Source organism: Giraffa tippelskirchi, chromosome 5 (genome assembly GCF_054371585.1).
Source record: "Giraffa tippelskirchi isolate mGirTip1 chromosome 5, T2T-mGirTip1v1.2.pri, whole genome shotgun sequence".
NCBI classification, from domain to species: Eukaryota; Metazoa; Chordata; class Mammalia; order Artiodactyla; family Giraffidae; genus Giraffa; species Giraffa tippelskirchi.
In genome coordinates, this window is record NC_137279.1 from 41,373,343 (window position 1) to 42,526,775 (window position 1,153,433).

Below are 1,153,433 nucleotides of genomic sequence, written 5' to 3' on the forward strand. Positions count from 1 at the left end.
ACATTGATAAAACATGGATACTTTCTTGAAGAATCTACTCTCAATTGGGAAAGACAGCTGGTGAAAAGATAATTTTGATAAGATTTGGAATGTGCTCTTTTTAAGATAAAAACAGGATTCTGTGGATACTTACTCTAACAGGAGACTTAGGAAGTGCTTCACGGAGGAGGCAATAATAAAGCTGGTTCTTGAAGAGTGATTTTTTAAAAATTTTTATTGGAGTATAGTTGATTTACAATGCTGTGTTAGTTTCAGGTGTACAGCAAAGTGATTCAGTTATATATATACATATATTCATTTTTATGTTCATTTCTCATATAGGTTATCACAGATTATTGAGTAGAGTTCCCTGTGATATACAATAGGTCCTTGTTGGTTATCTAATATATAGTAGTATGTGCGTGTTCATACCAAGCCCTGATTTATCCCTCTCCACCACATTTCCCCTTTGGTAACCATAAGTTTGTTTTCAATATCTGTAAGTCTGGTTATGTTTTGCGAGTATTCATTTGTATCATTTTTTTAAAAATAGATACCACATATGAATGATATCATATGATATTTGTCTTTGTCTGATTTACTTAGTATGATAATCTCTAAGTCCATCCATGTTGCATCAAGGGGCATTATTTAATTCTCTTTTTTTGTCTGAGTAATATTCCATTGAAAATATGTACCACATCTTTATCCATCCCTCTGTCAATGGTCATTGCAGTCGCTTCCATTTCTTGGCTGCTGTAAATAGTGTTGCAGTGAACACTGGGGTGCATGAGTCCTTTTGGATTATGGTTTTCTCCAGGTATACGGTTTTCTCCAGGTATAACTTATTGCAGTTTTGATTTGCATTTCTCTAATGATTAGTGATGTTGAGCATCTTCTCATTTGCTTTTTTGGCCATCTGTATGCCTTCTTTGGAGAAATGTCTATTTAGATTTTCTGGCCATTTTTTGATTGTGTTGTTTTCTTGATATTGAGCTGCATGAGCTGTTTGTATATTTTGGAGATTGATTCCTTGTTGGTCACTTCATTTGCAAATATTTTCTCCCATTTTGTTGGCTGTCTTTTCATTTTGTTTATGATTTCCTTTGCTGTTCAGAAGCTTTTAAGTTTAATTAAGTCCCATTTGCTTAGTTTTGTTCTTATTTAAATTACTCTAGAAGGTGGATCAAAAACTACATTTTGTGATTTATGTCAAAGAATATTTTGACTATGCTTTCCTCCAAGAGTTTTATAGTGTCTGGCTTGCATTTAGGTCTTTGATCCATTTTTAGCTTATTTTTGTGTACATTGTTAGAGAATGTTCTCCTTTAATTATTTTACATGTAGCTGCCCAGTCTTCCAAGGGCCACTTATTGAAGAGGCTGTCTGTTCTCCATTATATATTCTTGCCTTCTCTGTTATAGATTAATTGGCCATAGGTGCATGGGATTATTTCTGGGCTTTCGATCCTCTTCCATTGGTCTGTACTTCTGTTTTTGTGCCGGTAGCATACTGTTTTTATTGCTGTAGCTTGGTAGCATAGTATGAAGTCAGGGAGTCTGATTCTTCCAGCTCCGTTTTTCTTTCTCAGGATTGCTTTGGTTTGGGGGAACTTTGGTGTTTCCATATAAATTTAAAAATTTGGAATGATTAAGATTAAGTGAGAACATAAGTTGGGTGTCCTGATCTGATGAGATTGGTGCTCTTATAAGAGAAGACACCAGAAAGCTCTGTTTTATCTCTTCTCAGATGCATGTATCTTGAAAAGGCCATATGGGGATAAAGTGAGAATGCAATTGTTTACAAAACAGGAAGAGATTCCTTACCAGGAACCAACTTTGAATTACCTTGATCTTGAACTTTCAGCCTCCAAAACTATGAGAAAATAAATTTCTGTTGTCCAAATCACCCAGCCTGTGGCATTGTAGTGTGGAAGTCCAAGCAGACTAATGCAGCTTGTAAGTAAAAAAATTAGCACATGCGCTCAAGTCTTCTGACTCCAAATTCCAAGATTTTTAACAGTGCCAAGTACTTTAAAATCTAAGAATCCAGCTACACACAAGAAAAATGCACATGAAATAAAAAGGAAAAGACAACAAATGGGAAAATGTTCAATGAAATATAATCAGATGTAAGGAAAGCGGTATTATTAGAGATCTAATAAAGGATTTAAGGATCGATACAATTTTGGCTAGATAGTAAGATTGTTAGGTGGAAATGGTGGAGAAAATAGATAAGAAGGAACAGAAATGAGCCTGGAATATTAAGGCAGAAGGTTCTTACACTCCATGGGAGAACTGGGATCTGAAACATGATTAGTGAGGTAAGACTAGCTATGGGCTTGAGGTAATAGCAGAGCCTTGGGCAGGCCCAGCAGAAGTTCATTGCCATTGAAACCATCTCCACTTTTGAGGCAGCTTTGAAGACTGGGTTATGTCTGGCAGGATAGAGCACCTTTACCTCAAAGCCAGGGGCCTGACTAATGTCTAACCACCCTTAATTCAAGATGCGCCTCTGTGACAGGAGTTTTATGAGAGGATACCTCACCAAAAAGGAGTGTCTAATAATGTTAGACTTGGTCCAGAATTAGAGAGCTTTTTAGTAGTAGGAAACAAAAAGAGCTAGGAAAAAAAATAAAGTCAGGAATCTATGATAAGGATGGGTGCCAAAATGTATTACAATGCACTCAGGATTAATTTTAATCAAGTATGGTGAGGCCAACAGACTAGGAACGAATGCTACTGAAAAAAAAAGGCTTATCGCTATAGTTCCCAAGAGGCAGGGGCATTCCATGGCCTGCAGGACCACACGAAGAAGAACTTGGGTCAGTCAGGAGCAGAAAGGAGAAGAAGAAATTATGAGGCAGAGTAATTATGAGGTAGGGGTTTTGAGAGGAGGAATGGGTGAGTATACAGTGGATACTTTAGGATCACATAGTCTGAATCATTTCAGTAGGTTCTAGGCTATAGAGGTGATCCCCAGTTGCATGCTAAGCCACTTCAGTTGTGTCTGATTCTTTGTGACCCTAAGGACTGTAGTCTGCCAGGCTTCTCTGTCCATGGGATTCTCCAGGCAAGAATACTGGAGTGGGTTGCCATTTCCTTCTCCAGGGAATCTTCCCCACCCAGGGATTGAACTCATGTATCCTGTATTGGCAGGTAGGTTTTCTTACCACCAGCGCCACCTGGGAAGCCAAATCCCTGGTTATCTGGTACCTAGTCACAGGGAGGCTACTTGCTTGGTGTTATAAGAATTTGTAATGGAGGTGGTTGGAGGTTACGGGCTCTGATTGGTTGGTTTGCATATCAAAGGTGTGCTCACAGGCAAGTTGTTTGCTATCTCTAGGAACTAGAGAACTGCCGGGAAGGGCAACACTTCCCATGTTCCCCAAGGCACCCAAGATGTCAAATATAGGAAATTAAAAATATGATTAATATTCAAAACACTGTCCAAAATGTGTAGAATGAAAAAGTGAACTGAAAGAATAGGTGAGGAGTCAGGAGATGATGTGAATCTGATATCTGGATCTTGTAATACTTGATTTAGCCACTTGGATTCAGAAGTGTAGATAGATGATAGGTAGATAGATGGGCTTCCCCAGTGGTTCAATGATAAAGAATCCACCTGCAATGCAGGAGACTCAGGAGACACGGGTTCAGTCCCTGAGTTGGGAAGATCCCCTGGAGGAGGGCATGGCAACCTACTCCACTATTCTTGGCCTCAAGAATCCCATGGACAGGGGAGCCTGGCGGGCTACAGTCCAAGGGGTCACAAAGAGTTGGACATGACCGAAACAACTGAGCACGCATGTGTGTAGATAGATATGGTTAGGCCACTGAAGATGGTTGCTCTCTTGCTCTCTGATACCCCTGCCTGACTAGTGCCTGCTTCACATACACCTATTCATATGACTGACCATCCTGCATACTTGCCCCAGTCTCCAGCTAGTGATTACTCTTATCAAAGGGGCAATGAGAGGCATGCCTCTCTACAGATTTCCCTGGTCACAAATAAACCCATCTGACATCAATTGCCCTATAACTGATAATCCTCCCTTCCCCCCACCCCTCCCTGGGAGCAAAGATTGCCACTATGTTCTGCCTACTATCTGTGGCACAAGATGGGGTGTTGCTCCAGAACCTTGCTCCAGACATGTAAGCTCCCCCATCCATTAAACTATTGATGTCTTTGTTGCTGATTATGGGTTCTTTCTTCCATCTTGAAGCTGGGCAAGTGCAGGCCTTGCAGGCCTATGGTGTGCAGCCCAACAGAGAGAGGGTTTTTCTCCCCCCTTTTGTTTTAAAGGGGCTACAACATAACCAGGTTGCATTTGGCAACAGCCTGTGGGTTTGTTAGGTAAACCAGAAATAGATTAAAATAACTGCATTTTTGGAAATTTATGAAGGCATTAAGGCCTAAGAATATTGTGCTGGGTATGACCTTACCAAATCATGCCCTTGTGGGTTGAAACAATTAATGTACCTCCAAATTTACAGTTATGATATTCAGGTATCAGCTTACTTAACTTTAAGTCTCTGGCCCAGTAACTTTTAATGTTCTGAACTTTTAATTCTGAACACTAAATATTTAAAACAGACATGATTCTAAACCACATTTCATTAACAGGCTCTGTTTTAAATGAGTTTCTTTGTATAAGTAATGCCACTTTGTGCTCGATTTGTTCAAAAGCTATTTAAAATCCCTTGAACCTCAAATGCATTATTATGTTGTAACGCCAATCTCATTTATGGAAATATATGTAAGAGAACAGAAATATTTCATGTCATTCTTTCTTTGCTTCCCAGAGGGAGCTGAATGTGCTTCTTTAAAGCAAAGTGACAATTTCTGATACAGGTTTATTTAATCTTTAAAAAAATTGCGTAGAACAATCAAACATGAGCGTTAATGAGAAACATATGTGAGGTTCCAAATATTCTGTAAATGAATGCAAAGTAACGTTCCAATCAACAAGGGGTCAGGTTTCCTAGCCTGTTTCCGCACATATGAAATCAGAGAGCATGAGAGGGTGAGCGTAGGTATGTGACCATTCATGATTCCATGTGTATGTCTGTGTGTGTTGTGAAAGGCCTGCCTCTGCTGCAGCTCCCAGCAGCCTAGAGAAGCAATCTTTTACATGAAGCAAGACACACTCCAGGATATTAACACTCTGCCATTTCCAAGAGCCTCTGTTCACACCAGCTCCAGAGTAAACACCATGAAAGAAGGAGCCTCAAGCTGCTAAAAAGCACACAAAACAACAAGGAGAAACAGTTCCAAATCCCATAAAAATGGAAAATGTTTCAAGAACAACTGCTCGTTTGTTCAGAGAGTGCCCACAGAGCAGAAGGGTAAATAAAACTCAGTACCTGTTAGATTTATAGGCAAATAACCATTATCTACTATGTGTAGATGAGTGAAGGATAATTTTATGCAAACCACAATAAGTAAATTCAAACAGTAAGAAACAAGCCTGCACAGCAAGAGCAGGAAGTTCAAAAAATAAGGAAATGGCATTTTCTGTTGCTGGATCACCAACCTGGGAAATCCATTATAGAGCCAAAGACTGGAACAGGATTTTATAAAGGCATTGGCTTGAAATAGAGCTTTGAATCCCTTTGGATTTGTGTGGTGACTTCATATAGGCAAGATTTTACTCCCCAAGATCTAATTACTAATTGGCCTTACATAGAGGATTCCGGAGAATTAGTATATTGGGAGTTTTTACATAACAGAGTGCACTGTATAAATTCCCTGGGAGCCTTCATGGTGTATCCAATTTTTGAATGAATCAGTTTCAATCAAGTATCATCAGAAGCCAAACACCCTAAGCAAAGGAGCTTGGGATTTTATGGACATGGGTCCCAGGGCAGTATAGTTTTCACATCAAAGTAGTGCTTTTACAAAATTTTTCAAGAGCAGGACATTTGACTTAGTCAAATTTAAAATCTCTTTAAATTCTGTAGATTTTAAGTTTGAAAGTGAAATCAGGGTGTTTTAGGTTCAGATTTCAGTTGTGTGTGTGTGTGTGCGCGCTCAGTCATGTCCAACTCTATGCAACACCATGGACTGTAGCCTGCGAGGCTCCTCTGTCTCTGGGATTTTCCTGGCAAGAATACTGGAATGGATTGCCATGTCCTTTTCCAGCGATCTTCTCAATTTACTTCTTATCAAATGATGGTTTCCTGGGTGGAGATGAGAGATGAAAAAGGAGGTTTTTTAAAGAATTACCTAAAATGCCTGTAAATATATTCATTAAAATAAGAGCATCGATTTGCTTCTAACAAACCATGTTTTAATGAGGCATGTGTCAAAGAATGTGACATTTATATATCTCAATTGAAAAGTATGTGAGCATAAAACCAAGAGGAAAATGTTCTTAAAGCAAGACGAGTGTAGGTTTTGGTGAAACTAATTTTGTTTAAATGGTTTTGTTGAATTAAAAGCTCCAGTGACTTCACATTATGGGTTAGATGCATAGCATATCAAATAAACTTGCAGAGGCTTTGAAGTCAGATATAACTGGGTTTAAATCTATGCTCTGGAGGCAATGAGGAAGAAGTAGAGGCAATGAAGGAAGAAAAGAGAGGAAGGGAGAGAAGGAAGTAGGACAGAAAGAGCATGCATTGAGCAGTTTCTCTGTACCACGTCCCTAATCAAGATGCTTTAAAATACATTTGCCTTCTGCTGCTAGCTGTGTGATCTTAGGAAAACCTATCTTCTTCAGCCTCAGAAAGAACAATTGTTATGAGGTTCTAGGAAGATAGTAGTGACAGCATAGATTTTTAGGTCCTCCTGGATCACCACGTTAAAAAGACAGTACCTAGATAGCAAAAAGAGAAGGCAATGGCACCCCACTCCAGTACTCTTGCCTGGAAAATCCCATGGACGGAGGAGCCTGGTAGGCTGCAGCCCATGGGGTCGCAAAGAGTCGGACACGACTGAGCGACTTCACTTTCACTTTTCCCTTTCATCCATTGGAGAAGGAAATGGCAACCCACTCTCGTATTCTTGCCTGGAGAATCCCAGGGACGGCAGAGCCTGGTGGGCTGCCGTCTATGGGGCCGCACAGAGTCGGACACGACTGAAGTGACTTAGCTTAGCTTAGCTTAGATAGCAAAAAATGGGCTTCCCTTGTAAAGAGTCTGCCTGCAATGTAGGAGACCTGGGTTAGATTCCTGGGCCGGGAAGATCCCCTGGAGAAGGAAATGGCAACCCACTCCAGTATTCTTGCCTGGAGAATCCCATGGATAGAGGAGCCTGGAAGGTTACAGTCTCTATGGGGTTCCAAGAGTTGAACACAAGTGAGCGACTAAGCACACAAATAGCAAAAGCAAAAATTCAGCAAACTGTGTAACAAGGCACAACACAACCTCAAAATAAAAGCAGGTAGAGACAAACTACCAGTACCCACAAGACCTGTGTGTCATTGGCATCTGTGTGGGAAAAAAACAGTGGAAAATAACAAGGCATTTGATGATCTGAAGAATAAGAGAACAAAGAAACTTCCAATAGATAGTACCTGAAAAGTACAATGTGCCAGTTTGAGAAGAATGGCTGAAACTGAGAAAGATGTTGTTCCCTCCAGCATCATGTGAATGTAAAGGACCTATTGTCAGTTCTTTAAAGGTGAAGCAGTCTACTGCCCAGGAATGCTCACACTTGACACATTATGGCACAGGTCTCTACATTGAGGAGACACTTGGAATGCAGGCATGATTTAGAAAGAAAGAGACAAAAAGGGAGAAGAGACAGGCAAAAGTGGGGAAGCAGAACAGAATCTGAAAATCTCAGAAAGCAAGATGCTATTTTATTTAAATCACTGTATGCAAATAGCAGAAGGGGGAGGACTATGAAGTTAGAAAATCTACTACTACTTTCTAAACATACAGAAAAAATAATTTTATAAAACATGAACAACTAAGGATGTATCTAGTTCAAATCCCATATAATCACAATAAAATCACACCAGAAAGACATGAAAGAGAAAAAAGAAAGGTAAAAACTGTAAATTATTATTTCAGAAGAACCCAATCTATGTTAATGATACAAAACATGAAATAGTAACATAATACAAAAGTAAGGTAATACAATTCAAAATATAATTGAAAATTTAAAATATTTAAGAAATGGAAGTTCTACTAGAATACATGAGTAAATTAATGCAACAAATAATTGAAATTTGAAAATCAAGAGAAAAAAATTAAATTATAATGAAAAGGAGAGTGACAAAATGAATTTAAGAGAAAATGACAAATATTTAAGATAAGTAAAGAAGTTGCACTGTATAAATATTAGGAATCTCTGAAAATGAAAACCCAAGGAAGAGAACAAAACAAATTTTTTAAATTATACTTCAAGAAAATATTCCTGATATTTTTTAAAAGGATATGAAACTACAAACTGAAGAAGTGAAGTGAAAGTTGCTCAGTTGTGTACAACTCTTCCAAACCCAGAATTCTGAAGAGCCACAATTAACCTTCCCCTTCTCCAGGGGATCTTCCCAACCCAGGGATCAAATTCAGGTCTCCTGTATTGCAGGCAGATTCTTTACTAGCTGAGCCACAAGGGAAGCTCAAGAATACTGGTGTGGGTAGCTTATCCCTTCTCCAGGAGATCCTCCTAAGCCAGGAATTGAACTGAGGTCTCCTGCATTGCAGTCAGATTCTTTACTAACGGATCTAGCAGGGAAACCCTACATATTGAAAGAGTACACCATATAACTGAATCTATCCTTTCAAAATAGCCAACATCAAAACATGGTCCAATAAAATTACTAGACCTTGTGAGAGAAAATATTTGGACTTTTAGGCAAAACCATGTGTGACTTATAAAGGACAGAAAATTACATTAACAAACTTTTAATCAGCAACACTTTATGCCAGAAGAAAATAACGTAGCAAATTTAAGACATTTAAGGAAAGAAAATGTGAGCCAAAGATTTTATATTTAGTAATACGGAATTTCAAGTATAAAAAGCACAGACAACTGTTAGCAATAAGCAAGACCTCAAGGAATATTATTTCCATGAGCTCTTCCTAAAAAATATAGTAAAGAATACGCTTCAGACAACCAAAATGATTACAAGACATTGAATAAAGACTGGAGGACAACCTAAAAGAAAAGGACAAATTCCTAGAAATGTCCTAGGAAGAAGAAAATAGAATATATGAACAGAAATAGAAAATATGAACAGACCAATTAGCAGTAATGAAATTGAATAAAATTTTTTTTTTTAAACTCCCAACGAAGAAAAGTATAAGATCAGATGTCTTCACAGGTGAAATTTACTGAACATTTTAAAGAGGAGTTAGCACCCATCCTTCTCAAAGTATTTCAAAAAATTTCAGAGGAAGGAATGCTTCTGATCTCATTCTACAAAGCCAGCATCACCCTATTACCAAAATCAGCAAAGACACCACAAAAAGAAAATTATAGGCCAAAATTCCTGTTCAATATAGATGCAAAAATTCTCAACAAAATATTAGCAAACCAAATTCAACAATACATTAAAAGGATCATACATTATGATAAAATGAGACTTATCCCAGGGAACCAAGAATGGTTTAATATCAACAAGTCAATCAATGTGATACACCTCATTAATAAAGTGAAGAAGAACAATCATTTCAATAAATGCAGAAAAAGTTGTGACAAATTCAACATTCATCTATGATAAAACTGTCAACAAACTGGATGTAGAGGAAACATACCTCAACATAATAAAGGCCACATATGACAAGCTTACAGTTAATATTATACTCAACAATGAAAAGCTAAAAATATCTCCTCTAAGATGTGGAACAAGACAAGGATGCCCACTCTCACCATTTCTACTCAATGTAGTACTGGACATCCTAGCCACAGCAATTATACACAAAAATAAATACACTAATAAAAGAAATTCAAATTGAAAAGGAAGAAGTTAAACCATAATTGTCTGCAGATGACACAGTACTATATACAGAAAATCCTAAAGACACCACCAAAAAACTACTGGAACTAATAAATGAATTCATTAAAGTTGCAGGAAACAAAATTACCATGCAGAAATGTGTTGCATTTCTAGACACTAACAACAAACTACCAGAGAAAAACAGTCCCATTTACAATTGCATAAAAAAAGAATAAAATACCTAGAAATAAATCTAACCAAGGAAGCAAAAGATCTGTACACAGAAAACTACTAGACACTGATGAAAGAAATTGAAGACTACACAAATGCAAAAATAAACTGTGCTCATGGATTGGAAGAACTAATATTGTTGAAATGACTCTATTTCCCAAAACAATTTACAAATTCAATTCAATTCCTATGAAAATACCAATGACATTTTTCATAGAACTAGAGCAGATAATTGTAAAATTTGTATGGAAATACAAAAGATACCAGATAGCTGAAACAATCTTGAGAAAGAAGAACAAAGCTGGAGATATCACGCTCCATAATTTCAAACTATACTTCAAAGCTACGGTAATCAAAACAGTATAGTATTGGCACAAAAACAGACACGTAGATCAATAGAACACAACAGAGAGCCCAAAAATAAACCTAAACTTTTATGGTCAATTAATCTACAGTGAAGAAGAAAATACAACAGAGAAAGGGCAGTCTTTTCAATAAATGTTGTTTGGAGAACTGGACAGCCACATGCAAGGGAATCAAACTGAATTACTTTCTCATACCACATACAAAAATAAATTTAAGATAGATTAAATATCTAAATGTAAGTCCTGAAACCATAAAACTCCTAGGAGAAAACACAGGCAGTATGCTCTTTGATAACAGCCTTAGCTATGTATGTTTAACTAGGTCTCCTTAAGCAAGCGAAACAAAAGCAAAAATTAAAAATAAGACTACATCAAACTAAAAAACTTTTGTACAGCAAAGAAACTATCAACAAAATGAAAAGGTCACCTACTGAATAGAAGATATTTGTAAATGATGCATCTGATAAGTGATTAATATCCAAAATACAAAGAGCTTACACAAATTAACATAAAAAACAAATAATCTTATTAAAAATGGGCCCTCCATACCACTATATAGTTTTTTAGTTCAATAAAACAGATTTATCCTCAGGCCAGCAGCAACCAATAAGATAGAGAAAAAATAAATGTATACTGAGGTGGAAGTAAATAAAGGACTATCACCAAGCCTCCCTCTTTTCCACTACTCTCTCCATGAAGAATACTATTATTTAAGAGGAAAAAATGCAAAAGCCCCAAATCCTCTTTACTCTAATGGCCTACATGCAAACAGTTAAATGTAGAACCTACTTTGTTGTTGTTAAGTTGCTGTCATTTCTGCCTCTTTTGCAACTCCATGGACTGTAGCTCTCCTGGCTCCTCTGTCCATGGGACTTCCCAGGCAAGAATACTTGAGTGGGTCACCATTTCCTTCTCCAGAGAATCTTCTTGACCCAAGGATCGAACCCATGTCTCCTGCCTTGGCAAGTGGATTCTTTACCATTGAGCCACCTGGGAAGCCCACAGAACCTACTATTTTATGAAAAGCACCAATAATTTTCATTTCATCTGGTGATTTCCCTCCTTGTCTATAGATATTCATTTAAAACTTATTTACTGAACACTTCCTATTGCCTGTTTTACTTTTCCTTTGCTTTGAGTAAATTGGCCAGTAAAATGAAAGAGTAGAATATATGTTCCTTTTAGTTTATATTTGACTTTCCATTTCAGGATTTTCATATTTGTTCAATTTTAATGATATTACAAACTCAAATGTACTAGCAACAGAATAACCTTGGAATCAATCCTAGCCCAACATCTCAAGGGTTTAAAAAAGAAAGGTATTCTGGGAGCCTTGAAAATATTTTCATAAGGTAAAATAAAACCAATCTTGTTAAAAAAAAAATGTTTAGGTTGTTAATATTTCCTTAGTTCAGATGGAGAAATTTTCACCAGCATGTCCACTTGGTTATGGGGAAGATTATTTGATAGAATTCAGTCAAGATACCATTTAAAATAGAGTACACATTACCACGTCTTGAGGAGACAAAATTCTGGTAAGTGGACAAGCAGCATTTTGTTTACTTCGTTTTTACTTTATTTTGTTTTTGTGATGGAATACTAGCATCTTCTACTTAGAGTAATGCTGACATACTCTCAATGGACTCATCTGGAAAGAAAAAGAAGTTCATATCCCAATGAATGGGAAAGGCAGGGAGCGGATTGATTTGAGAGAAACATTTTACAATTTGTCAAACTTGGAATAGCAACATCTTATTTTTTACCTCTCTTGCTTACAAAAAAAAAAAAAAAAGTAATGTGGACAAAGTGTTGAAGTATGAACTGAAGCAAAATGAATTTCAAGTACTTGTTGTTACTAACACCCACTGGAAAGACTCTGACCTTATTTAAACCATTTCCCATGGTCTTTGATATGTATCTACTTCCTTTCCTGGTATGGTAATGGTTGCTTAAAGGGACATCAATTTGGCAGGAATTTTTCCAAATGAGGAAAAATTCTTTTTCCATTATGCTATTATTTTTATGACACGTGCTGTCTACACACAAAAAGAAAGAAAAACAAAAGGAAGAGAATAAGGGACAAAGAAGGAAGGAAGAGAAAGGGAAGAGAAGGAGAAAGAAAGAAAAGAAAAGTTAAACATTTTATAGTCAAATACATATTATTTAATTTCAGCCCTATATTTAAAAGGATGGAGCTATGTCACTCATTGGAGCATCATATGTTTCAACCCAGGAAGCACAAATTTATTTCTTATCCAACTTTAAAATTGTTGCTAACTGGCTGTTGCTAGGAACTGATCTGGAATGAATTGGCAGTTCCGGTTCTGTTCTTAGTAACCCAGAAGGTATGTCATAAACACTTTGCTGTAAGTGCTCTAAACATTTTCTAATTCTGCTACTAAGGTTTCACGGGAGAGGTCTGATTACCAATACAGCCTTTGCCTGAATTTATCCAGACTACTAGTTCACCTCTATAGTGTTTCTGGAACACATAATATGCACTAAACAAATGTGTATTTAATGAGAGAGAGATAGAATTCAATTAATATATCTAACTCAAGTGAAACTTCTATCATAGTGAAAGATCATGGAATTGAAGCAATAAATTGAAAAGAGATGGTGTGCCATATTCTTTATAGAAAAAAAAACCTAATAGGTAAGAGCAGTTTAAAATAATCTAGGACAAACACAAAACAAAATTTGATGTGGGATGTAGATGTGTGGCAAATAAGGCTGAGACACAAATTACTTGTTCCCTGATTGCCTATTCATATATTTGAACTCCTTCAAGGTAAGGTCTGTATTTTATTCTTGTAGCCTCAATTCTTGGATGAATGCATTGTGCAGAATAGGATTAAGTGTGTGAATCCACAGTCATCTCCTCAGTTTCTACAGAGATAAATTATACCTCTATCATAGAATGTACTTCTTTGAAATGTATTCATTTTTGGTGTATCTCTACTGGATGTAGATACAATTTTTCAAGTCAGGAACTATGTCTATTCATTTTAGCATACTCAAGTTTAAAGTAATGCCTGCTTATAAATTGTGGTTAAGTTAACAAATACAGCTGATCTGGCTGGATACACTCAGACCTTCTTCTTCCCTCAACATGTTGTGCACACATCTCCAAAAGCACATACACAAAAGCAGGGAACTTCCAACTGAACATGTACATATATGACTACACATACAAATTAACAAACACAGTTGTTTGTGTGTGTGCATGAATAAGTGTGACAAAATACATCTTCTATTTATACTGGATAATATTCATTTTACTGCATGTCTTTAAGAATCATCAGGCTGACATGTATTTAAATAGTTGATACAACTATTTTCTAAAAGTATGGCTCAGGCTGTAAGAGAATATGGGGGAGAAAAAAGCACAGAGATTTATTACTTTCCCTGTAGGCCACTTCCCTCCCTGTTTTGACCCATGGAGAAACCTAATGATGTCATAGATGTTGTCTTACATCACATTAGTTGAAAACGGAGGTTACCACCATTAAAAAGAGGATGTATTTTAAAGCATCCTTTTAACTTAAGTCTCTTTTGCGTTAAGATGTGCAACTTGAGCTCAAATTAATTTAAGAAGATGACTGCATTAATAGCCAGTGGATGTGGATTCTTTGGGCCACAATGGCCATTCGATGATATCCCAAAGGCAGTCACAAGGTAAGAAACGATTTTCTCTGAGCTTTTGAAGTCAATCAGCATTGAAATTTAAAAGCGACTTATATGGAAAATAAAGACCATAGCTTCCCCGGTGGCTCAGCTGGTAAAGCGGCTGCTTGCAACACGGGAGACCTGGGTTTGATCCCTGGGTCGAGAAGATCCTCTGGAGAAGGAAATGGCAACCCACTCCAGTACTCTTGCTTGGAAAATTCCATGGATAGAGGAGCCTGGTAGGCTACAGTCCATGGGGTCGCAAAGAGTCAGACATGACTGAGTGACTTCACTTTCCTTTTTCCTTTTCTTACATCTCTGTTCTATGTTGCTGTGTGGATAAAAATAGAACAATTAATTGCTAAAATAATAAATTTCAACATATAATTTTTCTATATAAAAATGCCTTCATGATTCCTGATGTGTGCAGAGAATATCCAAATACCATATTCTTTCCACAATTTTGCCCCTCCTGAATTTTCCAAATTTACTTTTTGCTGCTCTCCCATTTGAACCTAATTCCCTAACCATCTCAACTACTTGCATATACTTCAATACACAATGATAGTTCATATGTTTGTACATACACTGTGTATATATTGTATGCATGCATGCATGCTAAGTTGTTTCAGTCATGTCTGACTCTTTGGGACCCTATGGACTATAGCCTGCGAGGCTCCTCTGTCCATGGGATTCTTCAGGCAAGAATACTGGAGAGGATTTCCATGCCCTCCTCTAGGGGATCTTCCCAACCAAGGGACTGAACCAGCTTCTCTTACATCTCTTGCATTGGCAGGCAGGTTCTTTACCACTAGTGCGCAAGCCCTTTGAAAAATGGGGATTCTCCAGGCAAGAACACTGGAATGGGTTGCTATACCCTCCTCCAGAAGATCTTCCCAACCCAGGGATCGACCTCAGGTCTCCCACATTGCTGGTAGATTGTTTACCGTCTGAGCCACCAGAGAAGCCCAAGAACACTGGAGTGGATAGCCTATCTCTTCTCCAGGGGATCTTCCCAACCCAGGAATCGAACTAGGGTCTCCTGCATTGCAGGCGGATTCTTTACCAGCTGAGCTACCAGGGAAGTCCCCACATATTGAATAGATACTGTGTATAAAGTATTGCCTTTTCCTAGGACATCTCTATTATGCTTTTCTGGTAAGCAATTTTTTATTCATCCTTTGTGAGCTCTACCCTAAGCTTCTATCCACTATTAGCGGATTATACTCTTCTTGTGTCAACATTTTACTTGTTTCATGCTGCCATTATGACATGTCTCACCATGGTAAAGTTATTTGTTTACATACATAGAGAATATTCCATGTGCTTCTTGAAAGCTATAATTATATTTAATAAAGCAGGATTTACCATTTATTGGTTACCATTATGTATTAAGAACTGTGATTGGAAATGTAATTGGAAATTCATTATTTTATACCTTTTGAATCACTCATAAACAAATCATGTCCATAAAGTCCAGTAAATGCAGTAGGAGAACAGAGAAACACCTAAGTCTGGAACTTAAGAAAAACTTCTATAAGGAGCAGTTTTGCAGAAGAAGAAAACTGTGGTATTACAAAGAAGGCTTCCCAAAGCAATGCAGCCCAACTCCTGATGAATATAGGCACAAATATTCTCAACAAAATACTAGCAAACTGAATTCAAAAGTACACTAAAAGGACCAAATAACCATGTTCAAGTGAGATTTATTCCTAAGCTGCATGGATGGTTCAATATACACAAATCAATAAGTTTACATCACATTGATAGAAAGATGACAATCATATGATCATCTAAATAGATGCAGAAAAAGCATTTGACAAAACTCAATCCTTTCTAGATACAAACACTCAACAAACTAGGAACAGAAGGAAATTATCATATTGAAGGCCATCTATGAAAAGCCCACTGCTAACATTTTACTCAACAGTGAAAAATGGAAGGCTTTTATTCTAAAATCAGGAACAAGGCAAGGATGTTCACTCTTGCCACTTTTATTTAACACAGAATTGGAAGTACTAATCAGATCATTTAGGCATGAAAAATAAATGAAAGTCATCTAAATAGGAAATAAAGAAGTAAAATTATTTCTGTTTGCAGATGACATGTTTTTTATATTAAAGCCCCAAAGACTCCACAACAATCTATTAGAATAAATGATTCAATAAATTTTCAAGATTCAAAACTGATGTACAAAAATCAGTTGTATTTCTATATCCTAACAATTAACTATCAAAAGAAGAAATTTAAAAAGCAATCCCAATCATAATATTATTAAAAAAATTTAGAAATAAACTTCATGGAGGTAAAAATCACATACAATGAAAACTACAAAACACTAATAAATGAGAAGAAAGAAGTCCAAAAACAATGGAAAGACAACCCATGTTAATGTATTAGAAGATTTAACATTGTCAAATTTTTTATACCATTCAAAGTTACTTAAAGATTCAATCAAATCTATCAATGCGAATGAGATTCCAATAGCATTTTATTTTACAAAGTAGAAAAGACAATCCTATATTTTATATGGAACCAAATGGGCCTCAAATAGCCAAAACAATCCTGAGAAAAAACAATATACCTAGAGGCATCTTACATTCTGATACATACACCAACGGGACAGAAGAGACAGCCCAGAAATAAACCTACACAGAAATTCTTTATTAGAGTGAGGATGTCATCTCCTATTCTAAGTTTTCTGATAGCTTTTTAAATCATGAATTCTGTCAAATTCATTTTCTGCCTCTACTGACATGACCATATGGTTCTTTACCTTTATATTTTTAGTATGGTAAAATATTGGATTATCATATGTTAAATAACCTTGAATTTCTGAGTTAAACCCATTTGGTCATAGTGTAGTGTATTTTTTTATATACTGCTGATTTGACTTCTAGTATTTTGTTAAAGATTGTTACACGTATGGTCACTAAAGATATTTGTCTGACTATGATACCATAATAATGCCGACCCTTTTAAATGAGTCAGTAAGTATTCCTCCATTCTCTAATTTCTGCTTGAGTATGTAAGTTGACTTTATTTCTTAGGTAGAATTTATCACTAAAGCTGTGCCTGGAGTGTTTTTTGTGTGAAACATTGTAATTAGATTTTTTATTTCTTTAAAAAACATAGAGCTTTAACAATTTCTATTTCTTGTTTCAGTTTCAGTGCTGTGTATCTTTCAAATCTAATATCTGTTGCTATCTCTCTGATCAGTTTGGTCAAGCCAGTGAAAACACAAATAAAAAAATGAAAAAAATATTTGAACAAAGACTTGACCCAAAATACAAATGGTAAATAAGCACATGAAAATATGCTTATACCATTAATTATCACAGAAATCCAACTCTAGTCAAATGAGATATCCCTACACATCTGTTAGAATGACTTGATTAAACAAATTAAAAACTTGATAATAGCAAGTGCTGGTGAGGATGTGGATGGAGCTATCTGAAGTCATACATTGTTGATGGGAATGCAAAATAGCACAACCACTTAGGAAAACAGCTTTGCAGTTTCATAGAGTTATTCACATATTTGCTGTATAACTGAACAATTTTACTCTTGAGTGCTTTCAGGAGAAAAGAAAACTTTAGTTGACACAAAACCTGTGTGTAAATATTTATGATGGCTTTATTCATTGTTTCCAGATACTAGAAACAACCCAAATGTGGTAAATGAATGAACTGTGGTATATTCATTCAGTGGAATATTACCTTACAGGAAAATAGAATAAATGAATGAAACACCATATGAATGGCCCCCACATGCTAAGAGAAAGAAACCAGACTTGAAAGACTATATCAACACACATTTAGGTGAGAGTCTGGAAAAAGGGAAATTATAGGAACAGAAAGCAGATCAGTATTTAACAGAGCTTGGTGTTGGGGGGAATAGGATGACTCCAAAGGAACACAAAGGAATTGGAGGGATGATGGAATTGCTCTGTATTTTGAGCATGAGTCATGTGCTTGTCAAAACTCATAGAACTGTACACCAAGAATGTATCTTATTGTATGCAAATTATACCACTGTTTAAAAAACACTGTACATAATCTGCAATTTACTCTTTCATTCAATATAATGTTTCTAAATAGTCATTCATGGTGTCTGTATACTTTTAGTTCATTCTCTGGTTCAGAGAAATCTGATGCATAATATTGCATTGTGTGAATATTTCAAACATATTTACCCATTCTCCTGCAAAACTATTTTGGAGTTCTTTTCCAGTTTTTCTTTTTCTATGATGCACAACACTGCTCTGATAGTTACGGAACAAATCTCATTATGCACATATGCTAGAATTTTCTGAGTTATATAACTATGGGTAGAAATGCACAAATTTAGAGAATATCTTTATTCAACTTTACAAAATAACAAAGACATTTTATTCTCAAATGGTAGTCGCAATGAACACTCATACCTGAAATGTTTACTACATCATTTCCAGGATTTCACATTTTCACCAGCATTTGGTATTGTCAGACTTCTTAAATTTTGCACCGTCGTCAGTGTAACATTGTATCTTTTTATGGTCTTAATTGGCATCTTCCTGGCTATTATTGAAATAAAGCATCTTTTCATGTTTTGTTTTACTTCCTATTCCTAATTCTTTTTCTCCTTTGTCCATTTTCCCATTGAGTTGTTTGTGTTTTCCTTTTTGATTTATAGCAGATCTTGAAATAGTCAGTTTAATCCTTTGTTAGTTTTTATGTAAGGCAAATAGATTACATCAGTTTTTAACTTATCTTTTTCACTTTCCTTATTATGGTGGTGTTGTTGATAATCAGAAGTTATCAATTTTAAAGGAGTGAATTCATCAATATCTTATTTTTAGTGCTTTCTATATCTTGTTTTAAAATGTATCCTTAACTGAATGTCATAAAGATAATTTATATTTTCTTCTGAATGTTTTTAAAATTTTCTCTTCTACACTTAAGAGTTTATTCAATGTGGAATTAGCTTTTGAATATGGCGTGAGGTAGGGATCCAGTTTGGGCTTCCCTGGTGGCTCAATGGCAAAGAATCGACCTGCAATGCAGGAGATTCAGGAGATGTGGGTTTGATCCCTGGGTCAGGAAGATCCCCTGGAAGAGGGCATGGCAACCCACTCCAGTATTCTTGCCTGGAAAATCCCATGGGCTAAGGAGCCTGGTGGGCTACAGTCCATGGGGTTGCAAAGAGTTGGACACAACTGAAGCAACTGAGCATGCATGCCTGCAGAGATACAAATTAATTTGTTACGTATGCATAAATAATTGTTTCAAAACATTTTTTGAAAATGCATTTTTCCAAAAATACATTTTTCCATAATGATCTGAAAATTCACTTCCATCATATTTCAAGTTTGCTTATGTGCATGAATCTTGCTTTCTGTTTCACTCAGGCTCTCTCCCTATATCAATTTTATACCTTGTAATTATTATTCTGATATATCTTGATATCCAGTTGGGTATGTTCTCCACTCTTTGGGATAATCTTTATTTAGTTATGCATGTGATATCTGTTTACCTGAAACTAATAGACTGCCACATATTTCTTCAGCAAAGATGTGTTTATTTGGGCTCAGCAGAGCATTGTAATTTGGGGTCTGAAATTGAGGTGAACCACTTGCAAATGCCCATTAGGCAATGCTTTTATAGAGCGAAAAATGATGTTGGGAGGGCTATAGTAAACAAAGAGTCCAGGACTTTTCATTGACTGTGACCTTGCCAGGAAAGAGGAGTGTTTCTTCTGTCAGGCTCTGCTATCAACAGGGGCCATAAGAGCTCCCCATTCTGCTTCTCAGCTCTATTTAATTGAGATTTTAATTTATTAGTCTCTTATGAAAGTTAAACTGAAAGTAGCTCAGTTGCGACCGACTCTATGTGACCCCATGGACTTTACAGTTCATGGAATTCTCCAAGTCAGAATACTGGGGTGGGTAGCCTTTCCCTTCTCCAGGGGATCTTCCCAACCCAGGGATCGAACCCAGGTCTCCCACATTGCAGGCAGCTTCTTTACCAGTTGAGCCACAAGGGAAGCCCTTTTATAGATATAGATTAGTCTTTATAGATAGAACAATTTAGTTAAATTCAGTTTAATTTTCATCACAAATACTTAATAGGTTATCTTGTGTGCTTCCTATTGCATATACTATCAGGGACTATGACTACTAATGATACATCATTTACTTGTTTGTTTAAAATGCTGATCTCCCTGTTGTAAAGTAACATCTTTTTTCCATTTAGAATTATCAGGTAATCTGTGGGGTGAAATTTTGCCACGTTTTAAATTATTTTATAATAAATCAATGAGGTGTATTATTTCTTAGGGTTCACAAAGTAGTAACTGTCTATTATGATATTGCTCCAGTACTAGCAGACATTTTCTGTTAAAAAAAAAGAAAAAACTTTCCCTCATTAAGAAGAGGTAAATTATGGTTTATTTCCAAAACGCTTGGATTAAATGCTTAATTATTTCCTTTAATTACCAGTTTTCAGAGTAAGGATTTGATGTAGTCATTACCTTCAATGAAAGTGAGGTTTTGTTTTTCTGTTTTTCTATGAGTCACTGAGTATCATTATGGACTCCTGGATTTTTAATATGTGTTAAATCAACCATGTAATTATTCCTTTTGAGGAAAATTGCCTCAAAATTGACTAGTGTCTTTTGGACACAATCCCATTAATATTCCTTACTTTCAAGAATAAGATGCCTAGGCTCAAGAATAAGATGCCTACTGTTCCCACTATAGACTGACAGTTTCTCTACTTCAGCCCCAATTTCAGTTTATCTTCTTATTGATCTAGTTTTCCATTCTTCCTGGCTGGCCTCAGGGCATTTCTTCTAGTTTTTTTAAAATTTATTTTTAATTGGATGATAATTGCTTTACAATGTCATATTGGTTTCTGCCATACAACAATGTGAATCAGTCATAAGTATACATATACCCCTTCCCCTTGAGCCTCCCTCTCTCCTCTAGATTTTTGTTGTGGTTATTGTTTCAAGATCAGATATGCATTTTTTTTCAACTCCAGATATTTATTTGGTGCCAACTATGACCCAGGTGCTATCCTAAGGATTCAGAAGTAAGCAAAGCAAAATCTCTGACCTCAAGAAGCTTACATTGCAATAATATGTAGGAGATGTGGGTTTGATCCCTGGGTTGGGAAGATCCCCTGGAGAGGGAAATGGCAACCCATGCTAGTATTGTTGCCTGGGAAATCCCATGGACAGAGGAGCCTGGCAGGCTATAGTCCATGGGGTCGCAAAAGAGTCACACAGGACTTAGTGACTAAACTAAGTTTTAATGGCTACTGTGATCTGGCAATATTAGATACTGTGGAGGTTTTAAGATAATCTACCTATAAATGGTGATTTGTAAAATTTACATCAGTTATGAGAATGAATCGGAGAAGGCAATGGCACCCCACTGCAGTACTCTTGCCTGGAAAATCCCATGGACAGAGGAGCCTGGTAGGCTGCAGTCCATGGGGTCGCTAAGAGTCGGACACGACTGAGCGACTTCACTTTCACTTTTCCTGTTCATGCACTGGAGAAGGAAATGGCAAGCCACTCCAGTATTCTTGCCTGGAGAATCCCAGGGATGGCGGAGCCTGGTGGGCTGCTGTCTATGGGGTCGCACAGAGTCGGACACGACTGAAACAACTCAGCAGCAGCAGCAGCAGCATGAGAATGAATATTTAAAAAAAAGAAAAGAAAAGAAACACAGAAAATAGGAAAGAACTGCAGTATTCCATGTATGAAATGATTAGGCCAGTAGGTAGAAGTGAGAATGGAAAAGAAAGCTGGATTGCAGAAATATCCTGAAGGAAGAAATGATAAGATTTTTAAATAGCTCAATAAGAGGTCATGATACAAAGAAAGCTGTCAAAGTTAGCTTTAGAACCTTCCCTGGAAGACTGGAAGAATGATTAAAACACTGATAGAAATAGTGTAGCCTGTGTGAATGGGTGGGTGATAAAAATATCTCTTACTGGTATGGACTGTGTCCATACTTATATATTCCGTGTACTGCATTGCATTAACTTAGTGAATCTGAAAAAGACAGTGATTCGAATAGTGGTGTAGACATAGCCCAAGGTGACTGAAAATATCGAACTAGAGTAAGTGACAGGATTGCAGGTGAGGAGTAGAAATGCCTTCTTCATATCCCTCCTTCGATTCCACATATAAGTGATATCATATGGTATTTGTCTTTCTGACTTCATTTAGAATGATGAGATTGGCACATTATTTCAACTCTATTTCAATAAAAAAAGAGAAAACCAAAACAAGCAAGCAAACAAAAAACAGCCCCTTGCCCTATGGCCAGAATTGCCAAGAGCTGCCTGTCTCAGGGGAAATGAATTCAAAAGTATCAAAAGTTCAGAATAGTTAGTTGAAGTTGTAATTTCAGGAGCTGTTTTCTTGTGGGGGGAAAAAGTGCATTCTAGCTTTAGGATATCAAAGTGGAAGAGACAGATTTTCCCTTTGATCAAAGTTGATATTAATTGTATTCATTTTGTACAAGGGCTACACTATCTGCACAAATTCCAACTTCTCAGTGCAGTCACTGCTCTTCCTTTTCCACCTTCCTTTTCCACAATGCCCCACGTACATGCCTTTCTTTACAGGTTATTAGCCGAGGGCTGGACTGCTCAAGAGCATTCTCTAATTAAATGGTTAATGGATTTCTTCTCCCTGTCTTCAAGCAAAGGACCAGAAATTCCAATTCGACTGCGGGTGACGACTCTTTCAATTCCCATCCTCAAGGGGGCGGTGAGCACGGAGGCACCCTTTAACTAAGCCCGCTGAAATCTGCCGCAAATACTTTCCCGTTCAGCTCCAGGGTGCGTCAGATTAATCCCAAGGGCCAGGCCCGCATACTGAGCCTGCGCATACTGGCGCCGCTGGAGCAGGCGCATGCGCCTGGAGGCGGAGCTCACCCGCAGCTGTGGGCGGGTCTGAGCAGCTCCAGTGTTTTGGGGCTCAGGAGTGGTGGGAGGAGCCGGTGGCCTCACCGAGGTAACCACAGCGCTGTAGCTGCCCCGCCTTGCAGGCCTCAGGACTGTCATCGCCTTTGGGTGTGGGGTACTTTGGCCAGCGTCCCCGGACATAGCCCGGCCGGCCTCTCTCAGACACCCCCATCCTCCCCACGCCGCCGTCGCCGCCGCCATGCAGGGGGAGGACGCCAGATACCTCAAAAGGTGACGACTCCCCAAGGCTCGGTCCTCCCCTCCTTGCTCGGACCGTGAGGATATTCTTAAGAGGTTGGGTTGGCCGTGAAGTGTCACTGGGCAAAGCCAGAGGCTTAGACTAGGGATGGGAGACAGGGGAGAAATCACGGAAAGGGAGGGATAAAGGTGAATTGAAAAGAGGAAGGGGCCCTTGTGGGGTGCGGCTTTCTCCAGCCTTCTTCCCTGACTCAGCGGGGCCCTGACAGCATTGAAGATGGTTGATACCTCACATTGTTCATGGGAGAGGGGAGAAGGGCGGAGTAAACTGCGTCTTCCTCTTTCCTCCCATCCCATCCTCCGACTTTCTATTGCCCCCTACTAGATAAATCTTGTGGGTGCTTGGAAATGAAGTATTCTGGCGCCTCTATTCTGTGTCTCCAATTTGGGGTTCGCTGCCATGGGGTTTTGAGATAATGAAGGGGAAGGAAGTGGTGGCTTTTAATTCATGGAAGGCTGGGTTGAGATGCTGATTTCCAGTCTATTTCTGCTTTCCTCATCCATTTCGTCCATTTATTGCCATGTATAGTGTAATTTTTGTAGAGGTTCGTTAATTATCAAGAGATTTGTTCGGAGGATGACATGAAACAGGCATCATTTCTTTAGTTTAAAAATGTTTGTAGTATCAATTACTCCTTAAAGAAAAATGTAATCTCCAGATTATTTATTTGACTCAAGTCAAAGATAAGATCATCCCTCAAAAAAAAAAAAAGATACCTTTCATTGGACCAAGAGTTAGTAGTGATCCAAGAGAAAAAAATATTTTAATAAGGACTCTGCATTTTTAGCTAAGGCTTTATTACTGATTGTGTAAATACCCTAGACAGTCACATATATTTTTTTGGACTCAGTTTCCTTATGTAATAGTGGGGCAATACTTAATGAGAGATATGAGAACCAAATATAAACATTTTTAAAAGATAAAACATACATGTAAGATAGTGGCATAATTTCAATTCATAATGTACTTTTACTAAATATATTTATCCTGGCTTGGAGGGCCCTAATCATCATCGAAAGATCTAACCTTTAATAGACTCTTAAAGGTGATTGAAACCATTGTAAAATCAACCAACCAACCAACTGCATTCACTGTCTTTGCAGGCCTGAGGCGTAAATTGCGTGTCTATCACATTGTATGGAAATATATCTGAAATTGTTGCATAACCAGGGCTTACCAGTAAAAATTTCAAAAAAAGAATATGTAATCATAGCAAGTATATAGTCAGCATTTATTTCCTCACTGAATTTTGCTTACATCATTCGTTTAAAATATCTTGATTGAAAATTTTGTGAAAGAAGAAAACAAGAAATTCTCCTTCACCTTTAAATTCCAGCTGCTTCTAGAGCAGAGTCGCTATTATATCATAAGCTTATTTTCACGCAATTGTAGTTGTGCCAGAAGATAGTTTTCTTAGAATTCTTGAATGCTGTGGTCCCTTAGGCACCCTATGACTTGTAATTGTCAACCCACTGCTTACTTTTATATGATGGGGAGTCCAACAAATAAAATCAAATGAGCCACTCTGATATAATGTTTGCAGTAAAATAAGGTCAGAATCTGGAAAGACTGAAATATACACTTCTCCATTTTGTCTAATTTTGACAATGTAAATAAAGAGTTTGCATTGCCTTCTTTCAGATTAGAAATGTGCATCCAACAAATAATCATATATACTGGATGGCTTATAATATTTTACAGAACATTCCATTTTAATGATTGATTCTTTGATAGTAATTACCTATATTCCTTTTGTAATATACTTCTGTTTTTAAGAAGAGGGCAGTATGTTTTCAATCTAATTGATTCACTCTATTTTTAATTAGAATGGTTATTATAATTTCAGTGGTTACAATAGCTATTTCAGATAGCTACAATAGTAGCTATCACTGAGAAATCTCTAGTCTCTTTATATTTACATATATGTAATACATTAGAGAATCAAAAATTTGGCTTCATTTTTCTACTGCCAGTTAGTATTTTGATTTAGTAATGCTTGATACATACTTACTAAATACTTAGTGCGTGCCTAGCATTGTTCTGGTCACTGAGGAAATGATTAAATAGACACAGTTCATATCCTCAATCAGATATGCACACAAATAAATAGTATAAATATTAAAATCTAGTGGGGATTAAAAACATTTTTTTGACTCTTAAAACTCTCTAATGGCTTTCCATTGCTCTTATAGCACCTACCTTTTCAGCTTCATCTCTCTCTGTTCCCCTCTTGCCCCCAACATTTTCAGAAATTACTTCTTTTAGATCCCTATATGTTTCGGTGTTAGATTCCAAGTGCCCTACTCATTGTCTGGAACTTGCCTTATTCATTACCCAGCTAACTCTTCGTGTTTCCTGTTGTAGCTTAAATGTCAGTTTTCCGTGACACTGTCCTTTCCCACCTCACCGTCTACCTGAGCTTCCCTTCCCCACCACACAATACACCATGCAGGTCAGATACACCTGCTAGCTTTCCATAATACCCAATAAATTGTCTTTTCCCACTCTTAACTACTTTGTTGTTATTGTTTGTCTTTCTTGTTGGTTTATAAGCTGCAAAAGGGTAAGAATTTTTGCATATATATTCATAAGGGATATTCATAAATTATATTAAAAATATGTTCTGTTTTGATGGCATCTTTGTCTTTCTTTGGTATCAGGATAGACTGGCCTCAGGATGAATTGGAAAGTGTTCCCTTTTTTTTTTCTAATTTTGGAGGAGTTAAGAAGGATTGGTGGTAATTTGGTAGAATTCACTGTTGAAATTATCTGGTCCTGGACTTCTCTTTGTTGGCAAATTTTTCATCTCTGATTCAATCTCTACTTATTTTGGGGGAATTCAGAATTCCTATTTCTTTTGAATCAATTTTTGTAGTTTGTGAGTTTCTAGTAGTTTTGACCATTTCATCTAGGTTATCTTCTTCATTGGCTTACAGTTCTTAATCTCTGTGAGGTCAGAGATAATAGTAGTAATGTCCCACTTTAATTTCCAGTTCTAGTAATTTGAGCCTTAGTTAAACTAAAGGTTTGTCAATGTTTTTGATCTTTTCCAAGAACCAACTTTTGATTTTTTAATTTCCTCTGTTGCTTTTCTATTCTCTATTTCTTTTTATCTCTGTCTTTATTATTTTCTTCCTTCTAATAGCTTGGTGTTTTGTTTGCTCTTTTTCTACTTCCTCAAAATATAAAATTAAGTCATTGCATTGAAGTCTTTTTTTAAAATTGATATATAATTGACATATACCATTATATTAGTTTCATTATGTACAACATAATGATCTGATATTTATATATATTGTCAAATGATTACCACGCTAAGTCTAGTTAACATCCATCACTACACAATAACAATTTTTTTCTTGTGATAAGAACTTTTAAGATTTATTCTCTTAGCAGTTTTCATGTTACAGTATAGTATTATTAACCATAGACACCATGCTATACATTGCAACCCCAGGTCTTATCTATTTTATAACTGTAAGTTCATTCCTTTCAACCACCTTCACCCACTCCTCACCCCCACCTTTGGCAACCACCAATTTATCTGTATTTATGAGTTCACTAACAAGTTTTGTTTTACTTTTAGATTTCACATATTAGTTTGAAAATATGGTATTTGTCTTTCTATCTCTGAATTATTTCACATAGTATATTGCTCTCAAGATCTGTTCATGTTGTCACAGATGATAAAATTTTCTTTTTATTGCTGAGTGTGTATGTGTGTGGGAGTGTACACAAATGTGTGTTTGTGTGTGCATGTGTGCACATGCTTGCACACTCAGAAGTGTCTGACTCTTTGTGACTCCATGAATTGTAGACCACCAGGCTCCTCTGTCCATGGGGTTTTCCCTGCAAGAATACTGGAGTGGGTTGCCGTTTCCTCCTTCAGGGGATCTTTCCAATTCAAGGATCAAACCTGTGTCTCCTGCATCTCCTGCATTGGCAGGCACATTCTTCACTACTGAGCCACCTAGGAAGCCCATACACTTATATCAGTTCATTTCAGTCGCTCAGTCATGTCCAACTCTTTGCGACCCCATGAACTGCAGCACGCCAGGCCTCCCTGTCCATCACTAACTCCCTAAGTCCACCCAAACCCATGTCCATCGAGTTGGTGATGCCATCCAGCCATCTCAGCCTCTGTCGTCCCTTTCTCCTCCTGCCCTCAATCTTTCCCAGCATCAGGGTCTTTTCCAATGAGTCAACTCTTCGCATCAGGTGGCCAAAGTATTGGGAGTTTCAGCTTCAACATCAATCCTTCCAATGAACACCCAGAACTGATCTCCTTTAGGATGGACTGGTTGGATCTCCTTGCAGTCCAAGGGCCTCTCAAGAGTCTTCTCCAACACCACAGTTCAAAAGCATCAATTCTTCAGTGCTCAGCTTTCTTTATAGTCCAACTCTCACATCCATACATGACCACTGGAAAAACCATAGCCTTGGCTCTTATATACATATATTTTACCTAGTCATCTACTGTTAGATACTTAGGTTGCTTCCATGTCTTAGCTATTGTAAATAATGCTGCAATGAACATGGAGATACATAATTCCTTTGAGTTAGTGGTTTCATTTCTTTCAGATAAATACCTGGAATAGAATTGCTGGATGATATGGAAGTTCTATTTTCAATTTTTTGAGAAATCTCCATACTGTTTTCCCTAGTGGCTGAACCAATATAAATTCCCACCAGCTGTGTACCGTGTTCCCTTTTCTTCACGTCTTCTCTAGCACTTGTTTCTTAACTTTTTGATAGTAGCTATTCTAACAGATGTGAGATATATATTGTGATTTTGACTTTATATTAATGATGATTAGTGATGTTAAACACCTTTTTATGTAATATAACTGTTGGTCATTTGTCTATGTCCTTTGGAAAAATGTCTTTTCATATCCTCTGCCCATTTTTTCCTCAGATTGTTTTTTTGACAATCTGAATTATTTTGGATATTAACCCCTTATCAGATACATGATTTGCAAATATTTTCTTCCATTTGGTAGGTTGCCTTTTCATTTTGTTCATCGTTTTCTTTGCTCTCTAGAAGCTTTTTGGTTTGACATAGTGCCAGCGGTTTATTTTTGCTTTTGTTGCCTTAGTTTTTGGTGTCACATCCAAAAAAAAAATCCCCAAGACCAAAGGCAAGGAGCTTCCTGCCTGTATTTTCTCCTAGGAATTGTATGGTTTCAGGTCTTATATTCAAGACTTTAATCCATTTTGAGTTGATTTTTGTGAATGGTGTAAGATAGCAGAGTGTGAGTGCTAAGTCACTTTAGTTGTGGAGTTTAGCCTTTCAGGCTTCTCTGTCCATGGGATTCTCCAGGCAAGAATACTGGAATGGGTTACCATGCCCTCCTCCAGGGATGGAATCCTCATCTCTTACGTCTCTTGCATTGGCAGCGAGTTGGCTTCCCAGTTAGCTCCACTGGTAAAGAATCTGTGTGTGGTGCAGGAGGCTCTAGTTCGATTTCCTGGTTCGGGAAGATCTCCTGGAGAAGCGATAGGCTACCCTCTCCAATATTCTTGGGCTTCAGACATTAAAGAATGTGGCTTTAGACATTAAAGCCACAGACATTAAAGAATCCGCCTGCAATACAGGAGACCTGGGTTCAGTCCCTGGGTTGGGAAGATCCACTGGAGGAGGGCGTGGCAACCACTCCAGTATCTGTGCCTGGAGAATCCCATGGACAGAGGAGCCTGGCGGGCTACAGCCCATGGAGTCACAAAGAGTTAAACACGACTGAGTGACTCAGCACAGCACAGCACCACCTAGGAAGCCCATAAAATAGCAGTTGTTGTTGTTCAGTCACCAGGTCATGCCTGACTCTTCACAACCCCATGGACTGCAGCATGCCAGGCCTCACTGTACAGTTTCATTTTTTTGCATGTGGCCATATAGTTTTCTCAACAGTATTTATTGAAGGGACTGTCTTTTCCCAGGTGTATATGCTTGGCTCCTACATTGTAAATTAATTGGCCATATATGTGTTGGTTTCTTTATGGGCTCTCTATTCTGTTCCATTGATCTGTGTGTCTGTTTTTATGCTGATACCATATGCTTTGATTATTGTAGCTTTGTAATATAGATTAAAATTAGGACACATGATGCTGATAACTTTGTTCTTTCTCAGATTGCTTTGGCTATTCAGGATCTTCTGTGGTTCTATACACTTTTAGGATTTTTTGTTCTATTTCTGTGAAAATTGCTATTGAGATTTTTTTGTATTTTTTAATTTATTTTCAATTGGAGGGTAGTTGGTTTACAGTATTGTGTTGGCTTCTGCTGTACAACAACATGAATCAGCCACAAGTCTCCTGAACCTTCCCCCCATCCTCCCTTCACCCCATTCCACTCCTTTCAGCTGTCGCAGAGCACTGGATTGAGCTCCCTGTGCCCATACAGCAGCTTCCCACTGGCTCTGTTTTACACATGGTAGTGTATATATGTCAGTGCTACTCTCTCAGTTCGTCCCACCCTCTCCTTCCCTCACTGTGTGCAAAGTCTGTTCTCTATGTCTGCATCTCTATTTCTGCCCTGTTAATAGGTTCATCGGTAGCATTTTTCTAGATTCCATATATATGCATTAATACTCGAAATTTGTTTTTCTCTTTCAGACTTACTTCACCTGCATAACAGGCTCTAGGTTCATCTACCTCACTAGAACTGACTCAGATGTGTTCCTTTTTTATGGCTGAGTAATATTTCTTTGTATGTATGTACCACAACTACTTTATCCATTCATCTGCCTGCCAGTGGACACCTAGGTTGCTTCCATATCCTAGCTATTGTAAATAGTGCTTCTATGAACATTGGGGTGTTACAGTTTTATATGCCCAGTAGTGGGATTGCTGGGTCATATGGTAGTTTTATTCCTCGGTTTTTAAGGAGTCTCTAGCACCAAAGAATGATGCTTTTGAACTGTGGTGTTAGAGAAGACTCTTGAGAGTCCCTTGGACTGCAAGGAGATCCAACCAGTCCATCCTAAAGGAGATCAGTCCTGGTTATTCATTGGAAGGACTGATGTTGAAGCTGAAACTCCAATACTTTGGCCACCTCATGCGAAGAGTTGACTCATTGAAAAAGACCCTAATGCTGGGAAGGATTGAGGGCAGGAGGAGAAGGGGACAACAGAGGATGAGATGGTTGGATGGCATCACCAACTCGATGGACATGGGTTTGGGTGGACTCCGGGAGTTGGTGATGGACAGGGAGGCCTGGCATGCTGTGATTCATGGGGTCGCAAAGAGTCAGACACGACTGAGCAACTGAACTGACTGACTGACACTGTTCTCCATAGTGACTGAATCATTCCCACCAACAGTGCGAAAGGGTTCCCTTTTCTCTGCACACTGTCCCAACATTTATTGTTTGTAGATTTTTTGATCATGGCCATTCTGACAGGTTTGAGGTAATACCTCATTGTAGTTTTGATTTGCATTTTTCTAATAATGAGCCATGTTGAGCCTCTTTTCATGTGTTTGTTGGCCATCTGCATGTCTTCTTTGGAGAAATGTCTATTTAGGTCTTCTCCATCTTTTTGATTGGGTGGGTTGTTTTTCTGGTATTGAGCTGCATAACCTGCTTGTATATTTTGGAAATTAATCCTTTGTCAGTTGTTTCATTTGCAATTGTTTTCTCCCATTCTGAGGATTGTCTTTTCATTTTGTTTATATTTTCCTTTGCTGTGCAAAAGCTTTCAAGTTTAATTAAGTTCGCATGTGGTGGCCAAAGTATTGGAGTTTCAGCTTCAACATCAGTCCTTTTTGTTTTAATTTGCATTTTTTAAATTTCTTTTTGTTTTAATTTCCGTTACTTTAGGAGGTGGGTCAAAGAGGATATTGCATGACTTATGTCAAAGAGTGTTTTGCCTATGTTTTCCTCTAAGTTTTATAGTTTCTGCATTGAGATTTTGATAAGGATTGCATTTTAATTTTTAGATTGCTTTGTGTAATGTGACATTTTAACCATTTTAATTCTTCTAATTCATAAGCATGGAATATATTTCCCTCTGTGTCTTTTTGAATTCTTTTCATTATTGTCTTACAGTTTTCAATATACAGGTCTTTCATCTCCTTGGTTAAATGTATTTCTTAGGTGTTTTATTCTTTTTGATGCATTGTAAATGAGATTGTTTTCTTAATTGCTCTTTCTGGTAGTTCATGTTAGTGTAAGGAAAGGCACCTAATTTGCATATGTTGATTTTATATCTTGCAATTTTACTGAATTTTACTAGTTCTTAACAGTTTTTTTGTGGAGTCTAGGGTTTTCTATGTAGTATCATGTCATGCGCAAATAGTGATGGCATTACTTTTTCCTTTCTGATTTGGATACTTTTCACTTCTTTTTCTTGTTCAATCATTTTGGCTAGCACTTCCAATACTATTTGAATAGAAGTAGCAAGAATTGGCATCCTTGACTTGATCTTTCAGGAAAAGCTTTCAATTTTTCACTCAGTATAATGTTAGCCATGGGGTTGTCATATACGACCTATATTGTGTTGAGATTTGTCCCTCTATAACCACTTTATTGACAGTTTTTATCATAAATATATATTGAATCTTGTCAAATGCTTTTTCCATATTTATTGAGATGTTTATGACTTTTAGTCTTAATTTTGTTTGGGTGTATTACATTGATTGATTTGTGTTTGTTGAGCCATCCTCACATCCCTGGAATAAATTCCATTTGATAATTGTTTTAATGTATTGTTGAATTTGGTTTGCTGGTATTTTCTTGAGGATTTTTGCATCTATGTTCGTCAAGTTTTTTTTCCTCCCTTGTAGCGTCTTTGTCTGGTTTTGGTATCATGGTAATACTGGCCTCATGAAATGAGTTTGGGAATATTCTTTCCTCTTCAGATTTTGAGAAGAGTTTGAAAAAGATTGGTGATACTTTAAACATTGGTAAAATTCATCCATGAAGCCATCTGATCCTGGTCTTTTTTTTGTTGGAAGATTTTTTGCTACTGATTTAATCTTATTAGTAATCATTCTATTCTGACTTTCTATTTCCTCATGATTCAGTCTTGGGGGGAGTGGTGTATGTTTCTAGAAATTTATCCATTTCTTCTATGTTGTCTAATATGTTGGAATATAATTGTTAATAGTAGTTCTGAGATCTGTTATATTTCTGTGGTATTAATTATAATGTCTCCTCTTTTATTTCTGGTTTTATTTATGGACATACCTCATTTGATTGCACTTTGCTCTAATACACTTTGCAAATATTGCAATTTATAAATTAATGTTGTGGCAGCCCTGAGCCAGGCAAGTCTGTCAGTACCATTGTTCCAATAACATTTGTTTACTTCATGTCTCTGTGCCACATTTGGTACTTTTCGCAATATTTCAAATTTTTCCATCATTATTATGTATGTTATGGTGATCTGTGATCAGTTATTATTGATATTGCTATTGTAAAAGATGATATCTTGCTGAAGATATAGATGGTTAGCATTTTTTAAAAAGAAATATTTTAAAATTAAGATGGGTGCATTGATTTTTAAACAAAGTGTTATTGCACACTTATATCACAGCATAGTGTAAACATAGCATTTATGTGCCCTGGGAAACAAATTTGCATGACTTGTTTTATAATGATACTTAATGCTTTATAATGATACTTGCTTTAGTGCAGTGCTCTGACAATAAACCCTCAAGATCTCCAAGGTATTTGGACTCCCCTCTCTTTTTCCTAAAGGTTTGTCAATTTTACCTTTCCAAAGCAACAACTCTAAGTTTCATTGATCTTTTCTGTTGTCCTTATAGTGTCTGTTTCATTTCTTTCCCCTTTGATCTTTGTTATTTCCTTTCTTTTACTAACTCTGGGTTTTGTTTGTTATATTTTTCTCCAGTAACTTAAGGTGTAAAGTTAGGTTATTTATTTGAGTTTTTTTTTTTAAGATTTGTTTATTTTTGGATGCTCTGGGTCTTCATTGCTATATGCAGGTTTTCTCTAGTTGTGGTGAGTGGGACTATTCGTTGTTGTGGTGTAAGCTTCTGATTGCAGTGGCTTCTCTTGTTGCAGTGCCTCGGCTCTAGGTGCACAGGCTTCAGTAGTTGCAGCACATGGGCTCAGTTGTGAATCACAGGCTGTAGAGTGTTGGTTTAGTAGTTGTGACGTGTAGGCTTAGTTGCCCCGTAGCATGTGGGATCTTCCCAGATCAGGGATGGAACCCATGTCCCCTGCATTGGCAAGTAGATTCTTAACCACTAGACCACCAGAAAAGCTGTTTTTTGTTTTGTTTTGTTTTTTTGATTCTTGATGTAGGCTTTTATCTCTATAAATTTAACCTCCTAGAACTGCTTTTGCAGCATCAAGTTTTGTTTTATGCTTTATTTCCACTTTTATTTGTCTAAAGGTATTGATTTCTTCTTTGACACATTGGTTGTTCAGTATTATGTTGCTGAAGTTTTACGTTCAGTATTATGTTTCTAGGTGTTTGTGTGAAAGATAGCCTGGCTGTGTAGAGTAAAAACTGGCTGGCAGTTTTTTCCTTTCACCACTTTGATTATATTCTACTACTTCTGACCTGCAGAATTTCTGTTGAATATCTGCTGATAGTCTTATGGGGGTTCCTTTGTATGCCACAAGTTGTTTTATTTTATTGAATTTGAGATTCTCTCCTTGTCTTTGACTTTTGACACTTTGACTTTTGACATTTATAATATGCCTGTTGTGGCTCCCTTTGGATTCATCTTATTTGAAACTCTCTGGGCTTCCTGAATCTGATTGTCTGTTTTCTTCAGATTAGTGGAGCTTTCAGCCATTATTTCTTCAAATAAGTGTTCTTCCCCTTTCTCTTCTCTTTTTGGGACATATATAGTGGAAATATTGCTCTGCTTGATGTTAGCTTATAAATCCCTTAAGCTATCTTCACTCTTTTTTTCATTCTTTTTGCTTCTTTGGATGCATTGCATTGCCCTGTCTTTGAGTTCACTGATCTTTTCCTCTGTTTCATCAAGTCTACTGTTGAATGCCTCTGTTGTATATTTAAGTTCTATTATTGTATTCTTCAACTCTGTAACTTCCATTTGGTACTTTAATATTTTCTGACTCTGTTGAAATTCACAATTTGTTCATTTTTCCTCTGAGCTTGGCAAGCATTTTTGTGATTACTTTTTACTACCATATAAATCACTTATTTCTGTTTCATTACAGTCTTTTTCTGAGGTTTTATCTTATTCTTTCTTGGAACACATTCCTCTGTTTCTTCATTTTCCTTGACTATGTTTTGGTTTCTATGCATTAGATAAAAGCCACCTCTCCCATTCTGGAAGGAGTAGCCTTGTTTAGGAGACGAGCTTTTTCATTCAGCCATGCCTAACTCTTGGTTGTCTTTCGAACCTTTGTGATTATACAAGTAGCCTACTTTATTTTGAGTGCTCTCTCTGAGCTGAGTCCTGGGATAATAGCCAGTTAATAACTGTTTTTTTGTGTTTTTTTAATTCCTTTCACTAATGTTCCTTTGAACTCATGAACATCATGATCAACTGGGTGGCAGCCACAAAAAAACTCCAGGTATGTGTACAAACTCCCCTTCAAAAGATACTAGCACTCTGGAGTGGGACAGAATGAAGGCTCAAAGATAGTATCTGCCCTCCGAGGTCTCTAGAGAGGATGACAGTCAGCCTTAGGTGTGTGTTTAATTAGAACCCTTGCCCCCTAAATCCACAACTGTGGAGATAAGCTAAGAGGTCTCTTTCATGGAAACAGTGGTTTCCTCAGTCCGTTGCCTCTCTGCTGTGCCTTGGGAGTGGTAACCAGTTAAGAATTCTTTCTCTGTTATGGTCCTGTATACCTGGGAATGTAAGTCCTTTGGGCATCAGAGTCAGGTGATCTAGAGGTGTCCCTGGGGAGCCGTCTGAATAATTGGAACTCCAGACAGGGGTACAAGCTCCTGTTTTTGGGGGGGGGGGGTAGATACTGGTGATCTGGAGAGCATAAAGATGATACCTGCTGGCCTCTATCCTGATTATTTCAGTAGACTCATACGTTAAATTAGATGCCAGCCCCTCAGGCTAATCCTTTAAGATGAGCAAATAATCCTTTTTAACAGAAAGTCTGGGCATTTTTCATATAGGTACTTGTGCACTGGGCTGTAGGTTGAGTGAGCCTGCATGCACAAGCCCTTTAAGAACTGTTTCAGTACTTTGCTATGGCCTTTTGGGTCTCATGGAAGCTAGATAACTTGGGAACTGGTATCTCAGGTATAGGCCTTAAAAATTGGGGTGCCAGATGCAGAGTTCAAATCCTTCACCCCTCAGGTAAAAAGCTCAGGTTTGTGAGTTTTTGCCCGATTGTGGGTCTCCATACCAGAGGTGGGTTTATGACAAGACTGTCTCTCAGTCTTTCTTATTTGCTTCAGTGTGCGTTTTCTTGTTTGCTCACTGTGTAGACATTACTCAACTAGTTTAGGGGTGTTTTTTCAGAGGAAGTTGTTTCATAGATGGTATAGACTCTGTGGGAGGAGGTGAGTTCAGGAGCCTGCCACATCACACTTTGTTTATTTGTTTAAAGAAATAAGCATAATCTTTTTTTTTTTCTTATAAATTTATTTATTTTAGTTGGGGGCTAATTACTTTACAATATTGTAATAGTTTTTGCCATACATTGACATGAATCAGCCATGGGTTTACATGTGTTCCCCTTCCTGGACCCCCCACCCACCTCCCTCCCCATCCCATCCTTCTGGATCATCCCATTGCCCCGGCCCTGAGCCCTTGTCACATGCATCGAACATGGAATGGTGTTCTGTTTCACATATGATAATATACATGTTTCAATGCTATTCTTCCAGAACGTCCCACCCTCACCTTCTCCCTCAGAGTCCATAAAATTGTTCCATGCATCTGTGTCTCTTATTCTGTCTCGCATATAGGGTTATCGTTACCATCTTTCAAATTCCATATATATGCATTAGTATACTGTATTGTTGTTTTTCTTTCTGGCTTACTGCACTCTGTATAATGGGCTCCAGTTTCATCCATCTCAGTAGAACCGATTCAAATGTATTTTTTTTAATGGCTGAGTAATATTCCATTGTGTATATGTACCACAGCTTCCTTATCCATTCGTCTGCTGATGGACATCTAGGTTGCTTCCATGTCCTGGCTATTATAAACAGTGCTGCGATGAACATTGGGGTACACGCGTCTTTTTCAATTCTGGTTTCCTCGGTGTATATGCCCAGCAGTGGGATTGCTGGGTCATATGGCAGTTCTATTCCCAGTTTTTTAAGGAATCTCCACACTGTTCTCCATAGTGGCTGTACTAGTTTGCATTCCCACCAACAGTGTAAGAGGGTTCCCTTTTCTCCACACCCTCTCCAGCATTTATTGCTTGTAGACTTTTGGATAGCAGCCATTCTGACTGGTGTGAAATGATACCTCATTGTGGTTTTGATTTGCATTTCTCTAATAATGAGTGATGTTGAGCATCTTTTCATGTGTTTGTTAGCCATCTGTATGTCTTCTTTGGAGAAATGTCTGTTTAGTTCTTTGGCCCATTTTTTGATTGGGTCGTTTATTTTTCGGGAATTCAGCTGCAGAAGTTGCTTGTATATTTTTGATATTAATTGTTTGTCTGTTGCTTCATTTGCTATTATTTTCTCCCATTCTGAAGGCTGTCTTTTCACCTTGTTTATAGTTTCCTTTGTTGTGCAAAAGCTTTTAATTTTAATTAGGTCCCATTTGTTTATTTTTGCTTTTATTTCCAATATTCTGGGAGGTGGGTCATGGAGGATCCTGCTGTGATTTATGTCGGAGAGTGTTTTGCCTATGTTTTCCTCTAGGAGTTTTATTGTTTCTGGTCTTACATTTAGATCTTTAATCCATTTTGAGTTTATTTTTGCGTACGGTGTTAGGAAGTGTTCTAGTTTCATTCTTTTACAAGTGGTTGACCAGTTTTCCCAGCACCACTTGTTAAAGAGATTGTCTTTTCTCCATTGTATATTCTTGCCTCCTTTGTCGAAGATAAGGTGTCCATATGTGCGTGGGTTTATCTCTGGGCTTTCTATTTTGTTCCATTGATCTATATGTCTATCTTTGTGCCAGTACCATACTGTCTTGATGACTGTGGCTTTGTAGTAGAGCCTGAAGTCAGGCAGGTTGATTCCTCCAGTTCCATTCTTCTTCCTCAAGATTGCTTTGGCTATTCGAGGTTTCTTATATTTCCATACAAATTGTGAGATGATTTGTTCTAGTTCTGTGAAAAATACCATTGGTAGCTTGATAGGGATTGCATTGAATCTATAGATTGCTTTGGGTAGTATACTCATTTTCACTATATTAATTCTTCCAATCCATGAACACGGTATATTTCTCCATCTGTTTGTGTCCTCTTTGATTTCTTTCATCAGTGTTTTATAGTTTTCTATATATAAGTCTTTTGTTTCTTTAGGTAGATATATTCCTAAGTATTTTATTCTTTTTGATGCAATGGTGAATGGTATTGTTTCCTTAATTTCTCTTTCTGTTTTCTCATTATTGGAGTATAGGAATGCAAGGGATTTCTGTGTGTTAATTTTATATCCTGCAACTTTACTATATTCATTGATCAACTCTAGTAATTTTCTAGTAGAATCTTTAGGGTTTTCCATGTAGAGGATCATGTCATCTGCAAACAGTGAGAGTTTTACTTCTTCTTTTCCTATCTGTATTCCTTTTATTTCTTTTTCAGCTCTGATTGCTGTGGCCAAAACTTCCAAAACTATGTTGAATAGTAGTGGTGAAAGTGGGCATCCTTGCCTTGTTCCTGACTTTAGGGGAAATGGTTTCAATTTTTCACCATTGAGGATAATGTTTGCTGTGGGTTTGTCATATATAGCTTTTATTATGTTGAGATATGTTCCTTCTATTCCTGCTTTCTGGAGGGTTTTAATCATAAATGGATGCTGAATTTTGTCAAAGGCTTTTTCTGCATCTATTGAGATAACCATATGGTTTTTTTCTTTCAATTTGTTAATGTGGTGTATTACATTGATTGATTTGCGGATGTTAAAAAAACCTTGCATTCCTGGGATAAAGCCCACTTGGTCATGATGTATGATCTTTTTAATATGATGTTGGATTCTGTTTGCTAGAATTTTATTAAGGATTTTTGCATCTATGTTCATCAGTGATATTGGCCTGTAGTTTTCCTTTTTTGTGACATCTTTGTCTGGTTTTGGAATTAGGGTGATGGTGGCCTCATAGAATGAGTTTGGAAGTTTACCATCTTCTGCAATTTTCTGGAAGAGTTTGAGTAGGATAGGTGTTAGCTCTTCTCTAAATTTTTGGTAGAATTCCGCTGTGAAGCCGTCTGGTCCTGGGCTTTTGTTTGCTGGAAGATTTCTGATTACAGTTTCGATTTCTGTGCTTGTGATGGGTCTGTTAAGATCTTCTATTTCTTCATGGTTCAGTTTTGGAAAGTTATACTTTTCTAAGAATTTGTCCATTTCTTCCAAGTTGTCCATTTTATTGGCATATAGCTGTTGGTAGTAGTCTCTTATGATCCTTTGTATTTCTGTGGAGTCCGTTGTGATCTCTCCATTTTCATTTCTAATTTTGTTGATCTGATTCTTCTCCCTTTGTTTCTTGATGAGTCTGGCTAATGGTTTGTCAATTTTGTTTATCTTCTCGAAAAACCAGCTTTTAGTTTTGTTGATTTTTGCTATGGTCTCTTTTGTTTCTTTTGCATTTATTTCTGCCCTAATTTTTAAGATTTCTTTCCTTCTACTGACCCTGGGGTTTTTCATTTCTTCCTTCTCTAGTTGCTTTAGGTGTAGAGTTAGTTGATTTATTTGATTTTTTTCTTGTTTCTTGAGGTACGCCTGTATTGCTATGAACCTTCCCCTTAGTATTGCTTTTACAGTGTCCCATAGGTTTTGGGTTGTTGTGTTTTCATTTTCATTCGTTTCTATGCATAATTTGATTTCTTTTTTGATTTCTTCTGTGATTTGTTGGTTATTCAGAAGCGTGTTGTTTAGCCTCCATATGTTGGAACTTTTAATAGTTTTTTTTCCTGTAATTGAGGTCTAATCTTACTGCATTGTGGTCAGAGAAGATGGCTGGGATGATTTCAATTTTTTTGAATTTACCAAGGCTAGATTTATGGCCCAGGATGTGATCTATCCTGGAGAAAGTTCCATGTGCACTTGAGAAAAAGGTAAAATTGATTGTTTTGGGGTGGAAACTCCTGTAAATATCAATTAAATCTAATTTGTCTATTGTATCATTTAAAGTTTGTGTTTCCTTGTTAATTTTCTGTTTAGTTGATCTATCCATATGCGTGAGTGGAGTATTAAAGTCTCCCACTATTATTGTGTTATTGTTAATTTCCCCTTTCATACTTGTTAGTATTTGCCTTATATATTGTGGTGCTCCTATGTTGGGTGCATATATATTTATGATTGTTACGTCTTCTTCTTGAATTGATCCTTTGATCTTTATGTAGTGTCCTTCTTTGTCCCTTTTCACATCCTTTATTTTAAAGTCTATTTTATCTGAAATGAGTATTGCGACTCCTGCTTTCTTTTGGTCTCCGTTTGCATGGAATATGTTTTTCCATCCTTTCACTTTCAGCCTGTGTGTGTCTCTAGTTTTGAGGTGGGTCTCTTGTAGACAGCATATATAGGGGTCTTGTTTTTGTATCCATTCAGCAAGCCTTTGTCTTTTGGTTGGGGCATTCAACCCATTTACATTTAAGGTAATTATTGATAAGTATGATCCCGTTGCCATTTACTTTGTTGTTTTGAGTTCGTGTTGAAACATCCTTTCTGTGTTTCCTGTTTAGAGAAGATCCTTTAGCATTTGCTGGAGAGCTGGTTTGGTGGTGCTGAATTCCCTCAGCTCTTGCTTGTCTGTAAAGCTTTTGAATTCTCCTTCATATCTGAATGAGACCCTTGCTGGGTACAGTAATCTGGGTTGTAGATTATTCTCTTTCATTACTTTAAGTATGTCCTGCCATTCCCTTCTAGCCTGAAGGGTTTCTATTGAAAGATCAGCTGTTATCCTTATGGGGATCCCCTTGTGTGTTATTTGTTGTTTTTCCCTTGCTGCTTTTAATATTTGTTCTTTGTGTTTGATCTTTGTTAATTTGATTAATATGTGTCTTGGGGTGTTTCGCCTTGGGTTTATCCTGTTTGGAACTCTCTGGGTTTCTTGGACTTCTGTGACTATTTCTTTCCTCAATTTAGGGAAATTCTCAACTATTATCTCCTCGAGTATTTTTTCATGGCCTTTCCTTTTATCTTCTTCTTCTGGGACTCCTATGATTCGAATGTTGGGGCGTTTCATATTGTCCCAGAGGTCCCGGAGGTTTTCCTCATTTCTTTTGATTCTTTTTTCTTTTTTCCTCTCTGCTTCGTTTATTTCCACCATTCTATCTTCTACCTCACTTATCCTATCTTCTGCCTCCGTTATTCTACTGTTGGTTCCCTCCAGAGTGTCTTTTATCTCCTTTATTTCATTATTCATTCTATATTGATTCCTTTTTATTTCTTCTAAGTCCTTGATAAACATTTCTTGCATCTTCTCAATCTTTGTCTCCAGGCTATTTATCTGTAACTCCATTTTGCTTTCAAGATTTTGGATCATTTTTATTATCCTTATTCTAAATTCTTTTTCAGATAGATTCCCTATCTCCTCCTCTTTTGTTTGGCTTTGTGGGCATTTCTCATTTTCCTTTACTTGCTGAGTATTTCTCTGCCTTTTCATCTTGTTTAGATTGCTGTGTTAGGCGTGGCCCTTCTGTATTCTGGTAGTATGAAGTTCCTCTTTGTTGTGGAGGTTCCTCACTGCGGTTGGGGTTGGACAGGTGGCTTGTCAAGGCTTCCTGGTTGGGGGAGCTTGTGTCGGTGTTCTGGTGGGTGGAGCTGGATTTCTGCTCTCTAGAGTGTAATGGAGTGACCAGTATTAATTTTTGAGATGTCTATGGATTTGGTGTGCCTCTGGGCAGCCTGTATATTGATGCTCAGGTCTATGTTCCTGCGTTGCTGGAGAATTTGCGTGGTATGTCTTGCTCTGGAACTTATTGTCTCTTGGGTCGAGCTTGGTTTCAGTGAATTTATGGAGCTTATTGGATGGTCTCTTATTAATTAATGTTTCCCCTGGCTTTCAGTCTTATTCTTGCAGTAGCCTCAAGACTTCTCCTTCCATACAGCCTCAATAATAAAACTTTTAGGTTAATGGTGAAACGATTCTCCACAGTGAGGGATACCCAGAAAGGTTCACTGAGTTACATGGAGAGATGAGGTGGGGGGGGTGGGTTGAGGTGACCAGGAGGGGAAGAGGGGAATTCAAATGTGGAGAGAGCAATCTAGCCAGTAAGCACTTCCCTCTGTGCTTTCCACAGTTTGGAACCCTCAGAGTGATTCACAGAGATACATAGAGAGGGGGGAGGAAGGTAACAGAGGTGAGCATGAGTAGAAAGGGAGGAATTAAGAGGGGAGAGAGAGATCTGGGCAGTATCCTGTTCCTGAAGTGTTCTCCGGTACCCAGAACACCCTCAGAGATTCACAGAATTGGGTTGAGAAGAGAAGGAGGAGGGTGGGAGATAGAGGTTCCCTGAGGGAGAAGAAAGAGCATCAATAGGTGGAGAGAGTGATCAGGCCAGTGATCACACTCCTGAGTAAAAGTGGGTCCTAAAGATTGGGTTCTTAAATGTACAAAGTTGATATCAAATATGTAAAACAAAGATTAAAAATCTAGAGTAGAGGTTAGACTCTTATAAAACTTACAATCTAAAAAAAAAAAAGAAAAAAGGAAACAGTGTAAAAAGAAAAAAAAAACAGTAAAACAGTAAAAAAAAGAAACAGTAAAAAAATGTAGAACAGGAAAAAAACATTAAAAAAAAGAAAACACAAAAGGTATAAGATATATGTATGTAGTTTGCTTCAAAAATAGGGTTTTTTTTTTTTTTGCAAGTTAATAGTGGGTTATGAAAATGAAAGTTAAAGGTGTAATAGAGGACTTGAAGAAAAAGGAAAGAAGAGGAAAAAAAAATTTTTTTTTTAATTAAAAAAAAAAAAAATAATAGTAAAAAACATATATATCCCGGACTTTCTCTGGAGCTGTTGTGAGCAGTGTGGGATCTGCTCAGTTTTAGATAGATCCTTATTCCTGCTTATACTTTTCAAGATCTATAGGTCCTTTTCAATGCAGTCGGTATTAACTACAGTGATCTTAATCTGTTGGCCTGTCCCTTCCAAAGCGCTTCCCTCTGTTTATTTGGCTTCTGTTTGGAGATCTCTTCAGTATCTAATTTCCGCCCTGCAACAAAGCGGTGGAGGTGATCTCTTTAGGTTCGCTTGTTCAATCGTGCTGTGGGGAGGAAGGAACACTGCAATTCTGGCGTGTGTGTGGTAAGCTCGCAGTGTCTCGGCCGCACTGGGTTCGCCCCCGCTCACGGCGTGTGTGCTTTCCCCGTCTACCCTGCTCAGGCTTCAGGTTACTCGGCCAGGGAGCGGGCCCTGAGCTGCGTGCACTTCCCAGGTCTAAGCCGCTCAGGTTCAGGCTCCCCGGTTACTCCACAAAGGCGCAGACTCGGTTTCGCCCGCGGCTTGTGGGTTTCGCCCGCGGCTTGTGCCGTTCCCGGTCGGGGCTGCCCAGGCGGCCAGGAGTTTGGCGAGGGCGCTCTCCCCTGTTGGGGCGGTGCGGCTTATCACCTCCCTGGTCCCCGCCTCGGTTTACGGGCGCGCCCGGCTCCAGTGAGCTTTGTGTCGGTTCTGGGGAGCTGGTCTCTGGCTGCGACCCTCCCGGCGGCTGTCGACCCTCCGGGATCTCAGGCAGTCTTTGCTTAGAAACTGGGAGCCTGTTTGCAGTTTGGTAGGGGGTGCCCTCTCTGGAGCCGAGTTTGCCCCTTTCCGGCTCTGGCGGGCCCCGCCTGCCCGCTGTGTCCGGCGGGGAATGGGGCGGTCCGCAGCCGGCTAGCTCTCCTCTGGTATCGCTCAGTCCTTTGTTCTGTGAGCGGGCCGGCAGTGCCTTAGAGTTGGGCTTTTCGCGGGATAGTTCTCTCTCTCTGGCTGTCCCACATTTTAGGTTACTATCTCACGTTAGCTCCCTCAGATTGCCCTCGGGGCACTTGGGCCCGGTCCTTACCCTAGGCAATGCCGCCCGCTCCTCTCCGTTCAGGCCCCACTTGCTGGTGGCGGATGATGCGAGCGTCTGGGGTTCTTTGCTGGGAGTTGCTTTAGGCACGTAATCTGTGGATTTTATTTATTTTTTTCCTCCCAGTTACGTTGCCCTCCGAGATAAAAAATCCTCCCCCACACCCGCCGGTGAAAGGGTTTCCTGGTGCTTGGAAATTCCTCCTCTTTTACAACTCCCTCCCCGGGACGGGTCTCCGTCCCTAACTCTTTTGTCTCTCTTTTTATCTTTTATAATTTCTCCTACCTCTTTTGAAGATAATGCGCAGTTTTTGTGGAAGCCTGACGTCCTCTGCCTGCCTTCAGAAGTAGTTTTGTGAAGTTTGGTCAGCGTTCAGATGTTCTTTCGATAAATTTGTGGAGGAGAGAGTGGTCTCCCCGTCCTATTCCTCCGCCATCTTAGCCCCGCCTCCGCATAATCTTTTTCTTTCTTTTTTTTTTTTAAATTTGGCTATGCTGGGTCTTGGTTGTGGCATAGGGATTTTTTTTTTAGTCATGGCATGCAGGCTCCTGATTGTAACATGTGGGATCTAGTCCCCTGAGGTGGTGGTTTAGGAGCTAAGTCGTGTCTGACTCTTGGGACCCATGGTCTGTAGCCCGTCAGGCTCCTCTGTCCATGAGATTTCCCAGGCAAGAATGCTGGAGTGGGTTGCCATTCCCTTCTCCAGGGTATCTTCCCTACCTAGGGATTGAACCCATGTCTCCTGCATTGCAGGTGGATGCTTACTGCTGAGCCACCAGGAAAGTCCCTTGTTCCCTGACCAGGGATCAAACCTGGGCCCCCTGAATTTGGAGCATGGAATCTTAACCACTGAATCACCCTGGAAGTCCCTGTGCATCACGGTCTTGAACACAAACATGCAGTAAATCCTTTTGACAGGAATAATTTTTCAAAAATAAATACCTCTTTGTTGAAAAATTAAGGGCTAAACTTTTGTTTCTTTAGAAAATTAATGATGAAAATGGAACTCAATGTTAGTCAGTGTTGTCTATTTTAGGGATCTTAATGATATCATCATCTATATGAAATCTAGAAACATCAGGATGTACTTTAGAAGTCAGTGATTAAGAATATGCTGCCTGAAGGTGAGAGTTATCCTATGTGAAGAAAGATGTCTCTTATATCAGTCTGTGAAGCCTCACTTCATATTGAGATAGAAAAAGCACAACTTTTTATAAATCAGTTTATTACCATATTGGTTTTAGTTTTCTAGTACACGTAAAAAAAAAAAGTGAAAATGCTCCATTAATAGAAGAAATTTGCAAAACAGGTAAAAGTTATCAGTTTAATATCAGTGTCATCATTTCAGTTCAGTCACTCAGTCATATCCGACCCTTTGCCACCTCATGGACTGAAGCACACCAGGCTTCCCTGTCCATCACCAACTCCCGGAGCTTGCTCAAACTCATGTCCATCAAGTCGGTGATGCCATCCAACCATCTCATCCTCTGTCGTCCCCTTCTTCTCCTGCCTTCAGTCTTTCCCAGCATCAGCGTCTTTTCCAGAGAGTCAGTTCTTTGCATCAGGTTTCCAAAGTATTGGAGTTTCAGTTTCAGCATCAGTCCTTCCAATGAATATTCACGACTGATTTCCATTAGGATGGACTGGTTTGATCTCCTTTCTGTCCAAGGGACTCTCAAGAGTCTTCTTCAACACCACGGTTCAAAAGCATCAATTCTTTGACACTCAGCTTTCTTTATAGTCCAACTCTCACATCCATACATGACTGCTGGAAAAACCATAGCTTTGACTAGATGGACCTTTGTTGGCAACATAATGTCTTTGCTTTTTAATATGCTGTCTAAGTTGGTCATAATTTTCCTTCTAAGGAGCAAGCATCTTATAATTTCATGGCTGCAGTCACCATCTGCAGTGATTTTTGAGCCCAAAAAAGAAAAGTCTCTCACTGTTTCCATCGTTTCCCCATCTATTTGCCATGAAGTGATGGAACAGGATGCCATGATCTTAGTTTTTTGAATGTTTAGTTTTAAGCCAACTTTTTCACTCTCCTTTTTCACGTTCATGAAGAGGCTCTTTAGTTCTTCGCTTTCTGCCATAAGGGTGGTGTCATCTGCATATCTGAAGTTATTGGTATTTCTCCTGGCAGTCTTGATTCCAGCTTGTGCTTCATCCAGCCCAGTGTTTTACATGATGTACTCTGCATATAAGTTAAATAAGCAGGTGACAATATACAGCCTTGACATACTCCTTTCCCTATTTGGAACCAGTTGTTGTTTCATGTCCAGTTCTAACTGTTGCTTCTTGACCTGCATATGAATTTCTTAGGTGGCAGGTAAGATGGTCTGGTATTCCCATTTCTTGAAGAATTTTCCATATTTTGTTGTGATCCACACAGTCAAAGGCTTTGGTGTAGTCAATAAAGCAGAAGTAAATGTTTTTCTGGTACTCTGTTGCTTCTTTGATGATCCAATGGATGTTGGGAATTTGATCTCTGGTTCCTCTGCCTTTTCTAAATCCAGTTTGAACATCTGGAAGTTCACAGTTCATGTACTCTGAAGCCTGGCTTGGAGAATTTTGAGCATTACTTTGCTAATGTGTGAGATGAGTGCAATTGTGTGGTAGGTTAAACATTCTTTGGGATTGCCTTTCTTTGGGATTGGAATGAAAACTGACCTTTTCCAGTCTTGTGGCTACTGCTGAGTTTTCCAGATTTGCTGGCATATTGAGTGTAGCACTTTCACAGCATCATCTTTCAGGATTTGAAACACTCAACTGGAATTCCATCACCTCCATTAGCTTTGTTCGTGGTGGTGCTTCCTAAGGCCCACTTGACTTCCATTTCAGGATGTCTGGCTCTAGGTGAGTGATCACACCATCGTGATTATCTGGGTCATGAAGATCTTTTTTGTATAGTTCTTCTGTGTATTCTTGCCAGCTCTTCTTAATATCTTCTGCTTCTGTTAGATCCGTACTGTTTCTGTACTTTATTGTGCCCATCTTTGCATGAAATGTTCCCTTGGTATCTCTAATTTTCTTGAAGAGATCTCTGGTCTTTCCCATTCTGTTGTTTTCGTCTATTTCTTTGCATTGATCACTGAGAAAGGCTTTCTTTTTTCTCCTTGCTATTCTTTGGAACTCTGCATTCAGATGGGTGTATCTTTGCTTTTCTCCTTTGCCTTCAGTTTCTCTTCTTTCCTGAGCTATTTGTAAGACCTCCTCAGACAACCATTTTGCCTTTTTGCATTCCTTTTTCTTGAGGATGGTCTTGATCACTGCCTCCTGTACAGTGTCACGAACCTCCATTCATAGTTCTTCAGGCACTCTGTCTGTTAGATCTAATCCCTTGAATCTATTCGTCACTTCCACTGTATAATTGTAAGGGATTTGATTTAAGTCATACCTAAATGAATGGTCTAGTGGTTTTCCCTACTTTCTTCAATTTAAGTCTGAATTTGGCAATAAGGAGTTCATGATCTGAGCCATAGTCAGTTCCTGGTCTTTTTTTTTTTTTTTTTTTGCTAATTGTATAGAGCTTCTTAAGATGTTACAAATAATAAATCAGGTAATTCCAATAATGGACTAAATTATTTCTCACCTGATTGATGAATTCCAAGTAAAGTAATTGGAAGTTCATTCTCTTGATTGTTAAATATTTGTCATCTTTATGAATGACATGTTAAATTCAGTTAGGAAATTTGCATTTAAGTTAAAATTATTCATTTCGTGGTGATAATGCAAGTATATATTTTGATGAGGTGCATTGCTATGGTAAAAGCAAATTACTTACAGACATAATTCATGATTGTGCCCAAACAAGCTGGAATATTTTACTAACCAAAATAGAATTTGAAACTATGGTTATCAATTGAAAAATGTTTATATCATACATAAATACAGAGTGACTGAATTATAAAATGTTTTGAACCTTTAGAAAAACTACTTTGTAAATCAGCCAAGTGTACTGCAGTGGTTTTGACTGTTTTGTGAGGGAATCCTGTAAATTTTTTTTTGTGCAGTGGAAGTTAGAAATAAAGAATCAAGGTGTTGAACAAATGGGAGTATCTGGAATTTGAGTATATGAAGTAATAAAGACAAGGTATTATTTTTTTTATTTACTTATGGCTGCACTGGGTTTTTATTGCTACGTGCGGGCTTTCTCTAGTTGAGGCGAGCGAGGACTATTCTCTAGTGATATCCGGGCTTCTCAGTGCAGCAGCTTCTCTTGTTGGTGGAGCACAGGTTCTAGGCACTCGGACTTCATTAGTTGAAGCATGTGGGCTTAGTAATTGTGGGTTGCTGGCTCTAGGGCACGTGGGCTTCAGTAGTTGTGGCTCACGGGCTCTAGAGTGTGCAGTAGTTGTGGCACACGGGCTTAGTTACTCCACAGCGTGTGGAATCTATCAGATCAGGGATCTAACCCATGTTCCCTGCATTGGGAGGCAGATTCTTATCCACTTCACCACTAGGGAAGTCCTGTGGTAAATTGTTAATGTATTTTTAATTACACACAGTGTTTATAACATGAACTTAGTTTGTAATATGTGTATTTTATATATTCAGCGGTAGTGCAAAGGGGAATAGGGAAGAAGTTTATCCTACCCATAATCTCTATCAGCCCTCATACTGATATAAACAATTAGTACTTGTATCAATCTTATGTCAGTTGCTATTAAAATGTAGTTTCAGCCCTACCAAATTGCTACCCTAAGCCTTTTATTTAAGGAAATTCTAGAGCTAACATTCTCTGGTTATATATTATTTACATATAGATAGGAAAATGTCTGGATGTATATGTGCTAAAATCATAACAGTTGGTTTCTCCTGGGTTTTTTGGTTTATTTTTTATCTTTGCTAATTTCTGTGTTCTGTTTTTCTCTACAGTAAACAAATTGTACTAGTGGTAAAGAAATAAATAAAATTAATTAGTTTCTTTAAAATACATGTTCAAAAGAAACCCTCAAAACTGAAAAGGAATAGTCAAGTTCTTTGAACTATTTGATTTCCTTGGGAAAGGCAAAATATCAAACCAAAGGATAACCATTATGCTTTTCTGTCAATTGTTAGTATGTGGAAGATCCACTTTGAAAGTGTAGTATGAGGTTTTTCTTAGGATCTGCAATTATGTTTTATCCTTATGGTTCTCTTCAACTGAATACAGTTACCCCCTCCTGTTTAAGTTCGGTACTGGGATTGCTGTCCATCTCATCAGGAAGGGAATAACTGTTGCTCTTTATAGTGAAGACAGCTTCTTTAGTGCTATATTAACATTTGTTTTTTAGCTGTACTTGCTTACTGTCTTGAATTCCTGTGGTTTCTCTAGCTTTTGACTGCTAGCTTGAATTTACATGGATTTATCTTACCTTTTAGAAGCTGTACCATTCTCTTTAATATGTACGTATATATCTGTGTGTGTGTTTGTGTGTGTGTGTATTATATATATATATGTATATATATATACACATCCATATTTTTCTAATTCTCTGTGTTTTACTGGCGTTCCTAGTTTCTGCTTTTATTTTTAGCTTTTTTCTGGATATCTTTCTGTCAGTTAGTTTAGTTGCTGACATACCTAGACTTTAGCTTCTGTATATTTGATTTCCTACTCTGTCTCTATACTCGACTCTTAATTGTTGTTCTAATATAGATTACAGAACCAAAGTGATGTCTCTGCTTTTTAATATGCTGTCTAGGTTTGTCATAGCTTTTCTTCCAAGGAGCAAGCGTCTCTTATTAATTTTATGGCTGCAGTCACCATCTGCATTGATTTTGGAGCCCAAGAAAATAAAGTCTGTCACTGTGTCCATTGTTTCCCCATTTATTTACCATGAAGTGATGGGACTGAATGCCATGATCTTAGTTTTTTGAAAGTTGAGTTTTAGCCAGCTTTTTTACTCTCTTCTTTCACCTTTATCAAGAGGCTCTTAAGTTCCTCTTAAGAGGATAAGGCTTACCTCTGTAGCCTTGTTGTAATAAAGAATTCTGAAATTCTGTCAGTTGTTAATATGTGGAAGACCCACTTTGAAAGTGTTAGTATGAAGTTGCTCTTAGAATCTGCAGTTATATTTTATCCTTATGATTCTCTTCAATTGGATACACTTACCCTCTCCTATATAAATTCAGTACTGGGGTTGCTGAACTGAAGTGAAAAATTATTTTAAAATTACATTGAAATATGCATAATAAGCCAGTTATTCCTACTGAAGAAAAAGCTTTGAGTTTCTGATTATTGGAATTTAAGATGTAGTCATATTTCTCTTCCTTCCTATTAGGCTAAAAGATCCACTGTGCAGATAACCAGCTCTGATTACAGTGAGAAATTTTACTTGCTTCCATTGCAGTCTCTTCAGTCTCTTTTAATAAAACTTGTTTTATCAGCTGCTAAAGTGACCAATAACAAGTAGTGATTAATTCATCATGTGACAACACAGATGGACCTGGAAGATATTATCATTAGTGAAATAAGTCAGGCAGAGAAAGACAAATACTGTATGTTTTCACTTATATGTAGAATATAAAATAAAACAAATGAACAAGTATAACAACATAAAAACAGACACTGAGATACAGATAAACTAGTGGTCACCAGAGGAGAGAAGTATAAGAAGAGAGCCAAAACAGGTGAAGGGAATTAGTAGGTACAAACAACTTACAATAAGTGACAAGGATGTAATGTACAGCACAGGGATTATAGCTTGCTAATGTCACTATAATTTTGGACACATGACTATAAAATATAACCTGTAAATTCTCTTTTGTTACACAATTTGTGCATGATTTAGGTACTAATTCAATATATATATATATGTTAATTGATAACTATTATTTTGCAATTTAGATAATTTCATCATGTCATTCTGTGATACAGTTAATGGGTTAACTATTGAGCAGGTTGATTTTTCTTTTTAAATATAAATTTTAGGGCAGCTGCCGTTGGTTTTAAATTGCTGACTTTCAATTGAGGTTATTCTCTCCAAAACCATCTTAATTTTTTTTTTTATTCACTGGCTATTATGCATGATTCTTTGGGTAAATGTATTTTTTTCCCAGAGCTCTTCATAAAGGTACTTTCTGCAAGACCAAGAATTATATGTATAACATAGAGTTTATAAAATTGGAGAAAAAGAGTTATTTCTTGGCCCAAGTCAAGAGTAAATCTGATTTAAATGCATGTGTTAATCTAACACACATGCTTTTGGAACTAGGAACTAGATAAACACCTTGGATGTTTTGTGAGCTTTTAATGTAGCTATGCCTGTTTTTCTTTTATAGGAAAGTTAAAGGAGGAAATATTGATGTACATCCATCAGAAAAAGCACTTATTGTTCAATATGAAGTGGAAGCTACCATTCTTGGAGAAATGGGGGATCCCGTGTTGGGAGAACGAAAGGAATGCCAAAAAATGTAAGTTTTCTTAATTTGTGCTTATTTGAAAGTAGTAAACCTTATACAAAGTTTGTAGAAATCTGATGTTATTTAAATTTGCATAGATAATGAATGACTATGGCATTCTTCTCGACCTACATTATCTTAGTGAAGCAGAGACGATATTAAGCTATAAATACAGAGTATATTCCAGAGAAAATCATGTTTATAAACTTAATTGGAACCTAAAGAAAAATGCCTGTTCTTATTAATCCCATTTAGTAAATGCATATAATAGAATATGACTTGTGAAATCAGTTATAAGAGATATGTTTATGTTAGACTTTTTAGCCTAATTTAGCAAGTTTGTATTTTAGCTGATACCATGTTGTTCTTTCTTCCCTGAAATTACAGAAAGTTATATGACTTCTAGAATTCACAAATGGGACATGTACCTTGAATTCATCCCTTAAAAATTCAGCCCTCTGAAAGATTTTAATAGTAGGACAAGCATTTTCTGACTCAGTGAGTTGACCTTAGATCTCCCAGTATTCTACACACTTTCCTTTCTGTTTTTGTAGTACTTTCAGGAGTCCCTTGGGAACTGGCCTTTTTCATTTGCCTTCAACTGTGCTGGCAATGATCTTGCACTCCTGCCATAGTTTTGTGGAAGTAGAAAGGGTCTGAGATCACCTAATATTGTTTCCCAACTTTCTTCCCTGCAGAAAAATATTTGACTTGGTTATTTAGTTGCTAAGTCGTGTCCGACTCTTGTGATTCCATGGACAGAGGAGCCTGGCAGGCTACAGTCCATGAGATTCTCCAGGCAAGAATACTGGAGTAGGTTACCATTTCTTTCTCCAGTGGATCTTCCCAACCCAGGAATCGAACCCAAGTCTCCTGCATTGTAGGCGGGATTCTTTACCAACTGAGCTACAAGGGAAAGTTAGTATGTTTTGGTATATTCAGTGATTAAGTACATAGTGTGGAATATAATGTAGTTAAGTATAGTCAGGATACTAGGAGTGCATGAGATGTTATTTAGCTCTCTGAAAAGCACCGCATTTTAAATGCATAGCAGTGGTTCTCAACTGCTTAGAATTTTTTTCCTCAGGGAACATTTTGGTTGTCATACTGGAAGGTGCTATTGTTATCTAGTGGAGAGAGGCTGAGGTGCTGCTAAGCATCCTACTATGCACAAAATAGCCACCTACTAAGAAAAAACTATTTGGCCCCAAACTTTAATTGTGCTTCAGTTAGGAAACTTTATTGCACAGCAACCTGAAAAAAGAGAAGCTACTTACTAACTTAAGATCTCTAGTCTGTCTTCTTATTTGGGTTAGAAGGACACTAAATTTCATAGATAATTCTTTAAAAATGAACGAGTCCTGAGATAATCCACTAGATTGAAGAGATACACACATGTATACACACATACTTAATGTTGTAGATTTTAACTCACATGCTCAGTTTTTTGTATTCTCTCACACTGTCTTCCATTTGTGTGTTTTTGATTGCTGCCTAAATTTTATGCATATTGAAAAAATGTGAAATCTCTTGATATTTTTATTCATTTTATTTCCAAAGAAAAGCTAGAAAATTAGGGGTCTTTGCCTTTAGAACCTCATGCATCCACACGTAAGTGAAATTTAGATTTTAGTTTCTTGGTAGTGTAGTAGTAGCCTTATTCAACCAGTGAGAATTGGTTGTTGTTATTTGAAATGAGAATAAGTGAGAATGTTGTTATTGTTTGAAAATCTGTAGGTGCTCAAGACAAGGGATATATTCACTAGAGAGTCAGCCACCTGGAAAGAGTTACTATAGACTGACTAGAGTAAGTGGATTTAAACATCAGTAAGGGAAAAAAACCTCTGTAACCCAACTTTGTGATAGTCATCCCTGGTCACTCACGATTAGGAGAGGAGTCATATTGTGAGGCCAAAAGGAGAAAATGGTTTGTTAATAGTTCAAGAGGATTTATCAATGATGGTGGCTAGGGTGAGGGTTTTGAGGGAGAAACTCATATAGATTGAGATAGATGTGAAATTAAATCATCATTAAATTTCATTTAATGCAGTGGCAGTCAGTGCTATGACTCAGCTGCAAAAGATGTATTTCATTCTCCCTTATTGGATAAAGTAATATATAAGCCCACCTTCAACAGAATCCCAGTTTTCTAAATATTTCTGAGAAACCTATGGTTATGATCTGAAAATAATATGCACATTTTTGGTGAGTTTTTTGTGTTCTTAATAGGCATGGGATGCCTAATGAAGATTATGTCTTTTGATTAAAGAAATAATCAGTAAACACACAGCTAGTCGTATATATTTGACATTAAATCCTAGTCATGTGTATTTTTTCTTTGTCTCTTTTAATAAGGGAAGGATTTAGGACAAAAATGTACACACTCTAAGAAGAGAGTCTTTCTATTACTTGGAAAGATGATGATGAATTAGATTGTTTATAGTAGAAAATAAATATAAAAATGATTTTAAAAGGTCTGCTTTATTAAATCAAAATACTACTACAGACCTATTAAATGTTCGAAGTCTTAAACACTGGTAGCACTAGACGCTGGTGAGGTTGTAGAACAACAGAAACTCACTCATTGCTAATGAAAATATGAAATGGAACAGCTACTTTTGAAGGCATTTTGGCAGTTTCTTTCAAAGCTGAACATACACTTACCATATGATCCAACAGTTTTGCTCTTAGAGATTAACCCAAAATGAGTTGAAAATTTATGTCCACACAGAAACCTGCACATGAATCTTAATAGCAGCTTTATAACTGTCAACAATTGGAAGCAACCAAAATATCCTTCAGTAGGCAAAAGAGTAAGCAAACTGTGTTGCCTCCATATAGTCAAGTATTATTCAGCACTAAAAGAAATCAACCATCAAGCTATGAAAAGACGTAGAGGAACCTAAATGCATATTACTAAATGAAAGAAGCCAGACTGGAAAAGTTATATACTGTATGATTCCAACTCTATGACCATCCAGAAAAGGCAAAACTGAAGTAAAAGTAGATTAGAAGTTGTTAGGGGTTATGGCGTGGGGAAGGGGAGAATATGTGGAGCACAGGGCATTTTTAGGGTAGTTGAAACTATTTTATATGATACTTTAATGATGGATACATGAAATTAGGCATTTGTTCAAGCCCACAGAACTATACACTACAGATTGAACCCTAATGTAAACTGTACACTTTAGTTAATAATATATCAAAATGATTCAACAGTTATGACAAAGTTATCACAAGATGGCAATAATAGAAGAAACTGTATTGAGGGAGGGTAGTGGGGACGTATATGGTAACTCTGTGCTTTCTGCACTATTTTTCTGTAAATCTAAAAAAGACTAGTAAGAAAATTTCCAAAATTATAGAATTTCTATTATAGAAATAGAATTTCTATTTCTATTGTTCTATTTGTTCTCAGTCAGATTTATGGAAACTCAAGATTTCCCAGTTCCTTGTTAAAATTAAATATGGAGAGGTCTTTTGAGAGTTTTTCTCAGAATGAATTCTCCTTTATATTTCTACTTTCTGATTTGCAGCTAAAATGATACAAAAATATTCAGTAGTTTAAAAGACTTAAAAGGTAGGAACTTAAAAAACCAAATAAATTAGAGAAAAACTAAAATAAAGAGACAGAGTACTGCTAGGATTCTTGTTACAGACAATAGAAACCTCTCCAACAAAGTCAAGCATAAAAGGACTGTATTAAAAGCCATATGGTAGCTTATAGAATCCCAAGAGGACCAGATTTGGGGATGACTGTATAACTGGGAATAATATTCAAATCACTTTACTAGACTTGTTTCAGGAGAGAGCATCTGTATCTGAATAATGACTTCAAAAATGCTGAGTGCAGAACATTTTTCTAAAGTCTCTGTCCCTGTTGCCTCTTTTTCTAAGGTCTCTGTCCCTGTTGCCTCTAATACCTTCAGTCTCTCCCAAACTTATCCATCTTTAGTTCATTTGCTCAGTCATGTCCGACTCTTTGCGATCCTATGGACTGCAGCACGCCGGGCTTCCCTGCCCATCACCAACTCCTGGAGTTTATTCAAACTCATGTCCATTGATTCGGGAATGTCATCCAACCATCTCATCCTCTGTCATCCCCTTCTCCTCCTGCCTTCAGTCTTTCCCAGCATCAGGGTCTTTTCCAATGAGTCAGTTCTTCACATCAGGTGGCCAAAGTATTGGAGTTTCAGCTTTAGCATCAGTCCTTCCAATAAATATTCAGAACTGATTTCCTTTAGGATGGACTGGTTTGATCTCCTTTCTGTCCAAGGGACTCTCAAGAGTCTTCTCCAACACCACAGTTCAAAAGCATCAGTTCTTCAGTGCTCAGCTTTCTTTATAGTCCAATTGTCACATCCATACATGACTACTGGAAAAACCATAGCTTTGACTAGATGGAACTTTGTTGGCAAAGTAATGTCTCTGCTTTTTAATAGGCTGTCTAGGTTGGTCATAACTTTTCTTCCAAGGAGCAAGCATCTTAAAATTTCATGGCTGCAGTCACCATCTGTAGTGATTTGGAGCCCCCAGAAATAGTCTCTCACTGTTTCCATTGTTTCCCCATCTATTTGCCATGAAGTGATTGGACCAGATGCCATGATCTTAGCTTTCTGAATGTTGAGTTTTAAACCAACTTTTTCACTCTCCTCTTTCACTTTCATCAAGAAGTTCTTCTTTGCTTTATGCCATGAGTGTGGTATCAGTCCTGAATATTCATTGGAAGGACTGATGCTGAAGCTGAAACTCCAATACTTGGGCCACCTGATGCGAAGAACTGACTCATTTGAAAAGACCCTGAAGCTGGGAAACATTGAAGGCAGGAAGAGAAGGGGATGACAGAGGATGAGATGGTTGGCTGGCATCACCAACTCAATGGACATGAGTTTGAGTAAATTTTGGGAGTTGGTATTGGACAGGGAGGCCTGGCATGCTGCAGTCCATGAGATCGCAAAGAGAAGGATACAACTGAGTGACTGAACTGAACTGAACTGTGGTGTCATCTGCATATCTGAAGTTACTGATATTTCTCCTGGCAATATTGATTCCAGCTTGTGTTTCATCCAGTCTAGCATTTCTCATGATGTACTCAACATATAAGTTAAATAAACAGGGTGACAATATATAGCCTTGATGTACTCCTTTCCCTATTTGGAACCGGTTTGTTGTTCCATGACCAGTGCTAACTGTTGCTTCTTGACCTGCATACAGATTTCTCAGGAGGCAGGTCAGGTGGTCTGGTATTCCCAACTCTTGAAGAATTTTCCACATTTCTTTGTGATCCACACAGTCAAAGGCTTTAGCATAGTCAATAAGCAGAAGTAGATGTTTGTCTGAAACTCTCACTTTTTCGATGATCAGCAGATGTTGGCAATTTGATCTCTGGTTCCTCTGCCTTTTCACTAAGCCATCTTCACTAGCCGTCTTCACTAAGAAGTATTTCAGCATAGTGGCTACTTTCTTATATTTCTCTTTGAATCTAAGCCTTGTATGAGTGCATCTGCTTGCCAGAGTCTCTTGCCACCAGTTTGAGTCTTCACCCTGAACCTAATTTTTTGTCGTTATAGCTTTCTTTGGTGTCATGAATTCATGTAAATTGGCAATTGTTTCCAGATTTTGAACAACCTTTTCTTATTCATCTTGCAGTGAATCTCCTGGACTAAATTAAAAAGGAGGAAGAACCTGTTTGTTTTTTTTTAATGTACTAACAAATATAACTATATTCATTTGTTCCTCAGCATTCCTCATATAGGTCTTAAAATGCATCCTGCTATTTTTTTCCTTCTGCATAATTTCCATCAGAATAATCAAATCTGAATATGTTAATATTGTGTTCTGTCCTTAACTGAAAACTATGACTGTGAATATGGTCAAGAAAATGGTTTATTTTTGTCACCATGGATTTTCATATCTAATAATAATGAAAAACTTTATATAATACAAATATATATATGACATCAGAAAGACTTTTATTTTTTTATTTTAAATTAATTTATTTATCTATTTTTTAACTTTACAATATTGTATTTGTTTTGCCATACATTGACATGAATCCACCATGGGTGTACATGTTTTCCTCTTCCAGAACCCCCTTCCCACCTCCCTCCCCATCCCATCTCTCTGGGTCATCCTGGTGCACCAGCCCCAAGCACCCTGTATCATGCGTCAAACCTGGACTGGTGATTCATTTCACATATGATTATTTACATGCCTCAATGCCATTCTCCCATATCATCCCACCCTCACTCTCTCCCATAGAGTCCATAATACTGTTCTATTTATCTGTGTCTCTTTTGATGTCTCGCATACAGGGTTATCTTTACCGATTGACTAAATACCATATATGTGTGTTAGTATACTGTATTGGTGTTTTTCTTTCTGACTTACTTCACTCTGTTTAATAGGCTCCAGTTTCATCCACCTCATTAGAACTGATTCAAATGTGTTCTTTTTAATGGCTGAGTAATATTCCATTGTGTATATGTACCACAGCTTCCTTATCCATTCGTCTGCTGATGGGCATCTAGGCTGCTTCCATGTCCTGGCTATTATAAACAGTGTTGTGATGAACATTGGTGTATACGTGTCTCTTTCAATTCTGGTTTCCTCAGTGTGTATGCCCAGCAGTAGGATTGCTGGATCATATGGCAGTTCTATTTCCAGTTTTTTGAGGAATCTCCACACTGTTCTCCATAGTGGCTGTACTAGTTTGCATTCCCACCAACAGTGTAAGAGGGTTCCCTTTTCTCCACACCCTCTCCAGCATTTACTGCTTGTAGACTTTTGGATAGCAGCCATTCTGATGGGCGTGAAATGGTACCTCATTGTGGTTTTGATTTGCATTTCTCTAATAACGAGTGATGTTGAGCGTCTTTTCATGTGTTTGTTAGCCATCTGCATGTCTTCTTTGGAGAAATGTCTGTTTAGTTCTTTGGGCCACTTTTTGATTGGGTCGTTTATTTTTCTGGAATTGAGCTGCAGGAGTTGACCTATGGACACCTTATCTTTGACAAAGGAAGCAAGAATATACAATGGAGAAAAGACAATCTCTTTAACAAGTGGTGCTGGGAAAACTGGTCAACCACTTGTAAAAGAATGAAACTAGAACACTTTCTAGCGCCATACACAAAAATAAACTCAAAATGGATTAAAGATCTAAATGTAAGACCAGAAACTATAAAACTCCTAGAGGAAAACATAGGCAAAACACTCTCCAACATAAACCACAGCAGGATCCTCTATGACCCACCTCCCAGAATATTATTAGAAATAAAAGCAAAAGTAAACAAATGGGACCTAATTAAAATTAAAAGCTTTTGCACAACAAAGGAAGCAAGGTGAAAAGACAGCCTTCAGAATGGGAGAAAATAATAGCAAACGAAGCAACGGACAAACAATTAATCTCAAAAATATACAAGAAAGACTTTTAAAACTGGTCTCTGGATATGCTATCCTACCTAGATGAGTCAGAGGTAGACTTTACCATTCCTTTTGTTATCTCATTTGTCCAATTTGAGGAAAATCATTGCTTTGCATTTTTTCTAAGTCTAGCTATATCTTATACTTTATTATATGTTACTAAAAGAGACTATGTCAGGTACATTTAAATGTTTTATAAATTATTTATTTAAAAGAAGTATTGTTTAAATTGTCACTTACTTTAATAATAACTGAGTTGGAAAATTCTGATTTGCCTGCAGCATCCGTCTTAAGAGTCTCAATGCCAACACAGATATAACGTCCCTGGCACGGAAGGTGGTTGAGGAATGTAAACTCATTCATCCCTCAAAGCTAAATGAAGTAGAACAGCTGTTGTACTATCTCCAGAACCGCCGTGATTCAACATCAGGAAAAGGTAAATAGAAGAACAACTTACTTTTTAACACAAAACCATAGCAAAAACCACCACGATATTGTAAGTAATTAGCCTCCAATTAAAATAAATAAATAAATTTAAAAATGAAAAAATAAAACCAAAACAAAACTAGAGTTGTTTGACTATAGTTTGTACTTTTGATATTTGAATGGTGATGGGTTTTTTTGTTGTTGTTGTTAGTGCTATGACTAAGTGAATGAAAGAATAAACAAACATATTAGTTTCCTACATTCCAGGCTTCCAAAATGATCTGTTTTATACTGTGTGTGTGTGTGTGTGCGCGCATGCACACATATGCTAAAATAAGGAATAAAAAAGCAAATATCTATCATATTGATTCTGGAATAATGAAAGGGGAGAATTGAGGTCTGGAAACCTGTTTTCTCCACCCGAGCAACTTATTTATATTTTCTATATTTCTTATTGACAATTAGTTGATAATTTGGATTACTGAAGTATTTAAATGTTAAAATATTTGTGATATGCATATGTTTTATGAATCTTTCTTAGGAAAACTTACCTTTTCATTCCTAAACATCTCTATTGTTACTATTCTTCTATCTTTAATTACCTCATAAAAGAATAAATTCATTAAAATTAGAGCTAAGAAATTGATTATTTATAGAAGACATTTTCCAATGTCCAAGCTCAAAACAAGAGTACAGGTATTTAAATGGAAAGTTATCTCAGATTAATCAGTGGTTACTTATTCCATTTCATAGTATTTATTAATGGACAGTCCATGGGGTCACAAAGAATTGGACACAACTGAGCGACTTTCACTTCGCTTCACTTATTAAGTTTACATATGTCTTTCTTTTATCATTCCTGAGTTCTAGAATATGGCACCCTTGACAGGCTTATACTTCAGTTTTGATTGTATTAAGTAGAAAAAAATGAAAGAGAAAATTTATTTGCACTTTTTAAAAAATTAAGCAGTCGTTTCTCTCCATCGATAGCAAATAAAATGCCTCGTGCCTAATATGTACTTTTATTAGTTAGCCTCGTATACAGTTATATAACACACAATATATGATCAATATATATTTGTTGAATGAATTGAATAGCTGTGAATTTATTTAAAAGCAAAAATAAGCATTTCGAACTTGATTGTTTCCAACTGCTTAGCTGGCACTCAACTCCAACTACTTAGCTGTATACCTATTAATTATTAATAATAAGTGCTATAAGGAAAATATTATCAAAACATTTTAACTACTTTGTGATAGACTATTTCTGTAACAGTCTTATGGATGGTAAGAGATAATATCTTCAATAAGTTAAAAGTGAGAAAAGTAAATCCTGTGCTTTTAAGATGTGTGTGTACTTACTGTAGGTTGTACAATACAGTTAAAATTAATCTTTCCTAATGCTAAATTAATACAATTCCAAGGACATTTGTAATAAAATAACAAAATATCCTTAATGAGAACCCTTTCACTGAGTTTTCAAAGTAAATCAGTCTTCTTACCTCCTTCTCCAGAAATTAGAGTAATATGAGGAAATTTTCCTATTATCATAGATTCAAATCAGTGTTTCTCTATATAAATACTAATATTTGGAGACATATATGAAATGCTATGCTATAGCATATATACATTTATTTTTAGAAATGATTCTATGTTCTTTCTTTTTACTTGGTATTCACTATTTCAAAGCCAGAAACCTACCCCTAAATGTGGTTGAAATAAAATTATAGTAGTTTTTTTGTTTGTTTGTTTGTTTTCTTTTTTTTTTTTAATTTTAGTTGGGAGCTAATTACTTTACAATATTGTAGTAGTTTTTGCCATACATTGACATGAATCAGCCATGGGTTTACATGTGTTCCCCTTCCTGGACCCCCCTCCCACTTCCCTCCCCATCCCATCCCTCTGGGTCATCCCATTGCCCTGGCCCTGAGCCCTTGTCTCATGCATCGAACATGGAATGGTTTTCTGTTTCACATATGATAATATACATGTTTCAATGCCTTTCTCCAAGAACGTCCCACCCTCACCTTCTCCCTCAGAGTCCATAAGACTGTTCTATGCATCTGTGTCTCTTATTCTGTCTCGCATATAGGGTTATCGTTACCATCTTTCAAATTCCATATATATGCATTAGTATACTGTATTGGTGTTTTTCTTTCTGGCTTACTTCACTCTGTATAATGGGCTCTAGTTTCATCCATCTCAATAGAACCGATTCAAATGTATTTTTTTTTAATGGCTGAGTAATATTCCATTGTGTATATGTACCACAGTTTTTGATTATGTGATTCTTTACCATAAGTCTTTTTTTTCTTTATTTATTAAAACTACTGTCGTAATCAGTTATCTGTTTGAGGAAAAATCTAGCTGTTGAGAAAACACAACTTTGTTTAGAATGGCTACCTCTGAAAACAAACAGGATTAATTCTTGTCGTATGAAAGCATTTGCTGATTTTAGAATAAAAAAGTTGATATTACTTGAACTTATTTTAATGTACAGTCATTGCTTAGGTTTTTGATCCAGATCAGATCAGTGGAGCATTTTTTATATTTTCTTTTTAGAATATGAAGTTCTGCTATTAGTCAAATAATTCATCATAACAAATGACTCAAAGTTATGTTCAGCACCATTAATGCCTCTTTAATCCATTTGGCAGCAAGTGAGGATTAAATTAGCACAAATATTAAACATTTACCTTTTAATTTATGGTCCTAATTTTGTTTAAAAAATCAGCAACTGTATTTTAGCTTCTTAACTTTACCCAGGTTATTTCTTTTCCATTTTCTTTGTTAATTTTAATTTTAGTCTTTTTATTACCTATTTCATTAGTTTTTGATTTTCCTATTCTCACCTTAAATGTGAATTAGGAAAAAAAAGAAAACTTAAAATAGACTTTTTGCTTCTTGTTGGCAGGTCTGGTTATTTACATACCTAACTGTTAAACAATGAGGAAGCTAAATTGCTACCTAACATAACTTGGAGATTATTTATAGATTTTATTAAACTCTCCTGGATATCCTGATTAGAACAAATGTATTATAGATGAGCATTTTTTGTACATTGGAAAAAGATTACCTCATAAATTACTCATTTTAAGATCCCCAGCTTAGCTAGAATTAAACTCAGTTGCTGAAAGTAAAAATTAGCCAGAAACCCAAAATCCTGGTTCTTCTCATTAAAACAAAATCTTTTTACAGAAAAAAAAGAGAAGTCAAGCAAGCCTAAAGATCCACCTCCTTTTGAAGGAATGGAGGTAAGACTATTTTTATCTAATAGAGAACTGATTGTAAGGTAATGCTTTACCATCAATAGTTCATACAGTTACATTAGACAAGTGTGGAATTTTTAGAAATGGTTGAACTTAAAGTTCCCAAAAAAGGTAGAAAATAAATATTTAATAAAGGCAAAAATTATTGGGTGTGTTATTTAGACAATTTATTTTGATAAGTTATGACAAGTATTAGATATTCTTATTGCAGTATGTTTTAAAATATTGTTTAATATATTATGGTAGATACTATTTTACATTACATTTAAGATACTTTATTAATATAAATAGGCCAGTTTTAGAGTTTGTGTACATCCCATTTTTATCATATGGTTTATGACTATTTTCATATTGAAGTCCCATCACCCAAAGATCTAATCTCTCCCTGTACAAAAAGATTGCTACTATGTACAAAAAGATTGCTACTATGAGTCCTTTGAAAACTTGTCTCTTATTATCAAGGGCATTATATTGATTACAAAATATCATTCCTTTGACAACTCTGTTGAGTGCTGCTGTTCTTTTAGAGTACTTCCTTCTTCTTCCTTTGTTTCAGATTGATGAAGTTGCTAACATTAATGACATGGATGAGTACATTGAGTTATTATATGAAGATATTCCTGACAAGGTTCGGGGTTCTGCTTTGATCCTACAGCTTGCTCGAAATCCTGATAACTTGGAAGAACTACTATTGAATGGTAGAATTTATAGACTTACATCTATAAATATTTAAAGTAAAAAAATTATTGTGAAATATGATTTTTAAATTATTATAATAGAGAGGTAAGCTAAAATTATTTACATCAAACTTAGGAATGCAAATATTTTCCAGCTCTTTATTACTTCCCTTCTTACTCAAATTTCTTAACATGTGGGCATACTGTTTAAATATTCTCTGGAGGATGGACAAATAATTTAAACAAGAAAAATAAAGTCTTAATGGTACTGAGTATTTATTTTCTTCTATTCTGAAAGAAATATTTTTATTCTTTCAGTTAGGATATAAAATCAGACTTTTGACAATTACACATGTATGTTTTCATTAAATTACAGTTCCAATATTAGTTTTTTTAAAACAGCACAGCCAAAAATAGTACTCTTTTAAATTTCATTTAGCTTGACTTTGATGCCACATATTTGCTTTCTTTTCACTAGAAGTGCTAGGTAATAAAGAAAAAGGAGATACAATACTTTTAAAACATTCTTTCTTGGTTATACCACTATAGAATTATTATAATTTTCTGATTATACTTTTGCCAAAATTAAAATATACAGGATATCATTATGATCTGATTTCCATCACATGATAATACCTTTTTATCTATTGCCAAACTCCTTTTATGGAGGTGGTCCAGTGCACGTCAGTACTTTGTAGCTTGGATAAAATACCCTGAGATCTGTCCAGAGAGTCATAGGATATTATCGATATTCCAGTTAGGAAATTTGTACATTTTAAGTATTTTCTAAATTGTGCAACTCATATATTCATATATTCTTTTTAAGGAATTAGAGTATTACAGATGAAACCCCTTTGGCCATTACTGTATAATCTGTTAGGAATTTGAAGTTCATTCTTCCAGATCTTTTCCATACTCTTACACATATATATGTAGAGGATTTTTTCCTGTGTTAAAATATAGAGTAAATTTTTATGTTAATTATATCATACTTTTACTTGGTAATTTTTTCTCCATGCAGTAATGTTTTGAGATTACATGCATATAGCTACATACAATGTTAATTAGTTTTGAACTACTTTTGATTATTGTATTTTATGAAGTTATATTCTTTAGCCATTCCCCTGTTGATGGTTATTAGGCTTTAAAATTAGGTATTAAAATTTCCAAATTTTTCAATAGGAAACTTCAGTGAACATCTTTGTTCTTATTTATATACACAAACCAGGGGGTTTTTTAGTGTGTGTACACAGAAACAAAGGTTATACAGAAATACAGGTCATAATGTCTTAGGGATATTGTTGAATTGTCCTCCAAAGTGTTTATGCCACTGTATTTCCAGACCCATGGAATATGAAGGCTGTAAAACTTAAATATTTTTGCCATTGTGTTGTTGCTAACAAACAATATCTCTTTGGTTTAAGTTGTATTTACCTGATTTCAAATGAATTCGATCTTTTTCTCATGTCACTAGACTTTTGGAATTCCTACCCTATAGAGTTTGTATTTATACATACATGTGAATATATGTATGTTTATATATAAATATACATCCTATTTTTAATATATGTATATATACAGTCATCCCTCAATATCCACAGGGCCTGATTCCAGGGCCTGCCAAAGATACCAAAATCTGCAGATACTCAAGTCCCATAGTTGGTCCTCCATATCATTTTCTTCTACATCTGTGGATGCAACCGACCATGGATCATGTACAGGTTACCGTTGAACAACATGAGTTTGAACTGCTCAGGTTGACACATGCATACATAAATTTAAATCCATGTTCAAATATAAATGGACCTGTGTGCAGTTCAAACCCATGTTGTTAAAGTGTCATCTATTGATATATATCCTTTTTCTTTTATATACTTAAAAATAGTTGCTTTCAGTCTATTGTCTTTTTTTTTTTTCCTTGACATATCTTTTTCCATTCTTTAACTGTCACCCATTGTGTCTTTGAATTTGAAGTGTTCTGTTGTAGATTGGATATAGAGTTGGGTCATATTTTTTTAAGACATTTGAATAATCTTCCTTTTGATTGGCATGTTTATTCTATTTACCATTAAAATAATTGTCATCTAACATTCTGTTTGTTTTCTGTTTGTCTTGTTTTGGTCTTCTGTCTCTCTGTGACTGACTTCTTTTATGTGAAATATTTTCTTGTATTCCATTTTAATTCTTTTGTTGTTAATTTACTATTATATGTTTTCCTGAATTAACTTTCTTAGTAGTTTCCCTGGGATTACAGATACCAACTTAAATTTTAAAAATTTAGTTCAACTTAATGCCAATATAATTTTAATAGTCCATAAAAATTTTTCTTCAGTATACCTCTATTCCCACTCCACATCTTTATGCTATTAATTCATACATATTACATCTGTATATATTATCAGCCTGTCAGCAAGTAATATAATTATTGATGTATGCATTTTAAAATCAGAAGAAAATAATACAGTCAAAATACATTTATAACATCTTTTATATACAGAGAGAGTTACCTTTACTGGTGCTCTTTATTTCTCTGTGTGGATTTAAGTTGCACTCTAATGTCCTTGTACTTCAGCCTGATGGAATCTCTTTCGTATTTCTCATAAAAAAGGTCTATTGACAACAAATTCTCAAAGGTTTTTTTTTTTTTTTCTTTTTTTTTTTTAGTAATTTGACTATGTTATCCCTCTGGCTTTATGTCTCTGTGGTTTCTGATGTGTTGAATCGATTTTCTCTTGCTACTTTCAATGTTTCCTTTGCCTTTGGCTTTTGCCAGTTTGACTATGATGTCCGACTCTTTGCAACCCAATGGACTGTAGCCCATCAGGCTCCTCTGTCCATGGAATTCTCCAGGCAAGAATACTGGAGTGGGTAGCCATTCCCTTCTCCAAGGGATCTTTCTGACTTTGAGATCAAAACTCGAGTCTTCTACATTGCAGGCAGATTCTTTACCATCTGAAAGGGAAGCCCTATGATGTATTTAAGTGGTGATATCTTTTAGTTGATCTTGCTTGGAGTTTGTGGAGCTTCTTGGATATGCAGATTGTTTTTCATCAAATTTAGAAAGTTTGGGCCATGATTTTGATAAGTATTTATTCAGCTCTTTCCTTTGTATATACTTTTCTCTTGGGACTCCCATGTTAGTAAGCTTGTTAATGTCATATAGGTCTTTGAAGCTCTCTTAATATTTTTCATTCTTTTTCCTTTCTGTTCAAGACTGGATAATCTTAATCAACTTGCCTTTATACTTGTTGATTTTTTTTCTAATTCTCATCTGTAGTTAAGACCTTGTAATGACTTTTTCATTTCAGAGGTTGAACTTTGCAACTTCAGAATTTCTGTTTGGTTCACCTTGTATTATTTGTATCTCCTTATTGATATTCTTTGGTGAGAGAGCATTCTCATACCTTCTCTTATTTCCTTTAATTCTTTAGACATGATTTCCTTTAGTTCTTTAAATATATTTATAGTGACTTAAAATAATTTAAAATCTTTGACTCATAAATTCAAAATGTGAGCTTCCTCATGGATTGTTTGTATTCAGTGCTGTATTTTGTGAGTTTGGGATATACTGTCCTTTTTCTTTGCATGTATCATATTTTTGTTATTGTTATTGAAATAATATTGTAGCAACTCTGGAAATCAGAATTCCACTCCCTTCTGGGCTTGTTATTTTTACTGTTTGTTTTTTTAATGATTTTCCTGGATTAATTCTATAAAGACTGTATTATTTGTCCATACAGTCACTGAAGCCTCTGCTCAGTTAGTTTAGTGGTAACTTACGATTTGATAGAGATTTCTTTAAATGCCTGGAACCAAGTGTCCTAACCTTTGCTGAGGGGCTCTGGGTATGAACGTATGGGCAGGAGGATGTCTTCAGTGCTCAAGCAAGTAGTTTACAAACCTTAGCCTTTAATTGCTGCTTGAATATTATGTCAAGGTTGGCTAGAGATGAGAGATTAGGCTTTTTTAGGGCTTTCCCTGACATGAGGACATTCCTGCACATGTGCCTGACCTTCTAGAGTACCAGGAGTATATTGGAGGCTTTCAAAGACCCTGTGAATATCTCATTTCCCAGTTTTTCTTTTCAAAGTGTTTTGGTCAGCCTCTTGTTAATTCCAGTTGGCTAGGCTGCTGCATGTAGCTGTAATGTTGCTACTAGTAGTTTTCAGCAAATGCCCTGGTACTAAGGCTGTTTGTAAGAGCAATCTCTGAGTCAGGTTAAATAAAGCCAACCCATAGAAATGGAGCTTTTTAGCAAGTGTCCTGATGTATCAGGTATTGACAGTTCACCAGAGTACGGACTTGGGGGAGGACCACACTGTTCTCTCTCTTCCAATTGCTGCTGGTGTACTATTTTTCACAGATACAATGCTCTTGGTTTTCAGTTGCCACAAAGTTGCATGGAGGTGATGGAATTAGGGCAAGTTGAATTGCCACAGAGTTCACCATTTTTACCAAGTCAGCCTTATTTCTCAGTTAAATTCTTCTCGAATTGTCACAAAACTACTTAATTTCCAGATCCAAAAAAACGTTGATTTTGAAAAGTTTTACCAGTATTATATTTGCTTATGGAGAAGTGGATTTTTGGAGGTCCTTAGTCTCCAGTTCCAGAAGTGCTTGGCCCTGGAATTCATTTTTGTTGAAAGTGAGTGGTAAAGGTGTAATTTTATTTTTTTTCCATGTTGTATAGCCAGTTATTCCAATGTACTTATTGAATACTCCTTCTTTTCCCAAAGATTTGAAATGCCTTTTCTATTATTAATGTAGGCTGGCCATTCTTTTATTCAATAGATACTTCTTGAAAGCTTATTCTGTGCCAGGTACTGCTCCGATATATTCATAGGTGTGTTTTGATGTTCTATTTTCTTTTCTATTGATCTATTTGATCATTTCCATTCCAATATGATACTATTTTTGATACGTTTTGTTTTGTACTTTGACTAGAGTTTTAGAATAAGTAGGAGACATATTCCAATGTGTTGATTTTTTTTTTAAAGTGTTGTTGCTGGTCTTGTATGTTTTATTATATATTATTTAGTGATCACTTTATTATATTTGCTAAGAAAATCATAATGAAATTTTAATTATGATTACATTCAACTTATAAATTAATTTGGGGTTTATTTTGATATTTTGTAAGCTTTCTATTTTCTTCTGGTTTATTTCTTCATTACCTGTAAATAATTCCTATAGCTGTAGTTTTTTTGAGACATTTTTCTATTCCTCAGTAAAGAAGAAAAATGTTAAATTCATGACGCTATAGCACATCATTTGCCAAAGTATATTCTAAGAAGTACTGAATCCTCTGGATTAATAATGATGAAATGCCTTTGGTAATATAGGATTAAACAAAGCTAAACCAGATTCTTTATTAAGACATTTTAGAGCTTTTACATATTACCTATTTATTTGACTTCAGAATAATTTTGTTCAAGGCCTGGTATATGAATATAAATATGAGTATGAATATGAATAATATCATGAAATGCTATTATAGGATATTTTTCAGTTTGTCGAAAAAATTCCTCACTAAATGGATTATAATATATAGTGAATTCTTGTTGTTCCATAATGTGAATGGCCAGAAAGCTCAAATAAACTACTTTTATTAGCATAATAAATACTGATAATACAGTTCACAATATATCCTGCATGCCTATTATAGAAAGTTGAATTATGATCTCTATATAATACACAGATATTTAAAAAGATACTTCAATTTTTAATGATTTTAAGTCAGTCATGAACAATACTAATTTGAAACTAGTTGCATTACTGTATGTTTACTTAATGTATAGTAATTCTCATTAATCAATTCATTAATTTTACCATTTGAAAGTGAAAGGCCTAACAGGGATGTTTTATCAGTCTAGCCTGAAGTTTTGGGGAAGATTTTTTTGCTCTATTTATGCCTGTTAGCATCAGCTTAACATTACATTAAAATATTAGACTTATTTTTCAGTTTATAAGTTTTCTTTGATTATTAATTTGCTTCAGTGAAGTTAGTGCTATCCTGCTATAAACTGCTCATTATTTGTTTAGACTTAAGCTAGTTTTTTTTTTTTCTTACAAATACATTAAATCAGATTTTAAAAACCTGGCACTGCAACTGGCAGTTGCAAATGGAAATGAAAATTAAGAAATAAATAGTTCTTTTCATCATTTCTTGTCATTCATAGTACTCTTATTTTGTTACTTTATTTAAATTATATTTTATTTTTCTGTTTATGATAATAGACTTAAAGTTGCATGTTGTGAGTTTTAGTATTTAAATTTTTAAAATAGCTTTCTGTGTTGGAAAGAAGCATCCTACTTTTTGTCCCAGTTCTATCCTAGCTTTGTTATTTATTGATAAGTAGACATTTAAAACCAATTACCCTTTCTATCAGAGTTGACTCTGAGTGATCATTTTTGTACATCCCCTTTTTCTGTAGATACTGCCCTCGGTGCATTAGCAAGAGTCCTGAGGGAAGATTGGAAACAAAGTGTTGAGTTAGCTACAAACATAATATACATCTTTTTTTGCTTTTCCAGGTAAGTGTAAAACTTAGGAAATAAAAGTTCTGATATATCTCTCTTTCTCTGTCTGTGTCATTGCTTTAAATAGTAGATCACTAGTTTTCTCAGTCTCCTTATGTGTCTAACAGTGCTCTGCCTCTCAACTTCTATTTTCCATTCTCTGTCCTCTTTGTTGTTCTGTCTTTCTTTCAGTCTACATTCACCAAGCATGTGCATGTGCAGTAGGATAATATAATGGTATAAAGTTTAAGAGTTATGGGCTTTGGAAATAGACTCTCTGAATTTGAATCCAAATCCTGCTGTTTTTAGCTGTGTGGTCTTGGTTACATTACCTAACCTTTCTATGCTCACTTTCCACATCTGTAATTTTGGAGAGTAATAGTAGCAGCCTCTTCAGATAGGTAATTAGAAAAAAGCTTGACCTAGAGTAAGTGCCAGTAAATGTTACTGTTTTATATACAGTTGACCCTTGAACAACATGGGGTTGAACTGCACATTGTATGTAGTTTTTTTCACTAAATATGTACTACCATACTGTATGAATGGTACTAGTTGAATCTGTGCAGAATCACCAATATGGAGAACCCGCTATAAGTTATATGTACATTTTTGATGACGTAGAGGGTTGACACCCCAGTCACTGCATGATTCAAGGGTCAGCTATCCTTGTGTACATCCACTATATATGTTTGCAAATGCATTCTTGTTATGTATTCATGTGTATCATTTATAGACATTTATTCTTTAGAAGGATGCTTATTGAGGCAATGTGAAAAGTTTCTGACTTTTCAGAAATTCTAGGGAATTTTTTGCCTCTGTTCTAAAAATGTGCCAGCATTAGCAAAGAAGTATTTACTGAATAAGTACTTGGATGAGTAAAGTGCCTAGGAAACATATAAAACCTGATTGTTAATACTTCACTAGTTAATTTCCTGACATCAATAATAGTACTGATATATTATTGGTTTTGTTCAGTGGTAGTCTGAAATTTTATTTTGAGGATATCTAAATAGTTAAAATGGTGGTTAGTTGCAAAAATGCATTTTGTTCATTTTTAACTTAAAAATAATTTCATTTCAAGTAAAGATTATATTTTAAAATATATTTAAAGTAATCTCACAATTTCAAGTCTTCCTAGTATACTCTGGGTATGTTCATTTATTAAAATATGTATATCAAGTCTATTTTACATTGTTTGTACCAGTGTTTATCCAAAACAGATTTCCTGAAGCCTCAAAATGTATTCCTTTAAATACATACTAAAAATTCTTCTTCAAAGCTTTTCTCAGTTTCATGGACTTATCACTCACTATAAAATTGGAGCTCTGTGTATGAATATCATTGATCATGAATTAAAAAGACATGAACTTTGGCAAGAAGAACTTTCTAAGAAGAAGAAAGCTGATATCCTTTGAAGCGACATTTCACCCCACTGCTGTTGCCCGTGAGCTTTGGATAGAGGGGATTTTGTTTTGTCACTCACATTACTTGGAAAAATGCAATAGTGTATTGAAGGTTAAGATGAACATTGAAATTAACAGAATGAATATATTTTCACATATAGTTTTGATCTTTTTTACAACTTTGATTAGGTGATAAGCTAGAGGAATAAATAATAGTTGTACTGGATAACTGAATTTGTGAGTTTCTAAGTGGCTGTGCTGTTATGTCCCCTAAGACCATTTAGTAAGCTGAAGTCTGGCTCACCACTGTTGGCCTATGTAGTTCTCTCTGTGAAATAAAGTAACTTTGATTGGAATGAGTGTGACTTTGGTGATCTATGAAATAAGGTGACTTTGATTGGAATGAGTGTGACTTTGGTGAAGAGCATAGTTTTAAATTCTATTTTTCTAATTAAGTGCAAAAATTCTTTTTAAAAATACTTACAGATTTCAGATGCCTGTAGAATCATAGAACCCATGAAAGGAACCTTGAAAAATAATCAGTTTTAACCTATCATTCAGTCCAAGAATCTTTTCTGCAACTTCCTTACCAATGGATTATTTAGTGTCTTCTTTAACATGTCATTGCTTATTCTTGAACTAATTCTGTGTTTTGGCATTCTACTTATTATAATGCTCTTTTGCCTAGAGTACCAATAACTTCTATTCTTTGATTCTAGTCTTGCATACTGAAGCAATATAGAATAAGGATATTCTCTTCAATATCCCATTTCTTATATTTAAAGATATTGATCGTATTTCCTCTACAACTGTAATTCTTATTTTTTACAACTGTAATTTTTAATTGACGGCCCAGACTTATTCATATCTGTCTTCATATGACATGTTTTGCAGATGAACAAGCTGTATTGGTCACTTTCTTTTGAAACCAAAATTTATTGATCTCTTTTAAAAAATAAAAATATTGTTTCTGTTGTGCCCAATATCTCATGTTTTTACCTCCCCTTGGTGGGATCCCCAAGTCACTGTAAAAATACATTCTCACACACACACACACGCGTGCACACACACACACACACACACACACACACACAGATTTGACTTTTCTTAATTAGGATCTTTACAGGTTTAGAAATTTTCTGTGTGTGCTCTAAGTTTCTGACATCTAGATTGGTATTGACTTAACCCATGTGGATAACTTAATAATCCTAGAGGCTGTAGGTAATTTCTTGAGTCCCAAGTTTACTGAATGTACCTAAAATTTCCAAAAATTGAGGGGGAAACTGTGTTGTCATACAAGTAGCATTCAACAAAGGGGATGTTTTTGAATGCTTGGGGATCCTGAAGTCATACTGCGGTAACTGGTTATTTCTGCAGGTGTTCAGGGGACTGTTTGGGGTTATAAGATATAACTTTAAAATTTTTCTCTCGCTTTGGGATATTTTATTTTTGTTTGTAGTCTGAAGAGGGTGCTAACAAGCTTTAGATCTAATCAACATCCTTTGAATATACTAGACATCTGTCTGAAGTGGAATTCACTATTCTTATCAACCAAACCGTTCTTTAAGGCTGTAACCTTTTTGGTTCATGCACCTAGTTTTTAATCTGGTGAAAGTTGGAGACTTGTGCACATTTGTAAAATGCATACAGTTTTTGAGGATTTATGTATTTGGTGAAGCCTAAACATGTGTTCACCCATGGTCTGCAAGCACATCCTTGAACCCTAGGTTAAGAAGTTCTATTCTAACACAATTGTGCAGAGAAAAATATTTTAATTAAACTCCTGGCTGCAGAAAATAACTGGATAAAATTGCACATAAAATTTAATAGTACTGTTTTTCATAGTGTTTTTTGGTAGGTTTTCTTTGCTTCAGTGACTATGGATGATCCTTAACTTGTTTACTTGATGAAGACCCTGAAAACCAAACCTTGAGAAAAGATTATGAAAAAACATTTAAAAAATACCAGGGGCTTGTGGTAAAACAGGAACAGCTGTTACGAGGTATGATACCTAAGCAATGAGAATGCAACAGAGTGCTTACTGTACATTTAGTTTGTTTTATGTTTGTCAGATGAATAAACCTAATGTCAGAATAACTGAAAATTCTACGAATTTTAATGTGCTACAAAACCTTGTCTTTAGCATTGATATTAGTGTTTTAAACTTCACTCCACTATCTTTCCACCAAAAGGCCCCATTCAGTTCTTAAATGTATAAATTACATTCTTGAAACTGTTTTGATCAGAAAGAGTGTTTTAATCCAATGTGTGACCTTTTCAGGTAATAAGGATCTTGTCTCTCAAACCCTACCATCTGTTTCTTATATGGTGACAATTTTGTTGCTTTCCTAGGAAACTGATGTAAAACTTTTCAAGATATATCTCTTTAGTAAAAAATAGTCTCCTCTTTCTAGGGTTTGTTGAGAGATTTAACAGTTGAATAATGTGATTTCTCAGCCATTGATAAGATGCAGAATCTTATATCATTTGTACGAAATTACTGCTTTGTAAGCTGACTATTGATTTTTCACTCAGATTTTATTGAGATATAATTGACATATAACAAACATTGTATAAGTTTAAGGTATACAGTGTAATGGTTTGATACAAGTATATATAGCAAAATGTTTACCATGATAAGATTACTTAACAAATCCTTCATCTCACATAATTATCATTCTGTTGTTGTTATGGTGAGAACAGTTAACATCTACTGTCATAGCACCATTCAAGTATGCAGTACAGTATCTTTACCTGTGGTCACCATGCTGTATATTAGATCCCAGAAATTATTCATCTTATAATTGAAAGTTTGTATTCTTTGAATACCATCTCCCCATTTCTCCCACAATAGCTTCTGGTAACCATCAATTTACTTGTTACTGTGAAGTCAAAGTTTTTACATTCTACATATAAGCATATAAGTGAGAACCTACAGTGTTTGTCTTCCTCTGTCTGACTTACTTCACTTAACACGATGCCCTCAAGATCCATCTTTGTTGACTCAAATAATCAGAATATCATCCCTTTTTATTAACAAATAATATCCTATTCTGTATATATATATTACGTATAACATATGTAAGTAATATATAGTATATATTTCATATATATTATCAGTTCAGTTCAGTCTCTCAGTCGTGTCTGACTCTTTGTGACCCCATGGACTGCAGCACACCAGGCTTCCCTGTCCATCACCAACTCGCTGAACTTGCTCAGACTCATGTTCATCGAGTCGATGATGCCATCCAATCATATCATCCTCTGTCATCCCCTTCTCCTCCTGCCTTCAGTCTTGCCCAGCATCAGGGTCTTTTCCAATGAGTCAGTTCTTCGCATCAGGTGGCCAAAGTATTGGAGTTTCAGCTTCAGCATCAGTCCTTCCAATGAATATTCAGGACTGATTTCCTTTAGGATTGACTGGTTTGAACTCCTTGCAGTCCAGGGAACTCTCAAAAGTCTCCAACAGCACAGTTCAAAAGCATCAATTCTCCAGTGCTCAGATTTCTTTATGGAATACACATTATATTTTATATAAATGTGTATTTCACATCTACTCTATCCATTCATCTATCTATAGACACTAGGGTCGCTTCCACAATTCAGCTGTTATGAATAATGCTGGAGTGAACATGGGAGTGCAAATCTCTCTTTGAGATCATGATTTTATTTCCTTTGGATGTATACGCAGAAGTAGGGTTGCTGGATCCTATTGTAGGTCTATTTTTAACTTTTTGATGAACACCATACTGTTTTCCAGAGTGACTGAACCCAATTTATATTCCTTTCAACAGTACGCCAAGGGTTTGCTTTTGTCCACATCTTGCCAGCATTTATCTGTTGTCTTTTTGATAATAGCCATTCTGACAGGTGTGAGGTGTTATCTCAGTGTAGTATTGATTTCATTTGCTTGATGATTAGTGATGTTGAACATTTTACATGTGTCTGTTGGCCATCTGTATGTCTTCTTTGGAAAAATTTCTATTCAGATCCTCAGCCCATTTTTTAATTGAGTTTGATTTTTTGATGTTTAGTTTTGTGAGTTCTTTATATGTTTTTGATATTAACCTCTTATCAGCTATGTCTTTTGCAAATATCTTCTTTCATTCAGTAGGCTGCCTTTTCATTTTGTTAATAATATCCAATGGTGTGTAAAAGCTTTTTAGTTTGATGTAGTCAAATTTGTTTGTTTTTACTTTTGTTTCCCTTGCCTGAAGAGACAAATTCAAAAAATTATTGTTAAGGTTGATGTTATAGAGCATCTTGCCTATGTTATCTTCTAGAAGTTTTATGGTTTCAGGTCTTATATTTAAGCCTTTAATCCATTTTGAGTTTATGTGTATGATGTGAAAAAGTAGTCCAGTTTGATTCTTTTACATGTAGCTGTCTAGTTTTCCTAACACTATTTATTGAAAAAGCCGTCTTTAGCACTTGTATATTCTTGCCTTCATTGTCATAGATTGACAATTATGCTTGCACTTGCTATTCTGTTCCATTGATCTGTGTGTCCGTTTTTTGTACTATACCATACTATTCTGATTACTGTAACTTTGTAGTATAGCTTGGAATCAGAGAGTGTAATATCTCCAACTTTGTTCTTTGTCAAGATTGTTTTGACTGTTTGTGGTCTTCATGTTTCCATGTGCATGTGTGTTTAAAATTGTATTTTATTGTTGGAGTGATCCCTTTATCATTATGTCATGTCCTCGTTTGTTTCTATTTATAGTCTTTGGCTTAAAGTATATTTATCTGATATAAGTATTGCTCCTCCATTTTTCTTTATGTCAGTATTTGCTTGGAATAGCTTTTTCCATCCTCTCACTTTCAGTCAGTTTGTGGCTTTAGATCTGAACTGATTCTCTTGTAGGCAGGATATGTATAGGTCTTGTTTTTGTATTCAGTCAGCCACTGCATGTCTTGATTGGAGCTTTTAGTCCATTTGCACTTAAAGTAATTATTGATAGGTATGTAAGTGGCTCAGGGGTAAAAAATCCACCTGTCAATGCAAGAGATACAAGAGAAGTAGGTTCAGTTCCTGGGTCTGGAAGATCCCCTGGAGAAGGAAATGGCAACCCACTCCAGGATTCTTGCCTGGAGAATGCCAAAGACAGAAGAGCCTGGCAGACTACAGTCTGTAAAGTCACAAAGAATCAGACACAATTCAGCAACTGAGCATTCACATACATACTTTTTGCCATTTTTTTGTTTTGACTAGTTTAATTATATTGTGCTTTGGTGTAGCTGGGCTTCCCTCATAGCTCAGTTGGTAAAGAATCCGCATGCAGTGTGGGAGACCTGGGTTCAATCCCTGGGTTGGGAAGATCCCCTGGAGAAGGGAAAGGCTATCCACTTCCAGTATTCTGGCCTGGAGAATTCCATGGACTGTATAGTCCATGGGGTTGCAAAGAGTCGGACACGACTGAGTGAGTTTCACTTTCACTTTGATGTAGGTTTCTTCATGTTTCTTATTATTGGATTTCACTGACCTTATTGGGAATGTGGATTTATATTTTCTGTCAAATTTGAAAAATTACCAATTATTATTTATTCAGGGACTCCAGTTACAGTTATATTAGGTCACTTGAAGTTGATTCCATAGTTCACTGATATCTTTATGTTTTTGCTGTTGTTTTTCTTTGTGTGTTTAATTTTGGATAGTTTTTAGTTTTGTCTTTAATTTCAGTAATCTTTTCTTCTCCAGTCTCTAAACTACCATTAGTTCAATTTAGTATACAAATCTCAGACATTGCAGTTTTCACTGCTAGACATTTGACTTAACTTTATATATTCCATGTCTCTACTTACTTTTAGAACATTTGAAATACAGTTATATGACTTAATATTCCTGTTCCATCATTCTAACTGTGGTGTCAGTTCTGGGATACTTTCAATTGGGTGATTTTTCTTCCCCTTATTATAGATTCTGTTCTCTTGCTTTTTAAAAAATAATTAGTTAATTAATTAATTTGACTGTGCTTGGTCTTAGTTGTGACTCACGTGATAGCGGGGCATGTAGGATCTAGGTCCCTGATCAGGGATTGAACCGATGCCCCCTGGATTGGGAGCTCAGAATCTTAGCCATTGGACCATCAGGGAAGTCCCTCCTGCTTTTTTTGAATGATTAATAATCTCTGAGTGGAGGCAGGACTATGTGAAATTTTCATTGTTAGGTGATGTATATTATTTTATTCCTATAAGTATTTGTGAGCTTTATTTTGAGGCATAATTAGATCACTTGGAAACAGTTTAATCCTTTTTGATCTTGCTCTTAAGATTTGTTAGTTTGGACATGAGCGGCATTTAGTCTAAAACTAATTATTCCATACTACTGGGGCAAGACCCATGTGAATATGAAAAATAGGTTTTAGGATCCTTAAATTCAGGCTTTCCAGATGGCAGTAGTGATAAGGAACCTACCTGCCAATGCAGGACATGTAAGAGACACTAGTTCAGTCCTTGGGTTGGGAAGATTCCCTGGAGGAGGGCATGACAACCCACTCCAGTATTCTTGCCTGAAGAATCCCATGGACAGAGGAGCCTGGTGGACTCCAGTCCATAGGGTTGCAGAGTTGGACATGACTGAAGCAACTTAGCATGTACATCCTTAAATTCAGCTCTGGCTATACTGTACATTTTTTTTTAACACAGCAGCCCTTATGTGTTGAAATTTTACCTTATTTTCCACATGTATAAAATTATTTTTCTCTTTTTTCCTGTTTTATTATTTTCTAATATGTACCTTTGACATTTGATTACCGTGAAACTTTTAGCTTGAAAAAGGTGGGAATCATTGTCTTATTTTGTTTATTATGTCTTTCTCAGCATCATAAAAATATCATTATATATATGCTTTATTTATTATAGCATATATATCAATGTTAATAATTTTGTAATGAATAGCTAGTTAAAATTTTCAAGATAACAACATCTTAGAACTATATCTATCACTTTAGTGAGTAGAAATGATTTATTAAATTGTTGATTCCATGTGCCAGTTATTTAACCCTCATTTATTTTATTTTTCTAGTTGCTCTTTATTTGCTTCTGAATCTTGCTGAGGACACACGTACAGAGCTGAAGATGAGGAACAAGAACATAGTTCACATGCTGGTGAAGGCTCTTGATCGGGACAATTTTGAGCTGCTTATTCTAGTTGTGTCATTTTTGAAGAAACTCAGCATTTTTATGGAGAATAAAAATGACATGGTAACTTATGTTGAAACAGTCCGCATTCACCATTTCCAAGTTTAGAATATTTTGATATAAAGTAAACACATTATCCCCCTATGAAGATAATTCTGAACAAAAAAATTACAAGAGCGGTAATTCACTTAAGTGGCTTCATTAGGAAATATATTTCATATTAGTTAATAATCCAGATAATTGAAATTTTCTGAATAAAGTATTTTCCTAGTATATTTTACAGAATGAATCTTTCCATATTAAACATAATATATAGAAAGTAATTTTAACTTTAGATTGTGACTCAGAGTCATCTGGCCTTATTATTTTCCCCTAAGCTCTTTTTTCTCCTGCATTTCTGGTATTAGTGTGTGGCAGTCTAGTTTAGTCCAGCCTCCTTCTTATTTATGGTTCCAGTTGGTAGCTGCAGCCTGTTGATTCTGCTTGATAGATCCCTTGAGGCTATCCTTTCATTCTGTTGCCAGAGCCATTGTATTAGTTAACACCTTCTTTATTTGTATCATCTTCGTTTCTTTTTGTATCATTACAGTAGGGTCCCATTTGCCGTGTTATATTGTATTGATGCAGTTATTTTTGATAAATGGTACAAGTTGATCATATATTATTTCTCCAGCTTAAAAGTGTATGTAATACAGAAAGCTGTAAAGATGGAATAGGGAATTCTCTGGTGGTCCAGTGGCTGGGACTCTGCACTTCCACGGCAGGGGTGCAGTTCGATCCCTGGTTGGGAAACCTAAGATCCCACGTGCCACAAGGCACAACAAAAAAATAAATAAATACAGAATAAAAATTATATGCTCTTTTCCATGTCATTAAAGAGTCTTTGTAAGAACGATGTTATGTTAAAGAGATCATACAATAGCCATACCTTGCCTTCAGATGCTTAAGTTGCTTATACTTTTAGCTATTATAAATAAGACTTCAGTGGACACATTTGTACATGCATTTTTGTCTATATTCTGTTTGTTTTCTTAGGATAGATTTCTAGGAGTTAAACTATTGGGTCATTGGCTTTAACTTGATTGGAAACTTTTAGAACTATATGCTATTACAAGTCATTAGGTGACAGTGTATTATCAGTATAAATGGATTCTCCTTCAGATAGTCTAAATATATAGTATTTCTACCTGTTTTTTTTTTCCTTCTTTTAAAATCTAACGAGCTAGGAAATAACTTATGCTTATTGAATGACATGGTGTGCCCTTTGAACACCTGAGACTGATTAATTAGGTTTATTAAATGCCTTGAATTCTAATACTTGAAATACATGAAATTTTATTTTACCCAAAAATATTTAGTATGCGTCATTTTCATCATTAGTTTTGATGATTATTGAAGATCACTGTGTCTGATACTGTTTCAGGATTGAATTTACTTAAATTAATCAAAAACATGTTTTTTGTTTTCATTGATCTTATATTCTAGAAGAATATGACATGGTGATATATTAATATATACTCTGTAGTGTAGTTAGAGTGTGGCTAAGTATTTGTTTCCCCTTGCTGTAAGTTGAAATATATTCTTCCATTTATGTGTTTGAGATAAGTTCACCTTTAACAAATGTGCACAATTCAAATTGATTTGCCATAAATATGTATCTGCTATGATTTGCTTATATTTGTATTTAGATAACACTCTTCTTCTTGTGTATTTATTCTGTCAAAAGATGATCTCAGAAACATAATGAAAAATTATTTTCTGGTAAAATCATAGATTCAGAAGATACAATATAAATTATCTTATCAAATCTCACAAATTATTGGGGAGGAAAAACTGAGGATCAGAAAAGGTAATTCATCCAGTCATAAGAATAGTTTGATTGGCAGGAATTTTAGTGTACAGGATGTGCATTTCATCTTTCATTGTGGAAAAGAATTCATTTTTCCTAAGGGTATTATGTAGAATCAGGATTCTTAGAGCTCAACTAAACCTAATATGTATGTCTACATTTGTAGATTAACTCTTAATTATACAGGTGAAGTAGCAGAGAATTAAGAGAGGTTAAATAATTGGCTCAAGGAAACATCTCCAGGATTTGGGTTCCTACTCTTCCTCTCTGCCTCCAAGACAAAATTCATTTTATGTTGCTTTTTAAAATAACATTTTTAGCAAGATGAAGTATAAGCAATTTTTAAAGTTGGCTTTCAGAAACACTGAAAAATAATTACTTAAATGCTGAAATAAATTTGCTCATAAGTGTTTGATAAGCTGTCACTGTGCATAGAACTTTTAATAAAAGTACTAATTAACTATAAATTTCATTCTAGATGCATCAAATTGAGAGGGCATTATGGAGATAAAATTACTAAATTTAGCTTTGGGGGTTGGGCTTTGTCAATCAAAAACATGATTAGAAGACTGTGTCTAGTTTGCATAAAAAACCTTTCAATTAATTATTTAAATTGAGTTTTCATTTTTAATATAAATACAATATGCTTAAAAGGGACTAAGTCATTCTAGAATATGAATTTAAGAACAACATAGTGTCTAGTGTTTAACTATATGATTGTGCTACCTGGCACGTTTTACATTTCATTCTGTGCAATGGAAATACTAATTAATTAAAAAAAAAACCTCTCCAAGTTACTTTATTAAGTTTGCTGTAACAACCAGTGTGCGCTGTGGCTTTTTTGAAAGAAAAACATTACTTAGTATAATTAGTAACAGATGAAGCCTGTGGCAATTTTATTTAAAAAGAACGGAGTGGAGGGATAACTGATCTGTTTGTGATATTGTGTTATTTATTTAAATAAAGTGTTCATTTTACTGTTGAAATGAACTAATATTGACCTTACTTTTTGGAGTTATGTATTTTAGAGGAAATTTAGTTTGCATAAAAAATCTTTCAATTAATGATTTAAATTGAGTTTTAATTTTTTAATATAAATACAATATGCTTAAGAGGGACTGAGTCGTTCTAGAAAGAACAGAGAGGATATATATTCCTTGGGTTGCATATCTTCTTATTAATTTTTGAGCCTTGTTTTTGTATTTTGAATATAAGTCTTTTATCAGTTATGTTTTACAAGTATTTACTCCCTTTCTGTGGTTCATGTTTTTATTTTCCTGTGAGGAACAAAGGTTTTAATTGTTATGAAATCCAGTATATAAAAAAACTTCAATGGATTATATTTTGGTGTTGTATCTAAGAAATCTTTGCTTAGCTTAAGGTCACGGAGATTTTCGTCAAAAAGTTTTGTAGAGTTTGTGGTGGTGGTGGTGTTGCTTTTGTTTTAGTCTGTGATCCATGCATTTAGAGTTAATTTTACATATGGTGCTATATATATATCAATATCCATGTTTTGAATATGGATTTCTAATTGTCCTTGCACCATTTGTTGAAGAGACTGTCCTTTCTCCACTAAATTGCCTTTGTACCTTATTGAAATGCCTTTGTACTGTTGTGAAAATCAGTTGCCCTGTGTAAGTGTGATTTTATTTTTAGACTCTTTTCTGTTCCATTAATCTGTTTCTACGCTTTTGCTGATGCATGTTTGTCTTGATTACTGTAGCTTTTGTAATAAGTCTTAAAGTCAGGTAAGAGTGAGGCCTCAAAAGTTGTTGTTTTTCAGAATTGTTCTGGCTACTTCAAATTCTTTATCTTCCCATATATATTTAGAATCAAGTAGTCTATTTTGGTAAAACAAAATATCTTGAAATCTTGATTTAGATTGAATTGACTCTATTGGCAGGATACAGTTTGTTAACCATATTGAAGTCTCCAATCCCTGAACATGGTATATAACTCTCCATTTTTTAGGTCTTTCTTGATTTCTTCCATGATTTTGTAGTTCTAACCATACATATTTTGCACATATTTTGTTAGATCTGTACCTAAGTGTTTTACCACTGTAATGATAGTTGTTAAAAAAGAAAGTATCAGTTTCCTGCTGTTGAATGATAGAATATAGATATATAATTTGTATATTGACCTTCTTATGTCTTGAGACATTGCTAAATTCATTTTTTTCTTGTGGCTTTTTGACCTACCCACCTCTGGGTTTACTTATTCTGGCATTAGCTATGTCAAGTCTACTAATGAGCCCTTTGAAGATTTCCTTCATATGTGTTTTAAAATTTAATTCTTTTGATGTCATTTTTTCTGTGAGATACTCTGTCCATTCACTTGTGGTTTTCATCTTTTCCAATAGGGTCTTTAACGTATTAATCATAGTTATTTTAAATTCCCTGTCTAGTAGTTATATAAGTCATATCTGAATCTGGTTCTGTTGATGTCCTTATCTTATCAGTGGGTTATTTTCTTGTTCTTTCATGTATCATAATTTTTTTTGTTGAAAGCTGGATGCTATGTGTAGATTAGTAGAGAGATAAAAGATATTTATGTCTGATAATGGTCAGACCTTTTTTAGGTTTTTAATGTTGGGACTTAAGTCATTTTTGTCAGGAGTTTAACTGTTTGGTCACCCTCCAGGCACCATCAGCTTCAAATTCATCTAGAGTTATTTTGTCTTTGGTGGAATATTGATTGCCAGAGGATTTTTCTCAGGTGTTCATGTTCCACCCTTTACTTCAGGCTTTTGCAGTATGCCTGTACCTCAAAGAGAATCTTTCTCCTCATTTTAACTCTCCTCCAGTAATATACTGCTGTTGTTTGTCACTTGGCTTTGTTAATTTGTGCCAGGGGTGGGGACGGGGAGAGAAGAAACTTTTTCCATTGTTCTCATTTAGTTTCAGGCTAGTTTTAGGCTTGTCCTGTGTCCATGATTTTCAGCAGTAGGGCTTCCTAAGTCATACTGTCAACTTCTTTCCTCAGGATTTTTTTTCTGTTTCCTTCCCCTTGCTGCAGTGGGTCTTCACCAGTGCTTCAGATGTGACAGGATTTGCCATACTTCCCTGAAGCTTAAGTTTTTGTTTTTTTAGGGGAAATAGGAGAAAAAAGATCTGAACAAGATGTTGTGCCTTTTCCCCATTAACAGCTATGCCCCATTCTTAGGCCCATGCCTCTGTGTGGAAGTTTTCTACCATCTTCTGTCCTGTCCCTAGTATTTCTTGTGACCCTCTGATAAGGTCCTTGGAAAAGAGTTTGCAAGTGGTTGCAAACTCCCTGAGCATCTATAGCTTCAGAGTTCTGTAGTCTCAGGCTGCTTCACATTTGGCATTTAGCTAAGCTATTTGTTTAAAAGTTTTTGTTCAGTGTTCCTACTGAATTCTGTGGTAGCCCTCTTTTTCTTCAGTGCTCTGTTCCATATAAACCAGTGCTCGTGATCCTTATCTCCTTGGGTATGCCTGTTTTCCTTATATTTCAGACCAATTGATTTTCCCTGCAACCTCAGCTCTGATGTTTTTTTTGTTTTTTAAGTTGTGATTTTGTATTTGGGATTTTCTTACAGTTAGAGTAAAAACCACATCCCTTCTCAGTTAAAAAACATTTGTTGAATGAATAAATAAACTGAAAAAAGAAGTTATTCACTGTAATCATAGAAGTTAGTAATAGAATTACAGTTCTGTATAACATGACAAATACTTGTCACCGGCCTAAGTGGGAATTATTGTGTGATGTTAATGACTGAATCCCACAGTCTCCTTGGAAGATAAAGCTGGGAGAAAGGGAGAACCAAAGAGAGTCTTTGGAAATGGACTTGTACTTCTTCATGCAGATCTCTAGAATATGACTGCAGTGTGTCCATAGAATATAGATACACATCTTAAGGAAAAATTGTTGGATTGTCAATTTACCATTAAAAATAATTGTTTACTCCTTGGCATAGAATGAAAGGAAAAAATTATATTGAAGCCTCAGTTATTAATGTGATTTTTATGAGGTCATTGAAAATTTGCACTAGAGATATGGGAAGGGTGGTATAAATAGATGCTTTCAGTTCAGTTCAGTCACTCAGTCATGTCCGACTCTTTGTGACCTCATGGACTGCAGCACACCAGGCCTCCCTGTCCATCACCAGCTCCTGAAGTTTACTCACACTCATGTCCATTGAGTCGGTGATGCCATCCAACCATCTCATCCTCTGTCGTCCCCTTCTCCTCTCACCTTCAATCTTTCCCAGCATCAGGGTCTTTTCAAATGAGTCAGCTCTTTGCATCAGGTGGCCAAAGTATTGGAGCCTGGTGGACTGCAGTCCATGGGGTTGTAAAGAGTAGGAGACGACTCAGCACACAGATACACAGATTATCATTGTCTTTGTTATTGCTGTTTAGCCACTAAGTCCTGTCCAACTCTTTTGCAACCCCAGGGACTGTAACCCCACTAGGCTCCTCTGTCCATCAGATTTACCAGGCAAAAATACGGAGTGGGTTGCCGTTTCCTTCTCCAGGGGATCTGCCCGACCCAAGGATCGAACTCGCATCTCCCACTTGGCTGTCAGGTTCTTTACCAGAGAGCTACCAGGGAAACCCTATCGATGTATTTACCAGAGAGCAAATTATTACACTTTGTTTAAACCTTTGTTTCAAATTTAGTCTTTTCTAGGTAGCTTGTAGTTCCTTCCACATTGTTTCTAGAGTACTTTGTGCATTCCACATTTATCACATTGCATTTTAATTATTTGTTTCATTTCTCTGCTCTGTTTTTACACTGGAATCCTTAAAAGCCAAGACAAAGTCTTGTTTAATCTAGGACAGGTTCTGGCACTTAGTAGGTGGAGTTCATAATGTGCTTTCAAGAACCCAAAGTAATTTCTCTTCCAGTTGATGCTATGAAATAAGAGAAGGAAGGGATGAACTGGAAATATGTATTTTCTCCTCAAAAGTTTGGTTTCAGAGAAGTTTACAGATTAAAAGAGAGTAATAAACACATATTACTTATACATATTCATGAGGGTGAAAACAATGAAAAGATAATTCTTTGTAATATTTTTTGTCTTATTGTGTAATAGAGACTGACTGCATTTGTATTATTATTTACTATAGGTGGAAATGGATATTGTTGAAAAACTGGTAAAAATGATACCTTGTGAGCATGAAGATCTGCTAAATATCACCCTCCGACTTCTACTAAATCTGTCCTTTGACACAGGACTGAGGAATAAGATGGTACAAGTTGGACTGCTTCCCAAACTCACTGCACTCTTAGGTATGCTTTTTAAAAATTGATAGTGTTGCTTGGAATTTCCAGCATCACTGGAAAATTTAAGTCTGTCTTGAAAAGTTGGCTGAAAAAATTGTTCTGTATATGTTCTTTGATTAGGTACTTAATTATTAAGAAGAATGAATGAAAAATGACCTGTGCTAGGATTTCCATGGTGGTATAGAATGAAAGGAAATAGAGACCTTTAGCTGTTTGACTTTATTTACCCCTGTGAAAGTGAAGCCAAAGTGAAAATATACTACCATGGGAGCAAGAAGGAAAAATTACCCTCTCTTCAGCACTTTTTTAAAGTAGATACTCTTTGAATTCTTATATTTTGCCATACCTTTAAAATACTCATTAGCAATACACAAGCCTTTATGGAGCCTTTTTGTCATTAAGTAGAAAAGGTCATTTTTATATAGTGTTAGTTAGGAAATATTATATTAGAGGATTCCATTTATACATCATTTTCTTTTAGCTTTTAGCAAGATACCTATATAGCAAAGGTGGATTCAAGAGTTAATGCTTTTGTGCTCAGACATGTTTCTCATACCTAATGCTTCTTAGCACATAATGCTTCTTAGCAGAGTATTTAAAAACCCTTTTTGGTCTATTTAGTGTCTGCTTTATAGGCACCTGCTCCTCCCCAGCATATGCTTTATACCTTGTTCATACTGATCACCTTACCATCCTCTCAAAAGTTCTTTTCTGCCTAAGTGCCTGTCCACCTGCCTTTTTCCTCCACCTGGAATGCCACTGCCTTTCTTAACTAGAAAGCAAATTTTTACTCAGCTTTTATAACTGTTTCTTTGTTTAGCACTGCAGTTTCATTTGTTTGTAGCTTTCTCCATATATTCAAATATTTTTAAGTAGTGGAATAGTTGGAATTATTTAAGATTAAGTTTATTCTTAGTTGTCTAAGATCAGTGAATCTACTTTCTCATTGACTTCATCGTTATATTTTTACAACACTAGAAGTAAAATTTATTGAGTGTTTACTTTGCCAGCTATTTTGCTTTGTGCTTTTATACATTATCTCGTGGAATCCTCATCTGAGATCTTTACCCATGATTATAGTGGATAAAAGACAAAGCCCAAATTCAAATTCAGGTATATCTGAAGCCAAAGTTAGGTTTATTATCTACTATAGTAAGCTACTGTGTGTAATTATATTAAGTCAACTATGAGTAAGTAGACAGGGAGCACTGTAATTTAAAATTTCAGTTCTCCAAGTCCCTTTGAAAAAAAAGTTTTAAGGAAACTTATTTCTTACTTTCTTTTTCTCAGAAAAGGAAAACTTTTAGTCTGTTAGTCAAAGAACATTTGATCCATTGGCCATTCCACAAATATTGCACAGAGCTTTGATTATACATTTTAGAAGAAACTCTATTGAGGAGCACTTTCAAAAACTGCTTATGGGGAACCAAAGCGATACAACTATTTAGTGAGGAAACAGGGGAACTTTAAAAGTAAAGTGGGTGGGACTCGAATTTAATTTGTATGATCCTTTTTTATCATAAATTCAGAATTATGTATCAAATATCAGGTTAGATTCTTAATGTGTTGAAGATGAATAAGTTAAAGTCCTTGTCCTGAGATAATTCATAGTCTGTTTGGCTTGTTCAGTATCCAGTCCACCTACTTCTAGGAAACAAATGATTTAAATGAGATTTTTGGGAAATTACTCATAGGATCCTCATTTCATATTTTATTAACAAGTAGTAAATTTTGGCATATATAAGATATTCAATACAAAAAATATTTCTTTAATCTCTCCTGGACCTCATTTCTGGAGTCAGACTGTCATATTAGAATTGTTACTCTTTTTACTTTTTAAGAATGTTACGTTGGACAAGTTACCCAAACTGATTTGGTTTCCTTATCTCTAAAATGAGGATAATAATTATAACCAATTTAAACTTATTTTGAAGATTAAATGAGCTATTGCATGCAAGGTGCTTAGAATGGTACCTGACACATAGTATTTTCTTAATAAATATTAGCTATAATCATTTTATTACCAAAAGCATCGTTGTTATCATTTAATATAAAGTGGACATTCTATAAGTGTTGCTGACTTACCTTTCTGTAAGCACAAATTTCCTTCTTACAGATATTAAATCACTGTTAACAAATAGGGTAGATTATTTATTTTACTTCCCTGTGATATACATGTTTATTCAGTTTAAGTCATTAAAATGTTGCTAATCTACTAGGGCAGAGCATAATGCTAAACACTGTAGAAAATATTTTTCAATCTATAGATATTTTGAAATTTAAAAGAAAGAATGTGTCCATATTGTTACTTCATTACAAAATGCCATTTAAGATAGATATTGATAGACTTATCTCTTTAACAAGATGATATTTACAAAGGAAGGAAGAATAGAGGCTGTATAAAAAATTTCAGATAAAATGGTCAATATTACCTAAGGCATAGATGGTGCCAGGTAAATATGAGGAACAATAACTCAGAATATAGTGGGAGATAAGTTTGAAAAAATGGGTTCATATACATTTATATGGTAGTATGAAGCTTAAGGCTGTGCTAAGAGTTATACTTAATATAGTTGATGATAGTAATCATTACAGGATTTTGAGCTAGTTGGGTCATAATCAGAGTATTGCCCAGGAAAAATAATCTGGCATCATTCTATTGGATACACAAAAACTAGAGTCTAAATATGAGAACAATAGCATGTTGTGGTAGCAGGACAAGTAAAGAAAGCCTCAATTAGGGAGGAGGTGATATCAGGTATGAGGTAAAAGGAAAGGGTAGAGACATATCATCGTCGTTCATCATTCAGTCACTCAGTCACATCCTACTCTTTGCAGCCCCCATGGGCTGCAGGATACCAGGCTTCCCTATCCTTCACCATCTCCTGGAGTTTGCTCACTCATGTCCATTGAGTCAGTGATGCCATCAACCATTTTATCCTTTGTCGTCCCCTTCTCCTCCTGCCTTTAGTCTTTCCCAGCATCAGGGTCTTATCTAATGAATCTGGCTCTTCACAACAGGTGGCCAAAGTATTGGAACTTCAGCATCAGTCATTCCAATAAATATCAGGGTTTCTTTCCTTTAGGATTGACTGGTTTGATCTTCTTGCAGCCCAAGGGATTCTCAAGAGTCTTCTCCAGCACCACAGTTCAAAAGCATCATTTCTTCGGCCCTCAACCTTCTTTATGGTTCGACTATCACATCCACACATAACTACTGGGAAAACCATAGCTTTGACTATAAAGACTTTTGTTAGCAAAGTAATATCTCTGTTTCTTAATATGCTGTCTAGGTTTGTCATACTTTTTCTTCCAAAGATCAAGCATCTTATAATTTCATGGCTGCAGTCACCATCTGCAGTGATTTTGGAGCCCGAGAAAAACTCTGTCACTGTTTCCATTGTTTCCCCATCTATTTGCCATGAAGTGTTGGGACCCGATGCTGAGATCTTAGTTTTTTGAATGTTGAGTTTTAAACCAGCTTTTTCAACATGTAGAGTGCATCTTACGAAATGCCAGGCTAGGTGAAGCACAAGCTGGAATCAAGACTGCTGAGAGAAATATCAACAACCTCAGATGTGCAGATGATACCACCCTTAAGGTAGAAAACGAAGGTGGTAAAGGTGAAAGAGGAGAGTGAAAAAGATGCCTTAAAATTCATCATTCAAAAAACAAAGATCTTGGCATCCAGTCCTATCACTTCGTGGCAAATAAATGGGGAAACAGTGATAGACTTTATTTTCTTTAGCTCCAGAATCACAGCAGATGGTGACTGAAGCTACGAAATTAAAAGACGCTTGCTTCTTGGAAGAAAAGCTATGACAAATCTAGACAGTGGATTAAAAAACAGAGACATTACTTTGCCAACAAAGGTCCATATAGTCAAAGCTATGGTTTTCCCAGTAGTCATGTATAGATGGGAGAGTTGGACCATAAAAAAGCCTGAATGCTGAAGAATTAATGCTTTTGAGCTGTGGTGTTGGAGAAGACTCTTGAGAGACCCTTGGACTTCAAGGAGATCCAACCAGTTAATCCTAAAGGAAGTCAACCCTGAATATTAATTAGAAGGACTGATGCTGAAGCTGAAGTTCCAATACTTTGGCCACCTGATGCAAAGAGCTGACTCATTAGAAAAGACCCTGATGCTAGGAAAGATTGGAGGCAGGAGGAGAAGGGGACAACAGAGGATGAGATAATTGGATGGCATCACTGACTGAATGGGCACGAGTTTGAAGAAGCTCCAGGAGATGGTGAAGGACAGGGAAGCCTGTCATGAGGCAGTCCTTGGGCTCTCAAAGAGTCAGACATGACTGAGCAGCTGAACAATAGCAACTCTGCATAGAAGTTAAATAAGCAGCTGCTGCTGCTGCTAAGTCGCCTCAGTCGTGTCCAACTCTATGCGACCCCATAGACGGCAGCCCACCAGGCTCCGCCATCCGTGGGATTTTCCAGGCAGGAATACTGGAGTGGGTTGCCATTTCCTCCTCCAGTGCATGAAAGGGAAAAGTGAAAGTGAAGTTGCTCAGTTGTGTCCGACTCTTAGCGACCCCATGGACTGTAGCCTACCAGGCTCCTTTGTCCATAGGATTTTCCTGGCAAGAGTACTGGAGTGGGGTGCCATTGCCTTCTCCGGTTAAATAAGCAGGGTGACACTATACAGTCTTGACTTACTCCTTTCCCCGTTTTGAACCTGTTCGTTGTTCCATGTCCACTTCTACTGATATTTCTTGACCTGCATGCAAGTTTCTCAGGAGGCATGTAAGGTGGTCTTGTATTCCTATCACTTGAAGAATTTTCCACAGTTTGTTGTCATCCACACAGTCAAAGGCACTGGAGTAGTCAATGAAACAGAAGTAGATGTTTTTCTGTAATTCTGTTGCTTTTTCTATGATCCAACGGATATTGGCAATTTGATCTCTGCTTTCTCTGCCTTTTCTAAATCCAGCTTGTACATCTGGAAGTCCTTTGTTCACATACTGTTGAAGCCTGGCTTGAAGGATTTTGAGCATTACCTTGCTAGTTTGTGAAATGAATGCAGTTGTGTGGTAGTTAGAACATGCTTTGGCATTACCCTTCTTTGGGATTGGAATGAAAGCTGACCTTTTCCAGTCCTGTGTCCACTGCTGGGTTTTCCAAATTTGCCGGCATATTGAGTGCAGCACTTAAACAGCATTGTATTTTAGGATTTGAAATAACTCAGACATATCATAGGTAAACTTAATGTGACATGGTTGCTGTTTGGATGTGGATAATGATAAACTATTCATAAGCACTCAATGACTGTTAGAACGTTACTGCTAGGAACAAAAATAGAGAAGCATAAAAGAAGTAATTTGAGGGCATCAGTGATAGATTTAATTTCAGACATGTTAAAGATATATTCGACAAAGGTGTTTGATGAGCGGATAGAAAAAGGTCTAGTGTTCAGGAGAGGTACGAGATTAGAAAAGAAAAACTTTTCCATTAGATGAATAAAACTGGAAAAAGGACACCACCAAATGAGATATAACAGTCAGAGAAATATGATTATTTTCAACAAATACATAAAAAACATAATTAAGTTTAGGTTGTTACTGAGAAGCAGTGAAGTTCTTGGAATCGTCATGAAGTAGAGAAATGAAGAAAATGAATAGGAAGAGCAACTGAAAACCTTTCACTCATTCTTTCAAAGTGTTGCTTCATTATTTTCTTTGAAATATTGTTAATTCCTAGGGCATCAGATTTTGCTACACTAGGGGGAGTGAAGAGCTAGTATTATTCTAACCTTACATTACATAGCTAGAAATTGATGATCTTAAAAGTTTCCTCCTCTATTTTTGCCTGATCTATAAAAACTGATTGAAAGCAAAATAATTCTGTGGAGATGTTTACAGTTACCTTGCCTTAGTAACTTCTTGGCTTATCTTTCTGGGTAAGTAGAAGATGATGGCTAAAAAGCATTCCTTATAAAAATATACACAAAATTTTTCTTATAGAATAAGTTGAAAAATAATATGAAAAGTTATTGTGATTTGAATAATTATTAAAAACAAAGAGGAAGTTGGTTACAGCTTGGCTCTTTTGCCATGTGAAGAACCAATATGTATTTATAAACTCATGAAAACTTTTCATCTATCTGAGAACTGCTAAATAGGCTCTAAAATCATTCCTATTTAGTCATACTGTCTTTTTTCCCTTTTTTTCTCTTTCATTGCTCACAAGTCATTAAATTTGAGTATAACAAGTTTCTTTTCTTTTTCTCAAATGTTCATGTTTTTTGCTTGATAACTTTCTTTAGTTCCTCCTTTGCATTCCACTTACAAACCATAAAAGCAATGGCAATCATGTGTAGTAAAGAAAGAGAATATCTTCTAATGTTGCAGGATCAAGGAAAGGGAGAAAATGTACATATTAAAGAGAAATTAAAATATACTAGAGAACAGTGCCTTCCAACTTATAGTCTATAAAATGCTTCAAAATATCTACAGGTGTTCAGAATACCCAAGAACCGTTTCACATGCTTTTTATTTAATTATTTAATGACACTGTTATTTTCAATTCTTTTTCATTTAAATTATAGACTAAATAAGCTTATATAGTTGAGCTTATGGGGGAAAAATGTTGCAAATTCCAAGTAACTCATTCAGTATGAATTTTTTAATAGAACCATTTTGTAAATTTTGGAATTGTTTCTGTTTTATTAAGTCCCCAAAATGACCCTTTTATCTGTCACTTCCCAGAAAAACAACCCATTTATTAAATGTATTAGTCAGGAGGAGAAGACTATGATTATTAATAAACAACTCTAGGCTCTCAGTAGCTTGGAATAGAAAAACGTTTTATTTTTACTCATGTTTATATCCACTATAAGGAAGTTGAAAGTGGTTGTTCATGTTAGTTAGCATCAGTCAAGGACCCAAATTGACAGAGCCTCCAGGTCACCATGACACCAGAGAAGGGAGAACAGAGAAAATGGAATATTGCCAACTTGAAGACTTCCATTTTGAGATAGAAATGTCATTTTTTTCACATTTCCATTGATAAAGCAAATCACATAGCCATGTAGAACTTTAAGGGGATGGGCACATGCTTGAAAGGATTAGAACTGGAACACTGGTGAGCAAGTAGCCTAATGATCCTGAAAGACACTTTTAAATTTTCCTGAATTTTAGCTGGGTTTCCAGGATTACCAGAATCTCTTGAAAGTACATCTCTTGACATTATTGCAAATATTACCATATATAGCATACCTAGCAACTACAGTAGGACAAAGCACATAGAATAAAAGCTAGAATTCTGGAGCCAGGCTATATGACTTTGTGTGTTAGTTTCATCAGTTACTAGCTCTGTGATATTGTACAAATCACTTAACCCATATGTCAGTTTTCTCATCTCCAGTATGTAGATAATAATGGTACATATTAATAGGGAAAGTTAAATGATATAGTACAGTAAACATTAGTGAATATAGCAATATTATATGTGAAATTACTGTAAAAATACATAGAACACAAATAATTGATGTCCAGAAATGGATATTTTTTGATGTTTGTTTTTCAGGCTTATACCATTAAAGAGTATGTAATCCTTTTGTATTGAAAAATTGATTACATCATTCTTTTCTTAAATATTTCCTTAAATTTACTTTAATACATAAATGTAATTTAAACTTTTATTGAGAAGCAGTATAATGTAGTGGCTAAAACCATGGGCTTTGGAGCCAGAGTGCCTGGGCTCAAGTGCTGTATAAGTATTCCCTACTGTTTTCGTTATCATTGACTAAAATTTGTAATTCTGAAGATAATTTATTATAATGGCTGTAAATATTAACTGTGGTCAAGTATTCCCCTTGCTAAATGACCCCGGAATGCCATGTATTCTTAATTTTTATATACAGTTTTTCTGTTTTCCTCTCTTGCCCTTGGTTGTCAATTCTCATTTCTTCTGTACCAACAGCAATTCCATGGCAGCAATTTTCCTTTCCCCTACTGATATATTTCTAATCTCCTTTGGTCTTGGAAACCAACAACTAAACTTACTTGAAATTTTTATTTTGTTAAAACTAAATTCCAAATGAGTGCCCGAATAGTTCTCTTCCTAGTAACATTTATTGCATGGACTTTGTAACATTTCTTTTGACTGTGAAGAACCTATTTTGCTTGATTGTACTCTTTGCTGTGTTCAAAGAAATTATATGTAGTGTAGACAAAATGATTTCCCGATAAGTGATTAATAGAATGGTCATTTTTACATTTGTTAATGTATATGTTATATGTGTGAAAAATTAAATCATTAACTCCTAATACAATAAAATAAACTTCTCAATTGAGTTTTCAAGATTTTTGGCCACTACCACTATGTATAAATAGAAGCTGGCATTATAGAGAGCACAGATTTTAAAGGCATAAGGAATAATTCATCTAGAGCAGTGCCTTTCAAATATCTTTTATCCCAGACTATAGTATCATACTTTACATTGCAACCCAGTACTCACATGTGCATGTATGTATATGTTTGTATGTATATATGTGTGTATTAATATATTATATATTATAATATACATAATATATATACATTAATATATACATTATGTTTTGCAATAAACTTTACACATTTTGTCTAGTATGTAATTTTTAAATATTCATGAAGCAGTATTTACCATTTCTATGTGTAATGTGGTATATTTTCTGTTTTTTATTCTTTTAAAATTCTACTTATGACTTAATCATTGATTTTATGTCCTCTGATTGATTCGATGTTCAGTTAGACAACTGAACTAGGGAAAGTGATTAGACTTCTTTCCCTTCAAATCTTCAGAAATATCAGTCTCTCTTGGATTTTTAATGTGTTAATTAAAAGTCAACACATTAGTAGATAATCTACATTATTCTTAGTTACGCCTTGGCTGGCACTTGGAATGATTTCGTGGAATTGAAATTTTTTTGGAAAGAGGAAAAAACCTGTAAATCAAGTATTTGAAGAACTTGAGTTACATTTTCTTCACTGTAGTTATCAAGAAGGAATTAAAGAGCATTTAGTATATAATATAATGTGACTGGTCAGTTTGCTTTCTTCATTAGAAATAAATTCTTTATTCAGTATATGTTCAAGTTGACAAATGACTGAATTTAACATTATATATAGAAATTACTTAATTATTTAAAGAGGCAAAATGCAAAAGCACTTTTGTAAAGCTATACATCTGGTAGAACTTTTCAGAAGTGGTTTTTAAAGGATGCTGTTTCAACTGGAAATGCTATCAGATTTTAAGTAGGTTTATTTATTATTATTTGGGGACCCCATAACCGAAAAATCTTCGTATACTTAATAGATTATTTTAACTAGAGAATAGTGAATCATGAATCTTTCAGGCTCTAATAAAGCTGAGCTATAGGAACATTTAATCCCTTTCCTTTGGATCCTGAAACATTTAACTAGTACATTGCGACCCCTGCTGTTGTGAGAATTGCCGAATAACTGGAAAAAAATATCTACTTGTGGAATGTTTTGTGATTTGAATAACTATTAAAGGTTAAGGAGAAATTGTGCCATAGGTCAGCTCTTTTGCCATGTGAGGCTCTTAATAAAACCAAAAATTTTATTAGTACTGTTTTATCACATGAGCATTTTATTTAGAAATTTTGAATTTAGCTTTTTCCTTTGATATCAGGGACATAGAAAGGGATTGATAAGGAATTTTAGAAATTATCATTTAAATCGTTATTTGTTGATTTATCCTGAAATTAATTTGCGTGGATAGTTTTGATCTTTTCCTAGGCATAGAGAAGAAGGCATTATCTCGCAAAATATTTGAAAACTTTTATTGGGGTCCTTGGAAAACCTAGTGTCCAAAGATTGTAAAAATTTATATCTAAGTTCCTTTGTTTTATTTTCCTAAATACCACCAAAATTATTCACTTATTTGACTTTTTGATGTCTTAAGATTTCATAAGGATCTTAAATTTATCTCTGCTTAGTTCATTATCAATTTATAATCTTTTCACCTCTATTAATCCCTGTACTTGACATAGTTTCTTATGCTTAGTAACTTTATATTACCATCTGGGAGACCTATCAGAGCCAATGGTTTCATCAATTGTAATTATATGCAAATTGAATTAGACCTACAAAGTTTAGCTTTACTTATATAACAGTTAGACAGTTTGTTCAAGTTTCTTACGATATTGAGTTAACTTTTATAAAGTGTTTAAAGATTTTTGGCTCATCTAGGAATCATATCATTAAAAGAAAAATTCCCTTGTCATAAGTCCTTAAACCATTTGACATTGATATGTCTCAAGAGTGCTTCCTTATGTCATAATATCCTGGGTTGGAAAATGGCAAGGAAATTCCTTGTCATAGTGTATTCTTCAGTTCTCTAGAGAATGCACTGATAGTGTTTCAAAAGTAACTTGAAAAGCTAAATTTTAATAACTTTTTGTCAGATGCACCAGGCAAATAATGTTTTTGTACCTCCTGAGAGGTGCCATAGTTTTGCTGCTTCATATACTGAGTATTGTTTAATGTGCTTGGGGATGATGTTAGCATAGAAGCAAGCATAAAAATACAACTGAAATGTATTCTTTAGAAGAGCCTAGTTCATTGTGACATTGCTTCGTGCATAAAGCTTAAATATCACAGAGGCGGTGTATTACAGAGTGCATGCTTAATGATTTCATTAAGAAACTGCCACAGTTCACTGATGAACTCTTTGGGACAGTTTTGAGTCTGTTTACACTGTTTTTTCCCTTTTGTGAATGACATCGATGTGTATTTTAAATTGAGTAGTGTTCTGCATTTTCGTGTCAGCCTTTCAGTTTTTAACTTGATTTTCAAAGGAATTTAAACTCAATGGAATAAACCTTACAAAATATACAGGTCTTATGTTATAAACATGAGTTTTTGCATGTGTTAAAATAAAAATAGAATAAGCACAACCAACCTAATGATTAGGCAGATTAGGTAGCAACCTGTAAATTACAGGCAGTCACCACTTTCCACACTTTCTCTGCTATTTTGTAAGTTCCCTGTTATTAGGAGATTGCTGAAATTCAATGGTTAGAGCATCAAATTTCAAACTGTTGGTCTCGGGACATTTTTATACTCTTAAAAGTAATTAAGGACCCCCACTATTTTTGATTTATGTGGAGTTACCTTTATGGATATTTATTATATTCAAAAATAAAACAGAAAATGTTACATATTTATTTTAAAAGAACCTGCTACATATTAACATAAATATTTTAATGAAAAATAACCCTTTTCCAGAAATTACTGAGAGGAGTGGACATAGTTTTACTTTTGAAAATCTCTTTACAATCAGACAACATCTGGCTCTCATATCTCCCCCAACAATACATTGTGAAATCATGTCATGTATGTCATATATATTATGTCATGTAGCCTTTTACGAAATAATGAGAGTTAAAAAAATGAAAATAATATATTAGTAGTATTATAAAATGGTGTGACATCGTGGATCCCCTTTGGGGATCCTCAGAACAGTTTGAAAACCAGCGAATTAGAGCATTCTTTTAAAGCTTTTAATTCCTATTAAATGCAAGTACTCCTCATAGTAAGAGTATGTCAGGAGTCTCAAATTAGCAGGTTAAATCTACCTGGAAGACATGTTTGGTTTTGCCAAAACATGTTTTCTTAATCTTATATTTGGATTTCTAGGCAAGACCCAAGCACTCCTATTCCCATAGGATACTCCTGATTTTCTCTTATATTTAGACATTTACTTATTTCTTGCCTTGCCCTTTGAATATCTAAGTGTTCATCCACTCACATCTTAGTAAGAATCATTTTTACCAATTTCTTTGGTGCTTCATGAAGGTTTGGAGATATATGTCACAGTGTAGGAAAATGAAAACAGACGACCCTGAGCTCAGAGGGACAGCCGCAAAAAGATAATCTAGATAATCAATACTAGACCTTTAATGCTGCCCAGCAGTTACACTATTTCCTTTGTCTAGTCATTCTCCCATTCTTTTAGATGAGAATTTCATTCCTCTACCTTCTTCTAAATCCAGCACCTTATCCTCATCTCATTACACTCTTTTGCTTCCTGTTTCACTGAGAAAGTAGAAGCAGTAGAAGAGAATTTCCATGAGTTTCTGTTGCCACAATTACCCCCCTGCCTGCATCTGTGTCTACCCTTTGCTTCTCTCCCATTATTATAAACTTGCCCCTACTCTTTCCATAAGCCATACTCCCTCCCTATTCCATTCTCTCTCCTACTCAAGATTCTTGCTCCAGAAGTTCTCCTCTGTCCCACATTATTAACTTTCCCTCTGTATTAGATCATTCCCATCAAATACAATTATGTTATCATTTCATCCATCTTAATAAAGATTCTTCTTGACTCTTCACTCTTTTACCTTTTAGCTGTCATCCCATTTCTTTTCTTTCCTTTTGATTTCTTTACAGTTGAGAGTCGTGAATCTATGCTAATTTGCTGAAACTAATTTTATTGGTTATGGCAGAAAAATTAGAATTCCTAGATTCAGTAGCACTTTGTCATGCCTGTTTCACAATTACACATGAATCATTTCAAGATGAATCCAAATGTTAGATCATATTCTCTTCAGTTGAAGATAAATTAGTTTCTAGGGTGTTCTAAATGGATATAAATTTTTCTACATTATGTGAGTAGACCCAGAATGGTTTTAAGAGTACGAATAGCACCTGATTCATCTTGATCTGGATTAATTAGGTGATCTGGGTTTCAGGGCATTTTCCAAGGCTGTAGAAAGATTTTATCAGCATGTAGGGAGTCAGACCAGGTCAAAAGCTAAGTGATAAATGTTTGATTTCTTCCGGTTGAAACAAGTCTGATTTTCTTTATTGTTGGAGATCACTAGAGTAGATACTGTTAAACTCTAAACTTTGATCACTTAAAAATTAAGGGTTATTTTCTTTGACCATTCTGTCATATGTCCTTAAGATAAAATTTAAAAAGTTAAATTCTAAACACTCCTGAAATTCTCTCATAAAGTTAAAATAACTTTTCATTATATATGAATATGACTTAATTTATAAAGTATCATAAAATGAAGAAATAAGCTTGTCTTTATGAACAGATTAATATTTTATAAATAACCTTTTCTGACTTGTTTATTGAAAGCAAAATGGTCAGAAGGTTTTCCAATAGGAACTATTTTTCATTTTTTAAATACTAAGTTGCCTTTATGACGATTTCTTTAAGAAACTTAAAGTAGATTTTTTTATAACTTTATTTGGCCTGTTTATTACACAACTGTTATGGAATTTCACACATCTATTTCAGTACGTAGCTCCTCATAGACTACTACACTGTTTCTCAATTTTAATAGGCCTCATTTATCCTATAAATAAACCTACATTTTCTTACCTGATCAAGTGAGCAAACAATAGGGGTCAGATGTGGCAAACACTTTAACAAAAAGCACATGTCTGGCCGTCAGGGTGAAGTAGAGTCATATCAAGATTGCTTGAAGTTATTAATGGCAGTAAAATTTATGCTTCCTCCTGTTTTCCCAATTAAATCAAGAAGCCTTTTTTCTTAGGATTCTTCTATCACCAGCTGGTTCCAATACTCCGTGTGTGAATATTGCCTGGGGTGTCTCCATTTCTAGCTGGTAAAAGCTAACCAAAGCACATTAAGTGAATTGTGAGCCTATAGGCTTGAAAGCAGCCATTGTTAAGGGCTTTATTTTGGACCTTATCATTTGTACTACAAGTATGCATATTTTGTAGTGTATTATAAATAAGTTGTAGTATGCACTGGATAAAAGAATACTCCAGACAAGGTAATAAAATAATTGTAACATGTTGAAAATATTTAAAAAATAAACCGCATGGCAAAATGTACAGTTGTACATACTAAAAAGAAAGGGCTTCCCTGATGGCTCAGCTGGCAAAGAATCTGCCTGCAATGCAGAAGACCCAGGGGTTGTGGGTTTGATCCCTGGGATGGGAAGATCCTCTGGAGGAGGAAATGGCAAACCACTTCAATATTTTTGCCTAAAAAATCCCATGGACAGAGGAGCCTGGCGGGTTACAATTCAAAAGGTCTCAGAGTTGGGCTTGACTGAGCGACTAAGCAGAGCCCAGCACATAGTAAAAAAGAGTGAAAATATGTCAAAAGTGCTGAATTTTGGAGTACTTATTTCATGAATATGTCTTAACGTGACAGAACTATTAAGCTTAATGGTAGATTCACAATATCAGTTTTGTTACAATTTTTCAATTAAGTAATTGGGCACAAAAATCATCTATAAACCATTGTATCACAAAACTATTGTTACACTTATTTTCATACTGATGATTGTAACCTATAAATTCTGTCATCCCTTCCCAACTCATGGTTAAAAACTCTTGGCTTTTATCTATTAATATCAAATCTCTGTTAGAAATGCCTGAACAAGTCCATTCTAGAAGAGAAGACTATCCAATAGAGTTGCAATCTTAAAAACTGGTCTCTCCAAATTTAAGTTTTAACTAAGGCTATCTATCTTGTCATGCTGGTTATGTATCTGCAGTATGTGCTCTAATAAGTTAAACAAAAAATGATATGGAAACATGTACAAAAGAAATCTAATATACTTGCAATATATTTTTTAGTGTATTTCAATATAGTCAATATATATGTTCAATAATTGTTGCAGTTATCTTTTAAGTGGTGATTTTCCCTGTGACATTTTTCACTATATTGATAGAGCGTTAAGGGCTCCAACTCTACCGTAAATTTAAAGGCACTTATTAATTTTGAAGCATGCTGTATTCACATAGACTTTCCAGGGGTAATTCATCACCTTAATGCTGCTCTATTCTAATAAAGGGGTGTTCATATTCCCACTTCTCTTATCTTTTCATGGACCTTTTGTGACTTCAAAGGGAGTTTTCTGCTTTGAACGAAGACATGGAGTGCAGAAGGGAATGAGAATCTGGCTAATAATGTGGCCCATAACTTGTGTTCTCACTCTGTTTTTACAAAGTGTTGGGCTGGGTCTACTGCAGAAGCGGAAATTTGGCTTTGAGTTCTGGTGTTCAGAACTCATGTTTCTGCTTGACTGAACTGTGAATGGAAAATCCCAAGTGTCCTACAAAATTAGTAGCTAAATGGTGTTTTTACTAATCACTTGAGATGAAAAAAAACTGAAGACATTTTAAAATTCAAAACCCATCAGCATGCGTTTGCCCTTTAATTGGCAGAAAATTGGTCATGAGAGCAACCCAGAGTGGACTTTTTTCCTCCTTCAGCTGCTCCAGCTGAACTACAGCTGCAAATTTCTTTAAAAAGAAAAAAAATCTTGAATGTACATTATAAGTGCAGTAATTCCCACAAAATCAGTTGCTGGAGTTAATGACCAGTTTGTTAAGGCATTAACTGCCCTCAGCTGGGAATGACCAATTTTGAGGCGAATGGCTGCACAACTGCTAAGATAATTCAGTAATGCTTTCAAATAATGATCCAGCTAATTAACGGTGAATTCCTGTGGAAATCCTATCGAAGTACTTATGACCTCTGCATTTAATAGCCAGTGAGTTCATCATGATTCATGTTTATTACCATAAATACCAAAGGAATCATAATGACTAGGCCGTTTTTTTTTTTTCATCCTGTGCTTATTACTTGAACAGATCTGACTAAGCCACCTCTAGTCATTAAGGACCTAAGTTCCCAAAATATTCAATCTTTTCACTGCTCTGCTCAAAATTCACAGAGCTGTTGGTGCTATGCCAGCATAGCAACTATTGGCAGACTGTTTTAACTTGGGATGCCATTAGGGAATAATTGATGTCTATAAGTCTTAAAGGAACCCTTTTGAAATGTCTGCCATTTGTAGGATGTGGAGAAATCATAGTTGGTTAGCTAGAGTTTATGGTTCTTAATCATGAGTTCTTATGGGAAAATTGTAACTCCCAGCCCCAGATTCCTTTAGGATATGCAAGAATTTTGGGGGATTTATTTTTTAAGAACACATCTTTTCTACCAGTGAATGAAGAAGACTATTAAGCATAAGCCTTAATTTTACTTGGACCATTTAATCTCTCTTAATGGCTGTTTATTGCTATGTGATCTTTAAATCTGTTTTTAAGTAATAGTTAATAATACATGTTGGCTGCCAGAAAGCCTCTACTTTCTGTGTGCAGCTGTGTTTGAAGAGAGGAATTCGGGTTATTTCCAGACACCTTCTCCCTCTAGGTGTTCACTTTTTCCCTCCAATGCTTTGTCCTTTTGCTGTAGCTGTCAGATATCTGCTAGATGCCATTAAGGTATAGGCTGTGTTTTTATCAAGCAATCAATCATTTGTATAGTCACTTATGATTCAATGAGTAAGATACCTGTGGTTCATACACTATAATCTTCCTATCTTGCAGTTCTATAGGGGAGATGGGAAATATGTGATTTATAACAATAAAAGAGTTAGAACCATCAAGGTAATATATAGGTAACAAGACCATTTATAAAATATTTGCATCATTTTTTAATAAAAGGGCAAGTGTCATTTTATATCTTTTTTCATTCCCTAAATTATAAAATGAGAAGAAAATCAATTTTATAGATATTTGCAAATCAATTGATTGAATTCTAGGGAACCTTTACCCAGATAAAATCTAGAAGACATATCAGCAAATTGGGTATATGGACCTCTGGGTACAATATTGTAGTCCCTTAGATCTGTCATCACCCCCTTTCACACTTTCCTCAAGAGAAAAAAATATATCTCTGGTGTAGTGCTGGTTGTATTTCAGTTTCTATTGTTTAGTTGTGCTCAGCTCAAACAGATGGGAAACACCTATACATTTTATTTGCCTAGGACATGCTACTTAAAGATAAGTGAAGTAATATAGTTAATTGTGAGGTTTGTCTTCTGTGTTTTCAGACTTTTCTCTCTGTATCCTTTCGTCTTATAGCCCATCACCTCCACAGCTGTTCCCTACTCTAGGAGTGTAATTAAGTTCTGTTACAGGACAGAAGGAAGAGAGGTTCACAGTGTGTTTGTGGTAGTGGTGGTGTAAGAACACATGCTGGTGACAGTTATCTATCCTTTGATAATTTTCTTTTCCCAATTTTTGTTCTGTTTAAGGAGTTTATAACCCTGTGAGAACGAGAGGCTGATGAAGGGTTCAGATGAAGCAGATAGGGGTCACTGAATGGATCCTTGAGGCAGAAGATGACTCTCCTAAGACCGTACTTTGGGTATAACAGAGCTTTATAGGAAAGTGACTGGGAGCAAGTGGCTCAGCTGTAGGGTCAGAATATACCTGTGAGCCCTGTGTAGCCATCTCAGAGGAATCTTGGCTGCTTTTTAAACCTGCATTACCTCTAAACTACAGTCAAATCGTGAGGCTAGAAAACCACAAAGATAGCATATATATTAGGAAAACGTGATATAGCAGAAACCAACACAATATTGTAATTATCCTTCAATTAAAAATAAATTAAAAAAGAAAATGCAAGAATAGTGTTTTATTGGTAAAACATAAACATTTATTTTCAACATAATAATAGTAAGTAATGACATTTATTGAATCAGTTTATTGTATATCAGACTCAGTACTAATTGTTTTACCAGGATTCTCTCACATAATCCTTGCATACCAACTTTTTGGGATAGATATAGTTTTAATTCAAGTTTCACAGATGAAGAAACTGAAGCACAGAAAATTTAAATAACACGCAGAAGGCCATTTTTCCTAGTAAGTGGCAGGCACAAATTGAACCCAAGCAGTCAGCCTCTAGGGCCTGGGCTTTGAACTACAATGTTATACTGCCTCTATTTACCACTTTGTTCAACTTTTAAGCTTTTAGCACCTCCTTTTTCTCATAAAATCAAGCTCTGCTTGATAGCAGTTCTTGTCTAATTCAGTGAGAATGAGTTTCAGAACGGCTATAGATCTAGTCTCCCATACTGCTCGGGGGACAAAGTAATTTGTCCCTGTCAGGATCTTTCATCCATTGGAACCTATTGCATCTGGACACAGGTATTCTGATAAATAACTGATTGCTTTTCTGCCTTTCATCTCCCTTCTTCCCCTCTTCTATCATCTTCTTACCTTTTTTTCCCCAAGACCCCCAGATCCTATAGAGTCCCTTCTTAACTGCATTTCCTTTCTGTACTGTGCCTCTAAGGAATAATGATAATAATTCCTGTTTATTAGGTTTTATTAAACCCTTTCTGCTGTTTCCTGGAAGGCCTACTTAGTGGAGAGTACATGCACACAGGCTTTATAGTCAGACCTAGGTTTGAATCTCAGATTCATAGCTGTTTCCTTTTCAAGGATTCATAACCTTAATGAATGTCATTAGCTCATCTCCAAATCAAAGATAAAACCTACCTCTTCAGTTGTTTTAAGGGTTAAATGAGAAAATATATGCTTAACATACAATAGGAACTATCAAGTTTGCTTAATTCTGTCTTCCCCTCTCTCAAAGAATTGTAGTTACGTAAACATTGGCTGTCCACCAATCTTTTGGGATAGCCTTGTATCCCTTAAGCTTCTATTCCCTTCAGTCCTTTCGTTTTAGCACATTTTGGGATTATGATAAATCATTTTAGGTAAAGATTATGGGAAATTAGGGATATATTCAGAGATTTTTTTTTAATAGAAGATCACAGATAAAGAAGAATTAGTAAGGTATGGGAGAACTCAAGGAGCTTTCGCCTTTCTCTGTCCCATGCATATGGGGAGAGGAGAAAGAGAAAGCAAGCACAGAAGAACAGAGTTAGAACAGGTAGCACAATGAATCATCCTACTTTTTGAAACTAGAGGGTTTTGCTTTGTTAAAAAAGAAAGTAATGTATTAATAAGCTATTGTATCTGAGATGTTTCTGGCATATGTTATTCATCTACTTTTTAAAAATGACTGTAATTTTAGGACTGTAGACTTTATATTATGTCACATACCCTTTCTCCCGAGTTGTCCTTTGTAAGTGATAAAGATATAGATACATGCTGCTGCTAAGTCGCTTCAGTCATGTCCGACTCTGTGCGACCCCATAGATGGCAGCCCACCAGGCTCCGCCGTCCCCGGGATTCTCCAGGCAAGAATACTGGAGTGGGTTGCCATTTCCTTCTCCAGTGCATGAAAGTGAAAAGTGAAAGTGAACACATATAATTCGTATTTGTGTGTGTGTGTGTGTATATATAGTATATAATTTGCTCTAGAAAACCTTCCTTGTTATCCTATTTATGGGGCACAGATCTCTTAAAGGTGAATCTTTGTTTCCTCTCGCCTTTCATGAATGGATATACCACGAGAACACTGCAGTTTAGGATCTTTTAACTAATACCAGCAGCAGTAGACAGACTCTTCTCAAACAGAATAGCATCCTATTTCATTCTTAGTGCTACTCTGAATTTTAATGTTTGATGATTTACTTTGATATTAAAAAATCTTTTATTTTGAATATTGATTCCTCTGTGTCTTTTTCCCATTTATTTAGTAAGTTGTGTGACTTAGAATCCTACTTATCAGTGAATCCATTACATAGAGTAAATACCTTCAAATATTTTGTAAAAACTAAGTAGGACTAGAACCTACCCACAGCTGAACAGCATACAGAAAGAAACTGGAATAGCAGGAAAAGAGATTGTGCCTTCAGAATATTGAGTTTACTGTTGGAACGTCCTTAAAAAGATTTTTAAATATCTCAGCCCCAGAAGAAAAGCTAAATACTGTAAAGTATATATGCTCTGACCCAAACCCTAAGACATACTTTTCCTCTCTAGAGAAGAAAGTTGGAATTTTTCATTTTTAATCTGCATATCATGCAAACCCGAGTCTTTTCCGTTTAGATTGCTCCTACCCCAAGAGCAGAATAGTGAAGTTGGGAATACCCAGTTAGTCTCTACTTTTTTCTTCCTTGGAGTTATTTCACAGTTTTTGAATTACATTTTCCTCCAAATGTAGGTTCTGCATATATTATATTCCAAGTGGTTAAGTATAGTGAGTATAGTTTTTAGTTACGATGAAAGTCTTTACTAGTATGTATTCATCTGACAGACATATGCTAGATTTTACTGTTTTTGTTTTATGCCAAGAAGTTATTTTTGCATTGATATTGAGAGTCCCTGGAAATACGATCTAGCCAAACAATTTAAAAAGATGCAAAGGTCTTGATTTTTAAAAATTCAGTTTTAAAAATGTGCTTTATCCTATCATATGTCAATGTATGTCAGTCTTTTATACCTGCTAATAATATCTCTTGAAAGACCATTTCACCTATGATACAAAACTATTTGAGAGCTATTGTAATATACCTTTGGTATATATAACTTCACCTCTGGTGAAGATTTTTGAGTCAGAGAGACCTGTGTTTAAAGCCCTGCTAAGCTGCTTAACTGGCTGTGTAGGAAGTATTTTTCTCTGTTAGGTTCCCCATCTGACACATAAAGATGACAAAATTGATTTGACAGACTGTTTTGAAGATTCACATTGTTCTTTCTTAGCATATAATATATTTTTGTCTAACGTATAATAAACTCCAGGAAAACAAGATGGTAGAGAGAGGCTCACTATATTTCTTAAATTCACCTGTAAAAGACCCTTGGAGATTTTACTTAAAACACTTCTGTGTCACATCTGAAGATCTTGTAAAACCAGTGACTTCTTTGTGCTTATTTTTTCAGTTTTAGCCTCTGATTTTTTAACGTAACATTGTGTTTTTTTCCAGCTTTATTGAGATCTAACTGATGTAACAATTGCAAGTTTAAAGTGATAACTTGATATATATATAGTAAATGTGTTAAGTTTAGATATAAGATTAGTTAACTATACCACTGTAAGGTAAGTTAAGGTTAGTTACCACATCTGTCACCTCACACAATACTTTTTTTCTGGTTGTGAGAACTTTTAAGATATATTCTCTTAGTAACTTTCAAATATACAATACAGTATTATTAACTATAACATCTTCTCTGGTGGCTCAGACAGTAAAGAATCTGCTGCAGTGAGAGAGACCCAGGTTCAATCCTTGGGTTGGGAAGATCCCCTGGAGAAGAGCATTGCAACCCAGTCTAGTATTCTTGTCTAGAGAATTGTTAACTATAGTCACCTTGCTTCTTAAATATTAAAAATAGAATCAATCAGCAGATATTTTTTGAGAAAATTCCATATACAAAGCCTGTAAGAATACCAAAGTTTGTGTCCTCTAAGAATTGTTAACCACTTTACAAAGATATACCTAATATCTGAAGAATTCAATAACAATATAAATTAGTATTATTAAAAAACACAAAGTATTTTAGTAATTTTGTACTATAGTAGACACAAGAATAAAGGTGCTAAAATTATCTTCCTTGTTAAAAATATTTAAAATTTTCTTGATAATTAAATTTATGTACATACTTGATTTTTTTTTAAATTCTAAATATCTCCCAAGATTTTCTTATAGACAAAAATTTTTAAAAAGAATATTATTTTTTGGATAAAACTTTTTAGCAAAACAACTTTTCTAGCTCAAGTTTTGTCACTGACTTTGAGATCATATAAAGATCCTTAAAATATGGTATATGAAAGCATGTAGAAGGATTAAATGACATATTCAGGTTCCATTTTATTTTTCAAATCTATGATATATCATTCACTTTCCTTTTTTCAGTTTCAAGGTGTATAAAATGAGAATAATCTTACCTCAAAATTCTAAGACTATCCTTAGACTATGCTTATTAGTCTATATTATACCCTTTAGCAATTTATAGTCATGTATTTTTTTAATGTTGCAAATACTGTTCTACTTTTTATTGTTTATTATTTTTCCAGTTTCTGATTCATAGACATTAAATAAACTTTTTTGTTTACTATATTTATTGTATATCATCACTGAAATGTGTTAATTACATATTTTGATAAAACAGGAGGGATGGGGAGGCCAGTGGCCAAATCTACATTTTAGTGGGCTGCTGAGAACAATTAATTCTTCAGTTTGTGATTAACTTTTTCAAAAGTATGCCTTGTAAAATACATGCAATTTCTTGGAACTTAGTGATATTTCACAGTTAGTGTGCTCTAGACTTTGGAATTGAAATCAGTCCAGTTCAGTCGCTCAGTCATGTCCAACTCCTTGCAACCCCTCCTTGCAGCACGCAGGCTTCCCTGTCCATCACCAACTCCCAGAGCTTGCTCAACTAACTTTTGGCTGTGCTGGGTCTTCCTGGTTGGGCAGGCTTTTCTCTAGTTGTGGCAAGCAGGGAAATTGAAATAGGAAGCTCAAAATATTTTCTAAATTAGGGTTTGTATAAGGATTTTTATTGACTCCATAGTTGAAAAGTTTTAATGCATTAATTTGAGTGTGTTATACAAAAAATTAATTTCTTTGTGGTCATTGCATGCAAGGTATGCTGCTGCTACTGCTGCTAAGTCGCTTCAGTCATGTCCGACTCTGTGCTACCCCATAGACGGCAGCCCACCGGGCTCCGCCGTCCCCGGGATTCTCCAGGCAAGAATACTGGAGTGGCTTGCCATTTCCTTCTCCAGTGCATGAAAGGGAAAAGTGAAAGTGAAGTCGCACAGTCGTATCCGACTCTTAGCGACCCCATGGGCTGCAGCCTACCAGACTCCTCCGTCCATGGGATTTTCCAGGCAAGAGTACTGGAGTGGGATGCCATTGCCTTCTCCGGCATGCCAGGTATATAGCATAATATAAAATCTCACCATATCTATGGTGTCTTATTTCCAGGCAATGAAAACTACAAACAAATAGCAATGTGTGTTCTTTACCACATAAGCATGGATGACCGCTTTAAATCAATGTTTGCATACACTGACTGCATACCACAGGTGAGTGGTTTAAGTGTTTTTTTAAAAAAGCATTAAAAAAAATGTGTTTTTTGCTTTCTTCTCTTGATTTGTCAAATAGCTTTTTTCTTTAAAAGTTCCCTCCTAAAAATAATATAAATTTGTTATATACAGTCTGAAAGTACAGACAGTATAAAAATGAAAATAACTTTCTAGTTTATCCCATAAAAACTGATGTAAGTAAACATATGTAAGCAAATGAATAATGTAGAATAAAAATCATAGTATATAGAAGCTTAATCATATCTCGATTTTTTCTTTAGTTTTAATTCCTAAAAGTAGAATTACTAGGTCAAAAGGTATTTTGTATATTTGACACAATATGGCCAAATTACCTTCCAAGAAGACGAGTTGATTTCTCCCAACTATCATTTCACTTTTAACAACACTAGATACTATCATTTCTCTAAAAATGGAATGTCTTGGGTTTTTTTTATTTGCATTTCTGTGAATATTGGTGACGTTGAACATTTTTCACATTTTTATTATTGACATTATGTTATGAATCTTTTATTTCTATTGATAATTTTTCCATTGGCATGTCAACAGTTTAGGACTAATACATAAGATCTATATATATAATAACTATTTTAACTCCTTGTCATATTACAGACATTTCCCAACTTTGTCATCTGCCCTTTAATTTTGTTTGTGGTTGACTGTTTTAAATGAAAAAATGCTTCATCAAAATACTTTTACTTTCTTTTATAGCACTGTTCTCAGGAAAGATTTTTGCTATAACTCAGTTGTTTGGTATATTTTGTATGTTAGGTTTATTTGTCTTGAAAGAGTTTAGTGATTTTCTTTCATGGACTATAAGGGTTGAGATTCATTGTTGTTGTTCAGTCGCTAAGTCGTCTCTGACCCTTTTGTAACCCCATGGACTGTAGTCTGCTAGGCTCCTCTGTCCATGAGATTTCCAGGCAAGAATACTCAAGTGGGTTGCCGTTTTCTTCTCCAGGAGATCTTCTCGACTCAGGGCCGAAGAAGTGTCTCCTTCATTGGCAGGCAGATTGTTTACCACTGAACCACATACATATATGATTTTACTCTTAGAGAATTTACATTCTATTGTGCCATTAATTTTTATTAAACTGAGCTCTACTAATTTGATTACTATCTGATGATCAGAATACTAGTTGGGCTGATTTTTAATATTATTTTTTATAATATGGCTTTCTAAAGTAGAAAAAGCAGGGATTCCCCGGTGGGTCAGTGATAAAGAATCTGCCTGCCAATGAAACAGACATGGGTTCGATCCCTGATCCAGGAAGATCCCACATGCCGTGGAGTAACTAAGCCCTTGTGCCACAACTGTTGAGCCTGTCTCTAAAGTCTGGGAAGCACAACTACTGAGCAGGCCTGTGTTCTGCAACTACTGAAGCTCGTGCGCTCTAGCGCCTGTGCTCCACAGGAGAAGCCACCCCAAGGAGAAGCCTGCACACCACAACTAGAGAGTAACCCCAGTGCCCACAACTAGAGGAAATACTGTGCAGCAACAAAGACCAAACACAGCCAACATAAATAAAAGGAAACTTTCAGGATGTATAATATACAATAAAAATATAGCACTTTAAAAAGATACTTTCGAAGAATATGAATAGTAAATTATACTTATTAAAGTAATCTTCTTAAGCCTCCTACCAGGTAATTCCTTATTAACCTAATGTAAGTTATTAAATGTGTATTATTTTGACAAATGATTAATATGTAGTAAAAAATAAGACCATAATTTTTCCTTTTATTAATTCTTATTATTCCTTCTATTTGTCCCAAATTAATAAAACAGTTCTAACAAATGAATTTGCTATTCCAAAATTTTAATACTTTATCCACATGTAATTAAAAAGCTGACAAACTCTCAAAGATAATTTCTTAGGCTTTTAAATCAGGGGATAAACTAATTGTTTGTTTACAGAAAGTAGACATCCTTCAAATATACTGCATATTTAATCTGACATGGCAAGGCTTTTATAGAGATAACACATGTCAGACTATAGCCGATGCAAAGTGTAATCAAACTCTTTGTCAAACAAGTTTTCAATAAAAGAGTAGCCATGTCAAAAGGAGATTACAGGTGATTTACTACAGTCTCACTCCATATGTTCCAAAGGTTTTCCTTCACAATTTCAAAGGGTATTCTTTTCCAAGCCCATTTAGTGTCAGAACTTCATTGACTACAAGATACAAATTGGAAAGCAGTGACAAAAAAATAATATTTTTGTCTAAATTGATTGTTTTTATCCTGATTAGATTTTAAAGACAATGAGATTAAATAAAAGAGAAATGTAAACTAAGAAGAGATGGAAAACTTATTTTGTTAAATATTTAATTCAGAGTTCCCCTTCTCTCTATACCACAGAATTTATAATCTCAAACATAACATATAAAACTCTTTTCAATAAATAATCAGAAATAAAAGTCTGTTTAGATTTCCTTTGAGACATTAATATTATTGTAGTTGAAGACTTTGTAGAAAATTCTCCCATACCTTTTCAAGAGCAATATTCATGCATATTTCCTTCCTTGCCAGATAATTTTCTAACGTCAAACATTTCTGCAGAGGGATTTTCAGAACATTTATGGTCTATATTTTGTGAACAAAATCTTCCAAAATTCATTCAGTGGTCATTGTTTGGGGGTTTTAATTTATTATATTCTGTTTTTAAAAGCTCAACCCTGGTAAGAATGGTGAATGTATGTCTTCAAATTATTATGTTGTAGACATCCTGAAACTTTTTAGTATGAAGCCGTAGTTTGAGAAAGTAAATGATACTCTAGAATATGTTTGTTCCTAAAGTGCTATCCAGGCTATAACTTGTACTTTACAAGGCTCAACTTTGACATATTGGGAATAAATTGACATGGTTTAATTGCCACCCAGTGCCAATTATGAAAGTACATTGTAAAATAAAAGAAAGAAAACTTGGTATTACATTGAAATTTCCATGCTTCCTTCAGAAATTAAAAAGATACTCCTTTCAAAAATATTGACTACTCAAAGTAATGTTTATAATACTAGCAGAGCTTTAAAATCATTTGTGACAGCAACTGATTAACCTTCTTCTTAAATAAAACTATATATCTGGGTTTTGGAATATGTTAGAATTAATGTAATACGTTGTTCACTTTGAAATTATGCACATTAATTTTTGTATAGTAAATATTGTGAAGTGTTACAAATGAATTTTTCAAATGACAAGCCTAAAATAACTTTGAAAGTAGGAATGTTGCATGCTCAGTTGCTCAGTCATGTCCAGCTCTTTGCAACCCCATGGACTGTAGCCTGCCAGGCTCCTCTGTCCATGGGATTCTCCAGACAAGAATACTAGAGTGGGTTGCCGTTTCCTCCAAGGGATCTTCCCTACCCACAAATTGGACCCACAGATCGAAACTGCATCTCCTGCATTGGCAGGCGGATTCTTTACCACTGAACCACATAGGAAGCCTGAGAGTAGGAAAATGGTGATTAAATTGTCATTCATATTCATTTCAGCAATCAAAAAGAATAGGTGGTATGGTTATATTCTTTAATTACATTAGCTATATATGTAAAGAAACTTTATAAACTGTGAAACACTGTACTAAAACAAGATGCCATTAGTAAATAGTTCTCACTATTTTGGAACCACTCAGAGTCTAGTTTAAATACTCCTTTTCTTAAGTGTGTTTAATAGGATAAACCTATACTTTTTAAAATTTCTTCAGAAGTTTATTAGTCCAAATAAACCAAATAAACAGTGTCTTAACACTGCTCATAGAATAGCATCTCATAAACTAGATTAACCTAAAGAGGTTGTATATGGTGCATGATGATGGTCTTTGGGGAAAAATTATTCTATTGATTCTTAAAGAGCTGGACTTTGGTGGAAATAGATTGAGATGCTCTATAGTTAGAGTTCACTTTTGTAAATTATTTAACATTCAGAGTAGGTGTTATAAATTCATCGTGTCTCATAATCTCTTCCACTATTATGTTGCTTTTCTTCTTTTGTATTTTATTACCTCTAATTATCCAATATATTCTAATTTTTTCCTCTATTCCAGTATTCTATAAAATTTGGTGGTCAGGGCAAGTCTTTCTTCATATATGATCTTAATGGTCTCAGTGGGTGAATTGTTTCAGGTGAGCATACTTGGGGATAACCAGGAGTTAATGGTTGTATTCTAATAATAGTTAAGAGTACACATTAACAGTTCATTGTTATTTAGACCTCTGAGATGCATGTTTTGTTTAAATAGGTGCAAATGCCATCCAGATGCTTATAAAAAGTATTTATTGGTAATAGAATGGCCAAAGTACATGTTTAGGTAATGATGTCACGGTGTTATTTAATATTTTACCCTAGAACAGTGTGCAAGAATCTTCATAGTAATCCACATGTTTTCCACCACAGTTGTCCTATTTGGCCCCTCTTTGATCTACATGCCTCTTTTTAGCTGAATGCTGGTAAACGTCCTTTCTGACAGCCCCCTTTGCTCCTGCCTGCCATTATCTGCTGAAGTTCAGAAACCAGAGCATCACTTCAAACAGCAGAGTTAGGGAGTAGCCAGTCAGAAGAGATTCCTGAGGCATGCAAAGTTCTGCCATAATCATTCAAAGATGTTTGGGTAGGGGGGTGGTGGTGGTAGAGGTGTATGTGAATATAGTGAGCTGTGGGGGTTGGCCTCTGGTCACTGGTAAATAAGTGAAGTCAGGTGCCAGAGAGTCTAGACACAGTGATTTCAGTCCTGAGTCTTTGGTATCTGATACTCAATATGGGACTTGTCTGATTGAACACCATTGCCTCTTCATTGCAAAGACTGAAGCCCTTTTAGTGCCTTCCTGTTAAATTAGTAAAAGATGACAATGGACATAGTTAAAACAGAACAAATCTAGTTTTAATATTTCCTAGTTGTGAGCAATTACACTTACTTTTGAAGTGCTGTAACAATCAAATTAAAGACAGTGTTGCACGTGGAGTTTGAACTAAATATTTTAAAATGTGAGTGCTTTAATTAAAATTTAAGTGTCTCTCTTACTGTGAAAAACTAATTCTTTATCATGATATGTTTCTTTAACATTTAGTCTTGATTTGGGGATGTCAGGAGTTGGCTAAGGTCTTAAACCATCATTATTTTTTTAAAAAGCTAGCTCTTGAATATTTCACCACAAAATTTAACATGGAAATTACAAAAACAAGGCAAAACAAAACCCCTCAGCTTCTAACAAATCACCTATAATGCCATTTTTAAGGGCAAGTTTCATACTACAAGATTAATTTCAAGTAAATAACAACATAGTTTGCCTTATTTAAGCCTTACCTTGATGTAACAGACTTTTGTTATTTTTAAAAAGCTTCTTGTATGAGGAGAAGTTTGAAAGCAATCTATATGTAGTTGGTTTTTAATTATAGTATGAAAAACATACTGTATATATTTACAGTACTGTCATCTACATTTTTATTAATTTACAATTTTAATTGATAGTTAATACATAGATACATACCAAAATCTGTTAAATGTATATCCAGTAATTTAGTGTTGTTTTATCTATGCCATAGACTTTTTTGTTCTGCAACATTATTAACTGTTAGTGATTAAAGATTCCACTAGCGGCAACATTTGTGTTAAAGAGGTGCTCTCTGAGAAAAGGCATGATACATATTAACCATTTACCGGCTATAGTGTTTTTGTAGTTCTCGGCAAATAAATGAATTTTACACACACAGACACATACACACACACACACATACATACATACATATATGGGCTTCCCCAGTGGCTTAGCTGTGAAGAATCCACCTACAATGCAAGAGACAAGGGTTTGATCCCTGGATCAGGAAGATCTGCGGAGGAGGGCATGGCAACCCACGCTAATATTCTGGCCTGGTGGATCCCATGGACTGAGGAGCCTGGCGGGCTCCATAGGGTCACAAAGAGCAGGAGAAGTCCCATAGGGTCACAAAGAGCGGGAGAAGTCCATAGGATCACAAGACTGAAGTGACAGCACACACACACGTACACACACGTATACATAGCGTTTTGTTAGAATGATATCACAGTATTTTTTGGAGCAGCTGTAAGTGGATTTGTGTTTTTAATTCATTGCTAGTATATAGAAGTAAGATTAATTTTTACAGACACATGATGTGTTGACCATGTATCCCTTTTGAAACTTAGAAGTTATTTGGAACTAACATAGAGAATAACCACAAGATTTAACAGAACAAGGTCTAACCCATCAACAAAGACATGTTGATCTTAAAGGTATTGCCTTGAGATAAAACAAAAGAAAATTTTAGGTTATAAATTTTAGGATTAACTTCCATATATTGTTAGCAGTTTGACTAAGAGAAAAATATCTTTATAGACCAGCTTCTCAAAAGTATGGCATTAGGTTTGTCATTTCTCTTTTATTATATAGCAGTGATCTCTTATCATGACAAATGTAGATATGGCTGAATGGCATAAGTAGCCTATCCTTTCCTTCCTCTTTTTCTGTCTGCTGCTTCTCAGACCCATCTTTCTTTCTCTTATTAAGTAGAGTTCTTTCCTTATTTTATATACATTCCCAGATGATTGGGTCAGACCTTGCAGTCAGTTATGAGCCGTAAATGACAATTTCTTAAAATCATACGTTCAGTCTGAACATGTCTTCTAAAATTGTGTTTATAACTATTATTGACTATCTGCACTAGACTGTCACATAGGCAGCTTAAATTCAACATATCCAAAAGCTAAAATTACTGCCTTCCCTTTGAGATTTTCTCCTGTTGTAGTTTGTCTTTGGGTAAGCATTGGCACCATCATTCATGTTGTTCAGGTTATAAACCTGGGAGTCATCTTTGATTCTTCTTCTCCCTTAATGCCAACATCCAGTCAGTTATTAAATCCTGTTTGATTGTCTTTCCCACTGAGCTGTCCTTTTTATCTCTATCCCCACTACTCTACCTAATCCAAGCAGCCATCACCATACCTGGACTTTTCTGCTAGCCCTTTAGATGGTATTACCACATTTTCTTACACTATTTCAATCTGTTTTCTACACTGGTCAGATCTTCTTGAAACATAAATCTTATTCTGACACTTTCCTTATTTGGAAGCCTTTAACATCTTCCCATTTTCCTTAGGATGAAGCCCCAAATCCTTAACATGTACTTCAAGACCCTGCATTTTCTGGCTTTTACCTCCTTATCTCTTATCACTGTTTCCCTCTCTCCAACCATGTTTGCTTTCTTTTAATTCTTCAGAAGAATGACATCTTTTCCTGCCTTAGAACCTTTGCACAAGCTGTTTTCTTTGCTCAGAGTGCTCTCCTTCCCCACAATATTTTAAATTCCTTAAAAGCAAAGTCTTTATCTTATATTTCTGTTACATTCTCCACTGTACTTGGAAGCTTATATTTAATACTGAACATCTAATAGTTCACTAATGTATTCAGTAGTAAAAGCCTACTCTATGTTGAAAATGTAATTGTATTATTTCCAACATACAATCTACGATAACATACTGTGATTATACATTGCCTGTGTTTCTCATGTGTTCGGGAGTGTTTTGAATAAAATATGTCTTGTGCTTCTTGCTAGTTAATGAAGATGCTCTTTGAGTGTTCAGATGAACGAATTGATTTGGAACTCATTTCTTTCTGCATTAATCTTGCTGCTAACAAAAGGAATGTACAGCTTATCTGTGAAGGTTAGTGCCTTTGAGCTTCATGGATAATCTCTATCATATGCCAATGGCAAATTATAGAAAATAGATAATAAGGAATTAAGAATTATAGTACATATGTGAATTACATCTTTCTATAATTTAAAAAATTATAGCTCAAATCCTTAAACGTCAGACTCATAAATATTCTTACATCGTGAGCAGACTTACTCTCTAGCAACATTTTATAAACTGTTTTGTCAGTTACCCTTAATTGAAATTTGATTTTAAAAATATTTTCTAGGTGAAACAAAACTTGTTATTTGTAAAGCAGTCTGTTACAGTGTAAGATGTTGCAGTGCAAATGTATTAGCTATTTGTTTCTGTAGTATCTTCGGAAAATGATTTGTCATGCATTTTGGTATTTCAGAGTTTGCTCAGTAGTTTTTACTTATTTGAAAAGTATACATGTAAATTATCAAAAAGTACAAATGAGCAAATAGGAAAAAATTAAAATTTTTATTTCCACTATCCAGAGATAGTTGTAGATAAAACTTTGGTACAGTGCTTCTGCATATGGTAAATTAGAATGGGATTCTGTATATTTGGTGATGTGTTTTTTAAAGTTAATAATATCTGAATATCTTTCCATGTGATTAAATACTTCTATAAAATGTAATTGCCAGTAGCTGAAAAAATAGCTCATTAAAGTATTTTCCATAGTTTAATCTGCTGTTTGGATAGTTTGTGCCACTTCTTTTCTATTACAGACAATGCTGCAGAAATTTTTCTTTCTCTGAATCTTTCATGTTTCCATTTTTATATTCTTAGGATAAATTCCTAGAAATACTATTTTTATGGATCAAAAAGTATTTGTATTTTACAAATTTGTGGTACACATTTCATATACATACTGTGTTTCCATTTATGTGATATTCTAGAAGAGGCAAAATCTGTGTTTAAAAAGAAAATGCAAAAAAGACGGATATGAGGAGGAGAAAAAAAGAAAAGTAATTGTATTGGGGAGATCAGCTAAGCACAAGGGACCCTTTCTGCAGTGAATGGAAATATTCTGTCTTGATATAATATATCAATTAGAGGCATACATTTATTAAAATTAGTAGATTCTATAAAATTTATGTATTTTCTGTGTGTAAATTGGGTTTTCTTGAGAGCTGAAAATTTAAAGATCATTAAATTTAAATGAACTTTAATTTTATTGGAGGAATCTCTCTGTTATTGTTATCAGGAAATGGGCTGAAGATGCTCATGAAGAGGGCTCTGAAGTTCAAGGATCCATTGCTGATGAAAATGATTAGGAACATTTCCCAGCATGATGGACCAACTAAAAATTTATTTATTGTAAGTGTTGTCTTTGGCTTTCTGTCTATTAAAATAGCCTGGAACTGAAGTTTTAAAGTGCTGTGTTTGGAAATATAACTCTTCCTTCAGTTCAGTCGCTCAGTCGTGTCTGACTCTTTGCGACCCCATGAATCGCAGCACACCAGGCCTCCTTGTCCATCATGAACTCCTGGAGTTGACCCAAACTCATGTCCATCGAGTCGGTGGTGCCATCCAGCCATCTCATCCTCTGTCATCCCCTTCTCCTCCTGCCCCCAATCCTTCACAGCGTCAGGGTCTTGTCAAATGAGTCAACTCTTTGCATCAGGTGGCCAAAGTATTGGAGTTTCAGTTTCAACATCAGTACTTCCAATGAACACCCAGGACTGATCTTTAGGATGGACCGGTTGGATCTCCTTTCAGTCCAAGGGACTCTCAAGAGTCTTCTCCAGCACCACAGTTCAAAAGCATCAATTCTTCGGTGCTCAGCTTTCTTCACAGTCCAACTCTCACATCCATACATGACTACTGGAAAAACCATAGCCTTGACTAGATGGACCTTTGTTGGCAAAGTAATGTCTCTGCTTTTTAATATGCTATTTAGGTTGGTCATAACTTTCCTTCCAAGGAGTAAGAGTCTTTTAATTTCATGGCTGCAGTCACCATCTGCAGTGATTTTGGAGCCCCCAAAAATAAAGTCTGACACTGTTTTCACTGTTTCCCCATCTATCTGCGATGAAGTGATGGGACCAGATGCCATGATCTTAGTTTTACTCTTGTCAAATATTAGTTCATGACCCAAGTTGGTTGTTCTTGTTATCAACTTCCTTGGAAGTCTAGCTCCTAGAGATTTCAACCTAAGTTTTAATACTGTTTTTGTTTTTATGATCCCTGTCCCTAACCTTTTCAACCTCACTCCAGTTTTCTTGCCTTAAACCAATTCACTATAGACTCCCTTAGCAATTTAGCAGTCCATGGGGTTGCAAAGAGTCAAACACGATTGAGTGATTGAAGAACAACAATTAAAACAAGAGAATCACATTTGATACTTTTTCTTCCTATGCATTAAATTTTATTAGCTTAGTTCTTCTGTAGAAATATTTTAAATTTATATTAAATTTTGTTTTATTCAGGATTATGTTGGGGACCTTGCTGCTCAGATCTCTAATGATGAAGAGGAGGAGTTTGTGATTGAATGTTTAGGAACTCTTGCAAATTTGACCATTCCAGACTTAGACTGGGAATTGGTTCTTAAGGAGTATAAGCTGGTTCCGTACCTCAAGGATAAACTAAAACCAGGTCTGTGCTAAGTATTTCACTTCTGCATAATCATTATTTCTCTCTTTTGTGGGTAAAGCTGCTAGAGCAGTGTTTTGTGACCATTATTATACTACGTTCCCAGGCCTCTAGTTCTAGCCCTACTTCTAATTTCTTTCTCCCAGAAAATCAGTCACTAGTTCTCCTCTTATGTGTATATAATCTTTTCCCTAACAATATGTTTTCTTAATATTAGTTTCCTTTTCCTATCCTGCCTTACTATTTTTTTATCCTGCCTTTTTAAAATTACCAAATAACCATCCTGCTCTACATGAGTTCACATGCACACACCAAGTTCTTTGAGGCATTGAAATGACTCTTCTGTTTTCTGTGTTTACATTGTCATTCATTTGTATTTTCAAAGACTTATTGAAAATACAATACCACCTCTCTACTGCTCAAAAACCACGAACTGTCATTATGGAATGGAATTCTCTGAACATGGGACTTTGGGAAAAGGACAAATTTGTACACATGTTAAAGGTTCATAAGAACTGATTTAATAGATTTCAGTATCTTCTCTGTGAATTAGAATCTTGGAAATATAAAAGGATTTGTATCAGGACATTTCAATGAAAACTTTCTGTGATGTTCACTTCACTAGGTGCTGCAGAAGATGACCTTGTTTTAGAAGTGGTTATAATGATTGGAACTGTATCTATGGATGACTCTTGTGCTGCGTTGCTAGCCAAATCTGGGATAATCCCTGCACTCATTGAGTTGCTAAATGGTAAATTATAATTTATCTTATTTTTATGCTAATATATAAACCCATTATCTGCACTGATAATATATTATTTATCTTGTTGCATTGCTCATCTTATAGCCACTTAAATTATGTAGTTAGCAAAATGAATTAAATATACATTTTACTAGAATTAGGTAACATAATACCAAATAGCTTTAGGTTGCAAGGTTAAGAATGTTCCTGTGAAGTGATTGAGGGCCAATTTTATAGATAAGTACCCTGTTCTTATCAACCTTGAACAGCTAAATATTCTGCCATTTATTCTTTCTGTTGAGCTTTGTCTTGGTTGAATTATATCTCTTCTTGCACAAAACAAACCTTTTTTATAATAACTTGATTTCTAATCAGAAAGGTTTATTAGGAAGCTAACTCTAATCATCATATTCCCTCCTGGATCCATATATAGTGTTGTCCTCTAAACTTTCTGCAGTGAAGAAAACGTTCTCTATCTGCACTGTCCGATACATGTGGCTATTGAAGACTTGAAATGTGGCTGTTGGGAATGAGAACCTAGGTTTTAAATAAGATTTAAATAAATTTAGTTAGCCACATTGGCTAGGATTACAATATAGGCTAGGAGTTCTAGATAGTCTTCCCCTTACCTTTATTTTGCTCTTAAGGACCCAGGTTCATTGTTTTCCACTGCATACAAAATTTGTCTGACTCTAAATATATTTTATTAGGGCCAAGTTCTCTAGGACCTTGTTTTATTAGTCTGCTCCGACTGCCATAACAAAATATCATAGGCTGGGTAGCTTAAACAACCGAAATACATTTTCTCGTGTTTCTAGAGGCTGGGAAGTCTATTGAGGTTCCAGCCAATTTGATTCCTGGTGAGGTCTTTCTTCTTGGCTTGCACAAGGCCACCTTGTTATATCCTAACATCCTCATATGGTGGGGGCAGTTGGGTGGAGAGAGGGAGCGAGAGAAAGCACAAGCATGCACAAGTGCTCTGGTATCCCTTCTTATAAGGTTACTAATCTTATAGGATTAGGACCCCAGCTTTATGACCTAATTTAACCTTAATTACTTCCTTCTAACCCTATCTCTGAATATAGTCACATTTGGGTTTAGGGCTTGAGCATACGAATTTTGGAGGGATGCACTTTGGCCCATAGCAGACTTACATTAAAAGTAGCTAATTAGTATAGAAGTTAAATATACTAATATGGAAAGCTTAAAAAGACTCTCTAATCTCAGTCTTTCCTGTACCAGATATAATGCGTATGTATTTTATATTATTTTAATAGTCTTTTTTTGAAGTGTACATAAAAACACCCAAGTTATAGGTATATGTAGAACAGTGGATTTTTAAAGTGAGAGTTCTCATGTTATTCCCACTCGTATAAGGAAATGAGTTATTACCAGCACCCTGGAAATCCCTCTTCTGCCAAGTCCCAGTCATTGCCACCTTCTCCAAAGGGGTTCTGTTTTTCCTCTTATCACCCATAGATGAATTTTGCTTAGTTTTCAACCTTTTAGAAAGAGAATCTATTTTATTTTGCCCTATATTGTAACTGAGATTCATCTTTGTTGTGTACTGAAGTGTTTCCATTTATTGCTTTGTAAATAAATATACTACTATTTTTCCTTTCTAACTAGTGGTTCATAGTAGGGTGGGTTTTCTGTTTGTTTTTTAAGAGAAAGGGGCTTTCATAAGTAATGCTATAAACATTCTTAAATGTTTCATTTAGTGAACATATTTACTCATTTCTATTAGACACACACTTAGGAGTGGAAGAGAGTATGCATATATTTGACTAAAAATAATGCCAATCTGTTTTCCAAAGTAGTTGTGCCAATTTTCAGTCCCTCTAGCAATGTACAAAAGTTGCAGTTATTCTACAGCATCAACATATTTCAGCATCCAGCCTCTTTAATTGTAGCCTCCGTAGTGGTACTGCATTGTGATCTTAATTTGCACTTCCTAATAATTAATGTGGAGAAGGAAATGGCAACCCACTCCAGTATTCTTGCCTGGAGAATTCCATGGACAGAAGAGCCTGATGGGCTACAGTGCATGGTGTCACAAACAGTCAAACATGACTGAGGGACTAACAATAATTAATGAAATTAGTATCTATTTGTGTTTATTGGCTGTTAGATACAGCAAATAAAGTGAGGTGTGCCTATTTATTCTTTTGCCCAGTTTTCTCTTCTAAATCTTGAAAAGTTTGATTTGTAAATTCTTTTACATAATCGTTTTTAATGGTCATCTAGAGATAGTCCCTCCATATTTGAAGTATTTCTACAAGTAACATATATATGGATATTCTTTGGTACACCCTTCTCATAGCCAGGAGTTTTCATGTTAGAAGTAATTGAAAGGCTAGGTAATTGGGAGGTGAAACTAAAGACAATGTAGTTGTCATAATGAGAATGAGGATTTTAGAAAGTTGAAACAAAATGACCTGGGTCCTTAAATTGCTGTCTCACATTGATAATGACTGAGAGATAAGATAACAGAGCCAGCTCAGTGTTTTACCATATTTTTATGTTCTCTGACATGTTATCACAGGCAGAGGCTGTATACTAATATTTTTTGGAAATAAATGGATTTTCAAAATTAAAACCCTTGGGGTTAAGTGAGGGAACATTATATGCCAACAGAGTAATTAATAAAATTTTAACCCAAATAGTCTGAGTGGTACTTTGGTAAATTAGTGACGAAAATTATTTGGAATGGCTGGACTTTGAAAGAATCACAGTTTATTTCACCCAACTAGTTAGATGCTCTGTTGACCTGTAAATATTTGCCTAACAGATATCACTGAACTGTTGCCAAGAGCTGATGTCAAACTATTAGTAAATCAAATTTCACAACCAGTACCTAAAAATTGTATTTCTACAGGTATTTGCCTTTGCCATTACATAATATTAATCAGTGGTCATCTGATATTCTGTTAAAGTCATCTTCTTATGATAATAAACATTTCTTGGTTTGTATGAGTGCATAACATTCTTTTTACTAGCATAATTGATTAGAGTGGAGCTAAAGTTACTTTATTGCTTTGTGCCAATAATTGAAGTTTAATTTTGTTAACATTATTCAATGAAGAAAAAAACCTGTTTATAATAATCTAATTTCTACCAGAAACTTAGAATTTAGAGGGTGTGATTTTTTTTTAAGAACCATTTTTGTCCAGTGAGGTCAACATTATAGAGACAAAATAGAACAAGATTTATTTTACAAATTAAAATTATCTGAAGAATTTTTATGAGGGACCAAAAAAACCTCCCCCCAAGTGGTGGTAAGTTTTGCCATTTCACATTAGAGACTTAGAGGTTAATTTAATGAATTTCTTTATACTTGGTGTCAATATAGAAAAATTACTATTAAAGCACTGTTACTATTATTCTCTTAAACCTATCTTGCTTCTCAGTTCTTCCTAGATACAGCCTTTTGAGATGAACAGTCTCAAATAGTTTGGTTTGGACTCAGAGATGATATAATTTCTCTCTTCAAAATCTTATTTTTTATTTTTGTTTTTCAAAGTCATTTAACTTATTTAGTTTAACAGCAACCAAACTTAGTAAAACTTCTGAAAATATATCATTATGAAATTTTTGACTGATCATCATGTAATTTAGAAAAAAACATTTAAGACATAAATGATGTATGGCAGCCATATATTATAAATAATTTAAACTAACTGTCCTTTACCTGTCTCCTTGTCACCTTTGGTTTTTCTTGTTCCCCACTTTTTCCCCTCAATGTGTCAGTTTTGTATATAACTTAGTATTTTTATTTGAAATTTTCTGTTGCCTTTTAGCTCAACAAGAAGATGATGAATTTGTGTGTCAGATAATTTATGTCTTCTACCAAATGGTTTTCCATCAAGCCACAAGAGATGTCATAATCAAGGAAACACGTATCCTTTCAGTGTTCACCATAAGTAATGACACTTCACATATTCAGAAAAGATACATTTTTAGGTATTGGAAATTATAACTTTCTTTACTGCCTCTTTTAGATTCATTGAGGTTTCTATCTTGATTTGAGTTTTCTTTATTTATCCTTCCCTTTTCCTGTACTGTTGTTTATACATTCCATTTCTTTTTATAACATTTTAAAATTAACTATTATTTTGATTATTGCTTTGTAAAAGCCAGTGTTTACTTAGGTTTTATGGTATGTTAAACCCACTCCAGTATTCTTGCCTGGAGAATCCCATGGACAGAGAAGCCTTGCAGGCCACAGTTCATAGAGTCGCAAAAAGTGGAACATAACTAAAGCCACTTAGCACACACGCATGGTATGTTAATGCATTTATTTCTTCATTTACTATTGTTTTCCTGAATTCAGTTCCTCTGTTTCTCTGCATTGATTTTCTTTCTTAATTGATTATGTTCTCTTATACTGCTTAGTGAACATCTATAGTAATAAAATGCATCTGTATCTGAAAATAACTAGTTTGTCCTCTTTAAATATAATTTGACAGAATATGAAATTTCTAGATTGCCCATTATTTCCCTCATCAATTTGAAGATATTTTTACACCTTTAATTGCTGCCAATGAGAAGTCTGTAGTCGACTAATTATCTGTCATAAAGTCTAATGACAGTTTACTTTCATTGCCCTTATAAGTGACTTGATCTTTCTGCCAAGAAGACCAAAGGATGTTTCTGGGTTTTGTTTTTTTATTTTAAGCCACTATAGTTTTATTAGAATTTGAGTTAATATTCATCGCCCTTGCTTGATTTTTCTAAGTATGCAAATACAGTGTTTGTACTTTTGTCTTTTTTCTAATTTTAGGAAAGTTTTCTTGAGTTGTAGTTTATAGTATTTGTTTTGTTCTATTGCCATGGTTGTCTTGAGAATTTCTATTATATTGGATCCTCTTTGCCTACCTTTAATATCTGTCATTTTCTAATCTTCTTAATCTCTTTTCATCTTTTTAAGTTTTACAGATTTTCTTCTTTTTTACCTTCTGTTTAACTCAGAGTTTATCTGTTGCTTTTATTTATTCTTGTATTACTATAAACTTAGTTTTAATATATCTGAGATGATTTTTAGTTATTTCCTGAATTATTTCTCTGAGTTTTCTAATTCTGATTCCTATTATTCTTTCATATATGTGTGTGTATATATATATACATGTATGTGTATATATATATATTATTTTCTTAAATGCTTTTCTTTTTGAAATAGTAGAGTTATATGAAATTATCTTATGTTCTCTCTTCCTTATAATAGCCATATCCATATATGTGATTTTTTTTTTTACTTGATTGACTGATTCTTTTCCTTTTTTGTGTGAAATACTTTGTATGTGAGTTTCTGTTTGAAATTAATTTTTCTGAACTTTTAGGAGGGTCAAATCAATCAAGAAAATTTTACAGCCATGTAGCTCTAGAGCTTCTTCTTTAGTTACTTCCACAATTTCCATGTTTTCAAAAGTATGATCTTATACATTCTGAGATTTACTGGCTCTTTTCCTTGCCCATTTTTATCTCATTTTTTTCCTTTATCATCCCTGTTTTTCAAATAAATGAAACATTTGATTTTTTGGTCACCTTGTATTAATAATTGTATTTTAAAATTTTAAGTTAGATTTCAGATTAATATTTGAATTTGGAGAAATGCAGAATTCTCTAACATGATTGAATAACCTCAAGATCATAGTTTGTATCTTTAACCACTATTTATATAGAGGCTCCAGCATATCTCATAGATCTGATGCATGATAAAAATAATGAAATCCGAAAAGTCTGTGATAATACATTAGATATTATAGCGGTAAGTAATTTTTCTTCCTACAAAAAGTGTAATAGTCTTTATTTTATGGAATGAAAGAGCCATTGTACACCTGTTTAGAACTTTGCATTCAGTGTACAGTTAGCACAAATTTGTATTTTGGTAGAGCTAAGAAAATGAAGTGATACTAAGTTCACTTTTTAATTGAAGTATGGTTGATTTACAATGTTGCATTAATTTCTGGTGTACAGCAAAGTGATACATATACATGCATTCTTTTTTATATTCTTTTCTATTATGGTTTATAATAGGATGTTGAATATAGTTCCCTGTGCTATACAGTAGGACCTTGTTGTTTATCCATTCTATGTATACTAGTTTGCATCTGCTAACCCCAAATTCCCACTTTATCCCTCTCTCACCCCTCTACCCTTTGACAACCACAAGTCTGTTCTCTATGTCTGTGAGTCTATTACTGTTTTGTAGATAGGTTGATTTGTGCCATATTTTAGATTCCACAAATAAGTTATGTCATATGATATTTGTCTTTCTGTTTTTGACTTACTTCACTTAGTATGATTATCTCAGTCCATCCATGTTGCTGCAAATAGCATTATTTATTACATTTTATTTTTTATGGTTGAGTAGTATTCCACCCAGCTGGTGCTAGTGGTAAAGAACCCACCTGCCAATGCAGGAGATGTAAGAGATGCAAGAGATGCGGGTTCAATCCCTGGGTCAGGAAGATCCCCTGGAGGAGGGCATGGCAACCCACTCCAGTGTTCTTGCCTGAAGAATCCCCATGGACAGAGGAGCCTGGCAGGCTACAGTCCATAGGGTCGCAAAGAATCAGACATGACTGAGCAACCCAGCAGCAGCAGCAGCAGTATTCCAGTATATATTTGTCCCACATCTTTATCCATTCATCTGTCAATGGATGGATAGGTCATTTCCGTGTCTTGGCGATTGTGAATAGTGCTGTTATGAATATGGGGTGCATGTATCCTTTTGAATAATAGTTCTGTCTAGATATATGCCCAGATATGGGGTAGCTGGATTATATGGCAGCTCAATTTTTACTTTTTTTTACTTCATACTGTTCTCCATAGTGACTACACCAATTTACATTCCCACCAACAGTGTAGGAGAATTCCCTTTTCTCCACACCCTCTCCAGCATTGTTATTTGTAGATTTTTTTAATGATAGCATTCTGACTGGGGTGAGGTGGTGCGTCATTGTAGTTTTAATTTGCATTTCTCTGATACTTAGTGATGTTGAGGATCTTTTCATTTGCCCATTGGCTATCTGTTTGTCTTCTTCAGAGAAATGTGTATTTAGGTCTTCTGCACATTAAATTCATTGTTTAAACATTATTAAAACCTTTGGCTTTCTACTTTTGAGTAGAGGTTGCTTACTTAAAGAGATTTTATACATATTCAAAGTTTATATCTGGTCTGCATGGCATCTCAGAATCGCTTGTTTTTCAGAAAAATTATTGCAGAGAAGCAGGGGGGTTGATGACAGTCTTGCCAAAACTCAATACCATCAACTTTACAGTTTGGTCATTAATTTTTTTTTAATAAAATAGAATCTCATAACTATTTTTTTTAAGTCTTTGATAAATTTTGTTGTATACATTGACTTGTTTTACAAGTTGTTTTGGGATGATGTTAGTTCACTTCAGTCGCTCAGTCATGTCTGAGTCTTTGTGACCCCATGGACTGCAGCACGCCAGGCTTCCCTGTCAATCACCAACTCCCAGAGCTTGCTCAAACTCATGTCCATCGAGTTGGTGATGCCATCCAACCATCTCGTCCTTTGTTGTTCCCTTCTCGCCTTCAGTGTTTCCCAGCTTCAAGGTCTTTTCCAATGAGTCAGTTCTTCGTATCAGGTGGCCAAAGTATTGGAGCTTCAGCATCAGTCCTTCCAATGAATATTCAGGACCGATTTCCTTTAGGATGGACTGGTTTGACCTTCTTGCTGTCCAAGGGACTCTCAAGAGTCTTCTCCAACACCACAGTTCAAAAGCATCAATTCTTTGGTGCTCAGCTTTCTTTATGGTCTCAACTCTCATATCCATACATGACTACTGGAAAAACCATAGCTTTGACTATACAGACCTTTGTCGGTAATGTCTCTGCTTTTTAATATGCTGTCTAGGTTTGTCATAGCTTTTTTCCAAGGAGCAAAAGTCTTAATTTCATGGCTGCAGTCACCATTTGCAGTGATTTTGGAGCCCAAGAAAATAAAATCTGTCACTGTCTCTATTGTTTCCCCATCTGTTTGCCATGAAGTGATGGGACTGGATGACTTGATCTTAGTTTTTTGAAAGTTGAGTTTTAAGCCAGCTTTTTTGCTCTCCTCTTTCACTTTCATCAAGAGGCTCTTCAGTTCCTCTTCGCTTTCTGCCATAAGGGTGGTGTCATCTGCATATCTAAGGTTATTGATATTTCTCCCTGAAGTCTTGATTCCAGCTTGTGCTTTATCCAGTCTAGCATTTCGCATGGTGTACTCTGCATATAAGTTAAATAAGCAAGATGACAATATACAGCTATACTCCTTTCCCAATTTAGAACCAGTTCGCCGTGTCTGATTCTAACTGTAAGAACTGTTTGGAATGATGAAATACCCCCAAATTTTAATGTTTTTCATGACTTTAGAAATTTTAAAAGTATATATCACTGTTAAGAATTTGATCAGAGGGATAATCTGAGTCCTGCATTAGAAACTTGCTCACTTTGCAGACTTTTCTTCAGACTTTGTGCTGCCCTTCCACCTGGGCTTGACCCTTGTACCTGGGATGTGCTAGATGCTACCTTTCTTTGAATATTTTTTTCACTTGTGGCATATACACATGGGCAATCTTGTTCCTTCTTTGGACTCTATTTACACTATTTATTTTGGCTCACCTGTAAAAAGTTTCTTGAATATAACCTACTCAGTTGTTTTCAACTTAAGTGTTTTAAAAGGATCAGCTGAGCCACCAGGGAAGTCCAAGAATACTGGAGTGGGTAATCTATCCCTTCTCCAACAGATCTTCCCAACCCAGGAATCAAACCGGGGTCTCCTGCATTGCAGGTGGATTCTATCAGCTGAGCTACCAGGGAAGCCCCTTAAAAGAATCAGAATAGAAGTTGATAAAGAATCAATTAATAATGTCCTTGAAATCCTCTAGGTTGGCATTTCTGCTAGTGATTTCATTACAAAATCAGATAATCAACAGGTACTTTCTGGTCAGTCTGCTACATTTTAGTTCAGAAATTCATGTTTATTTGGTATCACCTGATTTTTGGATTTGACCAATATATCATTACTAGTTTAAATCAGTACATTGACATTTTAGCTTTGATATATAAATTAAAATAGGGAAGCTTTATGTATTAAACTCTTGTTTAACCAAGATGTTTCAACACATAAGCCACTGGTCACAGGGTTTATGAACAGTTTCATGGTTCTTGTATTATTTTCTGGGAGATCTAATGTCATTGTTGTATATAAAGTATATAGTGTAACAGTAAGAAACCTCCTAAAATTTTATATCTGATTGTTTTACCTTAAGCAATGAAGAAGAGAGATGTCAGTCTGTTATGAATTGCCTTTATCATACTTTTAAAATTACCTTATTTTGAGAAGAAGTGATGGAAAGTAAAAATACGTTTAGATGTTTGTATTAGGTAGGTTTGGCTAAGAATGTAAGTTAGTGATAGTTCCAAAAGACCAGCTTAGTCTTATAAAAATATTTATTGTAAAATATGAATATGTTTCTTACAAGATAAAATTCTCATTCCCAGTATTTCTAAGCTCTGGGCTCAAGTTTCTGATCTTACGTAGGAGTTTTCCCCACCCTGCATCTTCTATCCTAGCTCTCTCTTTCTCTCTAGAATCCACATTTTGAAAAAAATCTCTAAATATTACTTCCTCCATTTTTTCATTTCCCCATCTTTTCTACCTTCCCCTTTCTCTTTTCTACCAGTTCTTCCTTCTGCATCCATTACTCCATTGAAATGGTGCTTATAAAAGTCATCTGGACCTTCATGTTTTGAAATCCAATGAACATTTTTAGTCTTCATTTTACTTTGTTACGTTCCTTGCAAGGACTTATAAATTTTGGTCAGAGTTAAAATGTAAACTCACAAAGAAAATTATTTTTAGTTTATTACATTCATAAAAAGTCTTGTGAATAAGAGGATATCCAAGAAAAAGAATCAGTGAAATGAAATGGGTGATATATCAGCTACCTATATATATAGTTCCCTAAAATGCTATCTGATCATGTGAGTTAGTATAAAACAAATTTGAACAAGTAATCTGAAGGTTTACCTAATCTCTCTACATCAGACTTATGAAGTATGTATTTGATATGCTGCCAAGCAATTTTAAATTGTTTCATTTCATAAGTCTAAAAAGTTATTCAGAAACACCAAAGTTGTTAAACTGAGATCATTTAAAGATATTCACATTTTAATCATTAGTGTGATCTGGAAGTCCTATCCTTTGCTACTCCATCAACTGAGTTATAGCTGAGTTTTTTACAAAAGAAGAAGTCCAGTACAGCGGATAGATGGACACCAGACTCTGGAAACATCCCATATTCTGTTTGAACAATGTTTCTTTCCCTTTCTGTACTATACATGTATAGGATCTGAGGCCCTAGCTCAATTTTAGCTTGTCAAAAGGGAACTGCACTAGCGGGAGCAACTCTTCTTGAAACATTTTTCTCCTCAGTTGAGTAGGGGTTCTGGTCTTAGATTCAACCTTTGACCTTTATGAGGTGGCAGCTTGACCCTATAGAGTATTGCATTTAGAATACAACTGATTCTAGTTCTCTCACCTGCTGAATAATCTCAGGCAATTTATTTAGCTTTTTGAAGATCTAGTTTACATTGATACATCTGAGGATTAAATAAATTAGAGAAAATATATATGAAACATCTACCAAACGATGGTCACTTGATAGTCACCTGATATGTTTTGTTCAAACTAAACCAAAATTCAATCCTAGTTGTGAAGTGTATATATAGATTAAAAATCTGAATCAACGTTTCCTTTCCTTAGTGAAAGTGAAAGTCGCTCAATCGTGTCTGACTCTTTGTGATCCCATGGACTCTAGCCTGCCAGGCTCCTCTATCCATGGAATTCTTCAGGCAGGAATACTGGAGTGGGTTGCCATTTCCTTCTCCAGGCAGTCTTGCTGACCTAGTGATTGAACCCAGGTCTCCTGCATTGCAGGCAGATTCTTTACTGTCTGAGCCACCTGTACAGTTAATTGTTTACATTATTTTCTGCTCATTTTGACTGTTAAAATGATATAGGAAGATAATCTGTTCACAGTTTGGATTTTAAGTATGGAAAGTTATTTGGAATATATGTTTTAGCCAGGCATAGTTGTATTTGTAGTTTACTTTAGGATTGTCTTGCCGAATGGCTGAATTTGGCATTTTAAGACTTCATGTCAAAGAAGTTAACTGAATAGTGCAGTTTACTGAAAGATCTTGATTAGTACAGTGTAGAAAAATAGGAAGCTACCTATGCTAGTGTAGAAGTGCTTCATGTGTTCAGTTACCCACGTTCTGAATCTGTGTTGACTAAGTTGGATTTGGACTCAGTTTATCAGCTAACTCAGACCAGAGCTTTTTCCTGGCTTGCTGGGCCTCCTTATTTGGGAGAAATTTGAGGAGTGGGCCATTTTAATGCATAGTAAAAGTTTCTCAGGTTCACTTGGGGCGTTGCTGCCATTCTTTGGTTTTTTGAGCTTAGACTCAATTACTGATCACAACTCAGGGTGCTATTTGCTTGTCCCAAATCTTTTTGAAGAGTAAAATAAGAGAGAATGGGCTTAATTTGAAACAGGAGAAACTTTGATTAGACACAGCAAAGATGATGAAACACTAGGAGTAGACTGTAAAGGGATAATGTGAAGTCTTGTCCAATTAACATTAATAACAGCTAAATAACCAACTTTCTAAAATTGTTGGTTAGATACCTGCCTAGAATGGAAGTAGATGATCTCTTAAGACTTTTTTATCTATAGATTTTGATTCTTGAGTATTTTTAGCATAGCTGTAGTCTATAATAATAAAAAATAAAATAGAGTGGGGCTATTTGTAGCTTAAGGCAATTTATCTTTAAGAAAACAGACTTCTTGCACTCAAGATAAACATCATGAAATAATACTAAGAAAAATTAGATGCCGTGCAAGCCTTAGGGAAATATGCCATCTGCAGTAAAGTGTTTGTCCCCCAAATTATGCAAATGTTATTTTACACTAGTGGTAAAGTGTTTAATATATAGTATTTAGGCCCAAGCCCTCAATTAGTGAATTGAAACAGATATATGTTCATAGTACTCTCTACAGTAGAGGACTACATGGTTGGTGATGCAGTCTCTGTGGTCTGATCAGCAAATTATCACAAGTCTGACTAGCTTACATATAGCTTTAAGAGGCAGGGAATGGGGTAACTGCAGAAAGGAAAAGGGAAGCAAGGAGAAAGAAACCTAGCTTTCTCATCTTCCATGGCAATTATGCAGCAATTGACAATTGTCTTTTCTCTTCCAAGCCTTGGGAATTATCAAGAGAAGAACAGAATCCTCTATACACAGAGAGCTTCTGAAAACCCAGTTAGATTGATAACCTCAGTATTCCTTCAGCTTTGTATGAAGTATTTGAGAACCTCAAATTCCTCCCCAATTAATAAATGATTTCCTCCCCTGACATTACTGGATTGTCAACCATCTAATACATGTTTAGTAAGCACATACTATGTTCCAAACACTAAAGTTGACACTGAAAATTAAAGGCAACATCAAGTCTCTAGAATATAAAAATTTACAATCTGGACACCAGGAAACTGTTGTCTAGACATGAACTGACCTTTTAGGAGCAGTATTACCACATAGCCCTATCAATAGATACTCTGTACTAATGGCAAATTGTATCTACAGGTTGGTTATGGAAAAGGGAATGTGCCTAGTCTCTGGTAAGACTGATGTCTGTTGCCTTTCCAGCCAGCCACAGGCTACATGTGGTTTGATACTAACAGAGGTTTGTGTCACTGAGATTTTGAATGGCAGCCGTTTACTCTGTTAATAACTCTTAATTTTGATCATTGGTAAATGGTGTGTATTGTAATAATCTGGAATTATTTCAAACTAGGAAAACAAGGTGCCTTCTTCATTCTACGATAGAAACAATTATGTCTAACAAGACTGGCATATTGAAAGGAGATAAACTAATGTATGTTTACATTAATTTCTAAGACATCAATTGTTAGAGTCTCCACAAAAATTATCAGGACAAGTCTGTGTCAGACAGGAAAGGCGGGTTTATTAATAAACTTCCAGCAAGGAAGACCACTTCTAAAAATGTCATACAACATCTTGAAAAGGAAAGCTGTAGAGAAATTTTCATAGGGTTACCTTTAAAACTCAGGTTATTTCAGGGTAGGATTTCAAAAGCATGGAATGGATAGGAATTGGTAAAATGAATAGAAAGCAGTTACTTTAAATTAGCTTGCAGGTTGGTGATGGGCACAGAGCAGGGATTTTCCAGTGAGTTGTCAGAAACTTCTAAAATGTTCTTTCCAGAGCAGGTGGAGTTCATTCTTGTTTGTTTTACAGTCTTCGCAAATTTTCATTTCTCAGATTTGTAAGTTTGTTGTGTATTCTCAATTCCATACAATCAAATTGGACTTTGTGAGATAAACCCAGTTGGGTTTAGTGTTTAGTCTTCTTTTGGAGTTCTTTTTTATATTGCAGAAATTTATGGTTTTTCCTAGTTTGTTAGAATTTACATGTGTGTGTCAGTTCAGTTCGGTCGCTCAGTCGTGTCCGACTCTTTGCGACCCCATGAATTGCAGCATGCCAGGCCTCTCTGTCCATCACCAACTCCTGGTGTGTGTATGTGCATGTGTATATATATATATATATGTGTATATATATATATATATACACACGTGTGTGTGTGTGTGTGTGTGTGTGTGTATGTGCATGCATGCATGCAAAGTCACTTCAGTCGTGTCCAACTCTTGTGCAACCCTGTGGACTGTAGCCTGCCATGCTTCTCTCTAGGCAAGAATACTGGAGTGGCTTGATATGTCCTCCTCATAAACACACACACACACACACACACACGTGTGTGTGTGTGTGTGCAGTCCCTGCCAGTATTATGCATGTTACTTTATTGGTTTTTTAATTGTCAGCAGTTGAATTTAAAAAATATAGTATTAAAGAAAAGTTATGGTTTCTCACTTAAATAAATTTCCTTTAGTTATATCTTTACTTTGTGGGCATAATATTTGAAGTGATATTACACAGATAAGCCTCCTTAGTGCTTTAAACAGAGGTTGAGGAGATAAATTTACTTTGAGGTCTGGTTAGAAAATGCCATAGTCAAGACTAAAGGGCAACTTTTGGGACAGTACTACTGAGAAGTAGGTAGAATGTGCATAAAAATCAACAACTCTATTATGTATGTGTGTTTAATTACGCGTATATTTGTGTATACATATCTTTGGGAAGAAGTATTTTCTAATATGTAAAAGGCATCTTTTTAGCAGCTAATACCGTAACCTTAATGAGCAACTCAATTACTCTAGATCTGCTTTAATTTAGTATGAAGAATTGTATTAAATAAACCATATTACATTCTTAATTAGGGGGCTGCCACATTAAAGGAGAAAGAGAAATCTGTTTTCCATCAGTTACATTAGAACACAAAGCAGATCTATGTAGTTCTATGTTACCCTATAGTGTGTTAATCAGATACAAGGTGTGACGGAAGCCAGTGACAAAGAGTTTTCCTGATAGTGAACAGGCTCTGATAATAGGCTGGTTAAGGCTTCATAACATTTCACTGGTTAAGTAGTAAACAAAATGATATAGGACTTCAAAAAGGATGTCACATTCCACCTAAAATCAAACCATAAGTCTTTAATGATACTTTAGAGTTTTTGAAAACTAGTGCTTAACATAATAATGTCACGACCTGAGAATAGAAGAAAATAAAAAATAAAGCATGTTTACCTTTAAATACAAGACAAACTAAAGTTCCATAGCAAGGATGTTAGGGTGCATTCCTTGTGAAAAGAAGCATTTCAGAAACGAAGAAAAAGAACTATATTTCTAGAGTATTTCCACAATAGCTTGATAAATTTGGATGACATTTCTTGGCTGTATTTGAGCTATGGCATCTGAGTTCCCAGAGTTATTTTCTGATGATGAGGAGGTAGTGGTTTAAGAGGAAAGTAGGCATTTGGGGGAGAAGGGCTAAAGCGAATTGGTTTTAATTGATACATGTTGAATTTCTTAAATTTCTGACACTGTATATTCATTTAGAATTGCTATGTAATTTTTAAAAGATGAACTCCATATATTGCTGCTATCTTTAGTTTGGCAGAGGGATAGTTATTTTGACAGCTTTATGAAGTAATGGTATTAATCATAGATTTTTATTTAAAGAACATTAGGACTTGAATAAATATTAGATTTGATTTTACAGTTGAAGAATCTGAGACCAAAAGATACTGAAATACTTTTAGAAAGTTGCATACTTCTGTTAGTATCAAACCTAGAAGGAGAATCCAGGATAAGACTTTGGTTCTTATCCAATGTTCCTTGTGTTATACCATACCACATGATTAGTATCTATAAGTTTAGACTCTGAGACATTGAGAAACTATGACTTTGCCATGATTACTAAGCTATATTCATTGAGGATAGATACAGAAGATAGCTGAGGCTAGGGGTTTCAGAATGCTGATCTGTGGGGGTACAAGTTTCAGAGTTGTGTGCTATAGAACACACAGTATGACAGCTGACACTGCTAAGAGATAAACCAATAATGTGAAATTTTAAATTTAACAAGAAAAATTTTGATAATAATAATTACATTTATTATAAAATTTCAGACTTATTCTTACATCCCAGAAACTTATTCTGTGATTACAGTTTTTGACTTGAGCCTTACTTAGCTTTGGATGAAAATTGCTCAGCATTTAAAGTTATTGTAATCATTTCAACTACTGGAGACAACAGTATTGCCTGGCACCTTTCCAACTTAAAAAAAAATAAGTATAAACAGAAGTGTTAAAGATATGACAGAGGAATTTAATACTAAGGAACCTGTGATTAGAATGACAAGAAATACCAGAAGTCTTTTTTCCAAATAATCCATGGTACTGTCCAGTGATTTTTAAGTGAATATACTTATCAGAAGTAGCCACAGCCAGTGAAGCTAGATAGGTTCAGCTGTAGCTTTTCTAATATTTATAATTGTCTACTTGTCCTTCAAAAACACCCACCAATGAAGTTCTCTGTGAACAGATGTTACAGATACAGTGAATAAGCCACAGTCGTGCTCCTTAAGAGTTCATTGCTAAACAGGAGATATTTAAAGAAATAATTATGACCAAATAAGACATTATTATTTTGTTGTTGAAACAGAATTGAATTAAATTCTATTTGTTTTTTGTAGTAAACCATTTCAGTTTTTAGGAGAAATACTTTAATGTTGTTTTGTGGTTTTTTTGCTACTGAACTAAACAAAAAGATATAGCAAATGATGTAATTTTAATGCTTAACCACCTGTCATTATTGCCACATAATTATAGTCACAAAACTATTTGGAAGTTTAAGTCTGACTGCTTACCTAAATTCTAGTAATACTTAGATAAAGAATTTGTGAAATTTGAACTTTTCCAGTTTTTGCCATTAGCAGTAGCAATTGTTAATCCAAACAGAGATGTCTTTAATATATGTAATAAATTGATTTTTATTGATTATTGTATACATTATTCCAAAAAGGTAATTTTCGTGTTTTCTCTAACCCAAAAAAAAGCCCCCTCCAATTCTCTTCTTGTAAGATAAAATTACTGCTATCTGAGTATCAAAGAAATTCCTTCATAAACTTATAAAAAATAATTGACTATTTGTTTACAATAGGAATACGATGAAGAATGGGCCAAGAAAATTCAGAGTGAGAAGTTTCGCTGGCATAACTCTCAGTGGCTGGAGATGGTAGAAAGTCGTCAGATGGATGAGAGTGAGCAGTACTTATATGGTGATGATCGAATTGAGCCATACATCCATGAAGGAGATATTCTCGAGAGACCTGACCTTTTCTACAGCTCAGGTAAGATGATAACCAAGACAAAAATAAATACTTTTAATGTATGCTATAGGGGTTTTTGTCTGCCACCTTGCTCATTCCCAAGCTTTATAAGCACTTCTTTTAGTATGTAAATGGCCTTCTGCTAATGATTTTAGACATAACATTAGTACACACCAAGCAAACCTATTAACTCATCATTATTTTTGTCCAAGGTAGTCTTTGATGTGATCTCCATTAAAAAGGCTGTAACAAGGAAAATTAAAACAAGGAAAATTGCTCTTAATTTATTACTTTCTATAATGTATAACTTAAAATGACATCTTCAAGATTTACTACCATTTGAAAATGTGGTATTTTTCTCTATTCTATATTTATTTAAATATATAGTTTACTAATTTATGTTTTGTTTTCTAGTGTATTTCATTTTAACAGTCTCATTTTGCCATGGTTTTGCTTTAGTTGGGGCTTCCCTCATAGCTCAGTTGGTAAAGAATACAGAAGACCCCGGTCTAATTCCTGGGTCGAGAAGATCCTGGGTCGAGAAGATCCACTGGAGAAGGGATAGGCTACCCACTTCAGTATTCTTGGGCTTCCCTTGTAGCTCAGCTCGTAAAGAATCTGCCTGCAATGCGGGAGACCTGGGTTTGATCCCTGGGTTGGGAAGATCCCCTAAAGAACGGAAAGGCTACCCACTCCAGTAATTTTGGCCTAGAAAATTCCATGGACTGTATAGTCCATGAGGTCACAAAGAGTCAGATATGACTGAGTGACTTTCACTTGCTTTAGTTTCGAAATAGTAACCCCTATTTTATTCTCTGATTGGGAAGACTTAGACAGTTCATAACAATAGTTTCTTTCATTCTATACTCTGCTAGTATTTTCAAGGTAAAATTTAATTTTTACGTGAATCCTACATTTATTATACCCTTGTTGATTCTGCCATCCTTCCTCTGTCCAGGGATTCTGTACTTAGAGCCTAAGTTGTTGCATATTCTGCCTTCTAATGTGTTGTACTATTGCCAATATTAATTGCTTCATTGAACTCATTTAGTTAAAGAGATGAAGGAAAGGATTTTGAAGAGATGAAGGAAAGGATTTCTAAGTTCTGTAGTAAGTTGGAAATAAAAGGCATTGAAAGTAATTGTATCTGAATTAGTGGCTCACTTTTTTTTCCTACTATGTAGTCATTCATATGTTGTATGAATTGTATGCTCTGCATATTGCCCATAAGGCTGAATTATTTTTATATTTGATTTAAGGTACTTCAATCCTGGTAAGTTGGTACTTTACTTTGAAAATTAAATAGATTTCTTCCTAACTGAACTTAACAGTAGTTATGAAATCTGCTTTGTGTTTCAGCCCAGATGGAGTAGATCATTAATTTCAACTAACCAGAATTTCTTAGTTCAGTAATGGCAAGCAGCTGTCCCTTACCTAGTGAGATCGTCATGAAGTAAAATAATGTAAAATATATGTGATATGAATTTTTTGATAATAGAAATCAGAATTTCTTAGAATCAGGTTTCTTGCTTTGAAAATTTATAGCTACTTTTCAGTGTGAATCAATGAGCAGTTTCCAAAAACGAATAAAGCTTTTAACCACCTCAGTAGTTAACTTTGTTGTTTCAATACAATTAGTTTCTGAACAGATTTCTAAAAAATTATTCCACTTTTCCGAAATCAATTCGTTTAAATTAACCTCTTAAAATGAAAATCATAACATTTTTCTGTGAGATACAATTAAAATGTACAATTTAAGCTTTGTGAGAAATCTAAATTGTACATCTTTTTATATATCTGAATTTAGAAATAGCCACAGCTAATGGAAAAATAAATTTAAGCATTTGAGGAGTGAAATGTTATCATTAGATAGCCTCATGGTGGTTGTTTTTTTATACCTGCAGCCTGAATATGGTAGACACTTGACAGCAGGGATTACATTGATATAGTTCTCATATCAAGCCATCTGTACTCTTTTAGTTTACTATCTTATCTACTTTATTTTTCATAAATAGTTCATCAACTAAAAGAATCTTTGTGGTATTCTTGATATGTGTCATGGAAATCCAGACAGTGGTAGTCTCTTTTGTCTTTTATTATGTACAGTTGTATCTTCAGAAACATCAGAAATTTGTAATACTACAGATTTATTTAGATGCTTGAGCCATCTTATTTAAGTCTCTGAGTCTCCATGAAACTTTAGGCTGCTTCTGATAAAGGCAACTTTAGTAGTTTTTCAACCACAGAAGTTAAGCTAAATGGCCAGTGATACCCTGGGCTTATCTTTTATGAAAAAATGAAATAGCATTTGCTACTTCCTGGTCAATAACCTCAGATGCTGCTGCTGCTGCTGCTAAGTCGCTTCAGTCGTGTCCGACTCTGTGTGACCCCATAGACGGCAGCCCAGAAGGCTCCCCCATCCCTGGGATTCTCCAGGCAAGAACACTGGAGTAGGTTGCCAGTTCCTTCTCCAATGCATGAAAGTGAAAAGTGAAAGTGAAGTGGCCCAGTCATGTCTGACTTGGGGATGTGCCATTGCCTTCTCTGCAGATTCAGATGACACTACCCTTATGGCAGAAAGCAAGGAGGAACTACAGAGCCTCTTGATGAGGGTGAAAGAGGAGAGTGAAAAAGCTGGCTTAAAACTCAACATTCAAAAAAGAAAGATCATGACATCTGGTCCCATCACTTCATGGCAAATAGATGGGAAACAATGGAAACAGTGACAGACTTTATTTTCCTGGGCTCCAAAATTGCTGCAGATGGTGACTGCAAGCCATGAAATTAAGACTCTTTCTCCTTGGGGAAAAAAGCTATAACAAACCTAGACAGCATATTAAAAAGCAGAGATATTACTTTGCAAAAAAGGTCCATCTAGTCAAAGCTATGGTTTTCCCAGTAGTCATGAATGGATGTGAGAGTTGGACCATAAAGAAGGCTGAGCACCGAAGAATTGATGCTTTTGAACTGTAGTGTTGGAGAAGACTCTTGAGAGTCCCTTGGACTGCAAGGAGATCCAACCAGTCAATCCTAAAGGAAATCAATCCTGAATATTCATTAGAAGGACTGATGCTGAAGCTGAAGCTCCAATACTGATGCGAAGAGCTAACTCATTAGAAAAGACCCTGATGCTGGGAAAGATTAAAGGCAGGAGGAGAAGGGGATGACAGAGGATGAGATGATTGGATGGTATCACCAACCGAATGGACATGAGTTTGAGCAAGCTCTGGGAGATGGTGAAGGACCAGGAAGCCTGTCGTGCTACAGTCAGTGGGGTCACAAAGAGTCGGACACGACTGAGCAACTGAACAACAACTTCCTGGTCATTAGTATTGCCTTCTATGTTTTCCAACAATTAAATATGTCAAAACGTATCTGTTCTTTCTTGCTATTTTTTAAAAAATGGATCTTTATTTTGTTATGTGAAATAGGAATATATTTAACATCTCCTTATAGTTACATTATTTTTTTTCTTAGTCTAAAATGACTGTGATTGTAGTTACTAATTCCCTTTCTATTATGAAATTGTTGCTGTTTGCTTTAATACTTTCACCCACAGAGGAAGTATATTATAATCTGTAAAGCTGTATTGCTATTTTCATTGTTGTTCAGTTGCTAAGTCATGTCCAACTCTTTGTGACTCCATGGACTATAGCACATTTCTAAATGACATTACTTTTTTGCTGTTCTTTATTAATTGTAGTGAATCTTCTTAGCATTTAATATATAACTATATTGCAGAATATGAACCTTAAAATGGTTAGTTTCTGTCTCAGAATCATTGTAAAACTGTAATTTTCATTTACCTATATATTTATGTGATGTATTTTATCAAGTGTGGCCAAATAAGTTATGATTTATCTATTTTAGTCATTTCTTTTTGTCACTTTCTCCACTATTGATATCCATTTTCTCCCACACAGTCATTCCACTTTTAGCTAGTTCACCAAAGAGCTTAATATTATGTTTTCATTTGACTTTTAGAAATAAGTGTGTTTCAGTAACAGTATATAAAAAGATACTGAGTTTTTGTAGTTTTTTATTTTTATGCACAATGTGTATAAGCCACTTTTTAAATTGAGTTTCAGAAATTACAAAGTTGATAAATTACCTATACTGGCAATAAATTTGCTTTGATTTCATTTTTATTCTAGTACATACCCCCATTTTACTCATAACCATATTTATCATCAGTACTTTGTTGTTGTTCAGTCACTCAGTCTTGTCCAACTCTTTGTGACCCCAGGATTGACTGATTTGATCTTTTTGCAGTCCAAGGGATTCTCAAGAGTCTTCTCGAACACCACAGTTCAAAAGCATCAATTCTTCGGTGCTCAGCCTTCTTTATGGTCCAACTCTCACATCCATACATGACTACTGGAAAAACCATAGCTTTGACTAGATGGACCTTTGTTGGCAAAATAATGTCTGCTTTTTAATACACTGTGTAGGCTTGTCAGAGCTTTTCTTCCACGGAGCAAGCATCTTTTAATTTCATGGCTTCAGTCACCATCTTCAGTGATTTTGGAGCCCAAGAAAATAACATCTGTGACTGTTTCCATTGTTTCCCCTTCTGTTTGCCATTAAGTGATGGGACCATATGCCATGATCTTCATTTTTTTAATGTTGCGTTTTAAACCAGATTTTTCACTCTCCTTTTTCATCAAGAGGCTCTTTAGTTCCTCTTCGCTTTCTGCCATAAGGGTGGTGTCATCTGGATATCTGAGGTTACTGATGTTTCTCCCAGCAGTCTTGATTCTAGCTTGTGCTTCATCCAGCCCAGCATTTCTCATGAGGTACTCTGCATATAAGTTAAATAAGCAGGGTGGCAATATACAGCCTTGACATGTTCCTTTCCCAAGTTGGAAGCAGTCCATTGTTCCATGTCTGGTTCTAACTCTTGCTTCTTGACCTGCGTTCAGATTTCTCAGGAGGCAGGAAAGGCAGACTAGTATTCCCATCTCTTTAAGAATTTTCCACAGTTTGTTGTGATCCACAGTCAAAGGCTTTAGTGTAGTCAGTGAAGCGAAAGTAGATTGTCATTACTTAGAGCACCTCAAAAAAGATGTGTTATATAACTGTGCTCTAAATGGTTTCATATAATTTAATAACCATAATGTATATAATGCTCTACAGATTACAAAATGTTTGGTATATGTCATCTGTCTTCTGTTTGTTCTCTGGCTGTTTAAACATTACATGAAAGTCTTTGCTTCCTTGTTGCTATCTTTGAACCAGTGAGGTAAAGTAGAAGCCTGAGAAGGACACTCCTGAATTTATTTGAATACATGATTTCAATCAACAATGCATAATTTCTTTCCAGTATTTCTATAAAAGAATTACTAATTTTGGATACAGAATACTGAGAAACAGATATTTCCAAAGAAGTTAAAGTGCTTGTGTTGAAGATTTAAGATATAATTTAACTTCTATACTTCATTCTAGTGAAGAATGATTACTCATACATTAGAGTTACCTAAATTTTGTCAAGTCATTAAAGGGCAGTGTACAAGATGTAGTTTATTGAATGAATTGCAGTGTCTTAGAATTATTAGAAATTAAGTTCAGAAGTATAAATTTACCCTCTTTTATTCACATAGTATCAGGCTTATTTTATAACTAAACTTATTGTATTCTAGGCTTATAAAATTTCTTAAACTAGCTATATTCTGGGTTTATAAAATTTCTGGCTGAATCTTTAAACTCAGTTTTGTTTTGTTTTTTTTTTAGTATCATCTCTGTTTGATGAAATCCCTGTTTGTAGCTTCCTGTACTCCATTTATCCTTTTCACTAATTTTTCCCTTTGAAGACAATGAGAACTCTGAGTCAAAATGAAGATGCTGAGAATTTGACAGTAGTTTTTCATTTAATTTCTTCCTCATCTGGTTCACCTCACTAGATCATGTTTCATGTAATATAAACTTTTAAAGTATAATTCAGGTATTTTTATTTGGTTGTATTTTTATCTGAGTGTTATATTTCTGAGTGTTAGAATCTTTTATTCTCTGGCATGCTGAATATCTTTGTATTCATTTTCAACGTGTGGTATACATTTTATTTTGACATTTTACTTTGCTTTGTTCTGGTAAAATTGGCAGATTTCATAAAACCCGATCTGCAATTATTTGGTTTTAATTTAACAGAGAAACTTGTTGATTTTTGCAGTATAACCTTGTTAATTTTAGCCAAACCTTAACAGAGTCTTATATCCATAGAAAATAATTTCTTTAGCTGCTCAACTTTCAATCTATGGTGTCTTGGCATTCCCATAGTTTTGTTTTTGTAATTTTTTTGTGTTTAGCTGGTCTTTTGGTTTATACAATTTTTCAGCTTTTAGAGGGCACAGAAACTAGACTAAATATTACACACTTTTAAGCTTCCTCTTAAGTATTTTAAATTTCCTAAAGTAATAAGGTAAATACCAAAGGTATGATTAACAATTCAACAACTAAATACTAACACAAGTCTTTAGTATATGGTATACAGCAAATAGTGAAAGTCACTCAGTCATGTCTGACTCTTTGCAACCCCATGGACTATACAGTCCATGGAATTCTCCAGGCCAGAATACTGAAGTGGGTAGCCTTTGCCTTCTCCAGGGGATCTCTCAACCCAGGGATCGAACCCAGGTCTCCCGCATTGCAGGCGGATTGTTTACCAGCTGAGCCCCAAGGGAAGCCTATATATCCATATAGCAAATGGATAGTGTTATGGAAATACAGATTATTTTTACTTATTCATTTGCAAGCTCTATTAATTTTACCATCTACTTGATTTTTAATACCCTTACTCTTAAACAGATTTTATCATTAATTCCCAACTGTTTATTGATACTCAAATCAGTTACACCTCTGACTCCTTCCCTTCCCAACTAGGACTTTCTATCCTCTGCAGAACACAGTAATCCATCTATAGCTTTTTCACCTCCAGCACTCATTTGGCACATAATCCCTTCCTGTTATATATCATTTATTAATAAAATATATTATTTAATTGCATCTTAACTGCATCTATTTTATATTTCACTTAACATAAAACTCCTGAAAACAGAAATTGTGTATTGTAATTTTTTCCACAGGACCTAGCAAAGTATTATTGCATGTGGTAAGTGTAAAATGATCATCTCGTTACTAAATAGCTTGCTTACTATGTGCTAAATTTATAAACAATGTTGTGGATACAACCTAGCCAACATTTACCTAGAGGTCCCTCACCAACTCAGAATACTTTAAACTTTAGAAAGCCTCGGAGCTTTTCAACTAGTAATTACAAGAGCCATATAGGACAGCCCGGAAGCCATTGCTGAGATCTTTTTTCCTCAGATTCTTCTTATTCTTAGCTTATTCATAATTCTATCAAAAATAGGTTATATGAATTCTTAGATTGGAGCAAATGGGAAAGCAGTATCACTCTAAAATCAGCAAGAAGTAATAATAAAGTCTTAGGTTTAGGAAAAGGAGCACTTTATAAGCAAAGAAATAAGTACTCAAAAAGCATGGTAGTGTAACCATGTAGTATAGATAGTCCAATATATCTAATAACCTAGGGCATTGATATATAATGGTTGATGCTTATAATGAAGATTGAGTTATCAAGAAGTTTTTAAATTATATTCAGTATACTTTGTAAAAACACAGTGAATGTAAAATGTATTTACAAAGGTTTCTAACCAAAGTGTGTGTGTCTGTGTGAAGCGTTGCTTATATAAAAATTCACTTATTTGAAATATATAATTCCCTAATCATGCTACACAAATGAAGCTGCCCAGATATAAAATGTGGAATATATTAGAGTGTTGCTGTTTACCAAAACCATGCTATTTAATATCTGTTCTATTTCCTTACTCATTCTCTTTCTTAGCCTGAAAGACTTATTGTTCCTCTCTATCCTTTCTCACCCTCTATCTTTTGTTGTTTTTTCCACAAAACTATAAGCTCCTTGAAGGCAGAGATCGTGTCTTATTCATCTGTGTAATAAAATAGTACTGCAACATAGGTTTAGTCGCTCAGTCGTGTCTGACTCTTGCAACTCCATGGACTGTGGCTTGCCACACGCCTCTATCCATGGAATTTTCCAGGCAAGAATGCTGGAGTGGGTTGCCATTTCTTTCTCCAGGGGATCTTACCTATCCAAGATCGAACCTGAGTGTCCTGTATTGCAGGCAGACTTCACCGCCTGAGCCACCAGGGAAGCCACTGCAACATAGTAGATCCTTAACAAGTGTGCGGAACACTTAAGTATGTATGCTATTCATTCATACTCTTAGAGAGAACTGAACATCATGCTAACATTTTTCTTCTGGATTAAATATACAGGTTATTTTCTATTGTGTTACTTAATAGAATAGTTTACTTTTTATTCCCTACAAAGATGTTTCATTAGTTACTATTTTCTTTCTAGATGGATTAGTTGCCTCTGAAGGAGCCATGAGTCCAGATTTCTTCAATGATTATCACCTTCAAAATGGAGATGTAGTTGGGCAGCATTCATTTGCTGGCAGGTAAACAGTCTTCCAAGAAAATCTAGTATATGGTGTTTCTCTTGATTTTAAAAAGCTAAAATTTTCTTATCACTTCCCGTTTTTCTTTTTCCATTAAAGAGTAAAATCCTGAATATTTTCAAGAACATGCTTATTTGATTTTAAATTAACTTACAAAGTCACATTTTTCTATGTAAAAAATGAAGATATCACAGTTCTAAGAAAAAAAAAAATATATATATATATTTTTTTTTTTCCTCAGTTTGGAAAATATAGGCTGTCAGTTGAAATAGGCAGGACTTTTGACAAATTAATGATGCAGGTTATTTCATGTTTTCCAAATCCAATATAAAATAAGAACACAATACATGTATTTTAACAATTATTCAGACACCACTGTTTTTAAAAAGTTGATCCTCTGATTAAATTAAGGACTTTTCCTCCTTGCATGGCATTCAGATAAAATATTTAAGGAAAAAACCTGACATACCAGCACTGTTGTACAATTATAATAAAGTTTCCCCCAACAGATATTCTGCTTCATTACTGGTCTCATAGATTTTTAAAATCTTGCCAGAAAGTGTAAAAAATAGTTTTCCCTTCGTATCATTACTAAGGTATAATACTTTAATTTAGTATGACTATTGCAATTTCATATTAAATTGGTCTAAAGAGTAGGTGTAGTCTTTTTACCCTTAAGACTGTTTTTTTCTTCAAATTATTGATTTAATTTTCTCTTCTAAAATTATATATTTTATTAACATAAATATTTGTTTAGAGAATAAGAATACAGTTGTGTGTTTAAGAATACAGTTGTATGTTCACCTGAAACTAGCACAACATTGTTAATTGGCTATGCTCCAATGCAAAATGTTTTTGGTGTTAAAAAAAATTTAAAAATTAAATTAAAAAAAATGTTTTTCAATACAGTTGTGACCAATGTGTTATAACTCTTGAATCATCACTTTATATTAGCCATTTTAATTCAGTAGTAAAATTCTTAAAATAGCAGTTACTGCATGTAATTCACAATGATATGTTCTGTTTTAGTCTATTGTATTTTATTTTTGAAATGCAGATTGCAACCCACGATATTGATTTCACGATTCACTGATGGTCATGACAAAATTTAAAAGCATAGTGGAAAATACAGGAGTATTTTATGAAATGCAGTATCCTTATATGTAGTTCAGTAGCCATTAGTGAACTTTAAATAAATAATAATACTTTAGAAATTGTTTCTTTGGTGCACCGGATTGTCATGGTAAGAAACTACTTGCCTTAGGGAAAAAAAATTAAACATGATTAAATACCAGAAAGCATATGGCTTTTGACTACTTCTGATGTCTCTGTCTGTATTAGTTATAATTAGAGATTCTATTTAATTATTATAACTAATATGTTCCATTTTGTGACAATTCACTGTATAAATGTTTTCTGAAACAAAATTCGAAAAGAAATTATTTTGCTATATAATCCTAATGTTTATATTGAAGATTTTTGCTGACAGCATTTAAGACTAATTTTTCTGCCATTTATGTTTCACTCTGAACAAAACATTGCTTTTGTGTCTCCTGCATATACTTCCAGCTTAAAAAAAGCAAACTAACCATGCATTACTTATTTGAGAAAGACCTAATGTTTTGTATAGTTATGTGATTTTTAAGAACCTGATTGTATGTTTTGAGAGATGGCTACACTCACTAAGTTATGTACCATGTCCAAAGATTTCAGAATTTCACTCCTCAGTTCTGTTAACAAGTTTCTTTTTTTAAAAAGCCTTTGAGAAAATTCTCTTACTTTTGCACCTTTAGTTCTTTTTCAAAATTAAAAAAACATAAGTAGCTTCTTTCACATCGTAAAAGACACATATGTGACGGTAGCGTTGGCTTAAAGGATTAGTTAATAAAACTTCATGTAGACTATATATTTTTTCAAATCAAAGAAATGGTATACTTATAATCATTTTGAATTGAGATTGTTTGCCCTTTAGAAAGAACTTCCCCTGAGAAAGTTAAGTCTTTCATCTCTTGTCTTTTTTAATTTTTCAAGCCTTAAATATAGTAACTGTATCATTTTCTCTTTGTATTTCCATAAGAAATAATTTACAGTGAATTTCCTTAGTTTTTTTTGTAGATAACAGATCAAATAAAAGGAGACTCTAAATTTTATCACAGAGATACAAAGAAAGCTTATAATATAGCCAAAAACTCATAGTTGTTCTTTGCTACATTGTTTTATTGATCCGCTGTAGAATCATTTACTCTTTCTGTTATGCAATTATTTTTGGTTGGTTAGGATTGTCTTCTAATGGGATTCCTGTGTTGTTCTTTGTAGTAACTATGGATTTAGTCTGACTTAGTGTTTTAATTCTACAAATATTTTATTTTAAATTGCTCCACAATTATTCATATATTTTGGCATGATAATTTTGATGCATAATGTCCCAGATGTGAAATTTTAAACTAATGGCTGCCTTTAGTTTTCTGAGATCCAATAGGTAAATATAAAACCTATTAGGTCAAATATCATTGACTTAAAATAATATTTTTGAAATGTTTCATTTTAATTGATTTAAAGCAAAATGGGATTTTTAAAAAAATGTAAACAGAAGATGTTGAACTCTTATTCTTCATCTCTACTGTTAAAATGAGAATAAACAGACTTAATGAACAACATGAAGAATTCGGTTAATTATGAAAGAAAAATGTCTTGATTAAATTTTAAATATTGAAAAAGCTAATTTTAAGAACAGGAGATGTTATCTATTTTGAGAGCTTTTTTTTTCCTTTAAATGAGGAAAATTGTCCACATGACTTAAAAATTCATTCCCTGTTCATAATATGTCTTTGATTAACAAGCAATGTCAAGTTAATTGGAATAGTAATAATTTTTAAAATAATATATAAAATGTGAATGTTTATAATTACAAGTGTTTTTAATGATTTGAGAACATGAAAGTGTATGACAGTGCCAAGTGGCGTGCTATTCAGCCAGTACTCGTGACTTTTCAGTCTTTGTGGGTTTTTAACATTTCAGTTTCAATGGGTTCGGGTGAAGTATATGATCCCAAATTTTTGCAAGGTAATGAAGAAATTTCTAATTTGTATAAGAGTTTTTTTTTTTAATTGTCCAGAAAAAAATTCTTTAATTTCTTTCTAAAATGACCACATTTCATAATGTGACAAATCTGTTAAAATGGAGAAACTGAGTCAAATTTAGAGAATGATTTAAACGGTTCAAATTGTATGTTTCTTAAAATCCAAGTCAGAGTGCCCTTCTTAATATGAATGTCTACATTTGTGTAATATAGCAAGGCTGTTTAATTGGAAACCAGTGAAAATTGTTAAGCTCATCCATCCTATTCTACAAGAGGGACTGGGTGTTTGATAAAATACATACTGGCAGTTAGCGAATCCTGGGTTTTAGACATGTGTCACTATCAGTTTGAACCTCTAGCCACCAGAATTTCCCAACATTTAGGGGGTAATGCAAAATATATTAGGGCTCCAAGGCATTAGCTATTGAGTTGCCATTCCCAGAGGGTCAGATGTAAATCTTGTGCTCCCAAAACCTGAACTGGTATTAGAAAGTAAATTGGAACTTGCTATTGAAGCTAATTAAAAATAATAGGAGTAAGACTGGCTTTTCCCCCCCTTATATACAATGTATCTGTACCATATTTTTGAACCTTTTTTTTTTATTATTATAACTCTTACTTTTCAAGACTAACAAGAACCTCATGTTGAGAATTTTTAAACTGTTTCCAGCTTTTACAAATCAGTTTTTGTTGTAGTAAAAATGGTCCATTTTTCTTTTATAGGAATCCAATTTTCATAAACTGGAAAAAAATTTCAGGGACTGCTTGGGTTTCCTTGGGGCTTTGAAAAATATTTTTCAGAGGGCCTGGAGTTCTTTGTGGTTGGCACAGTGATGTCACTTACTGATGGTTTCACTAAAGTCAGAAATGAACTAGATTATTCATTATAATTATTATTGTGAATTATCTGAGCCATCTGATTCTCACACTTTCATTTTCTCTGTGTGCGCCTGCCTCTTTTTTTTCTCTTTCTTAAAATACTTGACCATTAACTTTTCTGTTCATTATATATATTATATATTTCACGTATATATTTTTTATTCTGTTTTCTCTGTTTTCTTTAAAACATTAAATCATTGTTGAAATGTTAGTCATTTGCACAATTTTAAATGTTAGTCAGTTGTACAATTTTAAAAAGTACTAGATAGGACTAACACATTATTTTCTTAATATGTAAGTAGTAATCTTTTATCAAAATTTGTAAATGTATAATTTTTCCTTCATATGAAACTCTACATGTAAAATTTTGACTTATTCTTTAGCTATAAGGTCACCTTCGTTATACTCAACTATTTAACTCAGTTATTTCACTTGAGAAAAACAACCTTAAAAATCAACATTCCCTGTCCAAAAGGCATTGTATAGTATTAATATTTACTGACCTTTGTATTATTCCTTGAATTATATATTAGGATATTATGTTAAAGCAGTTATTCAAAAGATAAATCAAATTATTATCTATATTACAGCCCTTAATTTGGCAATTGAGAAATTATCATATATTGAGATAAAATTAAATATGCTTATAAAATCCCTTGTTTGATAAGTCCTCTATCAAGTTTTAATTGATAAACCAAACTCTTCCATTTGTTCTCCTAGTATAAGTTTTAGTGACCTTCATTACTGTGGCAGTAATATAGAAATTATATGGAAGGATCAAAAGAAAGTGAAAAGAACCTCATAGAAATATTTCCTTTGATAAATATTGAGACAAACCATTTGTTCTGCAGCATTTTAAGAACTAAATGAATTATTATGAAATACTTATTAAATCTTTTAAAGATAATCATTAAAATCACTGCTTTATTAAGTATGTAACTTTTTTGTTCCTAATTTCTTTCCCTATAACTTTTTCTCAGAGGAGAACATGCTTCATGAAGTCTTTAAAAAAACTTCTAACTTTAGTAATTTTTCTAGTCATGGTGAATACAAATAAAGCAGCCAGTTTCCATTTACACCTATCAGTTGCAAAATAATTTTTAATGCTAATATCCACACATGGGAGCAAAGAGGTTCTGTGATACACCTCTTGTGGGCATTTAAATGGACAAAACCTCAGTGAACTATATTTGGTAACAGAGAACAGAAGCCTAAGATTCCCTAATTCTGTAATTTCTTTTCTAAGAATTTGTCCTCAGGAAATAATAAGAGATAAAGACTGAATAAATAATTATGTGTCAGAGAAAATAGATTCATTGAATGTAGTGAGATCCACTTACCTAATTGTGGAATAAATGTTATTTTTGTGAAGTTTTCTAATACTTGATCTTAGCTGTATCGAAGTTGGGATATTTGCAAGAATTGCTTTTCAGCTTAAATGGAATTTTGTTAAATCATGATTAAAACATATACAGCATAATCTAAACCATGGTCTTGGGTAATAAGACAATATCCTGTTTACTTTTAAAAGTTACTCCTTTTCAGGGTGTATGATTTGATCTAAACATATCCAAATCTGTGCAAATTTTTATTATAATTATATTCAGTTGTCCAAATGACATTATTTTAGCATATGTAAACATGTTATTTCAGGCTCAGTAATAATTGCTATAGCTAAGTATAACCAGTAGAAATAATTTTAAGTTCTTCCCATCTTTATTAACCAATCAGAAATGCATGGTAAAATTTCTTGAATAAAACTATTCACAGGAAATTATACTGTGTGATAGGTAAAATTCCATCTAAGGTAATGAAATGGTTTAATTAGTGAGATAGTGAAAACAGGAGACCAAGAGTGGCAATAGCTATGTGACACAGTTCTGATGAGAGAAGCAAACCAATGCAAACAAATGGTTTCTTAAGTATGAGACTCTTGATCTAACACAGTCCTCACATTAAATCACATTACATTTTTTTCTCTCTAAATACGCTCAACAATTATGCCAGTTATTTATTTTTTTTATCTCAGAAGATGGAATGTCTTAGGAGCCTTCTAAGAGTTTCAGAGAATAAAATTTAAGGCACTTTTTTGTCTAAATCTTATTATATAAAGACTAATAACTTGCATGTAGCTAACATTTGGGCTTCCCTGGTGGCTCAGTGGTAAGGAATCCCCCTCAATCCCTGGGTCAGGAGGCTCCCCTAGAGACAGAATGGCAACTCCAGTATTCTTGTCTAGGAAATCCCATGGACAGAGAAGCCTGGTGGGCTACAGTCCATGAGGTTGCAAAAAGAGTTGGATACGACTTAGCAACTAAACAACAACAAAGCCAACATTTATTTCATCGTGTGTCTTATTTGATCATCAACAGTGTGTAAGGTATATAGGGCAAAGTAGTATTGGCCCTATTTTAACAAATGTAGAAATTAAGGCTCAGAGATTTTTAAGGCACTAGCCCAAAACCAGTTAGGTGGTACAGTGAGGCCTTTAAGCTTGGTAAGAGCTAGTATTCTTAGTATTACACCATTACTGCCTCCAAATGGCAAGCAGATATGTTAGTCTAACAGTGAACTATGCTTTAGAAAGTTTAGAGTAAATGTTATTAAAATTCAGAGTAAGATATGTAGATTTTGTTGTATAATACAGTACATTGTTTACTTATTTTGCATTAATACATTATATTTTTTACTGAAAATTGGTGTTTAGATTGCTTGTAGACAAGTTACTAAAATTTATTAACACGTCAAGTAACTAATTAGTTCACTACCATTAAACTGTGTTAAGTAGTTCATTAAGTTCTCTACACATTAATCCAGTTGAACAAAAAATGAGGATGAAATGAGTGGGATAATCTCAGTCTACAAGGATTAATGTCTCCACCAAATCTTTTATTTAGCTAATTAACCAATGTAAATGTTGATATACATGATGCTATTGTTTTATGCCTATAAGTGAATCCCCATATATTAGTCTTAGTTGACTTCTTTACTAAGCCTTTTTGATAGAGAAAACTTATTTTTAGCCTTAAAAAGGCAAAGGAATTCAATTCAGTTCTACTACTTGGATACTAATGATTTGCATTTCCCAAGGAAAATCGAATTACGTTTTATTAGTAAATTGGGCCTATAACTTTTAAGGCCAGATTTTATTAGATTATCACACATCAGCATTAGCAAATTGTAAACTTTACTGAAATATAGAAATTCAAGCCAAAAATCAAGACTTAAAATACTGGAAACCTGGGAAGATATTTTATCCTAGAGAAATTATACTGACTTGAAAAAAATATTTTAAGTGATTTGCTTTCCTTTGGAAATTGAGAAGCAAGAGAAGTAGGTTGCAAACTGCTCTCATCAAATTTGTGTTAGTTTTCAGTCTGGTGATCTAAGCTTGGGTTTTGGACGCATGCGTGTTAGCTGTATGTAAAATTCAAAGATCCTCCCAAAGAAAACCAAATTTGTTGTCTCTTTATTAGGACTTTCATTTAGGAGAAGAATTTCAGTATAATTGAGTCTATAAATTTAATAAGTAATCTGAATATGACTAGATCCTATAAAAATGTTAACACATCAATTACTGTGTAGTTTTGTACCAGAAGAAATGACATGGGAGTTCATCCAGTCATGACTAGGAACTTAATTATATCACCACCATTTAAGTGTGATTATCCAGTGTTAAAGTTCATTCATTTTTATATGTATTAATAGCATTTTTGTTGGCTGTACAGATATACAGAAATGAGTTATAAATTTAAAAAGAAAGGAGAAAGTCCTTAAGCATGGATGACTGCTTTTATGATATATTTGACCGATAAAATGCTCTCATTTTAAAAAAATATTAATGAGTTTTTTAAGAGAATGGAATACACATTACAATTATAAAGACTTGCTTATTCATAGTCTAATGAGAATTTTAAAATTATAAGCAATTTGGTTGATAAGCAGTACCACCCCTCCAGAAAAATAAAAGAGAAAGGAAAGTAGAGCGTGTCATCTTTTATTTCCCTTAAGTCTGGATCCAGTGAATCTGAGCTTACTCCTAAACTTAGGAATTGGTTTGTCTAGCCCGTCTTGTGTTTCGATTGATTTAACAATGTGATTTAAGTATTTATGATTAATTGTTTTGAAAGCCCCTGTATTAGAAACGTGAACCAAATGTTTTTTTCTTAAATAATTTTTTAAAATAGATGAAACCTAGAGCCTATAGGTTTTTTAGTGTAATATTAATTAATTCCCTTATTCTCCATATTGCCCATAGACCTTCCAGGTGTGCTATTACAAATAGCTCACCCCTCAGATATGAGCCATATGGGTTCTGTAAACTGATTTGCACTTATTTTGAATAGGGATTGTACAGATTACAGATGAATTATTAAAGTAAATGTATATTACCAAATAAATCAAGGGCAAAATATTAAACTGTAGTAAATGAGAAAGGAATGTGCAAATGAAGACCTGCCTGTTTTAATAAGTTTAGTGGTTACCTTCTCAGTTTCAACCAAAAGAAAAGAGTTTCTTTTTTTGTTTGTTTATTATTGTGTGTGTGTGTTTTTTTTTTAAGTCTATAAAACTTCTTACAGAAGTATCTTAAGACAAAAACAAGGAAATATAATGTTCTAAACTCAACCAGTCCAAACCACTTGAGCTGCTGTGACAGCTCATAAAACTGAGAGTAGTTTTTAACTGGGCTCTGTTTTACATTGCCAAAGTGAATTTTCCTTGCAGGAAGTAGCCAGAGGGTTTATTTGGTTTCCAGTCCAAGGCTTTGATCTTTCTGTACTGTCACATCTCGGGTTACATAGCCCTTTTTCACTGCAGTAAATCTGCAACCGTTAATGAGAATAAAATTTCCTCCTCCTTACTGATCACATGCTGTTAAATGCCAAAACACAGCCAATTGCATATTTGCAGATTTCAGCTACAGTGTATGAAAACAGGGCAATCAGTTTAATCTTGTTGTCTTTGTAATTCATTTTATTGGTCATTCTTCCTTTCTAAGTGACCTGTTTTTATCAAGTAAGTGGTTACAAGGCCAAACCTGGGAGAAAGATTTAGAATGTTAATAAGCTGAGAGGAGAAAGGTGTGCATGTGTTGGGGAGGCAGGGTGAGGGAGTTACTGCACATGCGTATGTACTACCATCAGTGTTCAAATTAGGTCTAGTTTAATGCTCTTGAAAGCTCAAACCTCTCCTTCTCCTCAAATAAAGAAGCTGGTTTTTATTTCTTGGATTATGTTGTATATTCAGTTTCAACATAAATTTGCACTTAATGAGTTTATTTAATAAGTCAGAACATTATTTTTCACTTTTGACTTCAGAGAAGATTTCATAGCATTTAAAGGATTTCAAAAAACTTGACCTCTACATTGTAAGAGCTATTCTTACATCATTTTAAGTATCCACCGAACCATCTTACCATATGGGTCCTTACAAATACTGGAAATGCTATAAATATCTCTTGAATAAATAAGTGGAAATTCAAAATCACATTTAAACAAGCTGAATCTTATACATTGTTAAATATATACATCTTCGTAGTGAAGTACAATAAAGTTACACTTATTTTTTGCTACAATGAAACCTTCCAGTTGAAGCATTAATCATTTGAATTCAGTTAATATATGTTGTTAAATTTATTTTTCACTTAAACCTGTTATCTTTATTACCATCTTATTTTCTGGTTGGTAGCTGGAACTTATTTCTGTCAAGAAATTCACTTTTAGAATGCCAATTTAGATGATGGGCATTGATAAATATATTTTATTAATATTATATGTTTATATAGATTACATTATACATAAATATGAAATGTTCTAAAATATATAAAAGAAATCTGCTTCTGGTTTCTCACCATTAAGTCAGTTTCTGTTATAGCCGTTTGTTTTCACAAAATAAATTATTTCTATTTTCATCAGCAGTGTGTAATACCAGTTCATTGATCTATATAACTATCATAAAAACAACAACTGAAAAATATGTTGAAGCACAGAATAAGATTCTAAATTGGGGAAGTAGAGTCAGATCTTCTGATAAAACAGAGGACCCACTTTGGGTAAAGTGCCTATTGGTTACCCCAATAAGAGAAGAAGGGTAAGAAAAAAGAATGGCTTGAAAATTTTAAGAGAAAGGGATGTACAGCACTACCCTTGCCTTTTCAGAAGATATTTGATATAATGTAGAAATGTTGAGCTTTAAAACTGTAGCTTGTGCTTTTAGAATTAGTGTTTCCAAATAAGCCTATCTACATGTAGTTAGACTATAACATGAAAGTTTGCATGTAGGAAAAAAATGATAGAAACTAAAGCAGAATTTTTAGACTCTGTATTTGAGGGTATTGGGGGCTGTTAAGTAGTTTACTTCTTTGTTTTTCTACTACTTTTAAATCTGCATCAGACAGTCCATAACCCATTCAAAATTCTGGATGTGAAAGTTCACAGAAAATTTCTGCACTAAACAATTTTTTTAAGTTTTTGTTGGTCTTTAAAAAATAAAAGAAAAATCTTAAATGAGTGAAACTGCTCCAAAAAGTTCATTTCTGTAACATAAACCATCCAGTCCAATTTTAAATGAAATTGCTAGAATGGAACAGAAACGTGCAGGCTTTAATGCCATACAGACTTAGTCTTTATTCTAATTGTATTATTTAAAATGTTAGTCTCTAAAGTTGTTTCAAATCTGTCTATAATTTGAGATATGCTGATTAAGAATAATATGACATTTGTTGAAATGTATTTACTGAGTGCCAGACAGTATGCTAATTGCTATTATTACACCCCTTCTCTAATCTGATCTTCACAACAACTCAGGGAAGGAGACATTAGGAAAACCAAAGCTTATTGAGTTAAGCAGCTTGCCCAAGGTTATCTCCTTACCTCCAGGTGTCTATTCTTATTTTTACTCCACCTCACTCTCTTCCCTCTTTTACAGTGAAGAAAGAGCTTTTTTCTTCAAAGTCCAGTTGGTTCATTTCGCTTGGAACCCCATCCCTTCTTGCCTTTCCTGAGGTCTTCTTTCATGTCATCAATTCTTCTCCCTTCTACTAAATCATTCCTGTCTGCATATAAACTCAGTGTGGAATCTCCAAAGTTAAACTCTTTGCCCCAACATCACATTCCAACCTCTACCCATTTCTCATTTCTCTTCATAACAGTACATCTCAAAAGACTCCCATTCACTCTGCTGTTTCTCCAGTTTTGTCCAAAACACTCGTAAGCTTCAAATTGCCAAATCCATGGACCTTTCTTGTCTTTAACTCTCAGCAGTGTTTGACACACATGTCCAGGCCCTGCTTTTTGAAACTGCCCCTTTTGCAGCTTTCAGAGTACCCTATTTGACTTTCCTCCTAGGATCTTCTCCATTCCTTCCCAGTGTTCTCTGCTGGATATTCCACTTCCTTTTCACCATTAAATGCTGGTTACTGTAGAACTTCGACCCTGTTCTCTATCCCTATCATTATGGGGAGCCCTCTTCTCTAACTGCACCCACTACCTAGATAGAGGATTTCATCCAGATCCCATGTCATTAAATGTTAATACTATCTAAAGGCTTGTATTTTTACAAGCTCAGATACCTCAGATATTTTTACAGTGCTCAGATACCTCTCCTCTGAGCACCAGCTTTATTCCTCTATTTAACATACCCAATTGAATGTTTAGTAGAATCATGAGACTTAACTTTTGGTTTCCCACATGCAAATAGGTGCCTGCTCTAATCTTCCACTTCAGCAAATGTCACCATCAACCAATAGTTCAAGCCATAATGGGGTTTCCCCTGGTTCCTCCCTTTTCTTCACCATTACCACTATCTCCAATGCAAATCATCTGCAAGTCCTGTTATTTTCATTACTAGACTGTCTCAAACTTGGCCTTTTCTTTCCATATCCACCGTTAGTACCCTGGTCCACGCCACCATCATCTGTCACCTGAACCATTCAAAGTAGCCTCCTGACTTTCCTGCATCTGTCACCTGAACCATTCAAAATAGCCTCCTGACTTCCCTGCTTCTATATTTACCTTCTCTTGCAATCCATTTTTTTCCCAGAGTAACCATTGTGATCTTTTTAAAATGTAAATCAGATCATTTCAACTGCACAGTGTGTAGTATTTATTAAATATATAATCAAGATGTATATATAGTATTATGTGCTTGTAATATAAAGTTGTTGGTAGGAGCCTATGCTAAATAGGAAAAGTTTTAGTAACCTACATAACGTAAAAAACTGCCATTTTAATTGCAGTATTTTGTATACATAAAGGTGAATGCCTTGATTGTTATGATTGAGTTAAGAAAATCTTAGTGCACATGTGTTACACTACCATATATCTAGTTGAATATACCTATACTGAAAAGTACCATCTATACTGAATGTAAGCTTTCTCTAGCTTTAAAAAAAAATTATTGTCAAAAGAAACTTGTAATGTCTCAATATTACAAGTTTTATATTAGTTTTCATTGTCAAATAGCCTATGTTTTGTAGAAACAAATTTTACCACATACTTAAAATGAATAAAAGGTTTTTTGATCTTGTTACTTTCTTATTATTGGGTCTTAACTAGTTGACCTGTTGATAATCAGTTTATCAGAAGTACAGATTATATACTATTGGAGATTATTTTCTTTCCAAAAGATACTTTTAATTTTTACTTAAAGGTTCTGTGACGACGAACAAAGATAACTTTATAGAGTATTAAATAAAAATGCAATTGAAGTAAGAATGTAGATTTAATTTTTTATTTTTAACACTTAAAATTTATCTTATTCAGTAACCTTTTTAATTTAGAAACACTTGGATGGGATCAAGGGATAGAAATCAATAAGAAATAATTCCTTTCCCATTGAGAAGGATATATATAGTTCAGGGTTAAAGTATAATTTTTTGAGATGACTTAAAGTATCCTATTTATTATTCTTTATTTCACTCTTTAAAAAGATTTTTAAAAGTAATAGTAATATCAGGCTTAGAAAAATAATTAAATAATTAATACTAAGTACAGTGTCAGTTTTTATATACCAGTGATCTTCTACATGTTCCTGCCAACATTTATATTGTTCTCATACCTTTATTAAATGTATGTGTGTGTCCCAGTGACATAAATGTCTTAAACAGTTTTTATTTGTCCTTAATCTTTAGACGACACCAATTAATCACTAAAGAAGAATGCCGTAATATCTTAGACACTTTTTTAAGAGCATGCTATTTGTTAACTTACTTCTGTTACAAAAGATTATACCTTTAACATTTTCTTCCAGGAGAAAAAAGATAATCTAATGACAGTATTATATGTCAATAATATTTCAAAACCAGAAAAAATGAAAATAATTTTTAAAGATATTGTGATGAATTTTCTTAGATAAATAAGTAAACAGATATATATTTTTGCATTTTAACCTAAGCAATGCAATATTTGTCAAAGAATCACATTATTATTAAAATACAACCCCCTGAATTTTATAGGCTGTTTAATAATACTGCTCCTTAATGGTCTGGTGATTCACTAGAATTTAGTTACTTCATTATAGCAGTAAGAACTTTGGAGGGACTGATTCAGACAACAGCTTTTTGTACCTTTGTAATAGAATGCCTCTTTAGAAACATGTCAGTGTCCTACAAAACATAATTTGAATAGTGAGATTTGAAGAGAGACTGTGTCAAAGAGCTTGATGTTAATGCTGCTTTCTGATGTCTCCCATCTCATGAGCAAAGGTTTACTCAGTAGAAAGCTTTCATTTTACATAGGAAGGTAGATAGGGAAGGAAGGAGGTAGGTAGATAGGTAGATAGATATTCCCAAGGAAACGAGAGAGAAAACAGTTTAGACTTTGAACTTTTTTTAATGCTGATATCATAGCTATTGATGAATTCTGAAAAATTATAATTGAAAGAGTTTTAGATTTGTTAAAATGCATTAGATTTTCTCATTTTTAATAAAGGGCAGTAAGCCTCCACCGAGGGTTATGGAAGGGAACTCTGGAATTAAGGGGATTAACTATGAACTATTGGAGAAGGCAATGGCAACCCACTCCAGTACTCTTGCCTGGAAAATCCCATGGATAGAGGAGGCTGGCGGGCTGCAGTCCATGGGGTCGCTAAGAGTCGGACACGACTGAGTGACTTCACTTTCACTTTTCACTTTCACGAATTGGAGAAGGAAATGGCACCCCACTCCAGTGTTCTTGCCTGGAGAATCCCAGGGACGGGGGAGCCTGGTGGGCTGCCGTCTATGGGGTCGCACAGAGTCGGACACGACTGAAGCGACTTAGCAGCAGCATGATCCTGTAGATTTTGTTGTTGTTCAGTCTCTAAGTCATGTCCAACTCGGCGACCCCATGGACTACAGCACACCAGGTTTCCCTGTCCTTCACTAGCTCTCAGAGTTTGCTCAAACTCATGTCCATTGAGTCAGTGATGCCATCCAGCCATCTCATCCTCTGTCGCCCCCTTCATTTACTTGTAGAAACTTTAGGCCAATATGAAGTTTTTCAATGGCAGCCCAAATCACTTGGTAATCTCATTAAGTATTCAGTGGCTCTGCCAACTAAATATAACTCAGACCTACTTCAGAGAGACAAATGTGACACTCTGCTATAGAATTTATTTTCAAATGATGCTTTGTTTTTGTATTTGAGAAGAATAATTAGTATTTTTCTAAACTTTATACTTTTATCATTAAAGTTAATTATTGGTGAACGTAAAAATCTATGTATGTCTATGTTGGTTTTTACATAAAAGCTACATATTTCAGATTAGAGAGGCATAACCAACAAATGCTTTCTTGTGCCTATGGTCAAAATTAAAGATTTTAAATAGTCTTTTGAATAGACGTACAGAGAGGAGCATAGTTAATGATTTTCTGAATATCGTCTCTTTTGTGGACATAAGTGTGCGTTCTGTATCAAATAATATAACATACTTTAATATATTTTTAAGCCAGTCTTCTTTGTTTAGCTTTATCTAAAGTTGATACATCCCACTTTTTCAGAAATTCTTTCCATTTCAGGTTTTTCCAGCCAAAAACAAAGCGCCTTTATATTAGCCTGTCAGAACTTAAAAGGCAAAGCAATCTTAAAAAGGAATCCAGATTTGTGTGGACAATTTCAAGTGGCTAATTTAGAGCCCCTCAAATGTGAAAGGATGAGAGGAGGCTTCTATGATCATAGTTAGGCAAGTAAATTTTTAAATTACAACTGTAACTTAAACTGATACAAGAAACCCCATAAAGCTGTATTCACATGGGTGCTTAAACTCCATGCTGAGATCTCTTTTGAGGTAGTAAAAAGCAGGAATTCTTAAAAGTCTCAAAAGATTTTTTTTTTTTTTTTAAGATTTCTGGATTTTAAGGACTTTATAAATATTGGGCAATTATAGCTCAACTCCAACTTCACTTCCACTTTTCCCTTTCATTCACTGGAGAAGGAAATGGCAACCCACTCCAGTGTTCTTGCCTGGAGAATCCCAGGGATGGCGGAGGCTGGTGGGCTGCCGTCTATGGGGTCGCATAGAGTCGGACACGACTGAAGTGACTTAGCAGCAGTAGCAGCAGCATAGCTTAACTCATTCTCTGCATATACTAAGGGAAAACAGAAACTATGTCAATATCCTACAGTTGGATCTTGCCTTTTTCTTCTAAAATCTGGGGGAAGGAAGTAGTATTTTCCATCAGCAGGTGGGCACCATCATCATTTTAAATCAATTTTTAATCTTTCCTTGTCCTTTATACTTGAAATAACTAATATAGATATACCTATGTGCCCACTGGAAATACTACTTAAAACCCTGTACTGCCTGTGATCTCAAAAATGTATGGTACATTCCCACCTCCCTGGAGAATTCTCCTCATAGTTGCCCAGCTTTGCTTATGTATCCCATATTGTCAGGTTGGCACAATCCCAAGACAGCGAACATCACAGAATGAAAATACCCACCCTAAACACTTTTATAACCCTGTGCCCTTTTCATAGAAAAGCCAACACTATAGCAGTACACCTAAGTACAGGAATGTATGCAATGTGGAAAGTGATGATTTGTGTAGAATAACTAAAAACTTTATCCTTGATTTACTACTTTCAAAATAAACTCCCAGAATATAAAATAAGATGAAAAAGCATGTAAAGAGACTTTCCCCATATTATTCATCCCTAAAGGTGCTGTATCATTTGGATCATTCTTGACATAGCATCTGAAGGATTTTGATTGAATAATTTTATTTATATAAGCAGTCCAGTCTCACTATGGTAAAGGAAGATATGATTGGCCATGGCATTATTTTAGTGCAACAACAATTAGTTGCCTATGTGTTGGCATAAATCTTTATAAATTATGTAAGAGCTCTGTAAAGGCAAACAGAAAGCATGTGTAAGAAGCATGCCAAGTATGATAGAGTATCTCTTAACAGTCTGGATTATATGGCAGGAGCCAGAATTTCTTAAGTATTTTTAGGGAAGGCTCTATCATTTTCATATGTCATAACAATAACAACACCAGATACATGCTATAAGAGTCTTTGTACTGTTCTTGTAAGAGACCTGGAAATACAATAATCTCAAGGCAGAGAGATGTTAAAAGGGATAGCCATTATTCTTATTTTACCACAAAAAAAAAAAAAAAGAAATCGTGACAAAGAAAGTTACAGATACAGACTGAAACAAGTTATATCAGTAGAGACATAAATCATATCCAGATATTCTGGTTTTGAGGTCATTGCACCCCACTAACATTAATAAAATGCAGGAGTTGTTGATAAGCTCGTACTTAAGTTTGTTTTGCTGAATTTGCAAACATAATCACAAGGGAGGAAAATGCCGTTTACATCAGTGATAAAAAAAAAGTGTGTTTCCTTATGTTGCTTTGAAAATAATAACTTCAATTTAAAATATAGTAATGGGACACAAGTCAGAAAAGTAATCTTTAGAATCATATACTTCTGCATTCCAATCTGCACTGAATTTGCTTGATGTCAGCGCTTGCAAAAGGTACTTAGCCCCATCCTATGAAGAAAATGTTAGAAATACCTTGTTTAATCATCACAAGACTGCAACCTGGTTGACCAGGATGGCTTCAATCAGTTTGTATCTTGACAACTGAAAATTAGCCTTAGACCTAAGTAGAAAATGAATTTACCTTCTTTTGTACAGACCTATAATATAATAAATGCATTCTCAGGAACCAAGAGAGTTTATAAAATTTGAGTGGAGATTTACTTTAGTACCTGTTCTAGTGCTAAATGCAATATTGGTATATTATGTAATGTACTGAGATCCTAAGTGCTCTAGAAGGCACTAAATAACTGTTGAATATTTATCTGACCTGTATTGATTACTGAAACTACTGAGTTAGTGGCTGAAAGTAACTGTATATCACTATCCAACATGTATGTTTTAATTATGCTAAGTGAAATAAGAGAAAAAAGTAAATACTGTATTATATCACTTCTATGCAGAATCTAAAATATACAGCAAACTAGTGAACAAAACAAAAAAGCAGACTCACAGGTATAGAGAACAGACTAGTGGCTACCAGTGGGAAGAGGGAAAGGGGAGGGGCGAGATACAGGTCTGGGGAAAGGTGTTTTTATTGGATCATATGAAATCATGTGTATGAAACTTGAAAATTGTAAAGCACTACAGAATTTAAAGAATAAATCAGTCTTCTTATTAAAAAACAGAATGTCATAATAATGCAAGGAAATGCTTGTTATATATTTGATATTATAAACTCATTTAGAATCAAGTTAAAAACATGCACTTTTAATTTGTTTAAATATAGTTTCTAGTATCCACATTTGTGCCCTCAATTTTAGAAAAATATTACTTAGTTTGATTTAGGTATGAAAAAAGGTCTTTATCAATCACTACTTGATTTTTATTAGCCAAAGGTAATTTGAAGGCTACTTAGCCTAAAAATTACTGAGACGAATAAGTAGACTCGGAGAAGGCAATGGCACCCCACTCCAGTACTCTTGCCTGGAAAATCCCATGGATGGAGGAGCCTGGTGGGCTATACAGTCCATGGGGTGGCTAAGAGTCGGACACGACTGAGCGACTTCACTTTCACTTTTCCCATTCATGCATTGGAGAAGGAAATAGCAACCCACTCCAGTGTTCTTGCCTGGAGAATCCCAGGGATGGTGGAGCCTGGTGGGCTGCCGTCTATGGGGTCGCACAGAGTCAGACACGACTGAAGCGACTTCGCAACAAGGGCATAAATTGGAAACTTTACATTAATATATATTTGATAAGATTTTTAAGGTTTTTTTTTTTTACAACTAACATTTGTATACCTCTTACGAAAGGTAGTAAAAGAAAGTTACAAGTTTCAAAACTATATAAAAATATTCCCAAACTGTATTATTTATTTAAGAACTTTGGAGACCAGGTTTTACCAGAAGTGTAACATTAATTTTTAATTTAGAAGACACTGATATGTCAGTAGGGGTAGCATGCATATTAGATATGATATTATCTTACCTCTTTGATTATATCTATACGTTGGGTTTCTGTGTGTTTTATAAAGAATGATGGGGAGTTGATATAGCCCATTAGGTATGGTATTGTGATCATTTTGGTTCCATCTCTTGAACTTGTTCATTTTAATAGTGCATTATCTTCCTAAGATTCTGGTTGGTGTTTAAATTTCAGTAACTGAAGGTCATTATTCATATTTTAACTGGGCTAAAAAGTTTGTAATGCCAGCATTAACTTTTGAATTACGCTCAAGCTCTTAGACTTTACAGCATGTTTAGTTTCTTTTCATTTCTTATTAGTATTTTTCAGTACTTAATAGTCTCCTGCTCCCACCTCCAACAAGAACTCTCCTCTCTGTCCAACATCAGAAACATTTTTCTCTTTGGCATGTGCTTTTAGTTCCCCAAGCAGTGTAAGCAAATTGGAAAGTTCAGCTGTCATTCTTGGAAGGTCATAGATCACACTAGCAGCCTGAGTAATCCAAGAGGTTTTAAGTATCATAGCATTTAGTTTAAAGTGAAATTTGCTCTGACAGAGCTGGCAGACCAATAGGAAAAAGAAATATTTGTGCTTAGAGAAGTGCATATGTAGAGACCAAGAGCCTAACTGATGGCTGGAAGTGATTTCAGTCTAAAAAAACAAATCATTAAGAGAGTGCATAGGGGTAAAATACACAGTTCATATTTTAAAGAGTCTCAAAATGAACCAGCAACTAAGGTTAGCATTATATAGTAATTAGCTGTGGTGTTCAGGCTTTAACTCACTCGGTACCAGACAGTATGGTCAGACTATCACTGTGAAAACATCGCTACTTAAACTCTCTACTTTAAGCTTACAGCAGTAGTTTTTGTACCTTAAAAAAACCAAAGTATTATGACAGATTATATAAATGTTGAACCAGTAACAGACAAACAATTTTTTAAAAGAGGTGCTAATGACTCAGTTTATTGACCTAGGGGTTACTTAAGCAGCTCAGCAAGTTCCCTTAACATTTGGTGGTATGAACTGAGGTATTGCTTGATATTATAGAACTGCTAATTTCAAGAAGTCCTTGCACTAAATTGAAGAAATTCAAGTTAAAGATTACAAGATGGTATACTTTCATTAAAAGATTGCTATAAAAATTTTGAGACCATTATAGGTTTCAGTATCACAATCACATCTGACAACTTCTGTTAGGCACCTATTAGAGTGCTACAACACTGCTACAAATAAGAGAAAAGAAAATATCTTCTATCAGCTCCAGTTATTTCTTTCAAGTCATTGTTCTGTTCAAGAAAGCCAATTTTGAGTCACAGAAATATAGGACTTATAAATTATTTCCTTTGATGTGCAAAGCAGATTAATAAGAATAAAGTAGAAGGGACTCCAGCAACATGGTAGACTGACCTGACTTGGGTACCCCTTCCTACATAGATATAGAAAAGGTAGACAGAATATAACCCTACATGACACACACACAAAAGAACTACCACAAGAATGTTGAACTAGATATGGGTTACATGGTAAAGAAAGATAAAACTGAATTCTAAATTCCCTATGTAGAGCCTGGAACTTCAAAGAGCTGCCTTTTTCTCATCAGTTGAAAAGAGGACTAGATGATTTTAATTCACCAGCTCAGAAAAGTAACTAAAACTTGTCTTCTGCCCTCAGACCCTAGATAGGGTCTTAGATGGGGAAGATAGTCACTCATGAGGAGAGGAATCATACACTTGCTTCATGCAAACGTGTCGGGTCAGAATTTATACTATACGTCTAGTTCAGGAAACCCCAAGTCAAGAAATTATCTTTCAGATGGTTTCAGGACAGTGAAATCCCAGGACCTTGATGTATGATAAATACGGAACCTCTCAGTAGAAGTATTCCCAAGCTCAACAGCTAGCAGACAGGCAAAAAAAAAAAACCCCAAAAAACTAAAGTTGAACACAGTAAAAAATTATGAAGCTCATGAAGAAAGAGACTGTCATGAAGAAATGTCGGAAGCAATGGCAAAAGACCTAGGATACTCAAGAACTAGAGTTAATATAACAATCTAAATGAGATTGTAAGAGTTTTTTAAAAATAAAAAGGGCTAGATAATATAATATGAAAAAGTACCAACTGTAATATCTCCACATAAAAGATATAATCATTAAAGTAGGCTCTGTAGATGGGTTAAATAACAAATTAAGATGTATAATAAGTGTAAATTGAATGATATTAGGAAAGTGTCCATGAAATGGAACTTCTTTCCATTTGAAATAAATCAATGACTATTTTACACATGCTTTCTCTATCATTCATACAATTTGGTTTTTATCTGAAGCATCTCAGTAGAGTAACTAAATTGAAAGGATTTGTCCCTGAAGTGGTATTTTCCCCTTAGAACTGACAGATGTCTTTTCCAAAAAAAATTTTTAGTAAGTTCCAAATTTATACATTAAATAAACCTCCCACTCCTACTATCATTTACCCTTAATTTTGAGGGAAATATTACTTAGTTTGATTTCACTAAAAATACGATTTTTTAAAGATTCTCTAGCTGTTTCATTTTATCATAATAAAGGAAAAAGTGATAATCATGCATATAAAAGATTAAAAGAAAACTAAATAGAAAGTGTCAGCTAAATGATATATATTGGTGAAACTCATTAAAAGACTGTTTCACTCTACTCATTTTCTCAGTGATACAAAAGCTCAAGCCAAAAGCAAAAAGTAACACCTTTGAGCAACCTAAAATATCTATCTACTATATATACATTTATAGAAACAAAGTGTTATTGACAAGTAAAATGATAATTTTAGAAGCTTTCCTGTGACAGTAGTACTTTAACATTATAAATGCAGTACATTTTTCAGTGTTCAGGACAATCAGCATCTTCTGTTCTTTTCACAGGCCTCCACATTCACAAAACTTTCTGTAAATGAATGATAAGAGATTCCTATTTAACTCAACTATATCAAATATATAAATTAAAGACATAAATTATATGAAAAAGCAATGGAAACCACATTCTATCAATGTTAAGTATGTTGAGAAGCTTAAATTTGATAAAGCTTGCTTTCAAACTTTGTAAAAGTGGTACTCAGTGATAAAGCAAGCTCTCCATCTAGTGGTAGATCTGTAAATTGCAAACAGATCTTGATTAAATAATGCATAATTATTTATAATGCATATAAATGTGGCTTGTTTGTATTGTATTCAAAGGTGGCTCGGTGGTAAAGAATCCACTTGCCAATACAGGAGACGCAAATTTGATCCCTGGGTCGGGAAGATCCCCTGGAGAAGGAAATGGCAACCCACTCCAGTATTCTTGCCTGAGAAATCCCGTGGACAGAGAAGCCTGGCGGACTACAGTCTACTGGGTCTCAAGAGTTGAACACGGCTTAATGACTAAACAACAACAACAACATACAAGTGTTAGGTATAATTTTATAGGCGTTATCTCATTCAATCCACACTTCTCTTGTTGCTATATATATATATGAATTTCCAGAAAAAAAAATGTTTCTCTCTGCCAGAATAACCCAACTCTTCCTATTCAATACAAAGACAAACTGCTTCCACAATCTGATTTCTTCTATTAATACATGGAGTATGACAGCCTGTTAGTTATTTGATGAAACATATTCCCATGTTAAAGGGGTAAAAAATGTTTCATTCCAGTTAACTATAGCTTCAAACTTTTGGCCATTTTTGAAATTCTTTCTCTTCATTCTCAGTTAACAAATAGTAAAGGTATAGCTTAAAAATCCATTTCAAAAGAGAAAAGATACCATTTTGTCATGAAATGTAGCGTGTCTGATCATAGTTAGTTCTGCCATTGCCTCTACAGACTTCTGTTACTTCACATATGGACAGCCTTAATATTCTTTTAAATGTTCCCCGTGCTGTTGCTCCTCAACTGCTTGTCACCCCAGTTATCTTTCTAAAACATAGAAGTAAGTTGTTCCCTTCTTAAAAACCACTGACAATTCTCCAGAAGCATTTGATTCTTAGTGTGGCATATGAGGGCTTCGCAGGTGGTGCTGGTGGTGAAGAACACGCCTGCCAATGCAGGAGATGTAAGAGATGCAGGTTCAATCCCTGAGCTGGGAAGATCCCCTGGAGGAAGGCATGGCAACCCACTCCATTATTCTTGCTGGGGAAATCCCATGGACAGAGGAACCTGACGGGCTATAATCCATAGGGTCACAAAGAGTCAGACACGACTGAATTGACTTAGCATGCACACACACATGTGGTATATGAAGAGCTTTCAAAATCCAGTCTTAAAATTCCCTCTCTCTACCTTTTATCTCCTGCTACTGCTTCCATTGCAAACCTAAGACTTTAACCATAACAAATCGTTTGCTCTTCTTCAGCCTTTTCTCTTGCTCAGGCTGTCACATTACCAGGAATTCTCTCTTTCCACTTGTGAAATCCTGCTTTTCCTTTAAGATTCATCCATTCATGCAATCAGATGCTTTTTGAAGTCCCATTCCATGTCAGACACAGTATTAGATGCTAGTGGGAGAGCAATGGATAAGATAGTTCTTTTTTTTTAGTTTTTTTTTTTTAATGGTGTTCTGTTTCACATATGATAATATACATGTTTCAATGCTATTGTCCCAGAACGTCCCACCCTGGATAAGATAGTTCTTACCATTCATGGTGCTTACATTCTAATAGGAAATAAAGACAAAAACAAATTACTATGTCAGGACATGACAGACACATTAAAAAGCAAAGTGTTTTCTATAAAGGCTTTCTAGTTCTTGAGATTCTCCTGTAATAATTTGTACAACCTTTAGTATACTCTCACATTATATTAAATATTTGGTCCTGTTATCCTCTGTAGTAATTTATAAATGTACTAGAGTAACACAGCATATTTTGGTTCCGTGTTAGTTGCCGCCAATCCATGATCAGGGACTATGTCTTGTTTATTTTACTGCCTTCCAAGCACCACATCCTTTAACATTGACTCTCAACACTGTATTTAGCACATTATAGAAACTCATGTACTATTTGAATGGATGGATGTACAAAGTACATAGACATAAACTTCCCATGACAAATCATACTTAAGATGAAATTATAAATTTATCTGATGATAAATTTACAGTCTACTTAGAAAGAAAGATAAACATACTGGTTTTGGTTCTATGATCAGTATACTGGAGTAATTAATAAAAAGAATGAGCTGTTCTAGAAGACTGTTACTAAATCATTTTCATACAGTGTTATAATATCCTGGAGCTGTTTCCTCCAAAAAATGCTAAATCCTTTCACTTGACAAATCCCAAAAGAATTCCAGCCTTCAGTATTATCTTATGGATCACAAAGATAAATAGTTGATATATCACTGTTTCCTACTTGTAAATATATTGTCATAAAAGATTTTAGCGTAGGGAGAACAGAATCCCCAAAGAAAGACCCAGGCTAAAAAGATGAAATTAAACATGGTAGTTTTAAGTTATCAATTTCATGTGTGTCCATGTGTATATTGCACACGGTTGTACACACACACAGTCAATGTAAGCCATATTGTGGTAATGACACCTTAAAATTTTTGTTTAAGATCAACACAGTTTGGGCCTATATTAGCAAAGAGTCAGAAATGGGATCTTATTTTTATGTTCTATGATGGTTTCAGACCACATAAGTACTGCCTTCTTTTCAGCTTATTTTAAGATACATACTGAAAAAAAAAATCAAAATGCTTTAGAAAGCAAATGATTTTAGAGATCATGTCATGAGGATTGATTAAATGAGAGTTGTGAAGTAGTTATGTTAAAGGATAATTAGACTTCTTATGTGGTTTGAGAAGATAATTCTAGGACTAATAGAACCAGATTTCAGCTCACTGTCATAAAGAACTTTCTAATGGTTTGATGTATCTATAGAAGGGGTGAAACTTGACAGTGTAGTGTGATGAAGGTGTTATGACAAGAACTGTATAGACCCTGTCAAGGGTGTTGTGAATGAAAGGGTAGAATAGATTATTTCTAAGAATGTTTACAAGTCAAAGATGCTATGTACCTATGAAAAGAGAACTTGACTTGAGTGTATCCTTTTTTTTTTTCCCCTGCAGTATCCACTAACATATTCATTATTTGCTTTGCATTCATTTTGCTGACATGGAAATTTCAAAGAAAAAAAACTTGCATTGCTTTTATCTAACATTAATAAAATAATGATAATACTTTTCACTTATGCAGCACTTTTCACCCAAGGATTTCAAAGTGCTTTACAAATACGCACTAATTAAGCCTCACAAACAGCCAGAGGTAGGTGATTTTTCTCTGTTTCTACAGGAATGCCATCTTCTCTGGCACAGAAGTCTCAGCAGTGCCTCAGAGTGCCTAGGACTCCTTGCTGGCTGCCATTCCCCTTGTCATGTTCTGCATGTGAAGCATCACTTGTCATATCTGGATTTCTTTTTTCCCTCCCTCTCTGAATCATCTCAAGTTTAGAATTCTAATGAATGCTGTTGAAAATTTATTCTGAAGCCTTGTAAATATTACAGAAAATTTCATCTTTTGCTTGCCGAATGCTAATTAGATCTCTAAATGTTTGTTTAAAAATAAAACCTAGGTGTGGTTTTAAGTTGAACTTTAAATATATTTTTTTACTTAGGAAGAACTTACTGTTTTTTCTATGTACCCCAAAATCATTGTTCTTGGGACATGAAACTTAATAGCAAATGGATTGGATGGGGCCTTACCTTTCCTAGGTGTCTTTCCACAACAAACAATAACCATTTTCTTTAGACTAGAGTTATATATTTTCAAGAAACAATATTGCATTTTGGTATTTTTCTAATTGAAAGGTCTAAAACATGATATCTGGGTATTGAGGGTAAAGGTTAAATGGCACCACATAATTAGTCTTGTAAAGAAAATGTGGTCTAGTAGTGGCATATTCTAATCTAAAGGAACACACACAGCTTTTTTATATAGGTTAGGAGTACCAGGAAGAGAATACATATGTACAGAAACACACATGCAAGTATTGGATTAAATTCCAATATAAACAGCCAAATACACAAACTCTTGTCTGAAGCAGGTTGGTCACATAGGGCAAGAGCAGGTACGGCATATCACAGTAGTTTCTCTTGGTTCGCAAGGGCCCTGGTGACGGCATGCAAGTGGCTTTAACACTATGTACTCTTAAGTCAAGTCTTAGTGGATTAGGAAAAAACAGTTTTTGCTGTGACACTTCCTTTTATTTTCATGTGTCTATCCCTTTCCAGCAGAATTTATATAATCTGTCTGCTTCTATTCAGAAAACTTACATTAGGCTCTCCTGGTTTTGAACCAAATTCAGCTTTAACAAGGCTACATCTTTATGCCAGGGGAGAAAATAAAGTGTCCCCGTGTCCCAAAAGAATATCTATCTCCAGGTTTTAGCATCCCCAAAAGTCTAACTTCTCCACTATATTAGAACCAAATAAGTGACTAAAGAATCAAACTATTCTGTTTCAGAGTGAATTTTATTTAGGAGATATTAATTATAGGGATATGATTGGTCTTTCATAATACAGAAGGATGTAGCACTTACGTGAGAGTATCACCCAAACTGGTTACAATGTTTCAAATATTCTTTAAACAGCAATTTGATCTGTGATACATGATGGATAATTTAGGAAAAACTCATTTTATGAGTTGATTTCAAATTCTCTTATTTGAAAAATTTTCCCAAATGGTATCTATGGAATTTCAAAAAAATCAGCTTATATGTTGTCACTGGGTTGAGTGCATAAATAGAAGTTTATCACAGTAAACCTGCAGGCTTGGAAACTCAAACTCTGATGTTCAAGGTTTGGTCTTACTTTCACTGACATGGGGATACATATTCTTATCAAAAATATGACTGACATATTAAAAAAAACTATCCATTTGTCAATTTACAATGAAAGTATAACTATCAGGCGGATCAGGTAAACTTAATGTCTTGTTGGCAGGTCATATGAGGAAACAGTAATTAAAAGTTTGCTTATTGGTCATAGAAATAAAAAATAGTTTTGCAGTTTGAATATATAATAACTTCAGACTCAGAACCTTTGTTAAGGCCCCTTCCTCAATGAGGACAAGCCTGCCAAAATGGTCATATAGTCCTGATGATGTTATAAGTCACCCCAAGGAGTTGCTTGGGTTGGTTCCACTACAGTGTTGCCTCTGAAGAGCTCCTTCTTCTGTGCCAATGTGGCTGACAGACTCTCTTCTCAGTATCATCATCACCTTTTAGATAGAATTGCGGTCATATTGTTCTGTTGTAAGATGTTCTGTTTTGAAGGCACTTTTGCATATATATTTACTGATCAGTCATATGCCTCTTGTTCCCAAGTTCTTGAAAGTAGTCTCACCACAGCTGCTAGACTGATAAAGACAAAATTAAATTGAGTTTTACCTAAGTCTCATGCTATTTAGCTTCAGAAGAGATGCTTTAAAATGTAAGGAGGGAGTAGCTGAAAGATGAAAAAGGAAAGGAGCTAAAATCCACAGGCTATATAGTCATCCTTTATGTAATTGAGAGTTCTTTAGTTACATGAGTATTTGTTAGCCTTAGTACTTCAAGAGAAAATTTTTCAATGGCCAACTTTTGCTCTGTTTTTAAACTGATACAGATGTGTCTAGTCACGGACTCCATTAATTTCTAAAACATCTTTAAAGCTACCTCTAGAGTAATAATTTCCCTTTATCAGAAAATTTAATCTTTCTTTTCATGGGACCAAAGTAGGAAGGGCATACTTACATTTTGGCATTTCAAAATAAAGTTCAGACTTAAAAATTTCGAACAGCTTTTAGAAATAACAGACACAATTTTTGATATAGAAAGAGCCCAAAGTTTGATCTGTCCAGGATCTTTCATTACAGATTCTAACGTAAACCTTGTATTTCAGAAATACCATTCCGCTGCAAGGTAGATTCACATAAATTATTAACATATGCCCTTTATTTTTAGTATTTAGTCCTAATCCAACACATGCACACAAATTATTTAAAACCTTAATATTTTAATAGTTACTTCTAAAGTGTTTTAACTTAATCTCATGTTGTGAGAGGAAGTTACTGCCTATATGAATATATTTTTTAATCGTTGAGATTTTGCTGATAAAGGAGAAGTGTCTTTCCATTTAGCATAATCTCAATCTTAAATCATTTAAATATATTTATTTTTCAAAGCTTACATTTCTGCATTATAAATAATTTCTTTTGATTGGAAATAAGCTCACTAGCATTCACTGCATGAGCTATGCATGAGCATGTTAGAGCTGCCATATTTGCCTGGCAAAATAAGTATCTTGTCATTTTGCTAAGTGTTTAATAATTCTCTGACTCTTTAAAAGTGCTTTTTCTTCTAAATTTATTATTAGATAAAAGAATAATTTTAAGTAATAGTTTATCCATGTTTCAATCTACGTCCGTAACTTCAATCTACCTTTATAATCAGCTTGCTATAACTCAAAACATGCACTATTTAGTTTTTTTTCATTGAAGAGTCAGAAGAAGAATTTGCACATCAAATCTTGCTAAATTCCAAATTTTTAAAAATTCTTTATCATCTTTAGTCATAGTCTTGTAGTATGATTTGGCTCTGAGTGAGAGATTACTGCTAAAATTCAATTGCATGTCCTTACTAATAGAGGATTAGTCCTATGAAATAGAGGTCTTATTATAAATAGGAAAACTCTACTAGTTTTAATTTTATCATTTCCTAGCAATGTATTCTATTACTGATAATTGCTAACATGTAAAATATTTTCATATTCTGGCATAAAAGCCATATATGAATGTAATTTATTAAAACTTTTCTGATCTCTCTTTCTCTTTGCCCTGAATGATGCCTGGTGACAGAGATTTTCAACATTTTTAACACATTATTAGAATTAAATAGTTATTAATAAACATTTTTATGGCTGTACTAATTTAAAGAAGAAAAAAAGTTAATAGTAGCCATCCACGTAAGTTATTTTGCTGCTAGAGAGAATTTTGGAGGTGTAAATCTCCAGGCCTCTTACTTGACCTGCATTGGGATGAAAAATATAACTGACTATTCCTCTTTCTCTTTATAGCCTTGGAATGGATGGCTTTGGCCAGTCTGTTGGCATCCTTGGACGCCCTGCCACAGCTTATGGATTCCGCCCTGATGAACCTTACTACTATGGCTGTGGATCTCGATAAAGTCATCCCTCTCCTTGTGTGCTCTCAGTTGAGAAGGCATCTGTATGGGTTGGGTTAACTTTGAGTCTTGGCCTAATAATGCATGTTGATACTATTTTCAGGTCTGTGTCTCTTTTTAATTTTTCCTGTTGTTAGCTACCAGTTAACTTCAACCCCTTCTGTCCTATGTTAAGTACAGTTGATGCTTGACCCTGTTCACTCATCAAACCACATCTCGATGCTGAGTAACATTTACCATGAGACTCAAAAGTGAATGGTGAAAAGCACCTAGACTGGAAAACAAACACTGCATTATGTACATTAATTGACTAATTTAATTTCTATTAAAAAGAAGCATAAAGTACAAATGAATTGGAAAAAAATCATGTGTTTCTATTTAATGAGTTTCATTAGGAGTTACATGCTTATATAGAGTGCATATAAATTTTATTTTTTTCCTGCCCCTTTTTTCCCCCTTGTAAACTCTTGAGTATTTCACGTGATAGTGCTACCTTTAAAATTTATAAAAAGAATATCACCTTTTTTATTTCATGCCATGTGCCTGAAAAGTTGCTTCCCAAAGTTATTAACTATGATTTTCTGATTAACATTGGAACATATGCCATAATTATGTTGTGAGTAGAGTTTCTTCAGGAGTTAATTCAAATTAATTTTGTCTTTCTAATTCTAATATAGAAAACCTAGAACATATATTAGTATACATGAAACTAGGTTAGTATTGGGCTTTTTAATTTTATTATTCATGAAGTCTAAAGTATGGAAAAGCTAATTATAAGTCTCATTGACAAAAACTAAAGAACAAAATATTTTTCTCACTTAGATACCCATTTCCCATTTGTTCACTTGTTTTTACGAGATATAGGTAGAAATGGAAAGATATAATAATGAGTTGTGAAAATAACTCATTCATGTTATAATATGGAAAAACTTACTTGAAAAACAGAGCAAATAAAATAAATACAGTATACCGATATTTCCTTGAGCACCTGCTGTGGAAGAAATTATATGAGGCTTTGAAGTGAATACATAGATCAAAGACAAGAATTTAAAATCCCATTGGTCTACTATACTATTTATTAAACTTGATTCATATTTTAAGCATAAATTAGTAGAACTGGAAAGAGCCTTTGAATAATTCAGCCCATCTAATTATTTGTGAAATCAGTCACATATAAACTTAAAATATAGTCAACAGATATTTTCTTACCACCTACTACATATAAGAAAGTGCATGATGCTCCTTAGGGAATAAATGAATCTAAGACATGATTTGTGTCTTTGAACTCACAATGTAATTGGTATTTATTTATTTTTGTGTTTATAAAAACATGTATTTATTTGTCTTGGTTTCTATTTTAACTATAGGATAGTAAAACTGGAAAGGGCCTTAGAAACAACTCTGTCAAACTCCTTTCAGTTGGAACAACCATGCCAAGAGAAATTAAATGACTTTCCCAAACTTATGTATTTATCTGTGACATAACTTGCTTCCAATGCAGTAACTTCAATACTAAGTTTCATGCCTTATTACTTGTCATATGTACAAAGCATAAATACAAATAAGAAGTGATATTATTAGAGAGATAAAGCAAACATTCTATAACTTAACTTCCCTCATACTATTATATACTGATTTAGGAAGAATATTCACAACAATTCATAACACTTCGAGGGTGGGCTCCAGCATTTACATGCACATGCTCATTCTCCCTGTATATATTTTTGTAATTTTTATTTTAGAAATTTACAGATTTGGAAATTGTAATCTTTCCACTCAAGCCTGTACTAATTTACCTTTGCATTATTTATGAAGGAAAATTTGACTAAAGGAATAAGGAAGAATATCTAGCATTCTTATATACTTAAGAGAACAAAAGGTTTTTGCCTTGGGCACTTTTAGAAATACCTTTTATATATAAGTCAGATATTCTGGCCTTACTAGATTTTGACTACAAATTTAAAGTCACATTTACTTTAAGATCTAAATTGCCATGGCTTCAAGCCATGGTTTATAGCTGGGAATTATTTCTTCTCAAGAGTTTTCTGCTCTTTCTCAGAGTTCCCTAAAGTGCTTCCTCACATGGGGCCAAGAATAGGTTCCCTGTGTTCTGTCTACTCCTCTTGTGTCCACACTGCTTCGTCTAGGTTGGTCATCTTCCTGACATCACAGCTGCCATCTCCATGGAAGAGCCACCTTTACATTAAGGATCTGGGGAAGAGGACAACTGCTCCACCCTTTGTTTGCCCCTTCCATATATGAAACACATCTATTGCTTAATTCTGCACAGCACAGTAGAACTAAAGCCATGTGTCCTACCATGACTTCACAGAGACTTCAGAAATGGTTGTGAGGTACATCACACAAAATAACGTGCTACTGTCACTAACTGTAGCTGTGATCAGAGCTTACAGTCACTAGGCTTCCACTTGGCCTCGTGTGGCAGGGCTTACTCCATGCCACCAGGAATATGCCAAGAAACTTTAGCACTCAAAGACTAAGCCAGATTGTCAGAAGGTCTCACAGAAAAGAGAATGCCTTTTCTTCAACCCAGTTGAAGGCCTGTTTTCAGAGTCTTTGTTTCTGGTTACAAGATTTTTTACTAGCTGCCTGGTCTTCAGGGTTTTAAAGACCTCACATATTTTAGCTCATGAAGCCGAGAATAAGAGAGACATATAGATTGATCTGCCTACTTTTTTCCAAGTAGTACCTGAAGGATTTTTTCCAGATCCAGCCAGTTTGTCCTGTTTATTGACAAATTTTCCAAAATTCTATCATTGAGGATACATCGACGTTTTCAGTGAGGTGAATTGTGTTCTTTTGTGTCTTTGTTGCTAGCTCAATGAGAGTTTGGAAAATACTGGCGTCTCCTCGGATATCTAAAATCCCACAGACACATTCTGGCCAGGTACATGACAGCCTACTAAATTGAAGAGGTAACATTAAACTTCAATATATGTTTTCTTTGGAGTATAGCAGAACCTCCCTACTATTTGGGATAAAGACTTGAAATAGAGCTACATTAAAGAATAGAATTTTTAATAATACTGAAAAAAATCAGCAATGGGGAAGGAAAATTTGGTAAACTCTCTAAGACGACAGAGGAAAAGAACAGATTAAATAATATGTAAGAAAATAGAAGATAAAAAGCAGAGCATCAAACATTTGGCTGGGTCATTTTCCAATAAAAGAGTTTTTTTTTTTTTAAGGTACAGAAATAATAGCCAAAGATAATAGGAGACTATTTTTCAGCTAAAAAGGATTTTTACCCCTGCAATATGTGAACCATTTTTTCAAATGGACCCCTGATGCGAAGAACTGACTCACTGGTAAAGACCCTGATGCTGGGAAAGATTGAAGGCAGGAGGAGAGGGGGATGACAGTGGATAAGATGGTTGGATGGCATCACCAACTTGATGGACATGAGTTTGAGCAAGCTCTGGGAACTGGTGACAGACAGGGAAGCCTGGCGTGCTGCAGTCCATGGGCTCACAAAGTGTTGGACATGACTGAGCGACTGAACTGATTGATACCTATTTTGACATACTGTGGGAAACCTCTTGATAAAAATGAATTAAAATTTCATAAGAATCCTGAAAAGAAAGACAAAATACTTTCCAAAAGATTAACTGCCTTTAAACTTTTGACATCAAGTGGCAGAAGATAGTGGAGTCTGATCCATAGAGTTGTTTGGTTTTAGTGATATTTAGAACCCAAAAATACCATACTTAATCAATTCTTTGGTTTTGGTTTTTCTTTTTTTTTTAGGTTCTGTTTTTATTTGGTTTTTGGTTTAGTTTTTTTGTTTTGTTTTGTGAAGGAGATGGTTATTCTTAAGTGAGAAAGGTCTCATAGGGGAAGAATAAAAAGCCTATCTGTGAAGAGAGAGAAATCTCTCCTGAAAATTCAAACATGTTTAAATATCTTTGAAATTGGAGTTCAAATTTACACTATCTGTATAGTATTGGAAACTGGAGCACATGGCAGAAAGAGGCACAAATCTCCTCTTGAGGAGTATATCTTCAACCCAGGTCTCACAAGATTCTCACAGAATAAGATCAACTGAACGTGAACGCACATGGAAAGATTACAAAACACAGGAGGGAACAAGTCACAGTAAGAGAGCAGAAGCAATAAAATGAGGTGCCCTTCCCCTGAAGATGTTGGAATTTTCATACAGAGAATATTCACATGTGTTGAAGTATTTAAAGAAGTAAAGGGGGAATGTAAACATGAGCAAGAAACAAAAGACAAATGAGAAACTGGAAGTTCTAGAAACTTTGATATTTCAAGTTCAGTAGATGAGCTACAAACAAGTTAGACACAACTGAGGAAGATTATAATAAAGTTAGATTTTTTTAAGTTAGCCAGAATACATCACAGAGTTATAAGGGTATATAAATATGAGCAATTATGGGACACAAATATAGGTGGAAAGTTCTAGAAAAAGAGAAGGGATAAGGCAATACTTGAGATAATTTTCTAATAGATGAATATATCTTCAAAATGAGTGTCTTAGGCTGTTTAAACCACTAAAACAATACTGCAGACTGTATGGGTTATAATCAACAAGCATTTCCTTCTCATAGGAAGTCCAAGATCATGGTGTTGGCAGATTTGGTGTGGTGGCTAATAAGGGCCACTTCCTGTTTTCATAGATGTTACCTACTCACTGTGTCATTACATGATGAAAGAGACTCTGGAGACTCTTAAAAAGAGAACTAATTCCATTCATGAGGGCTCCACCCTTATGTCCTAAGCACCTTCCAATGACTCCACCTCCTAATATCAACCCACCTTGAGGGTTAGGTTTCAACATATAAATTGGGCAATTGCACACACATTCAGGTCAGAACAATGAGGAACAACTCCAGATCTGAAGAGAGGAAACACACAGATGTACCAGCACGAAACTACAGCATATCAAAGAGGAGAAAAAAAAAAAAAAAAAACAGAGACAAAACTCAGCAGGATATTCTATACTATAATTAGGCTGACAATTATGGAAGCAAATAGCCAGTAGAAAAATATCTTCAATGAGTTGACAGAAAATAACTACTGATCTATAATTGTATATTCATCATCAAGTATACAAGGAGATTGAGTAAACATATATAAACTTCTGGTTTTGCCAGCAACCTTTGGCATTCTTTGGCTGGTAAATACAGCACTCTAGTAGCAAGACTGTCCTGGTTTCTCAGGCAGAAGGATTTTTAAATGATACCAGATGAAATATGGATCTCTACAAAAGAATAAAGAACACTGAAAAAGGTAACTAAGGGGAAAACATTCCCTCTCTTCCTGGTCTTACTCTTAGAAGCTCCTGCCATGATTCTCTTACGGCATAGGGGGAGGGAGGAAGGTGATTGAAGGGAGGGAAGGGAAGAAAAAGGAAAAAGGAGGAGGGGGAGATAAGAATGTCTGCTTAAGTATTAGCTTGGTGAACAACAATGTGACTCTCCACAAGAAATCTTAATTTTCCTGGAAGTGTATCAGGCATTTTCTTAGGATAATTAATTTCTTCTCAAAAAGAGCAAATAGTCACGTCAGACTACAGAGTTCTGCCCCAGCTCATCCTTGTGATGATTGTCTGTCTCACCCATTAGTAGAAGTAAAATGATGCTTGCTCAAACTCCATCGAATAATTTCACCAGTTCAGTGGCTCTCAAACATTAGCTTACATGAGAATCACCTGGAGGACTTCCCGGACTACATTTCTGGGCCACATCCCAGTATTTCTGATGAGTAGGTCTAAGATGAGGCCCCAAATTTTGCATTTCCAACAAGTCCCCAGATGATGCTGCTGCTTCTGAACCAAGGACCACACCTTGAGAACAATCACATTAGTTCCTAGGGTGGGTAATATTTTTTTTATATTAGTATGCATTCAATAGAATTACTTGAGCTTTTTTAAAATTGCAGGTACCCAAACTCCAACTCAAACCAATTAAATAATAATCTCTGGGAATGGAACCCAAGAATCATTATGGTTTAAAAGTTCCTCTGGGTGATTGTAATGTACAGCTAGAATTTATAATCGCTGATTCACAGGAAACCAATTGGTAAATACCAGCTTCCCAGATGGCTCAGTGGTAAAGAAGCTGCCTGCAAATGCACGAGATGCAGGTTCTATCCCTGGGTTGGGAAGATCCCCTGGAGGAGGAAATGGCAACCGACTCCAGTATTCTTGCCTGGAAAATCCCATGGATAGAGGAGCCTGGCGGGCTATAGTCCATGGGGTTGCAAGAGTCAGACACAACTTAGCGACTAAACAATGATTGGTAAATATGCAGGAATTCCCACATGGAGCATGTTTTAAATGGCTATATGCATGCCCATTCACCTAAGTTACAGGTTATGTCCAAATTATATGGAGAGTAGTGATATTGTGAGCATGAAATTCCTGTGCTGGTAGATCTGGTATCAGTATCACTTATTGCAGCACATGTTGCAGATGCTGATATTTTGGTATTTCTACAATTATTATATTTATTTCAGGCACCAGGATACAGGAACTCTACTTCTACCTGAAGCGGCCACAGCAAAAAGGACCAGCCTGAATACCTGCAAACACACAGCTCAGTACACACAAAACCAAACATCCTAACGGTCATCACAAATGGGGGTTGGGTTACACAACTGGTCATGAACATTATCATTGTCCCTGAACACAAGTGTAAGGCAGTAAATCAATATTGTCTGTTGTTACTTTGATCAGAAGCCCTATAGAATCCATCTACCTTGTTCCCTGGGAAAGGGTATCCTAGGAACACAATCCTGCATGTGTGCATACTAAGTCACTTCGGTCATGTCCATCTCTTTGTGATACTATGGACTTTAGCCCTCAAGTCTCCTCTGTCCGTGAGATTCTCCAGGCAAGAATACTGAAGTGAGTTGCCACGCCCCCCATCCAGGGGATCTTCCCAACCCAGGGATCGAACCTGCAGCTCATGCATTGCAGGTGGATTCTTTACTGCTGAGCCATTGGGGGAACCTCAAGCACACACGGAGAAGGCGATGGCACCCCACTCCAGTACTCTTGCCTGGAAAATCCCATGGACAGAGGAGCCTGGTAGGCTACAGTCCGTGGGGTCACTAAGAGTCGGACACGACTGAGCAACTTCACTTTACTTCTCCCTTTCATGCACTGGAGAAGGAAATGGCAACCCACTCCAGTGTTCTTGCTTGGAGAATCCCAGGGATGGCGGAGCCTGGTGGGCTGCCATCTACGGAGTCGCACCGAGTCGGACACGACTGAAGCGACATAGCAGCAGCAGCAGCAGCAGCAAGAACACAATCCTAGGACCTATTTATACTATCCGATAAGCTAGGACACCAAGTGAGAGTGTATTTGATTACCTTTCACTAGTTTAGATCTCAATTTGTGTATCAGTTACTTATAAGGGTAAGTGCCTGCCTCTCAGAATGTTGTCTAAACCTACCTTCCTAACACTTCCATGAAAAGAATCAGTAATGGATAGAACTCCTATTGTCTCAGTTTAGGGTTCAGGTTACACCCTCTATTTCACTGTGTTTTTTAGAAACCTCCTCCTCAACAACTGAGCATCTACACATAACACCATTGCTTGTGATAGTTCCTTTTCCCACAGTGGTTTGCCATTAATTATCTAGGCATTTTGTTTTCATCTACTTGACTATATGGTTCGTCCATTAGTTACAGCTCACCAGCCACTTGGCTTCCTGTGCTGCCTGCACTGAGACGGCCTGGAGCCAAGCATATTGTGCTGATTAGCTTAGTCCTTTGACAAAGGACTCATCAGATGGAAGAAGCCTAGCATGTAACCTAATTCCAGGTTGCGGCGGTGTTGCTCTCCTTGACCCACAAGTAGTCTTTGTGTTTCCTCTGTTAGCTCTGCCAGGGCTGCTGCGTTTTATCGGAAGCCCCTCCTTTGATCTCAGGGACATAGCCATCCCCCAGAATAGGAGAGGACCAATGTTTGTCTTGCCACCTGCTTGTCAGTGTAATAGTTTAGCCCTTTTCTTATTTTACTCAGGTCAGGATCTAGGCCATCATTCTGGATTGTTCAGAGTTTTAACTGATCCAAAGCATAATTAGAGGCTTTGTTGTTATGGCTGTAGACAGCAGACCCATGAGGCCTTTGAACTCACATAGGTTCAACTAGATAGAAACTGGTTGTTTTTCTAAGGATATAAATTTGTCTATGTCCCCTGAAATTCCTTGCATCAAAATCCCACTGTTGGCTGCCGCTCTTTTCCTGACCTTACAGGGATCATCCTCAGATTCGAGATCCAAAGCCCACGGTGAGTAATACCGCTAAAGAAAATGCTGGGACAGATGGAGTCAGCTATTTTTAAGTGGTCTTATATCATTCAGAGTTTGATCAGAAAAACAGCCACTCTGAGTGATGTAGCATATGGAATTTATTACAGGAATTAGACTTTGTGTAATTGTGGGACCAGTAGAGAAGTCTGTGAACAACTGCTTCTTCTGAGTCTTGTGTGGGGTTTGAAGTTTCTGAAGGTCAGCTGAACTAATACCTGGGAATGGAATAGAGAAGATTCTCCAGTAGCAAAGCTAGGCCTTAACTAAGGAATATTCCCTGACCCCAGAGTAAAAGGAATGAGCAAACATGCCTGGCAGGATTTCAGGTTTGCCAAGAACCAGCAGCTCCCATGGCTCCCCTTTTTGACTGGGATTGTCCTTTGTGGTTGTCCCATCATTGTCTCATCATTGCTTGCCGAGTGGGGGTAGCGGGGTGGGGTGTCAAGTAACTTCTTTCAGTTCACAAGTCTCTGAACCAAAAGAAGCTGTAACAGAGGAGAACCTGAAGACCACACCCCGGAGCCTCATTCTCACCCAAATACGATTTTGATGAGAGGCGCCTACATATCAAGCCAGAGCCTAAGGCCATAATGGTAGATGACTTGTGGTGGGGGGTGGGGGGTGGAACTGAGTATATTCTGCATGTGGACAGAATATAAATAAATATGGCCATAAGGCCATGTGTACTGGTTGAAAAAACATGTCCGTGGTATTCTTCTGCTCTCCTCATCATGAGATGGACTCTTGTTTCTTCACTTCTTGAATTTGGGCTCACTTTGTATCTTGCTCTGGCCAGTTCAATGTGGCAGAAATGATATGTGAGTTCTGGGGTCTGCACCTCAAGAAGGCTTGTAGCTCCTGCCCTTGCCCTTGTAGAATGCTCCCTGAGACTGACATGCTGTGAAAAGATTTAGAAAAGCCCAAACATCCTGTCTCTCTCAGCTGCGGTGACTCCAATCCTGCTGACATATCACCAATACTCTGTTACATAAGTGAGACCAGAAGAAGGACCACCCAGTCAACCAAAAACCTGAAAATGATAAACTGATGTTGTTTCAAGCCTCTTAAGTTTTGGGTTGCTGTGGCCGATTGTATTTTCCAGTGATGACCTCCCCAACAGATCCCATCAAACCTGCTCATCTCAGAGTGATACTGGCACTCCTCTCATCTGGTAATGGAGTCCACATCCCTTCTCCTTGAACCAGATTTTCGACCAATAGGGTTAAGCCGAAATGATGCCACATGACATCCTAGACCAAGTCATAAAAATACTTTCACTTCTGCCTTGTTTTCTGGGAACTAGCTGCCATGCTGGGAGGGGGCCCAGCCACATGGAGATGCTCCCACCTGAGGTCCCAGTAGACAGGCAGGATTAACAGCTTATTTACTAACAGTAAATAAGCCTTCAGAATATTCCAGCCCTCCCAACCCTCAAACCCCCCACAGAGGACACCACATGAACCAAGATGATCTGCCCTGCCAAGCCCTGCCCAAACCCTTACAGATTTGTGAGCAAAAAGAAACAAAGTTGCTGTTTGAAGCTACTAAATTTGTGATGATTTGTTACATAGAAATTGATAACTGATGTAAATTATATAGAGAACAATATATATATATCAAGGCCTATACAAATGTTTCAAATCACGGGTACTAAGTCTTATTTAAACCTTTCACTTTCTCTTCATATCTACCACCACACAAGTACAGAAAGACTGTGAGTTCATGAGTTATTACCTAAGTGAAGAACAATTGAGAAGAATAACATATCACCCTGTAGAGAAAATACTTTAATTTGTTTCTCAGCAAAATTATCAGTTCCTACAAATCTTGATCTCTCAAGGCCATTTAGAAATATTTGATGACCAGAGTTCCCACACATGGCACTTTGCAGTAAAAAGAAATACTTGTGCTTGATCCTCATGACAGCTCAATATAGAAACCCTGCAGTTAATTAAATTGTGAGAAGAAATGTTTTGTTTTTTTTTAATTTATTTTTAATTGAAGGATAATTTACAATATTCTGTTGGTTTCTATCACAAATCAACATGAACCAGCCATAGATACATGCATGTGCCCCCTCTTGGCCCTTCCTCCCACCTCCCACCCTGAGAAGAAATGTTTACCACATACTTTATTTCCACTACTCTTTCCTGTTCCAGGCATCTTAATCTTGCTGGGTTGGTTGTTAGGGGAACTGAAATAAGTGAATCTGGAATCTAGATGTTGGTAACGGTTACTTCAAAGCAGAATAAACACCTCTTATGAAGTCAGCTCTTTTTCCTCCTTATCCACAATTTACCGATGTCTCAAGTCTGCTTGAGCTGCACTGTCATCAGCACTGGGCTAGGGCATGACTGTGAACTTGAACCCCACAGAGCACGAATATTATTGTTTGCACCAGATGGGATGTGAAGCTGCCCGTTAAGGTCTAGACTCCAGGAGGGCAAGTTAAGGAAGAGCTGAAACTTCTCAGTGATCTTAATTTTCACATCTCATTGATTTCCAATCCTGGGCTGAAGGAATCCATCTTAATTCTATGATTTTGGGAAAGAGACCCATGTTTTTTGTAGAGGGAGTTCAAACCTGCACACAAATCAAAAATGCAGTGAAATACTTTGGAAATGGAAGCAGAACCTATCAATCTTACCTCACTGAAGTTAAGTCTGACTGCTTGTTTGGTTTTTTAATATTCCTAATGTTGTCTTTATGACTAACCCCACTTAATTTTTCTCACACTTGACTTTTAGTAACATAGAATATAACATAAGGCACCAGTTAATACAGAGTTCACTTTTGTTACAAATGCTGAACAACAACTTGATGAAGATGATATCCATGGTCCTTCAGGTTCACACACATTACATGGACTTTTCTATTGATAACTGAGTCTTCTCCTTTCTTTCGGATTGGAATGAGAACTTACCTTCTCCAGTCCTATGGCACTGCTGAGTTTTCCAAATCTGCTGGCATATTGAATGCAGCACTTTCACAACATCATCTTTTAGGATTTGAAATGGCTCAACTGGAATTCCATCACCTCCACTAGCTTTGTTCGTAGTGATGCTTTCTAAGGCCCACTTGACTTCACATTCTAGGTGAAGTGATCACACCATCATGATTATCTGGGTCGTGAAGATCTTTATTGTACAGTTCTTCTGTGTATTCTCGCCACCTCTTCTTAATATCTTCTGCTTCTGTTAGGTCCATACCATTTCTGTCCTTTATCGAGCCCATCTTTGCATGAAATGTTCCCTTGGTATCTCTAATTTTCTTGACGAGATCTCTAGTCTTTCCCATTCTGTTGTTTTCCTCTATTTCTTTGCATTGATCGCTGAGGAAGGCTTTCTTATCTCTCCTTGCTATTCTTTGGAACTCTGCATTCAAATGGGAATATCTTTCCTTTTCTCCTTTGCTTTTCACTTCTCTTCTTTTCACAGCTATTTGTAAGGCCTCCTCAGACAGCCATTTTGCTTTTTTGCATTTCTTTTCCATGGGGATGGTCTGGATCCCTGTCTCCTGTACAATATCATGAACCTCCATCTATAGTTCATCAGGCACTCTGTCTATCAGATCTAGTCCCTTAAATCTATTTCTCACCTCCACTGTATAATCATAAGGGATTTGATTTAGGTCATATCTGAATGGTCTAGTGGTTTTCCCTACTTTCTTCAATTGAAGTCTGAATTTGGCAATAAGGAGTTCATGATCTGAGCCACAGTAAGCTCCTGGTCTTGTTTTTGCTGACTGTATAGAGCTTCTCCATTTTTGGCTGCAAAGAATATAATCAATCTGATTTCAGTGTTGACCATCTGGTGATGTCCATGTGTAGAGTCTTCTCTTGTGTTGTTGGAAGAGGGTGTTTGCTATGACCAGTGCGTTCTCTTGGTAAAACTCTATTAGCCTTTGCTCTGCTTCATCCTGTACTCCAAGGCCAAATTTGCCTGTTACGCCAGGTGTTTCTTGACTTCCTACTTTTGTATTCCAGTCCCCTATAATGAAAAGGACATATTTTTTGGGTGTTAGTTCTAAAAGGTCTTTATAGAACTGTTCAACTTCAGCTTCTTCAGCATTACTGGTCAGGGCATAGACTTGAATTACTGTGATATTGAATGGTTTGCCTTGGAAATGAACAGAGATCATTCTGTCATTTTTGAGATCGCATCCAAGTACTGCATTTCAGACTCTTTTGTTGACCATGATGGCTACTCCATTTCTTCTAAGGGGTTCCTGGCCACAGCAGTAGATATAATGGTCATCTAAGTTAAATTCACTCATTCCAGTCCATCTTACTTCGCTGATTCCTAGAATGTCGCTAGTAAAGTAATGCTCAAAATTCTCCAAGCCAGGCTTCAGCAATAAGTGAACCGTGAACTTCCAGATGTTCAAGCTGGTTTTAGAAAAGGAAGAGGAACCAGAGATCAAGTTGCCAACATCCGCTGGATCATCGAAAAAGCAAGAGAGTTCCAGAAAAACATCTATTTCTGCTTTATTGACTATGCCAAAGCCTTTGACTGTGTGGATCGCAATAAACTGTGGAAAATTCTGAAAGAGATGGGAATACCAGACCATCTGACCTGTCTCTTGAGAAACCTGTATGCAGGTCAGGAAGCAACAGTCAGAACTGGACATGGAACAACAGACTGGTTCCAAATAGGAAAAAGAGTATATCAAGGCTGTATATTGTCACTCTGCTTATTTACCTTATATGCAGAGTACATCATGAGAAAGGCTGGGATGGAAGAAGCACAAGCTGGAATCAAGATTGCTGGGAGAAATATCAATAACCTCAGATATGCAGGTGACACCACCCTAATAGCAGAAAGTGAAGAAGAACTAAAGAGCCTCTTGATGAAAGTAAGAGAGGAGAGTGAAATAGTTGGCTTAAAACTCAACATTCAGAAAACTAAGATCATGGCATCTGGTCCCATCACTTCATGGCAAATAGATGGGGAAACAGTGGAAACAGTGTCAGGCTTTATTTTTGGGGGCTCCAAAATTACTGCAGATGGTGATTGCAGCAATGAGATTAAAAGACAATTACTCCTTGGAAGGAAAGTTATGACAAACCTAGACAGCATATTAAAAAGCAGAGACATTACTTTGTCAACAAAGGTCTGTCTAGTCAAGGCTATGGTTTTTCCAGTAGTCATGTATGAATGTGAGAGTTGGACTGTGAAGAAAGCTGAAAGCCAAAGAATTGATGCTTTTGAACTGTGGTATTGGAGAAGACTCTTGAGAGTCCCTTGGACTGCAAGGAGATCCAACCAGTCCATCCTAAAAGAGATCAGTCCTGGGTGTTCATTGGAAAGACTGATGTTGAAGCTGAAACTCCAATACTTTGGCCACCTCATGCGAAGAGTTGACTCGTTGGAAAAGACCCTGATGCTGGGAAGGATTGGGGGCAGGAGGAGAAGGGGACAACAGAGGATGAGATGGCTGGATGACATCACCAACTCAATGGACATGAGTTTGGGTAAACTCCAGGAGTTGGTGATGGACAGGGAGGCCTGGCGTGCTGTGATTCATGGGGTTGCAAACAGTCGAACACGACTGAGCGACTGAACTCAACTGAACTGAACTGAGTCTTCTCCAGCACCACAATTTGAAAGCATCAGTTCTCCAGCGCTGGGCCTTCTTTATTGTCTAGCTCTCACATCTGTATATGGCTACTGGAAAAAACCATAGCTTTGACTACATGGAATTTTGTTGGCAAAGTGATATCTCTTCTTTTTAATATGCTGTCTAGGTTTGTCACAGCTCTCCTTCCAAAGAGCAAGAGTCTTTTAATTTCACAGTTGCAGTCACCATCCACAGTGATTTGGGAGGGAGCCCAAGAAAATAAAATCTGTCACTGCTTCCACTTTTTCCCTTTCTATTTGCCGTGAAGTGATGGGACCAGATGCCATGATCTTGTTTTTTTTTTTTATATAGAGTGTTAAGCCAGCTTTTTCACTCTCTTCTTTCATCCTCATCAAGAGGCTCTTTAGTTCCTCTACAACTGGGCAAAATCATTTAACACAAAGCCTATTTTATAAAGTGTTGAATATATTATGTAACTTATTGAATACTGTACTGAAAGTGAAAAATAATAACTGTCTGGGTGCAGAATGGTTGTGTGGCTGATGGGGAGCTATGGCTGCTGCCATTGCTCAGCATCATGACAAGAGTATTGCACCATGCATCACTAGCCCAGGAAAAGCTCAGATTCAAAGTGCAGTTTCTGCTTAATGCATATTGCTCTAGCACCACCGCAAAGTTGAAAAATCGTAAGTCAAACCACCAGAAGTCAGAGAGAGTCTGTACTTTATTCCTTTCCATGGTCGAATAATATTCCATGCTATTGATAGACCCGATTTCTTAATCCATTCATCACTCCAGTCCCTCTTTGGACAGCAATAAAATGCTCAGAATGAAAAATAAATTTCCAAATGCACACGTCCACCTGAGCAGACATGTCTTTACTACCATGGTAGCCGAGCACCAATGAGTCAGCGCTGAGACCTGACCAGACTCACACCTCAGCCCTGCTTTTGTTCTGAGCGTTAATCTCATGGCATGTCCTGTTTTGGTTTTGGTATCTCTCCCAAAACCCTCTTACTGTGATCACATTTTTCTTGTACTCCCTAACTTCCCTTCCTTGGTCTGATTTCTGGTTATGAAAATGCCCTGTTTATTTGGTTCAGGGTTACTGTGATTTCAGCACATCCTACCTGATTCCTTTAGCATTTTCTTGCTTTCTTATTTTCTAGAGAAGGTAAGAAAGACAAATAAACCCTTGCTCTTCCTCTCCTGTCTCTTACCAAAATGATGGGGAGTAGCAGTGGTACCATTCCCTGCACTCTTGTGACACAGGCATCTTTCCTGTTCACTTGTTTGAACACACTGGTATGGTCTTTTTTGCCCAGAATGTCCCTAGTCTGAAGACTTCATGCCTGATGGACTTGATTTACTCCATACAGTGGGAAAAAGAAGTAAATAAAAAAAGAAGTAGAAGCTGGAAAAGAGAAGTAGATGAAAGAATACGAGGGATTGGTGAAGAGAACAGCTGCCATGAGTAAAAGAAAAAAATATTTTTTAATAAACTTTAGTAACAATAGTGCAGACAAAAGCTTGCAAAATCTAAAATCTTTAGGGTCATTTATTTGTTAAAATATTTGCTGACCATTGGACAGATTTTCACAGAATCCCTTTGTCCTAATTGATTGTGAAAGTGTTAGCTGCTCAGTCATGTCAAAACTCTTTGCAACCCCATAGACTGTAGCCTGCCAGGCTCCTCTGTCCATGGAATTTTCCAGGCAAGAATACTGGAGTAACTTATATTACCATACGTAAAATAGATAGCCAATGGGAATTTGCTGTATGTCTCAGCGAACTCAAACAAGGGCTCTGTATCAACCTAGAGGGATGGGATGGGGAGAGAGATGGGAGGGAGATTCAAGAGGGAGAGAACATATATACACCTATGGCTGATTCATGTTGATGTTTGACTGAAAGCAACAAAATTCTGTAAAGCAATTATCCTTTAATTTAAAAAGAAGGAAGAATACTGAAGTGGGTTGCCATTTCCTTCTTCTGGGCATCATCCCGACCCAGGGATCAAACCCGGGTCCCCTGCATTGCTGGCAGATTCTTTGTCATCTGAGCCACTAGGGAAGCTATTTGTCCTGACAAACTTGCTTCTTCCTCCTCGACTTTGAACTTAGATTAGGGTTGATGTTTGCAAGGAGGAGGAGTGTAACTCAGGAGACAAGGCAGCCCTGAGATTCTTAGGGGAGGACTCATGGAATGCTATGGAGTGGAATGGGAACTTTTTGTTATTTTCAAGGTAACAGAGCAAATAGTTTTTAACTTGAACTAGAAACACAGCTTTGGAGAGAACTGAGAAACTAGCAGAGAATCATGTGTTACTATTTCTCACCTGAAGTATGTAACAATAACTTAGCACTTTGTCAGGAAATATGCACATGCTGTGTCCCTTCATCTTTCCTGTCAAATGCTTTACACCTGCTCTTTCACGGTTCTCACACGCCAAGATTGTTACCACATAATAAAGAACTATGAGAGTAGCTCAGCTAGTGAAGAGTCCACCTGCAACGCAAATGTTCGATTCCTGGGTCGGGAAGACCCCCGGGAGAAGGGACAGGCTACCCACTCCAGTATTCCTGGGCTTCCGTGGTGGCTCAGATGGTAAAGAATCTGCCTGCAACGTGGGAGGGAGGGGTTTGATCCCTGGGTTGGGAAGATCCCCTGGAGGAGGGCATGGCAACCCACTCCAGTATTCTGGCCTGGAGAATCCCCATGGACAGAGGAGCCTGGCGGGCTACAGTCCATGGGGTCAAAAAGAGTCAGACATGACTGACCAGCTAAGCACAGCACAGAGCACTGTTTTGTTAGCTGTAAGACTACAAGAGCTTCCAATCTAAGTTTACATCTCAGTTCCTTATTCCTGTATTAAGTTATCTTTAAAATTACAAAAGTAATCTATGCTTAGTGAATCACATCAAGTGTTAGTCACTCAGTCATGTCTGACTTTACAACCCCATGAACTGTAGCCCACGAGGCTCCTTTGTCCGTGGAATTCTCCAGGCAAGAATAGTGGAGTGGGTTGCCATTTCCTTCTACAGGGGATCTTCCTGACCCAGGGATCAAACCTTGGTCTCCTGCATTACAGGCAGTTTCTTTACCATCTGAGCCACCAGGGAAGCCCAGTATATCACATACAGCACACAATATTCAGGTATATCATGAAAAAAAAAATTCCTCTCATAGTGACTGTTAACAGACTAGTGTCTAGCTTTCTACCCTTTCATTCACCATTCATCCATAAATGCTTGTTGACAACCTACAATGAAGTTTAGATCAATGAACAAAGCAAAGATTATTTCCCTTGTGGAACTCATATTACAGCAGAGGAGAAAGAGGTCATTAAAATATAATTGTTTAAAAAGATAGGATGAGGTCTCTCAGGTAAATGAGTCAGAGGCTAAGGCTTTGCCTCCCAAAGGCCGTGGAAAAGCAAGGGTTCAAAGGTGAAAGGGTTTGAACTTTTGGATTCAGACCCAAAGGAAGAATTGAGGGTTCAAATGAGAACTTTGGTGAATAAAGCCAGGCTCCCTGGGGTCTGGACCTGCCACAGAACAGCAGTAACAAGATGTAACAATGATGGAATGTTTGGCATGTGGTAGCCTTCAGTATGGTTTACCTAGTCTGACCCTCATAGACACAGATAAGTACTACTTTAATCTCTGTTTTGCAGCTGAGAACACAGAGGTTGAGTAAAATGAATTTGCCCAAGAATACTCCAGACAGTGAGCAGCAAATGTGTACTCAAACCGAGCTCTGCTAACTTTGGAACCTGCCATATTGGAAGGAAATATACGTTAAAGTTGAAAATAGTCTTAAAGCAAAATAGGGAAATAGCTAGAAGGGCTCTGGTCAGAAAGTGATGCTGTGATTTTGAAAACAATGTACAGTGAAGACTGTACGATATGACATGAGAAAGGCTTGTATATTTCCCAAATACATCTCTGAACGGGGGGCCACGGGTGATCATGCATACTAGATTCTAGCGTCTGGTCCTCAGTTTTGCTGGATTGGAATGGAGAGTTTGGACACCAGCTATTATTATTATCCATGATCAGAGATTGTTTACATTTGTTATATCTCTATGGGGGCTTCCCAGGTGGCACAGGGGTAAAGAATTCACCTGCCAATGCAGGAGACACAAGAGAGGCAGTTTCAATCCCTGGGTCAGGAAGATCACCAGAGAAGGAAATAGCAACCCACTCCAGTATTCTTGCCTGTAAAGTTCCATGGACAGAGACGCCTGGTGTGCTACAGGGTCGCAAAGAGTCAGAAAGGACTGAGTGACTAAAAAACGAACAACAAACAATAAATCTTTTCCCAACTCTGCATTCAGTTACGTCATAGTGGTACCAAGAAGTTCACCATAGTGGGAGTATTTACACTATAGAATTCAGCAAATGCTGCAAATCAGGGGTTTGTGCAACATTTTGTTGACTGTCTAGACTTAATGAAGTTAAGTTAATGAAGAATTAAGTTAGTTAAGTTAATGAAGAAAGTTAATAACAATGCAAATTAAGCTTAAAAGTCCTTCTTGACTGTAGATGTTACATTGTAATAGCAATAAGAATTGAGAAAATATTCTACTGTTAAAAGCTATATTGGATTCAGCACAGAAGATAAATCATATCATTGATTAATGAGTGAAGTTCCAACATATGTCTTTGTTGTTTTGTTTTCATTTTAACTGTTACTATAAATGGAAATAGTAACCTCCATTCATATCAGAACTACACTCATTCACCACCTGCAACCATAGGTTGATCATGAACACAAGAGCACAGCAAAAATCAATGAAAGCATATCGTGAGAGTCGATTGGCTGTGTGGAATCTACAGTAAAGAATATTATGTATTTTATTATTACGTTTGTAAATTGTGTGCTATGTATCTTTGATATAATAAACTTTACAAGCTGTTAACCATTTACCAGCACAGCACTGAATAGTGAAGAAAGAATCTTACACAGAGAGGCAGTAGTCTCTAAATTCATTTGTTCAGATACTGTCTTGTGCTATAGCTGTTTTATTATTTTTTTCTTTTTTTATGTGTTAAGTATAACTGAATCATATAGTATATCAGGATATTTGCAACCTATGAGAACATGATATCCACTTTATTATCTCCTGTCTGGAACTTTCCAATGACCCTTCAAAGCTTTATCAGCTGACTTCACAGTTCCACTTGGATATCTAACAGGTTCTGTGAACTTGTTATGGTTTCACCATGCACCCAGTTGCTAGAGCCAAACCCACGGCAGCAATCTTGATCCCTTACTTCACTTCCTCTTACCAGCAAATACCATTAACTCTGTGTATTAGTGGGCTTATGCTACCAAAACAAAATACCATAGGCTCAGGGGCTTCACCACAAGACATTTACATCATCACAGTTCTAGTGAGAGCTCTCTTCCTGGCTTGCAGATTATTGCCTTCTCACCCTGTCCTCACGTGGCAGAGACGGAGAGAAAGGGTAAGTTCTCTGGTGTCTCCTCTTATAAAGGCACTAATCCTGTTATGAGGATCACACCCTCATAACCTCATCTAACCCAAACTATTGACCAAAGGCCCGATCCCCATTTGGGTTAGGGCTTCAATCCATGAACAAGATTTTAGGATTTCAACATCTACATTTGATGGTGGGTGGGGGTGGCGGTATACCATTGATTCCACAGCCCTCTATTGCATAATATATTTCTGACCACTTAACTCCATCTCTGTTCCTTGTCCTGTAGCCCAAGTCACTATTACTCCCCACATAGACTATTGCTAAAGTTGCCTACGCTGTCTCTTTGTTGCCCTTCTCTCGTTATGATCTGTTCTCCACGTAATTGCCAGTGTGTTTTTAAAACTGTAGACTAGATCATTACTCTCTTGCATAGAATCCTCAGTGGTTTCCAAATGCCTTCCCATGACCCTCAAGCCCTAGCTCCAGTGGCCTCATGAACATTCTCCTCATTACTTACTACCCCTCCAGCCACACTGGCCCTCTTCTTGTTCCCTAAACACATCAATCTAGCTCTTGCTTTGGGAACTTTTCCACTGCTGTCTCTGTGCCAGGAATGGTTTACACACTGGTCTTCACATAATTGTCATTCAGTGTTCAGATCAAACATCACCTTTACAAAGAGGTCCTCTTTGGAGGGCATGTCCTGTATCCCTGCCCCCCATCACCACCCTGTTACTCTCTATTACAGTAGGGTGGCAGTATTGCATGGCGGTTAAGAAAATGAAATCTGTAGGCAAACTACTCTATGCTGTTACCACTGTGTGACTTTGGTCGAGTTACCTAAGCTCTCTGTGCCTAAGTTTCCTCATGGGAGTTTCCTCATGGGTAAAGTAGGATTCATGTACAGCTTCAGTGAATTAACACTAAACAGTAACAGTAAATACTCAACATGTGTTAGCTGCTATTATTATTACCTTGTTTCATTTTTTCAGAGGATTTACCATTATTCATTTATATGCTTATTGTCTCTCTCTCCCCTTAGCCCCACCCCCCACCCCACACCGCCCCTCCAGGATGTGAGGTCTGTAGAAGCAGGAAATTTATCTTGTTTTGTTTGCCAGGATGTTTCCCCAGTCTCTAGAGCAGAGGTTGGCATATAGTGAGCATTATAAAGTATATGTTGACTAACTAAATGAACAAAGGGCAACTGTCAGAAAAGCATGAGAGTAACCAGGGGAGTGTAAAGTCGTTTAGCTCATACCCAGCTTCACACACAGTAGTTTGAAACTTATTTGTTGGTGCTGGGACAGACACTTCAAAAAACAAAATAACGTTCCTAGCACTAAGCTACTAGCACCACCACCTCAATCACTTAAAAAGTTTAATTTGGGCCCCTCAAAGAACACACTTTTCTGTAATGACTGTTATCTTCTTTTCTTACCGATTAGCATAGTGCATGGCTCAGAAAGGTGTGTCTTAAATATCTATGAGATACACATAGTCTGTAACATAAGCTTGTAAGTTCTATAACATTTGTATAGTGTTTACAGTTTACAAAGCAGGCCAATATTCTTTACAACATGGTGCAAGATGTCTGTGGTTGAGGGAGGTAAGAGTTTTAATCACTGGACTGCCAGGGAAGCCCCTCTTTTTACTATTTCAGATACGGCTCCTAGAAAACTTAAAAATACATTTGTGGCTCAAATTCTATTTTTATAAGACAGTGCTGTCCTAGGATGGAGAGCACCACTTTCAGTCAGCTAATAAGACAGATTAAATACTAACTGTGCCTGCTTTCTAATAAATATTCATTTCTGAACAAGAGACAAATTTGGTTTGATATTTGCTTTCACTCACTTAATCTGGTGAAGAAACTGTGGGGTCCTTATCCATACTGTAATAAGCCAGAAAGAATTTAAAACTTTTAGGTGATTGAATGATTTATGTCAACTGTGAGGTTGTAAAAGTATTAAATAGTAGCGATGACTGAGATCATGTGTAAGATAACAGAGAGAATATACTGGGTTTGAGTCAGCTAGTTCTAAAAATATCACGTTTATTCACTTTATTTTCACAAGACCCTATTAAGTAGAAACTATCAGTATTAATAATGGATGTGTGCGCGCGAGCCCAGTCGTGTCCGATTCTATCCAATCCCAGGGGCCACGGATTTTCCAGGCAAGAATACTGGAGTGGGTTGCCGTTTCCTTCTCCTAGGGATCTTCCTGACCCAGGGACCCACAAACACTATTAATAATCCCAATTTCACTCCCCGCTGATTTAAGCGTAACTTCAGATTCTCTATTTGAAACGGCTTCAGCTGGAATCATTTCCACCTCTGCCAGCTTTAACCGGGGATTCTCAGGACTTCGGCCCACGTAGCACAGCCAATCAGAGCTGCGGGGTTAGCCACGTCACTTTCCTAAAAGTCCTCGCCAATTTCCACAGTACGCCTCTTCTCCGTCCCGCCCCTTTTCTATTTGTTAGAGGCCGCCAGCGGCCATTTTTGATTCGGGCGGAAATCCAGTTAAGACGTGCGGTTAAAAGGCTGAAAATTAAAACCAAGGTTGACTTTCACGTTTAAGTCAGAGTCGAAGAGAAGAGACATCTTCACAGACCAACTAGGAGACTAGGGGCAGAGAGTGAGCCGTGGGCCTGCACTGGCGCCCACACTCAAGATGGCACCGGCCTGATAAACACCTGCGCGGCCGCTCTATCTCGGTTCCGGGTTCTTTCGCCCTCGTGGTGGCGTTGGAGGTCCGAAGGCCGGCATTCTTTCCGGCTTCCGGACCCGTCTCTATGGTGCCGGAGAGACCAGACTCAGAAGATTGTGGGTGTAGTGGCCAGAGCGTCACGGGGGAGGCGAGGGTGGTTGGTGTCAACACGGGGCGAAGAGGGGACCGGAGCTAAGACCCTTGGCCGCCTCCCCCACCGCCCACCCGCAGGTAACAGGGAGCCGCCGGCAGCGTCCTGCGTCAGTGCGGGCCTGGGCCGCCGGGGAGGGGGCCGGCCCAGGCCGGGAGCGAGGCGGGGGGCGCGCGCCCCGCTCGCGGGTCCGCGCTTGGGGCCCGCGCGGGGGCGAGCTTGGCGCGGCACCGCTGCCGGTTGAGCGCTGCTTGCCGCCTTTGCGCAGCCTCCCTATGCTCACTGCAGGGCCCCCTGCTAATCTGGGCGTCGTGGACGACCCCCGCCCGGTGGGGCGCTGGGAGGGAGCCGCTGAGCCCGGCCTCGCGGGCAGGTGTGGAAGGTGAGCGGCCAGCGAAGCGGAATCGCCGCACCTGCTTCTCAGCGAACCGAGGAGTCGCTGTCAGATCCCCGCCGACCCCCAGGCTCCGCTCCCTGGCTGCCCTCCTGGCCCCCGGAAGGGCGAGTGTGCACGGCAAGGAGGGAAGGTGCCGGGCGCTTGGGGCCGAGCCGCGGGAGCCTGGGTTCGTGCCCGCCCTGGGATGCTGCCTTCGTTCTCGATCAGAGGCTGGTGCGGGGCCCCAGAGGCCCCGCTGGCTCTTGTCTCTGGGTAGTGCATTTTGTTTAGATTAAAGGTGAAACAATATAGGAAACCGTGCGAATACTCAGTTGGGTCCTGAATTTTGGAATCCCTGTTCCTGTTGTTTTTAAGGACCCGTGCGCATACCCCCAAAACATCCCGTGCCTTAGCTGAAATCATACTTAGTTCTTTAGGTACGCAAAGGCTTCATTATATATTGCTGGACTGAGTTCATTATAGAGAATGTATACGTGAAACAGATCAAAGCGAAGGGCCTCAAGTAATGTTATCACCAGATAACAAAATACCGATCAATACCAGATGTCCTTTGAACTCTCAATGGAAAACCTTATCGTTGGAACTTCCAAACTGAGGGAGCACGATCATCCCAATTACTTGAGGAGAGCGAGTTCCCCAAAGAACACTCATTTCTTAGTTTAGTGTATGAGTTGCCCAGTAACATAGACAAAGACTTTTAATCCCACAGGTGGCCCAGAAACTTGATGTGCTGCCCAAGGAAGTAAAAGAATGAAGGACGATAGGTGAACGACATTTTAAAGAGAAGACGATGATACCTATACAAGTCAGAAACTGTCTACCCAGTATTTTATTTTAGTGTGTGTGTGCGCGCGCGGGAGATCAGACGTGTCCAACGCTGCGACCCCATCGACTGTAACCCACCAGGCTCCTTTGACCATGGAAGTTTCCAGACAAGAATACTGGAGCTTGGAAATGGGTTGACATTTCCTTCTCCAGGGGACTTGCCGGCCCAGAGATGGAGTCTGTGTCTCTTGGTCTCCTGCTTTGGCAAGCGGGTTCTTTACCAGCTGAGCCACCAGGTGGTAAATTCTGAAAAATACCTATGCTAATATTAGAATATCTTTTTCTGCCTTTTTGTGACTTTTTCATTTCAAAGTTAAATGATTTGGTGCTTTCCCCTTTACTCTTCAAAACAAAAAAGAGCATTTTGGAAGTCCAGGTGTTCTTGTTTACCAGTATTACATTTCAGTAAGTCCATTTTAGCTGAATTGTCATTTTTAAAGTGTTGTTTATAGCAACGGTTTTTGTGCCTCTTACGATACAGAATTGTGAAGCTACAAATTAAGAATTACTGCTTTTAAGACATATGCAAATTGCAGTCAACAGCGCATCTTTTTATTTCCCTCCTAATACTTATTTCTCAATAGGTGGCTTAGATGGTATTGAATCTTCCTGCAATGCAGGAGACCGGGTTCGATCCCTGGGTTGGGAATATCCCCTGGAGAAGGAAATGGCAATCCACTCCAGTATTCTTGCCTGGAGAATTCTATGGACAGAGGAACCTGGTGGGCTAAGTCCATGGGCTGGCAAAGAGTCAGACACCACTGAGTGATTAACACTAACTAATGAAGTTTTTACTGAAAGTAGGCTGTAATCCAACTACTGTAAGTTCTGCAGGGTGGTATCAGTAGACTGCTGTCAACATTAATCATGCTTTCAAACTAATAAAATGTCATCCTTTTGAGTTCTTACAAGGAAAGGGTTCAGTCCTTTAAAGTTTCAGGTAGTATTTCTTGAGGTCATGGACCCAAATAAAACCCAGTTGTAACATCTTCCTAGAGCTTTTGGAACCCTGAATTATTAGTGATCTTATAGTGGAATCCATAACATTAAATGGAAGGTTAACAGGTGTTGTAAGGCCCTGTATCCCCATAAGAAAGTGTTTTGCTATTGAGAAATGACCAAGTTTATTAAATGTCTATTGTTGTGCCTCTGCTGATGGCCATTCCTTCAGCCCGAGTCCCCGCTGAACTCTTATGACCACTTTATCACCTCTGGAGACTAATATTAAAACTAAGTGAACGGCATGAATATTTTCTACCGAGGTTATTTTCTTGTAGCAGTTCCTTACATGTAGATTTTGGAAAGCTGTATTTTGTGGCTAAGAGAGAGAAGGAAGTTAGATTAACTTCAGATGCTACTTTTGAAAGTAGCACCTCTCTAGCTTATTCCTCTAGTCTGACTTGCTTTTCAGATAGGAGGAGTTAAAAGTTCTGCTTATGAAATGGCAGTTAGTTTCAAGGAACATGGACCCATTTGGGCCACCTCACGTGTCCTTGGCATCCTGCTCTTCCCCCCTCCCCACCACCGATTGTAAGGGTGGCAGTGAGGCAGTGGACTAGAAGCTGGGTTTCCTGTAGCCTCGAATTGGAGTAGTACTGTACCTCTCTAAGTTATTCTCCCAGTGCTCGCTTTTCCTTCTGATGCTGCCAGCCAGCTGCTTCTGTACTTGCCCAATTTCTTCATTTCCATGGCTTCGGCTTACCACAGCCCTGACTCTGCCTTGTGGCATCCTTTTAACCTTCAGTTGTGCTGCTAATAGAAATGTCTCTTGTTCATTCAGATTCCTGGGGCAGACAGTGATTGTCCAGCTTAGCTCTTCCTTCAGGTCATGGGTCCTGGAGACGGCTCATGTGTGATTTGACTGCCCTTTGGCTCAGGGTGTCATCTGACCCATAAATAACGGTGCCCAAGAGGAGGGGTGCAAGATCCAAGTGCTAAACGTGAGGCTCCCATGAGGGGTGGGGAGGGGGGGTTGCCAGAGGCTGGGCAGGCACCGCACCATCTCCAAAACGGGAATTAATAGTCGTTGCTTTTTTCCTCCAAGGTCCTACATAAATGCCAGTTTTATTTGTTGTCCCAGTAGAAAGGTGAACGTTACATGCACAGATGACCCTTGAACAACATGGGTTGAGCCGCACAGGTCCGTTTACACGCTCAGTAAATGTGTACTACGGTACTTCCTGATCTGTGGTTGGTCGGGTCCCCTTTGTTGGTTGAATCCACGGATGTGGGACTGCAGATAGGCAGGGTCAACTGTAAAGTTATGCTCAGGTTTTTGACCAAGAGGGTATGGGTGCCCCTAATTTCCTGTGATTTTAAAGGGTCAGCTGTTGTTGAGATACTTTTTAATACTGTTTCTTGTCATTTGGGGTATTTTTTTGTTTGTTTGGGGGGTTATTTATTTTTTTTGCCTCTATCATTCTTAGGAAAGATAAATTGGTAGGTAGGAGCTCACTGGATTTGTTACAAAGCCAGCTTAGTTCTTATCCTCAGAAACATTCTTGGGTTTTAAAAAAACATCAGTTTTAGATAACTTTAGCCCTTATACATGTTATAATCCTTACTCAGGTTTATATGTAGGTTTGTAGCCCTTTGAAATTCTTTGGTTGGGGGTTGTGTTTTAAGCATTATTACATACTCTGATAACCTAGTCAGTGTTAAATGGAACTTTACCAAAGTAGGGGAAAAAAATCCCAAGTAGAGGGTCTATGTATAATGATTCTTAGGTTTATATTTACCCAAAGGATGAAGACTTTAAAGTTACTTTTTTAAAAGTCCACCTAGAATTTTTGGCTGTTACTTAGAGCTCACAACTTGCTTCCCACGCTGCCAGAGTTAGTAAGAACTTTTTTATCTTGTATTTTTAAAGTTATGGTAAAGCCAGAACTAAAAACTGACTGCCATAAACTTTTCAGACGTGTTGTTTGGCCTATACAGGTTTAAAAATGTTGGAGCCAATGTTGAAAAATATGGAAATTTCCACATAAATATTCAGGCTGTTGGCTCTTTCTGGGTAAATCGTGTGACCTGGCAGTTCTGAAGTGGCAGTTCTTGTTGGAACCTTGTGATGATGGCTCCCTTTATAGTGTAAACGCAGTCACAGTAGGCACCTGTGCACACAGTAAGCCCTTTGCTGCTCCACCAATACTGCTGAACCTCTGTGCATTGTCTGTTGTAACCACAGGAGTTTGTATCCTTGAAAGATATGCTCTTATTGTGGAACAGTTGGGAGGTGCAGGCAAATGTATGTCTGTGTTTGTGATGAACACAGAATGTGAATTCACATATATTCACATTCATGTATGTGAATCATCCATGATCTGACATCCACAACAAACCTGTTAATACTTAACACATCTTTCAAGTGTTTGTGTGTGTGTGTGTGTAGCTATAGCAGTAGATCACTCATCGCTATAATCATAATCAAGGTATACTGAATATATCCATTCCCCCCAAAGTTTCCTTATACCCCATTGTATTCCTGTCATCTCCCATGGTTCCTCTAACTAGTCTCACCCCAGGCAACCACTTACCTGTTTTCTGTCCTTATAGAAAAGTTTGCACTTTCTAGAATCTCATGTCTTTTTAATGTTTGGGATTATACAGTTTTGCTTTTTCCCCCTTGTAGCATACTTTGGAGAGCAGTTATGGGATTGTATTTTTTCTTACATTTGTTGTCATTTGTGTTCAATGAGTTATTTGTTTCCCATTATTCTGCTGGTGTTTTAATGTTTTCTTGGTTTATACAAGCTTTCCATTTGTTAACATGTTTTTCAACATTTTTAGAAATATTCTCCAGTTTGTAATGTTCTCCATATAATTGTAAGTTGTTTTAGACATCCAGAAGTTTATCATTTTTGAATGATCAAGTTTTGCAGCACTTTCCTCTGTGAGACTGGATATAAGTGGGTTAGGGAGCCAGAGAGCCCTTACTCTGTATCGGATCGCTTTTCCTCTGGAAGTTCTGTGTGTGCAGTGGGGGTTGGGAACGACAGTAACTGCATGTGTCTGTTTGGTTAAGTGCATTTTTTCTAGAGCTGTTACTTGTTCATTGTCAAGCCTTGCAGGTAACTTGCTGAACATTGACTGTTTTTGTTGTCAAATGGCCTAGTTTATGAGGATTGTAGGCAGTGGTTGGAGTTCCTACAACGGAGTGCCTGGGTCTGGTTACTTGGCTGTCTCTGGCTCATAGCTCAGATACTCAGCATTTGGAAATGTGTTCTGTTTGCTTTCAGGTCTGCTTGGCTTTGAGAAGGAGCTGCAGTACCCCTGTCTCACCGAATAAGGGATGGGCTCAGAGAACAGCGCTTTGAAGAGCTATGCCCTGAAGGAGCCGCCATTCACTTTACCCTCCGGACTTGCTGTCTACCCTGCTGTATTGCAAGATGGCAAACTCGCTTCAGTTTTTGTGTATAAGAGAGAAAACGAAGATAAGGTTAATAAAGCTGCCAAGGTACCTTCATAGGTGACTACCTAATAGCTAGTACTTTTTACTGTCTTCTTGTTTCATATTAAAAAAAAAAATCATGAAATTAATAAAGTTCCAAGGGGGTAGGTCATAGTAATATTTTCATTCATGGCCTTTGAAAATACAGTTGTCCTTTCTTGATGGGAACGTCACCAGCTTGCATCATGAGGTCAAGTACCATAGATAAGCCAAAAGCTTTATGCAACTCAGCGTAATAGCTCTTCTCATCATATTGTATTTTTTTAGTGAGAAAGTTTGGGAGGGGATTTTACATAGCTCACAGAAGATAAAGGGACTTAATTCTAGCTTAGCAAAAATGCTGTAAGTATGGACAACATTTTAATTGGTGTGCTGATGATGGGATGGACCTGGAAATTATATATTTTAGGGAACTGTAACTGCTGTTTTTTCCTTTCCTGAGGCAGTGGTTGTGGTGCTCCTGAAAGGAATGTGAAACTGGAATGTGGGATGGGATGCCCCAGAAAGACTGTGACCTGGGCCCTACTTCTTGCCGAGGGACCTTAGAGCATTAACTTCTGGCAGCTTCAGTTTTATTATTACGTAAAAGTTCCCCCCACCTCAGGCCTCCTAATTGCTGCTTTTGTGAAGGGTGCCAGTGGGCTAGCGAGCTGGCTGACCTGCTGTCAGGGGATCCTGGGCTGTCATTAGAAAAAATGACTCCACCTTAGAATATAATTCAAGAAAATAGCCCTAAGTATCTTTTCAGATTAGAGAAAAGAAAAATATTAGCTGATATTTCTTTGGCTAGTTAGCCATTTCCTTGGATATTCAGGCATTCAGATTATCTTCAGGAAGGTTCTAAAAAAGAAAGGCCTTTCAGATTGATTCAGTATCTTTATTTTGTTAGGAGTTATGAACTGTATTACCTTGAGTCACTTTGTACTAACAATAAGAATGAAACATTGATATATATTTCATAAGTGTTGGTCACTCAGTGTCTGACTCTTTGTGACCCCATGGACTGTAGCCCATCAGGTTCCTCTGTCCATGGAATTCTTCTGGCAAGAATACTGGAGTGGGTTGCCATTTCCTTCTCCAGGGGATCTTCCTGACTCAGGGATCAAACCTGGGTCTCCAGGACTGTAGGGAGATTCTTTATTGTCTGAACCACCAGGGAAGTCCTATATTTCATAGATGTGTTTAAATGGCTTATACCTTGTTAATGATTATAAAGGGCTATATTATAATATGTAGTGTTAGGAATATAATTTAGGCATTTTGTCTATCACACCAATTCATTATTTGATGTCTCTGATCAGCCTTGAGATTAACAGTTGTAAGATGGTTCCTAAGGAAAATGTTTTACTCAGAATGCATTTTCCATTAATGTGCTCTGATAAAAAGTGTAGCTGGCTGTTGTATCACTAAGTAATTGTGTTTTTTGGGAAGACCACACATTTGTCTCTTTTCCATCCCATCTGGGATTGATAATAATCTTTTATTGTGATTGTACAAAAGATGCAATGCCTTGCCTCCCTGTCTTTTGCTTAGGTGCAGTTAATATCTGACATACTTCCTGTTATTTTTATCTAATAAGATTGCACATTTTAAAAAACAACAATTGACTATTACTAGTGAAGTACTAGAAATTTATAATCATTTATAAGACCATAAGATTTTTTAAATTATGTTAATCTTTATGGTGTATGTAGCATGGAAATTGAACACCCAGATCATAAGAGTTTCAAAGGAAACAAGCAAAGCTCATGCAGTGTTGGACGACTTCCGCACTGTAGGAATTGCAAAACTTGAGAAGGAAGATTTTTTTCCGCCCTTGGTATCTACACGTACTCTTCTGAGCCATGACTTCTCAAGTAGTTCACACTTGTCTCTTAGGTTCCTTGGGCTATCATGTGGCTTTGAATACCTGAACCATGAATCTGAGAAGTTTGAAATGGCAACAAATGATAAGGAGTTTAGATGAAGGTCACAGTACTTGAGAAACGAATGGCATTGTATTGGGTTTTAGGAACTTGGTTTCCTAGATACCTGAAATATTGAAGTACCATCATTAGCTTGCTTCACTTTCTGTAAAGGTCAGGTTCCTAATCCTACCACTGACATTTCTAATAGCTGTCAATGGTAGGATTACCATTTCAAGCAGATATACAGTGTTTCCTTTGCCAAACATTGTTAGGTAGTGATTATACTCTTCTAACCACGTGGTAAATAAAAAGCAGCAATCTTAGCACACTGTTCAACCTCTGAAGTAAGATGAAATGCAGGTATAACCTTTGGCCACAAAACAGTATCAGAAATACTTCAAGTCCATCATACTTTCTTATTTTATCGTGAATTCATTAGCTGTTGATACAGTAGTATAATCTTCTCAGTGGGATTATGATTCATTTCTAACCAATAGCCTGTAAGGGGTGGTAAATCCTAAGTCAGAACTTGGTTACTATACGGTTTGCTATAATATAATGTAAGTGCTTAGTCAGGGCCTCGTGGTGAGTACAGGCTCAGAGAACGGTTCCTAAGTGTCTTTCTATCAAGCAGCCACATCAGAGTAGGTATTTAGATGCTGTGTAGGTGCTCTGTTTAGTGCCTTAGGAGACATGCTCTAATTCCACGGTGGGTTCACGCTGCTGTTGGTCAACATATTTGAGAACCCACATTGTGTGGGCATGAGAAAGAAATAGAAGGACTGATTGCTGTGTTTAAAGGAGCTTGAATTCTGTTTGGGAAATGCTTTACTGCTCTTCCTTATACTGACATTTTCTTTCTGTTCCTCTCCCTCTTAGCCTTTTTTATGCTATTTACAACCCCCATTCCGGTAAATCAACTTCCCTGCATTGTCAGCTTTGAAAAAAATGATTTCCTTCCCCTCACGATCAAAGTCTGGTTCTCTTACAAGGCTTCCAAGAACCACCCGCTCAGAAGAACTTGGGAAGTATTACCCCTCCCTCAGAGTGTTTGGGTCACCAGGTGGCACTGGCCCTTGGCCAGTTCCCACCACAGTTCTCAGATTTCACATTCTCATCCTTTTGTCTCTAGATATCTGTCAAAACCTCTTGTCTGAGCTCCAGATCTATTATTTCCACGTGCCTATTCAGTATACCTGTACCCAAAAGCATGCTTTCCAGCATAGAATTCTTTATCCCTTTACCTTCCTGCATTTTATTCTTGGTTTATGACCCTACCTCCAGGCAGTGGACATTTAAAGACAAATTGGACAGCTGTCTTTTTCTCCAATTTGCATTTTAGGGGTAGGAGGAAGAACGTGTCTCCCTGAAGATTCTTGCTCACTGGTTTAGGCATCTTGTTATTTTGTTGTATTTCTTTAGCAGAGTGACAGTAAAACTTTCTCCCTGTCTAAAAACTTACAAGTGAATTTAAACTACAGTTGAGAACTACTTTGTGTTGTTTTCAAAGTGAAGTAGCAAGTCCGAGGTAGAATGGTAATGAAAAGTCAAGCCCCTGAGTCTTGAATTAATTCTCTGAATGGCTGAGTCCTAACTGATTCCTGAATAGTAGGGATGCCACATACTTAACATCTGTGTGTGGGCATAGATCGGCAAAATATCTACTGCTACTCATATTTAATAATATAAAGGTCCTTACTCAGAATCCTCTTTTAAAGACCAGTACCTAGTGGAGTGAATGAGATGTGATCGATACTTGGTAACTTTGCGACAAATGGTTTCAAATCACTCTCATTTGACAGCAGTCACCTTTCTCCACCAGAATAAAAGCATTTTTCTCTTTAGGTGATGTTCATTGAGAAAATACCCTAGTTACACTTAGCAAGTACATCTTGTCATTCCGTCTGTTCTTTGAAACAGCAGAAGTTTAAATCAAGAAGTATTTCTATTTCATTCTTAACTGCTAACCTTTCCTGTGACTTTATGCATAATTTTATGCATAACTACATATGCCAGAGAGGAGTGACAAGGTTTTTGCTAAGTTAAGTGCCTTATTCAGAATCATGCAAGATTTATTTCATTCTTTCTTCCTTTATTTAAACAAGTAAGAAGCCACTTGGGATACCTAGTTAGTTAATGAAAAGAGAAAAGTTTTAAAGATGGTTGAATAATGTGCTGGATCATAAAACAGTTTTGAATGGATTAGTACCCTGATCCATGATGAACAGTTTAATTTTGTTGATCTTGCTTTCTTATTTTTTGCCTTTCTACTTATCAGATATTTAATCCCCTTAATTATATTCAACTATCTGTAAAGCCTTTCTCTTTTCATTAACTAGAAAACTGATCATTAGATAAAGAATGTGTATTCTGCAGTTGGATATAGTGTTTTCTAAATCTCAGTTTGATTCAGGTAGTTGATATTATTTCAGGTTTTCTATGGTTTTATTTAGTTTATTTTCTGCTAGTTCTATTGATTTTTTTTTTTTTTTTCTGTTGATTGTTGAGACAGGGGCTTTAAAATCTCCAACTCTGTTACTATGATTGTGAAATTGTCTGTTTTTCCCTTTCATTTTCCCAATTTTTGCCTCATGTGTATCTTGAGTTTCTGCTCTTATGCACATACGCATTTATAATTGGTTATGTCTTTTTAATGAATTATCCCTTTTATTCTTTAAGTGATTGTCCCATTTTATCTCTGGCCATACTCTTTGTCTTGAAGTATATTTTGTCTGATAGGAATATATATCCATGTCAGCCTTCTTTTGCTTACTGATATCCTTTTCTGTCAAATTCATTTATTTTCTATTTATTTACCTATCTCTGACTTTTATGTCTAAAGTATGTCTTCTATAGGCAGCATATAGTTGGATCTTCCTTTTCTATCCACTCTTAATTGGAGTGTTTAGTTTTTTAACATTTAATGTAATTATTTATCATTTGTTTTCTTTTCATCCCCTTCTGATTTTTGTTCTTCTGTTCTCCCTTCTTGTGAATTATTTTAATATTTTTAGTATTCTATTTTAATGTATCTTGAATGGGGGCTATATATTTCTTTATTTTTTTTTAAAAAGTTACACTGAGGACTTCAGTATACATAACTAACTTTTAATTAGTTATGGTTATTAACTGTGGTTAGTTAATACTAACCACTAATTGTGGTTAGTGTTGTACCACAGTCACATAAAATGTAGAAGCCTTAGAATCACACAGATGTCTCCAGCCTCCAACCCTGCTGTTCTTTTGTTACATGTATGTTAACTGTATGTGCACACAGGTACACAGGCATGCGTATACATCGCACACATGGAAAACCTTACCAGGCAAGTGTTACAGTGCTTACTCTACATAGTCATATATATTTTAAATAAGAGGGAAAAAAATGTAACCTTTAGCTTTAACCTGATATTTACTATTTTGGATGCTCTTCTTTCAATCCTGAAGATCCAGGTTTCCCTTTGGTGGTGTTTCCTTTTCAGCTTGAACTCTTTAGCATTTTTGTAGAGCAGATCATCTAGCAACAACTTTTCTGTTTTCTTGATCAAAAATGCTTTTAATTTGCCTTCTTTCCTGAAGGGTATTTTTGCTAGATACAGAATTCAGGTTTGATGATTTTTTTTTGTTTCATTGCTTTAAAGATAGTTTCCCTTTATCTTTCGGATTCTGTGTTCTTATGAGAAATTAATATCATTCAGTTTGTTATTTCTCTCCACCTGTGTTGTTTTTCTCTAGCTACTTCTAAGATTTTTAAATTGATGTTTGACTTTCAGCAGTTTGATCATAATGTGTTTAGGCGTAGTTTTCTCTGATTTATCTCATTTAGCGTTCATTGAAGTTCTGAAATCTGTAAATTTAAGTATTTGGCCAAATTTTGGGAGTTTTCATCCATCATATTTTTTTATGTCCCAATTATTTCTTCTTCTTTCTTTCTAGAACTCCAGTTATGTGCATTAAACTTTTTGTTATTGTCACCCGGGTTTCTGAAGCTCTGACCTTTTCTTTTACTTTTTCTTCTTTGTTCTTTAGATTGGTTAACAACTTTAGGTTCACTGAGTCTTGTCTCTGCCATTATCATTCTGTTATTAAGTTCATCCATTGTATTTTTTTATTTGTAATGTTTTTAATTTATAAAATTTCCATTTAGTTCTTTTACATAACATTCATTTCTCTTCTGAGAGCTTCTATCTTTCTACTTATTTTATAACTGTTTCCTTTATCTCCAGGGGGGAATGGTAGTGATAGCTGCTTCAGATTCCTTCTGAGAATTTCTAGTATCTGGTGTCTGGTCAATCTTGGGATTGGTCTTTGTTGGCTGTTTTTTCACATTTTCATGATTCTTTGTCTTCTGAGTGATTTTGGATTGCGTCCTGGACATTTTGAATGCCCTGTTGCATAGACTCTTGGTTCTGCTATAATTCTCTGGGGAATGTTGATGTTTTTCGTTTGCAGATAGTCAATTCCCTTGGGTTCAAGCTTCCCTTTTTTTTTTTTTTTACTACTCTCCTCTCACCCTGTGCATGGTAGTTCAAACCTAAGTTCATTTTTCAAAACTTTGCTGTGCTAATTTAATTTGGGTCTGTCCTGTGCACATTTGGTTCCGCGGTTAGTCTGAGACCTGTGTGGGTATGCAGATAACTGGGGCCTCCTCTTCTTCCCTCGGCTCTCTCTCCTCTGGGACAGCTTCCTGATACTCAAACCTGCTTCAGTTCTCCTGGCCACAGATGTGGCAGAGTTTCCATTAGAGTTTTAGACACCTTTGCTGCACTGCTCTGCACCTGGGGCCTGCCTTCAGTGCATAGCTGTGAGAAGGGACATCCCCCGAACCAGAAAACTCACCCCATGGGTGACTGCCCTCCATAATGTACATGCTCTTGTTTACTTTTCAGAGTTCTCAGGTGGTGTTTTCGGTGCTTTGTTCAGAGTTTATAGCAATCATCATTGGAAATCTGGGCTCTTGGGGGCTTACACTTATGGAAATGAAAGTCTCTGTAGAGCAATATAAATGCTGGTAAAGCGAACACTGTCAGAACAAGTCATGGATTTTTCTTTGCCTTATTTGAAACTTGGGGGTTAGGTGGGGAAGGTAAGAAACTGGAGAAGACCTTGAATGTAAGTATACATTTTCTGAATTGATTACAATGTACATGAGACTATAATTAATCTTGTTTTGAGTCATTAACTTTACCGACTTTTCTGTTTGTATTTTTAAAGCACCTGAAGACCCTTCGTCACCCGTGCTTGCTCAGGTTTTTATCTTGCACTGTGGAAGCAGACGGCATTCATCTCGTCACTGAGCGAGTGCAGCCTCTGGAAGTGGTTTTGGAAACACTGTCTTCTGCAGAGGTCTGTGCTGGGATCTATGACATATTGCTGGCTCTTATCTTCCTTCACGACCGAGTAAGTAACCTGGACAGTCTGCCTCACAGCCTTTCATGTAGACTGGGAGTGGGAGATGGAGGCTGATGTTTGGGGTAGTGCTTGTGAATTTTGGTATCTATAGAAATCATAAGTTACTATTCTCTTCAGAAAGCTTCCTGAGGGAAAACAGCACATGAGATGCTATAGACAGACACGTGGTTTGTGGAGCAGGCAACAAGTTCTTTTTCCCTGGGTAGTTATTTATAGAACTTTATTTCAGTTTATTATATAGTCTGTCTCTAGTTTTGGATAAGTCTTTACCTAAAAATATCTACAGCTGGTATTTGTTATTAAGATGAGATAAAAGTGTAATAACATCAGTGCTGGTGTGGACCATGTTTCTGTTTGTTTTCAGGATTTTTTTTTTTCAATGAAAGAAATTATCATTTCTTAGAAAGAGGCAGAGTTTTACACACCCTTTCCCATTCAAGTAGTTATACCAAAGAGAAGCAGCCCCTTAATACCATTGCAGTATTTGCTATTATGGGGATAAAGTGGTATTGTTTATTTGTGGTCTATTTCTTAACAGTATTATTGAACTACTAGTTTCGTAATGGGATTTACATTCTGAAGTATAAAAGCCTATGGCAGCCTCCCAAGATTAAAAAACACCAGTTACAGGTTAGAAGCACTTGCATTTGACTCATCCTAATGTGTTTTTAAAAAATTTTTTCTGTTAGTGGGAGACACACTCTCCAAATACCACTTTGAATTTATTGTCTCTTAAAAGTATTTCTAAGATACACACAAGTAGAATTATTAATGCTGCACTGCAGTGGAATATTTTCTCTGTTGGAAAAATGTTTGAATGTGGTAAAAAGTTTGAATAGTATGAGAGTGCAGACAAGGAAACCAGTCCCTGTCCTTGAAGCCAGGGCCCTGCTTCTTGCCATAGACAGCCTCAGTGATCAGCGTGTTAGGCCAGATGCTCTCTGTGTGTCGTAAGCAAACATCTAAGTGTTGATTCACCTTTACTTTTTCTCAAGCAGAAACACACGCTAATACTATTCTAAGCTTTCCTTTTAAAGAATATATACATACCTTGGAGTGTTTTATATATAAAATGTGTACATATTGGATCTGATGGGTAGAGTATTTAAAATGCACTTATCTACTGGAATAATTTCTGGTTTGAGAAAAAAACATACTTCATCCCCATTCTCGTTTTCTTCTTCCCTCATTTATTTGACTGTACTATTTTTTTTTTTTTATAGTTTTAAATTTGGCTCTTCTGTGGTCTGTGGGATATTTCTGGTGGTCCTTATCATTCCATTTTCCTCTTCTTCAGGCAGAATTTTTTTAATGCCTACTGACAAGATTTCAGGTGAAGTGGATCTGGGTTCGTGATAGAATGTAGGTGAGAAAGAATTTAGAGGAGAAAATTAATACAATAACCTTATGGGAGCAAAGATAAATTTTTCCTTTAAAGGCATTTGAAGCACACCATGTAGGCTGAGAAGACTTGTAAATTTACCTATAAGGACACTTGTATCTCCCGACTCTGATGGAGATGAGGATGTACAGTGTCTGTGCGGTGGCTTTCGTGTCTTTATTAACCTGCCTCACCGGGCAGGGGGAGATAAGCCTTTCCATTGTGTTTTTCATTTTTTCCTAACCTCATAATGCTTAAGCTGGCTCATTGAATTTGTCATTTCTTAAAGTTGTAGTTCCGTTTATTATGCCACAAGTAGGAAGACTTGCCGTAATTTTTTTTTTTTTGGTGATGAGTTCTTAGTTTTCTAAAACTTCTACTCAGAAAATGGGAATGGCAATCTTCTTCCTGTTCTTTTCTTCCCAGGGACACCTCACACACAACAATGTCTGCATATCGTCTGTGTTTGTGAGCGAAGATGGGCACTGGAAGCTGGGAGGAATGGAAACAGTCTGCAAAGTTCCTCAGGCCACGCCAGAGGTAAGCCCGATGCCAGGCCCTCTGTGTTGGTCAGAGTCTGATAGCATTTTGGTGTGCGGTTCTCCCTGAGGGACTTGGCTCCAGCAGTAGTGTGAGCTGAGGTTTGGAGACTTGACGTCTTTGTCAATACTCACATTCACAGGGTTGTAGGATTTTACTGTCCAGAGGGGCTAGGCATCATCTAGTCTTTTCTCATTTTAGAGCGAAGGTGTCTTGAGACTGAAAGAGGTACAGTGGCTTGGTCAAATTTTCCATTCAATGCCCACCCTCTGTGCTCCTGTAGGAACCCTGCACTTACCACTGCGTGTTTAATGTGGAATTGCCTCCATGTGTCTACCTTCTTCACCAGTGGCTGAGCTTGAGGGTGATAGTGTTGTATATGTATCTTTATCCACCTAGAATAGGGCCTGGCACACACTAGGCACATTAGACATGTTCACTGGGCACTTGGTGTTTTCCAGAGTCATACACTGTGTCCTAAGAGCTGGTGTCAGGGGCTGTGCACCATGACTCCTCATGGGCTACGGTATTGCTGCCTGTGCTCCATCTGGTCATTTTGTCTGCAGAGGTCTACAGAGTTCCCTCCGGAGCTGAGCAGTCTTACTGTTCTCTATTTTGTTTCTTATTTCCATAATTTTGCATGTTGCCTCTAGACTTAGCCTTTAAACACACACACACACACACACACACACACACACACACACACACAGGCCATGGTTTCCTTACTGATGAGGGGGCTCCCTGGCTTCTGGCTCCACCTCACTCCCCCTGTTCCCTTGTGTGCAGGTTTCACAGGGGCTTTGTTGCCTGTGTACCTTCAGGGGCTCTGGCTCAGCTCAAATGCTCCTTCCACCATGAAGACACTCCTCTGTTATTTCTGTCCCCATTGATCCCTTTCTTCTCAGAAGTCAGCTTCCGGCTAATCAGTATATCAGTGTAATTCCCTCTGTGGGGTGTATCCCAGATTCTGTACTACGGTGTCCCAGGCCCTCCACCAACTCCTTCAGCTCCAGGTGCCACTTGGGTACTGAGCTCCACTCTGGTTGCATCCTGTTCCATGCAGCCCAGCGGGGTTCTCCTCCTTCACCCCCTTTTTCCTTTGTGTGCCGTTCTGTCGCCTTTCTTCCCCTGGACTCTGCAGGATGTAGGATGAGGCTGACGTCTCGCTGAAGTCTAGATCAGGCTAAGTCTCCTCTTTGTGAAGCCCTCCCTGAGGTGTCCCCTGCCCAACAAGAGTAGTCCTCCTGGGCTTCCCAGGTGCTCAGCCAGTGCAGGTTATCGAAGTTCTTAGTTTACATTTTAGGTGATGAGCTCCTGGCCAGGGACGGGGATTTATTGCATTTGTTTTGTATTCCTGGTGCCCTAGATGGCATTTGGAACATGCAAGCTCTTGAGAAGTAATCTTTGATGAATCAGTAGATGAATGTTGTTCTGTGGATGCTGGCTCTGTCTCTCTAGTTTATAAGGTCCTCACATATCTCATGTGGCAACCAACTTATGACTGACTTGATTCAGAGAGCAGACTAATGATAGATTTGTCCTATGCTAGAGAAGTCTTTTATTTGTTAATATCTACGTAGGATGAGGGTCTTCCCTGGTGACTCAGCGCTGGTAAAGAATCTGCTTGCAATGTGGGAGATCTGGATTCGATCCCTGGGTTGGGGAGATCCCCTGGAGAAGGTAACGGCTACCCACTCCAGTATTCTGGCCTGGAGAATTCCATGGACTGGATAGTCCATGGGGTCGCAAACAGACACAGCTGAGCGACTTGCACTTTCACTTTCATGCAGGATGAGAAAGAAGTATTTCTAATTTCCTTATAAATAAGATACAGAGATGCCTCTGAACACCAGAGGGTGTCTGTTAAACCAGCTCAAAGGAAAAGCAAGGAGAACTGATACTTATTTTCCACTAAGTCTTGTGCCATACCAGGCACTATATCTACATTTTTCAGTGATGAAGATTTTTAATTTATCTATTTAGCCTGTAGCATTGGTTTGAAGGTTTCATTGCTGTTGATTGCTCTTTGCTTTTGTAACTTGATGTAAGAGATTGGTTCATCAAACATATGCTCGAATTACTTTCCTTAATTTATTTCTCTTAGTTTCTGAGGAGTATTCGGTCAGTAAGAGACCCAGCATCTATTCCTCCTGAAGAGATGGTAAGATGATACACTTCAGATGTCATGAAGGCTTCTTTGTGTAACTGAGTATGAAACTTAAAAAAAAAAAAAAACAAAAACCTTTCCTCTGCCCACCTCTTTGCTAAGTCATAGACACTTCCTAATTTCTCTGGCCTTGAAGGCTTCTGAGACTGATCATGTTATTACAGCAGAGAGCCTTTTTTCTTGAAACTCAACTTACATTTTGGTCATGTAGACACCTGTGATAGTGCTTAAAGATAAGAGGTGTGAGCTGAGTAGGGGCGTCATAGCCATTTCATGGTAAGCCTTTGTACCTTTCTAGAAGCCATGAGAGTTGAGGAAGCAAGAGCCCAGCCCTTTCCTGTGCTTCCCCCAAGCTGGTCACCTGCCTATCTGCCGTTAGTTGGGATTCCAAGATGTGAGGAAGAGTGATTATTAATATTATGGTGCTGGTAAAGAAAGATTATATTTAACAATAAATTCAAAAGCACTTGTTCTTTCTAAATTTGTTCTTAACCACTATAGACTTTGATTCCCAAAGACATTTAGTGTGCTTTGCAGGAAACACAAACCCAACAGTAAACTTAAGTATAAACCTAAGACTTGAAATAACTCAGGTTTATTCAAAGCAGTACTATGTATATATACTAGTGTCTTTCAAACCAATGATTTGTAGGTTTTGAATCAATTTAGGGGTCCTGACTGGCATTTTAAGGGGGAAAAATAAGGGAATAAAATAGAAAGTATCACTGGACATCTTGGGGAGCAAGACTAAGAGCTGTTTTATGAAACTTTTGTTTTTGTTATGTACTTACACATATATGTGCATATAATGCTGATGATCATTTTTTTTACTCCAGTTTGTAGTCAGAAATATTTCTGAAAGCCATAAACATATATTATGGCCTTTTCCCCCCTTCTTATTTAATATTATTAATATCTTTGATAAATTCTATTCACTAATTATTTTAAGAGCTTATAAATTTGTGTATGATACTGTGTAGTTAATTTTGGATACACTAAATGCAAAAATGGGAGAAAGTGCTTCAGAGAAGATTAGGAATGGTTTCTAAAGCAGATCCCCTGGTTGTAATAGTCTTTACTGCTTTTAGTCTCCAGAATTCACGACTCTGCCAGCGTCCCATGGACACGCCCGGGATGCCTATTCTTTTGGGACACTGGTGGAAAGTTTGCTCACAGTCTTAAGTGAACAGGGTGAGTTGGACTTGTGCTACCTGCATCCACAGAATTAGTGGGACAACCATCCATGGACTGTTCTGTGTGGATTCAAAGGACTGCGGTGTTTGATCGTAGTAAGGAACTGTTGCTTACCAAGTAACTTTGTGCAGGGCAGATCATCATAGCAGTGAGGGCAGAAGCTTTGGTTTCTTTACTTTGCATATTAAAAGAATTTTAAGTAGGAAGCACTTGGAACTATGGCTTTGAATATCTTATATTATGATCTTACTGATTGGTACCGTATTTATGGTCTAAAGACTATTACTTATCAAACCAGCCTATAAGTAAATGAATGGTGCTGTTGATGTGTATATAATGATCTGAGAATAAGATTCAGAGTTTTTTAAAATTAATTTCTAAATTAAGATTAACATTTCTTTATCTTGATTCTTTCAAAGTCCTTCCGATTTTTTTTTTTTTTTGGTCATGATTTCATTTACTCATTACTTTTTTCTTTGGTTGGCCCTTAAAGCCCAGGCTACTGAGCATATAGTTCTCCTCTAAGTTCTCTGGCGGCATGCTTGACAGCCCGCTTCACTCTCCTCCACCCACTCCAGGCCTTCAGATGTCCATCCTTTACATGTACTGGGGTCTGAATACATTAAGCCCCTTTACCAGCCTGTATCTCATGTTGCTGCAGCTTTGTGCAGTTCTAACGCAGTTTCTTCTGCCTGGTTCATTCCGTCCTCTGAAGTTACAAGCACCATTCAGCCATTAGCTCTGAGTTGTCCCAGCCTAAACATTTGAGAATTAAGCCCTAGGACATCCTTTGTGGGTGATGAACTCACTGCTCTTCACTATGTCTAGCACGGTGGCAATTATGTACCATCCTTGAGAGAAAATCCAGTCCTTCAAATAACTTCCTGTGTTTTGAGGGTTAGGAGACTTGATTGAAAAGGCCCTCAAACCTGCCACTTACTAAGCTTCCTCCTCTAGGCCTGAGCTGAGTTAAGCTGACAGTCAGGAAAGGTGGGGGCCTCCAAGGGGAGCAGGGGGGTGGACGTGTTGGTAGGATGATTTTCTCCACCTGCCAAGGAGTTTGACTTCAGGCAGGCAGGGAGCTGTTCAGCAACAGCCAGGGCTCTGTTTGGGCTTTTTCCAGGTTGGTTTTTGCTCTTGCCAGCCTCCAGCTGTAGAGGTCCTAACAGGAGGGAGGAGGCAATGGGAACTAACTGTTGCTCTGGGTTTCAGTTTCAGCGGATATTCTCTCCAGCTTTCAACAGACCTTGCACTCAGCCCTGCTGAGTCCCAGCCCACACCGCCGGCCGGCGCTCTGCACCCTCCTGTGCCATGACTTCTTCAGGTGAGGCGCCCGGTGCGGTGGGCTGCCGGCCCCCACCTGCTGTCCTGTGGGCCACACTCCTGCGGTGGGGTTCGGAGGATCGAGCGATGCAGGCCCTTTTGCTGCTGCTGCTGTTGTCCTTCAGTATTAGGAGAGAGTGAGTCATGTCCACGTGGGAAATAGAGGGAGAAATGATAATTGCCTCTCACGTTCCTCTCACAGATAGGAAGTTCTAGAAATCCTTCACCGTGGACGCCTGGGTCTAGACATTATAGCTGGATTCCTTAGGACTTCTGTGAACGTGAAGAAGCTAGGCTCTGTCCAGTGGTGTATAGTTGGAGAAGTTAATTGAGGAACTTAATGTTAACACAGCCTCTCTGTTTTGCTGACATTGTATTATTTGTACGAGTTTGTTACTGTTGAATTTTACTTGTTGGTGGGGGATGGGCATGGAAATGAGCTTATTTTTCTTCAGGCAGGCAGAAGATTGTTTTCTTTGTTTAGTAATTCGTGATGGAAGAGCAAAGAAGTCAATTTAGAGGGAGGGCACAGTATAGCTGTCAATACTGTCGCTGGATTCAGAGAGATTTTTGAACCTCTCTTCAAGGTTAGTTTTAATTATATGTCCTTCGTTTTTTAAATTTCCGTGTCTGCAGAACTTCTGCACAGGTTAACTCCTCATTCATAACTTTTATTAGCAAAACCAAACTCGTGTCAGTTGTGAAACTAAAAACCCTTATGTGTTTGCAGTCGGAAAGCCTGAGAGAAATCAGAGTGAAGGGAGAGCTGATATTATCCCTGGAGGGGGAAAATTTCCTCTAAGATAGGATGAGGGTCTATCATTAAACACAGCTGCCGCTGCTGCTGCTAAGTTGCTTCAGTCGTGTCCGACTCCGTGCGTCCCCATAGACTGCAACCCACCAGGCTCCGCCGTCCCTGGGATTCTCCAGGCAAGAACACTGGAGTGGGTTGTCATTTCCTTCTCCAATTAAACACAGCAGAAGGGGTATTTTCCTTGTGGTTACATGGGCTTAGTTACTTATGTTCCAAAAGAGCTATTCAAACCTTTCCCATTATGAGTCCTTTAACCAAGGTATCTCCATGTGTGTTTTGGGGGAATGTTTCAGACTGATACACTCTGCGGAGAAGAATCCTTTCCAGTAAATAGATTCTCTCATCACTGTGTGTGGTAGGAGTTCTTTAGTATGAGTTGTGGATGAAACAGAGGGGTGAGGAAGGGGACATAGGTATACCTACGGCTGACTCATGTTGATGTTTGGCAGAAACCAACACAACATTGTAGAGTTGAATTTAATTATCCTTCAATTAAAAAAAAAAAAAAACCAGGAGAGGGAAGGCAGAACCACACACCCGCTCCTCCTTTCATAAATTGTTACAAGGGAGGGGATTGTTGCCCCTGAGGGGAAAGCCCAGCCAGGGGCAGGGGGAGGAGGCAGGGTCAAAGCTCCTGCCCAGGCAGCCGAGCCATCTGATTTTACACTCTGGTCAAGGCATTTGTGCTCTTTCTGTGGAGCCAGAGGGAAACAGTGCAAAGGTGAGGTGTGGATACCCAGGAGAGGAGGTCAGCCCTGCTGGTGGGGGCTGCTGGCTGCTGCTGAAGCCTCCCTCCCAGGGGCCATGTTTGCTTGGAGCTGAGCTGGCTTTGGGACTGTCTGGAGACCCTGCAGGAAACCACCCACTCTTGTCACCCTCTTCCCTGCCTGGCTGGAAAAGTGACCAGACAACTTAAAACAGGCTAAATGAGAAGATCCCTGTGACTTGTACCAGAAATGCCTCTTTCTGCAACCCTCTTTAATAGTTATTACTTCCCCAGAGGAGACTTGAGAATCAGCAACTGTTCTGTAATGGTAAAAGCATTTCTCCCAGGACGTTTCATGTAACCACATCCTATTACAACAAAACGTTTGGATGATTATGATGATTTTATTAAAACCACAGCATTTGTTCGCATTTGTGTATGCACACATGTGTGTGGTTAAGCATGTATCCTCTTCACAGATCTCTTTGATACTCTTAAAATATTAAATTCCCTATGGGCTTGTCCTATAGCACTTGTCTTCTAAGCTACTTAGTTATAGTAGAATCTTCCACGTGGTCAAGGGAGATGTGTCTTTGTTGAGTAGTGTTATCGTGTGGTCTGTGGTTATGGCTTTGATATTTAATGTGCCTTCTTTAATCTGTTGTCCTGCTTTTTTTTTTTTTCTTTTTGGCATTTAGGAATGATTTTCTAGAAGTTGTAAATTTCTTGAAAAGTTTAACATTGAAGAGCGAAGAGGAAAAAACTGAATTTTTCAAGTAAGTTCAGAAAATTCAGGCCTTAAAATTCAATAACTTGGATTAAGTCCTTGTAATCATTTCAAGTGTCCTAGAGAAGACGAGTCCATCATTGGGTTTCTTAGACAGAGTTCAGTGACATTTCCTCTATGTCAGGCTCTCTGCTAGACCCTGGGATGTATAGTTCTGGTGAAGGAAACAGATACAGACTGATAATCCTTAGATAGTAGTGGAGCTTGAGGGGGGTGTCCTGAGAAGACAGGACGGGGCAGGGAGGAGGAAGTTAGAGACGCTATTCTGGGCAGAGAGGCAATGTGAACCAGTGCACAAAGGCGAAGCGCAGCAGGGCATGTATGTGGAGTGACGACCACTTGAGTCCTGCTGGAGGGGGTAGGGCAGGCACCCTCGGATGTGGCTGAGAGGAGTATTGACGCTATTGGTAAGCAGTGGACTTCAGGCCTTGAAACTGTCAAAGGAGTGAAAACAGGCTGTCAGACGGCTGACTCTCCCCTTGGGTGGATTACTCTTGTTTTCTACGGAGGGGGCACAGGTTTATTTCATGTAAGATTTGGGTCGGTTGGCAGACCATGGCAGGCCAGCAGTAGATGGGAGGCCTCATGTAAGGGCAGCGATGGTATGGTGAAGACAGATAAGAAATATTAAAACATAAAAACTGGCAAGCCTTAGTGATTATCACTAAATGAGTTGGAAAATACTGGAGGGAAGACGCAGAATCTGGTGTCCACGTTGGTTGGAAGTGGCTGTGGGCCTCCAGGTAGAGATGGACATGGGCCTTTGGGCAGATGGTTCTGCTTCTCAGGAGAGAAGTCTAATGAGGATGAGCTGGAGGTGAATATTAAGGTTCATTAGCCTTAGTCATTGACATTTTCCCGGAGAAAGTGGGTAGCATGAAAAGGACTTGGGGCACCCAGCTTGTCAGGGGGCTGGTGGGGAGGGAGTGGCTGACAAGTGAGGCAGAAGCAGTGGTTAGGGGAGATTCAGAGAGAAAACAGGAGGGCTGGTATTCCAAAGGGTAGAGAATTCGAGAAAGATAGTAATCACTTTGCCATCAACAGAGCTTTTGTAACCTTGTCTTAGAAAAAGCTGTTTCAGCAGAGAGAATCAAACTGCTGTGAATTGAGATGTGAGCAGAAGGTGAGAACATGGACTTTGGGTAAAACCTCCTAAAAAGCTTGGAGGAGAGGAACATGGAATTGCTACTGAGTTGCTAAGGGAGTCAAATAAGGCTGTTTTTAAGGCTGGAAAAGATGGGAGCATGTCTTTGGACTGACAGGATGGAGCTGGTGGGGGAGTGAGGGAGGAACTGAAGCCCCCCTCGTGCTGGGGGGCTGTTGGCCTGTGGCCCTGGGGTAGAAGGGAATGTGGGGGCAAGAGCCCTGTGGCATGGCCTTAAATAAGAGGAATCCCTCGCATCCTTGGTACCTGGAAAAGAGGTGGGAATTATTCTGGCCTTGGACCTATTTGTGGATAGTGGCTGAGGGGCTTGAAGGAGGTAATGCTTGGTATGGTCCGTTTCCTGATTAGGTAGGAGGCAAGATACTTGCTTAGGGTGATTGTATGGTGGCATGTTATTACTGTTAATACCTGACGTCTGTGTATTTCTTAACAGAGTGCTTGTACTTAGCTTCTAACAAAAGCCAGTGTTTTGTTTGCCATAGAAACTTTAAGTAATGTAATATCTTATGTGTTTTAAAATGGGCTTCCCTGGTGGCTCAGACAGTAAAGAATCTGTCTGCAATGCTGTAGACCCGGGTTCAATCCCTGGGTCAGGAAGATCTCCTGGAGAAGGAAATGGCAACCCACTCCAGCATTCTTTCCTGGAGAATTCCATGAACTGAGGAGCCTGGTGGGCTACAGTCCATGGGGTCACAAAGAGTTGGATATGACTGAGCAACTAAGCACACACATGTGTTTTAAATTTGAGAAAGTACCTTTTATTGACTAAAAAGACTGGCTTATTAGGGGGGAAAGAGGACACTCTTGCTATTATTAACGAGGGGCAATTTCTTGAAAAACTTTTCCTAGCTTGGATTGGAGGTTGTATATGTACTGACTAGCTGGTGTTGTCTCACACCTTCTGTGTTTTTCTTAAATATCTGGGGACCCACCTGTTCAGTTTCCCTAGCCACATTTCAGATGCATCACTTCGATGATGTGGGCTAAGGCTGCACGTGTCTCAACTGCAAGTAAGCTGCTGCAGTGTCCCAGGTGTTCCTTCTTTGCCCCCAGATTCCTGCTGGACAGAGTCAGCTGCCTGTCAGAGGAATTAATAGCCTCACGGTTGGTGCCTCTTCTGCTTAACCAGCTGGTGTTTGCAGAGCCAGTAGCTGTTAAGAGTTTTCTTCCTTATCTCCTCGGCCCTAAAAAAGGTGAATTTTTTTCCAAAGTATTCTTGGTAATTATGGAGTTTGGGAATTGTTCGTCCCCATTTAAACAGTGCGCACTTACTGTGTGGTGATCTGAATGACCTGGGGAGCTTTTTCTAAATTTGCCTGTGCCTGGCCCCCTAGGTCTGGGACAGAGCGAGGACAGGTGAATACATATTTTCAAAGGTCCCCAAATGGTTCTGATGCCTCTCTCTGTTGAAGGACTTTCCTTAACTGCTCGGAAGAGAGAACCAGCTCCTGTGGTAGCATTTAACACTTCCTGGCTTTGCAGGAAAAATTGCAACAATAATATCAGTTGAATCTAGTATATGAAATTTCTCCTTGATTAGACATGAATGTATTAATACAGAGAGCTATCCACTCAGAATTACATTAAAACATAAGGTTTCTTTGCAGTACGTTAAGTATGATAAGAGTGTTTCAGAAACCCTCCTACAAGGTGGAGTGTACTTGAGACAGTTAAGCCTTGAGTAATATGGGGTCAAAGAAGCACTTGCCTTTGGTTTGGGACATAAGAATTTCGAAGAGTACTTAGGATTGTGTGTGAAGTTCCAGGCTCAGTTTATGCACTAGGCTTCATGCTCCTTTCACTGAAGTGATGATTTTTTTTTTTTCCCCGTCTGATCTGGGGGAAGACAACACGCAAGGAGAAACCCCCTGCCTCCTCTCACCAGCCCTGTTCCAGGCGCGGGTGATCCCGGTGCTGCTGCGGCTGTTCGAGGTGCATGAAGAGCACGTGCGGATGGTGCTGCTGTCCCACCTGGAGGCCTACGTGGAGCACTTCACGCAGGAGCAGCTGAAGAAGGTCATCCTGCCCCAGGTAGGGATGGGTGGGTCAGCGGGTAGGCGCTCACTGAGTCATCGGTGGTGGGGGGGGCGGCTGGAAGGAAAAGGGGGCTTGGGGGCATTTGGATAAGAGCTGAGAAGCCCTGAGACAGCGTTTCAGTGTGAAAGCCTCCTGGAACCCAAAGGGTGGACACGAAAACTACATTTCCAGGCCAGTCACCCAGGCAAAGCAGTTAAACCAGCATATTTAGTCTTCACTTCTTTATAACCGGAAACCGGTAATTCTGCTTGCTAATTCTTTGGAGGAAAACTAACAAGATTCGTTTGTGGGATGCTTTGTGAAGAGAAACTGCACGTGTCATAATTAACTTACTATAAAATTATTAGACTATAGTTTAGAGGAAAGGAGGTGGTTCCTGTCCGTGGTTTTTAGCCCGTTGATCCACCACCAGGGCTCCTGTTACCTTTGCCCACTCTGGGCCTCCGGGTTTGTATTGGTTTCCTGTGACTGATGAAACAAATGACCACAAACTGCATGGCTTAAACAATAGAAATCTATTCTCTTGTGATTCTGGAGGCCAGAAATCCCCAGTCAGGGTGTCCACCGGGCGCCCTCTGAAGGCGCTGGGGAAGAGCCCTTCCTTGCCCTCCTCCCAGCTTCTGGTAGCCCTTTGGTGTTTCTTGGCTTGTCGCTGTGTTGCTTCAGTTTCTGCTTTTGTTGTCGCACGGCCTTTTTATAAGGACACTGGTCATTGGATTTAAGGTCCACTCTCACCCAGTAAGATCTCATTTAAGGTCACGTTCTGAGTAGGCATGAATTTTGAGGAGACAGTGTTCAACTCAGCATGAGGTTTGGAAAGATTTTGTCTGTTTTTCTATGAGATTAATTTATTTAAAGATAATAAGGCCTGGCTTTAGGCCAGTTCTTGTGCCTAAGTACTGGGGCCATAGAGGTGTATAACACACTCCCTGCTTTCAAGAAGTGAGAAGATGAGAGATAAATATTTGTTATCTGTGTAGCAAACCGCCCCAAAACTACTAAGTATCTTGAAACGACAGTCATTTTGTTTATTTACTTTTTGACTTATTTGGCTGCATTGGGTCTGAGTTGCAGCATGAGGGCTCTGTAGCTGTGGCGCACACTCTTGGTTGCCCCACGGCATGTGGGGTCTTTATTCTCCAACCAGAGATCAAACCTGTGTCTCCTGCATTGCGAAGTGGATTCTTAATCACTGGACCACTAGGGAAGTCCCACAACACTTCATTAATTCTTGTAATTCTTTGGATTGATTGAGCTCAGCTTGTGGGTTCGGTTGTTCCACATGATGTCAATGGAGGCAGCAGTCATAACGCAGGCAGCCCCATAACACATCCACACAGCTCCTTGGCACCTCAGAGGGGAGGGCGGAAAAGCCAGACATCTCAGGGCCCTTGTTCCCCCATGTGACATCTCCACATGATTTCCCTAGCAGGGTCGGTGGACTTCTTACATGGCTGCCCAAGGTGACCACAAGAGCCCAAGCAGCCTTCCTAAGGCATAGATTGGGAACTGACCACATCACTTCTGTCACATTCTCTTGATTGAAGTGAGTCATAGAAGTCAGGCCAGGTTCACTGTGGGGTGGGTTTATACACGGTCATGGATACTGGGGTTGTGGTTCACTGGGGGCTGGCTTTACAGCCTAGTTACTCTAGGATAGCACTTTGTGTTTACATCTGCAGCAGTAGTTGTCACTTTACCTGTAGTTGTTTTGTGTCTGAGAATGTAGAAGAGGAACGAAGCACTCTAACTCTGAAACAGAGGTCCCGTCATAGGTCTCAGAATTGGCACTGAGCTGAGATCAGTATTAGGTTTTTGCAAAAGTAATAGTGATTTCAGACTCTGAATTTTAAATCATTATAACTAGGCTCAAACACATCTATATTAATAAAAATAAGAACCATTACAGTCAACACATTTTTGCCAGTAAGAAATAGTTTGTTAACTCCTGTAGCAAAAAAAATCTGTGCTTCAGGATTGAACAAACTCTTGGAAAGCATTTTCTGTGTCCTGCTGGTTGGGGAAACATTTTCTCTGCAAAAAGTTGCTGAGGTGCTTGGAGAAGTGGTCATTGGTTGGTGAGAGGTCAGGTGAGGCAAAACTTCGTGGCCCAATTCATTCAGCTTTTGAAGCATTGATTGTGTGACGTGTGGTTGAGCATTGTTGCAGAGAATTGGGCCTAGTCTGTTGACCAGTGCTAGCTGCAGGTGTTGAAGTTTTCATTAGATCTCATCAGTTTGCTGAGTGTACTTCTCAGATGTAATGATTTTGCTGGGATTCAGAAAGCTGTAGTGGGTCAGACTAGGAGCAGACCACCAAACAGTAACCATGACCCCTTTTCTGGTGTAAGTTTGACTTTGGGAAGTGTTTTGGAGCTTCTACTCAGTCCAGCGACTGAGCTGGTCTTTGCTGGTTGTCATATAAAATCCACTTTATGTTGCACATCAAAGTCTAATTGAGATTGTTGTTGGATAGGATAAGAGAAGATGACACTTCAAAATGACAATTTTTTTGATTTTTGGTCAGCTCATGAGGCACCCACTTATCGGGCTTTTTCACCTTTCCAATTTGCTTCAAATGCCGAAGGACTGTAGAATGACTGACATTGAGTTCTTGGGTAACTTCTTGTGTAGTTTTAAGAGGATCAGCTTCAGTGATGCTCTCAGCTCATTGTTGTCAACCTCCTGTGGCTGGCCACTGTGCTCCTCATCGTCAAGACTCGTCTCCTGTGCAGAACTTCTTGAACCACCACTGCACTGTACATTCGTTCGCAGTTCCTGGGCCAAATGCATTTGTTGATGTTGCGAGTTGTCTCTTGCTTCTTGACCCGTTTTGAACTCAAATAAGAAAATCACTCGAATTTGCTTTTGTGTCTAACATCATTTCCATAGTCTAAAATACATATAAACAACAAGTAATAATAATTAGCAAAAAACATAAAGCAAGAAATGTGCATTAAAATGATGTGTGACATAACCACATTTAAGAATATATTCCAGTATCAAATGGAAAAGTTCAACAGTGCAAACCTGTGATTACTTTTGCACCAACCTGTTCACAAGTAGATATTCAGCACGTGAAAAGCAATGAAAACTCTCAGTGGAGTTACTTCCCCTGTAGAGGAATAACTTAGCTGATTTCTAATGCTCACTTGGGTGGCAGTGTGGAAGATGGACTATAGCAAGGAGGTTCCATGAGGGCATTATTAAAATAGTCCTGCTAAGAGGTGACAAGGACTGGGGAAAACATGGTGGCTGTGGTTAAGGGTAGAAGGGGGGGACTCAGTTTTTCACTAGATGGGAGAGTTTTGAGGATGACAGTTGGGTTTTTGGCTTGGGTGGTTTCTTATGATTACCATAATTAGCTGCCAGAATTCTAACCATGATTTAGTTTACTTGTACAGCTGTGTTTTGAGACAGTGCCTGGTTTGTTAGCAGTGGACCTGATACTTCTTTATTGAGTCCTGTTGGAAACCTTTATCTTAGGTAAATGAGGAAACCAGAACCAGAAAAATGAAACGATTAATTGGCTAAGTCATATTGAGAATTCCCAGCAGAGATTGGACCAGAACCCAGGATTCCTGATCCCGTGATGTCCCCTCTACCAGTCTGGGCATCCTGGCCTTGTGTCTGACTGGTGCAGACGCTTTGCCTCTGTCTTTCTTCTGTACGTGTTTGCCAATTCAGAGCAAAACCTCTCCTGATAGCTCCATGTGAATGTCTTAATCAAGGTTCTTCTGGTTGCAAGTAACTGAAACCCACTTAAATGGCTAAAGCCCAAAAGAGAGACTTTAATGAAAGGATGTCATTCTACCTAAGAGGGAAATCAAGTGCAGCTGGGACTCAGCCATATGGTCTTCATTCCTTTCCTTTCTCTTTACATCCATTCACGTTTGGCTTTTGAAGACCAGCTTTTGTTATTTGGTATACACATGGCCAAGCGTAGTTGCCCCATAGTTTCCAAGTTTACTGTCCTCCTTTTAAGCAAACCAGAGATAACCAGTTTCTCTAAATTCCAGTTTTTATTACTGAGAAGGAGATCATAATTGGCTCAGTTTGGGACAGGTGTTATATGCATCAGATATAAAGACAGTTTTCACAGTCCTGTTCTTGTGTATGAAGCTAAGAGGTGAAGGACACAGCTCTTAGTGACCTAGATGTGCTCTGCAGAACATTGCCTGCCCATGAACTGTTTGTTATGGTTCTGCTGCATTGAGTTGAGTACAGATATGGAAAATTAACATTTAAAATCTTTTTTTTAAATTGAGGTACATTATGGACATGTAGTTTCAGGTATACAGGAGAATGATTTGATATGTGTATATATTGCAGATGATCACAATAAGCTTAGTTACCATGTGTCACCATACAGTTATGAAATTTCTCATGATGAAACTTTAAAAAATATTCTTTGTGACTTTGAAATATGCAATACAGTATTATAACCTATAGTCACTATGCTTTACAGTATATCTCCATGACCTTTTTATTTTATAATGTAGTATATACCTTTTGACCCATTTTATTTCCTCTCTGCCTCCTCACTTCCACCTGGCAACCACTAATCTGTTCTCTGTATCTGTGTTCTTGTTTTTTTTTTCGTTTGTCCTCTACCCCACCTCTCCCACCAAACACACACATATAAGTGAGCATTTGTCTTTCTGTGTCTGATTTATTTCCCTTAGCATAGCATAATGGCCCTCCAGGTCCATCCATGTTGTTGCAAATGGCAAGATTTTATTCTTTTTGTATGGCTGAATAATCTTCCTGTGTGGATACTACATTTTCTTTATCCATTCATTCATCAATAGATACTTTGATGTAAATAATCCTGCAGTGAATATGGGAGTGCGTATGCCTTTTTGAGTCAGTAAGGTTTTTCTTCAAGTAAACACCCAGAAGGAGAATCACTGGATGGTATGGTCATCCCATTTTTAATTTCTTGATGAACCTCTATACTGTTTTCCATAGTGGCTGTACCCATTATGAAAATTCCCACCAGCAGCACACAAGGGTTCCCTTTGCTCCACATCCTCGCCACCCCTTGATTCTTGTCTTCTTGATATTAGCCATTCTAACAGGTGTGCAGTGCTACTTCATTGTGGTTTTGATTTGTATTTCCCTGATGTTTAGTGATGTTGAGCATCTTTTCGTGTACCTCATGACCATCTTTATGTCATCTTTGGGAAGACATCTATTCATATCTTCAACTTAGTTTTTAATCAAATTGTCTTTGCCTTTGAGCTGTATGATTTTTTTTGTATATTTTGAACATTAGCCCCTTATTAGGTATATGATTTGCACATATTTTCTCCCATTCACTAGATTACCTTTTTACTTTGTTGCTGGTTTCCTTTGCTGTGCAGAAGCTGTTTAGTTTGATGCAGTCCCACTTCTTTGTTTTGTATTTTGTAACCTTTGCTTTTGGTGTCAGATCCAAAAACTCATCACCAACACTGGTGTCAAGAAGCTTACTGCCTGTGTTTTCTTCTAGAAGTTCTATCATTTCAGGTCTTACATTTACGTCCTTAATCCATTTTAAGTTGGTGTGTTATAAGACAGTTGTCCAGTTTTCTCAACACTTTATTGAATAGACTGTCCTTTCTGCATTGTGTATTCTTGGCTCTTTCTGTCATAAATTAATTGACCATATATGTATAGGTTTATTTCTAGGCTATTTTGTTCCATTGACCTCTGTGTCTGTTTTATGCCAATACTATACTGTTTTACTGTAGCTTTGTAATATGGTTTGAAATCAAGGAGTGTGAGGCTTCCAGCTTTGTTCTTCTTTCTAAGGTTGCTTTGGCTATTCAGAGTCTTTTGTGGTTTCATACAAAGTTTAGGATTGTTTATTCTAGTTCTGTAAATAATGTCATTGGAATTTTGATAGGGATTGCATTGGGTCTGTAGATTGCTTAGGGAACTATGGGCAGTTTATTAACAATATTAATTCTTCCAATCCATGACACAGAATATCTTTCCATTTATTTATGTCTTCTTCAGTTTCTTTCATCAATGTCCTGTAGTTTTCAGTGTAGAGGTATTCCACTTCCTTGGTTAAATTTGTTTCTTTGTATTTTATTCTTTGATGCAATTGTAAATGGGATTTTTTTGTCTTTTTCTGACAATCCATTATTAGTGTATAGAAATGCTACAAATTCTGTATATTGTGTATAGTTTTACAGTACTTCTTATTTTCTGATTTAAATGTCTTTGCCCCCTCCCCTCTCCTTGCTTAATTGCTATGGCTAGGGTTTCCAACACTGTTGGCAACAGTGGGCATCCTTGGCTTGTTCCTCACCTCAGAGGGAAGGATTTCGGCTTTTCAGTGTAATGTTAAGTGTAGGCTTGCTGTATATGGCCTTTATTATATTGAGGTATGTTTCCTCTGTATCCAGTTTGTTGAGAGTTTTTATCATAAATAGATGTTGAATTTTGTCAGATACTTTTTCTGTGTTCATTGAGATAATCATATGATTTTTATCCTTCATTTTGTTAATGTAGTGTATTACATTGATTTGTGGATGTTCCACCATCACTAGAAAAAAATTCCACTTGATCGTGGTATATGATCCTTTTAATGTATTGTTGAATTTGTTTTCTAATTTTGTTGAGGATTTTGGCATCTTACATTCATCAGGGATCTACAGTTCAGTCGCTCAGTCATGTCCGACTCTTTGCAACCCCATGGACTGTAGCACGCCAGGCTTCCCTGTCCATCACCAACTTCCAGAGCTTGCTCAAACTCATGTCCATCGAGTTGGTGACGCCATCCAGCCATCTCATCATCTGTCGTCCCCTTCTCCTCCCACCTTCAATCTTTCCCAGCATCAGGGTCTTTTCACATGAGTCAGTTCATCGCATCAGGTGGCCAAAGTATTGGAGTTTCAGCTTCAGCATCAGTCCTTCCAATGAACACCCAGGACTGATCTCCTTTAGGATGGACTGGTTGGATCTCCTTGCAGTCCAAGGTACTCTCAAGAGTCTTCTTCAACACCACAGTTCAAAAGCATCAATTCTGCAGCACTCAGCTTTCTTTATATTCCAACTCTTATATCCATACATGACTACAGGAAAAACCATAGCTTTGACTAGACGGACCTTTGTTGGCAAAGTAATGTCTCTGCTTTTTAATATGCTGTCTACGTTGGTCATAGCTTTTCTTCCAAGGAGCAAGCATCTTTTAATTTCATGGCTGGAGTCACCATCTGCAGTGATTTTGGAGCCCCAAGAAATAAAGTCTGTCACTGTTTTCATTGTTTCCCCATCTATTTGCCGTGAAGTGATGGGACCGGATGCCATGAAGTTAGTTTTTGGAATGTTGAGTTTTAAGCCAACTTTTTCACTCTCCTCTTTCACTTTCATCAGGAGGTTCTTTACTTCTTCACTTTCTGCCATAAGGGTGGTATCATCTGTGTATCTGAGGTTATTGATATTTCTCCCAGCAGTCTTGATTCCAGCTTGTGCTTCATCCAGCCCAGCATTTCACATGAAGTACTCTGCATATAAGTTTAAATAAGCAGGGTGACAATATACAACCTTGACCATACTCCTTTCCTGATTTGGAACCAGTCTGTTGTTCCATGTCCAGTTCTAACTATTGCTTCCTGACCTGCATACAGGTTTCTCAAGAGGCAGATCAGGTGGTCAGGTATCCCATCTCTTGAATTTTCCACAGTTTGTTGTGATCCACACAGTCAAAGGCTTTGGCGTGGTCAATAAAGCAGAAGTAGATGTTTTTCTGGAACTCGCATGCTTTTTCGATGATCCAGCGGATGTTGGCAATTTGATCTCTGGTTCCTCTGCCTTTTCTAAATCCAGCTTGAACTTCTGGAAGTTCACGGTTCACATACTGTTGAAGCCTGGCTTGGAGAATTTTGAGCATTACTTTGCTAGTGTGTGAGGTGAGTGCAATTGTAGTTTGAGCATTCTTTGGCATTGCCTTTCTTTGGGATTGGAATGAAAACTGACCTTTTCCCTTCCTGTGGCCACTGTTGAGTTTCCCTAATTTGCTGGCATATTGAGTGCAGCACTGTCACAGCATCACCTTTTAGGATTTAAAATAGCTCAACTGGAATTCCATCATCTCCACTAGTTTTGTTCATAGTGATGCTTCCTAAGGCCTACGTGACGTCTCATTCCAGGATGTCTGGCTCTGGGTGAGTGATCACACTATTCGTGGTTATATGGGTCACAAAGATCTTTTTTGTATAGTTCTTCTGTGTATTCTTGTCACCTCTTCTTAATATCTCCGGCTTCTGTCAGATCCATAATTTTCGGTCCTTTATTGTGCCCAGCTTTGCATGAAATGTTCCCTTGGTATCACTAATTTTCTTAAAGAAGGGATTTTGACCTTAATTTTTTTGTGGTGTCCTTCTCTGGTAATTGGTGTCAGGGTAATGTCGACCTTTTAAAAGGAGTTTTAAAGAAGAAGTTTCCCTCCTCTTTTGTTTTTTCGCAAGAATTTGAGAAGAATTGGTATTCATTCTTCAAATGTTTGGTCAACTTCACCAGAGCAGCTATCTGTCCTAGACTTCTGTTTGTTGGTAGGTTTTTGGATACTGATTCAGCCTCCTTACTTGACCTGTCAGATTTTCTACTTTTTTATGATTCAGTCTTGATAGGTTGTATGTTTCTAGGACTTTATCCATTTCTTCTAGTTTGTCAAATTTATTGGTACATTCATTGTTCATAGTGGGGCTTCCCAGGTGGCTGGCTCAGTGGTAGGGAATCGGCCTGACAATGTACAACACGTGGGTTCGAGCCCTAGGTCGAGAAGATCCCCTGGAGAAGGAAATGGCAACCCACTTCAGTATTCTTGGGAAATCCCATGGCCAGTAGAGCCTGGTGGGTTACAGTTCATGGGGTTACAAAAGAATTGAACACGACTTAGGGACTAAACAGCCAGCACAGTTGTTCATAGTAATCTCTTATGACCCTTTGTGTGGTACCAGTTGTAACGTCTCCTTTCATTTATGATTTTGAGTCCTCCCTCAGTCTTGCTAAAGATTTGTTAATTTTATCTTTTGAATAAATTAGCTCTTAGTTTCATTGAATTTCTATTTTCCTTTTATTCTCTATCGCATTTATTTCTGCTCTGTTATTTCCTCCCTTCTACCGACGTTGAGCTTTCTTTTTCTAGCTTCTTGAGATGTAGAATTACTTGTTTGTGTGGGATTTTTATTTCTTCAGGTAGGCATTTATTAGTATGAACGTCCCTCTTAGAACTGCTTTTGCTGTATCCCATCGATGCATTCATAGATGGTATGTTTTATTTCCATTTGTCTCAAGATATTTTTGATTTCTCCTTTGACTCATTGGTTGTTCAGTAGCATACTATTTAATCTCCCCATATTTGAATTTTCCAGTTTTCTTCTTATAATTGATTTCTAATTTCATACTCTTGGGGTCAGAAAAGATACCTGATTGATTTCAGTCTTCTTAAATTTCTCAAGATTTGTTTTGTCACGTGACATACAACCCGTCTTGGAGACTGTTCTGTGTGCCCTAGAGAAGAATGTGTGTTCTGTTCCTTTGGGATGAAACGTTCTTTGTATATCTAAATCCATCTAATGTGTCACTTAAGGCCAACATTTTCTTACTACTTTCTGTCTGGATGATCTAACCATTGATGTAAAAGGGATATTAAAGTACCCTACTATTACTGCATTGCTCTATTTCTCTCTTTAGAGTCTGTTAATATTTGTTTTAGGGACTTCCATGTAGCTCAGACAGTAAGAATCTGTCTGCAGTGCAGGAGACCTGTGTTCAATCCCTGAGTCAGGAAGATCGTCTGGAAAAGGGCATGGCAACCCCCTCCAGTATTCTTGCCTAGAGAATCCCAAGGACAGAGGAGCTTGGCGGGCTACAGTCCATGGGGTCACAAAGAGTCAGACACGACTGAGCAACTAACAACCAGTATTTGCTTTAATTTAGGTGTTCCTATGTTTGGTGCATAAGTATTTATAAATGTTATAAATGTTGGATTTATGTATCATTATGTCATGCCTTCTTTTATTACTGTTTGTTTTAAAGTTTATTTTGTCTTGTCTGATTTAAGTATAGCTTCCCAAGATTTCTTCTGGTTTTCATTTGCATGGAACATCTTTTTCTGTTCCTTCACTTTCAGTCTATGTATGTCCTTACATGAGAAGTCTCTTATGGCCTCATACAGATGAGTCTCGTTGTTTTTTTTTTATCCATTCAGCAACTCTGTCTTTCGGTTGGAGTATTCAGATTTGCCAAGAATTTGGGGAACTGTCTACAGCCTTACCATTCTGAATGCATCCATCTCATCTGAGCTCAGATGCTAAGCAGGGTTGGGCCTAGTTAGTGCTTGAATGGAAGACCACCTGGGAATACTTGGTGCTATAGACTTAAAAGGGCTGAGCCCTTGGGAGGGCTCTGTGGTGGTGGCTTGGAGGCAAGAGCCGACAGGCATCATAATCTAAAAACTTTCATAGCAACTTAACAGAGTAATCTTATTTCTAATACATTTCTCATTTATTGTTATTTATTTTTCTTCATTTTTATTGTATCTTCAAAAAAGTATCAGGGTGTGCTGGATTGGCAAGGGAAAATATTGGTCCTTGACCACAAATAAGTAGAGAGCTACTGACCTAGAACACATCTAAGAAATGAAGTACACTTGAACAAACACAGTCTGAGTGCAGCCCAACTGCTTGTTGGGGCTGGGGTGAAAGGGAGAAGAGACAGGCCATATGGTTGTGTACACTTACTACCCAATTTACTCCTAGGTTTTACTGGGCCTGCGTGATACCAGCGACTCCATCGTGGCCATTACTCTTCACAGCCTAGCAGTGCTGGTCTCGCTACTTGGGCCAGAGGTGGTTGTGGGAGGAGAGAGAACCAAGATCTTCAAACGCACTGCCCCAAGCTTTACTAAAACTGTAGACCTTTCCCCAGAAGGTAAGAGTGATTAAAAGGTCCAGTGTTATTTTATTAGGTTTTAAACATTATACAAGTAGTGCAGATAGATTATATTCAAGTGATACAGAGAATTAAAAGGAAAAAGTTAATTTCCCTCTTTCACTTCCTTCTGGGGCATGGGAATTGTTTCATCCTTTTTGTAAGCCCACAAAGACACAAATGTATTTTAACACACACACATAGGATTTAAAAAAAAATAACTATGCACAGTTCCCCAACTTGATTTTTTTCATGTAACAACTTATCAGGGACCTGTCTCGAGGTCAATACATAACTACCTAATAATTTGTTTTATTGATAGCTGCCTAATATTTCATTGACTATAATTCATTCAGTGACCTCCTTCCCTGTTGATGGCTGTTGCACTCCTTTCTGAATTTCTTACTGAGTCAAAGAATATATAGAATATTTTACATCTTAATAGTGTCAGTTTCCAAAAAGGCTGTAGCAGCTCTTAGTGACACCAGATGTTTTAAGTTCTTTTGATTTTGATGGCCTGTTAGGTGACAAGCTGTTGACTGTTAGGTACTTGAAGAAATCAAGAGAAAAAAATCCTTAATTCTGATGTTCCCATTGAAATATTACCTGGGAAGTAGCAGTAATTTCTGGTCTTTATAGGCTATAAAAGTCAAGAATGAGAATTTTGTATTGACATCGCCATTGCTTCTTTGCTCCTCTGTATAACCCTGAAGGATGACGGCCATGTTATGAAGCTCTGAATCTCTGATTCATTTCTCAGTGATAGTGAGAGCATGGAAATGGTTATTAGTAAAAAAGAGCTGCCAGACTTTTCTCTAATTTTGCTGCCAAGAGAATTTTTAAACAACACTGACTTCCTCGGTGCTGCTGAGTCAGTGTCAGTGCGACTGAGGAGCTTGAAGAGGGTGATGTAGGAACTGTCACTCCCTCTTCAGCCGTGAAACATCCACACCAAACTGAGTGAGGTCTGTTGTTGCCAGCTTTTCTTTTAGCAGAGCACACAAAGGGCAGATGAAGGGTTTATATTTCACACTAGAGGAGTTTCTGGCCAGAGGAGAGGATATGCATAGTTTTGGGAGAAGGTTTAGGGGTCAGTCTCTAGGGACAGCTTTACATGTTGAATTAACAAAAGTCCCCACTCCCAACAACTTTATTTATTGGATGGGGTTTTCTGGTTCTAGATATTTTATATACTCTCCATTTGGATCACTGTAATCTGAAGGGGAAACAGAAAAGGGCACCAAAGCATCAATAGCAGATAAGTTTTTATTAAAATAGATTTTCCTGAAAACTTGAATCCCACTGACTTGCCATGTTAGACTCTTCATCCAGGACGGCTGAGACCCTGGGGGCAGCTTGTATTCCAGATTTATGGTAAAGAGAGGCCCTTGTCCTATAGAACAGAGAGGCTGCTGGGAGAGTGGTGTGTATAAAGGAGGTACTCTTAGATTTTTTTTCCTTCTGTTCTTATAGTTTACCTGCATGATCAGACTTAAGAATGAAGGCTGATAGTAAGGTTTATGAAAAATGTACCTGAGGGAAATAAGTCTGCATGAACAAGAGTTAGGGAAGACCATGTAGACAAGGGGACAATTTGTAAGAAAAATTAGTAGGTTTCAGCAGGGAGGACGGTGCAGAAATAAGCAAGAGGGTGGTGGGCTTGCAAAGATCAGCCTGGGGCGAGGAGGGGAGGTGCGGCCTGTGACGACTCAGCCCCGGCCACCCCTTCATTTTCCTGAGGCAGACGAAGTAGTCAACAATTTTGCTAGGATCCTTTTGACCAGTACTCATTCTTGAGTATGAACTTTCTAAAAGGTGCTGAAGACTACGTTTTCATAAAACATTTTTCTTTTTCCAGTTGGGCATTAAATGTCCGTAACATAAAATTTACCATTTTAAACATTTTAAAGTGTACAGTTTTGTGGCATTAAGTACATTCATATCCGTGTGCTTGTACTCTTTATTCTTGAAAGTAGAATGAAATACAGTTTTAAATCACCACTGAGATGTTTTTAAAGGCTGTTAACCTTTATAACTAGGTATCCTAAAGGTTTTCTCTCTCTATTCCAAATGCTTACCTAATGCTTGAACCCTTTGTTTACCACCATGTGGACACTCCATAGTAGCTATGTCTCTCCACATATTTGGAGCTGTCCTCTCCCAGCAAGTTATCTTTTATCTGTGTTAAATACACCCCTTCCTAACTGTTGTTCACCTAACATGTAATAGGAAAAGAAGCAATTTACTACTCTTTCATTTTTTGGAGTTTTTGTTTATCTTCAGATTCTCCTGTGCACGTCGCCTGCAGCCAGCGCAGTCAGAGCTTGCCAATCTTGAAGAACCCCTCCCCTGGCATATTCCCTAAATGTTTTTCTGGCAACATGCCCATCAACAGCAAGAAGCACATATCTGGCAACATGCCCATCAACAGCAAGAAGCACATACCACAAGATTACTACAGTCCTCTTCTACAGACAGGTAGATCTGTTAAATGTATATAGCTGTTCCACTGCTTGGTGAATGTTTTCCTGAGTAATTAAAATTCTGAAACTAAAGGGCACTTTGGGGCTATCGAGACCTAATTCTCTTGTTATTTACAATTATGTAGTCAGCTTGGGTGTATCTTTTTTCCCTGGACTATAGGGTAAATACTTGTCTTTTCTTCATAACTGGTGGAGACATTGCTTGAATTCTTTTTTTGCACCAGATACTTCACTCTGGGGACTTTCCCCAAATTATATGAAAGTATGATAGTTCTGGAAGATGTTATCAGGTGTACCATGAAAGAGTTCTGTCGTTAAATAAGTTTGCGGAATTAAGCACACAGTCAGGCCATACTACAAAGGACTTCATGACTTGACTATGCTTATGAAAATCTATTTAAAATGAGGATATGTTAAAGTGAGGCAGCCTACTTGAGCAAACAACACTTTCTCAAGGTGTACATAATTAACATCGTGAGGGTATCAGTGCCTGGCTAGAACATTTTTGTATTTGTTATAGATAAATAGTATGTTTGAATATTTAGTAAAGGATTAGGTGCTTCAGTTAATTGTTGCTTGGTATGTGCCCATCAAATTACATTTGTTCAACTTTTATCATAACTGAAGTATTTGTTTTAACTCTTATCTTTGCTGGTTTATGTTCTGCTGGGCTATCTCATAGTTCAGTGCACATGGGTTATTTCCAAGGAATTGGGTCTATACATTTCTTCAGTGTTAACTTTCTCCTAAATATATTGCATGTATTAACCAACATTTTATGAGAATAACTCGTGTACATATCCCCCCACAGGTGATCAATTTTCTCAGTCTATCAAATTTCCCATCAATGGCATCTCCAATGTGAAAATTACCTCAGGAGACAGTGAAAAGTTCCCATCGAGTTCTAAAAAGTCTGAGGAGTGGCCTGACTGGAGTGAGCCTGAGGAGCCTGAGAACAAAACTGTCAACATCGAGGTTTGTCCTGCAGATCCCCATGCAGCTGTCCAGTCCCCACTCACTAACCTGAATGCAGAGGAGGAGCCTTGGGATGACTTTGAGCCCGGCAGCTTAGATACCGAAGTAAACCTGGAAGGTGGAATGACGGCCACAAGACCTGTTACCTCAGGGGAGCAAAAGGCCACTCCTGCTTTGCCTTTGAAATCAAACCTACCCCAAAAGACCAGTCTTGCACAAAGCAGGGATGACCCAGACCAAACCAAGCCACCAAAAGTATTGTCGCAAGAAAGGCGCCTTAAAGTTCCATCAGAACTGGGTTTAGGAGAGGAGTTTACCATTCAGGTAAAAAAGAAGCCAGTGAAAGACCCAGAGTTGGACTGGTTTGCTGATATGATCCCAGAAATTAAGCCTTCAGCTGCTATTATTTTGCCTGAACTGAGGACAGAAACAGTGGTTCCCAACAAGGATAATGTCTCATCAGCGATGCACTTTTCCTCAAAATTTGCTGCAGCAGAAATTACTGAGGTGAGGATTGTTAAATTATGTTACTAAGTTTACATATTTCCCTCACAAGCAGCAGCTATACTGTCCCATTTATAAAAAAAAATACACTCTTTCCCAGTGAGAGAAGACTGATGTCCACAACTGGTTTATTAACATGACCAGAAAAGGAACAAAATCAATTCCTGTCAGTGGCATCTTTTCTTCCCCAGGAAAACATATTAATAGAAGTGCTTGGGCTAAGTGTTAAATAGTCCTTGTGAAAGTTATTTTTTAATGCTGTGATTTTGTAATAGCGGAACCAAAGTGATCCTACTTTTCATGTTTCTGTTATAGCAAATTATTTTACTTAGTATGAAGAAATGCATTCTGGCGTCAAAAGACACGCGTTGGGCCCCTTTTAAATTCCCTATCTTTCAAATCTGAATGTGACTTGTTTCAGCAGGTTGCCCTTGTTTGCTCTCTTTCGTTGCAGGGAGAGTCTGCAGGCTGGGGGGAAGATGGTGATCTGAACTGGGACGATAACAGCTGGTGACAGTGGCTGCAAGTCACTTTTCAGGAAAAAGGATTTCTTTAAAACAAAAAAATCAAACTAATACCTCAGAAGCAGGCACTGCAGATGAGAAAGCCCCAAAGCATCCTGTTTTTCTCATGTCAGGAGCTCTTTTTCCAATCTGCCAATGGAAGTGAGAGGAGACCTGGCTTGCTGGCGGAGAGCCCTGGGCAGTGCAGAGGTTCACAGCCCTTCTCCGAGGAAGAGCCTGTGCGTCTGACGGAGGCCAGTTTCTGTGAAGAGCAAGTGGCTGTGGAAAGGTGGAACTTACTGCTTTCTTCCAGAGCAATTCTGGAAGTAAAGAAAATAAATACAAAAATTCAAGCTGATTAGCTTAATTCTGTGCCATTTCTTTGTCAGAAGAGTAAACTCGATTATGGAATACAACTTACTGAAAAACTTTTAGCTATGAAGTATATAAATGATTTTAAATTGCTAAGGTTTCCTTAGGCAGCTTATTTATTTGTTTACAGAGGTACTACCTGAGTGAGTGGCCCTGTGGAGACCTGGGCAGTTACCGACTGTTCCACCTGTATTACCTTGTACCAAAGTCCTTAATGAGAAATATCCCCCACAATCCTGCTCTCTAAATGTCCAATAAATAAAGACTTATTTTCACTAGATTCAACCTCAGAAAAGTTTTGTGTGTTAGACCATGTATAGATATGTCAATATTTTCATTTACAAAATGTACTCTAGGGTAACAAAAAAATCATATTCAACTCATTTACCTAGTTGACAAAATGGTCTAGACCACTAACTCTTCACCTTAGAGTACCTGACGTTTTAGCTTATCAATCCTTTCCTGAAGTGTCTCCATTTCCATCAGGAGCCAGTCTGGAGGAGGAGACTTCTGGAGTAATAACTCAATCGCCTCCAAGGCTGCTGTTGCTGCTTGCAGTGTTGACCTGTACTCATCTTCCGAGGGGAGCTCGTGACGGGCTCTCTTCACACAAGGCTGGCAAATGAGAAAAACATGTAATTCCATGATCCCCGTTCCAAATAGAACTTTTCTTTTGGACTAAAGCTTACAAGGACAAATTCTAAAATTGTAAAGTTTTATACGAAAATTTTATTCTAGTCATTGGCTCACAAGGGCAGGAGACCCCTACCCCCACATTCATCTGGAGAAAGACATGAAGGCAGTGTTGATTTGCGACAGGGATTTAGGGTGCTACCACAACTGATGCTCAGGGTCCAAGGAAATGAAGAGATGCTGCCTTGTCCAGTGACTTCAGGTGAGTGTTCTTTAGCCAGATAATCTGTCCTTACAAAAAAGCCCCAAGTATGAACTTTTTAAAATGCCCCCTTTTAATGCTAAGTTTATAATGATGCTTTCAATGCACCGGAAGAAGGATGAAGGGTTAGAGCCATACAGTTTTTAAAATCATTGTCTTCCTAAAGACGGTCGTAATATATAAATTCTTTAGGGCTTATTTACCCTACTGATATATTTAACTTTGTAGATTTAAGGCATAAAAGTTAACATGTCTTGAAAACCAATTATTAGGTTTTTAAGAGTTGTAACTTATATTTACCATTATGGATTGCCATTCCAAATATACTATTAGTGCTCAAACAATTTTGAATATCCTTAGAAGTGTCAGATTTCTGCCTTTTGATAGATGTAATTTCTGGACTGTGATGAATGAGGCAAAGGATCAAACTAAACATTTAAGAAGGTATTTGAATTAGTTTTCTTCTGTGGTTCAGAAACTACTGCATTTGTAGCATCACTGGTACAAAGACATAACTTTTCCAAAGGTTACTGCAAATAATTGAAAGTTATATTAAAGGTATATTCAGTATGATGTTTAAAACTTTTTTTGGAGTCCCACCTCTGTTCTATGTGTTGTTAGCCTTCCAGAGAGAAGAAATGTGATTTTTAAAAGAGCAGCTACCATAAAACCATTTCCCATGTCTATTCTGTATGAGGCAAAGAACCACGCTAGTTTCTGTTCTACTTTTATAAGTAATAAAGCAAATTTTTTATTAAAGCTTGATCCAACTGAAGAGCAGTCCATACCTGTAAAGATGACATCTTTGTTTCTTCTTGAGTAACTTTAGCAAAAGGCTCCCAGAAAGTACCTTTTTCCTGTTTGATACGTTCTACTCTCGCAGCTGTGGTTTCATCTACAAACCCCGTCTGCCAGAGATGAAGAACCAAGTAAATAACAACAATAGCACTCTCAACTCAATATCAAAATGGTGTGATACTCAGAAAGTGAAAAGACCTGTGTGTATTAAGTGCCGCATGTTTAACTACAAGGCTCAACTTGTGAACTAAGCAAATTCTGGAAGTAAGTTGGACTCGTCTGTAAAATTATCCTCAGTGTGATTTGGGTAACAGTATTTTACAGTGTATGCCTTCCCTACAGAAAAAAAAGATCAGGTCATCTGCTAGGCTTTACTGACTAGGGTGAGAAATGTTTAAAAGAAACATGTATACACACTTACTTGCATCCAGCTTATGTGTAATATATGTGTATACATAAAAAGAAACACAGCCCACTTCAGTGAGATATTCTTAAGAAAATTAAGTACTTAAGCATAATTCACTTTATCCTAGTATTCTAAATTTGTGGTTTAACTGTTCTATTAGTGTTTCAGTTAACCTTTAACTTACATCCTACCACTGTCTCCCTGTAAGTTTCAAAGCTCACACAAATATGGGAGCCACTATTTGGAAAAGCCCTGATTGGATTATGGTGGTGAATATGACCCTCTTGGGCCTACAGTTCCACGTGTGAGTCTAATGACTGTGAGTTACTGGTGAGGGATCCGCATTCTTCATCTCTGGGCCTGGATGATCAATGCTGCAGTATCCCAGACTCAGCCAAAGTGACCCAAGTGTTTCACTTCTGACCTGCAGTGAGGTCCCAACTGCTTAATAAGCTAACAGGATATTCAACCTGGCAATAATTTTTTAAAAAGTAACATGATAACAAAATTTGTACTGCCAGTTGGATGCTATATAAATAAAATACCTTCTCCAAAAAGGATACAACTTTTTTCTTTGTTTCTTCAGAACTGAGACATTGTGGAACTATCTCTTCATGAGTTGTTCCCTATTAAAAGATAGATAAAACTAATTTCAGTACATTTTAGTAACTTACAAAAAGAAGTACACAATTTTAAGAGCTACTTTAATTAAAAATGCAACTTTAAAAGAAAAATTGCTTGGAAGATAATACAGCTCATAGTTATTTGAGAGTGCACAAGTATAAAGTTGTGAGCTGTAATAATTTCTGCCCAGTCATCCCAACATTTTTGGGCCCCATTATGATGAAGGGCAGGACTGTACAATGGCGGGTAAGAGTAAAAGCAGCCCAGGGCAGGGTCGCCTTCTCTACAGAGCTGAGCTAACAGGTTTGTGTTCATCAACTTAGCTCCCATGAAAGGTGGAGATGAAATATATTATCATTCAACCCCAAATAGCATCTGAATTAGGACACCTAGTCTGAATGCCTGTTCTGATCATTACTACTGAGGACCTTAGGAAAATCACTTCCCTTCTCTGGCCTTCATTTTTAGATCCTGTAAAACAAAAGGCTAGTAATAATCTCCTCCAGAAATTTTATGGCTAAGATACAAAAAGCAGCTCTATACATGTTTTTGGGATATTTTGCAATATCAGAAAATGTTTTAGAGGTCACTGTGATAGAATGGCCTTCTAATTAATTACCTCAGCAAACTGAGTAAATGCCTCCAAGGAATGTTGTTCTAGTAGCCAATTCCTGTCAGCTAGCAGTGTGGCAAAAACAGAAGACAGGCTGGGCAGAATTCTGTCCTACAAAGAAAACCAGCCTTATTAGAGGAGAACCTCAGCAGAGTACATTCGTTATCATTTTTCCATAATTCTGTCCCAGGGAACACAATAAAACATGTTAAATCGTGTCCCTCTTTGCTCAAAGCCCCACTGCCTTTGTGTTAGCTCTCCTATCAGATGTGCTTCCAGCTGGGCTATGTTCACTTACCATTTCCCCTGTTGCGGAGATGCCTTCCTCGGGTGCTTGCCTGGGTTTGCTCCCTCAGCGTCAGGTGTCACCCACATGTCACTACGGTGAGGATGCCAGTGACCAAGTCTGATTTCAGACTCTACTCCCACGTATACATTCTTCCCCTTCTCTTGCCTTATTTCTCTCCACAGCACTCACCACCAATTTAGTGCATTTCATATATCCCCACTTTAGTAGTCTGTTGCTTCTCAACAGGCTGAGGGTATTTGTTAGTTTGATTTACTGAATACTAAATCCCCAGGGATTAAAATAGCACCTGACATAGAGCAAGAACTTAACTTTTTCTTGAATGAATATATGAATCTATCACATGGGTTAAATGCTTCTCATATGCTGATGAATTCCCCCAAATTTCTTTAGATCTTAACTTCACTCTGGGAACATGCAAGGTAATTTCTGCTTTTATGAAACATTTGTTCCATAGGTGCTGGCCCATCAGGGTCCATGGCTATGCACTGATGAAGCAGAATTTCAGAATATATTTACATTCATTTTATGCTAAGAAGATAGCTCAAATGCAAGTATCTTTGAATACTTCTATCCAGAGAATTGAAAAGAAGCTGTCAAGTCACACTTAAACAAAACTTTATGTGATGAAAGCCAACAGTATGATATTGTCTACCTTTGAACAAGAGAGCCCTTTACAGACTAACCAGTTCAAGTTTTGGTTTCAAGGTTTTAATTATTTAACACGTACTGAGAAAACATTCATCATATTTTTGCCCCACTTACAGAAAAAGTTCTCAGCACTAAACTCTTCATAGCATGACCTGGAAGTAGGGCAAAAATGTCAACTGTCTAGAATTGTCTTGACCACAGTAATAAGGAAGGAAAAATTCAATTTAGGAGGAAGACTTTTTGCTGTGAAGTATGTCTTAAGATTCAGTAGAAGTATATCACCAAGGCTTTACAGTTTTACATTTATTTGTCAACTATATATACTTCACAAAATTTTCAAAAATATCTTCTAAAAAAACAAATAGGCTCCCTTTAATGGATATAGAAACCAAGAGAATAACTGATAAATCAACCAATTTCCTCACTATACATTGTTCCCTACAAGACATAAATATTTTCCTTCCTCAGGAACTTTGTATGCTAGAATCCAACTAGCGTAAATCTTACTGTAGCCAGTTCTATAAATTATTTGTATGTCAACATATATTTTTCTAAAAGTAAATGACCTGACATGAGTTCTACTAAGACAGTCACCCTCTCTTCACCAAATAGTTTTTCTCCAATTTTCATTTGTCAGCAATGCACAGAATTCCAGAAATTAAAGCCTGAAAACCCCTCAGTAATTATTAGAGATTTTGTTAACATGGGAACAACAGGATTAAGAGAGTATTACCTGGATAGTTTGAGGTATAAAAAGTTTTCCCAGAGAAGAGAGAAAATCCAGAAATGCCAATCGAACATGGTCAGGAGGCTCTAATTGAAGCAGTGAGGTCTGCAAAGCTATGACCTGAAGGTGCAAAGACCAAAGAATAGTTACAAGCAGTTATAAAACAAGTGCTTTGTAGAGACACGACTAAGATTTTGATGGGTATGCAGGACGGGAAATAAAACCAAACCCAGGACAGTCAAACATTCTACAAAGCCTACACTTCACAAGTAGAATTTGAATAAAACAATAAAATCACTCATTTACTACCACAATATTAGTCTTACCAACCACTGAAATAAAAAGCATTTATGTGTTTCTGAAAAACAATATGCCAGTGTTCTTCCTTTAAATCTTTAAAAATTATTTTGTATTTTAAATTCCAGAGGGAGAAGTTCATTCTTTAAACATGGATTGGCACACTTTCTGTAAAGGGCCACATGGTAAATATTTTGGGCTTGTTCCTTGTTGCATATATATATATATATTTTTTTTTTTTTTAACAAACCTTTAAAAATGTAAAAAATCTTCCTTAGTGCTTATGCTGAAAACAAGAGAGCAGAACCTAGTCAGGAGGCCATAGTTTGCCTGGTGTAAAGGACACTGAGATAGTCTTCTATGGAAGCTATGTCTCAATGAATAATTTACTTATGTTGAAATTTTAAAATGTTAGTTATTTGGATTTTTTAAAGGTAGGTACAATTACATCAAATCTATCACTATTTTATTTTTCAAAAAAAGATTAGAATCTTCAGAATCAACATATTTGAGTCAATTATTTTACTATATTCTCTGTAAATACATATATAGTAACTAAAAATATACCTAATTAGTAAACATTTTTTAATGCTAAGTTCTTCATGTACACAACCAAAACCAGAGCTACTAAAAACAAGGTGTTGCTAGTCTCACCCTCTGCAATATGCTATAACTTCCTAAATAGGAAGGACTGGCTTTACCTCGGAATAGTTTTTATTTCTTACGTGACAGTAAGCTTACGCCAACTAAATTAGGGGATCAAGTCTGTCTAGTGTGAACTCATTCCAAATCCTCAAATCACTTCAGGTAAGACGAAGGCCTTCTCCCCTTTTCCCTCTCTCCATCACTCAGAACCACCCAAAGTGAGGCACACCTGAGGCAGCACCACACGGACCCCCAATGGCTCTGGTTCTGCCAGGTCCAGCCAGCAAGCTAGGGACCAGAGAAAAAATTCAGTAGTGCTCCTCATTTTATTTCTTCAAAGAAATAATGAGAATTATCCTCAAGTCCATGTTGGTTTTATTCCATGGCTTCCCGAGTGGCTTAGATGGTAAAGAATCTACCTGCAATGCAGGAGACTGAGGTTCGATCCCTGGGTTGGGAAGATCCCCTAGAGAAGGGATAGCAACCCACTCCCGTGTTCTTGCCTAAAGAATCCCACGGACAGAGGAGCCTGATGGCCTACAGTCCAAGGGGTCCCAAAGATTTGGACAGGACTGAGTGACTAACACAAGTTCAACAACAGCTTCTGGCATACCTTTGAAAATGCTATGAAGGCAGGGTTCCCATGTGAACTGACTCCTAACCTCAGGGTTTCCTGAGCAGTTACCAACAACAAAACAGGTCTGACTATTCAGTATCAAAGAGATAGAGAGGAACCTGGTGGGCTACAATCCATGGGGTCACAAAGAAATGGACATGACTGAGTGACTGAGCATGCATGCATACATGTCCAGATATCATTTTTTATTTTTTTAAAGTAGAAATAAATTCAACTTTTTTCTTTAAATAAAAAAACACAAAGATAGAGAATAGATAGCTTGCTCACTATTCTTACCTGACTTATCAGCTGAGGATCTAGAACTTGAATGAAAAATCCCAGCAGTGGAAGTAAAAGGCTGAGTGTCTGTTGAACATAAGGTTGACCTATTACCTTAAATAAGAAGCACAAAATAATTTTGGTGAAAATTTTCCATTACATGAGACTAGCAACATTCACATTTATTATATTCCAGGAAATATGCTAAGCACTTTATATTTATTACTTCACTTATTCCTTATAACTCTATGAAGCAGGTATTATTACCCTCACTCTACTACTATGAAAAAGGGGTAGAGAGGTTAAATAATTTCCTCTAGACACACAGTTAGGAAAAAGTATAGCCATGTTCTAAACCCAGATTTAATTCAGATGGGCATCTCTTTATTTTTATGTGTCACAGAAAAAGCTTGCTTATTCCTTAGTCTTCTTAAAATTCCATTTCTCCTCTCCATAATTGTTGTTTCTATTATGATATTATAAGCTTTATCACCAGGAAAGATCCTCAGTGAATATTTATTGAATGATTTAATGAGGATCGGGGGGAAAGCACTTGTTGAAGCTAAAGTGCTGCAACAGTGAAATCTAACCATATACATAAACTTTACTGATAAAATATCATCTGCAAAACCATCTGTATTATTTCACAAATGTGAATGCTGCCTTCACCTTCCACTAACTGGGACACCCAGAGGCCAGTATTTCAACTTATCAATGTCATAGTTAGATATTTAACTAAATATGATTTTTAAATTACAGTGATCTGTGGGACACATATCATTCTAATTCTAGCCTGATTTTGGCTTTTCTGGAGAAGAGGAATACAAGTTAGCCATATCCATTTACTTGCCCCTTCTACTATTAAGCCAGACCACTCTCCACTGCTCAAAAAGATTTTATAAAAGAACTCCAGAACCACAGAAACAGGCCATAGCAAACAAAGAAGAAATAACAGTAGGAGAAGAAATTAAAAAAAAAAAAAAATAGGGTCCAAATGGTCTTGAAAATAGTAGCTAGACTGTCACTGTCACTTCACTAGTTTCTAGTTTTATTAATATAATTCTATCACACTTTAATAGAACTGGCTGAAAGAGTAAAAGTAGGTATTTTTAAATTCTAATCACAAGTGCTACCAAGAACCTAAAGAAATTACATTTTACTCCGTATGGAAATTTCATTCTCTTTTTCAATATTTTATTTGTTCTTCAGTGAAATGGCTACAGTTGCTTTCCTTACCAGTTTAACGTTTAAAAGAACTGAAAGCTGACTTCCAACTTCCTTAACTGCAGTTTGCTGCCCCATATCCAGAGCGTCACCAGAAGAATTACATACAGCAAGCAGAGCAGAGAGCACTGTGTTCTAAAGGCGAGAGACAGGGAAAGGACCTGAGTGTAGACCAGTCTAAAGGAGCTTGAACCCAATTACCCGCAGGTTTTGAGTTACTTATAACTCTTCATAAAAACACTAGAAGTGTACTTCTAAGATCCAAAGCCATCTTTGCAGCGATGTCTTTAACACATGTATTGTGTTGGCCAAATAAGATGTAAGATGTTACAGAAACACTCAAGACAAATTTTTGGCCAAGCAATATATTTTGTTAAAACTACTTTTCCTTATACACAGAAACATTTACTTCATTTTCCTAATTTTTTTTTTTCCTTTTAGGTTGAAATTTTAACAAAATGGAAACTGTATCATATTTTAATAAATAGATTTGATACAAATGGCCAATATGGTCAAGCTAATTCATACTATTTATCAACCAAATTTTTTTCACATTATGTACTTAGCAACCTTTTAAAGTTTACTAAATTATTGTTGCTGTTGCTGTATAATTAATCTTTAAAATTTTTAGCAACACTGCATTCAATAAACAAATATAGTACCTAAGTACATTATTTAGAATTTAAAACAAAAGATAATTTTTCCTGGATTCACTCTTAATGATATATCAAATGTCTGTCTTTCTGACTGGCCAGGAATGGGGTTGGTTGGGGTGTGGTAACAATCAGTAATTTTGCCCTTCATCCATTATACTTCAACAACCACACTTAATTTTATGTAATCACCACACAGCTTTTAACTTATGATTTACTTATTTCCTTTTATAATAAACATTAAATAACTTGCTGATCTAGTTTTGGTCATAGAGCAAAGATCTGTTGAATTTTAGAAAATAGGTGCTTTTATTTTATCTAATACAAAAGTTTTTGTCTTTACTATAGAAATTTGTGCATAATGAATACAAAACCTGAACAATCTCACCATCTCCTAACTAGGTATTTAATAGGTTTCTTACAATAAAGGCACACAGAAATATTTCCTTTCAATATATGTAAATGTTTTAAATTATCTTGATGATTAAGGTCAGATGCCACTATGTAATAGAGTATCAGAACATTTACACTCAGTTTAAAAATATAAGTCTCAAGAAAACCGTGAACTCAATTTAAAATTGCAAATAAGCCCTCACCCCTTTGAATGCTCTGTGCCCATCCTTGCTTGATTTGTCTCTTATCACAAACTGATATATAATAAGTTTTACATATATATATATATATATATGTTACTTCTTTGTCCACAGCTAAAGAATGTAAGTCTATAGAGCAGGAGTTTTTGTTGGTTTTGTTCTTTGATATATTTTTATCTCCAATGCCTAAAACAGAGCTTGGCACATATAAGCACTCAAAATAGGCTGAATGAATGAATGAATCAAAAAATGTGCAAATAAACAGCAAACAACATGTACTGTATTCTATTTTTAAAATTGTATTTTGACTTATAGATCAACTTCTTTTTTATTTCATTATTTTAAGAGGGAGCATTCTAAATAGAAAGGTATATAAAGACTCAGAAGAGATTTGCATAAAATGAGGGTTGTACAAACAGAAGAATCTTCTCTACCAAATCTAGAAATGTCAGCAAATATACTACAAATAAAGTATTTCATAATGTGTTTCGTATTGTTCCACCCTCCCCTCTCATGTTTACATCAATCAAGATAATAGCACATTTCTCACAGACTCTTACAGTGTAGAAATATGAAACTCTTGCTCGATTCTGAGGGCACAAACTGTGTCTTTTTAACAACACATCCCCAGTAACTAGAGCAGCTTCGTGACAGCTACAGAATGAATCAAGGCCATCATAATGCACTTACCAGAGACTCGAGTTCTCGCAGCGTGCGGTTGCTGCCTAGCCACTTGCTACACCCTGCAACACCTGCTCTGCCGACCTCAAGCGCAGTTTGTTTCCTAAGCTCAGCAGGTAGTGCCTGAAAGGAAATATACTGCCACAGAAGCAGATTTTCTGTTTCTTTTGGGGGAAATTTCTGGATAAACTCCACCTGAAATTAATTGTTAAAAAAAAAAAAGTAACATAAGACAGTCTAGTGAACTGATACACCAAAGCTAAGTATTAGCTTCCATATTTAATATTTTTTTAAAGTTCTTGGGATTTCCCCTGGTGGTCCAAAGGTTAAGTCTCTGATTCTGCACTTTCAGTGCAGGGGATGCAGGTTGGATCCCTGGTAGGAGAACTAAGATCCCACATGCTGTGCGGCTGGTATGACAAAAAATAACAGTTCTTAACTGCATAACGGTATCACAAGGTACCAGATCAATGTAGCCTAAATGAACATGCATTTTAGTTGTTATTTTTATTTTTGCATTTGTTTCCAAATTGAAAAACACAGGTTAAGTGGAACACTATATAAATGCATTAAGAAATGTTGAATAATGTATTTCCTTATTAGTCATGTCAGCTATTTTAAATGCTTCTACCCAATAAGTCTATTTTTTCCTAAGAATCTGTGTACTCAACAACTTGTACAGTTAAATCAAAAGTAATATTCCAAAATATGCCAACAAGATTGGTTTAGCCAACCTTTGTGGCTTACTACTTAGCTATCACAGAGAAGCAAAGGTCACAGGTTCAGTTTTCCAATGGGCTAGCCAGCTCTGCTCTGCTTTAGATAACATATGAAACTCATTCACAAGTGTTCAGAACAGTATGGTTGGCAAAATGATTCTACCACTGAAATAATTCAAAGTGTTTGCCAGGTTAACAGAAACACAGTACTGTTTTAAAATGCCATGTTACGGACTAGATAAAAATGGCAAACAAAAGTTATTTTAAGAAAGAGCTAAACTGTTAAATCAGTTTCTAGTGGAAAAACTGCAAAAGCAATGGTGTACTTAATTACTAATTAATGTATACTCTAGGAATATTGATGTAATTTTTTAAGAAGAATAATTCAATTTACAGATATCCAAAATCTACTTGCTGAATGAAAAATTTTCTTACATCAAAAATGAGAAAAGAAAAAACACGCCACTATATTAAATCTGACAGAGAAACTCTTCTTCATTATATATCATATTTATATTTGAATTTTATTTGTTTGGAGAAAATACTTAGCTGTCAAAACAAGGGAGAAATTACATGGCTGTCTTCTGGGACAGCTGATAAAGCCAGAAAAATGGATCCCTTCATTACAATAGGCAGCTTTACTCATGAAACCAAACTGCATCAGGAAAGCCAAGAGAATTGTGCCAACTAACATCAATTCAAACAAGACCTTTCTTTATAATAAAGTCCAGTGAGTGAATGAGTTCCCTTTCCAAAATAGAACTATAAATAGTAACACCGTGGACAACATAAGTAGGTGTTGCCAAGATCTGTTACATACAAAGACTGATTTATTTATTTACTATTCTGGGTTTGAAAACCTTGGCCTCAACACAGTTTTCAAGATTTAAAACTGCTAGTGCTGACAGTTCACAAGGAGTGAAATATAAGGGGATCTAATGTGCAGAGCACATGACTTCCCTCCTTAACACTGAGAGAAAAATACACCAGTGGGCTTAAAATGCAAATATATAAAGTAATCTTTCCTTTACATGAAAATGGTAGCACAGCTGCCAATGTGCTTCAACCAGACATACTATATCCTTTCCCCTCAGGTAACCTCAGGAAATAAAAAAGCATATTTCCTAGGGTAAAAGGGAGTAAGGAGGCAGAGGCAACTTCCCACAGAGGAGGCCCCTGAAGCAGTTGCATGAAAACCAGCTAAAAACAATACAGGAGCCATGGAAAGAACACAGACTTGGGAGCAAGACAGATCTTATCTGAATCCTAGCTCAGTCATTTATTATGTGTGAGCTTGGAGAAGGTCTTTAATTATCCTGAGTTATTGAATCTTCATCTGTAAAACGGACATGATAACATATCATCTATCCCACAAGGCTGAGGTAAGGATTAAAAGAATTAAAGTGCCTATTACAAAACCTGGTCCATAGTATAGTCTGAAAAAATACAGGTTTCCGGCTGCTTCCTTTAAGATGCTGGATCATGTCTTAACAGAAAAGGAAAAAGCTGACACGACATGACAGAAGAACTAACACTTGTTAAATGCTCACTTTATGCATATATACACTCTGTATCTCCTTGAGTCTCACAACTGCCATCTAAGTAATAATATTTCAATTTTAGGATTAACTAACTCTCCCAAGGACTCTCAGAACAGGAATTCAAATTCAGGTTTCTCCCTTAATTTTAAGTGTTATATAGTAACTTGAACACAGCAGGAAAAATCAGTATTTGATAAATGAAGGAAATGAAGGAAAATGTTATAAGTAAACCCTCATTTATCCATAACTTCATATCTGATAGTTGCAATTATTTGGAAATTTCAGAATAAACTGAGAAGTATATAAGAGATCTCTAAACATATACTAGAGTTTGTTGCAACAAACTTTCTAGAACTCACTTGGGGCTAATTCATTCTGAGTTGTATTATCCTAAAAGTTAAAATTTCTCAACGCTGGGAAAGAATTTTATTCCTATAAAGTGAGAAAATGGAGGATCTCTTCCAAATCCCACTTCTTCAGGAAGGGCCTGCCAGTTAACAGGGCTTCTAGGAAGAACCATATACCAGGAACCAAGAGTACGACCTTTGATAGGGGAGTGGAAGGTATTAAAATTGCATTTGGCGCAGACCACTCTTCAGGAGTTTTAGAGGCATGAACAGCAACCCTGACATGTTTTTTGGAGGGCTATGAGGTGGGCTTGCTGTGCTTTTCTGCCTTGGAGACACCTAAGAAAGAGGGCCAGAAGGTCAGTGTGGCTCCTTGCTGCCCTGTCATCCTCTCTTGGCAGGAAAGCAGGCATGGACTTGGAGTAAACACTCTAGAAAGAACTCAGCCTTTATTGAGTACTCTCTAAACTAGGCACTATGCTAAGTATTTAGTATATATTATCTCTAAATCCTTATGAAATTTTTCAAAATAGTTACACATTTCTGTCACTTTGTAGGCAGGGAAACAGTTTCAGAAACAATGACTTGCCCAAGGTCATAGTAAGCCAGGATTCACACCAAGGCCTTTAACCCACTCCACTAACCTGGTGTTTCCCCAGCTTGTATCCATGTCAGAATCATGTAGGAATTTAATAATAACAAAAACAAGTTACTGAGCCTCACCTAACAGCCACTACTCCATACTCATTCTATTCACAGGTTTGGGTCCTGGAACCTGTATTTTATAAAAAGCTCGTAAGAGCTCCAAAGTGACTAATCCGAGGGACCACGCCAGGCTACCAAGGTTCCTGTAACTGGAGAATCTCCTGTCACGCAGAGCTTGTCTTCCTCACAATAGCAAACAACTAGGACTCATCATACTTCCAATTTTCCCCAGAAAGTTCAACTTGTTTACTTTAAAAAAGAAAAAAGATATCATTTTCATTTAGAGCATAGGTAATATTCTAGCTCTTCAAAATAAGTTAAAGGGACAGGGGATACACAACCATTTCATTCCAAGTATCTTCAATGTATGAGAAATAGGAAGAAAGAAGACAGAGTTAGAGGTATTCAACCTCCACCTACTCCTCCACCATCTTGTTCTCTCAGAACGCAGAGTTAGAATGATTATCTGTAACTTGCAGCTAAGACACTGACAAAGATTCTCTCCTTGACCAATCTTAAGTCAAGCTCTTCTTAGCTCTCTTCTTGAGAAGTCTTTGACTCTGGGCTTGTATCCATCTTTTCTGGGTCTTGCATTATCCAGTTTTAGCAAGAATCATACCTAAATTTAGAAAGAATCCCTCACCCTTAGTATCTGATCATCCTGGTCTGTGTTCAGCAAGAATCTGGTCAAGCCAGAATGACCCCCTTACCTCTGATGTTTCCTTTTAGGAATTTTTATCCACAGACTCCTACCCTGCTTCTTGACCCTAGATTCACACTAGTCTATGCTGTATTCAGAACTGAGCCCAGTTCTACTGAAATCTCTTCTCTCCTATTGCAACAGCTCTGAGTAAAATCTATTTTTATCACTTTAATTCCTGTATAGCTCTGGCTTTTCTTTCACATCAAACTCTAAATCCACCCAAAAGCAATAAGCAAATACATTAAATATATTAAAAATTACGTTCAGATCATGTCAACATTTACATGTAGAATAAACGGGAGTGAAAAAGCCTACAAAAGTATCTGAATCCAGTTCTCAGCAGCTGCTCAAAGACAGTGACAAAGATGATATCCTTGCCTGTTGGGGTGGGGCCATGAAGAAGAAGAGACGCCTCAATAGTATTGATAGGTTGGTGAGCTGATAACATTCTCCAGGGCAAGATTTTATCTGGGAAAAGACAGGAGAGAGAGCAGAGATCAACAGACTTAAAATCATAGCTTTTACAAGCTTTTATATACCAAAATATTAACAACAGCTCTTTCTGGGAAATAACATACGGAATTTTAATTTTTGATTTGGTACTTTCCTCTACTTTTTTCTCTTCCATGAACCTAGATTACTTTTGTAATATGGAAACAATTTTGATACATTTAAAAACAATACTTTGGAATTTCTATTTCTAATTACCATTTTGATAACTTGATATGTTAATCCCCCTACTGAAAGATAACTTGTGAAATTTTTTTAAGTCTAAGCACAAAAGCGCAGAGGTGAATATAACTGTAAGATGGAAGCGTCATTAAAAGAATTTAAAATTCCTATCATAATGTGCTAGGAGAGCTTTTATTTAAAGTAGTTATGATACAAATAACATAAAAGACACTGTTTTGTGCAAGATGTGATGAGGATTTAGGAAAAAACTGGGTAAGCACTCCAGACCATTAGCCATGGAGACACAGATGTCAGCTGCCTGGTTATCATGCACCTCAGTGGATTTAGTCTACAATATCCTTATAGGGTAAACCAAGAAATATATGAAATAATAACTCTACTGAAAAACAAAAGAAACATGGCCCACATAAGATCTTATCAAAAGCCAGAGACTAAAAACAAAATAAACCAGTCATGCCCATCTTATATGGAACATAAACATCCTGGAATTTAACAGCAAAAGAAGATCAACACTGAAAAGATTAACATAAGTCATCATTAATTTTCCCTTTGTATCTATTCACATTACTTCTTTTCCCAAAAGGCATCAATTACTATCACATTTAGTCCCTCTCAGAAAGAGATACAACAAAATCAAGAGTCAGAATGTCTAAGTCATATTAGAGAGGGGGTTGGGGCAGGAGAGAGGGGCCCAGGAGAGGGAGGAGGGAGGAGGGGAGAGTAAGAAGAACTCTGGGTCATCAATATTAAAGCTAACTCCTAGTCTCTACTTTGTATTCAATTTTAAATTTATCCTCCAACAACCTAATTTTTCTTTCCCACATCAATGAAACTCCATAAAATTTGAGACAATTTCCCCAGTGTTACAATCTTTCTAATATATCTTTCTCAATAACATCAACATTGAAAGTGAGAGTGTTCGTTGCTAGGTTGTCTCCGACTCTTTGCAACCCCATGGACTGTAGCCCACCAGGCTCCTCTGTCCATGGAATTCTCCAGGCAAGAATATTGGAGTGGGTTGCCTTTCTCTTCTCCATTAGATCTTCCCAACCCAGGGACTGAAACTGGGTCTCTTGCATTGCAGGCAGATTCTCTACCGTCTGAGCTACCACAGAAGCCCAGCATCAGCATTAATGCAGAGCAAAGAAACTAATTTACTGTCAAAATAATTTACTGTCAAAATCATTTAGCTAACATGCTATTTCTCTTTTTGATATTCACATTCTTTAAGATTATCATATCCCCAAAGGAAATGCATGGGAAGTTGAATGTTTTAGGCTTCATAATTCTACTTACCAGATGGGCCAATATGGTCACATGATGAGCACAGAGTTCAGCAGTCCCATATCTGTGATAGAAAGAGAGACAATCTTCATACAATTATTTATACAATTATTCAGAAAAGCAAGATGAACTACCATAAAACACTAAATGTTCTAAACTGCAGTTATTTCCATGGCAAAGGAATACAAATACAACATACAAAACTACCTAAGCTATAGGTTCTGTTGATCTGAGCCAAAGAAAGGAAAGAGGGAACTCAGTCCCTAATTCAGTGCTGTGATATGAAATCAAACCATTTTTGGGGGCTGTTAAAGGATTATCAAGATTTAATTTTCTATAAACTTATAAGTATAAAGTCATTTACTACCAGTCACTACAGTAAATCAACCCCCAAATTTTAAAAAGTATGTTGTACCGAGCAAGGAAGCACCATGCGTCCATAGCCAGCAAAGAGGTGATCATATTAGCACTAAGTACAGCATTCAACAGAGCAGTGTCCTAACGAAATACAAATGGTTATGATAAATTATCATTAATATAACATTTCTCAAAACAACAAAATACTATCACAATCCAAAAAAAAACCCAACAGATCTTCAATAGGAAAGCTTTAGTTTCTAGTGTCTGAAAGAATCTACGCTGCCATCCCCTCAACATTTATTGAGTACCTACATGTTCATCATTGGACTGGGCTATGGAGATGCAAAGTGATTGTCAGTGTGGTAACTCAATCACTAGGTTCCACAAAAATCTATGTAAGCTGAAGTCTCTAAAACAATGTATATAATACACATGTCTATACTTCTGTTTCTGTCTTAACTTATTCAAAAACAATATTTAATATGTACTGAATATTACCCATTTATAATAATGATACTGATTTTTAAATAAATTTTAAGAATTTTTTTCCTAGAATTTTATCAACATCTTTCTAATCCAATTCCAGTAAAAAGGGGCTTTTCTGGTGGTCCAGTGGTTAAAACTCCATGCTTCCACTGCAGGGGTTGTGGGTTCGATCTCTGGTTGGGGAATTAAGGTCCTGTATGCTGCACAATGCAGCCAAAAATTTTAAAAAAACCAAACCAAACAATTTCAGGAAAAAAAAAAAAAAACAGAAAAAAACACATTAAGCCTAGGATCTGTAGGAGACTTGGTACTACATTCTGCTATTCTCTGTTTCTTTTTAAGAAACTGAATTATGTGACATCATACACATTTTTCTTCTTCTCACACTGTCTTTCCATACTTTTCCACCCCAAATGTTTTTAATGATATCTGAAGTATTTTAGCTAAATATTACATCTGAATACTACAAGACTCTTAAAATTACCATTTCCTAAGACCCAACTGAATTAAAGGGTAAAATATGCAAGCTGAGAGAATGACACTCAAAAATAAATACACATTTCTGAGTCATATGGTAGTTCTATTTTTAATTTTTAAGGAACCTCTATAGTGGCTGTATCAATTTACATCTCCACTAACAATGCAAGAGAGTTCCCTTTCCTCCACACCCTCTGCAGCATTTATTGTTGGTAGATTTTTTTGATTACTCCCATCCTGACCGGTGTGAGGTGATACCTCATTGTAGTTTTGATCTGCATTTCTCTAATAATTAGTGATGCTGAGCATTCTTTCATGTGTTTGCTGCCCACCTATGTGTCGTTTTTGGAGAATTGTCTATTCAGGTCTTCTACCCATTTTTTGAAGACAGATGTACTCCAACGTTTATTGCAGCACTATTTACAATAGCAAGGACATGGAAGCAACCTAAATGTCCATCAACAGATGAATGGATAAAGATGACATGGACATAGATACATACGGATAAGATGACGTGGGTCATTTGTGGAGACATGGATGGGCCTAGAGTCTGCCATACAGAGTGAAGTAAGTCAGAAAAAAAAATATCACGTATTATCACATATATGTGGAATCTAGAAAAATGGTAAGATGAATCTGTTTGCAGGGAAGGAACAGAGATGCAGATGTACAGAAGTATCCTCAAGGAGGGCAGTGGGGATGGAGGTGGGTGGATGAATTGGGAGACTGGGATTGACGTATGTGCACTGCCATGTAAAACAGCTAGCAGGAACCTGTTGTATAGTGATGGGAACTCAGTTCGGTGCTCTGTGGTGACCTAGATGGGTAGGGTGGAGTGGCAGGGGAGTTAATAGTTAATAGCTACATATAGCTGATTCACTTCATTGTACAGCAGAAACTAACCAAATGTTGTAAAGTAACTATTAGGGCTCAGTCATGTTCAACTCTTTGCGACCCCATGGACTGTAGCCCACCAGGCTCCTCTGTCCATGGAATTTTCCAGGCAAGAATACTGGAGCAGGTTTCCATTTCTGTCTCTGGGATATCTTCCTGACCCAGGGATTGAACCTGCATCTCTTGCATCTCCTGCACTGGCAGGCAGATTCTTTACCACTGCACCACCTGGGAAGCCCGTACACAACTGTGTGCTGTGCTGTGTTAAGTCACTCTGGTCATGTCCGATTCTATGTGACCCTATGGACTGCAGCCTGCCAGCCTCCTAAAGCAACCATACCCCAATATAAATAAGTACATACACATTTATTAGCCCCACACTTTCTTCAATATTTGATTCACAAATCAAATAAAGCAAAAGTAATCTAGTAATTTCTAAAAAGTAATACAGAAAAGAAAGCAAAAGTAATCTCAGCTTAGCCCTGCAAGTGACAAACTTACCAGTTCAGGGAACAGTGAGGGATGAAGGGAAGCAATAAATGTACACAGATGAATGCAAACATGCTGATACAAGGTGATAGCAACCTCAGCTTGCCCTTTACTCTTTACTCTCTGTAAATGAACAGGTAGAGAGAGTTCACCAGAACACTGCTCAAAACTGGAGAAAATGGCTTTGAGTAGAGACACCCTGCAGGGAAATTGAGAACATTGAACCCAACGTTATTAACATTTAACAATTAGTGGATCTAATAACACTACAGAGGGTTATTTTAGCAAAGCCAAATGTCTCGAGATGTATATATATCAGTAACAGTTTCCAATATATGTGAATATGTATCCATAAAAATAAAATACAGTTAGAGAAAGCCCTTAAAGGAGAAGAATTTTCCTATACATCTTTTATCACTTACCAAGTGATTAACAAAATACAGAACTATACAAAGACTAAGACAAAATTCATCAAGGAACCTGAAATTTAAATAGCTAAACTAGGTATCATACATAAAATAAAAAATAGGTCCTATTATATAGACAGAGAGGGGTCATTTTAAGATTGAAATGGTTTAAGAATTCTTCATAGAGGATTTAAATAATAAATTAAAAATAAGCAAAATATAATAGGTAAAGATGACAAAGCCTGACTAAAAGGCAGACAGGAATCACCAGTCTGACAGAATCAAGGTATATGTGTAGAAAAAGAGAGAAAGGATAAGGAGCAAAAGTTAATGATGACAACAGTGGGTTTTAAATGTAAAGCTGGGGGGGACATGGGACATTATGGTTCAGTTATTGAGCCAGAGAATTGGAAGCTCAAAGCTGGGGTTTAGGAAGACTAACCTGACAGTGGCACATAGGATGCCACTAAAGGAAAGGATAAAAAAACTAGAACACAGCAATAGCCAGGGTGTAAGAACTAGAGCCTGATATTGGCAAGAAGAATGAACACAAGTGAGATTTTCCAGGGGATAACTTATAGTGTTTAAGCATTCTATTTATCAGAGCTCATCAAATGTTATCAACTACATCTCTACTACATTCAATGTTTATAACACTATTTGGCAATACTTTTTAAAAGAGTGAACAAAATTAAAATATTTTCAGTGCCTGTCATAACTTTATGTATTTTATACTTTTATTAAGTAACAATATGTATGAAGTCTACATAGTAACTATTAATTAGACTATGTGATATAAGAATTTAATTTTGAGGTCACTGCAAACAACAGGGCATTCTAAGCCATCGTAATGTGATTGGAGATAAACGACATCGTGTCTGTTACCTGGCTGTAGCTTCTGAGACTTGGCTCTCTGTGCACCACAGGGCCTGCACATCCCCAGGCTGAGAGGACAGCTCATCCATGATGACAGCCAGCAGCAGACACTGGGGAAACTGTAGCTCACACGGCAGCTCTTCACGTGGTAAAAACACATTAATTAAGTTATAGCACATTGGTAAAAACATACTCTATTTTTATATAACTCTGATTGCTATATAAAAAACAATTAGAAATCTACTCCAAGAAAAGAAAGTGGAAGAAACTGTAAAGAAAATTTTTAAAGCTTAAACAAAGGATGACTATGTAAGGGAAAATTACCATGTGTTTAACACATTGCAATTAATAAGAGATGACTTAACATTAAATGTGTTTTGAAGCTTACCTAATTTACTGTCCAAAACCACATCCACGAAAGGCTGGAATGTGAGAAGCTGACTGATGAGTGGACTCAGTGTAACCAGGAAAGTACCTGCTATTTCCTCCTGCTGTGCTTTAGAAATCCCAGCAGCGTATAGGCTTGGAGGAAACTTACTGGAAAGGAAGGGAAAAAACTCATTCACTTAATAGCTACCTTCTAATTTTAGGCAGAGGTTAAGTACTGCAAAATGATGTTCTTCTAGAAGTGAAAATATATTTAAAAATTAAGTAGCATGTGTTTTATAAAACAAAATTCAAAGTACTGAATTGATACCAAAGCTGCATGAAGAACCTCTAAACTAAATAACATGGCTATAATTCCACAAAGCTGGAAGTTTAGAATCTTAGAGAAAATGTTAGGATTGTTTTGATACATTTTAATACATTGTTGACAATGACATTCTCAAAAAAATGTTATAAAAATATGAACCAAATAACTAGTAAAAACACATGTAAGAAAGATACTTCTGATAAATTCTGGATTAATTACTTCTATTGAAAGTTGTTTTCAAATAGGTAGATGGCTAAACTGATGATGAATTAATGCCTGGAAGCAAGAGCTTTATAAGAATAAACTATACTAACACTGAAGGAAGATTCAAAGACTTTCAGGGAAAATGTCTCAGTAACTGAAGCTTAAACTAAACTTCATCAAAACTTATATGAAATGAGATACATATTCAGTATATATTGCAATGTTAATTTTAACTATGGCAAACTTGACAGAGTATGAGAATACCCTGTCAGGGGATGACAGCATTTAAAAGGAAGCCCTTAAGATAAACACTTGATATTTGGAGAAGGAAATGGCAACCCACTCCAGTACTCTTGCCTGGAAAATCCCATTAACAGAGGAGCCTGGTAGGCTATAGTCCATGGGGTCGCAAAGAGTCAGACATGACTGAGCAACTTCACTTTAACTTTCATATATTTTATTGAAGTATAGTCAACTTATAATGTTTCAGGTACACAGCAAGGTGATTCAGTTATACACATATATATACACAAATTACTTTTCAGGCTATTTTCCATTCTAGGTTATTACAAGATATTGACTATAGTTCCCTGTGCTATACAGTAAACCTTTGTTGCTTGTTGCAGATCCATTTTTTAAATTAGAAATCTAGCATTCTACTCATACTAAATCACACAAGTGGAATCAAAATGTCATTCATTTTTTAGGCAAAACTTTGTAAGTTTTCTATATATATATTATAAATATTATTTATATATATGTATTACGAAAGCTTCTTTACTACACTTGATAAAGGCTTGAGTAAGAACATCAAAAAAGAAAAAAGGAGACAGAGAAATTGGAAAATATAAACTAAACTAAATGGGAACACTAACTATGAAATAAAAAATGCTAGTTTGTTTCACTTTTTCTATATCTACTTATATACTATATACTACTATAAACTATATACATACTTCTCTGAAGGTTATACAGACAGAATTTGCTAATGGACTAGATGAGGGGTAAGAGAGCAGAGAAACATCAAAGATGACAGCAAGGTTTTTTGGCCTGGTCAATTTGCAAAACCAAGTTACTACTTAAACTGAAATGGGTAAGATTGATGGGGGGTGGTGAGAAGGGTCAGATGAAATGGACTGGAGTCAGTCCTGATTGGTGGTTAGATATATTAAAGGGAAGAGACATACATTTAAAGTCTTGAGACTAAATGACCACAGAGAAGAGAGGAGAGCTTGAAGACTGAGTGTTGGGGCACATCCAACTTGAAGTAGCTGGAGAGACAAGGAGGAACCTGCTGAGAAGGGAGGTGGCATGACAGCCAACAGCTGCTGCTGCTGCTGCTAAGTCACTTCAGTCGTGTACGACTCTGCGCGACCCCATAGACTGCAGCCTACCAGGCTCTGCCGTCCATGGGATTTTCCAGGCAAGAGTACTGGAGTGGGGTGCCATTGCCTTCTCCGACAGCCAACAGAATACAGTCTAAATGACAGGGTTACACACTGCTGACAGATCACATAATTTTAGAGGCCTAAAATTGTCCATTAGACTTAGCAACGTGGAGGTCATGGATGACCCTGACAAGAGCTATTCTGGTGAAGTGCTAGAATGGAAAGGCTGACTAGAGTAGCTTCAAAAAAGACAGTGGTATAGACAATTGTTTTTAGCAGTCTTATTGTAACAAATTCCGGATAAAGGGAAGGTGCTATTTGTAGGAGGATGCAGAGTTGAGACTTATGTTCTTAAGACTGGAAGAACAATAGCATGCTGTGTACTCATCAGAATGATCCAGAAGGCAGGGAGGACTGATGATGCAAGAAGGAAAAGGAACAACTGCAATAGTGAGGTCCCTGAGCATGTGAGAGGGTGAAATCCAATGCAGAAATAGTGGCTGGCCTCAGATAGGCGCACAGTCAGTTCATTCTTGGGCACAAGGAAATATATGGGCCGAGATACAGCCAGAATAATAGATGTGTCAGAAGGAAAATGTGGAAGTTCTCTTTATATTGCTTTCATCTTTCTAAGTGACACAGAGTGAGGACACTGACAACCAGAAATGGGGAGGTGGTAGTGGACATTGAAGATGTTTGAAGAGGAAGAGAGATGAAAAGCTGTCTAGGAGACTAAATGGATTAAGGAAATATAAGAGGGTTGCTGATGAATGAGCTGAGAGTCCTTTAGTGTCAAATCAAGGGTTCTTCTGAATGACATCTATCTAAATTATGATACCCTTTCTGTAACTCACTGTTTTGTTCTAAGATGGAGTCAAGTACTACTTGACTTAAATCTCATAGAAGTAAAATAAAAATTAAGATAAAAAACAGTATGCTGATACAAAATATATACATGTTTACATAACCTCTTTTTTTGCCTTTTGTATTTATTATCAGATCAATTATTCATCACTTGGGTATAAAATACTAGTTAAGAATATAAACATAAATAAAACTCACATGGAATCTATTTTCGAAAAGCTTCCATCTCCATTAATTACTTTTAAGCAAGCATATAAAAATCCACTAAAACATTAAGACAAATCACTCTGATACTTGATTTCTAAATGATATACACTAAAGAGTTGCATGACTCAAACGGCTCTATTACATTTTAATGGTCATATAGCATTCTTCTTACCTGTGTATCTGAAGATAAAGCTGGTGCAACATGCAGCAAGAATCAGAGAGGAAAGGAAGAAATTCCTAAAAATAAAGCAACTCTCTTCACTTCTTTGTACACAATATGCTTTGCTAATACATATATATATATTCATCAAAGGCATGCAAAATAAAATAAAATCCTCCATGTGCTACATAGGGAAAACAAATTTCTTGCATGAAAATAAAAAGGGGAAGAGGCTAAGCATCTAAAATTCTTTACTGTTAACTATCAACACAACCACAATTAGCAGCTATCATTTAATGAACAGGTACAAGTGCTCAGTAGACATGTAATGACTTTACAAACATTACTTTAGTTCTCTAAGATGGTAAAGAATCTGCCTGCAATGCAGGAGACCCAGATTCGATTCCTGGGTTGAGAAGATCCCCTGGAAAAGGGAATGGCAACCCACTCCAGTATTCTTGCCTGGGAAATCCCATGGACAGAGGAGCCTGGTGGGTTACAGTCCATGGAGTCACAAAGAGTCAGACACAACTGAGCGACTTTCACTTTTCAAAAAATCTTATGACGTATTATTGTCCCCACTTTATAGACTACAAAGTTGAAGCTAACGTATCAAATAAGCTGAGTCACATGGCAAAAAAACAGTAAGGTTGGGATTCAAGTACAGTTGTGACAGCTTTATCCATCATGGCTATGCTATTTCTTAGAATGTCAAAGAAATAGTTTTAATTGTTATCATAGGATATAGAAAACAAACTGATAATTATTTTAAAAATTTAAATTCCCCTGTAAGAAAAGAACTAATTTTAAAAGGGTATGTTGTTGTTGTTCAGTTGCCAAGTCATGTCCGACTCTTCGTGACCCCCACCAACTGCAGCACACCAGGCTTCCCTGTCCCTCACCACTTCCTGGAGTTTACCCAAGATCATGTCCATTGAACTGATAATGCCACCAAACCATCTCATCTTTTGTTGCCCTCTTCTCCTTCTGCCTTTAATCCTTCCCAGCATCAAGGTCTTTTCCAATGAGTCAGCTGTTTGCACTAGGTGGCCAAAGTATTGAAGCCTCAGCTTCACCATCAGTACTTCCAATGAATATTTCAGGGTTGATTTCTTTTCAGATTGACGAGTTTAGTCTCCTTGGTTTCCAAGGAACTCTCAAGAATCTTCTCGGTTTCCAAGGAACTCTCAAGAATCTTCTCCAGCACCACAATTCGAAAGCATCAATTCTTTGGCATTCTGCCTTCTTTATTGTCCAGCTCTCACATCTGTACATGACTACTGGAAAGACCATAGCTTTGACTATACAGACAGACCTCTGTCAGCAAAATGATATCTTTGTTTTTAACACATTGTCTAGGTTTGTCATAGCTTTTCTGCCAAAAAGCAATAGTCTTCTAATTTCATGGCTGCAGTCACCAGCCACAGTGATTTCAGAGCCCAAGAAGAGGAAATATGTCACTGCTTCCACCTTTTCCCCTTCTATTTGCCATGAAGTGATAGGACCAGATGACATGATCTTAGCTTTTGTAATATTCAGTTTTAAACTGGCTTTTTCACTCTCTTCCTTCACCCCCTTCAAGAGGCTCTTTAGTTCCTCTTAGCTTTCTGCCATTAGAGTGGTACCATCTGCAAAGCTGAGGTTGTTGATGTCTCTCCCAGCAAGCTTGATTCCAGCTTGTAACTCATCCCGCCTAGCATTTCACATGATGTGCTCTGCACATAAGTTAAACAAACAGGGTGACAATAAACAGCCTTGCCGTAATCCTTTCTCAATACTGAACGAGTTGTTCCATACAAGGTTCTAACTGTTGCTTTTTGACCCGCATACAGGTTTCTCAGAAGACAGGTAAGATGGTCTGGTATTCCCACCTCTTTAAGAGTTTTCCGGTTTGTTATGATCCACACAGTCAAAAGCTTTAATATAGTCAATGAAACAGAGGTAGATGTTTCTCCGGAATTCCCTTGCTTTCTCTATGATCTAGCGAATGTTGACAATTTGATCTCTGGATCCTCTGCCTGTTCTAAACCTAGCCTGAACATCTGGAAGTTCTCGGTTCACATAATACTGAAGCCTAGATTGGAGGATTTTGAGCATAACCTTACTAGCATGGGAGATGAGTACAATTGTCCAGTGGTTTGAACATTCTTTACTTCTGTCCTTCTTGGGAATTGGGATGAAGACTGACTTTTTCCAGTCCTGTGGCCACTGCTGGGTTTTTCAAATCTGCTGACATATTGACTGTGGCACTTTAATAGCATCATCTTTTAGGATTTTAAATAGCTCTGCTGGAATTCCATCTTTCCACTAGCTTTAATAGTAGCAGTGCTTCCTAAGGCCACTTGACTTCACACTCCAGAATGTCTGGCTCTGAGTAAGAGACTACACTATCGTGGTTATCCAGGTCATTAAGATCTTTTTTGTACAGTTCTACTGTGTATTCTTTCAATATCTTCTACTTCTAATAGGTCTTTAGCGATTCTGTCCTTTATTGTGCCCATCTTTGGATGACATGTTCCTTTGATATTTCCAATTTTCTTGAAGAGATCTCTAGTTGTACCCTTTCTGCTGTTTTTCTCTACTTCTCTGCATTGTTCATGAAGAAGGCCTTCAGGTCTCCCCTTGCTATTTTCCGGAATTCTGCAGCTAGTTGGGTGTACCTTTCCCTTTCACCTTTGCTTTTTGCTTCTCTTCTTTCCTCAGCTATTTGTAAAGCAACCTTAGACAAACACATTGCCTTCTTGCATTGCTTTTTCTTTGGGACGGTTTTGCTCACTGCCTCCTATATAATACGGACCTCTGTCCATAGTTCTTCAGGCACTCTGTCTACTAGATCTGACCCCCTGAATCTATTTGTCACCTCCACTGTATATTCATAGGGGATTTGATATAAGTCATACCTGACTGGCCCAGTAGTTTCCCCCACTTTCTTTAGTTTAAGCCTGATTTTTGCTATGAGGAGCTGGTGATCTGAGCCACAGGCAGCTCCAGGTCTGGTTTTTGCTGACTGTATACAGCTTCTCCATCTTCAGCTACAAAGAATGTTATCAATCTGATTTCGGTATTGATCATTTGGTGATGTCCATGTGTAAAGTTGTCTCCTGTGTTGTTGAAAAAGGGTGTTTGCTATGACCAGTGCATTCTCTTGGCAGAACTCTGTTAATCTTTGCCCTGCTTCATTTGCACTCCAAGGCCAAACTTGCCTGTTACCGCAAGTATCTCTTAACTTCCTACTTTAGCATTCCAATCCCTTACAATGAAGAGGACATCTTTTTTTCATGTTACTTCTATGACATCTTCTAGGTCTTCATAGAACTAATCAACTTTCAGCTTCTTCAGTATAATTAGGCACATTTTACCTTCTATATATCAGCAAATATCAGATGGGTAACTACCCAAAAGTACCACTGGAGCTAGGACCTCCCCATCATGTACCTCTGCCACTGAAATACACACCCTGCAAACTGCAGGGAACCCAGTGACAGAGCAGCCAATTATGGTAAGTGGTTGTGGCCCAGAGGACAAACTCAGCACACTAACCAGGATGGCAAGTGTGTCAGTAGCCAGTGTATCTGTCATGGAATTTTGACTAATAAACAGTCATTGAAGATCCTTATCTTTTCGTCAAAAAGGAGGAAGACAAGGGCAAAAACAAATTCAACATGAATAATAGTTTTTTAATTACTAACATTTATTATTAATGCTATTTCTTTCACTGGCTGCTGTTAAGTATCCCCTGGCTCTTCTCTCTAAACAATCTTCCTTGACAGCTTATCTATTCTGTTCATATATCTTCAACTATCACTATGTTACCCTGACGACTCCCAAATATGCAGGTCTTAAAATTTAAATATTAAAAACTTTAATATTTAAATTTTAACAGCCTACTTTAGAAATAATTTATCAACAGTAAAGATAAATTGAATTATCTTTAAAAATAATCTGTGCTTTAAAAATGATCTGTGCTTATAGAAATAATTTTTATACTTACAAAATAAATTTTTCAGAAAATTTAATAAAACTAGTAACAATATGATGGTAGCAACCTAAATGATATAACAGATGCTCAATATTTAACAAACAATATTAAACCAAAAACCCTACAAAATATACTCTTGACAAAATAACTTCAAAAGATTGTTTCCGGCAGGAATAAAAAAACAGGACAAATTACAATGTATTGTAGATTTCACATTCATGTATTATAAAAAAAAGAAGCTTTACCTTAGTATAGTGCAAAAGGGAGTTGGCAAAGAAACGACACAATTTGAGTGTTTTCTGAAATAACCTATAGTCCGCATCATCCTGTTTCAAAAAAAGAAAATAAGAAAGCACAATAAATATGAAAAGAACGTGAAATTAGCTAAAACTGTAAATGAGACAGGATTTTCTAAAAATATCTCTTAATAAACAGAGTGGAAACATTTCCCATGAGAAAATAATTGTTATCTGAATTACTGTCAGAAGCAATGCAAAACACACCCAATGATGATAAAGATATTTCAAAAAATTAGTCTGTATTACTGAAAATAATCTAAAACAGCAAAAGAGGTGGTATTTGATTGATCTGACAGTGAAACAAACTTTAATATCTTAGTTGTCCCTTGCTGTATGGGGATCAGTAAACAGTCAAAAGAAAAAGGTCTCTGTTGTTGTTGTTCAGTCACTAAGTCGTGTGGCTTTTTGCGACCCCATGGACTGCAAGAAAAAGATTTTACAAACCCATAAAAGAAAACAGATAAAAGACATGAGAAGGCAGGTCACAGAAAAGAAACTACAAAATTTCCAATAAAGTAATATTGAACACCTCCAAATTACAACCTAATTACATATCTTTTGAAGCTGAAGGACAGGTGACTATTTGATTAGCAAAGATTTAAAACACTGATAATATTCCAGTGTTGATATGGAAGTGTAGTAATAAGCACCTTAACATTTATGGGAGCGTAACATAACACCTTCTTTGCATTTCTATTATTAATATTAAAAGCTTGAGCATTAAGACTTGTTGACCTAGCAGCAATTCCACTCTTGGAAGTATATGCTATTGAAATACCAGCATAGGTATGCAACGTAACTTTTCTTATGTTGTGAAAATTGAAACGAACCATTCCCCACTAACTAGAAAATGGTTAAATAAATCCAAGGTATATTCATAAACTGTAGTGGCATAGAGCAATTAAAAGGAATTGAGTAGATATACCTCAGGGATACAGAAAGCCTCAAGATAGATTCAGTAAAAAAATCAAGCTGCAAAACAATTTGTATAATCCTATTATTATTTTTAAATGTGTGCTATGTGTTCAAGCTGCTTTTAGAAAAGGCAGAGGAACCAGAGATCAAATTGCCAACATCTGCTGGATCATCAAAAAAGCAAGAGAGTTCCAGAAAAACATCTATTTCTGCTTTATTGACTATGCCAAAGCCTTTGACGGTGGATCACAATAAACTGTGGAAAATTCTGAAAGAGATGGGAATACCAGACCACCTAACCTGTCTCTTGAGAAACCTGTATGCAGGTCAGGAAGCAACAATTAGAACTGGATATGGGACAACAGACTGGTTCCAAATAGGGAAAGGAGTACGTCAAGGCTGTACATTGTCACCCTGCTTATTTAACTTACATGCAGAGTACATCATGAAAAACGCTGGGCTGGAAGAAGCACAAGCTGCAATCAAGATTTCTGGGAGAGATATCAATAACCTCAGATATGCAGATGACACCACTCCTATGGCAGAAAGTGAAGAGGAACTAAAAAGCCTCTTGATGAAGGTGAAAGCAGAGAGTGAAAAAGTTGGCTTAAAACTCAACATTCAGAAAACTAGGATCATGGCATCCGGTCCCATCACTTCATGGCAAATAGATGGGGAAACAGTGGAAACAGTGGCAGACTTTATTTTTTGGGGCTCCCAAATCACTGCAGATGGTGATTGCAGCCATGAAATTAAAAGACGCTTACTCCTTGGAAGGAAAGTTATGACAAACCTAGACAGCATATTAAAAAGCAGAGACATTACTTTGCCAACAAAGGTCCGTCTAGTCAAGGCTATGGTTTTTCCAGTAGTCATATATGGATGTGAGAGTTGGACTGTGAAGAAGGCTGAGAGCCGAAGAACTGATGCTTTTGAACTGTGGTGTTGGAGAAGACTCTTGAGAGTCCCTTGGACTGCAAGGAGATCCAACCAGTCCATCCTAAAGGAGATTAGTCCTGGTTGTTCATTGGAAAGACTGATGTTGAAGCTGAAACTCCAATACTTTGGCCACCTCATGCGAAGAGCTGACTCACTGGAAAAGACCCTGATGCTGGGAAGGATTGGGGGCAGGAGGAAGGGACGACAGAGGATGAGATGGCTGGATGGCATCACCGACTCGATGGACACGGGTTTGGGTAAACTCCGGGAGTTGGTGATGGACAGGGAGGCCTGGCATGCTGCGATTCATGGGGTTGCAAAGAGTCGGACACGACTGAGTGACTGAACTGAACTGAACTGAGGTCATACTGGAGTAGGATGTACATTTAATCTAACATGACTGGCATCCTTATTATGAAGATAATGTGAAGAGACAAGGAGAGAATACCTTGTGATGATGGCAGCAGAGACTGAAGCTGTACAGCCGCAAATCCAGGAATGCTAGTGACACCAAAAACTAAGAGAGAGGATGCAGCAGACTCTCCCACAGAGTCTGCAAGTGAACAAGGTCCTGCTGATATGTTTCAGAGATCTATCCTCTAGAACTGTGAGTGAATAAATCTGCCACCTGATTTGCAGTCATTTGTAATCATTTATTATATAGCAGCCTCAACTACATAATTCAGGGACTCATACATCTATATGCTTCCATAAACAGCATATTACTTATGAAATCTAGTGGTTTCCTTTTGATGTTTTTAAAAACAAGGTGAAAAAACTGCTTGGAAGAGTTTAATGAAACAGTTTGATTCCTCAATAAATATCAACAGTAAACAGCAGAGGGCACTGCTAATTAAAATTTAGACCTAAGAAAAGAGAAACTACAGCAACTTTTTCAAAGCTCCATTTTAGGCAATGGACAGCAGTAAGTAGTGCTAGTTACACTTATGAATCCCAAATAAAGAAAAACAAGTAAGGAAAAACATGAAAATCTACTTGGACAGTTAGGAAAGTTTACAATTCTCTGATTTTCATATACAAGGAGTTTATATGCACTGAACTTATATAACTTATGTACAAACAGCTGCCCTGATCAGGTACCCTCAGGACTTCTCTTTCCTCTTCCACTATAGACTGACTATGGCTTCGGCTTTCTCTATCTCACTCCTCTCCAAGGAATCTGTCTAATCTTACTCTCTGAATAAGTACTAACTGGGGGATCTGCGGTGTCAAGATAAGCAAGATAGAAATTGGGAAAAGAGGAGGCTGGGGTGGAGGATATAAGTATACAGGATAAAGGTGGAGAAAGGAGCATCCTTCCTGCCACTGACACAGGATAGTTAAGCAAATATCTTCTCCTTTTAGCAAGGTGAGGGGAATCAGAAAGGGTAAATGAAGGAAGTGGGGACAGAAAAGGAAAAAAGGGATGGAAGGGGAGGAGATAAAAAGAAGCGAAGCAAGAAGGAAAGGGTTTGCCCCTTCCTAAAGCTACTCCTCACTCCCTCTTATCAATTTCAGAAGCCCTTTTCAAACTTCCCATCGTCCTCTAGGTCTCTCTTTCCAGATCATCCCTGCCCTCATGTTTAGGAACTGAATGAATCCTCACACGTCCACTCCCACAGTTGCTGGGCAAAGAAGAACAAAGGACAAAGGAATTTCCGGTATCCATTCACAGGTCTATGACAGGAAGAGATGTTATTGTTATACTATGGAAAAATATTTGACTCATTTACCATTGAAATTATTTAATTTCTATGCATAATACACCATGTGTGAAATGCCAGGCTGGATGAATCACAAGTTGGAGTCAAGATTGCCAGGAGAGATATCAACCTCATAGCACTCTAATGGCAGAAGGCAAAGAGGAACTAAACAGTCTCTTGATGAAGGTGAAAGAGGAAAGTGAAAAAGCAGGCTTAAAACTCAACATTCAAAAAACTAAGATCATGGCATCTAGTCCCATCAGTTCAGTTCAGTTGCTCAATCGTGTCCAACTCTTTGCAACCCCATGAACCGCAGCACGCCAGGCCTCCCTGTCCATGAACAACTCCGAGTTTACCCAAACTCATGTCCATTGAGTCGGTGATGCCATCCAACCATCTCATCCTCCATTGTCCCCTTCTCCTCCTGCCCTCAGTCTCTCCTAGCATCAGGGTCTTTTCCAATGAGTCAACTCTTCGCATCAGGTGGCCAAAGTATCGGAGTTTCAGTTCCAACATCAGCCCTTCCAATGAACACCCAGGACTGATCTCCTTTAGGATGGACTGGTTAGATGTCCTTGCAGTCCAAGGGACTCTCAAGAGTCTTCTCCAACACCACAGTTCAAAAGCATCAATTCTTTGGCACTCAACTTTCTTTATAGTCCAACTCACATCCATACATGACTACTGGAAAAACCACAGCCTGTCTCTGCTTTTTAATATGCTGTCTAGGTTGGTCACAACTTTCCTTCCAAGGAGCAAGTGTCTTTTAATTTCATGGCTGCAGACACCATCTGCAGTGATTTGGGAACCCAAGAAAATAAAGCCTGTCACTATTTCCCCATCTATTTGCCATAAGTGATGGGACCAGATGACATGACCTTAGTTTTCTAAATGTTGAGTTTTAAGCCAACTTTTTCACTCTCCTCTTTCACTTTCATCAAGAGGCTCTTTAGTTCTTCACCCTCTGCCATAAGGGTGGTGTCATCTGCATATCTGAGGTTACTGGTATCTCTCCCGGCAATCCTGATCTCAGCTTGCCCTTCTTCCAGCCCAGCATTTCTCATGATGTAGTCTGCTGCTGCTGCTGCTGCTGCTAAGTCGCTTCAGTTGTGTCCGACTCTGTGCGACCCCATAGATGGCAGCCCACCAGGCTCTGCCGTCCCTGGGATTCTCCAGGCAAGAATACTGGAGTGGGTTGCCATTTCCTTCTCCAGTGCATGAACAGGAAAAGTGAAAGTGAAGTCGCTCAGTCATGTTTGACTCTTAGCGACCCCATGGACTACAGCCTACCAGGCTCCTCTGTCCATGGGACTTTCCAGGCAAGAGTACTGGAGTGGGGTGCCATTGCCTTCTCCGGATGTACTCTGCATATAAGTTAAATAAGCAGGGTGACAATATACAGCCTTGACACACTCATTTTCCTATTTGGAATCAATCTGTTGTTCCATTTCTAGTTCTAACTGTTGCCACCTGACCTGCATACAGATTTTTCAAGAGGCAGGTCAGGTGGTCTGGTATTCCCATCTCTTTCAGAATTTTCCAGTTTATTGTGATCCACACAGTCAAAGGCTTTGGCATAGTCAATAAAGCAGAAATAGATGTTTTTCTGGAACTCTCTTGCTTTTTCGATGATCCAGCGATGTCGGCAATTTGATCTCTGGTTCCTCTGCCTTTCCTAAAACCAGCTTGAACATCTCGAAGTTCACAGTTCATGTGTTGCTGAAGCCTGGCTAGCCCCATCACTTCATGGCAAACAGGGAAACAGGGACAGATTTTATTTTACTGTGTTCCTAAATCACTGTGGACGGTGACTGCAGCTATGAAATTAAAAGATGCTTGCTCCCTGGAAGGAAAGCTATGACAAACCTAGACAGTGTATCAAAAAAGAGACATCACTTTGCTGACAAAGGTCCATATAGTCAAAACTATGGTTTCTCCTGTAGTTATGTATGGATGTGAGAGTTGGACCATAAAGAAGCCTGAAGGCTGAAGAAGTGATGCTTTTAAACTGTGGTGTTGGAGAAAACTCTTGAGAGTCCCTTGGACAGCAAGGAGATGAAATTAGTCAACCATAAAGGAAGTCAACCCTAAATATTCACTGGAAGGACTGATGCTGAAGCTCCGATACTTTGGCCATATGATGCGAAGAGTCATTTCATAGGAAAAGACCCTGATACTGGGAAAGATTGAGGGCAGGAGGAAAAGAGGATGACAGAGGATGAGATGGTTAGATAGCATCACCGACTCAATGGACATTAAGTTGAGCAAACTCCAGGAGACAGTGAAGGACAGGAAAACCTGGCGTGCTGCAGTCCATGGTGCCACAAAGCGCTGGACATGACTTAGCAACTTAACAATAACAACTCATTGAAATTATTACTTGTAACTGTTAAGTCATGAGTACTGATAGTCCTATAATTTAGGACAATTGTGAGTTAAACTTTAAAGAGCTAGTTTGAGAACAGACTATGTATAATAGTTATAGGAAAATAAACTGTAATTCCCAATAAGCATATTATAAATTTTTAGAATACAATCTGTTTTATAAAACTGATGCCAATTCAACACTATAATTTTTTGAAATCAATATAAATATATATAAGTATAAACCAAGTTTAGAAGACTGACAGATACATACACATACACATATCTGTATACGGCTTCTCTACAAGTTGCAATGGATTGGTAATGAAAAGGTTCACTGTGGCTATATCAAGACAACCTTAAATAAAAATAGCACTAAGGAATTAGACTTCTGTGTAAGAGTAGAAAAGACTGAAAGGATTCTGAGGAGAATGCCTTGACCAACCAGTGAGTATTTAAAAAGGCAGGGACAGACTAACTGCAGAGGGAATGAAAGTAGAGGAGTGACAGGAGTCTAATGTTAATGTTCTGGGTGAAAAATAATATTGGGCTACAAATAATCTCACAGGTTGAAAACAAAAACAAAACAAATTAAAACCCATTTTGGTAAACTGATCCATAGATTCAAATAAGATTTAGTAATAACTGTCAAAGGAAAAAGATCTACTGTTCACAGTGCTGTCAACCCATATTTTTACCTGTGCATCTGACTGTATCATCTGCTCAGCTAACTGTAAACAAGAATGGAAGGAGAAAAGAATGTCTTCACACAAGCTAGTAATTATATCTTTGTGTTTCAGCTGACTCTTTATAACCGACTGGTGCTTAAGGCTCTGCCTAAATGAATAAAAAGAAAATATAATCACCACAAGTAACACATCAAGTAACTTAGGACCATAAAAATATGATTTGAAAGAACATATAAAAAATCAAAACGCATCATTTATAATAGACATGGCATATTAAGACGTGCTGACTTTACCTCTGAAGTTGTCATATTAGTTTAAGTTGCTAATTTTTAATTTCTCCTTATAAAATATTAATCAAACTCTTACTATACACTGGAGTCTGTGAGGGCCTGGAGATAGAGGAGTGAATGAAAAGACACAATCTTTGCCCTGTCTGTATGGAATTTCTGGGCCAGCACAAGAGAGAAGATTAAATAATGTAAGAATAATTGATTGATTTGCAGCTGTGACAAATGCCAAGGTGGAGAAGTTCAAGGTGCTACAATAGAGACATCTACTCTAACTCGGATGGATTTTAAGCAGTAGAGTAACATGATTTGATTGACATTTTTAGAAGCAGATCAGTCTGAATGCAGAATAGAAAATGAATCAGAAGTGGGCAAGGGTAGACGATATTTGATGGTGATGGTGTGTGTGCTCAGTTGCTCAATCATGTCTGACTCTTTGCGACTCTATGGACTGTAGCCCAACAGCCTCCTCTATCCATGGGATTTTCCAGGCAAGAATACTTGGGTGGGTTGCCATTTCCTTCTCCAGGGGATCTTCCTGGACCAGGGATCGAACTTGTGTCTCCTGCATTAGCAGGCGGATTCTTTACTACTGTACCACCTGGGAAGCCCTGATGGTGATGGTAGTATGACTAACTGAGTGAGCACTCACTATGTGCCTTGCAGAGTTCCAAGCATTTCACACTGATAAGCTCAATTAATTCTCACTATACCCCCATAAAGAAGGTACTTTTGTCATAAGTTCCATTTTCAGATGAGCAAACTAAGGCTCAGAGAAGTTAACTAACTTGCCTAGGACTTCCGGAGGATAAGTGATTTCAGACAGGATTCAAGCATACGCAGCATGGCTGTGAGTTGACACTTTTAACCACTGCACTATTTATTACTTGTTGGCAATGTAATGACTGGTGGTGCAAGAAAAGCACCCAAGATCTGAAAGTATTACACTGATCTTTAATGTTTTATGCATACGTATAAAGTAGTGGGTCTTAACCATTTTTACATCTTAACTATACTTCCTCCCACCCCCAAGAATCTGATGAATGCCATGGACACTCTCCCTAGTAACTTCACACAATGTTCTAGTTAAAATTATAAATGGAATTAAACTTAAAACAACCAAAAGCATATAATGAGGGGATTGTATTCAGCTCTAGTTATAATTATTAACTTACCTAAGCCTGGAAAAAGGATAGTTGATAGTTAAACAATAGTAGCAGTAGGCAAGTGGTTAAGACTCATGCCCTATTATTTCAGATGTAATAGCTAACTGAGTAGAACTTTTTTTTAATTTTAGAGATGGCAGGATAAAGAAGTAAGATTTAGTTTGGGAGCTACATGTACAATATCTGGATTGTCAGAGAGTAGTGTCAGTAAATAACACACAAACCCATACAAAATGTTTTAAATGCAATCTAAGAAGACTTACAAATAATTAAGACTTTGGATAAAGAAAATATATTACAAAAAGTAAAAACAAAACAAAAACTTACTTAATTATAAATTTCCAAGTATTGGCATGAAATGCATGGTCCATACTGGAAATAACAGAGCAGATATCCAACAACGAATGAATAACTACAAAGAAAGAGAACAGAACTCTTAGGACATTGAAATATTATATGGAGTGAGTTTAAAAATATCTAATGAATGATCTTAACATTTGTTAAAATAAGTAATACTTAGTTTAAAAAAATTACGTCAAAATAATTAGTGAAAGTGTCACACTTTTGATTTAGAGTTTTTATAAAATATGGAAAATTAAGTTTGATGCTTATAGCTACTCTATGACCTAAATAAAACTGAAAATGTTCAGTGGAATAAAATTTGTGCCCTATTATAACTGAAATATTCTGCAAATATTCTAATAAAAAATGATATACTGCTAAGGAAAGAAAACCTAACAAAGAAGAATCAAAACAAATTTGCACAGTACTTATTAAGGTTTCTACTCTGTCTGCAGTAGATAATTTATAAAAATAAGCACAATAAATCCCCTTTCTGTGTCCATGAGCTTGGGCAGTTCCCTTCTACAGACCCCAGGCATGGCCATATAACTTACTTTGGTCAACAGGACAAAAATAAACATAAGGCAAGCAAAGACTTAAAAGTGCCTGACTACTGGGGCCTGCCCTCTCTTGATGCTCTGACAACCTGTGAGGCTCTCAGCAGGTAGCTGATCCCAGGCTAACTTGCTGGATGATGGGGTACACATGGCTGACTCAGCACATTATTCCTCCCTCTGCTCACAACCAGTCGTGAGTAAGGTGAACGGCCACAAACACCCAGGTGAGCCAGTTACACCCTGTGAAGCAGGGAAATCTTGTCCCACCTCAGCCCAGCCTAAAAATACTAACTCAGAACTGTGAATAAATGAAACAGTAATTGCTCTATTTTTCTCTTCATTTTTTTGGGCTGTGCCACTCAGGTGACAGGCTTTTCAGTCCCTCACCAGGGACTGAACACAGGCCCCGGCAGTGAGAGCCCCAAGTCCTAACCACTGGACCCCCAAGGAATTCCCTAGTAGTTGCTTCAATATAATAGATTTTGGGGTGGTTTTTACAGAGCAAAAGGTACCTTATAATACTGTACAAAACCAACTTACTTTCCCTATACTGAAGTTATGAATGCAACCTTTGCCCTTATGGAGTATTGCTTCCTAAACTCTGCATCATGATGCATTTGGCAAGTGATGAAATTAATGAAGGAACAATCAGCACTTTTAAAAAAATGAAATAGATTATAATAGAGTACATTATTTCATGTACAACAAACAAACGTAGCATATACATACATATCCACAAACATACACATATATGTAACTATATGTGTTTCAGGAAGGAATGAAAACTTCATTTCTTACTATGAATTTATGGCTTAAAAACTCTGAAAGCTACTGCTTTAGAAGGTACAAGGTTGCACAGCTTTCTTTGCTCATCATTGTGGAGAAACAAACTACTTTGAACAGTGACTAAACATATCATTTCAGTTCAGTCACTCAGTTGTGTCCGACTCTTTGCGACCCCACAGACTGCAGCACACCAGGCCTCCCTGTCCATCACCAACTCCTGGAGCTTACTCAAACTCATGTCCATTGAGCCAGTGATGCCATCCATCTCATCCTCTGTCGTCCCCTTCTCCACCCGCCTTCAATCTTTCCCAGCATCAGGGTCTTTTCCAGTGAGTCAGTTGTTCTCATCAGGTGGCCAACGTATTGGAGTTTCAGCTTCAGCATCAGTCCTTCCAATGAATATTCAGGACTGATCTCCTTTAAGACAGACTGGTTGGATCTCCTTGCAGTCCAAGGGACTCTCAAGAGTCTTCTCCAACACCACAGTTCAAAAGCATCAATTCTTCAGCGCTCAGCTTTCTCTCTGGTCCTACTCTCACATCCATACATGACTACTGGAGAAACCATAGCTTTCACTAGTTGGACCTTTGTTGGGAAAGTAACGTCTCTGCTTTTTAACATGCTGTCTAGGTTGGTCATAACTTTCCTTCCAAGGAGTAAGTGTCTTTTAATTTCATGGCTGCAATCACCTTCTGCAGTGATTCTGGAGCCCAAGAAAACAAAGTCTGTCACTGTTTCCACTGTTTCCCCATCTATTTGCCATGAAGTGATGGGACCAGATGCCATGATCTTAGTTTTCTGAACGTTGAGCTTTAAGCCAACCTTTTCACTCTCCTCTTTCACTTTCATCAAGAGGCTCTTTAGTTCTTCCTTCACTTCCTGCCATAAGGGTGGTGTTATCTGCATATCTGAGGTTATTGATATTTCTCCCGGCAATCTTGATTCCAGCTTGTGCTTCTTCCAGCCCAGCGTTTCTCATGATGTACTCTGCATATAAGTTAAATAAACAGAGTGACAATATACAGCCTTAACATACATTGGAACCAGTCTGTTGTTCCATGTCCAGTTCAAACTGTTGCTTCCTGACCTGCATAGAGATTTCTCAGGAGGCAGGTAAGGTGGTCTGGTATTCCCATCTCTTGAAGAATTTTCCAGTTTGTTGTGATCCACACAGTCAAAGGCTTGGCGTAGTCAATAAAGCAGCGAACATCACCAGATGGTCAATACCAAAATCAGATTGATTATATTCTTTGCAGCCAAAGGTGGAGAAGCTCTATACAGTCAGCAAAAACAAGACTAGGAGCTGACTGTGGCTCAGATCATGAACTCCTTATTGCCAAATTCAGACTTAAATTGAAGAAAGTAGGGAAAATCACTAGACTAAATATATAAATCTATGTTAATGCATCAAATATCAACTTTACAAAACCTAAAAATTGAAAAGATTAAAGTTTATTGGGTAGGATTTAAATTTTTTTATACATTTAATATCATGAATCTTTAGAAATGATGTTGGGTTCAATAATTTAGTTGATGCATGTTTTATAGTCAATATACATCACATACTAAGTAGTAAGTTTTCTTCACTCACCTACTACCATATTCAAAATATCATCATGGTCATCTATTAAAGGGTTCATGCACACCATATCCAGAAGTTCCATGAGTTGCTTCTGAAGAGAATAGGCTTCCTTAAAAAGAGCCTGCAGAAGGTCTGCGACTAGGTGTAGACGCCCAGAATAGACAGATTCACTATTCTGATCACAAAGAAATAACAACGAGAGGAAAAAAGCAAATCAGAGAACGCTCAAGAGCCAAATTTATTTTAACTCATTCTATCAGAGCTTATAAATTTAATATTTTTACTGAATGACATATTCATCCATTAAAGAAATGCTTAGTGAACTTTCATCATATTTAGTGTACTTTGAGAGATGCAGGCATGTATAAAATACAGTCTCTGACTTCTAAGATCTTACAAATATAGAAAAAAGAGATTAATAACATTAGGTCCATGGCATGACATTTTAGTACCCTACCAAAGAGAAGGATTAGGTAACTAGAGATGTGCATTCACCCAACAAACAGCATTATCAAAACTGCCTGTGACCCACAAATCCTAGGCCAGCTTTTCTGCTTTAAAGCTGCCACGGGACTAAATAGAGGTCAAGGTCCTTTTATAGGCACATAATTGTTAAGGAATTCATCTGAGTCACCAATGCCATGACAGAACTATTTCAGGATCCCTGTGACTCTACATGAATCCATATCACTTCTTTCCTTACCAAGAGGAAATAGAATAAGACAACAACAATGAAACTGCAAGAGCCCCCTTTGTAAGATTTCTCTATAACTACTTATTTTGAAACAAATATTTACATACATGCTGTTTGCTCTGTGGAAAAATCCATTGCAACAATACAGGTTAAATGTAAGCTTATGAACAAACATTATAAACACTACAAACTCAGGCCCTTTGCTCATGGATTCTAGGCCATTTAAAGTGTACTTAGACCCACTACTCACCTTACAATGTACAAATGTACTTTTGATTACATGTAGGACTGAAGAGGGAAGACTATGAATATTTTCTAGAATGACAGATTCCTGAGTGGCACAGACATGCTGAACACATCCAGTAAGAGCTCCTAATAGCTGTACCATTGTCTGGAAATAAGGAAAGAAATCTCACTCAGAACATATTTTCTCTGCATCTAAATGGTGTACTAGGCATATAGCAATGAACAAAACGGACTCTCTGTTCCTCCTTACACATAACTTTAGTCTATCAGAATTACAAATATTAAAACTGGCTAGCCATTTGGTTAAAAAAAAGAAGTTGGCATACTAAACCACACATCAAAGTATATGGCAGGTGTTCTACACATATGCCTTAGAATTATAGATAGGGTATGATATCTTGATTATATTTGCCTTACACTAGTTTATTACTTGTCTAAACTTATACAAGTTTAGATGTTCATTAAGCACAAAATTGTATAAAAATTCATTTATGCCTTTTGCAATATCTTTATATCTTTAATTCTATAAATTTAATTCTAGCATTGGGCCATTATATTAAGAGTATACAGTTAATATTAGTATAAAAATTCTCACACTCTTGCAGTTCTGCCCCACCCCCCATCCTAATATACTTGACATACTTGTAAAGTATTTCTTAGAGTGCTTTGGATTTCTAAATTTTGGCTTGACAGTTCTCTGGCTTGACTGGTTAACTCATACATCATGTCATCAAATAATCTCACAGTCTGTGAAAACAAAGCAGGTCATAAACAGCAGTAATAGAAGTCACTAGAAAAGGAAAGACACACCATTCAAGAAAAAAATTGACTTGATTTTGCATTATTAATAGCCACAGGATATTGTCCAGTATAACAACTGTACCTAATAAAGCTAATAATGTGTGTGTGTGTACATATATATATGTAGTATTTTTTGTATAGTATTTCCACAATAGGATCTCTTTGAAAAATACAAAGTCATCAACAAAAATTGATGTCTTCCATTTCTGTAATAACATCCATAAAGAAATCACTCAAAGTTCACTTTTTGGTGTTGTAACAAAAGTGCTACTCTTACACTTAAGTAAATAAAAGATGATGCTCTTAACCAATCAACATCCATGTGAACATTAAAAGGATATTTTCTGGTAGTGGTAATGAATCTGTGCTGAATTACCTACTCACTTGTTTTCTAACCAGTTTCCGTTTCTGACCAACTCAAAACACCATTCCTAGATTAGAGACACAGTACATGACCTCAGAACTAAGTGTTTTTGTCTGAAAAGTTAGCCAAGTTAAGATTTCAACAAGTTAAGTGGCCTAAACACTACACTGCAAGAACAATCACAGTTGACAACACACTGTAATTAAAGAGGGTATTGTTTCCCTTAGGCCTGTTAACACTCAACATCTCATTTTCATATGAGCTGGATCTTTTTTTGGTATCAAGAACAAATTTTAAGAATCTTTTTAGAGAACGGAGTGAATGAGTAAAAGGAGTTTTGATAACTATTTGCTTCAAAGCTAAACTTAGAAGTCCATTCTAATAAGAGATAAATTATCACCAAAACACTGTTTCACTTTGTCAGCAAAGTACCTTTAGTTCTCATAATAAAAAAAAAGTAATGACTCTGCTTTTCAGATAAAAGGTATACCACATATATCTAAAAGGTAGCAATAAAGTGGTGAATTTGATGCTTTTTCTTAATTTACTTGATTTTACCAATATTCAGGCCATTTTTATTCTAAGGCTGCTTTGATAAATTTTGGCTTCATTTTTCCAGACAATGAAATTTAACAGTAACTAATAAACTGTACATAGAAGATACAAAAAGAGACTTAACTAACTTTATCATCCATCCTAATTTTTAATGAATAGCTTTAAAAATTACAAGAGTATTTAAAATTAACTACAAATAGTAAAAATTCAATTAGTAAAAGATCCATACTCTCAAAAACATAAGTTGTTTATTCACCTAACAATCACACTAACACCATTATATTCTCACATGAAATCAATTTTAACTGTTTTATTTGTATTTCAAGCACGTGATACATTAAGAAATTAAAAATAAATGGCCTAAAACTGAGGCTAGATTTTAATAACCTTGATAACATGTAGATTGATTAAGATATAGTACTACACCTTTGGCAGCACTTGTGAAAAGAAAGTCTGTTCCAATGTCAGGTGGTTCATATGAGGCAAAAACATTTCCACAATAATTTTCAGAATTTCTATAAAAGAAAATAGTAATATATTTTGTAACAATATTAAGTCACATCAGCTAACAAAGATTACTACCGCTTCCCAATGCAAACATATGTAAGTACTACCAATCAAAAGCTTTCAACAGTTTCAAAATGCCATAATCTATGTAGAGAAATTATTAACAATTAAATAACCTGAAATAATAGCAAAATTAAAAAAAAAAAACAATGTATATGTCCAATAATTGAGGATCAGTTAATGGATGAGGTACATCTACTGAATAGGATCTGCGATCATTAAAATATTTGTTAGAGATCATGTAAAACCACGATAAAATGTCCACAATACTTTAAGCTAAAATGAAGAGTTTCAAATGGTACATTCTAATTTTAATATTTATAAACATGTATATACAAAGAATATCAATAACCTCAGATATGCAGATGACACCACCCTTATGGCAGAAAGTGAAGAAGACCTAAAGAGCCTCTTGATGAAAGTGAAAGAGGAGAGTGAAAAAGTTGGCTTAAAGCTCAACATTCAGAAAACTAAGATCATGGCATCTGGTCCCATCACTTCATGGCAGATAGATGGGGAAACAGTGGAAACAGTGGCTGACTTTATTTTTCTGGGCTCCAAAATCACTGCAGATGGTGACTGAAGCCATGAAATTAAAAGATGCTTACTCCTTGGAAGGAAAGTTACGATCAACCTAGACAGCATATTAAAAAGCAGAGACATTACTTTGCCAACAAACATCTGTCTAGTCAAGGCTATGGTTTTTCCAGTAGTCATGTGTGGATGTGGGAGTTGGACTATAAAGAAGGCTAAGTGCCAAAGAATTGATGCTTTTGAACTGTGGTGTTGGAGAAGACTCTTGAGAGTCCCTTGGACTGCAAGGAGATCCAACCAGTCCATCCTAGAGGAGATCAGTCCTGGGTGTTCATTGGAAGGACTGATGTTGAAGCTGAAACTCCAGTATTTTGGCCACCTGATGCGAACAACTGACTCACTGGAAAAGACCCTGATACTGAAAGATTGAGGGCAGAAGGAGAAGGGGATGACAGAGGATAAGATGGCTGGACGGTATCATCGACTCAATGGACATGGGTTTGGGTGGACTCTGGGAGCTGGTGATGGACAGGGAGGCCTGGCATGCTGCAGTTCACGGGGTCGCAAAGAATCGGACACGACTGAGCAACTGAACTGAACTGAAACAAAGAATAACACATAGATAGGCTGGAAGGAATATACAGAATCAAGATGAGGATGTCTTATGCCAAAATCTTAAATATTTCAGATTCATAATTGTTTTATTATTCTGTTCCTGCATGTTAACAAATTTTCTATACTGAAAGTGCACAACTCTTAACCTCAGGATAAAAAAATAACTGTTACTTAAAAAAAAATAGACTCCATATGCCCATATGCAGCACATAGGTTCAAGATTGTAAGCAAATATTCCACAATCAAGTGAAATGTAAATAGAAAAGAACTCAAAATATATGGGTAAACTAGAAAGGATAGTCTTAATTCTGTACCTCTTCTTCTAAGTAAATAAGTAAATTACATCAAGTAAGAGTAATGAAGACAGATGAAGATAAAGTCAACTTTTCCAAATAACAAATTTGTCATGCCTAAACAATCAGCTTTTTGTAACTTAGAAAGTATTTTCTAACTGACACTACACATACAAAGAGGTTGAAGGTTATTTAGTAGACTGTAAATTATGTTTCTTATAGGCCTAACCAGCTTAATAACTAACATTTAAAATGTACATTGTGCTTATCACACGTTATCAAATAGAACACTTTTGGTATCTACGCAGACTGAAATTCAAAACTTTTTAAGTACTATAATTTGAGGTAATTGGTCATTTTAAGTAACTGAAGGTTACAAAAGTTGTAACACTACAATAGGAAGAATAAATTTAAAGGAAATATGAAACTGTATTGAGATGTGGGACTCAAGCTTTAATGACATCAAAGCAATCATACAATTAAGATAATTTTACTTACGAATATGCTCGATCCAACTGTCAGAATGCTGATACATAGAGTAAAAAAATTAAGGAAGATACTAGTATTATAGTATTAAGATATTCGATATCACGGTAATCCAAGTCTATGCCCCGATCAGTAATGCTGAAGAAGCTGAAGTGGAATGGTTCTATGAAGACCTACAAGACCTTCTAGAATTAATACCTAAAAAAGATGTCCTTTTCATTATAGGGGAACGGAATGCAAAAGTAGGAAGTCAAGAAACATCTGGAGTAACAGGCAAATTTGGCCTTGGAGTACAAAATCAAGCAGGGCAAAGGCTAATAGAGTTCTGCCTAGAGAATGCACTGAATCAGAGCAAACACCCTCTTCCAACAGCACAAGAGAAGACTCTACACATGGACATCACCAGATGGCCAACCCTGAAATCAGACTGATTACATTCTTTGCAGCCAAAGATGGAGAAGCTCTATACAGTCAGCAAAAACAAGACCAGGAGCTAACTATGGCTCAGATCATGAACTCCTTATTGCCAAATTCAGACTTAAATTGAAGAAAGTAGGGAAAACCACTAGACCATTCAGGTATGACCTAAATCAAATCCCTTATGATTATACAGTGGAGGTGAGAAATAGATTTAAGGGACTAGATCTGATAGACAGAGTGCCTGATGAACTATAGATGGAGGTTCATGACATTGTACAGGAGACAGGGATCCAGACCATCCCCATGGAAAACAAATGCAATAAAGCAAAATGGCTGTCTGAGGAGGCCTTACAAATAGCTGGGAAAAGAAGAGAAGTGAAAAGCAAAGGAGAAAAGGAAAGATATTCCCATTTGAATGCAGAGTTCCAAAGAATAGCAAGGAGAGATAAGAAAGCCTTCCTCAGCGATCAATGCAAATAGAGGAAAACAACAGAATGGGAAAGACTAGAGATCTTGTCAAGAAAATTAGAGATACCAAGGGAACATTTCATGCAAAGATGGGCTCGATAAAGGACAGAAACGGTATGGACCTAACAGAAGCAGAAGATATTAAGAAGAGGTGGCAAGAATACACAGAAAAATTGTACAAAAAGATCTTCATGACCCAGATAATCATGATGGTGTGATCACTCACCTAAAGCCATACATTCTGGAATGTGAAGTCAAGTGGACCTTAGGAAGCATCATGACGAACAAAGCTAGTGGAGGTGATGGAATTTCAGTTGAGCTATTTCAAATCCTAAAAGATGATGCTGTGAAAGTGCTGCATTCAATATGCCAGCAAATTTGGGAAACTCAGCAGTGGCCACGGGACTGGAAAAGGTCAGTTTTCATTCCAACCCTAAGAAAGGCAAAGCCAAAGAATGCTCAAACTACCACACAATTGCACTCATCTCACACACTAGTAAAGTAATGCTCAAAATTCTCCAAGCCAGGCTTCAACAATACGTGAACTGTGAAATTTCAGATGTTCAAGCTGGTTTTAGAAAAGGCAGAGGAACCAGAGATCAAATTGCCAACATCCACTGGATCATTGAAAAAGCAAGAGTTCCAGAAAAACATCTATTTCTGCTTTATTGACTATGCCAAAGCCTTTGACTGTGTGGATCACAATAAACTGTGGAAAATTCTGAAAGAGATGGGAATACCAGACCACCTGACCTGCCTCCTGAGAAACCTGTATGCAGGTCAGGAAGCAACAGTTAGAACTGGACATGGAACAACAGACTGGTTCCAAATAGGAAAGGGAGTACGTCAAGGCTATATATTGTCACTCTGCTTATTTAACTTATATGCAGAGTACATCAAGAGAAACGCTGGGCTGGATGAAACACTAGCTGGAATCAAGACTGACGGGAGAAATATCAATAACCTCAGATATGCAGATGACACCACCCTTACGGCAGAAAGTGAAGAAGAACTAAAGAGTCTCTTGATGAAAGTGAAAGAGGAGAGTGAAAAAGTTGGCTTAAAGCTCAACATTCAGAAAACTAAGATCATGGCATCTGGTCCCATCACTTCATGGCAAATAGATGGGGAAACAGTGGAAACAGTGACAGACTTTATTTTCTTTGGCTCCAGAATTACTGCAGAAGGTGATTGCAGCCATGAAATTAAAAGACGCTTTCTCCTTGGAAGGAAAGTTGTGACCAACCTAGACAGCATATTTAAAAGCAGAGACATTACTTTGCCAACAAACGTCTGCCTAGTCAAGGCTATGGTTTTTCCAGTAGTCATGTATGGATGTGAGAGTTGGACTATAAAGAAAGCTGAGTGCCAAAGAATTGATGCTTTTGAACTGTGCTGTTGGAGAAGACTCTTGAGAGTCCCTTGGACTGCAAGGAGATCTAACCAGTCCATCCTAAAGGAAATAAGTCCTGAACGTTCATTGGAAGGACTGATATTGAAGCTGAAACTCCAATACTTTCGCCACTTGATGCAAAGAGCTGACTCATTTGAAAAGACCCTGAGGCTGGGAAAGATTGAGGGCAGGAGGAGAAGGGGACAATAGAGGATGAGATGGTTAGATAGCATCACTGACTCAATGGACATGAGTTTGAGTAAACTCCGGCAGTTGTTGATGGACAGGGAGGCCTTGCGTGCTACAGTCCATGGGGTCACAAAGAGTTGGACACGACTGAGCGACTGAGCTGAACTGAGTAAGATATTCACTACTGAGAATAGATTTTCAAAAGACCTTTCTTGAAGTTTAAGCAATGATAGTAAGAGACTAAAATTAGACTCAAATTACTGGTTTAAGTTTGCTTTCAAAAAGTAATGCTTGTTAGGCTAACAATAGAATGAAAATATTTTAAGGAAGTATTTTCAAAACACTCAAGGATAAACTTATCTCTTCAAACTATATGTAATTATGACATATTTCTGACAGATGATAAACAGTCCATAATAATCCATGGTTTCTGGTTTCTGGAACAAATTTCTTTCTCCTTAGCCCTTCTATGGTACTGTATCTACACCTGTCACCAATCATTTTCTACCTTCTTTTCATGTTATTACCATATCTATCTTATCACCTTATCAGAATGAAATTTCTGCACATAGGTGCTTACAAATAATAAACTATCCTGTGTTCACTGTAAAAGTCAACAGTAATCACATTATAAACTATACACTTTCAAACCATTAAGAATAATTGTTAGAAAGTTTTTACTAAAAGATAATATAAGTATTATTAAAGCATGTGTCAATAAGAAAAATTTAAAAACCATAATCCCATGACAGTAATATAAGAAGTCATTCTTCTGAAATCTTACTTTGCATCTACATATCTTACCGCAGCAAACAAAATGAGGCATGGTCATTAACTCATTTTAGTTCAGTAGAACTAATTTAGTTCAGGGCAGAATCTGCCTCACGGATAAATTTTAGAAAAGGTTAGAAAAAAAAAAAATTTAGCCTCTTCCAAAATTTAAACTTAAGTTATGATTACGTAGACATGCTGGAAAAGACTGAAAAATAACATGTAAAATGCAAAAGATAAAAATAATTATGTTTGGGTGACAGGACTGTGGATTTATAGAAAATTTCTTTCATTTGTTGAAAAGTGCTGCAGTAAAACCAACAGCTGAAAAACGAAATTATATAATGAGACTTCAGGCCGTTTTAAAACATGACAAAATTTTTTAGCCCTTCACTGAATGCTTACTATGTACCAGGAACTATTCTAAGTGCTGGAGACAGTGCAGTGAAAACAAAATTCCTGCCTTTATGAACTTTACAGTATAGTGAGGAAAAGCAAAAAGGAAACAAAGTAGACAACATAATTTCTATTAACCATCTGAGTGCTCTTTAGAAAACTGAACAGAGAACGTGATAAGTATTACTGACTGGGTTTGAGGAAACCACCTAAAACTGAGGGCTCTGAAAAGGGCTTACCTAAGCAGCTGACATTTGAGCTGAAACCTTAATACTGAGACCTACCAAAGGCTGGGAGAAGAGCTACATGGGACATGAAAAACATGAAGATCCTAAGGTAGGTGAGCTTCATGTATCTCTCGTTAGAATGTAGTGAGCTAAGTAGGAGAGGACAAGGCTTAGAACATGAGGAGACTTGAAAGTAAAAGTTTAGATTTTATTCCTGATTTGTTAAGAAGCCCTTGTGGTAAGGGGTGCTTTAAAAAGGAAATGACATGTTTTTCAACCTGAAGTTTTTTTGGAGAGTAGATTATAAAAGGACATGAAGAGAAGCAAGAGAACTATTAACTACAGCCCAGATGAGAGGTTATGGGGGTTTGGAACAGTGGCAGGAAATGGGGATGATGGATTCAAAATACAGTCTGAGGGCAGAAATGAAAGAATTTGCTGATTAGATGAGAGAGAGAGGATTAAAGGTTTTGGCTTGTGAAACCATTTTAAGAAGCCTAGGGATTTTGGTTCTTTCGAATTTTGAGATGAAATGTAAAATTTCATCAAAAGAACAGGTTTTGGTTCTTTTGAATTTTAAGTTTGAGATGAAAACCAGGAGGGAATGTTCAGTTTTTCTTTTTGGGGGGCAGGGGGTGGTGGGGCGGGAATAAAAATTTTTACTTTCAATTACTGAAATCCCCTATAAGCTTGGGGCGGGGGGGGGGGGAGGAACCATGTTCTTTGTTCCCCCCAAGCCTAACACCCTGCCTGCTACGTATTATGTACATTGTAATATTATGTACATTGTAATTTTTGAGGAGGAGGATGGCTATTAGCTGCAGAAATCAAAAATCTTTTAGGACAGAAATTCCATATCTGCACAACAACTAAGAAAGGGTTTTGGCACTGAAGTGGGATTTTGCCAGTGTCCAGGTGAATGATTTGGGACAGGAATATCTACATTAGGCTTTATCTGTAAAAAATTATTTGTGCAGTGTTCAGAATTTCTCAAGTGAAGGTCTTGTTTTCGAGTGCAGTTTTCTGTGCTCAGAACTGTTAAAAAAAAAAAAGTTAACCTTTAACATGAAGGGCTAGGCCTCCATAGAGATACAACCAAAAAGGGATTCAACTACTTAATGGTCTGCACCTGAACAACGGAGTCATTAAGTACCTCAAAAGCAGCACATGAAAGCCAATCAGTAAACGAAGCAACTCCTCACCAGCAATAAACCAAGGTTTGAAAACCGGACGGGAATAACATTTGAATTTGCTTAACATCTTTTACAGACCTGGCACCATGGCAGAACTACGCCCTTTAATTCGATTCTCAAAATAGTGGAGGAAGGTATTCACTTTCACCACCCATTTTAGAGATGAGCGCTCGGAGTATCTCGCTCTCCTCACCTTGCAGCTCAAGGCTAAGTTCCTGTCTCCCCCGCTCTCCACCAAGCTAAAGTAATCACACTTAACTGCACGTACAGAGCAACTTGAAGGCCCAGAGGAGTGGAAGAAAACGCTATATCCACTGCCGAAAACCATTGTAAGAACACCCCTGAGAGCCCTCCCAATGCCAAAGCCAAGCGTGACTTTGGCCTCAGCACCCACGGCTTTCGCTCGCCCTTCATTTCCTCGCTCACTCATCTCGTTGTCAACAGAGAGAGGAGAAGGTTGAAGCCGCACGGACCCAACAAGGCCGGAAAGCGGGTTAGATGAGACAGAAGGTTGGAGACCGGCCCCACAGGCCTCTCCAGGTGCAAATGACAATAAAGGATATAAGGAGCCGAGGCAGGACAGACGGCAATTCCCGGCGGCATAGTCCCTCCGGCCAGCTACTTATTTCTTCCAGGGGAACCGCGCTCGCCGGAACAGCGCGTTCCTGAGACATGCTTTCGCCCAGCACCAAAGCTTCAAAACACTCCCGCCAGAGCCAAGACCGGAAACTCCCACCGTCCCGGCAGGCCTTGCGAAGCAAGACCATAGAGAGGAAGGGCGCCGCTTTTCTTGGTGAGCCTGGGCACCACACGACTGGGAAGAAAGCCGGGCTTGTCTGGCCTGCGGGGGACTCGATTCACTGGTGCACGTTTCCGGTCTGGCGAGTCTGGCCGGCGTTCTCCGCGAGGTGAAATGGGAGTCTGCCCGGCGGCCAGCATCCCCAAGTTTGGATCGCTGTCAACGTTGCTTTGAGACGCTGTGGGGGAGGTGAGAGCCGAGAGTCCCCAGATTTACAACCTTTCATCCCATGGAGCTTTTTGGTTGCACATCTGGGGTTGGGTTTGACTTGGGCATGCGGCCGGGAATGACGGCAAGTCCCGCGGTGAAATGGGATAGAAGCAGGCGCCTTCCTACCCACTTAATGTGTTGACCCTACTCTGTACATTTTGTGTAATGGGGCTAAAGACCCACTTGCCAAAATTGGTGTGCAGATTGAACTGATGGTATATATTAAGTGTCTAGCACAGTAGATACAGAGAAGACCCTCTTGATTAAGTTGCTTCCATTTTCTACTGGCCTCTCCACACGGTTCAGTACCCTTATTTTGTGTCAAATTAATCTGTACTAATTACTCCAGAGTTACCTCACTCCCAGTACACTTAGGGCTGCTGATCTCGGCTAAATGTTTGTAGTTAGGTCATTTGGATGAATTTACACACATCAGCATACTTGTGCATGTTTTTAAAGGGATGCTCATTCAGCAAAATACAATCTTGGAGTCCTGTTACTTGAAACGGTAACAGACTGATGAGATTCTGGCAGTTTAAAAGGTAAATATTATATGTTTGGGCAGGGTCGTGGCAACAGCTAGGCTGATAATTTTTTCCCGAGAATTTCGGACTGTATTGTTTCTAATTGCTGCTGCTGCTGTTATTTTCGTTTTCAGAGTTTATTATCTTCAGCTTTTGAACCCTGAAGGGTGTGTGTGTTTCCAAATCTCTGTCTCCCTCTCCCTCCACAGCTTTCATAGAAAAGCTGTTGGTGGGGGAGGGTGGAATGTTTGATAATAAATTTAAATGAAATGTGTCACTTTGCTTTTTAATAACAATTTTCTTTTTTTTTTTTCTCCAGAGCTGCACTGAAAGAAGAGCAAAGACCTCTTAAAAGTCATTTGGAAATACCTCTGAATATTTGTAACTGTATAAGCAGCTAAAGAGACATAGACCTTCAGCAAAACTAACAGAATAATTAACTGAGGCAGGTTTACATGTGTGTCATCAGTTCTATCCAGAAGTTGAAGAAGCTTCCTTGGAATTTAAGGGTTATGTGCGTTTTATGAGAGAATGACTTTTCAATTTAATTTCACTATAGAAGACCATCTGGAAGATGAATTAACATCTCTTGGAGATGGAGCTTTGGCCCTACATTCCTCAAAAGAGTCTTCAGTCTCAGAAAGACAAAAAAGTACACAGAGAAACAAAAAATGTTCCACAGAACAATCTGACTTGCTTCAGGACCATTTGTGGGAACATAAGTCAGAGGGAAATGAGGCTCCCTCTCAAGACCCAGACAACTCATTCGGTGCAGCTAACAGTTCAAGTAACTTGGAACCACACGAGGAAAAGCCCTGCTTGAGAGTTGCCAAAGAGCATGCTATGCCTAAAGATTTAAAGAAGGTGTTAGAAAATAAAGTCACAGAAACATTACCAGGTCTCCAGCACAGTAACATATCAATAATGAAAACCACCTTGTTGAAAGAGAACTTCCCTGGAGAAAACATCATTTCAAAAAGCTTTTCTTCTCACTCTGACCTGATTTCAGGTGTTTATGAAGGAGGCTTGAAAATCTGGGAGTGTACCTTTGACCTCCTGGCATATTTAACAAAGGCCAAAGTGAAATTTGCTGGGAAAAAAGTGTTGGATCTCGGTTGTGGATCAGGGTTGCTGGGTATAATGGCACTCAAGGGAGGTGCCAAAGAAATTCATTTTCAAGATTATAACAGTGTGGTGATTGATGAAGTAACCTTACCTAATGTAGTGGCTAACTCCACTTTGGAAGATGAAGGAAATGATGTAAATGAACCAGATGTGAAAAGACTCAGGAGATCAACAGTAGCACAAGAGCTATGTAAATGCCGCTTCTTTTCAGGGGAGTGGTCTGAGTTTTGTAAGCTTGTACTGAGCAGTGAAAAACTCTTTGAAAAATATGATCTCATTCTTACCTCAGAAACGATTTACAATCCAGATTATTATGGTTCTTTGCACCAAACATTCCTTAGATTGTTAGATAAAAATGGACGGGTGCTTTTGGCCAGCAAAGTACATTATTTTGGTGTGGGTGGAGGTACTCATCTCTTTCAGAAGTTTGTAGAAGAAAGGAATGTATTTGAGACTAGAACACTTGAAATAATCGATGAAGGACTAAAGAGATGCCTAATTGAAATGACTTTTAAGTACCCCAGTTAATGTCCACTGAGTGTCCTAAGTGAAATAAACGGAATAACCAAACCTTATTTTGAGTTATTTCTGCTTTTCTATTATTTTATTTCTGAAATTACGATGTTTGTTTAATTTTGTTTAGCCAAATAAGAGACTAACTATATTAACAACACTATACTTGCTAGATGAGACTGAGAAAACAGTGTTTCTGAGCATTTGAAGAGATTTCCTAGGAAGTCGTTTTGTGAGAAAGTTTTCTACTCTCCACTTTCATTCTATTTAACTTTTCTACCACCTTTGGCATATAAATTTGTTCCCAGGGAAATTTGCCATTTCTTACTTCACTTTGAATTTCTTCCCAGTCTTTGTCAGTTTCTGTTCGCATGGAGTGCCTGGTCAATCACCATGCTGTTCACTTTAAAGGTATGCATGCGTGTGTGCATGCTAAGTTGCTTCAGTCATGTCCGACTCTTTGTGACCCCATGAACTGTAGCCTGCAAGACTCCTCTGTCCATGAGGTTCTCCAAGCAAGAATCCTGAAGTGGGTTGCCACGCCCTCCTTCAGGGGATCTTCCTGACCCAGGAATCGAACCCCCATCTCTTACCTTTCCTGCATTGGCAGGTGAGTTCTTTACAACTTGAGCCATCTGGAAAGCCCAAAGGTGTACATATGCATTACTAAATGGTTCTGAACCTAAATATTAGATTGGAGGTGTTCAGTAAATAGGAAGAAGTTTTGGGCTTTTTAAATATTCATTTATCTTGTATAACAAGAATTAGAATGCTGAGCAGTTGAATTCACACTGAGATGGAAGAAATAAAGGGGAATCATGATAGAGTATAAAAGTGATACAGAAAACTTAACAGTGCTTGTAGCCCTTTTGTAGCCAAGTAAGTAGGAGATCCTAGGGTCTTGGTAGGAGGAAAAAGAATAGGAAACAAAATTTCAGATTCTAAGGAGTAAAGATTCTTCATTCTTTAAGTAATAGGAAGAGAAGAAGAGATAAAGTATTTTTATTTTAATGCAGAATTTTTCACACTTAACACCTGAAACTGGGATCTACCTTACTGTTTATAACTGCAATGCTAGAGATCCAGTTTCGATCTCTGGGTCGGGAAGATCCCCTGGAACAGAATGGCAATCCACTTCAATGTTCTTACCTGGAGAATTACATGGGTAGAAGAGCCTGGCGGGCTACAGTCCTTGGGGTAACAAAGGTTTGTACATGACTGAGCAACTAACATTTCATTTTTCAACCTTACTATCTATAACTGTTGTGCAACTGGCAGTATTTTTTGTCGTTCTTGGGGGTAACTAAAATAATGGCACAACTTGGATTCAATGAAATGTGATATTCACTAGACGTCTATTAATTAGGCAGTTTGTATACTTCTTGCTGAATATAATCTTACAAGGTATATATCATCCCTATTTTAATAATGATCATAATAGCTAACAGTTTTCAGCATTTACTATATGCAGGGTAGAATGGATTTACATACACTGACATTTAATATTCATAACAGCCCTGAATTATAATTAGTCTCCATTTTATAGATAAGTTGAGATTCAAGAAAGTAATTTGATCCTTATCACAGTCCTCATATTCAGAATCTGAATCTGAACTAAAGTCTTTTTTAAAAGGTAGTGAAGATTTACTCTTCACCACCCCAGTAGTCTTAACAGTGCCTTACAATGCCAAATATTTTAGGACCCTTTTATTATTCTGAAATGAAAGTCACAGTTAAATTTATTTACATGCGTGCTTAGTCACTTCAGTCGTGTCCAACTCTTTGCAACCTCCTGGACTGTGTAGCCTGCCAGGGTCCTCTGTCCATGGGATTTTCCAGGCAAGAACACAAATGGGCTGCCATTTTATTCTCCAGAGGATCTTCCTAACCCAGGGGTGGAATCTGCATCTCTTAATGTCTTCTGCTTTGGCAGGTGGGTTCTTTACCACTAGTGCCACCTGGGAAGCCCCAACTTATTTACTTACATCATTAGAAGAATTCTTTTTTGTAGTCATAATTTTTCTGGTAGTCATGTATGGATGTGAGAGTTGAACTATAAAGAAAGCTGAGCACCGAAGATTGATGCTTTTGAGCTGTGGTGTTGGAGAAGACTCTTGAGAGTCCCCTGGACTGCAAGGAGATCTAACCAGTCCATCCTAGAGGAGATCAGTCCTGGGTGTTCATTGGAAGGACTGATGCGGAAGCTGAAACTCCAATACTTTGGCCACCTGATGCAGAGCTGACTCATTGGTAAAGACCCTGATGCCGGGAAAGATTGAAGGCAGGAGGAGAAGGGGACGACAGAGGATGAGATGGTTGGATGGCATCACCGACTCAATGGACATGAGTTTGAGCAAGCTCCAGGAGTTGGTGATGGACAGGGAAGCCTGGCGTGCTGCAGTCCATGGGGTCACAAAGAGAGACAACTGAGCAACTGAACTGAACTGAAACATAAACCCCTAATGCATATATCACATGTATATTTATGTGTGCATATATACATGTATAAACCTATAATATGAAGAAAGTCATTTATAATCAAATAATTTGTGTTCCCTCACGTAAATGCACAGGTGTAGCTGCTGAGAAAATATGTAGTAGTAAGATGTTTGTACTTAAGATATGGTTACTTTCAATGTCACAGCTACAATTCCAGACCCACTTACTAGATAAGACAGAATAGCCCTGACAGCAGGTTTGACTATTTGAGGAGGTACAAAGCATTAGATAAGAGTCCCATGGCAATAGTCAGCATCAATGATTTTGAGACAAACAGGTATCTCTCAGTTCTCCGTGATGAATTAGACACCCAAAGAGGTGTCATCCAGGAGGCTTCTCCAGAGGTAGAAGAGACAGCCCTGCACAGGGGCTCAGGGCACAATTTCAGCCCCAAGGGAAGTGGGCCCAGTGAAAACAGCAGGAGTCAAAACAGAAGCCCAGTCCTGGGAACTAGATAATCCTGGGCATTAAATCCTGGGCTGATCAGGAACACATCTACCTAAGATAGCTGGCAGCAAAAGAGACTTGAGATAAAATTATGGATATAAATCCAAGAGAAGGATGCATAGCATAGTACACTTTGTCACGTAAATAGATGAATCACTTAAAGAAGCATCTATTAATATGTCAAGACAAAGAGTTTTGGAGTTCAATACTTGGTTTAAAATTCAGTTTCCCCAGCTAAAGAGCAGGGTTTGTCGTAGTACCTCCCTAACAGAATTCTTTTTAGAAATAACAGTGAATATTGGGAACCTTTCAGGGAGTTTGGAGTTTTAGAGCATGAACCACCCATTCTTGTATGGGTGCCTTACAATAAATGCTGCACTTTACCACACACATACACGCACACAAACAACCCAGCAACTTAGTATTGAGCATTTACCATGATTCCTTCCACATGGTAACTATGGATAAATGGAAATTATTATGTTCATGAATTCTCATAGTATTTAGTCACTCCGTTTTCTCTATCAAATAGGAAGATTTATTCACTTTTGTTAAAAATTGGGTTTAAGACTTTACAGTTTACAAATCCCAGTTCAGAACTTGGAGAAATAAATAGATTAAAGAACTGTCACTGCCCAAGGCCAGCCCTCATTCTCTCCCTCCACAACCTGCCCCTCTGCTTCACCTTCAGTTTCTAAGTTGTCTTTTTTTTTTTTTTCTTTTTCTTTTTGAATGCTTTGGCATCACAGAGCATTAAGGATGAAGAAGAATGCATGTTGGAAATCTGTTGCTAAAAACTCGGTCACATGCAAGCTGTGTTCTGCCTTCCGACTTCCCATTTGTCAGATTGTGCCCTTAGCTCCCTTTCCACTGCCCCACAGAGGCTCCCTGCCGGTAGCTCAGAAATTGGGGAGGGTGGGGAGGGTGATGTCTCCCTGCAGACCCGGAGCTGACGCACTGTCTTTGTCAAATGCAGTCGCCAATGACATGTGTGCCGTATTGTCCTCAGGGGAGATGGGTCAGATGGGGTCAGCTGCTCAGCTAGCGGATACTTCTTAGTACCATCCATAGTGTTTTATTCAGGTTTTATTAGAGCTTAATAAATAGCTATTTGGAAAAAAAAAAAATAACGAGGAACCTATGTGACAACATAACCTTGATTCTTTGCTTACACTTCAGCCAGAATTTCCTGAACTTCTCATCCTATGTTATGGTGGCACTGAATTTGCTGATATTAAATCTTTTCTTTGGGTAAAAGTGCAATTCAAAATCACCATCGTAACTTGAGTGCAGCCCAGCAAAGAAAGTTCTCTGTGCTATAAAACACTCCATTTTTGCAGCCCTGCGATGTAGCTTCTAGTCATCCAGGATGTTTGGGGGAAGCCACAGTACCTCTAACACAATTAGATAGTCTCTCACAATTCCGATTCCTGTTTTCTTAAGGGATTAAAAGTGAACTCAGATATCCCTTAAAAGTAACTTTATCATCTATACAGGAAGTTGTCAAAGTGCTTTTTCACGAGGAGTAATACTGGATTTGAAAAAAACAGTAAAAGTTACAATAATAACAAACAACTTAGTAACCTAAACATTTTTAAAGGCAGTTTGTCAGTTCCGGGTCTGCATGGAGACACACCCATCCCCACCCTCCTGTTTCTGAGCTACTGGCTGGGAGCCTCTGTGGGGCAGTGGAAAGGGAGATAAGGCCACAGGCAATCTGACAAACGGAAAGTTTGAAGGCAGAACACAGCTTGCATGTGACCGAGTTTTTAGCAACAGATTTCCAAGATGCATTTTTCTTCATCCTTCATGCTCCACAATGCCAAAGCATCCAAAAAGGACAACTCTTACCCCTTATAGAACATGGTAAGTGGCCAAGAGTGTTATTATGATCTTTAAATGCAATGAAGGGGACGCTGCCTCTTTTTCCATGGTATGTATTGAAGGGATGGAAAAAGTCGATGTGAAGGCTTGCCTTTGGCAATGTGTAGCATAAGCCTTTGCAGTAGAATCGGATGTACTCGGTGTCATGGAACCCAAAGTGCCTCGGGCCATGCTGCTGCTAGACTGTGGGGCCTTTGTGTAAAGAAAAAGACACTCTACCCTCCAGGCAGGCTTCCCAGTGCCTCGGGCCATGCTGCTGCTAGACTGTGGGGCCTTTGTGTAAAGAAAAAGACACTCTACCCTCCAGGCAGGCTTCCCAGGTAGTTCGAGTGGTAAAGAACCTGCATGCCAATGCAGGAGACATAACAGACACAGGTTTGACCCCTGGGTCGGAAAGATCCCCTAGAGGAGGGCATGGCGACTCACTCCAGTATTCTTGGCTGGAAAATCCCATGGACAGAGGAGCCTGGCAGACTACAGTCCATAGGGTCAACAAGGAGTTGGACAAAACTGAAGTGACTTCACGTGCCCTGCAGGCAGATTCAGCCTCAGGTTGAGAACAGAACTGACAAGTGGAATAGGCCTGTTTTCAGCTCCATGTGCCCCTCAACACTTCTTAGTGGCCCTGCGCTTTAGCCTTACAAACTTCCATGACTTTCTGACTCATAAAGGATTGGAAAATGGGCAATAAACTGATGAACATCAAGAGAATCAGGTAACATCCACTAAATACAGGAAGTAAGGAACTATCAGAGACAGTGCTTTTCTTTTCTCAAGGTGATTTACAGCCTTTATGTCAGGGGTAACCAGCATAGTTTGATGGCATTAAGGTCTTAGGGATCTAACTGTGCAGTAGGTGAACTCACAGGAAATGTTTGAATAGGGGATGAGCTGCAGAGACAAGTATTCCCATGTGATCTCCCCCTGCACGCTGGACACTGAAGCAGAGGTTCATTTCTCACGTGAGAAATGAAGGCAGACAGCGACTGAAACCTGTCCATATCACCCCATCCAGGAGTCTTAGAGGTTCTCCAGAGGGCCCAGCTGCATAGTAGCTGCACAATTCTGAAAGCCTAACACAGCATATCCAGTTAGCCATATAGCATGAGTGTAGCTCTAGCAATTTTTTCAGCCTGCTCTAAATTTCAGCAGATCCCCACCAGCGAGATTCAAGTCCTGGTCCCAATATAATGAACAGCAATCATTCAACCAGCCTGATCATATTTCAGATCTGAGGCTACAGAGAAATCAATGCCTCAGAACCTGCCGATAACAAACCCACCCACTGTGAGAAAATTAGTCAAAGAGATAAATAGAAAAATGTATCGTCCTCATTCAGTTAATGGAAATCTGAGGTAGAAAAGGCCAAGACTTGACAGCATTCTTTATGTGTGTCTAAAATTTTCTAGAACTCAAAACTCTTGTAGGTCTTTGCTGTTCTAGGCTAATCATTTCTGGGGAATTGCTGTAAACTTGACTCTGAACTTGTTTTAAATAGCCTGAGAAAGAGTGGGCAGGGAGCATTTTTCAGGAAAGATTTTGTATAAACAGGTAGGATAAGGGACTTCTCTAATGGCCCAGTGGTCAAGAATCTGCCTTCCAATGCAGGGGACGTGACTGGATCCATTTTCAGGGAACTGATATCCCACATGTCTGGGGCCAAATAAGACAGCAATACCGCAACACTAGAATGCCCTTGCATCTTCTACTATAAAACCTGTGTGCCACAATGAAGACCCAGCATAAGGAAAAAAAAAAAAAAAAGGTACAATAAAGCCCTAGAAACTCCAAACAGACCAGTTAGTCACTGGCACACCACATTCTCATTAGCCTATCCCTATGCCAGTTTTTCTTTTTTTTTTATCATTGCTTCCCCACCTCTGTGTTTAAAGACTCTTCAGAAGGAGCTACATTTTCAGTGATATGCTTTTCTTCCCTTAGCTTTCCAGAAATTGAACTCTGCTTCCTGTCTGCTTTGTTGTTTTCAAGCTTCTCCAAGATTTTTACAAAAAGAACCAAAAAGAGTCTCTCTACTAAGGCAAATAGCTCAGAGAAACATTTTCTTGGAAGAGTGGCACACATTTCTAATGTGCTGACATTTTAGTACCTTTAACGGGGACTTGTGGAGAAGGCAATGGCACCCCACTCCGGTACTCTTGCCTGGAGAATCCCATGGACAGAGGAGCCTGGTAGGCTGCAGTCCATGGGGTCACACAGAGTTGGACATGACTGAACGACTTCACTTTCCCTTTTCACTTTCATGCATTGGAGAAGGAAATGGCAACCCACTCCAGTGTTCTTGCCTGGAGAATCCCAGGGACGGGGGAGTCCGGTGGGCTGCCGTCTGTGGGGTCGCACAGAGTCGGACATGACTGAAGCGACTTAGTAGCAGCAGCAACAGGGACTTGGTTCAGGCTTTTATTTTAAACATTAAATATTTTAATGTTAAATTTATTTTAAACATTTTTCATCTTCTCAGAGTAAGAAAAATATCTTATTCTATAAACTTCCCTCCAAATACTTCAGAAACTCTTCTGTCCTGTATCCTATAATCTTGTAATTCAGCAGAAAGAAACATAAACTTAGAGTCAAAATCACTAGATATCTTTATGTCTTGGTAATTTTAGTTTACTAACTTCTATTATCACCATATAAACATTTTACCTAGTTTCTTAAAAATAAAGGACAAAGCCAAATGTCAGACCCTGAATGTGAATTGCTCTACCATAATTGGTCTAAAGAGGCATTTTTGTTAAATTTATTCCTAGGTATTTCATTCTTTTGGATGGAATTGTGAATGGGATTGTTTTCTTAACTTGTTTCTGATAGTTCACTGTTAATCTGAAAAAGGAGACAAACAAAACTCATAGATACAGAGAACAGTTTGTCAGAGGGGAAGGAGGTTGAGGGGGTGGGAGAAGTGGGTGTAGGGGATCAAGAGGTACAAACTTCTGGTTAAAATAAATCATGGGGATGTAACGTACAGCAATGATGACTATAGTCAGTAATATTGCATTTCAAATTTGAAAGTTGCTAAGAAAATTACTCCTTGGAAGGAAAGTTACGACCAACTTAGAAAGCATATTTAAAAGCAGAGATATTACTTTGCCAACAAAGGTACATCTAGTCAAGGCTATGGTTTTTCCAGTAGTCATGTATGGATGTGAGAGTTGGATGGTGAAGAAAGCTGAGAGCGCAAGAATTGATGCTTTTGAACTGTGGTGTTAGAGAAGACTCTTGAGAGTCCCTTGGACTGCAAGGAGATCCAACCAGTCCATCCTAAAGGAGATCAGTCCTGGGTGTTCATTGGAAGGACTGATGTTGAAACTGAAACTCCAATACTTTGGCCACCTGATGCAAAGAGTTGACTCATTGGAAAAGACCCTAATGCTGGGAAGGATTGGGGGCAGGAGGAGAAGGGGACGACAAAGGATGAGATGGCTGGATGGCATCACTGACTCGATGGACATGGGTTTGGGTAAACTCCGGGAGTTGGTGATGGACAGGGAGGCCTGGCGTGCTGCGGTTCATGGGGTCACAAAGAATCGGACATGACTGAGCGACTGAACTGAACTGAACTGAGCTAGGTTGGTCATAACTTTCCTTCCAAGGGGTAAGCGTCTTTTAATTTCATGGCTGCAGTCACCATCTGCAGTGATTTTGGAGCCCAGAAAAATAAAGTCAGCCACTGTTTCCACTGTTTGCCCATCTATCTGCCATGAAGTGATGGGACCAGATGCCATGATCTTAGTTTTCTGAATGTTGAGCTTTAAGCCAACTTTTTCACTCTCCTCTTTCACTTTCATCAAGAGGCTCGTTACTTCTTCTTCACTTTCTGCCATAAGGGTGGTGTTATCTGAGGTTATTGATATTTCTCCCGGCAATCTTGATTCCAGCTTGTGCTTCCTCCAGCCCAGCATTTCTCATGATGTACTCTGCATATAAGCTAAATAAGCAGGGTGACAATATACAGCCTTGACGTACTCCTTTTCCTATTTGGAACCAGTCTGTTGTTTCATGTCCAGTTCTAACTGTTGCTTCCTGACCTGCATACAGGTTTCTCAGGAGGCAGGTCAGGTGGTCTGGTATACCCATCTCTTTCAGAATTTTCCAGTTTATTGTGATCCACACAGTCAAAGGCTTTAGCATAGTCAATAAAGCAGAAATAGGTGTTTTAGGTACAGTTAATCTTCAGGTCCAGGGTTGGTTTGTCTCCATGTGTTTGAAGCCAATTCCTGATAGCTCAGTTGGTAAAGAATCTGCCTGCAATGCAGGAGACCTCGGTTCAATTCCTGAGTTGGGAAGAGCTGCTGGAGAAGGGATAGGTTACCCACTCCAGTATTCTTGGGCTTCCCTTGTGGCTCTACTGGTAAAGAATCCACCTGCAAGGTGGGAGACCTGGTATGATCCCTGGGTTGGGAAGATCCCTTGGAGAAGGGAAAGGCTACCCAGTCCAGTATTCTGGCCTGGAGAATTCCATGGACTGTATAGTCCATGGGGTTGCAAAGAGTCACACATGACTAAGTGACTTTTACTTTCACACTTTTACTCATAACTGTGGCAGCCTACATCATGGCTACAGCCTGGTCTTCACGTAATCAACTTCTCCGTCTGATGGGCCTTTCGGTGTCTATAAGACTGCTGACAAGATATGGCTCAGAATATTATGTATAGCCCTTGAGAAGGAACTAAAGGTCTTTGATTACACTGAAGTAGTACATTATTATTATTTGGTCTCCTGTGACTGTTCTCCTTTGTTTGTGAATGTGCTCATTTCTCTAACTAAACTTACTCTTTGACTAAAGTTTTCCACAAACAAAGGGCAGGCAGAGGACATGGAGGGAAGGATTATAGGGTCCTGCTCTGTTTCAGTAATAGGAAGAATTGAGCCCCTCCTCAGTGCCAGTCCTTTCATGTTTAATTTTGTCCAATACTTGCAAATAAAATTTAATTCTGCTCTATTCTAAAGCCTAAATGCATTCTCATACCAACAAGAATTCATCAAGTACTCACAGTTATGTGGAAAAGACCATTTTTCTATCCTTAATAATTTCTGTTAAAGACATGTAATAATATTTCTAAGAAAAGTTTACTCTTCGGTTCTCTGGTAGCCAAACTCTTCCAGGTATACTCCATTTCTTCTGGATCTTTCCAGGAGTGGTGTGAAGAATAAACAAGTCCCCAAGTATATTTGACTTCTGTGTGCCCCCTTTACTGTGACTTGTATATTTCCTTTGTTAATCAAGAGACTTTTTCAAATTTAATTTATGAAAGATCAGAGATTAACTAACAGGAAACAGAACAATAGATAACTGACAGGATTCAAGCCTCAGAAGAAGAGAGATGTATGAAAGCAAAACAAACACCCAAGCCTGGGGAGGTATGAGGGAAAGGACAGACATAAAGAATTACAGAGAGAAATGAGTACATGCGTGCTTAGTAGCTCAGTCATATCTGATTCTTTGGTGGGACTGTAGCCCACCAGGCTCCTCTGTTCATGTGATTCTCCATGCCAGAACTGGAGTGGGTAGCCAGCCCCTTCTCTGGGGGATCTTCCTGACCCATGGATCGAATCCCAGTCTCCTGCATTGTATGCGGATTCTTTACCATCTGAGCCACCAGGGATGCCCATAGAGAGACATACATGGAGTTATATCAACTAAAATGTAGGACACTAGAAAGGGTTTGGGGCAAGTTAAGATGGTGGAACCCAAGGAAAAAGACCGATCAGGAAGTCAAGAGATTTCCTGGAATTTGCACAATAGCTGAACTTTTAAACAAGTGACTAGAGTGGGATTCCTGGTGACTCACAGCGGAGAAGACAATGAAGGGAAAAAGTCACGTGACTATGGTTACAGGCCAAGGAAAAGCATTTTACGGCAGCCCCAAGTGACCTGGCTATACCCCTAGCATTTCATCCCCATTGGAGATTTGGTTTTATGGGACAACACTGCTGAGCTTCAAACCTAGAATGACTACACATCCCAGTTGCCCTGACACAGTCATAGGTCCACACCACTGCCCCATGTCTTATCTGGTTTAACATTCTAGCATTCTCAAACTCTCCTGATTTGAATGATAATGGTATGGTCATTTATACCAACCCTATAGCACTATCCTTAACCTTATAATTTTGTGGAGTAAGTCACAATGGAGAAAAACCACTCAATAAATCAGTATTAGCTTCCAAGTTCAGTCTTTTAAAAAACCTACACCCAGGAATCAAGCAAAATGCACCTCTTCTCATCATATGTCAGACGCTGAGCTTGACAATGGGATATAAAGATAAAGTGATATGTTCTGTGTTTTAGGGAGCTTCCAGTGTGGGGTAGAAATAGTAACACAACTAGTGAACCGCTTACATCACACACACTGAGCAGGTTTCTTTTCCTCTTTTCTTTTAAAAAATTGTATTGGAGTATAGTTGATTTACTATGTTGAGTTAGTTTCCGCTGTACACCAAAATGAATCAGTTATTATACATATATTCAGTTTTTTTTAGATTCCTTTGCATATAGGCCACTGTGAAGGTTTCTGATGGAGTTTCTTTTTGAATTCTAGAGTAACACCGTATGCCCGTAATGGCATATATTAAGGAGAAAGTGGATAGAAACGAGAATAGGTGGGTATTTCCCAATGTTAATCATCTGATGGTGACTTGGTAATTTTTCAGACAGAAATAGAAGTTGGAAGATGGGTCACAGAGTTAGGAAAGCCTGCCTTTCTTGTTTTTACTTTAATTTCAAAATTGAGACAGTCTTGTAGGGACAGATAGCCTCTTCCAAATGGAGGCAAGATATGGGGGACCATAGGCTAAAGGTGAGAAACCTAGATCTTAGAAGGGGAATGTTGGGTGAGTACTACCTCCCTTCCTAATTAGAGTCTCCTCATTGCCAGTCCTAAAGGCTAGGGGTTTTATTTTATTAGAGGAAGTTACCAGTTTCCTTACATAGACATGTAAGCAAACCATTAACTTGCAACAGGAGAACAGCAATAATGGTAGACACCGTTGACTCAGTCCTAACACAGAGGAGAAATTCCTTTGAACCAGTGAGGAAAGACTTCTCAGAAGGATAACACTTGTTCTCAGATTCAAATGTAAGTAGATTTTTATCAGATTGTGAGAGGAGTGGGGTTGGAGAGGCAAAAGGACTGTGAAAAAGAACTGAAAGCTAAGAGTATGTTAATTCATTGACTCACTGAATATTTATTGAGCACCTACTATATGGCAAGCACATTACTAGGTGCTGTGAAGTGAGGGTGGGGAGAGGTGATTCTGGATTTCTAACGAACTCAGGTGCGGCTGCTGCTAGACTATGGATGGCACCATAGGAAGCAAGGGGCTTCCCTGGAGGCTCAGATGGTAAAGGAACTGCCTTCAATGCAGGAGACCAGAGTTCGATCCTGGGCTCAGGAAGATCCCCAGGAGAAGGGAATGGCCACCGACTCCAGTATTCTTGCCTGCAGAATTCCAGGGACAGAGGAGCCTGGTGGGCTACAGTCCATAGAGTCACAAAGAGTTGGACACAACTGAACGACTAACACTTTCACTTTCATAAGAAGCAAAACTCCAAATAATGGCGCCACATGACCTCAGTCAGATGTGAAACTGACTCCTGGTGACTGGTGAAAGCTTCTGAATTCAATGCTTTTCCTGTTAAAATACGACATCAATTAAATTTGTTCAAAACCTCATTTTACCGATCTAAACTGTAAGTTCTATGGGCACTTTACAAATTAGCTTTCTTTTAAAATAAGTCCATACAGTTTAGCACTTTAGTTTTAAATTGTGTTGTGGAGAAAAAATATTTTTGAGAGTGGGTTCAGTATTGTCACCCTGCTTATTTAACTTATATACAGAGTACATCATGAAAAACGCTGGGCTGGAAGAAACACAAGCTGGAACCAAGATGCCGGGAGAAATATCAATAACCTCAGATATGCAGATAACACCACCCTTATGGCAGAAAGCAAATAAGAACTAAAGAGCCTCTTGATGAAAGTGAAAGAGGAGAGTGAAAAAGTTGGCTTAAAGCTCAACGTTCAGAAAACTAAGATCATGGCATCTGGTCCCATCACTTCATGGGAAATAGATGGGGAAACAGTGGAAACAGTGTCAGACTTTATTTTTCTGGGCTCCAAAATCACTGCAGATGGTGACTGCAGCCATGAAATTAAAAGACGCTTACTCTTTGGAAGGAAAGTTATGACTAACCTAGATAGCATATTTAAAAGCAGAGACATTACTCTGCCAACAAAGGTCTGTCTAGTCAAGGCTATGGTTTTTTCAGTAGTCATGTATGGATGTGAGAGTTGGATGGTGAAGAAAGCTGAGCGCCGAAGAATTGATGCTTTTGAACTGTGGTGTTGGAGAAGACTCTTGAGAGTCCCTTGGACTGCAGGGAGATCCAACCAGTCCGTCCTAAAGGAGATCAGTCCTGGGTGTTCATTGGAAGGACTGACGTTGAAGCTGAAACTCCAATACTTTGGCCACCTGATGCGAAGAGTTGACTCATTGGAAAAGACCCTAATGCTGGGAAGGATTGGGGGCAGGAGGAGAAGGGGACGACAGAGGATGAGATGGCTGGATGGCATCACTGACTCGATGGACATAGGTTTGGGTAGACTCCAGGAGTTGGTGATGGACAGAGAGGCCTGGCGTGCTGCGATTCACGGGGTCGCAAAGAGTCGGACACGACTGAGCGACTGAACTGAACTGAACACCTGAGATTCAAGGAAAGTGTCGCTGTTTCTGTCTGTTAAGCTGTAATAGACCTCTGAGCATAAACCCTGGATTTTACTTATCACACACATAAGGATCAATATGTGAAGTGTGTTAATTTCTTGTGAGGCAGTGACTGTGATGGGTTTGAAGTGAATCGGGTTGCCTTCTTATTTTAGCCTGGCTGATGGACAGATTAGTATGTCCATAAAATCCTCAGGGAAAGCAATAGAAATTTTACAGGCTGAATATTTCTTGGGAGCATCTCCACACCAGAGTGTTATGACTTTCTGCTGTTTTTTAATAAAATGACCAAGATCTCTCTAATGGCCTCCCTGTAGTAAAATATTGGGCATTTGTTCTGTTTATCCCCATTGAGCTATAAGCTTCAAACATAATACTGTACATTAGAGTTTCATATAAATGTATGACTAGTCTTTTTTAAAACCACTGTTCTTGATTCATTTTTCATTTTTGTTGCCATATTTGGCTAAAACAAACTTTCCTTGTGCTGCCACTGCCATTATTTAGTTAATTGCTTCCTTTGTTTTTCTCTCTGTCTAATCAAGGATTTGCCCCTTTCACCAAATGCTAATTTGACCAATACTAATCCATTCAAATCATAACACCAGATTATAATGATAGTTTTCATAGCACATCAGTTTCATTTCTTCCTCATTACCATCTTTAATAGCTTCCCATTTTCAAAGACTGTGGTCTCCAAAGTGGGCATAAAAGGTCCTCATTGTAATGAGAAAGGAAGAAAATATTAGACCATACATTTGCATTAGATTTTTAAAAATATACAACATAACAAAGAAATTAATTCTTGATTTATTTCCCATGGCATAAGACACACCAGGAGTTCAGCATAATCTCTTAATACTCTGCCATCATAATTGTCTCTGCCTTTATTTACATTACCTCAGAACCATAAGAGCCTCATATATAGAAAAGAGGACCAGGATGTCTTGGGGTTACCATGGGAGACTTTCCAGGGGAAATTTTGAGAAGAACTTACTTTGGTATCTTTGATTATTCCAAGGGTAGCCTCCCCCTACTTCTGGAGAATGGCCTGAGTGCTTGAGAAATGGGTCAGTGTTTTATTTTATCACTTCTTTACTCAAAAACTTTCAGTAACTCTTTATTATCTCAAGAGTGAAGTTCAAAGCTCTTAGTCTGCATTTAAGACTCTCCTTAATTTAGCCAAAACTACCATTTCCATACTGTCTCTAGAACACTGCTATAACTATTCCTCCTAAAGCAATCTTTCATTATGAAAGGTTACTTACCCCATTATGGATTTACCAGGTGGTGCTAATGGTAAACCTGCCTGCCAGTGCAGGAGACATAAGAGACATAGGTTCAATCCTGGATTGGGAAGATCCCCTGGAGAAGGAAATGGCAACCCACTCCAGTATTCTTGCCTCAAGAATCTCCTCCTTCTCTTGGACAATCTCATGGACAGAGGAACCTGACGGGCTACATAGAGTCCATGGGGTCGCACAGAGTTGGACACGACTGAAGTGACTTAACACACACCTCATTATGACCACCTGAGTTTCCTTCTCTTTCTCTCTTTTTAAATTTTATTTCTTCTATCAGTTTTTTAGCTGGATAATTTTTATATTTTGGCTGTCCCATGCAGCATGTGATATTTTAGTTCCCTGACCAGGGATTGAACCCATGCCTCCCACAATGGAAACACAGGGTCTTAATCACTGGACTGCAGGAAAAGTCCCCCTCTTCTGCCAGTTTTATTGAGATATAATTAACATACAGCACAGTGTAAGTTTAAGGTATACTGACCTCAAGTCAAGCATAATGACTTGACTCACATACATTGTGAATGATTACCACAAGTTTAGTTCAATATCCATCATCTCATATAAATATGGGAAAAAAGGAAAGAAAAAGTATCTTTTTTTTCCCTTGTGGTGAGAACCTTCAGGATTTGCTCTCTTGGCAACTTTTAAATACCCTGTAGAGCAGTGTTAACTATGCCATCATGCTGTACATTCCATCCTGCATACTTATTGTTTTCCATGTATAAAATGGATGTTTGTAACTTTTGACCACCTTCATCCAATTCTCCAAACCTCCCCCCACCAAACTCTTGCCTCTGGTAACCACAAATCTGATCTTTTTTTCTATGAGTTTTTTTTTTTAAGATTCCACATATAAGTGAGATCATACAGCATTTGTCTCTGCCTCGCTTATTTTATTCAGCATAATGCCTTCATAGTTTATGTTGTCTCAAATAACAGTATTTCATTTCTTTTCCATGGCTGTGTAGTATTCCTCTGTGTGTGTGTGTGTGTGTGTGTGTGTGTGTACCACATTTTTTTTATCCATTCATTGTTGATGGACACTTAGGTTATCACTCTCCTTGGGATCTCTTTGAAAATACAATTACATTAGAACGATAATACTTCCATGTAAATTATTTTATCAAATTGCTTTCTTCTTTTTCTGTGAAGCTAAGATTCAGAGAACACAATACATCTGGTGCCCATGAAAGGAGAAAACACACATAAAAAAAGGGAAAGGGGAACTCCAAAGATTCATTTTCATTGCATGACAATTTCCTCAGTAGTTGCTCTGAGAAAGGGAACCCATTTGTAAATGAAAAACTCTTATTTTCAGTTCAAACTTTTTCCTATTAGTTATCCCCATGGCGTATAAATATGTCCATTGTAAGTTTCCTGCATGTATGTAATTCCCCAGAGGCTAGTCAACCTGTGGTAAGTTTATGGATTTGACAGTTTCAGAAACAATTTTAGGAAACGTAAGATACAGCAAGCCAAGAGGTTGGGGCAAACAGCTAACACCCTTTGTCTGACCATGTTAGTCACTGAGGACTACTGTCTGATTGCTATGGAAAGTGTCTTAAAACAAATCTTGTTTGATAATTGTCTTTCCATTGTTTAGACTAGTCAAGTATATCAACGATTTTCTTGTTACTGACAAAGTTTTAGAAATAGTTCATACTAAGGACCCCTGGGAACCTTGGGGCTATCCAAATGGAGCTTTCAGCTTTTTATCCTGAACAGGAAGCAACTTTGCAAGATACTAACCACAACCAATGAAACACCAAAACTTTTCCACTAGAAACATGTTAGTATCAATGATCACTTTTTGAAATTGTAAGCAAATAATTGCATCTAATTTTCTATGGAGGGTTTTCCTGGTGGCTCAGTGGTAAAGAATCTGCCTGCCAATGAAGGAGACCCAGGTTCAATACCTGAGTTGGGAAGATCACTTGAAAAAGGAAATGGCAATCCAGTCCAGTATTCTTGCCTGGGAAATCCTATGGACAGAGGAGCCTGGCGGGATATAGTCTAGGGGTCACAAAAGAGTTGGACACGACTTAGTGACTAAACAACAACAACAATTTTCTAGGGAACCTTCATGAGCTGAGTTTCATGTTTCACTGGCATCAAAGTTAGAACAAAAATCTAAAGCCTCCTATCTCCATTGTTGCTTTGTTTCTGTTGCAAGTGTCCTCTTGGCAAGTCATAAGTCATCCGTCCATCTATCCACCTATCCAGGCATTCAGCCAGTAAGAATTAACATGCTTAGGAGTATAGTTGTATGCTAAATAGGATGTGTTGGATCAGTTGTGTCTGACTCAGCGACCCCATGGACTGTAGCCCACCAGCTCCTCTATCCATGGGATTCTCCAGGCAAGAATACTGGAGTGGGTAGCCATTCCCTTCTCCAGGGGATCTTCCCGACCCAGGGATCAAACCTGGGTCTCTTGCATTGCAAGTGAATTCCTCACCATCTGAGCCACCAAGGAAACCAAGGATAGAAGTTTAAAAAGAATAATAAAATACTATTCCTGGTCGCAAACTGTTAACATTTCCCATGGAAAGACAAGCCATACTAAGATTCCATCTACTCTTCCTTTTTACGGAAAAATGTCTCCAAAATATTATTTCTACTCACATGTTACATTGCCTCATTTTTCACTCTTTCCTCAAGCTCTTCTAATTGACCTCCTGTCTCACCACTCTACGGCCCTCCCAGGTGACATTAGTGGTAAAGAGCCTGCCTGCCAATGCAGGAGACATAAGAGATGTGGGTTCGATCCCTGGGTTTGGAATGATACCCTGGAAGAGAACATGGCAACCTGCTCCAGTATTTTTGCCTGGAGAATCGCATGGACAGTGAAGCCTGGTGGGCCATGGTCCATAGGGTCTGAACAAGAGTTGGACATGACTGAAGTGACTTAGTATGCATGCAGTCATCACTCTACACAAATAGCTCATTATTCCATATTTACAAATCCAGTGGTGGTCACTTTTCTGTCCTTACATTACTCAACAGCTCAAGGGTTGACGACAGCCTTGTTAAAATCCTTCCTTCTCCTGCCTTCTATGATGCTACACCTTCCCAATTTTCTGCTCCACTCCATTGCCTGCTCAGTCTCAATCTCCTTTGCCAGTTCCTATTCCTCTGATAACCATCTAAATGCATCCTAGAGTCCCAGGCCTTCATCACTTCTTTATCTTCATCTAGTCAGAGTAAGTATCTCATCTACTCTTACGACTTTAAATGCCTTGCATACACCAATGACCCTCAAGTTATTTCCTTTGTCCCTTACCTTTTATCTAAACTCAGCTCGTGGGCAACTACCTGCTTGTTTAAAATCTCCAGTTGAATATTTATAGGCTTTCAGTATTAACGTAGCAAAACAAAGCTTGTGATCCTTATTCTCTTTCCCAACTTCCTTATCTCAATTCATAGCTCCCATTCATTCAGTTTCTCAGGCATAAACCTAGGAGTCATTATCAATTTCCTCCTTTTCCCTACTCCTATTAATGATTTATAAACCAGTTGCATAAGCTTTACCTCTAAAATAAGTCTTAAATATGTTCCACTTTCATTTATTTCCACTACTATAATCCCCAAAATAGACCCTAATTTATTTTACACCTGCCTCTTCATAATTAATTCTCCATAATTATCCTTTAAAAATATAAATCAAATATCCCATCCATCCTAGCTTAAAAAGTTTAACGGTTTCAGATGCCCTTGCAGTAAAATCTAATTTTCTTATCATGACCTATATGGAACTATTTATAATTCTAGCCTCAGCATATACCACTTTTCCCCTCCTAACTCACTACACTACAGGCACACTGACTTTTTTGTTTCTTGAGCAGAGACCAAGCTAGCTCCCACCTCAGGGTATTTACCCTTACTATTCACTCTAAACATCTGTCCCACATCTTTGCACATTCTTGATATCCTTTGGGTCTCAGTTCAAATGTGGTTCCCTTCTCAGAGAGACTATCCAAAGTGAAGCACCTTTCCTTCCCTTACTTTCTCTCCGGCCATAGCCTTGTTTTGTATTTTCCACAATAGAAACCATTGTCTGAAATCACCTTGTTCAATTATATGTCTCCTTATTTATTGTCTTCCTCTCCCTCTCTGAAATGTCAGCAATCTGGAACTATATTCATCCTATTCATTGTTATATCCTCAGTGTTTAGGAGGATGCCTGCACTTAAAAGGCTCTCAATCAATATTCGTTGAATGACTGGCTGAAAAACTCTTCAGCTGCTCCCTAGTGCATTTAGGATAAGGTTCAGCAACTCCACGGGGCTTACAAGCTAGTCCCTGCTTCCTTATCTAGCCTTATCATTCACTGCTCAGATGCTCTGAACTTTTCGTAGCTTTGGTCAGGAACTGTCACTACTCACCACTTCTGGACTTTCACATTTGTTGTTCTTTCTTTGGATTCTCTTTCCGCTCTGTATTCATCTTTGCCTGACTCATTTCTACTTACCTTTTAACTCTTAGCTTGGGGTTCAGTTCCTCTGTGTTGGTGGTTGATAGATAATCTTCCCAAACAGCTTCCTATTCAGACCAGAAAGTTTGAAGTCCTCATTTAGAAAGTTCAGAGGTCTCCTTGTCTTCTTGGAATTGTGGATGTTTCCACAAATGTCAATAACAAGAAAAACGTTGGGAGTTCTGACTGAGACAATGGTGTGACAATTCTTAATGAAGGCTTGTTTTAAATAGTCTATTACCATAGCAATCAGAAAGCAGTTGTAGTGACTAATATAGTAATAAAAGTTTTGAAGGTTAGGTTAAGCAAGGTGTTTCCTATGCGAACTGATGACTTTTAATTCTTTACCCCTCTGCCCTTGGGCCCCTTTGCTTTTCACTGCATGTTTTCTAGGAATGGGCGTTTTCGGGAATTGGGCTTTAATTATCAAGTTTCATGAGTACATTTCTAAGTCAAAGTTAGACTTGTGATTAATAAACTGGGAAACATCCTTGAACTTAAGAATGGAAATTTGCCATTTGTAAGAAAACATTTTTTCAGGGCAGACAGCTGAGGAGAAAAAAACAAGCAAATATCATCATATATACAAGTTCACTCTAATCTCACAAGTGTCTTTCTACAAATCCCAAGTTGGATTGTTACCCCTGCTCTGTTCACTAAAGCTTCTCCTATCACAAAACTTGGTGGTGGTTTAGTTGCTAAGTCATGTCCGACTCTTGTGACTCCATGAACTGTAGCCCACCAGGTTGTCAGTCCATGGGATTCTCCAGGCAAAAATACTGGAGTGGGTTGCCATTTTCTTCTCCAGGGGGTCTTCCCAACCCAAGGATCAAACCCGCATCTGTTACATCTACCTGCACTGCCAGGTGGGTTCTTTACTACTAGCCCCACCTGGGAAGCCCATCATAAGATCATCTGTGAGTAAATATGAATTAAAGAGACAAAAGGAGGGGGACATACCTATGGCTGATCCATGTTGATATATGGCAGAAACCAACACAATATTGTAAAGCAATTCAGTTCAGTTCAGTTCAGTCGCTCAGTCGTGTCCGACTCTCTGCGACCCCATGAATTTCAGCACGCCAGGCCTCTCTGTCCATCACCAACTCCCGGAGTCTACCCAAACCCATGTTCATCGAGTCGGTGATGCCATCCAACCATCTCATCCTCTGTCGTCCCCTTCTCCTCCCGCCCCCAATCCTACCCAGCATTAGGGTCTTTCCCAATGAGTCAACCCTTCGCATGAGGTGGCCAAAGTATTGGAGCTTCAGCTTCAACATCAGACCTTCCAATGAACACCCAGGATTGATCTCTTTTAGGATGGATTGATTGGATCTCCTTGCAGTCCAAGGGACTCTCAAGAGTCTTCTCCAACACCACAGCTCAAAAGCATCAATTCTGCGGCGCTCAGCTTTCTTCACCATCCAACTCTCACATCCATACATGACCACTGGAAAAACCATAGCCTTGACTAGACGGACTTTTGTTGGCAAAGTAATGTCTCTGCTTTTAAACATGGTATCTAGGTTGGCCATAACCTTCCTTCCAAGGAGTAAGCGTCTTTTAATTTCATGGCTGCAGTCACCATCAGCAGTGATTCTGGAGCCCAAAAAAGTAAAGTCTGACACTGTTTCCACTGTTTCCCCATCTATTTCCCATGGAGTGATGGGACCAGATGCCATGATCTTAGTTTTCTGAACGTTGAGCTTTAAGCCAACTTTTTCACTCTCCTCCTTCACCTTCATCAAGAGGCTCTTTAGTTCTTCTTCACTTTCTGCCATAAGGGTGGTGTCATCCGCATATCTGAGGTTATTGATATTTCTCCCGGCAATCTTGATTCCAGCTTGTGTTTCTTCCAGCCCAGCGTTTCTCATGATGTACTCTGCATATAAGTTAAATAAGCAGGGTGACAATCTACAGCCTTGACGTACTCCTTTTCCTATTTGGAACCAGTCTGTTGTTCCATGTCCAGTTCTAACTGTTGCTTCCTGACCTGCATACAGGTTTCTCAAGAGACAGGTCAGATGGTCTGGTATGCCCATCTCTTTCAGAATTTTCCACAGTTTATTGTGATCCACACAGTCAAAGGCTTTGGCATAGTCAATAAAGCAGAAATAGATGTTTTTCTGGAACTCTCTTGCTTTTTCGATGATCTAGCGGATATTGGCAATTTGATCTCTGGTTCCTCTGCCTTTTCTAAAACCAGCTTGAACATCTGGAAGTTCATGGTTCACGTATTGCTGAAGCCTGGCTTGGAGAATTTTGAGCATTACTTTACTAGCATGTGAGATGAGTGCAATTGTGCGGTAGTTTGAGCATTCTTTGGCATTGCCTTTCTTTGGGATTGGAACGAAGACTGACCTCTTCCAGTCCTGTGGCCACTGCTGAGTTTTCCAAATTTGTAAAGCAATTATCCTCCAATTAAAAATAAATTTAAAAAAATAGTCAAAAGAATATCCTGCAGTTCAGAATAGGCAAAAATCACAGTGGGCTGAAGTAGTCAGGGAAAGCTTTGTAGGAGCTGGGACAACAATATGGCTTTGGAGGTTGAATGCAGTTGAGTAACCAAGATGAAGAAAGGACATTTCTCTAGAAATTGTGACAGAGCAGATGTAAGCAAGAAGCACAGGGCCAGCGAGTGGACAAGTACTGCAGTGGAATTATTGCCACAAAGTCAGCTTGAGGTCTGCTTGGGGAGAGCTCTGTTGCCCCAGCTAAGGGGTCAAAGTCTTTTGCCAATGGATAGTGGGAAAATGTTAAAAATCTGTCACTGTACAAGTAATATAGTGCAAATTCAGTTTAAGAAAAAAAACTTATCTTGTCATGGAATACAGGATCTTTTAGAAGGAGGAGAGACTGGAGGTAAAGAAACTAGTTTGGAGTCTCTCATAAGGTATAAAGGGAAGGCGTAGATTAGGCAAGTGGCTTGGAAAAGAGTACCCAGAGGTGCAGGATAGCCACCAGTGGTGGTGATGCACACGTTAGGAAGGCGCCGTAAGTCCTTTCCTTAAACGAGTAAAGGTGCTGAACTTTTGGTGCTCTTTGTGGACTCCTCTCCCTATACTCTTCTATAGGCACCAAGTCTCAATGTCCGTCATCAATTCTCTAAGATCTTTAAGATTGGGAATTTCCTCCGTTCCTCTCTTCCTTCCAACAGCTTTGGTGAAGAATAGATATATGGCAAACAGAATGTTTTAAAGTCTGCAATTTGGTGAATTTTCACATATGTGTACAGCCATGAAACCTCATCACAAACAAGATCATAAGCATACCCATCATCCCAAAGTTTCTTAGGCTCCCTTTTTAATCCATCCTTCCACCTCAAAAATTCTGTAACTCTCACCCCCATCCCCACCTAGACAACAATTGTTTTGCTTTTTCTAACTATAGGTTAGTTTTCATTTTCTAGAGTTTCATGTTAATGGAATCATACAGTATGTATTCTTTCTCATCTAACTTTATTCACTTCACATTATTGTTTTTAGATCCATCCTTGCTCTGTCTATCAATAACTTAATTATTTTTATTGCTGAGTAGCATCTCATTTTATGGATAACAATAATTTGTTTATGCATTCACTCATTGATGGACATTTGGGTTGCTTCCTGTTAAGGGGCTATTGCAAATGAAGCTGCTTCTGTTTCTGTTTTATTGTATCCATTCACTTGTTTTAATTTTAGATTTCACATATAAATAATACCATATAACATTTGTCTTTATCTGACTTGTTTCACTAAGTGTAATACCCTCCAAGTCCATCCATATTGTCGCAAATGGCAAAATTTCATTCTTTTTTTTATGGCTGAGTAAATAGTCCATGGTATATATTGAACGGATATACCAAATATGCTTAGCCATACTCACTAAAGGACATTGGATTGCTTCCAGTTTTCAATGAATAAAGCTTCTAAAAATATTCAATTACAGGTTCTTGTGTAAACATGTTTCCCCCCAACCCTGGGATAAATGCTTAGGACTTTAATTCCAGGGTTGTATGGTAAGTACATGCTCAGTTTAAGAAATTGCCGAACTATTTTCTAGAGCGTCTATACCATTTTACAATCCTCCCACCTTAGTCTATGCTTCTCTCTTAAGCTCCAGACCTTTGATTCCAACTGCTTATTGGGCAAATTGCCTTGGATCTCTCCCATCCTGAAACTCAGTATGTTAAAATGTGAGTTCATTTTCTTCTCTTACACACCAGTGATCTTCTATTATTTTCTGTCTTCACTAACATAACCATTTACTACCCAATGTAGACACTGAAAGCCACTTTGGATTCCTCTTTCTCACCTATTTCCACATTAAATCCAAAACTTGGATAGGCCCATTTTAACTCTCGTCTTTCAAACAGAGAAGACAGATCATTATTATCCACCAATAATTATAAATATCTAAGCATTCACATAATGATGTCCTAGCTTGGGGTACTTCCTTGTCAAATTAAGCACAGGTATTTTAGAGTTGGTAGGTATATTAATGCTTATGGTATGGAGAAGTGACATAGACTTGCTGGTCACATATAAGTAGGTCTAAATTGCTAAGTGAACTTAAAACCCTCTGCATAGTAGCAGACTAGAAAACACAGATTTATTCTGGGAAGAGCTCTAGACTTCTCTCTGGGTTAAAATGGCAAATAAATTCTACTATATTTATGAAACAAGTATTTTAGCAGTGTAGAGACTGTCAAACAACCATATTATGGCCCAGTCTGCTGGCTTAGATCCACTGTCAGTTATAATAATGTGTGGTGGTGGTTCAGTCACTAAGTCAACTGTAGCCTGCCAGGCTCCTCTGTCCATGGGATTCTCCAGGCAAGAATACTGGAGTGGATTGTCATTTCCTTCTCTAGGGGATCCTCCTGACCCAGGAATCAAACCTAGGTCTCCTACATTGCAGGCAGATTCTTTACCGACTGAGCTACAAAGGAAGCCCATAATAATGTGTAAAAGTCACCAAGGAATTTAGCTAATATTAATAATAATTGTGCCTTGATGGCTCAGGAACTAAATATCTACATTTAAAATTTTTGAAAGAAATTTTCAAGTTGTTTGTGAGATGAGCCAGGGCACACTTGTTTCTGGTCAATACTCTGGCCATTTGACAGAATTTGAGTCATACCTCACTGCTGTTACTAACTATTCTTACCTAGTTAGGTCAACCGCATGACCCCAGGCTCCAAACTATGTCTTCTTTGTCCAAGGAACAAATTATCCTTAGATCAAATTCTCAGAGACATGACTTAACACTCATCAAATTGACATTCTGAAATAAAGGCCCTGTCAGTGCTGAGAAGTAAAATAAAGAAATGTACAATGAAGAGTCAGGTGCCAATCCACTTAGTGGAGATTACTGTCCATTTCTTGGAGATGACCCTTTTCTTGTCTTCTTGTGGTGGGAGATGAGGATCAGAGTTAGCAATACCAACTGTGGCCAGAACACATACACCACAGTTGTGGTTGTTGGAAAGTCTCCTATGTTACCCTCTTCCTGTCTTCTTTTCCAGTTGGGTAGCCAATTCCACTTCTGGTGGAAAAGCCATCATCTCTTTTGCATTTAGTATAAATGTCTATTAAGAAACTGGTTATATTGAAAGCAATTAGTAATATCGTGTCCCTAGAGACTGTGTAGTGTGACTGCTTGGCATAATTGTAGGTGAGGAAGCCAACCCAGCTTTGTAACAATGGGGACTATGTTCAGGAAATTCCCCATTTAAGCTCATTTCCAACCAGTTTTGTTCAATGAGTCCTATGGGACATTGAAGTCCTTGGACGCTAGAGCCATTATTACTGTTATAACCAGGTTCCATCACGTTACTGGACTGTCACCAACAGCTATAAAGGGAAAACATTCATAAGACTGCAGCCTTAGACATGAGAAAGAGGCCAGGCTCCTACCTCTTGTCTTCTTGCTTGGAGCACAACTCATTTCCAATCCATCTTTTCTTGCCAGCTACTCAGCATCCAGGTTTGACTTTCCTGTGGATATACTGGACATACAGTGAGTCTAAGAAAGCGAAGCTGGAGAACTAGACATAATAGTTTGCTGCAGAATCAGCTAATCTTCTGAGAAGTTTGTCTCGCGTAGGCCCAGACACCTGCAAAATTTTCAGGGAAGAGCTCACTCACTCTCGCTTAAGTCTTTCTGTGTTAGCTTTCCATTGATGCAGTAATAAGTGATCGATCACAAATGTATTATCTTATAGTCTTGTAGGTCAGAAGTCTGACAGGTCTCTCCTGGCTAAAATCAAGGTGTCACAGGGCTGCATTCCTTTCTGAAGGTTCTAGGGGAAGATCCACTTCCCTGCTCATTCGAGCTGGTAATAGAATTCAGCTCCTTGTGCTTTAGAACTAAGGTTTCTGATTTCTTGCTTGCCGTCAATTCAGGGCTTTTCCCAGTTTCTCAAGGCTATTCACTTTCCTAGGTTTGTGGCCCCCTCCCTCCATCTTCAAAGCCAGCAATAGAGGGTAAACTCATTCTCTCACTTTGACTCTCTTCTCTTTTTCCCTCTATCTCATCCTTTTGTAACTTAGCCAGGACATGTTTTCTGCCTTTAAGGTCTCATGAGATTAGACTGGGCCCACATAGGTAATCCAGAATTATCTCACAATCTATAGGTCTATACCCTTCATTACATTAGGAAATTCTCTCTTGCCATTTCATGCAACAGACAAATTCCAAGACTTTGAGTTTGAGCATTTGGGGAGGTCCACTACTGTGCCTATTAAATTATCTAAAGGTAAGAACTCATTCATTCATTTATTTATTTTCTCAACAAACATTTATTTAGTGCCTTTTATATACCAGACAATTTACAAGGCATTGGATGTTCTGGCCTTTTTCATTTGTGAACTGTGAGAGGTGATAAAGAATTTGTGCATTGAGCAAATTTATCTGCTGAATTTTCTCTTGTGCCGCATATCGTCCACAAGAGGAAGAGGCCTGGGAGGGAACTGACAACATAGGAGACTCTCCAACAACCATAACTGTGGTATATGGTCATCCATCTCTAACTCCTATGCTGATTCAATTCACTTTTCACAGATTGGGGCTGGGTGTCAGATGAGGAATTAATGATGTATATGGACTACTGTGGGAGTTATCTTTAATTCAGAAAGAATCAATTCAGGTAACAATACATAAAGACATATGATATGAGCTATGGTGTGACACTAGTATCCATAAATACAAGTTTTTCTCTATAAGAGCTTATGATTTAATTCAGGAGATATGACACTTCAAATAGTTTAATAATAATGCAGAGCAATATTTCATTTAATCGAAGCAAAAGTCATGCTTTACTTACAGGGAGCCTAAGAATGACACAACCAATGCAAGCCTGAGATGTAGGAAAACTTCCTTTCTTTGTGTACATCATCAGCTGGGGTGGGCTGGTAGTGGAAGAAGAGGATCAGAGTTAGCAACATCAGCTGTGACCAGAACATCTCATTAATTGATGGACTACAAATAAAAGATAGCACTGCCATTATATATTCTTTCTCTGTTATCTTCCTTGAACAAGGGAAAACTAGGAAAAATTACATAAAATACAATACTCAAACAGTGACAAAACCAAATGCTGGTGAGGACATGGAGTAACAGGAACTTTCATTCATTGCTAATGGAAATACAAAACTATACAGCTATTTTGAAAGGCAGTTCGGCAGTTCCTTACAGAACTAAATATACCCTTACCATATGATCCAACATACTTGCTTGTTGGTATTTATTCAAATGAATCGAAAACTTATGCCCACATAAAAAGCTGCACACAGATGTTTATAACAGCTTTATTCACATTTGTCAAAACCTGAAAATGATCAACGTGTCCTTCAGTAGATGAATGGATAAACAAACTATGGTACACTCAGAAAGTAGAAAGTACTAAAAAGAAATGCACTATCAAACCATGAAAATATATGAAAAAAACTTGAATGTATATTACTAACTATATGATATTCTAGAAAAGGTTAAACTATGGAGACAATAAAAAGATTAGTGGTTGCCACAGGTTTGGAGACACAGAGGCTCTTTAGGGCAGTGAAACTATTCTGTATAATACCACAATGGTAGATACATATCATTAGAAATTCATCCAAACGCATAGAATGTATGACACCAACAGTGAACCCTAAGGTATATTATGAACTTTGGGTGACAATGATGTGTCAACGTAGGTTCATCAATTATAAAAAATGTACCCCAGAGTGATGGGGCCTGTGGGTGATGGTGTAGGTTGTGCATGGGAAGGGGTAAAGAGTTATATGGAAGCTCTGTATATTCAGCTCTTTTTCCTATGAGCATAAAAGTACTCTACAAATAAAGCCTATTTTTAAAAATTCCATTGCTACTATTTTCTGAGCACCTATTTTGTGTCAGACACCAGGCCAATCTATGTAAGCTATCTCTTGTTCTAAAATAGATGCTATTAACTTTTGGAGGGGGCTCCAAAGTCACTGCAGATGGTGATTGCAGCCATGAATTAAAAGACGCTTACTCATTGGAAGGAAAGTTATGACCAACCTAGATAGCATATTAAAAAGCAGAGACGTTACTTTGTCAACAAAGGTCCGTCTAGTCAAGGCTATGGTTTTTCCAGTAGTCACGTATGGATGTGAGAGTTGGACTATAAAGAAAGCTGAGCGCCGAAGAATTGATGCTTTTGAACTGTGGTGTTGGAGAAGACTCTTGAGAGTCCCTTGGACTGAAAGGAGATCCAACCAGTCCATCCTAAAGGAGATCAGTCCTGGATATTCATTGAAAGGACTGATGTTGAAGCTGAAGCTCCAATACTTGGCCACCTGATGCGAACAACTGACTCATTTGAAAAGACCCTGATGCTGGAAAAGATTGAGGAAAGGAGGAGAAGGGGACGACAGAGGATGAGATGGTTGGATGGCATCACTGACTCAATGAACGTGAGCTGGGGTAAGTTCCGGGAGTTGGTGATGGACAGGGAGGTCTGGCGTGCTGTAGTTCATAGGGTTACAAAAAGTCAGACACGACTGAGTGACTGAACTGAACTGAACTGAATTTTGTCCTACATTTTAGAAAACTGTTACTTGTCCAGAATAAATGAGTTTGTCAAGGTCATTCAGTTAATAAGTGAGAACCTGAGATGCTAACCTGTATTCCCTGGCTGAAAAGATCAAGTACTTTTTTTTTTTTTATTATACTATACTGTCTTCGGGAACCTGCCTGCCAATGCAGAAGACTTATATAAGAGACGTCTTCCAGTTCAGTTCCTGGGTTGGGCAACCCACTGTAGTATTCTTGCCTGGAGAATCCCATGGACAGAGGAGCCTGGCGGGGTACAGTCCATAGGGTTGCAAAGAGTCAGACATGACTGAAGCAACTTAGCATGCATGCACGCATGCATACTGTCTTCTCTAATAACCAAAAATACATATTCCTTTTTATAAATACAAAGTGAAGGGAATTATATTTAACAACATGGAGGACACTTGATAACAATCACTGAATCTTCAAGCAGAAAGATACCTGACTAAGAAACTAGGAAATAAAAAGTTTATGGCTAGAAGAACAGAAACTAAGAAGATACATAGGAAGTAGCTATAAGTCCTTTCCAAAGAAGAACACTATTTAAAGGCCAGTTATATCTAGAGGATTCAAACTTCCAATTATGGAGAAGTATTCAGGTATGACCTAGATCAAATCCCTTATGAGTATACAGTAGAAGTGACAAATAGATTTAAGGGACTAGATCTGATAGACAGAGTGCCTGATGAACTATGGACAGAGGTTCATGACATTGGACAGGAGACAGGGATTAAGACCATCCCCATGGAAAAGAAATGCAAAAAGGCAAAATGGCTGTCTGAGGAGGCCTTACAGATAGATGGGAAGAGAAGAGAAGTGAAAAGCAAAGGAGAAAAGGAAAGATATTCCCATCTGAATGCAGAGTTCCAAAGAATAGCAAGGAGAGATAAGAAAGCCTTCCTCAGTGATCAATGCAAAGAAATAGAGGAAAACAACAGAATGGGAAAGACTAGAGATCTCGTCAAGAAAATTAGAGATACCAAAGGAACATTTCATGCAAAGATGGGCTCGATAAAGGACAGAAATGGTATGGACCTAACAGAAGCAGAAGATATTAAGAAGAGGTGGCAAGAATACACAGAAGAACTGTACAAAAAAGATCTTCATGACCCAGATAATCACGATGGTGTGATCACTCACCTAGAGCCAGATATCCTGGAATGTGAAGTCAAGTGGGCCTTGGAAAGTATCACTATGAACAAAGCTAGTGGAGGTGATGGAATTCCAGTTGAGCTATTTCAAATCCTGAAAGATGATGCTGTGAAAGTGCTGTACTCGATATGCCAGCAAATTTGGAAAACTCAGCAGTGGCCACAGGACTGGACAAGGTCAGTTTTCATTCCAATCCCAAAGAAAGGCAATGCCAAAGAATGCTCAAACTACCGCACAATTGCACTCATCTCACATGCTAGTAAAGTAATGCTCAAAATCCTCCAAGCCAGGCTTCAGCAATACGTGAACCGTGAACGTCCAGATGTTCAAGCTGGTTTTAGAAAAGGCAGAGGAACCAGAGATCAAATTGCCAATATCTGCTGGATCATTGAGAAAGCAAGAGAGTTCCAGAAAAACATCTATTTTTGCTTTATTGACCATGCCAAAGCCTTTGACTGTGTGGATCACAATAAACTGTTTTAACATTACTAGGACAGATGGAAGCCCCGCCCAAAAGATGAGTATCATTAACAAAAACACGAATGGGCTCATTCATCCAATCTACAGGCTGGAAAGAAGGTGGATTAGGCCCAATGAACTTTTTCTGCACTGGAGGGCCTCGGCTGACAAGCCAACACAGCAAGCATAGCCACAAGCATTACCATGGGAGTGGCCTCATATCTCCCCCTTTCTATTAATTCTTCAGCTTGCTGAGAGAGGTGTTTCAGCTGGCCCCATGTTGGCACCGTGCTGGAGGTAGTTGCTTGAGTACGATGATGGTGATGAGGTGCAGCAGAATACAGTTGGACTCGATCAGCATGTCTCTCTTGAAGCGCCAGGTGCCTGAAGCGATGTACTAGCAGTGAAGCCTCAGGTGAAGGGTCACTCGCCCTTCGGCTTTTCCTTGGTTCCCCCAGGTCCGGACTTGACAAGCTTCTGATCTCCCCATTTTCCCTCAGTCCCGGACTCCAGGACTCCAGGGATCTCAGTGACCTCAGGGGTCTTTGTGATCTTGGAGATCTCATGGGGCTGGACATGTCGAGTTAGTCTGTCAGGAATCTAAACAGGAGAAGTGGAATCCTGCGGAAACACACAAGCATACCCTCTCCCGCGAGTTAACAGCACATCTGGCCCTTTCCGCTCTCCGGTAAGGAGGTCTTTCCACTTGACCAGGGGCCGAGTTGCAGCCCCCTCAGGAATCCAGTGTCTCATCATTGCAGTCTGCCCCTGTGTGTGTACGTTTAAATGATTAATTACAAACAAAGCATGGTGTAGAACATGATGTGGAGAGGAATACTTAAACTCTACCTGTCTTAATTTAGCTATCTGATTTTTTAAAGTCTGGTGCGCCCTTTCCACTATGGCTTGGCCTTGGGGATTATAAGGTATTCCTGTTGAATGCAGTATAGAAAATTGTTGACAAAATCTCTTAAAGGCAGCAGAAGTATAAGCTGGGGCATTATTTGTTTTTATCTGTTTAGGGAGTCCTATTTGGGAAAAGCATTGAAACAAGTGCTGAATTACATCTTTTGCTGCTTCACCTGATCTGGCAGAAGCTATAATAACATGAGAAAAGGTATCCACGGTAACATGCACAAAGGACAGTTTCCCAAAGACTTGGGTGTGAGTTACGTCCATTTGCCAGAGAGCATTAGGCCTAAGGCCTCGGGGATTTACTCCTAATGGTAGAGATGGATTAGATGTTGGGCAGTTTGGACATAACTTGACTATTTGTCTAACTGCCTCCCTAGGGATATGAAACTCATACCTTAAACCAGCTGCATTTTGATGGTGAATTTTGTGAGAATTTTTAGCCTTGTCAATCTTTTCATGTAAGTTTAAAGCAATTACTTTAGTTAATGCATCTGCCAAAGCATTTCCCTTATGTAAAGGGCCAGGCAAGCCGGAATGGGCTCTAATATGTCCCACAAAATATTTCTTATCTCTATGCTTAATCTCTTTTTGTAAATCAAATAACAAGGAGAAGATGGTAGTCTTATTTTCCGGAATATTAGCAGTCTCAATATGAGGAAACAACCCTACAATATATCGCGAGTCAGTCAAAAGTTTGAAGGCACGGCCTCTCAAATGTTGAAAAGCCCAAATCACTGCTCTTAACTCAGCTCTTTGGGCAGATGTCTCTACAGTTACCTGAACATGGGATTTTCCATTAATAATTGTGACTGCTGTACCATTAGAGGAACCATTTGTGAAAACTAAAATTGCCCCTTCTAAAGGTTGAATAGAAAATTTCCTCGGAAAAATCACAGAATGTATTTTCAAAAAACGCAAAAGGGGGCTTGAGGGTAAATGAAACAAAATTTGTCCCCTGAAATCTATCAGGGCAACTTGCCAATCATCACTATTTTGTAAAAGAAATTGCAGTTGATCATTATTGAATGTAATCACTATATTTGCTATCTCCTTCCCAAAAAGTTCCACACTTCTTTTTCTACCTTTTATAATTAATTGTGCCACCAAGCTGGGATAAGATAAAACTATTTTTCTTGGGGTCACTGGTAGATGGAGCCATTCCAATGGGCCTTCTTGCCACAAGCATCCTGTAGGTGTATGTTCTGTGCCGAGAATAATTAAATCCTATCCTCTGGTAATATTAATTTTAATTAACTGATCATTTAAAGCCTCATCCACTTTAACAAGAGCCAACTCTTCCTCACTAGTCAGTTCTCTCTTAGAACTGGGATTAGGATCGCCCCTTAAGCAATCAAACAAAGGCTTTAAATTTGCAGTACTCAGTCTTAAATATGGGCGTATTCAATTAATAGCCCCTAATAATTTTTGGAAATCATTTAAAGTTAGTCAATGATCTCTTCACAGCTGCAAAGGAGCATGACTCACAGTATGGGTATTTAACACCCTTCCTAAATAAGAAAAAGGAGGATTATTTGTATCTTATCTGGAGCTATCTTCAAACCCCAGTTTTCCAAGGCCTCAATCAATTCAGATAAGATTTGTTGCAATAAGGCTCTATCTTTATGGGCAGCCAAAATATCATCCATGCAGTGTATCAAATATAAATCTTTATACTTCCCTCTAACATTTTGCACAGCTTGATCCATAAATTTCTGACACAAGGTGGGGCTATTTTTCATTCCCTGAGGCAAAACCTTCCATTGAAACCTTCTATGCTGTCACCTCAGTCGTGTCCGACTCCGTGCGACCCCACAGGCTCTGCCGTCCCTGGGATTCTCCAGGCAAGAACACCGGAGTGGGTTGCCATTTCCTTCTCCAATGCATGAAAGTGAAAAGTGAAAGTGAACCTTCTATAGGGCTGTTTAAAATTACCTGAAGGAAAACTGAAGGCAAATCTCTTACAGTCTTGAACAGCCAGGGGGATAGTAAAGAAACAATGTTGTAGATTTATGACTATTACATTATATTGAAAGGGCACAGCTACTGGGGAAGGGAGACCTGGCTGAAGGCCCCCCATGTCTTCCATAGTTGCATTTATAGCTCTCAAATCTTGTAACAATCTCCATTTTCCTGATTTTTTCTTAATGACAAAAATAGGAAAATTCCAGGGGCTATTAGAAGGCTCTATATGGCCGGCCACCAGTTGCTCCATAACTAAATCCTCAGCTGCCTGCAGCTTTTCAGCTGTTAAGGGCCATTGCTCCACCCATACCGGTTCATCAGATTTCCAGGTAATAGGGTCTGCAGCAAGAGCAACAGCCTCTAGGATAAATTTGAATATCCTAAACCTTTTTATTCTTGTTAGGAACCGTTTTTAATGGGGAAACAATTCCCTGCTGATCTTTACAAAGCCCCTTGTCAGGATTATACCTCATTTGCAGCATTTGGTTAGTAACCTTTTCATCTGGGCTATATAAAAGCATTCCCATCTGAGATAATATATCTCTCCCCCCATAAAGAAAAAGGCAGTGAAGGAATCACATATGGGCAAAAAGTGTCTTGTGCCTCCTTCTCATCTGACCATGTCAAAATTTGTGAGCTCTTAGCAACCAAGGGCACTGACCCTATTCCTGCCAAGCTGGCATTGGTCAGATGTGTCGGCCAGATGTGTTAGATGAGGGCCAATCTTTTCCAGCAATGCAAGAGACATCTGCTCCAGTATCCAACAGCCCTGACATTTTATTTCCTTGAATTAAAAGATCTTTAAAAGGCCTTGAAGCTGTAATTTCCTGCACCCAAAAGGCTAGATCACTAGATCCAAATCCTCTGGGGCCCCTAGCTTGAGAAGTCAAGGTTTTTCCTGTCTGATAATAAGGTAAAAGCAAAACCTGTGTTATTCTTTGACCTTTATTATTTTGCACAGTATTGGCAGGTGGCGAGATCAAAACTTTAATTTCTCCAGTATAATCAGAATCTACTACACCAGGCACCACCGAAATTCCTTGAAGGGAAAGCGAGCTACGCCCCAGCACATGTCCTACAATGCCCTCAGGCAGGGGTCCAGCCACTCCCGTTGGAATCAGAGCTTCCTCGCCTTTCCTTTTTGTTTTGGTAAAAACTACTGGAAAGGCCATAGAGAATTCCAAGTCCCCCTGTTGTTCCGCTTCTCTTCTAGCCTGGGTGAGGCCCCCCTGAGGGGGCTTTCTCCAAGGAGCATGCTCTGTATATTGTGCATTCGTCTGCTTCAAAAGCTTCTTTGTTTCAGAAAACTCCTTATCTTCCTCAGCCTCAGGCAATGCTCTGGGAGGCTTTGGGGGCAAAGAGGGGAACTCCTTGGCCCTGGGAGGTGCAAAAGGAGGCGGCCCAGAGATCACCTTAAATCAGAGAGTGATGGCTAAATTTTTAAAGGTTTGCGTAGAGGAGGAGGGGCCTCGCTAGGGGGCTCGGCTGCAGCGACCTGCAAGTCCTCTCGTTCCTCAGGAGGGTGAGCACAGTCTCCCTCCTTGTCTTCGTCAATGGCAGAAAACATGATCTGCACGGAAGGCAGAGGCCCACCATCCACTGCTGTAGCCTCTCCCATAGGCTGTCTAACAGCCTCATGCCGAGGGTCCAGGAAGTCCCTAATCATTTTCCACAGAGCAAAAGCATCTACCGGAACCTTTTCTGGCCCATGCAAAGTATAAAACAAATGTAAATGACCTCCAACCTTAGTCCAGGTTTCTAGATTTACGGTGCCCTCCTCAGGAAACCATGGGCATTGCTCTTGGACAAAAATTAGAAATTTAGACAGCCTTCCTTTGCTTACTTTAACGCCTCTATGGGCTAACATGTGAAGTAATATTTCAATAAACATTTGTCTATTCTTGGATGCAGAGAGACCGATTTTCCTAGAGAATATTCTTAGTGATTCTGTATCCTCCTCACCCTGCCTAAACTGCAGAGGGGTGCTGGCCACCCACAGATACAAGCCTAACCGTCCGTCCGGTGTTGCATTTACGAAATTACTTAATTAATTACTTACCCTTCAGGTGTTCTCTGTTCAGGCGCCACTTGCCAGAATCCAGCTCCAGCAGCCAGGGAATCACCCTGAAGGGATGAACGGTGTCAGCGGAGAATGATGCAGCCTCTCACTCAAAGTACTGGACTGCAACTTTATTTCAAGCATCAGGTTTTCTTGTATACTTTTACAAAAGCATTAGGTCAGAGGTTTGACATCTTCAGTTTCCCCTCACCCAGATTTATGGTCTCTATAAATCATTGTTGTCCTTCAGAGTTCCCTCTTAAGTATCCTTGTGATTACATTGTAACTCATGTTTGTCTCTGGGCTGCATACTGCATTCCTCAGTTTATTTCTTATCTTTCTAAATCCTGTTTTCCCTAGTAACTTATGCTCATTATCTCCTAAAAAGGCTTCTAGCTATTAGTATCTCTAAAATTCCTAGTCTCTATAAGCTATAGTAAAATATGCCAACACTACAACATACCTTAAACTTTTAGCTTCTAACTATTCTTAATTATTCCTAAACCCTAAACTCAGCAAACTTCTTTTGCCATAAACATTTCCCTCACAAGCAGGTCTCAATAACAATCTTTCCCATGGCCTCAAGCTGCAGCCTATGTGCTCATCCTGGAACATTCTTTGTAAAGGTCCTTGAACAAATGTAACTTTATGGATTATTTCCTGGGCAACTGCAGAAGGCTTTGTGCTGTCTCATGCAAGAACAATAAGCACCTTAACATACTTTCCAGCCAACTCAACCGAAGGAAGGAAAGGACAAGTCAGAATCGCAAGACCTAACTCCTTCATCCTGGGACCGTGCCTGCGGGATGAGGAAAGGGGGTTGGGTCCGTGCCTCCATTTTGTCAGTAATGCCTAAGGCGGCTCCCGACAATATATGATCCACACTTTTTTAAAAAAGGCGCTGTAATAGAGACTGATTCCAAAATAACTCAGGTATTGGAAAATGAGACAAAGATTTTAGGTTAGCCATTATAATTATTCTCAACACTGTAGAGGAAAATATGGTCATAATTAATGAACAAATAGGAAATCTCAGCAGAGAAATGGAAACTACAAGAAAGTATGGGTATTCTAGAACTAAAACACGTTTCTAAAATTTTTAAATTCACTGACTGGACTTAACAGTAGATTGGAGATGACCAAATAGAATGAATGAACTTGAAGTTAGCTAAATAAGAATTACACATTCTGAAGAACAGAAAGATTGCATACAACAGAGAAAAACAGAAGGAAGAAAAAGAAAAAAGCCTCAGTGACTTGTGGAACTGATAATATGGTTGGGTAAGATAATACAAAGGGGCTTCCCTGGTGGTTCAGTGGTAAAGAATCCACCTGCCAATGCAGGAAACTCAGGCTTGATCTCTGGGTTGGGAAGATCCCCTAGAGGAAATGGAAACCCACTCTAGTATTCTTGCCTGGGAAATCTCATGAACAGAGGAGCCTGGAGGGCTACAGTCCAAGGGGTTGCAAAGGAGTAGGACATGCTTAGCAACTAAACAACAAAAACAAAGACAATACAAAGATATTTTCTTACTGACCATAACCCACATTTCCTACATTCTAAATAACTGCTATCTTCATATACTAAATCAGCTTTCAGGATGATGTCAATACTTGGCTCATTCTATGAGGTCTGCTGTTCTCATTTTCAGTGGTGCTATTATTTAACTTACCCAGCTGTTATTGAGCCTTTTGTTTTTCTTGTATCAGCCACTGTGCTAACTGTTGTAGAAAGTAGATGAAATAGATACTATACTTGAGAGGGCATGTAATGAGTGCAACACTAGAGATTCAGGCAAAGTGCTATTGTGTTATTGTGATGAGATGTTCACTAGAGAAATTTGTTCAGCAACTGTCCGCCTTATTTTATTGGAGAGATCAGGAGAAGGAGTTGACCCCACAGTGTTGCAGTCCCTCCCTCTCTTCTCTCTGGGATTTGCTTGTCCATAGAGAATTTGTGTCCTACTCAATGATATATGGTATAAGGCATTGCCCCTGCTGGACAAACCTTGTGTTGGCCATTTGAGGTCAGAGACTTAAGTGGCTAAGTCCAATTCTGTGAGCAATGTTAAAAAGTCAGTTGCTGAAGACCTAAGCCAAGTTCACTGAAAATGTATGCCTACATTAACATTTTTAGTGGTGGTATAGTATTTTGATGACCTATATGTACTATAGTTTAGGTTGTTTCTGATTTTTTTTTCTTTTTGTTGTTACTGCAATGAACAACTTTTTATATGTTTATCTACATGAATATTTCTGAAGAAAGAAATGGAATTGCTGGGTCAATTGGTAAAAGTCTGATAACTATTGACAAAATTTCCTCCATTATACACTGTAACAATTTTTACACCCAGCAATTTTTCACAACTTCCTATCTTTTTATTTAGACCATCCATTTGTCCTCACATGAATTTGTAGGAGCTCCATTTTGACTGCCCCATTCATCCACATCTTAGTACTCCTTATAGCCTTTAATCCTTGGCCACTAATCTCTCTCACAGGAATTGATGTTGAGACATTCTGTAAAAGATGCAATACTTGCTGAAAAAAATGTGCAGTCCTCTCTCTCTTCTATAATATCTCCCTGATTTCTATAGGGACAGCACAAATAAGCAAGTTTTTCAAAATATGATTTGAATATGTGGATGTCAAATACTCGATAAGATTTATTTTTAACCATGCAAAACTTGCCATTTTGTGAGGGCTTGGTGGTGATGAACGGGGATGCAAAAGTAGGATGGAAGTCACTTTTTAAGGCTAAGGCTTTTTAATTCCATCTTTTGAACTTGGAATATGCCAGTGGAATTACACCAAACATTTTTGTTATCATATCTCAGAATAGTTTACCAACATAAAGAAAATAGTGACTTAACTATGTTTAGGTTAGAGGCCTTGCAAAACACTTGCAAGACAAGTGGGGTGTACATTAATATCCCTACTGTACAAATGAAGAAATGGAGGCTCAGAGAATACAAGTATCTTGCCCAGGGTCACTTTCTAAGTGGCCAAAGACTTAAACTCAGACCCACATCCTAGCTTGAGCTGACAAGAAAGACTAAAGGCAGATTATACAGCACAGTGAATAGCTAAGAATAGACTTGTTTTTGTTTCCTCTACTTTCATTCTGTTACCAGTCCCAAGTTCACTCTGCTTGCCACATGACAGGCCAATGAATCCAAGAGGCAAGGTATAGAGGCAAGGCGTTGCGATAACTTCATTTGGAAAGCCAGCTGACTGAGAAGATGGCAGACTAATGTCTCAAAATAACCACTGTGTTGGGGCCTGGATGCCAGGTTCCTTTATAGAACAGAGAGAGGGAAGATCTTAGGGAGTAAGGGCCATTATCCGGCAAATATCTGCTGGAACGGCCAACCTCAGGGAAGGAATGTGTTAATCTTTTCATTCTGGCAGCTGTTCACAGATGGGCAGGGTCAGATTATCTCCCTGTGAGCTGAACAAAGGTAGTTATATAGATTCATGTTGAGGTTTGACAGAAAACAACAAAATTCTTTAAAGCAATAATCCTTCAATTAAAAAATAAATTAATGTTTTAAAAAAAGTCAGGCAGAGGGGCAGGGTTCCCTGAGGCAGGCCATTATGTATGACTATATTAACAACCACTTCCCACTAACGATAAGCGCTGAGAAGCTGGGGGATGTGAAAAGCACAAGGGGTAGTCATCCGCCACATCCACCACCCCTTACTGTAAATGACAAATTCGGATGTGGCCTGACGGCTGCCTTTGCGCTTTCTCATATCCTGCTCGCTCCCACACCCAGCTCCTCGGCACTTACCACTTACACTTACCGTAGGGGATAACTGATGGCTGCTGGTAGCGGCATTGTTCTTCCTGGGCTCGGAAATTTACGTTTAGGAGGCTGGAATCCCGATGAAGACTGTGACATCCTTGTTTACCGCTATGGCAGGAAATATTGCATTCCACAGTACCATCTTAGTCTTACTTGCATATGTTTTTCAAGAAGTTGTGATTGGCCTATAAGCAAATTTTATGTTCACTTTTAAAATTTAGCACTAGAACCATCATCCATGTTACCACAGTCTTCATAATGAGTGTTTTATTGGTTGCAGAGTAAATGATTTCCCCAATGGGCATTTAGGCTGTTTCCAGTAGTTGGTTGTCCAAATCAAATTATGTTTTGTGCTAAGTGTTGTTTTGTTGCTATTAAATTATTTCCTTAGAATAAATTCTCAAGAGCCATACTATTGAATAAAAGGGTGTAAACATTTTTTATAGCCCTTCCCACATGGTGCCACATTATTAGGCAAAAGGGCTCTATGAATCTAAGTGACACACAGAAGTAAGTGCAGAGTTAGATATTTTCAAAGGAAACCATCCTGTTTCCTAGTCCTGATAATTCGATGAATTAGAAACTTTGAAAGACTCTCCACATTAAAACAACCAAGATACTGAATAAAATGTAAAAGCCTTTTTCTTAAATGAATTACTGAACTGACAAGAAAATACAGAATCTGAGCTCCTCAAAATGGATTAAAACCAACCCTGGAAAGTAAGTAATAAAGCTCTCCTTTACCTTGGGTACTGCTCAACACAGTACAAAGATAATTTGTATCTTTCCTAAGCATGATATCATATAAAGAGACACATGATTCAATCTGATGCATTATTGGTGACATTAAGTTTGATCATTAGATTTAAGGCAGTATCTGTCAGATTTCCCCCGTGTAAAGGCACCTCTCCCCATTTGTAATGAATAAGTTATCTTTAGGGTGTTACCTTAAAACTGTATAAATACCTCATTCTCTTTACCCAATAGTATATTTACCTAGTAGTAATACATCCATTCATAACACTTGCCTGAAAGAAGGTGATTTTTTCCCCCTATAATTTAAGTACTGTCAAATTCAAACTGCTTGAGCCAATTTGTACTCCTACCAGTGAGACGGGAGTTTCCAATGTTCCACATCTGCACCAAACTTGCTAAGGTTGGATTTACCAAGTTTTAGCATTTTAATGAACATGGGATTGTATTTTCTATCAACTGACAGTCTTAGATGCTTGTTCTAGATTCAGGTTCATTTATTTAGAAAAAGATGCTTCATACACGATACTATATACTTCCTATTGTGGCATGTCAAGAGGCATGTAGGCGCCAGCCGTTCCTCCCGCCGGTCACATCGCACCCTCTCTTCTGCCCGTGTCCCCTCGCCGGCCCCGCCATGCTGTCTTTAGATTTTTTGGACGATGTGCGGCGGATGAACAAGCGGCAGCTCCATTACCAAGTCTTAAATTTTGAAATGATTGTCTCCTCGGCACTAATGATCTGGAAGGGGTTAATGGTCATAACTGGAAGTGAAAGTCCGATTGTAGTGGTGCTCAGGCAAAATGGACATATCAAGTTTTTAACCAAAGGAGATAACAATGCGGTTGATGACTGAGGCCTCTATAAACAAGGACAACATTGGCTAGAGAAAAAAGATGTTGTGGGGAGAGCAAGGGGATTTGTTCCTTATATTGGGATTATGACGATCCTCATGAATGACTATCCTAAATTTAAGTACGCTGTGCTCTTTTTGCTGGGTTTATTTGTGCTGGTTCATCATGAGTAAGAAGTCTGCCTTGCTGTTACTGGAAGATGCTGTACTTTTTGTCCCTGAATGTTTGGAGTAGATGCCAATCTGTGGTTGGTGGAATGGAGAACGTATGTCGGCGCTTCTTGGTAGCACTGGTTTGCATTAGTTTATGTTTCCACGCCAGAGTCCGTGTGGGCAGGTGTGTGTGCACCACCACGTGCACTCGAGGAGACTTTCAGTCACAGATTTTCATATGTTGTCACTGTCACACTTCGCATTTTTATACATCAGTGAATTTTTTATATTAAAAGGTTGAGCCGAAGCCCCCAGTGTTTGTATTTTGAAGCCAAGCTTCACTTATAAAGTGCCTACAGAATTCTGTAAATGAAAATACAGCTCTGCCTGAGTTTGAAACTGCCATTCCTCCTTCTAATGGGAATGGCATATACTGAGGTGGTCGTAGTCTTAACTTTTCAAAATTTTAAATAAAAGACTTTGCATATCGAAAAAAAAAAAAGAGGAATGTAATGTAAGGTGGTCAATTAATAGGTAAAAAGATAGTTAACCTGATCTATTAAGAGATATAATAATAAGATTCCTCATCAAAAAAAAAAAACCACTCTGGTATGTAGTATAGTCAATTTTTATAAAAGTTTCATATATGTATTCAAATACTTAAAAATAATACTTGCCTGAATTGACTAGTGCAATCATTGCTTACAAAACAAATTTTCTCCAGTTCTGTCACTTCCTCTTTATTTATTATTTGATGCTGCTGCTAAGTCACTTCAGTTGTGTCCAACTCTGTGCGACCCCACAGACAGCAGCCCACCAGGCTCTCCCGTCCCTGGGATTCTCCAGGCAAGAACACTGGAGTGGGTTGCCATTTCCTTCTCCAATGCATGCAAGTGAAAAGTGAAAGTGAAGTCGCTCAGTCGTGTCCGACCCTTAGCGAACCCATGGACTGCAGCCTACCAGGCTCCTCTGTCCATAGGATTTACTCTTCTGTAAACAAGAGCTTCCCCTTCTTTCACCTTCTGTGGGCTCATGGATTCCTTTTTAACCAAAGTGTTATAATTCATTATTCTCAATATTCTTTTTCATGTTCAAATTGCTCCATATTTGGTCAGTGGGGATTATATCAAGCTGCCTCATATATCCTCTGATACATTCCCTTAAGTTTTTGAGCACTTACTTATTTCTGGCCCAGCAAGAAATTCCAAGCTTACATCGTGCTTTTTTTTTCCTGCTCCAGACCTGGGGTCAGTCATTTCCCCTAAAGAAATGACTATTCTCCTTTTAGTGAAGAATGCTATGCTATGCTAAGTCGCTTCAGTCGTGTCCGACTCTGTGAGACCCCGTAGACGGCAGCCCACCAGGCTCCGCCGTCCCTGGGATTCTCCAGGCAAGAATACTGGAGTGGGTTGCCATTTCCTTCTCCAGTGCATGAAAGGGAAAAGTGAAAGTGAAGTCGCTCAGTCATGTCTGACTCTTAGCGACCCCATGGACTGTAGCCTACCAGGCTCCTCCGTCCATGGGATTTTCCAGGCAAGAGTACTGGAGTGGGGTGCCATTGCCTTCTCCGTTTAGTGAAGGATAGTAATGTGATATTAGATCCTGCCAATAGATGTGTTTATTTCTACTAGGATTGCTAGTGAATCTAGGCCCTGCCACACAGAGCTAGGAGATATATTTTATTTAGTAATGAGCTTATACAGATATGTCACCATATAAAGATTGTTAAGTCCATATTATAATATCCCTTTTCACATATTGATAATTTTAGTTCCCAGTGACATCAATATATTTATTCATTTGCTCAGTCCTATAATACATGAAAAACAATTTCAAATTAGTATGTCAGTTTCATTACCAATAAAATCCTACAAGCTGAAGTTCAAGGTATTTTTGCAATTCTTATTGTCCTTATAATGTTTCTGGTGACCATGTACAGGGAGAGCATTATGCTCCACTGATACTTGGATTGGCTCTTTTTTTCCTTCACTGAGTTTAAGTTATCAATTCCAGTAGGATCAATTATTTCCCGTTTGCATTCAATTTTAGGGTTTTTTTTTTTCTACTCAAGTTAGTTTATTTTTATTTTTGAATGTATAAACATGAATATGGCTCAAAAGTCAAAACCATATATAGTTGTATACCCACAGATGCTTCATTCTCTTCTATCTACCCTTTCCCCACTAACACCAGGAGATAATCAATTTCATTAATTTCTGATTTACCCTTTTTATTCTTATTATTACAAAATAAGCAGATGCATACATATTTACTTAATTTCCCTTTTTTATATAAAGGCAGCATACTCAAGTATTTAAGAAAGGAAAATCAGGGTAAATATGCATCTATCTGTTTATTGTAAAATAAGTGCCTTGATTTTTTAAAAACTAACAAAGGAATTGAATAGCACTCCACTGTATAGATAGTCCATAGTTTGTTTAATGTCTCCTATTTTGTCCACTCAGATTGTTCCCAATATTTTTTTATTAAAATTAGAGCATAATGAACATTCTTGTACATATATATTTTTATATTGTTGTAGTGCATATTCACCCCAAATTCCTAGAAATTGGGTTGCTTGTAGTTTTGCTGTGCCTACATGCTCAGTTGCTTCAGTTGTGTCTGACTCTTTGTGACCCTATGGATGGTAGCCCGCCAAGCTCCTCTGTCCATGGGATTCTCCAGGCAAGAATACTGGAGTGGGTTGCCAGGTCCTCTTCCACAGGATCTTCCTAACCCAGGGATCAAACAAGCGTCTCCTGCATTGCAGGCAGAATCTTTTATCACTGAGCCACTGGGGAAGCCCCATATTGTTAAATTCCATTTTGTAAGTGGGGTACTGTTTCTCATCCACATGAGCAATATATAGAAGTGAATGCTTCCCTTCAGCCTCACCAAGAGTGTATATGCTGTAAAGTTTGTGAAGATACTGCCTTTTAAATGGTTTGGCCTCATATGGTCTCTATTCTCTTTCTTCCTCCCATCTCCCATAGTCTTTATACTAATTTATTTTGCTTGTCAGGACTGTCTTTGGTTATGTCAAGTCTCCAGAAACAGTGCAGACTAGGAATATATCATATCTGCTTTGGAGTTTTTACATTTACAACATTAACAGAAAAGTTGCTTATTTGTAACCACTGTGTTCTAGGACAGGAAGGTTCTGCTTCATACTCTTAGAACGTCTAAACAAGCCAAACCACTCCTAGAAATGGTGAACTATGAAAAATTCACACCATAACATGCTGAACTTCACAAAAGCAAAGCCAAATTTCTTTTAGAATTAATCACTTGGCAAAACAGATATTGGTATAAGTTATTCCTACCTTGAACTTTAACATGATTATGTGCAAAAAAGAAAATGAATGTCCAAGACAGCACCAAAGATTGTAAGGTAGACATAAAAGATGACAGAAAAACAGCTTACATTTCTGCTTATATAGGTAGGAGGCTAGGAGAACTTTATTCTTGTACAAAGTGTTTTCCTTACTTTTAGCAACAGGACTCTTTTCTTTTCTTTTTTTTTTTGAGAAATAATTGAATGGTTACAATCTTAAGGTATTATAAGTTTTAAAAATTATATATTTATTTATTTTTGGCTGCACTGGGTCTTCATGGCTGCACGTGGGCTTTCCCTAGTTGTGGTGAGCTGCGGCTACTTTCTAGCTGTGGTGTGTGGGCTATGCTATTTGCAAAGTGGGAATTCTTGCTATATTGTAATTCTGTGGTTTTTAAATAAAAATAGATGACATAGGGACTTGCCTGGTGGTCCAGTGGCTAAGACTCTGCACTCCCAATGCAGGAGGATAGGGTTCCCTCCCTGGTCAGGGAACTAGATACCACATGCTGCAACTAAGACCTGGTACAGCCAAATACATGAATCAATACTTAGAAAAATTTTTTAAATAAATGACATAACATGAATCAAGCACTTGGCATAATCACTCAATAAATACTACCATGTAAAATATTGTTAGAAATGCTAATTTTATTTTTATTTTTAAAAATTTGTTTATTTTTTAATTGAAGGGTAATTGCTTTACCAAATTTTGTTGTTTTGTATCAAACATCAACACGAATCAGCCATAGGTGTACATATGTCCCCTCCCTCTTGAACCTCTCTCCCATCTCCCACCCCTCTAGGTTGATACAGAGCCCCTGTTTGAGTTCTCTGAGACATACAGCAAATTCCCACTGGCTATCTATTTTACATATGGTAATGTAAATTTCCATGTTACTCTCTCCATACATCTCACCCTCTGCTCCCTCCCTGTGTCCATAAGTCTGTTCTCTATGTCTGTTTCTCCATTACTGCCTTGCAAATAAATTCATTGGTACTATCTTTCTAGATTCCATATATGCATTAGTAATAATATTTATCTTTCTCTTTCTGACTTACTTTACTCTGTGTAATAGGCCCTAGGTTCATCCACCTCATTAGAACTGACGCAAATGTGTTCCTTTTTATGGCTGAGTAATATTCCATTGTATGTATATATCACAACTTCTTTATCCACTCATCTGTCGATGGACATCTAGATTGCTTCCAGCACTGTTGTAAATAGTGCTGCAGTGAACAATGTGGTACGTGTGTCTTTTTCAATTTTGGTTTCCTCAGGGTATATGTCTAGGAGTGAGATTTCCGGGTCCTTTGGTGGTTTTATTCCCAGTTTTTTAAGGAATCTCCATATTGTCTTCCATTGTGGCTGTATCAATTTACATTCTCACCAACAGTGCAAGAGTGTTCCCTTTTCTCCACACCCTTTCCAGCATTTATTGTTTGTAGACTTTTTGATGATGGCCATTCTGACTGGTGTGAGGTGATGTCTCATTGTAGTTTTGATTTGCATAGAAATGCTAATTTTAGACTTAGCTATTCAGAGATAATCAGCCAAGGCTAGCTATGTCAGGTGGCAACTAAGAATTTGCTTCATCTTTAGAATAGGAATAAACAATTCTTGAAAGTAAAGTGAAAGTCACTCAGTTGTGTCTAACTCTTTGCAACCCCATGGACTATACAGTCCATGGAATTCTCCAGGCCAGAATACTGGAGTGGGTAGCCTTTCCCTTCTCCAGGGGATCTTCCCAACCCAGAGATCGAACCCAGGTCTCCTGCATTGCGAGAGGGTTCTTTACTAGCTGAGCCACAAGGGAAGCTCAAGAATACTGGAGTGGGTAGCCTATCCTTTCTCCAGTGGATCTTCCAGAACCAGAGATCAAAGCAGGGTCTCCTGCATTGCAGGTGGATTCTTTACCAACTGAGCTATCAGGGAATTCCCTGATACAATTCTTAGCAAAGCCTCAATCCTAAATTGGAGTCTATCAGCCTGGGCAGGTGGGAAATTTCTGGTCTAGTGTCATGAAACCCTTTCCTTGAGAAATAGATTCTGGATTAAGTGAAGGAAAATAAACAGAAATACTGCCCATAAAGCAAATCAGCGAAACATACAAACAGTTCTGGGTGTTGCCACAGACTGGCTGCGACCTTGACCTAGATATTAAGTCTCTCTGAACTTCAGGTTCATCATCTGTAAAGCCATATGGTATCACGTTGCAGCTTTGGGAAAACTTGATTTGTGTTTGTCTTGACCTTCCTTGGCAGTTATTGCTGTAGGAAAGTATTAATAGCTTTATTTCATATAAACATAACTTCCAAGTGCTAATGTAGAGGACTAAACATGTATCTGGTATTTAAGTAATCTGAGCCAGTTCTGTTAATGACTGTGTTTTGCATTACTGTGAACATCTGAAAATGTCATTAATTATAATGTCAAGAGTGTTCTACATGACTTCTTTTTTAAAAAAAAAAATCTAATTATTTATTTATTTGACTGCACTGGGTTTTAATTGCAGCATGTAGTATCTAGTTACCTGACCAGGGATCAAACCCAGACCCCCTGCACTGGGAACGTGAAGTCTTAGCCACTGGACCACCAGGTAAGTCCCCATAGCTTCTTAATTTCTATATTTCATCTCTTACTTTTCTTCAAGGGTTTCCTTTCAGTAAGCAACTCTCCAAACTCTTAATGTATTCCTTACTGGTAGGGATCCAAAAGTATCAGATTGAATGGAAAATCATTCGACATTTCTGGGCTGGGGATCACAAACTGAAATGCCTCCTGTGTCATATATGATGGAGGTCTGGTGTATCTATGACAACAGAGAGTTTCCTTATACACTCTTCATTTGCTGCTATTTAAGTTGACAACTTCTCTTCCCAATAAAAATTCATTTCACCTACACCTGCTTCTTTTGGAGTACTGGTATTCACTTCACCATGTAATACAAGTAACCTGTTGATGTCAAAATACAAGCATTGCTTTTGGCAAATTGAAGTGCATGTCATTTCTTAATACATGTGTAGTGAAGTGCACATCAATTCCCCTTAATAGAAAGGGGAAATAAGCTAAAGTACACAAGTCCGAGTCTAAAACTTTAGTACTTTCCCATGCAGATTTGTACATGTGAGAGGGCATCCTGTGTGTCTAGTGATTATTGTTTAGAGAGTTGGACCACTATGGTGTGTTGCTAATCATTGACTGTAGGTCCAAAAGGGTTTTGTGAAAATGTTATGCTTTATAGATAGCAGAGTAGCAAAGATAAAATTATATTTTTTAAACAAAAAATTATGTTAGACAAAGAAAATGCAAAAAATATATACTTTTGCTTCAATTTTCTGAATGACTCATTTCTGTTACTCCAGACAACTGCCCTTATTTGGGATTTTTTAGTGGGGATTATGGTCCACTCATATCTGAGAAAGTGTTTCATTTCCCCCGAGTCAGACAAGACTTTCTTAATTAAGGAAAACATTCTATTTTTTAGAATCATAAAGATGCTCCCATGCCAGTTACCTTTAGCCAGACTGACTGGAGGCATCTTTTTAGGAAATAAAGCTGAACTTCTTAAAAATGTATTGTTCATCTCTTCCTCTCTTCCTATCTATTAGAAGCTGAGATGAAGCCTTGCCAGCTTCATGAAACTGCCCTCTGTATTCCTGTAACAGTCTCTAGAAAATGACCTCTGGGTTTTTGAATGCTGTTTTCTCTCCAAAATCAACATTGTTGAACAACAAAAGGAACTTCTAACCATCAAAGGCCAAGGACGCCAACACCCAGAGAGCAAGGAAATTCCATTTTGAAACTCAATCCTAAATCTTCCTTCACAGTTTCTTTCCTGAACAATGCATGCAAACTCCTCATTGTCAGGTTTATCATTTCATAACCACAGATGCTCTGCCCCACATAAGCACTAACTTTTCAACCTATAACACTGGCCATTTAGATGAAAGGAATGTGGTTGATTACCCTGACTCCTATGTCTTACATAGATGACTATGTAAGACAAGACACACAGAGGCAATGCCAGGATGGTTGACTCAGGTGGGGTTTCCAGATCAGAACTCTTTTTTCTGATGTCCGAAGATTGATTTCCTTAAAAAAAAAAAATGGTTCCCCACTTTTGTGCTAGCACTCCTATAATTAGTTGGATAAATTGGATTAATAATTAGTTGGATTAAGATATTTCAAAGATGGTTTCAGGGAATTCCCTAGCGGTCCAGTGGTTAAGACTGCCCAGTCTGACTGCCCAGTCTTACTGCCAAGGACCTGTGTTCAATTCCTGGTCAAGGAACTAAGATCCACATAAGCCCAAAGGTGTGGCAAAAAATAAATAAAGTATTAAAGAGGGTTTGCAGATGCTATAAATCAGAGTCATCCTTTATTGAGCAATCTTCTTTATGCCTTTAAATATAAAAAACATTTTATCTATGCATCTAATGCTGTGATGTGCTGCACTTGTCATACAGTCGAGTCTTTTTGTGATCCTCTGTCCATGAGGATTCTCCAGGTAAGAATACTGGAGTAGGTTTCCATGCCCTCCTTCAGGGGATCTTCCCAACCCAGGGATCAAACCCAGGTCTCCCACATTGCAGGCAGATTCTTTACCATCTGAGCCACCAGAGAAGCCCAAGAATATTGGAGTCGGTAGCCTATCCCTTCTCCAGGGGAACTTCCCAACCCAGGAATCGAACTGGGGTCTCCTGCATTGCAAGCAGATTCTTTACCAGCTGAGCTACCAGGGAAGCCCCATGCATTTAATATTTGAGACTAAATATTTTCAGTGTGGAAATGTGCCCCTGGAGGGGTTCTCTCTGATCTCCTGTAATCTGACTACCCACAGGGCTCTCAGCATGGTGAGGCATGTGGGTGAGGCTCAGCAACCCTCTCACTCAGGCACTCAGTTTGTTATTAGGAGACACTGAGGCTGACAGCTTTTCCCAGATGCTTTTCTGTTTTTACAATGGCAAAAAATTTAAGTGGAAAGAATAGTGCATGCACTTTTATTAGGATGCCAACCTTTCTAAAACTCATGAGTAGGACACATTAACAAATGTTTCACATGTTTCAAATGACTTCATTTATTCATTTAATAAGTATCTGTTGATTGTTTACTAAAAGACAGGGTGAGCCAGGGCCTGGGAATGTGACAACTAATAAAATACTCCATTAGAAGACCACCATTGTGATTTCCAAAATTACCTCCACTTCTCAGTAAAAATGTGGACACCAGTGACTAAAGGACAGTAAAACTGAATTACAGCAAACATCAGGTAGTGAAAAATGACTTCATACAGTGAGTTGACTATTCCATCTCTTTCCTTCCAAGGAGCAAGCATCTTTTAATTTCAAGACTGCAGTCACCATCTGCAGTGATTTTGGAGCCCAAGAAAATAAAACCTGCCACTGTTTCCATTTTTTCCCCATCTATTGCCATGAAGTGATGGGACTGGATGCGATGATCTTAGATTTATAAATGTTGAGTTTTAAGTCAGCTTTTTCATTCTTCTCTTTCACTTTCATCAAGAGGCTCCTTAGTTCTTATTCCCATTCTGCCATTAGAGTAGTATCATCTGCATATCTGAGGTTGCTGATATTTCTCCCAGGAATCTTGATTCCAGCTTGTGATTCATCTGGCCTGGCATTTTGCATGATGTACTCTGCATAGACGTTAAATAAGCAGGGTGACTAAACAGCCTTGATGTACTTCTTTCTCAAGTTTGATCCAATCCTTTGTTCCATGTCCAGTTCTAACTGTTGCTCCTTGACCTGCATATAGCTTTCTCAGAAGACAGGTCAGGTGGTCTGGTATTCCCATCTCTTTAAGAATTTTCCAGTTTGTTATGATCCACACAGTCAAAGGCTTTAGTGTAGTTAAGGAAGCAGAAGCAGATGTTTTTCTGTAATTCCTTTGCTTTTTCTATGATCCAACTGCTGCTGCTAAGTCGCTTCAGTCGTGTCCGACTCTGTGCGACCCCATAGGTGGCAGCCCACCAGGCTCCACCGTCCCTGGGATTCTCCGGGCAAGAACACTGGAGTGGGTTGCCATTTCCTTCTCCAGTGCATGAAAGGGAAAAGTGAAAGTGAAGTTGCTCAGTTGTGTCTGACTCTTAGTGACCCCATGGACTATAGCCTACCAGGCTCCTCCGTCCATGGGATTTTCCAGGCAAGAGTACTTGAGTGGGGTGCCATTGCCTTCTCCATATGATCCAACAGATGTTGGTAAGTTGATCTCTGATTCTTCTGCCTTTTCTAAATCCAGCTTGTACATCTGGAAGTTCTTGGTTCATGTACTGCTGAAGCCTAGTTTGAAGGATTTTGAGCATTACCTTGCTAGCATGTGAAATAAGGGCAACTGTACAATAGTTTGAACATTCTTTGGCATTGCCTTTCTTTGGGATTGGAATCAAAACTGACATTTTCCAGTCCTGTGGCTACTGCTGAGTCTTCCAAATTTGCTGACATATTGAGTGCAACACTTTAATAGCATCATCTTTTAGGATTTTAAATAGGTCAGCTGGAATTCCATCACCTCCACTAGCTTTGTTAGTAGTAATGCTTCCTAAAGCCCAGTTGACTTCACACTCCAGGATGTCTGGCTCTAGGTGAGTAACCACACCATCGTGGTTACCTGGGTCATTAAGACTGTTTTTTTAGTATAGTTCTTCTGCGTTTTCTTGCCACCTCTTGAAAATATCTTCTGCTTCTGTTAGGTCCTTACTGTTTCTGTTCTTTACTGTGTCCATCTTTGCATGAAATATTCCCTTAGTATCTCCAATTTTCTTGAAGAAATCTCTAGTCATTCTCATTCTATTGTTTTCCTCTATTTATTTACATAGTCCATTTAAGAAGGCTTTCTTATCTCTCCTTGCTATTCTCTAGAACTCTGTATTCAGTTGTGTATATCTTTCCCTTTCTCCTTTGCTTTCTACTTCTCTTCTTTTCTCAGCTATTTGTAAAGCCTCTTCAGACAACCACTTTGCCTTCTTGCATTTCTTTTTCTTTGGGATGGTTTTGGTCACCACCTCCAGTACAATGTTACAAACCTCTATCCATAGTTCTTCATGCAATCTATCTATCAGATTTAATCCCTCGGATCTATTTGCCACCTCCATTGTAAAAGAGATTTTATTTAGGTCATACCTGAATGGTCTAGTGGTTTTCCCTACTTTCTGAAATTTAAGCCTGAATTTTGCAACAAGGAGCTCATGATCCAAGCCAGTCAGCTCCCGGTCTTGTTTTTGCTGGCTGTATAGAGCTTTTCCATCTTCAGCTGCAAAGAATATAATCAGTCTGATTTCGGTATTGACCATTTGGTGATGTCCATGTGTAGAGTCGTCTCTTATGTTGTTGGAAGAGGGTGTTTGCTATGACCAGTGTGTTCTCTTGGCAAAACTCTGTTAGCCTTTGCTTCATTTTGTACTCCAAGGTCAAACTTGCCTGTTACTACAGGTTATCTCCTGACTTCCTATATTTGCATTCCAATTCCCTATGATAAAAAGGACATCATTTTTTGGTGTTAGTTCTAGAAGGTCTTGTATGTCTTCATACAACTATTCAACTTTAGCTTCTTTGGCATTAGTGGTTGGGGGCATAGACTTGGATTACTGTGATGTTGAATGGTTTGCCTTGGAATCAAACAGATCATTCTGTCATTTTTTGAGATTGCACCCAATTACTGCATTTTGGACTCTTGTTGACTATGAGGGCTACTCTATTTCTTTTAGGGGATTCTTGCCCACAGTAGTAGATATAATGGTCATCTGAATTAAATTAATTTTGCCCATTCCCATCCATTTTAGCTCACTGATACCTAAAATGTCAATATTCACTCTTGCCATCTCCTGCTTGACCATGTCCAATTTACCTTGATTCATGGACCTAACATTCCAGGTTCCTATGCAATATTGTTCTTTATAGCATTGGACTTTACTTTCATCACCAGACACATCCACAAATGAGTGTCATTATCTTTTGGGCCCAGCCTCTTTATTCTTTCTGGAGCTATTTCTCTGCTCTTACCAAGTAGCATATTGGATATCTACAGACCTGGGGGACTAATCTTCCCATGTCATATCTTTTTGCCTTGTCATACTGTTTATGGGGTTCTCGAGGCAAGAATACTGGAGTGGTTTGCCATTCCCTTCCCCAGTGGATCACATTTTTTCAGAACTCTCCACCATGACTCATCTGTCTTGACTGGCTCTGCACCACACGTCTCATAGCTTCATTGAGTTATGTAAGCACCTTTGCCACAACAGGGCTGTGATCCATATGATCATATTGATTAGCTTTCTGTGATTGTGGTTTTTGTTCTGGAGGCTGTGGGATTGTAGTTCTTGTTTCTTCTGTCTGCCCTCTGATGGATGAGGATAAGAGGCTTGTGCAAGCTTCCTGATGGGAGAGATTGGCTGTGGGAAAAACTGGGTCTTGGTCTGGTGGGAAGAGCTATGCTCAGTAAAACGTTAATCCAATTGTCTGCTGATGGGTGGGGCTGTGCTCCCTCCCTCTTAGTTGTTTGGCCTGAGGTGAGCCATGGATTCTACAGGCTGTAAATCTCTATTTATATTTAATCCCCACTTAAAGGTCTGGAACATCCTTGGATTCAGGGACTTAGTCCCAGTTCTAAGTACAGTAAGTCCCCTACATAAGAACTTTCAAGTTGAGAACTTTCAAAGATTCAAAGTGTATTCTCATGACCAATCATGTAAGTTAGTTCATGTGTATGGTGTACACTGTCAAGTGTGTGCATCCTCTATAAGTGGTTGCACATTTGTGTCCTTTACTGTATAGTAATATATCGAGTACAGTAGTACAGTATCTTTATTATTTCAAGCTCAGCAAGTCCAGAAGCAAGCATAAAGGCAGTGGTGATGTAGCTGGTACTACTGTACTTTTCAAAGTTAAAATAAGATTTAAAATGTTTTCTTTATTTTTAGTGTTTGTTTTTTATGTATTAGTTGTATGAAAAGTATTATAAACCTGTTACAATACAGTACTATATAGGCAACTGTTAGTTGGGTACTTTGGCTAACTTTGTTGACTTTCAAACAAATTGGACTTACTGAACATGCTCTCAGAATGGAACTCATTTGTATACAGGGGGCTTACTATAGAGGAGAAAACATCACAACAGAATTGGCCTTAGCACAGAAGCACTAATTTAGGCTACCCATTTATCTAGTTCCTATACTGCATCCCTATGACCAAGTCTCTACTCTGGTAGGGACTAAAGATGCCCTCCTCCATCCCAACAAATTCCCTTCTCCTCTTTGATTATCCAATCAAATCTAGGTACTGTCAGGAAGGGATTTTGCAGATGGAATTCAGTTATTAATGTATTGACCTTAAAATAAGGAGATTATCCTGGATAATTTGAGTGAGCCCAATGTAATCACATGAGCCCTTAGTAGTAAAGTGGCAGCAGAAGAGTAAGGCAGAGAAATGTGGCAGAAGTTGTGGGCCAACAAGTGATGAAGCAGAAGGGGAAGTCGGAGAGATTTGAAGACAGGAGAACGAATTGCCATTTTGGACAGTGAAGACAGCCGTAAACCAAGGAATGCAAATTGCCCCTAGTAGCTGAAAATGACTCCTGACAGCCAGCAAGAAAACGGGGATCCCAGTCTGACAACCACAAGGAACTAGATTCTACCAACAAGTTGGATGATCTTGGAAGTATATTTTCCCCAGACTCCCCCAAGAAGAGCCCAACTGGCTGACTTCATGACTTTGGCAATGTGAAACGCAGAGCAGAGCACCCCTTACTTCTGCCCTACAGAAACAATGAAATAATCAATTGGGGTTGTTTTCACCCACTAGATTTGTAGTATTCTGTTAAAGCAGTGATAGAAAACTAACATGCCTATTATGTCCCAATACAGTTTATAGACCATCCTTTAAAAACCCAGGTCAAATCACGTCATTTCCAACCACAAGCACCTGTATCTCTTTGTGGAGGGCTCTCTCTGGCCTCAGGAGCCCACTTGGAAGAGCAGGAGAGTTAACCATGCTCTCTCTCCCCCTAGGATCAGCCTCTAGCCAATGATGACTGAAATTAATAGGTACATCCCCCAGCTCCCTTGCCTTTCCTTGAGAATACTCTGAGGTATCTCCCAGTACTCTGCTGCTACTGCTGCTGCTAAGTCGCTTCAGTCATGTCCGACTCTGTGCAACCCCATAGATGGCAGCCCATCAGGCTCCCCCGTCCCTGGGATTCTCCAGGCAAGAACACTGGAGTGGGTTGCCATTTCCTTCTCCAATGCATGAAATTGAAAAGTGAAAGTGAAATCGCTCAGTCGTGTCCGACTCTTAGCGACCCCATGGACTGTAGCCTACCTGGCTCCTCCGTCCATGGGATTTTCCAGGCAAGAGTACTGGAGTGGGGTGCCATTGCCTTCTCCGAATCTAACCTGAGACAAGCCAAAACAACCGCCACAAGGAGGACGCTGGAAGTGGGCTGAATCCTGGTTCCCACAGTGGTTACCTGCTGATTAGCACACCCTTCACTAGATTCCTTCCTTTGCTTGTCTCACTTTCTCACTCCCCTACTAGTACTTCCTGGGATCACCTCGCAAATAATTGACTTACACCTACATCCTTGTGGCTGGGTCTGCTTCAGAAGGAACTCAATCTAAGACACCGAACTTACAGGGCTGGTTGAAAGCACAAGAAGCCAAGGAAGTTGCTATAACATTTTTTCAATGCAAAAACTAAAGTATATTTTCCTTCTGAGGTTTCAATTTGAACAGGCATGGAATCAACACAAAGGACATGGGCTTTAGTATAACAAAGACATGGATTTGATTCCCTGCTTGACCACATATCAGCTGATAAAACATAGGCCAGTTACTTAACTTTTTGAGGTCTGTGTTTCATTCTCTGCAAATGGAATTAATAATATCTACGTTTCATTTTGTGAAATTTGCATGAAGTAATTCAGGTGAAGTGCTTGGCACACACTAAGCACACATGTATGCCAATAGTACATGATATCATTATTAATCATTATCTAGAAACATCACAGCAAGGAAAAATGATGAACACTTGGATTTAGAGTTTATTCCTGTATTTATGTTATATCATAATATATTACAGCTGGCAGGGACTAGGGTCAAACACCTTTAGTTCTAGATGAGAGATCTGAGACTTAAATAGGACAAGAAGCTTGCTCCAAGTCACAGTGTTGGTATAAAACAGCAGATTTTTTTTTTTATAGTACATTCATATGCTCAAAAATTACAACAATATACAAGGGAAACAGAGTAGATCTTTTTATTCCAAAAGTGATGAGGTCAGGTTTTTCTCCTGATGTAGGGCTCTGAGAGCAAAGCTAATAATAATCATTTAGGAAATTTCTGATTACAAAACAAGCAGCACAATGGCCAAGGAAAACAACCAAAGAAAGTTTTCTAAAATCCAGGGGGATTGTCTCTTCTTTGTTAGTAACAGACGGCAAACAGTCTGGCTACATTCAGGAAGGATTCCGTCAATCTATCAGCCCATCTGCCCTTATTTCTTCTGCTTTGGGAACTCACTGGGCTTGGCTCATTTTGAAGATATTCCTGTTAGTTATTTCTTAGATTCCAAAACAGAAAACGGAAGCTTCAAGATTGCCGGGAGAACTATAATCAGATATGCAGATGATACCACTCTTAATGGAAGAACAAGCAGAGGAACTTAAGACCCTCTTGATGAGGGTGAAAGAGGAGAGTGAAAAAGCTGGCTTAAAACTCAACATCCAAGAAACTAAGTTCATAGCATCTGGTCCCATCACTCCATGGAAAATAGAAAGGGAAATAGTGACCAATTTTATTTACTTGGGCTCCCAAACCCCTGCCGATGGTGACTGCAGCCATGAAATTAAAAGACACTTGTTCCTTGGAAGGAAAGCTATGACAAACCTAGATAGTGTATGAGACATCACTTTGGAGACAAAGGCTCACATAGTTAAAGCTAAGGTTTTTTCAGTAGTCATGTATATGAGAGTTGGACCCTAACGAAGGCTGAGAGCCAAGAACTGATGCTTTCGAATTGTGGTGCTGGAGAATACTCTTGAGAGTCCCTTGGACTGCAAGGAGATCAAACCAGTCAATCCTAAAGGAAATTAACCCTAAATTAGAAGGACTAATGTTGAAGTTGAAACTCCAATACTTTGACCACCTGATGCGAAGAACTGACTCATTTGAAAAGACCCTGTTGCTGGGAAAGATTGAGGGCAGGAGGAGAAGGGGACGACAGAGGATGAGATGGTTGGATGGCATCACCGACTTAACAGACATGAGTTTGAGCAAACTCCAGGAGATAGTGAAGGACATGGTGTGCTGCAGTTTATGGGGCTGCAAAGAGTTGGACATGACTTAGCGACTGAACAATAACAAGATAAGGTGCTGCCAAGCAGGAAGCAAGGAAACACATTAGAATTGAAATCTCAGAATCATGTCAGAAGTTTAAAAAGGGAAATTAGTGGAATTACTGAGTCCTCTTGAATCAGAGGAGAAAGGAGAATAAACATATACGTACTTATGGTACTTCTTTAAAGCAACTTGCTTTCTTTGGTTAAAAACCATATACTTCTTTGGAGAAATTTCTGTTTAGGTCTTCTGCCCATTTTTTGCTGGGGCGGTTTGTTTTCCTAATATTGAACTGCATGAGCTGCTTATATATTCTGGAGATTAATCCTTTGTCAGTTTCTTCACTTGCAATTATTTTCTTCCATTCTGCAGGTTGTTTTTTCACCTTGTTTATGGTTTCCTTTGCTGCAAAAGCTGTTAACTTTAACTAGGTCCCATTTGTTTATTTTTATTTCCATTACTCTAGGAGTTGGGTCATAGAAGATCTTGCTGCGATTTATGTCAGAGTGTTCTGCCTATGTTTTCCTCCAAGAGTTTTAGAGTTTCTGGCCTTACATTTAGGTCTTTATTCCATTTAGATTTTATTTTTGTGTATGGTGTTAAGAAGTGTTCTAATTTCATTCTTTTACACGTAGCTGTCCAGTTTTCCCAGCACCACTTACTGAAGAGACTAACTGTTCTCCATTGTATACTCTTGCCTCCTTTGTCAAAGATAAGACGCCCATAGGTGCATGGGTTTATCTCTCAGTTTTGTATCTTGTTCCATTGGTCAATATTTCTGTTTTTGTGCCAGTAACACACTGTCTTGATGACTATAGCTTTGTAGTATAGTTTGAAGTCATTGATTCCTCCAGCTCCATTTTCCTTTCTCAATATCGCTTTGGCTATTTGGGGTCTTTTGTGTTTCCACGCAAATTGTGAAATATTTTGTTCAAGTTCTGTGAAAAATGCCATTGGTAATTTGATAAGGATTGCACAGAATCTGTATATACCTTTGGGTAGTATAGTCATTTTCACAATATTGATTCTTCCAACCTAAGAACATGATATATCTCTCCATCTGTTTGTGTCATCTTTGATTTGTTGCATGAGTGTCTTATAGTTTTCTGTATACAGGTTTTTTTTTGTCTCCTTAGGTAGGTTTACTCCTAAGTAGTTTATTTGTAGGGCAGGAATAGAGAAGCAGACGTAGAGAACAGACTTGTAGACACAGCAGGGGAAAGAGAGGGTGGCATGAACTGAGAGAGTAGCGTTGAAACACATACACTACCATATGTAAAATAGATAGCTATTGGAAAGTTGCTGTATAACACAGGGAGCTCAACCTCGTGCTCTGTGACAACCTAGAGGGGTGGGATGGGGTGAGGGGTAGGAGGGAGGTTCAAGAGAGGGGACATATGTATACTTATGGCTGATTAATGCTGTTGTATGGCAAAAACCAACACAACATTATAATGCAATTATCCTCAAATTAAAAATTAAAAAAAATTACTTTCCATGTATGAGAAATCAAAACAACAACTCATCCTAATTATTTTCTGTATTTGCCCAGCACTGTTACCAATGATGCCTCTGGTCTTCCAGTAGAGAGGGTGTCAGTAACTGTACTGATATTTGGGTCAAAATTCTACTGAGAGCTGAGCACCAGCCACAGGGTCTTCTTGGTATTCTTTCCCAAATTAGGTGACCCTGGACCAGTGTATCTCAAAATGTGTATCAGAATGACCTGAATATTCATTTAAACTACAGATTCCTGGTCCCAACCCTAGACCTACTAAGTCAGAGTCTCTAGGTGTTGGGCTTGAAGATCATGCACATTATTTTATTTTGCTTATTTATTTTTTGGTTGCCCTGGGTGTTCATTGCTGCACTCAGGCTTTCTCTAGTTGTGGTGAGTGGAGGCTACTCTCTAGTTTCAGTGTATGGGCTTCTCACTGCCATGGTTTCTCTTGTTACAGAGCCCCAGCTCTGGGTGCTAGGGTTGCAGGCTTCAATAGTTGTGGTACATAAGCTTAGTTGCTCCATGGCATGTGGGATCTTCCCGGTCTAGGGATTGAACCCATGTCTCCAGTATTGTAAGGCAGACTTTTAACCACTGGACCACCAGGGAAGCCCAAGATTCACATTTTATTTTTTAAAAGACATAGTTGTTTTTTTTTTTTTTTTTTTGGTTGCACTGGGTCTTAATTGCTGCATTCAGGCTTTCTCTAGCTGTGATGAGTGGAGGCTATGCTCTGGTTATAGTGCATTGACTTCTCATTGAGGTGATTTCTCTTGTTGCAGAGCACAGGCTCTAGGTGTGCAGGCTTCAGTAGTTGCGGCATGTGGGCTCAACAGTAGCAGCTCCCAGGTACTAGAGCACAGCCCTGGTAGTTGTGGTACACAGGCTCAGCTGCTCAGTGGCATGTGGGATCTTCCCAGAGCAGGGACCAAACCCCTGTCTCTTGCATTGGGGTCTTTACCACTGACCCACTGTGTATGTGGGAAACCCCACATACACATTTTAAATGAGCTGCTCAGGTAAGTCTTCCTCATATGAGAGAAGTCTGAAAACTCCACTTCTCCCTAGGATTGGGAGTGCAGACTGAGAGCCCAAGGCTCCTACCTGACCCAGGTGTTCTGAGATGGCTACATATCCCAAAAAAGTTAACATGCCTTTCTGGAGAGTGAATTTAGAGGGAACCAGGCTCATTTTCTATCAAATGTACTCATGTTTCAAACATGCAAGAAATGCCATTCTACACTATGATGGCACATTGTTGATTAATTTTACTTCACAATTTTGAATGTGCAAGAAATATCATATTTGTATACTCCAAGTAGGATTGAATCTCTATTAGGATTTTCCCTCCCTACCTTGGGCTTCTCAGGTGGCACTAGTGGTAAAGAGCCCGCCTGCCAAAGCAGGTGACATCGAAACCAGTTTCAATCACTGGGTGGAGAAGATTCCTTGGAGGAGGGCATGGAAACCCACTCCAGTATTCTTGCTTGGAGAATCCCAAGGACAGGGAAGCCTGGTGAGCTATAGTCCAAAGGGTCGCAAAGAATCGGACACGACTGAAGCAACTTAGCACACACACCCTCCCTACCTTAGACACAGAAGTACTTTAGATGTTAGCGGAGACAAATTTGGGGGCAAGTTACCAAGGCTTTCAAAAAGAAGCACCTCGCAACACTGCCCATAGGTGAGGGAACCCAGAACCTTAGGAAGGCCACTGCCCATGGGTCATAGTTCCTTTCAGCTGAGGGAACTGAGGAACCAAAGGTAAATTCACACTTTAACAGGTGGTCTTGCCATATGTGCTTATGGCCTATGCTACTTCCCATTCAACCCAAAATCTCCTGTCCATAGCTTTTATTGTCCCTCGCTATGGAAGATGAACTGGACGGCCTTGAGTAAAACTGTAACATTTGCCTTGGGAACCCTGATATCCTCTTTCCGGCTCTCCCTCACTTCCTCAGGGATGTCCCTTCACCATAAAGACGAGAATGAGTTTGCCTGGGGGGCAGCACAAAAGTGTTAAAGTCCTTTGTGCCCCATTACAGGATGTGGAGAGGCCAGGCAGGGCACTTTCAGGAAAGTGATGATGACGCCAGAAAGGGCGGCACCTCAGACAAAATAGCCCTGGTGGTGGACGGAGCCCAAGGTGTGCCCATGTTTGGGTCATCTTCTTTCCTTTTCTCCTTACCTCCCCAAGTTGGAGATTGTAAGGGGGTGTCCATCTGAGGCCAGGGTTGAAAATGGAGCCATCCAGGGACAGACAGCTGCATCTTCTGAGCTTGGGAGATTTCACGTGGCCTTGAGGCACCTCTAATCAGCCTGCTATGTGGGGGCATTAGGTTCATTTGGGGAAGGGGAGATAATATTCAACACCCCCAGCTATTCAGTGCTCACTTGCTTTCCTCTTCAACTCATTCTTCGATCCTCCAAGTGAGGGTGCCCCCTCATCAGATTCTGATACAAAAAAAGCAGGTGAAGAAGCTACAGTCCAGCTGTCAACCCATTCTTGGCCCTCACAGTGCTGGCATCTCTCTATGAGAGGCAAATGAGGTCTGTCTGTGGCCTCTTTCAGCAACTCTACAGCCAGAAGAAAGCCCTTCCACTCTTAGTGGCCAGGTACTTGATTTGAGGTCCCAACCTCAGATGACAGGCATGTGGAAAATATTCTGGGAGAATGCAGGATAACTGTAAGGGTGAGTGAGTTTGGAATATTATACTTCTGGTGGTAATAACAATAAGTTACCTTTACTCACAGTTGCTTCTATTCCTTATTTTTCTTATCCCTCTTTTTGGTATTGGGGTATATCCCTGCAGTGTAAATTTAAAATAATTATTTTACCCTTTCGCCATAGAGAGAATCTGCTTTAGAATCAGGATCTCCTGGAAAGTGTGACACAGGGATCAAAACTTTTCCTGGTGTGGCTCAGCCTGCCTTGCTTGTTTTTTCATCCACTTTCCCACCACAGCTGAGAACCTAGAGTCTGTTTTCACCGTATCTTCTGTCTACTGCTTACTGCCCCCTAGTTCCCTTCCTGCCTTCATGTCTCAGAATCCAGGACACAGCCACTCTGAGGGAGAGCTGGGACTATCACACCACTCTTGGGAAGAAGAAAGAGATTGGAGGCTTGGGAAGAAGAGGGCAAGGGGAAGACTGGAGACTTGGGAAGAATAGGGAGGCTCATCATGGGGCAAAATAACAAGAGAAACCACAGACTTGAATACAGCAGTTCAGGAAGCTGGCTCCGGAGACTGACTGCCCGGGTTTCAACTCCTTAGCTCTGTGCTTTTAGTTGAGACAGGTAAAATCCTTGGTTCCTCAATTTCCTCATCTGTATCGTGGGGATACAGTGCCTATTTCATAGGCTATTGTAAGAATTTAATAATCATGTAGATGAATATGTAAAAAACTTAGAACAGAGCCTGGCCCATGGTGAAGGTTCAATACATGTTAAAGATTATAACTGGGGAGTCCAGGACATATATAATAAATGAAATAGGGACTGTACCACCGTTGGAGGTATTTTTAGATATGTGAGAACTAATGAGAAAGGAAAAAGACAAACTTAATTTAGTTATGAAAAATCATAATAGTGAATGTAGTTATCTCGGGCTGTTATGACTAATTTCTATTTTAAAAATAATTATTAGGTACTTTATTATTGTGTCAGATAAAGATCTGCCTACAGTACACATTTTTGAATGAAAAATCACATATTCACAACTTATTAAAAATTAACATACATATAGATTAGTATATATTAATATATTAATATTAACCCAGCTTCACATCTTTCTCTAAAATCTAAATAAACACTTGTGACTGATTACTTTCCACATTTACTGAGCAACAACAACCACATTTACATAAGTAAAGCTTGATAAGATGCTAATATCTGGAAAATATAGGACAATGGGAGGGTGGGTGGTATATATTCTCTGTTAAAAGTTGGGCATATTTAGGAGTTAAATTAGCTAACTGGGTTATTCATTTACTTTTTAAGTCAGTTGTATTCATTGGGATTTTTCTTCTCTTTTCCTGTTTGGTTTAGGTCTTTGTGTACACAGAAAGAACCAGGGCTAACACGTAATGAGAAAAATAAACCTGGTATGTCCCCCTCAACCTCCTCACTATTACTTCATGTCTGCTGAGAGTGCATGGTTAGATGTCCTGTGTTTGAAAAGCTGTAACTCTAGAATATTAGCTTCACTCGATCTCTCCAGAATACGGAAATTAAAAGATTCCCATTTACTGTCTCTACCATTTGAATTGGATGGGAGGCAGAGATGGGGGATGGTGATTGTATTGTATATAATCCCCCAAAAGAAATGCCAATATAACAATACAAAGAGTAGGAATCAGTGGTATTTTATATATATAAGAAGGTGATAACTATATACATAGTTATATTTGACACAGAATTCTTTAAACTGTGTTCATTTTACTATAAAAGTCATAGAGGGTCATTGCAAAAACTGGAAAATGCTGAAAATAATCATGAAGCTTATAAAAATAACCCCTAAATCCTGCCCTCTAGAAATCTACTGTGGACATTTTGATACATTAAAAAAAAAAATTTTTTTTTTTTTTTGCAATTCACATTTAAATTTTTTTAACAAAATTTGGTTCAGTTAAATACAAATATATATAGTTTTCATCTTTATTTTCTCACTGAACAAATCACGAACGCTTTCCAGATGGAATATCTAAGTCTGCTTCTCATTTTTCTTATATTTAAGAAACAAGGAATTATTTCAGACATGTAAGTGGAAGATACTATTTCTAGTAATTTAGTCAAGACTATGCATAGAATCTGAGGATTAACATTTATTTCATGATTAACATTACCTCTGTGAGACAATGTACCTTAAAATTAGTTGAGTCGGCAGGTGAGAAAGAGAAAAAAGTGAGTGATGACCCATTACTGACTGGTATCCGTAAGAAAATCGAGAGTAATAGCCCATAGATGACAAATCTCTTCTTAGTTCACTTCAGTTGATAAAATTCTGATCACTACAATTTCAGGAAAGGAACTGCTAATAAGCCACGTTTTAAAACTTTCTAAAGACATGAATTTTCTGTTAACAGAATTAAAACCGTGCATTTGTGTCATATTAATAGAATTCATCTAAAATAAAAAAGCACATTAAAAAGGAGAATTCATTTTGACGTCATTGTAATTTTTAGCACTGTGGAATTGCTGGGAATTTCTCTTTACTGGATTTGGACATATCTTTGTATTACTCACAGGAAGCGAGCCATCCTATAAAGGATGGTTCCAGGGCTCCGCTCTTCTTGGCTGACCTCACATCAAACCTGCAGGAGTGGCACAAAACAGAAGCAGCAGCAACACGGGAGGAATCTGATACTGAAACGACTGCTTCACCGAACAGTAAGTGCAGTAAAGCAGCAAAAGCAGTAAGTAACTGCTCTTTGCAAGAGCAGTCTTGACCATGAAGCAAAGATTATGAATATGAACAGATATGCAAAAAGCCTTCCATAGAAGATCTGTGCAAGCTCTTATTGTATTCAGACTAGTTAAAACCTGACTTTTCTTTTTGACTGAAGTGGTGAAAATATCAACTTCTGTATTTATTCCTTTGGACAAACTTCTTTGAAATAAACCTTGTGGCAAAAGATTATAATCCTTTAATCTAAACATCTTATGATGCCGCTCTACACATCATTGTAGAATGATCTGAGTATCTGGTAGCCTGGGAGTTCATTCTATAATTAATTTTGTACTTTGTCCCCCAGAAAAGCATTTTCAAGTCTAATCTTTGGATCAAAAGAACTCTTGAAGTCATGATTGCTTCACAGTATCTCTCTGCTCTCACTTTCGGTAAGTCAATGTCAGTTGATAGACTAAAATTTCTTATCCTTAGCACTACTGGCATTTTGGGCCAGATAAGTCTTCCTTGTGGGGAGCTGCCAAGTGTAATGTAGGTTGTTTAGCAGCATCCTGGGCTCCTCCTCATAATGTGTTGTGCCCTGGGCTAGGAGCCATTTACCTTTTTGTGTCTCAGCTCCCTTAGGTATAAAGAGTGATCATAAGTAATCTATTTCCCAGAGGACTTTTGAGGATTCGCTATCATGGCTCATGTAAAGCGCCTCAGACAGTGCTTGGTGGTGCATATTTAGTGCTCAAAAAAGCTTAGCTATTCTGATTATTATTCTACTATTAGGTAGGTGTATTGATAGGTTATAGTGGGTGAAGCATCACGTGGAAGATCAATTAAAAAAGAGAAACACAGTAAATTGTAGTTTCTCCATTCATACCCATTCTTACTTTGGAAAAAATTTTTCCAAGAAATTCTTACTTTGGAAAAAAAATTGAATCATCCCAAAGGCCACTAGGGGGCTTCCCTGGTGGCTCAGTGGTAAAGAATCCACCTGCAATGCAGGAGACGTGGGTTCGATCCCTGGGTCAGGAAGATCCCCTGGAGAAGTGCATGGCAACCCTCTCCAGTATTCTTGCCTGGAGAATCTCACGGACAGAGGAGACTGGCGGGCTACGGTCCATGGGGCCGCAAAGAGCCAGACCCGACTGAAGCGACTAAGCAGGCACGCACACAATGGCCACTAGATGCCAAAAATATGACAACAGAAGATTCGGCTAACAGAGTCAAACCACAGCAGGGCTAAACTTTTCCACTCCTTTCATGTTTTCCCCCTTAGTGCTTCTCCTGTTTAAAGAAAGTAGAACTTGGTCTTACCATTCATCCACGGAAACCATGACTTTTGAGGAGGCCAGAGATTATTGCCAGAAACATTACACAGCTCTAGTTGCAATTCAAAACCAGGAAGAGATTAAATACCTGAACTCCACATTCAGCCATTCACCAACTTACTACTGGATTGGAATCAGAAAGATCAACGATACATGGACTTGGATAGGGACCAATAAGTCTTTGACCAAAGAAGCCACAAACTGGGCTCCAGGTGAACCAAACAATATGCAGAGTGATGAGGACTGTGTAGAGATCTACATTAAGAGAGAAAAGGACTCAGGCAAGTGGAATGATGAGACATGCACCAAAAAGAAGCTCGCCTTGTGTTATAAAGGTAGGGAGTCTCCGGCAGCAGTGGGAGGGAGATGTCGTGTGTGAGCATCTTGACAGATTGTTGACTGTATACAAAAACTGATCTCTATTATGTGGATTTCATGTTCTAAAAAGATACAGTTTTTAAACATTCTATTTGAAAAGTTTAAATGCCTGAAATTTGCCTCTTTTTGTTTCTTTGTGTGAATGCAGTTAAGAATGTATGTATTTATGTATGGTGGTGATTTAATTGCTAAGTCGTGTCCGACTCTTGTGATCCCATGCACTGTAGTGCACGAGGCTTCTCTGTTCATGGGATTTCCCAGGCAAGAATACTGGAGTGGGTTGCCATTTCCTTCTCCAGGGGATCTTCCCCATCCAGAATTGAACCTGAGTCTCTTGCATTGCATGCATTTTCTTTACCTACTGAGCCACCAAGGAAGCCATATATAAGTATAGACCTACATACATGCATATATGTATACATAAATATAGGCTTCCCTGCTGACTCAGTTGGTAAAGAAACCACCTGCAATGCAAGAGACTCAGGTTCAATCCCTGAGTGTGGAAGATCCCCTGGAGAAGGAAATGGCAACCCACTCGAGTATTCTTGCCTAGAGAATCCCATGGACAGAGGAGCCTGGCAGGCTACAGTCCATGGAGTCACAGTCAAACATGACTTAGCAACTAAACCACCACATACTTATATACAGTGTGTATGCACATATATAATATACTTTTTAGTTACTTGTTATTTGTTTGCAGTAGGAGAATTCTCTTTAGAATTTGTGATAAAGTGAATTTTCTATTTTGGGTGACAGTTACAGCTCTACCTCTGATATTAACATCAGGGTTTGAAATTTTTGAGCTTAAAACTCAGCTTGGGCATTTCATCAAGCACTTCCATTAAAATCTCTGACACTCTGTATCATTGGTGACATCCCTGTTACACATCCTTGATCCTAAACTCAAAGAAACTCAGTTGAAGCATAATAACAATAGTCATCATGGATTGTCTTTTCCACAGCTGCCTGTACCCCCACACCCTGTAGCAGCCATGGTGAATGTGTAGAGACCATCAACAACTACACTTGCCAGTGCCACCCTGGCTTCAAGGGCCTCAAATGTGAGCAAGGTAAGGCTTGGTCTCACCTTTTCCTTCACTTGAGATTATAGGAGCATTTTATGTCCTAGCTGGTTTTGGTGTCAGGTCTGCATGCTTTCCCTTCCCTGGAGCATATGGAGTCAGGAGGAGGTTAAGAGCTGAAGCTGTGAAATCAGACCCTCCTGAGTTTGAATACCAGATCCACCACTTAGTAGTTATGGCACCTTGACAACAGAGGTAAACTCTCAAGTCCCAGGTTTCTCATTGTAAAATGAGGACAATAGAGTACCAACTTCATAGGCTTGTGGTTGGATGATGTGAACAAATGCAGACACGACATTTTTATAGTGCCTGTTCTTTGCTAAGTCCCTTCAGTCATGTATGATTCTCTGCGACTCCATGGACTGTATCCCACCAGGCTCCTCTGTCCGTGGGATTCTCCAGGCAAGAATACTGGAATGGGTTGCTGTGCCTTCCTCCAGGGGATCTTCCCAACCCAGGGATCGAACCCAGGTCTCTTTTGTCTCCTGCATTGGCAGGCAGGTTCTTTACCACTAGTGCCACCTGGGAAGCCTGGTGCCTGACATCTGATAAATAGTAGTTCTGGTTTGCAGGGTTCTTCCCACGTGCTACAGGGTGAGAGAGAAGCAGAACTGATTTGTTTTCCTTTTTCAGTTGTGACCTGCCAGGCGCAGAAACATCCTGAGCATGGACATCTCGTTTGTAACCCTTTGCGGAAATTCAGCTACAACTCTTCCTGCTCCGTCAGCTGTGCAGAGGGCTACCTCCCAAGCAGCACAGAGGCCACTTGGTGCACGTCCTCTGGAGAATGGAGCACTCCTCTCCCAACCTGCAATGGTAGGTCTCTCTCAGAAAGCATAGAACATTCTCCAATTCATCTCTCGTCCCCTTGGTTTTTATCCAACTTATGCCATTTTCAGCACTTCAGGGAAAGTTCCTTCTAAACTTATTCCAATTAAACAAGTTCTAATTCAGCTTTTCTCTCAGCCAGTGTGTATAGGGCCAATATGGTACCAGCTGGCTTTGAGAAAAGTTTTGATCCTTGTTTGACATGAGTGTTTCTGAGGCTCTCGTGATATGTAAGGGAACACAGAACTGTGGAACTGCCCTCTCAAAATCTGAATGACTTCCTCTCTCCTTTCTCTGTTTAATTTCACCCATGCAACTGGACCATTGAAGAGCAGGATAACCAAGCAGCCTCAATATATCCTTTTCTCTCTGTCTTATCTTTCTAGGCCAAAGACAGAAAAACTCTTTCCTCCAGGTCTTATTGTTTAGTCGCCAAGTCATGTCTGACTCTTTTGTGACCCCATGGACTGTAGCTCCTCTGTCTGTGGGATTTCCCAGGCAAGAATACTGGAGTGGGTTGCTATTTCCTTCTCCATCCTCCAGGTCTTGCTGGGCTAAAATAAATGAATGTTCTGTGTATGCTGGGATTTTTTTTTTTTTTTAAATCACAACTAGTCATAAATCCTGATCTAGAATCTGCTATTTTTCTTTGTTTTTGCCTTTTGTAAAATAAGCCAGGTAAAATGATCAGGAACCACTTAGCATAGTCCAAGTCAATCAGAGAATATGAAAATATCAAGAAAAGAGCATAACAACTTTATTGTGGGTGTGCACATCCCCAGAAATTAACCTCGGGCTTTGAGTTCTACCCTCTGAAGGTAGTTTCCTTACTGTGTTATAAACTCCAGTTCAATAAGAAGTGAATATCTCACTCTTCTGTAAAATTTCATGGTGTTCTTTCAAATCCCTAGTGGTTAAGTGTGATGTTTTGTCAAATCCGGACAACGGAGTCGTAAACTGTTCCCAAAACCACGGAAGCCTCCCATGGAACACCACCTGTACGTTTGAGTGTCAGGAAGGATATAAACTCACTGGACCCCAGCACCTACAGTGTACCTCCTCTGGGATTTGGGACAACAAGCAGCCAACATGTAAAGGTAAGGTGGCTCCACATCAAGATTTACTGTAACATCTCAACCTATTCTCCCAATGGGCAAGTCTGACCTGCTAATATAAACTGGGACATATGTTTCAGCTGTGACCTGTGCAGCCATCAGCCATCCTCAGAATGGCACTGTGAACTGTAGCCACTCCTTGGTTGGAGAGTTTGCCGTCAAGTCATCCTGCCACTTCACCTGTGCAGAGGGCTTTGTGTTGCAGGGGCCAACCCAGGTTGAATGCACTGCCCAGGGACAATGGACACAGCAGGTCCCAGTTTGTGAAGGTAAGCCTGAGAGTCTCCTTTCTCAAAGAACAGCAGTCTGCAAACGTGGGCACTTAAAATGAAACCAGATGCCTACATTAACTATAATAATCAGATCTGATGGACAACAATCATCTTATGTTTTTGAGATGCATATAAAAGAATTGATGCTTGCCCAGGGAAAGGACTGTGTGGAGTAAGAGTGGATGCATTGATGGTTTCTTAATTGTCCTGGGCTAATATAACTTTGCAACCCCATGGACTGTAGCTTGCCAAACTCTCCTGTCCATGGGATTTCCCAGGCAAGAATACTGGGGTGGGTTGCCATGCCCTCCTCCTGGGAATCTTCCCAACCGAGGGACTGAACTCACATCTCCTGGGCTCTGGCACTGGCAGGCGGATTCTTTATTGCTGAGTCACCAGAGGACTACAGTCCATAGGATCACAAAGAGTCTGACACAGCTGAGCACACGTGCAAATATATAAATATATATAACTTTATAAACATTGGCATCGAGTAAGCAGAAATCTTAGTCTAAAGGGAAATCACATTAGAAAATGTACAAAATAGAATTTTGAGAACCTGTGGTTGCTATTGTTGTTCAGTTGCTAAGTCGTGTCTGAATCTTTGAGACCCCACGGACTGCAGCACTCCAGGCTTCCCTGTCCTTCACTATCTCCCAGAGTTTGCTCAAATTCATGTCCATTGAGTTGGTGATGTTATCTAACCAACACATCCTCTTCCACCCTCTTCTCCTTATGATTTGACTCTTAAACTCTTGTCATGCCCTTCTTCTGAAACTGCTCATAATTAGCAGTGATGAAAATGTTTCAAATATGGTCTCAGTTATAGAGACACCCTTAAAACATACATAAGCACTAAAATTTAGTTTAATAAAGCAAGAGCAAGGATGTTGAAAACAAGCAGGTTTCACTATCAGGTACTAACATTTTTGTAGCCAAATACAGCACAGAGTTATTTCTAGTGGCAAAAAACCACAAGACAAAAACCAAACTGTAAAGCAGATAAATTTGATGTGGCTGCCTTCTTATCTTCTTTTCTTTTTGGCCTCATCTGTAAGTACTCAAGACTCATAAGTTGCTCCCTGACTACCTAAAATCTTTCTCCCGACCCTAACTTCATCACATGTCAGAACAGAACTCAGGAGCCATTGGTCCTGTAAAAGGCTGTCTAGTACCACTGTCAACAGAGGGACTGGAATTCAAAGAAAACACAGCCATCTTCCCATTTGTCCAGGGACTAATGAAGAGGCACGGTTGTGTCCGACTCTTTGCAATCCCAGGGACTGCAGCCTCCCCTGGTCCTTTGTCCATGGAATTCTCCAGTCAAGAGTACTGGAGTGGGTTGCCTTTTCCTTCTCCAGGGGATCTTCCTGACCTAGGGATCGAACCTGGGTCTCTTGCACTTGGGGCAGTTTCTTTACCAACTGAGTCACTAGGGAAGCCCAATGAAGAGGCAGTCACATAAAATTTATCTGCTTTGCAGATTGCCCCAAAGGACTTGATTCTGATTTCCTACATACTGAGAACTATGTAGTATTTAAACTTATTGGTGACTTTCTGTCTGTTTTAGAAGTCTTCCAGTAGATTTTTCTTAACTGCTACCCATATCCTATCATTTTCAGTGGTACGATGTTCACGTTTGGACGTTCCTGGAAAGCTCAACATGAACTGCAGTGGGGAGCCCGTGCTTGGCACTGATTGTACGTTTGCATGTCCTGAAAGATGGACGCTCAACGGCTCTGTAGTGCTGACCTGCGGTGCTACAGGGCACTGGTCTGGGATGCTGCCAAGCTGTCAAGGTGAAGCACTGAATGATGGTGGTTGTCTGGGGCAGGGGAATCAGAGAGAAGAAAGGGAGCTAAGAAAGGAAGCTATCTGGCTATAATAATGAACTATCCAGTATATCCAAACCAGAAAAGTCAGAAAGGTTACCCAAGTTAACATTTAATGGGTGGATATTTCATTTTATGGGGAAGAGAGAAAAACAGGAGTGACATGTTGATGGAATTTTGACAATTGGAGAAAGGAGAGCTAGTGGGAGAAGTTGGAGGGGAAAGGAAAATGAGTGAAAAAGAGAGAAAGAGAGACAGAGGTTAACCAAAGTGTGCTGTAAAAGCTTGGCAAGTTAGAGCTCTGTTTGACCGTGCTGGGCGATAAGCTCACAAAGAGGTTTGGGCTGATCTCAAAGGCCTTTAGTACCATGTCTCTGCCTCATGTATTGGACTAGATGACTTTTCTGCTTTGCACATGATAACCAGTATACCAAAAAAAGGGCAAATGGACAGAACGGGAAGACTTTAAATTTAATTCCTTCTCATGACCGTTCACGTCTGTTTCCTTAGCTCCCGCTGTGTCCCAAACTTCCTTGGCAGTTGGACTTTCTACTCCTGGAATCTCCCTTGTGGCAATACCACCACTTCTCTTCTGGCTTCTGAAACGCCTTCGGAAGAAAGGTGAGGGCATTTATGAATGTACTCCAAAAAGGTTTTTGAAAAAGAATTTTTTTTCTCATTGATGAGTCATGTTGTCTCTCACAGGTTTAAAAAGTAATTAGAATCAAGTCACTAGTCATTTAACGATAAACATGAGTAAACTGCAGGATAAATAAGCAGAAATCTTAGGAAAAGAGTTTTAATACAAATGTTAGTATGCTAATATTGTACAACTCCAGGGGATGCTATTCACTTTGAACTCTATGGTCTGAGGAGTTGCTGCACTGAGGCTGCCATAATTAGTGTTCCTGGGAAAATGAAGGAAATGTTTCCAAAAATTGTATTTGGAATACAGGCTTAAGTTTGGGAGCATCTCAGGAAATATGCAGTATTCTTGCCAGGAAAATCCTATAGATAGAGGAACCTGGTGGGCTACAGTCCACAGGGTCACAGAGAGTTGGACATGACCGATCAACTAAGCACGCACAGAGAATATGCAAACATATCTAGCCACATTTCTGGTCTGTTTGGCCTACAGAGTCTTTAAATTTTTTTGAATTAAATTCTGACATTTATGAAACAGGAAATTTCATATCAAATCAGATTTGAGATTTCTCATGACCAACTGGAAGACAGACAAACTTGGCAGGTGGAGCGTACAGGCCATCTGGCTGCCTTAGGAAGCTGCTGTACCCTTTGCATGAATGTACACTTTGTATTCACCCTGCCCAGTTGTCACCAAGATATGTTTGTGTTCTGATAATTATAGGGGCCTTGAAGGTCTTGAGTTTGCAATCCCTGATAAATAGAGTCATATTGTTTCAGGATTTAAAATGTCCTTGAAAGTCATTTAGCCCAAATTAATAGTTCTGTTTCTCTTGCAGCAAAAAAATTTACTCCTGCCAGGTAAGCTGCATTCTTGAATTTAGGTTGGTGCAAAAGTAATTGCGGTTTTGCACTGTTGAAATTTGCTGTTTGGTATTGGAATACATTCTTAAATAAATGTGGTTATGTTATACGTTATTTTAATCCACATTTCTCACTTTATGTGTTTTTGCTAATGACGTTGTGTGTGCTAAGTTGCTACAATTGTGTCCAACTCTTTGGAACTCTATGGACAGCAGTCCACCAAGCTCCTCTGTCCATGGGATTCTCCAGGCAAAAATACTGGAGGGGATATTTCCAACCCAGGGATCGAACCTGAATCTCTTATGTCTTCTGCATTGACAGGCAGGTTCTTTACCAGTAGCGCCACTTGGGAAGCCCTGCTAATGGCATTACTAGCTGCTTATTTATTTATTTATAATGAAGAGCAATAGTTTCCTACTCTGTTCATATTTGCTCTTTTTTTAAATTAATTATTTTAATTAGAGGATAATTTCTTTACAATATTGTGGTGGGTTTTGCCATACATCAACATGAATCACCCACAGGTGCACATGTGTCCCCCTATCCTGAATCCCCCTACTCACAGCACCAGCTTTGAGTGCCCTGCTTCATGCATCACACTTGCTATTTTGGACTACAGAAATGATGTTAGGCAAAACTCAAATTAAAGTGATTGTTTATTCGAGTTCAAAATGGGTTGTAAAGCAGCAGAGACAACTTGCAACATCAACACATTTGGCCCAGGAACTGCTAATAAACATACAGTGCAGTGGTGGTTCAAGACGTTTTGCAAAGGAGAAGGCAGACTTGAAGATGAGGAGCATAGTGGCCAGCCATTGGAAGTTGACAACGACCGATTGAGAGCATCACCAAAGCAGATCCTCTTACAACTAAGTATGTGAGAAGCTGCCAAAGAACTCAATGTCGACCATTCTATGGTCATTCGGCATTTGAAGCAAATTGGAAAGGTGAAAAGGCTCAATAAGTGAGCTGACTGCAAATCAAAAAAAAATCATCATTTTGAACTGCTGTCTTCTCTTATTCTATACAACAACAAACCATTTCTCAATCAGATTGTGACATGCAATGAAAAGGGTATTTTATATGACAACCAGCGATGACCAGCTCAGTGGCTGGACCGAGGAAGAAGCTCCAAAGCACTTCCCAAAGCCAAACTTGCACAAAAAAAAACGTTATGGTCACTGTTTTGTGGTCTGCTGCCTGTCTGATCCACTACAACTTTCTAAATCCCAGTGAAACCATTACATCTGAGAATTATACTCAGCAAATTGATGAGATACACCGAAAACTGCAATGCCTGCAGCCAGCATTAGTCAACAGAACGGGCCCAGTTCTTCTCCACAATGCTGGACCACACGTCACACAACCAATGCTTCAAAAGTTGAACAAATTGGGCTATGAAGTTTTGCTTCATTCACCATATTCACTTGACCTCTTGCCAACCAACTAGCACTTCATTAAGCAGCTTTACAACTTTTTGCAGGGAAAACGCTTCTACAACCAGCCTGAGGCGGAAAATCCTTGCCAAGAGTCACTGAATCCCAAAGCGCAAATTTTTATGCCATAGGAATAAAGCAACTTATTCCTCATTGGCAAAAATGTGTTGATTCTAATGGCTCCTATTTTGATTGCTAACGATGTGTTTGAGCCTAGTTATGATTTAAAATTCACAGTCCGAAACTACAAATACTTTCGTACCAACCTAAATGTAAAGCATGCCATTGAAGATTTTACACATTTTTCCCTCTTCGTGTTGGAAACCAGCACTTTACCTTGGTGTTCTCATGTGTTCCACAGCAGCTGCTCAAGCCTGAAATCAGATGGATGCTACCAAACATATTCCACGTTAATTTAAGTCCAAAGCAATCAGGTAAGATTTGAAAATCACGTATGGTTTTGAAAAAAGACATCTTCTCCACATATTCTATTGTTTCTTGAACCCTCCAAACCTGCTAGTTTCTAGGGGGGAAAATCACCACCTTGGTGTTATTTTATGGAAAGTTGGTTTCTTTTTTTTTTTGTAGGAGAGGAAAGGAACAAGAATCTTGCCTTCATTGAGTCATTTCATTTATGAACATTAATAATAATAATGATAGTTAACCATTCTATGGCACTTACTATGTTGTAGGAACCACTCTAAGCTGGGAATTCTAATGAGATAAGGGCTATTGTATTTGTTATTATATATATGAAGAGAATGAGGCTCAGGGAAGTTGAGTAATGCTTAAAATCTCAAAACTATTAAGTTATATAGTCAGGAATCATACTCAGGCAGTCTGGCTCTAAAATATGCATTCTTAAAAACACTCTGCTTTGCTTTGTGAGAATTTGGAAGGTTCAGGTCGCCTTTGAATAGATTTTTTAAAAATTAATAGACATTTTTGTGTATGCAGTTTTAGGTTTACAGAAAAATCAGTAGAAAGAACAGAGTTCCAATGTACCTCCCTTATACCCTCTGATTTCCTCTATTATTGACATCTTACATTAGTATGGTATTTTGTTAAAATTGATGGGCCAGTTTTGATACATCATTATTAACTAAATCCCACAGTGTACATTAGGGTTCAGTCCTGGTTCTGTACATTCTATGGGTTTTGACAAATATATAATGACATGTATCCATCATTACAGTATCATACAGAATAGTTCCACTATCTCACCTGAATAGGATAGTGTTCATATTTGCTGTTCATATTTGGACTAGCCTTGTGAGAGTACACACAGTTGTCTGTGCTAGAAGGGGAATTTTGTTGTTGCTGTTAGTATGCAAAATATTAAGGATCCTGATGTCATGCATTCTCATTGCAGGAGCGCAAGCAAATTAGGGAACTAGAGCAATACCCTGAAGATGGTAGAGACAGAGAGGTCTGCTTGGGTCTCCAGCTCTTCTCTCCTACTGCACCCACTGGCTACATTTACAGGTGGGACCATGGTACCCATGAGGACTTCAGTGGACAAAATCCAATGAGCAAGTCCAGTCTGCCACCAAAAAAAACTCAATTCTCTCCTTTCCAGTGCTGGCTACTGGAAGGACAGGATATTCTTGTCCATGCAAAAGCTAAGAGACTAAGGCTCTAGAATCTCAGAATTCCTTTCCTAACTCACCCTTCACTCACTTTGAAATCTTGTGGGGTAATACAATATTTAGTGGCACTGTTTCTTTCTTTTGTCCCTCATGGTGTTTCAGCTGCTGACTCTGTAGTTGCTGTCATGGGAATGAATAATAATTGTCAAGAATTTAGAGGAAACTAATTGGTCATATATATTCTATTAATAGACTAGGGGGGAAATGACAAAAGTTTAATGCCACAGGGTGATGACATGTGAAATAGTTATTAATAGTGAAAATTCTATTTAGCACAGCAAGTACAGTCTCAATCACTTTGATCCCTGTGGGATTCAGTGTTTTTTAAAGTGTTTTTACCTTCCCAGGTGGCACAATGGTAAAGAATCTGCCTGCCACTGCAGGAGATGCAAGAGACGCGGGTTCAATACCTTTGTAGGGAAGATTCCCTGGAGAAGAAAATGGCAACCCACTCCAGTATTCTTGCCTGGGAAATCCCATGGACAGAGGAGCCTGGTGGGCTACAGTCCATGGGGTCACAGAGTTGGACACAACTGAGCAACTAAGCACTAAAGTGCTTTTAGAGGTTGTGTTCTTTTTGCTTGCATTGAATATAGTATAAATGTCATAAGTCTTAATTCAGTACAAGTATTTTAAGTTATGATTTTAAATGTTTTAAGTATGTATTTACTAAGCTTATGTCATACCTGGGCTTACCAGGTGGCTCAGTGGTAAAGAATCCATCTCCGAAGCAGGAGATGTGGGTTCGATCCCTGAGATAGGAAGATCCCCTGGAAAAGCAAATGGCAACCCACTCCAGAATTCTTGCTTGGAGAATCCCATGGACAGATAAGCCTGGTGGGCTATAGTCCATGGGGTTGTAAAACAGTCGGACACAACTTAGCGACTAAACAACAAATGTCTACAATCACAACTATTGTACTTAACATGGCACTGTAAAGATTGATAATAAATATGTTTATATTAATCCTGTGTAATGGCTCTTAAAAATCTATTTTACTTAGGTAAAACTCACATACTATGAGATTCACTGTTTTTAAATATAAAATCCAATGTATTTCGGTATATTCACAAGATCCTGTGACCATCACTGCTATCTAACTCTAGAACATTTCTATCATCCCCCAAAAGAAACACAGGACCCAATAGTAGTCACGCTCCATCTTTCCCAGCCCCTGATAACTACTTACTTACTTTTTCCTTCTATAAATTTACCTTTCTGGACATTTCATAAAAATAGAATCATCCCACAATATGTGGCCTGTTATGTCTAGCGTCTTTTGTTTAGCATAATGTTTTCAAGGTTCAGCCATTGTTTTTACCATGTATCAGTACTCCATTCCTTTTCATTACCGAATAATACTCTACTGTTTGAATATGCCTCATGTTCTTTTTCCATTCATCAAATGATGGACATTTGGGTTGTTTCTGCTTCTTGACTATTGTGACTAACACTGCTATGAACTTTCATGCCCAAGTTTTGGAGTAGACTTATGTTTTCAGTTCTCTTGGTCATATACCCAGAAGTGGAATTGTTGGGTCATATGGTAACTTCATGTTTCACATTTTGTGGAATTGCCAAATTGTTTCCCAAAAGGGCAGCACCCTTTCACAATCCCACTTGAAATGTATGAAGGTTCCTATTTCTCTACATTCTTTTCAATACTTGTTAGTGCCTGTCATTTTGATTATCACCACCCTAGTGTGTATGAAATAGTATACATATGGGTTTTTGCATCAATACTGTACGGTTGCTGGAAAAATATTAATAATCTAAAAACAATCATTAAGCGCGATGAAACAAAGACTCCTGGAGTCTGTGCATCATGCTAGCTTCAATTCTAGGTTACTCAAGTCAACCAATTCACCTTGATTTATCCTCCAGACTCAGTTATTCTCCAGGGTTAGAGACAGTAGTTTTTTCTACACAGAACATGTGCCTTCTCTTTGCTAAAATAGTGTCAACGCAAAATGCCTTGTGTGTACCAAGCTAAAAACCACCTTGTGAATCTCATTGTTATCAAAGAATTGGAATATCTGAAATTCCTAAGAAAACAGGCTTTAATGTTTGGCTTGGTTAGCCAGACTAAAACAAAATGTGGCTATAACATTGTTACAGGCTAAAGTTTTTTTCACTTTGATTTTATACTTCTTCTTAGCTCAAAGTACTATTTAAGATAAAATTAAAGAAACGGTGAAAAACAAGTATAGATCCTGCTAACTAGGGATGTTTTCATGTAGGACTGAAATGGGTACACACTTGAGACATCAGCTATAAATGCAGAGGAAGCAAGAGTATTCGCTTTCCCAGGTTCCCCCAAAGAGAAAACTGAACAAATTAAATGTATTCAGAAGATACCCAAGTCAAACGGACATAGACAAGCAGAGTGCACAGAGTAGTGCAAAGTGGAACAATTCTTGGTGTCAGCAGATTAAAAGATCAGAAAAGAAGTTTTTAATGAAAGAAAACAAAAATTACCCAGACAGGAAGAGCTCATGGTCCTCTTTCAGTTAGAAAAAATATAGTTTCTACCTTAAAACTATAACTGCCCTCTCTCAAAAGATTCTAAGCCAAGAGAAATTAAAATATTTCTCTCTTCACTTATGCACGTATGTAGTCATGCTGCTGGCTTATAAGATTGAAGTCTAAAATCAAGGAGATGTTTTCTTTTCCTTGATCTCCCAATAGTGCCAAATCCTATCAATAGCTATTTTAATAACTTTCATCAACTGATTCCCACTGAAAGCCCTCAGAATGGGTCTTTATTACCACCCCTGGATTACATGATAAAATCCCTACAAACTCATTAGTTTCTAGGTTCTCAGTTGGCTGATAGGACGTACTATGGCTCCAAGTCATTGACACAACAAGCACACAAATCTAGTCTTTGCTCTCCTCCCAACCACATTTCACACCAGCACTTCAGGAATTGTACTCCATCCATTGACACAACAAGCACACAAATCTAGTCTTTGCTCTCCTCCCAACCACATTTCACACCAGCACTTCAGGAATTGTACTCCATCCACAATGGAGAACTTTTTCTGCCTGCTTTGGAGACATTAGCTTCTTCTGTCTGCAGTTACTCCCCCTCCCCATCTAGAAACCCCCTAATCTTTGTGTCCCTGATTCCTACTCATCTTTCAGGTTCTCTGCTTAAATTTCCCTTCATGACAATTGACACCTTAGACCAGGTCTCCTCTTTAATGCTCTCATAGCCCATATTCTTCTTTTCTTTGATTGTTATTAAATAATTATTTGCTTAATATCTGTCTTCCCCACCAGATTCTATGTTTCTTAGGAGTAGGAAGTTATTACCTTATTCATTGCTACAATCTTAGTACCTGGCCTATTCCTGACACATGGTAGATACTCAACAAATATTTATTGAATGAATGAATAAATAAGTAGATGAACAAAAGCAGATTTGGGCTCATCCTAAGAAGCAGGACTGCTTTCCACAAATGGAATGAGTTGTCTCAGAATGCAAAAATTTTAAATCCAGTTATGGAGCAAAATATATTTGGCAATAGTGCAGCATAAAATGGAAATTAAGGAGAAAGCTGATGGCTAGAAATAAAGGAACTAGTTAATATCCTAGAGGTTCCATAAGGTAGGATTAAGAGGCAATGCGGTGGGCTTCCCTGGTGGCTCAGTGGTGAAGACAAACACATGAAAAGATGCTCAACATCACTCATTATTAGAGAAATGCAAATCAAAACCACAATGAGGTACCATTTCACACCAGTCAGAATGGCTGCTATCCAAAAGTCTACAAGCAATAAATGCTGGAGAGGGTGTGGAGAAAAGGGAACCCTCTTACACTGTTGGTGGGAATGCAAACTAGTACAGCCACTATGGAGAACAGTGTGGAGATTCCTTAAAAAACTGGGAATAGAACTGCCATATGACCCAGCAATCCCACTGCTGGGCATACACACCGAGGAAACCAGAATTGAAAGAGACGCGTGTACCCCAATGTTCATCGCAGCACTGTTTACAATAGCCAGGACATGGAAGCAACCTAGATGTCCATCAGCAGATGAATGGATAAGGAAGCTGTGGTACATATACACAATGGAATATTACTCAGCCATTAAAAAAATACATTTGAATCGGTTCTATTGAGATGGATGAAACTGGAGCCTATTATACAGAGTGAAGTAAGCCAGAAAGAAAAACACCAATACAGTATACTAATGCATATATATGGAATTTGAAAGATGGTAACGATAACCCTATATGCGAGACAGAATAAGAGACACAGATGCATAGAACAGTCTTATGGACTCTGAGGGAGAAGGTGAGGGTGGGACGTTCTGGGAGAATAGCATTGAAACATGTATATTATCATATGTGAAACAGAACACCATTCCATGTTCGATGCATGAGACAAGGGCTCAGGGCCGGGGCAATGGGATGACCCAGAGGGATGGGATGGGGAGGGAGGTGGGTGGGGGGTCCAGGAAGGGGAACACATGTAAACCCATGGCTGATTCATGTCAATGTATGGCAAAAACTATTACAATATTGTAAAGTAATTAGCCCCCAACTAAAATAAATAAATTTATAAAAAAAATAATAAATAAATTAAAAAAAATAAATAAAATTAAAAAAAATTTAAAAAAAGAGGCAATGCAGTGGGCTTCCCTGGTGGCTCAGTGGTAAAGAACCCGCCTGTCAATGGAGGAGATGAAGGTTCAGTCCCTGGGTCGGGGAAGATCCCTTGGAGAAAGAACTGGCAACCCACTCTAGTTTTCTTGCCTGGAGAAGTCCATGGACAGAAGAGCCTGGCGGGCTCCAGTCCATGGGTTTGCAAAGAGTCGAACATGATTGAATGACTAAACAACAACAAAAGGAGACCAGAACCTGAGAAGAGAGAGTGGTCAGGTTATTTCCTACCCACTCTTTTCCCTCTTTGGTGCTATTTCTGGAAGCAGCTGCATCCTTCCTTTATTACATCTTCTGATGGGGGACTTCTCCCCAGGGTCCTAGTCCTCACTGATACACTATGTCCTCTCCTTGAGTTTCAGTCCCAGAGATGCAATAGCTTCCTGTACTGCCAGTCTCTGGATACTTGTTTTCTCCTGTTTGTTTTCTTAACCTTGTTGTTCATCTGTTGTAAGTGGCCCCTCCATTAAAGGCTCTTCAGTGGGGGAAGAATTCACTCATCTGGGGCCAGCTTTGTTTCTGGATGGGCCCCTGAATGAAACTCATTTTAACTGAATCACTTAAACTATTTTGTTGAAAACAGGCCATAAGAGGAAAAGAGTAGAAACAGGGAGTCCAGATGGGAAGCTTTTGCAACAATAATATAGGTGAGAGATGATGATGGTTTGGATTCATAATGAAATAGAAGTGATTGAATGCCGAAAATATTTTCATGAGAAAGACCAAAGATGGTGACATATTGGATATGAGTTGTGAGAAAAAGAGAGGTGTCCCAGTTAACTCCAAAGCTTTGGCTTAAGTAACTGGAAGGACGGGGGTATAATTTACTGAAATGGGAAAGGCTGTGGGAAGAACCCAACAGGTACGGAGGAAGTTCAGAAGTTCAATTCAGTACATGTACGATTTGAGAGGCTTATTAAGGAACTAAATGGCAATATCAAGTAGGCATTTGGATAGGAATGGGGAAGATTCCTAGATCACGAGGATGGCCTGGCTAGAAATATAAATTTGAACGTCATCAGCATTTAGCTGGTCATCATAGTGTAGAGATTGTATTGTATTGTCAAATCCATGAAGGTAAATAAGAAGAGAAAAAGCAGTGAGCAGTGGAGCACTCCAAAGGTCTGGTGGTTGTGGGAGGATGAGGGAGAATCAACAGATGAAAGAGAGAAGGACTAGTCAGGGAAGTAGGAGGAAATTCAGGACTGCATGTGTGCTCACCTGCTCAGTCATGTCTGATGCTTTGCGACCCCGTGAACTGTAGCACACCGGGTTCCTCTGTCCGTGGGATTCCCCAGGTAAAAATACTGGAGTGGGTTGCCATTTCCTCCTCCAGCGGATCTTCCCAAATCTGGGATCAAACCCAAGTTCCCTCCATTGGCAGGTGGGTTCTTTACTGCTGAGCCACTAGGGAAGTGAAATCCAGGAGCTGATTGGTCAAATAAGATGAGGCCAGATAACTGGCTTTTGGCTTCAGTGAAGTGAAGGACCTTGGCAAGAGCAGTGTCTGGGGATGTGTGTGGCTGGAAGCCTGGTTGGATGGACAAGGGTTGAGAGAATTGAAGGGAAGGACTTAGAAACACAGGTCTAGACATGTCTTTGGGGTATATATAGCAAGGGCACTGGCGCTTCTCCGTCTTCTTAGCTCCCAGGTTGGTTCCCACTTCAACATGTCTTCTGGGTTCCTTCCAGAATTGCAGCTTAACCATCAACAGCATGGTTTCCAGAACTGACTGACCCTGGTTCAAAACCCCAGCCCTGTCTCTCACTACCTTTGTTACTAAAGCAACTTTTTAACCTCTCTGAGACTTTTAAAAATGGGGATAATATTATATCCACTGGAGAGCAGTAATATTTAGTATAATTACTGGATTATTGTTTTAATATTACTGGGAAAATATTACTGCTTAAATATAATAATTTTTAAGCAGTACCATTTAATACAATTACTGGAGAGCAGTGATATTAAGCTTTATAAAGGTTAAATAGGGTGATAAATATGGAATGTTGAGCTCTACATGATTGTTGTTGTTACTGTCTTTTTAAAAATGTTAATCTGATTATGTCAGTAACTCTTCCTTTACATTGCCCTCCACCATACGGGTCCTAATTTTATATGCAGGCTATCTCCTTTACATCTTAGGTCTAGAAATACAAAGGTACCTGTAAGCCCTGACACCTGCTAGGGCAAAAAGCTAGAGTCGCTTATCTTCAGGAGGTGCCGTTAATAAGAACGTCCACTAGGGGGTGAGCAAGGAAAGAGGGAGGAGAAAGAGCTACCATTAATCCAGTCCGTTGGGTTAGCTCTACAGGAGTTTAACAGGGCCTCCCCATGTAGCTCAGGGGTAAAGAATCCATCTGCCAATGCAAGGTGATGCTTGCTGGTAAGATTCCATGGACAGAGGAGCCTGGCGGGCTACAGTCCATGGGGTCGAAAAGAGTCGGATACGACTGAGCACATACACACTGAGGTTTGAGACTTTATAAATCTGGCCAAAATAATAATGTGTTGAGTGTGTGGTGCTTGAAACTATCAGGGGCTCTCTACCATGGATAGCCAGGAGCTAGTCTAATGCTTCTAAAAAGAAAGGAGAGAGAGAGAGCGAAAGGAGGAGGCGGAGGGGAAGAAGGGGAGAAGAAGGGGGCGGTGGGAGGAGGTTGGAAGGAAGTGAGAAAGGAAAGAAGGAATGAGCAAAGGAGGAAAGAAGGAATGAGCAAAGGCGGGAAGAAGGGAGAATCCAGCACTAATGTCCTGGGTCAGCAGTTCTTTTTTTCTCAAAGTTGGTGTTAGAGCGCAGACTAGGAAAGGGGTGGAGAAAGAGGTGCAGAAGAGGTGGGGGAAGGGGAGGGAGAAGGGGAAGGGGAGGATGTGAGCCTTGGTTAGAGATATGAAAGAAAGTAAGCCTTTCTGGGGACAGTGAGTGCAGTCTCCCTGCACACCCAGCCTCGGGCAAGGACCCAGAGATCTGTGGTGCTGAGCTGAGAGGCTGAAGGGCTACAAAAGGACAGAGCAAAGCCATGGTAAGCTTTTCAGCCTAAAACATGTCCAGATGCTCAGATAGAACCTTGTCTTGAGATACAGGGGCAGGTGGCAAAGGACAAGAAGGAGCACATTTAATTTTTGGTTTAAGAAAGACAAAACTAAAACTGCTGAATCTAAATTAAAAAGTGTTCCTAGAATCTCTCTCCTCACCCGTGCTGATTTCCTCTCCTTGACTTGTCTCTACTGAGGGTTCCTGAAGAAGTACTACTATCTTGAGGAAATTAGCACTCTTGTGACTGAACACTGGCACTATCTGAGAATTGATACATTTCAGAAAATATGATGTAAAGGTGTGAAGAAAAGTTATGGTCTTGTCATTTGAGTTGCTCAAAACGTGTTTCTGTTTAGTTGAGAAAAAATGAACTCCTTTCCTTCAGTAGTGTCTGTTTGGTTACCTAATTCTTTTAGGAATTTGGAGTACTGACCCACCATAGTCAAGTGTGAGATTTTAATATTAAATCTAGACATTAATAGTTCATTACGGACTAAGTAAGTAAGTGTTAGCTGCTCAATCGTGTCCAACTCTTTGCAGTCCCATGGACTGCAGCCTGCCAGGCTCCTCTGTTCATGGGATTCTCCAGGCAAGAATACTGGAGTGGGTTGCCATTTCCTTCTCCAATTAAGGACCAAAGAACACTTTAAAAATATATGCACTAAGTATCACATAGCTTTATCTGACAGCTCAGCAGATAAGTAGATACAAAAAGTTACTGAAATGTAGAAAAAAAAATCAGAACAATAACAATAGCAACTTGAGGCTGAAATAGGAGGAAAAAAAATCAACTATACACCAGTTTTGAGGCAAATTTAATTCTACTTTTTCACCCATGTCTGAGAAATCTCTTACCTCAGACAAGGTTAGTAGGCACACATGTTATACTTTGAACTTTGAGAAAGTTGTAAGTACCTCTTCAAGGTACCTGTAAAATGGTGATTTAGAGTATAAATCTGAGTAAAATTTTGTATTCTATTTGCAGGTATGTCCATGGAAATGTCAAAATGCTCAGAGGGGCTTATGGAATGTCTTTAAACTGTGGGTCTGGATTGTGCTCTGTTGTGGTACGTTATGATTTTTGTGTATTGCTAAGCTTTTTTAAAAACCTATGTTCAGTTTTTGGTAAATATCTACTGAGTGTACATAGGTAAAAGTGGCAGGTAAAAGTATTAGGCAGATAGCTGCTAATTCTACCCTTTCTACAAACATCTCTTTTCTTCCTCTCACTTTTAATATTTCCTTCCCCAGAGAACTCCTAGCCTTGACCCACCCTTTGCTGCAGGGTTTATTTTATATTATCTATTCCTTAATCATAACTGTTCCCCAGTTCTCTGTACATTTTATATATGTTTAATTTGATCAAGATTAATTATGTATTCTTTGCATCTGTTATTCCTTGCTCAGAGTCCTTAGGAAACTGTAAAAATTGAATCTGTATTTTCTTTGGTATTTCTCCATAGTATTTGCTCTACCCAGTGAAAACTCAGCAAATGGTGACAGCTGTGATAACTTCCACCTTATGCTATAACAGTGTTTCACTTAGATCATACCATGCTTAGACTGGCATGTATTATTATAGTAACATTGTGTAATTATGTGTTTGTTTTGATTTCTTCAAAGCCCTCATATTTGAAGCACCCATATGATTATTAAACACCATCAGTTGAGTATCTTTGTGTGTGTAACAAAATCTAGAATCAGTTTCCTAATCCTACCTCATCTGGTTTTGCAAGTTGTTCTTTTTCTATTTTGTATATAAGGCTTAGGCTGTCTGTTTTCCCAGAAGCAGCTCTTTTATGGTAAAACATTATCTTTTTGATATAAAAGAGATTACTTCAAAGTGTGCCATTATTCCTGTTCTTATTTTACTTCTCCTTTAGAAACATAAATACTGGTCTTTAGGAAATTAACCCAGAATAAAAGAGTGAGCAGTAACTTTTAGAGTTATATGATATTATACTTAAATTAACTTTAAATGATTGAGAGCCACTAAGAAATATGAATTGCTAAAATATGTTGGTTAAATTTTACTGGAAATAATTTTTGAGAAAAAACTAGTTTATGAAAATAAATCTAGAAAGCCACCAAATTCATCTAAAATAGAGCTATGAGCAAAACTATTCCATGTTATGGTGAAAAGTGATTGGGACTAGAAGTTCTAGGTTCTACTTCAGATCTGCAGATGACTAATTCCACGACCTCAAGCAGGTAACTTACCCTCCTGAGGTGTCAGCTTCCTCGTCTCTAAATGGCAGGCTCAGCTTGGATTAGTTCTAGGTTCTTTTCAGCTATAACCATGAGGCTACACAGTTCACACTGATGTCTTTCAGATTTCTTTGTGCATCGTGGAACCGATTGCTGGACTTACCATTATTCTAAAAGACCCATGCCCTGGGAAAAGGCTAGAGCGTTCTGCAGGGAAAATTACACAGATTTAGTTGCCATACAAAACAAGGGAGAGATCGAATACCTGAATAAGACGCTTCCCTTCAGTCGTACTTACTACTGGATTGGAATCCGGAAAGTAGAAGGGGTGTGGACTTGGGTGGGAACCAACAAATCTCTCACTGAAGAAGCAAAGAACTGGGGCGAAGGGGAGCCCAACAACAGGAAGAGTAAGGAAGACTGTGTGGAAATCTACATCAAGAGGAACAAAGACTCGGGGAAATGGAATGATGATGCCTGCCACAAAGCAAAGATAGCCCTCTGCTACACAGGTAGGGACTGACCAGACTGCTGCACTGCTCAGGGAGGGCAGAGTGCAGAGAACGAATGTGCTCACCCCATGGGAACCTGGGACCACAGAGCAGCTGCTAGGGCATCCTGAACTAGGGCCAGTCCTCTAAATAAGCTTGAATCATGTCATTTCTGAGCATTTTTGGTGGGTGAGACTAGGCCCTATGCCTCCAAATCTATATCTCTGAATCAGTTTACATTAAGATGACAAATCCATGTGAAAAGTAAAGAGGAAGAGCTAGACAGTGAGTGTCCCTGATAATAAGGCAGGGAAGCGAAAGCAAAGGGCCAAGAGCTTATGCTCACATCACTTGTTTCCTCCTCATGAAGTAGGCAACTTGATGCTACATCTTTCCTTCTTGGCCTAATCTTATAGTGCTCAGTCATGTCCAACTCTTTGTGACCCTATGGACTATATAGCCCATTAGGTTCCTCTGTCCATGGGCTTATCCAGGCAAGAATATTGGAATGGTTACCATTTTCTCCTCCAGGGGATCTTCCTGACCCAGGGATCGAACCCTCATTTCTGGCATCTCTTGCATTGGCAGGCAGATTCTTTACCACTGAGTCATCTGGGGAGTCCTAATCTTATAGAATTCTAGGTAATGAAACTTTGCAGTGTTTCATTATCTGTGGTATGTGAAAATTTCTGTAGAGACAATGGTAACAGTTCAAAAGTAATCAGTATTTTTCCAAGTTATTTTTAACAGTGAAACATTCATTCAATCTCTTGTTCACTTGGACTCTCTATCAATTTAGCAGGGCTTCCCAGGAGGCTCAGTGGTAAAGAATCTGCTTGCCAATGCAGAATACACAGGAGACTCAGGTTCAATCCTTGGGTCAGGAAGATCCCCTGGAGTAGGTGATGGCAACCCAATCCAGTATTCTTGCCTGGAAAACTCTATGGACAGCGGAGCCTCGTGGGCTACATACAGTCCATAGGGTCACAAAGACTTGAACACAACTGAGCACGCATGCGCATACTAATTTAACAAGTTCAGACTCTCTAATTTTTATTCAGTACTTTTTATAATGAAAGGAATGCCAAGCATACTACAGAAGTGATTAGGGTCAGGTCATCATTTAATCCACTTACCGCATCAAAAAAAAAAAGAAAAGAAATTTTAATTGTTTCAATGTATATCACTGTTTCCCCTAAATGTTGTAGGGTATTAGCTTCAGTAAATTCATTCTAAATACAAATGTCTATGGCTGTATGACAACTATATTGTATAAATAAAAATTTTAGGATATGGTTTTTATGCAAAAATTGTATGAATGTACAAATATACTTTTCCCTGTTTATTAAAATAGTCACAGCCAAAAAGTTGTTTATATCTAAATAAATGACTAGGAGTACTAAAAAAGTATCCATCTAAAAATAATTTCTGACCCCCTTAAAGCTTCTTGTAAACCCTGGTCATGCAGTGGCCATGGACAATGTGTGGAAGTCATCAATAATTACACCTGCAACTGTGACTTGGGGTACTACGGGCCTGAGTGTCAGTTCGGTAAGCTACTTTTGTTTCTTTGTTTCTTCCTATGTAAAGTATTATAGTTTATGGAAGTTGGTTGGGGGAAAATGATACTAGCCATTCTGAGAAAGGAGAAGTTTTGATCAGTAGGCCATGCTTGCACAATATTGCTACTTTTCCGTAAAGATTTCATAAGTCAGCATGAAGTTTCAATTCACTTCTCAACAAGTCCTTTTGAGTGCCACAAGAGCATTGGCATTGGAATAAAAGCTGTAAGGATTGCAATAATGAATCAGGCCTGATAGATTCCTGCTGTTAAGGAAAGCATAAGCTAGTGAGCTTGTTAGATTCATTAGAACTCTGAATCTGAAAGAAACAATACCATTTATCATTAGGAGGTTGAGTCACCCATGTTGCTTTTTTACATTATCCTCAAGATCATGACAAAGGCAAGACCAAAAAGAAAAATTCACATAATGATATATAGTATCTGTCAGAAAATAGAATAATAAATCCAACACATTGGCTGGCATTTTAGGGGATATGAGGACAAATCTATTACAGATTCTTACCTTAAAGGATTTACAGTTAACTAGTAGAAATTATGGGCTTCCTGGTGGCTCAGCAGTAGAGAATCTGCCTGCCAATGCAGGAAACGAGACAGGGGTTTGATACCCTGGAAGAGGAAATGGCAACCCACTCCAGTATTCTTCCATGGGAAATCCCATGGACATGCGAGCCTGGCAGGCTAGAGTGCATGGGGTCGTAGAGAGTCAGATATGACTTAGCGACTGAGCGTGCACACAGTGGAAATTACACATGCTTATAATTTAATCTGATGGAAAGCCAGATACACTGGAGGAAGCCTGTGAAGACTGAAAACTGCCTAATAAAAATCTCTAGCCTTTATTTGATAGTGAGAGACCACTTAGTATCTAAACACCAACATTTAGGGCAATTGTCCTAGGAGCAGTGCATAAGATGGATTGGAGAACAAAAAAGAGAGAAGATGGGAAGATGGAGAGCATCATTAGGAGTCCACTGAAATCATTCAGAATCGTGGTGGTAGAAACAGAAAGGAAAGAATACATAGATTGAAAGACATGGAGTCTTTGACCTAGTCAACTCACTACTGAAAGAAACTTTAAGTCCTTTGATTGATATTGACGGAGTTTCAAAACTATGTTTGAAGTATCTGGTGCATAAAATAGAAAATTATAATAAGAAAAAAGCAGTGTTTGCAATGAATAAAGAATTAAAGCCTAACAAATTTAAATGATCAACCAACTGGAACAGATCTGGCTCATTTCACTCAATTCCTAAGCCCTGACTTCTATCCAATACTTTATACTCACTCCATTTCTAAATTTTAAAAAATTCTTATATCATCAGCATGCCCATTTCACTCCTTTTTGAACATTTTATTCTTTTTTTTTCCTGTCTTGGTTTCTATCATACCACTTTTCCCTGGTTTTCTTTCTACCTATGATTGTTTCTCCTTGGGTTTCTTCATTGGCACTTACTCAAGCCCATATATTTACTGTATTTCTTCTCTTCCATCTTTCATCCATTGCTCTTCTCACTTTACATGTCCCCTTTGGTCAAACCTAGCAACTTCTGTGGACACACACATCTATGTGAGCTTTGGACAGACAAATCTGTTTCCAGCCCTGAACTCCAAATATGCTAAGCATAATCTTTGGGATGTCCCAAATATTGAAAAATCAGTTTTCCCCAGCCAGCTTTCCTTTTTGTATTCCTTATCTCATTGTGTGGTACCACCATTTATATGGGTACTCTGGTATAAAACTCTCTCACCTCCTCCTACATTTATGCAAAGTAACACACTACTCATCTTTATAACTTAATGTTTCTCCAACTTGTCTTCTACTTGTTAACTCTACACTATTGCCTACTTTATTTTCCTCTTAGATTACTGCAATAATTGCTGAGCTGAATTCTACATCTTTAAATTAGCTCCCCTCAAGTATATTATTTATACTATAGGCAGTCTTATCAATTTAAAAAATCAAGTAAACATCACACATATGTGGCTATCCACCGTTTAATTTCTACCTATCATTTGTCCTATAGGATGAAATCTGAACTCTGAACTCCTCAAGGCATAGAATAATGCTTGATATATAGTAGATACTCATTAAATTGATGAAAAGATAGGGGCCTTTTGCCTTAGCACCTGTCTTTCTATGTAATCTCATCTCACCTCATCCCCTGCCTCCTCTTTCCTTCTAGTATTAACATCAAAATGCTTGTAGTCTTCCACACTTACCATATTGCTTTGTAGCTCATTGACTTGTTCATGGCTTCCTTATTTTGCACATGGATAAAATACCTGTTCAACTGGAAGATAACAGTTCAGGGACCATTTCTATCTGGAAGTTTTCTTTGGATGCCAAGACAGGCTAAGTTTCCCTATTCTGTTTTCCAGTACCTCCACATATTTGTTTCTTATTTATCTGACATTTGTTGAAATCATCCATTTAGTTGTCTGTATGCCTCAGCAGACTGATAGCAACTTTAGATCAGTCAGTATTTTATTTTTCATTGCATCTGTAAGATTGAGACTTAGGCACCTGCTTGTGGGCATAAACTGAATCGGACAACATAAGTGACTTTCATTTGGGCTTATACTGTAGATGGAAAATATTAAAATTCTTCTAATTTCTTGAATTCATTCTTCAATTCTTCATTGATCCCTTAAGAACAAGGTTAAAATGATGGCTCACATTTGATAAGGAATAAGACACAAGAGTTGCAATATTTGCCTAAATGATGTGGCAGGAGCTAAAACATGAAGACGGAATTCCAAATCTTAATTTAATCTATTATGCCACTGGTCAGAGAAAGGAAGTAGACATACTTTCTGCAGAGGACTGTCAAAATCAGAATAACTAAAGTTCTGGAACTGAGCTAGAGATAGTGAAGACAGAATCCAGGCTTAGATGCTTTCTAAGGCTTTTATCTTCTCCCCCTGTAGAGAAGACAGTTATGGATACCCAGTCTTTCTCTGAACCTCCTACTTCCAACACTCTAGCATACTTAGGGTCTCTAATGTGGCAGCTATTTCCAAACTGAGCTGGTCATTCCCACTTAAACCTGTCTGCATTTGAAAGTTCTTTGTCCAGGTAATGCCAAAGATAAGTTGTGTGCATGCAGATTAGCTAATATTTAATTAAAAGCTTCCTATGAACCAGACTTTAAATTCTTCACTTGCATTAAATTATTTAATTCCAAAACTCTGGGAAGTCAATACATTTATCATTATCCCTCTTTTATAGATAAAGAACCTAAAGCTGGAAGGGTTAAATCACCTTGCTTAAAGATACTTGGTTATCAAGTATCAGAGCTAAGATTCAAACCCAGTCATCAGGTCCTCTTAACTCTGAGCGCTGTTTCTTTTCTCATTGAAGTGACTCAGTGTACGCCTTTAGAGGCCCCAGAGCTGGGTACCATGGCCTGTGCTAACCCTTTGGGAAACTTCAGCTTCATGTCGCAGTGTGCTTTCAAATGCTCGAAGGGAACAGACATAATTGGGATTGAAGAAACCACTTGTGGACCATTTGGAAATTGGTCATCTCCAGAACCAACCTGTCAAGGTGAGCCTATGTTCATACCAGAGGCTTTGTCATGGCAATCCTGGATTTAAAACTAAGAAAATGCAGTGGAGCCTTGCTAAGAATTCTGCATCCTCTTTTGAAACATAATTTAACCTAACTTAGATTTTACCGTGATACTTTTCGAAGGGGTTATTTTTTCTAATTTAAAAGAAAAACCACAAACAAAAAAATAACAACCAACTATCCCTGAGACTATGTCACTATATATATACATATAAATACACACACACACACACACACATATATATATACACACATATAATTTTCAGCAGAACAGTGTGATTATACTATATTTTTTATTTTATTTTTATTTTTCTCATTGCTATGGGATAATCAGTCTTGCTGAACTGCTGTTGAATTTTGGTTGCTCTCCCCTTCAATAACTCTTATTTTATGTGGTGTCCTGCTTGACACCAAGCAATTTCTTTATTCCGGAGTGGTGGGGTTGGAGGTTTTTATTGTTTTATTCGGTTTATTCTTAGAATGATGTTTTACCTTTCCTCCTCCATGAACTCTCAGGAGAATAGCAAATTCTGTGAAAAACAAACATACAATCTCTTGATTTTTTTTTTTCATTTGAAATATGGTGGGATTTTTTTTTTTTTTTTCTTATTTACTGTCAAGATCATCTCTTTAGGGGAAAAAAAACGTGGTATCTAAACTTGTGAAGTTTTGGTTACATATTCAACCTTTATGCTTTTGACTCACTAGTTTAAGTGGTTTAATTCTCAAAAGAACTATTCAAATCATTTTTGAAATCATACAACTAATTGACCAACCTGCTAAATTTTATAAAATTTGAGGGACTTGCTTCAGAGAATGGGGATGTTTTTCAAAACTTCTTGGGTTGATGTTAGAACAGGTAAAAGGCAGGAAATTCTCTGTCTTTGTTGATAATGCACCATAAGAGCTCTTGAGGCCAAGGCCACATAGCATGGTGCTTCCAGAAGAGCAAGAGAGTTCCCAGGGCTAGGGAAGCAACATGGAACAGCCAGCTCTTCCCTTCTCTCCCCAACCCCAATGCTCCCCTCCCACCATGGGCTTTCTGTGTTCTCCTCATTCTACCTCTGACTCACCACTCTCCATCATTCTCAAGAAAACAAAGCCTGGAAGCATCATCAGAAGTAATTTCTAGAAATTAGAAATGTCTAGATTCACGTCAATGGTTCCCCAGTTAAGTTAGGCAGTTTGGCTAAAAGCTGTTCCTCACAGAGGGTCTCTGCTCAGAAATACTGATTTTTTTTTCTTTTTCATTGAAGTGATTCAATGTGAGCCTCTAACAGAACCTGATTTGGGAACCATGGACTGTAATCACCCCCTTGTTGACTTCGGCTTTACCTCTACATGCACCTTCAGTTGTTCAGAAGAATCTGAGTTAACTGGGGAGAAAAAAACTATCTGTGGATTGTCCGGAAATTGGTCCAGCCCTAGTCCAACATGTCAAAGTGAGTAAGTTTGGCCCAATATGTTTAAGACTTAAAGAGGTATTTGATGAATAAGCAGATGGTGGGGAAAAATACTAAACTTTTAAGTTTTGTTGCTAAGACATATGTAGCTTAAAAATAAATTCATACACATTGATTTACCATAAAATCTTTGGCTGCTCTTTCCTCTTCCTTCAATGACAGTGATTGATTTTTTTTTCTCAGCCAGTTCTCAACTCCTCCTCCCTTAACATCTAAACTCACTGTCTCTTCTGACTTATTTCTTATCCATTTTTCTATTCCAGTTAGTCTCACTTCTCTGTTAGTCTACTAAAATGTCTCCACAAAAGTCACCAATGACCACCTAATTCCCAGAGTAATGGATACTTCTCAGTTATCACAAAGTTGATGCCTCCCAAATCTGTCTGTGCATAAGAAGAATGGTGTCTTCCTCATCTCTGTATACCTTCCACCTGACAGCGCCTGACAATAGGTGCTAAATCAATCCATGTTCAATTAGCATTTGACAGAATAGCTACCCATGTCTGCCCCAAGACTACACCAATGAAAGAACTCTTTATCTTTGTCTTTTTTAAAGGCTCTATTTTATTTTTATTGGAGTATAATTGTTTTACAATGTTGTGTTAGTTTCTGCTGTACAACAAGGTGAATCAGCTCTAAGTATACACGTATCCCCTCCCTCTCAGCCTCCCTTGCACCACCCCCATCCCACCCATCTAGGTCATCACAGAGCACTGAACTGAGCTCCCTGTGCTATACAGCAGCTTCCCACTAGCTATCTATTTACACACTGTAGTGTAAATATGTCAGCGCTACTCTCCCGATTCATCCCATGGCAGTAGTCTTTAAGTGGTAGGATCTGTAGAAGCTAAGAGAGAAGCTGATCTCTGTGGTCTGGGGCCAGGAAGTGGAGTAGGGAATTGGGGAGGTGGCATGGGGTCTTTAGAGGAGGACTCTAAAGACATCAGGCTTATGGGGCATTTCCTTTAAAGGTTGGGCTAGTGTCTGCCTTCTCAACCTCCTACAGTCCATAGGTGCCCTCTGTTTGGATCCTCTGGGAATTGCACCTCCTTTCCATTATACATTTGGGTGTGGGGATGGAAGCACCTTGAAAGGGTTCATCAAAGTGATGTGAAGAATAAGGGACAGTCAGACCCTGTGCCAATATGCAAAAGCAAGTTTCTTCGACTGGTGGTATCAGAAGATAAATTTTTTCGTATCAGTAGTTTTTCAATAAAGGTCCCCACATGAACTTAGTTCACCCTTATGAGAGGATATATAGATGTATCCTTTTATTTATTTGTGAAGGAAGTAGAGGGAAATGGTAGGACTATAGCATTTGAAAGACAAATTGGTGCAAGTCCTTGGCATGTAATTGTACGTGCCCATGTTTGCCCAGCTGCTTCAAAGCCTTAATATTTTGCTTTGATTGAAAAGTTACCTGATTCAGATCACTGGCTTTTATTTTTTCTGTAGTCGTACTAGACTTTTTAGTTCTTCTCTGTGTTTGAGTCCTAGGCAGTGAACAAGATCATGGAGCTAAATACAATGATGACCACTTTTTACTAAAATATTTAGGTACATCTCCCAGGAATTCTATGACTCACCAATCTGAGGATTGAGATTCTGTAGGCATTGAGCCAGAAAAGCTGTTTTAGTCTTTGCTTCTGCTATACACTCATCATGGGTTTTCCCAGGCCAGTTTCCTCATCTGTCTAATAGCGTCAAATGGACAATTATTAGAAGATGTAAGGAGGAAGAAAGTTTAATGTTTTGAAAAGGCAGTAAGGAAATAATGTTTGTGGCCTCATCTAAATGCTTTACTGATTTCTCTTTCAGAAGTGAACAGGACTATCTCAATAAACGAAGAGAGTGATTATAACCCCCTCTTCATCCCGGTGGCAGTCATGGTTACTGCGTTCTCTGGGTTGGTATTTATCATTTGGCTGGCAAGAAGATTAAAAAAAAGTACGTGAGTTTACCTTCATGTAAAAATAATACAACTTTCAAGTGGAAGAAAATGTGGAAACCCACATAAAATTAAGTATGAGAGCTTTGACTAAAGCAGAATACCAAGCTCTGGGTTCTATAAACATCAGTCCCTAGAGATGCATGAAGCAGTCCCATACACACTTTCATTACAATAAGTTGGCTAATTTTTTCTTTTCATCTGACAAGTCTTTTTAAAATGTCTACTATTTTCAAGCACCCGTTACTACCTGAGCATCTTGCTAGGGTATTAACAGACAAATGAGAAATTGTAATGGTTCTTTGCTATTATTTAATTCTTAAAAAAAAGAATGTGTGATCTGGTCCTATAAGAGCCCACATGCTTTTGATTTCAGTGCAATTCTACTACGAAGTGAATTTAATGTCCCACAGGGTTTCCCAGGTGGCACAGTGGTAAAGAATCCACCTACCGATGTAGAAGATGTAGCAGATGCAGGTTTGATCCCTAGATAGGGAAGATCCCCTGAAGTAGGCAATGGCAACCCACTCCAGTATTCTTGCCTGGAGAATCTCATGGACAGGGGAGCCTGGTGGGGTACAGTGCATGCAGTTGCAAAGAGTTGGACACGACTGAGTATGCACGCAATGTTTTCAAAGCACTGCTCCCAAATACCTAACTTTGTCAAGAGTCAGACACCTGTCTGGCTCCTAATGTGTGGGAGTTGTTGCTCTGTCCCTTAGGGAAATCCCCACATTTTCTTCCCTGTGTCTATTCACCAAGGTCACAGGTTTACCCAAATGCACCCCATACTTATGCTTTCCCTCCACTCTGGACTGGAAAAGAAAAGAGAATAAGGAGGACTGCCTCAAGAAGTTAGTGTCTGCTGCTTAGCATAGTAGGCAAAACACCACCAGCAAAGAACGGAAGGATCATTCCCCTCACTTCCCTCCTGAGTGTGTCCAAATCCTCAAGTGGAACCAACCTGCTGGTTATAGGCCCACAGTCAGGCAAGCCTTGGGTATGTGCTGCCACATTTGGCCAAAGTCATCAGGCAGAAACATTCAAGATTATGACATGTATAGATATTAGGCAGATTTAAAGATAACTCTCCTTCAACTTCAGGAGCCATCAGTGACCTCAAAACAATGGGTAACCAACTGCTCTGTGTTACCTCTATGGGGTCAATTGAGTGCCATTTTAATTTCACTTCCATCAAATTAATTAGTATATATTATATTCCATGAATACAGTATGTAAAGACTGCTACAACACCCATTCTCACTGGCAATTGCAGGAATATTATCTGCCAATCCCTAATGGATCTCTGGTATGATCTGATCTTTCATTCCAAATTGAAGACTAAGGGTGCTTGCGTGCTAAGTTGCTTTAGTCATGTCTGACTCCTTGTGACACCATGGACTATAGCCCACCAGACTCCTCTGTCCATTGGATTCTCCAGGCAAGAATACTGGAGTGGGTTGCCATGCCCTTATCCGGGGGATCTTCCCAACCCAGGGAGCAAACCTGCATTTCCTGCATCTCCTGCGTTGGCAGGTGGATTCTTTACCACTAGCATCACCTGGGAAGCCCAGACTAAGGGTACTAGATCAGTTTTATAACCAAACAAGAAACACAATCGAAGGGGATGTTCCTGATGTGCAAGAACTTCATTAACTGTAAAGTGAAGAGTCCTGAGCAGTTAAAGGGTCTCTGCTCCTGCTTTTGCAACTTCAGCTGAGACTGGATCCCACCATCTTATAGTACTATGCTATTTACTTAAATATTGCACTAAGGCAAGAGAAGAATGAGATTTTTCTCCTACTATTGATTATCCTTTCCCTTGAGACTGAAAGCCTTTCTCACAATCATCCTTTCTTTCCTCCTTCCTTGGGTGACATTGGCAGAAGTGAGGTGGTAGAGAATAGATTGGGTAGTTAAGCTCCGCCCTCTGGGATAAGAGGGCTATTATTTAAATAACCACTAAGGACTTTGGGGCTGGAAGGTTCCTTAGTAAGGAGCTATTCCCAAATGATTAAATATTTCAATAAATGCTAGTGGAATAAAAAGAACAGAACTGAAGTGTGTATTTAGTAGTGGGGTGCAGGAGGCAGGTTCTGCCTAAGGCTGTGTTCTAACCAGTGGTGAGAAAAGCAGTGGGGTTGTTTTTAATTTTTTTTTTTACCTTGGAGTCATTTCTGTACAAGATCTCAAACTGATACCTTGAAAACTGCGTGCCCCCACTGTGGGAATCAGTGTGGGGCAAACAGGAAATAGATAACGGGCAGTTAGGCTAGTTACAGTTATGCCAACAAAGAGCATGAGCGAACAGAAGCCCTGAGAGATCACTGACTTTGTAGGGAAGTCAGGGCATCTTCAGTCTCACCCTCAGTCATCCTCATTGGTGAAATGCCTTCTGATATCGCCAACTCTCAAGTGACTTTATCTTCTAAAAAATTTTAGCTGTTCATTCTTGGAAAAAGGAATGTTTTTCCAGTAGAGACAATGGTTGGAAATGATGGATAGATTCCCAGGTTAAGCCCCTAGAGCTTTTCTAATACAATAGAGCTGATGCCTGTATAAGAAGAAAGGTCAAAGCCAATAAATCTGCCTGCATCCAGTATTCATCAGTCTGAGAATAGTATATAGGCTTTCGGGGCTCTGAAAGCTGGAAAAAAGGGACAAGTGAATATTTTGAGCAGAGTAGCCAATAAAATGACCAGAGTCTTGACCCCCATCCTGTCCTCAGATAGATCTTCTGAACCTGTACTTTGGCCCCTGCCTGAGTTTTCTTAATATCCAGACTTCAGCTCCTTAATTTTTTTTCCTAAGAAAGGAGTAAGGGTGGGCTCCAGAAACATGCTTCCCTGTGTATGGGCTTGTCTAGAAATATATATATTTTTCTCCTAGCATCATCATTTTCTGATTAGTCAGCATCACTGGCTCTGTTCAGAAAACGAGGAAACTGAGGCACTGCTGTTTTAGGCTGTATCTCTAAAATTTCATATCACCAGGAGCCAGGGTCATAGATCAGACTTCCATCAAAATATGCCCCTTAAAACCACTGGTCTTCAGATTAACGAGGCTCTATTTTTCTCCTCCCCCCCCCACCCCCCCACCGAGAGGAATTTTCCACCTGAACCAACACAGAGGCTGAGAACTGGGCACAAAACTGAACAGATGCCCCTTAGTTCCCTTTTTCTTGAAAAAGAAACTCAATAGGAACAGCTTCTTGCTCATGTATTGATATGTGTTTCATTGTTCCTGAGAGAAAAATATATTTGTATGAAAATGAACAGAATCTGAAATTCACTCAGATTTATTTCTCCCTGCTCAAATGCTTTTGGCTCATGTCATTGGCAGGCTAAATTTTGGAAGAAGTAATTAAAATAGCAATTTATAACATTTTAAAAGTTTAAAACAGGAATTGAGCACTGTCTCTGCTCTAGGCCCTGGCTTAAATATTTTGAATACATTTTATCAACTCGGTGAGGAAAACATAATTATCAGCCTCTTTCACAGATGAAGAAATGGTAACTTAGAGAGAATAAGTAGTTCAAAGACACTCTTTAGTTGGCAAAAAGGGACCTGGACCCAGATTTCATCATCTAGTGCTCCAGCTTAACAGTCACAGAAATATATTGCCTCCTAGTGATAGTTTTCCTCCTCAAAAAGCATTTTTTGCTTTTGTTTCCACTGGAGCCTAACCCTGCAGTTTCATTCACTTATTTATACTCTGCTTTTTTTTTAAAAAAAGAATGTAAGATAGTTTTTCAAATGCATTCAACACAGCAAATTAAAATTAGTTTAAAAATAAGAAAAAGAAGGTCAAGGTTTAGAGTACCACAAATAAGTCAGAGCCAGGGACAAAGAAGTTTCAGATACGCCTGCTTTCCTGCAGCCAGCCAAAGAAGGACACATCCAAGGACACATACAAGGAAGCAGTAATGCTATTCAGTGTGTTTGTAAGATAAGAACACAATGGTTACACAGATGAGGCATGTAGTTCCTACTACTGAGACCTGAGTGAAATTTCTCTTGCATATTCTCACAAAAAAGATGACATGAGGTGTAACGATACATATTCTTACAGTATTTGCAGCTGAGTCTCTTAGGGAAGACTCTGTAGGAAAGATGAGATGGCAGGTCAGAATGGGTAAACACAAGAATGGGTACATGGGGCCTTGATCATCAGACAGTTCAGACTAGCCTTCTGTCTTTATGAGCAGCACCAAGGATGAAATGGTGCTCTAAGAAGCATCTGTATTAATGGGTCTGTTCTGAATGAGTATCTACCAAAGCTCAAATGAGAACATTAAGCCAGGACCTCAAATCCCCTTAGACATCGATGAGGTCCACCTAAGACTCTTCAAAAAACTGTTTTGAGACAGGGAATCTCCCTTCTCTTCTAAGTATAAAATATTGAAATTGCCTATTTCTGCTGATACCATTTTTCTCTTCTATTTTCAGGCAAAAAGTCTCGGAGAAGGTAAGTTTGATAAGAAAGAAGTTTCTACATCTGTTGATCTATTCTCTACCTCTTTTAAGATACTTCCTGTTATAGCTAGAGACATTAACTCCTTAGTAGTTATTTACATGGGTTTCGCAGGTGGCTCAGTGATAATGAATCCTCTTGCCAAAGTGAGAGACGTAGACGCAGGAGACGGGTTTGGTCCCTGGGTTGGGAAGATCCCCTGGAGGAGGAAATGGCAACCCACTCTAGTATTCTTGCCTGAAGACTAACATAGAGGAGCCCGATGGACTGCAGTCTGTGGCTTTGCAAAGAGCCGGACATGACTGAGCAACTGAACATGCAAGCACACAGTTATTTGCATGGGATCTCATCCAAATGAAGTTTCCAGATAAAATCTACTAACCTTCCTTAATAGCTGTCAGGTTTTTCAGTGCTAGTGGAGCTGAATGAATGAACAAGTAATACTCTATTAAGAAGGGACAGTTTATGTAAAGACAGCTTTTTCTAATTGCTTCAGAATTTTCTTTGCAGATTGGAAGCATTATGGTTTTTTTCTTCTTATCCTGTCTGAACATGAGGGCAACGGTAAATATTGTATTCAGTGAACAATCAAGTCAACAAGGATTTATTTATTGAAAAACTAATGAATCCCAGGTTCTAAGAAAATGGTATAATTCCAGACCCTGAGCCTGCAGCACGTAGCACAAGAGGGTAAAAGACCTCTGATAAGCACTGACCTTCAGAAACGTGGAAAAGGTAGGGAGCATTAATTCTACCTACAGTCTCCCCCGAAGAAGGGGAAGTTGTTTGATTTGGTCTTAAATCTCAGATTTCTTCAATTGCAAAAACACATACATATGAAAATACAAGGCCCCACCTGGCAGAAATGAAGACAACAAAACATTTCTCAGTTTCAGGGTTTGGTGACTTGCTTTGAAATTTTAGCAAGGAAAGTATAAGTCAAACGAACAACAGAGATGAGACTTTGGTGACAGACTAGGTGCCCAGCCAGACAACTGGCCTCCTTTTCAAATGCTGGAGGAAATGAAGCAAGATGGTCCCTGAGGACGCTGGTTTCTTGTTCAGGCAACCATCCTACCAACAACAGATTGTTATTGAGAAGTTCTTAGTAGTTTACTGAGCTGTAGCTTAGGGTACAAAAGGAAACTTGGGGAGACAGAAGGCAACAGAGGTTATTATAAAGTAATTTATAAGCCATACAAAGGAGTATGGACTTAATCCTGAGGTCATTGAGTTATTACTAACAGGGGTTGAAGCAGGTGAATGTCATGCTGAAATTTGCATCTTGGGAGGATCACTATCCATAAAAGTTTGTAAACATGGGAGTAGAGTGAGTCTGAGGGCAAAGAACTGTTTTGGAGGCATTTGAAGTTATTAGGTTGAAGCCAATGATGCCTGTCTAGGGCAATAGCAATGAGGATGAGTTTGTGAGATAACTGGTGGTGGAATCAACTGAATATGATTATTAATTGACTAAGAGAGAGAGAGAAGACTCAAATAAGTTGCCGTGGTTCTGATCTGGGATCTGGTGGATGGTTACCATTGCTGTTTTATTATTTACTGAGAAGGGAACACAAAAGAATGAGAAGTTTTGGAGGTGATGATCACGAGTTCAGTTTTGTACCTGTTAAGGTTTAGGTGTCTGTGGTTCAACCGCAGTCCATTGGTTCTATCTACCTGTTTCTTCTGCCCCAAAGGGGGTACCTTGGGGCAGAAGAAATGGATCTGGAGGTCCTCACATTACAGGAGGTAACTATATCTTAGGAACATGTACAGTCACCAAGGGAGTATGTACAGTGAGAGAATGGAAGCAGATCTGGGAGAGAGGATAGGAGCCAGAGGATGGTCAATATCAACACGTCAGCTAAGGTAAAGGAGGACAGGGAGAGGTTGCCAGAAAGGTAGGAGGAAAATAAGGAGACTATGGGGTCATGATCCTAAGGAAAGCAGGAAATGAAAATTATTTCAAATACTGCAAGGAGAACCAGTAAGTTTCTACTAGATATAATAAGGGTATCAGTGGGGAAATTGTTTTCAGTGTTGAACTCATGACGCAAGTCCTATAGCCAGGGGTTGAGGAATCAGTGGGGATGAAAATGTAGAGGCAGAATATATACATCGTCTCTTTTATAAAACTTGGCTGGAAGGAGATGAGATGAGAGAGTCAGGAGGGGTAACTGGATGGGGACATCGGGTCAGTGAAGTTTCTTTTACTGCCTTCCCTGTCTCCCGTTAGATAATGTAGATGGGAGTCCTTGACCCTTCTCTAGGCTGACCTCCCGATCTCTGTGGGCAGGAAATCCACAAAATAGAAAGATTTCTTTCACGTTCTCACTCACCTAGTGAAAGTCTTTTCTGGCCACAGGAACCACCTGTGTTTTAATTGCCACTAGATGGAAGCAGATCAATTTTTCAGATGTCTTTGAGGGGCAGAAAGAGATGCTGGCAGGAGGAGTATTAACATTAAGTGAAGTTCCATCTTGAGCTAATTGCCTTATTAAGTGCTTCACAGGTTTTTACAATGAACCAATCAATAGCTGTTTATTAAAACACCTGCGTGTTGGGTAAATGCTAGGCTTGACTGAGATACCAAGAGGAGTAAATCCTTGTGCATGACCTCAGGGAGTTTATTATCTAGTTGAAAGGCTAAGGAGTGACAGCTCAGTCATGTCTGACTTTGCGATCCCATGAACTGTAGCCTGCCAGGTTCCGCTGTGCATCGAACACTCCAGGCAAAAATATTGCAGTGGGTTGAGAAAGTTAACAAGTATAGGAAAAAAATTTCAGAAGAATGTAGGCAGAATATGGTAATGGTCAATGAATTCTATATTGAAGACAAGACTTCTTCAATACAGAAGTATGGTGATAGCAGAAAACCTTATAAAGAAGCTGGAACCTGGGTTAGTTTTTGAAGGATAGATAGGATTTAGGGGTATGGACAGAAAGCAGGGAAGGCAGTCTGGAGAGGAAATGATGTAAATGGCATGGTCCTGGGACTCTGAAAGCACATTCAGGGGCCAGTGAGTAGAGCTACCTGGAGCCCACGGTGTGGGCTGTGAACAGGAGCTGTGAACAGAAGTTGGAAGGAAAGGTTTGCTCCATCAACACAGGTCTTGAATGCTTTACCAGACATTCTAGAAGGACCTAGCAGAGAAGAATTATTTGCCCAGATGCCTTGGGATGTTTCAAATTTATTGGCCAAAGTGACCACACAATCATAGAATTTTAGTTCTGGAAAGGATTTTGATGTTCATACTCTCTTGATAATTGAGCCTCTTTTTCATTTATTTCAGCTCTTATCTTTATGATTTCTGTCCTTCTACTAACTTTGGGGTTTCTTTGCTCTTCTTTATCCAGTTGTTTTCGGTGTTAAGTTAGATTGTCTATTTGACGTTTTTGTTTGTTTGTTTCTTGAGGTAGGGTTGTATTGCTATAAACCTCCCTCTTAGAACTGCTTTTGCTGCATCCCAAAGGCTTTGGGTCATCATGTTTTCATTGTCATTTGTTTCTAGGAATTCTGTGATTTCCCTTTTTATTAAATAACTTTCTTACAGTGCTTGAGTTAGTGACAGAGTTAGTTACAATAATAACAGACATTTATCAACCATTAATTCCATGCTGTGCACTGTTCTGAGTGTCTTACATGTCTTACACCATTAAAGATTGCCTGCAAGCCTGTGAATGTAGGTTCTATTAACATTTCCATTTTAAGGTGGAGGGCCAATGAACAACTATCTGAGGTTGCTGAATAAATGGCAGAGCTGAGATTTGCATGCATCTAGAGCCAAAGACCATGGTCCAGGTCACCCATTATGATCCGAAGATCTTAACATCCATGCTTCTAGAACTCAGATCTCTTGACACCCAGGATGGAGTTGTATTGGGTTGGCCAAAATGTTCGTTTGGGTTTTTCCATAAGCTCTTACGGAAAAACCTAAGCGAACATTTTGAGCAACCCAGTAAGTTCCAGATACCCTCCTCCCCCAGTGTTGTAAGTTTTTTGCACTGAAACCATTATGTGATGAGGAAGGGTGGGGTGGCAGAGGTAGGATGTGTTTCTAAAACAAGCCAAAGGTAAAATGAACACTATCACACACAACACTGCATATCAGTTTTTAAGTCCTTGAGCTAACTTGCATGGTCCTTTGTGCTGATTCCTATTAGCATTTGGTTGGTGAATGACTGGCTCTTAGGGCATTTGTGGTTTCAATTCTTGCTGGGTTATTTTGACTCTTCTGCAAACTGGCTCTGTTTATCACCTCATTTGGTTTCTAGTGTCTAAATTCTGCCTGGTAAAAGCTACACCCAAGATACACAGGAAGATACGATGCCAACCTCAGAGGTGGGGGTTGGGGTGGGGGGGAATATGTGAAATTTTGTTTTCAGAAACATTTTTTATCTCTGTAATTGGCAAGCGTGCTTGCAGCTGCTGAACTGTGGTTTACCCTGGCAGTTCATCATGAGAGCAGAGTCTCGGAATCTGGTTCTTCTTTTGAAGGGTGTTATTAAGACATACCCTATTTGGTTCTCCCTTGTTCTTTCCAAGAATAAGACAATTGTTTCACACATACACAAGTGTCTTTTTTTTTTTTCTCACAAAACTAATCACCTCCTCAAGTCATATCCCACCAGCATCAGGCCCTCAGAACCACTACTGTACTACTTTTCACGAGTTTCGATTCTCTCTGATTTTTCTTTCCATTTAAATATGTCTTATTCTATGTTTCTGACTTTCCACTGTTCAAATTCTATCAAAATGCCTTTCATATTCATTAGATCTGAAGGCAAAATCTGTACCGTTGCAATTTCTCTCCATGTGGATTCTGAGGTCTGGCTGCTTTGAGCATTACCCAAGAGCTTGTTAGAAATGCAGAATCTCAGGTCCCCCCAGACCTGAACAGGGTCTGTGTTTTAGCACCATGTCTAGGTGGTAAGCACCTGAAAGGGTGAGAAGCGTGGCTTTGGGGTTGACTTCTCATTCCTGTGCCTCACTGAATCTCTTGCATCTTGTAAGTCATCTGAAATATGGAGTTCCTTTACTTCTGACCTTTAGTGACAATTTATCTTTACCACCAACACTTTAAGTTTTGCAGTTTTTCAGTTTCTGAGTTTATTTTCTCTGATTTTTCATTCAGCCCGGCTGATGCCTATTAAACGACCTGCTCTGAAAGAAAATTCTTGTGATATGAAACTCGCAGTGGATCCTTCAAATGCTCTCATGGAGAGTTTTGATAGTGGCATCTTCTACACTGAAGAGGAAGTGTGTCTTTCCCAGAGGATCTGAAGAGTTTTCAACAAGACCAGCTGCTCCTTCTGTTCCCACTTTGCTCCATCTCCCATCCCCCAACTTTCAGCCTGCAGTGGGGAGTTTAATAGCTCAGCCTTTCATTCTTTTTTCCATGGACTAACAAGACCATGGGAAAAAGGATTACTATGGAATGTAAATGCACTGATTTCATTCTCTCTCTCGATTCTGGCTTCCAGCTTCAATTCCATGCTGTACCTGATGACATATACTTTTAAATATAGTGAAAATTTGATACATATGTATTTGATACATATAGGCTCACTTTTGTTACAGATCACACTTTATCTCCTTAGTCCTTCCAGTGTACTGTGGGGGCAGTTCATAAAATGATGTTATCCTTGATTTCCAGCTCCAGTGGTACTGGGGATCTGCTCTAACCAGGAAAAGTCCTATTTGCAGTGTAGCCCCAGCCTCTATAAATAGAGGCCATCCTATTTAACTGCCTCCAGTCACCTGCCTTCTTCAGCCATCTCCTCAGTTGGCTCATTTCCAAATACAGCAGCTCGTGAGCACCAAACAAGAGAAGAGAAAGCCTGCACTGTTGGTTTTATTTTTTAAATAATTTTTGGATTGGGGTTTTAATGTTTCTTTTTTATTAGCCCCATCCAGATGTTTCTCTTATGACCACTCATCACTAGAATGGCAGCTGCAGGCATCTCTTTGATGTCATACAGAAGAGTTAAAGCAAGTGGAAAGAGATGTCTTGACTCATGGTTGAAACGCTCCTCCTTCCTCACCCTCAATCCTCTTACGTATCCACCTAGATTCTATCTACTCTTTCTGATTCATCTCAGGCATCCCCCACCCTTAAACCACTGTTTTCATAACTAATCCTTAACTAGTCCAAACTGTGGAAATCTCCCCTTCCTGGCCTCCTACTGCAAGATTAGTAACATGCATTTTTTGTACTTAAATACAATTTTTTTTTTTTTTTTTACAAAATATTACCTAGTTTGTTATTTTTTAAATTATCATAAGTCTGTTTTCTCCCCAGGGAATTTCTAACCCCTTTATAGGCAGACACTGTGCCATGTCTCTGGAATGTCTAATTCGTAACTTGATACTTAGTAAATGTGCATTCAAATAAATCATAAAGAGAATACAGTGTACTGTCAATATCAGTTGCAGCAAACTCTTTCTCCATGGCATGTGATGACCCATACAGACACTCATCTAATGTCAAGGGCTTAATTCTTATAAGAGAATAGGGCCCTGTGTAAAAACTAATTGGAAATACTCCTTGTACCATGGCCAATACAACTTTCGTATAAACTTGTACATGTTATGAGAATCATTTTTTCATAATGATTACATTTTCCTTTCTCAAAACCACCTCAGATTCTGCATTATGTCAGGGCTGTTGCAAACAATTCTCCATGATGTGCACCATAAATTGAGGATGTGCCATTCACATTCATGTAGCTTAGAATAAATCCTTCAAAGCTGTGCAGGGCACAGCCTGCACAGACTCACAGGGCAGTCCTGATTGCAAGAGCTTATTCAACTAAGATATCAAGATCAAAGAACACAAGTAGAGGTGGCTACTTAGGGGTAAGATATATAGACTTAAAAACACCGTCTTATGTTTAAGCCCCGAGGCTACTATATGATCTTAGGAATTATGCCACATGACATTTCTTAAAGATTCATAAATAAATAAAGATTCATAAAATAAATTCCTCAAAGACCTCGGGTTTAACCTCCCTAACACTTAGTCATAAGAGTGAAGTATGCCTTGCTTACCTCACAGCGTTATTGCAATGACTGGGTATGAAATTGCTTTGTGAACTGAACTTTAAACGTAGATTTTTTTCTTTCCACCCAAATCTTGTCTTACATGCATTCAGTGGTGTAGGATTCTGGCCTTAGGCAAGCGCTTGAACACAAGCAGATCTGAGGTCTTCTCCTGAGATTAGAAACTGGAGGGGATCCTTCACTTGCGTCCCAGTCACAACCCAGTGCTCAGATTTTCCCCACAAAAGGTCAGCTCTACTACCTGTGTCCTTGCTGGGGTGAGATGGTCGGGGATGGGTTGGAGAATCAGACCCTCTTGGTTGGGATCTGGTCTCTACCTCTATTGGGTGACCCTGTAAGTCATTAACCTCTCTGAATTTCAGATTTAGTTTGAAATAGGGATACCATCATCTTCCTCACACAGTTATACTCCATATTAAATGAAATAACCCCTTGCTTCCATAACCCAGAATACCAGCCTTCCTGAAACTGATAGAATCCAAGGGACATAGAATGATCCATTCCTCTGGATTTGTTTGCCAGAGCTTGGTGGACCTGTGCTATATTATTTTAGTTTCCTCAAGAAATATTTTATTAAATTAAGTTTAATCTTACAACTTTAGCTCTGATAAATCTGTCCCCTGAATATTACCCACCACCCCTTGGCCTCCCTAAGGCTGTGCTGTATTCTTTGTCACATGTCTAAAACAGACCTAACTCCATAATAAGTTAATGAGAAAGAGATGAGGCAAGAAAGAGGTTTTTATATCGAAGTCATACTGTGGAAAATTAATAAAGTTATCCTCTGGACATCTATGTTCTTCCCCATCAAGTTTCCTATTCTCTGCCAGCTGACTTCACTCTTTATTTCCCCTTTTGTGCAAAGTTCTGCAATTACCCTTCTTTTGACTCTAGCAATTTGGTTCTTCCTTCTGTTCATGTGTTGCATTCAGGAAAGAAAAGCTGCCACCACCAAAACAACCCCTAACCCATGACAAGGGACAGGAAAATTTTTAGGATAAGTAATGAGATTTTCACTTTCCTTTGGCCTTAGTCTTGTCTATCTAGTGACATTTGGCATTTCATGAGATACAGCCTTCCCTGTGTGACTTTGAAAGGTTTCAATGGAACTAAGGTTTACTCCTAGACAGCGTATTAAAAAGCCAAAGCATTACTTTGCTGACAAAGTTCTGTATAATCAAAGCTGTGGTTTTTCCAGTTCCAGTTCCATTTCCATTTCAGTCACTCAGTCGTGTCTGATTCTTTGCGACCCCATGAACCGCAGCACGCCAGGCCTCCCTGTCCATCACCAACTCCTGGAGTTTACCCAAACTCATGTCCATTAAGTCAGAAATGCCATCCAACAATCTCATCCTCTGTCCTTCTCCTCTTGCCCTCAATCTTTCCCAGCACCAGGGTCTTTTCAAATGAGTCAGCTCTTTGCATCAGGTGGCCAAAGTATTGGAGTTTCAGCTTCAACATCAGTCCTTCCAATGAACACCCAGGACTGATCTCCTTTAGGATGGACTGGTTGGACCTCCTTGCAGTCCAAGGGACTCTCAAGAGTCTTCTCCAACACCACAGTTCAAAAGCATCAATTCTTCAGTGCTAAGCTTTCTTTATAGTCCAACTCTCACATCCATGCATGACTACTGGAAAAAACCATAGCCTTGACTAGATGGGCCTTTGTTGACAAAGTAATGTCTCTGCTTTTTAATATGCTGTCTAGGTTGGTCATAACTTTCCTTCCAAGGAGTAAGCATCTTTTAATTTCACGGCTGCAATCACCATCTGCAGTGATTTTGGAGCCCAAAATAACAAAGTCAGCCACTATTTCCACTTTTTCCCCATCTATTTGCCATGAAGTGATGGGATCGGATGCCGTGATCTTAGTTTTCTGAATGTTGAGCTTTAAGTCAACTTTTTCACTCTCCTCTTTCACTTTCATCAAGAGGCTCTTTAGTTCTTCTTATGTATAGATGTCAGAGTTGGACCATAAAGAAGGCTGAAGGCTGAAGAATTGATGCTTTTTGAACTGTGGTGTTGGAGAAGACTCTTGGGAGTTACTTGGACTGCAAGGAGGGACAACCAGTCAATCCCAAAGGAAATCAGTCCTTAATGTTCACTGGAAGGACTGATGCTGAAGTTGAATCTCCAATACTTTGGCCACCTGATATGAAGAACTGACTCATTGGAAAAGACCTTGATGCTGGGAAAGATTGAAGGCAAGAGGAGAAGGGGATGACAGAGGATGAGATTGTTGGATGGCATCACTGACTCAAAGGACGTGAGTTTGAGTGAGCTCCGGGAGTTGGTGAGGGACAGGGAAGGCTGGTGTGCTGCAGTCCATGGGGTCGCAAAGACTTGGACATGACTGAGCAGCTGAACTGAACTGATTCTCTATTGTTCTTTTTTCTATATATTAATTTTTGCTCAAATTTATTATTTTCCTTTTTTACTTTGTTATGGCTTATTCTATTGAATATAATTTTTTCCCTCTAACTCTTAAGTGTTTAATTTTTCTCATTTTACTTTTCTAAAATAAACAATAAAATAATAAAATTTCCTTCACATTTCTTTTGATGTACCCAGAAATATCAATACATAGTATCTTAAATAGTCAATTAATAATAATTCAAAATTCTCTTTGAGATTTTTTTGACTTAGGAGTTGTTTAAATAGTTTCACATTACTAAGTACTCTTGCCTGGAAAATCCCATGGATGGAGGAGCCTGATAGGCTACAGTCCATGGGGTTGCTAAGAGTCGGACATGATTGAGAGACTTCACTTTCACTTTTCACTTTCATGCATTGGAGAAGGAAATGGCAACCCACTCCAGTGTTCTTGCCTAGAGAATCCCCGGGACGGGGGAGGCTGGTGGGCTGCCGTCTATGGGGTCGCACAGAGTTGGACACGACTGAAGCAACTTAGCAGCAGCAGCAGCAGCAGCATTAAGCATACTGGGATTTTAAAAGTTTTTCTTCTTAACTTTGAAAAGGCTTTTATCTGTATAATTCTGATTTTCAAAACTTATTAACACTTGCTTTATATTCTATTATATGATCTATTTCTATACATGTTCCATGTGTAATAGAATTGATTAATGTTGTATTCTGTACACGTCCATGAAATCAAACATAGGTGTTTTTGCATGAGGACTGTGGTTGAGTATACTCTTTGATGAAGATGAGAGGTGTGATATCTATAAAGCTGGGCTCTTTAAACACATTGCAGTGTAGGAATAAGCAGTAGTTTCTAACTTCTGGGCCTTAACTTCCTTCTGAGTAAGGAACCTTTATTTTTTATCATCCATATATACATCTGTATTTTTTTTTTGATTAGTGGATAGTGAAAATAACTACCATCCTGCAGTTTTTAAACATTAATGAGTATTCCTTATAACACAAAAGTTTGGAAACTACTCCTCAGGTATATGCTTTCTAAAGATATACTGATTTCTCGAGAACATTCACACAGTGCTTCAGAAGTAATTAGCACAATTGTGCATGTCTCATGTGTATCATCAAACTTGCCTCCTGCCTGTTAACTGTAAATCCATATGAAACTGATCATGTTATCAAAGGTGAACCTAATGGACAGGTCCCAGCACACCGAGACAGGGGAGGCCAGTCTGCATGAGGGTTTCTGTCGAACCTGCATTGTGGAAACTAAACACAGATTGCTTTCAGTTAAGGATTCCCTGATGGCTTAGAGGGTAAAGAGTCTGCCTGGAATGAGAGAGACCTAGGTTTGATCCCTGGGTTAGGAAGATCCCCTGGAGAAGGAAATGGCAACCCACTCTAGTAATCTTGCCTGGAAAAATCCCGTGGATGGAGGAGCCTGGCAAACTACAGTCTATGGGGTTGCAAAGAGTCGGACATGATGGAGTGACTTCACTTCCCTTAAGGGTTCAGAATTGATTCAAACCCAAGTCTCTCTCTCTTAAGAGCTCTTTAGTCTCTCTGGGGACTTTTTCCATTCTCAGACTCCACCACTTGTCTTCGTGAATCCAAAGTCATTTTGTCATATCCTTGACTCAGTCCTAAATTAAGAATAAAGGAGAAATGTTCATGTAGAGGAAATATAACAAAGGAGGGACTTTCCTACAAGATCTTTGAAAAAAAAAAAGAATATTTGCATAAACCATTTTTAACCAGCGTCTTTGTTTTGTGTCTTTCCTTTCTGAATGCTTTGTTATACTCTCTTGCAGCTCCCTTTCTGTCCCTGGACCCCAGCTAGTTGGAGACCAACTAGCTAATTCTGTTTCACTTTGGAATCTTCCTGGCTCCACCCTCATTATCATGCTTGAGTGATTACATCTACTGACCTGTCCCCTTGCTTCCGTTTCTTTCTACTCCTAAACTCCTAGGAGCTCTAATCTTCCCAGAATATCACTGTAATCCTATCCTTTTCTTGCTCAAGCTTTCCCAGAAACTACCAAGTAAACTTCACATGTGCTAGTCTGGAGTTGAAAGATATTCTGTGCCTTTTTCATTGCTGATTCTCTGCTAAGCCCATATGCCTGTCTGATATCTCTGACTTCCATAACTTTGTCTTAGATAGTTAACTCACCTTCGGGTTCCTAATTAGACCTCACTCAAGATTTACTTCATCTGTAAATTCTGCTGCCCTTTGTCAAGTGGCCCCTCTCTCTCTGGACTGCGGTACCTCTGAGCTCGCACACTTAGCATGCCATAGTTTAGAGCCCCCACATGCAGTTAGAGGTGTTCTCCCCTCCAGATGTTGGGTCCCTCAGGGCAGGACTTGGCCCCTGGTAACATTTTTTACAATAGTGACTTTTCAGTAGACATTTATTGATTAATTAAAGACCACAATCTATGCTGCTGGCTGCTCTTTACCCTAAACATGCCTGTGTAACTAAAATTAAAAAAGCAACCACTTTGAGCATCTGTCATCCTCCATATATAGGGGTGTGTTCTAAGGATGCTGAGATCAAGAGACACAGCCTGGCCTCTCAAGGTCAGTTTCTTGGGTGATTTTGGCGTGAACTAGGGAATGGCCACATTCTTTCAGCCTACACAAGCAGCTCAGTATTAGTATTTAAAATTAAATCTCTTTGAGTAATTTGTATTGCCTTTTTCCTTCAACATTGGACACATAGCTCCATTTATTTATTTTAAAATTTATTTTATTTTCAATGTGTTAGTTTAATGTGTTATTTTTTATATTATTTATTTTAAATGTGTTAGTTTCTGCTGTGCAGCAAAGTGATTCAGTTATACATATATATATATATATATATATATATTCTTTTCCATTATAAGATATTGAATATAGCTCCCTGTGCTATACAGTAGGACCTTGTTGTCTATTTTTTATACAGTAGTTTGTATCTGCTAATTCCAAAAACCTAATTTATCCTTCCCCCTTTGTCTTCTGTGTCTGTGAGTCTGTTTCTGTTTTGTAAATAAATCCATTTGTACCATACTTTAAATTTCACATGTGAGTGATATATGATATTTGTCTTTCTCTGTCTGATTTACTTTATTTAATATAATCTTTAGTCTATCCATGTTGCTGCAAATGGCATTATTTCATTCTTTTTTTGTGGCTGAGTAATATTCCATTGAGTGTATATGTGTGTGTGTATATATATATATTACATCTTCTTTGTCCATTCTGTCAACGTACATTCAGGTTGATGCCTTGTCTATTCTAAATAGTACTTCTATGAACTCTGGAGTGCATGTATCTTTTCAAATTAGAGTTTTCTCTGGATGTATGCTCAGGATTAAATGGCAATTCTATTTTTTATATTTTTTAGGGAACCTCCATTCTGTTTTCCATAGTGACTGCACCAATTTACATTCCCACCAACAGTGGAGGAGGGTTTCGTTTCTTCACACCATCTCCAGCATTTATTGTTCATGGACTTTTTAATGATGGCCATTCCGACTGGTGTGGGGTGATACCTCACGGTAGTTTTGATTTGTATTTCTCTGATAATTAGTAGTGTTGAGCATCTTTTCAGGTGGCTATTAGACACTGGTATGTCTTCTTTGGAGAAATGTCTATTTAGGTCTTCTGTCCATTTTTTAAATTGTGTTGTTTTTGGTATTGAGTTGTTTCAGCTATTTGTATATTTTGCAAATTAAGTCCTTGTCACACACAGCAATTTTTTAAAAATATGTATGTATTTATTTTTGGTTGTGCTGGGTCTTCATTGCTGAGCATGGGCTTTCTTTAGTTGCGTTGAGTGGGGGCTACTCTCTTGTTGCGATGTGCAGGCTTCTCATTGAAGTGGCTTCTCTTATTGTGGAGCACAGGCTCTAGGGCTAGTGGGCTTCAGTAGTTGTGGTGCATGGGCTTAGTTGCACCATGAAATGTGGGATCTTCCAGGACCAGGGATTGAACTCATGTTCCCTGCATTGGCAGGTGGATTCTTAACCACTGGACTAGCAGCAAAGTCCCACACAGCTCTTTTTAATATCACCTTTCTTTACCTGTTAAACAGACACTAGCCATGTGCACTAAAGTTATTTAACATCTTTGAGTTTCAGTTTCCTAAAATTTGACATAGAGATAATAATACCTGTGGCCAAGGATTAGATTCTATGAGGACTGTAACCCAGATGTCAAGTATGGTCTCTTTGCCCCTGAAAATACAGATTATTAATGGATTTTACGGATTATCATTAACAGATTATACAATGCATCAAAACACTTATTGTGGAAGCCCAAAACTCTCTCTGAAACTTTTCAAAATTCCCTTAACTTTAATGCTTACCTTGGTACTAATTTTCTTCTAAATATTTTGCTTCTGCCAAAGTATTTTTTTAAAGATTTTTTTAATGTGGGCCATCAAATTAAAAAGTCTTTATTTAATTTGTTACAAATTGCTCCCATTTTATGTTTTGGTTTTTTGGCCACAAGGCATGTGAGATCTTAGCTCACCAGTTCAGTTCAGTTCAGTTCAGTTCAGTCACTCAGTTGTGTCTGATTCTTTGCAAAACCATGAACCGCAGCACGCCAGGCCTCCCTGTCCATCACAACTCCTGGAGTCCACCCAAACTCATGTCCATCGAGTCGGTGATGCCATCTAACCATCTCATCCTCTGTCATCCCCTTCTTCTCCTGCCCTCAATCTTTCCCAGCATCAGGGTCTTTTCTAAGGAGTCAGTTTGTTGCATCAGGTGGCCAAAGCATTGGAGCTTCAGCTTCAGCATCAGTCCTTCCAGTGGATATTCAGGACTGATTTTCAGGACTTTTCTTTCTTTGCCATAAGGGTGATGTCATCTGCATATCTGAGGTTATTGATATTTCTCCTGGCAATCTTGATTCCAGTTTGTGCTTCCTCCAGCCCAGCATTTCTCATGATGTACTCTGCATATAAGTTAAATAAGCAGGGTGACAATATACAGCCTTGATGTACTCCTTTTCCTATCTGGAACCAGTCTGTTGTTCCATGTCCAGTTCTAACTGTTGCTTCCTGACCTGCATACAGGTTTCTCAAGAGGCAGGTCAGGTGGTCTGGTATGCCCATCACTTTCAGAATTTTCCACAGTTTATTGTGATCTACACAGTCAAAGGCTTTGGCATAGTCAATAAAGCAGAAATAGATATTTTTCTGGAACTCTCTTGCTTTTTCGATGATCCAGTGGATGTTGGCAATTTGATCTCTGGTTCCTCTGCAGGAATCAAACATGAATCCCCTGCATTGGAAGGTGAAGTCTCAACAACTAGACTGCCAGTGAAGTCCCTCCCAAAATATTTTGATCCAGCTTTGCTTTTTGTGGCTATTTTTTCATAACTGCTGTTTTCCCAAACTAAAGAAGCAGCCCCTTCACCTTAAACCCCTCCTTCAAAGCAACCTGAATATGGGTCTGTGTTTGCATTAGAATGTTTGCAGTGACAGCGACAGTGATAGTCAATCAGTCATGTCTGATTCTGCTACTCCATTGACTATAGCCTGCCAGGCTCCTCTGTTCATGGGATTCTCCAGGCAAGAATACTGGAGTGGGTTGCCATTCCCTTCTCCAGGGGATCTTCCCAAACCAGGGATCGAAAGTGGGTATCCCGCATTGCAAGCGGATTCTTTACCATATGAGCCACCAGGGAAGCCCCAGAATGATTACAGGCTTGTGTAATGCTGGGGGAGTCATACCATTTAATATTCATATTGATCCAAACAGGCTGGGATGCTCCTACAGAGTTCCTGCTTCTCACAATTTTTCTATTTTCATTCCTCTCCAGCTTCATTACCTTCCCTCTTTTTCCTTGTCACATCCTCACAGGAGCAAAGAAAACTAACTTCCCTGCATTGTTCTTTATGCACAGCAGCCTCATTACATATTACTACTGCTCAAGTTTCTGCCAACACTGAGTCTGAATCTGAAGGGTCTCACCTTCAGCCTTAGAAGATTCCTAAGAAAAGAAAGTTTTTTCCCAATTTTGATTTGGATGCCACATAAGATAATTGGATGCAAGTAAAATCAGTTTAAAATAATAAACTCTGAAAAAAAGAATCTGTTACTCTGCTAGTATCACCATCATGACTACTGTTGCTGTTAGAACTGTTTGTATTAGAAACACTACAACTTGATCTGATACTTGGAACAAGCTTCATACCAAGATGTTGAGTAAACCCTTGTTGTTGCTGTTCAGTCACTCAGTTGTGTCCAACTCTTTTCGATCCCATGGATTGCAGCACACCAGGCTTCCCTGTCCCTCACCATCTTCCAGAGCTGGCTCAAACTCATGTCCATTGAGTTGGTGATGCCATCCAACCATCTTGTCCTCTGTTGTCCTCTTCTCCTCCTGCCTTCAATCTTTCCCAGCATCAGGGTCTTTTCTAACCAGTCAGCTCTTCACATCAGGTGGCCAAAGTATTGGAGATTCAGCTTCAGCATCAGTCCTTCCAGTGAACATTCAGGACTGATTTCCTTTGGGATTGACTGGTTGGACCTCCTCGCAGTCCAAGGGACTCTCAAGAGTCTTCTTAAACACCACAGTTCAAAAAGCATCAATTCTTCAGACCTCTGCCTTCTTTATGGCCCAAGTCTCACATGTATACATGACTACTGGAAAAACCACCAGCTTTGACTATGCGGACCCTTGTCAGCAAAATAACGTCTCGGCTTTTTAATATGCTGTCTAGGAATAAACCTTAGTTCTACTGAAACCTTTCAGAGTCACACAGGGAAGGCTGTATCTCATGAAATGCCAAATGTCACTAGATAGACAAGACTAAGGCCAAAGGAAAGTGAAAATCTCATTACTTATCTTAAAAATTTTCCTGTCCCTTGTCATGGGTTAGGGATTGTTTTGGTGGTGGCAGCTTTTCTTTCCTAAATGCAACATGTGGACAACGTTGTTCCATGTCTGGTTCTAAGTGTTGCTTCTTGACCTGCATTCAGATTTCTCAGGAAGCAGGTAAAGTGGTCTGGTGTTCCCATCTCTTTAAGAATTTTCCACAGTTTTTTGTGATCCACACAGTCAAAGGCTTTAGCATAGTCAATAAAGCAGAAGTAGATTTTTTCCTGGAACTCCCTTGCTTTTTCTGTGATCCAATGGATGTTGGCAGTTTGATCTCTGGTTCCTCTGGCTTTTCAAATCCAGCTTGAACATCTGAAGCTCTTGGTTCATGTACCTTTGAAGCCTAGCTTGGAGAATTTTGAGCATTACTTTGCTAGTGTGGGAGATGAGTGAAACTGTGCCATAGTTTGAGCATTCTTTGGCATTGCTTTTCTTTGGGACTGGAATGAAAACTGACCTTTTCCAGTCCTGTGGCCACTGCTGAGTTTCCCAAATTTGCCGGCATATGTGAACATGCAGCACTTTCACAGCATTGAAATAGAGAAACAAAGAGGATCAGAAAGTAGACAAACTGATCAAGCAAAAAAAAGAAAAATGGTACAAATACACAAAATTAGGAATACCAAAAAGACATATATGGATATATATAGATATATATATATAGTGATATCAAGGATGATTTTCTTTTTGACACTAAGAGCCATTTAATAAAAATATATTTGGTAAGAGTCTAACAAATTTGCTGGAAAAAAGATATTTGCCCGATTTTCTATTTACTCCTAAAGAATTAAAAAACCTGAATGGTCTCCTATAATCAATAAAGAATTTGAATCTGGAGTTAAAACTTTTCCCACAATGTAAATATCAGGCTCGGATAGTTTTACAGGTGTGCTCTATCAATTTAAAAAAAAATCAGACTTTTCCCAAATATATTCAACATTTCCTAGGGAGATGAAAAGAAGAGCTATCCCCCACTTACTCTATAGAGGCCAAAATATCCTTGATTTAAAAAGCAGATAAACAGAACTGGACATGGAATAACGGACTGGTTCAAAATTAGGAAAGGAGTATGTCAAGGCTGTATATTGTCACCCCGCTTATTTAGCCTATATGCAGAGTATATCATGATAAATGCTGGACTAGATGAAGCACAGGCTGGAATCAAGACTGCCAGGGAAAAATGTAGATAACCTAAGATATGCAGATGACACCACCCTTATGGCAGAAAGTGAAGAGGAACTAAAGAGCCTCTTGATGAAAGTGAAAGAGGAGAGTGAAAAAGTTGGCTTAAAGCTCAACATTCAGAAAACTAAGATCATGGCATTCTGGTCCCATCACTTCATGCCAGGTAGATGGGGAAAAAATGGAAACATTGTCAGATTTAATTTTCTTGGGCTCCAAAATCACTGCAGATGGTGACTGCAGCCATGAAATTAAAAGACGCTTACTCCTTGGGAGAAAAGCTAAGACAAACCTAGACAGTGTATTAAAAAGCAGAGACATCACTTTGCTGACAAAGGTCTGGCTAGTCAAATCTATGGTTTTTCCAGTAGTCATGTATGCATGTGAGAGTTGGACTATAAAGAAGGCTGAGCGCTGAAGAATTGATGCTTTTGAACTGTGGTGCTGGAGAAGACTCTTGAGAGTTCCTTGGACAGCAAGGAGACCAAAGCAATCAATCCTAAAGAAAATCAGTCCTGGATATTCACTGGAAGTCCCTGTGTGGGGAAGATCCCCTGGAGAAGGAACCCACATCTCCTGCACTGCAGGTGGCCTCCTGCATCACATTCAGATTTTTTACCACTGAGCCATCAGAGAAGTCCCGATTACAGGAATAACAGAGTACATATCAGCATGGATCCAAACCTTGCCAAGGTCTGGTTAACTACAAGATCATTCTAACATTTCTTCTTCAGGAAGGACTCTGAACAGTTCTTCTCTGAAAAAAAAAGTCCCAAATGTAATTAAACTAGTATTCAGGAAGCTCTCCTTTATATCTTGCTTAAATTCCCCTTGCTGCAACCTCAGTATATTTTCTGTTCTTTGGGGGAACTGAAACTTCCACACAGAGGAAGCCAATATTCTAGTTACAGTTAACCCAAGATCATTTATTCTTGCCAACACTTGAGTGCTTTTAAAAACTGTAACAGCATCTGGTGATGGCCCTGAATTATTGCTATTCCTTCCCCAGTAAGGGTCTGCTTCTCCTGGTTAGGATTTGCATTTCTTTCATGGGTGGTGCTGTTCTGGACTAAGCCACTTTCTCATAGTAGGAGAAAGATTGGGTGGGTCATCTGGAAATATTCCCTAAGGTTATAGGCCACCACTTCCCCTTCCTGCTCTATTGAAATGCAATTCCCGGGGCTCTGCTGAGGACTCCCTGACCAAGTGCTCTCCAGCCCCCAGGCTGGCCCTTTTGTGTGTCAGCCTGTGACTACTCATCAAACAGCTTCAGATTTTGCCTGTAAGAAAGTCCTGGGAAAACCTGGGGGCTGGAGTCCTGATTCATGCCCCACCAGCAACAATAGCAGAGGCAAACGACCAAGATGTTGGGGCAACAGGGTGTGCTGCTATAAGTGAAGATAAATTTAACTTTCAGCTTTGTAATACTGACAATGAACATGCCAAGAAACTCACTTTTCCTTAGAAGCAGCTTGTTATTGCCAAATATCCTGTTCATCTGATTGAAGAGGAGATTCTCTTTGTATTCTGAGACTCTGTCCTGACTGTGGATACCAGCTGAACAGAATCTACCCCAGGATGCAGGACAGAGATGGGGGGCGGGGGTAGAACAGAGTTGATGTTCCTTTGCTCTGGAGCATCTGGTCGATGTTGAATGATAAACCAGCAGTTAGCACAAACATTGACACTAGTTTATTCAGTTTGCTTTTTAAAAAAATAAATGTGGGATTTAAAATAATTTTTAAAATTAATTTATTTTTGGCTGTGCTGGGTATTCATTGCTGCACAGGGTTTTCTCTAGTTGTGGCAAATGGGGGCTACTCTCCAGTTGCTTCTCATTGTGGTGGCTTCTCTTGTTGCAGAGCATGTGCTCTAGGCATGCCGGCTTCAGTAGTTGCTGCTCACTGGCTTAGTTACTCCACTGCATGGGGGATCTTTCCAGATCAAGGATCGAACTCCCTAATCCTGCATTATTAGGTGGATTCTTTACCACTGAGCCACCAGGGAAACCCCTATTCAGTTTGTTTTGCCCTTTGTTCTCTGTTACAGAGTCATAAATGTCTCTGTATTTATTGGGTTTTAGAAAATAATGAACTTGGAATTTTTTAACCCCAGGTCCTGGGCTTCCCTTGTGGCTCAGTGGTAAAGAATCCACCTGCCAATGCAGGAGAGGCAGGTTCTATCCCTGAGTCAGGAAGATCCCCTTGAGGAGGAGGAAATGGCAATCTGCTCCAGTATTCTTGCCGGGAAAATTCCGAGGACAGAGGAGTCTGGTGGGCTTTGGTTCATGGGGTTGCAAAGAGTTGGACCTGACTGAGCATGCATGTATGCCTGAATTTATAGCTATGTCTTTATTTTCCATGGAAATGAAAATATCACCTTCAGAAGGTCTCTGCAGGTAATGTTAACCCTAAATTGCTCTTTTTTAATTAATTATTTTAATTGGAGGATAATTATTGGGGGGTGGCAGGGGGGAGAATCTGATGTCCAAGGGGGAAAATATTCACAGTGAAAAAATCTTTCCATGATTCACCTCTGTGTGAAAATACATAAAAACCACTAAATTTTTCAACTAAATATTGAATGAGTCCTCTGGCTTCAGAAGATCACACATTACACTCAAATTTTTTAATTCAAAAAGTTTGATTTAAATAAAATAAGATAAACAGCAGTAAACACATATCTTCATGGGAGGTATGTTATAAGGAAAAGCCAAAGCCTTGTAACCATTCAGAAATGAAAGTTGCTCAGTCATATCTAACTCTGTGACCCCATGGACTATACAGTCCATGGAATTCTCCAGGCCAGAATACTGGAGTGGGTAGCCTTTCCCTTCTCCAGGGGATCTTCCCAACCCAGGGATCAAACCCAGGTCTTCCATATTGCAGGTGGATTCTTTACCAGCTGAGTTACCAGGATTCTTTACTAGCTGAGCTACCAGGGAAGCCCTTCCCTGTTTACCAATTGTGGTTAAATGTTTTTTCAGGTAATAGAAGCAGAGGTTGTTTTTCAGAAGAAAAAGACAAAGTGCTCTGATTCCTTAAGGGCTGGCATGGAGGAATAAGCCCACGTTGCTATAATCTGTGGAAAATAAACCTATAAACCTAATGACTCAATAAATGATCCAATAAACCTAAATTCTGAATTTTTTCCCTTCTGATATCCCCCTAAATTTGCCCATTCTTAAAGTGACTGATGGCTTCTTTTTTAGAAAGATGAAACCATGATCAAGCCAGAATGCTGAGGCTAACTTAGGTAGTTTTGACTGCTAATTACTGTTTGAACTTTTTCAAAGTATAAAATATACATGACAAGGGGTACATGTCAAGAATGCACCAAGGAGGGCACAGCAACCCTCCTGGAGAATCCCATGGACAGAGGAGCCTGGCAAGCTACAGCCCACAGGGTTGCAAAGAATTGGACACCACTGAAGCAACTGAGCACACACGCACACCCAAAAATGTACCGCTTGGTGAATTTTCACCAACTGAACACATCCATGTAGTTAGCACCCAGACCAAGAAACATTGTTACCAGACCTGAGCATCTTCCCTTCATTAACTCTTAAGAGTCAAAGGTAACCTCCTCAAGGTAAACCCTCTCTCAACTTCTAACAGCACAGATTGGTCCAACCTGTTTTTTATTTCTATCTATAGGATCTTTCAGTATATTCTCTTTTTCAGTTGGTTTCTTCCACTCAGCATTTCATCTATGAGACTCACCCATATTGCAGTGTACAGACTGCTCATCATCATTGCTTTATAGGCAACTTGTTGTATACACAACAGTTTTGGTTATATATTCATTTTCAACACATAGAGCTAAAACTCTGCTGCTTCAGTTGTGAGCCCTCTTTGATGGTGACAGAGCAGGTGATGACAGGCCTGGAGACCCCGCAGGCTCACCCCAGGGCCTGCTCGGAGCGCACGAACCCGTAGGGCACGTTCTTGTCCTCACACAGCAGCGGGAGGTGTAGGATGATCTCCAAGAGCTCTGCGTCTGCGGCCATCACGATGAACTCAGAGATGCCTCTGTTGAGGGTTTTGGTGGCCTCACTGGCTCCTTTTCGAAGCTGCTTGTAGTTACATGACTGCTGAACAAGGTTCTTGGTGAGGTGGGCATCTGCAAGAGGGCTGTTCAGGCTTTCTTTCTCTACTTCCCTAAGCCCCTGACATGGAGTTTCCTAAAGGAGTTTATTAAGGAAACTTTTCACTATAGAAAGGAAAATGTTGGATTCCCGTTAATTTTCATTTGTTTAGAGTTTTCTACAATGGGAGATGTTAGCAGGGGAAATACAACATTGTGGGGAAACACAGCAAATCCACTGTTTGTCATCCAAGTTTGCCAGGCCAGTGTAACTGACTTCCTGTGTAAGTCCCTAGGTACTTGAAGACAGGAAAAGATGGGGCCATCTCGCGGCTCCAAAGAAAGTTGGAACCAGGCCCAGGTGTGACGTGGTTTAAATTGGCTTCTAGTCCTGCCCCAGTCTCCTTATCATCATCTGCAGTCTCCTATTGCTCACTAAGACGCCTGGGATTATGACCCTCGTCTTTATCAGTAGATGCACACTACCTAAAAATGACTTAACTCAGTCGTTTCCTACTATTTCTCCATCACTCACCAACCCAGTTGGGATCTTAGAGATAGTATGAATAAGGCAATTTTCCTAGACCATGCTATGACCTTTCATGGGAAATTGTGTCTTTCTGTCAGAGATACTTGGAGATTAAGTATCTCCTAAGGAGAAGGATTGGAGAAGGAAATGGCAACCCACTCCAGTATTCTTGCCTGGAGAAGCTCATGGACAGAGGAGCCTGGCAGGCTACAGTCCATGGGGTTGCAAGAGTCGGACACGACTTAGTGACTAAACTACCACCATCAAGGAGGGGAATATGAGTTGACAAATCTAGTAAGATAGATAAGGAAACCCTAGTGAGACTATGAATCTTCTACAGGTGATGGAAAAAAAATTGGTAATTCCACACGAAAGAGTGTGGTCTGCTAATATCATCAACATTCTTCCACAATGAGGAGGTCAGTCATGTGCATGGTCATTGGAAGAGCCAGAAAACGGGTGCTCCCCCCTCTATCTCCCTTGACCAGGTGTTACCATGGTCACATCAGAGAAACACACCTTACCCTGTGTGGTACCCCCACACTCCAGGCTAATGAAACGCTGCAGCTCACCTGGTGGGAGTCCTGGGCTGCCTGGTACAGGTCTTCAAAATACTGGTGTTTCTTCCTCCTTTTTAGTTAGTTATTTAATAAACTTGCCTTGTACAAAGCAGATGCTCAACAATAATAATAATACCTACCTTTCCCAGGGATATTAGTACTTTAGCAGTGGATCCTGAATGCCTAAATCCAAAGAATAAATGTCAACTTTACTGGTTAGAATAAAAATAATAATAGGCATTAGTTTTTGGAGCATTTGCTATGTGCTGGGTGCTACGTGAAGCACTATAAATGCATTATCTTATTTAATCCTCCATTATTATTTTATGAATGATGTGTGGAGCTCTAATAAATTTCTGAAGATCAGACAGCTGACAAGTGGCAGAATTGTAATTCAGTTAAAGCCAAATTGCAATTCAATTAAAGCCAAACCCGTCTGATTGAAGAGACAAGTTCTCAATCATTACAACATAGACATTGTCCTTCGGATTTGCTTTTCTGCAGTAACAATTCTGCTTTTTACAGTTTTACAGTTTACAGCCATTATTTTCTTTGCTCCATCACATATTGCTGAGCTTGTTTTTTTCTCACACTTGTCCCTGATGCCATATTCTCTTTTTTCTCACTGGACATAATAAACAGCCAGTTGTTTACAATAATCTCCTGATTTTTCAGGTTTATGAATTAAAACACTCTCTAGAGAAAGGCTTTCCTCAGCTCTTGGCTTGATTCCTATACATTAGGAAGCATTTCTTCTCCTTCCTATTTAGTCTCCATCATTTTGACTTATTGGTGTTCACTATCATTCAGAAACCTGAAAAGCGAGTTTTAAGCACTTGCCTTAAATTACCTACTGAAGCTTCCTACAGCAAGGTCAAGGCAGAAGGTGAGATGGGGTAGTAGCCCAGGAATCCAGCCAGGTGAGTTGTAGGGTTTCATTAGTTAGGACTGGGGGAACAGGTCTCAGATCCCATTTCTGAAGCATGGTTATGCAAGGATGTTCCCTTCACAATGCATTTGGGTACCAAGGTTAGGCAAGTTACAGGAGATAAAGCCAGACTGTGGCAAAATCTTAGTTATGATATAAGGTTGAGCCTTTATGTCATTATTACCATAGTCACTGGAAAAAAAAAAAGCCCCACTAAAGTAACAGCATTGGAGACAAGGAGGTTGCTGACATTTTCCCTTATTGCACAATCTTCCTAGAAATCCTAGAGCCTGACTCTCCAATTGTGGAATTTTTCAAAAACTGAGATAGTCCAGGAAGGAGAGCTTTTAGAGAAACATCCTTGAAATAACATCACGGCAGCTGCCAACTATGTCTAAACACAGAGCCCAGTGGCACCAGCGCTGGCATACGTGAACACTGCATGCACTTTGTTGCTGCTGCAACTCTTAACTTATGCAGCTTTGTGTCCAGGTCATGTATACGCTGTGGATGTTTCAGAAGCATCTATGGCTCCATAAAGATAAACAGAGGAATATGCAGTGGCTGAACTTTTGGCCAAAGGGGATCTTGGAAACCTGTATGGTGACATGGGGAGAACTGAATCTTTGAAGTCAGACTTCATGACTTTGATTTAAAAAGAGGCTCTGGTATCAGCTCTACAATCCTGGACAAGGCAACTAATGTGCTTAAGCTTCAATTTTATCATCAGCAAAATGTCATACACACAGTCTATAATCAATATCGCATACTAATGTTGGCTCATTTTAAGTCAGTTTTTCCCTCTAGACGATGGTCCATAAAGATAACGATACGTCATGCTCATTGCTATCTTCTATCATGCCTAGTACAGCATCTGGCAAGGACTAGGTAATCAATAAACAGTTATTAAGTTAGTAAAAGCTCTATAACAAAAAAAATCTACTGAGATTTTTATTAAAATTAGAGTTATATAGGATTAGATTAATTTTAGGAGTATTTATATTTTATGATTCATAAATATACCTTTATCTTCTCTGTAATTTTTTCAATAAAGCTTTATAATTTTTTGCTATCAGGCCACATACATCTTTTGTTAGGTTTATTTCTAGGTATCTAAAATTTTTATAATATTGTAAAGCCTTTTTACAAAAAGATCACATTTTCTAATTCTTTGTGTTGATGCTTAGAATTGCAGCTTAACTTTGTATATTATTTTCTTATTGAGTCACCTCTTAAAATTGTCATTAGTTCTAATAACTTATCTGTAATTTCACTGAGGTTTTCTACTCAATTATATCATTTGCAAATAAAGATGACTTTGTTTCTCACTCTCCAGTTCTTATATCTTTTTTCCTTTTATTCCCTGTCTTTTTTTAAACTATAGTTAATGTACAGTATTATATAGTTATAGTTATTATATATTGATTCACAATTTTTAAAGATTATACTCCATTTATAATTATAAAATATTGCCTATATTCCCTGTGTTGTACAATATATCCTTGCAACTTATTTGATACCTAGTAGTTTGTACTTTTAACCCCCTAGCTCCATGTTGTCCCTCTCCTCTTTGCTCTCCCCACTGGTAAACACTAATTTGTTCTTTATATCTGTGAGTCTGTTTCTTTTTTGTTACATTCACTAGCTTATTGTACTTTTTTAATATTCCACATATAAGTGATATCATACAGTATTTGTCTTTCTCTGCCTGACTTCACTTTGCACCATACCCTCCAAGTCCATTGACATTGTTGCAAATAGCAGATCACATTAACAAACTGAAGGATAGCAATCATAGATCACTTCAATAGATAGAGAAAATGCTTTTGATAAAATTAAGCATCAATTTATGATAAAAAGTGTCCAGAAAGTGCGTATAGAGAGAACATACTTCAACAAGATAAAGGCCATGCATGACAAACCCACAGTTAATATACTCAATGGTGAAAAGTTAAAGGCATTTCCTTTAAGATCAGGAATAAGATTAGGATGTTCACTCTTGCCATTTTAATTTCAAGGCAGTTTTGGAAGTCCTAGCTATAGCAATCAGAGAAGAAAAAGAAATAGATGGAATTCTAATTGGAAAAGAAGAAGTAAAATTGTCACTATTTGCAGATGACTTGATACTACACATAGAAAATTCTAAAGATGCCACCAGAAAACTATTAGAGCTTACAAATGAAGTCAGTAAAGTTGTAGGATACAAAATTAATATACAGAAGAGAGAACAAGATGGTGGAGGAGAAGTTGGACATGGAATACATCTCGCTCCACGGATACATCAGGAATACACCTTCAGACACAGAAGTGCATGTAGAATACCAGATGAGAGCGGACAGGAGTACCTGACCAGTGGAAAAGAATATATAGAATCATGCAAAACTCAGTAGGATGAAGAAAGTAGAGGGAAAACAGGAGTGTTAGTAGGACTGGACCTGCCCTCCACTGGTGGGGGAACTGAAGCAGGGGTCCAATCCCAACACTGGAGCAACTGTCTGAGTCAGAGGAGAAACATTTAAGGCTGAGAGTGAAACAGCTGATCTGTGGCAGCCTAAATGGAATGAGAATCAGACAGTACTTGTCGCAGCCATACATACCCCGGACAGAGACACAGGTCCCCTGGAAGGCGCAGCAGCTGGGAGCTGAGTTTAGGGATTGTGGAGCAATCCCAAGGCAAGGGCTGCTGTTGACTGTGGAGAGATGGATAGAGGGGATATGAGGGAAGAGATTGTGGTGGGAAATGCCTGTAGAGGAAAGTTGGACAGCCATGGAAGCAAGGCAATACTGCTGAGTCACACGTAGGGGGTGGAGCCATCACCACAGCCTCTCTTTCCCCACGTGCCAGCATCCCCAGCTGAACAATAGAGAGGCTGGCCCATCAAATGCCTGACCACACTGAACTACAGAGTAGGACCCCACCCAGGGTTCCCCTTTAAGTGCCTGACGCACTGAACAACAGAGAAGGACCCCAGGCAAGGGAGCCCTCTAAGTGCCTGAACAGGCTGAGCTATGGAGAAAGACTGGCCAAAGAGACCTTATTGCCAGGTACAAGAGGCTTGAAAAAAGACTCTGATAGAGCCATAACTCCTGCGGCGGGGGCAGTCCTTGTCCCTGCACACTTGGCGCTGCCAGGGTCTTGGCAAGTCAAGCAGCTGTGCCACTTTCATGCTCAACCCTCACTAGGGCAGAGCTGCCACAGGCAAAAAAAGTCTTGCATCTATGCTTGCAGGGTTGCTTCGGTAGTGTCTGACTCTTTGAGACCCTGTAGACTGTGGCCTGCTAGGCTTCTCTGTCAGGGAGGCAGGTTCTCCAGGCAAGAATACTGGAGCATATTGGCCAATACTGGTTGCCATACCCTTCTAGAGCACTATAGTTCCTGCTGCCCTAGCCGCCGACTTCCCTGAGTACCTGGTGCTACCAGAACCCCCGTGACCCAAGCAGCTGCACCACCTCCACATCTGGCCCTCACAGGGACAAACCCAAGTCCTCCAGGGCAGCCTCAGGAGCAAACTCCAGTGGACGACCCACACGTAGAAGTGAAAATAAAATCACAATTGAAACCCGGGGGCAGTGTGGCTAAGGAAGAAGACCCCAAACCTTCCCACCAGCTGTATAAGCTGCAGATTAAATCCACATGATCAACTAGGCAGACTCTGTGTCTAAGGAATATACAAAAGGTCATTGAGAGCTCCCACAAAAGAACATGCACTACTTCTGATAGCTGTGGACATTGGAGACAAGAACATACAGGAGTAGGACCAGATTAGAATCTGAGCTGTCCCCACAGCAGGTCCAGAGATGAACAAAGTGTTGGAGAGTATCCTAAGGAGGTGAGGTGGACTGTGACTCCCAGCAAGGGAAAGGACTCTTAACAGCAATGACTCAAGAAAAACATTTATTATTCTTATGCTTTGACTTGTTCTATAGATTCTTTTGGATCCCCCCCCCTTTTCCCTCTGTTGTAGTTGTCAATTTTGTTGACACTATTAAATCTAATTAAGCTTTTGAGATTTTTTTCTCAGTCACATTTTTTTATTGTTGTAATAAACCTCTGCCTCTATGTTGGGCTTCTGCAGTTCTATGGAGTTTTCCTTCTTTTTTCCCCTTTTTTCTTTTTCTATTTTATAATTTTTTTAAACCTATTATATTTTTTCTACATTTATTCCTTTGTTTGCCTTTCCTACTGTTCTTTTCTCCTTGCAGTTAATCTTTAATGTATATAAATCTTATCTACCTCTATTTAACTTTGCATATCGATTCTTTCTTTCTTTTCTTTCATTTCCTTCCAACATATTAGTTTTGTTTTCATTGCCTTATTCCCCACTTTGCACCTTGTTTTAGTTTTGTTTTCCAGTTTGTACTTTAGTTAGTTTTGTTCTTAACTAGTAAATATAATTTTTTATTTCTTTTGTATGCCAGAACAATCTACTGTACTTTATTTTTGTTGGACTGTTTTGACTTTGCTCATGGGTGTATATGTATATGTTCCATTATTTTACTTGGAGAAGGAAATGGCAACCCACTCCAGTACTCTTTCCTGGAAAATCCCATGGACGGAGGAGCCTGGTAGGCTACAGTCCATGGGGTTGCAAAGAGTTGGACACAACTGAGTGACTTCACTTTTACTTTTCACTTTCATGCATTGGAGAAGGAAAAGGCAACCCACTCCACTGTTCTTGCCTGGAGAATGCTGGGGATGGAGGAACATGGTGGGCTGCTGTCTATGAGGTCGCACAGAGTCGGACATGACTGAAGTGACTTAGCAGCAGCAGCATTATTCTAATTATTATTTACCTGATTTTGTAACTGTCATCTGTTTAGGGTTCACCTTTGGTTTCTTGTTTTTTGATATTTGTTTTAATCTCACTTAATGCCATAACAAACCACTTGTGGAATCTACGTTTCTGACCAGAAATCAATCCCAGAGCCTTTGGAGTGGGAGCACTGACTCCAAGGCCCTAGACTACCAGAGAACTAACCCTCAGTTCAGTTCAGTTCAGTCGCTCAGTCGTGTCTGACTCTTTGCGACCCCATGAACCGCAGCACACCAGGCCTCCCTGTCCATCACCAACTCCCAGAGTCCACTCAAACCCATGTCCATCGAGTCGATGATGCCATCCAACCATCTCATCCTCTGTCGTCCCCTTCTCCAACTACCCTCAATCTTTCCCAGCATCAGGGTCTTTTCCAATGAGTCAGCTCTTTACATCAGGTGGCCAAAGTATTGAAGTTTCAGCTTCAACATCAGTCCTTCCAATGAACACCCAGGACTAATATCCTTTAGGATGGACTGGTTGGACCTCCTTGCAGTCCAAGGGACTCTCAAGAGTCTTCTCCAACACCATAGCTCAAAAGCATCAATTCTTCGGTGCTAAGCTTTCTTTACAGTCCAACTCTCACATCCATACATGACCACTGGAAAAACCATAGCCTTGACTAGACAGAACTTTGTTGGCAAAGTAATGTCTCTGCTTTTTAATATGCTGTCTAGTTTGGTCATAACTTTCCTTCCAAGGTGTAAGCATCTTTTAATTTCATGGCTGCAATCGCCATCTGCAGTGATTTTGGAGCCCAGAAAAATGAAGTCAGCCACTGTTTACACTTTTTGCCCATCTATCTGCCATGAAGTGATGGGACCAGATGCCATGATCTTAGTTTTCTTAATGTTGAGCTTCAAATAGTGAGAACTCACACAAAGGAAACCACTGTAATATAAGGCCCGGTACCACCCAACCACCAGTAGCACCTTGTGCAGGACACCACATCTAAACAACAAGCAAAAAAATACAAACCCAATCATCAGCAGACAGGATTACCATCTCACTCAGCCTTGCCCATCAGAGGAAAAATAAACAAACAAAACCAGAAAAACTCAGCAAATCTCACCCTTATGCAAACTTACACAAACCACTGGACCAACCTAAGAGGGTAGAAACCAAAAGGAAGAAAGAATTCAACCTTGAAGCCCAAGAAGAGGAGACCTCAAAAAAAATAAGTTAAAAAAGAAAATAATGCAAAGGCAGGGAAATACTACACAAATGATGGAACAAACTAGAAACACAATAGTCCAAATAAATGAAGAGGAAATAGGCAAACTACCTGAAAAAAAATTCAGAGTAATGAGTAAAGATCATCAAAAACCTTGAAACAAAATGGAGAAAATGCAAGAATAAATTAACAAAGAACTAGAAGAGTTAAAGAATAGATATGCAGAGACAAACAACACAATTACTGAAATTAAAAATACTCTAGAAAGAATCAATAGCAGAATATCTGGAGCAGAAGAATGAATCATTGAGCTGGAAGATAAAATAGTGGAAATAACTTCTGAAGAGCAGAATAAAGTAAAATGAACAAAAAGAACTGAGAATAATCTCAGAGACCTCTGGGACAATATCAAAGGCACCAATATTCGAATTATAGGGGTCCAGAAGAAGATGAGAAAAAGAAAGGGAATGAGAAAATATTTGAAGAGATTATAGTTGAAAATTTCCCCAACATGGAAAAGGAAATAATCAATCAAGTCCAGGAGGCACAAAGAGTCTCATACAGGATAAACCCAAGGAGAAACACACCAAGCCACACACTAATCAAACTAACAAAGACTAAACACAAAGAAAGAATATTAAAAGCAACCAGGGAGAAGCAACAAGTAACATACAATTGAAATCCCATACACTTAACTGCTGATCTTTCAGCAGAAACTCTGCAGGCCAGAAGGGAATGGCAGGATATATTTAAAGTACTGGAGAGAAAAATATACAACTAAGATTACTTGTACCTGGCAAAGACCTCATCAAAATTGATGGAGAAATCAAAAGCTTTTCAGACAAGCAAAAATTAAGAGAATTCAGGACCACCAAACCAGCTTTACAACAAATGTTAAAGGGACTTATATAGTCAAGACATACAAGAGAAGAAAACAGATCTACAAAATCAACCTCAAACAAACAAGAAAATGGCAATAGGAACATATATATCAATAATTACTTTAAATGTAAGTGGATTAAATGCTCCAACCAAAAGACACAGACTGACTGAATGGATACAAAAACAAGACCCATATATATGCTGTCTACAAGAATCCCACTTCAGACCTCAAGACACATATAAACTGAAAGTGAGAGGATGGAAAAATATATTCCATGCAAATGGGAAGCAAAAGAAAGCTGGAGTAGCAATTCTCATATCAGACAAAATAGACCTTAAAATAAAGATGATTACAAGAGATAAAATAAGGAAGGACACTACATAATGACCAAGGGATCATTCCAAGAGGAAGACATAACAATTGTAAATATCTATGCACCCGACATAGGAGCACCTCAGTACATAAGACAAACACTAACAGACATAAAATGAGAAATTGACAGTAACACAATAATGGTAGGAGACTTTGACACTCCACTCACAGCAATGGACAGATCATCAAAACAGAAAATTAATAAGGAAACACAAGTCTTCAATGATACATTAGATGAGATGGATCTCATTGACATCTTCAGGACATTCCATCCAAATGCAGAAGAATACACCTTGTTCTCAAGTGCACATGGAACATTCTCCAGGATAGACCACATCTTGGGGTCACAAATCAAACCTCAGTAAATTTAAGAAAATTAAAATCACATCAAACATCTTCTCCAACCACAACGCTATGAGACTAGATATCAGTTACAAGAAAAAAACTGTAAGAAACACAAACATGTGGAGATAAAACAACACGTTTCTAAATAACCATCAGGTTACTGAAGAAATCAAAAAATTTCTAGAAACAAATGACAATGAAAACACAACTCAAAACCTAAGGGATGCAGGAAAACATTTCTAAGACGAAAGTTTATAGCAATACAATCCTACCTCAAGAAACAAGAAAAACATCAAATAGGCAACCTAACTTTACACGTAAAACAACTGGAAAAAGAAGAACAAAAACCCCCCAAAATTAGCAGAAGGAAAGAAATCATAAAAATCTGGGCAGAAATAAATGAAAAAGAAATTAAAGAAGCAATAGTAAAGATTAATAAAACTAAAAGCTTGTTCTTTGAGAAGATAAACAAAATTTACAAACCTTTATCCAGACTCGTCAAGAGAAACAGAGAGAAGAATCAAATCAACAAAATTAGAAATGAAAAAGGAGAGGTTACAACAGACAATGCAGAAATACAAAGGATTATAAGAGACTATTATGAACAACTACATGGCAATAAAACGGATAACCTGGAAGAAATGGCTAGATTCTTTAAAAAGTTCAAACTTCCAAGACTGAACCAGGAAGAAATAGAAATTATGAACAACCCAATTACAAGCACTGAAATTGAAGCTGTGATCAAAAATCTCCCAAAAACCGAAAGCCCAGGACCAAATGGCTTCACAGGAGAATTCTATCAAACATTTAGAGAAGAGCTAATGCCTATCCTTTTAAAACTCTTTCAAAAAATTGCAGAGGAAGGAACACTTCCAAACTCATTCTACGAGGCCACCATCACCCTGATACCAAAAACCAGACAAAGACAACACACACACACACACAAACTACTGGCCAATGTCACTGATGAACATAGAGGCAAAAATCCTCAACAAAATTCTAGCAAACAGAATTCAGCAACACATCAAAAAGCTCATACACCATGATCAAGTTGGGTTTACCACAGAGATGCAAGAATTCTTCAATATATGCAAATCAATCAATGTGATACACCATATTAACAAAATGAAAGATAAAAACAATATGATAATCTCAATAGATGCAGAAAAAGCCTTTGACAAAATTCAGTACCCATTTATGATTAAAACTCTTCAAAAAATGGGCATAGAAGGAACCTAACTCAATATAGTAAAGGTCTATAATGATAAGCCTACAGAAAACATTATTCTCAATGGTGAGAAACTGAATGCATTCCCCCTAAGATTAGGAACAAGACGAGGATGTCCACTTTCACCACTGTTATTCAACAGAGTTCTGGAAGTCCCAGCTACAGCAATCAGAGAAGAAAAAGACATGAAATGAATCCAGATCAGAAAAGAAGTAAATCTCTCACTGTTTGCAGATGACATGATACTGCCCATAGAAAACCCTAAAGATAGTATCAGAAAATTACTAGAGCTAATCAGTGAATTTAGCAAAGTCACAGGATACAAAATCAATACACAGAAATCACTTGTATTTCTATATACTAACAATGAAAAATCAGAAAGCACAGTTAAGGAATCAACCCCATTCACCATTGCAACAAAAAGAATTAAACATCGAGGAATAAATTTACCTAAGGAGACAAAAGAACTATACACGGAAAATTATAAGACAATAATGCAAGAAATCAAAGACAACATATAGAGATGGAGAGATATTCCATGTTCCTGAGTAGGAAGAATCAATATTGTGAAAATGACTATACTACCAAATGCAGTCTACAGATTCAATGTGATCCCTATCAAATTACCAATGGCATTTTTCACAGAACTAGAACAAAAAATTTCACAATTCATATGGAAACACGAAAGACCCTTAATAGCCAAAGCAGTCCCGAGAAAGAAGAACGGAGCTGGAGGAATCAGCCCACTGACTTCAGATTATACTACAAAGCTACAGTCATCAAGACAGTATGGTACTGTCACAAAAATAAAAATATACACCAATGGAACAAGATAGAAAGGCCAAAAATAAACCCATGCACCTATGGGTGACTTATTTTTGACAAAGGAGGCAAGAATATACAATGGGGTAAAGACAGCCTCTTCAATAAATGGTGCTGGGAAAACTGGACAGCTACATGTAAAAGAATGAAATTAGAATACTTCCTAACACCATACACAAAGATAAACTCAAAATGGATTAAAGACCTAAATGTAAGACCAGAAACTATAAAACTCTTAGAGGAAAACATAGGCAGAACACTTGATGACATAAATCAAAGCAAGATCCTCTAGGACCCACCTCCTAGAGTGGTGGAAATAAAAACAGAAGTAAACAAGTGGGACCTCATTAAACTTAAAAGCTTTTGCACAGTAAAGGAAACTATAAGCAAGGTGAAAAGACAGCCTTTGGAATGGGAGAAAATAATAGCAACTGAAACAACTGACAGAGGATTAATTTCCAAAATGTACAAGCAGCTCATACAACTCATGCCAGAAAAACAAACAACCCAATCAAAAAGTGGGAAAATGATCTAAACAGACATTTCTCCAAAGAAGACATACAGATTGCTAGCAAACACATGAAAAGATGCTGAACATTATTCATTATTAGAGAAATGCAAATCAAAACCACAATGAGATATCACCTCACACTGGTCAGCATGGCCATCATCAAAATGTCTACAAACAATATATTTTGGATATGGTGTGGAGAAAAGGGAGCACTCTTGCACTGTTGGTAGAAATGTAAATTGATACAGCCACTATGGAATACAGTATGGAGATTCCTTAAAAAACTAGGAATAAAACCACAATATGACCCAGCAATCCCACTCCTAGGCATATACCCTGAGGAAGCCAGGGTTGAAAAAGACACATGTATCCCATTGTTCATTACTATTTAAAATAGCTAGAACATGGAAGCAACCTAGATGTCCATCAACAGATGAATGGATAAAAAAGTTGTTGTACATATACCTAATGGATATTACTCAGCCATAAAAAGGAATGCATTTGAGTCAGTTCTGATGAGGAGAACCTATTATATAGCGTGAAGTGAGTCAGAAAGAGAAAGATAAATATCGTATTCTAACACATATATATGGAATCTAGAAGAATGTTACTGAAGAACTTATTTACAGGGCTCAGTGGAGAAACAGACAGAGAAAATAGACTTGTGGACATGGGGAGAGGGGAGGGAGGGTGAGATGTATGGAAAGAGGAACATGGAAACTTACATTACCATATGTAAAATAGATGGCCAATGGGAATTTGCTGTATGGCTCAGGAAACTCAAACAGGGGCTCTGTATCAACCTAGAGGGATGGGATGGGGAGGGAGATGGGCAGGAGGTTCAAAAGGGAGGGGATATATGTATACCTATGGCTGATTCATGTTGAGATTTGACAGAAAACAGCAAAATTCTGTAAAGTAATTATCCTTCAATAAAAAAATAAATTAAAAAATTAATATACAGAAATCTGCTGCATTTCTATACACTAACAACAAACTCTAAGGAAAAGAAATTAAGAAAACAATCTCATTTACCATTGGGTCAAAAAGAATACAATATCTAGGAATAAACCTACCTGAGGAGGTAAAAGACCTATAACAATCTCATTTACCATTGGATCAAAAAGAATACAATATCTAGGAATAAACCTACCCGAGGAGGTAAAAGACCTATACTTGGTAAACTGCAAGACACTGATGAAAGAAACTTAAGACAATACAAACAGATGGAAAGATATACCATGTTCTTGGATAGGGAGAATTAACATTGCCAAAAGACCTTATTACTCAAGGCAATCTACATTCAGTGCAATCCCTATCAAAAGACCAATGACATTTTTCACAGAACTAATTTTAAAATTTGTATGGAAACAAAAAGACCCTGAATAGCCAAAAAATTTTTGAGAAAGAAGAACAGAGCCTGAGAAATCATGCTTCCTGACTTCAGACTATAATACAAAACTCTAGTAATCAAAACAGTATGGCACTGACAGAAAAACAGTCAGATAGATCAATGGAACAGAACAGAGAGCCCAGAAAGAAACCCATGTATTTATGGCCAATCTGCAACATAAGAGGCAAGAATATACAATGATGAAAAGACAGTGTCTTCAATAAGTGGTACTGTAAAAACTGGACAGCTACATGTAAAAGAATGAAATTAGAGTAATCTTTGTGTTTTATTTCTTGTCTAAGATTCCTAGTGCAATACTGAATAGTAGTAGAAACAGTGGGATTTTGTCTTGCTACTGATCTTAAAGGGAATATTTACAGTGTTTCACTACACAGTGCCAAAGCCTTTGACTGTGTGGATCATAATAAACTGTGGAAGATTCTGAAAGAGATGGGAATACCAGACCATCTGACCTGTCTCTTGAGAAACCTGTATGCAGGTCAGGAAGCAACAGTTAGAACTGGACATGGAACAACAGACTGGTTCCAAATAGGAAAAGGAGTACGTCAAGGCTGTATATTGTCACCGCTTATTTAACTTATATGCAGAGTACATCATGAGAAATGCTGGGCTGGAAGAAACACAAGCTGGAATCAAGATTGCTGGGAGAAATATCAATAACCTCAGATATGTAGATGACACCACCCTTATGGCAGAAAGTGAAGAGGAACTAAAGAGCCTCTTGATGACAGTGAAAGAGGATAGTGAAAAAGTTGGCTTAAAGCTTAACATTCAGAAAACTAAGATTATGGCACCTGGTCCCATCACTTCATGAGAAATAGATGGGGAGACACTGGAAACAGTGTCAGATTTTATTTTGGGGGGCTCCAAAATCACTGCTGATGGTGATTGCAGCCATGAATTAAAAGACGCTTACTCCTTGGAAGGAAGGTTATGACCAACCTAGATAGCATATTGAAAAGCAGAGACATTACTCTGCCAACAAAAGTCCATCTAGTTAAGGTATGGTTTTTCCAGTAGTCATGTATGGATGTGAGAGTTGGACGGTGAAGAAAGCTGAGCGCCGAAGAATTGATGCTTTTGAACTGTGGTGTTGGAGAAGACTCTTGAGAGTCCCTTGGACTGCAAGGAGGTCCAACCAGTCCATCCTAAAGGAGATCAGTCCTGGGTGTTCATTGGAAGGACTGATGCTGAAGCTGAAACTCCAATACTTTGGCTACCTGATGCGAAGAGCTGACTCATTGGAAAAGACCCTGATGCTGGGAAAGATTGAGGGCAGTTGGAGAAGGGGACGACAGAGGATGAGATGGTTGGATGGCATCACCGACTCGATGGACGTGGGTTTGGGTGCACTCAGGGAGTTAGTGATGGACAGGGAGGCCTGGCGTGCTGCGGTTCATGGGGTCGCAAAGAGTCGGACACGACTGAGTGACTGAACTGAACTGAAATCTACTTCTAGTAATTTTCCTAGAGAAATTATAGGACAAATATAGGCAAAGATAAATATCCTAAGATATTTTTCAGTATTGTTTATGATAGCAAGATTTTTATCAATATGGGATATTTTAAATAAGTTATGGTATATTATATAATGGAATATTATGCAGCCCTTATGAAGGCTGATGTAGGTATACATTTATTAATAAGAAAAGATGTCCTTAATATATGGTTAGTTTTAAGAACCAAAATATAAAAATAAAACTGTAATCTAGTTTCGTCGAAAAAATTTTTCTGAATATATGAATTAAAAAATTCTGAAAGCCTACCAAGTTAATAGTGGTTATCCTTGGGTGAGGTGATATAATGGATGATTCTCACTTTTCTTTTAGACATTCTGTATGGTAGGGATCCTTTATAGGAGAATATATTACTTTCATATTTTCATTTCAGCAAAAGACTTTTCCTGTGGAAAGTGAGAGGGTAACAGGCAGGAAGGCCAGTGGTCTCCAAACTGAGGAAATGGGCTGCAAGTGTCAGACATTTTTCTCTCTCAAGAGGCAGAAGGAAACAAACTAGGGATAAGTTTTCCCTTCTCTATACAAATTTAAAGGAGGTTTCTCTTAAGATACTGTGTTGCCATGACACCTGGTTTCACCTGAAGTTAACTTATGCTCAAACCTTGAGTAAACCAATGCATTTTTCTTACGGAAATGTTTGTCTTAAGCTATGTTAATGTACTATGCATTTACCCCAACTCTGTCTTCAAGTCGCCTAACAGGCTCAGAACCTACTTGGCAAACCAGTATGTTATACTCTGACGTTCTTCCCCTAATCTAAACTATTAAACGAACTATTTGCATGGTAATCTGCCTTTCTGCAAGATTCAAGTCAATTGTTTTATGGCCCGGGATAACTCATCTGGGCCAAGATTATCTCAAAATACATCTTATGGATGAGGGGCCTGGTGCCATTCTGAGTTTTAAGACATTCCTTGCTTTCATTAACAAACTGCAAATGACTATATAACATCTAGCTGAAGACTAGCAGGGGGGTACTCTTTCTGCCCCCTTCTGATGCCTATGCCAGAAGCTTTCTCTATCTCCTTTATACTTTAATAAAACTTTATCACACAAAAGCTCTGAGCGATCAAGCCTCGTCTCTGGCCCCGGATTGAATTCTTCTCCGGAGGCCAAGAATCCCGGCCATCCCGGCCATCTTTTACGCGGTTCAGCAACAACCTTTCAAAAGTTTTATTAATTACATTGACAGATGAGGTAAAAATAATAATTTTACTGTAATAACAGAGTAAAACAACAAGTTCTAGCTATAGAAAGAGAACACTTTGTACCCATAGTTTACTCACAAATGAGTCAGCCAAATTAAAATCTCAAATGACACCTTTTCCTGTCTCTTTATTGTTAAAGGAGAGCAAATCCCTAGGAGACTATTATAACTCTTGGTAAGACAGTTCCCTTTTATCAGGAGCCAGGAGCATGGAATTATTTGAAGATTAAAAAATTGGACTTGATTTGATTACTTCCAGCTAAGTGATTTTATACAGCTGCCATTTTCCCATTTCTCTATTTCATGATAATCTATTGTTTAATGCCACTGCCAGAATTTACATGTATTTCAGTAAATTACACATTTTTATAACAAAGATATTCACAAGGAAAGGAAGCAATTTTTAAATTTACATGTAAATAATTTTGAAGCATAATTCAAAATTACCTATCCTTATAGGACTCACTCAGGGACCCTCAGGCCAGTGGAAGTCACAATTAAAGCTGCCTTTGTTCTAACTATGCCTGGGAACTCTATGTCCTCTGTGTAAGAACTCGATTGGTCAGACTGCACAAGCAGGCTCTTCTGAGTCCCAGTTTCAGAGCAGAGACACTGTTCAGGGAGTCATTTCCAAAAATACCAGTGTGCTGCAGTCCATGGGGTTGCAAAGAGTCAGACGCAACTTAGCACCTGAACACACACACACACATCTATCTGTTGAAAAAAAAAAAAAGACCTAGTACTTCTTCAATTCTATATATTTTTGTTCAACTGAAAAGCTTGTGGTGGGAGAGGACAGGGGGTTCATGGGTCTGAATGCAAGAACATTCTGTGAGCTATGGGCTAACATAGGCTGTGGAGAGGTTGCCAGTCCTACCAGGGCTATGGAGAAGCACTGACTGTTACAGGCAAAGACACTATCACTGCTCTGAATAGATGGCTGGCTGAGAGAGAAAACATCTCAGATGCCGGGAATCTGACGTGACTTGAAAAGATTTTTAGTAAGTACACTAAGAGCCAGAGGTTACAAAAGTGACTAAGACGTGGTGCCTGCCCAGGAGAAACTTACAATCTTCTGAGGGAGAGTGGGGTTCAGGCTCAACCAGCAGAGGCGGTATTTGTGGTTGCCCAGGGTACCTGGCACTCAGATGAAAGGCCACAGCCTTGCTTTTCTTACAGAGCCTGCCGCTGCCTGTACAGCCTTTAGCTGCGTGCTGGTCCCATGCCAGCCACATCAGGTGTCACCGAAAATATAGATCTTTTCCACATAGCAGTCCTTCAAGTACTCGAAGAGCTACTGCTGATGCCAAACCAGAATCACTCCCATTCTCCAAATCTTCTGTGAAGCTTTCCTTTTAGAGTGAAGCAGATGGTGTTTACCTTCATTGACCTTCCTGACCATTCTGACCTTTCTGGATTTAAGCCAACCAAAAAGACTGTAGGCTCCTCTCTTGCATTCTAGTCTGTCTGCCCAGTCTCCCTTGGCCTCCTCTCCTACCATTTAGCCTTGATGCTGTTTGTAGCCTCAGGGTTTTGGCTCCTGATCTCCTTCAGGATTTGGTCCCAGACTCTCCAGTCTCTTTCCCCCTAGGGTCTCCCTCATTCAGTCTCCATGGACTCAGCCCTAAGCTGAAATTGGCCTGACACTGGCCCCTTAATAGGGTTCAGACTATTTCTGCCAGTACAAGTCTAGGTTCTCAAAGAAGGACATACATTTGAATCTGACTTTAGGAACCTATAATAGGGGCAAGCAATAAAAAAAAAGGAAAACTTGTATATTCACCAGATTCATACATTCACTATAGTAAGAAGTGTGTGTGTGTGCTTAGTCACTTCAATCGTGTCTGACTCTTTGTGACCCTATGGACTGTAACCCACCAGGCTCCTCTGACCATCAGATCCTCCAGGCAAGAATACTGGAGTGAGTTGTCATTTCCCTGGCTAAGGGATCTTCCTGATTTAGGGATGGAACCATGTCTCCTGCATCTCCTGCATTGGCATGCAGATTCTTTCTTTACCACTAAGCCATGTAGGAAGCTCCTATAGTTAAAAATAACACTCTTTAATTAAAAAAAAAAAGTGTATGTACAGAATGTGTACATATATGTGTGCATTTGTCTGTATGTGTGTTAGAAGTGTAGGATACATTTCTCCCCTGCAATTCCTCTCTTCTTAACCTTAAGCTGTTAAATTTCTAAAACCTAATAAATATTAGCACTTTAAGAAATACACTTGACCCTTGAATAATATAGATTTGAACTGGCTGGATCCTCTTATATGCAGGTATTTTTCAGTAGTAAATATTACAGTGCTACATGGACTGTGGTTGGTTGAATCCCCAACCGAATGTGGAGGGACCATGCATACCAAGAGCCAATGGTAAATTACATATGAAAACATGAACTAATACTTTGTAGTTGTTCAGAGTCAACTGTGATAGAACAGGCTGTTTGTGTGAGCCACACGAGGCTGACCTCCCCTCGACTTGTGGGTTTGGAGCAGAAACCACAAGATGCACCTTCAGTTCTATATCCTTCATGCTCCCTAGCTCATAGCTTGCTCTCTCCTGAACCCTGGTGGCCCTCATTAAGCTCTTGGGCATGCACTCTCTCTTTTAGGCTTTTCTCCTTTCTTTGCATCTGGCTTATATCTGCAACTAGATTGAAAGCTCATAGAGGAAGCTTTAGCAGACTTCCATGCAGACTTAGCAGACCAAGCATCATAACTTTGTGAAGTCCCAAGTCCTAGAACAATGCCCTACGTGTAACAGACATACAATAAATGGTTGTTGCTGCTGCTGCTGCTGCTGCTGCTAAGTCACTTCAGTCGTGTCTGATTCTGTGCAACCCCATAGACGGCAGCGCACCAAGCTCCCCCGTCCCTGGGATTCTCCAGGCAAGAACACTGGAGTGGGTTGCCATTTCCTTCTCCAATGCATGAAAGTGAAAAGTGAAAGTGAAGTCGCTCAGTCGTGTCCGACTCTTCGCGACGCCATGGACTGCAGCCTACAAGGCTTCTCCGTCTATGCGCTTTTCCAGGCACGAGTACTGGAGTGGGGTGCCATTGCCTTCTCCGGAAATGGTTGTTGATGGGAATGCTATTACATAGCTGGATGTTGGTCTGAGAGGCCTGATTGCACAAACTGCTTAATCCTTAAAAAGCTTAATTAACTACAGGAGTACTTTTCTGAACTAGAGGCGGTGCTTCTGAATGCTAAATTTATATTTTTATTCTGTATTTGGTGCTCTTGCCTCTAGAATATTGTAGGGGAAATCGACCTGGAGAATGTGTGAAGCTGTTATTAGTCTCGATATAAGAAGTAGCTTGATTTAGTTTCACTCTTGATTCATCTTTAATTACCAGAGTTCATGCACGGAATATCCACCAGAAAATCAAGAGAAGGGGGTCAGAAGAACTACTTCTTCTTTTTCCAGAAAGTGCTTTTTAATGAGTTTAGTGGAAAACCCACATTTTAGTATGGTCATTTCAGCTAGACTTGAATTCGAACCCCCTCTTCTTCATTTATCAGCTCTGGCATGCTACAATCCTCCAAGTTGCAATTTACTTTTTAAAAAAATGTATATCACAATAATCTCTGAGTAGATGAGCCAGCTGTTTGGATGGAACTAACTGTTAAGACTGTTATGGGAATTCAATGATATACAGGCTTTAAAATGCTTTGCTTATGGTCTGGTCCAAAAACAGGGGCTCCATAATAGTAACTAAAAACGTAACAATATCTCTGTTTCACTTCCTCAGCGACTTTGAGATACTCTATCCATGATGTTCATGTACGAACAGGTCATCCATTTAATTGTGTTTTTAGTGTTCAACTGTGGGGTGATAACCCTTCTGTGGTTATCACAGCCTTCTGGTAATCAAAGGGCCCCAGACACATATGCTCCTCGAAGGATAAAAATACTTTTAATACAAAAACCACTTCCTAATTCATCTGCTGAGTTTAGAGTATTTCTGTGTGTGCATGTCCAACCACTGAGCTTGCACAAAAGAATCTGACTTATTTTACTCAGCTCAAGGATCACCTTCTCTAAGCATCCTTTCCAATCACCTGCCCACTGCCACCATCAGACTGAGTTAGATACCCTTTTGTGGGACTCGCAAAGAATGCATGTGTATACACAGTCTTCTCCATATTGTTACAATTAAATTTCTATATTCATCTCTTCACTTGGTCTTTGAGTTCCATCAGGACCAAGACTGAATTTTTTTTTTTTAAATATGGCTTCTTTTTTTTTTTTCTTTTTTGGCTGCTCTGGGTCTTCGTTGCTGTGTGTGGGCTTTCTCTTGTTATGGTGAGCAGCAATTTTATAGTTTCAAAGCACGGGCTTCTCTTGGCAGTGGCTTCTCTTGTGGCACATGGGCTTAGTTGCCCCTCAGTATGTGGGTCTTCCTGGACCAATGATCAAATCCATGCCCCCTACATTGGCAGGAGGATTACTAACCACTGGATTACCAGGGAAGTCCAGGACTGTATCTTATTTATCTGTATGTCTCCAGAGAGTAGCTTAGATGATAGCACAGAATAGACCCTATAAAAATGTGTAGAACAAATAAGTGAAACTCTGGATGGGGCTAAGTAGGCACAAATAGGGTAATGTGGAGTGTGTCCTGAGACTCGGACTTTTATATAAGGTTATGTGGGTAGACAGTTTTATGAATGTCCATGTTTGCTATTTGAGACCTTTGCCCAAATGACTGATTCCTTTGCCTTTCCTTCCCTTTCAAAAACTGGAGAGCAAAGATAGAGACATGAAATACTTAGAATACCACAGACCAATTTAAATAGAACTTCAGCAGGAAGAAATGTGTGTCAGTTGTCTTTCAAAAACTGTGGGGGGAGAGATAACATCTTTGTCCGTGACTGCGTCAGCCATCAGCGGAGTAACAGACACATAGGGGTTTTTTTTTTTTCAGTTGTAACTAGAGAAAAAATATTACATCGAAAAAGAGTATGATATATTATCAAATGAAAAAAAGCACTGTGCTGAATATACAGTGTGATTCCAATTCCACTGATGACAGTACTTTGGATGATATTTTTCCCTTCTCCATGCTTTTCTTTACAACAAACATGTATTACATTAACCAAAAGAGGGAAAAGTTATACGTTCTTTTTTGAAGTTCTAACTTGTCATCCTATGGACTATTCTGTAGAAAGGTCCCTTATCTGCATAGAGGACCAGCTGTGCAGGTGGAACTTCCCTGAGGAATTACCTGTCTTCTGTTTGACCCAATGACAGATGCTACACATGACGATACAACCTTAACATGGCCTCTGAGATCTGGCATGGTCTCAGTTCAGTTCAGTTCAGTCGCTCAGTCGTGTCCAAATCTTTGTAACCCCATGAATCACAGCACGCCAGGCCTCCCTGTCCATCATCAACTCCCTGAGTCTACCCAAACCCATGTCCATTGAGTCGGGATGCCATCTAACCATCTCATCCTCTGTCGTCCCCTTCTCCTCCTGCCTCCAATCCTTCCCAGCATTAGGGTCTTTTCCAGGGAGTCAACTCTTCGCATGAGGTGGCCAAAGTATTGGAGTTTCAGCTTCAACATCAGTCCTTCCAATGGTCTAGGTGCTCCCTAAGCCTCCTTCACCACTGTCCAGCCACTGTGTTTCTCTGGTAGCTCCCAGGCTGCTCCAAGCCTCAACTGGCCCAGAATGTTCTTTCCACATCATACTTTTTTTCTTCCTGCATTTAACTGTGTGAATTTAATCTAATATCTAATGCCCTCCACCCAAATAAAACAACTGAGCTCCATGAGCACCTTACTCATTATTGAATCCCTAGTGTTAGCACAATGCCTGAAGCCTTGAAGGAGCATAAAGATTTCTTTCTTTCTTTTTTAATAAATTCATTGGAACTCTTGGATTTGAGCCTTTTATTTTTTTTTAAGTTCTATATATTTTTTTAATGAAGGATAATTGCTTTACAGAATTTTGTTGTTTATCTTTATCTTTCTCTCTCTGACTCACTTCACTCTGTATAATAGGTTCTAGGTTCATCCACCTTGTCAGAACTGACTCAAATGCATTCCTTTTTATGGCTGAGTAATATTCCATTGTGTATATGTACAACAACTTCTCTATTCATTCATCTGTCAATGAACATCTAGGTTGCCTCCATGTCCTAGTTATTGTAAATAGTGCTGCAGTGAACAATGGGATATATGTGTCTTTTTCAACCCTGGTTTCCTCAGGGTGTATGCCTAGGAGTGGGATTGCTGGGTCATATGGTGGTTTTATCCCTAGTTTTTTAAGGAATCTCCATACTGTCTTCCATAGTGGCTGTATCAATTTACATTTCCACCAACAGTGCAAGAGTATTCCCTTTTCTCCACACCCTCTCCAGCATTTACTGTTTGTAGACTTTTTGATGATGGCCATGCTGACCAGTGTGAGGCGATATCTCATTGTGGTTTTGATTTGCATTTCTCTAATAATGAACATTGTTCAGCATCCTTTCACGTGTTTGTTAGCAATCTGTATGTCTTCTTTGGAGAAATGTCTGTTTAGATCATTTTCCCACTTTTTGATTGGGTTGTTTGTTTTTCTGGCATGAGTTGTATGAGCTGCTTGTACATTTTGGAAATTAATCCTCTGTCAGTTGTTTCAGTTGCTATTATTTTCTCCCATTCCAATGGCTGTCTTTTCACCTTGCTTATACTTTCCTTTACTGTGCAAAAGCTTTTAAGTTTAATGAGGTCCCACTTGTTTACTTTTGTTTTTATTTCCACTACTCTAGGAGATGGGTCCTAGAGGATCTTGCTTTGATTTATGTCATCAAGTGTTCTACCTATGTTTTCCTCTAAGAGTTTTATAGTTTCTGGTCTTACATTTAGGTCTTTAATCCATTTTGAGTTTATCTTTGTGTATGGTGTTAGGAAGTATTCTAATTTCATTCTTTTACATGTAGCTGTCCAGTTTTCTCAGCACCATTTATTGAAGGGGCTGTTTTGCCCTATTGTATATTCTTGCCTCCTTTGTCAAAAACAAGTCACCCATAGGTGCATGGGTTTATTTTTGGCCTTTCTATCTTGTTCCATTGGTGTATATTTTTATTTTTGTGACAGTACCATACTGTCTTGATGACTGTAGCTTTGTAGTATAATCTGAAGTCAGTGGGCTGATTCCTCCAGCTCCATTCTTCTTTCTCAGGACTGCTTTGGCTATTAAGGGTCTTTTGTGTTTCCATATGAATTGTGAAATTTTTTGTTCTAGTTCTGTGAAAAATGCCATTGGTAATTTGTAGGGATTGCATTGAATCTGTATACTGCATTTGGTAGTATAGCCATTTTCACAATATTGATTCTTGCTCCCAAGAACATGGAATATCTCTCCATCTCTATATGTTGTCTTTGATTTCTTTCATTAGTGTCTTATAATTTTCTGTGTACAGTTCTTTTGTCTCCTTAGGTAAATTTATTCCTCGATATTTAATTCTTTTTGTTGCAATGGTGAATGGGGTTGATTCCTTAACTGTGCTTTCTGATTTTTCATTGTTAGTATATAGAAATACAAGTGATTTCTGTGTATTGATTTTGTATCCTGTGACTTTGCTAAATTCACTGATTAGCTCTAGTAATTTTCTGATACTATCTTTAGGGTTTTCTATAGGCAGTATCATGTCATCTGCAAACAGTGAGAGATTTACTTCTTCTTTTCTGATCTGGATTCCTTTTATGTCTTTTTCCTCTCTGATTCCTGTAGCTGGGACTTCCAGAACTCTGTTGAATAACAGTGGTGAAAGTGGACACCCTCGTCTTGTTCTTAATCTTAGGGGGAATGCATTCAGTTTCTCACCATTGAGAATAATGTTTGCTGTAGGCTTATCATTATAGACCTTTACTGTAATGAGTTAGGTTCCTTCTATGCCCATTTTTTGAAGAGTTTTAATCATAAATGGGTACTGAATTTTGTCAAAGGCTTTTTCTGCATCTATTGAGATTATCATATTGTTTTTATCTTTCATTTTGTTAATATGGTGTATCACATTGATTGATTTGCATATATTGAAGAATCCTTGCATTTCTGGAATAAACCCAACTTGATCATAGTGTATGAGCTTTTTGATGTGTTGCTGAATTTGATGTGTTTGCTAAAATTTTGTTGAGGATTTTTGCATCTATGTTCATCAGTGGTACTGGCCTGTAGTTTTCTTTTTTTCCGTTGTCTTTCTCTGGTTTTGGTATCAGGGTGATGGTGGCCTCGTAGAATGAGTTTGGAAGTGTTCCTTTCTCTGCAATTTTTTGAAAGAGTTTTAAAAGGATAGGCATTAGCTCTTCTCTTAATGTTTGATAGAACTCTCCTGTGAAGCCTTCTGGTCCTGGGCTTTTGGTTTTTGGGAGATTTTTGATCACAGCTTCAATTTCAGTGTTTGTAATTGGGTTGCTCATAATTTCTATTTCTTCCCGGTTCAGTCTTGGAAGATTGAACTTTTCTAAGAACCTGTCCATTTCTTCCAGGTTATCCATTTCATTGCCATGTTGTTCATAATAGTCTCTTATAATCCTTTGTATTTCTGCATTGTCTGTTGTAATCTCTCCTTTTTCATTTCTAATCTTGTTGATTTGATTCTTTGTTTTTCTTGATGAGTCTAGATAAAGATTTGTAAATTTTGTTTATCTTCTCAAAGAACCACCTTTTAGTTTTATTAATCTTTACTGTTTCTCTCATTTCTTTTTCACTTATTTCTGCTCGGATTACTATGATTTCTTCCCTTCTACCAATTTTGGGGTTTTTTGATCTTCTTTTTCCAGTTGTTTCAGGTGTAAAGTTAGGTTGTCTATTCAATGTTTTTCTTGTTTCTTGACGTAGGATTGTATTGTTATAAAATTCTCTCTTAAAACTGCTTTTGCTGCATCCCATAGGTTTCGAGTTGTCATGTTTTCAATGTCATTTGTTTCTATAAATTTTTTGATTACCCTTTTGATTTCTTTAGTAACCTTTTGGTTATTTAAAAATGTGTTGTTTAATCTCCATGTGTTTGTGTTTCTTAGTTTTTTATTGTAATTGATATCTAGTCTCATAGCGTTGTGGTTGGAGAAGATATTTGATGTGATTTTAATTTTCTTAAATTTACTGAGATTTGATTTGTGACCCCAAGATGTGGTCTATCCTGGAGGTTCTTCCATGTGCACTTGAGAAGAAGGTGTATTCTTCTGCATTTGGATGGAATATCTTGAAGATATCAATGAGATCCATCTCATCTAATGTATCATTTAAGACTTGTGTTTCCTTATTAATTTTCTGTTTTGATGATCTGTCCATTGCTGTGAGTGGAGTGTCAAAGTCTCCTACCATTATTGTGTTACTGTCAATTTCTCCTTTTATGTCTGTTAGTGTTTGTCTTATGTATTGAAGTGCTCCTATGTCGGGTGCATAGATATTTACAATTGTTATGTCTTCCTCTTGGAATGATCCCTTGATCATTATGTAGTGTCCTTCCTTACCTCTTGTAATCGTTGTCATTTTAAGGTCTGTTTTATCTGATATGAGAATTGCTACTCCAGCTTTCTTTTGCTTCCCATTTGCATGGAATATATTTTTCCATCCTCTCACTTTCAGTCTATATGTGTCTTGAGGTCTGAAGTGGGATTCTTGTAGACAGCATATATATGGGTCTTGTTTTTGTATCCATTCAGCCAGTCTGTGTCTTTTGGTTGAAGTATTTAATCCACTTACATTTAAAGTAATTATTGATATATTTGTTCCTTTTGCCATTTTTTTAATTGTTTGGGGTTGATTTTGTAGATCTGTTTTCTTCTCTTGTATTTCTTGACTATATAAGTCCCTTTAACATTTGTTGTAAAGCTGGTTTGGTGGAATTGAATTCTCTTAACTTTTGCTTGTCTGAAAAGCTTTTGATTTCTCCATCAATTTTGAATGAGATTCTTGCCAGGTAGAGTAATCTTGGTTGTAGATTTTTTTTCCTTTCAGTACTTTAAATATATCCTGCCATTCCCTTCTGGCCTGCAGAGTTTCTGCTGAAAGATCAGCTGTTAAGTGTATGGTGCTTCCCATATATGTTATATGTTGCTCCCTTGTTGCTTTTAATATTCTTTCTTCATGTATAGTCTTTGTTAGTTTGATTAGTATGTCTTGGTGTGTTTCTCCTTGGGTTTATCCTGTATGGTACTCTGTGCCTCTTGGACTTGATTGACTATTTCCTTTTCCATGTTGGGAAAATTTTCAAATATGGTCTCTTCAAAAATTTTCTCATACTCTTTCCTTTTCTCTTCTTCTTCTGGACCCCTATTATTTGAATGTTGGTGCATTTGATAATTATCCCAGAGGTCTCTGAGACTATCCTCAGTTCTTTTCATTCATTTTACTTTATTCTGCTCTTCAGAAGTTATTTCCACTATTTTATCTTCCAGCTCACTGATTCATTCTCCTGCTTCAGATATTCTGCTATTGATTCCTTCTAGAGTATTTCTAATTTCAGTAATTGTGTTGTTTGTCTCTGCATGTCTATTCTTTAATTCTTCTAGTTCTTTGTTAATTGATTCTTGCATTTTCTCCGTTTTGCTTTCAAGGTTTTTGATGATCTTTACTATCATTATTCTGAATTCTTTTTCAGGCAGTTTGCCTATTTCCTCTTTATTTATTTGGACTTCTGTGTTTCTGATTTGTTCCTTCATTTGTGTAGTATTTCTCTGCCTTTTCACTTTTTTTTTTTTTAATTTATTGTGTTTGAGGACTCCTTTTCCCAGGCTTCAAGGTTGAATTCTTTCTTCCTTTTGGTTTCTGCCCTCTAAGGTTGGTCCAGTGGTTTGTGTAAGGTTCTTATAGGGTGATATTTGTGCTGAGTTTTTGTTTGTTTGTTTGTTTTTCCTCTGATGAGCAAGGCTGAATGAGATGGTAATCCTGTCTGCTGATGATTGGGTTTGTATTTTGGTTTGTTTGTTGTTTATATTCGGTGTCCTGCACAGGGTGCTATTGATGGTTGGGTGATGTCAGGTCTTGTATTCCAGTGGTTTCCTTTGTGTGAGTTCTCACTATTTGATACCCCCTAGGGTTAGTTCTCTGGTAGTCTAGGGTCTTGGAGTCAGTGCTCTCACTCCAAAGGCTCAGGGCTTGATCTCAAGTTTTTCCTGGGACTATATATTCTTTTCTGCTGCTCAGGTACTCCTGTCTGCTCTCAGGTGGTGTCCTGCATTCACTTCTGTGTCTTAAGGTGTATTCCTAATGTATCCTGGATTTGAGGTTTTTTTTTTTTAATTTTATGGCTGTGCTGGGTCTTCGTTACTTTGCACGGGCTTTCTCTATTTGTTGCAAGCAAGGTCTACTCTTCCTTTCAGTGCACGGACTTCTCATTGCAGGGGTTTCTCTTGTTTTGGAGCACAAGCTCTAGAGTGCAAGCTCAGTCATTGTGGTCCACAGGCTTTGTTGCTTGGCAGCATGTGGAATCTCCCTGGATCAGGGATCGAACCTGTGTCTCCTGCATTGGCAGGCAGATTCTTATCCACTGCGCCACGAGGAAGGTTCAACTATTTGTTGTGTATATAAATGCACCACTGAAATAATATAAACAGAAATCAGAGACAAAGATGAAGGGGACACTTTTATTATGTCTACCCAGAGTCATAGATCTAATCAATGAATCAACAAGTATTTGTTGGGTGTCTAATTGCCCTCTGCTAGATACTACAGGAGAAGCAAGACTAATATAAAAAGAGGTCCCATCCTTTGGGAATTTCTAGTACAATACAAGATGAGAAAACATGTATGGAACATAGAAGAAATACTATTAATCAGATTATATTAGAATCATCGTGTTTTTAGTGGCCACCTAATTAGAAACAATATAGATTTTTCTACTAGACTAAATCCATTCAAGCAAATGGTTTCAGCTTGAACAGCTTTTCAACAGTCAATGGTATTTCCTTCCATTCCTATTCCTTGGAATTCTTTTCTACTTCCCTCACACTCCCTGCAATTTAACATTATTCCACTTAAGACATATTGTTGATAGAACCTAGAGTTTACCTAGTACCTTCCCTCATATCCATCTGAGAAATATTTTTAAATGAAGCAATGTCAAAAAGAGTCTAGAGAGTAAAAATAAGAACAGGAGGAAGGGGAGGCAAGTCTTAGAAAAATAACAATGAACATATCCACTGCACTTGCACTGTGCCAGGCATTGTTTTGAGCACTTGAACTGTAATTCCATTTAACTCTCCAAACATTTCCATGTGGTGATGATGACTGGTGAATGTTATCCTTATTTGTTAGTATCTCTGAGGGAACTGAGTCACAGGAGGAAAACACCTCCTCAGGTCACACAGCTTGTTGGTGATGGAGCCAGGCAGTCTGGCTCTGAACTCTTGCATCACGCTGCTCAAAGATCCCCGTGCTTTCCTATCTCTCAACATCCCTTATTTCCCTGCTTCCATTCCTCCATCACTGCCTCCTTTACCAGGCTTTCTATTTCTACCATGTGTTAATCCTTTCCTCTTCATTCCAAATTCCTAAATTCAAATGCAGCTCCAAGGCCCCTAAATCATCTTTATCTTTGGACTTCCAGATTTTTCCATTTCATTCCACTTTCAATCGGTCCGTGAGATGCCTACTTACAAGCTGTAATAATCATGTAGTGAATGAAAAATAACACCCACTACGGCACAACTGAATTCCGAAGGGATAAACTGAAGTTATGGTTTTCTGACTTGATGCTAAATGCTTGATACTTGGTTTTACTGTCTGATGGCATATCTGAAAAGTAATAATAGCCTATATTCATTGAGTGCCAATTGTGGGCCAGTTATTGTTTCAAGCACTCCACATATCAACTCATTTAATCACATAACAACTCTGTAAGGTAAGTTCTATCACCATTCTATTTCACAGTTGAAAAAAAAAAAAAGAGGCATAGAGAGCTTAAGCATTTTTGCCTAGAGGACAGCCACACATGGAACCAACAGGGGTCTCAGGCAGTTGACTCAAAGAGCCCAAGTCTTAACCGCTGTGCTACACAGTCTTTTACTTCTCCAACACTAACCATTTTCACATTTTTTTTTCTAATTTAAGAAGCAGAAGTTCCCTTATAATAATGACCCATGTCTGTTTTATATCTCACACCAAAACTCTTTCTAACAATCCCTCCAGATGCCAGAAAACCCTCAGCGGCTTTCCCTTTCCCACTTCATTATTTTTTGTAACTCTTTTCGCTCAGAAAGCTGCTGGAATAGAAAAAATTCACTGAGATTTTACAGTAACTGGAAAATTGACATTAATGATTAAGATCAAGTGTGTTTTCCGATATTAAGATCAAGTGTGTTTTCCGATATACGACCTTAAATTGGAGTAACTTATCACAGGTCATATCAAGGCAACCTGACCACTGGGGGATGTGGGTATGATTCCTGCACTACCCACACTGGAATGTCCAGGAGTGATTCACACTTACCCTCGTCTGTCTTCAGACCACCTCCCATGGAAGTCTGCACCCCCCTCCTTTCCACTTCCTCGGTGACTGTTATTTCTAAAATGCCAACATTGCTCCCGTATTATCAACATTCTAACTTTGTGGGAAGGGCTGTGGTGACTTTCAGGAAAGTGAATAGGAAGTGCTTTTCTAAACAGCCTGACAGCTGAGGGGTGGCAGCAAGATTATAAGAAGTCTGGGCTGGACAGACAGCAGAAAGCCAGCCGTGTCACAAAAGAGATGGTGAGTTCATTTCTTTTTGCTATGGAAAGTGATTGGGTGGAAGAGGTTTGGGGCTGAGTCAGGCAGGTAAGGATTGCTAAAGTGTGGAATAGCAGTAGTTACAGATTTTTACATTGAGTAGCCCCATGGAGTTTGTAAGAATTTCAAAACCTGCTGCCCACTTTGACCCTCCCAGCATCCTTTTGAGTTTCTATATCCGTGTTACAAATGAAGCTGCTGTGCCTTCCAGAGAGGCTAGGTGTTTGATCTAAGGTGCACTGTTGGACTGGATGTGGTCTGGATCTGAATTTCTGTCCTCTTGCTCCACAGCTACTGTCTTTCCTAGCAGGGCTTACAGGGACTCTCTTGGAGCAAATCCTGGTTAACCCTCAACTCTTCTCCAGGATTGCTCTTCTGTCTGGGTTGAATGCAAGGCTGAGCAAGTGCCCTGGTACAAGACTACAGCCAAATGGTTTCTCATCCCAGCTCTCCCATTTCTTTCTCTGTGCCCTAGGAGTCTGCTGGGACTGATGTGGACTAGCCACACAGTTCCTGTTTCTGCCACAACTCTCAGTCCTGCTAGTGACTCAGTTTTCTCATCTGTAAAATGGACAGAACAATAGTACTTTACTTTGTAGCACCACTGTGTGGATTAAATAAGCTGAAGAAAAAGGTCTGAGCCTGGTGCATAGTTGTGGGTTAGTAGATGTTAGCTATTATTGTTATGAGAAACAGAAGATTCTTAGGATTTTGTAGGATCTGAAATCCAGGGAAGGTCCAAGGAAAAGGGCATTCTTGAACTCATTAAATAAGACACAAACACATAGTTTTATCCTTGACTTATGAGGTGTATCTCATACAGTCCTAGGGTCTAAAATCCTTTAGTCTGTGGCTAGAGAGGAAGTAGTTTTTGAGCCCTGTTTTTAAGCCCCTTTCTATGGAATACCAGAAGAAAGTAGTGCTTATATTCAATTCACCCCCATTTCTTTGCTTTATTATAGAATAATTTTCAAACACTTCAGTGAAGATTTTCCAGGTTGGGTTGGACAGGGATAAAAGGATGATGAAAAGAAGAGGAAGGAGTTTGAGTCTGTTCTGAGTGTGAATTTCACACTCAGATGTGATGTAAGAATGTAGATTTCTTTTCTCTCTTTATCTCTTGCATATTTTTCATGAATTGGTCAACTTAAACGAATGAACAATTATTTCTTTCTTCCATCTATTCTCCCTGGGATCCTCCTTTATTTTAGAGGAATGTTAACAGACTGAATCATGGAGTTCTTTGAGATTCTGAAGAAAGGTGTGAATCCTTTACCAGATGAAAATGCCAGACATCCACATAAACATTGAGCTTTATGGATAACTGCAGGGGGTCCCCAAACTTCCATGTCTAAGAACCCCACCCGTTCACCTCCTGTGTTTTAAGCTCAGAATTTTCTCCATTGGCTTCTTGGAACTAGGCTGAGACTCGGCAATGAAGTGCTAAGAACTCCAGCCCTGTAATTGTTTTAAATATTCCGAAGACAGGACCTCTTCCTTTGCCCTGGAGCACATTTGTCTCTTGGGATTCAGGAACCTCAAACTCTGCATGTAAATTCAACTTCAAGTTCAGAATGGCTTCAATTAACCCTAGGACATGAGGAAACATGTTAAGGTTTACCTGCTGGGGCATTTTCAACCAGATGGATCTCAGAGTGTAGGAGCTCTAAATGGGGAACTTACAGTTAAATTATGATGGCGTTAGGGTATCAGTGGGCTAAAAGGGAGGTCTGGGTTCACTTTCATCTATGCCTTTTAACTATCTTAGGTCTGTTAATTCTAGTTCTTACTCTTCCTTTCATTACCTACTTTTCAAAACGTAATTAAATGGTTCACATTCTCCTGGACTGGCTGCTAGCTCCTAGAAAGTTCAGCTTCAGAATTTTGTAAGTGGAAACTTATTAATTAAACCCCCAAACATCAAAGTGACTTACTACTCAACAGGCAGCCCTGGAAAAAGACCCTAGACCTGACCCTAGAGGGTAGCATATGGTGTTTCATAAATGGCATTTATTACATAGTCTTCTAAGTAATTCATTTCTCTGATTGAAAAGCAAAATAGAAATTTTATAAAGTCAAATACACAAAACGAATCCTTTATATTTTAGAGATATAGTTCAGTGATGGTCCAGATGACTTAAAATCTTTTAAGTATGCTACTTTATTTTTAATATTAATATTTCACCCTATATAATGGTGATCAGGGGTCTGATTTAAATATATGCATATGCTTTGATTCTTAGTTTTGATGTCCTGGGTTCCTTCCTGTCTTTATTTCTATTGGTTATTTGGCTTTTAGACCCTTTTGTTTCACTGTTTCACTTTCTGCCTTTAGGCTGGGGCTACTAAAAGCTATACTATATTACCACCACCACCCAGAAACTTAAGGCAAACTATATGATCAGCTGTACTACCTAGAAAATCTCAACTCTGCCACCAAGAAGTTTCATAATTCTATCTCCTCAACGACTCTCATATCTACCTACTGCCTTTGCATTCCTATTGGCCCTCTTTAATTTTCTTTCCCTCCCATAGGAAATTTCTAAGACAAAACAAACTGATTTTGTAGATATTATAATACCCAACATTTGCAAATATTCATTTGGTGCCCCACCATGTATCTAGTAGTATGCTAAAAATACATGTAAATAAATGTTGAAGAGAAACAGTTTGTTTAAAATCACCTGTAGACTTGCTGGAGAAGGGAAATCCCATGGAAATCCTGGGAAATCCCAGGGACAGAGGAGCCTGGTGGGCTGAAGTCCATAGGGTCACAAAGAGTCAAACATGACTCAGAGACTGAGCACAGACTTGTTACATTTTTAATTTGAAAGTCTACAGATTATTACCACAAAATTTTTAAAAAGGGAACGAGAGAAACACCATCTATTCAGGATGCTTCTCTGTTCAAAACCCTGGCAGTTGGATTCCTTCTGCAACCAGTATTTCTGACTCACATGATTTGGCCATGAACCAACTCCTTTTCAACTAACCTCCAGGACTTCCCAATTTTCAGCAGCAATCAGGCCACATCACTCCCTCTCTTAAATTCTGCTTGCTGCCGCACTTGACTTGCACTTAGAACAAAAATTTCATCTCCTTGCTTTGGTTCCCAAAGCCCAGAGTGATCTGTCTCCAGCATCATCTCACTCTTTGCTTCCCCTTGTTCATTCCATTCCAGCTGCACTTCTTTCTTCCTGTCCTTTGAACACTTTGCACTTTCCTTCCACTTTAAAGCCTTCGCGTTAGCATTTCCTTCTATCTTTAATGCTCTTCCTCCTGTTTCTCACTGCTTTCTTCTGGTCATTCTGCTCTCAGTCTAAATGTCACCTTTTTAGAGAGGTCTTCCCTCCTGTCTAATATCACTACCCCGTCACTCTGTCACATAACCTGGCTTTAATTCTCTAACTACCCCTTATCACTATCTTCTGTTTTTTATGTTTACTTGTTCAGTACTGTTGTATATGTATTGAGGTTTGCTTCATTGTCTGTCTTCCATAGAATGTATATTTCATGAGAACAGGAACTGTATCTTTTTAATCATTTTAATGCCATTGCCTGGAACAGTACCTGACACATTGTAGGCACTTAATAAATCGATAGTTATTGAAATAAGTAGTGGAAAAGAACACAGGCAATACAAGGGCATGCCTGTCTTGGTGTGGGGAGGAAGAGGTTAGTACAGGGAAGGCTCCTTTAAGGAGGAGATTCTTGGTCTACTAGAGCTAGGCACCCACAGAAGGAGAGTGTGCTCTGGGCATAAAAAGAACATAGGGAACATACAGTGTATTCTGAAAAGTACAAGATGTCTTGTTATAAATGCATGGCAGAATTGTGGCAGAGGAGATGGGTAATTGAGGAGTAATGGCAGGAGATGAGACTAGAAAAATAAAAAGAAGCCTCATCTTGAAGAGCCTCGAAGTGTCATCTTAAGAAGTTGGTATATATTGTTCAGGGAATAGAAATAGCTGATGGACTCTAAGTAGTGAAGCAATATGATCAGATTTTGTGTTAGGAATATCATTCTGATGGCATTAGAGATAAAGAACTGGAGATGGGTAAACTTGAGAAGAAGAGATCAAGGGGAAGATGATTTCTCTGGTCTGGGAAAGAAGTCATAATGTCTGAATTCATGCTGCAGCAGTAAAGTGGAAATCTGGAGAATGGCCAGGTATCTCATCAGAAGGTAAAGTCCATAAGGTTTGATGGCAGATTGATGCGAAGGGATCCTTGGTCTTCCTTCCCCGGTCCTACTTGATGGAGGACTTGAGGGTCTCTGTGGGCAAGTAGGTTGTGGGGCTTGGGTCAGGGATACTGTTAATAATAAGAACATGCATCCTTTGTATGAGCCCTCTTTGGTGCGGGAGCCTTTCAAAGGGACACACCCACTCCAGAAAGTTACATGGAATTTGCCGTCTCCTCTCCCTCTTCTAAGAGCTGCTGCTATCTGATGCTTCTCCAGGCTTTCTCGAGACACACCAGCTATGGTAGGTCCTGAATTCTCTACCTCTCCTCCACTGGCCACTGCCCAACACACTTCCTTGAGCTGACCCCAAAGCCACCCACCTGGAGTTCAATGAGTAAGTCCTGTTCCTCTGTTGTCTCACATGGGACGTCAGCCATCATGCCCTTGTTTCTCTCACACTCCAAGAGAATGAGACAAAGTGCCTAGAACATATTTTTTTGTACAGCCTTCTTATACTCTTCTACTTAATCACACTTTTTTTTTAAAGTGAAGGAGGACTTCTTTACAATATTGGTTTGATTTCTGCCATATATCAACATGAATTAGCCAATAGGTGTACATATGTCCCCTCTCTCTTGAACCTCCCTCCCACCTCCCATACAATACACTTTTAAATTTGATACAATCACTGCTGTAACCCTATTGTACTTAATTCTAATTATCACATTTTCCCAACATTTTTCCATTCAGCATGCTTCTATTTTACTTTCAGTCATTCCCTTGCTATTTTTTCACTTATTCGTTCATTTATTCATCTGTAACATATTTTTAATATCATTGTATTTATTTATTTATGGTTGTGCTGGGTCTTCATTGTTGTGCAGGTTTTTATCTAGTTGCAGACAGCAGGTGGGGGAGAGGGGGCTACTCTTTGCTGCAGTGCACAGGTTCTCATTGTGGTGTCTCATCTTATTGTGGTTCCCAGGCTCTAGACCACAGGTTCAATAGTTGCAGCACACAGGCTTAGTTGCTCCGTGGCATGTGGGATCTTCCTGGACCAGGGATTGAACTTGTGTTCAATCCCTGCATTGGCAGGCAGATTCTTTACCACTGAGCTACCAGGGAAGCCCGCTGTAACGCATCTGTTCTATACTATGGCTGGAGTTCAGACATAAGTCATAGCCCTTGTCCTGAGATGGCTTTGCCAGCTGCTCCCTCCAGCTGAGTGCAAATAGGTTCGTTCAGCACTTGGATTGCAGACTTCACACTCAGGAGGAAAGTCAGGGGCGGAGATGCTGATGGAGAGCCACTGGCATACAGATGACCATAAGGAGGCCTCAGGAAAGCAGAAGATTGATAAGAGAAGAGGGTCCTGGAGGCAGGAACCCAGGGTAATCTCTGTCTCTGCAAGTGAAGGCAGAGGGTTGACATGGATTCAGGAAAAGACTGAGAACAATCATTCAAGATGTCAGAATAGAAGCAAGAGAAGAACCAGGGAAGCATTTTAAGCAAAAGGAAGTAGTCAGTAATATTTATTGCTACATAATGGTCAAGGAAGATAATGATGGAAAGACTGCATCGGGTGTGGTCATTGGGATGTCAGTGGTAAAGTCAGCAGGAGCAGTTTTGGAGGCTGGTGGGACTAGGGGTTGAGGAAGAAAGAGGAGGCAAGGAAATTAATAAAACTGAACTGTAGAGGAAGGAGAAGAGTCAGACAGGACCTAGGCAGAAGACAGGGGGTCTAGGGAGGTTCTGCCTCTAAAATGCAAGGCTGTGGTCTACAATATAGGCAGGAGAACAGAATCACCTTTCTGTGGTACTCTTCCTGCCAACTTTGTCAGCCACCCGGCATGCTGGCAGACATGGGATTACTACTGGCATCTAAAAGCTCTATGCAAAGGTTGAGGAGAAAGAAACACTTCCTGTCCCTTCTACTTTGTCTCTGCCTCTCTCTTCACCCCACACTCACTTTTAGTTCTCTGGAAAGTAAAATTAAAGACAAGCACAGTGGAAAGCAGCTTTGATGAAAGTTTACACAGGCACAGGATGTTATTCCAACAGCCCAGTCTCCGACTTCTTCCCATGACTTCCGATTTGATGTTAGCTGCCAAAGAATATTAAAGTAAAAATGAGCAGAGCACACGGCTGCTTCTCCTCGGGAGGTATTTCCTGGTGTTTCAGCACTTGTTTAGTCACAAACACCAAGATAGAGCCCTTAACTCTTCACCATCCTAGATCTAGCGCTGCCTTGTCCTAAAGGTGACACTGAAAGTAGGGACACATGTGAGAAAGTTTCCTCACCCCAGGGAAGTTTCAGAGGCAAATTATTGCTCGAAGGAAGGCTTTTAAGCATCATTCATCTTCCACACCCACACACCAAACGCTTGTCAGTTGCCAATGAATCAAGGAGCTGTCTTACAGTTAACACAGAGATTTGCTCTCGGGGTCCATGAGCCTTCTGAAATTGTCTGAAAAATTGCAAGTGTGCAATTTTTAAAAAAGAATCCTGATTATGGCTTTTATCAGAATTTCAAAGGAGTTCATGAGTTCTGTGAGAATAAGAATCACTGTGCTTTATACATATAAAAAGGATAACCAACAAAGACCTACTGTATAGCGCAGGGAACTCTACTCAGTACTCTGTAATGACCTATATGGGAAAAGAATCTGGAAAAGAATGGATATATGTATATCCATAACTGAATCACTTTGCTGTACACTTGAAACTAACACAATATTATAAATCAACTATATTCCAAGATAAAATAAAAATTAAATTTAGGAGAAAAAAAAAGAATTACTGTGTTAAGCCAACATACATTGCAGTGAGCAAGCATCGGTAGATCACCTGAACTCACTGAGTCTCAGTGGGAGGCAGTGACGGTAGTCTGAGACCTGCTATAGAATGCTAGAGAAATGCTTAATTGACTTGGTAGTCATCTTTACAGTCTCCTGCTGCTCTTATAGAATGAGAGGTGATTCTTGGTATAATTGTGACTTTAGAAAACAGAAAAGGATGGTCAGATTAAAGCAGGGGACACACAATGACTTGCATTTTCCTTTCTCAGGTGTTGTGTCTTAATCAGAAACAACTGCCAGTCCTCTAAAATCTTAAAAAGTTTAAAACCAGCACACACTCTCTTTCTCTCTCTGTCTCTATTTTGCTTAAACCAAAAAATACTGAAAAGTTTACACAAACAACTTAAGACATAAAATGGTTCTGCTGAGACAGTGGGTGAACTTGGAAATGCAGATTGGGGTAGGAGCTTCATCTGCTCACTATTCCAACACTCTTCCTTGAGCTGGTCTCAAAGCCAGAGAAACCGGTAGAAATACTCTCCACAGGAAGAAAAACACTTTCTCAGGGCACAGGAGAGCACCACTAGATGATATACACTATGATCCTCTGGTCTACCTGGGAGAAAGCCAGCAGATTCAAAGGCAAATATTGAATCTCATTAGCTACATTACTGTGCTCTTCACCAGTAATATTTTTGCTTCTGTACTTGCCCCCCATCAAAATCCTGGAAACTTATATAACCTCTTGAACCCTTCTAAGTGGAGAGCTAAATTTTAATCATAAGTTTTAAAATAAAAGACGGAATTTCCAGTGAATTGTAAAAATTGGCCTTTCACAATGAATGTTACATCATTTCCTAGAGTTTATCCAATGGAATAAAATACCACAGTGATCTGATAACACTTATCACTTAAAAAAAACACAAACTAGTTCCTAATAATAGGGAAGTTTATATTTTTTTCTTTTTTGTTGTCTCTTCTTTAATATCTATTTCTATTTCATTTCCTGTACAGAATTTTAACCTAATACATTTTAAGCTCATTTTATTGATAACTATATCATATATTTTTATATAAATAAAAATATAATTAAGTTGAAATGTGAAAGATTAAATTTTATGAAATCATAAATCTCTATGTGTTAAATGTTTTCCTTTTTGATTGAGTTAGTATGACAATTACTTTTAGTACACAATTTAAAAATAGCATAAACATACTGTAAGTTTTAATAAGTAACTTAAACTTCTATATTTAAAATGGTATTGAAGACACATCTTTACATAAGGAGAGGGGCTTTTTCCCTATCCATCTAACTTTGTGTGAATATTATTTATTGATATAATCAAACAAGTTCACCATCAATTCTATTCCTATATTTCATTTTGTAAGGACTTTATTAAACATTAAGGACCTTTATTTATATGAATAAGTAAATGGAAATGGAAGCTTCTTATAATGATGTCTCTCAGTTCTTTGAACTCCTTCCAAGTTTCATGTCCCAATCAAGTTAATGAAAACAGAGAAATGGAAAACTCCTTGACTTGAAAAGACTTGTTTCACTATCATTTGAAGCATTCAAGTTGTCATATGTACACCAATACTTTGGATGGTTTCTGTTTGGCATACCAGATGTTTTTTACATACAGAGGCCAGGCCTAATGTTGAATAAGAGTCAGGTTACAAAAGGTGAGATTTCTTTTGTAAAATGGCAGAAGTAGATACATTTGTAGGCAGATTGGTTTTAGGGAAGTGTGCATGTTGAAGTTGGGAATCTGAACAGAGATTTACTTAAATTCTCCCTGCTTATGTACCCCTTGGGAAGCCAGGCTCATTCTGGTTTGAAGATCACTGCTATAGCACCTGGCATGACACTCGTTGGGTACTGAATTGGACGTGGTATAACAATAACTGGTGATACAATATAATCCACAGAGAACTCTGTGGGACTAAGTTCCTACTAAGGGGATTATCACCATACTTCCTGTGCAAAGAAACAACACCATAATTCATAACATTATGATACTCTCAATGTTTGATAATAGGTTCTGCAGCGGCCAGTTGATTAGCGTCCTAGTAAGAATACAAAACATGCCTGCTTATCAAAGCCAATATTCAGAAACCCTAGATAGAAAAGTGCCAGGTTTCTTACACAAAGATAACCCCACTATCTAGAAGATTTGCACTGATTTGTGTTACATGCACCACACTATTTGGTCTGGCTGGAGTCAACAGTACATACACACTGTGTGTGCACACACACACATACACACTCAAACACACACTCTACCACCACAACCACTACTTATTCCAATAGACTGTACATTATCCATCTCTGGAGCCTGACTGTGGCAATTGAGAATTTCTATCTAGGAAGGGTTTCAGGTAGCAATCTGGCTGGAAGAGCAACATAGCTTCAGTAGAAAACAAATACATGATTTTTATGTTGATGGTTTTGCTGGGGAGGCTCTGGATGAGCACAGATGTGGCAACCAGGCTTGGGCATGTCACATATTCCACCATCTACAACAGCAATGCAGGGTGGGTTTGAAAACCTGGAGATTTACAAAAGTAAAAAAGTAGAGTGACAAAAGTTCTTGTTTCAAAGTTAGGCTCTGCTTCTGTCATTTTCAATGTGTTGCTTTCGACTCTACCAACCTTCAGTATTCTCATGTGTAACAAGAGAGTGCTGTATGAGCATTTCCAGAACTTATTTGTCTAAAAACATTTTCAGTTCAGTTCAGTCAGTCAGTCATGTCCAACTCTTTGCGACCCCATGGACTGCAGCACACTAGGCTCCCCTGTCCATCACCAACTCCCGGAGCCTACTCAAATGCATTGCATTGGAAAGTCCATCGCATCGGTGATGCCATCTAACCATCTCATCTTCTGTCGTCTTCTTCACCTCCTGTCTTCAATCTTCCCAAGCATCAGGGTCTTTTCCAGTGAGTTGGTTCTTTGCATCAAGTGGCCCAAGTATTGGAGTTTCAGCTTCAGAATAAGTCCTTCCAATGAATATTCAGGACTGATTTCTTTTAGGATGGACTGGTTGGATCTCCTTGCAGTCCAAGGGACTCTCAAACTCTCCAACACCACAGTTCAAAAGCATCAGTTCTTCAGGGTTCAGCTTTCTTTATGGTCCAACTCTCACATCCATACATGACTACTGGAAAAACCATAACTTTGACTAGATGGACACTTGCTGGTAAAGTAATATCTCTGCTTTTTAATACACTGTCTAGGTTGGTCATAGCTTTTCTTCCAAGGAGCAAGCACCTTTTAATTTCATAGCTTCAGTCACCATCTGCAGTGATTTTGGAGCCACAAAAAATAAAGTCAGCCACTGTTTCCACTGTTTCTCCATCTATTTTCCATGAAGTGATAGGACCGGATGCCATGATCTTAGTTTTCTGAATGTTGAGCTTTAAGCCAACTTTTTCACTCTCTGCTTTCACCTTCATCAAGAGGCTTTTTGGTTCTTCTTCACTTTCTGCCATAAGGGTGGTGTCATCTGCATATCAGAGGTTATTGATATTTCTCCTGGTAATCTTGATTCCAGCTTGTGCTTCATCTAGCCCAGCGTTTCTCATGATGTACTCTGCATATAAGTTAAATAAGCAGGGTGACAATATACAGCCTTGATGTACTCCTTTCCTGATTTGGAACCAGTCTGTTGTCCCATGTCCAGTTCTAACAGTTGCTTCTTGAAATGCATACAGATTTCTCAGGAGGCAGGTCAGGTGGTCTGGTATTCCCATTTCTTTAAGAATTTTCCACAGTTTGTTGTGATCCACACAGTCAAAAACACTTTAAACATGTTAACAGATTTGATGAAATCCCAATATAAGGGAGTTTTGAGAAGTCATCCTTGCTCTAGATTTAAGGTGAATAAGCTTATTATTCATATATTAATAAAAATTATATATGTCTATGCACATGCATTAAGCATTGAATAATATTATAGACATATATTGAAATAGTAAAGCAAGAAAACATAGATCAATAATAGAGAATAGATGGCATAGTGCAGCATGATTAATTGATGTTCTGTGCATCAAAGTACAGGCCAGACAACTGTGTGGATCAGTGAGGTTTTGTGAGACTTCCTATTATTCTTGAGTATGGAATACCAGTTTTTAAAGGGAGATTATTGCATAATAATAATGATAGTATTTTTAACATAATATTATAAAATTCATCATAAAAGAAAATACTAGTGGCACCAAGTTGTTACTCAATAAATATTTGTTGAATGAATGAAGAAATTAAGTCTGTTCTGAGCCTTGATGTTCAACTAGGGGAGGACTTAAGCAGAGTAGTGAGAAATAAAAATGGAGCAGAAGGCTTGAACCACCCCTAATGGAAACAGACAGGTCACTCAAGACCATGATTATTAAGTAGAAGTGGTTGGCCATATTGATTGCACATGGACACTAAAAGGAAGTTTTCTTGTTTCAGGCCAGCTGCCCAAAAGCCACCTGGAACTGGAGATTTCAGAGAGTGATCTTCAGAACCGTCCAACTCCTTTGCTTCAGTGTCCTGATCTTTGGTAAACCTTATGCTAACCTGTCACCTGGTCCTCAGGGATTAGGGTACCTTCTCCAAGTGGGCAAAGTTAAGGATGGTAGCCAGTTGTTGTGAGGCATGGGAAAACTGTCCAAGCCCAGATTCCTGGACTGGGGGAAATGCACCCAACACCATCATATTGGTAGAAAAGGCTTCAGGGAGAACATACAAAAATACACCCAGGGCCAATTTATGCATTAGACTCAATAGACACAGGCCCGCATTACTTTTAGAGAGCCACAAAAATGCTGTAATTTCTTTAGAAATCATTTTCTTCTAGACTAAATAAAATGTTTTCACGTGTAATACTAATATGTTCATCTTTATACCAATGCAGTTATAAAATTTTTAATTCTATTACTGAGGAAGGAGATTCTGAAAGCAAAATTCTATGCAAGTCAGAATACAGCCCTGGTGATATCAGAATAAAGTCTTGTAGCAAAACAATGCCATAGAGGTGCCTGTGAGGGAAGGCAAACAGAACCGATGCTCATGTGGGCAGCTGAGGAGAGGGTTGATTAGGAGCAAGGCCTCATAAACAGGAAAAAGAGCCATTTCCAGGCCTGATTGCTTACACTGTGCACCTCTTCACTTGGGAACTGGCCTCTTCTGGCGGGGGTGAGCTCCCACTGGCTAGGTTCACACTACTTTGTGTCCTAATGCCCTTTATACTTTTGAAGGGCACATTCTTTATTTCATTTGATTTCATAAACATTTCTTTTAAAGGCCTGTTTTAAGTGCTATTTTAACAAGTGAGTAAGCAGAGATGGAGGAAGTAGAGTAATTTATCAAAGGGAAACATCCCGGAGTAGTGGGATGAGGGTAAGATCGCAACCTAGGAGATACGATGAGCCTCTGGCACAAACCTGGTGTTTTCACTCAGCAAGTATGCAAGGGAATGCCTGATTAGTGCCAAGCGCTTTGCTTGGTATTAAGAATCCAGAGGTAAAAAGAGACCCCCATTAGGATTCACACTCTAGCAGGTGTGGCCCGTGTCATACAAACAGATGTTACAACACCTGGCAGTAAGGGAGGTGCAGAGAGAGGCAGGGTGCCTGGAAGAAGGAACACCAAGCCCACCTGGAGGAGTCATGCAAAGGAGGTGGAGGGCAAGTTTACCAAGCCTAAGCAGAAAAGGGTAGCCAGCGAAGAAGGAAGAGCATGTGCAAAGGCACGGAAGTGGGTGACTTCTGTTTTTGCTAAAGAAAAGTAAATACTGTGGGTGATGAGGCTGGACCAGCAGGTAGGCTCCAGATCACAAAGCATCTTATTTTCCATGTGAAGAGGTAGTACCTGTAGATATGAGGCAGCCATCAAGACAGTTGACATGTCATTTAATTTGGGCTTGGGAAAAGTATTTAACATCTTCTACGTTTCTAAAAGGAGAAGGTTAGATGGCCCCTAAGGTCCCTTCCAATGCCGGTACTTTGTGATTCCAAATCTTTAATATTAATACCAAAGATACTCAGGAGAGGACACTTTCTTATTCTTTTTTACAAATTTATTTTTAACTGGAGGATAGTTGCTTTACAATGTTGTATTGGTTTCTGACATTCAACAATGTGAATCAGCCATAAATATACATACATCCTGCCCCGCCTTGAACCTCCTTCCCACCCCTCCCCTCCCACCCCTCTACATCATCACAGAGCACTGAGCGGAACTCCCTGTGTTATACAGAAACTTCACTAGCGATCTGTTTTACACATACAAATGAATATGTTTCAATGCTACTCTCTCAATTCATCCCACCGTCTCCTTCCCCCACTGTGTCCACGAGTCTAGAAGCGCACATTTTCTTATTCTGACTTGAAGTGTATCAATACTTTTAACTAAAAGATGGAAACCATTCTTTTTCCTAAAAACAACTAGATTAGACATAAAAAGATCATGCTTTTGGTATTTCTCTTCTAGTCAGACTCATCTGACTATACAGGAGTATACTTATGCTCACAAGCTCTTTCTCATTAGGGATGCTAACTTGATCCTCACTCTCCTTTACTTAGAGCTAATGAACCAGCAAGAAGTATCAGCATGGACCTACCACTACACCAATAATTTATATACATGGAATTATTCCCGGGCATTCTGCCAGAAGTACTACACAGATTTAGTGGCCATCCAGAATAAAAATGAGATTGCTTACCTCAACAACACCATACCTTACAACAACTCTTACTACTGGATTGGTATTCGAAAGATCAACAATAAATGGACCTGGGTGGGAACCAAGAAGCCTCTCACTAAGGAAGCTGAGAACTGGGCTGACAATGAGCCTAACAACAAGAGGAACAACCAGGACTGTGTGGAGATGTACATCAAGAGTCCGTCAGCCCCTGGCAAGTGGAATGATGAGCCCTGTTGGAAAAAAAAGCGAGCACTCTGCTATAGAGGTAGGGGCTTCTCGACTCTAAAATCTACCTGTTTAAAAAAAAAAAAAACGCCTTCCCTGGTTTGTTAATATAGCCTCCGAATCAATAACATTGAGTCTCAAAGTCAGGGACATGGGAACAAAGAGTGAACCATCAGTCAAGCAGCATTATTGAGCATCTTGAAAAATATAAGATCAGGCTTAGAAAAAACTGGCCTTTTGAAGACAGAAGGAAATTTTAATATCATTCGGTCCACCCTTATAATTTATAATGGCCAAAAGAGATGCTCAGGAAGTTTTGGTCTCCTAAAATCTATGTCCAGAGCTTTTCAGCATCACTGGGCCATAGAATAAGAGACTGTATAGTTTGACAGAGAATTTGGCCTTGTCTCTAGGAGATACAGTTGGAACTAATACCTACAGATAATCAGTATGTTCCAGGCATTATTATTCGCTTATGTCATTAGTCCATTTAGTATTAGCTGTGTTTCTTCCTCATGAAAACCTCACCAATCAGCTCCAAATACAACTCTCATTTAGCCGATGAGGGAAAGGCTCAGAGCTATTCAGGAATCTGCCCAAGGTTCTAAGTTCCTTGATGTTGGGTGGGTGTTTAGTCACTAAGTCATGTCCGACTCTTGTGACCCCATGGACTGTAGCCCGCCAGGCTCCTCTGTCCATGGGATTCTCCAGGCAAGAATACTGGAGTGGGTTGCCATTTCCTTCTCCAGGGGATCTTCCCAACCCAGGAATCGAACCTGGGTCTCCCGCACTGCAGGCAGAGTCTTTACCAACTGAGCTACGAGGGAAGTCCCCTTGATGTGGAGCCAGTTTCAAATTCACATTGACTCCAAGGTGGTATTTTTAGCCACATATGTGACCACACTCTTGGCTTGACATTCTTGGGAGACAATTTGAGAACATAACCAAGGATGACAATGCTTTACAGATTCCCTCCAACAGCATATCTCTGGGTCTATTTGACTTTGGTAGGAGGTGAGAGGTGAGGAAAGGTAAGAGGTAACTGAAAGTGAGATCGTGTGAATACATTTGATCCTCTACTCTCCAGGTTCCAGAGTGAGGAGACATGTATGAAAGCTTGGTCTTCTGGTAATCACGCACCTCATGCCAGCACTGACTCCATCTCTCTGATGCAGCGACTTCCTATCCCCTGCCCTAGGTAGCACAGGAACACTACAGCCAGGGAGAGTATGGGTTGCCCTGGGCAAGAGAGTCTTGAGTGCTCTGAAGCTTCTTCCTCAATAAATCATCTACCAGATGCCACCCTCTGCTGTGTATGTTCTAAATTATGTTAGATTATAAACACCTCCCCTCAGAAGCCCTCAGCAGTAATGGAACAGAACACAGAGTATAGAGTATTCCCTATACTTTCTCCCTTTCCTCGCACAGCTTTCCAGCCAAGGGGAAACACATCCATATTCGCATTGTCATGTAGACAGATCTCATTTTATAAGTAACTTATTTATTATTATATTAACAGAGAAAACAATGACCTGTTTTTTACAGGACAGGATGGACATTACCAGAATGCTAGCTCATCCTACTGATCTCCTAGTCAGCTCCCTACTTGTCCCGGGCTTTAGCTCCCTAAACCCACTCTGATCAGACTGTCGTGGCTGCCACGAGAATGTTGCAGTATGCCACTGCTTCCCCTCCCCATTCAGACTTCAGCATCCATATCAGCAAGATAGTCTTCCTCAAAAAAACTTGCAAAAAGTTACAAGTAAGAACAGAGATTGAACATTACTGGCATGAATGATATGGAACAATGCCACTTCTCTAGCCTGTGACAATTGCAGATGTCACTAATTGATACCATTTCACCTGAACACAGTTGGCTTCCATCTCTACTAATACAATACTCTAGGCAGCCACTATCACTGATATTTTTCCATCCAAGAGGTAAAGCATGGAGGGAACCATTAGCTCTCAGTGGGAGATAGATGAGAAATAGATACATACACTACCCTGCAACAAGAAAACCAAATTGGAATAATTCCCTAAATGTCAGGATTTGTTAGACCTCAGAACAAGGAGTCAAAAAAAAAAAGAAAAAAAAGAATGATTCATTGAATCACCATTATGTTCTTTCCTGGAGGTCCAAGAAGTATATAAATTACTAATGTGCCTGGAAACCCTGAAATGGAGTAGAATACAGAACCTGGCTGTTTTTCCATTCCTAGAGTTCTGAGAGCCTGAGGAAGCTACAGTCAGAACAAAACTTTCATGTTTCAAGAGCATAGGGCAGGCAGGTGTCACTGTAGGGCACTGGTAGGTCAAGGTGAGTAGGAGGGAAAACATGGACCAAACTTCTACCTAGGCGCTACTGTTGCTTTCTGCATCTTCTCTCTCTCTCATTATTTTTTATTTGGCTGAATGGTGTCTTAAATACGGGATGCAGAATCTTTTAGCTGGGGCATGAGGGATCTAGCTCTCTGATTAGGGATCAAAGCCAGGCCCCCTGCACTGCAAGCACAGAGTCTTAAACCACTGGTCCACCAGGGAAGTCCCTTCTGTATCTTCTCATTACTTGAAATGCTTCCCAGTGGTTCAATGCAGCTTCACCAAACTCACTGGCTGCCACGGGAACTTACTGCTATAGAACCTTGTACGGCTTATAGAGCTACAGTGTCTGAGAGTTGAGAGGGAACATAGAGATCAAATAGCACAATCTGCTATGTGACATACAGATTTCCTCTTGTGATAGACCCCAGCGTGGACCAGTGTGTGGCCAGGCTTAGGAAACACTACCAGAAAACAGCCTAGCCACAGACCTGTTCCCAGCTATGACCTCATCAACACGGACACTCAGTGCTGTTGTAGTTTCATTTCTAATACTAATCCACCACAGGTGCACAGTGCCTATGCCCTCAAAGAGTCTCTTGCAGGAAGGAAACTCTGTCCTTCTCTATTCTGTCATCCAAGGGGCATAGACTTAGGGAAGAGGGCCTAAGCCATGAAAGCTGGTCATGCTCTGTACCATCTAAATCTTGTATATTCAGACCTATGACACAGCTCCCTATAAGGTCATTGTCTTTGATCACGAGTAGGTCTTAAACATCTCAACTCCTCTGCCATGTGGTGCTGGGCATGGACTTAAAGCAGGCAAAAAGTGGAAAGGCTTTGGCCCTAACTTTGGACAGGTTGGACTCAAAGAAGGAACTTGCTTGAGGTCACATAATAGTAGGGGGTGGAGCACGGGTTCTGATTATGTAAGTGTGACCCCTGCCATCCCTCATCTAGTCCCTAACCTCTATGCTGTGATATCTGTCATGGGAGCTTCCATAATAATACAACTCTACGGATGTGCTTGGTTAAAAGCCACAACCTATTTTGTACCACACAGAGGAGCTTCTCTGTCTACCCATGAACTGGTAGCTCCATTTGTCCCTCTGTGTCCCCACATAGCAACCCCTCTTTAGGCCACATTAAATACAGCCTAAAACAGAAGTCAGGCAGTACTGATGAACTGGTAAGGGCAGGAATAGAGATGCAGACATTGAGAACAGACTTGTGGATACAGCGGGGGCAGGAGAGGGGGGCACAAATTGGGAGAGTAGCACTGAAACATACACATTACCATGTGTAAAACAGATAGCTAGTGGGAAGTTGCTGTATAACACAGGAAGCTCAACCCAGTGCTCTATAACAACCTAGAGGAGTGGGATGGGGTGGGGTGGTGGGGCATGGGAGGGAGGTTCAAGAGGGAGGGGACATATGCATACTTATGGCTCATTCACACTGTTGTATGGCAGAAACCCACACAACAATGTAAAGCAACTATCCTCTAATCAAAAATTTTAAAAATAGAAGCAAGCAACGTTCCAGTAGGCTCCTACGGCACCCTTCACAGGGAATAGGCTGGCTCTCCGGGGAACGCTGTGGTTTTCTGTTGTCTGGCTAGCTCAAGGTTACCCAAATGGGGCTAAGACTTGGAATAAGAAACCAGCTTTTCTTCGTACCTCCCCGGAATATCTGTGATTCTGACCCTTCTGTATCCACACAGCCTCCTGCCAAGACATGTCCTGCAGCAAGCAAGGAGAGTGTATTGAGACCATTGGGAACTACACCTGCTCCTGTTACCCTGGATTCTATGGACCGGAGTGTGAATATGGTGAGCCCGCTATTTTGTTGATAGCAATGTGGTCCATGGTCTTGTGCTAGAGGTGATGCCGGGAAGTAAATTGTCATGTTGGAGACTCTTCAGTGGGTACAGGCTAGTCCTAGGTCCTCTCTCTACCATCTGTCAGTCTGTCCCATTCAAACTGGCCAATCACACACTTGGGGTTAAACCACTTTATTTTTAGAGTGAACACTTCCTCCTAAAATTTCAACATTTAAAAGGGAAAATGTAAGGGCAGTAAAACAAAGAGAACTCTTTCAGGCTAATTTTGTTTGCTGGAAATAAACACCAGTGAAAGTGTGATCATTTCCCAAGATGCAACCAATACAAGAGCTTCTCAGGTGGCTCAGTGGTAAAGAATCCACCTGCCAATGCAGGAGATGCGGGTTCAATCCCCGGGTCAGGAAGATCCCCTGAAGAAGGAAATGGCAGCCTACTCCAGTATTCTTGCCTGGAAAATTCCATGAACAGAGAAGCCTGGCAGGCTATAGTCCATGGGGTTGCAAAAGAGTCAAACACGACTGAGCGACTAAACAAACAAAACAAATCAATACAAAGGAACAAAGTAAAGATGAACAGGTTGGGTTAGAAGCCCAGAGAGATTGGTTTAGATGGGTTATACAAACAGTTTCAGCTTTTAGCAAACCTGACATTGTCTTTAAATGTGCAAAGAAAGAAATTAATATTTTGTCCTTACAGTCAGAGAGTGTGGCGAATTTGACCTTCCTCAACATGTGCACATGAACTGCAGTCACCCTCTTGGAAAGTTCTCTTTCAACTCACAGTGCAGCTTCCACTGTGCTGAAGGGTACATACTGAACGGACCCAGGGAGCTGGAGTGTTTGGCTTCTGGAATCTGGACGAATTCACCCCCACAGTGCATAGGTATGTACACCCAATTCTTTTCCATCCTCATTGACAACTAGAATTTCAGAGGGGACAAGAGGCTTTCTCCATTTGAAAAACAAGAAGATCTACACTAAATGGGACATTCTGCTTATTATGATTGCCCATCAACCAGAGTAACAGTAGTTTTAATTTTCATCTGTGGAGTGAGGGAGTTTAATTCTTGATTCTCACGCAAAAGCATTATAAAAGGTCCCTCTCCCTTTGTTCATTGCAAAGTGAACAGAGTACAATAATGATTCAGGGGTTGGGTATTATTTGAGAATTCCACCTTGCTTCTTTAAAAAGTAAACAAAGCAAAGATGTTTGGGTCTTTCCCAACAGCTACTGAAAGTACCACTTTACCAACCAAGTTCATCACCTTGCCTAACACTTTGGGAAGATGTAGACAGCTATTGCTGGCTTCCCAGGTGGTGCTGTGGTTAAAGAACCCGCCTGCCAATGCAGAAGATGAAAAAGACACGGGTTCGACCCCTGGGTTGGGAAGATCCTCTGGCGTAGGAAATGGCATCCTGCTCCAATATTCTTGCCTGGAAAATTCCTTGGACAGAGGGGCATCCATGGGGTCACAAAGAGTTGGACATGATTGAGTGCATACACACACACACACACACACACACACACACACACACACACACACACACACACAGCTGTTGCAGCATCCTAAGGTTTCCAAGGTGCTGGGCATGACACCAGGCCTCATGCCATTGCTCTGTGGTTGTTTTTAGCTGTCCAGTGCCCGGCTCTGAAGTCTCCAGAGCAAGGAAGCATGAGCTGTTCCCATTCCACAAAAGCATTCCAGCACCAGTCCAGCTGCAGCTTCAGCTGCGAAGAGGGATTCGCATTAGTTGGGCCAGAGGTAGTGCAGTGCACAGCCTCGGGGGTGTGGACAGCCCCAACTCCAGTGTGTAAAGGTGAGTTCCAGGAGGTTGGGGATGTATAATGTCCACTGCACCTGGTTCTTGCTGGGAGCACAGATGAAACCAGCCTGAATCACAACTTGACTCTCCTTTTACCTACCACTCAGCTAGACTGGGGGCTTCCCTGGTGGCTCAGATAGTAAAGAAACCACCTGCAGTGCAGCAGACCCAGGTTTGATCCCTGGGTTGGGAAGATCCCCTGGAGAAAGGAGAAGCTACCCACTCCAGTATTCTTGCCTAGAGAATTCCATGGACAGAGGAACCTGGCAGGCTACAGTCCATGGCGTTGCAAAGAATCAAGCAACTCAGTCATGCCAAGCGACATGACTGAGCGGCTAACACACACACACATGCGTGCGAGCGCACACACACACAGCTAGATTGGGTTCACCTGGGATAGGAAAGGAGTGTCAAGCTCTAGAAGAATAAGAGGTTGATTTTACTGCTGACTGTAAACAAAATTTAGAAGTCCTCCTCTCCCCATCCAGGCTCTAATCCAGAAATGGGTTGTTCAGCCCCCAGGAGGGATGGTTTTCTCCTCTGTGAAATGAGCTATGAATTGTAAGGAGCTTCTTTGAAATTAACTATGTATTGCAAGGAGCTTTAATAAGGATAAAGTATATAAAAAGTATACAGTTAAATAGTATGTATAAAGTACCTCGCAGAGAGCCTTTGTTTCTGCCTCTTTTTTCCCTGCCTGCCTCATCGGTGTCTAGAAGCTGTGGGTCAGTGTCCTTGCTATACTTCAGACAGAGTCAGAACAGTGGCTTTCAGGACACACAGACAGATTGCTCATCCTAGTCCTTGGTGACAGTCTTTGACAAAGGATCAAAGGAACACTGCACTGAAAGAGAGGCTGTGATACAATCCAAGGCAGGTACCTAATACCACAAAACTGCGTTCTGTGCAACTGCCTCACACCAATTGCATCTTATAAAGCAAAAATGGGGAACAGCATAGTGGGAAATTAAATACTGGATAAGTGAATTCCTAGAAGACCTGAATTATAAGCCCAGCTCTATTTCTGTCTACATATGAGATCATAGGGATGTCACTTAAAATTTCTAAACCTCACTTGTAATCTGCAAAGTTAGAGAGAAATGCTAGAGGATCTTTGGTACTTAAATACCCTGAATCTGTAAAACCCAGAAGTCTAAGGTCACTGTGTGCAGTCTTTGTATTCTGAAAAACTCCAGGAATATTCTGGAGATGAAATGCTTTGTCAAGTAAGAGCACGAGGAAATCAGCCTTTATCAGAACTGAGGTCACTCGGGGCTTAATTATGCTCAGGAACTGACCTTGGGCTGCACACTCATTTGGCAACCGAAGTCTGTTTAGCATGACATCCTGTGTTCCAGAAACAAGGCTCATTTAGAATCCTTTTATTGGGCTGGGTATTAGAGTGTGAACAATAAGCTATGTTGTTCTAGCCTTTTCCTTAAAATTTCAGTCTGTCTATATCTCCTCCTTACAGATCCAATTATCACAAATATTTTCAATGAATATTTAAAGAGCACCTTCAATGTCCCAAATACTGCCAGGCTCTGGCATAAAACTCTAGATGACTGATAGCAGCCACAAGGAGACTGCAGTCTAAGGGACAGAGGTGTAATAGGGCATGAACAACTCAAGCACAGGGACTGTGCGTGCATGCTGGAAGGGGTTCTACCCTGAGCTGGGATGGGCAGGGAAGGTTTCTTAAGGAAAGTGTAGTGTAAGCTGAGACTTGAAGGGCAGGTGAGCAATCCAGGTAAAGAGGGGGAGGGGAATGTGCTCCAGGAAGATACCCCATTTGGAAAAAGGAGGATTTGGGGTTCTGAATATACTGACAATGTGAGTCAAAAAGATGCATGATCTCTTGAGGGGCTCTTCTGCAAAAGAACTGAGCCCTTCCACTGCCCAGTTTCTGACAATCACTTTTTCCATTTAGCCATTGCCTGTGAGCCCCTGGAGAGTCCTGTCCATGGAAGCATGGATTGCTCCCTGTCTTCGAGAGCATTTCAATACAACACCAGCTGCAGCTTTCATTGCGCTGAGGGTTTCACACTGAGAGGAGCTGACACAGTTCAATGTGCTGATTCGGGACAGTGGACGGCGCCAGCCCCAGTCTGTCAAGGTATACTGTGACATCATAACGTTGCTTCTGTGCCTCTCGGCTTATTAAAGGCATCAGCATCTACATTTATTTCTGTCATTCAGTTACTGCTCAAACATTCACCGAGAATCTACCCTGTGCCAGACCCTTTGCGCTGGGCACTCAGGATCAAGTAGTGTGTGAAGGCAGTCTTAGGGACATGTTCATTACAGCATCCTGAAATGCAAGGTGAGAGGTGCATTGATTGACACAGATGTGCTGAGTTAGCATGAGGAGAGGGGGTTGGGACAGAGGAATGATGCATGAAGAACAGCACGGTAGAGTGCAAGAGTGATGGCAAGACTTAGCCCAGTTCTGTCATGTCCTGGCAACAAGCTCTTGGTCTCTCTGAAACTCAGTGTCACTCGCAAAGTAAAGGTACTGTTATTTGCCTTACCTAGCCACCTCACTAGTGGTTGTGGATTAAAGTGTATAAATGCAAGCTTAAAACTGCATGAGCTTCACAAATGTAGGTAAAATAATGATAATAACATTACTTTGTAAATCATATGTCTCTAATCTGATTTTACAAAATCAACTCCTTTAAATAGTTCCTGTTCTCAATATTTTGCTCTTGAAGAACAAAATAGGGAAGTCATTAGGATCACTTTCTTTTACAAGGGGTACCCCCACACAGAATTTATGTCCCAGAAGTGAAATACTATTAATAGCATCTGATGTGAGATTCCAAGCAATTTATGTAAACCCCCTGGGTCAAAGTATATCCTGATTTTAAAATGAGGCAGTGGTTTGAAAGTAGGGTCTTGAAGAGAGATATATACACCCATGTTCATAGCAGCATTATTCATAATAGTTAAAACATGGAAGCAACCCAAGTGTCCCACACAGATGAACGTATAAGGAAAAATGTGATATAGCCATACATTGGAATATTATTCAGCCTTAAAACGGAAGGAGAGTCTGGCTTCCCTGGTAGTTTAGATGGTAAAGAATCTGCCTGCAATGCAGGAGACTGAGGTTCAATCCCTGGGTAGGGATCCTCTGGAGAAGGGAATGGCAACCCACTCCAGTATTCTTGCCTAGAGAATCCCATGGACAGAGGAGCCTGGTGGGCTACAGTCCATGGGGTTGAAAAGAGTCGGACACGACTGAGCGACTAACACTTTCACTTTTCTGACATATGCTACAACATGGATGAACTCAAGGACATTATGCTGAGGGTAGTAAGCCAGTCACCAAAAGACAAGTACTCGATGATTCCACATATGGGAGGTACTTAAAGTAGTCAAAATCACTGAGACAAAAAGTATTAAAATGGCTGTTGCTGGGGACTGGAGGGAGTAGGTGTAGGTAGTTACTGTTTAATGAATACAGAGTTTCAGTTGGAGATGAAGAAGAATGTTTTGGAGAGGGATGGTGTTGATGGTTGCACAAAACTATGAATATACTTAATACCACTGGACTGTACACAAAACTATGAATATACTTAATACCACTGGACTGTACACTTAGAAATGGTTCACTGGTAAAAGACAGGTTTTATGCAATGTGTATTTTACTACAGTTAAAAAATGGAAAAAAAAAAAGTGAGGCAGTAGAGGACTAGATCCCTATACACCCTGATGGTGAGGCTTAGGGAGGGGAATGAGATCTATTGTCTGAGAGACAAAGGCAGAGAGCACTGTGACTGCTTCAAAGGGAGGGGTTCTTAAGGGATCACTGGAGCCATTCTTGTCTGCAGGCAGATAATAGAAAACTGGCTTATTCTCTTAAGCATCCAGATACATGGTTTCAATAACTCCCTTGACAGGCCTTCCTAGGTTCTCCACTCTGACAGGCTAGGTCAGCATCTGATGCATGGCTATTATGATTTTAAGACTATCACTACTACTGATACTACTGCTGCTGCTACTACTACTATTAGTAATAATAACAATAGAAATATTTATTGAGCATTTTAGTCTAACTCCATGAGGTAGTTAAAATTATTGCTCCCATTTTAAAGATGAGAAAAGACATATATAAAATACAGGTGTTCTCTCCATTTAAGGCCATCTACTTAATGTGATTGAGATCATGGTGTACATATAATTTTTATTCTGCTTTTTCACCTAACATTGTACATTGAGGTACCTCTCATATCTTTTCAAGGTGCAGTAGATCATATTTCTTTTGTGGCTCCACCATAGTTAATTTTCAGCCTCTAATAAGTGGCATTTATGTTTGTTTTCAATATTTTGCTCTCACATATGATAAAGAAGGGCTTCCCTGGTGGCTCAGCTGGTAAAGAATCCACCTGCAATGCGGGAGACCTGGGTTTGATCCCTGGGTTGGGAAGATCCCCTGGAGAAGGGAAAGGCTACCTACTCCAGTATTCTGACCTGGAGAATTTCACGGACTGTATAGTCCATGGGGTCTCAAAGAGTTGGGCATGACTGAGTGACTTTCACTTATGATAAATGATAAAAATTTGGTGGTATTTATGTTTGTTTTCAGTATTTTGCTCTCACAAATGATATGATAAAATTTCTCCAAATTGATTTTTGATATGCATCTTGTTACATACTTAGCATTGATTCTTGGGTCCAAAATTGCAACATTTTTAAAACTATGGATGCATATTATCAAATGCTTAACAATGACTCAGCATTTCCTCATAAACTCATTCAACTGACATTGTGTTTATATGACACTTTTCTCATCCTCCTGGTTAAACATGCTCAATTCAGAGATCCTTCTTGTTGGCACTAGAAAGAGTTAAGGGGTGGGAATCAATGAGTACTTGTGTATTCCTTCCTCACTCCCTACTTCCTCCCTCCTTAGCGTTGCAGTGCCAGGATCTTCCGACCTCAAACAAGGCCCGGGTGAACTGCTCGCATCCCTTTGGTGACTTTAGGTACCAATCGACCTGTAGCTTCACCTGTGATGAAGGTTCATTCCTAGTGGGAGCAAGTGTGCTGCAGTGCCTGGATACGGGGAACTGGGATGCTCCTTTTCCAGAATGCCAAGGTAGGATGAACTCTTTCCTGTGTCTTGGAAACAAATTGTAGGCTTATTTTAAAAAGCTGTATTTAAAAGGTGGCAACTGTCTAGGAGACAGAAACTTGAAATGGACTGGAAAATGAATAAACACTATCATCGGGAAGCCCTTATTATCGGGTCACATGGGGATCCCAAGTGCAGAGGCCTTGAGGGGCTGACAGATACCACAAGCGACGGGATGTCCAACAGGAGGACAGGGGAGTGGGCTGCTGCCAGCTCTGCCCTGGGGCCTTTACCAGGACCTGAAGGCCCCTATCATGGACTAGGTTCACTGTTCTCACTTGGCTAAAGATAGTCTCTGGAAACAAGGCCAGGGGGACAGATAGTCCCAGGATGTTGTTCCAAGACGAATCTGGCACTTTAGTCCTAGGAAACACAGAGTATAGTGGTGGAAGGGCAGGTAACACATGGATTTAATAGGAGAATGGAAGGGGCAGCATTTACAGGTGCCTGGCTGCAAATAAGACTGGAGAAACCCACTTAGAGTAAAGTGAAGAGTGATGAAAACAGAAAGAAACTAATCTATACATGCAAAGTCACAGGATTCTCAGAAGAAAAAAAAGTACCTATTCACTATATTGATGTATATCTGCATTTCACTTGATATAAAATAAAGCCAGTTATTGAAGGAAATAGAACTGGTTCTGATCATCTGGGTTTGGAAATTGAAAGATAGATGTATACTTTTTAGACTCCTCATTCCTTTTTCTACCCAATTATTTACTTATATTTATGGCAAACCCTACCTTTAAAAGATTTATAAAAGCTCTAGAAAAATAAATAAACAAAAAAATCCTCTTACATACTGTCCCCAAAATACCCCACCCTAAAATACACATTGGTTAGGTTTCTCCATTATTGTATAAATTTCTCCAATGTTTCCCCACTTGCCCCTCCACACAATTAGTATTTTTATGAGGCATATATAAGTTTAATAATAAAATTAGATAGATAAAATACTAGACACTTCTGCATTGTTTGCCTTTGCTTTTCACTTTGTGCCCACTTCCAACATGAGTGAAAGCAGACAGATACATGTTTTTAATAAAAAGGAAACCACTTGCTATTCAGGTCACACATAAGCACACACACACACACCCACTACTATTAAGTTAGGTCAACACAGGGCGAACAAACGAATGAACAAAGGGGCTGAGCAACTCAACAGAACTGCATGGTCTTTATCCCCAGACACAAGAGAGCCTAGCAAGCCCTGGGGGCTAGGGCTGAGCCCACCTTCTGAGCTGGGTCTGCAGAGACCAGGCTGAGGCTTGTGACCTTGGCCCCTCAGCTCTCACCCTGGCTACGCTGAAGCCTGGATGCGGAAGAACTTGGGAGTCCCTGAGGGCGTTCGAGCACAGAGCACCTTTCCGGACAGCCTTGGGCTGTGCAGGGCACAGATTACAGTTCATTGCCCCATACTGGCCTGCCTGTGGGTGTTTCACAGGAGGGAGCCTGACACTCACCACGGCTTCCTGTGACCTTCTAGTTCCCTTCCGCTTTTAGTTCTCTGTTTACTCTGACTGAACTTTCTCCTCTTGCTGATGAGCGAGCAACATGTGAAATACCCAAATGTGGTCTTGGGCAGGAAGGTACCATGAGGCTTGCAACCTACTAGCTGTTGTAATGTGCCCAAAACTGTGCTATCAGTTTCCTTTTCCAATGCCGCACCCACCTCCCCACCCCAGCTATCAGAAGGCAAAGTCACAAAAGAGCTGCAAATAGACTTATGGCACCAACACTACCCGCCCCCCATTTGTCCTTACAGTTCATAGGCTTCTTGACTTGTCTCCTCTCCCCTCTCCCCAGCCCCACACTGAATACAGCAAGACTTTTCAAGTGGTGGAAGATACTAGGTCTTTGGACAAGTGGATGAGATGGGGGATGTAGCTGGAGAGGAGAAGGGAGGAAGGGAAAAGACAGGTACAGAAAATGCTCACAAAGCCTCAAGCAGTTCAAAGCTGTGGCTGAAAGACAGCCCTGGTTCATCCACACTACCACTGTCTCCGGTCTAAAGCCACACACGACCCAATCAGGCCAAACAGTGAAGAAGAAACACCCTAAACCATGTATTCATTTTTTTTAAAAGCCAGTGTATTTAATTGAGTTTTATTTCATTAATTGGCTGAGGGATATCTTGGCAGCCATTAACATTTGCATACATGGTATTTTCACTTTTGACCCTTATAAAAATCCTGAGAACTATGTCATGCTATTATCCATGTTTTAAAGGTGAATAAATGTATGGAGGTTCAGAGAGGTTAAGGGACTGGCCAAAAGTCACAGAGCATGATCTCCAACCAAATCAAATCCTCTAGCACCACAAACTCCACATGGATAAACTGTGGCAAAGAACTGTGAGATCTTATTGACCATTTTTTGTGAGTAGACAGATAGTCATTTGCTGCTGGTCACTGTAGGATGAGACTGGTGGAAAGAGCATTTGCAGATGGCCAGCTACATTATTTGCCTACTTTGTGTCATGAATTTTTAATTTAATTTTTGCCTATGATTTTGTTAACTTATTATTTTATATAATAATAAATTTCAGGATCCCTGCAAAGCAAAGATTGTTATTTTTCCCATTTCATAGGTAAAGCAACTGAGGTTCAGTATGCTTATTGTCCAGAGATGCACTGCTAGTGAGTAACAGAGGCAGGTTTTGGACCCAGAGTTCATCACTTGGTTTGGGGAAGGAACTGCTGGAAGGGAAGAAAGTATTTTACTCCATTTCCCTATTTCCAATCACTTGTCATTGTTTTCTGGCAAGGTTATTGGGTCTACCTCTGAAGAAAGTGTCAAGGGAGCAGTCACTCCCACTCCTGTCCAGGGGTAACTAACATGAGCTGCATCACCATCACCATCTTTCCCAACAAAGTGCCAGCATCCTTTTACATCACCTCTAAAGTTCTTTGGGGGTAAGCGTTTCAGGATACCAACCCACTGTCAGCTGCCGTTTCACACATTCAGGACGTCTAACTGGTGACTAGTACCATGAAATTTAAACAATCGTTCTAACCTAGTACTGCACTGGTCTGTTAAGGACACACACATACACACACACACACTGATTTAAGTGGCTGTGTTCTAAAACAATCTCCTCTCTCCTCCTTGGCTGTGCCCATGCTAGCTGTTACCTGCGCACCTCTGCCAAACCCTCAGAATGGAGAAAAGACTTGTGTCCAACCTCTAGGAGGTTCCAGTTATAAGTCCACATGCTGGTTCACATGTCATGAGGGATTCTCTTTATCCGGACCAGAAAGACTGGACTGTACTCCATCTGGACACTGGACGGGTTCCCCACCCACGTGTGAAGGTAGGACCATGGGTTTATCCTTTCTTATGGCTTCTCAGATAAAGTATAGAATGGAGCATCATCATCAGGAATTCATGTAAACCTCAAGCTAAAGAAATCCTTCTCTTCAAGGCATAACAATCTAGACCAAAAGCTTTCCCACCTTGAATATTCTTGTAACAATAACTTTAACCATTTCATAGCTCCATAATGTATTTCAATGTCATTGTGACGTTTGATGTTTATCACAATCCTGAAATAATGAGGACAGGCAATATTATCGCCATTTTATGGATGAGAAAATAGAGGCTCAGAGATTAGGTAATTTATGGAAATTCACACCATTAGTGATGAAGCTCAGCTATGTCACTGGGACTTTTATTTCATTATAAGGAATTTTCTTACTATACTCTTATTCATTCCAACATTCTCCTTCACTGAGCATTGCTAAGCCCCAGACACCCAGCTTACCTCAGGGGTGGGTGTGATTCCATCCCAGCCCATCGAGGATCTCACAGTCTAATGATTTGCGTATAGCCTCTCCTTGCTCCAGTTCTATATGGATTACAAGCTCCCTGAGAGCAGGAACTGTGCCATCTTCACCTTTGCATGTCCTGCAGCAGCTAGACAGAAAAAAATGTAGGTGTGTGACAAGCATCTGTTGAACTGAATCTTCTCATTTGCTGGTTAAATTTATTCAAGCTCAAGCCTTATTGACAGTGAATTAGAGCATCCTCAAAGGCAATGGCCAGATCTTATCTGTCTATGATTCCCCTGAAACATCTGGCTGACACCTATCTGGTATATGAAAGTGAAAGTGTTAATCACTCAGTCGCCTGACCGTTTGTGACTGCGTGGACTGTAGTCTGCCAGGCACCTCTGTCTATGGGGATTCTCCAGTCAAGAATACTGGAGTGGGTAGCTGTTCCCTTTTCCAGGGGATTTTCCCAACCAAGGGCTTGAACCCAGGTCTTCTGCTTTGCAGACAGATTCTTTACCATCTGAGCCACCAGATATAGTGTGCTCTAAAGTAGAAGCTTGCAAACTGATTCATTTATAGCTCATGTTTACTTTCATACATCATCATTTTGCTCTGTAACAACCTCGAGGGCTAGGATGGGGTGGTAGACGGGAGGGAGGCTTAAGAGGAAGGGAACATATGTATACCTATGGCTGATTCACGTTGTGTGGCAGAAACCGACACAACATTGTAAAACAATTATCCTCCAATTAAAAATGAATAAATTTTTTTAAAAAGTCATTACACAATTTAAGTTGCAGGAATAAGCAATTATACAGTATTTTTTTGCCTGTAACATATGAAACCCAGCATAAAAGCAATATTCTCAAAGGAAAAAAAAGTCACCATTTTTTGGTTCTTTTGTTCTATTGTTCCATGTACCACAGTCAGGAATAATAAGACCAGAAATACTAGCTAATTTTTATTGTTTGAGTAAGTACCAGCTATTACATTTGCATTTTTGCATTCAATATACACAATCCTTAACACGGTTATTATTATCCCTGTTTTAAAGATGAAGAAATGGAGGCTTTGAGAAGATAAATAGCTGGCAAAGATGTGTGTGCTACATCTTAGCTACAAAGTGTGCAGTTAGGACTCAAACCCAGGTCTAGTCTGATTACAGGACTAGAGCTTTTATCACTACAATACATTGCCACCCAGTGGCCGGTTTCTAAATCCCGGGTCAGCTCAGTTCAGTTCAGTTAAGTCGCTCAGTCCTGTCCGACTCTTTGCGACCCCATGGACTGCAGCACACTAGGCTTCCCTGTCCATCACCAACTCCCAGAGCCTACTCAAACTCATGTCCACCACATCAGTGATGCCATTCAACCATCTCACCCTCCGCTGTCCCCTTCTCCTCCCGCCTTCAATCTTTCCCAACATTAGGGTCTTTTCCAATGAGTCAGTTCTTCGTATAAGGCGCCCAAAGTATTGGAGTTTCAGCTTCAGCATCAGTCCTTCCAATGAATATTCAGGACTGATTTCCTTTAGGATTAACAGGTTAGATCTCCTTACAGTCCAAGGAACTCTCAAGAGTCTTCTCCAACACCACAGTTCAAAAGCATCAATTCTTTGGCACTCAGCCTTCTTCACGGTCCAACTCTTACAACCATACATGACTACTGGCAAAACCATAGTTTTGACTAGATAGACCTTTGTTGGCAAAGAAATATCTCTGATTTTTAATATGCTGTCTAGGTTGGTCATAACTTCCAAGGAGCAAGTGTCTTTTAATTTCATGGCTGCAGTCACCATCTGCAGTGATAGTCATTTGTAAATTCCACTGCTCTTGTCTAGTTGCAGTAGATGAGTGATCAAATGAGTGAATATGTTTTTAGAAATCTATCAGTGAAAAGAGCTAAATACTTATTCTTTCTCATTCCTTCTTGTGGAATGAGCACTAGATTAATATCCAAAGACTTGTATTGCTCTTCCCTGAAGTTATGGAGTCACATAGAAGATCATGTCACACCCTGATATTCTCAATTCCAAAAGGAGAGGAGTGGACAAGGACACCTCTGAGGTTTTTTCCCTGGACAAGGATTCTGTAGGCTAAAGTACATTACATGCTACTGTGCGTGCATGTGTGCTGTCTTGTCCGACTCTTTGTGACTCCATGGACTGTAGCCTGCCAGGCTACTTTGTCCATGGGTCTCTGTCCACGGAATTTTCCAGGCAAGTATACTGGAGTGGGTTGCCATTTCCTCCTCCAAGAGATCTTCCCCACCCAGAGGTCTAACACATGTATCTTGCGTCTCCTGCATTCGCAGGCAGATTCTTTACCACTGTACCACCTGGGAAGTCCAAAATGCTATCATCTATTGTCAAAAAAAAAAAAATAATATATATATATATACTACAAGCCATTCTAGGAATCTAGGACTTTGATGGTTGACATCTTTAGGGTTTGTGCTTCATCACAGATTTCTCAGTCACTTATTTGTTTATTCCATGGGCATTTTATCATGAGTTCTGTTTTTCCACATTCTGTTTTAAGGCTAAAAAAAAAACAACCCTGAGATATAAGAAATACCTCACTAAAGTTTTTTGTTTTTGTTTTTCTCATGAAAGTTTTAAATCATACATTGCAATCAACATGGTTGTTAAGTCTGTAATCTCTGAAGCCCCCATTCCTCCTGACTCTTTTCTACCTCCTTTTCTCCACAAGAGGTGACATTTCAGGCCTGGTCCTATCCAGTGTCTAAAACCAAACTTGATCATGGGCAGCTATGGGCTTTGGAATTGCCAATCTGGTCTGAACCTGATAGTTAGCTCTGGCTTTTGGACCTGCATTTCTATCTCATTCTCCAAATTTAGTCTCTAGATTTAGGCAAAGAGTTCCTCTTCTTTTCTCATATGCCTGAGTCCATGAATTTTGAAACTTTCAGCAGTGAACTCTGATTTTCACATGGTGTTCTGCAGAGTCCTGGACTCTATCAGAGGGGATTGAGGGCTACCACGTATGTAGGGATGGTATGGCAGGTGGAGCACCAAGTCTCTTGTTTCATGGTGCAAAGTGGGGCTCCTTTTTTTTTGAGTGGGTCCACAGACATTTCCCTTTCTGTTAGAATGTCAGTTTCCTAGGCTCTCTAGGACTTGAGCTCCGCCTGCATTTCCTAATCTTCCCCCTTGCCTTTACCCACCAGGACCTGAACTCCTTTCTCTGAACATAAGCGGAATTGAGTTGCTCCCATCTGGTTGCTCTGTCCCCTACATTCCTGGCTGTTGGGCCACTATCCTGATACGATGACTGTTCCCTCAATCACGTTGGCATTGACTCTCTGGAGACCCAGTTCAGCTGCTGGACTTGATTCCTAATGACCAACCTCACCTTGATGGGGAGGTGTGGGTCCTGGTTTTGAGTCCCAATCCTAGCTCTGTCCTTCTGCCACACCCCCACTCATCCAAGATCTAAAATACAGCAGACTGGTGCCCTCTAAGCTTGGCCTGGCTCATGTCTCTGTTTCATTTCTCCACTCCGTCTTTATCTGACTCCGTGAAGATTCCCAGTCTTTATTTTCAAAGTTTGAGTTTAGAACCACCAACTCAATGAAATTTATTATGTATACTATTTTTTCTTACCAAAAATTTCATGACAAAACTACATTTGACTTGAGCTAAAAAAAAAAAAAAAAATACACAGAGACAAAGAATTCATTAAAATTAAAATAATATAAAGCAATATTTTACCAGTTGATGATAGCATGTCAGTGAACCCACTAATTCATGAATTCACATGCCATCATGCTCACCTACATCACAAATTATAGAAAACATTAATGAAGAACTTTTCAATAGACAGCATTGCTTTGAAATCCATGAAAATAGAGCATTAAGTATGGTGATAAAAGCAGCTCTTAGCCATTTCCTATTCTTCTTGTAATAAGTCAGTTTTTAATAAAGTTTTAGAGTAGGCTCAAGAATATGACTACTTTTTGTTGTAACCCGGAGAGATCATCCCTTGGTAAAAAATCTCTTCCTCTACCTCTGCGCTAGGCCCCTTCACTCCACCAACTTCCTTGTCAACTTCCCAAATTTAATTCAGCCCCTGATTGCTGAGTGCCCACCACTTGCCAGATCTGGACTAGGCTTCCTTGTACCTCATCAAGTCTGCCCCTCAGACTGGAAAACATGCTTCTTTATGCAAGTTAGTCAAATCCTTCTTAGGGGCCTTTGATTCGACAAAGTTCATGTTTACAGAAGAGGGTTCAGAGACTTTGCTAGATACAAAAGGCTCTGTTTATAACCTTGGCAGAAAAAGACTCATAGAACTGAGACCAAAGCATATTCCCCAAGTAGATTTAGTGCTATGGAATTCTCTTTGTATGCTAGGGGTCACTTAAGTCAATTTTTAAAAACAGGAACTCTTCTTGTTTCTTTTCACATCATGTAAAAACACGTGTCGGAATGCATCCAAATTAAATTGTGCTTACTATCTTTCATCCTTTTGACAAATCTTTTGAGACCCCTCTACTCTGTGTCAGGCACTGTTGCCTGGGGTACAGCCGACATTATGTATTTTCTGGGAGAGTCTGAAAAAGTTATTTTAGTGAAAATGTTCATAAATGATTTAGTATCTATGACTTATACCAATAGATATTAAATGTTTGATAAACTGAATTGATCTTCCAGGCATGGATTCATTAATTACTCAAAAATTTCATAGTTCTAAACTGAAATTCAGTATGTTACTTTGGCTATCTGAATGGTTTCACATAATCAGGATCCACAGTCCTTCAGTGAACAGCCCATTCCAAAAAACATGTGTCAGCATGTAAAAACCAATACTTTTCCATGAGGCATTACACAAGACTTTAAGAAGTTTTTTTTAAAAAGCAAAACAGCTAAGTAAAATGAGCCTTATCTGACCAAGGCATTGCTTTCAGATAGCCTTGGACTTAAAGAAAGAATAGTCACTCAATTTGGCAATAACCCAATGTGAGTGAAAGCTGCTCAGTCATGTCCAACTCTTTGCGACCCCATGGACTCTACAGTCCATGGAATTCTCCAGGTCAGAATACTGGAGTGGGTAGCCATTTCCTTCTCCAGGGGATCTTCCCAACCCAGGGATCGAACTCAGGTCTTTGGCATTGCAGGCAGTTTCTTTTCCAGTTGAGCCATCAGGGAAGCCCAAGAATACTGGAGTGGGTAGCCTATCCCTTCTCCAGTGGATCTTCCCTACCCAGGAATCAAACCGGGTCTTCTGCATTGCAGGCAGATTCTTTACCAGCTGAGCTACCAGGGAAGCTCCAATAACCCAATATTTGTTGATAAATAATAGTCTTATGTCAGAGAATGTCACCGAGAGAAAGACATGATCCTAAGATAAATATGTAACTTCAATTAATTTATAAAAACAGTTTTTGAGGGAAATAGTTAATTCATTTACTCATACACTTGGCATATGGTTGTTGAGCACTACCTCTTGAGATCCTGCAGTGTGATTGTGGGAAACACAAAGATTTATGATTCTCAGGTTTAGGAGCTTTCCATCCAGGAGAAGAGGGAAGAGTTGACATGTGATATGATAGCATGAGAGTTCAAACAAAATCACCGATGTGTTCAGAGGAGACTTCAGGCTGCAGTGATCAGCAGAGGCTTTGGAAAGGCTGTGTTTGATTGGATCCCAGAGGATGGCTGGGATTTTATTTAATGGAAATTGAAAGAAATTTAGGGCTGTGGGAGCCAAGGCCCAGAAGCAAGAACACATGAGGTCAGTTAAGGGAATTCCTAGCTTGACCAGGAGGTTTTGCGCTTACCTGTGCTATGAATCTGTGGTTTTTTAAAAAAAAAGAAAGCCTGGGGATCCAAATGGAAGGAATAGTAGTTTAGGACAGAACATGATCATTGCAGGTATAGATATGCTGAATTTGTGGTGACAACAGGATATCTCACCGGAAGTAATTTCAGGCAGAAGGACAGAAATGAAACCCTGGACTGCCCTTATACAAAGAGGATAGTGAGAGTCAGGGAGGCCACAAGGTCTCTGAAGCAGAAGGTTTAGAGAAAAGAGGATGAAATGGTGAATTCTTGAGTCTGACTGCTTAAACCCTTGACTCATTCATTTTTAGAATTTCTCCCTATACTCCTCTTTGCAAACCCACCATCCTTTCCCCTCCCTTCTGCACTTCATGACTTGTGTTTGTTGTGAAATGTCTGCTACCTAGCAAAACACCGGAGACAGTGGGAGTGCAATATGTATTTGTTGAAAATGTGAATGAATTAATTTGGTGCAAAACAGGGTTTCCAAATCAATTTGGAGATTGTGACATTCTTGATTTGGTTCTCCAGCCATCAAATGTCCTGAACTATCTGCCCCTGAGCAAGGAAGTCTGGACTGTCCTGACACTCACGGAGAATTCATTGTTGGCTCCATCTGCCATTTCTCTTGTAATAACGGCTTGAAGCTGGAGGGGTCCAACCATGTTGAGTGCACAGCTTCCGGGAGATGGACAGCATCCCCGCCAACCTGCAAAGGTAAAACAGTGTATCCTTGCAAGACAGCTCTTCTGCTAGAAATTTCCTCAACAAAAATAACAAATACTTACATACATTCTTACTATGTGACAGGTACACATAATATTATTATTATTGTGAAAGCTTCACTTCTGTCATGAAGTGGGTTATCTATTGGGATACAGGAAACACAGCCTATGGATTTAAAAAATATATAAGGAGTGGCAAGACTTTTTCATATTTGTGAATAAAAGATATACTGATTTTTAAGCACAAATTTTCTTTCATAATTTTGGCCTCTTTTTCTCAAAGAGCTTTGTTGGGTCCATTGAATGGTTTCCATTTCTTCATCACCAGGAAAGCACTAGGGGTGGAGTCAATGGTCGAATGTTTCAAATCAAGGAACTGAAGTGGGGAGAGGTCAGTTGTCATCTCTCTGCCACGTGGCAAGTTAGTGACAGAGCCAGTGGCATCTTCCACACCTCACATTTCATGCTGACCTTTGGCCTGAAGACAATTAACACCTCCCAGTAAAGCAGCAATGGGCAAGCAATTGGTCTATGCATATTTTGCCGAATTTTCATATTTCTACACTCATTATTCTGTTTTTTTTTTTAGTTTGGTTTTTTTCTTAATATAAGTAACAGTGACACCCTCTCCCCAAATTCTTCTGGCCAGGAGAGTCATCTCTTCAAGAACAATTTTAGATAATTGTTTTCATCTGGTTTTCTATGGTGGTGGATGGTTTAGTTGCTAAGTTGTGTCTTACTCTTTTGCGACCCCATGGATTGATTGTAGCCCACCAGGTGGGCTGTTCATGGGATTTTGCAGGCAAGCATACTGGAGTGGGTTGCCATTTAGTTCTCCAGGGGATCTTCCTGCACCAGGGATGGAACCCGTATCTCCCGCATTGCAGGCGGATTCTTTACTGCTGAGCCACCAGGGAAGCCCCTGGTTTTCCATACCTGATTTTAACAGTTTTCCTTAACTCCCTTAAGGAGCTATTGCTAGAACCTCCCTGATTATGAAAGGACCAGAGACAGTTACTGCATGTCAGTCTTAACTCTGTTGTGCTCCTCTTAGTTGGGAGCTCTGTAAATTGAAACATTTTCTTTTCACAGTGGACACAGTATCAGCTCCTGCTCCAGTGGTGCGATGCCCATCCCTTGTCACTCCAAAGCAGGGAACAATGTCCTGTCAGCATCATCTGAGGAACTTTGGTTTGAATACCACTTGCCACTTTGGATGCAAAGCTGGATTCACACTCGTGGGAGATAGTGCTCTCCGATGCAGACCTTCCAGACAATGGACAGCAGTAGCTCCCACATGCAGCGGTAAGGTGAAACATAGCAGGCAGCTCCAATGTTATCTTCTGGCATGCTAGGCATTGTCCATGTCGGTCGAAATCCTATCCAATGCCAGTGACCACTTAAAGTGTCAGCTCCTCCATGAAACCCACACCAATCCCAATTAGAAGTAATGAGCAACAGGCATATCATGTCTCCCCTTCCTTACATCACAAGCTAATGCCCTGGTACTCCCAAAGGATGAAACATATGACAAAATGTGTTAGAACCATAAGCATGCTGAACATGAAACCAGCTATATGAATTGTGAGTTACAAGGTACAATCCTATTAATGATGTGGCCTTGTACACGTTCCATATTTCATAACTGGAACCCAAATAAAAAGATAAATTATGAATGTTACTTCTTGAAGACCTATACCCTATGCATGAAGCACTGCGTCTCTTCCATCATTGTATTCCCTATGAAGCACAGCACAGTGCTTTGCAAATGTCACTACTGCCCAACAACATTTATTAAATTCAGTTTCCTGAGTTGAGTTGAATTTCGTTTTCTATACACAAATTTGGAGAATATCCTGAAATTCCCTGAAAAACAGTTTAAAGAGGATAGTGGTCTCTACTTCTTTCAAACTTTCAGAGGCCAGGTATGCTGAACACTTGTTAGCTCAAGAAATATGTGCTGACATGGCAGTTAATTGCCAGTGGTAGTAATAATAATATTTAGGACAACAGTATTTTTGAGAAGCAAAATTCTGTAAATAGTACTTTTGTGGGCAAGATTGATCAATTCATTGGAAGTTTATTTATTGAATTGCCACTTTGTTCCACCTTATGTTCATTCTGTATGTTTGCTTTTCCTACATTCTTTTTTCTTCTGCAGCTGTCAAATGCTCCAAGCTACCTGTTATTGAGCCAATAGTGATGAACTGCTCCAACCCTTGGGGAAATTTCAGCTATGGATCAACCTGCAGCTTCCACTGCCCAGAGGGTCAATTACTTAATGGCTCAGAAAGAACAGCATGCCAAGAGAATGGTCAGTGGTCAACGACCATACCAACCTGCCAAGGTATATGTCTCATAGGGTTAGGAAGTGGCTTTGATATGGAAAATAATGAAATCAGCTTTTCTCCTCTGTGTGTTTCTTGACAGTGGTCTCTCTTTCCATCACTGGGTTTCCCCTGGGTTTAATAATTGTTTCACAATGAATCAAACAGAATCTCTGAATCTTATGCAGCGCAGTGGGAATCAAATTTCGTGATTCTGTGTAAACAATCACCACTACTTTTTCAAAGCTCCAATTTGTGAAATTAATCCTCTCATTTCCTTATAATCTTTGTGTAGTATTGGATTGGCCAACAAGTCCATTTGGGTTTTTCCATAAGATCTTACAGAAATACCCACATGAACTTCTTGGCCAACCTAATACATCTTGAAGTTTCAAGATGTTTTAAATTGAAGGTTATTTAATGAAGAACCCTAATTTATTATCTCAGAAGACCTTTGTTTACTATATACCTCCCCCAAATACCATATGCCTTCCTTAATCAAGCTCTGCTTGTAAGGTTTATTTCATCCCTTTCCTTTTTTTTTTTTTTTTCATTTTTTCCCCCTCTAGTAGCTTGTTGTAACTACTTTTTGTCATATAAGTGAATCTTCAATTACCTTCCCTCCCAAATTACCCAGTTTATTTTGTTGGTCCAAACTGCCATTTAATCATCTAATTCCATTTATTGAGTCCGTACCTTGACTCCTTGGAAATTACGTTTGATATTTAAGCATTAGGAAGAAAATCAAGTCCTTCTTGTGTCTTGTTCTGTTGGAGTGATTTACGACTTCCAGGCTTTTTGTGCTGGGCTGTTAGCAGTGCCAGGACCTTGGAGGACTTATTTGATCTCACACGTTAGTGTTGTTGGGGCCCTTCTGGGGGAATGATGGTCTTCTGCACAAAACACTTCTTAATGTCTCACACGTGTGTGTGTGTTTGTTTTGCAGCAGGGCCACTGACTATCCAGGAAGCCCTGACTTATGTTGGTGGAGCAGCAGCTTGTACAACAGGCTTAGTGACGAGTTCAATACTCCTGGCTCTGCTAAGAAGGCGTTGCAGACAAAAAGGTAAATTGGAAACAGTATTCTCCTTATTTTCTTCTTTCATGTGATTTGGGGCAAGGCAGTGAAACCACAAGTTCAGTAGTTCATGTCTGAAAACATTTGCATTAAAAGAAAACAAAGCCAAGTTAAGAGGTCTTGAGAACCAACTCCCATCAGAATCACATTTAGAAAAAAAAAAAAGAAAACACAGATCCTCATATATGGAGATCTAGAGATGGGCCTGGAAGTCTGAATTTTTCCAAAGTTCCTCCCCACCCCAACTCCACCCACTAAGATTTTATGAGGCCAGTGTGCATACTGACACTTGGGGGCTTCTGCTCTAGGTAAACTTAGTTATTGCCAAAACTAACTACAAAGGAGTTATACTTCCTTCATTCATTCTTTCACACAATAGCCATTTATTGGTCAACTGATCAGGATGTGTAACCCAGAATGATGGTCCTTGATATTAAGGAATGTATAATTCAGTAGGTGACTTGGACAAGTTAAACCAATGCTAATACTGAAGTATATCAAGTGCATTAGGGCAAAAATGCTACCTGACTACTCCTGAAACACAAAATAGAAGGGTCCCATCCAGATTGATACGGCAGAAAAGGCTCTTTTAAGTTTAACTTTGAAGAATAAGAGGAATGGATTTTGCCACAGGAAAACATCAAAATAGAGTTACAGCAGAGATAATGGCATGTGACAAGACCTAAAAGGGCAAAATAACTGGAAAAATACTATGTTCAATAGTTTATTGCACCTGAATTGGGAAAAAAAAAAAAACTAGTGGAGGAAGTGAAAAACAAAGCTGGAAGTGTAAAAGAGCTGCTGCTTTAGCAATGACTTGGTATGAAAGCTAAGAGATGTGTATGTGCTCATGAAAACTTGTGGAGCTAATTCAGGATTGAAGCAAGAAAGTGACCCAAATGGATGAAGATCTTCTATAAGGGAAACTGTGTTTCTTGGATTGTTCATCAAAAGATAGCTGTAGCCTAGGAATAAAAAAAGAGAACCCTCCCTTAAGAGTTCAAACATCCTTTCATTTTCTGCCTGAGATGCTCAGCCTGTCCATAAGTTGAGAAGCCTCTTCTTTTTTCTAAAATTGAAGAACAGTTGATTTACAATGTTGTGCCAGTCTATACAGCTAAGTGACTCAGTTTTACACATACATACATTCTTTTTTTAAATATCCTTTTCTATTATGGCTTATCCCAGGAGATTGGATACAGTTCCCTATGCTATACACTAGGACCTTGTTTATTCATTTATATGTAATAGTTGGCAGCTACCAACCCCAAATTCCCAGTTCATCTCTTTTCCTCCCATCCTCCCCCTTGGCAATCACAAGTCTGTTTTTTATGTCTGTGAGTCTGTTTTGTAGATAAGTTCATTTGTGCGATATTTTAGATTTCACATTTAAGTGATATAAAATGGTATTTGTCTCTTTCTGACATAAGGAAGCCTCTTCAAATAAGCTAATGAGGCTGCCCATCTTTCCTCATGAAACTGGGGGTATCAGAGGGGTCAGGAATGCTCAAATCCAGGGACAGAAAGTGGCTATGTTAAAAGTACTGCCAGCACTCTCCTGGAATTGAGATTTCAACACCTATTCTTCACTGCTCAGAAGAATCCCTTGTTCTCTATTCTCATGCTCTCTCCCTTCACAAAGCCACCATCGCATTAGGCTGATTTTCCAAAGTTCCTTCATATACTCTCCTGTAATTGAATAGGACAACAGATAAACAGTAACTCTGCTTAAAGACCAAAAATCTACAACCAGTCCCTCCATGCAACACCTGTGCCTGCTTAACCTAATCCAGAAGGCAGAGGCAAGAGCTCCTAAGACCCTGATCCTAATCTCCATCGCCATGTGGGAATCCTGTTCCTGCATCTTCCCCAAATTCTTTCTTTAGTTTTGAGACATTTCCAGGGGACCCTCTGAACTATGGAGAGAGATCAGCTACCACCCATCCTCCGATATCTATATAATAAAAAAGTTCATTTCTGAGAATGGAATGTTCTCCCTTGATCTGTCTCACTTTGATTTTAAACTTTCTAAGATTCCAAGTTAAAATACTAGGAAAAGCCTGCATACTATGTCCCTCCCCTGCAAATTCAAAGTGCACCCTCACTATCACATTGAAAGCTCAATCACGCCCTGTAATAAATACACTTGTTCTTTTTCATTTCGCCTAATATTTTCTAAATGTATTTAGGCATGAGATGCTTTCCCCTTTTTATCTACCCATGGGATGATTGACAGACATGTTGCCATGTTTAAAGTTTCCACGATCAGAGTTCAGTGTATGGATTATGACAGGAGGCCCCAGATAGTGTATATGATCAGGGAAGGAAAACATCCACTGTTATGTTGGTTTGGGCTTGTTTATGCAATTAGCTTGCCCAAGCTCAGTTGGTAAAGAATATGCCTGCAATGCAGGAGACTTTGGTTGGATTCCTGGGTTGGGAAGATCCCTTGGAGAAAGAAATGGCAACCCACTCCAGTATTCTTGCCTGGAGAACCCCATGGACAGAGGAGTCTAACAGGCTACAATAAGTGGGGTCGTAAGAGTCAGACACAACTTAGTGACTAAACCACCACCAAATAATGATTAAGAGAGTATGAACAGAATGCAAACATAGAGGGCCTCAAGTGCCAAAGAAATGGTTTTGAGAACCAATGGTCTCAATGACACCAAGAGTAGCCACGAGGATGAAGTCAGGGACCAGAGGTAGGAGGACAGGTTGTTAGTGAAAGAGAGGAGAAGAAAGATGAGTGGACTCTGGAGTTACATATTGCTGAATGTTTAATTTAGCCTAAAACAGGTCCCACCTCTCAGGGAGGGATTGCTCCCAATAAGTCCCTTATAATAAGCCTGCCTGGAAATCAGTCTGCTGACTTCCCCCAATAATCCCTATTGCTGATGACCTTTCCCCTTCATCTCATTTTTTTTTTCTTTTAAACCAATCTTCTGTGTCTTGCTTATTTCAGATGATGGAAAAAGCCCCTTGAACCCTCAAAGGTAAGATGGAAATGTTTATGGTTAAGTTTTTCTAGTCTGACTTTAAATTCACTCTATGAATTATTAATTCACTGTATGAGTATGTCAGAATGACTATATAGACACGCCTTTTATGAAACAGTCTTTGGCAATGTCCCCTAGACTAATTCTGAAGCAAAATTTACCAGTAATATGTCCCAGCAATACATAATATTTTAAAAAAACCACTAAGTGCCCTAATGATAATATAAAGGAGAAATACAAGATACAAGGGAAAGTGACATAGAAATAACACACTGGAACTGGGCCACCACACTAGCAGGCGCTATGAGGTCATCCAGCACATACTTGTACCTTCATTCAAGTAGAATCACAATGAAGGCAACAGTCATAAAGGTCAGCTGACAGAATATTCTATTAGTGAGTCAAACAGTATCAGAAGTGTTGTCAACACCAACCTGATTTTTTAAAATGATGAACTATTCTGGCGAAGGGTTGGAAAACCTGTTATTATCTTCTCTTAATTCAGATGGTAATTGCATTTTAAAAGATACACACAAAAACTTAACATTTATATGTAAAGCCTTTCAGTTCTAGGCTCAGAGATTTTTCACCTCCAGGAATGTTGAGTAGCTTTTCTAAAGTTGTGTGGAGTGTATAAGACAATTCTTTTGTGCTTTGGGCATTTTAGGACATCCAGCAACCTTAGACCCTCCCTAAATGTCAATAGTAAGCCTTGCTCATTATGAAAATTTTAAAAAATGGCTATAGGGAGCAGTACTACCATTCTTTGACAACTATTGCCATATGATCAAGAATTAAGGGTGAAGTTTTAAAAGGATTTCCTCTCACCAGGAAGAGGCTACAGCAGGGGTCAAAGCAGGTATTCAATACCTAAAGTATCAACAATAACTTGGGTATGAAGTGCAAAGAAAATTGCCCAGAACAGTTAATTGGGATCTTGAAAATCTCTTTGATTTTTACTCTTCTTTCCCTCTAAAATCAGAGAACTTCAGGGGTGGGTGGTATTTCATGGTCTCTGGATGAACTATGTGAAGGACTGGGGTCAAGGACAAAGCATCATATGGCAAGTTCATCTTTGTGTTTCTGTTCTTTAGCCACCTAGGAACATACGGAGTTTTTACAAATGCTGCGTTTGACCCAAGCCCTTAAGGTAAGTTGCCTATGGAGGTATTTTTGAAGGAAAAAGACAGTAGGAAAAGGAAGAATATAAAGCTTTCCTTTTCTTTATATGTTCAGGAGTTACACTTTAAGCATGTATTAAAGTTCAAACTATGCAGGAAATTGTGTTGGCAGTAGGAGACAGGTATAGCAGTAGAGTGACAATAGAAAGTGAGCACATAGGAGGATTTCCATTTACTCCAGGATATAATGTTCTAATTAGACATAACTTATTTCAGGATGTATGACATTCCCATTACTGGCTGCTAGATGGTACTGTGGCCTTGCTTGATCACCAGAAATCATGACAACTAGAACAATTTTACAAACTTTATGGAGCCAGTTCCCTATGCAACCTGCTGGGAAAACAAAAATAATATGATATTATCATAGAATTATCAAAAATAATATGATATTATCATATATTATGTTATATTATCATATAATATCATATATAATATATACCATATATGATAATACCTTTTTTCTCTCAAAAAGCTCAGTGAGTGGTTAAGTTTCCTAAATAGCCTAGATGACAGAATATCTGGAATCTAGAAAAAGATTATACAAAGCCTTAGAGGGTACATATGATAAGAGCTTTCTTTGATCTTTTTCAGGAAAACACAATAACTTTAATTTTTGCTGTCATTTTCAGACACCTGTCCTTGTCTTGGTGACCTTGTCCAATCCCCACAGGATCCTATTTTTGAGCATCAGCTTTCCCGAAAAGACTTGATTATAACTGTTGAGTATTTGCTGCAGTTTTCTGTAAATACTTGTGAATAAAGGACATGGAATTTCCTTTAGATTAGTTCTGCACCAGAGCAGAAGGACTGGACCACAAGCCCCAATTCTCCACCCACCACCCCTTCCTGCTCCATTTCCTCTTCCTCCAACATAAGCCTCAGAAGCTGGGACTGAGTCTTTCTGCGGTGGTCTGTGTGCTTTGGCCTAGCTGTCACTTGCGGTACTAATTAGCTAGAGCCCGGAGCATCTGACTCACCAGAAGACCAGACTGGAAAAATACAAATGCCTCTTTATTTTTGGACTGGAGGAGGTTCTTCTCTACTTTGTTGGAAGGCAGGAGGTGTCTCTGACTTGAGGGAATTTCTATAGGATTTCCTGGGTCTTCGGTGCTTGCTGTTGCTGAAGCCTTTTGGACTTCCTTGAAGCTCCAAGAGAGGCCTCTGGCTGGCACCAAAGGCTGCAGAGGCTGCAGAAGACTGGTGCTCCAGACAGGAAGGTACACGTCGCTGTAGACCTTCCCTCCGCCGTCACTCTCCCCCAGAGGACCCAGAGACCAATCCTTGAATGTCTAGTTAAAAGGATTCTCCTAAATGCCATGTTCTAGTGTTTGATATTTTGCTGAATAAAGTCTGTATCCATCACTTTGTTGACATTAATGTAATACACAATCATGGTTGTCCCAATTACAAACTCAAGACTAGAGTTGGCAAATATGTATCTTATCATCACCCTAAACACACAAGAAGAAAATCAGAGAAGCAGAAGAGTCTTCATCACGTGAATGTGTTTTACCCATTCTTTGATTCGCATATTTAATAAATACATTATTAAAAGTTACATAGTACTTATCTGAAACTGATACAAAAAGTACAGAGCCAAACAATATAGCTGTCCTTTCTGGGAAAGTGAGGCAATGAACATGTCACACAGACTAGGTAAACATGCAAATAAAAATGCAAATAAAACATGCAAATAAAAATGGTGAAACAGTCTAAAGGTTACAAGGTTTTGCAAGAATTTTGGTAGTAACCTCGAGATTTAGGGACACACTGCTTTTAAAAGTTTCACTCACATGAAAGTGCCCACAGCACCTCTGACTGCTCACTTTATGTGGATCACTAGGCTCAGTATTAGGGCTTCCCTTGTAGCTCAGTTGGTAAAGAATCTGCCTGCAGTGCAGGAGGCCTGGGTTCGATCCTTGGGTCGGGAAGATCCCCTGGAGAAGGAAATGGCAACCCACTCTAGTATCGTTGTCTGGAAAAATCTCATGGACAGAGGAGCCTGGTGGGCTGCAGTCCACGGGGTTGCAAAGAGTCGGCCCCAACTGAGCAACTAACACGTACTTACTTAGGCTCAGTGTCATAGGAGGATGATTATCAGCCCTGTGTCCTGAGTCAGAATCTATATTTTGTAAAAATACGGCCCCCCTCCCCAGGGAATTCTGATGGCTTATCAGCTTTGAAAAGCACTGATATTATAGATGCAAAAGGATATGGCACTGTTCCTGTTCTTGAATAGCTGATAATGTGATTGGGAACACAAGAGACACCAATACAAAGTGACAGAGAGTAATAAGTGTGTTATTTGAAGAGTGTGGTAGGAATTCATAAAATGGAAAAATCAGTTTGTCCCAGAATCAAGGAGATAGGTGGGACTCTGATTGGAATTTAGAGAGTGGACAGTGAAGAGTAAGAGAATGGCATTCTTAGTAGATCAAATAATGTCAGCCAAGAAGCAAAGACAGAGGTTGTTGAGGAGCCTGACATCATGGAGATTCCATGTGAAGTGCTCGATTACAATTTATTGAGAACTATTGCGACAAATCCTCTGTCCGTGGGACTTTCCAGGCAAGAATACTAGAGTGGGTTGCCATTTCCTTCTTCAGGGGATCTTCCCAACCCAGCGATTGAACCCATGTCTCCTGCAGTGACAGGCGGATTACCACTGAGCCACCAGGGAAGCCCCTGAGACAAGTCATAGACAGAAGCTTGGAGGCAGGTAGATTCAGGGAGCCCGGGATAAGTCATAATGATGCTTCGGACAACATAATTCTCAGATTCTCTATACATAGCAAAATCATATTTTAAGGTCATGAGAAACAGCCAGATCCTCTGAGATACGTAAGGAGCCCTGGAGGCAGAAAAGATATAATCATAGTAATCAACATGTGCTGTGTGCTTTCCAATTGCTAGGAATTATATACTTCACAGTGTTCCTTTATCCTCCCAACCACCCTATTGGGGAATATTATTATTATCATGCTTATTCTCCTGATGTCAAAACAGATCAGAGAGGTTGTGTAACTTATCAAAGAGAACAGAGCTAGTAAGTGGGATTGAAATCTGGTCTGATTCTCCCAGTGAAACTCTTTAAGCCCTTTCTTTCGTCACTGGCTTAGGTGGCCCCAGGCCCTTATCAAGACAGAACTGTGCAACAGACAGAGGCAGATGGCATATGATATCACTTACATGCGGAATTTAAAAAAAACGGCACAAATGATCTTATTTACAAAACAGAAACAGACTGCCAGACCCAGAAATCAAACTTAATGAATACCAAAGGGGGAGAGGGGAGGGATAAATTAGGAATTTGGGATTAAAATATATACACTCACTATGTATAAAATAGATAAACAACAAGGACCTACTGTATAGCACAGGGAGACATACTCAATATTTTGTAACAACCTATAATGGAAAAGAATCTAAAAAAGACTATATACATTTATGCTGTTGTTTAGTCACTAACTTGTATCTGACTCTTTGTGACCCTATGGACTGTAGCCTGCCAGGCTCCTCTGCCCATGGAATTTCCGAGGCATGGAAATTACTAGAGTGGGTTGCCATTTTCCTTCTCCAGGGGATCTTCCCCACCCGGGGATCAAACCTGCGTCTCCTGCATTGGCAGGCAGATTCTTAACCACTGAGCCACCTGGGAAACCCATATATGTATCACTTTGCTGTACAGCTGAAACACAATATTGAATCAAGACAGAACTGTGCATGGGTAGAAGTTAGTAAAGTGGGCCGGCCAGGCCATCAAGCCCCATTCATGTGATCACCCCCTTGCTTCCTCACCACCTGAAAATACAGTATTTCTGTGCCCAGTAACAGGGCATAATGCCCTCTCCTCAGATCAGAAGAAGCATAGTGTGGTTAAGGATTTTGGGTCCCAACACATTGGGAATTGCACACGGTCTGGCAAGTGTGAACTCTGCCCTAGGCAGCTTTTTTGGTGGCTGGGGCTGGTGAGGGGCTCCTGGGCAGTGGGCTGAGCAGATGGAAGTGTGGGAGACAGTTTTACCCCCTCTCACGAATCCCTGAGCACTGCCCTGGCTGCTAGAACCTCTGATCACTGCCTTTCCTTCACCCGTGGTAAAACAGTCACTAACTCGCTGGCTCTTCGTAACACCTCCTGTCATCTGGGGCAGTGACCTAGCCAACCCTTGGCCTAGAAAGGTCTGAGGAGGTGGGGACAGACCGGGCTATAGCCACCAGCGGCGCGTGGGGGAGTTGACTAAGAGGAGGACACTGCCGCCCGCAGCCTCCAGGAGCTCACTGCAGCCCGGACCGCCGACATCCTAGCAGAGGCAGCCCTACCCACCCCCGGGGTGGTGGCGGCAGGCAAGAGAAGGAAAGGAGCCATGTTCCCCGCTTGCCCTGGCCTCTGGGTCCTCGTGGTCCTAGGTACCAGCTGGGCAGGCTGGGGGAACCTAGGGGCTGAAGCGGCGCGGCTAAGGCAGTTCTACGTAGCTGCTCAGAGCATCAGATGGAACTACCGCCCCGAGTCCACACACCTCAGGTAAGGCAGGCGGGGTGGATGGGCTTCTCCAGGAAGGATAATCTATTTCTTTTAGAGAACATTCCTTTTACAGTTCCATTGCTCTGTGTGTGTGTGTGTGTGTGTGTGTGTGTGTGTATGTGTTTAACTTCAGATAGGTAAATACAATTAATAGGAGGGTTTAATGAATAAAATTGGAGGATGCTCATCTTGCCTCTTAATAATACAGTGTAATATTCTAAGGTTACAGAAAATATTGTTTGGCTAGATACTGCTTTCAGGAGTTTGTTGTTGATATAATTTTGTTAGTATCATTGATTGTTGGTTTAATATATTGATTGATTAAAAAGCACCAGACACCTACCTCTTCATTAGCCCTTGCTGCAAACTTCTGTTCCAGATTTTTAGTAGTTTAGTATTTTGATGAAGGGCTTCCCTGGTGGCTCAGACAGTGAAGAATCTTCCTGCAATGCAGGAGACTTGGTTTCGATCCCTGGGTTGGGAAAATCCTCTGAAGAAGGAAATGGCACCCCACTCCAGTATCCTTGCTTGGGAGATCCCATGGACAGAGGAGACTGGTGGACTATAGTCCATAGGGTCGCAAAGAGTCGGACACAAAACTTCTAGGTACATACTATTTATTCTATATCCACTTAGCTTCATCTTCTAAAACTAAAGATGTGTACCTTGTAACTTTATTATAAGCAGATTATTCAGTAACAACTGCCAAACTCTTGTTGCCTTCTTATAAATGACTTTCAAAACATCATCAGTTGGTAAACATGCAACATTGTTTTTCTTTTACCTTTTTTTCTGTTTCACATGACTCTTTATTCTTCTCTCATTCTTTATCAATCCCTGGGATATGGTCTACTCTGGCTATTTTGATAACAGTTGCTATTAAAAGGCCTATGTAACTAAAGGGAAAGGAAAAGGAAAGGGAAGTCGCTCAGTCATGTCCAACTCTTTGCGACCCCGTGGACTGTAGCCTACCAGGCTCCTCCGTCCATGGGATTCTCCAGGCAAGAATACTGGAGTGGTTTGCCATTTCCTTCTCCAGGGGATCTTCCCGACCCAGGGATCGAACCCAGGTCTCCCGCATTGGAGGCAGACGCTTTAACCTCTGAGCCACCAGGGAAGTCTATGTAACTAAGACAAGGGTTAAATAATAAAACTATCTGAGTTGCAAACTCTTTTCCTAACTGAAGATTAGAAATAAGATTTCCCAGAAATTAAACAAATCACAGGTTCTACTCAGTATTTCTCTGAATAGTAAACCTCTTAGTGTGACTAAGATTTTTTTTACCCAGGGATCAAACCCAGGTCTCCCGCATTGGAGGCAGACGCTTTAACCTCTGAGCCACCAGGGAAGTCTATGTAACTAAGACAAGGGTTAAATAATAAAACTATCTGAGTTGCAAACTCTTTTCCTAACTGAAGATTAGAAATAAGATTTCCCAGAAATTAAACAAATCACAGGTTCTACTCAGTATTTCTCTGAATAGTAAACCTCTTAGTGTGACTAAGATTTTTTTTTTAACTTAACATCACAGTTTAAATGATTGTGAAAGATGTGTTCCTCTTTTACAATTTCAAAACCAAAGCAATTTGCCAGGAAAGTATTGTGATGTTTTAAGCCTTTTAGTGCATAACATTAATTCCTTCAAAATCTGTTCTCTGTAATTGGATTATTGTGGAGGGTATGGCAGCTTGGTCTTGTAGTAATAAGTCCCTCTTTAAAAACAAATCATTTAAAATATTGTATTTCAATGTGATAATCTAGGTCACACCCACACCCTTAGCGAGCCGATACTAACGAAAACCCCAAAGGAAACAGCAGTCTTTCCAACATCTATTTTCCTCCTTGTGGGTAGAACACGAGCTGGGATGCTGGCCTTCCTATGTCATGCTTCTGCTTGTTTATACTTGGGAGTTTGTCCTTTCTTCTGCAATTAACAACGAGAATGACAGGCTGAATACTGGAGGCAGAATCACATAGGGCAACACCCTGATTTACACTGTGAGTTCTCAAAGGAAGCCATGGTTGGTCATCCTATCCTCTCACTCTCTGATTGCGTTTCCAGAATTCTGGGAATAGTTGCTCCTCTGGTATCAATTATTGAGTCAAAACCAAACAGTGATAATCCAGATCAACTGTCGATATTTTCAAACCTCAAATCATGTCATCTCTTTCTAGTACTTCTTTTTTATTAATTTATTTATTTTTAATTGAAGGATAATTGCTTTAGAGTATTGTGTTGGTCTAGAACTTCTACGTGAAAAATCTAACCTGTATATCTGGCTGCTTAAACTAAGAACTTGTTTTAAGTTGTCCTACACCAACAGCTAATGATATCACTATAAAGAAATCAACATCTGTCCTTTCCTAAAGTGTATTTTAGCACCAAGCAAAAAATCTTTCCTTATTTCATGTAATATTAGCAGGACAGTGCCTTTTAGAGGTGAAATACATCTTTTATTCTTGCTCTGGAGCTAAAGTGAATATTTTTGAAAATTTTCCTAAGGAAATATGTGCGTGCATATAGTAACAGATATTGAAAAAATAGATGTACATTGTCCCTCAAGAGTTTAAGCTTTATATGATTTTATTATGGATAAATCATCTTTAAATAATTCTCATAAATGGAAAATTGATCATGCATATTATTTGAATTCATCTTTAACTTTCTGCTCAGATTATTTTCCAATAGTAATTCAGTTGTTCAAATTAAAAATAAATATACCTCAGTATGCACACACAATATACACAGGGAAACATATTAGGAAGCACACCTCTATTAAAATCACTCTACATAAAAGACTGATTTTTCTTAGTAAAGATTTTATACTGTCACCTATACTCCTGTATTTAAAGATCTATGGTTAGGGACAGGAAATAGGTTTCAGTTGCACCCTTCCAAGAAAAAGGACCTCCACGTTATGGACACAAACTAACATATACAATCCTAGGGCTCTTGGGTTCTACAAACTTTTAAGAGGTCATTTAATTAATTTTCAACTTGCATGTTTTAACTTTCTACATTTTCCTAAACCCAAAGCACCGACACCCCTAGTAAATAATTGTCTAGTTTCTACTTGAATGCTTCCAGTGACTGAGAACCCACCACCTTCTATAGCTAGCCTTTCCAAAAATACTTACACATCCCTCTTTTAATTCTGCCTTCAAATATTAACACAATTCTTGTATCCCACATTTTAAAATTATGAGAACTACTAAAATTACAGATTTTTCTGCTTGCTGGGAAAACTTGAAAGCTAAAAATCAACTTTCATTACACTTTTAAGATGTTACTAGCTAACATGCATTGAATATTTACAATGTGCCAGCTCTAAACCCTTTGTAGGTATCAATTTATTTAAAACTTGTAATAATTCTTGAGGGAGATTTTATTGTTGATAAATTACAATTACAGAAACAGAGGCATAAATGGATTAAATAAACTTTTCAAGGTTATATAGGTAACAAGGAGTAGATACAGGTTTCAAACCCAGACACTCTGAACATACAACCAGTCTCTTAGCCTCTGTGCTACAGAAACATCATAGCAAATATGATTAGTATCCTTCTCTGTTATGACCTAATTGTGCTGGGCCACTCTTTGGATTAGGGACCGTAACAAAGCCAATATGGGCAACTGGTTTACACATCTGTAAGAAATTTCCCCCAATTATCTTTCCTTTTGGGCTCCCCTGGTGGCTCAGATGGTAAAGAATCTGCCTGCAATGCAGGAGATCTGGGTTTGATCCCCGGGTTGGAAAAAATCCCCTGGAGCAGGGAATGGCTATCCACTCTAGTATTCTTGACTGGGGAATCAGATGGACAGAGGAGCCTGGTGAGCTGCAGTCCATGGGGTTGCAAAAAGAGTCAGAGACAGCTGAGCAACTAACACTACTACTATTATCTTTCCTTTTACCTTTAACTTTGAGTTTAAGACAAGGATGGGAATGATGTGCCCATCTTCAGAGACACAGAAGGAAAGGATGGAAATTATCCCAGTACTCTCCCTGCCTTCCTCGCTGAATTCTTAACCATGGAAACAGTTGGCCCTGTGCATCTGTGGATATGAAAGATGCAGATACAGCCAACTAACTGTACTCTTATAGAAGGGACTTGAACATCTGCAGGTTTTGGTGCCAGGGGTATCATGGAACCAACCACTACCGATACCAGGGATGACGGGTACAGTAGTTTTTGAATCTTGGTTTTGCCATTATCAACTGTTGCTCCTCAGGCAAGTTACTTAAACTTAGTTTTTTCATTTGTTTGTTTCCTATATGAATCCTAGGGCTTTGACTCCATTAGCCATCTTCAACTTCTCAGCAAGAAAGAGTCCATTAAATCAACCGTTTTTTACAGTGTTCCCCAGCAGCTTGGGCTTTCCTGGTGGCTCAGGCGGTAAACAATCTGCCTGCAATGCAGAAGATGCAGGTTCAGTCCCTGGGTTGAGAAGAACCCTGGTGAAGAAAATGGCAAACCACTCCAGTATTTTTGTCTAGAGAATTCCATGGGCAGAGGAGCCTGCTGGGCTACAGTCCATGGGGTCACAAAGAGTCAGATATGACTGAGCAACTAACACCAGCAGCTTAAAACTGCATTTGAATGATGAGTTGAAAAGCAGCTCACATATTTATTCATAAGGAATTTGGCCATATCTAATCATTTAAAATATAAGCCTAAAGTTTGGGTTCTTTTTTAGAAATTTGATCTGAATAATAGGGTTGGTTTGTGGAAGCTAAATTTGTGGAAGAATGGTTATCACAATAGAATATTCTTAAAGACATCAATAGTTATTTTATTAACTTCACTTATTGTTCATATTTATAAGACCTGGGGTTTCTGAAATGCAGTTAAAAAATACTGTTATTTCTAGTAAAGGTTTGAGGACATGAGAGATCTATTTTGTTGTACTGTGAGTAGATGTCATATAAGTCTTTCAAATATATTTTATTTCCAGTTGGGAACCTTTTGAAACCTCCTTTAAGAAAATTGTCTACAGGGAGTATGAAGCACATTTTCAGAAAGAAAAACCACGATCCAGAACTTCAGGTAAGCCTGAAATACATTTTTAAATTTTAGATAAAACCCTACGGCTAATTTGATATTCACATATATCTAAAATATTCATTTAGTGATATTTTATAGAAATGTGTTTTTGTTGTCTTTAACTAGTGTGGCTACATAATTTGTAGGGCTCTTATTCATAGTATTGAGAATTTCAAAACAGTGACAGCAAAGCATTAAGCCAAGCTGGGGCCCCTCCTGAGCATGGGGCCCTGTGCAGTTTCATGGGTCACATGCCTATGAAGACAACTGTTTTTAACATTGATTTAAAAAAGCTAAACAAAACTTTTAAGTGTTTGAATTTTTGTTCATTCATCTAGCAAACTATTAAAGAGCATCTGCTGTGGGCTGGGCATTGAAATAGGCACTATGGATGTCATGGTGGACAAGACAAATGCATCTCCTGCCTTCATGGAGCTTATGGTCTAGTTTAGTGAGCACAAATGAGCTTTAGCAAATGATCATTTGCTGGGTCCTGAAATTCATTTAAAGGAACTGTATATGGCTGATTTTTTTTGCATCTATCCTGCCCATCTCTTTTTTATTTAGTGTGATATGAATAATAGCTATAATCTTTAAAGAAAAATCTCTTCTTTTCCTCAACTCTTTTTCAATTAAGGAAAGTAGGCTGGATGGGTTTCTGGGATCTCAAATGTGGTGAATGTGGTAATACAGTTCACAGGACTGATAAAGGCCAGTAAGAGACAACTTCCTCCAGTTAGGTCCCTAGTCGATAATTCACACATCCTTTCCCCCCAACCAGGTGAAGACCTGTCATTTTCCCCAAACTCATCCTTCTACATCTTTATTCACTGCATCTTGTCCTGCCTCCTCTTTGGATCTCTCTTCATCTTCAATTTTTCCTTAACTGGAGCCTTCCCGTCTGTCAAAAATCCTCAAAAATCAAACAGGACACAACTTATGTCCAGGTTAACCACCATCTAGAAAAAAAAAAAAAATCTGCCCTTGACCCTGCCTGCCTTTTCTTCCCTCTTTTACTACCAACTTCCTGTGTGATTGGTGCATTTCATTCTCTATCATATCAAATTACTCTCAAAAAAGGGCACCCGGGACCTCTGAGATGGGACTTCGCCCGTGGTTCAGTAGTAAAGAACCTGCCTGCCAATGAGGGAATGTGGGTTTGATCCCTGGTGCAGGAAGATCCCCTGGAGAAGGAAATGGCAACTCCCTCCAGTCTTCTTTCCTGGGAAATCCCATGGACAGAGGAGCCTGGTGGGCTACAGTCCGTGGGGTCACAAAGAGTCAGAAACAACTGAGAGACTAGAAGACAACAACAATGACCTCTGAGATACCAGACCAGTGGGTGCTGTCCATTTATTTTCCCACTTAGCATTACTAGGACATGTAATGCTCCCCCTTCTTGAAACTCTGTCATTACCTGGTGTCCCTGGCGCCACTTCCTCTGGTGACAGAAATGGAAGTGACTGGAATATGAGGAAATGGAAGTAGGAGGAACTTACATAGATAACTCTTTCCTGAAACTTGACTCCAAATGGGAGGAGAGATAGGGTAGTTCTGGGAGGAAACGAGAGGTTTAAGGATATTTTAAGAGTTTTATTTTATTTTTAATTTATTTATTTTGCTGCATTGGGTCTTAGTTGTGGCACAAGGGCTCTTTAGTCTTCTTTGCAGCATGTGAGGTCTTAGCTGCGGCACGGAGGATCTAGTTCCCCGACTAGAGATTGAACCCAGGCCGCACGCATTGGCAGCACAGAGTCTTAGCCATGGAACCACCAGGGAAGTCCAAGAGTTTTATTTTAAAAAAGAATGACAGTGACTTGAAATATCTAAGTGCCCAAAGGAAGAAGCCTATAGAAAAGGAGAGGATAAAACATCTGAGGGAGAATAACGGATAGAACCAGACTCAGAAGAAACAGGAAGTGATGGGATTCAAAGCTGGGCTGGATTGGCCTGGGGTAGAAGAGATGCAGCTCTCATGGGGGAACTGGCTGGGGAGCCTAGCAAGGGACCAGGAGAGCAACTTTTTATTTATAAGTTTACTAAAAATTGCTTGTAGTTTTAGGGCAGGAACTTAAAGAATCTTTCGTCCTCTATAGACTCTGTAATTTTTTTTTTTTTTATAGATCCAGCTTTAAGCTTAGTATGTACAATAAATACTTAAGAACTATTTAATGAAATTAAATTGTAGGTGGGTAAGAGAAAACAAGCTGGGAAACATACTCATTACGCCTGGAAAAAGAGGAACTAGGCAGATATTCAGAGCTCTCTTTTTTGTGGCTTTTGCCAAGTGAACTGAATTGGTCTGTGCTGTGTTAGCCACTTGCTGAGCACAGTAAGGGATAGAAGGACCAGTGCCAGGCTGGAGGCTGTCTTTTAGGTGAAATGTAGGCACTGATCATTTTTGAAGAGGAGAACACTGTGGTCCAAATCCTTTGAGATGATTAATTTTGTAGTGATTTCCTGATTCAACCTCATTAGAAGTAGAGCTTGATAGCTGATTTATGTTTAAGCCTAGGACACTTAAAACATTACTTTTCTGTCAACCCCTGTATATCCCGTAACATATTTGTTTTATGTGAATTCTGAGGAATTTTAATATCTATTTTTATGTAACCTCTTCCTGAAAGTCCAAAGTTGCTTAATGATGAACCCCTGGGCCCCAGGGGCTGTATCTTATCTACCTCTATATCCCTATAAGAGTTGACTGTTGTTGTTTAGTTGCTAAGTCATGTCCAACTCTTTTGTGACCCCATGGACTATAGCCCGCCAGGCTCCTCTGTCCATGGGATTTCCCAGGCAAGAATACTGGAGTGGGTTGCCATTTTCTTCTCCACTAATAGTGGATCCAATGGGGAAAATCTGGTGTAAACGAAAAGTCTCAGATTTTTAATACTATCTGGTGTGAACACTGCCATTGACTACGTGGGCTTCCTCATTCCATTGCCTAGTTCTGTGTTCTTTGTATCTTTCCCTTATTTCCTGCTCCACTCATCTGATGGGTATGATTCTAGCCATGTGCTGCATTTCTGTAGCATGAGCCCAGAAGTTTTTGTAATTACAGGTGGGGTCAAGCTACAGGACAGGAATTCTGAAGAGATGCCTCTGCAGTGATGTTTATGGACACATGGACGGGTGGAGGAGCCAGGCTCATTTTTAGGAATCCTGTCTGGGGCTTTAAAATGACTAGTTTTGAGTCTCTGTATTTTCAAGGAGGATTATGAAATGTTTGTCCCCAAAGGGGTTTTATAATAGCAGCAACAATGGGCTGCCCTGTGTTCTGCAACAGATTATTCACCTGAGAGCAGGGGATTGGGTTAGCTCACCTCCTGCAGTTTTCATTCCAAAACTGCATGACATTGGGTACACGTTGTGCTACCTTCCTGGGATCTCAAGACAGGTCACTCTTTCCCCCAATTTGACACTGGGCACCAAAGTAAAGGCAGAGAAGGTCTTAGGCCATCTGGTTGATGGAAGATCTAAACAGCAGCGCAAACAACATTCAGCCGTGTTTGCCTCCATGCATGAAGGTATTTGGTTTGCATTTGTAAAAATACCCCTTTGTTTTGCTTTAATTCTGAAGAAGCAGATAGGGAGGCTAAACAAATATTCCTGACCACTCATTGCAGTAAGAGGTTAAATAACTTAGAAGACTTATTCTGGGCATCGGGCATGTGCAGCCATGTGATGCCAACAAACAAATCAACCGAGCAAAGCATCCACAGTAACAAATTGCAGTGGGCCATGTGATAGCAGTCAGCACCTGACTTGGCTCATGGGCATTCTGGGCAGGTGGGAGTAGCCAGTGGAGGCTTCTGTTGGGAGCTAGGCCTAAGGGTATCAGCCAGAAGAGAGGGGTCAGTCAGTGGAGTCAGCTATGGCCAGGAGTGAAAAACAGTGCAGACATGGGGACTATTCCAGGAAAGTGAGGGAGCTGACCTGCCCTGCAGAAGGTGGTAAAAGAAAGCTTTGGTTCAAGAGGCTAGAGACCTGAGTTCTAGTCCCAGGAATGCCACCCAATCACTTACTGACCTTGGACACACCACTCTTCCCATCCGCTTCCCAGCCTTTGTAACCATCTCTCAGATGAGCATTCAGCTCTGTGGACTCCATGGTCCTATGCAGAACTAACATAAAAACACAAACAAAAAGCTTCCGGCACAAGGTCCATGTAAACTCTAGGACTTGGAGCTCAGGAAGTGGAATAAGACAATAGTAGGTGGAAACATAGGATGACCATCTCAAAGATCACATATTCTCATTGCTAAGAGGAAATTAGTTTCCTATCATTGCTGTAACAAATTACCACAAACTTAGTGGTTTAAAACAACACAAATTTATTATCTTAAAGTTCTTGAGGCCAGAAGTCCAAATGAGTTTCACAGAGTTAAAATCAAGGTGTTTGAAGAACTCTGTTCCTTCCAGAGGCTTCTGGGGAGAATTATTTCCTTGCCTGTTCCCGTTACTACTGATAGAAGCCACCTGCATCCATGGGCTCATGGCTCCTTCCTCCTTCTTCGAAGCCAGCAGGTAGCATCTTCTAGTTGCTAACTCAGATACTCCTGCTTCCCTTTTCTGAGGACCTTTATGATTATGTTGGGCCCACCTGGATAATCCAAGAAACCCTCCCCATCTCAACTTCCTTAACTTAATCACACCCACAGAATCCATTCTGCCATATAAGGTAGCATATTTACAGGTCCCAGGGATTAGGACGTGGGAGGGCATTATCCTGCCTACTACACACACCCCCAACAAAACTCTGCCACAATATCCTCAATTTCAGGAAATGGCCCCCTCATCTACCCAGCCCTCCAAACCAGAACCTCAGCAGCCATCCGTGGCCACTTGATTTCCCTCACCCCCTACTCTACATGCAACCCATCAGGTCCTGACTGTGTGATCTAAACAGCTCTCTAATAGGTTCTCTCCTTATTATCTCCATTGTCCTAACCTTGAACTAAGTTACCAACATCTCTCTCCTGGAGCCTTCCATCTGTTCTCTCAGCCTTCACTCTGGTTTCTCACAAATGCAGCTGGTAACTGGTTCATGTTGTACCCCTGCTTCCAGATACCATTAAGTTAAGAGGCGAAACTCTGAGAGGTTTACAAGGCCCTGTGTGATGAGACCTCTGATAATGCCTTTGGCTTCACTTTCTGCCTTTCTCTCTTACCTACAAAGCTCTACCTTCTCATGGCTATCTGCCAGTTCTCTGAATAGGCCAAGTGTGCTGGCACCTCAGTGCCTTTGTACATGCTAGTCCCACTCCCTGGACTGCTCTTGTCCATCCCTTTGCCTCGTTGCCTTTGGGCTTCAGTTAACGTCTCACTGTGGGAGTGTCGTATTGAATTAATTTTCACAACCACACAGGATTATAAGAGACAGTGTAGGGGGAGCTCACGAAAGAGCAATTCTCCGAGAAAACGCTGAGTGTGTATTTATAAAGTCTCCTTTTTGGACAAGGGAGTCATATAGTAAGGCTTTGAAGATAAGGAAGTTTGTTCTGCGTGCAGAGCAACACCTATCAAGGCTGACGTGTCAGCCAAGATATCTGTCTTAAGGGCATGAGCAAGAGCACGTAAGGAAAGGGTAAGACAGAACAGTCTTCAGAAAACAGGGCCTTGAGAAAGTAACAACATTTATATTTTCATACCTCACTTCCTCAGGGAAGCATTTTCCAACTCTGATCCCCTTCCTGCCTCTAAGAATAGCCTAGAAGCCCCTGTCAAATGCCCTGCAGAGAATCCTATTCTTTTCTTTCATAATATGAACCACAGTTTGCAATTGAATATTTGTGTGACCATTTGTTAAAATCTGTCTTGCCTTCTATTTTCTAAGATCTTTGAAGGCAGAGGGTACATCTGTTTTACTCACCATTGCAGTTCTGACACCTAGGATAATGTGAGCACTCAATGTTTCTTAAAAGAATGAATAACTACAAGGTGCAATAAAAAGAGGTGGTTAAAAGCTTAGCATGTAGAGTCAGACAGATTTAAGGTTAAATTATGGCTTTGCCTCTAATTAGCTTTATAGTATTGGGCAAGATATTTAAATTCTCTGAGGTTCAGTTTCTTCATCTGTAAAATAAGTATCTTAATATCAACCTTAAAGATATGCTGGAAGGTTTAATGTAAAGACTTAGAATGCCCACATATATCAAGAGGGACAATTACAATTATCTCCATGGCAAACAAATGCTAGTTGAACTCGATGACTACTGTAACTTCCTTCTTCTGCTCCTGTGATTCCTAATGGGCAGAAGCCAACCCCATGAGAGCTTATGGATGGCTTGGAAGTGAGAACGGTCAACTGTCTGAAAAAGGGCTTTTGGTGACAAGCCTTCAAGCTTTGAAGGACATGAGAATCACTCAGGAGCACGCCTCTAAAATGCAGATTCGCAGATCCCATCTCCAGAGAGACTCAGGTTCACTGGGGCTGAGAGAGTACTTACTTGAGAATCTACCTTTTAGTTCAACCTTTGCTGATTCCAATGCAGAAGCATCCAAGGATTACACTTTGGGAAACTGTAACATATGATTCTTCAGAAAGCTGAGTCAAATATCAGCTCTTCCCCTAACTCTACAGAGTTGGTCCTTCATCCTCTCTGCTCCTGTAGCATTTTGCCCATATCTCAGCAGTAGCTCCTACCATATGTCTATCTCCAAATGACCCTGTGAGCGCCTTAAGGACAAGGACAATCTCTTATTTATCCATGTGTCCCCAGGACCTAGCACAGCACCTGGCATGTAGTAAGTGAAGCTTCAGTGTTGATATCTGCACCCCAATCTGCTGTCCCTGCTGTGTTCCCCATCAAAGTAACTGATAATATTACTTATCCAGTTGCTTAGATCAAAACCCTTAGGGTCACCCTTGACTTTTCTCTCTCAATGGCCACATCTAACCCCTCAGCAAATTTGCTGGCTCTACTGTCAAAATGCCCAGAATCTCACCTCTTCTCCCTACTTCACTGCTGCACATGCTGGCCCAACACAGCGTAATCTCTTGTCTGTACCACCTGGTCTGTGTCCACTGTTGTCACTACATAGAATATTTTCTACACAGCAGCTAGGACAAATCTTTTCTGTGATTTTCTTTTTTTTTAGGATGAACTTTTTAAAAAGAAAACCTTTTTATTTTGTATTGGGGTATAGCGAATTAACAATGTTGTAATAGTTTCAGGTGAACAGCGGAAAGACTCAGCCATACATATACGCATATCCATTTTCCCCCAAACTCCCCTCCCACCCAGGCTGCCACGTAATATTGAGCAGAGTTGCCTGTGCTTACGGTAGATCTTTGTTGGTTATCCATTTTAAATATAGCAGTGTGGACATGTAGGATTAACTTTAAAACACATCAGACCATGTCTCTCTGCTGCACAAAGATTTTCCATTTCACTTAGAAGAAAATCCAAAGTCCCTACCATGGCCCATAGGGGGTGACCCTAACTTTTCTCACTCTCGCCACACTGATGGTCTGTTCTTTGGATACATCAAGCTCACTCCTGCCTCAAGGACTCTGAACTTGCCTCAGGGCCAGAGAATGTTCTGATCTGCTCCCTGACTTCATTTAGGTCTCTGAGGTCTCCCACCTCAGAGAGATCTGAAGTAGTCAGTCGTCCTCTCTCACCTCACCCTGTATAAATGAAAGTGAACATCTTTCTTGACCCAAGATGGCAGTCTCTCCAGGAATGACAGTGAATCAGAATGGGGTGGACATGATTTTCTTAACTGGCTTTGGGCCCAAGCTGGGTATTTCTACCTTCCCATCCTTATCTGCCTGCATGGAATACAGAGATAATGAGCTGGCAAAGCCTTCTAGATTGAAGATAAGCTTGTCAACCTCAAGACTGAGAGGAATGACGGCAATCACCTGTGGGGTTTACTGCATGTTTTTCTTGCTTAGCAGCTCTGTCTTAGTAATCCTGAATACAGACATATTTTAAATCCTTGTTTTCATAGGACTTCTTGGGCCTACTTTGTATGCTGAAGTTGGAGACGTCATGAAAGTTCACTTTAAGAATAAAGCACACAAGCCCTTAAGCATCCATCCTCAAGGAATTAAGTACAGTAAATTCTCAGAAGGTAAGAGGAATTTAGCATCATGTCCCTCTGACATGGGAAAATGTACAACTCTTTTACCACCAGTGTCAAACATTTTGAACCATATTGTTAACTAAGTTAAGAGAAATGTCCTTTCCTATAACCGGTAATAATAAAAATTGTGCCTTTGTAGATTTCAGAGGAGAAAGTGAAAAACTTCTGGAGTCACTTAGACCTCAGTTTTTTTGCTATGTTCTTGTTTTTTAATGGTTGGATGGGCAGGTTATTTAATCTTTATGAACTCCAATATGATCCTCTGCAAAATGAGAATAATAATATATTGCAAGATGGGTTAAGGCAGGTGTTCAAAAACTTTTTTTGTGAAGAGCCAGTAAATATTTTGGTCTTTGCAAGTCATAGAATCTATGTTGCAACTACTCAACTCTACCATTTAGTACAAAAGCAGCCACAGACAATATGTAAATGGATGCACATGGCTGTGTCCCAGTAAAACTTTATTTACAAAAAACAGGCAGCTGGCTGTATTTGGTCCATGAGCCATAGCTTGAAATAGTGACATAGGGCTAGTCTGACACAGGGCTAGCCTGGCACATAGGTGGCATCTAATAAGTGATATTCAGTGGTGATGTTGGTAATAGATATAGTATTGAAATTGTGGACATACTTAAGTGGTTAAGAACATAAACTTTAAAGGCATACTTAGGTTCAAATTCCAGCTTTATAATTTCTGATTCTATGAGTATAGCATCTCTGAGCCTCGGTTTTCTCATCTATAAAATGGGAATGGTTATACTTATTCCATAAGATAGCTTTGAGGAACAAATGAGATCACTTAGGTAATGTACTAAATATGGTTCCTGGAACCTGGTAAGCCCCCGGTAAATAATGACAGTGATGGTGAAGATCATGGATATGGTGGAGATTAAAGGGACCACATCAGCCACAGAATGGTAAGTACCTATTGCTGATATTGTTCTGATTATTTCTATTATGTTGATGTTCAGACCACAATAAGCAGAGTAGAGTTCTGTTAGGGACTGATGTAAGAAAATTATCCATATTACAATAGATGTTGGTATAACACCATTTAAAAATAAATTTTAACTTTTCGTGATTCACAAATCTTTTCCCCATGTATGCCAACCATTATACCTTTGAAGAGAAGAACTAAGTAGGAGAGTGGTTTACAATGTAGGTCTGGAACTAGACACCTGATACAAATTCTGGCTCAGACATTTATTAGCTGTGTGACTTTTTGCAAGTAACTTGACCTCTTTGTGCCTTGTCTTCTCAACTGTAAAATGGGAATTGTAATCATATCTACCTCATATAGGTTTGTGGTCAAGAAATATTAGAACAATGCCTTGCATATTCTCCAGGCAAGAATTCTGGAGTGGATTGCCATGTGCTTCTCCAGGGGACCTTCCCCATCCAGGGACTGGACATTGGCAGGCAGGTTCTTTACCACTAGCACCACCTGGGAAAGTGAAAGAAAGCAAAGTTGCTCAGTCGTGTCCAGCTCTTTGAGAGCTCATGGACTGTAGGCTGCCAGGCTCCTCCATCTATGGGATTTTCCAGGCAAGAATACTGGAGTGGGTTGCCATTTCCTTCTCCAGGCCACCTGAGAAGCCCTGCATATAAAATAAGCACTTGATAAATATTAGCAAATAATAAGCACTTGATAATTTTATGATGGTAAAAGTAATTCAATTAAAATGTCTTTAAATTATAATGTTATGATGTCAATTTTATCTCAATTAAAAATGTTATTTGAAATATGTTCCAATAACTTAATATTTACCTGACAGTATATGATTAGAGGGCTTCCCTGGTGGCTCAGAGGGTAAAGAATCTGTCTGCAATGCTGAAGACCTGGTTCAATCCCTGGGTCAGAAAGATCCCTTGGAGAAGGGATAAGCTACCAACTCCAGTATTCTTGGGTTTCCCTGGTGACTCAGATGGTAAAGAATCTGCATGCAATTTGGGAGACCTGGGTTCAATCCCTGGGTTGGGAAGATCCCCTGGAAGAGGGCATGGAAACCCACTCCAATATTCTTGCCTGGATAATCTCCATGGACAGAGGAGCCTGGCAGGCTGTAGTCCATGGGGTTACAAAGAGTTGGACAGGACTGAGCGACTAAGCACACAGCACATATGGATTAGAAAGTGACTTTTTATTATTTCCTATGTAAATTGCTATCAAACTCATCCTGACATCTCATGACTGATAATGTCAATGAACTAACCTCCCCAGGACCATGAGCATTATCACTGCATCTTTGGCTTGAGGAAAAACAATGAAGCATTAACTGAAATTTCAGGCATCTTAGCCACTTTGCAAAACTCTGGGTGAGGTAGCATGTAATGGCATAATGACATAGTGAAGAAGAATTTCACCTACTTATAAGTATTCCAGATGACTGCATCAGGAATTCAGCAATGCTATGCACAAGGGGAGAACCAGGTTCTATTTCAGATGTGGGAGGAGTTAAGTGTTACAGACTTTGTACTCCACCTAAGCTGTTTGCACAGAGAATGAACCTTGCAACATTATCCCTCTTCCTTTACTATTTATTTGTCCCTGCACTCCCCTCCTGCCAGAATAATTTACAAGCAGTTGTTTTAAAATGTTCCCACCACTTCCACTGGTCACTTGGTTATTGCCCCTGCTTTCATGAATCTGAGAAAGGTAAACACAGATTAATGGGCAAAGTACAATGTTATCTTGGAGATGAGATACAAATCTAGTAAACATACTAAAAGATTGATCTGTCCTTTGTGGTGAAAAATAAAAAGGCAAGCCTTCTATTCATTTTATTGTGTCCTCTGTTGGAATAAAACATCTCCTTTTTCATGTCTGACACTTACCCTCTGTCTTATAGCCTCCTTCTATGATTTGTACTATTTTTTCAGGAGTGGAAATAAATTAACCATATGCTGAATCAACTACAAGAGAATCCAGATTCCTTTATCTCAGAGGTAGATACTTGAGAGATGAATGGTGGGAGGTTGAAACATATAAATGGCTTAAGAGAGGACTCAAGCAGCCTTTGTGGCTGCTTGATCTAACCAGTGAATGATCCAACCTAGACAGCAGTCTTCTTTATCTGGAAATTAATCCTTGAGCCCCACCAAAGATTTGGAGACCTACTGTCATCAGCTAGAAGAAAAAGATAGTCATGGAAAGTATGCTGGCTTTAGAGCCAGAATGACCACTGGATTTGAACCCTAATTTGACTAGGCAATTGCCTTTATCTCTAAGCCTCAGTTTTATTTCTATAAAATGAGGTAGCAATTCCTCCCAACTAAAGATATTGCAGGGATTAGTCACAGTATATGTCAAGTTTTTGGCACATAGTGCTCATCATTTTATTTCTACTCAAATGAAATAAAATTCTACAATAGAATTCAGATGACAAAAGGAACTAAAATTGCACAGAAAACTTCAGTTATCCAGAGTACATAAGGAATGAATTGTTTTGAGTAATAACATTTTTCCGGATAGTTTGAGGTTTACTTGAAGTGTTAAGATACTTTTTTAAATCACTTTGAATAGAACTCTTTCTAAATGTTACACTTTCCCAGACTTTTTTAAAACAGAAGATGAGGAGTAAAATTCTAATCACTTCCTAAACCATTACTTCCAATCTACTATGAGATTTTACAAATATTCACAAATGTTAGAATTGTGTGTAGTCTAAGAGTAAATAGACTCGAAATGAAGACCTATGTTATTGTCTATGGTGAATGAAAGTCGCTCAGTTGTGTCCGACTCTTTGTGACCCCATGGACTATACAGTCCATGGAATTCTCCAGGCCAGAATACTGGAGTGGGTAGCCTTTCCCTTCCCCAGGGGATCTTCCCAACGCAGGGATCAAACCCAGGTCTCCCGCATTGTAGGTGGATTCTTTACCAGCTGAGCCACAAGGGAAGCCCATTATTTATGGTATTGTCACAGATAAAGACCCTGAGCTTTCATTCATGGATTTTATAACATTTATTTTGTCCAGGAACTTTGTTGCTTTTTAAATTCTAGACTATGCTTTAGTTAGGAGATGACTGGAAATGTGAGTCCAGGCCAGGAAAGACGTTACTGTATTTAGTGTGGAAGTCTCATCATGGCCTTTCCTCCATAAACTGACAGCATGTGACATAAACACCAAGTTGTAGCATGGTGTTTTCAACTTACTTCCAGTTGCATACCCTCCCCAGGTGTACAACATTATGTAGGGCAAAGATGAGCAGCTATTTTGACAGGATAAATTGTTATTTGTAAAAATACTTACAAGAACATTTCTTTTAGAAATGTATTTGATAGGAATATGTTTTTAAACCAGTAAGTAAAATATTAATGTCTGCAACTGTACCTGATTTAAAAATTTTTATCACTAAACAAATTTCAATCTGAGGCTAAAATGTCAGAAACTCTGTAGCTAGTACGTGCTGAACTGTTTGATCACAATGCTACACCCTTGAGCAAATTTTGTTGTCCAGTAAGATTTCTGAAGCTATTTTGGAGAGTTCCCTTTAACAGTTTGTTTCTGAGGGAATATTAATATTATTGTTTGACTTATATTCTCACAATTTAAATGTGTGAGTTGCACTTTGAATACTACACAACAAAATGAGTTTTATAATATTCAACTATCTGCTGGTAAGCCAATTCCCCAAATAATAAATAAACAAGTAAATAAATTTCTTTGCATCTAAGTGGTGCCAAATTCTCTATGTGAAAACCTAGTCCTCTCGATTTTTTCAAAACATTCCAATGCTTGACATCATGCAGTCAATTACATTTTTCACTTTGCTCTGGATATTTTGGCTTCCTGCAGACGCTTCTTTGAGTATATAGTAAATATCTGAAACAAATTGTAAGGGCTAATACATTGATAATAATTCTCGTAAGTCTAAAAAATGTGACAAGCCTGCAAGTCTTTCTCCTTCAAAAGACTTGCAGGCCCTGTGCAATGAAACCAGGCTCTTTACAAAACATCAGCACTCTAATTTGCTCAGTGCCTAAATTATAGTCTCTAAAAGAATGTTCTGAATATTTAAGTGCACACCGGACAGTTCACTGAGTTTATTAAATGGAGAGGAAAAGCTCCATAGTGGGTGACCAAAGAGGCCCTTTCTGTAACTTCACTTTTTCAAAGCTTGTACACACTATTTTACATTTGGGGGAAAAAAAATCCTGAGAGTCTCTTGGCAAATAATTAGTTCATCATTACAAGTGTAATCACAAAGCTGACTATAGACTGAGCAGGAAGTGAACAGAATTGAGAAATATAAATAAAAGGCCGCCCTTGTGTAAAGAATTTATTCTAGCAGGAAGCTGAACAAGGATTTTTTGTCCTCTAGCCTAATAGTCTTTGGTGGATAGTTCTCCTCCTTTTGGTTAAGAGTTTTAAACTTTTATTTTGATTACAAAGTCAAAGTCAGATTTGCCAAAAATATATTTCATAAATGCTTCCTTTATATAGCCATTTCTATTTCATATGTCATGTTATATACCTTACAAAAATCAAAGCTACAACTTGTTTGTTTTATTCTAGATGAAAAGTAAAATAAAATACTTTAAAGTGAAAAGAATTAAAGCAGTGAAAAATTATCCCCAAACTATCACGTTAGTAATCCTCACTCAGTTTAATTACAGAATCTATTTCTATATGCAGATTTGTTTCAAGATGCCCATAATTCACCTTGTAATCATTCATTCAGTTACTTGAAATGTATCCTGCGTTTAACTAACAGATGAATCCGAAATTTTCAGTAATTTACTCTGGTCAACAAGGCAGACATTAAAAAACTACCATGTGTTCAAATAAACTTAGATATGAAACCCTGACTGTTTTAAATTAAGTTTGATATTGTTGGATAATTGGCTACACTGCTATATCTAACATGTGTTGGAACCTCTTCAGTGATTCTTAGATAATTATATGATTGGTCTCATTAGAGATGAACAAGGTGTTCTGATCATGGCTTCTCCATTAAAGTGGTCCTAGAAGAAACCTAGAAATGAAACCCAACACAATCAGGGCACTTGCTTGTAGTCTACTATTAACTAGGCTGTGAGCTCCTCAGGGTCTCAAGCTATCTTCTTTGTATTTGTGTGCCCTAGCACCTAACCCAGAGCTTATGATAACAATCATCACTGAACTAAACTGAGAAACTGAGGACCAGATTAGAAAGTAAAGACTATGTGTTATTTTCTGCTTGCTCTGAAACTTACTAATTTTGCTGGTGATTAATATATTAAGAGACTTTAAGAACACAAGATAAATTGTATCAGAAGTACAAAGTTCATTTCTTCAAAAATGGAAGAGGCAATGTCAATTTAAAAAATGCCTAGGAGTGGGATAGAAGGCTCAAGAGGGAGGGAATATATGTATAATTATGACTGATTCACCAGCAGCAACCAACACAATATTGTAAAGCAGTTATCCTCCGATTAAAAAAAAAGAAACAGCTGAGAAAGGACATTACCAAAATACGAAAATATTAGCGCAGGTTGCCATAACATTGGTTAGGTGCCACATATTTTGCATGTATTTTTCCATCCTCAGAACCCATCAACAATGAAATATTATTGCTAGAAAATGATTACATTATCTTAAGTTATGAATGAGAAAACTGAGGCTGAAATTGCCCCAAATTCAGACAGCAAGTGGTTCAACCAAGAAACTTTAATTCTGGCTCCCAAACTCATGTATTTTCTCCCATAACCCAGCAGAGAGATGATATTATTAATCATATAATTTCACAAGTATTTTAATTATAGTATCATCACAATTTTAATTAAGTGTTTGTGAAATTATATGATATATATCAGAGATCATGGAGTGAATAAGCTGAAATATAGGTTGATATCTGAAGTTTGAACATATGTTTATCCAGAGAAAGCGAAGAAAAACTTCAAAAGTTCTCTCTCACCCTACAAAGAATATCATATTTTGTCCTTTTGAGAGCTTATGAATGCCATTTTCTACTAGAGAAATTCATACAGTAGAATCACAGTTGGAACAGTGGAAGCACAATGTCCAGAAACTTCATTTTTTAACTTCACGAGGTCACAAATCATGAAGTATTGAATAAGGGTCATCCGGCTTGATTCAACATAGCGCCAGTCAACAACTTACCATGCAAATTCCGGTCAGTAGACAAGGTTTGACCTGAGATGGCAAATCTCCTATCAGTCCTGGTTGTGCTCTGCTACCAAAGCTGTTTTGCAACTTCCCAGAGGTAGTTCATTGTGTTTATTAGCAAAGACTCTTCCCCATAAACTCTTTTTTTCTTTTGGCTTTAGGCTGGAATAATATGATTATTCACAGGAAGCTATTTCAGCTTTTAACATTTCTCAGCTCCTGATAATTTTAACACTCACATCCTTTTTATCAACAGAATGAAAGTTCAACCTATTAAATATTAGTTATCAGTGTCAAAAGGATATCCTTTGTGTCTGGGGGCGGGGGGTGGGGGAGATACAAGAGTCCTATGTTAAGCTTTTCACTAGTACAAGGGTCACAAATATAGATGCCAACAGCAACCAGGAAGGAAAATGAATGAAAAACTGAGTCCAGTAGAGACTGGTGATTAGATAGCCAGTGTCCAACTGCAGGGGCAGCCAGGACTCAGAACCAGCCAAATTCTATGCAGAAATTCGGCCAGTGTCACCTTGATCTCTAGGTTTTATTTGTTGTTTTTATCCCTTCTCCAGGGATCTTCCCAAACCAGGGATAAAACTCAGGTATCCCACATTGCAGGTGGATTCTTTACCAGCTGAGCCACCAGGGAAGCCCAAGAATACTGGAGTGGGTATCCTATCCCTTCTAGGTGGATCTTCCTGACCCATGAATCAAACTGGGGTCTTCTGCATTGCAGGTGGATTCTTTATCAGCTGAGCTACCAGGAAGTCTCTATTCTTTAACAGAAACAAGCAATCCAGATTCTTACATAATATCTCCATATAGTTAAAGTTGATATCTGATTTGTTTTAACACCATGCGGTTCTAACAGATGTACACATGAGCTTAGACTTGATGATCTTGCTTCTAGCCCATAAGAACCTTAAATCTTAAAGAGTTCAATACGTTCATTGAGCACTTTCTCCATGCTAGGTACTGTAAAAGCATCAGAGATACTAAAAGAAGTATAATCCAGCACCTGTCTTTGAATTGTTCATATTCTAGTGATAGAAATGTGCATGGTACAGTTAATTATTATCTAGTGGGAATAAAAGAAATTGATCATATAATTATATATATATTTAATCATAAATTGTGATGAGTGCTATAAAAGAAAAAAAAAGATGCAGTACAATCAGAAATCAAGGACGAAGCAAGCTTACATTTAAGTTGACATCTGAAGGATGAACACACATTTATCCAAAGAAAGAAAGGGAGGAAGAATATTCTAGGCAAAGGGAATAATATATGCAAAGATCCTGAGCTAGGGCAGAATTTGGCATGATGGGAAACTAAAAGATTGTCCAAGTGTGACTGATAAACAGTAAACAAGGAGAAAAGTCACACATGTTGAGAATGGAGAGAAAAGAGAGCTAGATGATAAATGGACCTGTGGTTGCTGTTAGGGATTTTGAGAAATAAGAGGTCACTGTCAGGATTTTAAGCAGGAACATGGCAAAGTAAGATCTGTGGTTTTAAAGGATCCTTCTGTCTACAGGCTGGGAAATAGATTGTGGGATTCCTCTTATGCCAGAATCCCAATGACCAGTTAACAGGCTAATTTTCAAGTCTAGACTTGTCCTAGAGTGATGGCTGTAGAGAGACACAGAGAAGAGTGCAAACTTGGAGTATATTTTAGAGATAGTACATTGCTGTGGATTATAAAATATGCACAACATAGAAGAATAAAGGGAGATGATACTGGATAGGCAGACTGGGTAAACTCATGAATGATTTCAGCTGCCATAGCAACACAGTTAGTCTTTATCCTGTGGGTAAGACAAAACTCTTTAAAGTTTGATAGAATGAGTTGACACAGTTGGATCTGTGTTGAGCTTATAGTAACTGATTCAGTCTCCTGTCTTCAATAGACTTTATGGTCCATCCACAACTAGTCTTTTTTTTCCCTCTATGACATAAGCTTAATCATCAACAATAAACTGGCAGCTTCTGAGGGTATTAAAGTACATCTTTATTTCTTATCTCTTAGGCAAGTGAAATCATGACTATGCTATTATTTCATTTGGTTGCATTGTCTTTCATGCATAGAATGGTGTCCTGTGGAGAGCGGGTTAGTAAATCTAGATATAACTACTCAACTCTTCTATCTTATGATTTCCATGCTTAGAACCGCATGTGGTATGGCAGTACATGCTCCTGCAGCAGCTGAATGTCCCACTGCTGATGGGTGCAGATAGTATGTTTCCCACACCCATCTGGAGAGCCCAAATATATGCTGATACCATGCAAATTCACATGAGTGTTCTGAGTGGAATATATTTTCCTGATGATGTGCAGTTAAACAAGGGGAGCTGATATTGAGACAACATAAAATTACTTCTTATAGAAATTCAGCATCTCAGACTCCAGCTCCTGGACATGAGGGAACAGATTTATCCTTTTGTTTAACAATTAGACAGGTAGACAAAACACATGAAAGAACAGTTTTGGGATACTGAACAAGAGACAATGTGAGAGAATGATCCACAAGAAAATGAGATGGGCCCTCTGCCTGGAGACAGTCTCCAGGGCATAGCACAGTGAGGGTGAAATGAAATAGAGCCCAGCATTCTCTCGGAGTTGAAGAAATAAACTTTACTTTATTTAGACTTTATAGTGACTGGAACTTATGATTTGTAGCGCAGAGTCCTAGAGAGAATGGTGTAGACACAGAGAAAGTACTCGTGAGAATCCAGTGAAAGGTCCTGTCAAGCCTTCAACTAACTGTTATACTCATATGCACATGTACAGGAGGAAAGTATTAAGGGTAAGAAAATATCACCAAAGAGAAACAGACAGAACAATCCCTAGACCACACACAGGATCAGGAATAGTCTACGTTCCCACCATTAAAAGTGAAAAGACTTCCTAATAAATGGGCATTGGGTAGAATCACCAGAAGGAACAGAAATTGGACAATGGACTGGAAAAGGTCAGTTTTCATTCCAATCTCAAAGAAAGGCAATGCCAAAGAATGCTCAAACTACCGCACAGTTGCACTCATCTCACATGCTAGTAAAGTAATGATCAAAATTCTCCAAGCCAGACTTCAACAGTACGGGAACCATGAACTTCCAGATGTTCAAGCTGGATTGAGAAAAGGCAGAGGAACCAGAGATCAAACTGCCAACATCCGCTGGATCATCAAAAAAGCAAAAGAGTTCCAGAAAAACATCTATTTCTGCTTTATTGACTATGCCAAAGCCTTTGACTGTGTGGATCACAATAAACTGTGGAAAATTCTGAAAGAGATGGGAATATCAGACCATCTGACCTGCCTCTTGAGAAACCTGTATGCAGGTCAGGAAGCAACAGTTAGAACTGGACATGGAACAACAGACTGGTTCCAAATAGGAAAAGGAGTACGTCAAGGCTGTATATTGTCACCCTGCTTATTTAACTTATATGCAGAGTACATCATGAGAAACACTGGGCTGGAAGAAACACAAGCTGGAATCAAGATTGCCGGGAGAAATATCAATAACCTCAGATATGCGGATGACACCACCCTTATGGCAGAAAGTGAAGAAGAACTAAAGAGCCTCTTGATGAAAGTGGAAGAAGAGAGTGAAAAAGTTGGCTTAAAGCTCAATGTTCAGAAAACTAAGATCATGGCATCTGGTCCCATCACTTCATGGGAAATAGATGGGGAAACAGTGGAAACAGTGTCAGACTTTATTTTTTTGGGCTCCAGAATCACTGCTGATGGTGATTGCAGCCATGAAATTAAAAGACGCTTACTCATTGGAAGGAAGGTTATGGTCAACCTAGATAGCATATTTAAAAGCAGAGACATTACTTTGCCAACAAAAGTCTGTCTAGTCAAGGCTATGGTTTTTCCAGTGGTCATGTATGGATGTGAGATTTGGACGGTGAAGAAAGCTGAGCACCGCAGAATTGATGCTTTTGAACTGTGGTGTTGGAGAAGACTCTTGAGAGTCCCTTGGACTGCAAGGAGATCAAACCAGTCAATCCTAAAGGGAATCAGGCCTGAATATTCATTGGAAGGACTGATGCTGAAGCTGAAATTCCAATACTTTGGCCACCTGATGTGAAAAACTGACTCATTTGAAAAGATCCTGATGCTGGGAAAGACTGAAGGTAGGAGGAGAAGGGGACGACAGAGGATGAGATGGTTGGATGGTATCACTGACTCAATGGACATGAGTTTGAGTAAACTCCGGGAGCTGGTGATGAACAGGGAGGCCTGGTGTGGTGCAGTGAGGGTGTCGCAAAGGGTTGGACATGACTGAGCGACTGAACTGAACTGAACTGAATTGAGTCTAGGCTATAGTCTTCTCAGGAGATGACAAAGCTTTAAAAATAAACTTGAAAGTATCAAATTGATTCCAAGTAAGTACATCATGTGAAATGCTGGGCTGGATGACTCAAGCTAGAATCAAAATTGTTGGGAGAAATATCAACAACCTCAGATATGCAGGTGATACCACTCTAATGGCAGAAAGTGAAGAGGAACTACAAAGCCTCTTGATGAGGGTGAAAGAGGAGAATGCAAAAGCTGGCTTAAAACTCAACATTCAAAAAACTAAGACCATGGTGTACAGTCCCATCACTTCATGTCAAATAGATTGGGAAACAATGGAAACAGTGACAGACTTTATATTCTTGGGCTCCAAAATCACTGTGAATGGTAACTGCAGCCATGAAATTAAAAGATGCTTGCTCCTTGGAAGAAAAGCTATGACATACTAGACAGCATATTAAAAAGCAGAGATATCACTTTGCCAACAAAGGTCCATATAGTCAAAGCTATGGTTTTTCCGGTAGTCATGTATGCATGTGAGAGTTGGACCATAAAGAAGGCTGAGCACCAAAGAATTGATGCTTTCAAATTGTGGTGCTGGAAAGACTCTTGAGAGTCCCTTGGACTGCATGGAGATCAAACCAGTCAATTCTAAAGGAAATCAACCCTGAATGTTCGTTGGAAGGACTGATGCTGAAGCTGAAACTCCAATACTTCGGCCACTTCATGTGAAGAGCTGAGTAATGGGAAATGATCCTGATGCTGGGAAGGATTGAGGGCAGGAGGAGAAGGAGATGACAGAGGATGAGATGGTTGTATGGCATCATCAACACAGTGGACATGAGTTCGAGCAAACTCAGGGAAATAGTGAAGGACAGGGAAGCCTGTCGTGTTGTAGTCCATGGGGTTGCAAAGAGTCAGACATGACTTAGCAACTGAACAACAACAATCTAAACTATGTGCAACATAAAATCCAATGCTTATTACAAGAAGGTAACAAAATCTCAAAACTAACATGTAAAACTCACAATGTTAATAAGAATTAATGTGTTCAAAAAATCAGGAAAATCATTACCCATAATTTAAAAAAACCCTGAATAATTAGAAACAGATCCAGAAAAAGAACACATACACACTACTATATATACGATAGATTACCAAAAGGACCTACTCTATAGTATAGGGAATTCTACTCAATATTCTGGGATAACCTATATGAGAAGAGAATCTAAAGAGTGAATATATGTTCAGTTCAGTTCAGTTGCTCAGTCATGATCTGACATATGTGTAGTTAACCCTTAAATAATGTACAGATTGGGGTACTGACCCTCCACATATTTGAAAATCCATATGTAACTTTAGTCTGTTCTCATTATCTGTGGTTCTGCATCTGCAGATTCAACTGACTATGAATGATGTTGTAAGACAGTAGATATTTTTTGGGAAAAAAAACATTATAAGTGTTCCTGCACAGTTTAAATCATGTTCTTCAGGGGTTAACTAATTGGAATCCTAGAAAAGGAAGGGACGGAAAAAAATATTCAAAGAAATAGTGGCTATAAACTCTTCCCTCTTGCTGTCCAACATCGACCTCTGCCCTTCCTGTCCTCACTTGCTCCATCTCTAGCCACATCTTCCTTTTGTTGCTGAAAACGCCACCCAACCCTCTGCTCTGCTTTTGCTCTTGAGCATCACAGTTCCCTTTCTTCAGTAAGGAAGACCATTTCTGTATCCCCCCCCACCATCTCCCACCAGTATGGAAAGTTGAATACATGTGAAAGTCTTACTGGTGGGCCTGCTAGGTACACAAAGGACTGAAGTAAAGCATGTAAACTTCACAGGATAGATACATTTCATAATCACAAGGACAACTCGACTGTATATAGGAGCTAGACTCTGAGATTCTGGGGAAAGAATTGGGATAATCAGATGGTAGAGATGTGATAAAAGGGCTGAGGGTGGCATCAATTGGAAAGAAGACATGAAATACAGAGTGAAACAGTATATAAGTAGATGTGAATGTACTTACAACCCATGCTAACAGGTGACTGAATATATCTTACTTATGGACTAGGAGAAAATATTTGCAAAAATATCTGAAATCTCCAAAATATATAGACAGCTCATACAACTCAATAACAACAACAACAAAAAACCAGTCGAAAAATGGGCAGACCTAAATAGACATTTTTCCAAAGAAAGTGTGCTAGTGGCCAATAGGCACATGAAAAGGTGCTCAACATCACTAATTATCAGAGAAATGCAAATCAAAACTACAATGAGCTATCACCTCACACAGGTCAAAATGGCCATTATCAAAAATTTTACAACTAACGAATGCTAGAGAGGGTTTAGAGAAAAGGGAACCCACCTATGCTGTTGGTGGGGGTGTAAACTGGTGCAGACACTATGAAACACAGAACAGAGATTCCTCAAAAAACTAAAATAGAGTTGCCATATGATATAACAATCCTACTTTGGACATATATCCAGATAAAACTCTAATTTGAAAAGATACATGTACCCTAATATTCATAGAGGCACTATTTGCAATACCCAAGCCATGGAAGCAATCTAAATGTCCACTGACAGAATGGATAAAGATGTGGTATATGTACATCTATCTATCTATACATACATACAATGGAATACTACTCAGCCATAAAAAAGAATGAAATAATGTTATCAGCAGAAACATGGATGAACCTAGAGGTTGTCATACTAAGTGAAGTAAGTCAAACAGAGAAAGACAAATATATGATATCACTTGTATGTGAAAACCTAAAATATGATGCAAATGAACATTTTTACAAAATAGAAACAGACTCACAGACATAGAAAACAAGCTTATGGTAACCAAAGGGGAAAGGGAGTGGGAGAACAATAAAAGGAGTTTGGGGTTAGCAGATACAAACTACTATATACAAAATTAATTTGACAACAAGGTCCTTCTGTATAGCACAGATAACTGTTTTCAATATCCTTAATAAACTATAATGGAAAATAATATTAAAAAAGATATACATATGTAACAGAATCATTTTGCTATTCACCAGAAACTAACACAGCATTATAAATCAACTGTGCTTCAATAAAAAATTTAAGAATTTTTAAAATATTGGCTGTCTTGTCAAGCATCATAGAGAAGATGCAGCCCATCCTCATGTTCTGTGATGATTTCCTGATCAAAGGTTACTCACTTCTTTGATTAAATTTAAATAATAATTATTTAGACACACTGGAAAATTAACTTGCTAACCTTTAAATAATGTACTAGTAACATTTCTTGTTCACTTCAGATCACCATAGACTCAGAGTTTTTACAATTACACAGACACAGAAGTGGATCTAAGTGAATCTTTCCACATAATGAAGGTTTACTATAGAAAGGCATAAACATCTTCATTGAAAGCTTATGTTCCCGCAGATTTGAGAGTAGTGAAAAAGTATTTCTCAGAAACTCTCCAGATGTTCTCATGGCTTTTATTTCTCCAGGTGCATCTTACTCTGACCACACACTCCCCATGGAGAAGATGGATGATGCTGTAGCTCCGGGCCAAGAATATACCTATGAGTGGAATATCAGTGAGGACAGTGGGCCCACCCACGATGACCCTCCATGCCTCACACACATCTATTACTCCTATGTAAATCTCGTAGAGGACTTCAACTCTGGACTGATTGGACCTCTGCTTATTTGTAAGAAAGGTAAAAAAAATTCAATGATGACAAAGATGTTGGACTGGTAAGGAGCACTATCATGAAATGAGGTTTGAAAGTGCCTTGGGATCTTTTCATAAATCAAGAGAAGGGTGCAGAAACCAGATCATTGTTTGACACTGGTATTTGAAGGGTAGAATCTTCTCTTTCTTCAATCCTTCCTTCATCTTGGTCCTGTGAATCTCTCCCAAGTAAATCTTTGTCTGAGAGTATGTTCTGCTGCCATGCCCATATGATCTGTAACATTTACCTCAAGGCCAAGTCTTTTTGAAAGTAGACAGCAGCCTATATACACTGCTGAGAGTCCTTGGAAAGAATTTTGACTAATATACCTGAGGCTTGGGTTGGTAATTTGGTCTATAAATACACAAAACTCTAAGTTTCTTTCTTGTAAAAAAGTTGAACACTTTGGGTGGTAGGTTTCAAACACACTCAATTGACTTTATAAGAAATTTCATTGGCTGGGCTTTTTAGGAGTAAGCTTGGATTATTTTACCCCAAAGAATTTATCCTATCTTTTATTAAAATAAACAACCACAACAAATTTCACTGTGGGAAACAATATGATGGATTCACCATCTGTCTATACATATACACATACCAAACCTGCATAACATTCCTAATTCATTTATTCACTACACAAATACATGTTTTCATTGCCTGGTATACAGAAGATACCGTGATGACACTGAAAAAGATTTTAAACTTATAAAAGTCTCTTATTTCGTTTTATTATCAGCTGCATTTTTTTCCCCTAATGAGAATAGATTAATCTTGACCCTTTCAACCAATTCTCTATATCTCATTACAGATACTAGCAAGATGGCTCTATTAAATTCAGAGTGCGATGCTTTTACCAGATGAGCTATGGGACCTATATATTGACTTATTGACACTGGAAGAAATGGCTACTTTTACTAAAGTCTTGACAGTCATCAAATGTTTTCTCTCTGTGTCAGATCAAATTTATCTTTAAGTCCCATTCCTCAAGGCTGTCAGATGTCAGAGCAAACAAGGTGGTACCAGGATTTTGATAAGTGTTCAATCATTATTACTTGATAGATGCTATTTTTTATAAGAATGTCTCACAGTAGACATCGGTATGATTGGCTGCTTATCTAAAACACTGCTATCTAGGAATAGCTAGAGCCTTCTAACTTGGATGCTATTAAAACTATGTCTTTTTTCACAGGCACCCTACTTGAGGATGGAATTCAGAAAATGTTTGACAAGCAACATGTACTGATGTTTGCTGTATTTGATGAAAGTAAAAGCTGGAACCAGACATCATCCTTAATGTACACAATCAATGGCTATGTGAATGGGACGATACCAGGTAATACACGGGCTGTGTTGAAAAACTAGTTGAAGCATTGGTCCCATTGTTTCCCTAAGGCCCTAGGGAAGTTGACTATACTATTTTTTTTTAACTCCTGATCTGAAAGGTCATGTAATCTAGTTTAGTGGTTCTCAAGATTTTATCATCCTATTTAAAAACAAAAAACAAAACTAGCAAGTACAACAGACAAATTAGAAGCTAAGCGAAGCATGTGATCTTACTAGATATCGTGCTCTGAGCAGGTTTCACCTGCATTTCCAAGAAGACGTCCAGGATATCAGCTTGGTCTTCAGTGAATTGTGTGGTTCCTGCTGCATGGTGACCATACCTTCCTCTAGAGAGGAAGCCTTAGAGGACAGAATTCAAGGTCAGTCCCTAGCAGGAAAGGTCAGCAGGAAGAATGCAATGAAGACGCTTACAGTGAATATGAATAGGAGACTAGGAGAAATATCCAGTACAGGAAAATACTACTAGCATTGCAAAAGATGATGAATGAGTAACATTCAAAGACATGTGGTATATTTTTCTCTTCATTTGCATGTAGACTCTTGTGAAAAAGCAAAATTATAACTATTGTTAAGAGAAAAAAATTGACCCCCATCTAAACCACGTCTGCTTCTCTCTGATAGAAATGACCTAGAGCCAAAGATCCTGTGGAGGAAAAATGGGAGAAGTGAATATATTACTTTATTAAATAAACTATGCTTCAAAGCACTAAGCTTCTCAGAAGCTATTCTCTATATCTGAAAATCACAAATGGCTTCTCTGACGAAAAATAAAACTTGTCAAGAGTTGAGGTCTGGATATGGCTTTTAAATTGTGTTCCATTTCATTTGATTCCATCTTCTCAGTCAGGTTTTTATATTCACATGACCCTGGGTTTTGATTCAGAGTTTAAAAACTTAGTTAACTGAGCACATCTGACCTCACACCTTGCTCACTTCTCTACCTTAATGTGTTTTTTTGGCAGTTAACTATCTCAATGTACTTTCTTACAAAAATGGGTTAATCATCTATCCTGGTGCAGAGGGTACTCAAGAATGTTTTTTCACAGATAACATAGCATGTCTAGTACTATGGGCCTTAAGGGGAGTGGTCAAAAGAGAAACTGTATCTGTGTCCTGGCAGAGTGAATTGTCTGTGCAAATGCAGAGAAGAAGCCAAAGTAACCCATATGAAAAAATAGTAATTAATAACTCTATATTAATTATTAATAATAGTTAATTATTAATAATTCTATGTGGGAATAGAATTTAGGAACTTATAGTTGCAAAAGACAGAGTAGTTGGGGCTAAGAAGGGCGACATAGGGAAATGTCATTAGTAGAAACAGAAAAGTTAATGCTTGTTAAACTGCCTTATGGAGCAGTATAAATTGAAAAACTATGATAAATGCCAGCACAGATGTCTAAAAGGCTCAAAGCAATATAAGCATTGATTTGAGACAGATAAATTCTTCCACCAAAGCCTCCTACCTTCTAGCTTCTTGTTCTCATCCATGATACCAGGAAATGGTCTTGTTACAATAGTCTAAAAAAGACAAGCCCTCAGCCCCTCTTTGTGTGAGGGACTGATTCATGGCCCCACACTCTAATATCAAGTGATTATAAATCTGAAATTTAAAACCCATGCCAAGGATAGATAGGTTAGAATCTCCTGCAGAGCAAATTAGCATTTTCACAGTCACTGTGGGGGCAAAGAAGGAGCCAAACAGCTTTTGTACTCAGTTCTCATTACTCTATCCATGAAACACCCCCAGTGACCCAGTATAATGAGGATTTACCCACTGCACATTAAGGAGATCCTATAACCCACAGAGTGACTCATTGCCTTGTCATTAAAATAATCAATCAATGGGTAAAGAAACAGTGCATGCGTGCTAAGTCACTTCAGTCATGTCTGACTCTTTGTGACCCCATGGACTGTAGCCCACTAGGCTCTCTGTCCATGGGATTTTCCAGGCAAGAATACTGAAATGGGTTGCTGTGCCCTGCTCCAGGGAATCTTCCTAACCCAAGAATCAACCCCCATCCCTTACGTCTTCCTGCATTGGCAGGCAGGTTCTTTACCATGACTAGCACCACCTTCGGAGAAGGCAATGGCATCCCACTCCAGTACTCTTGCCTGGAAAATCCCATGGACAGAGGTGCCCGGTAGGCTACAGTCCATGGGGTCGTGAAGAGTCAGATATGACTGAGTGACTTCACTTTCACTTTTCACTTTCATGCATTGGAGAAGGAAATGGCAACCCACTCCAGTGTTCTTGCCTGGAGAATCCCAGGGATGGGGGAGACTGGTGGGCTGCCGTCTATGGGGTCTCACAGAGTTGGACACGACTGAAGTGACTTAGCAGCAGCAGCACCACCTTGGAAGCCCAAAGCAACAGTATAAACTCCTTAAAGCATCTTCACTTAAACTTGACCCTTAAACTCAGCCCTATTAGAGGTTTGGCCCTTAAACTCAGCCCTATTGGAGGCTCTGGCAATTCCAGCTGAGCCCAGGTTGGTTCTAGAGTGACCAGCTACTCAGGCTTGCCCAGGACTTTCTCAATTCTAAAATTGAAAGTTCTGTAATCTGGGAACCCTTCAGTCCTTGGTAAACCGGAAATGTTGGTCACCTACTTGCCTCTCTCCTTGGATCTTAGCAGTCCCTGTGTTTCTGAGCTAACATCCCCCACCTCTGGGCTCTTAGTACCACTTATTGCAATGAGTTGTGACTACTTGTTTGCTCATGACTCAGATGTCTGCTTTTCTAGGGAAGGTACCATAGTGGGAGTGTTTATACCCCCAGAACCTTGCACAAGGTCTGATGCAAAGCAGGTGCTCAAAACGTGTCTGGTGAGTGAATTCTTTTATCACAGACTGCTGATGCCCTGTGTTGACCCCCATCTCTCCCTCAGATATAACAGTCTGTGCCCATGACCACGTCAGTTGGCATCTGATTGGAATGAGCTCTGGGCCAGAACTGTTCTCCATCCATTTCAATGGTCAGGTCCTGGAGCAGAACCATCATAAGATCTCAGCCATCACTCTCGTCAGTGCCACGTCCACAACTGCAAACATGACCGTGAGCCCCAAGGGAAGGTGGATCATAGCTTCTCTCATCCCCAAACATTTTCAAGGCAAGAAATCTTTCCACAAGTCTTGCTTATGAATGTAGGATCCTTCTTTCTTCTTACCTAGGCACTAATGCTCTCATTCTCCTTTCTCCTTACTAGCTGCCCATGCTCCAGACATAACATTTCTTGGTCCTCGAAAACAGAATTTAGATGCTTTGCTCTTAGACTTATAACTTGTTAGTTGGGAATGGAGGAAGTAGAAAAATTGACAAAGATGTTTTAAAATGATGCAAAAGCCAACGAGATCTCTACTTCCTTGAAAAGAGAAAAGAGGAAGGAAACAAAACCATATGTGCAGATATTCCTTCTTGGGGTATTCAATATGCAGCTAAAGAAAAAGAACTGGATGTTGGAACCAGTCAAACATCTGTAAATTTATAGAAAGACCAAGTTATAGATAGTGAAAAAGTTTTAACATGAAAAGATTGTCTTTCATAACAAGATGAGCACAAAGCCTTGCCCACAGAGGAACTCAGTGGATGTGTGTTGAATGGAAAAAACAGAATCTAACCAGCTGAGGATTTTAAAGGACATCAGTGAATTCTGGTGGGAAAAAAATCAACTTAGGTTGTTATATGCTACCAGGTAAACAAAATAATGCTCTATTGCACATTGTTGCTTTAAAACTGTTAGGAGGAAGGTTTCTGTACATATAAGTAAATATCACTATAGGAAATCATTGTGTTACCAAAATAATGTGTATAAAAGCAAGACATACAAAAAAGAGACACTTCTGGGATCATTTCAGTTTTTGTTCAAACTGAGTGGTCAAAATTATATTTGAAGCAATGAATTGTCACAATATTCCTGGAAGATAGAGTCCCAAATAACAATGAAATAATAAAACTAACATTATTGAGTTTAAGTACTTTTGTCATTTTACAATTTCATACAGTATATATTAGTATTAATATTATCTTAATTTTACAAACAGATGATAGGAAAAATGAGAAATTGACAAGATCTAAGTCATAAAGTTTTAAGAGTCTGGAAATTACATAAAATTTTTCTCCCTTGAGAAGTACAAAGAAAACCTTTCCAATTTTTTCCCCCTTACTCATCCTCTCTCTGTCCCTTGCTTTTTATTCTTGTCTTCCTCAGTTTCAAACCAAAATGTTCAAAAGTTTTCTAGGTACTACATTCACTGTTATTATTGAAAACTCCCACAAATTTATTTAAAAGATTTGCATTTTTATCAGCCTTAATTTCTTCTCTCAAATTCTTCCATTTTCCTTACGTTCTAACTCAGCTGGGATGCAGGCTTACATAGACATTAAAAACTGTGCAAAGAAAACCAGAAATCCTAGGAAACTAACTCGAGACCAGAAGCGGCACATTAAGAGGTGGGAATACTTCATCGCTGCAGAGGAAGTCATTTGGGACTATGCACCTATAATACCAGCAAACATGGACAAGTGAGTTTGGAGGGGTTCTTACTACTGTGCAAATGTTCATGACATGGTCTATAGGGTCCTAGATTTATAGGGTCCTAGATCCATAGGGTGAAATGTCATGAGTTGACAGCTTTCAAGGAAATACATGTATTGGATTTCATTTTCAAGTCAATCTGAAATTACTCCATACTCACCAAGAGAACTCAGCATAATAATAACTATAATCATAGGGACAACAACAATAATAATAGCAGCTACCATATGTTGAATGCTTCCTATTGCCAAGCAGTGTGGTAAACCTTTCTAAGAGCTTTGCTTTAACTCCACAATTAGAAACAGCTCTTATTTATTTTAGAGATTAGGAAATGGGAGAGTTGGATTAAGAAAATTAGAAATTCAAATAGCTCTTAAACACTTGAAAAACACTCAAGCTCACTCAAGAGAAATATGCAAATTATTAATAAACTTCTGTGGAATATTATTTTTTCACCTATCAGACTCATAAGTTCAGATGATATAATCTAGTGGCAAGACTGTAGGAAACAAGCTCTATCATGTATTACTGGTGGAAGAGTGAACTGGAAAACCATTCTAGAAGATAATTTGGCAGTATGTATTAAAATTACAAATGCATATATCTTTTGACCCAGCAATCCCACTCTGGGAATTTACTATATAGATTCATATATTCGTTTACAGGTGAAATGAAGTATGTACAGGATGTTCACAGCTTCACTGTTAGTAGTAGCAAAGGCTTGGAAATAACCTATGAAAGTGAAAGTTGCTCAGTCGTGTCTGACTCTTTGTGACCCCATGGACTGTAGCTCACCAAGCTCCTCCTTCCATGGGATTTCCCAGGCAAGAATATTGGAGTGGGTTTCCATTTCCTCCTCCAGGGAATCTTCCCGACCCAGGGATTGAACCTGGGTCTCCTGCATTGCAGGCAGATTCTTTACCATCTGAGCTACCAGGGAAGCCCTGAAACAACCTATAATGTCCCTTAATAGGAATGTATGAGTATATTCACACAATGGAATACTAGGCATCTGTTCTAAAAAAGATGCAAACATTCTCTCTATACTAATATAAAAAATTCTCCAAGAGATATTTTTAAATTAATAAGTCAAGGGAACAAGATGGTAGAACAGCAGATTCCCCTACTTGTATCCCTCAACAAGGGGATACCACAGAAATACAAAGGAACACAAGAGACTACTACAAACAATATATGCCAACAAATTGGATAAGTAGCAGAAAGGGAAAAGGGTACTAGAAATATACATTCTACCAAGACTGAATCAAAAAGAAACAGAAAACCTGAACAGATCAACAAGTAAGAAGATTGAATCAGTAATCAAAAAGCTTGAAACAAAAGAAGCCCAGAACCAGATGGCTTCACAAGTATATCATACATGAATCCTCAAACACTTCCCAAATATTTAAGAGTAGGGAACACTTCCAAACTTATTTTACAAGGCCAGCATTACTTGTATACCAAAGCTAGATAAGGACATTATAAGAAAAAAATTACAGGCCAATATCCCTGATGAACATAAATGCCAAGTTATCAAAATGTTAGTAAACTGAATTCAATACCACATTGAAATGATCATAAACTATGATCACACTTCCTGATTTTAAACTATATCACAAAGCTATAGTTATCAAACAGCATAATAATGTCATAAAAACAGACACATAGACCAAATGAACAGAAGCAAGGGCTCAGAATAAATATATGCATGTACAGTCAATTAATCTTTGACAAGGGCACTAAGCATACAAAATGGGGAAAGGATAGTTTCTTCAATAAATGATGGTGGGAAAACTGGATACTCACATGCAAAAGAATAAAATTAGACCCTTAACTTATTACATACAACATATACAAAAGTTAAGTAAAAATAAATTAAAAACTTAAATGTAATATCTGAAACCATAAAACTCCTGGAAGAAAACAAAACAAAGAAGCTCTTTGACATTGGTCTCAGCAATGATTTTTTTGGCTATGACACCAAAAGCACAGGTAACAAAAGCAAAAATAAGCAAGTGGAGCTACATCAAACTGAAAAACTTCTGCAAAAGAAACAACAAAATGGAAAGGTAACATACAGAATGGGAGAAAATATTAGCAAACCATGATCTGATAACAGGTTAATAGCCAAAATATTGGGCTGGCCAAAAAGTTTATTCAGGTTTTTCCACACTATAAAAGGAACTCATGTAATTCAATGGCAAAATAAACAAATGAAAATACCCTGATTAAAAAATGGGCAAAGGACTTAAACTGACATTTTCCCTACAGAAAACATACAAATGGCCAATAGGTATTTAAAAAGGTGTCCAGCATCACTAATCAGAAGGGAAAAATCATATCCTTGATGAGATATCACCTCACACCTGTGAGGATGACTAGTACACAAAAGAGGTAACAAGTGTTGATGAGGGTACAGAGAAAAGGGAATCTATGTATACTGTTGGTGAAAATATAAATTGGTGCAGCCTTTATGGAAAACAGGCTTCCCTGGTGGCTCAGACGGTAAAGAAACGGCCTGCAATGCAGGAGACCTAGGTTCAATCCCTGGGTCAAGAAGATCCCCTGGAGAAGGGAATAGCAACCCACTCCAGTATTCTTGCCTGGAGAATCCCATGGACAGAAGAACCTGGAAGTCCATGGGGTTGTAAAGAGTCAGACACAACTGAGCGACTAACACTTTTACTTGTGCAAAATAGTAAGGAACTTCCTCAAAAAATTAAAAATAGAATTACTGCATGATCCTGCAATCTCACTTCTGAGTATATATCCAAAAGAAATGTAGTATATACTATCAAAGAGATACCTGTACTCCCATGTTCACTGCAGTGTTAATCATGACAGCTTAAACATAGAAACAACCTAAGTGCCTATCAGTGGAGATATATGTGTGTGTGTGTATATATATATATATATATATATGTGTGTATATATATATATGTGTGTGTATATATATGTATATATATACATATAATTGAATATTATTCAGCCTTAAAATAGAAGGAAATCCTGCCATGTGCAATAATATGGATGAACCTGCAGGATATTAGGCTAAGTGAAATATTCCAGACACAGAATGACAAATACTGCATGATTTCATGTGTGGAATCTAAAGTTGAACTCATAGAAGCAGAGAGTATAGTGGTGGTTGCCAGAGGCTGAGGGGGTAGGGGGAATGGGAGAAGTTGATCAAAGTAAACCAAGTTTCAGTTTTAAAATGAATGAGTTCTGGAGACCTAATATAGAACATAGTATATTAACTATAGTTAGTAACACCATAGTTAATAACATTGTATTATATTCTTGAAATTTGTTAAGACAGTAGATCTTAAATGTTATCAAAATTAAAAAAAATAAGCAAATAGATGAGGTGACAGAAGTGGTTATTAGCTTGATTGTGGTAATCTCATATGCTCATATACAAATCATTATGTTGTAAATCTCAGATACATACATTTGTCAGTTATATTTCAATAAAACCGGAAAATGCAACAAAAAATTCAAGGTATGGTACAGAATATGCAAATAGCTGCCTTTTGTTAGAGGCATGAGAGGATAAGAACAGTTATACCTGCAAGACATATTTGCATAAAGATACTCTGGAATTATCTACTTGAAATGAATACCAATGAATATTTAGGAAATGCAGGAAGAGTTAGGGAAGTGGGGTTGAGAAAAAAAAAAATCCAAAACTCTGTAGTAGCAAGCAGTGCTTTTTATTGTATGGAATAAATCCATAAAGTGGATAAACTCTATTATGGAACTCTGCTTTTGCAAACAAAGGCAATAAAAAGGACCAAGGGGGAAAGTAGTTCATGTTACCTCCCCCAAATCATTTACTACAGTAGCTACAGAAGATGGGTGAAGGCAGTTGGTTTTCAGTTGGCACCAGGATTGGGAGGATGGTAGAAGGAATAGCCCAAAAGTACAGAAATATGTTTAATAAAGACAGTAGAAACTTCCTAGAGTGGGAATGTATTCTTTTAGAGATGGAGAAATACCTGGAAAGCAAATTGTTTGTTGTTTTAGTCGCTACGTCGTGTCTGACTCTTTTGCAACCCTATGGACTGTAGCTCACCAGGCTCCTCTGACCATGGAATTTTCCAGACAAGAATACTGGAGTGGGTTGCCATTTCTTCTCCAGGGGATCTTCCCAACCCAGCCATCAAATCCACATCTCCTTCATTGGCAGGCAGATTCTTTACCACTGAAATTCTTAGCCACCATGGGAGCCCTTAGGAAAGCCAATAGGATACTATAAATTCAGTGATAAGACATACTTAAGAAAAATTCATAGCGTATCTTATCCTTTCATCCAAGTAGACCTTTCAGAGATAGCTACTCTAGAAACCGGAGAGATAGGAAGATGTAAGTAGCTGCTTCTAACCAAGATTATGACTTCATCAATGGTGGAGGAGACAGATCAGAGGTTTCCAGTTTTTCAGCTAGAGAGAAGATATCAGTTCAGTTCAGTCGCTCAGTCGTGTCCGAGTCTTTGCAACCCCATGAATCACAGCACGCCAGGCCTCCCTGTCTGTCACCAACTCCCAGAGGTTACCCAAACCCATGTCCATCGAGTCAGTGACGCCATCCAACCATCTCATCCTCTGTCATCCCCTTCTCCTCCTGCCCCCAATCCTACCCAGCATCAGGGTCTTTTCCAATGAGTCAACCCTTTGCATGAGGTGGCCAAAGTATTGGAGTTTCAGCTTCAACATCAGTCCTTCCAATGAACACCCAGGACTGATCTCCTTTAGGATGGATTGGTTGGATCTCCTTGCAGTCCAAGGGACTCTCAAGAGTCTTCTCCAACACCACAGTTCAAAAGCATCAATTCTTCGGTGCTAAGTTTTCTTCACCGTCCAAATCTCACATTCATACATGACCACTGGAAAAACCATAGCCTTGACCAGACGGACCTTTGTTGGCAAAGTAATGTCTCTGCTTTTAAATATGCTATCTAGGTTGGTCATAACCATCCTTTCAAGGAGTAAGCGTCTTTTAATTTCATGGCTGCAATCACCATCAGCAGTGATTTTGGAGCCCAAAAAAATAGTCTGACACTGTTTCCACTGTTTCCCCATCTACTTGCCATGAAGTGATGGGACCAGATGCCATGATCTTAGTTTTCTGAATGTTGAGCTTTAAGCCAACTTTTTCACTCTCTTCTTCCACTTTCATCAAGAGGCTCTTTAGTTCTTCTTCACTTTCTGCCATAAAGGTGCTGTCGTCTGCATATCTGAGGTTATTGATATTTCTCCCGGCAATCTTGATGCCAGTTTGTGTTTCTTCCAGCCCAGCATTTCCCATGATGTACTCTGCATATAAGTTAAATAAGCAGGGTGACAATATACAGCCTTGACGTACTCCTTTTCCTATTTGGAACCAGTCTGTTGTTCCATGTCCAGTTCTAACTGTTGCTTCCTGACCTGCATACAGGTTTCTCAAGAGACAGGTCAGGTGGTCTGGTATTCCCATCTCTTTCAGATTTTTCCACAGTTTATTGTGATCCACACAGTCAAAGGCTTTGGCATAGTCAATAAAGCAGAAATAGATGTTTTTCTGGAACTCTCTTGCTTTTTCAATGATCCAGTGGATGTTGGCTATTTGATCTCTGGTTCCTCTGCCTTTTCTAAAACCAGCTTGAACATCTGGAAGTTCACGGTTCACGTATTGCTGAAGCCTGGCTTGGAGAATTTTGAGCATTACTTTACTAGCATGTGAGATGAGTGCAATTGTGCAGTAGTTTGAGCATTCTTTGGCATTGCCTTTCTTTGGGATTGGGATGAAAACTGACCTTTTCCAGTCCTGTGGCCACTGCTGAGTTTTCCAAATTTGCTGGCATATAGAGTGCAGCACTTTCACGGCATCATCTTTGAGGATTTGAAATAGCTCAACTGGAATTCCATCACCTCCACTAGCTTTGTTCGTAGTGATGCTTTCTAAGGCCCACTTGACTTCACGTTCCAGGATGTCTGGCTCTAGGTGAGTGATCACACCATCATGATTATCTGGGTCATGAGGATCTTTTTTGTACAGTTCTTCTGTGTATTCTTGCCACCTCTTCTTAATATCTTCTGCTTCTGTTAGGTCCATACCATTTCTGTCCTTTATTGAGCCCATCTTTGCATGAAATGTTCCCTTAGTATCTCTAATTTTCTTGAAGAGATCTCTAGTCTTTCTTATTCTGCTGTTTTCCTCTATTTCTTTGCATTGATCACTGAGGAAGACTTTCTTATCTCTCCTTGCTATTCTTTGGAACTCTGCATTCAGATGGGAGTATCTTTCCTTTTCTTCTTTGCTTTTCGCTTCTCTTCTTTTCCCAGCTATTTGTAAGGCCTCCTCAGACAGCCATTTTGCTTTTTGCATTTCTTTTCCATGGGGATAGTCTTGATCCCTGTCTCCTGTACAATGTCACGAACCTCTGTCCATAGTTCATCAGGCACTCTGTCTATCAGATCTAGTCCCTTAAATCTATTTCTCACTTTCACTGTATAATCATAAGGGATTTGATTTAGGTCATACCTGAATGGCATAGTGGTTTTCCCTACTTTCTTCAATCTAAGTCTGAATTTGGCAATAAGGAGTTCATGATCTGAGCCACAGTCTGCTCCCGGTCTTGTTTTTGCTGACTGTATAGAGCTTCTCCTTCTTTGGCTGCAAAGAATATAATCAATCTGATTTCGGTGTTGACCATCTGGTGATGTCCATGTGTAGAGTCTTCTCTTGTGTTGTTGGAAGATGGTGTTTGCTATGACCAGTGCATTCTCTTGGCAAAAAGATATCAGGACTTTGCAAATCACAGTAAGGTTTCCCGGCACCCCCCCCCCCTGCCCGGCCCCAAGAAAACTAGCATTTTATCTAATTCAAGAGCAGAACTTCTAAACATAAGGGTTTCCCCCCATCCTGTTGGGGTCTCTACTTGAGAAAACTATTTAATCTTTTAAACTTTATTTCACATTAAGAAAATACAGATCTCTGCATTTGGATAATTTCTCAAACCGAATTGGAAAACATTATAAGAAGGTTGTCTACAAACAGTACCAAGATGATTCCTTCACCAAACGCCTGGATGATCCCAATAACAAAGGAGATGGGATCTTGGGCCCCATTATCAGAGCCCAGGTCAGAGACACACTGAAAGTAAGTAACAGAAATACAGAACCATGGAAGAACTTGAATAGTGAAAAACAGATTATAAGTACTGGTTATTTTTTTTAACGTGTCCATGTAATTTTTAATTCAACTGTGGTTTTAATTCTTTTTCGTATTTGTACTTATTATAGCCTGTCTCATAATACAAATCATCTAAAATAGTTGATCAGATTATAAAGGAATAAACCAAGGAGCCGATGTAATGGGTGAAGGATGATGTGGGGACAAAGAAAATAAAGCCAAGGATAAGTATAATGAAACACATACCATATGCTCCTATAATGTTGTCTGCAAATTTTGTCCTAGGCTTTCTAGCAGCCAAAATAAACAGGTAAATAGTCAGGCAAGATTCATAGTAGTCATAAAAGAAGTACAATTTCCCCTGTTATTGAGACTTAGAGGAAGTTATCCTATGGATGCTTAAAAAAGCATGATGTGTGATGTGGCAGATGGAATCCTTGACCCATCTACAACTGGTATGATAAATTTAAAAGCTGCATAGTTTTTTATTTAATTATATTTATTTTTAATTGATTGATGATTCTTTACAATATTGATTTGATTTCTTTTTGGAGGCCTAGGGGTCTTCTGCTATCATTTAGAGGTTACTCTGTAGGAGTTGTTCCATATTTTCATGAGTTTTTGATGTATTTGTGGGGAGGCAAGTGATCTCCCTGCTTACTCCTTGGCCATCTTCTTCCGCTTCCTAAAAGTTGCATAGCTTTTTAAAATAATGTTTCTCATTATAGCTGAGAACATAACCAAATTGAATGAAAACAATTCATCAATGTGGTCTAAGCATGTAGTTCTCTGATGATTGGTCTCTGATGAAGGTAAATTTTGATATGTGTCAAGAACACTGAGTGTTCCTCAGGCAGGTTTCTTTGTATGTTGTATCATGTCATAACCTTATCTTTTGATAAGAACTAGACAGCAGAGAATTAAAAGTTGCAATCTTTGGCTAGATTCTAGGATGAATATAATCGTCAGATTAGGGATGACCCAAATGCTTTGGCAAGCAACCAAGTAGAAGATAAGATTAAGGTTCTCTTCTGAAGATTAAGGAGGCTAATTAGGACTCCTGTGTGATGAAGCTGTTTCCTTCTTCTCTTCATGGGAATGAACTAAGAGGATATCTGCAGACAAAGCCAATTCTATTCATTAAAAAAATAAACAAACAAACAACTAAAGAGCAGAAGCCACCTTTCTCTTGTTTCTCTCTTCCTTCCCTCATTTCTGATCCCTTTTAGGTGCTCTTAGAAAGTACAAAGATGCCTCATTGGAAATTCAAGATCTGGCTATTTGCTATGCCCTATCAAGAGATGTTTTTGGGGGGACTTCCCTGGTAGTCCAGTAGCTATGACTCTGCACTTCCAGTGCAGGGGACCCGGGTTCGATCCCTGGTCAGGGAACTAGAGTCCATGTGCCACAACTAAGAGTTTGAATGCCACAGGTATGAGACTCTGTATGCTTAGAAGACTGAAGATCCTACATGGCCCAACTAAGACCTGGTGCAGCCATGTAAATAATAAATAAATATTAAAAAAAGAAGATGGCATGAAGGACAAGGGTTTGGGAGATCTGGCAGACTGGAGAAGGGAAGGAGCAGATTCAAAGGCAGATGTGGTTCAAGCCAAAAGGAGAGGGAAAGGGAGATGGGGCTCAACTTGGAGAGGGTGATGTACCGTGAGGAAAATGTCACTTCTAAGGTCGGACTTCTCTCTCCATTTTCCACCTTACTATGTAAGTGGAACTCTCTCAAATGCATCTGTCAGGTGATGGGGAGAGGTTGCCCCTCAGATACACAGTTATTAGTCTGCATTCACATAAAGACACAGACACACATATGCACCATCCAACAAGTAAATATACAAAGCTAGCATTGTCTATTCTCATGATTGACCTTAAATCCTGAAATAATGCATTCAAGTTAATTTTGTAGATCGTGTTCAAAAATATGGCCAGCCGCACCTACAGCATTTACCCTCATGGTGTGACCTTCTCTCCTTATGACGATGAAGTAAACTCTTCCTCAACCTCAGGTTTGCATCTTTCACATCTACTGAATGAAACTACTCACCTCTGAGAGACTGTCATATTGTCCTACTATCCTTCTTGCCTGTTAGTATAACTTGTACCGTCAGATAGTATACATGTAGTGTGTGTGCTAAGTTGCTTCAGTGTCCGACTCTCTGCGACCCTAATGACTATAGCCTGCCCGGCTCCTCTGTCCATGGGATTTTCCAGGCAAAAATACTGGAGTGGGTTGTCATGCCCTCCTCCAGGTGATCTTCCTGACCCAGGGATCGAACCTGAGTCTCTGTGTCTCCTGCATTGACAGGCAGGTTCTTTACCACTAGTGCCGCCTGGGAAGCCCCAGTATACATGTAGGGGTATCCTCTACACAACCAAACACTGCTCACTTCAGGGGTTTTGTTTATCCTGATGACTACAAAGTATGGTGTCCTTTGTTAGTGCAATAAGCGGCCTCAAGTGGACCAATATCTAATAACTACAAGCTATACAGAGTTCTGGACATCTCCCAGGAGGCTCAGTGGTAAAGAATCCACACGCCAATGCAGGAGCCTCAGGAGACACAGGTTCAATCCCTGGGTCAGGAAAATCCCCTGGAGGAGGAAATGGCAACCCACTCCAGTATTCTCACCTGGAAAATCCCAAGGTCAGAAGAGCCTGTTGGGCTACAGTCTATAGGGTTGTAAAAGAGTCGCCTATGACTTAAAGACTAAACAGCAACAATTCAGAGTTCTATCAAATGGAGCTTAATATAAAAAGAATATCCCTTTCTCAACACTGATTCCATTGAGAGCTCAATTATTTTAAATTACTCATTCATTTTTTACTTATTTTTTCCGTGAAATAATTTTGAAAATCAAAACCAATTTTGAATATATTTTCTTTTAGGCAGTAACACCATGATCAGAGCAGTTCAACCAGGGGAAACCTACACTTACAAGTGGAACATCCTAGAATCTGATGAACCCACAGAAAATGATGCTCAGTGCTTAACAAGACCATACTACAGTAATGTGGACGTCACAAGGGATATTGCTTCTGGACTGATAGGGCTTCTTCTAATTTGTAAGAGCAGATCCTTGGATAAACGAGGCATACAGGTATTTTGTCCCTGAAGTAACCTTTAAGAAATTGAGAATTTCTGATGGGAACAGAGTAGTTCTCCTCGTTAAATAATGGGGCTTTTGCTTCTGAAGAACAAAAAATATTTAGTAGTCCCTCTTTAGCGTGAAGGTAACAAGGCTTATTCCTTTAGTTACTTTACTGTCTTTTTTATTTCTTAGATAAGTCTTATATGGACTCTACTGGAGAAGACAAGTCTACAGTGCTATAATTGTATTTTTTGTTTTAAATTCCAGATCTGTCCATACTGGCTACATGATAAGCAAGTCACTTAGTTTCTCTTAATTTTTTCCTTTCATCAAAACAGTATTATTCCTTCCTAAAATTTTTACAGGGGTAAAATTTCAGGGCTCAGTGAGACATCACCTGGTAAAAGTGACTCTCACAAGGGCTTTGTTCACAATGGGTTCACAGATGTCTGAATTTGTGGCTTCATGGGCCCCGAGACCTGTGTGCCTTTGGTTTCTGAGAACTCAGTGTTGTAGGTAAGCCATAGGCTAGGATGTTAATCGCTGAACACAGCACTTTTATCCTCCAGAGGGCAGCAGACATCGAGCAGCAGGCTGTGTTTGCTGTGTTTGATGAGAACAAGAGCTGGTACATTGAGGACAACATCTACAAGTTTTGTGAAAATCCTGAGAAGGTGAAACGTGATGACCCCAAGTTTTATGAGTCAAACATCATGAGTAGTAAGTCAGAGCACTCTTTTCATCCATCAGTTTTTTATTCCTGTGGCTGAAGTGTGACTGTGTCAAGAGGCAGAGGTGTGAATTAGAATCCACTCACCTCTTAGTCTCACTTCCAGTCCAGGAATTTGGTGATGAAGTTACTGGGTGATAAAGAAATCTTTTAACAGCAAGAGGTCAGTGCTTGTTATCCTTAGATGCCCTGTTGGTTTCCTGCTTCAAATACGTGTGTATGTGTGTGTGTGTCTGTGTGTGTGTGTGTGTGGTGGCGGGTGGGTGGATGCACGAGTACATGTGCATGAACACATGCTCTGAGGAGGGAAGAACAGGGTGAAGGGTGGGGGTGGGTGAGGGAAGAGGCCTTGGTCAGAGGTATCTGAGGATTTTAGACTGGGTGCAAGGTGAATAGTCTTTATGCCCAGGGCAGAAACAAGGTAAATGATCTAAAGCTAGACTGTCAAATCAAACTAAGCAAGATGCAAACAGGGAGCCAAGAGTCTTGGAAAGCCAATCCATGAAGAGGTTTGAAGTGAGCAGTAAGAAGTACAGAACAGAGAGAATAATCTGAGCCAAGATTCATCAGGCTTTTCTGTAATTTTAAAGTCTGTGCTCAAAGCCACTGCTATGCGAAGTCTGGGAGAAATTTCACTGAGCCAGCTGGAAACAAACTTCTCCACAAGGGTCAGGGTCCCTTTCCTCAGAGCCACTGTACTCACTTTCTCTGATAAGTAATCACAGAAAGGAGGACAATTTCTCCATAGTCTGTTCATATAATTTCAGATGACTGACAGTTGACGATTATTAGAACTGGCAGTTACCAGGAAAATAACTTTGAACAGGGAGTCAGCCTCAGCTTTCTTTGCTTAATTTCATTTTGGCAGAAAACCTGTCATAGTCCTAGACCAGTGCTGTCCATTTGAAATGATATATGAGCCATAAATACAATTTAAAATTTTCTAGTAGACATTAACATTAAAGAGAGAAAGGTGAAGTTTGTTTTAGTAATATGCTTTATTTAATATATTGCAAATATTATAAACATATAATCAATATTAAAATTAAAGATTTACTTTATTTCCTACTAAGTCTTGGAAATCCAGTGTGTATTTTATACTCACAGCAGTCTCAATCCAGATTACCCATATTTCAAGTGCCCAATAGTCACTAGTGGCTAGTGGCTACCATATTAGTGTAGCTATAGACCATTTAGAAAAGCTTCCAGAATCAGGTACAAAATAAAAACACATTATGTCAGCTATGTGATAAGTATTTATGTGCTCACTAGTGCCAGGCATTATACTAGGATGAGGGTTATAGTGGTAACCCTGGCAGACGTAGACCCTGCCCTCATAGAAATCATCTATGATTTTATTACCATGCTTAGTATATAAGTAATTACTGATACTGCCTTAAAATGTATCCCATTGAAAGAGAATGAAAATGTCTGAACTTGATAGCTGAGTGCAAGCTAGAGATTATAGAAATGCTAAGATGGAGCAATAAAAATTGCAAAATATGTTAAATAGGCTTCGTTTTTAGGGATAATTACTTGTATTCAATAACTAATGCTTCAAGAATTTGACTTTCTTATATTATGCTTTTTCTCCAGGTAAAATTACTCTAGATAATATTGTAAGTTGACTCTCAGAATATCTTTGAAAGCAGACCTAGAGTATAAAATATACACTTAACAAATGAATAAATAAATCAACGTGAATGAAAGGCTTTGTTTTTATCCTGACTTTTCTCCCTTGGCTAACTTTAAAGAATAAGTTCTCATTTGAAAAGTCTGTGTTTGATGTTCAGTCTTGTAAAGCTTATCCCATATAATCACTAAGACACAACCAGAGTATCATTGGGTTATAATTAGCCACATTCCCTTTTGTTGGTATAGGCCTGATGTTTTAACAGACTTCACTCTTTCAGCTATTAATGGCTATGTGCCTGAGAGTATATGCATACTAGGGTTCTGCTATGACGACACTGTCCAGTGGCACTTCTGCAGTGTGGGAACCCAGAATGACATTTTGACCATTCACTTCACTGGGCACTCATTCATCTATGGAAAGAGGCATGAGGACACCTTGACCCTTTTCCCCATGCAGGGGGAATCCGTGACTGTCACAATGGATAACGTTGGTAAGACTTGGATATTTAGGGGGATCCTCTGCTCTGCCTGGTCTGCTACAGCTCTTCAGACTACCACGCTTCCTGGGCTTCTCTCTCTGATTCCTGGCAGGCTTTCCTTTCAATACTATTCATGATTTCTATTTGGGGAGTTGATTACTCAAATGGATCCAGTCTTTTTGTGTGCATTTCATTTATCCTTCTCTGGGCTAAGTGAGAAGCAAAGATATAACAGTAAAAGGATCAGGCATGACTTTGAGGAGAAAGTGTGAGCATTCAGCCACAGCGCATTTCTTTTATCAAAATGCCCTTTTCAGCTTTTTAAGACAGGCATCTCACACTAGGGTTAGCGATAATCCAATATAGTGCCTTAGAGGCAGGCTTCACTGATAGCTGTCATGGGCTTCGGAGTTCATCAGACCCAGGTTCAAAACCTGCTCTGCCGCTTGATATCTGTGTAACCTTGGACAAGTTACTCCACCTCACTGAGCCTCAGTTTATTAATCTGAAAAACAGAACAATAACACTTTACAGAGTTGCTCTGACATTCATTGTAATATGTGCCAAGTGCCTAGGACTCAGTAGACAATCAACACGCTATATCTATGAAAGACTTGCCAGGAAATTGCATATCACTTCAAAGAGGTTCAATATTGTCCTGCATCCACTTGAATTATTTATTCCTTAGAAATATCTAGATGTTTCTTATTTCTTGGGAAACAATAGAAACACTAAGATGTTTCTTATTTCTTATTTCATCATCTTTCACCTAACTTCAGCTCTCTAACAAAATGGGCAACTCACAAGAGCTTTGATATTCAAAGACCATTTCATTCTTGGGCTTCCCAGGTGGCTCAGTGGTAAAGAACCCACCTGCCAGTGCAGGAGACATAAGAGACCTGGGTTCGAGCCCTGGGTTGGGAAGATCCCCGTGGAGAAGGAAATGGCAACCCACTCCAGTATTCTTGCCTGGAGAATTCCATGGACAGAGGAACCTGGCAGGCTATATAGTCCACAGGGTCGCACAGAGTGGGACATGACTGAAGTGACTTAGCACACATGCACATTTCGTTCTTGATTCATCTCTTTTTTTATATATTCTAAAACAGTGACTCTCAAACTATTTGTGCTGAAAGTTTTTCTCCCTAATCTGCATCGACCAATACTTTGGGTCCATATTCTGTCAAATGAGATCAGTGTGCTGATCATACGGTTGGATGTTATGGAAATGTCAGATTGCAAAAAAGTTTCCTATACCCTTTCCTCTCGATTTTATTCCTTATGTCACTGTGGAACAGTAACCAGCAGTTGACAGATCAGTTGTGGTCCACAGACCACAGTATCCCTGATTAAAGTTCACTGGAAATTATGGGCTACAATGGACCGTAGGGTTTTTAATATCTTTTTCTGTACTCAGAGTTCTCTATTTTGTTTCTTTTTTGTAGGAACTTGGATGTTAACTACCATGAATTCCAATCCAAGAAGCAAAAAACTAGGCCTGAGGTTCAGGGACGCTAAGTGTATCAAGAATGGTAATGATGACTACTATGACTATACATATGAACCTTCAGGATCTACCTCCATGACTAGAAAGAAAATGCCTGATTCTTCAGAAATCAAAGATGAAAATGATGCTAACTCTGATTACCAGGACAAAATGGCTTTCATGTTAGGACTTAGGTCATTCAGAAATTCATCACTGAATCAGGAGAAAGACGAGTTAAATCTTACTGCCCTAGCTCTGGCGGAAGATTCTGAATTCATTCCTCCAAGTGCCAATAGAGCTCTCGGTTCAAATTCTTCTTCCCCAAGTCATGTTAGCAGGCTTATTGCCAACAACTCTGCAGAACCTCTGAAAACTCTTCCACACCTGGAAGCCCCTGTGGCTGGTCCCCCACTGGAACACGCTGGCTTAGATAAGAAATCAGCTCTCAACCCTCCTGTGGCAGAGAATTCCAGCTCTTATTCTGAAGACCCTAGAGAAGATCCTCTACTCTCAGATGTCACAGGGATAAGCCTACTTCCATCTGGCACAGGATTCAAAAATAAAAAACCTGCTGAACATCAAAGATTCCAGGCAGGAAGAGGCCGAGCAGCAAAGCGTAGGTTCTCCCAGATGGAATTTCCAGCACATAAAACCAGGACACGTTTAAGCCAAGACAACTCTTCTTTTCCCAGAATGGGGCCCTGGGAGGACATTCTCAGTGATCTGTTACTCTTACAACAAAAGGATCCATCTAAGATTCTGAATGGAGAATGGCATTTGGTTTCTGAGAAAGGCAGTTATGAAATAATCCAAGATGCTAATGAAAACAAGACTGTTAATAAGTTGCCAAACAGCCCCCAGAATGCCTCAAGGACTTGGGGAGAAAACATCCCTTTCAAAAACAGTCACGTAAAGCAGAGTGGCCACCTGACATTTTTGGTAACTAGAAATAAACCTCTACAAGAAAGACAGGATAGACAAAATAGTAGATTGAAGGGAGGCCTTCCATTAATTAGGACACGAAGAAAGAAAAAGGAAGAGAAGCCTGCATACCATGTTCCTCTATCTCCAAGGAGTTTTCACCCTCTGAGAGGAGAGGTCAATGCCTCATTTTCAGACGGAAGACATAATCATTCACTGTTACTCCATGCATCCAATGAAACATCTCTTTCCATAGACCCCAGTCAGACATTCCCCTCTACGAATCTTAGCCTTGCAGCCTCACTTCTTGACCATGACCAGACCTCACCAAATGACACCAGTCAGACAAGCTCCCCTCCAGATCTTTATCCGACAGTGAGCCCAGAGGAACACTATCAAACATTCCCTACTCAAGACTCTGATCCAACACATTCTACTACAGCCCCCAGTAACAGATCTCCTCCCGCAGAGCCCAGCCAGATACCCAACTATGACCTAAGAAACAAGGCCATCCCTACTGATGTGAGTAAAATTTTCCCTTCCTTGGAACTTGAAGTCTGGCAGACAGTTACCTCTCTGGACCTCAGTCAACCATCCATCTCCCCAGACCTTGGCCAGATGGCCCTTTCCCCAGACCTCGGCCAGGAGTCTCTCTCTCCAGACCTTGGCCAGACGGCCCTCTCTCCAGACCTCAGACAGGAGTCTCTCTCTCCAGACCTTGGCCAGACGGCCCTCTCTCCAGACCTCAGCCAGGAGTCTCTCTCTCCAGACCTTGGCCAGACGGCCCTCTCTCCAGACCTCAGACAGGAGTCTCTCTCTCCAGACCTTGGCCAGACGACCCTCTCTCCAGACCTCAGCCAGGAGTCTCTCTCTCCAGACCTTGGCCAGACGGCCCTCTCTCCAGACCTCAGCCAGGAGTCTCTCTCTCCAGACCTTGGCCAGACGGCCCTCTCTCCAGACCTCAGCCTGGAGTCTCTCTCTCCAGACCTCAGCCAGCATGATTTCAACCAGACATCACCTCCTCTAGATCTTGATCAGACATCCCACATTTCTGAATCTAGTCAGTCATTGCCTCTTCCAGAATTTGGTCAGACTTTCCCTTATGCAGATATTGGTCAGATGCCATCTCCTCCACCAGACTCTACACTAAATAACACTTTTATACCAGAAGAATTTAATCCACTGGTTGTAGTAGGCCTCAGTAGAGATGATGGAGATTACGTTGAAATTATTCCAAGGCAGAAGGAAGAGAGCAGTGAAGAAGACTATGCTGAATTTGAGTTTGTAGCCTATAATGACCCTTACCAAACTGATCTTAGGACAGATATCAACTCTTTCAGAAATCCTGACAACATTGCAGCATGGTACCTCCGCAGCAACAATGGAAACAGAAAAAATTATTACATTGCAGCTGAAGAAATATCCTGGGATTATTCAAAATTTGTGCAAAGGTTTGACCAGTTCTTATAGTCTCATTTTTTCCACTAATGCTAAAAAAGTAATTACAACACTCTAAGGAGATGATTTTGGACAAATCATACTAAGTATAATTTAGTTCCCCTATATAGTGCAACTTGGCTTATACTGTTTCCATTGTCAATTCCAAGATAAGCTTTTCCACTTCAGGTGACATCTGGACAACACAAGAGCCATCACTGTGAGAAGTCTTTGATATGCTGTATTTAAATCAGCACCCTCCTCTCTCTTCTTTTCTTATCAAAGATGTTCCTACTCCTTCTTGCTCCAGTGTAGAGCCCAGTCTATCAATGTTGTTATTGTTTAGTTGCTAAGTCATGTATGACTCTTTGTGATCCCACTGGACTATAGCCTGCCAGGCTCCTCTGTTCATGGGATTTCCCAGGCAGAATACTGGAGTGGGATGCCATTTCTTCCTCCAGGGATCTTCCCCACCTAGGGATTGAAACTGCATCTCCTGTGTCTCCTGCATGGGTAGCAGATTCTTTACCACTAGCACCACCTGGGAAGCGACTTATCAATAGCTGTAGGATAATCAATATGATTTCACTGAAGTTGGCTTCAAACCTAAATTTCTGATGTAGAAATCTCCTTTTGCCATTACTTAACAAAAACATTTTAAAATTGTTTACTTATCAGTATGAAGTATATACCATCTTGGTGAAGATTAAGTCAAATTCAATGTGATTCCAGTAGCAGAGGTCAAGGGTATGAAGTAGCTTAGAAGCAAAAAGAAAGTTTATACCCTCGATTGAGCCATTCATTAGGTTAAGATTCATCTTGATTGGAACTTTTATTTTAACTTGGTTTATAGCACCACTCAGTTAATAATTCTTTGTGTGTGTGTGTGTGTGTGTGCTCAGTCGTGTCTGATTCTTTGTGACCCCATGGACTGTAGCCCGCCAGGCTCCTCTCTCCATGGAATTCCCTAGGCAAGAATACTGGAGTGGGTTGCCATGCTCTCCTCCAGAGGATCTCCCCAACCCAAGAATCGAACTTGCATCTCTTATGTCTCCTACATTGACGAGCAGGTTCTTTATCACTAGCATCATCTGGGAAGCCCAATAACTCCTTAATGACGGCTTATTCTCTCCTAGGCATTATGCTAAGTGCTGAGACGATAAAAGAGAATATAAACGCACATGACTCTTGCTCTGATGGAACTTGTATCTAGTTGGGCAGGTAGATATGAACCCAGTGATTATATAAATAAGTGTAAAAAAATAACCATGATGAAGACCAATAAGGAAAGGTGATCAATGGTGATATGAGAAGTGGGAAGTCTGACTGGAAAAGTGACATTTGAGTTGAGATCCGAAAATGAACAGGAGGTAGAGAGGGGAGAGCATTCTAGACAGAGAGAAGAGCATGATGAAGGCCCTGGGGAAGGAGGAAGCCATGAGACTGAAGGCCTCTGTAGCTGGAGCTCAAGATGAGGGTGCGTGCTAAGAAAGTGTTTGGCTAGCTCTGTAGAGATAAGATACTAGGCTTTGTGGGCCCTGGGAAGAATTTTGATGTTTTTGAAAGAGCAATGAGAAACTCTTCAAAAGTTTTAAGTCACTCCTAGTTGATTGGAATATTTGCAGTCTTTTTAACAAAGGAGTTAAACCAAGTGGGCCCAAAGATCCGCTTCAGCTCTAACATTTTAGGGTTCTAGCCACTTTTCAACCATAGAGTTGAAGGAGTTGATGAAATTTTTAAGTGGATTGACTTACAACAGAGAGTTTTTAAAGGATTGACATGCATTTTTTAAAGTTACTTTTCATTTTAATTTGCTCACGTGTGGAAAACCACATTGGACTGGGTTCTGTATTCTGGGATGACAATATAGAGAAAGAAGAGAAAGGGGTACAAGAAGAAACTACAAATTCTTGGGGATAGCTGATGACATGGTAGCTGATAGCCATGTTTATACTGTCCAAATATAGTCCATAACTTTCACAAAAGCTAGCTGTTACCCTAATAAATTAAAATCAAAGTGCAACTAGAGTAAGCAAAAACAACACATGATGTGATTCAGAGAAATTATTTCATTAATCTGATGCCTGAAATTTCCATATTAAAACTCTGTGAGTTTAAGAGACTTTCTCCTGTGACTTCCTATTTAAATGTAACACCCTTTACTATATGAGAATAACTAGTTTATCTGGGGATTGCCAAGCAAGTTCCTGGGGGAGTAAGGTTTTCTAGAGTGTAAAGAGATGAAACCAGTTCCTTCAAAATCCTATGTCCCATTCCAGATATGCAACCTTTTTAATGGCAAAGTTGTCTTGTTCTTCCCCATGTGTGTCACCTGGGAGAATCCCATGGACAGAGGAGCCTGGCTGGCCATAGTCCACGGGGTCACAAAGAGTCAGACATGACTGAAACAACTTAGCACACACATTCATGTATGTTCTAGGGGTCTGTATACCATGCTTAGAGTCTGGAAGAATGGGATTAATAGGGTAGCAAGACTAGGAGGAAGGCAGAATGGGATTCTCTAATGTTGGCTCGTATTGTAGAACAAATACTATGAGATTGATGGGTGAGCTTCTGGCCTGTTTCCCAGACTCTTTGAGAAGGAAATGGCAACCCACTCCAGTATTTTTGCCTGGAGAATCCCATGGACTATAGCCTATCAGGCTCCTCTATCCATGGGGTCACACGAGTTGGACACGACTTAGAGACTAAACCACCCAGACTCTAGGGAAATTTAAGATTCAGTAGGAAAATCTGATGTGCTGTAGCCCCCGACTGAGCTGGTGAACTACATGCAGAATAATGTGATTTAGCAAAAGCAAACATGGGGAGAGTGGCTACTTTCAGAATATAAAACACCCACCCATCCAGTGGCCTTTACAGAGCTGATCCTCTAAATCAACTGACTGTTATCATCTGCCTGTCCCAAACCCTGGCACTATTCCATTGCATGACTTTCTCTATTTTTAAAATTAAAATCTGCTATGTTGATATCTGATTATATTTGTTATTCATTAATTGCAGTTGCTGTTCAGTTGCTAAGTTGTGTCTGACTCTTTGCAACCCCATGGACTGTAGCCCACCAGGCTCCTCTGTCCATGGGATTTTCCAGGCAAGAATACCAGAGTGGGTTGCCATTTCCTCCTCCACGGGATCTTCCCAACACAGAGATCCAACCCACGTCTCCAGCATTGGCAGGCAGATTCTTTACTGCTGAGCCACCTGGGAAGCCTTATTCATTAATACATAAAAGAAATATCTGCTTACTATTCACCAGGTACCTTGCTAGGCACTGGAAATAAAAATTATAAGCAAGCTAAGCACAGTCCCTGATCTCATGGGGCTTTCACTCTAATGGTGAGTCAGATTTTAATAGATAATCTCACAAACAAATAACATATAATTTACTATATATACTATAGAAACCCTATAAGAATATTACAGGGATTTACTATATATACTATAGTAATTTTGTAGAAATGTAGTCCAGTACTCTTGCCTGGAAAATCCCATGAACGGAGGAGCCTGGCGGGCTGCAGTCCATGGGGTCACTGAGTTGGACACGACTGAGCGACTCCACTTCACTTTTCACTTTCATGCCCTGGAGAAGGAAATGGCAACCCACTCCAGTACTCTTGCCTGGAGAATCCCAGGGACGGGGGAGCCTGGTGGGCTGCCGTCTATGGGGTCGCACAGAGTCGGACACGACTGACGCGACTTAGCAGCAGCAGGGAAGGTTAGAGAGAGATTTGATCCAGTCTAAAGGGTCACAGGAGGATATGCTTAGAAACAATACGTGAGATGGGAGCTGAATGATATTTACTGGCTTATGATTTTAGTCACTTATATTTTAATTCATTTGCTCACCAAATATTTTCAAATATCTTCTTTATACTAGATGTTATGTTCAGAAACAGATAATTTCCTCAACTCTTTGAATGGTCTTTAATTTGTTCTTTTAAACAAATGCTATTACTTTCATTTCAGTGAAGACACTGATGATGTTCCAGAGGACACCATATACAAGAAAGTAGTTTTCCGAAAGTACCTTGATAGCACTTTTACCAAACTTGATCCTCAGGGGGAGTATGAAGAGCATCTTGGCATACTTGGTCCAGTCATTAGAGCTGAAGTGGATGACGTTATCCAAGTAAGTTATCTTTAGAGCATTGATAAGATCATCAGAGGAATTTCCACAAGCACCAGAGGGCTGTAGAGATGGAAGTGGCAAGAAAGCTATGGGTGACTTACTTATTTTCTAAAATTAACAAATAACTACATTTCTTTTCAAGACTGCTTGCCAACTCACTTGCCACTCTTCAAGAAAAAAAAAAGAAATGATCTCATAATTTTATTTCTTCCCCTGCCAAGTTCCTGTTCACTCTATATGGGCCAATTCCATCTCTCTGAAGAAACTTTCTTTAATTCTCCCAACATCTCCTAAACATTTAACTGAATTGCTCCTCCCAGGCATTCACACCAAATCCCATCCATGCTTTGTTTACAGCACCTTTTGTCTCCAGATTTTTAACTGGAATTCACATGTGCATATCTCTTTACATCAGTAGTTTGAAATCTTATTGTGAGTAAAACCAAAGCCTCATTCATTTTCAGATCTGTAGCACCTATCTTTATCATTTCATTTGTAGATAATCTTTGAGCCTAAAAACAAACCTGTTTTGGTGTTTCTGGAGAAAACTACGTTGGCCCTATCTCATTGGATGGTTGTAAAATTAGATTAAATAATACACAAAAATTACTTTGCAATTCCAAGCATTGAATATATCTTAGATTCAACTGAATAGCCATCCAGTTTAGCCCATAATGCTGACATTTAGGGGGTCAGGCTTTATTAAACTTAAATACATTTGTGAATCATTCTTTTCTTTTTAGGTTCATTTTAAAAATTTAGCATCTAGACCATATTCTCTTCATGCCCATGGACTTTCCTATGAAAAATCATCAGAAGGAAAGACTTATGAAGATGACTCTCCTGAATGGTTTAAGGAAGACAATGCTATTCAGCCCAATAGCACTTATATATATGTATGGCACGCCATTACACGATCCGGGCCAGAAAACCCTGGATCTGCCTGTCGGGCTTGGGCCTACTACTCAGCAGTGAACCCAGTAAGCATAGCCATTGAACATTTTTGTCATTCCCCTAAGTTGAGTCCATCAAATGGAAATGTCATGGTTATTGCCTAGTAAATATCTGTCCTGCTTTCCATGAGGAATGTGTAAGGATGAGGGTCCACAGTCAACTGCTACCAAAACCAAGGACTCTCTGTGCAGATCTTCAGAAGACAGTGAGAAGCATTTGTTCAGTGGAGAGGAGGAAGGATTACTTAAATGGTTAGCCCCAGTTAGAGTGACTGCCTTTACAGAGGAAGATGTTTATCTGCAATTTCCTTGAAAAAGTATTAGCTTTCTTCTGCTTTTTCTTTTTTTTTAAATAAAAGAACTATAAATTCAAGACTCCCTCATTTTGATGGTGGTAGAGAGAGCATAGACTTAGATTTCAATTTCTATCCTATCACTTACTGTGTAGCCCTAGGAAAGTTACTTGATCTCTCTCAGCCCCAGTTCCCAGAGTTAAAAATGAGGCAACAGTACATAGCATGTGGAGTAGGCACTTGGTAATATTTGTTCAATGAATTTATTTTTTACCATATAAGATTGTTGTCAGAATTAAATAAGATACTACAGGCAAAATATTTAACCTAATAGATGCTCAATAAATAGTAGTTATAATAGTATCCCTATCATTATCATCATCATAATTATCATTACTACCATGCTGAAATAAGGGATTAATCAGAGGAAGGCAATATGAGCATCACAGAATTAGACAATAAATATCCAGGTTTATTAAGCTATAATTCATTTATAATCTTCAAATTCAGAGCTTCTGAGAAGGTCTCCTCTTCAATAGGATCAGTGATTATCAGAAGAGCAAAGAAAATCGTGAGAAACCATGAATGTATGCTGTCTGCTCTTACTATCTTCCAGGAAAAAGATATCCATTCAGGCTTGATAGGGCCTCTTCTGATCTGCCGAAAAGGGACACTTCATAAGGAGACCAACATGCCTGTGGACATGAGAGAGTTTGTCCTACTTTTTATGGTCTTTGATGAAAAGAAGAGCTGGTATTATGAGAAGAAGCCCACAAGGTCTTGGAGACGTGCATCCTCAGAAGTAAAAAACTCCCATGAGTTTCATGGTATTTTCCTCTGACTTTGATCTCATCTCTGAACCAACTTACTGGGTGACAGTGATTCCTGCCCACAGGTCTTCTCAAAATCAGACATAAGATGCTTCTGTGGAAACAGGAGCTCTAACTAAAACCAGATCCTTAAATGTCTATGAGGCTGATGTCACCTGGCAGGTGACAGTGTAGGTGAAAGAGAGCAGACAAAATCTGAAAAATAGCACACAAGGCTGCTGCAAAACAAACCCAAACAAACCAACAAAAAGCCGTTGGGCTTCAGCAGGTAACATAAATTGGAAAGGAATTAGTAGTATTCTGCAATTAAACAGTTAATAAATCTGTTTCTTGATCTCTAAAAGATCAATTATTTATGTAGAAGTGATCGCCCACACATACTTCCAAAATAAGAATGACTGTCATATTTGTAACTCTCAGCAGTTCCCAGGTGGAACTCAAAGAATGTGAGAAGAAAGTGATTTAGGAAACTGGGTAGCCAGGTAATGGAGGAAGAGTGCCAAGATAGCATTTGGGTGGGAAAAGAGGGAAAAGTATATCTACTCTGAAATCCATTTGGGAATTTAGTCAGTAAATTGGCAGTGGAATTACAGTTTTAGGGAAAGGTAGAATTTAGGATATGGTGAACAACAATATCCTAAGTAATTAGGATTTAGAAATCCTAAACTTCTAAAGAATTTAGGAATTAGAAAACAAATGAAGATCTTGTTTTCAGAGTTTGATGAATAGAGGTGATTGCTATGAGATTTATGACCAGGAAGGTCCTGTGCTTTGGGTGATGGGTCAGTCATTCAGTGTAATAGGAAAGAATAAAGTTGCTATTGCTTCAGGAATTAAAAGAAAAAAAAAGACATTATAAGCAATATTCAATTCACTGCCACCTCTCCCAGCCAGTCATCAAGGCTAGGCTGGTCTATGCTCCCTCTCCCACACCATTTACATACTCAGGCTATTCCTTTTTAGCTTATTTTCCTAATTAAACTTCTACAACTGTAGAATTGAATCTGATCTCACCTGTAAGAAAACAATATGATTTATAATCTGCTCCAAAACCCCACCCTCTGGACTCTGCTTATCACACAAGGTTAAAAAATTCTATTATGCAGTCTAGAATGGAGTCGATTGAAAGCTGACCAAGAGACTCCAGGCAGAGCTTTCTTTTCTGCTACCGTCTCTAGGCCTTTCAGCCCAGGATGCTTGGTCTCAGGGTAGGAAGCACATCCTCTGAAAACCTCTCAACCTAGTGGGAAAGCACAGACTGCAGAATCAGACAGGCTGTCTTGTGGCTATGTCTTTTACCTGCTGAGTACCCTCGAGGCCTTGTTTCCTGATTATTCAAGGAAAGACTAAAATGCATCCTATTTAATTTTAGTTTTAAATGTAATGTCATCTAAATTGCTGTAATTTGGTAATCTTCCACTGTCGAATTTATCAGGGTATTTGATAAGCAGACCACCTATGCCTGGCCTCTGCAGTATGCACTAAGTAAATATGTGTTGGATTAATAAACGAATGAATGAATTCTATCACTCAGCTAAATTCAGCAAATGTTTATTGAGCACCTGCTACTTTGAGCATCTTTTCTTCTCTATGCTGACATAATGGTTTGACCTAATAACTGCTGGAGATAACCTTTATTCTTAGGAGATCTATTCACAGAAACTAAGATGAGGAGGTGAGGCTGATGTTACGAGGATATAGACAGGTGCTCTCATACCTGATATAATTTTAAGGGGGCCAAAATAATCTCAACTCTTCTCCCTCCAAAAATTCATTTGCTTGGTTCCTGAAATTCCACAACAGTTCCTTTAACTTTAGAAGAATAAACAACAACAGCTACCACTACCACCAAAACTTCCCTCACTTCAGTCCCAATTAAGTGCAAGGTGGCCCTAAGCTTTATCATTAACATTTTATATGTATTCTTTTTTAAGATGACCAGGTTTATCAGATGCTTAAAAGCATACACACTCCAGTAAGGGGAGAGTTGATAAAGTCTGAGAACCCTGGACATCCTAGCTGGGAAAGGGGCAGAGGAGCTCTCAGACAAATGAGAGGATAAACATGAATCTCTGAGGTTGGGGGGTCCAACAAAGATAAAGTGCAACTTCCTAACTTTGCCTGGAACTCTCTGAATTTCAGAGGCTTTAGGGTGATACACTGCATATCCCCTTACTTACCCTCTTTTCTCTAAAGACTAGAGTTCACTTATCTGCCCATGTTAGTCCTTATCTTTTAAGTAGCCCAGTAAAATTCCTATTATACATGTAAAGAATAAATGGATAAAGCACAGAACAGGAAACAGGTAAATTTGAGGAAAAGAGTGATAAACTGCTTGGAAAGGGGACTCACCCACACTTCTGCTGCAGGCTGGTGTGAGGAGGAGAAGTGGTTCTGTTTCAGTCTCTCACTGATATTAGGAGCTGTAGGAGGTCCCTTACTATGCCTGGGCAGGGTTGGGGGGCAGGTAGGCATGCAAGTAATAAAGAAGATGGATGGTGAGTGCGAGGCCCCATATTTCCTTACCAGCCTCTCCGCTGATAGACACAGATTTCTAATTGACTGCAACTTTCTGTCCTTTCAGCCATCAATGGGATGATCTACAACTTGCCCGGCCTGAGAATGTACGAGCAAGAGTGGGTGAGGTTGCATCTGCTGAACTTAGGCGGCTCCCAAGACATTCACGTGGTTCACTTTCATGGCCAGACCTTGCTAGAAAATGGCACTCACCAGCACCAGTTAGGAGTCTGGCCCCTTCTGCCTGGTAAAATTCTTGACAATGAAAAGAGATCCCAGTAACAAATGGCGAGGCTGTAACTTAGCATCTGTAACTCTCTCCCATTCCCTCTTTGTTCATCTCCTTCCAAAGCGGTCAGGCGTGGGCTCTGACATGGATCCTGGGCAAAGCCATATTCCAAAACTGCATGCAGAGTACAGAAGAATCAGCCAGTGTCTGCACTGTTTGCAGCACAGCAGAGACTAAATCTGCAGCCCAGCTTGGTTCTACAGAGATGCTATGTCTAGTGCAGGTTCTTCCAAGCCATTATGTGTCATGCAGGCCAGGTCTTAAGCAGATTACAAAATGAATCCCACAAGGATCAGGCATCTAAAACATTCTGTTGGGAAGAGATCAGAGACTAACCAGGATTTCAGTGTTCTTGAATTCTACTCCTCAGTCTTATCACCCTGATATCTTTGGGCTGTCGGAATCTGAATCTTAAACTGACTTATAAAGTGAAGAATATATTTTTAAATGATTATAAAAGCCAAAGAATAATAAAGGTATTTAAATCTTTTCATATACAAAATAATGACTAGGTTTAAACAAACTACAACCATCAAAAAAGATTTTTATGTCCCAGTGAATTGCTTGTAGGTGTGTATTGTAGGTGTGTGAGTAGGGGTGTGTTTGATGCCATTGATCCTCAAACTGTAGTGGGCATAATAAAAACTTACAAAGCTGGTTAAAATGCAGATGCTTTAAAGAGAGATTTTGCTCTCAGAGACTTTGATCTGGTAGAACTTGGGCAAGGGCCCAGCAGTCTGCATTTTTAATAAACAGCCTACCTTCCACAAATGGTATCTGAGAAGCTAGTCAGCACAGTTCCTTGATAGGATTTTGAGTGGGGAAGTTGCTGTTGTGAATCAGCCTCAGAAGTAGGCACACTAGTCCAAACAGGCCCAATGTGGTTAAGGATGGGGGAAGAGAGGCTCCCCAGGTGGCACTAGGGGTAAAGAACCTGCCTACCAATGCAGGATACATGGATTTGATCCCTGGGTTCGGAAGTCCCCTGGAGGTGGGCATGGCAACCCACTCCAGTATTCTTGCCTGGAGAATCCCATGACAGAGGAGCCTTGTGGGCTACAGTCCATGGGGTCACAAAAGAATTGGACATGACTGAGCAACTAAAACAGCAACAAATCACACACTGAGTAAGCTAAAGCCTCACAGCAGGCGGTTCCTCGAAACTTCTGCCTATCTGGGGCTGCACATCCACTCAGAAAGGCTGAACGCATGAAACAAGTGCTGAACAAACAAAAATAATTATAGTGTAAATAATGTTTTATGTTTAAGGAATGTACTTATTGCTGGCATACAACCTGAAAATGGGATTGTCCTGCTGCTAAGGGACATAAGCAAACTCAGGCCCTCCAGCCTAATAGGACAATAAACGACTGAAGCGATTTAGCACTCTCGCACACGGGGGAAAAAGGGGTTCTGTTTGTTTGCAACATGCCAGTTTCTCATTAACAAAGCTATCAAAAGCCACTCTATTAAAATCAGGGACAGAAAGGGTTAGGTTAGGCTCACCCCTAACTTCTCACCAAGTATTACTAGGTCAGTTGTCCCTTCCACGAGCCTGGGAGAAGCTGGGATTGGCTGGCCCACTTTAATCTTCACACCTAACACCTGCATTAGAGAGTAGAAGCCTGGAGATCTTTTTGTAGTGTGTCTGAGGAGGATGGCCATCAGCTATTACTTTTTATTCACAATCTAGTAAATGGTCACAAATCATAGTCAACAGAATTTAAGTATTAACAGGCGGTAGGAAATGTTAAATATCAGAATGAATAATCAGAGGTTTCAGAAATTTCATTCTTTCAGTGCTTTTCTGAAATAATGTTTGTACACCTCTATCTAAAATGTAAACTTCATAGAAAAAGTGAAACATGGGGGAAGGATGTTTTGTTTTAATTTTCTCATATAAAAAAGAAAAACTAGAAAAATGAAGAGAAGGAAATGTGTACAATATTTGTGAGGCCCAATGACTATCATTCAAGGTTGCTTTGATAAGCTGCATTATGTATGGGTTATCGTGTAACATGATATTTAGATAAATCAAAAATTTCTTTTTGTAAGGGGTATTAGAGATTTTTTAAGGTCCCAGGGCAATTTGTTTTTAGTGAGAGTGTGTGTGTGTGTTGTTTGTTTTGATACACCTGTAATACTGCCTAAAGAGAAATGGCTAACTCAAGTTATATTCTAAATCACTTGCTATGCAGAGATTTTAGGATTCTTTGGCAGGAGTCAACCAGTGTTAACCTGTTAATCTTTGGGTATGCAATGTTGTCTTTTATTTTAGGTTCATTTAAAACTCTTGAAATGAAGGCATCAAAACCTGGCTGGTGGCTCCTAGACACAGAAGTTGGAGAAAATCAGAGAGCAGGGATGCAGACACCATTTCTCATCGTAGACAGAGGTATCATCCAAGAGCCACATTATTTTTTTTGTTTTAGCAGGACAGTGCCTGTTCCTAGAATATCACCAAGTTTTAGATTGGAAATATTCACCTCTGAGAACTCTTGACAAAACAGAGGCATGATCTGTCACAGTAATTGCTTTTATTCCGACCTAGAGTCTGACTATACTGCAAACATCAGTCCGCTAGGAATCTTAAACTAAATGGTTCAAACCAAAGGTATTCCTCTCATTTGCTGAAGCAAAATAAAGCATCCTCCTTCATGATTTGTGATCTATGGGAAAGCACATGTAAGAAATTCTCCAGACTCCTAGAGTAGAGGAAGGGAAAGATAACAGGAATTCAGCTATGACCAAGATAGTCACTGAACTTGGCATTTTGGTATTCAAGAAACACAGTTTCCATCTGTCCATCCACTAATCCAGCCAGCCAGTTAGCCAGCACTTATTAAGCACCTGTTGAGTACCAAGCACTGTGTCAACATCCAAATAGCTCAGTGGCTAGCATTCCCTTCTTTGTTCAGGACATAAATAACATTGTAACTTTCAGGTCAACTTTTGAGAACATAGTCTTATGAAGGGTAGTACTTAATACTGTAAAATGGCTTATTTTAAGACACAAAAAGATGGAAATCAATTTAAAAACTATTTGCACTTCTGGATAAGTCATTTTCCACTAGGGTGTCATTAATTTTCATTTCTATTAAGTATCAGTCTTGCCAGTGCATTTTTGATTTTATGATCAGACATATTTAAGTCAGTTGCCACACAGATAGGTGAAAACAACTAATTACTGACCCAGAAAAGGTATATCTTTAGCCATGGAGATTTTACTTTGTTATATGTACTTTCTAAGCGGTTTATTCATTGTTCTATTTCTTGTAGAATGTAAGACGCCAATGGGACTAAGCACTGGCCTGATAGCTGACTCACAGATCCAGGCTTCTGAGTTTTGGGGTAAGTAGTAGCATCATAGCCTGTGAAAGGCACCTCCTACAGTTGTGCTGTATACAGCCTTCAAAACCATACATGATGACCCTGCCTACTGAATCCATGGGTCATTGCTCCTCTCGAGGCTTTTCTCTACCACATTTTGATAGTAAAACAGCAGTAAAATATGTAATTACTGACCCACCAGAGGTATAATCTCTAGCCATGGAACTTTTACTTTGTTATGTGTATTTTCCAAGCAGTATTTACTCATCACTGATTTTTTATAGAATGTAAAGGTGTCAATGGGAAATGGGACTAAACTGTAATATTCCAGCCAGAATCACAGGGTCTTACAGGCAACATAATATAGTTCCCATTAATAGACCTTTTTGCTGTGTCAACCATTCATCTATTCAAGAAATTTTTTGTTCACCCACTGTGCATCACGAGCTCCTCAATTTCCTCTGTCTCAAATTCTTGCCAAGATCAAGAGGTCAAATGTAAAGGATCATGCATGTGTACATGCTAAGTCTCTTCAGTCATGTCTGACTCTTTGCGACCCTATAGACTGTAGCCCTCTCTCTATCCATAGGATTCTCCATGGACTGGAGAATACTGGAGTAGGTTGCCATTTCCTCCTCGAGGGGGAAAGGATCATGAGGCTCCCATAAATCTGCCCCATATCTTTCTGTTAGGCAGGCACACTCAGCAGAAACCACATCAGCATAACTGAGAAAAAATAAACATGACCTATATTCAAGAAAAGGGGGTGGGTGATGGTTGACAGCTGTTCAAGCACAGGCCTGAAACCAAGATTTCATCATCAGGGACTGACTTAGTAGCTGAGGCCCGTTTCCATTGCCTGGTTTTCTAACTAAAACAGAAGTTCCTTTAGAAATCTGATTTTCCACTGGGACTAAATTCATTTGAGAAATTGCTAGTTGTATGTTCGTTTTAATTCTGAATAAATTATTTTCTTCCTTTGTATTTAGGTTATTGGGAACCCAAATTAGCAAGATTAAACAATGGTGGATCATACAATGCTTGGATCGCAGAGAAACTTTCAACAGAATTTAACCTTCAACCTTGGATCCAGGTATGTCTTATTAACCTGATAATGCATGCATGCTCAGTCATGTCTGACTCTTTGCAACCCCATGGACTGTAGCCCACTAGGCTCCTCTGTCCATGGGATTCTCCAGGCAAGAATACTGGAGTGGTTTGCCATTTCCTCCTCGAGGGGTCTTCCCAATCCAGGGATTGAACCTTTGGCTCCTGCCTTGCCTGAGCCACCTGGGAAGGCCCAACCTGGTAGTAGTTACTGCTATTGTAATAATAAAAATGACAGTGGTTTAATAATTTCTTCTTGTTGTTCTTGCAATGCTGTTGGGGAAATGGCAATTACTAGGTGCTAGGCAGCATTCTAAGTACTTTACATACTCAAAACGAACCCTGTGAGGTTAGTTCTAGCAATATCCCGTCTTACAGATGAAAAAAACTAAGGCACAGAGGGATTAACTAACTTCCCAATGTCACACACAACTAGTTTCTGGTTGAGTTTGGATTCAAGTTCAGGTATCCTGTACTCAAATATGGATTATACCTAGCCATTTTATTAGTTTGTTTGCTGTTATTTTGTTCTAAAGAAAGTTAGAAAAAAAAAAAAGAAAAGTTAGCTGTACAGTGACTTCAGGCAGTGTGTGTGTGACCTGTTGACAAGGCTAGTTCTGCTCAATGGCTTTGTTACATTGCAGGTAGACATGCAAAAGGAAGTCCTGCTCACAGGGATCCAGACCCAGGGTGCCAAACACTACCTGAAGCCTTACTACACCACCGAGTTCTGTGTGGCTTACAGCTCTGACCAGAAAAACTGGCGGATCTTCAAAGGGAACAGCACAAGGAATGTGATGGTCTGTGTGCACTGCTGTTTCTTCCCAAGCCTAGGGTTACTATATCTTTTTAAAAAATACCTTCTGGGTGTTACAAATACAAATAGCATTTTTAGTGTTTTATGAAGAAAAGTGGTAAAGTGATGTGTCTGTATATTATAAACTAAAAAAAAACCTTAACTTCTGAAATTTCAAAACTCCATAAAACTTGCAAGAAAAATCTCTTCATTATCAAACTAAGTATCCAAACTTCTCAGATCGGCAGATGATATACAGCAGAATATCTGGCTGTGTGCCTTAAAGAGCCCATGCTAAAATCTGGCCACCAATTTTCGATTTTACTCTCACATTTTATTTTGTTCTTTAGTTCAGTGTAACTGAAGGAAGCCCCAAGTGAAGGAAATAGTAGTGTTAATACCAGCAATGCTCTGAGGCAGTGTGATTCTCACGTTTCTTTTTTTTTTTTTTTTTTGCTGCCATGCCTGAGGAGTGATGTCCCCCTGCTGGATATTCCAAAGGCTCAGCCAGGTTTATTTGCAACGACCCAATTATTCCAACCTGAATTCTTCCCCTCCTCCCTCGCCCCTCTCTCCAAAGAAAGCTATCGGAATACAAGGATCAGTCCACCATTATTATACTGATAACCTTGAATCAGTTTCATTTTTTTTCCGTAAATCGTTTACTATTTTACTATCTTCTATGTCATCATTTAGCTATTTCTTATAATAAATCATTTGCACTATAACCTTAGAATAGATCATGAAAGCCTTAAATTATGAGTCTTACCAATCAGTATTGCAGAGAGTACACAAATTAAAGTCCATAGCTTAAAGATTTTTGCATCTATGTTCATGAGGGTTATCTGTGTATAGTTTTCTTTCTACTGTCCTTTTGTTTTAATGTGAGAATAATACTAGCTTCATAACATAAATTAGGTAGCATGATCTTCTCTTTTCTGGAAGAAATTATCTAGTATTGATGTTAATTCTTTAAACTTTTGGTATAATTCACCAGTAAAAGCCACGTGAACCTGGAGATTTCTTTTCTGGGACTTTTTAAATTATGAATTCATTTTTTTTAATAGTTACATGTTATTCAGATTATCTATTTCATTTTGGGTGAATTGGGATAGTTTGTGTTTTCTCAGTCAATTGAGTCATTTCTTCTAAGTTGTTAAATATATGTGTGTACAGGTTATTTGTATTATTCCCTTATTGTCCTTTTGACTTGCATAGGGTCTGTAGTGATATTGCCTATTTCATTTATGATATTGGTAACATGAATCTCTTCTCTTTTTTGCTTTATCAGTCTTACTACAGGTTTGCCAATTTTCTTAACCTTTTTAAAGAACTGGCCCTTTGTTTCATTGCTCTTATCTATTGCTTTTCTGTTTTCAATGCTACTGATATCTGCTCTTATCTTTGGTTTTCCTTGGCTCTTTCTGACACTGCTCTGCCAGGGAAACGGGATGGGACACAGCCTCTTTACTGCCAGGTAGAGGTCACAGTCCATTCTCCACTTGGCCTCCTCTGTTGACATGTGAGCTGGGACGCCTCTCCTCTTTGCAAACGGGTAGGGATGGAATGGTCTCCACTGACACTACAAGAGTGAGAGCCTAATTATAAGACAGAAGAGATGGAAATTCGGGGTCTCTATTTTGTTTTCTCTGACACAACTCCAGTGACAGTGTTGGGGTTCCTTATTACAGTCTCATGAGCATGGGAGTCTAGGATCCCCATCTGGCCTTTGCAGCTGTCGGTGGGGAAGGGGACACAGTGTTTTCTAACCTATGATGTTTGGCTTAAAGTAGAACAATTGTTGTCTATAAGTTTTCAGTCTTGCTAGACTGCATTTTCCTGGTCCTGAGGCCAGAGAAAAAATGCTTTCGCTGTTTATTTTGGTTTTGTTTGTATGTTTGTCTGTACCTATTGGTGGCTTCTAATTCCTGGTTTCCTTACTTATAAGTCTGTATACACTGCTGCTGCTAAGTCGCTTCAGTCGTGTCCGACTCTGTGTGACCCCACAGACGGCAGCCCACCAGGCTCCCCTGTCCCTGGGATTCTCCAGGCAAGAATACTGGAGTGGGTTGCCATTTCCTTCTCCAATGCATGAAAGTGAAAAGTGAAAGTGAAGTCGCTCAGTCGTGTCCGACTCCTAGCGACCCCATAGACTGCAGCCTACTAGGCTGTATATGAGGTAAAAAGAAAACCCCAGGGGACTGACCACTGTGTTGTTCCCTGGGTCCTGAGAACTCTAGCCTGTCTGCTTTCTCTTCTCCACCTTTCAGAGTCTTTCTACGTTTTCAGTTGTACTCAGCAGGAGGAACAGGGCAAAATTCATCTATACTATCTTCCTGAAGTGGAAGTATTCCCAATTATCTTTTAAGACCAAATTAATTTGACTCAGGCTACCTGAAAAAGTAATATTACAATATTAAATTGGATGAAACTTTTATTATAAAATCACTTTATAGAGAATTGTTACATAACTAAATTTTCCTCTTTTCCTCTAGTATTTTGGTGGCAATTCAGATACTTCTACAATAAAAGAGAATCAGATTGACCCACCTGTTGTGGCTAGATACATTAGGATCTCTCCAACTAGATCCTATAACAAACCTGCCCTTCGACTGGAGCTGCAAGGTTGTGAGGTTAATGGTAAGGAACACAGATGCATTATTTTCTTGCTCAGTTCAGTTCAGTCTCTCAGCCGTGTCCAACTCTTTGTGACCCCATGGACATTTTTTTCTCTGCTATTCATCAAATCAAGCTTTGGGGCATATGGGAGAATGAGTAGACTTTTTAGTTTTTTCCAATCACTGAGGCTCCTAGAAAAACCTCTGTGAAAAACAGGTTCCATTCAAGGAATGATCTAGACTGAGACTGGTTCTAGCAGCCAGAGGGCAGGCACCATCTCTCTGAACAATGTCTGGACCATATGGACACTGCTCTGACCCTCAAAGAAGGACCCTAGCAAAGAATGACCTCCACCAGCCCACCTTCAATAAGAACTGAGAGTCAAACTGGGTCTGACCATTCTAAAAGCCTTCCAACCAGGTCACTCAGACTTTAATATAATAAAAGTGTGTTGCAACACTACTGGCATACATTAGGTAAATAATTGTTTTTGAGAACTAAATCTGCCTCCCAACTTCCTGAAAGCTTGATTGAACTCTGTATTCTGTTTCACATTCTATGTAGGTACCCAAGCCTTTCCTAAGTAAGTTTCTGTTTTTCAGGGGATGTAATGTGACCTGTGGTATATATAAATCTAGGTAATCATAAATGACAATAATAAAATTCTTCTATATATAATAAGATGTTTAAGGTTCTTATCAACTATTCTTCTCTCTTAAAGTGGTACTGTCCAACATTTTTTACTTCAAAGCATATATAGAATATAAGCTCGGTCTCACAGTCTGCAGTAAAAGAATGGAACAGATCACCCCAGGCTTGGCTGATCCAGGCACCACCAAGTTGCTCAAGGGCTGAGGGAGGAGGGAGATCAATATACAAACATACCTAAAACTTGCTGCAGCACACAGCAAGGTACTGCACCTTCTCTCGGGGTAGAGGGAAAAAAGCACAGCTCACAGTGGAGAAAGTAATTGAACCTTGGAATCAGTTTCTTATCAAAGCAGACAATAATACAATAAACTCTTGATATTCATGAGAGATATGGAAAGGGCATTTTACCCATGCCCAGATAGCCATGGTATATAACATCCTCCACGTAAAATGCAAATTTTGTATAAGCAGGAAAACTTGAAACAGCTCCATCGCATAGTGTGTGCGTGCTCAGTTGTGTCCACTCTTCGCGACCCCATGGACTGTAGCCCATCAGGCTCCTTGGTCCATAGAATTTTCCAGGCAAGAATACTGGATTGGATTGCCATTTCCCCCTCCGGGGGGGGGGGTCTTCCCAACCCAGGGATCGAACCCACATCTCCCGCATTGGCAGGCAGATTCTTTGCCACTGAGCCATGTGGGAAGCCCTGAAATAGCTCTTTAAGTCATTATTTTTTTTTCTTTCTATATGGTATACGATGTTAACTGCTCGTTTGTTCAGGTCAGAGTCAAGCTACCCTATAATGTGATATTCAACAATGCTAGTCTATTTAAAGCCTCCATTTTCTATATAAGAAGCATTAATTTTAAAATCTCTTCACTTTCTTAATGTTTACACAATTAGTATCTATGATAAACATTCTTCTTTTAAGCCTCTTTTTTTCTTGGAGAAAGTAAGGTATCACTTCAAGAAAATGTCTACATGACTTACTAGCAAGAACAAAGTGTCTTGTCTCTGTGACACTTTATATACATAGGGGCTTCCCTGGTGGCTCAGATGGTAAAGAAACAGCCTGCAATGCAGGAGACCCGGGTTTGATCCCTGGATTGAGATTTCCCAGAGAAGGGAATGGTTAGCCGCTCAAGTATTCTTGCCTGGAGAATCCCAAGGACAGAGGAGCCTGGCAGGCGACAGTCCATGGGGTCGCAAAGGGTAGGACACGACTGAGCAACTAACACTTTCACTTTCACTTATATACATAGATGTTTAGTATTGTCTACCTCAAAGCAGAGACCAAAGTTTCCATGACTCTCTGAAGGAGGGAAATGAGTTCAGATGTTTAGAACATGGCATTTGATGTCAGACTGCCTGGGCTCAAATCTAGTTTCTGATTCTTTTAGCAGTGTTACTTTAGTCAAGTTTCTTTTTCTTGCTGTGCTTGTTTTTTCATTTGTAAAATGGAGCTATTTAAGAGCATTAAGTAATACATGTATAGACTGAAAACATTGCTGTGATGGTTGTTTTGTTGTTACTTAGAATTAATATTATTTGTCTCCGCTGAAGTACTAAATACCACACAAGAAGTATCGGTGGAGTGTAAATAATCATATTACTTTTCTCTTGACAGGATGCTCCACACCGCTGGGTATGGAAAATGGAAAGATAGAAAACAACCAAATCACCGCTTCCTCGTTTAAAAAGTCTTGGTGGGGAGATTACTGGGAACCCTTCCTTGCACGTCTTGATGCCCAGGGCCGTGTAAATGCCTGGCAAGCTAAGGTGAAATGTCCCCTGTGAATGGAGTTCTCTCAGTCTTTCTGAAGAAAGCATAGGCCCTCACTCCAGGGAACATGGGGACCTGGGAAGCCAGAAGATCTTCCCTTGTTTCTACAGAGTATGATCCTATGTCTGAGAACTAGGATGTGTGTTGTCTTGACAGTTTTAGCTCAGAGAGAAGTTATCATCTCTGTGGTCTTGATTTAGACTAGGGGCGGGCAAAACTTTTCTGCAGAGGGCCAGATAATATTTTAGGCTTTGTGAGCCATACATTCTCTGTCATAATTACTCAACTTTACCACTGTTGCAGGAAGCAGTCATCAACAATATGTAAATGAATGAGCATGGCTGTGTTCCAATAAAACTTTATTTACAAAAACAGGCAGTAGGCCAGACTGGGCCTTGGGCTGCATTTTGCCAGCTCCTGATTGAGACAACTTACATTAGCAGTAAATGATTTTGATTTGTACCATCTTCTCTTCTTTGGTTCCCTCCACAATCTAGCACTATCCTTTATTTTCTTGAGTGTCATTTAAATTTTTTTGTTCCCATTTTTTCAGAACTCTGTAACATTCCTTTACATTGGTGGCATGATAAAATGCTGCCAAACCAGGTTTTTAAATCTGTGATCTAAGTTTTACAAACATCTCACAGAGAGTTATATTGCCCTAGATGTTAGCCCATTGAGCAATTAAGGTAACTTAATTCTAGGGTAACTATTAATATTGACTCATATTTATTTCATTCTTTAACTGACCGGGAAAATCAGAATGCCATAAGAAATCAGAACAGTCCAGTCAATCAATGTAAGCCAAGTTCCCTATTTTCTATCCACCTAACACCCTCTCTTACGAAAGTGAAAGTCGCGTCCAACTCTTTGTGACCCCATGGACTATACAGTCCATGGAATTCTCCAGGCCAGGATACTGGAGTTGGTAGCCTTTCCCTTCTCCAGGGGTCTTCCCAATCCAGGGATCGAACCCAGGTCTCCCACATTGCAGGGAGATTCTTAACCAGTTGAGCCACAAGGGAAGCCCAAGAATACTGGAGTGGGTAGCCTATCCCTTTTCCAGCAGATCTTCCTGACTCAGGAATTGAACCGGGGTCTCCTGAATTGTAGGCAGATTCTTTATCAACTGACCTATCAGTTGATAGCTCAGGGAAGCCCCTCTCTTAAGAAAGCTACACTCCAATTCCCTGGACTCTCTTTAAAATTCTGTGTCCTAATCTTAAGTTAGGCCACCAGAAAGGAAAAGGGAGTTGTATGGTGCAAGCGGAGTAAACAAAAGAGTTTGGACCCCATCTTAGGGCTTCCCAGATGGTGCTGGTGGTAAAGAATCCATCTGCCAATGGAGGAGACATAAGAGATGGAAGTTTGATCCCTGGGTCAGGAAGATCCCCTGGAGGAGGGCATGGCAGCCCACTGCAGTATTTTTGCCTGGAGAATCTCATGGATAGAGAGCCTGGTGGGCTACAGTCCATAAAGTCACAAAGAGTCAAACACACTGAACAGACTTAGCACAGACTCCATTTGGATAGTCTCGGGGACCAATATCTGTGCCCTGAAATTCATTTCTCAACTACCATAGAGTCACAGAATGTTAGAAAGGCAAGGGGTTTTTACAGAGCATCTGGTCCAGATTTTCCTTTTATGTCTAAACACATGCATCCATGCTAAGTCACTTCAGTCGTATTCGACTCTGTGACTCTATGGATTGTAGCCAAGTCTAAACACAAAGGAGGTTAAATAATTTTAGTTTAGCCTGGTGGCAGAATCAGGAATCCTACTCTCCAAATAAACAGATCTGTGCTCCTTGTACTATCTGAAGCAACCCAAGCACTCATTTTGCAATTGTGCAAAAGGGAAGAACTGAGAGCCACAGAAATTAACGTAATAAAAGTGACAGTGTTGTATAACATTTTTATTTAATTTCTATAATATAAATAATGAAGTGAAAGTCACTCAGTCGTGTCTGACTCTGCGACCCCATGGACTGTATAGTGGAATTCTCCAGGGCAGAATACTGGAGTGGGTAGCTGTTCCCTTACTCCAGGGGATCTTCCCAACCCAGGGATCAAACCCAGGTCTCCCACTTTGCAGGCAGATTCCTTACCAGCTCAGCCACAAGGGAAACCCAAGAATACTGGAGTGGGTAGCCTATCCCTTCTCCAGCAGATCTTCCTGACCCAGGAATCGAACTGGGGTCTCCTGCAATGCAGGTGGATTCTTTACCAGCTGAGCTACCAGAAAAGCCCTGTAATATAGACAAAAACTCCGTACTTTCCCTGCAGGGGGCATGGGTTTGATTTCTGGTTAGGGAACTAAGATCCCACATGCCATGCAAGGCAGCCAGGGAATTATAGGTCAGAACTATTTGTTTCACTTAACCTTCAATTAGTATAAAATGTCTTTTACAGAGCTTCTTTAGAGAGGCTGAAAGTCTAAGCCAGGCACGTGCAGGTATGCGCACAAGCGTCTCTATCTCTTTTATGGTAGAGACAAAAAGATATACACCCACAAAAATCCTCTAGTTACCTATATGCATTCTGTATCATTAATATAACCTTGAAGACACACTAAAACACCAGCAGATGTCGCTATAGGATGTTACAAAATTAACCCAAATTATCTAATACAGTACATTTAAATTTAATTAATTTGCTTTAAAAATACGGTAACGTGACTATCCATATACATACATATGTGTATACACATACAGCCATGTACATATGAGTGATGTTGAGAAAATATATACTGGTTATTTCATATAGAATTGAATGAGACTAGGTTGTTGTTGTTTAGTCGCTAAGTCATGTCTGACTCTTTGAGACCCCATGGACTGCAACCCACCAGGCTCCTCTGTCTGGGATTCTCCAGGCAAGAACACTGGAGTGGGTTGCAATTTCCTTCTCCGGGGGATATTCCTGACCGAGGGATCGAACCTGCATCTTCTGCATTGGCAGGTGGATTCTTTACCACTGAGCCACTAGGGAAGCCCAAATGAGACTATGGGGCAGGAAAAATCTCCCAAAGATGAAAATTAATCTCAAGTTATTCCAAAACTCAGTTAGTATTTCTGATTCTCTTTCTCCAAGCACCTGATGCCAAACATGTGATTAGGCATTTTATTTAGGCCAGAGACAAGACAACTACTATGGCATGTCCAGCCCTGGGTGTAGCTTTATCAAGTCTCTCAAATAACATGTTTATTTGAAATGTCATAAAAGAAGAAATTGGATCTCTTCTCCTATTTGACATTAGCAATGGATATAAAACTGGAGCTTTTCTAAAATAAGTAAGAGAGAGTATACTATCTAGTTCTTTCCCAGATAACTCTTCAATAATATCATAGTAGTATTTAATTCTTTTATCTTTTCATTGTGGTAAAACTCACATAATATAAAGCCTACTATTTTAAGCCATATTTAACTGTATAGTTCAATGAACTAAGTACATTCACATTATTGTGCAACTCTCACCATCATCCATCTCCCAAATTTTTCACCTTAGACTGAAATTCTGTCCCCATTAAATATTAACTCCCTATTTCCCTTCCCCACCCCTCCTCACCCTATGGCCCCTGGCATCTATCAATATACTTTCTGACTCTATGACTTTGACTATTCTAGGCATCTCGTATAAGGGGAATCAAACAGTATTTGCACTTAATGTATACTGCAATACATTTTATACTACACCATCATAGTATTTTATTTTTTTATATATTTTTTAAAATATATAAATTTATCTATTTTAATTGGAGGCTAATTACTTTACAATATTGTAGTGGTTTTGCCATACATTGACATGAATCTGCCATGGGTGTACACATGTTCCCCATCCTGAACCCCCCTCCCACCTCCCTCCCCATCCCATCCCTCTGGGTCATCCCAGTGCACCAGTCCCGAGAACCCTGTCTCATGCATTGACTCTGGACTGGCAATTCATTTCACATATGATAATATACATGTTTCAATGCCATTCTCCCCGATCATCCCACCCTTGCCCTCTCCCACAGAGTCTAAAAAACTGTTCTATGCATCTGTGTCTCTTTTGATGTCTCGCATATAGGGTTATCGTTACCATCTTTCTAAATTCCATATATATGTGTTAGTATACTGTATTGGTGTTTTTCTTTCTGGCTTACTTCACTCTGTATAATAGGCTCCAGTTTCATCCACCTCATTAGAACTGATTCAAATGTATTCTTTTTAATGGCTGAGTAATATTCCGTTGTGTATATGTACCACAGCTTTCTTATCCATTTGTCTGCTGATGGACATCTAGGCTGCTTCCATGTCCTGGCTTTTATAAACAGTGTTGCGATGAACATTGGGGTACACATGTCTCTTTCAATTCTAGTTTCCTCGGTGTGTATGCCCAGCAGTGGGATTGCTGGGTCATATGGCAGTTCTATTCCCAGTTTTTCAAGGAATCTCCACACTGTTCTCCATAGTGGCTGTACTAGTTCGCATTCCCACCAACAGTGTAAGAGAGTTCCCTTTTCTCCACACCCTCTCCAGCATTTATTGCTTGTAGACTTTTGAATAGCAGCCATTCTGACTGGCATGAAATGGTACCTCATCGTGGTTTTGATTTGCATTTCTCTGATAATGAGTGATGTTGAGCGTCTTTTCATGTGTTTGTTAGCCATCTGTATGTCTTCTTTGGAGAAATGTCTGTTTAGTTCTTTGGCCCATTTTTTGATTGGGTCGTTTATTTTTCTGGAATTGAGCTGCAGGAGTTGCTTGTATATTTTTGAGATTAATTGTTTGTCTGTTGCTTTGTTTACTATTATTTTCTCCCATTCTAAAGGCTGTCTTTTCACCTTGCTTATAGTTTCCTTTGTTGTGCAAAAGCTTTTAAGTTTAATTAAGGTCCCATTTGTTTATTTTTGCTTTTATTTCCAATACTTTGGGAGGTGGGTCATAGAGGATCCTGCTGTGATTTATGTTGGAGAGTGTTTTGCCTATGTTTTCCTCTAGGAGTTTTATAGTTTCTGGTCTTATATTTAGATCTTTAATCCATTTTGAGTTTATTTTTGTGTATGGTGTTAGAAACTGTTCTAGTTTCATTCTTTTACAAATGGTTGACCAGTTTTCCCAGCACCGCTTTTTAAAGAGATTGTCTTTTCTCCATTGTATATTCTTGGCTCCTTTGTCGAAGATAAGGTGTTCATAGGTGCGTGGATTTATCTCTGGGTAAATTGATTGTGTTCCATTGATCTATATTTCTGTCTTTCTGCCAGTACCATACTGTCTTGATGACTGTGGCTTTGTAGTAGATCCTGAAGTCAGGGAAGTTGATTCCTCCAGTTTCACTCTTCTTTCTCAAGATTGCTTTGGCTATTCGAGGTTTTTTGTATTTCCATACAAATTGTGAAATTATTTGTTCTAGTTTTGTGAAAAATACCGTTGGTAGCTTGATAGTGATTGCATTGAATCTATAGATTGCTTCAGGTAGTATACTCATTTTCACTATACTGATTCTTCCAATCCATGAACACGGTATATTTCTCCATCTATTTGTGTCCTCTTTGATTTCTTTCACCAGTGTTTTATAGTTTTCTATATATAGGTCTTTTGTTTCTTTAGGTAGATATATTCCTAAGTATTTTATTCTTTTCATTGCAATGGTGAATGGAATTGTTTCCTTAATTCCTCTTTCTGTTTTCTCATTGTTAGTGTATAGGAATGCAAGGGATTTCTGCGTGTTAATTTTATATCCTGCAACTTTACTATATTCATTGATTAGCTCTAGTAATTTTCTGGTGGAATCTTTAGGGTTTTCTATGTAGAGGATCATGTAATCTGCAAACAGTGAGAGTTATACTTCTTTTTTTCCAATCTGGATTCCTTTTATTTCTTTTTCTGCTCTGATTGCTGTGGCCAAAACTTCCAAAACTATGTTGAATAGTAGTGGTGAGAGTGGGCACCCTTGCCTTGTTCCTGACTTTAGGGGACATGCTTTCAATTTTTCACCATTGAGAATAATGTTTGCTGTGTGTTTGTCACACATAGCTTTTATTATGTTGAGGTATGTTCCTTCTAGGCCTGCTTTCTGGAGCGTTTTTATCATAAATGGATGTTGAATTTTGTCAAAGGCTTTCTCTGTATCTATTGAGATAATCATATGGTTTTTATCTATCAATTTGTTAATGTGGTGTATTACATTGATTGATTTGCGGATGTTGAATCCTTGCATCCCTGGGATAAAGCCCATTTGGTCATGATGTATGATCTTTTCAATATGTTGTTGGATTCTGTTTGCTAGGATTTTGTTAAGGATTTTTGCATCTATGTTCATTAGTGATATTGGCCTGTAGTTTTCTTTTTTTGTGGCATCTTTGTCTGGTTTTGGTATTAGGGTAATGGTGGCCTCATAGAATGAGTTTGGAAGTTTACCTTCCTCTGCAACTTTCTGGAAGAGTTTGAGTAGGATAGGTGTTAGCTCTTCTCTAAATTTTTGGTAGAATTCAGCTGTGAAGCCATCTGGTCCTGGGCTTTTGTTTGCTGGAAGATTTCTCATTAAACCAACTTGCTTAAGAGAAAAATATTTACAGATAATTTAGCAATTTATTTTTTTTTCTCAGATAAAATATATTTATTTTTTGAGCTCCATCTGTGTGCCATACATTGTGTTAAGTACCTGGAAACAAAGCTAAGTCCTTGCCCTCAAAGAGTAAGGAATACAAGTAAACAAATAACTATTGTACAATGTGTAAAATATTCCAGAAGCTTCTAAATATGCCAATGATAAATGAGAAGGGACAGGGAAGGATTCTAGGAGAAAGGGAATTCTCAGGGATGAGACAGAAAAGAAATCCTTTGACCTCAGTGCATTTCTGAGTATCTCGGTCTAAAAATAAGCAAAGGTTTTAACATCTGTCTTATCCATTGTTATATCATTTTCATAGGCAAACAACAACAATCAGTGGTTACAAATTGATTTGCTGAAAATCAAGAAGATAACTGCAATTGTAACACAAGGTTGCAAGTCTCTGTCCTCTGAAATGTATGTGAAGAGCTACACCATCCACTACAGTGATCAGGGAATGGACTGGAAACCTTACAGGGAGAAATCCTCAATGGTGGACAAGGTACCGGGAGATCTTGGCAAAAAGAAAATAATTTGAAAACTGCTATGATGAGAACAGTATCGCAAATTTGCAAATAGCTCTTGTATTTTATAAGTGTGTATTGATGTGCATCACTCCTTAAGTCTTCTAAGTCCTGTACCTGGTCTTGGGACAGGGACTACGTATACTATCTTTCTGCTTTGACTGAGCCACCTACGAAATAATGAGAACAACAGCGGATGGTGTGAAGTTTAACTGTCTCTGACTGAGGAAGATGGTGAAAGGGTCATCTCAGCCTGCTTGGGCTGTGTAATGAATTACCACAGCCTGGGTGACAAGCAAAAACCACTTATTTCACACAGTTCTGGAGGCTAGAATCCTAGATCAGGGTGCCACCATGGGCGGGTTTTTGGTGAGGGCAGTCTTCCTTGTTGTGCCCTCATATGGCCTTCCTTGGTGTGTGTACAGAGAGGGAGATGCTATGAAGGCCCTACCCCCGTTCCTAGTCCTAATCACCATCCAAAGGCCCCACCTGCTAATACCATCCCACTGAGGATGAGGGTTTGAAGACATGAATTTTGGAAGGACACAAACGTACAATCTATAACAGGGGACTAGAAAACCTACCATATTAGCACTAGCTTAGACATACTTGTTATTCACAGCTGATCAAATACCTATGGCCATTTGCCTTTCTATGCCATACTGTTATTCAGCAGAAAACAATTGTTATCCTTCCCCACGAGGAGATTAATTTCTTGCAAGATGAACTACTCCATCATATTCTTAAATTCCTAGCTATGTGGATTTAACGTCTCACTAGAGGCAAAGCTAAGGAGATGAACCAAATATTCCAGGAATGGGAACTGGGCTGAAACCAGTAGGAGGGAGTAGGAGTAGGGGATGGATGTTTACTGGATGCTCATCATGGACTCAGCCCTTATCTCAGTTAATGGGTTTGAATCTCTCTTTCTCTCTCTAAACCCCTGGTTTGTTTCAGTTGGTTTGGTTTATTTCTCACTGTATCGGGATGTTCTCATAGTAGGGTAAACATCATTTTTATAAACAAATAGTGACTCAGTCTCTGAAGTGTGTAAATCTTGGGAAACTTTCTGGGAATGACAAAAGCACACTTCAAACACAGTTTAGTTGAGGATGTAGGGCATATGACAGAAAGGATATTAATACATAAAAATGTATGATTGCATTTTATTTTAAATGTTAATAATAGCTATTACTAACATTTAAAATAAAATGCAACCATGCATTTTTATGCTCATTATCTGGCACTTAATAAACACTTGTCATATGTTGACATGCTCTTAAAATGTTTACAACAACTTCTACTAGGTAAAATCTATTATCCCCATTTTTCCAATGAGGAAAAAACGGAGAATCGAAGTCTATAAGTAATTTGCTCAAAGTCACATAACTACAAAGGGGCTAAAGGTGGAGATGTTTTTGTGGCTGCTTCACAGCACCATATCAGATTTCTTTATTTTTTCCTATTTCAACTCAGATCAGTGGAGAGGTGCTATTCCTAAAGAGGTATGTCTGGAGTTAGATTTCATAATTGATTGAGGATCATCTTTGTGATAAGTTGTATGTGTTCATTGATATCCACAGTTTGAACTAAAAAAGATAAAAAATTACCTGTAAGTTTTTTTTAACTGAAATACAGTTGATGTACAATATTATGTTAGTTTCAGTTATAAGATTTCCATACACATTATGCCATCATTAAAGATTTTCTCATATTTTCCTTTCAGATATTCGAAGGAAATAAAAATGTCAAAGGACATGTGAAGAACTTTTTCAACCCGCCAATCATCTCCAGGTTTATACGCATCATTCCTAAAACATGGAATCAGAGTATCGCACTTCGCTTGGAACTCTTTGGCTGTGATATTTACTAGAATTGAACATGCAAAAAGATAGGAGGGACTCAAAGATATCAAACCACTTAGAGTGGGCAATGCATTTTATAGCTATTTTAAGTATTAAAATTTTTCCATTATTTCTCTTTTTTCTATTAGTGAATAAAATTTTATATGTGAAACCTTTATGATATAACTCCTGATAACCACTAAGTAAGATGATGACTACTATTTCTGCATTAATTTGAATATAGATAAGAAAACACCAAGAACCAACAAGAAAAGGTTTCTCTTTCACTGATTAAATATTCTATATAAAGTAATATTCATATAATTAACATTCTTTATTATAGTTTTCTTAAATGCTATACACATTAATAAAAGAAGTATTACTTCCTTTAATCACACATAAACCCAGATAACTTTCATTCCTACATTTTCCCTTAAAAGAGCTATGATTTAAGAGTATAGGAAAAAAAACAGTATTTCTAAATATTTTGCTTAGCTTGACAATGGAGGAAAAAAAACAATCTTACTGCATGAAAGGACGAGTACTTAAAATGCCCTGTGTCACTGACATGACAATGATCGTTCTGACCCTCCAGGAATAAAGATATAAGTAAGCATGTTTTCAGTGGTCCCGCTGGACTTGTGATGCTGGCCTGGTTTCCCTTGGGACTGATTGCATACATTGATGTTGAGGGTTAGGGATCATTAATAGGACAGATCTAAAATAAATATGGGATGGCTGAACGTGTAACCTTAACTGTATTCTAGCTGGTACTATTAAATGCATGGCACACTGTTTCAAACATAGGCTCCCCTAAAGGAAGGCCAATACCTGTCAAACAGAGCATCGGAATTCTTGGTCCAAATACAGCTGTTTTTGCTAGACCTGGCTCCAGGCAAACAGTCAAAATTCTCTCAGTGCCCTTCTCCTTATGGCCCCAGCCTCTACCTCTCTCTTCCTCCTTCTCCTCTCCCTTCCCCTTTCAAGCACTCCTTTCCTTGGGAATTTGTAAAACCATCTCACGGTTTTACAGATACTGTGAGACTGGGTAACCTGCTGGTAGCCTCTAAGTCACATGAGAGAGAATCACTGGTGAGGCTATCTATTTTAGTGGAACAAACCACCCTAAAACTTAGTGCTTAAAACAACCACAGATTTATTAACTCTCCTGATTCTGTAGGCTGACTGGGCACAGTTAACTTTATTTGGGGTCTCTAGTCATCAGGAGACTCAACTCAGTGTTGGAACAGCTGGTCCTTTGTCCCTCTCCAAGTAACTTCAGATTCTCTCCTCATTACATGGCTTATCCACATGGTCTGTTCACTTGGTGCCTCCAACACTTAAGCTAGACTTCTTACACCACGATAGAGGCTCCCAAAAGAAAGAGTTCCAGAGGTAGGAAGCAGAAGCTGCCAGTCCTTTTAAAGCCCAGAACTGGCACAGCCTCACTACTGCTGTATTCTACTCATTCACACAAGTCACAGGCCAGTCTAGACTCAATGCAGGACGTCACGACACAAAGGTGGTTCTAGGAGATGTAAGTCATTGGGAGCCTCTTCAGATACTAATTCCCAGAGTTACCTATTGCCCCTCTGAGTGGGGTGAGCATTAAGAAGGTATTCAAAAGCTTCAAACATCCACAAAACATTGACTTTCTTCTTTTATGCTTAAAAATTTTCATTTTTGAGGCATAATTGAACAATAAAACAGAAATATATTTAGAGTGTATACATGGGTTTGATATATGTGTGCATCGTAGAAGGACTCCCACCAGCAAGTTAATTAACATCCCCACCACCACACAGCTACTTTTTTTAAAAAAATGAGAATACTGAAGATCTAATCTTAGCAAATTTTAATTATACAACACAATGTTATTGACTGTAGTCACCATGCTATACTGATGGTCCTCAGAATTTAATCATCTTAACAGTAAATCTCTTCAAGAAAATAAGAGATACCAAGGGAACATTTCATGCAAAGATGGGCTCAATAAAGGACAGAAATGGTATGGACCTAACAGAAGCAGAGGATATTAAGAAGAGGTGGCAAGAATACACAGAAGAACTGTACAAAAAAGATCTTCATGACCTAGATAAGCATGATGGTGTGATCACTCACCTACAGCCAGACATCCTGGAATGTGAAGTCAAGTGGGCCTTAGAAAGCATCACACGAACAAAGCTAGTGGAGGTGATGGAATTCCAGTTGAGCTATTTTAAATCCTGAAAGATGATGCTGTGAAAGTGCTGCACTCGATATGCCAGCAAACTTGGAAAACCCAGCAGTGGCCAAAGGACTGGAAAAGGTCAGTTTTCATCCCAATCCCAAAGAAAGGCAATGCCAAAGAATGCTCAAACTACCGCACAATTGCACTCATCTCACACACAAGTAAAGTAATGCTCAAAATTCCCCAAGCCAGGCTTCAGCAATACGTGAACTGTGAACTTCCAGATGTTCAAGCTGGTTTTAGGAAAGGCAGAGGAACCAGAGTTCAAATTGCCAACATCCGCTGTATCATCGAAAAAGCAAGAGAGTTCCAGAAAAACATCTATTTCTGCTTTATTGACTATGCCAAAGCCTTTGACTGTGTGGATCACAGTAAACTGTGGAAAATTCTGAAAGAGATGGGAATACCAGATCACCTGACTTGCCTCTTGAGAAACCTGTATGCAGGTCAGGAAGCAACAGTTAGAACTGGACATGGAACAACAGACTGGTTCCAAATGGGAAAAGGAGTATGTCAAGGCTGTATATTGTCACCCTGCTTATTTAACTTATATACAGAGTACATCATGAGAAATGCTGGGCTGGAAGAAGCACAAGCTGGAATCAAGATTGCCAGGAGAAATATCAATAACCTCTGATATGCAGATGACACCACCCTTATGGCAGAAAGTGAAGAAGAACCAAAAAGCCTCTTGATGAAAGTGAGAGAGGAGAGTGAAAAAGTTGGCTTAAAGCTCAATATTCAGAAAACTAAGATCATGGCATCCAGTCCCATGGCAAATAGATGGGGAAACAGTGGAAACAGTGTCATACTTTATTTGTTGGGGCTCCAAAATCACTGCAGATGGTGACTGCAGCCATGAAATTAAAAGACACTAACTCCTTGGAAGGAAAGTTATGACCAACCTAGATAGCATATTAAAAAGCAGAGACATTACTTTGCCAACAAAAGTCCGTCTAGTCAAAGCTATGGTTTTTCCAGTAGTCATGTGTGGATGTGAGAGTTGGACTGTGAAGAAAGCTGAGCATCGAACAATTGATACTTTTGAACTGTGGTGTTGGAGAAGACTCTTGAGAGTCCCTTGGACTGCATGGAGATCCAATCAGTCCATCCTAAAGGAGATCAGTCCTGGGTGTTCACTGGAAGGACTGATGTTGAAGCTGAAACTCCAATACTTCGGCCACCTGATGCAAAGAGTTGACTCATTGGAAAAGACCCTGATGCTGGGAAGGATTGGGAGCAGGAGGAGAAGGGGATGACAGAAGATGAGATGGTTGGATAGCATCACCGACTCGATGGACATGAGTTTGGGTAAACTCCAGGAGTTGGTGATGGACAGGGAGGCCTGGCGTGCTGCGATTCATGGGGTCGCAGAGTCGGACACCACTGAGCCACTGAACTGAACAGCAAATTTGTAGCTTTTTTCATCCTCTTCCTATTTCCTCTACCAGCAAGCCCCTGGCAACCACCGTTCTACTCCTTATTTCTATAAGCTTGACTTTTTTTAAGGATTCCACATGTAAGTAATACCTTGCAGTACTTGTCTTTCTCTGTCTAGCTTATTTCATTTAGAATGATACCTTCCAGATTCATCTACATTGTCACAAATGACAAGATTTTATTCTTTTCATGGCTGAATAATACCCCATTGTGTATACAGACCACACTTCCTTTTTCCATTCATTCATCTATAGATACTTAGAGTATTCCTATATCTTGGATTCTGTGAAAATGCTGTAATGAACATGGAAGTGCAGCTCTGTCTTCAAGCTAGTGGTTTTCTTTTCTTTGGACATACACTCAGAAGTGGGGTTGCTGAATCATATGGTAGTTCTGTTTCTAATTTTCTGAGGGCTCTCCATTCTGTTTTCCATAGTGGCTGCACCAATTTACATTCCTACCAACAGTGTATAAGGGTTTCCTTTCTCTACATCCTCACCAACACTTGTTATTTCTTATCTTTTTGATAATAGTCATTCTAATAGGTGTAAGGTGATACCTCATTATGGTTTTGAGTTGCATTTTCATGGTGATTAGTGACACTGAGTATCTTTTAATATACCTGTTGACCATCTATATGTCATCTTTGAAAAAGGACTATTCAGGTCTTTGCCTATTTTTAAATTCAGTTATTTGGTGTTTTTGCTCTTGAGTTCTATGAATTCTGTAAATATTTAGGATATTAATTTCTTACTGATTGTGTGGTTTGCAAATATTTTCTCCTGTTTCATAGATTTCTTTTGCACTTTGTTGATGGTTTCCTTTGCTGTACAGAACTTTAAGTTTTGTAAATTCCATTTGTTTACTTTTGCTTTTGCTGCCTGTGCTTTGGCTGTCATATCTTAAAAAGTCATTACCAAGACAAATGTCAAGGAGCTATCCTATGTATCTTATTTTAGAAGTTTCATGATTTCAGGTCTAACATTCAAGCCTTTAATACATGTTTAACTGATTTTTGTGAATGGTGAAAAATAGAAGCCCAATTTCATTCCCTTGCATGTGGATATCAAGTTTTCACACCATTTATTAAAGAGATTATCCTTTCCCCATTGGATATTTTTGGTGCCTTTGTCAAAAACTAATTTACCATATATATTCATGGGTTTATCTTGGCTTTAATTCTGTTCCATTGGTCTATGTGTCTGTCTTTACGCCAATTCCACACTTTTTTGATTGTGTGTGTACGTATTCTCAGTTGCTAAGTTATGTCCAGCTCTTTGCGACCCTATGGACTATAGCCGGCCAGACTCCTCTGTCCATGGGATTATCCCAGCAAAAATACTGGAGTGAGTTGCCATTCCCTCCTCCAGGGGATCTTCCCAACCCAGGGATCCAACCCATGTCTCCTGTGGCTCGTGCGTTGGCAGGCAGATTCTTTACCACTGAGCCACCTGGGAAGCACCCACTGTTTGATTACTACAGCTTTATGATATAGCTGAAATCAGGGAGTGTGATGCCTCCACCTCTGCTCTTTGTGTTCAAGATTGCTATAGCAATTCATTGGCTTTTGTGGATCTGTAGAAATTTAAGGATTGCTTTTTACATTTCTGTGAAAAAAAGCCATTGGAATTTTGAGAGGAATTGTATTGAATGTGTAGATTGCTTTGCATAGTATGAACATTTTAACAATATACATTCTTACAATCCATGATAGAAAATATTTTTTAATTAATTGTCTTTGATTTCTTTTCTCAATGTTTTATACTTTTCAGTGTGCAGATCTTTCACTTATTTGAGTGAGTTTATGCCTAAGTTTTTTGTTTTTTTGATTCTGTTATAGGTGGGATTATTTTCTTAATTTCTCTTTTCAGTAGTTCATTGTACAGAGAACAAGTCAGTGTATAGAAATGCAATTAGTTTTTGTATAATGATCCTGTATCCTGTAATTTTATTAAACTTATTTACCAATTCCAACGGCTTTTTAGTTGAGCCTTTAGGATTTTCTAAATATAAGATCATATCATCTGCAAATAATTTTACTTCTTCCTTTCAGATTTGAATGCCTCTTTTTCCCTTGCATAATTGCTCCAGCTATAACTTCCGTGTGTTGAACAGAAATGGTGAACATGGGCTCCTTTTCTTGTTTCTGATCTTCGGGAAAAGCTTTCAGTTTTTCACCATTGAGTATGTTAGTTGTGGGCTTGTCAGATACGCTCTTATTATGCTGGGGTGCATTTCATCTATATCTAACTTGAGAGTTTTTATCATGAATGTGAAAGTCGCTCAGTCGTGTCCAACTCTTTGTGACCCCGTGAACTGTAGCCCACCAGGCTCCTCTGTCCATGAAATTCTCCAGGCAGGCAAACTCAAGTGGATTGCCATTTCCTTCTCCAGGGAATCATCCCGACCCAGGGACTGAATCCCGGTCTCCTGAGTTGAAGGCAGAATCATTACTGTCTGAGCCACCAGGGAATCCATTTTATCATGAAACATATTGAATTTTGTCAAATACTTTTTCTGCATCTATTGAGATATGATTTTTATCATTAATTTTTGTAATGTGGTATATCATATTTTGATTTGCAAATGTTGAACCAGGGATAAATCCCACATGATCATAGCATATGATCCTTTTAATGTACTGTTAAGTTTATGAAAATTTTGGTGAGCATTTTTGTATCTATGTTCATCAAGAATATTAGCCTCTAATTTTCTTTTGTATCCCTATCTGGCTTCAGTATAAGTGTAATGTTTGCCTTGTAATATAAGTTTGGAATGTTCCTTCTTCAATATTTGGGAAGGATTTGAGAAGGATTGGTATTAATTCTAATGTGGTAGAATTAAACTGTGATGCTATCTGGTCAGTTTCTGGATATCTATCTTGTTCTTCTGTTTGGAATGTATTTTCTCACTTATTCCTTTTTATTGATTCTTTGCATTTGTTTCTGTGTATCAGATAAAACAGCCACCTTTCCAGTCTTGAAAGACTGCCTCCTGTAGGAGATGAACCTCATGAGTCAGCCTAGCCTGAGCTCCTGGTTGCCTCTTAAACTTTTGTGATTGACCAAGCCACTTTCTTTGTTTCTAGCGCTCCCAGTAGATTGCCAGGTGCTAAGACCTGCCATTGTCCCAAAGGCAGTGGGAAATGCCCACATGGCTGTTTAGGGTCCTGGAGGACTATTAACTGCCTTACCTATCAGCTCTCAGTTCAGCTCAGTTCAGTCGCTCAGCTGTGTCCGACTTTTTGCGACCCCATGGACTGCAGCATGCCAGGCTTCCCTACCCATTACCAACTCCCGGAGCTTTCTCAAACTCATGTCCATCGAGTCAGTGATGCCATTCAACCATCTCATTCTCTGTTGTCCCCTTCGCCTATCGCCTTCAATCTTCCCCAGCATCAGGGTCTTTTCCAATGAGACAGTTCTTTGCATCAGGTGGCCAAAGTATTGGAGTTTCATCTTCAACATCAGTCCTTCCATTGAATATTCAGGTCTGATTTCCTTTAGGATAGATTGGTTGGATCTCCTTGCAGACCAAGGGACTCTCAAGACTCTTCATCAACACCACAGTTCAAAAGCATCAATTCTTCGGCGCTCAGCTTTCTTCACAGTCCAACTCTCACATCCATACATGACCACTGGAAAAACCACAGCACAGACCTTTGTTAGCAAGGTAATGTCTCTGCTTTTTAATATGCTGTCTAGGTTGGTCATAGCTTTTCTTCCAAGGAGCAAGTGTCTTTTAATTTCATGGCTGCAATCACCATCTGCAGTGATTTTGGAGCCCCCCAAAATAAAGTCTGTTTTCATGGTTTCCCCATCTATTTGCCACAAAGTGATGGGACCAGATGCCATGATCTTAGTTTTCTGAGTGTTGAGTTTTAAGCCAACTTTTTCACTCTCCTCTTTCACTTTCATTGACAGAGGATAATTGGAAGCATGACTTTCAAGCAACAACTAAGAAAGTTGGGACATTAGATATGCAGTATAGACTTATCAGGGAGAAACCTGGAAATGGGTGTTTTTGCCTACTCACTCTTCTGAGCCAGAGGGAATAGTCTCTTATAGTATCTGTGCACCCATGTAGAGCTACCTCTTCATTTTCTTGGTCCTGGGGGACTCATAATGGCCAAGCCAAATCAGTACCCAGAGCTCGGTGCCTTGGGAGCCAGTCCCTCAAGGGGCAGCCATAATATTTGGTGTGCTACATGGGTGGGTATGTTTCTTCCAGGGAGAAACTGGAGACTTGGTGAGAAAGCAGAGGACATGCCCACCAGCTCTTTCAGGCTCCTGGGAGGACCCCAGTCAGCTTCCACAGGCAGGCTGATTAGAAGCCAGAACCTCAAATAGCATCTGAGAAAGTATACACCTAAATCCCTCCTAGGAAGAAACTAGGAGATGAATGTTTTTGCCTATTCTCTCTGTGCTGGGCCATGAGCGGGAATAGCGACAAAAAGTGCTTGCCTGCCCGTTAGAAAACTGCTTTTTTTAATTTTATTATGGTCCTGTGGGGCTCTGACTGTCAAGCCCTGTTGGATATCAGAGCCATGTGATTTGAGCACACACTTCTCAAGTGGCAGTTTCTAAAGTTGGTGCACAAATTTCAAGGGAGAAGCTGGTGACTTGCTTTTTGTTGTTGTCGTTGTGAGCCAGAATAAGAATGTAGGGGAAATACCCACCAGCCCTTTTAGGCTTTTGGGATCCCAGATAGCATCCATATCCAGGCTGATTAGAAGCTGGACCCTCAGGCAGCAGCTGGGGAAGTATGCAGTGAAATCCCTTCTAGCAGAAACTGGGAGATGGGAGGTTCTGACTGCTCCCTTTGCACTGACCCTGGGGTGTCACTGCAGGGGGTGTTCATGGTCCCTTTAACCACTCCTTCTCTGTTTACTAAGATCCTGTGGGACCTGGGAAATGCTGAACTCCACTGACTCAGCTAGGTGATTTGGGCATTCCCATTCCTCAGGTGGGCGGTTGCAAAAGTTGAGGCACTAGGCGTGTGATCCAAACCTTTGCTCACAGGGAGAACTGAGAATTGGGGGGGGAGGGGGGAGTCTCTCCTGATTGAAAGGCACTATGCTGGGGGTGGGTTTTGCAGTGAATGTTTTTCTCTGCCCTTCCTACCCCTTTGGATGTGGGTATTTTCTCAGTGACCCAATGTGTAGGGATCACTCAGTTTTTTTTCTAGATTTCTCTCAAGGGAAATGGACCCCTGTGAAATTGTTTATTCAGTGAATCTGTGGGAGGAAGGAGAGTCTAGAGCCCCCTATCTCGTCACCTTGGTCAGTCTAAAACACTGTCTTTCTAATAATGGGATTATTGCTTCTCTTGCATGATTCATGTCACTGTTCCACCAAAATTTCTCTTGCTTTCATTCTGTTAAGAGCAAAAGTGAAAGTGTTAATTGCTCAGTCGTGTCCAACTGTTTGTGACCCCAGGACCATAGCCCAACAGGCTCCTCTGTCCATTGGATTCTCCAGGCAAGAATACTGGAGTGGGTTGTCAGTTCCTCCTCCAGGGGGATCTAACCTGGGTCTCTGCAGGCAGTCTCTTTACTATCTGAGCCATTAGGGAAGGCCTAAGAGCAAAAGATTGTGTCAAAATGAGAAGGAAAATTTCCTTCGGTCTCTTCAGGACCAGCCTCAGAGGTGTAAAATGATCTACTCAGTTACAAAGAGTCTCCATGTCCAGAAGGGCCCTGTGTTTAGTTTAATGCTCTGTGGTCACCCTCTTGAAATTCTTAATAATTTTTTTTCTTAACAATTTTTTAACAAGGAGTCTCACAGTTTCATTTTGCAATGGGTCCCACAAATTATGTAGCTATTCCTAGGTCCCTCTACCAAACAAATGGGCAGGATCTCTTCCATTTTACTGAAGTATAATAGGGGCAAGAAAATAATAGGAGTGATAGAGGAAGAGATGAGAATGAAGCATGAGGTCAAGCTTTGTCATCCTATATAAGAAAAAAATTAAGGCCACAAAGTTTTGACAACCTGCCTGATGCTATGCTTTGTTTATGTCAGAGCTGAAACCAGAAACCAGATGATCAGATACCCAACTTCTCTTTCAGTCTACTTTCTCTTTCATAAAATGGAAATTATAATGTTTGATTCATCTCCCAGACAGGTAGACATGAATATTGATTAATAAGGACTATTAATTGATTTGAAATATACTCATTTGGGGATCAGTGAGATGTTTGGGTTATATCTGATGCTATGTAGAAATACTGAAACCCCTCTTATTTTAAAATAAGAAGCATATCCATATTTTTATGTTTGCAGTTTGAAGTCATTGAGATAAAATCACAACCTTTGCTATGTAGTACTTTTTTCACTGACATAACATAGTCTACTGCTTGCTTTATCATAACTGGCTGCTATTGAAAGGAGTTAAATGACTTGCAGTAGAATCATGACTTGGAAGAGGAAACTAACAGATAATATCCAAAACATGATGAATTATTTTAATTGAGAATTAGAAAAGAGGGGCCATGAGTGTATCACAAATATGCAAGGGCAAGGGGAAAATATGGAATTAATTCTCTAGGGTTTTTTCAGATTCTTAAAAGAAATTACAAACTGCATGTCTCTTTTTAGAATAACTTTGAATAATCACCCTATTTTGAGTTCAGGACTATTTGGCAAACTCAGGGAAAAGGCATTCATCAAATAGTTTGGATCCTCCAAAGAGCCATGAATATTTCACCCTTTATTTCTCTGGAGGGGTCCAAAAGAAGCAAGTCATGGGGCAGTGGATTTTGGTTATATAATCGACATATGCCCTAAGGCAACTGGACTAACACATGTTTAAAAATATCTGAGGGTTCCAAGCCACCGTTTTTATCGTGCAGGGTTTTTTTTTTCCTAATAGAGAGTTATTTTATGTAAAATTCTGAATGCTTAATTCTCCCAAATTCTTATGGACTTATGAACTAGAGGCAGTAACAGCAGTAGGACATGGCAAATAAAATGACTGTCTGGTTCAACTATTCCTAGCCAGAGTTCTGAAGATATTCTCCCAGAAAGAAAAGTGAAAGTGAAAGTGTTAGTCACTCAGTTGTGTCCAACTCAGCGACCCCATGCGGCCCACTCCAGTGCTCTTGCCTGGAAAATCCCATGGACGGAGGAGCCTGGTAGGCTGCAGTCCATGGGGTCGCTAAGAGTCGGACACGACTGAGCAACTTCACTTTCACTTTCATGCATTGGAGAAGGAAATGGCAACCCACTCCAGTGTTCTTGCCTGGAGAATCCCAGGGACTGGGGAGCCTGGTGGGCTGCCGTCTATGGGGTCGCACAGAGTCGGACATGACTGATGCGACTTAGCAGCAGCAGCAGCAGCAGCAGCGACCCCATGGACTGTAGTCTGCCCGGCTCCTCAGTCCGTGGGATTCTCCAGACAAGAATTCTGGAATGGGTTGCTATTCCCTTCTCCAGGTGATCTTCCCAACCCAGAGATCGAACCTGGGTCTCCCACACTGCAGGCAGATTCTTTACCATCTGAGTCACCAGGCAAGCCCATTCACACAAAGGTCAAGCCTTAATTATCCAGGTTAAACACAGAATTGAACAGCTTGAGTTGACTTTCATCTGTGGACTTAACTGAACTAATTATGCTCTTCGCAGAGGTAGAGACTATTTAACAGTAGTTTACATCCTGAGTCCACAGGCCTGTTATGGGGCTTAAAATTACTGTAAATTATCCATAGTAATTTAAAAAACAGAACTAAGTAAAAATTTACAGGAAAAAAAATGAATTGGTTGTCAATGAAGAAGGCTTGAAAAAGGGAGTCGTAAATAAGTTGTGCCAGAGTCTAAACTAGGAAGAAGGGTCAGTCAGCTCATAGAATGGTTAGATGGTAGTATGTATTATGAAGACTATACTTTTCTGCAATGAACCAAATAGGTCTTTAAAAATTTATCAGCTGGTGATGAATGTATAGTTTGATATTTTCCAGATAATATAAAGAATCTTTTCTTCCCTCCTATCAGCTAATATACTAAATCAAAGACTTTCACTTGTTCAGGAGGCAACATAATTGGACAGCACCATGCTCTTAGTGAAAAAATAAAACTCAGATGACTAAACACAACATAATTTTATATACATATGAATGGACTTATATATCTCTCATCTGGTTCTTCCAAAAGATTTATGACTGTTTAAAACATAAAATACTACTAAATAGCATATGTCAGAAGTAGGAGAAAAAGCAAAAACAGAGGTATAATCATCAACAGTATAAGAATGCATACCGTAAAGCCATTCACCTCGCTATGGGTGGTGCTTGGGTGTACCATGAAGTCTGTAAATAGCCAGTGTAAAAAGAAAAGACTTATCAGCTATACAACTCAGTGTCCCTGAAACATGTCCCAAAGAGCACCTTTTTTGACAATGAAATTAAATTAAAGTTAATGGGAGAAAAACTGTAAACTGGGAAAATTATTTGCTGCTGCTGCTAAGTCGCTTCAGTCGTGTCCGACTCTGCGACCCGGTAGACGGCAGCCCACCGGACTCTGCCGTCCCTGGGATTCTCCAGGCAAGAACACTGAAGTGGGTTGCCGTTTCCTTCTCCAATGCACGAAAGTGAAAAGTGAAAGTGAAGTCGCTCAGTCGTGTCCGACTCTTAGCGACCCCATGGACTGCAGCCCACCAGGCTCCTCCGTCCATGGGATTTTCCAGGCAAGAGTACTGAAGTGGGTTACCATTGCCTTCTCTGGGAAAATTATTTGCACTGGTCTAATTTTTTCCTATAATTTTGGACTAGAGCACTATTCTATTTTGGTAGTAGAACACCTTCATCCAGCTCACAGAATACCTATGACAAACACATCAACGTTCAAACATAAGTATAGACATAATCTTTTTATTTAGTACAGATTAATCATTTCTAATAATCACCTTTCTTGAAAAAGAATAGATCATATTTGGAGTCTTCCAATTTAGTTAAACAAATATTTATTTGTTAATCATTTATAGAATTCAAAGAAATAACAGACTTATTTATAAATTTCTAGTTATTAAGGCCTAGTTTGAGTAATTATATATTGACCTCTTCTTAATAGCTGACAATATTTTCTGGTGTGTTATATTAACACTCAGTACAATGGATGCTAAACCAACAATTTCTCCTAGAATGTGAAATCATTTGGACTATAGCCTAGATTTTGAAACAAATACGTCATGAGCTCCCTGGAGAGGTATTTGTTTTAAGAGGGTGCTGTTTATCAAGATCAAAGCTTTGCAAATAAACCCAGGTTTATATTTAACTATCTTTCCTCATTTTCTTCTCCAACACATACCGTTTCCCTAACAGTTTATTCACACTATTTTTTTTTCCAAAATTCACAAGATGTATTTTTCCCTTTTTCATATTAAGAAAACTTCATTCGAAGTAAACATTTTTATCATCTACTTTACCAAGAGCATCTTGTCAGCCTATGTTTAGCCCCATTTAAAGTACTGGCCAACTAAGGAAATTGATTCTCCCCAGAGACTTCATAAGGAAGTGAGCCCTGCCAATACCTTAATTCTGGCCCAGTAACATTCATTTTGGACTTCTGATATGAAATATATGATAACAGAGTTTTGTTGTTTTAATCCACTAAATCTGTGTTAATTTGTTCAGCAGCAGTAAAAAACTGATACTATAAAAAAGTAATAAAGTACTGGCCACTTAAACCTAATATTACACTTTTAAAAAATACACTTTCTAATGATGTTTCTTACCGTCTAAATTGGTATAGATGTGGAGGGATTTTAAATTCAACTGTAGGCTTTTCCTAGACTATATCCTTAGAATGCAAAGCTTCCAGTTGATTTTTTAAAATCTTATCCTACTCCCTTATTTTCTTTCTCTGACCTTTGATCTGACTTTGGACTATAAAAGTGAAGAAGTGGGATGCCGGAGGAGGCTGCTGCGCGGAGTTCATGCCCGGCCTACCGCCAGATGGCGGAGGAATAGGATGGGGAGACCACTCTCTCCTCCACAAATTTATCGAAAGAACATCTGAACGCTGACCAAACTTCACAAAACTACTTCTGAAGGCTGGCAGAGGACGTCAGGCTTCCACAAAGACAGAGCATTATCTTCAAAAGAGGTAGGAGAAATTATAAAAGATAAAAAGAGAGACAAAAGAGTTAGAGACGGAGACCCGTCCCGGGGAGGGAGTCGTAAAAGAGGAGGAATTTCAAAGCACCAGGAAACCCTCTCACCGGCGGGTGTGGGGTAAGATTTCTTATCTCGGAGGGCAACGTAACTGGGAGGAAAAAATAAATAAAATCCACAGATTACGTGCCTAAAGCAACTCCCAGCAAAGAACCCCAGACGCTCGCATCATCCGCCACCAGCAAGTGGGGGCTGAACGGAGAGGAGCGGGCGGCACTGCCTAGGGTAAGGACCGGGCCCGAGTGCCCCGAGGGCAATCTGAGGGAGCTAACGTGAGATAGTAACCTAAAATGTGGGACAGCCAGAGAGAGAGAACTATCCCGCGAAAAGCCCAACTCTAAGGCACTGCCGGCCCGCTCACAGAACAAAGGACTGAGCGATACCAGAGGAGAGCTAGCCGGCTGCGGACCGCCCCATCCCCTGCCGGACACAGCGGGCAGGCGGGGCCCGCCAGAGCCGGAAAGGGGCAAACTCGGCTCCAGAGAGGGCACCCCCTACCAAACTGCAAACAGGCTCCCAGTTTCTAAGCAAAGACTGCCTGAGATCCCGGAGGGTCGACAGCCGCCGGGAGGGTCGCAGCCAGAGACCAGCTCCCCAGAACCGACACAAAGCACACCAGAGCCGGGCGCGCCCGTAAACCGAGGCGGGGACCAGGGAGGTGATAAGCCGCACCGCCCCAACAGGGGAGAGCGCGCTCGCCAAACTCCTGGCCGCCTGAGCAGCTCCAACAGGGAACGGCACAAGCCGCGGGCGAAACCGAGTCTGCGCCTTTGTGGAGTAACCGGGAGCCTGAACCTGAGCAGCTTAGACCTGGGAAGTGCATGCAGCTCAGGGCCCGCTCCCCGGCCGAGTAACCTGAAGCCTGAGCAGGGTAGACGGGGAAAGCACACACGCCGTGAGCGGGGGCGAACCCAGTGCGGCCGAGACACTGCGAGCTTACCACACACACGCCAGATTTGCAGTGTTCCTTCCTCCCCACAGCACGATTGAACAAGCGAACCTAAAGAGATCACCTCCACCGCTTTGTTGCAGGGCGGAAATTAGATACTGAAGAGATCTCCAAACAGAAGCCAAATAAACAGAGGGAAGCGCTTTGGAAGGGACAGGCCAACAGATTAAAATCCCTGTAGTTAATACCGACTGCATTGAAAAGGACCTATAGATCTTGAAAAGTATAAGCAGGAATAAGGATCTATCTGAAACTGAGCAGATCCCACACTGCTCACAACAGCTCCAGAGACAGTCCGGGATATATATATTTTTACTATTATTTTTTTTTTTTTAATTTTTTTTTAAATTAAAAAAAATTTTTTTTCTCTTCTTTCCTTTTTCTTCAAGTCCTCTATTACACCTTTAACTTTCATTTTCATAACCCACTATTAACTTGCAAAAAAAAAAAAAACCCTATTTTTGAAGCAAACTACATACATATATCTTATACCTTTTGTGTTTTCTTTTTTTAATGTTTTTTTTCCTGTTTTACTTTTTTTTACTGTTTCTTTTTTTACTGTTTTACTGTTTTTTTTTCTTTTTACACTGTTTCCTTTTTTCTTTTTTTTTTTATATTATAAGTTTTATAAGAGTCTAACCTCTACTCTAGATTTTTAATCTTTGTTTTACATATTTGATATCAATTTTGTACATTTAAGTACCCAATCTTTAGGACCCATTTTTACTCAGGAGTGTGATCACTGGCCTGATTACTCTCTCCCCCTATTGATGCTCTTTCTTCTCCCCCAGGGAACCTCTATCTCCCACCCTCCTCCTTCTCTTCTCAACCCAATTCTGTGAATCTCTGAGGGTGTTCTGGGTACCGGAGAACACTTCAGGAACAGGATACTGCCCAGATCTCTCTCTCCCCTCTTGATTCCTCCCTTTCTACTCATGCTCACCTCTATTACCTTCCTCCCCCCTCTCTATGTATCTCTGTGAACCACTCTGAGGGTTCCAAACTGTGGAAAGCACAGAGGGAAGTGCTTACTGGCTAGATTGCTCTCTCCACATTTGAATTCCCCTCTTCCCCTCCTGGTCACCTCAACCCCCCCCCCCCCACCTCATCTCTCCATGTAACTCAGTGAACCTTTCTGGGTATCCCTCACTGTGGAGAATCTTTTCACCATTAACCTAAAAGTTTTATTATTGAGGCTGTATGGAAGGAGAAGTCTTGAGGCTACTGCAAGAATAAGACTGAAAGCCAGGGGAAACAGTAATTAATAAGAGACCATCCAATAGCCTCCATATATACACTGAAAACAAGCTCCAACCCAAGAGCCAATAAGTTCCAGAGCAAGACATACCACGCAAATTCTCCAGCAACGCAGGAACATAGACCTGAGCATCAATATACAGGCTGCCCAGAGGCACACCAAATCCATAGACATCTCAAAAATTAATACTGGTCACTCCATTGCACTCTAGAGAGCAGAAATCCAGCTCCACCCACCAGAACACTCACACAAGCTCCCCCAACCAGGAAGCCTTGACAAGCCACCTGTCCAACCCCAACCGCAGTGAGGAACCTCCACAATAAAGAAGAACTTCATACTACCAGAATACAGAAGGGCCACGCCTAACAGAGCAATCTAAACAAGATGAAAAGGCAGAGAAATACTCAGCAAGTAAAGGAAAATGAGAAATGCCCACAAAGCCAAACAAAAGAGGAGGAGATAGGGAATCTATCTGAAAAAGAATTTAGAATAATGATAATAAAAATGATCCAAAATCTTGAAAGCAAAATGGAGTTACAGATAAATAGCCTGGAGACAAAGATTGAGAAGATGCAAGAAATGTTTATCAAGGACTTAGAAGAAATAAAAAGGAGTCAATATAGAATGAATAATGAAATAAAGGAGATAAAAGACACTCTGGAGGGAACCAACAGTAGAATAACGGAGGCAGAAGATAGGATAAGTGAGGTAGAAGATAGAATGATGGAAATAAACGAAGCAGAGAGGAAAAAAGAAAAAAGAATCAAAAGAAATGAGGAAAACCTCTGGGACCTCTGGGACAATGTGAAACGCCCCAACATTCGAATCATAGGAGTCCCAGAAGAAGAAGATAAAAGGAAAGGCCATGAAAAAATACTCGAGGAGATAATAGTTGAAAATTTCCCTAAAATGAGGAAAGAAATAGTCACAGAAGTCCAAGAAACCCAGAGAGTTCCAAACAGGATAAACCCAAGGCGAAACACCCCAAGACACATATTAATCAAATTAACAAAGATCAAACACAAAGAACAAATATTAAAAGCAGTAAGGGAAAAACAACAAATAACACACAAGGGGATCCCCATAAGGATAACAGCTGATCTTTCAATAGAAACCCTTCAGGCTAGAAGGGAATGGCAGGACATACTTAAAGTAATGAAAGAGAATAATCTACAACCCAGATTACTGTACCCAGCAAGGATCTCATTCAGATATGAAGGAGAATTCAAAAGCTTTACAGACAAGCAAGAGCTGAGGGAATTCAGCACCACCAAACCAGCTCTCCAACAAATGCTAAAGGATCTTCCCTAAACAGGAAACACAGAAAGGATGTTTCAACACGAACTCAAAACAACAAAGTAAATGGCAACGGGATCATACTTATCAATAATTACCTTAAATGTAAATGGGTTGAATGCCCCAACCAAAAGACAAAGGCTTGCTGAATGGATACAAAAACAAGACCCCTATATATGCTGTCTACAAGAGACCCACCTCAAAACTAGGGACACACACAGGCTGAAAGTGAAGGGATGGAAAAACATATTTCATGCAAGCGGAGACCAAAAGAAAGCAGGAGTCGCAATACTCATTTCAGATAAAATAGACTTTAAAATAAAGGATGTGAAAAGGGACAAAGAAGGACACTACATAAAGATCAAAGGATCAATCCAATAAGAAGACGTAACAATCATAAATATATATGCACCCAACATAGGAGCACCACAATATATAAGGCAAATACTAACAAGTATGAAAGGGGAAATTAACAATAACACAATAATAGTGGGAGACTTTAATACTCCACTCACGCATATGGATAGATCAACTAAACAGAAAATTAACAAGGAAACACAAACTTTAAATGATACAATAGACAATTAGATTTAATTGATATTTACAGGACTTTCCACCCCCAAACAATCAATTTTACCTTTTTCTCAAGTGCACATGGAACTTTCTCCAGGATAGATCACATCCTGGGCCATAAATCTAGCCTTGGTAAATTCAAAAAAATTGAAATCATCCCAGCCATCTTCTCTGACCACAATGCAGTAAGATTAGACCTCAATTACAGGAAAAAAACTATTAAAAATTCCAACATATGGAGGCTAAACAACACGCTTCTGAATAACCAACAAATCACAGAAGAAATCAAAAAAGAAATAAAATTCTGCATAGAAACGAATGAAAATGAAAACACAACAACCCAAAACCTATGGGACACTGTAAAAGCAATACTAAGGGGAAGGTTCATAGCAATATAGGCGTACTTCAAGAAACAAGAAAAAAATCAAATAAATCAACTAACTCTACACCTAAAGCAACTAGAGAAGGAAGAAATGAAAAACCCCAGGGGCAGTAGAAGGAAAGAAATCTTAAAAATTAGGGCAGAAATAAATGCAAAAGAAACAAAAGAGACCATAGCAAAAATCAACAAAACTAAAAGCTGGTTTTTCGAGAAGATAAACAAAATTGACAAGCCATTAGCCAGACTCATCAAGAAACAAAGGGAGAAGAATCAGATCAACAAAATTAGAAATGAAAATGGAGAGATCACAACAGACTCCACAGAAATACAAAGGATCATAAGAGACTACTACCAACAGCTATATGCCAATAAAATGGACAACTTGGAAGAAATGGACAAATTCTTGGAAAAGTATAACTTTCCAAAACTGAACCAGGAAGAAATAGAAGATCTTAACAGACCCATCACAAGCACGGAAATCGAAACTGTAATCAGAAATCTTCCAGCAAACAAAAGCCCAGGACCAGACGGCTTCACAGTGGAATTCTACCAAAAATTTAGAGAAGAGCTAACACCTATCCTACTCAAACTCTTCCAGAAAATTGCAGAAGATGGTAAACTTCCAAACTCATTCTATGAGGCCACCATCACCCTAATTCCAAAACCAGACAAAGATGTCACAAAAAAGGAAAACTACAGGCCAATATCACTGATGAACATAGATGCAAAAATCCTTAATAAAATTCTAGCAAACAGAATCCAACATCATATTAAAAAAATCATACATCATGACCAAGTGGGCTTTATCCCAGGAATGCAAGGTTTTTTTAACATCCACAAATCAATCAATGTAATACACCACATTAACAAATTGAAAGAAAAAAACCATATGGTTATCTCAATAGATGCAGAAAAAGCCTTTGACAAAATTCAGCATCCATTTATGATAAAAACCCTCCAGAAAGCAGGAATAGAAGGAACATATCTCAACATAATAAAAGCTATATATGACAAACCCACAGCAAACATTATCCTCAATGGTGAAAAATTGAAAGCATTTCCCCTAAAGTCAGGAACAAGGCAAGGATGCCCACTTTCACCACTACTATTCAAATAGTTTTGGAAGTTTTGGCCACAGCAATCAGAGCTGAAAAAGAAATAAATGGAATACAGATAGGAAAAGAAGAAGTAAAACTCTCACTGTTTGCAGATGACATGATCCTCTACATAGAAAACCCTAAAGACTCTACTAGAAAATTACTAGAGTTGATCAATGAATATAGTAAAGTTGCAGGATATAAAATTAACACACAGAAATCCCTTGCATTCCTATACTCCAATAATGAGAAAACAGAAAGAGAAATTAAGGAAACAATACCATTCACCATTGCAACAAAAAGAATAAAATACCTAGGAATATATCTACCTAAAGAAACAAAAGACTTATATATAGAAAACTATAAAACACTGATGAAAGAAATCACAGAGGATACAAACAGATGGAGAAATATACCGTGTTCATAGATTGGAAGAATTAATATAGTGAAAATGAGTATACTACCCAAAGCAATCTATAGATTCAATGCAATCCCTATCAAGCTACCAATGGTATTTTTCACAGAACTAGAACAAATCATCTCACAATTTGTATGGAAATATAAGAAACCTCGAATAGCCAAAGCAATCTTGAGGAAGAAGAGTGGAACTGGAGGAATCAATCTGCCTGACTTCAGGCTCTATTACAAAGCCACAGTCATCAAGACAGTATGGTACTGGCACAAAGATAGAAATATAGATCAATGGAACAAAATAGAAAGCCCAGAGATAAACCCACACACATATGGACACCTTATCTTCGACAAAGGAGGCAAGAATATACAATGGAGAAAAGACAATCTCTTTAACAAGTGGTGCTGGGAAAACTGGTCAACCAGTTGTAAAAGAATGAAACTAGAACACTTCCTAACACCGTACACAAAAATAAACTCAAAATGGATTAAAGATCTAAACGTAAGACCAGAAACTATAAAACTCCTAGAGGAAAACATAGGCAAAACACTCTCCGACATAAATCACGGCAGGATCCTCCATGACCCACCTCCCAGAATATTGGAAATAAAAGCAAAAATAAACAAATGGGACCTAATTAAAATTAAAAGCTTTTGCACAACAAAGGAAACTATAAGCAAGGTGAAAAGACAGCCTTCAGAATGGGAGAAAATAATAGCAAACGAAGCAACAGACAAACAATTAATCTCAAAAATATACAAGCAACTTCTGCAGCTGAATTCCAGAAAAATAAACGACCCAGTCAAAAAATGGGCCAAAGAACTAAACAGACGTTTCTCCAAAGAAGACATACAGATGGCTAACAAACACATGAAAAGATGCTCAACATCACTCATTATTAGAGAAATGCAAATCAAAACCACAATGAGGTATCATTTCACACCAGTCAGAATGGCTGCTATCCAAAAGTCTACAAGCAATAAATGCTGGAGAGGGTGTGGAGAAAAGGGAACCCTCTTACACTGTTGGTGGGAATGCAAACTAGTACAGCCACTATGGAGAACAGTGTGGAGATTCCTTAAAAAACTGGGAATAGAACTGCCATATGACCCAGCAATCCCACTGCTGGGCATATACACCGAGGAAACCAGAATTGAAAGAGACGCGTGTACCCCAATGTTCATCGCAGCACTGTTTACAATAGCCAGGACATGGAAGCAACCTAGATGTCCATCAGCAGACGAATGGATAAGGAAGCTGTGGTACATATACACAATGGAATATTACTCAGCCATTAAAAAAAATACATTTGAATCGGTTCTACAGAGATGGATGAAACTGGAGCCCATTATACAGAGTGAAGTAAGCCAGAAAGAAAAACAACAATACAGTATACTAATGCATATATATGGAATTTGAAAGATGGTAACGATAACCCTATATGCGAGACAGAATAAGAGACACAGATGCATAGAACAATTTTATGGACTCTGAGGGAGAAGGTGAGGGTGGGACGTTCTGGGAGAATAGCATTGAAACATGTATATTATCATATGTGAAACAGAACACCATTCCATGTTCGATGCATGAGACAAGGGCTCAGGGCCGGGGCAATGGGATGACCCAGAGGGATGGGATGGGGAGGGAGGTGGGTGGGGGGTCCAGGAAGGGGAACACATGTAAACCCATGGCTGATTCATGTCAATGTATGGCAAAAACTATTACAATATTGTAAAGTAAAAAAAAAAAAAAAAAAACTATTTACACATGAAAAAAAAATAAATATAAAAATTAAAACTAAAAAAAAAAAAAAAAGTGAAGAAGTGAAGTTGTTCAGTCGTGTCTGACTCCTTGCGACCCCGTGGACTGTAGCCCACCAGGCTCCTCCATCCATGGGATTCTCCAGGCAAGAATACTAGAGTGGGTTGCCATTTCCTTCTCCAGGGGATCTTCTCGACTCAGGGATTGAACCTGGGTCCCCTGCGTTGCAGGCAGACGCTTTAACCTCTGAGCCACAGGGGATCTGTGGACTATAAAGGATCTGGTAATAAACAGTTGCTTTTTAGTTTCTTCTTTTTTTCATCTTCTCTCTTAGTTTTTTCCAGAGAAAAAGACCTTTTAATCATGTTTCTTTCTCCTTTGTCTGTCTAAACTTGCATTCAGTGAAAACTGAATCTCTTAGGAGAAGATCTGTTCAGTCAATTCATATTAAAGTCGCAAGCACTGTTCTAAGTACCAAAGAGAACAAAATGGACAAAATCACTACTCTAATGGTGGCTACTCTCATGTTGAAGAAGGCAATAAACAATAAGAAAAACATACAGGATGGCAGACAATAAGTCCTAAGGGAAAAATAAATCAGAGGAATGAACAAGGGGTAAGATGTAGAAGGGGTAAGATCAATATGAAATAGGGTGGCCAGGTAAGGCCCTAGAGTGAGGTGAAATTTAAGCAAAGACCAAAAGGAGGTTAAGAAGTAAACACAGACAAACGGGGGAAAAATTAGCAGGCAGAAAGAACAGTGAGTGCAAACATTCTGCAATAAAAGCACGCAGGGGGTGGTCCAGGAATAGCAAGGAAACCAATGAAACTGAAGCCAACTGAGCAAGGAGGTGGGGGTTCAGGGGTCATGGTATGTTGGTCTAGAAAGTCCTTAGACATCTTTGCTGAATAAGATGGGAAATTACTTGGGACTTTTGAACAGAAAAGTGGTAAGATGTGAATTAGGCTTTAAAAGACTCTTTCTGGCTGCTGTATTGAGAACAGAGCAAAGATATTCACAGAAAGACTAATTTAGATGCAATTGCAGGTATTCATATAAGTGGGTGGTAGCAATAGGGTGGTAAAAGCCTTTGGGAGTACAGGTGTTAGGGTACAATGTACAATGTATCATACTCTCAAAGTCTCTGGGGAAAAGTTCTTCCCAGGAAACACTGCTGGTGCTTTCTAAAAGCACTTTTGGTGCTAAGCAATCTTTTTTTGTGTGTCTTCTGCCAGTTGTTACCAGATCACTTTGATTCCACTCTTACTTCCTCAGCTAACTCCTATGCATATAACCTGAACCTGAATCTCTCAGAACAGGTCCTCCTGTGGAATGTCTAACCCAGCCAGCCAGCAACCCCTTGTGGATCTTGTAAACTTCTACCCCACCGAATATTAGATTCCATCGAGGCCTAGGCCTCCAGTTCTCAACCCCTCCACTATCTCCTGCATCTCAGATCCCTCACTACTTCACTTCCTTCTCTAAGCAGCATGCACCACCATTCATCAGCCTTACTTACAACCCTCAGAACACTCTCATCTTCTCTACCCCTTGTCTCCATGCCCTGAGACATCCCCAACCTCGGATTAGTCCAGCCCTGCATTCTCCATGGCCACCACAGGCTGGTTCTCACAGTCAGACATGCTGAGCTGGGCCACCTCCATACAAGTCCCTTGTCAGTTACTCCCCATGTAAGCTATTTCAAAACTTTCATACTCTGCGGCAGAACCTGTCCCATTCCTGTTCACCTTTATCTCAACACATACCTAGCCTCCTTCTACACAGGAGAAACAGATAACATTAGGCAGTGCTTTCAATGTCATTCCCACTTCTGCTGTTTACACTAAATTTTATCCAACTCTTTGCAACCCCGTGGACTCTAGCCTGCCAGTCCCCTCTGGCCGTGGGATTTCCCAGGAAGATGACTGGAGTGGGCTACCATTTCCTTTACCAGAGGATCTTCCTGACCTAGGTATCGAACCTGGGTCTCCTGGTTGGCAGGTGGATTCTTTATTTCCCTGGGTCACCTGGGAAGCCCTGTTTCCACTTCTACCCACTGCCTATTTTTCTTCATTTCTATTCACCCTACCTCCTTCTCTGAGGAGGAAAAGCTCCTTTTTTTTAGCCATGACAAACCTTGCATTTCAGTTTTAGACCCAGCAGGTCCTCCACCACAGAAGACTCTTTCAAAAACCTCTGAATCTCACAGTGGTGATTATAGGATTATATATATTTGTCAAATTTTATTGGAACAATACATTTAAAATGGATGAGTTTTAAAAACACTTAATTTTGTTTTAGGGTATAGCCAATTAACAATGCTGTGATAGTTTAAAGTGAAGAGCAAAGGGACTCAGCCATACATATACATTCTCCCCTAAACTCCCTTCCCGTCCAGGCTGCCACATAACTTTGAGCAGAGTCCCCTGTGCTATACAGTCCTTGTTGGTTCAAAATGGATGATTTTTACTGGATGAAAATTATACCTCAATAAAATTAAGATGTTTTAAAACTCTGAATCTTTTTTCCTCAGCTCACAAAATATACTCCAACCTCTTATAGAATAATTAAAGCTAAATTAGAAAATGTAATCTGCACCTGGGCCTGGACAAGCTTTCAAAGAGCTTCCACTATGTGCCCAGGTCTCTCCTAAGTATTTGGAAGCTGAACCACAATGGTACTTAGAAAATAACAGATCTCAATTTTTTGATCAATTCTGTGCCAAGCACTGTGCAAAGCATTTATCATATCTAACCTTAATTAACCCTCCAAGCCACTCTAAGAAGTAGGTATTACTATTTACATTTTACTTGAGAAAACTGAGCTTTAGAGAAGGGGATGGTACCTTGGGCAAGGTTGCCAAAATGTGCAGTGAGGGCTGGGCCCTACACTCAAAGGCTGTCTGATGCAATTCACTTCCATGTTCTTCATATAATAAGCCAGGTGATTTAATCTGATAACCCTACCAGATTTCAGGTAGAGTAGGAATGGAGAGGTAAGGGATCAGAATGGCCAGCTGCTCAGAAGTTTCGTGCTTTTCTCTATCCTGTATGAAGCCCCTATCCTCACTGCTGGGAGCACATCAAAATACTCTCAACCAAACCATCCCCTGCCAGAATAAAGTATTAAGGCACAGAGTTCTTGGTGAAATCTCCAGACACAATATCCTGAACCTGTAGGTCCTCTCTTGTCTTTCAAGAGCTTCTGTTCTAGATTGCGGGTAGAGAACTGGAGAGGTGAGGTCAGAAATGTAAATTGGCCTTAGTTATAGGTAACAGCATGAATGAATTATTCTCCTGAAAGGGCATTCAAATGCCAATACAGAAATAGCCCTTTTGGAACTTATGGTTCTTAACAGACTCTAAAGGTGGCTTTGTTCGAGATCAAAATGGATGTTTACCTCAAAAAAGAGGAAGTGGGCCATAAGCATAAACTGATTCAGCTATATGTGATGTTATAATACTTGTATATACACAGTACAAAAGTATTAATGAAGATTGGAAACGTAACTTGTGAGGTCTAGTTCACCAACAAGCATCTATTGTACAACTCCTATGCTCAAAACACCAGAATAAACACATGGAATACAAAGATAAAGACCACATTCAGTTTCTGATCACAAAAGAAGCCCACAGTTGATCAGTTGATGAGAGAGAAATCATATATATATATCTACCGGAAATCATTTACCAGGCAGGAAGTGGCCAGGGCCTAACAGAAGTTCCTGTGGTTTCAGCGGTCATGTTCCCTATAGATAGCTTACCGATAACTGACAATGTCCTCTCTGTTAGTAAGGATTCCAGTCAAGAATCCTTGGCCTCGAATAGGAAGAATTCAGAGATATGAGAGAACTTGGACAGGAAATCCTGAACTAGTATTCAGATTAAGAGTAATTTCTTCTGTCTGGGTAGACTTTACATAAAATGTTTTGAGCCCTTTGCCATTAGAGTACTTTAAAATACCTCACCAAACCACACGGAGAATATATAAGTAAATGAAAGGAGAGCAAGTGTGTGATTGTGTGTTTGCGTGTATTTATACAGTGTTGAGAGGCAGAGAGGAGAGTGAGTGACACATCAGAAACATTTTCATAGACTGACTCCATGGCCCTGAGAAGCTTATAAAGCATTTCATCTATTCCTTGGTCAAATATGTTGCCATGATGAATATTAGATAAGAGAAATCAACACACCCTTATTTCAGCTCATTCAGAATTTCCTAACTTATGACTCACTCACATGTGATGGTGAATGTTGTTATTGGAGGTTGCCCTAAGAGGCTACGTGCTTTTATAAAACAGGACTGATAACATTGTTTATTAAATGTTCTATGCATTCTTTTAAAAAGATAAAAGTATATCAGAAAGTAAATTATTTCACCACATGGCTTGGCTGAACAGGTTAGGCCACTCTGGCCTCAGGTGAAATCCATTCTGTGTGGTCTGATGGGAAGAGGCTCTTCCGGCTGAGTCACAGAGGGGACTTTCAAGGTTGCCGCTTCACAAGCGACTGTCTGCTCCCACTGTACCTCTTGCAATCTTTGGAACCCCATGGGAACTTCCAAAGGGCACACCCTGCGCACTGGGCCACATTAATCCTAATTCTCAGAGAAAAACCCAAGAGCAGAGCTAAGACACCACCACAATACTGACAGGTTTGCAGTCTCGTTAAGCTCTTCTCAGCTACACATATTGCTTAAACCCTGTTAGAGGGGCATCCCACCCCTCCCCTCACTTTTCCTCTTCCATCTTGGTGGGAGTCCAGCTGCTATAAGGTTGGGGAAGGCAGTTACGTAGAAATAGGAGGGCAAGTGGGATTTGAGGCCTATCTCCAAGCTCTGCCAAGGGTCAGATTCTTTCATTATACCTCCCTATGCAAAGTCATTGATATTGAGAGTTAATATATTCCTTTCCCAGACTCAGTTTATCCCACTGGGTACAGCCACTTGGGTACAACCTCCTGGCTGAATCAACTGATAGATTTTTACAGCTTGGAAAAGCTTTTGTGGTTCATCCAGTCCCAATCCTCATGTAAGACGTGTCAGGTACAGCCACTAATCCAAAGTCACGAACCCTGTTGATAGAAAAACCTGAACTACAACTCAGGATTTCCAACTCCTTAAACAGTGCTATTTGCTACAAGAGTAAATCGTATCCTTAGATTGGCTCCTAGAGTGTGTATGAGGTCCACAGACTCATGCCAGTCAGCTGGGTGATAGATAACAGTCTCATTCCTAAGACCATCAATTTCATTTTCTGATTGAATTCCACAGGTGATTGGTATTTGTAACATGAACTTCACGTCAGAACTCTTACATGGTAATTTGTTTTCAAGGCTTCAGGTGTAATCACCATCCAAGCCATTTTTGGAGAGCCAACAAAAGCCAAAAGTTCTTAGGAAGACAGATTTGGGATATAACAGTAGACTGGAAGGAGACTGTTTTCACATTTTTTTGCCTTGGTCATTTATAGTAAAGTAAATGCTAGCATTTAGTCCCAGTGTAGCCTCCAGAAGATGTGATTAATATATTTGCACCCTAGAATTTCCAATATAGCTGTATCATCCTGCTTCTCCCCACCTTCATTAACCCTATACATTTGCACCAAATTACTGCTGGGTGCCAGGAATTATATGTAGATAAGTAAGACATCTACCTTTGAGGATTTTATAGACTAGTAAGGAGTAAGAGATAAAAAGTCACGATAAAAATGTGATAGCTATAATAGAGGTATATACATAGTTCCAGTGCTACAGAGAATAAAACAAGTAACCTGGAGTGTTAGGGAAGTGTGCAGAGAGAAACTGAAATTTTAATGATTCATTCATTCATTCAACAAATATTAATTGCAATCCTACTGTTGCCAGGCAATGTTGTAGCACAACAAACAAAAAGTTACTTCTTTTATGAAACTCTCATTCTAGGGCTTCAGAAAATATGCAAGCAAACAGTTACATAATACTACAAATGGGGATGAGTAAGTCAGGGTAGAGGGACAGAGAGGTGTCAGGATGAGATACATGCTATTTTAAGTAGGATAAGGTGATAATCAGGCAGAAAGCTGCAAGTAGCGAGAGAGGGCGCCACACAAGTATCTAGAAAGAGGCTGTTTCAGGCAGAGGGCACAGCAAGTGCAAGGGTCCTAAAGTGGGAGCATGCTTGGTACATACAAGGAACAATGAGGAAGCCAGTGTGGCTGGCCCCCAGTGGGAAGCTAGAGAGTCATAGGAGAGAGCAGAGGTATTCTGAAGCAGAGTGAGCAAATCAGGCAGGGCTTTCCAGGCCATGGTAAAAACTTAGGGTTTAATTCCAGGTGGAATAGGAAAATACTGGAGGGGTTTGAGTTGAAAAATGGCATAACTTGATATAGACTCAGGAATATCACTCTGGCTGCTGCTGCAAACAGACTACAATTTGGGGAAGACCAAGGTCAGGAAAACAAACTAGAAGTCTAGTATAGTATCTCAGAGAAGAAATAGTTATGGCTTGGACTAGGGTTGTAGTGATGGAGGAGATAAGATATTTGAGCAGCATCTTGAGAAACTGGTGAGCTACCTGTAATTGAACCTAGGGGGCGCACAGCCAGCAGTGAGGAGTGAGACTAGAAAAGTTAGCAAAAGTCAAAAATAAGAATTTTGGGCTTTATTCAGTAAACACCCAAAATTCTTAAACAGAGTTAAGGACAAGGGTAATAACTGATTTCAGGAAGATTATTCTGACCGTAGTATGGAAACCGACCTTTCTAAGGAGAGACTAGAGACAAGAAAACTACAATCAAATAAATACAAGCCAGAGGATGAAAATGGTGCTTTAATAATCTGAGTTATGGTTAACCTATTGTTAACCATAACTCAGAGGGTGCACTAACTTTTCACGCAGGGCAGACTTTAAGATTAGGGAGTGAAGGAGGTATTTCAATTTAGACCTCAAAGGATGGCAGAAGACAGGCAGAGGCAGGAGGGAGGCATGTTTTCACCAAGTATATACTGGGCAAACTCCAAGCACTACACCAAAGGGCCTTTCTCGTGTGGCAATGCCTCACCTGTGTGGTACCACATTCCTGCCCACACAGACAGAACTGGCTGATGAGTAGGCAGCCCTATGGAAGGGCTGCGCCAAGGCATGGCTGAGCTGTAGGGCGATGTCTTGATGACTATATACAAAATTCTGGGTCAAGTATGTAAGAAACAGGCAGAAGAGTCACTTGTGAGCTGAGCTGACCTTTTACTGGATAGCACAGCATAGTCATTCAGTCTACGATTATCGTCAGGACACAACATGCTCCTGTTTGTGACATAGGTCATCAGCTTACAGGCATTTCAAGGGCACAGCCTGGAGTAGGGCTTGATGATTCACTGCTGATCCATCATATGACACTTCAAGGTTGGGATTGTTTTATGATTATTTTTTATGGCACCAAGGACAATGCTTGGACAAGAGGCGATTTTTAAAAAAGAAAAAAGTTTATTTTATTTATTTTTGGCTGTGTTGGGTCTTTGTCGCTGCATGGGCTTTTCTCTAGTTGTGGTAAGCGGGGGCCACTCCCTAGTTGCGGTGTGTGGGTTGGTCATTGCAGTGGCTTCTGTTGTGGAGCACAGGCTCTAGGTATGCAGGCCTCAGTAGTTGTGGCACATGGGCTCGGCAGTTGCAGTTCCTGGGTTCCAGAGTGTGGGCTTCAGTAGTTGCGGTGCATGAGCTTGGTTGCCCCGCAGGATGTGGGATCTTCCTGGGTTAGGGATCGAATCCGTGTCTCCTGCATTGACAGGTGGATTCTTTACCACTGAACCATCAGGGAAGCCCGGCAGTAGACTCTTAATAAACTCCTGTTGGAATAAACATGACTCGGAAGGACTGAGATTCCCTGTCACTCAGTGTTCCCACTTATAAACCAAGGAAAATTTCTATTTGTACATATCATACTTAAAAGAATGAAGTAAGAATATAAGTTGGAGAACATACATTTGAAAGGCATTTCAAAACCCTGCTTTCAAGAAGAACTGACTGGTGGTATATTATATTGAAAAGGAAATATTAAATAATAGAGAACATAAAAGGCTACATGGCAAGGAGGATTAACATCGGAATGTTAGCCTGCACAACCAAAGACTGTTTTGTGTTTGCTGCTAATTCTCTTAGTGATCTTGGTAGACTGATTTACATTTCTTGGCCTCAGTTTTGATATTATTTCCAAAATTAACAGTCTATGATTATGTTTTTCTGAAGTACATCATTATTTCTATTGTGGAACAAAGTCCAAATTGGGTCACCAGGCATGTTTCCAATTTCATCACATCACATCTCTTAATTTCTCTGTAATCTGGAGTCTTCCTCTGGAAAGTAATACAATAGGCAAGCTGATATAATCCCTGCTTTTGCTCTAAAGTTCTATATGCCACACCATGGCTCTAAATCCATTCTCCACACCATAGGTTATAAATGTTTGACTCGCTCATGCTTTGTAGATCCCTACTTGCTAGGAGGCTATCCTTGAGGGTTTTTAAATGGGTCACTAAGGGATTAGAATTAGTAATCTATAGAGGGCCATTCATTCACCAAGATTCACCAGGCTCCTTCAAGTAGTCAGATTAGTGAGACCCTGTGCCAGAAATACAGAAGATTAAGACAAAAAGGTTTCTGTTTTCAGTCCAGCAATCTCCTCAATAAGGTCAGGTTAATAAGTATAATCATTTTATCATTCCCTTTATATTTTTTCTTTCAGAATTTTCCACAGTTTATTGTGATCCACACAGCCAAAGGCTTTGGCATAGTCAATAAAGCAAAAATAGATGTTTTTCTGGAACTCTCTTGCTTTTTCGATGATCCAGTGGATATTGGCAATTTGATCTCTGGTTCCTCTGCCTTTTCTAAAACCAGCTTGAACATCTGGAAGTTCACAGTTCACGTATTGCTGAAGCCTGGCTTGGAGAATTTTGAGCATTACTTTACTAGCATGTGAGATGAGTGCAATTGTGCGGTAGTTTGAGCATTCTTTGGCATTGCCTTTCTTTGGGATTGGAACAAAGACTGACCTCTTCCAGTCCTGTGGCCACTGCTGAGTTTTCCAAATTAGCTGGTATATCGAGTGCAGCACTTTCAAAGCATCACCTTTGAGGATTTGAATTAGCTCAACTGGAATTCCATCACCTCCACTAGCTTTGTTCGTAGTGATGCTTTCTAAGGCCCACTTGACTTCACATTCCAGGATGTCTGGCTCTAGGTGAGTGATCACACCATTGTGATTATCTGGGTCGTGAAGATCTTTTTTGTACAGTTCTTCTGTGTATTCTTGCCACCTCTTCTTAATATCTTCTGCTTCTGTTAGGTCCATACCATTTCTGTCCTTTATCGAGCCCATCTTTGCATGAAATGTTCCTTTGGTATCTCTAATTTTCTTGAAGAGATCTCTAGTCTTTCCCAATCTGTTGTTTTCCTCTATTTCTTTGCACTGATCGCTGAGGAAGGCTTTCTTATCTCTCCTTGCTATTCTTTGGAACTCTGCATTCAGATGGGAATATCCTTCCTTTTCTCCTTTGCCTTTCGCTTCTCTTCTCTTCCAAGCTATCTGTAAGGCCTCCTCAGACAGCCTGAAAGAAATGGGAATACCAGACCATCTGACCTGTCTCTTGAGAAACCTGTATGCAGGTCAGGAAGCAACAGTTAGAACTGGACATGGAACAACAGACTGGTTCCAAATAGGAAAAGGAGTACGTCAAGGCTGTAGATTGTCACCCTGCTTATTTAACTTATATGCAGAGTACATCATGAGAAATGCTCGGCTGGAAGAAACACAAGCTGGAATCAAGATTGCCGGGAGAAATATCAATAACCTCAGATATGCGGATGACACCACCCTTATGGCAGAAAGTGAAGAAGAACTAAAGAGCCTCTTGATGAAAGTGAAAGAGGAGAGTGAAAAAGTTGGCTTAAAGTTCAACGTTCAGAAAACTAAGATCATGGCATCTGGTCCCATCACTTCATGAGAAATAGATGGGGAAACAGTGGAAACAGTGTCAGACTTTATTTTTTTGGGCTCCAGAATCACTGCTCATGGTGATTGCAGCCATGAAATTAAAAGACGCTTACTCCTTGGAAGGAAGGTTATGGCCAACCTAGATAGCATATTTAAAAGCAGAGACATTACTTTGCCAACAAAAGTCCATCTAGTCAAGGCTATGGTTTTTCCAGTGGTCATGTATGGATGTGAGAGTTGGATGGTGAAGAAAGCTGAGTGCCAAAGAATTGATGCTTTTGAACTGTGGTGTTGGAGAAGACTCTTGAGAGTCCCTTGGACTGCAAGGAGATCCAATCAATCCATCCTAAAAGAGATCAATCCTGGGTGTTCATTGGAAGGTCTGATGTTGAAGCTGAAACTCCAATACTTTGGCCACCTCATGCGAGGGGTTGACTCATTGGAAAAGACCCTAATGCTGGGCAGGATTGGGGGCGGGAGGAGAAGGGGACGACAGAGGATGAGATGGTTGGATGGCATCACCGACTCGATGGACATGGGTTTGGGTCGACTCCAGGAGTTGGTGATGGACAGAGAGGCCTGGCGTGCTGCAATTCATGGGGTCGCAAAGAGTCGGACACGACTGAGCGACTGAACTGAACTTATATTTTTTCTAGTTTATTTTTTATACTAGTGCATTTATATTCTTAAAGGGCTTCCTTATCTCCTAGAGTATACATGTAGCCTTCATAGATTTGGGGGGAGGATTATTATTAAATTTAAATAACGTCTATATCTGAAATTCATTTTTACACATGGTATAAAATTGCCTCAAATCTAATTTCTTTCATATGGATCAACAGTTTTGCTGGTAAAATCTGTTAAATTATTTATCTTTTCTTCATTTAATGGAAAAAATAATTATTAATTAAATTTTCACACATAATAAATCCTATTTCTGGATTTCCTAGTCTATTTCACTTATGTATTTCTCTATTTCAATTATATTACCAAATTGATCTGCTTCTAGAACCTTTAAAGTATGTTCTGATATCTGTTTAGGGAAGTACCTCCTTACTAGCCTTTTACAAAATTTTACTAGCTATTCCTATACATTTATTATTTTACATGAACTTTAAAGTCGTTTTGGATTCTTAATTGAATAGTTTGGATTCTAACTGTAATTGCATTAAGGTTATGAATTAATTTGGACGAAAGGGACATTTTTACAATGTTATTTTCCTACCGAAAGTCATAATATATCTGACCATTGTTTCACACCTTGTTTTACGTCAAGTCAATAAGAAATACTTTTGAAAATCAATATCTTCAATGAGAGGACAAATAAAGCCTTTATAAAACAACATGCTCTCATAAATTGATGAGAGGAATAAACAACCAAAAGAAAAATGAACAAAGTACATGAATAGGTAATTTACAGAAGAGTAAATCCAAATACCTGACAAACATATGGAAAGATACTCAAATTCATCTGTAAAGATTTTCAAATTGAAGACAAAATGTGGCATCACTTTATACCAGGGTTTCTCAGTTTTGGTACAGTTGGCATTGTAGGCTGGATAACTCTTTGTTGTGGGGGCTGCCTTGAGTATTTTAGTGTTTTGGCAGAATCCTTGGCTCTGCCCACTATAAGCTAGTAGCACCTACCCCCAACCTTGACTGACAGACAAAAATATCTCCAGACTCAGCCAAATGTCCTGCAGGTAGGGGTGGGGGCAAAATCAACAAAGATTGAGAACTAATGATTTTCACCTGTCAGACTAGCAAAAATTTTAAAGCCTGATTACACCTGTTGTTGGCAAGCACCCAATGTGAAAAGAATACTTTCATATGCACCTACTAAAATTGTAAGTTATTATAGCTTTTATAGAAAGTGACTGAACAATGTCTACTAAAAATATGTAACTCTGATTTAGGAGTTATCCTACTCCTAGGAATAAATTCCATAAAATGAAAACAATACACAAACACATACTGTACAAGGATGTTAATTTCAGCATTGTTTGCTGCTGCTGCTGCTGCTGCTGCTGCTAAGTCGCTTCAGTCGTGTCCGACTCTCAGCGACCCCATGGACTGTAGCCTACCAGGCTCCTCCGTCCATGGGATTTTCCAGGCAAGAGTACTGGAGTGGGGTGCCATCGCCTTCTCCGTCAGCATTGATTGGCAGTGACCAAAAAAACTAAAAACAGAGTAAATGACCATAAAAGGGAATAGTTGAATAAATTTTAGTACACCCGCACAATGGAATATTAGAAAGAATTAAAGCTTAACTTTATTACATGGAATGTTTTCCATGAATTATTCATGAGAAAAAGCAAGAATCAAAAGTGTACATAATATAATTCTACTTTTGCAAAACACACATTCCTTCATTCTTTCATATATAGATCTTCCTAGCTTACACAATGGGGCCATCTCTATAAACCTATTGTAAGTTGAAAATATCTTAAGTTAAAAATGCATTTAATACATCTACCAAACATCACGGCTTAACCTAGCCAACCTTAAACATGTTCAGAATACTGATTTTATCCTACAATTGGGCAAAATAATTTAACACAAGGCCTATTTTATAATAAAAGTGTTGAATATTTCATATAATTTATTAAATGCTTACTGAAAATGAAAAACAGAATGGTTGTCTGGGTATGGAATGGCTGTAAGTGTATTGGTTAGTTACTCTCATGAGTACCTGGCTGACTTGGGGCTCTGGCTGCAGCAGCTTCCTAGCATCACAAGAGAGAACCACACCACGTGAGCCCTTTGTTCTTGTTCGGTTGCTAAATAGTGTCTGACTCTTTGCGACCCCATGGACTGTAGCCCACCAGGCTCCTCTGTCCATGGGATTTCCCAGGCAAGAATACTGGAGTGGGTTGTCATTTCCTTCTCCAGGGGATCTTCCTGACCCAGGGTTCGAACCTGCGTCTCCTGCTTGGCAGGCATACTCTTTACCGCTGAGCCACCAGGGAAGCCAACACTAGCTGCAGAAAAGCTCAAAATTCAAAATTTCAAGTACGACTTCTACAGAATGCCATCATAAAGTCGAAAAACCATTAAGCGGACCCATTATGAAGTCGGAGACCATCTGAATAGAGAAAAAATGTCTCTCAATATTCTATTTATATCAAGAGAATGAGCAAAGGATTTGCATATCATATCTTACAAGGCTCTACTTTCCAGAATATATAAAAAATCTTATGACTCAAGAACAAAAAGATAAGCAATCCAATTATAAAGAGGGCAAAAGATTTGAATTGACCTTGCTCCAAAGAAGCTATACAAACAGCTAACAGACACATGAAAAGATGCTCAATATCATTAATCATATTAGGGAAATGCAAATCACAGTCACGAGACACCATTTCACACCCCTAGGATGGATATTTGAAAAAAAGAAAATAACAAGTGCTGGCCAAAGATGTGGAGTAATTGGGATCCTCACACATTGCTAGTGGGAATGTTAAATGGTATAGGGTCTGAGGAAAACAGTCTGGTCATTCCTTAAACAGCTGAACATAGAATTATTAGGTGATCTGGCAATTTCATTCCTAAATATCCAAAAGAATTAACACCAGGTATTCAAACACTTACACATAAATGTTCATAGCAGCACTATTCACATAGCCAAAAAAAGGGAAACAACCCAAAAGTCTATCAGTCGATGAATGGATAAATAATGTGTTATATACATAAAGTGGAATACTTTTCACCTATAAAAAGAATGGAGTACTGATACATGCTTCATGTGTCAATGAACCTTGAAAATGTTACGCTAAATGAAGGAAAGCAGAAACCCAAACTCACATATTGTATGATCCCTTTTATGCTAAACATCCGGAACAGTTAAATCCATAGACAGAAAGCACATTAGTGTTTGTTAGGGGCTGGGGGGAGGGAAGAATAGGGAGTGATACTTAAGGGGTACAAGTTTCCTTTGAGGTGGTGAAATGTCTTAGAACTAGATAGAGGTGATGGTTGCCCAACACTGTGAATGTACTAATACCAGAGTTGTACACTTAAGCACAGTTACTGGGTCATCTTGTATTATGTGAACATTACCTCAATTTTAAAAATATATTCTATTTACCTCTGTATTAGTTTCCTAGTGCTATAAAACAAATCACTACAAATTTAGCAGCTTAACAAAATTAAAATAACAATATAGCTCACAGTTCTGTAGATCAGAAGTCTAGGGGTCTTGGGTGGTTTCTCTACTTCAAGCTTGACAGAAGAAATGAAGGTGTTGGCTGGGCTCTCATCTGGAAGCTCAGAGAAAGAATCCATTTCCAGCCTTGTTTGTAGCCAGATTCAGTTCCTCCTGATTGTGGGACTGAAATCCCCAGTTCCTTGCTGGCTGTCAGCCAAGAGTCAGTCTCAACTGTCACCGGGTGCCTTGGCACATAAGCCCCTCCAAAAACAGCGTGGCATATCTTTGTCTTACTTCAAACAGGAGACAAGTCTCTGCTTTTAAAGGGCGCCTGTGATCAGACTGGGCCCACCTGGACAATCTCAGGTGGGCCATAAATAACAGTTTTATTGTCTGGTTAACTTCAGGGGTTCCACCCCCCACTCAAAGAGGTGTGGATTATACAAGGGCTGGCTTGCTAGGGGTCATTGTTACAATTCTGTCATGATCTCTTAGGGAAAAATAATGAAATGGTTTCTACTAATTCAAGAACAATTATTTGTTAATGTCCAACACTGCCTAAGTGATTTACACCAAGGAAAAATTTCAGGACGAATGATTTACAGATGAACACAACTCAGGTCTCCAAGACTCAGGAAAGGGATGGAAAGCTGTTCTTAATAAGTGGGCTTCTCCTTCTGAAGCCTCTCATTTGTTTTTCTCTTTCTTTCTCTTCTACTAAAGCACTGAATGTAAATGTGAAGCAGCTGCCAAGAGGACCACTGATGTTCCCTCTGTAATCAAAATGAGAGGCAGATACTGTGGCTGGAATTTACGGGACTAGATAATTGTATTATGTAGTTCTTACGTTTTTGGCCTCAAGTTGCCTATTACTGAAGTTTCTAAAGACTAACTTTGTGGGTTATACCTACTGATAGGCTTCCCAGGTGGCACTAGCGGTAAAGATTCTGCCTGCCAATGCAAGAGACATAAGAGAGGAAGGTTCCCTCCTTGGGTAGGGAAAATCCCCTGGAGGAGGGCATGGCAACCCACTCCAGTATTCTTGCCTGGGGAATCCCATGGACAGAGGAGCCTGGAGGGCTACAGTCCATGGGGTCACAAAGAGTTGGTCACAACTGAAGTGACTTAGCACACAGAGCACAAATGTATATCAGCTGATAGTTGCCGTATTAGAATTAAATCTGGAAAGTTTTTAAACAGAAAAATATACAAACACATTCTCTTGGCCTACTGAGTGACAATGTCATCACATATCATGTAGTCTTTAGAGTGCAAAAAGAAATAAAATCTTAGTATTATTACAAAAGTAGTTTGACCCTGTGGAATTCTGGAAATATGGCAAGGTTCCCCAGGGCTTCCTGGACCACACTTTGAGACCCACTGATAGATGTATTACAACAACTGCATTTCTTCAGCGACCAATCAACTCACATACTTTGGTGCATTCACTTGTGCAGTTTTAGAAACAAATCTCCTTTCGCTTTACTAGTATGTTGTTTCATTTAGTAGAGTTACTTTTGTGGCTATTGCAAAAAGTATCCTTTTTGCAGAAATTGTCATTTGCTGACTCAGGAGGAAAACTGGGCTAGATAGGTCTAACATATATTGTGCAAAACAGAGTTAAAAAATGTTTTCTCTGAGCTTCTGGTAGGAGCTGTTACTCTGTAAATACAGCACAGGGAAAATTGCTTTAAACGGTGCAGCTGGTCTGCAGTAGGACTGGGATACAGTCAAGCTGAGTCAGGCAGAAAAAGGCTTAGAGAAATAAAAGAAAGCATTGCAGATTCTTGACACGCTTTGCCCTTGAAAACTATGCCAAGACCTCTGCTGTGGTTTTTTAAATAAAGAGACCGATCATAATTCGTGATTGCTATAATGACTCAGGATTTCCCCCTTATCTTTTAAACACTGGCTATACTTACAGCTATGTTTGCTTTCATTGTATTCCGCTTACAAATATTAACAAAATAAAGCCAAAACGCTTTCAGATTAGGACTCCAGGACGTCCTTCTCTTTAAGTGACTGGCTCTTTCATTCTTTTCACAGTATTTTATCTTCTTTTTCCTGCTCAGGCTCTTGGTCAAAGCCTCAGAACGCTTAGACACCGGGTTTCTTTCTTTTTTTTTTTTTTTACTGCAGATGAATACAGTTTAAGAACCTGAAATCTGCTGGAAGAAAGGCCGAGCATTCCTCCGTCCCAAGGTTAAATCCTTGACTGGCGCTGGCCACCGAGGAAAGAGAATCTGAACGGACGTTCTAAGAGGGACCGTGGTTAAGAATGAGAGGCTAACTGTGATACAGTACGCTCCTCCTGCTGGGGATGAGGCCCACGCCGAGCATTCGGGACCTGTGAGCTGCAGCACCGCGGATGTACTAGCCGACCTCCAGGGTGGGCGGAGAGTTCTCCGCTTGAGCAGCGCGCCCCCGCGCCTCTCATCACCGCGTTCTCACCAGACTCCTACTCGTCCTCCGCCCCTGAGCCAGAGGACGTCAGCGGTCACGCGTGCCACCGGGCCCGCCGCCGCCGCCTACGCGGGTTCGCATCTTGTGAGCCACCGACCAATGGGAGCGAAGCCACTGCCCGGCGTCCTCTCCGATTGGTTCTCAGCAGGGAGGCGGTGGCGGAGGGCGTGGCTGGTTTTCGGCGGCGCGGCTGGAGGGCTGCGGCACGCGAGCCTCCGGACGCTGGGAAAGCCTGGGACGCGCTGCGGTGGGAGGCGGCTATCCCAGACCTGCCTGCCCCTGCCGGGAGGAGGTGCCACTTGGAATTGCAGGTGCCTGCGCCGGGGGCAGCGCTTCAGCCTCACCCTAGTTGGCAGGAAGGAAAAGAAGGAAGGGGCCGTCTCCCCGCCCCCCGTATGGTCGTTCCCGGCCCGGTGTCCCGGCAGGCGGCGGCGGCCACCATGCTCCTGCGCACGGCTCGGGTCCCACGCGAGTGCTGGTTCTTGCCCACCGCGCTGCTCTGCGCCTACGGCTTCTTCGCCAGCCTGAGGCCATCCGAGCCCTTCCTGACCCCTTACCTGCTGGGACCGGACAAGAACCTGACGGAGAGGGAGGTAAGCGCGGCGGGCTGGCGGTGGCTCGGCCGGCGCGGGGCGCGGACCGGCTGAGATGGGAGGAAACGGGTGAGAGCGGGTCGGAAGGGACGCAGGTGAGGAAAGGCGGAGGGAGAAAGACGCTCGAGCCGCGGGGGAGCCGTTCTAGACAGAGATTGCTGACTTTCCCCAGTTGGAAGGCGGCTCCGTATCGGGCGCTGCCTTAATTCACGCTGTGTTTCTGTCCTCGGTCGGATTGGAAGGGCAGGTCTTAGGTGAAGGGCTCGGAGCGCGGTTCGGGGTTTGGGAGCCCCAGTGCACGTGTGCTTCAGGCGATGTGTTGGTGTTGCAGTAGCCCCATTCTGCTCCAACTGATCCATCTTGAGGGCGGGGAAGAAGAGGGGAGAGAATATTTGGAAGGAAAAGCGAAAACAGCAAGCTGTACTTTGGACATGGTAAAGATTTAAGTAAATATTTGCTGCCTGAAAGTAAGGAGCCGGATGCCGAGTGACTCCTGCTTTCTGAAAGGACCTTCCCCTCTACCTGCTGCACCTTCTTCTTCCCCTTCCTTAGTGTTTACCCTTGACGGATGATTGTGCTCAAGTAAGAAGTGTACAGAACAAGAACCATCATCTTGTCTTGAATTTTATTGGGTGACACTGTGTCCAAGGATACGCCTCACCGCCCCCCCCCTCCACCTCTCTGTGATAAAAGCAGATATTTAGATGGTATCACACAGTTGTCATTTAATTATAGTTTTTCGTGCATTGTGAATTGTTGCTTCACGGATGTTAGTTTTGCTCCTTCTGTTCTGTCCGCGATATTCAGAGTAACTGGGAGTACATAGTCCATGATCAAGAACTTCTTGCTGATTGATTTTCCCTAGGAGAATTTGTAAGTACTTTAGAAGTGCATTGTGTGCTTTAAAAAATGTGCTCAACTCTTCTAAGTGTATGGTCAATCTCAACATCTGTTGTTTGAAAAAGAAAGACCTTAACCGGAAAAGGAATTAAACTGAAGTTACTCCCATACAACCCAAATAAAGCAGATTCAGCAAATAAAGCAGATTCAGCATCCTCTTCCTTGAATACTACAAAGCATGGAAGCTGAGGTCTGGTATTCCTTTCTAGAACACCACAAAGGGTGAAAGCTGAGTGCAGTTGTTAGCTGTCCCGTTTTCCCAATGTCCAGTCCTCTCACCCTGCCTCTCTGCCCCAGTTGCTGTGAAGTCCTCCCATTTAAACCTTACTCCCTTCACGGTGATTACTGGTCACCTCTTTTGAATATCCCTGCATAACAGTTCAGAGCAGGATGTAATTACTTCTGTTCCAATTTGTTGTTGCATTGCTCTTCCATTTTCAAGGGCACTTAACAAGGGAATTGAAATTCTGGCCTTGAACTCTGGGTTGAGGATTTCATTTGAGTTTCTCATATTGCCTTGAAGCTAGCAAGTAGCATTGACTTTTACCCAACTTCAGCTTTATTTCTCAGTCTTATGAACTGCTCCACAAGGAACTGTAACAGTTACTTATTACCTGTTTGAATTAGAATATTGGTTAAAAACAATAATAAAGTGGGAAGGGCCAGCTCCTGTGAACAGAATGATTCTAGAAGAAGGAACATGACTTCGTTAAATAGAATGATTCTATTAATAGAATACACCAAACAACTACTGAATCTGAGGTGTGACCTCTGAAGCAGAAATGATACTACTTTTGAGCTGTTCACAATTAAAGTTTCATGTGACCTGTCATGTGATCTGCACCTTGCCTGAAAGAGTAGCACAGAGGGGAGAAACATGCTTCCAGTGTTGCTATTTGAAAGCCAGTCTGTTTTGTACAAGTGCCCTGGGCAGAATTGCTAAGTGATGTGCCATCATGTGCCCTGATTATCAGAAATCTTCCTAGGGTGAATGAAATACGTTGGGGGGGGGGGTGTAGAGCAATAAAGCAGGGGTGCCAGGCCCAAGAAATATTCACTGAATGTGTAATGAAAACAGAGCACGCTTCTGTCGCTTCAGATTAGTGGAGGAAGAGGGTTTGAAGAGAAATCTAGAGGTCTGGAAAGGGATGTCGTTTGTCTCTTACAACCTCAGAATTGTGGCTGATTCTGTTCTGTTGGTCAGGCACAGTATAGCTCTGTCCAGCCTCTCTGGAACCCTAGATTTTTTAATCTCTAACAATTGAAATAAACAACACAACGTGTTCTCCTTCCTGAGTGCTTGTTTTTCACCTGTGGACAGTTATTTATTTACTTAATATTGTATGATTTTTTTTTTTAGGAAAGTGAATGTCAAATCATATGTGATATCATAGTGATATTTGTGTTGAATTTTATATTTCCTCCAGGAGACTTTAGAAGGGACAAATGTGATCATCTTAGATAGAGCTATTGTTAACCAGGTTCAAAGACAAAAGGAGGGAAAAAAGGACAGAATTTCCTCTTTCCATTCTCAAAGGATTTCTTCCTTAGATTTCAGGAAAACCATTAACCTGTATCACTTTATAAATTTTACATTTAAGTTAAAATTTGTATTTCAGTAATTACAAGCCAACTTTTAATAAAATAGAGCTCTTTTATCACCAAAAACTTTTTTATCCTCTCACCTTTTTCAGCATGAGATTTGACATTCAGTACTGTTCTTTGGGGCTTTGCCAGTGGCTCAGCAGTAAAGAATCCGCCTGCCAGTGCAGGAGATGGGGGGTCCATCCCTGGATGGGGAAGATCCCCTGGAGGAGGAAATAGCAACCCACTCCACTATTCTTGACTGGAAAATCCCAGATGGAAGAGCCTGGCAGGCTATTTTATTTATTTGGCTGCACTAGGTCTTAGTTGTGACATGTGGTTTCCCTGACCAGGGATTGAACCTGCGCCCCCCATGTTGGGAGCGTGGAGTCTTAGCCACTGGACCACCAGAGAATTCCCTCTTTGATGTTTTTAAAGCATTCAATTTAATGTATTAGAACTAGTCTACCTACTATTCAGAGCCTTACAGAATTTGGCTCTTACTTCTTAACACCCTTATCTCCTACTCCATCCTTCTTCCTCTTGCCTTCTATTAATATGTGCTCAAACTCCATCCATGTTAATCTTATAGTCATAAATCCAACATACGCATTCTCTCATCTACTGGCTTGTACTCAAAGATGTGATCTCTGCTTGGGATAATCTTCTACAGAACTCTTGATATCTTTCTGTTGGCCTCTGATTTTCTCATCCTTCAAGGTCCAGTTCAAAGAAGCAATCCCATATTTCCTATCTCCCTTATCAATAATTTGTGTGTCTTCACGATGTTCAGAACTCCTGGAGAACTGAGGCTTTGTTTTATTCTTTTTTTTGTCTGTTTGTTTTTGTAATCTTCATACAGTTTGGAAATAGTGTTGTGCAAATAAATGCTTATTAACTAGTAGTCTAAATGAAACTTGATTCTAAAAGTCTAAAGCTGAATTAGAGTTTAAAACTAAACATGTTTTTCCTTAACTGTTTGTGTCTCAGAAGAAAGCACAAAAACAAGCTCTGATCCAAAGGTCTGTGAAAGACACTTTAGAATAAAGTCAACTCCCTTTTCTCACACGGCAGATGTTACCTGAGTTAAGAGGTTATTGTCCAAGTATGGACAATGAGAGTCTGTAATCTGTACATTTTTGCATGTAGGAAGTTTCCTGAAGGGAAAGTATCCATCAAAGAAGTTATTTCCTGGTACCGTGGCTTCTCCTTGGAGGCATTGAGAGAGAAGGGATCTTCTTTTTTTTTATTATTAACTTTTTATTTTGTATTGGGGTATAGCCGATTAACAGTGTTGTGATAGTTTCAGGTGAACAGCGAAGGGACTCAGCCATACATATACACATATCCATTCTCCTTTAAACCCCCTCCCATCCAGGTTGCCACATAGCATTGAACAAGAGTTCTCTGCGCTTTACAGTAGGTCCTTGTTGGTTATCCATTTTAAATATAGCAGTGTGTACATGTCCATCCCAGACTCCCTAACTATCCTGAGAAGGGATCTTCTTTGGAGACTTTTGGAGACCCAGTGGCTAAGCTCTGCAGGTTGTTTGGTCTTCTTTCTTCTTGAAAGCCCCATAAAAGCACCCCTATCCAGGTTGGAAAAGGTGCTTTCAGCATTAGAAGTAAGGGGGGAACATAGTAGGTAATCAAAAGCAGTTTTCTGATTGAAGAAATGGGGCATCTGAATGTGGTAGATTCAGAATATGCTGGTCTGGTCCTCCCTCTGCCAGTGACTTGCTGGGATAACTTTGGGCAATTCACTTAAGGCTTAGTTACCTTGGTTGTAAGATAGAGATGGTAAAAGCAATTACCTCTTAGTGTTGTTTGGATGAAATGAGGTCATACAGGTGAGGTGATTAGCATAGTGTGTAACAGATGCTCTGTTATACTGCTGATAATACTGTGGAAGGGACCGTTCATTTGGGTTGATATCTCTTCTAGGAGTAAATTCTGATTTCTTATTTAGAATAACTTAAAGAGAACACTTGATACCAAAGGAACATCTCATGCAAAGATAGGCTCGATAAAGGACAGAAATGGTATGGACCTCACAGAAGCAGAAGATATTAAGAAGAGGTGGCAAGAATACACAGAAGAACTGTACAAAAAAGATCTTCACGACCCAGATAATCACGATAGTGTGATCACTCACCTAGAGCCAGACATCCTGGAATGTGAAGTCAAGTGGGCCTTAGAAAGCATCACTACGAACAAAGCTAGTGGAGGTGATGGAATTCCAGTTGAGCTATTTCAAATCCTCAAAGGTGATGCAGTTAAAGTGCTGCACTTGATATACCAGCAAACTTGGAAAACCCAGCGGTGGCCAAAGGACTGGAAAAGGTCAGTTTTCATCCCAATCCCAAAGAAAGGCAATGCCAAAGAATGCTCAAACTACCGCACAATTGCACTCATCTCACACACTAGTAAAGTAATGCTCAAAATTCCCCAAGCCAGGCTTCAGCAATACGTGAACTGTGAACTTCCAGATGTTCAAGCTGGTTTTAGAAAAGGCAGAGGAACCAGAGATCAAATTGCCAATATCCACTGGATCATCGAAAAAGCAAGAGAGTTCCAGAAAAACATCTATTTCTGCTTTATTGACTATGCCAAAGCCTTTGGCTGTGTGGATCACAATAAACTGTGGAAAATTCTGAAAGAGATGGGAATACCAGCCCATCTGACCTGCCTCTTGAGAAACCTGTATGCAGGTCAGGAAGCAACAGTTAGAACTGGACATGGAACAACAGACTGGTTCCAAATAGGAAAAGGAGTATGTCAAGGCTGTATATTGTCACCCTGCTTATTTAACTTATATGCAGAGTACATCATGAGAAATGCTCGGCTGGAAGAAACACAAGCTGGAATCAAGATTGCCGGGAGAAATATCAATAACCTCAGATATGCAGATGACACCACCCTTATGGCAGAAAGTGAAGAAGAACTAAAGAGCCTCTTTATGACAGTGAAAGAGGAGAGTGAAAAAGTTGGCTTAAAGCTCAACGTTCAGAAAACTAAGATCATGGCATCTGGTCCCATCACTTCATGGGAAGTAGATGGGGAAACAGTAGAAACAGGGTCAGACTTTATTTTTTTGGGCTCCAGAATCACTGTTGATGGTGACTGCAGCCATGAAATTAAAAGACGCTTACTGCTTGGAAGGAAGGTTATGGCCAACCTAGATAGCATATTTAAAAGCAGAGACATTACTTTGCCAACAAAGGTCCGTCTAGTCAAGGCTATGGTTTTTCCAGTGGTCATGTATGGATGTGAGAGTTGGACGATGAAGAAAGCTGAGCGCCGCAGAATTGATGCTTTTGAACTGTGGTGTTGGAGAAGACTTTTGAGAGTCCCAGACTGCAAGGAGATCCAGTCAATCTATCCTAAAAGAGATCAATCCTGGGTGTTCATTGGAAGGTCTGATGTTGAAGCTGAAACTCCAATACTTTGGCCACCTCATGTGAAGAGTTGACTCATTGGAAAAGACCCTAATGCTGGGTAGGATTGGGGGCGGGAGGAGAAGGGGACGACAGAGGATGAGATGGTTGGATGGCATCACCGACTCGATGGGCATGGGTTTGGGTAGACTCTGGGAGTTGGTGATGGACAGAGAGGCCTGGCGTGCTGCAATTCATGGGGTCACAAAGAGTCGGACACGACTGAGTGACTGAACTGAACTGAACTGAATTGAACTGAAAGAGAACACATCTGGTATTTCCCCCCCCGGTTGCCTTATTTTTATTTCTGCTTGGCATTGCTTTTCCTCATCTTCATTATCTGAATTGTGGTTTTTGTATTAGTAGAATTAGACTCATAAGTATAAACACTTTAAATTGGTAATTGAAAGGACGAGATGTATATAATAAACACTTGGTAGCTTTAGGGGACAGCTAGTATTGAAAGGTATACAACACGTAAAAGTACGGAGAGTAGTACTGGAGTGAAGAATCAGTGAACCTCCCATGGAGTATTGCAGAACAAAGAAGATGGAGTTACAGAAGAAAGGTATTTTTTAAAGGAAGTTGTGATGGTTAACAGTGGTATTGTTGGGGAAAATGTGAAGGTGGAGAAACATGCAGAGTCTACCAGAGGAGGCAGTTTTACACTTAAGAAAACTATGGGAGAAGATCTAAAACTGTAGGCTGAAAAGGAGTGGGAATTTGCTAATGGAACACACCTGTGCAAAGTCTGTAGGGACGCCTTCACTCTTCAGTACTTTCATCTCAAGGTTGCCGGTATCTGCTCTGGTTTTCTACTGAGAAGCATCTGACCCTATGCTATGTCAGCCAAGTGCACTTTGTTCCTCGTTTGCTAAAATTTTTACACTTATGAATCGGAATCATTTCTGCTGTTCTCAGTTATTCTTTTATGTATACATTCAGTCACAAGAAAGTTTCCTGGTAAATGGAGGTTGCTAAATCATTTAGAAACATAAATTAGACCAGAATTCATGAAGGTGAGGCTATTAGATCAATCACTTTTTTTTCTCTTTTTTTCAAATTTACTGTTACTTGGAGGATAATTGCTTTACAATGTGTGTTGGTTTCTGCCATACAACATGGTGAATCAGCCATAAGTATACATATATCCACTCTCTCTTGAACCTCCCTCCCACTCCACAGACCACTTGGGGTCATCACAGACCACTGGTCTGAGCTCCCTGTGTTACACAGCAACTTCCCACTAGCTATTTTACACATAGTAGTGTATATGTTTCAGTGATACTTGCTCAGTTCATCCCACCCTCTCCTTCCCCTGCTCTTCTTTCCACAAGTCTGTTCTCTACTTCTGCATCTCTGCTTCAGCCCTGAAATAGGTTCATCAGTACTCTTTTTCTAGATTCCATATATATGCATTAATATACAATATTTGTTTTTCTCTTTCTGACTTATTTCACTCCATATAACAAACTCTAGTTTCCTCCACCTCAGTTCAGCTGACTTCATTCCTTTTTGTGGCTGAGTAATCTCCATAGATGAATCACTTGATACTCAGCCAATCAGAAATCAAGTCTGGAATGTATCTCAGATTATGTTTTCCTTTTATAGTTATTCTCTGCGGTGGCAAATATTTTATAATAATTTTTTACTATATTGTTCCTCTAAAACTTTTAAACAATTGGTCCATGTTACACTTGGGTGAACTGAGGTATACATGAGAATTAAAAAAAAAGTAGAGGGTTATATCGCTCCATCACAAAGTATTTAGCCTATTAGCAAGACTACCTTTCAGAAAGCACTTAAAAACTGAGGCCACTGAACTAAACTTAATGATCACTTAAAAACTGACTTATTATTAGGCCCCCAGGAATTTGCTAGGCTCTGGGGTAGGTGTGAGGAGGAAAAAGTCTCCTACCTACAATGATTCTTATTTGAAGAATGGAGACTTAAATCAATTAATTTAATGCATATATTTAATGCATATATGCATAATTGCATATGGTCTGTGTCTTAGCTTCAGTCCTTAAGTCTTTAGACCTCTGAAAAGATAGTGGAGTAAGTGACTTACATGTATTCTCTCATTTAGCCCTTGCAACAAACAACCCTGTGGCATAGGTTTTCCTTCTCTTTTACTGATGATGGAGATGGCTAAAGGGAACTTAAAAAAAAAAAAAAACAGCAACTTAAAATCATTCAGCAAATGATGGAACTAAACTTCCAGCTGTGGTCTTTTCGGTTTAAAAATTATTTCTACTGTCTTCCAGTGAAAAATTAATGAAAAAGAAAACAAAACCTTCCATTTTTTTTTTCATATCATAGACATGCAAAAAGAAAGGCACCAGAGTTGCTTATAATGCTTCATCCATAGATTGTTACTCTGTTAAGACTGTAGGAGAGAGTTACCTTCTTGATCTATTCCTGTTACCCAAGAGAAGTGAAACTTTAATATCAGAAAAACTTAATCAATCAGTAGGATCTATGTTCCCCATTCTGTGGCTGAAAGTAAGAACTGATGATGATTCCAAAATATTTGTTTGTTTCCAAAGCATTTATTCAGCCCAGTATCTTCCAAACAGTATGCAGGCTGTGCAAATGAAAGTCAAGTCCACCCTGAAAGAACCTATAAAGCAGTGGTTCTAAACTCTGGCTCATATTAAAATCTCCTGGGAATTTTTTAAAAAATGCCTGTGGCTAGGCATCCAAAATTTTTAAAGCTCCTTGGGCGATGTGTAACCATGGTTAAGAAGCAGTGCTATGAGGTAATTGAAGAGAGTGACACATTGAAAGCAGTGTCAAGAGAGCTTTGGATGTTGGATTACAAATACGATCAACTGTAACCAAGTCTTTCAGGATGAGGAAGGCATTGAACTAGGCCTCAATGAATAGGGAAGATATTATTAGGAAGAGATGATGGGGTGGAAACAGGGAAGTGAATTCCAAACAATTCTCAGAATTGTTGATGAGATTTCTTTGTTTGATAAGAATGAGATCTTTGAGGTTATGGTAGATTGTTTTATAAGAATAAATTGTTACGAATATTCCAGTTTGTTTGAGGTCACTAACAGGGTTTTATCCTTTTTCTACCAGGTCTTCAATGAAATATACCCAGTATGGACTTACTCTTACCTGGTGCTGCTGTTTCCTGTGTTCCTTGCCACAGACTACCTCCGCTATAAGCCTGTCATTCTGCTCCAGGGACTCAGCCTTATTGTTACGTGGTTCATGCTGCTCTATGCCCAGGGACTGTTGGCCATTCAGTTCTTGGAATTCTTCTATGGCATCGCCACTGCCACTGAAATTGCCTACTACTCCTACATCTACAGTGTGGTAGACCTGAGCATGTACCAGAAAGTCACGAGCTACTGTCGAAGTGCCACCTTGGTGGGCTTCACAGTGGGCTCTGTCCTGGGGCAGATCCTTGTCTCAGTGGCATCCTGGTCCCTGTTCAGCCTGAATGTCATCTCTCTCACCTGTGTTTCTGTGGCCTTCGCTGTGGCCTGGTTTCTGCCTATGCCACAGAAGAGCCTGTTCTTTCACCACGTTCCTCCCTCCTGCCAGGGAACAAATGGCATCAAGGTACACAATGGTGGCGTTGCTACTGACACTGCAGCTTCTAACCACCTTCCACAGTGGGAGGACGTTGAATCAAAAATCCCTCTAAATCCAGAGGAGGCACACGTGGAAGAACAGGTAAGCGCAGCCTTCAGTGCCTTGTGGTTGCTACTCTGGGGCTAGACCAGTGGTAAAAAAACAGATGGAAACCCAGCAGTTCATTTGGATTCTAGTTTTATCTCAAATTGCTTCATTAGTTCCATTCATTTATTCAAGATAACATTGATTTGTATGAGGGATGAAAAATGTATTTTCCTTTGGAGTGTGTGTTAGTTGCTCAGTTGTGTCTTAACTCTTTGTGACCCTATGAACTATATAGCCCACCAGGCTCCTCTGAAGTGAATAACCTCTCAGGTCAAACTGATACAACATATTGCTCATGTTGGAGATACCTTAGAAGCCACAGCAATGTCTACCTCGTCTTCAACTTTCTATCTTCAGAACTTGGTATGTAAAGAAAGCCCCTCAGAACGTGTTGTCTAAATGAATAGGTGAAATGACGCCAATAAATGATGACTGTCTACTTCCAGAAACGAAGTCCAAAGTATTTAAGAATAGGAGCTTATCTTCCTCTTCTCTGCTGAAAATTATGTGCAATGCAGTCGTAACTCAAAGATATTGGGGGTTTGGTTCCAGACCACCCAAATAAAGCAAATATCACATAATAAAACAAAGTCACACAATTTTTTTGGTTTCACAGTGCATGTAAAAGTTATTTTTACACTATACTGTAGTCTGTTAAGTTTGCAGTAGCATTACGTATAAAAAATATACATGGCTAAATTTTAAATTACATTATTGCTAAAAAAATGCCAACCATCATCTGCGCCTTCAGTGAGTTGTAATCTTTTTGCTGGTGGAGGGTCTTGCCTTAATGTTGATGGCTATTGACTGATCAGGGTGGTGGTTGCTGAATGTAGAGGTGACTGTGGCAACAACAGTGAAGTTTGCCACTTGACTGACTTCTTCGGGAATGATTTCTCTGCAGCACCAATGCTGTTTGATAGCATTTTACTCATAGTAGAACTTCTTTGAAAATTGGAGTCAATCCTCTTAAACCCTGCTTTATGAGCTAAGTGTATGTAATATTCTAGATCCCTTGTTGTCACGTCAGCAGTCTTCACAGCATCTTTACCAGGAGTAGATTCCATCTCAAGAAATGGAATCTCACCACTTTCTTTGCTTATACAGTGGAAGTAGCTTTTATCCATTTAAGTTTATTATGAAATTTCAGCAGTTCATTTACAACTTAAGGTTTCATTTTTAATTATAGTTTTATTGCTATTTCCACTACATCTGCAGTTACTTCCTCCACAAAAGTCTTGAACCCTTCAAAGTCATCCATGAAACAAAAGTTTTATAGCACGATGATTGTCTGACATTTGATTTGTTTTTTGTAAAGTAATCACTGCTCACTAAATTGATTTTATTACCTACGAATGACTTGCATCCCAGGTGGTGCTAAGTGGTAAAGAACCTGTATGCCAGTGCAGAAAATGTAAGAGATGTGGGTTCAATCCCTGGGTCAGGAAGATCCCTTGGAGAAGGAAATGGCAACTCACTGCACTATTCTTGCCTGGAGAATCCTATGAACAGAGGAGCCTGGCAGGCTACAGTCCATAGGTTTGCAAAGAGTCGGACATGACTGAAGCAACTTAGCAGCAACAGCAGTCACTTGAAATCTAAGGTTTAAAAAATCATGTCCTAGACCGCCTTGATATTTATTATTTGTAGATATGCAAAATGTCAGTACTTGACATGCTGAAGAATTATAAAATTTTAGAGTTAGAAGTGATTCTAACCACAAGTCATAGAACAATTAGAACATGTTAAAGGGACTTTAGATCACATCACCTTTTCATTTTAGAGATAAGGATTAGGAACTATTAATACAGCAATACTTTTATTTGCAGACTGACACATTTTACTATTAGGAAGCATTCTGTGTGTATGTGTGTGCATGTGTGTTTGAGTTCTGTAAAACAGTGACAGAAGCAAAATAAATATTTTCAGTTTATACTCAGTGTTATCTGTTGCAGCACAATGGAGCAGATTTTGAGGAAGAAAGGCAGTCTGAAGTACTGGTACTTAGCAGCAGGGTGATCTTGGGCAGGTTTCTTAATTCTATGTGGCTGTTAGTTCCTTTGTTCATTCATATACCTACCTCATAGGGCTATTTCAAGTATTAAATAAATCCATGTAGAGCTTTCAAGTTAGTATATGTAAGTAGGTAATCAATGCATGGTAATTTTTATTATTACCTTTATCATTAGATATGAATAATCAAGAACAGATTTGTACCTTCACCAAGATATCTATTTGTGGGGCTGTAAATAATTTTTCATTTTCCCCTTGAATTAGTTATTCCTGCTATTCTGGGCCTTATAAAAAGAGTTATGAGGGTCTGGTACTGGTACTAATTACTCCTTGGAAGGAAGGTTATGGCCAACCTAGATAGCATATTTAAAAGCAGAGACATTACTTTGCCAACAAAAGTCCGTCTAGTCAAGGCTATGGTTTTTCCAGTGGTCATGTATGGATGTGAGAGTTGGACGGTGAAGAAAGCTGAGCACCAAAGAATTGATGCTTTTGAACTGTGGTGTTGGAGAAGACTCTTGAGAGTCCCTTGGACTGCAAGGAGATCCAACCAGTCCATCCTAAAGGAGATCAGTCCTGGGTGTTCATTGGGAGGACTGATGTTGAAGCTGAAACTCCAATACTTTGGCCATATGATGCGAAGAGCTGACTCATTGGAAAAGACCCTGATGCTGGGAAAGATTGAGGGCAGGAGGATAAGGGGACTACAAAGGATGAGATGGTTGGATGGCATCACCGACTCAAAGGACATGAGTTAGGGTAAACTCCGGGAGCTGGATGTACAGGGAGTGCTGCAGTTCATGGGGTCGCAAAGAGTCGGACACAACTGAGCAACTAGACTGACTTGACTGACTGAGGGACTATTTGTTGATTGCATTAGTGAGTCATGATAAACGGAATATAAAGGAAACCAACATTTACTGAGCACTTGTTACATACTGAATAATACTTATCTAGGCAATAACCTGTTGAAGTAAGCATTAATTTCCATTTTACAGTAAAAAAGAAAACCCTAAGATTTGGGAATTTTTCTTATCTGAGTGTAGACAAGTATGCTGCTGATTGATCATCTTAGCTCGCATATATTTTGACCTGGGTACCAGATACTGTGCCCCAAACCTCAGATTCATTATCTCATTTTTATTAAAATTACTGTTATTAAAACTCTGTGAATAAACATGTCGGAGAGACAAGATGGCGGATAAGTAGGGTGGACATGGAGTACATCTCTCTCCATGGGTACATCAGGAATACACCCTTAGACACAGAAGTGCATGCCGAACACCAGCTGAGAGCGGACAGAAGTACCTGACCCACGGAAAAGAATATATAGAACTACCACACAAAACTTGGTAGGATGAAGGAACTGGGGAGAAAAACAGGAGTATTAGTAGGACTGGACCTGCCCTCAGTGGGTGGGGGAACTGAAGCAGGGGTCCAATCCCCACAAAGGGGCAGTTGTCTGAGTCAGAGGTGAAACATTTAAGGTTGAGAGTGAAACATCTGATCTGTGGCAGCCTAAATGGAATGAGGACTTCCTAGTAGCTCAGATGGTAAAGCATCCGCTTGCAGTGCAGGAGACCCAGGTTCAATCCCTGGTTGGGAAGATCCCCTGGAGAAGAAAATGGCAACCCACTCAAGTATCCTTGCCTGTAAAATTCCATGGACAGAGGAGCCTGGTGGGCTATAGTCCATGGAGTCGCAAAGAATCGGACACAACTGAGCAACTAACACACACACACACACATACAAATGGAATGAGAATCAGACAGTCCTTGCCACAGCCATACATACCCTGGGCAGGGATGCAGGTCCCCTAGAAGGCACAGCGGATGGGAGCTGGAGCGTAGGGATTGTGGAGCAATCCCAGGGTGAGAGCTGCTGTTGATTGTGGAGAGACAGACCAAGGGGATGTGAGGGAGGAGACTGTGGTGGGAAATGCCTGTGGAGGAAAGTCAGGCAGCCATGGAACCAAGGCAGTACTGCTGAGTCACATGTAGAGGGTGGAGCCATCACCATCGCCTCTCTCTCCCCACATGTCAGCAGGGGCAGCTGAACAATAGAGAGGCTGGCCCATCAAATTCCTGACACACAGAACTACAGAGCAGGACCCCACTCAGGGTGCTCCTTTAAATGACTGATGCGCCAATCTACAGAGTAGGAGCCCAGCCATGGGGGCCCCACTCTGTGCCTGACACACCGAACACAGGCAAGGGAGCCTGCTAAGTGCCTGAATGGGCGGAGCTATGGAGAAAGACTAGCCAAAGAGGCCTCCTGATCGTTAGCTACCAGAGGCTTGAAAAAAGACTCTGATAGGGCCCTAACTCTCACAGCTGAGGCAGTCCATATCCCTGCACACTTGGCGCCACACAGGGTCCCTGCAACCCAAGCAGCTGCGCCACCTTCACGCTCACCCTCACTGGAGCAGAGCTGCCACAGGCAAAAAATTCTGGCGTCTGTTCATATGGGGTTGCTTTGGTCATGTCCAATTCTTTGCAACCCTGTGTACTGTGGCCTGTCAGACTTCTCTGTCAGAGGGGTTCTCCAGCCAAGAATACTGGAGTGTATTGGCCAATACTGGTTGCCATACCCTTCTAGAGCACTATATTTTCTGCTGCTGTAGCCACCATCTCCCCTGAGTACCTGGTGCTGCCAGAACCCCTGTGACCCAAGGAGCTGCACCACCTCCATACCTGGCCCTCACTGGGGCAGACCCAAGTCCTCCAGGGCAGCCTCAGGAGCAAACCCCAGTGGACCACCCACATGCAGAGGTGGAAATAAAACCACACTTGAAAACCCAGGGGCAGTGTGGCTAAGGAAGAAGACCCAAAACCTTCCCACCAGCTGTACAAGCTGCAGATTAAATCCACACCATCAACGAGGCAGACTCTGTGTCTATGGAATATATAAGAGGACATTGAGAGCTCCCACAAAGGAAAACACACTAATTCTGATAGTTGTGTGTGGAGGCAAGAACACACAGGAGTAGGACCAGATTAGAATCTGTGTTCCCACAGCAGGTACAGAGACCACCAGCAGTGTTGGAGGGCATCCTAGGGAGGAGGGGTGGACTGTGACTCCCAGCAAGGGAGAAGACCCTGACAGCAGTGACTCAAGAAAAACATTTATTATTCTTATGTTTTGATTTGTTCTGTAGTTTCTTTTGGATATTTTTTCTTTTTTCTTTTCCTTCCCCCAACCTCGTTGTAGTTGTCGATTTTATTGACACTATGAAATCTAATCAAGCTTTTGAATATTTTTTCTTTTTTTTGATCACACTTTTTATTGTTCTTATAAACCTCTGATGGTACGTTGGGCTTTTGCATTCCTGTAGATTTTTGCTTTTTTGTTTTTCTTCTTTTTTTCTTTTTTTAATTAAAAAATTTTTTAAGCCTATTATTATTTTTTCTATATTTATTCCTTTGTTTGCTTTTCCTACTCTTCTTTTCTCCTTGCAGTTAATCTTTATATCTACCTATATTTAACTTTGCATATCTATTCTTTCTTTTCTTTCTTTCCTTTCCTCTCAAAATATTTGTTAGTTTTGTTTTCATTGCTTTATTCCCTGCTTGGCACCTTGCCTTAGTTTTGTTTTCCAGTTTGTGCTTTAGTTAGTTTTGGTCTTAACTGGTAGATATAATTTTTGGTTTCCTTTGTTCACTGGGTCAATCTATTGTACTTAATTTTTGTTGGACTGTTTTGATTTTGCTTATGGATATATATGTATATGTGTATAGTCCATCATTTTAATTATTATTTGCCTGATTTTGTAACTGCCATTTGTCTGGGGTTAATCTTTGGTTTCTCGTTTTGAGGTATTTGTTTAAATCTCATTTAATGCCATAACAAACCACTTGTGGAATCTTCGTTCCTGACCAGAGATCAAGCCCTGAGCCTTTGGAGTGGGAGCACTGACTCGAAGAACCTAGACTACCAGAGAACTAACCCCAGGGAGTATCAAATAGTGAGAACTCACACAAAGGAAACCACTTGAATACAAGACCTGGCATCACCCAACCACCAGTAGCACGCTGTGCAGGACGCCTCACCTAAACAACAAACAAAACAAAACAACAAGCTGAATCTCAGCAGACAGGAGTACCACCTCACTCAGCCTTGCCCATCAGAGGAAAAACAGAACAACAACAACAAAAAACTCAGCACAAATCTCATCCTATACGAAGCTTACACAAACGACTGGACCAACCTTACAGGGCAGAAACCAAAAGGAAGAAAGAATTCAACCTTGAAGCCTGGGGAAAGGAGACCTCAAACACAATAAGTTTAAAACAAAATGATGAGAAGGCAAAGAAATACTACACAAATGAAGGAACAAACTAGAAACACAGAAGTCCAAATAAATGAAGAAGAAATAGGTAAACTACCTGGAAAAGAATTCAGAATGGTGATAGTGAAAGTGAAAGTTGCTCAGTTGTGTCCGACTCTTTGCGACCCCATGGACTGTACAGTCCATGGATTTCTCCAGGCCAGAATACTGGAGTGGGTAACCTTTCCCTTCTCCAGGGGATCTTCCCAACCCACGGATCGAACCCAGGTCTCCCACATTGCAGGCAGATTCTTTACCAGCTGAGCCACAAGGGAAGCCCAAGAATACTGAAGGGGGTAGCCTATCCCTTCTCCAGCAGATCTTCTCGACCCAGGAATTGAACTGGGGTCTCCTGCATTGCAGGTGGATTCTTTACCAACTGAGCTATCAGGGAAGCCCATAGTGATGGTAAAGATGATCAAAAACCTTGAAAACAGACTGGAGAAAATGCAAGAATGAATTAACAAAGACCTAGAGGAATTAAAGAATATACATACAGAGACAAACAGCACAATTATTCAAATTAAAAATACCCTAGAAGGCATCAATAGCAGAATCTCTGAAGCAGAAAAACGTATCAGTGAGCTGGAAGATAAAATGGTGGAAATAACATCTGAAGAGCAGAATAAAGTAAAAAGAATGAAAAAAACTGAGGATAGTCTCAGAGACCTCTGGGACAATATCAAACACAGCAACGTTTGAATTATAGGGGTTCCAGAAGAAGATGAGAAAAAGAAAGGATATGAGAAAATTTTTGAAGGATTATAGTTGAAAATTTCCCCAACATGGAAAAGGAAATAGTCAATCAAGTCCAAGAGGCACAGAGTCCCAAACAAGATAAACCCAAGTAGAAACACACCAAGACACATACTAATCAAACTAACAAAGACTAAACACAAAGAAAGAATATTAAAATCAGCAAGGGAGAAGCAATAAGTAACATACAAGGAAAACCCCATACATTTAACACCTGATCTTTCTGCAGGCCAGAAGGAAATGACAGGATATATTTAAGTACTGAAAGGGAAAAATCTACAACCAAGATTACTCTACCTGGCAAGGAACTCATTCAGAATTGACAGAGAAACCAAAAGCTTTTGACAAGCAAAAGTTAAGAGAATTCAGTACCACCAAACCAGCTTTACAACAAATGTTAAAGAGACTTATATACCCAGAAAATACTGGAGAAGAAAAGGATCTACAAAGTCAAACCCCAGACAACTAAGAAGATGGCAATAGGAACATATAAATCAATAATTATTTAAATGTAAATGGATTAAATGCTCCAACCAAAATACACAGACTGGCTGAATGGATACAAAAACAAGACCCATATATATGCTGTCTACAAGAAACTGACTTTGGACCTAAAGACATATAAACTGAAAGTGAGAGGATGGAAAAATATATTCCATGCAAGTGAAAAGCAAAGGAAAGCTAGGGTAGCAATCCTCATATCAGACAAAATAGACCTTAAAATAAACAATATTACAAGAGATAAGGAGGGACACTACATAATGATCAGTCCTTGGGATCAATCCAAGAGGAAGACATAACAATTGGAAATATCTATGCACTCAACATAGGAGCACCTCAGTACATAAGACAAACACTAACAGACATAAAAGGAGAAATTGACACAAGTAGGAGACTTTTAACACCCCAGTCACACCCCAGATCATCAAAACAGAAAATTAATAAGGAAACACAAGTCTTAAATGATACACTAGATGAGATGGATCTCATTGATAAATATCTTCAGGACATTCCATCCAAATGCAGAAGAATACACCTTCTTTTCAAGTGCACTTGGAACATTCTTCAGGATAGACCACATCTTTGATCACAAATCAAACCTTAGTAAGTTTAAGAAAATTGAAATCATATCAAGCATCTTTTCCGACCACAACACTATGAGACTGGATATCAATTACAAGAAAAAAAAAAAACTAAAAAACACAAACAGGTGGAGATTAAAAAATATATTTCTAAATAACCAACAGATTAGTGAAGAAATCAAAAGGGAAATCAAAAAAATTTCTAGAAACAAATGACAATGCAAGCATAACAACTCAAAACCTATGGGATGCAGCAAAAGTAGTTCTGAGAGGGAAGTTTAGAGCAATACAATCCTGCCTCAAGAAACAAGAAAAACATCAAATAGACAACATAAGTTAACACCTAAAACAACTGGAAAAAGAAGAATAAAAAGCCCCCGAAATGGCCAGAAGGAAAGAAATCAAAGATCCGAGCAGAAATAAGTGAAAAAGAAATAAAAGAAACGGTAGCAAAGATCAATAAAACTAAAAGCTGGTTCTTTGAGAAGATAAACAAAATTGACAAACCTTTAGCCAGACTCATAAAGAAAAAAAGAAGAATCAAATCAACAAAATTAAAAATGAAAAAGGAGAGGTTACAACAGACAATGCAAAAATACAAAGCATTATAAGAGACTATTATGAACAACTATATGGCAATAAAATGGATAACCTGAAAGAAATGGACAGATTCTTAGAAAAGTTCAATCTTCCAAGACTGAACCAGGAAGAAATAGAAATTATGAACAACCCAATTACAAACACTGAAATTGAAGCTGTGATCAAAAATCTCCCAAAAAACAAAAGCCCAGGGCCACATGGCTTCACAGGAGAATTCTGTCAAACATTTAGAGAAGAGCTAATGCCTATCCTTCTAAAACTGTTTTAAAAAATTTCAGAGGAAGGAACACTTCCAAACTTATTTTACGAGGCAACCATCACTGTGATACCAAAACCAAAGACAACACAAAAAAAGAAAACTACAGGCCAATGTCACTGATGAACATAGATGCAAAAATCCTCAACAGAATTTTAGCAAATAGAATTCATCAACACATCAAAAAGCTTATACATGATGATCAATTTGGGTTTATTCCAGGGTTGCAAGGATTCTTCAATACGTGCAAATCAATCAGTGTGATACACCATATTAACAAATTGAAAGATAAAAATCATATGATCATCTCAATAGATGCAGAAAAAGCCTTTGACAAAATTCAGCACCCATTTATGATTAAAACTCTTCAAAAAATGGGCATAGAAGGAACCTACCTCAACATAGTAAAGGCCATATATGATAAGCCTACAGCAAACATTATTCTCAGTGGTGGAAAACTGAAAGCATTCCCCCTAAGATCCCTCTAAGAGTGTCCACTTTCACCACTATTATTCAACATAGTTCTGGAAGTCCTGGCTACAGCAATCGGAGAAGAAAAAGAAATAAAAGGAATCCAGATCAGAAAAGAAGAAGTAAAGCTCTCACTGTTTGCAGATGACATGATACTGCCCATAGAAAACCCTAAAGATAGTATCAGGAAATTACTAGAGGTAATCAGTGAATTTAGCAAAATTGCAGGATACAAAATCAATACACAGAAATCACTTGCATTTCTATATACTAACAATGAAAAAATCAGAAAAATTAAGGAGCCAGTCCCATTCACCATTGCAACAAAAAGAATAAAATATCTAGGAATAAATTTACCTAAGGAGAGCAAAGAACTGTACACAGAAAATTATAAGACACTGATGAAAGAAATCAAAGGTGACATAAACAGATGGAGAGATATTCAATGTTCCTGGGCAGGAAGACTCAATATTGTGAAAATGACTATACTACCAAATGCAATCTACAGATTCAATGCAGTCCCTATCAAATTACCCATGGCGTTTTTCACAGAACTAGAACAAAAAGTTACAGAACTCATATGGAAACACAAAAGACCCCAAATAGCCAAAGCAGTCTTGAGAAAGAAGAATGGAGCTGGAGGAATCAACCTGCCTGACTTCAGATTATACTATAAGCTATAGTCATCAAGACAGTATGGTACTGGCACAAAAACAGAAATATAGACGAATGGAACAAGATAGAAAGCCTAGAAATAAACCCATTCACCTATGGGTATCTTATTTTTGACAAAGGAGGCAAGAATATACAATGAGGCAAAGATAACCTCTTCAATAAATGGTGCTGGGAAAACGGGACAACTGTGTGTAAAAGAATGAAATTAGAACATGTCCTAACACTATACACAAAATTAAACTCAAAATGGATTAAAGATCTAAATATAAGACTAGTAACTATAAAACTCTTAGAGGAAAATACAGAACACTCAATGACAGAAATTAAAACAAGATCCTCTCTGACCCACCTCATAGAGTAATGGAAATAAAAATAAAAGTAAACAAGTGGGACTGCCGGAGTCCAGCTCCAGCAGCCAGGGAATCGCCCTGAAGGGATGAGCGGTGTTGTCGGAGAATGATACAGCCTCTGACTCAAAGTGCGGAACTGCATGTTTATTTTCAAGCATCAGGTTTTCTTTTATACTTTTACAAAAGCATTAGGTCAGAGGTTTGACATCTTCAGTTTCCCCTCATCCAGATTTACTGTCTCCATAAATCATTGTTGTCCTTCAGAGTTCCCTCTTAAGTGTCCTTGTGATTACATTGTAACTCATGTTTGTCTCTGGGCTGCATACCGCATTCCTCAGTTTATTTCTTATCTTTCTAAATCCTGTTTGAGCTCATTATCTCCTAAAAAGGCTTCTAGCTATTAATATCTCTAAAATTCCTAGTCTCTATAAGCTATAGTAAAATATGCCAACATTACAACATAGCTTAAACTTTTAGCTTCTAACTATTCTTAATTATTCCTAAACCCTAAACTCAGCAAACTTCTTTTGCCATAAACATTTCCCTCACAAGCAGGTTTCAGATAACAATGTTTCCCATGGCCTCAAGCTGCGGCCTATGTGCTCATCCTGGAACATTCTTTGTAAAGATCCTTGAACAAATGTCAATAGTTAACTTTATGGATTATAACATTCTTTCCAGCCAACTCAACCGAAGGAAGGAAAGGACAAGTCAGAATCACAAGACCTAACTCCTTCATCCCAGGACCGTGCCTGCGGGATGAGGAGAGGGGGTTGGGGCCGTGCCCCCATTTTGTCAGTAATGCCTAACGCGGCTCCCGACATGGGACCTGATTAAACTTAAAAGCTTTTGCACGGCAAAGGAAGCTATAAGCAAGGTGAAAAGACAACCGTCAGAATGGGAGAAAATAATAGCAAATGAAACAACCGACAGAGGATTAATTTCCAAAATATACAAGCGGCTCATACAACTCAATACCAGAAAAACAAACAACCCAATCAAAAAGTGGGAAAAATACCTCAACAGACATTTCTCCAAAGAAGACATACAGATGGCTAACAAACACATGAAAAGATACTCAACTTCGCTCATTATTAGAGAAATGCAAATCATAACCACAATGTGTGAGGTGTGATGTGAGATATCTAGCTGTTACATATCTAGCTATTACAATAGCTGGAACATGGAAGCAACCTAGATGTCCGTCAGCAGATGAATGGATAAAGAAATGTGTGTGGTGTGAGATATCACCTCACACCAGTCAGAATGGCCATCATCAAAATGTCTACAAAGAAGAAATGCTGGAGAGGGTGTGGAGAAAAGAGAATACTCTTGCACTGTTGGTAGGAATGTACATTGATACAGCCACTATGGAAGACGGTGTGGAGATTGCTTAAAAAACTAGGAATAAAACCACCATATGACCCAGCAATCCCACTTCTAGGCATATACCCTGGGGAAACCAAAATTGAAAAAGACACATGTATCCCATTGTTCTTTGGAGCACTATTTACAATAGCTAGAACAAGGAATCAAACTAGATGTCCATCATTAGATGAATGGATAAAGAAAGCGGTGGTAGATATATACAATGGATTATTACCCATAAAAAAGAATGCATTTGAGTCAGTTCTAATAAGGTGGATGAACCTATAACCTATTATACAGAGTTAAGTAAGTCAGAAACAGAAAGTTAAATACCATATTCTAACACATATATACGGAATCTAGAAAAGTGAAAGTCGCTGAGTCATGTCCAACGCTTTGTGACCCCATGGACTATACAGTCCATGGAATTCTCCAGGCCAGGATACTGGGGTGGGTATCCTTTCCCTTCCCCAGGGGATCTTCCCAACCCAGGGATCGAACCCAGGTCTCCTGCATTACAGGTGAATTCTTTACCAGCTGAGCCACCAGAGAAGCCCAAGAATACTGGAGTGGGTAGCCTATCCCTTCTCCAGCGGATCTTCCTGACCAGGAATGAACCGGGGTCTCCTGCATTGCAGGCGGATTCTTTACCAACTGAGCTGTGAGGGAAGCCCTAAAAAAATGGTACCAAAGAATTTATTTGCAGGGCAGCAATGGGGAAACAGACATAGAGAATAGACTTATTGGATGTGGGGAGAGGGGAGGAGAGGGTGACATGTATGGAGAGAGAGTAATATGGAAACTTACATTACCATATGTAAAATGGATAGCCAACGGGAATTTGCTGTATGTTTTAGGAAACTCAAACAAGGGCTCTCTGTATCAACCTAGAGGGGTGGAATGGGGAGGAAGATGGGAGGGAGGTTCAAGAGGGAGGGGATACATGTATACCTATGGCTGATTCATGTTGAGGTTTGACAGAAAACAACAAATTCTTTAAAGCAATTATCCTTCAATTAAAAAAAAAAAAGTGTCACTATCTCCCTTTTACAGATGAGGGAACAGAAGCTTACATTAAGTATCTTACCCAAAGGCACCTAGAAAGTGGCAGTCAAAATGTCCACCCCAGACCTAGTTGACTCCTAAAACCATTACAGTAGAGACTCCCTTGTTGCAGAGAAGTAACTTCTCAAGCTTAAAAAAAAGGCATCAAAACCTTCAAATAAAATCTGAAACTAGATGCCCCATGGGGAGTTCCTGGTGGCTTAGTGGTTAGGATTCTTGGCTTTCGCTGTTGTTGCCCATGTTCAAATCCTGGTTGGAGAACAGATCCTACAAACCATGTAGTGCAGCCGGAAAAAAAAAAAAAAAGAAGCCTATGTGATAAACAAGTGAAAATTGAGCTGAGGGATGGTGTGAATAGGCAGAACTATGACATATTGCATGGTCCTTATTCTGGTGAGATTATCTTAGCATTTTAGGGAGAAGATGGCCTGTATTTACTTAATTTCAGCAGTCACCTCTTACAATATATGGCTAATAAACATCATTTTAAGATGAAAAAGAATTTCTGTACTGATTTTATTTAGAAGATTCCTACTTAATTTTTAAGTAAACAATACAGAAAACTACATAAAAGGAAGTCATCTGAACTGCTGGGTGCAAAGATTACCACTGTTAACATTTTATTGCCCTTTCTAAACATTGCTGTTGTATGTATACATTTTATAGTAAACAAAAGTATAATCTACATGTAGTTTTATAACTGTTTTTTTTACTCATTGTTAATATAATACTCATCTTTCTGTGTCTTTTCATGTCAGAATAGCTTTCAGAATCCAAAGAGTTGAAACCATGATGGTAAAAATGACTGGTGGGAGATTTGTGTTGGGCAGGACTCTGCCTTTCCCACCAGGTTGGCCCTGAGTGCTAAAAGCCAGAATCAGAGAGAGACTTGTGTGAGGGAAAAGACTGAGTCTGTCTTTGGACCTTTTGTACTTTTTTCCCCCTCATTGGTGGTCACAACCTTTCCCTCTGATTATCTCCAGTTGGACCCCTGCCAAGGTATGTCTGAGTTGGGATGGAGGGGAGGGTGTGTAGCCGTATATGGTTGTACCCCCTCCCTTTTGCAGCTTAATGCCCTTGAAACCTAGATAGGTGTCATCCCCCCTGAAAAAGAGTAGCCAAAGGCAGATCTCTGCGCCAGTTCTTAACAGGTTTCCAATGCTTCCCTTTCAGGCTTATGAACTAGGGCTCTGTGAGTTACCAGACTGAGCCAAGAATGAGTATTACTAGGATAAGATAAGTGCACAGCAGGCTAGGGCATGAAAGTGTGTCGCAGAAGCCTCTTCTGTTGGAAGAGAACTCTGTCATGGCTGACTCATAAACACACCTCAAAGTGCCTTCTTCTGTCCTTTTCTTGTTTCCTTTGAATGTTGTTCACCAGTGTTGCTCTGTTCTAATCTTGTGTCTCCCAAAGTCTGTCTCAAACATTCCTCCATGATATATATTTGGTTCCTTTCCCTTGAAAGCAGGTGTACTTTTATCTGTCCCTCTTTGTATACATTTTTACCATTTTGGATAGTGAAATATCAATAGCTGAGGAAATAATGATAGTCTTCCTTTCATCATAAAAAAACATGCTCATGGTTTATAGCAAGAATTAGGATTGTGTCCTTCAGAAGCACTTAACAGAAGACTTATTCTGGAAAATTTTCATCCTTGTTTGATTATAGACAAATCTCCTTCTGCATATACAACTGAGCTAAGAAAAGAGTAATTATTTAACTTGATATTGTAAACACTTAACTATAACTATTAAAAGGTTCTGTTTAAAGAGAAGGGGAACATAAAATGGCTTAGAGTTGAATATAAAACCTGAAACCATAAAAATGCTTAGAAGAAAACATAGGTGGTAAACTTGACATCTGTCTTGGCAATGATTTTTTTTTTTTTTAATTTGACAACAAAAGCAAAAATAAGTGGGACAGCATCAAACTGAAAAGCTTCTGCATGCCAAAGAAAAACATCAACCAAATGAAGACAGACTATTGAATGGGAGAAAATATCTGCAAATCATGTTTGATAAGGGCTTCATATCCAAAATATATAAGGAACTCATACAACTCAAGAGCAAAAAAAAAAAAAGAATCCAATTTAAAAATGGGCAGAAGATCTGAATAGACATTTTTCCAAAGATGGTTGGATGGTCAGGTACATGTAAAGATGCTTAAATCACTAATCAGGGGGAATGCAGAGCAAAACCACAAGAAACTATCACCTTATACCTGTCAGGATGGCTATTTTCAAAAAAATAAGAAATACATGGGTATGCAGAAAAGGAATCCCTTTTGCACTGTTGGTGGAAATGTAAATTGGTGCTGTCACTATGAAAAACTGTGGAAGTTCCTCAAAAAATTAAAACTCGAGCTACCACGAGATCCAACAGTTCTACTCCTGGCTATATACCAAGAAAATGGAAACCCTAACTCAAAAAGATACACCTACCAGTTCATTGCAGCTATTTATAATAGCTATTATAACAGCTTGGCTATTTATAATAGCCAAGATGTGAATACAACCTAAGTGTCCAACAGTGGATGAATGGGTAAAGAAAATGTGGTATACTCACATATATATACACATGGGAACATTATACAGCCACAGAAAAATAAATGAGGTCTTGCTATTTGCAACAACGTGAATGGACTTGGATGGATGCTAAGTGAAGTAAGACACACAAAAATATTAGGTTGGGCAAAAAGTTTGTATGGAAAAATCTGAACAAACTTTTGGCCAACCCAATATCATATGATCTCATTTATATTTGGAAACTAAAAATAAAACAAAAAACCTCAAGCTCATAAATACAGAGAATAGATTGGTGGTCGCCAGAGGCAGGGGCTAGAGGATAAGCAAATGGGTCAAGAAAGGGGAGTCATAACGAAAGGGGAGTCAAAATGTTCTAAGTCCCAGTTGTAACTAAGTTGTGAGGATGTAATGTACAGCATGGTGACTATAGTTAAGTAATACTGTATTGTTTATTTGAAAGTTACTAGATCTCAAAATTCTCATCACAAGAAAAAAATTACAGCTATATATGGTAACAGAGGTTGACTGTACTTATTGTGGTGATCATTTCCCAATGTGTACAAATAAAGAATCATCTTTATTACACACCCAAAACCAATACAATGTCAAAGGTCAGTCACACCTCAATTTTTTAAAATAAAGGAAATTTCATTTTCAAGACTGGCTTCTCCGGTGGCTCAGTGGTAAAGAATCCGCCTGCAGTGCAGGAGACACAGGAGATGAGGGTTCGATTCCCGGGTCAGGAAGGCCCCCTGGAGGAGTGGATGGCAACCCTAATTGCCTATTCCAGTGTTCTTGCTGAGAAACGCCCATGGACAGGGGCGCCTGGCAGGCTACAGTACCTAGGGCCGCAGAGAGGTGGACACAACTGAAGAGACTGAGCAGCAGCAGCAGCATGTGCAAGACATGGCCGCCAGCCAACTAGCGGGTTGAATCATGATGCTGCCGTCCACGTAAATCATCTACAACATGGCTCCTGTCACAGATCCTTCCTCTTGAATGCTGCTTCATCGTTAACTTCCTCTTGGTCTCTGGATTCTCTCATTTTGCCTTCCTGTGTTAGCTGCAAAATTTCCTGTGTTCTGAGCAAGGTTCCGAACTTAACGGCAACTTTTGGTAGATTGACCTTTGATATGATTGGAGTTGGCCAAAAAGTTTGTATGGAAAAAAACGAAATGGGTAAAGGGGAGTCGAAAGGTACTGAGTTCTAGTTATAAATAAGTTGTGGGGATGTAATGTACAGCATGGTGATTGTAGTTAGTAATACTGTATTGCATATTTGAATATAGTGTCTGGACTCTCATACTGACTTCTTGACGTAGTCCAGGGATAATGGAACATAGCTCAGTTATCATTTGATTGACTCAGTTACATGCATAATAGCTTTGTTACTTCATTATTGTAGTAACGTTTCCTGTACATACTGGGAAAAAAACATAAGGGAGAAAATTAAAATCACTGATTATCCTCTCACCCAGAGAGAACTGCTGCTAATATTTTAGTTTATTTTTTAAGATTTCTGTTTTATCCATTATCTTTCAGTGAATCTGATAGGTTCTCATTCATGAACTCTACCTGAACAGTGACTTACTGGTGGATGCTAAGTCTCTTTAGTCATGTCTGACTCTTTGCCACCCCATGCACTGTGGCCTACTGGGATTACTAATTATTGCTTATTCTTAATGCTGCTTGCCCCTGTGTGGGAAGATGTGGAATGTCATCTCCCTTTGACTAACGTCTGCAGTCTCTGACCATCTTTCTACCTTTGTTTTGTAAACAGTGTATCATTTGCTGCGGGCACTAATGTATATAGAACATATTTAAAGCAAAATATGTTTTTTCCCCGTGTTTTTCCCCCAAGAGGGAATAAATGTAATTGCTAAAAAGTTCATACACACACACACACACACACACACACACACACGTATATAAACACATATGGACATGAGTTTGAGCAAATTCAGGGAGGTAACGAAGGACAGGGAAGCCTGGTGTGTTGTAATCCATGGGGTTGCAAAGAGTCAGACACAACTAAGCAATTGAACAACAACATATATGAAAGAAGCAATTGGTTTTCTCAAGGAAACAGAAAAAATCTGCTGAATAGAAAATTGAGTCTACACAACAGCTTTCTGTCCAGTTGCTTTCTTCCCTTTTTCTGGGTAGGAATCCAAGCCAGACCGTCTCCTTGTGCTGAAGGTCCTGTGGAATGATTTCCTGGTGTGCTACTCCTCTCGCCCTCTGCTCTGCTGGTCTGTGTGGTGGGCCCTCTCCACCTGCGGCTATTTTCAAGTCGTGAACTACGCACAGGGCCTGTGGGAGCAAGTGATGCCTTCCCGCCACGCTGCTATCTATAATGGTGGTGTGGAGGCCGTTTCAACCTTACTGGGTAAGCAGTGCTGGGCAGTAGGGCAGGTTGGGTGGGGAGAGTCCTCTGGTAGTTTAGTCGACCATGATCAGAGTTTCTCTCCCCTCTCAAATTTGAAGTAACCTCAAAGAATGGTTTGTTTACTTTGAGCTCTGATTGTATCATTTAGGATGACAGTTCAGAAGTGTACATTCAGGGAGGACTATGACTAACAAACTTGAATTCTTTATAACCTTTGGGAAACCTAATGTAAGGATCCTGTAAATTGTTTTCTTACCCAAGTTCCCTTTGTCTCTGATTTACTGGGTGCGTTTGCCATGTATGAAACTTCGAGCAGCACTGTTCAGTACTTTCTAACAGTAGTAGTTAGTATATGTTGTGTTGCAGGTGCTGTTCTAAAGACTTTATGTATATTAACACCATCCTCACAGAATTCCTTTGTTGCAGTTATTACCCCCATTTTCCAATTAAGGAAGCTGTTGAATGATATGTTAATCACTTGCCCAAGGTCATATAGATGGTCAGTGGTAAAGTCAAGGTTTGAACTCAGAGCCTATGTCTTTGGCCATTAGCATCTATTGTTCCTTTCTAATTTGTTGATCTACCTCATAGGTCTTAGAAGATCATACAGGACTTCTGTGAACACTTTTAACTGTGACTGGTGCTTAGAAAGCACTCCATACCATTTAGCTCTCATTATCCTCATCTTCGTCATTTGACCACGTGATAAACTGCCCCTCAGATGGGAAGAGAGATGAACCATCCTGCCATGTTGCCAAGCTACAGGCAGGATGGTTCTTTTTGACTCTTGCCTCTGCATCCACCTCAGTAGTTTTCCCTTAGCAGCACCCCTGGTTCTGTGTCCTCCTTTTCCATCTCTTTACTCAACTGCCCTAATTCAGTCTCTCATCATCTCTCCATGGCCTCATACTATTTATTCCATCAAGTCCAAAAATTGCCTAACTTTCAAGGGCCTCCATAACCTTGAGCTACCCTGGTTAAAAATTTAAAGAGCTTAAAATGTCATAATCTAAGGTGAATTTTTTATTTAGTGAAATAGTACTTGTTTAGCAAAATGAGTAATTACTCTTCTGTTTTTGTTTTGTAGGTGCTGTTGCAGTGTTTGCTGTCGGTTACATAAAAATATCCTGGTCCACTTGGGGAGAATTGACATTGTCTCTGTTTTCTCTCCTGATTGCTGCTGCAGTGTATATCATGGACACTGTGGGTAACATTTGGGTGTGCTACACATCCTACATTGTCTTCAGGATCATCTACATGTTACTCATCACGATAGCAACGTATGTATTTCGATTCAAAGAAGCACTGGGAAGAGCTGTAACAGGATTAACTTTTTGGTTTCTTTAGAAATTAAATTTTCTGGTTCAAGGGCAAACGGGAGGAAGCATTATACCGTAAGTGCATTATCAGTTTTTCTTTTGAGGAAGCATTTAGGCAAGTTTCATTTATTTCCTTGTTCATGTTTCTCCTGTTTTCAGACATTTGCATGAGGTTTACATCATTTAGCAAAAGAATACTCTTCATTTGGTTGGGAAGGGAATTGACAGTAGAAAAGTATGGGCTGCTCTTCACATTTGAAATAAAAAATTTAACTGTCCTTGAAGTAATTCTTATCTATGCATTCTTTTTATTTATTTTTTAAGTTTTCAGATTGCTGCAAACCTCAGCATGGAGCGCTATGCCCTAGTGTTTGGTGTAAATACCTTCATTGCCCTAGCACTGCAGACTCTGCTCACTCTAATTGTGGTAGATGCCAGTGGCCTTGGCTTGGAAATTACCACTCAGGTAAGGTCTGTTTCAGTACTGAAGATGTTATGGGTTGATCAGGGTAACAGAAGTGGAGCGTGCTTCAGGGAAACAAATTCAAACAATAGAGACAGAAAATCAAAAGTAAAAGTGTTCTTTCCTTCCTTCAGTCATCCCCCACCCTTAGTTCCTTTCAAACAGGAGGATGCTGAGACCATCATCTCTTTGATGAGGCCCTAGAACATTTCTGAGTGTGTTTATCCAGCCTTGTGGAGCTGAGAGGTAGTGTTGGTTCCATCTGGACCCAGACCTTCCGCTTCCTCACCCATTATTTCCCTGCATTTTTAATTCTGTGCCTGGAATACTGTATCCCATGTTTGAGATGCCTGCTTCACTTGAGAGCTCTCTGAGTCTCCCCCCTTCTTTAAACACCCCCACCCAGATACTAAGTAATGACTTGCTGTTGATGACTAGCATTACATATGACCTATTGAGAAAACACCTGTATAAACACCCAGAGACAGTGTGAATACATTCATTCACTCTGGAATTGTATAGTTGTATATGGCTTCATTCATTGATAGGGCTTGGGATGTACTTTAGCAAAATGGGCAATTGAATCAAAAAGTTCCTACCCCAACTCATCTCAGCTCAAATGATTCTATCTCCATTGTTCTTCCCACTTACGTATTAGTTTTCCTAGAATACAAAGACCTGACATGTTAGCAGTAATTAACTTTGTTTTTACCGAGGAGATCTAAAAGAGAAACAATAGACAATGTGTGTTGAGTGCCTTCTGTGTGCCAGGTACTTTATATAGAATTTTGCAGGGTTACTATCAGGATTAGATGGCAAGAAAATGAATCTGAGAGATGTATTGTTTAAGGTCACGGTCAATAATAGTATGGCAGAACCAGGATTCAAAGCAACATCTGACTCAAAATCCTAGGCATCTCCCTCTGCATCATGTTGCCTCAGAAAAGGGCAGGGGAAAGGTGGATAGAGCAGAAGAATGGGAGCTTATTACTGTCTTTTTAGTAATTATTACTTAGGTGTTTCCCAGTTACTACCTGCAATAAAAACGTCAGGAAGACCTCTCAAGGGTTAAGTGCTTTCATTTGGGATGGAGGGTAGGAGAGTAAGTGCTTGTCATCTCGCTATAGAAGTGGTGGGTTTAAACGTATGGAATAATAATTTTGTGGTCTGTGCTCAAACTCGTGACTGCCACAGATTAACCGGTTTCCTATAGGAAAATGTATCCAAATTTTAAAGGACTTGGCTTAGAGGGTTAGGCTTCCCAGGTGGCGCTAGTGGTAAGGAACCTGCCTGCCAGTACAGGAAACTTAAGAGAAGTAAGTTCGATCCCTGGGTCAGGAAGATCCCTTGGAGAAGGAATTGGCAACCCTCTCCAGTGGTCTTGCCTGGAGAACTCCATGAACAGAGGAGCCTGATGGGCTACAGTCCTTGGGGTCGCGAAGGGTCAGACATGGCTGAAGTGACTTAGCATGCACGCAGAGAGGGTTAGAGTGGCACGTTTACTGGATCCATGAACCAGCTTGTCAGTATTTAGTAAGTTATTTTAATAAGAAAATGATGATATTGATAAATCATATAATCACATTAAGGAATGGCTTAGAGAAGATTCTTATAAAAAGTTATCTTACAATGGAATATGGTTGACCTTCTACTGCCCTCTTCTGGGAAAGAGTGGAAATTCTTATCTTCAGAATTTGGCCTCATATCAGCTTGAGTTAGTCAGCTGAGGGTAGAGACTAGGATTCAGTTGTAACAGCAACAAAAATGAAAACCAATAATATTAACAGTATTAGCATTGTGTTAATAGACATTTACATACAGAATCCCATTCCTTCCCAACAACTCTGTAATCAGGATATATTATGAATTACAAAATGGGTTGTAAGTGAAGCTGAGGCTCAGACACGGAGTCTCTCCATCCAGGCCACACAGCTGGTAAGTGGGTAGTCAGGATTGGCACCCAGGCAGTCAGGCTCCAGTGTCACCATGCTGTCCTGCCTCTCTGTATCCTCAGTGCCTAGCAGATTGTGTAAGCACACAGTGTTTTTTGAAATTGTATTGAGAAACTGAACATATCTTTAATTATAGAGTCTGTTCACATATATGTAATAAAAGAGCTGACCTTCTAGTGGATAATTCTGTAAATTACTTCTTCCCCCCTCTTTAGTTCTTCGTCTACGCTGGTTACTTTGCACTCATCGCTGTGGTTTTCCTGGCTAATGGTACAGTCAGTATTATGAAGAAATACAGAAAGCAAGAAGATCCAGAATCAAGTTCTCAAGTGACCCCCTCATAACATACTGCTAATGAGCTTCATATTCCAAGAATTCTGTACAATGGCTGTGACTGGATGTATTTAATTTTTTAAAGTGTAGACATGTATTTATGAGTATGCATTTCATGGCTTCAAAGCAGCCAGTTGACTATACCTTGTCTTCCCAGAGTAACAATACAGTTGAGAAGTGAAGTGTACTTCCTGGAATACTTATGAGAGCCAATTTAAGAATGCTTATTTCCTGCTTCAAAAGTGAACTTGCTTTTGAAAACCAAGAATCAAGAACAATCAGGCAGCACATGGTAATGTACACGTGCTCACGAGTGAGTTTGGTGTTTCATAGGTCAGGTATTCTACTTCTGTGTCTGATTAGCCAGATGCTTGGCCTGTTGGGACCAGGGCTTCACAGGTGCCACAGGATGTTACAGTCAGAATCGAAATAGTGTTCTAACAGCATCTGTCTCTGTTCAACTTAGTTCTCATGTCTGTGTTACTCATGTGCATTTGTTTCTACAGGTGACAATATTTGCCCTGGTTTGGTGTTCTATAAAGAGTATGTGTTAATTCTGAATTATTTTTAAAAATTCATTGTGTAAATATTCTCAGTGCCCATCTTGACTGTTGTGTATTTGTGTTGATTTTTCTTAGAAGTATATTTTTACATTGTTCATATGCTTCCCAGAGAAGCTAATTTAGTTAAAAAATAAGGCAAGTTTTGAGGCCTACTAATAATATAAGTGACCTAATCAGAAAATTTAAGGTAGGTTTACTTGTCTTTTATTCTTCGGTATGAAGGACTATTAATTCTATGATGAAAAGTTACTAAGTGGGCTAAAGGCATAACTAGTCCATTTTGTATCTGCATTCCCTTTTATCTCCAAAATAAAATGGGAAAGTCTTCTCTTAAAATAACTTCATCTCCATTTATGACATTTATATTATTTGTCCTTCTTATCCAAGATAAAGGTGTCATTAACTGTTGGATTATTCCAAGGTCTTTTTCACAAACTGAGCCTCTTTATTTTGGTGGGACAGGAACTAGGATGGACTTGGTTCCTGCATTTTGTATATTCAATTTGCCTTTGTTTCTAAAGGTGGATCATCTTGAATATCTGCTTAAGATAAGAATTGCTATTGATTCCATTTCCAAGTTACTTGAAAAATGTTACTCTGTACATTTAATTGGGAAATCAGTCTACCAAATGACTGCTAGCATATGTGAGACATGATAACTATTTTAAAGCCAATTTTGTTGCCTTATCTTAGAAAAAAATAACTAGGTCAACTTTTTTAGAATGACATAGGTAAATACTGAATAATAATGTCAAGATTCCAAAACTGACATATTCATTTATGTAAGCAGGAATTCTAGAAGCAAATGAATGAGGATAAGAATAAGTCATTTTCCAGTCACCTTTCTTTCTGAATAAGAGAAAGGAGAAGAGCACTAGCTAAGGAAGGAAAAAGGAAGCAATATCATCAACAGCAGCCTCTAATTTTGTATTTTGTCTTTATTTTGCTACATAGGGAATGTGTACTCAGAAACAAGTAGAAAAATGACGTCTGAGGAATTTAATTTTTTTAATAAAATAGACTGTGGTACAGTCAAACTATTCATGTAACTAAAGCAGGATTTCCCTGGAATTTAAGTCACAGTTTGTTGTATACAATCAGAGCCTTTACTTATTTAAGACAATAATAAGTTCATATCTTGGTGTGTGTGGTACTATTTGTAGAATGCTGAACCCAATTTTCAAGTTGTACTGTATGCGGTTTTGGAAAGAAGTGCAAATAATTTGTTGTACTTTTTATTCAATACTGTATAGATTATACAATTATTTTCATTAAATAAATATTTTGCAGTATATTTTTCCTTGTTTAAAATATTTATTTTTATGTCTTTGTTGCTACATGCAGGCTTTCTCTAGTTGTGGAGAGCATGGTCCCTAGAGCCTGTAGGCTTCAGTCGTTGTGGCTTGCCATCTCTAGAGCATGGGCTTAGTAGTTGTGACGCATGGCTTAGTTGTCCCTCAGCATGTGGATCAGGGACTGAATCCATGGCCCCTGCATTGGCAGGTGGATTCTTAACTACCAGACCACCAGGGAAGCACTGGTCTTTACCTTTGACTCTTCCCTCTCATTTCTGTTGTTTTCCCAATTTTTTTTCTAGCACCGCATTGTACTGTTTATTTTTCTTGGTCTTTGTCTTGGTACCTCTTATATTTTTAAAAGCATTCTCCCATTTAGAAACTAAAAAGACCAATGTTCCCTTTAGCATTAACTGAATTTTTCAGATAAATGAAATGAAATTGAATCAAAGGTAGAAGGTGCCATCTTGTTTTGAAAAAATCATAACCTTTTGGTATTAGCCCCAAATGCAAAACCTTCATTAAGGCATTTCATTGATTATCACCAAAGACTTGGAAATTTTTCATGCAAAAAACTTTTTAAAGATAAAGTTTTCTGTCCTTATAGTATATCCTCTGTATCTGAGCAGGAACAACACCTTATTTTTGTCTTTTGTTGCAAAACACATCTTGTGTTTCTGCCCCATGAACACTGAATTATACAAATGATATGTGATAGACTCAACGTAACCACCTGCCAGTACAAAAGCTAAATAAATGCTATTTTTTAAAAAAGTACATCAAAGTAAAACATTAAGATTAAAATGCTTGTCAGTGATGTCTAGTCCACTGGATGCTTTATTCAAGGCACTGTGCTCAAATGATAGAAACTGGATATCTATTTGTCTTACTTCTTATGGAATCCTAGGGCTTCCCAGATGGTACAGTGGTAATGAACCCACCTGCAAATATAGGAGATGGAAGAGACACAGGAAGAAGATCTTCCCTGGGTTGGGAAGACCCCCCTGGAGAAAGAAATGGCAACTCACTGCAGTATTCTGGTCTGGAAAATTCCATGGACAGAGGAGCCTGGCAGGCTGCAGTTCATGGGGTCACAGACACGCAGGACTGAGCAACTGAGCAGGCATGCATGTGTAATTAGTACTTTACATTTATATAACATGTTTTAGTTTGGAAAGGCATTTGTGAACATCATATTTTTTGATTCTGGAAAAAGCATCCTGTGGTAGTACTAATTCCTGTTTTTTCATTAAGTAATGCTGATAGAAGGGGCTTCAGAATACTGAGTTTGCCATTCAAAGCTCTGATTCATTAGGGAAGTTACTCTGGAGCTTCAGTTTATTTTTTTTTTTTAGTATTTCTTTTTACTTACTTGGCTGTGTCTGGTCTTTGTTCTGGCATGCAGGAACTTCAGTTGCAGCATGTGGGATCCTCATGCCAATTCTTAGTTGTAGCATGTGGGATCTAGTTCCCTGATCAGGGATTGAACCTGGGTCCCCTTCATTGGGAGTGTGGAGCCTTAGCCACTGGACCACCAGGGAAGTCCTGAGCTTCAGTTTCCTCATCAGTAAGTGGGGATGATACTTACCTCATGCGACTGTTGTGAAGAAATGAAAGAACATATGTGAAAGCACCTGTCACATGAGATATCAGTTCCCTCCCCCCTCATTCTCTATTGACAATTAGTTTTAGCTATCAGTCTCAAATGAGCTGACCATTGGAAAGGATTCTGATGCTGGGAAAGATTGAGGGCAGAAGAAGGGGGTAAAAGAAGATGAAGTGGTTGGATGGCATCACCGACTCAATGGACATGAGCTTGAGCAAGCTCCAGGAGATGGCAGACAGGGAAGTCTAATGTGCCGCAGTCCATGGGGACACAAAGTGTCAGACACGACTTAGTGGCTGAACAATAGTCAATCTCAAAATTGCACTCTCAAATGAAACTTCTTTTGGAATGTTTCAAAATAAAAATGATAGGAAGCTTTTAAACACTCTCATTTTTTTGTCAAGTTTTATTTAATTACTTTGACTTTGCCCTTCTTTGGGACTGGAAAACTCAACTTTTCCAGACCTGGAGCCACTGCTGAGTTTTCTGTATTTGCTGGCATGGTTAGTATAGCACTTTAACAGATCATCTTTTAGGATTTGAAATAGCTCAGCTGGAATTCCATTTCATTGGAATCAATTTTCATTCCAATCCCAAAGAAAGGCAATGCCAAAGAATGTTTAAACTACCACACAATTGCAGTCATTTCACATGCTAGCAAAGTAATGCTCAAAATTCTCCAAGCCAGACTTCAACAGTACATGAACTGAGAACTTCCATATGTTCAAGCTGGAATTAGAAAAGGCAGAGGAACCAGAGATTAAATTGCCAACATCTGTTGGATCATAGAAAAAGCAAGAGAATTCCAGATAAACATCTACTCCTCCTTCATTGACTACACTAAAGCCTTTGACTGTGTGGGTCACAACAAACTATGGAAAATTCTTAAAGAGATGGGAATACCAGACCACCTTACCTGCCCCCTGTGAAACCTGTATGCAGGTCAAGAAGCAACAGTTAGAACCAGACACGGAACAATGGACTGGTTCCAAACTGGGAAAGGAGTACGTCAAGGCTTTATATTGTCATCCTGCTTATTTAACTTATATGCAGAGTACATCATGTGAAATGCCAAGCTGGATGAAGCACAAGCTGGAATCAAGATTGCCGGGAGAAATATCAATAACCTCAGATATGCAGATGATACCACCCTTATGGCAGAAAGTGAAGAGGAACTAAAGAGCCTCTTGGTGAAAGTAAAAGAGGAGAGTGGAAAAGTTGGCTTAAAACTCAACATTCAGAAAACTAAGATCATGGCATCTGGTTGCATCACTTCATGGCAAATAGATAGGGAAACAGTGACAGACTTTTATTTTCGTGGGCTCCAAAAACACCACAGATGGTGACTGCAGCTACAAAATTAAAAGACACTTTCTCCTTGGAAGGAAAGTTATGACAAAGAGCATATTAAAAAGCAGAGACATGACTTTGCCGACGAAAGTCTGTCTAGTCAAAGCTATGGTTTTTCCAGTAGTCATGTATGGACGTAAGAGTTGGACCATAAAGAAGGCTGAGTGCCAAAGAATTAATGCTTTTGAACTGTGATGTTGGAGAAGACTCTTGAGAGTCCCTTGGACTGCAAGGAGATCCAACCAGTCCATCTTAAAGGAGATCAGTCCTGAATATTCATTAGAAGGACTGATGCTGAAGCTAAATGTCCAATACTTTGGCCACCTGATGTGAAAAGCCAACTCATTAAAAAAGACCCTGGTGCTGGGAAAGATTGAAGGCAGGAGGAGAAGGGGATGACAGAGGAGGAGATGGTTGGATGGCATCACCAACTCAATGGACATGAGTTTGAGCGAGCTCCGGGAGATGGTAAAGGACAGGGAAGCCTGGCGTGCTGTAGTCCGTGGAGTTGCAAAAAGTCAGACACAACTGAGGGACTGAACAACAACATTTAATTACTTAGATGAATTATATCAACAATAATGTAATGATAGCTTGCAATTAGATAGTGTTTACTATTTATGACTGTGCTGAATAATGTTCCAAGGGCTTTAGATGCTCGATTTGATTTCTGTTATTACCAAATGTTATTGAATTGCAGGTTATTAAAATAACAATTTCTAGTAATACAAAATTTTGTTAAGAAAAATTCTGGAATATATTTTGTGAGATACTGTTAAAGCTGTTAGGTTTTAAATGGTACTGCTTTTTAAATTCATGTGTTTACATAGCAAGTTATAAATATGTAATCTATTTCATTTGAAATAAAGTATAAATTGAGGTAAGATTGTTATTTAGAAAGCTAAACACTCCCTCTTATTTTTCATTTACATTTTAGAAAGTTCTGGGGATACAACGAAAATGTCATGACTCTAGATCTCAAAGAACTTAAAATGTGTGACAAGAAAAGATAAGTATTGATAGAAAACATAACGGAGAGGCCCAACTGCAACACAAGTTAATGTGTCAGGTGTCATAATGATTTAAAGAGGCTTGGGTCTCAAAAACTACAAGTATACCGAGGAAATAATGTATGACTTCCTGAAGGAGGTGATGGCCAGAATCTTAAAGGAAATTTAGAAAGGAACGGACTATAGTGGAGAAAGAGGCATAAGTAAAGGTATGAAGGTCAGAAAGTGTGGGTGCACAATCAGCAAGGAATATAGAGTAGCACAGGGCAGTCTGGGGGTCGTTTTCTAATGTTCATTAATTGCCGAAGGAAGTAGGGAGTAATGATTAAGCTTGTCCTTAGAAATTTTAATCTGGCAGCAGTGGAAGATACTACCTAAAATTGCTAGTTGGACTGATGTTGAAGCTGAAACTCCAATACTTTGGCCACCTGATGCGAAGAGTTGACTCACTGGAAAAGACCCTAATGCTGGGAAGGATTGGGGGCAGGAGGAGAAGGGGACGACAGAGGATGAGATGGCTGGATGGCATCACTGACTCGATGGACATGGGTTTGGGTAAACTCCAGGAGTTGGTGATGGACAGGGAGGCCTGGCGTGCTGCGATTCATGGGGTCGCAAAGAGTCAGACAAGACTGAGTGACTGAACTGAACTGAACTGTTATCTGATATATCATGTCTAGTTTTCAACAAGTCATGATAAAAGGCAAGAAATAGCACAGTTTGAAAAAACAGAGAGCAACAGGACTAGGCCAGGCTTGAGAGAAACTGGAGTTAGCAGACTGTGCCTTTAACTATGGTCACTATGTTAAGAACTCTAATGGAAAGTGAAAAATCCAACAGCCATTCATGTTTAAACACAAGACTAAAACAAAAATTTTCAGTAAACTAAAAATAGAGAGGAATTCCCTTAACTTGATAAAGAATGTTTACAGAAAACCTACACTTAACAGAATACTTAATGGTGAGAAATTGGGACACTTTTCCCCCTAAAATCAAGAACAAGACAAGGATGTCCACTCTTACATAAATGATGAGAAGGAGTTAGCAATGCAAATATCCGAGGAAGAGCATTCCAGGCAGAGGAAACAGCAAAAATGGAAAAGAGGTTCACATGTTTGAGGAACAGAAAGGCAGACAGGGAGCTTAGTGTATCATGAATGAGCAGCAAAGTGGTAGGAGGTGAGGTAATAGGAGTAAGAAGGGGCCCAGTTATTCAGAACCTTGGAAGTAAGGTTCTAATAGCACTGGAAAGTCAGAGAGGGGTGTGATCTGCTTTACATTTGCTTGCTGACATGAACCTCTAGGTGTGCTATGTATGTTCTTGGGAGTCATTCACTATTTGCATCTATTCAGAAAACAAGATGAGTGCATTCCCAGTTAATGCCAAAGGTACTTTTGCACATACAAGTTCCATAATGAGCTTTAACAATATTGCCAATCCCAGAGAAGAAATAGAGATAGCCTCCATTGCTATTAGATAGCCACTTTAAAGCAGGAGACATTCACCAGGCACAGGTGAAGAGAAAAAGCTGGAAGAATTAAACATCATTGTTTTATAGTTTTAAACAATTATTATTCTCAAGAAAATCTGAACAGCCATAAGGAACCTGTCTATACCTTGACTTGTCCCTTTCCTCAGACTACTCCTACTAAAAATCCCACCAAAGAAATTATTTTAAAAATAAATGCCAGGACAATAGGTTTTTCTTAAGGAACACATATGATTTCTTTCTTTTTTTTTAAAAAAAAATTTATTGGAATATAGTTTTTTGGGCCTCCTAGGTGGCTTAGTGGTAAAGAATCTGGCTGCCATTGAAGGAGATGCGGGTTTGATTCCTGACTTAGGAAGATGCCCTGGAGAAGGAAATGGCAACCCACTCCAGTATTCTTGCCTGGAGAATCCCATGGACAGAGGAGCCTTGTGGGCTACAGTCCATGGGGTCACAAAAGAATTGGACATGACTGAGCAACTAAAACAACAACAAATCACACACTGAGTAAGCTAAAGCCTCACAGCAGGAGGTTCCTCGAAACTTCTGCCTATTTGGGGCTGCGCATACACTCAGAAGGGCTGGACATATGAAACAAGTGCTGAACAAACAAAAATAATCATAGTGTAAATAATTTTTTGTGTTTAAGGAATGTACTTATTGCTGGCATACAACCTGAAACTGGGATTGTTCTGCTGCTAAGGGACATAAGCAAACTCAGGCCCTCTAGCCTTTAGTTTGACACACACTAATAGCCCTTTACAGAAAGAATGTCTTGATTTATTTTGGCAGTTGCTCTATTTTGATTATAACTATATCAGATATCTGATATGTAATATACATATATAATTTATAGACATTATTATACATCAAATATGTGTATAATTATATTAAAAGTATCAAATATCACTTCAGTAAGGCTTAACTTGAATACATCTTTTGAAATAGCCAACCTATTACTACAACCTAGCCCCACACTTCTGATTCTCTTTTTTGCTTTATGCTTTATATATCATTTCTCACTTTCTAACACAAATATGATTTACTTATTTAGTATGTTTGTTATTTATTGTCTTTTCTCCCTATTAGAATGTGAGCTCTATGAAGGCAGTGAATTTGTGACTTCCTAAAACAAAGATTCCCTATATTATAAAATAGTTTTTAAAATTTACAAAAGACCTAGATGTTAAGGTATTGATTTTAAATACGTGTGTGTTAAAAACATTAGTATTATAAAGATCCTGTGTTCTATAAATAAATGAGCCTTAAAAATGGAATGCATATGTACAAAACTCAGAAGAATACTCACTTAAATATTTCACCTCTTCTTTTTCCCTTCTTTTTGAATGATAACATTCTAATTTCTGGGCTGGGAACTCAGAGATCTGAACTTATTAGAATAAAGTAAGGTAAAGGACTCTGAGACGTTTGCACTTTTCTTTTTGGCAACTGTGTTCAAGGAGCCTGAGGTAGATGGAACTCTGACTATAATATATAATTATAATATAATATATAATACATGTATATTATAATTCATTGATATATTCCAAGTATTAGAATAGTGTCTGCCATATAAGTAATGGATAATTATTTGTTGAAATGATTTAGAATATTGTGACTCTATGCAGAATCTGAATATTATCTATAGAATATATTCCTTTGATCAGTTGTATAGAACACATGTATAGTCATATCTTCGTAATTCTTGGCACTTATTTAATCTCTTCTTAGTTACTTAAATAAATACTGACTTTTCTAAGTCAAAGCATTCCTTCAAAGTGTTCATTTATTGAAAGAGAATTACTCAACTTTACTTTGGTCTCTTCCTCATATTGTGTAGTTTTTTCTATACCATGTGTAATGAATAATGACAGAAAACTGGAGGAGTTTTATCTATTTCTTGGATCTTTTTTCAGAACGAGCATAAAATTTATAGTTACAATAGTAAACCAGTCAAAGGAAAAACACATGGCACTATGCATATATACAATGACCTCTATTTGTAAAATACCATTGTCTTTGATGAGTCATTAATTTCAAACACATTTCTGCTCCCTATAACTAAAATACATTTATTAACATTTAACATTTTCAGACTTTGAATAGCATTAGAGTCCATCTAAATGAAAGGCCCTGGATAGCAGAAAATGTCTTCTTTTTGTACCAGGCTTTACCTAAACTACTCTGCTCTTATATTTCCTAAATTCTCCTTCCTTGTACAGTCATTGATAGTGCAAGGCGGCTCACATCGGAGAGAAAAGAGGGCTTTATTTTTTCAGCTTCACTAAGGTATAATTTACAAGTAAAAATTATATATAGTTGAGTTATACAATTTTAATGTGTATAATGTGATTATATGTATATTATATGTAATATTTATAAATCTAAATGATTACAACAGTCAACTTAATTAAATACCTATTACCTCCCATAGTTACTTTTATTTTTTTGGTGCTAACAATGGAGATCTATTCTCTCAGCACGGTAAGGCTGACCAATTCGGTAACATTTTCAAGGTTCATTATGTTGTAGTGTTTATTAGTACTTCATTCCTTTTGACTGCTGAAATATTCCATGGTATGGATATACTACACTTAATTTATCCACTCATCATTTGTTGGCTATTTGAGTTCTTTCTGCTTTTTGTCTATTATGAACAATGGTACTATTTTACTAACTTGCAAAAATATTTAAAATATTTAGGAGGGTCAGTGGGAAAAACATTTGACTAGGAATTCAGAAACCTAAAAGGTCCATTTTAGCTTAGGAAGTAATTTAATGTTCACTAAAGGAGATCTGACTAAAATTCCTTTGACTTTCAACAGTTGATAATTTTATTTTATTTTTATCTTTTTCAAGTGTTTGGCTTAAGACCAAAGTCCTGCAGCAGAAGAAACATTAGGTTATTACAACCATACATTCTACACTGTAGCTAAGAGGTGCACTTACTATTGAAATTCATCTTAACTTTATTTTTTTGAACTTAGACTACTGTACAGTTTCAAGAATACTTAAAAATTCAATTTTATATTGCTCCTCTTTGGAGAAAAGATGCTTTCCATTATACCAAATGACAGAAATCCTACTAATAAAAAACAATAATCTGAATATATTGTACTAAGGAAATATTTTCACTTTTCTCTGTGTTACTTCTGGCAGGGAACGGACAGATCCTTAAATCTTGCCATTTGTCACCTCAATCTAAAAATCATCTTGCTCCTTTTTCATACATAAAGATAACCTTTAAGGAGAACGTTTAAGGATCTGGAAAATTCTAGATGACCGTTTTGACATGCTTGAAAGTGGAAACAAACATCCTATTTCCTTTGACCATTCTCTTGAACAATGGAGGTTTTAATTTTTCATTGAAATATAACTGATTTACAGTTGTGCCAATCTCTGCTGTACAGCAAAATGACTCGTTATACACATATAGACGTACTCTTTTTTTGAATATTGTTTTACACTTATGGTTTATCACAGGAAGTTGAATATAGTTTCCTGTGCTATACATTAGGATCGTATTATCCATCCTATATATAATAGTTTACATCTGCTAATCCCAAACTCGCAATCCTTTCCTCCCCCACCCCACTCCCCCTTGGCAACCAGGGGCCTGTTCTCTAATTCTGTGGGTCTGTTTCTGTTTCATAGGTATGTCCATTTGTGCCATATTTTAGATCCCACATATATGTGATATCACGTGGTATTTGCCTTTCTCTTTCTGACTTACTTCACTTAGTATGATAATCTCTAGTTGTAAATGTTTGGCTTTGATTGGATGCGGAATCTTAAGGTCAAAAAACTGGTAACTAATTAACGTGCTTATCAACGAGTGAAACTACTTTTGGACGTTAACAGTGCAGAAAATAACATACAGCAGTATACTTCTAGAACTTAACAGAATACATACCCCGCAAGAAACAGCAAAAACCTGGGAAAACTCATAACCAAGAATAACCTTCCCCCAATTCTTACTAACACCTGTGAAACTTGCGGGTGAGGCGTGGATTTCTTGGTCGTTTCCCCGGAAACCGCAGCCACAGACGTTGCTTGCCCGCACCTTGAGAGCGCCTGTAGAGACAGGAGTTTTTCAGCTATGTTCTGCGCCTGCGCAGGCCCACTGCGCCCTTGTACTGAGAGGCCCGGATGAAGGACAAGGCGACGCGCCGTTGCCATGGCAGCCGGGTCCTGGCCGCTGCGGCTCAGGTGCTGGGGTTTCCCTCGCCTCATTGTCAGAGCTTAAAAAGAGGAGGAGAGGAGTACGCCACCGGCCATCTTTGTGACTCCAGCCGCTGCGTCTTATACAGGCAGGAGGGGATATAGAGGGAGCAAAGGGAAGGATGATGCAGAGATATTTACGGAGGGAGAGAGGGTAAAGGGGTAATCCTATGGGACAGCTGGGAGGAAAGGTGGCTAGAAAAACGAGTGAGACTACGTGTTGGCGCCTCATCCTCGGAGTCTCGGGTCCACAGAGCTTGGCTCTGGCCCGGAAGCCTGGCAGTTTCGCCTTGTTTAGCTTTGTTTGAGGGAAGCCCCTCGGAGGGTAGCTTCGTTTCTAATTTTTGTCATATTCTTTCGCTTAGTCCTTGGGAGAAAAAAGTCACTCTTGAAATGTTAGCTTCCACGAAGAGGCTAAGACATTCAGTTAGTTGGTGGTACCTTGGGACCCTGTATAGAAATGAAAATTACCACAGATGTTTGTAAAATATAACTTATCATACTATGTGACAGATTATTATGACTTAAAAAAATATATTCATGGTATCACAGTCTTGGCAGGATGTAGAAGTAAGAATGGGCCATATGGTCTCAAGATGTTATTATGGGTTTGCTTTTGCTTAAGTACTTATTTTATATGAAAAAGGAGTTGTATTTGACATTCCTCCAATTTTCTTAGATTTTGAGCTTAAAATAGTCTAAGACAGGAGTCAATGAATTAAACTATGATTTAGTTTTTTGAATCCTGAAAGTATCAAAACTGTGTATATTTATGGACCTAGTTGGGCTTCCCTGGTGGCTCAGACAGTAAAGAATCCTCCTGCAGTAAAGGAGACCCGGGTTCCATCCCTGGGTTGGGAAGATCCCCAGGAGAAGGAATGGCTGCTCATTCCTTTATTCTTGCTTGGAGAATTCCACCGGACAGAGGAGCATGGAGGGCTACAGTCCATGGGGTGACAAAGAGTTGGACACGACTGAGCAACTAACACATGGACTTAGACTCACAGTAAAAGATCTGCAGTCACATACCCACATGGGATTTAGCAGACACATAGGAGGAGGGAATTAATTTCTGTCTCTTGCTGCAGTTCCCTGTTAAGAGGGTTGTTCTGGCCTAAAACAGGTACATAGAATTTTGCTGATGATACACATTGAATGTGTGAAACTCATAAGGAATATGTGTTTGTGTATGAAACTGAATATGATTCAGTTTGTGTGAGATGTATTTTTGTTCCAGAATGTTGACTGTGTACCATATGGCCAGTACTGTGGGGATGAAGATTAAAAGAAGTGAAGGGGACTGAATTTGTGACGCATTTGAAAAAGGCTTAAGGGGCTTGGTAACGTGAGTTTATGATATATGTTCTTTGTTTAGTTGGGAACCAGCCATGACTTTTTTGAAGTTATAGGGAAGGAATGGTACTTCTTGTTTGATGAACTTCATTTACTTCCCTGAGTCACTTCAACTATGGCTTTTTCTTTTTAATTATGGCATAATAGTTTAATTTCATAATAACCTAATTGTTTAATTTATAATTATTTGATTTTTATTTATTTTGATGATTCTATGTTTTAGTTTTGAATTTGAGTTTTCACATGGTTGTGAGATACTTTGTAAATAATAACACATGTTTACTAAAGTTTTCAGGCAACCATTTATTTACAATTGAGACTATGTTTTAATAAAACTAAGGGAAAGCACTGTTGAGTTCCATAGAATTCTTATTCTAACAATTAGTTATGTAACTTAAACATCTTAAAATAATAAATTCCCAGATTTCTGATCAGAAAATAAAGCATGTTATCCTAAGGCATTTGTGACTGTGAAAAAAAAGTGTTATTTATGTAAGTGTTTTGGGTTACAGTGAGTTTTAGTCTATTCTACACCATTCACGACACCCTTACTTTGAATGGTTAGCTACGTAAACGCAACAGCTTACATGATTTAGCCTGTCTTGCAGCTTGTTGTTTAGTCTCTAAGTTGTGTTTGCAAACCAGTGGACTACAGCCTTCATGTCTCCTCTGTCCATAGGATTTCCCAGGTGAGAAAACTGAAATGAATTGTCATTTCCTCCTCCAGTAGATCTTCCCAGCCCAAGGATCGAACCCGAGTCTCCTGCATTGGCAGGTGGATTCTTTATCACTGAGCCACCAGCAAAGCTCAGGGAGTGATAAACAAACTCACTCTGGAATACTGATTTGTTTTCTTCAGATCACTTCAAAATATTATTGCTCTCAACCTCTGATTTATGAATTATTGAAGCATTACTTTGAGTCTTTTAACAAAGTCTGTTTCCTATTTTTTAGCTGAAAAGAAATAAGTAGAAGGAATTACAGTCCAACTAATACAGTAGAAATAGTTATAATTATCTGGTTGAACAATTAATATTCAGTGTATCTAAAACTAACTTTGTCTTGAGTGTTAAGGGGAAGTAATATTAAGAACTCTTCAGGGGAAAGGTGACATTTAAGTGAAATAGAATTTTAAGTCTTGAATTTAGTTATTCAGACAATGATCATTTATTTTATTTTTTACTTTTAAAAATATTTATTTTTCATTGGTGATTGGTTTACAGTATTGGTTTGATTTCTGTCATACATCAATGTGAATTACCCATAGGTGTACATATGTCCCCTCCCTCTAGAATCTCCCTCCTACCTCCTGCCCATTCCTACCCCTCTAGGTTATTACAGAGCCCCAGTTTGACATCATTTATTTTAGACTAAGCATTACCATGGTACTCTACATTTGTTTGAACATCCTCTTGCATTTCATAAGTTGGCAGTTGTTTGCTAATTTGCATCTTATAATAAAGGTTAAAATAAACCTTAAGGGTCATCTAGCTCACCTCTAAAGCTTCAGTCTCCTTTAAAACAGTCATGCTATGATCAGCTTCTGAGCTATGTATAAACAAACATTTGATCAACAGAGAATGCAGCTCCCTTCACTTCAGGACAAGTTTGAAACTGTAAATTATGCCAAAATTTGCCCTCGAGTTTCTAGTCCTTGGTACTGGTTTTACTGTTTGAAATTATGCAAGTCCAACCTTCCTTCACATAGTGACCATTTAAATATTGTAAAGCAGTTGTCATGACTCTTCTTTAGGGGATTTTTCTTCTTTCGGCTAACATTCCTGGGGTTTTCAAGTAGTCCTCAGAATCTGGCTTTAAGGCATTTTATTCTCATAACCTGCCTTTGTCCCTTCTCCTTGTCTTTTATCCCCCTTTCTCCTCGTTTACCAACCTCTGAATGTGTTCCAGTTTCTTTTGTTCTCTAAACTGTAGAAAACTGGATACAGAGCTTTATGTTATCTGTTCTTTAGCCAAGTCTCAGTCTTGGAGCCCATTTATGTTTTTGTTCTCATAATTTTTTAAATTGAAGTATATTTGATTGAAGTATTCTTGATTTCCAGTGTTGTGTTAGTTTCTGGTGTACAGCAAGGTGATATACACACACACACATATATATATATACACAAACACATACATACACACACATATACATATTCTTTTTCATTCTAGTTTATCACAGGATATTGAATATAGTTCTTGTGCTATGCAGTAGGGCCTTCTTGTTTATCTGTTTTATTTATAGTAGTATGTATCTGCTAATCCCAAACTCTTAGTTAATTATCTCCCCACCCCGTTTCCCCTTTAGAAACCATATGTTTGTTTTCTATGTCTGTGAGTATGTTTATGTTTTGTAAATAAGTTCATTTGTGTCATACTTTAGATTACACATATAAGTGATATCATATGTTATTTCTTCCTCTTTCTGGTTTACTTCACTTAGTAAGATAATCTTTAGATCCATCCATGTTGGTGCAAATGGCTTTATTTCATTCTTATTTTTTGTGGCTGAGTAGTATTCCACTGTATATATGTATCGCATCTTTTTTATCCATTCATCTCTTGATGGATACTTAGGTTGCTTCCATGTTTTGACTATTGTAAAGAGTGCTGCTGTGAACAATGGGGTGCCTGTGCCTTTTTGAACTGTCTCATTCTTTTAACTTATATTGCACACAGTACTGAAAACCCTTATCTCTTCTTTTAGCTAGTGCTGGTACAGCTAGTGGAAAGATGGTCTCCCACATGCTTTCATTATCATTTGATGGAAAAAATAGAAATCTTGCTTTAGTAAAATTGGCACCTGGTTAGGTGGTCCGGTCAAACATTTTGGAAGAAGTAAAGCTAATGGCCACAACAAAGTTTATGGATATTTATCAAACCAAACATAATACCTCTCATTTTATATCTTTAAAAATATGCCTAGATTTCATGTGTTCTTGACATCTGTACTTTCTACTTCCAGAGAAGTTTTTAGGTAACTTAATCTTGGTGTTAGAGCAAGAAAAGGCAGGTATAGAAACAGGGTCCCAGGTGTTTGAGGCCCTGCAAATCATATTTTTACAGTTCTTTTGAAATTGGACATAAAATTCTAAGTATATTTACAGAGCATTGCACTTTTTGTTTAAGTCAGTAGTGGAAAGTATGCAGATTATTGCTGTATATTTCTACCTCTGGCTATTTCATGACAATTAGATATACATAAACAATTTTCCCTCAAGCTTTTTCTTTTTGAAAAGATAATATGACATCAAACTGACCCCTTCTGTCTCCTTCTAGAACCTTCTCCAAGGGTACATTTATGTTCAGGTCATACTGAGAAATTCCATGCACTTTTATGTTTGTTCTTTGTCAGACTGTTCTCTTGTTTGGAGTAGATAATGAACTCTCATACTCAGTATTCAAAACACATCTCAACTTTCCTTGGTATTTCCAATTTTAAACTTAGTTGCTTTTTTATTCTTCCTTCTACAGACCTTTATACCTTTGTTCCACTTACCTACATTTTCAGTTTATGTTTTGTCTACATTTGGAGTGTATGTATTTGACTTACATTTATCTTCTGTATCAGGGCTCAAGAACATATTTAGAGACATGTTGTAGGTGTTCAACAAATAGGTTTCTTAACATTGTAATGTATATTCACATACATATATAGTATGCTCACACACATAAAGACATGTTATAGGTAAAGATTGACATGCATCTTTCATTTGAAAAATTATGGGCCGATAAATTAGGGCTTGGAACTGACCTCAATTTTCAGATAACTTTATGGTTTGTTTTCTTAAAAATGACCAAATTTATACACCATTTTCACAAATATATATTAACTTTCACCTTACATTCTTATTTATTGTCACTGCCTTCTAGAAGTGGTAGGCATCACAGTTTGTTTTCTATATAAAAAAACATATTTTATCTTGAATTGACAGCAGTTTGACTTCTGTGGAAATTAGCTTTTACCATAACTAAGAGTCAATTGTTACATAGTTAAAAAAAAAAACTCTCAGATTGGAAATTATAATTACACTGAATAAATTACCAGAAGGATTGAGAAACTGAGGATAACAATTAATAAAATCGTTTTAATTTGAATATAGGAAAATGTGTGTGAGTGAGACTAAAAAGCTGATTCATCAGCTCAGACCTGGACAAGGAGTTTTAATGATTGGCAGGGGATGTGGAAAATCCTTCTCTGATACTCAGATAGTCTTCTTATCTGCCTTTTTAAATCTCCTTGTATATTAGGCTGTCAGGAATTGGGGGGAGGTGCAATGGTTATTAGGAGTGGTATACCTAGAAAATGTCTGGCCTTTGTAAGGCTCTCTTTTAGGATATACTGAGATGTTTATTCTGAACATTCCATAATTTATGTTTCTATGTGTTAATTAGCTTACCTTTAGCATTAATCTTCATACTCCATACTACCCTAAAAGTGGACATGACGTAATACCTTATCTCTTTTAATCTTACAGCATTATTCTTTAACAAACAGAAAATGAATGAAAATAAAGATACTGATTCAAAAGACAGTGGAGAATATGAAGATGACTTTGAAAAGGACCTGGAGTGGTTGATTAATGAAAAAGAAAAAAGTGATGCCAGCATAATGGAGGTATATATAAACTGCCAGCAGCATTCATAGTAATCATATTAACAAAGTGTTTTGTAGTTCTTGAGGAGTTTTCACATGTATTATCTCATCTAAACCTCACAAAATTCCTTTAGTATACATAGAATGAGTAGCATTATTCCCATTTTAGACAAAAAAATTGAAGCATATAGAGTTTAAATGTTGTGTCAAAGCATAGGGTTAATTAGTGAGAGAACAGTGGTTAAATTGGCACTTAAAGCTAAAATTGTAATTAAAAATAAAATAATTTATATAATTCAGTAATACAATTTATTGCATCAGAAGTAAAAAGCAAATACAACCAATTTCTACTTTATGTGAACTTGGGTAAAATCAGGGGGTTTACTTTCAATATACATGAAAAATAAAGCAAATCCTCAAAATCATGGTCTTTCAGCTAATATTTGAAACATTAAGAGTGAATTTTAGGGGAATGAATATACAGAAAAAAGTAAAGGGTCAAAGACTGAGATGCAGGAATATATGTAGAAAAAAGTGGATCCATTAATCATGATTCTATACTATTTATCAGACATGTAGTAGGGATATCTAGGAAAATCAACCAGTTTCTGAATTACAGAAGGTTCTGTCTCTCTTTACTTATATATAGTGTGTATGTATATCTATAATATATGAGTGTATATATATGCATATGTATTGACACTGAAAATGAAAGAAAGTGAAAGTGTTATTTGCTCAGTTGTGTCTGCAGCCTGCCAGGCTCCTCTTAATGGAATTCTCCAGGCAAAGATACTGGAGTGGGTAGCCATTCCCTTCTCCAGGGGATCGTCTTTACCATCCGAGCCACCAGAGAAGCTCCTATTGACACTAATTATATATAACTTTATTAAGATATATAACTATTATACATAATGTAATTAGTGTCAATAAGTAGAGAAGTAATGAAGAAAAGGACCAAGAGTGGGATAAGATAGGTGACTTGAGAGGGGTGTTGATCAAAGCATTTACAGCAGGAGCTAGTTTTAAGAGGGTTAAAGAAAAGACTACAAGGAAATGAAGGCTGCAGGTTTTTTATCACAACTCTCTCTTGGTTCTATATTGCTTTCTTATGCAGTGGAGAAGACAGATGAGATAGATAACATTTGGAAAAGGCAACAGAGTCAAAAGTGAAGACTTTTCTAAGATGGCTTTTACATGGCGGTTTTATGCATCTTTAACAGAAAAATAATCAGAATGAGTAGAGGAACAGATGAAAGAAAAGTGAAAGTGAAAGTCACTCAGTCGTATCCTATTCTTTGCAACTCCATGAACTGTAGCCCTCCAGGCTCCTCTGACCATGGAATTCTCCAGGCCAGAATACTGGAGTGGGTAGCTGTACCCTTCTCCAAGGGATCTTCCCAACCTGGGATCAAACCCAGGTCTGCCGCATTGCAGGCGGATTCTTTACCATCTGAGCCACCAGGGAAGCCCAGAGGAAGAGATACCAGAGCAATAATGCTAAACCAAGGTCTCATGACTAGAAAGGTATGAGATCCACAGCACAGGGTAAAAGAATTAGAGAAATTATAATGATAATTCATTGCCTCATTGCTTTATTCAGTCATTGAAAAGTAATGATCACTTGGCCATGTGTCAGAGGCTGTTCTAGGTGCTGTGGATACAGCAGTAGTTAAAACACAGTGCTCTAATGTATCTTGTTCATTCCAGTGGGTTATTAAAATCACTCTTTCCTTTGAGGCTGGTAGGAAAAAATAGATGACAGAGAAACAGGGGTGAGGGTTAGCAGAAGATTTTATTGTAGTGGATTTTAAAAAGAAGTAAAAGCTAAAGGAGAATTTGGAAACAGATACTGTAGAAATGAACCAGAGAATCAAATAAGGCTAAAAAGAACAATTACAATGCAGAGATCTTAGTTTAATCTTAGTGCCTTGGTAGTCATTTTAGGGGGCCACATTGATTTGCTTATTGGACATATAGTAGTGTTGTCCAGGTTAGGAAGAAGAGGCTGTTAGAATTGGTGACTAAGCTAGTAGAAGAGGAAGGGAATTTTAAGGGGTTGATGACAGCAGGATGTAGTAGCCATTACTTAGTAGATGTGGAGCAGGGTTTTGTGAAAATACTGGTTCATGGTTCATGTGGAATTAAATTCTTTTAAAAAAGTAAGACCAAGTTATATAATGGTGTTTAACATAGATTGCTGGAGCCTCTGAAGATAACTGAGGAAGGAAAATCTGATCCGGAGGTAAAAGTTGACTTGGAATTTGGGTATAGATCATGCAGAAAATAGCAGCAATAATAATTTGAAAAGATCATAGGAAACTCAGAATGATAAGGACTTGACCAAAGGCAGTGACCTTGTAATGGTCCTGGGGAGAAAAAGATATTTTTGAAAAAGTACAAATATTACAAGGAGAAAGCATTTAAAAGTATATTCTTCTGAAAATGTAAAAGGAAGAACATTTTATAGAGGGAGGGATATTAATATTGTACTGTTTGTAGCTACATTTTTATACATAAGCATGGAATCTTTAAAAAAAAGCAGTCACTCTAGTACTTAGCAACATGAAATTCAGATTTAAATTTTTCCTCAATTTTTTTTGCTTTTTCCCTTGGGGAAATAAAATACGAATTAGAAAACTATGAGTGAAGTATGAGCAGGAAGTATGTAAATTTTCCCATTCATAAAATAAATTACGAATATGAACATCCATCTTGGATTGTCTACATATGAGTGGACAAAGAGTCTTAATTTTTACTGAAAATGAATCTCATCTCTGTTTTTCTAGATGGCTTGTGAGAATGAAGAGAATATTAACCAAGACTTAAAAGAGAATGAAACAGAAATAGAACACACCAAGCATCTTTCTGATCCTGATAAATCTTCGAAGGATGAGGTTTCACCAAGAAGAAATGACTTTATTTCTGTACCAAGTATTCAACCTTTGGACCCCATATCAGATTCAGACAGTGAAAACTCTTTGCAAGAATCCAAACTAGAAAGCCATCAAGACCTGGAGGAGGAAGAGGATGAGGAAGTAAGGAGATATATTATGGAGAAAATTATACAAGCCAACAGACTTCTACAAAATCAAGAACCAGTGAATGATAAAAGGGAACGCAAACTTAAATTCAAGGACAAATTAGTTGATTTAGAAGTTCCTCCTCTGGAAGACAGTGATACTTACAAAAATTATTTTGAAAATGAAAGTAATATGTCTGGAAAACTGTCACAGTTATGTATTTCCAATGAATTTGGACAAGAAAATGTGATCCTGTCACTTACTGATGGAAATTGTGAAGAAAACAAGGATAAGAAAATCCTAATGGAGAGAGATGGAAAGTTTGAACTTGTGAATTTACAGGACATTAAGAGTCAGGGGGTTTTGCCTCCCATTAATAATGCTAATAGTACAGAAGGTGAACCTCAGCAGTTGTCACCCAGATCTCCCAATTCGTCTGTCAGTGGAGTCAAGAAAGAAGAGCCAGTAGCCAAAGTTCATGCTCTTGCTCCCTTATCAACAGAAGAGCCACTGACTTACATCCCTCAGCCACCACCCAACCCCAACACTCATCCAAGCTCTGCTGCCAACTCAGATCGAAGTAAGGGGAACGGAAAATCTAACCATAGGACCCAGTCTGCAGATGTGTCTCCAGTGACCTCAACATACTGTCTCTCTCCTCGACAGAAAGAACTGAAAAAACGACTAGAACAAAAGAGAGAAAAGCTGAAGAGAGAGGTGAGAGCACAAGTGGGCATTATATTGAAAGTAGAATATGTTTCTATGTTTTATAAATTCAATAAGAATTGACATGGTTCTTCAAATGATTGGATATATGCACTTGCTTGTTTTTTCCTATTGTTAGATTAAGTGGTTAAGTGTTAAGAATCTGTATTTATGGAACAAGTACCCTAATTACCCTGGTCCTTTCTTGTCAAGATCATAAAAGCATAGTAATGAATGACTTGTGTTAGAGCTAGAGGAGATCTCAGTGATGGTTTCATCTGATCCTTTCCTTTTAAAGGTGAGGCTCAGAGAAGTTCAGCGACTCCTGAAAATAATCTTGATATGCTGTGCTGTGCTTCATCACTCAGTTGTGCCTGACTCTTTGCGACCCCCTGGGCTGTAGCTCGCCAGGCTCCTCTGTCCATGGGGATTTTCCAGGCATGAATACTGGAGTGGGTTGCCATGCCCTCCTCCAGGGCATCTTCCCAACCCAGGAATCGAACCCAGGTCTCCCACATTGCAGGTGGATTCTTTACCATCTGAGCCACCAGGGAAGCCCATGAATACTGGAGTGGGTAGCCTATCCTTTCTCCAGGGGATCTTCCCAACCCCCAAACTAGGGTCTCCTGCATTGCACGTGGATTCTTCACCAGCTGAGCTACCGGGGAAGCCCAATCTCGATATAAGATAGGTGAAAATCAGATGTCAGATGAAAAAAATGAAGGCACAAATTTGTTGCGGTTTAGAAGGCAACAAAGGAATTAGATTATAATACTCTGGTGTGTGTGTATGTTTGTGTGTATATTTTCATACATCTTCCAGGACTACTGGATGGAAGAAATTTTCACATATTGAGGTACAGGGAATTCTGGCTTATACATGATTTGTCTTGAACATTATGCGCCATTATGCTGACTAGAACAGCCTATCTATTTGAACAGCCTGTCAAACATACCTTGTACCTCTGCTTTCACCATTGGGGAAAAAAAAGAATGTATGTACCAGATTGTTTAGAATGCCACCTTGAAGACAGGATAAATGCTCCCAACCTTCCCATGACACTCATGCTAGTTCTCCTTTGAAGATGAGGTTCCCTTCCCAGACACTAAGTCCATACTGACTTACTGTGTACGTGTTAATCTGTCTCTTTTGAAACCTTGAAGGAATGTACCCCTGTCATATTTGGTATTTCATGTTCTTTGTTCTGCCAAGATAAAAACTGTGGTTTAGGCATCCAGAATGGAGCTGGGTGGCCATTGTGGATATGGTTTCAGATGTGTTCCTTTTTTTTTTTTTTTTTTTTATAAATTTATTTATTTTAGTTGGGGGCTAATTACTTTACAATATTGTAATAGTTTTTGCCATATATTGACATGAATCAGCCATGGGTTTACATGTGTTCCCCTTCCTGGACCCCCCACCCACCTCCCTCCCCATCCCATCCCTCTGGGTCATCCCATTGCCCCAGCCCTGAGCCCTTGTCTCATGCATCGAACATGGAATGGTGTTCTGTTTCACATATGATAATATACATGTTTCAATGCTATCCTCCCAGAACATCCCACCCTCACCTTCTCCCTCAGAGTCCATAAAATTGTTCTATGCATCTGTGTCTCTTATTCTGTCTCGCATATAGGGTTATCGTTACCATCTTTCAAATTCCATATATATGCATTAGTATACTGTATTGTTGTTTTTCTTTCTGGCTTACTTCACTCTGTATAATGGGCTCCAGTTTCATCCATCTCTGTAGAACCGATTCAAATGTATTTTTTTTAATGGCTGAGTGATATTCCATTGTGTATATGTACCACAGCTTCCTTATCCATTCGTCTGCTGATGGACATCTAGGTTGCTTCCATGTCCTGGCTATTATAAACAGTGCTGCGATGAACATTGGGGTACACGCGTCTCTTTCAATTCTGGTTTCCTCGGTGTATATGCCCAGCAGTGGGATTGCTGGGTCATATGGCAGTTCTATTCCCAGTTTTTTAAGGAATCTCCACACTGTTCTCCATAGTGGCTGTACTAGTTTGCATTCCCACCAACAGTGTAAGAGGGTTCCCTTTTCTCCACACCCTCTCCAGCATTTATTGCTTGTAGACTTTTGGATAGCAGCCATTCTGACTGGTGTGAAATGATACCTCATTGTGGTTTTGATTTGCATTTCTCTAATAATGAGTGATGTTGAGCATCTTTTCATGTGTTTGTTAGCCATCTGTATGTCTTCTTTGGAGAAACGTCTGTTTAGTTCTTTGGCCCATTTTTTGATTGGGTCGTTTATTTTTCTGGAATTCAGCTGCAGAAGTTGCTTGTATATTTTTGAGATTAATTGTTTGTCTGTTGCTTTGTTTGCTATTATTTTCTCCCATTCTGAAGGCTGTCTTTTCACCTTGCTTATAGTTTCCTTTGTTGTGCAAAAGCTTTTAATTTTAATTAGGTCCCATTTGTTTATTTTTGCTTTTATTTCCAATATTCTGGGAGGTGGATCATGGAGGATCCTGCTGTGATTCATGTCGGAGAGTGTTTTGCCTATGTTTTCCTCTAGGAGTTTTATAGTTTCTGGTCTTACGTTTAGATCTTTAATCCATTTTGAGTTTATTTTTGTGTACGGTGTTAGGAAGTGTTCTAGTTTCATTCTTTTACAAGTGGTTGACCAGTTTTCCCAGCACCACTTGTTAAAGAGATTGTCTTTTCTCCATTGTATATTCTTGCCTCCTTTGTCGAAGATAAGGTGTCCATATGTGCGTGGGTTTATCTCTGGGCTTTCTATTTTGTTCCATTGATCTATGTTTCTATCTTTGTGCCAGTACCATACTGTCTTGATGACTGTGGCTTTGTAGTAGAGCCTGAAGTCAGGCAGGTTGATTCCTCCAGTTCCATTCTTCTTCCTCAAGACTGCTTTGGCTATTCGAGGTTTCTTGTATTTCCATACAAATTGTGAGATGATTTGTTCTAGTTCTGTGAAAAATACCATTGGTAGCTTGATAGGGATTGCGTTGAATCTATAGATTGCTTTGGGTAGTATACTCACTTTCACTATATTAATTCTTCCAATCCATGAACACGGTATATTTCTCCATCTGTTTGTGTCCTCTTTGATTTCTTTCATCAGTGTTTTATAGTTTTCTATATATAAGTCTTTTGTTTCTTTAGGCAGATATATTCCTAAGTATTTTATTCTTTTTGTTGCAATGGTGAATGGTATTGTTTCCTTAATTTCTCTTTCTGTTTTCTCATTATTGGAGTATAGGAATGCAAGGGATTTCTGTATGTTAATTTTATATCCTGCAACTTTACTATATTCATTGATCAACTCTAGTAATTTTCTAGTAGAGTCTTTAGGGTTTTCTATGTAGAGGATCATGTCATCTGCAAACAGTGAGAGTTTTACTTCTTCTTTTCCTATCTGTATTCCATTTATTTCTTTTTCAGCTCTGATTGCTGTGGCCAAAACTTCCAAAACTATGTTGAATAGTAGTGGTGAAAGTGGGCATCCTTGCCTTGTTCCTGACTTTAGGGGACATGCTTTCAATTTTTCACCATTGAGGATAATGTTTGCTGTGGGTTTGTCATATATAGCTTTTATTATGTTGAGATATGTTCCTTCTATTCCTGCTTTCTGAAGGGTTTTTATCATAAATGGATGCTGAATTTTGTCAAAGGCTTTTTCTGCATCTATTGAGATAACCATATGGTTTTTTTCTTTCAATTTGTTAATGTGGTGTATTACATTGATTGATTTGCGGATGTTAAAAAAACCTTGCATTCCTGGGATAAAGCCCACTTGGTCATGATGTATGATCTTTTTAATATGATGTTGGATTCTGTTTGCTAGAATTTTATTAAGGATTTTTGCATCTATGTTCATCAGTGATATTGGCCTGTAGTTTTCCTTTTTTGTGACATCTTTGTCTGGTTTTGGAATTAGGGTGATGGTGGCCTCATAGAATGAGTTTGGAAGTTTACCATCTTCTGCAATTTTCTGGAAGAGTTTGAGTAGGATAGGTGTTAGCTCTTCTCTAAATTTTTGGTAGAATTCCACTGTGAAGCCGTCTGGTCCTGGGCTTTTGTTTGCTGGAAGATTTCTGATTACAGTTTCGATTTCCGTGCTTGTGATGGGTCTGTTAAGATCTTCTATTTCTTCCTGGTTCAGTTTTGGAAAGTTATACTTTTCTAAGAATTTGTCCATTTCTTCCAAGTTGTCCATTTTATTGGCATATAGCTGTTGGTAGTAGTCTCTTATGATCCTTTGTATTTCTGTGGAGTCTGTTGTGATCTCTCCATTTTCATTTCTAATTTTGTTGATCTGATTCTTCTCCCTTTGTTTCTTGATGAGTCTGGCTAATGGCTTGTCAATTTTGTTTATCAGATGTGTTCCTTTATAACCAAGAACCTGAATTTTCTAAACTGTATCAAACTCAAGTATATCACCAGACCTCTTCAAAATACCATCTGCCAGCTTTAACCTTATGGTCTCAAGGTCTCCCCTTGTAGTTATTTCACCATTTCAGATACTAGCCAATCCTTGCTTAAGAAGCACCCTTATTTCTTGCTAGCTTCAATCCTAATTCCCGACAAACAAGTTATGTGATTTGCATTTTTTGCCTATGTATATGCTTTCCCTATTTTGTAATGCAGTAGAACACAGTCCAGACACTTCCTGAATCTGTGTCTCCTGGGCAGTAGTCCTCAGTGTGGCTGGAATACAACTCTTTTCTGTTCCTCTTATAGATTATTATCAATACTACATTTTCTTGATTTCAGGGATTTTAGTTTTAATTAAGAATAGAGCCTAATAACCTAACTGAAATGTCTCCAAGATGCCATACAGAATCCAAAATTATTATTATTTTGATGGGGAGGGGGAATAAAAGTGTTTTATAATTCAAAATTCTAAGTACTAAAACTGGGAAATTTTCTCTGAACTACATAAATCAGTGCCCTGATTCTCTGTTTTACTGAATACCAGATAGCATTAAGCTGAACCATATAAAATGTCTAACTGTAAATACCTACCTGCAAAAGAATCACAGTTAATAGAACATAAGAAGAAACGTTAAAGATTATTTCATAGGTGAAAAACTAGTCTAGAAAATTTAAATAACTTTACCAAAGTCCCATGACTTGTTTGTAGCAAAGTCAAAATCCCAGTTTTCCTGTCATGTTGAGAAGTTGAGAAGTGGTATATTTTCCACTTAGTAGGAAATGATCAATGGAAATTTCTAGCATTTAAATCAGGAACTCACATTAGCAAAAAAAGATTAAGAAGTGAAGTTACTAAGAACAGGTAACCTATAGCACACTTTTAGGCAGGAAATCTGAAAGGGTGCATACTTAATCAAATTTAGCTTAGTTGGCTACTGAAATCTGAACTCTGTCAGACTCAGCTTCCTTGGTTCAGGTATATAATAGGTACATAAACGGATCTGTTAACTCAGAACTGCATGATAATATAAAAGAATTTGTTGAGAATAACTGAACTACTTGTTTGCTGCACACACACACATGTGTGCTTCAGGTACATGTGTGCTTCAGCATATATTTCTATAGAATTTATGTAGGAAATTTTATATAATTTCAGTGTCTTTTTCACTAATGAACTAATGGTAATCTTTAACGGGTATGACTAATGGATAATTTGTTTTTCTTTTGATCCTCTTTTTTGGGTGTCACACACTGTTTTGGGATATACTTTTCTCATGTCAGGATCCTCATAACTAAATTTTACTTTGCTTATGTACTTGCTCAAGGAATAGTCTTTAAGTGCTAAGGCTTTAAAATATTTTCATCTGGTTTCAGGGGAAGGCTTTCCTTTTTGATGCCCTGCAAAATATTTCCTAGATTGGGCTGCTCTACTCCATCTCCCTACACTAAGTGCATCATCTCACTGTTCTCTTTGGCAACTGCAGTATCTGTGCTTGGGCTAATATCATCTATTTAATCCAGATGTCCTGTCTGGCAAAATAATTGTCCTACAATTATTCATGCAAGGCATCCCAAATCCTTTGGTAAAAGGGAGCTACAATAAATATAAAATTTAACACTTAGTAAATTAACATATTATGTAAACTCCATTAAGGGCTTAGAAAATGGTATACAAGTTTTTAAAAAGACATTTTATGCTATTAATTGTATAGAGTTTTTCCTTTCCCTTCTACATTTTGTTCAATCAAAAAGGGCTTGCTATATTGTCAAAACACATGGAAAGAACTCTGAATTCCATTATTTGAAAACAGTTTAAGCATGGATTCTATCATTCAGTTTATTTCCATGCTAAAATTTTAGTATTGGAAGAGATTTATGAGCTTGTTAATACAACTTCATTTTATAGATGAGAATACTGAGTTAAATGGTTTGCCCAAATTAACATAGTATGATGGCAGTATGATTGTTACTCAGATCTCTTTAACTTCTACCATGGTGATACTTCCACTAAGACATGCTGCATTGTTCCCAGTTACTGTTTTAGAGCTCTTCATAACTGGTTTAAGTAAGTACATCTCTTAAAGTTTAAGTAACTCTCTTTTATAACATCACTTTAATAATTCAGTTAAAAAATTGATTTTGTTCTTATAGTTAACTGTGTAAATATTTTTCTGATAGTGAAAATGTTACTTTATGGATATACACAGTTGAAAATATTTTTAAACATTATGATAAAAAGTCTCCAACACATATGAAGGTACAGTTAACCCTTATGTCTCCATTACTCAGATTCAAGAGTCATTGAGATTTTGGCATATTTACTTCATCTCTTCCTTTTTTGGCTGAAGTTTTTTTCAAAGCAAGTCCTAGACATCCAATCATTGCTCACTTGTACACTTCAGAGATGATTGTATACTTCAAAAAGAAAATGATTATAGCACTGGTTTCGTAATCACAATGTCATGTGTCACAATTAACAAATTTAACAACAGTGTAAAAATGTTTAAGACATTTATAGTGCTTCTATAGACACCATATTAGCACTTGTGGAGTGAGTGCTTGTGTATGTGTATGTGTGTTTGGGGCGGTCTTTTGCATAACTGCTGTTTTTGAGGAGTTAAATACCAAAAAGAAACTAGAAAGCGAAGGAGAGATCCAAGGAATTCTTGAACAGCATGTTGCCTAGTGTAGATTTATGTAATTATAGACTTTACCTCTACAATTTATCTGAAAAGTCTTCCTTTTTTTTCCTAAGCAAATTGGAGGGCCTGTTTTCTTTAGGGAGCCCCAATGTACAGATAGAACTTTTTAGAGGCTGGGAATTCTAGTGTCAGACATCAAAATAGATCTCTCTACTTTGATAACATATATAATTTTATCAATTTTTCATTAGTGTGTTTGGATATTCTTTCCCCCAGGAAGATGAAAAGAAAATAGAAGAAGAGAAAGAAAAGAAAAAAGAAAACGACATGGTATTTAAAGCATGGTTGCAAAAGAAGAGAGAGCAGGTCCTAGAAATGAGGAGAATTCAGCGAGCAAAGCAGATTGAAGACATGAACAGTAGAGTAAGTAATCCTTTGTGAAAAACAAGTTCATACATATATGAAAGCTGGATTTATTTACAGAAGGGAGTCTGACTATCAGACTAAAAGCCTAAAGAAGAAGTGGAAAAAGTGGTCCAAGAACTACCCTTGCAAAAGATGCAACGTGCAGATGACGTTATTACATAATTAAATTCTAAGAAGCCTTGTAAAAATCAAATGATTCTTATTTTATTCAAACAGTTAAAGCATAGAAAAAAGGAAAGTTACCAATTCATTTTTTCAAGATATATAACTTTGATATTTAACTAGGACAATGCACACAAAAACTCTACAGATTGGTCTTACTTAAGAGTAGATGTATAGGAATCTCATGTGAAAACTAACAAAGCCATCATATTATTTAATTTTTTAAAAAATTTGAAATATACAAAAAACCCACAAGAGAGGAAAAAAATCATCCATATCTCTACTATTTAAAAAATGTATATAAACTAAAAATTGAAAATTCAATCCTAACCCCTTCCAGGCTCGTCTCCTAGTGGTAACCGCTTTTAACAGTGTGCTGCAAATCCTTCTAGCTCTTATTTTTATTTGCATGTTTATCTGCTAAAAGTGTATTATATGTTTGGATTTTTTTCACTCATTCATCAAGGACATATTTCTAGATGATTGCGTTTAGATCTCTTTTCAAATAGCTCCATGATATTCTACTTTCAGATGTAACTTAATTTATTAAACCATTCCTCATTTGTAGATATTTAGATTGATTCTAATATTGCTCTATTAATTAACAGGGCTGTTGTGAACATGTAAATTCTATAGGATAACATCAATATTCTATAAGAGGGTTTCTTGGAATTTATGACTTATTGGGTATCCAGAATGAAAGTTGTGGTTAAATATGCAAAGTTAGCCTCCTAAAAGGTTGTATCAATTTGTAGTCCCTCCAGCAGTATGTAAGAGTGAATGTTTAATATATCCTGTCTCACATTGTATGTAGTTTATTTTCTTACTTTTTTTCAAATTATTAATATATATGAGTGTATATGAGCATGTATTTTCTGTGAATTTCCTATTTGTAGTCTTTTCTTACCAGTTTTATTTTTCTTGTGCTTAGTTGTTCAGTCATGTCCGACTGTTTGTGACCTCGTGGACTATAGCCCTTCAGGCTCCTCTGTCCATGGGGATTCTCCAGGAAAAAAAACTGGAGAGGGTTGCCATGCCCTCCTCCAGGGCATCTTCCCAACCCAGGGATGGAATCCAGGTCCTCCCGCATTGCAGGCGGATTCTTTACCAACTGAGCCACCAGGGAAGCCCAAGAATACTGGAGTGGAGAGCCTATCCCTTCTCCAGGGGGTCTTCTTGACCCAGTAATTGAACTGGGGTCTCTTGCATTGCAGGCAGACTCTTTACCAAATGAGCTACCAGGGAATTGCATTGTATATTACAGATTTTAATCCTTGTCTATTATGTTTGTAAATATGTTTTCCTTGACTAACAAAGTGATGTACTTTTACATTGTTTATTATGCTATTTATATAAATTTAGCTTTTATAATCTTGGGATGGACAGATCTTTTCAGGTAGTAAACCTGAAACCATGAACTAAAAGAGAAAATATTGAGAAATTTGACTGCAATTGTATAGTAAAATAATAGCATGCTATAACCAAGTACAGATTATTTTAGGAAGAAAATTATGGACCAATAATAACAAATCTATTAATATATTCAGTACAAAATAGGTAAATAAAAAGAATTTATGTCTATCTTGTAAAATATAGAAAAAGTATATACTCGTATTTACTAGCATTTATGTTTAATTTTTTCTAATAAAATGTGGATTATAGAATAAATACTATCTTAGGAAATACTATAGGTATACCCATTAAAGTCAGAGACAGGTAAGTCTCCCTTCTATAGTAAATAATTTTATTCTGGGAGTTCTATCCAGTATATTAAGAGAAAAGGAAATGAAGTAATTTTTACATGTAGCAATTCAGTTTTCCCAGTTCCATTTATTGAAGAGACTGTTCCTTCCTCATTGTTATTGTTGGTTCCTTTGTTGAAAATAATTGACAGTATATGCATGGGTTGATTTCTGTGCTCTCTATTCTCCTCCATTGATCTATGTGTCTATTCTCTTGCCAGTACTATTAATATACTATTTGATTGCTTCAGCTTTATAATATAGATTAAAATCAGGAATTGATATGCTTCCAGCTTTGTTCTTCTTTCTCAGGATTACATTGGATGTTTGGATCTTATACAGATGTTAGGAGTTTTTTCCAATTTTGTGAAAAATTCCATTGGAACTTTTATGTAATGAATTTTAGATTGCATGGACAATTTTTAGATAGTATGGACATTTTAACAGTATTAGTTTTTCTAGTCCATGGTCATGGAGTATCTTTCCATTCATTTGTACCTTCTTCAGTTTCTTTCATCAATGTCTTTTTGCTTTCAGCATATAGTCTTTCACCTCTTTGGTTAAATTTATTTCCAGGTACATATTACATTCTTTTTTTATGCTATTTTAAAAGGCCCTATTAATTCTCTTTCAGATAGTTTGTTTTTAGTGTATTGAAACACAGTTGACTTTTATATATTGATTTTGTATCCTGCAGCTTTACTGAATGGTTTATTAGTTTTAACTTTTTTTTTGTGGGGAGGGGTGAAGTCTCTAGGGTTTCTGTATATAATAATAATATGTAATGTGCAAATAGAGCAATTTCACTTCTTTCTTTCTAATTTGAATGCCTTTTATTTCTTTTTCTTATCTGATTGCTCCAAATGGGGCTTCTAGTATGTGTTGAATAAAAGTGGTGAGAATGGGGATCTTTGTCTTGCCCCTGATAATATGATGTTAGCTGTGGATTTGTGATATATAGTCTTCATTATATTGAGGTATACTCTCTCTATATCCAGTTTTTGAGATTTTTTATCATGAAAATATATATTTTGTCAAATGCTTTTTTTGCATCTATTTAGATCATTATATGATTTTTATCTTTCATTTTGTTAATGTGTTTAACACTGATTTGTAGATTTGAACCATCCTAGCAACTCTGTAAAATCCCACTTGATCATTGGTGTATGATCTTTTCTAATATACTGCTGAATTAACTTTTCTGGTATTTTGTTGATTATTTTTACATTTAAAGAATTCATCAAGTATATCAGCTTCTAATTTTGTTTTTTTGTATTGTCTTTGTCTGGCTTTGGTATCACAGTAATTCAGACCTCTTAAAATGGATTGGAAGTGTCCTCTCCTCTTCTGTTTATTGGAAGAGTTTGAGAATGATCGGTATTAATTCTTCTTTAGATTTTCTAGAAGCCACCTGGTCTTGGACTTTTGTTTTGGGGGATATTTTTGATTATTGATTCAGTTTCATTACTAGTAACCAACCTGTTCACATTTTCTGTTCTTCCTGATTCAGTCTTGGTAGATACTATGTTCCTAGGAATTTATTCCTTTCTCCTCACATCTCCCATTATTACTGTCTTTCCTTACCATACTTTTCTTTTGAACCTGACATAACAATCAGTCAATCAATCCTATGTTTTCATCTTATCTTGAACAACACTGCCCAATACAATTTTCTGTGATGATGGTAACACTGTACACTGTCCAGCACTAGCCATAATATGACTGTTAAGTACTTAAAATGTAGCTAATGTGACTGAGATACTGAATTTCTAATTTTATTTAAGTAGTTACTTGTGACTAGTGGGTACTGTATCGTACAGTGCAGGTATAGAATGTATGAGAAAGGGAGCCTTGTTTTTTTTCCCCTGCCTTTGGTGCATCCTAGTAGCTCTATACAGGTAGATACTGTATGTAGTAGATGCTCTGTAAATATCTGTTGGATGAATAGATGAACAGTGATACCCATCAATCCTGTCTGTCCCTGCATTCCCAACTCTTTTAATCTATAGTTGCAGATTGAACACTTTTTAGTAATCTCCAGATAGTCCCAAACTTTCAGGTGTTCAGCAATGGTCTTGCAGGTCCATAGGACCTCTTCACAAAGTTCTGCATTATACAGCAAAGATTCTAGGTTATATAAATTATATAGACTGGAGCATACTTGGCAGTATGGGCTACAGACAAAGGAAAATGCAAGATGTAGGTGCTCTCTATCACAGAACTCAGATGTGGCAAAAGTATTAAATGAATGCATCTTTTCCTTTTGTATTCTAGCCAGGCATCCATATAATGAGTCACGCTTTTTCCAAGGCTGAAGAGCCCCCAGATCTTTCCCTTTGCTCTCTTTACTCTCCCAAATAAGAGCTCTTTCAGCTTTTGAAAACTCCTTGAAGATAGTATCCATCATGAAGTTTGAAGAACCATACAATAAGCTATTCCCATTAGCCCATTCTTATGACAAAATCCTCATGGCAATTATCCTTATGAAAAAATTCTTATGGTTGAAAATCCTCATTGCCATGCTCCATAGTAATAATTGCATTTTTGGAGATGGGCTTGGCAGATGCTCTTAAAAATGAAAGAAGAATTTAAAAGAAAGGTTGAATAACACAAATGTTGGGTCATTGGTTTTCAATTCCAGTGGAGCTTCCATGGAGCTTCCTTCAGGAATTGATACCAATACCTCACTCATACTGTCTTTCTTCAACCCTGTTTTTTATGCTTGTGTCAGTGTGCAAAATTATCTTATTTGTCAAAGGGCTCAGTTTTGAAAAGTTTGCCAATCACTACATCTTGACATTCTCCATTTATTGATTACCTCAGTAAGACTTTTGAAAGAAGCCAGAGGGCAGTGAGTCCAATGTTGAATTTTCTGGAAAAAAGTTAATAAGTGTTGTTGATTCAAAGGTCATATATTTGGTTTGGATGCTAAGAGTGCAAGTAATGAGATTGGTATTATTATGAACAGTTGGTGAATAGGACATGTATTCTTATAGGGTCCTATTGGCAGGGCCTTAAAAAGTAGTTTTCATTTTTTTAAATTAAGCAAAACTTACTTTTGTGAACAGCAAGAAAACAGAGATCCACAGCAAGCTTTTCAATCATGGCTTAAAAAAAAGCATGAACAACGATTGAAAGAAAGAAAGACAGAAGAACTGAGAAAGCAAGAGGAGTGCTTAGTCTTCCTTAAAGGAACAGAAGGCCGCGACAGGGCCTTTAAAGAGTAAGTCAAAGGAAGGGCATTTCCCTTCCTCCTCATGGGCAATTTAGAAAATTATATAGTCAATAAAACTCTAAAAAAATTAATCCCTTACATTATATACCTATACAGTTTTAAAGCCACAGTTTTAAAAATGTGAGAAAATTCTTTAACTCCATACTTTGCATAATATCTATACCATTCTTTCAAGATATGTTTTGATACTAAAACTATTTCTTAATGGCACCAGTGTGATAACTTTTGATAGCCTCCCATTGATTGATTGATTTGTTCATTGCTTGGAGAAGTGGGCCAAAGATTGGTTACAGCTTCTCCTACTTAGTCCTCAGAAAACTGAATAAAGAGTTGCACTTAACCAGCAGGTATTCTTCTGTAAAGAGGAGGAAGATCTGTACAGACCAAATGAAAAGGGGATTTAGACACCTATTTTGGTAACTGAAGGCAAACCCAGTCTCCTTTCAGTTGCCTGGGTAAGAGTGTAATACCTGGCTTATTCTGAGGAAACAGATCTGGCTTCATAATTTTTCCAGCAAGACTTGGGAAAGGGAGTGGAAATTTAGTCCATTGTCTGAAGTTCATTTCTTTCTTTTCTGCTGTCTTTCTCTTTCTTAGTTTCTTTCTTTCTTTCCTTTTCCAGTTGACCCCTAAGTGACTGCAGTTAATTTCCTCAAACTACTATCCAATTCAAGACCACACAACATTGGATTAGAGGTTTCTTAAGTCTCTTTTATGCTAGTGCAGTCATTTAGTTGTTTGTATTTATTTCTGAAAACATATATACACACATGCACACACCACATATGCACTTTCATACCAGAGATGTAATATATATAGTTATTTTTAATGTTATTTAACCTAAGCAAGGTTTATAGACTTAAATTTATTAGAATGTGGACTCTTCCTTCACCTTTTTTGATGTTTTTTCTTCTTAGGCCTATTTTTCCATTTTAAGGGAGAATTATTTTATTCACTGAAAAGCAGGAACTCTATGATTTCTCTACCAAGAATAGCAAGGCAGCATTTCTGCATGCTGCTAAATAAGTTATATGGAACCAGTCAAATACTTAGTTGTTTAGAAAATCATATTTTAAAAAATTTAAAAATCATATTTTACATATGACCTATGTATGCCGCATGTAAAATAGTGTATAAATCACTTTAAAAAGTTTTTTAGTTGGCAGTTTCATTATAAGACAAACTTAATTTCAAATATTTGATTGTCAATGTTACCTTGCTTTCCTAGTGTGAGCCTTTGGTATAAGAATGAAAATTTTCAGTTAATATTAATTTGTGTTGTGACCAGAGCATTTTAACATAAAGAAATCCAATTTCCTATAATTGTCTATAGTAATAACTTTTTAGTATGAAGATATATTCAGGCTGATACCAGATCTGATTATGTCTCTCTCTACAGATGGCTAAGAAGAAAACAGATAGAAAAATTAGCAGAGCAACAAGCTGTCAAAGAAAGAGCTAGACAGCTCCGACTAGAAGCAAAGCGGTCTAAACAGTTACAGTGCCACCTATATGATATGTCAGAAGCCAAATCTTTCCGTTTTACTGATCACTATAACTGAAGGTATTTATTAAATACTTCATTTGGAAGCTGCTGTCCTCAAAATTTTGGGTATCATTTCTTACGGCCTGTGTGCTTTGGTCATACTCTAAATTATGGAAGTGCTACTTATCTTTTGGTGGTGTTGATGGTGAATTTGTCTTATTTCCTTTAATAGTAGAGCAAAATAAATTTCTTATCTTGCAGCATTGTAATGTGTTATACCATCTTAGTCCATGCAAAAAATTGAAGAAATGAACTCTACATTCCTTTACTTCTAAGTTATTTTAACATTTCTAGCTGAAACAAACACAAAATGGGACAGATACCTAGTCTTAGTTCCTATTATCATTAAAAAAAAATTGCAGTAGAACATTTCATAAGGCAGGAGAAGTGACCTCTTAAACAAATCTGGATCAAGACCTGATACAAAGTCCTAATTATGTCAACTTTGAATAGCTGTAGCAAGCTAAGCAATAGGTTAGGCCTACTTCCACATGTTCTTTAAAAAAAAAAGTATAACTCTTTTGGATATACAAAATCATACAGCTCTTATTGAGAGTTCATAATGTGCCTGGTATTGTTGTAAATGCTTTACATAAATAATTTGATCTTATAACAACCCTATTAGTCATTCTTATTTTGCAGATGAGGAAACTATAGAGGTGAGCAGTTTGCTCACAGATTCTGAGATGTGTATGGTTGCAGAATTCTTTCTCTTAGTTTTACTATAAAGCTTACGTATCTTGGTAGACATTTGTAATTCCGTGTGTGGGGAAACAGTATCTTTGATGTGTGTAAGAGCACTTGAGGAATGGAGGACAAAGGCAAACATACAAGTGTGATAGAGAGTGAATTGCTATAGGAGTTCTTTTAAAGCTTCAGAAGACAGGGTTCTTAACAACTGGATATTTGTACCTTAATCACTTGACCCTATATTAGAAAACAGAATTATTCAATCCTTTCTCAGCATATTACAGCTCTTTGAGTGTATACCAGGCAATTTAACTTTTCATTATAACTAGTCTTGTGTTGTTTAAAGTTTCTTTTTAATGATAAGAACCAATTTGACATTTAAGTATTCCACAACATTTTTACAAAATGGGCTGCTGAAATTTTCATAAGGACTGCAATGAATCTGTTGTTTGCTTTAGGTCGCATTGCCATCTTCATGAGACTGTGTGTGTGTATGTTAGTTGCTTAGTCGTGTCCGACTCTTTGCAACCCCATAGACTGTAGCCCACCAGGCCCCTCCGTCCATGGAATTCTTCAGGTAAGAGCACTGGAATGGGTTGCCACGTCCTTCTCCAAAAGGAACTATAGAAAGAAAGAAAGAAAGTGAAGTTGCTCAGTCGTGTCCGACTCTTTGCAACCCCATGCACTGTAGCCTACCAGGCTCTTCCATCCATGGAATTTTCCAAGCAAGACTACTGGAGTGGGTTGCCATTTCCTTCTCCATCATGAGACTGTCTTCTAACCTATAAACACAGGATGTCTTTTCATTTAGTGCAGCAATGTTTTATAGTTTTCAGTGTGTCTTTCACCTGCTTTGTTAAATTTATTCACAGGTATTTATTCTTTTGGATTCTATTGCAAATGGAATTGCTTTCTTAAGTTTCTTTATGTGCTTTATACTTGAAACACAAACAGATTTGTGTGTATTGATGTTGTACCCTGAAACATGGCTGAATTTGTTTATTAGTACTAAATTTTTTGGTGAAATTTTTTTGAATTTTCTCTGTATAGGATAGATGGTGGTGGTGGTGGTTAGTTGCTAAGTCATGTCTGATTCTTGTGACCGCATGGATGGTAGCCTGCTAGGCTCCTCTGTTCGTGAAATTTCCCAGGCAAGAATACTGGAGTGTGTAGCCATTTCTCCAGGGGATCTTCCTGACCCAGGGATCAAACCCACATCTCTTGGATTGCATGCAGATTCTTTACAGCCGAATCACCAGGGATGCCCATGTAGGCTAGATATCATCTGCAAATAGAGATAGTTTTAATTTTTCCTTTCCAAATGGGATGCCTTTAATTTATGTATCTTTCTTGACTGATTTCTCTGGCTAAAACTTCTAATATAATGTAGAGTAGTAGTAGTGAAAGTGGGCATTATTTTTTTTTCCATACTTGTTTATTAGTTGATCTTAATGTAGCAGTGTGGATCACAATAAACTGTGGAAAATTCTGAAAGAGATGGGAATACCAGACCATCTGACCTGTCTCTTGAGAAACCTGTATGCAGGTCAGGAAGCAACATTTAGAACTGGACATGGAACAACAGACTGGTTCTAAATAGGAAAAGGAGTACGTCAAGGCTGTATATTGTCACCCTGCTTATTTAACTTACATGCAGAGTACATCATGAGAAACGCTGGGCTGGAAGAAACACAAGGTGGAATCAAGATTGCCGGGAGAAATATCAATAACCTCAGATATGCGGATGACACCACCCTTATGGCAGAAAGTGAAGAAGAACTAAAGAGCCTCTTGATGAAAGTGAAAGAGGAGAGTGAAAAAGTTGGCTTAAAGCTCAACGTTCAGAAAACTAAAAGATCATGGCATCTGGTCCCATCACTTCATGGGAAATAGATGGGAAAACAGTGGAAACAGTGTCAGACTTTATTTTTTTGGGCTCCAGAATCACTGCTGATGGTGACTGCAGCCATGAAATTAAAAGACGCTTACTCCTTGGAAGGAAGGTTATGGCCAACCTAGATAGCATATTTAAAAGCAGAGACATTACTTTGCCAACAAAAGTCCGTCTAGTCAAGGCTATGGTTTTTCCAGTGGTCATGTATGGATGTGAGAGTTGGACTGTGAAGAAGGCTGAGCGCCGAAGAATTGATGCTTTTGAACTGTGGTGTTGGAGAAGACTCTTGAGGGTCCCTTGGACTGCAAGGAGATCCAATCAATCCATCCTAAAAGAGATCAATCCTGGGTGTTCATTGGAAGGTCTGATGTTGAAGCTGAAACTCCAATACTTCGGCCACCTCATGCGAAGGGTTGACTCATTGGAAAAGACCCTAATGCTGGGTAGGATTGGGGGCGGGAGGAGAAGGGGACGACAGAGGATGAGATGGTTGGATGGCATCACCGACTCGATGGTCATGAGTTTGGGTAGACTCCGGGAGTTGGTGATGGACAGAGAGGCCTGGCGTGCTGCAATTCATGGGGTTGCAAAGAGTTGGACACGACTGAGCGACTGAACTGAACTGAATGTAGCAGTGCTTCCCTGGTGGCTCAGATGGTGAAGAATCTGCCTGTAATGCAGTGGACTTGGGTTTGATCCCTGGGTCGGGAGGTTCCCCTGGAGAAGGGAGTGGCAACCCACTCCAGTATTCTTGCCTGGAGAATTCCATGGACAGAGGAGCCTGGCGGGGTATAGTCCATGGGGTTGCAAAGAGTCGGACACAACTAAGTGACTAACACTTCGCTTTCATTAATGCAGCAGAGGGGACAAAAGTTCACTAACACTACACATATTTCACAAAACTCATTGCAGGAAAAAAAGTGACTAAGAAGGATCAGTAGTACCCTCAGGTCTTAGTGGATGCTTTCTTGGAGGAGGTGAACCTCTTATTCCTGGTGAAGGGCGTCCTCATTCCTGGAGGGAGCATACCTGTTGATGTCTCTTGAGTACGGGGAAGAAAGGCCCTGTGGTGGGCCCATGGTGGTCTCATACCAGGTGGAGGAGCCATAATTCCTGGAGGTGGGGTTGCTTGATCAATTGATGGTGGCGGGGGGCAGCCCCCCATCCTCGTGGATACTGACTTGGGGCTCCAGCAGTGCTGGCAGTAGCACACCTGCAGCAGCTGATACTGTGCTTTTCCCTGTGGGGTCACTACCTGTTGGGATGACCCCACAATCCCTCGGACAGAGCCTGCTGTTCCAGCAGGGACCTAGGGAATTGGAACACCACTGGAACATCTCTGCTAACTGCCCTGCCAATCCTAGGGCCTCCTGCAGCTCCAGCAAGTGGTACCTGAGCAATGCCAGTATCTTTCCCTCTACAGTCATGGAAACCAAGTTTCCCCACAGAGCAACACCTGACCCCAAACTCACTTTTCTTCATGCTGTGGCTGTTTCACATTCTTTGGCTTAATCCTCCTGAACTCATCACAATCACAGAGTGTCAAGTTCATGTTTGTCAAAAGTCTTAAACGTACCAATGAAGATCCGGCCATCTTGCAGGATCCATTCTATCCTATGGTCAGTATGCTGCAGCCTCTTGCTGCTCCTTCTGACAGTCACGATTGCTATTCCACCAAATCCAATGCCCACAGGAAAGATTTGGGATCCTTAAAACCTAAGAGAAGGCAGTTTTGTTTCTTTTGGAATTGGCCACCCAGGTGTTCCAATACTGCTTTAACCATTTCTTGGTGTCTCAGCTAACAATGCTCATTTCAGTTCTGCCTCGAAATCAACCACAGGTACTTGCTGCTGCTGCTGTTGCCTCAGGTACAGGTGATACTCCTGGTTGCTCAGTGAGGCTGTCCTTCTACGTCTGACTTGGACTTCCACCTCCAGTACGTGCTCTTCCATAGTCCGTCTTAGGTGTAAATGGTCCCTGGCTTGCACCATCACACCACTGGCTGCTCCTCAGAACAGAACATCTCTGACTGCTACTCCACTCTGCCTGGGCATGCTTATCTTCTTCGTGATCTTAGGAGGAAAGCTTTTAGTCTTTTAGCATTAAGTATGGTGTTAGCTGGGCCTTCCCAGGTGGCACTAGTGATAAAGAACCCGCCTGCCAATGCAGGAGTCATAAGAGATGTAGGTTTGATCCCTGGATCAGGAAGATTCCCTGGAGGAAGGCATGACAACTCACTCTAGTATTCTTGCCTGGGGAGTCCCACAAACAAAGGAGCCTGGTGGGCTACAGTCCATAGGGTCGCACAGAGTCGGACGTGACTGAAGAAACATAGCATGCACACATGCATATTAGCTGTGGGTTTCCCATAAATGTCCTTTATAAAGTTGAGGAAGTTCTATTCTTATTCCTCTCCTGTACTTATTTCTATTCTTCTGTTCCTTTTTTTTTGAGTGCTTTTATTATGAAAGTGTGTTGGATTTTATTAAGTGGTTTTTGTGTCAAGTGAAATGATAATGGGGTTTTTCTCCTTTGTTCTATTCATGTGATATGTTACATTGGTTGACTTTCTTAATATTGAAGCACCCTTGCATTCCTGAGACAAATACCTCTTGGTGGTATATAAATCTCCTTTTCTATGATATTGCATTTCGTTTGCTAGTATTTTGTGAGGATTTTTCATCTGTATTTTTTATTTTTATTTATTTATGTAAAATAAATTTATTTATTTTAGTTGGGGGCTAATTACTTTACATCATCTGTATTTTTAAGAGATATTTTTCTGTAATATTCTTTTCTTGGGGGATCTATGTCTGGCTTTGGTATCAAGGTAATGCTGGCCTCATAGAATGAAGTGTTCCCTCTGCTTTTATTTTCTTAGGAGGATTGCTATTAACTCTTTAAATTTTTGGCAGAAGTCGCCAGTGAAACTATCTGGACCTGGACTTTTCTTTGTTGGGAGCTTTTTGTTTTTTAGTACACTTTGTTTTTTTGAGCAGTTTTAGGTTCATAGCGAAACTGAGCAGAAAGTACAGAGTTCCCATGTAACTCCTGCTTCCTCCATCCCTAAAACCTCCCCTAGCATCAACATCTCCCACAAGGTGGTTCATTTGTTGCAATTAATGAACCTACATTTACACATTACTATCATCCAACATCCATAGCTCTTGGTGTTGGGAGGTTTTTGATTACCGATGTAATCTCTCATTATAAGCCTTTCTCCTGGTGACTCAGATGGTAAAGAATCCACCTGCAATGCAGAAGACCTGGGTTCAATGCCTGGGTTGGGAAGATCCCCTGGAGGAGGGCATGGCAACCCACTCGTTTTCTTGCCTGCAGAATCCCCATGGACTGAGGACCTTGGCAGGCTACGGTCCATAGAATCCCAAAGAGTTGGATACAACTGAGCGACTAAGCATACTCATACATAAGCCTTTTCATTTTTTCCATTTCTCCTTGAGTCAGTTTTGGTAAATTGTGTTTCTAGGAATTTGTCTATTTCATCCAGGTTATTTGTTGGTATATAATTATTCCTTTATTTAAATGAGATTGCTAATCTCCCCCCACTCATTTCTGAGTTTCAGTTCAGTTGCTCAGCCGTGTCCAACTCTTTGCGACCCCATGAACCGTGGCACGCCAGCCTTCCCTGTTCATCACCAACTCCCGGAGTCCACCCAAACCCATGTCCATTGAGTCGGTGATACCATCCAACCATCTCATCCTCTGTTGTCCCCTCCTTCTCCTGCCTCCAATCCTTCCCAGCATAAGGGTCTTTTCCAATGAGTCAGCTCTTCGCATCAGATGGCCAAAGTATTGGAGTTTCAGCTTCAACATCAGTCCTTCCAATGAACACCCAGGACTGATCTTTAGGATGTACTGGTTGAATCTCCTTGCAGTCCAAGGGACTCTCAAGAGTCTTCTCCAACACCACAGTTCAAAAGCATCAATTCTTCTGCGCTTAGCTTTCTTTATAGTCTAACTCTCACATCCATACATGACCACTGGAAAAACCATAGCCTTGACTAGACTGACCTTTGTTGGCAAAGTAATGTCTTTGCTTTTTAATATGCTGTCTAGGTTGGTCATAACTTTCCTTCCAAGGAGTAAGCATCTTTTAATTTCATGGCTGCAATCACCATCTGCAGTGATTTTGGAGCCCAGAAAAATAAAGTCAGCCACTGTTTCCCCATCTATTTGCCATGAAGTGATGGGACCAGATGTCATGATCTTAGTTTTCTGAATGTTGAGCTTTAAGCCAACTTTTTCCCTCTCCTCTTTCACTTTCATCAAGAGGCTCTTTAGTTCTTCACTTTCTGCCATAAAGGTGGTATCATCTGCATATCTGAGGTTATTGATATTTCTCCCAGCAATCTTGATTCCACCTTGTGCTTCCTCCAGCCCAGCATTTCTCATGATGTACTCTGCATATAAGTTAAATAAGCAGGGTGACAATATACAGCCTTGACGTACTCCTTTTCCTATTTGGAACCAGTCTGTTGTTCCATGTCCAGTTCTAACTGTTGCTTCCTGACCTGCATACAGGTTTCTCAAGAGGCAGGTCAGGTGGTCTGGTATTCCCATCTCTTTCAGAATTTTCCAAAGTTTATTGTGATCCACACAGTCAAAGGCTTTGGCATAGTCAACAAAGCAGAAATAGATGTTTTTCTGGAACTCTCTTGCTTTTTCATTTTTCAATGATCCAGCAGATGTTGGCAATTTGATCTCTGGTTCCTCTGCCTTTTCTAAAACCAGCTTGAACATCTGGAAGTTCACAGTTCACGTATTGCTGAAGCCTGGCTTGGAGAATTTTAAGCATTACTTTACTAGTGTGAGTTTAGGTATTTGCAACTTTTTTTGTCACTGTGATTATAGGTTTGCCAATTTTGTGGATCGTTTCACAGAACCAGCTTTGATTTTCATTCTCTATTTTTCTATTTTCTCTCTACTGTAATTTCAGTTGTCTTCCTTCTGCTAGCTTTGGGTTGTTTGCTTTTATTTTTCTAGTTCCTTAAGGTATAGTATTTAGGTTGTTAATATGAAGTCTGTTTTTTTCTTTCTTGGTTTGTTTAGCTTGATTAACTGTTATTGAGCTATTGTTATTATTACTGACACTCTTTAACCAACAGTTGCAAAGTGTGCCACTAGTTTGTGGTTACAAGAGTATATGTATATATTTTTTTTTATTGTGGTAAAATATATATAACCTAAGATTTATCATTTTGACCATTTTAAAAAACGTATAATTGTGTTAAGTACATTTGTATGTTTTTCAACCATTACCCCTTTGTCTTCACGATTTTTCATCCTCCCAAACTGAAACTGTACCTGACAAAAAAAAAAGCTCTCTATTCTACTTTCCCCTAACCCCAGGTAACCACTATTCTACTTGCTATTTCTATTAATCATTTCAGGTACCTCATATAAGCAGAATCATACATTATTTGTCCTTCTGTGTTGAATCTCAATATGGAGTTTTAAAGGTTCATCTATGCTGTAGCATCAGAATTTACTCCTTCTAAGCTGAATAATATTCCATTGCATGTATATACCACATGCTGTTTATGCATTCCTCCATCAAAGGACATGTGTTACTGTTTGTTGGTTATTGTGAATAATGCTGCTATGAACACTGGTACACAAATATCCTTTTGAGCCCCTGCTTTCACTTCTGGGTATCTACCTAGAGGTGGAATTGCTGGATCATACGGCAATTGTATGCATACCCACCAGCAATGCACAAGGGTTTCGGTTTCTCCAGGTCTTTGCCAACACTTGTTATTTTGCTTTATTGGTAGTAGCCATTCTGGGTGTGAAGTGATAGCAATTTGAATCTACTTAATAATTTGTGATGCTGAGCATCTTTAGATGTGCTTATTAGCTATTTGTATATCTCTTTTGGAGAAATGTCTATTACTTTGCCCATTTTTTTTTTAAACTGGATTTTTTTTTTTTTTGGTTGTTGATTTGCAGTCCTTCATTTATTCTCATCAGTAGATCCTTGATACATGACTTGTGAATATTTTCCTTCATTTTGCAGGATGCCTTTTCATTTTGTTGAGTGTTTCTTTTGCTATGCAGAAAGTTTTAATTTTGATGAGGTTTAATTCATCCATTTTTTTCTTTTGTTGCCTATACTTCTGGTGTCATAGCCAAGAAATCATTGCCAAAATCCACTGTCATGAAGCTTTTCCTCTATGTTTTCTTCTAAGTTTTATGCTCTCTAAACTTAAAGACTGAAGAATAAGTTGTAAATAGTATAAGCTAGATGAAGACTTGAATTGAAGCGCATCATTCTGGAGGGAAAAAAAATCAATATTCAAACTAAAGCAGGTAAAGAAATTTATTGCCACCCACTTGAAACTACAACTCAGATGAATCAGACCAAAAAAAAAAATCATTAAGTTGACATTAAAATATATTGTTACTTGATCAGATTTGTCTTTTGAGGATTTCTTTACTGATAGGTAAAGAAACCAATTAGGGCAATTTGTTATAAACATTTTTGTGGACATTTTTACAGGCCTCTAAAAAGGTGTTTTATGATGGCTCATCATAAATAAATAACACGTTACATAATAAAAATCAATTGATGAATTGCATTTTTGAGCTTGAGTGATGTTCTCCAAAGATCTTACTTTCTCTGCCATATTTCATAAGTTCAAATTGGATATTCCTGTTGTGCTGCAATTGCCAGACTGAGCTCAATAGTTAAGTTTCTTCTGTAGATATGTTATATCCATTTAAAATACAGAATCCCCTGCATAAAACCAAAATAAGAACAATGTTTTTGCTCAAGCATTTGTTAATGTGGCTGTAAAATATTTAAATTTTTCTTAACATTTAGCATTTATTTTTAAAATAGTTCCTCCACCTATGTTATTGCCATAAGACTCTTTTGTACTCTGCTCCAAAATCACCAAAAAGAGAAAGGACTCTTACCCCATTCCCTCCTCAACCCTTGCAGCTACTTTTGTGTTTTAAGAGTGAGAGCCAGAAAACTTTTTCTGTAAAGGGTCAGATAATAAATATTTTAGGCTTTGCTGGTTATATAAACCCTGTTGTATCTACTCAATTCTGCTGTTGTAGCACAACCACAGACAACAGTAAATGAATGGTTATGGCTGCATATGACCCAAGGCTATAGTCTGCCAATCCTTGCTTTAGAGTTCAGAAATTAAATGTTTATGTAAAATATATAGCAAGATAAATAATAAATTAGGGCCTGAAAGAAAGGTATAGAATCTAGTCCTTTAGGAAAACCATCCTAACATGCCTGGAAAGTATTGTCTACTTATATATATCTACACAGTTTCATTTTTTTTCTTTACCCTGAGGTATTTATTAAGAAAGGGTAATCTGGAGTCCAATACATGAAACATCTTTGGGGATATATATTATTTAAATAGAAAGTGATAATACTTCTAGCATCAAAAGACCCCCCAGCTCCCAAATGACTCTTGGGTAAAAAGCAAGTGCCTGTAGTGTGCCTCCACCATATTGATTGTTAAAGGGCAATAAGTTCTCCCTGGCAGTGATTGCAGCAATTGAAAGTTATGTTTTCATATCTTGTATAGGGATGAAATCGTCCAATATTTTTCTTTGTAGCAAGTAAGGTGGTTGGTGAAGACTCAGAAAATGGATTATCAGGTGAGCTTTCTGTACATGTTACTGGATCCAAAATGCGTAGAACCTAAGGAAAATAAGAGGTAATGTCATATACACAGCAGGGACTACAAAAGTCTTTGGTTTACTAATATGTAACTACTCGTATGTTCTATTTCACTAATATGTAACTACCATAAAAAGTAAGATCTGAATGATGAATTTGACTCGAGAACTTATGCTTTTTCTCAAAAGCTCTAAATTTAACAATGATGTCTAGTTGTTATATTACCTAGGTTACCTATTTTTAAAAATAAAGAAATGTTCTCATGCATATTGATGAAAATATATGAAAACATAGAAAGAAAATAAATTGATATGGTTATATCAATTTTACCGTAAGTGATGCTTATTTTTATCCTTAATCATAATGTACTTATTACCTTTCTCCTTCAGGCCTTCATTGAACTGCTTGAAACTGGAATTCTACCTTTATTCTTCTATTGAAATGTATTTCAAAGTTTTTGATCATTTACTTGTCAAATCAATGGCTTTTCATTTCTTTTTTTTCTAATTTACATGCAATATTTTATGCTAACAATCAAGTTTTTGTTTCTTGGATTCATGGACACCATCTATACACTCTCAATTCTTCTGCTCTGAATTTTCTATTCCATTTCATTTTCTGAGACCCACAACTAGAGGAAATCGTGGTTTGAAAAAAATTCTCTGGTTAAGGGCAAGGAAACATGGCTGGCTCATAGCTCCTGTTTCTCATTTTCATATTCTCCTAACCATCATCATGGGGCTTCCCTGGTGGCCCAGCAGTAAAGAAGCCGCCTACAATGCAGGAGATGTGGGTTTGATCCCTGGGTCAGGAAGATCCCCTAAAGAAGGAAATGGCAACCTACTCCAGTATTCTTGCCTGGGAAATCTCATGGACAGAGGAGCCTTGGGGGCTACAGTCCATAGGGTCGCAAAAGAGTTGGCCATAACTTAGCAACTAAACAATGACAACCATCATCATATGATGAGTGTGAGTTACTGTGCAAAAGAGATTGGCAGTGGAATTAGAAAGGAACTGGGAAAAGCAGTGAGGAAAGGAGCTTTCTCTTCTATGTAAGGCTTATTCAAAACAGCTTTCAGAAATGGCTCAAGATGTCTGTTTCCCTAGCTCTCATATTGTCCAACAGGATTTTTTCCTTCTAAGTTACCAATGTACCCAAGGAGCCACAGCTAATTAAAAAATGTCCTGGCATCATTTAAGAGCTACCATTCCATTTCCATACCTCTGTTTTTCTACAGGATTATTGCTTCTTCAATTTAGTTTTTGATATTCTTCTGTTTTTATGGAGCTTGGTTAGATGCTAAAGGACAGAGATAAAGGACTTATCTTAAAGCTGCTTATAAATTGAGAAGAGGAAATAAGAAAGGTACCCCTATTCTCTATATTTGTAATTACATTATGTGTCTTTAGAGAGAAACAAAATGCCAAATGAATATAGTTAAAGGAGACTGAGATACCAATAGGATAGAAGGTTTCCAGATTTTAGCCTGAAAGTGATAAAGATTTTAAGCTGGGTGCCTTTCACAGAGATCACTCTGTACACAGCTGGTGGATGAGAGAAGGGGTGGGAACCAAAGCAGACAATGGGAATAAGAGAGAAAGGGAGTTTAATGCAGTAATTCAGCTAAGAAAGGTTGATCTTAAAGCAATGTGGCTGAAAGGTCTAAGAGACACTGAGGAAGTAGGACTGTCAGTTTTGTTCCCTGAGACAATGTAGTGGATAAAGCACTGGAAGAAGAGGATGTAAACCAAAACCAAGCCCTGAAGCTACCCACCATTATATGGTGAAATAGAATGGTCACAGAAAAGAGAAAAGTCAGGAGGGTGTAAGGTTACATCAGCCATGGGAACAGAGCGTTTCAAGATATCAGAAGTAGTTAATTATACCAGACGCTACTGGCAGCAACCAAGTGGGCAGCAACACAACTTCCCAACGAAAAGAATAGAAAAGGAGAAACAATTTTGGATAATGTTTAGTTTCAGGGACTGATTCATTCAGTAAATAGCTGAACACCTACTATGTATAAAGGATTATGCCAGAATTGAGGAAACACAGTGCCCATCTCTAAAGAGCTTACAGTTTGGGAGGCAGAGAATCAAAATGCAGTGTAACATGATCAAGAGCTATACTAGATTTATGTACAAGATGAAATGGAAGCCTAGAGGAAGGAAAATCTAGGTTTGCCTGAAGGAGTCAGGGAAGGCTGATTCTTAAAGGCAGTGTAGTGGTTGGGCAAGAAGAGAGATTGTTGGGAGGCTGTCTAGGCAGAGGGAAAGTATGTACAGAGGCATGAGATACAGTGGCCTGTCTGTGGAATCAAAGTGGTTAACACAGCTGGGATGTGAAGTGCAGGGGGTGTTCACACCTGGGAAATGATCCCAGGGAAGGGGAGCTGGAATAATGATTAATGAAAGGCCTTCTATACAATATGAAATAGTTCAGATTCAGTAATGAGGGAGCCTGGGAGTCCTCTGAACACGAGTACCAAGATGATGGGATTAACATTTTTGAAATAACACTCTGGCAGCAGAGGATGGCCTGGAGGTAATTAAAAAAGCAAGGGAAGGATACTGGTTAGGAGACTACTGCTACAGTCTAGCCTGGAAATCCGGTGTCTGAACTTGGGAGAGGGAATAAATTAGAAGGAACTGACAGGACTCATAAAGGCAACAGGTTTAGGGGATGAAGGATATAATAATACAAATGATAGCTACTATTTATTGAGAAATTACTGTACCTATATTGGAAATGGCTACAGGCTTTATATGTATTATTTTATGGAATCCTCAAAACATCCAATGTAGTAGGTACAGTTCGCTAAGCTAGGAAATACAGGAGAAGAAACAGGTTATTTTTCTTTTACTTTTTTCTTTCCCCCTAGAATGGGAATACAAATACAAAAGCAAGGAGAAAAGAGGTGATTCTATTTTTAGCTGTCTATGGGATGAGCTGATGGAGATGTCCAGCTGAGTATGTGTCTTATTCTAGAAAAAAAAGTCTCAGCTGAAGACGTCACAAGTATAAAGCTATGGGGATTAGGATAGTCCCGAGATGATACAGAAAGTCAACTATGTGAGGAAAGGCTCAAGAGGGGGTTACAGGAAGAGGATTCCCCTTCCCCCCACCAAATACTGAGAACGAACAGTCACAGCAGTAGCAAAGAGTTGGGAGAGTATAATAGCTTCAGAAACTGAGGGAGTTGAAGTAAAATGTGACAAAGTACTTAAATATTCATGGCCTTTATGAGAGTCCTTTTTGAGGACAGTGGAGCTGGAAGTCTACTGAGATAAGCAAAGGCAGGAGTTGAGGAAGGGAGGTATATAAATAGAAATAAATATGAACTGCTTGTTCCAGATTTTTGGTTGTGAAGGGAAGGTGATAAGACCATATATAGAGAACTTAAGATAGAGGGAACAGTTTTCTTTTTAGATGAAAGACACTTGGATATGTTCTTAACTCAAAAGGAAAGAGTCAACAGAAGTACCTGTTAGTGGGAGGCCTGATGAGCCTGTGGGAATATGCTATGCTTTGGAGAGCCAAAGAGACACCTTTTTCAGTAACAGAAATATATGTAAGGATGGAAGCCACATAGCTAGGCTTTGAGATACCAAGCTGGGACCTGGAGGGAGTTTTCTGCTTCTACCCTCTTTTTCTTCTGTGAATGTGGAACCAAAGTCATCTACTGAATCTAAGGTGCGAGTTGGATGGGTATAGAAACCAAGAGGGCAAGCAGCTGAACTAAGATAGGAATGGCCATCTTTAAAAACAATTACACTTTTTTCTCCTCAAGAGTATAGTAATAGAGTTTGAGAAAATTAAGTTCAGAGGAGGAAATAATTTTCTCCAAGATCACTAGCTCATTAGCATGAGAATCAAGTTTTGATTCCATATTTCCTAACTCCCAGTGCCAAGCACTTTTCTTTATAACATGTAAGAAGCCAGTCTTAGAGGTTATACAGATCACAAAAGAAAAATATTTTACCGTTTCAGCCATTTTTTCTGCTGGAGTACTGCAGAATTCAACTGTTGATGGAAACTTTTTTTGACCATTGGTGCCAACATTTCCCAGAAGATGAGAATTTACTGCTTTTGCCAACTTGTGATTTGTTAATGCTAGTTCTGCCGTGCTGTGAGGTTGCCCGCTAGGGTAGTAAGTTTGCTCCCTTCCCCACTGCAAAGAGACCAAGAGCTCCTCCAGCAACCTGCAGGAAACACAGCACTGAACATTAGTAAGAGGATAAAATATAAAAATCAAGAATGCTGAGAAACATGTTTCTGAAATTATATAGTTTCTTTCTCCTCTTTCAAGAGTTCAATAAACCAGGAAGTCTGGTAAAATAAGTCAGATTACAAAAAGCACTTAAACTGATTTTATGGTTATCTGGAAATCAACGAACAGTACCTTTTTGGTTCTCTTATTTTAGTACAGGTAAAATATAATATACTCAGGTAGTATTATAGAACTACCTATTTAATTTGTGCATTTATTGAGATGCTTATATGGTATGTGTATATACATATGTATGTGTATGCATATGTGTGCATATATATATATGTGTTATATGTGTGCATATATATATATTTATGATAATTTTTTTGTATTTCATTGGTTGATTTTTAAATGATAAACCAACCTATAATTCTTGGGATAAAACCTCAATGGCCATGATGGCTTTTTATATATTGTTGGATTTGAATCACTAAAATTCTATTAAGGATTTTTGCACATCTATATTCATTAGAGATAGATATTGGCCTGTAGTTTTCTTGTAATGCCTCTGTATAGTTTTGGTATCAAGATGATGCTAGCCTCATAAAATAAGGTAGAAACTGTTCTTTTATTTTCTAGTAAAGTTTGTATAAATTTAGTTTTATTTCTTCCTTAGATGTTTGTTAGTATTCACCAGTTGATCCATGTAGGCCTGGAGTTTCCTTTATTAGAAGATTTTTAACTACAAAGTAAATTGCTTTAATAGGTCAGGGCAATTCAGGTTATCTGTTCTTGAGTATTCTAGTAGTCTGTCTTTTAAGTAGATTGTCCATTTAAGCTGTTGAATTGATTGGAAAAGAGTTGTTCATAACATCCCCTATTATCTTATGACTACGGACTCTGGAGTGTACCCCTTTCCTTCTCATGCTGTATATCTTTCTTTTTTTTTCCCCCTGATTATACTGCCTGGAGGTTTTGTAAATTTATACTTTCAAAGAACCAGTGTTTGGTTTTCTATTTCATTTATTTCTGCTCTCATCCTTTCCTTCCTTCTGCTTAATTTGCCCTTTGTGTTTCTTAAAAAGGAAGCTTAGCTTATTGATGAGACCTTTTTATCCTTTTCTACAATAAGCATTTAAAGCTATAGCTTTATTAATTCCCTCTAAACACTGCTTTAGTTGCCTCCCACAAAATCTGATATTTTGATATATTTGTTTTCATTCTTCTAACGTCCCCTATAATTGTCTCTTGACTTTTACTTATTTAATTTGTAAGAAACCAATTATATAAAAGTATAAAGTGCTTTTAAGGAAGACTCTCAATTTTGACAGTTCTGGTGCATATGGACATGAAAGCAAGCTCTCATACTGTAGAACAGTTCTCAAAAAGATCTCCTTCCAAAGTAAAGACTGGTACACTTTTTGGCTTCTACCAAAAACTATACAAAACTGTAACCAGAAACTACTTTTAAATGCAAAAATTTCTTCCATTATAGATATAACTAATCTCTCCCCCATTAAGAATGTAAGAAGCATGTCTTCTGTTTTTTTCATTCTTCCTCCTTTCCCTGGGCAACTATTTTAAAATGCTAATCAAAGTATATGCTCAGTGAGTTATTAAATGTAGAAATACGAAAGAACTATAACATTAACAAAAATTGCAGGAGAAAGTAGAAGGGCTCAGAATGTAAACAAGTGCCGTACTTCTGCGTAGCTATCATTTCCTGACGAAACTGTTCCCGTTCACTCAGGAGATCTTGTATTGCACTTTGTGCATCACGGTTCTGACGCTGCAGAACTGCTCTGGAGTTGGTTAACTCATCTGCCATAACCCTGGAAAAGATCAAAATCTTACATATAAATTCTCAGACAGTGTTAAAAAGTTAATATACTACCTCTGTGACTGTCATTTTTAAAAACTTACAAAAAAGATTAAATGTCAAATTACTTCTCAGTTTTTAAACCTTCACTAAGAAATGTTTAAAATGTTTATGAGCTTAGAACATTTTAATTGAAATATTAAAATACCTGCTTTACAGATATTTTAAATATCTCTTTTACAGATATCTGTAAATTAAAATATCTGTTTACAAAATGACAAAGAAAACAATGTTTTAACTTTCCTATATAGTGACTTTTCAGTCTTACTCTAGATTAATCAAGTTTTGGAAGAAAAATAACATTAATTGTTCTTAAATAGAGAAAATTTTAGAGAAAAACAAACGAGTTATTTTTCTACCACTCATTACCTTTTTGTCATTAGAAAAATATTAAATATAGAAAGGTTTATATAAAAGGAAAACAAAGTCTTCTTGTCCAGCAGTCCGGCCCCCCCTTTTATAATCAGTAATCAATAAAGTAGCCAATACATTTTTCTAGAAAAAAATAACTTATATGTATATCAGCATAAAAGTATGTATAAACATAAATATATTAATTTTATTTACAAAAAGGAATTATTTAATACAAACTTTTCTGTAGTTCACTTTTTTCACCTAATAATTTACCTTGATGATTTTTTTCACATTAGCATAAATAGAGCCATTTCACTCCTTTTGTTTAAAAAAAAAAGCTTCCTGTTTTCTGATTGGATGTAGCAAAATGTATTTAACAATTCTCTAGTGATAGAATTGAAGCAAAATTTTAAAGTATTTTTATTCAGTTGAAAAATCTTACAACTAAAATTAAAGTCTCAGACCACAGTAACCACTGAATTCCTTAAAATGAAAACAGCTCTGATGTTAGAGTATTCCTATTAACATTGATCAGAATGTTTAAAAAGTTACATATTGTAGTAATCTGTAAAATGCATGCATGATTTACTTAAGCTGTTCAGTAAAAATTAACTTATTCATTCTAAGCCAATAAACAGTAAATTTATTCCTACAAATAGATCCTTTATTAGTACAATTAGAAAACAAATTAAGGATTTTGACAGAGTAATCAGTTACTAGAAAGTATCACAGATATTAAGACATGAAATAATTTTCTAAAAATGTATTCATTACAATCAGTGGTTCTTAAGGTACAGCCTGGAAACCTTTGGTGTTTGTGAGAAACCTCCAGATGATTAAATTTAAATCAATGTTATTACACATATTATATGTGAAGCGCTGAGCTAAATGCTGAAAATACACAGATGGATAATACCCAGATTCTGTTCTCCAGTAACTCAAAGCTGGAAGGAGGGGATAAATAGAAAATCATAACATATAAGAGATCTTCCCAACTACCAGTGTGTTCATGGGCCTGGGGGTTATAGGGACCTGAGGTTCTCACCTCTACTGGAGAGGTAGCCTTGTCCAGTATGCCATGCAGATTATTATCACTTTCTATTTGTGCATGGGGAGAAAAAGGTTGGGAAGCTCTATTATGATGTAGTTAAATGAGCAATGAGAACAGAGTCTGAGAGACAAAATAAGACATTATGGAGTGGCAATGATATGTGAGTTTTTAGAGAACGTGGGGAAAATCTTTTAAAAATTTTAAATATTTATTAGCTGTCCGAGTTTAGTTTTGTTTTGATCTTAAACATTGTAGTCAGAGTGATTTCCAGTACAGAAGAGTAACTCAGAATTCTGGAATGAGGGAGTAGCTTTATGCTAGCACTTTTCCATTTAGGGAGACTGTATGACCGTCCAGAGGAGGGCAAGTCCACCTCTTAAATCATGTATGAGGTAATTTGACAATCTCAGTCAGAAATTTTCACACTACAATCCAATTTTTTTTGCATTAGGAGAGTCAACAAATCTGATAGAGCAAAAAGTAGGAAATGAATTACTATTTACTGTATGACCACCCAGAGGAGGGAGAGTCCACCTCTTAAATAATGTATGAGGACGATCTCAGTCAGGAATTTTCACACTACAATCCATTTTTTTTTTTTTTTTGCATTAGGAGGGTCAACAAATCTGGCAAAGCAAAAACTAGGAAATAAAATAGAAAATACCTGCTTGCGAGGAATTTACTTCGCCACACATCACACTGTATCGACATCCGTTCCAACTGTTCAGAAAGCTGAGCGATATTTCGACCCAGGGCTTCATTTTCTAAAATAAGCTGATTTTTCTCACGGGCTACACGTTCAAAGTGATACTGAAGGTCATCCCCAACAGAAGCCACCAGCAGCTTTTTTAATTCACGATTGACCTGGAAGAAATCATGACCAATACAAGCTCAAAAGTAATGCCAGTGAGTTCAATGTAGCAAAATCAACAGAAGAGAAACTGTGCTTCATGTAATTTGGACCTCCATTATTACAAGTATATATCAAAAAGTGGTATCAAACAGTTAAGTTTCATAATATATATATACCATATCTATATCTCTATTAATCCATAGTCCATGTGGTTATAATTTGAGCCTCTTAAGAGTACAAATCATTATCATAAAAATTACAAACTGCCTCTTGTCAACACTTAAAGGCAAAAAATTAAAAAAAGGAACCAATAAATTTTGCTAAAAAATATGACAGTGTTTTAGAAATCTTTTTCAACGTTTAAAAATTGATTTCTTTGTGCCCTAGGATTTTTAAGAATTTAAGCAAAGAAAGCAATTCAAGATGTCTATAATCATGTTCTTCACATTGTTATCAAAAATGAAACAAAATTAAAACAAATGTCCAATAAAAGGTATTGGTATATGGTACAGTCATTGAAAAACACTGTTGATATTAATAATGATATTTTAATAGAATATCTTGAGACATGGGAAAGTATTAACAACTAAAAAAGTAAATTACAAGGCAAAAATGAACTCAATATGTATAACTATGCATTTATAGCTGGATGGTATTTATAGGTGATACTATTTTCATTTTTTTTCTGTATTTTCTAAGATGTTTACAAATAAATATGTACTAGTTTTGTAATTTCAAATTAGTTATTTAAAATATATTAAAACATATTATTAAATACATTAGAAACATATTTGGATAAGAATCAGTAACCATGGTGTCACTTATAAAGACTAACATCTAGTAGAAAGATGTATAATCTTACAGAGACAAAGTGGGCAGTGCTAAGGCAATATTTACTAAGATGTAAAGATTAAAGACTATGAACTTTTTTTAACAGCCTTTCACTTTGCTGCTGCTAAGTCACTTCAGTTGTGTCCGACTCTTAGCGACCCCATGGACTGTAGCCTACTAGGCTCCTCCATCCATGGGATTTTCCAGGCAAGAGTACTGGAGTGGGGTGCCATTACCTTCTCTGAGCCTTTCACTTTACATTTTAGTAAATATTGCCTTACCACTCCTCACTTTGTTTCTCTGTTAGTCACCTGATGTGAAGAGCCAACTCACTGGAAAATATCCTGATGCTGGGAAAGATTGAGGGCAAGAGGAGAAGGGGGTGACAGAGGAAGAGATGGTTGGATGGCATCACCGACTCAATGGACATGAGTTTGAGCAAACTCTGGGAGACAGTGAAGGACAGGGAAGCCTGGCATGTTGCAGTTCATGGGGTTGCAAAGAGTTGGACACAGCTTAGTGACTGAACAACAACAAAAGTTTAAAGAAAGTAAATCAAGCAATATAGGTAATTTTCCACTTACAATGAAGATACCAATACTTATTCCACTATTTTCTTTATTCTAAGTATTACCTATACATAGAAAAATACGGGATTTATGGATCCTTAAAGCAAGGATTACTAACTAGTCAATTTGGTTAATCTCTGGCCTGTAAGTTCTTAACTGTAACCTCCTTAATAACTTATAGGTTAGTCTTGTACAACTTCCAAAGTACCTCACATTGTCCAAAGTACCTTACATGTCATCTTCAACCATGTTTAGAATATAAGTTCCCAACATAAACTAATTCTAGTAAGAGGCACTAAGAGAATGAGAAATTTAAGAGGAAGCTTTTTGGAGTAATGACAGGTTATAATGAATGACATTCCAAGAGGAAATATATCTTATTCTATATTTATAACATTCTATATGTTCATTCTAATATGCAGGCTTAGAAGGCCCAGGTGTAAAGAGCCGTTGTCATTAAAGCTATTAAGGCTGTTCTTACCTCTGACTGTACTCTGAGCTGGTTTGAAAGGCCTTCTTTGTCCTGTAGCAACCTCCTTTCAGAGTTCTTGAGCTTTTCCAATGTGTTCTTTACCTCGGACAGTTCCTTTCTGGGTTCTACGACTCCCCCTGGCTGGCCAAGGAGTTCTCCTTTATGATGTCCCAGAGACTTAACCTTTGCATTTTTGAAGGGGATATTATGGGTTATAGCAGCTTTGGGAACTAATATTCGTACAGCTTCAACTTCCACGGCTTTTTCAGCGAGAATCTTCCCTAGCTGAAGAACTCCTGGGCTCTCTGATGGGACTGCTTTCTTTCGTGGACTCTGAAGGATGTGATGTGTTATAGGCTGGATTCCAGGAGTAACTTCAATAGATTTAGGTGGGTCCTCAGTTTCCATTCCATCTCCCGCTCCTCGGATTGGGGATGGAGTAAGGATGACTGTAGGATGGAAAACAAAACATAAGCTATTTGCTAAAAAGAAATGCCAGGAAAATGCCAAGATATACTTTACCCTACATTCAGAATTCCTGGCATTAAAAAAAAAAAAGAAAAAAATTTAGAATAAAAATTAATTTTCAAAACAATCCTGTGTCAACAAAAGATGAACGAAGTCTTATTGGTTCAAACCTTCCTTAAGTAAATGGTTTCTCTCTTGGTAGAAAATGCAAGAGATTTGGAATCAAGGTATTTGGTTCCCACTTCTACTTCCTAGTATGCTGTACTGTGCTGTGCTCAGTCGCTACAGTCGTGTCCAACTCTTTGCGACTCTATGGACTGTAGCCCTCCAGGCTCCTCTGTCCATGGGATTCTCCAAGCAAGAATACTGGAGTGGGTTGCCATGCCCTCCTCCAGGGGATCTTCCTGATCCAGGGATCGAACCCATGTTTCCTGTGTCTCCTGCATTGCAGGCACATTCCTTACTGCTGAGCCACCGGGGAAGCCCACTTCCTAGTATAATCCTAGGTAAATAATGTAACTCTCTATGAATCTCAAGTTCCCAACCTGAAAAGTGAAGATAGTAACAAATATGTAATAAATATGCTACAAGGTTGTGGTAAGAAAGACTGTAGTAAGTGCCTGGCACATTGTGGATACTCAATAATCTTAGTTAAATATAAAAATAAATGTAGGCTATGTATATACCTATTTGAAAGTGTCTATCTCAGAACAGACTCACTTGTTTGGGAACTCCTAGCAAAGAATGCTTCACAAACTATCCAGCTGGACTACTGTCTCTCCTAGGCCTCTATTTCTGCTATTTCTTATTCTTTAGGATGGCTTCTTCTACCACTTACTGTGATTCTAACTTATCCCTTTAGGAAGCAAGTTTAAACTCTACTCTGCATTAAAATTTTCCAACTTTTAGCCTACACTCTGAATGCCTATGCTACTTACTATCTCAACACTCAGTGTGAATCTTAATCATGATCCATAATTATCATTTATGAGTTTTATTATATGGAGAAGGCAGTGGCACCCCACTCCAGTACTCTTGCCTGGAAAATCCCATGGACGCAGGATTTTCTGTTCACGGGGTCGCTAAGAGTCGGACACGACTGAGCAACTTCACTTTCCCTTTTCACTTTCATGCATTGGAGAAGAAAATGGCAACCCACTCCAGTGTTCTTGCCTGGAGAATCCCAGGGATGGTGGAGCCTGGTGGGCTGCCGTCTATGGGGTCGCACAGAGTCGGACATGACTGAAGCGACTTAGCAACAGCAGCAGGGTTACCTGTGTCTTCAATGAAAGAATGGTAAGTAACAAATAACCAACATTTATTAAGACTTAGCACATGCCAAACACTATTCTAAATACTTTACATATAAGTAATTTATTCTTAAAATCACCCTTTGAGGTAGGTGTAATTAGGTCTCCTTTACAGATGAAGAAAATGAGGCACAAAGAGGTCCAGGAACTTGCCCACAGTCACACCACCCAGCTAGTAAGTAGAGGATATTGTTGTCGTTGTTATTCAGCCACTCAGTCATATCTGATTCTTTGTGACCCCATGGACTGCAGCATGCCAGGCTTCCCTGTCCTTCACTATCTCCTGGAGTTTGCTCAAACTCATGTCCATTGAGTCAGTGATGCTATCTAACCATCTCATCCTCTGCTGCCCTCTTCTTTTGCCTTCAATCCTTCCCAGCATCAGGGTCTTTTCCAAGTAGACGATGCAGAATTTAATTCTAGGTAGCCTGGTCCCAAAGATTAGGGCCTTGACTACTGTACACACTGCCCCTTCAAGTGTAGAAAGTGTCTTTCACAGAAGTAAATAGCAGATAAATGATAGCTCTCATCCCCTTCCACTGAAACACTTAACACAATGATGCATATGTCTACTAATTTGCTCAACTGAAATAAATTATCTCCCCTCATGTAAGCCAAACCTGACTAGTCATCCTTAGTTCAGATAACCTTTGGAAGGCAGCTATGCTCACTACTATACTACCATTGTTCCAGTCAAAGAACAAACAGTTTGTTTCTTTTCTATTTTACCTTATCTCAAATTAAGCAGTGTAAAAAGTTTCACTGAGTCACCTTTCTCCAAGAAAGGGCTAGTTTCACTAACTGATTCAAGAAAATAAGTGGTTTAGAGCATAGAAGGAATTGTGGATCTACGAGGATGGGAACTGTTGCAAGCCTCGAAGAGATGGCTGGAATGACACCTAACTGACATGGAGTTCCTGAATTAGTCAAGTCACTAACATTCCTGTGAGCAACAAGTGAGATTCCTTGCCATTTTACAAGTCCAGAATACATTTGAGAAAATGGAGGCCAAAACCTAGGAATGGTAATGACAATTAGCTTTTATTCACTTTACTATGTGCCAAGGACTCAGTTCTACTAAGTCCTTCAGATGCATCAGTATCATTTGGTTTTAGAAGTCTCATGACTTAGCACAACGGTACCCATTTTGCAGACAGAAACAGAGGCAATGAAAGGTTAAACAGCTTGTCCAAATCATCAGTGTCAAACTAGGATTTCAGTCCAAATATGAATCCAGAGCTAAGATGTTAATTGGTCTGGGAAAGTGTATTAGTCCCTTGGTCATGTCCAACTCTGCGACCCCATGGACTGTATGTAGCACACCAGGCTCCTCTGTCCATGAAATTCTCTAGGCAAGAATACTGGGGTGAGTAGCCATTCCCTTCTCCAGAGGATCTTCCCGACCCAGGGATTGAACCCGGGTCTCCTGCATTGCAGGCAGATTTTCGGGTCTTCCCACAAACCAAAACTATTGCACCTTATCAGCCTAAACTTATTGCCTCTCTTAACAGCCCTGTTAGTCAGGTTGCGAAAGCCCACAGAATTTATATAACAGTTATAGCAAGCTTAAAAAAAATGCAGATCTTATTTGCACTGGACCCTTGAATGATTTCCCATCACTCTCAGAATAAAGACCAAGATCCTCACCATGGCCTACATGGCCCTCGTTGATCTAGTCCCCTGCTCATCTACTGGGTCTCAACTTTATGCTGTTCACTCCCTCAGATCTTAAGTTTCAGCCTTATTTGTTTTCTTTTAGTGTCTCATTAGGAGCAGACACCTTTCTCTTCCTCTGCAAACATTTCTTATTGGAATATTCTTCCTAACTTCCTCCTCCCTACTCACTTTTCAAATCTCAGTTCCAACCTTCCGAAGGGAAGCCTTTCTCTAGTCTTCCAAGATTATATGCTTCTACAGCAAAGACCATGCCTTTCTTTTTACCATTTATCAAAATGGTTAATAAACATTTTGTTCAGTGTAATTAGTAATACACCATTTGTGCCTTCCACTGGGATATAAGTTCCATGAGGGTCGGGACTCGGTGCCTTGTGTTTACCATTGTATTCTTGGTGAAATAAATGCCTTGTACCTAAGACTCTCTGAGGAACAATAAATGCATGGGAACAAGGGGAAAAGGATGAGCACACGTAATAGTGGTGATAATGATAAACTTCAGAGTTTATCATTAAGGGCAGAAAAGGCTTAATTAATATGATAAAACATAATTCTGCCTTTTATTCTCTTACGCTAAAGTTCTACAAAGTTATATCACCATACTCCAGAACTATTGTTTCATTTAACAGATTTCTGTAGAGTTTTTCGTAAGTATGTAGTAATGGACAGGGAATCCCAAGTTATGTTCATTAGACAAGAGGTAGAATGACATCTGAGCTATAATTAAGGTGTTCTATTTAATAAAATATTTTATAGTAGAATAAAGTATTTGTCATTTCTGTATTAAGTGTTAACTAAGACACTTGGGCTTTAGGACTGATTTTACTTTCAAAAAGATGAAAAAAGGAATACTTCAGAAAGCGAAAGGGTTTTGTAGTTAATTCATGCACATTAGCATGGAAGACAATTCCCAAAAATGAACTGTTTTAAAAATAAAGGCCTACTCCCATGCTCTCAAAATCTGGTTTTAAGTTTGTCTAACTGTACCTAGTGCAAATTTAATCTTGTCACTCAGACATTCTGGCATTTAAGCAGTATTGTAGAACCACGAATTAACTACAGATTAATAATTTAAAAGACCACAAAAAAGACACACTAGAGCTATCCCATTCAGGCCCCCTGAACCTGAAGAAATAAGATTAAATATGATTTCTAAGCAAGTCATAACATTGTTGAGTTGGAATTTTAGGTAATGAAGATTCAAGAACAAACCATAAAATGGTTAATGCTAAATTTAAAAGGCAAAGAAACATCAATGGGTACTTAACAGAAATCTCTTTTCAAACAAAATATGTTGTAAAACTCCAGTCAAGAAATTTAATCAACTTTGTTCAAACTCAGTTTACACTTAACTTTATTTAAACTGTTCTACTTACTCAAGCATTTGTGAGAACCAAAGCTGTACTGTGTATCGCATGGCAGCTCCCTCTTTGTAACATCTATACTTCTAGCTAATGTGCACAGGCAAGGAGACAGGTTGGGAGCCAAGGCTTTACGTTTTCTCACCTGGTAACTTACTTTCATAATTCTGTTTTTCTTCTGACACAAATAGAAGCCTTTATTACATATGCACTAGGCCCAACCCAGGGCATATTCAAGAGCAATTACCTTCAGTCTGGTGGGAGGACAACGACCTACGGTACAAGCTCTGTAATTATGAGCAATATTTGGGTAAAATATCAACCTCTTTCCATTCTTTGAAGGGAACCAACAAAACAATTCTTCAATTATTCATCAATATTAATTTCTACTTGTGAACACTTATCGAAGAATGAAAACATATCTAAGGTTTACGGCTGATTCTTTTTGCCTTTCTCCCAAACTGTTAACGTGCAGGGAAAGAAAAAATATTCTACAATAGGGGTTGGCAAACTTTTTCCATAGAGGGCCAGATAATAAATATTTTAGGATTTATGGACCATGAGGCAAAATTATGGATATTATATAGGCATTTATATATGAAGAGAAAAAACAAAATTTTAACAATGAAATTCAAATTATAATAACAATAAAAGTGGTTTTTTTTGTAATACAGATCTAATAATGAAAAGAACAGTTCTTTTTATTTGAGATGTGTGTACATGCTCAGTCATGTCCAACTCTTTGCGGCCCCATGTACTGTAGACATCAGGCTCCTTTGCCCATGATATTTTCCAGGCAAGAATACTGGAGTGTGCCATGCCCTACTCCAGGGGATCTCCCCGACCTAGGGATCAAACCCTCAGCTCTGGCATTTCCTGCACTGGCAGGCACCTGGGAAGCCCTTTTATTTGGGATAACACTTGGGTTAAGTGGGATTCAAAGTTAGTGTTCCCTGTTATCAAACTGATTGCAAATATTCTCAGAAGGCCTAAGAGCCCAATTTGCGAACCCCTGCTCTAAAATACTGAGGCAAATTTGCTATAGCAGAAACTAGTTGAGACACCCACATTATTATGTTATAGCCCTTATTCTTTCTGCCCATTCAACCTGTCTCCTACAGATGTTTTGTTCTCTCTCTCTTTCTTGCCTAATTGCACCCTGAGAATGACTGCCCTCTCACTAAGCTGTACAAAGCACCTGATGTCTAGAAAGCACCTGATGTCAAGAAAATGCTCCTGTCCTTTGCGTGCATTCTTCATTCCAGAAAAGAGGTCATACAACGATAACCTTGAGGACCATCAGAATTGGTTCTAGAACCATCTGACGCCAGCCCTAATGATCTTCATTAATGTCTCCAGGAGGAAAGAAGAATGTAAGACATCAGCCCTGATCCTTATCTGCAACCCTATTTTCCACTCTGAAACTGTAAGACCCCTTGCCATCCCTGAGGAAAGGGCCAGTCTAGACAGCGTTAGCCTGCTGTGGCCTCCTTTGCCTGGCAAAGTACTGGGTTGCCCAAAAGGCTCCTTGGGTTCTGTAACATCTTATGGGAAAACCCAAATGAACCTCTTGGCCAATCCAACAACAAAGCTACTCTTTGTTCCTCCTCCAAAGCTCTGTCTTCACATTTCTATTCAGTGAACAGAGGCCAAGATTTTGGCAACAAAAGAACATCATTTTATAGTTTGTTATTAAAAAGATGTCTCTCCTTTTTTTCATAAAACTGTAAATCTATGAAGACAGACACTCAAAGTCAGCAGGGTCGTATAGGGGAAAGGACACTGGACTCTGAGTCAAAAACTTAAGTCTCTAATGCCACTTATTATATGACCTTGGGCAAACCATTTAACTTGCACACGCCCCCATCCCCCCGACCCCCACAACCCCTATATCCTACAGTGCTTTCAGAATAATGCAAACACAGGAGTATTTTTCTCCTGTAGATGAAATTGCTGAGAGATCCTCAGGGAAGGGACTGCCTCCTAGTGTTTGTATCATTAGCTTACTTTAAAGGTACTTGGTGCAGAAAAGGCAAATGTGTGTTTTGAAGTTCATCAATGTTAACATTAACACATCACCTAGAAGATTTTATTTCAACATCCAATAGTTATTTTAAAATTGCTGAATTTTTTTCCACTACACAAATCAGTAATTACTCATTTATAATCTGACAAACTTTTCAGATCATATGCAATTCAGCTATAAAACAGTTATTAGGGATCATCACTTGGTAATTTTAAATTAATATTCTTTTAAATGTCACCAATATCACCTAATAAATTTTGGTTACCATTTAATTAGAAAAATATACTAAAGGCAGTGAATTTTAGAGTTAGGCCCACATGTACTGACATGGAATCCAAACGTTCCTTTTGTCACAGGCCCCACAAATAAAGAGTTCCCTGGTCAAATAAGTGTGGGCAATGCTGTATACTATATCTCTTTGGAGTTGCACAATGTACATTAGTATATTAAAGGCTCTGAGGGGTTCTATAGTATAATCTCTCCTTTAATCTAGCACTTCCCAAATTTATCTACCCATGGAGCCCTTTTTCACCTAATAACTATTATTCTACAGACTTAGACTATTTTATGCAATTAAAATATCTGAACATCTCAGACTTTCCTATTTGAAGGTCAGACTAAACTGTCTGACTTTAATCCCTTTACTTTTGATTTCAACTTTGCTCCCCAAAAAAGTTTTGGATTCAAATTCTAATTTTCTAGTTGTTCCTATTTACTGCATATTTCCCTTTCAATAACAGCCCTAGAAGCAAGGACACATCCCTCTCATGAGGGCTACTGTTCAAATGTCTGCTGAGAGGAAGTTCTGTCTCCTTAAGCCAATCCTGCTTCTCTTCTGAGGCAGTTACAGGAAATGCTAGCAACCAACAAACGTGAACCATGATAAGTTCACCCTTTCTCAGGCCACGCGATACAAGTAACTCTTCTTCACTAACAACAGTTATCATGATATTACATAGGATTAGGACTAATAGTTGAATTATCTACTTCACTGTAAAATTAAGATCAAATGAAACAATGTATGTGAAAGTGCTTTATAACTCTAATCCTCATTACAAACAAGTAACAACAAATAATAACTTAATTTCACAGAGGCCTTGCAATGACTTTTAATTACTAATGATAATGTTGTACGTAACTTTTCTTTTTGCCAAGAATCGCGTTAACTGCTTTCATAGTAGTTACGATTTAATTGCTCTTTTTCCCATTAATCCCCAGCTTATTACTTTTATTTCAGTTTCTAATTTGCTTATTCTAATACTATAAAAAGCCTCTGGTGACTCTGAAATGCTGTTACACACAACTGAATTGAATTCAATTAAACATTTATTAGCATGATCTTCACTTCCTAAACACATTTAAACCCCCTTTAAAGAGTTTGCTGTTGGAGATCTGCTTGCTGCAAAACTGACTTCCAGAGAATAGTTTTTCATCTCACTCCACCCTGCCCCCCCCCCCCAAAGAAAATAGTTTCTCCATAACTCACTCCACCCAAGAATAACCTGAAACAAGACGTGCTCACTTTGGGACATGCTAAGACCAGAGAAGGCAATGGCACCCTACTCCAGTACTCTTGTCTGGAAAATCCCATGGATGGAGGAGCCTGGTAGGCTGCAGTCCATGGGGTCGCGAAGTGTCGGACACGACTAAGCAGCTTCACTTTCACTTTTCACTTTCATGCATTGGAGAAGGAAATGGCAACCCACTCCAGTGTTCTTGCCTGGAGAATCCCAGGGACGGCGGAGCCTGGTGGGCTGCCGTCTATGGGGTCGCACAGAGTCGGACACGACTAACGTGACTTAGCAGCAGCAAGACTTGTCTATGTCTAAGTGAAGATAGTAGACAATAGGCTGTAAGGGTCTGAATCACAAGAGAAGAGATCTAAGCTATAGATAGATTTGGAAGTCATAAGTATTAAAGCAGTGGAAGTAGAAGAGAAAGAGGGCTCATAAACATTAATATTTAAAAGATAAACCAGAAGAAGAGGAGTATTAAAAAGAAACTATAGGCTGTACCAGGTGGCACAGTGGTAAGAATTTGCCTGCCAAAGCAGGGGACACGGGTTGGATCCCAAGTCTGGGAAGATTCCAAACATCCCAGAGCAACTAAGCCTGTGCATCACAACTACTGAGCCTGCGCTCTAGAGCCAGCACGCCCTAGAACCCACAGGTGGCAACTAGTGAGCCTGAGCATCACAACTACTGAGGCCTGTGTGCCTGGAACCTATGCTCTACAAGAGAAGCCACAGTAATGAGAAGCCCTTGCACTGCAACAAAGAGTAGCCCCTGCTCGCTGCAACTAGAGAAAGCTGATGCAAAGCAATGAAGACCCAACACAGCCATGTCCAACAAGACTGCCTACAATGATGACAATGTTTTATATCTGCACTTTCTAATACAATAGCCACCAGTCACATGTGACTATTGAGCACTTAAATGAGGCCAGTGTGACTGAAAACCTGAAAAAAACTGAAAACCTAAACATTTTTTAATTTTTAACAAAATATTAATTTAAACTCACATAGCCACATGTCGCTACCGTGTTGGACAGTGAAGGGCCACAGAGTAGATGGAAAATAAGATGAACTCATGGAAATCATAGAAAGAATCTCAAAACGTGGGAATGAGCAATAGCATGAAATGCTCTACAAAAGGACAAGCAAAGCAGGACTAAAAAGTAACTATTGTAGTTAGCAAGTATTCTGAGTTGAATTGTGTCCCAACCCAAATATTCATAATGTTGTCCACACCTCAGAATGTGACCTTATTTGGAAACAGAGTCTTTGCAGATGTAATTAGTTAAGATGAGATCATACTGGAGTAGTATGCATTTCTAATCCAATATGATTGATGTCCTTATAGAAAAGAATAAATTTGGACACAGACACACACACACACACACACACACACACACACACAGGGAAAATGCCATGTGAACAAAAATGCAGAGATCATGATGATGTGTCTACAAGACATGGAATACAAGAAATTCCCAGCAAGCCACCAGGAACTAGGTGAGAGGCCTGGAACAGATCCTTCTCTACTGCCTGCAGAGGTAGCATGGCTCTGCCAACACACTGATCTTGGACTTTGTTGTTGTTGATGCTTAGTCACTAAATCATGTCCAACTCTTTGGTGACCCCATAAATTGTAGTTTGTCAGGCTCCTCTGTCCATGGGATTCTCAGGAAAGAATATGTGTGGGTTGCCTTTTCCTACTCCAGGGGAATCTTCTCAACCCGGGGATCAAACCCGAGTCTCCTGCATTGGCAGGCAGGTTCTCTACCATTGAGCCACCAGAGAAGCCCATGATCTTGGACTGTGCTGTGCTGTGCTGTGCTTAGTCGCTCAGTCGTTTCCGACTCTTTGCGACCCCATGGACTGTAGCCCACAAGGCTCCTCTGTCCATGGGGATTCTCCAGGCAAGAATACTAGAGTGGGTTGCCATGCCCTCCTCCAGGGGATCTTCCCAACCCAGGGATCGAACCCAGGTCTCCTGCATTGTGGGCAGATTCTTCACCATCTGAGCCAGCAGGGAAGTATGAGAATACTGGAATGGTGATTCTTTCCCAGCTGAGCTACAAGGGAAGCCTGGATCTTGGACTACTAGGCTCCAAAATTGTGAGTCAATAAACTTCTGTTGTTTAAGTTACCAGTTTGTGATACTTTCTTTCGGTAGCCCTAACCAATGCAATAAGAAAAAGACAGTCTATATCTGCCAGTTGTTTGTCTATCTACCTAAATCTTTAAAAAGGTATGCTCTTATTTACTTAAATCTTGATCTTCTAGTGGACAGAGAACATAGCTGTAAAAATTTGCTCTCTCTAATGTTTAACAGCACTAGCCATCTAGTAAATACTACCAAAGTAATGCTCAAAATTCTCCAAGCCAGGCTTCAGCAATACGTGAACTGTGAACTTCCAGATGTTCAAGCTGGTTTTAGAAAAGGCAGAGGAACCAGAGATCAAATTGCCAACATCTGCTGTATCATCAAAAAAGCAAGAGAGTTCCAGAAAAACATCTATTTCTGCTTTACTGACAATGCCAAAGCCTTTGACTGTGTGGATCACAATAAACTGTGGAAAATTCTGAAAGAGATGGGAATACCAGACCACCTGACCTGCCTCTTGAGAAACCTGTATGCAGGTCAAGAAGCAACAGTTAGAACTGGACATGGAACAACAGACTGGTCCCAAATAGGAAAAGGAGTACGTCAAGGGTGTATATTGTCGCCCTGCTTATTTAACTTATATGCAGAGTACATCATGAGAAATGCTGGGCTGGAAGAAGCACAAGCTGGAATCAAGATTGCCGGGAGAAATATCAATAACCTCAGATATGCAGATGACACCACCCTTATGGCAAAGGATGAAGAAGAACTAAAGAGCCTCTTGACGAAAGTGAAAGAGGAGAGTGAAAAAGTTGGCTTAAAGCTCAACATTCAGAAAACTAAGATCATGGCATCTGGTCCCATCACTTCATGGCAAATAGATGGGGAAACAGTGTCAGACTTTATTTTTTGGGGCTCCAAAATCACTGCAGATGGTGATTGCAGCCATGAAATTAAAAGACACTTACTCCTTGGAAGGAAAGTTATGACCAACCTAGACAGCATATTAAAAAGCAGAGACATTACTTTGCCAACAAAGGTCTGTCTAGTCAAGGCTATGGTTTTTCCAGTGGTCATGTATGGATGTGAGAGTTGGACTGTGAAGAAAGCTGAGCGCCGAAGAATTGATGCTTTTGAACTGTGGTGTTGGAGAAGACTCTTGAGAGTCCCTTGGACTGCAAGGAGATACAACCAGTCCATCCTAAAGGAGATCAGTCCTGGGTGTTCATTGGAAGGACTGATGTTGAAGCTGAAACTCCAATACTTTGGCCACCTGATGCGAAGAGGTGACTCATTGGAAAAGACCCTAATGCTGGGAAGGACTGCGGGCAGGAGGAGAACGGGATGACAGAGGATGAGATGGCTGGATGGCGTCACCGACTAGATGGACATGAGTTTGGGTAAACTCCGGGAGTTGGTGATGGACAGGGAGGTCTGGCATGCTGCGATTCACGGGGTCGCAAAGAATGGGACACGACTGAGCGACTGAACTGAACTGAAACACTACCAAACAACATTAATATTCAATCATATATCTGAAGTGCTGAAGTGTAAACACTGTATTAAAAAACAAACATGAAGAGATATGAAGCACAGATGATTCCCAAGGGCTCTTTGGGGTTTGGTTTCCTGGCTCAAACATTCCTTCATCCTATCATCATAAATTTCATGTTTTAAAAAACAATTATCACCAAAAGAAGAATACTTACCTTTGGTTTCTAAGCTTTCAAGAGTAGTCATTGTTTTTCACCAATGAAAATGTACCCCAAGACTTCTACTGAAAAACCTAAAAATGTATAAAATGAAAGAATTAAAACAGTATTATATAAATACATTCACCAAGTCCCTGTAATTTTAATATTATGATATTCTACTTGCTTCTGCATTTAGTAAACTTGCATTTGGAAGTGCCCCTTAAAGCCCCTTTTCACAAGGTAATATAGTTATGGCTACCAAATATCTGAAAAAAATTAGGGGTAGCTTACTTTCAAATTTCACTGTATACTCTAAATTACCACCAGTAGACTCTGAATTATCAAATGTGTGTCCTTACATTTAGCTCAGAAATAGTACTGTAGTTAATATAGGGGCTTTTGTATCACTGATGGACACCATGAATTTAAAAGCAGTTAAACTAAGTCCTCACGAGACATCGTTGACACTATTTTGTTCACTAAATCCTGGAGAAGGGAATGGCAGTATTCTTGCCTGGAGAATTCCATGGACAGAGGAGCCTGGCGGGCTACAGTCCATGGAATCAGAGTTGGAGACGACTGAGCTTCTAACAACACCAACACCACCACCATCACCCACTGTTCATTAAATACATCATAGAGGAGCTTCTCTTCAGATGTTTGAGAAGCGACAAAAAAAAATCATAACTTAATTTGCACTTCTTGGTAATAAAATTAAAATGGTATAGTATATGCTTTCAGAAATTAATGGACGGCCTTAAAGGCGCTACAAGCCTTTCTGGAACAACAGGCAACCTTTCCCTAAATCCAAAGCGGCTCAACACCAAAACTTCAACTCGTACCGCCGTCCCCTTCCAAAATTCCCCCTTAGTTACACAAGTCCGTTCTGGGACTTACCTCTCAGATTCTTACTCTTCCTATTGCAGGGGGCCTCACTTTACAGATTCTTCGCCCAGATCTCACTTGTTTAACGTCAGGCACTTCTCTAGCATTCTGAAGCCGATCCGCCCAGGCCTTGGTGACATCAAGCTTCTGTTTCACAAATAATCACTTCCGATTACTCAGGGTTTCGTTTCCGGAAAATTTTCCAAAAGAAAAATGTCAACTCACTCTGCGATGCACTTAAACTTAAGTAACATAGAACATCTGGTGTAAGACTTCAATAAGTGAAAACTAGATAAACTATTAAAAAAGGTAGATTATTTGGACCTTAGCCACGGAGTGGCTTCAACTTCCGGTCACCTGTTAACGAAACGGAAGTGACGATCGGGGAACGAGGTAGGCGGTGTTCCGTCGCCCTAGACGACAGAGTGAAGGGGCAGTACTGTTGACCGAGTGGGCGGAGGTGCGTTTACTCTTAGCCAATAGGGACGAAGGGGCGGGCCACTGGCGGCTGGGCTGGAGTCCGGCAATAGGCGGGGCTTTGTTGCCGGAGTAACCCGGCGTTGGTGTTGGTTCCTTCCTGTTGAAAAGATACCTGTTTCCTTGTGCTAAGATCCTGAGGCTATGGTGAGTGCTAGGCGAGGCCAGAAGAAAGGCTCCGGAGTCGTGTTTACGTCTCATCCCAAGTCCTGGGGCGTCTGGGCCCTGAGAGGAGTTCGCGTCCCTTCTCCCTTCACCTCGTTTTCTCTCTCTCCCTTTCTAGGCGCCGTCCCTACAGTTTTCTTGCTTTTCCTATTATTTGTAGCACCATGAGTCCCACTTTTGTACTGCTAAGCCTCGAGAGTAACGTGACAGAAAGCTTAGGGGTAAGACACTGGGTCTAACAGTTTGAGGTGAGACATTGTTTCGAACAGACGTGTAAAATGTTTTTATTTTTAATCATTTTTTCCCCCAAGCTCTCAGCCTTCATCTTAACGCGCTTCATTTAACACTGTGTTGTAGTATGTATGTTACTTTCTCATTGGCTAGTGTGTGTGTGCGCGCTCAGTCGTGTCTGACTCTTCAGTGACCCCAAGGACTGTAGCCCGCCAGGCTCCTCTGTCCATGGGATTTCCCAGGCAAGAATACTGGATCTGGGTTGCTATTTCCTTTTTTTTTTTTTATAAATTTATTTATTTTAGTTGGGGGCTAATTACTTTACAATATTGTAATAGTTTTTGCCATACATTGACATGAATCAGCCATGGGTTTACATGTGTGCTATTTCCTTTTCTTAGGGGACCTTCCCCCCCCAGGGATTGCATCCATGTCTCAGGAGTCTCCTGCATTGGCAGGCAGGTTCTTTTAATAGTAGCGCAATCTGGAAAGCCCTACTTTCTCATTACTGATCTGAACATCCTTATATTCTGAAGTCTTTGCTTTTTTGAGTGGTCAACCACTGTCGCATACCCTGTCTAAGGGCCATTTAGTAATAGCTGTATTTTGCATTAGTTCTCTTCTAGCCAGTTGATTACCTTCTAGTTCTGTGCTTTTTAACAAGAATGCCCCTCACGATCACTTGGAGATCATTTATAGAAAATTTACTTGCTAGAGCTTCACCCCTAGAAATTCTGAATAAATAGGAATGGGGCTCCATATTTGAATTTTTAAAAGCCTAGAGATGATTTTAATTCAGTCACATGTTTGAAAACACCTGGGTTCTAGTGTATTCACTTAATCGCCAAATATTTTAAACATTTACAAATAAGGAACTGGAGGATAGAAGGATGACTATTGTCAGATGAATTTAGTTATGAACTTAACATCAGAGACTCTCCCACTACCTCTTCTTTCTCCACTACTACTCAGCAACCCATTTTATTACCCCAGTCTGCCTCTGTCCTCCTCCTTCTGAGTCCTTTCCAAACCTTCACTTTAAAAAAACCCTGTTCCTTTTCCTCCATTCCAACCAGATGACAGAGTCTAGCGGTCAGTTTCTTTAACCCCAAGCCTCCAGCCTATATATTGATATTTCTTTTTACCCATCATTGAGTCTTTTGTTTCTAGTTTATAGAAACAGGTGTTGAAGGATAATGCTTTCATTTTTGCTCTAAATCTTATTCCCTCCCACTCTTTACAGGACTTTTTGCTTCAGGTTATCGTTCTTCTTTACTGTACTTTCAGCCTCTTCCTCTCCATTTCCTTCTCCTCAGTGTCTGAGTCATACATCTCAAGAAAATGAAATAAAAGCCTGTTCCCCATCTTGTGTTTATCTATTCCTCCCACTTATCAATAAACTGTTGGAAAACATAGTGCTTCCATTTGTTATCAAATTCTGCTTATTCACTTGCATCCTCAAAACTCTGAATTCCTAACAGCTTCATGAAGTTGTTGTTCAGTCATTAAGTCACGTCTGACTCTGCAACCCCATGGACTGCAGCACGCCAGGCTTCCTTGTCCTTCACTGTCTCCCTGAGTTTACTCAAACTCGTGTCTGTTAGTCAGTGATGCCATCCAACCATCGCATCCTCTGTCACCCTCTTCTCCTGCTGCCCTTAATCTTTCCCAGCATGAGGGTCTTTTCCTGTGAGTTGGCTCTTCGCACCAGGTGGCCAAAGTGTTGGAGCTTCAGCTTCAGCATCAGTCCTTCCAATGAATATTCAGGACTGATTTCCTTTAGGATTGATTGATTTGATCTCCTTGCAGTCCAAGGGATTCTCAAGAGTCTTCTCCAGCACCACAGTTCGAAAGCGTCAGTTCTTCGGCATTCATCCTTCTTTATGGTTCAACTCTCTCATCCATACATGACTACTGGAAAAACCATAGCTTTGACTATATGAATCTTTGTTAGCAAAGTAATGCCTCTGCTTCTTAATACGTTGTCTAGGTTTGTTATAGCTTTTCTTCAAAGGAGCAAGCATGTTTTAATTTTGTGGCTGTAGTCACCCTCTGTAATGATTTTGGAGCCCAAGAAAATAAAATCTGTCACTCTTTCCATTTTTTCCCCATCTATTTGCCATGAAGTGATGGGACTGGATGCCATGATCTTAGTTTTTGAATGTTGAGTTTTAAGCCAGCTTTTTCACTCTCCTCTTTCACCTTCATCAAGAGGCTCTTTAGTTCCTCTTCGCTTTCTGCCACTAGGGCGGTGTTATCTGCATATCTGAGGTTACTGATATCATGAAGTTGTTCTTGCTTAAATTTTGAATGGCCTTTTAAGTGCCAGATCCAGTAATTTCTCCTCAAAATTTATTTTATTTAGCTTCTCTGTGACAGCTGAGGTATGTGCTCAGACACTCAGTAGTGTCCGGCTCTTTGCGACCCTATGGTCTCAAAGTAGCCCACCAGGCTACTCTGTCCATGGGATTTCCCAGGCAAGAATACTGGAGTGGGTTGCCATTTCCTTTTCCAGGGAATCTTCCTGATCTAGGGATTGAACCCATGTCTCCTGCATTGCAGGCCGATTCTTTATCATTGAGCCACCAGGGAAGCCTTTACAGTGGCATAAGGAGAAAGAAAGTGACATTTGCAAAATACTGTTTTTTGGTGCCTGCCTTTCAGGTTTCCCAACAACCCTAAGAGCAGTGAACTCCTCCCTGGACCCTCTGTGCTGGCTGAAGGTGTGTGTGGTGGCTGTTTCAGATTGGGTGGTCAGTGAAGGCTCCTCTGAGGAAGTAACTTTTGTCTTGAAGTCTGAATATTAAGGTGCAGTGACCTGAGGGAAGATTCTAGACTGTACCAACAACAAGATCAAAAGAGCTTTGAGCTCTGACTTTATGGTTTAATGTGAACAAAGATTAGAAATTAGATTGTGAAGTGGTGTGGGGGAGTACAGTAGAGAATAGCATGAGATGCCAGTAGACAGGTAGGCAAAAGGTAAACCACAAGAACGTAGTTTAGCAGTGTTTTGCAAACTATAGTTGTAAGCCATTATTGGGTCATGAAATTAATTCATGGTATGTAGCCAACATTAAAACAGAAGACACATGAAGCAGACTTTTACTGTATTCATTGCATGTAAGGGTCGCTTTCATGAAACTTTTGTTTAAATTCTATGTGTGTTGTGTGTACTGGGTTATGATGTAGAATATATTTCTTACTGTACATCATGATCCACAAAGTTCAAGATATAATATACTTTGAGTAATACACACTATAAATGGCAAAACAGTTGAAATCTCAAGGGACGCAGATTTTCTCTTCCTCCTTTGACCTAGTGACAATCTTATGGTGTGGCAGGAAAAACTCTGAATTGAGTATAAGCGTAAAATTGACTAGAGTTTTCAAGTTTCTGCATCCAAATCTTTCTCTTAAAGTCAGTTGCTGTCAGTCCTTTATGAAAAAGAGTAGGCCTTTAGAAAAAGAAACAGATGTCTTTTCTCTGTTCAGTCCGGCCACAGGCATCTGTACTCTATCAAAGCTGATGGTTTCTATAAGCAGCTGAGGACGGAGCTTGTTTCCTGGTGTGGCTTCCTCTTCATTGCAATTAACTTATCTGCATCTGGTTTGTTACTGTTGTAGCGTCTAGTAGCGTCTAGTAGCAGAATTGGGTTCAGGTTTCAGATTTTAGAACCACCTTTATCTTGTGAAGCAGAAATAAGCAACTGTAGTTAAGCTTGTCTCCCATACCTGCTGTTTAAGATAAGATAAAGAATATAGTACAGTCATCAATTTATTTACTTTTGTGTATACAGAGAATAGAGAAGATAATTCCAAATATTACCCATTTGTACTCTACAAGCAGTGTGCCATGGGCTTCCATGGTGGCTCAGATGGTAAAGAATCTGCATGCAATGCAGCAGACCCGGGTTTGATCTCTGGGTTGAGAAGATCCCCTGGAGAAAGGAATGGCAACCCACTCTAGTATTCTTGCCTGGAGAATTCCATGGACAGAGGAGCCTAGAGGGCTACAATCCATGGGGTCACAAAGAGTCAGACACGACTGAGTGACTAACACACACACAGCAGTGTGCCAGTGTGTCTATTTCTCTTAACCTCTAACTTGATATAGTACAAAGCCATGCTTTGTGGTGTTACTGTTCAGTTTTGTGGATATTTAAAATTTTTCCTTTTATATATTAAATTGCATCTTCCTCAATTGCTATTATAGATTCATTTTCCTAAGGAAATAGTAAAAGGTCAGGGTAAAGGGAGGGGATGGGAGATGGCAGGTATAGTTCTTGAAGCCAGTTTCATAGCTCTCATGTACTTTTGGGGCTTCCTTGGTGACTCAGTAGTAAAGAATCCCTCTGCAGTGCCGAAGATGTGGAGACAGGAGTTCCATCCCTGGTCAGGAAGATCCCCTGGAGTAGGAAATGGCAACGCGTTCCAGTATTCTTGCTGGGAAATCCCATGGACAGAGGGGCCTGGTGGGTTACAGTCCATGGGGTTGCGAAAGAGTCGGACACAGCTTTGGAACTAAACAACAACAAACTTTTGGGAAAGAGAGAGCTAAGCATGAATGGTATGTATTTAGCAAGTATTAGATCTTGAGATCCATAAATTTCTGTCCAACTTAAATGGATTAGCTGGGAACATTTATTTTTATTACTGGTAGTCTTGAAATTGTACTATGCAATGATTTGATTGTGAAAGTATATGTAGGAGCCCTTTTCAGGCCTAATCTGTTTCTTGCTACAGAGGCTCAGAAATAGGGCTTTGGAAAAATGAGAAATCCCTCCATCTAGTGGCAAGTACGGATCTATCATTTATATTAAACCATCTTGCTCTTTAAGTAGTTGATTGAGTATTACTGTGTGTACCCAAATCTCTGAAAGGTGAATATTTGTACATCTTAGATATTTGAGTATTTTTCATAATTAAATAATTTAAAATTTAATCTCCAAAGGGAGAATGGCTCCTATAATAACATGCTCAATTTACCTCAGTGCATGCTTGAGAAGCTGCTTCAATTGTGTCCGATTCTTTGCGACACTGTAGACCATAGCCCGCCAGGCTCCTCTGTCCATGGGATTCTTCAGGCAAGAATACTGGAGTGGGTTGCCATTCCCTTTTCCAGGGGATCTTCCCAACTCAGGAATTGAACCTGGGTGTCTTACATCTCCTGCATTGGGATATGGTTTCTTTACCACTAGTGTTAGCTGGGAAGCCCTGTTTTTCTCAGAATTTCCTTTTAAAGTCTAGTAATGGCCTTGAGAATTTATCTTGTCTCTTGCTATACACATAGGTCAGGCATGCGTCATCAGAACATTTTTAGAACCAAAGCTGAAATACTAAGGAGTTATATAGAAGTGGAGCAGAGCCTCTTGAACTCATCCTTCTGCCCTACTGTTGGGTTCCTGCTCGCTGCTGTAAATGTGAGATACAAAGATGAATTAGACCAGATCTCTCTCTTAATGAGCTCACTGTCTTGAAGGAATAAGGGAGGCAGGGAAGAGAGAAACATGATATATGGTAACATTGTAATATTAAGAATTCAAGTTCCTCATTTGTAAAATGAACATGATAATACTACTAGCTCCCTAATAGGTATACTGTTATGATTAAAAGAGATAAAGTGCTTAGCTTAATGCTCTATCCATTGTAAGCTTCCAATACATGTTAGCTGTTTTTATTACTTTTGTTGTTATTGCAGGTGTTGAGACAGAGACCTACTGAGTGTAGAAAGAGAGGAGAGACTAATCAGTATGTAGGAGTGTCAATTAGAAACAAGATTAGTTAACTTTACACCTCATGGGAGAAGCTTTTCTAGTCTACCTGACCTAAAGTAGCACCTCCAGTTACTCTGGTTCCCCTCCCCTTCTTCACCTTTTTTCATCTTGGTGGTTTAGTCACTAAGTCATGTCTGACTTTTGCAACCCCATGGGCTATAGACTGTCAGGCTCCTCTGTCCATGGGATTTCCCAAGCAAGAATACTGGAGTGGGTTGCCATTTCTTTCTCCAGGGGCTCTTCCTGATCAAAGGATTGAACCTGGGTCTCCTGCATTGCAGGTGGATTCTTTACCTGCTCCTGATAAAGCATTGCACAGCTTCAATTTTAATAATGATAGTGCCTGATGTTTACATAATGTTTTCCATTGTTTAAGGCATGTAAGAGTCTTAACTAATTCAGAGTGTCCTTTAGAGATAGAAATTATATGTGAAGAGGAAGATCAAAATCTGTAGAGAGCAGAGAAGTACAGACATTCAAGGAAGAAGAATAATGCTCTGCAAAGATAGTAGAAAAGAAGGAAAGTTAACTTTCCACTGAATTTCCCTGTGAATCCCTTTGGTAGATTGAAGGCAAAAGGAGAAAGAGACAGCAGAGGATGAGATGGTTAGATAGCATCACCGACTCAATGGACATGGATTTGACCAAACTCAAACAGTGAAGTGAAAGTCGCTAAGCTGTGTTCGACTCTTTGCTACCCCATGGAATTCTTCAGGCCAGAATACTGGAGTGGATAGCCGTTCTCTTCTCCAGGGGATCTTCCCAACCCAGGGATCGCACCCAGGTCTCCCACATTGCAGGCGGGTTCTTTATCAAGCCTCATAAGGTAGGCTGTTTTATTCTAAGAGAGAACTCTATATTCATTAACTCATTCAACAATGGTTTTTAAGTTCCTATTATTTGTCAGATACTGTTCTAGGCACCCAGGATGTAGCAATGACTGACAAAGTCGTGCCCTCGTGGAGCTAAAATTTGGGGGTGGGGAGTCACACAACAACAACAAAAAACATGTAATGTAGTGTTAATTATTGATAAGTGCTATGAAAAATTAGATTATGGGAAAAGGGGTGGAGAAAGTAGTATTCTTTCCACTGGTATTTACTGAGTGGTCAGGGAAGCTTATCTCACTTGCTGACATTTGAGCAGAGAGCTGAATGCAGTGATGCTTAGAGAACCCTGGTAACCCTAGCAGTGGAGCAGTCCAGACAGAGGGAATATCAAGGGTAAAGATTCTGAGGTGGGAGCCTGCTGGGATCAGCAGGAAGGCCAGGAAGATTGAAGCAGAGAGGATGAAGGAGAAAAGAGCAGAAATGTTGAGAGGTAGCCTGAGGCCAGATCATATAAGCTCTATGTGGCATGAAATCATAAACCCTTAGAGCTGAAAGAGACTTTTGTTTCTGAAACTGAGTTTGAGGCCTGTTGGTGGATTGTGAACTCTAAACTGTGAATGCTGCTGCTGCTAAGTCGCTTCAATCGTGTCCGACTCTGTGCAACCCCATAGACGGCAGCCCACCAGGCTCCGCTGTCCCTGGGATTCTCCAGGCAAGAATACTGGAGTGGGTTGCCGTTTCCTTCTCCAGTGCATGAAAGGGAAAAGTGAAAGTGAAGTTGCTCAGTTGTCCGACTCTTAGCGACCCCGTGGACTGTAGCCTACCAGGCTCCTCCGTCCATGGGATTTTCCAGGCAAGAGTACTGGAGTGGGGTGCCATTGCCTTTTCCGTAAACTGTGAATAGCAATTAGCTTTTACAAAAGTGTAAAATATCAGCACATTGCGCATTCTGAGGATAAGAATTGTTTGAGAGAACTTTTCTTCAGTTGTGGGGGGTGTGTGTGTGTGTATGTATGTACGTGTGTTGGTTGTGGTGGAAATTATAGTTATTACTGTATTGGCGAAAACAGAATAAAATGCTTGTGAACCACTGATCTAGTCTTATATCCAAAATTTGTAGATGGGGAAGCTCAAGTTAGGAAGTACTCAGAGGTGCACGTGATTTCTTGCTCAGTGTGCCCTTCTTGCTGCCGCACTGTGCTCCTGTCGAGATGCTGTATGCACGTCTGGATGTAGATGTGACTGACTCCATGCTGCATTAGTTCTAATTTCTGTTTTTTAAAATATTTATTTATTTTCTCTACTCTGGGTCTTCACTGCTGCTTTTTCTAGTTGCAGCGAGTGGGGACTACTCACTAGTTGTGGTGCACAACCTTTTTAATTGGTGGCTTCACTTGTGGAGCATGGGCTTGAGGTTTGGAGGCTCACTAGTTATGGGGCACGGGCTTAGTTACCCTCAGGGCATGTGAATCTTTCCGGACCAAGGATTGAACCCATGTCCCCTGCATTGGCAGGCAGATTCTTAACACTGGACCACCAAGAAAGTCCTCTAATTTCTTAAATAAGGGAAGGAATTACAAGCTTTATTTAGTCACTACCTTATCAGTAAGTATTAGGTTAGCAACGTCAGTTCTGTTTTATGATCCTTTTTTACACTGTTTGACTTATATCCCTTTGCATTCTTTATTTTCCTAAATATCCTTTTTATTTCCCTAGGAAAGAAAGCTATCCAAAGTGAAGAGATAGAGAGGGAGAGGAAGAAATCCAGGACCCAGAGAAAGGGAGAGGGACAGACATCTTTAGAAATCCAGGAGAGAAAAGAGAGAAATCTCCAAGGCCATGAGAGAGAGAGAAGTAGCCACATCTCTGACCTGCCTACTCTTCCTGCCATTTCCATGGTCCCCACTGCCCCTTCCCGAAGGCCTGATCTTCTGGGAAGACAGTGCTGGTGGAGAAGGGGCTCCATCCACTTTCAAAGACGTGCATTGGGAATTTACCTCTGTAATCTGCCTTCTGGCTCTCAGAGGATCAGTAATGTGCTGAGGAGAGTGAGCTCCTGGCGAACAGGGTTTATTTACTATGCTCCTTGACATTCCTAGGCCTGGTCCATGAAGGTCCTCAGTAATGCTGTGCTTGAAAGATTTTCCTAATTAATACACTGAGCTGTCATGAGACTGTTCCTATCTCTTACAGCTAAATTGTCACTTCTACAAACAATAAATCTGTAATATGAAAGGGAAGGAGGATTAGGCTCAAAAGAGACTTAGTTTTGGAGAACTGCAAAGGTAGATTAATGAAGTTTGATGATATTAATCCAAAGGTTTTAAAAAAGATTCTTTTACAAACACATATACACATACACACACATACCAGATTAATCCCTTCCTTTTTTTAATGTCATGAGAAAGATGTTCTTGAAATTGTTTAACAGGATTTAAAATAATTATTGTTTTGAATTGTTTAAAACCCTGTATGTCACATAATGGGATTTTAAACAATTCAAAACAATAATTTTTAAAATTCCCTGGAGTAGGAAATGGCAACCCACTTCAGTATTATTTCCTGGGAAATTCCATGGACAGAAAAGCCTGGCAGGCTATAATCCATGGGGTTTCAAAGAATCAGATATGACTGAGCACACATGAATGTAATGTATTAGATGTTAGAAAGCAAATGAAGAGAATTCAGTGGATGTTATTCTTCTTTCATAAGAGCTGTTGTTTGAACCTGATCATTTCTTCGGTGACTAAAAAAAAAATATGCTTTAAATCTACTTGGGGCTAGTTGGAGGAAGTATCAAAAATGAGCTCAGATTAGGCCCTTTTTATGGAAGGAATTAGAGAGAAATGAAATTGTTGACCTGGCATGTGTTATCTTTTCATTAAAACATTTCTTAAAGCCCTGATGACTGAAAGGGGATCTATTAAAAACTAAGTTAACTTATTAACTTATAAATCAGAATGGGAAACCTTCTTTTCTTAGTAACTAATATCAATCATTTATTTTAGGCCTACTGTAAATTAAGTTCTTTTCATGGAGGGAAACAGTCTCAGTGTTAAAAGACACCCAAAGTTATACTGCTTTTGAGTGGCTGGGCCCTGATTTGAGCCTGTTTAGCCTGGAAACCTGAACTCTTTCTCGTCTGCTGCAACTGGGGTCACAGTGTTTAAATCTTGTAGAAATAAATTTCTTCCTCTTTTTTTCCATAACTATAGAGAGAAGTGAAGACTCTACTTCCTTTTTGAAAACTCAATTTCTAGAGCATATGAGTGATACAAATTTTCTTCAAAAAGCCATAATTCATATTTTGATAGTTACAACCTCTGCAAAGTGACCATGATTTAATATATAATTACAGGGCTCTGACTGAGGGGTGTTTGTCAAATGGCTGCGTGGCCTGGATATGGTGAAATCCACATTGAACATTAGGTGGCGCTTCTTCATCACTGGATACATTTTTTTGGGGGGGAGTGATAGTTTTATGGATATTATTAGTTGCTCATTAATTTTAATTTTATTGGTATGGTGTATGAATACCATTCATCTGGAAAGAACACAGTATCATAGATTATTTCTCATGAAGACCCACACTTTTCCTTTTCATAAATTAGGAAACTGAAACCTAGATGATGAAAAGAAGGGCCTCCTTGGGGATTAAAATTGAAAGTGGCTTCTTTGAGGAATCTGTTACTCCGCCAAAATATCCTTTGTCCTGTTTAAAATAAGCCCCAAACAGTAAACTACTAAATTTAAATTAAAATAACCCAGGAATCACATGAAATAATGTAGGAAAAAACTTTTCCAAGCAGTAGGGAGGATTATGCTAATATGTATCTCTTCAGATAGACTCTCTGATGATCAGTATGTCTAACACTTGCTGATAGAGTCAAGCCTTTTTCCACTTTTATAGAAGTACATTTTTGCTTACAGCCCTTTGAATCTGCATCACTTGAGCATGCATGTAGTATTTTCTCCAATGACTGATACTCCAAAATACTCAGACTCATTCCTTTCCACATGCTGCTGCTGCTGCTAAGTCACTTCAGTCGTGTCCGACTCTGTGCAACCCCATAGACGGCAGCCCACCAGGCTCCCCCGTCCCTGGGATTCTCCAGGCAAGAACACTGGAGTGGTGTCATTTCCTTCTCCAATGCGTGAAAGTGAAAAGTGAAAGTGAAGTCGCTCAGTCGTGTCCGACTCTTCGCGACCCCATGGACTGCAGCCTACCAGGCTCCCCCGTCCATGGGATTTTCCAGGCAAGAGTACTGGAGTGAGGTGCCATTGCCTTCTCCTCCTTTCCACATGAGGATAAAGCTAACAGAATCAGTAGCCAACTGTAGTTAATGCTCAATAGTAATAACTGCGATGTTTGCAAAGCTACATGTATGTTTAGCATCTGTAGCATTCAGTATTTGAAACAGAGGAAACATGGAACCAGTTTGGTTTGTGAAGAGCAACACTTCTCTGTGTCCATAGCCAGGGCCACTGTAGTCTTCTGTGCATGGTGCACTCTACAACTATGAGTGAATTGCAGATATGTTTATTTTTCTAATAGATGACAGAAAATGTTCCAAGGAAAGCACAACTTTTTCTGATTTGTGTAAAAGCACCAGGTCTGCTAAGGAGCAGGCTTGGCACTCAGTGCCATTGGCATTTTCCCTAGAGGAAAAAAGAGTAGAAGATAGAAGAGGGAGCACAGGAGAGAGAAGGTGATATAAAAATAACATTCTAGGATGTGTCTAAATTGCTAAAAGGGTCACAGTGGGTTTAGGGCCTCCACAATAGAGGCAGGATGCCCTCCCATCTTATCTGCCCCTTTCCCACCACCTTCAGGTCATACTGACTTTTATCCCCCGTGAATTCACCAAGCCCCATCTTCCCATTGAGGCTTTATACTTTTTGTCTTTCTGGAATATTTCTCCCCCAGACTTCTGCATGAATGGGTTATTTCTTATCCTGGTTTTACTTCAAATGACATCTATTCATAGAGGGCTTTGCTTTATATTCTAGTTGAAGGAAGATTTCTTAGCGCTGTGTCTCGAATCATTAACACATTTACTTATGCATTGTCTTGTCTTTATAACACTTATTGTTGCAGGAATCACACCATTTTTAAAAACATGCTACAAGGAGAGATGGAAAGTTGGTGAGCAAGCTCCATGTCAACAGGGCTTTGTCAGTTTTGAATATCCCTATTGTCTGTCGCAGTGCCTGGCAAAGAGAAGAAACTGAATATTTGTTGAATGAATTGAGGAATAAATAAATTCAGCTTTTCAGGCATGAATAACTTTTTATTTGGTAACAGCCAGTGGATAAGTTCTGTTTTTTAAATTTTTTCTTTCAATGAATATTTAATAACACCTATTATAGGCCATGCATATACTTAGTCCTTTGGACTACATCTGTGAACAAAACAGACAACGCTTCCTGCCCTAAGAGATCTTAAATTCTATTGAGAGAGATGTATAATAAATAATCAACATATTAAGTATAATATGCATAATATTTGAAGGTGTTAAATGCTATAGGGAAAAAATGGTCAGGTTGATGAATGCTGGGAATGCTAGTAATGATGGGGAATGTAATTGACAGTGAAGTGGCCAGGGTCAGTCTACCAGAGAAGATGATAGCTGAGAAAAGACTGGAGAGTGAGAAATGATACACCAAGCAGATTCTGGAGAGAAAGTATTCCAGGAAGTAGGGCAGCCGATAGAGAGGCTCTTAGGTAGAGAATGCCATGTGTTCAAGTAACAGTGTGGCTCTGGCACCATAAGCAAGAGTGGTAGTTGTGGGAGATGAAATCAGATAGGTAACTGGAGGCCAGGTGTGCAGGTCATTGAAAGTGGGTTGATTTTTTTTCTGATAGAAATAGGAAGTGTCTGAGTCTGCAGGTTTTAAGAGGAGGGGTGAGGTGGTTCAACTTATATTTTTACAAGATCTCTTTGACCGCTTTTTAGAGAATAGAAAAATAGAATAGAATGTGGTGGAGGGCAGTGGTCAAGAATGGAAGTAGAGAGACCAGTTATTAGGTGTAATCTAAGTGAGAGTATGGTGGCTTGGAGCAGTGTGATTGCAATGGAGGTAGTGGAGTGATTCAGTGTATATCCTTTGTAGTAGAGCTCACAGGATTTCCTGATGGATCTGAGGTTTCAGAGAAAGAGTAAGTCAGGGGTGGAGTTAAAAGATGACCCTTGGGTTACTGCCTAAGCAATGGTAAGGACTGGGTTGCTATTAATAGAGATGTGGAAGACTGATGAGGAGCAAGTTTGGTGAGGGGCTGGAACAAGGGTTTAGTTTGCTGCTGCTGCTGAGTCGCTTCAGTTGTGTCCGACTCTGTGCGACCCCATTGACGGCAGCCCACCGGCTCCTCTGTCCCTGGGATTCTCCAGGCAAGAATACTGGAGTGGGTTGCCATTTCCTTCTCCAATGCATGAAAGTGAAAAGTGAAAGTGAAGTCGCTCAGTCGTCTCTGACTCTTTACAACCCCATGGACTGTAGCCCACCAGGCTCCTCCGTCCATGGGATTTTCCAGGCAAGGTACTGGAGTGGGTTGCCATTTCCTTCTCCAAGGGTTTAGTTTGGAGCCCATTAAATTAGAGATGCTTATTTAATATCTAAGGTAAGAGGCAGTTGCTTACATGACCCTGAAATTTGGGAGAGGTCTACCCTGAGAGCTGTCAGTATATGGAATGTATTTTAAAGCCATGAGACCAAACAATAATATCATTAGGAGAGTGAATATAGATAGAAACAAGATGTTCAAAGACCAGGATCCAAGGTACTTGAACATTAAGAAATCAAGGGGAAGTGCAAATGCTGGAAAAGAGGTTACAAGGTAGTAACTTAAGCTTCTACCTTAAGAAACAAGAATACAAACAAAAATAAGAGCAAACTGAACCTAAGACAGGAAGAAGGATGGAAATGAAGTTTAGAGTGGAAATCAATAAAATAGGAAACTGAGAAACAACAGAGAAAATGAATGAAACCAAAAATTGTTTCTTTGAAATGATTAACACAGATAATACTTTAGTTAGACTGACTAATAAAAGAAGACCAAAGGTATTGATATAAATTACCGAAATTAGGAATGAAAGAGAAGGTATCTCTGCTGACCCTCCATAAATTAAAGGAATTATAGTGTCATACTATGAACAACTTTATGCCATCAAATTAGACAACTTGGATTAAACAAGTGAAGTACTTGAAAGATAGAATTACTAAAATAGACTCAAGAAGATGGAGAACATCTGAATAGACCTATACCAGGCAAAGCAATTGAATTAGTGTTAAAAAAACTTTCTACAAAGAAAAATTCAGGCCCAGATGATTTCTCTGGTGAATTATATCAAACATTTAAAGAATAATTAATACCAACCTTTCAGGAAAATAGAAGAAGAGGAAGTACTTCCCAATTCATCCGGTGACATTAGTATTTACCCTTGTACCGAAGCTAGAGGAAGACGTGACGAGAAAAGAAAACTGCCGGTATTCCTTGTGAATGTAGATATACAAATCCGCAGCAAAATATTAGTAAACTGAATCCAGCAACATATGGAAGGGATTATACAACCTGACCCAGTGGAATTTATGCCAAAAATGTAAGGTTGATATAGTATCTGAAAATTAGATTAATTGGTATAATTCACCTTCTTAATAAAAGACAAAATCCACATGATCATCAGAAGACATGAAAATACTTTTACAAAATCCAGTACCATCCATAATAAAAATTCTCAACAAATTAAGAGGAGAAGGAAACTCCTTCAGCCTGACTCAGGAGATTCACAGAAAACCTATAGCTAACAACATACTTAATGGTGAAAACGTTAATGCCTTTTTCCTAAGTAGGTAATAAGAGAGTGATGTCTGCTTTCACTAGTTTTATATGATGTTGTAATAGAAGTTTTAGTCATTTGCAGTCAGGCGAGAGAAAAAGAGATAAAGAGGCATCCAGATTGGATAGGAAGAATTAAAACTGTCTTTATTCATAGATGATATAACCATATATGTAGAAAATCCTGAGTCTACCACCCACCTACCCCAATACCAAAACACTTTTGTAACTAATATGTTCAGTAAGGTTGCAGAATATGAGATCGATATACAAGATCAATATACAAAAATCAACTGTATTTCTTTGTACTACAATGGACAATCTAAAGAGGAAATTAAGAAATAAGTTCCATTTCCCATAGCATCAAAAGAATAAATACTTAGACATTTTTTTTAACAGCAGTACAGAATGTACACTGAATACTACAAAACATTGCTGAGTAAAATTGTAAGATTAAGATCTACATGAGTGGTGACATTCCATGTTCATGGATTGGAAGAATCAATATAATTTTACAGGCAATTTTCTATAAAGTAAATAGGTTAAAAAAAAAAAAAAACCTGAAAGTAAATAGATTCAATGTAGTCCCTATCAAAATTCTAGCAGACATTTTTGTAGAAATTGACAAGCTGATCCTAAGTTGATATGGAAATGTGAAGAACTCAGAACAGTCAACACAGTTTTAAATGACTAAAACTGGAAGATTTAGACTTCCTGGTTTCAAACCTTCAAGATACAGTAATCAGGACAGTGTAGTGCTCATGTAAGGCTAGACACAGAGATCAGTGGAACAGGATTGAGAATCCAGAAATAAACCTTTTATGGTAAGTTGGTTTTCAACAAGAATCCCAATGCAATTAAATGAAGAAAGAATTCACACAAATACTCACAAATGGTACTGGGACAATTGGATATCCATATTAAAAACGATACATTAAGACTAAATGAAAAGCAATCAAAGTGAATTATAGACCTAAACATAAGAGCTAAATCTATAACACTCTTAGAAGAAAATACAGGGATAAATATATGTGACCTTGGGTTAGGCAAAACCTTCTTAGATATGACAACAAAAGTATAAGTAACCAAAGGTCCCCTCCCCCACTCCCAGTAAAGTTATCTGGAATTGGCAATGTGAGGCAAAAAGTACCTCTATCCCAACGTATCATTCTAGGTCCTATGGGACATAGATATTCTATATTCAATTGGGATAACTGAAAAGTTTGCCGAAGAGAATAATTACAGAGATATGGGCAGAATTAAGGGAAAATGGTTCAATATAAGAAAGAGGGGCTGGTAACTGCAGGGAGCCAGTACTACCTATAGGGCTGTCCCCAGGACAAAAGGAGACAGCTACCAGGGAAGAGCTGTTATGGACGGATGGATGGACAGGAGCTGTGGCCTTTAATAGAGAGGAGCAACTGACCAATGCCATCTGGAAGAGGGAGAAAGTTAGGAGAATAAAAATCTTGACTTCGCTTTTCTTCCTTTGATCTTTAGTCACTGCCTCCCACTGGCCAGACTCATGTGAAAGTCCAGAGACAAGGGAGTCCTTTGGTGAAGCTCATGCTGGTTGGCTGGCCCAACTCAGCACAGGTTAAAAAAGAGCAGAGTGAAGGTCTGGAGAGACACATGGAGACTGGTTAGCACATTCACTTCCAGGCCCAGGGGTGCAGGGGCTGTGGGATAAAGGCACGATAAGATTAGGCCTTCTATACTTGTTATGACCTTAGCAACAGCTCTTTGGATCCAAAAATATACAGATACCATTTATATTCTAATTTTCTGTGTTATCAGATGGTTTCTAGCCCAAGAATGGCATAAATTTTCTAATCGACTATTAGGTGAATAGTGTATAAATGCTTTAATATTCTCTTGCCATTATACTTAGACCCAATATTTCTTTTTTGGTTCAAATCCGTTTGCCTTTTTTGAGTGCTGTGGTTCAGATAATTATTGACAAGAGGTCCTTTATGGATAACTCTTATCCTAGAGTCCCTTAATCTTTCCGCAAGTATGGTTTTTAAGGTGCCGGTCAGAAAAGCCATGCTTATTTGAAAAAGTAAGAAAAAAATGTCTTCTTTTGGAATTTTTCCGGAAATAGGAATAAACAGACATGCAGACAAATGGGTGTTGGGTTTTGTTTTTAATCTTGAAGGGTGAACTTTGGCCATTTATCAAGATCTTGTCCTGAACACATTTATTTACTCCCTTCAATCTTTATTTTGGTATATATGTCTGACTTTTTTTTTAAGGGTCCCAAAACTAGCAAAATCACTCTGGAGTCTCAGAAATAAATGGTGCAGTTTTTATCCTTTGGAAGCTCAGAATTTTGTTATAGAGAGATTATATATGTTGTACAAACCTGCCAGATGACAACCCAGTGTTCTACTGTGGAAGCATCAATTTGCTTATCAGGAAACAAAGGTCTTTGTTAAACTCTGCTACTTAGCAAGTCACAAAACTCTTGCCAAGTCACTTAATTTATGTATGTTCCCTTGATCTCTGAAAGTTGGTGAAAATCAAGTTCCAAGTATATAGGAATGTCAGTTGGCTAGGGTTGATCTGGAAAGACTTCACAATAATTGTGTATTCTTTCAGCCTTGCTTTTCGGAGAGAAGGTTTCCCCTGGTAGGTAGTATGTGCCATTGTTTTTTGTTTTTTGTTTTTTTTATGGCCACATGTGGAGTTAAGTTTTTAAGGTACTGATCCGCGAAAGTCTAAGAGGAGGAATTTTCAAGGATCTATAGGGCCCAAGCTGAAAAAGTTTTAAAAAGTTCTTTCTCCCCTAAAAATGGATATACGCTTTTAAAAATGATTCTTGTTTGATCAGTTTCCTGATTTACACTTCAGTCTCAATTGTGTCCAACTCTTTGCAGCCCCATGGACTGTAGCATGCCAGGCTTCCTTGTCCATCACGAACTCTCAGAGCTTGCTCAAACCCATGTCCATTGAGTTGGTGATGCCATCCAACCATCTCATCCTCTGTCATCCCCTTCTCTTCCTGCCTTCAATCTTTCCCAGCATCAGAATCTTTTCCAATGAGTCAGTTCTTCACATCAGGTGGCCAAAGTATTGGAGCTTCAGCATCAGTCATTCCAGTGAATATTCAGGACTGATTTCCTTCAGGATGGACTGGTTTGATCTCCTTGCAGTCCAAGGGATTCTCAAGAGTCTTCTCCAGCACCACAGTTCGAAAGCATCAATTCTTAGGTGCTCAGCTTTCTTTATGGTCCAATTCTCATATCCATACATGACTACCAGAAAAACCATATCTTTGACTAGACAGACCTTTATTGGCAAAGTAATGTCTCTGCTTTTAATATGCTGTCTAGGTTGGTCATAGCTTTTCTTCCCAGGAGCAAGTGTCTTTTACTTTCATGGCTGCAGTCACCGTCTGTGGTGATTTTGGAGCCCCCCCAAATAAAGTCTGTCACTATTTCCATTGTTTTCCCATCTATTTGGCATGAAGTGATGGGACCGGATGCCATGATCTTAGTTTTCTGAATGTTGAGTTTTAAACCAACTTTTTCACTCTCCTCCTTGACTTTCATCAAGAAGCTCTTTAGGTGTTCTTCACTTTCTGCCATAAGGGTGGTGTCATCTGTGTATCTGAGGTTATCGCTATTTCTCCCAGCAATCTTGATACCATATTGTGCTTCATCCAGCCCAGCATTTCACATGATGTACTCTGCATATAAGTTAAATAAACAGGGTGACAATATACAGCCTTGATGATTTGCACTTATACTATGGAAATGGCTCTTTCCTGGCATTTTTTATTCTTTAATAAAATTAAACAAGTATTAAGTGCATTTCTAAGCACCATAGTTGGGGAAACACATGAGATTGTTTTGTCTTATTGCAGCATTGACTATTTTTTTTTCTGTTAAAGACAGTAATCCATTCTACTCCTGAGATATTGTCCCAAATGACTTTTTTAAAAAGGAAAACTAAATCTTGGAAATATGTAGAATCCTCACATTGAACATTCTCTTTTTCATAAAGGGAGAAGATAATTGGCCTTAAACTGAAATTTTAAAAAGGTGATTACAGCATTTTTACCTAATCCTTAAAGAATTTTCATGGGATAGAAAAATAACTAAATTTAATAGTTCGCCAAACTTCTCCTAATGTTACTTGCTTGTCTGACTTTGTTCATGAGAACTACTAAACAATACTTAGCAAATCAGATTCTCTTCATGAAGACCCTTTTCACTTGAACTAACCTTCTGTTTGCCTTTCAAGGTGGATTTATCAGGAAGCAATAGCCCTCTGAGAACAATCTGAACAGGTTTGAAAGTGGTTTTGGCCACAGTAAAGTTAAGGTTCTGGAAATCCCATGGACGGAGGAGCCTGGTAGGCTACAGTCCATGGGGTCGCTGAGAGTCGGACACGACTGAGCGACTTCACTTTCACTTTTCCCTTTCATGCACTGGAGAAGGAAATGGCAACCCACTCCAGTATTCTTGCCTGGAGAATCCCAGGGACGGTGGAGCCTGGTGGGCTGCCGTCTATGGGGTCGCACAGAGTTGGACACAACTGAAGTGACTTGGCAGCAGCAGCAAAGTTAAGGTTAATATTTGACACAACTCCGTGTAAGAGAATGCTTGACCCTTGAAAGAAGCTCTGGAGGAAGATTGGTAAAGATTTAGTACAAAGCAAGGTATTGCCTAAAGTCTAGTCCATGGTAATGGGAAAATATAAACCTTTTGGTTGTTGACTTTTCATTTCTATTGTACTTATCACTTTGACATCTAAGTAGAACCATAGGAATTGCTATGTTTATGTACCTACTAGTCAGGTAATAAATATTTAAATATCCACTATGTTCTTAGAATGTTTGAGACAAAGTGAAGTTTGTTCTTTGGAACCACTTTTTACGAATCCTCACTGAAAGCAGCTGGCTTGATATGACAGGTTCTCATGTACTGTTGATTTCTATTTTAATGTCATTCAGGGTGGGTGGAGGCACATGGAGACTTAGATTAAACTTTAGAAGCCTATTGAATGGTAAACTTTACCATCTATATAGTTTACTCCAGGATGCCTTTGAGATCACATAGAAGCAGATATTTGGCTTAAAATAGATGGTGACCAGTTGCTGAATCTTAAGTATGCAACTTCTGAAAAATCACATTTCTGGTTTAAGACTGTTGTTCATGTTGAATTCTGTAAATCCATTTCAGTTTGATTTAAGCAGAGGAGCACTTTTGTATAAACAAAAGTGTTTTGTTGCCATGTTTTCTGAAATATAACATTGTAAAATGCAATATACATTTTCAATGCAATGTTAGAATTACAAGTCTGACAAGTATGGCCTGATTTTTATTGTTGTTGTGTTGTTTTTTAATATGTGATTTGTTTCAATAGGCAATGAAAATGAAAGAGTTTGGCTTTGGGTATTGGAGACCTAGCAAACAGAGTAGTCTGTGTAGGCTGCATGGTCCTATTTCCCTCAGACCCCCTTTCCACCACTCTGGGGAGCGTGGTTAGAAGCATGGGGTCTGGAATCAACCTGCCTTGGTTCACATGTTTCTAAGCCAGGTCCTCTTGAGAGTGTTTTTTAACCTACCCGAATCAGTTTTATCTTCTGTAAAGTACAGATAATAATCCATCTCTCTCCAAACATCGTTCAGGTAAAAGTGTTTACTTAGCACATAACAAGTACCTAATAGAAAGTGCTAGCTTTTGACTATCACTATTATTGTTCTTGGAATATTAACTTAGAATGATTTGTTTATATATTTGGGTTTTACATCACTGACTTCCTTACTGACCTCCTTAAAATCAGGGATTGTTTCTTAGAAATCACTGAATGTACCACCAGAGTTTGGCACAGAGAAGCAGTTAATAAATACTTTTAAAATAAATGAATGCATGAATAGAGAATCTGAGCATCTTTGGTCTGTTTTTTTTTCCTTCCATTTTTTTTTTTCACAATAGTAAAACATGTTTGTCAGTTTTCACAATCAATAGCCAAACAAAAAATAAAAACTACTGTGACAAAATACATGCAACATAAAATTTATCAGCTTAACCATTTTTAAGTGTACAATTCAGTGGTGTTAAATGCACTCATAATGTTGTGCAACCAACCATCCATCTCCATAAGTCTTGTCATCTTGTAACACTGAAACTCTGTAACCTGTAAACAATGACTCCCTATTTCCCTCTCCCCCAGGCCTTGGCAACCGGCATTCTGCCTTTTGTCTCTATAGTTTTGACTACTCTTAAGTACCTCATGTAAATGAAATCATGCAGTATTTATCTTTTTGTGACTGGTTTATTTAGTATAATGTCCTCAAGTTTCATCCATGTTGTGGCAGGTGTCATGATTTCCTTCCTTTTTAAAGCTGAGTAATATTCCCTTGTATGTATATATCACATTTTTGTTTATTCATTCACCCATTAATGGACGCTGGATTGGTTCCATATTTTAGCTATTGTGAATAATGCTGCTATGAACATGGGTGTGTGTGTGTGTGTGTGTGTGTGTGTGTGTGTGTGTGTGTGTGTGTGTGTGTATCTTTAAGACCCTACTTTTAATTCTTTTGGGCATTTAAGTGGTCTCTTTTTAAAGAAAAAAGATAAAACTTTTGATACTAAATTCTTGTAGGAAACAAAGGTAGACAGGAAAGGATGTGTGTGTGTGTGTATATATATATATATATATATATACACACACACATATATATATGCGTATATGTATACATATGTACGCATGTATATATACATACATATATAAACTGTTTTGATCTCCCATTCCTACTAGAAAAAAAAAGGCTGTCTCTCCCTCATAAATGAGTGCTTAGTTACAATTTATATACCACTGTGTTAATATATTACATATGTTGTAAAACAGTAATAAAAACCTTCATAGATTAAGATTTTTAAAAAATAGGAAAAGCAATGTTGAGTTGTTTTTTTTTAATTTCTATGCAGGATCTTAGAGAATATTTGGCCTAGAATATTTCACATAGAAACTTAGATACTGTTGGTATAGAAAAAGGTGCTTTTATCAAACTTGGATTTAAGTTCTGCTTCTGGTGCTTAAATGTGGTTATTTAACTACTCTGTGTCCCAGTTTCCTATTCTGGAAGGTGGGTACAATCATAACAATCTTCTAGAATCATTGTAAGGATAAAGTGCAAAAATATATATATAAATCACTGTGGTGCATAATTCATAGTAAGGGCTCGGTAAATGTTAGCAGCTACAATAATAATACTGATAATAAATTAGAGTCGTGTTATTGCTTTGTTGATGATGATAATAATGATTTTTTGGAAGATATGTTTCCTTTGGGAATTTTTCATGAAATTGCTAGCTTTTATCTATTCTAATACATTTGTTATGGAGGGGAGGATTTTAAATCATCAATTCTGTACTCCTGGGCTTTCCTGGTAGCTCAGCTGGTAAAGAATCTGTCTAATCTTGTAGCTCCAAATTATTAATTACTATAACAATTAGAAGTTCTGTCTTCATTTCAAAAATCTGTTGGCCTAAATGTAATCTTATTATGTTTACCTTTGAAAAGATCCCTGCATTCTCCCATTCACTTTGGAAACTTTGAAAAAGCTTTGACCCTTCTCTGTTTTTTATTCCCATATCTCTTCCCCTTCTGTCATGAATTTATTACTACTTACTTAAAATTGTCTCTTATATTCATCACTTCCTCTTCATTCTTACTGTTACCACTTTTAGGCCTGAATTAAGACATTTGATTGGTCTCCCAATCAGTCTCTCTGATTTAGACTGTTTGTGCTCTTATCCATCCATCCATACATCCAATTATTATATGGGAAAACATTTATTGAGCACCTTCTTTTGTCAGATACTTTTCTAGGTGCTGGCAATAAGGCTCCTCCTCAAGAGAGCATATCCCTATTCAGATAATTCTTGTTTCAATTTTAGCCTCATGATCTTATGTCTCTATTCAGAATGTTCACTATCTCAATGATCCACTACTTTCATTTTGTTTTTAAAATGTAAACATATCATTTGTTGAACCTTCTGTGTCCTTGAACAAGCTCCTTCCTCCCAGGCCACCAATAACACCAAAGCTTATTCCCAGCTCAGCTCTCTGTGGCTTTGTCATGATGATCATATAAACTGCTCTTCTTCAGATGCCTATAGTTTTGTGTCACATGGCTTATCTCTGAATTATTTGTGTACTTTTCTAGGTTTTTTTTTTTTTTCATGTGTACTGGTTTTTATTTGCGCATTTAGGATAATTGCAAAGCACCTGATTATGAGGATTGTTATTTTGACCTCTGTATATCCCCCCTTCTCCCACCTAGAACCTAGGACTGAGTCTAGAAGGGTGCTTATTCTATCTCCCTATCAATTCAGTCTGTACAGAACCTGCTGAAGATCATCTGTATGAAAGGAACCTACACTATCAACGTATTTTTATCGGCCTTTTGTTTTGTTATTAAAAACAGAAAATCTGATGTTGAACTTCTTAACAGTAATCAGACAGGAGGAATTAGGTACAGTATCTGGTGGTATGTCTCTTCTTCCCCTCTCCCAATCACTGGTGTTTGTAAGGGGCTGAGTTTGTTTATCTTAGTGGCCACTGAGAGGCATAGGCCTTGTAGGTGTTTAGAAATTACTGTTTTGTTTATATAGTGACTAATTAAACCCATGTTTATTTGAGTACAAAAAAATATATATATATGATTTGGCTGATGTACATTTAAAAACTTGTAAATATATTAGTGACAAGCAATTAGTAGATATGCAGGGTAAAGTTTATTAAAAGTAGAAGTAAAGTAGTAAGATATAGAAATACAATACAATTTTTTTTTGTAATCTTAACAGCAACAGATAAAATGGTCATATAAAAAAACCTGCCCAGGTTGTGTTGTGCTAGGTATTGTATAAACAGTTTCAGTAGGAACTGGTTCTTGTATTAGCCCAAGATTGAAGTATTGACCAATTATTGATTGAATGCCAACTTGTAAAAGGCCCTGGGATATGTACTTTGGGGGATATAAAGATGAATGGTACCCTCCTTTTGTCCTCAGGGATTTACATTATAGTAGATAGATAAACTGTGTATGTAGACAACTGTAAATATGTTTCAAAGGGTCAGATAAAATGCAAGGGGATTTCAGAGTATTGAAAAATGTCTTTCATTTGGGAGGCTCATGGAGATTTTTGCCAAGCAGGTGGAATTTGAATTGTGTTTTGAAAAGAATATATGTGAAGGTTTTGAAGGAAAGTACCATAAATAAAAAGATACATGGTGCCTCCCATTGAACCAGGTCTGCAGAGAATTTTAAGGGCGTATTTCAGCATTCAGAAACTGAATTAGTTCACCTTTAGAATTTAAAGTGTGATCCTTTTTTGGTCCCAGAAAAACTAAATGGGCCAATTATTTACTTAAGATTTTAGAGTCTGCCTGTACTTATCTATATTCATTATCCAAAAGGAGCCAGCCACTTCTTTCTGGGATGTGATGATGGGTAAGAACTAGTTTCCCGATTCTTCCCCCACTCAGATAACAGTTTGTCCTTGGCTGTTGATCCGTCTTTGCATGGATGGTTGCGAGGTTCCTTAAAAGGAAGAGGAAATTACAACTCTGTAGATCATTGGTAACTACAGAGCAAAGCAAATTAAAAGGCTCACCATTTTCCTGAGTGGGTGGGGTTTAATTTGGCAAATCTTTGTGAGACAGATCTTAGTCTCTCTTTTTTGTAAAAAAGAGATTTCAGTCAACAAAGAGAGGATTCAGTTAAAGACAGTTTAGTTTGTGTCAAAATTAAAAGCTTTGAAATTTGGAAGAGTAGAAAAGAGGTTGAAGGTAGAAGGACTAGAGTAAGGCAAAAGGTGTAAACAGTTTTACATTTCTTAGATCTGAAACATTTCCTTATATTAAGTAATTCAGTTCACTTCAGTTCAGTTGCTCAGTCATGTCCGACTCTTTGCAATCCCACGGACTGAAGCACGTCAGGCCTACCTGTCCATCACCAACTCCCAGAGTTTACTCAGACTCATGACCATTGAGTCGGTGATGCCATCCAACTATCTTATCCTCTGTCATCCCTTTCTCCTGCCATCTTCAATCCTTCCCAGCATCAGGATCTTTTCCAATGAGTTAGTTCTTTGATCAGGTTTCCAAAGTATTGGAGTTTCAGCTTCAGCATCAGTCCTTCCAATGAATATTCAGGACTGATTTCTTTTAGGATGGACTGGTTGGATCTCCTTGAGGTCCAAGGGACTCTCAAGAGTCTTCTCCAACACCACAGTTCAAAAGCATCAATTCTTCGGCACTTAGCTTTCTTTATAGTCCAACTCTCACATCCATACATGACTACTGGGAAAAACCATGGCTTTGACTAGACAAACCTTTATTGGCAAAGTAATGTCTCTGCTTTTTAATATGTTGTCTAGGTTGGTCATAGCTTTTCTTCCAAGGAGCAAGCGTCTTTTAATTTCATGGCTGCAGTCACCATCTGCAGTGATTTTGGAGCCCAAGAAAATAAAGTCTGTCACTGTTTCCATTGTTTTCCTATCTATTTGCCATGAAGTGATGGGACTAGATAAGGAGAAAAGGAAAGATATACCCATTTGAATGCAGAGTTCCAAAGAATAGCAAGGAGAGATAAGAAAGCCTTCCTCAGGGATCAATGCAAAGAAATAGAGGAAAACAATAGAATGGGAAAGATCTCTTCAAGAACATTAGAGATACCAAGGGAACATTTCATGTAAAGATGGGCTGAATAAAGGACAGAAATGATAGGGACCTAACAGAGGCAGAAGATATTAAGAAGAGGTGGCAAGAATACACAGAAGAACTGTACAAAAAAGATCTTCGCAACCCAGATAATCACGCTGGTGTGATCACTGACCTAGGGCCAGACATCCTGGAATGTGAAGTCAAGTGGATCTTAGGAAGCATCACTACGAACAAAGCTAGTGGAGGTGATGGAATTCCAGTTGAGCTATTTTAAATCCTGAAAGATGATGCTGTGAAAGTGCTGCACTCGATATGCCAGCAAATTTAGAAAACTCAGCAGTGGCCACAGGACTGGGAAAAGGTCAGTTTTCATTCCAATCCCTAAGAAAGGCAATGCCAAAGAATGCTCAAACTACCGCACAATTGCAGTCATCACACACGCTAGTAAAGTAAAGCTTGAAATTCTCCAAGCCAAGCTTCAGCAATACATGAACTGTGAACTTCCAGATGTTCAAGCTGGTTTTAGAAAAGGCAGGGAAACCATAGATCAAACTGCCAACATCTGCTGGATCATCAAAAAAGCAAAAGAGTTCCAGAAAAACATCTATTTCTGCTTTATTGACTATGCCAAAGCCTTTGACTGTGTGGATCACAAAAAACTATGGAAAATTCTTCAAGAGATGGAAATACCAGACCACCTGACCTGTCTCTTGAGAAGTCTGGATGTAGGTCAAGAAGCAAGTCTGGATGTAGGTCAAGAAGCAAGAGTTAGAACTGGAAATGGAACAACAGACTGGTTCCAAATAGGAAAAAGAATATGTCAAGGCTGTATATTGTCACCCTGCTTATTTAACTTATATGCAGAGTACATCATGAGAAACACTGGGCTGGATGAAGCACAAGCTGGAATCAAGATTGCTGGGAGAAATACCAATAAACTCAGATATGCAGATGACACCACCCTTATGGCAGAAAGTGAAGAAGAACTAAAGAGCCTCTTGATGAAAGTGAGAGAGGAGAGTGAAAACGTTGGCTTAAAGCTCAACATTCAGAAAACTAAGATCATGGCATCTGGTCCCATCACTTCATGGGAAATAGATGGGGAAACAGTGGAAACAGTGGCTGAGTTTATTTTTCTGGGCTCCAAAATCACTGCAGATAGTGATTGAAGCCATGAAATTAAAAGACGCTTACTCCTTGGAAGGAAGTTTATGACCAACTTAGACAGCATATTGAAAAGCAGAGACATTACTTTGCCAACAAAGGTCCATCTAGTCAAGGCCATGGTTTTTCCAGTGGTCCTGTATGGATGTGAGAGTTGGACTATAAAGAAAGCTGAGCGCCAAAGAATTGATGCTTTTGAACTGTGGTGTTGGAGAAGACTCTTGAGAGTCCCTTGGACTGCAAGAAAATCAAACCAGTCCATCCTAAAGGAGATCAGACCTGGGTGTTCATTGGAAGGACTGATGTTGAAGCTGAAACTCCAATACTTTGGCCACCTGATGCGAAGAGCTAACTCATTTGTAAAGATCCTGATGCTGGGAAAGATTGAGGGCAGGAGGAGAAGGGGACGACAGAGGATGAGATGGTTGGATGGCATCACCGACTCAATGGACATGGGTTTGGGTGGACTTCAAGAGTTGGTGATGGACAGGGAGGCTTGGTGTGCTGCGGTTCATGGGGTCGCAAAGAGTCGAACACAACTGGGCGACTGAACTGAACTGATTGGACTAGATGCCATAATCTTAGTTTTCTGAATGTTGAGTTTTGAGCCATCATTTTCACTCTCCTTTTTCACTTTCATCAAGAGGCTCTTTAGTTCTTCTTCACTTTCTGCCATAAAGGTGATGTCATCTGAATATCTGAGGTTATTGATATTTCTCCCGGCAGTCTTGATTCTGGCTTGTGCTTCATCCAGCTTAGCATTTCTCATGATTTACTCTGTATATAAGTTAAATGAGCAGGATGACAATATATAGCCTTGATGTACTCCTTTCTCGATTTGGAACCAGTCTGTTGTTCCATGTCTGGTTCTAACTGTTGCTTCTTGACCTGCATACACATTTCTCAGGAGGCAAGTCGGGTGGTCTCGTATTCCCATCTCTTTAAGAATTTTCCATAGTTTTCTGTGATCCACAGAGTCAAAGGCTTTGGCTTAGTCAATAAAGCAGAAATAAATGTTTTTCTGTAACTCTTTTGCCTTTTTGATGATCCAGCAGATGTTGGCAGTTTGATCTCTGGTTTCTCTGCCTTTTCTAAACGCAGCTTGCACATCTGCAAGTTCATGGTTCATGTACTGTTGAAGCCTGGCTTAGACAATTTTGAGCATTACTTTGCTAGTGTGTGAGATGAGTGCAATTGTGTGGTAGTTTGAGTATTCTTTGGCATTGCCTTTCTTTGGGATTGGAATGAAAACTGACCTTTTTCCAGTCCTGTGGCCACTGCTGAGTTTTCCGAATTTGCTGGCATATTGAGTGCAGCACTTTCACAGCATGATCTTTCAGGATTTGAAATAGCTTAACTGGAATTCCATCACCTCCACTAGCTTTGTTTGTAGTGATGCTTCCTAAGACCCACTTGACTTCACATTCCCGGATATCTGGCTTTCGGTGAGTGATCACACCATCCTGATTATCTGGGTCATGAAGATCTTTTTTGTACAGTTCTTCTGTGTATTCTTGCCACCTCTTAATACCTTGTGCTTCTGTTAGTAATAAACCAAAATGCAACAGAGGGTACTTACTGCTGTCCATTTAAGAAGAGAACTAGTGTTTTAAAACTTTAGCCAAAATTTCCTAGTTCCTTACAGCTGACTAAAGTATTGTTTAAAATAGTAATGAGAATGTTTTGTTAAAGTTGTATTGATTTATGGACCATGGCTGAATTGTGAGATGCCATAGGAAATGAGGGAAGCTGCAAAAGTTTGCTCTCAATTCTTGGGCAAGTGAGAAAATGTAATGAGAACTATGCTAACAAAAGTTGCAGCAAATTTGATATATTAACAAAAAAAAAATTGCCAAGTACTTTATTGCTTTCTGGAAGAGATAAAACTACTAAGTGGCATTGACTTATGATCCATAGATTCAAATAATTTGTACAAATAAATATTTAAATAATGCACATTTTAAATTTGGTGTTTAGCTTTTAAGGGGTTTCCCTGGCGGCTCAGATGGTAAAGAGTCTGCCTGTAATGCAGGAGACCCAAGTTGGATCCCTGCATTGGGAAGATCCCCTGGAGAAGGAAGTGGCAACCCACTCCAATATTCTTGCCTGGAAAATCCTATGGACAGAGAAGCCTGGTGGGCTACAGTCCATAGGGTTGCAGAGAGTCAGACACGACTGAGTGACTTTCTTTCTTTTCTTTAGCTATTAAACTAGTTCTGCAGATGTGGTAATTCTTGTTAGCTAGAATATAATTGTTTGGACCTAGTGAAGTGTTATATAGCTCTTTCACTGGACTCTGTTTCAGATGATTGATTTCAGAAACTGCTTCTTTTTTGCTTCATCCTTCTATGAGTATTTTAAGCAGTTTGACTATTTGTGCCACGCAGCCCAGATCCCATAGCATCATAGGTTGTTTACTTATAACCTCACTGAACCACGAAGTTGTGATTTCCTCTTCATTTTGAGCTACTACTCTGTCTGTGCATGGATGGGTCAGTAGCCACTATGAAGACATGATTGTTTCCCCTTGGTAGTCTCTTTTCAATTCAGCACATTTATTTTAATGACTGATATATTGCTTGGTTTCTGTAAGGAAAACTATTTTTTTGTCTTTTTGAGGGTGGTGAGCCTGAGAGCAAAGGAGAGGATGTGAAGGGAGCATGGGAGGTAATACAGTGTTTTTCAAAGATTTTTGGCTATATTTGTTAAGTTATAAAATCGGTTTAGTGGGGCTCCATTGATGTGTTAAAAAAAAAAGACTGGAATAAAACAATAGCTTAGTAAGCTGATAAAGAATGGCTATTCATATATGTATAACTGAATCACTTTGCTGTACACCCAGAACTAACACAGCATTGTTAATGAACCATACTCCAATATAAAATAAAAGTTAAATAAAATGAAAAGAAAAATATCTTAGTACACAGTGTATAGTAAGGATAAATATTACTCTGTGACATATATCAGTAACATATTTACATGTATTAAATGTGTGTATTGGGTCATAATCTGAAGTTATTACTGTACTAGTCAAAAATTTGAAAGCCACTAGTATAATGGGATTTTAAACATATGGAAAAAATTATATTATATAATAATAAGTAATTTTTCCTAAATTACATATACTTTCTATGATTTTTAAAAAATAACTTTAATAACTGTGCATTTCTTATTTAGACTCTAAACTCATTCAACGGTCTTATTTATTCAACTTTGTAAACATTTTCCACTCCTATTCTCTGTGCCCAATATACTATTTTGTTCTTTGATGACTCTCAATTAGTATTTCTCTCTTAACAGTGGCCCTTTGCAGTTCTGTAATTGTAAAATATGTAAGTAGCAGCCATTTAACAATCTCATCTTTCACAATTTCAGAAACTAGTTGTACAGTACTGTGGTTCAGACATATAGTAGATGCTTGGTATATAATATCATTATGTTTTAAAAGATTCATTTCTTTGAGTAACTGAAGTTACTTGGGATAGTCTTCCCCTCAGTTACTGTTTTGGGATAGAAGACTCCAAAGTATTGTTCTTCAAGATGCATTCCTGAATAACTGTTAGTTCTCCACCATCAAATTGTAAAACTAGCAAAGATACCCTTCAAAATAGTGGAGGTGAAATAAAGACATTTCCAGACAAACATCTTCTGTGTCTCTGAATCCACACCACTACATCCTATCATTGTTGCCACTGCAGTATTTTCTCTTCTATCTGTGTTTTTCTATTCCATGAACTGATTTTCATTCCCTAGGAGTCTTGTGTTGACCTCGAGTAACTCCTTTTCCATGATCTCTTATAACACATCTTAAATGCAACTGCCAGAAACATTTGAGAAGGCCTCAGTAACCTTGACAGTGTCCTTCTATAACTCTGGAATGGCTCCTGTTTTTCCTTGGATTGAGGCCAAACAGTTTTCATTGTAGTCATCTCCTCTGATTTATTATTGCAGCCTGCTTTTGTGTTCAGATGTGCCTTGTAGACAGACTACCTTCCTCACTGCCTCCCATCTCTACTGCTGTTCTGGCTGATCCAGAACTCCTGATTTTGTTATATATCTTGATTCAGTGCTTTCAATATCTGGAAATAAGCATCGATTTTTTGGCATCAGACAAACCTTTGAATTCCAGCACTGGCTCTGACTAGCAGTTTGATCTGTATAACCTCTGGCAATTAACCTCTCTAAATGTCTGTTTTCATGGGTCAAAGTTTGAGGGGTACCTGCATAACAGGTTCGCGGTGAGGATTAACATAGAGAGTGTATTACCTGTGCCTAATGTACTGTTAGTTTATCTCCCTTCCCCACCCCCACCCCAATCTGCTTGACTCAGTATTTGGTTCTAACTGATGTGAAAGGTAAATAAAATCTGTAAAGATTAATTAAAATAGTGACAGTTTAGAGAACACTAAAAGAGTCATAAGTGCAAGTAATCAAATGTAAACAGTGGATTCCCCTGATTTATGCAAGATAACGATATTGTTGGTACCCTAAAAAATAAAATACAATAATGACACCATCTTCCTTCCTTCCTTTTCTTCTTTGTAAGCATTTTAAGTGTTTAAAGGTGGTGACATTTGTATTGGTATGTACTGGGCTGATACCTTATTTTTCCAGTATCCCTTGAGGCCTTATGAGAATAAAGAAAGGGGTCCCTGGAAGAATAACATACTTGTTAAGGAACTCTACCACAGCGGAGGAATTTCTAATCAGAACTGCTCTTCAGAAACCTTGTAGTTTATTTATAAAAAGCAATAAAGATAATTTTGTACTATTATCATGTATTATTCAGAAATATTCATCTTCACTTAACATGCACATAAATACACATGTACCCTCGAACTTGTAAACCCAAGTGCTTGTGTATGGGGGAGGTACATTTCCATCCATATTAATATTTTATTTTGTTTCTTCTGAATTTATAATTGATGTGGGATCAGATAATGAGTATGATTTTCATTTTCAAATGAAAGAAAGCCTGGCTTTGTCCCAGGCTTATTGCTATCAGGAATAAAAAATTATGTGAAAAGTTGCCTTAAGTAGACATTTTATTTCACTGTTGAGCTATTAAATGAAGATTTAGATAATTTATTTGAAAATAATTTTCTGTGGTTTAGTTTAGATGCCAGAGAAGCCTCGGACTGGCATGCTTTCTTGTAAGTACCTATTTCTCTCTTTTAAGTAAAATATAGAGCATCTCTGCTTTTGTGGAATTGAAGGGAGATTCTTCAGATTTTACTCCTAGTTCATAAACATTCACATAGCTCCTTAGATTACTTCTTGGTCTTGGTAACTGAGCACATAGTTAACTTTGAATCTTAGAGTAGTTCAATGGTAAGATATGATACCTGCTCCTTTGAACATACAGTTTGCTAGTAAGTATAATGTCTATAATGACTTTATTATATTAGCTATAGAATGTGAATATTTTCTTATTATTTTCCATAACATCTCAGCGTTTCCATGCCAAACCAAGGCACATAGTTTATGTTTTTACATCTACAAATTGCGGCAGTAATTTTGTGTTGATTCATGTAATTTGTGATTTTTTTCCAGTGGTACCTTTCCTTTGAGAAGTTTGAGTTATAATACCAATGATTAACATGTAACAGATGACATCATAAAATTTAAGAAGAAAATTGGTACTCGATTTAGTATTGATAAAGACAGAGCCATAACTTTGTCTGAGCTCCTTAAAGGGCAAAAATTTGTACTGACTCTGATTTGCTACATGCCCTTTATAAAAAATTAACTTATTGCAGAAATAGCTATATATGTTCAGTAGCTGTTCTTTTCATAATAAAATTTTAGTCACATTCATAGTTTTCTCTGTGTCAGAAACTTCTTCCTTCCCACTGATTTTTTTTTTTCCTTCTGCAAAGACCTTTAAAAAACTATTTACTAGGATTTGCTCCTGTGCAGGCTGCAATGTCACTAATTCAAAGAGCCCCTTGTTGAATCAGAGAAAGGCCAGTGAAGAAACACTTGTGTGCAGTGTAGCTCGCAATTCACAGTTGTCCCAACAAGCCACCATCACTGCTATAAGACCTGCTGCTGCTGCTGCTGCTAAGTCGCTTCAGTCGTGTCTGACTCTGTCTGACCCCATAGACGGCAGCCCACCAGGCTCCGCTGTCCCTGGGATTCTGCAGGCAAGAACAATGGAGTGGGTTGCCATTTCCTTCTCCAGTGCATGAAAGTGAAAATTGAAAGTGAAGTCACTCAGTCGTGTCTGACTCTTCGCGACCCCATAGACTGCAGCCTACCAGGCTCCTCCGTTCATGGGATTTTCCAGGCAAGAGTACTGGAGTGGGGTGCCAAGACCTAAGTAACAGAAATGCTAGGGCTTTATATGCACTAAGTCATCTAATCCACACAACTACTCTCTAAGAAAAGTACTGTTACTATTCCCATGTTGTGGGGAGTGAACCTGAGGCTCAGAGAGGTTTATCTTGTCTGTGTCACCAACCCCTAGAGTCTATCTGAATCTAGAGCCCATGTTCTTAGCTATCCTGAAGTGTTCTCCATCTGACCCCGAAAGAAAGCTCTACCGTTTTCTGGATTTTCTTTTCAAGCAACACAGCTCAGAGCCACATCATTTGCTGTAGGCTACCAGCAAGAGTGTTAGAGAATACTCTTCAGAGTCCCTTGGGCTACAAGAAGGTAAAATCAGTCCATCCTAAAGGAAATCAACCCTGAATATTCATTGGAAGGACTGATGCTGAAGTTGAAGCTCCAATACTTTGGCCACCTGATGTGAAGAGCTGACTCATTGAAAAAGGCTCTGATGCTGGGAAAGATTGAAAGCAGGAGGAGAAGGGGACGACAGAGGATGAGGTGGTTGAATGGCATCACCAACTCAATGGACGTGAGTTTGAGCAAACTCCAGGAGATGGTGAAGGACAGGGAAGCCTGGTGCACTACAGTCCATGAGTTCGCAAAGAGTCGGAGATGACTGAGCAGCTGAACGAGGAGCGACAGCACTGCACTGAGCAATACTGGCAGTGCCCTATCCAGTCAGTGTTTGTTGATTGACTGCTATAGCATCATCAGAAATGGAATGTTGCTTTTTTTAAATTGAAGTATAATAGATTTACAATAACAATACTGTGTTAGTTTTAGGTGTACAGCCAAGAATGCGTACATATATATATTTTTCAGATTATTTTCCATTATAGGTTATTACAAGATACTGAGTATTATTTCCTGTGTTACATAGGAAATCCTTGTTGTTTATCTGTTTTATATATAGTCATGTATATCTGTTAATCTACTTCTCATTTATCCCTCCCCCACTTTCCCATTTGGTAATCATTTGTTTTCTTTGTCTCTATGTTTCTGTTTTGTAAATACATACATTTGTATTATTTTTTAGATTCCACAGATTAGTGATATCATAATATTTGTCTTTGTTTAACTTACTTCACTTAGTATAATAGGTCCATCCATATTGTTGCAAATGGCAATATTTCTGGAATGTTTTTTTCTGACCAGTAATATTGAAGTGTGGGATTCCCTTGTGGCTCAGTCAGTAAAGAATTTGCCTGCAATGCAGGAGACCTGGGTTCGATTCTTGGCTGGGAAAGATCCCCTGGAGAAGGAAATGGCAACCCACTCCAGTATTCCTGCCTTGTGAATCCCATGGACAGAAGAGCCTGGTGGGCTATAGTCCATGGGGTGTAAGAGTCGGACACAAGTTAGTGACTAAGCCACCACCACCACCAGTACTGAAGTGTATGAGGCCAGCTTAATAAACTTACTCTTGAACTAAGGGATTTTTAAAAGCACATATGCATGGAAAAGATTGTTAGTTTCACATGATCCATTTAGGGCTGAGCCTTCCTACAAGCAATGACTGAGAGAAGTGTAATTTGATTTTCCAAAGGCATGTAGTTATTGTTTAGTCACTAAGTCCTGTCTGACTCTTTGCGACCCCATGGCCTGTAGCTCGCCAGGCTCCTCTGTGCATGGGATTCTCCAGGCAAGGATACTGGAGTGGGTTGCCATTTTCTTCAGGGGATCTTCCCGACACAGGGATTGAACCACACCTCCTACTTGAGAGGATGGTTCTTTACCACTGAGCCACTAGGCAAGCCCCTCCAAAGGCTTAGTGGCCTTTCAAATGTCACATCACCTAGAATTCCAACATTGGTTGAAATTTCCTTAAAATCACCTATTTTAATCTTATAAATTATGTGAATTTTATATTCTACTCAGTAATGTATGTTTGATGCAATGTGAAAATGTTTATATTATCATTGATTAAGACTAATTTTTAGGAAGGCGGCCTGCATGCTCACTCACTCTTTGATATATACATACCACTCAAAATGAATGACTAGACACAAAGCTTATATCCTTCACAAAAGTTAACTCAAAATGGATCACAGCCCTAAATGTAGTAATACGTTACAAAGCTGTAAACTCCAAGGCAAGCACAAAGAAAGCACAGTAGTTAATTTCATCTAGAGTTGAGTTGGCCAAATGGTGCGATGAAAAGAACTGTTAGGAGTGTGATTGAAATGACAAATCAAGGAATCTGCAATGGATAACGAATGAACTGAAAGAAAGAGAGGATGGTGGGTTAGGAATATGTGAAAGTACTTTTGCACTGGAAAGCCTGATAATGAGGACATAGCTAACTGTAAGTACACAAGAATATGGGCAGTGAAGAGAATGCTCAAATCCCTGAATTTGGTGGTGGAAAACGTTCAGGTAATACCAAGGGCCAGAATGTGGCTAACTCATCTATGTTAATCCTGTCCTTTCTTCCAGCATTTATATAAGTTCATTCGTTACCATACTTTAATCAACATATATTTGGTTTTTAAATTTTACCTGTTTTATAAAAGAACATTATTATTTCTACTGTTGATAACCTATTTTTTCAAAAGGAATTGAGAGAAGGAAAAATATTTTCAAAATTAATGAAAGAAACTTACCTAAGTAATCAGCATGTACATGGTTTAATCCTACTGTTTTAAAAAAAATGACTGCACTGGGAGATGATTCATTCCAGAATGTCATTTGAATAGACAGGAATTTTCATATGGTGCATTTTTAAATGACATTTTCCTTTTTTAGAAGGTGTTACAAAATAAGTTTAGAAAAATAATCTAAGGTTTTTCAACATTTAAAAAATGCATACCATCAAAGGGAAATTAAAAATAAAAGTTGTAAAGTGCTTTACAGCACATTCTGATGAGTAGTTATATAAACAGTGTAAAATGGGTTTTGAGTAAGATGAGAGAAAAATTAAATGACCTACTTAACTGAGTTGTTGTAATGTAGTAGAATAGTGAATTTAGAGCCAGGAGTTCTAAGTTCTTAGAAATAAATAAGAGTAACACAATAGATTCTTTTTCTTCTTTTTTGTCAAAAAAAGTATTTGTGTGACTGATTGGGTATTCTCTGCTAGATAATAAGGTCTATGAAGGCAAGGTCAATGTTTGTTTCTTAATCATCATTGTCAGGTCATATCTAAGTACCTGCATAGTATACAGAGGGTGTTAAGTGCTCAATCTGTTGAACACATGAATTGATAGATGGAAATCAGATGACAAATAAGGTGTAGTGGCCTTGCCTTATCCTTTTCAGCATGTAAGTAGTGAGACCTATCCTGAAATAGTGGTAAATTTGTATTTGTTGTTTAGTTGCTAAGTTGTGTCTGCCTCTTTGTGACCCCATGGACTGCAGCATGCCAGGGTTCTTTGTCCTTCAATATCTCCAGGAATTTGCTCAAACTCATTGGGTCCACTGAGTCGGTGATGCCATCCAACCATCTCATTCTCTGTTGCTCCCTTTTCCTCCTGCCTTCAGTCTTTCCCAGCCTCAGGGTCTTTTCCAATGAATTGTCTCTTCATATCAGGTGGCCAAAGTATTGGCACTTCAACTTCAGCATCATTTCTTCCAATGAATATTCAGGGTTGATTTCCTTTAGAATTGGCTGGTTTGATCTCCTTGCAGTCCAAGGGACTCTCAAGAGTCTTCTCCAACACCACACTTCAAAAGCATCAATTCGGTGCTCAGTTTTCTTTATGGTCCAACTCTCACATTTGTACATGATGACTGGAGAAATCATAGCTTTGATTATATGGAACTTTGTGAGCAAAGTGATGTCTCTGCTTTTTAATACACTGTCTATGTTTGTCATGTAAAGAAAGATATAAATATGTTGAAGCAAGTCACTTTGACATTTGTAAGCATTTTATTAACTCCAAAGAATACTGAAATACACTGTTTGAACTGCAGACATGAGATTGAACACACTCTCATATAGCCCTTCAAGTGAACGCTCACTTGCAGAACCCTGTGTCAATTTCTCCTAAAATCTAAGCTGTAATTTTAAATCTTCTAAGAATTATAGATGTTGGTAATGCTCTGAGATCAAAAAGTGATTGTTTCATTCTGAAATTCTCATCTTTAATTTTGCCAATTTGCTTCTGATCTTTAATCATTCTGATTTATTGACAGTATAAAAAATTCATTGTTTTGTTTGCTGTTGAACATTAGCCGGTGCTGTTTGGCTCTAACAAAAGACCTTTTCAGTTGTGTAGCAGACCCTTTCACAAATGCGCTCACATTAACTTTATTTGGAGACTGAGCATGTTGAAGGTAGGATCTAGTTAGTTGTAGATTGTTTAACTCCAGGACCATACTCTAAACACACCACTTGTTTTTATTGTGGCTAATGCTTACATTAACTGAAAGTCAAATCCAAGTTTTAATACAATATATAGAAACTCCCACATATGACTCAGCTTTGTACTGAGCCCTGTATAACACTAATAGCTTTTTCTTATAAAAATCTGAATGATTTTCCTTTTTTTTTTAGTTCTGAAAGCATGGTTTTAGGCTCGTTCCTACCTCTTTCTGTAATGCTTTTGTGTTGGGGATTTGTCCTCTTCCACTTTTTCTGTGTTCCACTGCTACTTAAGAATGCATTTTGCTTCAAAACATTCCTCTCCCAACTCCAGTCTATCTTTCTGTTTTATAAGGGGAGAGGAGGGTAAGTTTAAGATAAAATAAAAAATGCTGTATCCAATTGTCTGCTCACTAAAAGTTCTACAATGTAAAATATTTTAAAATATTTTTAAATCTTTTAAATGAAGATTTTTATAGGAAATTTATTTTTTGGTACTTTTTATATAAATTTTTTTTAAGCTTTTAATAGAAGTTTTTATGTAAAATACAAAGGAGTAGAAGAAAAATAAATCTTAAACTTTTAATGTTAATTTTCCCGATCTTTTTTGTATCATATATCTGATACATAATTGTTTACACTGATTTTTACAAACTCAGGTTTGATCCCTAGGTTGGGAAGATCTCCTGGAGAAGGAAATGGCAACCTACTCCAGTATTCTTGCCTGGGAAATACCATGGACAGAGGAGCCTGGCGGGCTACATACAACCCGTGGGGTCACAGAAGTGGACACAAATGAGTGACTGAGCAAGCATGCACGTGTTCTGAACCTCATTATGTGGATATCTGCTTATAACATTTGAAAAGTTTGATGACACCTTGGTGGTTATTTACAAAGCTGGAACACAGTGTGCTTGAATGCTTTATTGTGTATAAACAATAAAACTTTTATTATGTAAAAGTTATATTTGAAGTGTTCAGAAGAAGGAGAATGATTTGGCGTCTTTAAGGAAAAGTCTCTCTGTGCTAGAGCATAATTTTTAAATATTCTGCATGATGGTATTTCTGACAGAAACGGAAGTCTTTGTTGTCCCTGTGATTACCCAGGCAGTGACACTCTCATCCGAAAATCTGACAGAAAACTGGAGGTGTCCCTGTGTGTGACTAAAGTGTTAGTTTCTCCTTCTTGAGTAGGCCCCGGAAGCCCAGTATTATGGAAATATCTGAGTCATAGCAAGTGGAGGTTCCAGTTTTAGCTCACTCGTCAACTAGGTCTGTGACTTTATGGGAGTAATTTATATTTGCTTGCCTCAGTTTCTTTATCCATAAAATGAAGAGTTTGAACACAATGGTATTCAGCTGTGGCATCAGTGAAAAAAAGGAATTGAGTTCTTTGCCAGATTCGGCTCTACGTAGCCGAAAATAAAATTCTTAAAATTTAAAATGAAAGGTGTTTCGGTGTGTGGGTTGTGTGTGTGTACTCGTGTGTGTGGGTATGTGTGTGTAATGAGGCAACTAGTTGAAAGGCCAGCCTGAATGGGATGCTCACGTGTGACATTGCCCCCTGCCAAGTCCCGATGCATCACTGTTACATCTCTAGACATCTTTTGACTTTAGGAGATAACCATTTTCTACTGCCAAGTTTAAGGTGAAATCAAATTTGGATAGAATTTTCACTTGTCACGATAAACCTTTTTTCATAGAAGAAACAGTACTTGCTTGTTACTTTCTTCTTCTATAATAGAAGTTCCATTATTCATATATAGTTTTTTAACAGTCTCGTTGAGGCAAATCACAGTTACAGGTGAAGGAATGAGCTAATTTTTTGAGAGATTATGATACATTTTTTCCTTTGTACATAGGTGCTATCGTGAAACTGTATGTGTCAACAATTCAAGAGGTTTTGTATGGGTATATACTGTATTTTCATTTCTTCTGGGCTTGTATCCAGGAGTGGAATTGCTGGGTCATGTATAACTCTGTGTTTAACATTTTGCGGCTGTGCTGTGCTTTGTCGTGTCCAGCGCTTTGAGACCCCATAGACTGTAGCCCTCCAGGCTCCTCTGTCCACAGGGATTCTCCAGGCAAGAATACTGGCGTGGGTTGCCATGCCCTCTTCCAGGGGATCTTCCCAACCCAGAGATCAAACTCAGGTCTCCCTCATTGCAGGTAGCCATTTTGAGGAACTGCCAAATTGTTTTTCAGAGTAATTGCATCATTGTACATTTCTACCAGCAAAATATGTATTTCATTTTCTCTATATCCCCACCAACATTTGTTATTGTATATCTTTTTTATTATGGCCACTTAGGTGTGTGTGAGGTACTGTCTCATTGCAGTTTTGATTTCCATTTCCCTAATAGCTAGTGGTACTGAGCATCTTTTCATAGGTTTATTGGCTCTTTGTGTATCTTCTGATATCTTTTTTGGGAAAATGTCTACTCAGATCCTTTGTCCATTTTGTAACTGGGTTGTCTTTTATTATTGAGTTGTTAAAATTCTTGGTACATTCTGGATGCTAGACCCTCCCTGATCAGATGTATAATTTGTGACTATTTTCTCCAGTTTGGTGGCTTGTCATTTTGCTCACTTGATGATTTAGAGTCCAAATTATCTGTGTTTTTGCTGTTCTTCTGTTTTTTTGGTCACTTGTGCTTTTGGTGTCTTAACTAAGAAACCATTGCCTAACCCAAAGTCACAAATGTTTCCTTCCAACAGTTTTTCTAGCTTAGCTTTTCGTGTTCAGTCTGTGATCCATTTTGAGTTAATTTTTGTATATAGAATGAGATAGGGATACAATGTCATTTTTTTGCCCTATGATATCCAGTTGTCCCTGCACTACTCTTTCCCCATTTGAATGGTCATGGTTGCCCTTGATGAAAATCAGTTGATCAGATATGTATGAGTTTGTTTCTGGACTCTCTCCTCTTAGATTAATCTGTGTCTATTCTATGGCAGTAGTATACTATCTTGATTACTGTAGCTTTGCAGTATGTTTTGAAAATAGAAAATGTGAATCTTCCAACTTTGTTTTTCATTTTTGAAACTTTTAGCTATGCTGGATCTCTTGCATTTCCATATGAATGTTATATGGATTTTAAAGTGTAGTTCTATATTTAAGGTTTTTTTTGTATTTTATAAGGGCACACCTCACTGACTTGATTTCTTAAGATTCTAGAATTGGGATGTAATTGAAATGAGATATTTTGCTAAGTATGTTTGATGTCACAGGGAACAACTTGATTTCCTCATCCTATTTTATAATAATCTATTCCCTTTCTCCTACATGATCGTTAAAAGTTACAAAATTGACCTTGAAATAGAATTATTTAACTTTACATAGAGGAGTAGTTAGTTTAGGCCCAGTGAATGAATACTTCTTTTAACCCTGACTTTTGTATCATTTTATGTAGGTGATGTAGTTTAATGGAACAAAATATGGGTTTTGTCTTCAGACAAAAGTTTAAGTGCTGACTTACTCATTTTTTGTTGTGTACCTTGGACCAGTGCTCAAATTATCTGAGCTTTACGATTCTTGTCCATGAAATAGTATCCCTATTTCTGTCAACCTACATTGTTGTGAGAATGAAAAGAGATAATGTATGTAAAGAACCTGCTACTTAGTAGGTATTCTAAAAATTGTTATTGTCTTGATTAATGGTTATTATTAGTGTCTTAAAGTTTGAATGGCACTGATTTATTAAATATTTTGAGAATTGTTTTCCTGTTGTCTGAGCACTAGGAGATGAAGAAAAGTCATTCTAACAGAACAGAGGGTAAAAAATTGAACAGAATGTCTCCAGTTTGTGTGCCTATTATCTAAAAGATATTCTCTTCACTGATGTTCACTGGAATTTGAGAAAAGATTGAGCTGATGATGTAGGAGATACTTTTTTTTGCTTCACATAATTTAAAGAATATTGTCTTCCCCTCATGTTCTTTATATTCTTATTGACCTGCATTCAAATTCTACTTATTTTATATACCACAGACATTATTGTAATTTTATATATGCATTATGTATTTAGATTTACCCACATACTTATATTTCCATTGTTTTTCAGTCTTTCTATTTCTTGAATCATCTTGAACCATTTTCTTTCAGAACTTCCAGTGGCAATAAATTTTCTGTTTTTACTTGTCTGAAAATATCTTTATTTATTTCACCTTCACCTTTTGAAGGGTAATTTTCTTATAGAATGCTGTGTGCAATTGCTTTTCATTCTTTAGTTTCCGATTGATTAAAAAGTAGATTCTAGTTCTCTGGTGAAATTATTAACCTTGACATATATTTTCCATACTTATTTTGAAAACTTTGTCTGATAACTAGGGTGTTCATGGATTTCTTTCTATTGTCTCTTTTTTCCCTGTTGGTCTTCTTTTTGGTATATCTCGTAGTTTATCTTTGAAAGCTTGACATTGCATAGGAAAACCTTTATTTCCACTGCTGGAGATTCAGGCAGCTAGAATGGAGGAAATATCACTTCAGCATGATTAAGGGCTAATCTTTGCATGAATACAAAACTTGTTTCAAATTTTGTTAGTATTAGTTTATCTTTAGTTTATCCATGCTCCTGGAGTGTGATGCTTCAGGAGACACAACAGAAAGATTGGACAGTTTATCAGCAGTCTTGTCTTTGACAGAATTGAATTCTCAGTTTTCCTCCCCCTGTCTCTGTGATGCTACTGAAAGCTCCACTGAACAAACACAGGCTTGAGCTCGCTTCTCTATGATTTCATTTTCTCTAGGACCTTTGCCCCTCCAGTTTTGGCTGGTTTGGTAGGCTCAAATTCCAATATCTGTCTACGTATCCCCATGACCTTGTCAAAATCTCTGCTAGCTTCTCTGTCTCTAGACAGCCTTCCTCTGTCAGCTTCTTGGGCTTCTCCATCTCTTGTCCAGCTTGACTTGAGTCTCAGCACATGTCCTCAGGTAAAAGCAGCATAAAAGTACTGTGCTCATCTCAGTGAGCTTCCTGTCTTTCTGAATCTTAGATTATCAAATCTGGCTGTCTTAGGTACTCTCCAACGTCATCAGATAGATCCTTTTTTTTTTTTTTTTTTTAATATCCCACTTTTCTGGTTATTCTTAGAAAGCAGCAGTGATATGCCATAAGCTGCATTATCAGCCAGCAACAGTACTACCTCAGTTTACTTTCTTTGTATTAAAGCTGTTTTCTGAATAATGAATCATGAAAAATTCTACCATCTGGCATAGAATTAAAGAGTGTGATTGGCAGGTTTTGTGGTTAAGGCTGCCTGGATAAATGGAACTGCCAAGTCTCATTGGTTTTTCATTTGCCTTACCTTCAATTACATGTCTCATCATTTCTTTTATTTCATAATTTTACCTATTTTAATGAAGGCAGTATTTCAATAATGCTTTTGAACAAATGAATATTTTAATATAGATAGTAAGGCTTTTGATAAACTACTACTATTTAAATTTTGTATTAAAAGGAGAGTATAATACTAGAATACACAATGAAACCTAAACTTTAAGCAGTCATATTAAAAAATAAAAATAAAATGCTGTATTTATAAGGATTAATATGAAAAATAATGAAAGACTTGTCTTAAGACAATAGTGTATCTCTTATTTTATCTTTTTGTTTCTCTTGACTACTACATATTATTTAAATGTGTCTTTTTGGATGATTGTGGGAAGAATAAAATAGTGTCTTAAAAAGTACCTCTATTATAGCTTATGAATATGATCATAAATATAGCTAGACATACTATTATTACAATTTATAGGTGAATTATTAATATAAAAGAAGCCCATCTATATACACTAACCAGAGAATCAGATGCTAAATCCAGACTTAGTAACAAAACCCTTAGATTCTTTTCTTCCTTATGTCCTCATTTGCTTATTGTGATGGACCTTTAGGGGCTAAGCTGTTATAGTGTGTGATGGGAAATCCTGCCTAACAGTCCAGGAAAGAGGGCCATTTTTGACTTACGTTTCATTGATACACCTCACAGATCTTCATCTAGAGGGAGCTTAAGTGACCAAAGGGCCTTAGTTCCTGTGCTCTGAAACCTACTGCTGCTTTTGTGTTTAGGACCTGTTTGCCAGGGGCCCCCAGCCCTTGGTTGAGAGAAGCAGGGATACTAAAATGGGCCCATCCATCCCTGAAGTCAGGGAACTCTCTGAGGGCTATCTGGCTCGAGCACTGCCTGATGTCTGGCTGAACCTTCCTTAGTTTGTAGAGCAATCCAGGAGGGTTCCCCCCACCTTCCTTCTCTCTCTCCTTCAACTCAGGGTCAGCTCTGTACTGTGGTCTGTCTGCTTTCCCTGGATCCCTCCCTATTTTCTCTGATAGGAATTTCCATACAGAATTTGTCTTACAGGAATAAGATTCTTGAATGTTTAATCCTGTCTTGGCATCTTGTCTGCTTCTTAGGGGACCTTGACTAACACAGTCTCCCACTATTTCTATAAAAAGATACTATCATGTGAAATTACTAAGGAGAGAAAAGATGCTTGCTATAATCTGAATGACAACAATATTCTAATACTGCTGGAATCTTAAACTTAGAACAATTAGAACTTTATGGAGAAGTAGTGAATTATCACAGTTGTCTGATAAGGAGCTCATGTTCTAAAAAAGTGTCAGTTTACCCAGGATGATTGGGTGGCTGTGAAGTATTAAGTTCATAGTCAACTCTGAGATATCTAAGGATATTTAATAAGAAATTAGAAGGAAATATTTCTAAGGATGTGTTGATATCTGTCATATTGTTAAAAACCAGAATTATTCAATTATTAATAAGTATTATAATAGCAGATTTGTTCATTGCAAATATTTGGTCATTCTTTCAATTCATAGGATTTTTACAAGAGGGCTTATATTTTGTATGTTATTGTTAAAATTCTTCTTTCTTTGCAGAATCATAGTGAGAGATTCGTTTTCATCGCAGAGTGGTTTGATCCAAATGCTTCACTATTTCGACGTTATGAGCTTTTATTTTACCCCGGGGATGGATCTGTTGAAATGGTAAATGAGCCTTTCTTGCTTAAAAGTTGGCAAACGGAGTAAAGGTGGGATTGGGGGAGGAATAGGATTGCCTTTTTTTCTAGTTGTGTCTATGTGAGACGATGAATGTTCATGGAATTTTTGTGGTCATCTCTTCATGATGCATGCGAGTCATATCATTATGCCATACTCCTTAAACATATATTAATCGTATCTCAACAAAACTGAAAGTAAAAAATAAAATACATTATTTTTATTTGGGAAATTAAAAAAAATTTGGTATTATAATTCCATTACAAGAAGATACTTTGTGCCATTATTTTTTAATAGAAATTATTTTTTCAGTGAGAAAACTGAAGTAGGGTTATTCATGTTTTGCATTAATCAATAGTCAAGTGGTTGTAGATAAAGATTATCACAGTTATAAATGTCACCATTGTTGAATGCCGTTATCATTACAAAAAGTCAAATTGTAGAAGCTTGAGCCAAGAGATCCTGCTTATTTCTTTGTGTCCCTTTCCTGACAGTCCCTTTTGCAGGCTGACCTATCTCGTATTGGGATTTTGTGTAGGCAAGAAAGGAGAAATTTGGCATCTTGGAGGCACTAATTTGCTACCATGATTTGGAACTAAACAAAAATTTCTATTCAGGGTTTAAAAGTATTGAATTTGTAATTTTTATGTTATGGAGATGCATGTTATAAAAGAAATTATTACTAGTACTTGTAGCAATAATGAAACAATATGTAACTTATGTTTAATAAAGCAGAATTAATAACTTTATTCCTAGTTTATAATAAGGATAACATTCCCTGCTGACAATGATTTGTTTTATTGTATTGTTTTTGATTCCAGCATGATGTAAAGAATCATCGCACCTTTTTAAAGCGGACAAAATATGAAGACCTTCACCTGGAAGATTTATTTATAGGCAACAAAGTGAACATCTTTTCTCGACAACTGGTGCTGCTTGACTATGGAGATCAATACACAGCTCGTCAACTGGGCAGTAGGAAAGAAAAGTAAGAAAACTATTATGTAATCTTTTTTTAAATTCTTAGAACATTATGTCTGTCTTGGTACCAAATTCAAATTTCTTGTTTCTATCCTGTGTTTTTTATAGTGTAAGTATTTTTCAGTGATCCAATTCAGTGTTAGGACATTTTTAGAATTCTGTGGAGCAGATTCTGTAATTTTTTCCTCACTTAGATAATAAAGTGATACCCATGGTCTTAGATTGTGATTATTTTCTGGAGGGAAAAATGCAAATCTTTTATGTATACCCTCATCATTCTTCTAATTGAGAGCTGAGACTTTAAGTCTTGGTTTATGGGGCAAAAGTAGTGAGTGCCATAAGCTCAATGGAAACTCAGAAGAAAGTATTAATATCTGTTAGCTGTTTTTATATCAGACATTGTGTTAAAATGATTTCTACGCATCATTTGTTTAAGCCCCACAACAACCTAAATACAAAGGCTAATAATATTGTTATTAATTCCACTCCGTAGATGGAGAAGTTGAGGCTTAGAGACGTTAGGGTAACTTGCTGAAGATTGCAGAGTAGAGGTAAGATTAAAGTCCAGTGTCTGTATAAATCAAGAATGGGAGGATTAATCACAGGAGAATGAGTAAGACCTGCAAAACGATTGTCTTCTTTCTGTCTCAATTCATACTTTTGTCTCCTGTGGCACCTGGCACATCTCCTCACACATTACAAGCACCTTATCTGTGTTAGGTAAACGAATCATTGAATAACAATTAAAAATTTATTATCTACTCTTTCCTTTTTTTCATTCCCCCGTTTTCAAATGATGACCATTGATCTAACTGACAAAGATGTTTTTGTCTTGTTGTTCAGTCACTAAGTCGTGTCCGACTCTTTGCGACCCCGTGGACTGCAGCATGCCAGGCTCCCTTGTCCTTCACTATCTCCTGGAGTTTGCTCAAACTCAAGTCCATTGAGTCAGTGATGCCATCCAACCATCTCATCCTCTGTCACCCCTGTCTCCTCCTGCCCTCAATCTTTCCCAGCATCAGGTCTTTTTCACTGAGTTGGCTCTTCACATCAGGTGGCCAAAGTATTGGAGCTTCAGCTTCAGCTTCAGTCCTTCCAATGAATATTTAGGACTGATTTCCTTTAGGATGGACTGGTTTGATCTCTTGCAGTCCAAGGAACTACAAGAGTCTTTTCCAGCACCACAAGATTGCATTTAATATAAATTGTCTATTTTTGAGTTTTATTCGCAGATATCTGATAAATATTGACTGATCAATTGAAGACAGAATATGTATTTTAAAAAGAAAAAAAATGTACAAAACATTGTGATACAAAGAAATTTAATCCATCTTGGGATCACAACTGCCTCCCAAAAGTCCACTGTATTGTGCCTCAAACAATGAAGTATTCACAGGAGCTGCCCCACAAAATTTACTGAATGAACGATACATCTTTGAAAACAGTTGTGTCTGGAGGAAGAGCTTCTGGCTGGCTGCTTCCCTGCCTTCTCCTCTCCCTCCCATTGTGTGTTGCTCTTCCTGTGACATGGAGAAACTATAGCATGGTGTCTCTCAGGTCTTCTCTCTTCATTGTTTGTCAAAGCTACATTTGTCATTCTGACTTTTCCTCAGTTTTGATTTAGAAGAGAGACAGAACAATTTGGAATTGTAGCTAAAAATTGAGCTATCCAGAAAACATTACTAAAATGACATTGTAATTTTTAATCTCTCCATTTATGAGTTTGCAGCTTTCTGAGTCTAGCATGAACTGTATTTGAAATGGAATTTTCATTCTCTGGTCATCTTTCCAGGTTCTGGTTTCTGTGGCTTATATTATATGCTCTTATGCTGACTTGAGGGATTCTTTTTATTTGTGGAGTGATTGTTGCAGTAATGAAGAATAGGGATCACTGGTGGAAGTTAAAACTATCTGTATAAAAAGGTCAAACATCTGTTTAATTCTACAGGAAAAAAATCTGTCAAATTATTTTTTGAGGTTTGCCACCCAAATAATAGCTGATTACCTAACATCTGAGTCCCCTCACAGTAATATTCTTTCTGTGACTTTTTAAAAACTCTTTATGATTCTGGAGGTGCTTTGATGCTCAGTGTGGTATTAGTACTCAGGTGGTGATGGATCAGTGAGGTGGTGAATGATTCATAAAAAAGAAAAACCAAAGATGTCCAGGACAACCTGAAATAGGAAAAAAAAAAAGATAGAATGTTAGATAAGTAGGAATCTCATTAGGGCTTCCCTGGTGGCTCAGACGATAAAGCGTCTGTCTGTAATGCAGGAGACCCGGGTTTGACCCCTGGATTGGGAAGATCCCCTGGAGAAGGAAATGGCAACACACTCCAGTACTCTTGCCTGGAAAACCCCATGGACGGAGAAGCCTGGTGGGCCACAGTCCATGGGGTCGCAAAGAGTCAGACACGACTGAGCAACTTCAATTTCACTTTCTATTATGAGATCTACTAATAAAAGTCTATGAGGTTAAAGAAACAACCACAATTCCTTTATTTACAAGAAATAAATATTTATAACTTAAAGTTTCTGAGCACATGCTATATGCCAATCACTGTGGTAGGCATCTCAGTTCATGACTACTTCACGTTTTCATTTAAACTAGCAAAAATAGGTAAATGAGGGAGACAGGGTTAATAGTATGACCCAATCAAAGTAAAATCTATAGCAAAGCAAAATCTATAGCAATTATTATATATCATATATAAACTCTGATTTTTCTACAGTGAATGTTGTTGTTTCTGTTTTATAGAATAGTTCGGTAACTTGGCTGTAGTCACGTAGCTACAAAGAAAAGGGAAACAAGTAAATCTTGTCGTGTTTGACTTTAAAACTCATTCTCTTTCTATTAAACCTCTAATTAATATGTTGGTAAATATTATTGAATGGACTGATTTAAAAATAGGAATAGAAGAATATGAAGGCAGATTTTAAATATTTGGGCTTTATAAATATAATTAATTAAAATATGTGCAGTATTATATTTTTACTGACTAAAATTGTTTTGCCATTTTGCCTTCTGATTCTTTCCTAACTGCAAGTAGGTTAAATCCAGCAGCCATTTGGGTGACTTAAATAAGCTTCTTCAGAATTAAAGAGTTTTTTAAAAAATGTATTGTTTCATTTAAATGACCAAAGACGTAGGTGTGTGGAGAAATACATGCATGTCTATCATGGTCCCATGGAAATATCTTCTATGTAATAATTGTAACTTAGCCTAGCTCTCAGTTTTATATAGTGTCAAGGAGAATTTATGAACTAATTACATCCCTATTATGTTTATCATACTCAACTCCTTTCCTTCTGGAGTAAAGCCTATAGGAGAGGGAGGAGTAAAGCTGATCTCTATGCTGCTAATTTTGAGGCACTTATCAAGATAATTCTATTCTATATAATTCAATTTAACTCACAAACTAGCCTCAGCTTTCTAATTCCTCTTAACTGTAGAAATCAGACATTTGATTCACATTTCTATTTTCTTTTTCAAAATCTCTGTATTGAGGTATAAAGGACAAGCAAAAAGCTGTAAATATTTATCACAACTTTGGAGTTTGGAGATAGGTATAAACCTGTGAAACCATTACCACAATCAAGGATATAAATTTATCACCTTCAAAACTTCCCTCCCTCCCTCTTACTTTTTACATTGATTATTCTTTTGTCGTAAGAGAACTTAATGAAAGATCTACTCCCTTAGCTAATTTTTAACTTGTTCCCTTGATGCTGCTGCTGCTGCTGCTGCTGCTAAGTCGCTTCAGTTGTGTCTGACTTTGTGCGACCCCATAGACGGCAGCCCACCAGGCTCCCCCGTTCCTGGGATTCTCCAGGCAAGAATACTGGAGTGGGTTGCCATTTCCTTCTCCCATGCATGAAAGTGAAAAGTGAAAGTGAAGTTGCTCAGTCATGTCCGACTCTTCTTGACCCCATGGACTGCAGCCTACCAGGCTCCTCAGTCCATGGGATTTTCCAGGCAAGAGTACTGGAGTGGGGTGCCATTGCCTTCTCCAGTTCCCTTTATAAAGCTCCTCAAATCAAATGGATAAATGTTATTAGTTGTCAGTGAGTCAGAGTATTTGATTTTTTAAATTGTTTTGTTTCCATTTTTGTCTTTTTAAAATTTTTTCTTTCTTTTTTTTTGAGAGTATTTGATTTACATTTTGTATGGTAATGAATTGGTGGGCTTCCCTGTGGTGCTAGTGGTAAAGAATCTGCCTGCCAATGCAGGAGACCCAAGAGATTCAATCCCTGGGTCGGGAAGATTCCCTGGAGTAGGAAATAGCAACCTGTTCCAGTATTCTTGCCTGGAAAATTCCATGGACCGAGGAGCCTGGCAGGCTGCAGTCCATGGGGCCACAGAGAGTCAGACATGACTGAGTGACTAAGCAATGAATTGATGCTTTATAGTTTTACTGTTCAGATGTGAAGACATCTTTCAGTCTTGTCATCTCTTGGGTTCAGTTAGTCTCATTCTCCTCCTAATTTTTAACTGATGGAACACTGATGTAGGTGCCAGATGTAAATCAAAGTAAAGTACTGGTTTAGGCTGTCTATAAGCCACCTCTGAGAGTGGTTGAGATTTTCTTCCTGCCTGCTTCACTCACACGGCTATCCAATTCTCTTAATTATAAAGGTTAATTAGCCCTTGGTAACTGGTGAACCCACCTGATGTCAATTCCCCCTGTAAATAGTAGCCTCCCTCTGCCCTGAGTAGCCAGAACTTTACTACATCCTGCCCACTGTCTGCCCCACACGGTGAGGTGTTGCTCCAGGACCCTGCTTCAGACATGTAAGTGCCCCTCATCCTTTAAACCACTGAGATCTCTGTTGGTTTCTCTGGCTCTTTCTTCTGTCTCGAGGCCTGGCAACTAACTACAAGGCTTACAGGCCTGTGGGTGCAGCCCAACAACCTTACATGGCAAAGAGACATTGTAGATTTGATTAAGATTACAGGCCTTGAGATGGGGAAATTATTCTGGATCATCCCCATAGGCACAGTGTAATCACAGGAGTCCATAAAACCAGAGAACCTTAACTGGCTGCAGAGAACCAGAGTGATGCCAGTGTGAGAAGGACCTAGTCTCCATTGTTGGATTAGAAGGTAGAAGGAGACCATAGCCGAGGAGGGAGAGCCTTAACTGTCTTTCTCAAGAATAAGTTTGATTGATAATATATTTTTTGTTGATATCCTTTTATCATCACTTTACTCTCAACCTTGTTAAGTTATATTTTAGATATATCTCTTATAAACAGAATGTAGCTCCTCAAAAAACGTTCTGCCTGAAAACCTCTAAGTTTTCACTGGTAAGACTAGTATGTAAGACAGAGTGCCTGATGAACTATGGAGGGAGGTTCATGACACTGTACAGGAGACAGGGATCAAGATCATCCCCAAGAAAAAGAAATGCAAAAAAGCAAAATGGCTATCTGAGGAGGTCTTACAAATAGCTGTGAAAAGAGAAGCGAAAGCAAAGGAGAAGAGGAAAGATATACCCATTTGAATGCAGAGTTCCAAAGAATAGCAAGGAGAGATAAGAAAGCCTTCCTCAGTGATCAGTGCAAAGAAATAGAGGAAGACAACAGAATGGGAAAGACTAGAGATCTGTTCAAGAAAATTAGAGATACCAAGGGAACATTTCATGCAAAGATGGGTACAATAAAGGACAGAAATGGTATGGACATAACAGAAGCAGAAGATATTAAGAAGAGGTGGCAAGAATACACAGATGAACTGTACAAAAAAGATCTTCATGACCCAGATAATCATGATGGTGTAATCACTCATCTAGAGCCAGACATCCTGGAATGAGAAGTCAAGTGGGCCTTAGGAAGCATTACTACGAACAAAGCTAGTGGAGGTGATGGGATTTCAGTTGAGCTATTTCAAATCCTGAAAGATGATACTGTGAAAGTGCTGCACTCAATATGCCAGCAAATTTGGAAAACTCAGCAGTGGCCACAGGACTGGAAAAGGTCAGTTTTCATTCCAATCTCAAAGAACGGCAATGCCAAAGAATGTTCAAACTACTGCACAATTACACTCATCTCGCACACTAGTAAAGTAATGCTCAAAGTTCTCCAAGCCAGGCTTCAGCAATACGTGAACCATGAAATTCTAGATGTTCAAGCTGGTTTTAGAAACAGCAGAGGAACCAGAGATCAAATTGCCAACATTCGATGGATCATTGAAAAAACAAGAGAGTTCCAGAAAAACATCTATTTCTGCTTTACTGACTATGCCAAAGCCTTTGACTGTGTGGATCACAATAAACTGTGGAGAATTCTTCAAGAGATGGGAATACCAGACCACCTGACCTGCCTCTTGAGAAATCTGGATGTAGGTCAGGAAGTGACAGTTAGAACTGGAAATGGAACAACAGACTAGTTCCAAATAGGAAAAGGAGTACGTCAAGGCTATATAGTCACCCTGTTTGTTTAACTTATATGCAAAGTACATCATGAGAAACGCTGGGCTGAATGAAGCACAAGCTGGAATCAAGATTGCTGGAAGAAATATCAATAACCTCAGATATGCAGATGATACCACCCTATGGCAGAAAGTGAAGAAGAACTAAAGAGCCTCTTGATGAAAGTGAAAGAGGAGAGTGAAAACGTTGGCTTAAAGCTCAACATTCAGAAAACTAAGATCATGGCATCCAGTCCCATCCCTTCATGGCAAGTAGATGAGGAAACAATGGAAACAGTGGCTGACTATTTTTTTGGGCTCCAAAATCACTGCAGATGGTGATTGCAGCCATGAAATTAAAAGACACTTACTCCTTGGGAGGAAAGTTATGACCAACTTAGACAGCATATTAAAAAGCAGAGACATTACTTTCCAACAAAGGTCCATCTAGTCAAGGCTGTGGTTTTTCCAGTAGTAATGTATGGATGTGAAATTTGGACTATAAAGAAAGCTGAGTGCTGAAGAATTGATGCTTTTGAACTGTGGTGCTGGAGATCCAACCAGTCCATCCTAAAGGAGATCAGTCCTGAGTGTTCATTGAAAGGACTGGTGTTGAGGCTGACACTCCAGTACTTTGGCCACCTGAGGCAAAGAGCTGACTCATTTGAAAAGACCCTGATGCTGGGAAAGATTGAAGGCAGGAGGAGAAGGGAACGACAGAGGATGAGATGGTTGGATGGCATCACTGACTCAATGGACATGAGTTTGGGTGAAATCCGGGAGTTGGTGATGTGGACAGGGAGGCCTGGCATGCTGCAGTCCATGTGGTCACAAAGAGTCGGACATGGCTGAGTGACTGAACTGAACTGAAGACTAGTATATGTACATTTACATATGTTGTATTTGTATTTTTGTACATATGTCTATTATTTTACTGCTTTCCTGTTTTTTAATTTTTTTCTTCCCGTCATTTTTTTGTTGGTGGTGTTTTTTCCTGTTCAGTTTTTTTTTTCCTCTGGAGTCTTTTATTGAAGACATAAGAAAGTCAGTATCTTAAACAGTACAAATTTATTATCTTAGTTTTGTAGGTGAGAAGTGCAGCGCAGATCTCATCAGGCTAAGATCAAAGTGTTGGCAGGCAAGGCTGCATTTCTTTGTGGAGGCTTTAGGGGAAAATCCATCTCCTTGCCTGCTCCAGCTCTTGAGGCCTCAAGGAAAGAGAAGCCTCTCTGCCCCAGCTTTGTGATCCATCCCAGCTGAAACCACTCCCCAGCTGACTTAGAGGATCTTGAGAAACCATTTATAGTTTTAAGCCAATAGATTTTGGGGTGGTTTGTTATGCCGCAGGCAGAAAGCACAGGTTCCTTTCCTGGGTCAGGAAGATCCTTTGAGAAGGGAATGGCAACCCACTCCAGTGTTCTTGCCTGGGAAATCCCATGGACAGAGGAGCCTGGTGGGCTACAGTCTGTGGGGTCGCAAAGTGCGGACCTCACTGAGCAACTAAACAACAGTTAACAGTGGCTCTATTAATATATTTTTGTGGCTCTTTTTTTGTGTGCTATCTTCACTTTTAAATAATATATATGATTCCTGATACCTATCTTATTTTCCCTCCAAAATAAGTTTAACTATTATCTACTGAATAATTAAACAGTGAAGACATGATTGTGCAGTAGTTCGAACATTCTTTGGTATTGCCTTTTTTTGAGACTGGAATGAAAACTGACCTTTTCCAGTCCGGTGGCCACTGCTGAGTTTTCCAAATTTGTTGGCATATTGAGTGCAGCACTTTCACAGCATCATCTTGTAGGATTTGAAATAGCTTAACTGGAATCCCATCACCTCCACTAGCTTTGTTTGTAGTAATGCTTCCTAAGGCCCACTTGACTTCTCATTCCAGGATGTCTGGCTCTAGATGAGTGATCACACCATCATGATTATCTGGGTCATGAAGATCTTTTTTGTACAGTTCTTCTGTGTATTCTTGCCACCTCTTCTTAATATCTTCTGCTTCTGTTATGTCCATACCATTCTGTCCTTTATTGTGCCCATCTTTGCATGAAATGTTCCCTTGGTATCTCTAATTTTCTTGAAGAGAGCTTTAGTCTTTCCCATTCTGTTGTTTTCCTCTATTTCTTTGCATTGATCATTGAGGAAGGCTTTCTTATCTCTCCTTGCTATTCTTTAGAACTCTGCATTCAGATGGGTATATCTTTCCTTTTTTCCTTTGCCTTTCACTTCTCTTCTTAGCTATTTGTAAGGCCTCCTCAGACAACCTTTTTGCGTTTCTTTTTCTTGGGTATGGTCTTGATCACTGCCTCTGGTACAATGTCAGAAACCTCCGTCCATAGTTCTTCAGGCACTCTGTCTATTAGATCTAATCCCTTAAATCTGTTAGTCACTTCCACTGTATAATCGTAAGGGATTTGATTTAGGTCATACCTGAATAATCTAGAGGTTTTCCCTACTTTGTTCAATTTAAGTCTGAATTTGGTAATGAGTTCATGATTTGAGCCACAGTCAGCTCCGGGTCTTGTTTTTGCTGACTGTGTAGTGCTTCTCCATCTTTGGCTGCAAAGAATATAATCAATCTGATTTCAGTATTGACCATCTGGTGATGTCCGTGTGTAGAGTTGTCTCCTGTGTTGTTGGAAGAGGGGTTTGTTATGACCAGTGCGTTCTCTTGAACTGAACTGACCGAATCAATGTTTTGTCTCCAGTAGGCATTTAAAGAGAAAATGAAACTGCATTTTAAACTAAACTGCAAAATTTTCCACATTGCTTTTTGTTCACTGCCGATATGTTTTATATTTTCTTTAAAAGCTGTAGTTCCTGAAGATGTTTCTAAAGCTTAGCATAAACAATCATGGGTTAGTTTGGTCTTATAATATTTAAACAATTGAGCTAAGAAGTAACAATTTTAATTGTATCTTGAAGCCTTGTAAAATGCTATAAGTGACTCACTTGCTTCAAAATAAAAGATAGTCCATTTATGACAAGCTCTATCAGACTAAAATGAACAGCTTTTGTTATTTAAAATGTTCAAAATCCAGCCATAAGTATTAGGATTCCATGGACAGAGGAGCCAGCACGCTGCAGTCCATGGGGTTGCAAAGAGTCAGACACAACTAAGCAACTAACATACACATAAGTTATATCTAACTGTAATGATATTTTTATCATTATATTCTTAGCTAAGTTTGTCTCATTGGGGAAAAAAAAGTCCACTATGCAAAAGCCAACCATTCTCTTTTTATAGATTCGTTGAATTAATACCAACATATCAGAACAATTGAAAATAAAAGGAAAGTGGCAGTGATTTTTTAATCTTATTTTGTGTGTCATATAAGCTGAATTTCTCCAACTAATCTGATTTTACCTTGTATTTGCAAGTATTAATCTTGAGGATTTGTGATTATGCTCTCTTTTACATATTAATAGTAACTTTATTTGTGGGAAACGACTTAGCAGCAGCATTTGTGGTGTGGAAGGAGCACAGACTACCCAGGAGTCGTGTGAGCTGGTGTTTTGTCTTGAAAATGCCACAGACCTGTTGTATGACCTTTGGAGAGTAACCTCTCTGGGTTTCATTTCCTTGTTAGTAAAATCAGGAAACTAAGGTGCTCTCCAACTCCAAAAATTTATTCATTCTGTGGCTTTGGAGGGGAAAATGTGTAGCTCTGATGTATCCTCTTAGAAAGAAAATGTGATTTGAGTCAATTCTAGTGAGGTGGATGAACCTAGAGCCTGTTATACAGAGTGAAGTAAATCAGAAAGAGAAAGACAAATATTGTATGTTAACACAAATATATGGAATCTAGAAAAATGGTGCTGATGAACCTATTTGCCAGGGCAGCAGTAGAGACCCAGACATTGAGACAGACTTGTGGACACAATGGGGCAAGGTGGGGCTGGGGGCGAATTGAGAGAGTGACATTGAGACATATACACTACCGTAAGTAAAACAGATAGCTAGTGTGAATTTGCTGTATGACAGAGGGAGCTCAACCTGGTGTTCTGTGACAAGCTAGAGGGGTGGGATGGGTAGGGGATGGAAGGGAGGTTCAAGAGGGAGGGAACATATGTATACTTATGACTGATTCATGTTGTTATATGGCAGAAGCCAACACAATATTGTAAAGCAACTATCCCCTAATTAAAAACATAGTGAAAAAAATGTTAGCAGAGTGTTTGCTAGTCATAAACATTGTCAGTTAAGGAGACATTTATTTCTTTGTACATGATTCATGCTATGAATAAAGTGTTAACAGAAGAATTTATAATTATTTCCAAATCAATGCCGAACTGACTGCATGGCGTACACGTGTTAAAGTTTAAAAGACCAGAAATCAAGGTGATAATACATTTAATGCAACTTTTTAGAAAATTGTTGTCTTTTATAAAATAGAAGTGTTTTTAAACACCTATGTTTTCTTATGTGGGCATATTTAAAATCACAGTCTTAACTTTTTTTCCCTCTAACCTTTTATTACTCTTTTTATAGATTGGGTACTAATTTTTATTTCCTTGGGAAAAATAGTAAACTTCCATTGTATGTTTTTATTTATTTATTTATTTATTTTAATTGGAGGCTAATTATACAGAATGAATTGGAGCCTATTATACAGAGTGAAGTAAGTCAGAAAGGAAAACACCAATATGGTATGTTAACGCATATATATGGAATTTAGAAAGACGGTAACGGTGACCCTATATGTGAGACAGCAAAAAAGACACAGATATAAAGAACAGACTTTCGGACTCTGTGGGAGAAGGCAAGAGTGGGATGATTTGAGAGAATAGCATTGTATAAGTTTTTAAGAGACTATTAGTACATCTCTCTTTATAATTCTCTTTGAGCTAGGATTTTAATGGAAACGACCTCTGATTAGGTATTATAAGTAAAAACTGCTGAACTATTTTTATTTTTAAATGTATTTCCTTACAGAACATTAGCCCTGATTAAACCAGATGCAGTATCAAAAGCTGGAGAAATAATTGAAATAATAAACAAAGCTGGATTTACTCTAACCAAACTCAAAATGATGACGCTATCAAGGTAAATTTTTTGATCATTTTCAGTTATATAATGTCTGATTCCTTTTTTAAAAAAAATTATCTTTCATGTTGTTGTTTAAAAACTTCCACAGAATGACAAAGAATAGTAATCTTATTAGAATGAGAAAATATAAGACAACGGGTAATCAGATGCGTAAATTATGATTGAACTCTAAGCAAGTAGGAATTATCAGGTTATACTAATAACTATTAACTATTTATTAGACATTAATTCTTTATTTTCTTTCATAACCCCATCAGTGTTTCATATCTGTAATCTTTTATATAACACACTGTATAGAAATTATAGAAGAAATGAATAGTAGATTATTCATATTTGACAACGAACTCTTACTGTTGAGATTTCAAAAGTGATGTGTTTGGAAATGTTTTAGTTTAGAAATGTTTTCGTTCCTCCCAACATATTGTATGTAATTGGTAAATATACCTATCCCAGGGACGGGGGAGCCTGGTGGGCTGCCGTCTATGGGGTTGCACAGAGTCGAACACGACTGAAGCGACTTAGTAGTAGTAGTAGTACTGTTCTGAAAAGCAAGCCATTTTATTTGACCAGATATTTTCTAAGTTATTTAGTGAAAGTTAGACTTAGTGTAAGGTAAGGGGATTAGTGTAGTTGTTAGGCAGAGCTGGACCCAGCAGTTTTGTTACTTACTCCAGTGATTTATGTTTGTTTGGTTAGGTGTCTTCTCACTGCTGTTCCTGGCTCTCTCTCCCATGGGACAGTTGCTTTTTTGTCTCTATGAGAACAGAGGCAATGGATAATGGTAGAAATTGAATATTGAGAAGTCTGCTCCCTAGAAACCTTAACAAAACATCCTCAATTTTACCTCAAAAAAGACAATTTGAAATTTTCCCCTATGTAAGATCTCCCAGCTTACATATATTCTAGAAAGGCAGACGTCTGTTTCAGAGCACAGAATCTAGAGCCAGATTAGGCTGTGGCTCTGTACAACTTACTTCTATGTTTCGGTTTCTTTATCTGCTAAATGGAGGTTATAATATCACCAATATCGTAAAGTTGGTATGAGGGTTATGTGAGCTTAATAAAAGTAAAATGCTTTGAAAAATTGTTGCATACAGTAAGTGCATATAGGTGTTAGCTATTAGTGGTGGTGGCAGCATAGTACTTACTAGTGCTATCATTATTACTTAGTAGAAACAGAGGTCACGATCCTTTATGAGCATAGTTAGATTTGTCCCTTTTCTGTCTGTATTAAAGATGCTTGCCCTTTCAGCAGGCAGTGGGGCTGAATTCTGAGAGATGACTTTGAATAGTATTAGTGACATTAAAACTTTTTTATGTCTATATCAAACATTGGAGGTGTAATCTGGCATCAAACTTCCCACAATAAAGCTGCCCCCAAAAACTTAACAGCTGTTTAAATTGTTCATAGCACCTCATACATCTCTGTTAATGTTACTGTCAAATCTTGGATTTTACCTAACTTAAAAATTAATCAGTTAGTGTGTTACTCTCTCAGGGATGCTAGCAGAAGACATGAGACTTCTGAGCCAGGGACACAGGGCTTGATTAGGTTCAATAAGCAGCATGAACATCATGTTTCTGTTGGTTCCTGTTTCCTTCATGTCCTGTGAGAATAATATGAGATGGGCCTGGGTAGATGTTGCACACACAGTTGATTGCATCACAGCTGAGGAGGGTTGAACTCAGGTTACCCACTGTTTCATTAGCAAGCTGTAAACAAGTCTGCTCTTTGTGCTAAAGAGACATGACCTCATCCCGCAAAGTCACTCACTATAAACATAACTCCAAGAAATGGCTAGGATGAAGAGTAGTTGAGGCCTTGCATTCTTGGCATACCCAATCGGATGTGTTAGGAAGGCAAGAGACCCACAGAGAAGCATCTTCCAAAGCTTAAATCTTCTCAAAACTTATTTGCTCAAACATCGGCTCCTCCCTCATGACGGTATCTGAAAAGCAGCAGCTGGGTTCCATTTAACTGTACTTCTAGTTCTTGGATCAGGGCCTGATTCAAAATAGGCACTAAGTAAATATTTCGTAAAATAATTAATAGATCATTGTGAGAATGTTATGAAAACACAAGAAAACATAACAAAACAAGAACAGAAAAGACTTCTGTAGGTGGTGATGCACTTGTTTCTCTCCATCTAAGCCTTTTAAGGGAGGAATTAAATAAAAGTGATGAGAAAAAAAATTTATGAACTCATCTTGGTTTCAGTGATAGATTTTGAATGGAAGTAACTGTAGAGTCAGTGACGTGTTAGAATAAAACAATAAAATACTTCCAGTGATTAATAGTTTTTATTAATGTTAAAGATGATTGTGTTTTCTTGGTAGTTCTGTAGAATTGGTCAGATTAGTAGTCTCCCTGCTAACTCTTCTAAAATACTCCCCACTTGAATTTTTCAGAGTTTTACCTCATTTTAGGATGCAATACAGATTATCCGTATCAGTTTTGTAAATTCTTCGGCTTAACCTCTAGAGTTTTTATTTTTATTTTTCTGAAGTTGGTAATAGAAAGGTCATGCTGCTGCTAAGTCGCTTTAGTCGTGTCCGACTCTGTGCGACCCCATAGACGGCAGCCCACCAGGCTCCTCCATCCCTGGGATTCTCCAGGCAAGAACACTGGAGTGGGTTGCCATTTCCTTCTCCAATGCATGAAAGTGAAAAGTGAAAGTGAAGTCCCTCAGTTGTGTCCGACTCTTAGCGACCACACAGACTGTAGCCTACCAGGCTTCTGTGTCCATGGGATTTTCCAGGCAAGAGTACTGGAGTGGGGTGCCATTGCCTTCTCCGAGAAAGGTCATACGCAATCAGAAATTTGGGTTCACATCTCCTTGTCCTTCTTCCTTTACTAAGTAGCATTTTGATCTGGATAAGTTATGTAACCATGCTGAACTACATTATTTTTAAATGTAAAATGAAGATGATCATACCTATTTCAATATAGTGTTGTGGGGAATAATAAAATTTAATGTTGGTATATAATAGGCTCTAGAAGAATAAGTTTTCTTCCCCTTCTATGTCTTGGGGCAAATTTTACTTTCTATACTTGCGTAGTATACTTTCATAATCTCTTCATGGCCAAAGAAGATATTTTAGTACATTTGGTTTGAATAAAAGTATATCCTGATATATGAATTATTATATGAATTCATTATATGAATTTATTTTTTAATGGGCCCATAAGATCTTAAATCCGCCTGCAATGCAGGAGACATGGGTTTGATCCCTTGGTTGGGAAGATCCCAAGGAGAAGGTAATGGCTACCTACTCCAGTATTCTTGACTGGAGAATTCCATGGATAGAGAAGCCTGGTAGGGTACAGTCCATGGGTTTGCAGAGTCGGACATGGTTGATCAACTAACCTATAAAATCTTAATGCATTGCATACTAAATTATCAAGCCTGAAAGTTTAATCCTTTGTTAGAGGATACTTGGCTATTTTAAAAAAATTGATGTCGACATATGTTTGTCACATACTATAAACTGTTTCAAGCCTTTGAGAAAACTGTATGAGTTTGAGACACTTGGTTTGATTAGCTGAGAAGTCTAAATAACTTTTTCAATATGTGTAAAATTCCATTATCCTATTCATTTTTTCCATGGTTGTGGGACTATAAATTTAAAAAGTAAATCCTGATTACCACTGATAAATTCAGATTTCTGAATATCTCTATATTATCCCTTTTGGGGGGAGATGTAAGTTCAAGCATTAGTTTTTAATACAGTAATAACCAGGAAAAGTACATTGATGTGCATAATTTGTCAAGCAGTCTTTAAAAACACAAGTCCATAGTCTTTCTTTCGGAGCAATCTGTTTAAGGAAGAATATTTTAACTATTAAATTAAAATTCTAGCCTAAGCTCTCAAGTTAAAGCCTATAGAAGTAAAAACTTTTGAATTTGTAAATATTCATTGATAAGAAAGATAACATATTTTTTGATGTTCAACTTATGTGAACTTTAAAAAACAGTCATTCTTATTGGTCATATGTTAAACTTTGTTTTTAGAATGATAAAGATGCTAGTGGAAAGGAAGATAGTAGACTTGAACATGAACAGTAAATATTGCCTCTTTTATTCATTTTAATTTTACATCTTAACATAGATATACATACTAGCAAAAATTTGAAAAGAAGGGGCATTTGAGCAGAATATTTGGGGAAAAGTTCTTAATTCACATATGGATCAAATAGAGAGTTTCCTTATTTTATTCATATAAGTTAGTTTCCTTACATAATTCTTAACTTTTGTCATTTTGATTATTTTATAGGAAAGAAGCAGCAGATTTTCATATAGACCATCAGTCAAGGCCCTTTTTAAAGTAGGTACTGAATTCAGGGCTCATGGTGTATAATGGAGGGTATTGTGGAAAACTGAAGTTATAATTTCACAATTCAAAAATCTGTTACGTGAGAATAATTTGTCAAAAAGTCCTTAGCAGTGACTTCCCTGGTGGTCCAGTGGCTAAGACTCTGCACTCCCAATGCAGGGGGCCCAGGTTTGGTCCCTGGTCAGGGAACTAGATCCCACATGCCACAGCTCGAGTTCATATGCCTCAACTAAAGATCCTGCATGTCACTGCTAAGACCCAGCGGGACAAATAAATAAAATAAAAATATCTGAAAAAAGAGTCGTTGGCAACATCTTGCAACTGCAGAGAGCTTTTTTCCTAAGAATTGGTGTGTTTTTTCCCCATCTCCTTTTACTAGGTGAAAATTCTTTGTTAAATAAATATACTACACTTTAATCAGAAGCAAATGGCATGAATTGTTTAAATTATAAGGAGCAGAGCTTTCTTTTTAGATTTCAGCAGAATAAAAATAGAGTAATAATTACATTTATGTTGAATATCTATTTGTATTTTAAACTATTAACGGTATTCTCAATGTATGTAAAACATTGTTCATAGAACGCTTATGTTAACTAAATTGTTTGATACACATTTTGCTCTTTGAAATATAGCAACAAATATGTTAGAAAGTGAATCAGTGTTCTAAATATTTGGGTTGTATTTAAAGTTAAGTGAATATTGTGTACCTCATTACTGTTGACAAAGGAGAAGTGCTTAGTTTTCTAATAAAGAAGGATTAGCCAAACTATTGTAGACATTCTAGTTGGTGTCCTGTACATAATAGTGTTTTATTCAAGTTTTACATAAGCAAATCATTATGTTATAGATTATTTTAAACAAAGCATTATCAAAATATTCCCAAACCTTGTGTAGAATAGGCATCCATAATTCTCTTGGAAATTATTCTTTGTTATAGTCTTTGTATATATTCGTATTATTACAGCTTCTAGTTTAATGTCTTGTATGTCACTAGACCACCTCAGTGCTTAGTGACTGAAAATTTATTGTCATTCTTTGTTTTTTTTTTTTTTCAGTATCTGTAATTTGTAAAGTTTTTTTTTAAAATTTATTTATTTATCTATTTTTTACTTTACAATATTGCATTGGTGTTGCCATACATTGACATGAATCCGCCATGGGTGTACATGTGTTCCCCATCCAGAACACCCCTCCCCCCTCCCGCCCCATCCCATCCCTCTGGGTCATCCCGGTGCACCAGCCCCGAGCACCCTGTATCATGCATCGAACCTGGACTGGCGATTCATTTCACATATGATAATTTACATGCTTCAATGCCATTCTTCCATATCATCCTGCTGTTGCCCTCTCCCATAGAGTCCAAAATACAGTTCTATACATCTGTGTCTCTTTTGCTGTCTCGCATACAGGGTTATCTTTACCAATTTACTAAATTCCATATATAAGCATTAGTATACTGTATTGGTGTTTTTCTTTCTGGCTTACTTCACTCTGTTCCAATAAATCTACACGGAAATTATTGAATTCTTACTACAAATATATTCCAAGACATCACTCATCACTTTGAGATTTTATTTGACTACCATGTTAAATTATGTGAAAATAAGAAGATTCTTCTGTACCTTTCAGAACAATGCAAAAAGCAATAGATTAACAATATGCATTTTAAATCAATGAAATAGTCTTAGTTCACTGAAACATTGATGCTTCTGCTAACAGTAATTGGTTTGACAACAATAGTGATTTGTAGTGACTCAGGCTACTGCAGGACGTTCAGTTTATGAAAACTTTACCTTGTCCATGTAAAATTCACTATGTCCAATAGTTCTGAGATGATAATATTTGTATTCATAGCTATGTGATTAAATACTTAAATGGTAATATTTCTTTGTAAAGAGAGATACCTCGGTTGATACAAAAATGAAGCAAATCAATCTTTCACCTGTTTCACAGTGAGCTGATCCAGTTTATTACAAGTGGACCTATAATTGCCATGGAGATTTTACGAGATGACGCTATATGTGAATGGAAGAGACTTCTTGGACCTGCAAACTCTGGACTGGCACGTACAGATGCTCCTGAAAGCATTAGAGCCCTCTTTGGAACAGATGGCATAAAGAATGCAGCTCATGGCCCTGATTCTTTTGCTTGTGCTGCCAGAGTAAGGTGTTTTTAAACTATTTTAATTTGTTTTGGTTTTGCTAAATGTTTGATGTCAGAGTAAAGCATTTTGTCACTGCTGACTTAAGGTGGATTTATGCATCTGATCTAATAGTAGAAGAAACGTTTGACCTTTTGCCTGTGATTAAACAGACATGAGTTTGAGCAAGCTCTGGGAGTTGGTGATGGATAGGGAAGCTTGGTGTGCTACAGTCCATGCGGTCCCAAAGAGCAGGACAGGGCTGAGTGACTGAACTGAAACAGTGTTTCAATGATATGTCTTCTTTGAGAAGTGGTAACCTGGTCATGGTCTGAATAAGTTTCTCCAATTAAAATACTTGTTGTCTTGTTTTGTTCCAAAGACTTAAATGACTCAGGCTTATCAGTAAATGAATTATTCCTGTAAGAATACCAGTTTATGGAAAGTGAATATTCAAAAAGATATATTCTTTCTTTGACTCAGACTTAACACCATATTTTCAAGCTTAACATCCTTCCTTTTTCTACGTATAGCTAGTGTTTATGAAAGTTTTTCTATTAATAATTCTCATTTTAAATTTATATAAATAAGGTATTACTCCAATGGGTTTATACTGATGTTGAATTAATGAAATGCAAGTTAACTCTTAGTATTCTGAGAAGTTTCTCAGCTAATTTAAGATGGTTTTTAGTCTGGTCATATATACAGTGAAATAATACTAGCAAGTTTTATGATATGAAAGTGAAAATGTTAGTCGCTCAGTCATGTCTGGCTCTTTGCAACCCCATGGACAGTAGCCCGCCAGGCTCCTCTGTCCATGGGATTCTTCAGGTAAGAATACTGGAATGGGTTGCCATTTCCTTCTCCAGGGTATCTTCCCGACCCAAGGATTGAACCCACATCTCCTGCATTGTAGGTGGATTTTTTTAGTGCTGAGCCACTGAGGAAGCCCTTAAGTTTTGATGGCTGTGGAATATTCTCTTGCATGGATAAAACATTTTTACTTCAGCATTTCCTTACCTTTGGACGTTTTGTTAGGTTCTAATTCTTTTCATAGTTGTAATAAGGGTACACTGATCATGTGACATCGTATTTCATCAATATCTTGGTTTATTTTCTGAGAACAGATTTCATATTTGACATTAGAATATGTAGATTTCAGTATTTTTTTTTAAATGTCTTATTAAATTTCTTTTAAATGTCTTGGGTCCTTTTACAAAAGTGATATTTAAAATGACTGTGTGAAATTTTCAGAGACATCTGTAACTGGCAACCATTTATTAATGTATTTTATTATGATAATTAAGGATATGAATGTAGATTAGTCAAATGTTTTGGGAGATTTCACATGGGGTCTTATCAAGGTGAAATTTATGAAATGGTATACTTAACAATTTGTATAAAATACAGTACAAAAAACTGTATACTTAAAGCTGATCAAATTGAGTCTGAGTTTTATTTTTTGGGAAAGTTACATATCTTTATCCTTCCCTGCTAGGTCATTTAGAGACATATAAAAGACTTAGAGTAATAGCAAAGAACCTCAGAAAGAGAAAAGCTTTATGCAGACTGTTTAAAGCAGCTGAAGTCACAAAAGAATATGATTTTTTTTTGTTTGACATTATCAGTATATTTGTTGTTTGAAGTCTCTAAATTACTTGCCATATAACCATGACCTAGTAACAGTGTTCTTGCAAATATTAGCTGGATTAGTAGGTGGGACAGATATGACAGTCAGCACAAGGAGAAAGAGAAAGCAAAGGCATAGAATTACTCAGTTTCACCAAGATATATTTAAGTGGCAATCTTTATATTTTTGCCTTAAATACATATTTATTCATATATAAATGAGTACTTGAAAAACTTGGGTTTTCATTTTTTTAAACTGAGCAAAATAGAGAAGTTGAGACAAAAATAATTGGCCAAATAATTGGTTAAACTAGAGTTAGAACATTCTAGCGTTGCTTTTTACATCTGAAAGAGAGGTGATATTACAGAAAAAGTTCAGGACTTTGGAGTTAGTATGACTGGATTTTGAAACATGAATTTGCCACGTGTTAACTCACAAGGGCTTGTTCCTTAAGCCTTCTGAATGTCTTTTTTTTCTCATTTGTACAGGGTAGATAAATAAAAATTCTTCATATGTTAAATAAACTGCTTCTGAATTTCAATCATTCCAAAATGTTTATTGAGAAGCTATTGTGAACAAAGCAAAGTCTTGCTTCTCATGGAGCTTACAGCTCTTCTGATGTCAGATAATAAATAAGCAGATCTATAATTCTGATGTCTACTGATACGTACTCTGAAGAAAAGAAACCAGGAGAAGGGCACAGAAAAAGACCAGAGTCCGGAAGGATTGTGTGTGGAGTGGAGGTGTGAAATGCTATTTTTTAAAAAAATTATTTTATTTTTGACTGTGTCCAGTGTTAGTTGAGGCATGCGGGATATTTTGTTTAAGTGCCCAGGCTTTCTAGTTGTGGCAGGAGGCTCAGTAGTTGCAGCGCACAGGCTTAGTTGCCCCTTAGTATGTGAGATCTTGGTTCCCCGACCAGGGGTCAAACCCACATCCCCCTGCATTGGAAGGTGGATTCTTAACCACTGGACCACCAGGGAAGTCTCTAGAATGCTGTTAAATATAGTATATTCAGAAAGTCCTTACAGTCTCTGGTTTGAGCAGAGATCAGAAGGAAATGAGGGAGAAAGCCATGCAAATGTCCGGGGGAAAGTGTTCCAGGAAGAAAGAGAACAATACATGTAAAGATTCTGAGGTAGGGACATATTTGCTTGTGTTCAAGGAACAGTGAGGAGGTGAGGCCAGTGATGCTGGGGCAGAAATAGCTTCATGGAAATAGCTTGAAGATTAGGTCAGGTATAGCCAGGGACCAGGTCACATAAGGCCTTGTAGGACATCTGGGACTTTGAAATTTATTGTGAATGAGACAGGAGATGATGGAGGGTACTGTGCAGAGGAGTGACATGATTTTTATAAGTTTCATTCTTACTACTGTTAATAATGGACCAGTCAGGGTGGAGTGTGTTGTAGGAAAAGTTGGAATGGGAGGTCAGTCACGTGGTTAGTGCAGTTGTTAAAGGGAGAGTTGGTTGGCATGTGGCATGGACCAGAGTGACAGATGTGGAGGTAGTGGATGGATTCTGGATATATTTTGGAGGATTTCCTGATATATGGGACAGGTGGAGAAGAATCAGGAATTACTAGTTTCTTTTTGCTGTTGTTTATTTTTGGCTTGTGCAACTGAAGGATAAGGGAAAAGGTGGGATTGAACAGATTAATGGGAAACAGTGGAAATTAGAAGTTCTGTTTTGGATGTTTTAAATCTAAAATGTCAATATGGATGTGTAGTTTAGGGCGGAGGTTGGGCCGGAGGTTAAAATGTAGGAACCATCAGAATACAGAGAGCATTGAAAGCCATGGGACTCAAGGGCCTCAGCAAGACAGTGACAATAGAATAGTGATAATAGATAGTACTAGACCCCTCACCAGTACTTAGGGGTCTGCTAGATAGGAGAAAATCATTAAAGGAGACTGAGAAGAAGCAACAAGTGAGATGGGAAGAAAACCAAGTAATGAAAGCATTCCAGGACGTAGGGATCAATTGTGTCAAATGCTGTTGCGTCAGGTAAGGTGAGGTCTGAGAATTAACCAGGGTACTTGGCAACGTGCAGGTGGCTGGGGATTTTCATGAGTAAACTTGCACAGAATGAAAGCCTAATTAGTTGTAAGTTTAAGAGGGAATGGAAGAGAAGTAAGACAGAATGAAGACATCTCTTCTGAGAAGTTTTGTTGCAAAGGAAGCAGAGAAGGGCAGCTGTAGAAGGGCCCTGCCCTTACAGTTTACAGCCCTGTACCGTAGCTTCTTGTCACACTAGGTTTGCTTCATTCATTCATTCACTACCTACCAGGACCCTGTAGGTATTTGAGTTTTCACCTGTACCATACAAGTTCTCTGAGAATATGTAATCAAAGCATCTGGTACAGGGTCTGCAAGTGGTACTTGGTGATACTCATCAAGAAAAGTAATAAGCAAAGGCATTAATACAATAGAAAGATACTTGTCTAAGGAATGAAACATTTTAATTCTAAAGAGTCATTAATGCTAGAATCCCTCAAGTATATATGCTACTATTTGAACAGTTCCTCAGATTGGTTTTTTGTTTGTTTTTCCGGCCACACCATAAGGCATGTGGGATCTTAGGTCCTCAACCAGTGATTACCCCCTGCTTTGGGAGTGCAGAGTCTTAACCTCTGGACCACCAAGGAGGTCCCCCAATTGGTTTTTTAAACTGCATACCAGTGTGGTACAGTAACACATCCTATTATCTTTCAATTTTTAAATTTAGTGAAAGTAAGTATTTACTTGGAGCTATTTGTTTTAGATGCTGAAGCACCTACAAGGCTATGCAAGTTAGTTCTTTTTGGAGGGCAATTACCAAAATAACCACAACCTTGGAGAAGTATAGGGTACTGATTGGCAGCATCAGTAAAGGCCTCCTGCAGGAAGTGATCTTTGAAGTGATCCTTTACACATTAGCATGGTTCTTTGAGACAGTGGGCTTTATAGGGAACAGTGGAGATAATAGTAGTAAAAGCTTAGTGGCAGAGAAGCATATGTCTGAAAAATTGGTTAGTGTGGCCATCTTCATGGTCAGTTCAAATTGCTGGGTTGTCATTGTAATCAACTATGTGCAAAGCAAATAGCACAGCATGTATCTGGTTATAAAATAAGGTTCATGTGATTTGACTTTAAAATAGCACTGCTGCTGCTGCTGCTAAATCACGTCAGTCGTGTCCGACTCTGCGACCCCATAGACGACAGCCCACCAGGTTCCTCTGTCCCTGGGATTCTCCAGGCAAGAATACTGGAGTGGGTTGCCATTTCCTTCTCCAGTGCATGAAAGTAAAAAGTGAAAGTGAAGTCGCTCAGTCGTGTCTGACTCTTCGAGACCCCACGGACTGTAGCCTTCTAGGCTCCTCCGTCCATGGGGTTTCCCAGGCAAGAGTACTGGAGTGGGTTGCCATTGCCTTCTCCAAAGTAGCACTCTATATATGTATTTGTATATAGATAGTAAGTTAATTAATTTTAACTAACTGTAGCTCTGATTCTTGAATACTCATCTGTTTCTGTAAAGATTTCCTAATTTTTAATTGCATTTTAGACATTTTAATGAAAAGCTTCTATTCGAACCTGTGTCTCATAAACTGAAACTTTCGGTAAAATAGGCAACTTAATATTATGTCCAATATTCAGAATGTTAAGACATTCTCAGTTTTATTCCTGGGATAGAATGATACATATTGTCATTGCTTTAATACTTCTTTATATGTTCTTTTTTAAGACTTAAAACAAAGTTCAGTTCATCAGTTAGAGTTTGTAAAAATCATTTTTAGGAAATTCAGGGAAGAATTTATATTGTGAAACTTTAAAAGTAACTGTATCGTTCTTCCCCTCTCATATAAATGGCTTAGGAGCAGAAGAGATTGTATTGGGGTAGGACCCTATGGGGCCTCCCTGGGACAGTGACTTCCCCCATACCCTGTACCTTAGCTCATCTCTGAGGTACCCAGATAGTAGTCTCTGATGAACGTTTCCTGAGTTCTTTTACAGATGTATAACAAAATTACATGTGCCAAAGTCATTTCTCTCTGTCTTTAGGAAATGGAGTTATTTTTTCCTTCGAGTGGAGTGTGTGGTCCAGCAAACACTGCTAAGTTTACCAATTGTACTACTTGTTGCATTGTTAAGCCCCATGCTGTCAGCGAAGGTAAGTACTGTGTTAAATACAATATATATAGCCAATACATTCTGCTAATAGCTGAATTTGTTAAAATATTTCTTTTCTTGATATAGGTTATGTGTTGAAATTAAAGTATAATTTTAATATTTCCATTCACTTTTTTGAAGGCACATGGATAAAGGTGATGTAATATGAGGGCAAAATCTGAGTTTATATTTGTCTCTTTGTGCATTTCTAAAAGGTGTTCCTTGGGTTCCTGCTCATGCTCATCCTGTTACTGATCTTGATTCCCTGACTTTTAATCTGCTTTTTCTCCTCCCAGCCACATACTGTGATTAACTTAATTCACTTAAACAGCACTTCTAATTTAAAGCAATGTCTATCAGATCTGCAGTATGCCCTTTCTGAGAAAGCTGGAAACTTCTTTTGGTTCTGAGTATCTGAAACAGAGTTCTTTGATACATATGTGTTTGTGTGTATGTGTGTGAGAATTTTCAACTTTTTTCTTTATTTTTCTTCATGTGTTTGTTTTAGCCTGTTCAATGTATTTTTGTCAGCCATCCCAAATCCTTTTGGAAATGAGATGGGATATAATTTAAAAGGTCATCTTTAAAAAACTGGAATATACTAAATAATAGATGAGTGAATGGATTTAAAAAATTTTTATTTTCTAAGTATTATATGGGTTTAAATCATTTTTAGTCTTTAAAGATTTAAACTATCTCATATACTCATATTTGATATATGGAAGTAGAGGCATATGAGTTCAAGTAAAAGAAATTTTTGTTGAATCTAATCAGATGGCAGAATATTTTATTTAAACTTTGATTTATCAAGGCATTTTTTCTTTTTAAATTTCAATTTTAGGGACATTTTAAACCATTGTGAAATGCATAATTAACCCAATTCAGCCTAAGCTGTGACTATATGAAATATAGTTTCAGGTCTCATGTTGAGTTTATTATTAGATTTACTTGGCCCCCTTCCAGTGGCTGGTTTATGTTTCTTTTTCTATAATGATCTAATTTCCTGGTACATTTAATTTTACCTGTGGTCTCGAAGAAGAGATTTTTTTTAAAAAGGAGTTGTTAAGAGAGCAGCTGAAATGGAATAATGGAATATTATCTTTTGTTGACTGTCCACTCTCCCAAAGAAGCCCAAAAAGGCTTGTTGATGAAGCAAAACTGAGTTTATTGCTTACTACAGTAAGGAGATCACACCAGGACAGACTCTTAGTGGACTTTGCAAGGGAGAGGTCATGGGCAGATAGTGTAGAATTTCAGGAGTGACCCTGAGAGATTTAAGGTAGGTCTATCAGTGCAGTGGTATGATTGAAATGGGGTAAGATTTGTGATATAACAGTTTAGAATTAGTAGAAATAGTGAGGCACAAATTTTAACCAAGTCTTAAAAGTATACAGCTGTCTGAGTTATTTGCCCCATTGAAGGAATATTGTGAAAAAGAAACTGTTTGAATAGTCTGTTGTTGAGATAACCAGCCTTTTGGGAGGTTCTTGAGCTGAACAGTGAAGTTATTTACTGATTTACAGTTTTATCATTGTGGGCAATAATTTCTTGGCACAAATGATAAAGTCATGTGGATGTAAGCGGCCTTGGTTCTTAGTATTCTAGTTAATCTATATGGATGCAGTGATTCACTTCTAACTTCTAAGAGAGCTAGAAAAAAAGAGCTTAATTTGTGGAATAAATGGTGGAAATTTGGGGTATTTGTAGCCTTTTTACCTAAGTAGATTGAAATATATGTTGTTATTTGGGACTTAGGTTTTAAAAGGGAAGAAAAACAAGGTAAATTTTCTTGTTTTGTTTTCTAATTTAGAAATTATGCAATGTGTTTGTCTTGATGTCCTTTAGTATTATTTACATGTAGTTAGTTTAATTCCATCGATAAAATGAATTATTTTTACTCTGAAATCAGGCTGTGTAGGTTTGTATTCTGGCTCTGCTACTTACTAGCCATGGGAATACTGGATAAATTACTTAACCTCTTTGTACCTTGTTTTTTCATCTATAAGATGGGAATAATAGTATCCCCTCTTCACAAGGTAGTGGTAAGGTTTAAGTGCGCTTAATGTAATGGTTACATGACTAAATGATTAATTAAGTGATTAAATGTAGAGATTAACATACTAAACAGTACCCAGAACTTAAAGTGCTATACGCGTTAGGCAGTATTACTATTATGATTATTACTGTATTACTACTACCACTGCTGCTGCTGCTGCTGCTGAGTTGCTTCAGTCGTGTCCGACTCTGTGTGACCCCATAGACGACAGCCCACCAGGCTCCCCTGTCCCTGGGATTCTCCAGGCAAGAACACTGGAGTAGGTTGCCATTTCCTTCTCCAGTGCATGAAAGGGAAAAGTGAAAGTGAAGTCGCTCAGTCGTGTCCGACTCTTCGTGACCCCATGGACTGCAGCCTACCAGGCTCCTCCGTCCATGGGATTTTCCAGGCAAGAGTACTGGAGTGGGTTGTCATTTCCTTCTCCAGTGCATGAAAGTGAAAATGAAGTCGCTCAGTCGTGTCCAACTCTTCTTGACCCCATGGACTGCAGCCTACCAGGCTCCTCTGTCCATGGGATTTTCCAAGCAAGAGTACTGGAGTGGGGTGCCATTGCCTTCTCTGACTACTACCACTACTACTGTCATTATCTTTTACTTTTTAAGTAAACGTGAATGATGCCTTAGAGACAAAGCAGTAGTTTAAAATACTAACAAAATCCAACATCCATCATCCACAGAAAGAAAATCTCTTTATTGTTTGAGGAACAAAATATTTTATTTTTTTAAAGTCTAAACTTAAGCCCGTGAAGTAGGATTAATGTTTCCATCTAGTTGTTTTCAGCTATTAGCAATTACCTATTCTGATTGTCCATTATTGTTGGCACTGGGCAGGAGATGTTAACCAAATATGGGAGAGTTGCTTTTGCACTTCTAATGGTCAAGACATTAGGCTTTTTGATATATTAGAACCCTGAAGTTTTTTTTGGAAAATTTCCATTCTTTTAACAGATTACCGCATTAAACAATTCGCTGCATTTTTCGTAACATTGTCCTCTCTGATTGTATGTTCCTCATCAGTAAAATAAGTTAGGACAGTTTAAGACATTTCCTCTCAGGCTTTAAATAGACTAGAATAGATATTCTATTACTCTGTGAAACTGTGTAGAAAATTCTTATGAAAGAAGATTATATTGTGTAGCTCACTGTTGTGTTTTGGCTCTAAAAACTAACTTACTACCTAACAGGAGCCCCCCTGAATTTCAGCTGATTGAATTTGGTTAAGTTCCAAGCTTTTTGTGTGTTGGATTTCCTTCAAGTAATTCAGCATCTGTAATACTATGGGAAAGGCATGACATTTTTTGGTATAGAGAGATTGGATTTACATATGATTTCACTTATATGCGGAATCTAAAAAATGAACAGCAAACGAACAAACAAAGCAGATACAGACTCACAGATTCCAAGAATAAACTGGTGGTTGCCAGAGGGGGAGGGGTTTGGGGAGGTGGACAAAATAGGTGAAGGGGATTAAAAGGTACAAACATAAAATAAATAGGTCAGGAGGATGTAATGCACACACAGAAGAGTCGGTAACATTGTAACAGCTTTGTATGGTGACGGATGCTAACTCGTCTTACTGTGGTGATCATTTCAGAGTGCGGAATCAGTGTACACCTGAAACTAATGTAGTATATGTTAATTATAAATAAAAGGATTGTATATAACATTGTTAATCTCATTTCAATAAAAATTCTTGAAGTGGGCCCAGCTTTGCTAAGAGTTAGAGTTTTAGTTTTAAACTCTAAAACTCTTAGTGTTAGAGTTTTGAGATTGTTTTATCCTATCTGAAGAAGTAAACAGTCGAAGGGAATGTACAATAGGTGCATTGCACTATTGTACATATAAAACTCTGAGTTTGTATGGAGCTTAGCATGCATTTTTGAAGCACAAAATTATAGGTATTGAAAATATCTAATGAATTTGTAAGTTATGGGGACTTTCAATGAAGTCATCAATGTATTCACTTATAAGGAATCTCAAGAGTTCTGTTAATTCCTGCTAAAGAATCCCAGTCTTTAGGAAGGATTGCTTTTAATGGTCCTAACAAAGTAGTTGTGCATTAGGCTACTGAAAACCTTTTAAAAATAGTGAAAATTGCCTGCTAATATGTTCCGATGTCTAATACCCTTTAGAGGAAAATGAGAGCCCCTGGGATTGTCAATTGTAGTGTCTTGACTGAAGGCAGAGTGGAAGAAAGTCTCCTCAAATCTTGTTAATGAGACCGTTAGAAAGAACTTAAGTATAGAACACCAATAGTTTTTTATTACTAATACTAATTGCAGTTCATGTTTATGGAGTGATAAGTACTTTACACAAATTATTTAATTCTTAAAACTGTGAGGCTAGGTATTATTTGAAATGTATGCCACAGAGGAAGAAACGTAGGCAGTGAGATGTTAAATAACTTGCCCGAAGTCCCACAACTCTTAGGTGGTAGGGTTGGGATTTGAACCAAATTTGCCTTCATTTTATCACATTATACTATCCTGCATCTACATGGGTTATCACTTAGACCCTATAAATCCCCATCATCAAGTTTGATTATTAACCCCATTTTACCAATGTGGAATCTAAGAGTTAGAAGGGGTAGGTTACAACTTGAAATCCAGGGCTCTTTGATTCCACACCTGGAATTATTTGTGATATTTGTGCTACTCCATGAATACTGAGATCAGCTAATTGTGGAAAGCCATTCCTGATAGGTATAAAAGGTAATCTGAATATCTTAAACATAGTTTTAAAAATCTTAACTGGGTGGAAAATACTTATAGTTTAAGATGGAAATTCATTGGAAAAATGAATGCTGTTCTGGTCAAGGTAATGGTTAAGAGACGAATAACAAACAAGTTCTTAAAAAGTGTAAATTTAGAATACTTCCTTAAAATTTTTCAGTTAAATGGAAATAATGCTTTTTATATTTCTAAAGATGCTTAATTTGATTACAACAACCATTGTTCTTTTTAACTATTTTTATTTTCATTTTAAAATTAATTTTTATTGGAGTATAGTTGCCTTAGGCTTCCCTGATAGCTCAGTTGGTAAAGAATCCACCTGCAATACAGGAGACCCTGGTTCAATCCCAGGGTTGGGAAGATCCCCTGGAGAAGGAAAAGGATACCTACTTCAGTATTCTGGCCTAGAGAATTCCACGGACTGTATAGTCCATGGGGTCACAAAGAGTCGGACACGACTAAGCGACTTTCACACACACAGAGTTGTCTTACAAGTTGTGTTAGTTTCTGATGGAGAAAAGACAATTAGCTATTCATTAACATATATCCCCTCTTCTTTATATTTCTTCCCATTTAGGTCACCACAGAACATTGAATAGAGTTCCCTGTGTTATACAGTGGATTCTCATTAGTTGTCTATTTTATACATAGTGTATATATGTCAATCCCAATCTCCCGGTTAATCTCACCACCCCCCTGACCCTTGGTATCCATATGTTTATTCTCTATATCTGTGTCTCTAATTATGCTTTGTAACTAAGTTCATCTGTACCATTTTTCTAGATTCCACATATAAGTGATATTATATGATACTTGTTTTTCTTTTTCTGACTTCAGTCTGTATGACAGTCCCTAGGTCCATCCATGTCTCTGCAGATGGCACAATTTGGTTTCTTTTTATGACTGAGTAACTACTGGAGAAGGAAATGGCAACCTACTCTAGTATTCTTGCCTGGAGAATCCCATGGATGGAGGAGCCTGGTGGGACATGGTCCATGGAGTCACAGAGAGTCGGACACGACTGAAGTGACTAGGCAATATTCTATTACCTGTATATAAGGCTGGATACTGTAAAACTCTTAGAGGAAAATATGGAAAACATTCTTTGACATAAATTGCAGCAAGATCTTTTTTGGCCCCACCTCCTAGAGTAGTGAAAATAAAACACAAATAAACAAATAGGACCTAATTAAATTTAAAAGCTTTGCCATAGCAAAGGAAACCATAAATAAGACTAAAAGACAGCCCTCAGAATGGGAGGAGATATTTGCAAATGAAGCAACTGACAAGGGATTAATCTCCAAAATACTCAAGCAGCTCAATATCAAAAAAGTAATCCAAACAAAAAATGGGTGGAAGGCATACATAGACATTTCTCCAGAGAAGACATACAGATGGCCAACAAATACATGAAAAGATGCTCAGCATCACTATCAGTGGTTATTAGAGAAATGCAAATCAAAACTACAATGAGGTATTACCTCACACCTATCAGAATGGCCATTATCAAAAAAATCTGCAAACAGTAAGTGCTGGAGAGGGTGTGAAGAAAAGGGAACCCTCCTGCATTGTTGGTGGGAATGTAAATTGGTACAGCCAATTTACATTGTTCTATGGAGAACAGTATGGAGGTTCCTTAAAACACTATAAATAGGACTACCATTTGACTGAGCAATCCCACTCCTGGGCATATACCCAGAGAAAACCGTAATTCCAAAAGATACATGTACCCCAGTGTTCATTGCAGCACTATGTACACTGTCCAGGATGTGGAAGCAACCTAAATGTCCATCAGGAGAGGAGGGTATAAAGAAGATGTGGTGCATCTATACAATGGAGTATTACTCAGTTCTTATTTTGTTTTATCCTGTTTTTAAAGTTGAAATCTTTTCCTAGGTGTAATTTATTTTCATATATTTCAGGTTACTCTGTCCCTTGCTCCTGCACTCCAGAACCACTCCCTTGTTCCTTTTATCCTCAGGGCCTTTCTACTACTTTCCTTTGCCTGGGATGTGCATCCTTTCCTCCTTCTTCCACCCCCCAAAATGTCGTTTTTCTCAGGGAAACCCCAAATGACATGTTCTCTTGGCACTCTCTGCTTTCCCTTTATGGCATTTAGCATGGTTTGCTATTATATATTGTGTAATTATATGTGTATGTGTGTATGCATGTATATACATATATAGCTATAATACATAATATATATTAATTTTTGAGTGATCATTCATTTTACCTCTACTGTATTACAAACTCTGATTATAGGAACAGTATTTGTTTCACTGTCATACTTTAAAAAATATTTTGTACTCCTCATTGTAATTTTTCTTTTAAGAGAAGAACATGAAATAAAGTGTTAGTTGCTTAGTCATGTCCAACTCTTTGTGACCCCATGGGCTGTAGGCCACCAGGCGTCTCTGTCCAAGGGATTCTCCAGGCAAGAATACTAGAGTGGGTTACCATTCTTTTCTCCAGGGGATCTTCCCAACCCAGGGATTGAACCCAGGTCTCCTGCATTGCAGGCAGATTCTTTACCATCTGAGTCACCAGGGAATGTGTTACTTTAGGAGTCTTTAGTATCCAAATGTTGTCAGAGAATGTGGTCTCTGTGATGTTCGTTTCTTTGAAATTTGTTGTTGTCCTTTGTGACTTAACTAGTGACTCATTTAAAAAAATTCCAATGTGTGTTTGAAAAGAAGGATGTTACTGCATTGTTTTCTCTTTATATATAAGTAGTTATTAATTCAAACTTGGTTGCCCCAAATTGTACTTTTTTTTGGTCTGCTTGGATAATCAGCTTCTGAAAAAAAACTTTGTTAGAGTCTTCCATGTTAAAATTATCTATTATTTTGAATTTGTCATTTCTCCTTTCAATTTGGACTGCTTTGTTTATCTTGGGGCTTTTTTTGTGTGATTATCTTTTTGTCCCTTATGTAGTATCTTACTTTAGTTCCAATAATTGTTTTTTGTTGTTTACCTTAAAAGAAGTCATATATTTTTCTAATTTTTAGCCTTTTCCTTATAATATATATCTTATAGTCATTATAACTGAATTTTATTTCATTTCTATTTAAAAATTTTTTGCTTTTTCAATCCAGTCTAGCAGTGTTAAAATAGTTGAATTTAACTCATTGCCATTTATTGTGATCATTGATTTGGATTCTTTTTTTTATCATGCTTAAGATGTTTTTTTCATTCTTTCTCCCTGCTCTTTAACCCCCCACCTCTTTCCACCTTCTGTTAGATGGATAATTTTTTCTTTATCTCTCTCTTTCTGTATTGCTTATCTGCCAATTTGAAAGCCCTAGAGAGGGGATCAGCAGACTACAGCCATTGGGCTACATTGGACCAGCTGCCTGGGTTTATAAATAAAATTTTATTTGGGACTCCCCTGGTGGTCCAATGGTTAGGGTTCTGTGCTCCCAAAGCAGGGGGACTGGGTTTGATCCCTGGTGTGGGAAATAGACCCCACAATCTGCAACTGAATATCCCAGAGGCTACAACAAAGATGGAAGATCCCACGTGCCACAACTAACACCTGGTGCAGCCAAATAAGTGTTGTTTTTTTTTTAAATAAAGTTTATTGGAACACAGCCATACTCATTCATTTAGGTATTGACTATGGCTGCTTTTATTGCTACATTAGCATGATTGAGTAGTTGTGACAGATAATAGCAAATCCTGAAAAGCCTAAAATATTAACTGTCTTACCTTTTACAGAAAAATTTTACTGACCTCTGATATAGAGTACATATTTTTTAATTCATTTGTTCAGTTGCTAAGTTGTGTCCAACACATATTCAACTCTTTTGCGACCCCATGGACTGTAGCTCACCAGGCTCCTCTGTCCATGGAATTCTCCAGGCAAGAATAACTGGAGTGGGTTTCCACTTCCTTCTTCAGGGATCTTCCCGGACCAGGGATTGAACCCATGTTTTCTTTTTGGCTGGTGGATTCTTTACCATTGAGCCACCAGGGAAGCCCATATTTTTAAATTGGTTCTACTTAAATTTTAGCATCTTAGAATTTAAATTTTAAATTAAATTTAGCATCTTAAAATTTAAAGTTCTACTTAATTTTTAGCATCTTTAGTACTTAACTCTAATAAATCATATTAATAAAATTTGAGCTTGTTCACTCCAAATTTTTCCAAAGACAGACTTTAGAATGGTTTAAGCAACCACTGTGATCTTCTTTTCCCATCTTCCAATTTATTGGTGTGAAAATGTTCTCCTTTTTAAATTTTAAATAACTTTATTGATGTATAACTTACATGACATAAAATACACACATTCTAATTGTACATTTTTGGCACTATATGATAATGTCAAACTCTCAGAGTCAAGAAGTCCTCCTTAGTGGATAAACTTGGTCCTGGCTGATATCTCCTGGGAGACATTTAGAGGATGAGTGGTTTTGATTATTTGCATGTTACTGTGTGAAAACAAGAGGACTGAATAGATTTATTCCAGGCCTAATCGTGTGCCTTTATGATTATAGGGTTTTTTTTTTTTCAACCAATGACAAAGCAATGAAAAGTCACTGTGTCTTTTATTGTTGAAAGTCAAGGCTTGCTCTTTACACCTGACTGGAATAAAGAAACATCTGTTGCTAGGCAGCCAAAGCACTAGCACCTACCAACTGTGATGTGTGCATCAGGAATCTTAGATTCTCTTCAGAGTCCAGTGATATATAGTACAAGTGAAATATCTATCTATACTCAAATGGCTGAATTAGAAGAAACAAGAATATAGATAAAAGAATGGCAGAGAGCTCAGTGAAAATCCGGCAAGAATGATCATAGTATGTAATGTTTGGAATGACTGTTATAATTCTATGGCTTGACACTGATTATGTGGCCTTTAAGACATTTCTTGACATCTCTAAAGCTTTTTGTTGTTGTTGTTCTGCAAAATGAAGATGACAGAACCTACTTCATGAGTAAATTAATACATGTGATGCACTTGGAATAGTTTGCCTAGTAAGTATACAATGAAGTGTTGGCTATTAGTAGTAGTAGCTTTAGAGATAATATCACATAACACATTTTTTGAAAAACCTGAATCAGTTATGTTTGTTCGCTTTGTGACAACCATCCCCAAATGAGTTCCTTAAAAATGGTTTATTATTTCTCACGATTCTGTGTGTTCTCTGGGCTCAGTTGGCAATTTTCCTGTGGTATACATGATGTCACTTGGTGGCTTCATGCAGCTCAGAACTGTGCTGGAGCTGGAATGTACAAGATTGTTTCTCATCCTTCCAAGACTGTTTCCATGTGGCGTCTTACCGTTCAGCTTCCCTGGTGGCTCAAACGTAAAGAGCCCACCTGCAATGCAGGAGACCTCGGTTCAACCCCTGGGTCAGGAAGATCCCTCGGAAAAGGGAATGGTAACCCACTCCAGTATTATTGCCTGGAGAATCCTATGGACAGAGGAACCTGGCGGGCTAGAGTCCATAGGGTCACAAAGAGTCAGACACGACTGAGCAACTAACACTTTTTCACTTCCTTACCATTCAGTAGTCTATCCTAAGCTTCATTATGGCATGGTTGCTGGCTTCCAAAGAGAGTATTCCAAGGCAGTCCTCAATGTGCAAGAGATCAGTAAGCCTCTGCTTCCATCACGCCTTACTGTCCCAATGGCTAACTCTAGTCATGTGGCCAAATCAGTATGACAGGGAATTACACAAAGGCATGAATACCAGTACATGAACTGAGAACTTCCAGATGTTCAAGTTGGTTTTAGAAAAGGCAGAGGAACCAGAGATCAAATTGCCAACATCCGTTGGATCTAGAAAAAGCAAGAGAATTCCTGAAATACATCTATTTCTGCTTCATTGGCTGCACTAAAGCCTTTGACTACGTGAATCACAACAAACTGGAAAATTTTTAAAGAGATAGGAATACCAGACCTCCTTACCTGCCTCCCAAGAAATCTGTATGCAGGTCTAGAAGCAACAGTTAGAACTGAAGATGGAACAATGGACTGGTTCCAAATTGGGAAAGGAGTACATCAAGGCTGTATATTGTCACCCTGCTTATTTAACTTCTGTGTAGAGTACATCATGAGAAATGCCAGACTGAATGAAGCACAAGCTGGAATCAAGATTTCTGGGAGAAATATCAATAACCTCAGATATGCAGATTGATACCACTCTTATGACAGAAAGTGAAGAGGAACCAAGAGCCTCTTAATGAAAGTGAAAGAGGAGGGTGCAAAAGCTGGCTTAAAACTCAACATTCAAAAAACTAAGATCATGGCATCTGGTCCCATCACTTCATAGCAAATAGATGGGAAACAATGCAAACAGTGACAGACTTTATTTTCTTGAGCTTCAAAAATCACTGTAGATGGTGACTTCAGCCATGAAATTAAAAGATGCTTGCTCCTTGGAAGAAAAACCATGACCAACATAGACAGCATATTAAAAAGCAGAGACATTACTTTGCTAACAAAGATCTGTCTAGTCAAAGCTGTGGTTTTTCCAGTAGTCATGTATGGATGTGAGAGTTGGACCATAAAGAAAGCTGAGTGCTAAAGAATTGATGCTTTTGAACTGTGGTGTTGGAGAAGACTCTTGAGAGTCCCTTGGACAGCAAGGAGATACAACCAGTCCATCCTAAAGGAAATCAGTTCTCAATATTCATTGGAAGGACTGATGCCGAAACTGAAACTCCAATACTTTGGCCACCAGATGGGAAGGACTGACTTATTGGAAAAGACCCTGATGCTGGGAAAGATTGAAGGCAGGAGGAGAAGAGGACGACAGAGGATGAGATGGTTGGATGGCATCACCGACTCGATAGACATGAGTTTGAGCAAGCTTTGGGAGTTAGTGATGGACAGGGAAGCTTGGCTGCAGTCCATGGGGTTGCAAAGAGTTGGACACAACTGAGCAACTGAGCTGAACTGATGGATACTAGGAATCATGGTTCACTGGGGACTGCCAGTGTAGCAGTTTCCCTCAAGTGGTATAAAGCTTGTATATGATTGGAATTTGGTCCTCGAACCTGAGCCTGAGCCCATGGAGATATACTAGACAGTGCTTCTCAAGGTTTTGAGTGGACCAGAACCATTTGGGGGACTTTTAAAATGCATATTTCTGGGCCCTAACTTCAGAATTTAGTAAGTCTGGACTGGAGGCCAGAAATAAGTACTTGAAAAGTCTCTCCTAAGCTAGAGGGGTCAGAGGTGGGAGGGAGGTTCAGTAGGGAGGGGATATATATATATATACACCTATGGCTGATTCATGTTGGTGTATGGCAGAAACATCATCAAGGCTGTATATTGTCACCCTGCTTATTTAACTTATATGCAGAGTACATCATGAGAAACTCTGGGCTGGAAGAAACACAAGCTGAAGTCAAGATTGCCGGGAGAAATATCAATAACCTCAGATATGCAGATGACACCACCCTTACGGCAGAAAGTGAAGAAGAACTAAAGAGCTTTTTGATGAAAGTGAAAGAGGAGAGTGAAAAAGTTGGTTTAAAGCTCAACATTCAGAAAACTAAGATCATGGCATCTGGTCCCATCACTTCATGGGAAGTAGATGGGGAAACAGTGGAAACAGGGTCAGACTTTATTTTTTTGGGCTCCAAAATCACTGCTGGTGGTGATTGCAGCCATAAAATTAAAAGACGCTTACTCCTTGGAAGGAAGGTTATGACCAACCTAGATAGCATATTGAAAAGCAGAGACATTACTTTGCCAACAAAAGTCCGTCTAGTCAAGACTATGGTTTTTCCAGTGGTCATGTATGGATGTGAGAGTTGGACGGTGAAGAAAGCTGAGCACCATAGAATTGATGCTTTTGAACTGTGGTGTTGGAGAAGACTCTTGAGAGTCCCTTGGACTGCAAGAAGATCCAACCAGTCCATCCTAAAGGAGATCAGTCCTGGTTATTCATTGGAAGGACTGATGTTGAAGGTGAAACTCCAATACTTTGGCCACCTCATGTAAAGAGTTGACTCATTGGAAAAGACCCTAATGCTGGGAAGGATTGGGGGCAGGAGGCGAAGGGGATGACAGAGGATGAGATGGCTGGATGGCATCACTGACTCGATGGACATGGGTTTGGGTAAACTCCGGGAGTTGGTGATGGACAGGGAGGCCTGGGGTCACAAAGAGTCGGATACGACTGGGTGACTGAACTGAACTGATGGCAGAAACCAACACAACATTCTAAAGCAATTATCCTCCAATTAGCATTAAATAATTTTTTTTAAAAAAGTCTCCCCAGGTCATCCTGATGGAACATCTGATGTCCAGTTTGAGAACCATTTATCATAAATTTTGAGCACAAGGAACATCCTGTATTTCCTCTGGTGATCTACCTGTATCAGAGGCTACTTTCTAGTTGTTTAGTTGCTCAGTCATGTCAGACTCTTTTGTTACCCCATGGACTGTAGCCTGCCAGGCTCCTCTGTCCATGGAATTTTCCAGGCAAGAATACTGGAGTGAGTTGCCCTTTATTTTATACCAAGTGGAAGATTTGTAGCTTGTTTTCTGTGACAGGTTAGTAGCAACCACGAATAAGGTTAAGGAAGAGTTACCTTTTAGTTTTCAGTAATTCATATGACTCCACAGAGGTAGTCCCCTGTTCTAGATTTTAAGTTGGTGAGAATTTCTTGGAGTGATGGAAAATTCGAGTATCCATGGCACTCTGCTTTACCAAAGTAGCTTCTCAATAATGCTATTTCAATAGTATTATTCTCAATAATGTCTGTTTAGCAATGGCATCCCACTCCAGTACTCTTGCCTGGAAAATCCCATGGACGGAGGAGCCTGGTAGGCTGCAGTCCATGGGGTCACAAAGAGTCGGACACGACTGAGCGACTTCACTTTCACTTTTCACTTTCACGCATTGGAGAAGGAAATGCAACCCACTCCAGTATTCTTGCCTGGAGAATCCCAGGGACGGGGGAGCCTGGTGGGCTGCCGTCTACAGGGTCGCACAGAGTCGGACATGACTGAAGCGACTTAGCAGCAGCAGCAGCAGTTATTGAATAAAAATAACAGAAAAGTTTGACCTGTGTCTAGCTAGGCATTACTCTCTAATGAGATTAGAATGAAACCTGTTTTTATTGAAAGAGCACTGGAAGAAGTATAATATTAAGGAAAGTGACTTCTAAGATCTCTCAGAAGTCTTAGTGTAATTTTAAGCTTTGATAACTTTAGAATTATAAATGTAAGAAATAACATCTTTATAAAATTAATTTTAATTTCTTTTACATTTATTCCGTGTTTTGTAGTTTGAATACAGTTTATGTTTTGGTAAACATTTAAAAAAGAAATCTATATAACTTTCAAATCATATTTTATTATACATTTCTAGCATTTATATTTCTAAGTTACTACACCAAGTCTCGTGGGACAACCTGTATATATATTACTGAAGGAAATGATATTTATTGGCAGGAGAATTATTTTGTTTGAGGAAACTTCATTTTCCCATTCCCTTTTTTCACCTTGTTATATGTTAGAATTTAAGAGTTACCATTTAGGGAATTATGTTACTGAGGCAACATCACACATATATCTTTGAGATTATTCACCTGTTGACCTGTTCAGTTCAGTTCAGTCACTCAGTCGTGTCCGACTCTTTGTGACCCCAAGGACTGCAGCACTCCAGGCTCCCCTGTCCATCACCAACTCCCAGAGCTTGCTCGTACTTATGTCCATCGAATTGGTGATGCTATCCAACCATCTCATCCTCTGTCGTCCTCTTCTCTTACTGCCTTAAATCTTTCCCAGCATCAGGGTCTTTTCAGATGAGTCAGTTCTTCTCATCAGGTGGCCAAAGTATTGGAGTTTCAGTTTCGGCATCAATCCTTCCAATGAATATTGAGAACTGATTTCCTTTAGGATGGACTGGTTGTATCTCCTTGCTGTCCAAGGGACTCTCAAGAGTCTTCTCAACACCACAGTTCAAAAGCATCAATTCTTCAGTGCTCAGCTTTCTTTATAGTCCAGCACACACGTCCATACATGACTGCTGGAAAAACCATAGCTTTGACTACATGGATTCTAGGTATTCACAGAGTATTTAAGGAGGAACAAGATCCATGCACGGAGAAGGCAATGGCACCCCACTCCAGTACTCTTGCCTGGAAAATCCCATGGGTGCAGGAGCCTGGTAGGCTACAGTCCTTGGGGTCGCTAAGAGTCGGACACGACTGAGCGACTTCACTTTCACTTTTCCCATTCATGCACTGGAGAAGGAAATGGCAACCCACTCCAGTATTCTTGCCTGGAGAATCCTAGGGACGGCGGAGCCTGGTGAGCTGCCGTCTATGGGGTCGCACAGAGTCGGACACGACTGAAGCGACTTAGCAGCAGCAGCAGCAGCAGCAAGATCCATGTAAGAATAGATGCTGAGTTTTGACAAAACGCTACTCTCCTTGTTTATTTTTCATGTACATGTCTGTTAGAGGACCATATAATTTTAGAAATGGCATAAGTAATGCTGAGCGTAGTTAGAAATGTTCGATGCTGTGAGTGCTAAGTCGCCTCACCAGTTGTGTCTGACTCTTTGCAACCCCACAGACTACAGCCTGCCAGACTTCTCTGTCCATGGGATTTCCCAAGAAAGAGTATTGGAGTGGGTTGCCATTTTCTTCTCCAGGAGATCTTCCCAACTCAGGGACTGAACCCGCATCTCTTAAGTCTCCTGCATTGGCAGGAAGGTTCTCTTACCACTAGCGCTACCTGGGAGGCTCAGAAATGGTCTAGACTTGAGGAAAACATACCTCAAGAGTTTGCAAAGACAGTGTGTTCCCATTCTTTTGCCTTTGGAGGGATCTCTGGTACTGATTTATTGTGTATCTTCCTTACTCCTCCTCTGCCGAAATGCCCCTGTAATTGCACAATGACAGAGGAAGACAGGACTTTCTTCTACTTAGGCTTTGGTCTTGTTCCTTGGGCAGCTTCCTTCCACTAACCCAGGAGCAGGACCCCTCTCTGTGGAGCTGGGGCCCAGGGATTCGGGCCACATTACTTTATCAGGAGATATTTTAAAAATGAAAAGCCATGGTAGCATGATCTCATGCGGTAAGACTTTAAAAGATGATTCATGTTACATGACAGATTATAAATGAGGAAATTCTGAAAATTTAATTAGAATTGATTCTTGTGAGGAAGAAAAAAAGGCACACATCTAAAGAAAGGATGCTACCTTACGGAAGTCTGGAAAGCTTGGGTTTCCAAATGACATGTTAAAGACGAGAGCAGTTGATACTCATGAGAAGTGCTGAAAGATACGATCTATGTCATTGTGTTTGAGTTGTTTAATAAATGGTACACTGCTTTTCTGCATATTCACACAACTTTCCTACTCTAGAAAGCCTGTGGTTCAAAGCTCTCACTTGTTTCAGTGGTTAGTTCGTTTGTACCCTGTCACCAGCTTACATCGACGACATCTTTGTGTTGTCACACGGTGGCTTGTGTGTGCCAGGTGGGAAGTTATTTCTCCTCAGCCATTTTCATGGTGGTCATTACAGAAGAGCTTAGTTATCAAAGGAACATTTTGCAGTGTCTCTTTAGGATAATTTTAAGGGTCTTTTTTCATTCTTGAAATATAGTTGATTTACAATGTTTTGTTAGTTTCTGGTGTACAGCAAAATGATTCAGTTTTATATAAACATAACTGAATGTTCTGACTTTTTCTGAGCACAGATGTTCACTTGAAAATTATTAAACTGTTATATATTTTGCTTAAAACATGTACTTTTTTATTTTACAGTAAATATTTAGAAATTGGACAAGGCAAAAAGTAGATGGTATGAAGACCCAAAATTCAGAACTTAAGAATTTAAGACGTTTTTGATTTGTTTTTTAAGATGATGTAGGTATGCAGTAATGTGATTAAGGAAGAAGTGGACTAGAAATTCAAGTCATAGGCTTTTCAGATCATATTCCCACTTTTCATGGCCAGGAGAGTGGTAATGTGATGCTCTATTGTCCTCAGATCTTTTGCTCCCAATCATAGTTTTCAAACTCTAGTGAGCATCTGGATAACTGATCTGGATTGTTAAAATAGAGATTCCTGGGCCATACCTTAAGAGTGTTTGACTCAGTGTGTCTGCATTTCTGAAATTTCCAAGTCAGGCTAATGCTGCTGATGCAGGGACCACATTTTGAGAAATAATGGTCAGCAAAACTGCCCCCGACATAGGACATGCTGGAAAATAGACCAAAAATGGAGGCCTATTCCCAGTGCATAAAGACTATGCTTCCAACAGATGAGGAGCAAGAGTTATATAATTTGTGGCATTATGTCTACTTTTAAGCCTATCTATGAATGGAAATGTAGTCTTGCCAACTGGGGAAATTAGATAGAGTCATTTAAAGTCAACAAAAGAAGCAGTGTTTTTGTAATAAGTCGTCTAAGTTTATTTCTGCCTTAATGGTGACTTTGAATAACTGGAATAAAGAAAATAAATGTTCATATTTTTAAAAATTGTGCAAAAGACAAGCTTCGAGAGTCCTTTTCTTTATATGTTGTAAAAATAGAATGCAAAACAACAGAACTAATTTTACGGAAGGGAAAAGAATTTTACTTGGTTTTGTTCATTTTAGAATTAATGGACCCATGGTTTTGAATTACCTTTTCAGTCTTTTCTGGTGCTTGCTTATAAGACTAACAAATTTCTATTGGTAAGTTATAACGTTGTTGTTGCTTAGTCACTAAGTTGTGTCTGACTTTCCTGCAACCCCATGTACTGAACCCCACCATGCTTCTCTATCCATGGGATTTCCCAGGCAAGAATACTGAAGTGGGTTGCCATTTCCTTCTCCATGAGATCTTCCCAATTCAAGGATTGAACTTGTGTCTCCTGCATTGGCAGGCAAGTTCTTTAAAAGATGCTTGCTCCTTGGAAGAAAAGCTATGACCAACCTAGACAGTGTATTAAAAAGCAGAGACATCACTTTGCTGACAAAGGTCCGTATAGTCAAAGCTAGGGTTTTTCCAGTAGTCATGTACAGATGTGAGGGTTGGACCATAAAGAAGGCCAAGCAGCAAAGAACTGATGCTTTCAAACTGTGATGTTGTAGAAGAGGCTTTAGGGTCCCTTGGACTACAGGGAGATCACACCAGTCAATCCTAAAGGAAATTAACCCTGAATATTTATTGGAAGGGCTGATGCTGAAGCTGAAGCTCCAATACTTTGGCCACCTGATGTGAAGAGCTGACTCATTGGAAAAGACACTGATGCTGGAAAAGATTGAGGGCATGAGAAGGGGGCGACAGAGGATGAAATGGTTGGATGACATCATCCACTCAATGGACATGAGTTTGAGCAAACTCCGGAAGATAGTGAAAGACAGGGAAGTCTGGCATGCTGCAGTCCATGGGGTTGCAAAGAGTCGGACAAGACTTAGCAACTGAACAGCACCACCACCGGGGAAACCCCTATAACATGTATAGCACTTGTATAATCATATTCATGAAAATCTCCTAGAAACGTGATGTCTACTTCCAGTGGGACTTGTGCTTTCTCCAACTCTTCAGAAGAGGGACTGTTTTCTTTCAAGATTAGAAAGAATCTCCCACTACCTGGAAGCTGGCAGTAGTATCCTGTGCTTTAAAAATGTAGCATTGCTTTGTGATTATGTGACTGACTTGTTTTCCATGGTAACCTGGCATTAACTTTGGACTTCTGATGACCTGTTTGCCTAATACTACAAAATTTTCAGTTTTTGCCCTGTCAGCTTGGTACTCTGCTTTGTTTTTCTTGGACTGTCTATGTTTTAAAATTGTAATCTTATTTCAACCATGCTGATGCTGATTATTCTTGGCTTCCTTTGCTATGCTGAACCCATCCTTTTTTCCCAGTAAGGAGGGGTTCTTGATGGCCTTTTCCTAGAGATTTTTAATCCCGTGGGTCTTCTCTGTTGCTCTCATGTTGGTGTAGAGCCTGCCTTTACTATTTTCTACTCAATTACATTATGATGAATTTTAATATACTGAGTTACCATATTGTGGGTGCGTCTGTAAAGTTATATTGGTTACTCTTTTTATTGCCTTGTAAGGAATTGTAGATTATGGTTGTTAGGACATTGGTAAGGAAGTGTGTATTTTAGTTCTGGTTGTGTGGTATAAGTAGAGAATCAGAAATGCTTTTAGATGAATTAGGTCTGTATTTTATAAGCTTCCTTGCTACTGGAATGAACTTTATGATCAGCTAATGAATTTGAGATCCTCTAAGACAAGTTGCTAGCTCTTAGTTTAACAATTCTGCTGAATTCAAACTCTCATCTGCAATTGACATCATGTGATGCTACAATATTTTTGCTTACTAGCCAGCAAAATATCATAACAGACATTTGAAGCTAGGGTGATCTATGGATTTATCTTTTCACCTGATTAAGAATTACTGGAAGATTATCAGTGAAGTGGTCTTGCCTAGCCTAGTGACATATTGCTGTCTAAGAAACAGAAAGCTATTGCACCTGGCTTTTATGCCTAAATTGATTTGTTATGTATGTTTGCTGTGATTAGTACTAAATTCTTTCTGTTGAATTCAGTAATGTTTGTTATTTCTTTTGTATTTTGGCATTGAAAATTAAAGTAAAACTCTTAATGATTAGTGTAATTTGCTTTACACTAATCACATTTTAAGGATAAAACAGGCCGATTTTCTAATGAAATAAAAGATTTAAAATTTAAAAGAAATCAAATTCCTTCATTTTGATTTAAATTGATTATCAGTAGTAAACATGACATCTATTTATAAATCAATTTTGTTAGTTCATGCATTCTTGGCTGTATCAAGATTAAAACTTGTGTTTCACAGGTCTCACCCAAATAAAATGCAAGATTTCTTTTTTGACACTTCTTTAGCTTCCATTTTTATTTCTCACCACCCCTATTTAGTGTAAGTATTGTGGAGCATAGCATCCAAATTGTGATAAATTGTCTTGTACAACAGACTGGCTGCTGCTTTTTAAAAATTTAATTAGAGTATAGTTTATTTACAGTGTTGTGTTAGTTTCATATGTACAGCAAAGTGAATCAGGTATGTATATATCCGCTCATTTTTAGATTCTTTTCCCATATAGGCCATTACAGAGTGCTGAGTAGAGTTGCTGTGCAATATAGTAGTCCTTATTAGTTATCTGTAAAATAGATAAAATACATAATATGGTACCATCTATAAAATAGAGACTATCTTTAAATGGGGAGTTATAAACTGACTGATCCTACATTTGCCATTTTGTTTTATCATTTTGATGTTTTATTTCAAAAATTTGATATAAAGTGTTAGCTTGTCATTTTTCTCCTTGCAGAGGTTTTTATAGGCAAAACTTTGTTTCAAATTCTGCTTAAAACTGTACATATTCTTTGTGAACCTATAGAAGTTGTTTCACTAATATACACACTCATCTACTAAGACAGAACTCAAGCTCTTTACACAGTTCACCTCATATATTTCTAGGAGTTCCTAGTCAGAGAGAGAGGCCTTACTTTGTCAAGTGTTCTTCCCTCTTTTCTTGCTCAGACTTCATCTCATATTTATCATGGTGCTTGCCAGGCATGACTGGCTTAGACAGCAGTGGCTTTCCTTCTGAGAACCAGTGGGGTTGCCAGGCCCTATTGTGCCTCTAGCTGGGTATAGACCTGACCCTGTTATCTGCTTCTGACAGTCACTGCATCCATCTCATTCAGTGTGACGCGGCCATTAGCATTAGTCTCCTGGAGGTGTGTCTGTGACACAATATTCTCCCGTCAAATAGAACATATAAAATGTTTGCATTTTAACAGTACTGCTGAAAATTAAATTCATGCTCATTGTATTAGCCCAGCTGTGTATCTTAACACACTGGGATATTATTGGCTCTAGTACTACTCTACTGGGGCTTCCCTGGTGGCTCAGTTCAGTTCAGTTGCTCAGTGGTGTCTGCCTATTTGCGACCCCATGGACCGCAACATGCCACGCTTCCCTGTCCTTCACCAACTCCCAAAGCTTGCTCAAACTCATGTGCATAGAGTCGGTGATGCCATCCAACCATCTCATCCTCTGTCGTCCCCTTCTCCTCCTGCCTTCAGTCTTTCCCAGCATCAGGGTCTTTTCCAGTGAGTCAGTTCTTCCCATCAGGTGGTCAAAGTATTGGAGTTTCACCTTCAGCATCAGTCCTTCCAATGAATATTCAGGACTAATTTCCTTTAGGATTGACTGGTTAGATCTCCCTGCAGTCCAAGGGACTCTTAAGAGTCTTCTCAACACCACAGTTCAAAAGCATCAATTCTTCAGTGCTCAGCTTTCTTTATAGTCCAACTCTCACATCCATACATGACTACTGGAAGAACCACAGCTTTGACTAGGTGGACCTTTTGGAAAAGTAATGTCTCTGCTTCTAATATGCTATCTAGGTTGGTCATAGCTTTTCTTCCAAATAGCAAGTGTCTTTTAATTTCATGGCTGCCTTCACCATCTGCAGTGATTTTGGAATCAAAGAAAGTGTCACTATTTCCATTGTTTCCCATCTATTTGCCATGAAGTGATGGGACCGGATGCCATGATCTTAGTTTTCTGAATGTTGAGTTTTAAACCAACTTTTTCACTCTCCTCTTTCACTTTCAGCAAGAGGCTCTTTAGTTCGTCTTCGCTTTCTGCAATAAAGGTGGTGTCATCTGCATATCTGAGGTTATTGATATCTCTTCTGGCAGTCTTGATTCCAGCTTGTGTTTCATTCAGTCTGGCATTTCACATGATGTACTCTGCATATAAATTAAAGAAGCAGGGTGACTTCCCTGTGGCTCAGATGGTAAAGCATCTGCCTGCAATGCGGGAGACCCGGGTTCGATCCCTGGGTTGGGAAGATCTCTGGGAGAAGGAAATGGCAACCCACTCCAGTATTCTTGCCTGGAGAACCCTACGGACGGAGGAGCCTGGTAGGCTACAGTCCATGGGGTTGCAAAGAGTCGGACATGACTGAGCGACTTCACTTTCACTTTCTTTCAATATGCAGCCTTGACACACTCCTTTCCCAATTTGGAACCAGTTTGTTGTTCCATGTCCAGTTCAACAAAATGTTTGCATTTTTACAGTACTGCTTAAAATTAAATTCATGATAATTGTTTAAGCCCAGCTATGTATCCTAACACACTGAGATGATTATTGGCTCTAGTACTACTCTACTGGGGCTTTCCTGGTGGCTCAGTGGTAAAGAATCCACCTGCCAATGCAGGAGATATGGGTTTGATCCTTGGATTGGCAAGATGCTTCCAGAGGAGGAAATGGCAACCCACTCCAGTATTCTTTCCTGGGAAATCCCATGGACAGAGGAGCCTGGCAGGCTACAGTTCATGGGGTCGCAAAGAATCGGACACAACTTGGCGACCATACAACAACTCCTACCACCCTACTGCTGCTAGATGCTCAGTCATGTCCAATCGAGCCACCAGGAAAGTCTCTACTGCTGCTTACATTACCTAATAGTGCTGTTGTGTGCCACTGGCTGTTCTAAGAATTTTACATATACACACACATTTAATCATTGTAACAACCCTGTGAGGTAGGTATTACCCCCTTTTACAAATAAGGAAACAAACTGAGACTGTAGAGAGGTTAGATTGAGATAGGCAAAGGAGAAGGCTCTTCAGACTGAAGTGTTCATCAGCCCTTACATCTGTGGCCTGGAGAGCAAATTGACACACTTGGTCCCTGGCCAAATCTCTCATGTGTCATCATTGCTGATAACCTTCCTCTCTCTGTGCCACACGTTTACTCCTCTTTGACAGCTGTACAGATAGAGAGAACAACTCTAGGTTATTATGAGCAATATAATCCTAATTCAAATCAGAAGGGGTGCCTTTCAGTCTAAATGCCCATTTTTGCAGGGATGATGGCAGATAACAGAGCCAAATTAAGGCAGGTCTGTTAACAGTGATTTATTTACCCTGACCAGGTACAGATTGGAGGGAGAAACAATGGATTCTCAAAAATATATACTGTATTGCAGTTTATATATTTATTTAAAACTGGAAAAAAATACGTTTATTTCCATTTTTGAATTCAAGCCATATTTTCATAGTAACTCTTGGGAGAGGCTTGTCTCAGTCCTGAAGACTCTCATCATGTTGCTGCTTTCATACCTCCACAAGTCTTAAAACATTGTATTAGCGCCTCATTATACCTGCCTTGGTGACCTAGGTTACCTAGTGTGTGCTCAGTCGCTCGGTTGTGTCTGAATCTTTTTGAGACCCCATGGACTATAGCCCATGAGACTCCTCTGTCCATGGAATTTCCCAAGCAAGAGTACTGGAGTGGGCTGACATTGCCTACTCCAGGAGATCTTCCCAACCCAGAGATCAAACCTGCATTTCCTGCATCGGCAGGCGATTTCTTTACCACTGAGCTACCTAGGAAGCCCCTGGGGTACCTTATGTGACACTTATGCATCCATCCTGGATCATATAATCCTGATGCTCTTATTTTCTTCCAAATAACCATGCTGTGTTATATGATTTAAATTGAATGAAAATCTTTACTGTCCTTTTTATTTTATTGGTATCAATTGGTGTTAAACTGCCTGTTTTATTCAGTTTGCTTGCAATTTTGTTTCCCTTATTTGGTTCCAATCTGTTTTTATTGAAATGGTTAAGTCTACTATTTCTAAAAATACTGTTTGAACTTCAGTGTACCTAAATATTTATCATTAGTTACTTTTCTTACACTCTCCAACCGTGATCATTTATGAACTTTATAGACAGAAGTGGTAGTTGCTCAGTCCTTGTGACCTCCATGGACTGTAGCCCACCAGGCTTCTCTGTCCATGGAATTCTCCAGGCAAGAATACTGGAGTGGGTTGCCATTCCCTTCTCCAGGTTCCCAACCTAGGGATCCAACCCGGGTCTCCTGCAAGCAGGCAGATTCTTTACTGTCTGAGCTACTGGGGGAGCCCTAGTAGACAGAAGGGGAATCTTCAAATTCCAGTTTTTGATTACTTGTCTATACATATGATTTTTTTCTAGAATATTTGCTGACTGTAATTTTCTTTATTAGAAAGCACACATCAGAATACCACAGCTTTCAAAATGTACTGTTTCTTCTTTATCCACCCTACTATAGCCTTTTTTTCCTCAGGCTACAGTGTATCACCTCATATAAAAAGGGGGCTTAATGAGGACAATGTTAGTACAACTGACAGAAAGCCAACCTGAATTTCCTATTTGCCTCATTTAAGGATAGTGCTGAAAGTAGATTAGGGGTTGAGCTTGGCTTAGGAAGACTTGCTCAGCATCTTTGTTCTCTCTGGCTTTTGACTGTCACTTTCATGCTCGCAGATTAGCTTTTAATAGCACTTTGGGAGAGAGGCTGGGATGCCAGCAATGCGAGGCTCATGTACTTAGAAACACAGTGGAAAGAGTATTGTTTTTCCCCTGACTCTAGCTGAAAAATTCCAAAGCAGGAGTCTGATTGGGTCAGGGGAGGTACTCTGAACTGTACCAATTCTAGGCCCATTCCTGGGTGAATTAGTTTGGCCCGGCCAGCAGAGTGCTATGATTGACCTTGTTTAGGTCTGGCGTCCACTTCTTGATCACTGGCTGAAGCTTGCGGTTATAGGGTCACGTAAGAAGATGGCAACTCCCTTTCCAGTCAAATGGTTTAGTTTTCCTAAGAGAGGGTAGGGAGTTCCTAAACCCAGGAAAAGCAAGCCTTTTTAGAAAGATGAAGTAATAGATGTCTGATATTGTTGATGATTGGATAGAGGGTGGCTGCTTATTAAAAAGGCTTTAGAACAGTTCAAATGAAAGATATCAGGATATGAACTGAGGAGGAGTGGAAATGGAGAAGTGATTTGACATTCAAAATGTTTAACTCCATGCATTCATGGAGTTATAAGGAAATTATTAAAAAGCAAATTAACTGTGCAAACACCAGCCAAATAAAATAAGCCATCTGCTTTGTTTGACCCTTTTGAACATGTTTGCTGTGGGGCATGCAGTTTTACCTTTTTGTTTTTTGTTACTTTATTTACATAGTTATTGTCATTTGTTTAGTCAGCTGAACATTTTCTGTCTAGAACAAAGCAAAGGACATAAGGTTATTGACAGTTTGTCCTTTCAAGCTGTTAAACACAGAACAGTTTTGTTAAATGCCTCTCTATCATGCCTCCGTGCATAACCAACTGAAAATTAAAAAAAAGCAGTACCCTTGACTCATGTCTGACTCACTGTTCTTGGCACAGTGTCAGTGCTGCTTGAGCTATAATTTTTATTGGTTTATTTGTAAATAGAATTATTCTGTTCAATATGTAAATATGACCTACAGGGCATAGTTTAATATGATTTATAGATTTATACTAGATTGTGTATTTCTCTTTGTATTGGTGAATGCATAGGACTAAATATGACTTTCATATTGACATCAGGATTCTTATTAATCATGTAAAATTTTTCTTTATTATAATAAGTAAGATCTTTTTAGGTATCCTTGAGACCAAATCTCATAAGTACTTAGCATTTATTTGCCTTTTAAAATCTATTGACATTTATATATATATATTTTAAATAAATTTATTTATTTTAGTTGGGGGCTAATTACTTTACAATATTGTAGTGGTTTTTGCCATACATTGACATGAATCAGCCATGGGTTTACATGTGTTCCCCATCCTGAACCCCCCTCCCCTTCTCTCCCCATCCCATCCCTCTGGGTCATCCCATTGCCCCAGCCCTGAGCATTTGTCTCATGCATCGAACCTGGAATGGTGTTCTGTTTCACATATGATAATATACATGTTTCAATGCTATTCTTTCAGAACGTCCCACCCTCATCTTCTCCCTCAGAGTCCATAAGACTGTTCTATGCATCTGTGTCTCTTTTTCTGTCCCACATATAGGGTTATCATTACCATCTTTCAAGTTCCATATATATGCATTAGCATACTGTATTGGTGTTTTCTTTCTGGCTTACTTCACTCTGTATAATGGGCTCCAGTTTCATCCATCTCAATAGAACTGTAAAATCTGTTGACATTTAGACCGATGGTGCAGAAACAATGGTGTGTAAAACTGCTGGCACGTCAGCAAAGATCAGGATAGTGGTAGCAGACTATACCAGTGGTCAGTGTATTTTTAACCATCTTGTGTTTGCAGAAAAATAAAAAAAGCCACTTTCACCTAAGAATAACCTTGATGAAACAGTAAAAATCATTAACTTGATTAAATTTTGACCCACAAGTCAAAATATTTATAATATTCTGTGTGAAGAAATGGGAAGTATGCATAAAACAGTTTTGATCCGTATTGAAATGTAATGTTATCTTTAGGAGAAATACATATACAGCTCTTTTACCATTTTTACTTGAAAGAATGACAATCTATGGTTATTCTGATAAGACTATGTGGCATTTTCTTTAAAATAAGCCTGTCATTTTAAAGAAGTGACAACTGGAAATAATTGTTGCTCAAGATAAAAATCCAAAAGAAGATAAAATTACAAGTAAAAATCGGAGTTAAGAGTTTGGAAAACTGTATGCACCATTTTGAACGTGACAGCTTCCAATACTTAGACTGTTCTGATGGAAATTGGTATTTGACAAATGGGATGTTTTCCATGTTGTGTAGTAGAGTCAGCATTTGGAAGATCTGCATAATAATATTTTCCAAACAATGTGTATGATGCTACAAAATCATGCAAGGATAGAAGATTAATACAGAGTATAAGACAGACCAGTGGATTTTAGTATAACAAGGTTAAAAAAGGTTCACCGGTAGAAGTTTGAAATTATATGTTGCAGTGAACTTTTACGAAACTACTACTTGTCAAAGAAAGACGAATATGTAAAATTTTATTAGACTATTAAAATACTACATTTTCCACCCAAATCTACATATTTTAAGCAAACAACACAGAGCAGCAGACTGAAAGTTGAAGCAGATGTGAGAAGGCAGCTGCTTTTCATTAAATTAGAAATTAGAGATTTTTTCAAATGTGAAACTACCTCTCTTCTCACTAATCTTTTATTGTTTTGGAGAAGTCATTTTTCTCATAAAAATTGTATATATGTTAAAATATAAAGAATTTTTGTTATATTTAAATTAATAAATATGTTAAAATTTACTGTTTTAATTTATAATGCCGCAAATATTTATAAATAAAACCTATTACATAAAAGTGTTTTAGAATTTTTAATAATTTCTAAGAAGAAGTCCATGAAACCAAAAGTTTTGGAAACTTTTGGCCTATAGGATGAAATTCAAACCTCTGTGTAAGGTCCGAAAGAACTTCTGTCAGTGTCTTCTGCCACCTCTGCCATGCTCTCTCCTGTCTCATTTCCCCTTTCCCAAAAGAACCTTGCTGTTTTACTTCTCTGTACATTTGCTCTGTGCTCTTTTTGCCATGAATATCAACTTTCTTTCAGCTCTCTGTCTAAAGTCCTGTGTCTGAATGCCTCTTGGGACATTTATCTGTATAATACTCCTTTCATAAATTCTACTTTATTTAAAATTAATATAACCACTCCAGCTTTCTTATACTTATTGTTGGCACAGTATATCTTTTTCCATCCATTTACTTTCAGCCTACCTGTGTCTTCATATTTAAACTTGCCTTCTTATAGATATCATATAATTGGATCTTGATTTACTAATGCATCTAAAATCTTGACCTTTACTAATCTCATTTATGAGTGCTCCAACCTCATGACTTAAGCATCTCCCAAAGGCCCAACCTCCTCATACCATAACATTGTTGTTGTTTAGTCGCTAAGTCGAGTCTTATTCTTTGTGACCCTGTGAACTGTGGCCTGCCAGATCCCCCTGTCCAAGGGATTTCCCAGGCAAGAATACTGGAGTGGGTTGCCATTTCCTTCTCCAGGGGATCTTCTCAACCCAGGGATTGAACCTGCATCTCCTGCATTGGCAGGTGAATTCTTTACCACTAAGCCACCAGGGAAGACCCCTACCATGTTGGGCATTAATATTTCAACATATGAACTTAGATAGTACACAAAAACTTGAATCATAGCAAGGGAAAAATGGAGGCAAGCCTTTAACCTGTTATCATTGTAGGTAAGTGAAAAATGAAGATTAATTCTGAGTAAGAAGAGCTTGTGGTGGGTAGCTGAGACTGAAGACATAAAGACTGTTCAAACTATTTCAGGGTTTCGAAAGACACTGGGGAAAGAGTTAGAAGGTGGTCTGATGGTGAGAGTGGGAAGAAAAAACAGACCAAGTTAGAAAGGAATAAATATGTGGAAAGAGATTGAAAGAAAATTTCATGTTGGAGGAGGGTGATTCTATCCAGAGCTGGAATTGAAGCTTTCAGCCAGGAACCAACCTCTTTCTTTCCTTTTCAAAAGGCTACTTATATCATAAGAAGAGAATAATCATCTAGATGTTTTCCCAAGCAATTGCCTTTATTTATTTTTTTTTTACATTTACATTCAATTCATTAGAATTAATGTTTGTATGTGGCATGAAGTCACTATGAACTTTTTTCTTATCAAATTGTTAAACCAAAAATTTAAAAAAAAAAATTTCCTTTCTCTAATTTTAATTACTCCTTTACAATTTTCTGGTGTTTTCCAATTGTGCTCTGAAGAGTCTTAGAGTTTCTCAGACTCACATCAGGCAGAGAGCTATGATTGTTTTCTTCCTTTGGCTATTTCTTTTATTAACTTTGTTATTCCATGAGAAATATTTGTCAGCTACCTACTACATCCATGCTAGACTAGTGATACTAGTGTCGCTAGAGATACCATGAGTCTTAGAATGAACATGGCACTTGCCTCAGGAAGTCACGTTGTCTAGTGAGTTTCACATGTCAGGCTTCCATACATTCCTTTTTTCCTATTAAAACCGGCAGAAAGACTGATATGGAGACCCAGTAGTTTTGTGATGTTAAGCAAGTTTTATCTGTCTTCTCCAAATCTTCATATAGTCTCATTCTGTAGTGGGATGGTAATCCCTGTTTTAGCATATTGCTGTAAGGATTAAATGGAATAATTTCCTGTGAAAGGGCTGAGTTCCCAACAATTAATTTACTTTCTTCTTTTCTAACTTATCTGTATTTTTCCTATTGATAAAAGTCTTGAAATTTGGTTAACATTCCTGTGTCCAATGTCATCTGACTATTTGGTACAGATTACTAATAGTTTGGGGCTTCCCAGATGACTCAGTCATAAAAGATCCACCTGCAAATGTAGGAGATGCTGGAGAAACAGGTTCAATTCTTGGGTTGGGGAGATCCCTAGAAAAGGGAATGGCAGCCCACTCCAGTATTCTTGCCTGGAATATCCGATGGACAGAGGAGTCTGGTGGGCTACAGTCCATGTGGTCTCAAAAAGGGGCAGATATGACTGAGCATGTACATGCAAAACTTCTCTTTCCTGACCCTCTATTGATATGACTTTCTTTAATATCATCACACCATCTTGCTTAAGCCAGCAGATTTATCTTAATTTCCAGGGTGCTTAATTTCCTTTCATTCTTAAAGATCCCTATATCCCAAGAATTTTCCTCTCCTTTTGATATTATAATACTACTGTAATATTTTTCTTCTTGATTCTCTTGCAAATGTCCTTTTACGTGTCTTTATTCATTTGAAGAATTCATTCTTCAGTCCCCAAACTTCAGTTATTTTCTCATTCCTCTCATCTCTCTCTTTTTTTTTTTTTTGCTTTTCCCCTTCTTTTTATCAAACAAGTACTCATCTATTCTCATCACTTCAACTGTAACCTCTCTGTACCTCATTATAGGTCTCTCTATTGGAATACAACCCCACATTACCAATTTAATAAAGGGAGTTTATTCATTCATTCCTTGATGATTTTTTCAGCCATTGGATATACTGTCTCCTCAAATGCTGATCCGTGTTCTGCTCTAAAATTCTGTTTCTGTGTCCAGATTAATTCAATATCTTTATTCTTAATTCAGTTTCATAGCTTGTTTTCATCTTAAAAGTGCTATCATTCTTCTGGTCACTTAGACTCAAATCCTTTATTCCTTCATCTTCATGCTCTATATTCACTTTAGTCTTATTACTTTTTTTGTGGAGATATCTTATATTCATTACTTCTTTATTTCTTTACTTCTACCATCCAAGTCCAATCAGCAGAGAAGATGATATCAACAGCCTTTGCTATTCTTTCTGTCCCTTATTCTTTTCTTCACACCCGCTCACCCATTATTATTACATTAATAATCTTCCTGTATTCTCCTGTTCACATTTTCAGTGATTCATTTCTTCTGGCTGTGTTTCTTCTGAAGGAAGATTTTTCTTACTGGATTCTCAGTGTTGATATAAATTATTTTAATTATAATATAACTTAAGTATGCCCACATATACAAATAAATGTAAACTTTTGCACATACAACTGTATAACTAAAACAATTTACAGATTCATTACAAACAAAACTATAAAATGGATAAAATTTAGGTTAACATTAATGTGACAAAAGATGTTTGCGGAAAATCAGTAAGTTCAACATGAATGTGGTGCTGAGTGTTCTGCATTTGGAAGAGACCTAGTGTACTCTTGAAACTTCTGAGAAACCTTTCTTTCTATAGCGTGTTATTGTATCATTTGGCCTTCAGTTGGTACAAATATATCTTTTGAGAAATAGATCTGTCCTTGTCTTTTTTGTTTGTTTTTATATGCCTCAGCCAGCTGTGATTAAAATAGCCTATTTGGCAGCAGTAAGATAGTAAATAAAAATACACATTCAGGCACTGATACTACTTATTTGATACTGATACTAGTTATTTGGGATCATCAGGTAAGCATCAAGATGATCCAGAATAGGGAGTGTGTCTGTGTGTGTAATGTGTGAAAGAGAGAGAAAAAGAAGAATTTCAGTTCACTTGAAAAAAAGAAATTTAGATTTTTATAGGAGACTAATGGAATCTCAAAAATCAGTTCTAGACCTACAGAGTCTAAAACCACCATTATAAAAATTGCTATTTGTGACATAAAGACCAAATTCCTCATGTTGACATCCAAGACCTTTATAAATTTGGGTTAAATCTCTTTTCCTTTTTAGCTTTTTTTCTTTTTTGACCTCTTACTATTGTATATGGACTTCCCAGGTGGCGCCAGTGACCTGGGAATCCACCTGCCAATGCAGTAGACCTAGGTTCAATCCCTGGGTCCAGAAGTTCCCCTGGAGAAGGAAATGGCAACCCACTCCGGTATTCTTGCCTGGGAAATCCCATGGACAGAGGAGCCTGGCAGGCTACAGTCCATGGGATCGCAAAGAGTCTGAAGACACACAACTGAAGTGTCTGAGCACACTCATAGGCACTATTGTGTACACATGTTCACATTTTCCCCAGCTTTATGCCTTGTCTCTTTTTATGCCTTTGTCCCTATATAATCTCATCTGTCTATAACCTCAAAGAGCTAGTTCCTGCCCTCATTTCCTGTTGAAGCTTCTGTTCTCCTCTTCAGTTTTAATTTGACATTTTTCCCCGTTTGACTTCTTTTGGACTCCTTCCATATCTGGTACTTTAACACCACATTTTTTTATAATATTAGTTGAACTCTTTGATTTTTGTAGTTTTTATATCACTAGACTTCAGGTTCTTAAAAGTTTTTTACATAATCTTCAAGATTGGTTTTGAGGAGAACAGACTTGTGGACACAGTGAGGGAAGGAGCAGGTGGGATGAAATGAGAGAGTAGTGTTGAAACATATACCTTACCTGGTGTAAAACAGATAGTTGGTGGGAAGTTTCTGCATAACACAGCTCAACAAGGTGCTGTAGTTAGAGGGATAGGATGGGGGCGGGACTGGGAGAAAGGTTCAAGAGGGAGGTGATATATGAATACTTATGCCTGGTTCACGTTGTATGGCAGAAACCAACACGACATTGTAAAGCAGTTATCCTCCAATTAGAACTTAATTTAAAAAATAGTTTTCAAAACTGAAAAAAAGATTGTCAATATTCCTGAAGCACTTTACTAAACATTTGGGATTACAAAATCAAATGGGATTACTGAATCAAATGGGATTATAGTATTAGAGGTCTAGTTTCCTGGGCAGATTTATGTGATTCACTCTTACATAGTGTAAGCAAGTGTTAGTTGCTCCATCTTGTCCAAGTCTTTGTGACCCCATGGACTGCAGCCCATCAGGCTTTTCTGTCCATGGAATTCTCCAGGTGAGAATACTAGAGTATTCCCTGTTCTCTAGGGGATCTTCCCAACCAAGGGATCAAACCTGGGTCTCCTGCATTGCAGGTAGATTCTTTACCATCTGAGCCAACAGGGAAGCCCAAGTGTTTAAGAAAAATACTTTGATATAGAAAATTTGCATTTCTATAAAGCTAAAATGCCTTAGAAATTTTGTATTTTTGCACTCATTTGTTCTGTATTTTCAGGACTTCTGGGAAAGATCCTGATGACTATCCGAGATGCAGGTTTTGAAATCTCAGCTATGCAGATGGTAGGTAGTTTGCGAGAGTCATTAACTTGCTGATGAACTGTTTTGTTTTTTTTTTTTTTTACAGTATGCTTTAATATGTTTTACATTGAATTTTCTCTGTGCACTTGTGAACTCAACACATTAAAAGCAAGAAGATATGTTGAACATGATAACTTTCAGTAAAAAATATTTTTTAAATGATTTTACCAGTATAATCTCTCACTGAGAGCTAACCGTCCAATGGTACATCTAATTTAAGCTTATAAAGCAGATTTATATAATTCCTGGAACTTTAGTTGCAAAGTAAATGCAGACTGAAACAATACATTTAATTCCTCCAAACAAGAAATAGTTTTCAGCTAAGTACTTATAATGAAATTTTGTTGTCTGGATTTGTAACTAAGAAGATAATCAATTTGGCTTTTTCCTTGACCAGGACCTTTGCTGGTTTCTGGACTTTCTCTCAGGATCTTCTTTAGAGTTAGCACATTTCAGCCCCTCTTTTGGCAGTCACACCACTAAGTCTCTGGAGTCCACAATCATTCAAAATTACCCTGCTGACGCATTTCCAGGAAACCCTTCACTGAAGAAACAATATTAACTTCTCTAGAGCTCTTCTGTATCTTTGTGGTACACTTATCATTGCACTTGACAAATAAATTGGTACAATTATTATAGGAATCCAATTAATAATTTGCATTTTACAGTTTTTGAAAGCCAGCAAGTTTTGTGTTATTATGGTAGTGAATTACCAGTTCTGGAAAGAATTTTCTTACCAGTTTATTTTCTCTTTCTCTGGAAAGGAACTCCTTTTGATTTCTATGAAGTCTTTGCATCATCCCAGATCAGAGGTCAGGGCACTAACTGGGGTTCTGCCTATTTTGTATCCCAGATTGGTGGGAATGCTCATAAACTGAGAAAAGATTAGATGATTAGATGTATCAACTAGTTTGCAAAGTTATCAGGCACAGCTTGGAGACTGATGAGAAAGTTCGTATTTGAAGAATCTTGCCCAGGACTGTAATGAAATTGTTAGCAACAGCGTTCTCAAAGTATTATCTTGGTGATGTAGTCAGCCACAGGATTATGGGATCTAAGCCTGCTTAAGTAGTAATCATTGTGGACATGTTAGAATTAAACATTAATCTAACTTCAGGTTTACAGCCTAGCATAGTGATTGCCCATAGTAAGTGCTCAGTGAAAAAAAAAAAGAATAATTTGTTTTAAAAAAGATTAATTGAATTTATGGGGAAGGCATGGTAGTTTAATGGCAATCAGAATCATTGTAATTTTTGAAATCAGTAAACTCTATTTCTGAATCATGGATCTTCTCTTTTATAGGTATATTAACTTGGCCATATTTTAAGCATTCTTGTCTTTAGTTTTCTCAACTAGGCAATGATAATATTATTTGCCACTATGGATTATTTTGTGGATTAAATAAAATAACGCTACACAATACTTTGAAGAATTTCCAGTTCAAATTACCAAATAAATTATACCAAATAAATTATACCTAGTTATTGGGGCTTCCCTGGTGGCTCAGATGGTAAAAAAACCGCCTGCAGGAGGACAGGGTTTGATGCTTGGGTCAGGAAAATCCCCTGGAGAAGAGAATGGCAACCCACTTCAGTATTCTTGCCTGGAGAATTCCATGGACAGAGCATCCTGGCAGGCTATAGTTCATGGGGTTGGAAAGAGTCAGACAAGACTGAGCAACTAACACTTTCACTTTTCACCTTGTTATTATTTTATAATATTAGTAATATAAGAAGTTGCATGAATATTGAATAAGATATTGAAATCAAACAAAGTTCCCTCCCTGTAACAGCTATGTTGCCTATGCAGAGTACATCATGGGAAATGCCGGGCTGGATGAAGTGCAATTTGGAATCAAGATTGCCGGGAGAAATATCAGTAACCTCAAGATACGCAGATGACACCACCCTTATGGCAGAAAACAAAGAAGAACTAAAGAGCCTCTTGATGAAAGTGAAAGAGGAGAGTGAAAAAGTTGGTTTAAAACTCAACATTCAAAAAACTAAGATTATGGCATCTGGTCCCGTCACTTCATGGCAAATAGATGGGGAAACAATGGAAACAGTGACAGACGTTATTTTTTGGGGTTCCAAAATCATTGCAGATGGTGAGTGAAGCCATGAAATTAAAAGACGTTTGCTCCGTGGAAGAAAAGCTATGACCAACCTAGATAGCATATTACAAAGCAGACATTACTTTGCCAACAAAGGTCTGTCTAGTCAGAGCTATGTTTTTTCCAGTAGTCATGTATGGATGTGAGAGTTGGACTATAAAGAAAGCTGTGTGCCGAAGAATCGATGCTTTTGAACTGTGGTGCTGGAGAAGACTCTTGAGAGTCCCTTGGACAGCAAAGAGATCCAACCAGTCAATCCTGAAGGAAATCAGTGCTGAATATTCATTGGGCTTCCCTGGTAGCTCAGACGGTAAAGCATCTGCCTACAATGCAGAAGACCCGGGTTCAATCCCTGGGTCAGGAAGATCCTCTGGAGAAGGAAATGGCAACCCACTCCAGTACTCTTGCCTGGAAAATCCCATGGACGGAGGAGCGTGGTAGGCTACAATCCAAGGGGTCACAAAAAGTCGGACATGACTGAGCGACGTCATTCATTGGAAGGACTGATGCTAAAGCTGAAGCTCCAATACTTTGGCCACCTGATGCGAAGAAGTGACTCATTGGAAAGACCCTGATGCTGGGAAAGATTGAAGGTGGTTGGAAAAGGGGATGACAGAGGATGAGATGGTTGGATGGTATCACTGACGTGATGGACATGAATTTGAGCAAGCTCTGGGAGTTGGTGATGGACAGGGATGCCTGGTGTGCTGCAGTCCATGGGGTCACAAAGAGTTGGACACAACTGAGTGCAGTGAACTGCACTGTGAAAATAAATAGTTTGAACTGTTGTCTGGGTAGGAATAAGCTTAGTGATCTTCAATCCTGGCAACAATAAAAGGACAAAGTAGGAAGGAAAACAAAATTGGAAAGTCTGTGTCTAGTTTTTAAAAATTTAAGGTTTTGGTTCTTGAGACTCTAGAACTTAATGAAATTTTATTTCTAAGTTTGAATCCAACCTGGATAAGAATGAGTCTTTGTAGCTGTACCTTACTAGCATACTCTGACAATTCTTTCTGAAGAATAGTAGGATTTTCAGATGAATGGTGTCAGTGCTTTATTATGAGCCAGACTAACTAGGGATTTTTCTGAATGCCTGGGAGGATAAGAGTATTATTTCCAGACCCCTCTACAAAATTTGAAGAAATTTTCTTTGGTAATGTTGCTTTCTTTTGCCACTAATCTATTGATAAACAAAATTACATTGTGCCTATGTCTTTTTTTGTATGAAGAATGAGGTTTTTTTTCAGTAAGATAGATTGTAGTAGTTGAGAGCCCAATCAGTGGGATCAGACAGTTTGAGATGGAATGCCAGGTAGTGAAGGTTATATTACCCCACTGAGTCTTCACCTCATTTGTAAATTGGAGCTGTTAATATTACTTATATTGTAGGGTGATTGTTATAATTAAATAAGATGGTACACGAACAGCACCTGGAACAATGCTTGATATATTAAGTACTCGATAAATGTTACAAATAAATTCTTATTTTTGATAAACAATAATTTATTATTGATGGACTGAACTTGAACACTTTTTCGAAGACTAATTTATTCAAGGTTTAAATTTTAAAGAAAATGGATCTGAGAGAACATAAATGTTGAGTGCTAAGTGTGATTCATTATATTTTTTTGGTTGACTTATGTTTTTCTTTTTTTTTAAATATAGTTTAACATGGATCGGATTAATGTTGAAGAGTTTTATGAAGTTTATAAAGGAGTAGTGTCTGAGTATAATGTAAGTACTGAAGTAAATGTAAAGCATTGGTACTGATAATTTGTGTATCTCAGATTTTGTAGATCTCAGTATAATTTATAATCGTGAAAGTATTCCTTGAAGTATTCACAGTTCTGCCAGTTGACAACTGATCATACCAATGACTGGAGTATTTTTATCCCTGAGAGCCACTGGGTCAGTTTTTAAAATATGATGCTATTTCATTTATGGAACAAAAATATACAGAAATCCAAAAATCACTTTGCTGAGATACTGACACATTTTGATAGGCTTCCCTTGTGGCTCAAATGGTAAAGAATCTGCCTGCAGTGTGGGAGACCTGGGTTCGATCCTTGGGTTGGGAATATCCCCTGGAGGAGGGCATGGCAACCCACTCTAGTATTCTTGCCTGGAGAATCCCCATGGACAGAGGAGCCTATAGCCCAAGTGGGCTACAGCCCATGGGGTCACAAAGAGTCCAAAACAACTGAGTAACTAAGCACAGCACATGAAGATAATATTCTCAAGGTAGAAGACTGTTGAAAAGGCTTTAAAAAGTTGAGAGCAAATAGTTCTTGATGTAGTTGCATAGCAGTTATTTCATAGCATAGTCTATTTAATGATACAAATGCAGATAGAATCATCTGAAAATACAGTGCAGAGTGAATAAATAGTAAGATTTAAGGGGAACTGTTTAGAGAGCAATGAAATTCATTCTTGCCAAGACTGTATTCAAATAAACCAAATGTTGTTCCTTAAAATAACAGATAGATATTTAATCAAAGTTAGTTTGCTTCCCCTTTTATCAAGTTAGATACATTTGTGCTGGTGGCCTGCCTCATCACCCATATTGGTTTGTAGGGCATTTGCTCTTTTTTTTTCCTTTTTGCATAAAGTTCACTCTGACAGTGAGACTAGATTCCCCTCTCCTCATCTCTCTATGCCCTTTCCTTTTAACCTAGTTTTTAAAAAAATTATTTCTAATTTTTAAAAAATTTATTTATTTATATTTGGCTGTGCTAGGTCTTCATTGGTGCATGATTTTTTTCTCAAGTTGCCAAGAGTGGGGGCTACTCTCTGGTTGTGGTACACAGGCTTCTCATCGTGATGGCTTCTCTTGTTGGGGAGCATGGGCTCTAGGGCATAGGGGCTTCAACAGTTGCAGATAGTTGTGGGTAGTTGTTCTGCGGTATGTGGGCTCTTCCTGCATCAGGGATCGAACCCATATCTTCTGCATTGGCAAGTGGATTCTTTAGCACAGAGCCAACAGGGAAGTCCTCAACCTACTTTAGAAAAGGAAAAAGGCACTGGTCCAAGAACTGGCCTGAGTCTTTCTCCTGTTTAGCCCTACATAGTAAAGACTGATGATGAAATCTTATATTTTGCATTTAGCATACTGGTAGTGTTCTCCCCTTCTTTAGAGGAACCAGAATGCTTTTCTTGTTGTTACAGCTTTTCAAACTTTAATCTTATCAGCTTCTTCATTTTAGAGTTATACCTTTTCTTTTTTTGAATGGAAGAAATTTTAAAGTGTGTTCTTAACATCATTTATTCAACCAGTTCAACTGTTTTCCATTTTTAAAATCTTTCTTTTTTACATTTCCCTTCTTTTATGTGTTGCATTAACTTTTAAATATATAGTTAAAAGCAACTACCTTTGTTAATGCATTTTATATTATAGTTTTACTATTTATACGATAGAGACACGTGTGGATACTTATCTCACAATACCTTTGATCCTGAGTTATATTCTCCTACAACATCAGATAGTACTGAATTTGGTAACAAGTAGTAGTTGAGTACATTAATGTTTTATGTACATATCTGAGGTAGGTCATATTTCCTGTTGGTATACAACTTTTTTTTTTTTTTTAAAAAGCTTATCTTTTAAAATTTCCTTTTTGTTGAGGTAATATTGGTTTATAACACTATATATCTGTTTCATGTGTACAGAATTATATGTTGTGTTTTATAAATGCCATACATGCAATTTTAATATAGTATACATTTAGTCTTGGAATTTTTTGAACTCAGGATTCTGGAGATTAAGATAAATGTGTCACTGGGTGGATGTGTCATTTTTCCTGAGAAATCAGGAATTTGAATGCCAGTAGCAATATTATACTTTAATGTCAGAACAGCTCAGAATGATTGTTGTTGATGTACTTTCTTCTGTTTAATCTTCTCATATCTTCTATGATTATTAATTAAATCTTATAATATTAATAAAAGAACCTACTTAGGAGAAAAACAGAGGGACTTTTTGGAAGGGAAAAACTACTTTATTCCAAACTAATTATTAGTCTTGTGAATAATTTTTAGTAATGGTTATAATTTTTATTCAGCTTAAAATGGCTTATTTAGCTTAAAACATATATTTCAAATGGTTGGTTTATAATAGTCTGTTAATGGGAGAATGCACTGTCTCATATAATATGAACCAGAATATATCAATATCCAGCTATCTTTGAGATGTTACTATATTTACATGATATAAAATTCTACTGAAGCTAGGAAGTTATTTCCTTGAAAAATTTTTCCCAAAGGGAAGTAACAGTGTTTTTATCCCAGTAATAGTTTATTGAAATAAATAATATTCTTATGAATGATTTATAGTCTGATTCTTTAAAAGTTCTTGTCTCATTCATTCTGACTATTTCATTCTCACTCTATTTCATTCAGAGGAAGTTGTGTGATGGTCTGTATTCACATACTAGAAATGCATATGTTTGTGATATCTTTCATTGAGTAATTTGTGATCATGAGAATCAGATAGCAAACCTCGGTGGGCAGATGAGACTGGTGGTCTGCAGCCTATGGGGTCACAAAAGAGTGAGACATAACTTAGCAACTAAACAACAACAAGTGGTATTATATAGAGAGTATCCTAAAGTCTCTACCAAAAAAAAAACTATTAGAATTAAGTGAATTCAGTAAAGTTGCAGGATACAAGGTTAACATATAGAAATCTATTGGTTTCCTGTACACTAAAATGAACTATCAGAAAGATAAAGCAAGAAAGCAATCCCCATTTGAAATTGGGTGATACAGAGTAAAATACCCATGAATAAACTTAACCAAAGAGGTTATATACCTATACTCTGAAAAAGCCTTTATTTTTCATTGGTTTAGAAAAATATTTTCCAAATATTTTCTCAACTGATTATAGAATTTGACATAAGTTGTTGTTTTTATCCTTATCTTTGTTCTTTTTTTTTTTTTTGGATGTTTCTAAAGCTTTTGTTATTGTTGCACTATTTTTTACTGCATTTTTTTTGCTATTGTTGTTCTTGTTTTATAGCCAATCTGATTATGATGTGCCCTACTTTATTTTTCTTTCCACTTTTTCTCCTTGGATTTTGTTATATCTGTGGGTTTATAAGTTTCATCAAATTTAAAAACTTTTTAGCGATTAACTCTCAAAATACATTTCTGTTCATCATCCTTTCTTATTTTGAGGCTCCAATTACACTGCTTGATGTTGTCCCATAGTCTTTTTTTAAAATTTAAAATTTTTTCTTCACTCTTCTTTCTTTCCATGCTTGCTTTATAATAGTTGCAATTGCATGCCTTCAAATTCATTGATCTTCTACAAGGGTTTATCCTCTTCATCACTTATAAATTCAGATGTAGTTTTCATCTCTAGAAGTTTTGTTTGGATCTTTTTAATATCTTTTTTTGCTGTGTATTATGTACACATTTTTTTCTATAATTTGAGCATATAGAACCTATTTATAGTGACTTTTAAAACTTCTTGTGTAATTACATCCATCATTTCTGTCATCTCTGGGTTTGTGTCTCTTGAGTTTGGTTCTGGTGATAGTTTATATTTTCCTACTTCTTTGTATGCCTGGCAATTTTTGTTATGTACTGGTGTTGTGAAATTTACACTGTTACATGGTATTGCTGTATTCCTTTAAAAAATGTTTGATTTTGTTCTGACCCTCGGACAAGTTACTTGGGATAAGTTGACATTTTTGAGACCTGCTTTTAAGCTTTCATAGGATAGATACAGAGTGTTCCATACATAAGGCAAGTTTAGGCCAACTACTATGGTATATTTTAATGGCAGAAAATGAAGAGGAACTAAATAGCCTCTTAATGAATGTGAAAGAGGAGAGTGAAAAGCTGGTTTCAAACTCAGTATTCAAAAACCTAAGATCATGCATCTGGTCCTATCACTTCATGACAAATAAATGGGGAAAATGTGGAAACAGTGTCAGATTTCATTTTCTTGGGCTCCAAAATCACTGCAGATGGTGACTGCAGCCGTGAAATTAAAAGACACTTGCTTCTTGGAAGAATAGCTATGTCAAACCTAAACCTGTGTTTTAGAAAGCAGAGACATTACTTTGCCAACAAAGGTCTGTCTAGTCAAAACTATGGTTTTTCTGTGTATGGATATGAGAGGTGAACCATAAAGAAGGATGAATGCCAAAGAATTGATGCTTTTGAACTGTGGTGTTGGAGAAGACTCTTGAGAGTCCCTTGGAATGCAGGGAGATCAAACCAGTCAATCCTAAATGAAAGCAATCCTGAATACCATTGGGAGGACTGATGCTGAAGCTCCAATACTTTGGCCACCTGATGCAAAGAGCCAACTCATTAGAAAAGATCCTGATGCTGGAAAAGATGGAGGGAGGAGGAGGAGAGGACAACAGAGGATGAGATGGTTGGATGGCATCACTGACTCAATGGACATGAGTTCGAACAAATTCAGGGGTATAGTGATGGGCAAAGAAGCCTGGCATCCTACAGTTCATGCAATCACAAAGTGTTGTATACCCTTAGTGACTGAACAATAACAACTATGGTATAATACCATTCTAAGAACTCTACACGATGCCCTGTATATCATATGGGGGCTTTCCACTCCTGCTTGTAGGAGTACAGATTCTTCTCAGTCTTATACTGTGTTTATGAATTGTTTCATTTACTGCTTTCTGGGAGTTCTTTTCTCAGCCTTTGGTAGTATCCTCTATATATATACACAGACTCTTAGTCTAAGACTCAAAAACTTCTCTGCAGATCCCTAAGGCTTACTCTCTTGTTGCTCTCCCACTTCCTCTAGTATTCTGTTCGGCAAATCCTAGCCTCATCAGCCTCGCTAAACTCCAGTCTCGATCTGTTCTATTCAGTGAGAATGTTGGGCTCCTTCATGTTTCCTATACCTGTTTCACTGTCTAGAAGCCTTCAGGCAGTAAGATGGGCAGTTGTACAACTTACCCCATTCATTTTCCTTCTCTTGAGGATCATGGTACTGTGCTATCATTTAGTGTCTGAAAACAATATATATTTATTGCTTTTAGTTTCTAGATGTTTAATGTGAGAAAATGAATCTGATGCCTATTATTCCTCATTGCTGAAACTCATTATCATTTTTATAAGTTTCTTTGGGAGAAACGCTTTAGAATATATATCTTTTTAAACGTTCATTTGATAGTATTGTGTTTGAGAGGAGAGAGCCTTTTAAAAGAAATATGTACTAGAAGATAATTTCAAATAGTGAACGTATCAAGTGATAAAGCATTAGTATAATAATGGTAGGAATGGAGACAAGGGAACATATCTAAAATACATTTTTGTAGGAAAAATGGACAAAATGTGGGAACTGCTTGGCATAGAGGGTACAGGTGGATAAGAAGTCAAAGATAACTTTAACATTTGAGTCCAGTAGAATAGTAGTACAATTAATAGAAGAGGAACAAAAGATTCTTAAATTCTACTTATTTGTTAATATTATCTTATTTATATATTATAGGAAATGGTGACAGAAATGTATTCTGGGCCTTGTGTAGCAATGGAAATTCAACAAACTAATCCTACAATGACATTTCGAGAATTCTGTGGACCTGCTGATCCTGTAAGTTTTTGTTTAAAATATTGATTGAGTCTGTTTTATCCATTAACTGAATACCTTAATGGCTTTTTGATAGCTTTAGTTTGTTCTTTGAAAGAAATAATACAAAATGAATATATGAACACAAAGTTTTATTCAAAATAGCATTTTATATTATTTATTTCATAGATAGTATTCCCCCAAAAGTGAATTTTTTATTAACCACTGACAATATATGGGCAGAAACATTTACTGTGGCATTTTCTTTTACTGTTTCTTGTTGCTAAATTGTATAAGTAAATTTGTTAAGTTCTGTGATAGAAACTGTCTAATGTATTAATTATCCTTTGACATGAAAGTCAAAGTGTTAGTCATTCGGTTGTATCTGACTCTTTGTAACCCTATGGACTAAAGCCCACCAGCCTCCTATGTCCATGGAATTCTCCAGGCAAGAATACTGGAGTGGGTACATTCCCTTCTCCAAGGGATCTTCCTGACCCAGGGATCGAACTGGAGTCTCCTGCACTGCAGGCAGATTCTTTACCATCTGAGCCACCAGGGGCCATAAATAAAGCCCTCAGTGTGGAGAATATTGATATGATGGCTTCATACCAGATGTGTAAATAAATATGAGCAATGAGACTTAAGTGAAAAGTGATATTCTCTAGTATGCCCTTCAGTTTCCTTCAGTTTTCGTTACATGGACATTTAGTGGTAACAGGAATGAAGTAGGAAGTGAGGATGAGGTTTAAAAGCAGAAATAACAGTTGAATACATATGCAAAAGCTCTATTCAAATAGTCTAAGATGACTAGGGTTATAGGAAGTATTACCGATTTTAAACACTAACTATAATTTAAATTTACTGTTTGTTTCACTATCGCTTGTAATGTTTATTGAAGAACAGTCAGTTCAGTTTGCACTTACCGAGTCCCTATACATGTAAGATAGTAAATTACTGGTGCATGCTAAGTCTCTTCAGTGGTGTCGGACTCTTGGTGACCCTATGGACTATAGCCCACCAGGCTCCTTTGTCCATGGGATTCTCCAGGTGAGAATACTGGAGTGGGTGGCCATGCCTTCCTCCAGGGGATCTTCCTGATCCAAAGATTGAATCCACATCTCCTATGTCTCCTGCATTGGCAGGTGGGTTTTTTACCTCTAACACCACCTACAAATTAGCAACACCTATTAAAAAGCCAACTTGTATGAGAGAGTCTGCTGCTGGATTAAGCCCTGTAAGGGAAAACAGTAATCCAGAAGTGCACACATAAAGTTCTTCCCCAAAACTTACAGAGCAATATAGTGTCAGTTCAGGTAAAATATATATGTTAAAAGGTTGTTAAGGGAGCAATTAATATTCCTAGAGGTAATTAAGAAGGAGGAGAAATGTAAACAGGGATGTTTTTGTTTCACTACCTAAAGTAATGAAAATAATAACAAAAATAAACAAATGAGACCTAGTTAAGCTTGAAAGATTTTGCACAGCAAAGGAAATCATAAACAAAATGAAAAGACAGCATTCAAAATGAGAGAAAATATTTGCAAATGAAGTGATTGACTAGGGATTAGTCTTCAGAATATACAAACAACAGCTCATGCACCTCAATATCAAAAAACAAATAACTCAGTCAAAAAATCATCAGAAGGTCTACATAGACATTTATCCAAAAAAGACAGATGGCCAAAAAAGCACATGAAGACATGCTCAACATCACTAATTATTAGAGAAATGCAAGTCAATACTACTAAAAGGTGTCATCTTACACCAGTCAGAATGGCCATCATCAAAAAAATCTACAAAGTGGATAAGGTATGAAGAAAAAGGAACCCTCTTATATTGTCGGTGGTACAATCACTGTGAAGAACAGTATGGAGGCTCCTTTTAAAACTAGAGCTACCATATAATCCATCAGTTCCACTCCTGGCATATATCTAGAGAAAAACCATAATTTGAAAGGATATACACACCTCAGCTTTCATTGCAGCATTGTTTACAATGGCCACAACATGGAAGCAACCTAAATGTCCATTGACAGAGGAATGGACAAAGTGGTTTATTACTCAGCCATAAAAAGGAATGAAATAATGCCACTTGTAGTGACATAGATGGACCCAGAGATTGTCATCAAGAGTGAAGTAACTCAGGAAGAGAAAAGCAAATACTGCACAATATCATTTATATGTGGAATCTAGAAAAATGGAGCAGGTGAACTTACTTACAAAGAGGAAATAGAGTCACAAGTGTAGAAAATAAACATGGATACCAAGGGGTGTAAATGTGGGTGGGATGTATTGGGAGATTGGGATTGACATATATACACTACTTTTTATAAAGTGGTTAATTAAGGAAAACCTACTGTACAGTGCAAGGATTTCTACCTAATGCTCTGTGGTGATCAACATGGGAAGGGTATCTAAAACAGAGTGGACATACGTACATGTATAATTGATTCACTTTGCTGTTTAGCAGAAACTAACACAACATTGCAAAATGACTCTACTCCAATAAAAATTAATTTAAATTAAAAAAATGAATCAAGGTACAAAGAGAATAGGGAAAACTTGAAAGCTCAATATACAAAGGTAACCATGCAGGAATTTGCAGATTAGCAATGGCAAGAATATTTGCTTGGCTTCAATGGGAAATGCATACCTGGAAACACAAGGAAATACACATTTTCTTTTGAAGAAACAAGGAGAATGCTGGTAGAGATGAAGGTGTGATGCATATCTTTAAAAGACAGGCTAAAAATCGTGGATTCTACATAATTAGAATACTGTATAGTAAGAAACAGAAATTCCTTATATGTAGTTTCAGTATACTAAATTATTCCTTTGATGCAACTAGAGCAAACTGAACTGAAAGAGATTAATGGCAGGGGCTCTAGAAACGAAAAGGGGCAGACCTGATGACATCAGTAGAGAAAAAGTTACTCTATATCTTTTCAAGGAGAAAGAAGAGTAGAAGTAAATAATATATGTGATTGTGAAAGAGTGATTATTAAAATGTGATTCTGCTTTAGAGGACATTTGGAAAAAGTGGTAATAATGTTAAGTAGTTATTGAATATTAATTGTAAAATATCAGGAAAGAATACTTTCTGGCTATATGAATAAGCAGAACTCGGGGTCATTTTAATTTTTTATTTCTGTTTGGCCAAAGAGGATTTTGTACATTTGTTTTTTAATAGTTAAAATTGTGGGTGACCAGCTAACCAAACACATAGGTAAATTAAAGAGAGAAAAATTAAGGCGAAAAAGGAATGAGATGAGTTTGCTCATTCTTTCAATAAATATTTGTTGAATCTGTGCTGGTATTTGTGACTATAAAGATAGAAGCTTTAAATAGCTTACAGTCTATGAGTGGGCACAGATATTTAAGTGGTTAGTTTCTATGTTCTGTGGCAACTGTATTATTGGATACTTATATTGGTACTAAGTGCTGTGCTTAGTCACTCAGTTGTGTCCAACTCTTTGCGACCCCATGGACTGTAGCCTGCCAGGCTCCTCTGTCCATGGGGATTCTCTAGGCAAGAATACTGGAGAGGGTTGCCATGCCCTCCTCCAGGGGATCTTTCTGACTCAGGGATCAAATCCAGGTCTCCCACATTGCAGATGGATTCTTTACTGTCTGAGCCACCAGGGAAGCCCATTGGGTACTATGGGAGTCCAGAATTATGCCATTTAGCTTAGTCTGGGTATGGATGATGGAATCAGGCAAGACTTCTTGAAGAATGTGATAGCTGAGCTAAATTGTGAGGAATGAGTAGAACTTAGCTAAGTGGAGAAGGTGGGAAATAATAAAGGTATGAGTTCATAAAACAACACTGCTTTTGCTAAAGTACATGGCAGTGAATCAGAAATAAAGTTGCTGGGGAAGAGTTGGGAAGTAAGCAGGTGAGTGATCATAGAAAGAAGAGTCCTGAATATAAAAATTTGCTGATTCCGTTTCTTTCTAAATATTCAGTGAACACTTATGGATTGAACAGTATGTACAAGGTTTATTGCTTTGTCACATGGCCGAGCCATAATAAAGATGTCTAAAGCAAGCTGTCTTTCATTAAGCAACTCATAATCTCTTTCAGAGTCCAAATTGCATTGTTAAAACATAGTTGGAATTACCCCACTTAATTTTTTTATTGTAGTTTTTTATGAACTCTGTACGATGAGTTCAGTTCAGTCGCTTGTTGTGTCTAACTCTTTGCGACCCCATGGACTGCAGCACGTCAGACCTCCCTGTCCATCACCAACTCCTGGAGCTTGCTTAAACTCATATCCGTCGAGTCAGTAATGACATCCAGCCATCTCATCCTCTGTTGTCCCCTTCTCCTCCCACCTTCAGTCTTTCCCAGCATCAGGGTCTTTTTAAATGAGTCAGTTCTTCTCATCAGGTGGCCAAAGTATTGGAGCTTCAGCTTCAACATCAGTCCTTCCAACGAATAGTCAGGACTGATTTCCTTTAGGATAGACTGGTTAGATCTCCTTGCATTCCAAGGCACTCTCAAGAGTCTTTTCCAACACCACAGTTCAAAAGCATAAATTCTTCCTTGCTCAGCTTTCTTTGTGGTCCAACTCTCACATCCATACATGACTACTGGAAAAACCATAGCTTTGACTAGATAGACCTTTGTTGGCAAAGTAATGTCTCTGCTTTTTAATATGTCTAGATTTGTCATAGCTTTTCTTCCAAGGAACAAGTTGCTTCTTTATCTCCTTACAGATTTCTCAGGAGGCAGGTAAGGTGGTCTGGTATTCCCATCTCTTTAAGAATATTCCAGTCTGTTGTGATCCACACAGTCAAAGGCTTTGGCGTAGTCAATAAAGCAGAAGTAGATGTTTTTCTGGAACTCTCTTGCTTTTTCTATAATCCATCAGATGTTGGCAGTTTGATCTCTGGTTTCTCTGCCTTTTCTAAATCCAGCTTGAATATCTGGAAGTTCTCGGTTCACATACATTTGAAGTCTGGCTTGGAGAATTTTGAGCATTACTTTGCTAACGTGAGATGAGTGCAATTGTGCAGTAGTTTGAACATTCTTTGACATTGCCTTTCTTTGGGATTGGATTGAAGACTGACCTTTTCCAGTGCTGTGGCCACTGCTGAGTTTTCCAAATTTGCTGGCATATTGAGTGCAGCACTTTAACAGCATCATCTTTTAGGATTTTAAATAGCTCAACTGGAATTCTATCACCTCCATTAGCTTTGTTAATAGTGATGCTTCCTAAGGCCCACTTGACTTCACATTCCAGGATGTCTGGCTCTAGGTGAGTGATCACACCATCATGGTTATCTGAATCATTAAGATCTTTTTTGTATAGTTTGAATATTCTTTGGCATTTATTGCATTATATAAAGTTGTACCACAGGGATTTTAAATTTTGGTACTAATCTAACAAATAAAATGTTAACAGTGGCTGTCTTTGGGCGGTAGGATTATAATAATAGTCAATTCTACTTTCCTATATTTTACAATTTTTCTCTTAAGACTTTTATAATAAGAAAAATACATTTTATTTTATCATAAAACCTGAAAGTAAATGAACTTGAATTAATAAATGAGGAGTTGGGGCTGATTTAGGACTGATTTCTCCTCTGGAGTCTCAGGGTCCTAAATCATGTTCTAAGTGTAGGTATAGGATTTCAAGCGGAACCATATGCTTTTTAAAAATTTGATTGGTGGATATTTAAAGTTTTTTTTTTTTTTTTTTGGTCAGAAAATGCCAGGTATTTTTACATTTTATTAGCTACAGTACAGACCCTAGAAGTGCCTCATTCCTTCCCCTCCCGCACCCCCAGGACAGTGTCAGGCCTTCCCAGGAGCCCTGCCTTTGCTTCCTGGGCAGTCTGAAACTCCTGCTGCAGCTGAGCAAAAGTCTCCCTGTTATTCTGACTGCCGCTCTAGATCCCGGAGCTGGGATTCATATTGCTTAATCTCAGCTGTGATGTAGTCCAGCCTTTTACCCACTGTGGCCGGAGCTCCCCCCAGCTCCTGTTTGACCAGTACGGGCCCCAGAAGTTTAAATACCACATTGGACCCATTCAGCAGAGCCAGTTCCTCCTTCATGATATTATTTTCTGTTAGTTGTATCTCTAGTTTCTGCCTCCCTGACATGGATTTACTCGAGTCCTTCTGCAGCTGTTGATATTTCTCCACTTCTCCCTGTAGCTTCTTCTGGATTAGCTCAGCCATGGCGGGGACGAAAGTGTTCTCCCTTCAGTATTGGTAAACCCTATTGTTTTAATTTTAAGGAAATATAGATGATTTACAATGTCTTGTTAGTTTCAGGTATATATCAAAGTGATTCAGTTGTTTACACATATAAGTATCTATTCTTTTTTAGATTCTTTTCCCTTATAGGTTATTACAAAATATTGAATTTAGTTCCCTGTTCAAGACCATATGCTTTTGATGAATATTGATGGTTATTTCAAGTCAGAAGAAATACCATTAGTCATTATAGTCAAGCTGGTATGAACAATAAGATAGCTTTTTCAGTTTGATCTCAGAAGTTAGTTCATTTTATCCTTCTTCCTTTCTTTTCCTCCCTTTCCTCCCACCTTTCCAGTAAATACAATCCTTATCTTTGAGGAATTTAATGGTCTAGTTTTGGAGGTAGACTTGATAATTAAATAGGCATCTTACTTTAAACCATTAGGTGTGCCAATCTATTTATTGTTGTTGTTATTCAGTTGCTAAGTCCTGTCTGTCTGTTTGCAACCCCACAGACTGGATTGTAGTACACCAGGCTTCCCAGTCCTTCACTATCTCCTGGAGTGTGCTCAAATTCATGTCCCACTGAGTCGGTGATGCTATCTCACCATCTTTCTCTGCCGCCCTCTTCTCCTCCTGCCCTCAATCTTTCCCAGCATCAGGGTCTTTTCCAATGAGTTGGCTCTTCACATCAGGTGACGAAGTATTGGCACTTCAGCACCAGTCCTTCCAATGAACATTCAGGTTTGATTTCCTGTAAGATTGACTTGTTTGGTCTCCTTGCAGTCCAATGGACTCTCAAAAGTCTTCTCCAGCAGCGTGATTTGAAAGCATCAATTATTTGATGCTTAGCCTTCTTTCTGGTCCAGCTCTCACATCTGTACATGAAAAACCATAGCTTTGACTGTATGAACCTTTGTCTATAAATTGAATGTCTTTGCTTTCTAATACACTGTCTAGGTTTATCATAGCTTTACTTCCAAGGAACAAGCATCTTATAATTTCATGGCTGCAGTCACTGTCTACTGTGATTTTGGAGCCCAAGAAAATAAAATCTGTTACTGCTTCTACTGTTTACCCTTCTATTTGCCATGAAGTGATGGACTGGATACCATGATCTTAGTTTTTTGAGTATTGAGTTTCAAGCCAGGTTTTCACTCTCCTCTTTTCCTCTCATCAAGAGACTCTAGTTCCTCTTCACTTTCTGCCATTAGAGTGGTATCATATGCATATATGAAGTTGTTGATATCTCTCCCACCAATCTTGATTCCAGCTTATGATTCATTCGCCCAGCATTTCTCATGATGTACTTTGCACATAAGTTAAGTAAGCAGGGTGACAGTATACAGCCTTGACATATTCCTTTCCCAATTTGGAACCAGCCTGTTCCATGTCTGTTTCTAACTGTTGCTTCTTGATATGCATACAGGTTTCTCATCAGGCAGGTAAGGTGGTCTGGTATTCCCATCTTTTTAAGAATTTTCCACAGTTTGTTGTGATCCAAAGGCATAGTCAGTGAGGCAGAAGTAGATGTTTTCCTGAAATTCCCTTGCTTTCTTATGATCCAGCAAATGTTAGCAATTTGATCTCTGGTTCCTCTGCCTTTTCTAAATCCAGCCTGTACATCTGGAAGTTCTCACTTCCCGTACTATTGAAACTTAGCTTGAAGGATTTTGACCATAACCTTACTAGCATGGGGAATGAGTGCAACTGCCTGGTAGTTTGAACAATCTTGAGTACTGCCCTTCTGTGGAATTGGAATGAAAACTGACCTTTTCCAGTTCTGTGGCCACTGCTGAGTTTTCCAAATTTGCTGACATATTGGAATACTGGAGTGGGCAGTTATTCCTTTCTCTAGGGGATCTTCCTGATCTAGGGATCATACCATCTAGGGATCATACCCAGGGTACCTGCATTGTGGGCAGTTTCTTTACTGTCTGAGCCACCAGGGAAGCCCTAATCTATTCATGTATTATGTTAAAATAATTTACATATTTCTTCACTGCTTAGTAATTCCCATATATGAAGTGAGAACCTTGGTAATAATACATGTCAATCTAATTAGTACTTGGAAGAATGCCAGGTACATAATGGCTATGGAATTAATATTTGATGAATTAATGAATAGACTGGCTATATTAAGAACTGGTACTAGTTCATTATTTAAATGTATTTTATCTACAAAGTGGGTCCTTTTTTTCTTTATCCTTTTTAAGATATAGAACTACTTTTCAAGTTGATTCAAAAGAAGATTCAGCATAACAGTGACCATTAGATCAGTTTATGACTATACAGCTGATTTTGAACAATGAGTGGAGGGGCACCAACCCTCTGAGCCGTCAAAAATCTATGTTTAACATATAGTCAGCCCTCCATATCTGTGATTCCTCTATATCCATATTCTGAATGCAGGGATTCAACCAACTGCAAGTTGTCTAGTACTATCAATTCAGTACTATGGATTGTAGCACACCAGGCTTCTCTGTCCATCACCAACTCCCAGAGCCTACTCAAACTCATGTCCATCATGTCAGTGATGCCATCCAACTGTCTCATCCTCTGTCATTCCCTTCTCCTCCCACCTTCAATCTTTCCCAGCATCAGGGTCTTTTCAGATGAGTCAGTTCTTTGCATCTGGTGGTCAGAGTATTGGAGTTTCAGCTTCAGCATCAGTCCTTCCAATGAATATTCAGAACTGATTTCCTTTGGGATTGACTGGATGGATCTCCTTGCAGCCCAAGGAACTCTCAAGAGTCTTCTCCAACACCACAGTTCAAAAGCATCAGTTTTTTGGTGCTCAGCTTTCTTTATAGTCCAACTGTCACATCCACACATGACTACTGGAAAAACCATAGCTTTAACTAGACAGACATTTACTATTGAGAAAAATCTGTATATTAGTGGATGTGAGCAGTGCAAATCCTTGTTGTCCAAGGGTCAACTCTTAGGTGTTGTATATTGACTTATTTCATCATTGATAATTGCCACTGGCAGAGATTCTGCCTCTCTATGGTCTCATAGCTTGAAGAAAACATATGAATGGAATTTCTTCCAGTCTGTCCAGAAGTGGTCTCCAGAGAGAGGGTGGTGCACAAGACAATCCATTGTGTGGGGAAGTATTAGACTTTCCACTTATATTTATTTGTCATATGAAAGTAACAAATTTGGATGGGGTAGAAGATGGGAGGGGGGTTCAAGAGGGAAGGGACAAAAAGTAAACAAAAGAAATTAAAGTTTGATAAATGCAGTATGTGGACGAATAAGAATACATTTAAATAATCTATTAAAATATATACATATTTTGGTGTATTTACATATTCTACTGATAAGGGTGCTTGGAAAATGTCAGTCACTACTACATAGAGAGGTAAAATTTTCACAACAGATTTCTTTACAATTCGAGAAATATTCACTCACCACACAATCACCTGGAGAAATACATTCGCTTAAGCAGGAAATCTGTTCCAGATGTGCCTCTGGAAGAGGTTTTCATTGCACCTGTTGAAGAATTTCACTGTTGAGTAGCTTGGCAGTTTTCCTGCTGAGCCATTAGCAACCTGAAAGAGTCACCAGAGAAATAGTAAATTGTCTGGAAAAATCATGCAGAATATATTTGTCCTTGGACTGGTGAGTATGAAAAGCAAAAATAACCTAACATAGGTGTGCTGTCTTTTATGAAAAATGTCTTTGTTAAATATTTGATGTAAATGATCTTATTTCAGGGAATCTGAACTATCCTTATCTGCTTTCTTCCTTTGAAAACTTTAACCCCATCACCAGATTCTGTTGAGTCATTTTCATATACAGAAAGTAAAAGTAGCTCTTCACGTTTTAATGAAGTTTTGCATTCATTTGATTTTTCAGAGGGATATTCTTCCTGTTATCTAGTGGTTGATTTCATGATCAAAGTAGAAGTGTCACATTTTGAAAGGCAGCTCTTTTATCATGAATGTGCGTCAAGTTGTTGAAACTTGGGAGAGAAATGCTTGAACGTTGTTGGTTCTATAATCTGTTGACTTTCTGGTCACATTCCTTTATTAACTGAAGACTTGGAAATCCTGATTATACTCTTCTTCATCCCAGTTCTTACCATAACATCCATGTGAAGGATTCACCCAACACCTAGCCTCAGTGCTCAACTATCAATTTTCTCAGTTTTCCTCCATAGCCATACTCAATACTTTTTTAAAATACTGGAATATAGTTGTTTTACACATTATGTACATCATTGATCATTATGTGTAATCACTGACATTTGCATATATTATGAAATTATCACCATGTTAAATGTAATAACCATCTGTTCCCATCTAAAATAATTGTATTATTTTTGATCTGTTCCTTATGATTGTATATCTATTCCTTCTACATCATCATGATTTATTACATAAGTGAAGTTTTGTACCTCTTAATCCTCTTCACTTATTTCACCCAATGTCCACCCGTCCTGGCAACCACCAGTTTGCTCTGTGTGTCTTTGTTGTTGTTGAGTCGCTAAGTTGTGTCTGACTCTTTGCAACCCCATGGGCTGTAGCATGCCAGGCTTTGAAGTCCTTCACTATCTCCCAGAGTTTGCTCAAACTCATGTCCATTGAGTCAGTGATGCCATCCAACCATCTCATCCTCTGTCATCTCCTTCTCTTCCTACCTTTAATCTTTCCCAGCATCAGGGTCTTATCTAATGAGCTGGCTTTTTTCATCAGGTGGCCAAAGTATTGGAGCTTCAGCATCAGCCCTTCCAATTTCAGGGCTGATTTCCTTCAGAATTCACTGGTTTGATCTCCTTGCAGTCCAAGGAGCTCTCAAGAGTCTTTTCCAACACTACAGTTCAAAAGCATCAATTCTTTGGTGCTCAGCCTTCTTTATGGTCCACCTCTCACATCCATACATGACTACTGGAAAACCATAGCTTTGATTAGGCGAACCTTTGTCAGCAAACTAATGTCTCTGCTTTTTACTACACTGTCTAGGTTTTTCATAGCTTTTCTTCCAAGGAGCAACCATCTTTTAATTTCATTGCTGCAATCACCATCTGCAGTGATTTTGGAGCCCCCCAAAATAAAGTCTGTCACTGGTTCCATTCTTTACCCATCTGTTTGCCATGAAGTGATGGAACCGGATGATGTGATGTTAGTTTTTTGAACGTTGAGTTTTAAGCCAACTTTTTCACTCTCCTCTTTCACTTTCATCAAGAGGCTGTTTAGTTCTTCTTCACTTTCTGCCATAAGGGTGTTGTCATCTGTGTATCTGAGCTTACTGATACTTCTCCCAGCAATCTTGATTCCAGCTTGTACTTTATCCAGTCTGGAATTTCACATGATGTATTCTGTATATGAGTTAAATAAGCAGGGTGACAATATACAGCGTTGACATACTCCTTTGCTGATTTGGAACCAGTCTGTTGTTCCATGTCCAGTTCTAACTGTTGCTTCTTGACCTCCATACAAATTTCTCAGGAGGCAGGTCAGGTGGTCTGGTATTCCCATTTCTTTAAGAATTTTCCACAGTTCATTGTGATCCACACAGTCAAAGGCTTTGGCATAGTCAATAAAGCAGATGTTTTTCTGGAACTCTCTTGCTTTTTCGATGATCCAGCAAGTGTTGGCAATTTGTTCTCTGGTTCCTCTGCCTCTTCTACAAACAGCTTGAATATCTGGAATTTCACGGTTCACGTACTGTTGAAGCCTGGCTTGGAGAATTTTGAGGATTACTTTAGTAGCATGAGAGATGAGTGCAGTTGTGTGGTAGTTGGAGCATTCTTTGGCATTGCCTTTCTTTGGGATTGGAATGAAAACTGACCTTTTCCAGTCCTGTGGCCACTGCTGAGTTTTCCAGATTTGCTGGCATATCGAGTGCAGCACTTTCACAGCATCATCTTTTAGGATTTGAAATAGCTCAACTGGAATTCCATCACCTCCACTGGCTTTGTTAGTAGTTGTTGGGCTTAGGCTTCCTCTTTTTCTTAACACAACAAAGTCTCTAATCAGATCTGGCAAATTCAGTCACATTGAGATGCAAATTACTACTTTCAAAGAATACATTAGCACTTCCAAGGTTTCCCCTTTTTTTTCTCTCCTTTTAAAAGGGCTGGTGCACTGAGATGACCCAGAGGGATGGGATGGGAAGGGAGGTGGGAGGAGGGTTCAGGATGGGGAGCAAATATAAACCCATGGCTGATTCATGTCAATGTAATGCAAAAACCACTACAATATTGTAAAGTAATTAGCCTGCCATTAAAATAAATAAATTAAAAAAAAATTTTAATAAAAAAAAATAAAACAATGCGTTCAGTTCAGTAGCTTAGTTGTGTTTGACTCTTTTCAACCCCATGGACTGCAGCATGTCAGGCTTCCCTGTACATCAACATTCCTGGAGCTCATTTAAACTCATGTCCATCGAGTCAGGGATGCCATCCAACCATCTCATCCTCTGTCAGAATGCATTATTTTTGTCTTAAAAAAAATTTCCTGTTTTGGAGTCAGGCCCCAGGAAGGTGACTGAGGAAAGAGAAGCTGACTGATGGGAATTCTTAGATACTTTTCTTTCATTCATTCATCCATGAATAATTGAATGCCTACTGGGTACCATGCACTATTCTAGGTACTGAGGATACATCAGTGAACAAAACAACTGTGTGTGTGTGTGTGTGTGTGTGTGTGTGTCTGTGATACAGAGAGAGCTCATGTAGTCTCCTCACAAAGCACTGAGGTTACATTTGAGTTGAAGACAGACAATAGCCAAATAAAAAATAGAGGGCACAGTATTTCACATGGATAAAAATGAAGCAAGGAAAGGGCACTGGAGTCAAGGATATATACACAGCATTCTGCTTTAAATTGGAGTCATACGAAAAGGATGAAAGAAGGAAGAGAAAAGAGCCAGCCATGCCTATTGCTATGTGAAGAATGTCATAGGCAGAGGGAACAGCCAAGGTGTAAGCTCTAGGAGAGGAGGTTGCTTGGGGTAATCCTAGAACTTGGAGGAATGAGTAGGTGGGAGATAAAGTCAGTGAGATAAGAACTGAGGTAGATCTTGTAGACCATTGTAGTGATTTAAAGACAGTAAACTTTGCCTAGGCAAAGAAGAGATCCTGTTTATCACAGTAAGTTTGATATCATGATTTGAACTGACTTCTAATAGGAGATCAAGGCTTCTTCCATCTGCCTTCACTATTACTTCCTTCAGAAGTCTGGATCTTGGGTAAGAAGCTACACCTGTTCTTTTTTATTGTCTTTGAAAATTTTCATTTATTTTATACTAAGAGCACATCTCAATTTGAACTAGCCACATATCATGTACTTAATAGACATATGTGGCTAGTGGCTACCATATTGAATAGTGCAAATCTAGACCATTCCAGCAGACCTTACTTATGAATAAAGAACCTTCTCTCATAGTCTAACTGAGATTGGAGTGCTACACTGGGTCAAAATACAAACAATAAAGTATTATAATGCATTGTTTTAATTCCCTTGTGCTTGTTTCTCTCAGGTACTTTTAAGAGTTCTAACTGAATGTTTCTTTAGACTATGCAGTGGATGTTAGGCAAGAGCCACATTAGAAAAGACTTTGTAAGTTATGCTAAAGAGTTGGGATTTAATTCCAGAGGCCTAGAGATGAGAAAGGGGGAGGAGTTAGCGAGTTTTCAGCAGAGCGATTATGTGATCATTTTTGCATTTTTAGTGTGGAGGACCCTTTATAGAGCAGCTTGATGAAAAGCAGAGAGAAGGTCCTTGGTGACCTAAAACAAATAGACTGCCACCTGTCTCTCTACCAAAGACAGTTGTGTTCAGGATCAGAAGAAAATTACAGTTTTGAGTCTGCAACCAAGGTAAACCATGTGCAGATCCCCACATGGCAAAGGAAAGAGAAAACATTGATAGAGCAGAAAAGGAAAGTGGGAGGGCAATAGTAAGCAAAGAGTCCATGGCTTTTCATTAATCCTTTCATTAATCCTGAATCCTTGCCAGGAATGAGGAAGAGTCTTTCTGTCTTTTGGGCTCTGTCACCTTCAAAGGGCATGAGAGCTCCCTCTTCTGTTTCCAACTATATTTAAGTGAAGTTTCCATTTTTTATTTATTTATTTTACATCCTATGAAAATCCTAGATGAGAAGTGGTGAAGGGCTAACCTAAGGTAGTGGCACTGTAGTCAGAGCAGAGAGGGCAGATTAAAAGATGCTAAGGAGGGCTATAGAATCCACAGTGCTTGGTATCAGTTGAGCGTGACACACGAAGAGATATCAAGGATGATGCCTAACTTTAAAAAATTATTTTATCTTAGGCAACTTGGATTATATGTAGTACTATTAACTAAACTCAGAGAAGGCAATGGCACCCCACTCCAGTACTCTTGCCTGGAAAATCCCATGGACACAGAAGCCTGGTAGGCTGTGGTCCATGGGGTCACTAAGAGTCAGACATGACTGAGCAACTTCACTTTCACTTTTCCCTTTCATACACTGGAGAAGGAAATGGCAACCCACTCCAGTATATTTCGGAGAAGGCAATGGCACCCCACTCAAGTACTCTTGCCTGGAAAATCCCATGGACAGAGGAGCCTGGTAGGCTACAGTCCATGGGGTCGCTAAGAGTCGGACACAACCGAGCGACTTCACTTTCACTTTTCCCTTTCATGCACTGGAGAAGGAAATGGCAACCCACTCCAGTATTCTTGCCTGGAGAATCCCAGGGATGGCGGAGCCTGGTGGGCTGCCGTCTATGGGGTCGCACAGAGTCGGACACGACTGAAGCGACTTAGCAGCAGCAGCAGCCAGTATATTTGCCTGGAGAATCCCAGGGATGGGGGAGCCTGGTGGGCTGCCGTCTGTGGGGTCACACAGAGTTGGACACGACTGAAGTGACTTAGCAGCAGCATTAATTAAACTAGTAAATATAGGAAGAGAAACCAATCTGAGAGGAGATGTTGAATTCCATTTTGGTACATACGGACTTTGGAGTGGAGAGAGGAGAGTTTGAAAAGTATCCAACTTGGTGTATTGGGAAGCCTGATGAAAGTGGTAAAAGTAATTACAATGGAATAGTGAGAATGAAAGCCAGGCTATAGATGCATTGAGGAAAGAATGAAAGATTTTGAGAAAACATAGTATATTCAATTTATTCTTGTAACAAATATTAATTAATATTTAAAATGCATTGGAATGTACATTGGGAATACACTCACGAATAATAAAGTATCTGATCTCAAGCAGTTTTCTGTGAAGATGGGTTAAGCGACAAATAAAGCAGACATTTAAAAAGTATAAATGAGGACTTCCCTGGTGGTCCAGTGGTTAAGAATTCATCTGCCAAAGCAGGGGACATGGGTTTGATCCTTGTCCAGGAAGATCCCACATGCTGTGGGACAACTAAGCCCAGGCACCACAACTACTGAAGCCCACACTCCCTAGAGCCCATGCTCCGCAACGAGAGAAAGCCACCTCAAGGAAGCCTGTGCACCACAATTAGAGACAGCCTGGGTGTAGCAACAAAGATTCAGCTCAGTTAAAATTTAAATAAATAAATAAATAAAAGCTTAAAAACGTAGTAAGTATGAATAGCTAAGATAGTCACCAGATGGCACTATGAAAGCACAACAAAATGTCATTGACCTCTAAAGGGTTAGAACAGGGAGAGTGAGGAGTGCTAGACATAATACTGAGTCATTTTAACGTGGTTTTTCTTCTGCTACAAGATTTGTTTAGGGTCCGTGTTGTGCCATGTAGAGTACATGTGGAAGACGTTCCCCCCTTCTAGGTGAATCAAAGACTGAAGAAGGAAATCATTTCACCCCCAAGTTCGTGGTGGTGCCCTCATGTTTCTTTTGGCTCGTTAGGTAGAAATATGTGAAGGCTGCCAAGGGGCCAGTTAATAAAGGGCTGCAGTCGAGGAAGGGGTCTCGTTTGAGCCCTGAAGACAAGCTGTGGAAGCTGCTTCTGTCTACAGATGTATTGTCCAGTACAGTGGTCATCAACTAGCCATGGGTGGCTATTTACATTTTATGATAATTAAATAAAATTAAACATTTTACTTAGTCACACTACCACATTTCAAGTTATTAATAACCACATGTGGTTAGGGCCTCTGTATTGGATAGCCTAGACTATAGAACACTTCTTTTGTCACAGAAAGTTCTCTTAGACTTCACTGGTATAGATGACTTGCTTTGTCTCTGCAAGTACAAGGAATCTAAAAAATGTATGCAATTGCCTACTCTATCTTTTTAGCCCTCTAGGTTTTTATGCTAGATCCTATAGTTTTATCAACTATGTAACTATTTTTAGATGTTTATTGTTTATATATTGTTTTTAGCTTACTTTCATTGCTACTTTTATTATTTCATAATTTCTGTATTTGCAGCTTTTAACCTCTTGTGTCTTTTATATCATTTTCATTCTCATCTCCTATAGGTGACCCTCTAGCAACCTGAAGATCTCATGTTGCTTTTGATTGAGCCTCCATTTCTTTCTTTGCTGATTCACCTAAGTAAATGAAAAGACCCATAAAATAAAGTTCCTTTTTGAGAACAGCTATATTACATGCATTGATACTAGCAAGTTCCCTCAGTTATTAGAAATATGTTTTCTTTATACCATATATCAGTCTAGTTCCTTTATTAGAAGATCTGAAATTGCCAGTTTTGTTATACTTAAAATCTTTAATTGAGCCATTTAAACAGGTATGGCTTTCTAAAGGGGACAGGTAGTGATAGATACTATCCATTGTTTATTAAGCATTTATATTTGCCAAACCCTGTGCTAAAATCCATTTAATCATTTAATTCTCCCAGCAATCCCATGAGAATATTATGATTTATTCCAACATACAGATGAGGAAACTGAGGTCCTGAGAGAATGTCAATGTCTAGCCTAATGTCACACATTAGGTGAAAGACTTGAAATTAAGTGAAAGACTTGAACTTCCAGATTTGAACTCTAATTCCAAAGCCTACAACATTAAGTATGAGGTTCCTCTTAGGGAAAGACCCATAGATATAATATCTCTGGTTCAGTGATGGCAAGGAACTTTACGGTATTGAATCTTCTCATGTGTATTTTTTTTTTTTTTCTATTTATTTGACTGTGCCTGGTCTTAGTTACGGCATATGGGATCTAGTTCCCTAACCCAGGTCCTCTGCATTGGGACCACAGAGTCTTAGCCACTGGACCACCAGGGAAGTCCCTCATATGTTTTTCTGAACATAGTTGCATTAGAAGATCCATGGTCAGGTTTTTGAAATTTTGATAAACCACATTGGCCTCCTCTCTGCTGATAATTCTTTAGTAGTGCTCAGTTGCTTATTCGTGTCTGACCCTTTGCGACCCTATGGACTGAAGCCTGCGAGGCTCCTCTGTCCATGGGATTTCCCAGGCACAGGAGAGTACTGGAGTGGGTGCTATTCCCTTCTCCAGGGGATTTTCAGGGGATCCAGGGGCCCCAGGGATCAAACCCAGGTCTCTTACATCTCCTGCGTTGGCAGGTGGGTTCTTTACCACCAGCACCACCAGTATCAAATCACACTGAATTTTGAGTCTTTGTTATTTTTAGTTATTTTATGCAGATCTTTAAACAAGCAGCATTATCTGTGGCAAATGGCTGAGTGTTCTTGTGATACGATCAACATGATACGAGAGAAGTCTCTGTGTGCTGTCGGTTAACTGTGTCCAACTCTTTGTGACTCCATGGCTGTAGCCTGCCAGGCTCTTCTGTCCCTGGGATTCTCCAGGCAGGAATAGTGGAGTGGGTTGCCATTCCCTTCTCCAGGGGATCTTCCCACTCTAGGCCAAGCATATGACCCCTGGATCAGGATGCTCTTATGCTCAGGCATTTATTCTGGTTGTCCTTTCTGCCTGGAATGCTGTTCCCCCAGGGAGCCACATGTCTTACTCCCTCACCTTCTTCAAGTCTGCACTCAAATATAACCTTCTCAATGAAACTTACCCTACTATTCTACTTAACTGGAATATGCCTCTCTCAGTTAAATTTCTCATTCCCCATTCTACTTCCAGGAATTCATTAGCAATGTGATGATGATGATGATGATGATGATGATGATGATGATTATTATGGGCAATAAGCACTAAGATTCTTTATGTAGATATCCTAAGACTCTGGTCAGTATTGTCATTTCTTTGGGCTAATGCCTCAGCCTACCTTTAGAACTAACTTCCTCTTTGCTTTCCAGTTGTGCTCCTACTTTCTAAAGTTCAAAATAAGGCCCTAAGCCAGTATTCCTCAACCTTGGGAAAAAATAAGTTATCTCTTTGTTCCAGTTTGACATTAATCCTGTCTTCTTTATGTGTGTGTGCTCAGTTGTGTCCGACCCTTTGTGACCCCATGGACTGTAGCCTTACCAGGCTCCTCTGTCCTTGGGATTTTTCAGGTAAGAATACTGAATGGGTTGCCATTTCCTCCTCCAGAGGATCCTCCGAACCCAGGGATCAAACCCACGTCCCCTGCATTGGCAGGCGGGTTCTTTACTACTGAGCCACCTGGGAAGCCCTATCTTCTTTATACAACAAAATAAATACTACCTCTATGTTAACATGGTCCTGGAGAAAGTTAGGAAGACTTCTTTCTCTTCAAATAAAATAGTCCTAGAAAGAAAGCCATTTCTAATGCCCTGGGATCTTCTATCCTAATCAAAGGCTCTTTGATGTACTTAAGATAATATAACTTGGACCTCTTTTCATTCTTTGAAGTAGCAAAAAGAAAAAGGAAAAATCACATAAAAGCTTTGGGTTTTTCCAAATGAATAAGGGTACCAAGGGACTTCGAGGAGTCACCGCAGGGTCTATAGTCTTGTTTTCAAATTAGGCTGTCCCCTTCCCCACCAGGCTGAGGCTCAGGATACTTTGAAAAAGGAACTGCCAATCTTTTTTAAAAGAATAATGATGGAGAACTGTATTGAGACATTTTTCTAAGGCGTCTGCCTAGTTTAATTCTAATCTCACGTATAAGCTCTTCCTTAAACCAACTTGCTTCCGGCATATTTCCTAAGTTTCATCTTGGAGAGTCCATTTTTATCCAAATCTGCTTGTTTTGTCTCACAGCTTTCAAAACCTAATGAGGACTAACATTCTCTTATCTCATAATTTGTTTTGAAGTTCTCAGATGATAACTAGGACTGCTTGTACAGATATTTGAGAAATACAGTAATAGAAAGTAGCTTACTACTGGGATGTCTGTGTTCATACCACCAATCAATGTGTATTACAAAGAGAATGAGTGTATAGCATTGGGTAATCCGGACAGTCTGTCAACTGGACCTTAGTTAACAGAGTTTCCACTGTATGTATATATATCTTTTTTTTCAAGAAGATTTTGCCATTTTTATGAGACAGTTCTGTTGGCAAACTACTGAAATCATTTAGGCACACACCTCTGTCTGAAAAAGATGGGTCTCTATTGGTGAGGTCTAAACAATCATCTAGATCTCTTTGGACAGTCAACCAGGGAAATTTCCTTAGTACTCATTCTCTTTATGGTTAATTCTTTTCTAAAAGTTTTTTTTTTTTTTTTTAATATGTTCAAATGTTTCTCTAGCATTCTGCATTGTAAGTCCATCAAATATGGTAATTGAGCCATCTCGTGCAGTCTTCTAATACATTATACTATGATAAGCTGTTGCATTTAAAAAAAGAAAAGGAAAACATGAGATATACTCTCTGATCTTAGAAGACTGATTATCTGGGCAGTAGATGGTAAATAGGCCAGGGTAGGAATAAGTCTGTGAGCTGGACTGAGTCTAAACGTCTCACTTAAAGTTGGCCTAGAGGCAAAGGGGAAGCCTCAGTGAGGCCAGGAGAACTAAGCCAAAGCAGTAGGGGAGGATGAGGGGGCCAGCTTAGCTGGCTGAGAACTACTCATTGTGTGATTCTCTAGGGGTATCACACTGTCCTCTGATCATGGAACTTCTTCCCCCCACCTCCCTGTTTTTCCCATTTTATTTGTGATTATAACCTAACTGGGAAAGTCTGTTATTGTATAGTAGCATTATAATTCTTGCTTTGGCACATTATATTTAGAGTACACTCTTATTTGACAGAAAAAAAATATATTTTGTGATATTGAAAATGATATTTTAGAAGGGTTATATGAAATATGTAAAGAACTCATGCAATTCAATAGCAAAAAAAAAAAAAAAAGTCTGATTAAAAAAACAGGCAGAAGATTAAGACGTTTTTCCAAAAAGACATGAAGATGGCCAAACAGGTACATGAAAAAGTGCTCAACATCACTAATTATCAGGGAAAAACAAAGCAATGAGATGTCACCTCATACATGTCAGAATGGCTATTATCAAAAGATAAGAAATGATAAGTGTTGGCAAGGATGTAGAGAAAAGAGTACTCTTGTGTACCTTGGTAGGAGTATAAATTTGTGCAGCCACTATGAAAAGCAGTATGGATGGTCCTCAAGAAGTTAAAAATAGAACTACCATGTGGTCAAGCAATTCCACTTCAGGGAGTATTTCCAAAGGAAACAAAGACACTTAATTTGTAAACATATCTACACCCCCATGTTCACTGCAGCACCATTTACAATGGCCAAGACATGGAAGCATCACTACAAACAAAGCTAGTGGAGGTAATGGAATTCCAGTTGAGCTATTTCAAATCCTAAAAGATGATGCTGTGAAAGTACTGTACTCAATATGCCGGCAAATCTGGAAAACTCAGCAGTGGCCACAGGACTGGAAAAAGTCCGTTTTCATTCCAATCCCAAAGAACAGCAATGCCAAAGAATGTTCAAACTACTACACAATTGCACCCATCTCACATGCTAGCAAAGTAATGCTCAAAATGTCTCCAAGCCAGACTTCAACAGTATGTGAACTATGAACTTCCAGATATTCAAGCTGGATTTAGAAAAGGCAAAGGAACCAGAGAACAAATTGCCAACACCTGCTGGATCATCGAAAAAGCAAGAGAGTTCCAGAAAAACATCTACTTCTGCTTTATTGACTATGCCAAAGCCTTTGACTGTGTGGATCATAAAGAACTGTGGAAAATTCTTAAAGAAATGGGAATACCAGACCACCTGACCTGCCTCCTGAGAAGTCTGTATAGAGGTAAAGAAGCAACAGTTAGAACTGGACATGGAACAACAGACTGGTTCCAAATAGGGAAAGGAGTATGTCAATGCTGTATATTGTCACCCTGCTTATTTAACTTATATGTGGAGTACATCATGCAAAATTCTGGGCTGGATGAAACACAAGCTGAAATCAAAATTGCTGGGAGAAATATCAATAACCTCAGATATGCAGATGACACCACTCTTATGGCAGAAAGCGAAGAAGAACTAAAGAGGCTCTTGATGAAAGTGAAAGAGGAGAGTGAAAGAGTTGGCTTAAAACTCAACATTCAGAAAAGTAAGATCATGACTGGTCTCATCACTTCATGGCAAATAGATGGGGAAACAATGGAAACAGTGAGAGACTATTTTGGGGGGCTCCATAATCACTGCAGATGGTGACTGCAGCCATGAAATTGGAAGAAGCTTGCTCCTTGGAAGAAAAGCTATGACCAACCTAGATAGCATGTTAAAAAGCAGAGACATTACTTTACCAACAAAGGTCTGTCTCGTCAAAGCTATGGTCTTTCCAGGAATTATGTATGGATGTGAGAGTTGGACTATAAAGAAAGCTGATGCCAAAGAATTGATACTTTTGAACTATGGTGTTGGAGAGGACTCTTGAGAGTCCCTTGGACTGCAAGGAGATCCAAGCAGTCAATCCTGAAGGAAAGCAGTCCTGAATATTCTTTGGAAGGACTGATGCTGAAGCTCAAACTCCAATACTTCGGCCACCTTCTGTGAAGAACCGACTCATGGAAAAGACCCTGATGCTGGGAATGGTTAACGGCGGGAGGAGAAGGGGACAAAAGAAGATGAGATGGTTGGATGGTATCACCGATGCAATGGACATGAGTTTGTGTAGGCTCTGGGAGTTGGTGATGGACAGGGAAGCCTGGCATGCTGCAGTCCATGAGGTCACAAAGAGTCGGACACGACTTAGTGACTGAACTGAACTGAAGACATGGAAACAATCTAAATGCCCCTTGATTAGTGGATAAATAAAATGTGGTATGTGGACACAAAGGAATATTATTCAGGCATTAAAAGAAGGAAATCATTTATGACAAAACAGATGGACTCTGAGGGCATTATGCTAAATGAAACAAGTCAGAAAAAGACAAATACCGTATAATCTCACTTATATGTGGAATCTTGAAAAAAAAAAGCAAACTTATACAGAGTATAGGGTCGTGTTTTATAGATATAAATCTATTAATATCTATCTTCTAGTGTCATGGAGAATACAGAAAAGTATCCATTGTGAATAAAACTTCTAGAGATTGACTGTGGTATAGACTTAGGGTATGTTGTTGCTGTTGTTCAGTCACCAAGTTATGTCTGACTCTTTGTAACCCCATGGACTTCAGCACACCAGGCTTCCCTGTCCGTCACCACCTCCCGGAGTTTGCCCAAGTTCATGTCCATTGAATTGGTGATGCCATCCAACCATCTTAATCTCCATTACCCCTTCTCCTTTTGCCTTCAATCTTTCCCAGCATCAGGGTCTTTTCCAATGAGTCAGCTATTCACATCAGACTTAGGGTATACTAGAAATAAATTTTACTTTAAGAGATTTTTACCTTTTACCTACACTTTTGTTGGATTGGCATTTTTGCTTCATTTAACTAAAATTATAGTATACACTGTGTATGTGAGTGGTATTTAGTAGTGGAATGATAGATGTTAGCTTTGTCAATGTGGAGCTGATGGTCTAATGAGGAATATGGTTATTAAGCAATTGACTATATGAGTATATATTAGAACTATGTTAAAAACTATAACAGAGTGTGATCCTTGTGCAAGAGCTTATAACAGAAGGCTGTAGCTTAGTCAAAGTAGAGAGATTCCTGAAAGATTCTCATTTATCCAAATTTGAAGGATAGTGAACAGCTACATGTGGTGGCCGTTAAATCTGGGGAGAATCTTGGATATTATAGGAATTCAGAGAAGTTCAGTTTGACTCATGCTTAGAGTGTGAAGAGGAGGGTTGTCTACAGAGTGACTGAAGAGATAGTTTAGGCAGGTTATAAAGGCCACATTAACTAGTTTGTGCCTATTCAAGTACAATGGGAAGTTCTATGGAAAAGCTAAAATAAGGGGTCAATATGATCAAATTTGTATTTTAAAATACCATTCTGACTACCATGTGGAAGATTGTTTGGAGCAGGATAAAATATTCACATTAGAAATTTTGAGACCCTGGACTCATAACTGCTTTAGATGGTGACAGTGGGAGATTTTGAATATACTATTGGAAAGGAAAACTTGTAGAACTTGATGATTTGGATGTGGGTATGAAAAGTTAGGTAGTTTACTATAAACAAATTTGTGATAGAAAGGTCTCTATTTATTTTTCAATTTTTATTTTATATTGAAATATAGTTCATTAACAATGTTGTGTTAGTTTCAGGTATACATCTGAATCACTATTTAGAAGAGATACAGAAACAGATTAAAACACCAAAGCCTATTTAACCATATTCATTATTTAAATGTTCTTCCTGAGCTATCAGTTTAAATTTTAGATACACATAAATAACTTGTACTCTCAAAAGTTAGAGATAGGAATAGAAAGAAAGCATTCAGTCTTGAGTTTGAACAGTGTTATTTGGGCACCTATCAGCTTTTTGTGTATTTGGAATCCCTCAGTAAAGTTATTGACTACTTAAAGTAGTCTGGTCATAATGGACCCTTATTCAGCTCCTTCAATGTTAATTTTAATTTTGATTTTTTTTTTTGTAATCAGATTTTGTAAAAACAAAAATGCTATGTATTATCCTGCTGTAATCAGCATATGTTGTTTTCTGTTAGTTCTGCATTGGGGATTCAGAAGTGGGTGGAATTAGTTGATTAGGATCCAAAAACAAATAGACTGTGAAAAAAAATTCTTTAAAATCTTTTTTTTATTTTATTTATTTCTTTATTTAATTAATTTATTTATTTTAGTTGGAGGCTAATTACTTTACAATATTGTAGTGGTTTTTGCCATACGTTAACATGAATCAGCCATGGGTTTACATGTGTTCCCCATCCTGAACCCGTCTCCCACCTCCCTCCCTATCCCATCCCCCTGGGTCATCCCATTGCACCAGCCCTGAGCACTTGTCTCATGCATCGAACTTGAACTTGGACTGGTGTTCTGTTTCACATATGATAATATACATGTTTCAATGCTATTCTCTCAGATCGTCCCACCCTCGCCTTCTCCCACAGAGTCCATAAAACTGTTCTATGCATCTGTGTCTCTTTTTCTGTCTCGCATATAGGGTTATCGTTACCATCTTTCAAATCTTGAAGAGTTGAAATACAACTACTAATACTTTTTTTTTCTTAAATCTGTAACTCTATGAATATCTATTTACTAATTTATTATCTCCTATAAATGTGATCCAAGCCATCAAAGGTTACATTGACAAATGCTTTGGGATTGATCTCAGTTTTGGCCTTTAAGCCTTCCTATTAATTACCATAATGTACTGCTAGGAAACGTGACACTTCCTGAGATGTCACATTTAATCTGGCATGAAATGCAAATGAGGTGCTGATTAAATCATCAATGACATAATCTTTCTAATTTCAAAGCTGTGGAAATGATTAGAATAGAAATGTGTCTTCCTTTTCTTAACTAGGATAGCACTGTTACTTTAGTTTAACTGCGCACATAGTCTTTCAGGGAAAAGTTTCCTGATAACAGCCATTTATCCTTTGTTCTCCTTTCCTGCTGTTAACCTCACTTCATCAGGCTTCTGAAGGCTCCTTTCAAGTCGTAGAGGTAGTATAGACAGTGAACTTGGCTCAAAGCATTTCTTTTTATCTCTCTGATTTGTGATTCAAACAGTCAACCCACCAGCCATCAAACAACGTTTACAAACCATCTAGGTGTCTAGATTGACAATGGAAAGATGAACAACACATTTTCCCTGAGCCAAGGAACTTGTGTCCTTGTAGAAGGCAGTCCCTGCACAACCAGTAACTGCAATCAAGTCTTCTAGTGGCCATGATGTATCAACTGGAAAAAGTTTGTGATCAAATAAGATTGAAAAATACTGAAACACTAATTTGAAAAGATATATCCATGCACCTCATGTTCAGAATGGCATTATTGACAATAGTCAAGATATGGAAGCAACCTTAAACGCTCATGAATAGGTGAATGGATGTGGGCCATATACACTATGGAATATTAGCCATTAAAAAGAAAAAAGAAATCTTGCCATTTGCAACAACATGAGTGGGCCTAGAGTGTGTTGTGCTAAGTCATGGGTGGACCTAAAGGGTGTTGTAAAAGTGAAATCAGGCAGAAAAAGACAAATGCTGTATGATTTCACTCATATATGGAATCTGAAAAAGCACACCAAATGGACACACACAGCAAAACAGAGCCATAGATACGGAGAGCAAACAGGTGGTTGCCAGAGGGGAGAACAGGGTTGGGGGAAGACAGAAATAGGTGAGGGAGATCAAGAGGTACAAAATTCTAGTTGCAAAATGAATGAGTCATGGGTATAAAATGTACTGTGTGAATATAGTCAGTAATTATGTAATATCTTTGTAGGGTGACATGGTAACTAGCCCTTACTATGGTGATCATTTTGAAATGTATAGAAATATTGAATCACTATGCTATATACCAGGAAATAACATAGTATTGCAGGTGAATTATTCTTTAAAAACAAATTCATAGAAAAAGAGATCACATTTGTGGTTATGAGAGGCAGGAGGTATGAGAGGAGGGTTAGGATAAAAGTATTCAAAAGGTGTGAGCTTCCAGTTATAAGACAAATAAGTACTAGGAATGTAATGTACAACATGATAAATAGAGCTACCACTGCTGTAAGTTAGGTATCAAGGTTAAGAGCATGAATCCTGAGTTCTCACAAGAAAAAAAAATTTTTTTTTTAAATTTTGTATCTACGTGAGAACACCGAAGTTCACTAACCTTATTGTGGTAGTAATTTCCAGATATAAGTCAAATCCATTATACTGACCACCTTAAACTTGTACAGTGCTACATGTTCATTATATCTCAATAAAACTGGAAGAAAAAATTAATACATTTCTAACAACTGGGAAAAAAAAACAAGCAAAAGGGTTGAGAAATACTGGATTAAATGACGTTAAGCAAATTTGTCTATTACAGGACTCAAGAATATTTTGAATGCTAACATGAATTGTGAATCTCCAAAAAGGGCATCTGGTATGAAGTATTTTCCAACTTTGTTGCCAAAAGCTAGAGATGACAATCAGGATAAGAAGAATTCCAAACCATAATTCTTGCTAAGCTGCCTGCAGGGACTGTGAAGAGAACATAAAGAATTTTGAAACATAGCTTTTACTTTTTAGGGAAGAGAGAAAGATAAACAGGGTGGTATAAATCTAAATTTCAAAATTTATCTTCTTTCTTCCTATTGACTCATCCCAGCATACTCCCTTCCCCCTGCCATGGATCTGTGCTCTGATTTTGAGTCTTCTGTGCTTTTGAATTTCTCATCAGTGTTAGAAAGTAACCATTTGTCCTATTAGTGAAATTCATTCATCTTGATATTCTAACATTCAGAAATACTTGCATTTTTAGGTCTAGTCTCTAAGTATTAAATGAAAAAGATTATCTACAGTTAAAGGAATTTTGAAAAATATTTCTGTTTGTTTTCTGTCTTCCACTTTCTGATGCTGAGGGAAGAGAAATGTACTTAGTTTCTGTTTTATTTTAAAGTTTACTTAAGTATAGTTGATTTACAATGTAGTGTGAATTTCTGCTGTATAGCAGTGATTCAGTTTATACATGTATATACATTTCCTTTTCATATTCTTTGCCATTATGGTTTATCCCAGGATAATGAATATAGTTCCCTGGGAAAATATTTTTTTCCAGTAGTTTTCATCTGCTAACCTTTAGCTCCCAATCCATCCTTCCCCCATTCTCCCCCTCGCCTTGGCAACCACAAGTCTGTTCTCTATGTGAGTCTGTTTCTGTTTCATAGATAAATTCATTGATGTCATACTTTAGATTCCACATGTAAGTGATATCATATGGTAATTTGTCTTTCTCTTTCTGACTTACTTCACTTAGTATGGTAATTTCTAGATCCATTCATATTGCTGCAAATGGCATTATTTCATTATTTTTTATGGCTGAGTAGTATTCCATTGTATGCATTGAAGGGTACTTAGTTTTGATCCTCTCCTTCCCCTTGAATATTGCCTAAGACTGATCCTGGAGGAGGAATTCTTATCCTGTTTTCTATAGACCCCTAAGGTTTTGGGGAACAGAGTCAGGAGTCTGAACTTGGATGTGAAACAAAAAATCATGTACTTACTTCCACTAATCTCTGAATGAAAGAATTCCTGAGAATACAAGCAGTAAACCACTGTAGTAGCTATACCTTGACTTTGCAATCATTAGAAATGACAAATATTTTTGTGTCACATTGCAGTTGTAGATATTGTAAAATATTATTTACAGCCATTGGCACTTTAAAAATATAGGAGTAGTTATTAGATCAGCTGCTAGATCTTAGTGAAGATGCAAATTATGTTTTTATATTACAGCTTAAAATACTTTGATAATTGTATTTCAAAATACTTTCCTTCGTAATCCTATGTGTTTTATGCATTTAAAAACATTGCTCTGAGAATCGTTTTTAGATTTCATCAGGCTGCCAAAAGAGGACCCAAGCATAAGACAAAAATGAAGAACTATTGTTTTAGAAGAAGATATGCAAGGTTAAATAAGGATAAACCATAAGACCTGGAGTTAGAAGACAAAGGGTACCCAAGGCAGCTTCTTCCATTTTATTCCTTTTCTAACCATGAATTGTCTTCTTCCCTATGAGAACTTTTAAGACTTGTAACCCATTCTTACTGTTCATTCTCTTAACACCCGCACCAACTTCTATATAGATATTTAGATAAATTTGTTCATTCATTCATCTACTATTTGTGGGGTACCCATTATGTACTGAGCAGATTATGGAGCTACAGCAATGAGCAGAACAAGCAATGAACCTTGTCCTTGTAGAGAGGACATACTGATGGAGGGAGATGGATCATGAACAGAATGAAAAGTGAAAGTGAAAGTTGCTCAGTTGTGTCTGACTCTTTGCATTCTTTGGTGGACTGTAGCCCACCAAGCTCCTCTGTCCATGGAATTCTCTAGGCAAGAATACTAGAGTGGGTGGCCATTTCCTTCTCCAGGGGATCTTCTCAACCCAGGGATTGAACCCAGGTCTCCTGCATTGCATCCAGATTCGTTACTGTCTGAGCCACCAGTCAAGCCATGAACAGAATAAATAAGTAAAATATTAAGTATGGCCAATGATGATAAATGCTATGGGAGAAAAATCAAGCGGGGAAGGAAATAGGATTCTCCAGGAAGTGGGGGAATTTTCAGTTTTTAAAGGGAATGGACAGGGAAGGCTGTAACATTAAATATAGACTTGAAGAAGGTAAAGATCTCACTCAAGGGAATAGCAACTTCCAGAGTAGCAGTGCCTGGTATGCTGGAAGAAGCTAGGGGCACAGTGTGGCTGGAGCAGAATGACCGTGGGGAGCACAGCAGGAAATGAGATTAAGTTGATAAGGAATGGGAAGAAAGACTGTGTTGGAGCACTGCATGCCACTGAAAGGTCTTTGGCTTTTACACTGAGTAAAACAGAGGCCATTGACAAGTTCGAGCAGAGGACATGACCTGACGTGTTTTGACAGTATCTCTAGTTTCTATGTGGGGGAATAGACGAAACAGTGCAAGAACAGAAAAAAAGTCTCGAGATTTTTCCCCACTTCCTATTTTATACAGTAATTTTCTACCTAGTTTCCTTACATTCAGAATGACTTCCCTCCACTTCTGTAAGCACACTGCTACCTGAGTAATTTTCTTTTTTAATGTCATTCTCATCATGGTATGCTCCTTCTGGAAACCATTCTTTTGCTTCCAATGTTTGCTGAGTAGTTTAAAATGCTTCAGTAAGACAGACAAGGCCATATACTATCTTAGCCCTTTCTAGTTATGAAGTAAAACTTACCGTATCTCTGTTTTAAAATGTAGGTTTTATTATTATTCATGTATGGTAAAGTCTGTAGATCAGGAGACAGGTTGCTATTGAAAAGGTATTTACAGTTCTGAAGAGGAAGGGGCATGCTGTCCCACACAGAGCCATGGGGGAAAGCATCAGGGTTACTCAAGAAGCAGAAGTGGGGTGGCAGTAGGGAGTGTGGGCAAGTCTATTGTGACTTCTGTGGAAGGACAGGCAGGACAGGTAAGCAGGCTTAGGATTGCTGGTTTTAATAACTTTAGCAAACTTTGGGATGTAAAGGGCTGTTCTAAGATGTCTGGTACCTGGCCCTAGGGTGATAAGGCCAGGGAGATATTGGCCAGGAGTATAAATGCCTGGTAGAGAGAGGAGGTGAGGGTGTGTGTTGGGGGGGAGCGGGGGCGGGAGCTGTGGATTGGTTGGACTTTCCAGGGTCTGTAAAGCCCAGATGTCAGAACATCAGAATAAAGAGACATGCTAATAACAGTCTCCCACTTTCAGTGGCTTTGTTCCAATCAGTTCTAAAGTACTTGCAATTTCTGGCTTCCCCGGTGGCTCAGACGGTAAAGCGTCTGCCTACAATGCGGGAGACCAGGGTTCAATCCCTGGGTTGGGAAGATGTTCTGGAGAAGGAAATGGCAACCCACTCCAGTATTCTTGCCTGGAAAATCCCATGGATGGAGGAGCCTGGTAGGCTACAGTCCATGGGGTCTCAAAGAGTCGGACACAACTGAGCGACTTCACTTTCACTTTCAATAACAATCTCCCACTTTCAGTGGCTTTGTTCCAATCAATTCTAAAGTACTTGCAATTTCTGACCATTCCATGTTAAATTTCTCTACCCTCTCCCTGGAAAAGAACAATTTATCTCTTAATAATTCTCTTGGTGAAGGTTTCCCTAACCTTTCCAACAGACTCATAACTCCCTACAATGTATATTCAGTGTTGCTTATCACATTATATTCTAGATATTAGTTTACATGTAATACTTAAGACCACCTCCCTCCCAGACTGTGAGCCCCTTGAGAATAGAACTGTCATATTCCTCTTTGACTTTCTAGGGTCTGTAAGCTAGCACATAGCTGACATTTGATATACAATTATTGACTGAGATGAAAAATGGCTTAATTAATAAGTGAATGAATCAATGAGTTTTGAATCAGTCTTAACCATAGGAAAAGCATCACTGTTGAGATTTCCTTATTTTGTAAGCATTAGACAAAAGTCTCCAAATCCTCAGTTTTGTTACATTTGTGAAGTTGTCATCAAACTAAATGATTTATGGTGTTCTTTCCAACTGTGAAATTTTTATTTTTTTGTTCAACTTTTGGTGAATTAGATCTTTCCCTTTACGTAGCTTGGAGACATAATTTGCAGTTTTAAAAGTTGCAACTCTCGTAAATGTGTTACATGATTTTTATTTGTGTATACAATATTATCCAAGAAGTGTATCAAGGTGGTTAAGATGTTGAGTTCTGTTATCTGAGTGCACATCCCACCTATACCAATTGTTCTTGGTCCAGGTAAGTAACCTCTCAAAATTTTAATTTCTTCACCTGTGAAATTGGGATAATAATGATATCTACCTCTTGAGATTATTATTGTAAAGAATAAATGAGATTATTCATGTGAACTCTCTAGCAAAGTGAACACTTAATTGACATTATTAATAGATAGCATTATTATTGGCATCAGTGTTATGGAGATTATTATGATTATTGCTACTCAATCACATTCTGCACCCGTAGTGTACGATACTGGTCAAGGTTTAAAGAGCTCATTGGCATTATGTTTCAGAAATAAGTAAGAAAATAAATATATTATTCAGCTTTAAATATTTATATTTAGCCATTTTTAAGTACTATTATCTGTCACACTTTGCATAATCAAAACAAAGACAATGAAAGGACATCTTTTAAAAAAGTAATAACCCAGATAGGCTGTGTGATAAATTAATTTTTAGAGAGATTGAAAAAAGAGGGAGAGAAAAAAAATCTTTTTGTGAAGTTTGTAAAAACTAAGTTATATACATTTGCTTTTTTAACAGTGCTGTTGAGATCTAGTTTCACGTACAATTCAACTTACCTGTTTTAAAATGTACAGTCCAATAGTTTTTAGTATATTTACACATGTGCAACCATTACCACAGTCTATTTTTATTTTAATTAGTTTATTTATCTATTTTTTAACTTTACAATATTGTATTTATTTTGCCATACATTGACATGAATCCACCATGGGTATACATGTTTACAGTCTATTTTTGAACATTTAGAATATCACCTCAAAAATAAACTCTATACCTTATGCTGTTCCCTTCTTATGCCTCAGTCCTGAGCAACCACTGATCTTCTCCTCACCTCTATAGATTCACTTGCTCTGGACATTTCACATGAAGTGAATCATGTAATATGTGTATTGTGACTGGCTTCTTTCCTGTAGCATAATGTTTTCAAGATTCATCCCTGTTGTACCATGTATTCCGAACTTTCTTTTTATGGCTGAATAATATTCATTAGAGTTGACTCATTGGAAAAGACCCTGATGCTGGGAAGGATTAGGGGCAGGAGGAGAAGGGGACGACAGAGGATGAGATGGCGAGATGGCATCACCGACTCGATGGAGATGAGTTTGGGTAAACTCCGGGAGTTGGTGATGGACAGGGAGGCCTGGTGTGCTGCGATTCATGGGGTCACAAAGAGTTGGACACGACTGAGCGACTGAACTGAACTGAACTGAAGATTCATTTAAAATCTGTACCACATTATTTTATCCATTCGTCACTTGATGAATATGTGGGTTCTTTCCTTTCCCTGGTCATTATGAATAATGCTACTGTAAACACTGTGTGCAATTTTATGTGAGGATCTATGTTCTCAGTTCTCTTGGGTGTATGCCTGGGATGAGTACTGCTGGGTCATGTAGTAACTCTGTGTTTGAAGATCTGCCAGACTGTTTTTTCAAAGCGACTACACCATTTGACATTACTGCTAGCAGTATATGAAAGCCTTGGTTTCTAAACATTCTCATCAATACTTGTCATCTGATTTGTTGATGTTAACCATCCTAGTGGTTTTGATTTGCATTTCTCTGTTGACTAATGATGTCAAGTATTTTTTCATATATTTATTATCCATATATGTATCTTCCTTGGAGAAATTATCTATTTAGTTCTTTTACCTGTTTTGAACTGGGTCTTTTGTCTTTATTATTGAGTTATAAGAGTTCTTTGTATATTCTAGATAAAGTCCCTTATCAGATGTATAATTTGCAAACATTTTTTTCCCATTCTGTTGTTTGTCATTTTACTTTCTTGATGGTGTCCTTTGAAGCACAAAAGTTTTTAATTTTAGCAAAGGGCAGTTTATATATTTTTTCTTTTGTTGCTTGTGCTTTTGATGTATTTTAAAATCCTTTTTGCCACATCCAAGGTCATGAAGATTTTACCCCATGTTGTCTTCTAAAATTTTTATAGTTTTAGTTTTTACTCTTGTCTTTGTTTGTATCAATAGTTAATATTTGTATTTGGTGTGACGGTAAGGATCAAACTTCATTCCTTTGTATGTGGCTATTTAGGTGTCCTAGTATCATTTGTTGAAAAGACTGTTGTTTCCTCGTTGAATGGTTTTGGCATCCTTGTTGGAAATCAGATGACAGTAGACGTATGGGTTTATTGCCGGGCTCTCCCATTGATTTGTAGTGTCTGTCCTTCTGCCAGCCATACATTTGATTTGATTTTGAAACATTTTATTGTTTTTCTGTCTTTTCTTTCTTTTAAAGAATGAATGACATTCTTTAAAAGAAAAGAATGTTTTAAAGTCTGTTGACATCCAGGAAGGTATGTAAGATTTGTTTGTTTTTTTTAAATTTTTGAAAGTAAGCAATTTTATCATCATAATGATGGAGTTAACCAGACATGAAAAGTAAGGATTCATTCAGAATTACATCCTTAAATATAAATAAGAATGTAATTCCAAGTCTTGCATAAACCTGTAATTTTTCTGAATATTAACCATAGTTTATATTTTGAGAATATCTTTTTCCAAAGTTCTTTTTCAGTTTTTAAAGCAATTAAATATACATTACTTCAGTTGGTCCTAAAAATAATTTGGTGAGATATAGGTACTGTTATTTACTGATGTTACTGTCCGTCCCTTTTTATCTGTGAGGAAACTGCATGGAAAATGCAGTGACTTGTCCAGGTACTCACTCAGTTTAAGCCATTTCTATACTCTGACCACTTCAGCCAGGCTGCTCTGTATTGTTAGATTAGGGACCAGAATTTTATTATATTAAAATCTCTTTTATAAAGTAAGAGGGCTACATCCTGAGATCTTGACTCTCCAGTTCTTGCACTGTTTGTTAGTTGTTCATTTGTGTCCAACTCTTTGAGACTCCATGGGGTGTCACCCACCAGGCTCCTCCGTCCATGGGATTTTCCAGACAAGAATACTAGAATGGGTTGCCATTTCCTTCAGGGGCATTTTCCTGACCTAGGGAAGTAGTTCTTGCACTACTTTAGCAAATAGCTTGCCTCATACAGTTGGGCTCAGTCATGAGTAGAAAATGATAAAACCACCATTTATTTATGTCAGAAGCTGGGCAGCTCCCTTGATAAGTGATTTGCTCCCGTTCACAAGCCTCTGCAGTGTTTTATTATATGTCACACACCTTCAGTATTTTAAGTACTTGAAACCACAAATGTCTAATCTCGGAATTCCAGGCCTTTTATTAATTATGGAAGTATCTTAATGATTTCCCAAAAGGTGGTTCCTTTCTAAAAAGAATTCTTAATTACTTCCTTTCATTCGTTCAGCATGCACCAAGAACTTCTTACATGTAAGGCAATACTAGGCCAAGGGATACTGCAGTGAAAAAAAAAAAAAATCCATGTCTTTGCAGAGTGTTTGTTCTAATGGCAAGACAGGCAAGAGAAAATAGGTAAAATAAGACAACAGGGAGATGGGGAATGCCTTAAGGACAGCCTCTGAAGACTGATAATGAACATGGCCTTAATGAGTACTTTTGCTGTGAGGTCAGAAGAAATGGCTGTATTTTACTTATTTTTTAAATTAATTACTGTAACTGAAGTATAGTTAATTTATAATATTAGTTTCAGCTATGCAACATAGTAATTCAATATGTATAGAGTTGTACTCCATTTAAGTTATATTAAAATATTGACTATATTCCCTGTGCTAATGTCTTTGTAGCTTATTTACTTTATATATAGTAGTTCATATCTCTTAATTCCCTACCTCTGTGTTGCCCCTTCCCGCTTTCCTCTTTTCACGGTAGCCACTAGTTTGTTCTCTATATCTGTGAATCTCTTTCTGTTTTGGTATATTCATTTATTTGTTTTATTTTTTAAATTCCACATATAAATAAAAGCATATAGTATTTGTCTTTCTTTCTCTGATTTACCTCACTAAGTGTAATACCCTCCAGGTCCATCCATGTTGTTGCAAATGGCAACATTTCATTCTTTTTATGGTTAATATTCTATTGTGTGTGTGTATGTGTGTGTGTGTGTGTGTACACGTCTTTATCCATTCATCTGTTGATAAACACTTAGGTTGCTACCGTATCTTGACTATTATAAATAATGCTGCTATGAACATTACAGTGCATATATCTTTTTGAATTAGTGTTTTCATTTTCTTCAGATTCACAAAATAGATTTTCTATTATTCCTTCATATTAAGAATAATACGAAAATGGAGTACAGCTGTTAGAATGTTCATTTCCAAGGCAAACCATTCAATATCATGGTAATCCAAGCCTATGCCCCAACCAGTAACGCTGAAGAAGCTGAAGTTGAATGGTTCTATGAAGACATACAAGACCTTTTAGAACTAATACCCAAAAAAGATGTCCTTTTCATTATAGGGGACTGAAATGCAAAAGTAGGAAGTCAAGAAACACCTGGAGTAACAGGCAAAATTGGCCTTGGAGTGCAGAATGAAGCAGGGCAAAGGCTAATAGAGTTTTGCCAAGAGAACACACTGGTCATAGCAAGCAGCCTCTTCCAACAACACAAGAGAAGACTCTACACATGGACATCACCAGATGGTCAACACTGAAATCAGATTGATTATATTCTTGGCAGCCAAAGATGGAGAAGCTCTATACAGTCAGCAAAAACAAGACTGGCTCAGATCATGAACTCCTTATTGCCAAATTCAGACTTAAATTGAAGAAAGTAGGGAAAACCACTAGACCATTCAGGTATGACCTAAATCAAATCCCTTACAATTATACAGTGGAAGTGAGAAATAGATTTAAGGGACTAGATCTGATAGAGTGCCTGATGAATTATGGATGGACGATCATGACATTGTACAGGAGACAAGGATCAAGACCATCCCCATGGAAAAGAAATGCAAAAAAGCAAAATGGCTGTCTGAGGAGTCCTTACAAATAGCTGTGAAAAGAAGAGAAGTGAAAAGCAAAGGAGAAAAGGAAAGATATTCCCATTTGAATGCAGAGTTCCAAAGAATAGCAAGGAGAGATAAGAAAGTCTTCCTCAGTGATCAATGCAAAGAAATAGAGGAAAACAACAGAATGGGAAAGACTAGAGATCTCTTCAAGAAAATCAGAGATGCCAAGGGAACATTTCATGCAAAGATGGGCCCGATAAAGGTCAGAAATGGTATGGACCTAACAGAAGCAGAAGATATTAAGAAGAGGTGGCAAGAATACAAAGAAGAAATGTACAAAAAAAGATCTTCACAACCCAGATAATCACGATGGTGTGATCACTCACCTAGGGCCAGACATCCTGGAATGTGAAGTCAAGTGGGCCTTAGAAAGCATTACTATGAACAAAGCTAGTAGAGGTGATGAAATTCCAGTTGAGCTATTTCAAATCCTCAAAGATGATGCTGTGAAAGTGGCACTCAATATGCCAGCAAATTTGGAAAACTCAGCAGTGGCCACAGGACTGGAAAAAGGCAATTTTCATTCCAATCCCAAAGAAAGACGATGCCAAAGAATGCTCAAACTACTGCACAATTGCACTCATCTCACACGCTAGTAAAGTAATGCTCAAAATTCTCCAAGCCAGGCTTCAGCAATACATGAGCCATGAACTTCCAGATGTTTAAGCTGGTTTTATAAATGACAGAGGAACCAGAGATCAAATTGCCAATATCCGCTGGATCATCAAAAAAGCAAGAGAGTTCCAGAAGAAGATCTATTTCTCCTTTATTGACTATGCCAAAGCCTTTGACTGTGTGGATCACAATAAACTGTAGAAAATTCTGAAAGAGATGGGAATTCCAGACCATGTGACCTGTCTCTTGAGAAACCTGTATGCAGGTCAGGAAGCAACAGTTAGAACTGGACATGGAACAACAGACTGGTTCCAAATAGGAAAAGGAGTACGTCAAGGCTATATATTATTGTCACCCTGATTATTTAACGTATATGCAGAGGACATAAAGAGAAACGCTGAACTGGAAGAAGCACAAGTTGGAATTAAGATTGCCAGGAGAAATATCAATAACCTCAGATATGCAGATGACACCACCCTTATGGCAGAAAATGAAGAGGAACTAAAAAGCCTCTTGATGAAAGTGAAAGAGGAGAGTGAAAAAGTTGGCTTAAAGCTCAACATTCGGAAAACTAAGATTATGGCATCTGGTCCCATCACTTCATGGGAAATAGTTGGGGAAACAGTGGGAATAGTGTGGCACTTTATTGTTTTGGGCTCCAAAATCACTGCTGATGGTGATTGCAGCCATGAAATTAAAAGACATTTACTCCTTGAAAGGTATGACCAACCTAGATAGCATATTAAAAAGCACAGACATTAATTTGTCAACAAAAGTCCGTCTAGTCAAGGCTATGGTTTTTCCAGTGGTCATGTATGGGTATGAGAGTTGGACTATAAAGAAAGCTGAGCACTGAAGAATTGATGCTTTTGAACTGTGGTGTTGGAGAAGACTCTTGACAGTCCCTTGGACTGCAAGGAGATCCAACCAGTCCTTCCTAAAGGAGATCAGTCCTGGGTGTTCATTGGAAGGACTGATGTTGGAGCTGAAACTCCAATACTTTGGCCACCTCATACGAAGAGTTGATTCATTGGAAAAGACCCTGATGCTGGGAAGGATTGAGGGCAGGAGGAGAAGGGGATGATAGAGGATGAGATGGCTGGATTGCATCACCAACTCAATGGAGATGAGTTTGAGTAAACTCCGGGAGTTGGTGATGGACAGGGAGGCCTGGCGTGCTGCGATTCATGGGGTCACAAGGAGTCGGACATGACTGAGCAACTGAACTGAACTGTTAGAATATTTCAAGGTAAGATTCTTACAAGAAACCTAGCTTATTTAAGCTTTTGGATAACAATAACAAAATTCCATCCATGTATCAAACATCAAAAATTTACTTCCAGGAATCCAAATTGGTACTTCCTTACATCAGTTATTTGTGCTGAGTAGTGCTTGTACTTGAATGTCTCACATAAAAGAGGTCAATTGCTTATTCTACCCTATTTTGTTTTACTTTTTTCTGTAATAAGTATTGTGTTCTAAACATACTGTATCATTTATTGAACACATTTTTTCCCCCCAGTGGCATATAAGTTCTAGGAAGGAAGGAATTTTTTTTATTATTTTCTCACCAATGTATCAGGAAGAGTGTCTGGCACATATTAGGTACTCATTTTGTTTTTTTTTTTTTTCCAGAAAACGAATGTTAGTGGAGGATAAAATATTAGTACATTTTATTTTCTATTGCCTAAACACATATTTCATGTACTATTTTTTGTGGCTACTATATCCAGTCATTGACACAGAAGCTTTATGTTTACTTGCTTTATGCTCAATGTCTTTAACAGTAGATTTTCTGGTGCCCATTTTATAAATGAAGAATGAAATCAAGGCTCAGAGAGACTTATTTAAAAACTTTAAAAAATATCTTTTAATTTTTTCCTCAAAGCTCATTTTCCTATCAAAGACTGAAGTCTGGATTTGATCTCTTTTTTGCCTGGTTCCACCTTGAAATATTTTTAGTGATTCAAAAAATCTCAGTAATGTTTTTTCTCTAAATTATAATTGCATAAAATGCAGGAAACATTTTGAAGGTCCACAAAGCACCTAAGAGTATAATTCTCTTGCTGAGTCTGTCTCTAACCTCTTCAGTATGGTTTCTGTCTGTGACAATAGTAACAACAGATACTTTGAAGGTGAGGGTGATGTCTTTCTAGACATCAGTCTCAAAATTAGCTTTCTGATACTGTAGTTCATTTCAATAACCCATCATGAAACTGTCACTCATAAAATTTTAGCTGGTTTGAAGATGCTTGTCTATATATCCTTTTGTGTTTGGTACTTTTCCTGACTCTGATAGCATTTTGAATTTTGTTTTCCCTGGGAGGTTTTTGGCTTTCCTTACTTCTCTGGCCCTAGCAACTTCTATCATGGCAAAGTACTGTGTCCACCCCTCTCCTCCCACCCCCGGCTTCTCGTCCCTTGCCTTTTATTCCATAGGTGCCATCTGGGTCCCCACAGGGATTGGGGAAATTTGGTAGCTAAATTTTTTCTTTCATAATGGACATTTACTCCTTTCTTTCTTTTTTTTTGTTTCTTTCTTTCTGTCTTTATTTTCTTTCTTTCCTTCCCTTTCTTTTTCCTTCCCTTCCCCTTTTCCTTCTCTTTTCCTTTCTGTAATTTTGACATTTAACTGATTTTCATTTCCCTTTCCCCATATCAGTACCTTTTTCCAGTACATTTTTCTGAATGATCCTCACAAGAAATTTTCCCTTTTAGTCTCATTTCTCTCATTGATTTTCCTTTTTTATTTAAAAAAATATTCCTCCCTAATGGTTCTTTATTCTCCCTTTGACTGCTTTAACTGTTTTCCACCAGATAATACTGTTTCCATTAAGATCTCTTCGCTTAACATTTTACCTCTTTTTTCTTTCCTTTTTTTTTTTTTTTATTCATACAGGAGATCACTTGTTTCAAATGTCTTCAGAAATAACCACATTGCAATCAGACATGTCCCCATCACGGTCAGAGGGCGGGGCTCGAGTTTCCCCAAAGCAGTGCACACTGGGCCGTGGGTCACGGCTGCCAGCTGGAGCTGATAGAGTTCTAAAATCCCAGGAGGCCACAGCAGCATGTGCCAGGTCTTATCGCCCTCATGCACATGTGCTGCCTGTTAGTTTCAAATGTCAACTGCTAGTGGTATTACTTAAAGACAGTAGTCTTTGTGTTGAGATGGAAGGAAAATATTTTTAAACCTTCTAAAGTCCCTGGGAAATTACCATTTGGGGACATGTAAGAGCCTGCCACCTCACAAATTTCTCAATAGGTAAAAGCCACTGACATCAGCCCCAAGCTCGAGCCCAAGCTCGAGTTACATTTGGCATGAATAGTACTGAGCCATGGTGTTCTCAGGATGTTGTTAGTAAAGCGTTTTATTTATATCTGTGTGAGACAGTCCTCCCACTTGCATGGCCAAAGAAAGGGACTTCAGGGATCCTTAAAAGAAGCACACAGACAGCCTTTGTATTGTGATTTTTGATTGGTGACACTGGAGAGCAAAACAATAATCACTGCTCCTCCGTAATAAGTATAGCCAGAATCTTTTTGAAAGCAATTAAAATATAATGAAAATGTTAGCTCACAGTAAATTTAGGAATTGACTGTGTGTATCATAAAAGGATTCTGTAGTTTGCAATAGAATCTTTTCAGTAGGTCGTTAGAATCTTTTCAGTCAGAAAGACCTTTCCCTACATTTTAAGTAAAACTCAAATATAAGACATTTAATGTAAAAAGTAAAATATAAATGGATTAAAAAGAAAAAACAAAAACTTGTTCTCACTCAGAGAAGGTTAGTTATGCATTTTCAGAATAAATCAATGTGATTTCTCAAGATTCCTCTCTATTATCTTCTGAAGCTTTGCTACCTGGTTGGTATGCTGTTTTCTAGTTGCTATAAGTTGTTCAGACTTAATAGTTTCCCTCTTTACAGGACATTTGGTTCTGTCCAAAATATCCATAAGGCATTTGATCCATGCCAAAAGGTCCTTGCTATTCTTCCTGTGCAAAACCATTTGGCATGAACCGAATATGCATTCTGAATAGAACCAAACTTCCAGAACCTTTTGAGGTGGGCCAAATGTTTAATGAAGTAAATATCTTACAGACATTTTGGACAAGACCCAGGGCCTGCTAACCATTTCTCTCCTGATCCTACTTAGTCCTCACAGCTCTAGTTATGTCACAGTTACAAAACTGCTAGAGAGGAAATTTGTCCAAGTTGGGTCGCATACACCATATTCACTTTTTCCTTCTTTTCCAGGTAGTGTTTTTCCTTTAAGACACTACAAAGTGCCCCAACCTTGAGTTACATTTGCTTTCCTTTGAACTCCTGTGTCTACACAATGAATGATACAGGCATTTTACAGGAATTTTTTTTTTCTAATTTCTCTGATCAATAGGAATGGACTTTAGCTTGCTCATTTTAGTAAATAAATATCGCACTGGTTGAGATTATATGTGTATACTTTCTACTTTTGGCTTCACTTGACTTAGGCTTGCTTAAAAGCAAGGGCCGTCATAACACATGTCCAATCATCTGAGTTATCCAGTCTTTTTCTAACTTTTGCTCTTACTTGGGACCTCTAGCTTTGAGGAGCAGATACAGTTTTCCTGATAGACTCAAATCCTGTGGTTATCACATTTCAGGGTCAAGAATTATGCATAAACTTATTCTCAATTTATAAAAAATTTTTCTTCCCTTTTCTGATGGAATTCAAAAGTGGACCATTAAGAATTATCAGCAAGCAATGACTGAGTCCCCAGGCTGTAATGGCAACAGAGAAACTCATGTTCATTACCGCAGAGTCCATTGTTGATTTCCCTTGTTTCCCCAAATAGAGAACACAGCAATCGAGCAGATTATGTGCACTTCAAACTTTGATTGCCAGTATTAAAGTATCCAAATAGGACTCATTATTATGGTTATTTTGGTAGAAATAGTTAACTTGTATCCTTCCTGTGGAATGTCAGTGCCAGATGTTATTTGGTGTGAGTGACCTATAATTTTCATGGCTTATAATTTTTTATATTGCCTCTCTCCCCACGTCCCAAAAATACTTCAGTATAAGTCCTCACAAGTGAAATCAGACACACTAAAACTGAAGACATTTCTGTTCTGCAATGAATGAAATGAATCACTTTTTAATGTAATTTTTATCATTTTTTTCTGAATTTCTAAAGCAGTTCATGCTTATTACCCCTAACCCCCAAAGAAATCAAAGTAAGGAAAATTATATAAAAGAACCAAGAGCCAACTTACAAAAATTTAAAAATTACTATTGTTTTTCTACTTTTCAGAAATAAGTGCCTTTTGGTATCACAGCGTATTTATGTATATTCAGTTCAATTCAGTTACACAGTCATGTCTGACTCTTTGTGACCCCATGGGTTGCAGCACGCCAGGCTTCCCTGTCCATCACCAACTCCCAGAGTTTACTCAAGCTCATGTCCATCAAGTCTCTGATGCCATCCAACCATCTCATTCTCTCTCGTCCCCTTCTCCTCCTGCCTTCAATCTTTGCCAGCATCAGGGTCTTTTTAAATGAGTCAGTTCCTCTCATCAGGTGCCCAAAGTATTGGAGCTTCAGCTTTAGCATCAGTCCTTCCAGTGGATATTCAGGACTGACTGGTTGGATCTCCTTGCAGTCCAAGGGACTCTCAAGAGTCTTCTCCAACACCACAGTTCAAGAGCATCAGTTCTTCAGCGCTCAGCTTTCTTTATGGTCCAACTCTCAAATCTGTACATGACTACTGGAAAACCATAGCTTTGACTAGACAGACTTTGTTGGCAAAGTAATGTCTCTGCTCTTTAATATGCTATCTAGGTTGATCATAGCTTTTCTTCAAAGGAGCAAGCTTCTTTTCATTTCCTGGCTGCAGTCACCATCTGCAGTGATTTTGGAGCCTCCCAAAATAAAGTCTGTCACTGTTTCTATTGTTTCCCATCTATTTGCCATGAAGTGATGGGACCAGATGCCATGATCTTAGTTTTTTGAATGTTGAGTTTTAAGCCAACTTTTTCACTCTCCTCTTTCACTTTCATCAAGAGGCTCTTTAGATCTTCTTCTCTTTCTGTCATAAGGGTGGTGTCATCTGTGTATCTGAGGTTATAGATATTTCTTCTGGCAATCTTGATTCCAGCTTGTGCTTCATCCAGCCTGGCATTTTGCATGATATATTCTGCATATAAGTTACATAAGCAGGGTGACGATATACCACCTTGACATACTCCTTTCCTGATTTGGAACCAGTCTATTGTTCCATGTCCAGTTCTAACTGTTGCTTCTTGACCTCCATACAGATTTCTCAGGACACAGGTCAGGTGGTCTGGTATTCCTATCTCTTTAAGAAATTTCCACAGCTTGTTGTGATCCACACAGCCAAAGCCTTTGACGTAGTCCATAAAGCAGAAGTAGATGTTTTTCTGGAACTCTCTTGCTTTTTTGAAGATCCAACGTATGTTGGCAGTTTGATCTCTGGTTCCTCTGCCTTTTCTGAATCCAGCTTGAATATCTGGAAGTTCACAGTTCATGTACTGTTGAAGCCTGGCTTGGAGAATTTTGAACATTGCTTTGCTAGCATGTGAGATGAGTACAATTGTGCAGTAATTTGAACATTCTTTGGCATTGCCTTTCTTTGGGATTGGGATTAAAACTGCCCTTTTCCAGTCCTGTGGCCACTGCTCAATTTTCCAAAATTGCTGGCATATTCAGTGTAGCACTTTCACAGCATCGTCTTTTAGGATTTGAAATAGCTCAACTGGAATTCCATCACCTCCACTAGCTTTATTCATAGTGATTCTTCCTAAGGCCCACTTGACTTCACATTCCAGGATGTCTGGCTTTAGGTGAGTGATCACACCATCATGGTTATCTGGGTCATGAAGATCTTTTTTGTATAGTTCTCCCGTGTATTCTTGCCACCTCTTCTTGATATCTTCTGCTTCTGTTAGGTCCATACTATGTCCATTTCTGTCCTTTATTGTGCCCATCTTTGCATGAAGTGTTCCCTTGGTATCTCTAATTTTCTTGAAGAGATCTTTAGTCTTTCCCGTTCTATTGTTTTCCTCTATTTCTTTGCATTGATCACTGAGGAAGGCTTCTTATGTTTCCTTGCTATTCTTTGGAACTCTGCACTCAAATGGGTATATCTTTCCTCTTCTCCTTTGTCTTTTGCTTCTCTTCTTTTCTCAGCATATTATAAAGATAAAATTAATATGCAGTATTTACAATTTTGTAGCTTCCTTATTTAATTAAAGATATGTTGTGATCTCTTCTAATGTCATTAAATCACTTCCTTAACCTGATTATTAAGAATTGCATAGTATTCCAGTATATGTATTAGTTAACCATTCTCCTAATGTTGATTTATTTTTATGTCAAGGACACTGCAGGGATCAGATTTAAAAACAAATACTTTCACAGGTTTTTATTATTTTCTAATTGATTATATTATTTTAATATTTATTATTTTTATTATTAATAAATACTAATTTATTTATTTGAATAATAAATTTGAATAAATTCCTACAGGTGAAATTACTTGGTCAGAGGACAAAAGGTATTCATTTATAATTTGTTTTGTCCTTTCTAAAGCCACAGTAGTAGCATAATAGACTATGATTTAAATGATTACATGGTTTCCTTTGTATTTTCTTTGAATAGCAGGATTTTTTGTTGGTTCATAAAATGCATCAATATATATGAGAGTTATGTACTATTCAGAATACTAATTAACCCGAGGAGATATTAAAGAGTAGACATTACATTGAGCAACAGTCATCAACTTGACTTACCAACATACACTGTCTAGTTTTGTTACAGTCTTGTCACATTTGAGACATTGAGACTGTATATACCATTTGTTGCCTTTCAAAACCAGCTTTTTAGCACGTTTTAAAAGCAGAATCAAGTATTTGTAAATATATTTTGAAACTAGTTGAACTGCATGAGCTGATGTATCACAGCATTCATGTAAATATGAGACTCCCTTTGATATAGCTTGTTAAATAAATAGAGCAGATGATCATGCAAGTACTTTATGGGTTTAGTTTTATAAAAGTAAATAAATCTTTCAGAAAGTAAGATATTTAGCACTTGAATAGAAGTTTTGTGATTTTAAAATATTCATTGTTTGAGTGTCTGCAACAAGAATGCTTGCACTTACATATCAATATAATAGTTGCAACTGTATATAAGCAGATATTTCAGTATAGGCTAACTCTATATATCTTTTAAAAAGCTTGCAACATTGCCATTAATACATTTATTTTTTTGTTTATTTAAATTTCCTTTTTTCCAGTTATTATTTAAGGTGTATTAGAAACACTGTGCAAGATGGTAAGATAAATTAAAATGAGTGAGAAAATGAGAAAACACATGGTAAAATGCATGCCATGAAATCCTGTACTTCTACAAAAAGGCCACAATGTGTGTGTTAAGTTTTAGACTTCCACACTATCAAACTATATGTCTGGCAGTGTCCATGGGATAAACAAACTTGTTTTCTCAAAATCCTAACTTTTCCTGATACCTCAGAGGAAGTTCTCTCATGGATCCCGGAAGAAGGCCCTATGTGATCTAGCACTAACTGTCTTCAATGGCAGCAGGTTTCATAGGCTATTCTTTATAAGAAGCTGGTGGTATCACCCAGTGGGCAACAATTGTATGAGAAATCAGCATGATTTCTAGTCCTAAACTTCACCAAGATGTAGTGCAGTGCAGGGACAGAGCTTTAAAAGAAAAGGTATGTTGTTTGTATTTCCTTGAAGCAATCTCTATACATTTTCTTTTTTAAATCAATATTTGGTAATATTGAGTGGCACAAAGATCAAGGTTAAAGTCCCTGGAAAATCACTGGAATGTGGTTATTCTGTGTCCCTGGGTAAGTACAGAGAGTGTGCTTTTCCTCTTAGCCAAGCCAGGTGCACTACTTGCGGAGATTAAGGAGAATAACATGGACATTCACTTGAATAGAGGGAAAGCCATGATGAGGCAGGCCCCGGCAGTATCCATGGGCAAGGCCTGGATTCATTTACAGTAGTGTGTTGCATGGGAATTATTGGAAGAATCAAGTTACCAAAACTCTATAGTATGAAGCATGACTGTATAGTATTAGTCTGAAATATTTTTTTTAAGAAACAGGTGTGATCAAATACTTATCCTTGCCTGAGATAAAACATACACATTCAAACAAAACAGAAACTCTCAATAAAGTACCCATAGAACATTTGTCCTTGAATCTTGTTTTATTATAATATACTCTTCAAGGAGAACTTGTTACAAAATATTCCTTTAGGTATTTGAATGAATTCACTCACCAAATAGGATGTGGCATCAATAAAAACTTTAAAATAGGTAAGAAATATATTGCATGTATCCAAACCCACAGAGCAGTAAAGTATTCAGATCTCCATCCTGTGGGTTCTCAGGAAACTTCTTCAAAAAAAGATGCAAAATGATGTCTGGACCCTGGGGTCCAGTCGGTGGTGCCATTTTGTTATTTGTACAAGTCCTCGCAATTTCACTTTGCACCTAGTAAAGTGTTGCCTAAAAGCAATAGTGGACCTGGTCATGACTCTTTTCTCATGCAGTAGAAATATTCTAATTTTATTGAGATGCTCCAGTGTAAATTCTGGTTGGCTTTCTATCTGTATTGCCCAGACTTCATCTTCACACCTTTGGAAATTCAGTTTGTTGGTGCATTTTTATTTTTTACACATTTTTAGGAATATGTTTATTTTATGAAAAGTGACGTGAAAGTGAAAGTCGCTCAGTCATGTCTGACTCTTTGCAATCCCACAGACTATACAGTCCATGGAATTCTCCAGGCCAGAATACTGGAGTGGGTAGACTTTCCCTTGTCCAGGGGATCATCCAAACCCAGGGATCGAACCCAGTTCTTCATTGCAGGCAGATTCTTTACCAGCTGAGCCACAAGAGAAGCCCATTTTTTAATATTTTTTAAATTTATTTTATAAATCATGGTATATGATTTTTGAACACTTAATTAAAGGAAATTGCTAGAGAATATTCAAATGAACTCTTTACTGTTATGGCAAATATGTATATCCTCTTTTATATCCTGGGTCCATGCACAAATATTTGTGTCTCTTTCGTTACCTTTTTCACTTTATATATTTTCTAAACATACATCATGTAGATGCATATGAAGTGATGAAACTAAAAGACTACCTCAGGGCAGAGTGGAAGCAACCTGAATTACCATTCCTTAGAACTTATTTTGGATGGACTGGGGTCTATCAAAGGTGTCTGAGTCAGGGAAAAATCTGCATGCTGTGAGGGCTTTTATAGTGGTGTGTTTGAGTCATTTGCACCAGCTTGCAAAGATCCAGTTGTTAGTATCACTTCCCAACTCGCTTTTCTCTCCTGGTGGGAATATTTACACCATGGAAATGCACAAACAATACAGATTAGTTTGTTGTTATTATTGTTGTTGTGTGTTTTTTTTCATTTTAATAATATATTTTATTTTAACCCAACATATTCAGTGTGATAGTTTACTTTTTTTTTTTCATACAAAATCTTAAAAGTCTGCTGTGTATCTTTCACTTAGAGCTCAAGTAGGACCAAGTGCTCAATAGTGACATGTCACAAGTGGCTAAAGTATTGGACATCACAGATTTAGAGTGTGAAGAGAACATACAACTGAGTTGATAGACGATTGAAACCAAGGGAGGGTCTATACTGAAAACAATAGGCTATGGTCCAACATAGAAGTCTTCTTGGCGTGCACTTCTTGGAGCTTTTGGAGCTAGTGCTGCTGTAAGTAAACTTGCTATTTCAGGGCACTCTTTCCTAACTTACTCAGGAGTGTCTGTGAAAGCCCAGTGAGTCCTGCTCCCAGCTCCTCTTCCAGCATGGTAGGGGGAGAGCTCTTTCCCAGCATCATAAATAGCTCCTGTTTCAGCATCAGGAGCACTATCAACCCTCCAAAGTTTCTATTTCTAGGAAGGCAGAGGCCAGAAAGTCCATGAGCTTCCTTCACCATGTCTTTTTACATTTGTTTCAGTTCTGGGAATCATTAGTCTCTGATTGGCTGGACTTGCTGTCCTTAAAGTCAAGGTGCAACCTTAAAGTCAAGATAGAGTTCCTCAAATGTAAAACTGATTATTAGGTTATCCAGTGTTGTCACTCCCAGGTTCTTCACCTCCTGAAATCCTGTGCATCCTTAAAGATTACCTGTCTATGTCTCCTCCTTTGAAAAGTCCTCAAGTTCCATCCTTCATTCCCCTTCTTCAGTGCACCTTATAGTGTCCTTGCCATAACATTGTTTAAGAAAATGCAATGGTAATATTAGTGCTTCCATATATCTTTGTTTATATGTCTCATATGAAACCACTTCTATATTCATCATTCTGCCTGCTAGCATATGTGTTTTTTTTTTTCCCCTTGTAGATTCCTGCTGAATTTTTTTTTTAATTTAATTTAATTTTTTTTTTTTTGTTTTGCCATACATTGACATGAATCCACCATGGTGTACATGTTTTCCCCTTCCAGAACCCCCCTTCCACCTCCCTCCCCATCCCATCCCTCCGGGTCATCCCGGTGTACCAGCCCCGAGCACCCTATATTGTGCATTGAACCTGGACTGGCGATTCGTTTCACATATGATAATTTACATGTTTCCATGCCATTCTCCCATATCATCCCACCCTCGCTCTCTCCCATAGAGTCTGTAATACTGTTCTATTTATCTGTGTCTCTTTTGATGTCTCACATACAGGGTTATCTTTAGCGATTAACTAAATACCGTATATATGTGTTAGTATATTGTATTGGTGTTTTTCTTTCTGGCTTACTTCACTCTGTATAATAGGCTCCAGTTTCATCCACCTCATTAGAACTGATTCGAATGTATTCTTTTTAATGGCTGAGTAATATTCCATTGGGTATATGTACCACAGCTTCCTTATCCATTCGTCTGCTGATGGGCATCTAGGCTGCTTCCATGTCCTGGCTATTATAAACTGTGCTGCGATGAACATTGGGGTACATGTGTCTCTTTCAATTCTGGTTTCCTCAGTGTGTATGCCCAGCAGTGGGATTGCTGGGTCATATGGCAGTTCTATTTCCAATTTTTTGAGGAATCTCCACACTGTTCTCCATAGTGGCTGTACTAGTTTGCATTCCCACCAACAGTGTAAGAGGATTCCCTTTTCTCCACACCCTCTCCAGCATTTACTGCTTGTAGTCTTTTGGATAGCAGCCATTCTGATGGGCGTGAAATGGTACCTCATTGTGGTTTTGATTTGCATTTCTCTGGTACTGAGTGATGTTGAGCATCTTTTCATGTGTTTGTTAGCCATCTGTATGTCTTCCTTGGAGAAGTGTCTGTTTAGTTCTTTGGCCCACTTTTTGATTGGGTCGTTTATTTGAGAGCTGCTTGTTAAACAATTCCTAGCACATCACTACTTGTTTATTACCTGTCTGATTTCTTTTAAAACTGTGATCTCTTAGAATAAAAAGGTCTAAAGTTCAGCCGCTCAGTCATGTCCGACGCTTTGTGACCCCATGGGCTGCAGCACTCCAGGCCTCCCTGTCCATCGCCAACTCCCGGAGTTTACTCAAACTCATGTCCATTGAGTCAGTGATGCCATCCAACCAGCTCATCCTCTGTCATCCCCTTCTCCTGCCTTCAATCTTTCCTAGCATTAGGGTCTTTTCAAATGAGTCAGCTCTTCTCATCAGGTGGCCAAAGTATTGGATTTTCAGCTTTAGCATCAGTCCTTCCAATGAATAATCAGGACTGATTTCCTTTAGGATTAACTGGTTTTATCTCCTTGCAGTCCAAGGGACCCTCAAGAGTCTTCCCCAACACCACAGTTCAAAAGCATCAATTCTTTGGCGCTCAGCTTTCTTTATAGTCCAACTCTCACATCTGTAGATGACTACTAGAAAAACTATAGCTTTGACTAGATGGACCTTTGTCGGCAAAGTAATGTCTCTGCTCTTTAATATGCTGCCTAGGTTGGTCAAAACTTTTCTTCCCAGGAGCAAGCGTCTTTTAATTTCATGTCTGCATTTTAGAGCCCCCCAAAATAAAGTCTCTCACTGTTTCCATTGTTTCCCATCTATTTGCCATGAAGTGATGGGACCAGATGCCATGATCTTAGTTTTCTGAATGTTGAGTTTTAAGCCAACTGTTTCACTCTCCTCTTTCAGTTTTATCAAGAGGCTCTTTAGTTCTTCTTCACTTTCTGCCATAAGGGTGGTGTCATCTGTGTATCTGAGGTTATTGATATTTCTCCCGGCAATCTTGATTCCAGCTTGTGCTTCTTCCAACCTAGCGTTTCTCATGATGTACTCTGCATGCAAGTTAAATAAGCAAGGTGACAATATACAGCCTTGATGTCTTTATTTCTATACTTTCGCACCAGTACTTCACATATTGCAGGTATTGCTGAATAAGTAAAGGGACAGATTAACAAATGAGATTAACAAATTAGGTAGTGACTAATTGGTTGTGGATAACATGAAATTGTTAGAAATAGATCTGAATTACGTAGCATGAACATTTTGGAAAATAGTGATGCCACTAGGAACCAAAGAGAAAGTGCATTGGCATCGAGCAGGATGTGGGGGTTGAAGAAATAGTGGAAGATAATTGTTTTGGGACATGTGTTTGAGGTGCCAGCAGAAGATCAAGGTTGAAGATTACTAACATTTATTCCAATTACTATACAATGACAGAAATTATTTTTTTCTGTGGTTTTCTAAATTACTTAACTACATATACTAATGTTCAAAGTTAAAAAAAAATAGCTTTATTCCAGCAGTATAAGAGAAAATAAAATTTCTATAATACATTCTGAACATTGCTTTGGCAGAGAAAAGAGAAGAGAATGAGGAAATTTAAAAAAAAAAGTAAATTATGTATTTCAAGATGATGTTTACAGTAATCCTAGGAAGAGAAAATGAATTTGGGGGGAGGATAAAATTACCTTCCAGAATATAATGCCTAAAGAAAAAAAATTATTTTTTAAAAGAGCCATTATAGTTAAAGACTAAAGATGAGGAAAAACTTTACTTTTTTATAATAAAAGCCTTGGGGAAGGAAAACAAGGTACCTTAAAAAGCAACAATTTAAATCTGAATGATCTAGGTAAAAGGGTGCCCTAATTTAGGAAATAGTCCCATTAATACAATAATTCAGTATATTCTGTATACAAATGAGTGGTTTTTAAAAATATAGCCAAAAAATAATAATGTTGACTTTGCAACTGTGGTAATCAGAGTTTATTCTTTCTGTTTTGAATGAGGATCTTGCCTCAAGATCATATTTTAGAATGTGAGTTATTGCATTATAGAGCAATAGAGGAGTATATATTTTAAAAGTAGGTAAGAGAGAATTTAAGCAAATAAGGTGAAAGATTATCTACTGTAATGTGAACTCTAATGTTTAGAGTGAATTGGTCTTTTGTACACTGTGTATATTCACCCTAAGATTCAATATTTCTTCAGAGAATTAGGCATGTCTTTATATCCCCACTGGAAAAGTCACTTATGATCTTGCACTTATAAATGTAATGCTCCTCTGGTGGACTGCTCCCATCTCATTTTAGACCCACTGCAAGATGTTTCATATCTGTGATAAAACAGTGATAGTCTCTTCAATCAAAGTCACAGAGCAAGTCATTTTCAGAGCTTTGGGGATTGGTACTTATGAGTTCTTGGATTCCATTCTCAGACACATGTGCCCTAGTTTGAGAAAATCTGATATACAAAACTGTCAGTTCACAAAATAGATAAATTAAATGATGATTACTTGGCTTTCAAAAGGATTTGCTTCAGTGTTCCTTAAAATAGGCACTTCTGAAGGGGGTAATTTAGCCAAAGTGGGCTGGAATATTGGTAACCTAGAGGCATAGTTTCACTGTCGGTCATTAACCAGGTTAATGAAGTGTATAAATTTGGGCATGTTAGTCATTTCATTTATTTGTTCTCTCTTACGTTAAATCATAATAACTTACTCAATGATTCTTTTATGAACATTTCCTATGTGTTGGATATGGAAAGGTCATAGTCCTTGTCCTTATAGAGTTTACAGATTACAAAAGTAAAACAGATGTGTGAACAAATAAATGAAATTCATTTTTGATGGTAGAGGCATGCTGGCTTATTAGGAGACCCAGTGTTCTAAACAAGATGAGAGGGTGAACTATGGCATTTGGGGTAAACTGTGAACATTAAGGAAAGGATGCTTTGTTAAAGAAATGAATCCATGTGATTGACATGGATTGGAAATGGGACCCAAGGGGAACAGAGAGAAGTCTTAGGATGACTCCCAAGTTTTGTTCTAGATACTTTGGTTGAGTGGTAGTGCTGTTCTTGAAGAGAGGGAATTTAGGAGGAGGAAGATTTGGGATGGGAGGAGATACTGAGATTAACTTTGGACAAATTGAATATTAGAGTCCTGTGGGATAACCAAGTGATGTTGGTTAGGCAGTTGTATATTCCAGTTTGGAATTTAGTAAAGAGGACTGGGCTAAATTTAGGGATTAAAGAGTCCTCTGAAGAGACATGATTAGTAATGAGTGAGATTGGCCAGGGAGAGCCAAAAGATAAGAGAACAAAGAGGGAACTCTGGGCAGGAGGAATGTGTAAACAAAGGGGGCTGAGGCGTCATAAGGAGAACCTGGACTGGGTGCCGCGTGGGCTAAGTAAAGGGAGAGCTTCAGGAATAAGGGAATGGAGAGAAGTTACAAATGGAAAGATTCTGTGACCAATTAGAAAATAATTGGCGTCCTTTGCCAAAGCAAAGACTATAAAAGAAGTAGAGATTATTGAGTTCAGTTCATTCGCTCAGTCATGTCCGACTCTTTGCAACCCTGTGAGCTGGAGCATGCCAGGTTTCCCTGTCCATCACCAACTCCTGGAGCTTGCCCAAACTCATGTCCATTGAGTCGGTGATGCCATCCAACCATCTCATCCTCTGTCATCTCCTTCTCCTCCTGCCTTCAATCTTTCCCAGCATCAGGGTCTTTCCCAATGAATCAGTTCTTCAAATCAGGTGCCCAAAGTATTGGAGTTTCAGTTTCAACATCAGTCCTTCCAATGAATAATCAGAACTGATTTCCTTTAGGATGGACTAGTTGGATCTCCTTGCAGTCCAAGGGACTCTCAAGAGTTTTCTCCAACACTACAGTTCAAAAGCATCTTCTTCGGCGCTTAGCTTTCTTTGTTGTATTATTAAAATTAATTCCACTTGTTTTTACTTTTTAATGTGGCTCATGTTATATATCTATTAGACTGTGCTGCTCTTGGTAATTGTGGGAGGCATTTAGATGATTTTGTAAGAGCTAATCTCAGTATGGAATCTTAGCTGCTCATAGTGACTTTAAAGGGAATTATAGTGGACCTGGGGCAGTTAGAAAATTAAAATTTTGAAAAGAGTTTTCCCAAAGTGGTTGAATCTTTGAATACACTCTTTCTTTAGTGCTGGATGGAAGGTCTAAGATTGTCCATCAAACCAAATTATCCATATCTACAAAAGGTGAAAACCATTTGCATTGTCAATACAGTAGGAGGTTGTGAGATTCATATGAAATACTACCTGCTTTTTAAAATGAAAAGGCTATGTGAGTGCCTCATGGTTAGTTATAACTTTAATAGTTTATTTTTTAAAATATGAAAATGAGTTTATCTACTTCTGTATGCCTCCAGTTTGGCCAGACAGTATTAGACATTTTATGGCCATTATCTCATTTAATTCAACCTAACATTGCTGAACCTAAGCCTTTAATAAATTATCTGTCCTACTTTATAAACTGAAGTGTACCTGTACTAGATGCTACTTCTGATGGCACTTTTCTCACTTTGCTTCTATATAAGAGATTTCAGCAAGAAGACTGATTATTTCAGGTGACTTTTAAGAGAGAAATTTCAAGAGAGTGGTGCTGAAAGCCAGATGGCAAGAAGGTACTTACTAAGTTGTTCAGTCGCTAAGTCGTGTCCGACTTTTCAACCCCATGGACTGTAGCCCGCCAGACTCCTCTGTCCATGGGATTTCTCAGGCAAGAATACTGGAGTGGGTGGCCATTTCCTTCTCCAGGGGATCTTCCTGACCCAGGGATCGAACTTGCATTTCCTGCATTGCCAGGTGATTCTTTACCACTGAGCCACCTGGGAAGCCCTACTTACTAAGTAGCAACAGAGATTGTCCTTTTGTGTAGAGATGAGGAAGAGAGATGGAACATCAAAGTATCATTGAAAGTTCAGAGCAGGAAACAAACCAGCCAAGGGATTCTTTAAAAAGGGATTTGATACAGGGACAAAGTAGACATTTACAAACATTAGGAGGGCTGCATAACCAGTATCAGGAGCTGCCATTGGAGCTGTTGAATTTGAGGGCATTCCTGCATCTAGAAGCAGAAGTTGCTGCTGCTCCTGCCTCCACTGCCGCCACCACCACTGACTCTCATTTCCAGGAATCTGGTCACTCAGACACTGAGTCTAGCCACCACAACTGCCTCCAAACATGCATTTCTCCCACCACCGGCTTTGTCTGCCAGTGACATCATCAGTGGAAGATGGGCTCTGCTCAGTTTTGCCTCCTAGATCTCACTAGCATGACATAACGTGCACCATGAATGTAGTTTTTAGATTTCTGACTTTCACCTAGAAGGGGGATAGAATGAAGAGTTGAAAGAGCCACTCTGTAGAATCTACCACAGCTGATTTACGTTGCTTTTTCTGAACTATTTGTAAAGAACTTAAGAAGAGGGAGAAGAATTTCTGAGCCAGAATATTCAAGGGGAATAGTATGTGTTTTCATGGTTGCAGTAGGGAAGAGCTTGGTGGCTTTGAAAAACTGGAAGAGGTTGATATGACGAGACCATTTCAGGTGAGGGCAGAGAGGTAAGCAGATATTTGATCATGCAGGACTGTATAGCTTATGTTAAATTTTTTGGATTTTTCTCTTAAGGAAAGCATCAGAGGACATGAGACAGGAAAATGGTATAACTTGACTCACATTTTATAAAGCCCACTCTGACTATTTTGTGGTGAATATATTTATCAAGAGCATTGGATGAACCAGGAAGAAATCAATAGTCTAGGTATGAGAAAATGGTGGCAGAGTGAAGATAGAAAGTAGACTGATAAAGGCCACATTTCAGCATTTGAAAGCTGAGCACCGAAGATTTGATGCTTTTGAACTGTGGTGTTGGAGAAGACTCTTAAGAGTCCCTTGGACTGCAAGGAGATCCAACCAGTCCATCCTAAAGGAGATCAGTCCTGGGTGTTCTTTGGAAGGACTGATGTTGAAGCTGAAACTCCAATACTTTGGCCACCTGATGGGAAGAGCTGACTCGTTTGAAAAGACCCTGATGCTGGGAAAGGTTGAGGGCAGGAGGAGAAGGGGACGACGGAGGATGAGATGGTTGGATGGCATCATCGACTCAATGGACATGGGTTTGGGTGGACTCTGGGAGTAGGTGATGGACAGGGAGGCCTGGCGTGCTGCAGTTCATGGGGTCGCAAAGAGTTGGACACGACTGAGCAACTGAACTGAACTGAACTGAATGGCAGAATGCGGCAGTGAATCAGGTGTCAAGAGATGCCAGGAATGGGTCTTAGCTATTTCATTGCTTTATTCCTTCATTACTTTATTTACATAGCTCCATTACTTTATTGAGCTGCAAGTCTCTTTAGGAGAGAAGATTGAGCAGCAGTTATTTTATCAGGGTGTGGTAGACTGTGCACAACACTTTGTTTTCCATGGGGGAGAGATTGAGAATGCCCCTCAAGTTTCTCAGTAGTGATATGTCTATACAGGCTTACTTTGTTTTATTGTTCCACTTTATTAGGCTTCACTAATACCATGGGGTCTTTTGTTTGTGTGTGTATTTTTAAAAAACTGAAGGTCTGTAGCAACCCTGCCACAAGCAAGTCTATCAAAACTATTTTTCCAATAGCATTTGCTCGCTTCATGTCTCTGTCATATTTTGGCAGATCTCACAATATTTTGTACTTTTTCATTTTTGTTTATATTTGTCGTAGTGATCGGTGACCAGTGATCTTCGATGCTACTATTACTGAAGGCTCAGATGGTGGTTAGCATTTTTTAACTAATAATAACTAAGTTGGTTCCATTGTGTCCAATTCTTTGTGACCCTATGGACTGTAGCCCTCCAGACTCCTCTGTCCATGCGGATTCTTCAGACAAGAATACTGGAGTGGGTTGCCATGCCCTCCTCCAGGGTATCTTCCCAACCCAGGGATAAGACCCATGTCTCATGTCTCCTGCACTGGCAGGTGGGTTCTTTACCACTAGTGCTACCTGGGAAAGCCAGGCATTTTTTAGCAATAGATTATTTTTTAATTAAGGTATGCTCATTTTTTTAGACATAATACTATTGCACACTTAATAGACTAAAGTATAGTGTAAATATAACACATGCACCGGGAAACCAAAAAACTTTTGTGACTCACTTTATTGCAACACTCACTTTGTTGCAATGGTCTGGAATCAGATCCATAGTGTCTGCCAGGTAAAGCCTGTACTTCAAAGGTTAAATCTCCTATAATGTAATTTTTGGGAAAAACATAAAAGAAATAGAAAAATATTTACCAAAAAGGAGTTTGTTTCCTCTGTATTAATGTTTATGTTTTCAGACTTTACTTACAAACAAGTCCTTGTGCTTTTTGCTGAAATACAAAGCAATTCACATAAAAGCAAGCAAAAAGATTTGCCCAACAAGTTTAAAAAAGGAGAACCAGGAGAATCAAATCATTTTACATATAAAAATAATACCTGTGTCAGATGAGACCTTATTTCAGCTAGTGCCTACTGTTGCTGCAGTAGCAAAAGCTCAATTGGAGGCAGTGATTACTATGACCTGTGGTGTGTTGGAGCCTAGTGGAAAAGATAGGATTGAATTGTCTAAATGATTCACCTGAAATTACACTTAATTATTACCCTCTTCAGGTTCTATAAATTTACATTACAGCTAATTTCTATTTAATTAAAAGGGAGCTGTGAAGCTTGTCAGAGGTCACAAACCAGATTTTAATGATTCCTCTCATAAATAATTCATGTGGTCTCTAGAGCTAATGAGACTCTTTACTGTGAATTCTCCAATGGCTCATTCAATGAGACTAATATATAAGTAGATATGTTTAGTTTTGCAATTACTTTTACTAGACGGATCCTTAGACTTATAGAAAGAGTCTTTGGATCTCTTCTCTGGTTTCCTTTCCTACTTCTGATTCCTTCTGGTGTTTCGTTAACTTGTTTTACTTGTGAATTAGCCTGATATTGCTCCTCTCCCAGGAATGTGAAACTGTAAATGCATTTGTTAGTACATAGTTGCATGGAAATGGGAAAAATGGTTGGTGGTTAAGGTTTGGTAAGATATATTTGGAGTATCAGAGGAGTCAAGAAGAGGGCTTAGCATGTACTTTTTAATATTATAGGACTCTGCTGAAGAGTACCAGTAATGGCTAGAGACATGAGTGTTTGCTGTTTTAATTACAGTGGTTGTTTCATTGGCCTTTGATATTAAATTCTGTTACCCTTGTTGCCTATAAAATGATGGCAGTGGTTTTAACATTTCTTTTGTTTCACAACTCTTCTAGGATTGCTAAAATTGGAGCCATGCTAGTTCCTCTGTTAAGATTTATCCTCTTATCTATATCACTACTAACATGGTTATCCTATAGATTAAGGATAACCTATAGATTAAGGTTATCCTATAGATTAAACTATGGTTTTTCCAGTGGTCATGTATGGATGTGAGAGTTGGACGGTGAAGAAAGCTGAGCGCCGAAGAATTGATGCTTTTGAACTGTGGTGTTGGAGAAGACTCTTGACAGTCCCTTGGACTGCAAGGAGATCCAACCAGTCCATCCTAAAGGAGATCAGTCCTGGGTGTTCTTTGGAAGGACTGATGTTGAAGCTGAAACTCCAATACTTTGGCCACCTCATGCAAAGAGTTGACTCATTGGAAAAGACCCTAATGCTGGGAAGGATTGGGGGCAGGAGGAGAAGGGGACGACAGAGGATGAGATGGTTGGATGGCATCACTGACTCGATGGACATAGGTTTGGGTAAACTCCGGGAGTTGGTGATGGACAGGGAGGCCTGGCATGCTGCGATTCATGGGGTTGCAGAGTCGGACACGACTGAGCGACTGAACTGAACTGAACTGAATAGATTAAACCAAGAATTTTTTTCCTTTTACTTAGAATTTTCCCCTAATTAGGCTAATGACCAGCTGAGATTATGCACCATATGTCACTCATTTTATGACTGTATTCTAGCTGCTGCTGCTGCTGCTAAGTTGCTTCAGTCGTGTCCGACTCTGTGCAACCCCATAGACGGCAGCCCACCAGGCTCCTCTGTCCACAGGATTCTCTAGGCAAGAATACAGAGTGGGTTGCCATTTCCTTCTCCAGACTGTATTCTAGAGTTGGTCACAAAGTTGTTGTTCTTAAAACTTCCATAATCAGTGAATTTTACAAATCTCTTCCAGATTTAATTCATTTCTTAAGTGGAAGGTGATTTTCGTTCTTGTATGTCTCTTCTGTTTCAGGGAGAACTGAAACAGATTAGATTTCTAGGGAAGCAGTTTGTTTTCTTTGTCCACACATATTTTGTCAGTCTGATAGACCTATTATTCAATTGACAATAATATTCTTCATAATACACACAGTAATAGAATAATTATATAAACTTTCTCTTCTTTGTTTTCAGTATTTTATTACGATTCTACTTAGTACATTTTTTTCCCCATGTCTTCGATTTAAAGGTCATTCTTTAAACCATATTTATTCCTCCCACTCACAGGATTACCTGAATAGAATTTTTAGTACTTAAAATGAGCTGTTCAAGCATCTGACATGAAGGAGCTGAGAAGGCAAGGTTGTGGTGGGGGATGAATATGCCAGGAATTCAGTAGTTTGAAAGACTTCTGACTTTCTAAGTGCAAATAAACAGTGCTCTTTAAAGAGTCTTACTTTCTCAGCATAATCCCTCACTTATAATATTGTGATAACTTAAAATTTATTTACCTGTTAAATTTAAATTGCATGTTGATACTTCTGTTGCTTTTATTTAACTGGTACTCCTCTCTGCTTCATTATGGGAGTGGAGCTGCATGGTAGGAGGGTTTTCACCATATAGTACAAGGAGCATGAGGAACATGGATCTGCTGGGAATGATTAGGGAAAGTCTCCCGGGAAATGAGGGGGGAAATGATCAATGGAGGAGTTTTCTAGGCTTTCACTTTAAACATTTCAGTATTTTTTACTCTTATAGGCATATTTGATATTTTACAATGGTCAAATCTAACATAAATGTATTACCTTTAAAAAAAAACTGATCCAAAATGAAAGTCTAAATTTTAACAACAGATATGAAGACGATACTTATTGTTCTATATTTTATCATTATTGTTTACCTAAAACAAATATATTATGCACATAAAAATACCTCATGTTTTCTGAGGTATGTTTATAGATTATTATCTATAAATGTCTATTTATAGATATTATCTAAATGTCTTATTACTTGATTATTTGAACATTTATCTTTATTCTAAAATTACAATTAAAATTCTTAAGAAATTTCACATATTAATTAAAAGATACTTGAATATTCAGTTGGGTCATCTTTGACATATATTAATATATACCCTTCTTTATCTCTTTAAGAACTCTCATCTTAACCTCCTTTTAATTTTAAGGTTTTATTAATAAAACTAATAGCCATTATCAATTAATTATTTACCATATGACAGAAAGAAAAGTGCTAGTCACTCAGTCATGTCCAACTTTTTGTGACCCCATGGACTGTAGACTGTCAGGCTTCTCTCTCCAAGGAATTCTCCAGGAAAGAATACTGGAGTGGGTTGCCATTCCCTTCTCCTGGGGATCGTCGCAACCCAGGGATTGAACAGAGTCTCCCACACTGCAGGCAGAGTCTTTAGCTGCTCTAAAATACTTTTACTTACTCTAATTATCACAACAGCATTGTAGTTAAGTCCTATTTTTAATCGATATTTTACAAATGAGAACATTACAACAGGCAGAAAGGTTAAGCAACATGGCATGGCCACACCACTAGTAAGTGACACAAGCAAAATTCAAATCCAGAGAGCCTTTCTCCACAGCCCTTATTCTTCATTCTGCTGCATACTGGCTTATTGAATAGCAGCGTTGGCATTATATGTCAGTCAGAAATATTTAGTAAACATTTACTGTGTGTTCATCCCTAGTGGCTCAGTTGGTAAAGAATCTGCCTGCAATGCAGGAGACGCTGATTTGATCCCTGGGTCAGGAAGACCCTCTGGAGAAGGAAATGGCAACCCACTCCAGTACACTTGCCTGGAGAATTCCATGGACAGAGGAGCCAGGCAAGTTACAGTCCATGTGATCGCAGAGTCAGACACAACTGTGTGACTTTCAAATTTCACCTTTCATAAATAAGACCTAGAATATTAAGCAAGTCTTATGTTGTGTCAAAGGGTCAGGAGTCTAATGGAAACTTACTGAAATAGGCACACAGAAAGTCAGGGATCTACAGTAGGAACATAGATTCCTGTATGAGCAGTGGGAATGGAAAGATTACTGTGGGAGGAATTCAAGTTAGTTTTATAGAGGAAATTATGTTGTTGGGATTTTAGGTTTCAGGGAAAGTGTGTGTGAGGCCTAAAGGATAGATTTAGGCAGAATGTGGAGGAATGTGAATGACACACTAACAAGCTGAGACATTAGGTCATAGCAAGTGAGTAGCATAATAATGTCTGTGTTTTACACACAAAATGATAGCAGCTAGTGTGAATTAAAGGTAACTTATAGGTTTGGAGAAATGGAAATGTCAGTAAGATGAGTTTTCATCAGCGTGGCAGATAACAAATATGTGCCCATCTTTCCCTCCTTTTCCAATCCTCAGAAACTATGGGAGATGTATTTTATCTTGTTTTATTTAAAAGAGGAAATCTCCAGCTGAGCTGGAAGATAAGAAAGAGTGCTTACCGTTAGCAGCCCATCAACTTCGAAAGGCAAAAGTGAGTAGGATTGGACTGTTAAGGAGAAGCCTACTCTAAAGCATGCAGGAGAGGCCTGCTCAGAAGGGGCAGGGCATCTGACTGTACATCAGATGATGTGGACATGATGCCCAGGAAGGGCCTGGAGCCATTAGCAGGGTAATGGGTGAGGAGGCCGCATGAAGAGCAGCAGAGTCCACCAGCCATTTCCCCTTTGCTTGCTTATGCTGAGCAGAGGACAGCTGATGCTTTTAGCCACAACCCAAGGCCATGAATGTGGGGCTTAGCTAGAGGTAATGTGGTGGGTAGGTAGCTAGTGACACCCAGGAAAAATGAGAAGCCCCGCTTCCTTAAGAAAAACAATGAGCACACCTTATATGTTGGTATGTCCCTGCCCTCTGTGACAGGTAAACAGAGAATTCCAAAGATAAAGAGTCAGGAGTTCCAACCATTTGCAGTTAATTCATACCATAAAGAAGACACCAAACACTACAAACATAATCACTATCTAAGGCAAGCAAATTACTGGAGCTAACAAGAGTCTTTAATATAGTCAGCATCTCCAGAAAGAGAATATTGGATCCATAAAAATAATTATAGATACAGAAAACTTAAAATATAACTTTTGAAATGTTAAAAATACTTAGAAAATGAGTAGAATTCTGCAATGGATACAGTTTAAAAGCAGATTATTGAGCTGACAGGTCAAATGGAGGAATTCTCCCAGAATATAACACAAATAGACAATTAGATGGAGAATATAAAAAGAGAAAGGCAAGATAGAACCAGCAGTTTCAATATCTGTTACATGGAAATGGCTGGCTGAAAGAAGGAAGAAATAAAACGGAGGAGAGAAAACAATAAAAGAAATAATAAGCTGAAAATATGTATATTCAAATTAGATTGGACTGTTGAGTATGGAGGAGAATGACCAGTAAATGGCCAATGCCCAGATAAAGAGATAATTCAAAACCTTCCAGAAAAGAGAAAAATTACCTAAAAAGAATGGTAATCAGATTTCAATAATCCACATGTGTTTTGTCATACATGCTGTATGTACCACATGCATTATACATACATGCGCATGTGTGTGCCTGTCTGTGTGTGTGTATGTTTGTATGTATGTAATTAGTAGATGCTGTGGAGGGCTGCTCAGATCCCCATCTGCCCTCCAGGACTGAAATGCACAATCCCCAGCTGCTGGGAGTGTTAGCAGCTGACAGTAATACAGTAAGTCCCTCTCCAGAGACTGCTGTCTGCCAAAGAAAAGCCATCTGTCCAAAGATATGCCCCCTTCCTTGGAGTGGCCTCTGTCCAGTGACTTGTCAATTTGGAGAAATAGAAGTCTGACCCGTTTGTTTCAGTTGAGGATGACTCTGATGCTCCAGAGCTCCTTGTAGAAATACCTGGGGCAACTGCTGTTACTGCATTGAACTTCAACTTCTCCCTCTGCTCAGTCTTGTTTTCCTCATTTTCCCATGAGTATAGATCCTGAGGCCACTCCCTAGTAAACTTCCTGCATGCAAATGTCCACCTCAGAGTTGGTATCCCAGAGAATGCAACCTATGACAATATTCTTTTCCACGACCCATATGTGTGTGCATGCATGCTCAGTCGTGTCTCTTTGTGACCCTGTGGACTGTAGCCTACCAGGCTCCTCTGTCCATAGGATTCTCCAGGCAAGGATAGTGAAGTGGGTTGCCATTTCCTACTCCAGGGGATCTTCCCAACCTGGAGATTGAACCCTTGTCTCCTGCATTGGCAGGTGGATTCTTTACCACTGCACCACCTGGGGAGCCCCCACTATCCATGAGACCGTCACTAAAATTGACTATGCATTAGGACGCAAAGAAAATCTAACAAATCCCTTCAAAAGAAGACCAAAGAAACTGCACTCTCTGACCACAGAACAACATCCCTCCAACACACCAGTCTCTTCAGAGTTCAAGTGCTGTGCACGTAGCAGACACCTACGTGAAAGTGATATTTCAGAGTGAGTCACTTCAAAGTTTTTCCCCTAATCTGAAACAATAAGGAAAAGAAAAGAAGTACTCACCTTTCATTCACCTTTCATAATTTTCCAAAGTACATTTTATTTCACAGAATGGCAGCTTACCACCATGTAAGTAGAGTAGTTGTTTAATATCAAGTACTTCATTCCCAGACAATTATGAGAAACAGAATGAAAATAATGAATATGAAATAAAATATAAAGTCATCCTTATTTCCTAGTTGATCAAAATGTTTTTCTTAAACTTGATACATTTGTAACTGACATTTGATAGAAACCTTGAAACTATGACTTAAGTAATTAAATGCATGCCTTTAAAATGTGCTGAAGTGATGAAATCACAGCTGTGAGCGCTGCTCAGCATCCTAGCACCATACCCTACACCTGTCATAATTCTTGGTGATTTCCATATTCATACAGGTAATACATTCCATAGGGCTTCCCTGGTGACTCAGACAGTAAAGAATCCACCTGCAATGCGGGAGACCTGGGTTTGATTCTTGGGTTGGGAAGATCCCCTAGAAAAGGGCATGACAGCCCGCTCCAGTGTTCTTGCCTGGAGAATCCCCATGGACAGAGGAGCCTGGCGGGCTACAATCCATGGGGTCGCAAAGATTTGGACATGACTGAGCGACTAAGCACAGCACAACACAGCACAATCCATTCCATACCCTGGCCTCTCCAGCTGTTGTCCTCCTTTCTTTCAACCTTTTTGCCTTCTACCTGACCTCAGCATGGTTATACCTTAAAACTGTTCATTATAAATCTTTGTAACCCCCCCTCTGCCTACCCCCAGTAACTCCAATTTCAAATATCCAGTCTCTTAACTTTCCAGCTCATTTCTTCTAACACAGATTTCCATAAATCATCCCATCCCACTAGGAGCTCTCATGCACTGATCTACCTTTTCATTGTCTTTCACCCTTTTCATTGTCCTCCCCCACTTAACTTTCTTCTTCAATAAAAAAAAATTTTGTCCATCATTATCATCATTTTCTTACATACACACTGAGCCTCCCTTACCCCTCTCTCGTGTTGCTTTGATAAAACCCCAGGCCTCATTAAATTCAGCTTTCTGCCTCATCTTTGCCTGTGTCCATGACTGGAGAACACACAGCTGTACTGAACAATTTCTCTCCTTTGATCACTGACCTCAAGAGGGCTCTTAGTGCAGTCACATCCATTTTTCTAGTTCATTCACTTTTCTCCCCTCTTAAAATGTTATCTCATACCTTCTTTTCTCTCCTCAGATCCCCAGAACTTCCTCCCCATCCTTCCTCTCAGTTGGTGACAATCTTGCTGACTTTTTTCACTGGAAAATAGAATGAGTCAAGAAAAAAGTATCTGGAAGGAACTTTAGAAATGTTCCATATTCTGTTTAAGATGAGAGTTGCTGAGTATATACATTTGGCAGAATTCATGGGGCAGTACACTGAAAACCAATGCATGTTATCATATGTGAGTTATACCTCAGTAAAAATTAAAAGTAGAGAAAGAACTTCCACAAGTCCGGCTGCCACATAAACCCACAGCTATAACTGGACCCAGGTACTGTCTTGATGTTTGGGATGAATGCTTCATGCGCTTAGATAAGGCCAACTTCTCTACTTAGTCACTTGCTTCCATCTCTCCAACAACTCTCTCTTCTCCCTTCTGCTTCATCAGTTTTTCCCTTTATTGGATCGTTCTATCAGCATAGAACCATGCTATTATTTCTCCAACTTTAAAAGTCACATCCCCCCTCTCTCTCTCAAAAAAAACAAAACCCTCTCTTTATACCACTTCTCTCTCCAGTACTGCTCCATTTCTCTCCCCTTTGCAGTAAAATTCCTTAACTCTTGTATGCACTGATGACTGAGGGCAAATTGTTTCAGCTATTTAAGAAAGTAGTTTGACAGTACTTAGGGAAACTGAGTATGTATATGCCCTAAGAGTACAGAAAAACTGCACATGTGCACCATGTACAAAAATGCTTGGAGCAGAATTGTTTGTGTGTGCACGCATGTATGTATGTGTGTGAGCTAGAGAAAGAGAGGTGGGAGGACACAGAGAGAGGTGGGAGAGAGAGAGATTAACTGAATGTCAGTCATCAGGAAAATAGATAAAGGATGTTCTGTCATACACTGGGGGCTCCTCTGGTGGCTCAGAGGTAAAGAAACAACCTGCAAATTCAGGAGACGTGGGTTTATTGCTGGGTTGGGAAGATTCCCTGGAGAAGGGAATAGCAGCCCACTCCAGTATCCTTGCCTGGAAAATCCCATGGACAGAGGAACCTGGCGAGCTACAGTCCATGGGGTCGTAAAACAGTCAGATACAACTTAGCAGCTAAACAGTCTTACATTGGAATATATATGGTAACAAAAATGAGTTACAGCTACACATATTTACATGGACAAATATGAGAAACAATGCCTTGAAAAATACCAAGATAATAATGGTAACCTCTGGATGGAGACAGAAGTAGATGGAATGAGGAAGGGTCACACAGGGGGCCTTGGAAGTTATTTTAATATCATTTTAATTCTGCTCAATGGTGCATACACAGGTATTTGTTTCACTATTATTCGTAAATATTCATGTGCAGTCACTGCCTTTTTTTGCATGTACAATATATTTCAAAATTAAAATAGGGTTTTAGAAAATCTTTAACTTAGAAAAACAAAGACTATTAAGTACATCACTGATATTTCCACATCTTCAGTTTTTTTAATCTCTTATTTCTTTTACCCACAATTTTATGGGTTATTTGTAACTTTTTTCCCCTAAGGGTGAGATAGCACTAAACTGATACAACTGTTACATTTAAAAAAAAACTTTTTGAAATCAATGCCATCAGACTAGTTCATTTTAAATTAAGTCATTAGGATCTCTATTGTCTTTATAAAATACAAGTCTCTCACAGTAATCAACTGTGTTCATATTTTATGTGATTCCCACAATCTGTTGATAAGAAGAGATGTAATTATTGTTGCCTTCAACATAGATTACGGTGAACATTACATTCAGCCAGGTGAAAGTTTTGTGAGTCAACTGAAATGTTCATTGCTCAGTTTTCATGCATTCGTGCTGTTTCTAAGAAAAATCATTACCAGCAACATATACATGTATCTCATTAATGAATAATTCAGGTGTTTCATATAGCTGGTGTTTTTTTCTTTTTAATTAACACTACATGACTGACTTTAATCTATATGTGAATGTGTTTTTAATAGGAAATTGCCCGACATTTACGCCCTGGAACCCTCCGAGCAATCTTTGGTAAAACTAAGATCCAGAATGCTGTCCACTGTACAGATCTGCCAGAGGATGGTCTATTAGAGGTAAGATGAAGAAGGGTAAATATCCTATTTATATTTCAAGCTCCTAAATAATCTCAGCAGTTCTAGTGTGTAAGGAACCTTTTAGTACTCTTGGATTACAATGTTCTTTGGCTATCTGATAACTTCAGACTGCAGCGTTAAAAGACCAAGTTGTAGGATGCTGTATGTAATAGGTTCTGTAATAAATATGATAAATGTTTTACAGAAAGTATTTTAATCTTAACAGCAACTCTAACAAGTTGACATTATCATGTCAGAGAAGTTAATTAACGTCCTTAAATCAAACAAATAATAGAGGACAAAGTTGTATTTTGATTTCTCATTTGTTCAATTAACATAAGAAACAATGGAAAAAATTACAAGAAAATGAAGTGAAAATTTTTCTGGTTTGGGGTTAAGAAAAGCGTTTCACAGCCAAAGGAAAGAGACCTTAAAGAAGAAATTGGTATTTTTAACTTCTTGTAGTTTAAAAAGTTTTTGTGTCAGAAGGCGCTAAATGAAATTAAAAGACAAATGGATAAATTTAAGTGATTATAGCATGAATGACAAAAACTGATTGCTACCCTTAATACATAGTTATTTCAGTGAGTGTTATGTTTTATATCAAATCTATCAGTCTTTTTATATCTTTGAAGTCATATGTAGAAAAGCCTTCCCATACATTTTGTTTTTGCTTTCTTACACTGAAATAGTCATCTCACCTGGAATTTATTTGCTGAATGATGTGAGGTATGGATCGAGTCAGCTGTCACAATATTGCTTTTTAAATCCTTCTGTTCTTTCATTGTTATTTTTCATTTATTGAATACTTTATGCACCTGTGCCTGTTTCTTAACTTTGCAATTTATTCCATTGGTCTGTTCCAGAAAAATACTATTTTTTATTGTTGTAGTTTATTTATACTTTTACAACTTTTTCTTGTTTATTCTCTAAAATTTATTCCTCCGAATGAACTTTACATGAGTTTACCAGTTTCTTGTCCCACCCTCACAAGATGCCAATGGGACCTTGATTGACTTTATAATATGTTTATAAATTAATCTGGTTTGACAAAAGTATAATAATAGTTCATCAAATGCATATATGGTATGCCTCTTTTATATATGTGTCTTAGACATAATGTATTACATTTATTTCTATGAGTTTTTGTTTTAGTTGCTATAAAGAATGACTTTGCTAGCTCCATTAAGACTGTTATATTTTGGGATGTTAATCTGCTAAAATCTTATTCAAACTTCACTGTGGAATGAAATGTAGACATACATACTTTTGAAATGCAAAAATGTAACAATTTTATTTTTAATTACCCAAAGTATTAACTATTTACTTTATACTTCACCTATTTCATAAATATTCCTTTTGCCTTCTGATAACTTAGGAAGTATAGATTCAGCTTGAATTCAGACTGTTGTACAGTGAAATTGAAATATTATTAACCATGAATTTTATGCCCATTAAAAATATTATCCAAGGTATGCTTGTGATTTTGCTCATACAATTTGAAATAGGTTATTATGGCCTGCAGTTTACAAAGCCATTTACTAAGTGATTAAAATCTCAAACCAAACTACACAGGAGATCTAATTGCAGATTAATGGCTGTGTGGCTCAGAGAATTAATCAAAAACCAGAGATTGGAGCTCCAACAGCTTCCTTTCACCTTGCTGATAATTCATACTTGATGTGCCCTGGACTAAGTCACTTTTTCTTTCCATTTGTCACTTCTCTTATCAACAAAATGAAATAAAGAATGCTGATAACCATCAAGGGATATTCTGTTAGTTAACGATTACCTATTTGCAGATTGTTACTTAGCTTTAAATGGTAAAATATTATTTAAGGGGAAAAAAAAACCCATGAGGCCCAAAGAATTATCTGCTTATAGGTTTTTAAAATGAAATTCAAAGTGACACAAAGACAAGCTCTCTGGACAGGAGCTTTCCTTTGCACTTAGATCTACTATTCAAGAAAGGAATATCCTTTTGATGTAGAGTGACCATAAAATGTGTTGCCCCATCCAGAATTAAGCAGACAGGATGTGAGAACAAAGTGAAAGTGAAGTCGCTCAGTTGTGTCTGACTCTTTGTGACCCCATGGACTGTAGCCTGCACCAGGTTTCTCGATCCATGGGATTTTCCAGGCAAGAGTACTGGAGTGGGTTGCCATTTCCTTCTCCAGGGGATCTTCCTGACCCAGGGATCGAACCCAGGTCTTCTACCTTGCAGGCAGACGCTTTACCCTCTGAGCCACCAGGGAAGCTTGTTCACAAAAGGTATAAATAAGAACTGTCATTGGCACACTGGAATCACGGGTGCCCTAGTTATATGGAAAGAAGGAACAACCTACTTCTCCTTTTTCTCATGTGATGTTTACTGAGCTAAATTTATTTGTGTCACGTGTGTGGAGCTCAGAAAATATGGTGTCAATTTATATTTTATCACTATCCATTATCTTATTTAGTTATTCTTACAGCAAAGAATTATAGAGTGTCTTTTAAGTTGCTGACATTGAAATAGGATTTCAAAATCAAACAAGACATTTTTCTGTCCTCATTGAGTTTACAATAAGTCTTAAAGGTCAAGGATCTTAGCGTGAGTGTAAAAATCTGATGTCATTGAATGCTGCTATTGTGACACAGCCACTTTTGTGGTTATAGGGAAAGATGACAGCCTCATTTTAGTATGAGACATTCTAAGATGTTATTTTGCTGGTGCCATGCAGAGACTATTGGTAGTAATTATGAAGATATTAAACTTACGCTTTACAGAAAGCATTAATGGAAAATGTTTAGCTTAACTTGTAATAAAGAAATAGTAGTTTTCTACTAGTGGCAAAGAAGTTTTAAAGTATCAGTGCCCACTTCTGGTAAGGCTACAGTAATATAGATACCCTCATATTGCTGGTGACAGCTATGTGGTAATGGATATTGAAAGCCATGGGATTTTTTCATATACTTTGTCCCAGAATTCTACTTAGAATCACACCAAAGGGGAGAGATAGCAGCACAACTACTAAATAAATGGGAAGTTCATTTAAGAAGTATTTGTGGTACATGAACTCTGATCACTGTTATGTGGCAGCCCAGATGGGAGAGTTTAGGGGAGAATGGATACATGTATGTGTATGGCAGAGTCCCTTTGCCATTCACCTGAAACTATCACAGTATTATTAATTGGCTATACCCCAATACAAAATAAAAAAGTTTAAATTAAAGAAATATTTTTTTAAAGTGATATGAGCGAATTCTCTGGTTGCTCAGTGGTTAGGACTAGGTTCTTTCACTGCTAGGGCCTGGGTTCAATCCCTGGTCAGGGAACTGAGATCCTGCAAGTGGTGTGGCAAAATAATAATAATAATAATAATAAAATAAAAAGAAGTATTTTTTGTAATTAAATTGAAAATAGAGTGCATATCTAAAGATACATCTGATGTTCTTCCTCTGATTAAGCTTCCTTGATGCCTGTAGTCTTCAGTAAAGGTCCATCTGTGTGTTTTCATAGCACTTTCCTTTCCTCTAATACATCAGTGTGGTCAAGAGTCAACAGAGATCTGTGCTCTAGGCCCTAGAGTCTAGGGCAAATTACTCAATTCATTGTGCCTAGGATTCATCATTCTGTAAAAGGAAGATAATAGCAGTGTCGGGCCTATCAGATAGCATAGTATCTAACACGTTACTTGTTGAAAAAATAATAACAATTATATTATTTCAGCACTTATTTTGCTTATAGATTATTCCCCATGAGACTTGATACTTGCAGGGAAGAGATTCTGTCTTGTCTGGCCTATAGAAACTCTTTGCTAAGTCATTTTTGAAAGAAAAGATGGAAGAATTTGGTTAAATAAATTATAGTTCATGTACTAATATCTAACCTTTTTTCTTTAATGTTGATAATGAAGACTCTACAGCAGTGGTTTCTAGCCTTGGTTGTAGGTTAGGATCACCTGGGCAGTTTTTAAAGTATTAATGTCAAGACCCAACTTTCAAGATTCTAATTTTTTTTTTAAAGTAACTTCAAGCTTAGTATACAAAGTTTTTAAAAAATAAATGTCTGGGATTAAGTTGCCAACATAATGTCCCATTTTTCTGAATATTTTAGTGTGTATTTTTAACATAAAGGAATATTTTCCTACATAACTGTATCAGTTCAGTTCAGTCGTTCAGTCATGTCCAACACTTTGTGACCCCATGGACTGCAGGACGCCAGGCTTCACTGTCCATCACCAACTCATGGAGCTTGCTCAAACTCATGTCCATTGAGTTGGTGATGCCATCCAACCATCTCATCCTCTGTCGTCCCCTTCTCCTCCTGCCTTCAATCTTTCCCAGCATCAGGGTCTTTTCTAATGAGTCAGTTCTTTGCATCAGGTGGCCAAAGTATTGGAGTTTCAGCTTCGGCATCAGTCCTTCCAATGAATAATCATCCTGATTTCCTTTAGGATTGACTGGTTTGATCTCCTTGCAGTCCAAGGGACTCTCAAGAGTCTTCTCCAACACTACAGTTCATAAGAAGCATCAATTCTTCAGTGCTCAGCTTTCTTTATAGTCCAACTCTCACATCCATACATGACTACTGGAAAAACCATAGCTTTGACTAGATAGACCTTTGCTGGCAAAGTAATATCTCTATTTTTTAATATACTGTCTAGTTTGGTCATAGCTTTTCTTCCAAGGATCAAGCATCTTTTAATTTCATGGCTGCAGTCACCATCTGAAGTGATTTTGGAGCCCCCCAAAATAAAGTCTGTCACTGTTTCCATTGTTTCTACATCTATTTGCCATGAAGTGATGGGACCGGATGCCATGATCTTAGTTTTCTGAATGTTGAGTTTTAAACCAGCTTTTCCACTCTCTTCTTTCACTTTCATCAAGAGGCTCTTTAGTTCTTCACTTTCTGCCATACAAGTGGCATTATCTGCATATCTGAGGTTATTGATATTTTTCCCAGCAATCTTGATTCCAACTTGTGCTTCATCTGCCTGGCATTTCGCATGATGTACTTTGCATGTAAGTTAAATAAGCAGGGTGACAATATACAGCCTTGACATACTCATTTCCCGATTTGAAACCAGTCTGTTGTTCCGTGTCCAGTTCTAACTATTGCTTCTTGACCTGCATACAGAGTTCTCAGGAGGCAGGTCAGGTAGTCTGGTATTCCCATCTCTTTAAGAATTTTTGTGATTCACACAGTCAAAGGCTTTGGTGCAATCAATAAAGTAGATATTTTTCTGAAACTCTATTGCTTTTTCAATGATCCAGCATATGTTGGCAATTTGATTTCTGGTTACTCTACCTTTTCTAAATTCAGCTTGAACATCTGTAAGTTCACGGTTCATATACTGTTGAAGCCTGACTTGGAGAATTTTGAGCATTACTTTGCTAGCATGTGAGATGAGTGCAGTTGTGAAATAATTTGAACATTCTTTGGCATTGCCTTTCTTTGGGCTTCCCTTGTGGCTCAGCTGGTAAAGAATCTGCATGCAATGTGGGAGACCTGGGTTCGATCCCTGGGTTGGGAAGATCCCCTGGAGAAGGGAAAGGCTACCCACTCCAGTATTCTGGCCTAGAGAATTCCATGGACACTATAGCCCATGGGGTCACAAAGAGTCAGACATGACTGAGCAGTTTTCACTTTCACTTTCTTTGGGATTGGAATGAAAACTGACCTTCTCCAGTCCTGTGGCCACTGCTGAGTTTTCCAGATTTGCTGGCATATTAAGTGCAGCACTTACACAGCATCATCTTTTAGGGTTTGAAATAGCTCAACTGGAATTCCATCACCTCCACTAGCTTTGTTTGAAGTGATGCTTCCTAAGGCCCATTTGACTTTGCATTCCAGGATGTCTAGCTCTAGGTGAGTGATCACACCATCGTGATTATCTGGGTCATGAAGATCTTTTTTGTACAGTTCTTCTGTGTATTCTTGCCACCTCTTCTTAATATCTTCTGCTTCTGTTAGGTCCATACCCTTTCTGTCCTTTATTGTGCCCATCTTTGCATGAAATGTTCCCTTGGTATCTCTAATTTTCTTGAAGAGATCTCTAGTCTTTCCCAATCTGTTGTTTTCCTGTATTTCTTTTCATTGATCACTGAGGAAGCCTTTCTTATGTTTCCTTGCTATTCTTTGGAACTCTGCATTCAAATGGGTATATCTTTCCTCTTCTCCTTTTCTCCAAAATGATGTATCATAACCATATCACAAGCATCTACATTAGGAAATTAATGTTGATACATTACTTCTATGGAATCTTCAAACTCTCAGTTTTCCAATCAATAATAAAGAATCTTTAATAGCAAAGTGTTCAGGTCAGAATCTTGCATTGCATTTAGTTTTCTCTTTAGTTTCTTACAGTCTAGAACAGTTCCTCAGATTTTCCTTGACTTTTATGACCTTGCCACCTCTGAAGATACTAAGGACAGATTCTTGTTTAGTTGATCCATTCATTCCTTTGGTCATCAGAAACCTCTCTAGATGGCTTCCACCTACAGTCCTAACCAGATACTGACATTTTTATTTGATGGTATGGCATATATTCTATATGCAGTGTCATCTGCTGACTCTCTGTCCATGAAAATGCATGATGCCTTTTTGCTTTGTGTCTCCCCTGCCTTCAGTGTTAGTCCTCCCCCTACCCATGTCATTGATGATACAAATACTTCTGAGGAGCAGTTTTATTTTCTCCTTGCTTTCTTTATCTCTCCCAAAGCTTTATTGAAAAAGTATATTCCTCTGCCTTTCATTTACTTCTGTAGTCTGTTCCCAGGTCTGTCTTTCTCTGATTATCTTCAACACTTTATTGTAAAGTGTATTATAATTGAAATTCTCAAATTTGCCTAATAAGTGTATGGTAAAAAATTCAAATATGTTTGAATGTTGAATTCTATACACTAAAATGATGTATCAGTCATTCATCCAGATATTTACATTTTTAACAAAACTAAAACACAGCACTGGGGACATAGCAGTAAATAGGGTAAGTGTAGCTCTTGCCCTCAGGGAGCTTACCTTCTAGGAGACAATAATCATAGTAATTGTTTTTTAGAATAATGAAAATATGGATCTTTTCTCTGTGTTTCTTTTCCAAATGTTCTATCACTTGGCTATATCACTTCTGTAGCTATAAAATGAAATATTTAACACATTAAATGTTTCACTGTATGTATGAATAGTCAATCAACACAAGTCTGAATTTGGTTATGTAATTATTTCTTCATTGCTTCTTCTAGTACATTCTGGAAGAAAAAGAATCAAGCATTAACCAGAAATAAACATAGGTAGAGGGTGAATAAGATGATTGGACAGGCCTGGATTTTTTGGCTGTGGTTAGTGTAGGCCTCTGCACACACTAACACTCATAATTTATCTTTAGCTTTAGTTTCTATCTTGAAGGAAGAGTTATGATTTTTACTAGTACATTGTCCAAGAGGGAACAACTTGTACAAAGACAAGAGCGAATAGCTTTCTCTAAGAAATCTAAAAATAGTTTAGTAAGGCAGGGGCTTTGACCTCGATGTGGAAAATGACAAGAGATACAGGTTGAAAAATCAACAAGGGGCTTGTAACGTCCTATTAAGACATCTGAACTTTATCCAGAGGGCAACAGAAATCCAAATATATGTTTTACGCAGGGGATTAGCACAATCATTTCTGTGTCATAGGGGCCACTCTGGCTACAGCATGGAGAGCAAATCAAAGCAGAGTTGGGGAAATCAATCTGGAGGGAGACAGACTCCCTAGGGAGAAGGCTATTAAGATAATTCAGGAACAGATTCTGGTAGCCTGAATGGCCATGACAGTGGGAATAGCCACAAGCAAGAGCTTCAAAAGACGTGTTTTTTTGGGAGGAGGGGGGTAGAGTGTAGAAGTGACAACCAGAGAGACTGTGGCGGATATGACAGATAACCTGAGGGAAAGAAACAAGATTAGCTCCAAGCGAAGATGCTGGTACAGAAACTACCATCTTTGAGTTACCAGTATTTCTGAGACCAAAGTTTTTTTTGTAAGTTTGATGGCAGAGCCTAACCTGATCTTATATATGACATCCTACCTGGGTTCAATCCCTGGATTGGGAAGATCCCTTGGAGAAGGGAAAGGCTACCCACTCCAGTATTCTGGCCTGGAGAATTCTACTGACTGTATTGTCCATGGGGTCGCAAAGAGTTGGACACAACTGAGTGACTTTCGTCTTCACTACTTTTTAGGGCCTCCCTGATAGCTCCCTGGTAGCTCCCTGGTAAAGAATCCACCTGCAATGCAGGAGACCCCAGTTGGATTCATGGGTCAGGAAGATCCTCTGGAGAAGGGATAGGCTACCCACTCCAGTATTCTTGGGCTTCCCTTGTGGCTCAGCTGGTAAAGAATCCACCTGCAATGCAGGAGACCTGAGTTCTATCCCTGAGTTGGGAAGATCCCCTGGAGAAGGGAAAGGCTACCCACTCCAGTATTCTGGCCTGGAGAATTCCATGGACTGTATAGTCCGTGGGGTCGCAAAGAGTTGGACACAACTGAGCAACTTTGCCTTTTCCCTTTCCCTCAATATCTATGTTTGTGGTTTCCAGGACCCCTGTGGATGCCAAAATCTGTGTATGATCAAGCCCCTTATATAAAATATAGTCCACCCTTCATACCCCATGTGTGTGGAACCCGCAGATATAATTTTCATATAACCCACTTAATGTGACTGTTTACACTGCTGCAGCAATGTTACTGTGTTAAATTGTTGGGGAACTTCCTTGACTCTTTGTAGAATATATGCCAGGGTGTTGTGGGAACTACAATCATCACTTCTGTGTTCCAGGCTTGAAAAAGAAGAAGAGCAAGGGGCAAAAGGTGGAAAATGCCAGCTCAGCCATCATCCTTCTCCCCACCCGCTTTAAAATGCTTTTCCAGAGGCCCCACCCAACAACTTCTGCTTAAGATTTGTTTGCTGGAATTTAGTCCCACAGCCACCCCCTTCTTCAAGGGAAGCTGATCAATGTAGTTCTATTAGTTGAGAGTATTACTACCTCCAGCAAAATGAAGTTTTGGCTAGAATGCATAAAAAGAGGGGGTGAAGAGCAGTATCTGCCATAGGAGGTCAACAGGGTAATAGGGGTATTCAGCCAGGGACCAGGTCTCCAGTAGACTTGGCCCCTCCCCTCCCCTAGTACGGTAGTTCTCAAGCTTCATCTCTGACCAGCAGCATCTCTATCACTTGAGAACTTAGTGGGACTTAAATTCTCCAGCCCCAGTGTAGATCTACTGACTCAAAAATTCTGGAGATCAAGCCCAGGAATCTATACTTTAACAGGCCCTCCTGGTGAGTCCCCTAAAGGCTGAGAACCACTGCCCTAGTGCAGTGGTTCCCAGCTCATGGCACATCAAAATCACCTGTGAAGTTTTTAAAACCGCATGCACTAGGGAGCTCCATCTTAGAAGGTTCTGGGTAAGTGGACCTTGGATCCATTTCCTATAAATGCATTTTTCTTATGTTGTAGGTGGTTTTGATGTAGTTAATAATTAAATGAACATTTGAAAATCACTACCCTTCAAACTTTCTGGAAAAATTTGGTCATGATCCTGCTTTTGAGAGAAACCTAGACCCTGTGGATAGGTCAGCAAAGGGGTTATTTTGCTTTGAAAACTCAGAATCAGAAATAAGAACAACCTCTGAAATTTGAGGTAATCTATAGCCTTATCTACTTCCCAGGTGACTCAGTGGCAAGGAATCTGCCTGCCAAAGCAGGACATGCAGGTTTGATCCTTGGGTCAGGAAGATCCCCCGGAGAAGGTGATGGCAACCCACTCCAGTATTCTTGCTTGGGAAATTCCATGGACAGAGGAGCCTGGCGGGTTACAGTCCCTGGGGTCACAGAGTTGGACACGACTTAGTGACTAAACAATAACAACATAGCCTCTGTCAATGGATGCAGCTGCAGCCAAGGGTTGTTGTACTTCCACAGAAATCCCAGTCTCTGGGGGAATCTTTGGCTTCTCAGGAAGGGAGGCAGCCATGACCTGATTGAGGACCTGGATTTTGGGGGGAAGGCTCAATGTCGAGGCTGCCATAGTGCCCTCCCGGGGAGTAACTAGAAGCCTGGGGTGCATGTGTGTGTATGTGTAAGCACTGATTCATGCTAAGGCTAACAAGGACAGAGGCCCCAGATCTCTCACAGCTGAAAACAGTTCTCAGACCCTTCACATCTGCGCTCACAAATTTGCCTGGGCATGTGGCTCAAGGTGTGCCGGGAACCAAGTCACATCTTGTCCTTCTATCCTGTAGTTGCATAAGTGCCTTGAGGGCCCTGATCTCTCATAGGCTTTTGTCTCTAGGTCCTGCCTAACATAGCATACTGCACGCTTTTAGTCAATGTCTATTGAATCAACACAGCCGGGAATTGGGGGAATGTATCATGAATGGGGCCAGTGTACCTCCATCCCTCTTTCTGTCTTCGCATGGCGGAAAAGGCACAGCCTGATGAGGGTGAGCCCCTGTGTCAAGGCCACATCCCACTCTTCCCTCTACTTACCAATTGTCAGAAAAGCCTACTGCTGCCAGCATCCTTTATTGCTGACTGTGTATATAGGTCAAACCTGAAATATGTGTGTGTGGAGAGCTGATGGTTTGCATTGAGTTTTCTTCCTTCTCAAACATAATATTTAAAAAGTTTCTACATTAACCTTAAAAAGTCCTGAAACCGTAGGAAGCATTAGGCTATCAAAATGTAATTGTTTATGGTCTAGTTATTATTTCATCAGAATTGGTTATTTTATCTGATAAAAGAACCTATAAGGAGCAAGTTCAGGTTCCCTCTGTATCATGCCCCATGTGGAGCTCTTGTTCCTTGCTGGGTGACTTTGATTACTTTCACCTCAGTTTCACACTCTCTCAGGGATCAGCGATCTCTAGCATTTCCCTCATTTAGCTTAGGTGGGACTTTAATTTTCTATTCAAGACAGTAGTGGAATGCTGGCATAATTTATCGTAAACAGTCATAATACCTGCCTTCATCATAGAAATTTCTATAGACATTAATATTATAATAACTACGCAGTCGTTCTAATGACTGAAATGACATTACACAAAGGGAGTTCCAGGTCCCTAGATCCTTCAGTTACTCAATTACAGCTTCAGCTCCAACTTTCTTAGGTCGACTGTCTTCTCACCCTGAAAAGTAACAAGCCTAATCACTTACGGTCTATATTTAGTATTATTTATCCTACCTTGGGGCTTCCCTGGTGGCTCAGATGGTAAATAATCTGTCTGCAATGCAGAAGACTCAGTTCAATCCCTGGGTCATGAAGATCCCCTGGGAAAGGGAATGGCTACCCACTCCAGTATTCTTGCCTGGGAAATCCTATGGACAGAGGAGCCTAGCGGGCCATACTCCATGGGTTTGCAAGAGTCGGACATGACTGAGCAACTAACCCACACAGACACACATCCCATTTTGAATAGGCACTTATAAAAACATTCACTGTAGACTCTAGGAAATAAATCTCAATTAATTCCTTTTGGAAAGATTGATTAGTCAATAACCATGGCAAATCCATATAAAATAAATTAGATGAAGAATTATTGGACTAAAAAATGACCTTAGAGAGGCATTTAAAAACCTCCAGATGTTTTGTCTCAGCACTTTCTCTCTTCCCTATCTAGTCAGAATCAGTCAACTTTGATAAACTCTGCAACCTTTATCAGCAGCAGAATCAGCTGGAGGTCTTTTTAAACACAGAGATGACTGGTCTTCTCTCAAGAGCTTCTGATTCAGTAGGTTTGCACTTCTAACGAGTTCCCAGTTAACCCTGATGCCCTCATGCCCACACTTTGAGAACCACTGCCCTAGGCCAAATGTCACTGCATGCTCTTACTCTGCTAAGTCAAGTTGTTGTCTTGGTTAATTGTTCTCAGATATGGGATTTCATAGACTTAGGGACATTTGCAAAAATAAACCAAGCAATGAACAGTAACAAAGCCCGCATTGGGGATAGGTCTAATAATCAACTTTAAAATATTCACCAAATGAAGATTTTTTAAAAAATTGTTTCTCATCATCACCATCATTTTGTTTTGAACGGACATTTAATTGCCAACATCATTTAGTCACAGAATAATGGCCTATCTCTTCAATTGTATAAATTTAGCTTTACACAAAGGGCTTCCCAGGTGGTGCTAGTGGTAAAGAACAAACCTGCCAGTGCAGGAGATGTAAGAGATGTGTGTTCGATCCCTGGGTCGGGAAGATTCCCTGGAGGAGTGCATACCAACCTGCTCCGGTATTCTTGACTGGAGAATCCAATAGACAGAGGAGCCTGGCAGGCTACAGTCCATGGGGTCACAAAGAGTCGAACATGGCTGAAGTGGCTTATTACAGCACAGCACAGCTTTACTCAGAACTCATTTTATTGTTATGACATGCCAAGGGCACAGTGGTGGAAACAATCTTCTACAGGTACAGGCAAAATGTGGTTGCATTTTCTGTAGATACAAAAACAAAGAACAAAGGTATAGTCTTTTTTTATTTTTTAAATTTTTACTGGAGTATAGTTGATTTACAATGTTGTGTTAGATTCAGGTGTACAGCAAAGTGTATCAGTTATACATATATCCATTCTTTTTTAGATTCTTTTCCCATATAGGTCATTACAAAGTATCGAGTAGAGTTCTCTGTGCTATACAGTAGGTTCTTATTAGTTATCTAATTTATACAGTAGTGTATATATGTCAATCCCAGGCTCCCAATTTATCCCTCCCCACCCTTACCCCTTGGTGACCGTAAATTTGTTTTCTATATCTGTATATCTATTTCTGTTTTGTGGATAAGTTCATCTGTACCCTTTTTTTTTTGTTTTAAAGATTTCACATAAAAGTGATATCATACAATGTTTGACCTTCTCTGTCTCACTTCACTCACAATACTTAGGCTCAAGTATGATGATATAGATGTGGATGTAAAAATAACTATCATTTCCATATATAGGGGATGGTAACTGCTGGTATGTATGACACAGAGTGGCTACTTAGTCTCTAGAAAGCTGGAAGCAATCAAAGGTTTTTGAATAGGGCAATGACCTGGCAAAGTAGGTCAAAACTTTAACCAGGCAGCAGAGTTTACGTAAATAGATAATAGGAGTAATAGAAATGCATACTCTGAGCATCTAGTAAGAAATCTTAAGGACTTAGCAGTCTAAAATATTTGTTTGTTTGTTTAACTGAAGTATAGTTGATTTACAATGTTGTGTTAGTTTCAAATGTACAGCATAGTAATTGTTATACACACATACACACACATCAGTTCAATCGCTCAGTTTTGTCCAACTCTTTGCAACCCCATGGACTGCAGCATGCTAGGCTTCCCTGTCCATCACCAACTCCTGGAGATTGCTCAAACTCATGTCCATTGAGTCGGTGATGCCATCCAACTATCTCATCCTCTGTCGTCCCCTTCTCTTCCTGCCTCTTTCCCAGCATCAGGGTCTTTTCTAATGATCTGTTCTTTAAATTCCGCTCTGCCACTTACGAGCTGTTTAATCAAGTTGCTTAAAATCTTGTGTGTCAGTCCTCTCACCTTTAAGATGAACATAATGCACATCTCCAAGGGTAGTTATAAGAAATAAATTAGTTAATATATGTAAGTCAATAAGAATAGGAAATATTCAATAAAGATAACAGAAATAGTTGTTATTATATGTATCATTATTATCATAATCCTTACCATTACATTTGACTATTGGAAAATAAATATATCAGAGTCAATGGGAAAGCTACAAATTTTATGTTGTGCCCATTAAGTGTCAGGGCTGTTAGGCTCTTTCACAAACAATATCCCCAGTTAAATTAAAGCTCTAAGTATAATTTGGAGAAGGAAATGGCAACCCACTCCAGTGTTCTTGCCTGGAGAATCGCAGGGATGAGGGAGCCTGGTGGGCTGCCGTCTCTGGGGTCGCACAGAGTCGGACACGACTGAAGCGACTTAGCAGCAGCAAGTATAATTTCACTATCGGAAACCACTTAATTCTATTTTCACTAAATACAAAGCATATGCAGACCTGGTTTCAAATATGTTTTTAAGTATTAGTAAAAGAAGCCTTTCTTTTTTAGTGTAGCCCTTTATGACTGAGTATCAGATTATATTCCTTTGCAGGCAATCCAAGTCAGTACCTAAGTGCTAACTAGTCTCAGTGCCATAGCAGCTAAACCTGGTCCTCTTGGTTTTTTGTTTTCCAGCTTCTTGTCTAATTGTATAAACTCTGTTGTCTATCTCCTAGCAGTAAGATGAAACTCATGGATGATTCCTTTTTCAGCTGAGGTTTGAGAGGCCAAAGCTAGATGAGCTAATAGTGAGGAAGTAAAAATACACATTTTATCTAGACAAGCAAAACTTTAGCCTGCCAATTCTTTATTAAAAACAAGTAAAACAAAAAGTTCCTTCCATTCCCACTGAGTGGTGCTTGTCTCTAGTTTGTAGACCTTCACCACGATGATCTTCACTTATGTTGACATAGTGAGTATGGTCAATTCTTGGTCATTTTCCAGAATGAAGAAGTGAAGAGGTTGGCAAGGGCACTTGTAATCCAGAGAGAGACCAGCAACCATTTGTCCACTAAGTGCAACCCAAGCTGTTCACCAAGTGACATTTTTCTTTTTCGGTAATAAGTATCCGAGTGGAATGAATTGTTCTCTTGCTCTTAAATTTGTTATTCTTAGCCATTTTCTTATAAAGTACAAAAAATACCTGTGGCCTTAAAATAATTAGTTTATGATCAAATGAAGGTGATTAAGAATTATGAAGGGACCCAAAGTCACAAACTAGAAGTTAAAAGATTGACTCATCCCAGAATTATATACTCTAGATTTGATGAGGTTATATTATCAAATATAATCCTCTAGTGATAGAAATGTGGAATTAAAATGTGGAACTAAACTAATATTTAGCATCTCTGAGTTAAATATTATTTAAAACTAATAAATAGATATGCTCTGCTGCTGCTGCTGCTAAGTTGCTTCAGTTGTGTCCGACTCTGTGCGACCCCATAGACGGTAGCCCACCTGGCTCCGCCGTACCTGGGATTCTCCAGGCAAGAACACTGGAGTAGGTTGCCATTTCCTTCTAAATATTATTTAAAACTAATAAATAGATATGCTCACTGGTGCCCTTATTTCACTAATGCTAAAGTAAAAAAAAAAAAGCCTTCCAGAATAGCATCAGAACTGCATTGGCATGTGTCTGCTATGTGTATAGTCATCCTGTAAAGAAAAAAGGTACCAAACCCAGCACTCATGGGGGTTCATGGCTCTGATCTGATCTCAAGGGAGGTAGACAAAGCACCCTTTTTTAACTGGGGATGCTTGTGTCTCTTCACTAGCACACTTGATATTGCATTCACGTTAGTACTTCCGAAGGCTACCTGCTTGCCTCATTTCCCTGACTCTGAAAGAATGAGGAGGAAAGTGTAACCATCCATTCATTGTCCTTTGCTCTCTGCAGTTTGACCCTGACCTCTTGCCTTTGGTCTACACGATCCTTCATTTTTTTAGCCAGTGACTAAGCATGGTCTGAGTTAATAAATAACTCTCAGTTGACTAATTGCAGGTCCTTAGAGAGGGCCTAGAAAGGAGCCTAAAACATTGTTGACCTAATCAAATTGATCTTTTTCATTCATAAAATATTACTACTACTCCCACTTTAGTGTCAGAGTAAAAGTTGCTAAACCCACTACTGTTCTTTACCCATTATATAGTTATGGACATTTTTGTTTTAACAAGAGAGGAAACAGAAATAATCTAACCGAAGGAAAATTTTAGGCCTAAATGTTTTCTAGAACAAATACGTTGAGATTTTGCAGGTAACAGAAGGCTTCTAAAGAAACTTGAAAGGACTTTAATCTTCAAATGTCAAATACCTTCCCTATCACATAGATACTAATTTGATGTAAGTATTTTCCTGTGATAATTCTGCAATTTTCTGTGAAAGAATGATAATGGGAGTTATTTTCTCTTCTTTAACCTGAACATTCCTTTACCCACAAAGGTAGCAACCAGACAGTATCTTGAAAGTATCTTGTCCACAGCAAAGTCACACAGTCTTTTCTTAATGCATGTATAGATGAAATCCAAACCACTATAGTTACTTTAAAAAAATAAATCTTATCTTGGACAAATTTTTATGTCATATATTATAGTTAAGAACTCGGTACAGTCATGTTTGTGACTCATTTTAAAAGATAGGTGTGTTATGAAATTAATTTGGATCAACTCCTTTGTGTCATTTGCTGATTAATTTTGTATTTGTATGTATTTGTGTGGCAGCAGTATTAACTAGCTTTAGGGAGTACTTACCATGTGCCAAGCATTGTTCTAAGTGTGTTACATACTTTAACTTATGTATCTCTCAATGAAGTTACTATTATTACCTCATTTGCCAATGAGTAACTGAAGCACAGAAGGGTTAAGCAACTTTCCCAAAGTCATACAGCTAGAACACAGCAGAATGGAAGTTGAATCCAGGCAATCTGGGGACAGAATTTACACTTTCTGCCTTCACCACCATTGTATTATAATCTTAAATGTAGCAAGTATTACTTCTATAGAGTTCTCAATAGAATAGTGGGTAAGAGCAGAAAATTAAGCTGGGAGGAAAATATTTGGACTCCATCAATAAGTAGGATGATTGGACATTTACTTTATGTTTTATCTTTATATTTTTATTCATGAAGTTGGTCCCCTCAGTTTTAGATGAAAAGTATAAAATTACTTATTCCTCAAATAAATAGCACAACCAGTAGGCTACTTACATTGTCAGCAGGGCTTTGGCTGAAGTCTTGGTGAATTCACATGCGATTATTGATGCGCATGTTTGTTTTGCTTAATTTCTACAGAATGCCTGTGCAGGTGCCCTCCTAGCATTGCATTGTCCAAATTTCTCTCATAACATAGATATACATTAGGAAGTCTGCCTTAGAAAACATGGCCAATTCTTTGAAAAACCACCAATTTGTTTATTTTCTGAAGCAAATGTGCAGCATTGAGGTTTTTCTTTTCCTCTCAATAATACTAAATACTGTCTCTCTCTCTCTCTGCTTTCTTCTTCCCTCTTCTCCCTGTCTCAACCATACTCTCCCATTTCACCCCACTTTAGTTCATATCACTTATATTTTGCACTGTGTGTCCACCACTGTGCTAGATGCCAGTTTTGTTTCTAAGGGCTTTAAATGTTTTTTCCTACATAATTCAGTCTTTTTTTTTTTAATTCAGCAAATGTGACGGCTTCCATCTTTGTTGTAAGCACCGCCTTGTTTGGTGGTTTTCAGTCTTTTTTTTTTTTGCATTACAAAATTTTTTGCATTGCAAAATGCTCCTGGCATTTTGTCCACAAAACATAATCTACTCCATTGGTGATATATCTCTCATTCTCGCAGTTTGAGTGGAGTGGTGGGGCAGGGCTGGGGGGTGGTGTGGGGGGGAGATGCTGGAATTAGGCTGAGAGAGGAAATCAGCAGATCAACTCTCAGCAGGGATGCAGGGCTTAAAAGATTGTCCTTCCTTGGAATCTTCTGATAATGCACCTGTCCCTTGCCTCCACCCCTCACTGTGCTGCAATAACTGATTAATGACAGCCAATAAATAAACCTGGCATAAGAGAGGAGTTCCAGAGTCAGTGAAACGAAAATGTGTGAATTGGCCATCTCATTGGATCCTTCCCTATCACATTCTACGTTATGCTTATGGTCTGTTGTGTCACGAATGGTCATCCTCCCAGTGATAACTACTGGTCCCCTTCGGTTTCAACTGTGGAATTTCTTAATCTGCTGGGTAAATGAGTAACCCAGGTTTAAAACAGCAAAAATAATTTGTTTGGAATATCAGTGTACATAACTCTCTGTGCAAAGTTCTCCTTTTTACTGTTGCACATTAACTTTTTTGTTACTGTACAATTACCACCGGAGAGCAGAAGTCTACTGCTTACTATTCATGGGACAGTGAGAATTGTAAAACATTGTACAGCAGTAGCAGGAGCCTGGTATTGGACCTTTCGATGAAGGCATCATAATGATACATTTTCTGAGTATTACCTTCAAACTATCTTAATCAAGAATCCATTGTTCTCCTGGTTATTTGATGATTTTCTGTGACAGACACCCATACTGATGCTGATAGCTTAGACTAAATTTTTCTGTGATCAGATAACTTTGTTATGTGCCTTTTGTGTTAACAGCCTTTGTTGATGATTATACATTATAGAAGGAGAAGGGCATGGCAACCCACTCCAGTATTCTTGCCTGGAGAATCCCCATGGAGAAAGGAGCCCAATGGGCTACAGTCCATGGGGTTGCAAAGAGTCAGACATGACTGAGCAACTATGCACAGCACATATACTGTAGACGTTCAGCTTATTTGTTAGTATTCCAATTTGTCCTCTCAATGGAGGAATATTATTTATGGGTTCTCTTGACTCGTCTTCCATTGTTAATTTTGGTTCTTCAACAGTTCAAATTAACATACAAGTATTGAAGACCTATTTGTATTGTTCACTGTTCCAAACACTGGGGTGCAGAGGGTTGAGCGGCTTCAGACATGGTCTCTACACTCAAAAAATTTAATGTCCTCCAGGAAAGACTATAATTTTAATATCAGGAAGCAAATGCTAGGATGTTGATTTTTACCAAGTGTCATGAAAGCCCCTATGAGAAGCCTATTTCCCAGCAGATGAGTCAGGTGAGGCCCCGGAAGATAAAAGCTTTGATCCAAGTATTGGAGGATATGTTAAAAAGAAAAAATGAGGATGGCATCCTAGGAAGGGAAATGATGTGTATGCTGGGAAACCATACTGACTGTGATATATTAGAATTTTAAATAATATTAAAAAATGGCAGGTGAGCTTGGAAAGGTATCTAAGGATCAAATCGAATAATTATTTTATGCCGTATTTAGGTACTTGAAATTTATTCATAGGGATAGTCCATGGACTAACTGCCTAAGATTGTTTGTGAATTATTTTCACATTATTTGTAAAAAATGTGAATTATTCATTTTCTTGAAAAAAGTATCCAAAGCTTTTATTAGATATCAATGTGTTCCATAATCCAAAAATTAAGAATATTTGTACTCAAAGCATGCAAATATTCATGTGTATGCCTCCAGGACATGCAAGGACATACTGTTTATTAATTAGAATAAATATCACCATATCTGTATTTTACATCATAAGAAATTTGATGAACAAAACCATATCAGTTCAAAGCTTAGAGTTGCCAGGAAGACTCCTACTTATAGCCTGAGCAAAACCATAAATTTATTCATTAAATAAATATTTAATTGAAACATATTCTTGAATCATTTGTCCTGGCATCATGAAAAATTTTTCATCCTTCTCCTATGAGAGTGTCAGATCTTGGTAACAATTATTTGTTAAGTGGCCTACGATGCTGTGGTTGGCTCTGAGGAGACAGTGATGACCAAAAGAGACACTGTCCCTTTTCAGAGCTCAGAGTCTAACGAGGACAGCAAGCATTAATCAGATAATCACCAAAGAAATGAACAAGTTCATAATGTTATCAGTGCTGTGTAGTGAAGGAAAAGATGAGAAATAGTAGGGGAACCTGATATAGAAGGGAATTAGGGAAGGTTTTCTTGAGGAAACGATATTTGAATTGAGATCTGTGGAAATGAGTTAAGTGTCAGCTGGGGAAGAAAGTAAGAGAGACCCCAGACTCTAAATCTCTGATGCAGGAAAGTGCTTGGGATGTTTTAGGAGAGGAAAAAAGGAATATAAAGTACAGTGGCGAGAATAGCATGAGATGACCCTGGAGAAACTGAGGTTGGAACATGCAGGGCCCAGTGGGCTCTCTTATTGTGATGAAGAACATGGGTCTTTATCCGAAGAACAATGAAAGGGAAAGTGGGCACTGACATGATCAAATCTGTATGTTTTGAGAAAGTTCCTGGTTGCTGTGTAGAAAATGAACTGAAGGGGAACAAGTTGGGGAAAACTTATTAAATAATATACAAGTATCACAATTGATAATACATTGATACCATATACTTTACTGTAACTTATTGGGTTGTTGTAAATTTGCTTTAGTTTCTCCATGTGGAAACTGATGAGGATGAACTGGTGGTTCTCTAAGTTCAGACTTCCCCACAAATGAGCTGAGAAATTGATCCTCAGAGGCCTCCGAGCAGTTCCTTCAATTCTGAATGGCTTCCTGCTGTGACTTCAGTGTGTCACACAAGAATTAGCCTTTTCTGTATGTGCTGTAAGATGACAAAGGTCAAGAGTCCCGCTGTAAACCCTTTCTGTGCACTAACATTTCATGATTCTAGATTTTGAGGAAGTCAAATTCCAGTCTAACCCCCTTGCTTTTACCAATGAGAAGTGTGTAGCCTGAAGAAGGAAGTGACTATATACACTGAGATTCCATAGTAATTTAATCACTAACTCATGTCTGACTCTTGCAACCCCACAGACTGTAGCCTGCCAGGCTCCTCTGTCCATGGGATTCTCCAGGCAAGAATACTCGAGTGGGTTGCCATTTCCTTCCTCAGGGAATCTTCCCAACCCAGAACTCGAACCCAGGTCTCCTGTGTTGCAGGCAGATTCTTTACTGACTGAGCTACAGGGGAAGGTTGAGATTCCATAGCTCAGTGCATATAGAACATTAGTCTCCTAGCCAGTAATGCTGGGTTTTTCTAATATGCATACTATCTTTATATTCTTTGTGATTAGGTCATTGGTTATTATAATGATCAAGATTGCAGGTGCTTTTTTTTTTCTTTCCTTATTTATTAACAGAAATGCATTTCATGTTTTTTCAATGACTGGTAAAAATTTATTTCTCTAAGATCTCAAACATCATTTTACTAAAACTTGAAGCTTTGCTTTGACTTCCCAGGAGAGCAGACTTCTTACTTTATTCTGACTAAGCCGAAAATATTGCAAAACCAACATTTCTACTTCTAAGTCAGTCCAAAGTCTGTAAGCATACAGAAGTGATGAGTAGAAAGAGAAATTAGCTGAGCTTTCAGTAAGCTTTTTACTTGATTTGAACTTGCGTTCAAAGGTAAATCAAAAGTTTAAAGTTGAACGTGAATCTGAGACAGGCTGAGGAGTATAGTGCTTCTGAGCACAGGCTCTGGAGTTGGGTGATCTGAATTCAAATCCCCAACTTCTTCACCTACCAACTATGTCACTTAGGAAAAAATTAACTTTTCTCAGGCTCATTTTCCCCATTTGCTGAATAGAAATAGTGACATTTCAGAGTAAGCATTGAATGAGACCATTTAAAAAAAAAATGACTGTGTCATCAGAGTTCAGTATAGAAAACAGAAGCAAATTTGGTGGTGTTTCAAGAAGAAAGGGGTTTAATATAGGGGAAATTAAGGGAAGGAAGAGGATGCCACAGGTCGCTGACTTCACACTACTGCAATTGTGCCCCTTCATGGATCACAGCATTGTTGTGGCGAAGGAACTTGTATAACCCAATGAAACTACGATCCATGCTGTGCAGGGCCACCCAGGATAGACGGGTCATAGTGAAGAGTTCTGACAAAACATGGTCCATTGGAGGAGGGAATGGCAACCCACTCCAGTATTCGTGCATGGAAAACTCCATGAAGAGTATGAAAAGGCAAAAAAGCTATGACATTGGAAGAAGAGCCTCCCTTGGAAGATGTCCAATAAGCTACTGGGGAAGAGCAGAGGGCAATTACTAGAAGAGCGCAGCAGAGGATGAGGTGGTTAGATGGCATTACAAACTCAATGGACATGAATTTGAGTAGATGCTAGGAGATAGTGGAGGATAGAGGAGCCTGGCGGCTACAGTCTATGGGGTCACAGAGTCAGATACAATTGAGCAACTGAATAACAACTAACTGTGAAACAGAGATCAGGTAGCTGCTCCTGATGCCAGCTCAACCACAACTACTGACATAACTGCCATCTCACAGCTGTGAACCTGATGACACCACACTGGAAGTTTGAGTCCAGCCACTGCGAACCCTCCATGAACATGCTTGCCAGCATCAGAGCAATAAGAAGACAGTCTTTGTTTGCCTCTCTCTTCCAAATTTCCCGTGAATGCCCCTGATTTGTGGAGCCTAGTTTGTAACAAGAGTCTTAGATGTAAGGGAGTTTGGGAAATGTAGTTCGTAGCTTTCTAGTTACCAAATATGGGCTTCCCTGGTAGCTGAGCTGTAAAGAATCCACCTGCAAATGCAGGAGACGCATGTTCAATCCCTGGGTCAGGAAAATCCCCTGGAGAAGGAAATGGCAACACATTCCAGTATTCTTGCCAGGGAAATTCCATGAACAGAGGAGCCTGGTGGGCTACAGTCCATGGGGTTGCAAAGAGTCGGATGCGACTTAGTGTTGTTCAGTCGCTCAATTGTGTCTGACTCTTTGTGACCCCATGGACTGCAGCACACTAGGCTTCCCTGTCCTTCATCTCCCGAAGCTTACTCAGACTCCTGTCCATTGAGTCAGTGATGCCATCCAACCATCTCATCCTCTGTCGTCCCCTTCTCCTCGTGCCTTCAATCTTTCCCAGCATCAGGGTCTTTTCCAGTGAGTTAATTCTTCGCATCAGGTGGCCAAAGTATTGAAGCTTCAGCTTCAGCATCAGTCCTTCTGGTGAATATTCAGGATTTATTTCCTTTAGGATTTAGAGACTAAACATCAAAACAATAACAACAGTTACCAAATAGAAGGAGGATAAAATAGAAATTGAGACCCAATCTAGGTATCTGCCACAAGAGATCCCAGAGTATGGCATACAAGCAGATGCCCAATAAATAATAGTTATTGTTGGTTTTGTTGCTGTTGGTATATTAGTAGCAGGAGTATAGGTATCACTTAGTTATAATACATAATTTACTTGTAAATTTCTATTAACCTTAAGAGGTTGATTTGCTTCTATTCTTAGGGGATGTACCAAGGATGCAATTAAATGTAAATCTTCAACTATGTTGTAAACCCATTATTTATAATATCCATTTTTCTCCCTGGCAAGATGGCAGTAGATAGTAAAGCAAATTTCTTTGTGTTATCTGATTCAGTTAACATAATTACTGAATTAAAACAACAGGACTCAATTCAGTTAACTCTTTTGTGACAGGATAAGCTTTGCAGCATTTATGTATAAACAGCTGATTGATCTTATTGGGTGCCTAGACACAAACTAAATCTTCTTTTTCTATAACAAACTGTCAATGGTACAACCATTTTGAAATTATTTTCTAAGCTAATGAAAGAGTGTAATTATAGCAGTAGTGCCTTGCTCTCACCACCATTATTTTCATTTTTCTTCTCTCATTTATTTATTTTCCCTATTCATTTCCTTCTATTCTGATAAGCTTTTGGCACCCAGAAACCCTTATAACAAAACATCTGTGTTGTTCTTGCCATCACTATTTTAGGATGAGAACAAACCCACAAGAGTTAGTTACAGAGTTCCCTGGTTTTTCTGATGCAAGGACACCTGTTTTTCAAATGCCCCCTTTCACCTAGAGAGTCTTAGATTGTACTGTTTTTTACTTAAGGAAGATTTAATCAGAAGTGACAGACAGGAATAACACTTACAGTACTTTTACATTAACTGAACTACCGAAAAGAGTAGCTAGTTTAAACATCTGACCTGTCTTTTGAAAGTCAAGCAAAGGGTTATATTTAAAATGATAACCAACAAGGACCTGCTGTGTAGCACATGGAACTCTGCTCAATGTTCTCCAGCCTGGATGGAGGGGGTAGTTTGAGGGAGAATGAATACATGTATATGTATGGCTGAGTCCGTTTGCTGTTCACCTAAAACTGTCACAACATTGTTAATCAGCTCTACTCCAGTATAAAATAAAAAGTTAAAAGGAAAAGTCAAGCCAAGGCTAATATATTTCTCCTGTATTTAGTCTGTGGCATAAATTTCTCTTTATTTTTATTTCATTCTCTATTTTATGTTTTCCAGCCAATCACACTTAGATAAGAAGGATGCTTATCTTCAGAATCAGTATAAGAGTCTGAAATTTAAATGTTTAGGGCTGGGAAGATTCCACAGGCCTTGGACAACTAAAACCTGTGTGCCACAACTACAGAGCCTGTGCGCTAGAGCCTGAGAGCTGTGACTACTCAAGCTGGCATGCCCTAAAATGATGTTTTATTCCTTCATTTATGTAAGAAATATTTCTTGGATACCTGCTTAACTACATTTAGAATCCAGAAAGCTTTCTACATTGTATTATTTCTTTGCATCATATTTTAAGGACTTTAAATGTAATTCCTTTGCTAAAAGATATATTATTTTGTTGTTGTTATTCAGTCACTATGTCCAGCTCTTTGCAACCCCATGGACTGCAGCACACCAGGCTTTCCTGTCCTTCACTATCTCCCTGAGTTTGCTCAAACTCATGTCCATTGATGACATCCAACCATCTCATCCTCTGTCACCCCCTTCTAAAATCCAGAGGATTTCCCTGGTGGCTCAGATGGTATAGCGTCTGCCTACAATGCGGGAGACCTGAGTTTGATCCCTGGGTCAGGAAGATCCTCTGGAGAAGGAAATGGCAACCCACTCCAGTACTTTTGCCTGGAAAATCCCATGGATGGAGGAGCCTGGTAGGCTAAAGTCCATGGGGTCAAGAAGAGTCAGACACAACTGAGCGACTTCACTTCACTTCACTTCTAAAATACAGAAAACTTTCTACATTGTACTATTTCATTGCATCATATTATATTTAAGGACTTTAAATGTAATTCCTTCACTAAAATATATATGTATTTACCTTTAGACATATCCCTAGGGAATGACTGTCAGGTATACTTCCTGACCTTATGGAGCTAACATTCCAAGAAGATGAAACAATTACAGCTAACATGACAACTGACGTAACAAAATTGTATATAATGTAATAGATCGAGTGCTGCTATATATTGAGTTAATGATCTAGCATTAGGAACATTATGGTTTTGGTTTTTGTTGTTTTGTTGTTTAATAGACTATTTTTTAGAGCAGTTTTAGGTTCACAGCACAATGAGGGGGGAGGTACAGGGATTTCTGAAATACCCCCTCCCCTGACGCATGGACTGCCTCCCCATTATCAGCATTCCTGACCTAGAGTGGTACATTTATTAAAATTGGTGAACCCACATCAATTGACACATCCTTATCACCCCAAACCTGCAGTTTAAATTAGAGTTCACCTTTGACTCTGTACATTCTATGGGTTGGAACACATATATAATGACACATAGCCACCATTACAGTATCATACAGAGTAGTTTCACCGCATTAAAAATCCTCTGTGCTATGTCTGTTCATCTTTCCCTCTCTCCAGCCCCTGGCAATCACTGATGTTTTCACTATCTCCATAGTTTTATCTTTTCCAGCATATGGGATCTTAGTTCCCCAACCAGGGATTGAACCCACGTTCTGTGCATTGGAAGGCAGATTCTTAACCACTAGACCAGCAGGGAAGTCCCTTATTTGTTTCCTTATTGTTGAGTTTTAAAAGTTTTTTGTATATTTCATGTAACAGTCTTTTGTCACTTGAGTTTTTGTAATTATTTTATCCCAGTTTGTGGCTTCTCATTCTTTTGACGGTGTCATCTCAGAGCAGAGATTTTAATGTAGTCCAGCTTATCAAATTATTCTTTCCATGGATTATGCCTTTGGTGTTGTATTTAAAAAATCACCTCCATGCCCGAGGTGACATATTTTCTCTCATGCCATCTTCTAGGATTTTTACAGTTTTGTGTTTTACATTTAGGTCTGTAATCCATTTTGAGTTAATTTTTGTGAAGGATATAAGAACTGTGTCTAGATTCATTTTTATTTTGCGTGTGGATGTCCAGTAGTTTGGGCTTCCCAGGTGGCACTAGTGGTAAAGAACCCGCCTGCCAATTCAGGAGACATGAGATGCGGGTTTGATCCCCCTGGAGGAGGGCATGGCAACTCACTCCTGTATTCTTGCTTGGAGAATCTCCATGGACAGAAGACCCTGGCAGGCTATAGTCCAGAGTGTCGTAAAGAGTCAGACATGACTGAGTGCCTTAGCATGCACATGTGTCCAATAACAGTTCAGCAACATTTGTTAAAAAGGCTATCTTTGGGAATTCCCTGGCAGTCTAGCAGTTAGGACTCAGGGCTTTCATGGCCACAGTCCGGGTTCCATCCCTGGTTAGGGAGTTACCAATAAGATCCCACAAACTGTGTGGCACAGCCAAAAAAAAAAAGGCTATTTTTGCTCCACCGCATTGCCTTTGCTCCTTTGTTAAAAGAGTGATTGACTGTGTTTATGTAGGCCTGGGACTCCTCTCCTATGCTCATGTTTTGTTTTACTGATCTTTTTGTCTGTTTTTTCATCAACAGCACACTATCTTGATTACTGTGACTCTACTGGGTCTTGAAGTCTGGTAGTGTCAGTCCAACTTTGTTGTTCTTCTTCAATGTTGTGTTGGCTATTCTGAGTCTTTTGCTTCTACTTACAAACTTAAAATCAGTTTGTTGACATCCACAAAATGTGATATGAAACATCTTTTTCTATGCTGATATGCCACCTTTATATCTTCAGTGATACACACCATCTGTTGAAAAGACATTGCATTTCCTTCATTCCTTTGTCAATGTTCAGTTGACTGTATTTATATGGGTCTATTTCTGGGCTCTCTATTCTGTTTCATTGATCTGTTTCTTTCTTTCATCAGTACTAAACTTTCTGGGTTACTGTTGCTTTATAGTTGGTATATATCTTCTGTATATCCTGCTTTCAAGGAATTAGTTCTTCGATTTCTTTTGTCAGAGTTTTATAGATTTCCTCATATAGATCTTTAATATATTTCATTAGATTTATACCTAAGTATTATTTTTTTGGTTAAAATGTAAGTGGTATTGTATTTTTAATTTCAAATTTATCTTGTTCATTGCTGAGAAAAGTCACTTACTTTTGTAAATTAACCTTATAACCTGAAAACTTGCAATAATTGCTTATTAGCTCCAGAAGTTGTTCGTTCATTTATTTCATTTTCTCATGTCATTCATGAACAAAGGCAGTTTTATTTTTCTTTCCCAATCTGTCTACCTTTTATTTCCCTTTTTTTTCTTATTGTATTATCTAGGAATTCCAGTGCAATGTTGAAAAGCAGTGTTGAGAGAGGAAATCCTTGCCTTTTTTCCAGTCTTAGTGGGAAAGCTTTGAGTTTGTCACTTTTAAGTATGACGTTAGCTGTAGGCTTTTATTTGTTTTTTCAGTAGATATTCTTTATTAAGTTAAGGAAGTTCCCTCTGTTCCTTGTTTGCTAAGAGTGTGTGGGATTTTATCAAATGCTTTTCCTAAGAATCACGCCAGTGAGCATGTGATTTTTCTTTTTTAGCCTGTTGATGTAATAGATTTCATTCATTGATTTTCAAATGTTGATACAGCCTTACGTACTAGGATAATCTCACTTCATTGTAATGTCTAATTATTTTTATATATTGTTGGACCTTATTTGCTAATATTTTGTTGAGGATGTTTGCATCTATGTTCATGAGAGATATTGTTATGCAGTTTCTATGTAGTGTCTTTCTGGTTTTATTATTATAGTAATGCTGGTCTCAAAAAATGACTTGGGAAGTGCTCCTTTTGCTTCTATCTTCTATAAGAGATTGTAGAGAATTAGTATAATCTTAAGTGTTTGGTAGAATTCCCCAATCTGGGCCTAGTGCTTTCTGTTTTGGAAGGTTATTAATGATTGATTCAATGTTATTAATAGATATAGGCCTACTCAGATGGTATACTTCTTTTGTGTCTTTCGAAGAATTAGTCAATTTCATCTAGGTTAGCAGCTTTGGGAGCATAGAGTATTTATTTCATAATATCCTTTATTATCCTTTTAATTTACAAAGGATCTGTAGTGATATCCCCTCTTTCATTTGTAATATTAATAATTTTCTTTCCTTTTTTTTTCTTTATTAGGCTGGCAAGAAGCTTATGGATTTTATTGGTCTTTTTAGGGCCTAACTTTTTGTTCTATTGATTTTACCTATTGATGAAATCTTTTAAATTTTATTGATTTGTTCTCTAGTTTTTTTATTTCTTCTGCTTAATTTGGATTTAATTTGCTCTTTTTTTCCCCTAGTTTCTAAGGTAGAAGTTTGAATTAACATTAGGCTTCATTTAAGCCTCCTTGGCAAATGCAAGCCTGAATATCACATTCAGAAATTCCTTCTGTCATTATTACCAACAAGTGCATGTTGACCTACCTGTACTTGAAGGATCCAAAGATATAACAGACAAATCCATACACATGAAACAATATTCAATACTAGTTATATCATGTTCTTAATTCTTAAAATATATTCCCATAATATGTATTCCCATGAAAATATAAGTGAAAATCAGAAGATAGAAGTACTTGAGGGACCACAAACAATATTTAGGAAAAGTCTTATATGGAGGTGAGACTTGGATAGACATTAAAAGAAGATTATAATAAAAGATGGGTATTCTACAGAGAGGGAGTATTTCAATAAAGTTGTGGAAGAAAAGATGTATAAGTTCAAAGAGACATGAATAAACATTTTGATTGGAGTGAAAGTGTCCTTGTAGTAGGGTTCAGGTATGAAAAATATGTTTAAAAAGGTAAGTGCCAGAAGATAGAGAACACTTAATTTGGATTTTAGATTTAGAATCTCACAAACAGAATAGTTTATTTCAGGTAGAATACCTCAGTGCAGGTTTATAAAATCTGCCTCAAAGCCTTTTTAGGTGGATAGTTTTCTCTGTTCAGTGGCATGATAAGTACAAAACTGATGGCTCAGATGGTAAAGTGTTTGCCTGCAATGCGGGAGACCTGGGTTCAATCCCTGGGTTGGGAAGATCCCCTGAAGAAGGAAATGGCAACCCATTCCAGTACTCTTGCCTGGAAAATTCCACAGGTGGAGGAGCCTGGTAAGCTACAGTCCATGATCGCAAAGAGTCGGACATGACTGAGCAACTTCACTGGCCTCTTAGCAAAAGATTATGAAAAATTTGGAACCTTTGTGGAAGATACATTTTGCATCCAGTGTCTCATTTACCAAAAAAAAAAAAAATTCTGTCTGGTTACTGACAACTATAGGAAATACAGTAGAAATCATGAATATACTTTAAACAGGAAAAGTGTGAAAGTTTTCACAGCATGGATTTATATGGCATTTTCTTGATAGTAAGTCAAGCCCTCTGTAACTTGGCCACTTTCAGCAGAACTGCCTCTATTCCAATAACTCCGTGTTGTGATTTAATCTTGGGAGCACTACCAAGAATTCTGAGTTGATTGCTGAACTAATGAAGCATGATCTATTGATTAAAAAATAAATGAAAACAAGAATTTTCTTTATGAGTCAAACTTCTCTACATACCACATCTGAGTAAAAAGTTCCTGTAATGTCCCAATTCTAAAACCCTGGTAATATTTAATGGCAGAATAATGAGTGCCAGATAATAGATTATAGAAGTTAGCTTTGTTACTTAGTGTCTGTACCACAAAATATCACTGGGCATTAATAACAGTATAACAGTTTCAGGTCAACAATATTTTAAATTAAGCCTAAGCTTAAGAAATTTTTATTTTTAGTCCATGCCTTTCCAATATCATCCAAATGAGGATACAATTTTTAAAAGAAAGATATAAGTTAAAGGAAATGAAGCAAAGAATTTTTTTCTTGTCAAAGTAGAATATATATTACCACTAGTCCTTTGGAAATGGGAGAAAATCAAGTAATAAGCATTTTACAGCTAGAGTTTTTATGACTAATGTCATTCCACTGAGATGAATACATAATTAATTTTTCTCATTCACGTATATGGTATTTTAGCCATGCAGAACCTATCATGCTGGCCTATGGGGCATTTTTTTCTAACATATTCAGACATTACATTCAGATATCTCCAACTTGAAAATGTTTCACATTTAAATGAATAAATCTAGGGGCTTCTCTGGAGGCCCAGTGCTTAAGAATCTGCTTTTCAATGCTGAGGACACCAGTTCAATCCCTGGTCCAGGAAGATCTCACGTGCCAGGGGGGACAACTGCACCCATGTGCTGCAACCACTGAAGCCCACACCCTCTAGAGCTCATGTTGGCAGTAAGAGAAGCCACCGCAAGGAGAAACCTGTGCACCACAACTAGAGAGTCGCTTCTACTTGCCACAACTAGAGAAAGCCCACAAGAAGCAATGAAGACCCAGTGGAGCCAAAAATAAAATATATAATTAAAAAATTAATAGATCTGGGCATAAACAAAAGGGAAGAACCTCAGCGAGGTTATTCCATATTTTTGATTTGTTATTTTGTATATTAGTTTCCACATTAGAAGCAAAGTATATTCCACGGTGTCACTGAAGGACTCAGAAAGTTCCCTCTGCTATGGAACAAATAAGAGAATCATTAAATTAGTTAAAATTATAAATTGACATGGATTATTAACTCTCTTCTGAATATTTTATGACTCTAACAGCCATTGGGACTAATTTGGAAGGGTATATGTTTAATGTCAGCTTCATAGTCCTTAAATCTTTGGTTCATATTTAGCACTAAATTTGAAACCAGGTATAAAGTTTCTATATGATCTGAAGAACTTCAGTTTTGAAAGGGAGTAAAAGAGGTTGCAGTAAAATCTTAGATTTTTATAGCGTGGTTTTGTTAGTTTAAAGCTCTTATTCTCATAATCTCCCATAATTTGAAGTTTCAATGTAATGTCCCTTGTTCACTAAAAGAAGTTATTTTAGAATTTCCAGAGACAAAGATGCAATAAGGTCTGCCTTGAGGCCCAGGATCATCTGTTCATGGGAGTAAGCTCTATTTTTTAATATAATCACCACGGCTACCTGTTTAATCAATCTTTTTTTGTTGACTTTTAAGACATGAGGGTGTCCAATTAGCATCCTATAAATCATGTCTACTCAGCTTCTTGTGTGTCAGTAGCATAGGAAGCACTGAGAGGATGTAAGTGGTAACTGTAACTCTTTAAAAAATATAAACCACCGCAGAGAATTCAGTAAATTGTGGTTTTGACCAGACAATTTAAATAAATGAAACATTTATTCAAAGTATTTTAGTCACTGTTGACTCACTCAGGAATCAGGCCATTTATGAATTAATGTTACCAAATCTGACACTCTTGGAGAAGGCTGGAAAATTTTCCATGATGCCAAGATGAATGATTCAAGAAGGTGGTATTTAATTTTACATATAATTGACATTTTTATCTTTAACCTACTCCAGTGCAATATTTGCACTCTATATTAAGTATAGCTCTAATATCTTCCTTACTCAGTGGAATTGTCATTCTCACATGAATTAAAAGTGCCAAATTCTGAATAGCTCTCATTGAATGTTGACACCACAAATGTCATTTACAAGAGTGAAAGAGGCTCAAAATAGCAGAGCGTTTCCCTTTTTTACTTGTACTGTAAGCTGTTTTAATACTTTTCTAGAGGAAGAGGACCCCAAGGGACAGAGTTTTTCCTCTTTCTGCATTTGGTGTAGAGGTGTTATTTTTCTTTCGGCCGTTTTGTATCCTTAGGTGAACCTTTCACCTGCCAGGCTCAGGCATGGATTTAGGCAGATCACAAATGACATCATAACCCGAGCTCCCCAAGTGGCAAGGCCTGTCTCCATTCTCTTCGTTTCCCCGATCTCCTTCTACTGCATTCCTTTCCACTCCGTTTGTAACCTGTGATTTATTAGCTTGTTTCATGTACCTTAATCATTTTCAGAGTAGCTAGTTTACTATCTCTGCCATAACAAAGTGCCACAGACTGGGTGTTTTAACCAACAAAAATTTATGTCCTCACATTTCTGAAGGCTAGAAGTTTGAGATGCAGGTGTCAGCAGCCTTGGTTTTTTCTGAGGCCTTCACTGCTTGGTTAGTAGATGGCTGTCTTCTTCTTCTTCTTTTTTTTTTTTTACAGTTTTATTTATTTATTTTTTAATTAATTTATTTTGTATTGAAGGATAATTGCTTTACAGAATTTTGCTGTTCTCTGTCAAACCTCAACATGAATCAGCCATAGGTATACATATATCCCTTCCCTTTTGAAACTCCCTCCCATCTCCCTCCCCATTCCACCCCTCTAGGTTGTCTTCTTGTTTTCACATAGTCTTTCTTCTGTGTGTGTTTGGGCCCTAATATCCTCTTCTTACAAAGATTGGATTAGGATCCACCCTAACCACCCCAGCTTAATTTAATCATCAGTTTAAATATCCTTCTCTAAATACAGTCACATTCTGAGATAACTGAGAGACATGTGAACGTGGGGGGAATACAGTTCAGCCAGTAACAGTAGCCCAAGATGGATATCATAATACTTGTTGGTCAGACGAAGGATTCAGTTCTTGCCATCCCTTGGAAGGCGATCAGTGGAACTATGGTGGGAGGGAGGCATGCCCCCAGACTTAGGCCTTCAATTCAGCCAAGATCTCATCATGACACCTCTATGAGGGCAACAAAATAAGATTTTCTGACTACCTGTTATGTACCAAAACTGTGCTAGGCATTTTACATACATTTATCTAATTGAAACCTTAAAACAGTCCTAAAAGGTGGGAATTGCCAGTATTCTCACTTAGGAGCTAAGGAAACTGAGATTTGGTGATACTAAATGATTTGCTCAAGATTTCATAGCAAGGAAACAGAAATGCTGGGAGGCAAACCCAGATCTACATCTGACTCCAACACGGATGATTTTTCCATGGCACCCATTTGCTTCTCTCTATAGAACACTAATGTGTTGATTGATCACTTGTCTTCTAGGTAATCCCCAAGTTACCCTATTCTGAAGATCTTGTTTTTCACTTTGTGTTCCTGTGGGCCACGTCAAGACCAGGTCAATAAGCTTTTTTCAGGAAAGAAAAAAAAAAAGTTTTTTTTTTTTTTTTTTACTAACTCCAGATAGAAGTCTGTGTGGTTTGAGTATTCACTGCAATGATTCCCAGCAAAGAAACACTATTAATATATTCTTTTTTATTATTTCAGAGTGTTTCGATTATCTATTGCTGTGTTATAAACGACCCCAAAACTTAGTGGCTAAAAAAAATAATAATCATTTTCTCTCTCACAATTCTGTGGTTTACCAGGTTCTTTGGTGGTTTATTTGTTCCCTGTGATGCTAGCTGGAGCTGCAGTCACATAGGGGTTCATAATCATTTTCTCTCTCACAATTCTGTGGTTTACCAGGTTCTTTGGTGGTTTATTTGTTCCCTGTGATGCTAGCTGGAGCTGCAGTCACATAGGGGTTCAACGGGGCTAGAAATGTTCAAGAGAGCTCTTTCACATCTCTGACGTTTGGTGGAGAACCACAAGAGAGCTTGGGTTGGACAGCTGAATACCCCTTTCTCTCCAAATTGCCTCCGAGCTGATGCTTCTCTACATGGTCATGTGTCCAGCAGAAAGACTCCTTATGTGGCACCTTAGGACTGCCAAAAGCAGGAGGAGCTAGGCCTTCTTAAGGCTTAGATTAAGAACTGGCACAACATCCCTTCCATCACATAAACTTTCCATTACATCCCTTTCATTCACCTTAACATCTCTCATTAAAGTGAATCCCAGGCCAGCCTATATTCAGTGTAGGGGCAGATACCCAAGGCTACAAATACTGGATGGTGCAAACTCATAAAGGCCGTCCTTAGAGACTAGCTACACCTGGGGTTTGCTAAAGAAGAGAAAAGAGGCAAAGAAGGCATTCACTGCATATTAAATATTGAGTGATTTATCAATATAGAACTAAATGAAGAAATAGTTTTGAAAGACTTTAGCCCTTTTTTCAAAAACAAGGAGTGTTTTTTTGAATAACATATCAGTGAAAAGAACTTACACAAGTGCAATATATTTAATCTTTGTAGAAAACAAATAAGACCTTTTCCTTATAATCACTGCTATGATGAGAACCTGTGAAGCCTTGAGTATCAAGTAAGAAATAGAACATCAGTTGCTCTGGTACCAGACTCTCTGTGCCTGCTCTCTGTAAGCTTCTATGGTTGATACAGCTTTGTGCAGTGACCAAAGTTGGAGTGAGTTTTTGGCTCCTTCTCTGAGTCAGAAAATTTCTTGAATCTGAAGAAAGAAAGGAGGGAGGGAGAAAGTCATGTAAAAAAAAAGCACAATTCACCAATAACAAGGTGAATTATATTCTATTGGGGTTCAATTAGTATCATCTTTGGCATTTGTTAAGTACCAAGAAGTGTTAAATTATATTTTAATCTATTTTTAATTAAAAAAAATTTTTTGGCCACACTGGCATGAGGGATTTTAGTCCCCTGACCAGGGATCAAACCCTTGCCCCCTGCATTGCAAGCATGGAGTCTCAACCACTGGACCACCAGGGAAGTCCCTTAAAATTATTTTTAACTAAATTTTTTGGCACAAAATATGAAGGCCTCCCTCATGGCAGATACAACTTGTGACAAAATATCTTCTCTGGTGTATGACCAGTATGATTTTGCTGTTTATGAATATACTCATCGAAAATGATGTATGTTGCCAGCTAGAGATGTGTGCTATTTAGACATAGCATGCTTTAATAAGGGTCGGCAGACTATGGCCCACAAGCCACATCTGACCCACTGACTGCCTGGCTTTTTAAATAAAGATTTATTGGAACACAACCGCATTTTGTTTATTCATAATGTCTATGACTGCTTTCTAGCTACATCAGTAGAATTGAGTAGATGTGACAGAGATTGTGTGGTCCACAATGCCTAAAACATTTACTGCTATAACCCTTAACAGGAAAAGTTTGGTGACCCCTGATTTAAATGAATAGTTTGGCCTTTTATCAGTTTTTCTAAGTTCCACAAGAGTTTTTCCTTGGTTGTTTTCTGTCTGTTGATTAATGGCTTAGAGTAGATATGCTAAGGTCACAAAGTGGAAAGGTGGGATTGGAGGAAGAGGATCCAAGAAGAGCATTTGAGCAGAAGAAATTTGCATGTCTAGAGACCAGATATATGACAGAAGATGGAGTATCCAGGTAATTATTTGAAATGAGAGTGGCTGTAGTTGAAAATCTGAAGGGAAAGTAGTTATGGTAGAATTGATAGAAGTGGTTATGGTATAGTTTGGAACAGTAGACTAGGTCCAGGTTGTGATAAGTTGTGTTTTATTTTTTAAATAAGGAAGAATGTAAGAAAACTCTTGTGGCGGTATAGAGAATAGGTTGGAAGACGATCAAAAGTAGTTAGAAAGCTGGTACCTGCTACCTCTACTTGAATTTTGTCATAAGCATCTCTAGTTTTACATGTTCAAAATGGATCTCTATAAACTAAAATGGTAAACATAAGTATTTTCTGCTATTATTCATCTTTAAGAGATAGAAAGTGCCTAAGAAAGAGACAGCAATATAGTTGAGAGGATTGTACAAAATTCTTTTGGGACTCTTTCAGTGTTTAATTTCTGTGATTCTGATTTTCCAAACAGTTCAATTAATTTTTAGTTGACCTAACCATAATAACCAGTATCCCCAAAGTGCCCTCAAATTTACTGCTTTTAAGATTGATTCAAAGAGAAGTTGTGATCAGAAACTGCTTGGAAAGGGCCTCTGAAAAATCTTCCTAAGGAAATATCATAGGCAGTTTTGGAGTAGTTTGCTTCCGGTTTTGGTTTTTCCTAAACCAACCAAAGTGTATCCTGCTGAAGGTAGATCATTTCCACTTGGGTTAGGGGAGATGTGATGCCTGCACTAAGAAAACACCACTAAAGTTGGCACAAAATTGCTCCATAGTGGTATGATTTCATCTACAGGGGTAGGGATTTAGTAAATCAATGAAGCACTCATCCCAGACTCTTCCAAGGTAAGAACGAGGTCTGACTAAAATGCTCAGGCTGTGAAGTGTAAGGGACTTGACAGACACAGAGCAGGTAGTTCTGAATCCTCACAGACAGAAGGTTTTCTTCTGGAAGATCTGATCTGACTTTACTCGCTTTAAGCACTTCTCTGGTGGTTCAGATGGTAAAGAATCTGCCTGCAATGCAGGAGACCCTGGGTTCGATCCCTGGGTTGGGAAGATCCCCTGGAAAAGGGAATGGCAACGCACTCCAGTATTCTTGCCTGGAGAATCCCATGGACAGTCCAGGAGGTCACAAAGAGCCAGACATGACTGAGTGACTAACACTTTCTTTAAGCATGAATTTTGTATGTTTCAGGAATCTTTATTGGAAATGCCTAGATTAGAGATGTGTGTATGTGACATAAAGGAGAGTAGCAATGGAGAACAGCATCCATGACCCAGAACCCTAGTGGAGCTACCTGATGCTTTACTTCACTTGATAGAGTAATAGAAATCACAACGTGAATAGTTAAAATTAGATGGTGTGCTCATGCGTACTCAGTCACTTGGTCATGTCCAGCTCTTTGCGACCCCCATGGACTGTAGCCCGCCATGCTCCTCTGTCCATGGGATTTTCCAGGCAAGAATAATGGAGTGGGTTGCCATTTCCTTCTCTAGTAAAATTAGATTTCCAGGACTCAAATCCTGACTCTGCTTCTTAGCTGGCTATGGGGTCCAAACCTCAGTTTCCTGAATTGTCATACAGAGATAATAATCATAGATCAGTAAGTATTAAATGAAATAATGCAGAGCATTTAGTAGAACAGTGCTTTGTTATCATCAGTGTTATTGTAGTTATTACTGTTATTTATATTTGTTAAGAATTTGGCTGCTAGAAACAGATGTGCCAAAAATAGAACAAAAAATTAGAGGTTTTCTTACTGTGAAACAAGAAGTGAGGAGGCAGGCCATGATAGGCTTCGGTTTAGCAGCTCTGGAATTCAGTCCCCAGATCTCTGCAATGCTCTTGTCCTTTCCCTTGTGATCACCCCTTAGTTCCAAGGCGGCTACTCTGTCTCTGGCATCATGTGCTCATTCCAGCAGAAAGAACTGAAGGGCAAAGAGAAACAGGATACTGCCAGATGAGTGTGCCTGCTTTTAAGGAGCTTTCCTGTAAGCCCTACCCAACATTTTTGCTTATATGATATTAGTCAGAAATAAGTCATCATCCCCCCCTCCCCACCACCTGTAACAGAAGTTATACAGTTGGTTATCCACCAACAAAATCAAAATCCTCTTTATGCAGGAGGAAGGGAAAATGAGTACTGGGTGGGCACTGGCAGTCTCTACCACATTATTTTCAGTGTTGTTAGCGCTGTTATAACTGCTTTATCTTGAAACACTGTCAGCTTTCTCTGCTGTAAAGTTCCCAGAGACAGAATCCATAGAAAACCTCTCTGTTTAAAAACACAGTCTATCAACATTATTCTTGGAAATAGCCCCAGAGGAATATGCCAGTAGGAAGTCACCTATATTTTAATTGATTGGATTCTGTTTAAGCCTTTGACATCACTGTTCTGTTTTAAGCAATTTAAGAGAAAATGAAACATTAGATAAAATATCTAGGTTTTTGATGAGACCAAGGCCAGGTTATACCATTCAAAATAAGGCTTAGAAACTAAGAACTAAGCTACTCTGAATGAAATCTTTAAAACTGATAAGCTTTACATGATTCATTGTTTTATACAATTCTGGAAACTTAAAGAACTTTTGGAGTATTTATGGGACACTGATATTCTTGTTTGAAAATAAGATTAGGATTGATTCATGATATAAAAAGTACTTGTCTGAAGCATATCTCTGTCATAATTTCCTCTTTGTGGAAGCCTATTTACTCTCCTTTTTGACAGAAATATAGTCACTCATTTCTTATCCTCCTGAAATCTTCTCCAGTTCTTTACGGCCCTAAACTGTTCACTGCAAACCAGCCATGATCTTTGCTGGCCTAGAGACAGAGTCCTTTCCATTCTGTCCATGAATATCAGTGTTTGTTTTTGTATCAGAATGATTGGCAGAAGTCAGTGATGGAGATTGTGTAAGAAGCTTTTTTTTTAAATGTATTCTATTGAAGTATAGTTGATTTACAATGTTGTGTTAGTTTCTGCTATATAGCAAAGTGGTTCAGTGTGCATATATATACACATTCTTTTTCAGATTCTTTTCCATTATGCTTTATCACAGGATACTGAATATAGTTCTCTGTTCTCTACTGTAATAAGACCTTATTATTTATCCATCCTAGAAATTACAGTTTTCATCTGCTAATGCCAAACTCTCACACTCTCTCTCCCCCTTGGCATCTACAAGTCTGCTCTCTATGTCTGTAATCTGTTTCTGTTTCATAGATAAGTTCTTTTGTGTCGTATTTTAGATTTCATAAATCAATGATATCATATGATGTTTGTCTTTCTCCTTCTGACTTACTTCACTTAGTATGATAATCTCTAGGTCCATTCCTATTGTTGAAAATGGTATTATTTCATTCTTTATTATGACTGAGTAGTATGCCATTGTGTATATATATATATATATATATACATATATATGTATATGTACATATATATATATATATATATATACATACCACACACTACATTTTCTTCATCCATTCATCTGTCGATGGACATTTAGGTTGTTTCCATGTCTTGGCTATTGTGAATAGTGTTGCTGTGAATATAGGGATGCATTTATAGTTTTGAATTATGGTTTTCTCAGGATATATGCCCAGGTGTAGGATTGCTGGATCATATGGCAAGTTTGATTTTAGTTTTTTTGAGGAACCTGTGTGTTGTTTTCCATTGGCTGCACCAACTTGCATTCCCACCAACAGTGTAGGAGGGTTCCCTTTTCTCCTCCAGCCCTCTCCAGCATTTGTTATTTGTTGATTTTATGATGGCCATTCTGACCAGTGTGAGGTGGTAGCTCATCATAGTTTTGATTTGCATTTCTCTAATAATTAGTGTCAGTTTTCGTTCCAATCCCAAAGAAAGGCAATGCCAAAGAATGCTCAAACTACCGCACAATTGCACTCATCTCACATGCTAGTAAAGTAATGCTCAAAATTCTCCAAGCCAGGCTTCAGCAATACGTGAACCGTGAACTTCCAGATGTTCAAGCTGGTTTTACAAAAGGCAGAGGAACCAGAGATCAAATTGCCAATATCCACTGGATCATCGAAAAAGCAAGAGAGTTCCATAAAAACATCTATTTCTGCTTTATTAACTGTGCCAAAGCCTTTGACTGTGTGGATCACAATAAACTGTGGAAAATTCTGAAAGAGATGGGAATACCAGACCATCTGACCTGTCTCTTGAGAAACCTGTATGCAGGTCAGGAAGCAACAGTTAGAACTGGACATGGAACAACAGACTGGTTCCAAATAGGAAAAGGAGTACGTCAAGGCTGTATATTGTTACCCTGCTTATTTAACTTATATGCAGAGTACATCATGAGAAATGCTGGGCTGGAAGAAACACAAGCTGGAATCAAGATTGCCAGGAGAAATGTCAATAACCTCAGATATGCGGGTGACACCACCCTTATGGCAGAAAGTGAAGAAGAACTAAAGAGCCTCTTGATAAAAGTGAAAGAGGAGATTGAAAAAGTTGGCTTAAAGCTCAACATTCAGAAAACTAAGATCATGGCATCTGGTCCCATCACTTCATGGGAAATAGATGGGGAGACAGTGGAAACAGTGTCAGACTTAATTTTTTTGGTCTCTAGAATCACTGCTGATGGTGACTGCAGCCATGAAATTAAAAGATGCTTACTCCTTTGAAGGAAGGTTATGGCCAACCTAGATAGCATATTGAAAAGCAGAGACATTACTTTGCCAACAAAAGTCCGTCTAGTCAAGGCTATGGTTTTTCCAGTGGTCATGTATGGATGTGAGAGTTGGACGGTGAAGAAAGCTGAGCGCTGAAGAATTGATGCTTTTGAACTGTGGTGTTGGAGAAGACTCTTGAGAGTCCCTTGGACTGCAAGGAGATCCAATCAATCCATCCTAAAAGAGATCAATCCTGGGTGTTCATTGGAAGGTCTGATGTTGAAGCTGAAACTCCAATACTTCGGCCACCTCATGCGAAGCGTTGACTCATTGGAAAAGACCCTAATGCTGGGTAGGATTGGGGGCGGGAGGAGAAGGGGACGACAGAGGATGAGATGGCTGGATGGCATCACCGACTCGATGGACATAGGTTTGGGTAGACTCCGGGGGTTGGCGATGATCACTTTTATCAAGAGGCTCTTTAGTTCTTCTTCACTTTCTGCCATAAGGGTGGTGTCATCCGCATATCTGAGGTTATTGATATTGGTATTTCTCCCAGCAATCTTGATTCCAGCTTGTGTTTCTTCCAGCCCAGCGTTTCTCATGATGTACTCTGCATATAAGTTAAATAAGCAGGGTGACAATATACAGCCTTGACGTACTCCTTTTCCTATTTGGAACCAGTCTGTTTCGAATCAGTTCTAATGAGGTGGATGAAACTGGAGCCTATTATACAGAGTCAAGTAAGCCAGAAAGAAAAACACCAATACAGTATACTAATGCATATATATGGAATTTAGAAAGATGGTAATGATAACCCTGTATGCGAGACAGCAAAAGAGACACAGATGTATAGAACAGTCTTTTGGACTCTGTTGGAGAGGGCAAGGGTGGGATGGTTTGGGAGAATGGCATTGAAACATGTATATTATCATATGTGAAACGAATCACCAGTCCAGGTTCGATGCATGATACAGGGTTCTCAGGGCTGGTGCACTGGAGTGACCCAGAGGGATGGGATGGGGAGGGAGGTGGGAGGGGGGTTCAGGATGGGGAACACATGTACACCCGTGACAGATTCATGTCAATGTATGGCAAAACCACTACAATATTGTAAGGTAATTAGCCTCCAATTAAAATAAATACATTTATATTAAAAAAAATTGAAAAAATAAAATGGTTTTTAATAAACTGTTCAGCTATTGTATAGATCATATATAGTTTTATGGTTATATATAGTTTCACCTGTGAAGGCATGACCTCATTTTGAGTGTTTTCATGGAAAAATGTTTTAAAGTTCCAAGCAACATTTACTCATTCAACAATAAAATACTTATTAAACATTCCTGATCGCTGCACTTTAAATAAAACACTTATTAAACTTTCCCTATCACTGTTGCTATTTTTCTGTTATCTTTTCTTTCGACATTTATGAGAACTTGAAAAATTAAGATTATCAATAACTGTCTTTCATATATTGCAAAAATTTTCCCAATATCATATTTGCCATATAACCTTGTTTGTAGTATTAAACATTAAATTTTTAAAGATTTATTTAAATTATCTTAATAGTACAATTTTTGATGATATTTTTGAGTCTTCTAGTAAATCACTTAAACTCTTCGAAGTTTTATTTTCTTCAAAGGAAAGCTTCTCATAAGGAGATTGAAGCTAACTGATAAGAGTTTTTTAAATCCCCAAATTTGTAAGAACTAATGTAATCTGTTTTTATTGTTTTCTTGTTCTGCTTCATATGTTAGTTAAAATAATATTGTTTTCATTGTTTTTCACTTCAAATAAACATTTCTACTCCAAAAAAAAAAAGAATGACATAACCATATAGAAAAGGAGAAATATTGTATGACATCCTTTATACCAACAAGGACCTATTATATAGGACATAGAACTCTGCTCAGTGTTATGTGACAGCCTGGTTTGGAGGAGGGCTTTAGGGGAGAATAAAGAAAGTGAAAATGTTAGTCTCTCAGTCTTGTCCAGCTCTTTGTGACTCCATAGACTGTAGCCCACCAGGCTCTTTTGTCCTTGGGATTTCCCAAGCAAGAATAGTGGAGTGGGTTACCATTTTCCACTCCAGGTGATCTTCCTGACCCCAGGATTGAACCCAAGTCTCCTGCATTGCAGGCAGATTCTTTACCATGTAAGCCACCAGGGAAGCCCATTGGGGAAGAATGAATACACATATATGTATGACTGTGTCCCTTCACACTTCACCTGGAACTGTCACAAGATCATTAATTGGCTACTCCTCATGCAAAATAAAATGTCCAAAAGAAAAAAAAAAATCTAAATTAAAAAAAAAGAAGACTGGTATAGCTCAAGGGCAGAACATAGGTTGATTAGAACCAACTAGATCCAAGATGGATGACTCAGCTTCCACTTGAACTTGAACCTCATTTTACGCTCATTGTAACACATTAGCATGCTAAATGACACACCCCAGCACTATGAGGTCAAAAAGTAGCTGGTGGCCCTATTCATGGAAATCCCCACCCCTTCCCAAAATAAAAACACCGCCCTGTACCTGTGCTTCTTTTGGCTTTCAAGATGGCCCCCACTCTCTCTATGGAGTGTGTTTCCTCCCTAAATAAACCTTCTTTCACTTTACAATAGCTCTTGAACTTTTTCCTGCATGAAGCAAACAACCCACACTTGGCAGCCATCCCAGGGAGTTGGATGTGACCTGGGATGTGACCTCATCCTCTCCCCCTTCTCTTTCATGCAATAATACTAGACTGTTTATTTCTACTGATTAATATTTTTATCATTTTATTTCAAAATAATTTTAGACTTATTTTAAAAATTACAAAGCAATAATACAAGGAGCTTCTGTAAACCCTTTACCTGCATTACCCAAATGTTAAAATTTATCATGTTAATCATTCTCTCTCTTCTTTCACCTTCTGTATTTGTGTATTAATTTCTCACATATATGTGTGTGTGTATATATATGACAAATTGCAATTATGATTCCCTTTTATCTCTCAATATTTCAGTGTATATTTCCTCACACACAGATATTCTCTTGCTTCATCAAAGAACAATGATGAGAAATCCAGAAATTAATACAATACTACTATGTATAGACATTTAAATCTTAACCAGTTTTGAAATCGTTTATCTCAGACTGGGACTTGAACCCATGTGACTGGGACTCTAACCCAACCAAATCCCTAGGTACCTGGTTTCAGGACCAGATGAAGCTCAGGTTCTTGATATCTCATCAGGGAAAGAATTCAGTGAGAGACAAAGTGATAAGTAAGAAATTGATTTATTCAGATTCAGAGACAAGCACGCTCCACAGAGAGAATGTGGGCCATCGCAAAGGGTGAGTGTGGCCATGAAATGTGGCATGGTTAGTTTTTATCAGTTCAGTTCAGTTGCTCAGTTGTGTCTGACTCTTTACGACCTCATGGACTGAAGCACGCCAGGCTTCCCTGTCCATCATCAAACCCGAAGCTTGCTCAAACTCATGTGCATCGAGTCAGCGATGCCATCCAACCATCTCATCCTCTGTCGTCCCCTTCTCCTCCTGCCTTCAATCTTTCCCAGCACCAGGGTCTTTTCCAATGAGTCAGTTCTTCGCATCAGGTGGCCAAAGTATTGGAGTTTCAGCTTCAGCATCAGTCCTTCCAATGATAGTCAGGACTGATTTCCTTTAGGATGGACTGGTTGGGTCTGCTTGCAGTCCAAGGGACCCTCAAGAGTCTTCTCCAACACCACAGTTCAAAAGCATCAGTTCTTCATCACTCAGCTTTCTTTATGGTCCAACTCTCACATACATACATGACTACTGGAAAAACCATAGCTTTGACTAGATGGACCTTTGTTGGCAAAGTAATGCCTCTGCTTTTTAATATGCTGTCTTGGTTGGTCATAGCTTTTCTTCCAAGGATCAAGTGTCTTTTAATTTCATGGCTGCAGTCACCATCTGCAGTGATTTTGGAGCCCAAGAAAATAAAGTCTGTCACTGTTTACATTGTTTCTCCATCTATTTGCCGTGAAGTGATGGGACTGAATGCCATGATCGTAGTTTTCTGAATGTTGAGCTTTATGCCAGCTTTTTCACTCTCCTCTTTCACTTTCATCAAGAGGCTTTTTAGTTCTTCTTCACTTTCTTCCATAAGGGTGGTGTCATCTGCATATCTGAGGTTATTGGTATTTCTCCCGGCAATCTTGATTCCAGCTTGTGCTTCATCCAGTCTGGCATTTCTCATGATGTATTCTGCATATAAGTTAAACAAGCAGGGTGACAGTATACAGCCTTGACATACTCCTTTCCCAATTTGGAACCAGTCTGTTGTTCCATGTCCAGTTCTAACTGTTGCTTCTTGACCTGCATACTGATTTCTCAGGAAGCAGGTAAGGTGGTCTGGCATTCCCATCTCTTGAAGAATTTTCCACAGTTTGTTGTGATCCACATACTCAAAGGCTTTGGCATAGTCAATAAAGCAGAAATAGATGTTTTTCTGGAACTCTCTTGCTTTTTCGATGATCCAGCGGATGTTGGCAATTTGATTTCTGGCTCCTCTGCCTTTTCTAAATCCAGCTTGAACATCTGGAAGTTCATGGTTCACATACTGTTGAGGCTTGGCTTGGAGAATTTTGAGCATTACTTTGCTAGTGTGTGAGATTAGTGCAATTGTGTGGTAGTTTGAACATTCTTTGGCATTGCCTTTCTTTGGGATTAGAATGAAAACTCACTTTTTCCAGTCCTGTGGCCACTGCTGAGTTTTCCAAATTTGCTGGCATATTGAGTGCAGCACTTTCACAGCATCATCTTTTAGGATTTGAAATAGCTCAACTGGAATTCCATCACCTCCACTAGCTTTGTTCATAGTGATGCTTCCTAAGGCCTGCTTGACTTCGCATTCCAGGATGTCTGGCTCTTGGTGAGTGATCACACTATCATGGTTATCTGGGTCATGAAGATCTTTTTTGTAAGTTCTTCTGTGTATTCTTGCCACCTCTTCTTCATATCTTCTGCTTCTGTTAGGTCCATACCCTTTCTGTCCTTTATTGTGCCCATCTTTGCATGAAAAGTTAGTTTTTATAGGCTGGGTAATTTCATATGCTAATGAGTGGGAGAATTATTACAACTATTTTGGGGAAGGGGTGGAGTTTCAGGATTTGGGCTACCTCCCACTGCTTGGTCTTTTGACAGTGCCTTGGAACTGTCATGGCACTTCTGGATGTGTCATTTAGCTTGCTGATTGAGGATCAAGTTCTAGTCAAAGGTCTTGTCTGCCATCTTGGACCCATTTGATTCTAATTAGTTTATGTTGTGTCCTTGGGCTATGTCATTCTTTCAAAAGTTGTGCCCTGCCCCTTTCCCTCCTGTTGCAGTTTCACCCACAGATTTTTTCTGTAAAAGGAAAAATGTTTCTAGTCCAGGGTCCATTCAAGGATTACATGTTGTATTTGGTTCTGTGCCTCTTTACTGTCTTTGTCTGCAAAGATCCTTAGTCTGCCTTTGTCATTCATGACCTGGTTAATTATGTAGGTTATCCCCTGATAAGGTGGTGCTAGTGCTAAAGAACCCACCTGCCAATGAAGGAGACATAGAGATGTGGATTCCATCCCTGGGTCTGGAAGGTCCCCTGGAGGAGGGCATGGCAACCCACTCCAGTATTCTTTCCTGGACAATCCCATGGACAGAGGAGCCTGGTGGGCTACAGTTCATAGGGTTGCAAAGAGTTGGACATGACTGAAGTCATGAAGCATGCACACACACATGCATGCATGTCCTCTAATAAGCTGGAATTATCCTGGCAGTTTTGGCTCTCAGAGCATGAAGAAATTGCTCAGAAACCCAAGGCTTTACTGATGTGTAGCAGGACAGATCACAATATTGTGGGAATGTTAGAGAAGCAATAATGATAGTTATTACGGTATATTTACTATATTATGGGTACTCTTTTAAATGCTTTCCATATATTAACTCATTTTATATTTACGACAACCCTCATGTGATGGTATTATATTAGAGATGTGGGATATGAGAAACAAAAAGTTAAGTGACTTACTCAAGGTCATCTATCCAGGAAATGGCAAGGCTAGGAATCAGGTCCCCTCTGGCAGGCTCCATCCCAACCTTGAGCTCTTAATCAGAATAAGCAGAGCCCCAGGGGTCAACTGAGTCCTTCGTTCTCAGGCAAGTTGTTAGCTCTAAAATTCTCAGTCTCGTCAACTGAAAAAGTGGGACTAATGCATCTACTTCAATTGTTAGGTTTAACCAAGATAAGGTATCATATATAAAAGATACATAAAAGATAAGCACTTGATATATAACAAGGATTCCATTTTTTTAAGAGTGAATATTGATAAAATTTTAAATGTAAATATTGAAAAATTATTCTTGACTCCACCCTGAGATATGGTGACTCTCAGAGAGTACTTTTTTAATCACTGGGGGTGGGGAGAAGCGAACAGAAGTGACAAACACCAGTTCATATTTTTAGATACTTTGAGGGACTGGGGAAGGGCTAGCAGTAACCAAAACCACCTTCAGGGCAGAATAAGCCAGATAGGAATGAGTCACAAAACACAATTTTAGAATGAATTTCTAGAAAGGACACCTGTATCTTTAGATATATTGGGGGGTGGGGGGGTGGGAAAAGGTGTCTGTTTCCTGTAAAGAGAAAGGTTAACACCACTCTATTCTGGGCTGAGGTATACTATTCTTCTAGCTTTAAAAAGACGGTTGTTCTCATTAGTGGGTGGCAGCATAAGAATCAAGAGGTCTTTATAAGAGAACTTCGCGAACACTGGGTTTACAGAATCACTGAAATGTCTAGTCATTTCATTGTGAACTTTTCATTTTGTCTTCAAAGACTTCAGCTGTGTATCAAAGTAAATCAGTTACATATATACATGTATCAATTCTCCTTAAGATTCTTTTCCCATATAGGTTATTACAGATTACTGAGTAGAGTTCCCTGTGTTGTACAGGAGGTCCTTATTAGTTACCTATCTTATATACACCTGAAACTAGCACAACACTGTAAATCAACTGAATTCCAGTTAAACGGGGTGGGGGGAAGATGCCAAATGGCCTCTGAAGTAATGGAGAAGATAAACATATGTGAAGGAGATAGCTCTTAATGACGATGTTGGTTCAACTTCTTTATTTTGTAGCCTATAAATAGATTTGAGGGGGTACTTCTGCAGTCCAAGAACTTTATAGGCTCTGTAGCTATTGGGTTGGCCAAAAAGTTCATTTGGGTGTTTCTGTACCATCTTATGAAAAAAACCTCATGAAATTTTTGGCCAACGCAGTTGTAAGCAAGGACAGATTTTTCATCTCTTTTTCTTGAGGTGAGAATGTTTCCTCTGAGCCCATCTGTCAGGAGAACCCTAGATATCCTTTTCCTGCCACCTTTTTCCCCACAATTGTTTACTTCTGAACTCCACATCTGCGGAGCTGAAAACAAGCAGTGACTTGTGGAGGGAAGACAAAGAGGGAGAGAGGGAGTGAGGGCAGAGTTCAGAAAGGATTCAGGCTCACACGTGAAGGGCTGCTGGGAGCCTCCTCCAGTTGTCCCCAAGCCCAGGTCCTCTTCCCCTCGCCCCTGCCCCAGGGCTCCGCCTCACATCCCTGGCCTCTGTTCCTCTCCTGGAAAGTCTGCTGACTCTCATCTTCCATAGCCGGCCTCAACCTGCACCTTCTCTGACCCAACTCTCATCATGGATCTGTCCATTGCCCATTTTACAAGCAGCTTTTTCAACCACATTTTCCACTCAGCCAATAGGAAAACCAGGCTGAAGTAGCCCTAACACAGAAGCCCGTGACTCCAAGAACTGTTGCAGGATGGAAATACGGGGGCCCTGGTTCAACAAAGAATTTCAAGAGAGAGACAGTGGAGCATTAAACCAGGCATAGGCCCTTCTCGGGCTCCCCAGGTGGCTCTAGTAGTACAGAACGTGTCTGCCAATGCAGGAGACATAAGATGAGGGTTCCATCCCTGGTCAGGAAGATCCCCTGGAGGAGGGCATGGCAACCACTCCAGCATTCTTGCCTGGGAGAATCCCATGGACAGAGGAGCCTGGCAGACTACAGTCCATAGGGTTGCAAAGAGTTAGACCCAACTGAAGCGACTTAGCACTCACACATGCAGGCCCTTCTAAGCATATGGCCCTGTGTGTCAAAACAGGTTACACGCTGTAAGAGTTCCCAGGGAGCTGAAAGTTGTTTCCCTTCTGAATAGGCTGAAATATTTAAAAATCAATATGTTATTGGAACACCAACAAAAATATACCTCAATCAAATTCAGATTGATTAGATGTTATCTGAAAATCTACTTAGTATAATGGCACAGGAACACATATTTAAATTTGGTGCTGAACTCCATGATAGAAGGATAGATAAATTCTGTAAATATTCAAGCATACCTATACTTTGCTTTAAAAGTAAGGAGGAAAAAACCAAAACTCCACAGGCATTTTTGTTGCTCAATCAACATTAAGAACCATTGGAAAATAGACACCTGTGCTCCACCTCCAAGAAGTGTCTGATTCCATCATCTGTGGTAGAGCCCAGGCGTCAGGAGCAGTGACTCTGATACAAAGCCAGAGTTAATAAAACACGCACGCAGATTTCATGCTTGCTCCATATACTAGAAGTTCCACTGGAGGAGTAGTGAACTGGAAATCACTAGCGTTAAGACCCATTTTTGCTGTGCACCTTACTCAGGGCAAAAAACGAAACACTCTCTGCAAGCATTTGTTGAGTCTACACTTGAAGCAATTACAGAAAATATACATTTGTTTGAATTATTGTACTTTCTTACAGAATCTGCAGTAGTCTATATACAGTCATCAGCAAATGCAGGGACTACTCCATGGGAGGGCACAGCACCAATGTGGCTTAGACTTGGAAGTTACAGAATCAAGTTCCAGCCTTGCCAACTGAGCACAGCTTACCAGCTTACTATATAGGGATTGTCATACGCATCTGAGTCTCAGGATGCTGCTCTATATCGAGATAAAGAGGACCAGCTTCACGAGCTGGTGTGAAGCAGATGGCTTATATATCAAATTAGACTGTATACTGTGAAGTAGTTAATAAATATAAGGTATTGTTCTTATTTAAATCTAACAGTGATAAAGAGAGAACAAATCCTCAAGTTAATCTTACTAGTGAAGATTGGCATTGGCATTGGCATAGCAGTTGTATAGTCTGCTAAAATTTGCTCCTTCTTCATCTGTGTTGCTTCCAACTCATCCCAAAGACTCGGATGTTAACCACTTTATGAAATATTTTGTGTTCCCACTGGCAGTTAATTATTCCCACTTATACCTTAGCACAGAATTGTGATTTTATTTGATTACATGGGTTTTCCTCTTTCTAGGCTATAAGCTTTCTGAGGACCAGGTCTCATCCTCCACTGAATTATCACGAGTGGGATGTGCTCAATATGTTAAATGAATGATTGACAGAGGAGGGAAAGGAATCAAGTGAGAATAGTTTAGGCCATTTAAGGCTTTTAAATGTGTATAGTGTAAAGCCATAGTTTCATAAGAACAGGGATCTTGTTTGCCTGAATCCTTCCCTCCCTGCGTTCATAATCAGTGTGGGGCACATAGTAGGTAGCTTGGGAGAAATTTGTAAATAAGAGAAAAGAAGAAAGGTCAGCATTAGGCAAAGGTTTCCATTAGCATGGACTCCTGCTGTGTTTCATTTTTGGTAGTACAACCCCAAAGGGTCTATAAGCGTTATTCTCTTCCCTTGCCCCCCAAAGGTTCCAACGCTGAATCATCATCACCTTCCCAAGGCCTGATCCTCACGCACTGATCATTTTAGAACCCCTGCTCCTTCTCTAAAGGAATATCCCATTGCTATAGGACTGTTCCATGCTCTTCCAACACTTGCTAATTTAGTAACCATAAATTCCTGTAACAAGTTATGGGCTCTAAACAGCCTCCTTACAGAGAAATGGAATGTTTTAACCTGGAAGCACTTAAACCAAAGGATCAATCTACTATGGAGTTTATCAGACGTTGTGGATAACTAAACAGGTTGGTTTCAAATCACTCAGTACCTCCTCCTACCTGGCCTATATAGGGCCATCATGGAGGAAGAAGATGAGCAGTTCCTTGGAAATTGCAGGAATTCCTTGGAAATGGCAGTTTTTACAGACTGCCAGTAGAAGTGCCAATTTCATGAAATCCTTGTTTTTTAAAGGTTTTGTGGTAAAGCAAACTGGAGATAGTAAGTCACAGTTTTATTACAATATGGGTCTTTTTTTAGGGTGCGGGACTAATTTGTGGCTAAATAAAATAGCTGGATTCTATAGTTAGTAAGAATCAGTACCTTCAAGAGATACTTAATCTCTCAGAACAGACCAGTGCTGACAGTTTCTGGGAGAAAAATACAGAATTAAAATATGAACCAAGATAATCTGCCTTTGATCCAGTCCTCCTAGTTTCACATTGGGTAGGCTATGGCTGATCGCAAGCTTCAGTTGGGAGAATAACAAGTTTAAATCTATTACCTAGTCATCTTTTCCTGTACAGGGCCTAGAAGACAGCAGATAACATGACTGGTTAATGATAATTCCCTCTTAAAGAAGAGGAGAGTCACATTTTCTCTAAATTTGAAAACAAGAGTGTTTTATTCACTTGATTACAACTGTTCTTAAATGCTCCTTGGATAGTTTCCCTCTGGATTATGTTGCCCTCTGTCCTTAATCATGGGTTTTCTAAGTAACCTCATTTAGTTCTCCTCCATGGGCCAAATATAAACTGATACTGAGGTGTTACTAATCCTTTAAAAAGCCAGGAGTTTGAGCTTTCACTGGACTTTGAAAGATTTTAATAACTGGATTTTCATTTCTGATCGCTGATAATGTTTTTAATTTGGAGTTGGAGCGGTTCCCTCTGGTCATAAGTGCAGCCTGAGCAGACAGGGCATGCTATTGTTCTAAAACAATAGATTCAAATTAGATTTTGCCCAAACAGGTACAGAACTGAAAACCTTGGCTTCTGTTAATGCTGTATTTTAGGGCAAAAGTTCCTGTGTTCTAGTTGGCCTTTTTTACCTTCATGAGTTTTAGATTATCTGAATACCACCTGAAATTATATTTACTATTTTTGAGTACATTCACTGTGATACTTGAATACATTGACTTCCATTATGGAAATATTTATTTGCCATTAAGTGGGAAACTAGTATTACTTGTACTTAATTGAAGGTAATAAATACAATGAAAGCAAAAGTTATTAAATTCTAGCTAGATGATATTGCTTGCCAAAGGTTCTGAGCCCCAGGCCACTCTCCCTTTATTTGAAAGGGAATTAACCTGGGTTGAAGTCATACTAGCACCACATTGAAACTTTCCTTCAGGGAATATAATGGATTGAAAAAAAAAAAAAGGAAAAAAGAAAAAAAGAGAGAATCCCTTTTCCTCTGTTCAGTAACTTACAGTCCTTTTGACTCCAAGTGTTACTCAGCACACATTTGAGAAACAATGCATTTGAAAAACTCATTCCTTTTATATTTTGTGGTGAGGAATTCAATATTTGATTTACTGGACTTACATGAAAACCCTGTCAAGGATATAAGAAAACCCCAAAAAGTAGAAGGCACTGTCCCTATACCCAAGAAATGTGTCGCCTAATAATACAAGGTGAAAAATTCATGATAAATGTGTAGAAACAAAAGTTCCAGAAACAAGCAAGCACTTCAGTATCAATACTAGAATGTGAGCTGCAGAGGGTCACTCATGGGTCTTTCTGTAGCAGTTAGGAGAGTACTTGGCACCAGCAAATATCCACTGAGTCAACACTAACCACACTCCCAGTCTCCCATGAGATTTAACCACTCTCATGGCTAAGGAATAGGTTAGCACCGTCTGGAGAGATTACAGGGAAGCAAGATTTGCATAGAATCTTGAAGGAAGGAATAGGCATCTCTGCACACACACATACATACATGGGTACACACGCACATGTATACGTGAACATACACATAGCATCTTAGGACAGAAGGCACACGGTTCATATGAAAGCAGGGGGGTGAGACCTGAAAACAGTCTCAAAAATACAGACTACCTTCCAATTTGAATAAATACTCCCCTTTCCTCAGATGTAGAGTCATTATCCCCTTCTTGTTCATACACATCACACATTTAAGACTCAGTTTCAGCAAGACAGACCATCCTCTGTTAAAAATATAAAATACCTTCTATTTCAATGTATATGGGGGTTGCGTTTTGAGAAACCCAGCTTTAGGAAGTGTATTGTCTGCTTATGGATTCTGCGGAATCCCGTCACTCGGGAACGAGGGCCCCTTAAACCTTTGCATCTGGGCAGTTGTGCCATTTCCCTCTATTTTCTTTGCTACATTTTTAAAAAATGGAGTCATTTTTCCTCTGGTATTCATTTGCCATCACATGATTTGCTGCTCTAGCGATACCAAAGTCTCGGGTAGTATTTTTTAAGAATCAACAAGAGAAGCAGATTGGCAGGATAATAAAAATGGGACAATAAGGTGGGAATTTAAGCTCTTACTGCTGTTTCTGAACAAGCTGTACTGTCGCAGAAATGGCCACGGGCCTCTCGGTCTGTCTCTCTCTAAGAGGGGAGCCCAGCTTCGTACTAAAGGATTTCTCAGGACCAGCCTGAAGGCAGGAAGGGTTGATGTGAGCTGTGGCTACACAGGCTTTGTGAAAGATTTCTACTTTCTGAAAAATGATGTCAAGACTTTAGTTTGGATATTTCCCATGCAGGTTAAGTGATACTTAAATCTTCAGCTGTTATACCTAGAGAATGTTTTTCTGAAAGCTCATTTTCACTTTCTTTCACTCTAAGGCTAATTTTTAAATATATGGCTAAATAAGGACTTGGGCTTCCCTGATAGCTCAGTTGGTAAAGAATCCGTCTGCAATGCAGGGGACCCTGGTTCAATTCCTGGATCTGGAAGATCTCCTGGAGAAGGGATAGGCTACCCACTCCAGTATTCTTGGGCTTCCCTTGTGGCTCAGCTGGTAAAGAACCTGCCTGCAGTGTGGGAGACCTGGGTTTGATCCCTGGGTTGGGAAGATCCCCTGGAGAAGGGAAAGGCTACCCACTCCAGTATTCTGGCCTGGAGAATTCCATGGACTGTATAGTCCATGGGGTCGCAAAGAGTCGGACACAACTGAGCGACTTGCACTTTCTTTCACTTTCACTTAAACAAGGACTTAGGCCAAACCATGAACTGAAAACCAGGGTATAAACTTTCTTAATTTATTGAACCTCAATTCTTTTTGGCACATGCTAGTTTTTTCAGTTATATATATATATATAATTTTTCATATTCTTTTCCATTATGGTTTACCATAGGATATTGAAGATAGTTCCCCGTGCTCTACAATAGGAACTTGTTATTTATCCATACTGTATACAATAGTTTGCATCTGATAATCTCAACTCCCAACCCATCCCTCCCCTGCTCCATCACCTCTTAGTAACCACAAGTCTATTCTCTGTGAGTCTATTTCATAGATAAGTTGATTTATGTTTTATTTTAGATTCCACATATAAATGATATATTTGTCTTTGACTTACTTAGTATGATAATCTCTAGGTCCATCCATGTTGCTGCAAATGGCATTATGTTCCTTTTATGGCTGAGTAATATTTGTGTGTGTGTGTGTGTATGTATATATATATACACATCTTTTTTTCCATTCATCTCTTGAAGGGCATTTAGGTCGCTCCCACGGCTTGGCTGTTGTGAATAGTGCTGCTGTGAACACATGAGTGCGTGTGTCTTTTCAAATTATAGTTTCATCAGGATATATTCCCAGGAGTGGGACTGCTGGATCATATATAGTAGCTTTTAGTTTTTTGAGAAACCTCCATACTGTTCTCCATAGTAGCTGCACCAATGAACATTCCAACCAACAGAGTAATAAGAGTTCCCTTCTCTCCACACACACTCCAGCATTTGTTTTTTGTAGACTTAAAGATGGCCATTCTGACTGGTATGTGATGGTACCTTATTGTAGTTTTGATTTGCATTTCTCTAATAATTAGCAATGCTGAGCATCTTTTCATGTGCCTATTGCTCATCTGTACGTTTTCTTTGGAGAAACGTCTATATACATTTTCTGTCCATTTTTTAATTGCTAGCGTCACTTTTTTTAAACTGAAGTAATAACAACCTTGACTTTTTTAAACAGCCATATCTTGTGAAGCACTAGCAGGAACCAAAACTTCATGTTTTCTAAACTATCACTGCAAAATATTTCTAAACTTGAACTTTAAAACTTCATTGAGTCTCTGCCTCCAATTAACCTGGTTGTCTCACATGAAGGGGTGTGCACCTTGATGTCCAGTGTCCAGAGTCCTGACCCAGCTCTTGGCTTCTGTTGGATGGAAAAGGCCAAACTTCCATAGGAACTAATGAAATCACATTTTTGTCTTTCAGGTTCAGTATTTCTTCAAGATCTTGGATAACTAGCAGTGTAGAAAGTAAAGCAGTCACAGGTTGGGGCGTTTAGATAAGAGTGAATCACGCACATGAGGAATGTGTTCATTCTTTTATTGTCCATTGTTTTAACCTGACTGAATACAAGATCAACAAGAGCACTGTACTCCTGGCAATTATGACATATGTTAGAACATGGATTTTGCACTGTAGACAACATTCAACATCAGTCTATGGGGTACTGCATTGCTTTTTATAAAGTCCAAAATAAAGATTTATTTTCAAACAAGTGACTTTGGTTTATTTCATACATTACACTTTTTCTTGCAGAAAAAAATAAAATTGTACAACTGCATAAATATAAAATTCTTCCACCATGAAAATGGTTAAAACATTCATAAAGACACAGCACCAGCATGTGATGCCTCCAGAGAAAGGAAAAAAGGAAAGTGAAAGAAAATGTACAAAGCAAATTAATCGGCCCTATCACTAGCCAAAGTGATGGGCGCTCCAGATGTCACCCACAGTTTCAGAACAGACTGGAGGACGGGGAAAGAGAAGTCAAGACGGCATTCAGTACAAAGCACAACACAACCCATCACCTTTGTGTGTGTTTCCATAGTGTCACTTAAAATTTAAAGGGCAGTTCCCCCATGACAGCCCACCCCACCCCCAACCCAGACCCAGGGAAAAAAAAAAAAAAAAAGAAGAAAAAGACCTAACACCACAGGAAAAGACTATGGAGTGTGTTAAAAATGCTCATCGATGGGCCGTTAGATTTGAAAGAGCCAAACCCAAAGAGGAAAAAAAAAAAGTACCATGCCAGTTTTATTCCCATTGACTATTTACACCTTGGACAGCAAACCTTGCTCACATAAAGTAGAAAACGGATACGATAAAACATGGCTTGAAAAATGACCAGAGTGTGCACCTAGAGTACTGTACACTAAATAAAATACACAAGGCAGCAATACTTAGGGGTCAGAAACACTGCTTACTACAAGTCAGTTATGGAATCATAATTTACAGTAAAAATGGGCACGTCCCAAGGCTCAATTTTTATTTTTTCTTTTATCATTTACAGTAGAATAAATATTTTGTTGCTATTGCTACACTTTAAATTTACATTCTAACCTATTAAATGCAGAAAGCTAGTGTAAAGCATATAGATTAAGTGTAGGTCCCATACGTATGACAGTTTGTTCAAGACTAGTAGGTTTTTGTATCTTTTTTTTTTTTTAACTTTTTTAAATGGCTAGTGGGAAAGATGTGTGCTTGTGATCAGCTCTTAACTTCAATTTTTACATCAAAGCGTCCCTGAAAACGGTCTTTCTCACTGTACCCAATGTTCTCGCCATACGCCTTACACTCTATGCGGATTTCAGTGTCCATGGTGAGGTTGGTGAACTGCACAGCCAGGAGAGGCTGCAGGTACTTGGGCTGCAGGAGCTTGCCGTAGTAGGGGTAATACTGCAGAGGAAAACCAGGGTAGCCACCCAGTCCAAAGTACTCTATGCTTCCAACTTTTTCCTTATCTTCGTCTCGCTAAAAAAACAGAGAGGGAATGAGATTTTAATGGCTCACATCCTGGGAATCACTATTTGTACTCACATACAAATGAGACTGTCAGTCCCACAAAGCTGTCTGCGAGAACACCATCAGTCATCCTCTAAGATGCCAGCTCAAACCCCTTCTGGGAGGAGGTGAACATTAACCACTAGAGGATGTGACACATCTGACATATACTATATCTGACACATATGCAGCCTAACCCATAGCAGCCTTGAGAAATGGTCCTCGAAGGAGACTGTGCTCATTGTACAAATGGGAAGCTGCAGCAGAGGCCAATTAAGCATTTCTTCAAGCTAACACAACCTTCTAGAAATAGAGCCAACACCGAAAGTCAGAAACTCTTCAGTATGGGTCCAGTGGATGTTCTCAATGACATTATCTCTGAAAGTTTAACTATCTGCCTTGCATTTTCTTGTGTCCATTTCCTTTCTTGGTGCCAACATAAAATTGGACTGTTTGGAGATTCCTTTTATTCTACTTAAAGGAAATACACATTAATGATTACCTTCATATTTTTATTTTTATTTTTTTAAAGAAAAACAAGAAACAACTTTTCAGTGTAAAACTGTCAGTTGGAAAAAAAATGTTGGCCTCAAGTTTTTGACACAACCTGTGGGCTAGAGAAACATTTGTGTGGGCTAGTTCACCTCTCAGTTCTTTAAACCAGTATCCCAAGTGGTTAAATTTGTTTCTTGTTCCAGTGGAGAAACTGACAGTTTTATTCTTGTTACATCTTATGGTTATGTTAAGTTTTACCCAGTGTACCTACAACTCCATTGGCTGAGACTAAGTGCTGGAAGCAGTGTTTCTTATTTCCATGTTAAAATTTTACCTCTAATTTAAAACCATCTCATTTATTCTCCCCTCTCCCTCACCCACCCTCAGTAACTCAGAAGATCTTACCTTGCCAGTGCACAGAACAGGCAGGACATACGGATTATACTTCATCACTGGGTAAGTCTCCAAGGACTCATTCTTGGGAGGCTAAAAATAAAACCCATGTTGGTCAGTAAGTTTGTAAATAATTTTTTTATTTCTGAAAAAGAAAACTAAAACGTGTAGCCCAAACAAGTACACTTTTGTTAGCTGAAATAATAACCAAAGACTTGAGGACAGCAGAACGAATGACTGCCCTAACCAATCTAGGAAAGGCCATTAATTTTCTTGAAAATAAATGCCCAACTTTTGTTCTAAATGGAACTTCTAATGGTAACCCATTATGTGCTCTATTCAAGAACACTGAAAAATAAAAGCCAACTCAGAAATAATCCTCTCTTCTCATTAGGTAAGATTAAAATTAGATGGAAAGGTGGGTTGACATTTCTGTTTTTATAAAACTGGGCTTTCCTCCTGAGCCATGAATAAATAATGTCATCCTTCCCCTTCAAGCATGCCTTCTTCAAGTAAGCTTTCCTTTTTTAAATCTCCAGTAGAGGCACTGTCATTTAAGTCCCAGTTTTGTTAGGAAATTCCAGCATGTAAAGCAGGTGGCACTGCCCTAAATATGAAGGGGTCTTGTAAGGGGGTGAATCCATTGAAGGGACCCACAGTACACTTTGAAAGTTACCACTGAAGTGAAATATCCAGGGCCTGCCCTCCTCCATCCCTGGCTCAAATCCACCTCATAAGATGTGTGAGGAACATCTACTCCCTGGAACACAGCCACTTGCCTACTCACATCGGCAGAGCATGAGTCTTGACATGAGATGTAAACACACAGTCTAATCAGAGTTAGATAAAAGGGACAATTTTCTGTATCAGTAAGGGACTTTTTGGTACTATTCTTCGTTTTGGACTACAAAAAGGTGATCATCTAGATTTAACTCTCTTGGAACTTTCTGCCAGCAATAGATTTATCTTTAAAATATGTCGAGAAGATGTTTACTAACAAACTAGTTACTGGAATCTATCTTCAGGGAGGAGGAAACAGGTATATGAAGTAAGATATGGAGTTCTACAATCTCTATAATTGCAACAAAAGAGTTTGGGATTTGGGATGGGGTGCTAGTCAGGAAGTGGTGATGGGTAACCAAGGGGAGTCCAAAGCGGGGGGGGGTTGGGGAGGAGACTGCGAAGTAAGAGCAGCTGAATTCATAACTTTAACAGAATATCTTTATAAAAATGGGAAGAGATGTGAATCATAACAGACTAGAAGTACTGCCTCTGTGGGGGACAAATATCATTCAGCATCTATAAAGAGAAATTACCAAAATTACCAAAAAGATTCAAAGAGCAAAGATCACGATTAGTCCTTGGGACACACGGCACCAATTCCTTTCACTGCTAAATAGCTGGTTTATCTTGGTGAAGAGCTTCCTAGCAATATGAACATCACCTGTGTGTGTGATGTAATGGCTGTCACACTTTTTCTTCCATTATATCCTAGTCCAGACTTCCCTGGTGGCTCAATCAGTAAAAAAAATCTACCTGCAATGCAGGAGACTTGAGTTTGATCCCTGGGTCAAGAAGATCCCCCGGAGAAGGAAATGGCAACCCACTCCAGTATTCTTGCCTGGGAAATCCCATAGAGGAGCCTGGCAGGCTACATACAGTCCATGGGGTTGCAGAGAGTTGGTCATGACTGAGTGACTAAACCACCACCATCCTAGTCTAAGTGGAAAGAAGATTTAAAATTCTGTTGAGCGATACATAAATTTCTGTGGGCAATCCATCAAATCAGCCAGCCATCTACCCACTCATCTATTTTTTTCCTCCTGTGGCAGTGAGGGAGTTTTGATACATCCTTCAGTTATGGTAATAAAACTTTTCATCTCTATATTGACTTTTTGAAAATATTATTCATGGGTAACATTGTGGGAAAAAATAGCATGTAACAGAAAGTTGATGAACAAAAGAGCCAGATTCCAGAATGAAGTAAGTTTGTTCATATAACTCTGTATACTGCAGTCAATTCCTATCAGAACCAAAAACTACCCTCTTAATGGTGATGTTCATATGTGCAAATGCAAAAAACCTTATGGAAGAATGCATACTTAAGAGAAAAGGATGGCATTTTTAAATTCACGATCCAGGGGAGAGAATGAACTTAGCAATTTTATAAAAGCAGAGGTAACACCAATACAATTTTTCCTTCTAAAGAATTACTATCATCCCACTAAATGGTGAATGGAGGCAACTTGCCATTTTTTGGTGATCTCCAGGAATACTTACCTTTTGTAGGCTGCAATAATGGCAAAAGCCAATGGCATTGTTATAATAGTTCAACCTAGTATTCAACTAATTTTGCAATGAAATCTTCGTTCAGTAAAAAGAAAGTTTTTTTCTGATGATCAGATCATTTTTTTCAGATTACCAGATACTTTTTTTTTTTTAAATACTGTGGCCCCTAGAGTACCAAAACCAGAGTCTGACTGTACAGACAGGTAGGTTTTAAACTTAGAGATACCTGTTTCTCTTTTTACTTTTAAAGAGTTTATATAATTACATTATAGAAATGCAGAACAGGGCCACTGGACTGATGTCAGAATTTGGCTCTGCCACACAGGATTTCTCTAACTTTAGGAGTAAGATTAATGACCTAACTCTAAGAATTTCAAGATGGCTACAGAGGTTTTCAATGTTACTCTACTGATGGGGCTTTAAAACTGTCACTGAGGATCCTTTAAAAACTCATTATAGTCTCTTCTTCTCATACCAATTAAGGACTACATCTAAGTGTAAATGGCTCATTGAAATTCTGTGATTTAAAATATTACTTGCCTTAGGTTTGAAGCCCAGAACTCGGTTGAGCTTTATAATGACACATGGTTTGCCCTCTTTGTAGCCGTAAGTTTCATCATTTATTCCAGAGCAATTTCCCAGCCATTCAAGCTTGAACCTGCAGACTTTTCGCTCTCCTTGTTCATTGTTAAATTCTCCTCGATCTTTGAGTTCACTGGGCACATCTGAAAATGCAAATGCCATTTTCACATTGTACTAACAATTCCCTGAGCATACATCTCTCATCTCTCCACTGACCTTAAAAAGGTATTTTTACCAAAAGCACTAGCCAGTACCTGACCCCACACCAAAACGTCACAGTACTCTATAGTGCTTGATGAGCAAGCACATGATGTCTGCTCTCTGACAATATTTCTCTTCCTTTAAATAATGGATGACTCGGCTGTTTAGAAGACTGAAAGGAAATTGGATCTCTCTTCATGAGTAGCATTGTTTGCACAGGTCAGCATCAGCTTAGCTCAATAATGGGGATGTTATAATTAGAACACAAATTAAAAGGACTGCCAGTAATTTTCAGAACTAGAAGTTTCTTGGTTGAGATTTCTTAGAGCTATGCTGCTAATGAACATGTTAAACAGTAAAAAGTGAACAGGAAAGAATTGTTTTTCCTTTTCAACCATCATTCAAGGTTTGAAAAAAATTGTTTTTGCCTTTTAACACTGAGTTCTTATAAGCATTTGTTCGATGAAGAAAATTTACAGCTACATGTTTTGAATTGAAAGCCTTAGGAAAAAATAAATGAAAATAGAATTCAAAGTTAAAGCATTCTGCAGGAAATTGATGCAAATACCATAAATTATGTATGTGTATGTATATATATGTACTTAAAATATATATATATATATATTTTTTAAGTCCACAAATTAACTATTTTCCCTTCTAATAGTAAAGTACCTCAATTCAGTCCATCTCCTGAAAAGTGATTCACTCTATCATATGGGCCATTTAATTATTACAAAGTAAGATGAAAATCTCATTTAAATTCAAATGAGAAAAATTTCATGAAGATGTTTCTTTTAAATTACTAAATCCTTTCAAAATAACTTTAAGTGGCAATTTACCCCATATTATACAACCATCTGCCATATAAAGAACTGGAGTTGAATGGAATTAGAAAAACTGATTATCACCTAGTAGCTCACAGCAGCATTTTATTTGTGATACGTATGATAACAAAGCTGGGAAATTCATATCCAGGGAGCAAGGGGGAGGATGTGTGTTGTGTCAATGGCTTAATGAAACTAAGAGTTATTCTTTACATTCATCAGTCATTCCCTTATCCAGATGCTTAGCTGCCCAAGACGTATTTCATTATCCATCCTGGCCAAGGTCTCTGAAATATACCCTGACCATAAACCCTCCTCCATCAGTTCAGTGTGGTTATAGCTAATCACACCAAAGGGTCATTTGGGTGAGAGAAGGTCCTATGAACTCTTCTGTAGGAGCTAGGGGATTGGGGGGAGGGAGGGGAGCAGAAATCTGGAAATATAAGCAATTATGTTTCTCAAACCCAATGTATGTAGGAGGATCAGAACTGTAATATGGTCTTTGAGTCTGATCAGTAAACAGAGATGCCTGGCAGTGTTCAAAGCACACCCTTCAAATAGGGGTTAAAGTAACCCCTGCAGCTATACAGTTTCACTGTATCCAAGCCTAACCCATAAAGTCTTTCTGCTTAAAAAAAAACAAAACAGTTCCTCTTAATATGGTCAGAGTTAATCTTTTAAATACTTCAGGAGGATCTTTCAATCATTAAATAACAAATAGAAACAGGAGATCAGAACTAACCAATCACAATCATCCAAAACATGTCTACTTACTGCCACAATCTTCAAAAATCATGTCATCCTTCTGGGCCGAATCTCTGTACTTCTTCAGGAAATTATCTATGTTATCCACATATGACATATAGCTTTTGGGATCATTAGGACGAAAGGCGATTTCAGTCTTTTGGATCTGAGGAATCTGTGTTAATCCTAGACCAGGTAGAAAGTTAGAAAAACAGAGAAAATCATGAGTGGGAAGGCAGTCAACCAAGATACTGCAGACTCTCCACGTGTAAAACATACTTTGCTAGTGCATTCTGGCTAAAAAGAAATCATGAGTCAACCAAGATACTGCAGAAGCAGGCTCTCCATATGTAAAACATATTTTGTTAATGCATTCTAGCTAAAAAGAAAGGCTTATGAGACTTCCCCAGTGGGTCCAGTGGTTAAGACTCCACCTTCTAATGCAGGCGGTGTGGGTTCAATTTCTGGTCAGGGAACTAAGGTCCCACATGCTGCAGTGTGCAGCCAAAAATAAAAAAATAAAGTGGGTTACATTCTCTCTGGTGTGAAGTCCTTTCTCTGGCATTTAGGTTAAGTACATAAGTACCAATGACTGTGTGTTAATATCAGATATCATATAAGTTCCCCAGCAACATTTCATGATAGGCATACCTCTGTTTTATGAATGAAACACTTCTTGCACAGAAAGGTTAAGTACCTGGCCCAAAGTCACAGAGAAAGTGGTGGAACTGGAATTCCAACCCAGGCATGCTGTACTCTAAAGCCTGTTCTCTTTCCAGTCCTCCTTTGTGCCCAAGTTAAAAAAAAAAAAAAAAAAATGCATTGCAAGCCAGCATCTCATGCAGATGATTCTTCCTTCCCTAACTGCACAGAAGACTGACCACAGAGGTCTTCCTCCATATTCCTTTTAATCAATGAACTTATGACCACTGAAAACTACAGACTTAAGACTACTCAATAGAGACATATGAATCTTTTAACCTAAATTGGAGGAATATGGAATTTATGTGCTTCTCCGGCTTTCCATTCCAAACATAAGTGGTTATTCTGAGCAAGTCAAGTGCCGGACAGGGTAAAAACCAATGTATACATTGGATTCCCACTCTTTAATGACTTTTTAGATTCTTTAACTTCAACAGCCTCTGCCATTCACATGACTTCCTAGATAGACATTTGAGCAATGCTACACAGCACTGTCTCAGATAGTGACTGGACAGTCAATCGCAACAGCATTCTGTCCTAGGACTGCCAGATAAAATACAAAATGGATAGTTAAACTTTATTTTCAGATAAACCATGAATAATGTTTTACACAAGTATGTCTTATGTAAAACTGGGGACATACATAAAAACATTATTCATGGTTTACCTGAAGTTCACATTTAATTGGGCATCCTGTATTTTTATTTGTTAATCTAGCAACCCTATATGAATCCCCAGTCCCAGACTTGCCCTCTTGGTGCTGGGCACAGAAGGAGCCTCATCATCACAGTCTTTCAGGGTAACCTCCATCGCTCTCGCTTAGGGGCTTATTAAACGTGCAGCCTCGCCAGCTCTGCTGGGGACCTGCCAAATCCCCATCTCTAGGGGTGCGACTTGGGAGTCTCTGCTTACCAAGCTTGAAAGGGAAAGTGAAAGGGTCGTGTCTGACCCTTTGCGACCCCATGGACTGTAGCCTACCAGGCTCCTCCGTCCATGGGATTTTCCAAGCAAGAATACTAGAGTGGATTGACATTTCCTTCTCCGGGAGATCTTCCTGACCCAAGGATTGAACCCGGGTCTCCCACATTGTAGGCAGACGCTTTACCGTCTGAGCCACCAGGGAAGTTTAAACACTCTTGGTTTGAGAACTACTGCTGTAGAGGGTGAGAACCTGGGTGTGGCAGTCCTGACTCAATGACCTCATTAAAGAGGCTGTAGTCTGCCAGGCTCCTCTGTCCATGGGATTCTCCAGGCAAGAATACTGGAGTGGGTTGCCATTTCCTTCTCCAGGGGATCTTCCTGACCCAGGAATTGAACCATGTTCTCCTGCATTGCAGGCAGATTCTTTACCAACTGAGCTACAAGGGAAGCCCATTTAGCAGCACCATTTGAGAAGCTTCAGACCAGGCTTCAGTAGGGTCTGGGCTAAATGACCCATTATTTTCCCTCAACATTAATGATGGCTTTGAGCTTCAAAAGTAATTAAATAATGAGGCTGGGGGGAGCTCACGGCTGAATGGGCAAGTTCTTCTGTGCTTGTAGTTACCTAGAGGCATGGAAATGATGAAAACAGGGAACGTGAGGGTCTGCAGCCAGGCAGAGAGGGTCCCCAAGACAAGCTATGAGTGACATTAAGAGTCATCTCAGAAAGGATAATGGAGAACCTGAAGAATTTCTGGGGGAGTGTCAACGGTGATAGAAATGAGTCCAAGGGGAAGAAGCAGGAAAAAAATTTTCTGTTAAAAACAAAGTTTACTACAATTAAGATATTTTTTATGATGCTCACAAACCATAGAAAATCATATGACTTAAGCAATTTAAATATACTATAATAAATGTTTTTCTATTGATACATTATTAACTTAGAAAATTGGCATTGTGATTATTTATAGTACAAAAAGAGGCCAGATGATAGATACATACATGCAAATATAAACAAACAAACAGACTGCCACTGGGACTGCCTGCCTGAGCTAGTGCAGCAGACAGGGCTCCTCCTCCCGAAATGCAGAAAATCTAGGAGGCAGGGTCGTTGCTGGTTTGCCTTGTAAACAAGACATCTAAGTCAAGGTGACTTCCCTGGACCTGGGGAAGAGCAGAGGCAGGCCCAGAGCTAGAGGTTTCACGGAACTCAGGGGGAGGGGACGTTCTCCTAATCCTGGAGTCAGGAGGGAACAGAGCCTCGAGGGACATTCACTGAACTCCAGCTCTGGGGAGTGGACGGCACTGAGAAAGGCAGCGCACGGGGTGAACAGAGAACTCAGAGGCAAATGCCGCTGAATGTGTCAGGCATTCTGTGTGCCTGCAAGGGGGTGGGCAGAAATGGACTAAGATCTATGCTGCTGCTGCTGCTGCTAAGTCGCTTCAGTCATGTCCGACTCTGTGCGACCCCATAGACGGCAGCCCACCAGGCTCCGCCGTCCCTGGGATTCTCCAGGCAAGAATACTGGAGTGGGTTGCCAGTTCCTTCTCCAGTGCATGAAAGGGAAAAGTGAAAGTGAAGTCGCTCAGTCGTGTCCGACTCTTAGCGACCCCATGGATTGTAGCCTACCAGGCTCCTCCGTCCATGGGATTTTCCAGGCAAGAGTACTCTATGAGCACAGGGTTAAACAGTGTTTCCAGGCTTGGGAAAGAGAGGGGCAGGAGAGCGGTGGACAGATGAAAGAGATGAGACCAACCGTCAGAAGCCAAGGGGTGGTCTCCCCTCAACTTCAGGAAGGAAGGAGGTAGGGAAGAACCGGCTGGCTGACTGCAAGGAAATGGTAGTGGTAGTCAGTCACGGCAGCCACGGTGTCTCTGCAGAGCGGTGACACAGCAAAAACACAAAACACTAACAAAACGTCCATGAGCCTCGTGTGAGATTTGGAGCACACCCAACAGTTCGAAAGGTCACGTTGAGAGCAAACATGGTAGCATCTAAGCGGCGAGGTGAGGGTCACCCGGGTCGTGTTCCCTCTGGCCCAGCTTCAGCTCTCCTCCCCAGCAGTCTGCCCTGCACTTTCTGGCTGCTCCTGCATTTCTCTTCCCTGGCTATTCTACCTCCCAGGTGTGTAGGGGTGTATGAGTACCAGTGATGTACTTCTCCGGTTCTCCCAGAGAAAAAAGGAGAGCAGGAAGAGGAGGTGGGGTTCTGTGGAGAACTGTCTTTTCCCTCTCAATGCCAAGTGCAGGGTCCCCACTATTAAACAGACCAGGTGACACGTGTGAGACCCCAAAGCATTAGCTCCTTTCACTCAGTGCTCTGGCTCTTTACTACCAAAAGGGCACAGCTAGTGAGTTCTTCAGCAGCCTGAGAGCTCTGGGGAAAACCAAATTCATGCCTATCCAGAGACTTGTACCATGACCCTTTTTTTTTTAAAATAATGTACTGGGACAGAGTAGACCACCCTGGTAGCATCCAAGGCTAATCCATTTCTATGACCACAGTTACTTTAGCAAACCTGGTTCCCCTCACTCCTGCAACATCATGCAGAGCTAGCGATCAAGTCTGCACACCAGCGATTCTTATTAGCAACACTATTGTTAGTCATCTAAGATCTGATTAATGAAAATGCAGATATTATTATTACATGCACAATGGCACCACTGGCTCAGAAAACAGTTATACACCACGGGTTTTGTATCCACCAATTTCCAAGAGCCCAAATCCTTCAGAGAGTTTGGCTTATGATCAAGCCTGTATGTTACCATATGAGAGACATGTAGAGCAAACACACTTGAAGAATCTCTTACTGTGTTCTGCATGGAGAAACATCACTGATGAAACCAAGGATGTAAGAGGTGAAATGGACAGGAAAGCATTGGGTCTTGCCATCCTGTGACTTGCCCAGCTGGATAAGACCTTGGGCCAAAGTTGGCAGATGGAGCCTAGGAACAACAGACCAACCCCCGGGGAGTGCAGCCATATCTCTCTCTCCTCTATAGGTGAAACTTTCCCTCTGGAGTCTGCATGATCATAGAAGGTATAACTAATATAAGCCTTAGTGACTATCCTTTTAAGATACCCAACTTCTGATCTAAATGTTCCTTCCAGAAAAGCATGAACCATTTGGGTTGAGGTCATGCAATCAGCTTCTCTCTCTAAACCCTCATCTATGGGAGCACACACATACATAATGCACAAATATCCAGGAGGCCACCCCAGAGTCAAGTGTGGCTCTCGCTTCCTTGGTATGTTCTTCAGCTCCCCTTCCTCATATTTCTGGAAGGCCCCTCACTCTATCACCCACCATCTCTGCCTCTTCTCTTTTCTTTGTCTAGAATCTGCTAACCTGAGAATTTCTCTTCATGGAAGCTATCAGAGAGCAATCCCCTGGACTGTTCTCTTCTGGATAATCTTAATTAGGAGAGTTCTCTGATGAGATTTTCTCTAAACCATTAGGAAAATTCCTACTAATTTCTCTAAAGCAATTAGATACTCAAAAGAGGCAGATGAAGGACCCTTGACCTGGTATCTAAATCCTTTAAACCATTTATATTATCAGACTAATTTTCCATTAGTCTGGGATAAAAAGGGATAGAATTGGATTTGGCAACTTCTTTATTTTCTTGGGGCTTCCCTGGTGGCTCAGATGGTAAAGAACCTGCTTGCAATGAAGGAGACCTGGGTTTGATCCCTGGGTTGGGAAGATCCCCTGGAGAAGGAAACAGCTGCCCGCTCCAGTATTCTGGTCTGGAGAATTCCATGGAGAGAGGAGCCTGGCGGTCTACAGTTGAGGGGATCGCAAAGAGTCATCTTAAGTTCGTAAGCAAATTTCTCAACCGTGACCCTCTCCAAGGACTACACAGATACCTTCAGCTGTCCCTCTCTACAATGCTCACTCCTTAGGTGGCTCAGAGGTTAAAGTGTCTGCCTGCAATGCAGGAGACCTGGGTTCGATCCCTGGGTCAGGAAGATCCCGTGGAGAAGGAAATGGCAACCCACTCCAGTATTCTTGCCTGGAGAATCCCATGGACAGAGGAGCCTGATGGGCTACAGTCCACGGGGTCGCAAACAGTCGGACACGACTGAGCGACTTCACTTCACTTACGGTTATTAGTTATAGCGCTGGATAAGGACAAGCTTTGTTTGCAGTGGTAACTCTCAGAGGCCAAAGACAGCAGAACACCCAATCACTGACCTGCAGTTTCAAATTATATTCTAGGAAACAGACCTACCCTTCTGCTTCTACAGTCTTCTGAACTTGAACCTACATGAACCACACAAAGCTCTGGACAGGTTAGCCGTCAACTGACCATTTGCCATAAATTACCGACTATTATCAGAGTCACCTGAAAGGACTGAAATGAGAATCTGGATATGTGAATCTTTAATATTTGGTTTTTAATTCGTCTGTCAACTTCACATAAGATTTGAAGTTAAATAATTAAAAAAAAAAACTTTTGGCTTTGCACTTGACTTTGAATTACACTGACCTCTCCTTGGTTCCCCATTTCTTGAGAAACAAATAAGGAAAACATGTCACCATGGACTTTAGTAGGGTTCATAGCAGGAGGGGTCAGGGGAAAGTAAAAGAGGAAGGGAAAGGAAAGAGAAAAGAAGGACTGTTCATTAAGAAAAGTATTTTGCTTCCAATTAGGTTTATAATGTAGCAAGCTTATAATTTCTCCATCTACTTACGAGTTTGAAGTATTTAAACTAGAATGCATTCATTTTAACCTTGCAAAGTTACTCAAAGGAAATTCCAAAGTACAGCTGCTTGTGCCTGTCATTTATTACAACCAATAAATTACTAGGCCAAATACTCTAAATAGAAATCACTTTCCGCAGAAACCTCCAGAAGACAAAAAACTGTTTATAAAGGTAGCCTTGCACACACTACATACATATTGGTCTCCTGAACATTCCAAGTAGAAAAGTAATTTTCCATTCAAAAAAAAAAACTGGGAATGTGGTTTTATACACATAGTCATACAAATCTAGGTACACATAAATATACACATACATGGGCTTCCCTGGTGGCTCAGTCCTAAAGAACCTGCCAGCCAATGCAGGATAGGCAGGAGATGCAGGTTTGATCCCTGAGTCAGGAGATCCCCTGGAGGAGGAAATGGCCACTCACTCCAGTATTCTTGCCTGGAAAATTCCACGGATAGAGGAACATGGCAGAGTACAGTCCATGGGGTCACAAAGAGTTGGACACTACTGAGTGTGCACACACACACACGTATTCCCTGTTCAAATGCCACGAGGATATTTATGGGTTTAGATTGTTGCTTTTAATTTTTATTTTACCTATGAAGGATTAATATCAATTTACCTAACAAAAATACAATGAGGGCACAGGAAAAATGGTGCCACTGTACTTTCTGGAAACCAGTCACCTAAACCTCACCTTCTGCCTCTGATTCGCTTTTGACTGTAGCCTGGGATCACTTGAAGTCAATCCCCCTGCCTCTGGGCAGGTTCACATCTCCACCCTCCCCAACCCTCAAGAATCTCAAGAAGCTGCTCTCTTTGAAAAGTCTTGGAAAGATGGGTTGCTGGACTTTCTCTACAGCCTATTTGGGTGTTCAATAACCCTCAGTGTATGGAAATCTTTTCTCCTAAGTTAAATGGCACGCACATTGGTTGAAGGCTCTTCTCCATTTATGGAATTACCCTATATAATCAGATTTTTTTTTTTTCCTATAGTTGTATAATCACCTTCAGGTGAGCAGAGAGAATTACTGATATTTAATTCAAGGCCTCTATCTTAGATACACATGGAATTTCACAGGGACACAGCTTTAGTGTCTTGTATAGCTCATTATTATGCTTGTTCTTAGTAAAATAAATGATAACCACTTTTATAATGGAAAACTATAAATAGTCAAATCTACCATATTAATGATGCTTATTTTAATCCAAGGCCAAACTGATGAACAAGCACCCACAGTATTTTGATTTTAGATACAAAATTTGCTAAGTAACCAATATCCTAAAATAAGACACCACATTGAACAGGGTATCTGATGATGTCTACTCATGCATGTTATGTGGGGAAAGATACTTTTCTGGTTGGAAGCCACTAGGTGATACCTCCCCATTTCCCCTTCATTTTCCCAGCTTCTCTCATCTTGTCTGTCAGATGAGCCGTGGGGTCCTGAGATTACTAGAATGAGAGCACAGAACAAGCACAGACATCAAGTGCAACCCATGGTATTTTACCATAGACATGGAGGTACATATGGAGGCTGTAAGGTTGATGTTCTTTCCACTACCACCTTCCCCAAGCCCTTCCCTCGAGAGAGAGCAGCGGAAAAGCCCTACATGAAGCTTCAGATTCATCTCCCCACTCCCATCTCCACCTCTGCATGAAATTTGTTACTTGGTTCTATTCACCAGAGCTCTTTGCTCTGCTCAGTCATCTAAAATGAGCATATGAAGTAAGACACATTTTTTTTCTGTGACTCCAAGAATATTTTTAAGTTAATCAGTAGGCTTCCTGTGCACCTGAGCTGACATGATTAATCGTACCTTTATCTTTAGACTGGAAGAAAAAGCACCCTGGGTTGGTGAGTCATGAAGGCCAAACAGCCAGGCTCACTGAGGAAGGGAACCTGGAGTTTGCTGTCCTCACCCCTTTACCAAACTATGAGTCTGGGTAGGAGCCCCTGGAAATCCTAGTGCCACCAATGCCAACTCATCCATAGCCTCAGACTCTGGGAGCAGGTTGGCAGGACCCATTTGGGGGAGAGAGGAGAGGCAGGTGAGGGAACTGAATGCCAGGAGGGGCCTGGAGGGCATCAGATGTTTATCATATAAGCTCAGATGTTTATCATATAAGCTCACAGATCAATGGAATCTAAGGAAACAGCAGAAAAACATCTTGCTAGTACTCTGAAGTAACAATTCCCCCAAAGTATAAGGAAGCCAAATATGTCCAATTCCCCCTTTTGAAATTTAAGTGAAAGAGACTAAATACAGTGTGATATAGTTTGGAAAGAAAAAAAAAAAAGGAAATCTGAGACTGACGTAATGACTTCTCAAGAAATCACTGGAATTACAATGAGATTGGAATTCCAATGCCCTGACAAGATGTTTCCCAATCAAGGTGAAGTGGAGCCAGCTGGTGGTGGCAGTGTGGTCTGCTGGTCTCCGCCCACCCTATTCCCCTGCCTCAATGCTGGCTACCATCTCACTGAGAATATGAGCCTTTTAAGATGAATTCTTCCTACACTGAGCCATCTTTACATCAAAACAAAACAAAAACCTGCCCGTAACTTAAGAGGAAGAGTACACATCCATACCCGCTCACCAGGAAGCAAGGCGGCTGGGAATCTCCCGGACCCCCTGACTAACACAGTGACCTTCATTTCGTCCCCCCCGTGGCTCTGTGAGTGCAGGGCAGGGTGGAATAGGGATGGAAGAGGAGACTTTTCCCTTACACCACTGGCCAGGCAGCAGAAAGCGCAGGGTCAAACCAGGGCCAGGCCCAGTGAGCATGCGTGTGCGTGTAGGCACGCGGGTGTGCCTGCTGCCCTCTCCCACACGCTGACAACCGCGTCTCTCTCCAGACCCAACACCCTTAACATGTGAGAAGAGATACCACTGACCACCGCTGAGGACTTAAGAGGTCCCCCAGGGAGGAAAGCTTGGCAGGGGTGAACCCAAAAGTGGGGGTGTTTTAGAGGGAGAGAGTAGAACCAACACTGCTGCTGCTGCTAAGTCGCTTCAGTTGTGTCCAACTCTGTGCGACCCCATAGACAGCAGCCCACCAGGCTCCCCCATCCCTGGGATTCTCCAGGCAAGAACACTGGAGTGGGTTGCCATTGCCTCCTCCAGAACCAACACGATGTCACTTAAATGTACTTAACCATTTTTCTTAAACATGTTTCCTAACCCACATTCTCCCAAACACTCTCCATGGAAAGCTAAGATCCTATTGTTGTCGTTTAGTTGTTAAGTCCTGTCCGACTCTTTGTGACCTCATGGACTGTAGTCCATCAGGCTCCTCTGTCCATGGGATTTCCAAGGCAGGAATACTGGAGTGGGTTGCCATTCCCTTCTCCAGGGGATCTTTCCGACCCATGAAAATCTAAGTGTACGAAGAGTACAAAACATCCATGTTATATCATCCAAAGGCTGGAAATACTAAGTTCAGTATCCAAAAAGAAGACACTCTGCTTCCAGTGAAATGACAGGGCTATAAAAAATAGAGGTACCTGTTAACAGCCACCATTTACCTAGTGCCATGAGGTTTGTGACTCTAAAGTACTATTCACTTTACATATATGTAGTATCTTTTTTAATCCTTAATCCCCATTTTATAGATGACAAAACTGAGGCTTAGTGAGGTTAAGTACTGTGTGGAATGGTGGGATTGTGTCCAGCTCCACAGCCCCTGCTTGTCCTTTTCAGGTCAGTTTTATTGGGAACTTACGTGTCACGGCTTGCAACCTCAGGAGCTGTTCTCACATTTAGGTTAGGCAACGTGAAACTGCCAACAGGTAACCATTTTTTGACTCACCAAAATAGCAAATTAATATGTGTCAACATAAAATCTCATCAGCCCTTGCCTTCCAGGCTGAGTAGGCACTACTGTTTCAATATCACCTAGCAACACGACTTTGTAAGGAATATTATAACCACTAATGGCCACAACTGGTCAGGGCAAGAAACTGTACGGTATCTATTTTTTTCTTACATTTTTCTCCTGTTTAAAGATTTATTCCTTGCCCTGAGACTTTTGTGTTTAGCCCCACAGCTTGTCCAGTATTATAGACAAACAGACGCAAATGTTCTGTACAATTGCTGATGCTTAATTTGGCCACATTCACACATGTTATTTAGAAGAGATCTGATGACAAGGTATTCCAGTGTGAAAAGGGCAGTCAAACCTCAGTCTGGTCAGGTTTGTCTTCATGACTCAAGTTCAGTTAATAATAGCATTAATAAGTCTTTACTTCTTTAAATGACAGACCATCTCTTTCACACTCACTAGGTTCACTTGACTTAAGTATACACTTTCCTCCCTTTATCGGTCATCAAAACAGAGGCTTAAAGATATTAATTTGAAGTCAAAAACTTTGCCAGGGTTTCTATACAGTCCTTCAGTCTGTGGCCTAAAGAAATAGTTATTGCCTACCAAAAATATAAATTCTTAAATGTGTTAAACAGAGCCCGGGAGGGTCCCTCAGGGCACTCAGGGAGAGTCCACAGGCTATGCTTCTCGATTCTGATTCTCGGCAGCGAGTGCTCTGCTGACCTGGCCACCCCGCTCAAAGGCCACTATCACTTTCAAATGAATGTTATGTCCCTTGAAAAGGCGAGGGTGAAAGGAAGCTTGGCCTAGCCTCTCCTGGCAAGATGATGGGTGAGGAAAAGGAGAGACAGCGAAACGACAAAGAACTGGGGGGGAGGTGGAGGGGTGGAAGGGGGTGGGATGGGGGGCTGAGGAGGACTCTTCCTGTGACTCAGACCAAAGGACAGGAATGCATATTTCCAAGATGAGCCACCGGCATTCCTTTGGAGAAGTGACTGTTTGTCAGGTCAGTCCAACTGCTGTGAGGACACTAAATATAGGTACTCAGAACATGTCTTTTAGGAAGGGGCTGGAAGGAAGGGGAGGGAGGGAAATGCAAGGTCATTTGTAAGCCCTTACTTCAAAGGTCTGGCTCTTTGACTATTTCTTTTTGAAAGTGAAACTTCCCTTTCTGCAGAGAACATGAAAAATACTTTTAATTTTATTACGGATTGACTCCACAAAGGTTAAATACTCAAGGGCCAGTTTTTAAACTGGAAATTTTAAACTGGAAAATTTCTTTAGGAAATTAAAGAAAATGCTTGACTTTGGGGTCACCTTGAGTATAAGAATTGTTAGAAAATGGCATCATGATTGAAAATTGGCTTTTAAGTGGCAAAAAAAGAAAAAAAAGTCTATACAGATTAAAAATTATGACTACTAATGCTACCATAAAAGCTGAAACAGACATGAACATGAAAAGACACACCATGCTTTACTGTCACAAAAGCCAGTGTCCAACATGTTTACTTAAGATCCTACGTTTCTCTGTACAAACCAGAATTCCTGCTTCAACCTTTCCACAGACCCACCTCTTTGAGAAAACAGTTGTCAGAAACTGTGGATTATTAAGCAGGTTTAAGGCATTTTATATACTTACATGTTCCCTTTTTGTCACTTCCAAAATCCCCTAGATCTAAATTTATCTGGGAATATTTAGGATTTTTCTTACAGTAGAGGACTATTTGACTTGGGGCAAACAATGAGTGTTTTCCACCTCCATATTCTAAAGATTTTCTTCTGAGAGTTCTTCTCAGGCCCAAGGAGGAGGTGGACATGACAAGCCTGTGACTGGCAGCCACACTTGATCAAGGCCGCTCGGTCCCATGAAGACAGCCTCAAGATTGTCACCTCAATACAGCTGTTAGTAAACCGTTGCCCTGGGAAAGTGAGACGGGACATGTCACTGCCACCCTTGGTGGCAGCCTCAAGGTCATTGACCATGTGAGAACCCGGAAGTTATGCAACATTTCCTCTCTCGAGGTCCTCCTGACAATGACTTTTAGACTAGCCAGACAGTACAATCACTAACAGAATGATCGAGTGTGCCGGCTCTGCGGTCTCGTCCTTGTGTCAGTGTCAGGCATAAGGGCAGTGGGACTCCCCGGGGTTTAGTGACTGCTGAAGATACACATGCCTACAGGGCAGGTCACTCTACAGTGACAGCATTCACATCACAGCAGGGCACTCGTGTGGCAGCCTGCGTTTCTCAATGATAAGCTCTTTGTGGCCCCAAGTTTTCAGAGCTAAACGAGACAGCTACTTAACCTGCAAAGGGGGCCCAGAAAGCCAGTAAATAAGATGCCTGTTAAACAAACAGGCATAAATAGAGGAGTGAAGAGAGTGTGCCTTGTTGAAGGTCAAGCTGCCCGTCAAGAACAGGTGAGAGAATGGACTCCTGAAGTCAGGGCTCCCCTCCCTGGGAGTTGGTGGCCATTTCAGAGCTTCTCATCATCCCTAAAAATAAGTTAACCTTTAAAAACGAGAGCCCAAGTGGTTTTTTAAAGGATTTATCTGAGTCACAGTCCCCTCAAGCAAGTAAAAAATATGTGTGTGAGCTGGAAAGGCCCCGTAACGAGCCCACTAACCAACCCCTTGGGTGTGAGGGATGATGAGAGCAAGGCTCTGGTCAGGAGTCACAGAGCAGGTGAGCACCAGACTGGATAAAGGACCAGGGTTCGTTTCCGTCCCAGCAGAGCTGGGCAAGTAAGATGTCTGCAACCCCAGTAGCACTGCCTGCAATGCAGGTAGGAGAGCTAGCTGCAAGTGACACAGTCCCCATTTTTCCTTCCCAGGCTGGCTTTACCACCACGTGACATACAAATGTTCAGAAGAATGTGCTCAGATAATACAACTATTGTTGGTAGAAGTGTTATATCAGTTGATACAGTGACCCTCCTTTTACCTCCAGAAGAAAACTGTACACATTTACATTCATTTTACCTGGTGGGGCCACTCGGTCCTGATATGTGGGCTTAAATTCACTGATGGTGAGCAGCATCACTTGGATGGTTCCGATGAAGATGCCCGCCAGGCAGCCATAAAAAATTACGTAGAATAGAAGGATCTTAACTGCAAGGAGAACAGACAGAAATAAAAAAGGCTATGAAGCAGTCCCATGCTCAGAATGCAGGGCAAACCTTGCCAGAGATGAATGGATTTCCTTCCTGGCTTCCCCTCTAACCTGTGTCTTCAGAGTCTCCTTTCCCAATCTTGATCAAGAGTCTGTACCTCACTCCCAGACTCCCAGACTGTGGGGTAAAAACAGGGGGACAGGGAGCCCTCCATTATAATGTATGTGCGTTGCAGGATGGTTAAGGGTAGGATGAATATTCAACTAGAAATAAGATTCTTTAGGAAATAATTTTATTCCCTAAATTAAAAAAAAAAAAAAAAAAAACCTGTCATGAAGATCATCAATAAAACCTAGGGCTGTGTTTGTGTGCTTATGCAATACCTTTCAAATATGACAATATACTTCCTTAGAAAATGATGTTTCCTTTGCTTGCTTATCCCTTGACATTTCAACACTACAATCCAGGCCCTGATGCTTCTCCAAACATTCGAATACCTGGGAGTTTTTATGCTGAGAAAGAGTGATGAATGCTGAGCAAGCTGGTGAAGCTCTCCTGACCAAGCACACCGTCTTTCCTTTCGGGGGCACCAAACAAGGGGGGAGAAAAGAAAAAAGAAGGAACTGGTATGGTAAAATGGCAAGCAGAAATCTTTATTTCATCTTCTGACTGGACTCAGACTAAGGACTGATAAAACTGACTTCTCTTCTTCCCATAGTTCACAGGATAACAGAATGGAAGCTGAAATAGCTGCAAAAGCCAAAAAAAAAAAAAAAAGAAAAACCCAAAAACAAACCTTGAAGCCCATGGACTGGAATGAGGGTATCAGTTACCAGTTCACAGGGATTATCTCCCAGATTAGCCGCATAGTAACAGGCTGTACTAGGCATCGCTGGGCAGCCCTGTGCCAGCCAAACACTCAATGTGAAGGCAGCAGTGGGAACAGGGTTATCAAGTCTGAAACATGACTGCACAAAGGAGCCTTAAGTTACTTCTCAAAACGTTCAGATCTCCTGCAGTAAAAGCTGGGGTCCTTGGGAAAAAGCAACAGAACAAAAGTATTATTGAAGTGTGTGTGTATGTGTGTGAAGGAGGTCAGGAGGGAGCAGGTTCACTGTGGCTGGAATTAGCCAGGTTTGCCTTCTGTGTGTATTTCAAAGCTCAACTTTTCTATCGGCGATAAATAGTTCGGGGGAAATCATAGTCTAGAGTTGTTAAAACAAGCAAAATCCACATAAAACCATATGAAAAATGCTTCATCATAATCCTTTTTCTCCTCCATTTAAAAAAAAAAAAGAAAAGAAGGAAATGGGCAAAGACCCACACCAAGATAAGAAGAGATGAAAAGACTGTACAATCCAGAACTACAGCTCCCCAGCTCAATCCATGCCTCCCCGCAGGACAAGAGTTAAGTGCTGCATTCTGTATCCAGGCAGCAGTAGGCAAATGGCAAGGCTGTGACGTCAAGAGATCTGGAAAAATTTTCCAGTGAATGCTCCTAAGAGGTGCAGGAGCTGGGGTAACACGGTCAACACAGTTCTCTGCTGCCCCCACCCTAGGCGATTATAGCCTAACCATGGAAATGTTTTTACCCTCATTTCTGGGGCTCCAGATACCCGATTCTAACGACAGGAGGAGGTACAGAATTGAGGCTACGATTTGATTTAAAATACAGATATGATTGGGGAAAAACAACTCATTTTGCAAGCACACTGATTCAATTTCAGGAGATAGAGCCTCCCCTATCTGCCCAACACTGTACCCTCTGGGAATTGAGGGGTTCTCCACTTTTGCACTGAGATGTTACTGAGCACAGTCTCCCCTGTTGGTGCTGTGAGGTCACTTGGTTAGAGTGGGCAATGCAGGTGTGGTGGGGTGTAGGCACTGGGTGCTGACACACTGGCTCAAAAAGCAAAACCAGGTATATTGTACCAACCTGACAGGGTGACGTAGAGGGTACACTTTAGACACTTTTTTTTTTTCCTTTTGAAGCAACAGTTCTTCCTTTAAATAAAAAATATAAGTAATATAGAATTATTCCAATTAAAAAAAAAAAAAGAGTACCCTTCAAAAGGTCATATGCAGAAGGGAAAATGGCATCTGGGCCCAGCAGTCAACACCAACACCTACCAATGCCTGTATTAACTTAACAAAAAGGTAGACAGCACTGGGCGATTTGCATCCTACACTCTCTCCAGCAGGTGACAGGCGAGGCTCTTGCGTCCATCTTGGTGAAAATCTACCTACAAGCAGAACTGAACCAAGGGCAACCTGCCCTGGTCTCAAGGGCATTCATGTTGGGCCCAGGACTAGAAAGGTGGCATTTTCTCCACAGGAAGACACACTGCTGCCACCTTCTCTGTCTATGAGAGGCTCCGTCATTTCTTATATGGCCAGAAAGGAGTAGACATACTACTGCAAAAGAAAAACTGAATTTTTTAGCCCAGCACCTCACCTGCATCTTGGAAAATGGAAGGGGAGATGAACCATAAGCATCAGTACTCATGTCTGCATTCATTAATCAGTGTATCGACACTCTGCTGGATGTAGTATCAAGACACAATCAACACACACTCTTTCTCTCTCACTCATATGGAGGTGCTGTCAGTTTACAGAACAAGTCATTCCATACTGCCTTACCCTCTAAAACAAATATTATTCTGGAATTGGAATGAGGAAAGAAAGATATTTTATGAGAGGGAAAAACACTATAGAGGGCCAATTTTACAATGTGCCTACAGTCGATGCAGCCCCTAGCCCCCGACGAAGCTGCGGTCAGACCCTTGTGGTAGGAACCTCCAGTGAATCTGGGAGAAGGGGGCCCATCCTGCAGCACACCCCTCAGACCTCACTCAAGTTACCAAGAGTCGCTAGGAGATGGCCCAGGCTGGGAGCTGATCACTCCACAAACACCCTGAGCTCTCCAGGCCTTCCCTTCCACGTTAAGAAACACAGAGAGCTATCATTCTGCATGAGAAACTATGGCAGTAACCCCACTGAAGAATACAGTCTTCCCAAAATAAAATATAAAACAGAAGCTGCAAGCCATCGCCTTAAAGACCTGCATTCAACATGCTCAGGGATATAATATGCTTCCCAGAATAGGTATGGGATAAGATTTCACCTTGACTAACCTTGAAGTGTGATGCATTATTAACCCTTTACTTTTCAATCAAGAGAGACCCATTACAGGCTGCTTTTTTTTTTTTCTCCCTCTACAAAAATCGTACATTCCAGGTTCTTGCATTTCAAAATGTCAGCCAAGCGCTATTTCCCTGACTCATTCTCCTGCCGATGCTCACAGAGCCTTCCAATCAGAAGAACCACATCAGCACCTATCCAGGGCTCCCTCAGTGGCTGCAGTGGCGGTGCTAGTGGTGTCGGTGATGGTGATGATGATATTAGAGAAGGAGGGGGCAGTGATGCAGAAGGGGGGAGTTCCCTCCCTCCTTCTCTCTCTCTTCCGCAGTCACGACTCATATTCAGATTTGCCTACAACTCTGCCCTTCAAAATGACCTTACAAAAAAAAAAAAAAAGTCACCCTTCCCATGTAGAGAGGTGGAAGACAAGTAAGGTATCTAATTTGCAATGGAAAAAAAAAAAAAATCTATCCAGCCAAGCAACAGGCTACCCAAAATCTTGTATGATGACCTGTTTCTGCCTTTATGCTATTTATTTCTTACACCCAGGCACCGATTCAGCCTCTCTGTAGACACTGAAAACAAGCCGACTTTGCCATGTTTGGGGGCCAAGGCTCAGAAACGGAGTCCTGACAGAGCTTCCAGGGCCGTTTCTGGGATATGATGACTCCAGGGTAGGTCATCGGTGGGGAGACTTTAGGTCTCGCTACGAAATACTGCAGTGTATGGATTCTGTCACCGCCGCCCCCCACCCCCGCCTTCTGAAGTACATATTTAGACTAGAAGAAAGGTGCTATAATACACAAACTCTCCGGCATTCGATCCGATTTCCTTCCTGCGTTCTCTCAGAGCCTCAAATTTCATTTTTAAGGACTTGGGACACGACTGTAAGGGAGAGACAGATCAACTGTCCCACCGCTGGACCGTTCCCAGGACGGAAGGGCTCCAGTGATGCTCAGATAGACTGCAACTGACCGAGACCGCCACAATCCACATAACACTCTACCTGGCGAGCTCCCATCCCCGCCCGCGCCTATCCCGGGGACTCCGCATTCCGCACAGGCATGACAAGCCCGGGCCAGCGCAATCCGAGCCGCGCTCACCACCCGAGCCCGCTGCGCCCTCGCCAGCGCGGAGCGCGCCGAGCGGTCCACAGAGCCTGCACGGGGGATGCGCCCACCCGGAAACAGAAGGCGCTAGCGGGGCAAGAGCTGCGGACCCCGTACTTACACCAGCTGCCACCGGTTCTGCCCAAAAACTCCTTCTTCTCCGAGTTCCAGATGAATTTCTTCCAGCTGCCCTCCTCCTTGGCTTTTCCGCGGGCCATGGTGGCGGGTCAGCAGCTGCCGCAGGGACTGAAAATGGGTGACTGCGGCGTGCGCCCTCGCGTCCTCCCGGGCTGCCGCTCGGCGTTCCCGGCCTGGATCTCCGCTGGCTGCACCCGCCGCTGGCGCTGCGGCTCTCTGAGTGCCAGACGCGCGGCGGAGAAGCAGAGTCAGGAGCGGCAGGAGGGGTAGGCGGCGGCGGCGGCAGCGGCGGCGGCGGCGGCGGGGGCGGGGGCGGAGGGCGGAGGGAGGGACCGCGCACGCTGGGCGGCTCCGAACCCCGCACCTATTGGTGGGCGCGCGGCCGCTCGCTGGCTCTCTTTGGTCCGCCACGCGCTCTTCTTGCCCTTGGGGGGGTGGGGAGTTCGGGGCCCGCAGATGCCGCTCCCGCAGCCACCAGAGACGCGTGTACAGCCCCCACCTCCTGTGACCTCTGCAGAAACAGGCAGGGACAGGAGAAAGTCAGAAGAAAGGACGGACAAACGACAGCTGTCCGCCACGAGTCGAGAAATTGGCTGGGGCGCACGCCCTACCTTTACTATATACCGCGCGGGGCGGGGCCTGCGGCCCGAAGGGGCGGGCGCGGGGCTGGCACAAAGGAACCGCGGCGGCGGCGGCGGCGGCGGCGCGAGGGGCGGGCTGGAGAGTTGGGGCTCTGAGCCTGGGTGCGGGGGCGGGGAACGGCGCGCCCGCAACCACGCGCAGCCCCCTCCTCGATCCGGGCTGGGCACAGACCCGCCCTTTCCGTACCGAGCTGCCCTGCACCTGCGTTGCCCGGCGCCCGGCAGGCGCTCGGGGTCCTTGGCCTCCCTCCGCCTCCGGTCCCACCCCTCCTAGGCCCTGGCTGGGTGGGGGAAGGTCACTCCCGGACGCCTGAGAGTGGGGGACTCTGCCCCGCTCCGCCCCGCCTCTCGGCTCCTGCACCTGCCGCCGACTCCGCGCTCCCCGCCGCTGCGGTTGCAGTCCCGGCCCGTCCCTCTCGTTCCAGGCCAGCCCAGTCGGCCGCCCCGGCTCCTGACTGCCTCGCTGTGCTCCTTGTGGGCGGCCTGAACCACCTCAAGCTGGACAATTGCCAAACCCACCCAGGGCGGCAGCCCGGATCTGGGGTTGGGAAGGGGTGAGGAGGTGTAGGAGGCCGACCGGTCAGACCCCAGTGGGTCGTTCCCTCGGAAACCAGTCGTACTGCCGGGCTGGCGGCTCACACCGGTCTAGACCTGGGCGACAAAATCTGCAGGTGACCCAGCCACCCGGGACTCCCCTTGGCGCCGAATCGGCGCCTGGTATTGTCGCAGACATGGTTTTATGCCCCCTTGGGGGTACTGACCACTTTGTTCTTCTATAAAATACCTAAGGCCTAAAAGGCTCAGGGAAGTCCAGTTCAAACGGCGAGAAGTTGCAAGGCAACTCTTGGCACCTATTATTCCTTCCCCTCCTTTATCCCCTGTGCCTCACGTGAAAAGCCAGACTTCTTGGTTTCATCTCCCTCTGCTAAGCCCCTGAGCAGTTTCACATGTCCTTCTCAAGGCAGTGACACAGCAAAAATCAGCAGGGGAGCCTCTGCAGTTAGGGCAGAGAAGCCCCATCCCCAGCCCATCCTGGGAAAGGAGATTTCCCATCCCCATATCTAGAAAGCCATACAGTGAGATGCTTGTCGAGGTCATCTTTTTGTCGCCAAGGTCAACCTGGCAGGTCTAAGGACAAGCTTGAATTGATGTAGTGCCAGCTCTTTCCCACGAATCCTTCCCAAGGCCCACCTACCTGACCTGGGCAAACCTGAAAATTCCTGAAATGCAGAAGCAGCCATCCATCCACCCAGCCCCAGTGGGGCTGCTGCATATAGGCCTGGGTCAAGGGCAACTTGGAGAACTGCTCTGCAGAGAAAGGAAGCCGCCCCCTGCTTTGCCCCTGCAGTGTTTGTGTTGGAAAAGCCCCAAGCTGGTGGTAGAACTGCAGGAAGAAGCTTCACCTGTGGGGATGATGTCCCGGTCCCCTCCCAGCAGAAGTTACCTCGTGGAGGACTCGCCAGCAGGACAGGTCACGGGGAAGGGCATGTGTTTATGGAGTGCCTGCTTTGTGCAAGACCGGGAAAAACCTGTGGGCAGAATCAGCGAAAGAGGATGAGTGGTGGGAAAGATGGAATGGGAAGGGATGGGGGTTTGAGTGAGAGTGGGGCACCCTCCTTTGTGCAAACTCCCCTTACGCACCCCTCCCTCCCTTGCTCTACTTCTCTCTCTCTCTTCCAGTACAAGTATGTAGTACAACAAAGTATACAGAGAAAGGCTCACATTGCCAGGTTTTTCATTAGAACCCTCATTTTCTCCTTAAAAAAGAGGTATCCTACCTTACTCTCTAGAGCTGTGGCAAGTGCCAGTTGGCCTGATCCTGTGTCCGGCAAGGATGAGCTTTTTCTGCTGGCCTTTAGGTACTTCTTCCCTGCTATCTTTAGGGGAGGATAAACTCCCCTCAAACTTTACCTCCCCAGCTTTGTTCATTCTCCTTCCCCTGCAGGTAAACTCTTGCCAGGTTCTGACAAGTTTTGAGGGGCATGCCTTCACACAGCATCTCATTCTGAATCAACCTCCCCCTGGCTTATAGGAACCTCTGTGTTTCTACCCAAACCTGGTATTGCCACTGGAAAGCATGATCTCAGCTCTATGGGAACCAGATTCAAACTTCATCTTCCATTCTAGACTGTCTAGAATTGTTTCACTCATCTAACCATGTTGGACTTCCCTGCTGGCTCAGATGGAAAAGAATCTGCCCAAAATGCAAGAGACATGGGTTCGATCCCTGGGTTTGGAAGATCCCCTGGAGAAGGAAATGGCAACCCACTCCAGTATTCTTTTCTGGAGAATTCCATGGACGGAGGAGCCTGGTGGGCTACAGTCCATGGAGTCACAAAGAGTCACACACAACTGAGCAACTGACTGAACCATGTCACCAAAAAGAGCAACCTGGTGAAGGGCAAGACAGACCTGCATTCACCCAGCTTCAGTACTTGCTAGCTGTGTGACCTTGAGCAAGTCCCTTGTTCCCTCCAGGGCCAGGTCTCTCAGTTGTAAAATTGGAATGATACAGTGTTGCAAGGATTAAATGGGAAATGTGGGAAAGCCCTAAGTGCAGTTGCCTAGTACATAACAAGAGCTATTGAGCAACCAGCTTAATTATAATTAGCTGTTTCCATTTGACCTTGTCTAACCTTGAGGCTGCTGCTAGGACCTTCCCACTGTGATAGCCCCTCCTGCCAGGGCTCTGAGTTCCCTGAGAAGGTCACCCTGACTAATTCCCCACCCTCTAGGCCACCTTTCCCCTTGCTTTCCAGTGCTTCCTGCTCTGTGACCTCCTCTAACTTGAGTAATGAATAACTCGAGTACACCATGTCCCTTTGGGCTGTGCTGGGCTGGGCTGGGCTTGCGTACTGAGGCCCCTTCAGAGAAGGGTGCTGTGGCAGCAGGTTGAAAGCGGAGAGTGAGTGGTTCTCTAGAGGGAGGGACGCTTCTGGCAGATGGAGCTTGTGGCTCGGGGTGGGGCTAGAGGAGGTGTGGACCACGGGGAACTCAGGAAGCTGTTCAGTCCATGCCTAGGGAGGTCTGGTGTTTCTGTGCAGAAAGAAGGAGAACAGAATTCTTCCACCCAGGTTAAAGGCTCAGGGCGAAAAGGACAATGTTTTCATCGGTTTTTCTACACGTGCTAGGGAATTGAAATGGCTATGGAGGACTGTGGTTGGTTCTGCCCAAGCCTGGAGCTCGGGGTGGGGGGGGGGCGGTGTTGGGGAGAGGGGAAGCTTAGAGCAAGGATGGCAGCCAAGAGGGGAGGGAGGTTAGGGACCTCTGTCCAAGCAAGGAGGATGACGGGTCTAACTCAGGAAACAAGGAAAGGCAGATTGAAGCAAACTGTACCTTGCAGCAGAGAAGGGGCCCCAAGGTAAAAGGACAGGGCAGCCTTGTCTAGCAGCACAATGACCAGTCAGAAGCCTGGCTGGGGCAAGAGGTGGAACAGGTCAACCCCAGGCTGCCAGCTACTTTGCTCAAGATTAGAGAGGCTCACATGGAGGTTTACCTGCCCACAAAAGAGAAGGTGCAGCTTGGCAGGCAGCGTGAGCTGATCCAGATCTGAAAAATAGAACTGCCCCCAAGCTGTCCGCTCTCTGAACCCCTTGGGCAAACACGCTGTGGTCCGCTCTGCAGAGGGCTGGGGAGGGCTGGACTACTGATCCCACGTTCACGCACGTGCTCAGGGACAGCAGGGTTCTGTTCGGCCAGCCCTGGAGAGGAGGGGGTGAGGGGATGTGTTGCATGGTGACATCTTGGCAGCAGAAACTGTGTGCAGTGTGGAGGAAAATGGCTCAATGGCAGTCTCTGTTTGCAGTGGGAAGCAGACAGAATGCACCGCTCTGCAGTGGAGGCCAAGAACTGGGAGAGAGGAGGGCTGGGCAAGGTCTCCAGGCTGGTCATAGTGGTGGGAACATGGGTGGATGCCTGCCTAACACCACACACAGCGTACCCGGCCCCACACTGAGCACCCTACCCATCCGTCACAGTGGCCTGAGAGGTCCACAGGACATCATTTTGTGCCTCACCAGGGACCCTGCGTATTGGACAGAAAAACATTCTGTGGAAAGGCTCTGGTTTCTTCAAGAAGCCAGAGGCCCTGAATGGGGGCATATAGAAATATCCCTCCATTCCTTTCATTTAAAGTCATTCTGACCCTTTGCTGTTTCACTGGAATTGAATTCTTATCCTGGGTGAGGACATAATAAGAAAATAATGAAAAAGAACTTTTTTTTTAATGGAAGGTCTATTTGGGAAAGTGGTATTCCTGTCATCAGTGGAAGTAACAAGTTACCTATGTGTCACCTTGGTCACCAGGCCCTGACAGGCAGACTTCAAAAGTTGCTTTCTGTGATGCTGTTTTGGGAAACTGAGTCCAGAAAGTGTGTGCGTGTGGTGTGGGGAGACTTGCCTGCTTTCTCTCCACCACCCCTGTCCTTTGCAGAGTTGCTGTTAGGTATGTGGATGGTGGATGGGACCAGGGTAGAGAGAAGAGGACACAGGCCACGTGGTTCTGTTTGTTTGCTCTGGCAGGACCGCAGAGGTGTATGGTCTTCACAAATACTCCTGATGTGGTGGGCAGTAAGAAAAGAAGGTCCGGAGGCATGTACTGCCAGACTGCCCTTACAGCTTTCAGAGTTTACCCATTCCTTTGTACTTCCCCAGTGTGGGGCAAGAGGTGGAACTTGTCTTTACCTTGGAAAAAGATCTGGTGCCAGTCAGTGCATCCTAGGCTTTAAAAACTAAAATTCCTTGCCTGTATTTTCCATCTACTTAAAAGGAGGCAAGAGGACACCCCTCTGAGGCTCTGCTCAGCGAGGGGAGGTCCCACTGCATCATTCCCCTGTCAGTGTCTGCGTGCTCAGTCACTCAGACCTGTCTGACTCTTTGTGACCCCAGGGACTGTTGCCCGCCAGGCTCCTCTGCCCATGGGATTTCCCAGGTAAGAACACTGCAGTGGGTTGCCATTTCTTCCTACAGGGGCTCTTCCCAACCAGGGATCAAACTGGCATCTCTTATATCTCCTATATTGGCAGGCGGGAGAGGCCTGGTCTTACTGGTCTCAGGGACAGGTGTAGATGAGACGAGAATCTGGAGGCATGTCATGATCCTTTCCTTGCTGGACCACTTATCTGAAGTCTTCCAGGGTTGAGAGGGTCTGCTTAATTTTCAACTTCTTTTCTGCTCCTTAATTGAGGGCCTGAAACTAATGGGGAATCACCATGGATGAATTCACTGTGTCCATTGCTTCTAACAATAATGCCAGAAGTCCTTGAGTTCAAACTCCCATCTCCTGGAGACAAGGTCAGCTAGCCAGGGGCTGTGTCCTCCCTTCCTTGCAGGGGAGCATTCCACTGTTGGGAAACACTGAACTAAAACCTAGTTCCTGGTAACTTCTGCCAATCCTGGTTCTTTCTTGAAAGAACAGGATTCAAGTCAGGTGCATGTCCAGTGTGTCAGTTCTACATACGTACATGCCTTTCAAGGTAAAAAGAAAACCTAGTTTCTTCACTGCATGTGTGAGCTGGTTTCGGACGTCCTCGTCGTACTAACTCCTTTCCCCTGCACAGTCTCCCACTTGTTGACATCCTTTTTAAAAAGAAGTACCCTGGTTCCAAGGAGTACAGAGTCCAGTGACAATGATTTTGGATTGTGATCAGGACACTATCGTTTTTTTTTTCATCAAGGATGATCCTTCCAACACTGTGCCTTCAGGGTTTGCTTGAGCTAAACCTCTCTAGCACTGACGTCCGATAAATGTTTTAGAAAAAGCTCTTGCAGAGAACAGAGACACCCCCACCCCCTGAAGTCTAGCTCAAGGAAAATGGCTACACATGGAACAGTCAGGGCAGGGAGACGCCTGTCCCCAGGCTTCGGGCAAAGGGCCGCCAACGCTGGGCTCGAATGGGCTGTTCTGGGCAGATGGCGGGCCCGGGTCTGGAGCTCTTTATCCTGGCATCCCCATTGAAGTGACTCAGTGGTGTACTGTGGGCTTTCTCACCACCCTCTGACTTCCTCAGAGGCCCCTTGCGCCCAGCTGTGGCCCGTAGGCAGGTCAATTGCCTCAGACCTATATGGTCCTGCATTTCTCGTGATGCTGCAGCTGCAGTTCCCATTGCTGACTGGTGAAGGCTTCCTTTCCTCTCAGTCTTAATCCAGCTGTGGGAGTCAAGCTGGCACAGACCCCATTTTCGCAGGTCAGAGATTTTGGGGGAAACCTTAGCATTGACTATCCTGGCCTAAGTACCCCCCACCCCATGTGGCTTCTGCTGGTTGAGATGGCTATCGAGCTGTTGGCTGGCACGAGACAGACACACACGCTCAGGTAGGCAGGCAGACAGGTAGGCAAACGTGTAGAACAATGAACCTTTATACCCTGTATAAAATTTGCCAGATTTTCTGCTCTCTGAGGTACTGTATCTTTCCACACCATTCTAGAAAGATTACATTTTCCTGTGGCTACCGTGCAGGGATCAACCCAAAAGGCAGAAATGAAGAACGACAATTTTGCCTCTGTTGTACTTTGAGGAGGAGCTGGAAGGTAGGAAAATGCAATTTTTTTTTTTTTTTGCATAAACTGGATTACAATTTATATTCATTTCTACACCGAGTAATGAGAACACTTTTATATTCTCAAGGAGCAAATCCTTTAGGCAAATGGGCTTTTGCAGTATCCGTACCATAGCTAGCTGGCAGCTTGTTTGGGGGGATTAATAAATGATAGCATTTAGTCTTTCATACCTACCATCTACATGGCATTGCACCCACTGACCTCACTGAAGGGTAGACCCCCTTTGCTGAAGTTCCTGAAATGTATCATGAGTATCAGACGGCCTTATATACAGTCACAGAGCATGACACTACCTGCCAGGGTGCTTGACTTCCTGGTTCCAAAAGTTATTGTTGTGCCTTTCCTCATAGTAACACATGAGTGAGTGGAATGACGACCAGGATCACTGATCCCTGGCTTTCCCAAGAGCTCTTGTTCTGTGTAAACCTTCTGGCATCATATTAGCAGCTACACTGGCCAATAATAACTGCAGTTATCAAGCACAATAAGCCAAATACTATGCCAAGTATTCAATATGATCACTTTTCTTTTCTGTTTTCTACTTTATGCTTAGTGTTAGTCACTCAGATGTGTCCAACTCTTTGTGATCCCATGGACTATGTAGCCCACCAGGCTCCTCTGTCCACGGAATTCTCCAGGCAAAAATACTAGAGTGGGAAACCATTCCCTTCTCAAGGGGATCTTCTGGACCCAGGGATTGAAGCCGGGTCTCCCACACTGCAGGCAGACTCTTTACCAACTGAACCACTGGGGAAGCCTTTATATTGCCTGTTTATTACCTACTTTATATTACATGTTTACTACCTACTTTATATTCCCTGTTTAACAACTTAAGGAGGTAAATCCTGAGATGATTACTTTTATGTGTCAACGTGACTGGACTAAGGGATGCCCAGATGGCTGGTAAAACATTATTCTGGCTGTGTCCCTCCGAGTGTCTTTGAAAGAGACTAGCATTTGAATCAGTAGACTAAATAAAGGGCATCACCCTCACCAAAGCAGGTGGACATCATCATCTAGCACGTTGACGGCCTGAGTAGAGCAAAAAAGCAGAGGAACAGCAAATTCCTACTCTCGGTTTGAGCAGGACAGCCATTTCCTCCAGCCCTCAGGCACTGCTGCTCTGGATTCTAGGGTTTTCAGAAACAGACTAGGACTTAAACCATCAGCTGCCTGATTGTCAGGCCTTTGGATTCAGGTTGAATTACCCCTGGCTTTTCTGGTTTTCCACTTGCAGATGGCAAATTATGGGACTTCTCTGCCTCCATAACAGCATGAGACAATTCCTATAATAAATTTCCTCTTATAGATAATACATCTATCTCTATATATCCTATTGGTTCTGTTTCTCTGAAGAGCCGTGACTAATACATTCCTAGTATCATTATATTGGAAATGAACAGACATTCTGTTGTTTTTGAGATTGCATCCAAGTACTGCATTTTGGACTCTTGTTGACTATGATGGCTACTCCATTTCTTCTAAGGGGTTCTTGCCCATATAATGGTCATCTGGGTTAAATTCACCCATTCCAGTCCACTTTAGTTCACTGATTCCTAAAATGTCGATGTTCACTCTTGCCATCTCATGTTTGACCACTTCCAATTTGCCTTGATTCATGGACCTAACATTCCAGGTTCCTGTGCAGTATTGTTCTTTACAGCATCGAACTTTACTTCCATCACCAGTCACATCCACAACTGGGCATTGTTTTCACTTTGGCTCCATGTCTTCATTCTTTCTGGTGTTATTTCTCTACTCTTCTCCAGTGGTGTGCCCTAGGTGAGTAATCACACCATCATGGTTATCTGGGTCATGAAGACTGGGAACCTCCTGCCCTGGGGAGTTCATCTTTCAGTGTCATATCTATTTGCCTTTTCATTCTGTTCATGGGGTTCTCAAGGCAAGAATACTAAAGTGGTTTGCCATTGACTTCACCAGCGGACCACGTTTTCTCAGAACTCTCCACCATGACTCATCCATCTTCAGTGGCCCTACACGGCATGGCTCATTGTTTCATTGAGGAAGACATTCAATATCACAGTAATCTAAGTCTATGCCCCAAACAGTCATGCTGAAAAAGCTGAAGTTGAATGGTTCTATAAAGACCTACAAGACCTTCTAGAACTAAAACCCAAAAAAGGTATCCTTTTCATTATAGGGGACTGGAATGCAAAAGTAGGAGAAGACATACCTGTAGTAACAGGCAAATTAGGCCTTGGAGTACAAAAAAGAAGCAGGTCAAAGGCTAACAGAGTTTTGCCAAGAGAACGCACTGGTCATAGCCAACACCCTTTTCCAACAACACAGGAGAAACCTCTACACATGCACATCACCAGATGATCAATACCGAAATCAGATTGATTATGTTCTTTGCAGCCAAAGATGGAGAAGTTCTATACAGTCAGCAAAAACAAGACTGGGAGCTGACTGTGGCTCGGATCATGAACTCCTTATTGCCAAATTCAGACTTAAATTGAAGAAAGTAGGGAAAACCACTAGACCATTCAGATATGACCTAAATCAAATCCCTTAGGATTATACAGTGGAAGTGAGAAATAGACTCAAGGGACTAAATCTGATAGAGTGCCTGAAGAACTATGGACGGAGGTTTGTGACATTGTACAGAAGGCAGTGATCAAGACAATCCCCAAGAAAAAGAAATACAAAAAGGCAAAATGGTTATCTGAGAAGGCCTTACAAATAGCTGAGAAAAGAAGAGATGTGAAAAGCAAAGGAGAAAAAGATATACCCATTTGAATGCAGAGTTCCAAAGAATAGCAAGGAAACATAAGAAAGCCTTCCTCAGTGATCAGTGCAAAGAAGTAGAGGAACACAATAGAACGGGAAAGACTAGAGATTTCTTCAAGAAAATTAGAAATACCGAGGGAATATTTCTTGCAAAGATGGGCTCAATAAAGGACAGAAATGGTATGAACCTATCAGAAGCAGAAGATATTAAGAAGAGGTGGCAAGAATACACAGAAGAACTATACAAAGAAGATCTTCATGACTCAGATAACTACGATGGTGTGATTACTCACCTAGGGCCAGACATCCTGGAATGCAAAGTCAAGTGGGCCTTAGGAAGCATCACCATGAACAAAGCTAGTGGAGGTGATAGAATTCCAGTTGAACTATTTCAAACCTTCACAGATGATGCTGTGAAAGTGCTGCACTCAATATGCCAGCAAATCTGGAAAACTCAGCAGTGGCCACAGGACTGGAAAAGGTCAGTTTTCATTCCAATCCTAAAGAAAGGCAATGCCAAAGAATGTTCAAACTACCACATGCTGCACTCATTTCACATGCCAGCAAAGTAATACTCAAAATTCTCCAAGCCAGATTTCAACAGTACATGAACTGTGAACTTCCAGATGTTCAAGCTGGATTCAGAAAAGGCAGAGGAACCAGAGATCAAACTGCCAACATCTGTTAGATCATCAAAAAAGCAAGAGAGTTCCAGAAATGCATCTACTTCTGCTCTACTGACTACCCCAAAGCCTTTAACTGTGTGGATCACAACAAACTGTGGAAAATTCTTAAAGAGATGGGAATACCAGACCACCTGAGCTGCCTCCTGAGAAATCTGCATGCAGGTCAAGAAGCAACAGTTAGAACCAGACATAGAACAACAGACTGGTTCCAAATAGGGAAAGGAATATGTCAAGGTTGTATATTGTCACCCTACTTATTTAACTTATATGCAGAATATATCGTGCAAAACACCAGGCTGGATGAAGCACAAGCTGGAATCAAGATTGCCAGGAGAAATACCAATAACCTCAGATATGCAGATGGCACCACCCTTAATGGCAGAAAGTGAAGAAGAACTAAAGAGCCTCTTTATGAAAGTGAAAGAAGAGGGTGAAAACATTGGCTTAAAACTCAGTATTCATAAAACTAAGATCATGAAATCTGGTACCATCACTTCATGGCAAATAGATGGGGAAACGGTGGAAATAGTGAGAAACTTTATTTTCTTGGGCTCCAAAATCACTGCAGATGGTGACTGCAGCCATGAAATTAAAATAAGCTTGCTCCTTGGAAGAAAAGCTATGACCAACCTGGACAATATATTAAAAAGCAGAGACATTACTTTGCCACCAAAGATCCATCTCAAAGCTATGATTTCTCCAGTAGCCATGTATGAATATGAGAACTGGACTATAAAGAAAGCTGAGTGCCGAAGAATTGATGCTTTTGAACTGTGGTGTTGGAGAAAACTTGAGAGTCCCTTGGGCTGCAAGGAGATCCAACCAGTCCATCCTAAAGGAAATCAGTCCTGGGTGTTCATTGGAAGAACTGATGCTGAAGCTGAAACTCCAGTACGTTGGCCACCTGATGCAAAGAACTGAAAAGACCCTGATGCTGGGAAAGATTGAAGGCAGGAGGAGAAGGGGACAACAGAGAATGAGATGGTTGGATGGCATCACCCACTTGATGGACATGAGTTTGAGCAAGCTTTGGGAGTTGGTGATGGACAGGGTAGCCTAGTGTGCTGCAGTCCATGGGGTACGAAGAGTCAGACCCTGAGTGACTGAACTGAACTGATTATTATCTCAATTTTACAGAGGAAGCAAATAAGTCTATCATAAGTTTAGATGCCGAAGGCTAGCAAGAAGGAAGGCTACTTTCAGGCCCAGACAGCCTGACTCCAGAACCCATGCTCTGAAACCCTAGGCCTAACTGCCCCTTCGGAAGTTACATATAGAAACTTTACATATAGAAAGTGTAAGGATAGCTCATGACACCACATGGGTGGAATCATATAAAGCTTTTTTGTTTATTTTTTTGTTTTAAATATCAAAAACTATCCAAGGTAATGTAAATCTTCACTGGGTCACAATTGAAAGAAGCCAATTTTGGATTCATATACTTATCCATCAATCATTCATCGATTGCCTACCATGTACATGGTCTGTTGCCTTAGAATCCAAGGGAATCACAGTTTGAAACTGAGCACTTTTCTCCCCCACAGAGATGTCTTGACCTTTTAGCAGCAGTCAGTGGAATCAGTGAGGCCAGACACACAGGGATGAGCAGACAACAATGCAGGGTAGCAAATTATTATGTTCCACAATTAATAGCACAAATAAGAGGGACAATAGGAATTTAGACAAGAGAGATACCTATTTTGGAAGAGATGGGCCCTGAGCAGGGTTCCAACAACGCTGTGAGAAGGAGCAGAGAAGAAGGAACACTCACACATTCATTGACCATCAGTAACCTTACTGTGTGTGGGGTCACTTTGCTGGTCACCAGAGTCAACATGGTCAAGGAACTTAGTCTCTCATGTGGGGACACCATGACGTATGCCAAGGTGCTAGGAGAGAGGGAACATGGGAGAGTGGCGTCCTGAGAGCTGGGAAGACTTCCTGTAGACAGTGGCATCTGGACGAGAGAGGGAATGGGGGGAAGGCTTTGGCAGACAGAGGCGAAGCTCGTGCAAGTGCGTGGAAACGCAGGCTATGTTCAGTCAGGGTAGATGGAGGGAACACCTTGGATGAAGATTGCTTTTCAACAGAGAAAAGATGAGCATTAGCGGTACAGGGTGTGGACTGCCCTTTCTAAGGGAAGGGGAGGTCCTCTGGGAGGGGGTTCTTGGAAAGATCTCCTTTTGCTTATCATATAGCTATTCTAGATTTCTTACCATTTTCTAGGGTTTTTTGTTTGCTTTGTTTTGTTTTCATTTTCTTTTTATTATTACTTTTAAGCTTTAGTGAGGTGTCATTTACATATAATAATATTGACCAGTTAAAAAGAACCAGAGCGGAGCAGATCAGAGTCCATCAGAGAACTGTGACTTCCTTCTGAACACTCTGACATTCATCAGGATAGGAAGAAAAAGATACTACCCCCGTCCATGCAGTGTAAGAAATCAGGCCTTCCCCTCCCTGCTTCTCCATCACTAAGCTCTCTTGGTTGAACCAGATGATGCCCAGGCTCTGTGTCCATGCAATCAACAAGAGAAGTCAGACTTGGCCATAAAAGCATCATTTCCTTAAAAGAGAGCACCCTTCCTCCCTCTACCTGTCTCAGGGCTTCTGCATAATGTCTGCTTAAGGGAATTGGGACATGCCCAGAAAATGGCCTTTCTTTTAGCTATAGGACAAGGTTTTCAGATGAAGTCAGAATTAGACTGAAGAAAACCAGGCAGCAGTCTCATAGGTGTCGTATTTGACACCTGATGAAACTCCCATTTTTCTTAGCTTTCATAGGAATCTGGATGTGAAAGGGAAGTGCTTTTACTTGGGAGGTGATTATTCCCTCCACCAGAATACAAGGCTGAGGAAGGGGGTGTCCCCTTCTTTGCCATGGGTAGAGGAAAAGAAGTTTCTGTCCCCTCCTCCAGTTTGAAATTGAGCACCTTTTCCCCCCACACCAATATTTTACATACTGTTTTGGTTCCTTGACTCTCCCAGCACTATAGTTGAACTGAAAGTTGATTAAACACCTTCTTGGAGTTTGCTTGAGACCCTAACCTTCATATATATTATGGACTTGTGGAAAATTGTGTTGCAAGTTCCAAACAAGTAATAATAGACTTTAAAAACACGACCTGTTGTTGGTGAGATGACAATTCTTTATCCTAATAACAATTTTCATTGACTGGCAGAGTGGGTATAAAAATTGGGGGAAGCCTAGCATGCCTGGTCTTAGAAATGATCAGAATTGGAAGAAAACCTAGAGGTTATTTTCAGGTGAGGAAGCAGAAGCTAGTGAGAGAAAATGGTGGGAGAGCCTATGGCTAAACTGGCTTCAGACCAAGGCTTCATGCCCTGAGTCCATGTCCATTTTCCATCTTATAATTCAGTTTGAGTTGACCTGAAGAAGCAGCCACACATGAAGATGGGGAAGGTTGTTGCCTACATTTGAGGGAACTCCAAGAAGAAAATTTACTGAGTTCTTCCATTAAAAAAGAAAGAAAAAAAGAAAGACAAATCTCCATGAAGGTTTCATCAGTTAGAGTTAGGTTTGGCTGTGAGTAACTGAAACCAAAAATAACAATGGCTTCAACCACATAGGATTTATTTCCCTCTCACGAGTCCAGAGGAAAATGGTCCAGGAAAGGGGAGATGACTGTATTCCATTACATTCCTAGAGAGATGAGCCTCTTCCAGCTTACCTGTTTTATTATCCTTCTTCTGTGGCCCTTGCTTTCATGGTCCAAGGTGGTACCTAGGATGGCAGTCATTACAGCCAGGCTGGGAAAGAGGACAAACAAGAAGAGGAAGGATCTAAGTGCCAAATTCCCTTTATGAAAACATCCATCCAGATACTGTAACCCAACATGTCTGCTCCCATCTCATTGGTCAGAACTTGGCCTCAGGGCAACACTAGGATATAAGGAAAGATGAGAGATATAGTGTTTATTTTGGGCACTGTGGGCCCAGCTAAAAATTATAGGGTCTATCCTTGTGTCTACCACAACAATGCTGAGAAATTTGACATATACTGATTTGCTCTTCTGAGTTATGATTTTCCAGGCCTTTTTCAAAATACAAATCCTGGGAGGGGTACAATTATCTATGTTGTCCAATGAGAATATCAGTTCTTTTGTGGTAAGACAGATGAGCCATTGTAAGAGCAAACCGTAAGAAAAGTCCAGGCCGCTTGGATCATAGGAAGTGGCTCTGGAAGAAGGAGGGGAGCAGAGCTGGAAAAGATCTCAAAAGAGTGTGCAGAAAACAGATGCACATACACACACACACACACACACACACACACACACACACACACACACACGTGAATATGATGATGGGCAGAATATCAGCAAACCAACCCTAGCCAATAGGGCAGAGTCACAGATCATGCTCATGGCACTATATATATATATATATATATATATATATATATATGTATGTATATAGCAGGAGTCACATCAGTTCAGTTCAGTTCAGTTCAGTCGCTCAGTCGTGTCCGACTCTCTGCGACCCCATGAACCGCAGCACACCAGGCCTCCCCGTCCATCACCAACTCCCGGAGTCTACCCAAACCCGTGTTCATCGAGTTGGTGATGCCATCCAACCATCTCATCCTCTGTCGTCCTCTTCTCCTCCCGCCCCCAATCCTACCCAGCATTAGGGTCTTTTCCAATGAGTCAACGCTTCGCATGAGGTGCCCAAAGTACTGGAGTTTCAGCTTCAACATCAGACCTTCAAATGAACACCCAGGATTGATCTCTTTTAGGATGGATTGATTGGATCTCCTTGCAGTCCAAGGGACTCTCAAGAGTCTTCTCCAACACCACAGTTCAAAAGCATCAATTCTTCGGCGCTCAGCTTTCTTCACCATCCAACTCTCACATCCATACATGACCACTGGAAAAACCATAGCCTTGACTAGACGGACTTTTGTTGGCAAAGTAATGTCTCTGCTTTTAAATATGCTATCTAGGTTGGCCATAACCTTCCTTCCAAGGAGTAAGTGTCTTTTAATTTCATGGCTGCAGTCACCATCAGCAGTGATTCTGGAACCCAAAAAAATAAAGTCTGACACTGTTTCCACTGTTTACCCATCTATTTCCCATGGAGTGATGGGACCAGATGCCATGATCTTGGTTTTCTGAACGTTGAGCTTTAAGCCAACTTTTTCATTCTCCTCCTTCACCTTCATCAAGAGGCTCTTTAGTTCTTCTTCACTCTCTGCCATAAGAGTCACATAGGAAGGATATATATATATATCCTGGAATAGGAAATGGCAACCCACTCCATTATTCTTGCCTGGAGAATCCCATGGACAGAAAAGCCTGGAAGACAACAAATTATGGGGTCGCAAAGAGTTGGACACAACTGAAGCAATATATATCTATGTGTGTGTGTATGTATGTATAGATAGATAGATGATGAGGGCTGATTTGTTGATATTCTACCCACCATCTTTCTCTACTTCCTAAGGCAACATTGGATTCAATCTCCTCCAGCCTCTCTGGGGGCTTGTGGGATTTAGACAGCTGTTGCCTAGTCTTAGTACAAGTTGTGGTGGCCAAGGATGTGTGATTTATCTGACCCAGGATGCCAGCTGCCCTGCCAGTTTTAGCCTGTTAACGGACAAGGTCTTAGAGCAGCTCACATTTAGTTGCAAATTAAGGGCCACTTCCAGCAAATTAATAATTCTTCAATCTCATCAGCCTTCCAAAAGGATGGAATGTTAGAGTTTTGAAGTCTTGATTGGGGTTGGCCAACATTGGGCTACATGTTATTCGGTCCCCTGGGTAACTTTTGGCAGCTTCTCAGACTCTCCAGTCTTCCTCTTACCACAAGGCTTTTAGACATGCTAGTCTCTCTGTGCCTGGAATGTTCATCTCTCCCCTTTTGGCTAGGTAACACCTACGGAGCTTCCAGGGGAAGACTTCCCTGACATCTGGAACTAGGGAAAATGTCTTAGTCACAGGTTTTCATATGGCACCGTGTACGTCTTCTTTGTGTCATTTGTCACGGAAGTAGTTCTACATTCATTTGTGTGATTATTTACTTGTTTTTCATAGGAACAGCCTTGGCCCACCATGGTATCCCCTCTACCTAGCACAGATGGACACATATGTATACACTCTATAAATTTAGCTGAGTAACGAGGTCCCCCTGCACATTTGTCTCAAACCCTAATACAATTGCACAGATTTTCTCAATATGTTGACCATGAATCCCCTGCATCAGATTTACCTGGTTGACTCCTTTAAAGGGCACATTCCTGGGCTCATCCCCATCCTCCTCCTGAATCATTATATGGATCGGGTCTGGGACTCTGCATGTGAACAAGATTCCCAGGTAATTGTTAAAAGAACCGAGATGATTGAGCAGCCCTACCTATGAGAAAGGCTTTCCCTGGTGGCTCAGTGGATAAAGAGTCTGCCTGCAGTGTGGGAGAACCATGTTTGATCCCTGGCTTGGGAAGATCCCCTGGAGAAGGAAATGGCAACCCACTCCAGTATTCTTGCCTGGAGAATTCCATGGACATAGGAGCCTTGTTGGCTACAGTCCATGGGGTCACAAAGAGTTGGACACGACTGAGTAACTAACACTTTCACTTTCACCTATGAGAAGATTAGGAAGATAGCACAGCTGGGTATTATTTATATTAAGACCCCCATTCTAGGCACAGGAATGTGCCTCTAGGATGAGACTGTTATATTCAGGAATTCTCAATATGCTTAAACTTGATGAAGAAACCTATAAGACAAGTTAGCTCTTTGAGATTTGAAGACATCCTAAAAAATTTAGAGACAGTTGATTGCTGTGCCTAGATGAAGGATATGTGGAAATAAAACAATGTGTGTTCACTGTAGCACTTTTGCACAGAGGGCTTTTTAAGAAGTAAAAATAGGGACTTTCTTGGTGGTCCAGTGGTTAGGACTCCATGCTTCCATTGCAGGAGGTGTGGGTTTGGTTCCTGGTCAGGGAACTTATCCCACATGCTGTGTGGTGGAGCCAAAAAGAGTAAAAGCAAAGATGTGGTTGTTACCGGTAACTTGCTGTCTTCTCCCCCAACATCTCCAAGCCCACATCCCAGGTGAAGTGGTGACACAGTGTATTGAATAAAGAACTGAGATCTCTGTGGAACCCTGGGTCTAATTTCAAGTCTTTGAACTTATTAAGACATACACGGCGTTCATCTATTGAGGACATCCAAACCAACCTCTGTGGAACCCTGGGTCTGATTTCAAGTCTTTGAACTTATTAAGACATACACTGTATTCATCTATTGAGGACATCCAAACCACTGAGCTGATACAGTTTTAATTCTGTTTTCTTTGAAAAATAATTGAGGTGTACTACACCCTAAAGTTGACATGACCAGTCACCCTCAGTGAAGTCCAAGCATACAATTCAACAAAGGTAGGGAAAACCATTTAAAGAAAGTGTTCTCCTGAGTGTTCTTATTTTCTTTTGCCCACCTAGTTGCTCTTTTTACTTCGCTACAAAGATTTCTTCTTCCTCTTTGAAGAGTCTCTTCTCCTCTCTCTCTATTTGAGGGTCTCTTCCTATCTTTTAAGGATCATAGATTCTTTAGCTTCCAAGGATGTTTTTCTTTTTTCTCATCGCCTCAGGACTCGCTTCCTCTTTTTAATATTTCCCCAATATCTTCGATAATCACTGTCATTTCTCTTTAAAAATATAAATCATTATATTGTCTCCCCAAATACCCAACTCCTATATAGAAAGAGTCCCACTGAAAATAACAGTGCAAATGGATGTATGAATTGGGATTATGAATGAAGAGGAAAAAGTTCAAACCATAAAACATAAGACAAAAATAACTATCCCAAAGAGAACCCCAAAGGTAGCAGCCAGAGGAGGAGTAGGAAGAAGTCACTATATTCACATTGCCACCTCCTTGAGAACAGAAACAAAGTCTTACCTCCAATTCTCCACAGTTCCTAGCATAGTGCCTGACACACAGAGGTTTCAAGAAATATTTCTTGAATGAATGAGGAAGGAAGGATCCCCAATTTTAACTGCTAGTTTTAATGTATAGTTGCTGTTCAAAGTAAACTTCTGAACCGAAAAAACTTTATTGTGGCCCCACAGGTAAGTTACCTGCAGATGATCCAGACAGCAGGTTGTAGTCAAGAGTTATGAGAGCGACCTCTTCCTTGCAGTCCATAATATTCCCATCCAGCCCTTGTGATCTTCTACCTGAAGATCCCCAATCCTTCAGAGGTCTGTCTAGGTCCTAGTAGTGAAAAAGAAATCCTCTGCTGACAAAATATAGGGTATTTCTGCTAAAACTCCCTTTGTAGTGTTAGCCAAATATATTTCATTGTGGTGTTATGGAAAGTACATGGGTTTTGGAGACAGTCATCTGATGCTGCAAGTTAATTATATGGGGCTCAACCTTCTCATCTTGAAGATGAGAATAATGACACCTATATTTTGTCTTTGTGGGAATTAGAGATCATTAATGTAAGGGGCTTCGGACATTACAGAAATTCAACAAATGATAGCTCTTCTCATTCAAATTAATCTCTGCAGGGGCAGGCATGCTTGTCTGCTTTGTCACTGCTGGCTCCTAGAGCCTGACACAGAATGAGCACCTGTTCATATGTGTTGAATAAATAGCGTATTTGTTTACTTACCAAGTCACAGACCAGAAAGAAATGTATCCTTGCATTTTGAATATGCTGAAATAGCATGGTGTATAGTATTTCTATGAGCATCTGGCTTTAAGACTGTGTAGTACACCAGCAACAGCTATGTGTTTTCTTTTGTTTTTGCTTTTTGTTATGTGTGTTTTCTATACAATAGGACCACAGTGGGTGATGTATATCAGTGGATCTCAAAGTGTGGTGTACAGACCAGCAGCATCGGCAGCACTTGGGAACTTGCTAGAAATGTAAATTCTCAGGCCGCACTCCAGACCTACTAACTCAGAAATTCTGGGGGTGGGGCCAAAATCTGTTTGAATAAGCCCTTTGGTTGATTGTGACACGTGCTAAAAATTTGAGAACCAGAACCACTGGCATGTATAAAACCCTCCGTGCTATGATCAGAAGTGATATGAGAATAGGTGATTTGCATCTAGAACATATAATCCAGTGTAGATTTTAGAATATGATGCTTACAGAATTAATATCTTCCAGACATTGAACCTTCAGGAACCTAAACTGAGTGATAGATTATGAGTTCAGGTGCTTATTCAGCTGACTCTCCTTACTACCTGATCTGTGGATGTGTGCTACAAGGACTTCTGAAACTGCTGCACTTTTACTGTGGTGCCTATTATTGGCTGAATGTTTCGGTTTCCCTCAAATTCTTCTGTTGGAGCCCTAACCCCAATATGATGGTGATGGAGCCTTTGGGAGGTAATTAGGTTTAGATGAGGTAGTGAGGGTGGAGCTCCAAGATAGAATTAATGCTATTATTAGAAGGAGACACCAGAGTTCTGTCTCTCTCTCAGCCATGCAAAGATACAAAATGATCCACAAGCCAGAAAAAGGGCCCTCACTAATTACCCAACCATGCTGGTACCCTGATCTTAGACCTCCAGCTTCTAGAACTGCAAGAAAATAACTATCTGTGGTTTAAGCCACTTAGTTTATGGTATTTTGTTACAGCAGCCTGAGCTGATTAAGTCAGTGCTGGCAGAGTAGACCAGTGACCTTGACTCAAAGGAAGATCCAACCATGCGCTAGCTCTCAATTCTTGTATTAGTTAAGATACGAGCCAAACCACTGTCATAGGGACCCAGAAAAAAGTGGTCAAAGAAAACAATAGTTATTTCTTCCTTCTCTGACAGCCTGGAGGTAAGTGATCCAGGCTGGTAAGGTGGTTCTCTTGCATGAAGTTATTGAATGACCTTGGTTCTTCCATCTTGTTACTCTGGCCTCCTTGATGGTGTTGTCCTTCTTTGCATGACTAACGCTTAGTCAATTCCAGGTCTGCATTACATCTTATTGCAAGGAGAAAATCATGGACAAGTGTCTTTGGCTTTAAGAAGATGGTGCCAAATTCATACATCTCACTTCCATTTATACCCCATTACTCGCAAAGTTGCACCCAGGTGCAAGGCAGACTGGGAACTGTAGTGCGTGACTGCAGCCATGCTCCCACATAAAGCACAGCGGGTTCTATATTAAGAAGGAGAAGAGAAGAAAGTGGAGGAGGAGAGGAAGGAGAGGAGAAGGAGAAGAACAAGAGTAGTCCTGGGAGAGGATTAGCAGCCTCTGTCAGTGTTCTCATCAGTTTTTCAGTTTCCCTTCTCATGAGACCCCACTGTTTTGTGCAGATTCTCCTTGGAGTCCTGTGAGATTTCTGTTAGATCCTCCCTTTCTTGAGTTAGCTTGAGATGATTTTCACCAAAGTCTCCAGATTAGAACAGCCTCCCGTAAATCTCTCAGATCTTAGCGAAGGTTAAATTAAACACAGTGTGACATGACAGCACAATTTGCAATAGCCAAGATATGGAAACAACCTAAGTATTCATCAACATGATGGATAAAGTATACAGTATTCATATATATATATATATATATGAATATGAAAATTTGCCATTGCATAAACATTGATGGACTTGGAGGACACTATGTTAAGTGAAACAAGTCAGAAACAAAAAGATAAATACTGTATGATATCACTTATATGTGGAATATGGAAAAATGCAACAAACCAGTGAATGTAGCATAAAAGAAGCAGACTCACAAATATAGAGAACAAGCTAGTGGTTACCAGTGGGTAGAGGGAAGTGGGAGGGGCAGTATAGGGGTAGGGGAGTAAGTGGTACAAACCTTTAGGTTATAAAACAAAGCATATATTGTGTAGCACAGGGAATAAGACCAATATTGTATAACTATAAATGGAAGATAACCTCTAAAATTGTGAATGACTATGTTGTATACCTGAAATTTATATATCAATTATAACTCAATAAAAAGTAAAACAAATAAAAAATAAAATACATTATTTTCCTTTTTACTGTGTTGATATTTTCATTGATGGTGTAAAAGCAATATTGGGAAAAATTGTGATGCCTTAAAAAATCAAACAGTAGTATAAAACTGTACTAAACAGTCATTCTTTTCACAACTAGACAAACAGTAAAAAAATTGTTTCATTTAATTGCATCTTTGAGGAATGAGTAAAAGTAATTTTCTAAGTCTCATTCCTTGAATACTAATTTTTTTATTCTATGTAATGAAAGGAGAAATATGCACAATGCATTTCTGTAGCAGATGAAAATATAATGGGAGCCCTAAATTATTTGTGTCATTGTGTTGTGGGGTCAACTAGCCACTTTTTAAGTAGAAAGTCATTTTTACCTGAGAGGATGATAGACATAAAAATTATAGTTAATCAAGACTTGGGTATCTAGTAGACATCTTTCTTACAAATTAATAAAGCAGTGCTTTATTTCAAGAAAAGAAATTAAACATAATGTGACAACAAGTGGTGGAGAGAGAGCACTAAGCACAAGCACCAAGTGAAGGTACTGGGCAGTTCTGACTACCAGACGGCCCAGGACGGCCCAGGACGGCCATAAGGGGAGATGGAGTAAGAACATCTCCTGCAGATAGTTCCGAGCTGTTCTGAACACTCTTCATGGCCTCCATCAGGAGCTCTGAGCCCAGGCAAAACTGCATTTACTTGTCTTTGGCAGTTTTCATTCTCTTTCTGCATTTTTTGCCAGTGGGCTCTCTGCCATCAGAATTCCCATATCCTGTGTCTTTCCTTCACATTTCTGTGTTCTGCTGTGTGCATATGCACTAGAGATTCCTTGGGACTCTGTGCTTATCATTAAATGTGAATCTCTAGTAAGGAGGAGATTTTAGGCCCATTGGGATATTAGTTTCAGTCTATTAGCGGTTTTTGTTGCCCTGCAAATAAAACCTAAGCCCAGTCCTTCTGTCCTGTTATGGCAATATCTCCCTGTCCTCATTTCAGGGTAATAGTCTGGTGAGAGAAATAGCATCTTTTTACTTCCTTTACTTTTTTAAAATAACTTTATTTATTTATTGTTATTATTATTATTGGCTGTGTGGGGTCCTCATTGCTGCGTGGGCTTTTTCTCTAGTTGCAGGGAGTGGGGACTACTCTCTTGTTGTGGTGCACAGGGTTCTCACTGCGGTGGCTTCACTTGTTGTGGGGCACGGGCTCTAGGATGCACAGGCTTCCTGTGGCTCCTGGGCTCTACAGCACAGGCTCAATAGTTGTGGCACAGGGTCTTAGTTCCTCCACAGCGTGTGGGATGTTCCCGAACCTGTGTCTCCTGCGTTGGCAGGCAGATTCTTTACCATTGAGCCACCAGGGAAATCCCTGCCTTTAGTTTTAATCTATCATTTAAATAGTTGATGTGCTTTGCTTAGTCTCTCAGTCGTGTCCTACTCTGCAACTCCATGGGTTGTAGCCTGCCAGGCTCCTCTGTCCATGGGGATTCTCCAGGCAAGAAAACTAGAGTGGGCTGCCATGCCCTTCTCCAGGGGATTTTCCCAACCCAGGGTTCCTCCTGCATTGAGGGCAGATTCTTTACTGTCTGAGCCACCAGGAAGCCCAATGGTTGATGAGTCCACTGATTAACAACTCACCAACACTTGGATCCATTCTGGGCTTCCACTTCCTGGAAGAAATATGTAGAATTCTTGGGTCTCTTCTCTTACAACCTTGTTTCCTTCTCCAGTCCTTTTGAAGTTGACTGTTTGATGTACAAATATCTGGACAAAATAAAGTGCTGGGATTGCACAGTCTGGTGTCTAGTGATGGGTTATAATAAACCGAGAAGCAAAAGAAACATTCAGTGGGATTTTGCACATTTAAGATCGAAAATGAAGTCACTGTTTAGACTTAATCAGCACAACACCTGTCTTTGGCCTCATTTCTCCGGGTTTCTTGGTTCTGTCTCTGGGTAGTTTGTTCTTCCATGGTTCATGAGTCTTAGTGAAATAATGGGACAATTGCAATCCCATGACACTCTGTTCATGGAAGGCTTTATAGGTGGAAAGGAAGATGGAAGGTTAGGGAGTGGGCTCAACATGAGATGAACAGTCATTATGTGCCAGGCACTGTGGGATGCTTTCAATTCTCAAATAAACTGAAGAGGAATTAATATTTTGACTTATGAGAAAACTGAGCCTTGGAATGATTAAGTAATATGCTCAGATCACTAATAACTGAGAAGTGGAAGAGCCCAGAATCTGAATGAGGTTTGCCTGGTTTTTAAAGTCTGCACTCAAAATAGGCTTCAACAGCTTTATGCAAAGAGTCTTCCATGAATAGTTATTCCTTGGCAACAAGGGAAGGAAGATGGTCCATTTTGACTGTGTTCTTTATCCATGGATGGAGGGTGGAGAGAGAATGGAGATCACTTGGAGTGAATTCATAATTTATCAAGAGGTGGCTAGGTTCTGCCACAGTCTTACTATTTGACTCCAGGAAGATCTGTTTTCTTCTCTGTGACTTAGTTTACAACCAGATTTTTTTGAAAAAAAAAAAAAACAACAACAACGGTCCCATTGTTTGAAGGGCTCAATAAAAACTGAGACGAAAGACTATATATATAAAAATCCTATGTATGAACAGGAAGTACATATGTATGAATATAAATAATAGATTTTAAACACTTCATGTAAAAGCTTTCTATACAGAGCAACTTTGATTTAGTTTCACTATTGTATGAGACTTTTTTCTTAAAGGTAGGCCCCATATCTTTATCAAGGAATCCTAAAATGTTAGAACTGAAAGTGACTTTGGACATTAGCAGGCCTAACATTCTCATTTTTGGACTGAAGACAATCTCTTTTTCTTTTTCCCTTACATGGCCTAGTGCCTTGACTTGTATATAGCATGATTAAATAGCAAATGAATAAATAGTGAATGTTTTGTATATGCTTTGTCATTTGGCCTCACCCCTGTACCTCTGTGAATGAGGATACAGGAGTAATCTGAACTTTGGATCACATTTTATGCAATCATTAATCACTCCTTTAAGAGTTTAGTTGTTTTTATGAGCTCTTCCCTCCTAAAATGACCTTTACTACAGCTGAGGTTTAGCTTAGAATATGAAATATGAATTCAGTGTATTCAAACATTTTGTAGGAAGCAAAACATTCCAGTGTCTTGATTGAATTAGGCCTACAGTGATGACAAAATCAGGGTTTGGGTAACATGATGACGCTGTTGCTCTACTTATTTCATCAGTATGCTGATCTCTAGCAAGGCTAGGAACTGTAATGGCAAGTTCCCCTGCACCTCAGGCTCCCTGGCTGGCTTTGTGGCTGTGTAAGCCCATGCAGGTGTGTGTAACCTACGCAGCTGAACAAGTAATGCTCTGCTGTCACCCTCTCTAAATTCTTAATAATTTTTATCAAGTGGGCCTACATTTTGATTTTGCACTGAACCCTGCAAGTTACATAGCCAGTACTGCCTGGCTCCCTATGTGTACTTGAGCATTTTCTCTCTTCCTATAAGTTCCCCACCCCCTTTCTCAAAGGCAGAGATATCACTTGCTCCCATCTTGCTGAGATCTGAAACATTCGTGAGGTCTTTAACTGTATTAGATACCCAACAGGCACATGAAAAGGCATTCAATATTGCTCATTATTAGAGACATGCAAATCAAAGTTACAATGAGGTATCACTTCACACTGGTCAGAATGGCTATCATCAAAGAGTCTACAAATAATAAATGCTAGAGAGAGTGTGGAGCAAAGGGAATCCTCTTACACTGTTGGTGGGAATGTAAATTGGTGCAGTAACTATGGAAAACAGTCTGGAGGTTCCTTAAAAAACTAAAAATAGAGTCACCATATGATCTAGCAATCCTGGGCATATATCTAGAGAAAACCGTAATTTGAAAAGATATATGCACCCTAATGTTCAAAGCAGCATTGTTCACAATAGCCAAGGCATGAAAATAACCTAAATGTCCACTGACAGGTGAATAGATGAAGATGTGGTATACGTGTATGTGTATACACACACATACACACACACACACACAATGGAATATTATTACTCATCCATAAAAAGAATGAAATAATGTCATTTGCAGCAACATGGACAGACCTAGGGATTGTCATATTAATTGAAGTCAGACAGAGAAAGACAAATATCATGTGATATCACGTATACATAGAATCTTAAAAAATGATACAAATGAACTAATTTACAAAACAGAAATAGACTCACAGACATAGCAAATTTATAGTTACCAAAGGGAAAAGTAGGAGAGGGATAAATTAAGAGTTTGGGATTAATAAATACACACTACTATATGTTGGATAGGTAAACAACAAGGACCTCCTGTATAGCACAAGGAACTATACTAAATATCTTGTAGTTACCTATAATGGAAAACAATCTAAAAAAGAATAGAATGTGTGTGTGTGTGTGTTGTGTAAGTGAATCACTTTTTGTGGTACACTTGAAAAAGGCAGAGGAACCAGAGATTAAATTGCCAACATCTGCTGGATCATCGAAAAAGCAAGAGAGTTCCAGAAAAACATCTATTTCTGCTTTATTGACTATGCCAAAGCCTTTGATTGTGTGGATCACAATAAACTGTGGAAAATTCTGAAAGAGATGGGAATACCAGACCACCTGACCTGCCTCTTGAGAAACCTGTATGCAGGTCAGAAAGCAACGGTTAGAACTGGACATGGAACAACAGACTGGTTCCAAATAGGAAAAGGAGTATGTCAAGGCTGTATATTGTCACCCTGCTTATTTAACTTATATGCAGAGTACATCAGGAGAAACGCTGGGTTGGAAGAAACACAAGCTGGAATCAAGATTGCCGGGAGAAATATCAATAACCTCAGATATGCAGATGACACCACCCTTATGGCAGAAAGTGAAGAGGAACTAAAGAGCCTCTTGATGAAAATGAAAGAGGAGAGTGAAAAAGTTGGCTTAAAGCTCAACATTCAGAAAACTAAGATCATGGCATCCAGTCCCATCACTTCATGGCAGATAGATGAGGAAACAGTGGAAACAGTGGCTGACTTTATTTTTTGGGGCTCCAAAATCACTGCAGATGATGACTGCAGCCATGAAATTAAAAGACACTTAACTCCTTGGAAGGAAAGTTATGACCAACCTAGACAGCATATTAAAAAGCAGAAACATTACTTTGCCAACAAAGGTCTGTCTAGTCAAGGCTGTGGTTTTTCCAGTGGTCATGTATGGATGTGAGAGTTGGACTATAAAGAAAGCTGAGCACTGAAGAATTGATGCTTTTGAACCGTGGTGTTGGAGAAGACTCTTGAGAGTTCCTTGGACTGCAAGGAGATCCAACCAGTCCATCCTAAAGGAAATCAGTCCTGAATATTCATTGGAAGGACTGATGTTGAAGCTGAAACTCCAATACTTTGGCCACCTGATGTGAAGAGCTGACTTATTTAAAAAGACCCTGATGCTGGGAAGGATTAAGGGCAGGAAGAGAAGGGGATGACAGAGGATGAGATGGTTGGATGGCATCACCGACTCAATGAGCATGAGTTTGTGTGAGCTCCAGGAGTTGGTGATGGACAGGGAGGCCTGGCGTGCTGTGATTCACGGGGTCACAAAGAGTCAGACACGACTGAACGACTGAACTGAACTGAAATGAGTGCAAGATTGTAAATTAACTACACTTCAATTTAAAAAATAAAATCACTAACCCCGTCCCCCCAAACCCAAACTGTGTTCTTTATGCATTTTTCTAAATTAGTGGGATGGAATGAACATGTATTAATCATTGACTTATTTCATTTCACCATCACCTCAAAATTGTGAGATGAGAGCTATTATTCGGATTTTACAGATGAGAGTAATGAGGCTCAGGGAAGTTGGTAAGTAGCAGGGTTTAGGCATTGAATTCTGATTTGTCTGACTCCAAAGCCCGTCCCATTTCTCAACCTTTGCTCATCTGAGACCTGGCAAACTTTCCCTTGGATCACAGCACTACCTGAAAGGACCAGTGATTTTTTTCCACCATTCATACACCCTTACATTTTGCACAAGACCTTTCCCAGTTGTTTGGTTAACAACTAGGATTCTAAACTCTGCCATGTCAGGCTTTTGGATAGAAAGCAACTTTCCCTGGACCAACTATGAAACTAGAATTAAAGCAGCATCATTGCTCTAACTGATGGGAGTGGGGAGTAGAGAAAGCAGACTTGCAGCTTCAAGAACTGATGTGCTCTGGGATTTTGGGACTGAGCCAAAATGCATATACCTCACTCAGCAACATCTGCAGCTGTGTCATACTAAATGCACTTACTCATTTATTTTACAAACCTCTGTCCAGCATCGGCATTGTGCCGGGCACTGTACCAGGCCCTGCAGAGACTGTAATGAAGAAGACACAGCCTGGCAGAAAGGGGTAGACTCTTAACTCTCTGTACCCCAACATTTTGCCAGCCATGGTTCTGAAGTTGAGGAGTCAGGCATCAAAGACAATTTAGGAAATGGGTGGAATATTATTTCTGAAGCTCACTGGAATTCTCCCTGGCCTGGACCTTGCTATAGATCAGGGTCATTGGTCATGTGGCATACCTATACCTGTCCTAATTTGCATCTTTGGACTAATAGCTGACTCTGGCCAGTCTTGTACTCTCCTCTATTTCAGTAGACAGAAACCCAGTTTCTGAAAATTGACATGAAGAAGAACTGAGTAGCTAACAAGTTCTACCCTGGGTCCCTACTCTCTACCTGGCTACAGTGCTTTGTAAAACCATTGATTGTTTAATAGCCTCAAGAAGCCAGCAGGGAGAGGAGGCAGAATTATATTCAGCAAATGCAGGAATGAAGTATGGTTCTCTGTGAATGTTTCCATGGTGACAATGATAACAGCTTATATTTATAGACTCTCTATCTCCAAGGAACTCAAAGCGCTTTACAGACACATTATCTTCTGTGGGACAGAGGGAAGGGAAGAGGGAGACAAGGGGGAGGTGACAAGGGGGAGCGGAGGGAGAAGGGGGTGGGGGATGACAAAAGTGGAGGAGGAAGGAGAGGAAGAAAGGGTGGGAGGGAGGGCAAGTGAGTATGAGCAGGAGAGGAGGGAGGAGGGACAGAAGGATGCGACCTGCTATTATGCATATTTCATAGATGACACAGAGTGGGGAAGTCAGTGACCCAAGGTGGCATGATAAGCCAGTGACAGATGGTATATGGGATGGCCCTAGTGGCTCATGTAACTCCTGGAACCCTTGTTGTTGGCACTGGGCAAATGCCAGGGCTGAGCTGCCATCCCCTGTCATCTAGTTCTGGTTGAGCAGATAACTCCAGGATGTCAAAGGCAGTTTGGTTCAACTATTGTTGACATGAAACACGAGGACTGTTTTTTCCATGGAGAGTTGGGGATAATGTCCAAAGCCCTCACAGCCAGAAAGCCACCAGACAGTCCCAGACGGCGTTCTCAAGAGCGAGAAGCTTACGTGTCCTGATCATCAGACAAAAAGGACCACACACCGAGGTGTGCACATACTGATGGAGATGGTTCTTCGAATGGAGCCATTTTAGCCTCCCTAGGACCTTTGGAGGGAATGCTTCTGGATAATTCCCCCTGAGACATGCATCTGCTCCATGAGGTGTGTGACGTTGCTTAAAGTTATTTGAAAGCTGTAGCCTATGAAATTGAACCTACCATTCTTTGTATAAAATCATCTGTATGTGTGAAGCCAACCTCCTCTGGAGGAGGCCTAACCTCTGGGGTGGGATGGAATGGCTCTCAGACTCCTTCATCCTGGGGTCATTTCTGTCCCCTTTCTTCTTTAGTCAGAGTTTGTCAACCCTAGTTCCCGTTTCTGACCCTCATAAGCCTTCTGTTTCCCCGCCTCTTACTATTACCTCTCTACCACTTTGACCTTTGGAAAATAGAGTCTGTTTTCTTTCTTTAAAAGAGCCACTCTCTGCAGAGTATTTACTAACCCAGCCAGCAGTCTCCATGGCACCCCTGAGAGACAAAGACCATCCTCCACCAGGGTGTCAGGGGTCTTTGTAAACAAACCATGCCAGTTCCTGCAGCCCTGGACCTCAGGCTTAAGCAATAGATGAGCTTCTTGCCTTTGGTCTGTTTAGGCTACAGGGACCCTTGGATGAAGGGGTTGGTAGTTTGGAAGTTCAGGGGCTGAGCCCCAGGAAAGTTTAAATATTTGATTTATAAATAGGCTCTGACCCCCAAAGCAAAAAGAACTTAAATAAGGGACACTCTGAAGAAGAAAGGAATGGTTTGCTGGACCTTCTGGTTCCAAGCACCATGTTAGGTGCTGTAGCTATCAGTGCTCTGAGGCTGAACGTCCACAATGAATTTCTTTATCTTCCCCCAAGACACAAGCTGCCTCTTACCTCCTGGCCTTGGGCTCCATGAGGAAGCAATCCTGTTTTGTGTGCTGCTCTCTCCCCAGAGACAGTTTGGTGTCTGTTAAAGACTCAGTATTTGTAAATATATAAACTTCCTATTCCTATGGCTCAACCCTGGTCCCCTCCATCCTCACACATTTCTTGGTTTACCTGTTCCTCTTTTAATGTGTGTGTGCTCAGTTGCTCAGTCATGTCCAACTGTTTGCAACTCCATGGACTGCAGCCCACCAGACTCTCCTGTCCATGGAATTTTCCAGGCAAGAATACTGGAGTGGGCTGCCATTTCCTACCCCAGGGGATCATACTGACCTCTTTCAAAGTCTCAGATATGGTCCCCCTGCTTGTTCTTATATCGTATGTTATATGATATATGATGTTTCTCTGTCATAGCACTTACCATACAATATGACTTTTGCTTATGTTCACATAAGTTTCTAGATGCCATTGAAAGGGGCTTTTGAGTGTGGGAAACATTATTCAAAGGTTTACTTTTTGCAACAGGTGATTGGATAAAGAAGATGTGGTACATACATACAACGGAATACCACTCAGCCATAAAAACTGCCACTTGCAATAACATGGATGCAACTAGGGGTTATCATACTAAGTGAAGGAAGTCAAAAAGAGAGACAAATACCATATGATATCACTTATGTGTGGAATTTAAAATATGGCAAAAATGAATCTACCTACAGAATAGAGACAGATTCACAGACATAGAGAATAGACTTGTTATTGCTAAGCCAGAGAGGGGGTTGAGGAGGAATGGATTGGGAGTTTGGGGTTAGTAGATTCAAATTATTATATACAGAATGGATAAACAACAAGGTCCTAATGTATACTTAATGTATAGCAGGGAACTATATTCAATATCCTGGATAAACCATAATGGGAAAGAATATAAAAAAGAATGTATATATGTATATGAGTCACTTTGCTGTACAGCAGAAATGAACACAACATTGTAAATGAGCTACATACCTCTAAAAAATAAATTAAAAAAGAAACAAACAAAAAATCCCACAAAGATTTATTCTTTATGTTAAATGTTAATATTCCACTTATTAAAGTTAAAATTAGAAAAACATAGTTTTTTTTAGCTCAGCTGATACATGTAATTATTTTATTTTTTGGTCTAGCAGAGTTTAGCAACCACTTCTAAAAGATCTATGAATATAGTTGATTATCTTCAAACATTCTAAGCTGTTATTAATTGTATATCCATACACACATATTTAGTTTGCCCTGCTCCCCATTTCTTATCCTCATAGACCTTATGAAATATATATACATATAATATATGTATTTTAATTAACAGAACTTTCTGGAGTACTTCAGTGTTTATATACATTTAACCTCTTAATTTATAACTGTTGTTGTTTAGTCCCTAAGTTGTGTTCAACTCTTACAACCCCATGGATTGTAGCCCTCTAGGTTCCTCTGTCCATGGGATTCTCCAGGCAAGAATACTGGAGTGGGTAGACATTCCCTTCTCCAGGGAATCTTACTGACCCATGGATTGAACCTGCATCTCCTGCTTGGCAGGTGAATTCTTTACCAGTGCACCACCTGGTTATAGGGCCCTAAATTTCTCTTACATGTTTCAGTAAATGTAATAAGAATTCAGCTTTCAATTTAAAACATAAAACTCCACATCACTCACTCACTCATCAAGTATTTTAAATTGGCATTTCAAGGCTATGCCTCTAATAGGCCCAATTCTTTTAAAACTTACCAGTCATGCTCATGCTCAAACAGCAAATTTACACAATTTCTCTCTTAATACACAATTATCAATACTATGGTTTGGTTCTCTTGTATATTTCCATACTAAATTTTCACTCTTCTTGGTGTTAAGAAGCACACATCTTCCCTCAAGGAACACAGTTGCCCTCCCAGTTACTTAGAAGCAGAGATTTGGCTAGGACATGGACTTTCCAGTAGTCATATATGGAAATGAGAGTTGGACCATAAAGAAAGTTGAGTGCTGAAGAATTGATGTTTTTGAACTGTGGTGTCAGAGGACTCTTGAGAGTCCTTTGACTGCAAGGAGATCAAACCAGTCAATCCTAAACGAGATCAGTCCTGACTATTCGTTGGAAGGACTGATGCTGAAGCTGAAACTCCAATACTTTGGCCATCTGATGTGAAGAACTGACTCATTGGAAAAGACCCTAATGATGGGAAAAATTGAAGGCAGGAGGAGAAGGGGATGACAGAGGATGAGATGGTTGGATGGCGTCACCGACTTGATGGACATGAGTTTGAGCAAGCTCTGGGAGTTGGTGATGGACAGGGAAGCCTGGTGTGCTGCAGTCCATGGGGTTGCAAAGAGTCAGACATGACTGAGTGACTGAACTGAACTGGACTTTTGCATGACCATGATCGGCTTTATATAAATAGTTATAAAGTTGTATGTTTTCACACCAAAGAGTTCAGTCTCCTAGGCCCCTGGCCACTTCATCTAATTCTTTCTTCACCCAAGAAGTCTGCAGCTCCTGTTCTTGCTTGTCACTTGAGTAGATTTTGTACTTCTTTGGTATTTTAACATTTGCTAATACAGTTATAAGTATAGTAACTCTAGCTTGAACTTGATGGAACTGGAAGATCTGCAACCATTATCTTCTTGCTAATAATGAATAAATTTGACCTTGAGGGAGTTTTCTTTTATGTTCTCAGTATCATACAACCTAAGTCTCCTGGATTGCAGGCAGATTCTTTACCATCTGAACCACCAGGGAAGCTCCATACCGCTCTTAGGGCTATTTAATTTGATATTCTGTTGAATTTTGTTTGACACCTCACAACTCTGGAGGTTAGAGTCTCTACCTTCTGCTCCCTGTCTTTTCCATCAGATTGTAAGCTTCCTGAAGGCAGGATAAGATGCCTTGTTCAGAGCTGTAGGCCCAGAAGTCAGCACACTGCTTGACACAGAATAAACACTATTGCTACTTGGTCTTTCGGTTGATGACCATCAAAGCTCACTTGTAGCTGAACAACTTGCGTTTATTGCTCCTTGCAAAGAGGGAGACCCTCACCATGGGCAACCACAGAATATGTCAGTAAGAAGGCTTTAGAGAGGATTTAGGATGCAAAAACATGGGTGGACCTGGAGATAATCATACGAAGTAAAGTAGCTTGGCAGAGAAAGACAAATATCATATCACTTGTATGGGGAATCTTAAAAAATGATACAAATGAACATATTTGTTAAACAGAAACAGATGCATAGACACAGAAAACAAACATAGTTACCAAAGCAGGAAGGGGGGGCATAAATTAGGGGTTTGAGATTAACAGATATATATAAAATAGATAAATAACAAATACCTACTATATAGCACAGGGGACTATTAATATTTTCAATATCTTAAAATAACTAACACAACACTGTAAATCAACTATGCTGCTGCTGCTGAGTCGCTTCAGTCGTGTCAGACTCTGTGCGACCCTATAGACGGCAGCCCACCAGGCTCAGCCCACCAGGCTCCGCCGTCCCTAGGATTCTCCAGGCAAGAATACTGGAGTGGGTTGCCATTTCCTTCTCCAGTGCATGAAAGGAAAAAGTGAAAGTGAAGTCGCTCAGTCATGTCCAACCCTTAGCGACCCCATGGACTGTAGCCTACCAGGCTCTTTCATCCATGGGATTTCTCAGGCAAGAGTAGTGGAGTGGGGTGCCATTGCTTCAATTAAAAAAAAAGTCAGATTTCAGTGTAATTACAAAGAACAAAGGACTTAGGAAAGGATTTGGGCTTGCTTGTGTTAGGTGAATTTGGGTAGGATTTAAAGAGGCAGGGCTTTGCTTTGAACGGAATGCTGCCTGGAAGCAGAGGTAATTCTGTGATTGAGGAAGTGGACTAGAGGGAGGTTAAAGATGTAATTGGTAAAGAAATAGCAGCCATGCATATTAGTCAGGATAGAGGATACTGAGTCATTTTGAAGGTTTGGACAGTGTTCACATTTTTGTCTGCTGAGACACAATCCCTGTGTTCTTGTTTTGGTCTGACTGCATCATAGTCACAGAGTAGCCTGCCCTACTCATGTGTGAAATGGATTCTTTTCCACAGAACACCAAGACCTGGCCCTGAGTACTGGGCCAGCTTATAGCAATGCCAAGGTTTAGCAGGTGAACCAGGCTGGCTCCAGTGCAAACTTTGGGACAGCTCTATTTGGTCCAGGGTCCTATTTCCACTACACTTCAGGTGTAGTAAATCCATCAGATTTACTGGACTTTAGGGACTGGCTAACACAAGATCTCAAGACCCAAAACTTCTTTCTCCCTCTCCCTCAGCCACCTCTGTCTTTAACATGCGTTCTTCAGTGTAGCAACACTCTGTACCTTAGAGTCTAGGGAACAGACAGGGTGACCAGCGGCTAAAACCAGCTGTCTAGCGACCAGCCCTTCTTCATGTGGGTCAGACTAATCAGTTCTTGCTTCTCCTCTTTAAGCCAGATTTTCCATCCCTTGTTGCTGGGGTTGGCAAAACTGGCACAGCCCAGGCTCTCAGCCCCCTGCTGTTGACTTGCCAAAAATATTTCTGCAACTGGAATTCAATTTGGAAAATGTTTTACAAATAGAATCTCTTGGGATAACATTTTAATTTCCCTGATCAAAGTATGATGTGCTATTCTTTTGGATGCTAGCTCCCCAATGCTTTAGAAATGGAGATCTTAACTGATTAATCCTAGTCCTTGATTTTATCCCAGTACTTAATTTTGACATCTTTAAAACAAGAAAAGATCTTGAACAAAAGACCCTTTGGAGTGTACACAGATATTTAAGATTCTGCCTCAGGGCACTTGTTAATTCTCCAAGGCCTTTGACTCGGGGCTGCGGTGGGGAGGGGCGGGGGGTGTAGTTCACAACTGGTTTGGTTATGTCATTTACTCTCTGACAAACCTATCCCTGTACTCCACTCTCACCAGTTGTGCTGAGTCACTTTGAAAAATGTAACTTTTCTCCCCCCCTAAACTTTCTTATTTTTAATTGAAGGAAAATTGCTTTGCAATATTGTGTTGGCCTCTGCCATACATCAACATTAGTCAGCCATAGGTATGCTTGCGTCCCCTCCTTTATTAACCTCCCTCCAACCTTCCACCCTTTCCCACCCCTCTAGGTTGTTACAGAGCCCTGGTTTGAGCTGCCTGAGTCGTATGGCAAATTCCCACTGGCTATCTATTTTACACACGGTACTGAATATGGATCCATGTTACTGTCTCCATTCGTTCCACCCTCTACTTCCTGCAAAATGTAACTTTTGAAAATCTACTCAAATATTTAGAAAGTATTTATATATATATATATGTGAAAGTCACTCAGTCGTGTCCGACTCTTTACAACTCCGTGGAATATAGAGTCCATGGACTTCTCCAGGCCATTTCCCCTCTCCAGGAGAATTTCCCACCCCAGGGATCAAACCCAGGTCTCCTGCATTGCAGGCAGATTCTTTACCAGCTGAGCCACAAGGGAAGCCCTTATATATATATATATATATATATATATGTATATATATATGTATATGTATATATATGTATATGTATACATATACATATATATACACACACACATATATGTGTATATATACACACACGCATATATGTGTATATATATACACATACATATGTGTATATGTATTATTTTTTATATAACTCGATGTTGTGATTATGTTAGTGATAAAAATAATGACCTTTCTCTGAGAATGCTTTTAAACTTACAAAATAAAGAAGGCTTTTATTATGCCCTTGGTCTTTACATTAAATTGCAAGGTATTTTTAACCAACTAAACCAACCAATATGCAAATCTCTTTCCTAATAAAGATTTCTGAAACAAACAAGTACATTTTTAGGAGAAGTGGAAAAATCTACCTATTGGTTGATTTATTGCTGGTGAACATTGGCCTCTTTCTACACTTAAGTTTTAACTTTTATATGAATATGTCAAGGGCAAAGTACAGATGCCAAGTATGCAATAGGACTCTGGGATAATGGAACATTAACTGTTCCAAGAGTCAAGAGACCTGAATTCTAGTATCACCTTACTTGTTAAATGTTGACCTTAAGCAAAACATGCAAATGAAAGTATCTAGATCTCAGTTTTTGTAAAGTGAGAGGAATCATACTAGCTGATTTAGTAGATTCCTTTCAGTTTAAATATTCTAGCTTTTGAATGAATGCATTCAGTCAGTCATTTAGTACAGGCAGCTCACAAAAAATAATAGCCCCATAATATAGCTAGTGCAGGCTGCCATGAGGTGAAGGCAATGTACCATAGGTCATGTACCCTGAATGGTAGCTTGTGCCATAAATGTGCTGTATCTGAAACATATGCTATACCCCCACCTTTCACCTGCTTTAAAACAAATATTTGTTTAAACATTAAACTTAGCCATTATCCCATATTTTCTGGCTGGAGTCAGGATCTACTCATGATCTGATTTTGACTATCGTCTGTAATTTATATTTTATCTGTTGCTGTGCTTCTCAGCCTGACAGCTAGGGCTGGGCTCTGGGTGGTAAGTACCTAATGCACATCGGTGTCACTAAAATCATGAGATCAAACCTTGTCCAACCAAAAAACAGTCCTATCCCCATTTTTCCTAAGGATGGAGGTACTTTGCTGGATGAATCTAGATGTTAACAACTTAATTAAGTGTTTACCAGAATTGTAAACATTACAGCAAGATTTTTTGATAAGGAAATTTTAGATAGGTTTCTTGGTGGTAAATTTTATTTTAAAAACCTGCCTAGGAAGTGAGCTATTTTAACAATATCCTATCTGAAACTATTTGTCTGTTTATATTATTGTGTGTGTGTGCTCAATTGCTTCAGTCATGTCCGACTCTTTGCAACCTTGTGGAACATAGCCCGCCAGGCTCCTCTGTCCATGGGATTCTCCAGGCAAGAATACTGGAGTGGGTTGCCATTCCCTCCTCCAGGGGATCTTCCCAACCCAGGGACTGAACACCCATCTCTCAAGTCTTCTGCAGTGGCAGGCAGGTTCTTTACCACTAGCACCCACCTGGGAAATCCTTTTTGTAGTGTACTATATATTAGAACAAAATAAATAAATATATAAAAGTTCACAAGGTTTTTCATTAGTATAAAAGGGTTTTAGGAGAGAAGACTCTTACCATAAGTTTGGTGTGAGGACCCCAGACTTAATTCCTATGAGCTTCAATAGCAAGTTTATAACCACAACACATGGCAGCTGGAGACCAAGAAGGACATTAGGAAACATTCACAGAACAGAATGTCTGACATTAAAATCACCATTAGCACGAAAACCTGCCTTAGGCACACAGACCTCCTGTATTGACTTTGGCAATGTGTCTACCTTGTCACATCAATAAGGATAACTGAACTTGAGAAATGATTGATGGCACAACCTAGTTCTCTCTGTCTCTCTTTTCGCTTGGGTTTAGCTAAATGTAGCAGAACCCTCTCTCCCTGCACCAATACTTGTCTTCTTCTCTGGGTCAAGACTCAGGCAGCCCCTTCTCAGGTAGGCTGCCCAAGGAAATCACTCTTCTGGGTTTCACACATCCTCAAGCACTTGATGTCTGTTTAAAGAAAATTAAGCTTTTATTTATTCTGCAAAGTGCATTCAATGAAGTTTTATCTATAGACCTATGTGTGCCTTGTTAATCTAGTTAGGCAAATAAAAAAAATTAGCATGTCTCTAGCTAATGGTAGCAGCAACAGGGTAAATATTTCAGCACCTGCTTAGGCAGCCCAGGGAGTATTCTCCTGACTTGTACAGCTTGGAGATCATAGGACAGGTGTGCCCAAGACAACCGTGGACTCGGGGAGGAGAGAGGGGCAAGAATACCCCGAAGGACTAAACCTCATTAATCCTCCTTAGAGGAAGGGGAAGGGTGAGCTAATTAGAAACTATAGGATTTTTTGATATCAAGGAACCCTCATATATTTTCTTTCTTTTAAAAATTTTTTGATATGTACATACTACTATGTTTATCTATTTATTTATTTTTGGCTGCACTGGGTCTTCATTGCTGCCTGCGGGCTTTCTCTAGTTATGGTGACCAGGGGCTACTCTCTAGCTGAGGTGCACGAGCTTCTCACTGCAGTGGCTTCTCTTGTTGTGGAGCACAGCTCTAGGCAGCAGGCTTCAACTGTGGCACAAGAGCTTAGTTGCTCCACGGCACGTGGAATCTTCCCAGACCAGAGATTGAACTGGTGTCCCTTACATTGGCAGACAGATTCTCATCCACTGTACTAGTAGGAAAGTACAGAGGAACCCTGATATATTTTCTAGTAGCACCATCTCATGTTATAAAGAGGCACAGTCCTTGAAAGGGTAGGTACCTGCCTAAGGACACGTGGCTAACTGACAAAGCCAAGTCTGAAACTCAGGTTTTCTGACTTGTCAAGTAGTCTTTTCATAACACCCCATTGTCTGCTTTACCCATTAGAGCCCCTGGCACGGAAGACAATTCTCATCATAGCCTCACCACTGATTTTTGGCATAACTGGGAAAATTGCTCTTTCAGAGTTTCAGCTTCCTTCTTTCTTGAAATGGGGACAGCACCAGGCTGAGCTGATCTACGTCTAGAGCTCAGGCTGTCTGGAGAACAATGCACTCGAGATGTTTTTATTCTTACGTCTCCATGAAGAAATGTACTGAGTGGTCGATTTTCCCAGATGTACTTGTTTTCTTTGTTTTTCTCTTGGTTAGGGAGATTGCTTTGTTTCCTGATCAGGGTCTGTTAGAGGCAGATGAAATCTACCTGTTTATGTAGACAAGTTTCAGCTATTCTAGAAACTAACCAAATTCTCCAAGCATGTGAATTCTTCCCTTTGGAGTTATCCCCAGGACAGCTGAGAAAGTGGTCATACTTATATATAAATCAGGAAAGTAAAAACACAACACTGACCTAGGGCTTTCTTAAAATAATTGTGGTAAATAATTTGACCAGAACATTACAAAGGAATAATGATTTGGGTATTTTCTGTTTTAAGCAATACTAAAAATTAAAATCATGTGCGCTTCTAAGACAGAAAGACAAGGCAATTGTTAGTCACACAATCAAGTGATTCCTTACCTTTCTTGCAGCTTTTTCTTCTGTTAGCATAATGAAAAGTGCAACCCAATTTACACACACCCATTGCATAAGGTCAGAGAAGGCAATGGCACCCCACTCCAGTACTCTTGCCTGGAAAATCCCATGGATGGAGGAGCCTGGTAGGCTACAGTCCATGGGGTCGCTAAGAATTGGACACGACTGAGCAACTTCACTTTCACTTTCATGCATTGGAGAAGGAAACGGCAACCCACTCCAGTGTTCTTGCCTGGAGAATCCCAGGGACGGGGGAGCCTGGTGGGCTGCCGTCTATGGGGTCGCACAGAGTCGGACACAACTGAAGTGACTTAGCAGCAGCAGCATTGCATAAGGTAGCGTGCACCAGATTTTCAGAACTCATTAAAAATTCCATATTTATCACATGTACCATATATGTACCATGTTCCTGATGATCTCTTTTCCCATTATTAACTCACTTTAAAGATTTTGAAATATATATTAATATATAAACATATATTTTTTTGTGAAAGGCACATGTAATTATTATGAAAGAGTAGAAAGCTATCCCCATAATCCTACCACAAAGAAATACCTATCCTTATCACCTTGTTGTAGACCCTTACAGAACTCTTTATATAATACTGTTACTGCATACTACTAAAAGTGCCGCATAATAATATTAATTATGCTCTTGTCTGCATATTTTCTCCAACTTGCTTTTTCTATTAATATGTTGTGAACAGCTTTCTATGTTGGTAAATATTAATTTATGATATTATTATAATAACTACTGTTTGTATACACATTCATACACATTTCAGTCATATGCTCCGGTAGACATTAAGTTGCTTCCAATTTTTAACTGTTACAAATGACACTTCAGTTCAGTTGCTGCTGCTGCTAAGTCGCTTCAGTCGTGTCCGACTCTGTGCGACCCCATAGACGACAGCCCACCAGGCTCTCCTGTCTCTGGGATTCTCCAGGCAAGAACACTGGAATGGGTTGCCATTTCCTTCTTCAATGCATAAAAGTGAAAAGTGAAAGGGACGTCGCTCAGTTGTGTCCGACTCCTAGCGACCCCATGGACTACAGCCTACCAGGCTCCTCCCTCCATGGAATCTTCCAGGCAAGAGTACTGGAGTGGGTTGCCATTGCCTTCTCCATTCAGTATGTATCTTTAAATCTTTGTGCGTATCTTCAATTATTTTTTCAGAGTAAATTTCTAAACGGAATTGCTTGGCCAGAGGGCATCCTTACTTTAAGGCTCATGATATACGTCATTAAATTGCTCTGAAGGAAAGTTGTACCCAGAAATCTGAAATTATTTTTCTCTGTACCCCAATAGCCATATGTATTATTTTTTTTTTAAGTTATTATTTTTTTAGAGAAGTTTTAGGTTCACAGAAAAATTAAGAGAAAGGTAGTGGCTCAGTGGTAAAGAACCCGCCTGCAATGCAGAAGACGCAGTTTTGATCCCTGGGTCCAGAAGATCCCCTGGATAAGGAAATGGCAACCCACTCCTGTATTCTTGCCTGGGAAATCCCATGGACAGAAGAACCTGGCAGGCTATAGTCCCTGGGGTCGTAAAAGAGTAGGACACGACTTAGAGACTAATCAGCAACAATGACAACAACAGCTATATACCCCTTGTCCCAACACACTAGCCAACATTGTCAACATTCCCCACCAGAGCCATACGTTTGTTATAACTGATATAAACTGACGTTCTCATTTCATTTTCTTAATGCTCTCTTTTGTAGAGCAGAAGTTTTTTTATTTTAATGGAATCCAATTATCTTTTTTTTTTTCATGGATCGTGTCTTTGGTGTTGTATGTAAAACTTCATCACTGCAAGCAAGGTCATCTAGATCTTCTCCTATGTTATTTTCTAGGAGTTTTATCTTTAGGTCTACTTTCATTCTGAGTTAATTTTTGTGAAGGGTGTAATATCTTTGTCTAGATTCTTTTTTTTTTTGCATATGGATGTCCAGTTGTTCTAGCACCATTTGTTGAAAAGACTGTCTTTGCTCCATTGTATTGCCTATACTCCTTTGTCAAAGAAAAGTGGACTCTATTTATGTGGGTCTATTTATAGGCTCTATTTTGTTCAATTGCTCTATTATTCCGTCAATAACACACTGTCTTGATTACTGTAACTTTATTGTAGGTCTTGAAGTCAGGTAGCTTCAGTCCTTGAATTTTGTTCTTCAATACCGTGTTGACTATTCTGGGTCTCTTGTACTTTTATATACACTTTAGACTTATTTTATAGATATACACAAAAAACTTGCTGCAATTTTGATTAGTATTACATTGAATCTACAGATAAATTTGGGAAGAACTGACAAGTTGACAATAATGAGTCATCCTATCCATGAACATGGAATATACAATTATCATGTTCTTTGATTTCTTTCATCAGGATTTTGTGGTTTTCCTCATATAGATCTTGTACATATTTTGTTAAATTTATACCTCAGTATTTTATTTTTGGGGATGAGAATGTTAATGGTATTGTGTTTGTAATTTCAAATTTCATTTTTTCATAGGTGGTATATAGGAAAGTGATTGACTTGTGTATTAACTGTATATCCTGCCATCTTGCTATAACCACTTATTAGTTCCAGGAGTGTTTATTTATTTATTTTAAATTATTTTGGATTTCATACATGGATGACCATGCCATCTAGAAGCAAACACTATTTTATTTCTTCTTCCCCTCATCTATATACCTGTTATTTCCTTTTCTTATTTTGTTGCATTAGTTAGTACTTCAATACTGAATGCATTATCTTTTTACTCAACAGTTTATTGAGGTATGACTGGCGTACTATAAAATTTTCTCACTATAAACGAACACTTTAATGATTTTTATTTATTGTTTTTTGTTTTGCAAGTTTCCTTTATTCTTTTTTTTAAACTTTTGATTTTTTTATTGGAGTATAGTCAATTAACAATGTTGTGATAGTTTCAGGTGTACAGAAAAGTGATTCAGGTATACATATACATGTATATATGTTTTTTCAGATTCTTTTTCCATTTAGGTTGTTACATAATATTAAGCAGAGTTTCCTGTGCTATACAGTAGGTCCTTCCTGATTATCCATTTTAAATATAGCAGTATGTACATGTCAGTCCCAAACTCCCTAACAATCCCTTCCCTCCACCCTTCCTCTCTGGTAACCATAAGTTCATTCTACAAATTTGTGAGTCTGTTTTTGTTTTGTATATAAGTTCATTGTATCATTTCTTTTTAGATTCTGCATACAAGCAAAGTTATATGGTATTTCTCTTTCATTGTCTGACTTTACTCAGTATGAAAATCTCAAGGTTCATCTGAGTTGCTGCAAATGGCGTTATTTCTTTATTTTTAATAGCTGAGTAATATTCCATTGTGGGCTTCCCTTGTGACTCAGGGTTATAGAATCTGCCTGCAATGCAGGAGAGCCGAGTTTGATCCCTGGGTCAGGAAGATCCTCTGGAGAAGGAGATGACAACCCACTCCAGTATTCTTGCCTAGGAAATCCTGTGGACAGAGGTGCCTGGTGGGATATAGTCCATGAGTTTGCAAAAGAGTTGGACACGACTGAGGGAGTAAACAACAACAACAATATTCCATTGTATATATGTACCATATCTTTTATATCCAATTCTCTGTCAATGGACATTTAGGTTGTCTCCAAGTCTTGGCTATTGTAAACAGTGCTGCAATAAACATTGGGGTATGTATATCCTTTTGGATCATGTTTTTCTCTGGATAAATGCCCAGGAGTGGGATTGCTGGATCATATAGTAGCTCTACTTTCGCTTCTTAAGGAGCCTTCCTACTTTCTCTGTAGTGGCTGTACCAACTAGTTATTTTTAATAAATGCATACAGTTGCAACCACCACCACAATCCAGTTTTAGAGCATTTCCATCTCCCCAAATTTCCCTCAGCATTATCTTTTAAAGTTTGTTTGATTTACTGGGATATAATTGAATACAGTGAAATGGTCAAATTTTAAGTGTAGCTATTGTCAATTATTATCAGTGTATAGACACAGGATATTTTAATCTTACTAGAGCATTTCCTTGTGCTTCTTCCCAGTCAACCCTCTTTAACCCCTAAGAAGCAAATATTGATCTAATTTCCATCACTGTAGGTTCTAGAATTTCATATAAGTGGAATCATACACTTTCATTCCATATACTATTTTTGTAACTTTTCTGTGTTGTTTCATAAATCAGTAGTTTGTTACTTTTTTTTATTGGTGAGTATTTTTCCATTGTATGACTACACAGAGCTTACTCATTTTTTACTCATTTTTCTGTCGACAAACATAAGGAGTGTTTCTAACTTTGGTTATTATAAGTAAATCTGCTATGAACACTTTATATAAGGCTTTTTGCAGATAATTCTTTTTAGTTTTCTCGGACAAATAGCTAGGAGTGGATTTCCTAGGTCTTAGGATAGGCACTTTAACTTATGAAACTGCTAAAACTTCTTCACATTAAAGGCTTGTACCTCATAGTTTTCTCCAAAGTTTTGCCTTCTATTAAGATAATTTTCTACACAAAATTCAAACTTTTAGAACAAATTAAATGGTTGTTATTTTCTAATTGAAAGTATACTTCATAAATGTCTTTTTTTTTAAGATTTTTTTTTAATGGGGACTGTTTTTTAAAAGTCTTTATTGAATTTGTTAAAGTATTGCTTCTGTTTTATGTTTGGTTTTCTAGCCAGAAGGCATTTGGATCTTAGCTCCATGACCAGGGATTGAACCCACACTGCCTGCACTGGAAGGTGAAGTCTTAAAAATTGGACCATAAGGGAAGTCCCCACAAATGTCTTAAGAGCATGGTTGAGGGTAACACTGGAGCCATTATAACTCAGCATTTCTATGGAGAATTTCTCCAGGCAAGAATACTGGAGTGGGTTGCCATTTCCTTCTCCAGGGGATCTTCCCAACACAGGGATTGAACCCAGGCCTCCTGAATTGCAGGCAGATTCTTTACCGACTGAACTAGGAGGAAAGCCACTTCTGTGGAGAAGGGGGAGGTTTGTACTTTTGCAAAGCACTTATATGTGCATACCTCAAGTGATTCCAGAACTTACTATTATAGATAGGAAAATTGATAAAGAGGTAAACAATGTTGCCCAAGGTCACAAAGATAAAAATAGATGAAGCCAGAGCATTATTTAAAGAAAAGATTAAATTTATCAAAATTGAACAGAGAACATTTCTGGAATTATTAACTAATAGGAAAACAGGTTTCAATTTTAAAACATGCAAAGGCAGAGAATTTCTGACAAATGGAACTTTTGTGGGAAGAAAGCTTCCCCTGAGACACTCTTTTGAGGTTTTATCATTTCTTTTCTCTGACTTCTTTTGCTGATAATGACTAAAATACCACCACCATCAACACCACCACTTTTTTCCATGGCATATTACAAATCCTATCACTTTTAATAATACTGTTGGCTATTGTTTCTTTCTGGCTCATCACAAGTTTCACCACTAATGTAATAATACTAATATTTATTGAGGGCTTACTGTGTATAAGCTCATTTCCTATATCACTTCATATATTTCCTTTGGAGACCCTGTAGGGAAGGCTATGATTATGATTACTATGATTATTATGTCCATTTTACAAAATGGAAAAACTGAGGTGAGAGAGGTTAAGAACCTTGGCCAAGTTGACATAGCTAAGAATTGGGGCAGCCAGGAATCAAATCCAGCTTTGTGTTACTGGAGAGTCCCAACCATTGAGAAATAAGCCTAAGGCACTTCTCGAGTTTCATATCCTGGGAAGCTCCTGGACACTCTGTCAAAAGCCAGAGAGTGTCCTGTTGTTCTTGAGTCTCTTCATCTCTGGTGAGTGACAAGACTTGAGCAGCTCAGCCAGCAGCCCATCCTCAGGGGAGAGCTGGTATTTCACTCAGCCCGTTTTGTGTGTTTTTTGTCCCCTTCTCTTGGCCAATACATGTTAGTGCCAATAAAAGATCATTGGATTGTGAGAGAGATGTCAATAATGCTGCTGTAGGAAAATGTCCTTGATAATAACACCCTGTGCTTGGCGAGTGGAATCTGAAAACCTCCCAACACATCGCAGCCTGCAGGTACCTGCATCACAGGTTCATCCCAACAAATATCATGTGTCAGGGGAGGAGGGTGAAAGAGAAATGGGATTCTAAGTCTTTCTGAGGCTGTAAACTGAAGCTAACCAGGAATATGTCATTGTCAGCCTTACCTTTGTAACAGGCAAGATCATCCCAGAGGGTTATTCCCTGGGGAGACCCTGGAGAGCAAATCTCCCTCTGCCAAACACTGCCAAGCTGGACACAGAGAGAGGCAGTGGAAAAGCTAGCTAAAAGCATAGATTCTAGACGCAGATTTATTGGCAAAAACTTACATAACCAAATAATTCTATGCTTCAAATTCTTCATTTGCAAGATGGACTTAATACAAGTAAGCATCTATTTTGCAGGATTATTGTGAGGATGGTGAGATAGTGTGAGAAAGGTGCTAAGCAAAGTGACACATAAGTTCCCAGTTAGCAGTAAATATATGTAGAAAGCTCCAGAGGGAAACAATCTCTTTTAACAGAGGCTGTTGTTTACTAGGAGGAATCAGAAAGCAATATGAAAATGAGGGGCATCCTGTTGCTATTGGGGAGACATATTAAGGAGCCCCTATGCTGTGGTAGTAGGTATTTTAGATTGAGTTACGTATTATTGTTGCCAGTTTATAAGGGAGAATCTTAAAATTCAAGTCATGTGCTCAAGGTCAGCTGGGAAAGCCCTGATTTTAACTCAGGTCTATCTGACTTTCAAGGGTTTCCACTCTATGGTATCATTTCTCAGGCACAGTTTTCAGACATGGGATGTAAAGAACGAAGACATTTGCATGAGTTAACATATCAGCATGACTGAACTCTGTTCTTACCCTGCTTTGCTGATGTCAGGAATCTGAGTTAATAAAAGCGGAAAATTAAATGCCCTACATGGCCCAGGCAGGAGACTTACTGGATGTAAGAAAATGAGCAGGGCGGGCTGGATAATGAATAGCAGAGAATCCTGAGCCTAGGTGATCAGGAGATGATAGGCAGTGGTGGGGACTACAGTGACCTGGGAAGTGCATGCCCAAGCTTGAGCTGCAGCTCACTCCACATCAGCCAGCCCATTTTAGCCCCATGCCAACTTTTACATGAAGTTACACTAAAACCCTTTTAAAAAATTCAACTTTTTATTTTGAAATAATTATAGTTTCACGTGCAGTTGTAAGAAATAACACAGCGATCCCTAGTATCTTTTTAACTATTTTCTTTCTCTGCCCTGGTGGTTAACATTTTGCAATATTACAACCCAGATTGATACTGCTAGAGTCTATATGTAGAACATCTTCTCATATTGTCCTTTTACAGCCACATATCTGTATTGTCTTGGTAGCTCAGATGGTAAAGAATCTGCCTACAATCGGTTCAATTCCTGGGTTGGGAAGACCTCCTGGAGAAAGGACTGGCAATCCACTCCAATATTCGTGCCTGGAGAATCCCATTGACAGAGGAGTGGGGCAGGCTGGAGCCCATGAGGCTGCAAAGAGTGGGACATGACTGAATGACTAAGACTTTCACTCTCATTTGTATACTCAAAGCTATATTTCTTCCAGTAGTTATGTACAGATGTAAGAGTTGGACCATAAAGATGGCTGAGCGCCAAAGAATTGATGCTTTTGAATTGTGGTGCTGGAAAAGACTCTTGAGAGTCCCTTGGACTGTAAGGAGATCAAGCCAGTCAATCCTAAAGGAAATCAACCCTTAATATTCATTGGAAGGACTGTTGCTAGAGCTGAATCTCCAATACTTTGGCCATCTGATGTGAAGAGCTGATTTATTGGAAAGAACTCAGCTTACTGGAGAAGACAGATGCTGGGAAAGATTGAAGGCAATAGGAGAAGGGGGTGGCAGAGCATGAGATGTTTGGATAGCATCACCAACTCAATGGACATGAGTTTGAGCAAACTCCAGGAGAGAAAGACAGAGGAACCTGGCGTGCTGAAGTCCATGGAGTTGCAAAGAGTCAGACACAACTGAGCGAGACTGAACAACAGTAACAATGCTTCCTTCCCACACCCATCACCTCCTTAAACTTGGCAACCACAAATCTGTCCTCCATTTCTGTAATTTTGACTTTTATAGAATGCTAGATAAATCAAGTAACACAGTATTTGGGGACTATTTTCATTCAGCATGATTATCTGGAGATTTATCCAGACTGTTGCGTGTATGAATATTTTGTTTCTTTTTGTTGCTGAGTAATATTCAGTGAAGTGTGGCTTAACCACTCATTGAAGGATATTTGGGTTGTTTCTGGTTTGGTGCCTCTATGAACAAAATACTTTAAATCCTTTTGTACAGCTTTTTTGTTTGAACACAAGTCTACATTTCTTTGCAGTAAATGCCCAAGAATCCAATTACTGGGTCATATGGTAGTCCCATGTTTAGTTTTTTTAAGGAACTACCAAACTGTATACCAGAGTGCCTTTAGCATTTTATATTCACATTGTATGAGTGACCCAGTTTTTCCACATCTTTACCAACATATGGTGTTGTCACTATTTTTTACGTTAGTCATCCTGATGGGTTTGTAGTGATATCTCTTTGTGGTTTTAAATTGTACTTTCCTGGTGGCTAATGATGTTGAACACCTGTCCATGTACTTATTTATCATCTGTACATCCTCTTTGGTGAAAAATCTGTTTATAACCTACAGTTGACCAACAGGCATGTGAAAAGGTGCTCAACATTGCTAATTATTAGAAAAACACAAATCAAAACTATAATGAGTTGTCACCTCACACTGATCAGAATGGCCATTATCAAAAAGTCTACAAATAATAAATACTGGAGAGGATGTGGAGAAAAGGGAACTCTTATATACTGCTGGCAGGAATGTAAATTGGTATAGTCACTATGAAAACAACTAAGGAGGTTCCATAAAAAAAATAAAAATATAATTACCATATAATCCAGCAATCTGACTCCTGGTGATAGATCTGGAAAAGAAAATAACTCTAATTTAAAAAGATAGTGTTCATTCAGTGTTCATAGCAGCACTATTTACAATAGCCAAGATATGGAAGCAGCCTAAATGCTCATTGACAGGTGAATGCATAAAGATATGACACATACACACACACACACACAAGAATATGATTCAGCCATGAAAAAGAATGAAATAAAGCCATTTTCAGCAATATGGATGGGTCTGAAGATTATCCTACTCAGTGAAGTAAATCAGACAGAGAAAGACAAATATCACTCAAATGTAGAATCTAAAAAATGGTACAAATGAACTTATATACAAAACAGAAATAAACAGACATATAAAACAAACTATGGCTACCAAAAGGGAAAGTGTGGGAAGGGGGGATAAATTAAGCGTCTGGGACTAGCATATACACACTACTATAAATAAAATAGATAATCAACAAGGTCCTACTGTAAAAAATGGGATTTTATTTAATATTTTATAATAACACATAGGGAAAAGAATCTGAAAAAGAATATTTAGCTATTTCAAATCCTGAAAGATGACACTGTGAAAGTGATGCACTCAATATGCCAGCAAATATGGAAAACTCAACAGTGGCCACAGGACTGGAAAAGGTCAGTTTTCACCCCAATCCCAAAGAAAGGCAATGGCAAAGAATGCTCAAACTACCACACAATTGCACTCATCTCACATGCTAGTAAAGTAATGCTTAAAATTCTCCAAGCCAGGATTCAGCAATACATGAACCGTGAACTTCCAGATGTTCAAGCTGGTTTTAGAAAAGGCAGAGGAACCAGAGATCAAATTGCCAACATCCGTTGGATCATCGAAAAAGCAAGAGAGTACCAGAAAAACATCTATTTCTGCTTTATTGACTATGCCAAAGCCTTTGACTATGTGGATCACAATAAACTGTGGAAAATCCTGAAAGAAATGGGAATAACAGACCACCTGACCTGTCTCTTGAGAAACCTGTATGCAGTTCAGAAAGCAACAGTTAGAACTGGATATGGAACAACAGACTGGTTCCAAATAGGAAAAGGAGTACGTCAAGGCTATATATTGTCACCCTGCTTATTTAACTTATATGCAGAGTACATCAGGAGAAACGCTGGGCTGGAGGAAGCACAAGCTGGAATCAAGATTGCCGGGAGAAATATCAATAACCTCAGATATGCAAATGACACCACTCTTATGGCAGAAAGTGAAGAGGAACTAAAGAGCCTCTTGATGAAAGTGAAAGAGGAGAGTGAAAAAGTTGGCTTAAAGCTCAACATTCAGAAAACTAAGATCATGGCATCCAGCCCCATCACTTCATGGCAAATAGATGGGGAAACAGTGGAAATAGTAGCTGACTTTATTTTTCTGGGCTCCAAAATCACTGCAGATGGTGACTGCAGCCATGAAATCAAAAGACGCTTACTCCTTGGAAGGAAAGGTATGACCAACCTAGACAGCATATTTAAAAGCAGAGACATGACTTTGCCAACAAAAGTCCATCTAGTCAAGGCTATGGTTTTTCCAGTGGTCATGTATGGATGTGAGAGTTGGACTATAAAGAAAGCTGAGCACCAAAGAATTGATGCTTTTGAACTGTGGTGTTGGAGAAGACTCTTGAGAGTCCCTTGGACTGCAAGGAGATCCAACCTGTCCATCCTAAAGAAAATCAGTCCTGAATATTCATTGGAAGGACTGATGCTGAAGCTGAAACTCCAATACTTTGGCCACCTGATGCGAAGAGCTGACTCATGTGAAAAGGCCCTGATGCTGGGAAAGATTGAGGGCAGGAGAAGAAGGGGACGACAGAGGATGAGATGGCTGGATGGCATCACCGACTCGATGGACATGGGTTTGGGGAGACTCAGGGAGTTGGTGATGGACAGGGAGGCCTGGTGTGCTGCAATTCATGGGATCGCAAAGAGTCAGACATGACTGAGCGACTGAACTGAACTGACTGAATATATATATTCAGTCAGTTCAGTTCAGTCGCTCAGTATATATATATAGATAGATAGATAGATATAGATATAGATATATATGAATCACTTTGCTGTAGACTTGAAACTTATATAACATTGTAAATCACCTACACTTCAATAAAAAAAGAAAAAAAGGGACTGAACACTGATGCATGTAAGACCGTTCTAGCAACATGTTAAGAAAAAATCATGTTTTAAAATAGATTGCATGAAATGTTAAAAAAAACAAATCTATTCACATCTTTTGGCCATTTTCTAATTAGATATTTTAAACTGAGTATTGAGAGTTCTTTTTTTCATTCTAAATACTAGTTCTTAGTCAGATGTGTGATTTGTGAATATTTTCTCCCTCTGTATAGCTTATCTTTTCATCCTCTTAACAGGATCTATAGCAAAGCAAGTAAATATTTTTTGATAAAGTAAATTTATTAAGTTTTCCTCTTATGAATCATGCTTTTGTTATCAAATTTAAGAACTTTGTGACAAGTGTTAGATCCTAAATATTTTCTGTGATTTTTAATAATTTTATAGTTTTACATTTCCATTTAAATCTATGATCCATTTTGCTCTAATTTTAGTCCAAGCACTTCAGCATCATTTGTTGAAAGGGTATCTTTCCTCCACTGAGTTGCTTTTGCATCCTTATCAAAAAGTTATTTCTATGGATCTAGTCCTGAATTCGGAATTCTTCATTCTGTTCATCTAATCTATGTGTTTATGCCTTTGCCAACTTCATTTATACAGGTCTTCTTTGATATCTTCCATCAGCATTAAACACTTTTCAGCATACAAGTTCTATACATGCTTTGTAAAATTTATACCTAGGTACTTCTTTTTTGGGGGGGGCAATTTTAAATGATACTGTATTTTTAATTTCAGAGTCCACATGCCCATTGCTAGTATATTGAAATATAATTGATTTTTAAAAATGTTTATATTGAATCCTGACGCCTTGTTGAACTCACAGATGAGCAGTTTTTTGTCTTAGTAGACTCCTTGGGATTTTCTGTGGCAATCATGTCATCTGCTAAAAGAGATAGTTTTAATTCTTCCTTTCTAATCTAAACAAGTTTATGTATTTCTTCTTTCCTTTCTTTCTTTTTCTTTTCTTTGTTTCTTTGCCTGATTGCTTTGGCTAGAATGTTCAACACACTGATGCATACATGTGGTGAGAATGAACATCCTTCGTTGATCCTGACCTTAGGGGGAAAGCTTTCAGTCTTTCCCTATCAGGAATAATGTTAGTTGTAATTTTGTATAGAAGGTCTTTTATCAAGCTGAGGGAATTCCTTTCTATTGCTATTTTTCTGAGAGTTTTTGCCAAAAATGAGTGTTGAACTTTGCCAAATACATCTTTTGCGTCAATTAATATGATTTTTCTTTTTAACCTGTTAATATGATGGATATAATTGATTATCAAATAATGAACCAGGCTTGCATTCCTGGAATGAACCCCACTTGGTCATACTTTAGAGTTCTTTTATATTACTGAATTCTATTTGTTAATATTTTTTAAAGAATTTTCACATTTATATTTATGAGGCATATTTGATATTTGTCTGTAGTTTTTTTTTTTTTTTTGGTACTATCATTCTGTAGTTTTGGTATTAGGGTAACACTAGGTTTAGAAAACGAATTAGGAGATGTTCCTTCCTCCTCTATCTTTAGGAAGAGATGGTATAGAATAGATGTTAATTCCTCTTTAAACGTTTGTGACAATTCTCCAGTGATAGCATTTGAGCTTGGAAAATTTTTTTATTATGTGCTAACTTATTTTTTTAAACAGTTATAGAGCTGTTGGACAACCGCCTACCACCACCTCCCAATTCTACAGATATAATATAGGATTAAACTATTCAGCTGCAAATAAGTGCTACCTTTCAGGAGAAAGAAAGGTTAACTCTAAGGGTGAAACTTTGTACATAGACAATGGAGCCTTGAGCCACAGACGCCTTGAAACCAAATGAAATTTGCCCAGCTAGATTTCAAAATTGCTTGGGACTGATGACTCTTTTTCCTGTCCCAGTTTCCTCTTTGAATGGGAATGTCTATAGCTGCTCTTTATGCCTGTCAGTCACTGCATTTTAGGAGCTGATAACTTGTTTTCTAGTTTTACGGGTTCATGGATTCAGAGGAATTCTGCCCTAGGCTGGATTATAATCAGTCTTTCTCATACCTCTTTAAAGTGACTTAGATGATGGCATTTGGGACTTGTAAGCTGATGTGGATTTTGAGTTGAGGCAGTGATCTATTAAAACTTTTGATAGCATTAGGATGTGGTGAATGAATTTTGTATGTGGGATGGGCATGAATATTTGGGAGCAGATTGTGGTGGGCAGAATAATGCCCCCTCAAAGATTACCACATCCTAATCCCTAAAACTTGTGACTGTGTTACCTCAGTTGACAAAAAGGGCTTTACTGATCTGATTAAAGACCTTGGGATGGGGAGATTATACTGGATTCTTCCAGTGGGCCCACTATAACCCCAAGGATCTTTATACGTGCCAGAGAAAGGCAGGCACACTCGATGTCTGAGTAATGTGATGTGAGAAAGATTCAACGGGCATTGCTGGCCTTGAAGATGGAAAGGATTCACAAGTCAAGGAATGAGGGCAGCCTTGAGAAGCTGGAAAAGGCAAGGAAACAGACTCCCCACTGGAGTCTCCATAAAATAATACAGGTTTGATACACCTCGGTTTTAGCCAGTGAGACCCACTTTGGAATTCTAACATCCAGAATTCTAAGACATAAGTTGGTATTGTTTTAAGCTACTAAGTTGTGATAATTTATCACATCAGCAATAGGGAATATATACGAGCCCATATACTGAGATCTTATTTTGATTACTGTATTTTTCTATTCTGAAATTTCCATTTAGTTCTTTTATATAACTCCTACTTCTTTGCTGAGGCCTCCTATTTAAAAAAAAATTGTTTCAACCGTATGCACAATTGCTATTGAAGCAATTTCATCACTGGCTGCTTTAGAATCTTTGTCAGATAAGTCTGATATCTCTGTCATCTTAGTGTTGGCATCTATTGAGTATCTTTTTGCATTCAGTTTAAGATCCTCCTGGTTTTGGGGATGATCAGTGATTTTTTATTGGAATGTAAGCTTTTTGTATTGTGTTCTGAGGCTCTGGATCTTATTCAAACCTACTTTTTTAGTGGATCTTGGCTGATACCACTCTGATAGGGGAAGTGAGGCTGCCACTCTATTATATTCAGGCAGGGTGGAAAGCCAGGTTCACCACTTGGTCTCCATTAACACTCAAGTGGTGGGGGTTAGGGAAGCTTCTTATTACTACAGTTGGGAATCTGAGTTACAGTGGTGGGGTGTCCTCATGGGCACTGGGTGGTAGTGAAAATTTCCCATTCTCCCCTAGGTCTCCTCTGACATCTCCCCTCTGGGAAGTAAGCCTCATTACTGCTGGATAGATTCCCCATTGTCGGGGGATGGGGGGAGGTGGTAGTGGTTTAAGGCTGCCTACCAGTGGTAGTGGATGAACGTCCTGGCTTCCTACTTGGCCATCTCTAGCACTACCCCAGTGGGGTAGCGGGGCACTTCATTACAACCTCACAGTGGTGGAAGTTGAGGCTCCCTACTCAGATTTGCTGCTTCAGGCAGGGGTGCCAGTTCTTTTCAGTGGTATTTGGCTGCAGGGCAGTTAGTGTCTAAATGTTTTTTTGTGTTGTTGGCTGCCCTTTTTCTATCCTTTGGCTCTAGACTATAGACTTTTCTGGGGGGTGACAGACTTTATTTTCTTGGGCTCCAAAATCACTGCAGATGATGAGTGCAGCCATGAAATCAGAAGACGCTTGCTCCTTGGAAGAAAAGCTATGTCCAACCTAGGCAGCATATTAAAAAGCAGAGACGTTACCTTGCCAACAAAGGTCCATCTAGTCAAAGCTATGGTTTTTCCAATAGTCACGTATGGAATGTGAGAGTTGGACCATAAAGAAAGCTGAGCAGTGAAGAATTGATGCTTTTGAACTATGGTGTTGAAGACTCTTGAGAGTTCCTTGGACAGCAAGGAGATTAAACCAGTCAATCCTAAAGGAAATCAGTCCTGAATATTCATTGGAAAGACTGATGCTGAGGCTGAAATTCCAATACTTTGGCCACCTGATGCAAAGAACTGACTCTCTGGAAAAGACCCTGATGCTGGGAAAGATTGAAGGCAGGAGGAGAAGGGGATGACAGAGGATGAGATGGTTGGATGGCATCACCAACTCGATGGACATGAGTTTGAGCAAACTCCAGGAGTTGGTGATGGACAAGGAGGCCTGGCGTGCTGCAGTCCTTGGGGTAGCAAAGAGTTGGACATGACTGAGAGACTGAACTGAACTGAACTGATGAATTTCACAGGCTAATGATAGGGAGGATTATTCCAAGTATTTCAGGGAAGGGGTGGGAATTTACAGGAATTGGGCCATTGCCCACTTTCTGATCTTTGCTAGTCATACTTGGAACTGTCATGGCACTGGTAAGTGTGTAACAGTGCTTATGCTAATTTATTACAATGAGTGTATAATGAAGCTCAAGATCCACTGGAAGTCAAATTGTCTGCCATCTTGGACCTAGTTGGTTGTGACTAGTTTGTCATGTCCTATGAATGTGTCATTCTTTTAAATCTTGTGCCTTGCCCCCTTCCCTCCTGTTTCAGTAGGAAGGGAAGGGGGGACAGGGCGAGAGATGATAGATAACTTTGGAGTTTGGGTATCCATGGGGCATGATCTAGTATCAGGCCTCTCCAAAACACAAACCGTAGCAAGCTTCTGTAGGAGGAGCCCCTGGCTTCTGAAAAGGTTCTTCATACTTGAAAGTTCCTGTGTTTGAGTTTGCTAGAAGTAACTACTTCAGAATTTTTTCTTTAATTACCTATTTAAAAGAACATTTTTCTTATTATAAAATTGGTGCAGTTCTGTGTTGGAAAATTAGAAAAATTCAGACAAGGAGAAAGAGAGAATAACACCTCTCTAAACCCTTCATCCAGGGGATCTTCTGGATCCCCTGTTAATACTTTTGTGTGTTTCCGTTTGATGTATTTTATCTGTCTATTCATCCATCTATGTAAATAAAGTTGTGGCTCTTCTTTTTTGTATGCTTTTAATCACATTTCCCTCTTCAGTTTAAGTCAATTATAAACGTATTTCCCTGCCATTGAATATTTTGGAAAGTATGCTTTTTGATAACTCCATTGTATTCAATTATTTGAAACAGCAATAATTCTCTTACTGTTGGAATGTTTTAGTGTTTATTATTTCTCATTATTATAAATGGTGCTGTGATGAGAATGCTTGACTACTTGTCTCTTTAATTCTTAGAAGTTGAAATACTTGAGCAAAGGGCATTTGAGGTTTTTGATTCATATCATCAACTTGTTCTCCTGAAAGACTACCAATTTACATTCTCACCGCAAGTACTGGAAAATTCTTACTTCACTCTAGTCTTGCAGGCATTGGCTATTATCATCAATAAAGTCTTTGTGAGGTTGAAGACCAAAAAGGTATTTTACTGGCATTTAATTTACATTCATTTTATTACTAATAGTGTTAAACACCTCTTCTCTTTTCTGTCTTTTTTATTTCTTTAGATAACTTCTTTTTGTTATCTGCATATTTTTTCTATTGCAATTTTCTTCTTAAAGGTCTGTCAGAAGTGTTACAAGGCTATTTTCCCAGTTTGCCATTGCCTTTTAATTTTGTATATGATGGTAATTGACAGAATAGTTTACAGTTTCAAATCTGCTGTTCTTTTTTTTCCCCTTTCTTTTCTTTATTCCTACCACAATTTCAGGGCTTCCCTGGTAGCTCAGTGGTTAAAGAACCCACCTGCCCATGTAGAAGATGCTGGTTGAATCCCTGAGTCGGGAAGACCTCCTGGAGAAGGAAATGGCAACTCATTCAGGGTTCTTACCTGGGAAATCCCATGGACAGAGGAACCTGGCAGACTACAGTCCATATCACAAAACAGTTGGATATGATTCAGTGACTAAACAACAACAAACCAAGCTTTCATGCTTAGGAAGTCCTTCTCTACACATTCATCTACTGCTGCATAACTAATGACACCAAAATTTAATAACTTAAAACAATAACCATTTCATTATATTATATTTTATCATATTTTATAGGTCAGTGATTTGGGCAGGCCCAGTTGGTGATTTTTCTGCTCTACCTGATATTCACAGTAGTCATTCAGTGCTCATCAACTGGCTGATTAAGAGCATCCAAGATGGTGTCACCCACGTGTCTGGAGTCTTGGGGGATGACTAGAAAGCTGTGTTCAACAGAAACTGTCTCCTAAGTGCTTCCGTATGGACTTTCTGACATGGCAGCATTGGAGTTGTTTGAATTCTTACCATGGCAGCTCAAGACTTCAAAAGGGAGCATTCGAGCAAACAACTGTAAGGTCTTTTATGACATAGCCCTGGACAATATCAACTACTGTATCAGTGAAAGCAGTCTCAAGCCTGCCTGGGTTCAGGTGGGCTTCAAAGGAGATGTATCATAGAATTTGAGGCCATATTTTTAGCAATTCTACCCTAAGATAAATTAAATGCACTCTGGTATTACCTTTTGCCTTGTTTACTCTACTTGTGCCACTGCAGTTGCTTATTCTTTTTCTTTCTTTTCATAAACACAAATTCTCAATCCATTGAGAAAATATTTTTATAAAGGTTTATAATGAAGTTCAAATTTGAATATTTCCACCTAATAAATGATTTTTCACTATAACATTTTCTTGAATAACCATCTTTTTACTGATGGCTAACTATTATAGATGCTAGGGCCTGTGTATTTTGTTAATGGAAGAAAAACATCCTTCCCCACTTTTCTCTTGACTTTTCTGGCACTCTCTTTCCCAAGGTAAAAGTGGTTAAGTCTGTTCTCCTGGTGAAGTCTAGCTTTCAGTCTGAGGGACAACTAACCACACCACTGACGCCCACTGATGCCAGGCTGGCCAGCAAGCATCTTTCTGGAAGGTCTTGCTGGGCTGGAAGGGCTCTGTGTTGTTGACCTAACTCAGAGGGGCTCCTACATTTCAGCCTACATTTCCAATAGCAGGCACTCTCCCTGCAGCAGAGCTGTGTGCCTTGGGCTGCTGCCCCGGGTGTGTCTGAGGTGCTTTTGTTGCTGTGATTCCAAGTGTAATAGTTCCTGGGGAAGATTGCTTCTGAGGTGAAGTAACTTGACTGCTTCTAATGTTAAGGTACTTAGCTTTGCTAAGCAAGGAGGGAAACTCCAGAACCATGAGGCTGTTTTTTCACAACCTCCCCCTCTATCGCTAGTTCTTGTCTCATGCTGGCTCCACCCTACATTCCTCCACCCCAGAGGGACCTCTGATCTGGCCTCCAGCTTCCTCTCCGGCATCTCTGCTTCCTTCTCTCTACCACACAGAAATGCAGAGCTAAGCCCTGTGTCACAGGTCTCACAATGATATATTCTTCTACTTGGTCATCCAGTTATTAACAGCCACCCACACTGTTGCTGCAGTTGCTATTGTTACCCACATCCCTTATACAGCTGATACTCTGGCAGCTTTATTACCTTATTCCACCGAACACTTCAATGATGTAGCTATCAGGGGAACCACTGACCAAAACTGCCCACCCTGGCCAGGCACCACGGTAACCATTTATGTGAGTTATCTTATGACAGGAGATCCTGGTAAAGAACATGGAACTAATCAGCCAAGACCAACTGGAATAATTCAGGAAAGGTCAAAAGGAGAGAGGAAGTGCAAGTCCGTATGTGCTACCAACCTCCCAGAATCTTTCTCGCTGGAATCTGCCTTGGCTGAGCGATGTGGTGCCACCAGGAAGGACCCGGAGTCAGAATGATTGGCCAGAGACCACCTGAAAACTAATCCCATCACCATAAAACCTGAGACTGTGAGCCACAGGGCAGAGCAGTCCTCTTGGGTTCCCTTACCCTGCTGCTTTCTGCCTGGATGTCCCGTCTCAATAAAGTGTCTTGTTTTGCCAGCATGTGTGTCTCCTTGGCCAATTCATTTCCAAGTGTTAGACAAGGGTCTACTCTTGAACCCTGGAAAAGGTCCCCCTTCCTGCAACATATTACTATTATTACCATTTTACAGGTAAGTGAATATTAGGCTAGAGATAAGAACGCACTCAATCCTAAAGGAAATCAGCCCTGAATATTATTGGAAGGACTGATGGTGAAGCTGAAACTAATACTTTGGCCACCTGACGCAAAGAACTGACTCATTGGAAAAGACCCTGATGCTTGGCAAGATCGAAGGCGGAAGGAGAAGGGGACGACAGAGGATGAGATGGTTTGATGGTATCACCAACTTGATGGACGTGAGTTTGAGCAAGCTCTGGGAGTTGGTGATGGACAGCAAAGCCTGGTGTGCTGCAGTCCATGTGGTCACAAACAACTGGGCACAACTGAGCGACTGAACTGGACTGAACTAAAGAGAGCACTCAGGCTTTCCAGGTGGCGCTAGTGGTAAAGAACCCCCTGCCAATGCAGGAGATGCAGGTTCAATCCCTGGGTTGGGAAGATCCCCTGAAGGAGGGCACAGCAATCCACTCCAGTATTCTTGCTTGGAGAATCCCATGGACAGAGGAGCCTGGTGGGCTTCAGTCAACGGGGTCACAAAAAGTGAGACACCACTGAAGCGACTTAGCATGTGTGCATGCAGGAATGCACGCAGACATGAATTAGTAAATTGTGAAGCAGGAATTTTAACCTTGGTAGTTTGCTTAATTTTTAAACACTGTATGATACTCTCCCTCTTGTTTCATCTTAATCCCCAGTTCCTAACTGCGGATGGGCTTTTTCACTGCTCCCTGAGAAAGGGCACACACAGCTGATATGAAGGGCCACAGGAGAAAGACACCAGCTTGAGGACATATAATCCTGTCTGGCAGGAACATTTGAAACTTAGTCCTCCTGAAAGTTTACTTGATCCATCCCTCTGCTTCGAGCCAGCTCCTTCTGACAGGTAGGAGCCTCCCTCTCTGACAAGGCACAGCAGAGATCACCATGTTTTAGGTAATTGATCCGCCCTTTGAAAATGCCTGACTGTTTCCTCAGGGGAGTTTTCTGTGTAACTTCACTCTGTGGCTTCATGACTCATTTCTTCTTTTCGAGGCTGTACCAGAGTAAATCTGCTTCTGTGATCTGAGCCCAGGGCATGCTCTGGCCCTCTCTGGAGAGAAGCAGAGTCAGAGAAGGAAGAGATTTCATAATGTGGGCATTCTGGTTGTTCACTGTTAAGGAATCTGTGTTGATTTGCGTTTATCGTGGGTGGAGCGCCCAGCAGCTGGGGAAGTCCTGCTGTGGAGAGAGGAAGGACTCAATGGGAAGGATTTCTGAGGAAGGAGGAGGCTGTCAGAGGCTGTGTCTTTTGCTCTCCTTTGGCCTTTCTGCGAATTCCAAAATTTTGTCTTGAAATTTCAGCACCTGCGGTTCTGCCAGTTTTTGGAGAGTATGAATAGGAGAGAGACTGGCCAACCTAAAGTCAAGTGAATGAATAATGAGCAACTTGATCATCACATTTAATGCTTAAAATAAATCTTTGAGAGGAAAACTCCCAGTCACATCTTCAGAATCAAACATTTCCTTGACCTATTTCAGTTTGTAGAGCTACTTTTTTTTTATAAGGACTAGAAAATTTCAAAATTTTCCCAAAGAACCTTTGTAAAACCCACAGAAGAGTCTCCAGAAAAGTTGTGAGCTGTATTTTTTGACCATGAAAAAAAGCATGGTATTCTTCAGAGGAAGGCATTGATCAATTTTGTAAGAGAGACTGAAACCGAGGCCAATTATCAGTGTTCCAGTCTTGACATTTGTAAGGCAAGTGCAGAGAGAAAAAGAGCGAGCCTGGTAGTCAGGCAAGAAAAGGGAAATTTATTAGAGGGAAAAGAGAGGGTGACTGGCCTTTAAGGAGAACCAGCGTCCTCCCTTTCTGATGGAATCCTTCTTATACCCCACCAATGAAAAATTCTCTGAAGGGATGGTCACGTAGCTGGCAGTCTAGAATCTGGTGGTCTCACAGCTTTGAGAAGATAGGTGCCAGTGAGATAACAGGATGCCATTTGGGCAGTTTGGTCAGTTTCACAGATCACTGTGATTTATTCTTTGTTTGGGAGGTCGACATAATGAACCATCTTATCAATGAGACCCCATGTGGGCCCTATCATTCCAGCCTTTTTGATTTAGGAAAAGGGCCGAAGGTCAATCTTCTGTAACTGCTTCTTGTGGGACAGTGGTGTTGTGGGGGTAAGATAAGAAAAGGCTGGAACACGGGTCAAGGGGATTTGTGTGGGGTCAAAGTTTTTGATGATCTGAGTGAGTTAGAAGTAGCTCGTGGATAGTTCAGTTGGTGAAGGCTTGTAAGGGATCCTTAAGAAATTTTGAAAAAAGACACATTAAATATGGGCCTTAAGTTAGAATAGGGATAAGTAGAAGGAGAGGGCCTAGAAAAGGTGGGACCCAGGGCATCCAATTCCAATTGGTTAACCAGTTTTCCCATGAATTACTGAGGTCTTGGCATATTCTTGAGGACCTGTTTGTCAGATTTCTTGCTGCTTCCTTTACAGTGCCTGATTTATTGGTGGAGAAACAGCAGCTTTCCTCCAAAAATAGGCATAGGCCTCCTTTTTCTGCTGTGAGGAGGTCTAATCCTCTTTTGTTTAGGAGGACCATGGCTGCCAGGGAATCTAGCTGGTTTTGGATAGTGATAAGGCTGTTAGCTATTTCTTCTAGGCTGTCAGTGAGGTCTTTAGAAAGGCTTTGATAGTAATTTTAAAAAGTTGTGAGTTCTGTGGTCCTTGTTCCAATCCCAGCCACTATTCCTAAACTGACTAATAGAGGAATGAATTGAATTGCCCGTCTGGGTCAGTTATGAGTTAGAGGGATAGGAAGGGTCTGATTGTTAGGAGCAATAGAAATATCTGGGACTAGATATACCAGGGTGCATGTTCCTGTCCAGTTAGTGGGAAGACATAAATTAGTAGTGGTTCCACATAAGAAAAATATTCCAGGAGTAAGAAGACAATAGCTGAAATCGATAGCAACTTTCTGGGATTCTTTCAGGGAGCTTGTTAGCAATCTCTGAAACTGACAGTGAACTCACCAGCGAAGCCCCGCCAAGGGGAGTATTTACACCATATGCAGAAGGGAGTCTCCCTGAGAAAGGAAGAGAATGTCCTGCAGTTCCTGAGACATGATAGACAGATCGGCCTGAAGGGAAGGAGAGATGTGAAGTGTGAATAGAGAGGTGTGGCGGTATAGTTCCTAGGTGGGGGTAAGAATTGTTCATAGAGCTTTGTCTGGAAAAGCAGAAAGGAGCCTGTTGTTGTAGACGAAGGTCAGAAGTGGTGGGCGTTAAGGAGCAGTAACCAGGCTAGATCAGAGGGTGGGCTTGGGATAGTAATAGAGGCTTTGAATTTTGAGAGAAGATCTCTCCCAAGAATAGGAGTGGGGCATTTTGGGAGTATGAGAAAAGAATGGGAAAATGGAGTATCTTGACGTGTGCAAGTTAGAGGCTTGGTTATTTGTGGAGTAGATACTAAACTGTCAACCCTCATAACAGAGACCTGAGAGACCTTGGTTTTTCCGGAGTAGGCAGACATAGCAGACTAAGTGGCCCTTGTGTCAAAGAGAAAGGAGATGGGATTACCTGCCACTGTAAGAGTTACCCTGGGCTCCGTAGAGGTGATGAGAGTCGAGGCATAGGGCCCTGGGCACCTTCAGTCTTCAGTGGTGAGTCCGAGGAGGCTGGGTAGAGCTGGGTCAGAGGACTCCTGCTTGAGACCAGGAGGGGATGTCCGGATCCCTGGAGGGGGATTTGGGCAGTCGACCTTCCAATGTCCCTTTATGCCACAGCTGGGAGTTGGACCTGGAGGAAGCCTTGGCTTTAGGCATGAGTAGGCCCATTGACCTTCTTTGCTACATATGAAGCAGGGCCCAGGTGGCTTCCTTTCTTTGTTGGTTGATGGAAGCTTGGAGCCATGTAGGACAGTGGCTAAAAGGTGGCATTTGGCCTGATCTCATTGGGCCATCTCTAGCTTTGCCTGTTCTTCCCAGTTATTGAAAATCTTAAAGGCTAAATTTAAAAGGTCTTGTTGAGGGGTTTGAGGGTCTTCTTCTGCCTTTTTTAGTTTCTTTTGGATATCTGGGGATGACTGAGGGATAAAATGGGTGTTAAGGACAATGGTACCCTCTGCTGAAGTGGGGTCTAATTTTGTATATTTTTGTAGTGCTTCCATTAACCTGGCTAGAAATTGTGCCAGGTTTTCATCTAGTCTTTGAGTTATTTCCCAGAGCTTATCAAAGTTGATGGCTTTATGCCCTGCCTTTTGAAGGCCCACAATGAGGCGAGCAACCATATGATTACTGACTGCTCATCCAGGTCACTCTGCCTGATTATCCCAGTTGGGATCTTCTCGGGGGATAGCCTTTGCCCCTAAGGGCTTAGTGTTGTCTGTCTGTCCTGTGTATCTCATCAGCGTGCGCCTGAGAGGCTTGCCATACTCGTTCCTTTTCTTCTGGGAGAAGAGTGGAGAAAAGTATGATGTAAATATCATGCCAGGTCAAGTCGTAAGACTGGGTAAGAGACTCGAACTCTTTTAGATAATTATCAGGGTCTGAGGAGAAGGAGGCAAGACGCTTTTCAATCTGAGATAGATCAGTGAGGGAGAATGGGACATGAACCCGAACAATGCTTTTCTCTCCAGCTACTTCCCGTAAAGGGAGGAGTGGAGGAGGGGAAGGAGTGGGGTCCTGAGGTGAAGTTTCCTGTTTTAAAGTTGTTCGGGACCAGGTACAGAGGAGGGGGCGTAAGGTGGAGGTTGTGGAACTGGATCTGGAGCAGCTGCAAGGGGATTGGGAGCGATAGTGGGTGGGCTGTGGTTGGAAGGGTCGAAGGAAGAAGAAGAAAAGTCTGAACAGGGATCGGGAAACATTGTATTAGGAGGATGTGGCCCAGAGAGGGCTAAGAGTATCTGAGAAGTAGGACAGGATTCACAGAGAGAGGGTCGAGAGCAGAGAGCGAAGAAAGCCTGAACATAAGGGATTTTTAACCGCTTACTGTTGAGGCGGCAGACGTTATCGAGGTCTCTCATTGAGGATTATAATCGAGAGTTCCGTTTTCTCCTGTTATCAAGTCTGTATTGCAGTCAGTCAGTGTTAGTAAAAGTAAAGAAGTCTTTTTGGTCTTATCTCCCCTTGGAAGCCCAAAGCTTTTAGGTTTTAGAGAAGGCATCCTAGAGGAGTAGATTTTGAGGGCTAGGGTTGAGAATTTCCCATTGTGGCCGAATAGGGTGGTTAGGCAAGGGCCAGAGAAAGCAAGGAGAAAGGTCCTAGAGAAAAGGTGCCCCCATTCTCAGGACTTTCTCAGAGAGTAATAATAGCCTGCTTTGAAATGGGCATCCCCTATTTCAAAGTCAGACGGGGCGCAAGGCCGAGGGCCAGTGGGCTGTGGGGATCCTTCTGCCTAGCGTTAAGACTTGGAAAGGAGGCGAGAGAGAGAGAGAGAGAGGATCTGAGGGAATGGGATTTCACTCACCCTCGTAACTGATGGGTGAAATGTGGGCCTGTGTGTGGATGTCAGTCCTGCAAGGCAAATGGAGAGTCCTTTCCTGGAGCTCGTCTCAGTTTTTGGCAAGGTCCAAGGGAGGGGACCATGGGAGGTGGGCTCATGAGAGGAGCCCACCCACTTGAGGTGGATCTTCCCTCCCGGGTTTTGGCACCAGAATGTAAGGCGAGTGCAGAGAAAAAGAGAGTGAGCCGGGCAGTCAGGCAAGAAAGGGAAATTTATTAAAGGGAAAAGAGGGTGACTGGCCCTTAAGGAGAACCAGAATCCTTCCTTCCTGATAGAGTCCTTCTTATATCCCACCAATGAAAAATTCTCTGAAGGGATGGTCACGTAGCTGGCGGTCTGGAATCTGGTGGTCTCACAGCTTTGAGAAGATAGGTGCCAATGAGATAACAGGATACCATTTGGGCAATTTGGTCAGTTTCACAGATCACTGTGATTTATTCTTTGTTTGGGAGGTTGACACAATGAGCCATCTTATCAATGAGACCCTCTGTGGGACCTGTCAACCTTTATCTGGAATTGGGATGTATGTACTCACATATGTGACTCAGCATGACCTACAAGAAGACTTTGTTTTCTTTGCAATGGTGATGTACTTTTGTATTTGCATACTAGAAGATTTCAACGGGGCTTTGTTACTGTTTCATCCCACACAGATAATAATGATGGAGCCATTCTGAATTAATGCTTTGAGAAGCCTTTATCTCTTCAACCAGATTGCAGCTCTGAGTAAGCAGGATCCTGTCTTACAGAGGTTTGATTTCCCCAGGCTTAAAATCAGGGTAATTTTACTCATTTCCTTCAGAAAGGTCAAGGGACCAAACTTCTCTGTCACAGACACTGTTGGTTGCCTGCCAGGGAGCTGTTTCCTTTTTTTCTACTTTTCTATCAAGCCCTGGTTTTGGTTGCCATCCTTAAGGGTTGTGTCCTTTTTAGGAACTTAGACTACACCTAGTCACCGAAGGTGGGACGTCATTGGTCTAGGCTAGCTGTGGTGGCCTCAGGCTCAGTTGCAAAAGGATCCTCCTGCAAGAGACCCAGGTTCAACCCCAGGGCCCAGAAAATTCCTTGGAGGAGGAAATGGCAACCCTCTCTAGAATTCTTGCCTGGAGAATTCCATGGTCAGAGGAGCCTGGCAGGCTACAGTCCATGGGGTTGCAAGAGTTGGACATGATTGAGCGACTGAGCACCTGAGCACGCACTCATGCACACCTTGAATAACGATTGTTTAAGCATGGGTGGATTGGGCTGCTCAGCGAGACAAGGAGGATATCAGATGGTGGGACCAGGGAGACATTCTCTCTCTCTGTGTCTGAAGATTTTTGACAGCATATAAGACCTATTGCAGATCTTAGAACTGTGGGGGAAAGTTGCAGAAAAGCCAAGCTAGATCTATGATATTTCTATGTCAATGAATTGGCCCACTCTGAAACTGTCCTACCTCCAGACTTCACATGTGATGTGAAATAATCAACATCCTTGTTTGCTTTTAGTCTGTTGTAATTAGAGCTTCTATCCTTTGCTGTCCCGCCTCTGTTTCAAAAGGGGATGTTGGGCAAGTCGAGACAAAAATCTTCTTCCTCTTTCAAAGATGATGAAAACAGAGGGAGCTATGTTTGACTGGCAGTTCTGGCTAGTCTCTCTGCTAAGGCAGAGAATCTGCTAATACTCTTCAAAGACCTGATACTGGTAGGAAAACTAATTCCTAAGGCTGAACTGGTTCAAAAAGAGAATACAATCAAGATGTAGCAAAGAAAGGTTTTCTCCTATATGAGAGGAGGCAGAACTCATTGTCGATACCTTTCTGCATACCAAGAAGAGATTCCAGCCAAGTGGGCGTAACTGCTTGTGGCTAATTTTGCACAAACATGATTTCAAAACGTGGCCCTCCTCTTGCCAAGCTGAGACTCAGGTGAGGACCTAGAGAGGGATGGAGAGTATGTGGTAGTGGAGATGGAGTGGGACAGGAGCTCTGTAGCTCGATGCAGGGCCAGGCTAATAACCATACATTGGACAATGGGAGGGAGCGATGGGAGCTTCCTAAGTTGGAGTTTAAAGTGTGAATACATTTGTCAATTTAACTGACATTAATTGAGTGCATGATACAGGTCAGGCACTTTGCAAGGTATCTGAGAAAGAATGAAAAATTTTCCTTGCCTACAAGGAACATACAGCGTAATATACAGTCCAGTATTTAGGTAACCACCTCCAGCCCCCTCTTGCCTGTTGGCCTTAATCTTAGTGCTCTGGTGGTTTGAACATCTCTTCCCACTCATAAATTATGTCATCACTAGAGTGTAAATGCATGCATACCAGCTGCTCTTGCAAGTATCCCACATGATTTCCTTGTTATCAGGATTAAGAAATGCAGCATTTTAAGTCTGTGAAGAGTTATCAGTTCTTCAAAGAAGACACACAGACAAAAGGCACAGGAAAAGCTGCCTAACATTGCTAATTATTGGAGAAATGCAAATCGAAACTACAATGAATTTGACCACATTAGAATGGCCATCATCGAAAAGTCTACAAGTAATAAATGCTGGAGAGGGTATGGAAAAAAGTGAACCCTCCTACACTGGTGGTGGGAATGTAAGTTGGTGCAGTCACTATGGAAACAGTATGGAGGTTCCTTAAAAGCTAAAACTAGAGCTACTATATGATCCTGCAGTCCCACTCCTGGGTATGTATCTGGAGAAAATCATAATTCAAAAGATGCATGCACCCCTATTTTCATAGCAACACTATTAACAAACGTCAAGACAAGGAAGCAACGTAAATGTCCATTCACAAATGAATGGATAGAGAAGATGTGGTGTACACACACACACAATGAGATAAATTAGGAGTTAAATCAGTTAAATTAGGAGTTTGGGATTAAAACATACACATTACTACATGTAAAATAGATAACCAAGAAGGACCTACTATATAGCACATAGAAATATATTTAGTATCTTATAATAATCTATAACGAAAAAGACTTTGATCAGTTATCTATTTTATACATAGTAGGTTTGACATATATACTTTACCATGTATAAAATAGATAACTAATGAGAAACTATTGTATAGCACAGGGGGAAAAAAAGAAGATACAATCTGTGTGCAGGGCATATTATACTAACCCTATTAAGTTAACCAGATGAATACTGTTTGATTCCACTTATACGAGGTACCTAGAGTAGTCAAACTCATATAGAGTCAGAAACTACGTTGGTAGATGTCAGGGGTTGGGGGTGGGCAGAAGAGGGGGAATGAGGAGTTAGTGTTTAATGAGAACAGAATTTCAGTTTAGGAAGATAAAAAATTGGGGAGGCAGATGATGGTGAGAGTTTCACAACAATGTGAATGTACTTAGTACCACTGAACTGTACAGTTAAATATGGTTAAAATAGTATGCTTTATATTTTGTGACTTTTACCACAATAAAAATCATTAAAACAAGAAAAATAATCTGAAAAACTATGTATAACTAAATTACTGAGCTGCACACCTGAAACATTATAAACCAGTTACACTTCAATAAAAAATTTAAAAATAGTTATCAGGCACTCCTACTATATGAGGCAGATGGTATGAGGCATACAAAGGTATTAATAAATGAAAAATCCTCTACTTCCAGGAAACCGCAGATTGGAATATATGATTTTCACAGTGAAAGTTGGAGCAAACATTAGGTGAAGAGCAAACATTGGAATGGTGCAGATAGTAAGTGCTAGGGAAGTTGCATTCAATGCCACACATGTGTCGAGCACTTCAGTGTGCTGAGTACTGAGTCAGGCCCCTGGGACCTAGGAATGAATAAGGTCATTTCCTTCTCTTCCAGGAGCTTATGTACAATAGTAATGATACAGTACTGTTAGTCATATCAACTACTATTTATGAAGCCCCAGTTATTATTACAGGAAGCCCTGGTTGCCCAGTGATGTATAATCTGCCTGCAATGCAGGAGATGCGGGTTCAATCCCTGGGATGAGAAGATCCCCTGGAGAAGGAAATGGCAATTCACTCCAGTATTCTTGCCTGGGAAATCCTGTGGATAGAGGAGCATGTACAGTCCACGGGGTCACAAAAGAGTCAGATACGACTTAGTGACAAAACACCGATAATTATTATTATGCATTTCTATGTGATTTCCATATAATAGCTCATTCATTTATTGGTTAATCCTGTGAAGTATTAACATTATTCCCATTTTAGAGACAAGAAGACTGAGGCAGGGGCAGTAACTTTCCCAAGATCAATGAAGAATCTAGCAACTTATCAATTTTACCTGTAATAGATTTAGATATGGGGAAACTAGGATCTTAAGACAGAGGAGACATGGTAGCAAGTGGACAGCTAGCCCACCCTGAGATTGTTAGTAGGTTAGAGGACTGCCCTGGTGGCTCGTGGCTCACTGGTAAAGAATCTGCCTGCCAGTGCAGGAGCCACAGGAGACAAGAGTTCCATCTCTGGGTTGGGAAGATCCCCTGGGGTAAGAAATGGCAACCCACTCCAGTATTCTTGCCTGGAAAATCCCAAGGACAGAGGAGCCTGGCAGGTTACAATCCATGGGGTCACAAAGAGGCAGTCATGACTGAGCATGAGTGAGTAAGTAGTTGGTTAGATGGCCTGCACATTCCCCCAGCACTGCTGGACCCACAGAGCTCCAGGGATGTCGCTGGCCCATAGTTGGGCCTGCTGCTGTGGAAAACAGAAAACTCACGAAAGAAAACTGTAGTGGAGCAGCAGCTTTCTTCCATGCACATGCACTGAACTGAACTGAGGTTTATTGAGGACATTTGGTTCTGGGACGCCTGGAGTTAGAATCCCATGGAAAATTACCATTGAACTAGGGGGTAAATCTACCTAAGTATGTAGTCTAATTAAAGCCATCAACACCAGCCAATGAATGATAGGAAGGCTGCTTGGCATCCTACATCCAGCTCAGCCTCCCATGGACCTTGGGTAGACTGAGAAGCGTTGGGAAAGCAGACACTGGTCTGTATTATCTTCATCTCTTTATTGACTCAATACATCCCTCCTGACCCTACAACATCTTTTAAAAATAATACAACCAATTATCAGTCTTATCTAGAGGGAGCTGAGATATTGTGATTTATAATAATAAATATATGTCCAGTCTTCATCCCCTTTCCTGGCAGAGTTCCTAAAACCCTTGGAATTTCCCAAGAGATGAGAGTCATAAAGGTGAAAAAAGAGTGTTTTAATATTCACAACAAGGTTCTTTCAAACACAGTTGAATTTGTTAATGAGATGAGTTTTGGGAAAGCCCCTAGATAACCACTCATTTGTTGCTGTTCATTTGCTCAGTTGTGTCCCACTCTTTGTGACCCCATGACTGCAGCACAACAGGCTTTCCTGTCCTTCACTATCTCCTGGAGTTTGCTCAAACTCATGTCCATTGAGTCAGTGATGTCGTCCAACTAGCTCATCTTCTGTCACCCTCTCCTCTTGCCCTCAATCTTTTCCAGCATCAGGGTCTCTTCCAATGAGTTGACTCTTTGCATTAGGTGGCCAAAGTATTGGAGCTTCAGTTTCAGTCCTTCCAATGAATATTCAGGACTGATTTCCTTTAGGACTGATTTCCTTGCTGTCCAAGGGACTCTCAAGAATCTTCTCCAGCACCATAATACCAAAGCACCAATTCTTCAGTGCCCAGCTTTCTTTATGGTCCAGCTCTCACATCTATACATGACTACTGGAAAAATCATAGCTCTGACTATATGGACCTTTGCTGGCAAAGTGATGTCTCTGCTTTTCAATACACAGTCTAAGTTTGTCATAGCTTTTCTTCTAAGGAGCAAGTGTCTTTTACTTTCATGGCTGCAGGCACTGTCCACAATAATTTTGGAGCCAAAGAAAATAAACTCTGTCACGATTTCAATTTCTTCCTCATCTATTTGCCATGAAGTGATGGGACTGGATACCATAATCCAGTCCCATCACTTAGCTTTTTGAAAGTTGAGTTTTAAGCCAGCTTTTTCACTCTCCTCTTTCACTTTCATCAAGAGGCTCTTTAGTCCCTCTTTGCTTTTGGCCATTAGGGTGGTGTCATCTGCATATCTGAGGCTATTGATATTTCTCTTGGCAATCCTGATTCTGGCTTATGCTACATCCAGCCCTGCATTTCACATGATGTACTCTGCATGTAAGTTAAATAAGCAGAGTGATGATATACAACCTTGACGTACTCCTTTCCCAATTTGGAACCAGTCTGTTGTTCCCTGTCAGTTCTAACTGTTGCTTCCTGACCTGCATACAGGTTTCTCAAGAGACAGGTAATGTGGTCTGGTATTCCCATCTTTTTAAGAATTTTCCACAGTTTGATCCACACAGTCAAAGGCTGTAGCATAGTCAATGAAGCAGAAGTAGATGTTTTTCTGGAATTTCCTTGCTTTCTCTATGTTCCAACAGATGTTGGCACTCACAGGGGATGGCTGTCAGGAGAACCAACCACTTGATTGGAAAGTTGGAACTTTTAGCCCCTTCTCCACCTCTGCAGAGAGGTGGGGGTCTGGACATTGAATCAGTTACCAGTGACCAATGATTTAATCCATCATATCCATATAATGAAGCCTCCATAAAAACCCCTAAGCATGAGATTCAGAGAGCTTCCAGGTTGTTGACCAAGAATGAATCCACATTCAGGGAGTGTGGCACAAACCAGACTCCCAGAGGATAGACGCTCCTGTGCTGGGAATCCTTCTGGACCTATTCCTGTATCTCTTCATATTATAATGTTAGGAATAGTAAACTGTTTTCCTGAATTCGGTCAGTCAGTCTAGTAAATTATCAAACCGAGGGTTGGAGGGTGGATAGATCAGTCAGAGTCGAGGTAATAACCTGGACTTGGGACTGGCATCTGAAGTAGATGCAGTCCTGTGGGGTTGAGGCCCTAATCAGTGAGATTTGATGCTGTCTCTAGGTAGATAGTCTCAGAATTGAGTTAAATTATAGGACACCCAGCTAGTGTTGGAGAGTCACTTAATGTGGGGAAGAACCCATACATATTTGGAAGACAGAAGTCTTCTGTGAGTAGAGAAGGAAACCGCAGCAAATGACCTACATTTGCTAGAGGTTTCAGTCTGCCACCTACTAAACCATGGACAGCTCTAAAATGATCCTTTTGTCTGTAGGGATCTATTTTGGCCCTACGAACTGGACTCTTGATTTCAGCATGATGCCCAACCTGTATGCTGTACATTTCTCTTCATTCCTGGTAAATTTCATACCTCCTTCTGCTGGAAGAAACCAATTAACTCCCTACTGTTACATCACTGCAACCCCCCCTCCCCCAACCAAGACTAACTTATCTACATTTCTAGATATTTCTAGAGTCTTCTGATTAGAAGAAAATGTTCCTCAGCTTCCTGGAAGGGCCCGAGATGGACAAATAGGAAGGAGATTCAGAAAGAAAAGGATAAATTTCTCTCAAAGAACCTATCCTTTTCTTCCTTTTTCTTTTCTTCCTTCCTTTCTTCCTCTCTCTCTTTCTCTCTTTCTTGCTTTCTTTCTTTAACAAGTGTTTAGTGAGTCCCTGCTTGGTGTGAAGCTCTGAGCCCGGCACTAGAGACATAGAGAGGAATAAGACTAACATGGTCTGTGCTCTTAGGGGTTTGCAGTCCACTGACAGCAACAAAATATTCAATTATAAATTAAAGTAAGTGCTGCAAAGGATATAGAAAATACAACAGAGACAATGGGTGGAGGGCAAACCTGCCACAATTTTGTGGTCAAGGAAGGAAATCACATTTAAAGCAAAACCTGAGGCCAAAGGAATCAGTCCTGGAGAATCTTCCAGACTGAGGAAACACTTTCCTTTGAGACACTGTGGTAAAGAGAGACTTAAGTGTTGAGGAAGTTAGTTAAAATGGGTCCTGTGGCTGGGACATTGAGGGGAAGGAGAGAATGAGGAAGTGAGAATGAAACAGCGGGCAGGAAGCCTGGAAAGGATTTTGCATGTTATTCCAAGTTCAGTGAGAAGTCACAGGAAGGCAACATATAATGACAATTCCTCCTCAGAAACTATGTCACATTACTTCTAGAGCAGAGGGGAGGATGGTTGAGGGGAGAGTGATGACAGAAGAGTATCTGGTTCCCTCTGGAACCTCTGAGCTTTAGAAAGAACTATAAATTATGCTGTCACGTGTGGCGTTGACAATTCCAGTATTAGCACTGGATGGTCTTCAAAGAAGAACTTGAAGAAAGAAAGCTTTAAGAGGAAGTTCTGAATGTAATAATTGTGACAGCTTCAGGTATGACTCATTTTCCACTGAACTTCCTCCAGTGGTACAGCCTGAATGAGACAGGGTCAAAATAAAGACATATTTATTGAGTAATTATCCCTTGCTTAGCACTTTGGTAGGTACTGTGATGGCTGCAATAATTGGTCCCTATCCTCAAGGACTTTAAAGTTATTATAGTAGGGGTGGTAGAAAGAGGACATCATAACAGTCCCATAATAATGAGCTCAAATGTGCACAACCTCCATTCTGGGTGTCTAGCTGACATCTCGCAACACAGAATTCAAAGTGGTAGAGGGATAAGGACTTGGAGGGGAAGCTTACAAATCGTTAGTGAGGCTTAGCAAAACAAATGGGCTTTCCAGGTGACTCAGTGGTAAAGAATCCACCTGCAATGCAGATGTGAGTTTGGATTCCTGGGTCTGGGAGATCCCCTGGAGGAGGAAATGGCAATCCACTCAGGCATTCTTGCCTGGGAAATCCCATGGACAGAGGAGCCTGGTGGGCTACAGTCCGTGGGGTAGAAAAGAGTTGGACACGACTTAGTGACTAAACAACAGCAATGCATATATATGAAATTTAGAAAGACGGTACTGACAATCCTACATGCAGGGCGGCAAAGGATACATGCAGGGCGGCAAAGGAGACACAGATGTAAAGAACAGACTTTTGGACTCAGTGGGAGAAGGCGAGGGTGGGATGACTTGAGAGAATAGCATTAAAACATGTATATTACCATATGTAAAACAGATGACCAGAGCAAGTCCGATGCATGAAGCTGGGCACTCAAAGCTGGTGCTCTGGGACAACCCAGAAGGGTGTGGTGGGGAGGGAGGTGGGAGGGGGCTTCAGAATGAGGGGGATGCATGTATCCCTGTGGTTGATTCATTTGATGTATGGAAAAAAAATCACAATATTGTAAAATAATTTTCCTCCAGTTAAAATAAATAAATAAGTTAAACAACAGCAACAACAAGCCAAGCAAACAGGTAAGTGAGAATGCTAAGGTTCCCCTCACACGCTGTTATTTCTTCCCAGAGGATTATTCCAAACATCTGGAATAGAGTAGCTAGCTGGGATGTCTTTTCCTTACTCACCCTACACCTTTACCTTTGGTGGAAAACTCATTGAAACATCAGTAATCCTGCCTGTTATATCATTTCCCAAACTTTGAAAGACCAAAGGGAGCAGTCACTTTAGTTTTATCATAGGGACCACTGTCATATTGGCCCTTTTTGATACCAACCAGGGGTTAGGAAGAAAAACAGGGTACACAGAGCTTGTGTAGAGAAAACTTGGGTGTTAAGGCTTAAATGCCACCGAGGGTGTATGCTGGCATAGTAGAATTCAGAATCTGGGCCTGTCACCTCAAGAAAGACATTTGGAGGGGCTTCCTTGTTGGCTCAGTGATAAAGTATCCATCTAGCAATGCAGGAGACACAGGTTCAATCCCTGATCCAGGAAGATCCCACAAGCCTTGGGGCAACTAAGCCTGTTCACCACAACTATTAGGCCTGTGCTCTAGAGCCTGGTAACTGCAACTACTGAGTCAGTGTGCTGCAACTACTACAGCCTGTTTGCCTAGAGCCCACGCTACACAGCAAGAGAAGAGATGAGAAGTTTGCATAATGTAACTAGAGTGTAGCCCCTGCTCTCCACAAATAGAGAAAAGTCCATGTAGCAATGAAGAGCAAGCACAGCCAAAAATGAACAATGACATTTGATCTTATTCAAATGAACAAGTTGCACCAATTGATAAATTCCAACCAATGATGTCTTTCATGCTTACTAGTTCTAGATTCCAGGACAAATAGAGTCAACTAGTTTTTCCCTCTCCTGGTCATGAGATAGAAAACTCAGGAGATGGCTGTTAACAAGGACTTGAAGCTATGACCCAAAGCACACAGTTGAGTGTTAAGACCTCTCTTTGAATCTGGGTTCCTTCACATACTACTAGTATGATGCTGAACAAGTTAACCCCTTTGAACCAAAGTTTCCTGATCAGTAGAATTAATTTAGTGTCTGTACACTAGGCTGTTGAGGAGGAAAAAGTGAAATAAAATACATGAAAGATCCGAGTGAGGCCTAAGATACTACACAGATGTGAATTAGTCCTATTACACAGAGCACTGAGGTCGGTAATGAGCACAACCTCTGCCTCCCCCAGCTCAGGTACCACCAGCTGTCATGTGGAGGTCGGGGGTCTAAAGAGCCGCAGTTTCACATTTCATCCATCTGATGCTATAGGTCTAGAGCCTAGTGCTTAGAAGTTTTCAAAGTTCTATTAAACTATTTGAGACATGAGACGTGGAAAAAAACATACCTTTGAAACAAGAAAACCGTTATGTTGAAAAAAAGGGAAGGAATGTTCAAGTAAATGTCTACAAAATGTTCCTTTCAATTAGTCAACTACAATAAAACTTAACTGAAACGGAGTTATATATCAATTGTCTAGCATGTGATAAGGGTGCATCTTAATATACTTAATTTGATGCAAGGTAGGATCTCTAAAAGGAAGTTCCTAGAGCCGGTGTGATATCCCAGCAGCTCTGTCTATGTCAGTGGAGCATGTGAGCCAGGAACAAAGGCCTTTTCTCTTTCTCCTACTTAAACCCACATTCATCTGTTACAATCTGGCATCACATCTAATTTTAACAGCATCATAAATGCTCTTTTTATTACTTTTCTTCCTCTAGTGTCCTGCAACTTATCCATAGGAGCTACAGAAGATGACCTGGCTCCAGTTTTATTCAAACTGAGTTGAGATATGCCCACTTGCTGTATGTTTTGAGGAAGGTTTGTACTTCAGGAAGGTCACCTTCAGTTCCCTTCTTCCTATCACTCCCTCTTGTTCTTCTATTCTTATGGTGTGTGGTATCCATGGGACTCTGGTTATTTGCAAGTATTTATTGAATTGTAAGAAAGCTCATTGGTCAGGTTGGCCTGAGTGGGAGCTAAGAGGTTTTGTGAAAACAGGTGGACCACATACCAGGCTCCCTTCTTGCCTCTGACACTTCACTGTCTGACCTTGGGCAAGCTCTTTCCCTGTCTGCTCTTCTACTGGCTTATCTGTGCGGTGAGATGTGTAGCATATAGGAGAGGGAGTGCTCAATCACTCAGTTGTGTCTGACTCTCTGCAATCCCATGAACTGTGTAGCCCACCAGGCTCCTCTGTCCATGGAATTCTCCAGGCAAGAATACTGGAATGGGTTGCCATTTCTTCTCCAGGGGATCTTCCCGACTTAGGGATTGAACCTGGGTCTTCGGCATTGCAGGTAAATCTTTTACCACTGAGCCACCAGGGAAGCCCTATATAGGACAGTAGGTGACCAGTAAATCCAGCTTTCATGTACTGTGTTTCTGATTGTAATTCTGAATGACTCTGTCATCCACGCGAGTGCCAAAGACCCTCAGTAGGTAGACACTTCCGTAATCTGCTCCATGGAGAGAGGTCAGGCTTCTGCTCACCTTGGCTTCTTCCTTTCTTCCAAGTTGACAAAACTTTCTAAGTTTGGAAAGCAGTCTGATGGATTTGCCTGATGGAGTGTTGCTTAAATTGCATGATTAAACTCCAAAAGTAATGAAACTCTTTCATCTCAGGAACAGAAAGTCGCTTGACATTTATTTTCCCCCAATTAATCACCCACTTTCCCCTCAGGGCTATCTGTGATGGGGCCATGTGGGAAGATGGGAGTGCTGAGTTACCCACACTGTTGGCTGCCTCCCTGCTGACACCCGCCTGCTAGCTGTGCTCTGCCTTGCCTCATGGTTTGGTTCAGGTATTGGTGCCCACACTTTTCAGGGGAAGACAGGGCCCTGCCTAGCCTCAGGAGGTGAGAGAATATGGATTAGATAACTCAATCATAGTAATTCCATTCCTTTTGTCTTTAATTTTGCACCCCATCCAATGTGATGTAAAGCAAAATCTGCTAAACTGAGGAAGCCTACAGGGAAAGTTTTTCTTGTTTTGTAAAAGGGATGCAAGGAACTTCCCTGGTGGGTCCAGTGAATCTGCCTTCCAATTTAGGGGATGGGAGTTTGATCCCTAGTCAGGGAGCTAAAATGCCACATAGCAACTACTGAGCCCACACGCTCTAGAACATCTGCTCTGCATCAAGAGAAGCCCTTGTGCCACAACAAGAGAAGCTCAGGCTCCTAGAGAAGCCCCTGCAGCCTGCAACTAGAGAAACCCCATGTACCACGACGAAGAGCTGTACAACCAAAACTGAAAAAAAGGTTGGGGGGACGTAAGGTAGGCATGCTCCCTCTTTTCCTGCCTCCTCGTGTCACTGTGTGAGTTTACAGAGCTTGGAAGTGTAGCAGTTATCTGGAAACCATGAGCAGAAATACCTACAAGCTGAGGATGGTAGAGAGAAAATGGAAGGAACGTGGGTCCTTGGTAACATCTTGAAGCTGCTCATTCATGTAACCTTGGGACTTCTCTGCTTTGGAAGGTCTGATGGTGAGAGAATAATTTGTCCTGTTGCTTGGAGCCACATCTGGTTGGGTTTGCTCTTACAAAAGCCTGCTGGGCTTCCCCAGTGGTCCAGTGGCTTAAGAATCTGCCTGCCAATGCAGGCGACATGAGTTTGATCCCTGGTCTGAGAAGATCCCACATGCTACCAAAAGTAGCTAAGTCTGTGTGCCCCAACTACTGAACCTGGGCTCCCTAGAGCTTGTGCTCCACAAGAGAAGCCACTGCCATGAGAAGCTAGCTCACCGCAATGAAGAGTAGCCCTCACTTACTGCAACTAGAGGAACCCTGTGCACAGCAATGAAGACTCAGTGCAGCCATAAATAAATAAATAAATGCTAAAAAAAAAAAAAAAGAGCCTGCTTGCTGCTGAATGAAGCTGCCTCTTTGGTGTCCACATTTCCCTTTCTACTTGGAGCAGGTTTAGGAGAAGGTATCCCAAAGGTCAAGGAGCCTCAGAGGGCGGCCTCATAGTAGAGCTTTTCAAACCAGTCCACGATGTAGGAATGAAGGGAGGAAGTCCAAACCCCCTACAGGATTGGGAAGTAAATCCTAAACCTGCAACAAAAAAGGCTGAAATTTATTTGACCTCTTATGTCTTTAACTTTGAAATTCATCTGAAATTCTCATTGTTTCCTAATATCTTTTTTGCTCACCACATTAATAGTTTGTCTACTTAGCAACTAAATTATTTAATTTCTCCTACCCTGCAAATTTTCAGTGTGAATTAATGCTGCACTGACCCCCGGCAATGTATCTCACATGATGCGAACAAGCAGAGTACCTGCTTCAGAGGTGTTTGTGGACAGAACGTGCAAAGGCCCATGGGATTGTTATTGCAAACACGGAAGGGACTGAAGGAAGAGGAAGTATCCGGGGGAGGTTTAGCAACTTTCCCTTCCCCTCAGGCCTCGGCTTAGAGACTTTAGGCAGGTGATGGTGACACAAGCCTCGCACAGACCACATTCCTGCCTGGGATGAGGTTTGTGCAGGTGAATTCCCAGGCTATACAGGTGACTCCTGAAAGGCTTCAGTCATTAAACCAAGAACCCAAATGACTTTCCCCAGGCCGCTGCTGAATGTCAGGGACAGGGTCTCACTTCCACTGTGCCTCACCCACCCTGACAGGCTGCCCCTTCAATCAGATGTGAAAGGGCAAATCACTGACATCATTTTGGGTAAGTCCTTTCTGTATCCCTTTCATCTAAGTCCATCCTCTCCTTTTGTGAAAGCTTCCTAGAATATCAGCTCAGGGAATCTAGAAACCTTGCTTCTCCTGTTCTCTGTTGGATCTTCAATGCCTTCTACTGTGTCTGCCACATAGTATAGGCTTCATAAATATTTTTTGAATGACTGACTTTGAAGAGAGCAAATTAGGGAGACTTTGAAGGCCATTCCATAGTAGGAGAGATGCAAGTGCTTTGCGAGTTGAGATAATAGAAAATGAGAGGAACAGATGAAGATGGGACCTTGGAAACCCATAACATCTCAGAAGGTACTCAAAGAAGGAGCTACTGGAGGAGGCGGGGGTGTGGCTCTAAGATGGCACACTGGGAGAGATGCCGTGCAAGTGCTCATGAACCTCGTGGGAGAACCCAGTTCATTTTTCTTGTGAGAAGACCTGTGGGCCTGGGTGGAAGGTCTAGGCCAGGCCATGTTCTTGTGGCCTGGAACAGAACTGTGGTCCACCCCCTTAGTACCCCACCCATGGCCTGGCCAGTAAGACTGATGACAAGATTTTCCTTGGTGCCAGCACAATGTTGTCTTCCTTGTCAGTTACCCAACACATTCTCAGAACACTAGTCAACACAGAGTGGGTGGCTTCCACACCCTGGAGGAAAGGTTGTGGGGAAGCCCCTGAACTATTATTACAGATTGTTTTCAGGCTCTCTGTGCCAGCCCCCCACGGCCTGACTGTCTGTGCGTGGCCTTTGCTTCCTCGGCTCTCTCTGTGTCCATGACAAGCTGGCCTTTCTCTTTCTGGGTTCGAGAACCTCTTGAATTCTTTGGTTCTGTTCCATCTGCTCCTTCAGATACCTTACCTCTCCAATTATATTAACCAAAGTAGGGAAAAATGAAGTTGAAGGTTTCTATGCTGTGCTTAGTCACTCTGTCGTGTCCACCCCTTTGGAACCCCATGGACTGTAGTCCACCAGGCTTGTCTGTCGATGGGGATTCTCCAGGCCAGAATACTGGAGTGGGTTGCCATTTCCTTCTCCAGGGGATCTTCCCTACCCAGGGATTGAATCCAAGTCTCCTGCGTTGCAGGCGAATTCTGTACCATCTGAGCCACCAGGGAAGCCCAAAAATACTGGAGTGGGTAGCCAATCCCTTCTCCAGGGGATCTTTTCAACCCAGGAATTGAACCAGGGTCTCCTGCTTTGCACGCAGATTCTTTATCAGCTGAACTACCAGGGAAGCCCAAAGTCAAAGGTTCTCGGCTATCAAAAATGTAATAGAGAAAATGCTTCATTAGAGTGTCCCCCAGCAGAATTTTCCTTTCCCATAGACCATTATCTTGCACCATTTGTAAATTTATTTGACCCAGAAGAGTTATTTTTGGAAGTTCTTATGAATGAAATGCCTATGTTTATTGAGATAGCTGGTGTATTGACAAATATTTATTACAGTAATCCAGAAATAACTGTTTTAACTATCTCACTTCAGGATGCTCATTTCTGAAATAATAAAGGTTCTATCCAGAAAAAAAAAAAGTGTTCTCAGCTCATTGGGCTTCCCAGGTGGTGCTAGTGGTTAAGAACCCACCTGCCAATGCAGGAAACATAAGACTCAGGCTTGATCCTTGGGTCGGGAAGATCCCCTGGAGAAGGACATGGCAATCTAGTCCAGTATTCTTGCCTGGAGAATCCCATGGATAGTGGAGTTCTGGCAGGCTACAGTTCACGGAGTTGCAAAGAATTGGACACAAGGTGGGAGACAAGCCCCCATGGTTGCTAGGAGAACTGCTGGGACAGGCAGAATGGCTGGAGAACCTAGACTCTTCTCATGAAGTGTGCACTTGCGCTAGTTTGCCAGCCCTCAGGATGGAGAGAGCCTTGCACCAGTGGCACCTCACCCCAATTCCCGAAGCCACAATGCCCTGCCTGCCCCCCACTCCAGCCTACTCCACACCAGAGCCTTGCACTAGATCTGGACTAACACAACAGGAGAAAGCACGCAACCCTGGGCTACTTCTGAGCACAACCAGACGCCTGTATGGGTGGCATACAGTGGTTAACTACTTCTCCTAAATTCATACAGACAGAGAAAAGTAAGTAAAATGAAAAGGCAAAGGAAGCCATCAGTATTAATAAGGCAAAAATACAAGCTTATAATAGGAGTAAATATTTGCAAACACTGTGACAAATATATCCAAAATATACAAACAGCTCATACATCTCATTGTCGAAAAAAAACAAATGACCCAATCACAAAATGGGCACAAGACCTAGGTAGACATTTTTCCAAAGAAGAATTATGAGGCCAACAGACACATGAAAAGATGCTCAGCATCACTACATAATAGAGAAGTGCAAATCGAAAACACAAAGACGTATCTCCTCACACCAGTCAAAATGGCCATCATCAAAAAGTCTGTACATATTAAATGCTGGAGAGGTTGTGGAGAAAATGGAACCCTCCTACTGTTGGTGGGAATGTAAATTGGTGTGGCCACTATGGAGAACATTATGGATTCTTTAGAAAACTAAAAATAGAGATACCATATGTACCTGGGAGCAATCACACTCCCAGGTACATATCCAGAAAAAATGAAAAATCTAATTGAAATTACATGTGCACCCCGATATTCATAGCAGCTCTATTTACAATAACCAAGACATGGAAACAACCCAAGTACCCAACAACAGATGACTGACTTAAGATGAAGTGTGTGTCTGTATGTGTATGTATGTGTGTGTGAGTACTTATGTATATACATATAGGTATATGTAATTGAATATTGCTCAGCTCTAAGAATAAAAACTATTGCCATTTGCAGCAACATGGATGGACTTAGAGAATATTATAGTGTTCAGTTATCCAGTTGTGTCTAACTCTTTGCGACCCCATGGACTGCAGCATGCCAGGCCTCACTGTCCCTCACCATCTCCCACAGTTTGCCCAAATTTATGTCCATTGCATCAGTGGTGCTGGAGAAAACTCCTGAGAGCCCCTTGGACAGCATGGAGATCAAACAGACGATCTTAAGGGAAATCAACCCTGGATACTCATTGGAAGGACTGATGCTGAAGCTGAAGCTCCAGTACTTTGGTCACTTGACGTGAACAATCGACTCATTGGAAAAGTCCCTGATCCTGGGAAAGACTGAGGGCAGAAGGAGAAGAGGGTGTCAGAGGATGAGATGGTTAGAGAATATTATGCTTTGTGAAATAAGTCAGAGAAGACAAATACTGTATAATATCACTTATATGTGGAATCTAAAAAAGAATACAAATAAAAGTACATATACACAATGGAATATTACTCAGCCATTAAAAAAATACATTTGAATCGGTTCTATTGAGATGGATGAAACTGGAACCCATTATACAGAGTGAAGTAAGCCAGAAATAAAAACACCAATACAGTATACTAATGCATATATATGGAATTTGAAAGAAGGTAACGATAACCCTATATACGAGACAGAATAAGATACACAGATGCACAGAACAGTCTTCTGGACTCTGAGGGAGAAGGTGAGGGTGGGACATTCTGGGAGAATAGCATTGAAACATGTATATTATCATATGTGAAACAGAACACCATTCCATGTTCGATGCATGAGACAAATGCTCAGGGCCGGGGCAATGGGATGACCCGGAGGGATGGGATGGGGAGGGAGGTGGGTGGGGGGTCCAGGAAGGGGAACACATGTAAACCCATGGCTGATTCATGTCAATGTATGGCAAAAACTACTACAATATTGTAAAGTAATTAGCCCCCAACTAAAATAAATAAATTTATTTAAAAAAAAAGTACATGCAAAACAGAAACAGACCCACAGACATAGAAAACAAATTTCTGATTATTGAAAGGTGGGAGGGGAAAATTGGGAATATGGGATTAACAAATACAGGCTACTACATATGAAATAGATAAGCAACAAAGATTTACTGTATAGCATAGAGAATTATGTGTAATATCTTATAGTAACCTATTATGGAATATAATCTACAAAATCCCCCTGAATCACTATGCTGTATACCTGAAATTAACAAAATACTGTAAATCAACTAGACTTCAATAAAAATTGCCACCATTTATTGAAGATCAGGCATTTCATATGCTGTAGTGTTTTTTGAAGCATATCCACAATTTTTGACACTCCTTCTAAAGGATGAGGGGTCTAATTCATATCCTGTTGATGATGGTTGGCAGTGGCCACTCACTTCTAGTGAATAGAAAGCAGTGGGAAGTGATGCTATGTGACTTTCAAGGCTAGATTAGTAAAATTGATATGGATGCACCTGTTTCTCTCTCAGGACATGTGCCTTTAGAGCCCTGATCTGCCATTTAAGAAATACAGGTGTGCAGAAGGGCCAGGTGGGGAGGGCCCTGGTGGTGGGAGGAGATGCCAGGGGAGCCCCAGAAGCTCCAGACCCTCTGCTGATTGTCTCCCCAGCCATGTGAATAAGGAAGCCTTCAAAATGATCCCAGCTCTGGCCACTGACTGACTACAATCTTGTGAGAGATCTCAAGTGAGAATAGCCCAGTTTGTCCACTTCTTAAGTTCCTTACCTCCAAAACCCACTAGACTAACGAGATATTGCTGTTTTAAGCCGCTAATTTTTGAGCTGATTTCTCATACATCGATACTTGATACACATGGTATCAACTAACAACACTGAGTAATAGATATTGAAATCTCAGTTTTACAAATGAAGAAACTTGTAGTAGTACTCTTAATTGCTGAGTCATGTCCGACTCTTTGTGATCCCATGGACTGTAGCCTGCCATGCTCCTCTGTCCATGTGATTCTCCAGGCAAGAATCCTGGAGTGGATTGCCATTCCCTTCTCCAGAGACTCTTCCCGACCCAGGAATCGAACTCAGGTCTCCTGCATTGCAAGCAGATTCTTTACTGTCTGAGCTACAGGAAGGTTTAGAGAATTTAAGAAACACGTGTATGACTTCTCTTGTGATCCAGTGGTTAAAAATCCACACTTCCAGTGCAAGGGAAGGGGTTTGATCCCTGGTCTGGGAAGATCCCACATGCCGTGGGGACAACTAAGTCTGTGTACCACAACTATCGAAGCGGTGGGGCAAATAAGCCTGTGCACCACAGCTTTTAAAGATACACACCTAAAGCCTAGGCTCTTCAACAAGAGAAACCACTTCACTGAGGAGCCCGTGCACCACAATGAAGACCCAGTGCAGCCAAATAACTAGCTAACTAAATATTAAATTAAATTTTAAAAAAAGAAACACAAGTAATACACCACTTGGAAGATGCAGAGCAGGGACACAAACGTGTGTCCACGTGACTCTAGAGTCCATGCTTGATCCACTGCTCTGGGGCTGCCTCATTTGATTGATCCTGGAGGAGGCTGAAAAAAAATGAGGAAAAAAGCCTTTGCCTATATCTGCCCTACAAGCTCCTTAATATTCTAGGATGAGACACACGACCTTGTTGTGTTTGGAAGATCACCACCTGCTCCACCCTCTCTTGGCTCATCAAAGGTAACTGGCAAAGAGAGTTCCCAGAAGTGAACTCTCTCAGTGTCATGAGTCTCCTTAGGGATGGTGTTGACATTTATGTAAACTTCAGAGCAGAGCTGTTAGCAGGAGGGGGTAGTCAGCCGATCCAGAGGGCCCAGGTTGCTCTGGGAAAACTTGTGGAGGCTAGCAAGCCTGAACTCAGGGCAGGCGAGGAAGAGCCATATGGTGTGTGGTGGAAAGGGGTGGAGGAAGACAGAACAAATAGGGCGAGGAGTAGGAGAACAGCTGAGAGGGAAAAGAGAAGTGGCACGCCGTGATAGAAGTTCTAAAGAGAAATGAGAAAAATGTTCATGGAGAGGACTGCTGAGTGTTCCCCAGAGACCAACAACAAGGGCTCCTGCAGCTGCTGAGGGGATGTGACTGGCTTGATACAAGCCCCACGGGGATGTACGTGCCACAGTCTGCTTTAGAATCACTACCCTAACCCTCAGGTCTCTAAGATGCAGCACCTCTAAGAAACAAATGTTTCTGAGAAGACAGGGTCTATTCAATCAGGTTAATGTCTGTCAAGTACCTTTTGCATGTCAGGGACCAGTTGATGGTTGGATGTATATAATATAAATAAAACATGTTTTCTGCCCTAGAGGAACCTGAGGTCTAGCGGGGAATAATTTTTCAATATCTATTGTGCACCTGTTCCTATATTAAGTGATTTACTTGTTATCTCCTGGAGAAGGAAATGGCAACCCATTCTAGTATTCTTGCCTGGAGAATCCCTTAATCAGAGGAGCGTGGGGAACTAGAGTCCATGGTGTTGCAAGGAGTCGGACACGACTCAGCACACACTTATCTCCTGTAAGCTTGACACCAACCCTATAAAACAGATATTAATATCTTTATAAGAAACTGAGTGTAGAAAAATTAAATAACATGTTTAAAGTTACATGGGACTTCCTTGGTGGCTCAGTCAGTAAAGAATCCTCCTGCAATGCAGGAGATCCAGTTCGATCCTTGGGTTGGAAAGATCCCCTGGGGTAGGGAATGGCAACCCACTCCAGTATTCTTGCCTGGAACATCCCATGGACAGAGGAGCCTGGTGGGCTACAGTCCATGGGGTCACAGGAGACACGAGTTAGCAACTAAACCACCACCACCTTTATAAGAAACTGAGTGTAGAAAATTAGATAACATGCTTAAAGTTATATACAATAAGCAAGTGCTTGGGTTTTAAACCCTCCTACACTGTTGGTGGAAATGTAAATTGGTACAGCTATTATGGAAAACAGTCTGGAGGTTCTTTAAAAGCTAAAAATAAAGATCCAGCAATCCCGTTCCTGGGCATGTATCTACAGAAAAGTATAATTGGAAAATACACATTTACCCCAATGTTCACTGCAGCACTACTTAAAAGAGTCTGGACATGGATGTAACCTAAATGTCTGTGAATCAATAGAGATGTGACAAATTTATATAATGGAATACTACTCAGCCATTAAGAAGAATGAAATAATTCCATTTGTGGCAACATGGCTGCTGCTGCTGCTAAATAGCTTCAGTCGTGTCTGACTCTGTGCGACCCCATAGACGGCAGCCCACCAGGCTCAGCCATCCCTGGGATTCTCTAGCCAAGAACACTGGAGTGGGTTGCCATTTCCTTCTCCAATGCATAAAAGTGAAAGTGAAGTTGCTCAGTCGTGTCTGACTCTTAGCGACCCTATGGACTGCAGCCTACCAGGCTCCTCCGTCCATGGGATTTTCCAGGCAAGAGTACTAGAGTGGGGTGCCATTGCCTTCTCTGGTGGCAACATGGATGGACCTACAAATTATCATACTAAATGAAGTAAGCCAGACAAAGACAAATATTATATGATATCTTGTATATGTGGAATCTAAAAAATGACACAAATGAACTTATATACAAAGCAGAAATAGACCTACAGACATAGAAAACAAACTTATGCTTACAAATGGGCAAAGAGAGGGTGGAGGGATAAATTAGGAGTTGGGATTAATATATACACACTACTATATATAAAATAGATAACCAATAGGGACTCATTGCATCACACAGGGAACTATACTCAATGTATTGCAATAACCTATAACGGAAAATAATCTAAACACACATATATACATAAATATATACTTCTATAAATATGTAATTATACTTATATATTTATAATACAAATTTATATATTTAATTATACATTTATAATTTATAAATTTACATATGTTTAACTCTGTGCTATACACCTGAAACTAACAGAACATATCCCTCTCTCCTCTCACTAGAATGTAAGCTCATGAGAACAGGCATCTATTTGTCATTGCTATACACTGATGCAGGCATTAACCTTGATTCTTCCCATTTTCTCTCTCCCTCTATCCAGTTCATTAGCACATCTATGGATTTTGTTCTCAAAAGTCTGAAACAGAGCCTGATGTGTGACCATCTTGCTTGCAGTTTTGTTAGCAATTTTTATCTTATTCAGTTACAAAAGGATACCCAGTCAGTAAGCAGACAGTTAACCCTCAGGGCCAGCAGTGAAATGAAAAGGAGAAACTGGTCCAGTGAGGTTCAGCTCTCAACCTTGGTCTGAGAGGTACAGGAGTTCATGGTCATACACATAGCAATCTGACAGGAGTGCCCTTCTTCCCACTTTCATCTGTACCCATCCTCCACCTTTCCTTCCCATGGTGTATACAGCATCCTCATTCTTATCAAGCGCCAACCACTCTTTGCTGCTCTGCTTCCTCAGGAAATGACTCCTACAACCACTCTTTATCTGTCTTCGGTGTGGAATGTCTTCCCTTCATGGGGCTGTGACCATATTAGAATGCAAATTCTATTTTCCATCTTAAATGGGTGTCTCATATACCACCCATATACTTTTGGGTAAGACATCAGAGAAAAAAACAACTGACTTTAATTCATGTGTCCATTTCCTCACCTCCTTGTATCTCCTTAACCAGCTCCAATAAAGCTTCATCTTTCTCACTGCACTGGAATTGCCCTTGTCAAGGTTACCAGCACTCTCTATCCTGCCAAATGCAATAATCACTATTCTAGTCTTTAAAAAAATATTTATTTATTTATTTGGCTGTGTTGGGTTTTAGTTGCAGCACACAGGATCTTTCCTTGTGGTGCATAGACTCAGTAGTTGTGGTACACAGGTTTCGCTGCTCCATGGCATGTGGGATCTTAGTTTCCTGAAAACCAGGGATTGAACCTGTGTCCCTTGTATTGCAAGGTAGATTCTTAGCCACTGGATGACAAGGAAAGTCTGTTAATCCTTATTTTATTTGATCTTTTGGCAGCTTCCTACACAGTTGTCCTTCATTCTTGACAAACTCTCTTCCTTTGCTTTCAGTAAATTTATTGACTGAGTTTTCTCCCTGAACACTGGCCATTCTTTTTCACTGGACTCACTCCCCCTTCCTTCCATTAGACATCTAAATATTAACCTCCTCTCCCTTTTCTTCCCTCTATTTTCTTACTTTCACCCTTTAGTTCCCTTCTTTCGACCCTCCCCACCTCTTCTTTATCAACACCTTCTCCTTAGTAATCTTATCTAGTTTGGATCTTTAAATATCTTCTCTGTGCTTTGAATTGTCTGGCCATGCCATTGATCTCCAGAGCAGTATATCCAATTGTGTTTTTGATCTATCTACTAGGTTGTTTTATAATCATTTTAAGCTTTTCTTCGGCACATTAACTTTTCTGCTTAACCTGCTTTTTCATCCCTTTTTCCCTCCATATCAGGGAATTGATTCTACCATGCACTAAAACATTGTTCAGTTGCTCAGTGATGTCTGACTCTTTGCAACTCCTTAGACTGCAGCACACCAGGCTTCCTAGTCCTTTACCATCTCTGAATTTGCTCAGACTCATGTCTGTTGAGTCAGTGATGCCATCCAACCATCTCATCCTTTGTCATCCCCTTCTCCTCCTGCCTTCAATCTTTGAAGGCTGGACAATAAAAAAAAGTTTTGAAGAACTGATGCCTTCAAACTGTGGTGCTGGAGAAGACTTTTGAGAGTCCCTTGGACAGCACAGGACTTCCCTGGTGGCTCAGATGGTAAAGCATCTGCCTACAATGCAGGAGACCCAGGTTCAATCCCTGGGTTGGGAAGATCTCCTGGAGAAGGAAATGGCAACCCACTCCAGTATTCTTGCCTGGAAAATCCCATGGACGGAGGAACCTGGTAGGCTACAGTCCATGGGGTCGCTAAGAGTCAGACACGACTGAGCAACTTCACTTTCACTTTTGGACAGCATGGAGATCAAACTAGTCAATCCTAAAGGAAAGCAACCCTGAATATTTATTGGAAAGACTGATGCTGAAGCTGAAGCTCCAATTCTTTGGCCACCTGATGCGAAGAACTGACTTATTGGAAAAGACCCTGATGCTGGGAAAGATTGAAGGCAGGGAAAGATAGAAAGCACTAAAATGAATAAGCCCCAAATCTTGAGAATCAAAGTGTTATTTTTGGTTCTTCTCATTTCCTCTCTGCCTGTATTCAATCCATCAGCAAGTTGAGTTGTGTATACCTCCAAGATATAACCTAAATCTGTCTGCTTCTCCCCAACTTCATTGCTGCTGCCCTGACCCAGCTTCCACCATCTCTGCTATGCTGCGCTATACTTAGTCACTCAGTCGTGTCCAACTCTTTGCAACCATCTCTGCTAGATGACTCCAATGAAGGTTGAAACTCCAGGAAGGACTGATCCTTGGTTTCTCTTTTGTCCCACTCTACTAAGCTTCTAAAGTATCATCTACAAACTTAAATCAGGTTCCACCACTTACCGCTTAAAAATACACGAGTGGCTTCCAATAGCACAGTGAATAAAATACAGACCCATTGTATGGTCTACAAAACTGTCTCTCCCTGAGCTCGTATCAGTCACATGTTCCTGAGCTCTGAGATGCGGTCATCTGGACTTCTTGTTCCTTAAACAGAAACAGGTTTATTGAAGCTTTAACCCTTCCAGCTTGCTGTCTCCCCTTCCAGAAACTGCCAACTCCTTTTCAGAGTTCAGACCTCAGCCTATCTTTACCTCCTTGGGGGAAGTTTCCCTTAACACTGCAACCAAAGTAGCACATCATCAGCTCCTCAACCCTTGGAACTCCATTTTTTATCCTGTTTTATTGTCTTTAGTGCACTTATTGCTTTCTGAATTTGTCTTCTGCATTTATTTATTTACTGTCTCTTTCAAAGAGTAGAAGAGAATAAAAGCTTTGTGTAAGCAGGGACTTTGTCTGCCTTGTTCACGCGTATGTTTTCAGTTCCTAAAACAGTGCTTGGCACTGATTAAGGCCTCAAAGGCTTATATGTTGAATGAAAGAATGAATGAAAAGAGAGTTGGAAGAATATATGGCTGCTGATATGCGTGCTTTGAAGGATGGTGAAAAGGTCTTTCTTTCCCCATAAATCTTTCCATGTTGCAACCTGCTAATACTTGAAGTTCAATTTTTAAAGAATAACAACTGACTTTTTCTTTTTTTGTTTTTACAACTGACTTTTATTTCTAGTTATTACTAGCCCTATAGGACTCTCATGCCCAAAACATAACAAAACCTAAGTAAAATTTATAAAGCAATTTTTCTCTCTCCTCTTTGGTATTCTTTTGTTTCCAGAATTGGAGGATTCTTGCTTTTCACCAAGGAAAAATCCTTGGCCATTATCTATTAGATATTGTCTTTCCCATTCTCCCTGTCTTTCTGTTATCAGACACATGTCAAACCTTCACATTCTAGTATTATGTCATTTTCCTTCTCTTTCATATTTTTAAGCTCTTTCTCTGTTCTGAATTATAGATTTTTTTCTTCAGCTCTATTTTGGTTGACTTATTCTTTCCACAGATGTATTTTATCTGCTCTTTATTTTAGCTTTAAATTTAATCACACCATCACAAGCACGGAAATTAAAAATGTAATTTAAAAAAAAACCTTCCAACAAAAAAGAGCCCAGGACCAGATGGCTTCACAGGTAAATTCTACCAAAAATTTAGAGAAGAGCTAACACCTATCCTACTCAAACTCTTCCAGAAAATTGCAAAGGAAGGTAAATTGTCAAACTCATTCTATGAGGCCATCACTCTAATATGAATACCAAAGATGCCACAAAAAAAAAAGAAAACTACAGGCCAATATCACTGATGAACATAGATGCAAAAATTCTCAATAAAATTCTAGCAAACAGAATCCAACAACATATTAAAAAGATCATACATCATGACCAAGTGGGCTTTATCCCAGGGATGCAAGGATTCTTCAATATTTGCAAATCAATCAATGTGATAAACCATATTAATACATTGAAAGGTAAAAACCATATGATTATCTCAATAGATGCAGAGAAAGCCTTTGACAAAATTCAACATCTATTTATGATAAAAACCCTCCAGAAAGCAGGTGTAGAAGGAACAAACCTCAATGTAATAAAAGCCGTATATGATAAACACACAGCAAACATTATCCTCAGTGGTGAAAAAGTGAAAGCATTTCCCCTAAAGTCAGGAACAAGGCAAGAATGCCCATTCTCACCACTACTATTCAACATAGTTTTGGACATTTTATCCACAGCATTCAGAGAAGAAAAAGAAATAAAAGGAATCCAGATTGGAAAAGAAGAAATAAAACTCTCACTGTTTGCAGATGACATGATCCTCTACATAGAAAACCCTAAAGACTCCACCAGAAAATTACTAGAGCTAATCAATGAATATAGTAATGTTGCAGGATATAAAATTAACACACAGAAATCCCTTGCATACACTAACAACGAGAAAACAGAAAGAGAAATTAAGGAAGCAATTCCATTCACCATTGCAATGGAAAGAGTGAAATACTTAGGAATAAATCTACCTAAAGAAACAAAAGACATATACATAAAAAACTATAAAACAATGATGAAAGAAATCAAAGATGACACAAATAGATGGAGAAATATACCATGTTCATGGATTGGAAGAATCAATATAGTGAAAATGAGTATACTACCCAAAGCAATCTTTAGATCCAATGCAATTGGTATTTTTCACAGCACTAGAACAAATAATTTCACAATTTGTATGGAAATACAAAAAACCTCGAATAGCCAAAACAATCTTGAGAAAGAAGAATGGAACTGGAGGAGTCAACCTGTCTGACTTCAGACTATACTCCAAAGATACAGTCATCAAGACAATATGGTACTGGCACAAAGACAGAAATATAGATCAATGGAACAAAATAGAAAGCCCAGAGATAAACCTATGCACCTATGGTTGCCTTACATTTGACAAAGGAGGCTAGAATATACAATGGAGAAAAGAGAATCTCTTTAACAAGTAGTGCTGGGAAAACTGGTCAGCCAGCTGTAAAAGAATTAAACTAGAACACTTTCTAACACCATACACAAAAATAAACTCAAAATGGATTAAAGATCTAAATATAAGACCAGAAACTATAAAACTCCTAGAGGAAAATATAGGCAAAACACTCTCTGACATAAATCACAGCAGGATTCTCTATGACTCACCTCGCAGAGTAATGGAAATAAAAACAAAAATAAACAAATGAGATCTAATTAAACTTAAAAGCTTTGCACAACGAAGTAAACTATAAGCAAGGTGAAAAGACAGCCTTCAGAATGGGAGAAAATAATAGCAAATGAAGCAACTGACAAAGCATTAATCTCCAAAATATACAAGTAGCTCATGCAACTCAATTCTAGAAAAATAAATGACCCAATCAAAAAATGGACCAAAGAACTAAACAGACATTTCTCCAAAGAAGACATACAGATGGCTAACAAACACATGAAAAGATGATCAACATCACTCATTATCAGAGACATGTAAATCAAAACCACAATGAGGTATCATCTCATGCTGGTCAGAATGGCTGCTATCAAAAAGTCTACAAACAATAAATGCTGGAGAGGGTGCAGAGAAAAGAGATCCCTCTTACACTGTTGGTGGGAATAAAAACTAGTACAGCCACTATGGAGAACAGTGTGGAAATTCCTTAAAAAACTGGAAATGGAACTGCCATATGACCCAGAAATCCCACTGCTGGGCATACACACTGAGGAAACCAGAATTGAAAGAGACAAGTGTACCCCAACATTCATCACAGCACTGTTTACAATAGCTAGGACATGGAAGCAACCTCGATGTCCATTGGCAGATGAATGGATAAGAAAGCTGTGGTACATATACACAATGGAATATTACTCGGCTATTAGAAAGAACACATTTGAATCAGTTCTAATGAGGTGGATAAGTTCAGTCAGTTCAGTCGCTCAGTAGTGTCCGACTCTGCAACCCCATGAACTGCAGCACGCTAGGCCTCCCTGTCCATCACTAATTCCCGGAGTTCACCCAAACTCATGTCCATTGAGTCGGTGATGCCATCAAACCATTTCATCCTTTGTCGTCCCCTTCTCCTGACCTCAATCTTTCCCAGCACCAGGGTCTTTTCAAATGAGTCAGTTCTTCGCATCAGGTGGCCAAAGTATTGGAATTTCAGCTTCAACATCAGTCCTTCCAATGAACACTCAGGACTGATCTCCTTTAGGATGGACTGGTTGGATCTCCTTGCAGTCCAAGGGACTCTCAAGAGTCTTCTCCAACACCACATTTCAAAAGCATTAATTCTTTGGCGCTCAGCTTTCTTTATAGTCCAAATCTCACATCCATACATGACCACTGGAAAAACCATAGACTTGACTAGATGGACCTTTGTTGACAAAGTAATGTCTCTGCTTTTTATTATGCTGTCTAGGTTGGTCATAACTTTCCTTCCAAGCAGTAAGCATCTTTTAATTTCATGGTTGCAATCACCATCTGCAGTGATTTTGGAGCGCCCAAAAATAAAGTCAGCCACTGTTTCCACTGTTTCTCCATCTATTTGCCATGAGGTGGATAAAACTGGGGCCTATTATACAGAGTAAAGTAAGTCAGAAAGAAAAACACCAACACAGTATATTAACGCATATATATGGAATTTAGAAAGATGGTAATGATGACCCTATATGTGAGACATAAAAAGAGACACAGATATAAAAAACAGACTTTTGGACTCTGTGGGAGAGGGCGAGGGTGGGATGATTTGTGAGAATAGTGTTGAAGCATGTATATTACCATATGTGAAACAGATTACCAGTCCAAGTTTGATGCATGAAACAGGGAATTCAAAGCTGGTGCACAGGGACAACCCTGAGGGATGAGATGCGGAGGGAGGTGGGAGGAGGGTTCAAGATGGAGGACACATGTATATCTGTGGCTGATTCATGTTGGTGTATGGCAAAAACTATCACAATATTGTAAAGTAGTTATCCTCTAATTAAAATAAATAAATTAATTTAAAAAAATTAAAAATATTTAATCACACCATTTTTCCCTTCTAGGAATTAAATTTTCCCAAAATTGCTTACTTCTTGATAACAATCTTATTTTTTCATGTTTTAAATGTTTAACATTCTTAATTTATTAATTTACAAACACATTTTTATAATTTAACCAACAATTGCATTATCTGAATTCTTAGGAATCAGACTCAGCTCTTTTTGTTTTTGCTGACTCTTGCTCATGGTGGCTTAGTCACTCATGTTCTTTATTGTTTTTACTTTTGAGCTCATGTTCAACTTGGCTTTATCTATGGGTTGCCTGTGGAAGCTGTGTTGTATACCTGCCCCTCCAGAAAGATTTATTTTGGCAATTGCTAAAATTTGATTTTGTTTATAACCTACGGTCATCTTAATGTTCTTTTCTTCTCTTGGGGTTTCTGAGACTATACAGATAGTGTAAACAGGAACCTCTAATCCACATGAGGGCAGGTTGGGGTTGTGAATTCTCAGAGGACACTTTTTTCCAAAGAGTCCCAGAGAATATATCAAGTACTATCCTATGCACCCTTTGTCGGTGGGCAGATATTTTCCTTGTTCCTTTTCACTGAGGATATTTCAATGTTCCTGATTTTATGCAGAAGTCTTGAATTCATTCCTTTACCTTGTGTGTTTCAAGGAATTGTGTCCTGTTCTCATGTTTTTCCATGGGTAAAGAGAATGAAAGCTATCCTCAGAACACTCTTAACTTGAGCACTCCCTGGGGAATTCCCTTATTTCCATGCAAGTTCAGCCATACATTTGAGAGGCCTGCCATATCTAATCCAGCAATTTTAACGTTTTTGTTGGGAAGATTCATATATTATTTGGCTTACCATATTTTCAGAGATAGAAGCCATACAGTTTTATATAACCCATGTATTAGTTAATGCCTCATGTCTTCATATAATTTCTTCTGATTATTGATAATAAACTTAAATCTTTAGAGAATTTTAAAGCTCAGAAATTCTTTTCATACCTATTCTCCTATAGGAATCATTATTTCTTTTTCTTAATAAGAAAACTAGGCTCAAAGTTAAGTGACTCGTCTAATAATAACCACTATTTTTTTCAGTTCAGTTCAGTCATTCAGTCGTGTCCAACTCTTTGTGACCCCATGAATCGAAAAACGCCAGGCCTCCCTGTCCATCACCAACACCCAGAGTTTACCCAAACTCATGTCCATCGAGCCGGTGATGCCATCCAGCCATCTCATCCTCTGTTGTCCCCTTCTCCTCCTGCCCCCAATCCTTCCTAGCATCAGGGTCTTTTCCAATGAGTCAACTCTTCACATGATGCGGCCAAAGTATTGGAGTTTCAGCTTCAACATCAGTCCTGAACACCCAAGACTGATCTCTTTTAGGATGGACTGGTTGGATCTCCTTGCAGTCCAAGAGACTCTCAAGAGTCTTCTCCAACACCACAGTTCAAAAGCATCAATTCTTTGATGTTCAGCTTTCTTCACAGTCCAACTCTCACATCCATACATGACTACTGAAAAAACCATAGCCTTGACTAGACAGACCTTTGTTGGCAAAGTAATGTCTCTGCTTTTTAAATTGCTCTCTATGTTGTTCATAACTTTCCTTCCAAGGAGTAAGCATCTTTTAATTTCATGGCTACAGTCACCATCTGCAGTGATTTTGGAACCCCCCAAAATAAAGTCTGACACTGTTTCCACTGTTTCCTCATCCATTTGGCATGAAGTGATGGGACCAGATGCCATGATCTTAGTTTTCTGAATGTTGAGTTTTTAGCCAACTTTTTCACTCTCCTCTCTCACATTCATCAAGAGGTTTTTAGTTCCTCTTCATTTTCTGCCATAAGGGTGGTGTCATCTGCACATCTGAGGTTATTGATATTTCTGCTGGCAATCTTGATTCCAGCTTGTGCTTCTTCCAGCCCAGCGTTTCTCATGATGTACTCTGCATAGAAGTTAAATAAGCAGGGTGACAATATACAGCTTTGATGTACTCCTTTTCTTATTTGGAACCAGTCTGTTGTTCCATGTCCAGTTCTAACTGTTGCTTCCTGACCTGCATACAGGTTTCTCAAGAGGCAGGTCAGGTGGTCTGGTATTCCCATCTCTTTCAGAATATTCCACAGTTTATTGTGAAAATAAAATATTGGGATGAAAACTGACCTTTTCCAGTCCTGTGGCCACTGCTGAGCTTTCCGAATTTGCTGGCATATCGAGTGCAGCACTTCTACAGCATCATCTTTCAGGATTTGAAATACCTCAACTGGAATTCCATCACCTCCACTAGCTTTGTTTGTAGTGATGCTTCCTAAGGCCCACTTGACTTCACATTCCAGGATGTCTGGCTCTAGGTGAGTGATCACACCATCATGATTATCTGGGTCATGACGATCTTTTTTGTACAGCTCTTCTGTGTATTCTTGCCACCTCTTCTTAATATCTTCTGCTTCTGTTAGGTCCATACCATTTCTGACCTTTATTGGGCCCATCTTTGCATGAAATCTTCCCTTGGTATCTCTAATTTTCTTGAAGAGATCTCTAGTCTTTCCCATTCTGTTGTTTTCCTCTACTTCTTTGCACTGATCACTGAGGAAGGCTTTCTTATCTTTCCTTGCTATTCTTTGGAACTCTGCATCAAATGGGAATATCTTCCCTTTTCTCCTTTGCTTTTCGCTTCTCTTGTTTTCACAGCTATTGTAAGGCCTCCTCAGGCAGCCATTTTGCTTTTTTGCATTTCTTTTTCTTGGGGATGGTCTTGATCCCTGTCTCCTGTAAAATGTCACAAACCTCCATCCATAGTTCATCAGGCACTCTGTCTATCAGATCTAGTCCCTTAAATCTATTTCTCACTTCCATTGTATAATCATAAGGGATTTGATTTAGGTCATACCTGAATGGTCTAGTGGTTTTCCCTACCTTCTTCTATTTAAGTCTGAATTTGACAATAAGGTGTTCATGATCTGAGCCACAGTCAGCTCCTGGTCTTGTTTTTGCTGACTGTGTAGAGCTTCTCCATCTTTGGCTGCAAAGAATATAATCAATCTGATTTCGGTGTTGACCATCTGGTGATGTCCATGTGTAGAGTCTTCTCTTGTGTTGTTGGAAGATGGTGTTTGCTACGACCAGTGCGTTCTCTTGGCAAAACTCTATTAGCCTTTGCCCTGCTTCATTCTGTACTCCAAGGCCAAATTTGCCTGTTACTCCAGGTGTTTCTTGACTTCCTACTTTTACATTCCAGTCCCCTATAATGAAAAGGACATCTTTTTTGGGTGTTAGTTCTAAAAGGTCTTGTAGGTCTTCATAGAACTGAGATCATTCTGTCGTTTTTGAGATTGCATCCAATTACTGCATTTTGGACTCTTTTGTTGACCATGATGGCTACTCCATTTCTTCTAAGGGATTCCTGCCCACAGTAATGGGGCATTTAATTGCAGCATAATTCCTGTCTCAGGCACTATGTGTGTGTGTGTATATATATATATGTATACATATATACATATATGTATACATATATACATATATGTATGTATATATACATGTGTATATATATGTATGTGTGTGTATATATACACATATATATACATATATATACATACATACATATATATATATATATATATATAATGGAAAATGCTTATAGCAGACCCTTGAAGTGATTATTGTTTTCCATGTCTTGTGGTTGATAAAACTGTGTTGAATGTTTATGTAACAGGACTAAGTTCCCATAGCTGGTCATACTCAGACCTGCCTGATTCTAGAGCCCGTTCTCTTCCCAGTGCTCTCTGTTCATTCTGTTTCCCCAGGCTTCTCTCATAGATGTGGACTTAATGAGGCTATTGATGCATTTTAGTAAGAATTTTTACCTAAGACAGTTCTTTACTAGTAAATTGTGTTTGTTAGTAACAGTGGTTCATTGGTTGTTGTAAATCTGCACTACATACTTTTCAATCTTAGTTACATCTGGTGAGGGGAGCAGGAAGCTCTTTCAGAGTCATAAATGACTCAAATGACCCCAGATAGTACCATTGATTCTTGTTTACTGCTCATGGTGTAGATATCTTGCCCAAAGATTATTAACGGGTACCTAAAGCTGTGATTTTTAATCCTTTTCTTTTTGAGGCATGAATTCATTTTTCAAATGATGTTTTACACAGAATCCAAATATAAACCAGCAAATTATTGGCCCTTCTTGAGGAGTGTATAGGCCTCATACCGTCAATGTTCACTTCTCAAAAAATTAGTTGCCTTGTAAAAATATGTATAAACAAGTAAAAAGAAATAAGAATCACCAGCTTTGACAAACAAGTTCCACTAGCTGCTAATACAACTCTTGATTCTTAGTTTTCACTTTCCATTATTTTTGTCCATATAATTATGGCAGCTAGAAACCACGTCTCTAAGAAAGAAAAAAGAAATTGCACACTGAATCTAATATGCTGTACCAGCTCTCTTCAATTTGGTCCAACATTTCTAATTTGTCAGTTTCAATGAAACAACATAATGTCCATTAGCCAAAGTCAAAGGTAGGAAACTTGAGACTTCAAAAGAAATCTCTTTTCCCAGTAGCCACCTTGTATTCTCCCGGGGAATGCATCTTTTCTCTGCAAATCTTGGTACTTTCATGTAAAAGCTCTGGGACACCCTGATTCAGATCGGAGATGATTTGCACTCTAAAACCAGGGATCTTTTCACTATAAAACAGCCTTCCTTGGTCCTTCCTCTTTTCCTCACCTGGCCAAAATCATTCCATTTTTTAATTTGAGACAAAATCAAGTTTCATTTTCCTTCACAAGCAGTCTTGGTTGTTCCTGTTCATATAGATTTTTCTGTCCTTTGAACTTAGAGCTGATATATGATTGCAATTCCAGTCAAAATATATGTCTTGGATACTTTTATCTATCTGCCACATTCTTTTAAAGGCTATATGGTATTTTATTATTTGTATAGTATACTTTGCTTGGTTTCATAAAGTGAAAGTTGCTCAGTCATGTTGGACTCTTTTTCAACCCCATGGACTATACAGTCCATGGAATTCTCCAGGCCAGGTTACTGGAGTGGGTAGCCGTTTTCTTCTCCAGGGGATCTTCCTAACCCAGGGATCGAACACAGGTCTCCTACATTGCAGGTGGATTTTTTACCAGCTGAGCCACCAGGGAAGCCTTTAGTTCTATATAAAAAGCCTTTTATTTTGGTATCACTTTTTGGTATTACAAACAATGTTGTAAAGATTTCGTGGTACTTTCATCATGACACATTTGTTCCAACAAACATGTAAGGTATAGACCTATCATCAAAGCTGTTGGGTTAAAGAGCATAGACATGTTTTTGATAGTTATTAGCAATTGTATGAGAATGACTCTGCACACCCTTACCAACACTGGCTATCATAAAGGTTTAGATGAGAATATATTTGGTTGACATATGTTACGTTAGGTAAGTACATAGCTAGTGAGTTACTCAACAAATATATATGCATCCTTTTCTTCTTTTTCTCTAGAGAAAGGACTATTCAGATGTTGTGACACTGGAAAAATTTCATCTAAATCTGTTTTCTTATCTGAAAAGTGGAGATAACAAAAGCTTAAGAATTTGTATAGAGTTGTTGTCAGGATTAAATCATTCAGTGTAAATAAAGGACTTGACCCAATATTTGACAATGCTCAATACACATCAGGAACTTTCTCTTTGTGTTCTCTGTAGTACTGGGTACATATGACACCCAGTGAAAACAAGAGGAGGAAAATTAGTTCATCACTATCATCATATCCAACATCTGCTGAATATTGACTACATTTGCTACTGTTGTACTTCTTGGCTCTGTTGATGCTCATCACTACATTATTATTTTACACCAACGTAAAGGTACAAGCCAGCTGGATGTGGATAGAACATTTAAATCTAGGCAGTCTGAATGTAGAAGGTGTTCCACCTTTTGGAAATCAGATGTCATATACAACAGGTTGCTCACCTCTTATTCTCTTAGGCCAATGTGCCACTCCTGGAACTGCCTACTTGCTAGAGCTGGTTGGCTTCCTTGACTGGCTTTACCATTCCTCCCCTGGGCATGGTAACACATTTACAAGGGCCACCTGTTGTGGTTCAACAAAACACTGTAATTAAAGAAGACAGCCAGAGAAAAACAGTAAGCATGTTTATTTCAACAAAGGGAAAAAAAATCACAATTTACTTATCCAGAGACTGGTGTGGCTTATACTGAATACTATATAAAGCCCTGTACTCAGAGATGAAGAACAGATGGATCTCCAACAGCTAAAATTTTACACTGGGGCTCTGTCAGCATGCCTTTAATAAGTCATGGGCTTCTGTTTTCAGGTGAGTATTTAAAAAGGTATTTTGAAATGATAAGCAGTCATTGTTTGCCTTCACTTTTTATCATTTCTATGTCAATATCAGCAGGGTAAGACTGTAGTAAGAATTGTGCAACTTAATTTTGAAAGAGAAAACATCCCCTAAAGCCCGAAGGATATAGGTACTTCTGTTTTAAATAAAAGCAGGGGTGATAGACTGTGGTGATCTTCTCATTTTACAAATGAACAGTGAAACTAAGTATCAGAAATCAGGTTTGAACATTTGTTGTGCTATTAGGACAAACAGAGGCAGATCTGTAGGGTGCAGACTCAGGCTTTCAAAAGGGGTCTTGCTTTGTGCATTAAAAAAAGTGTATACAATCACACAGAGAAAAAAAAATCTGGAAGGTTATACAGAACAATATTAAATCCATGTGATGGGATTAAAGAATATTTTTATATTCAAAAAATGTCTGAATAGCCTGAAATTTTTAAAAATGAGAATCTATTTCCATTATCATCAGGAAAATGAAGAAGCCGTTAAGGTGGATGAAACTGGAGCCTATTATAGAGTGAAGTAAGCCAGAAAGAAAAACACCAATACAGTATACTAATGCATATATATGGAATTTAGTAAATCAGTAAAGATAACCCTGTATGTGAGACAGCAAAAGAGACAGATATATAGAACAGTATTATGGACTCTATGGGAGAGGGCGAGGGCGGGATGATATGGGAGAATGCCACTGAAGCATGTAAATTATCATATGTGAAACGAATTGCCAGTCCAGGTTCAATGCATGATACAGGATGACCAGGAGGGATGGGATGGGGAGGGAGGTGGGAGGGGGGTTCTGGAAGGGGAACACATGTACACCCATGGTGGATTCATGTCAATGTATGGCAAAACCAATACAATATTGTAAAGTTAAAAAATAGATAAACTAATTTAAAAAAAAGAAAGAAAGAAACTAAAAACAGAAAAAAAAAGAAACACACTCAATGGAAAGAATGGTCCCTCTACAAGTGAATCTTGGGATTCTCTGCCGGGCTCCTCTCTCTTCTATCAGTCCTTCTAGATCTCATCTTGGACTAGTTGGCACATTTGGGGTCTCCGTCTTTGGCTCAGATGTGGTGTCTTCTGCTTCTGCTTCATGAACTGGGGGACAGCTCCTGGAATTATCACTCAGAGTTCCACTCAGGTGACCTTTGCTGTCTGACCTTAGTCCTTCTCTCGGGTTTTCAGCACAACACCTCAGATGAATGGTTACCTTTTCACCCTATTGTATGGCGTTGTGGAAAAGGAAGCTTTTAGAATTGGATAGCTGGGTGTTTAGATCATCTAACCAGCCTGAGTTTGGGTTTCCTTATCTATGCGTGCTTGTGCTCAGTCATGTCTGACTTTTTTCCAACCCCATGGACTGCAGCCTGCCAGGCCCCTCTGTTCATGGAATTTTCCAGGCAAGGATACTGGAGTGGTTTTCCATTTCTTCCTCCAGGAAATCTTTCCAACACAGGGATCGAACCCATGTCTTCTTCATTGCAGGCAGATTTGTTACCACTGCACCACCCGGGAAGACCCTTCCTTATCTACAGAGTGCAGATAATTATCCTACCCTTTTTTTTGTTTGCTTTAAGAGACGATATACAAAGAGTATTCACCAAAGTACTCATTCAACAAAAGCTATTTATCGTATATCTATGCCATGCACTCCTCTGGACACTGATACACAGAATCTATATTTTTTTTTAGATGAATATGTATTTTTCATCTCTTTATTTTAGTAAAGAATATCTTCTATGTATGACCTTTAAACATTAATTTTATAGATAAAAAGCTATGCATATAAGTTCTGCCACTACCAACAGGTGTTGTTGGCAGTCACCTGTAGCCATTATAGTTTTGCCGTCGGTCATGACTTTAGCTGCATTTGCTGCGTTTTGCATTTTTGAAAGGCTAAGCAAAACAAAAAGAGTGAGCTAAAAAACTGTAGTATCCAATACCACTTGATACTATAGCCATGAATTTTATGAAAAGGATATTTTCTTTGTTCAGACATAAGTATCCTAATTTAGAGAAATTTATGAAAATGCCCATAGTTGTTAAAGACCTAGTCTCTTATAAATTTTATATGCAGTGAACATAAAGATAAAATAACATCTTTTTAAGAGGTCTAAAATTAAGAGTTGGAACTGAAGCCATAAATATCTACAGTTCTCTGGAGAAATTTAAGTTTGTATAGCTTGCTAATAGTATCTATGATTTTTGAATACTTTTTGCATCAGGTACACATATGAATGAATTTAATTCTCACATCAAGGAGATATTATTATCATTCCCTCCCCCCATCTTAAACATGAAAAAAACTGAGGCACAGAGAGGTTGTATTGCCAGGTTGCAGGTAATAAATAGCAGAGTTGGGATTTGAACCCAGGAAGTTGGGCTCTACTGTATGCACAATGGTTACTAGGTACCCTCACTATAGACTTATGTACAAATGGACTTATTAACAACTTTTAAAATCTAATCTTCTCAGTAGTAGACGAACTCCTGACTAGACACCAACAACTCACTATGGTTGTGCAGATGCCAGAGATAGAATTTGCCGGGCCATAATCATTCACTGAACACTCAATATTTTACTTTTTAAAAAGGTCTTCTGATACTTAGAAAATCTGAGGAAGAAAAGAGAAGAATTTGCTCTCAGCAGGGAGTTTATTTTGTACTCCTGTTAAATTTGTTGTTGTTGTTGTCAGACATTGTCTGATGTTCAAACTGAACTAAAATGATTAAACTAAAAAGAGCAAAGACCCTTTAGGATGCCTGGAAGGAACTTGTAGTTACTGACCTAACTGGCAATCTGGGACTGAGAAAGATGTCAAAGGAGTGAGAAAAAATACATAAACTGAGTTACCATGAGTAGACTTTCTCACGGCTGAGGTAATCAAGGGCAGGGGCTGCCTATCTAACTCCAGGTCTTTGCTTTTCCTCCATAGCTTGAAACATGAGGGAATTTTTCTAATACTGATAGTTTATCCAATACGGGTACCTTAATTCTGGTGATGCGTGTGTGCTCAGTCCCTCAGTCATTTCCAACTCTTTTGTGACCCCATGGACTATAACCCACCAGCCTCCTCTGTCCATGGCATTCTCCTAGCAAGAATACTGGAGTGGGTTGCCATTTCCTTCTCCAAGGGACCTTCCCTACCCAGGGATTGAATTCAAGTTTCCTATGTCTCCTGCATTGACAGGTGGATTCTTTACCACTGAGCCACCTGGGGAATCCTTAATTCTAATGATAGTAAACAGCTATAGAGCTAACATAATTGTGACCAGTGGTCAAAGCCTTTGTGATCCTCAAGCAAAACCAACCCTTGATGGCCCAGCAGATTTGCAGGACTTCTGCGCAACTAGGTTTAGGCTCAATACACAAGGCTTAGAAGCCTTTCTGAATTGTGGTTAAATGAGAAAATCTAGTGACAGAAGGCATTTGACCCAGATGTTTGTATTCCTTTAGTTCATTTTCCAGGTTTGATCTTATGCTTTTATTTTGGGAATAAATAACTCACTCCCTTAGATAAAAATAGAGGAAATCTGAATAAAACATAGTCTTCAGTTAATAGTAATGTAACACATTGGTTAATGTAAGATATTAACATTACAGGAAACAGTATAGGCTATCTGGGGATCTCTGCATTATTTTTCCAAGTTTGCTGTAAATTACATATTGTCATAAAATAAAAAGTTTACCTCTTAAAACTAAAATAAAAAACCTCATTGCCTTATCCTATATGTGAACAATGAGTTGTATTTCAAAAAACAGTGGCATTTTTATTAAAAATGTTACCTTCGTGGGACGTTCTGGGAGAATAGCATTGAAACATGTATATTATCATATGTGAAACAGAACACCATTCCATGTTCGATGCATGAGACAAGGGCTCAGGGCCAGGGCAATGGGATGACCCAGAGGGATGGGATGGGGAGGGAGGTGGGTGGGGGGTCCAGGAAGGGGAACTCATGTAAACCCATGGCTGATTCATGTCAATGTATGGCAAAAACTATTACAATATTGTAAAGTAATTAGCCCCCAACTAAAATAAATAAATTTATAAAAAAAATAAAAATAAAAAAAATAAAAATGTTACCTTCAAAGTAATAATCACCAAGCTTAAGAAGAATATACTTAAAGAGTATGCCTTATTTAAAGATAACTTCTCATGGCTTTACAGTGGTAAAGAATCCTCCTGTCCCGGGTTTCGTCTCGGGTAGGGAAGATCCACTGGAGAAGGAAATGGCAACCCACTCCAGTATTCTTGCCTGGGAAATCCCATGGACAGAGGAGCCTGGTGGGCTACAGTCAATGGGGTTGCAAAAGAGTCGGACATGACTCAGCGACTAAGCAACAACAACTCCAACTATAATTAAGTACTCCCTCCCGACCCCACAAATCCGCACTCTAATGATTCTAAACTATCTCTTTTTCTTTCTTCCTTCCTCAATGTCAGCCATCCAATTTGGAAGCTTTTGAGACTCTGAAGTCAAATCCATCATGGTTCAAAGTGGTTCCATTAAAACACTGGTGACCTTGCGGTACACTGCACTGTATAATTATTCACCCTCAGATCTTTCTCTCCCATCACTGTGAGAATGTTCCTTCTCTAGTTCCTGGGTATGGACTCTCCTTCTTCCCACACTTTCCATGATGCTGCTTCATATCTGTTATCTTTTCTGGATTTTCTGTCTCTCCTTTTTTATTGATGTATTGCCCTGGTTTCATGCAGGCATCTCCACTCTACTCTGAGCAACTTGACAGAAATGAAGTGCATCATTTATTTCTGTATCTCCTGGCCTACCTGGCACACTGTGGGAGATCCAAATAAAGTTATTTTTAGAATTAAGATGTAATAATAAAGACAATAACCTTTGGTATATTTTTCTTCATACTCTGACTTGATGAAGAAAGAGCAGACCTTAAGCAGAGCTTGACTCTGCCGTTCACTGAATGTTCAAGTCCCTTCAGGACAGTAGTTACAACTTAGTTTTAGCTCTTTTGCTACCAGAGGAATGACTGTGCAGGGATGGAAGTCAGGAGAGGTGAGTAGACCAACCATATCATTCCTTTCTGTCAATCTTGTGTCTAACTTTTCCCCTGAGGCAGAAGCAGAAAGAGAACTACCATCTCTGCATAGTCCGTCCCCAGATTGGCCATAGGAAATCCCATGCTCTCTTATCAGTCAGATTGCTCTGTCCTTTCACCTTCTTAGGTCCTCTGTTAGCATTTACTGTACCATTGTGCTCCCTGCAATGTAGTTTTCCTTTGCAAGACGTCTTGTCAATATCTCAGGAAGCCAGGCAGTTGGGGACTGAGCAAGAACTCGAAGGACTGAGAAATAAAACATAAATTGAGTTACCGTGAGTCATCTCTTTTTCATTGGTGAGATAATCAAGTGCAGGTTCCACCTATCTGATTCTAGGTTCTTTGCTCTTCCCCTGCAGCTTGAACCATGAGGAGGGAGTGTTTCTAATACCAAATAGTTCTGGAGTTCATTGATATCTTTATTCTGATGATGGTAAACTCTTTCAAGTCCTTGGAGTTAAACAATCTTAGCATATACCAGTCTCAGTTCCCTAGGACAATTGGCATCTCTTCCACAACAAACCATTTAGGCTAACTAGAAAAAAGACTTTATAAAACTGCTATTTAATGTATCACACATAAAATCGCACATACGCCATGAGTTGTTAAAGCAGAACTTGAAGGTGATCAACTCCGACTAAGAAAAGCAAGACGAGGACAGCTCGAACCTGAGCCCTGACTCTGGGAAGACAAAATGGGGATTGTATTTGGTTCACTTGAGAGAGAGGCAGGGGAATAAAATAAAATTATCTAACAGTCCCGTTCCTCAAGGCCATGCCTGTGCAGAGATTTTTTTTTAAATTCAACAAAACTCTTCAACACTTTTTGCTCCCTAGTGTCTTACTGAGGCCACCTCCCTAGTCTACTCTCCCCCAGGCACTTAAGTCACAATGAAACCTGCCACAGTTGTGAGATCATGTTCAAAGGAGCTGAGCTGACCAGAGACCCACAGTGCCAGATTGCTGGGGTTTCCATGAGATGATATCAATGCCTGCAGGCGATAAATGAAGGAAGGGAAAATGTGTCCCGAGGGACTCTGAAATCTGAGCAGTGTCCTGCTCTAGTGACCCCCTAAATGGGTGGTTGATGGCTGCTGGTTATTCATAGCAGTGCTAACCTCTTTTCTTGCATTGCTCCTGCCTAAACATCAAAAGAATAAAAGAGAAATGCCAGAGAATGTCAACTTAAATCCCATTATCTTAGCATATCTCATTTCATTTAATTAATAAATTTTTATATATTCTCTTCCTGAACTCATCTTTTAATCTATGAATCTGCCTGCAGTGAAGGAGACCCAGTTTCAATTCCTGGATCGGGAGGATCCACTGGAGAAGGGAATGGCAACCCACTCCAGTATTCTTGCCTGGAGAATCTCATGGACAGAAGAGTCTAGCAGGTTACAGTCCATGGGGTCACAAAGAGTCAGACACAACTGAACAACTTTCAGAGGACACATTAGTTAATGATAAAGAAAGGAGCAGAATCCCTTATTTGAATTTTCCTCTTTAGTCAGAGATGAAGGAGATATTTTCATGTGAGTAGGAGAATTTTGGAACTTCGAGGGTCTCCAAATCTTTGGTTTTCTGGTTTATGCTTATTTGACACTTTATTTAACACTTTTCTTTGTGACCTTGGGAAAGTTACCTCGTCCTGCTGAGCCTTGCCAAAAATGGATAGTAAAAAGCTTTGCTTCAGCCTGCAGAAAGGATGCCCTAACATGTTTGGGGGAATGTTGATGTGAATAATTAACATGGTACATGTTACTCATTCTTTATAGTTGTGAATATTTTCCTCAATCCTTTTATAAAAAAATTCAAACCTACAGATAATTTTTAGGAATAGTACAATGAATGGCCATTTATCCTTTATCTAGATTTACTAATTAACATTTTGCCACATTTACTTAATTTTTCTTTCCACAAATATGCATATTGACACAATATATTTTTTTTCCTTTGGCAAGCCATTCAAAAGTTTTTCACAGAGAATTCAATTACTATTATTCTAAATATCTTAACATGTCTTCTAAAAACAAGGAGATTCTCCTATATAGCAACAGTGAAAGTATCACAGTTAGGAAATCTAATACTGAAAACATAATATGTAATAGATGAACCAAATTGAAATGTCCTCAGTTGTCTCAATATTTAGAAAAGATACACGCAGCCCTATGTTCATTGTACTTATATTTACAATATCCAAGATATGGAAGTAACCTAAGTACCCATCCACAGATGAAGCATGGGTAAAGAAGATGTGGTGGATATATCTATACATGCTTAGCCTCTCAGTTGTGTCTGACTTGTTGTTACCCCGTGGACTGTGGCCCACCAGGCTCCTCTGTTCATGGGGATTCTCCAGGCAAGAATATGGGAGTAGGTTGCCATGCCCTCCTCCAGGTGATCTTCCCAACCCAGGGATTGAACCCAGTTCTCCTGCACTGCAGGCAGATTCTTTACCATTTGAGCCACCAGGGAAGCCTGGATATATCTACATATATATACAATGGAATATTATTCAGTCATAAAAACTCAATCTTGCCTTTTTAGCCAACATGGTTGGACCTAGGAGTTATTACGCTAAGTGAAATAAGTCAGACAGAGAAAGATAGATATTGTATTATTTCACTTATATATGGAATATAAAAAAACAAAACAAATGAACAAACAAAACAAAACAGAAACAGCGTTCTGGATACAGAGAACAAAGAGGTGGTTGCCAGAGGGAAGGGCAGGGGGGAGGAGGGAAGAAAAAGGGGAGAGAGCTTAAGAAGTACAGACTTCCAGTTGCAAAATAAATGAGTCATGGCTATGAAATGTACAGTGTGGGGAATATAATTAATAACTATGTAGTATTTTTGTATGATGACATATCATGGCTAGTCTTATTGTGGTGATCATTTTGAAATGTACAGAAATACCAATTCATCATGTTGTATAACAGGAACTAACATAGTGTTGTAGTTCAGTTACGTTTCAGAAGCAAACAAACTCATAGCAAAAGAGATCATATTTGTGGTTACCAGAAGGGAGGTATGGAGGAAAGGGAAATTGGATGAAGGCATTCAAAAGGTATAAACTTCAAGTTATAAGATAAATAAGTACTAAGGATGCAATGTACAACTTTTATATTTCATTATATAACTTACTGCTGTAGTTTGTTAGGAGTGTAAATCCTGAGTTTTCAACACAAGGAAAAAATTGATTTCTTTAATTTTGTATCTGTGTGAAATAATGAATGTTTCCCATGCTTATTGTGATAATAATTTCATGGTGTATGTAAGTCAAATCATTATGGTGTATACCTTAAATTTATATAGTACCGTATGTCAATTTTATCTTACTAAAACTGGAAGAAAAATGTTTTTATTATTTTTTCAATCCAGGATAGAATCAAGAATCATTCATTCTATTTGTTGTCTTGGGTTGTTTGTTTGTTTGTTTGTTTTAATCTAGATCCATTTCTGGATTTAAAATTCTCTTATCATCTTGAAAATTTTGAAGAGTTCAAGCCAGTTGCTTTGTAAAATATCCCTCAATTTGGATTTACCTAATTTTTCCTCATGTTTAGATTCAGAAATTTGAGGAGGGGGCAGGAGTACTGCATATGCAATATTGTATCTTTCTCAATAATCATATCAGGAGGCATACGATGTCAGGCAGTTCCATTATCAAGGCTGTAGACTTCGTATCCATCACATTTCTCCATTTAGAGATATTTTTTCCTGTTTTTAATAAATAAGCAACTGGTGGAGTGATAGTTCAAAATTATTCATGGCTAGTGTATTCTTGTATACTCATCTGTCATTGGAGCCAATATTTCAATAAATATTTTATTCATAACAATACTGTTTTCTTCATATGACCGTTCCAATTGCAATTCATGGGTGCCTCCATTTTCCTCACTAGTGGCATGGCTTCTTGTGTGCTCGGTCATCTTCATTAGTCCACCTGAGTTAAGGATAAGAGAGTCTTATGGTCTAACTTGGTGAAACTTTCCTTCAAAGAGGGTTTGACTTTGCCTTTTGCCTTCAGAAGTACCACTTTCAGCCCTCCTTGTGGTTTTTGACTTTGAATGGAAACGTGGGCTCAACTTCCCCACCTCACTTCTCTCCCAAGAACCCTCACTGCAGAGAAGTTCTTAGAATCTTGTGTTTTTCTCTGTTTAACAACGTAGCTTAAAAGAGTCCTAAGGGTGTTGCTCCATGGCTTCAGCTCCCCATGGCAGTTTCATGGGGAGCTGAAGGTCAAGAAAGGCCTATCTGCAAGGGATTTGTGGCTGTGGCTTTTTGTTTAATGGAGTAAGTTGTAAATTGATTCCCAAAAGTTCACAAGATTTTAAAAATAAGTGTATCAGCTTGGATTGAAAGTGACAGAAACAGTATGAAATGAAAGGTGGCCTTTGGACCTCTCGACCACTACAGACAGGAAGCTGCTTGAGAAAACTACTCAGCTGCCAACTCAGGCCATTCTTATAGCAAAGGAGTGGTGACTTACAGGGCAGAACCAAGAACCCGAGAGAAGAGCTAAGTGCCAGAGAACAAAGCAGCAGAGCTGAACTCTCATCAAAAACTGGCCCCCCATGCCCAGCTGGTGTTGAGGACGGCTTACAGACCAGCAATTGCTGTGTGACTCCTGTTTTCTCCCTTTTTGAACAATTGTGTCCACATTGTGTCCCAATCAATTTTATATGGAGTGTGTAGGGACTAAAGTGAATTTTCTGGTATTTAGACTGGAGAAGTGGAGCCTAAATTGCTGCACCTGGGGAATTCATACACCCCTGGATCTGACTGAAATGACTTGAGCTGGTGTCATGATGGGCGGGGACATGGTGGTCTTGGGAGAGAATTTTAGTATATTTAGCAGGTGGAAAGGTTGTGAAGCACTGTGGTCTGAAGATGTGCTGTGAAGACTATATTTTCCAACGATGACCACAACAATATTTGTCTTCCTGCAATGTGATCTTGACGTTTCTTCCATTGCGGCAGGGTCTATGTTCCTTTTTTCTTTTTTGGTCATGCTGTGCAGCATGTGGGATCTTAGATACCTGACCAGGGATTGAACCCATGCCACCTGCATGAGAAGCACAGAGTCCTAGCTACTGGATCTGCAGAGAAGTCCCAATGTCCCCTTTCCTTGAATTTGGACAGACTTATGACCACAGAGGAAATGAGGCTAGATCACACGTGGTGATATATTGTCCTGCCTTGTTCTCTTGGGATCTTATTCTTAAAACCCAGGCACTTTGCACTGAAGCCCACGAAGCCACATGGAGAAGCCAGGATAGTTATTCTAGCCAAGTAACACAGCTGAGGTCCCAGCCAACAGCCAGCATCAGCTGCAAGACATGTGAGGGAATCTTCAGAAGATTCCGATTGTTCGAGTCTTCCATGCTGAGAGTGCAGACACTGCTGCATGGAGATAAGCTCCCTGCTTCTGAATTCCTGAATTCCTATTAGAATATGCGGGCATAATCAAATGGTTTTATCTTGTTTTTGCTCTAAGTTTGAGATTGTGCCACGGTGAGAATAACTTGAATATCGACGGGAGCTTTCATCTCACTAGAGAATGTTTAGCATTATTTCTGCAGTTACTCTTGGTCTCCTCAGTGCCTGCAAATAAAAGCCATTTTTGAAGGTAGCTGGGGGAGCTCTTTAAACTAGAAGCAAGTAATGAGGCTCTTAGGAGATGAAGCCTGAAGAAAAAAGTTGCTGGAAGAAGCAATCTTATTCCAAAGCTAGACTGAATGAGTTTATTTCAAACATTGTGCTGAGCACCAGGGCGTGGGACAAATGGAAAGGCCAAGCCTGGGGATGTATATTACACCATCGACAGTTCAGCACATCTTCCTGTGTCCAACCTTCTTTTTTATAGTGTCCACTCCAAGTTCTCTAGAAGGAATATGATTTTTCTCTGTAATCACCATTATTTATCACTGGGCAGAGCTTTCATATCAAGCCACTTGATGGCCTGCTGGCTAACCTATGGGTTGTCTGCCTTTGGGTCAGGTGTCCAACCTGCTTTAAGTTTTTGTGATCGAGGTGATTGGAATGTTTGGGGCTGAATTTTATCCCCTTAAAATTCACACATTGAAGCCCTTTATTTGGAAGTATTTGGAATGCAACTCTATTTGGAGATGGGGCTTTTAAAGAAGTGATTAAATAAACATGAGGCCTTTATCGGGGGCCCTAATCTAGTCTGGGGGCTTCCCTGTTGGTGCTAGTGGTAAAGAACTCACCTGTCAGTACAGGAGACATAAGAGACCCAAGTTTGATCTCTGGGTCAGGAAGATTCCCCTGGAGGAGGGCATGGCAACCTGCTGCAGTATTCTTGCTTGGAGAATCCCATGGACAACAGAGCCTGGCCAGCTACTGTCCATAGAGTTGCAAAGAGTTGAACTCAACTGAAGCAACTTAGCAAGAATGCATGTAATCCAGTCTGACTGGTGTTCTTATGAGATGAGATTTGAACACACAGGAGGACACCAGGGGTGCAGCACAGAGGAAAGGCCGTGTGAAGGTGGCCTTCCAAAAGATGGCCATGTGCAAGCTGAGGAGGGAGACTTTAGAAGAAACCAAACCTCCTGACACCTTGATCTCCACTTTTGTATTTTACATACCCTTTAGAGCAAAAATAATATTTTTTGGGGTGAGGAATTAGAAATATTCAAATAGGTGTGGGTAAAATATTACACACAGAATTTGACATATTGGCATCAACTTTCAAGGAGATCATAAAGCACAAAATGAGTTCTTAAAATGTGTCTTTAAACAGGAAAAACACTTCTACCATCTAACATGTATGACTGAGAAGGAAGGAATTGGGTGCAAGTTTTTGGTCTCTGAATACAGACTCTGTCTAGCTAGACTCCTGGTGGCTCAGATGATAAGGAATCTGCCTGCAATGTGGGAGACCCAGGCTTGAGCCCTGGGTCAGGGAGATCCCCTGGAGGAGGAAATGGCAACACACGCAGTATTCTTGCCTGGAGAATTCCACAGGCAGGGGAGCCTGGCAGGCTACAGTCCCTGGGGTCACAGACTCAGACATGACCAAGTGACTAATTCTTTCCTTTTGAGCGACTAACATTTCCTTTCCTTTCCTAGCTACACCCAGATGGGCATCACATTTCGGGAAAATAGAAGCATTTTCCAGGTGAAAGAGTCCTTGAAGGTTGTCTCACTTAACCTTCTGCAGATGGGAATCCTGTCACTGGGGGAGCATTTCCGGGCCTCACAGAGCCCTGCAGAATCAGCCCTCGCTGGAGCCCAGCATTTGCAGGCACAGTCCAAGGCAGGTGAATTCCAAAGCCAAACACGCAAAATGTCAGATCTGAGGTAGCTGCGTCCGAGTCTGCTGTGCCACAAGGTGCCCTCCTAACAAAAAGGGTCACTATTTCCCAACATCTTTTTTAGAAGCCACCAGGCCACTTGTTAAAATGGAAAACCAAAAAAACAGAGTTCAAGGATGCCACCCAGGTGTAAGGAATCAGAACTCTGGAATAGGAATCTATGGTTTAACAAACATCCCAAGTGATTTTTATTCACGCCAAAAATTTGAGACCCACTAGGCCAGGATAAGTACAAATACTTGGAATTGTCTCTTCTTGGCAACCATCTTTCTCTATCCTACCTTTGGCTTCTGGTCCTAACCTCATCGCCCAGCAGGGCACTAGGCCTCCTCAGCTCACGCTCTTCTTCATCTTTCTACTGCCCAGGCATTTTCCTCTTCCTCTTCTCTTTCCTTCTCTCTGCTTCTCTTCTGTGTTCTTATTTTGGTCTCTTTCTTCTTTCTGTGTTTTATTTCCTCTCTCCCTTGCTTCTACCCATGCTACTACTGGCTCCCACCCAGCCACTTCCAAAGTGGTGCTAGAGGCCAGGGAGCTCCAGGTCACAGAGAGCAGAGTTCTGACCAGAGATGACAGCTCAGGGAAGGCAGAGACAGACTCCGAGACTAGACTGGGAGGACATGTATAGTTGTAGGGCATGGGGTTATGGGGGAGGGTGCAGAATTATGGCACAGGAAATTCTAGGAGGAAGTAGACCAAGGATCCCTCAGCACTGGGCAGGGCAGGGCAGGGCAGGGCGCCCTTGTGGACACCTACTCCGTCTTCCTGGTGATACGTGTGTGCGTGAGCTGATGAGCAACTGAGAATCAGGTGTGTACAGCTGAACACTCCCCCTGCCCCATCCCGCCACCCCTACGCCTCTCCAAACAAGTCCCCCAGAGCTCATTTTATCTGCCAGGAGCTTGAATAGTTGTTTTTCAGACTTAAGATATATTGTTTCTCAATATATTGGACGATAGTTGATTTAAAATATTGTGTTAGCAGGGCTTTTTTTGTTTTTTAAGACTTCTTTATTTACTTTTGACAGTGCTGGGTCTTCATTGCTGCGTGCGGGCTTTCTCTAGTTGCGGTGAAGTGGGGGCCACTGTCTAGTTGCTGTGCGCAAGCTTCTCATTGCGGCGGCTTCTCTTGTTGCTGAGCATGGGCTCTAGGCACATGGGCTTCAGTAATTGTGACACATGGGCTCAGGAGTTGTGGCTCCTGGGCTCTAGAGCACAGGCTCAATAGTTGTGGCGCATGGGCTTATTTGCTCCGAGGCATGTGGGATCTTCCTGGACCAGGGACTGAGCCTACATCCCCTGCATTGGCAGGTGGATTCCTAACCACTAGACCACCAGGGAAGCCCAGAACTTGATAAGAAAGCAGTGAATACATCTTAAAGATGCAGGACCTTAAGAATATGGCAGTGGAGGCTTTCTCCAGCTGTTCCTCACACACAGAGGCCCAGAAGGTGGGATTTCACCTGAGTGTCAGATGCACGGTGCCTTGGGTGAGATTGAAAATCAAAGTTGGTCTTGTTTGTTCAATATAAACCAACAAGCTGAGGCGGGGCTAAGATGGTGGAGGAATAGGACGGGGAGAACACTCTCTCCTTCACAAATTTATCGAAAGAACATCTGAACGCTGAGCAAACTTCACAAAACTACTTCTGAATGCTGGCAGAGGACGTCAGGGATCCACAAAGACAGCGCATTATCTTCAAAAGGAGGTAGGAGAAATTAAAAAAGATAAAAAGAGAGACAAAAGAGTTAGGGACAGAGACCGGTCCCAGGGAGGGAGTCGTAAAAGAGGAGAAATTTCCAAGCACCAGGAAACCCTCTCACCGGCGGGTTTGGGGGAAGATTTCGAATCTCGGAGGGCAACATAAGTGGGAGAAAAAATAAATAAAACCCACAGATTATGTGCCTAAAGGCAATTCCCAGCAAAGAACGCCAGACACTCGCATCCGCAACCAGCAAGTGGGGGCTGAACGGAGAGGAGCGGGCGGCACTGCTTAGGGTAAGGACTGGGCCTGAACGCCCTGAGGGCAATCTGAGGGAGCTAACGTGAGATAGTAACCTAAACTGTGGGACAGCCAGAGAGAGAGAACTATCCCGCGAAAAGCCCAAATCTAAGGCACTGCCGGCCCGCTCACAGAACAAAGGACTGAGCAATACCAGAGGAGAGCTAGCGGGCTGCGGACCGCCCCATCCCCCGCTGGACACAGCAGGCAGGGGGGGCCTGCCAGAGCCGGAAAGGGGCAAACTCGGCCCCAGAGAGGGCACCCCCTACCAAACTGCAAACAGGCTCCCAGTTTCTAAGAAAAGACTGCCTGAGATCCTGGAGGGTCGACAACCACTGGGAGGGTCGCAGCCAGAGACCAGCTCCCCAGAACCGACACAAAGCACACTGGAGCCGGGCGCGCCCGTAAACCGAGGTGGGGACCAGGGAGATGATAAGCCGCACCGCCCCAACAGGGGAGAGTGCGCTCGCCAAACTCCTGGCTGCCTAAGCTGCTCCGACCGGGAATGGCATAAACCGCAGGCGCAACCGAGTCGGCGCCTTTGTAGAGTACCTGGGAACCTGAACCTGAGCGGCTTAGACCTGGGAAGTGCACGCATCTCAGGGCCCACTCCCCGGCCGAGTAACCTGAAGCCTGAGCAGGGTAGACGGGGAAAGCACACACGCCGTGAGCAGGGGCGAACCCAGTGCGGCCGAGACACTGCGAGCTCACCACACACACACCAGTGATATAGGTTTGCAGTGTTCCTCCCTCCCCACAGCATGACTGAACAAGTGAACCTAAAGAGACCACCTCCGCCCCTTTGTTGCAGGGCGGAAATTAGATACTGAAGAGACCTCCAAACAGAAGCCAAATAAACAGAGGGAAGCGCAATGGAAGTGACAGGCCAACAGATTAAAATCCCTGTAGTTAACTCCAACTGCATTGAAAGGGGCCTATAGATCTTGAAAAGTATAAGCAGGAACAAGGATCTATCTGAAACTGAACAGACCCCACACTGCTCACAACAGCTCCAGAGAAAGTCCGGGATATATATTTTTACTATTATCTTTTTTTTTTTCTTTTTAATTTTAAAAAAATTTTTTTTCTTCTTTCTTTTTTCTTTAAGTCCTCTATTACACCTTTAACTTTCATTTTCATAACCCACTATTACCTTGCAAAAAAAAAAAAACCCTATTTTTAAAGCAAACTGCATATATATATCTTATACCTTTTGTGTTTTCTTTTTTTTTTACTGTTTTTTTCCTGTTTTACTTTTTTTCCTGTTTCTTTTTTTACTGTTTTACTATTTTTTTCTCTTTACACTGTTTACTTTTTTCTTTTTTTTATATTGTATGTTTTATAAGAGTCTAACCTCTACTCTAGATTTTTAATCTTTGTTTTACATATTTGATATCAATTTTGTACATTTAAGAACCTAATCTTTAGGATCCATTTTTACTCAGGAGTGTGATTACTGGCTTGATTACTCTCTCCCCCTATTGACGCTCTTTCTTCTCCCCCAGGGAACCTCTATCTCCCACCCTCCTCCTTCTCTTCTCAACCCAATTCTGTGAATCTCTGAGGGTGTTCTGGGTACCGGAGAACACTTCGGGAACAGAACACTGCCCAGATCTCTCTCTCCCCTCTTGACTCCTCCCTTTCTACTCATGCTCACCTCTATTACCTTCCTCCCACCTCTCTATGTATCTCTGTGAACCGATCTGAGGGTTCCAGACTGTGGAGAGCACAGAGGGAAGTGCTTACCGGCTAGACTGCTCTCTCCACGTTTGAGTCCCCCTCTTCCCCTCCTGGTCACCTCAACCCCCCCCCCCCCACTTCATCTCTCCATGTAACTCAGTGAATCTTTCTGGGTATCCCTCACTGTGGAGAATCTTTTCACCATTAACCCAAAAGATTTATTATTGAGGCTGTATGGATGGAAAAGTCTTGAGGCTACTGCAAGAATAAGACTGAAAGCCAGGGGAAACATTAATTAATAAGAGATCATCCAATAGCTTCCACATATACACTGAAACCAAGCTCCACCCAAGAGCCAATAAGTTCCAGAGCAAGACATACCACGCAAATTCTCCAGCAACGCAGGAACATAGACCTGAGCATCAATATACAGGCTGCCCAGAGGCACACCAAATCCATAGACATCTCAAAACTCAATACTGGACACTCCATTGCACTCTAGAGAGAAGAAATCCAGCTCCACCCACCAGAACACTGACACAAGCTCCCCCAACCAGGAAGCCTTGACAAGCCACCCGTCCAACCCCACCCACAGTGAGGAACCTCCATAATAAAGAGGAACTTCAAACTACCAGAATACAGAAAGGCCACGCCTAACACAGCAATCTAAACAAGATGAAAAGACAGAGAAATACTCAGCAAGTAAAGGAAAATGAGAAATGCCCACCAAACCAAACAAAAGAGGAGGAGATAGGGAATCTATCTGAAAAAGAATTTAGAATAATGATAATAAAAATGATCCAAAATCTTGAAAGCAAAATGGAGTTACAGATAAATAGCCTGGAGACAAGGATTGAGAAGATGCAAGAAATGTTTATCAAGGACCTAGAAGAAATAAAAAGGGGTCAATATGTAATGAATAATGAAATAAAGGAGATAAAAGACACTCCAGAGGGAATCAACAGTAGAATAACGGAGGCAGAAGATAGGATAAGTGAGGTAGAAGATAGAATGATGGAAATAAACGAAGCAGAGAGGAAAAAAGAAAAAAGAATCAAAAGAAATGAGGAAAACCTCAGGGACCTCTGGGACAATATGAAATGCCCCAACATTCGAATCATAGGAGTCCCAGAAGAAGACGATAAAAGGAAAGGCCATGAAAAAATACTCGAGGAGATAATAGTTGAAAATTTCCCTAAAATGAGGAAGGAAATAGTCACAAAAGTCCAAGAAACCCAGAGAGTCCCAAACAGGATAAACCCAAGGCGAAACACCCCAAGACACATATTAATCAAATTAACAAAGATCAAACACAAAGAACAAATATTAAAAGCAGCAAGGGAAAAACAACAAATAACACACAAGGGGATCCCCATAAGGATAACAACTGATCTTTCAATAGAAACTCTTCAGGCTAGAAGGGAATGGCAGGACATACTTAAAGTAATGAAAGAGAATAATCTACAACCCAGATTACTGTACCCAGCAAGGATCTCATTCAGATATGAAGGAGAATTCAAAAGCTTTACAGACAAGCAAGAGCTGAGGGAATTCAGCACCACCAAACCAGCTCTCCAACAAATGTTAAAGGATCTTCTCTAAACAGGAAACACAGAAAGGATGTTTAAACACGAACTCAAAACAACAAAGTAAATGGCAACGGGATCATACTTATCAATAATTACCTTAAATGTAAATGGGTTGAATGCCCCAACCAAAAGACAAAGACTGGCTGAATGGATACAAAAACAAGACCCCTATATATGCTGTCTACAAGAGACCTACCTCAAAACTAGGGACACGTACAGACTGAAAGTGAAGGGCTGGAAAAACATATTTCATGCAAACGGAGACCAAAAGAAAGCAGGAGTCGCAATACTCATTTCAGATAAAATAGACTTTAAAATAAAGGCTGTGAAAAGGGACAAAGAAGGACACTACATAATGATCAAAGGATCAATCCAAGAAGAAGACATAACAATTATAAATATATATGCACCCAACATAGGAGCACCACAATATATAAGGCAAATACTAACAAGTATGAAAGAGGAAATTAACAATAACACAATAATAGTGGGAGACTTTAATACTCCACTCACACATATGGATAGATCAACTAAACAGAAAATTAACAAGGAAACACAAACTTTAAATAATACAATAGACAAATTAGATTTAATTGATATTTACAGGACTTTCCACCCCAAAACAATCAATTCCACCTTTTTCTCAAGTGCACATGGAACTTTCTCCAGGATAGATCACATCCTGGGCCATAAATCTAGCCTTGGTAAATTCCAAAAAATTGAAATCATCCCAGCCATCTTCTCTGACCACAATGCACTAAGATTAGACCTCAATTACAGGAAAAAAACTATTAAAAATTCCAACATATGGAGGCTAGACAACACGCTTCTGAATAACCAACAAATCACAGAAGAAATCAAAAAAGAAATCAAAATATGCATAGAAATGAATGAAAATGAAAACACAACAACCCAAAACCTATGGGACACTGTAAAAGCAATGCTAAGGGGAAGGTTCATAGCAATACAGGCGTACCTCAAGAAACAAACAAAAAAAACAAATAAATAACCTAACTCTACACCTAAAGCAACTAGAGAAGGAAGAAATGAAGAACCCCAGGGTCAGTAGAAGGAAAGAAATTTTAAAAATTAGGGCAGAAATAAATGCAAAAGAAACAAAAGAGACCATAGCAAAAATCAACAAAACTAAAAGCTTGTTTTTCGAGAAGATAAACAAAATTGACAAGCCATTAACCAGACTCATCAAGATACAAAGGGAGAAGAATCAGATCAACAAAATTAGAAATGAAAATGGAGAGATCACAACAGACTCCACAAAAATACAAAGGATCATAAGAGACTACTACCAACAGCTATATGCCAATAAAATGGACAACTTGGAAGAAATGGACAAATTCTTAGAAAAGTATAACTTTCCAAAACTGAACCAGGAAGAAATAGAAGATCTTAACAGACCCATCACAAGCACGGAAATCGAAACTGTAATCAGAAATCTTCCAGCAAACAAAAGCCCAGGACCAGACGTCTTCACAGCAGAATTCTACCAAAAATTTAGAGAAGAGCTAACACCTATCCTACTCAAACTCTTCCAGAAAATTGCAGAAGATGGTAAACTTCCAAACTCATTCTATGAGGCCACCATCACCCTAATTCCAAAACCAGACAAAGATGCCACAAAAAAAGAAAACTACAGGCCAATATCACTGATGAACATAGATGCAAAAATCCTTAATAAAATTCTAGCAAACAGAATCCAACATCGTATTAAAAAGATCATACATCATGACCAAGTGGGCTTTATCCCAGGAATGCAAGGTTTCTTTAACATCCGCAAATCAATCAATGTAATACACCACATTAACAAATTGAAAGATAAAAACCATATGATTATCTCAATAGATGCAGAAAAAGCATTAGACAAAATTCAACATCCACTTATGATAAAAACCCTCCAGAAAGCAGGAACAGAAGGAACATACCTCAACATAATAAAAGCTATATATGACAAACCCACAGCAAACATTATCCTCAATGGTGAAAAATTGAAAACATTTCCCCTAAAGTCAGGAACAAGGCAAGGATGCCCACTTTCACCACTAATATTCAACATAGATTTGGAAGTTTTGGCCACAGCAATCAGAGCAGGAAAAGAAATAAAAGGAATCCAGATAGGAAAAGAAGAAGTAAAACTCTCACTGTTTGCAGATGACATGATCCTCTACATAGAAAACCCTAAAGATTCTACCAGAAAATTACTAGAGCTAATCACAGAAGAACTGTACAAAAAAGATCTTCATCACCCAGATAATCACGATGGTGTGATCACTCACCTAGAGCCAGACATCCTGGAATGTGAAGTCAAGTGGGCCTTGGAAAGCATCACTACGAACAAAGCTAGTGGAGGTGATGGAATTCCAGTTGAGCTATTTCAAATCCTCAAAGGTGGTGCTGTGAAAGTGCAGCACTCGATATGCCAGCAAATTTGGAAAACTCAGCAGTGGCCACAGGACTGGAAGAGATCAGTCTTCGTTCCAATCCCAAAGAAAGGCAATGCCAAAGAATGCTCAAACTACCACACAATTGCACTCATCTCACATGCTAGTAAAGTAATGCTCAAAATTCTCCAAGCCAGGCTTCAGCAATACGTGAACCGTGAACTTCCAGATGTTCAAGCTGGTTTTAGAAAAGGCAGAGGAACCAGAGATCAAATTGCCAATATCCGCTGGATCATCGAAAAAGCAAGAGAGTTCCAGAAAAACATCTACTTCTTCTTTATTGACTATGCCAAAGCCTTTGACTGTGTGGATCACAATAAACTGTGGAAAATTCTGAAAGAGATGGGAATACCAGACCATCTGACCTGTCTCTTGAGAAACCTGCATGCAGGTCAGGAAGCAACAGTTAGAACTGGACATGGAACAACAGACTGGTTCCAAATAGGAAAAGGAGTCCGTCAAGGCTGTATATTGTCACCCTGCTTATTTAACTTATATGCAGAGTACATCATGAGAAACGCTGGGCTGGAAGAAACACAAGCTGGAATCAAAATTGCTGGGAGAAATATCAATAACCTCAGATATGCGGATGACACCACCCTTATGGCAGAGAGTGAAGAAGAACTAAAGAGCCTCTTGATGAAGGTGAAGGAGGAGAGTGAAAAAGTTGCCTTAAAGCTCAACGTTCAGAAAACTAAGATCATGGCATCTGGTCCCATCATTCCATGGGAAATAGATGGGAAAACAGTGGAAACAGTGTCAGACTTTATTTTTGGGGGCTCCAGAATCACTGCTGATGGTGATTGCAGCCATGAAATTAAGAGACGCTTACTCCTTGGAAGGAAGGTTATGGCCAACCTAGATAGCATATTTAAAAGCAGAGACATTACTTTGCCAACAAAAGTCCGTCTAGTCAAGGCTATGGTTTTTCCAGTGGTCATGTATGGATGTGAGAGTTGGATGGTGAAGAAAGCTGAGCACCGCAGAATTGATGCTTTTGAGCTGTGGTGTTGGAGAAGACTCTTGAGAGTCCCTTGGACTGCAAGGAGATCCAATCAATCCATCCTAAAAGAGATCAATCCTGGGTGTTCATTGGAAGGTCTGATGTTGAAGCTGAAACTCCAATACTTTGGCCTCCTCATGCGAAGGGTTGACTCATTGGAAAAGACCCTAATGCTGGGTAGGATTGGGGGCAGGAGGAGAAGGGCACGACAGAAGATGAGATGGTTGGATGGCATCACCGACTCGATGAACATGGGTTTGGGTAGACTCCGGGAGTTGGTGATGGACAGAGAGGCCTGGCGTGCTGCAATTCATGGGGTCGCAAAGAGTCGGACATGACTGAGCAACTGAACTGAACTTACTGAATCAATGAATATAGTAAAGTTGCAGGATATAAAATTAACACACAGAAATCCCTTGCATTCCTATACTCCAATAATGAGAAAACAGAAAGAGAAATTAAGGAAACAATACCATTCATCATTGCAACAAAAAGAATAAAATATTTAGGAATATATCTACCTAAAGAAACAAAAGACTTATATATAGAAAACTATAAAACACTGATGAAAGAAATCAAAGAGGACACAAACAGATGGAGAAATATACCGTGTTCATGGATTGGAAGAATTAATATAGTGAAAATGAGTATTCTACCCAAAGCAATCTACAGATTCAATGCAATCCCTATCAAGCTACCAATGGTATTTTTCACAGAACTAGAACAAATCATCTCACAATTTGTATGGAAATATAAGAAACCTCGAATAGCCAAAGCAATCTTGAGGAAGAAGAATGGAACTGGAGGAATCAACCTGCCTGACTTCAGACTCTACTACAAAGCCACAGTCATCAAGACAGTATGGTACTGGCACAAAGATAGAAATATAGATCAATGGAACAAAATAGAAAGCCCAGAGATAAACCCACGCACATATGGACACCTTATCTTCGACAAAGGAGGCAAGAATATACAATGGAGAAAAGACAATCTCTTTAACAAGTGGTGCTGGGAAAACTGGTCAACCACTTGCAAAAGAATGAAACTAGAACACTTCCTAACACCATACACAAAAATAAACTCAAAATGGATTAAAGATCTAAACATAAGACCAGAAACTATAAAACTCCTAGAGGAAAACATAGGCAAAACACTCTCCGACATAAATCACAGCAGGATCCTCCATGACCCACCTCCCAGAATATTGGAAATAAAAGCAAAAATAAACAAACGGGACCTAATTAAATTTAAAAGCTTTTGCACAGCAAAGGAAACTATAAGCAAGGTGAAAAGACAGCCTTCAGAATGGGAGAAAATAATAGCAAATGAAGCAACAGACAAACAATTAATCTCAAAAATATACAAGCAACTCCTGTAGCTGAATTCCAGAAAAATAAACGACCCAATCAAAAAATGGGCCAAAGAACTAAACAGACATTTCTCCAAAGAAGACATACAGATGGCTAACAAACACATGAAAAGATGATCAACATCACTCATTATTAGAGAAATGCAAATCAAAACCACAATGAGGTACCATTTCACACCAGTCAGAATGGCTGCTATCCAAAAGTCTACAAGCAATAAATGCTGGAGAGGGTGTGGAGAAAAGGGAACCCTCTTACACTGTTGGTGGGAATGCAAACTAGTACAGCCACTATGGAGAACAGTGTGGAGATCCCTTAAAAAACTGGGAATAGAACTGTCATATGACCCAGCAATCCCACTGCTGGGCATACACACTGAGGAAACCAGAATTGAAAGAGACGCGTGTACCCCAATGTTCATCGCAGCACTGTTTACAATAGCCAGGACATGGAAGCAACCTAGATGTCCATCAGCAGACGAATGGATAAGGAAGCTGTGGTACATATACACAATGGACTATTATTCAGCCATTAAAAAAATACATTTGAATCGGTTCTATTGAGATGGATGAAACTGGAGCCCATTATACAGAGTGAAGTAAGCCAGAAAGAAAAACACCAATACAGTATACTAATGCATATATATGGAATTTGAAAGATGGTAATGATAACCCTATATGCGAGACAGAATAAGAGACACAGATGCATAGAACAGTCTTATGGACTCTGAGGGAGAAGGTGAGGGTGGGACGTTCTGGGAGAATAGCATTGAAACATGTATATTATCATATGTGAAACAGAACACCATTCCATGTTCGATGCATGAGACAAATGCTCAGAGCTGGGGCAATGGGATGACCCAGAGGGATGGGATGGGGAGGGAGGTGGGAGGGGAGCCCAGGAAGGGGAACACATGTAAACCCATGGCTGATTCATGTCAATGTATGGCAAAAACTACTACAATATTGTAAAGTAATTAGCCCCCAACTAAAATAAATACATTTATTAAAAAAAAAAAAAGAAAATATTGAGTCCCTAAATAAAAAAAAAACAAACAAAAAAAACAAGCTGCTATAGAAGCATTTACACTTACATGTATAAGTACACGCTGGCCCAGAGTAAGCACTTGCTGTGTGTTTGCTATTATTGATACTTATTATTAGGAAATAGTCTTATGTCTGCCATATGCCTGCATTCACTTCCCACTCAGGGTGGTGGTAGGCCTGGCATTTTGGAGTCTTTCATGAGGAGGTCCACAACAGCTGGAAGGAAAACCAGGGGCCCTTTCTCCTTTTACCAGAGAACCCAGATGCCACCTCCGTTGGGTGTGGGTTGGGTTCTTTGGAAGCCCAGGAAGTGCCGTTGCTGACAAGAGCACTCCATCTGGCTGTCCCATGCGCCTACTGCTGGCAGGACATGTCCATAAGCCCCAGGGGACAGGACAGCACCTCGGGGAGAGGGCCCCCATCAAGGAGCCCTCCTTTCCAGGATGAAGCTCCCCAGCAACAATTTCTCAGTAGGTCAGCAGCACCTGTGCCAGGAACTCAGGAAGGCTCTCCTTGCCTGTTGGTCTGGATTCTTGCCAATTCTTGCCTGCCTTTCTCTGGATTCCCAGGTATCTCCTCCAGAGGGTTGTATTCCTTAAGGCTAAAACAACCGCTGTGAGAAGGGGTGCCCAGCCATTCTGTTCTCACCTTCTAGGGCAGGAAATTCTACTGCGCTCTTCTTCTAGAGGCTGTATCTGAATTTTTAAAAATAATTTTACTTATTTATTTTTGGCTGTGCTGGGTCTTTGTTGCTGTGTGAGCTTTCTTCTAGTTGTGGTGAGCAGGGACTATTCTCTTTGTTTCTCTTTGTGCAAGGAGAGCACAAGCCTCTCCTTGCAGCGGCTTCTCTTATTTCAGAGAACTAGCTCTAGGATGGGAGAAGGCAATGGCAACCCATTCCAGTACTCTTGCCTGGAAAATCCCATGGACGGAGGAGCCTGGTAGCCTGCAGTCCATGGGGTCGCTAAGAGTCAGACACGACTGAGCGACTTCACTTTCACTTTTCACTTTCATGCATGGGAGAAGGAAATGGCAACCTACTCCAGTATTCTTGCCTGGAGAATTCCAGGGACGGGGGAGCCTGGTGGGCTGCTGTCTATGAGGTCGCACAGAGTTGGACACGACTGAAGCGACTTAGCAGCAGCAGCAGCAGCAACTCTAGGATACACAGGCTTTAGTAGTTGTGGCTTGGGCTCAGTAGTTAATGGCTCCCAGGCTCTAGAGCACAGGCTCAGTGCTTGTGGAATGCAGTCTCTGTCTTTGAAGAATGTGGGATCTTCCTGGATCAAGGATCCAACCCATGTCTCCTGCATTGGCAGGTGGATTCTTTACCACTGAGCCACCAGGAAAGCCTCTGTATACACTGAATGTGTTTCTCCATCCTTTGTGAGCTGCCTTCTAGACTCACAGGGGAGCCCTACACGTTCCAGTTTGGCCTCAGCCCCCTTTAGCAGAGCTATCTTCTTCTGCCACAACACTGGTCACTCCTGGACACCCCTCGCTCCAAGTTTATGCTTGCTGGCCTTTTTCCCTGCTGGACACATTCCTGCTCTCTCCCCATTTTGTTCACTTTCCCATCAAGCTTCACTCAGAGTAGATCCCAGAAACCCTCCCTGTCTGCCCTGCTGTTCACCCTCCCCACCCCTGTAGCAGTGATCTGCCTCTCCTCCACTCATGCTTCCCCAGCACACACCCCTGTGACTGGTCTCCTAGGGTGTCATCACTAAATGTTTACATCTGTGCCTCCTGGGCTCCAATGTGAGCTCCACAGCTCTTTTTAATGGTTTCTGCAAGGCCAGCCTCGGGGCTTCAATACTGGTCCCTCAGGAATGGTTGCATTTCATTCTGACAGGATTGTCCATAGTCTTCTCTCTAACCCCAACAATAAGCAATTGGAAAGGGAAGCTCTTGGTAAATTAATTTGTACTGTCACCTCCGTACAGTGTTAGGCTTTAGCCTCTTCTGTTGGCCGGATTCTGAGGTGTCAGAGACTCTCCCAAGATAGAGGGGCCTTTAGTGACCAGTGCTTCCTGATCTCAGCTAGCGTTTGTAATCTCACCACCCATCCATCCTTTCATTCATTCCTTCTCCTGTGCCACTTCTGATTCCTCTTCCTAAAGCTGGATACCTCTGGTGATGTTGACGAAAGTACCTTGCTTGTCTTCTTTATGATCTTACTACTGATCTACAAGTATTTGTCTACAGGTTTATTATCTGTCTCTCTCATTAAGATACAGATTCCTTGAGGACAGAGATCTCATTTGTCTTTGTGTTGTTGTCTTCAGTACCAAGTATCATGCCTGCTTCAATATTTAGAGAATGAATGTATGAGTGAACAAAAGTTTCACTTTTTCATGTGTGTCTGACTCTGGGTGAGGGACAGAAGGTACAAACAAATTAGGATAGAACTTTTGTTTTCAGTAGGCTTGCTCAGATTAGAGGAGGTAGATTGTATCACAGTGGATTGTGCTTAGCTGCTCAGTGATGTCCAACTCCTTGCAACCCCATGGACTGTAGCCCATGAGGCTCCTCTGTCCATGGGATTCCCCAGGCAAGAATACTGGAGTGGGTTGCCATGCCTGCCTCCAGGGGATCTTCCCAACTCAGGGATCGAGCCCAGATCTCCCACATGGCAGGCAGATGCTTTACCATCTGAGCCACTAGAGTGCTGAGTAATAAATACTGATGGAGCAGAACACAGGGGATCCTGGGAAGGTGGAAGACTAACCCAGATTGAGGAGGGGCTAGGTGTCTGGGGGATGCCACATCTGTGTGGAGTCCTGAAAATGAGCAAAAGTTGGCCAGGTTGAGATTTGAGAAGGTCATTCTGGGGAGTTGAAGCCCATCTAGTAAAAAGGTGTGCTAATAGGGGGTGGATAGAAGATGAAAGCAGTGCAGTAGTAGCAGAGGGAGGGCGTACAGGCACTGCCTCTTGGCAGGTGACTGGCTGTCCTGGGTGGTAGTGGCTTTACTTCCTCCAGCTCTGGACCAATATGCAGATGTCAAGACCTGAAGGAAGTGAAGTGCTGCCTTCCTGGATGACCGCAGTCCCTCCCCCTCAGCCCTTTGTTTCCACGTGATTCTGGGATGCAGAGTAGAGAAATGTGGCTCTAGGGTGACCCTACCAAATGGCTATAGCAGGCAATGGGGGAAACACAGGGCCCTCCTGGAGGGGCACACAGCTCTGAGGAAGCCGGTCTGGGAAGAGCAGTGTTTCGAGAACTGTCCTGAGTCAGCAGGAGTAGCAGACACACAAAGGAAGGGCATGGGCTTTGGTTCCTGAAAGAAGGCAGAGGACGAACTCCAGGAAGCTTCCTCTCCAGACTCTGTGGAATACACACACTACTATGTATAAAATAGATGACCAACAAGAACCTGTTGTTTGGCACAGAGAACTATACTCCATATTTTGTAACAACCTATGAGAGAAAAGAATGTAAAAAAAAATAGATATATATGTATATATAGCTGAATCAATTTGCTGTAAACCTGAAACTAACACCACATTGTAAATAAACTATAAAGATAAAAAGATAAAATAAGTACAAGAAAGTAGGAAAAAAAAAAAAAAAAGACTGTTGGTTCTCTTGAGCTAGAGCCTTTGCAAGTAGCATTTGAGATGCAAGGGAGGCAGGGTGTCAGCCAGTCCATTTAGTCCCCTCCTTTCTTCCCTGTCACTAATACTTACTGAGTATCTATTATGTGCAGGAAATGTTCTAGTCATTGGAAATAAGACACTGGGCGAAGTCCATGCTCACAGAGCTTACATTTTAGGTGTGTGGGGTAGATACATATAAGAAAAAAACACATGTGTAATGCATGTCAGGTGATAAGAGCAATGAAGAAAAATAAAGGAGGATGAGAGAAAGAGGGTGATGAGTGTGGGTTGTGCTGTTTGAGAGACAGGATGAGCGACATTTTGACAGAAACCTGAATGAAGTGAAGGAGAGAGCTGTGTGTGTTTCTGGGTGAAGTATGTAACTCTGTTTAAGGAGGGTTTTGTTCTCTTTGGAGGTGTCTAGTCTAGCAGGAAAAATAGGGCTGGAAACATTCTTCCATTCATGAATGACAGAGAAGTATAATACATAATATATAATATGTGATATTAAGGGCATCCCCGGTAGCTCAGCTGGTAAAGAATCTGCCTGCAATGCAGGAGACCCTGGTTCGATTCCTGAGTCAGGAAAGTCCCCTGGAGAAGGGATAAGCTACCCATTCTAGTATTCTTGGGCTTCCCTGGTGGCTCAGGCAGCAAAGAATCCACCCGTAATGCTGGAAACCTAGGTTTGATCCCTGGGTTGGGAAGATCCCCTGGAGGAGGAAATGGCAACTCATTCCAGTATTCTTGCCTGGAGGATCCCCAAGGACAGAGGTGCCTGGCGGGCTACAGTCCAGGGGGTCACAAAGAGTCAGACATGGTGGAGTGACTAAGCACAGCATATGTGATATTACAATAATTATATATATTATATATTATTATATTTTAAAATGTTATAATACAATATGGTAGTGGTAAGATGTAGAATAAAATACCTGAGCATTTTTTCCCCTTTGCAATTCCTTACTATACCTGGATTTACCTTCCCTTCATTCAGTAAGGTAGTTATATTGGGCAGGGACTTCCCAAAGTACAGGCAGTAGAGAATCTAATTCTTGGCCTTTGTGTTCCAAAATGGGCTCACTTTATTCTTATAATGAAGGAGACATAAGTTCTATGCCTGGGTTGGGAAGATTCCCCTGTAGGAGGAAATGGCAACCCACTCCAGTATTTCTGTCTGGGAAATTCCATGGACAGAGGAGCCGGGTGGGCCACAGTCCATGGGGTTGCAAAAGAGACACAACTTAGCAACCAAAAAACAATTCTTGTAATAATTTCCCTGTAAAAGCAGGTATAATTGTGTTCATTTTTTTGAGGCAAGAAATCAGAGCCTTAGAAATTCTTGAAACTTAAAGCAGAAACAGTGGCCTTAAAAGCCGAGGTTTTGGTTTGCAAGAGTCAATCACTTAATAATCTGCTCAAAAACAACAGACTGTTAAGGGAAGCATTGAGGCACTAGGGGTCCTGGCCCTGGCCTGGAGACTAGCTCAGAAGAGAGGGGAGTGAGATGAGGAGCAAGAGACCTCAGAGGCAAGGTCAGTCTTCCTGAAAAAGGGCTCTGTGTTGGCCTTCTCTCTTGGGGCTGAGATGGTAATCAAGGCCCGGGAATCAGAGAGTCAAGGTCACCTTTTGCTGTGGGAGATGGCCACCAAGCCTCTGCAGGAGGGAGAGTAAGGGAGACAGGGGTCTTGCACAGCATCACAGCTGATGGGCCTGATGCTGCATTTCAGTCTCCTCCCTCCTGGTCTATTCCCAGCCCTGTCCAGCACTGAAATCCTTTGGGGCATTGAAGAGGGGCTCATATGTGCTGAGTGATGGCCTGTGTACCTTGAGATCTGGAGGAGGGAAAACAGAAAGATTCCTTGCAGACCAAGGACTGGAAAACCAGATGGAGTCTGAGATTTTCCAGCAAGTGTCAGTGAGAACCAGGTGCTCATGATAGAATGATGGTAGGATAGACATCTTCTCTGAGCCATAAGGAAGATGGTAGTGGGGTATGTGGAAATGATTCTTTAAACTTGAAGAACCTATGGTTTTTTCCTCAAGCGACTAGATTGAGGTTTCTGCCAAAAGGCAGAAGTGGTGCGTGAAATAGAAGTTGAATCACAGAAGAGTAAAGAAAGCCTTGTTTTGTTTGGCACATTTGAATCCTGTAGTCTGCAAACTAAGCATTTTTACCCGCTCCACTAATGTTGACAAGGTAGCAGATAGATATGTAAAGAGTTCTTTGGGAGATTTTCCAGCTGAATATCCATTATCAGTCTTTGTGTCCTCTGAACCCAGAAAATGTGATAAATTCTCCTCTGCTGAAAGAAAAGTGTGAGAATTTCCTTAGACTTAAAAGCCTTGTGGTTCAAAGTAGGAAGCTGGTCTCCTGGCTTTTTGACAAATACTGTGGTGTTATTTATACGGCATCAGACTCCGGTAGCCCTGACCAGTCTCGTGCCTTTGAAATCCCAGGCACAGGTTTCTATGGGATGCTCTCCATTAATATTTTCACCTTCGTGGGAATTTCCAAGCCTGATGTTTTGAAACAGAGCACAAAGGAAGTTTCAAGGTTAGAATCGAGTGTGGCCTCTGACCAGTCTTGTGCCTTTGAAATCCCAGGCACAGGTTTCTATGGGATGCTCTCCATTAATATTTTCACCTTCGTGGGAATTTCCAAGCCTGATGTTTTGAAACAGAGCACAAAGGAAGTTTCAAGGTTAGAATCGAGTGTGGCCTAGGTGGAAATGAAAAAAAGAAGTTAGAATCAGATAGATATTTTTTTTGCTCCACCACTGCTGGTTGTGTGACTTCTGTAAAGTGACTTTACCTTCCTAAGCCTCTGATTCGTCACTTTAAAAGTGGATATTATACCCACATTTACAGAAATATTATAAAAATAAAGTGGGGGAAGTGTATTGGTTTACCAGGGCTGCCAAGACAAAATACCACAGACTTGGTGGCTTAAACAACAGACACTTTCCCCACAGCTCTGGAGGCTAGAAATCTGAGATCAGAGTGGCAATAAAGTTGGTTTCTGAAAACCTCTCTCCTTGGATTGAAGATGGTTACCCATCAGTTTGTATCCTAACCTCTTTTTTATTTAATTAAAACATTTTTAAGTTGTAGCATAGTTGATTTACAATGTTGTATTAATTTCAGGTATACAGAAACATAATTCAGTTATACATACATATTTTTTGCAGATTTTTTTCCCTTATAGGTTATTACAAAATATTTAGTATAGTTCCCTATGCTATACAGTAGGTCCTTGTTGGTTATCTATCTTATATATCATTGTATGTATATGTTAATCCCAAACTTATGACGTATCTTTCCCTCCTCCCTTTCCCCTTTAATAACTAAGTTTTTGCTTTTATTTTGTGGGTCTATTTCTGTTTTATATAAAAGTTCATTTGTAATGTGGGGTATTTTTGTTTTATATTCCACATATAAGCAATAGCATATGATATTTGTCTTTGTTTGGCTTACTTCACTTAGTATAATTATCTTTAGGTCCATCCATGTTGCTGCAAATGACATTATTGCTATTACATCCAGAAAATAGTGGCTTCCCATGTGGCACAATGATAAAGAACTTCCTGCCAATGCAGAAGATACAAGAGACTCCGGTTTGATTCCTGGGTTGGGAAGATCTTCTGGAGTGTGAAATGGCCACCCACTCTAGTATGCTTGCCTGGAAATTCCATGGACAGAGGAGCCTGGTGGGATACTGTCCATGGGGTCACAAAGAGTTGGACACCACTGAGCGACTTTCACTTTCTTTACTGACTGAGCCACCAGGGAGGCCCATAAGGACATCAGTTGTGTCGTATTAGAGTGCCCCCATAAGACCTCATTTTACCTTAATTACCTTGGTAAAAGCCCTATCTCCAAATACAGTCACATTCTGAGATATACTTGAAACTAGGTCATTAACATATAAATTTAATGAGGACATAATTCATCCTATGGGTATACAGGTAGTTATACAATACAGGTAGTATATGAAAAGGCTCAGCACGCAAGATGCTCAGTTAATGAGGATTCTTCTCACTGCCTCTTTAACTTGCAGTATGTGACTCAGAAATGCTTCCCTCTGAGGTTGCCCATGGCCAAATGGCTTGGAGGCAACATATTGAACATAGGAGATGTAATAGATTTAACACAAAATTTCATTCCACTGATACTCTTTAGACATTTGAATTGGGACCAAACTCGTGATTTCTCTGATTCACTTTCTGACAATAATAACTAGCTAACAGAGTGGACATTAAAATTATAACAAAGTAATAGCTCCGACAGTGCCTGGTACACTGCTTGACATCTGTTATATGTGTCTTAAACATTCTTCAGTTGGATATGGAGGCTTTTTGTAAAATCCTCAGTGTTAAACAAATGTAAGATACTATATTCTCCTGCCATCCTGACCTCCAAGTTCCACTTTGGGAAGTGGAAATACCCACAGGTTATAAAACAGCCATCCCTAACATTTTTGGTACCAGGTACCAGTTTTGTGGAAGACGATTTTTTCGTGGATTGGTGTGGGGGGGCAGTCAGGGAGGTGGGTGGGGATGGTTTCAGGATGATTCAAGTGCATTACATTTATTGTGCATTTTATTTCTATTATTATTACATCAGCTCCTCCTCAGATCATCAGGCATTAGATCCTGGAGGTTGGGGATCCCTTTATAAAAACACCCTGATCTGCTTACGTTGTTCATACTGTTTCTCAGGCAACTGATCCTCTAGGATGTGGGGGGCTGCGTTCACTTCCTTATAGATGCCACCTAAGAGGGTGCTCTGGATAGCTGCTGTGCTCCAAGGTTCTGGGGGTTGGGAAACTGGGGTGCTTGTTCCTTCTATTTTCACTTTTATTGTGTGGAAATCAGTAGGAGAGCCCTGCAGGCCTCCTCTCAGGCTTCCTTGTACCTTCTCCTAAAAAGACACACAACGCCCCACCCCTAAGAACCAAACGTGCTTCTTCTATGACTAGCTTTCCTGAAGGCAGAGCCAAGTGTGGGCTTCTGAACCCAGATGTCTGTCATCTTGTTTGACAAATGATTTGTCCTCAGTGTCAGCTAAGTGGATGCCAGCTTTCCCTGTTCTTAGCTGAACTGCCTTCACAAGGCGTAGGAACCTCTCTCGGGCATTCATACTTCCCAGAACCTTCTCCATCTCCATAGAGATGTCTTGGCGAGGGCTTCCCTCAGCTGCCTAAACTCCATGGGAATGGGGAGGGTTCAGGGGAGAGGGGAATTCCAATTTGTGTGCTTCAGCAATAAACTGTGGGGACAAGAGTTAGCTTGTAGTTTTTCGGTGATCTTATTTCTTTCAGAGCCAGCTTTTTTTTTTTTTGCTTTCTATTTTTGTTTTCTTTGTCCCTTGAGGCCTCACCCATCCAAATGCTTTTGTTATGAAGCCCAGAGCAAGAGTCAAATGGCTGTTTTCGGTCCACAGGGGATTGTCTGCCCTTTGTTGATGAGAGACCAGTGTGGAGAGTAAATGATAAATTCACTTCTTCTGCTTGGAAAGGCTGGCGTGGCCATTCAGTGGGCAAACGCATTTGCAGGATATTATTGAACAATCCCATTTGGGGAGGTTTTCCTTTACAGTCAGCAGAGATGCTTTTAGAGTCCCAGAACTACCTGGAATACCCAGTGATATCAAAAGGGGAATGATTTCATTGGATTTTTCCCTTCAAAGGAAAATTTGGTTTATGTGTGGTGTCCTAAATAGCACTTTGTTTTTCTCTTTAGAAAATCTCATATGGTTTCAGTGATTCCCCTGTAGTGGTCAATATTGACTTTCCTGAGTAGACAGGTGATTGTTTTTAATTTGTTAGTACAGGGGAAGTCATTTCCCCCCCCCGAACCCCTAAATGTCAGTTTAATTGAGGTGATGTTTACATGCTGATATAGTAGTGTTCCTGGGAAGATAAATGGGGTCCAGTGAGGTTTCCTGACATGTGGTGTGTATAGATTATTGCTGTAGCTGGGTGGCTCTGCTCTGAAAATGGGTGTCCTTATCCTGAAAAGGAAAGGGATTTATTCCTAGAGTGATGATAGTCAGATAGGAGGGCATATTATGGCTCCTGCAGGTAACAAAGGATATTAAAGGCTACCTTGCTTTTGATATATTTTTTCCCTGCAATTAAACAGTGAGGTGAGTCCTATCAATTTTCCAATTAGAAGGATACATCAGAGATACTGTGCGTTTGGCTTTAGACATTCTCAATAAGGGGAATATTGCAAAAAAGCACATCACATAATTTTTTTTGGTTTCCCAGTGCATATAGAAGTTATGTTTATACCATACTGAAGTCTGCTAAGTGTGCAATAGAATTACATCTAAGAAAATCAATGTACACAGCTTATTTAAAAATACTTTACTGCTAAAGAATGCTAACCATCATCTGAGCCTCTGGTGAGTCATAGTTGTTTTATTGGTGGAGGGTCTTTTGCCTCAATATTGATGGCTGCTGACTGATCAGGGTGGTGGTTGCTGAAGGTTAGGGTGGGTGTGGCAATATCTTAAAATAAGCCAACAGAGATTTTTGATACATTGATTGACTCTTCACGAATGATTTCTCTGTATTATCAATGCTGCTTGATAGCATTTTACTCCCCATAGAACATCTTTCAAAATTGGAGTCACCATTCCTAAGACCTATTACTCCTTTATCAACTGTTTATGTAATGTTCTAAACCCCCTCTGTCATTTCAGTAGTCTCCACAGCATGTACACCAGAATAGCTTCCACCTCAAGAAACCACGTTCTTTGCTCATCTGAAGCAATTCCTCATCTGTTAAAGTTTTATTATGAAATTGCAACAGTTCAGTTACAGCTTCAAGCTCCACTTCTCATTTCACTTCTCTTACTGTTTCCACCACATCTCCACTTACTTCCTCCAATGAAGTCTTGAACCCCTCATAGTCATCCATGAGGGCTGGAATCAGCTTCTTCCAAACTTCTGTTCATGTTGCTATTTTGACCTTTTCCCATGTATCATGAATTTTCTTAATGGCATCTAGAATGGTGAACCCTTTCCGGAAGGTTTTCAATTGACTTCTCTCAGATTCATCAGAAGAATCCTTATTTATGGCAGCTATTGCCTTACAAGATGTATTTCTTAAATACTAAGAATTGAAGGTTGAAATGACTCCTTGACCCATGGGCTACAGAATGGATGTTGTGTTAGCAGGCATGAAAACAACACTAATTTTATTGTACATCCCCACCAGAGCTCTTGGGTGATGAGGTGCACTGTCAATGAGCAGTAATACTTGGAAAGGAATCTTTTCTTCTGAGCAGTAGGTCTCAATTTTGTGGTAGTTCAGTCACTAAGTCATGTCCAACTCTTTGTGATCCCATGTAGCATGCCAGGCTTCCCTGTCTTTCACTATCTCATGGCATTTGCTCTAATTCATGTCCACTGAGTCAATGATGCTATCTAAACATCTCATCCTCTGCTGCCCTCTTCTCCTTTTGCTTTCCATCTTTTCCAGCATCAGGGTCTTTCCCAACGAGTCAGTTCTTTGCATCAGGTGGCCAAAGTATTGGCACTTCAGGTCTTAATAAGGGGGCTTAAAATAGTCAGCAAACCATGTTGTAAACACATGTATTGTCATCCAGGTTTTGTGGTTTCATTTATACTAACCATACTAACAGGCAAAGAAGATTGAGCATAATTCTTAAGGGCCCTAGGGTTTTCAGAATGGTAAGTGAGCATTGACTTCAACTTAAAGCTACCAACTTCTTTAGCTTCTAACAATAGAGTCAGTCTGTCCTTAGAATCTTTGAAGCCAAGTACTGACTTTTCTCTACCTATGAAAGTCCTAGATGGCATCTTCTTCCAATAGAAAGGTAATCCATCTACACTGAAAGTCGGTTCTCTGTTGAGCCATTTTTATTAATTATGTTAGCTAAATCTTCTGGATAACTTGCTGCAGCTTCTACATCAGTGCTTGCTGCTTTACATAGCATTTTTATGTTATGAAGATAACTTCTTTCCTTAATCCTCATGGTTACCCTGGTTTCCTTCAACCAACCTCTGCTAGCTTTAGACTTTACTTCTGTTGCTTCTTTGCCTCTCTCAGCCTTCATAGAATTCAAGAGAGTTGGGGCCTTGCTCTGTATTAGACTTTGGCTTAAGGGAATGTTGTGGCTGGTTCAATCTTATATCCAAAACACTAAAATTTTCTCCATATCAGTGACAGGGCTGTTTTGTCTTATCATTTGTGTGTTCACTGGAGTAGCACTTTTAATTTCCTTCAAGAACTTTTCTTTTGCTTTCACAACTTGGATAATTGGCACAGGAGACCTAGCTCTTGGTCTAGCTCAGCTTTTGAGATGTCTTCCTCATTAAGCTTAAGCACTTCTAGCTTTTGATTTAAAGTGAGAGATGTGTGACTCTTCCTTTCACTTGAATCCTTAGAGGCCATGGTAAGGTTATTCATTGGCCTAATTTTAATACTGTTGTATCTCAGGGAATAGGAAGGCCCAAGAAGGGGGTGAGAGAAAAGGGAAGTCTAGTGATTGGTGCAGTCAGAAGGCATACAATGTTTATCCATTAAATTGGCTGTCTAATAGTGGCACGTTTTGTGGTGACCCCTAACAATTACAATAGTAACATCAGAGATCACCATAACAAATATAATAATAATATAAAAGTCTGACATAATGTGAGACTTACCAAAATGTAACACAGAGACATTAAGTGAGCAAATGCTATCGGAAAAGTAGCACCAATAGACTTGCTTTAGGCAGGGTTGCTATTAAATGCAAACCTTCAGTTTGCCAAACACAGAATATATGTGAGATGTAATAAAATCAAGCAAAGTAAAATGAAATGTGCCTGTATACAGAAGAGGAAGCAGGGTTAGTAACCTGCTTAATCACCCACAACTAGAAAACAGATGAACTGAGAGTCAAACCTAGGTCTAATCTGATTTTAAAGCTTGTGCCCTTAACTGCTACACTGTCCTGCATATCAGTTTCAGTCAGTTCAGTTCAGTTCAGTAGCTCAGTCGTGTCCCACTCTTTGCGAACCCATGAATCGCAGCACGCCAGGCCTCTCTGTCCATCACCAAGTCCCAGAGTTTACCCAAACTCATGTCCATCGAGTCGGTGATGCCATCCAGCCATCTCATCCTCTGTCGTCCCCTTCTCCTCCTGCCCCCAATCCATCCCAGCATCAGGGTCTTGTCCAATGAGTCAACTCTTCGCATGAGGTGGCCAAAGTATTAGAGTTTCAGCTTCAACATCAGTCCTTCCAATGAACACCCAGGACTGATCTCCTTTAGGATGGACTGGGTTGGATCTCCTTGCAGTCCAAGGGACTCTCAAGAGTCTTCTCCAACACCACAGTTCAAAAGCATCAATTCTTCGGCGTTCAGTTTTCTTCACAGTCCAACTCTCACATCCATACATGACTACTGGAAAAACCATAGACTTGACTAGATGGACTTTTGTTGGCACAGTAATGTCTCTCCTTTTAAATATGCTATCTAGGTTGGCCATAACCTTCCTTCCAAGAAGTAAGCGTCTTTTAATTTCATGGCTACAATCACCATCTGCAGTGATTTTGGAGCCCCAAAAAATAAAGTCAGCCACTGTTTCCACTGTTTCCCCATCTGTCTGCCATGAAGTGATGGGACTGGATGCCATGACCTTAGTTTTCTGAATGTTGAGCTTTAAGCCAACTTTTTCACTCTCCTCTTTCACTTTCATCAAGAGGCTCTTTACTTCCTCTTCACTTTCTGCCATAAGGGTGGTGTCATCTGCATATCTGAGGTTATTGATATTTCTCCTGGCAATCTTGATTCTAACTTGTGCTTCTGCCAGCCCAGCGTTTCTCATGATGTACTCTGCATAGAAGTTAAATAAGCAGGGTGACAATATACAGCCTTGACGGACTCCTTTTCCTATTTGGAACCAGTCTGTTGTTCCATGTCCAGTTCTAACTGTTGCTTCTTGACCTGCATGCAGGTTTCTCAAGAGACAGGTCAGATGGTCTGGTATTTCCGTCTCTTTCAGAATTTTCTACAGTTTATTGTGATCCACACAGTCAAAGGCTTTGGCATAGTCAATAAAGCAGAAATAGATGTTTTTCTGGAACTCTCTTGCTCTTTCGATGATCCGTCAGATATTGGCAATTTGATCTCTGGTTCCTCTGCCTTTTCTAAAATCAGCTTGAACATCTGGAAATTCATGGTTCACGTATTGCTGAAGCCTGGCTTGGAGAAATTTTGAGAACTAACACCCCAAAACACCTGGAGTAACAGGCATATCAGTTTAGGGGTTATCTAATCAGACTATCCTTACAGTAGTTCTCAAAGGATGGTCCTGAAGCCAGCATTCTTAATATTACCTGGACACTTGTTAGAAATGTGAATTCTCAAGTTACCTCAAATGATTAAATCAGAAACTCTGGAGGTCAAGCTTGAATATCACTGCCCCAAGGCATTTCAAACAGGTCCTTATACAACCTCTCTGTGTGGCTCTTCCATCTCATAGGGTAGTCATTCTCCCCGCTCTGCTTGCGAACTGCACCAATCATTAGAAAGTTCTTCCTTATACTGGAGTACACTTCCTTCTCTTCATTGTTCACGCATTGGCTCTGGTCCCGCTGTTTGTCGCGTCAACAAGATAGCTGAATGTAGCTATTGAAACTCACATGACCAAAAGCAGGAAATTGCCAAGGTATTAAAAAGAGGTCGTCGGATGGAACATGTGGAGTTTGAATGCCAACTTCCTTTTTCTGTACGTTTACTACAGAGGCTTTATTCTTTGTCCCACAAATAAGACAGAAGGGGAACATTTTTTGAAAAGGGGAAAAAAGAAAGACTGAAAAGTTAGGTTTCAAGGCTCCGCTATGTCTTTAGGATGTACTCCTTCTAGTAGCTCTGGACCTAGAAGATGTTATGTTTCTTCCAAAGTCATAGAACAGATATAAAATCTCTCCAGATGAGCAAAGTGAATCATTGAAACTTGTGTGAGTTTTCAGAGCAGGGTAAGATTAGGTTAGTGACATTTGTTGTAAGTTAGAGTTACAGGAGTGCTCAGAAGACCAGCAATCATATGTGATGAGCAGATAATTGAATCTATGTCCTTGGGACTAAAGGTGAGGTTCATAGACTTCTTTCTTAATTTGGCTACTCCAGGAAACACAGCTTCCATGCTGCCTCTGTATTACATGACACCCTGGGGGAAAAGCAGTGAGGGAAAAGGGTGTGAACCAGGAAAAGAGGGAAAACCAACACAGCAATGCATTACCAAGTTGCCATTTGCTAAGAACCTATCTGCTTGATTCTGTGAACTGGCTCTGCAAAGCTAGATAATTGCAGCCTAGGATAGTTATTCTTGGGGGAGAAAGAAACTTTATTCATTGCATTCCACCTATACCATCTGTCCAGGTTTTACCCACAAAGCCTTAACTTCCCCAAACTCTGGGTCATGCATGTGTGGGCTCCTGTTGGTCAACAGGATGGAGTGCAAGAGGCACTAGGTGTAGGCAGAGATGAGGCACTGTCAGGTTTCAACTGCATGAAATTGGTCAGAACCTAAGCAGAGCTGGTGGCCACACTGGTGAGAGCAAGAGTCAAGGGAGGCTGAGACCATCTGAAATTGTACAGAGAGGTTTCTGATATAACAGCCTTGAAAAAAACAACATCCTTTACATGATAAGGTTGATATCTAGATTTTTTCATCAGTTTAAATAATGATAAAGGATTTCATTCCTAGCTTATCATAAATGCTAATCGATATTTTGAAACAGAATTGGATTCTGGTTTCAGGTATGATGACTAAGACCCTACTGGATGACCACTCAACTTCCATCCATATAGAAAATAGCTGCAAAATCTGGATGCAACACTAAAACAAAAAAATAAACAAACAAAAACCAACCAAAAAACCCCACGATGTGAAGGTACTGGAAAACAAGCAGAAGTATACTGACACTGGTGGGAAGTTCATATTTGTTTGGAGAGGGAAGACTATATATAAATAAATTTCTGTCTCTGTGGTGTTTAGCTTGGGGCTAAGTACAGTCTGCATGTGGCAACAGTACTTGTGATAAAACTTGCAGTCTTTCAGGCCTGAGAATAAGAAAACTGAAGTTGCTGCTGCTGCTGCTAAGTCGCTTCGGGTGTGTCCGACTCTGTGAGACTCCACAGACAGGAGCCCACCAGGCTTTGCCGTCCCTGGGATTCTCCAGGCAAGAACACTGGAGTGTATTGCCATGTCCTTCTTCAATGCATGAAAGTGAAAAGTGAAAATGAAGTTGCTCAGTCGTGTCTGACTCTTTGAGACCCCATGGACTGCAGCCTATCAGGCTCCTCTGTCCATGGGATTTTCCAGGCAAGAGTACTGGAGTGGGTTGCCATTGCCTTCTCCGAAATTGAAGTTAGGAAACTATAAATACTGAAGAGAGTAGGTACATTCTCTAAGGAAAAGAATCAGAGAGGGGACCCCCAAATGCTGTCTACCCACATCTCTGACTGACTCTTGAACTACATTTGGGCAGAGCAGACTCAAAGCAGCCAGCTTAAACACAAAAAAGATCTGAAAAGAGACCAGAGGTGAAATATAAGAAATGGAATTTGCAATTCAAGCCCAGCCCAGACAAAAACGTGCTAAAACAAATTTTCTCTTTGGAGAAAAATAACAGAATCCAGATTTCCCATAAAATGGTATTCATAATGTTTAGCATAGAATTCCAAGTTACATTTCACATGAAGGACCAAGTGAATAAAGCATATTCTCAAAGGAAAAGAACATGAAGCAAAATATACCATGAGATTAAACAGATGTTAGAACTAATAGACAATGATTTTAAAGTAGCTATTATAATTATTCTCAATTAAGTAAAACAAAACATGTTTTTAATAAAGGAAAATCTCAGGAAATACAAAGTTATTATGTCATCCCTTCCACCACACTCATTTGAATTTTAATATTATAGTGATTAAATATTAAAAAATTGCATGAACATTTCTAATGGTCAGGAATTTTTACAGTTTTTTCCTCCTTGAAATAAAAAATTACTACTTCCACAGAATTTTATCTAAATATAAAATAATATTACTATTCAAATATTTCGATTACTATCACAATTTTCTTTCTTAAAATACATTTAAAATTTTTATGTACCAGCATAAGGTCTAGGTGTTAAAAGTCTATATTAAATTGAATTATTATTCTCTATAGTAATTCTCTACTACAGAATTGGTGGAAACAATGCAAGTATATTACACATTTTTATAAATATTCAATAGAATTACAAATGCATATCTTGATAAAACAGATGAGGTTATTTTATTTTCTCAATTTATTTCTATATTCTTGGGTGGATATTACTTACCACCTGTATAAGCTACAGTTTTTTTTTTTAAGATTTGTTTATTTTTGGCTGTGCTGGGTCTTCATTGCCGTCTGTGGGTTTCCTTGGTGCAGAGAGTGGGGGCTGCTCTTCACTGTGGTGCACGGGCTTCTCATTGCAGGGGCTTCTGCTGTTGTGGAGCACGGACTCCAGGTGTGCAGGCTTCAGTAGTCGTGGTGCAGGGGCTGAGTTGCTCTGTAGCCTGTGGAATCTTCCCTGAATAGGGATCAAACCTGTGTCTCCTGCATTGGTAGGCAGATTCTTAACAACTAGATCACCAGGGAAGTCCTGTTCTTATTTTTTATAGGTATAAATATTGAGAAACTGCATTCATAAGTAGGCGGATGGAACAGAAGGGAGGATTATATCAATAGCAGTCAATATTTCTTATTCACTAAAAATAATTCTTAATGATCCATCAATATCTTCAATGTTGTAGAAATCAAAGAATTGAAAACCACCTGATCTTTGACTATTCTTTTCCCTAGTTCATTAGAGACACTCATTTTCTTATCACAAACACAATATTTAATTGTCATATTTTTAGTGTCCTGGAGGTTTTGTTTTTTAACACTCTGGGCAATGCATTGAAGTAAGTTTAGGATGGATGAGAGGTGAGTTTTTGTTTTGTGAAGTTGGACAGGGATAACTAGCAGTCTAGGAAAACTCAGCTTGAGCAGCCATCTTCTTACCCTTGTCAATGAGGAACGAGTTTAAACAGAAGTTAAAAACCTAGAAATTGATCCTGCTGAAACTGAAAATCCTGCACTGAAAACTTAATATGTGCTTCCTGAAAACTCTTTGTGTATGTGAATGAATACACCAGTTTGCAGAACACTGATTTAGATAGTCAGGGCCCTGGAAACCACCTAGTGGGTAAGAGATCTCAAAGAGAGTTTAGGTTTAAAAATCAGCTTTTCAAAAAAAAATTTTAACCTGAAAAGCTGAGAAAGGATCTCAGACTAACACTAGCCAATAGATTAACGTAAAACAGGGAAACCTTGGGTTGCTACAGATTAACATAGCATTCAAATGCCACTAACAACAGAGACATCTTGGATTTCTTGAGGAGATGGAGAAAGAACATTTTCTCATTTGAGCAGTGTGAGGCAATGCATGACTGGATAAAAATGCTAAGGAACAAAGAGAAGAACATCAGATTGATAAAAGGAGCAGTACCAGCATCACTTGTACATCAGTGTAGAAAGGTAATTTTTATTAGATGTTGGATTTCAGTGAATGTCCTGAAGTCTGAGGAAGCCTGTGCTAGGAGCCTGTTTCTAGAGGTATTAATAATACCAGAAGAAAAACCATCCTTTCAGGCAGGTTCAACTGAGAACTTAAATAGAAGGTGAAATGAGAAGCTATTTAGAACTGAGAAAGTGAGGGCATATGTCTGAGTTCACTAAGTGGTCAGCCGTGTAGTTACAGGTGCAGAAAGCAGGGTTCAGTCTTATGCTCTCACATCCTTTCTACGTTTGTTTCTTGCTGTATCATGTGACCAAAGAGCTGAATGGAGATTAGACCAGCTAACTGCTAGACTTCCCTCTGCATCTAAATTCCTATGAAAGAACAGTGCAAACGTTCACAGCAGCATTATTCATAAGTAAAACAGTGGAAATAATGAATGGGACAAAAATAAAAGCAGAATAATGAATGGATGAATAAATGTGGTATATTCACTCAATGCAATATTCTTTGGTAATAAAAAGGAATGAAGTACTGATACATTCTACAAAGTAGATGAACGTCATATATATTATACTAAGTGAAAAGGGCCTGACAAAAAAGACCACATATTGTAGAGTGTCATTCACATAAAGTGTTCATAACAGGCAAAATCTGCAGAGACAGAAAGTAGATTAGTGGTTGCTTCAGCTTAGGGGTTGGGGAGAAATGAGAAAGACTGTTAATGGGTACAGAGTTTGTTTCTGACATGATGATTAAGTGATTGTGATGATTACACAACTCTGTGACTATAGTAAAAAACATTTGAAATATGCAGTGTAAATGGGTGAATTACATGATATGTGAATTACATCTCAATAAAGTTTTGCTTTTTAAAATTTTAATGTTAAAAAAACATTATGAAAGAATTTTTAAAATGGAAAAAGAACTTGAATCTTGGCATAGACATAGGACTATTCTGTTTTAACAGAGGTTCTACGAGGAGAAAAAATGCCAGGAATAAGAGCTATTATCTAGGGAAAAGTGAGTGTTAGTTGCTCGGTCATGTCCAACTCTCTGCAACCCATGGACTGTAGTCCACCAGGATCCTCTGGTCATGGGATTTCCCAGGCAAGAATACTGGAGTAGGTAGCCATTCCCTTCTCCAGGGGATCTTTCTAACCCATGGATCAAATGTGTGTCTCCTGCATTGCAGATGGATGCTTTATGGTCTGAGCCACCAGGTAAGCCAATTACCTAGGGATGAAGGGTTAATTAGGGAGGTTAGGGCAGACATCCAGCAGCCTGGGGACAGTGGGCATTTGGTGGTAGGTGAGGTTGCTGGTGGGATGTCCTGAAATGGAAAAGGAGGGGATCTTAAAGCAGACTCTCTGCCTCAAACCTTGTCTTTTGCCAGATTTTCACCTGGGCCTGTGTTATATTAAAAAACAGAGATATCACTTTGCTGACAAAGACCCATATAGTCAAAGCTAGTTTTTCCTGTAGTCATGTACAGATGTGAGAGTTAGTGCATAAAGAAGGCTAAACACCGAAGAATGGATGCTTTTGAATTGCAGTGCTGGAGAAGACTCTTGAGAGTCCCTTGGACTTCAAGGAGATCAAATCCTAGAGGAAATCAGTCTTGGATATTCATTGAAAGGACTGATGCTGAAGCTGAAGCTTCAATACTTTGGCCATCTGATGCAAAGAACTGACTCATTGGAAAAGACCTTGATGCTGGGAAAGATAGAAGGCAGGAGGAGAAGGAGATGACAGAGGATGAGCTGATTAGATAACATCACCTTTCTCAATGGATGTGAATTTGAGCAAACTCTGGGTGATAGTGGAGGACAGAGGAGCCTGGAGTGCTGCAGTCCATCAAGTCACAAAATGTCAGATACGACTTTGCGACTGAAAAACAGCAACCACAGTGTCTTTCTAAATGGACCACTGTGGTCCTCTCTCTCCATATTCACATCCAATCAACTAAAGACATAATTTTTCACTCAGCTCTTTGAAACTCTTGTTAAAATGCCTTCACCTTCCCTTGCTTCTGCCTCTTTTGACATAATGTCTTTCTCCTCTCTTCATTTGGTGCTTACTGGGTACTTTTTCTCTCCTAGGCATAGGCTGTTTCTTTGTATTTTTATTGTTATTAAAATGTCAGGTTTTGACTTTTATATTTCATTTATTCTTCCATCGGTCTTTTGTGACCTTATCATAAAAGTTTATTACATATAAATGTGAAGATTCACTAATATACTTAAAATGAAGGAAAGCAATGTAGCAAATGCTGCTAAGATTAAAAGCTGTATACCATAAAAATAAGAGCAAAAGCAGTCTGACACTTATTTTCAGCAATTTACACAATAAAGAAATGGAGAGCCACCTTAAAATTTTTTTTTTTCTGTCTCATTTATTCCTTATGCAGCAGGGACACAGGTGTATGTCTTATCCAAAGTATCATCTAACTTTTAATCCAACTAAAATTAATGCTAGATTCCAGATTTAATCATTAATCATATCACTCATTCAACAAATGTTTGTTGAACATCTACTATGGACTAGGCCTTTTGCCCAATGCTAGAAACATAATGATGAAAAAAAGGACAGAGCTCCTGGTTCTTGATATATACAATCCAGCAGGAGAGAAGGATGCTAAACAAATAATCACACAACTTCCATAAATAATTATGTAATTTAAATTATGTGTTATAAAGGATAAATACAAGCTAAGGACTCCTTCTTTCTTCCCTTTCTTCCTGCACTTATTTGGTAAAGAAACCCATGAAAAATATTGGAATAGGGAAAAGTATGGAGATCATACATAAACAACTCAATGATTTTTTACAGACTGAACACACCTGTGTAACCAGAGCCTAAATCAAGAAGCAGAACATTATTAGAATATCAGGATTTCCATGCATGCCTACTTTTATTCACCAAATTCAGTTTGCTGGAAGCCTAGTAGTTTTGAGCACTTGCTATGTGCTAAGCTCAACGCAAAATCTTTTATAGAGCCAATATCATGTGAAGAGCAGGGGTTTTTTTGTTTTGTTTTTTTTTCTTTTATATGTTGACTTGTTCCCTGGGAATCTAATTTACACCCAGTATTTAATTAGCAAATTCAGCATTTTCAGATAGAACAATATCCTTCAGCCCAGCACAGATAGGACTTTGCCATTCTGCTTTCCTGGAGATTTTCCATAAATGCAAGAAATTTCCATGATGATAGAGGCCTTGGAGCCCATGAGCAGCAAGGAAGTGGCAGTTTCTCTGGATGGTTATGTGCCAGATCCTTAAGTAATCAGGTGCCGGTGTATCTTAATTTGTTGTTCTGTACCTCTTCCTTCCCCAAGAAGAGTCAGCCTAGGTGCCTCTCTCCACATCACAAGGTCCTTCTTAAGGATAACTAAGATTGACTTGCTAATTTCTCTGTATAGTGAAGACCCCTGTAGTGTGATCCTCTCTTAGCCAACTGTAATCATTCAAAGCTTGGAAGAAATTTATATCTGGTGTATGGGGCACCGTTTCTGTGAATTCTAAAGGTTTGTGGCAAGGGATTGTCATGGGATTTTAAAACGTCTGACAGGGGAGAAAAAAAGAATCCAAAGGACTCTGTGAGAAATAGAGGCAGAAAAAAATTACCAACTGTCCAAAAGGAGGTTTGGACAAAAGGAACAATACTAAGAACATTTACTGGCAGCTGTTTTTTGCTTTAGAGACCAATCTAGATAAGAAAGCAGGAATAGGAACCAAGGACTTAATATTGTTACCAATTGTCCTAGGAATTTTGAGGGGAAAAATGTATTGGTGAGGTTACACCCACCAGGAACTGTGCTAGTAAGAACTGACCTATTTAGAGGATAAGGAGGCTGGGTACTTATTATTATTATGCATGCTAGGTTGGGAGGAGTAGTGTGATCTTTGGGGATTAATAATGTATCATGGGCAGGACCTGCCTTGGGCACTGGTAAAAGGAAAAGCCATCTGTATGGTTTTATCTAAGAGATAATAAACATCTCTTTATTATAAAAACAAATATGTGAACAAAGAATAAGGAAACTACTTCTAACTGGGTCTGACAAGTTCCAAAATCCCCAAATAATGCACCTCTTTGTGCAGAGTACTGAAATCCCCGGAGACAATGCGGATGTCTTGTATCTGGGTGAGATCTCAGAATCCCTGACCTGTCTGGTCGACCTATAAAACCATGCAACCTAGCTCCTCCCAGGCCCTTGGTGTTTTTTGAGTATGTGCTGATTTTCCACTATTGTTCTCTCTGGTGACATGAATGGCTGTGTCAGATTTCTTCCACCTCAAGACCAACCCCAATTTCTTGTTTGTTTGTTTTTTGTTTTTTTCTTTTCCATTGTAGGGAGACAACTTTGCCTTTCCTTTGCTGAGAATCTTGAGGTCTTGCTTTCTCTCACTTCCCTCCTCTCCCTTAGCAGTCTTTTCACATCTCCTTTGTTGGTTTTCTCCAGTTTCAAAAGATAAAACCACCTCCTGTGTCCCAAAGTCATTTTCTGTGCTTCTTCTCTAGAACTGTGTACCTTAGATTTAATAATTTAATCTCCCTCATACATTTGTTTTAAACTTTTATTACAACGTTTTCCAAACATACACAGAAGTAGAAAGAATACTGCAAGGATATTTACTGTCAATTTATGCAGGATTTTGAATGCCTAGGTGAAGTCATCTTTTCTTTTATTTATTAAACATGGGGCATATTTGAAAGCTTCTGTACAGGAGAGTGCAAAGAGTAGAGAAATGCTTTGAAGCTTTTGACAGTTGTGAGAGTGGATAGGAAGGGGAAGATATGGAAACTAGTTAGGAGGCAATTGTTTAAGGGATCATGAACTTTAACTAATGTAGTGACCGTGGGAAAGATGTGGGGATTGAACTTAGTTTCAAGTGATGTTTCTTGAATAGTATCCACAGTGTATGGAAACATAATAAAAGGGTGAAGAACTTTGCCTCTCAAATCTTCATAATAAGAGCTAATATTTGTGGCTTATAAACAACAAATAAGAGCTAATATGCAATAGTTTGAGTGCTGGCTATACTGTACATATCAGTCTGCATTTTCTGTATCTTGACTTGGATATCTAATAATCATCTCAAAGTTAACATGTATGTTACTCAGTTCTTGATTGTTGTTATTGTTGTTTGTAAAAAGCAATTGTTGTTGTTTTAGTCACTCAGTTGTGTCTGAGTCTTTATGACCTCATGGACTGTAGCCTGCCATATTCCTCTGTCCATGGGATTCTCTAGGCAAGAACACTGGAGTGGGTTGCCATTTCCTTCTCCAGGGAATCTTCCTGACCCAGGGACTGAACCCATGTCTCCTGCCTGGCAGGCATATTCTTTACTACTGATCCACCAGGGAAGCCCTAGCTCCTGATACTTCTTCCCAAATCTGTCTTTCCGTGTCTTTTTCATTTAAAATAATGGGAAATTCTTCTATCTAGTTCTAAGAACAAGATTCATCCTTGACTCCTCCTTTTTTGCTCATACCTCAATTCTAATTTATCAGAAAACATTACTGATTCTAATTTCAAAATATATCCGGAACCCCATCCCTTTTCACCACTGCTGCTGTCAGCATGTCTCACTAGGGTTGTTTCAGTAGCCCCCTAACTAGTCTCCCTGCTTCTGTCCTTGCTTCCCTTAAGTCTGTTCTCAATACAGCAGTCAGAGCGATCTATTTAAAGCATAAACTATGCTAAACCTGTGGTAAAAACCTGTCCAATAAGGACTAGAGTCCATAGACTGTACTATGATGCTCTCCATGATCTGCTCCTTGCCCAAACCCATTACTGCACAGATACCATTTTCTCTTCCTTTCTCTTCCCCTCACTCCATTCTAACCACCTTGGGATACTTGTTCCTCAAGTTTGGCATCTCAGGCTTTTGTACTTGTGGTTTCTTCTACCTAGAAGAGCTTTCCTCCAGTATCGGCAAGCTTCATGTTCTTATCTTTTGGAGCCTTTGCTGCAAGTCACATTATGATTAAGGCCACCATACTTAAAACTGCAAGCTCTGCGTCTTGCCTTCACAGTTCCTGTCCCCCATTACACTGCTCTGCTTCTCCACCCTCGCACCTTTCAGTGCACTTATTACTTTGGGTCCCCAGTGGGAACATGCCCTATAAAGGGGAAGGAGGCAGGCCTAGAAAAAAGGACGTAGAGACTCTACGTACTTCCCTCTATATTTATGGAGCCACAGATACAGAAGTTCCCCACACCGATGCCTCATCTTTAGCCTGCCTGCCTCCTTATGTTACCATCTTGGAGTGAATAAGATGGGAGGACAATGAAAAAATTTCAACGCAGAAGCTCATTTGGAGGAGGAATCTGAATCACAGGCTCTTCTAAGTTGTGACCTTCAAAAATCCTTGAACTCTGGATACTCATCACACTCTAGCTAGAAAATATTTGTTCATTCACACCTCTGGTAACACATATTTACTCTGTGCCTTTGCAACTTTTGTTTGGCTCTTTGAAAAGCAGCAGTAAAAATCTTGTGTCAGATCAAAGAAAATTGTCATGACCAAGGAACTAAAAAAACCTCTTGATGAAAGTGAAAGAAGAGAGTGAAAAAGTTGGCTTAAAGCTCAACATTCAGAAAACTAAGATCATGGCATCTGGTCCCATCACTTCATGGGAAATAGATGGGGAAACAGTGGAAATAGTGTCAGACTTTATTTTGAGGGGCTCCAAAATCACTGCAGATGGTGATTGCAGCCATGAAATTAAAAGACGCTTACTCCTTGAAAGGAAAGTTATGACCAACCTAGACAGCATATTAAAAAGCAGAGACATTACTTTGCCAGCAAAGGTCCGTCTAGTCAAGGCTATGGTTTTCTCAGTAGTCATGTATGGATGTGAGAGTTGGACTGTGAAGAAAGCTGAGCATCAAAGAATTGATGCTTTTAAACTGTGGTGTTAGAGAAGATTCTTGAGAGTCCCTTGGACTGCAAGGAGATCCAACCAGCCCATCCTAAAGGAGATCAGTCCTGGGTGTTCATTGGAAGGACTGATGTTGAAGCTGAAACTCCAATACTTAGGCCACCTCATGTGAAGAGTTGACTCATTGGAAAAGACCCCGATGCTGGGAAGGATTGGGAGCAGGAGGAGAAGGGGACAATGGAGGATGAGATGGCTGGATGGCATCACCAACTTGACGGACATGAGTTTGGGTAGACTCCGGGAGTTGGTGATGGTCAGGGAGGCCTGGCGTGCTGCAATTCATGGGGTTGCAAAGAGTCGGACATGACTGAGCAACTGAACTGAACTCCAGGCTGAGAGAGCAATCTGCTGAAAACAATCTGATAGTGTGGCATGCTGCCTGCAAATAAACACACACAGGGTCCCTTTCCTGGTCACTTCTGTGTGGTTTGCAGCTGAGGCTCAGGAGAAATTATAGACTGTCCATCTCATCACCAGGTCCAAAGGAGGCTGATTAATTCACCTTGGCCACGACTGCCTTAGTGACCGTGCACAGATGTCCCTGGTCTGGGTGCTAGGAAATATACCCACACAGAAGAATCTCTTTGGAGTCTTGTTAAGGATACTGATTTCTGGATGCTCTGAATCTGAATCTTTGGAGGTAGTGGATCCAGAAATCTGTATTTGTTCCAAGTTCCCCAGGTGGTTTTCTACAGCCCACTGATGACTGCTTCACGAACCAATGTATGGGATTCACTGCTTTTCTTACTCTTCTTTGATGGTTACTTATATGTACTTTTGACAACTGGTTGGATGTAACCTAAATCCTAACCACGAATAATCTGTCCTACATGAGTCGGACAATCCTAAAGGAAATCAGTCCTGAATATTCATCGGAAGGACTGATGCTGAAGCTGAAACTCCAATAGTTTGGCCACCTGATGCGAAGAACTGACTCATTGGAAAAGACCCTGATGCTGGGAAAGATTGAAGGCAGGAGGAGAAGGGGATGACAGAGGATGAGATGGTTGGATGGCATCACTGACTCGATGGACATGAATTTGAGCAGGGTCCAGGGGTTGGTGATGGACAGAGAAGCCTGGAGTGCTGCAGTCTATGGGGTCACAAAGAGTTGGACACGACTGAGCGACTGACCTGACATGAGTTGGAGGTGGTGTTTTCTGCTAGTTCCTGAAAACTTGTTTTGTGTGGAAGTTCCATCCCTCAGGCATACATTGCATACTTAACCCAGTGAGCATCCATAGTCATTAACTATCCCCCGATATGACCCCTAGACATGGGCACTTCCATTTCCTCTCTATAACAGTGGGATAAAGGGATATGTGGTACTTGAAGAGTGAGAACTCTGGGAGGCATCAAATAAAAGGGAACTTTAAACATGACTGGGAATGGAATAAGACTATGACTTGTGTTAGGGTTTAATGAGGAAGAGCATAAGTTGTAGTTTTAAAGGTTACTTTGGTAGCCTGGAAACAGGGTGATGCTCTTATAGTCATGCTTCAGTAATAACAGATGATCATCAGTTGCATTCTTGAAAGTTGGGGCAAGTTTGAATAGCTATGGGGTTGGGGGGAAAAGAGTTGTGTGGTACCTACAGGTTTGAAGGTTTGGGCTCACTCATTAGGGAATGAATGAATCCTTTCTTGGCCTCCCTTTCCCCACGTGGGATTCATCATTTTTTCTGAATAGAGATGAAACAAATATGGTTCCACAGGTGAGATACCCCAGTGGGGAGTCAGACGATACAGATGTTAGAACTGATCTCACTGCCAACTCTCCCTGATGCTATTTCCTTTAATCTTTCCAGGAGGAAGTAATCACCTCCCTTAGCATCTCATACCACTGTCCTATGGTCTTTTACAGATTGACTCTTATTGTAGTGGGTTGGTTATGTGTCTGATTCTCCTACAGACTGTGACCTTTTGGAGGACAGGGCTTGTGTTTCATGTACCAATTTGTTAATGACTATATCTGTTATTTATTGGGTATCTACTATAGTCAAATACTAAAGTTTGTGTCTGTTGGATTTGAAATAGTAACACCATAGACCAGGGGAAGGGCCAAAGTTGCAAGAACACAGTAAACATTAGCAAACACTTATTAAACTTGTTTCTCCTTTAAAGTGCTCTAATTCCAGTTTAAAGCAGTTTAAAGTTAGATTCATTTGATCATCTCTCTAAGCGTGTGAGGTAGTTACTATTATTAGGTTATTTTACAGATGAGCGACTGAGACACAGAGTCATTAAGAGAGCAGTCAGAGTCCCAGAAACAGACAGGAAGCAGTCAGACAAGTCGTTTCTGCCTGATTGTTCAGTGGAGGCTGGCCTTCAGTAAAGTTGAGTTAAGAGAAGTATTTTTAGAAATCAATTGAGGAGGACACTTCAACTGGGAAACTGCAGCAATTATGGAAGCAGAGACCAAGGATTTAATTTTCTATAAAGTATAATATGGTATTAAGAAGTCCAACTGTTCTCAATTACTGTTTCCATAAAGTCCTTAGGTAAGATACCCTTCAGATAGAGTTATAAATAACTTTCTGAATCTGTTGAGCTCTAACCGAGAATTATAGTCAAAGTTTTATCCAGAGTGGGCAACTCAAGAAGCAGACCCACTTGGAGGAAGCAGTTTTAAAAGATGTGTTCTATATTGTGCTCAGGGCTGGGGGCTGAAAAAGATGATGGGGGTGGGGAGCATAGAAGAGAAATTCCCATGAGAGATGGGGATTTTGTCTCAGTCTTAAGCAGTGCTTGGCACGTGGTATGTGGTTTAACCAAGAAGTAGTGAATGAATGACTGAGTGACAGGGGAGAAGCATAGGTAAAGCATGGTGGAATTATGCATAGCAGATGCTTGATAATTACATGTGCGGTTGAATGGAAAATACAATTTACTTGAGGCCTTACTAAGGCAAGATATAAAGTATTGATAAAAGTAAAAACAACAACAAAAACCCTGAACGAATTAATAGAGAGGTAGTATAAGCCAGACCTGTTTGACTTCATGGGCACTGGCCTATAATATCCGGGGAATATTTTAAGTTCTGCTTCTAACATAGAATCTCTTTTCAGATGTCCTCTCCTTAGGCTCCTCACCTCATCCATTACATGGTGATTGAAATGAAGAAAAAGAAACGATTTTGTCCTCATCATGTCTCATCAAGGAGATCTGCGTGATAAAAGAAGAAAGAAGACTCAATCCTTAGAGAATTTGAAACAGGGTGCTGAGGGAGAGATGATGTGGAAGACTTCCCAGAAGTCCTGCTCTCTCTTTGAAGTGAAGTGAAGTGAAAGTCACTCAGTCATGCCCAACTCTTTGCGACCCCATGGTCTATACAGTCCATGGAATTCTCCAGGCCAGAATACTGGTGTGGGTAGCCTTTCCCTTCTTCAGGGGATCTTTCCAAACCAGGGACTGAACCCAGGTCTCCTGCATTGCAGGCAGATTCTTGACCAGCTGAGCCACAAGGGAAGCCCATGGCAGGCCCTTATTTGAGAAATCCTTTTATTATTTGCAGGGTCATGTCTCTTTATGCCACCACTACATATTTTTGCTGATGGTCCAGTTTTGCTATGCGACCTAAGTTAACAGTGATGGGTCTATATTTCTCATGCTGGCATTTTCTGTACATGTGGGAATGTATGTCTGCACATAGAACAAGACCTTTCTGATCTTTTTTGGTGCCTGGCATGGGAAACCCGTCTCTCTAGAATGGCTTCCCTGGGGAGTATTTATCCCTCTAAAAAGCGCTACTGTGGAGTGTCACAGGAGTATCCCTGACAGCTCAGAACTAAAGAATCTGCCTGGAACTCAGGAGACACGGGAGACTCAGGTCTGATTCCTGGGTCAGGAAGATCCCCAGGAGGAGGAAGTGGTAAGCCACTCCAGTATCCTTCCCTAGGAAATTCCACGGACAGAGGAGACTGCCTGGCAGGTTACAGTCCGTGGGGTTGCAAAGAGTTGAAGATGACCGAGTGACTGAGCACACGGAGTGTCATCTCAGCTTTGGAGTCCTTGCCAGCCTACCCAGGCAGAATTAATGACACTGACTCCTTTACTATTTGTTTCTTGTATACAGTTCCATTCATTTTCACCTGAATGGATGAATGAATGAACGAATCCAGAAATCTCATCTTATTCTTGGTGGTTCCACAATTCTGCCCAGCATCTGACCCAATAACCACAATATCATAGTATGTCATGGAGGATCAACAAATGGGTAACTGTACCGAATTTCACCTTCCAATTTTTCCTTTTTCTCTTTAGTATGATGATCATAAGAAATTAAAATTAGTGAGAATTTTAGAGATCATCTGCTCCATTATATCACCCAATGTAGAAATTTTTTTTCTTGGCTGCACTGTCCATCTTGCAGGATCTTAGTACCTGACCAGGAATTGAACCTAGGCCCCTACACCCCCACAGTGAAAGCACCAAGTCCTAACCAATGGACCATCAGGAAATTCCCTCAAATCTATAGATTTGTTTAGAGCAGAAGATTTATTGCCTATTTGAACATCTCTGGTGGTAGGATACTCACTAAACACAGTTGATCCAATTTGAACCCCTCAAATTGTTAGCAAAGTGCTATTTTTATATTGAGCTAAAAATCGCTTCCCTATAACTTTTACCTATTGGTCCTATTTCTCTCCTCCCCCACATACTGGGAACTATCTAAAATAAGATTGAACTCCCTCCATATGGCCATTCTCAAATCTTTGAAAACAACTGTCATGTTCCATTTAAAATTCCCTGTTCCCAAATTGGGCCACTGTATGCTAAATCAGACTTCAACAGTCTCCATATTATACCATATTACATGACCCCTAGGCCATTTCTCTTCCTAGTCTTTCTCATTTGACATCCAGTTAGTCAATGTGGTTTCAACAGCCGAGTACCCAGGACATATACTATGGCATCAAAAAAGTTCAAAGTGATAGGTATGATCCCTGTTCACATTTTTGGGCCTTATGAATGCTAGGGCTATGCTAGAGCCTGAGAAGTCAGAGGTGGCAGGGTCTGCCTTCAACAAATATCTCGAGGAAAAGACTAGCTTCACACTGAAACTCTGCTCCAAGACCCTGTTTGTCTAGTACATGTTGCTATGGCAGGAACAAGGTGCTCATCTTTTGTTGGCCTTTCTTAATTGAGGTGGGCAGGAATGAATGAGACTGCCCAGGGTGGATGAGGGAAGGGTGGTCAGTAGTCACATCTGGGGCTTAATAACCAACTGACAGGGATGAGGAAGCTATGTGTGAGATGTAGTGGGTCTCAAAGCCAGGGGATTCCTGGATGATGGGAAAGATTGGCGCAGTTTTGGTTGATTACTGAGAGCACTGAGGTTGGAAGTTCTTCACTTTGGAAAAAAAAACAACTCCAGTTGTATGAAACAACATACAAGACTGAGATAAGTGGTGTTACTTGTGGGTGTCCACTTGCAAAGTGGAGGAGGCAGGCAAACAATGTCGAGTAGATGCCAGGTGTTAAGTGTTGAGAAGTAAGTGGTTAAAGGGTGGGGCTTCACTATCCTTCCCCTCCCCTCAATATCTACAGTAGATGCACAAACATGCCAAAAGCTCATGCCAGACAAGAGACAACTCGATCAAGAAATGCTTCCAGAAAGGTCTTTCCTCCAGGTGGGACCTACCTGCCAAACATCTGGGGAAATCCAGAGATTTGCCCTCCTCTGGGGTCCCTATTACAAGATACCAGATTGTTGCCCTGAATTTATTTTCAGGAATATTCCGTAGCTGGCAATACATTTCCCAGCCTCAGAAGTCATTCTCAGCTTAAAGACATGCACACTGAGAACTCTTAAAAAATAAAATGGGTGACAGAAGCAAGATGCAAACATTAAAAAGTAGATGAAAGGAAGCCGACTGTACTGAATGGAGGTCATCTGATTAATACAGAACACAAAGGAGTCATGAGTTTCAATGATTGGGACTGGCCCTGTGCCCAGAAAAGAGCAGACCAGGGGTTGGAGGACACAAAGAAAGAAAGACAGTGGAGAAAGGCTGAACTGGAACTCTGAGAGAAGCTGTGGTGACAGATATTTTGTGATTCTCAGTGTGTGTCACACTTGAGGGCAGAGGCCCATGAGACAGGACTTGGGTGGGACTCTGAGCAAGCTTGTGTCTGTAGGGAGGCTGGGCATCGCAGGGTTATGATGCTGGGGAAAAAGCAGGAGACAGGAGGCTCTGACTCTGGTTTCTTCTTAGGTACTTGGGAGACGGTGCATGGATGAGCTGGCCACTATACAAAGCTCCTCACGAGTAGGTCCATGTGGCATGAAGGGTCACTGCAGAATATCAGTGATTACCTCCACTGTTCCTCTTCTGATATGAGTCCTGTGGGAGCAGCTGGTTGAATGATCAAACTTGGCAGCAGATTCTTTGTTAAGGGACACATGCAGGCGTGTAGGAACCTGCCTAAGACCTTAGCTCCTATTTATACCCTTTCTCCATCTCTGATTCTGAGTGGATCATTCTTTATCTTTCCCACCCATGATACCATGAACAAATGTCATTTGTTTGTGAACGATGTCCCCAACTTAAGTCCTATAGCCCTCATAGGACCTACAATTCTCTCACCTCAATACAGTCACTCTGATCCTACTTCAAGTCAAGTAATATGATGTGGACGCCAGTTCCCCCTAGACTGTTTTCTTTCTTTCCCTTGCGATGGTTTTTCTTGGACCCTAAACTAGTGCCAACTGACCATTCCTCTTAATAACTTACTGTATCCCTGCCCAGGAAAGTTACACTCAGCCCTGGTTACTGCAGTGGAGAACGGTAGGAAATAACTAAACTATCTTTCATCCAAGTCATCTGACCTCAGTCTCCTTGGATTTGTGGACCATTTTGCCAAGGTAATACCCGCCTCTGTCTTCCCCTCCATGAGAACTTGAATTCAATAAGAGTTTAATATATAATGTATAAAGGATGGTACTGAAAATCAGAGGAGTCGGAACTGACTCTTGTTCTCTGTTGAATTCAAAGTGCAAAGCACTGGGCCTTGTACACAGTAGGCATGTAACAAATATCTGTACTATAATCAGGGAAGAATTAAGGATTACTCAACAAATAATCTTTTAATAATTTTTAACATAATCCTTTTGATAATTATCAAGTTATCATTTGATTTTTTATCGACATGTAGTTGATTTATGATGTTGTGTTAGTTTTAGGTATACAGCGAGACAATTCACATATACACAAATATATGTATACATATATAACTTTTAGCTATATATATATATATAATTGTTTAGCTACTTGAAGTTTGAAAAGAAAATCCACTTAGTGAGCTATCAGCTCATAGTATACAATAACATAAATTCCAGGTTAATTAATATTCTAAAGTAAGAAAACGAAATCTTAAAAACAAGAAAACATAGAGCACTGTTTATTAGATACAAAGAAAGGATTTTCTAGGCTTAAGGCAGTGGATGGAATTACAAAGGAAAAGATTAATTGATTTGATTAAAAAAAATAAAGGGTTTCCCTGGTGGCTCAGCTGGTAAAGAATCCGCCTGCAATGCAGGAGACCTGGGTTCGATCCCTGAGTTGGGAAGATGCCCTGGAGAAGGGAAAGGCTACCCATCCCAGTATTCTGGCCTGGAGAATTACATGGACTGTATAATTCATGGGGTTGCAAAGAGCTGGACGCGACTGAGAGACTTTCACTTTCAAAAAAATAATAACTTCTGCATTAAGAAAAATGCAAGATAGATTTGAAATAGTATTTGAAAAAATATTGAGGTTTTATAATATAATTATATAATTATATTCCTTTCTTTCCCTTTTTAATTAATTCCCTTCATAATTAATATTCCTTTCTTTCCCTTTCAAATTTGGAATCAATTTATGAGTAGACACAGAAATTAGACTCATAGAGATCAAAATATCACTTTATCGGTGATAAAATAGATTACAGTCTATAGTTTACTTTTGAGTCTGTAGCAGGTTTCCTAATACTTTACCCCAGAAATAAACTTTCTTCCTTTGTCATAGACAGAACAGGATGCCTGCAGACCTCCCCAGGGGCAAAGCTTTTCTTGGTCAGTTTATTTCACAGCGGAGGGTAGGCAGATCAGAGAGAGAGACAGACGAGCTAAAAATGTTTTGTTCCTTCTGTAACTCCTTATGAGTCAGATGAGTCAGGGAATGGAAAGAAGCCATGAGAGTTACTCCAGGGCAGGAAGTTTTAAGTATTTGGTGCCATGGACCACATTCATAGTCTGGTGAAGGCTCTGGACTCCCTTTTCAGAATAATTTTTTAAATTCAATTAATAAAATACATAGAATTACAAAGAAAACCAGTTGTACTGAAATGAAATTACAAAAATATTTTACAATTTTTAAACAATTTTTGTGGTTAAGTAAAATACATCCTTCTTAATGATTCCATTAAATATCATGATCTAGCAGCAGACCAAATAACTACTATAATTTTGGTGTGAAGAATCACATTTTGATATATGCAATATGATATAAAATACCTATGATTTCTACTGGTGGCAAAGCCACAGGTACTGCTAATATTGGTTGAAGGAAAAAAAATAATTTTTTTTTTTCCCATTTCAGTTCAAAAACACCGCTCTTCCACCTTTTACTACTTTTGTTCCCAAACCTGACAGACTTCAGGTGATGAATCCTTTCTCTAAGGGAAGTACCTTCATCATAACATGAGGTCATGAACTTAAAAGTTCTAGCAAATATTAAGAATGTAAAAGCCTCATACAAATTAACAGGAAAAGCCCCAAGAGGTAGACAAGCCAAGAGCACGAAGAACAGATAGAAAGTGATAAAAAAAATAATTGAAGAAAAAGTCAACTTTGAAACAGAGAAGCAGAAATTAAATTTTCTTTGCCTATTAAATTAGTCAGGATAAAGCATGCACCCACACAAACACTTACAAATTCTGCCAAATGGCACTGATATGACTGTTCTCACTGCTGTTTGAATTGAAAATTGGTACAGCTATTTTGGAAAACAGATCTTAAATTATTCACATTTTTGAATCAATAACTTAGTAAATCAACTTGAACTATTGTCTTTTAATGGCTAAACTCTTAAAATTTTTCTCACAATACTAAGACTAACCAAATCTTAAAGGACCCACTGGGTCATATATACTAAAAGTTCTTACTATCACTAATGAACCAAATATTTTCCAGTTCAAAACCTTAAATATAATGAATTTACTTTCCCATTATATATGCTTAAACATCAGAGGGACTTCTTATGTGTGCTGAACTCTCCTTTGAATCTGCTGAACTCTCAGAATTGCTGGAGGAATGGTAAATTGCCTAGGAGAGCACCTATCTGGGTGTGATGGTTAATTTTATTAATATGTGTCAACTTGACTGTGCAAAGGGATGTCCAGATAGGGGATTTAAAAAGATCACTGTTTCTGGGTATGTCTATAAGACTGTCTCTGGAAGAGGTTAGCATTTGAATTAGTAATCAGTAGAGCGAGTAATGAAGATCATCCTCATCAATACCGGTGGGCGTCATCCAACACATTGAGGGCCTGTATAGAACCAAAAGGCAGAGAAAGGGTGAATTTGTTCGCTCTGCTTCAGCTGAGATATTCATCTTCTCCTGCCCTCCAACACTGATGCCGCTAATCCTCAGGCTTTCAGACTCAGATTGGGACTCACTCCATTCTCAACCCTTTGGACTCAGATAGAATGATACCACTTTTCTTGGTTCTACAGTTTGCAGACAGCTGATCACAGGACTTCTCAGCCTCCATAACCAGGTGAGCCAATTTCTTTAATATATCTCCATATATAATAATATATATATATTATAAATACTATATATATTTCATATATAGTATCTGGAGATTTGTTGAAGGAATTATGTATTAAACTTATATGTAAGACTCCCTGGTGGCTCAGATGGTAAAGAATCTGCCAGCAATGCAGGAGACCCAGGTTCGATTCCTGGGTCAGGAAGATTCTCTGGAGTGGGAAATGGCAACCCACTCCAGTATTCTTGTCTAGAGAATTCTGTGGACAGGGGAGCCTGGCAGGCTACAGTTCATGGGGTCACAAAGAGTTGGACATGACTGAGCAACTAACACATTACACTAATACATTAATTAAATATTAATTATTAATAAAAGTTACTTATTTATATATTGTATTATATTGATTAAATTATATATTAAATATATTATATATGTATGTATACACACATCTCCTATTGGCTCTGTTTCTCTGGAGAACCCTGATTCATTGGGCATTGATATTTGGGCACAATATTTAGTGGCCTATATTCAATTTTTGCCTGGATGATTTTTTTTTTTTCATAAGTTTCAGTATTATCTTTGTCTTCCCTTGGCCTTCCTACCATTAAGTCTTTTGCTTTGATCTTGGCATCACTGTCCCATTTGTTTAGTAAGTTATTTCTTGGCAGCTTCTTATGTACCAACAATTGCACTAGGTATTAGTGATTCAATGGTGAATGAAATAAATGTATTGCTGTCCTCATAGAGCTTGCAATCAATTGCTGGGTCCAAAAGCTACAGTCTGTGGGCCAAATTCAGCTTGTCATCTTTTTTTGTACAACCTGTAAGAATGGTTTTTACATTTTAAAATGTAATAAAAATCAAAGGAAGAGTGATTTGTCATGACATGCAAATTACACTAAATTCAATTTCTAGTGACCATCAATAAAGTTTTATTGGAACATACCACACTAATCTGTCTATTTTCTATAGCTGCTTTTACACCACAGCAGCAGAGTAGTTGCAAGAGATACTGTGCACAAACCTGAATTATTTACTATCTATCCTCTTACTGAAGAAGTTTTCAGCTCCCTGAATAGTGGTACAGATAGAAAAGAACACACAATCAAACAATAAGGAGTCATAGATTGTGGCAAGTGACATGAAGGGAAAATGAGCCAAGGTTGAGAAAGTCGGGAGCATCTGTGTGGGTGGAGGTGCCTTCAGGTGGAAGTGACAGTGAAGCTGAGATGGGAAGGAAGAGAAGGATCCAGCTATGCTAAGACAGGGGCAATTCTGTTCCAGGCAGTGGAGAGGAAATGGTGATGGCAAAAAGACTGATGTGGGAAAGATGTTAGCCTGTTTGAGGAACTGAGATGACTTCATGGCTGGAGAGTAGTAAGAGGGGAGTCTGACACCTAAGTATGTGGGAAACCAATTAAGACTTTTAAGCAAGAGAATGACGTGGTTTGATTTGCTTGTATCGAAGACCACTTCAGCTGCTCTGCAGAGAATGGATTGCAAGAAAAAAGGAAAAGAGAAGGGGAGAATATTTAGAAAGGTATTGTTCCCATCTTCCCTATAAGATCCCCTTCTTTTAAGGTCCCCTCCTACACCTTTCTCCCATGAACATGTCAACTCCATAAGCTACTTTAGGATTCTGCAATTTTTGCAATTATTTTTTTGAAAGTTGGTTACTGAGATTCAGATGTGTAGAATAGTAACTGATAAAAATTTCTGAAGAAGCTTGTGTTGGCTATCACGTTTTACTCTAATAAGAACTCACTGAGAAATAAATTCTTGTGAAAAATACAGAGTTTTCAAATATGATGCAATAAAATGTAAGCAGTATTATGAGAAATCATAAGTGGTGGTAGTCACTTTAATCTCCCGGCAAACTGTATAACAATTCTCTGCAGTAGATCACCATCCTGGAGAGGAAGATGTGGCCAAAGCTGATAGTGGAACACATGTGTGCAAGAAGTGAGCAGTAATCTGTGGTTGATGTAATCAGATAGATGGAAAAAGTTTGGAGAGGGCAAGATTAGTTCAGTTCAGTTCAGTCACTCAGTCGTGTCTGACTCTTTGTGACCCCATGAATCGCAGCACGCCAGGCCTCTCTGTCCATCACCAACTCCCAGAGTCTACCCAAATCCATGTCCATCGAGTCGGTGATGCCATCCAACCATCTCATCCTCTGTCGTCCCCTTCTCCTCCTGCCCCCAATCCTTCCCAGCATTAGGGTTTTTTCCAATGAGTCAACTCTTCACATGAGGTGGCCAAAGTATTGGAGTTTCAGCTTCAACATTAGTCCTTCCAATGAACACCCAGGACTGATTCGCTTTAGGATGGACTGGTTGGATCTCCTTGCAGTCCAAGGGACTCTCAAGAGTCTTCCCCAACACCACAGTTCAAAAGCATCAATTCTTCGGCGCTCAGCTTTCTTTATAGTCCAACTCTCACATCCATACATGACCACTGGAAAAACCATAGCCTTGACTAGATGGACCTTTGTTGGCAAAGTAATATCTCTGCTTTTAAATATGCTACCTAGGTTGGTCATAACCTTCCTTCCAAGGAGTAAGCGTCTTTTAATTTCATGGCTGCAATCAACATCAGCAGTGATTTTGGAGCCCCCCAAAATAAAGTCTGACACTGTTTCCACTGTTTCCCCATCTATTTGCCATGAAGTGATGGGACCAGATGCCATGATCTTAGTTTTCTGAATGTTGAGCTTTAAGCCAACTTTTTCACTCTCCTCTTTCACTTTCATCAAGAGGCTCTTTAGTTCTTCGCTTTCTGCCATAAGGGTGGTGTCGTCTGCATATCTGAGGTTATTGATATTTCTCCCGGCAATCTTGATCCCAGCTTGTGTTTCTTCCAGCCCAGCATTTCTCATGATGTACTCTGCATAGAAGTTAAATAAGCAGGGTGACAATATACAGCCTTGACGTACTCCTTTTCCGATTTGGAACCAGTCTGTTGTTTCATGTCCAGTTCTAACTGTTGCTTCCTGACCTGCATACAGGTTTCTCAAGAGACAGGTCAGATGGTCTGGTATTTCCAGCTCTCTCAGAATTTTCCACAGTTTATTGTGATCCACACAGTCAAAAGCTTTGACATAGTCACTAAAGCAGAAATAGATGTTTTTCTGGAACTCTCTTGCTCTTTCGATGATCCATCAGATATTGGCAATTTGATCTCTGGTTCCTCTGCCTTTTCTAAAACCAGCTTGAACATCTGGAAGTTCACGGTTCACGTATTGCTGAAGCCTGCCTTGGAGAATTTTCAGCATTACTTTACTAGCATGTGAGATGAGTGCAATTGTGTGGTAGTATGAGCATTCTTGGAGAAGGCAATGGCACCCCACTCCAGTACTCTTGCCTGGAGAATCCCATGGATGGAGGAGCCTGGTGGGCTGTGGTCCATGGGGTCGCTAGGAGTTGGACATGACTGAGCGACTTCACTTTCACTTTTCCCTTTCATGCACTGGAGAAGGAAATGGCAACCCACTCCAGTATTCTTGCCTGGAGAATCCCAGGGACGGCGGAGCCTGGTGGGCTGCCGTCTATGGGGTCGCACAGAGTCGGACACGACTGAAGCGACTTAGCAGCAGCAGCAGCAGCAGCAGCATGAGCATTCTTTGGCATTGCCTTTCTTTGGGATGGAGTGAAAACTGACCTTTTTCAGTCCTGTGGCCACTGCTGAGTTTTCCAGATTTGTTGGCATGTTGAGTGCAGCACTTTCACAGCATCATCTTTCAGGATTTGAAATAGCTCAACTGGAATTCCATCACCTCCGCTAGCTTTGTTCGTAGTGATGCTTTCTAAGGCCCACTTGACTTCACATTCCAGGATGTCTGGCTCTAGGTGAGTGATCACACCATCGTGATTATCTGTGTCATGAAGATCTTTTTTGTACAAGATAAAGGCTGAGAAACATGGCTGTGGAGACCAGTGGGGAATTTCTGGAGGAAGATTAGCCTGGGGATTTAAGAACTCTGGTATCTATTTTTTATGGTGCTACTTTTTGCAGTGCTGCCATTTGAAAGCCTTCCTTTTTTCAAGACTTCATTGGAAGTCTGATACAAACACACAGACTTGAGTTGGTGGTTTTCTGGAAGTAATTGAGGTACTTCTTTGCACAGTAGGAAATAATATAGAAAAGCCATTTAGTGTGTGGGGTGGTCAGATGATCAGTAAAATGAAGTCATCTGATGAAAGCAGAAATCCAGAGTCAGACTGACTAGGAGAAAATTTCTCCAAGAAATTCAAGAATTCTAAGACAGACCAGGTAAGAAAACAAGTTTCTCCCCTCAAGTAATAGGGATTTTTGAGGGAATTTTATTTGACAGTTTAAAGACAGTATGACTCCAGCTTACATGTGGGTTACAATCATGTCCTCTCATTAGTCCTATAATTTACACAAAGTCAATAGTGTGTTCAGTTCAGAGGCCTAGAACAGCCTGGGAGGTTAAATGACATCCAAGAATACTGACATTCCCAGGGATAGAACCTCTGTTGTTCTTCTGGCCACTGGAACCCTTGATAAAGCCCATACTTCTGTCTACTTGGTGGATGAAAGCCAAGGTTAGAGAAGAGCAGAAGAGAACAAAAGCAAATGTTTATGGGAAAACATAAGCCAGCATTTATAGGAAGTATTTGCTTCCTCATGTCGCTTGTCCTTTCTGAAATTTGGGTTTCCCTAAAGGAAATGGTTCTATTTTTATGAAAAAACAGCATGCAAACACACAAGGGCCAGATTTTCTGAGCCTTTTTCAGGAAGCACTTTCCCACCAATCTGTTCCTGGGTCTCACACACCAACTCAGAAAGGGTGAAGCATCATGTTTCCATAGTCTCTTCTAGTTAACTCAGCATCTAATAAAAAGACACAATTAAAAGGATATTTTTGTAATTTAAGAAAGATGAGACAGTTTAGCTTAGAGAATCCAAGTAGGAACCTGCCTAAATATGCATACACGGAAAATAGTGAGGACTTTAGTCAATTCAGTTTCATGAGGAACTTCTTTGAGAAGATTTCTACTTTCCTAATCTTAGGGATGACTGAAAGTTTCCTGGAGACCAGAGTGGACCCTCCTGTTATCCAAGAACCTAAGTGAATAACCTTAGTTATGAGGTAATCTGGTACAGCGGCATGGATGTACCTTCAGGACAAGAGATTCCAGGGCCTTGTCTGGAAAGGCCAACAGGAGCTGAACCACCTCACTTCCCCTTTACTATACCTGTGAGCTCAGTCACTGAGTCATGTCAGAATTCTTTGTGATCCTGTGGACTGTAGACCCCCAGGTTCCTTTCTGCCCATGGAATTTTCCAGGCAGGAATACTGGAGCGGGTTGCCTTTTCCTACTCTAGGGCATCTTCTTGATCCAAGAATTGAACCCATGTCTCCTATATCTCCTGTATTGACAGATGGATTCTTTACCACTGAGCTACCTGGGAAGCCCTCCTCTCTACTACAGGTTCTACCAAAAAATTCTGCAAAAGCTCCTCTCTCTTTCCCACATGTCTTGGATGAAATCCTGATGTAGACTCCTGTAGAGATGGTAATGGGTCAGATAAGAGGGTACAAAACCATCCTTCCACAGACCCATAAAAATGGGAGTTAATGCTTGGATGAAAAATTGGCTTGGCTTCCCTGAGCCTGCTGCTCTCCATTTTTCAAGACTCGAATGTTCTTTCTTATCTCTCAGAATGCAAGAATGAATAAATAATTGTCTACAAAGTCTCTTGAATTTCCTGAAGAAAAGCACCATCTGAATATAAAAGTAAATGTGCTAGACAGCTATCAAAGCTCAAAGCAAAGAAAGTCACAGAATGGGAAGCAATTTGCAAAACATAGCTTAACACCTCAAAGTCAAAATCTTGTACAAATGACTAAGTGGCATTTTTTTTTTTTTTGAGGTCAAGAGAAACTGCAGAGCCTACAGTTCCTACTAAACAATAATAACCACCACCAATCCCTATTTACTGATGCATAGTTTGCAAAGCACTTTCATGTATACATGGCCTCGTTTCTCATTAATGAGACATGCGCATGAAACAGAAACGTTGTGAGACAATATCTATTCTTACTGCCATTCAGAATGAAGAGATCCCGAGACTCAGCAATGGTAAATATCACTCGTTTCCTCAACTGTTAAGTAGTAGAATCAGCAGCTGAATCCAAATCTTGTGGTGCCCAAATCCATGCTAGTTCTATTAATACTATATGGGACCACTTCTCCAGAGAGCTAAATATTCCTTTCTCCTCCAACTGCCTGTCTTGTGATGAATAGTGCATTAAAACCTGATCCCTGACCTCTTTGGTGAGGAATCAGCACTTTGGATCACAGAACCAGCCTAGAGTGGCCCATCGGTCCAGCTACTTCTCAGGCGATTGAAGTATGGTCCTCCAGATCCAAGATATTCCTTCTTCTCCAAGATGGAGAGTAAAGTACATTTAAATTTGAAGTCACCAAGTGAAATAAGTTCAAGTTTTCGATCACCAAGAAAACTAGAAAGCCTTTCTTTTCCACAACTGCACCCTCAGATATACTGTGTTTATCTATGGTTTATGTTCCTTTCTTGTGCTAGCCATTAGCACTTTACATAAGTCACCTCATTCTTTCAGCATTTGTGTTTATGAGTGTTTTGGGCATATTTCTAATTGCTGCACATAAAGTAGTGAATAAAGTGGAACGGAGAAATAGGGAGTGGGTGGGATGAATTGGAAGATTGGGATTGACATATATATTATGTACATTATGTGTAAAATAGATAACTAAAGAGAACCTACATAGCACAGGGAACTTTGTGATGAGCAAAATGGGAAGGAAATCCAAAAAAAGAGGGGATATAATGTATTCGAATAGCTGATTCACTTTGCTGTACAGTAGAAACTAATATGACATTGTAAAGCAACTATACTCCCAATAAAAATTTTTAAAAAGCTGGTCAACCCCAACCCTCCATGGGGTGAGTGGGTGGGGCAAACAATATGCAAAATAAACAAGTAAGTAATATGTCAAGGGGTGATAAGTTCTATGGATCTACAGTAAATAATCAAGAGGATAGAAGTGTCATGGTTCAGTGGTCCAGGGCTGGCAGTAGGATGTTGCTATTGGGATATAGTTGGGATAGTCTCTGATTCCAGCAGTTTGTCCAAGGACATGGGGAAGCCAGCCATGTGGTTATCTGGAAACAGAACTTTGTAAAGAGAAAGAATAGGGTCTGAATGTCCTTGGGAAAGAATGCTGGGTGTGTTTGAAGAACATGTAGTAGAACAGTGTGACTGGAGCAGAAGAAGCAGGGGTAGAAAGGTAAAAGATAAGATAGGAAAGACAGGGTGTGAGAGGTCCAGACGGCTTGGAGGCCATTGTCTGCCCAGAGACTGCCAATGAATCTTTACAACAAATAGGTCTCATGACCCCTCATTTTTTAAACTACTTTAAAAAATTGAAGTATACTTGATTTACAATGTTTTAAGTGTATAGCAAAAAGAGTCATTTCCACATATCGATATATCTATTCTTTTTCAGATTTTTTCCATTATAGGTTATTACAAGATATTGAATATAGTTCCCTGTGCTATACGATAGGTTCTTATTGCTAATATATTTTATATGTAATAGTATCTGTTGATCCCAAATTCCCAATTTATCCCTCCTGTCCCCTTTCCTCAATTTTTTTTTTTTTTTATTTTATAAATTTATTTATTTTAGTTGAGGGCTAATTACTTTACAATATTGTAATAGTTTTTGCCATACATTGACATGAATCAGCCATGGGTTTACATGTGTTCCCCTTCCTGGACCCCCCACCCACCTCCCTCCCCATCCCATCCTTCTGGATCATCCCATTGCCCCGGCCCTGAGCCCTTGTCACATGCATCAGACATTTCTCCAAAGAAGACATACAGATGGCTAACAAACACATGAAAAGATGCTCAACATCACTCATTATTAGAGAAATGCAAATCAAAACCACAATGAGGTATCATTTCACACCAGTCAGAATGGCTGCTATCCAAAAGTCTACAAGCAATAAATGCTGGAGAGGGTGTGGAGAAAAGGGAACCCTCTTACACTGTTGGTGGGAATGCAAACTAGTACAGCCACTATGGAGAACAGTGTGGAGATTCCTTAAAAAACTGGGAATAGAACTGCCATATGACCCAGCAATCCCACTGCTGGGCATATACACCGAGGAAACCAGAATTGAAAGAGACGCGTGTACCCCTTTCCTCAATTTTAAAGTTAAAGATACTCAAAGAGAAATTTCATAGTTACTTAAGGCTAGTACAGGGTGGTCAGGGGATTAAATCCAGAATTTTTGATTCCAAAGTTGGCTCTCTGTTCTCTTTTATGTCTATCTGAGGGTCCTTTTACCCCCATGGTCCTGAATAGAGATCTGAGACAAATAGCTGTGTCCACAACACCTAAATTTCAATGCACGTTTCTAAAGCATAAACATTAAGAAGACTTCATTCAGGAGATTTTAATGAGAGGCAAATTGCATTCTAAGTTGTTGCATGAATTGAATTGGGATTTATAATCCAGACAATCTCATGCTTTGTAACCAGGGTAAGAAAGGCAGAAAAGAGGAAGCTATGACTGCAATTCTGGGAAATGTTGAGCATAAGGGCATACTGAACAATAAGAGATCAAAGAAGCCAGTGGAAGTGCAGCCAGCATGAAATGCCAGGCCAATGCCCTGAGAATGACAAAGAGATCCTCTGCACTTGTTATCTAGGAAATCTGAAGTACACGCAGTGAAAACACTGTCCCATGTTTTGGTTTGAGTCCTTTTGACCAATGGCTACAAAAACAGGAAAGACTCAAATTTCTCTTTTCCATGTTACTTCAAAATTCCAGTAGACATGGTTAGTCATTCACATCATATCACTAAGAGCACCGTTCCTGTGATTATATTTTTTGATGAGCTCTAAGGCACCTATGCAGACTCTCTGGATCATATCTCATTTGGTGTCCACTCATTCATGTCTTGACTTCTCAGCCATGTGGGACCATCCAAATCAGGTGCATCCTTCATGTCAGATACCTGCATCCCGTAGATCCAAGCCAAGTCACCTGGTTTCATGTGGAAACAAATGGAGAGTAAAACTTAATGATCCATACAGGCAGTTTGGGTGTCTAGAAGACTGAGACTCACTCCCTTCAAATAAGCAACTTGATAAAATCCAACTGTCAGTAATTGTGAAACACTGAGGGATTCCAAGGTAGCTCAGGAAATGCATCAAAGAGAGTATTTACTGGGAGTTCTGTATGTCCTCATCCAGCTGTTCCCAGACTTTCCAACAGCCATCATTCACATGTGGAAACCAAGTAGATTGAGACCACATCACTGGAAGGATCATTTAACCGGGATAGATGGAGAAGGCAATCTAAGAATGATGAAAACAGTCAAATGACAGTTGGAGGAGGTCCAAGAATAAGAACAGTGTCATGCTGATAGGGAGGGCAGGGAGCTTCTAAGGAATCCACTCAGACAGATCCTGACCAATGGCTATGGAGTCCCCCTTGTAAAAAGTCTGACTGGACCTGTGGCTTCCTCTGTGGTATAATTTCAGAAATGCTAGGAGAAAAACACGTTTTCAAAACACTTTCTTGCTCCTGATTGTTGCTGCCTGTAATTCTTCACTGATAAGCAGAGGAATGAGTATAATTGGAGTTTAAAACCCCCCAAAACCTAGGAACAGCAATATCTCAGTGTAAATTCACTTTGTGCCTGTGTGCACAGTTGCTCAGCCATGTCCGACTCTTTGCGACCCCATGGACTGTAGCCTGCTGGACTCCTCTGTCCATGGGATTTTCCAGGCAAGAATACTGGAGTGGGATGCCATTTCCCATTCCAGGGGATCTTCTTGACCCAGAGATTGAACCTGTTCAGGGTGCAACTAACTGACTTTTTCAGAGGAGGTTGTCATGAGACTAGGGGAGTGAGGTTATATTTGTTTTCTATTGCTGGCAAACAGATTAGATAAAACGTAGTGGATTAAGACCACACATATTTACTATTTCCCAGTTTTGTAGGTCAGAAGTCTGGGCACTTGGCTGGGCTCTGCTCGGAGTTTCACGAGGCCGAGATCAAGAAGTTAGGAGAGCTGTGATCCTTACTAGAGGCTCTGGGGGAGGACCTACTTCCAGGACCTATCAGATTGTTGGCAGAATCCAGTTTTTTTCAGCTGTAGGGTGAAGGTCCTGCTTCTTTGTTGGCTATGGACCAATGATTGTTCTCAGCTTCTAGAGGCTGCCTGCATTCCCTGGCTCCCTCTTCATCTTCCAAGTCACCAATGCTGGTTGAGTCCCGATGCTCCTAATCTGTTACCTCTCCTCTGTCCCCTCTCCTATCTCTTTCTACTGCATCTCTACAATTCCAACTGCAGAAATTTCTCTGCTTTTGATACCCAAGTGATTAGCTTGGGCTTATCAAAACTTCAGGATAATCTCTCTGTCTTAAAAGTCTATAATCTTATCTGCAAAGTCTCTTTTGCTTTGCCCTATTATTTAATATATTTATAGAAGCCATGGTTAGAGTATGGACATCTTTGGGAAGAGGGCTATTGTTTGTTCTACCACAGAGGTGAAGGGGGACAGGTCAGGATTTTTACACACAATATTGAATATTTCTTTTATTCCTTATAATTACAATAAAGTTTCAGGATGTCAGAGATGTTAAGAAACTCAACCCAAATAATACCTCTAAAACTTGGCAGTGCTAAAATCTGAATACAACTATGTCAATTCAAATAGACTGTTGGATCTAGAAGGGGCCTTAGAAATGATCTAGACCAGAAATGTTTACCCTGGGTCTACAGATTTGAACTCCATGGGTCCATCAGGGAGGGAGAGAGCCAAGAAAATTTGAAAACAAGAAGGGGTATATGTAAAAGCATGCCTTGTTTTTTCTTTTTTCTTTTTGAAAGAAAGAGAGGGCTCATGGTTCACAAAGAACTTAGAGGACTCCTACACAAAAATAGTATTAAGAAGCACCAATCCTTATTCTTCATTAATTGAGTTTATTTAAACATCACCAACAACCCATTTTGTTGTGGCTAACAGATCTATCCTAACATTTATTGACAGCAATGCAACTCTATAGGGAAGGGGTTATTTAAAGTTTGATGTGAAGCTGAGTAGATACTAGAACCTCACCTATAGCTTCTCTATCAATGTTATTCATGAATAGTCATAAGCCCTGGAGCACTGGAGACTCTTTGATCAAGGAGGGAGGCATAAACAAAGGGAAGGCTCTAAGCCTATGAAATTATAGAATTTTGCTTTCAAAGTTTAGTAATTTTAACCTTGATCTCAACTAAGCCTTTTTAATCTAATTTTTTTTGCTGTTCCTTTAGTTTTCTACACCAGCCTCTGCACTTCCTTCATTGTTTATCTTTTTTCCACTCTGGATTTTGACGCCCTCGAGGTCATGCCTACGCTGTGCCAGGCACTGTGCTTAAATCCATGATACCAAAGAGACACACTTTTGGCCTCGAAAGAGCTTACAAACTATGTTTAAGGAAGTACTTTTCTTTTAAATATTTTTAATATTTGCATATTAAGCTACCAATATACAAATATTATTATAATATTACTATTGATAATAAAGAGATTGATTTAAAATGCCAACTAGAAATTTCAGCCATAATGTTGATTCAACATAATGTTTTAACTAATTCAGCCAAAGTGACAAAATAATTAATTATTAAAATAACTTATTGACCAATGAAATAGAAATAAAGGGCCATTTTCTATAATTGTTCAATTATGGAAGCAGAGTAGAAAACACTAAAATGTTATGCTCCTTATAAATGAATTTCAAGGTAATATTACATACTAAGAGAATAACAAAGTAGATTTTTTTTTATTTTTCTTTTAATTGAGGCAAAATAAAAATGGAAAATAAACAATAGAAGAAAATATCCTCTGGGATACATATGAAAGTAAGAAAAGTGATAGCAAATGAAAAGATCCATTCAAATAAAGTTATCAGACCCTGGCTTTGCAGTGGAGACAAAAGGACTGTTTGAATTTGGACAAGTAACTTAAAAACTCCGAACTTCAATTTTCTCATCTATAGAATCATGACAATAACATCTGTCTTTCTGTATTTTTAAAGAGCAAAATTTAAAAATTAAATTATATTGGGTGGATTTATAAGTAATCACTATTTAAATAAGAATGCATATGCCATAGTAAAATACCTTGAAAATGATAGTTTTTTTTTTAAAGTATTACTATTATTCGATTGTATTGTCTCCTTGTTTAAAATATCAAGAACTATGAAGGATCCAAGATGTATTATTACTTTGAGAAACAAACAAACCAAAATACTCAAAGCACCTGAAGTATATTGTAGCACAGTTTTATTTATTTTTCAGTTTTATTGTGATTTCCTAATGGAGTGTTTGGCCTTGGGGATTTGGGCTAATCGTTTGACTCATACTTCTGTCTACCTCAATGATAAGTGCCCAAGTGTAAACGCAGAAAATAAGTAATTAACTTAAAGGGGTTACAGGGGAGCACGGCCATGGTTTGTCCTCATTTGATGTGCCTGTGCTTTTGTATGAGGTTAAAGAATGATATTAGAGCATGGAGGCTGATGCAACTCAAGGGACAGACCTACAACACCACCTGCAGAGAACCTCCTCTAGCTATTATCACAGAGCCTGGCAAAGGTGATAGCCCTACTTCACATACCCTTATGGAAAGCAGTGACTGTGGTCTTCATCACCATCGCCTCAAGGAATAACTTCTCCAAGGCACCACTTTGTGAAAGCTTGTTTTGTTCCTAAGGACATCCCTGCCGAAGTTCTACCACAGGGCTTAGCATAGGGAGAGTGTTAGTCACTCAGTCGTGTCTGACTCTTTGCAACCCCATGGACTGTAGCCAGCCAGGCTCCTCTGTCCAGGCAAGAATACTGGAGTGGTAGCCATGTCCTTCTCTAGAGGAATCTTACCGACCCAGGGATCCAACTGGGGTCTCCCACATTGCAGGCAGATTCTTTACCATTTGAGCCAGATCTTAGTAAATATGTGTTGAATCTGTGAATATATGACTCCGATTTTATGCAATTATTTGGTCCAGATATATTGAAATAATACCAAAACATCTAGCTAAACTGCAAAATGCCTTTTTTTTTGGTCAATATGGTGACATGGCAGAGCAGTTTTGTTGGCTGCATAGAATGAAACATCTACCATCACAGACTTCTATCAATATATCTTATTCCTCAATGCAATCCTTTTCTATATCCACAGTTTTCCCAAGCAAAGAGGCTTTAGATGGAAAGAAGGGAAGCAAAGAGAGATGAACAGAGGGACAGGCTGGCTTAACTGGGTAAGTCATCACTGCCACCATATAAATGATTTCTACGTCAAGTATATAAAGGAAGGGTTTGGACATTTTTTTTTTCCCCTGTCATATTTTAACCCTAGGAAGGTCAGACAGGTCTAGGTTCTGCAACTCACCATTTTGTGCACTAGGGCAAGTGACTCTGGGCTTCATTTTCTTCACATGTAGGATAAGATTACTCAAAGGTGGTGGGGAAGTGGAAGAGACCAAGGAAAGTTGAATTTCAAAGCAAAGCTTCAGCCTGGTCCTGCCATAGAGCTCTGCAGTTGCTAGTGATCTTACTGCCAACTAGTCATTCCCAGGAAGAGGTGAGGGAGAATGTAAATTACCAAGCTCCAGCAGCTTATGTTAGTCTTCTGAAAAAGAGTTTGAAGTGCCCAATTTAGATGCTTGCACATACTGGAAGCTAGGGGAGAAAAACCTCAGACCAGTAAGAGGGGCCTAAGGAGATCTGAACAAAGTCCTACAGTGTTGCCTTCAGCCTGCTTTGACTGTTAGATGATACATGCCTATAAAGCCCTTAGGATAGAATCTGGAACAGAGTAAGTACGCACCCGGATGTTTGCTACTATAATGAATACTTTTATCATCTTCTCTACAGTACTAGAGTAAGTGTTCCCCACAGCTTCCTTCCAAGCAGAGGTTACAAACCCTAAAAATTTGGGGGTTATGTAAATTAGAGAAACTGCCAGAAAGAAGATCAGGAAGAGGTGGGGCAGGGTCACCTGGGGCACACCTGCTCCAGGCCATCAAAAATAAAGCCTCTGCAATCAAGTGTTTGCAAAATACTATGAAAAAGTCAAAGTCAAAACAAGCCAAAACAAGAATTACATCTGCCTGGTGGATTGCCAGTTTGCCAGGCTTGCTCTAAACTTTTCTCACAGCCTCCATCCCACAAGGCCCTCTAGTCTCGGCAGGAAAGGATGGTGTATTTGGGGGCATGCTTGCTGAGGAGTGCTCCCTGCCAGGCTGCCTGGGAAGCTAGGAGACCCTGTGATGAGTTTTACTTGGGTGGTCTGTCCTCTCCACCCTGGCCACCCACAGCCACCTCTGGTTGTGATGATACAATACAATGGAGAGTGGGATTTGTTTTTTTGTACATTCAAGGAGTATCTATTGAGGACTATCACATTCTGGCTGTGAAGGGTCCTAATGAGAAACAGGCTCTGTATGTGTTTGTGTGTCTGGAAGAGAGAATTTCTTTCGAATTAAAATGTGGTTGGGAAGATCTCCTTGCTTTCCTTCACTTCCCTCATAGGAAATACAAAGTTAGCAATGGAAACAATTGCTTATCCATGTTTCTGTCCTCATCTTGGGTCATTTGACTCACCTCTTTCTTAACACCTCTTAATACTCTCATCCTTACATTGACTGGTCCTGCTATGCTTGTAGCTCTCTGCTGAATGGTTGAAGGTGGAGGTTTGTGTGCAAGAGAAAAATAAGTCAGAATCCTGGGGAAACAGGGTATGCTCTCAAAGAACCATCCAGAGAGCTGCGACAACGTATAATAACATGCTAACTTGTAAATTTGAGATACAAGAGCTGGCAGTGAAGAGATGAAAGATGTGAGATGAAAAAGGCTATGGTTGTAACTTGGCACTACTATCACCCAATTCGTACTTTATATTCCTTTATTAGATCTGTTTTATACTTTATACTATTTTATACTTTGTACTATACCTTTATTAGATCTATATTTACATTAATATACATTTTGTGATTAAAATTTAATGTGTTCACCATAGAAAATTTGAAAGCAAAGAAAACCAAACAAGGAATTAAAAGTTACAAATAATTCTATTATCCAGACGCCACCACAGTTAACATTTCAGTACTTTTCCTTCTAGGTACATGCATTTTTACTTTATAGGGATGATCTATTCTGAGACTTGATTGTTTCCCATTTAATAATTTATCCTTGAACTTTCCCCCATATAATTAAGTTACTGTCATACAACATGCTTCTTAATGGCTATGTAGAACATATTTTGTCACATTGACATACTGTAATTTATTTAAGCAGACTCTCTTCCCTCCCCCAAATCTGTCTCCTTATTTCATATTCCAACTAAAGCCAGTTTTAAAGGTACACACAGGGCCCCAGGAACCAGCAATAGATGATTGGCTCAATTCCTTCCCAAGAACTTCAAAGACCTGCAAGAGAAATCAACTGTGATGCTCTATTTCACATTCACTGGAGTGACAGCTCAGCTTGAGACTGCTACAGAGGTGGTCAAAGGCTGAGGCGGGGCATTTGGGAGACAGAACTTGGAATTACAAGGTTTCCAATGACCAGATAGTGATATTAAACCCTTCTCTTATAGGCTTCTTTCAGAAAGCAAAAGATACCAGATGAACTCCCAGGAGTGTTTTGAAAGGCAAGGCAAATGGCACATTTGAGAACTGAATTTGGCTCCATTTGTTCAAGGGAAGGTGGGTGGCTTCAGCTGCCTAGGAAACAGGCTTTGAATATGTGCTTCCTGGAATTCTTTATGCTTCGCTCCTGAAAGTGTTCCTAGTGTTCCTGATAAAGGATTCTTATTATTTGGCATTTGCAAGCAGCCTAGTTTTGGCTACATTCTGTTCAATTCTTTATGTTGGTGAGTTCTTATAAAGCCCTGTATCTCTTCAGAACTAGCCCAGAATTCTTCCTTCTCCCTGCCTCTTTCTCCTTCCCCATCTCTGCCTCACTCCCACCTGCCAACCTTGCACACACTTTTATTTTATTTCCAATCTAAAAGCTGAAACTCTGGCACAGCTAGGTGAAGCCACACACAGAGCATCTGCTTCAGTGTTTCAGGCTGCTTCTAGGAGAGTAAATAGCATATGCAAGGCGTGGGTGCTGTATTGGAAGTGAAACAAGCACCATCATGAATGGTTGAATGTTGACCATGAGACAAAGCACATGGTCAGAACCTCCAAAACCTTGCACTCAAAGAAGCAAAAATAAGCCTTGACCTGTCCTTTCATACCATCCAGATCTAAGGTGTAGAAAGCAAAGAGAATGAGAGAAAGAGATCTACAAATAAAAGTTCCATTCTTCATTCATTCACTGGTATGTTCAGTAAATCTTAATTAAGCAAGTATTAGTTTCAGTATTGTGCACTTGTGAGAATCTGAATCATGGTGGGTAGGATACACTTTAGGTAAATGAGACCATGTATTGAAGGACCCAGCAAAGCACTGGTCACATAGTAGGCATTCAATACACATTAATAATAGCTAACATATTCTGGACTTTATACTTTCCAGGCACTATTCTAAGGACTTATGTATAAATATATGAAGTTATATATAATAACGTATTTAGTCTTTAAAACAGTCTTTTGGGATAAGTTACCCAAATGCTCCACATAAAGTTAAATAACATGTCCATTATCATTTGCTTAATTTCTTTGTCTTAGCTCTTTGTAATGTACATCACAGGAATCCTGCCCTTTTCATTAAAGATTAGCTGAGCACTTGATCAGACTGGAGAAGCAGAACTTCTATAGAAAGGTTGAGACCATAAATCTTGTTGAGAAAGATGAGAAAGAAGAGAATCCTAAGAGAATATCCCATCCTAGTAGTCTCACTATAATCCTATAGGTTCAGCATGCTGGTAGAGGAAGGTGAGCCAGAGTACATAGCAAGAGGGGCAGAGATAACACATACATGTACACACGTACACATGTGTATTCACACAGAGTTTCTGCAGTCAAGAATCTTTAAATCTTTTGTGGGTGCAAATCACAGATACTAGAAAAAACTTCCAGGGTAATGCAAAAACAGCAATTAGGTTTACCATGCTAAGTTCTATAAGAATATGAAAGTAAGGGTTCCTTTCCTCAATAACTCTGTGATCTTGCTGGCTATATCTTTACATCATTTGTAAATTTTTGGAACTCAGACCAGTTGGTGTCTGCCCACATGAGCTATTTGCTGCAGTGTCCGAGGGCTCTGCTCGGTGACATTCCAGGCAAGGCTCAGGCATATCCATATTTGCCACATAGTCTTGTCAAAGAAACACAACCAATGGTTTAATAACAAGCTAATAGGCAACATATTGCATTGGGATCATATGTTATAATTGATGCTTTTATTGCATATTTTATATTGGACTTGTTTGATTTTATATTCATGATAAGAAGTTACTTACTATTGTTAGATATTATTCCTCTTTAGAGCTTTTTGATCCATGTAATTGAAGCATAGCCTGAGATAGCAAGGGATGCTGTTAAAATCAAAATTATACTGAGGCTGATATAAAAATACAAATGTCATTCATAACGCCTGAATTCAAGCTTTTGTGTTCATCACTAGAGCTCCATTGTTCTATTTAGCTGGCAATTCACATTCAGCTTTATAAAAGAAATGAATATTGGGAGGGTTCAAAATAAAGGAATATCCTTTTGAAATCTCCAATACAACAAATGAACCCTTTCTGGTCTATCCTTTGTACACATCTTTCATATATAGTGAATTTCATTTGAAACAGTTTCATACCAAGGCAATGGCACCCCACTCCAGTACTCTTGCCTGGGAAACCCCATGGACGGAGGAGCCTGGTGGGCTGCCGTCTATGGGGTCGCACAGAGTTGGACACGACTGACGCGAGTTAGCAGCAGCAGCAGCAGCAGCAGCAGCAGCAGCAGCAGCAGCAGCAGCATACCATAAAAGCAACTGAAAACCCCTGACACAGAGTATCAACTCTGTGGGAAAAGTGGGGGAGAACACTTGAGAGGCAGACTGAAGTGTTATAAATCATATGATGATATTGGAAGCTATGACTATAGAGCCAGAAATAGGTAGGAAATAGATGCGGAATACAATGACACTTAACTATCTATGCAAAATGTGGTCCTTCCAGAGAGGAGGAATATTTAGAAAGAATTCTATGGAGTCAAGTTGCTGATACACAATTGAACCAATTGGGTAATAAATCAATCTCTATGGAATATTAAATTTTTCCATATCAATCAGGCAATAAAGTTAAAATATCATAGGCATCACTGACTTGATGGACATGAGTTTGAGCAAGCTCCAGGAGCTGGTGAAGGACAGGGAGACCTGGTTGCTGCAGTCCATGGGGTCGCAAAGAGTCGGACATGACTGAGCAACTAAACTGAACTGATTATAGATTTTAGAGAATTAAGTGAAAACATCATTAGAAATTTGAGAGTGTTGTGAGGCACATGAATGGGCTCGCCAATGGGCAAATCATGTTATGTATAAGTCTCAGCTTTCAAAGAAGTATGGCTCTGGATATGGGCAGTTCTCGAATTCACACCGCAGCCTAAGTCAACCTCTTTTAGTTGAGAATTTTAATAGTTTCCTTGTGAGTTCTAGTTCACTTCGGTGGTATTCCTGTTTCTTTTGTGAGTTGTGTCTTTTCACTCTGAGAAAAATTACACACTGTCTATAGATGAGCTGCTATTTTCTATCCATCAAAAGTGGCAAAAGTTTAGCTTGACAAATTGCATTAGTGAGGCTGGAGAAAGAGACATTTTCATACATTGCTGATGAAAATGTAAAACATTACAAAATGGGTGTGACATTGTAAATGTTAGTGTTTATGCTTTGACCCTAGGATCTACCTTGAGGATATACTTCTAACAATAAAATATATTGTTATTTGTGTTAAAGATTATTTATTGCAACATTGTTTATACTGTAAAATTTTGGAACTACCTAAATGTCCAAGAATAGGAGATTGAATAAACAATTGTACATTCCCAAAATAGAATGTTATATGGTTGTAAAAAAATAATGACATAAGAAAAGTCTCTATGAAAGTATTGAGCAGTGATTATCAAGAGACAGTGTTAAGTGACAAAAAGGTAAAGTACAAAAGAGCAGATAAATATAGTATGTTGCACTTTGTGTAAAAAAGATGAGGAAATTAAAAAAAAAAACTTATGCATAAAATTGTTTATTTTTACAAGAAGAAACATGGGAAGAATAAGCCAGAAAACAATAAAGCTGGCTACCTGCAGGGGATGTTGGAAGGGAAATGAGGTGGAAAGGACATGGAAGGGAGTTGCATACAAATTATTCTTAGAGAATAAAAATACCTTTCTGAGTATTTTTGCCTTTTGGAAGCATGTTTATGTACTGCATATTTAAAATATATACAATTGTCCCTTAGTATCGACAGCAGATTGGCTCCAGGACCATGTTGCAGATATCAAAATCCTTGGATGCTCAAGTGCTTTATATAAAATAGTGTAGTATTTGCATACAACCTGTGTACATCCTTCTGTAGAATTTAAATTATCTCTAGATAATGGACTCAATTGGCATGAGTCTGAGCAAATGTCAGGAGATTGTGGAGGGCAGGGAAGCCTGGTGTGCTGCAGTCCAAGAGGTCACAAAGACTCAGACACAACTTAGCCACCGAACAACAACAGGTTACTAAATGATACCTAATACAATGTAAATGCTATAGAAGTAGTTATAAATACAATGTAAATGCTATGTTAAAGTTGCCAGCATGTGGCAAATTCAAGTTTTGCTTTTTGGAACTTTGTGGTGCTTTTTTGAATTTTCAATCTGTGGTTGTTTGAATCCATGAATGTGGAAACTGTAGATACAGGGGGCAGACTGTGTATAAAATATACATTAGTAAGATCAGCAGAGATGAGAAGGGGAAACAAACAAACACTGAGAGCAAACTGAAATGTATGAACCCGAAAGTATTTTGAAGAAATTTAGAATCTACTTCAGGTGTATTCTAAGATTAAGGAAATGAGTAAATATATATATTTTGTTGGGGTATAGATATCTCATTATGAAGAAGGGACATGTATGGAATGGGAACAGGTAAGATAAGAAAAAACCCTTTGGGATGAACAGCATTTAATATTTAATATTGTCTGTGTGAACTCATTATTTCTAAACTATGTTTATGTATGCATAAATATACTGTATATGCATTTGTGTACATGTTTGTATGTGTGTGTATATAATTATTCATATATTTTCTAGCTTTATCCACAACGAGGATCTAGAAGCAAAATCACCCCTGACAACACTCATAGTAAATCAGTTAATCTTGGTTTCTTAACACCATTTCCCAATAAAAGGAATCAAGGCTCCTCAGAGAAATGGCAAATCCCAGGGCTAGGATAAGGTAGGCAGAAAATGAGATATTTTGTTATGTTATAAATTAAGGAATCTAAAACACACACAAAAGACACAGGATCCTACTTGAAGGGGCTCTCACTGACCAAATCTGGGATAATTTAAACATTAAAATAATTAAAGGCAATAATAAAATCATATGACAATCAATAGGTAGGTAAACAAATAAATCAATGGATGAGAAGGGAGGGTTCTTGCCTACAGAAAGGCCGAGCTCTGTCTGGAGGAAATGTTGGAGTTGGAAATCCATCATTTTGCAATCTCCCTGGTCAAGATTGGTACAGGCAGGAACCATTAATGGATCCTAAACCTAATGGGATGTTCAGGTAGCCCAGGCCTGGAAGCAGGCACTTCCACATGTATTCTATTGCACCAAACTCATTGATGGAGCCACACCTAATTTCAAAGGAGGCTAGAAAGTTGAGTCTTTCAGTGTGCCTGATGAAGATGAAGAGAGCACAGACATCAGTGACCATTCACAGTCCTCATCAGAGTTGGAGATTTTAGCATCCTGGTATCTTCAGCTATGATAGCTAGTCTCAAAGGAGAGTCCCCCAGTTACCCACACTTCCTGAGGCTGAATGCTCTTGGGTGACCCCCTCCCACATGGAATCTGGGCTGGGCTCGTCTTAACCAAGAGAAGGAGGCAGAAGTGACTCTGCTCCAGTTCTAGGCCTAACCATTAAGAGGACTTGAAAGTGACAGTTGCTCAGTTGTGTCCAACTCTTTGTGATCCCATGGACTATACAGTCCATGGAATTCTTCAGGCCAGAATATTGGAGTGGGTAGCCATACCCTTCTCCAGGGGATCATCCCAACCCAGGGATCGAACCTAGGTCTCCTGCATTGCAGGCGGATTCTTTACCAGCTGAATCACCTGGTAAGCCCAAGAGGACTTGAAGCCTCTGCTTTTTCTCTTGGAACCCTCCCTTTGGAAGTCATTCACCATCACATAAGAAGCCTGGCTTTCCTGCTGCAGAGCCCATGTGGAGAGCACGTGTGAAGAGGCCACGTGCAGAAGTGACTTGGGACCGAGGTGGAGCAAGACAGAGAGAGAGAGAGAGGAAGAGCCACCCAGCTGTCTCAGCAATCCCAGTGACATCTCCAGATGATTCTAGACAGAGCTCTGGGCCCAGAAGTATGAGTATGTTTGGCAGATAGATCGTATGACAAAAAAGAGAAGAATTTCAGAAAACTGACCTCAGAATTCCCAGATTCTAAGTTAGAGATTAGATTTTCAGTGATGGGCTTTGTTTTTTTGGAGAAGTGGAGATAAGGCCTGAAAACTCTCAAAATAAACACTTCAGAAAGTCTTACTCTGGGGCAATTGAGGAGGAATGATCCTTCTTTATGCATGATGTGCAAGCTTGTCACTGTGCAGTCTCAATCTTGGAACAGGTGGAAAGATTCCAGGAAGCCGGCTTACAGATAAAGCAGGCCAGGAAGCTGGTTCCTGGTCCGAATCCTCTGACTGGGTCACTCAGACCCAGAGACTGTGTGAAGGGGCCACTTGGGAACAGATGACCCAATCCTTACAGGCCAATCAGATTAATTAAGAGAAAAGGCCCAGCAGAGACCCAGTTATGAAAGGAGGGTGCTGTCCACATCTTTGAGTTCTGCCAATTTAGTCCAGAAGAGAGGGATGTGCTCAGGATGAACTTAAAGCCTGCAAAAAAGCCCACTTATTGTTGAAAGGGGTGGGGATGGAGGGTGGGAGTTGGAGATGCACAGAGAATGAAAAATAAAGGAAGAAGGAGAAGGACTAGGAAAAGAAAGGAGGAGGAAGGAAGTTTTATGTTCAGCTCTGTCAATATCTAAATTCAGTGTCTATGTTTAGACAGCCAATAATTTATTTCCAGATCACTTATTCTGCCCTGCTGTCTGTGTGAAATCTCACACATACTTCACAGAAGTGGATTAGATTACTGTGGGGGTTGGGGGGCTGGGAAGAGAGGAGATTTTAACCCACGCTCCTCGGCAGTGGAGCATCAGTATTTCTGTGTAGGAAGTACTCTGGATAGTAACGTAGTTGGAGAAGGGTTGGCTAGGAGACTTGCATCGAAATTATGCTCAAATGTGAGAACATTCTCTCTCTCTTTTTTTTTAGCTTATATTATATTATCTGTTTGTGATGGATTGGAAGGGGGTCTAAAGTGTCCCCAAGTCTCTACCCCACCCCCAACAGGGGCACACTCCTCAGAAGGGGCCATGGCAGTTGAAAAATTCTAAGAGTGCCTCTCCGTATGTTTAGCTAAGCTGGCTGGTGGATAAGCTGACTGCAGACTGCAGCCGTTCTCCCCTGCGCTCCCAGATCTTTGTAAGCTCAAGAATTCCCCTTTAAACTAGTCATATACATCTTTTATTTAAGCCACTCAATTTCTGTTTTTTTCCTACTGGATCCTTCTACTGCAGGAATGTGACTAACCTTGTTACATGTTTAACCATGTAATTTTTAAAAGCCTCCACATCTTTATCTAAGACAACTGGATAGTTTTCATCAACTTTTCTCTACCCTTTGGACATTATATTCTACAGTAATAGTACTGGAAGTATAGTGGCTGGACCAGCAGCATCAGCATCACCTGGGATCATGTTAGAAATGCGGAATCACAGGCCTCACCCCAGATATACTGAATCAGAATCTGAGTCTAGGGTCCAGGAATCTGTTTTAACAAATGCTCCAGGTGTTTTCGTTGCCATCCTAGAATTGGAGAAACACTATTCCATTTGTCATTTTGTATTTTTAAAAGTCAATTAGTTGATTAATTTTTGGCTGTTCTGGGTCTTTGTTGCTGTGTGGACTTTTCTCTAGTTGCAGCAAACAAGGGCTGCTCTCTAGTTGTGGCACAGGATTAACAGATCTCAGAGCTATGGGTTGCAATTGCTTTCAATGAAGGGTTTCTGCATCTGACACACTATTGACATTGTGGGCCAGATAATTCTTTTTTTAATTTTTAAAATTTTTATTGGATCATTTGGGTTAGTTTCTGCTCTACAGCAAAATGAATCAGCTGTATGTACACATATCTTCCCTCCGTTTTGGAATTCCTTCCCACTTAGGTCACCACAGAGTGGTTACTACTGAGTAGAGTTCCCTGTGGTATATAACAGGTTCTCCTTAGTTATCTACTTTTTACACATAGTAGTGTGCATATGTCAGTACCAATCTCCTAATTCATCCCACCTCTTTCTTCCCCCAGGTGTCCTTACATTTGTTCTCCACATCTGTGTCTCTATCTCTGCTTTGCAAATAGGTTCATCTGTACCATTTTTCTAGATTCCACAAATATGCATTAATATTTGGTATTTATTTTTCTCTAACTTACTCTGTGTGACAGTCTCTACGTCCATCCACATCTCTGCAAATGGCACAATTTTGTTCATTTTTATGACTGAGTAATATTCCGTTGTATATATGTGACACATCTTCTTTATCCACTCCTTTGTTGATGAACATTTAGGTTGCTTTCATGTCCTGGCTATTGTAAATAGTGTGGCAGTGAATATTGGGGTGCCTGTATCTTTTGGGATTATGGCTTATTGGGATGCTGTCTTGTTATTTTAGGATGTTTAGCTACTTGCTTGGCCTCTACCCACTAGATGCCACAGAACACCCATCCTTGTCAAGTTATGATGACCAAAAATGTCTCCAGATGTTGTGAAATGCCTCCGGGTGGGGTGGAGGTATGGGACTGTGAGTGAAATCATTCCAGTTTACAAACACTATTCTGTGTTGATGGCTCAGCATCCAGGCACTGTACTGGAGAATCTTTGAATTCTAAAGGTCAGAAAGTCACTACCTTCCAGAAAGGGCAGCTGCCACCTGGCCCCTCTCCTTCATCTCTACTTCCCTCAGCTGGTGCATGCCTTCAATTCTAATAAACATTATCCGCTAGAGAACAAAGATCCCTTAGTCTCTAAGGGAGTGTCAGGGTCAAACCATTGAATCCTTGCCAGAAGTGGTGACATGGGAAATGGGAAGTCATCACCATTACAATATTATAATTCTTCTCTGAATTTTGAGATAAAAGTTGCAAAACTCTGAAGGATGTTTAATTTTATCCTTATGATAACCTTTCTTTCATAAGACAAATTTTCTGCTTCTCCCATCCTCAAATGCACATCAATCCTGGCCTTCTGAAAAATAAAGGAACAAGGAAAAATACTAATCCTGTCTGAGAAAAAAGCAACACCCTTACCACTATCATCATTCCATCAAGAGCTGCCTACCACACGTCAGACATCTTATAGCATGTCAACTAACTAATTAATCTTTACAACAAACCTGTTATGTCAATATAGGTTTTTTGTATGTTACAGCTAAAGAACCAAGTTGCATAAAGAAATACAATTAATGTTGGTGAAGGCATTAAAGCTCTCCTACCAGTTAAAGATAACAGCAATATTTTATATTTGCATTGTGCATTGTAATTTTTTAACTATTATTTGTACACATGTTATCTAAATTGTACTTATATCTTAAGTACTATGCGAGTTCAGAAAAAGCTGTAAAATGCTTGGTGTGGTTGGAAGAAGTTTCACAAAGAATTAGGAAGTGAGTTGATCTCTGACGGTGACATGGATCCTAGAACTGTTGCTGATGTTATTAGTGGAGGTGGTGGTAGAGAGTTTATTTTAGACAGAAAATGTGAGCAAAGACCCAGAGTTATGAATAAGGGAGAGTACAATTTTTTTTTTTTCAGACTAATCCATCAGGAGCAGATGATTTGTGATGGTAGGGAGAGAGATGGGGTGGATATATCTGGTGGGAGTAGATTATTCAGGACCTAGAAACCCAGGCAGGAAAGTGAGGATGTTACGAAACAGTCATGGAGAGATGTTGGAAGTTTATAAGCAGGGATGAACATTTTGCCTCCTACTCAGTGTCACCGCCTCTCTGATGCTCTGCCTCTGGTTTCAGTCTTTTGGTATCCTGGGGCTTCCCTTCATCATGGCTCGACAAGACCGTGAGCTCTCTGGGGACAGAGTTCTGACTTACCCACCCTTGTGTCCCTGAGGCCTGGCACATAGGAGCCCTCAGCAAATGGACTGAGTAATAAGTAAGTGGACAGAGACCATGTGCTGTTGAGTGCCCTTGGAAAAAGGATTCCAAAGAGAGGAAGGCCACTGGACGTTGGAAATCCCAGATTTTGAAAGCAGGAAGATATACCGATGAACTCTCAAAGAGGTTCATTTGAGGAGAGCACAGTTGGAAAGGAGATGAACTGATGAAACTTCAGGTTGTGGGGGACAAGAAAATGTGTCTGAGAATCATCAGGGTAATCAAAATGAGAAGCATGACCATCTTCACCCATCCTGAAACATGATCTGTTTTAGATTACTAGACATGACCTCTGCTACAATGAATATCCACTGCTCTTCTGTATGAAATGAAATAGTCATAATCTCAATCTAAAAAACTGAAGAAATATCCTTCCAAATGCTTCCTGCTTCCTGCATCCTCCACCCCCACCCATTCACATTGGTCTGTTGGACGTGCTCCCACCAAATGAGTCAGGCAGATTAGAACATTAGTCTATTTGAGCAGATGTCACTTTAAAAAAACAACATTGCACCATTACACAAAGCTTACCAATAATGCTTGTCATGTAGCCATGGTGCTGATATAAAGAAAAGGAGTAATTTTGGTGAATTCAAAGGAGATAAGATTACTGTAATTATGGGGCACTGCTTCTAAATAATCTCAGTTAAAAAAGAAAGGCTGTTTTGTATCATGTTGAGATATGGGAAGGAGGAGAGAAAGCCTGGCAAAGAGGAAGGCTGTCAGAGAGGAGGAGGTGGGAGACAGCAATGTTTACTGGTGGTGTTCTAGTGGCTGACTTAGCCTGCCTTGAGCTGAACACTTTTCTGAGAGAAAACAAGGTCTTTTGAAAGTTGCTGGGGGAAGAATCCCAAGGGTTTGCTCAGAATAAACTGCAACTCGCTCTCCTCACAGGTTGCCTAAATCCAATCCTTCTTTTCTAAAGCCATGCTCAAATCCTTTCCCTCTGTGAAATCATCCCATTTCACTTCAAGTCTGCAGAACTCTACTTCCTGAATGGCAGTACCAGTCACAGGGCAATTAATCAGGGTGAGTTTTATTCCCTTTCCCAGGTGAAAGAAACAGCAACTCACGCCAGTATTCTTGCCTGGAGAATTCCAGAGACAGAGGAGCTTGGAGGGCTACAGTCCATGGGGTCACAAAGAGTCAGACATGACTGAGTGACTAACACACTTTCACTTTATGACTTCAGCGGTGATGAACCCATATCTTCTGTTATTATTATTTAACCTTCCTTATGTTCACATACAGATTCCCTAACTCTATTGGCATCTTTTTGAAGAAGGCATGGTGGCATATCCCACTCTAGGGTCTCCTAGAATGCCATAAATAAATTAGGTCCTCAATGCCTCCTGGTTGGTCGATTAAGTATTAAAGCAAGTGGCTCTCAGGTAAGGTGGCCTACCTCTATGATGGGGGAGTGATGAAGTAGACAAAGGAAACTAACATCCATTGAGCATCTGTGATCCAAACCCTTTTTCTAGGATTAGCTTATCTCAGTTTAACCATTTGAAAATTCCCGTAAAGTAGATAACCTTAAATTAATCGTAAGGAAATGGAGACTGGGGGGAATTAAAGTGGGTTTCCCACTCTAAGTGGTACATCCCTCTAAGTGGCCGAATCAGGGCTTTGATCTTAGACTTGTCTGACTCCAAAGTTTGTGTACCTTCCAGATGAACCTTTAACCCTTTAATAATCCCCCCATCCCCATCCCGGCTACTTCATAGCCTCTCTTTTCCTTTGACCAAGATCAGAAATTCTGAAAGTTTTCGGCTGGTAGCTGAAAACTTTGATGCCTGTCAAAGTTTCAATACCTAGGAGTATTGAAAACACTCCTAGGGTGAGGGTGAGGTATGGTAGGTAGATTGACGTTCTCTCACCCCCACCTCTAAATGAAGGTGAAAGTGAAGATTGCTCAATCGTGTCCAACTCTTTGCGACTCCATGGACTATACAGTCCATGGAATTTTCCAGGTCAGAATACTGGAGTGGATAGACTTTCCCTTCTCCAGGGGATCTTCCCAACCCAGGGATCGAACCCAGGTCTCCTGCATTACAGGTGGATTCTTTACCAGCTGAGCCACAAGGGAAGCCCTCACCTCTAAATGCCCACATCCTAATCCTGGTAATCCCTGAGCTTTCCTGGTGGCTCAGAAGGTAAAGAATCTACCTGCAATGCAGGAGACCTGGGTTGATCCCTGGGTTGGTAAGATCCCCTGGAGAAGGGTATGGCTACCCACTCCAGTATTCTGGCCTAGAGAATTCCATGGATAGAGGAGGCTGGCAGGCTACAGTCCATGGAGTCGCAAAGAGTGGGACAGGACTGAGTGACTTTCACTTCACTTCACTTTAATCCCTGAACCCGTGAATATGTTAGGTCACATGGCTTAAGGCAATCAAGGTTACAGGTTGACTCAAAGTTGCTAAATAGCTGACCTTAAAATAAGGCGATTATACTGGATTACCTGGGTGTGACTAATGTTATCACAAGGGTTGTAAAATGATGGAAGAGGAAGACCAAAGAGATAGTGAGTGATTCAGTGTGAGAAGGTCTTGATGTGATGTGACTGGCTTTGAAGATGGAGGAAGGAGTCGCAAGTCAAGGAATGTGAACAACCTTTAGAAACTGGTAAGGGCAAGGACATGGATTATCCCCCAGAGCCTCCAGAGAGGAACAGAGCTTTTCTGACAGCTTGATTTTCTTTTAATTTTTTATTTTGTGTTGAGGTACAGCCGATTAACATTGTGATAGTTTCAGGTGAACAGCAAAGGGACTCAGCCATACATGTGCATGCATCCATTCTCTCCCAACTCCCCCCCTCCCCAATCCAGGCTGCCACATAACATTGAGCAGAGTTCCAAGTGCTGTACAGTAGGGCCTGCTGACAACTTGATTTTAGCCCAGTGAGACCTATATCAGATCCTGACATCCAGAACTGTCAGATGATACATGTGTTTAAGCCACTAAGGTTGCTGCAATTTGTTACAGCAGCAACCAGAAACTGATACCTGAAGCAACAATAAACAGGTGTTTGTTCCTGTTACAAACTTATGAGGGTTTAAGAACAGATCTGAAGGGCTTTAAGAAGAGAACAAGAGTCTACTGAACTTAGACAAAGAGGTGGAGAGAAAGGAAAACAAAAGCCAAGATAAAAATAAAAGGGTGAAGCAGAGGTCAGGATGAGGGTGGAAACTCCTAGAAGGCAGGAATCACATGCATCCACTATGGCATCCTCAGTGCCATATACAGGGCCTGGGATATAGCAAGTGCTCCCTTCAAGAATCATTGATTCAATGGAATGAATGAATGAGTAGAGGAAATGATGAATGAAGGAAGAAGAGAATGACCAGAGGAAAGAAGAGAGAGAGAAGAGAAAGTAAGTAAATATGTATGGAGATGAGAGGTACTGTAAGAGGGAAATAAGGTGGGGAAACAGCTGGACTGGAGGTTCTGGAATACATTTATGCTAAAGCAAGGGGAGATAAGAAAGCCTTCCTCAGTGATCAAGACAAAGAAATAGAGAAAAATACTAGAATGGGAAAAACTACAGATCTCTTCAAGAAAATTAGAAATATCAAGGGACTATTTCATGCAAAGATGGCACAATAAAGGACAGAAATGGTACGGACCTAACAGAAGCAGAAGATATTAAGAAGAGGTGGCAAGAAAACACAGAAGAACTGCACAAAAAAGATATTCACAACCCAGATAACCACGATGGTGTGATCACTCACCTAGAGCCAGACATCCTGGAATGTGACGTCAAGTGGGCCTTAGGGAGCATCACTACGAACAAAGCTAGTGGAGGTGATGGAATTCCAGTTGAGCTATTTCAAATCCTAAAAGATGATGCTGTGAAAGTCCTGCATTCAATATGCCAGCAAATATGGAAAACTCAGCAGTGGCCACAGGACTGGAAAAGGTCAGTTTTCATTCCAATCCCAAAGAAAGGCAATGCCAAAGAATGTTCAAACTACCACACAACTGTACTCATCTCATATGCTAACAAAGTAATGATCAAAATTCTCCAAGCCAGGCTTCGACAGTATGTGAACTGTGAACTTCCAGATGTACAAGCTGAATTTAGAAAAGGCAGAGGAACCAAAGATCAAACTGCCAACATCTGTTGGATCATTGAAAAAGCAAGCGAGTTCCAGAAAAACATCTACTTCTGCTTTATTGACTACACCAAAGCCTTAGACTGTGTGGATCACAACAAACTGGAAAATTCTAAGAGGTCAGAATACCAGACCACCTAACCTGCCTCCTGAGAAATCTGTATGCAGGTCAAGAAGCAACAGTTAGAACTGGACATGGAAAAACAGGCTGGTTCCAAAATAGGGAAAGAAGTATGTCAAAGCTATATATTGTCACCCTGCTTGTTTAACTTATATGCAGAGTACATCATGAGAAAAGCTGGGCTGGAGGAAGCACAAGCTGGAATCAAGATTGCTGGGAGAAATATCAATAACTTCAGATATGCAGATGACACCTCCCTTATGGCAGAAACTGAAGAACTAAAGAATCTCTTGAGGAAAGTGGAAGAGGAGAGATAAAAATCTGGCTTAAAGCTCAGCATTCAGAAGACTTCAGATCTCTTCAAGACTCTCAAATCTGTAGATTTGAGATCATGGAATCCAGACCCATCACTTCATGGCAAACAGATGGGAAAATAATGGAAACAGTGACAGACTTTTTTGGGGGGGTTCCAAAATCACTGCAGATGGTGACTGCAGCCTTGAAATAGAAAGACGCTTGCTCCTTGGAAGAAAAGCTATATCCAACCTAGACAGCATACTAAAAAGCAGAGACTTTGCCAACAAAGGTCCATCCAGTCAAAACTATGGGTTTTCCAGTAGTCATGTGAGAGTTGGACTATAAAAAAAGCTGAGTGCCGAAGAACTGATGCTTTTGTACTGTGGTGTTGAAGAAGACTCTTGAGAGTCCCTTGGACTGCAAGGAGATCCAACCAGTCAATCCTAAAGGAAATCAGTCCTGAATATTCATTGGAAGGACTGATGGTGAAGCTGAAACTCCAATACTTTGGCCACCTGATGCAAAGAACTGACTCATTGGAAAAGACCCTGATGCTGGGAAAGATTGAAGGAGAAGAAGGGGACGACAGAGGGTGAGATGATTGGATGACATCATTGACTCGATGGATATGAGTTTGAGTAATCTCCAGGAGTTGGTGATGGACAGGGAGGCCTGGTGTGCTGCAGTCCATGGGGTCATAAAGAGATGGACACAACTGAGTGACTGAACTGAACTGAAAAGCTTCAGTGTGGGCTTCCTGATGGCTCTGTGGTATAGAATCTGCCTGCCAATGCGGGAGATGCCAGTTTGATTCCTGGTTCAGGAAATTCCCCTGTAGAAGGAAATGGTAACTCACTCCAGTATTCTTGCCTGGGAAACCACATGGACAGAAAAGCCTGGTGGGCTACAGTCCATGGGGTTGCAAAGAGTTGGACACAACTTGACAATTAAACAACAACAGTTCTTCAGTGAAGTGTGCAACCTAATCTAGAAACACAATAAACAGTAAAATTCTTACAAGCTTTTCACTAATATCATCACTTATTCTAAGTTTCTCAACCCACTATTTCTCATATATTATTTGAAAGAAAAAAATAATCAAATAGAAACCCAATCCTTCAGTCTGACAGTCAAAGGAATGGAGCAGCACTGCTTAAGAACAATGGTTTTTGCAGATAATGGATTTTAAAAAATAAAATGTGTTTTTTCTGACATCTCAACTTTTTGCTCCAGTGAAACTTCATTCAGAACACACACTTGAAGGATCAAGTGATAATCTCCTTTTCACCTAGACTTGTCTTCATTAAACTTATTCTTCTATTGGAATGATTTAAACAGGATGCTAAAAGCAGATTCCTCATTGCTTATTCTTAAATCCTCTCAGTTCCCAAAAACTTGGAGAAAAGATCTCCGAGTCTGACAATATCCAAATACAAGTATTGTTACCTGTCTCTTAGCAGTCTGGCCAACAGATTTGTTTGTTTGTTTGTTTTAGCCAACAGATTTTAAAAAAGACACATAATATTTATTGCTTGAATTGCAATATGAAAATTTATGTCTAGAGACTCATTTTCTCTGAGCATTAAAAATATTGATTATATAAGAACTGGAGTCACAAATTCAGAATGTGAAAAATGTTAAGTGCTTGCTCTTTGTTACTGTTTCTCTTTAATACTTCTATATTTTCATTCTTTTTCACTGATGCCTGGACATGCACATTTGCATACACGCACAAACACATACCTCTAACACCTAAATTTTAATCTGCATTTAATAATCCATAGAATTTAAGAATCCATAGGCATTATCTAACCCAGTCTCTTTCTATAGATAATAAGATGAGATTTGAAGTCAACGGAAATAATATTAGTGACAACAAGAAACCCAAATCCAGGTCTTCTGATTCCCCTCAGATTCATGTGTTTTCCACTACAAGAAACCACCCCTAAGTGCAGTAAATATGTCTATGAAAATACCCGGAGCCCCTGTATCATGTCTCTTCCACCTCCTTTCCCTGCTTCCTCTTCCCTCTGCTTAGATTGTATTCTTTGTTAATCAGATCCATCATTATTTTTTTAAACCAGGCAGGTGAGGAATCAGATGTTTTACTGTTTTGCAGAGGCCCTGCCAAACGGATGCAAAAGGATGGACAAATGCTGATGTGGTAGGGTCCAAGAGACCTAGGTTCAATCCCTGGGCTGGAGAGAGCCCCTGGAGAAGAGAAAGGCTATCCACTCCAGTATTCTGGCCTGGAGAATTCCACGGACTGTATAGTTCCTGGGGTCACAAAGAGTCTGACATGACTGAGTCACTTTCACTTTCACTTTAACTCTACCACATATATACCATATATATACCATACATATATATATATATATATATACACACACACACACACACATATATAGCTAATTTATGATTTCTAATTGAGACATTCATTTTCATGGTATTGATAGTAATAACACACATAATTTTCCCAACTGGCTAGAGTACATCATGAGAAACGCTGGGCTGGAAGAAACACAAGCTGGAATCAAGATTGCCAGGAGAAATATCAATAACCTCAGATATGCAGATGACACCACCCTTATGGCAGAAAGTGAAGAAGAACTAAAGAGCCTCTTGATGAAAGTGAAAGAGGAAAGTGAAAAAGTTGGCTTAAAGCTCAACGTTCAGAAAACTAAGATCATGGCATCTGGTCCCATCACTTCATGGGAAATAGATGGAGAAACAGTGGAAACAGTGGCTGACTTTATTTTTTTGGGCTCCAAAATCACTGCTGATGGTGATTGCAGCCATGAAATTGAAAAACTCTTACTCCTTGGAAAGAAGGTTATGGCCAACCTAGATAGCATATTTAAAAGCAGAGACATTACTTTGCCAACAAAAGTCCGTCTAGTCAAGGCTATGGTTTTTCCAGTGGTCATGTATGGATGTGAGAGTTGGATGGTGAAGAAAGCTGAGTGCCACAGAATTGATGCTTTTGAACTGTGGTGTTGGATAAGACTCTTGAGAGTCCCTTGGACTGCAAGGAGATCCAATCAACCCATCCTAAAGGAGATCAATCCCGGGTGTTCATTGGAAGGACTGATGTTGAAGCTGAAACTAATACTTTGGCCACCTCATGCGAAGAGTTGACTCATTGGAAAAGACCCTAATGCTGGGTAGGATTGGGGGCAGGAGGAGAAGGGGATGACAGAGGATGAGATGGTTGGATGGCATCACTGACTCGATGGACATGGGTTTGGGTAGACTCCGGGAGTTGGTGATGGACAGAGAGGCCTGGCATGCTGCAATTCATGGGGTCGCAAAGAGTCGGACACAACTGAACGACTGAACTGAACTGATATATATATATGAATAGAAAAGTTGTCTTTGGTATATTAAATGAGAAAATTAAATTGCAGAATGCAATGTATACAGTTGCATTTTTGTTAAAATAGATGGAAAAATATGTGGTAGCGTAGACACCAAATTGATTTTATTGGTTACATAAGTGGAGTAAGATTATGGAAGAGATGGACTCTTACTTTTTCACTTTAGGAACTTCTTTTTGTAATTTAAATACCATTAACAAGGAAGTGAGTTAGCCTGGAGTATGGATCTTTTTCTTTATAATTTTCTTTATTTTATTTTTGGCTCGGATGGGTCTTCATAGCTTCATTGATGCACAGGCTTTTCTCTAGTTGCGGAGAGGAGGGGCTCTTCTATAGTTGTGATGCGCAGGCTTCTCATTGTGGTGGCCTCTCTTGTTGCAGAGCTTGGGCTCTAGAGCACTGAGGCTTCAGTAGTTGTGGCATGTGAACTCAGTAGTTGCGGCTCCCAGACTCTAGAGTGCAGGCTCAGTAGTTTGGCCCACGGGTTTAGTTGCTCCATGGCATGTGGGATCTTCCCAGGTTGGGGATCGAACCCATGTCTCCTGCATTAGCAGGCAGATTCTTTACTACTGAGCCACCAGGGAAGCCCTGGAGTCTGGATCTTAACTGGACAAATAGTGACCACAGATCCAGCAGTTGGAGCCGCATTCTTGGCGACCACCATGATCAGGCTCATCCTATGTCACATTCCCCACCTTGGCATCTGAGCCAATCCTCACATAATTGAGTACAGTTCTTTATTAAACACATACACCACCCCTTTCCTTTGCTTCTTGTGTCCTTCGGCACTGTCTGGTAAATGAACTCTTACTCTAAGACTGAGACTCAAGTGGCCCTGCCAAGATTTCTGGGAACCTCTGTTGCCTCCACAAGGCTGTTTCCCTGGCACCCAGCCCCTGGCTCTGTGTGGTTAGTCAGAGAAGGTATGTGAGCCCTTACACAGTCATTGCATATGGCTTTCTGCATTAGTCTCACTCACAAATCTGGGTTTTTGTGGATCATTTCTGCTTTATCCTTGAGCACTGGCAAGCTCACTAGGGCCCTACATATTATCCTTGCTCATACTAGGCCCTGCTTTGGGGTTGGATGGCTCCCTCATAGCTCCAGTTTGAGGCTGGTCTCTATGCATGGACAGATCATCTACACAGAATGTTGCCACTGTCTGGTTTGACCTCTTGCTAAGGCTCTGTGTTGCCTGCAACCCAGGGTACTTGGATGTGGTTAGTTTCTAAAATTCAACAAATGATTCTATTATGCCCCCTTTGTGCCTTACACCTGGACCTTCTATTGCTTTTGGACCTTCTATTGATTTTCCCATAAGCACTTTTTATAAGGCCAACCTCCACTCTGCCCCAGATTTTTCCTTTTCCATCACCACACCATGTGATATTTCTCCTTGACAACCCTGGACTCGGGTGTGACCCACAAAGCCAAGAGACCAAACTTAAATAAAATAGTTTGGCTCAGTTTCATGCTGATGAATTCTTGAGGTGTCTCTGCCTTCCAACTGGACAGAGTCCCAGGCTGTAGGGTGCCATTGTAAGTTACCAAGACTCCTGAAGAGCATACAATTTGTCACTTGATTCTGTACCCCAGGGGAGACTGAATGCCAAGATATTGAACTAGAGGACAATCAATTCTGTTCCTGAAACATCAGAGCACTCTATCTCCCAATCCGGGATGTAGTGGGGCAGCGTATCACTCTCCAGCCAGGTTTCACTCAATAATGGAAAACCTCTAGCTTTGGATTTCAGGACACCTGGTCTTTAATCCTAGAAGATTTACTTGATAGGCTTCTGCCGTCACTTGACCTCTCTGAGCCTAAATTTTTTGGATTATGATTGAGAATACCTACTTGGCAAGCCTCTTGTGAAGGCCAGAGATAATGTTTGTGTAAAATGACTGAAAGTAGAGCTGCTGAGGTTGAAACAAAGGTTGTGATCCTGGAATTCTGCCCGCTTGATCCTTATCCACACTTCCCATTTGCACCAGCTCCTCCATCTCTGGTCCTCCCAGAGCTCTGTTACTTCTCTGGACGTGGTGCAAAGGCCACTGCTCTAGATAACATGGAGTCCCTGATATTAAGCTCAGAACTAGAAGCCATTAATATGCCTTAATACTCAATTTATACAGATGCCTATAGCTTCAAAGATAGATACAGGTACTATGACCAACTGTCCTGATGCTCCTAGCACTATCCCAGTTTTTGCACTGAAAGTCCAGCATCCTAGGAAATGCCTCAGAACAAGGCATACAACAACAGCTGGTTATCCTAAGAGAAGAAGGCAGATTCAAGGTGAGGGTCAAAAGATAATACCCAACCATTACAGAGAAGATTTGTATACAAGGATATTGATAAGAGCATTTATTTAAAGTAGAAAGGAACTAGAAGGGGAAAAAACAAAATCAATTTCAACTAAAGAGGAATGGTTAAAATTACAGTATATTTATTCACATGGGCTGTCAGGAAGTTTCTAAAAAAACATATTCTGATGTACATTTAGAAATAAGAAGAATTTTCATGATATATTGTTAAATGAAAAAGCACAGTGCAAAACTATTTATGTAGTATAAAGGCAATATTATTGGTGATTTTTCTTCCTTAAAATTTTTCTAAAGTTTGTATTACTTTTATAATCAGACAAAAAGGTCAATGATACTATGGTTAATGAGATGATTCAGCATAGGAAGTTCCAATTCCTAGAGTATCAGTAGCCCCAAAGGATGCCCCCTGGGGTGAACAATCATTTGTTTTACCTAGTACAAGGATGTTCTTGGGATGCAAAATTTTCAGTGTGAAAACTGGGAAAATCTTGCTTACACCAGGATGAGTTGGGCACTTCAGCTTCACTATCTATCTCTACCCAAGCATGTCTTACAATCTCTATAACTTGTTGGCAGTGTGAGAAACAGCTGAGATATTTGTGGGTCTAGTGGGTAGACACAGAGCCTGTGAAAAAAAGTAGCTGGATTTCTCAACTCAAGCATCTACTCAAGATTGCAAAGATCTATTCAACTGGTAGAACCAACTAAAGAGTAAGTATCATGGACCTTGGATCCCTAGGACTCCACCCAATACCTCAGCCAGAATTTATGTAATAGGTGAGTCTGCCTAGCTGAAATCACAATACTAAAAGCCACAGATAGAGCAGGGATCCCAGAAAAGCTTCATTAGCCCCATGGGAAGAGACTATTTCTCACAAGTGGGGCCAGATCAGAATATTCACATGAAAAAGAGCTGTTCTGATGATCAGGGCTGACCAGTTTCCATAAAATTTTTCATTGGGCAATTGAAAA

At 39.1% G+C, this 1,153,433-nt stretch overlaps 13 protein-coding genes, 4 long non-coding RNA genes, 3 other non-coding genes and 4 pseudogenes across 106 annotated transcripts; 15 read left to right on the forward strand and 9 right to left on the reverse strand.

The window, feature by feature from the left end:
• The first annotated feature begins 12,148 nt into the window (after window positions 1–12,148).
• Window positions 12,149–172,569, forward strand: KIFAP3 (kinesin associated protein 3). 13 transcript variants are annotated; one of them, XR_014053445.1, is made up of 22 exons: window positions 12,149–12,812; window positions 14,033–14,145; window positions 50,713–50,844; window positions 58,536–58,690; window positions 61,879–61,934; window positions 62,506–62,647; window positions 69,061–69,160; window positions 70,425–70,549; window positions 72,452–72,550; window positions 77,576–77,754; window positions 84,637–84,799; window positions 107,446–107,546; window positions 115,133–115,241; window positions 116,446–116,558; window positions 117,671–117,836; window positions 118,459–118,584; window positions 122,376–122,474; window positions 124,257–124,342; window positions 135,240–135,429; window positions 143,810–143,909; window positions 158,864–159,027; window positions 172,367–172,569. XR_014053445.1 is itself a non-coding variant. In XM_081489539.1 (21 exons), exons 2-21 carry the CDS (start codon window positions 14,066–14,068, stop codon window positions 172,473–172,475), a joined length of 2,430 nt encoding a protein of 809 aa, XP_081345665.1. In that variant the 5' UTR covers window positions 12,149–12,812; window positions 14,033–14,065; the 3' UTR covers window positions 172,476–172,569. The 13 variants fall into 13 exon arrangements, 8 of the variants coding, with proteins under 8 accessions (XP_081345665.1, XP_081345664.1, XP_081345663.1 ...); XR_014053444.1 differs by lacking the exon at window positions 12,149–12,812 and adding an exon at window positions 12,840–13,258; XR_014053442.1 differs by lacking the exon at window positions 12,149–12,812 and adding an exon at window positions 12,840–13,123.
• LOC145506004 (uncharacterized) lies at window positions 167,877–170,309 on the forward strand. The gene is made up of 2 exons (XR_014053447.1): window positions 167,877–169,182; window positions 169,547–170,309. It is a non-coding gene; the product is annotated as an uncharacterized LOC145506004 (long non-coding RNA).
• Window positions 172,570–194,630: 22,061 nt separating the features above from the next.
• On the forward strand, window positions 194,631–235,817 carry SCYL3 (SCY1 like pseudokinase 3). 19 transcript variants are annotated; one of them, XM_081489566.1, is made up of 16 exons: window positions 194,631–194,753; window positions 195,780–195,875; window positions 200,131–200,348; window positions 207,461–207,646; window positions 208,956–209,024; window positions 209,466–209,579; window positions 211,684–211,740; window positions 212,835–212,937; window positions 214,153–214,264; window positions 216,482–216,559; window positions 218,789–218,928; window positions 219,582–219,766; window positions 230,529–230,700; window positions 232,984–233,178; window positions 233,995–234,665; window positions 235,117–235,817. In XM_081489566.1, the coding sequence occupies exons 6-16, from the start codon at window positions 209,541–209,543 to the stop codon at window positions 235,174–235,176; spliced, it is 1,812 nt and encodes a 603-aa protein (XP_081345692.1). In that variant the 5' UTR covers window positions 194,631–194,753; window positions 195,780–195,875; window positions 200,131–200,348; window positions 207,461–207,646; window positions 208,956–209,024; window positions 209,466–209,540; the 3' UTR covers window positions 235,177–235,817. The 19 variants fall into 19 exon arrangements, with proteins under 19 accessions (XP_081345692.1, XP_081345690.1, XP_081345680.1 ...); XM_081489571.1 differs by lacking the exon at window positions 194,631–194,753 and adding an exon at window positions 194,898–195,055 and having other exon boundaries at window positions 195,780–195,834; XM_081489564.1 differs by lacking the exon at window positions 208,956–209,024 and having other exon boundaries at window positions 200,131–200,360.
• On the forward strand, window positions 230,031–230,148 carry LOC145508184 (5S ribosomal RNA; annotated as a pseudogene).
• FIRRM (FIGNL1 interacting regulator of recombination and mitosis) lies at window positions 234,774–285,582 on the reverse strand. Of its 7 annotated transcripts, none has more exons than XM_081489544.1 (25): window positions 285,428–285,582; window positions 279,820–279,859; window positions 277,739–277,827; window positions 276,235–276,339; window positions 275,597–275,737; window positions 274,662–274,827; window positions 271,713–271,797; window positions 269,942–270,080; window positions 263,269–263,349; window positions 259,057–259,121; window positions 255,916–256,064; window positions 255,537–255,666; window positions 254,257–254,443; window positions 251,954–252,036; window positions 251,551–251,602; window positions 249,940–250,029; window positions 245,556–245,741; window positions 243,632–243,754; window positions 242,414–242,509; window positions 240,565–240,678; window positions 238,880–238,984; window positions 238,182–238,262; window positions 237,221–237,340; window positions 235,973–236,152; window positions 234,774–235,485 (listed from the first exon to the last, which is right to left on the reverse strand). In XM_081489544.1, the coding sequence occupies exons 1-25, from the start codon at window positions 285,536–285,538 to the stop codon at window positions 235,462–235,464; spliced, it is 2,742 nt and encodes a 913-aa protein (XP_081345670.1). In that variant the 5' UTR covers window positions 285,539–285,582; the 3' UTR covers window positions 234,774–235,461. The 7 variants fall into 7 exon arrangements, with proteins under 7 accessions (XP_081345670.1, XP_081345671.1, XP_081345673.1 ...); XM_081489545.1 differs by having other exon boundaries at window positions 235,963–236,152; XM_081489547.1 differs by lacking the exon at window positions 238,880–238,984.
• Window positions 285,583–285,747: 165 nt separating this feature from the next.
• On the forward strand, window positions 285,748–288,097 carry METTL18 (methyltransferase 18, RPL3 N3(tau)-histidine). The gene is made up of 2 exons (XM_081489572.1): window positions 285,748–285,852; window positions 286,717–288,097. The coding sequence occupies exon 2, from the start codon at window positions 286,929–286,931 to the stop codon at window positions 288,048–288,050; it is 1,122 nt and encodes a 373-aa protein (XP_081345698.1). The 5' UTR covers window positions 285,748–285,852; window positions 286,717–286,928; the 3' UTR covers window positions 288,051–288,097.
• A 27,066-nt stretch (window positions 288,098–315,163) lies between these two features.
• Window positions 315,164–602,614, reverse strand: LOC145506023 (uncharacterized). Its single transcript, XR_014053455.1, has 6 exons — window positions 602,073–602,614; window positions 600,174–600,923; window positions 466,420–466,571; window positions 326,802–326,988; window positions 322,995–323,059; window positions 315,164–318,826 (listed from the first exon to the last, which is right to left on the reverse strand). It is a non-coding gene; the product is annotated as an uncharacterized LOC145506023 (long non-coding RNA).
• On the forward strand, window positions 328,136–329,064 carry LOC145506022 (signal peptidase complex catalytic subunit SEC11A pseudogene; annotated as a pseudogene). The gene has a single exon (XR_014053454.1). The product of XR_014053454.1 is annotated as a signal peptidase complex catalytic subunit SEC11A pseudogene (transcript).
• On the forward strand, window positions 351,537–363,544 carry SELE (selectin E). The gene is made up of 11 exons (XM_081489628.1): window positions 351,537–351,588; window positions 352,425–352,811; window positions 353,817–353,924; window positions 354,570–354,752; window positions 355,676–355,861; window positions 355,960–356,148; window positions 357,774–357,950; window positions 358,494–358,604; window positions 359,468–359,489; window positions 361,290–361,362; window positions 362,301–363,544. The coding sequence occupies exons 1-10, from the start codon at window positions 351,552–351,554 to the stop codon at window positions 361,345–361,347; spliced, it is 1,458 nt and encodes a 485-aa protein (XP_081345754.1). The 5' UTR covers window positions 351,537–351,551; the 3' UTR covers window positions 361,348–361,362; window positions 362,301–363,544.
• Window positions 370,135–392,432, forward strand: SELL (selectin L). 3 transcript variants are annotated; one of them, XM_081489625.1, is made up of 9 exons: window positions 370,135–370,270; window positions 371,270–371,351; window positions 372,618–373,004; window positions 374,427–374,534; window positions 377,930–378,115; window positions 379,396–379,581; window positions 381,421–381,553; window positions 386,000–386,018; window positions 391,160–392,432. In XM_081489625.1, exons 1-9 carry the CDS (start codon window positions 370,268–370,270, stop codon window positions 391,166–391,168), a joined length of 1,113 nt encoding a protein of 370 aa, XP_081345751.1. In that variant the 5' UTR covers window positions 370,135–370,267; the 3' UTR covers window positions 391,169–392,432. The 3 variants fall into 3 exon arrangements, with proteins under 3 accessions (XP_081345751.1, XP_081345750.1, XP_081345752.1); XM_081489624.1 differs by having other exon boundaries at window positions 381,421–381,549; XM_081489626.1 differs by lacking the exon at window positions 386,000–386,018 and having other exon boundaries at window positions 381,421–381,557.
• Window positions 437,316–481,906, forward strand: SELP (selectin P). 3 transcript variants are annotated; one of them, XM_081489577.1, is made up of 16 exons: window positions 437,316–437,609; window positions 449,068–449,158; window positions 451,182–451,568; window positions 455,574–455,681; window positions 456,390–456,575; window positions 457,325–457,510; window positions 459,447–459,632; window positions 462,435–462,620; window positions 465,784–465,969; window positions 472,763–472,948; window positions 474,049–474,261; window positions 475,118–475,303; window positions 476,230–476,349; window positions 479,327–479,357; window positions 480,455–480,510; window positions 481,174–481,906. In XM_081489577.1, exons 1-15 carry the CDS (start codon window positions 437,607–437,609, stop codon window positions 480,507–480,509), a joined length of 2,310 nt encoding a protein of 769 aa, XP_081345703.1. In that variant the 5' UTR covers window positions 437,316–437,606; the 3' UTR covers window position 480,510; window positions 481,174–481,906. The 3 variants fall into 3 exon arrangements, with proteins under 3 accessions (XP_081345703.1, XP_081345704.1, XP_081345705.1); XM_081489578.1 differs by having other exon boundaries at window positions 437,534–437,609; window positions 476,233–476,349; XM_081489579.1 differs by lacking the exon at window positions 437,316–437,609 and adding an exon at window positions 437,637–437,675.
• On the forward strand, window positions 484,780–564,642 carry F5 (coagulation factor V). 3 transcript variants are annotated; one of them, XM_081489575.1, is made up of 25 exons: window positions 484,780–485,066; window positions 490,022–490,113; window positions 498,070–498,192; window positions 513,116–513,328; window positions 514,533–514,676; window positions 517,578–517,799; window positions 519,046–519,211; window positions 526,190–526,367; window positions 528,322–528,421; window positions 529,302–529,513; window positions 530,074–530,224; window positions 532,148–532,360; window positions 533,794–536,215; window positions 540,180–540,342; window positions 541,086–541,322; window positions 542,205–542,415; window positions 545,003–545,182; window positions 547,503–547,619; window positions 548,504–548,575; window positions 549,544–549,647; window positions 550,306–550,461; window positions 552,953–553,097; window positions 555,356–555,507; window positions 562,422–562,604; window positions 564,353–564,642. In XM_081489575.1, exons 1-25 carry the CDS (start codon window positions 484,909–484,911, stop codon window positions 564,497–564,499), a joined length of 6,261 nt encoding a protein of 2,086 aa, XP_081345701.1. In that variant the 5' UTR covers window positions 484,780–484,908; the 3' UTR covers window positions 564,500–564,642. The 3 variants fall into 3 exon arrangements, with proteins under 3 accessions (XP_081345701.1, XP_081345700.1, XP_081345702.1); XM_081489574.1 differs by having other exon boundaries at window positions 533,794–536,206; XM_081489576.1 differs by having other exon boundaries at window positions 532,187–532,360; window positions 533,794–536,206.
• Window positions 602,615–602,813: 199 nt separating the features above from the next.
• Window positions 602,814–636,628, forward strand: SLC19A2 (solute carrier family 19 member 2). Of its 2 annotated transcripts, XM_081489601.1 has the most exons (6): window positions 602,814–603,206; window positions 612,218–612,820; window positions 630,482–630,704; window positions 631,792–631,984; window positions 632,348–632,489; window positions 634,654–636,628. In XM_081489601.1, the coding sequence occupies exons 1-6, from the start codon at window positions 603,009–603,011 to the stop codon at window positions 634,780–634,782; spliced, it is 1,488 nt and encodes a 495-aa protein (XP_081345727.1). In that variant the 5' UTR covers window positions 602,814–603,008; the 3' UTR covers window positions 634,783–636,628. The 2 variants fall into 2 exon arrangements, with proteins under 2 accessions (XP_081345727.1, XP_081345728.1); XM_081489602.1 differs by lacking the exon at window positions 612,218–612,820.
• LOC145506024 (uncharacterized) lies at window positions 628,746–646,193 on the reverse strand. Of its 3 annotated transcripts, XR_014053458.1 has the most exons (4): window positions 646,068–646,193; window positions 638,002–638,226; window positions 634,115–634,222; window positions 628,746–629,738 (listed from the first exon to the last, which is right to left on the reverse strand). It is a non-coding gene; the product is annotated as an uncharacterized LOC145506024 (long non-coding RNA). The 3 variants fall into 3 exon arrangements; XR_014053457.1 differs by lacking the exons at window positions 634,115–634,222; window positions 638,002–638,226 and having other exon boundaries at window positions 645,999–646,193; XR_014053456.1 differs by lacking the exons at window positions 638,002–638,226; window positions 646,068–646,193 and having other exon boundaries at window positions 634,115–637,343.
• Window positions 646,194–646,262: 69 nt separating this feature from the next.
• Window positions 646,263–689,088, forward strand: CCDC181 (coiled-coil domain containing 181). Of its 22 annotated transcripts, none has more exons than XM_081489595.1 (9): window positions 646,263–646,395; window positions 647,544–647,651; window positions 648,268–648,348; window positions 652,135–652,274; window positions 655,040–655,990; window positions 663,325–663,471; window positions 668,447–668,601; window positions 670,013–670,177; window positions 688,520–689,088. In XM_081489595.1, the coding sequence occupies exons 4-8, from the start codon at window positions 652,158–652,160 to the stop codon at window positions 670,173–670,175; spliced, it is 1,533 nt and encodes a 510-aa protein (XP_081345721.1). In that variant the 5' UTR covers window positions 646,263–646,395; window positions 647,544–647,651; window positions 648,268–648,348; window positions 652,135–652,157; the 3' UTR covers window positions 670,176–670,177; window positions 688,520–689,088. The 22 variants fall into 22 exon arrangements, 20 of the variants coding, with proteins under 20 accessions (XP_081345721.1, XP_081345722.1, XP_081345712.1 ...); XM_081489596.1 differs by having other exon boundaries at window positions 647,544–647,646; XM_081489586.1 differs by lacking the exon at window positions 688,520–689,088 and adding an exon at window positions 647,395–647,429 and having other exon boundaries at window positions 646,263–646,460; window positions 670,013–670,219.
• Window positions 673,668–674,526, reverse strand: LOC145505176 (small nuclear ribonucleoprotein-associated protein N pseudogene; annotated as a pseudogene).
• On the reverse strand, window positions 679,066–703,814 carry BLZF1 (basic leucine zipper nuclear factor 1). Of its 2 annotated transcripts, XM_081489604.1 has the most exons (7): window positions 703,671–703,814; window positions 702,789–702,865; window positions 690,642–691,081; window positions 688,572–688,771; window positions 686,327–686,455; window positions 684,396–684,615; window positions 679,066–680,433 (listed from the first exon to the last, which is right to left on the reverse strand). In XM_081489604.1, the coding sequence occupies exons 2-7, from the start codon at window positions 702,817–702,819 to the stop codon at window positions 680,248–680,250; spliced, it is 1,206 nt and encodes a 401-aa protein (XP_081345730.1). In that variant the 5' UTR covers window positions 702,820–702,865; window positions 703,671–703,814; the 3' UTR covers window positions 679,066–680,247. The 2 variants fall into 2 exon arrangements, with proteins under 2 accessions (XP_081345730.1, XP_081345729.1); XM_081489603.1 differs by lacking the exons at window positions 702,789–702,865; window positions 703,671–703,814 and adding an exon at window positions 695,461–698,629.
• Window positions 703,815–704,080: 266 nt separating this feature from the next.
• On the forward strand, window positions 704,081–935,046 carry NME7 (NME/NM23 family member 7). 19 transcript variants are annotated; one of them, XM_081489606.1, is made up of 15 exons: window positions 704,215–704,282; window positions 710,871–711,131; window positions 712,852–712,989; window positions 735,935–735,973; window positions 748,353–748,460; window positions 749,294–749,460; window positions 760,811–760,921; window positions 765,200–765,250; window positions 767,213–767,420; window positions 773,072–773,180; window positions 805,297–805,361; window positions 809,158–809,226; window positions 814,967–815,068; window positions 880,649–880,756; window positions 934,758–935,046. In XM_081489606.1, exons 3-15 carry the CDS (start codon window positions 712,975–712,977, stop codon window positions 934,788–934,790), a joined length of 1,185 nt encoding a protein of 394 aa, XP_081345732.1. In that variant the 5' UTR covers window positions 704,215–704,282; window positions 710,871–711,131; window positions 712,852–712,974; the 3' UTR covers window positions 934,791–935,046. The 19 variants fall into 19 exon arrangements, with proteins under 19 accessions (XP_081345740.1, XP_081345747.1, XP_081345745.1 ...); XM_081489612.1 differs by lacking the exon at window positions 710,871–711,131 and adding an exon at window positions 716,234–716,412; XM_081489614.1 differs by lacking the exons at window positions 704,215–704,282; window positions 710,871–711,131; window positions 735,935–735,973 and adding exons at window positions 704,081–704,118; window positions 716,234–716,412.
• On the forward strand, window positions 765,376–765,448 carry TRNAG-CCC (transfer RNA glycine (anticodon CCC)). The gene has a single exon. It is a non-coding gene; the product is annotated as a tRNA-Gly (tRNA).
• LOC145507450 (prefoldin subunit 6 pseudogene) lies at window positions 820,813–821,241 on the reverse strand (annotated as a pseudogene).
• ATP1B1 (ATPase Na+/K+ transporting subunit beta 1) lies at window positions 934,855–959,752 on the reverse strand. Its single transcript, XM_081489627.1, has 6 exons — window positions 959,514–959,752; window positions 955,012–955,140; window positions 941,891–942,046; window positions 940,050–940,234; window positions 937,233–937,313; window positions 934,855–936,302 (listed from the first exon to the last, which is right to left on the reverse strand). The coding sequence occupies exons 1-6, from the start codon at window positions 959,608–959,610 to the stop codon at window positions 936,039–936,041; spliced, it is 912 nt and encodes a 303-aa protein (XP_081345753.1). The 5' UTR covers window positions 959,611–959,752; the 3' UTR covers window positions 934,855–936,038.
• Window positions 945,923–946,055, reverse strand: LOC145508101 (small nucleolar RNA SNORA66). The gene has a single exon (XR_014055362.1). It is a non-coding gene; the product is annotated as a small nucleolar RNA SNORA66 (small nucleolar RNA).
• An 86,841-nt stretch (window positions 959,753–1,046,593) lies between the features above and the next one.
• TRNAC-ACA (transfer RNA cysteine (anticodon ACA)) lies at window positions 1,046,594–1,046,665 on the forward strand. The gene has a single exon. It is a non-coding gene; the product is annotated as a tRNA-Cys (tRNA).
• A 16,337-nt stretch (window positions 1,046,666–1,063,002) lies between these two features.
• On the reverse strand, window positions 1,063,003–1,064,215 carry LOC145506025 (uncharacterized). Its single transcript, XR_014053459.1, has 2 exons — window positions 1,063,928–1,064,215; window positions 1,063,003–1,063,579 (listed from the first exon to the last, which is right to left on the reverse strand). It is a non-coding gene; the product is annotated as an uncharacterized LOC145506025 (long non-coding RNA).
• Window positions 1,064,216–1,153,433: the final 89,218 nt, after the last annotated feature.

What these genes read in the sequence shown, in the direction of transcription:
- KIFAP3 (XM_081489539.1), top strand. Translation starts at nt 14,066, where the DNA reads ATGACTGCATTAATAGCCAGTGGATGTGGATTCTTTGGGCCACAATGG. An exon ending in CAAACTCACTGCACTCTTAG is followed by an intron (nt 84,800 to 107,445) that starts GTATGCTTTTTA and finishes TCTTATTTCCAG; the next exon opens with GCAATGAAAACTACAAACAA. An exon ending in ACTCATTGAGTTGCTAAATG is followed by an intron (nt 118,585 to 122,375) that starts GTAAATTATAAT and finishes GTTGCCTTTTAG; the next exon opens with CTCAACAAGAAGATGATGAA.
- SCYL3 (XM_081489554.1), top strand. Translation starts at nt 200,184, where the DNA reads ATGGGCTCAGAGAACAGCGCTTTGAAGAGCTATGCCCTGAAGGAGCCG. An exon ending in AGGTTAATAAAGCTGCCAAG is followed by an intron (nt 200,349 to 207,460) that starts GTACCTTCATAG and finishes GTATTTTTAAAG; the next exon opens with CACCTGAAGACCCTTCGTCA. An exon ending in AGAAGGTCATCCTGCCCCAG is followed by an intron (nt 219,767 to 230,528) that starts GTAGGGATGGGT and finishes ATTTACTCCTAG; the next exon opens with GTTTTACTGGGCCTGCGTGA.
- FIRRM (XM_081489544.1), bottom strand. Translation starts at nt 285,538, where the DNA reads ATGTCTCAGGAACGCGCTGTTCCGGCGAGCGCGGTTCCCCTGGAAGAA. An exon ending in GGTTTTGGACAGTAAATTAG is followed by an intron (nt 255,667 to 255,915) that starts GTAAGCTTCAAA and finishes TACCACGTGAAG; the next exon opens with AGCTGCCGTGTGAGCTACAG. An exon ending in TCATGGCCCCACCCCAACAG is followed by an intron (nt 245,742 to 249,939) that starts GCAAGGATATCA and finishes AATTAATTTCAG; the next exon opens with GTGGAGTTTATCCAGAAATT.
- METTL18 (XM_081489572.1), top strand. Translation starts at nt 286,929, where the DNA reads ATGACTTTTCAATTTAATTTCACTATAGAAGACCATCTGGAAGATGAA.
- SELE (XM_081489628.1), top strand. Translation starts at nt 351,552, where the DNA reads ATGATTGCTTCACAGTATCTCTCTGCTCTCACTTTCG. An exon ending in CAAGCAGCCAACATGTAAAG is followed by an intron (nt 355,862 to 355,959) that starts GTAAGGTGGCTC and finishes CATATGTTTCAG; the next exon opens with CTGTGACCTGTGCAGCCATC. An exon ending in GATGCTGCCAAGCTGTCAAG is followed by an intron (nt 357,951 to 358,493) that starts GTGAAGCACTGA and finishes CTGTTTCCTTAG; the next exon opens with CTCCCGCTGTGTCCCAAACT.
- SELL (XM_081489624.1), top strand. An exon ending in CGGGCCTGAGTGTCAGTTCG is followed by an intron (nt 374,535 to 377,929) that starts GTAAGCTACTTT and finishes TTCTCATTGAAG; the next exon opens with TGACTCAGTGTACGCCTTTA. An exon ending in CCCTAGTCCAACATGTCAAA is followed by an intron (nt 379,582 to 381,420) that starts GTGAGTAAGTTT and finishes TTTCTCTTTCAG; the next exon opens with AAGTGAACAGGACTATCTCA.
- SELP (XM_081489577.1), top strand. An exon ending in GCGAGCACTCTGCTATAGAG is followed by an intron (nt 451,569 to 455,573) that starts GTAGGGGCTTCT and finishes GTATCCACACAG; the next exon opens with CCTCCTGCCAAGACATGTCC. An exon ending in AAGGCGTTGCAGACAAAAAG is followed by an intron (nt 476,350 to 479,326) that starts GTAAATTGGAAA and finishes TGCTTATTTCAG; the next exon opens with ATGATGGAAAAAGCCCCTTG.
- F5 (XM_081489575.1), top strand. Translation starts at nt 484,909, where the DNA reads ATGTTCCCCGCTTGCCCTGGCCTCTGGGTCCTCGTGGTCCTAGGTACC. An exon ending in TGAGTCAAACATCATGAGTA is followed by an intron (nt 530,225 to 532,147) that starts GTAAGTCAGAGC and finishes TCACTCTTTCAG; the next exon opens with CTATTAATGGCTATGTGCCT. An exon ending in GCAAGGTTGTGAGGTTAATG is followed by an intron (nt 553,098 to 555,355) that starts GTAAGGAACACA and finishes TTCTCTTGACAG; the next exon opens with GATGCTCCACACCGCTGGGT.
- SLC19A2 (XM_081489601.1), top strand. Translation starts at nt 603,009, where the DNA reads ATGGTCGTTCCCGGCCCGGTGTCCCGGCAGGCGGCGGCGGCCACCATG. An exon ending in GGCCGTTTCAACCTTACTGG is followed by an intron (nt 630,705 to 631,791) that starts GTAAGCAGTGCT and finishes TTTGTTTTGTAG; the next exon opens with GTGCTGTTGCAGTGTTTGCT. An exon ending in TTACTCATCACGATAGCAAC is followed by an intron (nt 631,985 to 632,347) that starts GTATGTATTTCG and finishes TTATTTTTTAAG; the next exon opens with TTTTCAGATTGCTGCAAACC.
- CCDC181 (XM_081489595.1), top strand. Translation starts at nt 652,158, where the DNA reads ATGAATGAAAATAAAGATACTGATTCAAAAGACAGTGGAGAATATGAA. An exon ending in GAGAAAAGCTGAAGAGAGAG is followed by an intron (nt 655,991 to 663,324) that starts GTGAGAGCACAA and finishes TCTTTCCCCCAG; the next exon opens with GAAGATGAAAAGAAAATAGA. An exon ending in TTGAAGACATGAACAGTAGA is followed by an intron (nt 663,472 to 668,446) that starts GTAAGTAATCCT and finishes TTTTGTGAACAG; the next exon opens with CAAGAAAACAGAGATCCACA.
- BLZF1 (XM_081489603.1), bottom strand. Translation starts at nt 695,608, where the DNA reads ATGAAAGTAAGTTACCAGGTGAGAAAACGTAAAGCCTTGGCTCCCAAC. An exon ending in TGGTTCTCACAAATGCTTGA is followed by an intron (nt 691,082 to 695,460) that starts GTAAGTAGAACA and finishes TCCATCCTACAG; the next exon opens with TCATCCTTACTCCATCCCCA. An exon ending in AGCTCAGAGTACAGTCAGAG is followed by an intron (nt 688,772 to 690,641) that starts GTAAGAACAGCC and finishes GATTTCTTCCAG; the next exon opens with GTCAATCGTGAATTAAAAAA.
- NME7 (XM_081489606.1), top strand. An exon ending in GCCCCATGCTGTCAGCGAAG is followed by an intron (nt 773,181 to 805,296) that starts GTAAGTACTGTG and finishes CTGTATTTTCAG; the next exon opens with GACTTCTGGGAAAGATCCTG. An exon ending in TCTGTGGACCTGCTGATCCT is followed by an intron (nt 815,069 to 880,648) that starts GTAAGTTTTTGT and finishes TGTTTTTAATAG; the next exon opens with GAAATTGCCCGACATTTACG.
- ATP1B1 (XM_081489627.1), bottom strand. Translation starts at nt 959,610, where the DNA reads ATGGCCCGCGGAAAAGCCAAGGAGGAGGGCAGCTGGAAGAAATTCATC. An exon ending in TTCTGGGCTTCAAACCTAAG is followed by an intron (nt 937,314 to 940,049) that starts GCAAGTAATATT and finishes TTTTATTTTTAG; the next exon opens with CCTCCCAAGAATGAGTCCTT. An exon ending in CTGTTCTGTGCACTGGCAAG is followed by an intron (nt 936,303 to 937,232) that starts GTAAGATCTTCT and finishes CTGTTTTTTTAG; the next exon opens with CGAGACGAAGATAAGGAAAA.